The sequence below is a fragment of the Natator depressus genome, chromosome 1, assembly GCF_965152275.1.
Source record: "Natator depressus isolate rNatDep1 chromosome 1, rNatDep2.hap1, whole genome shotgun sequence".
In the NCBI taxonomy this organism is placed as follows: Eukaryota; Metazoa; Chordata; order Testudines; family Cheloniidae; genus Natator; species Natator depressus.
The window spans coordinates 157,039,268-158,190,259 of NC_134234.1; the positions used below are offsets into that span (position 1 = coordinate 157,039,268).

General features: G+C 41.5%; 8 protein-coding genes and 1 non-coding gene across 16 annotated transcripts; 4 read left to right on the top strand and 5 right to left on the bottom strand.

The window, feature by feature from the left end:
- The first annotated feature begins 170,067 nt into the window (after positions 1-170,067).
- On the top strand, positions 170,068-777,319 carry DSCAM (DS cell adhesion molecule). Its single transcript, XM_074969783.1, has 33 exons — positions 170,068-170,604; positions 262,144-262,461; positions 268,735-268,881; positions 525,056-525,202; positions 539,946-540,224; positions 542,000-542,275; positions 544,782-545,078; positions 545,909-546,184; positions 558,124-558,402; positions 571,393-571,512; positions 578,644-578,817; positions 638,153-638,349; positions 642,718-642,814; positions 644,314-644,442; positions 653,304-653,471; positions 661,384-661,454; positions 668,242-668,482; positions 670,216-670,362; positions 672,622-672,777; positions 682,824-682,957; positions 699,201-699,354; positions 706,546-706,663; positions 707,446-707,609; positions 711,551-711,649; positions 711,968-712,156; positions 713,491-713,781; positions 718,057-718,233; positions 728,964-728,994; positions 734,233-734,348; positions 737,508-737,657; positions 742,499-742,696; positions 748,513-748,815; positions 776,448-777,319. The coding sequence occupies exons 1-33, from the start codon at positions 170,562-170,564 to the stop codon at positions 776,786-776,788; spliced, it is 6,027 nt and encodes a 2,008-aa protein (XP_074825884.1). The 5' UTR covers positions 170,068-170,561; the 3' UTR covers positions 776,789-777,319.
- Positions 777,320-826,224: 48,905 nt separating this feature from the next.
- On the bottom strand, positions 826,225-895,810 carry PCP4 (Purkinje cell protein 4). Of its 2 annotated transcripts, XM_074969837.1 has the most exons (4): positions 895,653-895,810; positions 872,816-872,867; positions 867,045-867,107; positions 826,225-827,576 (listed from the first exon to the last, which is right to left on the bottom strand). In XM_074969837.1, exons 1-4 carry the CDS (start codon positions 895,659-895,661, stop codon positions 827,449-827,451), a joined length of 252 nt encoding a protein of 83 aa, XP_074825938.1. In that variant the 5' UTR covers positions 895,662-895,810; the 3' UTR covers positions 826,225-827,448. The 2 variants fall into 2 exon arrangements, with proteins under 2 accessions (XP_074825938.1, XP_074825945.1); XM_074969844.1 differs by lacking the exon at positions 867,045-867,107 and having other exon boundaries at positions 826,229-827,576; positions 895,653-895,797.
- Positions 895,811-913,747: 17,937 nt separating this feature from the next.
- Positions 913,748-1,020,675, bottom strand: B3GALT5 (beta-1,3-galactosyltransferase 5). 5 transcript variants are annotated; one of them, XM_074969795.1, is made up of 10 exons: positions 1,020,528-1,020,646; positions 1,019,394-1,019,505; positions 967,342-967,420; positions 948,644-948,964; positions 947,253-947,561; positions 939,211-939,336; positions 938,642-938,666; positions 934,264-934,376; positions 927,862-927,938; positions 913,748-915,460 (listed from the first exon to the last, which is right to left on the bottom strand). In XM_074969795.1, exons 2-10 carry the CDS (start codon positions 1,019,445-1,019,447, stop codon positions 915,365-915,367), a joined length of 1,200 nt encoding a protein of 399 aa, XP_074825896.1. In that variant the 5' UTR covers positions 1,019,448-1,019,505; positions 1,020,528-1,020,646; the 3' UTR covers positions 913,748-915,364. The 5 variants fall into 5 exon arrangements, with proteins under 5 accessions (XP_074825896.1, XP_074825921.1, XP_074825903.1 ...); XM_074969820.1 differs by lacking the exons at positions 913,748-915,460; positions 927,862-927,938; positions 934,264-934,376; ... (3 more) ...; positions 948,644-948,964; positions 967,342-967,420 and adding exons at positions 994,090-995,251; positions 1,005,838-1,005,972; XM_074969802.1 differs by lacking the exons at positions 913,748-915,460; positions 927,862-927,938; positions 934,264-934,376; ... (3 more) ...; positions 948,644-948,964; positions 967,342-967,420 and adding an exon at positions 994,090-995,251.
- On the bottom strand, positions 924,080-924,197 carry LOC141981135 (U5 spliceosomal RNA). The gene has a single exon (XR_012637678.1). It is a non-coding gene; the product is annotated as a U5 spliceosomal RNA (small nuclear RNA).
- A 15,499-nt stretch (positions 1,020,676-1,036,174) lies between the features above and the next one.
- SH3BGR (SH3 domain binding glutamate rich protein) lies at positions 1,036,175-1,092,549 on the bottom strand. Its single transcript, XM_074969883.1, has 8 exons — positions 1,092,365-1,092,549; positions 1,073,913-1,074,098; positions 1,061,705-1,061,785; positions 1,050,161-1,050,235; positions 1,049,478-1,049,579; positions 1,041,197-1,041,226; positions 1,038,517-1,038,607; positions 1,036,175-1,036,593 (listed from the first exon to the last, which is right to left on the bottom strand). The coding sequence occupies exons 1-7, from the start codon at positions 1,092,407-1,092,409 to the stop codon at positions 1,038,557-1,038,559; spliced, it is 570 nt and encodes a 189-aa protein (XP_074825984.1). The 5' UTR covers positions 1,092,410-1,092,549; the 3' UTR covers positions 1,036,175-1,036,593; positions 1,038,517-1,038,556.
- LOC141989224 (uncharacterized) lies at positions 1,056,409-1,057,818 on the top strand. Its single transcript, XM_074955661.1, has 2 exons — positions 1,056,409-1,056,814; positions 1,057,394-1,057,818. The coding sequence occupies exons 1-2, from the start codon at positions 1,056,409-1,056,411 to the stop codon at positions 1,057,762-1,057,764; spliced, it is 777 nt and encodes a 258-aa protein (XP_074811762.1). The 3' UTR covers positions 1,057,765-1,057,818.
- A 2,890-nt stretch (positions 1,092,550-1,095,439) lies between the features above and the next one.
- Positions 1,095,440-1,123,245, top strand: LCA5L (lebercilin LCA5 like). 3 transcript variants are annotated; one of them, XM_074969855.1, is made up of 8 exons: positions 1,095,440-1,095,522; positions 1,098,478-1,098,830; positions 1,101,260-1,101,774; positions 1,105,127-1,105,264; positions 1,108,235-1,108,328; positions 1,118,501-1,118,610; positions 1,118,961-1,119,084; positions 1,120,573-1,123,245. In XM_074969855.1, exons 1-8 carry the CDS (start codon positions 1,095,440-1,095,442, stop codon positions 1,121,325-1,121,327), a joined length of 2,172 nt encoding a protein of 723 aa, XP_074825956.1. In that variant the 3' UTR covers positions 1,121,328-1,123,245. The 3 variants fall into 3 exon arrangements, 2 of the variants coding, with proteins under 2 accessions (XP_074825956.1, XP_074825962.1); XR_012641730.1 differs by lacking the exon at positions 1,120,573-1,123,245 and having other exon boundaries at positions 1,095,458-1,095,522; positions 1,108,235-1,108,327; positions 1,118,499-1,118,610; positions 1,118,961-1,118,972; XM_074969861.1 differs by lacking the exons at positions 1,118,961-1,119,084; positions 1,120,573-1,123,245 and having other exon boundaries at positions 1,095,458-1,095,522; positions 1,108,235-1,108,327; positions 1,118,499-1,118,611.
- Positions 1,123,246-1,125,237: 1,992 nt separating this feature from the next.
- Positions 1,125,238-1,136,776, bottom strand: GET1 (guided entry of tail-anchored proteins factor 1). The gene is made up of 5 exons (XM_074969872.1): positions 1,136,582-1,136,776; positions 1,131,687-1,131,852; positions 1,130,292-1,130,359; positions 1,128,899-1,129,013; positions 1,125,238-1,126,489 (listed from the first exon to the last, which is right to left on the bottom strand). Exons 1-5 carry the CDS (start codon positions 1,136,771-1,136,773, stop codon positions 1,126,416-1,126,418), a joined length of 615 nt encoding a protein of 204 aa, XP_074825973.1. The 5' UTR covers positions 1,136,774-1,136,776; the 3' UTR covers positions 1,125,238-1,126,415.
- A 135-nt stretch (positions 1,136,777-1,136,911) lies between these two features.
- On the top strand, positions 1,136,912-1,146,021 carry HMGN1 (high mobility group nucleosome binding domain 1). Its single transcript, XM_074969892.1, has 6 exons — positions 1,136,912-1,137,252; positions 1,137,700-1,137,732; positions 1,137,820-1,137,849; positions 1,137,928-1,137,990; positions 1,141,454-1,141,585; positions 1,145,761-1,146,021. The coding sequence occupies exons 1-6, from the start codon at positions 1,137,238-1,137,240 to the stop codon at positions 1,145,806-1,145,808; spliced, it is 321 nt and encodes a 106-aa protein (XP_074825993.1). The 5' UTR covers positions 1,136,912-1,137,237; the 3' UTR covers positions 1,145,809-1,146,021.
- The last annotated feature ends 4,971 nt before the right edge of the window (positions 1,146,022-1,150,992 follow it).

The following is a 1,150,992-nucleotide window of genomic DNA, read 5'->3' on the forward strand; positions in this document are numbered from 1 at the left end:
TTGTGCTGTAGAAACACTTCCTGTGCCTATGGATTTTCTTATTCTTTGAAGTAATCAGAGCAGGAGCCTAAATGTGGGCTCACCATTCCCAAGACAATGGGGAAAGCTAGCAGAGTACCTTTTCTTACTGATGTTGTGAAGGCAAAGGAAGCTGAATGAATGATTGGATGAAATTTCTCAAGTGCAACTCTGACTTCAGTCAGGTTGAATTTGACCTATTGTGCATCAGCATTGCATTCAGAAGCCAAGAAAGGAAGCGGGTAACAGAAGGCTGAGTCCCTACGTGACGTTCTCTGGACAGCCATTGTAAAGAGTATAGCAAAAGCATGGTGTATTCCCTATGCCTATGGGACATGAAGAGTGCTTTAGCTTACTCTCCAGGTGCCTAAAGATTAGGACACAGAAAGCTTTGCATAGCTCTCCTATCCAGAAAGAAATATTGAATACACTGCTTTTCTATTTCTTTTTCATGTAGTTGTAGCCTAAAGGATTTCCCCAGGCAATATACTTTGTTTATTTTAAAGAACTTAAGTGTTTGCTGACAGAGGCATAAGGGCTTTTATATGCTAAAAAACATCACTCTCTCTCCTGCTATACTCTTATAGAGCTACTAAATCAATGTCAATAAAACATCTGTACTTAGCAGTATACTTTATAGTCTAATCTAAAAAAATGGAGGTGCTGGTTGGGACTACATAGATAAGCAAGTTCCATTTTACATTTAAATCAGGGATTCAACCTCTGTGTTGTAAAATTACAGTGCCTCATCCCCAAACTGTCAGCACTTACTCTGTGTACACAGAATGAATTTTCTGAGAATTTACCAGCAAGTCCGTTAATTAGCTTGAGTTAAAAATTAATTAAAACTGGGTCCTTTAAGAAATTTACTGTGTTTCTTCATACCAAATGATAACAATGGAACAATGCTCAATTCAAACTTCCCATATAACTAAAATTAATTGAAATCTTGTGCATGTACTATATTTGAAGAAACTAGGTTTTTAAGATAATACAATTAATAGCTTAGGATTAGAGAAACAGGCAGGCTCAGGTTACTTTAAAATGTGCCATTGTGACATCAGAAATAACTCAACCAATCATTTACAGCTAATTTATATGCATTAGTGCTATTGGTTGTAATGACTCAGTGGCATGAGGAAGATTGGACACCTATCAAGAACTCTCATTGGAAGAATGGAGGGCATGGATCAGTGTTCACGTCGCACTCCCCGTTAGTACCTGACCCAAGCCAGAGAAGCTAATGATTCAACCAGCAGATCAAATTCAGTGATGAATCCTAGTCAGATGCTAGATGAGATATTGTGCATAGGCTAAGACGACGACTGGTAGAGAGTTTAAAGATCCCATGGGCATGAATGCTTGAAAGGCTCTGCATGGCAAAACGACTTCACCTCCATGGCTAGGTGGGGCTGGGAGGGATAGCTCAGTGGTTTGAGCATTGGCCTGCTAAACCCAGGGTTGTGAGTTTAATCCTTAAGGGGGCCAAATTGGGGATTGGTCTTGCTTTGAGTAGGAGGTTGGACTAGATGACCTCCGGAGGTCCCTTCCAACCCTGATATTCTATGATTCACTATGGATTGAAATAGCACAAGTAGGTCCTTAAAGCACAGACATTGGGAGTCATGGACTGGGTCTGCCTTGTCTCACTTTCATGTAGTGCCAGTCTCACTAACAACCTCTAAACCAGTGAAGGTTGCAAATTAAGGGCTAGATTCACCAGTATGCTTTGGTTGCTCTTCACTTCTCTAGTGGTGCAACACAGTGGTAAATCCAGCTAAAATGTCTGCTGTGCTTCAATCTGATTTTAAAAAGTAAAAGTTATTCAAAGTCTAATTATTGGAAGCTATTTAGTATCACATGATAGCACCCTCTTTGGGTTTCTAAGCTAAAGAATTTTGAGATAAAAACTGTTAAAATGGAATTAAGGCTGAATGTACATATCAGTAACTTTAAGGTTAAAAAAATTATAGGGATTATAAACCCAGGACATTGAATTAAAGTTACACTTGAAAGAAATCCAAACATGCTAAGGAACCAAAACAACTTACTCTGCCTGTCAGGAATGAGGGCCAGCCACCAAGCCTGGCACTTACAGTTACAGCAGAACTGCCTGATTGGCTGAAGGGAACCAGGCAGCACAGGTTACTGGCTGCTCAGCACTTACAGTGTCTGGTTTGTTCCCAGCCTTGCTCCAGCCCTGCTCTGCCTTCTGGTTCCGGCTCTTGCTGTGACCCTAAACTCTTGTTAACAGTGCCCGATTCTTTCTCTAGCCACACCCCAGTTGCTGGTACTCCAATGTGATGCCAAAGGGGAAGGAGGTGGCATATAGAAAAAAAAAGTCAGTTTACTCTAATCTTGATCTACAAACACTAAAATGTCTTAGTCATAATTCTTTGGTTATTGCATGCCAGTGTTAAGGGACAGACAAAATTATTCATGCAGGAAACCTACAATGCTGTGGAATTAAGTCCTTTAATAGAAATGACTTTCTATAACCTTTAGCTTAATGATTCTTTATTTCTGAGGTACATAAATTTTCAACAGTAAAAAAAGAGGAAACACAGTTTGAGTGAAATGTGATAATTTTGGAATTAAAATGAGTGATCTCTCAAAATGAGAGATTTCTGATAGGCAAGGCTTCACAGGTGCCCTGATTTAGGAAGGCATCTCTAAACACATGCCTTAATCATGCACACCTTACAAGATATGAACCACATGCCTATGTTAGCTACACATACATGCACTGCCTCCTTTCATTCCAAACACTCATTAAAAGTACTTTAAAAGAAACAGCAAACTTAGTGGCAGATCTTAAACTAAACAGTGGGTCTTTTTGTACCAACAGCTAATGCCTAATGCAGTGGTTCCCAAACTTGTTCTGCCGCTTGTGCAGGGAAAGCCCCTGGCGGGCCGGGCCGGTTTGTTTACTTGCTGCGTCCGCAGGTTCGGCCGATCACGGCTCCCAGTGGCCGCGGTTTGCTGCTCCAGGCCAATGGGAGCTGCGGGAAGCATTGCAGGCCGAGGGATGTACTGGCTGCCGCTTCCAGCAACTCCCATTGGCCTGGGAAGAAAGCTGCAGCAACCCACCAGAGCCAGAGGGGCCAGAAAAGCAGCCTAGGAAGCAGATCAGTGCTGGGAGCAGAGTCACAGAGGCAGCCCGCAGAGCAGACCTGTCCTGGGAGCAGAGCTGTAGCAACCAGAGCCAGAGGGGCCAGAGAAGCAGCCCAGGGAGCTGGAGGCAGAGCAGCAGCAGCAGTGCAGAGGCAGAGTGGTGGAGCTGAGGCTGGAGCAGTCCGGAGCTGGGTGCAGTGAGCAGCTGGGGAGAGCGAAGGGGACTCTGGGCAGCTGGCCCAGCACAGGGAGATGCCTCAGTCAAGAGGCTCTGCAGGCCAGGCTTGGATTGTAACCCCGACAAGGCGGAGGCGACACTGGGAAGAAGGGTTCTACCACCTAGAGCTTGAGAGCATGTGGCCACCACCAGAGGAAGTGTCCAACCCACAGCATCCCTACAGCACAGCCAGGGCTGGAGAAGAAGGCCTGGGACTTACAAGGAACAGACTGTGAACTGCCCTGACGTTCCAGAGACACTGTTTGTGATGTTCCCTGCCACAGAGCAGGGTGATGTATTTCCTTTAACCTTTCCCATTTTTCCTTATTCTTTTTAAAATTAATTGTTGATTAAATAACTTGCATTTGCTTTAACTTGTATGTAATGGTCAGTGGGTCAGAGAAGTGCCCAGTGCAGAGAGAGTACCCTGGAGTGGGGATACCCTAGCCCCTGTCCTAGGTGACTACAGCAGGGTTGGGGGTCGAGCCCCCAGGAATCGTGGGCCCAGCCTTGTTGGGGTTACGAGGACTCTGCCAGACAGGAGAGTGGAAGGGGAGTCCTCAAGGGAAGGGAGGCCACTGGGTAAAGGAAGTGGGAGCGAGGACTCAGATCCTTTCGCTAGCCCACTTCACCGGGGTAGTGCAGAAGCCAGGAAAGTTCCCCACAATAGCAGGACTATTCCCCCGCTTACACCCGCACAAGCGGCGGAACAAGTTTGGGAACCACTGACCTAATGTATTAGGTCAGTGGAGCTCCCACCCAAGCCACTTCACTTCTGTCTTTGTTATTACACTGGAAAAAATGTGATTTAGTAATAATGCTTTTTGCTGGTTTAGTGCATTTTCTTCTATTGGTCTCAAAACGTTATGAAGGAGGGTAAGCATTACTCCACTTGTTTTGCAATTGGTCTAGCTGAGCACTGAAAGGCCATGAAACATTTGTAGGAGAGATGCTATGGTTTAGTACCTAAGATAAGGATTTGATGACAGGCTTTCATTTCCATCTCCCTAGGCAAATGAGCACACAAATGTAATTTTTCTTACATTCCCACCACAAGGAGATTTAAAGGAGCATGGATTGGGACTTTTCTGCTTAAAATTAGAAGTTCTAACTATAACCTTTCTGCCAGGTGACAATGGCAGAAACAATGCCCAGGTCCTTTTCTAAAATAAAGGCTAGAGCCCCTGCCAGAGCTCCTACTTACCAATTACTCCTATTTCTGGGTAATTAAAATAGAACCTCCCTGCTCACTTTTGCAAGTAGCTCAGAGTCCTTAGGGATGTGGAACCAATGTATCTTTTGCGGGGGGGGAGGGGAGAGAAGGAGAGCAAAAAAGAAAAGAAGAAAACAGTTACAATGTATATAGATTTACAGACAACAAGTTGAGCAAAACCTAGTCAGTGTAGTGAGGCGACGACGACTCACCAGTGTGGTGCCTCCTGCTGGTTGTCTCGGGAATTAGCTCTTCCAGCCCAGAGCACCCTCTACAGGCCAGTGTCTCGCCAGCCCCCATCCCCCTCCCACACCCCCGTGCCCCTTTATGTCAGGATTCTGCCCTCAGCAGTAACCCACAATCTGGGTCTCCCCACCCAGGGCACCCCCGCCAACCCTCCGTCCCCACCTTGCCTCAGTGGCCACTGCCAGTCACCCTCTAGCCCCCACTCACTGGCACAGACTGTAGTCTGTAAACCACTCATCGGCATAGGGCTTGGACCAGCTACCTCTGCCCAGTCCCAGGCTACCCCTCTGTAGTCCCAGTACCTTTCCTGGCCTTTAGCAAGGCCTGCAGCCTTTGGGTTTTCCAGCCTAGAGCTCCCCAGCTCTTCCCCCAGCCCTGCTCCACTCCATGTACCCTTTTCTCCCAGGCAGCCAGGTCCTTCTCTCTCTACAGCTAAAGAGAGACTCTTCCAGCTCTTGGCTCACTGGCCTTTTATAGGGCCAGCTGTGGCCTGATTGGGGGATGGCCCCAGCTGTGACTGCCTTCCCAATCAGCCCTATTGGGATCCAGGAAGTGGGCGAGCAAAGCCCGCCCACTGCTAAAGGATCCCCCCCCAGCCTAAGGGGGGGATCCACAGGACCTGGGAAACCAAATAATTACGGGGGACAACTAATGAACAACAGGGACGGGAGTGCGGTCAAAGGGTCAAACGAAGGGAACCGGACAGGGACACCGAGCAGAGAACCCCAGACAGTGCCCACCGCTCCTCAAAGGCGTCAAGGGAGTCAGTGGACGCCGCCCAGAGGAACTCTGCCCGGAGGCGTGAACAGACAGAGGATCGGAAATAGGCCCCGCAGTCGCAGGAGACTCCATCGGCCAATCTCCTCACCCTGGTTTTATAGATGGCCACTTTAGCCAGGGCCAGGAGGAGGTTGACCAGGAGGTCCCGCGACTTAGTGGGGCCACGGACAGGGAGTGCATAGATAAGGAGGTGAGGAGAAAAGTGCAACCAAAACCTTAACAAAATATTCGTGAGGAGCCGGAATAGGGGCTGCAACCTGGCGCACTCCAGGTAGATGTGCGCCAGGGTTTCCCTCACGCCGCAAAAGGGGCAGGTGTCTGGGATTGGGGTGAACTGCGCCAAGTACACGCCCGTGCTCACGGCCCCGTGAAGGAGCTGCCAACTGATATCCCCGGTGGGCCTCGGAACTAAGGTGGAATAGAGGCTGGCCCACCGGGGCTCCTCACCCTCTAGAGGTGGCAGGAGGTCCCGCCACTTTGTGTCAGGGCGGGACGCGAGGGTGAGGACATGAAGGGTGTGGAGCACGAGCGTGTAGAGATGTTGTTTTGGTGCGGTCTGGAACTGGACCGACTGCAGCTCGGGTAACCGGCTCACGGTGAAGGGGCGGCGGGGGGAGGGGGGGGTCAGTTGGGTCCACGGGGCAGGGGCCCGATGAAAAGGTCCGGAGGGCCTGGGGTGGAGGGTGGGTGGGGCGCGCCCTCTCGCAGGACCCAGTTGAGGTAAACCCAAGCAGCGTGTAGGATTCATAAAGGTTTATGCTCTTGGCAACATTCAGGGCACACCCGGAGTGTTGTGTAGGAGTAGTGCACACACAGCTCCTTTCAAGGGCATCAACCTTGGAATCTTGCCAAGATGATATGAACCATGGGAAGCCTCCCAGGACTGGGCTCAAGGCCCGAGAGCAAGGAATGCGGTAGATAGAAATTGGTAAATAAGAATGTTAAACAAAGCCAATGTATTCCTTTTATCTGTTGGAGAATGTAATGCGCGGGGGGAGAGAGAGAGAATAAAGGGGAAGGTGGAAAGCTGACAGGCAGAAGCCCGTTAGCAGAGACCAGCCTGCTTGCTTGCTAAAAGCTGTGTTCTGTCTTGTCATTGAACCGCCACACAGCGGGTGGCAAAGTGGCCCTCACCTCCTGAAGTACACGCAGGGGAGTACGAGGTCTGGAGAGCCCCATGCGCAGAGCGAGCATCAGGGGATCCAGCCAGTCTCCCCGGTCGTAGTCCAGGAGGTCTCCGACTCTGGTGACTTCTGCCAGGACCAACCTCTGGCGCACCGAGGGGGACTCCGTCACCTGCACACGGAGCTTGTGTAGCAGGGGCTCCGCGAGGAGATCTTCCCCCACGGAGGCCGCCACGGACCTGGTCGCTGTGAACAGTTTCCAGGTCCTGAGGAGGTCCTGGTAGAAGACCGGCAGCCCGGAGAGGTCTCGGAAGACCCCTCGGATGGAGATAAAGGAGCTGCCGGTCATATCGGAGCCCTCGGAAGCGGCGCAGGAAGGCGTGCGCCAATATGCTCCATGCCAGACTACCTGCACCATAAAGGAGCCTCTGCAGGGCCTGGAGGCGGAAGACATGGACCTGAGTGCAGAGACACTTCAGGCCCTGCCCTCCCTCCTCCAGGGGTAGATGGAGAACCCCTGCAGAGACCCAGTGCAGTCCTCACCAGAAGAACTCCAGAATCAACTTCCGGAGGTTGGCCAGGAAATCCGGGGCCGGAACAAGGGTGTTGAGCCGGTACCAGAGCATGGACAGGACTAGTTGATTGAGCACCAGTGCCCGCCCTCAAAAGGGCAGACACCGGAGTAGTCCTGTCCATCTCCGGAGCTGCTCTACCACCCTGCCCTCTAAACCTCCAATCAGCCTAGCCTTTTCTCACAGCCCCAGCTCTCTCCAAGGGCTGGCTTTAACCCTTTCAGGGCCGGAGCAGGGTGACTGCCCTGCTACAGTCAGGAATATGACCAACACCATAGCCCCAAATATTAATTGTCTGGCCTATTTAAGTCCAGAATTCCTAGCCACAAAACACCCCCACCTATTTAAAACCACACTCACAGGTCCAAGTTGACTCACTTGTAGTTAAGGACGTAAGTAGGTGCTCTCTTCCGCCTGATTGCTCCTGTCCAAAGAAGTCTGCACCACCAGGTACTACTCTGATGTGCGGTTACCTGGTTCAGTTCCATGCTGTCAACACTGCTGGTCTCATCTGTCCTCACTGCCAATTCAGCTTGGCCCACTCACATAGAACCACTCTATGCATAGTTCAAAATACCTAGGTGAGGCCCCCCTAGCACACAGGGCTCTCCATGAGATAGATGTCCTAGTCCCCAAGACAGAGCCTGCTAGCTTCTTTTGTTGAACTTGAATTCTATTGCTAAACTATTATACTGCCTATGAAACAAGGGTGACCCATTGAATACAGGATATATCTTGCAAGTTTCTGTGCCTTTTCATAACAGTTATAGTAACAAACAAAGAAATTCCAACTAAACCAACAAAACATACCATGTGGAACTATAGATAAATTATGGGTTAGACTTTATGTTAATGAGGTTGGCCAGTGCTGTTCCCTTCCTCCCCCCATAGGGAAAGTAGACACATTTTGCTGTCCCACCACACCCTGTCTCCCATCTTATGAGCCAATGGGGTACTGAAACAGGTAGTAATCCTTCTCAATAGAAACAGTGTCATTTTAAAGTTAGAGAAAGGAACAGAGGGTCAGAAAAGCTTGGTTCTATTCCTGACTCTGATTTCCCATTTGACCTTAGGCAAGTCATTTTAACCTTTCTAGTGAAGTCCTGGCCCTGCTGAAATCAATGGCAAAACTCAATAGGCCTAGGATTTCACTCTCCATTTCTATTTCTCCATGTGTAAAATGGATAGAACATCCACTTCTGTACAGTGCTTTGAGATTCCTTGATGAAAGGCACTAAGTATTTATAAAATCAGTAGGACTATAAATGCTTGAGAAATAAGAGTCTTACATTTCAATTCTCAGCCTGCTTACAGGAATGGAGCAGATAGCAGAGGGAAGGAACCGGGTGACTTACACATGATCTCAAAGTAACTCATTTTCCCAAGTCAGTTGATATGTAGGTTCCCAACCAGAGAAATCTGTGGTTTGAACCAAGTGACTTGTTTCTTTCTTTTAAATATTATTTAATGAGTAAGTTTCGGCTCTTTGCATCATTCGTTAGGACAGAAACATTAAACAAATATTACAACCGCATTTGCTCCAACCCCTCAGACAGAGACAAACACCTACAAGATCTCTATCAAGCATTCTTACAACTACAATACCCACCTGCTGAAGTGAAGAAAACTGACAGAGCCAGAAGAGTACCCAGAAGTCACCTACTACAGGACAGACACAACAAAGATAATAACAGAACGCCACTAGCCATCCCCTTCAGCCCCCAACTAAAACCTCTCCAACGCATCATCAAGGATCTTCAACCTATCCTGAAGGATGACCCATCACTCTCACAAATCTTGGGAGACAGGCCAGTCCTTGCCTACAGACAGCCCCCCAACCTGAAGCAATTACTCACCAGCAACCACACACCACACAACAGAATCACTAACCCAGGAACCTATCCTTGCAACAAAGCCCGTTGCCAACTGTGTCCACATATCTATTCAGGGGACACCATCATAGGGCCTAATCACATCAGCCACACTATCAGAGGCTCGTTCACCTGCACATCTACCAGTGTGATATATGCCATCATGTGCCAGCAATGCCCCTCTGCCATGTACGTTGGTCAAACTGGACCGTCTCTATGTAAAAGAATAAATGGTCACAAATCAGATGTCAAGAATTATAACATTCATAAACCAGTTGGAGAACACTTCAATCTCTCTGGTCACTCAATTTCAGACCTAAAGGTCACAATATTAGAACAAAAAGACTTCAGAAACAGACTCCAACGAGAGACTGCTGAATTGGAATTAATTTGCAAACTGGACACAATTAACTTAGGCTTGAATAGAGACTGGGAATGGATGTGTCATTACACAAAGTAAAACTATTTCCCCATGTTTATTTCCCCCACCCCCCTCTGCTCCTCAGACGTTCCTGTCAACTGCTGGAAATGGCCCACCTTGATTATCACTACAAAAGGTTTTCTCCTTCCCCCCTCTCCACTCTCCTGCTGGTAATAGCTCATCTTAAGTGATCACTCTCCTTACAGTGTGTATGATAACACCCATTTTTTCATGTTCTGTGTGTGTATAAATCTCCTCACTGTATTTTCCACTGAATGCACCTGATGAAGTGAGCTGTAGCTCACGAAAGCTTATGCTCAAATAAATTGGTTAGTCTCTAAGGTGTAACTAGTACTCCTTTTCTTTTTGCTCTTAAATAAAAGTGTCTTGATTTTCAAAGGTCTTAACCACCTACAAATCCCACTTCAATCAGTGTACTACATAGTTCTCAGCATAATTCTATGTTTCTCAGTGCCATATATGATGATGTAAGAGAAACACGTACATGTCTGAACTAAACTCTCTTGATAGGCTTATAACAAAGGGAACATCAGTAAAGCAAAGGTGCAGTGACAGGAGTCTACTCCCTAAACACTAGTTAGCGAGAGTGAGTGCCAGAGAAATATTCATCAGAAAATCACTGATGTTCTGTACTTGTTTGATAGGAAGTTTTACATAATACTGAAATATGCACTGCCTGGTAACACAGGCACAGATCCTCAAATGTACAATGCTCCACTCTGCATTGTAATGCCTAACTGGTCATTGCCCTGCTGCCTAGTAGAAATCTCAGCCCTTAACTAGGCATCCAGGCTCCCCTTACAATGCATGGGAAGACACAGGCACCTAAAGAGGGAATCTGCAGACTCTAGCAAGCTGAGTTGATAACTGCCTAAGTCAGCGAAGAGTGAAATGCAAAGGGAAGGGGGGTTAGGCACTCAAGTGGCTGACCTGATTCACCTGGTTGATAGGCCAGAGATAGACACCATCCTCCTCTTGGGGTCCTCAGCTGCTAACCCTCTGACACCTAAGCCAGGTCAGCTGCTTATGTAGCCCACACGGTAACGGTCAAAACCATCTCTCTCTCCTGCTCATGCTTGATACCAGTCTCATGCTCACCTTATGCAGGGCAAAGGCCTGGTGTTATTTTCTGTATGAAATAGCATGCATACTAATACTGCCACATACATTATGGAAAGTTTTGGATTTAACAAAACAAACCAGTCCTGCTAAACAAATGATAAGGTAAAAAGTAGCCAGACTTAAAGAACTAGAAACGCTATTGCTACCTCAGTCATTCAAAAATGAATTAGGCCATCAAAAAATCCTGATATTAGCTTATATCTCATTTTATTTATAAGCTTTAAATTAAGGTTTAAATAAACCCTAACTTGGGGTTCCTTTTATTGGTGTTTGTGGTTTCTGAGTCTTCAGGGTGCACTTGGGCCACATTATGAAGAGTTTCTTCACAACCATGAGGCTTAGAGTTTTTTTTAAAGGAAAGCTGAAATTCTCATGTGAGCACTTAACTCCAGGAGCTGCCTCTTTAGGAAAAGCATCACAAGACTCACAATGAACCGTGAGAGTTGGCAATACCAAAAAGTAATGTTTCATTCTTTAACAAAAAAAAAAAAGCTACATTCAACTGAAAGAATATTAGAGTGTTTGTTCTACACAAAGCTGAGCAAAGTGTGACATTGCTACCCTGGTGTCTCTTTACAGTCTGGAATCTGCATCAAGATTAGAAGCACAGATGCGGGGAGGAGGAAGTGCTAGGATTCAAGCTTATTGTAATACTTACAGCAATCTGTGTCTTCTTTAAAGATAGTTGTGGGGGGACAGGCTTCCATGCCAGCCAGGAAGAGGTTAATGACCTCTCGGGGCACAGTCAACTCTAACCCAATGCACCTGTGAGACCTGCTGCACCTGGAGAAGGCAGCTCCCTACAAGGAAGGATTCCAGCTTAATAAGCAGCAAACTTATAGGGAAGCAGAGTTAGATCCCAGAGCAGAGAGTGTTAATTAAGCAAGTGGCTGAAGATAACCTATTGCCTGACTTCCTGTATAAACAGAGGAATCTTTAGTTTAGTTTCTTTTTCTTCAGAGCCTAGAAAGCTCAATTTGGGCCCTTAGGCTGACAAAGGGTTAGAAATGTAGCCTTATCTCAGAGACACTTGAGCTATTGTCCCTCTAAGAAGAGAGGGGTGACCCTGCACTATGAGAGTGCTCAACTATACCTTTTTTTATGTGGACTATTGTTAACTCCCAGAACAAGGGAGGATTGCCTCCCTGATACTTGTAGGTGGAGAGAGGCAGCCCCTTTCCAAGGTGACTGTATAGCAAGCACTGCTGCAACAGGAAACTGTTGAGGACAGAGGAAGTGCCAGTATTCATGCCAATGGGATGCTTTAAAGGTAAAGCCTGTGACAGGTTTAACAGTGACTGCAGGTGATGACTCTAGAGCAGGGGTTCTCAATCTTTTTCTTTCTGAGCGCAAACCCCCCCCGGCTATAAAAACTCCAGGGCCCACTGTGTGGGGGCCTCTGGGCTTCAACCATGAAATGGGGGGCTCAGGACTCCAGCCACCTGTCATAGAAGGACTTGGGGCTTCAGCTGCTAGGACTCAAAACTTCTGCCCTACGTGGTGCCAGGGCTTAGGCCTCAGGGGCTGGGTTCCCAGCTTTAGCCCCACATGGGGGTGGACTTGGGGATTCTGCCTTGTGGGAGTACCAGAGCTCTTGGCTTTTAGCCCCCTGGGAGGGCATTGGGGATTGAGGCTTTTAAGCCCTACAGGGGGCATGGGGACCCCTGAAACCAGCTTGGGGACCCCGGTTGAGAACTGCTGCTCTAGAGAATGCTCAAGACACTGATGCATTGTCTGTGAAATTTTGCCTTTTTTCATCCTGAAAGTTCAAATACTGTAGAACGGCTGCGAATGTTTAACCGCACAAAGCAGTTATTTGTTGCAGGGGTTTCTTACGAAAACTGACCATGGTCAATGAAAACATTCAACACAGGTTCCTCAAGACAGTTTGTTTCATTTTTCAACTTTTTAAAAAAGCTTTAGCTCTCTCTGTTAAGGATCTTTACAACTTATGTACTGTGAGTAGTTCAGCTGACTTTGTCTAAAGTTAGTCATATCGGTAGACATGGTAACATATGTAACTAGTTACTTCACTGATGATCCTCCATGCGTGTGACTTACTTCAAATACAAGTGGTCCCATGGAGGTCAGGTCAAAATAGTATTGTGCTAAAGTTTAAGCTTTGTCATGTTTTGCAGTATTAGGGCCTTATGCACAAAAATGTGTCCCAATGAACCAGCTCTTTCCCCCTTCCTTTTCTTTTCTCTCCCCTTCCCTGCCAAGACACAGAAAAAGCTGTTATGGTCAAATTCATTTATGAGCCCTTGGTTTAATAGAAGTGTGATGTGTCCAGTTACGAGTGTGTAGGTTTTCACTGGTGCTAGGGTTGTTGCCTCTCTTATAGGTGGGTAAGCAGAAGGTTTCCCATGGTCACAAGCACGTCCAAGGTAAAGCTGGCAGTGAAGATGGATATGACCTGTGATCTTTTGCAGGGTGTATAATAATGTTAGGCTGAGAGATGCTAATGGCTGCCATAAAGGGAGTCTTGGATCCAGTGTCCATCCACGACCCCACTAAAGCCAATGGGTGTGCCATGAACTCTTTTTGGCTCAACAGAAGAGGCTATTCGTCAGCCCCCTATAGTAAAAACTGCTGAAGATGGGAATCTCCTGAGGCTAAAGCTATGTGGCAGGTCAGAGTTAAGACATGTGGACTAAGGTGTTTTCCCTGGTTGCAAACACAGGGACTCCTATCAGTTGCAAGCTGCCTGCATTGGAGGTAGAAAGCTAGGAGAAGGTGTTGAGTGTGACCCTAATAGGAACAAGAGGTACAAGGCTTCTTGGGCATAGAACTTTCTGGAGTGCAGACTTTAGGATTTCTGGGCAAAAACTACCTGTTTTGTGTACGTTCTTCAGCCCAAGAATGCCGCATCATATCCTACTCAATTTCCCACTTAACAGAAATAACCCTCCAAGACCCAGAATGCTGGCCAACTGCTCAGCCAAAAGGGCAACGATACTTTGTTCCATTTGGTTAAGAAAATAATCTTGGCAACAGTACCATGAAAAGACTGTAGTAAACTGAATGGTCCTGCAGTGATGATGGTAACCATCATGAGTGTAATCAGTAAATGAAAGTGTATTTTACTAGCTTTAGGAGTTTGAATCTCTGGCAAACAGCTTGCTGCAGCTCTTATACTCAGTAACAGCCAGCTTATGAAGTTTACCTAAGGGCTGTGATGACTCATGTTTGTTTTGAAAGGCACAGCACTAAGGGCCTGTGAATTATGTCTATTGTGAGAAATTGTATGTAAGTAATTACAAATGCAAAACTAAAACCAATTTAAAAAGAGAAATAATGCCCACAGAAGCTTATGCCTACCCTGCTCCTGAGGTTGCTTGTTGCAGGAGAGTCCTGACTTCTCTACAGCCCCTTTGCTGAGCTCCCTCACTCTGCTTATAAGACCCAGGTGACTTAGAGCTCATCACTTAGCTCTTCCACTCCCCCACCTGCCAGCCAAGAGACAGTTAGTCACCCCACAAGTGTGGAGCATGTTGTTAATTCTGATTTTTTCCTTCTCTAGCAGAGGATGGGAATTCACCCTATCACAGTTATATCTACAAATAAGCTGTCTCCACACTAGAAGCTTCTGTTGGTACAGCCATGGTGGTCACAAATCACACCCCTCATTGACATAGCTATGTCAGCAGAAGCTTGTTGTGCAGACCTTGCCTAAGTGACTTCTTCATGATCACACAAGAAGCCTGTGGCAGGACATGGACTCAAATTCAGGTCTTCAAGTCCTAGGCTAGTGCCCTAACCAGTGGGCCATGCTTTTTTTCCTGCTTGATGGAGAATAAAGGAAGCTGGTCAAAAATGCTGAAATGTAATCTTGCCTTTTTACTCCACATGTCTAAGATTCTTTTGGTTAGTATTCTGTAATAACTCCCCACAGCCTCTCCCTGCTGCCACAGAAGGACACTTCTGATTGGCTAAAAATATTTAAAACTACCTCTCCCTTTCAGGAAATACCTGTGCCAAAGAAACATACTTTATATTTGCGGTACCCAGAGACACCAGTTAGGATCAGGGCCCTGTTATACAAAGTGCTGTACAAACACACAGGAAGTTGTGCTCGCCATCCCAAAGAGCTTACAGCTCAAAAATATAAAGGGGAAAGAATCAAATTTATTGCAAGATCTGACCCAGTGCTAGTCAGTCCTACAAGAAAAGGCTTCTAATGAAAATGTCAATGGAGCAGTGACAATTTATGCCAGCTGACTATTACACCTCACTCTTTAGGGTTTCTTTCACAGCCATCAAGGCTGTGGTACATGTATGTGCATATAACCTCTTAAGTATGACATTGCTGTGATTTCTTAAACATTAAATGTAAAATATCAGTGATGCAACTGAGGCTTTCCTGAACAGTTCAGAGGATTGTTTATAGCTGATTCTATGCTCCTGAGTATCAATAGCTTGTTTTCATCAAGAACAGTTGTTTGGACATAAGTTTCATTATTTCCTTCTGGGTAGCTTTTTAACTTTCTAATATTTAAATTTGTAAAGTTTGATGTGTAACTTGGAGGCAGAAACTTTTTTTGAGTGACAATCTTGTTCTTGCATGCCAATGAATATTGTATGCCATTTTAAGGGGAAAAATACCCTAGTTTAACACTGACATTGTTCCCTATGTTCAAGGATTTCAGCTGGAAGACATTAAGCATATGTATTTGATCTTTATTGGCAAATAGAAATAATGAAGAGAAACTGACATTTTCTAAAATGTTTGTTAAAGAAAATGTGTTTTTGAAAAATGGTTTGAGACCCGTACGCAGTGGTAGTGTATGGAATTGATACTAAGGAAAACCTGCTTTTTTACTACTTGATGGTCAATGCAACTCTGAGTGTTTATTTTACAGGAGTCTGTATTCACCACTCTAGAAAGGTAAATGAGCATTCAAGGCCTCATCTTCACTCTTTTCTGATTGCCATAATGGGTCCAGTCCCCCCACAATTTTCCCTGCTGATGGGGAATCTCTGCATGGCACCAGGGATTTGGCTGGGTAGCTTTTATGTCCTGGCAATCCTGCCCCTTGGCACCATTGGCAGCTGGGTGTAAGTTAGAGCAGCACTAAGGTGGCTTTAATGTTGGGGGGCAGGACTGGCCCCTGACTGACCCTAGGATCTGGGGAATGCAAAGGCTTGTCTCTGAGCTGATCCTCCTAGATTAAGATAGAAAAATTTATTAAGACACTTAAACTTTTTTTTAAATAGACTTTTTATAAATGTAGGTAGGAAATGTTTGTTACTTGAGAACTGGTGAGGTTGTTTGTCTTCAGTTATACAGATAACAAGACATGTTTAATATAGAAATGGTTGCTCTATTTGTGTGACTCTGTACTTAATTATCAGCTGCTAGCAGATCAAAAAACCTTTTATGTTCAGTTGACTTGCAGAATTGACCTATCATTTTGGTACTATAAACTGATGCATGAACAGCTATTAAATTAAGAACCAGGGAACATGTCACAAGTGACTAGTTAGCCAAATTTTGGAAATAGCCACTGAAAGTTATTGTGAAAGATAGTTTATCATTTTTTATTTTGCTTATTGTGGCCTATCAAAAATGTAGCCTCCCGCATGCAGTACATAAGTGAAGAGGGTGTCTCACTCCTTATGGCCATGATCCAGTAAACAATTGAGTACGTGCTTAAACATTTTGCTAAATCAGGTCTAAGTAACAGTTTATAGCTCCCATAACTTCTGGTATTCCAAACCAAAGGTTTTAGAATTAAATGTACTGGAGGTGTGAGACCCTCTACACTCTTGTTGTGGATTGTACGAGTGTGGCAGGTGCAGAGTGAACACTGCCCAGAGGTAATTCCATGTGTGCTCTGTTTTAAGTTGACATCTATGGTCTTGTCTAAACTTGAAAGTTGCATTTGTATAACAAATTTGGTTAGAGCTGTGTTTTTTTTTTTTAAACCAAATAGTTATACCGATACAGGCCCTAGTTTGGATGCAGGATGAAGGTGCTTTATAGCAGTATAGCTTATTCCCAGCATGAAGGTGAATGAGCTATACAAATAACTCACCTTTTACCAATAACCCCTTCTACAACAGGGGGTTGCATCACTTTAACTATACCAGCATAGTTAAAGTGGTACAACTTCTAAGAGAAGACAAGGTCTAAGTTGTGTGTGCTTTATCACTGATGCCAGGTGACAAGTCTGTTTCTGAACTTCCAACCACTTCCTCTAGAAGGGGTGTAGGGGAAGGGAGGATTTCACTTCTTAACCCAGAGGTAATGTTACAAATAGCAAGTTGTCTGCTGGCAGACTTTGTGACATGCTTGCAACTGATCAAGTTGCTCACTTGAAACAACAAATATCACCTAGTGGCTGCAGGAATTTATGTCCCAGGGGACTGTAGTGAGAGAGGGATTAATTTAGTAAAAACTCATTGATCAAAGGTAAGATTAACATATAAACAGTATAAAAAAATGTTCCAAAGGCCTTTTTTGCAAATGGCAGGAGCCAGTAAAAACCAGCACAAGCATTTAACTTGGTCAAATGGTCATAGTTTTTTTTAATACCCCAAAATACAACCTGTCCTGGCAGCAATTGGAGGAAGCAAGCTGACTTGCTCAATTTTGGTGCTCAAAACTGGAATAATCTGTCCCAAGCCTGATTAACCCACTTCCACTCAAGGCTTTGATATTTCCAATGCCTTCAGCCCTACACAGGTTACTACACACAAGACCTTGGGCATCCTTCAGGGTCCAGCTTCTTCAGCCAAACTCACAAAAGAGAATTACTTCGTCTCCTATTTTCTCCAAGGTTGGGAGACCAAACCACCACCCATGGTAATTCTAACCCTTGCTGCCAGGACAAGCCACATAAAGCAGAGATCCTAGGAAAGAAACAAATTTAACATGTATGTGCATATACTGAGTAACTAAAGCCTAAGCAATGCACCTTGTGCAATTGCTTCAAAGTCCAAAAGGTATTCTGGAAACTTGCTGAGCTGTGAACTCTTCTAATTCTGGACACACCAATCTGTTAGCCCTGATGTTATTAACATGACTATTAGCCTATATTATGGGGCCCTCTCTGATAGTCTGCAACCTTGTTGTGGTGGAGAGGCTTGCATAGACTGATGACCCTCCGAGCTATATTGTCTGGAGCTTTTATACTCCTGGTAGGGTACCTCTTGGCAAGCAGGTCTGAGGCAAAGCTCCTGACTAACTGTGGTCCAAACTTCAAAAGATCACAATGGTCAATCGGGCGCAGATAGAGGACCTTCTAGTACTCTGCAGCTGCAATGGCAGATGGGGGCTGCAGCAGGAGAGAGGACCTTGGTTGTCTTGGATCTCCTTGCCACTGGGTCGGGGTTTTCCTTCTGTCAAGTTTTGTGTGGTTAACATGTGTACACTGGTTTCCCCATGTTAAAAGATTTCATGTGCAGGTCTCTGCCAAAGGGTTCACACCTGCACAAAGTCCTGCGGTGACAGATGAGTGGCGGGGAAGACGGGAGCAGTGATCTCTGGGAGTCTTTAATCACAAATGTGCACGCAGGCCTCACTCAACTCTGGGGCTGAAATGAGATATAAGACCATGAATTTTGCCACCTGGTGTGTCCACACCATTATGGACTCTAAGTGCAGTGAATGCCCAGAAAGAAGAACTGCCATAATTGCTAGAGAACTGGCAAGACTCAACATTGACATTGCAGCTCTTAGTGAGACCCGCCGGGCTGATGAGGGCCAATTAAAAGAGGATGGAGGTGGCTACACCTTCTTTTGGAAAGGAAACCCACCAGAAGAGAGGCATTCACAGGATTGGTGCTGCCATCAAAAATAAGATCACCAATTAGCTTTTGGAGCTTCCTGTGGGGATCAACAAGCATCTCATGACTCTTTTTGGCTCAAGCGTAGCAACAACCAATATGCCATGGTCATCCGTGCATACGCCCAACACTCACTGAGGAAGACTTTTATAGAGGAGCATTTTATAGAACTCTTGATGCAGTCCTCACAACCACACCTAAGGCCGACAAACTCATCCTCCTGGGAGATTTCAATGCCAGAGTTGGATGGGATTCCCAACTCCGGAGAGGCACAATAGGTAAAGAAGGGGTGGGAAATGTAAACCCCAATGGTATTCTCCTTCTTAGCAAATGTGTGGTGCATGATCTGCTCATCACAAATACCATCTTCAGGCAGAGTAACAAATTTAAGACCACCTGAAAACATCCTCAGGCCAAACACTGGCACCTCCTTGACTGTCGTAGTCAGAACCCAAGACTATACTGACATCCATATAACAGGAGCGGTGAGAGGTGCCGATCACTGTTGGACAGATCGATTAGTAAGATCAGTCATGTACCTGCAGCTCGCTCCACCACACTGCAAACACCAAAAGACTAAGCGAAAGCAGTACAACATCAAAGCACTTCAAGACCAAGCCAGCTGCGAGACGTTCCAGCAACATTTGTCTGAGAAACTCTAACCTGCCTTACAACATCGACATTAAAGAGCACTGGGATCAATTTAAAAACACCATTCACAAGGCATGTGCTGAAACAATAGAATGTTCCACTCATCGGCACCAAGACTGGTTTGATGAAAACAATGAAGAAATCCTAGCATTAATTCAACAGAAAAGAAATGCATTTTGTAACTGGCAAAATGATTCCTCTAACAAATGAAAACATGAGGCCTATCACCTGCTTCAAGCCAAAGTCAGCTATGTAACATCAAAAGCAAATGGTGGCAAGAGAAGGCTTCTGAGATCCAGGGTTTCATAGACCAGGATGACATGAGAAGCTTCTTTCAAGGAACAACAGCTCTGTGAGCCAAGCTCCAAAGGCCCCAACCCAGTTACGTTCTCGGGATGGCTCCACTCTCCTCAGGGACAATGCAGCTATTAAACAACACTGGAAGGAACGCTTTGAGAGCTACTAAACCGTGAATCGACGGTCTCAGAAGACATCAAGTTTATTCCACAACGCTCAGCAATTGAACACCTTGCTAATTCTTCCCGCCCCCCCCACCCCCCGCAATCTTCTGAGGAAGTCTGGCATGCCATCACTCAGACAAAAAATCCTAAGGCACCAGGCCCAGACAGCATCCCAGCTGAAGTTTTTAAAGCTGATGGAACAATGCTCCAGCACAAACTTTGCCAACTCCTTGACAAAATCTGGACCTGTGAAGAAATTCCACATGACTTTAAGAACACCAGCATTTACAATATTCAAGAAAGGGGACAAATCTTTGCGTGGGAACTACAGAGGCATTTCTCTCCTTTCCATCACAGGGAAGATTCTTGCCCAGATCCTACTAAACTGCCTCCTCCCCTTGATGAGGAACTCCTCCCAGAATCAGTGTGGCTTCAGGCCACCCCAAGGCATAACCGACGTGACCTTTGTGGCACGACAGATTCAGGAGAAGTGCAGAGAGCAACACCAGGAACCATTCATGGCATTAATCGACCTAACCAAGGCCTTTGACTCTATCAATTGTGATGCCCTATGGAGGGTACTGTGTAGGTTTGGTTGTCCACAGAAATTCATTTCCATCATCAGACTACTCTATGATGGGATGACTGCCACCATTTTGTACAATGGCTCAGAGACTGAACCATTTGCAGCAGTGTCTGGCAGGACTGCGTCATTGCTCCCACACTCTTCTCCATTTACCTTGCCATGATCTCGATGCTCATTCGCAACCACCTTCCTGACAGAATCAGGATTGTGTATAATATGGATGGCCATCTCCTTAATCTTGGTCTCCAAACAAAATCTAAGATCATGAGAATTGGCATCACTGACCTTCAGTATGCAGATGACTGTCATTCTTGCACAGACAGAGGTCAACCTGCAAAGAAATCTTTTTGCAGCTGCCTATCACAGCCTGGGTGTGTGTGTGTCTCTCTCTCAACATCGGGGAAAACCAGCCTACCAGATCTAACCTGCACAAACTACTCTTCATACTCCACAAATCACCATCAGCAGAGAAACCCCTGGAAAATGCGTACCATTTTTCCATACTTTGACTGCCACCTCTCCCAAACAGCCAGCATTGACACGGAAATTGGATAAAAGATCCGCTGTGCCAGCACATCTTTTAGAATACTACTCAAATGAGTCTTCAATGACAGGGATCTACAAACAGGTACCAAGATCTTGGTTTACAAGGCAGTTATCATCCCCACCCTTCTCTATGGGTGAGAGATCTGGGTAATCTACAGATATCTCAAGCGGCTGGAGCAGTTCCAGCAGCATTGTCTCAGGAGGATTCGCTGGATCAGCTGGGAAGACTGACACACTAACAGCATTCTCTCTGCAGCCAACATTAACAGTATATAAGTGCAAGTCAGGAAAAACACTCCACTGGGCTGGCCACTGTGTACGTATGCCTGACACTTGCCTCCCGAAACAAGTACTCTTAAGTCAGGGAAGAAGGGCTCATGGAGGGCAGTGGAAGTGTTTCAAAGCCCCTACTGAAAGTACATCTTAAAAAGGGAGGCATCAACCCAACAGACTGGGAGGACTTGGCAAGGAACAGAACACAATGAAGCTACACCATATGCCAAGCCACAGCTCACTTTGAGGAGAACAGATGTGCTCATGAGACAGAGAAGCAACAAAGGAGGAAAGAAAGGGCACAACAGTCCAGCCAACAAGATCTCCTCCAAGATTATACCTGTCACTTCTGTGGGAAAATCTGCAGGGCAAGAATTGGGCTCCTCAGCCACTTAAAAACTCATCAGTGAACCCCGTTGGCAGACATTATCCTTCCATTGAGGGATAGCCGAAGATGATATTTGAGGTGGCAGGGTGAAAGCACAGAGTCCTGCTTGGGTTTGGCACATCATTTGAGAGTTAATTCTTGCTGACCCCCAAGCATTCAAATATCATGAGTCTGGCTAAAATTGGGAGGGTTTTTTTAAAATTGTTTTTAATTTGCCTTCTGGTTTCTGAATATCTAGATTGCATTTGGGTCACATTTTTCAGGCTTGTCTACAACCATGAGGGCTAGACTTTCTTTTTTATGAAAGATGAGATACTAACTACCTTAACTCCCAGAGCTGGGGGCTCAAAGAAACACCATATCGCAAGACTCACAATGAAGCCCCAAGAGTTGGCAACACGAGGTGCTTCCCCATCTGCCAGCCAATCACAGCACTCCTTAGGATGTGTCTACACAGAGTGGCAGCCTGTTACAGAAAGTCTGAGCCTGGGATGACAGATTTGGGTTTATGGGACTTGGGCTACCTCAGTAAAACCAGCTGTGTAGATGTTGCAGCCTGGACTCTGAAGCCTTGGGAGTGGGATAGGCTTCAGAGTCCAAGCTGCAACATCTACACAGCTGGTTTTAGTGCAGTAGCCCAAGTCCAGTGACCGTGAGACTGTCAACCTGGGCTTTGAGACTTGCTGTTGCAGACTATGTAGATGTACCCTTAAAGGCTCTGGGATTAACAGCCCTTCTAACAAAGAGAGCTGTCACTGGCCAGAGGGCACTACAACTCCACCTTGAGGGTGTGACCTGCCCTCCTAGTCTTGTCTAATAATCTTGTAAAGGGTGGCATGGCCAAAACACTTCTGAATGAAGGAAAGTGATTCAAGTCTCAACAACCCAGTTACCTTTTCTTTCCTGGAAGCTATTAAGTTGTCTCGGAATGATGAATGATTTCCTAGCTCTTCTGCCTGCATTAGTTGAAAATGTCCAAGACTTAGTGTGTGCATCTCCTTCATTTGCAGATCTGTCAGAAGAACTGGCATGGATCTATTGTAATGCATTCAGGAACATTTGTAAGTCTTGATCATGGATCATTCATATGCAATATTCATTGCATACATTATCTGTTATATCATACATCATTCATTACAGCCATATGCACTGGATATAATGCATTCAGGAGGCTGTGAAGTTGCATTTCTGAAGCATTACAGTAAATATTTAAATTTTACATGGTGTGACAAAGTTCCTCCTCTGCCTCGGTGGGTCCTGCACTTATTGGCGGATTTGCTTGCCTCAGAGATTCACAGCAGCCCTCAGTTTGGCCACTCTGGGGTATGGCTCAAATCTACCATCCACTCAGTTAACCTCATCACTGGCCAGCATGGGGGAAACTGAGAACAAATCCCTGCAGTCTGTGTCCTACCTAGCGGGTCAGGGACAGGGTAGATCCCTTTCCAATTTAAACCTTCCCTTCTGGTGTTTCTCACAGACCAGGTCAACTCCTCCTGTGTCTGACCAGGAGTTGGGGGGGGGGAAATGGGGGAGAACCCAGGCCCACCCTCTACACTAGGTTCCAGCCCAGGGCCCTGTGGATAGAAGCTGTCCACAATGTTCCCTGTATCAGCTGTGTGACAGCTACAACTCCCTGAGCTACTTCCCCATTGCCTTCCCCCCAGCACCTTCTTTATCCTCACTGCAGGATCTTCCCCCTGAAGTCTGATCATGCTTGAACTCTTCACTCCTCCAGCAACATACCTTCTCACTCCTGGCATGCTCCCCTACTAACTGATAGGAGGTCCTTTTTAAACCAGGTGTCCTGATTAGCCTGCCTGCCATAATTGAATCTAGAAAGTTCTTAATTGGCTCCAGGTGTCTTGATTAGCTTGCCTGTCTTAATTGGCTCTGGCAGGTTCCTGATTGCTCTATGGCAGCTCCTGATCTGGTCACTCAGGGAACAGAAAACTCTTCATCCAGTGGCCAATATATTTGCCTTCTACCAGACTCCTGTATCCCGGTGGGCCAGCCTCTATTCCACCTTAGTCCCGAGGCCCGCCGGGGATATCAGTTGGCGGCTCCTACACGGGGCCGTGAGCACGGGCGTGTACTTGGCGCGGTTTACCCCAATCCCGGACACCTGCCCCTTTTGCGGCGTGAGGGAAACCCTGGCGCACGTCTACCTGGAGTGCGCCAGGTTGCAGCCCCTATTCCGGCTCCTCACCAATATTTTATTAAAGTTTTGGTTGCACTTTTCTCCTCACCTTCTTATTTACGCACTCCCTGTCCGTGGCCCCACTAAGTCGCGGGACCTCCTGGTCAACCTCCTCCTGGCCCTGGCTAAAGTGGCCATCTATAAAACCAGGGTGAGGAGGTTGGCCGATGGAGTCTCCTGCGACTGCGGGGCCTATTTCCGATCCTCAGTCCGTTCACGCCTCCGGGCAGAGTTCCTCTGGGCGGCGTCCACCGACTCCCTTGACGCCTTTGAGGAGCGGTGGGCGCTGTCCGGGGTCCTCTGCTCGGTGTCCCCGTCCGGTTCCCTTTTTTTGACCCTCTGACCGCACTCCCGTTCCTGTTCTTCATTAGTTGTCCCACGTAATCATTTGGTTTCTAGGTCCTGTGGATCCCCCCCTTAGGCTGGGGGGGGATCCTTTAGCAGTGGGCGAGCTTTGCCCGCCCACTTCCTGGATCCCAATAGGACCAGACTCCTGTATCCCACTGGTCTGGGTCTGTCACAATGGTTACAAAGATTCATTATTGCCAATGAGTACTATGTAGTGAGTCACAATCCCATAAACTATAGTGAGGTTGAAATATAGGCACTGAATGCAGTACTCAAAAATATATATTTCAAGTATATAGGATGGATGTTCAGTGATATGGACTGCCACGGGGGGGGGGCAAACTTTAATTCATAGTTCCATTATGAAACCTTGTAGACTATTTCTTCTGCCCATGGGTTGGGCCTAAAGATTCATTAATGGCTCATATGAGAGGTTGGTGATTCTCTAGCTAGCTTGCTTTTAGCTATGGGTGTGTTTACTTTAGCATATGACTCTGGGAAAGAAAAAGGGAGCAAGGATGAGGCTTAAAACAGCCTTTTAGGTCTCCTCCTGGTCTCATGTGAATCCTTCTCCCTCACATAATCTGCCTGCTGCTAGGTTCTTACATTTTCCTCTGAAGCATCTGATATCAACCACTGTCAGACATGTTACTGGACTAGATAGGAACTGCCATATTGTATCCAAATCAAGATCCATGTTCCTAACTAAAGGGGAAATAAGAGGAAGAGGAATTCAAGACATTAGGGTAAAAGAAAACTTGGTTGGGGTGTGTATACTGCAGCTGGGGTGTAAAAAGAAGCCAGGAAAAGGAAGAGATTAACTAACAGATTTTTCAGGAAGGTGTAAAAAGGGAGGGCAACCTTTCAAAACCTAATCAGATAAGTGCTGAGCTGATGGGAAGTAGAACGGTGAGGCCCACAAGAACATGGGCGGGGGGGAAACTTGAGGTGCAGAGAAACAAGGGAAGAGAGGAAACAAATGTGAATATAAAGAACAAAAAAGGTGGCTTTTTAAAAAGGAAAAAGGGGGGCAGACACAGGAGAAAATGGCTGTTACTTAGGGGTTTTTTTGAACTATGGCTTCCTTTGGAACACCTATTAGCCCCTTAAGGTTGGGTGTGGGTGTTTTTTTAAATTGTGCCTCTCTAGCTGTTAGTTTTCAACATGGGTTCTGAAAAGCATCATTTTCCATCCCTGCCCATCACATACTTGACAAGAATGATAGAATTATCAATCACAAGTCAGAAAAAGCGAAAGTATTCAACATATTTGTTTTGTATTCAGAAAGATATAGCATGATGTATTTGTATCTTACTATAATCTACTTCGATGCCATCAGTAACTAGAGAGGATGTGAAACAACTATTAAAGTAAACATTTTAAAATCTGAGGGATTGGATAACTTGCATCTGAGAGTACTAGGAGAACTGGTTGAGGAACTCTGAATCATTAAGGTTAACTTTCAATAAATCTTTGAAATTTCCCCGGTGTTCCAGGGACAGGGGGTGGGGGGGAGTCAGAGTTGTGCCACTATTTAAAAAGGGTAAATGAGAAGCTAGTTAGCCTGATGCTGATCCTGGGGGCAGGAGGGAATCAAAGGCTGATCTGTGACACAATCAATAAAAACATGGCAGCATAATTAATGCCAATCAATATGGCTTTATGGAGAGTTGGTCTTATCAAACAAACCCGGGTTTTGTTGGTGAGAGACCTTTTTTCCAGCCAAAATTGTGAACTTACAGTTTACTTAGCCTTCTATAAGACTTTTGACGGAGTCCTGCATGATATTCTGATTCTACTTTTTAAAAAAAATAGGACTCTACAAAATATAGCATATATTAACCAGATTTTAATCCATTTAACTGTGCATGGACAATCATCATCCAGTGGGGTTGTTTCTAACAGGGTCTGGCAAGGATCTGTTATTCCAATGCTATTCAATATCTTGATCTGGAAGAAAATATAAAATCACTGCTCGTAAAATCTGCAGATACTACTCCACCAATTTGTGTCAAATAATGACCGGTCAGTTACCCAGACAGACCTGGATCACTTGGTAAATTGGGCTAATTTGAACAACATTCATTTTTAACCCAGCCAAATGCCAGGTCATACATCTAGGAATGGAGGTCACACTTCTACGATGGGGGACTGTCTCCTGGAAGCAGTGAATCTGAAAGGACTTAATGGTCATAAATAACACATTGGACATGGACTCACAGTGTGATAATGTAGCTAAAAGGATGACCATGGTCCTTGGCTGTATAGGCAATGTAATATCAAGTAGGAGTACAGAGGTGGTATTACCTCTCTCTAGTGTTAGAAACCGTTATTGAAATATTGTGTCCATGCCTGGTATCCACATTTCAGAAAGGGTGTTCACACATTGGAAAGAACAACTCGAATGATCTGAGGTACCAAAAATATGCTTTATAGTGAAACACAAAAGCAGCTCAATTTGCTTAGTTTATCCAAGAGAAGATGGAGGTGATCTGAACACAGTCTAAAAGTATTCACATAGGGAAGAAATTTCTGATAATAGGTGGTTCTCTAATCTTGCAGAAAAAGGGATAATGCGATCCAGTGGTTGAAAGGTGAAGCTAAACAAACTCATTAGAAATAAGGCCATGATTCAGCAGTGAGTGTAACTAATCATTGGAACAATTTATTGTGGTACATGGTGGATTCTCCATTACCTGAAGCCTTTAAGTTAAGACTGGATCTCTTTCTAAAAGAGATTCCATAGCTCAAGCAGAAATTAGAGGCTTTATGTAGAAATCCTTGAGTGAGGTTTTTTGTCCTGTTATGCAGAGGTCAGACTAGATCATAATGGTCCTTTCTGGCTTTAAAAATCTATGAATCTGTTTTACTTTGTCCCTGTAGCCACAGGTGCCAACTCTATGGATTGCTCTGGGGTTGGGGCACCCACAGGGAAAAATAGTGGGTGCTCAGCACCCACCAGTCACAGCTGTTTGGTGGCTCAGGGAGGGTGGAGAACAGCTGGTGCCTTGGTGGAGATGGTAGAGCGAGGGTGGAGCACCCCCAGGGTAAAACAAGTCCACACCTATGACTGTAGCTGCTAATAATAAATACTTCTCATTTTTCTAGTGCCTTGTTGTCTGGGAAGCTGAATATGCTTTACAAAGATTAATGAATTCAGCCAGAGGAGAACCTCTATGTAGCATATCAACATGAAACACACTTTACATAGAAAACTGAGGCACAGAGAAATTAAGTGACTTATCCACAGTTACACAAGAAGGTGGCTCTAGAGAGGGGCAATTCTTGCTGGCAGTAATAACAAATGCAATATTAATCTCAGGACACTAAAATAGAAGCTGCCTTCATACAGAAACTTTTTGCTTTCCAGCAGCATTTTGGGGAGTGAAAGTGTCTTGTAATCTCCATCTTTGGGTACCTAGATGGTTCATCTACTACAAGTCTCTGGTGTATGCAGTACTCGTCTTCATCCAGAGCAGAATTCCCAGTCATGTCAGCTGGAGGCTTCCACAGGTATCAGATTCAGATTCCAAGGGCCAGAAAGGATCACTGTGATCATCTAGTCTGACCTCCTGTATAACATCTGTCCTAAAACTTCCCCAGAATAATTCCTAGAGCATATCATCTAGAAAAACATCCAGTCTTGATTTAAAAATTGTCAGTGATGGAGAATCCATCACAGCCCTTGGTAAGTTGTTCCAATGTAAGTGAGGGAATGTGACTTTAATTAGTGAGTAAACATTATCATTTGTGCAACACCTCATTGCATTCTACCCCCCCACCCCCCGTGCAGAAGGAAAATATGCTTATTTTTTGTGATGTCTGCTGTTGCACCTTTTCTTTCTTCCTTGGCTTGGTCTGCTCCTTTTGTTCTTTGCATTTGTCCCTCCAGCAAATCCCAACTGCTCCCCTCTCAGCAGAATGACAAAACTATTAGTTTGTGCTTACATCCCATTTTTAAGGCTCTCTACAACTGTAACAGACATGGTCGGTGGGGGAACCCCTGGCTTGAGTAGGCCCCTAGTCCCACCCCTTCTGCCTGAGGCCCCACCCCTTCTGCACCCACAGGAGCCCAACCCCACTGTAGCGGCTGGCCCCTGCCTCATGCCCCCAGCCACCCCCCACTGTGGCTGCTGGCCCCTGCCCCAGGCTAGCGCCCCTCAGCTCCCCACATTCCCAGAGCACCAGGCAGCGTGGCCCCAGCTAGGGTGTGACCTGGTGTCCGGTTTTCGACTGGAATGCCTGGTCTAAAAGGGACCCAGGGGGCTCCGGGTCAGCACTGCCTACTGGGCCGCTAAAAGTCCGGTCAGTGGTCCTGCCCGGCTAAGGCAGGCTAGTCCCTACCTGTTCTGACATCGCGTTGCACAGGTCCAGTTCCTAGGCAGGGGGGCCACAAGGTTCTGTGCACTGCCCGAGCATCAGCTCCGTACTCCCATTGGCCGAGAACCAGCCAATGGGAGCTGGGGAGGGGCAGTGCCTGCGGGCGAAGCAGCATGCAATTAGAAAGTTGGCAACCCTTGTCCCAGCCTCCCCTGGGCCCGGAGCGCTGGGCAACGTGGCCCCAGTCTTCCCAGGCTGCGCCGTCCAGCCCAATCCCCAGCCGGCATGCCCCAGGCCCCGGAGAGCCGGGCAGCTGGCCCTGGCCAGAGCAGCCCTGGGTAGACGGGTGCCATGGTGTGGCATGGCCCCAGGGGTGCACTGCAGCTCCCAGCCTGCCTGCCCCAAGGAACAGCACCCCCAGCCCGCCTGGAGCATGGGTGGGTGGGACGTCAGGCTGTTTAGGAAGGCAATGCCTTCCCGTGCCTACGATACCCACTGCCCATGGTAACAGAATGGCCAACTCTTGCAAGCACTCCCCGCCGAGGTGCACGTCTTAGGCAGTTTCAGTGACTCAGCCCTCCAGCCAAGTCACATGCAGTTCATGTGAAATGGAAACAAAGCAGATTCTTTCCTCTTTATCTGTACCACAGAGACCTATTGCAACGCCTCTGTTTTTAAGCAGTCTCAGTCGGGGCCGTTCTTAGGCATAAGTAGCATGCATGGCTGTGTAAGGCACCTGAAAATTTGGGGCACCCCCGGGCTGAGGGGCCCTGGCCTGTTCAGCTTGTGCTGTGCACTGACTCCGCTGTCTCTACCCGTGGGCAGGCTGGCCGGGGTTGCTTGTGTGCAGTTTGTACCTGGTGTCTTCCTTGTTGCACATGTGCAGAGTGAATCAGGACAGCCAATCCGTAGGGTGGGTGGGAAACTAAAAAGGTGGGGAGTGGAAGAAGCCACCTGGCCCCTCCCCCTCGCCCACTGCTCACTCCCTTCAGCCCACCCGCTGGCTGGAAGGCTTCTCTCTGCCCCTTGGGAGATCAACAAGGTAGGAGCTGACATGGCTGCTGGGAGGGAGCCATGTGTGCTGGAGAGCAGCATCTCCTCTCAAAGCTGGGTGCGTGGGGGGGGGTCCTGGCCAGAGCCTCCATCACTGCCCCCCCATGCAGATTAACACACAGGCCAACAGGGCACGTGCCCAAAGCGCCTCCCCAAGCCAATATGGGACCCTCAAAAAAATGGGCACCCAAGCAGACAGCCTAAGCTGTGGGGTGAAAGAAGCCCCAAGCTCGCCTGGGTGCCCCGGCAGAAGCCGCGCTGGGCGGGCAGCGGAGGGAAGGGTGGTGCTGGGCGGGGGGCTGGGGGGGAGGTAGGGTGGTGGCTGTTCCCCCTAGACATCCTGGGGTCAGCGGCACCAGCTGGGGACTGTCTTCAATGGAGCCCCTGCCTCCCCCATCCCTCAATATCCCCACTCAGGTAACTTGCGTAGGGCCCCATAAATCCTAAGGACGGCCCTGGTCTCAGTCTTTACACAGTTCTAGCCCTGGTATTGAGTCATACCCCACCTAATCTATGAGTCAGACAAAAGCTACATAGACATCATAGTAAACTCTAGATCAGCAAACTTCAGTGGCTCACATTCCACCTTAATTTGATGTTTGAAGTATCATATGTACATTTATCCTTTTTGTGCACATTTATTTGACGCCTTAATAGGCTTAAGTATCTCTGGACTCTATAGTAATAAATGCCAAAGGAAGCCTAAAATATTCAATTATAACATCCTTTCTAAACATCTCAGGTCTTCAGACAGGGCATCAAAAAGAAATGCTATGAAGCAGCCATTATTATTACTTATGAATCTCACGTTACTCAAACAACAAGTAACAATTATGTCATAGAGGAAGTCTTTATCTTGGTGTGTGCCACTGAACTACACTCTCTGGTTTGGCTTTTTAAATTGGTCTATCTTAAGCAGCAGCAGGGACTTAAAATTGAACTGGATTATGGGTGAACGTGAGCCAGAGTCTTGCCTGGCAGTGAGGGCTTTATATAGGTCTCGGGCAGCTTCAGTTCCAGGAGGCCTTTAGCTCCTCAGTAGCTCTAGCACCTTCCTAAGCAGGGCCCTTGGATGCCTTCAATGCAGGGCAAATGGCACAGTATCTCCCCCCTACTAAGAGGAGGCTCAAATAGCAGCCTGCTTGCCTCCTGAAGAGCCAGGCAAGGCAATTCTACATAATCCTGTAGCCAGGCTTGCAGTCAGTGGAACCAACCAAGCATTTCAGTGTTGCTAACTCAGGGATCGGAAACCTTTGGCATGCGGCCCATCAGGGGAAATCCGCTGGTGGGCCGGGATGGTTTGTTTACCTGCAGCGTCCGCAGGTTCGGCCGATCACAGCTCCCACTGGCCGCGGTTCACCGTTCCAGGCCAATGGGGGCTGTGGGAAGCGGCGTGGGCCGAGGGATGTGCTTCCCGCAGCCCCCATTGGCTTGGAACGGCAAATCACGGTCAGTGGGAGCTGTGATCGGCCGAATCTGTGGACGCTGCAGGTAAACAAACCATCCCGGCCCGCCAGTGGATTTCCCTGACAGGCCACGTGCCAAAGGTTGCCGATCCCTGTGCTAACTCTTGAGACTTGAGTCGTGATATTTTTGGTGTTTCTTAAATTCCAGCTCCTGAAAGTGAGAGGCTCTGAGATTCTCTGCTTGCTTTAACAGGGAGAGTGTGTGTGTGTGTGTGTGTGTGTGTGTGGGGGGGGGGGGGGTTATTTTGTCATGTTAGCAGAGAAAAGCTTGAATGTGAAGTAAGTTCACCCTAAAGCCTCAAACCAGAAGGAAAATTAACCCCCACCCCCCACATTTTATTAGCTTAAACAAAAAACCTTCAGACTTTTGGAGCCTAACACATGACTTTTGAATGTTTGATTTCACAATAAGCACAATTGCCCTCTGAAGACAGGATGGAATTTCCCCTGGGTCTTTTTGCATGGACCCCTTTGTAGTAGTGATCATAATATAATTAAATTTAACATCCCTGTGGTGGGGAAAACACCACAGCGGCCCATCACTGTAGCATTTAATTTCAGAAAGGGGAACTACACAAAAATGAGGTTAAACAGAAATTAAAATGTACAGCACCAAAAGTAAAATCCCTGCAAGCTGCATGGAAACTTTTTAAAGACACCATAATAGAGGCTCAACTTAAATGTATACTCCAAATTAAAAAACATAGCAAGAGAACCAAAAAAGAGCCACTATGGCGAAACAACAAAGTAAAAAAAAAAAAAAAAAAAAAGGCAGCGAGAGGCAAAAAGGCATCCTTTAAAAAGTGGAAGTTAAATCCTAACAGGGAAAATAGAAAGGAGCATAAACTCTGGCAAATGAAGTGTAAAAATATAATTAGGAAGGCCAAAAAATAATTTTGAGGAACAGCTAGCCAAAGACTCAAAGTAATAGCAAAACTATTTTTGAGTACATCAGAAGCAGGAAGCCTGCTAAACAACCAGTGGGGCTGCTGGATGATCTAAATAATAAAGGAGCACTCAAGGACAATAAGGCCATTATGGAGAAACTAAATGAATTCTTTGCATCGGTCTTCATGGTTGAGGATGTGAGGGAGATTCTCAAACCTGAGCCATTCTTTTTAGGTGACAAATCTGAGGAACTGTCCCAGATTGAGATGTCATTAGAGGAGGTTTTGGAACAAATTGATGTACTAAACAGTAATAAATCACCAGGACCTGATGATATTCACCCAAGAGTTCTGCAATTTCACATTTGAGTTCCTTTAGGACTACTAACTGTCATCTGTAACCTATCATTTAAATCTGCTTCTGTACTAAATGACTGGAGGAGAGCTAATGTGACCCCAATTTTTAAAAAGGGCTCTAGAGGAGACCTCGGCAATTACAGGCCTGTAAGCCTGACTTCAGTACTGGGCAAACGGATTGAAACTATAGCAAAGACCAAAATTGTCAGACACATAGATGAACATAATTTGTTGGGGAAGAGTCAACATGGTTTTTGTAAAGGGAAATCATGCCTCACCAATCTACTAGAATTCTTTGAGGGGGGTCAACAAGCATGTGGACAAGGGGGAATAGTGGATATATTGTATTTAGATTTTCAGAAAGTCTTTGACAAGGTCTCTCACCAAAGGCTCTTATGCAAAGTAAGCAGTCATGAGATAAGAGGGAAGGTTCTCTCATGGATTGGTAACTGGTTAAAGATAAGAAATAAAGAGTAGGAATAAATGGTCAGTTTTCAGAATGGAGAGAGGTAAATAGTGGTGTCCCCCAGGGGTCTGTACTGGGACTACAGTATCCTTTTGCACAGCCACAACACACAACTAAATAATACTACTATGATGCTGGCATGATCAAATGTTCACCATTATGGCTGAAAGCAAAGTGCATGTTGCCTCTTAAGCCTCTTCTGATGTGCCTCAGTGCATGCTATGACTTCATTTGAAATTAAATCTTTTTTTTGAGTTCTTGGTGTACCACTTCCAACAAGCTCATGTACCACCAGTGGTGCAAGTACCACAGTTTGAGTGCCCCTGCTCCAGACAAAGCATCTCAGCTGAATGCATCAGTTCAACTATTAGAGTGGTGAAGTCAGTGAGGCTGATGCAGTGCAGTGGAGAATCAATCTTGCTTGCTGTGACTACTGAGGTAGAGAGATGTTAAAGTTCCCTCTACAAAGGTGGGTGTTTTCCATTATCTCCCACCCATGTAGAAAGTGGGGTTTTAGCTCACTATTTTTAATCTAAATTTTTTTTGTATAAAGTCAACCAAATCTTAGTCTAACTTTGCCCCCTAAATCCAACTGGGGGTGAATGATGAGGGATTATGTAGCAATGGAGAGCAAATGTCCATTTTCAGATGTTACCGTGCATGTAGAATTTTGTTGTTCAAAATAGTGTTAGAATTTGGGCTTAACTGAGCTCAATGAAAAGACACTTTCAATTTTAATGCTTTTTTTGTTGTAAATAAATTCTTTTTAGACACGTTTTAAAATTTCAAACACCACTGTTGCTCCCTTCCCCCTCAAGAAATCCTAAGTAAAAATGTATATGCTTGTTTACGAGCAGCCTAAATAACGGTGAGAGAACATATATTTTTTTCAAATTCCAGTGCATCAGTGGGGTATTAGCAGCTAATGGAGAGCAGTTCAAGCAATAACAGTGAAGACATGTGAAACTACTGATTCGGCACCATAATGTCTAGTTAAATGCTACACTAGCTATTTAAAAAAGAAAAGCAAGACACCTGTGTATGACTCACTAATCACTGTCTGTGCTACAGAGTCAAGAGTACAAATGCCTTTTGTCATGAAAATGCTTGCTGCTTTGATCTCCACAACGTTCTTTAAACAGTTCTACAGAATAAGTAAATCTTTTGGCACATTCTTTGCAAAATAATCATATCAAAATTCAGTGTGGGAGTGTTTGATCCCGAGGAGATTGGTGCTAATACAATTTTAGTAGCAGGTGCATGCTATACATTGCTTTGCCCAAGAGGGGAGGAGAGTTTCCTACTTTTCCTAAGCAGTTAGTTAGAAAAGTGAAATACACTATTGTCATGTAGCATTTCTATAAAGTGGTTGCCATTCAAATGTTGACATTTATCAATAAATAACACAGACAGTGGCACCGTTTTGCAAATCTATCTTGGCATGCAATACAGGCACACCAGCATATTTCCCAAAATGTTTCAAAGCTTTTACTCTTCAGCTTAAAACTCTAGATAACTTTGTTGGAGAGCTAGTAAAATACTGGCTACTATTCCAATAATCAAGACATTTCTTCAGTAGAAGATGTAAATTTAGTCCCCTCCTTCATGGCTACAGTGTGCAGAAGAGTGGTTCCATTGTGTGAGTGGGGTTACGGAGAAGTCATGGGTATGTGCAGGGGTATGTACCCCTGGTTTGTATAGAGACATGCTTGGTGGAACTCCTCCTTAGACTCCCATTCTCCACCCTATGGAGGGAGGAGACACAACTTCCCATAGAGGTTACCTTAGCCATTGAGGTGCAGTGACCACTAATCAGAGCATTTGTGAACAGAGGTTTTCCTTTGCCTTCCACAGGTCAGGCTAGCTGGCAGTTTGAGGCTCTGCAAATAGTAAAATCAGGAAAAAGTTCCTCCCTACCTCCCGCCTCCCCTCCAACACGTTTGCCAAAGGTGGTGCTGTTTTCATCTAATTTCACAAGCTTTAGCTAAAAGGGGAAGAAAATATGAGTGTAATGTAAAGCTACCCCATTCAAAGATATGCCACTGATTAGAAGTATGAGACTAGCATTCCTTTGCCACATTGTGATTCTTACAAAGTAAAGTTAAAACCCCCAGCGTATCGTCTGGTAGCAAGAAATGTTTCTTTTTTTGCATTTCAACTGTAATAGTGTAATGAAAGATATGCAGCATATAACGCACACTTTTAAAATGATCTCATTGATGTTCTGTGGGTGGGGTGGGGGGGAATGGAGCTGCTGCTGAAAGTTTTGGCATCCAAAAAAGCTTTGGGTAAATGACGAACCGCTCTTGTTTGTGAAAGAACTGAGAATAGAGATTTGTCGTGCTCAAAAGCGTGGCTATATAAACTACAGATAGACCAAAACTCCAGATCCATGCACCCCCAACATTATGAATATTCAAATTTAATCTCTGTATCTCTAAAGGGAAGAATCAAACCCTGAACTTTGGATCTGGGTCTAAACTTTTTGTCTCAGGTCTATCTCTAATTTAAAACATCTCCCTTAGGATTGTCTCACTGTGAGTACCTGGGATATCACAATGAAACAGTAATCAACTTACCAAACCAAGTGTTACTAAAGAGCCCTCAGTGCCCACTGGCAAAGGCTTCAATGTCATGTGACAGAAACTCTTATCAAGCCTGACAAACTCACTACACCTAACACAGTGTTGTCAGCGTTTATAAAGAATGTCATAAGATATCAAATAAAAGCCAGCAATGCATTGGTGATTGACATACATTATGAAATCTATGTATTAATGCTACATGAGGAATTATGGCTACTCTTCGATATTATGCCTTAAAGTCTGCAACCAAACAAAGGGAAGAGAACCTATTTTTCCTAGACAAGAGGAAGGAGAGTCATCTCCCTGTCTCCAACGTTAACTGAGCATGGCAATACCAGAGACAACTGCTATTCATTTGCATCTGAGGTAAACGCCAATTACCAGGAGAATGAGGCAACAGCATGACATCAGCACACTGGAGCCTGAAATAGGCGGTGGGGAGGGGGGCTCATCCTGGCTGAGACAAAGACCATGAACTTTAGGGGATATATAAGAAGAAGCAAAAGGGCATCTTGTTATCCACAGCTCAGGGGACAAAGAGTGCTGATCTTTGTATCTAAGCCCTGGTCTACACTAGGACTTTAGGTCGAATTTAGCAGCATTAAATCGATGTAAACCTGCACCTTTCCACACAATGAAGCCCTTTATTTCGACTTAAAGGGCTCTTAAAATCGATTTCCTTACTCCACCCCTGACAAGTGGATTAGCGCTTAAATCGAATTTGCCAGTCTTGCCGGGTTGAATTTGGGGTACTGTGGACACAATTCAACGGTATTGGCCTCCGGGAGCTATCCCAGAGTGCTGCATTGTGACTGCTCTGGACAGCACTCTCAACTCAGATGCATGATTGTTTGCCATAGCTCTGACGCAGGGAGGGGCGACTGACGACACGGCTTACAGGGTTGGCTTACAGGGAGTTAAAATCAACAAAGGGGGTGGCTTTACATCAAGGCGTATTTCAGGCAGGACTTCATGGAGGGTTCCAATAAGAAATGGTGCACCTAAGTTATTGTTCTTATTGGAACAAGGAGGTTAGTCTGGCCTCTGATTGATACATGGCTAGATTTACCTCGCTACACCTTCTCTGTGAGTGACTGCAGTGTGACCTAGAGGAATGAGTCCCCTAGACGGGGGGCTGGGGGGGGTTGCAAATGAGTACAAAACAAATCTGGTCTATTTCTTGTTTTGATACACTCCATCTATCTTTTATATCTTTGGCTGACAGCAGACGGTGCAGAAGGACTGCATGCCATCCACATCTCATGGCTGCTCGGCAGAAGATGGTACAATAGGACTGCTAGCCATCTCATCTCTTGCCTGCCCGGCAGAAGATGATGCAATAGGACTGCTAGCAATCCGTATCACCTGCGTGCTCACCATAAGATGGTTCAATAGGACTGACTGCAGGACTAAAGAGAATGACTTGATCAAGTCACTCCAAATTTAGTCCCTGCGCCCATGTCTGTCCAGGCGCTCCTGATCGACCTCACACAGGCGACCAGGAGCACCTCTGACATGACGATGACGGCTACCAGTCCTATTGCACCGTCTGCTGCCACAAGGCAATGGATTGCTGCTGCTGTGTAGCAATGCAGCACCGCGTCTGCCAACACCCAGGAGACATACGGTGACAGTGAGCTGAGCGGGCTCCATGCTTGCCATGGCGTCTGCACAGGTAACTCAGGAAAAAAGGCGCGAAACGATTGTCTGCCCTTGCTTTCACGGAGGGAGGGAGGGAACGGGGGCCTGACGATATGTACCCAGAACCACCCGCGACAATGTTTTAGCCCCATCAGGCATTGGGATCTCAACCCAGAATTCCAATGGGCAGCGGAGACTGCGGGAACTGTGGGATAGCTACCCACAGTGCAACGCTCCAGAAGTTGACTCTAGCTTCGGTACTATGGAAGCACTCCGCTGAATTAATGCACTTAATGCACTTAGAGCATTTTCTGTGGGGACACACACACTCGAATATATAAAACCGATTTCTAAAAAAACGACTTCTATAAATTCGACCTAATTTCGTAGTGTAGACATACCCTTAGAACAGTGGATGAGTGACACTGAAAGGTTGCTTTAGATAAGAAACTTAGGAAGCATGATTACTTTTCATTTGTAACCATTTTCTATTTCTATCATCTCTGCATAGTATCACTTAAAATTGTTCTTCAGTAATTTCATCTTTGTACTCTGATGGTAAAGTGAGGGGTGCATCTTCATGAACCCAGCAGGCTGATGTGTATTCTGTCCCTTTGGAGACAGAGGAATTGATCATTTCTGTGAGCGTTCGGTGACCATCTCGATGCTGCTGCGGAACGCTCTTTCTGGGGCTTTGGGAGCTGGGGGGACCCAAGTGTAACCTGCAAGGCAAAGTAAGGGGTCACAGAGCCCTAAGGAGTTTTTTGGCTGGCTAGCAGACTGGGGCGGTGGGGAGCTGTCATACAGGTTAGCACCAACAAATCCGTCTTTTGGGATGGAAGATGGGTAACGGTGACTTTTCTGGATGCCCACAGAAAGCATCTCCCCAACAAATACCCTCTGTGAGGGGAGGGTCAAGGATCAGCTCTTCTAGCGCAGAGCATAAGGCAAAATATATATGCTGACGTATCTCTTTATTGGGTTTAAGTTGAGGAAATTAGTCTGTCCTTTAGATCTGTAATGAAATGTACATGAAGGCCTTTACATCCAACCTATATCTACAAGCTGTGGAGCTTCAATTAGTTTATATAAAAGATGGCAAAGGAGACAGAGCTCTGAAAGGGGGCTGGATTATGATCACAAATTGAGAAATTTATTTTAATTAGTCTGTGTGCTATTTAGACTGTACCTCTTTCCCTGGGTTCACATTTAAGTTCATATTAATATTCTGTGGTTTATACATGTCTGCAAATCTTTCATTTTGTCATCCAATTTAAATAGAAACTCTGGCCTCCCAATCAGTGTTTTGAATCACTAGGATATTGACTAAGTATATAATTCTTATCTTAGACGCTGAACAGCTGTTGCTATTTGTGTCAGATATGTAATTACAGCAGGGGGAGCTGGACAATTGGAGATTAACGGGATGCTGCTTAATCTTCCACCACATGGTTCCACTTAAAAAAAAAAATTACACTTGAGAAATCCCATTACAACACATGGTGTATCTGCCTGTGTCCCTAGCCTCTGTTCAGTTGATAAGGCAGAGACAGACCTCTTTCTAAAGTTACTGTGGGACTCGTGTTTGAATCTGGGAGTCTACAGGCTGCTTAAGAGCATTCTAAGCTCTAGCTGGCTTATGGATGACTCCATTCCTATATCTTTTGCCCCATTTTAAAAATGCACCCTGTAGTTTCCCCTCTAACATATACATTAGTAACTTTCCAGAAGGGCAAATGATTTCCCCCTGCACAAGTCGAAGGGAGCTAAATTTAACAGAAATGGGCAGAGGGTATGGCAATGAGACTGTGTCATGCTTTCCCCATGTATTCCTTAATAGGGTTCCACGGTGAGGGAGGTAGCATGTTGCAAGGAAGAGTTAGAGTAGCAACCATAGTACACGGCATGCTCCCCTCACTGCAGTGAATTTCTGAATCTTCAGTGGGCCTACTCACACGATAATATTAAGCATATGCATAAGGGCTTGCACGATCAGAGCCAAAGGTGACCCTAGAAAAGACAGCATGTAGTGGAAATAAATATCAGATAAGGGGGAAGGAGGAGCACACTCAAGTCTATGGAGTTGTGAAGTAACACAGACAATACTGTGCGATCTTTTGAGGTTTTATTATTTTTCAAATTATCAGGTGAGTGATTGTCTAAGAAATGGCTGGACAAGGTAAGTTTTGACGAGAGAGGAAGGGGGAAAGGAAATTGCATGTCATATGGGGCCAAAGGAAGACATTCCTCAAACAGGGAGCAGCATGGGTGAAGGAACAGAGGGGCTTGTGTCAGGAGACAAATACTTGACTGAAAATACTGACTTTCATCAAAGTGTGAAAACTCGTCTCTAGTGTAATGCTACAGGCTGTCAGTTGAATTTCCCCTTTCTGTGTTTATCCTCTAAGAGAGTAACTGCTGGCTCGGTGAGCAAATGTGTTGAAGGGTCTCCGGGTGAGTAGCAAGAAGATTGCAGCTCTTCACAAATAGGAAGGACTTCTCTCAGAATTACTTTCCGCCAGGAAGTTAGGGGTGAGTTTACACATTCTCCAAAACAGGTAATAAATACAATGGCAACTCACCACCTCCTGTTATTGTTGATGTATCTCCCTTCTAACAATTGACCTGGTTTGTCCATTTAATAAACTTATATGCACTATGATTTTCCTGGGGAGTATGCCTATTTGTGAAGACCCACCAATGAGCAGAGTCTGAGCTTTCCACAGCAACCAGCTGTGATCTTGCAAACATTACTGCACATAAGAATGGCCATACTACTACCAAAGGTCCATCCAGCCCAGTATCCTGTCTACCGACAGTGGCCAATGCCAGGTGCCCCAGAGGGAGTGAACCTAACAGGTAATGATCAAGTGATCTCTCTCCTGCCATCCATCTCCACCCTCTGACAAACAGAGGCTAGGGACACCATTCCTTACCCATCCTGGCTAATAGCCATTAATGGACTTAACCTCCATGAATTTATCCAGTCCTCTTTCAAACCCTGTTATAGTCCTAGCCTTCACAACCTCCTCAGGCAAGGAGTTCCACAGGTTGACTGTGCGCTGAGTGAAGAAGAACTTCCTTTTATTTGTTTTAAACCTGCTACCCATTAATTTTATTTGGTGGCCCCTAGTTCTTATATTATGGGAACAAGTAAATAACTTTTCCTTATTCACTGTCTCCACACCACTCATGATTTTATATACCTCTATCATATCCCTCCTTAGTCTCCTCTTTTCCAAGCTGAAAAGTCCTCGCCTCTTTAATCTCTCCTCAGATGGGACCCATTCCAAATCCCTAGTCATTTTAGTTGCCCTTTTCTGAACCTTTTCTAATGCCAGTATATCTTTTTTGAGATGAGGGGACCACATCTGTATGCAGTATTCAAGATGTGGGCGTACCATGTTGAATACTGCATATAGATGTTGAATAAGCAGGTGTTGAATAAGTAACGGGCAAAAAGTAGAAATGGGGGAGAGATTCATCATGAGAAGCTTTTCAAATATTACATATTTGTTAATATAACATGTCATTTTATGTTTGTGGGGAAAAATAGGAGTGCAAAATTATGTGAAATGGACAAAATTAATTCTGAATTTTAGTAATAAAATGTTCACTAGTTTTGTCCAATGATAAGCCTGAGAGCTTTTTTTGATACCCATAACATTAGTAATGAATAAGGGAAGATACACAGTATGGTATATCAATGTATAACCACTTCTAGATAGGTTTTTAAATAGGTGTCATCAGCTCTTTAAATTTGTCATTTCCATATGCACTATTTCAGGCTTGATTTTGAAGTGCTTTTTGAGCATCTAATATACTTAAGCTTTCATCTGTTCTAGCTCCTTTTTTTTTTAAAAAAAAAAATCATAACTACAGTGTTCTATAAAGTAAACATACAGAGTAGTGTTTTTTGTGTTGAAGAAAATTAATTTACAACTGCATCCCACTTCAGGCAGTTGCTGATTTTCCTACGAATAAGCTTTGGGTCTTGGAATAATGTATTGAGTAAGTTGGCTATTTTGAAATCCAGTGTCGTAGGTTCACTTCTCAGTATTATGACTTCTTTTAGAACACAATTGGAAAGGTGGTGTTTAAATTTAGTGTATCTGATACATGGAGCAGCATTTGAGAAGCATTGTAGCCCATGTAACAAGTCTACCTAGCAGCATAGAAGCAGTTAACAAGGGTCAGTTGCTTTGTCTAACTTGAAAACAACAATACTTCTAACTCAGAGGGTCTTCAATGCTGTGTTTGATGTAAAAATATTAGCTTTGGCATGGATGTTGGAATTCAAAATGGCAGCGATTCACAGAAGGTTGCTAATATCCCCAATTTCTAAATTGTTTTCCCCTTCGCACCCCCAAATTTATCTTTAATCCCTGTCAGATGCATAAAATGTGGTATTGCATCTTTGACACTGGAGAAGGGGAGTGTGAGAGGGAAGAGGTTTGGGCTCTGATCCAAAGCCTATCAAAGTAAGACTCCCATTGGAACAGTCCTTTCTAAGTATTTACATTTGTGAACCCTCTACAAGGCTTGCAGTTCTCAGCCACGGTGAGCACTGTTCAACACCTTTGCTTAGCAGCTATAGTTTCACTTATGTACCCGTTTACAAAACGGTAAGGTAAATAGCAAAACAAACCAAAATTATATCCTGTGCTTCCTGGAACTACTATAGCATGTAAACTATAGAAGAAGGGTGTGTGGCAGACCAAGATCCAAGGGAGGGTATCCTATCTTTCTTGTGGCTGGATCCTTAATAGGAAACACTGACAATATTTATGGAGAAATAAAAGGCTCACCATTATCAGAGTTATTAAACGTACATGAAAGGCTCACAGTCCAAGCAGTAACTGGGACAGATTCTTCACTTGACATTTCCTCATTGATTTCCTACTGGTTACCTCTCTAAATTCTAAAATAACCCCCCTGCTATTCCAGTATGCCAAATCACCTTGCACAGAGAAAAAAAATCACACCGGGTGCATGGAATATTCACTGATGCATGTCACTGAGTAATCTTGTTGGAAGGACAGGGCCTGCTGAGGTTAGCGTTCTGCAGAAAACTGTGGGTGAACTACTGATTCCACACGTCTGGCTGGGGAATCCATTCTTCAGTAGTGCATCTTCCGAGAATGCACTGTCCACAGGCAATTTGCTCATGTGTCTTGCTTACATTATTGGTCGTAAAAATCACATGTTGTGTGTGTTTGTGCTTTGTTTTTCTTTTTGTTTCTGAGCTTTCCATGGAATAATGGGCCATTCATCATTTAAAAAAAAAAAAAAGGATCGTCCCCTTCCTCTTACCCCTCAATGATCACTCGAGTGAAATTTACTCCTGTATGAGGGGTCAGCACAGCCCTCTTTTGAGGCTTTAAGTGATACAGAAGTCTTGTGCTGAACCTTTGTGCAAGAATGAATCTTACTGCACTAATACATAACAATGTTTTGGGGAGTTGGACTGGAAAAATATTATTTGTATTTGAGTGGCTTGTGCATGTTACAGGTTTGGTGAGAGGAGAATGATGATACAAACTCTGCTCCACTTCATCTAAGCTTTTTTTTTAACATTAAAGTAAATATTTGTCATACTTCCTTGAAAAATATGTGAGCTGATCACTAAAGACCCAAAACATATCAAACTATCTGTGTTGAAGTTGTATCTTCTCCCTTGAATTGCCCTATTGGAACCAATTGGCCCATGTATGGAGCAAGTTACTATTCAACACAAATTAGATTGGTAGAATTGGGCTGTGATTTACGTAAAGATTTTTATGGTGACTTTTCCTGGAAATCACAAAGTATTCAGGATGGCTTTTTTCTTATTAAAAAAAGAGACCATCATTCTGGGATGTATTAGCAGGAGATTTGTAAGCAAGACACGAGAAGTAATTCTTTCTCTCTACTCCGAGCTGATTAGGCCTCAACTGGAGTATTGTGTCCAGTTCTGGGCGCCACATGTCAGAAAAGATGTGGAGAAATTGGAGAAGTCCAGAGGAGAGCAACAAAAATGATTAAAGGTCTAGAAAACATGACCTATGAGGGAAGATTGAAAAAATTGGGTTTGTTTAGTCTGGGAAAGAGAAGACTGAAGGGGACATAACAGTTTTCAAGTACATAAAAGATTGTTACAAGGAGGAGGGAGAAGAACTGTTCTTCTTAACCTCTGAGGATAGGACAAGAAGCAATGAGCTTAAATTGCAGCAAGGGAGGTTTAGGTTGGACATTAGGAAAAACTTCCTGTCAGAGCAGTTAAGCACTGGAATAAATTGCCTAAGGAGGCTGTGGAATCTCCATCATTTTTTAAGAGCAGGTTAGACAAATACCTGTCAGGAATGGTCTAGATAATACTCTGTCCTGCCATGAGTGCAGGGGACTGAACTAGATGACCTCTCGAGGTCCCTTCCAGTCCCATGATTCTATAATTCTATGGCCCCTGGGCAAATCCTGGTCCAAAGATCTGGCAAAGCTCCCACTGAGGTCACCAGGACGAATGATCCCATGCAAATACCTGCCACCTACAGAGGAACTGAGTTACAAGGAAATGCTTCTAAGGCTGGGATGATCAACTTCCTTAGTTTAATTTTGGATACTTACAACCTCACGAATAATAGGATCACCCTAATCTCACACAGTCTACATAAAAATATCCCGTTGAAACATTCAAAGGTTCTGATTAAACACATCAAACCAACAAGTCTGAATAGAGGATGGTATATAACTTAATCACATGCATGTATTTAAAGAGCTATAAATACTATAACTATTTGATCAGTTATTCTTCCCATTGTTTTGAGTGAGCAGTTTATTATTATTTACCTAATAGTGCATAGATGCTCCAACTGAGACTGGAACCATATTGTGCTTGGTGCTGTACAAACACCTAGTAAAAGGCAGTCTTTGCTCTGGAGAGTTTACAATCTAAATAGACAATGCAATGATTATTATCCTCATTTTACAGATGAGGGAACTGATATACAGAGAGCCTAAGTGACAGACTAGCCCAAGCGCACAAAGGAAGTGTGTAGAGAGACTGGGAATCGAACCTAGAACCCCTGCATCCTAATCCAGTGCTTTAACCACAAGAACAGATTTCCTTTCTTTTTATGTCTGTCAGGTAGCACAAAGCCAGGGTTATATAAGTGTGTAATCCCAAGCAGCACGTGAAATTTCAAGAGGAAATAAAGTTTGTGCATATAAAGATGGGTACGTTTTCTTAAGTGCAGAAGGTAGTGTACGCATTTCTTCCTAAAATCTTTGCGATTGTTTGTTTGATACTTCTTGCAGAATCATTAGAGTGACAACTCATCACAAGCCAACATCTTGGCAAGAAAATGACTGGAGTTCAGTGGTAAACAGTGGCTTATTATGCCAGGTACAATCTAATCTACATTTTACAAATTCTGGTATGCTGCTCACGTCAAACTGAAGTGGCTCTGTGGGAAGTAGTTATAGCACAGTGTGTATTGCTAACTAGTGATGGCTGAAACTCAAGACTTGGCAGCTTGGTTCAGATGAGATACGCTTCCAAAAGCTTGGATATTGAACCATACCTTTCCCAAGCTTTTTCTGCTCTCCCCCACCAGTTCAGTAATAAAGAAACTAAATAATACACAGTGTACTTGATAGACTCCACAGCTCAGTCATCTATAAGTACATATTTCATATGAATCACATTGGTTCTAACATTTGGTAGGATCCACTTTCTATTTCTTCTACATTCCCTGACAATATATTTTTTCATTCTGCATAAAAGGAAGCTAGAATATGGGGCATGGACACAGTGCAGTATGAAATATGTGATAAATAGCGCGGGCCTAATTCTCCTCTCACTTATACCATTGGACTTATTGCATTGGACTTATGGGCCACTTTGCCATACTCCTGTAAAATGGAAGCAGTTCAGGCAGGCACCTCTTGCGGTTACCAAGAGGTTCCTGAAGGTGATCTGTAGCTGCCGTGAGAGACATACAGATATGTAACAGGAAACCTCCTGCTAAAGTTAAATATTACAAATCCATTGTCTGAAGCAGCCTACACCAAAGTAGATAGTCAGTACAGCTGGGGGGAGAAATTTCAACAGAACTATATTCGGACAAAATCAAAATGCTTAGATTTAATTGGTGCAACTTCACTGAAATCTTGTTTCAGAAGAAAACTGTGGGGGGGTGGGGGAAGTTTGATTGTCAAAATGTCTTGTTTTGGTATTTTTGGAATAAAACATTTTTGTCTTTTCATTTTGAAATGACTTTCCATACTTTTAAAATTTGGTATTATAATACAAAATAACTTCACACACAAAATCAAAATGATTTGTTTGGATTGTCCCATAAATTCCCCACTGCATTTTCTTTGAGAACTTTAAAAGATTAGGATTTTTTTCCTCTGATTCGGAACAAAACCAGATTTTGAAATTCTTTGTGAAACAGAACTTTGATCCTCTGCACAACTGTAGCAGTCAGTGAAATATCACCTCTCTCTGTGTGTACAAAGAAACACTTGCTTAGCCAGGCATTGACATGCTATGTGAGCTATGATCTTGATCTAATGAGTATCAGTTATCCAATGTGTAATGAAGGGCAATGCATTGTGAATTCACTAGATATATAAGAAAAATTGTCACTGGTGGAAAAATCCTGTTTTCATTGGTTTGCCCTCCAAAATATGTATCTCTTATGTTCACATTTTTTCTATAGCTAAAATAAAAACCTGTTTTTTGCTTTATGCTGTTGGGATTTTGTGGTTCCTAAAATTAACCAAATGAGTCAGATGCCGGGCAGAATCAAGCGTCTTCGATACTTTATTCAATCCAGTTCACTAAGACTTTATTCAATGTGCACAAAGGGAGAGCCCCTGGTACAAAAATCAGCCAGAGTCCCTCCAGCAAGGAGCCCGTCCCATTGCTATTTTATAGCACATGGCAGTTACGTAACAAGTTACATAACACAAACCTCTAGCCAATCATATTTAACCTTTCCATATATGGATTTGTTCATCACATGCTTACACTTCTCCACTCCACATGCTGAGCTCATCCCTCTCCCCTTGGCCTTTTCCAGAATGTTCCTAGGGTGTGGAGCCACAGCATGCTGCTTTATGCATACGTACCTTCTAAATCACATTTTGTTTAAAATGAACACAAGCATACCCTTCAATGCTTACCATATTAAATAAATCAGTAACTAAGTTTACAGGAGCTTGACAACCTATTTGCCCATCGGCTAATTAGGATACCAGTGCATGTTGTGTAATATATTACCTAGAAGTCTCTGGGAAACGACAAATTGAAACATTGTTGCAACTAATGTTCTATCTTACACGTTGGTTTGAATTTCTGCATATCAGTTGGAAGCTAAGAGAAGAAGAGTTCTGGATAGTGAGTAGGCAAGGTGGCTGCTAGTGCACAAAATAAATGGCGGGGCTGCAGGTAACAAGGCCCTCCTTATGCCCCTTCCATTTTTCTGCACAATTGCAGATGGTATGTTGTGTCCTATGATGACTAAGTGGTATATGTTCACATAGCTACATACATATTGAGAATTTTTCATGGGGAGGTGGCATTTGTTTAGAAAACTATTGTAATCCATGTTCGTTTCTTATCTAAGTGAGGTGTGCTGATCAATGTGCATGCTGATCTACATAAGAGTAAGTGAGATCCCAGGCTCCCTTTAAGAAATTAACAAGGTGCAGACTGAGAAGGGACTAGAATCTAGTCTCTGAAAGCTTTGTAGGTGAGTGCTCTTCCAGTTGAGTTACAAGATGCAAATCCCCTTAAAATGTGTAAGCATTTTATGTGCAGCTGAGTTCATGCATCGAGGAAATCTTTTACGGTAAGTGCAGTAAGGAAAATTTGCAATATAGTTTTCTGTTGAAAACTGAAAGCATGTTAGGAAATGCAGCCTCTGCTGAAGCTGAACATCACAGGATGAAATTTTACTCCTGGGTAGAAGGCCAGCATCAGGCCTGTGTACCACTGGACTCCCATTTAAACCTTATTTCAGGGTTTAAGTGGGCCTTCACTGGTGCACCAGCCTTGGTCTGGCCCTCTACACAACAGTGAATATCACCCTTTAATATGGATAGTCAGTGCATTTACAACAGACTGACTACATGAAAAGAAAACCCTGGAAATAGGCAGGGGATGGAAATATTTTTCAACTGAAAGCCAAAGCACGCAACAAAAATGAAAAGTAAATTGTTCTGAGAGATGAAATAGGATTTATTGTTCCCAAACTTGCATTTTTCATTTCTTTTTTGCCTGTTGCAGTCGCTGGTCATTTTTTTTTTTAATCCTGCTGCATAATGTACTGTTACTTCCATATCATTGGAATTTTTTTTTCAAGTTTGACTTAAAACATTAGCAGATATATCCAAAACCTTTTTTCACAAGCATCACTTTCCACCACTCCCTTTGGGATTTCACTGTGGCATGGATTCTGTGCTAGACCTCTCTGCAGAGAAATGCATTTCACCCCCTGCTTCATTAGCTCACTCCCAGCATCATGCCTTCCTCTGTTCCACTCCCCAGGCCTGGAACAGTTTCTCAATCACCTCACACGCTCATTAAACCTTATATGTTCCATGATGCCGTACCATTTTGGGGAGTTTTTCCACTGACTTCCAAGGGCTCTTGTCAGGCCCACAATGGCCAATTGCCACCACAACTGTGAATTGCATCGACTGAGTCATTCTTTGTGTTAGCCTGCTTGCAGATCATAAAAGCTTGGGTGCAGGATGATTCTACGTATTTGGCACAACTCTCAAACTGTACAGCACTGTGGAACTATACAAATAAGATTACTATTTTTCTATCTACTAATGGAAGAAATGATATTCTCTTTAGCTGATCTGCTTTCCTATTCTGATGGGGTATTCCCCCCCCCACCGTACAAAATGGGTTTTCTGACATTTCTGTGACCTCTTAAAATTAGATGCACCAGTTACCAAGCAACAGAGAGTCAGGCAACACACTTTCAAAGAGCTCTAATTGCACATAATGGCAAGAACTGCATCCACATTCACAAAAGGCTCATGTACTAGAGACTTATTCAGTTGTGAGAATTCATTTACCTGTTTATTATCAATATAGTATTAAACTATAATGATCACTATGTGGAGGAGTTGGAAAACTTAAGTGCACATGGGCTCTGGATCTGCTTTGCATACAGTGAACCATAAAGAACTATTGTCACTCCTTAGAATTCATACATCACATCTTTGAGAATATTTTTAAGTGTTGAGCTCCCAAGAAGATCCATTCATCTCTACAATATTAAAACCAAAGGGAATGGAAAAAATGACTGACTTAAATCTTTGAAATATTGTGTAAGAGACCAAATAGAGGCTTTATAGCACCATATATTCTGATAACTTGTCATTTTAAAACCTTAGAGGATATGTTTTATGATTCCCACAATGAAATCCCTATAGGAGAAAAATACACATGCCCATGTTGGAAGGTTTTCTTTTTACCCCAACTTGTATCTTGCCGCATGTGAGAACTCAAACGCTTAACTCTTTGCATGGTACATCTAGGACAGTCGGGGCATGCCTTCCCAAAGCATTCCCATTGTCATCAAAGGGCCATAATAGTATGCATCCAGAGTAGCAACCCTCTTTCCTCACAGGGGTTTGTGAAAGTTCAGCTTGAGCTACAGAATGACTCCACACAGAGTCAAACTTCTTTATTAGCCGTTGCCCCTTAGTTTCCTGCAGGGACATGGTGTCTAGTGGTTGGAGCGAAGGAGTGGGATTTGGGACTATTTTCCACTCTGGCATTGGTTTCCTGTGTAACCTTGGACAAGTCATTTCATTTCAGAATGAAGGCAATTATTTGCCCTTCAGAGATCGGTAAATCCTTGCCTGCCTGTCACAGATGGTGTGAGGCTGGCTTAATGTTTGAAAAGTGCTGTTAGTATTTTATTTGTGCATTTATTTTTCAAGCACCCAGGTATTTGCAAGGTGCCTCACAGAAACAGGTAAAGATTTAGGGCTTTGCTGAACTACACTGATGTTGATGAAAGTGATGTTGGTGTAAGTGCAGGAAATATCATGCTCATGGTCTGAATCTGAACATGATCTGGTCTAGCTCAACCTAAATTCAGCATGATGCATCAAGTGGAAAAATATTCCAACCTTACATGATATCAGGACCATTTTCTGCACCTTCTTCCTTGAGCCGTCCATACCATATCTCTAGCTGTCTTGCCGCCAGACATGAGCTGGTGCAATGCTTTGTAGGAGAGGTGAGCTGTCCAAGGGCTCGATCCTGGAACCTGATGAGTGCACTGGCCCCAGTCCAGCAAAGTATTTAAGCACATGAGCAGTTCCATTAACTTCAGTGAGACTACGCACATGCTTAAAGTTAAGCCCCTAATTGCACAGATACCTGTATACAAAGTAGGTGGATACTCACTAGTTGAATCATCAGGAGAGAAATGAAGTATTGGTTAAATTGCCCACATCTGTATGGATTTTTGGAGCTCTCTTTTTCTATTTAGGAACCTTTCAGTTCAGTAACTGTGTAATTACCATGGTTTCCAATAGGGTGACTGTGATATCACCACGTAGTTTATTGCAGAGTATCTATGTAATTAACTTGTCTAACCACTGTAAGTGGAATGATCATGATTTTCCAATCCAAAAATCACTTTTTATAACCATATTCTGACACATTCAACAATGTTTCTGCCATATTTTAGTCCCACAACTGGTTATTGCTTTTCAGAGACCCAGTCATGGGGAGAGAATTATTATATTGGCCAAGTATATAACAAAGACATAAATTACCTGCCACTGTTAATGGCACAAAGTTCCTCTGCAATTCTTCCCAGCTCATGAAGCTGTGGTTAACTACTTTAAGTAGGAATTGTTCAGCTCCTATTGAATTCAATCAGATTTGCATAGATGTAGCACATTTTAGATGATCAGTTGCTTTTTAAATAGAAATTTAAGTTGGATCCTCTTCCAATTACACTTACCCTCCAGAATCCTGCTCCCCTTAATAATATTATTAGATATTGACATGCTAACAGTTTGCTCAGCATTGCTCAATGCATAAATATCAAGACAATCCCTGCTCAGGAGAGGTGTACAATCTAGGACACAGACACCAAAGAGCAAGGTGTGACAAGACACAGGGAGGAGGTGCTGCAGATAAGCTCCTTTCCCCTCTGAATCTATTGACTTTTTTTGTATTTGTGGGCATCAGGGAGAAACAGGTTGTTGGGAGGGACTTAATAATGAGAAGGAGCGGGGTCTGGAAAACTGGATGTGAGGGGCATCGTTCTGTCCATAGGGGCAGCATGGAACAAAGCACGAAGGCAGCAAAAGGATTAGAAGTACTTTTTAAAATTCATACTTATCTCCCACTGAAGTTAATTCATGCCCATTCCTGCAATCCTTGCACATGGACGTTACTCACTGGAGTCAATGAGCGGTTTAAATGTGGGAGGGAGTCAGGATCAGGCCTAGTGGGTCTAAAAGCTATTGCTATGAGTGATTTTTCTGCCGTGATATACCCCTATATAGTCAACATTCTGATCTGAGAGAGAAATAATAATCATCTTACAGATACAGGGCAATTTCCTTGCAAATATATGGCTAGTACACGTTCCATTTTGCATCACGTCATTACAATTAACATGTAAGCAAACAGCACTTGCTGTATATTATTGTACTTTGTATGATGTGCTATCACCAGGATTAGTATTAGCCTTGTGAAAGTATATATTTATTTATAAAACACTGTAACCAGGGAAGCAGAAAGTCGCTCGGGGTCCCAGAGTTTGGGCTCCAGCTTGAGCCTGAACATCTACACCAAAATTTTACAGCCCGAGCCTGGTGAGCCTGAGTCAGCTGCCACAGGCCAGTGTGGGTGTTTAATAGCAGTGGAGACATACCCAATGGGGCCAGGATTTCACCCAGGAAGGGGAAAACCAGTGTAAAGTATCCATGGGATCTGTAACCTTGTGAAGTAACAGTTTCACCAGCTCTCAAAATATTTTCCAGATATTTGACTCATCCAGAGAAGAACTCAATCAACACGCATACTTGCAAATTACGTTTTCTGATCAATTGGATAATAAGGTCAGAATGGTGATTCCCACTCTCTTCTCCCCACCCTTCTTAAAATGGTAACCCCGCAAAAGGTTTTTTAAATCTGCAAAATGAAACCTTTGTTTTCTGTCAGAAAGCTGTGGGGAATGGATTTCATTATCTGATTAGCTCTGTTTTCTTTTTTCTCTGTTAACATTCTGTCACGCACTACAATGCTCACCACAATCTGCCATGAATTTGAGGAGGTGGGCAAGCTGGTTCAGAAGCATTGAAAATCCTGTTGAACCTTAATTCATCCTGTATGCAAGACCACAAATTCCCCTTTTGAAGGTTAAGAAATGTTTGCTGGGGGGGAGGAGAGAGAGAGAGAGAGAGAGAGAAGTGGTGACATTATAGCACAACCCCTTCTCCTCTCTCACCACTTTCCAGATCCATGACTTCTTACCTGCAGAGGCCTCCTTGGAGGGGGCAGCATGGGGGCTTTCAACATCCCAATGTTACTTTCAGAAAGCAGACCTCTGGTCTCACTGGTCCTTTCAGGCACCTTAAAGAGGCTTTCTAGCAAGCCTTGTTCCCCTGCCTCATGCCCCCAGCATCTTCAGGTATTGCCATGAGTGAAGAACACATCTTCCACTCTATCTTCAGGAGAATAGACTGGATTGGCCCACTGGTCCCCAAATTTATTTTCCTGGCCTCTTCTAGAGATGACCCTTCTTCCCTGTTCTGGAGTAGCCAGCCCAATTATCTCCTCCTCTGGATCCCACTGTTCTAGCTCTTTAAAATTTAAAATCATACTGGAGTAGAATTCCCAGAATGTATTATGGGACTGTGACAACTCAGTTTTGCATGTTCCCTCCCTTCCATTTTGGCACATGATCTGAATTCTCCAACATGATGGGTAACCACGAGGGTTATTCTTTGTGTGTGTGTGTGTGTGTGCGCGTGTGCGTGCGCTAGTGCTTAGGAAGAATAACTTGGAAATTAGCATTTTACAATCCCATAAGGTTTAGTAATTATCTTTTATTTTACAAATGCAGTGCAATATTTTATAAGTACAGCTGTCAGCAAAATGGGGCCTTGATTCTGATTGTAGCTCCTGGGTGCTACCATAATACAAATGAGAAATAATTAATAACATACTAACACAGGGGTGGCCAACCTGTGGCTCCAGAGCCACATGTGGCTCTTCAGAAGTTAATATGCGGCTCCTTGTATAACCACTGACTTCGGGGCTGGAGCTACAGGCACCAACTTTCCACCAACTTTTCATTTCACTCTCCTTGCAAATATTTACTGTACCATTTCCCAGCAAAGGCTACCCTTATTACCAGTCTTGAAACATGTACGTCTGATACAGCAATGGCTACTTGATCTTCATCAGTCTGGATCAATGGCATTTATCCCATTGAAGCTCAGGCTTTACCCTCAGCTCAGCCTGTATCTGGTACTAATTTCTGAGTGCTTTTTTCATACAAGTGTCTTGCATGCCGTACTGATCTATACACTTTTAGCGAATTTGCCTTCAGAAGATTGTAACATGATTGATGTGCCCTCAGATTACTAGGATTCGGAGATTTTAGAAGCTCTGACTGAGGAAAAGGATGACTTATGGTCCTGCCAGCTACTTAAGTGATCACTCAGCTGTGAATGTGGTGTATACCATAGAATTGTACTAGTCTCTGGAAGGCTTTATGGCAGTGGTCCCCAAACTACAGAGTCGTGCCCCATCTTACCCCTGTCGCGCCCCCCCCCCACCTCCAGAGCTGGGGCTGGGAGCGGGGAGATGTGGACAGGGGTAAGGGGGTCGAGGTTGGGGCCACAGCTGGAGGTGGGTCTGGGCCCAGGGACAGAGCAGCCACCAGGGGCCAAGGCTGGGGCTGGGAGCAGGCCGCAGCCAGGCCGTGGTAGGGACCAGCAGCCAGGCCCTTGGCTGGGTGCAGTTCTACTCCTGGCCCTGCCCCCTCCCCCAACCTTGGCCCCAGGCTGGAATGGAGCCGCACCCAATGGCCGAGGCTGGGGGCGGGGCTGAGGCTGGGAATGGAGCTGCCGTGGGGGCTGGCAGCTGAGATCTCGGCTGGGTGAAGATCTGCACTGAGGCTGGGGTCAGAGCCAGGCGTGGAGCCGGGGTTGCAGCTGGGGGTGGGGCCAGAGCAGAGCTGGGGTGGAGCTGGACTCACTCCCTGCCCCCTGTGGGGGCTGGCCTGCTCTGTTGCACCCCCTGAATGTTCCTCCATGCCGCCGTAGGGGGTGCACCCCACTGCTGTATGGCATTGTGCAACTGGTTGTTTGACATTGGGAGATTTAATGTGCCCTGCTCCTGTTATGTTTAGTTTTTAATCACTGCAAATGTCTCCAAGTGCTACTGGCATTGTAGATACTTTTGGTGCTGAAGAACTGAGGACTGCGTTTTAGAGCTGTTTGAAAATTTTTCATGTTTTTTTTTCCTGCCTTGGACAAAAATGGCTTTTCAACCAAAACAAACGTTCATGGAAGATTTGTATTTTGGTCTATGAAAACCCCAATCTTAGAATGTGTTCAGTTTTTGACAACCAAAACATTTTGGGGGTTGGGATTTTTTTTTTGTAGGGCGTGGGGCGGAAGAAAGGAGAGAAAAGTAGAAGAATATGGGAGGGGAAATCCCAACATCTTTTTTGGTAAAAGGGCAATTTTTTTTTTCATTTTGTTTCCTTAGACTGAAAAATTCCAAAAAAAAGGAAAATTTTGCAGAGAAAAGACTTTCTAAGAATTTTATTTTTCAACCATCTTTACTAGCTTTGTCTTTGGCTATCATTACTGTCAGGGTGACTTCTTCAGATTCTGTCCTGGAACCACCAAATGCTATTGCTGTAACTTTGTCTGTCTTATTTGAATGGCACCTGGTATCTATTTGTTCACTTCAGGCCCAACATCAAGTTTAAACTTTATAGATAGATTGCTTACAAACAGTGTGGAATCCAAGCTTCTCCTGGGATAGCTGTGACTTTTGTGACCTGCTCCACTGTTCCTACAAACAGGATAGATTAGCACTCCTGTTTCAGTCTGTTTTTATCTCTTAAGTGGATTTGTTACTCTGTATGTTTGGGAAATGATTTGTTTTTCCACATAGGCTCTCAGTTATGATGTGGTGGTGGTGGTGTTTTTTCCTCTCTTTCTCACAACGGGGGGCAGAGGTGACTGTTGCTTTGTGCCAGCTCTCACATAGCTGCTGGATTCTGAACATGTGATGCTAAAATTGTGTTTAACCACCCATACAAGCTCATCAGTAATTTGCTCAGCCTCTATCTTTATTTGTGATTTTTGTAGCTTTTGAGGCCCTGCAGATGTCTCTAGCTCTTGGCAAACACAGAGCAGGTTCTTTAAATAGGCTTTCTTCTGGTCTTCTACCAGTCATACTAAACACAGTTTTCTCTATAAGTAGATCACTGTCAGTGTTCACAGGCTCAGTTTTGTGGCTTCGGTCTCAAATCTGTTACATAATCTTTTCTCTCTCGTTTGCCCACAAATTAGGATGAGCCCAAAAGTGTTTCGTTTCTGAAACAATGTTCTGTTTAGGATTGCAATTGCTCCTAAACGTTAAGACTTTGTGCAGGATGAGTTTCTCATTTCCTCTCTCTGCTAATATGGTGTTATACACTTGAAGAACGTGATATTGTTTTCATATCTTTTTTACCTGTCTCTAAACCTTTGTAACAATTTTAAAATATGCTCCCATCTCTTCCAATTCTCTGTTAGGTTGCAACTAGGAACAATGGTGGTGATGGACTCTGGCTGTTCTCTATGGTTCTGTCTTAATTATGACATTAATTTGCCGTTTTGTCCTACTTTCTTTTAAATCTGCAGATTCACTTTCCTTTCCTGGTTGTGCTCATTGTTAACCAGGATCTTGGCACCAACTGTTCTGTTGCTCACTTGTTTCTGCTCCCCACTTTGCTTTCTTTGTCTCTTCTCCTCCCCCACCCCCTTATTTCTCATCTTGGAAAAACTTGGAGTGTCTCAGTGCCTTAACCACAAATATTACCATTGGGGCCAGATCTTAATCCCAGTGAGATCAATGACAAAGCTCCAGTTAACATCACTGGGTCTGGTATTTTTGAGATGGGACAAAACACACAGTTCTGCTGTAGGAAACATTTAGAATAGCTCCTGCACATGTTGAATTTCTTCATTTTTATTTTGTTACTCAAGAGACATAAGTATTTTGTTATGGTAGAAAAAAGCCTCCAACAAGACCCTCTAACAGTTTTTGGATCATCACAAAAATGACACAGGCCTGGTTTTTCCTCTTACCTACATCAGTTTAAATCCACTGACTTGAGTGGAGTGATTCCTGATTTATAGAGGTGTGTGAGCAGAACTGGACTCTGCATATGCCCATTTATGTTTGTGTATTAGTGCCGCTGAGCAAGAGGCAATGTTGCTTGTTCCTGTGATTTTTAACAAAGACTACGGCCAATATGGTTCCCTTTGTGATTTCAAAAGGGTCCTTTCCCTGCACAGATCTGTGTAAGCTCTAAATCCAGCCACAGAACAGCAGTGTGCTAATTCTGTAATCAGAGTACATAATAATCTTTCAGTGACTGTCTCCTTGCAATAAACAAAAAGTACTGTACATAATTTCCCTTTTTTGTTGTTGTAGTTTGCTGTTAATTGGGCTCTTTAGTATTGAAGTCCCTAATGGAAGGAATAAATGAATAACTAGCTTTTATGCAGAGCATACTTTCATTACATAGAAAAGCTGAAAATGTAGTGTGGACTGTATTTAGAGCCAGCATTACAATACAGACTACTTTTATGGATAGTAAAGTAGGAAGCAAATTGTATTGTAGTTCTGCTACCGCTTAAGTGTTCAGTTGTGCCTCCTCAAGATTTCCACTCTCTTCTTACCAACCTGTGAATTTCATGTTAAAATTAGTTGAGTAAAATGTAATACTTTCAAATATAAAATCCAGTATTTAAAATGTTCCACTACAGGTGGGGTGTGAATTCTGCTTACTCTAAATCAGAATGTGCCTCAGGCTGTTAATCCTAGAGCTGATGGGCCAGGTATGTGTCCATAGAGCGGGGATCGGCAACCTTTGGCACACAGCCCGTCAGGGAAATCTGCTGGCGGGCCGGGCCGGTTTGTTTACCTGCAGCATTTACAGGTTCAGCCGATTGCAGCTCCCACTGGCCGCGGTTCACTGTTCCAGGCCAATAGGGGCTGCGGGAAGCAGCACGGGCTGAGGGATGTGCTGACCGCCGCTTCCTGCAGCCCCCATGGGCCTGGAATGGCGAACCGCGGCCAATGGGAGCTGCAATCGGCCGAACTTGCGGATGTTGCAGGTAAACAAACCGTCCTGGCCCGCCAGCGGATTTCCCTGATGGGTCGTGTGCCAAAGGTTGCCGATCCCTGCCATAGAGGATGGTGATGGCATCTGAAATTGTATAGTAAATCTGGCATGTTAAGTGTCCTCAGAGCCAGTTTGTATCAGCAAGCATAGATCTGACTCAATACAGGGCAAGCCCTGTCTAATTTCAGGATCTTTCCCTGCATAAGGCCCATGGAAAATATTGTGAATGAGAATGGATGCATCATCTCTAAGTTTATTGAAAATTAAGAACTAGATTTGTGATTTAAACATCTGCCCTGAGTATAAGACATCATGTAGCTCTGCTGTCTTTGGAGATTCTCCACAAATCCCCAGTTCTTGCTCCAGGAGGGAAGTAATCTACAACTGGTCTATAGCACTAGAAGATTACATCCCCCTTCTGGGCTAGCCTCGTGTGTTTGGCTGTGTATGTGGAGTCGAGGCTCTGCCCATTTCTCACCCCTGCCCACCCATCTGAGTAGAGGGGTGGGAGTAGAGCCCCCATGGAGGCTGCTATTCATCTCCATCTCCCCATGCTGTGAGTTCCAGGAGCGTAAAGGGACACCTTATAGCCTTTATTTATCTGAGCAGATGCATAAGGGGCAAGACCATTCCTGACCTGACCTAAATTAAACGGGGCCCAATTTTTCTATCTGCAATGGAAGTTACTTGTGACCTGTAGGTGGAAAATTGGAGCTGTGGATTATCCCTGCTGTAACAAGTTTGGTTTGTGTTTCTATGTAAGTTCTTCTGGGAAATAGTAAGAGCCAGCAAGAAGGCGAAGCAATTTTATTCAGATATGATGTGACTGTCACTGCTGTTGTCTGAAATAAATACACTGTGTTTGTGATTTTCCTGGGATTTTCCACTGTGGAAAAGATATATAAAATTATTAATATTATTATATAATATAATTATATATGTATGTGTATATTTTTATTTCTCTTTCCAGAAACCCCTTTCACCTGGGGAAACACAAGAGGAGATCTATTTTGGAATATCTATTAGCAACGTCTGTATAGCACACATCCCCTTAGGGGTTACTTTGTAGGCTGTATACATTAAAGGATTTTCAAAGCAATTTGCAACGAGCAATTCGAAAACAAGAAAGGTATAAACAACTACATTAAAAGACTGTTAAGGTTGGAAAGTCAGGCACTCAAAAAGTAGGAAACACCAGAACTAAGGTTGCCATTGCAACTTTAATTCCACCTCTTTGTGCATATGCATTATGGTGGTCTTGCCCAGTATCACATAAGAAGACTGAAACAGAGCCAGGAATAGAAGCCAGTTCACCTGGATCCTAATCTTGTGCCTTAACCACGCAAGCACAACTTTTGCCTTCTTATCATGTGCACTGAATGCGGCAGGAGTTTTGTAGAACCAAGGAGTATGTGATCATGTAACTGAAGACTGCATCATAATGTTTACGTGAATGGGGAAAGAATTAATGATGCATAAGCAATCTTAATCCTGCCACTTTGTAACTTTTTAGAGCTTTACTTAACAACATAGTTTTTGTAATTTCCTAGGTTTCTTTTTTCTTTTTCTTTTAATACGTCTGGAAAAATATAAATTTCATTCCAACATGTGAAATCTTGATGTCTTATAAAGGTCATCAGATTTTAATTCATTTAGATCCACAGTACAGATCTCTCACTTGCGCTAAAGAAGGAACTAGCAGCAGTGGTAAGCTTTTTTTTTTTTTTGGTCTCTGGACTAACCCCTAGAAAGGGATGTGACACAAACTTTGCCAGCTGGTTGCACAACTATTTTCTAGAAAGCAGGTCAAACGTTGGGAATCAGAATTCCTAGGTTCTGTTCCTGTGTTTGAAGGGATTATAGTCTAGTGGAGACAGGCAGCACAGCCAAGCACATAGATTTGGTGCGTTCATTCTGAGAGGCAATGTGGCTAAGCAGATCAGACTTGAATCTGCCATTTTACACACAGGATCCTTTTCTTAGCTCTGCCTGAAGTGAAATGGACAACTTCTAAATTACCCCATCTCTAAAGTGGGGGGGGGGAGGGGGATTATACTGGCCTGCCTCCTAAAATGGAGGTATGAATCTTGATCAAGAATAATGATTCAGTGCATTTAACAGCCTTTAACCCTAGTTAGTGGAAAGACTGAATAAAACTCCTGTTCTCCTGACTCCTAGCTCAGTTTATCTTCTTTTGTTCCAAAGGGGCTGCTGTGATGGTGTTAGCTCGTGTGCTGTCACTGACCGTGTCAGCGCTCTAGCTGTGTTCCTAAAAGATGGAAAGGGTTGTGGGGCCTGGGAGTATGCTCAGTGCAGTTGGCATGTTGCAGGGTTTTTGGAGCAAGGCTCTAAGCAGCTCTGTTGAGCATGTGCAAATGGCCACTTTCAGATTCTTCTAACTTGGCCCAATTTGTGAGTGTTTTCATAGGGACAGCAAACTGCAACTCACTGATGCTGGGGCCGTTCCACTGCCAAATTTCAAGTCCCTGTTCCAAAGCAATGAGTTGCTAGAGCTCTTCAAAGGAAAGGGGGGAGAAAACTTTGTGACACTAGCAAAACTACCTATTTTCCTGTAACCTTATTCTCAGGAAAGGCTGATCCACTTTAGCTGAAACTTGGGGGCCAGCCGCGGAGGGTGTGGGGGAATGGGGGGTGACCAGCCTCAGGACCCAAGAATGGAAAATATCAGACCAAATTTTGAAAGTTTTTTGGCAAAGTTCTAAGTAATTGAAAATAGGGATTTTAAGTTATACTGGAAAGTGTTAAGAAACTTTAACTATAGACATCGCTATCAGTTGTGCCTCTATCTTTGAAGTGATAGTCTGTGATGAGCTCTTCAGCAGAGGCCAAATTATCCAGTTCCTGTAGTGTACTATAGTATTATAAATGTGTGATGTGATACATTTTTTAGTTCTGCTCCGTATAAATTGACTGCAGTTTTGGTATCTGTGTATTGGTTTTTGGTATGAGTATGCACAGCTATCTTTAAATAATGAGAAACAACAGAACAGTATCTTTGTAGTTCAAAGAATAGAAAGTGTTAACACTGAATATATATTGGATCATTCAATTCCCTGGGCCAAATTGTGTCCAGTTGCTGTGCAGTGCTTCTCTGCAATCCTTCAATGTGGGAGGGCATGGGTACAGGTATAAATGAAGGTGGAATTTAGTCAGTAGTTGAAATTTCCAAATAAATACTCCAACTGTACCACGCAAAAAATAACATGGGTGTTGACTGATGACCATCTTCTGACTGCAGTTTATGAAATGAACAGCAGATGGGAGAGAAGCAATGTATATCCTTCGCCAGCCCCCAGCTAACAATGAAACATCTGAAAAAACAAGGCATTCTGGACCGGAATCAAGCCTTTTATATAATGCCACTTGAAAAATGCCAGAATGGAATTTAAAATAAAACAGGTTTTACTTTTAACATTATTTTTTTTTATTTTTTTTCCAGTTCCATACTCCCATTTTTCTTTCTGCCTGTCATTCATCAGCCTCTCCCCAACAATCTGCATCGAAATATCAGCTTACCTCTGCTCAGGTACCTGTCCTCATTCTGTCAGTCCCTGTCTTTACTTTTTTGTCAATTTCTCCCCCGCGCCACCATCTAGCTGCTGTCCATGTGTCTGTCCATCTATCTGTTTGTATTAAAATCTAAATACTGAATATCCATGAAAATAACACAGGTTTTTTCTGGGGACAAGGTCATTTGCATGACGCTTTATGATTTCCTCCTGATCTGTGGTCAAACAGAAGAATCCTAAAAAGGGTTGTGACTCAGAACACTGATATCAATTGCATGCATAAGCAATTAAAATCTGCTATATTTGCAGCACCCAGCAGGGCTGCCATAGTTAAGGGCCTCTCAGTGTTTTCATTATCATTACCCCTTATGAGAAATCCTGCCATTTCCTTCTCCACAATATTTCTAATAACTGACCCTTCCTTTCTGTCTCTCCAGCTAAAACGCTCATCCATACCTTGATTATCTCCTGACTTCACGGCCTTCTCTCTAGTTTCCCTGATTCCCATTTTGCTGCAGTGCAACCTATTCAGAATAGTGCAGCAGCTAAAATTACCATCCTCACCCACTTAAACCACATGGATCCCCCTTTTTGGAGCCCTTCACCATCTTCTCACCTTCCATATCCAACTCAAGCATCTTGTCTTTGTCTTCAAAGCTCTGTACAACTCCATCCAGCCCTACACCTCACCTCTCCTCTCCTCACACTCCCTTTGCTTCTTTAATGAAAACCTCCTCCCTACCCTCTTGTTCTGCAAGCTGCTCAGCCTTGGTGGAACCTTGGGTATATTCTGAGTGCGATTGACTGTGCTGGGGCTCTGGGCACTTGGGCAGGTGTCCGCTTCTGCCTGTGTGGAGCTGCTTGCAGGACTGGGCCTTAGCTTCTTCTACTCTCTCACCCCTATGTTTTCTTCCATACTGGAAAGTCATCCTTCTCCCGGTGCACATTATTTCCCTCCCTGAAACTCAGTTCCTCCACTAAGCCCACAAACTCCAACCCTGGATATTTTGGGGTCCGTCTATTCTTGCGACTGTACACAGTTACATGTGTGGTGGTGGTCTATAACCCCTGTGTTGTCCACATAAATCCCTTCCGGCTGCTGCGGGGAAGCATACGGGAAAGTGTCCCTTGCAAACACCTATGTGCACCATCTGTGTAGGCTGGGCTTTCCAGGCTGCAACTGAGCTTGTTTTTGCTGTTGTCATTTTAATGTGCAATCTAATATTTCTCACCTGTGAATTTGACACTGTTTGAAATATGTGGGTATTTGACTACTTTTCCACCTTTCCTTCAGTGTTAATGGCCTTCATTTTTAAATACTTAAGTTAGTTTGAATGAATATTCTGTTGTATACTGTGACAGGGTTGGGCCAGATGGCTACAGGAGAGTAATAGAAGGCAGATATATTAGCCCCAGGTTAAGTAGGTCCCTTTTCCCTGGGTAACGTAACAGGGAAGGTTCCAGAAAAATCAGGAACCTTCTGGAGACAATTAAGACAGGCTGATTAGAACACCTGCAGCCAATCAAGAAGCTGCTAGAATCAATTAAGGCAGGCTAAATCAGGGCACCTGGGTTTAAAAAGGAGCTCACTTCAGTTTGTGGTGCATGTGAGGAGCTGGGAGCAAGAGGTGCTAGGAGCTGAGAGTGAGAACGCGACTGTTGGAGGACCGAGGAGTACAAGCATTATCGGACACCAGGAGGATGGTCCTATGGTGAGGATAAAGAAGGTGTTGGGAGGAGGCCATGGGGAAGTAGCCCATGGAGTTGTAGCTGTCGCACAGCTGTTCCAGGAGGCACTCTAGACAGCTGCATTCCACAGGGTCCTGGGCTGGAACCTGGAGTAGAGGGCCTGGGTTCCCCCCAAACCTCCCAACTCCTGGTCAGACACAGGAGGAGTTGACCTGGACTGTGGGTTCACAAAAATGGCCAAACTGAGGGCTGCCATGAAGCTCCAAGGCGAGCAAATCCACCAATAAGCGCAAGACCCACCAAGGTAGAGAAGGAACTTTGTCACAATACATATTATAATGGCAGGAGATGGTGGTGGTATGGCAGTCTTAAAAGTTCTTTATCTTAGTGTCTGAGCAGTACGCAGTCTTTGAGGAAATCATATATTTGTAGTTAGTTTTATGATGCAGTTTTCTTTTTGGCTGAGCATTTTCAAGCAGTGTAGCACAGTTTGCTCTGTTGTAACAAGACAGATGATGGGATGAAATAAGAAGGAAAATAGGAAGTATTTAGTTTGACCCAAATCTCAGAGTTTCAATACCTTATGGTAGGCATCCCACAACATACAGTCAGGAAAATCCCAGAATACACAGAGCCTAATGGCAGCGCAATACCCGACGGGTTGTCTGCTCAGCATTCTGAGCACTTATTTCAAAACAATGCAGCACTTTATGGATGCAGTGATTCCAAAAGGACGTGGCTTAATCTGCGATAACAATGTGGTACGGATCCACTGTTCGCGCAACATTGTTCTGGATACACAAAATCTGCAACAACTTTCAAGTGTAGATTTATCCTTAGTGTCCCTATGTAGAAACAAATCATAGTTGGTCCCTAGGAATCAAGTGGGAAGGGATTGTGTGCATTCTGTTTGTGGCCACCTCTGTTCAAGAACTGGTGCATTTGATGAAATATAAATAATTTACACTAAGAAAATACCCAGACTCAACACCACTGATTTCTTCTCCAACAGGGCACTGACCTGCAAGGTATAGATATCTGCTTCTGTATAATTTCCATTCATTTAATGAATTTGTGGGAATCAGAGGCTCAAACCAGAGTACTTGCACTACTAATTACCTAATTTAGTAATGTTTTAGGAGGAGCAAAAATGAAACGGGAGTCAAGGGGTGAGGGAATCTGGAGAGAAAGGAGCTGTGCTGGAGAAAAATCTTTGGGAGCTGAGAAGCTCTGCAGATTAATCTGCTTCCTGTCCCCACCATAGCTTCTACAGTCAATGTAGCTAAAGAATGCCTTTAAAGTTAAGCATGTGTTTTTGTGCTCTGTTGAATCAGGGCCATTACAGTGAGGAAACTGTTAGTAATAGTAATGTTCTGGCTCACACTGCCCAACCTTTTGCAAACAAATACACAATTCATTTATAACAACAACAAAAGAAGATATTTTTTAGCATTCAATCCCTAATTCATGGCCCCCTCTGGATTGCTTTGTATTTAGTTATTTGCTATTAAATATGCCCCTTTTTAGGTGGATTTTTAAATGTTGCTTTGTAAGATTTACAGGTTTTAGAATTACCCCATGCATGTATACTCCACACAGCCACAGGTAGTAACCTGTATTACCTGTCCCATGCATCTCTAGCACCCCTTCCAAATAATGTCTACACTACAAAATTACGTCAATCTTATAGAAGTCGTTTTTTAGAAATAGATTTTATACCGTCGATTGCGTATGTCCACACTAAGCGCATTAAGTTGGCGGAGTGCATCCACAGTACCATGGCTAGCGTCGACTTTCAGAGCGTTGCACTGTGAGTAACTATCCGACAGTTCCCGCAGTTTCCGCCCATTGGAATTCTGGGTTGAGCTTCCAATGCCTGATGGGGCAAAAACATTGTCGCGGGTGGTTTTGGGTACATGTCGTCAGTCACCCCTCCCTCCATGACAGGAATGGCAGACAATCATTTCATGCCTTTTTTCCATGCAGATGCCATACTGCTGTCAGCAGCCGGTGCAGTAGGACTGTTAACCGTCGTCGTCATCCACCGCTTCTGCTGCAACTCTGCTCTGCTGCTCTTGTCTCAATAGCGAATTTCTCCTTGTTGTCTGTCATGTGCTCCCGGGTACTTGTGTTCTTCCTCAGGAAATGTGAGCGGTGCTAACTGTTGTCCTGCACCACTTCCGCTGCAACTCTGCTCTTCTAGTGCCATGAATCCAACTCGCAGGTCCTCTCATCATTCTGTATAAATATCTATTCTCATGGCATCCGTTGTCATCCACTGCTTCCTCTGCAACTCTGCTTCCCTGCAGACGCCATACCACAACAAGCATAGAGCCCACTCAGCTCACCGCTGAGTTTTGAGCATTACAAACACCTCGCGCATTATCCTGCAGTATGTGCAGAACCCACAAAAGTAGGTGAGGAGGCGACGACAGCGCGATCATGATAGTGATGAGGACATGGACACAGACTTCTCTCGAAGCACGGGTCCAGGCAATTTGGACATCTTGGTGGTAATGGAGCAGGTTCATGCCGTGGAACACCGATTCTGGGCCCAGGAAACAAGCACAGACAGTTGTACTGCATAGTGTTGCAGGTCTGGGATGATTCCCAGTGGCTGCGAAACTTTTGTGTGCGTAAGGGCACTTTCATGGAACTTTGTGACTTGCTTTCCCCTGCCCTGAAGCGCAAGAATACCAAGATGAGAGCAGCCCTCACAGTTGAGAAGCAAGTGGCGATAGCCCTCTGGAAGCTTGCAACACCAGACAGCTACCGGTCAGTCAGGAATCAATTTGGAGTGGGTAAATCTACTGTGGGGGCTGCTGTGATCCACGTAGCCAATCCAATCACTGAGCTGCCACTATCAAGGGTAGTGAGTCTGGGAAATGTGCAGGTCATAGTGGATGGCTTTACTGCAATGGGATTCCCTAACTGTGGTAAGGCAATAGACGGAACACATATCCCTATCTTGGGACCGTACCACCTTGGCAGCCAGTACGTAAACCGCAAGAGGTAATTTTCAATGGTGCTGCAAGCACTGGTGGATCACAAGAGATGTTTCACCATTATCAACACGGGATGGCCGGGAAAGGTGCATGACGCTCCCATCTTCAGGAACTGTGGTCTGTTTGAACAGCTGTGGGAAGGAACTTACTTCCCAGACCAGAAAATTACCATTGGGGATGTTGAAATGCCTATAGTTATCCTTGGGGACCCAGCCTACCCTTTAATGCCATGGCTCATGAAGACATACTCAGGCACCCTGGACAGTAATAAGGAGCAATTCAACTATAGGCTAAGCAAGTGTAGAATAGTGGTAGAATGCACATTTGGACGTTTAAAAGCGCGCTGCGCAGTTTACTGACTAGGTTAGACCTCAGCGAAACCAATATTCCCATTGTTATTGCTGCTTGCTGTGTGCTCCACAATATCGGTGAGAGTAAGGGGAGACATTTATGGCAGTGTGGGAGGTGGAGGCAATACACCTGGTGGCCGTGCACAGCCAGGCACCAGGGTGATTAGAAGAGCACAGCTGGGCATCCTGCGCATCAGAGAAGCTTTGAAAACCAGTTTCATGACTGGCCAGGCTATGGTATGACAGTTCTGTTTGTTCTGTTGGTTTCTCCTTGATGAAAACCCGCCTCTTTGGTTGACTCTACTTCCCAGTAAGCCAACCGACCTCCCCCCTTCGATCCACTTTCAGAGGCAATAAAGTCAGTATTGTTTCAAAATCATGTATTCTTTATTAATTCATCACACACAGGGAGAACTCGCAAGGTAGCCTGGGAGGGGTGGGTGAGGACCGAAGCACCGGGTGGAGTGGTGGATAAGGGGAGGAGGGAAGGACAAGGCCACACTACAGTTCAAAACTTATTGAATGCCAGCCTTCTGTTCCTTAGGCAATCCTTGGGGTGGAGTGGCTGGGTGCCCGTAGCCTCTCTCCCCCCCGCCCCACCCCCACGTGTTCTTGGGCATCTGGGTGAGGAGGATATGGAACTTGGGGAGGAGGGCAGGTGGTTATACAGGGGCTGCAGTGGCAGTCTGTGCTCCTGCTGCCTTTCCTGCAGCTCCACCAGATGCCTGAGCATGTCAGTTTGCTCCCCCATTAGACTCAGCATTGCATCCTGCCTCCTTTCATCGTGCTCCTGCCTCCTCTTATCGCATTCATTTAACACTTTCCTGGTCTCTGCCATTGTTTGCCTCCACGCATTCTGCTGAGCTCTTTCAGTGCGGGAGGACTGCATGAGCTCAGAGAACATTTCATCGCGAATGCGGTTTTTTTTGTCTTCTAATCTGTGCTAGCCTCTGGGACAGAGATGATAGGGGGAGCGTAGAAACATTTGCAGCTGCGGGAGGAAAAAAGGGAGAGTAGTATTTAAAAAGATACATTTTAGAGAACAAAGGGAAGACTATTTCACACTGAATCAAGCGATTCACATTACATAGCATATGTGCTTTTGGTACAAGGTCACATTTTGCCTCTTATATTGAGTGCCTGCCTGTTTGGTGTGAGACATCACACACGCTTGGCTGGGCAACAGATTTCGGCTTTCAGGCAGCCATGGTAAGGCAAAAGGTTTCGGCTTCTTCAACCTTCATAACATGTGGGAACGGTTTCAAACAGCAGCGCCCTCCTTTCCCATATCAAACAAAGCCTGTTGGGTTGGCCATTTAAAAGGAGGAGCTAGGGTTTTAGGGTGAATGTGCAGCACAACCCAACCCAATTCTCTGGGATGATTGCTTCACCCCGCCCCTACGCTGTGGGGTTAGTATCAGGGAAGATCCCTGTCCGCCAAATGTGAACAGCTCAGCATGAATGGGCCTTCCCCCACCGCATGGCTAACAGTGGGGATGATTTCTTTTCAGCCAAACGCAAACAGCCCAGCAGGAACGGGCACCTCTGAATGTCCCCTTAAACAAATTTCCCGTATTTGAACCAGGTGACCATGAATGATATCACTCTCCTGAGGCTAACACAAAGAGATAAAGAACGGATGTTGCTTGAATGTCACCAAAGCTCGGGCCCATTTGCTGCAATGCTTTGTTTTGCAGTGATTCCAGACTACTTGCTACTGGCTTGGCATGGTAAAAGTGTTCTACCATGGAGGACGGAATAAGGCTGACCTCCCAGAAACCTTTTGCAAAGGCTTTTAGAGTACCTCCAGGAGAGCTTCATGGAGAGATCCCTGGAGGATTTCTGCTCCATCCCCAGACACGTTAACAGACTTTTTTCCTGTAGCTCTACTGGCTGCGAATGCATCCCAAGTCTTCAGGGCAAATTAATCATTAAACACGTTTGCTTTTAAACCCTGTATTATATTTACAAAGGTACACTCACGAGAGGTGCCTTCTCCGGCTTCATGGTCTGGGAGCCTGCCTTGGAAGGGTATTGGCTCCAGGGTGATGAAGAGTTCCTGGCTGTCAGGGAGAAAGGATTCTCCACTTCCCTGTTGTGCAATATCCTCAACCTCCTCCTCCTCCTCCTCATCTTCCTCATCCACAAAATCCTCATCCCTGTTGCATGAGACTCCCCCTTTGCAGGTGTCCACAGACAGTGGTGGGGAAGTGGTAGGGGCGCTCCCTAGAATTGCATGCAGCTCATCATAGAAGTGGCATGTATGGGGCTCTGACCCAGAGTGACTGTTTGCATCCTTTGTTTTTTGGTAGGCTTGCCTCAGCTCCTTAACTTTCACGCGGCACTGCTATGTGTCCCTGTTGTAGCCTCTGTCCACCATGTCCTTGGAGATTTTGGCAAATATATTGGCATTTCATCTTTTGGAACGGAGTTCTGCCTGCACGGATTCTTCTCCCCATACAGCGATCAGATCCAGTATCTCCCATTCTGTCCATGCTGGAGCTCATTTGCGATTCTGGGACTCCATGGTCAGCTGTGCTGATGAGCTCTGCATGGTCACCTGTGCTGATCAGCTCACCACGCTGGCCAAACAGGAAACGAAATTCAAAAGTTCCCGGGACTTTTCCTGTCTACCTGGCCAGTGCATCTGAGTTGAGAGTGCTGTCCAGAGCGGTCACAATGGAGCACTCTGGAATAGCTCCCGGAGGACAATGCTGTCGAATTGCGTCCACACTATCCCAAATTCGACCCAGTGAGGTCAATTTTAGCGCTACTCCCCTTGCCGGGAAGGAGTACAGAAATTGATTTTAAGAGCCCTTTAAGTTGACAAAACAGGCTTGGTCGTGTGGACGGGTGAAGGGTTAAATTGACCTAACGCTGCTAAGTTCGACCTAAACTCATAGTGTAGACCAGGGCTAGTGGACAGCAGGTGAAATCCTGGCCCCACTGAAGTAACTGGCCAAGCTCCCATTGACTTCAGTGGGGCCAGGATTTCACATAATATCTAGAGCAAGCTCTTAAATTCCAAATAAGGAAGCTAGTTAGTTATAGGTTTCCATGCTTCACCTATATTAGTTCTCCACCCAAGTGTGAGTTAAAATTTGATTACATTAACAATATAAAAGGTGGAAAGAAACATTAATGCATTCTGTCAGCATTTCAAAAGCTAATATTGTACTATTTGTTATGCTAAGTCTTTCATGAACTCCCTTCAAACACAGTAAAACACCTCTCCTTCACCCTGAGAGTTAACCTTAAAAATTAGAAAACAGAGGGATTTGAATTTCAGGAGTTAGAAGTGGATGAATTTCTGCCTTATAATGGAAATGTCCTTAACTATGGAGAGATTCTCAATCTCCTCATCGTGTAGTTTGCAAACCCCTCAGTTACTTTGTGTCTTATTCAGTGCTGACCATATTATTAGTTAGTATTTAACAAATAATAAAGAATACAGTAAGTGGTTTATATAATAACACTATCCTTACTCTTCAGTTTGGTCTCTAACCTAAATGGCAAATTATCTGCTCAGAAGAATTATTTTTAGAAAATTTTATTTAGATTTCTTTTGCTATTTTGTAGTCACAAAGTTGCTTTGTTTTTAATGTGAGGTGTTATTTCTCTCATAATATTGTACAATGAAGTATGCTGTCTTTCTTTTAATTTGTATCTTGGAGCCACCTGGCCAACTTCAGAGATGATAGGTCAAATGATAAAACTTAGATTCCCTTTACACACATTCTCCTTTAGACTGTCTTACTCCCACTTAGTGCAAGGAAATTTAAGTTGGTTGTTGAGTTGCCATAAGAAGGAACAGTAGCCAGTTTTAATCTGTGCATTCTTACACCATGGTTTAGTTGTTTGTTTTTGCTGCTCTCTTCTCATTCCTTGGTGTATGAGTAGACTCCCTTAGACTCAGAAGGCCAAATTCAGAGGTTATATTTAAGGTGAAGAGATAAATGTTTGTCTGTAGTGTAAGTGTAAGTGAATCTGATGGACCCTAAGTTGGTGCGCCTTACTCTGCATGTTAAAAAGACTGGGAAAAGGTTACATCATAAGCCCTCTAGACTTTCTCAAGCTTTGACTCTCAGGTCCTGATTCAGTATATGCTCCCAAACATGTACTTCCATTTAAGCACATGCTTAAATGCTTTTAAAGTAGGGATGGGATTATTTGCATGCTTAAATTTAAGCACACAAGTACCCCCATTGAAGTCAATGGGACATGAGCACATTCTTAACTTTTCTGAATCAGGGCCTTAATTTGGCCCATCCACTTTGGTGCATCATGGCATATTTTTAAACAAAATCACTTAAAAGAGCTATTTGTTCCCAAAACAGCTGTCGTATACACAGAGTAACTTATTTGTAGGTATTGTTTAGTAATAGCATAACTCCTGTACTAATATTATATAGGGAAGCAATGTCATGTAGTGGTTAAAATATGGGATAGGGAGTTAGACACCTGAGTTCTATTCCTGACGCAGCTAAGTCGCTGTGTGACCTTAGGAAAGACACTTTCCATGTCTTTGTCATATCTGTTAACACTTAATTACCTTAGTAACGCTCTTTGAGATCCCCAGTGAAAGATGCTATCTAAGAGTACAGTATTAGCAGAGATGGCTCTGAGGAGTGAAACTTCAAAATCTCCAACTTCATGCTGGATGTATAACTTCAGATGTTCTACTTTATAATGCTAGAGAACTTGCATTCCCTGATGTGTCAGAATAGCTGCAGGGTTCACCAAATGAAGCCAATGGCGTATTGCAACTCCTGTGGTTAAAGGGAACTGGTTAAAAGACAGGGAACAAAGGGTAGGAATAAATGGTAAATTTTCAGAATAGAGAGGGCTAACTAGTGGTGTTCCCCAAGGGTCAGTCCTAGGACCAATCCTAGTCCACTTATTCATAAATGATCTGGAGAAAGGGGTAAACAGTGAAGTGGCAAAATTTGCTGATGATACTAAACTGATCAAGATAGTCAAGACCAAAGCAGACTGTGAAGAACTTCAAAAAGATATCACAAAACTAGGTGATTGGGCAACAAAATGGCAAATGAAATTTAATGTGGATAAATGTAAAGTAATGCACACTGGAAAAAATAACCCCAACTATACATACAATATGATGGGGGCTAATTTAGCTACGACTAATTAGGAGAAAGATCTTGGAGTCATCGTGGATAGTTCTCTGAAGATGTCCACGCAGTGTGCAGAGGCAGTCAAAAAAGCAAATGGGATGGTAGGAATAATTAAAAAAGGGATAGAGAATAAGACTGAGAGTATCTTATTGTCCTTATATAAATCCATGGTATGCCCAGATCTTGAATACTGCGTACAGATGTGGTCCCCTCATCTCAGAAAAGATATACTGGCATTAGAAAAGGTTCAGAAAAGGGCAACTAAAATGATTAGGGATTTGGAATGGGTCCCATCTGAGGAGAGATTAAAGAGGCAAGGACTTTTCAGCTTGGAAAAGAGGAGACTAAGGAGGGATATGATAGAGGTCTATAAAATCATGAGTGGTGTGGAGACAGTGAATAAGGAAAAGTTATTTACTTGTTCCCATAATATAAGAACTAGGGGCCACCAAATGAAATTAATGGGTAGCAGGTTTAAAACAAATAAAAGGAAGTTCTTTTTCACTCAGCGCACAGTCAACCTGTGGAACTCCTTGCCTGAGGAGGTTGTGAAGACTAGGACTATAATAGGGTTTAAAAGAGAACTGGATAAATTCATGGAGGTGTCCATTAATGGCTATTAGCCAGGATGGGCAAGGAATGGTGTCCCTAGCCTCTGTCAGAGAATGGAGATGGATGGCAGGAGAGAGATCACTTGATCATTACCTGTTAGGTTCACTCCTTCTGGCGCATGTGGCATTGGCCACTGTCAGTCGACAGGATACCGGACTGGATAGACCTTTTGGTCTGGCCCAGTATAGCCATTCTTATGTTATGTTCTAGGTGACAACTTGTCAATGATTAGCATTCAAAGATATTAGCAGAAATGAGCATCAGTAACTAGAGCAAGTTTTTACTGGTTAGCATTCAGTACTGCTGCCATAGTAGGAAGAGGAAGTGGGTGTGTACACACACACACACACACACACACACACACCCCCGAGAGAGAAAAAAAACATTGCTTGTTTGAGCTGGGGAGTCCAAGGAAGATGCTGAAACAATGATGTAGGTGGCCTGCTGCTCTTCATTTGTGACAGTATCTATCTCATAATCTACAAAGATACCTGCGCTGCGTGGAGGGACGATCGGGTACTTAACACTATGTGTCATCAACATTCCAGTCATGAGGCAAGGAGGCAGCAGCAAGGCGTTTGCAAGAAACTTGCCACTCTTTGCAACCATTAGAAGCTTCATCTACACAATGTTAGAGGGATTGAAAATACATGACTATTACTCTGATTACATGGTGATTACGCTGATTGGGAGAGTCACTGAGGAAACACTTGGATTTTTTCCTGCTGTTATTTGGGAAGAGGTCCTTCACTCTCCTTTTATTTTGTAGTAAAATGCAAAGGTTAAAGAATCTATGTCAGGAGAATCTCAGAGAAACCAGGGAAAGCAAGGAAATCCAGAGTCACTTACAACTAACACTTTATGATTTTTACTGGCCTTGGGGGAACAGAGGAAAAGGTAGTCCCAAGGTCACTTCAGATCACAGGCTATTGAGGGGCATTTAGGCTATGCTACCAGAAGAGCTTAGCTGGCAGAGATGACCCTCTTTGCTATAGAGAGATAAAAAGACATTAAAAATATATGAATGAAATGGAAAACAAAGAAAATAGAAAGCAATACACAGAGCCCTGGAAACAAGATTTTTTTTATGTCCTACAATTTTCCTAGAAATAAAATGCATTGCAGAATTTAAAGCTTTAAAATTAAAATGAATATAAAATCTGTACAATTCCCCCTTATCTGCACAATTGCACTGTGCAGATCACAATAAATGAAGTATCCTAGAGACAACTGAAAGTTACAACCATCTGATGGTTCTTTAGTGGCTTATGTATCCTTTATTTGTGGTCTCAAACCTGTTCTGAAAACTGTCCAGATCACAAAGCCACCATCACTAATGGCATGAATGGATACTTGTGCTGGCAATGTAATTAGAGGTCAAGGACTGAATTGGCATGGATACCAAACAAAACTTGGACATGGGAGGTGCTCCTTCCAGGTCAGGGTTAAGGCAGTTTCAGGAAGCTTGACTGCCACTACCTGAACTCAATCTGTAGATACTAGAAGACCTTGCTTTCTTCACGTGTCAATGGGGTAACTTTAAGGAGCATTAAATTATCTTTTAACCACCCCCAAAATATAGACATCTGTCAATAAGACACCACTCATTATAGTGGTGCAATAGCGGTGCCATAAAGTAAGAATTTGTCAGAATTTTCTTTCTAAACAAGGCCTTTAACCTTGTTCTATTCTGACTTGAATATATTTGCATTGTTTCTCACCCAAGAGATGTGCACATTACTTCTTCTTTCATGGGGTTCCATAAAGGGCAGAGTTAAGGTTATCTGGATGACATCTTAATACCTGTATGTTTATTTCTTAGCAGAATGGATGGTGTGTGTATATGTGAGGGGTGATGAATGTTCATATAGACTTTATTTTGTATTTCCTGGGCTTTCTGTGGTTTTAAGTTTATGAAAACAAGTTAATGTTGCTAAGAGACTAAGCAAGGTAAAATTTTCAGAAGCACCTAATTGGGAATATGCTCTTGAATCACTTGGTGCTTTGACAGACTTGCCTAAGGTGTTTTGTGTTTTTATGTTTCAATAATATTATAAGATTAATTTCAATACCAGCTTTCACAACAGTTGGTCTGAATTTCAATCTGAAGCGATGTTTCTTGTTCAGCTGCAGCAGCTTTGCATTGAAATGTTTACCAGTTCTTTGATTTCCATGGCACTTTGTATGGAATCATTGAGGTGAGGAGTTGTGTGGTTTCTTGCTACACAAACTAGTACAGTCCCCACCAGAGAGAGGTAGATTCTTAAAAATGTGATAAGCATCTTGTACTGAACAGGTCACATGACAGGAATGGCATGTTGTAATCTGAAAGAGTGTAAAACCAATTCTGACTGATCTTGGGGTGTGTGTGTGTGTGTGTGTGTGTGTGTGTGAAATATATATAATCAAACTTTTGTGGTAGCAATATCATTCTCAGAATATAAATGTTTACCTGTTCTTTACTCTTAGTGCTAAATGAGTAACATAAATGGAAACATCTGGGCGGAGGGATTGGTTTGATGGATTAATTTAGTCTTTGTATAGCACTGGTCTTTTACCTTTTCAGACCTTGGCATGTGTCCAGAGATTATGGTATTAAGAACTGTATTATGTAGTCATATTTTATTAATGTTGAAATCCGTTGCTGGTTTCAGTTTAGTTTGGAGTACAGAATTAGCCACTTCATCATCCACTCAAAGGATGTTACACATTGAGCTGCAGGTAGAAATGAGGACCACTGGTCACTTTTTATGTGAGGAATCCATAATGTCTGCGAGTGCTGCTGGTGTCTCATGAGCCACAAGACAAATTAAAGCATTTTATAGGGCAAAGGGGGTTTGTGCTTAATTTTTTGTAAAATTCTGTTGATGAGTGATTAGTCATAGGTAGTTGTGCACTAAGCTGTACGCTATTGCTGTGGGATATTAGCAATGGAACCTTGTGAGCAGGCTTTGCCTGCCAGGTGTTAAGTCATCTTTAGGATGATCCTTAACCAGTTCTAGAAACTGGCTCTGAGTTCACATATAAGCGTCAAGTTTGCCTACCCATTATTTTTTTTAATGCAACCATCTTTCACTGGCCAAAGTGAAACCCAGAGCTCACAAGAGTTAACTGGCTTGTTGTCAGCTGACCAATTAGAGTCTCTGGCAGGCAAAGCTTGAACTCTTACCTCTATTTCATGTGTCCGCACCAGGCCTTGTGTCTTTGCGTTAGTGCTTGACATAATAAATTCATGTTGATCCATGTCAGATCAGATATTTCACTTACTAAGCTCAGTGAGCAAACCCCACTGATGCAACATAGCTGGTTTTGTGTGGGGGTTTTCTTTTTCTTATTTACTTTCAGTACTTACAAATAAAAATTCTTGACTGATCATCATGAGTCATAGGTTTTGAGAGGATAGCTTGGGATATTTGAGGACTGAGGTTTAGAATGCAAACACAATATAACTAGAAAAAGTTTGTGTATTTAAAATAACTTCAGACTCGTAACTAGATATGCAATTGTGTATACATTATGCTGGACTAAGGGGTTCTTTTCTGGGGGAGGAAAGACCCCCACATGAGTGTGATATCACTCAGAAGACCACATTAAATAGAACACAGTGCCTGGTGACTCATGGCTGAACTGCAGAGTGGAGAGGGGAATCATATTTTAAAGAGTGATCTACCCATGTCCAATAATCACAATGTCCATGGAATGAGGAAGTAGTATTTTCACCCACTTTGCATAGGTCTGTGTGACTACACAAGGCAGTGGAGAAACAGGCTAAAAATTTCTAGCCCTAATGGTTGCAAAGAAGCTTTTAAAATGAACAGTGTGTGTGACTGATGCAATAATGCTGACCGTAATCTTCAGTTGCCCTGTAGCAATAGCTCAAAGAGGCCAGAATTGCACAGTTCATCTCTTTGGCAAATTTGAAACCTAAAGTTGAGAAATGCCAATGCAGCTAACTTCACTGTTAATCAGTTTAGCAGAAACATGCACTAATATACTTATGCTTTAATCCTAAATTATCTCCCATAACTTCCCAAGTGACAAAAGCCTCAACTGTGCCGTACTCAGATGTCAAAACCTCCAGCTTTCTCCTTTGACAACTTCTAATGCGCAGTTCTGCATTTTAAGTAAAAAAAAAAAAATCTGCAATGTACACAACACTGACAAGAGAGAAAAAACCTCATTGAATTTAATGTCAAAACCAATAGTATAAGATATAGTGCACTGATAGTATTTGTTTTCTTACTGAATTCTATAAGAAACTTCCACTGATGAATTTACCGGAATGTGCAACAGATCGTATTTTACAGTCTACTGCTGGTAAAGAAGGAAAGTGGGAGCACCTTCTGCAAAATTCTAGCTTGCTACCAAGCACCTGGTTACATACTACGGACTTGGTTATAACTTTAAATGTTTTAGCTTTGCCTGAGGGTAGCAGAGATGATAAAGACCTGAGAAACACGGGTGTCCACAAGAGGTGCTCATAAGAAGGAATTTGGGTTTGGAAGAGCAGCTGAGAAAAGAAAAAAAAGAATCTCTCTCTCCTCCCTCCCCGCCCCTTATAAAATTACCTTTTCTCTATCATTAATACGGGAATTGTACAAATCCTTAGTTAGAATGGCAGTTCACAGGATGTTGATGGGGACTGAGAAAGGGTCAGGAGTGCACACTTTAGAAGTTAATACATGATGTTTTGGAGCCACTGTCTGTGCCTAAGATGGGGTTTGATAAGTCATTGGGCTAGAGGCTTCCTCCATTACTTGTGGTTATGTCTACACTACAGCTAGGAGCAAGCCTCCCAGCCTTGGTAGACAGATGCACTCTACCAGGGCTCGAGCTGGTGCACTAAAAGTAGCAGTATGGATGTTGCGTCTGCAGCGGAGACTTTGGAGAGCCACCCAAGCTCAGACCCCAGTAGATGGGCTTGAGAACCTGAACTACCACCCAAGCTGCACGGTCTACACTGAGGGATGGGTAGGTCCATTACTGTGAGAATATGTAGATTCATTATCTTCTGTAAGCCTCCTCAGCATAATATAGGAGTGGGTCGGGAAAGAGAAAATTAATTTGCTGGATGTTTATTTTGATGGAATTAAGATTATCTTCCTGTCAGCATCAGATATCCTATGAATCAAAACCAAAAAGCTAGAAAGAGAGAAGGAAGTGCACTGTCCTCGCATGTTACAAAGAAGAAGTAAAATTGTATGAAACAAAGTGCTCAAGAGAGCATTACAAAATCAAGCAAGATTGAGGTCTGGGATTTTCTTTACTGGCCAATCAGAAGAGGCACAGGATAAAATTCAATCTCCTTGTGTGCAGACACCTTCTGAGCCTTAAATCCTTTCTCTTTTAATCTTTGTCAGACAGAGAACTATTTCCAAGCAATGAAGATGCTTCATAAAAAGAAAGAAGGCTGACACTACACGCAGTACCTGTAAGCAAAACTGTCATGTGTTTTTGATCATTTACTACTGACAAACATCTCAAAGTATCTTGTCTTTCAAATAATAACCACAGTCAGGTCTTTCATTCTATCCATTTACAGCGTCTTGGTTAATGGTAGCTTCCCTCACCTACTGTCAGAATTCTGTAGTAGATGGGGTTGGCGTATGGGGCCAAGTGGCCTTCCCATACCCTGAAATGCCTTATAGCAGAGTGAAAGGACATATAGACATTCCCCGGGATATGCAAACCCGACTTACGCAAATCCACATTTATGGAAAAAGTTCTGTAAGCTAGAAATAGGAGTTGGTGGTTTTTTTGTTGTTGTTTTGCGTAATGGTCGGAGATACATTTCCGATTTATGCAAAATTCGAGTTACGCAAGGCGTTCCGGACCGGAATGCTTGCGTAAGTCAGGGAGTGTCTGTATCATATCGTTAATAGGGACACAACACAATGTTGTTTGTCAGGCAGAGGGATGGCATCATTGGGACATCTGAAGACGCACGTTACTTTTCTTTACTGAACCTGTCAAGAAATAATGTTGCAGAAGAAAGCAAGTTCCAATACAGATGAGACTTCAGTTTTTTTACCCTTTTCTTTCTACTATCTTGTAACTCCAAGGTTTTTATCAGAACCAGCACATACCGGTGAGCCACAAAGCATTTTCTTAAAATTTAAATTTACAGACTAAAACCCTAATAGTAACATCTTTCTGCAAACTTGAGCTGGGGAGGGGGGTGTAATAGAGGTCCGCCTCCACCCTCATCCTCTTCCCTGCAGAAAGTCCTCCAGGTGTGCTGCTGTGAAGCTTTATTTCCAAGTCCCTTTCACCAATATCACCACAGTCCCCGTGCTCACCATTATTTACAGTGTTTGCTGACATTTAGGCCCTCTTAGCAGGACCTGAAGGGAACAGAGGTCTCCCTTCTCTGAGACCTATGGGTCAGGCTCAGGTAGACTTGTTCCTCCCTCTCTCTCCTCTTGTGCCCCCCCACACTTCCTTCCTGTGCCTTTTATCAGCCCTGGGCTGATGGGGCCAATTGAGTTCTTACCCCCACCCAGCCCACCAGCCTGATCAAATTATTACCCCAATCCACTTCTCCTGTGGCCCTAGTTAGCCTCCATGTGATCAGAGTGCTGGCTCACCTGCTCACTCCCTACACTCTGTCAAAGAGGGTGTGGGGGGGCAGAGGCGGATGGAAGAATGGTTTTCCTATCTTGAGAGAATTATCAAGATTTTCAAAATGATTCCCATTCTCAATCTGGATGAAAAATTTGAAATCTCAAAATTTCACAATCCAAAAATCCTGCCCCTTCCCACTAACTCCCCAAAATTGCAAATTGGGCCCATAGAAAGGGTTCAGATGCGTGCAAAGATCTGCAGAGAATTTGAAGCCATTCAGGCAGATGTCCCATCATGCTACTCTGTGGGTCTTCCTCCCTTGGGTAGCCCAGATCCTGTGGAAGCCATGCTGCCAATGGATTCCCCTTCTTTCTGGACTGTGCCTTAGAGGCCATGACAGGGAGTCTGTGGGACTTAACTAATATTAAACATTAACTGCCTCACATATGTACCAGTAGAAATCTGCAGGGTCTTGAGGGCAGCATGCTCAGACTGGGTGCTGCCAAATTCTGTCTCCACCCATCCCCCAGCTTCTCCCTTGCAAATCCACGGAGCTCTGTGTACGTGGATGAGAAGCGGGGTGGGAAAGGAGGGACCATTCCACATTGGCTTCCCTTCCTTCAGTGACTTAGGCACTTTCTGCCATAATTCCCACTGCTTTGCGCCATGCAACAGAAAGGTGCTTGTGACTCTCAGTTGTCACATCCAGGAACTAACTTTCATGTTGCACCTCATGTGCTGAGGGAGCGACTAGATGGTCTTCCTGCATATGCTCTAATTCCGCATAGACGGAAACGTCTGTACTGTCAGTGGATACTGGGAAAATAAGCTGTCAGGAAGCAAAGTATGACTTCTCTGTCATTCAATGGGAAATATGCTCTATTGATCAGATTTCTTCAATAAAACATCAGTATAATGTATAATGGCCTGGCTGATAGCTGAATGGCTAGTGCCTATAGACCCTTCTACAATGGTCTGAAATGCCCCTTCAGCCAGGAAATCTAATGCTAGTGTTACTTTGACTACTAAGGATAGAACTGTAACCCCCACTGCCAAATAACTTAATTTCTGCATCTTTTTGTGATTCTGTGTAAAGCTCTCATGAATGGTCTTTTATTAAATCTTTTGGTTTTTGGTAAAATATGTAGGACAATAAAGCTGAGTAGTTTTTGTTTTTTTTCTGGGTTGGTGTCATGGCTGCTTCTCAGCTGTCCATCGCTTGTTTCATTTTCCATATCATTGCTGATCCCTGTGAGGGAGCATAAACTTATGGATGGAAAGAATTTTATATAATGTGGATAATGGATCAGTCATGTTGCCTTTCATTCAATGAAGAGTCCTGGTGTCCCATCCCCCCCCCCCACCCGCTCCAACTAGTACTTAGAACTAAGTGTGTGACTAATCATTCTCCAGATTTTTCATGGGGGTGGGTCCCAATTGGACTCCATCCTTGGCCGCCTCCTCTTCTCCTTTCACACGGTCTGTGTGGGTGATCTCATCCACTAGCCTATCTTCATCTATCTTCATTAAGAGCTGAAAAGCTACCTTTCCTCTCCTAATCCAGTCAGACATCTTAACCTTTCTTCCTGGAAGTTTGGCCCTCAATTTAAACGTAACATGGCCAAAACTAAACTCCTTGACTTTCTTCCCAAACTCTCTCCCCTCCCCAACTCTTTCTCTTGCCCTTATGTATATGTACCCAGCTCTTTTGTGCAAAGAAGAGCAAAAGAATTTGGATTTATTTTTGGCATTTCTAATAATTTTGCATTTGTGAGGAAAGTGAGCTTGTGTACTTCTTACACAGCCATGCTCTGCTCAAATTCCCATACGGTTTTTGAAGATGCAACTTTATACATTGGTCTTGCCTTCACAACAGAAATAGCACAGAAGAAAGATAGCTTTTCCTGTATTTCAGCCTTGTGACTGATGATCAATGAAAGGATAAACCCAGATGAATAGAGTGAGCCTATAGGATTTGCATCTTTTTTTGTCAGCAAATAACTTGTAGTAAAATAAAGTACATATGATTTCCTTTAATGTATATTGACCCAAATCTAAATAGGGAAAAACTGAAAATGACACACAGCAACGTCATGGCTTAACATAAGAGAAAATAGGGGCTTCTTTCACACTGTTCTATGACTCATTCCAGATAATGTCAACAATTATACATGGGTTGTAAATCCAACACAACAGCAAACCATATCACAAATCCCTGCTGGGATCTTCTTTGAAGTGCCTAACAGAAATCAGCACCCAAGCCTCAATCTGAAATGTTTCACTAGTTCCAAGATCTGCTGGAGGGTGAAGAGATCTCATTGAAATATGAATCGCTACAGAGAAAAATCTCCAAGTCTTCATTCCGTAGCAGGAAGGAACACAAACTGATGAAAAAGATAAATTGATGGAGCAATAACCTGTGTGTGTTTGCACTTTCCATGGTATCAGGGCCTGATCCTCCAGTTTTTATTCAGGTGTAACTCATTGAATGCAAAATGAGCTTTGCTTCAGTAAGGACTGCAGGAGCTGTTCCACAATAAGTTTTAATTTACTTAAATTGGGGACATCATCAAGAAACTTACACAGAGTAGGCATTAGATACTCTTACCCCAATCACTCAGGGTTTTTGTGATTCCCTACTCTCCCGAAGCCCCAGTAAAACTCACCTTTTCAGGAGGCCGGGGGGTGGGGGGTGCGCACATACACACCTGCCCCCCTGAGAAAACCCAGTGACAATATCTACAAAGGTTTTAATAAATGAAACATGGAACACACACTATGTGATTCACTTCATAGGCATGTTTCTTCATCAAGGTATATGCCCAAAATAAAAAGGGGATGGTATGATGAGACTGCCTAAAATGGCATGTAACTGATCTGCAGCTGCTAGCAGCAAATATCCCCAATGGCTGGTGATGGGACACTAGATGGGGAGGGCTCTGAGTTACTACAGAGAATTCTTTCCCAGGTGTCTGGCTGGTGAGTCTTGCCCACATGCTCAGGGTCCAACTGATCGCTATATTTGGGATCAGGAAGGGATTTTTCCAGGGGTCAGATTGGCAGAGACCCTGGGGTTTTTTTTCCTTCCTCTGCAGCATCGGACATGGGTCACTTGCAGTTTTAAACTAGTGTAAATGGTGGATTCTCTGTAACTTGAAGTCTTTAAATCATGATTTGAGGACTTCAGTGACTCAGCCAGAGGTTAGGGGTCTATTACAGGAGTGGGTGAGTGAGGGTCTCTGGCCTCCGATGTTCTGGCCTTAATGTCTATGAGTCTGAGCTTGCAATTCTTCAAGTAAAACACTAGGCCTCCCACTCTTTTGTTTCTGCCCTCTGCTTTTGTGATGCATATTTTATTGTGAGGCTTCAGTCAAATCAGACTAACACATGGAGTCCCTGGTGTCAAATATCTACTACATTTTGATTGAAGTCCTCTTCAAATTCAGTGCAAATGTTGACATATTTATGGTAGTTGGATGCAAACATAGACAGTCTTCCTGATGGTTCCACTAAGTGTCATTGGGAAGCTGGGGCATTCAACTCCCCCCCCCCCCACACCCCCAGTCATCCAATCCTGAGGGTGGGTGGGGGAGGGGGGTTGTATGTTGTGGAATAGTGTTGAAAAACCTTAATTACCATTGTGACTATGTTTCAATAATTATGATGATTTATAAAAGTCTCACTTTCTGTATCAACCCACACATCAGTATTCTGCTCTTCCAAGTTAATGGTACATTTGATCTTGAAGTATCCAAAGAAACAAGCCTTCCATATCTTTTTTATATGAGCACAAGATCTTGCTAATTAACTCCGGATGATGTCTATCTTAACTTATGACAATGTTCGTATTTTGCTTTGAAAGAATTATCTGTTTTTATTACTTCACCTGTTCGCTCCTACCACTCCTTTCAACTTTAGATATGTTGAATTGTATACATTCATACACTGATGTGTGATCATCACTAATACTAATCACTAGAGCTGCTGGAAATGTTTTAAATTTTGAAACTTCAACAATTTTGAAATCCAAAATTTTGGAATTAAAAAAAAAACTTTGCATTTGTTGTGAAATCCCCTCCTCACTCCTCCATTTTTCAACCTAGTGTATAGTGGATTTTGAATGTTTGAAATTTTGAATTTCTGACATTTCTAACTTTAAAAAAGGGGAACATTTTTTAAATTGAAAAATTGTCTGCTTTTTTTGGTCAGCTCTACTAATTACATACTTGCAGTTTTGATCATCAGCTTTCACATTTAGTACAACAGATTGAAAAACACCTACCCTGTGTACTGAACATTGAAAACTCAAACAGAATAGTAAGACGAACTAGCTAGTTTCATTTAGAACCACTTTATCCAAAGCTATGCAGATCATTCAGAAGTTTCTAGATTCTAGCAAATCAACCCCCGCAATAGTTGACAATGCCACCCTTCCCTCTTTTCAGTATCCAGTGACATTTGATTTCACCCACTAGTCGCCAAATAATTCCACCCATTCTTTTCCCGCCCCAGGCTTTTAGACTCTTATTGTTTTTCATAACTCTTTTATTGTTTCCTAATAGGCATTAAGGATTTCGATAATGGAGGGGAGAGTATGCTTGTAAAATGTGCAGATGACACCTATCTGGAAGGGGTTGCAAACACTTTGGAGGACAGGATTAGAATTCAAATGACTTTGACAAATTGGAGAATTGGTCTGAATTCAGCAAGATGAAATTAAATAAAGTGCAAAGTGCTGCAACTAAGAAGGAAAAATCAAATAAACAGCTACAAAATGGAGAATAACTGGCTTGGTGGTAGTACTGCTGAAAAGGATCTGGGGGCTATAGTGGATCACAGATTGAATAAGAGTCAACAATGAATGTGATGCAGCTGCAAAAAGGCTAATATCACTCTGGGGTGTATTAACAGGAACGGGTGTGGCCTCAGCTGCAGTACTGTATCCAGTTCTGGGCGCCACACTTCAGGAAAGATGTGAACAAATTGGCAAGAGTCCAAAGGAGAGAAACAAAAATGATAAAAGGTTTAGAAAATCTGACATATGAAGAAAGTTTAAAAAACTGGGAATGTTTACTCTTGAGACAAGAAGATGGCAGGGGAGGGGCTGATATATTTGAAGATTTGTTAAGGGCTGTTATAAAGAAGATGGTGATCAATTGTCCCCCATGTCTACTGAAGGTAAGACAAGAAATAATGGGCTTAATCTGCAGCAAGGGAGATTTAGGTTAGATATTAGGAAAACCTTTCTATCTGTAAGGGTAGTTAAACTCTGGAATAGGATTCCACAGCCTCCTTTGGAAACCCCCTCACTGGAGGTTTTTAAGAACGGGTTAGACAAACACCTGTCAGGGATGGTCGAGGTTTACTTGGTCCTGCCTCAGTGCAGGGGGTTGGAGTAGATGAACTCTGAAGGTCCCTTCCAGCCCTACATTTCTATGAAAGCAGGAACTTTAATATTCTCATTACTTTCCTGTTGACATTTTAAAGTAGTTAATTTTCATTCAAAATTAAAATAGAATAAAAACTCTTTCAAATACTTTATGTTCATATAAATACTTCAGAATGAAATAGAAATTTAAGAGGAAAACAACCAGCACCTAAAGCCATATAAACCTTATGCACGCCCTTCCCTGTCCCCTGAACCAACACCGGGTAATTTATTTTTCCCCCCTGGAAAAAATGTCATTTTTTGCCAATACTTTCTATCACACCCATTTAGAGGCAGATATAATTTATTCCTAAGTGTCTTTCAGTGGAGCAAAATAAAGTCAAATCAAGGCAAGTTTTTTAACATTGAGGGTAATTAACCAATTTACCAAGGGTAATTGTGGATTCTCCATCAGTGGCAATTTTTAAATCAAGTTTGGATTTTCTTTTTAAAGATATGGTGTAGTTCAAACAGGAATTAATTCAGGGAAGTATCATGGCCTGTGTTATACAGGAGATCCGATTAGGTGATCACAGTGGTCTCTGCTGGCCTTATAATCTATGACTCTTTGCACTAAGCAATGAAATAATCCATTAAATTTTGTTGTATTCTTTTTCCAGTTTTTAAACCTCTCCTCTGCTTGCATTTATCTTTTGTTTAAAGAGAGATGTACCAGAAACTATAGTTCGAAAATAACTCGTACTATCTACGTGCTGTTTGCCCTCTTCTCAAAATTACAGTTAAAAGCTTCTCAACAGCCCTAGCTCACTTCAAAAATTGAAATCAGATACCATTACAGTATATTTGAATTGATAATGCATATATCCCATCTGAAAAACAATGCATGTTCACTTTCAATTTTTTTCCATTCACGTTGCTTTATATTTTCATCTTATGCCATAGCAACAAATGGACAGAAGACTTGGATCAGTATTAAATAAGTGATTTCATTTCGGAGGGATAAATCTCTTAGCTTTCAGAGCTGCTAAGTATGGACCACATTTTGATATCCTTACTCATTTGAGTAGCATCTTCCTTCAAGTGTAGAAATATTGGCTTGGATGGGATAATGGATGGAGTAAAAGCCTTATTCTCAATTAATAGTACCATCATAAAGGGACCCTATATTAGAAGAGGTTTTTTTTTAAAAATATCGTATCTTGGTATACAGTAAAGGCAATAAGGAAGTGGTCTGAGGATGGTAATGATGCATGTTAATATCATATCCATCATAAGATGTTGAAATAGCACAGGGTTCTGGTTCTTTTGGGAATTATAGTTATTATAACACCTAGAGGCTCCAGCTGAGATCAGGAATCCATTGTGGTCGTGTCATGGGCTGGCTGGCACTTTGAGGAAAGCTGGGCTCAGCTTTGCTCATGACTTAGCAGCTGTCCCATAGCCTCACTGATCAGTTGGCAACATCCAAGCTAATTAGCGACCTCAGCTGGGTATAATGTCATTTACTTAGAAAATGACCCCAGCTGTGGTGGTACAACAGGGAAACTACCACAAACAGAGCTGGGAACGCCAAGCCCCCGTGACAGTCTCCTTGACTGGATTTCAGTGAAGATAGAGGATTCCCTAGGAGTTGAGAAGAAGGATGGGTTGCACTTATTTGAGTTACCAATAACATTTCTTTCATGGATAGGGTGTGTTTGTTTTTGTTTTAAAAAGGATTTAGGATGTGCTAAAGGATTGAGTGACACTCACTCAGGTTACCGGTGTGTATGAAGGTTGGAGTTAGCAATACTCTTGTATGAGCCCTCTGGCAGAATCATATTTTAAGTTTGATAAAAAGCTACCTCAATCCTTTAGCACCTTTTAAAACAAAACAAAAACACCCTATCCATATGAAAGAAATGTTATTGGTAACTCAAATAACAGCACATTACACCTTGGCCTAAACTTACTCCGTAAGCTTCACTGATCAGATGGTTTCCCCTGAATGACCTCCATGGTTCTAACCCCTAGTTCCGTCTATCCTGAGATACTCCATCCCCTCATGTCTTGGTTAAAGCTAACAAGAGTTGCCTTCCAGCAGGAGTCAGCAGTAATTAATCAGCATCTTTTTATATGAAGTTCTAGCTCCTGATCTTCAGTGGAGGAGGAGCTTTGATTACACTATAGCAGGACAGTAGTACCTAGGTCTATGCCTAGGAATCTAACTTCAGTCAGATCTGTTACTTCAGTGGTGGTTTGAAGGATTTTTGTGAACAATATTAATGTTGCATTTGAAAGACATTCCATTTACACCCAAGAAATTGTAGAACAGAAACCTGTCCATGATGCCCTCTCAGCCATAGGCTATGTCTTCATAACAACAAGATGTTTCAGGGAGATAAGTCGTGTGTGTGCGTTAGCTATCCAGCTGTATAACCCTAGTGGATAAAAGGCACAGGCAGGTTTTACTGTGATTTAGCTAGGCCAAGGTCAACTACAGCGGGAGGAAATAGTGTTGATCTCACCTACCTATGTCATAGTAGAAACTGCCTATGCCTTGTCTCCACTTGGATTATACAGCTGGATAGGTAACGCACATGAGTTATCTCCCTGAAATATCCTTTTTTGACAGTGAAGACGTAAGACTTGTAAATGGTCCCGCCATGTCAAGGTGAGGCACTGTGCTTGGTAGTGTGGAGAAGCTTGCACCTGTGCTGCCTTTGCTGAACATATTTTGGGGGAAAAACAGATTTAATTCTTCAGCACTGTCCATGCTGTATCTTTTACCTTTAGCACAGCAGAGTGGTGCAGTAGAGGTGTGCTGGGTCCATGACTCCGAGGAGAATAGATATTTTTTTCCCCACTTTGTCTGGGCAGCATCCATTGATTCCTTGGACTCATTCTTGGAACAATGGGCATTGTCTGGGATTCTCCTTCTGGTTCTCATGTAGGTCATATCGTCAAAACACCCCCCTCTCTTTGTTCTTCTTTTTTGCCTCTCAGATTCAGTTTGTGTCTGGGTTCTGTGGCTCCTCCCTCTCTTAATAGGGAGAAGGGTTCTGTTGATTTGGTGGGCTCCAGCCACCAATCCTAGTCATAAAGTAGGCATACACCTTTCACAAGCACTAAATTCACTTTAATATGAACAGAGAAATCTTCCAAGGAAAGACAATGTTTTCCTAGATGTACTGATATAAAGTGATGGTTATTTCACACTGGGATCTCTCAATATGGAAGAGATGCATGACTGTATAACTATTCAGCTTTACAGATACCCAAGCATGTTGAAAATAGGACCATACATTTATGGGAGACCAAACAGTTTCATAAAAAATCTCATTCATGGGTGTATGGTCTAGGGTATTTTGGTAGCCATTATGAAAGAAATGCCCCCCTCCCATCCCGCCTGCTTTTATTCTGATTGTGAATATTAAAGTTGAAAAATTCCCTACTTATTAAAAAAACCTTCCTTATTTCATACAAAATTGTTAAACTTAAAATTTGTATCCTAATGTTTGGTTATCTGTGCTCACCAAGAGAATCACACAGCAGTCATTAAATCTTATTACAAAGCAAAGTGCCGAAAGTAATTGCCCATATTTGTAAGTAGCTTAGAATTGATTTAAAAATGCATAAAGAGAAACTGCAAAATTTTCTTCAGGCTCAAGCCTGCTAACCCCTTTGGGTAAACACTACACCAGCTCATTCCTCTAGTTACTTTCTCTGTTTTCTACTGATGTGGCAAGATGGGGATTTTCCCTGTTTTTGAGGACAATGAAACTGTATGTGTGATCCGTTTCAATTGCAGCAAAGCGGTACAAGATATGGAAGGCCTAAATTCATATTGAAGTTAAGAAGTGTTAGGAGAAGCTCACCAAGTGATTTAGTTTAAGTTGTTCCTCAGACTATGTCCCCTGTTCCCTCTTCCCCGGCTGTTGCCACAGAAGACTTTATTTTCCAAGTGATGTATCGGGAATTAAGTGCTTCGGTTCCTTGGCTCTTAATGTGATTTTTAGTGAATCCCCTCCACCCACCAACATCACATTCAGACTGTAACCTTTTGTGAGGTTATAGATATCCTTGTGACACTGACAAATAAGGATGCATGTTAAGTATCTGGGTAACTTTAGAAAGTTCCTGTATGTTAGGTTATAATTAGTATATTTGCAAATATTTCTTGAACTAAGTATTTAGTAACAGTCTTTTTCTGGGGAGGCTGAGAGTGGAAGGGGTGAGAAAGCAATTATGTTTGGTACATTTGATATAACAGGATGAAATAGGTTAAACAACTTTCTATACTATATTTTGCTTTATTATGTAATCATTTTCCCTGAATGAGCAAGACTTTGTATGAGTTGAAACAAATTCATGTGCTTCAGAAAAAGCAAGAAATAGTCAAATCTTATGCCATTCAGACTGCAGCAAGCAACCTTTTAATTTTTACTGTCACACATTTAAGCTACACAGCATGTCTCTGTCAGTGTGTTCAGAATTCTTAAAATCTGTATTGTGTAATCATTTTCTCTTCCTTTTGGATTCACATTTTTCTTTCAGCAGCGGCTGTGGGAGGTGGTGAAGAGGAGACTGAAGGTTGGTTTTTTTTTTTTTTTTTTTTGAACCACTATACTTTCCATCATACACCAGACAAACATGTAGCTCAGTGACCCCAATACTTTGTTTTGAATCCCCACAGCATTACAGTCTTCAGGTCAGAGTGTGGCCAGCCCAAGGAGAGGCAAGGGGGCAAACAGCCCTGCCCTATAACCTTGGCACAGTGGCTGGATGGATACAGGAGTCCTTGAGTTCTAGGGCTAGCACCCCTAACCTTTGCAGGTAGGGTAAAGAGGAACTTGGGTATGCGCCTCCCTGAAATGGCCACTTGGAATATAATGTGTTTTCTTTAAGGGTGGCATCGAGAGTGCACTCCCCGGGAACAAGAGCACCCATGAGAATGCTTTTTGAGGGAGTGAGCTGTGATTTCTGTATGTTAATTTACAAAACTGCATTGTATTTTTTCCTTTCTGAACAATGACAATCATCAAAAAGATCTAACTAAAAGGATTACAAAAGGATTTTGCTCCTCTTTGTGTTAACTTAGAGCATTTTGGGGGAATTTTGAATAGCCTTTATTCATAGCCAAGCAAAACCACATGGTTTTGCAACTTATTCTCAATGAATGCCGTGCGACTAGACCTGCACAGCTGCCCTTAATGCTAACAGGACTGAAGCCTCACATGTTGTGCTGAGTACGTCCTTATAGAGTTTACTACTGACTTAGTCACAGCTTGCAACCCTAAGAACCCCTCCGTGCCAACTGGCAAAGGGTTCACTGTTCTGTAACAGTAGCCCGACAGGCCTGACAAATTCATGACACTCAACACATTGCTGTGATAGTATTTATCTATAAAGACGGTCATGTGAGGTCTTAAATGAAAGTCAGGATCACACTGCTCCTCAATGATTGCAGGATGTACGTACAGATATTTAAGAACTAGTGCATATATGCTAAACATATATCTAAACTAAGGCTTGGTTGACACACAAGTTTTTGAGTCAGACAAAAGATGTTGATTCACCTATTTTTGCAGTGGTGGCTATGTAAATTAAACCTTGTAAGCCAACATAGTGGAAGCCAAATCTTCATGTGGCGTAAACGGAGCTGGGAAGTCACTGGAGTCTAAACCATCAGGGGTTATCCTGACTCTGGAGACAAAACATTGAACTTCAGGAATATATGAAGACAAAAGGACACATGTTTATCCACCAGTGGGGGAGCAAAAAGGACAGTGCTTTTTTGCATTAAGGAGAGGTGGCTGGATCCCAGTCACATTGGTGTTGGGTTTTAGGTGAGAAACAACTTTAACAGGCTAAAATCTTTCTCTAAAGTAAACTTTAACTCACTTCTTAGTCTATGCTGCTTATTTTATATGCAACCATTTCTGTTTCCATTATCCTTACTCAGTATCTCTTAAATCTTCATCTTAAGTTTATTATCAATGATTGTTTTTGCAATAACTATAGCCCAGTGCTGTGATGGTATAAAGGACTGGATCCCAAGTTGTACCAGTCAAGCTGTGTGTATTCTGTTTCCTTGGGGACAGCAAACCTGGTGACTTTTGTGAGTATCCAGTGACAGGGGCTGGATACTACAGGGGAATGCTTTCAGTGGGGAGTGAGGGCTGGGGCATACCTCTTGTTACCTGAAAGACAAAATAAGGGCTGGCAGAGCCCTGAGGATATTGCTTGTTGGGGTGGGTGGTTAACAGACAGGTGGTATTAGGGAGCTGACATTGAGTTAAGCACAAGCAAGTTTTTTTTTCCTCACTGAGGTGGGGGGATAACAAGATGACTCGCAGCTTGAGAAGCTGCCACACAGCTCTTTGAATCACATGATTACATGGGAATCTCAACTTTCATTTAAAATAAAAAAAGGCAGTATCTAGCCTTGTAGAGAAGATCTTGAAAACATGAACCCCAAAGGCTCAAAACTCAGATGAGCAATAAAAAGACTGCAAAATGTATTTTTTAAAAAAACTTTCATTATTTTTAAGCCAATCTCAAGTTTTGTTTTTTGGGTTTTTTTTTAAACAAAGGCAGTATTGCCAACTGCATATGTTTCTTCTGAAAAGAAGAGACACCTCCCTGTGGGGCAATATTTACAAGATGCCCCCAAACAAAAAAAAAACCACCCCAATTACGAAGTTGGGAAAATTCTGCTGTCAGGCCCAGATCATCCCCTGTGCTGGCTACGGGCATGTAAGAAACTGGAAACTCAGTGGATTTCCACTCACTGAGTTTTCAGCAAATTGTATATTCAGGAGTGGCTTTGACCCCCTCTCACAGAGAGCTGGCAAGGGGGCTCAGCCCACAGAACCTGTTCCTAAGAAAGCTGTAGACTGGGACCAGCAACATGACACTGTTTCTGTCTTCGCTCACCCTCCTCTATTCCCCAAGCTCATGTGGCTCTAGTAAGGGCTGAGCTTCCCCGGCAGCCACTGCCCTGCAGCAGGGCTTGAGGGGAAAGGGTGAGGATGCCATGGAGCAGGCATTCTGCTCTTCCTGATCCCAACTTCTGCTCATGCCTGAATCGGGAGGTTTTGACTCGTCACAGAAGCAGCAAGGAGCATTTGCCTGTTACTCCAATGCAACATACTTGAGCCCTAAGGCAGCTGCACTAGTCTAACTGCCCTGTGTTGTATAATGTGCCTGTGGAGAAAGCAGTTGATTTCATTAGTCGGAATATTTTCATATTTGAAAACAAATTAAACTATTTTTCTTATTACTGGTGAAACTGTGATAAAATCACTAGGCCAAATTCCTTCTTGTCTAATTCCATTGACTTCACTGGGATTATACCAGGGATGGATTTTGCCCTTGTTTTGTTTTCCAGATGATAACTTTGAATGATGCTGCTGAATTATAAATAAATCTATCTTGGTTTTATTATTTTAATGACCTCCTCTTTGGTTTGGCCATCAGATTGTGATGTCTGTAACCTTTGTCATCCATGGACAAGAGGGTGTAATTCAGACCCAGTCAATATGAATGTAACTGCAGCAGTACTAACACCAGCTGAAGACAAAGGTTTCCTAGCAACTGGAACTCTGTAAAAGCTCACCGAATAACAGTTAAAATGTGTCATGTAGAGCTGGGATGAGGATGTAAGTTAGTGGAGTCTCCTCCCAAATCAAAACAAGCTACACATTCAGAACAGTTACCCCACTTGACAGTAGGTTTTATTAACATAAAGGGTGATTAAAAGTCATTACAGAGTACCAGCCTAAGATGCTGCTCAAACTCGGCTGCTCCCAAGGCTCTTTTCCCAGCTTAAGCCTTCCTACTAGGAGCCTGGCTGCTCCTGGGGTTCATTCTCTCAGGACCTGTCAGTTCCAGACCCAAGCTCCCTCTTTCAGAAGAGAAGTTTAATGAGCCACTCCTATTTTAGTGAATGAGCAGGAATCTGCAGGGTTCCAACATCTGCTAACTGGATAGGGCATCAGCTGAATCCTGGTGTCCTGACACAGAGAAGACTAGAATAAGTATCTAGATTGCTCAAGAGCCTGCAGAAATCCTGAGTATGTGCCCAGATTTGAGCACTGGGAGGGTACATTTTAAAAAACAAAATACATTTGCAAACCCCTGGTACTGTAAGAATCCCCACCCTATACATTTGCTGGAGTGCTAAGGAACTCCAAACCTCTTTGCATACATGTACCAAACGTACCACAACTCTAAGGCAAGCACTAGAGGCTCTGGCATCTGGTGGGTGTCAGTAAACATGCAGAGCCATGGCTCACACAACAGGATTGTTTACCGGGGCTGGCAAAAGAGGAAGTTGTTACAAATACCTTAAGTAGAATGGCTTAATTACAATTATCACAGCAATTCCTAGGTTGGCCCCTAGGCGAAGTTGCATTCCCGAGGCCTAAACACCTAGAATACCCCTTTTCACAGTTAGGGATCACATCCAGGTCCCAGGGGCCAGGACTCAGCCCCATGGCCTGCTGACTCATTGTGGGCTCCTCCACACAGTTCTCCAGACAAAGCTGCATTCTCATCAGTAATGATTAGGCTGCAAACCCCACCCCACAGTATCTACGATGGCTATCTACACAAGCCCTTCTATTAGTACCTTGGAAGTCAAGGTGCTGCTTCTGTGCTCTTGAGTCCTCTCCACTTTGTGGTCTGCAGATGAAAGATACTACAGAGATATTGCATTTTTATCCTGTATCAGTTATTCCTCAGAAAACACCCAGTCTACTAACAGGGAGATGAGGACTCTTGATGCATTAATCCCCACACATGTGAAGCTGGTTTGATTGAAAACTCACATTTTTACAGTGAGCTGTGGGTTTTAGTGTTCCTTTGATCTTTAGCACTTCCAAAATTTCACCCAGCAACATTTCAGACTTCAGTTTTCACATCCAAATTTATTTCCTTGTCCAGTATAGCTCAAAGCAGTAAAAGAACTTTCATGAAAACATGCAGTGGAGTTTTGCTTTGACTTTTCACCATAAAAGCACCTTTGGCCAATTGTTCCTAACATTACAAAAGTCATCTTCTTTCATATGGAAAGAGCAACATTTCCAAGTTAATAGAAAGGTTTGAAATCTCTTTGAGGGCTTCAGGAGATGCAAAGTGAGACTTTGCTATACCTCCCGGAAATGAAGAGATTGAACGCTTGTTCACAATATGTTCAGTGGTTTGGAGGGCTCCACGTTTGCACTGTGGTGAATACTTGATTCTCCATTTGTGAATCAGGCGCATGCATCTTCCATGTAACATCCTGATAGAGTTGAAGGTTGTCCATTGTCTTCGGCAGAGGAAGAAACCAGGAGGTTCAACAGTGGGATTGTCTATGAGGTGCTTGTTGTTTACATCACAGCCTGCCCATTGCAACTGCCAGGTGTCTTGTGGGTTGAAGTTGGATGACAAAAGATCTGCTCCAGCTACCCAGAATGTTTGTTGGGACTTAATGTGAGTACAAGGCGAGTGAACAAGATTGTCATGGAGTGGGAGCGTTTGGTTAGCTAGCTCGCATAACATAGCTATCTCTCAGTGGATGGTTGGAGGAAAGATGTTTGTGAGGACTGGAAGCCTAGGCAGAAGAGTGGATTTCAGGGTGCCAGTTACAAGTCTCACTGATATGACAAAGTCACATTGCAGAGGGTATTTTGAAAATGCTTTAGGTTCTGGTGCATGGAAGCTTCCCAGTTTAGGAAGCACAGTTAAACATGTTTAACTTGAAGCACATGCTTATGTCTCATTGAAGTCTCTATGTTTTAAGTGCATGGTTCAGTGCTCTCCTGAATCAGGACCTTAGTTTCTAAAGGGGATCCTTTCTCTTCATTTTCACTGCACAGCATTTCTTAGCATACATTAATACTGTCATTACTTTATCAACAACCAATTAGAATACAGGAGAGCTAGAGTTTGGCTAATCACAGCCTGGAGAAAATTGTAAGCTGATATCAGTACAAATGGGCAGGTAGGAGAATTTGCTCAAATACAACTTTTTAGTATCTTAATTAGTGCTGTACCAGCAGTTGATTATTTGCAGAAGAATTAAGATAAATGTTAGTTAGATGGGCAGTGTACTTGTACTTTACTTATTTCCTCTTCTCAGAAGATCCTGTGGGTGACATCCTGGCCCTGCTGAAGCAGATAGCAAAACTCCTATTGAATTCACTGAGGCCAGGATTTCACCCAATAGGTAAGTGTCTTGTGGATAAAGTATTTGGCTCCCCTGTCTTGGTGTGATACTCATAAATTTAGGCTAACTTCCTCAAAATGAAGATTTCTGTCTGTAAGGGAATCTTCAAGCAAGAAGTTCCTAACTGAAGTGCTACATGTTAAAATAAAAATTCCCTGAAAAAGTGATTGTTGCCATAATCACAAAGAGAGCCCTGGAGTCAATGGCGTCTCCAACACGTAATGCAGGGCAGTGAATACAACTCTCTGCATTGCTTTTAGATGCCCGTAATATCAGCTGTTTCAGAAGGACCTGAATGCTAGACAGGTTTAAAAAAACATGTTTGGTCCAGATTCTGCTCCTACACCTGAGTAAATCTCATTTCAACGGAGTTATTCCAAATTTAAATCAGTGTAACTGATTGCAGCATCTGACCCTTTCAGATCACAGTTAAACTGAGTTAGGTCTCGATCCTGCAGTCAGATCTGTACCTATTCAGAGCCTCATGGAATACCATAGGTCTCCATATCAGTTGACCCCTCCCCCCACTATGACAACACTGTATCAGGACTTAATTTATGATGTATAGCTTCACAAATTAATCACAGGGGTTAATCCCATCTTGTCTCCAATCTACATGAGTGGAAAGTCTGGAACACAATGAAACTGGTGCAATTCTATTGCGTACTGGTGAATAAGACATGAAGTAAAGGGAGAATGCAGTACGTCTACACAGAGAGGCCATGCCCCCTGGATTCCATGGAATAAGATGTGGGGGGCTTCCTGAGCCTCAGCATGGAGGAGGGAGAAAGCAATGGGTCAGTGGATTCACAAGTACTTGAAACCAATAGCCAACACACTGTGTGAACTTAAGGTTCTCTAGTGCAAGTTGAAGGTGGAGGTTCCAGCCTGAGGAGACATACCCACGCTAGCGCTGATCAATCTAGTGCATTAAACAGAGTATATTTGTAGCAGCACAAACACTGGCAGGGGTTAGCCACCCTAAGTATGTGCCTAGCATCTCAGATGGGTATGCTGCCTTAGCTAAATTCTATTTTTAGCAACCTAGCTCAGAGTAAATATGGGTATGTCATCTTGAGCTGAGGCATACACTTCCCGCTCAAACTGTGGACAGACCCTGAGAGAATGGGTTCTGTAGTTACACAAGCTTCATTCTGTTCTGCTGGAACTTTATAGTGTAGGGAGAGGATTCAATCCTGACATCACCTGCTTTGGGCATCCTCATTTCACAGCCCATTTGCCACTCAATGGATCCTGAATTTGATCCTTCAGTGATCTGAAATCTCAAGCAGTTTTTTCAATGTAGTATTTTGTTTAAAGCATTTCAATTTCTCTAAAGAACTAAGTAAACACAGGAGTAGAATTAATCTTGTGGGCTACATTACATTACCATGGTGATTTCAGTTTTAGTATGACCTTGTTAATTAAATACAAGTGTTTGCTGGACTGGCTATGATGACACTGATTCCAAAGAGAGAATAGAGTTTGTTTAAATGTAAAGAACTCAAGTATGCTTTAGTTTGTGTGTGTCTGCCTTTATGCGGTTGCACACACGTGCACAAGCGGTCTCCATATTGTGGCTTACCCTTTCAAAAGTAACAAGAGATTCTGAGCGCCTCAATTTTTGCATGTCATAAAGGAGCAGCGCTCAGCAGTTTCTGTAAACGAAGCCTTTTTAAGCTGTCTCAGATTGGATGCCCAAAAATCACTAGCCACTTTTTTGAAAATGTAGGCCATATACATCTATATAGATATATGGCTATGTGGACACACACACCTTGCATATAATGCAACCAGGTAAGCTCTCCCTGTGATTAGACCAAATGCCAAGCATTAAATATATTTAATTTTGTTATATGAGCTCTAAAAATAAAACACTTTAAGGCAAAATACCACCTTTCATTTTTATGCAAGTACTGTATTCAGATGGAATACAGAATACAAAATATTGATTCAAGAGGCTAGCTGTATTGAAAAATCAAATGAGTTTTTGCCATTACTAAGAGCAGACAAGCCCAGTAATCAGCCTGTTTAACTAATCATTACAACAGTGCTGTTTGTGGCACTCTAGTTAAGAGTCTGTCAGCAAATTCATTATAAACCTCATTTTTCAGGGATTTATATCTTGGCTATACAAAGTTGCTCCAGTCTGAAACTTTCAATACATATACTCGTGTGGATGGAGATTAAGAGAACTGACTTGCCCAGCTGTCACTGAGAGTCTGCTAGTGCACTATTGAAGTCAGTGGGAATCTTGCTGTTTATATCAAATGGGATTATGATTTGGCCTGCTTGTACCCTATTTATGTTAGAGTTTTGCCATTGAGTTCAAATGGCCTCAGATTGGGCCCCATTACTACTTACCTGCTGCTGATACACGGACCTCTAAAAATGCCTATAAGAAAAGTTCTCAAGAAGTAGTGCCACTACAATGTAACTCTTGGTCGAAGCCTTTCTGATCAGGCATTTCAGTGAGTAAAGTAACCCAACGTAGTAGCACATGACAAGGTTTCAAGGCAAAGGTTTAAATGCAAGATTTGATGGAGGTATTGTGATCTAAGTCAAATTGGTCTTTTTACCAAAGTGCTTCTGTTCAGGGTATACCCAAGAGGAAATAGCAATTCCTATGGGCTATAAGCTAAATAAAATATTTAAAACATTCCCAATTACCTGCAATACATGCATTTGCAAGGTGGAGCTGTCACACTAACCACTACGGAAGGCTGTTAAAGTGGTTGGCTAAATGCGGATCAAAGCTTCAAATTCAGATTTTGGTAGACATCAAACTTCCCATCATTTGGGAGTGTTCAGACCTCAGCTTTTGCTTTGGCCCATTATAGAGAAAGGGCCATTTTGCAAAATTTGGATCTGGTTTCAGTGTTTGAACACCCCCAAACTTCAGGGGTATTTGGATCTGGAGTTTTGGTTTGAGTCCATCTATATGTATTTAGGCAACTTTTAAAAATGCACCCTTCCTTATCCTTTCCTAATATGTATTCTGTGGGCACTTAGATAACACCGTAAAGGAACTACTAATACTATAAAAAGGAAACAAAAAATTAAATAAAACTGCCAATAGTGTTAGAGAACTGACATCGTGATGACCTTTGAAAAAAATTAATCTACCTGTTTCAGAAGTGCCTAAGGGCTAGATTTGCAAAGGTATTTAGGCTTCTAAAGCTGCAGGTGTATACTTTTGAAAATCCTGCTAGGTGCTAATCTGCATCTTTAGATGCCTAATACCTTTGCAAATCTGGCCCTGAGTGACTTAGGAGCCTAAGTATCATTGCAAGTCAATAGTATTTAGGCTCCTAAGTGCTTAAGTGAATTCTGAAAACATACTTTAGGCTCCAAATTTACAGCTACTTTTGAAAATTTTGCCCTTTCAAGTCATGATAGCAATGGTACTATGGGTTATGGTTCCACTGCATCATCATTTTCTCCAACAAAAAAAAACACAAAAACGGGCAACTCCTCTGTTACATCAGTACAATTTCAGTAGAGAATTTGGGCTATTGTGTCTGGTTATTTCAAGTCGCTTCAAGCAGCAAGTGAGAAATACAGTACCTACAAGAAAAGGATAGAAATTAAGGAAACTGGAAATTGAACAGTACAAAAGAATGTCAAAATGTATTAAGGCCTTTATAACATGTTAATTTACTATTTTTAATTGCATAAAAGAAATCATACCAGTCGCAGGGCTGAGAAGAAAAAATACCTACTATATTTTCTCAAAAAAACCCACCATTTGCTAAAGCGAAAACAACCTGCTGTTTTTCTGGCATATACCATGAGGGAGAGCCTTGTGAAACAAGAAAGTGGGAAGAAACTGAAGGTAGAATTTATTTGGTGAAGATTATGGTAATATGACACTATTTCCCCTCAATAAGACAGGATTGCAAGCTTATATCCATGATATGAAATATTACACATCTGAGAGAAAATGATCCCTATGTAGATACTCTGATTTTGAAATGAGACAATTACATTATCCTGTGAAAGTATTAATAGACTGTCTATTGACAAAATATAGATTCATCTAGCCATTATGTGACTCAGACTTCTTTATTAGATACGACTAACTTTTTACTATGTTAAAGGATTCATGACATACAGATGAATATATGAATGGTCCTTAAAAAACCCTTCCCAAATACTGCATGATCCCTGCTCTTTACCATTATCCCAATTTTGATATGCCTGGCATTGCCTCCTTATAGCTGAGGATGTTTTTGGTTCTCTAGTTACTGATTAGCTCCTAATCATCTGCTCTGTACAAGCTTTAATGGGTAATTTGCTGTTGTATTTTCGTGAGCATTAAGAGCCTCTCTTTTGGATTTGACTAACTTCAGCTCAGCCTCTCTGTAATTTCTAATTTTGCAGAAGGTGGTTGTTTATAAATTCACAAGATGTTTGTTTTAAAATAAACAGTTGCTTCAATACTTAGCCACGCTGCAGTCCTGCAGCTTGTTCCTGAGTCAGCTGCTCTGCTTGTTTGCGCCATCATTATCCTGGCTGAAAAAATGTCAGAGTGATGGAGTACCCAACAGCAGCTTCCCTGAGGAAAAAATGAAGGGATTTGCTGACTGCGCACGAGACCCATTCCACAGAGAAGCCTAATATCTGATGGTAAATCCATGAGACAGGACAGAAGAAAGCCTTGTTTCAAGAGGGCCAGTTGCTAATGGAAATGTAATCCTCTTGGAGGGGAGAGGAGCTAAGAAGCAAGAACTGCCTCTCAGTCAGCATTTTCTGATAGCTATTCAGGAGCCTATATATAAAAGTATGTCTCACAAAACATTAAAAGAATGCTAAGGTTGTACAGTCAAGTACTCAAACGTTAGGAACTGCCAAAATTATGGTTGCCCGTACTTCTTTCAATTCAGCCCCTTGTGCGCCTGCATTATGATGGTCTTTAATTACACCATTACATATTTTTTTCCCCACAGGATCCCTACATCATTCAGCACACAGGCTAGAAGATGTTTTTAACTTATGCTTTAAAAATGTAATTTCCTCATCTTTAATCAATCTTAAACTGAAAAAGAACAAATCATATCGACTCTCTGCGTGGGTCATCAGCAGGTTTGGGATCTTTACAGCCACAGCACTGTCCTCTCTACCACTTGAGCTAAGAGTAATTGGTAGCACCAGATGGCTGCTAACCCCTGTGTGGGTCTGCCACTAGAGGGGAATGGAGAGAGACACTGCTGGTGGGTGTCTTAGCTGCTTGCTAGACAGCAAGGGAATGCGGAGACCTAGAACTTCTGGGTTCCATATCAGGCTCTGAAGGAGGGTGTTTCCAGTGGTCACAGACCCTTCTGCGACCTCTATTCTTCTCTCCTCTCCTGCTGCTATGCATCTCACTTCTGCTGAACTCCTGCCCCATCCTCCTCTCCCTGCCCTCCCTACTCTTCTCCTGACCCATCCCCACACTGTAGCTCTTTCCTCTATCTCTTAATTTCCTAGTCCTCTGCATTTGAGTCAGGCGGGTTCCTACTTCTGCTCCATGCTGCCTCAGTCCAATACATGTGTGGGGTTATTGAAAGTACAGAGAAGACTGTCTCCCTGCTCTCAGTGTCTGTGCCTGCCACCATAGGAGCCCCTGTCAGGCAAGAGGAACAATTACAGGGAAAATCCTACTCAGCCACTCCATCCCCTGATGCTTATCTGCCAATTACTCACTGGATACCTGTTAGAATGTGCAAATTATTTCTTTTAATTTGAGGCTTATAACTTGGCCAAATGTGGGCACTTGTTTAGAGATGGTAAAAGCTACATCCTGGCATTAGGACAATCTGCTTGTCAAATTTCAAGTTCTTGCTCAAAAGCGTGGACTCACTAGAGCATCTCAAAACAGTTGTTTTGTTCCTGTTAAAGACATTCTTACAATCTTCTTTCTTTGACCTCATTCTGAGAAATGTCTGAACTATTTTAGCTGAAACTTTCCAAAAAAATTCAGCCTGAGACAGACACCTAAATTGCAGTTTGAATTTGTAAAGTTATGAGCAACTGAAAATAGGATCTTATAATGGAAAGTATTGGGCAACCAGATCTATTAGGTTATTATCTATCTGCATCACCTGAAATACTTTTGAGTTAGTGGTCAGGGTCCAGTGTATGTTGCACAGGTGTCCCTGTGACAAACATCAGTCGTAACAGGTAACTTTAACAGTCTCAACAGGGAGGCTATGAACTGATGTGTGTGTTAAGTTGGTTTTGGAGACTAAATTAACCTGTCATCCTTAGATCATCCCTTTGGGTCAGAACTGAGGCTTTTGAGCAAGTCAGGATGGAAAAGCTTGCCTTGCCACTCACTAGACTAAGGTTTATTTTCCTTTCCCTAATAAACAGAAGGCCTTAGGTTCTGGGGGGGCGGGGGGGGGTTGCTGGGTTCTGGCTTTTCATCCCCTGTGGATACAACAGAACCATGTTTTCCCTGAGCGTAGAACCCCCTACAGCTGTGAAAGGAGGGGGCTGAGACTTGGCCCTTAAAAATAAGAGTCTTCTGTCTTACAGTAAATCTCAAATAAATAGGAGAAGAGTGCTCATAGGATTTCTTGGAGTTTTGCATATTAATTTCTCTGAAAGATGTAGCAATCAACTCTGTTCTTACTAACAAATAGATATGTTCCACTGCCGGCAAAACTGCTGACACGGCTTGTGGAAGTGAGGAAAATATTTTTTTCTGCCCAGTCCTTAAAGCCTCAAAAAAAGAGAGCTATAACACCTTTGCTCTGGGTGGCTTTTTTCCACAGCTCTAAAAAAAAACAAGATGATGCCATTCTGTGGAGAAAGATGCACTATTACTTTAGTGTTTATTGTTAACTGTATGGTTTGGGAATGTTCTTGACTTCCCTAGGGAACAAGCTGTTTCACAATGTACTGTACTTTCTCTAATGATGTTCTTAGTCTTCTAGGATGAATGTGCTAGTCATCTGGATAGGATGTACTTTTCCTCCTACAGCGCAGATGAAAAAAATTCCTCAGATGGGCTCATAGGGCTGTATTGTGTCCCTGAGATCTGCACATTGATCTTTCCCTTCCCACACTGGGTGGGGCTTATACATCTTTGCAGCACAATTGTCCCCATCCTGAAACTCTGTACTCGCCCTGTAGAAAATGAGATTAAACTGCCTAGAGACAAAGGATAACAAGAAAACATTCTACAAATACATTAGAAGCAAGAGGAAGACCAAGGACAGGGCAGGCCTGTTACTCAATGTGTGTGGGGAGGTGGGGGAGGGGGGGAATGGCAGACGTGCTAAATGACTTGTTTCAGTTTTCACCAAAAAGGTTAGTAGCAATTGGGCACCTACCATAGTGAATACTATTGAAAATGAGGTAGGATCAATCAGAGGCTAAAAATAGGGAAAGAACAAGCTAAAAATTTTAGACGAATTAGATGTTTGAGTCACCAGGGCCTGATGAAATGCATCCTAGAGTACTCAAGGAGCTGACCAAGGAAATATCTGAGCAATTACCAATTATCCTTGAAAAGTCATGGATGACAGGAGAAATTCCAGAGGACTGGAAAAAGGCAAATATAGTGCCAATCTATAAAAATGGAAATAAGGACAACCCGGGGAATTTCAGACCAGTCAGCTTAACTTCAGTATCTGAAAAGATAACAGAGCAAATAATTAAACGATAATTTGAAAACACCTAGAAGATAATAAGCTGATAAGTAACAGTCTGCATGGATTTGTCAAGAACAAATTGTGTCAAACCAACCTAGTAGCTTTCTTTGACAGACTAACAAACCTTGTGGATAGGGAGGAAGCATTAGATGTGGTATATCTTGACTTAGTAAGGCTTTTGATACTGTCTCAGATCTCATAAACAGACTAGGGAAATACAACCTAGATGGAGCTGCTGTAAGGTGGGTGCATAACTGGGTGGAAAACCATTCCCAGAGTGTAGTTATCAGTGGTTCACAGTCAAGCTGGACGATCATATCAAGTGGGGTTCTGCAGGGATTGGTTCTGGGTCTAGTTCTGTTCAATATCTTCATCAATGATTTAGATAATAAATATAGTTTTAAAGTTTGTGGATGATACCAAGCTAGGTGGGGTTGCAAGTGCTTTGGTGGATAGGATTAAAATTCAAAATCCTCTGGGCAAACTGGAGAAATGGTCTGAAGTAAATAGGATGGAATTCAATAAGGACAAATGCAAAGTACTCCACTTAGGAAGGTATAATCAATTGCACGAATAGAAAAATGGGAAATGACTGCCTAGGAAGGAGCACTGCAGAAAACAATCTGGGGGTCGTAGTCGATCACAAGCTAAATAGGAGTGAACAGTGTAACACTGTTGCAAAAAAAAAAAAAGCAAAAAAAAAAAAAAGCAAACATTCTGGGATGTATTAGCAGGAGTGTTGTAAGCAAGACACAAGTAGTAATTCTTCTGCTCTACTCTGCGCTGATTAGGCCTCAGCTGGAGTATTGTGTCCAGTTCTGGGCACCACATTTCTCTGGACTTTCTCCAATTTGTCCACATCTTTTCCAAAGAGCAGCAAAAATGATTAAAGGTCTAGAAAACATGACCTTTTGGAGGGAAAATTGGAAAAAAAATTAGATTTGTTTAGTCTGGAAAAGAGAAGACTGAGAGGGGACATAAACTGTTTAAGTATATAAAAGGTTGTTACAAGGAGAAAGGAGAACAATTTTTCTCCATAAAGTCTCAGGATAGGACAAAAAGCAGTGGGGTTAAATTGCAGCAAAGATGGTTTAAGGTGGATATTAGGAAAAACTTCCTAACTGTCAGGGTGGTTAAGCACTGGAATAAATCGCCTAGGTAGGTTGTGAAATCTCCATTGTTGGAGATTTAAGAGTGGGCTGAAAAAAAACACCTGTCTGTGGTGGTTGAGATAATACTTAGTCCTATCAGGAGTGCAGGGGACTGGACTAGATGCCCTCTTGAGATCCCTTCCAGTCCTATTATTCTATGCTGTTGGGATCCATGCAGTAGAAGGAGCAGGGGCTGAGAATGGAGTATTGATTGGTTGGGGATTGGGTAGAACTAGGAGGACTTAAGTTGTCCAGCTCCACCTCCAAACTCATCAGCTCTATGGAGATTACTAAGAAAATACAGCCTCCTTTTCTATGAATCCCCTCTGTATTGGGGTGTCCATGGGTAGCTGTAGCCAGGGGAAGCCGTGGTAGTAGGACTTCATTGAGGCTGTGCTGCTGGGTGTTATGGAACACCAGTGCACCATATGCAAAGCCTGGATGGCTCTCTGCAGAATTCTCTGTGGATCTAAAGGATATGCTGGTTTCTGGGATAGCATAAGGGACTGGGGCGTAGGTGGTCTGGCCTTAGAGCAGACAATCAGTATGTAGCTAGGTCAGATATTCTAAGTTAGACTTTCCCTACTAACATACCAGAACATCACAAATTGGAAAAAGGAGCTGCAGGTTTCACACTGTCAGACAGTTTTCATTATTGAAACTTACAAATCAGAAAGTTGGGCTCTTGCTACCAGCTCTTTCTGAGAAAAGAGACTTTAAGGCAGTCTGAGAATTTTCTTTTTAAATTCCTTCTGTTAAAATACAAGTGTATCCCATTGTACTGTACAGGGTCCAATATACAAGTCATTGACTGAAGGTGAGGTCAGTGACATGAAGCACATTTGTGCATGGGTTCAGTAGATTTCTTTAAGTTGAAATCTTATGTACTTCCAGGATTTTTCAATGAGATCTTTCAAGAAGAGATTTTCCCCTTGGTTGTAGATGGCGGCATTAACCACAACAGCAGCGCACAGAGCCTGACCCCTGCTTCTTGCTGTGGAGTGAAGACTTAAACCAGTCTTGAATGGAACAAAGTAGTATATATGTTTTTTCTACATAATAAGAATAAGTATATTAAGGTTGCAGTATTAATCACTCAAGTAGCCACTCACCTTACAAATGCCAGACAGGCCCTGATCCTGCAACTTGTTGCATGTGTACAGACTGGTGCAGATCCCCAGTTAAATCAGTGGGAATCTGCATGGATGCAGTCGTTTGCCCTCATGCCACAAGCTGCAGATTGTATGTGCACTGCATCCTTAAACCCCAATCTTAACTATGCCCTCGGTGCATATGCACTATGATGCAGTCTTGGATCCAATGGATCTATGTAATATCATATAGATACTACGTAATATCATCTTGCCCTTTAAAGAAAAGCTCTGTAGAACGTAATAGGGATGCAACTAGCAGGTTTCATAGAAATTACTCAACAAGCTATAGGATTTTTATAGCAACCTATACACTTAGGAGAATAATATTTCTGTTCTAAGAATTCTGTGGACTGGTAATATTCCTACAATTTTTTAAAGAGTATTCTCTACTAAATTTTGTAGGACTTTATGGAAAAGTTCTATATAAATGACATAGGACCTAGATATCTGGCATACAAAGAGTAGTAGAAGATATTAAGTGTCTATCTAAGGTTGAAGAAAAAAAAGGGTTGGCTGTACCTTCACCCTGAACAAGGACAGACTTAAGTGCATGCAAGTGCTTTCCTGAACCTGGGCCTCCATGTTCATGCTGAATGCAATGCAAAAGTGAACTGACAAAAAATACTTGGTGACAGTTAATATTTTAACTACTCAGTCAGTTTTCATCAGGACCTTTGCAGTGTCTTTTCAAGATCAAAAATAGGCAGCAAATATGGCACAACCCAGATTTTTCATGGTACAGTCAGTAGTGGGACTGGAAGCAGAGTGTACAAGTTACCACCCAGCATTTGTGGTAAAGTTGCATTTGCACATCTGTTCATTAGACCTGTTCTTTGGGAATTTAACCAAAGTGTACACATGGTTTTAATGGTTAAAACAAAACTCATTTCTAAATGTTCATAGATAAAGAATGGTGAATAGGTGGTGAAAGAGGGGAGGTGTTCCTAATCTGTAACATCTCATGTACAGTAGTATATATTACACCTCATAAAAGCCTAATCACTTTTTATGGTATCTGTTAATGTTCTTGTAGGTGAAAATTGCTAACCTGCTTTCAGTATTTTATCTCTGAAATTACTAGGGGGAAAAATACCTGAATGTACTATAGGATTGCTCAGTAATTTGAGATCAACAAATTAGACATTGAAAACAATCAACACAGCCATCACATTCACACTGTTGTAATCATTGCTCAAATGAAACGTTGGAAAGGCATCTGGCTACAGTGCAGGGAGAGTAGTAGGTTTGTTTCAAGCTATAGAATACTCATACTGAGCAAAGAAGTGTGGGGTGGGGGGAAACCTGGTTCCTGTGTAAGTACAGTGCTAGTAGTTCTACCTAGAAGAAAAAGACATAGTGTGGACAGACTTTTGGTAAGTTTCCCTAAACAGATCTATTGATGCATCTTAGTCTTGTCCTGCTATTACAGGTTATCTGAGCAAATATTGACAACAGTATATTGCATTAGCTGCGTGGACACATGTCCACAGTGGACTAAGATGAGACCCATTAAGATGACCCATAAATGCATTTTCACATGTCACCTAAAAAGAGCTGAATCCAGTTTTCCATAGGCAAAAGGCTAGCGCTCTGAAACACTGGTCTGTCAAGTCTCTTACAGCAATATACTTATGTTTAAGATTCTTGTTCTCCATGTTCTAGGGTATAGCACTGGAACATGGCACAGGAAGTGTGTTTCAGAAGATTCAGTGAAAACTGGAATTAGATTTCAGGCAAAGAATTTGGTCAATACATGAGCTACTATAGCACTGGAAAGTTAGGCCCTTTTCCAAAGCTTTTAATGAGACGTAGATGGGAGTCAGCTCAGAAAGAAGAATGAACTGCAGCTGACTTGTGCTGGAAGAAAACTCTTTTCATCCTACAAAAAGTACTTCAGGGAAGTCTGGAGAAATAAAATGTTGAGCCCTGCACATATCATGAATGGATCTCAATATCTATAATCTTAATAGCAAAGATTACCAAAAAAATTGTTCAAAATTCAATTTCCATAAAGAAAAAACCCTGGAGAACAAATGACATGAATCCTGGGGAAATTACGCTTAATGCATGTTTGACTGTAGCTGTCTGCCTAAGAGCAAAAATCAATGGTTTATCATTGCACAAGGTACTCTCGAGGATATGGGAAAGCAAGGTCTGAATAACTTTTTTTGAAATAGCATTGGAGTAAGCTTAAAAAAACCCCACGCACCTGAACACCAACCCAGTCTCTGATTGCATAATGCCATATAATACTGCTTACTGCATGCCAGCAACTCTATTTCTATCATGTACATTTCTATTGAGGCTGGGTATGTTTTTTACAGAAAGCTGGGTTTTTGATTAAGGTGAAGAACGGAGACATGGAAACCCTGGATTCAGTTTCTGGCTCTGCCATAGTCTTTGTGTGACTTTGGGCAAGTTACTTAATCTCGGTGTGCCTTATCTTCCTATGTTTCATGGGTGTTATGAAAATTCATTTTGTGTGGGAGATGCTCAGTGATGGGAGCCATGTAATGACGATAGACTGCTCTCCCATTCTACCATATAAGCAGTCTCTGTTGTGTTCCTTTATTTCTCATGTTAATGTTAGTGCTGGCTTCTCTCTCATTATCTACTCTCATGCATCTTGAGGAGGCCTAATAATGCAGTTTACTTCCATAGGGGAAAACTGGTTTTCATTTCTGGCTGGTAGATTGGAAATATTGTACAGACAGCCAGGGGTGAAAGTTAGTTAAAGGACTTACCAGTACGCTGGAGTCCTGAGCAGGTGGCATGGCCTCCACTGGAAGAGGAGTGGCCTTAACTCCTCTTAAATCCCCAGGTCCTTTAAATCTTGATTTAAAGGGCCCAGGGCTCCAGCTGCGGTAGTGGCGGCTGGGATCCCCGGGCCCTTTAAATCACCCCGAGCTACCAGCTGCAGCGGCAGCTGGGGGCTCAGGGGCTATTTAAAAGGTCCAGGGCTTCAGCTGCCACTACTGTAGCAGAGCCCTGAGCCCTTTAAATTACTGAGGAGCCCTGGGGGCTCCAGCTGCCACCACTACCCCAGGGCCCTGGGCTCTGGTAGAGCTTTAAAGGGCCTAGGGCTCTGCTGTGGTAGTGGCTGCCGGAGCCCTGAGCCCTTTAAATCCCCTTGGGGCGCCGGCAGCCGCTACTGCCCCGGCCGTTTAAATCCCCGCCGGAGCCCTGCCGCCACTACCCTAGGGCTTCCTCAGCAGGGCTCTGGTGGGGATTTAAAGGGCTGGGGTGGTAGCAGCAGCTGGAGCTCTGGGACCCTTTAAATCCCCACCTGAGCTCTGCCGCTGCTACCCCAGGGCTTTAAATTGCTGTCTGGGAAAGCCAGTCCTGGTATGGCGCACCGGCTCTTGGCAGTACGCCATACTGGAGTGTACCGGCTTACTTTGACCTCTGCAGACAGCATATATATCCCTTGAGAGAGTGTGCATCTGCAGAATGGCTCAGGAACCCTTCTTTTGGCCATTTAACAGCAGAATATCAATCGGTTTTAATTCAGTTTAGTTTATATGAATTTGTTTATCTCTCTGAAGCTATGATGGACTTTTTCTGGCTTTTTTGTGTGGATGATTTAGCTTTGCCTAAGAAATTTTTGAAACGGGCTGCGTCCTAAATTATACCCATGTTAGTGATCTCGGTAAAGAGCTATTGCTTTGGATCCACCCAGGAAGGAAAATCCTAGCAAATACTGTCATGTAACTTAATCATTAACAACCAGTATTACTCAAACCTCAACAAGTAAGCACATGAAATACAGAACCCCTAGCCCAGTTAGTGGCTGTTTGATACTCTCATAGTTGGCATGCAATAAAGTATAACATGGATATTTTTCTGTTTATTTAACTGAGGGGCCCATTTGCTCCGGTGCAGAAGACCTGCATAATCCTTTGAACGCCATTTAAGCTAGTGTGTAGTCTTTTGTTGGCCCTGTGCACAGGGGTAGGGGTAAATATCACCCTCACAATGCAATTTTCAGGCTGTACTCAAATGCCTTCACTTAGTTTTTCAATCAGATCCCCAAATGTGTGGGAGTTTTAGGCATTTGGTCAAATGCCCAAGTGAAACTGGTCACTTGAGAAGATGACTGCAGGTATTAGTCAGTTGGCCAAATGACTGTCATCCTGTTGTAGTAGTACACTTACTTAGTTACTTGAAGTGTCACTGTGGTGGTGGGGCCATTCTGTTAGATAACGGACTACACCCTTTTACCTGTGGGCCGCTTCTTTTGCCCAAGCAGTGTTGCCATAGTAACTTCTTGTTTCTTGACCATGTTGTCTCTCTCGGTTCAGGGCTACTTCTATCAGCATGGTTTCAGGAAAGCTCTGGTTTCAGAACGTTTCCCTGTTAAAATTGACTGATCAGAATACATATTAAGTGGTGATCTCTCTCTATATTATAGCTGAAGCTGGTAGTACCATCTATTGAAGGTTGCTCAACACTTTCCATTATAAGACCCTGTTTTCAGTGGTTAATAGCTTTCCCAAACTTTAATCATTAGGGCTCAAATTTTCCATGCAGGGTGACTGTCTGAGGTTGGTGTGGGGTTTTCTTATGGTTTAAATTTCAGCCAAAACTGTGTGTGTGCATACACTGGCACAGTATAATAGACTTTTTTCAAAAAAGCAGAAATATACAATGTCTCAGGTATAAACTTTGGAGGGACCAATCTTCTCTTTCTAAGCCCAGGCTTAAATTTTGAGAAGTGACTAGTGATTTTGAGTGCTCAGAGACACTTTGAACCCTCTTCTCTCCAGATTGGGAGAGCTGTGCTCTCCCACTGTTTGACCAATGCAAGGAAACCTCCCACTCCTGTTTGTCTACTTTAACCACTGGCAGTTGTTTGGACAAAATGATATAAAGGTTGAAGGAACTGACCGGTGCCAGACCAGAGAATTTGCCAAACCATGGGAGATCGATTCAGAGTGCCAGCAGGTCTTCATAGGCATGAATAGCAAGGGTTGGGGGTGCTGCAGCACCTCCAGGCTTTGCACCCTGTGTGGCCCCCTGGCCACCAGCCCTGCTGCCACCTGGGGTCCCGACTGCCAGCCCCCTGCCTGGGGGCTCCGATGCCAGCCCCAGGTTCTCCCCCTCCCTCCTGGAGCTTGAACACTGCAAATCAGCTCTTCCCAGCGCTTCTGGAGTGCTGCGAAGGAGGGAGGAGAAGGAGGTGGTAAGTGCAGGGCCACCAGCATGAGAAAGGCATGGGGGGGGGAGAGGACTGGAGGGGGGAGCTTGGCACCAGTGGATGCTCTGCACCCATAGATTTTTCCACATGGGTGCTCCAGCCCTGGAGCACCCACAGAATCTGTGCCTATGCCAGACCATACATGTTGCCGGACCAGGGAGTGCCAGATTAGAGGGTTTCAACCTGTAACTGATTATGGCGGTGTATGCAGACCCCATCTTCTGTCAGGGTGGATAGTGGGTGTGCAGACACTGCAGTTACTGTCTACCCGACTGTCTTGGGTCTCACCACAGTGAGGTCCAAGGGTCAGGGTCAAAACAGTAGCCCTTGGGTTCTGGGCTGCCTGGTCTAATGGCTGGGGTCAGTACAGCAGCCCCTATGTTCAGGGCCATGTAGCCTAATGGTCAGAGTCAATATAGTAACTCTCAGGTACAGGGCAGTGTGGCCAAGTGTCCAGATTCAATGAGGTAGCCCTCAGATACAGGGCAGGGTTGCCTAGTGGCCAGGGTCAATATAACAGCCCACACATACAGGGCAGTGTGGTCTAAGGACCAATACCCAAAGGACAGCCATGGGGGAGAACCCAGTGGCCCAGGTATGGGGGCCCATGACCACCTGACTCCACCAGGCCTCAACCCAGGGCCCCAACAGTGGCAGAGTGGTCCACCACTGGGTCAGCAGGGAATCCCACTGAAACACACTGACCTCACACAGGTGGGAGATGCCACTTGCTCACCCTTCCTGGGTCACTTCTCACCATGCTTCCTGAAGCTACAGTCCATGGGGTATTGGGGTCTCTGGGCTCCTCAGCATGGGTAATTCCTTGGGGCTGCATTGGCCACAGATCTCCATTCTGGATTACAGGATCTCCAGCTCCTCAGCTACAGCCCCTACCAGAGGTCATTCTTCTGCAGTAGTCAGCCTAGACTCAGCTAGGCTGCTCCCTTTTATACTAGCATAGCACTTGGAGCATGCCCAGTATGGTCTGGCGGGCGGGACTTCCTCCACCCATAGTGTGGGGTTAACCCCTTCTGGCCCAGTGTGTGGTATGCACACCCTGTCCCAGTGATCATATTGTATTGATGCATTCCACATGCCAGTGATGCTGCTGGATGGTGGAAACACAACTCTGTGTCTAGTTTCAGATCAATCTTCTATCATCAGGTTATTGCTGGAATTTCCCCCAGGCAGCATACCATTGCAGAAACTGTTTTGTAAAGTACAATATAAGTGTTAAAAGTCTGTATTGGCTGCAGGTTGAATATGCAAGTCACTATCAGCAACTCCAAATATTAAAAAATTGAGCCAGGCCCTCAACATCATGTGACTGACTTTAAAATCATGAGATTAAAGAGAGAGAAGGGGGCTTGGCAGAAATATTTTTTTAAAACAATTTTCATGGATAACATTTGTTTATTATTAAGCATTTTTTATTTTATTGATTGAAATGTTCATAGCTGCAGGGAAATTATGGGTGGGTCAGACAATTATTTTGGGACCATAGATGTTGAAGTTCAAAACATTATAGCTTTATAACTGTCAAAACACAAATTGTCAACATCACATGTTAAAATATACCAAGTAAATATCCTTCAATCCAACTCTAAGTTCACAAGCCATATTTGTCTCACTTTTCCTATCTATAAATTTCTGTTACCAATGGAAATATTGTGTGTGTGTGTGTGTGTGTGTACAGCGAAATCAACATTGACCAACACCGATATACATCCAGTCCTCTCTCTCTCTAAAACATGGTTCTTTTTATTTGCCTGCTAGCTTTTGAGCTTTGAGACTATGCTCAGCTCATATTTCCAAACTCTCTTCCACAGTCATAGGGACTAGAAAGTAACTTTCTTAAAAATGAAAGCCAAAATTCTCATGTAATCATTTGTCTCCAGATGCTGGGTCTCTAAATAACATATCATGAGACTGGTGATAAAATCCTTCAAGTTAGCAATGCTGGTAAATAAATGAAGCCTGTGATAATGTGGGTTTCCTCTTTGTTTGACTTTGTGGTTGTTTACATGCGACGTGAGCTCTTTCTTTTATTTAATCTGACCATCAGAATGACCAATCATAGTATATTTTGTAATCTTTGTAGGGTGACCAGATGTCCCAATTTTATTGGGACAGTCCCAATATTTGGGGATTTTTCTTATATAGGCACCTATTACCTCCCACACTCTGTCCCAATTTTTCATACTTGCTATCTGGTCACCTTAAATATTTTGTACCTTTTTCAGCATTCACGATATGGACCAATAACCTACCAACCAGGGCTATTCAGACCCTCCTCCAGGACTGTGGAGAAAACATTTCCAGGGACATCCCTCTCTGTGTGCCCTGCCCCGTCCCATTTCTCTGTCTCCTTGGGGAAGGACAGCAAATGGGAGCTGCTGCATGCACTGAGAGAAGACCTGGTACTCCCTTGTCATCCCAGCTGCAAGTGCAGGGCTGGAGTGCTCTTTTAGCACTCATCCTGCTGTGCTCAGCTGGCTGAAGAGTAGCTGCTCCTTTCCCAGGCCTGGGAGGGGTGACGATCCTGCTGCTACCACCCCCTCTCCAGATCTATGGTAAAGGCAGGGATTAAGAACTTAATTGTGCTGCCCTGTCCCTCCCCAAGATTTCTAAATTGAAATGTGGTGCTAAAAATGAAAACCCTAGGGAAGTGCCTGAGGGAGCTATTACAAATACAATGCGTGGGACAGGGACGTTATGAACAAAATATCTGGGGAGAAAGAGGTTAGAATTAAATGCTGAGATCTCATTCTGCCCAGTACTCACTACCTTTCTGGGATTTTGAAAGTGATGAGATTGATGGCCATTCGAATGCCCTCCAGTGATGATTTCTAAGACTTTGGCCCTCTCGCTGAGAGTCCTGCTCTTGCTTTCCTGAATGCCGTACGTACAGCAAATGGCTTCATAGTTCCTGAGGAAAGTTATCTAGGAATAGCTTTATTTTAGACTTGACTTGTGTATAATTAAGCTTTAAACATACCTAGCAGATTGGAGGTAACTCAAGAATTTTTGAGCAGAAAGGTTTAGCAGGGGTCCTGTGGGCAGATGGCCTATGAAAAGACAGATTTCTATACAGAGGTCAAGAAGGGAAATCTCGGCGAGGTTCTCTTATGGAGATTCCCCAGATTGTTCTGTCACAGGGTAGGGAACTGGCTGTTCTTTCAGAATAGGCAACGGATCCCACCCTCAAAAACCACACGTCTTGTGGGAGCTGCAGGAGGCTAGAGTCATCTGCCCAGAGTCCCTGTGTCCTTGCAGCAGTGTTAGGCCACAGAGCCATGCACACAGCCCATGACAGCAAGTGACAGAGCCTGGGCTGACAGATGGGCTTGTGCTACAGCTGTGTAGGTGTGGCCCAGGCTTTGAAGCCCATCCCCTGCCCTTGGCTTTAGAGCCTGAGCCCGAACATTTACACAGCTATTTTTAGCACTGTAGCGAGAGCTCCCACAAGCCTGAACCTGTAGATGTGGGCTCAGAGTCTTACTGCTGCTCACTCTGTAGATGTGAGGAGAGGCTCCCTTAATTCTGTGGCAGTACAAAACTACTGGACCTGTGCTTTCTGAGCCTCCCCTGACCCTGGCTGCCCACCAGACCTTCATGTAAAGCAGGATTCCCACTGCAGAGGGAAAGGCTGAAGAACAGTTAATATATGCCTAGGCTGTGCTTCCTTTTCATAGTAACCTTCATTGAGCAGTGGGCACACCTTATAGACTTTAAGGCCAGAAGAGATTATCTAGTCTGACCTCCTGCACGTTGCAGGCCACAGAACCTCGCCCACCCACTCCTGTAATAGACCCCTAACCTCTGGCTGGATTACTGAAGTCCTCAAATCATGATTTAAAGACTTCAAATTGCAGAGAATGCACCATTTACACTAGTTTAAAGCTGCAAGTGACTTGTGCCCCATGCTGCTGAGGAAGGCTGCAACAAGACTGGCTGTTGGAAGACTATGGTATTTACTAGTTTCTAAATCAACTGCCATCTTTTTATACTCTAAGTTGGGGAGGGAGGTGGTAAAAATAGCACTGAGTGGTCCATTTATGGCCTGGATTCTGCCATGTGTTGTACGTGATGAATACTTGCATCTGGACAGAGCCCTATAGAAATCAGTGGTCTCTAAACCCACCTATGTGTAATACTTTTCAGGATTAGGGTTTCCTGCATCCTGACTTTTCCCAGGAATCTGCAGTATTTCATAGTGGATGATCATGTATGTAGTAAGCTATCCTTACAAGCTGTAGAAATACCCTGCACTAGACAATTTCCCTATGAGGTGTGTGAGTTTCACTTAATTCTGAAAGTTTACTCAAACTTTTCAGAACTGTTGATTATTAATAGAGTATGGAATATCTGTTCCATATGCAGTTTATAAAGTGGTTAACATCAATATATTTTTGTGTGGTGTGATATCATACTTCATCTGCTTCACTGCAGTAATTTTTTTTACATCAGTAACATATGGCATTAATTTTTATTCAAGACAGTTTTAGGATTAACTTGACTATTATTATTCTGTGCTGTATCTGTGGTTTTCAAAAATAATTACTTAAGTGAAAACAGAATAAAGATCTCACATTATTACTATTAATAATAAACACCTAATGCCATAAATGTGCATAGTATTTTGCAGAATCCAGAAAAGGCATGTTGTTGCAGAAATGTCAAACACATGACTTGCACAATGTGTTTGTGGTCCATGTGGCACATTCAACATTTGCAAGAATCTAAGTTAAAAATAAATGTCTAATCCTTATGGTTCTGAAGAAAACCTTCCGAATGTGAACTAAGTGTAACCAATGTGGTATGACTTTCCTGAATCTGCAAACTGTTTTAAAAAAATGTCTGAAGTGTGTGCTTCCCCACCTACCATTAATCTTATTGGGGCATTGACATTAAAGCAAAATGACACTTTGAATGTCAACATTTACTATTTCTTTGCTTATTTTAGCTGATGGGATGGGGAAAGAGGCTGGGAGAAAAACTAGGTGGGGTAGGCAAATTGAGAATTGTTGAGGGGAATCAAAGGCAGAAAAGAAAACGAGAAATAGAAAAAGGAGGCTGGGGAAGGAAGAGAAACAAAGGGCAGAAAGAATGGTGGCCCTAGAAGAGAGCTGTGATGGGGTGTGTACCCTCCACAGGCAGTGAAATGGTTAATGTGGGCCTGCGGCTAATTGTTACCTGGCTGCACCTGGAGAATGGGCCAACCTTCATTAGAGATGAAGCTCTGGTGGGAAGGAGGTTGGTGGTGCTATAGAGGCAAAAAGAGTGGAGCAGAAGGGGGCTGCAGAGAGGAGGGAACTCTGCAGTCACTCTCTGGCCTGGGGGCTAGAGACTGGAGAGACCAACAGGGTCAACAAGAAAGACCAGGGGGACAATTGGTCCTGGGATCCTCTCCTAAATACGGAAGGCTGACAAGTGACCAGGAGAAAGACAAGAGCAGCCAATGGGGTGGAGCAGGCTTTGGTGGTGTACCTTGAAAAAAGGGTGGGATCTGGACTTCCAGGGAGAGAGCCCTGGGAGGTGTTCAGTTGAGGAACAAAGCAGGGAAAACCAAGCAGCAAAGAGGGATAGAAGGTCAAGCCTGAGGAGGGGTGAAGTTGGGTTTGTCCATATTTTGGGATTCTGTTGGGAGAGGGATTCTGGGGAAGAGCCTTGAGGGAAGGGTAAACCAAGAGAGATTGTGGGGAGAAGGTCTGGTAAAAGACTACAGTCAGAAGAAGCGCAGTGAGGTACCAGGGGCATGTCGTATAGACAAAACTTGCTTGATCACTATAGGGTCTCTGGGCTGAAACCCAGTGGAGTGGAAGGACCTGGGTTTCCCTACTAGCCACCAGAGAAGATGGTGGGAAGCCCCTGATAAAGGAGTAAGAACAACAGGAAGCCCTGAGAGACAGGAATGGAGATCACGGGCCCAGAGTTGGGGCTGAGATCTTTTGTGAGGACATAGGGCTGTTTTCTGTTGGATTTTCTGTTACCACACAAGAGGTGGACTAAAATATGACCTAGCCAGAGGGCTGAGTTACAGGAAGAAAGGGGCCAGACCAGCTGTCAGCAGGGGGTGCCAGAAGGTGAAAGAGCCTGCTGTGCCATACCCATTTGTAACGGGGTGTGCTAGCAGCGAGGTCACTCTGCTGCAGGAGCATATTTTCTGACTGAGTGATGCTGACAATTAAGTTCTGAACAAATAATCAAAAATAACAAAGTCTAGCTAGTACATTAAGGCCATATTCTATACCCATGGTGAAATTCTCTACTCCCCTGAAGTATCATTAGCTTCATTAGGGTCAGGATTTCACACCTGCTCTCTACAAATCTCCCATTGACTAGAGCTGGTCTGAAAATGGAATTCCCATTCCACGGGAATTCTGACACTTTGAAACTTGTTTTCATTCTGAATTGGAATGAAAAGTTGAAATTTTCCCATGGAACAGAAATTGAGGAAAAAAATTCATTTGGAGACATTGAATCAGTTTGTTTTAATGTCTAAACATTATAATATAAAATTAATATTTCAATATAATATAAATGTTGAAACAGTGTTTTAAAATGATAGGGTGAAAATGTTTAGTTTTGACTTGATCTAAATGAGTCTAAATTATTCATTTCAATACTTTTCCAGTGAAAATTTCATCAGTCCGTACATTCCTCTGGAACATTTTGATGTCCGTGAAACATCATTTTCTGACATAACTGTTCCATTGAAAGTTTGGGTTTTTTTGTCCAGCTTTATGATCAACACCTTTGGGAGTTCTAGTGTGGATGAGAGTTTATTGTTCTAAATTTTCACTTTGGCCTACAAGCTATCATTCAAAATGGAATTCAGTCCTCTCCCTAGGATGAGATTTATACCCCTTTTTTACAAAAAGAAAGATTAACTCATGATTCAGATCTGTTAAATATCTGATGGAGAAGTGCCAGTAGGCACAAGAATTTTAAGGCTCATTCATCAATAACGTTCTGTAGTCAAACTTTGGAGCCTTCCTCCTGAAATACTGCTATCAGTATTGCCTCTAAGCAGATTTAGTTGAGCCCTTATATCATCCAAATGATTCCTCTTTCATATGAACTAGAGGATATTGATATAATAGGCATCACAAAAACTTGGTGGAATGAGGATAATCAATGGGACACAATAATACCAGGGTACAAAATATATCGGAAGGATAGAACAGGTCATGCTGGTGGGGGACTGGCACTGTATGTGAAAAAGCGTAGAATCAAATGAAGTAAAAATTTTAAATGAACCAAACTGTATCATAGAACCTATATGGATAGTAATTTCATGCTTGAATAATAAGAATATAGCAGTAGGGATATATTACAGACCACTTGACCAGGATGGTGATAGTGACTGTGAAATGCTCAGGGAGATTAAAGAGGCTATTAAAATAAAAAACTCAATAATTATGGGGGATTTCAACTATCCCCATATTGACTGGGTACATATCACCTCAGGAAGGGATGCAGAGAGAGAGTTTCTTGACACCTTAAATGACTGCTTTTGGAGCAGCTTGTCCTGGAACCCACCAAAGGAGAGGCAGTTCTTGATTTAGTCCTAAGTGGAGCACAGGATCAGGTCCAACAGGTGAATATAGCTGGGCTGCTTGGTAATAGTGACCATGATATAACTGTAAGCAGAGTCAGGATGAGCTCCACTCTGACATCTGGTGGTGAGGTGTGGCAAGTTGTGGAAAAGAACTTCAGGGGCTGATCTCATTTGCATAGGCACACCCACCCCCCTAGAATGAGGCCATAGCTGCCCAAATGGTCACTTTAGCTGCTGTGGGATCCCCAGTGTCTCTGTTATTGGGGCAGGAAGAATAAATTGTTATTACCCTGATTATGGGAATCAAGGACAGTGGAACTGCACTTGGCCTTTTGTTATGATGGAGGGACTCGCCATCAACTAAGTAGCACTCGCTAGGCAAGGGACATGGGTTCCAAAACTCTGTGAATGGAGAGAGGCTGGGGACAGGTATTAATACTTGGTGGTATGGGCCCCCTGGTGAGGGCCTTACATGCTAATTGCACTTTCTCCTCTCTCCACTGTAGAATATCAGAGCTAATTTTGATTCCATTAGGAGTCTAGTTACAGGCTGCTGAGCTGAATTCACTTTGGGCTAATGGTGCACCAGCACTGAGGCTCCCCTACTACAAGCTGAAATCACAAAAGAGCTGAAATCATTGAGTGTTGTGTTAAGTAGTGGGGGAGCTTGAAGGTATATGGTGGAGCAGTTTGCGGGACGGCGAGCGGCTGGTAGAGCAGAGCAGTTTGTTGGATGCCTAGAGCAGCCCATGGGGTGGCTGGCAGAGCAGAGCCCCATGGAGAGGTGGGGCCATCAGCTTTGGACCACGTAAGGTGCCCCTTAACTCCCCCCATCTCCACCCAAGTTGGGAGGTAAAACTCTGCAGGTAAACTTTTGAACTCTGGGGTTGCTCTGACCAGGGACAGAGACTTTTAGGTCGTTGGACTTTTGGGACTTTGGGTGATTTTGGGTTGCTGGACTAAAGAACTAAAGGGAAAGGACATGCCCCAATTTACTTGGGGTGGGTTTTTTGCTCATGGGTTATGTTATGAATCCTGTTGGTGGTGTTTCCCCAACATAATGCCATGTTGTTTCTCTCTGTTATTGAAAGGCTTTTTGTTACACTCAGACTCTGTACTTGCGAGAGGGGAAGTATTGCCTCTTGGAGGCGCCCAGCGGGGGTGGTATATATTTGTCCCAGGTCACTGCGTGGGGGCGCGAGCCAGTTTTGCATTGTGTTATTGGAATGGAACCCCTAGATACTGAACCCAGCCCTTGTTGCTGCCAACTCTGACAGGCAGAAGGGTTACATAACTAAATTTAAACATCCCTGTGGTGGGGAAAACACCACAGCGGCCCAATACTGTAGCATATAATTTCAGAAAGGGGAACTACACAAAAATGAGGAGGTTAGTTAAACAGAAATTAAAAGGTACAACACCAATAAAATCCCTGCTAGCAGTATAGAAACTTTTTAAAGACACTATAATAGAGGCTCAACTTAAATGTATACCCCAAATTAAAAAAACATAGTAAGAGAACCAAAAAAGAGCCACTGTGGCTAAAAAACAAAGTAGAAAAAGCAGTGAGAGGCAAAAAGGCATCCTTTAAAACGTGGAAGTTAAATCCTAATGAGGAAAATAGAAAGGAGCATAAACTCTGGCAAATGAAGTGTAAAAATATGGTTAGGAAAGCCAAAAAAGAATTTGAAGACCAGCTAGCCAAAGACTCAAAAAGTAATAGCAATTTTTTTGAGTACATCAGAAGCAGGAAGCCTGCTAAACAACCAGTGGGGCTGCTGGACGATCGAGATACAAAAGGAGAACTCAAGGATGATAAGGCCATTATGGAGAAACTAAATGAATTCTTTGTATCAGTCTCACAGTTGAGGATGTGAGGGAGATTCCCAAACCTGAGCCATTCTTTTTAGGTGTCAAATCTGAGGAACTGTCCCAGATTGAGGTGTCATTAGAGAAGGTTTAGGAACAAATTGATAAACTAAACAGGAGTAAGTCACCAGGACTAGATGGTATCCACCCAAGAGTTCTGAAGGAACTCAAATGTGAAATTGCAGGACTACTAACTGCCACCTGTAATCTATCATTTAAATCAGCTTCCGTACCAAATGACTGGAGGAGAGCTAATGTGATACCAGTTTTTAAAAAGGGCTCCAGAGGAGACCCTGGCAATTACAGGCCAGTAAGCCTGACTTCAGTCGTGGGCAAACTGGTTGAAACTATAGTAAAGACCAAAATTGTCAGACACATAGATGAACATAATTTGTTGGGGAAGAGTCAACATGGTTTTTGTAAAGGGAAAGCATGCCTCACCAATCTACTAGAATTTTTTGAGGGGGGTCCAGTGGATATATTGTATTTAGATTTTCAGAAAGCCTTTGACACGGTCCCTCACCAAAGGCTCTTAAGCAAAGTAAGCAGTCATGGGATAAGAGGGAAGGTTCTCTCATGGATTGGTAACTGGTGAAAAGATAGGAAACAAAGGGTAGGCATAAATGTTCAGTTTTCAGAACGGAGAGAGGTAAATAGTGGTGTCCCCCAGGGGTCTGTTCTGGGACCAGTCCTATTTAATATATTCATAAATGATCTGGAAAAAGGGGTAAGCAGTAAGGTGGCAAAATTTGCAGATGATACAAAACTACTCAAGATAGTGAAGTCCCAGGCAGACTGCGAAGAGCTACAAAAGGATCTCTCAAAACTGGGTGACTGAGCAACAAAATGGCAGATGAAATTTAATGTTGATAAATGCAAAGTAATGCACATTGGAAAACATAATCCCAACTATACATATAAAATGATGGGGTCTAAATTAGCTAACTCAAGAAAGAGATCTTGCAGTCATTGTGGATAGTTCTCTGAAAACATCCACTCAATGTGCAGTGGCAGTCAAAAAAGTAAACAGAATGTTGAATCATTAAGAAAGGGATAGATAATAAGCCAGAAAATATCATGTTGCCTCTATATAAATCCATGGTACGCCCACATCTTGAATATTGCATGCAGATGTGGTCATCCCATCTCAAAAAAGATACATTGGACTTGGAAAAGGTTCAGAAAAGGGCAACAAAAATGATTAGAGGTATGGAATGGCTGCTGTATGAGGAGAGATTAAAAAGACTGGGACTTTTCAGCTTGGAAAAGAGACGACTAAGGGGGGATATGATAGAGGTCTATAAAATCATGAGTGGTGTGGAGACAGTGAGTAAGGAAGTGTTATTTACTCCTCCTCATAACACAAGACCTAGGGGCCACCAAATGAAATTAATAGGCAGCAGGTTTAAAACAAACAAAAGGAATTATTTTTTTCACACAATGCATAGTCAACCTGTGGAACTCCTTGCCAGAGGATATTTTGAAGGCCAAGACTATAATAGGGTTCAAAAAAGAACTGATACATTCATGGAGGATAGGTCCATCAATGGCTGTTAGCCAGGATGGGCAGGGATGTTGTCCCTAGCCTCTGTTTGCCAGAAGTTGGGAATGAGCGACAGGGGATAGATCACTTGATGATTACCTGTTCTGTTCATTCCCTCTGGGACACCTGGCATTGGCCACTGTCGGATGACATGATACTGGGCTAGATGGACCTTTGGTCTGACCAACTATGACTGTTCTTATGTATGTTCTTGGGTAGACATGGCTTGTTTCTATGCAGGAAGGCATGCCTAGAGCTAGGACTCACTATCCATGGAGCAAGTTCTGAGGAACTTTGGTCAGTAGAATCAGGATTCATCTCAGGAGGAGAAGAAACACTGCAGAAGTTCTGCAGCAAAATACACTGAAAATGAATTTTGACCAGGCCAGAGCTCTAAATCAGCAAAGGTTAAGTATCCAAGGCTGTGCATTAGCTGTAATTCACACACTTAAGCACATAGATATCTACTATCCTTTCGGAGAAAGATCTCTCCTAGATAAAGGAGAAAAAATTGTTTAAGCTTTTTTTTTTTTTAAAGTAGAGAAGTGATTTTTAATGATAGCAATTACTCATAAAGTATTTTGTCACTATAATTTTCAGTGGATATGTAGTTAATCCAGTAAGACTAAAAATTTAAAGTATCCCTGTTTTTCCAAGTAGTTGTAATAAAACTATATAGAAAAAGTCAAATTCCTATGGAGGTGCAGCAGGGATGAATCTGGCCTGAAATAATAGACTTTGTGCATTTATTATGTTTTTCCATCAAAGGCTCCCAAAGCGCGTTAGTAACATACATCACTATTGGGGTTTTGGATGCTTTGCTTCTAAAGTGAATAGCCATAAAAAAATTCAATCTTCAAGGCACTTTTATAGACTCTTCCCTGTTGTTCTGGACATAAATTACTTTTCAGTTCTTGGTAACTGAAGTCCCATGGCATTTAGTGTGGAATTAGTTACAAGCAATTGAGAAATTACAGTTTATTCTGATACAGTGGGGAACCTCTGAAAATGTTCCTGTATAGTGCAGTCCATGTGAGATTTTCAATGAACTCTGTTCATTACTTACTAATTATGGGGAAAAATCAGGTCATGATTGCAGAGCCCTTTGATACCTCAGCCTCATTTTGTTTCCAGTTTTGGGGATGCCTCAGGGGGTGGAAGTTCTTACTGTGATTCCAAAAAACAAACTCCATAAACTCAATGGAATGTCATGCTATACCTATGCTTTTAGAATCAGTCAACATGTATGAGGAATTTGAATTGTTCCTTTCAACAGGTGCAAGGCATTGTGCATTGAAAAGAACTGTTTGAACTACTCATAAGATTGATGAGCTTTAACTTAACTGTAACCACTTAAGGAAAAGACCAAGGTATCCTTGTGAATATCTCAATGCCTTCCTTCACTAAAAAAGCAAATATGATTTTTAGGCTGGCATTAAGGATATGATAGAGAAGAATAGTGCAGATGTCATAATATCCTCATTTTTAATATAGTTCAACTTTTAATTTGTCTCAAAAAGACATAGTACAAATGGGAAAGGCCCAGAGATGGGCAACAAAAATGATTAGAGGACAGGAAAGACTTTCCTGTGAGGTGAGATTTAAACAAGTTAGAAGTAATTAGTTCAGAGAAGAACTTATAAGAGGAAACCTGATAGACATACATAAAATAAAGAATATTATGTGGAAGGAGTCACTTGGGCTATTGTGTTTACTGTTCCTCATAACACAATAACAAAGGGACTACCCAAAGAAATTCTCAATAAATAAGGCGAGGATTTTAAAAATGGTACAAGGATTTTTTTTTTCTGTCTTACACAGCACACAATGTCTTATGGAACATACTGCTACAAGCTATCATCAAGACGAAGGACACTGTAGAACTTCAAAAAAGAATAGATGTAATAGAATATGTAAAATAAAAACAGCCCCAGTTATATTACCTATATTAAAAATTTATGGGGTATCACCCCTTGTGCTTCTGGATATAAGTCAAGTGCTAATTAACTAGGAACATGAATGAACTTCCCACATGGACATATTATTACATAAGTTTCCTTTGTGTGTGTCTCACAGCTCTTCCTGAAGCAGCTGTATAAAATGGGGCTAATACTACTTACCCACCTTAGATGAAAATTGCTGTAGAAGTGCAATATACTATATCTGGTACTGGACAAGGCTGGAGGCAGATATCGGATTAGATGGATCACTGGGCTGACCTGGTATGGCAATTTCTGTGAAAACTAATCAGCACTGGAGTTATGTTGTGCCAGGTGTATTTTATCTAGTATGTTAGACAACTGCTAAATTTATAGTTTTAAAAGTCTTGTAAGTAACAGGCTGATGCTGGAAATTTGAAATAAAATATTATGTGTTAGCATCACAGAATCAGCAGAGAAGAACGTACAGTGGAATGACAGAATTTAGAAGCTGGGAAAGACCCAATAGGGTGTGCAATGCAGGATTGTTCCCAACAGTGTGTTTTCTAATGTTTTATCCAATAGCACAGTCACTGGCCAGAAAGGCCCTCATTATTGTCATCTACGTTGTCCCCTTTACACTGCTCTAACTGTATAAAGGGGGTGTAAAGTGGGAGGGAATTACAATTACACCCACTTTAAGGCCTTTGCACATTGCTAAAGCCGTGTACAGGGACTTAGTGTGAAGGAGATTCAGGCACATTTAACATCCTGGAAAAGTGCAGCCTCAATACTCATGTGCATCCCATAGTCAAAGCTCAGACACACATTTATCAAAAAGCCCATTATGTAGCAGATGGTAGAATAAAGTGGTTGTTTAAACACAATGTGACTCAGTGTAACCTGGCATAGCACATTATCATAATGTGCTGCATGTGTTTCTTCACAGTTCTGGACGAAAAATATAGCAACTAATAACTTTAAAAAAATCCTGGTACGGCAACGTGCCTTTTTTGCTCCTACTGGGATATCTATAGCGTCATAACAGCAATTGCAAAACAATTGAAGGGCGGGGGGAGCAGAAAATGAATTATGTACATTCGTAGTAATATAGATAATACCCAAAACAGAAAAGAATTAGATCTGTAATCAAGGGGAGTTTTCTCTGTTATTCATATGGAGCTTCGCTGAGTATAAGTGGCACAGAAAGAGGGGCCTCTTTCTTACAGCACGGTCATCAGACTGCAGTAGATGAAGTCTCATAGGATTTACCCACGCACTGGAATATACACGATAGGCTAAAACTTGTATAAACCCCAAGCAAATGGAGCCCTTCATAGCAGTATGAGTGTATTGCCTGGACAGTATCCTGCCGATACTGCATCCACAATATCTACTCATGCACAGGCTTCTGGAATAGATGTGGCAAAATGGTGCATTTGACTGCAGATTTTAAATATGGAATCAGAGTAGACTCACCTTTCTGGGCTATACAAGGAAATTATAAGCCTGATCAATGTATGCTTGTGTAATGAGGCAGCCCTCCCGCACAAGCAATGTGAACAAGTTTCATAAGCCAATAATTGAATGGATTCCCAGAAACCCTCTAAATAAGAAGAATTACTTTAGAAAAGAGAAATCCACACTATCATTTGCACTACATCGGTGCTTTACAATGAGGGGTTAATATCACCTAGTTCTGTGATTCAAATAAATTCCCAGTAGTTCAAATCCTTAGGAATCTGCAATATATTGGGCTGCAACTTTCATGAGGACAGGCCTTCCCGTAAAGTTTCTGGGGCTTGAGATCAGGCCAAATGTTCTGTAAGAAAATATTTCTGGTGGTATCTTGGTAATTGTACTTCTTGTCTATTGAGAAAAAAATCCTCCAGTTAGGCTGACTGGTCTATAATTCCCCAGATCTTCTTTGTTCACCTTTTTAAAAATAGATACTATGTTTGCCCCACTCCAGTCCTTTGGGACCTTACCTGTCCTCCATGAGTCCTTAAAGATAATTGCTAATGGTTCCAAGATCATTTCCTAATGCTGATGGGATGGGAAAAGCTTCTGGAAGAGTTGGTGGAACTTATGTCAGCACATTGCATTGGGGAGTTTGACTACTATTTGTAAAACAGGCATGCAACATGAGGGTGTTTGATAGTGGGCTACTCTTAGATGCCTAGATAGCAGTTGTGGCCAAGAGCAATTTCTTTTCACCTGAGCCTTTTCATGCTGATGTGGACCTTGCCACAATTGATTCATGCAATTGCCACCTTCTGATAAAATGTTTGTAATGAGCTTATTATTGGAATATCATGTTGTCATAAATATAAAGGGAAGGGTAAACACCTTTAAATCCCTCCTGGCCAGAGGAAAAATCCTTTCACCTGTAAAGGGTTAAGAAGCTAAGATAACCTCGCTGGCACCTGACCAAAATGACCAATGAGGAGACAAGATACATTCAAAGCTGGAGTGGGGGGAAACAAAGGGTTCTCTCTGTCTGTGTGATGCTTTTGCTGGGACCAGAGCAGGAATGCAGGTCAGAAATCCTGTAAAAAGTCAGTAAGCAATCTAGTTAGATATGCATTAGATTCTGTTTTGTTTAAATGGCTGATAAAATAAGTTGTGCTGAATGGAATGTATATTCCTGTTTTTGTGTCATTTTGTAACTTAAGGTTTTGCCTAGAGGGATTCTCTATGTTTTGAATCTGATTACCATGTAAGGTATTTACCATCCTGATTTTACAGAGGTGATTCTTTTACTTTTTCTTTAATTAAAATTCTCTTTTAAGAACCTGATTATTTTTTCATTGTTCTTAAGATCCAAGGGTTTGGGTCTGTGGTCACCTATGCAAATTGGTGAGGATTTTTATCAAGCCTTCCCCAGGAAAGGGGGTGTAGTGCTTGGGGGGATATTGTCGAGGGGAGACGTTTCCAAATGAGCACTTCCCCTGTTCTTTGTGTAACACTTTGGTGGTGGCAGCCTTTAACCTAAGCTGGTAAGAATAAGCTTAGGGGGTCTTTCATGCAGGTCCGCACATCTGTACCCTAGAGTTCAGAGTGGGGAAGGAACCTTGACACATGTTGAAAACACTTTTAGACCAGTTCTCTGTTATCTGTGCTGGGTTTCCAGAAGCTTCCAAGAGGAATTAAAGGCATTAGTTTTAACCTGTAAAGCCCAAAATGTTTTTGGACCTACTTACCTGAGAGATCATCTGTCTCTGTGTGGTATATAGTCACAGTTGAGATCAGCATTGGTACTTGAGCTGGAGCAATCTCAATATCCATAAGAGAGAATTAGGTCTTGGTATGGTAGGTCATTCTCTGAGCACAGTCCATGGTTTTGAAACTCGCTCCCCATTTTGGTCTGCCAGAGCCCATATTTGTTAATCTTCTGCAAATGATGCAAAACTCATCTTTATTCTTTCTTCTCTAAGGCTGTTGAGGAGGGAGGGTACTGAGGTAGGGTATTTTTGGATAAATATTTGTTTAATTTATGGGATAGATACCCAGGGCACAGAATATGAGCCTATAGTCATATTTTAAAAATTTGAAGATATATAGCCATATAGGTAGAGATAATGATCAAATGACCTTGCACAAGCCTATGTCTTGACATCACCCCAGGAAGTTGGAGGTGCTACATCAGTGACCTCACAGAGGCCGGATCCTTAGCAACATCCCAGTGAATTAGTATGCTGATTCACTGACCTCACAGTGGCTTGTATCTTGAAATTAGCCTAGCAAGCTAGGGGTGTTAAGCCAGTTGGCTCACAAAAGCCCGTGGCTTGTCATCAAGCCAGAGCTGCTGACCCCTAATACCATTGGTAAGGTCAAAAAGACTCCATGGCTGCAGACCGATGAAACACAAACACAAAATTTTCCCCAAAAAATCCAAACACTTTTTTGACATTTTTGAAACAAAACATTTAGATTTTTTTATTCAAAATGAATTTTTGTTTAGATATTTAGTTCAATTTTCTATATCAAAGTTAAAAAAGATCAGATGAAACAAACATTTTATTTTGGGTTGAACAAAGCATTTCATTCGACCTGAAACAAAAAAGCAAATTGACTTTTTCAGTTCAGCCACCAAACCAAAAAAAGCAGTTATTTGCACAGCTCTAATCACCTGCATGTCCTGTGGTCTTTTACCCCTATTGTCTCACTCTCCTTCCCAACAGCTTCATATAGATGCTGAATATCTTGTGTGTGAGGAATGATGAGGCTTTGTGAGTCTTTGCAGGCTCAGGAACTGTTGCGATTGGTCGCAAGTCATATGGTGTTTGTTCCCTTATTTGGACAAATGTTACTCCTTATCAGGTTTTGGATATGAATGCTTGTAGAAAATGAATTTGCAATTCACTTCCTGTGAGCGTTCATGCTAGTAAAACTCAATCACACATGTTGACACAAAAAAGGGCCTGAAGACAGCTGAAACAAATCTGTTTGAGTATGTGTAAGAATAGTCACAAACATGTTTGCAGTATTTACCCAAATCTATTAAAAGGAATATATCAGTGTGCAACAAAAATGGGATTATGGTAAAGTGAGCATATACTCTAATGCTTAGAACTAACTTGAAAGGACTGGGTATTGTAAAGAGTTCGTTTGCATAGAAACAAAAGAACATCTGAAGGCTATGAGACAACCAAATAGAAATAAAAGTCATCCACTGGTGTCAAATCCTATTGACCTTATTTTAGTTTGGTTTTTTTCCTCTCATGAGTGAATATTTATTTCATTGTTAGATCAACTTCTGAAATCAGCATCTAACCTTAAAAGTTTAGCTTGTGACTTAACAGTTCCCCTCTTTACCCAAAATTTGTCTAAATCCCTCTTGAACTAATTCATGCTTCTTTCTTCTGTTGGTATCATTGGCAGCTTATTTTATATTTCAGCCACTCTGTGAACAGAAATTCTGTCTCACCCTGTTTTTGAGATCACCCTCCTTAACCATGGCCTGAGACCTCTTGTTTCTGTCTTAGTTATCTCAAATAGCTTGTTGGTATCCACATTCATTTCTTTCTTTTCTCAATCTTTCTGTGCATCAAGTGAGACACCAAACTGATGCCAAATTGGTATAACACATTCAAATCTTAACCTTGCTGCCAAAATGAAAGCAAACAAATTAAAAACTAAGAATAACAGAGGCTGTTGTAGAAAAACCTTTATACCCAGTGATATGATGGCCAAGGCCTCTGGGAGGAGTTAGTTTAAAAAACAACAACAATAACAAAATCTCCAGAACTTTGGGAAACCAGACGTAGCTGAATTAAAGATGTCCCTATGGTGTATAATGACTCCAGTATAGCAAATGTAGCTGTTATGGAAATGAAAATACTGTATTAAATAGTAATACTAGAAACTTTTTAGTTATTTTATAATAGTGAAAACTAATCTCATGTGAAGCAAAGTTGCTAAAAGCCAAATAATGTTGAAATGTTGCTGCAGAACAAAAACCAGTTGCTTTTAAGGAGGTCTAGGTTACATTTGTTCAAGATTTACACGTTGGCTTACTGGGTTGCCCAGAGGTTTAGTAAGGGGAGACATAGGTGGTGGGTGAAGCCCCCGTTCTGGGAGGCTTGCCCCTGGCTCCGCCCCTTCTGCCTGCCCCACCCCCCCTCGCCCAAAGGGGCCCCGAGCCAGCTGGAGCCCTGAGCTCCCCACGCAGCCAGAGGAGCCCCGGGCTGGCTGGAGCTGCCCCAGACACGCTGTGCCTCCCCTCCCCAGACCCCAAGCCGCCCTGACAGAAAAGTGCTTTGTCTCTTCTGGAAGAACCTGAACTTTTATTTGCCCCACGTAGGTTCTAGGGCAGCTGAGGAGGCTGTATGTGCTATTCAGCTTCCCAGGTCCATAAGTCATCTCTCCGGCGTCCTCAAGGTCACTAAATAAAATCAAGCCCAGGTTTAGTAAATGGCTGAAAGTTGTTACTATCTGTTGGTCATTTGGTCTCTAGTTTCCAGTGCAAAAATGTCTCTGTGACAAAACCAACCACCATTAATTGGAATTTTTGGCAGTCTCAGCAGACAGGTTAAGGGCTTGATGCTGCAAGGAAGAGCTCAGCAACATGCAGGTTCAGACCCTAAATGAATATGGAAACTAAACTCTCCTTCCTAGGAGTTGTTCTTTTAGGACAGGCATGAGATACTTTCGTGGATATTTGCTGAGACTTGCATTTCACCTGTTCTATGGCTTAATAAGATTTCTCTCTCCAAGGCGGTCTGATCTGTCACCTCTCATCAGCCTTAAAATCCACACAACTTGTAGAGGATGCACAGTACATCTCTTATAGCTTCAGAAATCCTCAGCCAAGTGCTTTCACTTCAAACTATAAAATAGGGATACATTTTAATAAGAGAATGTCAAATATGAAACCAGGTCAGAGAACCAGGTGAGAACCAAGTGAGAACCGGGAAGAGCAATTATCAACCCACTTCACCAGCAGCATCAGTACACACAGGGGTTCTCCTGTGGATCAGGTAGTTCATTTTGGTTTATCTGCTGTATTATATAAAGTAAGGTTCTATTAGAGAGAGATTTCGGTAGGAGCAAATACTGATACTTTATAGAAGCTTGTCAGCAGCAGCATAGACAAGATAAACAGCCTCCAGACAAACCAACCCCATAGAATCTTCCACTTGCTAAATTTTAGCAAAATAAATGAAAGAAAAGCTACAGTTAAGATGAGAAGTTAGTGGAACCCACAGGGAATCAGGGGGCTGATGCTGCTAGAAGTTGAGTGCCTTTTTTTGACAGACATGGCAATTTCCTGCAATATCTTTGGGGGATCTCACTGTATTCAGTTTATATAATATTGTGGGCCAGGTATTGTATGTAATTCTATGCGAGAAGGTGACCACAACTCCTCCAGGAACTATGCACAGTGTATGTGGGAGTGATTAGACAAATTCACTCAGATTGTAACACCTCCAGAGAGGTACCACCACCTGGAGAGGTTTGTATATACTAGTTCAAACTGGATTCTCCAGTGACCAACAGACAAAGTAAGGTTTTTTGGGTAAATAGCCTGAGTTTAAACTGACTCATGACTTTCTTTCTCATCCAGCAAATGGACAGGACCTTTTATGCAAGGTTGGGGTGGGAGGGAAGGGGGCACAATTCTTCCTGGGAAGGGTTGGAAAGACTTGGGTGTACTGATGCACCATGAGACCATTAGGTGACCTCAACTAAGCTCTTAGCATGCATATAAGGAATTTTATTGTTTTTATATGTTATATGTATTACCACCCGTACTTCTGCATTGCTGCCTGCAGAGTGTGGCCCTCAGTCAGCAGCCACTACTCTCCGGCTGCCCAGCTCTGAAGGCAGCAGCACAGAAGTAAGGGAGGCATGGTATGGGATTGCCATCCTTACTTTTGCGCTGCTGCTGGTGGGGTGCCACCTTTAGAACTGGGCGCCCGGCCAACAGCTGCCACTCTCCAGCCACCCAGCTCTGAAGGCAGCGCAGAAGTAAGGTTGACAATACCGCAAACCTCCTAAAATAACTTTGTGACCCCCCCACCCCGCAACTTCCTTTTGGGTCAGGACCCCCAATTTGAGAAATGCTGGTCTCCCCAATGAAATCTGTATAGTTTAGGGTAAAAACACACGAAAGACCAGATTTAATGGGTGGGAGACCAGATTTTATCGTCTGTGACATGTTTTTTTATGGCCGCGAATTTGGTAGGGCCCTACTTATAGTACTTTAGAACACTACTACTTTGATATTGTTTCTAGGAAAGTGCATATAAAGACAGCAGATCAACAATTAGTAGATCAAATCCCTAAAAATAATCTATTCCATTATCATCTTGCATGCAGTGTTGAATCAAAATTTTCTGTTGTACAAGGTCTGTACCTCTGTGTCTCATCTGTTTTCAGAACCTTTTTTTTTCTTCAAACAATGCAAGAGGAATTTGAACCATTGTGTATTTGGTGTTTTGAATGTTGTTTTTAGTAAACTTAGAAAAACCAGAGCATAAGAAAAGCTTGTTTTTCCCCCACATACACACAATCCACATTTGCTGTCTAAGCAGAAGTGTTGTGACATCAGAGATAATTGGCCACTCAAAACTCCAGTTCATTTGCTTTTGGGGAGTCACTATTGCCCTGGTTGTCATGGCAATGGCTGCCTTTGGAAACTGATTTCACATCATCATTTCACATCATCCACACTATCAGAGGCTCGTTCACCTGCGCATCTACCAATGTGATATATGCCATCATGTGCCAGCAATGCCCCTCTGCCATGTACATTGGCCAAACTGGACAGTCTCTACGTAAAAGAATAAATGGACACAAATCAGACGTCAAGAATTATAACATTCAAAAACCAGTCGGAGAACACTTCAATCTCTCTGGTCACTCGATTACAGACCTAAAAGCGGCAATTCTTCAACAAAAAAAACTTCGAAAACAGACTCCAATGAGAGACTGCTGAATTGGAATTAATTTGCAAACTGGATACAATTAACTTAGGCTTGAATAAAGACTGGGAGTGGATGTGTCATTACACAAAGTAAAACTATTTCCCCATGTTTATTCCCCCGTCTTCCCCCCCCACCCCCGCTGTTCCTCAGATGTTCTTGTCAACTGCTGGAAATGGCCCACCTTGATTATCACTACAAAAGGTTCACCCCCCACCCCCCGCTCTCCTGCTGGTAATAGCTCACCTTAAGTGATCACTCTTGTTACAGTGTGTATGGTAACACCCATTGTTTCATGTTCTCTGTGTATATAAATCTCCCCACTGTATTTGCCACTGAATGCATCCGATGAAGTGAGCTGTAGCTCACGAAAGCTTATGCTCAAATAAATTTGTTAGTCTCTAAGGTGCCACAAGTCCTCCTTTTCTTTTTGATTTCCCCCAGACTACCATTGGTCACAGGAGGAGCTGTAATGAAAGCAGGCTGGGTCTGGATAAGCTCCTGCTGTGCTCCTTTGGGCTTGAACTGTGGTAAGGTGCACTGGTTTTTCAAAGGACAATTGTTACTTTCCTCAGAAAGGGTTACATGAAAATAATATACAGAATTCCAGCTCCTTTTCCTGTGTATTGTTTATCTGTTTCTTTCAAACAGAGGTGCTCTGACTTGCTGAATAGTTACATCTCAAAAAAGCAGGAAACGATAGCTTTGAGTCCATACTCAGTTTTCTGTTACACAGTTAAAAATCTCATTTGGAAGTTGCAGTAAAACTGAAGTTGCATGGAAAAAATGCTGTTTAAATACAGTTTCTATATTGGTCAACATGGCAATAAGGTCCAGCTCCACAAAAGAATTTGGGCTCCTAGCTTTCAGTGAAATCATAGGAAGTTAGGAACCTAAATACCTTTGTGGGTCTGCACCCAAATGGAGAAATACAAAACTTCACAAAGATAGCAATGGCAATAAAATATACATTGAAGACAAGAAGTGTGTAAGTAGGGAATAAACTAAGGGAATAAATAGCATGTATATATTTTTGTTAAAATTCTGTTTAAATAAACTAAGGAAATTCAGAAACAAAAAACCTGATTTAGTAGTTAACTTTCAGTTAAGGTTGCTCTCATCAATAAACCAACAATAAAAAAAAAGGAGGAGGAACAACAGTAGGAGGAGTAATCATTGTTATTCATAGTGACAATTCACAGTCCTCTATCATGACCTTGAAGAGACACGGGGCCAAGGAAACAGAATGGAAAAGTAACTCGGGCAATTAGGGCACTCACCTAGGATGTGGCACATCCAAGTTCAGGTCCCTCCTCCAATGATTCTTTAAGCATTATACAAAGTAGAAACGTTTTAACAGGAGAGATTAATTGCCACACACCAGATTATCCCATAGTCCACTAGCTAGGGTGCTCTCCTGCAATGTGCAAGACCCAAGTTCCAATCCTTCTCTGCATCAGATAAAGGTGGCAATTGAATCTGGGATTCTCACATCCCAGATGAAACTAGGCTAAAAGTTATAAGAAGGGCACCATCTCTGGCCATTTTGGGAATCTAGCCCTTTGAAATGATGGAAAAAATCCATTTCAGATTGAACAAACCATGTTCTGCTTGATTCCAAATGATTCTTGTGATTCATTGAAACATTTTTCCATTATTGGTTTCTGTTCAAATTTCGTTGGAACTGCGGATGAACTGAAAAAACCACTTTTTCACCCAGTTTTACCCATGTGCTATCCCTGTCCTTTGCCTGTCGCATGTTCTTACTTGCCCTCTTGGATAGTGAGCTTTTGGGGGCAGGGATAGCATCTCACTATATGTTTGGAAAACATATACTACATTCTCGGCACTATGTTAAGTAAGGTAAGTAATCCAAACAACAATATCGCCAGTGTATGGAAGCACAGAGACTATCAAAGTCAGATAACAGATTCAGGGGTAGGGCCGGGGAATAGTGTTTTTGACTCCATCTCTAAGGGTGAATGAAATTCCTTGCTGTGGAGAAGACCAGTACAAGGCTTATACACCACTGAAGCCCCACTTCAGCTGTACTTTAGGGTGAAATTCACCCTGTGTTGAAGGATATGTATTCTTATTATTCAGTGACAAAAGTAAACTGTTTTACTATAAGAATGGGTTATTTCATCACAGTCCCTCCCTTGCAAAAACCTTGCTGTGTAGGTACTGCCATAGGACCCACTGATGTTAGGTGGTGGTGTTGCAGAGGACTTTGACTCTAGCACCCCGCTGGTGGCCACTTCCATAGCCTCACAATGGCCTGCCTCTGTGCATGTTTTCCAGTGCTTCACCCTCAGCCAGGTCACCTATAGCTTTGATCCTCTTCCAGGGTAACACAAGGTCCAACTCTAAGTCCAAATAAATATCTAAACTAATTATTCTTCTGCCTCTTTTGGGCTACACTGAAATTATCTGATTGTTGGCTCCTGCAGGGCTTCACCTATGCTGCTTCCTCCCTGCAGGTTCCTCCCCACTGCCTCCTTTCTCCAGGGAATCTTGCAGCTTCCCTCAGGGATTTCCCTGCTCCTCACAGACCCTATCTCAGCCTGTCATCTGTGGGACTCTTGCAGCCTGATTTCCCCAGGCCCTTCACAGAGAGGGAACTCCCCTGGTTCTTCTTTCCTGGCTCCTCTTCCCCTACTGAGTTTGCAGCTCTGTTAAAGAAGTCCTCTCACTAATCCCCGCCACAGCTGTGGTTAGTCATTAGAATTTAGTCTCCATCACTCTCAGCTACGGGATAGCTGTCTGGTCACAGGCAAGTCTGAGTCAGGCTTGCCTTCAAGGGCCAGCAAACCTGTGACACCTGCTATCTTGTAACTCAAAAATAAGTCTTGTGCACCACAAAAGTACAGCTTGATTAGTGTGTTTCTAGGAACATTCCACATGGCAGTGTCTATATGTAGATTTGGGACACAAAGATCAGTCCATTATTAGGGCTGGTTCAAAGTTCTCCAAGAGAAAAACAGTGCTGACTAGTCAAAGTCAATAGTGAAAATATGTGTCACAGAGATGGTCTGATTTCGACTAGGTTGTGATGGAACTCAGGCAGGGTTGGAAACCTGCCTGGTTTCCTGCCAACTCACCCACCCAGCTCCTCCATAGCCTGCTGGTCTGGCTGAAGGGGAGTCCCAGCTTCCCAGATCCACAGCTTTGGGGCACTCCTGTCAGGTGGCTTGCCCAAGAACTGGAGCTCCCTTTCATGGTGAATTTTGAAATCTTTGGGTTTTGTTCCAAATTGAAATGAAACCAGATTTTGAAATCCCAAAATCATCCACAAAACAGAATGACTTTTCTTTGCTCACCTCTAGCTGTTGGTAAAACAACTTATTGTCTAATTTAACAAACAGATTATGGGCCTTCTTTTTGGAGTGTGCTGAACCTCACCTTCAGTGTGTGTGTGTTCATGCACAAAAGGATTGGTATTTTTGGAGTGCTAACATCAGCACATAGACAATTCATTTGGTCACCTGTGTGCAAGAGTACAAGAACTTGCATGTGCAAAACTCACTGGGTAAATGAGGCTTGTGCCAGAAAATTCTATCACCTACAGGCACAGGTGTTAATGCACTAGGGGGCATGGATGAAAAGTAGAATGTCTGCAAGTAGATGCAGCCTGCTGAAAACTTGGCCCTAGTTGCCTAGCATAGCTTTTCTTTCAGCATTTGATTATCCTTTTGGGGCCAAATATGTTGCAGCTTCTTATCTGCATATTGACAGGGTTGACACTGCACAGAGACGTTCTCTTATTGCTAACCAAGTTTATAAATAACTATTTTAAGTTGACTCTGGTAGATAGCACATTTTAAATTAGGTTTGAGTAGTCGGCGGGGTTGGGGGGGAGAAGTCAGATATTTACTGTAAGTGTAATATTTTGGACATTTTTCTCAGTAATATCAAGCGGCAAATAGACAAATACAACAATGCACTGGTTTTATTGGCTCTGATGTTAGAAGAATGGGCCATGCTAAACACCCTTCTGTTGCCTCCATGCTGTTCTCACATGACATTCCCTGTCCTTGACTTATTCCTTCTCTTGAATCAATGATGACTCCCATCCTAGCCTTTGGGCTTCTCCATGACAGCTTTCAACTGAGCTAGTCTTGTTTATGGTTTCTTACTGCCCTACTTTTGTGCCTCTCTCCCTAGCTCCCCTCCCCTTTTAAATTCGCCAGCAACTTCGACTAAGATTGCACGTGTGGCTAATGCACAAGCTTTTTTACAAAGTGGGAATTTTCTACACCATGCAGGGTACCTGGTAGAATTCTCCGACCTCACATGGGTGTCAGTGAAGCATTTTGAGGGGCCTGTTTATAACAGCTATAACCTCCTGCTTCTAAGTGTTCTGACACAAAATGTTAGTTGCAATGCACACAGGAATTCACTTAGATAAGATATTTGTGTATAATAGCAAAACAATTCATAATAGCATTGTGGTCTCTCCAGTAGATACAGCTATCATGAGGTAATCACACCCTCGAGGGATTAGAACCACTCATCTGTTCCTCGTTCTCTATCACACCCCAAGGATGCGATTATCTCATGCCAGTAGTCATATTCCTTCTTATGCCTTACTGCTTAATTGCAGCATCCTTTAAAAAAAAATCAGGTGAGATATTGTTGAAACCACTTTAAGATAGTGTGGTATCTTCTGAGCGGTTAGCTATGTATATTAATTAACCCTTCTTAGAGAAAATCCACAGAGGCACGCTAAGAGACAATGTTTTCTTTCCCTTCTTCCCCCACCACCCTCCCGACACCCTGGTGTAGTCTCTCTCCTGGTATCTCATGCACTGCTCCAGGGTGTTCATGTCAAAATATACCAGCTGAGAATGTAGGATAAGAACAGCCAGAGGCTTTCTTCTGGTCCTCGAGACATTTCAAATCTATACTTTCCTGATTAGTATAATACCCTGTATCTTCAAGAGCACAAATATTTTTCTTCTGCTCTCCAAATGGGCAACTTATACAGCAACACACAAAAGCAGTAATACAAGCAGAGAAGAGAAAAACCAGGGAAACAAAAACTATAACGTATATTTACTTTTTACATTATGAGAAACATTTAACCAATTCCTAAACATTTGTAACTACACATCCATTTGGAATAATTGAAACTGAAATGTTAAAAGACATTACAATTTGCTAATCCGTTTACAATGGTATAAATTGCTTCTCATAGCCAACTGCCAGGCTGGCTGCTTTATTTAATAACATTAATGCTAAAGTTCCCTGAGGCAAGGACATAGTTATACCACCAACTGAGGAAGATTTTACTGAGGTCCCCTGGCTATTGTCCAGGTACTGTGTGAGAGCTTAGCTAAAAGGTTCAGTTGCATTCTTTATCTTTTACAGATGTTGCAGCTGTTATACATTTTAATTCAAGACGGAATAGAAAGCATATAAACAATGTATCTTACCAAATCAGACTTACTTATTACTATACAACAGTGACTCTGTGACTAATAATTTATTATAATAAAACATGCATTGCTTTTATATTTAAGAGCCTAGAACTGAGCAATTATGACTTTATTCACCAGTAGAATCATAGAAATTAAGTATTAAAGGATTTTCTAGAAGAAATAGTATCTAGAAAGATAGTGCAGTAGAATAACCATCTGATAGACACTGCTGTCTATAATACAGTTGTCTATGAAGCTTAGTCCCCTGGGTCTTTCAAGAACATGAAGAAGCCTTGAGGATTTTCTCTCCATTTAGTTCCTCTCCCTCCACAATGACCCACATTGGGCTGAACTTTCTCTTCAGGCTGAGGGCTGGACACGGCCTCCTTGGGCAGGCTCCTGATCTCATTTATGCTGCTTTTACCTTGGTGTAACTCCAGTGGCTTCAATGGAATTATTCCTGACTTTTATTAGTATACAAGAGATTCAGCCCATTCTCTCCTTGTCAGATTGAATGTGCTGTCTTGGCAGTTTACATTTAACTAAATATGATATTTAAAAACATGACATTCATATACTCGATATCTTTGAAAAATCAAATTATTCATTAACTTTCCTAAAACCATAACGTCAAAGATAACTGCTGATTTTTTTTAGAAAATTGTATTTCTAATATCTATTATGCATGTATGTTGTATGCAGGATTGTGACTATTTTTGTATACAAAGAAAAGACATTTTTATTTTGAGCAAAATTGTCTGTAGGTCAAGCTCTAAAATCATTCTCAAACAGATAGTATAATTAAGGGTTTGACCTGCATGATGGAAATAGATTAGATGAAGCAGAGGCCAATGCGACTCATGTCCATTTTTTCCTTTTCTGCTTACGAAAGGAGTGTGTACTTTGCACAGTGTTTAATTTCTGACACATTCACCTCTGGGGTGGAGACTAGAGGTAAGTGAACTTGCAGATAGTAAATTTGCAGTTATGGAGGGTGTTCTTCCTATGTGAAATAACTTGATTCCCCGCCTTTAATATAAAAGGTAAGCAGAGATTAGAGTGGACAAACCAAGAAAAATTAAGGTAGAGATCTGCTGGTAACCCAAATGTTCCAAGAAGAATAGGGCTATTGGTGGGCTTGGGGGTCTGGCAATGTGAAATGAAGCCTTTGACTTGAACGTCCCTGGTTTGAATCTAACTCTAAATTAAATTCTATCAGGAAACCTACTGCAATGTGCAGTTAAGGTTTTGGAAACCTATGAAGTTGCAGCAGCTTCTGAGCCCTGAGGTCATAGTATTTCTGAGTGCTATGGAGTAGAGAGAGAGAGAGAGATCTTATGCATTGTTTCATCATGCTACAGTGGACAATACTACTCAAAGAAATTATCTGCTTTGCCATATGTGGGATTTGTTGGAAAATTATTTCCATTGTCAGTCAAAGCATGTATTTAACCACTTCATTCTGTGAGAACACATTTTCCTTTATAATGGTGGCTTGGTCAAGAAGACTCATAAAATGAACTCCATGTGAATATAGAAGTAAACATGCTTGGATTTATGGGTATCACCTAATCAGCTCTTTCTAGGCAATATCAGGGAAACCATCAATTATACATAATCACAGTGTCAAATACAACAATAAAATAATAGAGCCCCCATAAAATAATACCAAAGAATGTCATACAGAACACTTACATGAATCATTCAATGCTTATCTGACCTAAGACTGGGATGATTGACAGAGACATACAGGTCATTATCTTCAAATCATTTCAACTACACCTTTTTAGCACTGTGACAAGATATGACTTGTGTGCACATTTTTCTTTAATAAGATATATTTTTTTGATCCTGTGAGAATTAATGACATTGAAGTTCATGAAGTGTCTGTGGGAAAAGGTGATTCACAAAGAGCAATCTCTTCTGCTGGGTAGAAGGACAGTGCCTCTAATGGGCCTTTTATGACCTATGGTAATGGAGCAATGCACTTTGTAACTATGCAAACTAAAGGACAACCCCTTCCCAATGACTTGATGTGAACTGCCACCCAATGGTTGTCCTTATGTTATATTCTCCTGAGGTCCACCTAGATTATCATAAAATTGACTTGAGCATGCATAGCCATATTCTTTTGTTTTGTGGATGCAAATCCTGTTTAAGTCAATGAGAACAATGCCTGTTTAACTATCAGCAGAATTTGGCTTATAACCTCATAGCTGTTGGTTCATCTAGCTTAAACATTTAAATTATTTAGTCTGGAGGCTGGGCATAAGCACAGCAAGTCTCTCTGTTTTGTGCAGGAAGGATGGAGGATGGAAATCATGTTAGATAAGGATCAAACAAAATGTGTCATTCTTGATGGGTCCCTCTCAGTCACTGATGCACACACTCATTGATGAGATAGTTGGGTCCTGAGAAAGTGAGGTAAATCTCTAAGATTCCTCGTAACATGTATTTGTAAGTCTTGGCTACAAGGATGCCTGATGTAATTTCATGAACTTCTCTTGAGCAACATCCGGCATGAAGCTGTCCCATTGTGTTTACCTTGTATCTGTGTCTCTTCAGTTACCTGAGCAGTACTTACCAGATAATTTTAGTAATTTGGTTATTTAATTTCTTTGTATTGAAATGATTCTGTGTATTTTTGGTCTTGTGAATGATCAGAATAAATTCCAACACTATACCGTATTTCACTGTGACTATATATGGGTATATCCATCAGCTGTATGCTTGTGGAAGCAGATTATCCAAGAGTGAACCAATCCATCATGGATGGTGATGTTCTGAGCCATTTGATCAGCAGACAAGAGTAAATTTGAAAAAGAAATTCCAGAATATAGTGAAACCCTTGTCTTGTGTTGTGAGGATTAATTGATTAATTAGGTAGTTTTGGTAATGTTCTTTGAAGATGAAGTTATAAGTAATATGATTATTATAATCACAAAGCAAGACCAGGAAATGATATCACTGTTATAAAATCTTGAGCATTTCATATAGCTCCAGGCTGCATCGTATGGCCAAGCACTGAACAAGCACAGTATTGAGTTGTCTGAGATTAGACTGACGTGCATACAAGTGGAATCCAGGTTAAGCTAATGTCAGAGAAGACATTCATTTTAGACTTTCTCACTGTCTGGCAGAGATTCAGAGTTAGATGTCACTAAACTTTCTGAAACTCAGCAGGATATAGACAGGCTTTTCGGACCTTAGGGCACTGGAGTATGATTCCCAATGCTTCTTGTAATCTAAAGAATAATGGTAACTATTTTGGCTGTGCTGTGACTATTCTGAAAAAAATACACGACAGAAGAGCATTCTCTGTTTCATTAATAGCACACAGCAATCAGAACACTTTGTTAACTGTCAGTATATCTAAACACTAACTTCCATTGCCTCCAATACTGAAATGACATGCGTGGATCACTTCCAGAAGTGCGCATCACTTCCAGAATCAACTCAAATCAAGTCATATGCTGTTTTACGTGAAAAGCTACTGCTGCAACGGTCTGTAACACTTTGAACATCGTCCCATATTGATCTATTTAAATCAAATTTAGCAGTTTTGTATGACAGCACCAGGAGTTCTGCTCTAGTTGCTGCGGTTTCAAGCTCAACAAAGTGAAAGTCACCTCTGATGCTTTTCTCAAATTTGGAGACTCTCGGAACATACCGAGTCCAAGACTAGTGACGACAGACACAATCCCAAGTACAAAGTCTTATCTGTACTACAAGTTTTATTGAAGCAATAAGTAAAGTCACAGTTACCCGTGTGTGTATATGTATGTATGTATGTATATATATAAAATCCTACACAAATCCATGCGAGAATTATAACTGTAATCATTCTCACATCCTCCAAGAGATTCTGGGGTATGATGGATCTTTCACCAGATTATCATTAATAGAGGGATGATTCCTTCTGGGGTTTCCCATGCAGTCATCCCTGGATCCTTCCTACTTTACCCAACCAGGGAACCCTTTTAATATTGTAATTCTGACTACACCTAACACCTTATGCACATGCATAAAGGTTTCAACCCTCTTTTCTGTACTTCCACACCCAATAAATATTGGGGTGCCCTGTTTTTCATAGGTTATTTCTTAGTTCCGCTGACACTCTTTTAGGATCTATGCACAACATGGGTCTATGACAACCTGCGGTCAGGACTGAACATTCAAAGATGTTACAGTCAGGTGTCTTGTGGTCTTGGACAATACACTGGGGTCTACTGTAATCTACTTTTTCATAAATCACCTATTGGCACATCTTTTAGGAGTAATCTTGTAACATTACTGGCATAGCATTACCCACTCATGTTAAGTGTCCTTAAGCTTATAGTCTAGTCTGGTAAGCTAAAGTCTTACAAGTCTCAGCCTGTGGGCCTTGCGTTCCAGCCATGCTTTACTTATATACCCAATACATACTCATCGCTCCTAAATACCTGTCAGTCTCATACTTCTGTAATCCTACAATTTAAAACCCGTTTAGCATACATTGATTATATATATATATATAATAGCATATGAATTGACCATAACACAATGAAAATTAGATGATACAATGAACTCAGAGAATCAGATTTTAAGGCCAGAGGGGACCACCAGATCATCCAGTCAGACCTTAAGTGTATCAGAGGCCACTACTACCACCCCAGTATCCACACACTAAACTTGACAACTGAAATTATACCAAGGTTTTATAGTTCACAGGAGATTAAACAATTATGTGCCACAGGGAGAGATGAGGAGGGGACCAAGGTACACTGATGCCTGGGGCCCTGCAATAGAATCATAGAATATCAGGGTTGGAAGGGACCTCAGGAGGTCATCTAGTCCAACCCCCTGCTCAAAGCAGGACCAATCCCCAATTAAATCATCCCAGCCAGGGCTTTGTCAAGCCTGACCTTAAAAACCTCAAAGGAAGGAGATTCCATCACCTAGGTAACGCATTCCAGTGTTTCACCACCCTCCTAGTGAAAAAGTTTTTCCTAATATCCAACCTAAACCTCCCCCACTGCAACTTGAGACCATTACTCCTTGTCCTGTCATCTTCTACCACTGAGAATAGTCTAGAACCATCCTCTTTGGAACCACCTCTCAGGTAGTTGAAAGCAGCTATCAAATCCCCCCTCATTCTTCTCTTCTGCAGACTAAACAATCCCAGTTCCCTCAGCCTCTCCTCATAAGTCATGTGTTCCAGACCCCTAATCATTTTTGTTGCCCTTCGCTGGACTCTCTCCAATTTTTCCACATCCTTCTTGTAGTGTGGGGCCCAAAACTGGACACAGTACTCCAGATGAGGCCTCACCAATATCAAATAGAGGGGAATGATCACGTCCCTCGATCTGCTGGCTATGCCCCTACTTATACATCCCAAAATGCCATTGGCCTTCTTGACAACAAGGGCACACTGTTGACTCATATCCAGCTTCTCGTCCACTGTCACCCCTAGGTCCTTTTCTGCAGAACTGCTGCCTAGCCATTTGGTCCCTAGTCTGTAGCGGTGCATTGGATTCTTCCGTCCTAAGTGCAGGACCCTGCACTTATCCTTGTTGAACCTCATCAGATTTCTTTTGGCCCAATCCTCCAATTTGTCTAGGTCCCTCTGTATCCTATCCCTACCTGCCACCGTATCTACCACTCCTCCTAGTTTAGTATCATCCGTAAATTTGCTGAGAGTGCAATCCACACCATCCTCCAGATCATTTATGAAGATATTGAACAAAACTGGCCCCAGTACCGACCCTTGGGGCACTCCACTTGATACCGGCTGCCATCTAGACATGGAGCCATTGATCACTACCTGTTGAGCCTGACAATCTAGCCAACTTTCTACCCACCTTATAGTGCATTCATCCAGCCCATACTTCTTTAACTTGCTGACAAGAATACTGTGGGAGACCGTGTCAAAAGCTTTGCTAAAGTCAAGAAACAATACATCCACTGCTTTCCCTTCATCCACAGAACCAGTAATCTCATCATAGAAGGCGATTAGATTAGTCAGGCATGACCTTCCCTTGGTGAATCCATGCTGACTGCATGGATAGCAGAGAAATGATTTAGTGACACATACCCAAATAATCCTGGCAAGTGACCAGCACCCACATGCTACAGAAGAAGGTGAAAAAACCACCCCAAGGTCACAGCCAGTTTGATCTGGGGGAAAGATTCCTACCTTGCCCCATATGTGGCGATCAGTAACACTCTGAGCATGTGAGCAAGAACCAGCCAGCCAAGCTCCTGACAAAATGCTGAGCGCCACCTCCGTGAACTGGCCCACCCTGTCCTGTGTCACATGTCCAGCCATGGCCATCTCTGATGCTCCAGGGGAAGGAGAGCAAAAACAACAATAGCCACACCCCTTCCCCCCAACAAAAAACAACAAACCCAGAATACATTGGGGGCAGGGTGGGAGATAAATGCCTTTCTGACCCCTAAAGGTTGCTGGCTGAAGCCCTGACACATGAGATTTTAGGAACAGAAGACCTAAAGCAGAAGGGAGTGCAAGGGCGGCTGTGTTCTGATCCCTACCATCACGAGCAACTATATCATACAATACACTCATACATGTCTCCGGCTCTCTCAAAACTAATTAAGTTGTTTCCCCCCACAGTTCCTATTGGGAGGCTGTTCCAGACCCATACTCCTCTGATGGAATGAACAAATCACATGTTACAGCACCCCTGGCTGGGTCACCTGCAGGGATTGAACCTGGGATATCTGAATCTAAAAGCATGAGTCTCTAAAAAACCCAAACAAACTGGTCCATTAGCTTTGGGGAAGAAGCAGTCTCAAAGAAAAAATAGAGTTTATTGGAAATTTTCTGATGAAGTGTTTTTTGGGGTTTTTTTTGGAAAATGCCACTTTGTCAAAAGTGAAATATTGCATGGAAACTTGACAGTCTTGACAATTCCCCCCTCTCCCCCAATTTTCTTTCTAGAGAATGTTGAAACCTTCCATTTTGATCATTTTGGAACAGAATGTTTAGCATTTCTATTTTGAAAAGACTTTTAACATTAATTTAAAATAAATAAATAAATAAAATGTGAAAAGTCAAAATGCTTCAATCAACCCTAAATTAATGTTTTTCCTAATTTTATTTTGTAGGAAATTTAATTCCTTTTTGATTTCATTCCATTTTGTAAGAGACTAGAAATTTCAAGTCATGAAATACCCCATGAAATGAAAAATCTGGTTCTTGCCCAGCTCTGCTCATAAGACTTATAAGACTTAGTGATCCAGCCACTAATGGGGGACAAAACCCACACTGATTTAATGTGGGGTTTTTCCTGTAACCTATTTCATTAGTTACTACGTAAAGGTGGCATGGTCTAGGATCCTTATTAATGTGTAAATTTCTTTTTGGACTCACCCTATTATTGGGAATTAAAACACTCCTATAAAGGTGCGAATGATGACTCATAGTGGCAGGTGTATCTTGTTAACACCCACTAGGCTAGATGTAGGCTTGCAGCTTCCTTATCTACTTTGTGGAAAGAGAATTTGTAGAAAGAAATCTTTAGAACAAAATCATGCTTAAGCGGGAGCCTAATTTTATGTTCTGTGGTTGCTTATGTTTACAAGATAAACTCTTGGAGAGGGAGGGAGTTTTGCACTCTAACCTGTTGTATTGGGGGAGCAGAGTGAGTGCTGTTCAGAGTCACCAAAATGTTTTGACTAGCCCTAGCTGACTTGCTTTCTGTATACTGTTGGACAGAACGTTAGAGACTCGAAAACCCTGCTTGTTGTAACAGCTTGCAATGAATCATCACCTGTGTACAGGGCTGCTGGACTCAACAGCCTCGCTTTTCAGACAAAATAAGAGTCATGGTGAGTTACGTGACCAACCTTGGTCAGTGTTTTTTTTTTTTCTAATTAATACAAACTCTAATTTAGCTTGTTGTGAAAATTAGTCAGGGAGTCACTTTTTCTTGGACAGGCAACATGCAGCTGCTGCTGTTTCATACAACAGCAGCAGCAGCAACATCCCAAAGAAGATCAGGTAGGGAGAGAAGAGGCGGAGCACCTAGTAGCATGACAAGTATGGGGAAAGCACCTAGAGAGGTGGGCAGGAGCAATGGGAAGAGGGGGTGAAGGGAAGAAAAAGTGTGTGGCCAGCTAACAGATGCTGAAGTTTCTTGGCCACTTAACTCTCTGCCACTCCCCCTGAAGAGAATGTTGCAGCTATTGAAGCCTCTGTATATGATGGAAACCACTTCAAGCCAGGGAGTACTGCCACACCCCCAGCATCCCTAGTTCCAGCATCCATGCATGTGGGTGTACATCTTAAAGGGAATATTGAACTTAAGTCAACACAATCACGCACCTTGTAATAGCAATGGTGGGTGGCTGCTTTCTTACTTAGCAATTACTGATAAATATTCAAGTCACAAATACTGACTTGAACATTCAGGAAAGTAATTAATGGTGCAAGCAGTAAACTAACAATTGCAGCTGCCAGCCACAGCGTAGCCTTTCTCACCATTACGTACAGTATATTTATGCTAAACCTTTTGAACAGCACTGGCTTGTTTTTGCATGTCTGAGGATAATGTCCCCCAAAAATTCATGCTGAGCTTGCCTAAAAAAGGCCCAATTACTGGGGGTGGGTGAGGAGCGAGTGGGCATGTTTTCTTCTCTTTTTGCCACGTGAATCTGTAGGTTAACCACTAGCTTTGATCCTAGTGTAATCCAATATTTTAGGAGCATGTGTGTTGTGGGACACGTGCAGGGAGGAATTAGCTTGTGAATTACTGGTAAAATGTGCAATGTGCTGTCTCCCAGCTAATACAATGTTCCTTTTTTAATCATCTCCATGAATGCATTCTTAATTCTTCTCACTTTTTGTTTGAACAAAAGTCTTAATAAATAAAATTATAGGTATATTAAATAAAAGAAAAGAGCTAGGTTTAATATGGTACTTTTCATCTATACTTCTTAAAGTACTTTACAAAGGAAGTGGAGATACTTATTCCTATTTCTGAAATGTAAGAGGAATGTTGCTTTGCAGGAGATGAATACCACAACATATCTGTTCACTTTTAAAGAGGTCTGTTTACAGGCATCTGGACTATTTTTTTTAATACACACACACACCCCCACACACCCCTCTAAATATAAATAGTATTAAAATTAGTTTTACCATTTTAATCTTATTTTAAGTAATGTTTTACAAGGTTCCAACATACTATGTATTTTTGCTGCCTAAAACACTAAAATTTATTTCTGGCTGAATTAAAACCTTCAGAAAAACGCAAAAGAAAGAGTGAATTTGGGAATTTCACTCACTGGGATTAAAGCTGCTTCCATCAATCATTACTTATGTGACATCAATTCTTTTCCCCACTCCATCCTCAGACTGCATAATGGCAGACAAAGACATCTTGGCTTCTAATCAAATGTTCACTTAAATTTAAATCAAATAACTTAAATGTAAAGACAACAAAAAGTTTCAGCAACATATCACATAGAGTAGCCCCAAGAAAAACACCACGTACATACATACTATCTCTCTTTCTCTCTCTCAAGGAGAAGAAAAACATCTCCTAAGTAACCTTAACTGAACTCTCTCAGCCGTCTCACCTGTTCCCTAAACATACTCAACAACTATATTAGTTTATCTAGATTTCATTACTGGATCCATAAAGACTTGTAAGTAGAGAGCCATACACAATAGTTTGGGCAACAGATATAGGGAGATTGATTGATTAATTAAAATATAGAAAAGTAGACAGAAAAGGAGTACTTGTGGCTTAGAGACTACTTAGAGACTAACAAATTTATTTGAGCATAAGCTTTCGTGAGCTACAGCTCACTTCATTGGCTGCATGTAGTGACAAAAGTAGAAATAAGCTTCTAGAGGTAGTTTAGTCTAAAAATACCGGAAGGAAAACAAGCAGCCAAAACTTGTGGTTCTGCAAGAAGAATTATTATAAAATCAGGACAAAAATCGAAAAAGAAATGAGTGTCAAAAGGGTGGAGAGAAAAAACTAGCAGCCTAGATAAAGTGCTCCCATCCCCCAAGCTTTCTGTGAGAGGAAGCACCAGAGGCTGGAGTGGATGCTACAAGCATGGCAGTGCACTGGAAGTAGATGCGCCATTAGATGTACTAACAGAAATTGCAGCTTCTCCTGCACAACTCCCCATTCACCAAGGCCAGCAGGGGTGGCAGCAGCCATAGTTACTCCTCCTGAACAGTTTATTCTCATTTTAATAGCCTGCCACTAGAGACAAGAGATGTGCTGCTGGTTTCTCTAACTAATTAGCAAAGTATGGAGATGCACTGTGAGAAAACCACCAAGTGATCCTCTGCCATCCCTGAGAGTAGTGAGTCTCTGCTTGCACGAGAGGCTCTGTAACAGCCAGGCGCAGGGGCTGCAGCAGTGGTGAGAAGAGATTTAAATTATTAATAATCAGTGATATCAAGTTGACTGTGAATTAATGGCTGTTCTGTCATTTTTGGTTTAGTGTTGTTTAGAGACCCAGCTTGATGCACTGTCTGTCATTTAAACCCTGATACTTGTTACATTGAGGTCAATGGTAAAAATCCCATTGACTTCAGTGGTACAGGATTAAACCATATTCAGCATTGCCCATTATTGTTTTAATTCACTTACCCAGAAGGTGTATGGCTAGTTGTTTCAGCTAATGCTGGTAGCAATAAGAAATAAATCAAACTGATGTTTGGTCCCTTTGCTTTATTAAAATTACAGAGGATGGAGGGACTTGCTGGTGGGGAGTGCAACTGTTTCTTGTTTTCCTGTTTCATCTTTGGATTTGTAAATTGGCATCTTCCTCATTGTACTGTGTCTCTGAGGGAGGGCCATGTTTCCATTTCCACTACTCATTGTGTCCCTCTCTGCATTCTAAATGAGATCCAGAATAGATGCTCCCTGGGATTCCATCCTTTGAAAGCTGTGACTTGCCTTGGGGGAGTATCACCTCCCCCACCTGCTCACTACTGCCCAGCCAGGAGGAAGGGAAAGATGCTTAGCTCCATCGTCGTGCTCTGTCTGTACATTGTCAAAACTTTACGAAGAATTCTTCACACAAATGAGCTTCCAGCTGATAATATATGTTTTTAATTTAGCTCACACAGTTATACATGGGCAGTTGAGAAAGGTCCTTTTTTTTTTTCATCCTGGTAAATGTATTTCATTTTATAACTTTCACTTTGGATTAAAAAGCTGTTGCCTTTGGCACTAAACAGCCCAGCAAGTTAGTGAAAGTGAGGTTTCCTTTCATTTCCATGTTAGAAACTACAGTAACCTATCACGTTACTGTAACAACCAGAAATAAATGAAAAAGTCTAATACAATCATGTAGGCACCGGTAGCCATATAGATGCATTACAGCTAATGCAGATTTTTCACTCTTCCTCTGTTACCCTCATGTCAATGGATAAAGTGGTCACATATTTTCCACTGACAGGCAGCTGGGAGTTTACTGTTAAGAATCTTTCAGGATTATCTTCATGAACTTCTCCCCTCCCCCATTTCTTTTTCACACTTGGCTGGGGAACCTCTTCAGGAAGCAACTGACCTTGCCCTGGTGTTATCCATTGTGCTGGGTTCCCTCGTCACTGGTGGCTTGTTTATGCAGCGGGGTAATGCGCTCTACAGGGGTGTGATTTCCAAAGCGCACTAACATGTTGAGCTTTATTTGGTCCCTTAAACCCTGCTGGTGTGCACTAAAGGTTCCCCAGTGTGCTTTAATGCATTACAGTTTCAGACAGCACCATGTTACAGTGCACCAGGGAACCTTTAGTGCTCACCAGGGCTATGTCTACACAGCTCTGAAGCCTAGACTTCAGAGCCTGAGCTCCAGCCCAAGCTGCAACTTCAAAGTGCTGTCTATACAGAGCGAGGGCAAGAGTGAGCCCTGCTAACCTGAGTTTGTTGATCCAGGCTGGAAGGTTCACTCCAAAAAGCTGGGTAGACATACCCCGGCAGAGTTTACATGGCCCAATTAAAGCGTAGCATATTAGTGTGCTTTAGAAGTTGCAGCCCAGTAGCACATTACCCCACTGGGTAGACAAGCCCTGAATTAACACTTCATGCTGTACAATAATGTATTACGCAGAGTCTGCAGAGAGGAGAGAGGCAGTGGTTTTTTGCTTTAGGTCCTGGAGTGAGCCAACAGAGATCTGAGTTCAGTTCCTGTCTCTGCCACAGAATTTGTGTGTGGGCATGGGCAAGTCAGTGAATCTCTCTCTGCTTCAGTTCCCTATTTGTGAAATGAGTGATAATTAGAACTGGTTATGAAATGAATTTTGTTCTCACAATGTTTTTTGACCAAAAAACCCCAAAATTTTTCTTCAGAAGTTTTTGGGGTTTCATCAAAACCCCCAAAACCCTAAAAGCAAAAATTCCCCCTCCAAATGGTCAAATTTAGATGTTTCCGATTAAAAATTCTCATTTTGCTGAGTGTGCCATTTTTCATCAAAAAATATTTCCAACAAAAAAGTTTAACTTGCTCTAAAAATAATACTTTCCCCCCACCTTTTCTCCATCTTGTCTACTTCAGTTGTTAACACTCTGGGGCTGGAATGATTTGTTACTCTGTGCATATATATAATGTCTGGCACAATGAGAGCTGAATGGGGCCACTAGGTGCAAACACAAGATAAATAAAAGAATAACACCCATACTAACACCCCCACTGCATGTGGAGAGGTAAGAAAACACCTTTAATTGAACTTTTTTACACCTTGAAAGCTTGGGCTCAATTTGATTCATATTGGGGTGAGTTCTCATTTAATCACCCAGTAGGACATACCCAGATCATAGATTTTCCTACTTAGGTGTGCTGTGATTTATGCCTATTAGCTGCTTTAATGCTACCATTACTGGCTTTCTACGCCATTAATGTATGTTCCTTTGAGAGCTAGTTAGTGAATACTAACATGTAGGGATTAATTCCCCTCCTCCCCACCCAGTTTCCACTTTCTGCCATTATTTACTCCTGTACAAAGTAGGTGGAAAATGCTTCCAGATCATAATGGCTGTGTTTTTACACCCATTTTGCTTAAGAGTAATGGATTACAAAAGGTACAAGGCAGTGAAGATTCAATCTCATGCCCTTTAATTGCTAATACTGCACCAAATCTTGCTTGCCTAACATACAGGTAGTTCCACAGGAATCGGGATAAGCTCTTTGAGGCAAGGTCCTTATTCCACTAGGGCCTGTTCCAGTACCTAGCAAAGTAGGTACCAATACCATAACGGGGTTAAAAAAAGAACTAGATAAATTCATGGAGGATAGGTCCATCAATGGCTATTAGCCAGGATGGACAGGGATGGTGTCCCTAGCCTCTGTTTGCCAGAAGCTGGGAATGGGCGACAGGGATGGACCACTTGATGATGACCTGTTCTGTTCATTCTCTCTGGGGCACCTGGCATGGCCACTGTCGGAAGACAGGATACTGGGCTAGATGGACCTTTGGTCTGACCCAATAGGGCCATTGTTATGTTCTTATGTTTTAAATGGACATTGGATTGGTCCCTTACTTGTTTGGACAGTGCCCAGTGCACGTCAGTTGCTATAGAAATAATACTCTGAGTTCTCCTCTTTGACTAGTCACTCACATGTTCTTTTACAATAATATAAAGCACATTTTAAAATATAGATTTGGCTGCATAAGCTCTGCAGAGTTCTTATAATTATTTATTTGTAACAGGAGTGCCTAGGAGAGCCCCCAATCAAGAATCAAGGCCCCATTGTGCTAGGCACTGTACTGAAAAATAACAAAGACCATCACTGCCCCAGAGAGCTTACAGCCTTGGTGCCAGACAGAGCACAACTAGAAGACAAATAAGGTGAGGGTGAGTTGGGAGGTAACAATAAAACAGAATTCAGGAGGAAAGTAGAAGGTACAGCTCGTCACTTGCCTAATCAATGGCAGATGATAGTGATTTGTATGCATCCCAACAGAGCTAGGCTTTGAGGATGGATGTAAGAGGATGAGATGGTGGCTCCATGAATTTGACAGAGTTTTTTCCCAGTGTGGGAGGTGGCATGAGAGAAAGCATGGAGGTGCTTGATATGGGAGTGGATAGGCAAACAATCAAGGCTGGCATGACTGGCAGAGCAAAGGCTGGGGAGTGACTGCTTAATAACTCAATAGAGTTTTTGGGGTGGAGCTCCCTAGTGAATGGCCTTAAAGGCAAAGAAAAGCAGCTTGTTTTTGGTGCAGTGGAGCCAGCGGAGAGACGCAAAGTGGGGAGGAGGGGTTGTGAGCTTTCTTAGATGGAGCATGATGTTGAACCTTTCACTTTAGTGCTGACTTTCATCATGTGACTGTTGGCATTCTGCCTTCCACCTACTCTAGACATGATTACACTGAATAATTAGCTGAAAATCAGAGCTTATTTTCTAATTACCATTTTATACTGGCTGGTAAATGTCATCTTTATCAGAGATTTCGTGAGTGACAAACCTCAGATTCAGATCTGAACTTTCCCATTTGGTTTTTGGATTGAGAGTCTTGATTCAGGGCCATCTCTAGTCTTTATTGGTAAGGAAAAGCTTTCTATCCTGTCATGCTACAGAATGCTTCTACCAGGAAGTGTTAACCTTTTTTATTCATAGTATTCAGGAGGGTTGTGATTTTATCACAAGGAATACAGTGGTTTATGGAAAAGCAGTTGCATGTAAGCATAATAATCATACACCCAGCATTCTTTCTCCACCCTGTGAAAGATGCATTCTTGCTTTACAAAGGTACAGTCAACGCTGAGTGCAACTGATTTTGTAGTTAACAGTGATATCAGCAGTTGCTAGTGAAAAAACAATACAACTCTAGCTCTAAATGTTATAATTAATCAGGCACAAAACAGTAAGTCTTTTTCATGATTCAGTATTTAGTCGTGGGCTCCTTAGTTTGACAAGGTGCTTAAGTGATAGTGCTGAAAGTTTTTCTAATATACAAGGACATTTCACAGGTGATTTCTCAAAAACAAGATGTCGTGAAGTTTTATCATCAGATATCATTCCCATCCCTCCTGTTTCTATGGTCCCGTCCCCTCTCCCCCATGAGGTATAAATTAGGACATTATCACTGCAATACTTTTGGATGAATTTCTGTAGCATTGCCTTGCAGAGATGAAATAAAACAAGACCATTCTGAGAAGAGATGGCATTCATAAATAATTTCAGCTCATCCACAGATTACAAAACAGGATATAATTTGAACCATTTAGTACCAACTTACTAACCTTTAACAGCCTGTAAATCACAGTTTTATTTTTGCAGTGATGTAAATTACAGTGGCTTGACGGCTTGATTTGTTTTGGTTCACATAAGATGACTGTGAATAAGATCTGCCAATTTTCATGACAATATGGTTTTTAAAATATATTTTCTTTGAACAAGAGAGAATGTCCTATGGTGACCAGACAGCAAGTGTGAAAAATCAGGACAGGGTGGAGGGTAATAGGTGTCTATATAAGAAAAACTCCTGAATATCGGGATTGTCTCTCTAAAATCAGGACATCCGGTGCCCAATGTCCAGTCCTTCTAGATGCTGACAGTCTGTGCTCACACACCGTTGAACTTTTAGGGATCCCATCATTCTCACCTCAATGTGAAACCTAATAAAAAGTGAATTGTTATTGTTACCACAAAGGCCCTGATCCTGTAATAATCTCATCATGGGCACACCTCCACCACTCTGTAGCACTCCAGTGAAGTTAACGGGGGCTCTGCATAGGTGCAGGAGTCTGCCAGGATAGAGCCCATTGCAGAATCAAGGCTAAAATTACCTCACATTCTTAGTGATGGGGAAAAAAATTTGATATTTCTGATACCAATGTGTGGCAACTGTTTGCAATGTGGATTTTTTTTTTAAGGTCTGTAGGTCACCAGGCAATCATTAGTTCTTTTTCTGTGGTGAACAATAGCTGTGAAATCCTGAAATGCATCCATTTAAAAAAAAAAAAAAAAAAAGGAAAACACAGGAACATATTCGATCAGACTCATGGTCTAACTAGTTCAGTATCTTGTCTCTCTAACAGTGAGTGGTACCAGATGCTTTAAAGGAAGGTGGAAAAACCCCACAGTAGGTGGATACGGGATAATCTGCCCCTAGATAGATCTCATCCTGGTCTCTAATAGAGATTGGCTTAAGCCCTGAAGCACAAGGTTTAATGTCCCTTCCAAAAATGGCCACATAAATTATAAGAATTCTGGATAATCCTGATAGTCCTATAAATGTCCAGTCTCATATTGAATGTCATTAAGCACTTGGCCTCAGTGACTTTCTGTGGCAATGAGTTCCACAGTTTGGTGGCGCAATGTATGAAAATAGGCTTTCCTTTTATACGTTTTGAGAATAAACACAGATGAAATAATTTCATCTTTCTCCTTTTTTCCTGTGCCAGATCCCCCTCAAGTTGGTCTATTTAATTGTGAATATTAACAGAGTATTTAAAAAAAAAAAAGACCCTTTTGCTGCATGAGCCTTTTAAGTGATGTACAGTGCCTCCCAGTGCTTGAGAAGAAAAGGGCAATTTTAGAAATAAAATTATGAATGTTTAAAAAGAACAGAAGTGGACTTTATCATCATCTGATATGCAAACATTTCCATCTTAGAAGCAATATCAGTGGCAGCCTGAGGGAGACAATTTAAAAAAAAATTAAATCCATGAAATTTCTCTTTAATAATATATGAGGTTACCTTAATAAATCCTTATGGAAGTTGTTACACTGGCAGCTAATGACTGGTTTTAGTTAATGACCCATTAACACATTAGCAAAGCAGCCACTAACTGTGATATTTGGTAGGAATCCATTTCAAAGGGACTATTAATATTAAAAACTGACAATGATTTATTAACCAACACATTTTCAGGTATTATTTTCTACCTGGAGCAAAGAGCATGCACTAAAGTGGCCGTGCTGGGAAATCAGTAATTCCATGTGGGTTAATAACCAGTTTTACTCCAATCAGCAGACATACATAAATTAAAATGCTAATACTTATACCCCCACCCTGATTTTATTGTTGAGGCAAGTCTCACTATAGGATGGTGAAATAAAACAACAATATTACCACTGTGGTCTTCCTATGACAACCTGAAGATTTGAGACCTACAGATGTGAAACCCACTTCTGTCTAATTTGGCCAGTGAAAAAGACCTTCCATTTGTTCCTTGCAGGGACGTCTAGGATGCGAAAAGGAATATAAAGAAAGGGTATCCTCCAGTTGCAGGCAAAAGACCTTAGCAGCTGAGGTCACTAAAGAACATTTATTTTCTATACCTGATAGGCATTTGTGGGGGGCAGGGGCACAGTTGAGTGGTTCCAATTCTGTATTGCAAACTGATCTATAGTGTGTCAGCATTCTCCAGTATGCTCCAGAACTCCAAAAAGACACATCTCAGGTCTGTGGGGTTCCAGGGTTGCTGCTCTGTTGAGAACACCATTTTCATGGTACTTCTGTCTTTGGAGAAAGTGAAGCTGCCTGAATTACACTGTACCACCCATATTCTCTTAACCCTCTTCTTCTCCAAATCCATTCTATTCTTTATCAGTTCTTATCCTGCTCTCATCAACATAATGTTTGAGTGCCTCCCTGAAATTTATCTAGCAACTTGACTAACATCCGTCATGTGGTGTTCTCTCATCCTCTGTTCAAAGGGAGAAGTCTGCACAGTGCAATGTTTTCTGTTAGTGTGTTACACACACACACACACACACACACACACACACACACACACAGAGTCTCTGTGTTTATATTAGAGAAGGCAAGATCAAAGAAAGGCACCTTGCACTTAGAGTGGAAAGTGGTGAGGTTTGTGAAGGTCCTTAGTTCTTTTGGGAGTTTGTTCCTTTGGGACTGGCCCCTGGGAAAGTTGTGTCTCCTGCACGGATGAGCTTTACCCTTACTGTAGAAAGTTTTGTTGTGCCAGAGGAGCAAAGTTGCTGACCATGGTCTTCCTCACAGAGCTTTAAGCTCTCTCCTCAAAACATTCTTTTTTTCTTGAAGCCTATAAAGCCCAGTTTTCCCTTCAAAGAAACGATATCTTGCATGCAGGCACCCCTGAAAAATCAATATATGCTTGGAACTTCCATGATGCACGCATTGCCAACCTGATCAATCACGTAACCTCAGTTCAGTGACCCTCATTCACTCCCACCCATAGTGTTTGTAATCAACATGCATCCAGTTCCACCTCAACTTAAACTGCAAGTTCTTGAAAATAGGGATTCTCTTTATTTTGTGCACCATATGCCATTTAAGGAACAACCTTAATAAACATCATTAATAATAGTACCTTGCTCTTATATAACACTTTTCATCAGTAGATCTCAAAATGCTTTACAAAGGAGGGCAGTGTCACTATCCCCATTTCACAGATGAAGAAATTTCATCTGGCATTTTGTTGCCCGGTCACCCAGTTTTGTGAGATCCATTTCAAAGTCCATTTCAGTCAGCTTTGGACTTAACTATCTTAAGTCATTTTGTATGATCTGTAAATTTTGCCAGCTCACTATACATCCTCTCTTCCAGATCATTTATGAATATGTTGAACAGCACTGACCCCAGTACAGTTCCTTGGGGGACCTGGCTATTTATGTCTCTCCATTGTGAAAACTGACAATTTATTCCTACCCTTTGTTTCCTATCTTTTAACTAGTTACTGATCCATGAGATGACTTTCCCTCTTATCCCATGACAGCTTAGTTTGCTTACAAGCCTTTGGGGATGATGGATCTTTCAAAGGCTGTCTGAAAGTCCAAGTACACTATATCCACTGGATCACCTTTGTCCACATGTTTGTTGACATCCTCAGAGAATTCTAATTGATGAGGCATGATTTCCTTTTACAAAAGCCACATTGATTCTTCCCCAACATGTTTTATTTATCTATGTTTCTGATAATTCTGTCTTTAACTATAATTCCAACCATTCGCCTGGTATTAAATTAGGTTTATCAGCCTGTAATTGCCAGGATCACCTCTGCAGCCTTTTAAAAAAATTGTCTTTACATTAGCTACCCTCCAGTCACATGGTACAGATAGTTTCAGTGATAGTTTACATATCACAATTAGTAGTTCTGCAATTTGGTATTTGAGTTCCTTCAGAACTCTTAGAAGAATACCTTCTGGGTCTGGTGAGTTATTAGGTATTACCTACTCTTCCTGGTTGCTGAGTAGCAGTGGGGAAGTGCTGGATCTACTCCTGGCTAAGACAGTCAGCATTTCATTTCTGGAGGATTGTGAGTTCTGTTTTCCTTTAAGGAAGTCTTTGTTAAGCCTCTGCTCAAGAAGTCATCTTCTCATATAGACACTTGCCCATTATAGACCTATTTTGATTCTTTTTTTTTTCACAGAAATAATTGAGAAACTTGTGGTAAGACACAGATCTAGCAATATCTGGAGTTTTTCCATGACCCCAATCAATCTGGTTTAAGGTGTGGGTAAAGCACAGAAACTGTGCTAGATGAAATAGTTGATTTCATGCCAGCAGATGAAGATCAGATGTGTAGGCTGTATTTTGGGGATTGTTTGTTTTGGTTTATTTTTTGGATCTATAGGCTGTCTTTAATACAGCTGGGCCTGAGGTTTATGAAACTTCTAATAAGGGATGGTAGAGCTGCCTTGTAATGGCTTCTCTCTTCCTTATATGACAGATTGCAGAGGGCTAATGAAGAGGTGTGGGCTTTGATGCCTTCAGTGTACTGATGACACCCAGATTTATTCTACATCTCCAATTCAGATAGTTTGGGTGAGCAATTTGGCCAGAGCCTGCATGAGACTGGGGCTTGGATGAGCAGGCTGAAGCTCATTCTGATGACAGTAAAGGGGGAGGGATAGTTCAGTGGTTTGCGTATTGGCCTGCTAAACCTAGGGTTGTGAGTTCAATCCTTGAGGGGGCCATTTGGGGATCTAGGGCAAAAATTGAGGATTGGTCCTGCTTTGAGCAGGGGTTTGGCCTAGATGACCTCCTGAGGTCCCTTCCAACCTTGATATTCTATGATTCTAAGACTGAGGAAAAGAACTGGCAGAAATTATATCAGCATCCTTGACTGCCTGCCATTTGTTACTCAGCTCATTAACCCAAGGGTCTTTCAAGAGCTGCCCCTGCCCCTCTGTGTTCAGCTAGCAGCTATTTCCAAGACCAGATGTCCCGATTTTATAGGGACAGTCCTGATATTTGGGGCTATGTTTTATATAGGTTCCAATTACCCCCCACCCCCGTCCCGATTTTTCACACTTGCTGTCTGGTCACCCTAGTCAAAACTGCATTTTATCATCTGTGCTTGGCAATCAGGGTACAACCATTCTTTCTGGATGTAGGCTAAATCTCAACACCATTTGAAACATTGGTGGGTGTGATGTGAAGGATAAGCCCTGGCCTGGCTGCCAAAGGCTGAGGAGCACTTGTTTGGGCCCAGGACTCTGCATCTCCGTTGTGCTAAACCCACTTATAGCTCAGCTGGCCACAAACAGAGCAGATTTTAGATGGCCCTGGTCCTTTAAGAGGGAATTGGGCCAAGGGAATATGGCATCAGCCTCTGGGACCAAGGCCACTGAGTGGTGTTTATCAACATGCAATTGAACCACATTGTAATAGGAACGTGCAGCAGAGAAAAGTTAAGGGTCTACAACCTGCCTTCACTTGTACATTCCATGGCATTTTTTCCACTTACATTTTGTTCTTGTCAACCTTTGTAGATGCAAAACAAGGATATTGCCGGTACAGTTAGTACAAATTGTTCAAAGAGCCTTTAAAAAGAACTTCGATGTGATCTTTACATATTTACAGAGGGTAAAACTGGCTGCCACCTTTCTTCACAAGGTATTGAAAGTAGTTTTTACATAAAGGTAAGCAATTCTCGAAGATCCTCAGTAATATTACCCCCTGGAACTATCACTATAACAATGAACATTCAAATAGATGGAGACATATAATTACTGACATATTCAATTACTTAGACCATTTTAGAGGAAGAAAGGGCTTGAGAACAAATGAAAAGAATCACTTCATAAATTAGAAGTTACAAATTACACTTGGGAAATCTCAGGTATCTGTAAGAAATTTTTATCAAATATCCAACATCAAAGGATACCTTAGTATATTAATACCATTGCCATGAGAGGAAGGACTGTCCAGTGGTTAAGGCAGTAGCCTAGGAGTTGAGAGACCAGGGGTGAGGGTCAAGTCCTTCCTCTGCCATAGACTTCCTATCTGACCTTTGGCAAGTCACTTAGCCTGTCTGTGCCTCAGATCTCCACCTGTTAAATGGCAATAATAGCGCTGCCCTATCTCACAGGGTGTTGTAAGGATAAATACATTAAAGACCGTGAGGTGCGCACATGCCATAGTAATGGGAGCCCCATAAGTATCTAAGATAAATAAATCACATGGAATAACTTGGATTAAACCACCTCTGAGGTGACATCAACATACCATTTTGAAATTGGGTAGCTTGGAGCATGTCCTATATTACTTAACTTTGTGTATTTAATAGCTATGCATTCAGGGTGAGATTTTCAAAAGTATTCAGCATTAGCCTAGCTCTTTTCCTATTGAAGTCATTGGTAAAACTCCCACTAACTTCAATGGGAGCAGAGTCAGCCAAACAGCAAGTGCTTTTGAAAATTCCTCCCTCATGCACCACATGACTCAGAGAAGTATCATTCTTTAGTATTAAAATGTGTTATATAGTCAAGTATTTGGGCCCAATCCTGCAACTTGTCCCATGAAGTCAGTCACACTGGGATGCCCAGTTACAGGCTCAGGGTCTCAGAAGATAAAGTGTATGTGAGTATAGGAATCATAGGCAGAGAAGAGAGGACAAATTAAACTTCAGTCAGGACAAAAGCCATCAGATACCTTAGCTTCCTCTGTTTGTTCACCAGACAGTTTGCCTATGTCGAAATCAAGGGCAGTACTGGCCTCCACTAGTGATTTATTTATCTATTTGTTTTTCAAATACCTAGAATTCTGGGCCACTTCACCTTGAATGATCCCCTAGAATATGTGCTAACTACTATGCTAAACTCTCTGTTCAACCTTGTATTTAGCTGTGACAACAGTGAGTACCTTTCCCAGACCTGAAGAAGAGCTCTGTGTAGCTCCGAAAACTTGTCTCTCTCACCAACAGAAGTTGGTCCAATAAAAGATATTACCTTACCCACCTTGTCTCTAGAATTCCAAAGACAGTCTGGCTAGATACATATGTTCCAATGTAAAGAAAATCCTATTGGCCTCTAATATTTTTTTAAACGTGAGGAGCAATGTTTAGGTAATTGGGATATTGGGATCCTTGAAGATCAAGATATTAAGAGCTTAGCTGCTCTTCAGCACTCATATTTTAATACAATGTCTTCACAAGTGGTCTTCAGTGTTCTAGGGTTGAAAATGGAAGGGGATTTTTTTTGGAAGATAATTTGTGGAGTTATGTATGTTGGAGAGACAGCTGGGATAGGTGGAGTAAATGGATCATTTAGCTGAGCCTCAAAAAACTTCTCAGGAAGCAACTTAAATTTAACTAGGCCCCTCCTTATCTTTCATCTTTAGATTTTTCCACTTCTTCTCCCTCTTTTCTATCCTTCCTACCCATCACTCAGACCACAGTATGGAGGTTACTTTTGACTCTTCCATCTCCCTTGCCTCAGAAATCCTGCTGCTTCTTCCTCCTCAGAATTGCCAAGTTCCATGCTTTTCATACCACCACAAGAACCAAATCTCTTGTCTACATCCATATTATACCCACCTCAACTTCTGCAGGATCCTCCACTTTGGCTTTCCAAATACACACACATCTTGTCCCCCTTCAATCTCTACAAAATACATCCACTGAGGTCAGCTTCCTTGCCTATTAATTTGATGGCATCTGTTTCCTTTTTGAATCCCTCTGCTGGCTCTCCATCTGCTAATAGCTTGTCACCCCTTTCAAAACATGACACAACCTTGCCTCTCCCAGCTTATCTTCCCTTGAGAAGCTCCATGCTGCCCCACATCATCTCCTTTCCACCACATTCCCAACTTAAACGTCTCACACGATCACCTCCATCATGCTTTCATTCATGGAACAACTTTCCCGAGCCCATCTTCATGGCCCCGATCTTCTTCACTTTTTAAAATCCCTCTTAAAGACCCACTTTTGCTTGGTTGCCTAGGGTGACTATAAACCACTTGAATAAAAATTACTTTTTACTGTGTTCCCTTTCCCCAAACCTTGTGTACCTATGAGCCCTGTGAGACAGAAGGTTTTACTCGTGCCTGAAGTTAAGCAGGCACATAAGGGTTTGCAGGATTGGGGTCTGGGATTTTAGTCTAGATCTTAACCCTTGGAGCACTGGCATTTTCTTCTGGCTTGCACAATACAGTTATTGGTTTGACAACTTGATGTTCTCTCATTTACTTTAAAATTCAGCTATTCCTTTCAGTAAAAGAGATTGCAAACCCAGTGAGCCTATTGCAACTAAAAAACTACTGTGTAACACACTATTTAAAAATAGAACTGGACAGACATAGGACAGTTTAAAAATTGTAATGCTCAATATGATTTAGTTCAATTTATTTTCCTGATGGTCCCTCCAGTGTATCTTTCTATACATCTTTCTAATAGTTATATATAATGGCTATCAGTAAACCGTCAATAGATACTAGCAAGACCCTAATATAACCAAAAATAAAGTTACTAAAATCCACTTTATTATATCAGTCTTGGTTTTCCCCTCTGTGAATATTTTCTTCTGCTTTAGGAACGCAAAGGGCTACAACTGACAGAGGCTTGTGATAGGGTTAATACTTTCCTCTGTTCTGCTCAGAGGCAGAGAAGGTTAGCAGAGGGATCAATGTGATTAAAGCTGAAGGAGAGGAAAGATGTGCCTGCCTGCTTGCTTGCTGCCTGGACGTGGTGGTTGAAGGGTGGTGTATATGCAGCCTGGTTTCTGCAGATCTGGGCTGAATATTACCAGGGATGATCTTATGCTTGCATCGGAGGATTTTTTTCACCTGCGGACCTGCCTCTGCAAACCTGCTGGTGTCTCCCTGAGCTAATGACTTACCTGGGCTTAAAGTACCCACCTCCCTTTTTCCTCTAGCTGCATCTTTCTGAAACAGAAAGCCAGCAAGCATCAGTGGATAACAGAAGCTAAAGGAGAGACAGATCTCTTGCTTTAAGGACAATCAGACACATGCACGCATTCTCCAAGCAGCTACACTGCTACCAGCAAAATAAGCTGGACTGATCTTCCCTCTTAGCTTGCAGCTTTAACCTTGCAGTTGACAAATAGGAAAACTGAAGGCAAGGAAAAGAGTGGAAAGCTAAAAGCACATAGCTGGGAGGATAGAAAGGAGCAGGGGCATGTGGATATTGGCTATCTTCTTGTTCCAGAGCATCTTGAATGGTGAGCAATATAATCATTTAGTTTGTGATTCATTTTATTTCAGCTAGTTGGATAGGGTGTCAATAGGATGATTTTTTATCTTTTGTATTTAAAGCATCACGCTGGTTGTTGACAGCCATGTAGAGAAGGACGAAATTTTTCTGTAATCATTTAAACTAGCTTACCTAGCAAAGTGATCATCCATAACTTAACAACATATCTGCTACAACTGGAATTAGATGCTGCTGTTTGGGCATTAGTGATCCATGTGGTTTGGTTTTGTTGTGAAAGTACGTTATTTTCTGAAAGAGGTACACAGCTAACTATATGCCTTTCAGCAATGTGTTTATTTAATCTAAAGAAAAATTAATTTCTGTCTGTATTTTGATTTGATTGGCTTAGAATTACAATTATTAATTTGCCTTGCCACATGATTTAAGTGAGGTTATACATAATTTATTGTAAAAAGAGGAAAACATTTCAATTACGTCTTCTAACAAATTTAATCTGGAGACAGTTTTCATGTTTATTGCACTTATGAATATATAATGGACACTTTTATGAATATATATATGAATATATAATGGATAAAGCAAAAATTATTTAATCAGATTTCCAGAATGTTGAGGAAACATACAGTTAATAAGTTATCCAAGAGCACTACTAATTTCAGAGGACTGACAAGTTTTTAATATTAACTACTATGCGCAGGTAATTACGGGGTTTGGGGTTATTTTTAAATGTGGTAGTGTGGGTGAATTTGATGCTCATTAAAATGATGAACTGATAACACGTCAGCAGGACACAGCGTGTGCAGGCATTCTGCCATTTTCCCACAAAACTCTGCCAATGTCCATCAGTCTTGACCTGCCACAGTTGTTAATGGTGTTTTAGACCTCTACTGAGCAGAGATTGTGTGGTGGGTTTTTTTGATAAGTATCCAGTAGGGACTGAGGTGAGACCACCAAATTCTTTACTTGTAACCTGAACAGGATTTGAACTTCAGCTTCCAGGACTGAAAGTTTAGGCCCCAGTACTGCAAGCTTGTATGCCGGGCACAAGATTCTCAGGGAGAGCAGGAATCTGCTTGTGTCAATTTGCAGGATTGGGATCTTGGCATGTTAACTAGATCTGGTTGAATTTCAGAGGGTCCTGCGGAAAAAACTGGAATGCAAAATCAAAATTTCCCACAAAATGAAAATTCCAAAAAAATTAATTTTGAAAATATGGAAACCACCTTATCAAAACCAAGTGTTTGTTTTGATAAGATTGAAGCGCTTAATTTTTATTTCTGTATTATGAAATATAATAGTAAAAACAATGGAGTCTAAATGAAGTACTGCGACCATATTGACATGAAGCACTTCGACCATTTTTCATCAAAAATTTGGATGAAATTGATCGTTTCCGTGAAACATTTTGATTTAAGTGAATCGGCATTTTCTGATGGAAAATTTCCCTTGGAAATTTTTTGATGCGCTCTAATGTTAATTCACCATGCTTGCAGTCAGTGTTAACTCATTAGCATCTCTACAGCAGTATTTAAAGTGGGACTTTTATACCAGAGCTAACTCTGGGGGAGGAAATTGCATAAAACCAGTTGATGTTGCCAGTCATTAGTGCTTTGATATATAAGGTACTATAAAATAGACAATGTGTACCTTGTGCTTGGTAAGATCTCCCTCACAACCCAGCTTCTCTTTCAGTTTGATCCTGCAATGAATTCATAATCCTATGTTTATGAAAACAAACCTTAGTTCTGAAACTGTTGTGATGTTACCAATTGAGCATACTTTTCTTTTACCTCTCACTGTTCTTGTTGCAGTCCTAAGCAGAGATACCAAAATAGTAAAAAGGTATTCTCGTGCATTCAATGCATGACAAAAGCAGGAACTACTAGACATCACATAACAGAGCTTACTCTTGTTAGATCTTCTAACTAACCCCCTTAAAAATACTCAAATACTCTGGTCAGTTTGGGTCATACCATCTCCATAAAAGATGTAGTAAAAATAGAAGGGTAGTGAAAATGATAGAGGCAAGAAAGAAATCCATATTGGGAGAGCATGTTAAAAATGAGGAGTGCTTAAAGAGCTGATAAATATGAGGGGACATGACGGATACAGAACATCATAAATGACATATATAAGATTAATAGAGACTAGACAAACCAGGCACTTCTATTTATTCTTCATAATATAAGGAAAAGGGATATCATGATATTGGGTATTCTACACCTGGTGTCACTACATAGCTCTTCCCACAGTCTTGTGCCTTGTTTTGATCTTGGCCTATGTTTGGATCTAAATTCCTAGAGCTGGTTAAAACTAGTGGGGGAAAAATGCTTTTGACCCATGCTTAAGCCTTGTCTAGATCAATGTCTCCCAGGTGAATTATGTAGCCTCTTTGACTGTTTCCCCTCCTATAAAATGACATTAAAAATACTTGATTAAAGTGGCTGCCATTAAAAGCAAACAGTTATCAACCGTTAGCACATTGCTGTATCTGAGAGAACAGTTTTTCCTTATACTCACAAAAAGAAATAACTGTTAGCAAATGCTGACTTTTTAATGAGTCACCATTACTTACGTGTGGCAAAAAAAAAAAAGGAACTGACAAAGATTAGAGGGCAGCTGAAAAAAAATTATGAAATGAACAAGATGTGTGCCAACGATTTCCTTGATCACTCTGGCCCAAATCCTATGAGCTGCTCTGTGCAGGCAGACCCCTGCACCCATGCAGAGCTCCACAGAAGTCAGTGATCAATGTGGGAAGGGCAGTGTCATGATCACCATATGTTTCCCATGTTGCTAAATAGAATGAGATTCCTTGTCCCTCCAACTGTCAAACCCTAGCAGATCTCATGTGTGGTACCAACATGTAGTGAATGTTTCTGAAAATATAGGTCTTAATCTCCCTAAGCTTAAGTTCCCCCTAGCTGTAAAATGGGGGTAATGATGCTTTAAACAGAAAAGGCATTTTGGGGACTAACAATGGTTGTAAAGTGCTGTGTAAGTGTACAGTGTTATAAGGGTCATTCAGTTGCGAAGGTAGGAATCAGAAGTTCTGGGTGCTCACAGCCCTGGGCATGTTCCTCTAAGTCTTGAGACCTCTATTGCATGTTCTGTATTTCTCTTCCCCACCTATTAATTCCTTCTTTCGTTCATCATTTCTGCCTATTACTTAAATTAGAAATTCATCCACTGATGTTATAATGATGTCACTGATGTCATGTTTAGTTTGGAATATTTGTGACATCACAAATGGCACAAAAAGTGGATGAAAACTTAATATGGAAATGATCAGCAGAAAGAAGATAATTGTTGAAGTCAAAGTTCTCATGATGTATAGGGAAAATTAAAACCTCCAATATGATGATGTAGCGGGGTCTTATTGGAAAACCCGGGAAGTGGGCGGGCGCAAGCCCACCCACTGCTAAAGGGCCCTCCCCCAGCCTAGCAGGAGGGACCTCTGGACCCAGGGACCAACTGATTACGGGGGGACAACTAATGAAAAAACAGGGACCAGAGTGAGGGTCAGAGGTTCAATATGAGGATACCGGATGGGGACACTGAGCAGAGAACCCCGGACAGCGCCCACTGCTCCTTAAAGCTGTCGAGGGAGCCAGCAGACGCTGCCCAGTGGAACTCCGCCCGGATGCGTGAAACTAGGGAGGAACGGAAATAGGCCTCGCAGTCGCAGAGCACCCCCTCGTCCAACATCCTCCTCCTGGTATTGTAGATGGAGACTTTGGCCAGAGCCAGGAGGAGGTTGACAAGGAGGTCTCGCGACTTCGTGGGGCCACGGATAGGGTGTGCAAAGAAGATTTTGGAGGGGAAAAGCAAATGGAAATGCTGCAATTGCCCAAAATGGGCAGATGCATTTTATATCTGCTTTTCTTTTCTCAGCTTTATACCCCACCTTTACAATTTTGCTCAGCAACCCTGCTTCATAGCTGAGCTGCTTTCCCCCCATCACATACATAAAAGACTTGGGAAGGTTCATCGTCACAGAAATTTTCAAGCAGCAGACATGCCTCTTCAACAGCACATCTACACAGGTGGAAGCCATTAGTGGATGACAAGAATACAGAGAACACTCTGCATCTCCTGAGACACGCAGAACTCTGCTCTTCCTGGCTCCTTCTGCATGCTGATTCTGACCAGAGGAGAATTGGCCCACGTAAAGGGTTCAGTTCTGTTCTCATTTATATAGATACAACTCTGTTTAAATCAGAGGAGTTCCACACAGGTAAATGAGGGCAGAATTTGACTCAAGATAAACTCCTTCCCACATTATTATCGTACTTAATGGATTGCACTGTAGCAATAGTTAAAAAGAAAGGTCTGCAGACCTCTGAGACTGTCATTCATTTTTGAAAAAGCCTCTTGGAATCTGCAAGACCGCAAATTTCCTCACAAGCTCCTGTGGCATTTTTAAAGGATGTGGCTATATATTCCACAAAAACTAGAACCCGAATCTTCCTAGATCCCAGTTATTTGTTCTGGCCACTTGATTACCCAGCCTCTTTTATAATCAAACACTGTTAAAACTCTGATACCCATAATAGATTTACTAGTGAAATTCCTGTGGCATATACTGTATGGTTTGGATAAGTCAATGATTTTGATACTGCTGCAGTAGTAAAGCACAGGGTTCCAGGTCTAGGACTAACCACCATCTGTTCATTTTCCGCAATCAGGGCTGGCGTTAGTGGGTAGCAATCAGGGCAATTGCTCAGGGCCCCATGCCACAGGGTGCCCCCTCAAAGCTAAGTTACATGATCAGGTTTCAGCTTCAGCCCTGTGCATCAGAGCTCAGGCTTCTGCTCTGGCTCCTTGGTTTCTGCCCAAGGCCCCAGCAAGTCTAATGCCAACCCTGCCTGTAATACTGCAAGCCCAACATTTTGTGGAAGATAAAGTTGTCTGAAACCTTGGACACAGTGTTCTGATCCTCGACCCTCCGTTACCTTGCACGAAGTTTTTCCTCCGCTCTATCACAAGAACATGGTGTGTTTTTTTTTAATCTACGTGAAGAAGTTAGTCATTTTCTCTCCTACCTTTCTCCTCTTTATAAAAGAAAAAAATAATGCTAGGCATTCTTCCAAACTCTAAGCCCCCGCCCCAAATTTCACATAAATGTTGCTGTTTGTATCTTTGCATGTTATGATTCAAAAATTGCCCCAAATGGTCACGTTTTCTTAAATTCTCACAGTTCTAGTCACCATCCTTCCAGCCAATGAGAACTGAATGAGCTTCCTACCAAAGCCTGTTAGTGATATTCCTTAATCATTACAATTAGTTATTAGTAAAGCTGGTCAGAAATTTTGGAAATTTCACAATTTTGATTTAAGGAAATTGTTGACATTTTGAGGGGGGGAGAGAAATTGAATTTTTTCATAATAATTTTTGCAAAAATGTTGTCCTGGTGTTTGATCAATTCTAAATGTTTAGGAGGCATTTTTTGTTGTTGATCATTGGGTTTTTTTCTCTTCTCATAGAAAAATTTGATAATCTCTGAGGCAACAAAAGCAATTTTGGGAAGAAAAGCTCCCAAGAGAATATGAACTACATATAGTCTTAATACCATTTTTGCAGGTATTCGGTTCTCCCATACTCAATAAGAAATAAGTTCTTTTAAAAAAATTTCCTGCAGGACATTCCTAGAACTCTAGAAACAGAAGCTGCTGAAGGAAAGAGAAACTTCAGTGAAAATACTCATAGAACGACCATTTTGTTTTTCTATGTGCTTTCAACTTTAGTAGTTTTAACATGAATACGATAGTAACATTTATGATGTATTGATTCATGGACATATCATGACTAATAAACCAAGGGTGGGATCCATGAAGGGTCTTAGGCATTGCTACACTCAGCATTATGGCACCTTAGTTTTAGGTTCCTAGAAAATCACAGGAACAACACAACAATCCGCAAAGCTATACAATGAAAGGGAAGAGATAGGAACCTAAGAATGCAATCCGCAAAAACCAGCACCTAGGTAGGTCCATGCCTAAGCTTGCCAATAGGAGATGCTGACAAGATGGGCATGTAGTAAGCCCCACCCCTCTCTTGGATATAGGAGCCTCCCTGCAGCCTGGACTTAAGCTCCTATCTCTGCTTAGCGGTCCATGAATGGGAACCTGTCTTCTGGAGTCAGGCGACTTAGGTACCTAAAGTATCCTGAGTGAATGAGTTAGGCACCTGCCTCACTCCATGCAGAATGGGCTGGGGATGGGAAGGAGGTGATTGTGGTGGTTCCAACCAGCAATTGGAACACTAACCTAGGATGTGAGAGATCCAGGTTCAATTCCTCCCCCCACCCCCACACACCTTCTCTGCCAGAAAAGGAGAGGATTTGAACAGGGGTCTGCCACCTCTTGAGAGTGCTTTAACCACTGAGCTATGGGATATTCTGACGTGAGGCTCTCTGTCTCTCCTGCTGAAGCTGTTTCAATATGGATAAATACTTATATAGTCACTGGGCCAGAGAGAGAGTGAGACTGAGAATGTCCATTGGTTATGGCACCCATCTGAGCACCCACGCGCCTTAGGCAGCCAAGGCCTAACCTCCCTTGGTTCATGAGTCACTCTGGGGTTTAGGCAGGAAATAGGCATGCGGATGTCTTGAGGGAGACAGCAGTGCTCATGCTCAGAGGCAGACAGTGTGCCTAGGGAACTTTTACCCTGAAAACTTAGGCATCAAGTGAGTGTCTACAGGGTTCAGCGGGAGTTTTGTGGATTGCAGTGAAGTCTACCACTGGACTTGGGTGTCTAAACGTGAAATATAGGTGCTTAAAGTTGGGGTTTAGACATCTAAGAACCTTTGTAAGTCCCACCCTAAGTGTGTGCAAGCTCAATGGACAAGTCTCCAGAAAATACAAATGTTTAACCAGATGACAATATTTTTGCATATTATCTTCTTGGAGTAACGTATGCTTTGTGGCGGAAATGAGGAAATTAATCACGCATATCCCCTAACATTACTGGGAAAAACAAGACATCTTTTTATCAAGGAATCTTTCCAATGGTTGCACAGTGGAGGACATATAGATTCTATTAGTCCAATTTGCTTTGTTATTTTATGTTCCAAACTCATTGTCTTTCACCATTAAGTTAATAGCAATATTTATAGACCTAGAAATGGCTTTCAGTTTTGAGGTATCCCGTTGAAAATACTTTATTTGTGCTGCTTAAATTCAACGTATTGTGATCAAAATGGCTGATTGTGAGTGCATGAAAATAAGTATTAAAACAGTCGTGAGTGAACAGCAAAAGGTTTAGAGATTGGTTCTGACAAGCATTCAAAATTTATCTGAATCACTTTGGTATGAAATTTTGTGAGAACATGTTTTCTCACAAGATTCCTCCTGGTTCTACTTACTTCCAGTCAGGCTGGAAATATGGCAAGAAAAATCTCCCTCTACTGCACCCTTCACTCCACACACACTTTTTGAATGCATTCTCTTCTAACAATGGCCCAAACTACAAATCTCAGGATCATATGAAAATGAGCGGGGAGGGGAGTTTATCAAGGTTTTTATTTTCAATATTCAGATAGGATTGATTTGGATAAAATTTGAGATTTGGGTAAAAGTTTGGACTGGAATTTATTTTAACCTAACTCATTCACCAATCCTTCATTTTAGCTACCAACAAATTTTTCTGATAAGCCTTTAGCTTAATAAAAAAATGGAACATTTCAGTATATATTGCCATCTTGGGTTTTTTCAGTTGAAAGAATTGTAACTCTTTTCAGTGGTACTCAAAGCATCATGACAGGTAAATAATATCATTTGTAAAGATTGCCCTTAATGTTAGCTCTGTTTCTATTAGAGTTGCACCTGTACTGGTTACTTTTACCTAGATGAGAAATTGATAATCAATAATGACCAAAAGATGCAAAACAGTTTCAGAAGCTGGGAGATGAATGACCCATGGTAATGAGCACTGGAGGTCTGTCGTTGTCTTCATCTAGTCTTTTCCCCCATGTTAACTTCTCTACTCTTCTGACCAGTTTCTCACAGTAAATTCAGCCCTGTCTCTAAATACTATCCTTGCCTTTTAGAAGTTGAATTGGGAAACCAGGTACATGTAATAAACTGCAGTGAGGTGCTCCATTCGAATTGTTGAACTCTCCAGTGGAAGAGATTTGGGTGAGCTTCTTAAAGCCTTAGGACCATGACATTACCCTACATCTGATTAGGTTGATTATCTCTATTATATCTGATCCAATCAGTCTTTGTGAAAGGTTTTCACAGAAGTCCTTGAGGACCAAATCAGTGTTGGCTTATAGTAGATAGGTCCTCATATCTTTGTCCATAAAGGAAAGGGACTTTTACTTCAGGACGCGATAAATCATCTTAGTAAGACTGGTCCAATCTTATATTTCTTATTAGAACATGAGATGTTCAGCCAGTTAGAATACAGCAACCTACTCAATTTTCTTTGTAGTCATTTTGAGTCCACCTTTCTTTAAATCATGATTTGAGGACTTCAGTAACTCAGACAGAGGTTATGAGTTTATTACAGGAGTGGATGGGTGAGGTTCTGTGGCCTGCAATGTGCAGGTCAAACTAGATGATTATGATGGTCCCTTTTAGCCTCAAAGACTGAGTCTATGAGATTGCTGTAGTCATTTGTTGGATGTGCTATCAAAATCAAGTATCTAACAACAATACTTCCCATCAAGAATGGGAACAGAGTATATAAAGGATGTCAGGCTAGTTTGCTGACCTTACCACTTAAACCTTCTTGTATTTGTTATTCAGAATGCTGAATTTTGTGCTTTTTGTCCTGGATTTAGTAGTCTTTTTAGCTTAGGTTGTGTTGGTCCAGGACACACCATATTTGGAATATGTGTGGGCAGAACAGTCAGAAAATGTTTTGCTGTTCTAGATGCTCCTTTGGAATCCATTGGCCTAAGTGTTTCAGGGTCTTAATGAATTCCCAATACGATAGTTTGCTGCTTTCATGTTCTATAATATAACATCATCTGGAATGCTAAGTGTTTAAAAGTCTAGGGGGCAGATCCTCAGCTGGTGCAAACTGTCATAGCTCTATGGAAGTCAGTGGACAGACATATTGCAGTTTTCACTAGCTGAGGATATGCTCCTTAGATTCTCCTTAGATAAGGTGATCGCTGAAAGTTAGAGTAAGGGTGATATTCACTTCCTGTGCAGAAGGTGAGCATGAGATCTGTGTGTCCCTTACATCCCACTAAAGCCCTGTTTTCAAGTACTAAGAGGTATTTATGTGGTGGATAGAGCTTGTGCTGGCCTTCTACACAGGGTTGAATTTCATCTAATGATCTTGCTTTGATCGTGGCCTTTCTGATGGAGCCTAAAACAGCTTTTCTGTCTGATAGAGGGGATGTGATGAAGGACCACAGAGGAACTATAGAAGCTATTCTGATTTTCCAGAAAAGAGCAATTTATAATATAAATTTAGTGTGTGTGTGTGTGTGTGTGTGTGTGTAAAATATATATATACACAAATATACATTTTGACATTTTTCTGGAAAATTCTTGGACTTTTTTTGGTAAGATTTAAAAAAAAATTGCTTTTCCATATCCCTAATCCACAATGTTCTTTACAGTAAAATATACTAAAAGACACCCCTGGCAAATTAATAATACAAAAAAATAAAAATTCTTCCCCTTGGATAAAAATCTAATGCACCTTAAATCCCAAATGATGAGGCTGGCCATTCTTGGCATCCAGACTTGAAAGAGTGCATGCTACCTATGATTTCACATACTCAGAGTATGGGTGATCATGTGGCATTGTTTCTGTTCTCTGATTGGTTGGCTGAAACAGAAACAAAAAGAAGGAAAACAAAGATGGCTGCATGAACAAATCTGGCCCAAATCTTTGCCAAAACTCATTCACAGGAGTATTCATCAGATTTTGCTTATCACCAATGCTTTTGCAAACTAAGAAAACAATTTATGGAAACATTAATATTCAGGGTATTGAATCCCATCAAAGCAAACTGGCTTTTTAAAAAAAATATTTGCCCTTCCTCCCTCCTCCCCACCCTGGGCTTGTCTCCACCCAGTATTCTCCGCTCTACTTAGGAAACACTTTTCCCCATTTAACCCCATGAGCAATTAGCCCCTGCCCCCTATTACGCCCAGCTATACTACTTTAAACTGAAGAACTGAGATTCTCCTGCCTTTCCTGACCACAACCCCAGCTATAACATGATGCAGAAAATGAACCATTTGTCCCTGATGCACTTTGCTGATTTTCATTTTGGTTTTTAGCTTCCTTAAGAATTACAACTGGAGGACCTTATATCATGCTTCTGATACTGTTGAGTCGATTTTCGGTTGGTTACTAAGGTACCACAGAAGTCTCTGGACTGTGTATATTTCCTGTCTGGCTATACTAGTGAAATTTCTGGCTATATTCATCCTTTTGTCTTATTTTGGGGCATCCTTTCTTCGGTTCCACTATAGTGAGCAAGGCTGGGTCTTGCCAAGTTGCCATCTTTAAGACCACAAAGCAGGTGTTTTTTAATACTGATGTGTTGTGTGCAAGTCCCCACTTCAAGCTCGTACCCTGCAGAGCTCCCTTTGGGACAAGACAAGATTCTACAGACCAGTAATAAATAAGACTTTTTTTTGGTTTCACTAATTTTAACACAAATCTTGAATTCGCTAATGCTGCAGTGTAGTTCACGGTGTTGATTCTAGTTATTTTAACGTTTCTACTCTTTGATTGACCGTCACATCATGAAAGACAGGGTAGAAGCACGGATAGTTGTTAGTGAGGCTGCAGTTTAGTTTTTCTAAAAGAGGTAACAAAATCAGGTCCCACAGTAAAGAAACTCTTCAAAGCCTAATTGTAGTGGGTGCTTTAAAAGTGTTGGAAATGGAGTTTACTATTTTGTTAAGAATCTCAGTAAATTATTTCACATGCTTCTTTCTGTGTCTAGGCTATGACCTTCCAGAAGTGCCACCCCCTACTACTTGTCAACACATTAGTCATATAAAACTCAGCTCATGCCAAACGGACGCAGTTCAGCCAACTATAGAAATGTATCATATTCTACTATGTTCTTCTATTCGTCTAGTCCCCCCCCCCCCCCCGCTATGGATACTTTCTGCTGCTTTAAGACTGCAGAGGGCTAAAATTGACAGAGGCTTGTGATAGGGTTAATACTTTCCTCTGTTCTGCTCAGAGGCAGAGAAGGTTAGCAGAGGGATCAATGTGATTAAATCTGTAGGAGAGGAAAGATGTGTCAGTCTGCTTGCTTGCTGCCTGGATGTGGTGGTTGAAGGGTGGTGTATATGCAGCCTGGTTTCTGCAGATCTGGGCTGGATATTACCAGGGATGATCTTATGCTTGCATTGGAGGATTTTTTCACCTGCAGACCTGCCTCTGCAAACCTGCTGGTGTCTCCCTGAGCTAACGACACACCTGGGCTTAAAGCACCCGCCTCCCTTTTTCCTTTAGCTGCATCTTTCTGAAACAGAAAGCCAGTAAGCAAGTGTCAGTGGAGAACAGAAGCTAAAGGAGAGACGGATCACTTGCTTTAAGGACAATCAGACACATACACGCATTCTCCAAGCAGCTACGCTGCTACCAGCAAAATAAGCTGGACTGATCTTTCCTCTTAGCTTGCAGCTTTAACCTTGCAGTTGACAAACAGGGAAACAGAAAGCAAGGAAAAGAGTGGAAAGCTAAAAGCACATAGCTGGGAGGATAGAAAGGAGCAGGGGCATGTGGATATTGGCTATCTTCTTGTTCCAGAGCATCTTGAATGGTGAGCAATATAATCATTTAGTTTGTGATTCATTTAATTTCAGCTAATTGGGAAAGGTGTCAAAGGGAATTGGATGATTTTTTATCTTTTGTGTTTAAAGCATCACGTTGGTTGTTAGCAGCTGTGGGGAGAAGGAAGAAATTGCTCTGTAATCATTTAAACTAGCTTACCTAGCAAAGTAAGTGCCCATAACCTAAGTGTGTTACTATATATCTTCCTCATTCAGAATAAAACTGTGCTTGGTGAAATAGGGATAGATGCAATTTTTCTTTTTTGGCTGAAAAAAGTACAGAATTTTGCCAAGCAGAGCATCAATCTGTAAGAGCATACTGAGTGAATTTGAAGGGCTTGTATATTAAGCTTTTGGATTTTGATTTTGTTTTCATGTTTTTATATTTCAGTGCTTAAATTGTCATGGGATTTAACCAAAATAATGCATGCTTTTTATTTAAGGGAAAATATTTTTAAATTTTCTCTCGCCATCATTTCTCTGAGAAGATACCTGCTATGTGTTCAACACACTCATTTATGTAAAAATATGCACTGATAAGCATTACATCATCTTAAAAAAGGTTGAAGACTCTTTCAGTCAATTTCAAAGTTATGAAGGGGAAATAACAATGGAAAGACCGTGAAGAATAAACCCTTATTTGTGTACTCCTCTGCAATAGATAAATGTTTTCACAGTTTTTAATGTTATTAATACAGGTGAGGTTTTATATATTTAATACTTAGACTAACTATGTATCATCCTAAGTTGCATATTGAACTATACAACACTTAGGTAAAATGTACATAAATATAGTATCTTTAAGGATAGAAAACAAATTATGGTGTATATTGTGATGCTAGTTATTCCCATTATTTTTCTTTCCTGTTTTCAAATTTGAGAACATAGCTCTGCCTAAAATTGTACACAGACAGTTAAAATAGAAAGATTAAGCACACAATTTTCAAAATAGGCAAGCCAGACAGAATAGAAAAAATGTTGCTTGAATGAAGGATAAGCTCAGGGTAAAGTGCAAAATTTTTCCTCGAAGATACAAATATAATTGAAGCTCCAAGCAAACGGTGACAAATAAATGCTGGATGAGAGCGCCTTCACATCTGCTTAGGTAGATACTGGATGGGAAAATACATTGACAGGCAAAGCAAATCCAGTATGAACAGATAGAAATATCATAAAATTAAGGCATTAAGAGATGAAGCAGGAAGGAAAGTAAGGGAGTAAAGAAGATGTATCGAGAGGTATGTTTTTATGCACAGTATACTGTACAATGCAAAATGACCAAAATAACCCCCAAACTTTTTTTTTTATTTTGAAATCCTCCTAGCAGTAAGACATTGCAAAAAGTTCTGGCATTAAGAATGTATTTATTTATTTTGTCAGATGGCACTATGCCTTTTCTGTATCCTCTGCAGGCAGATATCTTGGAGAAAAGATTTGCTTTTAATAACACAGGATCACTGTGAAAGTATATTCGCTTATCAGGGCTATTCAGTTAAACAAGGATTTGCATAGAAAATTAGAACTGCAACATTTGTGTCCAAAAATTGTATGTCTTTAAAAGACCGATACATACGTACCCTGCACACACACCAATTCACACCCATTTAAATTGCATACTTTTAAGGTAGACTACCTGAAAAAAAAATAAAATAAACCCCGCAATTCTGAAGAATAATAAATTAACCTTGTTTTCCTTTTAAGGTTGAAATTGTATGAAAAACAGTTTCTCTCATTTATTTATGTAGTCTGCAGCAATGTCACAGTTTCAACATTCACAAGTGTGGACCAAAATCAAACAGAAAAAATTCTCAGAATACATATTTATCCTTAACACTCTAAACCCAGAAGATACATGTATCTTCCCAGATTTTATGCTGATATAAATACACTCTGTGTGTGTGTGTGTGTGTGTGTGTGTGTGTGTGTGTGCGCGCGCGCGTACATACATACATACATGGTACGTATACACCACAATTTTTTAAATCTTACAACACTAGAAATAGCTAATGGATGGTTCAGTGAATCTTTATTAACTTAAAAACTGGTTAAAATGGGATATTTTGACATTATTTACTATATCATTGAAAATTATAAGATAGTAAGGTAGGGGTGTGTGTGTGTATTGCAGATTCTTATATGTACACACCACAGGGTATGTATACCAGCATAAAATCTGGGAAGATGATACTTCTGCAGTTAGGGGTGCTAAGGGTAAATATACATGTATTCTCATAATATGATAAGTGTTTCCTGAGGTAGTGTCTGGCTGCATATAAAACATCAGATGCTCATTGTTACTTTTACATTGTGCTTTCAGTTACACTGTTGAATTTAGAATACACTATTCACATGACTCTAGTAAGATTTTGGTGATATTTTGAAAATGATTAATACTTCGGTGTTTGAAGGAAAATACAGTATGCACAAATGCAAATATTATATACACGTTTATTTGAATTGGTCTGCGTTAAGGTAGATTATTTTATATAATATGTGGCACTCTTTTATGATGCTGTATAAAAATTAACTCTTGAAGCTTGACTTCTGTTATTGCTGTTACCCACCTGCCTTTCAGAAGCCCCCTGGGAAATGCACAAATCTACTTACAACACACATGTGCTCTTGCACCCACATGTGTGTGGCATCTAATTATGTTCTAGATATATTATAAAATGAAATAAAAATCTAGTATATCATGTAAAACTGCTAGTTTTAACTTCTTTTCTTTTTTATTTAACAAACATGGGGCCCAATCCTGCAATCTTTCTATCTGGCAAAATTTCTATTGGAGAGTTCCTGGGAGCCATCTGAATAAGGACAGCAGGATTGGCCCCCATATCTCCCTATAATCTCTCAGCACAAATAAATCTCATCACAATAAATGGCACCTTCATTGGATGGACTTACTATCTGTAAAGTATCTTACTTATGAGTGCAATAGAATATTAGTACGCTGCAATGTCCAAATAATAGGATTCCTGGACAAAATTTCCAAATTCTAACCCCAATTGTTATTTCTAACTACTGATTTTGTTTATTAACACTCTTGGTTTCTTAAAACATGGATAAAAAAGTATTATTAACCATAAATACAGTCAAGCCATTTGAGAAGATGGGGGTACCCTTTCTAAACAGTGAATTAAGCTGCATAGCTCCAACTGATGGTAAGGTGAGTCATGCAGTTATAATCCTGAGCAACACACTGAGAAATTTACCTTCTGGGTTACTGTATTAGAATATTCTTGAAGCAAGCATTTAAAATGATTGATCTAAGTGGAAAAAATCCACTATAGTCCAATCCCAATGGGTATAGGCATATTTTATTGATTACTTCATGGAAAAAAATCAGAAAGGTCAAACTTTTTTTTTTAAACATCTCAGAATTCCTGCACCCATGCGATACATTGGCTTATTTAAAATGTGATATTAGACATGCTATTGCTCTGTGTATTTAAATGTCCGTATTTCTTGGTAACATTTTAATATGTTGACGTAAATATGCTGAAACCATTTGCAGGCTTCTCTTCCACTGCAACTCTTGTTTGCCTGTGGTCCATTGATCTGTGTTGAAATCAATGTTACACCAGGATGTAACCAATACAGTACAGCTGATACTAAAAATAAATTCCCATTAAAATGATTTCCATTTTGTATCTGTAATGCACGAATCCCAGTGTGCACATGTCCATCTTTGATAAATCAAAGGAGTTTTTACTAGCATATCAGACTGTAAGTGGGACAAGAGCCAGACTGTAAATTGGGATGGGGGCAGAGGGAGTAGACAAACTGTAAGAATGTACAACAGGGGTACTAGGAATACTTGCCACAAGAAACAGTGATCGGTACTGCTAGAAACAAACAGGAAGGCTAACACCTTTACTGAAATAAATGGGGCTTTCCCCCCCAATGGAAGGTTTTTTTGAATAGCTGTGACATCAAAATATAGCTTGAGTAGCCAAAGCCTTGCTCTCAGGTAGTAAGATACTTCATGTGCTGATATATAGTTATTGATGTATTTGTGGATAGCACAATCATACTGATTGATTTTGACCTTGCTACTTCTGAGGCTTTTAATTCTTTTCTTGCAATAAATATTATTTGGTCACTGAGTGATTAAAATGCAATTTGCATTAACCAGAAAGCTAGATGGAGTGCAACAGAAATCTGCTCCTCCACTTTAAAAGAGAGCTCATTTTCCTTCTTTACGTTTTTAGTAATATTCCAGAATATAGCAACTACTGAACGTTAAGAATTCCTGACTAGCTTCACCAAACACAAACTGAGATACTATGACTTGCTGCTTGCATGTTAGTGTGTCAGTGTCACAGGACACTAGTAGGCAGCAAACCACACAAGACTGGCAACGCTTCAAAACAACAGTGGGAATAAACAGTCACTGAAGGGAGGATTTATGAAGGTAGATTGTCTTGCAGGGTCACTATCCCTTTAATTTTCAGAGATCACTATTCTGTTTTCTTTTCCTCCTGTGAACATTGAATAACAATTATTAATGACAAGAAGTCTACAGGCTACATTTATATTAAAGTTTAAAATGAGGTTGATTTCCACAAATGGCAATAAGCTGTAATGAGAACTTGGGGCTTGATTCTGCATTCATTGAAGACCGTGGTAAAACTCCCTTCTCTTCAGTGGTGCAGCATCAGGCTTTTGGGGTATTAAAGGTCAGAGGAACTGGTGAGTGGGAAAGCTAATGGATAGCCTGAGGCTGGTTGGTTGATTTTAACCTGCCTACACTCAGCAGTTCCACACTGTATTAAATTATGTCATTTATAGAGGTACCATTCAACTCCCCACACCATCAAACATCAGGCCTTTTCTTAAATTTAAGCTAATGGGTCCTCAGCATTTTTGAAAATCAGGCCATCTATTTAGGTGCCTAAATTATGGATTTGGGAGCTTAACTTTATGGCCCCAATTTTGAAAATCTTGGTGTAAGCCTCTCTCAGCACCCCGAAGCTCAAGAAGGTGAGTCAGAAGTTATTGACTTGATTAGTGTTATAAAAGGGGTCTATAGCAGGGCCAGGAATGCATGGCATGATTTTCAAAGGTGTTTGCAAAACATTGCATTATAAGTGATCAGATACTACAGGGATGGGCACCAGTACAAAACTCTGAACCGGAACAGCCAGTACGTTTTTGGCAGTTGCGCTAGCTAGGATTAGCATTATTTTGTAGAACTAGTTGATATTGTTTTTGCCAAAACGGTTGTCAGAAGGTGGTGTTTCAACAAATCGGACATTTGTTGTAAAATTGTACCAGTTTTAGTAATTTTGAAAAAAAATAGTGTTTTGGAAAAAAAAATAGAAAAAATGTTTTGCAAATTTTTGAACATCCGATTTCAACATTTTCAGAATGGAAAGTTTTGATTCCCACCCCACCCCCCATGACTCTTTTTCAAAAATTACTTTCTTTTATATACAATTTTTAAAAAAATAAAATGTCAAAATTGAAACTAAATATTTAAAATGAATCAAGATAAAATGCCTTGATTTTTTTCTTCTGAATGTTGTTTTGTGAGAAATTTGGAAATTCTGGCTTTTTTCTATATTCAGAGTGTGTGTGTGTGTGGTGTGTTTTAAATCTTTTATGGGACAGGAAATCCATTTTCTAATTAGCTCTATTATTTAAAAGTGGTATCTTTGCTAATTATGCAGGTCATAGGTAAACTATTCACGCGGGGTTAGGAAGAAACTTCCCCTAAAGGCAGATTATTGTATGCATTGTCCATCATGCGGGCCTTACAGCTTCCATTGAAGAATCTTGTACTGGCTATTGTTAGAGTGGAATCTTTTCTTTAAGAATTACACTGGTTCTGATTTAGTATTACAATTCCTATAGCATGGCAAAATGAAAATTCCTTAAAAAGGTGTGGGGATTTATTATCTTGCCCTGATTACTTTAAGTTGCAGAATATTTGATTTTTTAAAAATTATTATTCCTTATACAGTTTCTGATACCATAATTTTGTAAAAGTAGCAACAAAACCCTCTTGAGCAATAAGGTTCTCCAATGTACTGCAGACTACAAGATCCTGAATACCTACTCCAAGGTGAATGAGTGGGTGAAGTCTGTTACATTATTTGTTTCAAAATGTAGTCTGAGATCTTTCAAGATCTCTATGTGTTGACATGGTCTTTATTTATTTTAACATGTGATTTATTTTTCTTGTGGTCTGTTGAAAGCTTCATTTCCTTGATCAGAGAACAGTTATATTATTCCATAAAATAAACCCCACCTTCTTAACCTTGCTTATTTACTTATATGAGACATCTCGTTTCATTAATTCATGGGCCTACACTGTCTTACAGGAACCACATTTAAAGCTTGGTATCTTCAACAAGAGAGCCTTTCGTATCACAAAAAACTATTGAAGAAAATTATCTTTAATAGTAAACCACACATTCCACAGATTCCTGTTACCTGGTGTTTTTTGCCATTGATTTTTCACACTGCTCTCCAGCTATCATACATCATTCATTTTTCATGACTTTCTAAATATTTTCCCCCCTTTAAAGTAATGGCTTAATTACCAGAAAAAGAGAAAATAGTCTGCATAAATATATGTCATAGTGAAATGGGAGAACAGATATTAAGGTCATAGACATTGAGATAGGAAGAAAGGAAGGCTAGTGGATGGATAGTCAGAATGACAGAGATTAATGACTCTTGCCTGCGTCCCGATTTAAGTTATTTTTACTCAGGAGGCAGAGAGTAAGATTTAAGAATGAGCCAGCAGTCTTATTTATAGAAAGCCATTTTTAAATGCAGTGGCTTTGAGAAGGAGAGTCACCTCCATACTAAACGCCTGCATCCCTGGAGCTTCCTAGTAACTCAGGGAGAGAGCAGTGCAGCAAACTGTGCTGAATCACTGATCAGGCTATCTGCTGAACATTCTAGAAGGGCAGACCACACATGAGCTCAGGAACACAGTGGAGCACAGGAACACCACTGGGAGTGGCACTCATAGTCCATGTTTAAATGGCAGCTACAAAGCCAGATGCAAACAAATGGGAGTGCAGCAGCTCAGAGGCTATGTTGATGAAATACCATTCAAGGCATCTGAACGTGCTCTGCATCACCTAAAATGAAGACCAAGCACACAGCTGTTAATCTAACGCTGTCACTGTTACAAGCAGGGACAAAATTATATACAGTAGGTGTGATGGCTTGGAAACTACTGTGTATGGAAAGACAGGATGCTCGCTCCAAAGTCCAACTTTAGGTGCTGCTGTCTCCTTACACTTAATTACACATTAATCCTGTACTGAATGTTTGTCTTAAATTACGGTACCTCTCTCTTTGTACTGTCAGCAAATATTGAAAAGTAATATTCCCACAGATTTCTTTTCCAATATCTTTTAAGGAAAGATTAAAAGAAATAATAATTGAAACAAAAAAGAAACACACAGCCTTTAAAAGGTGGCTGTTATTGTATACTAAGAAATTAGAGACATGATTTCTGGAGTGACCAGCAATATTCTAATGGGACAGATAGCATTGTTAATACGTTCTGATCTGAATTAAAACGTGTTGCACTGAAGCTTTGAATAATTTGGTGTCTGTGCATCTTTACTCATAGCTATGGCAATTATAAAGAAAAAGCATAGACAGAGCAACTCTGCGACAAGCATCTCCCAGGGTGTGAATTCCAGGGAAAAGAAATGCTGCCATGTTGTGTTTGCAAATGATTGACCTATGCTGAAGTCTGCACGCTAAGGACTTCTGTCTTTCCCAGTGCAGAGTGGCTGCACTCGCTGTTTCGTTTTTTCGTTGCCACAGTATGAAGGGACTTGATGGAGGTTGGCACTGGCTCGTTAGCTTCAGTGCTGCTCATAAGCAGTATCTTCATGGTGGGCATATTTTAACTAACTTGAGGCCACCATTTGTTTAGTAGCATCATTCTGTGATATTAAATGAGAGTCTAAGTGGGGTGTAGGTGTGTGAACCCAAGGATATAAGCTGGTTGAGAGGGCCAGCCATACAGTGAAACACGCAACCTCCGAGGAAGCCATACGTTGTTGTTGTAATATCCCCTGTTGTAGACAAGTCAGAAAGTGGGGTTAGTATTCACTGAAATGAGTCAATTATCTGTGCTTCCGGACAATGGAAGATTATGTATAACAGTAGAAATGCTAGCTCTGAATCTGATTGACACCCCCCCCGCCCCAATGGGTTAGGCAATCAGAGATTATTGTTCCCACCTCACTTCAACAATGTTGTTTTCTACAGTTGAAAGCAGAGAGAGGTTTTGTTGTTGTTGTTTGTTTTTTTAATTTATTTAACCTGCTGTAAAAATAGAAATTGTGTCATGGAGCAGCCATGAATAAAAATATTAAATTACTTTTTTCTCCAGGCCATGATATCTCATCCCAAATCCTGCCATGCCGTTCAACTGCAGCAGCAAGGGATAGACTATTGACTGTCCTTATTTAGGAAAACATCTTTATTCACTTAAGCATAACACAGGGAGAGGGGGAGGGATAGTTCAGTGGTTTGAACATTGGCCTGCTAAACCCAGGGTTGTGAGCCCAATCCTTGAGGGGGCCATTTAGGGATCGGGGCAAAAATTGGGGATTGGTTCTGCTTTGAGCAGGGGCTTGGACTAGATGACCTCCTGAGGTCCCTGATATTCATTCTATGATTCTAAGGACTTCCAAATTAAGTGCTGGCTCAAACCAGGGCCACTGGAAGCCTCCAAACACAATGTATGTGAGACGAGCTGAACCTGACAATCAGTCTCCCACTCTTGTTTTTTGTTTTGTATCTTTGCTTGTTTGTTTCATCAGAACCACAACAGTCTCTGGCTGTTGGCACATAAAGACTGGGAGAGCAGGACATGTGCTAGAGAGGGGAAGTACAACGTGCTGTTCTGTTAGGTCAGGCTAATGGTGGTGAAAGAGGAAACAAGGGAGTTATTAATCCGGGCCAGTTTTAGATATATACAAGGGCCACATTTTAAACAGAAAAAGCCCATCCTGGTTTATCCTCAGAGGGGACCCAGGAGCACTGTACCAAATCCCACTACCACTAAAAACCATGCCCTGTTCTAATGGTTTGTTTCTGTCTAGCTGCCTTAAAGTTTTGTTTAATTGTGCATTCCTCTGGGCCTGGTGAGCTGGAAGTTGTTGGATTACAGGCACAACATTTGGCAAAACTGAAACTTAATGATGCTATGTCATAATGTCCACCCATTAATAATGTCCACACCTAACCAGGGTGTGGGTTATTTTAGGTATTTCTGGTGGTGTTTTTGGTACACCTTTTTTTAATTTCAGTCCACACTTTAGCTTCACGTACCTAGGAAGATTCCCTTTCTCTCCTTCCTCTCTCTCTTGCTGCATGCTTGAAATAATTTCCCTCTTCTCTATGCACCAAGCAACATCCCTTTCCTCCTTTATTATTGTCTCTACTGCTGTAGACCCAAAAGCCCAAATCTGGATCACAGCCCCATTGTGCTAGGCACTGTACAAACAAGCTTATAATCAAAATGAGAGGAAGTGGGAAGAGAAGCAAACAGGTAAGGTCTACAAGCAAAGGGAACAGGATAATGGTAGGCTCACATCATAGTATTTGCAGATTTGTTGAGGTTGTGTATTTTCTTTTGGGTTTATTTTCACTTATTTGTTTATATTATGAAAAGTACTTTTAGACAGCTTTTTTTTGGGGGCGGGGGCGAAATAGCAGCCTTCTGCTGCCAGCTGATGCAGTTAGTCTGGTATCAGAAGTGGTAAAAGTCTGCTGCGTTGCTAGTCTATTCTTACATGATCACTTACTATTTTTTCCCATAAGAGCCCTGCTGCATTTAATGCATGGCATGGGTCCACAAAGGGGCAGAATTAAGGTCGCATGGGCAACCATAAATCTGGCATTTCCTAATCTTCTACTATTTGACTTTGCAACCTAAATAAAGTTATTTAAAATATATATTTTTGAAGTAATATATATCTGCTGTGAGGAGGTCTTATCTATAGTGAATTGATAGGAAAGGGGAAAATGAATAACTTAAGCATTGAGTTATTGTATAAAATGATCTGGCAAAATACTGGCAGCTCCCTTTGAATAAACAGCAAACTGCAGAGTATAGAGGTACATTGGTGATACCAGCAGGGGATGCTGTTATCTGGCTAAAGATTGCTGTGTAACGATAAGCCAATAGGAAAAGAATTTTTGTTGTTCATGTACCATGTTATCTCTGACCTTGGCAGTAGTCTCAAACTGTGTTACCAGCTGTTCCTTCCCCACTGTCTGTCTCTTTTCCCCCAATGTGATTGTTCTAAGATGACATAGTCTCCTGAGTTTATCTGATTTTTTTTAATTAGCATGTAGTAAAAACAAGTGTAGAGTTAAACTAAGTATTTAAAAACTCAGGAAAAAAAAAAAGATTCTAAAAGTCTTGTAGCTCATGCATCAAAAGATCCGTACTACAACTAAATGGGCTACTGGTCTGTTGCTGCATGAATGACTGATTGATTTAAATCCAGGAATGTTTGCAACATGGGTGCTTCTCTCTAGATCAGCAGCAAAACAAGTCAGTTGAATTGTACCAGCTCCTTTAGCACAAAGAGATCTTTAGTGACACATCTGTAAAAACTGAGAAAATTCAGCTCTTTATTTTATTTTTAGATTAATATAATGTTCATATTACTTTTAGCCCTTGAGATTTTGTTTTTGGCGTAATAATTTTCCTCTACAGAAAATGAATACTGTACTTTGGGGTGTGGTTCTTAAATTGTGCATACTGAACCATATATTTTAAAATAGCATTCCCTCTAAGCATAATGTGGAGAAATAGTAGGGAAAATAATGGCTGCTGTATTGTAATTGGTTGCCTTTTTTTATTAATGTAAAGTTATTTTGAGACACCTAAAGGATTATTGATAGAGGTCCTTAGTGGGGGATATAGTCAATTTAAATTAGCTCACAGTTTATCCCTTATGATCTGGAATCTTTAAAATGTAGGTAGCACCTAATTATTCTGCTAGGTTATATTGTACTGTAGGGAATTTCTTTCATTCAGGGCTTGCTCACTAACATATAATAAACTCCCACATCCCTATATTTAGTACTACTAAACTCAACTAGAACAGTCAATTTGAAAAGGCCAACTAGTTGCCTTAAAAATAACTCAAATCCCATCTTTTGTCAGAATAAAACAAACAAAATAGTTTTTTTTTTAAATACTGTTTAAAATATTTTCCAGGTTTCCTTATGTCACTACGTTTCCCCCACTGTCTCCATACAAATGAGTGTCACTTGATTACTCAGGTAAACATCAAGGGTATGCTTAATGTTTTGCTGCTTCAGGACATTTTCTGCTGTTTCTGCTTTTATAACTGAAATGGATTTACAATCAATTTTTGCTATTTTATTACACAGAGAACCTCACTTAATGGGTCTTCTTTCCCTCCCCCCCCTTAATTGAGCCACCAAAAGCAAGTAGTGAAGCGTTGGACTAATTACTACCAATGCAGGGTTTGTAAGAGGACACTAATACTTTACTGTATCCATGAAGGTCATCCAAGTGAACTATCCTTAAACACTCATGCGTGTGTGTGTGGGGGGGGGGGGGAGGAGACTCTCAGAATAAGGTTGGAGATGATTATGATAAAATTGTATGGGCTAAAATGTGCGCCTACTCTTAAATCTTCCTGTGATAATCTTGTGCAGAACTGTCCTTGGGATTTGGGGACTGTCTAAATTAAGAAATCATAGCCATGGCAAATCTGGTTCTAACAACATCTCTTCAGGGTTAAAGAATAACATGCAATCCAGACGACAAACTTAAATTGCTTCTCCAGCACTACAAACCTCAATTTCCTTTTTATTTTATTTTTTTTTAAAAAGTCATCTGTGCACGATCTTGCGTCATTAATGTGCTTGGTGCCTAAGGTGTTCCTTCATCTGTTCCTCTAGCAGCTTTCTCCCTCAAGTGATTATGCTAATTAGTGTTTGATCAGATGATTAAATTATAATTCGATTAATCCCGTGTGCTAAACGCTCTGAATGCATTTTCCATTGCCTGAATGCCTTGTGCTTAAGCGCCCCTGTTTGCAGCCTGATACGAGGCTTTTGCTTTTTCCTGTGGATAGTGCTTTTAAAACAGAAAACACCATTGATTCTCTTTGACATTAGGAAAGGGAGGAGAAGCCTTTTTGTTTCCTACCCTCATTACGAGGCCCTGAAATGTGGCTCCCCCTAGTTGAACTGAATTATATGGAGAGGGATAAAACAGAATGGGGAAAAGAGTTGTCTGATATTTACTATTCACACCCTTTTCATAAGCTCCCAAGAAAAATAAATGCTGTGTTCCTCCTAGATCTTCACTGTGCCTATTCCTGGTCTAAGTGTGCATTTCCTCATAGCAATACCTTCCCTTTCCAAAGCTGAAATGCTTGAGTCCAGAAGGCTTTTTTTCTCTGTAGAACAATGTTTGTTTGTTTGTTGATTGTGTCAGGATCCCCCACACCAAACCCCACCTCCTCTGTTTTATCAAGGTTTTGTTTTTACATGTCAAGTACAATAGATAATCTCCAGCAAGAGAAGAACACAGAATATACTGAATTCATAAACTCAGTGCAGTTAAAAGATTAACACTTAGCTGCATTTGTTCCTTTCCCCTTTTTTTTTTTTTGAGTGATCCTCAAAGAATCTTCATAAATAAAACAGACGACACTGTTGGCTTTTAAAGTTAATTTGTAGCACATATTTGCATTTAAAAGGGGGACATTTTGGCTTCATTGCGGCCTTTTTCCATCTTTTTCAGGATAGGACAATAACATGTGTAGGCACCAGTGGCTTATTCTAGCAGCCACTGTAGAGCAGCGGTGTCTGTAAGAGTTCAGGAAGGGTTGTGGTAGCTCAGGAGGTTGCTTTACCCTGTAATTTAAGTCTTTTGTTTTAATTTCCAATTATACTGCAAAATCTTTTTTCCAACTGAGAGAATCCTACTGAACTTCCTCCCAGGGGAAGTGTGAGATACAGATTTAACAAAGAGATGCCAAGCTTTGTGTATGGGGATCTCCCTTTTCTGAACCCCAGCTGCAGCAAGGTAGAGCAAGGCAATGGGGATATTGGGTCCTACACATCCCTACCCCTTTGTTACCTGGAGAGCTAGTAACCATTTGTGAAACCCATCTTAAGTGGTGTTCAACCCCTGCCAGGCTGTCCATAAAACAACTTAGCCCGGAAGGTAGCTGTTCCATGATATAATAGGGTGTTTTGCTCTTTATTTGTTTTTTTTAACCAAGTACAAATCAAAAGAGGGAGGAAGATTAGAGACTTGGGGGTTTTAATTAAAGTGCTGTTGCTCGACAGCCCCTTTCCACATCTGGTCTTTACAGTGCAGAGTCATATAGCAATAGTTGATTTTAATATCTCATCACACAACTAATATGAGAAAATGCACGCACTGGCACTAACATGAGCAGAGGAGGTTTGCCAGAACAACAACAACCCCCCCTCGCCCCCCAACACCTCTATACTTTCCAATGTACCTGTTAATCACAACAGAAGCTAAAGTAGCTATACAGTTTGGATACCTGCAAAACCTTCAGCTTGGGAGACCCTGATCTTATTTTCATTTATAATTATTTGTATTTCAGTAGCACTTAGAGGTTCCGGCTGAGATGGAGGCTACATTATGCTAGTCACAATAATACAACCACATATAAGGCCTGGCCTACCCACAGTTTTTATACCGATCTAACTGTTTTGGTTAGATTTGTAATTTTTCTACTGAAATAGTTATACCAGCACAACTCCTAGTGTGGATGCAGTTATGCTGGTATAAAGTTGCTTATACCAGTGCAATTTATTCTGCTTCCCTTACGGGAATAACTTAAACCAGCATAAGCACCTTTATATAAATATAACTGCATTCACACTGGGTGGATGCGCTGCTTTAACTATACTTATGTATGTATAGTATGGTATATAGTAAGGCTTTTCGTATTGTTGCACATGACTGTCTCATAAACAAACTAAGGAAATATTGCCTAGTTGAACCGACTATAAGGTGGGTGCACAACAAGTTGGAAAACTGTACTCAGACAGTAATCATCAGAGTTTAAAGGTCAAGCGGGAAGGGCATATTGAGTAGGATCCCGCAGGGATCAGTTCTGGGTTCTGTTCTGTTCAGTATTTTCATCAGTGATTTAGATAATGGAATAGAGAGTACAGTTATAAAGTTTGCAGATGATACCAAGCTGGGAGGGGTTGCATGTGCTTTGGGGACAGGATTAGAATTCAAAACGATCTTGACAAACTGCAGAAATGCTCTGAAATAGGACGAAATTCAGTAAGGACAAATGCAAAGTACTCCACTTAGGAAGGTATAATCAATTGCACAAATACAAAATGGGAAATGACTGACTAGGAAGGAGTACTGCAGAAAATGATTTGGGGGTTACAGTGAATCACAAACTAAATACGAGTCAACAACGTATTACTGTTGCAAAAAAAGGGAACCTCATTCTGGGATGTATTAGCAGGAGCGTTGTAAGCAAGACATAAGAAGTAATTCTTCCACTTTACTCCACGCTGGTTAGGCCTCAAGTGGAGTATTGTGTCCAGTTCTGGGCACCACACTTCAGGAAAGATGTGCACAAATTGGAGAAAGTCCAGAGAAGAGCAACAAAAATGATGAAAGGTCTAGAAAACACTGGAAAAAAAATTGGGTTTGTTTAGTCTGGAGAAGAGAAGACTGAGGGGGGACAAATAAGTGTTTAAGTACGTAAAAAGTTGTTGTAAAAAGGAGTAGGATAACTTGTTCTCCTGAACCACTGAGGACATGACGAGAAGCAATGGGCTTAAATTGCAGCAAGAGAGATTTAAGTTGGACATTAGGAAAAACTTCCTAACTGTAAAGGTAGTTAAGCACTGGAACAGATTGCCTAGGGAGGTTGTGTGGAGTCTCCATCCCTGAAGATTTTTAAGAACAGGTTAGAGACAAACTCTTATTAGGGATGGTCTAGATAATACTTAGTCCTGACATGATGCAGGGGATTGGACTAGATGATCTTTCAAGCTCCCCTTCAGTTCTATATTTCCATAGTATATAGTTAAAACAGAATAAGCTTGAGTGTAAAGAATCCCTTATAGAGAGTTACTGCTCCAAAGAGCTTACAATCTAGATATTTTCAGGCAACCAAGCAGGGAGGGCAAATGGAAGATATTTTAGCCTGCCTTTTCCAATGGTGCAGGGCAGAATAAGAAGAGGAATGAGAAGTTGAAAGGGTGACAGCATCCTATAACTCCCTTCCCACCTCCCAAAATCTGGGAAGCTGCTTTGCAAATATTTTCCATATTCGTGTTAGCAGTGAAGAGCCTTTCACCATTCTAAACAGAGGCATATTTTTATTTCAATGGGAGAGAATGTTTACATATTGGAGAAAGATTTGAGTCCCTTTGGGATCGGACCCCCACTTTGTATTTTAGTTCAGCAATCTCAATACTGCAGTAAAACACAAAAGATAGGCATCTCAGAAATCAAGGGAATATGTAAATTCGGCTCAGTTTGCTTGACTTTATCAGGTAAAGTTGAGAGTTTTTTTGCTACAGATATTTGTAGTAAACTCAGTAGGGTAGTGACAATCTGCCTCTGAACTACATTGAAGTGTGTTTAATATCACCACCCTTCTCTACAGCTCATTCATTACGTGCACCCAGCCTTGCAAAAAGTATGATGTACAAACAATCATAACAAACAATATTCAATACTATCTCAAGCCAACTTTTTTTCCCTCCCCAAATTCTGAAAAATACACAGGTGAGTTTTTGTGTTGCATGCTGCAGTATTACCAACGTCAAGAGATCAAAAATCATGAGTTGGACCACAAAAAGTCTGTCTATCTATCTGTCTATCTGTCTAGTGGTTTTCCTTTTCTTTCTTGATTCCCTCCTCCCCCCGCCCGCCCAACCCTCACTGTGTGAGTGAGAGAGACAAGAAAGACAGTTAGCGTTGCTAATTCTCCCAAAAGTATTGGGTAAGGTGATTTTGGTGCAGGCGCTGTCACCCCCACATCTGTGCATCCTCTACCCAGCAATTAATCCAGCCCCCAGCTTCCTCAGCCTCCCCTCCCCTCCTCCTGAAGTGTTCTTCACCCCCCCACTCCCAGGCCTAGGGGACCTTCAGCTGGGTCCCCTCTTCCCATTCCAGCCTGGGGTATATGTGACTCTAGTGGTTCTGCACACTCCTCTGCCCCTTCCCCGGTTGGGAGCTGGGGGGAATTAGCAGATGAGCTGTCCATCCCTGTTGTTCACAGGACAGGAGGAGGGGGTGGAGCTTCCCTGAGCTGCTGGACTCTTTAACTCCTGCCCCTCCTGTGAGAGTGGCTTCTGGTTGCCATGAGGAGGGAGAAATCTGCCTGCAGCACTTCTGATTGGCTGTCTGACCCACTTCTCCACCTCCTTGGGCTGAGCAACCAATCAGAAGAGGGTTCAAATGCACTGAGCTGGAGCTTCTCATGCCATCACCAGACTGAGTCCAACCCCAGCTGAAATCCTGTCTCTCACCAAAAAAAAATCAACAATTACTTTGTGTTACTTTGGACAAGCTATTTAGTCTTTGTACCTCAGTTCTCCATCTGTATAATGGGAATAATCATAGAAATGTAAGGCAGGACCCATTAAACCTAGATCATCCCTGACAGGTGTTTGTCCAACCTGTTCTTAAAACCTCCAGTGATGGAGATTCCACAGCCTCCTTGGAAACCTATTCCTGAACTTAACTACCCTTATAATTAGAAATTTTTTCCTGATATCTAGCTCAAATCTTTCTTGTTGCAAACTAAACTGATTACTTCTTCCTACCCTTGGCAGACATGGGGAACAATTGATCAGAGTCCTCTTTGTAACAACTTTTTCCATATTTGAAGACTGTTATCCTGTTCCCCCTCAGCCTTCTCTTCTTAAGACTAAACATGCCCAGTTCCTTCAATCTTTCATCATAAGTTGTGTTTTCTAGACCTCTCATCGTTTTTGGTGCTGACCTCTGCACTCACTGAAATTTGTTCACCTCTTCCTTAAAGTGCGGTACCCAAAACTGGACCTGATACTCCCTTTTCCTAGAGAAATATGTCTGTGCTGTTAAATACATACAATCTAATGGTGTCTAGCAGCAGAAGTCAGAGCTAATTACATTGTAGCAAACACACACATGTACCAGAGTGACTCCACACTAGCACCTATGCCCTCTCTATATGGTGTCTCTGGGTTTTTAGAAGTTCCCCCACCTATTATAGGGGTTTATTTGGGGTAAAATATTGGTAATGTGCAGCAGTTTACCACTATAGTGAACCTTTCTAAATACAGCACATATGGACACAGTGCTGTAAATGTTCCCATCCTTTTAAATTAGGATATACTAAATGATTTCATACTCTTTGCCACTTCAATGGCATTCTGAAATAACAGAACTACTGGTAAATTTGGCAGATCCCTGTTGTATGCCCTGATTGTTCTATGTATCTGGCACTCTTTTAAGTTTGTTTGGGAAAATACTCAAGCTTCTCTGCTCTATTTTAATGTACAATATATATTTTCCCCTCTCTTTCTCAAGCTTTACCTTTTAAAAAATATAAATAGGTTGATGTAAAATTAGTATCTGGTACTGTTGTCTATTACAGTGTTCTTTTTTATAACTGCTGAGCCCACTGCCTATCATGCTGACTCCTTGTACTCCCCTCCAGATCTGACTCTTGTCTTTTACTTAAATGATAGGAACTTGGAGCAGGGTTCATCTTCTTGTTCTGTACAGTGCCTAGAACAGTGGGGTTCCGATCCATGACTAGTGCTCCTAGGTGCTATAAGACAAATAATAATAATTTGCCGTACTAGAGCTATACACATTTAACGTGTGTGTGTGTGTGTGTGGCTTGAATCTGGCGCTGCCCATAATTAAATATTTTCTTTAAAATCCTTTCTGTATTCAATATAAGAGAGGCACCTGGTACATCCAGGGAGATGGGGGGAAGGGGGAATGAGAGATACCAAATGTCATCACCCTCTTCAAAATCCCATTTTCACCTGCTCATGTGGTATGTATCAAATGCTACTTATAGGTAGTGCCCTTTGGTTATATTTTGGGAAACTCCTAGATTTAAATTTAACCATATGTCTTTGTTGTCTGGAGGTGGCTGAGTTTCTTCTATACAATTGTATAGTTAGGAAAGTGCTGTTATCCCCATTATTCAGAGGGGGGACTGTAAAGAGACTAAATGACTTGCCCAAGGTCACAGAGGAAGTTGGTGGTGGAGCAAGGAACTGAACCTGGCTCTCCCCAGTTCTGGGACAGTGCCCTAACCACGGGACCACCCTTTTCCCATCTGTAAAATGCCTTTTGGGGAAAAATTCCATTTAATTATAGTCCAGGTGCTAAAATGTAAATTAAGGATTACAGAATTACCTGCAGCCACAGCAGAACTCTCTCAAAAATCAAAGTGTTGTTTGCCTAAAGATCAAAGGGAGAGTGGTCTTTTTATTGTTAACATTATTTATTTGTTCAGGACATTGCGTTCAATCTTGCTCATTAGAAAATATGCTTGCCTTTATGACCAGGACACTCTGCCATTTGTTCCCCACCTCTCTCATTCACTGTGTGTGTATGTTCCTGTTCCTTTCTTTCCTCTACATCTCCTGCCTTGCAGCAGCTCCCAATTCCTACTCCCTTGTTACCTTCATTCTTCTTCTATCTGCTACAAAACAATAAATGAAATAGCTAATGCTGCCATTTTAAAGTGTTATAGATTTTAGAATCAATACTCCAGTGAGCAGTAATGAGGACAGGAGAGTTCACATGTCTTGGTCGTTTCATGCTGTCTGCAGACTCAGGAAGACTGGTTACTCTCGGGTCACATTTTGCAGGGTTTATTTGCAAGTGTAAGGATTAGACGCTACTTTACTTAAAAACAAAAGTGGAGATTCTGCAGAATATGAATATGGTTCGTGGGCCATATAAATACACCAAATGAACCAGATCTGGCCTGCAAGATGGGTGTTTGATATTTCTGCTATAGGAGATACCAGGAGCTGCACAGATCTTGAGTGAAATGAGGTATCTGGCTACCAAACAACTGCCTGTCTGCTAGGATGGTGGATCCTGATCCATCCTCACTCTCCCAAAGGTATAATGGGAAGTGGAGGGGGATCTTTGAGGTTAACTTCATGGAGCCTGACTCCCCCCAGGTCTCTTCCTGGGGGTTATCTTATGGGGTGGTCATCAAACGCACAACTACTTCATGGTGTGTGCGTGTGTGGTTTGGTTTTAAATTAAGGTTTTCAGCATCTACTGTTTGGAGAATGGGTCTTCTGTGCCCCTGCCAAGAATTCCAAGTATGCTTCCTCTTTCATATATTCTAAGGCCAGAATGGACCATTGTGATCCTCTAATCTGACCTCCAATATAACACAGGGCATAGAACTTGCCTGAAATAATTCCCAGAGCATCGCTTTTAGAAAAACATCCAATTCTGATTTAAAAATCAGCAGTGATGTAGACTCCACCACAACCCTTTGAAAATTGTTTCAATGGTTAGTTTCTCTCACGGTTAAAAATTTACATCCTATTGCCAGTCTGAATTTATCTAGCTTCAGCTTGCAGTCATTGGATCATGTTATCCTTTCTCAGCTAGATGGAAGAGCCCATTATCAAATATTTGTTCCCCATGTAGATACTTAGACTGTAGTCAAGTCACCCTTTAACGTTCTCTTAAGCTAAATAGGTTTAGCTCCTTGAACCCTCTCCAATATATCAACATCCTTATTAAATTGTTCTTTTTCAGCTAATTATTCACTGCAACCCCCAAATCATCTTCAGAGTCATTGCTTCCCAGAATAGAATTCCCCTTCCTTTAAGTATAGCTTACATTCTTTGTTCATAGATGTATATGTTTACACCTACCCATATTGAATCACATATTGTTTGCCAATGATCCAGATGACTTTGTATCAGTGATCTGTCCTCTTCTTTATTTACCACTCCCCTAATCTTTCCTCCTCTCCAAAGTGAAGTGTTGTAGCTGCAATCCTTCTGGCCAATGGTGACTGCCTAGGAATCTATCTGGAGTCTTCATACTTCCTCCTACATATATAATGGTTATTGTGAACTGCAAGGAACTGATCTCCCCCTGATCTCAACTGATGCTGAGCCAATGATGGCAAGGGAAAGTGGCCTAGGATAGATATCGGTATATCCTATATAGGAATGAGCAGCAAATTCTTGTTTTTTAGTTCATAAATAATTGTCATCTCCCTAGTAAAACAAGCAACTGCTGTCCAGAACAACTAAACAGACTTGGAATTATGATCAATGAGCAGAAGCACAAGATAGCCCACTTTGCTCACAACTTATACTATTTAGTGAAGTTAAACAGAGTTAAATCGCTGTACTTCACTTAAAGAACACAGTTCCATCTCATGACTTCCTGTCAGTACAAATACATGGGTTGGAGGAAGGAAAACTCACCCCTTACTTTACTTGACTTTTCTTCCCAACCAACTGGTCACTTCACAAATGTAAATAATCAGAATAAATCTGTCCTCAAAGATGCACAAATTGATCTTATTCAGTTTTATGTTGTGCTAAAACCAACTTGGATTTAAACAGCTGGCACAACTTACCTCTGGCCTTTCTTGGAAGAGCTAACTTAATCAAAATAAATGTGCTTCCACAGAGTCAATATTTCTTTCAAGTTTTGTCTATACTGATCTCAAGCTGGTTTAAAAAAATTAGACAATATTTAGAAACCTTTTCTGGTGAAGAAAGAGATCAAAGAGCAGATCAATGAAATTGCCACAGAAAAGAGTATTGGAGTGATTTAATTTTATTAACTGGAAATTTTACACCTGGGACCAGTTAAATTTTTCTAGAAACTATAGCAAATAAATTTATCAGACAAAATATCAAAATTAATTATTTTGGAAAGCCTCAGAAACACAATCTGATGTATAATTTCAACATGCACATACCTGGACAACCTCTGGCTACGACCGGATATAAATAATACCAGCACAACAGCTTACTGTTTGTTTGTATCATGGTAGTGTCCAGTCAGGTGTTAAGTACTCTGTAGAGACACATTCCCTTTCCTAAAGAGCGAACAGTCTTCCCATCTCAAGGGACAAGACAGGCAGACAGATATTTTGACAAAATTGCAAAGATACATGTCTTACTGGTTATACTTTAGTATCTCAAAGCCTTCCCCAGCTTGCTTACCTGGGGCCCCAGCCAACCTGCTCTGCCATTACTGAGCTAAAGTGACTGCCTTCCACTCTGGTCACTCCATATGTGACATGTGCAGGAAGGAACAAATAGGTAGTTCTAACAAGTCCTGTCAGGGCTGGCTCCTGACAGTCCCAGTCTTCCCTCCTCCACCCTTATCGCATACAAACACCGCTCCATACTGCTTCCCTCCACAGACTGCAATGGTAAGGCAGTAGTTCCCAGCATAGTTTCCCAGGTAAAGGATCCATAATACATCTATAGATGTATCTAATACATCTGCTGGGATTTATTCAGGATCAGACAACTATAAGTGCAAGTACTGAATTCAAAGAACTGGCACAAATTCATGCCTTCTTTTTGGATGATGCTATAGCAAATATTAACACCTAAAGGCGCAGTATTAACAACTGAAGGCCAAATATAACTTCTCCCATAGAGATATCTATGATTTCAAAATGAACAGGTATTTTATAAACAGTAAACAAAGCAGGAAATGCTTTGAGACTTATGTATATTTGAGTTTTCTCTGCTTAAATCATAAGCCAAAATTACTTGTCTAGCGTAAATGACACATTGATTACTATACCTAAAAAAAAAATACCACAGAGCTCAAGAACAAGATATTAGACTTATGCTGGATGAGGAGCAATGGAATGTGTACTTCCCTTCTGAGCACTTCATAATTAACAAATACAAATCGGTGTGATTTTATTTTGCATAGGCTATATTGCACTCCCATGCCTTAGGTAGGATCAACTGTGAATTATCAAATACTGTACATTTAAGACCTGGCCAAGATCAAGCTGTTTTGGGATTTTGCCTAAAGATCCAAGTGTTCTGACACAAACTCACCCAATTAATTAAGAAATCAGCTGGATATGAAGTATGACTTAAACCCAGTGTTTTAAATCCTTGGTATAGATAACACAGACATTTTAAGATAGGACCAAAGGCTTATGGTACCTACCTCCCCTTTGGAAAGAAATCAAGAAATTTGGGGACTATATCCTCAGTGCACATCTTTTAAGACAATGCACAAAGATTGTGCAAGATATGAAATTGGGAAATATCTGAGTCTTTTACAAATTACCTTTTCAAAAATATAGAGTACAAATTTTACAGAATCCAGGGGTACATATGATATGAGGGGGTATTTATTCATGACTGTAAAACAACAACAAACTTCAGTTAATATCTAAAGGCTCTTAGGCATATTGATTGACAAACTATACATAGTGCTGCTACTAACATTTTAGTTCTATTGATCTGTGGCTCATTATCACTTATGCGATCTAATGAAAGCTTATAATTGATGAAATCTTGGAAACTGAAATAAGAAAAATGTGACTGACGTAATTAATTGGGATGTATATTACTGTGCATATGTAATATTCAACAGATGTACACATTGTTTTTCTTACAATTAACATGTATTAAATTGAGTACTAATTGAGGGAATTCTTCATTAGACATATTTACACTTCATTTTTTACTAGTGTGTTTTTTTGATTAAGCGGTGGAGTGATGGTCCAGTGGTTAGGGCATAGACTAAAACTTGGAGAGCTGGGTTCAAGTCCCTATGCTGGCACAATCTTCTTGTGTGATCTTAGACAAATCATGTAGAAGATATGTGCCTCAGTGCCCCCATTTGTAAAAATGGGGATAATAGTGCTTTGATGCTCTCTCAGAGGGCTGGGGACTGTCAGTTGCCTTAATATCTGCCTCCACTGAGAGGAAAACCTGTTGATGCTTAACTGGGTGTCAGTTCCCTGATACCACCAGCTCATTAGCTATTCAATTTCCGTAGGCCTCCACCAGTCCTTACTTTGCCTTGCAGGTTAACAGTAGGTGGTATATCCCAGCACCTGAGTCCCCCTGAAGTATCCCACCCCTATCGCTGGACACTAACAGAAATTACTGGGTTTGTTGTCCACAAGGAAACAGTGTGTACACACCTTGACTAGTACAACTCGGGATCAGGTCCTTTATAACATCACAGCCCTGAGATATAGTTATAGTGAAAATAATCCTAAATTTATTATGAAAGACTAAGATTTAAGAGATAATGAGTAAGGATAATGGAAAGCAAAATGGTTACATATAAAACATAACATGCAAGCCTGGGTCTGTACTTATGAATAAAGCAGATTTTCCCCCCCCATGGATTCAGTCTTTTGCAGAGCTAGCTAGTTTTCATTCAACCAGGATCCAAGCATTCATGAACACTTCCCACTCTTCAAGGGGTTTCCTCAGTGAATGGATCACAAAATGTCCTTTCACTTCTCCTTCTGTTTCCCCAAGCTCATAGTTTTATCCCCAGAGTCAGGATGATCCCCGTGGTTACCTTCCTGGTATGCTGGCTCCATGATGTCTTTACATACATGTGTTGACTCCATATGCAAACTGGAATTCCACTGTGTTGGCTTACAATGCTTAATCTACATATGAACATAGGCAGGCAGGTGAATATGTATCCCTTTCTCTGGCAGAACCTGTCAACCCGGCCTGGGACATAGACTCTAAAATATATTTTCAGGACATATACACAAGTCCTTAAATATCATCTGTACGTACATCTTACAATGGTTATGAGAATCAGTATGACAAGCATTTATAGATAATTTACATGATATTCTTTATGAATAAATACAATGAACATGGTGTGCTAAGTGTAGTGAGTTTGTCAGGCCTATTAGGCATCAGTGTCACAGATTAGTGAACCCTCTGCCAGCTGGCACCAATGGGCCTCTGTCACAAGTACTTTCCTACCTCACAGAGGATAAACACAATAAAAACTATGAGGCAATCAGATGCCATGGCAATGGGGATTATATAAGTACCTTAAATAGGTACTAATGACCGGTAAAGTTTCTACGCCAGTAAATCATTCCTAAAAACAAACCAACAAAAAATCCCCATTCTAAGAGTGAGAAAAAAATAACAGGTGACTCTCTGTCCAGTAGACAAACAAGAAATGGTGGCGAATTAGTAAATAACATTATAAGGAAGGTCAATAACTCCATGCATTCCTGCTTAGCTATGGAATATTTTTAAAAGCCCTAACAGACCATGCCCACATCTCTTTCAAATACAGTATACCTAGAAGGAAAGTGTGTGTTTTATTCAAGTGAGAAATATACTCTCATGTATCAATTTTATTTTTCTCTCTGGAGAAGGGGAGTCCTTTGAGGTAATCTGGTTGCAGGGTTAACTGAGAATTCCATCAGCTGCTTCTGGAAGGCACTGCTCTGTGCACGAGACAGTAATTGTGTTAATCATCCATTTTTAAATAACTACGTTTGAAGTTAAGTTGAGAATTGCTTTTTAGATCTTTAATTTGCTTTGGAAAAGTGAAATAATTCCCAAAGGGGTTGTGCTAATCAATATTCCAATGGCAAATAACCCTGGCTAATACTTGAGCATAGAATGCCCAATATTGTGCTGCTTAAAGAATTCTATGGGGAAAAAAAATACACCAGCTCAATCTGTAATTGGCAGGTTAATAATTTTTCTGACTGCCAGGCAAAGGGAGTTTTAGTCAACAGGAGATTCATGTAGTGGAGAATTGCGTTGCATTATCATCTTCTTTTTTACCCTCTTTCTAATATAAATGATGACAAATTGCATAGCTGTAAACTTGAAAGTCTCTAAATGGTGTTTTTGTCAAAGCCTTTAGAATGAAATGCTTGCTTGGAGAGATTTTGAACTTCGGGAGCTGGAGGAGGGGTCCTAATTATTATGCATCATGACACAATGCATTATGCATCCTGGTTGCTTTTCTGCTTTTTAAACACTTGTTATGGATGATGAGACTAATATAAATGGACATACAGTGAGAGCTTCTGCAAAACATTCTTATGATGTCATATTCTGTTTCTAGGGACTTTCATTGTAGCCTTTCTTGGAAGCCAAAGAATATGCACGTTTTAAAAGGCGCTTAGAAGCACACTAATTATTAGCTCCTAGGTAATTGTCAAGGCAAAGTCACCTTTAATCAAAGGTGCCCTCGTAGTAGGCAATATAACAAACTATAGGTTTAACACTGGCAATGATTTAAATTGGTCTTGCTGTTTTAAATGCGTGAGTGCCTGCTCCTACCCTCATTTTCGTCAATAGCAAAATATTAGCTGGCTTCAGTGGATTCAGGATCAGTCCCATTGTGCACAATCTTATATAATGTAGTTCCCTTCCCTATCCTAACTTACACGCAGTCTTAAAATAGATATTTAAAAGGATGTGGCAGGGCCTTTTAAAAGCTTTAAAAGGGCTATGGGTACTGTCCATGAGGTAAAACTTTTCAATCAAGTGTTGTCAAATCAGGGGTGACTTCCTTGGCTTCCAGGGCAGAACCAGTTTATATTAGGGTTTTGCATAGACTAATAGGGATGTGATGGAAAAGCTACATTGTGTCAGGTGTGGGGGGATTATTTATGTTTTTTAATAGCCTAGGCAATCTCAGTGAATATCTATCTGCTATCAAATCTGAGGGAGAGAAAAAGGTCAGTCTGAGCAGATGTTTAATGAGTCAGCAGCAGGTAGTGGATTAAAAAAATTACTGCAGTTCCGCAGAAGGTAAATATAACACACTATCTCATTTTTGTGGGCTAGGGGGAAATACAATTTCAGTGTCAGTGTTTGCGTTTAAAGAAGATACCGCTCAGTGACCCACTGAGAGTGTTAACACGCATCTCAGGAAAGCAAGTGTGGCAGCTTTTTCCACCCGTTGAATATCAAGAAAATTAATCCATGTGTAGCTGTGCTGTGAATGTTTAAGGGTGTGTTTGGAACTGCTTCTGTGTTACTTGTGCAGGTACTAAAGGATCCTTCCTTTTGATTGGAGGATACTGTCATCCTTAAGAACCAAACTTGAACCATAAAGATTTGTGTTCATTTCAGAGAGAGGGCTGAGGTACAAATAGGGTTGTTTATATCTTCTAGTCTTGCTGCAATACAGAATAGTTTCAATTTTAACTTGTATTTCTCTCTCCTAAAATTGTGGGTGTCTTGTCAAGGTTTTGTAAAGTTTATCTTGGTGGGTTGTTTTGTTTGTTTTGTTTTTATTTTTTCCAACGTTATGGTTACAAGAAGATACTTTCCCCCTGTCAATGATTAAAAGAGGGTGACAGCACAGGTTATGGCAAATTTGAGCTCATGTTAATGATGTTACTCAACATAACCTCCTCCAGAGACTCCCTGCTTGCCCTGCACAAGAGAGCTAAAACAGAAGATCTGAGGAGAATATACTGAGAGCGGATCCTGACAAGGGCAGGGAGCATGAATGTAGCCCCTGTGCTAAGCGTCTAGAAAGACAGGACTCACTCTGCATCCAGACTTTACTGGGTAATAAAAGTCTGAGAGCTCTAACATAAATTTGCATAAATTTACATACTACATTTCCTCAGTGAGTATCTTTCACGTTATACACACTTGGGAGCATGAAACCTCATTACCCTTCTGGAATATCCAGGAGCACCTTCCTCCCTTCTGCAGAGAGCTGATCACATAAGTTTTTCCCTTCCCACATGGTGCCACCCTTCCCAATACTTCCTTTCTACCTCCCATTTTTATCTGTCCCACTTCCCCCAATGTCCTAAGCACCACATTCACATCTCTCCCTCCCCTTAGTGGTGATCCAGGTTCTTCCCTCTTTAACCCTAATGCAGTTCTCCAACCCCCTCTAGCTCTCAGGGCCTTGATTAGGAGTCTTGCTGCAGTGCCCATATCCCCTTCTCCTCCGACGTTTCCCATGGCTTGCAGAGGATCTTCTCGTATCCCTGCTTGCCACTCCGTAGTCTTTTCTCCTATCTGCTGCTGTGTTTCTGTATATGGGGGCAGATGGCAGAAGAGGAACCAGGTGTAGAGGTTGGTGAGCAGCAGGGAATTGGAAAGGGAGGGAGGGAATCTCTGCATTCAACTGCGGCCACTCAGCAGCCATAGGAGAGCACAATGAGGAAAATGACATTTGTAGTGAGCCAGGAAGGCCAAAGACACAAAGGAGGTCAGAAAATCAGAGAAGAGGGCAGAAATCAGCACTTTCCACCAAAAGCCAGAGGCTTTGCTCCATCCTCCAACCTAACACCACAACATGAGCTCACCCCAAGCTGTGTTGGTGAAAAGAAGGACTCCACAACATCGAATCCTCCCAGTGGGGCTGGAGGAATAACTCCTGGGGGTGAAGAGCAAGTTGCTGTCTTGGAACTCTGCAGAGGAAGGAACTGATCCTTGGACTCAGATACCCTGAGGACAGAAGTGGGCCATGTACTTTGGACAGCTTCACTGCTACTTCTCAGTCCAGGAGGCACCAGTGCACCTTTCACAGCATCACTATCTCCTCCTAAGGGGGAAGGGATACAGCATAGTGGGGGGTCCCTAGAGCTAAGGAAGGACAGCTCACCAATGAGGTGGCTCCTTGTCCCTGTGGGAGTCTCTGGAGTAGCTCACCTTTTTCTGCCTTCACATTTCTGAGAAGACGACTGCAGCTCTTGTCATCCTCAAGAGAACTGGGTGTTACCTGTCAGCTCTGTGCTCATGGAGAACTAGGACCCAGAACTAGGATCCAGCCTGTCTGACTCACAAAGGACCCCCGGCCCTCCCAGCCTCTGCTTGAACCAAAGCTGATCAGAAGAAAGACTTACAAAAAGCAATGAAAAGGCAATGGGAGACACACCTAAACCTCTCCAGACAAGGGTGACAGGATTAAGGCAACTCTCCTAGCCTCATTTGCATCAAAGATGGGACAGGGGTGGCATCTCCATTAGCATACAGAATGGAGAACTGAGATTCCAAGGCAAGAACCACACTGAACTCTGGGACCAGAAAAGCAGGGAAGCACTGCATAATGGGGGATCTCTGCTCCAGATGTTAAAGAACCCATGCCTGCACACAGCCAGCTCAGTAGTTATCAGACCAATTCTAGTAATAAATCCTTTATTGGTATCCAAAATACTGAAGCTGCCTAATTGCATTGGGAGCTCCTTCGAAGGAACACCACCCATAGCCAGGAATGATCAGTTCCTATTGTCTAGGCTGAACAAAACAACTTTCGTATACTCCCTTGAGCCATCAGTTTACCCATAAACAAATCTAGTGTTTTCCCTTGAACCATTGTTTTTTCTCCTACAAAAACCCCTAGCCATGCTCAAGTAAATGTTCTGATGCTTGGATCCAAAATCTGCATCAGTTCCATTGCGACTTCATCTTCTCCTGACTGATTGTGCTGGGGGCTCTGTTACCCTCAGCTACCACCACCACCTGTGACCCCCAATTGATTCAAGCTTCACGGAGCGCTGAGACCCCAACTCTCTCTCCGTGGTGTGTTTTCCCCCCTTTGCCCCCCCCACTCTAGGTATAGCTTTCTAACCCTGACTTGTGTGATCAGTTAGTTTTCTAAACTTGACTTTTGTAATCAAATTTAAGCTAGATTTAATATTGTAACTGTTTTGTTTGTTTGGCTCTCCTTGTATGGTTATTACCTGGCAATAAATAACTTTTATAGTTAAGCTGGCTGCTTCCTTCCCCACCCCCCCTTTTTTGTGTTTTTTTGGCTTCCCCATTTGCTCTGCAGCAATGCTCCTCTTACCAAAGCTAAAGATCCCTGTAGCGCCCAAAAATCCTGTGGGTTTTGCTCATCAAGTGGGTTACTACCAGAACAATTGTAATGTGAAAGTGGGGATAGGGACGTGCTGAATCTGTGGCATAGGAGGGTGGCAGCTTGGAAGTGCTGCTCAACCCAGCCTGCTGAGTCCAGGGACATATAAGGCGTCAGCTTGGGAGTGCTGATTGACCTGGTCCACTCAGCTGCACTCTGTTAATGTGTGTGTGTGCGTTTGTCTGATTCTGGGGCTTGAGAAACCCAACCCTGGGGAACCTAGGTGGTGTAGGATAGCTTCATTGGGAGGGAACTTGCAGCAGGGAGAAGTAGAGCTCCGTGAGAACACAAGTGACACAAGCAGTACGTTGATAGAATTACAGAACCCCTCCCACCCCGCTGAAGAGAAACTAATAAATGAGCATATCCCAAAGTGACGGGCAAATCTGGTAACAAGGGGAGACACAGTAACAGTTTCTTCTCTTCTATTTTTTTTTCTGCCCTCTTCAAGGGGAAGTGAGTCCTCAGGGCAACACATCTTTCCCCTTGCAAGTATGAGAGAGTGAGAGGGTAACTGATGGAAATAAATGGAGATGGGGTTCACAGAGGTGTCACAGTAAGCACATGGGCCTTTAAAAGGAAACTGGGCCAACCTATCTGTCCCTTATTAACAGCCTTGTGACAGGGCCTGATGGAAGGCAGCTGATCCCTTAGTTTAAAGAGCCAGGCAGGAATCTGTGGCTGAGGGGAGCTGTAGAAAATTAGAAGGCTTCTTTAGGTAAGTTTAAGACACCCAGGAACAAGATTTCAACTAGGCAGGGCTGTGAGTGGCTTGCTAACAGCAAGGACTTGAGTTGGATTTTGAGTCCTATATTTGCAACTTTGAGTTTTGTTTTCAACTTTGATATTAATAAATCCAGACCCTAAGAGTATGTCTACACTACCTGCTGGATCAGCGGGCAGCGATTGATCCAGCAGGGGTCGATTTATTACGTCTAGTCTAGACGCGATAAATTGACCCCTGAGCATTCTCCTGTCGACTCTTGTACTCCACCGCTGTGAGAGGCACAGGCGGAGTCGACGGGGGAGTGGCAGCAGTCGACTCACCGCACTGAAGACACCACGGTGAGTAGATCTAAGTACGTTGACTTCAGCTACGTTATTCACATAGCTGAAGTTGCATAACTTAGATCGATCCTCCCCCCTAGTGTAGACCAGGCCTAAGGCAGGGTAAATACACAGAGAGAAGTCTGTGTGTGTGAACTTTTTTGAGGAGCCGTGGAAGAAGGGAAGCTGTGGCAGGCTGCTGTAGAGTCGCCCCTGGCCATGTCCGGGAGTGTGGGAGGTGGCTGATTCTGTCACAGGGAGTACAGGGGGTGAGGCACATCTGTCTAAACACTTGACATATGGTACTTTGGCAACAAGATGGTATGGATCTAAACCCTAGTATAGTCATCTTCAGCTCCCTACAACTGAAATCTGTTGAGGAAAGAGGATCTCTGAAGGAAAGTGTGACAGACTTCCTCATACTTCCCCCATTTCTCCTGATACTTTTTGCTGTTCAGAATCAATAGGGAGCAGGCTTTTAGCTCCTTCTCTTGCCGCATCTGCAGGGAGTGTGTGTGTGGGGGGGGGCGGGATTGAGATTTTTAAAAAAGTAAAATAAACAAAGGTTCATATTCCCCTGCCATTTGATGATAAAAAATAGCATATTTAAAATCAGTAATGCTTTACTTTGTGGTATGTTGGTAGCTAGGTTTTCTTGCACACCTGTAAATTTGAATAAAATTCAATGAGAGTTGTGTAATATATGGTTCTGTAATAAATGGTTACTTCCTGGATAATGCTTCAACTTGAATGTCACTTATCATACAGGTATGAATGATTTTTTTTAATTTCCCTTTTAACAGTAGTGTGTTTACACTAAGTGGATCTGTCCTGGAAGGCTCAATCTAAATGGAAAGTTTATGAAAGCATCTAATGCAGTTTCTGCACCCAATTAAGTCCATTTTTATGCTGTGGGCTACCAGGTCAGCCAGAGGAAATGCTGATGTTTTGATAAACCTTTACTAATTTACAGGACTGACTGCTCTCACTTCATGCTCTTGTGCTATATAGACTTTTTAAAAAAAAAGTAGTGAAAGGTCTACATAAACAAGTGTAGCTAAGATGTAGTGATGCAATTGTTTGTTCAAGTTGTAAAATGTTCAGCATCCATACCCTGTTAGAGCTCGATCCAACTCCCACGGAAGTCATTGATTTGTGTGGGAGTTAGATCAAGCTATTTGGAGCAAAGTATGAGCTATATTTTTTTATGTTTCCCTTTTAAATAATATTATAAAGTCAAGCAAGGTACTGTAAAAATGCTATAGTTTTGTAAAATATACTTTTTGCAAGAGAAACTCTAAAATAATTTTTCACCTTTGTATACAGAGAAAAATACAAAAGAAAAATGAATTCCATAAAGCGACCCAACATGTCTCTGAGTCACCTGTATTGTTATGAAACACAGTTGAAATGTCTGGCGGAAAAAGCATCCAATTTAGAATCCAGTCTTGGCAGCATCAAGTCAAAATGAGAGATAAACGGGGGACAGGGTACTGGTTGATCGTCTGCTAGAATGTGTAATGGGATATACAGATGCTCATTTCCAAGTCTCCAGTTTAAATAAAAGTGCATGTATGCAGTAATCCAAAATCATTGCCATCTGATGGCTATTTATTGGCTTGTCAGATTAGTTTGTGGTCTCCATCCAGTCCGCTGGGCATGCATCCACATCACCCCATGGACCCTTTGTTAGCAGTCTAAACAGAGACATAAGTGGCAGCTCTGTCTCCAGGCTCAACCTAAGTTTTCACCCTTAAACATATTTCATCTTACTCAGTGGCAGTCCAGGGAAGCACACGCTGCGCATGTCTGTGCTTCACATTTGCAGATACATAGTTATCTCTCCAAGACTGTCCTGCTAGTAACTTTCACAAACTTGCATTTATTTATTTATTTATTTATTTTAAAAAGAAAGGGACCATTAATCTCCGTTAGGAAGCAAAATGTGTTAAGAACTGACCAGAGCACTACAAGCTATTTAAAATTTAATTTATGCAAAAATGGGGTGGGGGGAAGGCAGGTTGAGGATATTGCACCGATGCAAACTACAGTTGAAGGGCCCCATCTAATCTATTGTGTCTATAATATATACTTTCATGCACATGTTTCCCATCTCAGTAGTATCTGAGCATCTACCCAGGATCCTCTTGTTCACTATCTTTAAAAACTGAAGTGAGAGCTGGCAAAAGCAAAAAACAACCTGTCAGTGGTTCCATCTGTATCAATTTTACTGCCGATAATCCTTATGATTTTAAAAACAAATGACTTCCTGCTGCTGAGCTCTTGTGGAAAGAAGGCTGAGTTGTTTAAGCCACGAGGGAGCTTTGTATACCTTCATGTTGTATCCTGATAAAGATTGAGTCTTCTCTTCTGAAAGTCACTTGTTTGCCTCTTTTAATTAGCTAAATATGACCAACACATTTTTCATGGAAAGATGGGATGTTCACATAACCACCGTCATTATTCACAGGTAATGGATAGAGGTGGTTAAACATTGGAGTCATAGTACTTGGCTTCTGTGGAGCCCCTCCTTTTTCCAGTCTGCCACCTTCACAAGTGTACCAAGTTTGTAGCTGGTAAATTTGGCTACTATGCATGAAGACCTGCTTCTGAAAATTTTCCACTAAAATAAAAATGTCAAGCCACTCAGATTTCTTGTGTGCTAGTGAGGTTGTGAGATCCACAATAAGCAGCTTTGTAGTTCCCCAGCTGATTAGTTGACACTTCTGCCAGACTTTTGAAGAAAATTTGAAGATGTTGGCCAGGGAAGACGTGCTTAAGTAGTATGGAATTTGGTACAATTAAAAAAAATGAGGCAATGTCATGATGCATCCTCAAGGGGCCTGCTGTGAAGCCCATTGATTTCGGTGGACTTTGGATCAGACCCTTAGTCTTTACCCAAGACAAATTCCCCCTTTGCTTTGAATGGGAGTTATGTTCGATTCCGAAACTTCATCTTCATGTTTGATAATTTCATCCCTGTCTTTTAATGAACAAGTCATATAGCTGAAAAAGAATTATGAGCTGCTTTATGCAAGATTTAGAATTCTTCTTTCTGGTACACTTTACCTGGCTGTACCAACTGGCTCTGTTATCAGTTTAATCAAGTTCCCTTAACAGTCACAAGAAAGTTGAACGCAACAGGAATCCACATGATGACAATTAGGATTGGTCATCACTGTGTCCTGACCTATCCCATTGCAACACATAATTTGTTTGGGCATTATTTATTTTAAAATCAGCTTCTACAGATGTTAACTTTGAGAAATTCTGTAGTGGTGATCTCCAAAATATTTGTGGAGAGCAAGATTGGTTTGGGGTCTACTGCTTATTATTTTGGTTTCTTTTAAGTTGGGCTCATTGCACATATTGGTGATGTGGTAGTGTTGTTTGGAGTCTGTTCCTTTAAAATGTATCTAATAAAATAGGCTGTTAAAGCTGAGCAGAGCTTGCTAAGTGCAGTATAAATTCAAACAAATACATTACCTTTGCCTCCTTCTGTTATTTGTACAGGGCCGGACTGTGGTGCCCTTATTCATGCTGAGTGGTACTTTTTCACCATGAGTTGTTTCAGTGAACCTAATGGGATTACTTATGGAATAAGGTACTCATGTTAACTGGTACCTACTGTAGTATTGCTCACACATATTAAGGGCCAGATTGTGACCCTGTTCACTTCAATGGGGCTACTCACCATGAGAGAAGGTATCACATTTGGGTTATGTTTAAACAGCTACAATAGGGGGGAAAATGGTGCAATTATTTACAGTATGCTGAACAAAAGTACCCAAAATGGGGCTAGTTCAGTGGGACAACTTGTGGGAGTAACTGTCCAGTGGCAGGACTAAGGGATTCAGAATCTAGTCCTAAATGTGTAGTGATCAAAATACCTGCAAACAGGACAAAAACACTTCTTTGCAAACTGTATTTGAAAATATTTCATGGTTACAAGGCAGACTGCCAAAACCACAGCTTTTTAACAAAACAAGCAAACAGAAAAACCCTTAGGCCATGGGACATGAAATTTTGTGATTGCAAAATGAGTGTTTTTCTTTTTTAGAAAGGTATGACTTTGTGTAACCATCTGAATTAAAACATCATCATACCCGAGGGCACAGGAAGTCCCAATGGGTAATTCATTTTTAAGCCTTATTTACACAAGTATCTGCAAAACTATTCTTGACCTACATAAATCATTGGCCATAATAAGCTTTTATTTTAGGAAGGAGATTCAATGGGAGACTGTCTGCTTTGAAAATGCTTCTAATATGGTGAGCGAAACATCAAAGAAGATTAAATCAAAAGGTGAAATAGAACCCCCTGAAGGAAAAGAAACACATGTAATTCTGCTATTTTTTCCCCTTTAACTACATGTAACTTTCACATTAGAAATAAACAGTTTAATGTAGCAACTTTATGGGAGGGGGGACCAAGTCTGTCTGTAAGAAGAACTGAGTTCTTCTCTCTGCCCTTCTAGTATATGAGGTACATCGCTCAGAGTAGTCGATTGAGATTTAGTTAGCTCCTACAGATAAATGATTTCCTCACTGTCTCTGTAAATTGAGCCTCTACTAACTGACTTAGAAAAATGTCATGTCTTCTTTTACCTGTGTGAAAGAAGATTGTCCCATAACCTTAGTGACCTAGTTTATTGTCCTTCATTTTATATTTTGTTAAAAGTTGAGCTTCGGGAGGTTGAGAGCCATAGCTCAGCCTCGGGCTCAAAGGACACCTTGCCAGTACACTAATAACACTACATTTTAGATACTGCACTAAAAAGAAGTATTGGAGTTTAGATAAATGTTTGAGCTGTTCATTTTTTATTGATGGTAAGACCTGATTATTTCTTTCTATTTATGTGGCATTGCTGACACGGTGCCGTACGTTGAAAATTTTAGTATGTTTTCTCCAGTAATAATTTGGGCTTGCTAGTTATCAGTAGCTTTAGCAATCAAGCTTGTGTTACCAGGGAAGCCCCATTGTTACGGAAGTTTGCGTGTGTTTCCATGGAAAGCATTAGGATGCTCTAGAATGTGTAAACTGCATATTTTGTAAGTAGAACAGAAGAATAACAGGGTTGTGCAAAAAGTAAGGAAAGTATAAAAAACAAAACCCCCAAACTCTGAAGTTGGGATAGATACTGATGGACATAATGAAATTTCTAGGACCTCTTATTAGGTAAATTAATGGAATTGTAATGGGGTTTTTTTTTCCAAGGAATTTTTTAATCTTGTTGAATGAGAATTAATTTATGGCAGATGTGTAGGTTTATGTAAAATACATCCAGTATTATATTTTCTTTGAACTAAAGACAATAATACTTTAAAGTGGTTAATTAATCTCTGAGGGCATCTCTTCACTCCTGAATTAACTCAAGCATTGACCCTAAACTCAAATTCTGTTCACACATAAAAACGAGATAGCTGGCCCCTCAGGGGGTATAGGCTATAGCTTGAGTTAGCACAACTCTTCAGCTGCTAGTACAATCGCTCTGTGTGGCTCGAGCGTTATTTTGTAGTGCGGCCACTCTCGAGTATAGACAGGGCTTAAATTCTCAGAGCATTTCCCAGAGCCCCCCCATGTCTCCTCCCCCAATATGCTATTAAAAACTCCAGGGTAGTTGAAAATATTTACAGGAGCTCCGCTCTGGACAGCTCTGGCTACATGTAAGTTAATTTATAATTAACTCCGCAGTGAAGACAAAGCCTAAACCACATCAGTACCATGAACCTATGTGCATTTCCATCAGTCAGGTTTGATCCCAACAGGAGGATCAAATTACAGCCTTGATCTTGCAAATACTTCTGCACATGAGTAAATGTACTCAGGTGAATATTTTGGCTGAACTCGGACTGTTGATGTGATTTAGTTATGTGTATACATCTATTTGCAGGATCAGAGCTTTAGTAATTATTCTAGCCATCATTTAATTATTCACCTTGAGGTCTGTAACCTGCACCAGTGACTACACACACAAGAATTTTGCTTGAATTTCTAGCATCTGAATTTAGAAGTCATCTCTGATAAATGAGTCAATGTAACAGTTCAGTTCTGTCCCTCTCCTGGGTAGTTACCTTTTAAAAATAATAGTTCAAAGGAGCATTAAGATGATATAGGAAAATTCAGGCTGTTGCTTCCAGTGTAACTATTTATGTGCAGATAGTCCACTATAGTTTTCTAGGACTGTCTGACTGCCGGTTTTTTGAGTGTAAAAAGTAACCAAAAATAGACATTTATGCTGTATTGAACTGTTATCTCTTCAGCTTTGTGTGCAAAATAGCATAATCTTAAACTCAGTATGCTGTTGTATATTACTTTTATATAGGGATAGACAGTCACTTTTTACAGTCTTTCTGACTAGAGAATGAATTGAGCACTGCATTTGTGTTCTGCTGAAGAGAGATTACTGGGGGAAATGGGTGGAGGGAGAATACACTTCTCATGAAAAAAACATGACATGTACAATTTTCAGTACTCCCACTTCCAGCAGAGCTCTTTTTATAGTTAAAGGGCGGGTGGGTGTGTTCCATTCCTCATATGCAGCACACATGATTCCTCTTTTCCTAGAATAACTTTTTCTTTTAATTGGGAGACCTTTGGGTAGCTGAGGGTGGGAGAGGGGGGAGAAATGAACTGAAGAATTTGAATATGTCTTTTATGTAACTAGTTCTGCAAATTACAAAAAAAACGAAACCCCAACATTTCAAACAGGTTGTTTTTGCAAAATTTCAAACTTCTGGAGACTTGCCCCTCTCATTTCTAGTAAATCTTGGATAAAATATTATATCAGAAAATCCAGATTGCTCACAGATAGTTAAACAGTGCAGGTTCTGATGAGATACATTTTCTGCCTTTTCCTGTGGGGCTAAATATCCAGTAGTCTTCCATGATTAAACCTAATTTATTTTAATAGAATTGTAAAGTACAAGTTCCCCACTTGCAGCATTGGTTATATGTTATTGAATCTTAGAGCCTGTTTTGTCTGTAGTATATCTCCTATTCGGAGAAAGCTGTGCTGTCAACTCTTGGGATTTTATCAGGAGTCTCATGATATTTAGTGTGTTTCTTGAAGCCCCAGCTTCTGAAGTCATTTGAATACATGAGACTCTCAGCTTTCATTCAAAATAAAAACATTTCTAGACCTCACAGTTGCAGTAGAAAACTTGAAGACATGACATAAATACACCACAAAGGAGATAGATATATATCTATAAAAAGTTAAATAAAAAACCACAACATTTTTAGTCCAATTTTTAAGCCTGTCTTAAAGCTGAGGGCTTGACTTACACTTTTTTTAAATGACTGGGGTTGGCAATACAGAAAATAAATGAATCAAGCAGTCAGTTATTTTCATATATTTCTATAAATATACTGTGTGTATGTTCTAAATAGCATCTGTTTGAAGCTTCTCAGCTGTTTGGAATTTTACACTAAGGGAGGGAAATCAGTTGACTGAGACAACCAGAGATGGTGATATCAGTTTATCAAGTACCTTTATCACATGGCTCTGCCATTTATCACATGGATTTCACCTCCAGCCATATAAACTATGGATTCTCACTGTTTGATTGTATTACCAAAGTTACCTCCTGGTGTATAAAGTTGGTGGAGGTATGGGAGCTTGTAAAAAAGTGTCCCCTTTGGTTATTCCCAGAAGGTGGGAGACTCTGGACACGCCTAGTTATCTACAGTGTTTGTGTGTGTGTGTGTGGGGGGGGAGGCTTACACACAAATCCCTGTTTCTTAGACCTTGTAAGGGGGAACCCCACCCTTTTCAGGCCTTCTTAAGTCTCTTCTGATAGGGGCTCAAAAGGAAAATTTAATGTTCCAGCGCACCCGAGAATAACTTCTTGCTAGGGCCAGCTCAAGGGACAAAGGCCAACAGTGCCACCTTATTTCTGGGCTGTCTGTCTAGCAGTTTGCAAGGAGTACTTCTGGCTGCACTGCTGAATCGGCCCCCCTCTGTCAGGTTTACCTGGGGAGCTTACTGTGCTACCCATAGAGTCGGGGGTGGAGATCTCCTGGATGGCACTTCCCGCTTGCAGCTTCAGGAGTCACTCCAGCAGTTGTCTGTCTCTTGCCTAACTTCCTGTAGTATCCTCCTTTTTAAAGGCCTCATCCCATCATACATGATTGACAGGACTGGAGGAGGACTAACACTGCACACAGACAGGGCCTCTCTGGCACCTTTCCTGTCAATGCGGGGCCTACCCACATTGTCGGAGAGCTCCATAAAGAAAGGTTGGAGGAGATACTTTGGTACTGGAGGCCTCTTGGGTGCTCTAATGAAGTCTTCCAAAAAACTGAAAATAAACAGCTGAAAACCTTTTTCGTGTTCTATAAAAGTTGTTTACTTGTTTTTTGGAATAACACTTTTGCCCTCTGTTGTGATTTTTATTTCAAATCTTATAGCCCCAGCTCCTGGAGTCATGTGATGATGTGAGAATCTTGGCTTTAGTTTAAAAGAAGGCCGTTTCTAGTCCTTAGGGTTCATGTTTTCAAGCTTATCTCAGTAACCACAAAGACTCAGAAGTCAAATAAAAAGACTAAATATTTATTATCTTTTTTAATCCTTGTGATTGTTTTAAGATAACCTCACGCATTTTGGGGGACCTGACTCTTGGTTTTTGAAAGTTTGGTGTTACCAATACTGGAATAAAGGCTGGGAATTTTCAAAAAAGCCCAAGAGAATTAAGTACCCATATCCTCCTGAAATTCAATGGGAGTTAGGTTTTTAACACCCATTAGACACCTTTTGAAAATTCCAACCAAATGTGGACTACAAAAGAGTTAATGCATTAAAGTCAACATTGATTTGAACTCGAGTTGTCTGAGTCTCCATAGCAAACTAAAACAAAAGTGACATGAGAAAAGCAGTCATCCATTGTTGCCTGATGATAGAGAAGGTTTTAAAAATCAAACACTCCGGTACAGCCTGGCAGTGCACAGAGAAAAAGCTAATTAATTATAAATAAGCTGAATAAATAATTTAAATGTATCACTTATTCCTCCTTTATAGTTTAACTCATGAAAAATCATTTCAATTAAAATTTTCAGCTCACTTGGAGATGCAAAGAGGCACTGTGGTTCAAGATGGATGCAAAGTCCTTTATGATTTCTTTTTTTTTAAAGTCTGTTTTTACAGCAGGGATGATATTAAAATAACTAGCAAGGAAGAGGGAAACAACACCAAGTAAAGTATCCTCTGATAGAGTAACTGAGCTTATTTTTAATTTATGAATTAATAAGCATGTTAATTTTAAGGCCCAATTTGTCAAAAATGTCTTGGTTCCCCTAGAATTCATGTTATATGCATGAAGTAGACACAGTTTCTCCATGAATTATAATTTCACGTTTTCTCAAGATCAACAAGAGATGATTCATTCCTCTCATCTTCTGGCCCAATTTGGCTCCTTTGCTCTACTGATAAGAGCGTTTTCGTTCATTATGACCTGTCGAACTATATCCTTTGACTCCAGTCAGTAAACTGGAAGATTGGGGAAAAAGATTTCTATCCTTTTTGCTTTTTTTTTGAACTAAGATGCAATTTTTCTGTCAAAAACATGCTTTAACCTGCAAGTTCCCAGTAAGAGATCCTTGAAACATAAAAATACTTTGTTTCATTGTCTCAAACCTTAGCATCATCATCCTTGACTCTGAACTTCGCTTTTCTTCCTAGCTCTCTTATGCATGTCTGTTTATAATCACAAGTGCACTGCTGTCTATTCTAGCTTGCATGCTCTTGCTTTTCTTCTCATATATGAAGTACGAGCACATCATTCTGATTCACTAGTTCTCCCTTAATTTCAAAATCTCATTCAAAATCTCCTTTTTACCCCCTAAAATCCCTCCATACACTTCTCCCAGCCTACATTATGAAGCCTGTCACCAGATGTAAAACAAACATATGTAAATGTGTGTTTGTTTGCAAATGGAGAATTCCTGCTGATCTTGGCATGGTCCCGTTAGCACTCATTTGCAATTACACTGTACTTTCGCTACAGAGGTTTCATCAAGGTAACTTTGGTGTTATCCCAAATGAGTGCTAATAGAACCTTTACGCTATGCCGTATCATGTGATTAGTTAATATCTCATGTTGGAGATGGATTAGCAGGCAAAGGGCAGATGAGGTGGTCAGCTGTACATGATAGTGATTTATCATACGACCCTTCAGTTTATTGAATGGATATCATTTGTGTATGTCTGACATTGCTTGTTTATATAGGATTCTTGAAACTACCCCATGGCAACTAAAAACAACAGCAAGGAAGAGAGGTAAAGTGCAATAACAGAGAGAAGTCAGTAGGTACTACAGAGAAGAACAGAGCTGTTTGACAAAATAGATGGCAAGTTGATGAGAGTTGGAGCGATTCGAGAATTTTTAGATGGCAAAGGCTGCAAAGAAAAAAAAAAAAGCTCATATGCTAACACAAGTACCGTTCTGTGAAGGGACGTAGAGGCCACTGCAAGATGAGCAGGGGGATGAATAGAAAGTGACCAGCTGCATGAAGCAGGTTGGAGCAAATGCACGAAGGATTTTAAAAATGAGAGGGACATTTTGAGCCAGTGCTTGAAAGGAAAGGGTAGCCAGTAGAATTGTTTGAGCATTGGGAGATGTGGTCATGATGCCCTGCATCTGAGAAGGAAGACTGCAATGTTCTATACATACTGAAGTAGAGAACTGCAATCTGGCAAGTGCATATAAAGGAGAACTGCAGTAATCCAACTGTCAGAGATGAGAACTAGCAGAGGTAGTGTCAAAGCAGTCGCTTACATGAGCATTGTTAGAGATGATACCATGTAGATATGTATAAATAAGGTAGGTAGGAAGAAAGGGAGAGAATATATATATGTATAAGGAGAATCTGTAGGGGTAGGTGTGTGGTATCTGTATATATAATATGCATAGGGTGAAATGCTGGCCTCAATTAAGTCAGTGGGAGTTTTGCCATTGACTTCAGTGGGGTCAGGATTTCACTCTGTTTGTGAATAAAGTGACTAGCTTGTAATTGTTCAGGGGGGTTTCCTATTTTTGTTAAAATTCACTAAAGGTTTGATATTTTTAAAAATAACTTTTTTATATATTAGCTTTGTAGAGTGTTTTGGGATACAATTGTGAGAGGAACATTTTATTTATTTAAAGCTGTCCTGTACACTTCTGATGCAAAAGAAGAGGTCCCTTTGGCACCAGGTCAGCCAACATAGGTCTCTATGTGCATCAGTTTTAAAGGAAAGCTGTTGGATGATTCCAGCTTCCTTGTAGACATGGAAGTATTTTAGGATTGCAATCTTTAAAAAAACAAATAACCCCCCCCCACACTAGTTATCATTGAAATCCTGATACTCTGGACATGGGAAATGCTAAACCTACGATTAGTATACTAGTCTATGAGAAATTTCAGGGTCTTCTCTTCTGATAGTGCTACTGTAGAAGGAGCATATTGGTTATCCACCATGTGGGGTGTATAATTATCAAGCAAGAGTAGAAACATATTGATCACTAGTTCAGTCCCATACAACCTTACAGAAACTATAACCTGTGACAGAATGTGGTAGACTGTTTAGGTATACAGAGTAATTGCCCTTTTTCTCTACGGTGGTTTATTGGCCTTAGTCACAACTCTTAGAAATGGACGACTTAACTTTTTGCAAAGGTTCTTAATCTTCTAGTGAATTTAATCTCATGTAGTCTTTGTGGCAAGAGAAGCCTGGCGCACTATGGGCCAGGTGTCTATATTTATGTTTAATGATTTATACCCATTTTTCCCTCTTCTGAATTCCCCGGGAAGAGCTCATCTGTTGCATTTCTGATGAAGCATTTGATGGAAAAGTACTGTGAATATTTTTTTGTCACACAAAGTACATTTTTGTATAAATCTAAAAGTTTATCCCTCATCTGTCTTGAAAATTAATGCTTTTCCAGAACTGAACAGTGGGTAAAGGTGTAGTGGAAGAAAATGGCTACAAAAGAAATATTTTAGTGGTTAGCCTTTTATTTACCTATTACTTTATTATTCACTGCTTTTACTCTATAAAACATTAAGAGTTAACTTCAAAGGCTTATTTTGTCATTTGGAATCTTGAGACTTCTGCTGGAAAGACTATATCACAACTAGAGCTAGGAGGATAATAGATTTTTTTGTTTCACTGTTGATTCCAAAACAACTTAAAACCTCCTCCATTTTCATTCGTGCAAAATATTAGTTTGACCCTAAATGAAATATTTTGTTTCAGTTTGGACCATTTTTGATTTAAAAAAAAAATTGAAGAAAATTTCAAAATGAAACGTCATTTTTGAAGCAAAAATGTGAAACTTTTTTTTCTGAATGAACAATTTGGTGAAACTGATACACATTTTCAAAATGTTTTAGGATTGCTGGATATGTATGTTTATATGTTTTTCCTTTCTTTGCTTAAAAAAGGTTTCAGCTGAAAAACTTAATCTAGCTCTAATTATGATATTTTAATAGCATGAATATTTTAGTGGATTATGATGCAAAATGGAGACTTCCTGCAAACATTCATCCATTTGACAGTTGATTTAATGTCATCGTCAGTTTGGCCCCTGAATAGCCAAACTAGGAAAATTTTGGAAAAATGTCTCACCATTGTTAGCACCGTTTTGGTTCCACAAGTGTTATCAACATTGGGAGCCCACGTGTAGACAGGCTTCAGAGCTAATCATTGCAAGTATTTAAAATGACAGTTGCAGCCGGCAACCCACGCATACTAGTGTTATCACGATTGCTAACACTTGTGGAGCTGAACTGATGTTAATTGCTCGTGGGACATTTTAAAAATATTTCACTACTGCAGAAAAACTAGTGACTTGTAGAGGGATGTTTTTTGACATTACACTCCACTACCACTCAGAAGCTTTGTGACATCACTAAGAGTCTATTTCCCAGAATTCACAAGTGAAACTTCCAGCAGACTGACTGAGAGGCAATGGTACAACTGTTTTATACACTGGGATAGTATGAACTAGAGAAATGCTAAATGAATTAGTTTTCCCATTTTAAAGTCACTGGTTCAAGTTCAGTAGTCAAAAGAAGAATCCAAGAGGAATTCCGAGGCTTATATGAAATTACTTGGTAGTCTCAGCCTAAATCTTACAAGGATGGAGGAAATGGCTTCGATAAAATAAGAACCGATCCACAACTTTGTCTAAAATGTGAAATGAATCAAACCAAACTGGAAGCCAACAGCAAGTGTGCCAGTAGTGTGAGAACAAATTGAACATTCTGAAGCTGTTCAGAAAACCCCCCTAGTAAGAACATTTTACGTCTTTTTATTCTCTCCTTGTTAGTTAGTGCAGGTCAAGTACTGTGTAAAGAATAACCAAATGCCGGGGTAGTGGAGACTTTATTCAAGTTTTATAATTCTGCTTCCAGTCACTGCTATAGCTTTCTCCCATCTCTATTATATTTTGTGTGAGAACAGTGCTCTGTTATATCTTGTTTATGAAGAGGTATGCTGGCCTTGGAGCATAACAGTAAAAGCATATTGAACTTGACTCACCTCCATGGGTGTAGTGGAGTACAGTTTGCATTCCTTGCATCTGTAGGAGCAGCTGCACCTGAGGGGGGATTGATGGCTGGTGGGAAAGGCAGATGGAAATACTGCTATTTCCCTCTGCTGAAAGGGGGAGCAGCTATAAACTCCAGCCAGGACTCCATCGTACACTGAAACCCTGCTAGCATTCCCAAAAGCAGATACGAGATGGACATGTGCTGTATCGAGCACATTGGGCTGGTGTCCTGGCCCCTGCCATGTATCTGGTTGACCGTATGGGGGTAGTGGAAGGCTGGTCCTGCCATTTCCTGCTTCTGCTGGGCTTGCTGCTGTGAGGTACCACAGCCTTTGGTTCTGCCGTAAGAAAATGAACGGAGCACCTTATTTTAAAATGTGATAGGGAGGAAGAATGCTGGAGATTCCATGATAATTTTGAACATGGCTTCGATGTGAGTCTTCTGCATATAGTAATATCTTTTGTTCAGTGTGGTTGATTATAACAACTGGACATGCAAGTTCTCGTTACAGTCTGTACAATTACTACATATCAGTTTTTGAACACACAGTAACATGCAGTTGGTTAAATACTCTCCTTTGCCCACCCCCTTTATAATAACCCTTTGGGCACTTGAAAATAAAAAGTGACTCTTAACTGTTGTTGCTACAGAATTATATCTGCAGCATGATGTTAGTGCTTTTGGCAAAGGAAAGGTCCTTTTATAAGGTACAAATAATTGTATGGACTTTCTGACAGAGAACATTACACTTTGTCTTGATGAATCTTAATAGGGCCTCTTTCATTTGAGTTGAGCATGGTGGTGAATTTATTCATTGCGTGTGTGGTCTGGTTTCACAATAATAGTTGCCTATTCTCACATTGATATGATGTATTTAAATCCAATCAGCTATAACAAGTGAGCGTTGTTGTCTCCCAAATAAAACACCCAATTGAAAAAAAAAAAAGCCTATGCAAACTCTGAGTGAGTTTAGGCCCAAATGGACTTTACTCAGTGCTTAGATATTTAGTCTCATTTTATGCAGCTTAACAAATGCATGTGTGGGAACAGTTTGATAAAGAGTATTCCTGTTCAGTTCTGTAGTTTTACCCATACCATTCTATGCTTTGGAGAATAAGCAAATCTTCTGTTTGTCTTTCTAACATTAGTCCCCCATTTAAATGTAGTTTATAAGCTACAAAGAAACATACCTTTTTCATTGTTGTTTTTGTCTTGTCCCATGATAGTCATATCAGACCCTTGAAGTTCAAGCATGATTTGGGTCCTTCATATGGACTTGAGCCAGTGTGTCAAATCTGAAGAGCATCACTTTCCTTACAATATGCCATTTTAAAAGGTGGGCAGGTGTTAACGCCTGCTACCGACACATTGCTGCTGACTTTGATTCCTGAAGTGTGCCCTGTCCGCAAGCTCGCAATAGTGGATGTTATTTTCTGAGATACTTTGATGTCAATCAGAGGCTCTTTTATCTTTCGACCACTTATTTCAGCTAAATTTTCCTCGATAACACGTCAATGTCCTCGACTGTTGTCATTCCTACCAGAATTTCAACCTTCCAACTTTGGCCAAATCAGCTACCTCACTCCTGTACAAACAAACATATGATGGAATACATTGAAAAGTCAATTTGTTGCCTCCCTCTCTGATACTCTGAGCCTTTTTATGAATTACATTGATGACAGCATTCTGGTTTCTTTGAAAGAAACTGAAGATTGCCGTCTGCAAGTCAAATAATCTCACAACATATGCCTCTTTTTTTCTGCTGTTTGTTTTTTCAGTGCAGTGAGAATAGCTATCATTTCAGCCATATAATTCGAGCGGATATATGCTGAACCAGTGCTCCCTCTTGTACTCTGTCCATTAAGCCACTGGAAGAAGGCATCACAACCACCAACTGCCAGGGTCCCGATGGCCAGATATTTGTATTCTCTGTTATTTACATGTATGTAAATATGCGGTTGCTGCTTATAAAGATGCCCATCAGTACTCTTACAACTGTTTGAACATTGTTTGGTGTTGAAGCTCACCTTTTTAGTTTAGAAATGAATATGTAACCTCAGGAAATAGAGCACAAAATCAATGTACATCACAATATCATGTATGACATTTTAGTCCCATAAATAGTTCATCAGTGCATAATGAATTTTACCCTCAAAATGCACCTGCCTTGATAGCTGTTTTAACTTGGGCTGTCAAGCGATTAAAAAAATGAATCGTGATTAATCCCATGATTAATTGCACTGTTAAACAATAATAGAATACGATTTATTTAAATATTTTTGGATGTTTTCTACATTTTCAAAAATATTGATTTCAGTTACAACACAGAATACAAAGCATACAGTGCTCACTTTATATTTATTTTTTATTACAAATATTTGCACTGTAAAAAACAAAAGAAATAGTATATTTCAATTCACCTAATACACATACTGTCATGCAATCTCATTATAATGAAAGTTGAACTTACAAATGTAGAATTTATGTACAAAATATAACTGCATTCAAAAATAAAACAATGTAAAACTTTAGAGCTACAAGTCCACTAAGTCCTATTCAGCCAGTCACTCAGACAAACAAGTTTGGTTACAATTTGCAGGAGATAATGCTGCACACGTCTTGTTCACAATGTCACCTGAAAGTGAGAACAGGTGTTTGCATGGCACCGTTGTAGCTGGCATCGCAAGATATTTACATGCCAGATATGCTAAAAATTCATATGCCCCTTCATGCTTCAACCACCATTCCAGAATACGTGCGTCCATGCTGATGACGGGTTCTGCTCGATAACCGTCCAAATCAGAGTGGACCAACGCATGTTCATTTTCATCATCTGAGTCAGATGCCACCAGCAGAAGGTTGATTTTTTTTTTGGTGGTTCGGGTTCTGTAGTTTCTGCATCGGAGTGTTGCTCTTTTAAGATATCTGAAAGCATTCTCCACACCTCATCCCTCTCAGATTTTGGAAGGCACTTCAGATTCTTAAATCTTGGGTTGAGTGCTGTGTCTATTCTTATAAATCTCACATTAATACCTTCTTTGCGTTTTGTCAAATCTCCTGTGAAAGTGTTCTTAAAACGAACATGTGCTGGGTCATCATCCGAGACTTCTATAACATGAAATATATGGCAGAATGCGGGTAAAACAGAACAGGAGACTTACCGTTCTCCCCCAAGGAGTTCAGTCACAAATGTAATTAACACATTCTTTTTTTAATGAGCATCATCATCATGAAAGCATGTCCTCTGGAATGGTGGCAGAAGCATGAATGGGAATATGAATGTTTAGCATATCTGGCATGTAAATACCTTGCAACGCTGGCTACAAAAGTGCCATGCGAATGCCTGTTCTCACTTTCAGATGACATTGTAAATAAGAAGCAGGCAGCCTTATCTACCGTAAATGTAAACAAACTTGTTTGTCTTAGCAATTGGCTGAACAAGAAGTAGGACTGAGTGGACTTGTAGGCTCTAAAGTTTTACATTATTTTGTTTTTGAGTGCAGTTATGTAACAAAAACAATCTACATTTATAAGTTACACTTTCACGATAAAGAGATTGCACTACAGTACTTGTATGAGATGAACTGAAAAATATTATTTCTTTTGTTTATCATTTTTACAGAGCAAATATTTGTAATAAAAATAATATAAAGTGAGCACTGCGTACTTATTCTGTGTTGTAATTGAAATCAATATATTTGAAAAAGTAGAAAAACATCCAAAATATATAATAAATTTCAATTGATATTCTATTGATATTTTAAACAGTGCGATTAATCGTGAATAATTTTTTTCATTGCAGTTAATTTTTTTGAGTTAATTGCATGCGTTAACTGAGATTAATCGGCAGCCCTAGTTTTAACTTCCTTATTGACCCTTGGTATTTGGTAGCTGCTTTGTCTCTGACCTCACTGTTCACTGTATGCTGAGAGGATTTCTGATATCATTCAGCAGTACTCTCCCAGGATTCCTTAAGGAGCACAGATACTGCAGTAGTCTGTAGAAATATTCTTGATTTATAAAATTCTTGAATAGATATCTTTAAAACCTATTTGATAACATGAGCCACGTGGACTAGTGGATAGAGCACTAGACTTGGACTCAGGAGACCAGGGTTTTGTTCCCAGTTCTGCCACTGGCCCTACTGGGGGACCATGGGAAGTCACTTCACCTCACTGTGCCTCAGTTGCTCCATATGTAAAAGGGGATAATGATACTGTAACCTCCTTTTTAAAGCACTTTGGAAATCTACTGATGACAAGCACTATGTGAGAGTTGGGTGCTATTATTACAATACAAACAAATCCTAATTATTCTCCACTTTCAACCTATTTTTTATTTTTAACGTATGGATAACACTAAAAGCTATGTTTTCTATCCTCCTTAAAATACATCCTGAATATTCATCAGTGCAAGATATTGTATCCTAAAATACCATTAGCATTTAGTTTTTTCCACCAGAAAAAGCTCCATGCCTATTTGCTGCTTACTTGAATAAAAGGAGTATTGTACACTTCAAGATCATGTATTCTCTATTCGGGATCTTACAGTATACTTTTAAGTTCGAGAGTCATTGGCCACAGGTTTCAATAAAATGGGGGCGTGTTTTGATAACTCTTTCCTCAGTGCTCTTATGACCGGGGGCGAGGGAGCTGTGTTGCTGTTTAAGTAAATGAATGGTTTTAGGGCTTTCTAATAAAATACCCACAAATTCTGTGTGTATTTGGTATATTGCATAAGTCTTATTTTGTACACACGAATATGGATATTTCTGACTCTGTATCGTATGAGAGGGACCTACACAATGCTTCTTTTCTTCCTGGTATTTTAATTTCTTTTGCCCTGTAACTAGCACATTCGCCTGTATAAATCTAGTTTGCTGGGGTTATCTTTGGAGCCTAAAGGCGCCAATAAAGCATATACTGTTATTACGTTTTCCCATTTTTTTCCATATAGAGGAGTATTTAGTACTTCTGGATTTATCCCAGTGGTAAGAATTCATGTGGAATAAAAGATTCAGAATGAAAGCCTTTTAGATGAAGAATATTCTCCAGTAGTTTTTATATTTTGAAGTCTTTGTCTCTAGATTTGGAATATCCTAAAAGCATTATTAATATTTGATGGCTTAGTGAGAGTCCTAGGTAATATAAATGTATAAGGGTCACACACATAATCCATCTGAGTTTAAATATGTTCAATCCTATCCTTTTTAGCCAAAGCTTGGCATGTGTCATAGCAAGGATGGTGTCCCACTGAATAGGGCTATGTATAAACTGGCTCATGCTGGTGAAACTGTTCATTTTTCTTGAGTATTTTAATAACTTACAGGTGAGCCTAGTATAAAGCAAAAGCTATAGCACTTTGCTTTAGTGAATGATCTAAGAAAAGGTTAGGATCCCTCCCTTTGTCGCATGGCTTGACAAAATTTCGCGAGGTCCTTAGAATCCCCCAGACATTATGTAGAAATGTCAGGACACCATGGAGTGTGTTAACTCTTTCATTACTGGTCTGATGCGGCTTCTTTCTTGGGGTGGAATCTTGTGGGGGGTTTTCTTTTCTTTTGGGATACATCTATGCTGCAATGCGGAGAGTGCTTCACCGGGAGAGCAGACAGAGGCACTAGCTCTGCTTGAGCTAGAGTGCTAAAAATAGCAGCATAGCTGGGGGTAGCAGAGGCAGCAGCTCAGGCTAGCCACCAGGTGCAAACCCACTGGTAACCCCTGGGTTTGTACTGGGGCGGCTAGCCCGAGCCACCACCCATGCTACTCCCTGCAACGCTACTATTTTTAGCAGGCTAACTCAAGCAGAGGTAGTGCCTGTCTGTCTACTCTCACAGGCAAGCACGCTCCCAGATGCAGATAGATGTACCCTTATGTGGATGGGGCGGGCAAGCATTGCCAAGTCAAAGACTGCCTAGGAAATGGGGCAGCACTGGAGAGGATTTTTAATTTTTGTTCCAGTTATATTAAGCAACAATGATATGATTAAGGACCAAGTGTCAACCTTACCTTTGTTAAAGTTGTGATATATAAAACAATACCTATACACATGGTCTTTCTATTTAAATTCTGATTATGAAATCACTTATTCTTACCCATTAAAGCAATAAACGTCTTGTATGTTTTATTGGTGTCTTCTGTACTAAGTTATCATTCAGATTATGTAATGCAGGTTAGTTAAACCTCCATGTGTGCTGCTGGATATAATAAACCAAAGGATTAAATGCAGCATGTTTTCTAGGATAAACAAAAGCTTTGGATTGACCCAGAAGTGCTTTAGTGTGACCTTGTCCAATGATCGGAGAGTTTAGGTAAAGGTGAGTTAACTGTGTGAATTTCAGACCTGAGTTAACTGAAAATGTCTTTCCTCTTATACTTGTGACTCAGTGAAGTTTTCTGTCGTCAACAGACAGGAATATCTCTGGAGCAAAGCCCACCTTCCTGAAGTTAAGATTAGTCTAGAAACAAAACACCCTGGTCTGTGCAGAATTTTTGTAGCATACAAAAGAGGCTGAACTTAGCTGTAATCTGTTCAAAGGTAGATGTATTTTGGTAGTGGGGTAGCCAATGACTGACCTTCACAAGTCCAGCAGAGATTGTAGGGCCATTGAGTCAGTCTTTCCAAACCTTTGCCTGACAAACTAACTCTGGAACCAGATTGATTTAGGAACTCTTTTGGGGGCTCATGTAAGTGGAGATTGCATTCTATTTTCATTACTGCTTTGAGACCAAAAACCATCTTGTTGTGGGGTTTTAAAAGGTTTGTTTTTTTCTTTGAGTGATTGCATATATTCATTCCACTTCAGGTGTGTGATCCCTAGTGCACCGTTGTTTGAGACTTTCCCCTCAGTGGTACCAGTCGGGGCAGTGCATATGCCCTCTGTTGCCTCATGCTGTTGTGTGCTGGTATAAAATGCAGAGGTTCCCTGACCATCCTCAGTTCCTTCTTACTGCCTTTGACAGTTGTTGGAGTGTGTTAATAGGAGCATAAGAATGACCATACTGGGCCAAACCAATGGTCCATCTAGCCCAGTATCCTGTCTTCCAACAGTGGCCAGTGCCAGGTGCTTCAGAGGGAATGAACAGAACAGGGCAACTATCGAGTGATCCATTCCCTATTATCCAGTCTGAGCTTCTAGCAGACAGAGATTTAGGAAGACTCAAAGCAGGGGACTGTGTCCCTGACTATCTTGGCTTCTAGCCATTGGTGGACCTATCCTCTGTGAATTTATCTAATTCTTTTTTGAACCCCCGGTTCTACCTTTGGCCTTCACAACATCCCCCAGCAAGGAGTTCTAGAAGTTGACTGCGAATATGAATCAGAACCCTACTTTGTAATAAGCAGATGAATTTCTAGATTCCCCCCTACCCTGCTTTTGTAAAAGTTCCAAGTAACAGTTACTTAAAGTTAACATTCTCGTGTGAACTCTGTGAAAAAATTTATGATTTTTTTTTTATTTGTATTGTACTTAAGAAACATACCTGCTCATCTTTCTTCTCATGTTCATCTTCCATGGGTTTTTCGGGTGAGAAAAGATACTGTAATCTAATCTGACCTCCTGCATGACAGAGGCCATAGATTTCAGAGTAGCAGCCGTGTTAGTCTGTATTCGCAAAAAGAAAAGGAGTACTTGTGGCACCTTAGAGACTAACCAATTTATTTGAGCATAAGCTTTCGTGAGCTACAGCTCACTTCATCGGATGCATAAAGTGGAAAGTACAGTGAGGACATTTTATATATACACACAGACAATGAAAAAAATATACATTGTAAGGAGAGTGATCACTTAAGATGAGCTATTACCAGCAGGAGAGTGGGGTGGGGGGAGAGAAAACCTTTTGAAGTGATAATCAAGGCGGGCCATTTCCAGCACATTTCCAGGAGTTAACAAGAACGTCTGAGGAACAGTGGGGGGGCGGGGGGGGGGGGAAGGAATAAACAAGGGGAAATAGTTTCACTTAGTATAATGACTCAACCACTCCCAGTCTCTATTCAAGCCTAAGTTAATTGTATCCAATTTGCAAATTAATTCCAATTCAGCAGTCTCTTGTTGGAGTCTGTTTTCAAAGTTTTTTTGTTGAAGGATACTCCCTTTGAAGAAACAGATTGACAGAGCCAGAAGAGTACCCAGAAGTCACCTACTACAGGACAGGCCCAACAAAGAAAATAACAGAACGCCACTAGCCGTCACCTTCAGCCCCCAACTAAAACCTCTCCAACGCATTATCAAGGATCTACAACCTATCCTGAATGACGACCCATCACTCTCGCAAATCTTGGGAGACAGGCCAGTCCTTGCCTACAGACAGCCCCCCAACCTGAAGCAAATATTCACCAGCAACCACACACCACACAACAGAACCACTAACCCAGGAACTTATCCTTGCAACAAAGCCCTTTGCCAACTGTGTCCACATATCTATTCAGGGGACACCATCATAGGGCGTAATCACATCAGCCACACTATCAGAGGCTCATTCACCTGCGCATCTACCAATGTGATATATGCCATCATGTGCCAGCAATGCCCCTCTGCCATGTACATTGGTCAAACTGGACAGTCTCTACGTAAAAGAATAAATGGACACAAATCAGATGTCAAGAATTATAACATTCATAAACCAGTTGGAGAACACTTCAATCTCTCTGGTCACTCGATTTCTGATCTCAAAGTGAGTATCCTTCAACAAAAAAACTTCGAAAACAGACTCCAAGGAGAGACTGCTGAATTGGAATTAATGTGCAAATTGGATACAATTAACTTAGGCTTGAATAGAGACTGGGAGTGGTTGAGTCATTATACTAAGTGAAACTATTTCCCCTTGTTTATTCCTTCCCCCCCCCCCGCCCCCCCACTGTTCCTCAGACGTTCTTGTTAACTCCTGGAAATGTGCTGGAAATGGCCCACCTTGATTATCACTTCAAAAGGTTTTCTTTTCCCACACCCCACTCTCCTGCTGGTAATAGCTCATCTTAAGTGATCACTCTCCTTACAATGTATATTTTTTTCATGGTCTGTGTGTATATATAAAATCTCTTCACTGTACTTTCCACTTTATGCAACCGATGAAGTGAGCTGTAGCTCACGAAAGCTTATGCTCAAATAAATTGGTTAGTCTCTAAGAGGCCATAGACTTTCACCCAATGACTCTTGCATCTAGTCCAATGGTTGAACTAAAGCATATCTCTTACAAAGGCAGCCAATCTTGATTTAAAGACCCCTTAAGCGATTAATAATTTATCATACCCTGTGGGGTGCTGTTCCAATGGTTAATAACCCTCAATTTAAAAAAAATGTATGTAATTTCCATTTTGAACTTTGCAGATTTCAGCTTTCAGTAATACTGTGACTGAAATGATTTACACCTGCTTCTCATGAAATCCTGTAGTTGAGAGCACTCGGGATGTAGCATTTGTGAGGAAGGCCTAACTGAGCAATGACCATAACCCTGTTTATTTTTGAATTTGTGGAAGGTGACTTCTGAGAGCTGTATAACCCCTCGTATGAGAATCAACTCTGTCATGGAAAAAAGATGTAGGATATGGGGTTCAGCAATCAGCCTAAATCTGTAATTCTGAATCTCTTTGAGTGTGAATTCCAGATATGAGGCCAGCATAATCCCTTCTCTTACTTTCAATCGGTCCCCACATGCTCGTTTTCCTCTTCTCGGTCTGTGTCCCCTTCTTCCTGTTGTTTCTTTCATTTCCCTCCCTCCCTGCCTTCTTCCCCTTTAACACCCTTCTTCTCCCTGACTCCACTTCTGATGATAAAACACTAGTAGAGATATGCACCACCTCCTGCAGGAACACACTAGTAACTGCCTCTGAAGGATGTTTTTATGGGGAAGAAATATGACACTGACTCAGGCTTGTAGGATCAGCTGCAATGCAACCTTATCTTCTTGGAGATTCCAAACTGCACTTGAGGCCGGCATAACAGGCATCACTGTGCTACAGAGATAGCAACAGTGCCCTAAGTTATTGTGGTTAATTAGAAAATGGGGTAACCAGACATAAGTAGGTCACTTTTGTTTAGAACTGCCATTGGGCAAAAACAGGTAGCAGTCTGCAGATATTTCAGTATGCTCGCTCAGACATTTTGTAGTTTTAAAGCCTACTTGTTTCAAAAACTAAACCGCAGCTCTGATATATTTTTATTGAAACTCATTTTTCAGAAATATGTCCAAGTGTGGATGCCTCCTGTTACACATTGGTGAGATAATTAGGGGGACTGAATATTTGACAACATGTTTGCAGTGGTGGTGTAGCCATGTTGGTGCCAGGATATTAGAGACGCAAGGTGGGTGACATAGTATCTTTTATTGTAAGCTTTCGAGTTGACACATACCTGAAGAGCTCTGTGTAAGATCGAAAGCTCGTCTCTCTCACCAACAGAAGTTGGTTCAATAAAAGATATTACCTCACCCAACTTGCCTCTCTGTCTGACCATGTATTTTTTTATATTAAACTTTCCTACGCAAACAAACATACTTCATGGCAAATGTCTGTCTGGAAGAGGCATCTGTATTTTGAGAATCAACTGAGAGGAGGGCACTACAGTCAGTTGTCCTAATCGCACAATCTTCTTCAGAATAAAGGCATCTTCTCTGATGTGTATTGTCCTCAATTCCCACCTATGAGAGTTCACATTGTTTAGCTGACGCCTCCACTGTGGACATGTGATTCAAACTCAAATTCACTGTTTTTTGTTTTTGTTTTGTTTTAATTCCTGGAATCCGTTTGTTTCTTTCCCCCTCCCCTCTCATTTCAGGTGAATAGTGCTGTACAGACACTATAGTTGCAGTACATGACCTCTGTCTAAATAAAACCCATTAGTAAAGGGGACAAAGTCTGCCAACAAATGTTCGTGTGCGGTTTCCACTAATTATGATGAGATAGGAATGCATGTATCCAGGGCTGAATTTGGTGCATTGGGTAAAATAGATACGCTGGTGTGGCAGTATCAGTCTCTTCTCTTCAGCGATCTACAGAAGTGTTTGTTTTCCATAAAACATTTTTATATTTATATTTTATAATCTTTCCCAGAGGCCTCTTCTCCCTTCCTCCATCCCACACTCCCATCTTGCATGTATACCCCCTGTCTTTCAGACCCTTCCTTATCACCGAATTAACTGAAGCTGATTTCCTGCTGCCCTTGTCCCTAGACCTACTCCTCTGTTTTCAGATTTAAAATGCGAGAGCTGCTTTTGTTCACCATAAGATAGTGTGCTATAAATATGATCCATTGTCATTTGCATTCCATTACTTTACATCAGCTGTATTCCTATTGACAAGATGTCAGATGCACAATAATCCAGTACATTTTCACATCAATAATAATTCAGCATTTTATCCTGATGGCAGTCTTAACAGAGGAATTTTGAAACCATATGTTATAAATGGTGGTATGAAACCTTAATATTAACATTCAACTGTGCTGCGTGTTCCTTTCAGGTTTCTAGTGTGCTGTGCATCACTTTCCATTAAGTTTCAGAATGTTATGTAGCTGCTCTTTAACATATTTTACTCTTTAGTGGGTTAAAACCAACGAGACAGAAGAATTTATTTTGGCTTTTCCACATTGCCCATCGGGATGGGGGAGGACTCCAACTTTCCTTGGAGTTGGTCTAATTGCTACTTATTAAAAATAATGAACTATTTTACCAGTTATACTTTCTGCTGTAGATTTAATTAGCATTTTCCCTCCTTTTGCTAGGCTGATAGAGCTGAGAGGAGGGAAACTGAAGCAATTTGAAACCTTGTTAGAAATTTATGAAGTGCTAAAATGTTTTATTCCCAGAGGCTGGTTTGCCAGCTGTCACTGGTAAGCCATTCGCTGCCTGCCTGTGCGTATGTCTGTGATAGCAAGGGGAGGCAGTAGGCCACAGTCAACAAGAGCATGTACATCATTTGGCAGATTATACACTCCTTAATTAGCAGGAAGTAGAGTGAAACTAATTATTTTTCTCCACAATTGACCAATGACATTTCAGAGGAGGACGGATGTGGCATTGGATGAGGGAAGGGCATGGTGATCCTCCTGCTTTCAAACAATAAATGTGTCATTATATGATTCCAGTAACCTGTTAACGTTGTGTACCTGCTAGAAAGGAAAAACTTTCAGATCCTTATGTTTTATTCTGTACGGGACTGACTTTTTGTGTGTTGATACTTAACCTGTGAAAACTTTCTAACACATAAGTAGAACCAGGGTGTGAAACCGAATTCTTTTGATTGCAGGACAAGTTTATGGGTGTGCTGATTGCTGTTGCTCACACACTAAGGCTTAAATTCTGTGCTTAGATGTATGTGCATACCCCAATTCACTTCTATGAAGAATCAGTCCCTATAGCTGGTTCTGATGGACTATTTATCCAGAAAAGCCAGCTTGTGGCATTTAAAAGGATAAGCAGTTTATTCGGAGATTTAATGCTGGTTTTTATTTTAGATTTCATTAAACAAAACACAAATCAATCTGCTTCCATTTTAGAATAAACCATTCCTCATTTGCAAGCAAGGCAGGTGCCCCTTAACGGAATATGTGAACATAGCATCTTGAAAATCACAAGGCTGACCTTTAAAGTCCATTTCTATCAATGCATTTTTTAAGAAAAGACTTTTACAAGATCAGTTCAAAGACCTTTTTATCTAAGTGGAGTCACTTGAAGTACATTGCATGGAAACATATTACTAGAAGAAAAACTACTAGCAAATGGATATGGGAGAATTTAGAAAACCAAAAATAGCAGCTTTCCCTTACCCTTAAAACCAGAAAGAGATGAGATTTTGCTTTCTATAATTTTTCTTCTTACAGATTAAAAGTATTACCTTACAGTCTTAAATATACCTAGCAATGTCCTCCTGGGTCATTAGTCTACCTTTTGGCATGGAGCAAGATATGTTTTCCTATGCTAGTCCCTCAAGTGTTTTATTGATCATGCTCTTAACACCTCTAATGACAATGTGCCAGCTACCTCCCTAGACAGATCATTTCTTTGCCTAATTACCGTTGGTTAGAAAAAGCATAATATGTAACTTGATTTTTTTTCTCTCCTAATTTGGTTTCAAGGCATTTGTTCCTCATTATGTCATTCCCAATTATTGGAGATGAGCTTGCAAAAATCCTAATCCCTGAGAGATAAAGTGAAGGAGGAGAAAAGGGGGCTGGGGACAACCCAACAGGAAAGGCATTTAAATCTAAGCCATGTAAATATTCTGAGAACTCTCTTTTGCATGTGTGTGTAATATATAAACATATATGTGGACAACATATTTCTCGCAAATACGTATGATTAAAGTATATGCATTTTTAAATGAAATGAAATATCTTTACAAAGAAACCATTTTAATGGTTTTACTGTTAATCAAAAGGAGCAACAATTGGCTTTTGTATACAGAAGGTTAGTTTGTAGTCATTCTACCTATTTCTTAGGGCACCTGAATTGTGTGTGGGGGTATTTATTTTAAGGTTTGACTTTTGATTTTTGAATGCTTGTTGTTGGCAATACTGTGCATAACAAGTCTTACTGAACCTATAAAACTCAATAATTATGGTACATACTCATGAATCCTGTTGACTGCCATTTTATCTAATAACTATTTACGTATATACAGACATCTCTCATTTACAGAGCACTTTTGTAACTAGAGCAATCGGTGCTAGAAGCCGCAAAGGTGTTTGGGTTAGCACAGAAAGGAGTGATAATTATGTAACAAGTCTCTCTCAGTATATAAGTTCATAGTGTAATCTGCTTCCCTCTAACCCCAACCAGCTGGGCTGCAGATGGATGTGGTTTGAGAAACACTGGAGGAAAATAAAACAAACTATCTGTCTTGGAGAGTGGAGTTCCCTGTTGGCAGTAGAACTGGTCTAAATGAGGGATTTCCAGTTTGTGGGAAATGTTTTGTGTGTTTTCAATATTTGTTTTTATTTTGAATCAGGCTCGGGAGTATGGAAGCCCCGAGGCCCTCAGTATGGGGCCTGTCACATGGTGGGGTTGCCCCAGAGCCACAGACACAGGCTTCTAGCTCCATGACAAAGGTCTTAAAAGTTCTGAGAAGCTCTGGCTCAAGCTGGGATTCTCAGGGCTTCCAGTTGCATGATAGGGAGATGAGCCCTGGTTAGAACCTGGGCTTTGAGAGGCTTTTAGGGTTCTGGCTCCACAGCAGGGAGTCTGGAAGCCCTGGCATGGTGGGGCTGCCCAAAAGTTGTGGACCCTGGAAGACCAGTGTTCCCAGCAATCAGGTGAGCTTTAATTCACCATGTCTTTGATTCACTTAAAATTCTTGGAACCCGTGATGTTTCAACAAAAATGCAACATTGGGTTCTAGGAATCAACATTTCTGATAAAACCGTTTCATTGGACCATTTCCAGCTGGCTCTAATTAGCTGCTCTAGCAGAGAGAGGCACGGTGGGGTGGGATCTCTGGCTGCACTAAAGCTTTGTGTTTTTGACAATGTGCTCTCCCCTCATGGTACAATATCTTATGACTATTGCCAGGTCATGAAAAATCCACTCGCTTCTCAACAGTAGTAAATGGGAAGCTTTTTTCCTTGCGAGAGGAGGAGAAAAGGGTAGGTGGCTTCTGGAAAAATCTAAACTGTAATAACTTGCGAAGAAGAAGTTGGTTCTTAAACAGTGAGCAGGTCATTGCAGCTATATTGTTCTTTGTTTTATAGCGAGAAAAACCTGGAAAAAAGAATAAAAGTGAAGATTTCATGAGCGAGCACAGAATATGTGCCTGCTGTGCAGCCTACCTCGAGTTTTTAGAACAAAATGCATTTTGATAGCATAAGAAAGAGTATCACCACGTAGCGCAGTGTACTAAGCATGGAATTTAGAACAATTTACCAAAACTTTCTAACCTAAGCTCTGTTACAGAATCTCTCTGCAGCCAGGATCAAATACCTTCACTTTTCTTCCTTAGCTTTCACATCTTTAAATGGAGCTAATCCGTACATTGGAGTGTTGTGGTAGTGGAGCTTAATGTAAAGGCTTGATTTACCAGTGGAAGTCGGCGTAATCCAGGTGGTAATGTGATGTAACTTGGTGGCTACTCTTTGGAAGCTGGTGTAAAATGTGATTTACTATGTCAGATAGTCTTGCAGAATTCAATTTTTAGTTTTTATAAGTAAAATGGATAATATGTTTGGCTTTAAGCTTTTAAAATTTTTATTTAAATTTTCACAGTTGCAGGAAGTTATGGGTGGAGAGTCAGACAACGTGAGGGGCCAGACAACTATTTAGTAACAGTAGATATTGAGATTCAAGAAGTTAAAGCTTTATAACTGACAATTTCTGTTTTAACAATGTCCCATGTCAAAATATAGAAAGTAACTATCTTTAAGTCAAATTCTAATAAGTTCTCAGCAGCATTATTCTCTGCCAGTCTGTAAATTCTTATTATTAGTATTACTGATGAAAATATTTTTCCTTGGTTTGTGTGTGTATGGCGAAATTGACATTTACCAGCTTTTACCAATAAAAAAATCTAATCCTTCCAAGCCTAGTTATAGATGAGCGCTCTCAAATACTGAACTGAATTATGGGGAAAGGATGCTGTCTAGAGCTGCTCAGGAACTCTTCAATTAAATATGTTTTTCATCTGAAAATACCAATTAATTGAAACCTAATCTTTTTGCAGTTTATGCATTGGTTTTGACAAATTTTCCAGGAAGATTTCTTAGGTCTAGGTGAAATTTCTGGTCGGAGACAGATGTACCTCAGCCAAGAGACTTGGTGGTTAGGGCACATGCCTGGGATGCAGGAGGTGCAGGATTCCTCGTCTGAATCCAGCAAAGCAGGGACTAGAACATGGGTCTTACATACCCAGGTGAGTGCCCTAGCCACTGAGCTATTGGCTATCTAGGGTGAGTCTCTTTCTTCCATGGTTCTTCATGAACCTTTTTGAAAGATCTCATTTTCATTCCCTATCAGAACAAAAACAAATTCCACAACCCCAAAACACTGCAAAATAAAATTGTTATTGTCCCGCAAGCCATCAAGGTTCGTGGAGAGAAGTCAAAAGGCAGGGCTACACCTGTTGGCACAGGCAGGGGGCAGTTTTCAACCCTTTGTGCCAATGAGGGTGAATATGAGCCCAACATGCCTGAAGTTCTGTATAGGTGGAAAATTCATGTGGAGAGAGTATGATGAATGACAGAGACAAGCAGATGCAAGGAGGTGGGACAGAGAGATGAGAATGCAGGGAGAAAAGGGGACAGTACAGAAGAGGAGCAAGGGGAAAGATGCTAATATGGGAGAGTGTCAGCACCAGAGGAGGGGGTGAATATGAAAAGGACAGAGGGGCATGGAGAGAGAGAGAAGAGAGAGAATGGAAAAGTTCATACATTCATTTTAACCCCGCAAGAAAAAGACCTAGGTGTCACTGTGGACAACTCACTAAAAATATCTGCTCAGTGTATGATGACTGTCAAAAGACAAATAAAGGGTTAAGTTTCTGCAAGAAAGGCATAAAGAATAATACTGAAAACATTATAATGACATTGTGTAAACACTGAAATCCTGGTCCCACTGAAATTAATGGCAAAACTGCCATTGACTGCAGTGAGGCCACGATTAGTTCAGTTTTGCTCACCCCACTCCAAAAGAATTAATAGAAATCCAGACAGAGACAATAAAAGCTATTGCAGGTATGGAGAGACTTCAATAAGACAGTGGAAGAGAGAAATAAGATAATGGATAACTGATTTAGAGAGGGAAGATGATGAGGTGACACGGCTGAGGTGTATAAAACTGGTAAATAATATGAAGAAAGGAAACAGGGAGTGTCTCATCATTCAATAACTACAGGACACTGAATGAAATTAAAAGAAAGTACCACTTTAAGTAATGATGACCTATCCAGTTCACTGCCACTCAATATTGTGGAGACAAAGAGCTTAGCTGGATACAAAATAAATCATTCATTTTTATAAATTGGAGAGCTGGTAAATTTCTATCAAAATCAAGAATTGAAAGGGGGAAAATTGTGATATTTGTGTGTGCGGGAGGAAGTTGGGGTGTGTGTGTGTTTTTTTTTTTCTCTGAAGAGATATAATGAATATTCTCCTCCTCCACCGGTGTATATTTTATTTATCTTATCCCAAAGAATGAGAGTTGCTATCCATTTAACATTACTGCAGCCATTTAACATTGCTATCCATTTAACATTACTCCAAAGGCTGGTGGCTGAAGTAGGAGGAAGCGCTCTCCAAAGGCATATTGTTGCATAACACTCCGTTATGGCAGTTGTGCACCTTCCTGCAGAAGTGTTTGACGTTAGATGCCTTTTCAGACAATGGCTAACTAGGAAGACCACTGTTTACTAAAAGAGAATTGAGAGACTAGGTGTGGTGTGGAGACTGAAGGAGTGGAGAAGGGAAAGGTATAAAGAAATGGAGGAAGGAGGTATGCAAGAAAAGATGTGCACCTTTTGAACTGCTGAATTACATTAAATATACTTTATACTCTTGTTGTACTTACCTGAAAGATATCCCAGGTCTCTAAATATGGGGGGAAAGGAATGAGTTAGCTATTATGTACACTTATTTATATTAATATTGAAGGCTACTTTTGATTGTGCAATAAATCAACTGAAGAAAATGACAGTAAAAAAATAACCTAAATTTCACCAGAATTGTTCAAATAATCCTCTGGTTTGGGTGAGGAGAAAGACTAGCAGCCCCCAGACGCTTATCTTATTAAGAGAGTTTTCCCTTGAAAAGACAAAGGTTCACACCTCCTGTATGCAGGTGTAATACATTGTCTTAACGTGTATAATTCATGTGTCCCTCTAGCAATTTGCTGTAGCAATTATGACACCTTGGTACTTACAGCAAGGAAGTTTTCCTTTTAGCTCAAGTTGTGGGTGTGTGGGTGGGGTTTTTTTGGTACAGAGTTCCTTATTTCGATCCCTGCTGATGACTGTACTGTGTGTATGTGACCACAGTCCTAATAACACTCTGTGCTAAGTAATCATGATTCATAACCTCCTGTTGGTGACTGATGTATGTATGTGACCACAGACAACAACACTAATAGAGGAGACTGGTAGTGGCCCAAAGAGTCCACTCTCTTGCCCCTCTTTATTTGTATGTATGTATGTCTACAACTATGTATAAGACAATTAAATTTGGGAGTGGTCCCAAAGAATCTTCTTACAGACCACCTCCAATACCACCAGGCTGGTGCTATGCATGTTGTCGTGTGACCATAGCATTTTCAGATAGGTCTCCAAACAATTATTTGTGGTCCAAGTCTAGCTCTAGCCTCTCTTCTTTTTGTCTCCCTTACACTGCTTGAGACTTCCTCTCCCTGCACTAAATTTCTGTCCTGTTATCTGACAGCATTTTCATTATACTTTTTGTACAAAGATCCGAATAGGGTATTTTAAAATGTCCTTGAATTAGCTTTTTAGATTAAATAAACAATTTAAATGCTGCCTTAGATAAATATGCCAGTAAATGAAATAAAGTTGGCAGTCAAATTAATTTGAAAATTGCTTTTTGAATTACATTACTCATAATATCTGAACTACATTATATTGGTGCTGAACTATAAGACCTCGTTCCACTATTGACTCCACAAGACTGATATCACATATATCATCAGCAGAAGAATTCTAGTGGCTCATCTATATAACTTAGGCTCCTCCCTTACCTCAAATAGAGTTTCCTTCCAGTAAATGAATACTGATCTCTTTAAACAGACCTCAAATAAACCCTACTTCTAAGGCTATTTTTTCTCCACTGAATGATTGTAGTCCAATTACTCTTTGTCTAGGAACTTCATGTTGTCTGCTGGAAAAAGCATGTGTGTGTGTGTGTGTGTGTGTGTGTGTGAGAGAGAGAGAGAGAGAGAGAGACAGACAGACAGCCCTCCATAGGAAATCATCAATCTAGACCGGGGTGGGCAAACTTTTTGGCCCGAGGGCCACATCTGGGTATGAAAATTGTATAGTGGGCCATGAATGCTCATGACATTGGGAGTTGCGGTGCGGGAGCTGGTAAGGGCTCCGGCTGGGGGTGCAGGCTCTGTGATCGGTCCAGAAATGAGGAGTTCAGTGTGCGGGAAGGGGCTCCGGGCTGGGGCACAGGGTTGGGATGTGGGAAGGCAGAGTGAGGGCTCTGGCTGGGGGTGTGGGCTCGGGGTGCAGGAGGGTGCTCTGGGATGGGACCAAGGGATTCAGAGGGCAGGAGGGGGGCCAGGGGTGCAGGCTTCTGGCAGCGCTTAACTCAAGCAGCTCCCAGAAGCAGGGGCATGTCCTCCCTCCGGCTCCTACGTTGAGTCACGGCCAGGCAGCTCTGCACGCTGTCCCATCCACAGGCGCTGCCCCTGCGGCTCCCATTGGCCATGGTTCCCGGCAAATGGGAGCTGTGGGGGTGGCACTTGGGGTGGGGGCAGCGTGTGGAGCCCCTTGGCTGCCCCTACATTTAGGAACTGGAGGGGGGACATGCTGCTGCTTCCAGGAGCCGCACGGAGCCACGGTACGCAAGGAGCAGGGCAAGCCCTGGACCCTGCTCCACAGCGGGTGTTTGAGGGCCGGATTAAAATATCTGAAGGGCCACATGCGGCCCCCAGCTGTAGTTTGCCCACCCGGAGCTAGTCAAATAAAGCAATATGAAACCCGCGAGACAGGGCTGGCTCTAGGTTTTTTGCCGCCCCAAGCAAAAAATTTGCCATCCCAAGCTCCAAGAGCGCAACTGCCCAAGCAAAAAAAAAAAAAAAAAAGAATGTCTGGAATGCCGCCCCTTGAAATGCGCCACCTCAAGCACGTGCTTGCTATGCTGGTGCCTAGAGCCGGTGCTGCCGCAAGAAACCAGACATGGTTGCACTAAACTGTGCCCTGTTAGGGGAGTTAGCTTTCTTAATGATACTGTACCTTTTCTTCAGAAATGTAAGCTACAATCAAACCCACATTCTTCAAATACATTTTTTTTGTTCTTCCCACCACTTCCCTAATTTAAACATAAATGACATATGTGTCCCTTAAGTAGTTAGTCTGTGTACACTGTGCATGATTCATTAACATATAGTTTGCAGAAAATCTCTAGTAAATTTGAATATCTACAGAACTCTAGTAGAAATATAGATAACACATTTAGTATCTGCTGTATCAATTTTCAGTTTCTGCTGTATCAATTTTCAGTATTAGATATTTAGCAGCAACAATTTCATGTTTACACTCTACTCCTTTTTATGAATGTGGTCTATGGTTTGAACTCATGGTAAAACAGAGCTTTAACCATAAAATCATATGCCCAGATATGTGTTTCAAAGACCACACCCACACTTCACAAATTTCTTCTCTCTCACACACTCACCCACCAAACAAATGTAAGCAGTTTCTCAGAGAGAGGTTTTCTTATCTCCACGGATCTCCCAAGGAAAGCAAGGCTGTTGTCCTTCTAATCATTTTTAGCTTGCTGTCTAAGAGCTTGTCTAGACAAACAGTGCATGGGAAGCTGGGGTGTAGCTCTACAGCACACTAGTGTGTAGTGCACTAACTGTTTGCATGGACCCTGCTATCACTCACTGCAGTTTCCCTAATGTGCTTTTGTAACTCCGACAGACCCCAGTCATCGGGGGGATCAAACCCTTGATCTCAGTGCATGAGACTCTACCGCATGAGCTAAAAGCGGACTGACTGTTAGCTAACTCTCTCTAAGTGGTCTTGGTGCCACTAGATGGCCAGAACACCACACCCAGGAGTTGTGTGGGTTACACTTTGATCTTCTTCCATTTTAAAGTGCAATGTTAAAGCATGTCAGCTGGGAGAATATAGACCTCTTGGTATGGACTGAGAAGAGATTGCTAGGAGTTACAGAGTGGGACATTCAGACTTGCTGGGACCGGACAAGTGGGACACCCCAACAAAGTGGGACCTGCTCAGACTTGCATCATGCCCTCTTTGTTTTTTTTTCCCCTTAAGCTCTAGTAGTATATTGTTGTTAAAGTTCAATTTAAATGTTCAGCTTAGTGAAAAGCAGTAATCAATACCGTGGTTTGTACGCATTCTTCCCAGAAGGTAAGGCATGTTTGTTTATTCATAAGAAGCATGTGCATTGTAAAGATTCCCTAGGGCTAGGAACTGGAAGAAGAAAACCATTTTCAAAGTTCTTGAGGATAAAAAGCAGAGGATTTAAGATCTCAAAACAAATCCCAGTTTAAATTGCCACACCCACTGAAATAGTCAAGACATCAAAACATTATACTTTACATCTGAAGTGATTGCTTTAGAATATAAAATCATGTTACTTTATCAAATTATCACCTTATTTGTTTCTGAGTGGATGTCTTTTAAAATTCAGTTTTACTTGCACAGGGAAACAAATGCTTCTTTTATATTTCTGTCCTTCTGGGTCTATCACGCAGTAATGACCTAGGTTCTGAGACTTTTCAGGTGACAATATTCTTTAAGAAAAAGGTATGTGGAAAGAAGCCACTTCATTTTTTTTCAAGGTAGCATCTCACTTAATCCAAAAATAAAATAATTTTAAACTCATACTGTCAGATTAAAACTAGGTATTCTTGAGTTACAAAGGTTTCAGAGTAGCAGCCGTGTTAGTCTGTATCCTCAAAAAGAAAAGGAGGACTTGTGGCACCTTAGAGACTAACCAATTGATTTGAGCATAAGCTTTCGTGAGCTACAGCTCATTTCATCAGATGCATTCAGTGGAAAATACAGTGGGGAGATTTATATACACAGAGAACACCTTAATTTATGAAACCTGAAACAAAAGCAAAAAATCCTTAATCAGATTATGGTATTTAGCACTGCTTGTTACCTTTTTTTGTTTTCTAAACTTGAACATAACAGTCGATAAATGGGACCTGGGGGTGGCTCAACAGTTTTGAAAAATAGACCACTTTCTATAGGAGTTGAAGTATGGGTTTGAGGAATTACTTTAAGCACTAAGGTTTGACTCTAAAAACAAAATTAGCCAAAATGTTCAGTATCTCGTGCAAAAGAACTTGAAGCTGGCTAATGTATGCTATGATGCCTGGGCAGTGGCCCTCCCACTTTTTACTGGCTGTAAAGACAAGTGACGAGGGAAGCAGGCGGGGCTTTGGGGGGAAGGGGTGGCGGTTATTAAAACATGATATTCTGTTCATAAAATTCATACCTCCTAGCAGTATTTTGATTGACTTTTGTCTCTTTTTAATTGTAGAAGTTACAGTTTATGTTTGCTCGCAATTAAGCATTACTTTTGCATGTTTCTACTGTGTTCGCTGGTTAGTAGTTGGTGTTCTATCATAGTAGGTCAGTCTGTTGGAGATTTGGAGCTGATATCTCTCTGTAAACAAGCAGAAGGCCAGAGAAAGGGAAAATGTGGTCTTGGTGGGGGCAGCTGATGGATTTGTCCAGATTCTCTTTTAATTCCTACAAATGAAGAAGAAAATACATTTTGAATAATCATTCCTGAAAATTCATGGTACAACAGAGAGGGGAGGAGGAAAGGGAGAAAGACAGAGCATAATCATCTGAACCAGTAGCCAAAAGTGAGGGGCTGATCAATGTGCTCTCAGTACCATAATAAACTTTTCTACACAACATTAGTACAAGCTTCAGAGATGCGAGGGATATTAATCTATACCCCGGCTTTGATGAGAGAGAGAGAACCAACCTGAATTCAAAATTTATCTGGGTGAGTAAATAAGAGCTATGGTCTTCTGTTTGAACATGTCCTCTGCTTATGGCTTCTTCTCTGTCTGTGCAAGTAGCAAATAGGGCAAGGGTGTATTCAAACTCCTCTCATGCTGTTGTGTGCGTCTCTCTTTCCCCTCTAAGATTCTGCCAGCTGATCTTAAACCCACATTTCCTCAGCGTGTGTGCAGACTCCACTAGCTGCATTAATGTCCCCCCATTCATGGGCCAAGTGACCACTTGAAATCCAATACTTTTTGGATCAATCGAAAGCTTTTTCTTTGGCCCAGAAAATTACTCTCATATCATCCTTTGACAGATTAGATCCAGCACTCCCACACAGATGCCTAAATGTCTCTGTAATACACAAGCAGAAGGATGCTGTTCTAATAGCTTAGTAGTACACTGGAAACTAATGAAACAAATAAACACAGTATGCCATATAGCAATAAATGCATGACAATGTAGTGTGAAATTCTAGCCCCACTGAAGTCAATAGCAAAATTTCCAGTCGGGTCGGGATTTCATTCAGAGTCCTTAACTCTTCTTCCCTCCTTTCCATTGTGCTTAAGTAGCACATGCTATGGTTATGCTGATCATTGACTTCTTCTGCCCTGACTGGCTTAACAGAGAAGATTAAGGAGTGTTTGTTGTTTGAGTTTCTTTGCTATTGCTTCTCTGTTCTACAAACAGAAGACTACGTGTTAAACTAAAAACCCAGAAATCTGTTCAAAAAGGATAAGTTCAAAAGAAGTACCTTTACTACCAACTTGAGGGCCTGATCCTGCACACCATACCACTTCCTACTTTGAGTAATTCCATTGAAGTTATGCAGTTATTCATGGTTGGAAGCCCTTTGCCCGCTAAACCCAGCAACAAAATTGAGACCTTAATTAGTGCTCACAAAATAGAAATAAACAAAAATAAATACATCATAAAGCAAAGCAAGATATGGGCGTTTTGAAGTGTATAACTTCTACCCCTCTTCTGCCACTGTGTTTTTTCCTCAGCATATATTTTTAGGCACACAGCATGATGTTTACGTATGTATGCACACACAAAAATATATACTCTTGCGTATTTCCCGATCTGTCTTTCACTAGCAAGTGTGTGGTCTTCTATGATACGTATTACAGGGTGGGTTGATTTGTCTGACTGGAAAGGAAGTCTTCTGGTGTGGCTTTTCCTATCTCAGCCTTGTTAGTCAGCGATATGACAATTTTTAAAGGATAGAATTAGTATTAGTTAGTATTAGAATTCTTCATCCCAACATGGGCTCTTCATATCCTTTCAACTATAACACTATAATTTCCCCAGATATCTTATTTCAGTGGTCCCCAAACTTTTCATGGTAGTGCTGCCCGCCCTCCCCTTCTCCTCCCCCTCCCCACAAAGCCAGGCCATGAATGAGGCCATGGCTGGGAGGGGGGCATGGACAGGGGTAAGGGGGCCGAGGCTGGAGCCACAGGTGTGGGTCCATCTGGGGTCGGGAGCGGGACTGGGGCTGGGAACAGAGCTGCAGCCAGGGGCCGAGGCTGGGGGTGGGACTGGGGTCAGGGCTGGGAATGGAAGCTACATCCAGGCAGTGGTTGGGGCTGGGACCAGGAGCCGGGGCTGTGGCTGAGGGCGGGGTTGGAGCAGAGCTGGGGGCAGAGCGGGGCTGGGTGACCCTTCCTCCCCGCCCCCTGTGGGGGGTGGCCCTGGTCCTACCATGATGTGCCCCCTGAACGTTTCTCCAGGCCCCCCTAGAGGGACATGCCCCAGAGTTCAGGGACCTCTGCGTTATTTGCACCAGACTAACCTGCCAAAGGTACACATGGCAGCTGGCATTTTTCTAGACAGCTGGGACAAACATGAAGGGTAAAATAATAAGAGGTGGTTAGACATCCTCATGCTAGCTCATAGTCCTGTTCCAGCAGAAAATGCCATTAAATTGTGATAATGATTACACCTAATGACTATTTCATACTTTGATTTTGCTTCAAAGATCTTTTATCTCATCATTATTTAGATTTTGAAGTCTGATTTAAAGTATACATTGCTGCCAGTTATATGATGCAGGTACTTAACTAGCCCTGATTAGAAGTACAAGTGAAAAAAAGTATTTTGTCAAATAGGTTCATTTTATTGGGCCTCAGTTATTATTTAACGTGGTTGATGAACTGCAGGTTCAACTTTTAATGAAGACCAACTGCCTTGTTCACATCAACTCATACTGAGTCCCTCAGGCTGAGGGGTAAAAGATAGGTCTTACAGGCCTTTGTTATAAATAATGACTGTGGTGCAAGAGGGCGGCAGTGGCATGCCCTTACTAGCATATTTCACCATACCAGTGTGTGAGAAATAAGGAGATATTGGGGTGTCATAATATAAAGGGAAGGGTAAACCCCTTTAAAATCCCTCCTGGCCAGAGGAAAAATCCTCTCACCTGTAAAGGGTTAAGAAGCTAAAGGTAACCTCACTGGCACCTGACCAAAATGACCAATGAGGAGACAAGATACTTTCAAAAGCTGGGAGGAGGGAGAGAAACAAAGGGTCTGTGTCTGTCTGTATGCTGCTTTTGCCGGGGATAGAACAGGAATGGAGTCTTAGAACTTTAGTAAGTAATCTAGCTAGGTATGTGTTAGATTATGATTTCTTTAAATGGCTGAGAAAAGAACTGTGCTGAATAGAATGACTATTCCTGTCTGTGTACCTTTTTTGTAACTTAAGGTTTTGCCTAGAGGGATTCTCTATGTTTTGAATCTAATTACCCTGTAAGGTATCTACCATCCTGATTTTACAGAGGTGATTCCTTTACTTCTATTAAAAGTCTTCTTGTAAGAAAACTGAATGCTTTTTCATTGTTCTCAGATCCAAGGGTTTGGGTCTGTGGTCACCTATGCAAATTGGTGAGGATTTTTACCAAACCTTCCCCAGGAAGTGGGGTGCAAGGGTTGGGAGGATTTTGGGGGGACAGACGTGTCCAAACTACATTTCCCAGTAAACCCAGTTAGAGTTTGGTGGTGGCAGTGGAGATCCAGGGTCAAAGGATAAAATTAGTTTGTACCTTGGGGAAGTTTTAACCTAAGCTGGTGAAAGTAAGCTTAGGAGGTTTTCATGCAGGTCCCCACATCTGTACCCTAGAGTTCAGAGTGGGGGAGGAACCTTGACATGGGGTTACTACCTTCTGAGAAGGTAAGGTAGGAATTAGAGAGATTTTAAGCTATGTAACTAAAACAGCACAAAATGCCTTGAAAATGTACCCTTTAGCTGCTACAAAATGTTTTAACAGAGCTGAAGATACTGGATGCAGTCTGAGCCCTTTTCTGTATCTTCTACCCTGGTTAAGCTTTTATGGGACTGTCTTTTTACAAAACCCCTCACTAAATACTACTCTTGTCGTCATTTAGAGTATATTTCACTGACCTATTAGGTAATGTAACTGCTTAGAACTTTAAAGTCACTTTCTCTGTTCCTTTGGGCCTAATTATGTGAGTGAAACTCCCATTGTATGGGACTTGCGCCCGTGACACTAAAGGTAGAACTGGGACGTTTTTCTTTTGGACAGTTCGGGTCTGGGCTGTCACACCCTTTACATTAGCAAGGATTTGGAGGACTGAATCCTTTCTGAATCTCTTTCCATCACTGGTTTCTTGTGAGTTTCAACACTCAGATCTTCTGGCAACCTTCCTGGATAAGTTATATAAACTTGGTGCTCAAGGTAGACAGTCCAGCATTATCCTGTCTTTGCATAAAGATTTCTGTAGCTTTTGAAAGGCTTTAAAAAAAATCTTGTGAAAATTTTATTTCTAACTGCTCTTCAGAGAACTGTTACCAAATAGCAACCTCAATTCAAATATTTAACCCTCACCCCTACATCCCCAATTGTTTTACAATCACTTTCAGCAAATAAGAAGAAAATGTTTTATGTAAACAAACTGTTCAAGGGAGCACGAGCACCCCAGGGCACAATCTTTAGAGTATTATGCTACAGGAGTTGGAAGAGAGGGTTTGTTTAAAATAAACCTATCAAAAATGCAGTAAATGGACTAGTTTCAGTTATTGAACTGATACAGGCTTGAAGGAGCATTCCCTTGGGTCAATCATTAATTTCAGGCCATTGACACTACTTTCTACTGGATGAAGTTTAACAAAAATCTAAAGTAGGCAAATCATTTTGGAGCAAATAAGGTACAAGCACTTGGAAGCTGGTGTCCGCGCTACAAAGACAAAAGTAATGTAAGATTAAGTTAGTATGTATTGATAGGTTTAGCTATAGCACTCATCACTGTGGTATCTGAGCATGTCATAAATGTTAATGAATTCATTCCTGTAACACATCTGTGAGGAAGCAAACTGTCATGCGTCCCATTTTACAAATGGGGGGAAAATACCCAGAGAGACGTAGCGACCTGCTCAAGGTCACACAAGAAGTTTGACAGAGCCAGGTTCTGAACCCAGATCTCCTGAGTCCAAGTTCGGTGCATTGTGCGCTTGCTTTTCAGGAAGGCTATGAAGTCCTTAAGACCAAAGTCTTGTATTTTATTAAGACTATCTAAGGTATAACTGTATGGCAGCGGTATATAAAATGCTCACATACTGTGCCCCTGGTTACTTTTTTTTAAAAATTCATTGTAAATCTCTGTTCTTCAGCTGATCAGCACACATGATTCTCTATTTTCAAGGACTGAATGTTATCTGAGGAATCTTTCAGAATGCTTGGGAATGCTAATCGGCTGATGATGCAGTGTAGTTGGTCCAATAAAAGATATTACCTCACCCACTTTGTGTCTCTAATTGGCTGATGAGGAGGTTAGTTTTCCTGTTAATGGAATGTCCTCTTTACAAAGAAAACATTGTACATAAATAGAAAACACAGATTTCAAAGTGAGCCTGAGCTTCCCACTGCCCAAGGATTGATGGAATAAAGTGGTTTTGGTCTTTGTAAGAAATAGAAGTAAATGAGGAATAAGTGTTTAAATTGTTATGCTCTTAGAGACCAAAACGCTGGGTGAAAATCATCTACTTTCTTGGGTACATGTAATTCACCATAGCTTGTCTAGGCTCTAGAGAAATAGAGGCCAAGAGCAGTCAATCCATTATACTTTCTCTTCATCAAGAGAAAGAACTAAATAAAAATTAGTACTTCATAGCAAACTCCAAAGTGGCTTAAAAAAGCTGATCAATAAGTGCTAAAGAGGCATCTTTTCTTTCCTATGCCTGACTGTGTTGCAGTATCTAAATTATATAATGCCTACATAATGAATAGCTTTATTCTGATGCTTGACTAAAGTCAGATTATTTTAGGAGTCTTTTTCCAGTTTCAATACAGATTCTGTTCCTTTTACAGAAGGGAGAATATCTGCTTAGACCCATGAAGACCTGACTGTATTTGAACTTGTACTTGCTGGTCAAATTGACAGGAAGGACATTTTACTCTGCCTGCACCATGCACTAATTGTGTGCCATCTCTTCCGCATGATTAGAATCTGTGTTCTCTTTGGTGCCCAACCCTTGCATGGGCAATGCAAAGTAGTTCTTACTGTGTTCTCAATGCCTATGTCCTGGATAAAGGCGTGCCACTCTTGTTCTGTAGTTGGGATGTTTGTGACTCAGCCAATCCATCCTTGTCTAATATGATGGGCAAACTGACAAAACTAATGAAATCAAATTGAGATCCAGTCCCCAAGGGGAAATGTCTGTTACAGTTGTGAATTAGCATTATGCTACATAATACCCTAAATACACTCCATGCTCTGTAACTGTCTGAAAAGGCACAGCAGGCTAAGAATCCCAAAGGGAAATGACTGTAACTGGGTTTCTAGTTTAGGAAAGGACTGTGTCAAGCAAACTTGGGGCCCCCTTCAGAGTCGTTCAGTATGGCCTCGAGTTGCGTGGCCCAAGCCCCAGTTTCTCTTTCCCATCCACCAGTTGAAGCTGGCCCAAGTTGCTCTCCCAGCATGGATTTGGGGGCTCGCATAGGTGGGAAGCAGACAGATGACAATTTCCTGTTTTGAAAAGGAATAGAGGGTAATTTAGTGTGATCTAGTCAGGGTTGAGATAAAGGAGAAGAAATGTCCCAATTCTCTCCAGAGAGCTCAAGTTATTTGTGTCTCAGCTCTCTCAAAATGAATGAGCGTGTACCTGACATAATATAGTAGTGCAGCATATGTTGCACATAGCATTTCAACCTGTCCTTGGTGGGCTGGGGATAGAGAGGGCTACTAGAACCCAGAGGCCCCTTGTGGCTTTAGGTAAGGCTCTACTTTCTGAACAAGCTGCTATGTTCAGTAAAGAATAGAATTGGAATACACCAATGCTTTTAGCAATATTGCTATGGTTGCAAATCCTGACTTGCAAAACCTTTACTGCTCCGTTTCTGGGTCTCTATTGTACATACTGGGATTAGAATGATACAATCCAAGTTTTGGCCTAGTTCATTCTGTATTTTAGTTTCTTGTTGCCAGAGCTCAGTAATACATATATTGAATGTGGGAGAACATTTTGTAATGCTTTATTGTGAGCCATGAGAAAAATGTGTCCTTCATCCATTGGCCAATATATAGTAATGTGTGTCATTACGCTTTCTGCACCTCCCAAGATAAAATCTGTTTCAGGTTCCACTTTCCTATGTTTTCTACATGAGTTGATATCAGAATATTATTTGTTATATTTTATAGCAACTCCAGGCTTTCAAGAGCATTGGAACATTTTAAAGAAGGTTTTAGGGTCCAATTTATAGAGGTTTTAAAAAAAGGAAATCCTATTACTACAGTGCCATGTCAACATTTTAATTGGCCAGAGTTGGCTAAGTTTCTAGTCAAATTGGATGGAAAATATAGTCCTGTTTGGAACGTGCCTTTCGCTCTGTGGGTAGGACCGTCCTCATGTGACATATGTGCTCCCCTCACCATTTTAGGGCCTGATCCAACTCCAATTGAAGTGAATGAGTCTTTCCATTGACCTCAGAGGCAGTTGGATGAGGCTTACATCAAGGAAAGGAAGGTCCTCTTTGTGACACAAGTAAAGCTGGTATGTAATAAAGTTATGAATACAAAAGGAGCTGCTATGTAAGAATATTGATATGTACCCTAGTTATTGAGAGAGGATGCATAACTTTTATATCGGGGTACTGGAATGTTGTTACACACTGTAATACTTGGATTCAATAGGGGCTGTGGGAAGCACAAATAGGAAAGCAACTCAGCAGCTTCCCAGATAATACCATCTAGATATCACCCTAGAAAGACAAGGGGACAAGATGTTAGTTTCAAGAATCCTGTCCTCTGTCTCGAGTCAGTTGCAAACCTTGTTTTTCTAGAGCCAGAACTACCTGATTAAAGGGCTCCAAACAATTAAAGTGTCTTGTAACCCCCTTCACAAGAGTCTTGTGAGCAGATGTCTAGGGAGACAAGCTGTGGGGAGGAGTCTAGAGGAGCTGGGCCTCCCCAGATCCAGGAATGGTGAGCCTTAGGGAAAATCTAGATACGCATACAGTCTGTTTTATTATTTAAGATATTTTATCTTAAATGCTTTTGTTCTGAGTAAATGTTACTCTGCTTTAAGGAAGCTGCCTGACTGCTAATTACCACTGTGATTGTTCAGAGAACAAAAGTGAAGGGTCTGGACATAAATCAAGACCTGCTCAGTTGATCACAGTTGATACACAGGGGACTTACAAGCAAGTAACCAGTCTGAATGGGAGAATCACATGATTCCACCCTGAGTAATAGCCTGGGATCTGTGGGGTCAGAGGTGCAGTTTGCCTGGTAACTCTGATGCTCCCCTTTAAGAATCCCTCTAAAATAAAGGGAAGGGAGATAGTGTGGCTGCCCTTCAGCCTACAGTCATTCACTAAGCATAGGGACTGAGAGTGCACTGAGAATAATGTTGCCAAGAAGGATTCTATTTTGCTGTTTTCTATATGTAATTATGCACTTGACTGTGCTGTATGTGGTGATTGAACCTGGGATTTCTGGGTTTTTCTGCACGGCCTTGCAAACTACAAACTACAACTACAGGGCCTGAATTGCAGTGTGCCCCAAAGTGCTGCTCTGTAACTCCCCCCATGTGGACACTGTGAGCACAAACTAAGACTCCTAGTTTGTGCTAACATTGTCCTCTTCACTGGGCCTTTTGTGTATGCCCTAGTGTCCAAAAGTTACTGTGTCATACAGACAAATAAAGTTGCATAAGACCCTGAAGGTCTCACAGTCTGAGTAGAGACATGTTAGATGAGGGGAAAACAAAGTGTAGGAAGGAGTCATGAAGAACAAGGTACCAGATGAAATCTTGGGTTAGCTTAGTGATGCTTCAGACATCTTGTTGGTGTTGGGGTATTGTTTTCAGTGTATAGCTGGGGATAATTTAGACATTAATAAGACTTCTTTGGGAGGGGCAATTTACCCCTGTAGTGGTGAGATTAAATAATGCTTATTTGTTTTAGAGGTGAAAGTAAGCCGGTACAGTGTACCGGTAAGAAAGTGGCTGCCGCTACAAGCCGATACACAGCCAACATTAAATGAGATAATTTTATCTCCACAAGTGAGATAAAAATTACTATTGTATGTATATAATCCTGCTGATCATGAAGTGCTTTATAGTATTTGGAGCATGAGAAGGGTTCCAGAGAGGATGTGGGAGGAACAAGTTAACTTTCAATAGTGAAATGTAGTAAGTAGGAATTCCCCTTTTTAAAGGTCATATAATCTCTAAAAACAACAAGAGGGTATAATAGAACTACATAAGGTTTGGGGTAATATTGAACTGATCTTGACATATAGGGAAATGTCCTCTTCCACTGGTTACATTAAGGCAGGACCCAGGACTTAGCTTCCGGGTATATGCAGAAAGAGAGTGTACAGCAAATTAATGTAAACCTGACTAATCAGTACAGCTGGTCCAATATTTTAAACCAATTCCCAATTTTTTCTCAAATTAATGGCATCATAATATTGATTTTTGAATATTGGAAAACTGCTGTGCATTTTAAATCTTGAAAGTCTAATCAACTTTAGCTAGCTTAGTATTGGAAGTACATTACCCTTCACTTGTTATGACTTAATTGTAAGATTTTGTCATCCAATCAGAATTTAGAAACAACTTCCTGTTTCTAGCTCAAGATAGTTAAGTCCAAAGCAGACTGCAAAGAGTTACAAAAGGACCTCACAAAACTGTGTGACTGTGTAACAAAATGGCAGATGAAATTCAGTGTTGATAAATGCAAAGTAAAGCACACTGGAAAACATAATGCCACCTATACGTATAAAATGGTGCAGTCTAAATTAGCTGTTCTCATTCAAGAAAGAGATCAGCAGTCACGGTGGATAGTTCTCTGAAAACATCCACTCAATGTGCAGAAGCAGTCAAAAAACCAACAAACTGTTGGGAATCATTAGGAAAAGGATTGATAACAAGGCAGAAAATATATTGCCTCTATATAAATCCACATCTTGAATACTGTGTGCAGATCTGATCACTGAATCTCAGAAAAGATATATTGGAATTGGAAAAGGTACAAAAAAGAGCAACAAAAATGATTAGGGGTATGGAACAGCTTCCACATGAGGGAGAGATTAATAAGATTGGGACTTTTCAGCTTAGAAAAGAGACGACTAAGGGGGGATATGATAGAGGTCTATAAAATCATGATTGGTGTGGAGAAATTAAATAAGGAAGTGCTATTTACTCCTTCTCATAACACACGAATTAGGGGTCACCAAATGAAATTAATAGGCAGCAAGTTTAAAACAAACAAAAGGAAGTATTTCTTCACACAATGCATGGTCAACCTGTGGAACGCTTTGCTCGAGGATGTTATGAAGGCCAAGACTATAACAGAGTTAAAAAAAAATTAGATAAGTGAATGGGTAGGGCCCTACCAAATTCATGGCCATGAAAAACGTGTCATGGATTGTGAAATCTGCATGTTTTTTTGTGTGCTTTTACCCTGTAGTATACAGATTTCATGGGGGTGACCAGCATTTCTCAATTTGGGGGTCCTGATCCAACAGGGAGTTGCAGGGGGATTGCAAGGTTATTTTAGGGAGGTCACAGTATTGCCACCCTTACTTCTGCGCTGCCTTCAGAGCTGGGTGGCCAGAGTGGTGGCTGTTGGCCGGGCGCCCAGCTCTGAAGGCAGCGCCCTGCCAGCAGCAGCGCAGAAGTACCATGCCATCCTTCCTTCTGTGCTGCTGCTGGTGGAGGCTCTGTCTTCAGAGCTGGGCTCCTGGCCAGCAGCTGCCACTCTCCAGCTGCCCAGCTCTGATGGCAGAGCTGCAGAAGTAAGCGTAGCAGTACTACGCCCCCCCTACAATTATCTTGTGACCCCCCCCACAACTCCTTTTTGGATCAGGACTGCTACAGTTACAACACCATGAAATTTCAGATTTAAATAGCTGAAATCATGAAATTTACCATTTTAAAATCCTCTGACTGTGAAATTGACCAAATGGACCATGAATTTGGTCGGGTCCTATTAATGGAGGATAGATCCATGTTGTAGTAGCCAGGGCAGGGATGGTACCCCTAATCTCTGTTTGCCAAAGAATGGGCAACAGCGAATGGATCACTTGATGTTTGCCTGTTCTGTTCATTCCCTCTGAAGAACTGGCACTGGACACGGTCGGAAGACAGGATACTGGGCTAGATGGACCTTTGATCTGACCAGTATGGCCGTTCTTATATAGATGTCCAATTGCACACCACGGACAAGGAATATTTACATAAGTAGTTCACAGGCAATTCATAGGCTGAAAACTCAAGTCAGCAAATACTTGTAAATAATTAATGTTTGAGAAATTGAGATAATTTTGTAATTCAAAATTAAAAAGGGGCTAACTAATATTTTTATTTGTCTGAGTAGGCCACAGAGTGCTGTTCAGTAGATGTTCCTTTTCCTCCTCTCTATCACTTTTAAATCTTCTGGGGGGAAACACAAAGTAGCTTTTGGACTCTTCTCTTGCCTCTGAGTAGTTATTCATGACCCTCAAACCACTTTCTTCAAGTCCGCTCATTTCTTTATTCTTACTGTAAAATAACAAATAGGATTCACCTGAGCTTTCCATTGCAAGAGGCAAGAATATCTCATTGAAAAGAAGCTAACAAATAAAAGTCAAAAGAGCCCTATTAAAACTTCTCTTGTATTTTAAAAAGGAAATGACCAATCCCATCCCCCCCACAAAATTAAAGTGCCATCACACAGCTTAAAACATTAACTGTTTAATTACAGAATGAATAAGCAATGAAGTATCTGTCCCACATGCATTTGTCAGTCAAGACATTATTGGACACAAAATTGAAGGCATGCATTTATACCACAAACAAATGATATCTTCCTTACTAATTAGAGGCTTCCATGCCTTTCACCCATGGTATTTGTCATTTAGTATCTGTGTTCATGTCCCTGCCATGCACTATACCAAACAACCCCACTTTTCACACTTCCAGAGATGCAGCTCACTTGTGGGCTCCACTTTTTATTTTATGGTTTGACCTGAGGACCTTTTATTTTAATTGAGAAAGCCTGCTTTGATTTTAATATAAAATGCTATCCTGTGAGAATGGCAATGTAAAAATGTGCACTTTTTGTTGTCTTGTAGTAATCTTTTTCTATGGAAAAAACAATTGCCTACTTAATTATCCTCATTAGAGGTTTTGAGGCTGCTTTGGATGAATACACCCTTGGAATAATAAATTGAGAGTAGGCATATGAAATAGGAGTAGCAATTTGGAATGCACAGTCTGGTTTTGTTCCTTTTGGACACACTGTAATTTTATACTTCTCAGCCCTAAAATACTAATAGCTTGACTACCAGTACAGAATACACTACATGGAAAGTAGTTCTAAAACTATGGAATGTATTCCATGGAAAGAAATTGTTTGCTTTTTTGAGAGGCACCAGTTACATAAGACATATTAAAACCATATGTAAGGTAACAAAACTTATTTGCACATATTGTGTTCCATATTGTCCCTTGATCATTCCATTGCACATTACTGCAATAGCAATGCACTACAGGATTGCTTGGATTTTGGAGAATAGTACGGCCAAAAATTGCTTTGTATTTTGAATTGTACTTTTATCATACTGTAAACTGACTCTGAATATTTAAAGTATTTGGTTGCTACAGTGATGCCAGAGAATAACTAGAATTTTCTTGTACAATAAATATAAATGAAGACAGGTGCAGTTCACTAACTGACGCTGTGTCAGAACTTTAAAGCAATAAACATCTAATTTCAGTATGGAATTTGACATAAAACAAACATAATATCTATCATACAAGCACTATACAGGGAATAAGTAATAATGGAGAATGGGCAAACAGTCATAACACCAATACATGTGGTTTCCCTCTAGAAAATTGTCCCAACAACGTAATCCATTATCATGATTACATCTTACAACTCTCCCCTCATTACCCTCTGATGATACAGTGTATCAAGAAGGTGAAGAGGTGAGTATTAGGTACAAAAGGGATTGGAGTTGGTAGCTGACTTGTTCAGGATCTGTATCATGACCTGAAAGAGGAAGCAAGTAGCATATTAATGGAATTTACAGACTGTAACTGGGTGTATAGACCCTTTGAAATTTAAGGGAAAATCTCTTGGACTAGTATTACTCCAATCCAGGTTTGCCTGTGGCATTAGGGGATACTGTCACTGAGAGAGAAGTGGTCTGGATTTCATTGAGAAGCCGAAGCTGCTGATGCTGGCTTTACAGCCCTTGTTTGGGGTCCCATGGATAGGATGGGCTGGAACTCCACTCTCGACCACAACTATGAGAGGACCTGGCGGGTTCTACCAGTTTCCTTCTCAGAACTTGAAGAGCAGGGCCAGCTGGGATATGTAGTCCAAAATAGCAGCCATATTACTAGTCCGAGCTTCTGGCATGACAAGATAGGGAAATAAGGGAAGTATGCAATCAGTATCCTTTCCGTGATATAGGAGACCTAGAGGTAGCCAGGCTGTAGTTTTTTGCTTAAGGCTCAGGACAAGTAAACACACTATTGAAAATGGACTGGAAAAAATACTGTATAACACAATGCTACAGTAACAGGAAGATGAAGTGGATGTTCACCTGTCTCCTTTTTTATATTTAACTTTTCAGCTTTCTGATTCATGACATTTAATCTGTTTAAATTGATATAATGAGTTCCTGGAGAACTGAACTTACTGGTAAAGCTGGGCAGAAAATAGCTTTTTCCAGCTTGTACTTGCAAAATTTTTCAAGATACTGGAAAAATTTCTTTCCCAAATTGCGATTGAAAAATTGAAATCTAACATTTCCACAAACCAAAAATTCCCCCAAATTTTTTATTTTCAATTTCAACCACTTTATTATTATTACTTTTTAATTTTCAGCTACCTTAAATTTCTAAATAAACACTCAAAACTTTGAAACTTTTTCTCATTTTGTTTCAAGTTGAAAAATTTGTGAAAACCAACCCAGCAAAATGTTTCAATTTTGACATATTGGCACTTTCAGACAAAAAGACATTTAGTTGAAAAATATTTGACCAGCACTATTTAATTGTGTTCTTCAGGAAAACCATTCAGAGCCACTTATGGAGAGATTGGAGAAACTTGTTCTGTTACTGAGAGCAGGGGATGAGTTAGTGTTTTTTGCCAAGAGATAGGAAGTATTTAGTAAATCCTCTCCTCTAGTAAAACTATCTATTTACTGGTCTGATTAGAACAAATTCTGAAAGTTTTGTTTTGGGGAAAGAGAATCTTATTTTGTCTTCTTTGAATTCCTAAAAGAAAGCAGCATTGGGCAAGGAGATTGAAGTGGTTTGTAGCAAGTAAATGTTTTTTCTGTTCATCTCTTGCTTTGCTTCCAGTTAGACTTAAAATTGTTGTTCCATAGGGTATTGGTTTTATTGGTGCTTCCATATTCATTTATATATTGATGGACTAATTTAATATACACATTGTCGGTTCATTGTTAATTATATTTTTTTAATCTCATGATTGTTTGTGCAGTTGACTTCATTTTTTGTTTTCTGTATTTGAAATATTTTGTGTTGATCTATCACCGTCCTTATTACTCACTCTCATTATTATGCTTAATGCAGCCATTCTTTCCTTCATGCTCTTGGTGCCATTCAGAGAGTCCTTTGAGGTCCCCCTTCTAACTTGCTGTCATTCAATGCCATTTTTCTTTTTCTCCTACTTTCTGCAACATTCCTGAGTGTCTGCCTTATTTCTGCCCTAGTTTTGTTCCTTGTATGATCCCCATTTACCTTCTCACCCCAAATACAGAGGGCCAAATTCTTCCCTCAGGTATGAACATCCAATTCCCACTGACTTAAAAGGAGCTGTGTATGCTTCTAAGGTCCGAATTTGGCCATTCATTCATTCATTCATTCATTCATTCATTCATTCATTTTCTTCTTCCTCTAATACAAATATTTAATATCTATTCCAGTTCCACATTTGCTGGTCACTGGGGCAAGTCACTAGAGGGAGATATGACCATGGCAAGTGTATTATATACCATGCTTCTCTGACATTCTTCTGGCTGAAGCTACTCCATTACGTCTCTTTGAAAAGTCCTGGCAATCATGATTATTTTTAGTTGTCCATTCAATTTTATATATAATTTTTTTTTTACCAAGGTGTGGGTGGGGATTTTTTGGGAGGGGAAGGAATGTTTGATTACATTTAAAGACTTGTCTACCTAATCTATATTTCTTCTATACTATGCTCACTACAGTGATATCCAAGTGCCTTGAAAAATTCTTACAATGGACAAAAGGAGATCTCTGCAACTTTCTCTTTCCCTTCCAGAGTAGTCTTAAAATAGTGCCATTTACTGTGTATAAATTAGTCATTGACCCAGGGATATGAACTTGAGTCTTCCCCCATCAAGTGAATGCCCTGACCACCAGCCTGTAGAGTCAGTATCACTTACTCTCTCTGGCCCGATGGCTATTCAAGTATTGGATACAAAGTGCAACAACTTCAATCAGAGACATTGAGAATGATGTACCGCCTAGCTCAGTGGTTAGGACACACTCTGGCAATATGGGAGACCCAAGTTCAAATTCCTGTTCCACATCAGGCAGAAAGGAGGGAGGATTGAATGTAGGTCTCCCACATCCCAGGTGAGCACTCTAGCCATTGGGCTCAAGGCTGTAAGAGAGATCCCACTCCCCACACAATTTGTGAATCTATCCCTTCCTTCATTTCCATTGCTTTTATTTTAAAAATGCCCAGAGACTTAATGTTTTGTTCAACTAAAATGAAATTTTTGTCAACTTTTTTGATTTGATGAAATTTTTTAGCATTAGGAAACCAAACTGACTTTGTTTAACTGCCAATGAACCAAAAAATCAGTTGTTTGCCCAGGTCTAGCTCTGTTGTAAACCCTCGTGGCCACCCAATTTCTAGTTATTATTCTGGGTGCCACTTCTTTTAATGCAGGTAACATTCTCTTTTCTTTGCCAGTTTTTAAGGAAAGTGAGTATTTCTTCTGAGTCTTTATGATTAATCTCTTTCTTTTATCCAGCTTTAATTTTAATAATTTAAGTTTTGTGCATTTTAAATATTAAAGCTGAAGGGATTTGGGAATAGGTATAGATTCTTTCAATATAATCCCTATATATTGTACTCCTCTTGACCCAAACACTTAGCCAAAATTCGGGGTCCTGCAGGCTGTTTCCAACAGGAGGACAAATTGATGCTGGAGTCAGGTATTTCTTTGCTGCAATCTTGTTTATTTACAAAGAATATATACCTAGTCCTGTTTTCCAGAAAACAGCAAAAATAGCAGATGACTTCTTGGCTCACAACTGCAAGCCTCTCTCAGTCAGCACTTTAACCCAAAGCACACTCCCTTAGCTTTTTCTTAGGGTCACATTACAAGTGCTTGTCTGGCTGTGTCCGAGACTTCTTTTCTCTTTCTCTGGGTGCTTCTTCTCTCTCTCTCTCACTGACACTCACACTCACACATAGACACACACCTCTGCAATCAAATGAATCAGTCCCCTGCATTTGCATTCACCTGTAGTGAAACCCCTCCACGCACATAGTTTAGATTTCTGAGTGACATTACATGCATTGTGGCCTTTATTTTGGCTGGTGGCTCCTATTGTCTCTAAACAAAAGGGCATTTAATTGTTCCCCCATTTAGCCTGAATGGAGGGCAGCTGTTATGCCCACCAGCTTTAACAAGGTTGGAATCTATATATAGGATTAGACCCCACCAGTCTATTTGGAAACTAAATTTAGTACCAAATGGGGGCTGCCTACTTAATTAGTGACACGCTACACCGTACACAATCATGCTCCAGAATCTACACTTGCTGTCTGATGGCTTTCTGGGTGGAGTTAAGGGTGCTGGGTTTTGTCCAATAAAACCCCAAGTGGCCTTAGACTCCTAAATACTTGAGAAGCTGCTTCTCATCCTGTGTCAATACCTGGCACAGTTGGTCTGCAGAGATGCTCAAACCAGGCCTCCCTAGTTGCTGAAAATCACAAAGGTGATTGCTGGCAGAGTGTTCCTCTCTTCTGGAATGTGCTCCCACACTTTAAATAAAAGAGACTCAATCTGCTGAGTAGGCTACCTGGCTCAGCAGTGCAAGGGAACATCCTGAGAAGGGAGTGCTGTTTGAGGGCTGATATCCGCTGAAGGTGAGTTTTTGTTTTATTCTGCACTGTATAGTTTGCTACTCCTTACTTACACTTTGTGGGTTTGCTGCTGGCTCACCTTTGTTCGTGGGACTTATGCTTAACTGTCAGGGGTGCTGAAACTTTAAAGATAGGCACACTGTGTGATTGAACCAGTTTAAATAAGGTCAAATATTTGATAGCTGACTAATAAACTAATTTCTAGCTCTGGTCTGGAATTTTCTGAAGAAACAGGGTTTAGCTGGAAAATGCCAATTCATTGAATTGGAAGTGTTTCTCAGAAATTTACTGGGTTTGACAAACTTCTGATGAACCATGGGAAGGGTTCTGATAGAACCTACACCAGACAGGTGGCTTCCTGCCAGCTCACCTGGTGGACTGCTGGGGCCCCCGGGCGTCCAGGGTCTGTGGCTGCGGAGTAGCCCCACTAAGCCATGGAAGCCTTTGGAGTCCCTGCTCTAATGGGGCTTGATCTGGGGCTGCCAGGCGGCAGGTTCCAGCTCCAAGGCAGGAAACCTGGAAACCCCAGGAGGTCTTACGGCTTTCAGGCTCATTAAGGCTTCTGGGAGCCCTCCTGTGGGACTGAGTCTGGGAACCCTGGCTTCCAAGCTCTGATGGTCCTGGCTTAGTTGTGGCTCCAATGGCTTCTATGCTCCCACTGCCCTGTCAGCCCTAATTAACTGATGGGGAGCCGAGAGCCAAGAAGTCCTGGGAGTCAAGGCTGAGCCAGGAGCCTCAGACCATGGGCTCTCAGGGGATCAATTTTCTTTAGAAATTTGCTAAACAAACTTTCCAATTATTTCTAAATAGCTTTTTGTTTTGAAAGAATTGAAATGTTTTCAGAATTCTGGATTTTTCTACAGAATGGAAATTCTGCATTTTGACCAGCTCTCCCATATATGTCCGGTGCTACGCCATGCACCTGATGTTCTACTGCACCACTGCTTCAAATTCTGCTGCCACACATCTGCAGTGCAGAACAGCAACAAAGGGTTTAATTATGTCACTTATCTACTCTACACTGACTTTATTTTATGGTAAAATAAGATACGTGGGGTCCTCTTCACCTCTGAACTTGCCCTTGATACATATGTCTTATTATGTCTAAATATTTGATGCCAGATTGGATTCATCAAAGGGAAAATGGGGAAATATTTTTGTGTTTTAAAAAGTTTTATTAGTTTAGGTCTGAATTCTTCCTTACATAACCAAGTGTAAGGAAAGGATTTGGCCCTTAATGTATAAAATGAAGGCAACATAAATTAGAATGCTGCTAAATAATGACTAACTGAGTAATGTCATATTTTTTCAATAGAACTAGTATTAAATTTCAATAGCTTTACAACTTTGCACACAGAAATTGTACTGTTTAAATATTTGTGTATGCATGTTCTGTCATCTATAAATATTGAAATTCAACGATTACTAGAATTGTTGCTTATCTACTTCTGATATTTGGATTATTGTAATTTCCTTTTACATTCCAATGCTATCACTTTTAAAATTAGTTGAGGAATGTGTTGTATGACTCCCTACCCAAACTGTCAAAGGAGTTTCAGAGTAGCAGCTGTGTTAGTCTGTATTTGCAAAAAGAAAAGGAGTACTTTTGGCACCTTAGAGACTAACAAATTTATTTGAGCACAAACTTTCGTGAGCTACAGCTCACTTCAATGGCTGCATTCAGTGGAAAATACAGTGGGGAGATTTATATACATAGAGAACATGAAAAAATGGGTGTTACCATACACACTGTAATGAGAGTGATCACTTAAGGTGAGCTATTACCAGCAGGAGAGCTGGGGGGGACCTTTTGTTGAGATAATCAAGGTGGGCCATTTCCAGCAGTTGACAAGAACGTCTGAGGAACAGTGGTGGTGGTGGTGGTGGTGGGGGGGGCGGATAAACATGGGGAAATAGTTTTATTTTGTGTAATGACCCATCCACTCCCAGTCTCTATTCAAGCCTAAGTTAATTGTATCCAGTTTGCAAATTAAGTCCAATTCAGCAGTCTCTCATTGGAGTCTGTTTTTGAAGTTTTTTGTTGAAGAATTGCCACTTTTAGGTCTGTAATCGAGTGAACAAAGTGATTGAAGTGTTCTCCGACTGGTTTTTGAATGTTACAATTCTTGACATCTGATTTGTGTCCATTTATTCTTTTACGTAGAGACTGTCCAGTTTGGCCAATGTACATGGCAGAGGGGCATTGCTGGCACATGATGGCATATATCACATTGGTAGATGTGCAGGTGAACGAGCCTCTGATGGTGTGGCTGATGTGATTAGGCCCTATGATGGTGTCCCCTGAATAGATATGTGGACACAGTTGGCAATGGGCTTTGTTGCAAGGATAGGTTCCTGGGTTAGTGGTTCTGTTGTGTGGTATGTGGTTGCTGTCTGTAAGCAAGGACTGGCCTATCTCCCAAAATCTGTGAAAGTGATGGGTCGTCATTCAGGATAGGTTGTAGATGCTTGATGATGCGTTGGAGAGGTTTTAGTTGGGGGCTGAAGGTGATGGCTAGTGGCGTTCTGTTATTTTCTTTGTTGGGCCGGTCCTGTAATAGGTGACTTCTGGGTACTCTTCTGGCTCTGTCAATCTGTTTCTTCACTTCAGCAGGTCCAGGCTGAGGTTGATGGTGGGATGGAAATTGTTGAAATCATGGTGGAATTCCTCAAGGGCTTCTCTTCCATGGGTCCAGGTGATGAAGATGTCATCAATGTAGCGCAAGTAGAGTAGGGGCATTAGGGGACGAGAGCTGAGGAAGCGTTGTTCTAAGTCAGCCATAAAAATGTTGGCATTCTGTGGAGCCATGCGGGTACCCATAGCAGTGCCGCTGATTTGAAGGTATACATTGTCCCCAAATGTGAAATAGTTATGGGTGAGGACAAAGTCACAAAGTTCAGCCACCAGGTTTGCCGTGATATTATCGGGGATACTGTTCCTGACGGCTTGTAGTCCATCTTTGTGTGGAATGTTGGTGTAGAGAGCTTCTACATCCATAGTGGCCAGGATGATGTTTTCAGGAAGATCACCAATGGATTGTAGTTTCCTCAGGAAGTCAGTAGTGCCATGATTTCAACAATTTCCATCCCACCATCAACCTCAGCCTGGACCAGTCCACACAAGAGATCCACTTCCTGGATACTACGGTGCTAATAAGCAATGGTCACATAAACACCACCCGATACCGGAAACCTACTGACCGCTATTCCTACCTACATGCCTCCAGCTTTCATCCAGACCACACCACATGATCCATTGTCTACAGCCAAGCTCTACGATACAACCGCATTTGCTCCAACCCCTCAGACAGAGACAAACACCTACAAGATCTCTATCAAGCATTCTTACAACTACAATACCCTCCTGCTGAAGTGAAGAAACAGATTGACAGAGCCAGAAGAGTACCCAGAAGTCACCTACTACAGGACAGGCCCAACAAAGAAAATAACAGAACGCCACTAGCCTTCACCTTCAGCCCCCAACTAAAACCTCTCCAACGCATCATCAAGGATCTACAACCTATCCTGAAAGAAGATTCACCACTCTCACAAATCTTGGGAGACAGGCCAGTCCTTGCTTACAAACAGCAACCACATACCACACAACAGAACCACTAACCCAGGAACCTATCCTTGCAACAAAGCCCGTTGCCAACCCTGTCCACATATCTATTCAGGGGACACCATCATAGGGCCTAATCACATCAGCCACACTATCAGAGGCTCGTTCACCTGCACATCTACCAATGTGATATATGCCATCATGTGCCAGCAATGCCCCTCTGCCATGTACATGGGCCAAACTGGACAGTCTCTACGTAAAAGAATAAATGGACACAAATCAGATGTCAAGAATTATAACATTCAAAAACCAGTCGGAGAACACTTCAATCACTTTGTTCACTCGATTACAGACCTAAAAGTTGCAATTCTTCAACAAAAAGACTTCAGAAACAGACTCCAACGAGAGACTGCTGAATTGGACTTAATTTGCAAACTGGATACAGTTAACTTAGGCTTGAATAAAGACTGGGAGTGGATGGGTCATTACACAAAGTAAAACTATTTCACCATGTTTATTCCTTCCCCACCCCACACACATACTGTTCCTCAGATGTTCTTGTCAACTGCTGGAGATGGCCCACCTTGATTATCACTACAAAGGTTCCCCCCCCCGACCTCCGCTCTCCTGCTGGTAATAGCTCACCTTAAGTGATCACTCTCATTACAGTGTGTATGGTAACACCCATTTTTTCATGTTCTGTGTGTATATAAATCTCCCCACTGTATTTTCCACTGAATGCATCTGATGAAGTGAGCTGTAGCTCACGAAAGCTTATGCTCAAATAAATTTGTTAGTCTCTAAGGTGCCACAAGTTCTCCTTTTCTTTTTGACAAAGGAGTGTTACTCTCTACACAAACCTGCAATGGTTAAATCTCATGAGATACAGTTCAAATAATCTGTAAAAGGTTGATTACTTGTCCAAATCTTTTCAGGCTCCCTCTTCAATTTATTGTTTACTCTCCTTTCTTTTTCATGATTTTACAATAACCCTCAGAACCTTCTCCATCCTTAGAAACATGCTGTGGGCTCGTGGCTCTAGGCATCTATTCCTCCCTCCTTGCAGTATTATTATATAGGCTCTAGACCACTCACTTACCTTTTCATTATTTTACAGTAGAAGGAAATTAGGTCTACAATTCATCTATCAGTAGAAGAAACTATGAGCGTTAGAATGGAATTTGAAGAGCAAATAGACAAGAATATAAAAACAAATAAATGTTAGTGTATTCAGTGGCACAGGAAAGACAGCATATTTAAAACTGATAAAAGGAATATACAACTCAGTTAGCCTCAATTAAATTATGTGGCAATGAGTTTAATGGAGTTGGAGAATAATAGGATTCAAAAAAGGGTTGGACGTTATATGGATAACATGAATATTTGAGTTGTCATAGCAAGAATAAAAAAAAGTAATGAACAGTTGTGGAGGGGATCTATATCCCCATGATTCAGAGCATAAACCAACAATTAACAAGGGTTAGGGGAAAACTTCCTTGAAACTTTCCCTGGGGCAGATTATCCCATAACTGCTTCCTGCAGGGTTTTTCATCTTCCCCAAAACTGGTACTGATCACTGTTGGAGACCGGATGTTATACTACAGCTAGAGGGACCTCTCCACTGGCCTGTATCACTATGGTAATTCCTATGTCTAGCTCTCTCTCACAGTTACTATGACTCCCCCTGCAGACACTGAGAGACCTCATCTTCCTTTTGCCTTTGATCCCACTGTATAATCGACAGTTATAGCAGCCCCTATTGTGTCCTGCCTAGTGCGGGGTGAACTCAGGAGCAAGAGACACCTGTAAACACCAGCAATATGGATCAAGCAGAAGAATTATTAGACTGGCTGGCCTTGTCATAAGACCTTCAAATACAGAGTACATGTAGGGACAAGGGAGTCATGATTTATTACAGAGCTGTGGGAACCTAGTGGCTCTCAGGCTGGGAGAGAGGATAATTACTAGACTATACTTACCAAAATGGGTGGCTATTAGACCGAGTTTAACCCTGTAAATAGGTTTTGGTTTAGGGGAGAAAGTTAAAGTCCAGTCTGGATTCATATCAGCTCCAGGGCCCTCCAACTTGCTCCACGTAGGCAGATCTCCTGAATCTGTTCAGTGGATGTTTTTGTGGGTGCTGGGGTCTGCCCGTGCAGAACAATTTGCAAGAACAGAGCCTAAATCTGTTTACTTGTATCTATAGCATGTTGTGCTCTATGCTGGGAAATGTGGATTGGCTTCTACAAATCAACTTTAGATCCAGTTTTTAAAATAAATAAATAATTACGTTTCTTGTTTTCTGAAAAGTTTATGGGTTTGTTCCAACCTCTGTCTGATTTTCTTATCCTTTGCTTGTATTCATACTCTCTTTCCTATGTCAAGCTTTCATCTCTTTGTTTTCACCCTTAACCTGACTGCTTTCATCAGTTACCCCCTTCTCCTCCGTTCAGTAGCATCAGGTATGGTCTGACTGCTGCTCTCCTGACTAAGCCCCCATATTTTTTATGTTAATAGTTAACAAATTTTAAGGTACAACAGCATAAAATTATATTTCCCCCTTATCTCAGTTTCAGTTAATTTTTGGTACCTCATCTGTTCTTCTGTTCAGCAAATTACTTTTTTCTATGAAGCATAGTAGATATAGCTCTTTAATGAAAAATACTGTACGTTATCCCATTCTGGATTTTTTTTCTGTAGTATGCATCCAAACAGCTTGTACATTGTGCTCAGCAACAAAATACATCTGGATCTTCCGTTTGTGTGTATATTATATCATTACAATTACTTTCCAGGGATTCTTTTTGATATATGCATGTGTCTTCCATTAAGATGAATGTGGACTAGATGCTACTTTAAAGTGAAGCATTATTCTATAGGCAGATGGATGAAAAGTTAGTCGGGAGTATTGAAAGTTGCTACATGGGATACCATGCAACTGAAATATGTGATATTTTCTTAAAGGTGTATTATAGCATCTAATATGCATCCAGTTCACTTGCATAGCATTTTGATTTAAAATGTGCATGGAAAAGTTAGGGTCTATGTAAGGCACCAAACTTAATGTCTGATAATTTCTCTATTTTATGACACTGACCATTTGGTATCCGCCTCTTCATCCTAAATCAGAAAACCTACTGGTTATACCTGACCTTCTGTTGAGATGCAGCACAGCATATTAAGAGCTGGTGATTGTACAGTATATTTATTATTGTGCGTGTCTCTTCTTTGGAGATGAATATTAAAATATGTTAAACAATATTTCAGTTCTAATTATAGAGAATAGCTCTTATAGTTAAATGAACAATGGTGACTTCCACATTTTTTTTCATTCTCTATCCTGTTACAATCAGTTTTGTTCCCTACTTTAAAGTGTGGCTATAATTAGAAATCTGACTATACAGAAATGGCACCATCTTCTTCCTGTATGTATTCAGTTAATCTGTTTGCTTTACTTTTAAAATAAAATAAAAAAAAAATCAAGTTTTGACTATGGCTGAACCAACCTTGAAGGATCTGTTTCATATGTGTTACTCTGAACCAGCACCTGTAATATGTGTTTGCCAGGGATGGCTCTAAGCCATCCCCTGTCAGTCCGCTCGAAGAAGATTCAGATTCCTAAACCTACAAGATCATTGCAGCCTGTCTCCCGAGATTTCCCCAGAAATCCCTCTCCACTCAGCTTTGCTGTCTTTTAGGTGGACAATCTGCTTTTCCTGCTACCTAACGGGTCTAGAGGATCTCTCCCATTGAAGTCTTCTGGGGGTGCCAGGCCAACCCTCATCTTTCTTTGTGGGGGTCACCATGAAGGGTCACTTATTCCAACCTATTATGATCTTCAAAGAGGTAGCAGGAAACAACTTATTCCTTCCTTATCACCCACCCCCTTAGTGGGCTGGAGAAGTAAGGAAACCCTCCCTCTCACACAGCCAACCACCATGAGATTGAGTAGCAGAAGTAGATAGCACCCTGTAAAGATTAGCTGTGTGGTTGCTAGGAGTTCTTTATACCCAACACAAGATAATACATTTTGCAGATAAAGGCTAGTATTGAACTCTCTGGCAGATGTTTAATCTGGCTTGATACACAATAGATACCTTTTTAAAACTTGCCAGTTACTCTTTACTGGGTAACTTTACTTCAATGTTTATAGATTCAAGCTGTAGTGAACTGGAAATGCAGCTTATAATGCAACCTTACCTATTTGTTTAAGGTAGAACTGGCTAATTTTTAGGGTGAACACTATATGTATATTAAATGCAAAAATATATTATGCACTGGTATGGTTGTACAGTTAAAAAAATCCCAATTTCTAGAAATGCAGAAGTAAAGCTTCCCACTGACATGTTCTCAAACACAGAGCAGTTGGGAGATGCTGCTGTATTAGAGGTGTAATACTTTGGATGAAACAAAGTGAGGTCCCTTCTGCTTATTTGTGGCTTTCTGGGTAGAAGGTAGTGCTCTCCTGGCTAGCCTTCTTAAAAGAAAAGGGGGATAACTTCCTATCCTGACCAGTACTTACCCTCTCAGAATAACATGATCTATTGCCCAAGGCCACGGGGGAGCTATTGCTGAGCGAACTATAGTTGACATGTTAGCCTTAAACAGTCTCTCTACTAAACGTATCCAACTCTTTTTACTAGTGCTGGTCAAATAATTTTTTTCTACAAATTTCTTGTTACTTTTTGCATTAGTTGCTCAGTTCTTCTCATTGCATTGTTTGGATATACCTCAGAGATGAAAAATACATAAAAGCAAATTCTGTTTATAAATCTAACAGTCTTTGCCAGACAGCAAATTGTAGTTACTGAAAGTTTCACTGAAGTAAATTACTGCGAGTATTTGACTGGTCTTAGCAAGAATACTGGATCAGCAATGGGAAAGGTGATCTAATTTGCTTCTTTCCAGACTAATGGTAATCTTGCTGGGGAGTAATGCCTTTGTCTTGTGTTTTGAGATCCATAGCTTTTTGGTTGTTTTATTCTGACAAAACACAGAAACAAATTGTCATATCCTATATTAGGATCCAGTTGCTCTAGTTACCTCCATCAACTGTCATAACAGTTCAAAATTGATTGTGATGTGTGTGTTTTACAAAAAGAAATTACTTAAAGGAGCAGAAAAATCCTGAGCATCACTATCATACTACTAAGTTGTAGGTGTAAAATTGTGATATGTGCAGTAATATTTTCTTAGCTGTTAAATACACATTTGTCTGTTTTATCTTGCAGTTTTCAGTGAAGATCTACATGCCAGCCTGTATTTTGTCAATGCATCTTTGCAAGAGGTAGTGTTTGCTAGCACCACAGGGACACTGGTGCCCTGTCCTGCAGCAGGGATCCCTCCTGTGACACTCAGATGGTACCTAGCAACGGGCGAGGAGATCTATGATGTCCCAGGGATCCGCCACGTCCACCCCAATGGCACTCTCCAAATTTTCCCCTTCCCTCCTTCAAGCTTTAATAACTTAATCCATGATAACACTTACTATTGCACAGCTGAAAATCCTTCAGGGAAAATCAGAAGTCAGGATGTTCACATTAAGGCCGGTAAGTATGGTTCTTTACTTCATAACTTCAAGTTGGGCAAGGGGGAGACCATGTGTTTCTGGCTAAAAGTGGTAGCCATTGTGAACTGGAGCAAAGACTGTGGCCTAGAAGGGCAATCTAGAGTTCTGAATAAAATCAAATGGAACAATATTGGCTTAGCCTATTTTTATAAAAGAGAAGTTAAAAGTCCCATCCCAAAGTCCATCAAGTTTCTGAAAGATGCCAAGATTCCCAGCTGAACAGTTAGAGAGAGGCCATTGATCAGAATCTATTTACTCTTTAAAGAGTTAGGGATGGGGGAGATGAGGACTCTCCCTGCACTGTTGTTGGGGTTTTTTGGGGGGGCGGGGAATGAACATGTATATTGATAAATAATAATCAAATGGTATTGTAAATATATAGGAATAGCTTTATGTTTAACTTAAAGTATGCAAAGGATTTTTTGTATTGTGGGCATAACAGTTTGGCAACTATTTTCTGAGTTGACTGAATATAAAGGGAGAATTGATTTTAAATGTAATTAGACTCAAGTCTATTACCACTATTCTACTAGTGCACAAAACTCTAAAATCAAAATTTTAATTAAAAAAAATTGGGGGGGCAGATCCTCAGCTGATCTAAATTGTCAAAAAGCACCTGTAACTTCAGTTTACACTAGCTTAATCACCAGTTTACATCAGCATAATATATACCATCTGAGGATCTGTCCTAGAGTATCTGCAGTCCAGTAGCTGTATTAGAGAAATTGCAAACCATGCACAAATATAGCGCTTTGGGGTTATAGCTCTTCTTATGATTATCTGTTTGCAAACAAGGAAAAGCTAGATTGTGAAGCGCATTATGCCAGTTAATAGTTTCTACTTCCTGACTTTTAGTCTTACTAATGCTAAATATTACTTCAAAGACATGCAAAGTGATAATTAGAAGGTACAAAGAAAAACTGACATCTCCAAGAAATTCATAAAATGCATTATCCAAAACATACGGTCTACAAAAATACATGCATTTTCTGGGTAGAATATGCTTTTTTTGAGTTTATTGAATCTGTAGACAAGAGATTTGATCTTTTTAGGGAGAGCAGATGTCATATCAGCTTCCCTGTGTGGATTTGCCAATGCATCTGTCTTTACTTCCTTGCAGTTCTTTTCTGGAGCTTCTTTTAAGCAGAAACACTAAAGTGTTGGGTGGTTTCCTCATAAAATTTTGCGTGCTAATGATGCTTAAAGATTCAAATATTAGTTAATCAATTTGCAATTCTTTTGTGGATACACTAATGTGACTGCCTAAAGAAGAGTGTATCTTGAAACCTTGCTAACTAAGGCTCTGATGCAATGAGGTCCATGCAGCTGCAGGGACCTATGAAGCAGCTGAAAATGTGTGCATACCTCCACAGGTATATAGGTGTATATTAAGAAGTAATTGTGCAAATAGGTACTTGAATGTGCAAATCATTTTTCTGTTCCCTCTGTGGCTTGTGGGATCACCAAGACACCACCTTAGAATCTAAGGATAGACTGTGGCACAAAGACAGCGATTTTGCTAAATAAACAAACATCAAGAGCATAAGCAAAGGAAAGAAGGGAATAACTATAGCCTCTGCAAAGGATGGCTGCAGCTTCTGCCCAGCCATATTTCACCCTTTCTCCCCACTGTCAAAACACTTTTCCATCCTGATAAACAGCCCAGTCCAACCGGGCCTGCATACAGGGCTTGGATCACAAATCCCCCTTCCTCCTCACCAACAAATTTCAAGAGTATTAGAGCTGCCATTGAGCCAGATACCAGGCTATCTCCACCATTCAGTCTCAGTCCCAGGGATATGCCCAATCCCACAATTCTGGGAGATATATACCCCTCCTTACTATCCCTACAGAAACTGGATAATGTATTTGCAATGTATAGGAACTGGGTGATATCCCTATAAACCGGGGGCGGGCAAACTTTTTGGCCTGAGGGCCGCATCGGGTTTCAGAAATTGTATGGAGGGCCAGTTAGGGGAGGCTGTGCCCGCCCAAATGCCAGGCGTGGCCTGGCCCCCACCCCCTATTCAACCCCCCCTGCTTCTCGCCCTCTGACAGCCCCCCTGGGACTCCTGCTTCATCCAACCCCCCCGTTCCCTGACGGCCCCCCAAGACCCCTGCCCCATCCACCCCCCCGCTCTCTGTCCCCTGACTGTCCCCGGATCCCCCACCCCTAACTGGCCCCCACTGCCCCATCCAACCCCCCTCTCCTTCCTGACTGCCCCCCCGGGACCCATGCTCCACCCAACCACCCCTTCTCCCTGACTGCCCCCAGAACCCCTGCCCCCATTCAACCCCCCGTTCCCCGCCCTCTGACCACCCTGACCCCTATCCACACCCCGGCCCCTGACCACCCCGCGAACCACCCTACCCTCTATTCAACTCCCCTTCCCCACTCCCTGCCCCCTTACCGCGCTGCCTGGAACGCCGGTGGCTGGCGGTGCTACAGCCGCGCTGCCCAGCTGGAGCCAGCCACACCACTGCGCAGCACAGAGCACCGTCAGGCCGGGCTTTGCAGCTGCGCTGCCCCAGGAGCTCGTAACCCCGCTGCCCGGAGCATTGCGCCGGCGGCACAGTAAGCTGAGGCTGCGGGGGAACAGCAGGGGAGGGGCCGGGGGCTAGCCTCCTGGGTTAGGAGCTCGGGGCCAGGCAGAATGGTCCCGTGGGCCGCCGTAGTTTGCCCACCTCTGCTATAAATAGTTGGGGAGCCCTCTAGTGGGCCTCCCTATTTTCTATTGCAGGAGCCGTCAGAACGCTGCCAGAGTAGCAATGGGTACAGATAGCAAGGCCTTGTATATTTGTATATAGTTAGTAAACACGGTTACTTGGATCCCAGCTACCAGTGTGGCCTCTGCATATCATGTTATGAAGAGAGCAAAGAGATGACAAAATGTAAGTTTTGGCAAAGACTGCGCAGTCCCCCAAAAGTTCTGACACAATGCTGGATCATATGGAAGCCTGAACATGATTCTGGCTTGGCCACGGCAGAAAAGAGAACGCAGTGATTAGTCAACATAAAAACGCTCTCTATTTGGTAATTAAATGCAGTATCCTGAGAAAAGGACCAACGACTGGGTCTAAGTCGTACCCCACAGCAGGTAGAGAAAAACCCTGCTGCAAGCAGGATGAAAGCTGGAGTGGCTCTTTGCTCTACCCTAGCTCCGCATAAAGTGGGTGCAGTGCCCTCTTTCCCAGCCAATTAGAGGACTTCTTAGAGCTAGACATGTGACTAATGCAATAGCCTGACACAAAGCTAGACCCTGACTGGTCAGGAGAGGCAACGAATCCCTGGCATCCATCGCAGGAAATGCCTGGAGGAAAACTTAGCCTGTCCGGCAGCTACCCTGTGGATTTTTGTGGATGGTGGAGGTGCTCAAAGGGGATGGTTGAGCTGAAATTGTTTTGGCTTTGCACATAATGTAGATAAACTTTCTGGGCCAGATCCTCAGCGGGGGTTAATGGAGGTATGTCCATCTTGCTTTCAAGTGTTTTTTTTCCCCAAGCAACCGTGAAAGCTAGAGAATTTTTTTTTTCCCCATGAAAGATGAGTCTCATGCAGTCAAATGACTCTGAGCTCTGGGCTTTAAGAAAAACAGCAAAAATCACAAGGCTCGTGATAAAAATCATGAGGCTTAGCAACATTGTGAATGCATAAAACAAAAAAGTTAGTGCATGTACACAAACAAGAACTGTCACATGCAGTTTGGGACTGAATAATTACTTTTGTGATCTATCTCAACCTCCTTGGATATTGCAAATTCCAAAGATTAATAGTTTGGTTTGGAAATCTGATGAACGTGTGCCCTCTCCCTTCCCATATGCCAAAATGTCAAGGTCCACCTACTGTAAGTCTCCCCAGCAAGGGATTGAGGAAATGAGATTAGTTCTGCCTCTGTCAAGTTTCATGGATTTACAGGTGTTTGTGTACGTTTGCTTCTTGGAACAATTGCCCTGGAAGTGGCTTTTTTAATGACATGACAGGTTTTTGAAACTGTACAAGAAGTTCAGAAAAAATGTGAACCAGCTTGCATTAGCCCTGTTCATAATATTGTGTCATGATACCGTCCCAAAATAGCCCATGCTCTGCGAGCTATCCCTGGAGCATTAGTGGTAGGAGACAGTTAGCCACATAAAGAAGGAGATGCTTGTGCTTTGCGAGCTCTTCACTGGAGCATGGAAAGACAGTAGCTGGCTTCTTCACACGGGAAGAGGCGTTCCAAGGTTGCTACTGTAAGAGAACAGTAACAATCCAGCAAGTCTGTGATCAGAGTTAGTAACTTTGCCTCATTATTTAGAATCAGTAATATATAGGCTAATGGTGCCGTCTTCTCTTAATACTTAATTTTGATTTATTTTATTTTTAGACCTGTTAACCTTTAAACTATATAATTGTCTATGCAGATTGTAAAACTAAAAAAAAAAACTTTCCTGTTCATGAGCTAGTGGTTGCACTGTAATTTTAAACCCTTCACTATGCTTACCTTACCATTTGAATCTGGCCATATACAAGGTTTTTTTTGGAGCAGTTGTAAAAAGGTCACCATTTTATAAGTCCATGGCTTCTTTATTCCAGAAATATACATCCAAATACTGGGAAGCAAATACAGCCACACCCACTTAGAGTGAGTGTGTTTATACTTAAATTTTGCTCTCAGTTAATTTTTTTTGTTTAGTTTTTTGTTTTTGTTTTGTTCTGCAGTGGGAGTAAAGGAAGTTTCTATACAATGGTCCCATAGCTCTACTGACATGATTACCTTAGGGCACTGAAATTATTGTCATCGGTAATGATGACTTCTAGACCTGCGTGGCCGCTTTGCCTCTTGCTCCTTTCATCTCTCTTTGTGTTCACTGAAACTGGCTTCCCCCTTCTCCAACACCCCTTTTGTAGCTGCATCCTTGTAGCGGTCTCTTCTCACACAGCCCAGATATGGAGCAGTGGTGGTATTGAGCTCCTACTGTCTCACTCATGCCACTTCCTACCTTTTCCACTTCTGAACTGTACTCCATCAGGCATTAATCTCTATCTCCCTCTCCTGTTAGTTACTGTCCACAGGCTTCTCATCTCTGTTTTTCATTGATTACAGTGCTTGGATTTCCTCTTCTCCCATTTATCTTCCACCCCCTACTCCAGAAATGCTCACCTGTCGTATTGATCTGGTAGATGCTGTTGCCTCTTCCACTCCCTACCGTCTTCCTTTGACCTTCATCTCTGGATCAATTCTCCCAGCTGCCAGCAGGGTCACTAGTACTGTTCCCACTAACGTATTTCACTATCAGAGTTTCCCTTTTCTGATCACTACTTTATTTCTTTCAGTATTGCCCACTCCACCTTCTCCCCCACTTTTCTGCTCAACCTTTGAGACCTTCAGTCTATTAACACGCTTCATTTCTCTGCAAATTTGAGCACCCTTCTTCCTTACTTCTCACTCACCTCTGTTGATTCCATGGTTAGCACCTTCGACTCTTCTCTCTCCCCTCCATCCTAAATTCCTCTCTCCCATCCTTCTGGTTGTCCCACTTATCCTTGCACCAAGAGAAGGTTGGCAGCTTAATTCAACGGAACCACCATGTGGGAACTTCCCACCAGTATTGGGGGAGCCTGTGCTCCCTCTGGTAAAGTAGAATGCTCAGCTTCTGAAGGAAGTGTGCTATAAAAACCTAAACAAGCTGGCATGAGACAGAGCATCATTTTTTCCATGTGGAGACTGTTTCTCTTGGAAAATGATTTTCCCCTTGCACCACGAATTAACTAGAGGATGAACATTGAAATGTGATGGGGTATAGTATAGTATTGGAGTAAGCGAGAGGATCTTGGAGTTTTTTCAGGGAGACCCTTCAGATCAGCAATGTAAAATTATTTCAGATTTACCAGCCAAGACACAAAATTTACTTTCTTACTGTTACCGTTAGGATGAAGAAAATCTAATAATATTTTACTTGCCTGCCTAATTTGTCTTTATCCTGGGTGAATTGTGAAAGACCAATGCAAGAACTGGAGCAGGGCACGATCCCACCATTTTGGGTTTGTGGCTTTGACTAAGCCTGCTGTAAGGCATGTGAAAGTGAAAGGGCTGATGGGCACGAGCTCATCTTCTGATTTACTTTATAAAGGTTGAGGAAATGTGTTGTTTACATTCAGTCCTTGGGAAAATGATACCCATTTGTCTTTCCAGACAGGACTTCTTTCTATTTAATTCTACATTGGCTTCACCATCTCACTCATTAACAAAAACTCACTATTCTTCCATTTTAGTTTTACGGGAACCCTACACAGTTCGTGTGGAGGACCAGAAAGCCATGAGAGGCAATGTAGCGGTCTTCAAGTGCATTATCCCCTCCTCTGTGGAGGCATACATCACTGTTGTCTCTTGGGAGAAAGACACAGTCTCACTTGTCTCAGGTAGGCTTTAATGGCTTTCTTTCCCTATTGGATATGGTTTCTGTGTTTTCCATAATGCTCAATGGTTCCTTTGTGTTGATTATAGCTGAATGATATTTCATCTTTCCACTGTAATTAATGTATAGCACATGTAGCTCTGATGCATCCTCGTGATTAGGTGTGACTTGAAGCTTTGAGACAGCTCTGGCTTTTTTTAGCTTCCTCCCAGGGGAATTAACATGTATTTTGTTTTATTCCAGACATGAAATCAGAATTTCTTGGCATTGTGGCATAGCGTTGACTTGATTTTTTTTTTAAAGGAAATTCTGTTTGCCATAGAATTTTTTTGTTTTGAGTGTCATAATCTATTTGTTGGGTTGTGATTGGGTTTTCTAGTGGTGAAGTTAGTTATGGAGTAAAAGAAATCTTGTGTTACATTTATTTTGGTTGTTTTAAATGATATGTGCAATTGACTCCTATATTTCAATAATATTTTTGTACCAGGTATGCCTATAGACAATATTTGGAAGCTTTCACAGTGTGAAAGCTTATATACTATCCACAGACATAATATAATAAAATCTTTGATGGATTCCAAATATATTTATGCATATATTGAAGTTAAACTGTATGTTTATAAAAAGAACTATCTGCACTGCTGTGTATACAGAAAAATTACTTTGCCTTTGGAAAACTGCAAACTGTCATGCAAATAATTGAATTATCTAGTTAGGGCTCCACAAAACATCTACAGTATGTACTGAAAGTATGTATAGAGGCAGCAAAGATCCCTTTAAAAAAATCCCATTAACCTGATTTAACCTCCCAAACTGAGGTCTAGGAGTGAAATCCTGGCCCCGTTGAAGTCAATGGTGGTAGCCCTACCATTGACTTCAGGGGAGCCAGGATTTCACTGTAGCAATCCAACATTTTCGAGCTAATGGTATGTAAGAAATCCATAGAACAATATATGCTGTATATAGACTGTATCGTATGGAAGTGCATGTTGCTGTACTACAACTGAAATGTGTATTATGCGGATAAACATAAACATCTGCTATTATATGGTCAACTAAATGATGTACATGCACAGGATGTGAAAGTACAGCTGTTGAGTATTGCAGCAAGGGGACAATAATCAGAGCTAAATGTCAGTGCATTGTATTATTAAGAATGTGTTTATACTATGCTACAGTATATGCTGAAATGAGTTAAAGATTGTAAGTTCCTCCACTAGGTTAACCACCCTCTGTTTTGGATAAATGTGGTGCTGACAGAAATGGAATTCTTTGTTTCTATATACCTTGTGTTCTAAACTTGACTTCCTGTCTCTGGCAAATCTATTGCTTAAATGGTTTTGTCGCTTCTTAGATATTTTTGGGACAATATGAAAATAGACTTGTTTGGTACAGAAATGTAGTATTTTTAAGTGATCAGTCACCTTGTCCACTGATATCAGTATAGTTTTTAAGTGCACTAAATCCACTTTAGTCTGTTCTATGTGGGCTGTGATCCAACGATCTGATCTTCATGGGTAGAAACCTGCACCCATGCAGACCCCCCTTGAACACAAGGACCTGTCTCCACAGATCCACTTATAGTAGTTGGGACTTCGGGATCGCAGATACAGTACAGCAGTTGACATGATGATGTGATTTGTGGTCAGGCATTAAAGAACAGGATTGAGCCATTAACTGTTACAAATATCTTTTTTATTATTATTGTAACCTGTTAAAAGAATATATAATACAATTAAAATGACCAAACATATAATTACATGGGTTTCTGTTTAATTTCTCTTAATCTTAAAATAGTCTTTAAATTAGATAATTTAATATTAAAAGTTCCTTCATTCTCCATTATCAATTCAGAACATCTTGAAAAATCACCACAACATGACTTGTCTCCTCACAGCCTGATTCTACCCTATTGGAACACCACCACATCTTTGGATGGCTCAGTTTTGCTCATAATTCTGAAGTCTAGAATACAATATATGTTTCTGCAGCTTCTTCCCTACTATTGTAGAGGGAAATGCTGCTCCTCTGGAATCCACAATGGCTACATAGTACATAGAAACAGTCTACCTAGTTAGTCAAGCCTCTGGTTTCAACATCTGTCCTTCTAGTGGCTAAAAAATTATTAGGGGTATGGAATGGCTTCCATATGAGGAGTGATTAATAAGACTGGGACTTTTCAGTTTAGAAAAGAGATAACTAAGGAAAGATATGATAGAGGTCTATAAAATCATGACTGGTGTGGAGAAAGTAAATAAGGAAGTGTTATTTACTCCTTCTCATAACACAAAAGCTAGGGAGCATCCAATGAAATTAATAGGCAGCATGTTTAAAACAAACAAAAGGAAGTCTTTTTATTCACACAATGCATAGTCAACCTGTGGAACTCCTTGCCAGAGGATGTTGTGAAGGCCAAGACTATAACAGGGTTCAGGAAAGAACTAGATACATTCATGGAGGGTAGGTCCATGAATGGCTATTAGCCAGGATGGGCAGGGATGGAGTCCCTGGCCTCTGTTTGCCAGAAGCTGGGAATGGGCAACGGGGGATGGATCACTTGATGACCTGTTCTGTTCATTCCCCCAGGGGCACCTGGCATTGGCCACTGTCGGAAGACAGGATACTGGGCTAGATGGACCTTTGGTCTGACCCAGTATGGCCGTCCTTATGTAGGAACATAATAATGGTCCTCTACTGATCCACTAGACCTAAACATTTTTTCTCATAGGAATTTTTACTTTTTTAATTGATGAAGCTGCATCCATTAAAAATCATCTTCTCATCCCAAAGCATCTTTGTATACATGGAGAGCAGTACAATATCACCATTCATTCCTCTCTGTGGCTTGTTCCTCCATTAAGTCCAGCCTGGCTATATCCCTGGAAGAAACAAACGGCAGAACTGCATTTCCATGAGCTGGATAGGGTGGATTGCCCTAATAAGCCATTACATCTGAAACTTATTTGTTTTAGAAACCGTACAGCAAGCCATTGAAAATGAAGCCTTAAAACATTTATCATGGCCCTGATCCTACAATAGTATATCTGAAAAAAAAATTCATGTGCACTGACAATGCAAGTAAAAACTATCCATTAAAACTGATGCTCCTTAAAAGGTGGTTTAGCGTATCTTGCCATATCATGTAAAATAATTTAGAAAATCTGATTCCTGAAGTGGTCAGAGTACAGATTAAATATAAAGTCTATGTTTAATTACAGTTGTTCTGATGAATGCCTCAGTTCCAGTGTTAAAGGGAGGCAGGGAACATCAGTCCAGTTTAACTAGAATGATTGTAGGGTTTGCTGTTTACTATCACAGTACTTTAGCAGCAGTGCTAGCTTTTTAAAAAGTGGTGTCTTTTGTGAGACAATTGCATCTATTTCTCTCCATGATCAATTCAACAATAATATTGCCATGAAGTCAAATGGTGGATAGTGATTAATCTCAAAGTCTTGGATTCCCAGTGCTGATGAATAGGATGCTAAGACATAACAGGACTATTGATTTGTCTTCCACTAGTGATCAATATTTTGAGGGAAAATGTATACTAACATAGGTATCAAATACGAGAACAACTTTCCCATGTGTCTCTGATCAACTTTTGTGAAGTGTTGATAAGAAATATGCAATAGTATGTTTTTGCATCTGACAATTTAATATGAGAACATTAGTGGCAGGATAGGATTAAGAGAGAAATGTGGCTGATTATCAGTGAGTAGCAGATGTCATCGGAAAGGAAAGTTAAAATGAGTAGAAACCTCTACAAGGAATCTGCTAGAGATGTATATTTACTGGAGATTATCACAAACTGTATTAGACAAAATGCCATGGAAACAGGGGGATAAAACTAAGTATACAGTACGGTAAAAGAGAGAAAGTTGAAAATAAAATCTCCCATAAGGATTATCTGTTGAAGAACACACAAGTAAGACAGCAAGCGTAGACCCATGGAGGGAAGTGTGAGGCTTCCTAAAAAAGGTAAACAAGCCAGCACCCTAACAGGTGCTGCACGTTCTAGTTATAGAATAGTGATTTTTGCTTAGTCTCTAAGGTGCCACAAGTCCTCCTTTTCTTTTTGCGGATCCAGACTAACACGGCCGCTACTCTGAAACCTGTCACTTTACTTTTGAATTAGTTACACTTGCATACAATCCTTTCAGATATAATCTAGAGTAAACGTTTCAGATACTTAAATATATGGAGTCCCCATCCTGAATTTTAGAATAAAGGGACTTGCAAATGAGCCACAATCCTTGTTTCAGATGCTGCACTATTACACAGTATGTTAGGTGTCCTTTTTTCTGTGTCAAACCAGCTCTCTGCTTGCTTGCTTGCTTTTGAAAGCATTGCTGCTCATTATATGTTCCAAAATCTAGTTTTTTAGAAGAAAACTTAAGAAATATGTCTTAGCTCAGACAGTAGGAGCCTTGTTGGTTTCATAATAATGCAACATGCTAGACGTCTCTCACTTTATAATCTATTGGCTAGATTCTGCTTTTGGTTGTGCATAAGGAGGTCCCACTGAAGTTATCTGAGAGCAGAAAGCTGTCCATAGGAACTCTAGTGTGTAATAAAGATGTAATGCACAGGACTGCTGGTAACTAACAATGAGGTTAACAAGAGCTGCATGGACCCTCCTGCGTAAATTCCCCCATTTTTCCTGTCTAATAACGAACCTTGAAAGGATCTGAGTTGTGTGAAAAATATGATGCCTTAAAAAAGGTAGAAAAAGAAGAGGGACAGTATTTATTGTGCACGATGGGGATTTAATTAGCAGTGAAAGAATAGCAGCTTTGAATGAAAGGTATAGAAATATGAAAGGTAAACAAGTCTCTGAAGGGCTTTGATTGACATGAGGATGACAGCTGTTGAGTCTTTGAGCCTCTGCACTTTCCATGGGCCATAAATTAGACACAGCGGACCAAGGCTTGAGAATGTGTCACTGAGGCACAATGACCTGCATTTAATGTAATGAATTGCATAATTTATACCGTATTCTTTAAGTCTTAACTTTAGAAGGCTCCAAGGGTTCTTGGATCTCTTTCCACCAAGAGTTCTATGAATTGCAGTGATTGATGTTCAGCAGTCCTGTTTGCCAGTAGTTACCACATAGTAGTATCTAAGAGACGGAACTAAAGTTTTCATCTGTACTTATATCTGGAGATTATGGCAGCATCTCAAAGTCCTTGGGGAGATAAATTTTCTCCTTAATAGTGAGCGCTCTGCATGGCTAAAATGGGTTAATTTTTCTAATTAATATTATTCATGAATGTAGATGATTTTCTATATAAATTATAGTCCTTTAGAAATATTGTCAATGGTCCCACATGCAAAGATGAGATCCAGATTTGAATGCATCCAAAATTCTATCTAACAATCAACAGCCATATAACATCATTTCAAATGCTCTAGCTCTAAGATTTTTCATTCTCCAAGTTGAACAGAATAAAAATCTAAATTGCTAGACCTGATGGTGACAGTAAAAGAGGTTTAAACATGTGTCAAGTTTTTGAATAATCTAATGTAATATCAATAATGCAGCTAAGGAATTAAAATACTCTTTTAAATTGTAATACTACACAGAAAAATGCCACAGCCAGGTGACTCCTTTTTTCTTTTTTTCAGGGAATGATTTCGAGAGTTGCTGAGCACCTGCAACTTCTGTTGACTGCTAGTGATGTTAATAGGAAGTACAGATGCTCAGCATTTTTCAGGATTGGACTTTAAGTTTGCTGCAGCAGCAATGTGTTTTCCAAACTTCTTGCAGACTTGTAGAGCTCACTCATCTCTAAAACTGAGATTGCTTCTTAGCTTTCTCTTTCAACAAAAAGAACAGGAGGACTTGTGGCACCTTAGAGACTAACACATTTACTTGAGCATAAGCTTTCGTGAGCTACAGCTCACTTCATCGGATGCATCAGTGGAAAACACAGTGGGGAGATTTTATATACACAGAGAACGTGAAACAATGGGTGTTACCATACACACTGAAATGAGAGTGATCACTTAAGATGAGCTAATACCAGCAGGAGAGCGGGGTGGGGGTGGGAGGAGGAATTTGTACAGATACAGACAGACATCATCTTTCAACAAAGTTATTTTCCTAAGGAACCATTAGGGAAAAGTAACTTACTGCATTATTTAAGAAATGCCTGGTTATTGCATTTGCAACTTTTTCTACATTTGGTAGCAGAGTTTAAAGAGGGGAGTACCACATGATAGAAATTAGAGATGGGAAGGATCTATTAGGTTTTGTATACCTCTCCTGCCAATGCAAGTTTGTGTTATGTTCTCCTGTGACTGCTTGAGTCAGCTAAAACTGAACTACGTAAATGTTGTTTCCCCCATTTATGGGAGAATCTTCCCACTGACTGATGTACAGTATCTATTCCATCTATATTTTCCATTACATTGTATCAGAGTCTGATCATCTGAGAACCATGCTAAACTGTGGGTAGGGGAGGATATGTCTTGATACGAGTGTGTCAATAGCATTGGACACAGGGAGGAATAATGTCTCACCAGACTTTCCTCTCCTTGGTCCATGAGTTGGCTATGGTGTTCATAAGGAAGCCTTGGAATTTAACTGGATCTGTTAGTTATTGAGGACAGACCGTGATGACTAAGGTTTCCTGTTTGTGAATTTGGGTTATGATGTCTGATTGGAGGGGTTAGTGATCCGATCAAGACAGAGAGAAACTTCCGTCTCCTATATCCACTTTTAGATTACGGTGTGAGCAATTACATGTGTTGGTCAGGCGATTCATGATCTATAGGTGCATAGAAAATTTTGGACCATTGTATCAGATGTGTCATCTCCATGGGCCTGAAGTTTCCTAGGGCAATGAGTTTTTGGGATTCTTCCACAGTCCCTCTCAGCTTCTCTGTGAAAACCTTCATGATCTGGAGGTCAGTTGTATGGCATGACTTTTAACTTGGATTTTGTTGACTTGCAAATAAGGGATACACTTTAAATATTCTGACTTTTTTTCCCAGGGAAGATTCTTCTTCTTTAGGAGTGAGACAGCTTTCTGTTTCTGTGCATTCTGGGCCTGGTCTAAAGTTCACTGAAGTCAATGGGAGTTTCTCTGTTTACTTCAACAAAAACAACGAGGAGTCCTTGTGGCACCTTAGAGACTAAGAAATTTATTTGGGCATAAGTTTTGAAAGCGTATGCCCAAATAAATTTCTTAGTCTCTAAGGTGCCACAAGGACTCCTCATTGTTTTTGCTGATACAGACTAACCACTCTGAAATCTGTTTACGTCAATGGATTTTGGTTCTGGTCCTCTGACAGGGTGATGTTTGGAGGGATGCTACAGGCTAGCACCAGATCCACAGTCATCTAATCATGTTTTGATAATGTAGACAAAGGGAAAGAGGGTTCATTGGATTTAAGGTCATGGATAGTGAATAGAAGAGGAGGACTTGTGGCACCTTAGAGACTAACAAATTTATTTGAGCATAAGCTTTCGTGGGCTACAGCTCACTTCATCGGCTGCATTCAGTGGAAAATACAGTGGGGAGATTTATATACATAGAGAACATGAAACAAGGGGTGTTATCATACAGTCTGTAACCAGAGTGATCACTTAAGGTGAGCTATAACCAGCAGGAGAGCGGGGGGGGGGTGTATGGAAACTTTTGTAGTGATAATCAAGGTGGGCCATTTCCAGCAGTTGACAAGAACGTCTGAGGAACAGTGGGGGGTGGGGTGGGGGGGAATAAACAAGGGGAAATAGTTTTACTTTGTGTAATGACCCATCCACTCCCAGTCTCTATTCAAACCTAAGTTAATTGTATCCAATTTTTTGCTGTCGAGCTAGCATTGCAGAGCATATGTGCAAGAGTTGAGTTGGGAGCAGAGTTCTGTTTTGTGTTTCCTAGAGTGGCTGCAGATGGAGTGGACATAAGTAGCACAGTTATTTTCTTTCTGGATAACAGTTGGACCTTTCAGACTTTTCACCCCCAGCCCCTTCATCCTTTTAGTATTAGGAATGTGGATGGATGCCTGTGGGAGGTTGGAGCAGGGGGCAAGGGATATATCAGAAAGGGATGTACCAAAAATCCAGGGAGCAGAAATCTGCCCCGCCTTCGGTTACTTTATTTGTACTACAGTAAGTGGAAAGGACATAGCTGGTGAAGGTACTGTAGACATGTCCGTACTGAAGAGTGCCTAGGAAGCAAGTGGCATTTTTTATTATTTATTTTTCTTTCTCCTTCATTTAAATCTCTTCCCCCCATCTCTTCCATCTTTCTTCCACAGCCTTTTTTTTTTCCTTTTAAAGGTGAGGAGTATTGACAGGATTCAAACCTCTCCAGGGGAGGGATCTTGCACAAAAGGAGGGGAAGCAGAGGTGGCATGGGTACCTTGGAGAGGAGAAGGGGCACTGCCCTTCCTTCCTTCCTTCCTTCCTCAAGTGGGAAAGGAGAAATAGTGAGGAGTTTCTTCCTGGGTCAGGTCTTCAAATATTAGGAAGCTTTTCCTGACACTCAATCTCTTTCTAATTTAATCCCATTCCTCCTGGTTACAACCTCTCTCCCTTTATTGTATCACCATCCTTGGAATATTAATAGACAATTACACGCCACACTCCCTAGTCATTATAGCCTTACCAAATATAAATATATACATAATAATTAGTTTTTCCAAATGACTGAGTCCTTTCAGTCCTTAATCAATTTTATTTCTCTTGAGGTTCTCCTTCCAGTTTTGTCCACATCTTTCTGGTACTGAAGGTCCCAGAAAGTAGCACCATGTTCTAGGCCTGGCCTGTGCCACAAAGAAAGGTGCTTTCACCTTCTCAGACTATTGCATGATGATTCTAATATATGGCCTATGGCAATGCTGCAGTATAGTATATATGGGAGAACCCTTCATGGAGCTCAGCACAGGCCTGGTGGCCTGTTGCACAAAACATCACATTACAAGACGTGAGCGCCAAACTATATTGGTTTTTGGTTTTGATTTTTTTGGGCTGTCTTATTATTTTGTACACTAATATTTAATTTGATATCCACAGTCATGAATTGCTACTTTCAGCAATGTTTCTCTCTCTCTCACTGGAAATATCTGTGCATTGGATTATTTTCCCCCAGATGTACCTGAGTTTATCTGTATTTTTCCAGGTTAAATCATATATTATTGCCTGCCAGATTATTCTTGCAATTCTGTCTCTCATTATATCTGTCCTCTTTCTGGAGTTCATAACACTGCCACATATTCTGCACTCTTAATTAACATGATATTTACCCCTCCCCTCCACTGGATCTTTATTAAAGATATTAATTAAGATAGAATGGTCTATTAAACTTCACAGTCGCTCACTGGACTCCTTTCCTGTACCAGACGCAGTAAATTTTATTATTGCTCTTTATTTACAATTCCTCAGAGAGTTTTTGATCCATATGACTTTGCTTATGTGTTCAAGGCACTGTCCAAGCCTTTAATTTGTGCATGTGAGATACTGTCCAAGCCTATAATTTCTGCATGGGCTCTACTCATTCAAGCCCCAGTCCCATGATGTGTAATACAGATGCGGACTGGTTGTTCATCTGTGTGGATCTAGCCCTAACTTTGCAATTCTATCAAAAATAGTGATCATAGCATTTTTTTTTAAAATCTCATGCTGTTAGCTGCTTATGGATCTTGTTACCCTCCTAGATATTTACATATTTTTATATATACTGGTGAATAGATACTGAGGATCCTCTAGGTTTCCAAGATGATTCCAAAAAAATTCTGAAACTGACCTGAGAAAAACATTCTGTGATAACTGTTGGATTTGATATGAAGGGATGAAATTGACGTATCAGCTCATTCATTTTAATGAAAGCATGCTTTGCTTCTCAGAACCGATTACACCATAAAGCTGTTGTCCTATAAAAATTTGATGTTTATTTTTAAATAATTTTAATGGATAATACCAATGTTTATTTTTCAGTATTTTTTCCTATTTTATTTATTTATTTAAATGTTCATAATCGTGGGAAATTATTGGGAGCAGGTGTCAGATAATTATTATGTAATGACAGTAAACATTGAGTTTCAAAAAGTTAAAACTTTATAACCATTAAAACATAAATTGTGAACATCATATGTCAAAATATACAAAGTAAATATCCTTAAGTCAAACTCTTAAGTTCTCAAACACTTTTTTTTCTTTCTTTGTCTACCTGTAAATTTCTGTTATCATTGGTGGAAATATATATGTGTTGATTTATAAGTGTATGGTGAAACTGGCATTTGCTGATAAATATCTCATCCTTCCAAGTTTATATATTTGTGGTTTAGCTGTGATTTCAGAGTGGTTAAATGTAGACACGTTCACTAGCAATGATGTCTGACCTGTCTTTTATTTTGATATGGAGTGAATTCATAACAACGGACATTAACATTGATTACGCTTGACAAATAGTATTTTCTGGTGAAGTTTTTTGACCAGTCTAACTGGTTGAAGTAAAATAACCCCATTAATGGGTGTAGTACTGTTGCCATGAATAAACCTTTAAATGTTCAGAGGTTCAGACAGACAGACACACCAAAATTCAGGTGCTTACTCTAATCCATCCATCCCTCTTGAGAGTCAAAATTGAACTGAAAAGATCACTAGAAAATCAGTTCTGTTGAGATATCTAGTACCTTCTGATTTCACTCTGGCTAAAAATATCATTAGAACAGTTTTTCTTCTTCTGTTTCTTCACTTTGGTCTCCAAAATGCAGACCCCAATGATATAGATAGATAGAGATAGATATATATAATTTGTTCAGTCTAAGTTTTAAATGATCAGTTATTACTTAGGAATACAGGTTGTGTTAAAACTAGTGGTCTGTGCAATAATTACAAGAACTACTTATTCCTAATTTTCTGGGGGAAGCACTATCCTCTTGCTTGATGATAACTGATCTTCCCGTTTATACACAATAACAGTTAAAACTTTTTCACTGTCCCAAATTTTCTTTGCTTTTTCTAGTGATTTGTTAGAAGAATTGAATCTGTTGGCTTTCTTGTAGGGGAAACCCTAAACAACGATTTTAATACAAAGAAATGCATTATACTTTCAGTATATTTCTCAGCTTTTTTAGGCTACTGGTTCTCTAGTTCATATCTGCCCAGTTAGAAACAAAGGGTGTTTGTTTTTATCATGCACTCAAATCCTATTTATGTTGAAGTAGTAAAAATGTTTACTCCAGGCCACGGAGACCAACATGATGCCATACTTTCAACTGACAGAGCAGTGTGATCCACACAGACCTGTCAACAAAAGCAGGTCAGCAGGATTGTGCAAGGAAAAAAAAATCAATAAATCTTTGAATTAATCATGCAGCTGCCAGAGAGAATTATGAGTGCATGAAATGAAGTATGTAGGTATATATCTATGGCAACTATTTTTTTTCTCTCTCAGTTCAGTCTTTCTTCCTGTGCTTACCTGTTTTTTTTCTATTTTAATGGCCCTGTGTCTATTCCGATATGTTCCTCTAACATTCAGAATCCATTTAAAACCAACTAATCAAATTCAGTTCTCAGAAAATTGTATATTAACTTTCTCTGTTCTGCCATTTTTCTCCATCTGAATTTTATGCAAATTGATATAATTAATACAAGAATTTTAGCTTGATATAAAGCGAAGATTTTTCCATCTTGTGCAGTGAATTGGACTGAAAAAAACCTGATGCTTCATTGCACAGAAGAGTTAAAAATTCATATCTGCACTGCTGATGTCTAATTGAGCGCTTCTGCAGCAGTGCAATGGGGTATGAGCTTTGACCTCTCAGGAGAAAAAAAATCCACACCTGTGCATGAATGCCAGCCCAACTTCCCCATCTGAGTAGGCTGTTCTGAATAGTATATCACAGGCAATCACAATCAGTCACCTTGATTTCTAAATGTGTGTGTTTGAGCCTTGGCTTCCAAATCTGGATTACTGTTAGAAGCAACCATGGGGAACTTAACAAAATATAAATAATAAAAATAAAATTGGGGTGGAGGGCCACTGTGGAGAGTGGGTTGATGCTAGTGAAATGTATGAGCTGATTGAAACTAATGATGAATTAACATTCATCTTTTCAATAGATCTTTGTGGTTTAGATTATAAACTTTAGTTTAATCAGATTTTTTTTTAAAGGATTTAACCTTAATTACACTGCAGTGGTTTTGCTAGAGAAAGATATATGGAATGATCCACCTAAAAACTTAAGCTTTACTACTGCCCTGGTTTTGAGTCTGGTAACATGGACAGCTGATAAGATTAATGCTCCGGGGTCTTTAATCCTACTGTCAGCCTGCTTTGAGGAAGAGACTCTCCCACCTCCCCACTCCACACACGACAAATATCTACATCTGAAAAATATAGCATGTACAACCAGTAGGACATTGTCTCTGGCTCTGTGCCTAGAGATCAAATCTGGCTAAATTCCATTTGGGGAATGGCCCAGCACTTGATGTTCACTCTCACTGTACATTCAAATTAATTTTCCTCCTTTATCCATGGGCTTTCTTTTCAAATAGATGGTGATACTCATAAATTCCCTGAGAACGATCACCCTGCTACTTGTGGAAGGTCAGAGCAACTCAGTTCAGGGATTATCAGTTTCAGCAGAGAAAACAAAGTTGACTTACAGCATTTTTCTTTCTGATCATATTAGTTGTGGAAAAAATAAATTCCTTCTAAACATCTGTTTCCAAAAGGAGGACACCACATTACAGACACACTCTGAGAAAGGTATTCAGAGTCAAGGAATAAGTTGAATTTGTAACGAAAAAAATCTCTTTGGAGCTTGTCATTTTTGTGTGGTTTTTTTTAAACACCTTGGTATTTATATAAATAATAAAATGCAGGGGTTTATTTAAAGGGACACAATATAAAAATCACATTTCTGTGTTATGTTTTTCTACACTGTTACAAGTAACCCTCAAAGCAGTCACTGAGAGTAATAGTGGAAAAAATATTTTTCTGCGTTTTTATACTGTTTACTTTTACCATTTATGCATTCTGTGTGAGTCAGGCAACACAGAAGAAAGAGAACCATTTATTTGAAAATAGAAAATCTGCTGTGTGTTTTTATTTTTATCACAATAATTTGACGGAATGAATTGGTGCCATGTGCAAAATGACTTTTATCTCCTGTTTTAAAAAATTGGTTAGATTTCATGTGACGGCGGCCCCTTAAATGTAAAAAATAGTATGTGCATTCTAAAAAAAGGATTAAACTATGTAAAATACTATTCAGGGCAAAAAAGAAGAAATTGTCCTTACAAATGAAATAACTTGCCTTGAAGCAAATTTCTCATTTAAAACAAAATATCTGTGTGAAGTCTTAGATCTGTATATTCAGCCGCCTTATAATTTGTATATGTGCATGCAGCATGATTTACAATAATCTTTTTATTGCAATTCATTTATCTGAAGTCTCATTCAACTTCCTCAGTACTCCTGCAATAAAAAAGCATAAGCAATTAATGGAGTGAGGGAGAGGTTGGAAAAAAGAATATAGTGAAACACAAGGAATGTATCAAAGACTAACTACACTTGCACCATATTATATTTAAATATGGACTGCAAGGCTGGAAACACAGGTGAAGTAAGAGGTTTTGTGAGCTTCATGGCCTTTTTTTCCCCAAACATTTTTGGTTTCATAAACATATTAGTGTTTCATAAAATTTTCTGTCCCTGAAAATAACCCCATGCTGATATTTAACAACCGTCAATGAAAAAACCCAACCATTTCTACCCAAGTGGAAATTATATGCCTTGCCAAAAAGCACCTTTAGAACTTTGCAACAGAAGCAAAAAAGAATAGAAAGTGGTCAGATAGTACAAGCAGTGGTACACCAAATACTCAGCATTTTTAGGGTGGAAAATAGAAAGATCTCCCTTAAATGTCCTAGTGGAACAAATATGTACATTCTCTGGTGCTTTGCTAATTTTTAAAAAGATTTTAAAAAATTCTCTGTTACTTTTGCCTACCCTGTTTTTCATATCCATTATAATTTTGTTACTGGAATAGCATTATTAATAGTAATACTTTGCAGTTCAATAGGGCCTTCCATCCAAGAATCTTAAGGTACTTTGGGCCAGATTTTCAAAAGTGCTTAAGGAACTTAGGAACATAAGTCCTGATGAAAAGCAGTTGAAAATCTCTCTTCGACATATATTAAGGCTCTGTGAGGTATTAGTATTATTATCTTCATTTTACGTATGGAGAAATTGAGACCCAAAGCGGTTTATTGAAATGCCCAAGTTCTGAGACTCTGTGGGAACAGAAATTGGGTCTCCTGATGTGTAGTCCTCGGTTTTGAGCCTTCATTTTCATATATTTCTTTATAAGTACTGAATTAGCAGAAGAAAGGCTTCACACCCTATACGTTTTCTCAGTTAATTTCCCCATCACCTCCAACAAAGAAATGAAAAAAATCAGAACTGGGAGAACAATGGCAACAGTTTTGTGGTGAGAATGCCTCTGCTTTGTCTTGTGTGTAGACCCAATCCTACATGCTCTCTGTGATTTGGATTGTCATTGCCAGAACTCCCTTGACTTGGATTGGCGTTCACTGTGTGGAAGACTTAGAATGTCAAGCTTGCTAAAAGAAATGCGATGGGAAATCATTGCTGATAAATATAGTCAGTAAAAATCAAATAAAACTGTTTGCCTTTTGCTGCTTCATTTTATTTAGATGTATTTTCTTACTGTGTGTGATATTGCCTAGTAATAAATCACTACAAGGAAGCAGTACGAACAAGTATTAAAAAATGCCCTAAATATGTCAGAGAAAACTGAAGATTCTCTGTCTGTTTTAATCAGTGAAAATGAATTTGCATTTAAAACTGGAGACTTCTTTCCTTTCTTCTTTGTGGCTCATGTCCTTTACAAATGACATGCACTGCTAAAGTTCAAGTCTCATTCTAATCTCTCCAGTTAATACCTTATCTGACTCATATGTGGAAGTTAAATGGCTTAGCTGGAGTTTTCTACAGTACTGTTAATTTCCCACATTCTTCCCCAGACTCTTGTATGGAGAAAGGAACACTAAATGTTTCAGTTCAATTAAGATAACATGTTGTATGTTAACAAATTCCTTCAGAACATTTGTGCAGACTATTGTATTTTCTCCTGAATTAAAACTGTTGGAGCTGAGATGATTTGTATGTAGCAGTTTAACTACGCCATTCATCCAAGCTGCTCCTCTTAAATGAAATCAGTGCCATTTTTGCATTCCTAATAGGAACCTATTTAGTTAAATACACAGGCATTTTTCACCTTCGTTCTGATTGCAGGAGCATAAGATTCCCGAATTGCTGAGTTGCAAGTAGGTATTGACTTCAACCCAGTGTATTAATGAGGAACACTGAAGTATATGGTCACATCTGCATGCCCTGCTTGCTTCGTTAAGACTGCTTTGTTGTCCTACAGTACCACATCCAACATTCATGCAACTGAGGTTTGAGGGACGTTTTAAAATTTATCGTTAACACCATTATCTCCACATTACAATTAATAGATGGGTACTTTTTATAGAGATCTATTTCTATTCAGAAATCTTGTTGTTGGGAGTTTATAAGACAATCATAAAAATGATTTTTGGGCTGAACTTGGTCTTGTAGGTGCAACATTATTTTAATGACACTCTATTAGGCCATTTTAGATTTATTGCTTTTAAAACCAGCAGGTGTGAGAATTGCACAACTAGTTTAGAAAGAAAATGTGGCTGTACACTGTGTGGCTCAAGAGAGTGAGTGAGGGTCCAGAAGAGCAGGACAGAACCGAGCATTGGGTTAATCTGGCTTTGGAAGCGGCCTCGGAATGAGACATGTGGCAATAAAGTTAAAATGCAGACATACCAGTGAATATAAAACAATGAAAAATGTGCCAATGAGACAACCCCAACACCCTCAAAGGAAGTAATGGAATTTCATCTTTGGGTACCACGGCTTGCCACCACAGGGCGGCTGTCCCTCCAGTGCCCTGTTTAATATCACAATGGAAGTTATTGCAAATGGGGAGGAAGGTCATTGGACTGGTATGCAGGCCTCAGAATAACCACCTGCTTCTGAAGTTTGATCCAAATATGTTCACCATATTTCAAGGCCCAAAGGGAAGAGAGACATTAGAGTTAGTCCAAAAATGGGGAAACAACTTTGCAAATAACTTCCAAATGTTGAAGTTGTTTCTGGTTTTCTGGGTTTGAAATGGAACATTTTTTCACTTCACTGAAAATTTTTACAATTTTTTGGAAAAGTGTTTAAAATTTTGAAAGTTCATTTTTTTTCTCCTCCTCCCTTTTTATGTCCCTTTTTGCCACTGAATGTAACAAAATGAATGGGGCAACCTTAAGCATAATTCATTTATTCTGCTCCATTCAGTAACAAAAGAGGTTCCGGGGGCGGGGGCGGGGGCGGGGGGGGGGGAGAAGAAAAATACAGCAACATTCAGTTTTCAGTTTTGATGGAAAAAACAGGATATATTATAGTGTGTGTGTGTGTGTGTGTGTGTGTGTGTAAATAAAAGATCAACTTTACATGAAAGTTTCTTTTTTCATTCAAAAAGGTTTTTTATACCCCCCCCCCCCAAGTTTCAAACCAAAATGTTTGACCAATTCTGGAACACATTAATCCAATAGAGCCACAGGCCCTGTGCCTATACTTACAGCAAGCTGAGCTTCCATTATACATGATAGGACTGGGGCCTGATTGGACTGACAATAGAACAAATTGTTTGGAGTGTTGTAGTTGTGTTGTTCCCAGGATATTAGAGACACCAGGTGGGTGGGGTAATACCTTTTACTAGACCAACTTTTGTTAGTGAATGAGACAAGCTTTTGAGCTACACAGATCTCGGCAGAAGAGCTCTGGGTAGCTCAAAGGGTTGTCTCTTTCAGCCACAGAAGATAACCCATTAGTGAGCCTGACATTGGAAGCACTCCTATGTAAAACACAAAGGGCTAAAGTATAAAAGCCAACGCAGGCACATACAAAATGCACAGAAATGCCTTGGGGGGGGGGGAGGGGTTGAAAATGTGGCCTAAAGGTTATATGATGCGGTCTAAGCACAGGACTTAGCTACAGTGTAATTTTTGGCACTGACTTGTGGTATGACCTTGGGCAAATCATGTAACTCCTCAGTGTTTCAAGGTGTAAAATGAAATTACACTACTTATTGAACTACCACATGTGAGTGTTGGGAAGATTAATTTAAAAGTATGCGTAAAGTAATGTAAGTGATAAATATCATTAACAGTACGCTGCGGTATAGCAATATGAGATCTCTTCTCATTCCTATATGTAATTATCTTATTTTCCCCTGGTTTGCAAAGTGGAATCTTTAATGAAGGAATAAAGAGATGCTGAAATGCTTCACTGTGGCATTTTATTATCCTTTGAGCCATTGAAAGATGCTTACAATTTATCACAACAATGTTTGCGGGTTTTTAAAAATTCAATATTTCACACAGTCAAAGATTTATCTACTTTGAGCCTCAAGGCTTTCTGTGTTTTAAAATAATTTAATAGCCACTTGATTAATTATAGATGAAATGCAAAAGTTTGGATATTCTCATGAGTTTTCCAACCCTTTAGGTAACACCTCCCACCCACCTAGGCCTAGCTCTTCACCATCTACACCCTCAACAAACACACTCTAACGCTATCCAATAGGGCGTCAGTACCTCCAGAGGGTCCTCGATTCTCTAATTCATAAAAGAAGCCACAAAAGGGGTGCATGGGAGTTGTGTTCTTGCAGCCTTCTCCCATGAGGGTCATCACTACCACCACCTCCCTGATCAGCTGGGGGTGGGGGGTGCACACTTCCAGAACTTCACAGCTCAGGGCAAATGCACCCCTCAGGAGGCAGATCCTCCATATTAGAGCTCATAGTGATTCGTTACGTTGGCCAGCATTTCCTACTCCACATCAGGGGCCATCTGATCAGAATAATGTTGGCTACCAGAGCAGCAATATATTATATCCATCAACAAGGAGAAGCAAGATCCCAGCCCTTATGCCCTGAATTTGTAAAACTATGGAACTGGTGTGTATTACACCGCAAATCGATCTCAGTGGTTTATCCACCATGGTTTACTCCCTCAGCAGGCCTTTCCGCATTTAGATACTGGCATAGAGACTGCACTTATAATGTTTGAGGATGATCTCAAGCTGGAAGGGGTTACAAGTGCTTTGGAGGATAGGGTTAAAATTCAAAATGATCAAACTAGAAAAATGGTCTGAAGTAAATAGGATGGAATTCATTAAGGACAAATGCAAAGTACTCCACTTAGGCAGGAACAATCAGTTGCACACATACAAAATGGGAAATGGACTGCCTAAGAAAGAGTACTGTGGAAAGGGATCAGGGGGTCATAGTTAAGGCTGTGAGTTTGTCACAGAAGTCACAGATTCCGTGACTTTCCAGGACCTCCATGACTTCTGCAGCAGGTGCTATGCTTGGCCCAGGGTCCACCTGAGCAGCTCAGGCAGCCCCTGGGCCAGTTGCACTGGCTGCTGCTGGGGCCGTCTCGGGCCACTGCGCTCCCCCCACAGCAGCAGGAGTTTGGGTGTGGGAAGGGGCAAGAGGTTGGGGTGAGGCATGGGGTGAGGTGGGCTCTCGGCGGTTCCTAGCTCCGCAGAAGTGCCAACATCCTCCTTGCTCAGCTCCTAGGCAGAGGCATGGCTAGGTAGCTCTGTGCGCTGCTTCTGCCCTCAGGCTCCTCCCCCACAGGTCCCATTGGGCACGGTTCCCAGCCAATGGGAGCTGCTGAGCTGGGACTTTGGGTATAGGCAGTGCACAGAGTTGCCTGGCCACGCCTCTGCCTAGGATCTGAGCGAGGTGGATGTTGCCATTTCCAGGGAGGTGAAGAGCTGGGGCGGGAGTGTGCCAGCCTCCATCCCCTCCCAGCACCAGCGGGGGTCCCGGGATACATGCTGCCACCTTTGTCCCCCTGGACAAAGCCTGTTTACTACCCATGACCTGTCCATGACTTTTACTAAAATTACCCATGACTAAAACATAGCCTTAGTCATAGTGGACAACAAGCTAAATACGAGTCAACAGTGTAACGCTTGCAAAAAAAGCAAACATCATTCTGGAATGCATTAACAGGAGTGCTGTAAGTAAGACATGAGAAGTAATTCTTCCACTCTACTCTGCGCTGATTAGGCCTCAACTGGAATATTGTGTCCAATTCTGGAGACCAAATTTCAGGAAAGATGTGGCCAAATTGGAGAAAGTCCAGGGACGAGCAACAAAAATGATTAAAGGTCTAGAAAACGTGACCTATGAGGGAAGATTGAAAAAATTAGGTGTGTTTAGTCTGGTGAAGAGAAGACTAAGAGGGGACATGATGACAGTTTTCAAGTACATAAATTGTTGTTACAAAGAGAAAGGAGAAAAATTGTTCTCCTTAACTTCTGAGCACAGGACAAGAAGCAATGGTCTTAAATTGCAGTAAGGGCAGTCAGGGTAGTTAAGCACTGAAATAAATTGCCTAGGGAGATTGTTGAATCTCCATCATTGGATATTTTTAAGACCAGGTTAGACAAACACCTGTCTAGGATGGTCTAGATCAGTAGTTCTCAAACTTTTGCATTGGTGACCCCTTTCACACAGCAAACGTCTCAGTGCGACCCCCTCTTCTAAATTAAAAACACATTTTTTATATTTAACACTATTATAAATGCTGGAGGCGAAATGGGATTTGGGGGTGGAAGCTGATGGCTTGTGACCTCCCCACCTGAAGTTACCACAAAGACATGAATGAATGTTGTGATTCCTGCCACATGATGCAACTGTGCCTGTGATAACTTTGAAATGTATTTAATACACCTCTACCCTGATATAACGCGGTCCTCGGGAGCCAAAAAATCTTACCGTCTTGTAGGTGAGACCGTGTTATATCGGGGTAGCGAAAGGAACCTCTCCCCCCCCAAGCTTGCCGCTGCTCCACTTTTCCCCCCAATCAGCTGTTTGGCATGGGAAGCCTGGAAGGAAGGGGGCGGGGAGAAGCAGAGCGTCAGTGAAGCGCTCAGGGGAGGAGGAGGAGGTGGAGGCGGGGAGCGGTTCCTCTGCGCCCCCACCCTTACTTGCTGCGGCCCCGCCGCCCCAGCTCAACTCTGGTCCACCTCCTCCCATGAACGCGCCACAGCTCTGCTTCTCCCCTCTCCCAGGCTTGCCGCGCTGCTTTGTCGCATTATATCCGAATTCGTGTTATATCGGACCGCGTTATATCTGGGTAGAGGTGTATTTATGTTTCTGACCCTTCTTAATCATGAGGTCACCTGAAAAGGGGACAAAAGATATCCCTTTTCAATGATGGTGGAACTATGTGAAATATTCTCTTAATGTAAGAGATGGAACTTTTTGTTTGTTTTAATTTTGTAAAATAAAATTAGACATATATTGAAAAATCGTTAGGTAAATTTAGATTTATGCTAGAAGTGTGAGATATGATCAGTGTAGGAATGGCCATAATGCCCTCATTTTGCAAAGCTTTCCAGTACTTATGTTCTTCCAGAAAATGAAAACTATTCCTCCCAGTGCTCTCTTACGGCTGGTCTACACCAAAGCTGTAAGTCGACTTAAGTTACACTACTTCAGTTATATAACTTACGTAAGTAAAGTCAACATAACTTAAGTCGACTTACAGCGGTGTCTACACTGCGCTATGTCGACAGGAGATGCTCTCCCACCAACTTGCCTTCCGCCTCTTGGGGAGGTGGAGTACAGACGTCGATGGGAGAGCACTCTGCTATTGACTTAGCTTGTCTTCACCAGACCTGATAAATCAACACCACTGCATCGATCTCAGCAGTGTTGATTTCGACTGAAGTATAGACAAGCCCTTAGTGTAGGTGGTGGAGGAATATATAGTATGATTAATTTCAGAAGTCTGTGGTAGGGGAGTAGAATAAAGCATTTAAAAAAAGGTGAGAAACAAAGCAGTGCTTAAACTAGGAAAATAAAGTGATGGCATGTACACCCCAAAATGTGATGGCGTGCTCCAGCATTTTTTCAATGGTTCAACTTGCAACAGTGTTACAGGTGTAGGAGCATAGTATAACTGCTGGTTATACTCCTCCATTAACTCCAAGCATATTTTGATTATATGTAGAACTTTTGATTTTAATTTTGTAATGTAATCATTGAATAGTGTGTCATTCTGTGTGTTTGCCTATACATATACAAAGTATTGATTGGGTGTGATGGGAAGCATCAATGAAATATTGCCAAAGTCTTAAAAACAGATTATGAAACTACTCCATTATCCAAAATGTAATTCTTTTTATCCTCAGATTTGTTAATCTTAGGGATTATTGTAAGAACTGGTTGTGTGGTGCCTAAGAAATTATGAGGATAGACCTGGTCAAAATAATTCAAACTCTGAAATTTTAACTTTAATGGTTTTGGTGAAATCACCCTCCCCCCTTCCCCCCTGTTTGCTGGCTGACTGGTTGAAATTTCTGGGGAAACATTTCCTTGATTCCCTTCAGCTGCTCTATTAGAAGAAAGAAAAGGAGTACTTGTGGCACCTTAGAGACTAACCAATTTATTTGAGCATAAGCTTTCGTGAGCTACAGCTCACTTCATCGGATGCATAGTGTGAAAGATACAGAAGACGTTTTTATCTTTGTATCTTCCACAGTGTGCATCCGATGAAGTGAGCTGTAGCTCACGAAAGCTCATGCTCAAATAAATTGGTTAGTCTCTAAGGTGCCACAAGTACTCCTTTTTTTTCTTGCAAATACAGACTAACACGGCTGTTACTCTGAAATCTATTAGAAGAGACATTCTTAAATAACAGCAGAAATAGCAGGTAACATGCATGGACTTCATACTTCCCTTTATACAAGGATTATTGCCTTCTGGCATGAGTGTGGGACAACTAGCATGTGCTGCTTTTGATCAGAAGGTCATGCCTGCCAACTAATTGTTCAAAAATGCAAAAGGTTAATATGAGCCACTAAATACAATATAAAAATCAATATATAAGAAAAATACTCACTATAGTACATATATGTGTGCATGTGTAATGCTGACAGACCCCGGTCATCGATGGGCGGGATTGAACCTGGGGTCTCTGGAGCTTAGTGCTTGAGCCTCTAGCGCATGAGCTAAAAGCCAACTTCCTCTTAGCTAAGGCTGTAGAACAGACTCATTTTATCTCTCTGTAAGTGGTCTGAGTGCCGCTAGATGGGACAGAACACCACACCCAGAAGGTGTGTGGGTTATACAAGCAGATCATATTTAAATACATACTGTAGTTACTTGTAACACACACACTCTGAATTACGCTTTTATGTAAACAAGCAAGACTTAGAGTTGTTTTTTGTGCAGAGGCAAGAGAAATGTGAATCTAGTGATAAGCAAAGCACATTTGATGAACCCCATTCATCAGTCTATAGCATAGAGGGAGAGAGTCTTGACTGGCTTTTGGGGGATGGGGTGACTGTGGGGTATAGACTATTTTACGGAATAGCTCAGAAATTGATTTTGTTCCCTTACAGTGTCAAACTCCAGCCCCTTGAGTCATTTAGAATTTGAATTCGCTGTGCGTTGGTTGTGGACGCTGTTTAGGAGATTAAATATAGTAACTGTACAACAGATTATTGTTGTTTTTTTGGAAATTTAAAGTTCACAATTTTTTGCCCACCTTTACTATATTATTATTTGTAGTTCAACAATGCACATAGGTTATTTGCAGAAAGGATCTACTGTGTGGGGGTTTTTACTCTATATGAATACTTATGTTGAGGGATATTGGCAAAACTCCTATCGTCTTCAAGAGGCCTGAATTTGGGGTTGTCTTTATTACTTTATGGACTATGAATTGCTAGTATGAATTTATTTATAAATTGTGTCTACACCATTTTAATCCTATTGAGAATGCAGACATTACATACTGGAATTAAAATAACCCTTATAGGCTCTCACTTAATGTACATTAGCAAAATACAGGTGTCCTACCTAGCTAATTACTGTGGTAGTGTCAAGTTATACATTTTAGACTTAAAATTTTCAGAAGGTGGGTGTTTAAAAAACTTTTTTTTTCTGAAGTTTTTAAAAGAAATTCAGATAGCATGCTGCATTTTGGCACCTCTCTCAGGTTGCATTAGTTGTGTCCCTTTAAAAGCAGACTCTCTGGACCCGAAAAAAGTTGTCACTGTTTCTTACCTGAGGGCAAGTCTACACTATAAAATTAAGTCCATGTAAGTTATGTCGATGTACAGCCACCACAGTAATTAAATCGGGTTGGCACGTCCACACTTGCACCTTCTGTTGGTTGTGTGCATCCTTATCAGCGGTGCTTGCACTGGCTGTTAGTATGTGGCACAGTGGGGCACTGAGAGCCAGAGCCCTGGCACCCAGGGCTTCAGCTGTCAGCCCCAGGTGACAGGGCTTCAGCTGTCTGCCTTGGGGAGCCTTTAATACTGGCCTACCATTTTTGGTCTGCATTTTCTCCCATTGCTTCTAATTTTTCATGGTAGCCAGCTGCCATTGCGCAGTTAGTGGTTCTTGGCAGCTCATTTAAAGGTGACCTCCGAAAGAAGGAAAAAGTAGGTGTGTATGTGTTGCTTTATGGGATATGAACAACCACCGAGGGGTTTTTTTATTAGAAATTTAGGACTTGACCGTCGTTGAGATTTCTGTGGTGACTGGATAAGCTCCTTGCTATTGAAATGGAGGACACAGTGTACGTTGAAGGTGGCAGGGGAAGAGACAGGGCCCAGGATGTAGGAATCATGGGAGGTAGGGGTGGAGTGGCAGATGCAATATGGGTGCTGACATGGAACTGAGCCACAACTGTGATCTTATGCATGCTGGGGGTGGGAAGCAGCTGGGTAGGGGGTGAGAGCACTTCCCTGGCAGCCTGGCTGTCTGCAGGCTGCTTTCTGTTCCTCAGAGCACCATCTACCCAGGTAGCCTGTGGCGTAAATACAATGGTGTGTAAGCAGGGCCGGCTCCAGGCACCAGCGTTCCAAGCAGGTGCTTGGGGTGGCAGTTAGAAAGGGGCGGCAGTGTTTCCACGGCAGCAATTCGGCGGCAGCCCCTCTGTTCCGCCGGCTGCAGCGGCAAATCGGCGGCAGCATCTCCCTTTTGCCATCCGCGGCGGCAGTTTTTTTCACTGCTTGGGGCGGCAAAAACTGTAGAGCCGGCCCTGTGTGTAAGGTAGCGCAGCGTCAGCTGGTTGGGCCCCCTTTATCTCATGGGCCCTGGTGTGACTGTACTGCTGGAGCCATTGTAGCTGTGACACTGGACACTTTAGTTTTACATGAGGTAAATTCGCCAGAGTCAACCCCTGAAGGGGATGTAGGGCAGATTACCTCGCGACAAAACGAATGTGCCCAGTCGCTGAAGTATTAGTAACTTAATGAGTTACAAGCAGAAATGGATTGCATTTGTTTTATGAAAAATGATGTTCAAATACCAGTCTTAAAAGCAACTTTAAATGCATGGATTCAATTGTGCTTCTTAAGCTGAAAGGCTTGGTGCCAAGCTTGTCTGATGCAGGGGAGGAGGAGTTTGGGTACTGAGGTCTAATTGTTTAGAGAGAGCTCAACTTCTACAGCTGGCATTTTCATTCTTGTTCATTCAGGCCATATAATGGCAAGAGGGGCAAAAATAAGTTTGTACATCTAGAATGGTTTTTAATAGCAACTCATTGTGAGTTTTGGTATAGATGATCTTTACCAGCATGTAAAACTGGTAAGTCACTAAAATGAAGGGTATCTTTACTTGTCATGATCCTGATGACCATTTCAGATGGATCCCTCATTAAAGATTGTGTTTGCTATCAGAATACACAGCACACCTAACTGCTGTCAACATATCAGAAGTTTACAAGATAAACTGAACTACAGGTGTTTGGTAGCTGAATCCAATACCTTCAATTTATCAGTGAAACAAATGGGAGTATTCATCAGAGGCACTTGCTCGCACGTTAACAAAGCTCCTAGTTTATTTACCTGATTGTAGGTTGCAGAATCAGGGAGTAGAACTTAATAAAATTCCCAGCCAACCCAGTTCTGTCACTACTCCCCAAGTTCAGATCCTCAGTTACTGGGTCACTTCTTCCCAAACACAAGATTCAACTGCTACCATTTCAGAATCCTCATGTCTTGTTTTAGACTACATATGCAGTGAAGCTCTCAACTATTTTATTCAAATAAAATCTAGAACAACTTTTAAAAAAGTGAATTCCAGACTGCAGTACACAGACGACAAAGGTGATACAGATGTATGTAGATGTAGTTCTGAAATTCCATTGTCTGGATAACCATGCTAGAGAGAACATAAGTTTGATTTCTCAGTTCCTGTTATCTGTGGCAGTGGCTCCCAAACTATATAGTCTTCCTTCCATGAGAACTTCCTTGTGGGCTACAGAGAATAGGCTGGTCACATGGTGCTGGCTCTCTTTGTTTGAAGCTTTTAAATCAAATTTTAAAAGAAGGTATAATACATTGCTTTCTTAATTTTGTTTTACTATGTAAGCAATTGCTGTAGCTGATGTAGGGAGGTGAGGGGGTTTGGGGATGATCCATAAATAGGCAAGGTGTCCAGGAGCTCTTGATAGCCTCTTTCCTAAGATGTAGAAGTTTGCAAATCCCTCATCTGCTCTTTCTCAGAACTCTCCATGAATCTTAGTTTGATTTCATGAAAAATATTCATTTGCATATCCGTGAAAGTGAGCCACACATAAAGTAAGTGAAGGTCTCTAATACTGTAGAATTCAATATATCCATTGTAAGAAAGTGGCCTGACCCCAAGTTTTGGAACAGCTTTTTAATGATCTTGGTGTTTATGAGAAGGAATATAGCAATATCGCCCTCAGAAACAAACTTCTTCTGTGAAAAACTTTTGGAAAACACGCCAGCAACAGTCCTGCACAAACTCAGACTTATTCTGGCACCTGAAGCAGTACTGTATAGTATATGTCTGATCTGTTTTGTCTGTACTAGGTGGCAAGCTCCTTAGGCAGAGAGCATGTCCTCTTATATGTTTTTATAGCACTGATGGAACTATTTTCCTTTCCATGTGCAAGCACCTAGCAGTATCTGTTATGGTTACAAAACAGTTCCCATTATAATCCCGTTTTCAGACTCAAAAATGGCAATAAACTAAGAGCTGAACCAACCCACTTTTGTTTCAGTTCAGCAGCTACTTATTGTGGTGATGGGGATTTTATAAAATCCCAAAGGAAGATAAATATCTTACCTTATTTCTGGCTCTTCAGAATGCAATTGGTGCAGTTTAAATGCTAACATTATTAAGCATGTGACTTTTTTTTCTTTTAAACAAGCGAGATTAACATTTTGTTAACCGTTCTTTTTACATCTATAGTTACAGAACTAAAATCAAAGGTCAGGAAATGCAAATATTAAGGTTCCAACAGTAATGTTCTATCAATTGTTACAAAGTCATAGTATCTTCTATCAATTTTTTGGTTAAGTATGTACAGTGGTTTAATATATTGTGATTTTAGATAGATGTAATATAATGTACTGGATGTGCTGCTCTTTCAAGTACATATTGTTGTTAATATTGTTAATGTTGTTAATATTGTCAGCTTTTGTATTTCCTGACTTGCCATTTTAACTGTGCAATGCTGATGTTGATTTTTTTTAAGTAGGATTTTTTGGAATTTAATATATTCTTATAGGAGAGATGTTAAATTCCCTCCAGACAGAGAAAATGGCAAAGGTCAAGATAAAGATATGCCATTAGAAAGGTCATGCAATTGTAAGTAAGATTTAGCCACAAGTAATAAAGTGGATTAAATTAATTGACTTGTTACAAGCAATATTCCTCCGAATGCTTAGAAACCTAGAAATGTTGAGAACTAGGGCTATGCAGGAAAAGCAATGGATTGGATTGGTGAAAATGACAAAAGGCTCAACTTTAGTAAAAATCTGTCTAATGTCAAAGCCATCGTATTTCACTCAAGTATTTTGTATGTAATTACTTTTTAAACCCTCAAAAGTACTGTCAAAACCACCGATTTCCAACGACCCACCTATCAAAGTAAAATATGCTGTGAAAATAAACATAACAATATTTTAAAATATTTAAATTCAGTTAATCCTCATTTAACTAAAAACAAAAACAAAAAACCCTATGATGATCACTAACTACCACTGTCTGCCACAAATCCACAAGCCAGGCATCTGCAATAGCCACTCAGAACTTCATGCCAGTTGTGGGAATAAAACTCAGGACCTCGTGTTCCCAAAGCACAGACACTTAAGCCTGAGGAAAATCTCTTGTTATCTATTAGCTGCTTGATAGACATATGCCCGACCTATTAGAGCAATACTGATTCCATCCAGCTGAAGGCAACAATACACGTCCGCTTTAATCGCTTGATTATAATATATTGGCTTGGGTGTGGTGGGGGAGCCCTTTCTCAAAAATAGCTGAAAACTACCACCACTACTACTTCAGCGTGCACAATGCTACAGGTAATCTGCATAATAGCAGGCGAGGGCACCAAGACTATTCCCACCATCAAGACTGCCGTTATGCAGAGGATGGAGCTGTTTTTAGTATTCAGAAATGGCTTTTTATAGACAGCTCCTTTGAGACACTAATCCTAAAATTTACAGTGGACATCGATTAGAGTGGTGCTGGGGTCCTGTGTGGATGCAGAACTCCATCTGTGTGCTGTCAATTGCAGGATTGCAGACTCATTTGTTAAAGAACAGAAGAAGCTCACAGAGTTGGAAGCTCACAGTGGGGAGAGGTTAAAAATAGTTAAAGTCATGATGGAGATGAAGCAATGAGTTAGTATTGAAAATCAGCTTTAAAAAAACATCAGGCAAAACCTCAATTTTTTAACAAATAAAGAAATCACGCAGTCTCTGATTACGTGGTACAAAATAGCTCGGCCTATCTGATGATCATGGATAGATATATTCTGTAGTTAGCATATGATTGTTTAAAATTATATTTGCTGCATAATAAGAATTAGATTCTTGCTTAAAAGCTCTCTGGTTTACAGGAGAATTCTATTTCTCATTAGCTTTGAAAGGAAAGAGGAACAGTCATAAGAGAAGGGGACTCTGAAAAAAGTGAGTGGACTAGAAAGGGGAACGGAAGAGAGACTAGATGGATAATGAAGAGAAGAAAATGGAAGAAAGACAAATAAAGGTCTGCTAGTAGTAGTATTTTTTCCATAGGGCCTTGCATCCCAAAGGATCTTAAAGTGCTTTATAACCAATCATTCAAACTATACAGGGAAACTTCTTTTCTAACCTCTGTATAGGCAGGTGCAAAAAACATGTTTTTAAAGGCTTTTCAAATCCATTTTTGCTCCACATTAAGTAATAGGTACCCATGCAAAATTGGCCTTAGCCCTTTTTCATTAAATAGTCCTTTAAATCCATGCTCTTGACTGCCTGGGGACACAAAAGGATTACCTTATTCACTTATTTATAATTGCCTTCCAAAAGGCATAATTTTATCTGTCTTCACCAAATGTTTCTTAGTGAGATGATCTGCAAATCCTTTACATAATAATCAAGTTGAGTTATACATCATCTTTGTCTAATGTGTAAATAACAAATTGACACTTCAAGAAGCTTCCCTAGTTTAGGAGTACTTGTGGCACCTTAGAGACTAACAAATGTATTAGAGCATAAGCTTTCGTGGGCTACAGCCCACTTCATCGGATGCATAGAATGGAACATATAGTAAGAAGATATATATATACACATACAGAGAAGGTGGAAGTTGCCATACAAACTGTAAGAGGCTAATTAACTAAGATAAACTATTATCAGCAGGAGAAAAAAAACTTTTGTAGTGATCATCAAGATGGCCCATTTAGACAGTTGACAAGAAGGTGTGAGGATACTTCACATGGGGAAATAGATTCAATATGTATAATGACCCAGCCACTCCCAGTCTCCATTCAAACCCAATTTAATGGTATCTACTTTGCATATTAATTCAAGCTCAGCAGTTTCTCGTTGGAGTCTGTTTTTGAAGCTTTTCTGTTGCAAAATTGCCACCCTTAAATCTTTTACTGAGTGGCCAGAGAGGTTGAAGTGTTCTCCTACCGTTTTTTGAATGTTATGATTCCTGATGTCAGATTTGTGTCCATTTATTCTTTTGCATAGAGACTGTCTGGTTTGGCCAATGTACATGGCAGAGGGGCATTGCTGGCACATGATGGCATATATCACATTGGTAGATGTGCAGGTGAATGAGCCCCTGATGGCGTGGCTAATGTGATTAGGTCCTATGATGGTGTCACCTGAATAAATATGTGGACAGAGTTGGCATCAGGCTTTGTAGCAAGGATAGGTTCCTGGGTTAGTGTTCTTGTTGTGTGGTGTGTGGTTGCTGGAGAGTATTTGCTTCAGGTTGGGGGGCCGTCTGTAAGCGAGGACTGGTCTGTGTCCCAAGATCTGTGAGAGTGAGGGTTCCATTCTATGCATCCGATGAAGTGGGCTGTAGCCCTTGAAAGGTTATGCTCTAATAAATTTGTTAGCCTCTAAGGTGCCACAAGTACTCCTGTTTTTTTGTGGATACAGATTAACACGGCTGCAACTCTGAAACACACTAGTTCAGGAATTGTAGTGAGGTCTCTGCCAAGACAAACCAGAATCCCCATTGGATATTGACATTTATAGGGGACCCATTAATATCTAAACTGGTGTGCATGTGCGAAGAGTGGGTATTTTAATGCTTTCAGAATAAAAAAATAGATTGTTGCCATTACCTCATTATCGTCAGAAAGCTCACAATATGTTTTATACTTGTAAAACACTTACAGCGTTACAGTAATTGTGAGTAATTAGCAGCTCCTTCATCTTTGACCTAAGATGTTCTTGCCTCTGACAAATATCTTCCAGGTTCAGTGTTGGGGAGGCAGTACGCTATGAAGGGTCACCGATATTAACAGAATAAATGGCCAAAGAGATGCCTTGTTTAGATGACATTAAGGCAAGCCATCTTTCACACTGTAATGTGCTGGTCTGTACAGGTATCTGATTTATTTATTTTAATGCAGACAGCTACAAAACATGATGTGGACTTGTAGATCAGTGGTTCAAATATGGTTAGTCTGCTGGGTAGCTGGTCTCAATCAAGTTACTAGGTGACTTACAAGTGTCTACATATTGAAACAATCACCACAATGGCACTAAACATCAATGATGCTCCCAAGTGAAACCAAGTATTGGCAGTGACCCAGTAAGGTCAGACTGAGAGATTCTGGCTGGACAGTGTGAGGATGATGCCAGTGTTGTGCCTCTCCTGGATATTTGGAAGATTATGCCCAGAAGCTATTTTTTTTTCAGATGTTTAAACAAAGTCACTTAACATGTATAGTGCTATTGCCATTTGAAGGGCTCCAGCATCTGGGTAAATTGCTTCTGTGACTGCCTTCTGTTATTAATGATCATAATATAAATGATGATTTTCAGTGAAAATTTATCTTATTACATTAGATCTACATGGAATTTAAATAGTTGGTATGTAGTTGCTCAAGCTGGAATTTGGAAACGAGTGTGAACACCCTTACTCACGTAAATGGTGTCATGGAATCACTAGTGAACACAAGGACCTTGGTTTTACATTTTACCTGAAAGACAGCACTTCCTGCAGCACATCATCTCCTGGAATCATGCTAAGTCACTAGTTCAGTACTGACTCAAAGGACAGGGTACCATCTACTGTTTCACCCACAGTTCTTCCTGCAGCTACAAAAAATTCCATTTTTGTCTTTACCTGTTTCAGATTTCACAGGCAGGATTTAAAAGTGGATGGAGTGGAAATTTGGTCATCTCCAACTATATTGGCTTAAACAACATTGCTATTTTATTTTTACTTGTCATCCTATAGACTTATAGGCTCATATATTACAAGGCCAGAAGGGACCATCATGATCATCTAGTCCAACCTCCTGCACATTGGAGGCCACAGAACCACGCCCACCCACTCCTGTAATAGACCCCTAACCTCTGACTGAGTCACTGAAGTCCTCAAATTGTGATTTAAAGACTTCAAGTTATAGAGAATACACCATTTACATTAGTTTAAACCTGCAAGTGACCCGTGTCCCATGCTGCAGAGAAAGGTGAAAATCCTCCAGGGTCTCTCCCAATCTGACCCAGGAGAAATTCCTTCCCAACCCCAAATATGGAGATCAGATAGACCCTGAGCATGTGGGCAAGACCCACCAGCCAGACACCTGGGAAAGAATTCTCTGTAGTAACTCAGAGCCCTCCCCATCTAGTGTCCCATCACTGGCCGTTGGAGATATCTGTACTAACAGTTGCATATTGGCTACATGACGTTATAAGCAATCTCATCATACCATCCCCTCCATAAACTTATCAAGTCTTGAAGCCAGTTAGGATTCCCCCCACACATGCTAAGTCCCTGTTTTCCCACATTATTTACCCGAAATATTAGGGTCCCCATTCTGAGCAGTGGCTGAGCTGAACTTATTCTGAGCAAGACTGAGTGAGCAGATCACAGATGGCTGTTTGCTACCTTTGCAGCTCCCTGGGTTCATCTGTAACCTACATCTGGCTACTTATATTTCCAGAGGCAACAGCAGCAGATGAGAAAATAATGCTCCAGCCACAATTCCTTTTCCCTGGTCATGTCGCTAACACATCCCTTATTCCATAGACTGTAAGAAAAGGGACACAAAGTTGGTATGTTGGCAGCATGCCACGCTGGTTCTTCTGTCTGTCTTTCTGCTTTTCCTGAAAAGATCTGGGCCTATGCATTTTCCTTTCCCACAGGAATGCCTATTTCATAGCTAACTTTAAGAGTCTGAAATTATAGCAAGAGCTAATGAACCCCAAGAATGACATATTACACCATGCATGACTGTTGTTTTAAAAGACTGAATTTGTAAGAGGTTTGTGACCTTTTGTCATCATTCCTAGCAGTGATGTGTGTTGTGTGATCTCTAATTCTTTGAAATGTTGTTGTTTTATTTTACAATAAATACCACTTACTTACTTCTCGCCTTTCTCCTATAATATGCTGTTCAGGTGTTATTGGCCCTCTTTGCTATGAAAGTTGTATTATGATTAAAAACATCATATTTCTGAAACCATAAGTAATTTCCTTTCTATGGCAGCAGTTCTAGTTTTTCAGGATAAATGTGTCTGATTTTTTTTTTTAGTGTGTTTACATTTGTGCTTTTCTGCACATACTGTAGAGACATCTCATGGGAAACATCTTCTCTTTGTTCATGCTTTAGTCTTGAAATCAGTACTTGAATGTAGCTGTATTTTGCAGAAAGGCAATTTTGCAATAATTAAGCTTCACAAAAACAAAGATTCATGTAGAATTCCTTAGATACCCTATGGTTCAGTTTAGCAGTAAAATTCCATCTCATCTTATTGTAACCTGTTGGTGTATCACTGTTGCTCAATTGCATCACAATGCAGATTCTGAAATTGTGAAGGTCAAGTCTTTAAAGATTCAGCAGCAGCCTGGAATTAAATAATACTGATACTGAGTGCAGTGTAGTTTAGTGAACAGAGCACTGGACTGGGAGTCAGAAGCACTGTTATATTCCTAGATCTGCTGCAGGTCTACTGTGTGATTTGGGCAGGTTACTTCACTTTACAGTGCCTCTGTTTTTCTGCTCACCTTCTGACAAAAAGACCCAGTCTCTGATCCCAAGAGCTTACAATCTGTGTGTAACTATGACAAGAAAAGAGAAAACAGAGAGATGTGGCAGGGGGAATGTAGGGCAGAGGTTACGAACAGAGCTGGGTGAATAACTGACTCTTTTGGTTCACTGGTGGTTCCAAAAAATAAAAATAAATTTGTTTGGGTCTAACAAAATATTTTCCCCCGCCTAACCCCCAGGCTATAGGCATGTGTGTGTGTATACACATGCTTCAGAGCAGGAATTTGAATCTGGGTCTCCCATATTGCCGATGAGTACCCTAACCATTGGGCTGTAGGATGTAAGGGAACCACCTCTTCTTCTGTGAATCTAGCCCTCCCGCCCCAATTTTTTGTCTGAACCTGTTCTTCAAATTCATGTTGAATTCACGAATAGTTTCAGTTGACTCAAATCTGCATTATTATTATTATTGTTGTTATTATTATTATTATTATTATTTTATTTTATTATTTTGGTGAATAAACTATTTGTCCAAAAAAATTCTCACACCTTTAGTTACAAAGACAATATCATGGGCAAACTCCATGGTACTGACCTACGTTTTTCTTAAAATAAAAACAAAAAAAGCGTTTGTGTGCATGTATATATACATACACACTCTATGTAAATGTAACGGAATATTTTAGAAACTGAGTATTTATCTTACTCACACAAGTAGTCTCATTGACTTCAGAATTTGACCGTCAATGAAAAAATACAAAACACAGTCACAAGTTAAAATTGACACACTTTCCACTTACCAATCAAATTGTTTTGATTTTAAGTTTTAATTCAGAGTTAAATGTTGACATAATTAACTAAGAGTTAATTTTACAGTAGCAGTTAGGTAACTTGCATTGCTAATACGAGATCCTTGGATTTATAGACAGAAGAATATCAAGTAGGATTAGGGAGGTGGTAGTACCTCTATGGCATCAGTGAGACCGTTACCGGAATATTGTTTCTCATTCTGGTGTCTGTCCTTCAAAAAGGATGCTGAAGAATTGGAAAGGGTTTGGAAAAGGGCTACGAGAATGGTTTGAGGAGGTCTGAAAAACTTGCCTTACTGTGAGAGACTAAAGATGAGCAATCTAATGAGTTTATCAAACAGAAGACTGAAAAGTTACTTGATTATAGACTATAAGCACCTGCATGGGGAGAAGACTTCTGATAATAGAGAGCTCTTTAATCTCGCAGGCAACCACATAAGATCCAATGGCTGGAAACTGAAGCTAGACAAATTCATACTGGAAATAAGGTGCAAATTTTTAACAGTGAAAGTACTTAGCCCATTAAAACAACTTACCTAGAGACATGGAGCAGTCACGTGCAGTCTTTAAATCAAGATTAGATAGCTTTCTAAAAGTTATGCTATAGCTCAGATAGAAGTTATGGGTTTGATGCAGGAATCACTAACAATGTTATAGCCTGTGTTATACAGGAGGTCAGACTAGATGATCACAATGGTCCACTCTAGCCTTAAAACTAAAACAAGTTCCTGTTGCTGTTTCTCCATCCTTCCTCAATTTCCCTCCTCCATCTTAGTTTTTCATCTGCCTGTTGTGTCTTACTAAGGTTGTAAACTCTTTGGGGTATGAACTATGTTTTACTATATGGCTGTACAACATCTACAGCAATGAGGCTTCTGAGCATTACTGTGATGCAGGTCTGGCCACTGTCAGACATAGGATATTGTGGTTCACTGGAGTGATGCAATATGGTAGTTCCTATGTTAAATAGTAAATAATATTAAAATATAGGGCAGGCTCAGTTTATTATTTCATTACTCTAGCTTCTCATATATTTAAAAATACTTTGAATACTCCTTTTTTAAAAAAATGATGGAATATTTGCTTCTGTTGGCCAGTATGACACGAGACTTGCATTGTGCAAGACATAGTCCTCTAATAGTTTTTTTCCTGACCTGGAGTGAACATCTTCTCAAAGGCTTATTTTGATGTATGTGAATGCATCAATACATTTTGATGTATGATCCATGTCAGCTCAGAGGACTTGTCTTCACTACGGACTAAATCAGCACTGCTGTGATCGATGCATCAGGCATCGATTTAGCGGGTCTGGTGAAGCCATGATAAGTCAATGGCAGAATGCTCTTCCGTCAACTTCAATACTCCACCTCCCCAAGAGGTGGAAGCTATGTTGATGGAAGAGCATCTCCTGTCGACATGGTGCAGTGTAGACACTACTGTAAGTCAATCTAAGCTACATCAATTTAGGTTACATATTTTAAGTAACTTAACTAGCGTAACTTAGATCGACTTACCTTGTTAGTGTAGACCAGGCCAAAGAAAGCTCACCAGAGCAGACACCATCCAATCTGTCTCACTATATTTAAAATAGTTACTCTTGTGATGTGAATTAGTTCGCTGGGAATAGAGTTGAGACTACCAAACTCATGTCATCCATATGAAGTTAAATTCATACCATGATTCCAGAAGTAAATGGAGATAGTGTTGTATACTGTGACAAAGTTCCTCCTCTACCTTGGTGGGTCCTGTGCTTATTGGCAGATTTGCTCACCTCAGAGATTCACAGCAGCCCTCAGTTTGGCCACTTTTGCTAGTGGTTCAAACTGCAGTTCACTCAGCTAACCTCATCACTGGCCAGCATGGGGAAATGGAAGGAGAACAATCCCTGCAGTCTCTGCTGATCCACCTAGTGGGTCAGGGGACGGGCCAGGGACCTTCCCCTCTGGTGGGACCCACAATCCAGGACAACTCCTCCTGTATCCAATAGGGAGTTGGGGGGGGGTGGATGGGAGGAACCCAGGCCTGTCCTCTACTCCGGATTCCAGCCCAGGGCCCTGTGGATCACAGCTGTCTACAGTGTTTCTTGTAACAGCTGTGTGACAGCTACAACTCCCTGGGCTACTTCCCCATGGCCTCCTCCGAGCACCATCTTTATCCTCACCACAGGACCATCTTCCTGATGCCAGATAGTGTTTGTACTCCTCAGTCCTCCAGCAACACGCCCTCTCACTCACAGCTCCTTGTGCGCCCCTCACTGACTGAAGTGAGGTCCTTTTTAAACCAGGTGCCCTGATTAGCCTGCCTGTCTTAATTGATTCTAGCAGCTTCTTAATTGGCTCCAGGTGTCCTAATTAGCTTGCCTGCCTTAATTGGTTCCAGCAAGTTCCTGATTGTTCTGGAACCACCCCTGTTACCTTACCCAGGGAAAAGGGACCTGCTTAATCTGGGGCTAATATATCTGCCTTCTATCACTCTCCTGTAGCCATCTGGCTCAACTCTGTCACAATACATTCAGATAAAAATCTATTTCAGAAAGTTTCTGAATGCAAAGGTTCTGCGATTGGTACAATTTGACCCCTGAACCTAATTTTCCAGTGTCCTCTTAGGATTGTAGTGATGTTACTTCTGTTAAGGATAATTTGTAGTGCAAATTTCCTTTGTCAAGCTGTGACCTGAAGTAAGTCAGAGGGATTTCACATTGTCTAGGTTTCCCTTTTAACTGTCATCTCCCTCCTTGACCTGGGAAGTTATAATATCTAAGAGCCCAAGGAAGGTCATGTCTGTGCATGTGTCAAGTTTAATTGCAATCGAACACTTCATTCTTGACTTTTCTTATCCTCAGAACAGACAGGTAGAAAGCCTGTACACAATTAACTGTCCTGAGGCAATTATCCTGGAAGACTAATTGTGGTGGTGATAGTGCAAAAATAAACTGCCTTTTTCTCCAGAAAAGGGAGGCAAAAATGGTAGGATTGTACATACAGACCATCTTTTCACACTGAAGTACATAATAATACAATTTAGTTCAGTCTTGTCAGATTGAGGAGGTATTAAAAAAAATAATGCACACATAGCTTGTCTGACAGCCCAGGCACTAATGGAGTAAGTGACAAAGGCTTTTTGTTCACTGCACACCAGGGAGTGGCTGGAAATTTTGTGAAAATAGATGGAAATCTAGTGGTATTCATATTCCCGAGGGAGCTGAGGGACCAGTTGTGTGTCATTGTGAGATAAATGATAAGAGTAGACTCATACCAGTGAGGGAATGCAAAATAAATAAATAAATAAAAATTGCTATAAAGGGAAATTAGGATTTCTGCTTTCACAGTGTAGATGTGATAATATGGTTTGTCTATTTTATAATATGGCAACATTCCAAATTAGAGTTTGTTAGCACCATGGAAAAAATAGCAAATAATTAATTTCTATTTAAATGGCTTTGTGTTGCAGATGATGGACAGCATCAGGACAAGATTTAGTGGCCTGAGTTTGAGCTAACTGGTTTAGACAGCCAGTGGTTGTGGATTCAATTTGGAACAAAATAAATAAAATAAATAAATCTGACAGGCTGACTTTAGCTGCTGCTGTAACATTTCAGGGTTTATGAATCTGCAGCTTAATAAAAATGTTTTTATATGTAGAAGCTTTGCTTATTAAATGAAAGCAGAAATTTTGCCTCCAAAGAAGCAGAAAACTGAACTTGGGGATGATTGCCACCATTTGGGGTGTTCGAGCTCCAATACAACAGTTTGAAAGGGCTTTATTGTTCTTGCTAGGCCTAAAGGGCTAGGAGGGATAATTTAGCATCCAGCACTTTTATGGTTTCCCAAGATTTATTGAATTCAGCATGCAAATGTGAAAAGCCTGCGTTGAATCCTATTACAAAACTTGATATGTGTATGTGACAGAGAGTTGTCACCTCAGGTACCTAAATGATGTTATTTTCCTTCTTCCTTGGATGAAGGGGGCAAAGTTGATTCACATAGACCTAAATACATCCATCAAAATGGAAGGTTGGATGAACAGGGTTGATATAGCTTGGAGACAGCCTGCCTTTTCTGAAAACAAGGCTCTGGACTTGATAGGAATAGGTTTAAATACATTATAGAAGAAAATCTGCTTTTTGCTATCTTATATTCTGAAACATTCCAAATTTGTTCAAAATCTATATGCTTGTGACTATGGATTTTATTTTGTCATATATTATCTTGGAATAATCCAGATCATACTGCAAAATGCAGTTTTTCTTTCAATTAATTGCAAATAATACTTCCATTCCTGCCAGGCTTTCACCACATTGCCATGGGGTTTGATATTGAATAATGCTTGTATTCTGGTTACAACACTGATACATTTCTGAAGTAAATTACAGAATAGCTCACATTTCTCAGTGTGAGAAATGCATAATTATTACCTGAAAACCTAATCACACTGTACCAATTCTAATCAAAATGGATCATCTCGCTTTGTTGGAAATGATAGTTTATATAAAATATATTGAAAATTAATATTATCCAATGACAAGGAATTGTAATAAACTCCTTCACCCCCAAAGTAAACTCAAGGGCCATATGTACTACTGGCTCAACTCCACTGAAGTCAATGGAGTTCCACTAGCGGAAAATTTGGCTAAAAATCCTTATTTTTCATCTGTCCTTATGCACCACGCCTATTTAAATTTTTGAGAGTTCTGCAGGCAGATTAAGGACAATGTCCTAGCTAACATACAAATGTTACGGTATGTTCTTTCACCCTGTGGGAGGCCAGTAGGATTTAATTTGATGATAAGCTTAAATGGGAGGTCACCATAACTGTTCCTATAATATGTCACCATTGGACCCATAAATGTGTCTAATTTTTCTGGAATTATTAGTAACATATCTATAGAAAGTCTACATAAGTCTTGAGCAAGAACAGATGTTGGGTTGGGTAAGAACCACCCCACAAAATAAATGCAATGCTTTTAAAAATACAATCTTTACCACTGAAAGGGTCAGAATTTGCCAAATAGTCTAGGATGAAGGTATCTCAAAGTGTTGTACCTGGCTGCATTTTAATTTTAACAGACTGATTTAAGAGATCTTTGATTTATACTTTGGTATTTCTTGGAAGTCAACCAAACTCACTTTAACTGATAAATATTTACATAAATTCACCCACGAATCCATAATGTTTTTATTTTATTCTCTACCTTAATTTCAATCAATGTTTTATTTACCTAAAAATCATCTTTTTTTTCTTGATTAACTTTGTCCATCTCACTAAAATTTTCCCATATAGAGTATATATAAAGTATATTTGAGAGATGATTTATTCTGCTGTGGGTCAGAAGATCATAGGGGCTCCAATTCTATTACCATGAATTTTTTCATTATTAAATCAACCTTGTAAATCAATAATTAAAGTATGAATCAAAGAGTTACACATTTCAGGTTACATGGGTTGATCACCTAAATCCCCAACTAATCCAATCTATCTGTGGTGTGTGACACACTCATCACCTTGGTAGCCAAGAACCTCCTCCCCCATTCTTCTCTCACGTGCATTCTGCATTCTGCTCTCTTTTCTGTCTGATGTGCTGTTCAGAGTAGGGCACAAACATGAAGCTTTGAAAATGGATTTTGTTTTGCTTGACTTCAGTATGTGCCCCCAGACATTCATATTTACTGCATACTAATTAACAGAGCTGTTCTGATTTTAGTTAACTTATACCAACTTGTATCATGTTGCAGAGTGCAAGGATCCCTTTTCTGCTGTCATCCATTTATTAGGGCCTAGAATGCCACAGTGGTTGCTCTCAGTTCCTACTCTGACTTATTTTGATCCGTAAGGTCCTCTTTTAAGATAAAGACTAAATCTTAATTTGGGCCAGCAAGGCTCTAACTTTTCCCCTCAAACTATTTCACACAGAGGGTAAAAAATCACCCCACCCCCGAACGACAAAAGTTTTACCGATGAAAAGCAGCAGTGTGAACAGCACTTTGTCCGCAGGAGTGCTCTACTGCTGACGAAGCTGCTGCTGCTTGGGGAGTGGGGGGAGTTTTTTGTCGGCAGGAGAGCTCTCTCTTGCCGACAAACAGCAGCTACACTGTGTGCCTTTTAGTGGCATGGCTGTAGTGGGACAGCTGCGTCGCTAAAAGATGCATAGTGTAGACAAAGCCTTAGAGTTTAGAGGTAAACTATGGAAAGGATGATCTTGTAGTTGAAGAAGTGAACTGCCACTCAGAAGGTCTGGGTTCAGTCCCCCCACACTGTCACAAACTCCTGTGACCTTGAACAAGTCACTTAGTGCCATTTTTCAGTGGTATTAAGCCATCTAAAGATTTTAGATAGGTGCCTAGTGGCATTTTAAAAAGTGCTTATGCAGGTTTGGCACCTAACTGTCATTGAGAACCATGGGAGTTTAGTTGCCTAACCTGCTTAGACACTTTTGAAAATCCCACTGGATGCCTATCTGAATCTTTAAGTGCTTGAATACATTTGAAAATCTGTCCCTTAGTCTTTATGTGCTTCAATTCCCCTTCTGTACAACACCTACCACTGTGGTGTGCTGATCTCTTTGGGGACCTCTGTCTTACAAACAATCGATAGTAAAAAACCTCTGCTTTAGAATTTTGTACTACATTGGAATTGCTCCCTTTCCTTTTCCGATAGTAGACTGGGTAATGAAATACCCCATGTATATCTCGAGATTATTTTCTAATGAAGTAAGATTTTTCAAAAATATCTTGATTCTGACAATTTTTTCAGTGTGTGGAATATTAAAATGTTACTAGCTAGCTGAAAAGGGTAATTACTGTATTTATTACAATTTGCTTAGGAACCTGACAGAACGGTGGTACAGTAGGTGTCATAGTGCAATTAGTAACATCAATAACTTTATATTACCTATTATACTGCTGCAGTAGCAGTATTAATTCAGCTAAGAATCAATTGGCAAGCCCTCAGCCTTTCAGTTTAACTTCTACCTTTATGCAGTTGCCTTTCCTATGTCATTTTTTTATAGAATATATCAATTTCTACACTTTTTTTAATAGCCCTAACATAGGCAATTCATCTAGGTTTCAATATTTACCCATTACACTAATCTTTTCCCAAGCACAGATGTGGTGGCCGTTGTTTAGTACCCCTGTATTCTACATAATTGTCACAGCTTTAACTATGTCATAAAAAGAAGGGAAAAAGGAGAGGAAAAACATTGAAGAAGGAGAAGACAAGAGAAGAGCAAGCACATAAATTCTTTGCGAAAGAGAGGCCAATAAGCAGTTATACTTGGAGAATGATTGTTTTGCATTAGTCAATTCAAAGTCTATTCTGGCTTTAATAAAATAAAATAAAAAAAAGAGCAAAATATGGAGCTTTAATTTCCTTTTTTTTTTTTTCATTGCAAAAGAAGGTATAGAAATAGTGGTGGGTAGGTTTTTTTCTGGTCTCGGGTCATTCAATGACATCTATTTTTGAAAGAGGCTGTGTAACAAGCTGACAAGGATTTTCCTTTAGCTAACCTTATTAGCAAGTATCTTAGTTGGAGCCCAGCAGGGAGTTGCAGTCTTATTATTCAGTGGGGCAGGTCTAGTTCCTTAGACATGAACTTGAATGTAAGGGAGATAGATATTTCCCTCCAGGAGATGGGATGATGGTGTGGGGCCCGATGGAAGGGACCTTAGGAAAAGCCAACAAACCTTGGTGGAATACTTAAGCTGAGATGTATGCAATGTACAGTTTTGGAATTAATCTTTCTGTTTACAAAGCCAGGCCCCAGGAGGGGTGGTGTTTTAACTTTACAAGAAGTATGCAGAGTTTGTCTGGAGCTGGGTGGGGATTACAGGTAACACTGTCAGTAGATACTGCACAGGTCTGGGAGTCAGGAGTCTTGGGTTGAAACCTTTGCCCCACTGAAGTGAAGGGCAAATTCTTATTGACTTCGGTGGGACAAGGATTTGGATTTCACTCATAGCTGGTGTTATAAATACTATGAACAGTTCACTGCCTGATCTTAGGTCAGTCACTTAGAGCTAATCCTGCAAACTGCTCCATGCTGGTGGGCCCATTGCTTAGAATGGTCTCTTTAAAAGTCATCTAGAGGGAGGATTGTGGGAGAATGGTTTGTGCTGTCTTAACTTATCTGTTTTATCCAAAGAAGTCCTGAAAGATGTTTTGGCTTTGTAATGTTTTTGTTTTACTTGGTTTGTTTGTTTTTTAAATGAAAATTAAGATCTTATTTTTTTACCTTGTTTTTCCTGGCAGTCTCTATAGGTTAGTGGAAAATTGATAAGTTTATGGCATCATTGACTATGTGGAAGTGAACCCTGATTGAGAGGGAAGTGATTTTTAGTCACACTGCTTGAAACCTTTTGGGTTTTGTTTTCTTTTTAAGAACTCTTGGGGAACTTAAATGCCTGAATAAAGAGTAGGAAAAAAAAGGTCTCTTGTTAAAGATTCAAAACTCTTTCTGCTGCAGGTAAGAGCTGAAACAGCCCCCAAACCACATCTTGGGTCTTCCAAGAAAGACCTACAGCAAAACAGGGAGGATCAGCTTTGACATTTGTGATATTTGTAAGCTACAAAATAAACAAACCCTGCTAGGCCTCCTTTATACATTGTAAAAGAACACACACGAAAAAGGCACAAAATATTTTTTTCACCCTTTCTCTTCATGTTACTACTTTAAAAAGGAAAACATTACTCTCTTTTGACCTGAGTACCGCTCCACCCCACAATCTATGTGGGGTAATGGTTAACAGTGCAAGGTTCATGTAAATATATAAAAGATACATAACACTTTAATAAAACAATCCTTTACTAGTATTGTCATTTGATCAATCCTTGAATTAAGAGAGGGTGGCAAAGAATTTAAATTGGTCTGGTATTTCTTTAATCACGGGGGAAAAACTTGCTGTCTTCACAGCTCAGCCAGAGGGAACTAGGAAATGGGTATGTGTGTTCCAATCTTAGAGAGACAATTTGCTTAGTTTGCTCAAGAAAGAAGTTGGTGTTCTGATTTAGTCACTAATGCTTTGGTATATAAACACTGTCCGTAAACTTCCTCGAGTCTTCTTTAGAAGAGTAAGGCACAATAATAACAATTTTAATGTGTTTTTTGTACTAGAGACCCACTTTATTTATACATGCTGCTCAGTTAATATTTTTTTTTCTAGTAAGATGCATTCAAATTGCCAGAGCACTAAGGCATGATTATATGAGATACTAAGTTAACCACAAAGGCTAGAATGTAATCAGATACCTTCAGAGTTGAGAGACACCTACAATGTTTATTTAGATTAAGTTGGCTGGATCTGGATTTATTTCCTTTTCATGTTACTGGACCAGATAAATCAGACAATCCTAACCAAAACACACTTCACAATTATCTCTAAACATGTTATCCCTAGGATTACATCAAAGAACGCACTGTAAATTATTCAATGTGTAACTGCTGTTTACCAGCTTCTGGGACTCTGGACTGAGGCTCAGAGCCCTCTGACATACCTGAAGTCAGGTTTGGGGACAGAATACTCTTTACCCCTGCTGAAGTCAGTAGGCAAGTTTCTGCATGGAGTAATAGGGACAGGCAGTTTTCTGGGCCAATGATGAGCCAGGGCTGCTCAGCCCTTCTCTGGGCAGGGACAGCCTGACATAAAGAGACTAGTTTTCATTTCAGATTTTGAGCTGTGTGTTTGGGAATTGGGAGCTTACAGACAAGCAGAACAGCCCAGGGAGTCTCTGATTAACCCCCCCTCCCCACAAAGAGCGTCTTTGAACTACTGTGGGATCTAGTGCATGGGTCGGGCAGTTCCAGCCCCACAGATGCCAGCACCCAGAGTAGCAGAGATGTGTCCTGGTGCTGGCTACCAAGAGGCAATCGAGAGTTCTACAGCAATCCAGACCAGGGAGCCAGGAGAGGAACCTTCCCCACAGGGGCAAAGACGTTGTAAAAGGACACATTTTGTTATGTGTTTAAGGCACCCAATGTTCACAGCACTGCAGCGCTCATCTCTCGACTCACTCTCAACATACCACCTGCCTGGGAAGGTGTCAGAGAGGTAGCTGGGGTTGGGAAGAGTTGAGTGTTGGGAGGTGGGGAATTAGTTCATTTGTTGATGTTTTAATACTTATTCGTTAACCCTAACCCTTTCCCAGATCCTCTTTTCCTGCTCCCAACAAAGTCCCCCTTTGTTTTACTGTTATTTTTGGGTGTGTCATTTCTTTGCTGGGGTTAGTGTTGGTGTACCTTATTATTTTTTGTGTACTGGGTTTTATACTCCTGGCCAGCAGTGGTAGCATTCCTAATTTTCCCAATGGACAGCACCCATCTTTTCTGGCCACAGTGAGAAGTCACCTTGGGTGGAGGCACCAGGTGTCACAAAAAAGAACCCACGACTCAGCCCATTTGAGGGGAGGGAAGAAGCCACTCCAAGTAGCAAACACCAGGGAGGAAATGTGAGCCTCAGGAGAGGGGTTCCAAATGGATTGTACAGTTTGTTTGCCAATTATCCTTACTACTGCTTTTCTTTAGCCATTCATATACTTAAAATAAAAAATCAAGGAAGATTTTTGACCTAAAACATCCATGCATGTATCATAAGTTCTAGCCTGACCTTATCAAGGATATTATTTTGATCATTTAAAGGTTTGTTTAGCATGTTACTGGACCTGTACCATAAGTATTTCTCTGTATGTGTAATTTTATTAGTGAACATGAAAGAAGTGCCAGATTGCATAACAGCTTCCAAAAAATGATATTGTTTAAATTCATGTGTAGGAACTGGATTGAGACATATTTCCGAGAGGCTTTTTATTCACAAGGCATTTAAAAGCAGTTTTGTGGGCCTGATTCTCATTTACACAAAGACCCCTTTACACAGCTTTGGCCCTCAGGTTACACCCTATAGTATGCAGAAAATCCCCTCAGAGGTGATATTTGTGCAAACCTATTGTAGGGACAAACATTTTCTAATAGATATTATGTTTATGTGTGTGACTGAACTGTTCAATTCATAGCTTTTCTTTTTTAATATCTGAAATGTCTTTAATCAGGATAAAGATACATGGCTATCTGCAGAAAAGTATGATGTTCCAAAAGAGAAACTGAAGAGTAATTTGTGGTGATATGTAGATCCTGCCAAACCTCGTGACCACCATTTTTGATTTCTTCTTTTAGCTGCTGCTTTGACTGAGAACATGGATAAGTAACCCTTTATAAAGTGTGTTCATTGGTCGATCCTAATGTTAAACACTAAACATTCAAGCAAACCTTAGGGGCTAGTTTATTGCCAATGCCTGCAGACTATATCGTGTGGGATTCAGTTGATGCAACTAAAATAAGACCCCCTTTAGCTTGTCCAGCTATCTTATTCAGTACATAGCCAGTCCTGCAATGACTTTGCCTAAGACCATAGGCTAAGACTTTTTAAAGTGTCGCTGTTCCACTCAGTGTTGCAATGCCTAACATACTTAGAAGCCTAAATCAATTTCTGAAGTAACTTAGGTGCCGAAGTCCCAGTAGCTTTCAATGAAACGTAGGCTTATCTTTGTCCAAAAACATTTATTCATGAAAACAAACTTTGTGAAAAAATGTGGGCTTGATGAATTTCCTGACTCAAAAAATTGTGGAAGAAACGTTTTGAAATTGTTAAACCTTTTTTCACTCCAATTAGGTACAATTTTGAAACAAAGTCATTTGAAACAGGAAAAAAAAACAAAATTTTCCTTTTGAAAATCTCAAAATGAAATGTTTCGAAGTGGAAATCTAAATGAAACATTTCTATTGACCTAAAATGGAAAAAAAATGTTTTCTGGTTTGTGAATATTTCAGATTGACTTTTCATCCTGATTTGAGATGGAAAAAAAATTCAAACTCTCAGACATTTTCATGGGATGGAAAAACAGTTTCCTGCCCATCTCTTTTAAAAATGTAGGCCACAGTCCCATTGTTTCCATCTGCAATGTGTAAGCTTCCATCTCCCTTCACGTACCAGCTTTAAAACAAATAAATTTGTGGACTGAACCACAGAATAATCCTTGCTTGGCTCTGGAATTAAAGTATACCCTCGTGGACATAATCTGAGTGTTTTAGGAATGCAGGCATACTGTTAAAACCTTGCATTGCATGTTCTATGGCATTATAAAGAAGATTCCACTAAAAGTGGTTGTCATGGTTCAGGGCAACTGCACCTTTATTTCCCACTTGTGGTCCACCAAGGGCATCAACTCTAGACTCCTAGTTCCTCAACTGTCACTTCTCTTGGACAGAAAGAGATCCATGTGTCTCTCCCTTCTGACTGGGGTTTTCCAGGCTGCACAGTTCCCTGCCTACACTGTTATTCCCAGAAAGCCAAACTGCCTAAATAGGCCAGCATCTGTGCTTTGCCTTGTCCTTAGAGGCTATAAGGAACATAACTGCCAGCTTCAAAAGTGTGGGTTTTTGGCATAACTGGAGGGGGCATTTGCATTCATCTCCCCTTATATATTTTTCAGGAATTTCACTTCACATGTTGTCCCAAAATACCATTCTTGTCTGTGTCACAGGGTCCGCACAGGCTTCCACCTCCTCATGCCTGTGCCCTGTGTTCCTACTGGGATCCGGGAAGTGGGCGGGCGAAGTCCATCCACTGCTAAAGGATCCGCCCCAGCCTAAGAGGGGGATCCACAGGACCTGGACACCAAATAAATCCAGGGGAGCCTGTGCCCTGTGTTGGCAAGCTAAATAAAGAGTCCCAATGCCTTCTTTGGTGCTTCACCCTTGTGTCTTTATTTACAGTGCAACCGTGTAGTCCCTTTTATTCCCCCAACAGCTATCCCCATTCAGACCCTTCCCAGGGTCTCCTGACCCGGGAGGCTCTTTGCCTTTGGTGAGGAGACAGAGCTGTAAGCCTCCTATCCCCTCCCAGGCTAGCCTCCTGACTGAGCTTTCTCCAGGGCTTTTATAGCCCTTCCCTTCCTCAGTCCAGCTGCTGCTACTTAGCTCAAGTCATTGCTGTGAGCCAGCCCTCCTGAGGGCCTGCAGCTGGGCTCTCTGCTGGCTGCCTGGGCCCCTGCACCTGGCTTCCCTACCAGAAAGCAGGGCTTAGCCAGCATTTTGGCAGGGCATTCAAGGGGTTTTACCCCTGCCCTGCCACAGTCTGCCACATTTTCAATATAGTCCTTTGATCATCCAGGCCTGCAATATTACATAACGTTTGCATGTAAATACAGTGGACACCAAAGATACTGAAACAAATATGGACATTTCCGAGCCAGGTCTAATGGAGCTTGTATCATTAAATATTATTGTAAGGCTCTGCTCTCAATGAAGATAGACAAAAGAAAGCTCTGTTTCTGAACTAGCTGGGACTTTGAGACAAATGCTTTTATCACAGAATATTGTAAATTAGGTTAGTGAAGTTTTTTGTGTGTGTGTGTGTGTATCTGTATATTCAGAGCATAGATGAGCTGAAACATCACCTGCAAATATTATGAATGAATTCCTAGAAATAGTATTAACATACTCTAAATGGACCAATGTCAGCGATTTTTGTGCTTTGAGAAGGACTGCCTCTTAATTTTTCAGTTTGACGTTTCTAATTTGTATATTGGTTATGTCAGAAACAATCCTTGTTTGTCTCAGCTCAGTTAGAATACATGTTCCACAGCAATCAGAATTGGACATTTAGATCCCAATTCTCCACTCCTTTTCAGCAGTTTTACACCAGTATAAAACTACTGTTGGACCTTGGTATGTAGAAATTTTATTTCCAAAAACGTTGAGTAATAGGGCTTGCCTAAATGCATAACCTTTATGAAGTTCCCTGACCTCTAAAGCCACAGATTTGCTATAGCCTAACAAGCAGAAGAACCAATGGGCTTAGATTGCAGGAAGGAAGGTTTAGGTTGGACCAAGGGTCAACAACCTTTGGCACATGGCCACCAGGGTAATCCGCTGGCGGGCCCCAAGACATTTTGTTTACATTGGCTGTCCGCAGGCACGGCCCCCTGCAGCTCCCATTGGCCAGGAATGGTGAACCGCTGCCAATGGGAGCTGCAGGGGGCCGTGACTATGGATGGTCAATGTAAAAAAAAATGTCTTGCAGCCCACCAGCGGATTACCCTGATGGGCTGTGTACTGAAGGTTGCTGACCCCTGGATTGGACATTAGGAAAAACTTCCTAATTGTCACGGTAGTGAAGCACTGGAACCAACTGCTAAGGGAAGTTGTGGAATCTCCATCATTGGAGACTTTTAAGACCAGATTAGACAAACACCTGTCAGGAATGGTCTAGTTATTATGTTGTCCTGACTTGAGTGCAGGGGACTGGACTAGATGGCCTATTGATCTCCCTTCCAGTCCTACACATACATGATTATATGATTAACAAACCCAGGCTCTGGAGGACCAAGGGGAGAGCAAGCTCCAAGGTCCCCTCATGGAGAGCGCCATGTCGCCAGCTCTCTCTTGTTTATATTTAGGGGATTCCAGCACAAGGGCCTGCAGCAACTACCTTAACTACCAGCTATGTCATGGAGAGGGAGGTGTCAATCACTCTTTGCCTTGTCTGCATACATATTTAAATGATGTAACAAATGAAAGAGTTTTCTCCTCAGCTCAGGCCCTGCCAGCAGTACCTCTAGGAATCTTTTCCAACTCCTAGAGCTGTTTTGACAGTGGACTACTAATCACAATAAATGCATACCAACTGGTGCAATAGTTTTGTAATATGGAACAAAGCCCACTAGGGAAATGACCATGGTCACTTGTGATGTGAAACAAATTTGAGTCAGCCCATGGATGTGGAAGGCTAGTTTGCTAACATGCTTGGTCGCCAAGCTCTCTAAGGTGATGTCTTAATTTAATAATAATATGGAAAGGAGGCTATGTTCATCTTGAAGATGATGGGGGTGGAAACAGCTGTATTCCCCCCAAAAAAGCTATTCATTTCTTTCATATTTTTCCTAGTCTGTAATTATTCCTAATCAAACTACAACAAACAGTAAACACTAAAAATGAAATAAATGCAGTGACAGTTTGCCAATAATGAGCAGAAAATGTTCCATCTGTCTAGCAGTGAGTAAAAATCTGTGTAATTACTGCTCATTTTTCTTCTAATTGCTGAGTTATTAGTTTAAAGCTTATGCACAACTGGTGAACAGTGCTGACTACCCATTCTCTAATTACAGTCCCTGCTTTTCTGTGCTTGAAATCAGAAAAAGCAGAAAACGGAATTTACATTTAGAAAAGATGTCTCCATTAACCTCCCCGGTAATAGCAGCTGTTCAGTTTTGTCTTAACAAGACCTTGAGACTAAATCCTCAGCTGGTGTAAATCAGCATACAATTTACACCAGCTGAAGACCTGATCCTAAATTTTGCAGTGGAAATACCACTTTTTAATGTACATTTTAACTCTCCAGTGTCTGTCTTGTCTATTTTGGGTGTCTGCTCTGTGGGGCAGGGACCATCTACTGCCCTGACAATATGGTGCCTAGCACAATGGGGGCCCTATTCTTTGTCATTCCTTATTCTTGGGCACTAATATTATACCACCAATATTAACAATCAGCCAAAGCTAACTAAAGCATTGTGTTTGAGTTGGCAGTAATGACCTCAGGAGTCCATAAAACATAACACTTGTGTTTATCTAGCTAGTACCACAACTAAATGAACCAGGAATGATCTAAAACGTGTGGGAAATCTGGTTCTTATTATGCCAGTAGTCTTAGTCATTGCCAGAGCTGGAATCTTTCTATGCCCAGAACTGAGGTGAGGAGAAGAGAGACTGTTTCTATGGGAAATAGGTAGGAAAGGGTATCATGATTGAACATTCTTTTGATATGCTTGTGTAACCACATGTCCCCGGATGGGAGATTAGATTCTATAGATTAACCTACTTTAAAAAACAAAACACACAGCAGCAGTAGAAGGGCCTTTGATTTCTTTCCTTTTCCCCCCCTTTTTTGGTGATACTTAACCTCTTCTTGTGGATGTGGGGGAAGGGGAAATCATGAAAATGTATTTAAGAATCTCTGCTCTGTGCCTAGAGGACTGCAGTATTCCCGCTTCTTTTCAACTCTGAATAAATGTATTTGCTTCGTGGGCTCACATGCATATTATGCATAATCCATTAGATACAGTTGCCAGCTGTGTGATGGAGATAGGGAATGGTGGGACTTCATAGATTTAAAAATTGCAAGGATAGTTCACCCTAAAAGTAGCAGAAATGAAATAATTATTTGCATAATCTTTCTCGAGTCACCTAGGTTTCCTGAAAGTGGCTTAACCTGTTTGGAATAATCTATTAGGAAAATATTAGGGGGGGAAATACTCCTTTTTCTCATGACCATATGCATTTTGATTTTCTCTCTTGGTCTAAAAGATTTACATTGTGTTTTATTCATTTTAAGAATATTTTCTTTTAGAAAAATAACTGTTCTTTAATCTTTGTCCACCCTTGAAGAATGCCAATGAAAGCTCAAGGTTGTCATCTGAAACAAGCTCACATTTCTTTTTATTTTATTTCTGATATTGTGTCCCAACACAGTATATTATAGAAAAAAGTATTAATGATTTTAAAAGCTATCAATACACATTACTACTTTGGAATTTATTTTTTCTCTGATGTAGAACTTCTTGTTATGTTGCACCCAGAATGAAAAATCCCCTTGGCCTGCTAACCAACAGAGCTAATGAAATGCTCTTCTTACCATTATACATTAATGTAGCCCAACTGAAACTAATCAGACTTCTCTCATAAATTAAGGCTCACTTGCATGAGTCAGGTTTTACAGGGTCAGCCCAAATAGCTGTTTGTTTCACTATATGTGTGTGTTGTCCAGTGTTTAATACTTGGTTTAGACTATTGAGGATAGGTACATGAAAGTAGATGTTGTTCTTTGGGATATATAGATTCAGTTCAGCTGTGCATCTCAGCTTCAAGTAATGAAAATTAGCACTCAGGAGGCCTGTTCCTTCAGGTCAGCAAAGTGAATCTTGTAATGTTTGGGTTTTTTTCACAGTACACTGCAGATGTGCATAGTCTATGTTAAGGGAAGACGAGAGGCTGAGACAGCAGTGTAAACCCAACAGAGAATTTCAAAGGCACCTAACCCACTGAAGCTTCTTAATAAATACAGAAATTCAAACATCTATACACCTGTTTTGCACGGATACAATATGGCTTGCCATTGAATGCTAAGTCCACCTTAACAATTTATTGTACCTTCAAAAATTATGGCATAGCATTAGCTGTGTTCACTCCCTAGAAAATAACAAAAAACAAACAAACAAAAAACAAACCAAAAAAGGAAGGTTAAGTGCTTTTTAATCACCTAAGCTCCAAATTTAACAGCTCCTAAAGTATTTCTTTTAACAAGTATAAAATGAATCATTTTAAAGCTCATTAAAACCTACCCAATTTACTAAAACTCAGATTTGACCATTTAAAAAAAATATTTGCCACCAAAAATATCTACTTTGTAAAAATCCATCACTCATTAGAGGATTTTTTAAAAAAACACACAATATTTCTGTGACCTAAGTGTGCTTCCTTTCTGCTGGTTTTGCAGCCACTGCTATCTAATGTGAACTGCTCGTAGACCTTGTCTACACAAGAAAGATGCACCAGTGACATTTAACCAAAATAATTATTTTGCACTGGTTTAACTCAGTTGATTTAAAATTGCATAGTTCAACTGGTTCAATTTTCTCATGTAAACAGGGCCTGAGTTACATGCGAACATCATCCACCAAGAAGCAAACATCAAAAGAAATTGTAATGTTAATTTCAGCTTCATTGGAAATTGGGAGGTTGGGGGCTGTTTAGGGGAAATTGCTGTTTGCCAAGGAAATGTTTACAAGAAAATAAATGTTATTTTCTAGCTTGTAAACTGGTGTTACAAACCATACAGCATTGAAAACAGTATTAAAAGCTGTAAAATATAGCTTGTGTCTTCATAAAATGTTAAGAAAAATAAATCTGCAGACCAGATAACACTTTAAAACACAAGAAACTACTCACTTGTTTATTATAACTGTAACATATGTGAGGACTTTTGTATAATTCCCAGTTGTCTGAAAGGAGGTTGAAAGTTTTTATAGCCTCTGGGTATCAAATCTACAGCCTCAGGCTCTTATTTGTAATTTAATAAGAGTAATTTATTATAAAGAGAGTAAAAACAAGAATTGCCCAGTAGCTATGAAAGCCCATTTACATTATAATTATCAGGCACATAACAGCTAAAAAATAGATAAAAGGAGCATTACAGTAGCACCACCACCAGCAACAGAAGAGTCTGCTAAGATATAATAGAAAATCACAGTTATAAAGAAATGTTATATGGGGGGAAGAAGGGGTTATAGGTGAAAGGTCATCACCACTTCAGCTGGCAGGCTGATCCACCTGGTGGTATTACAAGCCGCTCTTCAGAAGGTTGAGAGGAACTTTAAAACACACTGTTCTTGAACCAGCTGGGGTTGGGTGGGTATTATAACAACAGACCAACAGGGAAAGGTGCACCTTGTATCTCTAAAATACTTCTAGATCAGTGGATCCATAAAGTACATTTTAATTATGCTTCTTTCTCAAGCACTGGTATGTCAGAAAATCTCAGTTCAAGACAGCAAAGGTTTTAATGATGCTGGTAGACAGCGAACAACCTTTTCCGGAATATTACACAGCATAGATTAGAGCAGGGATCGGCAATGTTTGGCAGGTGGCCCACCAAGGTAAGCGCCCAGGCAGGCCGGGCCGGTTTGTTTACCTACCAGGTCCCCAGGTTTGGCCGATCACAGCTCCCACTGGCCGCAATTCACCACTGCAGGCCAATGGGGGCTGCGGGAAGCGGCGCGGGCCGAGGGATGTGCTGGCTGCCTCTTCCCTCAGCCCCCATTGGCCTGCAGTGGCGAACCGTGACCAGTGGGAACCGCGATTGGCCGAACCCGTGGACCCGGCAGGTTAACAAACTGGCCTGGCCCTCCAGGGGGCTTACCCTGGCGGGCTGCGTGCCAAAAGTTGCCAATTCCTGGATTAGATTTTAGAATCATAGAATCACAGAATCATAGGACTGGAAGGGCCCTCGAGAGGTCATTTTGTCCAGTCCCCTGCACTCATAGCAGGACTAAGTATTATCTAGACCAGTGGTGAGCAACCTGTGGCCCATGGGCCGCATGCTGCCCATCAGGGTAATCCGCTGGTGGGCCATGATACAGTTTGTTTACATTGACCGGGAACGGCGAACCGCGGCTGGGGGTGCACGTGCCTGCGGACGGTCAATGTAAACAAACTGTCTCATGGCCCACCAGCGGATTACCCTGATCAGCTGCGTCTGGCCCGCAGGCCGCAGGTTGCCCACCACTGATCTAGACCATCCCTGATAAGTGTTTGTCTAACCGGCTCTTAAAATTTTCAGAGTTCAGCATGCAACTCCTATTTTAGGAACCTAAATAAAATGTTTATCCACGGTTCTCAATGGGGGTGGGGGATGGGGGAGCTGCTAGGTTCTGAGAATATTTTGAAAATCTGGTCTATGTTAATAAGTAACCAAATCTCTGGTTGTAACTTCTACTTCTGTCTGAGAGGGCTATTCTCATGGAACTACATCTTGGAATTTTTTATACACCTCATGATGGCTTCAAGACTAAAAATTAATGCAACTAATCCCTTGAGTGTGTTTAAGGAGATAGTATTCCCAACCTAGATATGGTCCAGATTTACACCTTTCCTGATATTGTCTTTACTGTTAACTTACATGACATCAAAGATAGACTTCACTCTGCGCTTTTCTGTTCTGGGGTTGCTCCCTGAAGGGATTTCTCTGTTGCTAATATTTCCTCTGACTCAGCTTGTTATTCAGACTTTTTATAGTTTACTCCTGGCTTGGAGCTAATAGGGTCCCCTTGGTGTGGCTGCCAGGGTGACTCACCAGATCACTGCATCTCAGTGCAGGGTCTCAAAGATGTTATCTTGTTGCATGGGTTGTTTGCTGGGTTTCAAAAATGTAACACTACATTGCAGTTCCACCTTCTGCCAAGAACTGACATGATTATTTTTTCCTGCTGGCCCAGTAGAGCATGTATAGAACCGTTGCTGTGTGATTTCTACTTTAGAAGTGTATTTTGATATTCTTGAAACTGAAAGAATTCAAGGACAAAACTCTGCATCTATTTCATAATTCTGAAATAAGATACAAAAGTAGTGATGTGCTGTCAGTGTGTTTGGAAGAGGTTTCTGCATTTCCCCCCCTCTTTAAACTGAGTTAAATCACATGCATTATACTCCTCCTCTGTACCCTGCTTCTATTATGAGGCACCTATCTCATCCTGTCAGTAGCAGCACTCATCAGAGGAGTGGCTAGGGCCCTGTTTCCTCACTCCCAACAATCGTACAGGGATTCTAATGCCTCCTTTCTGTCGCAAGAACCTTTGTAAGAGATGTTTGGCAGTTCTTCCTTCTCAATATCAGCCGTTGTTTCATACAGCAAGCTTCATAACTCCTGTCACCATCTAGAATCTTCAGAGGGTCACTGGCCCCAAGATATACCAGGTTTAGAACTTCCCAGACATGTTGTATGCTTTGATGCATAGCTACTGAGGAAGCATCAGGCTGCAACAGCAGTGGGCAAAGATCCTACTATGCTAAAATGAGGGACTGAGAAACAAGAAGTGCAATTTAATGAAACTTTCCCAAATCTCAAATAGTTTTGGCATAATGATCTAATTTTACCCATCCTTAGAAACTATCACTAAATATATCTGGTGTTTTTTTTATTTACCATTTGCATCATGTTTGTTTAAAATTGGAAAATATAACATACCTTTGTTATTCCTTCAATGAACATATCCCCAGGCAGCAATGACTTAGTAGAAAGAATGTATGATAAGGCTATGAAATTTGCTGCTGCTACACAACTGGGGATGGCAGGGGGACAATAACATTCAAAATTACTTGAATAAAAATAGAAAGAAGTAGCAAAAAAATGGCAAAGGCAATTCAGAGTAACATCAGGTAATGAAACTAGGGAGAAAAAAAAGAAGAAAATAAACTCAAAATAGCCACAAGTTACAAAACCCTCAAAATGACATTGTAAGTCTCTAAGTTCTTGTCTTCCCTAGAAAATTAGGTCATTTTAATTAACATGATGTTAAATATGATTTTGTAATCAGCAGGGGTGAGTTGTGTTTTAACACTGTTTCAGCAGGTTGTGGGTAAATCCTACTGGAACCATAGGTCAATTATAATCAGCTTACATAAACCCTATAGTTCCAGTAGGATTTACCCATGATCAAGTGGCATGATGGTCTCTGTCTACAGTGCCATGTTTTATGCAGTACTGAAACATAACCTGGAAGAACCATGTCATCTAACTTGACCTCATTTTCAAGTGATGACAAGCCTCAAGAGCTTAATGTTTGAAGCAGAGGAAGAGTCAGATTTTGCTTTTGAAACCCTTCCTGATATTAATGGGACATTAATAAAGCCAAATTCTTGCTGTGGAAATGTTATGCCTAAGCTTGAGTGAAATGTTAATTTTTTACAATCCTTTCTGTAAGGAAAGCTCATGCTTTCCCATTAATGGTGCAGTAATTTCTGTGTATATACCTCTAACTTCCATATACAAAAGATGAACAGCCCAAACAACATCAAAATAGAGATAGGGAAGTGTTTGGTTCGGAGCTAGAATTTAAAGAACTAGAAGGAGTTTATATGGCCTTTAATGGTGTTTGGAGCAAGAGTGTAGATCTATATATCCCATAATAGTAAAAAGTAAATCAAGGATTGAAATTTAAAGATAAGACTATGAGCTAAGCATTGCATTTTATTACATGGTGAACATTTAAAAATAACTTTTTGGACACATTTTCTGGTGCTATATATGGGTTTGCACGTATCCCAAAATGCATGATTCAGAAAAAGGCAGAGAATTAAAAAATGGTCAGAAAGTCCACGTGAACAACTCTTTTAGTTGTTGAAATTCAAGAAGGGACATGTTAGATATGTTTGACTTTCTGTTTCACAAAGAGATTTTCCATTTTCACTGTCTCTGTCCTGCTCCTGATTATGTTTAGTTTTATATTTATAGGTATAGAAATAAATATTATGGTTAGCAATAAAACACAAAGAAAGGGTTAGAGTGGAGAAAAAAGCAAATTATTGCTGGGAAATTATATATTCTTTTACAAGGGCATCTGTCCCTTCTAGCTGTTGGGTGGTACCTCCTGGTACCTTAAGCTTGCAGAACTCTTGGCAAATTTGGGTCCTCTGGGGCTGCATGACCATCCCCTAGAGCAGGGGTTCTCAAACTTCATTACACCATGACCCCCTTCTGACAACAAAAATTACTACATGACCCCAGTAGGGGGGACCGAAGCTGAGCATGCCCAAGCCCCACTGTCCCAGGTGGTGGGGCCAAAGCCTGAGCCCCACTGCCCTGGGTGGGGGGGCAAAGTTGATGCCCAGTGGCTTCAGCCCCCCTCCAGTACCCCAGCCCCTGAGCCAGCCCAGTAAAAATGAGCGAGTGAGTAAGGGTGGGGAAAGCAAGTGACAGAGGGAGGGGGGATGGAGTGTGTGACGCACTCTATATGATTTTATAAAAGTATGCTAATGAGTGTGAATATAATGTAACTGGACTATGCTTCATGCAAAAGGTCCCTTGTAAGGTATCATTGCAAAACTTATAATCTACTGAGTGTGGTCATCCTATTTGTATAAATGTATCACTCTTGTATCTGAAACTAGAAATATAACTCTGAGGGCCTATTGTAATTATGCAAAGTGTGGGCCATTAATGGTGGTTGGGAATCTTGATGGCTCCCATCAGCCAGGACAATTGACTGTGGATGGCTCTGTTTGCTGGCAGGCCTTCCTGTGAGTCAGGCTGGGAGGAATGAAGGCTTGGAGTCTCACAGGACATGTGACCATGTCACCTGGTATTGAAATCCATCTTAAACCCTGGTGCTTTTCCATTTGGGGAGAGGGGGGCAGAGACACAAAGGATTCCCGCCTTGTGCCAAAGACATATCAGGGGATGGAACAGAATAAAAGGGGCGGCCATCATGAGAAATCCCCTAGCCTACCACCTGAGCTGGAACAAGGCCTGTGCAAGGGGAAAAGATTGTGCCCAGACTAGAAAGGTGTCCGGTCTGTGAAAGAAACTTACTGAAACATCTCTAAGGGTGAGATTTTACCTGTATTCAGTTTTTATTACTGTACTAGACTTAGACTTGCGTGTTTTATTTTATTTTGCTTGGTAATTCACTTTGTTCTGTCTGTTACTACTTAGAACCACTTAAATCCTACTTTCTGTATTTAATAAACTCACTTTTTACTTATTAATTAACCCAGAGTATGTATTAATACTTGTGTGTGGGGGGGGGAACAGTTGTGCATATCTCTCTATCAGTGTTATAGAGGGCGAACAATTTATGAGTTTACCCTGTATAAGCTTTATACAGGGTAAAACGGATTTATTCAGGGTTTGGACCCCACTGGGAGTTGGGCATCTGAGTGTCAAGAACAGGAACACTTCTGTAAGCTGCTTTCAGTTAAGCCTTCAGCTGTTAGGGGACGTGGTTCAGACCTGGGTCTGAGTTCGCAGCAGGCTAGCGGGTCTGGCTCAAACCAGGCAGGGCACTGCAGTCCTAAGCTGCCAGGGCAGGAAAGCAGGAGCAGAAGGAGTCTTGGTCAGGGCTGGCTCTAGTTTTTTTGCCACCCCAAGCTCCAAGAGCTTAACTGCCTAAGCAAAAACAAACAAACAAACAAAAGGCTGGCTGGAATGCTGCTCCGGGACTTGTGCTGCCCCAAGCACGTGCTTGCTTTGCTGGTGCCTAGAGCCAGCCCTTGTCTGGGCACATCAGGTGGCAGCTCCCAGAGGGTTTCTGTGGTCCAACCCATCACAGAGTGAGCGGGGGCAGAGCCTCGGAAAAGGGGCAGGGCATGGGAGGGGCCTTGGAGGAGGGGCAGGGCAGGGAGCAGGGCAAGGGTGTTTGGTTTTGTGCGAGTAGAAAGTTGGCAACCCTAACTTCAGAGGTGCACCTCATCCCTGAGAATTTACCTGGAAATGGACATGTGTGTTCAGTGCCTCATATGCGTTGGGGAAACTCATTCCCCAGAACAGTGCTCAGTCTTCTGAGTGTTCACCCCCAGAGTGTTCTGGGATCACCTGATGGTCTCACTGAGACTGCAGGCCTACCTCACAGGAGAAGCCTCAAAGGGATAGGCAAGGGCACCTGAATGTAGGGCACACAATGGCTATCAGCAACACTGAGGCCCAGTATTGCCAAGTGAGCAAAGGCATCTGCTCTGGCTTCAGCCCAACATCCAAAAGAAGCTCTGGTGCAAAGTCTTCTGAAGCACTGATCGCTGTTTAGGCATTAAAACAGCACTGAATCTATCTGCTGTGGCAGCCTCAGCACTGATGTCTCCAGGGCATGTTATATCTATGCAGGAGTCCAGAGCTGACACCTCTCTTAGGGAACTGAAGGCAATTCCCCTCTTCCCATAGCCCAGGAATCCTATGTCACCCCGGCACTGACTGTGTTGAGATGCCCTTCATCAGAGTAGATGCCTTAGAGAAAGGAGAATAGAAAGCCTAGCTTCCCATTCCAATAGTGCTCTGAGAAAGACACCTTTCCACCAGTTGGAGGAAGAATCATTGGCACCAACCTCTCTGTCACCAGAGACAGGACAGCAGAGACATCTGACACTAGTGCAGCTCCCAGGTGCAGGCAGAACTGTCCTGAACCCATGTTTCTTGGGGAGTTGCGATCTGCCCAAAACTCATGTTAGATGCAGCATTCAAAAAATTAGTATACTTCTTTTGACAGAGTCATTTAGACACAGACTAACAAAAAGAGAATTTAAACAGTTAAAGATATTTGTCTAATATTGACAAAGAAAATCTTTCTAGGGCTGCTAGGTCACTCTGCATTTATCCAATCAATTAGCTTAAACTCTGGGGGGACTACTGTTTTTGCATTTTTTGGCCCCAATCAGATGTGTTGAAGCGGAGCTTCACTCCATCGTAAAGTCAGTGCTAGTCTATAATAGCATAAAGGTCCACACAGGTGCATCTATTTGTAAGATTGGGGCCATTTTCATTATTATTTGTGTTTCATAGTACCTAAAGGCCCAAGCAGAGACCTATTCTGCTAAGTGCTGTGTACATATGCTATTTCTAAGAGTCATTTTGTTTCTCTTGCTTTGCCAGCATTTGTTCCTCTTGAGCTTCAGCTAAAGGAAGAATTTTTGCTCATGTTTAGTAAATACAAAAGATTACTGTGTTGTACTAATTGGACCCTGAGGTTAGTTGTAGCTTTTAAAAAACATTAATATAAAGTCTACTCCATAGCTTGTCTGCAGCGTGAAAGTTTAAGTCTAAATTCTGTATTCTGTGTAGGGAGCTGAGAAGAGTTAGCTATGTGCAAGAGGATAGTTACAACTGCTTCTCTCCAGGCTGTTAGTAACCTCTACAACACACCTGGGAAGAGGTCTAGGGAAGATCTCAGAAATACCGTATTTATAAACTTCATGTCAGAGAAGGGGAAATCATTCTGCATTAATTAGGGACGGAATAACAGAACACCTAACGAGGCAATTTAATTTAAAAAAGTAAGCGTGGGTTCACGAAAGGGAGGTCATGCCTAGCAAATCTAATTTTCTTTTAAAAATTATTAGTTTAGAAATAATATGATGTTATGTGAATAGCTATGGAAATAATTTACCTGACCAATTTTTAAAGTTAGAGATCAATGTGTGGGATACTTGAGAGTAAAGAATAGGTTATCAAAGAGGATAATTTGCATAGAAGCAGTTTTGGATGGAGGCAGGTGACTAATGGAATGCCACAAGGATTAGTATTAGAATGAACGCTGTTCACTTTATAATGACCTGAGGATGGAATATGCAGTTTGGTGATTAAATGGCTGATACAAAATCAGGGAGCAAATTAATCTAAAGAAGCAATATAGTAAAATTCAGAATAACTCTGAGCATAGAATGTGTTAGATAGGTTTGCATCAGCTACTTAGGTAGAGCACAGGAGACTAATGACCAACAACATAGCAAAAGGAGTGTAGACCCAGCAGAGACTCAAGCAAAGTACCGGTAATTAACAAACAAAAATGCAAAGCCATTGTGATATACTTTCTTGACAGAGAATCTAAAACCATACATATCTTTTATTTATATACAACGTACACATTTTTGTTGGGTTTTTTTTTTGGCAGAGATCTACTCATTTTGATACTGCAGAGTAAAATACATCTTATAAATATAACTAGTCCTTTTGAAAGTTTATGTGCTTCACTTAGCCCCCAGATGCAGCACTGAGTGTCAACATTAAACATTAACCAGCCATATCTCAGTAAGTAAACTGGTATAAGGAAGGAAGTTGTGTGCTCAGTTTATTTCCTATTTTCAGAAAAAGCTTGGAACATGACATTGGTTTGGATGACTTTTTCAGTTTTACCCCATCGTTGTCAAAATCTGAATTAGACAATTTCAGATAGGTCACTGCAGCTCAGCTGAGAAGATAATGGATCTGCCTGAATGCCAGAAGTTAACGGTTCTTGGAGATGTTCACATATAATTCTTAGCAGCTGTCATCCCAGCCCAATCAGTGGTGTGAATCACTCAGAGTTACAACAGTGTCTGGTTTGTTCACCTTGGGCAATTAGCCATATTCACCACTTCAACTGACTAGAAGGAGAATAGCAATAATGTTTCCATTTGAATGGCAACTGTTATTCTATGATGAACATAGGATGTTGTCATCATCCTCATCACTGTTGTCATAGTCATCCTCAACCTCGCCATTCTCATCAATCATGTCTGCTGTGAGAGCATTGAATACTTTTCTTTTCGTTCACACTTGGAATGTTTTCTTAGAAATAAACCCCTATACTCATATTTGCCTCAACTGATGGAACAGTTATTGAAAACAGCCACGATACACTTTTTTTTTTTTAAAGGTTGGCAATGGATGTTGTAAAAACACTGGCCCTTGATTTCTTGCCTGGCATGAAATGTGTGGCTGGACACAATTCTACTTCTAGGACAATGAATTCCCTCTCTTAGCGCAATCCAACAAATCTGTAATACCCAAGACCTCAGACTGGTGGTTGGAACCAATTAGAATAAATCTGACACTTAAGATTGCTTATTTCCTGTGGTTGATTGCAAATCAATTGTTTAGGCTGTTGAATATTTGAGAGAGGAGAGTGCTCTTAAGGGAGCCTTCCAGAATAAATACTGCTTAAAAACAGTGGGAACTTCAGCTGCGGTATTGTCTATCTCACAGATATATTATAAGACTTAGTGAGTGAGGGACAAATTTTCAAAAAGTGGCCTGTATTTATACACATGCAGCTCTGTGCCTGTCCACAGCTGCATATGTATTTTTCAAGCACTAACACGTGCATGCACAAGAGGTAGAATTTACCTGCCTAAAACTCATTTAGGAGTAGTGGGGATTGCACAGTTACATTCTGTAACTGATATGCTTGGAGGTTAGTGCTTGAAATGTACTACCAGATGTTTGCAGGAACTAAGCTTTGTGTGCACAAGTGGGAGATGGGGGTAAAATGGCTTTGAGAACTTGGCTCTTAATTTTTTAGAAGCACTTTAGAGATCTTCAGCTGGATAGTGCTTGCTACTATAATATATGAACCCCCCCGTGGGGTTATGCTTTTGGTACAGTTGTTTTTATATTTATTGTATTTGTTGGCACTCTGGTAACAATGCCTCCAAAAGGTATAAACCTTTAATACATGAGCACTGGGACTTTTTTTTTTAGTAGGGTTCTTTCTAAAGTTTCCCAGGATTTTTTCCCCAAGTTATTCCATTTCAGTGCAAGGCTGTATCAGTGTTTGATATTTTGCTTTCCTGGAATTTGGACGCTTCCCTACCTTTCAGTATTTTCAAACTAATTAAAAGGCTTATGGAATTTAAATACATTATAATGTTTAGATTTCCATTTTCTATATAGTGTAAAGCTGCTTACTGTAATTACTAGTAAAATTTTCTTCTCCACTCACATCTCTTCCAACAAGCTAAGTTTCACTTTACAGAATTTTTATCTGTCTTCAGTCTCAGGTTATAATCCAGATGCTTAAATCTCTGGGCCTCTGTTATTACTGAGAAATATGCTTCCCAATTATTTATTTATTTTGTTTAACTTCCATGAAACTGGAGGTGATTACCACTTCTAATGCTCTGGAGGATTTAAGACCTGTTCGCTCATATACAGGTTTATGAAATCAATAAGGATTTATTATAAACAGCTAAATTTAATAGTAGAAGAAAAAAGTGTATTTTTAAAACACCAGCGCCAAACATCTCTCTCAATTATATTAGATGAAGATTTCAAATTAGGTTTAGTATGTGGAGACAAGGAGTTCCTTTACTTTTCTATACTGCCTTTTTGTACTCAAAAGTCTCAGCTAACTTAAAAAATCTATCTATCTATCTATCTATCTATCTATCTATCTAAAAACCTCTAATACTTACTGTTCAACATAAACCCTTCCAAGCATGAATGGAGGCCATGTCAACTCTACAAAATTAGGTTGACCTAACTTACGTCGGCATACAGCCGCCACAGTTATTACCTCTCTTGTGGGTGTTTACACTTTTCTCCTTGTGTCAGTGGTGCATATCCTCACCAGGACGGTTTGTATTGATTGTACTGTCAGTGTGGGGCATTGTGGATGACTTCTGAAAGTCAGCAATAATTGATGTAAGCAATGCAGCGTAGACAGACACTTCATCAACCTAACTACATAGACATTGACTCTATGCCTCTTGTGGACGTGGAGTTATTAAATCAGAATAGCTGGCGAGTTACGTGGACAGGAGCAAAATTTTAGTGTAGACATTTACAGAGTTAGGTCAATGTAAACTGCCTTGTATTGACCTAATTCTATAGTGTAGATATCTCCCTGAATTTGCAGAATGAAACAAAAGCTTGGAGAGGTGTGAACTACTCCTGTTCCATTTCAATGAAGCATTAGCTCAGATGCTCATGGATAATGTAAATGTCAACCTTATTTAATTATTTCATTACTGATAAAATCATGCAAGAAAGGAGATGGATGATCCTGTTATAAAAATCTGCACAAATTAGTGAGAATGACAGCTTATTTTGGTGCCTGAAGTCTGTGGCGCTTGGGAGAGTGTAACCGCTTCCCTGCCCCCATCAAGAATAAACCAAGGAGCCTAGCATAGCTCAACAGGTTGCCTGAGCAACTCCCGAAGAACTATGCAGAGCCAATGGGAACCCCTCTGCCAATGTGTCATACCAAAGGAGCCCAGTGGAACCCAGTAGAGCATACATGACCATATTTTGAGACCTAAATAATCTGTTTTGAGAGACATCTCAATTTGGCATGTCAAATGGACAGAAATTTGTTTGCGGATGGATCTTGATTCATAGGCAGGGTTTGAAAGTGTATCATTGCTGCCCCGACTCCCTCCATTCAACCCCTAAGTGGAAGAATCTTGATTAATTATATATTAAAGATTTTTGCAGCCCTACGAGTCAACTGTAAGGTGTTGGACCCAATTGCCAATGCCAGCCACATGTAAAATAATAACTTGCAAAACTGCACAAAATGCACAAGTTATTGTACATAGCCCAGTATCATTTTAAGTAGAAATAAAGAGAAACAATATGGGAAGATGCTACCAAAAGACAATGGGGGACAAAACAGGGAACCATATTGTCTAGGAAACTTTTTTTTGTCATTGCAGAAGAAATTTTATACAACAATTATGCTTGTGTTTCGTCGAGCTCTTTACAACAAGCGGAGAAGGAATATTTTGTACTGTGTCAAGAAGTATATCACCTGTTCATCTGTGTGTAAGATAATCTTTTTAGATAGTCACATGGAGATGGCATTCCAGCTGCTGTAAGTAAATGGGCAGGTGATCAATGAGAGAAAAGCAAATACTCTTAGCTGTAATAACTGGAACCTTTCAATTGTGTTTGCTTTCATTCAGTGATGTTTGTCAATGGCAGATGTGCTCAGGAAGTTTAGGCTGGAAGGGAAGAGGTGGGACTCCTCATGCAGTTGTTAATTTACAGTGCTTACAATAAGTCCATCTTGCAAAAGTCAATCTGACACAGACATGGTGGGGAAAATCAGACTGGAATAATTGGAAACAGCATTCTTTGTAATGTTCTCTTTCTTTCACATCTATTTACTACTACTTCTCTGTGAAGAATTCTCGCTGCCTTATATAGGGTGACCAGATGTCCCGATTTTAAAGGGACAGTCCAGATATTTGAGGCTTTGTCTTATATAGGTGCCTATTCTCCCGCCGCGCCCCCTCCCCCCAGTCCAGATTTTTCACACCTCCTATCTGGTCACCCTAGCCTTATACTATATTTTGGAGATAAACACTGACCAAGCACTAGCTTGCCTTACCCTTGAAATTGTACATATTAGTGGGTACATGATGAGTTTATTATCCTAAAAGTACGTACCACACACTGAATATTTTAACATGCACATGCTTTCTAGTGGAGTAAAATACTAGTAATAATAATACAGTAATACAAGCCCATATGGAAAACCTAACCTAGCTAGCACACGTTTACAATGGACATTTTTGGACTTGTAATTGCATTTTTCACTGATTACACTAAATTTTAGTCATGACACCAACACTTACAACTCTATACTAACAAAATATTTCTTCAATCATAGTCCTCTAAACTTTCCAATTTCCTTTTTAATAGCCACACAGATCTGCTAGCATTATTTTTAATTACCAGAAATGGCTGAGTGCTTAACACTTGAAAATTAGCTACTGCACATATACAGAAGTTATTTAAAGTGACAGCTGAAATATTCATATGGATAGGCGCTCAGATGTCACGGTGATGGGCAGGCTATAAAACCCCAGATATTTACTAACACAATAAAGGTAGTGTGCTACAGGTGGACATGAAAAATTACATATACTTTGAAGCCAGTGAGAACACTCAAAGTTAGAGTAAAAATGAGCAAAATTCTGCTAGAGCAGTTCACACAAGATCTGCAAGCAAACCAGATAGCATTCTATCTGTCATAACAAGTTACACAGTAGTAGCCATTCAGTGCATGTCTTAGGTGCATATGTGTAACTGCATACAAAAGAGGTTGGGGGTAGGGATGCAGGAATGAGAATGCCTTAATTCCACGGTCACCTCGAAGAGGCAATAACAAGGTATTAAAGTTGCGTGGTGAACATACCACACCTCCCCAGTGGTTGCGTGTATGGTTGAGTGTGCTGTGAGCTCCTCAGGGTGAGGACCAGCCCTTCTTGTCTGTCGAGAAAGCCCCAAGGACATAGTTAATATAAGTGCCTTCCTTTGCTGGAGAGCGGCACCAGTAGCTGTATTAATTCGCAATGTGACATGGCTTATTGCTCTGGGGCTATGGCTCTTTAATTTTACATTAAATTTCCTTTGAAAACAAGGGAGCTGTGCAATGTATGCTTGCATTTTACACTCTGAACAGTAAGTTGCAGAAGGATCTTTCCCTTCCTTCTGTTCCCCAGGAACTTTCAGCAGCAATCTGTGCTCCAAACAACCATTTTTAAATTATAAACAGGAATGATCCCCAAGCTGTTTGTGTTTGGTTTTGTTTTTTTACAATACATAGTTGGTTAAAAGAAACGGGAGTTCCCCAGACTTCTGTTGAAAGGGTGAAAGGGCAGCTTGGCGCTTTAGGGGCAGTGATAGCATAACACTGTCACTTTGTCCTGCTCCACACACACCTCTCTTAACATTTCAATCTCGTGCTGCCTCTATCGTTCTCCCTCTCACCTGCTTCTGGGATCCTTTAGAGGCAGCCAAAGAGTAGGTTGATGATGGAAAGGCAGCTGGGAGTGAGGAACGAGGTAGGGGGATCAGGAAGGGGAAGAGAAGATAATATCCTTAAGCCGAAAACTACCTTACCTGCTCAAACGTGAAGACTGAGATTTCCAAAATCATCTAAAAGGCCTGAATGCCCATTTCCCATTGAAAATTAGGTGTCCAAATCCTTTGCTCGACTTTGAACATTTCAGCCTGTGCATGTGCGTGTGTGTAATATGAATTGAAATATCACTTTGAAAAGAGGTGAGAGAGGGTAGAAAGAATGACAAAGTGAGATATTTTAATGACTTTTTTTCCTTAGTAACTTAATGGCAAAGGGAATATTTTGGTTTTTTTGGTTGTTAGATCACAGCTATGCATGGTGAGGAGTCCATGCACAAATGTGACATCAAAAAGGCACCAACAAGCAAATCAGGATATATTTTGCGGCATTCAGTGGCCCCAGTGATCCTGTAATGCATGGATGATCGGAAAGTAATGGTCATTGACCACATTGTCTGCAGTGAGAGTGGGGAGAGACTTTCTCATTTCTGCAAAGTGGAGCACCCTTCCTGCTATTGAAACCCTTTGAGTCAAAAGTGCTGAAAAATATTATTTTGTCAAGCAAAAGCTGATCCAGAAAAACAACTTACTTGGGAAAATCAGGGAAAACCTAGACCTCAGTCTGTCCCTGCCTTACATCAATAGCTTACTTTATCATTAGTCTCCTAATAAAAGCTGGTGGCCAACACAAAAGACTAAGTAGGATCCATGAAGGGACTTCGCTATTACAGTGCTGACAGTCAAACCACCTAACTTGTAGGTGCCTAGACAATCACAGGAACAACACTGTGATCCACAAAGCTGAGTGAGGCACCTAGGCTCCCTACACAATGAAGGGGGAGAGAAAGGAACGCCTGAAAATGCAATCCACAAAAGCCAGAACACTAGGCAGGGAGCTGCCTAAACTAGCTAATGAGCGATACTGATACTAAGTCCCAACCCTCTCTCAGAGATAGATGTTTAAATCAGGCTGCAGGGAGGCACCTATTGCTGTTTGCAATCCATGAACAAGAACCAGCTGCCTGGAGTGGGGAAGCTTGGGTGCCTCAGCTGTTTCTTGCAGGAAGGAGTGAAGCACGTGTCTCACTCCACAACAGATGGCTGGAGGAGAAGGTGGGTTGTGTGTGTGACTAGTGAAGTATTTATCTGCAGTAGAAGAGCTTTAGCAGGAGAGATTGAGGGAGTGCCACCACCATCAGCACCCCCACCCCCACCCCCACCTCCTCCTGCAGTCAGATTTTGAATGGGACCCAGTCTGTTAGGCATACTCAGAGGCTGACAACCAGATCGGGTCCTGCCTGTGACTTACGTGGACAAACACCTGCCTTTCCTCGGTTTGTGTTGGATCAGGCCCTGCATACGTCTTATCTTTCCCTGATTTATTAATTGCTCTGGGGCTTCGGCATCCGGGTGCCTAGAGGGAGGCAGCAGTGCACATGCCCAGGGGCTAAAACTTAGGTGGTGCCTAGGTAACTTTTACAGTGGAGATGTAGGCACCAAGCATAAGCTGAGCGGGAGTTTTGTGGATCACAGTCGTGCTATGCACAGGGACTTAGATGACGAACTCTGGAGTATAGGTGCCTGAATTGCTTCATGGATTGCACCTTAGGTGTTGTCTTCTGGGCTTCATCCTTACTTTGAGACAGACCACTCAGTACGGTACAGACAGCACAGACTTAGAAAAGGAATAGAAGTAATTTTAACAGTTGGAATAGAGATAGAGTTACTTTCTATTGGCTAGTATTGGTGATATGCTGGAAGGGTCTCTAGAAGGTTCCCAGGAACCACTTGTTGAAATTCCACAGCCAAGTTGACGGAAAAAGAATTTCCTGCTGTTTCAGAATTATCCATGGGGCAGTGCACAGGCCCAAAGCCATTATCTTTCACTTGTACAATACTTCTTTCCAAGAAAGTGTTTGGAATTTTCTGTATTTTGGATGTACAGGAATGCTAATGATGGTTTTCCTTAGGTTCCTTTTGCAAGAAAAAAATAAGAAAAATCCCTGTTGTTTAGTTATTCCATGTGGAACTAATAAATAATTTTTAGCAAATAAATCATTTACATGTAGGCCCTCTCTGTTCACAAATTGTCTGATTAATTACCAAAATACCTGTTCTGTCTATTCTTGGTCTGTATATTGATCATAAACATTTGTGAGTGTTTGATTGGACACACATGTCACTTAATATTTTCTATTCTGATTGAATGAGAATAACTCGTTTATAATGAGGTTTCTGGGGTGGATACTCATGTTTACATGTTCAGAATTTGCTTTCTGCAACATTCTTGAATATTATGTTAATTTGCCCTTTCTGCAAACATTCCGACCAATAAACTCATTCACTAGAATATTCATGGAAAGCAAATGCAGATGAGGAGCAGAAAATATCTGAGGCATTCGTCCGACTCTTCTTTTTAGTCTTTCAGAAGTCCATGTGAGAGAAGTGAGACCTTGTTTAGGAAACTGCTAAATAATTCCTGCTGTCAGATGACCTATTCCTGAGGCTCATAAAAATATTTCTGAAGAGCAAATCTGAAGCGCTCACACCAAATGACAAATATAATTTTAACACTTTCCTTGGAAGATAACTCTACCCTCTCCTAAAAGGTCCAGCAGAGACCACCTAATAAATGTTTGCTTGCCAAATGGCACTGCCTCCAGCCTTAGTTCTGTTTATGACAGGGTGCTTTTATTAAAGGGGGAAATTTCCAATTCCCACACCCTTACTTGCTGTAAACACATGCATCCCTGTTTATCTTGTTTATTTTGTTAGGCCCCTTTGTTAACACGTTGGCAACAAACCTCTGACCAGTATTATTATTTTCCATCTACACATGTGCACACACACAGTGTCCTATGGGCTAGTATGTTATCTGAAGCACTGATTGCTGGGGTAGGCAGGTGAGTTTCTGTTACAAAACCGCTTGCCCATTCCTGTTCCATGCCAGTTATTCTACTAGAAGGTAATAAAATGCACTCATAAAATTAGGGACAAATCCTCAGCTGGTATAAATATCTATAGGTCTATTACTTAATGGCCCTATGCCGATGTATTCCAGCTGAGGTGCAGCCCATGCCATTTGCTGTCTCTGAGACTCTTCCTTATGTCCCATCCATTTGAAAAATACATTTTGTTTTAATACAATTTTGTTAGACCATTTCTCCAACTGTGAGATCCATGGCAAACATCAAAGACAGCTTCTCTAGTACCAAATCAAACAGAGTTGCACTCTCAGTGTATATTTGAATCTGCTAACGTTAGGCAGAGTATAATTTCCCACCCCTTTTACCCATCCCTCACGGCAAGCACCTCTACATTACATTTTCACTCTTTTAATGAAAAGGTCCCACATTAAAGCCTTCCTTCTTTCTACATTTCATGGCTTTTAAGCATAATTCCATTTCAAAGCAAGAGCCCTTCCATACAGAAAACCATTTGTTTTCAGAGAATAATTCCTCCTTGGTGTTTGCCACATATTTATTTTGTCTCAGCATTATAAAAAAGTGTCATGTTGCTGACTCAGAAGGAGCTCATTATGGATAGCCTTCACCTTTCAATTGCAAAAGACATTTCCTTGAAATGACAATGTAATGAGTGTTAGATCAGCTGCATGTAACTGTTAGGCTATTCTTTTGATCGGTTCAAAATACCTTTGTTAAAAAGCTGCTTGATTGATTTCCTGGCTGGTTTTTATGCTGTTTGGATCTTCTGTACATATACACATCACGTTTTTACCACTTCAAAGTGGTTAATAAATTCACACTACTCAGGAGACTGCACACGAAACACAGTGAGCCCTTTCGACAGAGATCTGTTGCTCAGTGCTTGATAGAAGGATTCTTAACGATACACTGAGCACCTCCTTTAAAATATTTTAAAACCATCTGCCACAAAGAGAACTGTGTCAGTTGAAGCAAAAGAATGGGACTCTCAGGGCCATATTCCCAAGATATTGAACCTTGCAAATGGCAGCGACACTTAGTAAACAGGGAGACAGGAAGCCCGGATGAGAAAATGTTACTCACCTTGTTCTGGGTTTAACCCCAGGTATATATTTTTGTTCTGCTTGATGTGAATAATAAATTGAGGCATTATTTATTTATTTATTTATTTATTTAGATGTTTAAAGTAATTTGGTATTTAAATAAACTTAAATGTACATGTATCATACTCACATTATTAGGTATGCAAAATACCCACAATTAAACTCAAACCACTTGAAACTGTAAAACTTTGGGTTACCGTACAAATACTGAGAGTATTGGTTGAAGGACATACTTTGCCTCAGTTTTGAGAACACATGACCCAGATTATGATTTTGTGTTAAAATTCACGATTTCACTATGTTTTTGTGCGAAACCAGGAGGTTGTTAGTGATCTCAATCCAGTATTGATCTGAGTTTCAGATATTTGTTTTTAACAACAAACAAAAAAGGAATGAAAATTATTGGGTCATAAACTTCATGAACCAAAAGGAAAGTTTAGATGAATCCCTGCAAAGTGAAACCCTGAGGATGTGCACAGATCTGTATAAAGTACTGCATTGTAAATTGGCATTTGTTCCCAAGATAACAATACTCACAGTACAGCTTGTCTCTTCCTCTCCTCCCACTAAGCAGAGTTGCCAATTTGGATTTCACATCAAGATGATGTTGGGTGTTAGAAACAAAATCTATTATTGTTTCATTGTCCTCACATGGGCATATCCGTGACTTGGCTATGTAGTTAGCATACCATTCAAGTGATTGTGTGTACGGGCCTTGTCCAAGCAGTGCAGATGCATAGAGTTGGACGCTGTTCTCCTGTGGACACTTAAAATCCATGTCAAGGTATCAAAGTATAATTTAAACACCAGAGCATTTTGGTGTTAAGTAATGTCAAAACAGCCAGGTATGAAACAAAAATGGAAAGTAAATTAAGGAGAAAGAATTTTTGACAGTGTTTTTAGCATAGATTTCCATATAATTTTAGCATATAAAGAGTATTGAGAGATGAGATAAAATAGAATAAAAGTATTAAATAAAAACCATTAAAACCTAGTCACTGTGGATTCTTTCTGAAATTCATAGTGTTTGTAATGACTCCACTATGGACAAAAGTGATTTCTGCACCCCTAGTTGAGCCATTCAACAAAAATTTGATTAAGCCATGTAATAGTTTGCGGGCAATTCCATTGTTTCACACTATGGACTTGCCGTGTGACCTTAGGCAAGTTAATTACCCTCTTTTTGCCTCAGTTTCCAAGATATACAATGAAGATAGTAGCACTTCCCTAATTCAGAGGTGTTATGAGGATAAATACATTAACACCTGGTGTGGTGCTCAGATAGTATGGGGATGGGAGAGCCATAAGTATCTAAGATGGATGTGAACAGTTGCTAAGGAGACAGAAGCTTATAACAATAAATCTTGCTCCTGCTGCTCTTAATTCCACCTGACAGAATATGTATGATCTTGCACATCTACTGAAGGTGGGGGGATGTTTTAAGATGATTAAGATAGCCAAAAGTGGTGAGGTAGCTATACTTCTGACCTAGTTTTTCTGGGCTGTTGATCACCCAACTGGGTATGAGTACCTACAAGCACAAGGAAGACAACTGTTTTCTGATGGAGGTTGCTTTGTTTTCAGTACTGAAGAATCCTATTACTAAGAATCAGGTCCATTACTTGACTGAAAGCAATATGGCCTCAATCTATGTACTAATATTTTTAAGGGTTTACAAAGAATTTTAGGCTCTCTGATAGGTTGGTGAATGGCTTGCTGCCAGTATGCCTTGAGAGATTTTCCCCTTTGCCATGACAACGGGGAAAGGACACAGTGCAGTTAAATTCTATGATGTCATCATAGCTGACTATCTTCGATATATGTTTATCTGGGAAATAGCATCTTCAAGATGTGGGCAATGTGATTGAAGCCCAGATCTGTCCCTTTTTGTAGGATTAAGTGCCGAGAGGGTGGAGTCAGCATCTGTTATATTATGGGGGGAGGGGGACAACTTATGTCCGAAAGACCTTCCCTCCTCTCTTTTTCTGAATAGGATCAGAATTCATCAGCTTCCATAGAACAAAATGGTTAACTATAATAATCATGTTTGTGAGAATGCAGAGTCTGTATATTCTGCTTTGATTCTACTGAAGAGACCTGCTGCTATATTTGGTTTAATAAGAGCCCTGTGAAGGAGACAAAAAGGTTCTGGGGTTTGTTTGCAAATAGATTGTAGTTGTTTGAGATGGTTACTGTATTTGGTGGTAAATGAGAGAAATATGAAGGTAATTACACATCTGAAAATAAAGCATGTATTTTGAAACTATTAAGACAATGGACTCATTATAAATACACATAGTAATTTACTCCTCATCAGAGAGATTTATTGCTAGATGAGTCTTTTGATTAATATCTTTTATTCCTGAATGTTGTAACCACATTTAAATTAATACATTCAGTATATTCTATTTTAGCATTTACAATATTTGGAAAGTACTTTGTATTCAGGGAATATAGACATCCATCCATCTGTCTATCTCACTCATATAATCAAACATGCCCATCATCATGGTGGCTGGGCACCAATACGACTACTGTACAAAAACAATATTGGGTTATAAGAACTATACTTTCCACACCACCTTTACAGTAAGCCAGTAGTGCTTGCAAAGAAGTTATTAATGTGGGGGTTTTTTTGAAATGTGTCCAGTACCTTGATAGAAGTACGTCCAGGTCAACCAGTCTTCTGAGTGGCAGTTCCACCCTCTACTAAAGCAGTGTTTTCCATTTTAATGTGCAGCCTAGAAGATCTGTTGTCAACCTCATTTCTAGAGTATTAGTTCCTAGACTGTGGTTCATGGACTGCTGGGTCCACTGAACACTTGCTGGTGGTCTATGGAGAGCTGAGGTCATGTGGTACTAGTTCTGCTTCCAGCCGCTACATCACTTTAAACCCAGCAAAAAATGCATTACAGTTTTTCCTAATATTACTTTCCCACATAAATTATCACTTTACTTGACACAAGGATGTTATGAATGTTAAGGGAGGTGCTTTATGTGACTTTAAATGGGAGGTGACAGTCAATAATACAATCTTTCTCTTAAGCTGATAGCCACACTATATGAAGAAGATTTTGAACTCTTGTTCTAAAGAGAAGGAGTTCCTTAGCCTTGGAAACCAACACTTTTCACATATATGTCTATATTGAAACCAATGTGTTTATTATTGTAATGGACATATTCTGTACAATGGCCCACTGTAATCTATGCACATAAAGCACAACTAAACATAATGCTTTACAAAAATTTTCAAGTATGCTAAATTTCTTCCGCTATATCATCTTGTGTTCTTCACCATTTGAACAATAAAGAAATCTCCATGTATTTCCCCTTGGTAGAGATGGGATGAGGCAGAGTAGGGTTCTTTTGGTGAAACTGTAGTCATTGTAGTTTTTGCTTTGCCAAGTGAAAACAGTGAAAGGCCTTGCACCTAATTACATTAGAATAATTAAGGAACATTATCGTACTACGAAGAAGCAGAGATGCCGTGTACATACATAGAAATGGAAATCAAGGAGGATTTGGGGTTCAGATGTATACATTAATTGCAGACAGAGAAGAGTGAACAAAAGTTGTCTTTTTGGACCTTTGAATACTGATAGACCATGGGTCAGAATGAGAGACAATCAAGTGCAGATGTGAGAAATGGAATCACCAGTATTTAGAAAGTTTGTGTCTAAAAGGTACCTGTGGCAAAAAATAAAAACAGGGATACTGCAGGTGGGCAGTGGAACTGAATGACACCAAAAGTGCAGTAACTGTGTAATTGGAGAATTCCCTGTAACTAACACTCTGTATAAATCAGTACAGAGTGCCTGTGTAAGATTTTTCAGCTCTGTCAAGGCTCTTCTGTGTAAATTCTGGCCCAACAAACTCTAGGCTAAACATGAGTTCCCATTGCAAAGTTGCTGCAAAAAGGGCCAATTTTATCCTTGGATGAACATATTAAGCAGGACTAGGGATTTGATATGATCTCTGTCTATTCCCTCTGGTGAGACCACTACTGGTATCCTGTGTCCTGTTGTACAGTCCAGAGTAAAAAGGTTGTTGCAAAATTGGAAAGGGTTCAGAGAAGAAATACAAGAATGACCTGAGTGAGAGACTTAAGGAACTCTACCACTTTAGCCTAATGAAGGGAGTGCTTAATTTGATCACTACCTAGAAGCACCTACGCAGGGAGAAGATATTTTATTCTTCAGATCTCTTTAATCTAGCGAAAGCGTAACGTGACCAGTGGCTGGAAGCTTGTCAGAAGTGTATCGGTTTTATTTCTGGTTTGAATGTTAGCAGCATGTCAGATAACCATTGGTGCAGATTGCTATCCAGGTTATGGTAAACTCTCTGTCACTTGAAATCTTTAAATCAAGATTGGGTGCTTTATTTCAACCTCTGGTGATTGAGCTCAGTGGAGGAATTACTAGGTGAAATTCTGTGGCCTGTGGTATACCTGAGGTCAGAGCAGATGATCTTAAAGGACCTTTCTGACTCTAAACTCTGAATCTATATCAGAATACGTCTTAAAATGAGGGAGATAATCTCTATAATTTCTTCTGGACCCTTTTTAATCTGCTCGACCGATTGAAGTCAAGGGAAAGATTCTCAATAACTTCAGTGGGTTTGGGATCAGGCTTAACCTACCTCCCCCTCTCACACTCATGCTACTGTTGCTGTCCCCACCAAGGACTCGTGCAAGTGGCCCATACTCCTGTAAGATCAGCTGTTTACCCACAATAAGCTTCTATAATATCATTCAGTGTTTGAACTGCAAATCAATCAATAAGTGCTTATGTACCTCCATATGAAACCCTATTTAACATTTGTCCCCCCAGCAGCCCGGTTGTTTCACTTATTATTGTAATTTATTACCTGAATCATGAAACTGAGCTTATGGAAGATGGAAAGCAAATCCACATACACGATGGGACAGGCTGAACACAGTTTTATTGGAAGAGGATCTGCAGTTTGCGTCATCATCTCTAACAGCTCATGCCCTGCCTTCTGATTCTACCAGCAATGGTGGGTTTCCAAAGTTACAGCTGTTTAAAGGCCTTAAGGTATACATTTCTTACCCTGTGTGTTTTATTGATTGATTTATTTTGTGCCCCTGATTCTGGGACCACTGTAACTTTTATTGTATCTTCAACATGTGGGACCATGGCAGGTTAATACTGTCTGGCTTGATTCCATGATTCCTGTCCAATTCTGCCCTTTATACAGCGATTCTTGACATATCCCTTCTGCTGTTGTAGGGCAGGGTACACTGTCTTGGTAGCTAGCATTCCTAGTGAAGTAGTAATAGTTCACTGCTACAGAAATGTATATCTCCCTTTCATAAATGCAACTTAAATTCAGGAAGCCAAAAATCCTTCCTTCTTCACTTGAATAAAATAATGTGCAGAGCAGGCATCCTCATCTTGCATTAGAACATTATAGTCATCTGTTTTTGCTGGCTTCAAGGGAACTTGATTTTTTACTAGTCCAAAGTGCTGCACTTTTGCAGTTTTTCTAAGTGTATCAGTCAGAGAACATGAAAGCCAAGGTTTTGTGCATTTTATACTGGCATTCTAATACAGACTGCTATGCCACTTCAAGAGCATAGATAGCTAAATAGCATATCTGTATTTGTACAGCATTATTCTTACTTTCCTTATTTCCATATGGGATGATTCCTTGTCAGATAAAATAACTGGAGAAATGATGACGAGTCTTAACAAAGTATGTCTGTATGCCAAAGAAGGTCAGAAGGACAGCCTTCTGACATATAGAATTGCCTACAGTCAATTTACCATGATTTTTGGTTTCAAAGTGATGTTAATATCTCTTTTATAAACAACTACCTTGGAAATAAACTTCATATTTGTGTTCCTCTATTTGGAATCACTATTGTAAAGATCAGCACTCAATAAGAAGAAAGCAGAATTCATTATGTAAATAGTAAAGCCAAGCAACCGATGAAAAGTAAATAGAGGTTTATAATTGATCAATAAAGTAACATAACAAATCACTCCTATCAAAGTATTGTTTTAGAGAGTACACAATCCCTCCATAATCATAGTTTTGGCAATTCTAATATTTATAAAAAGCCAAATTGTCTTGTTCAAAACACCTAATGAAAAACAACTTGAGAATTTGAGACAAATGCGTTATCCATAATGGGTTAATACTCTGTTTGGGAAAATATCTCTTTTAATGAGAATACCAGTTTATGGATCAGGCTCTCTGAGACTGATTTTACATCTTCTCTTCATGGATGGGTATGTTGCACAACTAGTGCTCTTCTGCCTTTCAACATGAAAAGAGACATTTACTGCAAGTGGAAGACAGAGCTCAGGGTCAACATCACAGTTACCCTAATGAGGAAATTTAAAAACTTGTTAGGAATGCAGAACTTCAAGTTTGGAGTGGGAATATTCTGTCATTCAAAATGGAAATTATAGGAGATGTAAAGGAATATGTTTGAGAATGCTGTGTTAAATTCTTTCCTGTTCTTATTCACCAAGCTGCAGTAGCACTGCACTAATAGACAAGGGTTCTGCTATAGTTAATGCTTACCTGTAAAATAGCTACATATAAGAAACCTACTGACCCAGAAACGGGAGAAACCGCAATCAATTAGTGAGTCAGTTGCGACAAGTCTGACGAACCACCAAGTGATGCTGACATTGAGTATTTTATATTTGCAGGTTCAGCCTTAATGATAGAACCAATAGGGAGACAAAACTGGAAAGAGTATCACATCTTTGATACTCTCAGTCCATGTGTAGAACAGATCTGGGTAAACAAAATTCTCATTCTCTGGTAGTGAATGGGGGAGGGGGTTAATTTGAAAAAGAAAGAGGGTGGGGTATTTTCTGTTATCACATTGATTATTTAGTGAAAACAAAAGACAGCTTCCATAACAACCTACTCTTCTTCCCACCATCTCATACCTGCATTCAGCTTTTTTCATTTACTAGGAAAGTTGTGAATTTCCACTGGTTTGTAAAAATACAGAATTCAGCATAAGTGCAATTTCACTGGGTTGCAAAATGGGAAAATACCTAGCTCTGATATTTTTAAAATATCCATTACATTAATGTGCAGATTGACAGTAATGCATAGTTTCACATACTTATGTCGGTCAGCATGTCCAATACACATAGAGAGATGAGTAGCGATGGGGAAAATTGAAGGATTGAACATACTTTAAACTACTGGTTTTGATAATGCCATAGAAATTTTATATAAACAATAGCCTCAAACTAGCAATATACATTAAAACAAAAAGCTGTGAGAGGAGAGAAAATATTTTTAAATTAACCTATTTAATAACATAGGGATATAAATGTGCATTCTGTAAAAAAAAGGCACATACCTGGTCTTCTGCATATAAATTCTGTGTGCTCTTGCCAATAAGAAATAATGTTAATGGTTTATTTGGCCCTGGGCGTGCAGTGAGACATGGCATGCTAACATTAAGCATTTATAAAAATAGTTATGTTTTCTACTACCACTCTTTTTTGCTTGCAGAAAGTGTAGTCTTATTGATACCTTTGAGGGAGATTGTATGGGTCCCCTAACCTTGTGAATACCTTATTTATTCTTTTTCATTAACTTATATCTCTTACATTCTTTCTGTGGTAAATTCTGACACAATCAGCCAACAGACCCTAAACTCCTTTCACTTGACTCTGTCTGAATAATCTGTTTTTTCTGTGTGAAACTATAAACCATCAGCATGCAGTTCCCTGTGCTGAGTAATTAATAATAATGAGGATTTGTTGACTTTGTAGTTATTTCACGTTTAAGTGGCAGAGAACCCAAGAATCCAGGGGCATGAGACGTCGTTTTTTTCAACATAAAACAATATAATTCTTTTGAAACCATTAATGACTCTCTATATGTATTCTTTGATTTTTAGAAAAAATAAAGGAATCACGTTTCCTGCAAACATTCATGTTGGCACAAAAGAGTATGGGGGAAAAATTCATTAGCTGCTGCAAGTGATTGAGTACATCAAAAGAAATAATACATGATGTACACTGGAATTATTACAGAACTATGGTAGCTTTATATGTAGTGATTAAAAGAGGAAGAGAGCTATCAGTATGCAAATTGATGCTGCTAAGAAAGTAAACCATACCGCTTCTAATAGGTGAAGCTCAACTGTATGTTAAAAGGTTATGCTCTTATCCAGGTTCAATAGGTTGGTTTGTAGTACAACGTATTATGTGAATGGAAATTGTGGTGGGGGAAGAAAGAAAGATTGTATATGGAGGACTGTTATGTTAAAAATTGGATACATTGGTATATTACATCAGAAAGGAAATAACAATAAACTTATTCCATGGAACTATAGAATAGATCAGAAAATAACATTGTCCATATACTGCTCCAAAAGATGACTTTGTCTCAAGTGGCAATGTAACAATGTTTATCCCTAAACAGTATAAATAAGAAAACTGGGATAAAAAGCCAAATTAATCAGTCAAAGATGGGTGGCAGGAGGGTGTTTATTGTAAAAAGTGCTGCAGAGATGCTAGCTGTGGTCATTGGTGGGTGTTATAGTGTGGGCATTCACCCTCAGAGCCTCCCCTTGTGTTAGCCCTGGGGGGCCCCACATGCTCGCTGATGGCCCAGTGTGGAGTGGCAGGTGTGTCCCTGACTCAGTTCCCCCTTATGGGCTATCAGGAAGTTTAACAAGACTTGTACATAGTGAACGATGCCCCTTCAGGAGTCTAATTTATTTAATCAAAGGCCAAACAAACATGCAAGCAAGTCTTCACCCCCAGTGTCCTAACTGAGGAAGAGGGGAACAGTTAATATTGGTCTGTCTTCCCCACCTGAGATCATCCTTCTCCTTTCACCAGTAAGGCCCTCTTGACCCAGGACCATCTTTGGAGTCAGGCCTTCTGCCATCACCTGAGGACAGGTTCATTCCTTGGACTCAGGGCCCCAGCAGAGGGCAAACCTCTGCAGCTCTCCTCTGGAGTAGTATGTAGTTTCCCAATGACCTAGACCTCATGCTGATGTGTGGTAAGGTCCTTTCATTGGGACCAGGCCTTTACCACATATAGCCCTTTTTGAATCCGCTTTAGGAGCACCTTTCCTAGGTCCTGTTTTCTGATGAGCTCTCTAGCCAGCTTCCTGAGCAGTCCTATTCCTCAGGAGCTTCTTTATTGTGTTTTGGGGCTTCCAGTCTGAGCCCTCATAACCCTTTATAAGGCTCAGGTGTTCCCAATTAATTAGCTGCCACCCAGCTACCTAAGTAATTAACTACTCACAGGTGAATCTGGGTTGGCTCATTCTCATTAGCAGAGCCTGTCACGGGTGGGCTGGTCCCTGACTCACCTTACCGAACTAGCCCCCGCAACACGGGGTATGGCAAAATCTTAAATGAACATGAGAGCAGGAGCAAGGAATATCAGGATAGAGCCACCAAGAATGATTTGGATGGACCAAACCACAGGATAACTGAGAAATATCAGTATTTTGTAAAACTAAAAATATAAAAAAATAAAAAATAAAAATATAAAAATATGCACTGTTGTATATATAAAAACACTACTTCAGAAGCCTTCTGGATAATCTGATGCTATGAGACAGAGATTGTGTAATCCGCCGGATTTTGAGCATTTCTGTTGTGAGACTGACTCAGAATTATTTGTCCTCAGTCTAATGTCCTGAAAACGTCCAGGAAAGTTGCAATGATGACAAGTGACTGTCTATGTGAAATACAGTGAGTAGTCACAGCATAACTCTTTTTAACTCAATGGAATTATTTTGTGACCTGTTTTGATATTTTACACTTATCTAATCAGGCTCTAACCTGGATTATGATTAGAGAATTGCTATATATTCATGTTTTTCCAATATATCAGCCAAACCCTAACTATGCAGCACGCTCATACATACATTTTATACAGTTGCTCATTATTTTGAAAAAATAAAGTGATGGAGTAGCATGGCAAATAAAGTGTATAAGGGTCAGTGTACAATAGTTGCTTCTTTAGCTCAGACTTCTGCAACACTTTCAGTAAATATGTAGACCAAAGAGGGGAAAGACTTGTCCAGCTGCGATATTTTGAAAACTGTCTTTCACATCAAACAGGATGCTGTGGTGACACATGTTCTGCAGCACCATTACTGAGATAATGCAGCGTCGTTATCCCATTGAACCACAAGTTCCCACTCCTAGGCACCTGTTTCCTGAGGTAATAATGACTCATAATGGCACCTGTATCTTACATTACAAATAACACTATTTCAGATCTTGAGTTTTCTCTTGGGAAAAACAACAAATCAATCTGAGAACTTAACTCCTTAGCAGTAACTATAAGCAGGGTGTGCCCTAGCATATTGGATATGTCAAAATTAAAGATGGATATTAGTAATAATTTTACATATTTAACATAGTTGTCTATGGTCCACACACTCCATGCCACTACAAAAAAGCTGCTGTCCTAGGTCATAGGGACACAGTGATGTTTAGGGTTCAAAGAGTAGTTCAGTATGAAGAAATATTTTCTTTGTATAAATTCTTTAAATATATTCAGAACAAAAAGCATCCTAACAATGGTATCAATCCATTCCTAGATGAAAATGGTAGAATTATCAATAATAATGCAGAAAAGGCGGTAGTGTCCAATAAATATTTCTGTTCCCTTGGGGAAAAAACAAACAATGTGGTCATATCATATAATGATGATGACACTCTTTCTATTCCACTAGTAACTCCGGAGGATGTTAAACAGCAGCTACTAAAGTCAGACATTTTTAAATCAACAGGTCCAGATAATTTGATCCAAGAGTTTTTAAAAGATCTGGCTGATCAGCTCATGGAACCATTAATGATGATTTTCAGTACATCTTGGAATATTGGAAGTTCCAGAGGGCTCAGAGACAGCTATTCATTGTACCAATATTTTAAAAGGGTAACTCTATTAATAAAGAATTTAAAGGAGGGCAATATAATTAATAAAATAATAAACATGGTTTTATGGAAAATAGATCCTCTCAAACTAACTTGATACCTTTTTTTGATGAGATTACAACTTTGGTTGATAAAGGTAATAGTGTTGCTGTAATATATTTAGACATCTGTAAGGCATTTGACTTGGTGCCACATGATATTTATATTCTAGTTTTTTAATTAAAAATTAACATATCATATATTAAATAGATTAAATGCTGGCTAACTGATAAGTCTCAACATGTAATTGTAAACAGGGAATCGTCGTTGAATGGGTGTGCTGCAGTTCTTGGCCCTACCCTATTTAAAATTTTTATTAATGACCTGGAAAAAGAACCAAAACCTTCACTGATAAAGTTTGCAGTTGTCACAAAGATTGAGGTAGGGGTAAATAATAGAGGACAGGTCACTGATACAGAGCGATCTGGATCACTTGGTAAACTGGGTGCAAGCAAACAATATGTGTTTTACTACAGCTAAATGTAAGTATATACTCCTGGGAACAAAGAATGTAGGTTATACTTACTGGATGGGGGACTCTATCCTGGGAAACAGTGACTCTGAAAAAGGTTTGGAGTTGAGGGGGATAATCAGCTGAACACGAGCTCCCAGTGTCACACTGTGTTCAAAAGAGCTAATGCAATCCTTGGATGTATAAACAGGAATCTCAAGTAGAAGTAAAGAGGTTATTTTACTTCTGTATTTGGCATTGGTGTGACCGCTGCTGGAATACTCTGTCCAGTTCTGGTGTCCAAAATTCAAGAAGGATGTTGATAAATTGGAGAGGGTTCAGAGAAGAGCCATGAGAATGATTAAAGGATTAGAAAATACGCCTCATAGTGATAGATTCAAAGAGCTCGATCTATTTAGCTTAATAAACAGAAGGTTAAGGAGTTACTTGATCTCAGGCTAGAAGTATCTACATGGGGAGCAAATATTTAATAATGGGCTCTTCCATCTAGCAGAGAAAGATACAACACAATCCAGTGGCTGGAAGTTGAAGTTAGACAAATTTAGACTGGAAATAAGGTGTTAATTTTTTAACAGTGAGAGTAATTAACCATTGGAACAACTTACTAAGGGTTGTACTGGATTCTCCATTGATGGCAATTTTTAAATCAGGATTGGATTTTTTTTTTCTAAAAGCTCTGGTCTAGGAATTATTTTGGTGAAGGTCTGTGGCCTGTGCCATACAGCAGGTCAGACTACATGATCACAATGGTCCCTTCTGGATTTGGAATCTATGAAGGAGGGATCAATAATCCATTGTGGAAGAAAAGGTCATCATCTTGGTTTGGTTTTTGAGACAGAGGGCAGAGTTCTGTGTATTTTTTTGATTATCACCTTAAGTTCTTCCCTACCCGTTTTTGTTTGTTGTGTTTGTTTCTTTAAAGGCTCCCATGCTTATTAACTCAGCAGCACCTTCTTACTTTGCTGGTGGTGGCAGGTTGTCATATCATTGTAGACATTCCCATTTCAGAGCTCTGACAATCATAAACTGACTCACAACTAGGCACCAATCCAAAAATCACAATTGTAAAAGTCGGAAATCCAGCCTCTGAAGCTTCCCTCTAAGGATTATCCTAAAATCATTTCTCTCTCACCCTCCCTGCGTTCTGTCTCTTTTACTCACAGCCACTACCACAACTGCAACTCTCAGTCCGACTGCATCACAGGCTTTTAACTGCAGCAAGCAGCACATGCGCACCCCTGTTACTGTGTTCAGTCACTAGAATGTGGCAAGCTGTTTAAGGCCTATCAGAAATAGTAGATGAGATCCGCCATTAACTAATGTTAATTTCACCTTCCTGTTCCCATTTCCCTACTTCTAGTTAATATTTTTCTCCACACAGCTGGGATTCCTATGAATATCACCTTTCTTCATGTGTTAGCCTTCGGCCTATGCAGCACTTAGAGCAGACTGGAAGAGGGCAGTGATGGTGCACTCACACGCTCCTAGAGAAGGCTACAGATAAGACTTCCATGTTTTGCTATGGTGCATAATTATCTTGTTTATATTAATGCAGTATCACCGCATTCTCTGGCAAGGAAGCTTTATTATATTCTACATTTTCGGAAGAAAACAGCGTTGTTCGATTGCCCTCAGTATCATTGTTTTTATACTGAAGGTCATAGAAGGTGGCCACGTGATAGAAGAAAATAGTATATCCAAACTGATGGGAAGAACCTAAAGGAGGTGAACAATGTCACCTATCAAGAGAAATAATTGTATTGTGGAAAAAGGGAGCAAGAAGGAAGATCAGCCAGTGCAAATAACAGATAGAAATAGCAACTGCACTCCAGCAGTTAATGAACTGGCTGTGCAGTACCTTGAGCCTTCGGCAGATCCAGAATTGAGAGTAGGCCTCAGGTCGCTCAGTCCTCATACTTGCCAATGTGTGATGTGACCTATCAAAATATGTGATAAGCGACCAAATGTAGAACTCCTGTATTGTGGTGGCTGTTGCACCAAAGTAGACTGTTTTAATGTTTTTAATTAACAATTGATGGATTTTAATATCTTAATGGTTTTAAATATATTTTATTTTTAAATTAATTTTGATCAATTGTTGACAGATTTTAATGATTTCCAAGGCTTTCTTTAGTAGTTTGCTGTGGTCCCATCCCCTTGAGGGGAAACATTTGAATGAATATTTTAGGGGAAAAAACAGGCGTATAATGTAGGTCCTTTGTTAAATGTAGAGAATGAAAGGGAGTGCAGAGGAAAAACCCATTGGTAAATGGGCTTCTACTCCCCACAGGAATCCTGATTCCCAGTCCCCAGCTGTAGACACTACTGCCTGAAAGAAATTAATATAGAACCAGGACTCTTTTTTATCCCTGAAGTTTCAAAGATGTTTAATTTGATACAGTTTCATGTATCTGAAATCTGCTAGGGATGTTTTATTGCACTAGATTATCATCATTTAGGTACTGCTACTCTCATAGCTCATCTGGTCCTCAGTCATTTAGTATGGACGTATATAAGGTCCTGTTTCAGCAAGAAACATTTGTCAAGTTCCTCATTCTGGCTATCCATGGACTGGTGGCTTAGCTAAAGACTAAGTGGTGACTCCCAGAGTAATGATGGCGGTTGCAGGTATTAGATACCCTGAAAGAAGGAGAATGGAACAAAGTATCTTCCAGCATGGCACTGGAACAACAGTCAGAGTTTAAGTAGAAAAGTTACCAGATATGTATTGCCATTTTGAGAGCTTATCTTGTATTTGGCAATCATGACATAAATGAGTAAAGGATTGCCCTCTTCTCCACTCCTTTTATTTTTTTAAAAAAAACATGCGTATCTCATGTTCTTTTTCTGAACGAGTAAAAAAAATAGTCAAAAAATCTCTCCTCAAGTTTTCTTTAACTCACAGTGGGATGAGCCCAAGTGCCCTCTGTTTATAATAATCCTACAAGAAAAATCAGGAATAAACCCGTATGAAGTCCACAGAAACCCTTAGTATCATCTGAGTAGTCACTGTTCCTCTGATCCATTTCACTGAGTGGAGAACTTCCTGGTAAATTAGGGAACATGAAAATGTAGAAGTAAATCTTATTAGACAGTGGTAGTGTTGGCAGAAGACGCTGTAAGTAATTTTAAAAAGGCTGATGGCAAGTGCCCCTGATGCAGTAACAACATGCTGCATGGATTTTGAAGAATCATTCCCTCTAATGGCAGGGGTGAAAGTAATTTAAAGGAGTTACCGGTACGCTGGAGTCCTGAGCAGGGGGCGTGGCCTCAACTGGGATTGGTGGGGCCCTTAGTACCTGGGCCCTTTAAATCACACCTGGAGCTACCAGCTGCAGAGGTGGCTGGGAACCCCGGGGCTCAGGGGCGATTTAAAGGACCCGGGGCTCCAGCTGCCACCACCGCAGCAGAGCTCCGGGCCCTTTAAATCACTGACTGAGTCCCAGGGGCTCCCGCCTGCCATCACTACCCCTGGGCTTGGGTGGAGATTTAAAGGGCCGAGGGCTCCGGCCACTGCGGGGAGCACCGGGCCCTTTAAATCACCGCCCGAGCCCTGCCGCCGCTACGCTGGGGTTCCAGCAGCGGGGCTCGGACGGCACTTTAAAGGGCCCGGGGTTCCAGCCACTGCAGGGAGCCCCGGGCCCTTTAAATCGCCAGCCTGGGAAAGCTGGTCCAGTCCGGCACGGCGTACCAGCTCTTTCTCACCCTCCACCCTCCCACACACAAACTCACTCTCCTGCTGGTAATAGCCCATCCAAAGTGACCACTCTCTTTTGAGAAAACCTGGATTTGTGCTGGAAATGGCTCAACTTGATGATCACTTTAGATAAGCTATTACCAGCAGGAGAGTGGGGTGGGAGGAGGTATTGTTTCATGGTCTCTGTGTATATAATGTCTTCTGCAGTTTCCACAGTATGCATCCGATGAAGTGAGCTGTAGCTCACGAAAGCTCATGCTCAAATAAATTGGTTAGTCTCTAAGGTGCCACAAGTACTCCTTTTCTTTTTGCGAATACAGACTAACACGGCTGTTACTCTGAAACCTGTCCTCACATTGCCAGTTTTCAATACGGTGTAGATTTGTCCATTGGCAATGCATAGCTAAATTAGAGAACTTGTGAGGGAAATCTGAAGATGTGGGCGAATGGGGGTTTTGACAATGGGGGGGGGGGATATGGGAGTGGTGCTTCTGAGATGCGCATGTTGGCTGCATAATTCTGGTAAAAAGATCAGCAAGGAAATAGCTAACAAAGTTGAAATTTTAACAACTTTGTGTTTCAGAATTAATACCCCATTGATATGAATATGAAACCCAAAAACTCACATTAAATTATCGGCTTTGTTAATAGTTTAATTTTTTGTATGTTACCTGTGACACTTCAGAGTAATTGCTTCATGGTGCTTCAGACTCGGAAAAATAACACAGCGTCAGTTTCCATTGAGGCCTTATTTCGAAGGTTATCGTCACAGGCTAGAAAATTATTAAATAATAACATTTTAATTTCTAGCGACTGATGCTGCCATTAGGGATGGATTCGATAGCTATTTCTGTGGTTGTGGAATCAGGGCATGGTGCATTATGATTTTGTGTTTGCTGGTGTTTCTTGGGAAGTGTGGGGGCTAGGGAGTCTGAGGAGGTGCGTGGTGCAGATATCATGCAGAAAACAAAAAGGAGTCCACTAATTATTTTCCTTTCTTCTAATGATAGATGAACCTAAACACAATTACATACAATTACATACAATTCAGTTACATACAATCAGTTTTTGAGAACTGAGAAGAGGCTCTTTTGGAAAGTATTGGCGAAGATGGAGTAAGCTGTAGCCAGGCTGCGAATGGAGAGAGGGAATAGGAAAAACTCTTAATCTGAACCCTTACAGGTGTAGAGTTCATTCAGTTTTGTTACTTTATTTTGAGTTTCTGGAACATTCCAGAAACATACCCACATCTCTTTTGGTAAAATCTACTTGGGAAAGGATGTGCTTAATGACTGAAGAGTAAATGAAACCTGCAAGGTTTTCCCTTCCCCTTAGGGCCAATTTTTTCCCCCGCTTTCATTTTGCAATATCAACAAAGACTCCATTATATTAAAATAAAAACAGTGGAAAAAATGGGTAACAAAATAGAATTCAGTAGTTTTTGGTATTTTACCCCCTACACTACGTTCTTTATTTATATATTTGCCAGTTTTTTCTATCAGGTGGTACAGCAAAGCTTTTGATATCGTGCCCCACAGTATTCTTGCCAGCAAGTTAAAAAAGTGTGGATTGGATGAATGGACTATGTGGTGGATAGAAAGCTGGCTAGATTGTCGGGCTCAACGGGTAGTGATCAATGGCTCCATGTCTAGTTGGCAGCCAGTATCAAGTGGAATATCCCAGGGGTCGGTCCTGGGGCCGGTTTTGTTCAATATCTTTATTAACAATCTGGATGATGGGATGGATTACACCCTCAGCAAGTTCGCAGATGACACTAAACTGGGTGGTGGGGGGAGAGGTAGATACACTGGAGGGTAGGGATAGGGTCCAGAGTCACCTAGGCAAATTGGAGGATTCGGCCAAAAGACATCTGATGAGGTTCAACAAGGACAAGTGCAGAGTCTTGCACTTATGAAGAAAGAATCCCATGCACCGCTACAGGCTGGGGAACGACTGGCTAAGCAGCAGTTCTGCAGAAAAGCACCTGGGGATTACAATGGATGAGAAGCTGGATATGAGTCTGCAGTGTGCCCTCGTTGCCAAAATGGCTAAAAGCATATTGGCCTGCATTAGTAGGAGCATTGGAAGCAGATCAAGGGAAGTGATTATTCCCCTCTATTCGGCACTGGTGAGGCCACATCTGGAGTATTGTGCCCTGCTTTGGGGCCCCCACTACAGAAAGGATGTGGACAAAATTGGAGAGTCCAGCAGAGGGCAATGAAAATGATCAGGGGGCTGGGGCACATGATTTATGAGGAGAAGCTGAACTGGGCTTGTTTAGTCTGCAGGAGAGAAGAGTGAGGGGGGATTTGATAGCAGCCTTCAACTACCTGAAGGGGAGTTCAAAAAAAGGATGGAGTTAGTTCTCAGTGGTGGCAGATGACAGAACAAGGAGCAATGGTCTTAAGTTGCAGTGGGGGAGGTCTAGGTTGGATATGAGGAAACACTATTTCACTAGGAGGGTGGTGAAGCACTGGAATGGGTTACCTACGGAGCTGATGGAATCTCCATCCTTAGAGATTTTTAAGGATTGGCTTGACAAAGCCCTGGCTGGGATGATTTAGTTGGGGTTGGTCCTGCTTTGAGCAGGGGGTTGGACTAGATGACCTCCTGAGGTCTCTTCCAATTCTAATCTTCTATGATTCTATGATTCTTCTATATGATGCAATGTCATTATATTGTAGAAATCATAGCAGTTCAGTAGTTTTCTAGATGTCAGCCTTCCAGGTATGTGAGCTGACAGCAGTTTGTATTTGTCATTTTTTTTGTATGCTCAAAATATCATGTAGTGTTCATATACAGATATGAAAGTTTGCTTCCCATAGAGCTGAATCAAACTGCCTAATCAGAACTATAAAAATCAATAAAATTTTGAAGGGTGAGCGTTTAAGGAATATGCCAGAATTTTGGAACTCATAAAACATAAACAAGAGGTGTTGCCATCAAAACTCTGAACTATTATGATAGAAATCATAGATCTTAAAAATTAGCACATCAGTTATATTCTCCAGTTTGGCGGAAACAGCTTTTCATTAGGAAAGTCATGACCAGTAATTCTCTTGATGCCTACCTCTCATACACGTACTGCATTGCATGACTTGCTCCATGACACACTATAATTAATCACCTCTTTGTTATGGCTCAAAAATAGACCCAAATCCCTAAAAAGCATTTCCTTATACTTCTCCTCTTTCTCTGTAGCTCCCCGTTGGACATGTAAGTCTGCAAATTTGATCTATGCAGTGATTTTTGTTCCAAAGTACCTGTGCTTTCTTAGAGTGGTGCTGAATACATGAACTCTGCAAAATACTGTGCAAAAATGACTGTTATTAGTCCCTGCCTAGAGTAAAGCCAGAGGCAAGCTCAGAAATAGGAAACTAGCAAAATAATGTATTTTATGGACAATGCAGTTTGTTGCAACAGATATATCCCATTAGCACTATGATGACATTAGGTGCCAGGATATTCCATTTTAACTAGATCATAAATTGTACTTTGCCTAAAGGATTTATCATCAGTTATGTTTGTGTCCCAGTCGTTTTTTTTTTTTATGGTTTGCAATCACAAGTTGGGCCTCCCTTCCAATACATCTTTTATCAAGAAGTTGGAACTGGATCATCTTGTAAATTAGGATCAGAGCATGAGGTTGTATTTTACTGCTCCCTCCTGTTGATAAATGTTCTTTCTTTTAATCTAGCTAGCAGACAAGGCAATGAATTAAACATTAGCTGAATTGGCAAGCAAAATGCTGAAATCCTTTCCTTCTAGAGAAATGAGATATTTCACCTAGCAGGTGCCTAAATAGCCTTCTGGTTAGTCAGGATTAAAAGGGAACAAAATGTTTAAATAAACCTAGAAAACAAAACAAAACACACACACACACCACCTTCTTAGCTTTTATGTCTTATGGGGAAAAATACAGTTTTATAAGCAATATTGTTTCCTCTGGCAATCCCATTTATGTTTGCTCCCTTGTAAACATGTCATAATCTAGATACAGAATGTGGAATTTAAATATGCCACTTTATTTTGATTGTAGGGGGGAAAAACCCTCGCCATTCTTTTAAAAATAAAAGTATTGCAGCAAATTGGGTGCAGGTAGGGTTACTTCACTTCAGTGGCATTGACTTGATATCAAATTCTGAACACCTTACTTCCACTGATGAGAAGTTAATCACATGATTAGTCCCATTGACTTAAATGGAACTACTTGCTTGAGTAACTGCTCAGTGTAGTGAATTAGGTTTTCACAGAGTGGCCCTTGAAGAGATCTCTCTTACTCTGTTTTTGTAAAATACCTAGTAGAAGTGCCCCCTTCATCTTGACTGGTATCTCTTGGTGCTACTGTAAACTAAATAATATGAATCGGCAGTAATATTTTCAGTTTATGTAGATTTTTAAGGTGTCTGGTTCCCAAACTAGCTGAGTGTGGGTTTGGACACTAGTAGTTAAATTATTCCTAAATCATATGCAACCAGTTTTTTTGACCAGCCAAAAAGAATGTTTTCCTGAAATCTGCAAAAATTCTGATATTAAATTATTTTAAATGAAACTCTTAAATCTCTTTACTTTCTTTAGAATGCAGAATAAATGAAAGTAATGCAACTACAATATATGCTTAAAAAAGTAAGTTCGGTGTTCGTACAAATAATCCTTTTCATAGAATCATAGAATCATAGAATATCAGGGTTGGAAGGGACCTCAGGAGGTCATCTAGTCCAACCCCCTGCTCAAAGCAGGACCAATCCCCAATTAAATCATCCCAGCCAGGGCTTTGTCAAGCCTGACCTTAAAAACTTCTACGGAAGGAGATTCTACCACCTCCCTAGGTAGCGCATTCCAGTGTTTCACCACCCTCCTAGTGAAAAAGTTTTTCCTAATATCCAAACTAAACCTCCCCCACTGCAACTTGAGACCATTACTCCTTGTCCTGTCCTCTTTTAGTTTGACATAACTAGCAAAGAACAATTTCATAATGATAAATGTAACTTAAAATGTTACATGTGGTTGCCTCTTGATTACACCATGAAAAATGTGATTCAACTCTTGTCTTTGTTCTCTTTACTTTATGTACTAGTGGGGAGTGGATAAGAGCCCTCACCGGACCAAAATTCAGTTACTGTATTTTTTCCATGGATATAAAGTTCCACTGGAGCTCAGACTGAGGTCTATGGCAATCTTCCACCCAGAAAAGAAAAGTGAGGCATTACGATTCTCTTCCATATGTATATGTGAAAGCTGGTCCACAATTAAGATATCGGATGCCCTACTTATTCAATTTCCTATGCACTTAAAAACATTCTCCTTTAACTGAAGTTACAGTATATGTGCCTGTCAGTACCATTTCTTCATTTGGCTCTGATCCCTCTAACACCAAGGCATATATTTAATCTTTAGGCACATGAGTGGTCCCACTGAAGTCAATAGTTCTATATTAGACAAGTTCTTTACACATGTAACTAGTCCCTCTAACCATTATTGTTTCACTAATGACCATTTTGACATAAACATCCAGCCCATGTACTTATCTCACAATTCCAAACTCTCCCATGCATTCTAGAGTGCTCCCTTACCCAACTGCTTCAACTTCCATGCTTCCCCCTTCACAGCCCCTTCGGTGCAGTTAGCTTGGTCAGTATAAACATCCGTGTCCCACTGAAAATTTCAAATGTAGGGTCAGAGTTAAACACATCAAATCTAATATAAAAATAAATAACATGGGACATTGTATTCATTATATTATTCATTTTCACACTTAATGTCCAGCCTGATGCACTAGAGTTCTGCAAAAATTAGGGCATCTTGCAAAAACTAGGGGATTTCTGCCCATCTAGCTGCAAGGTACATAGGTCTTGGTTATAACACTAAACTGAATCCTTGCTCTAACCTTGAAGATTATTTTATAGTGCTGAATATTAACATTAAATGAATCCTGGGATGTTGATCAGAATAAAAACAACTACCTAATTCTCTATGGATGTACTGTATGTGAAGACATGACCCCTCATTGTATTTCATGTGTTATACTTCTGCGCTCATTGCCTGCAGTGAAAGAGGCCCAGTATTGTGGTGATTACAAATATGATTCTGAATGTTGAACTGAGTTTCTTAATCAATATTATTGGGCAAAGATTGTAAAGTTATCTTTGCTAAATATTGTAAATTATTTAAAAGTCAGAATAATATGTTTCAAAGGAACAATAGAATATCTCTTATTCACTCTCCTCTCCTGCCCAGTTTATCAGACAGTCATCAGTCCGAGTCACTAACTTAGAACTACAGAATATGTGCCCAGACTAAGAAATATTTTGATTCACCTGGTGGAGAGGAAGATACCCATAATAATGTGCGAGAGAGAACTACAGACTTATTGATGTCTGTGACTCTCTATATGAGTTTTGGTCAATTGCATTTCTTTTTCTTGCCATGTCCTTTAGAGTGGATATTCTCAATTCAGATTCATAGGCCACATGTAAAATGCCTGGCCTTGCACCCTGAGGAACACACAAAAATGTTGCTGCCTTTTTTATTCTCCGCTCCCCACCGGCCCTGCATGAAGTATAAACGATTCCCTCCCCTATCCACCAAATCGCCATCTCCCAAACTGACATTCCAGTGTGAGTAATGGGGAACTTCCAAGGAAATGGACAGAAATATGCCTCTCACTAAACTAGTATTATACCCACAAATCTTAAGACACTTATTACATAAAGGGCAGCTGTGGGTTTATCCTACTTCATACTCTCTCCTCAGAATCTCTTCTGGTGACTGGCTTGGATCTAGGAAGGGGGCCAAGAGGTTAATATAGGAAAGAACTATGAATAGCCATGTCTGCCTGTTAAGAACGTATCTAAAAAGGAAATGAAGAAAAAGCAGTTACTAAAACCTGTTGGGTGATGAGGTGGGCTGTAGGTGTGGATTAGATTTAAACTCGTATCCCTAGACTCTTGGGTGTTGGACGCCAATTCTGTCATAGAGATAAAATACCCTGTGCCTTCGGAGAGACTGATGCTTGCTGTACAGAGAGACATCATGGCCATTCTGGAGGGAATTCTTCATTCACATTCCTATCAGCAATAAGCATTCACTTTGATGACCAACAGTCTTTCTGATGACCAGAAATAAACTAGAGAGAGAGGAAGATTTTTTTAGCAAGGTGAAATGAAGAATGGTTAAATTTGATGTTTTGTCTTTTTCAGAGTATTGCCACTGGAAAGAATGAAAGTGGCTACACACTATTTAAGCTTGACTGCTACAACAATTTAAAATTCCCCTCACAATATATTTTAGAACCAATATTTCATATGATCATCTGCAGAGCTTAATCTAGCTCTGGAAAATAAGAGGCAGATGACATTTTGCCTTTTCTCAGCTATGGTGTCTTGCATCTCAAAAAGATGGTAATCTTGGAACAAAAAGTGTTTGTTTTTGCTGTAGCTTTGTTATTGATAAATGTTCTGTCTTTTCCTCTCCCTTCAGGAAGAAAACATGAATTAAACATTAATTGAACCATATTGACTGCCAGCATGTAGAAATCTTATTGTAGATGTTAGAGAGTGCAGAAGGCTGCAGGGCAAATTGCTGTTTCTTCATTGATTATTTCAGTAGTAAAAGAGACTTGTTGACAGAGTGGTGTTCTGATGTGAATAATATTTACTCCCATAATATTGCAAGAGAGGTGAGAAGAACTGGAGTGTCACATTGTTTAACGTACAGTCTGTTCAATTAAAGGGAGGTGGGAAGTGCTCCCCTTCAGTTATTTCTTGGCTACTAACTACATTAAGACTTTCAGCCTTTGTAAAAGAAAAAGGCCATAGAGAATAATTTCCTACTGGTGTTTGTGAAATGTTCCCCTCCCCATTTCTTTTTGCTACAAAAAATGTGTGTCTGCCTTTTTCTTTCTTGTTGCTCTTCCCTGTGTCTTGTAATAGGCTTTCCAGTACCCATAGTAACGCATATTGAAAGTGACTAGCAAAGAATCCCAAAGCTAAGATTCTTGGGATACATGACTGCACTAGAATTTAAACCAAACACACACTAGGCTCAGAATGAAAGACCCCTAAAGCACTGAGTCAGTGAATGAAGGGAGGATTTGAAAACTTGCGAGGTCTCAAAGATTGCTCTAACGCATCTATACAAAGGAAACTGACTAAAATAATTAATCATACTTTCGTCTTGTTGGCTTGTGTTTCATATAACAATCTTTCTGCAAATAGCTTAAACATAAACAGTGCTCAGAAAAATTTCTAGTTAGAGCAGGTGGGTGTATAGAGCATATCAGAACAATAAAATACACTGGCATGTATACACTGTATAATTTTTGAACTATGCAAAAAGCGTTCCATGGATAAATATGTTTTTCTTTCATCTGTGTGCGTTGTAACCATTAATCCTACTTGACCCAGGTGCATTATACACAGTAAAACACACACATAACTTCATTGTTTCCTACTCCTTTTCTAGCAATTAAACAGCCATGTTTATAAATAGATACATATTTGAATTTCTCAGAGGGCCCTGATTTCAGTGATACTAAACATTTAATACCTTTTTGTAGCAGCCAAACTCTCTCTGGGACTCACCGTACCAGGAAATCTCATTTGCTTTTTCATTGTGAATTTTGCAGATCAGCACCTCCCATAAGTCATAGCATAACAGTGGCTGAAAAGTGAGATACTGCACCTTGATATGTATACCAATTTTCTTAATATTGGTGTGTGTCTCTCTCTCTCTTTTTTCTTTTTTTTTTTTGTTAAATGCAGTTAGTGCTGAGTTGACAGAGCACTGGTGACAAAAGTCGTCTTATTACTCTCAGGACTCTCAGGACAAGTACAACAGAGGAGGCAGTGGTACAAACCTCCCCATGCAGCTCACTAAAGTATTTCAGCTTTGAGCTGAAGAGGACATCTGTAAGGATAAGAGCGTAGTTCACTCTCCATGCTCACTCTCACCTAGAGCTCTCTGCTGCGACTGCCAATAAGGGCGATAATCGGGAAGTCTTAGGCATAGAAACATAATGCCTTACTATGTCTAAAATCCTCTTAACTGTATCCCTCCATACTAGCCCCACGGAGCTTTCGTGGCTTCCTAAATTCATGTGTGATAACATTTTGCGATCCAGATACCCTTCCATTGAGGACTGGAACCCCTTTCACTTAAGGTATGTCTATGCTCTGATAAAAAAAACCACTGCACCAACAGGGGTGCTGGAACAATTTTTCTAGTGGGGTTGCTAAAAGCAGAAACCATGTATTTGGGAGCAGTATGTGTTACAAAGGGACCAGCCAGGGTCCAGGAACTACACTTTTCCAGTCTGAGAAACCGTATCCTGACGGCCTATCTCCCAGATTTGGCTGAATAACCTTCTTTAATTGGTTGTGGCACATTACTAGCTTCCCTCTTCATGTGCCACATGTTTGCTTTTACTCATGTATCTTGGCTCCCCCTTTATGTTAATGGACATATAGAAATGTGGTGTGTTTCAGCCACAGCCTGGGTCAAGGTCCAATATTGAGAAGGTCTGATTTGCTGCTTCCTCTGATGGAAAGAAATCCGGAGGGATTACAAACTAAGGCATATGGAGACCAGATCTTCCTTCCCAAAAGACTTCTTTCCCCTTCACAAGAAATCTGAGAATTTACCTGTGGTAGGCAGGAGTTACAAGGAAAGGCAGAGGAGTGTGAGGATGAGACACCAGATAGGATAATGAGGTTTTTACAAATACTGTTATGTGAAGTTTAAAATGTAAAGGGGAATGTTTGTTTGAGAGTTAATATTCATGCAAGGAATTATTTTAGAAAGTGGATTTGCCTTCCCAGCTGGGAGTTATAGTCCATGTTGTAGGCAGTTGTCAGGAGTAAGGAGCGAGGAATCATAGAACTGTAGGACTAGAAGGGACCTTGAGAAGTCAACTAGTCCAGTCCGCTGCACTCATTGCAGGGCTAAGTATTATTTAGACCATCCCTGACAGGTGTTTCACTGACCTGTAGTGAAAAATCTCCAATGATAGAGATTCCACAACCTCCCTAGGCAATTTATTCCAGTGCTTAATCACACTGACAGGAAGTTTTTCCTAATGTCCAACCTAAACCATATCTGCTGCAATTTAAGCCCATTGCTTCTTGTCCTATCCTCAGAGGTTAAGGAGAATAATTTTTCTCATTCCTTCTTGTAACAACCTTTTATGTACTCGAAAACTTTTATCATGTCCCCTTCAGTCTTCTTTTCTCCAGACTAAACAAACCCAGTTTTTTCAACCATCCCTCATAGGCCATGTTTTCTAGACCTTTAATCATTTTTGTTGCTTTTCTGTGGACTTTTTCCAATTTGTCCACATTTTTCCTGAAATGTGGCACTCAGAACTGGACACAATACTCCAGCTGAGACCTAATCAGCGTGGAGTAGAGTGGAAGAATTACTGCTCCTCTCTTGCTTACAACACTCCTGCTAATACATCCCAGAATGATGTTCCTTTTTTTTGCAACAGCGTTACACTGTTCACTCATATTTACCTTGTGATCCACTATGACCCCCAGATCCTTTTCCACAGTACTCCATCCTAGGAAGTCATTTCCCATTTTGTAATAGTGCAACTGATTGTTCCTTCCTAAGGAACTTTGCATTTGTCCATATTGAATGCTGGTTGCATTGGAAGTTATTTGCTGGAGGCTGAGGCTCTTCCTGTTTGGTGCTTCTCATCAAGCATTATGGCAACTGAATGAAAGTACATTCCTGAATCTGTTTGTCTGTGTGTGTTTGGTCTAGAGTAAACACACACACACACACACAAACACACCACCCCCCTCCCAGAAAATACTTTTGCAACTTAACTTTACACAGAGAACTATGGAAGATAATAGACTGTGCGGACTTAACCTATCTCAAATCCTCTCCTGCTGGGATAGAGCAGGTAAGTATTACAGGGACAACAAGGAAAAAATAAACCCTTTCCAAATATACTAGATACAGAGACAAGAGACTGGTATGTCATTAGATATCCAACTGTGCATAAAAGTTGCATATATTCTTCCTTCTCAAAACTGCCTGTTACGTAAGGCTTATATTAAGGTTAAGTGATTTAGCTTGGATTAAATTCCAGCCCATTTTAACACTAAAAGTTTAAGTGATCCAAACCAAATCCGATTATGTGGTCATTTCACATATCTTATGAAAGTGGTGAGATGTTAGTTAAGGTGAACGCAGATTGTTTGCTATCTGTCCCCCTTTCCTCCCATCCTACAAAAGATTACAGACCATCAACAGGTCCGTCTGCTGGGAAGCAAGAAGGCAGATTTATAGACTCCCAAGCACCCCCACCCCGACCTTCAGTATTCTTTGCATCCTCTCCTGTAATTTTGGAATTCAGCTCTCAGCTCTCTCAACTTCTCCTTTCTGCATTGAACTCTGAAATAGGGAGAGGGAGAAGTGGGAGAAGAACAGGAAGGACCTTGCTGAAAGAAGGCCAACACTAAGCACCATCTAGTGATTTTACGCCATTTGAACAGGTTTTGAAAGCCAACAAGTCATGGAAATCACGCACCAGGGAATTTTACATCATTTGTGCAGGCCCCCACTGTTGGATCTGATCCTGCATAATAGGGGGGAGGGTCATAACACCCTCTGGGATGTTTCATCTCTAGGTTGCAGGCCACCCTTAAGGTGGATTTTTTCAGGCTGCATGGTGGTCTGTTTTTTTGGGGAGAGCATTCCATGTCTCAGCAGTAGAGTCAAATTGTCAGGAATCTTGTCATTCCTGAAGCCTCTCCTTTAGTACCCTCCTGTATTCCCTGTCTGTACAGCTACTATGCCTGAGATTTGAAAGGCAGTGGTTCAATGCCCACTGAACTCTCCGTAACAACGTGTATAATTCGTATTCTCACTGCATTCATAGACATTTAGACCAACCCTCCTCTCACTTTCTATATTTGTTGAACTCAGGCCTGATCATGATTTTTCTAAATTTGAGGATTGTCCAGCCCAACATCCTGAATCCAAATACACCTGAACTTTAGGGAGGTCTGATCTGAAATTCACAGCTGGATTCCATCGCTGTAATGGACTGAACCATTAGATACATACAGCATCATGCTTTGAAGTTTAGATCTGGTTGCTTAAGTTTATTTCTGGGCCAAATAGCTTTCTAGGCATCTTACTAATCAGTGATACCTCACTGGTTCAATATCTGTGACAAATAATATTGAGGACAGTATGTCTATTTCTTGAATAGCCCGTGCAAAGCTGAATTGTTTGTTATTGGGTTTTTTAATACCTTGATTCTCCACTCTGTTGCATGGGCTTTTATATCAGTGTAAATGCAGTGAGGTAACGCTGGCATCATGGAGTGGAGAAGAAAGCCCCTCATTTTTTTCTATTCACACTTTGGGAATTGTTCTCCTGTAGTGGTGGTGGTAGTAGTTTTCTCTTATTTGTGTGGGTTTATTTCCTCGTTTTATTTCTTGTAATACCTGGATCCATGATTTCTTGGTATCCATTATTATATCTTCTTTGTGTCATCAATCACATCATTATTAATTATTATTATTTTATTATATATAATTGTATTTTATTTTATTATGTTTGTTTGTTTATTTAAACTCTGGTTTGACCTGCGGATAATCCTAACAGCCTTCATTCTAAATTTCCTTCCTTTCTGTTCAGATCTTTGTCATTATTTACATTAGTGTTTTGTCTGATAACAATGAGTACTTTCCTTGCTCTAACTTGTAAAATGTCTAACTTCGTTTAATCAAATATTAATTCAGTCATTAAAAGGTATTTACATTAATTGATTTACAGATTGATGATGTAGGTTGTGTTCAACTAAAATTACAGTATACCCCCAACAGCTTTATGCAGCCAACTCAAACAGTGTTCGGTGGTGACCTGTCAAATATTAATTCTCCTGTTTAATCTGGAATCACAGAATGACCTCTTTCTAAAATAATTACCTGGGTAACTCCTCCAGAAAGATTTTACTGTTAGGCCTTCTTACTAGTATATGGAATCAGGGAAGTATCATTTAAGAAATGAACTTTTCCATTAGTTCTGGAACATGTTGATGTTGGAATGGTAAATATAAAGTACAGCTTCTACATAAGATTTTTTTCTCTCTGAATGTATAGTAGTAAACTCTATTTTTTTCAAGTGCTGCAATTCGTATTCTTGCTTACATGAAAGTACAGCATGACTCAACAGTTAATTTTGCAATATATAGAATATAGTCATTACACATATTTTTGGGTGAATCCAAAACTTTAGTGAGATTTCAAAAAAATACCAAGTTTGCATGTTTCTCCATTGCATCTTTCCCAGACCTCTGCAGGTCTGGGAGTTTGCATGAGGGGGAAGAGATGGCAGATTCATGGCTGGGGAGGGACTGGGGCAGGGCTTCCCTGTGGGTGCGAGTCATAAATCTACCTAAAAGTTAATAACACAGCCTGAGTCTGGATCATCTTTTGTCTGGTAGCCTCTCCGCATTGGAGAACCTCCTTGCTTTGGTGGAGAGAGGATATTCCAGGAACATCCATCAGCGGCAGTAGCCGTAAGAGCAAGATTCCCAGGAACCAAACACTGCTAGGGAGCAAGAAGGAGCGAAGCGTCCCACAACCAGCATGAAAGCATGCTGACGGCCTAGTCACCCTACTGTCTCCAGAAGAGCCTCCTGAGATATGTGAGTTCTGAGGAATTGAATGCCCGGATCATTCCACACTGGGGACTTCCCCTGCATGAAGATTCTGGCAAAAATGCTGTGAGCCTTCCTCCTCTGCTGCCCTCCACCTCACCAAGGAGGGAATAAATCCTGCGTTTATCTGAGTAGTTGGTCTGTAATATCTGCTCCCTGTAAGGTATTACAAATACCTTGTGCACATCCAGTAAGGAATTGTATATCACCCTATGCTTTCCATAGCGCGATGTCTTCGGGCAGACAGTGATTTTAGTTGTCTTTCTCCTTCCTGGAGCACATGCCTAATGCAAACTAGTTGGAGAAATCTGAACCATGAAATGTAAGTATTGATAACAGATAGGGGTGGGCAGGAGAGAAAGTAAGTGCACCACTTACTTGGCAAGAACTGGATTTAAATATGAATTCATCCTCCATAAATAGAAATTATTTTGGGGACCAGCCCTGACCTAGAAATTCAGTATGCAGTTGTCTTTAGAAGAAGACATTCAGGAATGCCACAAAAGTGATTCATTTAAGTAAATATACTGTATTATCTGTCTCCGTGTTGATGGTGTTGCCGCTACTCATTCCCTGTGGCATTATAACACCTCGAGAAATATAATGTTCCAACTTACTGTGCTATATAAAAAGCTATATGTAACTTTTAATAATAAACTTCAAGTTATTGAGAATTACATACAAATACATTTTCTTTTTGAATTGGAAAGGAAGGCTTCTGCACAGCTAGATGTTCAAACTTCAATGCCTCAATATACTGCAATATATATTATTATTATTTTTTTTTAATGAAAAGACTGTTTGCCCATTGAATTATCCCTGTTGTCTTAAGCCCACTTTAAGAGGTATAATCTCCTTTTCCTCTGTGTATAATTGCCATTAGTGGTTTATACATGGTATGGAAAAAAAAACAGACTCTTTCATGCAAACACTACAAAGGTAGAGTTCAGCACACAGGTAGCTTTAGTGTTGCTATACATATTTTTTTCCATCTAGTATTATTCATATTATTAATCTTATAACTAAGCATAACAGTATGTCCACAAGAAATTTTTAGTCAATCAAGTTGTTTCTATTAGGAAAATGTCCTAGTTCATAATAATCATACTTGGAGATCATCCTTTGAGAAGATATTGCAATTCTATCATCCAATGCATTTTTTAGTGACTTGTAATTTTAAAAAAATAGTTATGCTCCATTTTTACCTATTACATTTCAATTTTAACCTTATTTTTCAAGTCTTGTTCATTTATATTTACTCTGATAAATCTACATCATTCAGCTGATTCTGCTATTTCCTTGTCCCTTCCTATATCTGCAGCTAGTACACTTGTGGGCCATAGCGTAGCCACAGATTTCTTAATCAGCTAAATAAATTCAGTTGTTTTATTTGTTATAATGGATGAGTCCTATCTGTCTAGATCAGATTCATTGCAGGTATAAAGTCCTGCCAATGACTGATCAAGTTGCTATGTGGTTGTTTCTTTTTCTTCTTCTTCTTCTTTCTCATTCTAATTCAACCAGCCAGTGGTATTAAACCTGGTTTTCTCAGGCAACTTCAATTTGCAAAAACTGATCAGGTCAATCTATTGTCCTTGCTGACAGCCCAAGATGCAGCAGGCCTACTGCACAATAGGCAGCCTACAGGGGTCAAAGCCTGCATGTGGCTGATAACAGTGCTATTCTTGGATGGAAAACACCATGATTAGTGAGCTTCAATTTGCCTCAGCATGGGACTATAGCTCAATGGCAAATCCTAAAGAAGCCACATTTAGGAATCTCTTCTGTCCCTGTATTTTATTTAAAAGTGGAAGCTGCAAACTCAGAGATCTGAACACTGTTATTTTCCCCTCCCCACCCCCACCCAAGTGAACCCTACAATAAATAATCAAGGATGGTAGAAGCCGGGAGGGGGATGAAGTTCAGAATTATTACCTTGCCTTCTCACGTTATCCATACAACTCTACAGAGATCTTACATGTTAGAGTTAAATTGTGTCTTCTATTTTCCAGCCTTACTGATTTAGCTGTGAATGTGGTTGAGGATCTCTGTAATTTATATAATTATATACAATTGCCTACTCAGGCTGTGACCACTTTCCAGTAAGTTGATCATTTCAGAAGTGCTAAAGAAAATTATATATAGATATATGCTTTCATATGTTTCATCCTGAAGGATCTCAAAGCATGTTAAAAACTGATATGCAGTATAAATTATATATGGGGATCCCTTATTCCACCATTGCTATTCAGCACTGAAACATTACCCAGCCTTTTGGGAAAGAAAGCAAATCAAATGTACAGAAGTGAGGAGATAGAACAAGAAGAAATTTCTTGCATGTTGTTATAAACATTTATGTATAAATTGGTTGATTCTTTCTACATATGATGTCACGGAGACTTGAAATCTTTTAATTGTTGATGTTGAATCTGCAGCAGGTTCACCATTTCAGAAGCTGTTAAGCAGCACCCTACTGTACAATATTAAACAGGCAACTACAACCAACTAAAATGAAGGAGTTTTGTCACCTTCCTCCTCAGCACTGCCATTTAGCCAAAGCTTACCATAAGCACACCTATGAGAACTAGGAATCCTAGCATTAGAACATGGCTTCTAAAAGAGCCCAGAATAAGATATGTAATCATTGAGTGGAAAAAAACTGATGGCATGCTCTCCCTCCCACCCATCTCTTTTTTTCCTTTAGTTATCAGTGCAGGAAGATATCAAAAATGTGAATTCCTGGGGAGTTGCTTCTGAGATTTTACAGAAGCGAGTAGAATAAAACAGTAGATTAGAAGTGATGGTTTGAGCAGATAATTTCAGATCTGGTGGGTGATCTTGTTAACACGCTTTGTTTTGAAACTCTGTTGGGGCTGGGAGTGATTGCAATAGAGGGTAGATCTGAATGTTGTATAGCAGCAGGGGAATAACGAACTGAGTGAGCAGCAAACCATTAAATTTCTTGGATAGTGTCTAGACCTTAAGTGAAGTCTAATGAGAAAAGAGGGCATCATTAGTACATAAAATAGCCAGTGGAAGAAACAAAACAGTCTGATGCTGAAGTTATGTAGTGCTCCTATTTCTTAAGATCAGGGTAGGGCTACATAGTCCCAAAGTATCAAGCTGCTTCCACGATGGAGGATAAAGAGAAGCACAAGTCACTCAGGGAAACTGAATCATATGGCTCACAAAGGGAATGTCATCAAAAAAGCAGAAGAGAATCAGTACGTTGATAGTAGGATAGAAAGAATGGGAAAAAACATATGAAGATATTCAGTGAAGGCACCATTTATAGAGATTCTTCCTTGGATGAGTTTGAGTATGATCACACTACAAAGAGCTAAAGTGCAGACAACATGACCAATGAGCAAAGAAGCAAGTTTATAAAAAGCAATTAAAGTCAAAATGGAAAAAATAAAAGAGAGAGTTATTGAGCTTTAATTCTGAGGGCTGGAACAGAATAAGAATTTAAAATTTCTGGATCAGCTATTGATGGGGTTGAAACCACATGAGACTATATATATATATATATATATATATATATATATATATATATATATATGGGACTTGAAGTGCTCAGACCTTTGCTGAATGACTGTAGTTCACCCGCATGGGCATTAATGATACTGCCAGGTCTGACTGTGAGCAGATCAGCAGTAACTACATAGCTCTGGGAGCTAGGGTGAAGGAGTTGGAGATTTAGATCATGTTCTTGTCCATTCTCCTGGTTGAGGGTAAGGTCCCAGGCAAGGACAAGCACATTCTGGAGATGAATGGTTGGCTGCACAGATTATGTCGAGGGGTAGGAAAGCTTTGGCTCCCTCTGCCATGGGATGCTGTTCCAGGAAGGAGATCTACTGGAAAGAGATGGGATCCACCTGACCAAGAAGAGGAAGAGCATCTTCACACACTGACTCACCAACAAATTATTAAACAATCAGTTTGTAAGCACTTAGAGGATAATAGGGTTATAAGGAATAACCGGCATGGATTTGTCAAAAACTAATCATGCCAAACCACCCTAATTTTTTTCTTTTCCAGTAAGTTACTGGCCTACTGGATTGTGGGAAGCTGTAGACAGGATATATCTTGATTTTAGTAATGCTTTTGGCACAGTCCCACATGACATTCTCATAAGCAAACTAGAGAAATGTGGTCTAGGTGATTATTATAAAATGGGTGCACAGCTGGTTGAAAGACCGTACTCAAAGAGTAGTTATCAAAGGCTCACTGCCAAACTGGGAGAACATATCTAGTGGGGTCCCACAGGGGTCGGTCCTGGGTCTGGTACTATTCAATATTTTCATTAATTACTTGGATAATAGAGTGGAGAATGTGTTCATAAAAATTGAGGATGACCCCAAATTGGGAGGAATTCCAAACACTTTTGAGGACAATATTAGAATTCAAAATGACCTTGACAAATTGTCTGAAATCAGCAAGATGAAATTCAGTAAAGAAAAGTGAAAAGTACTTCACTTAGGAAGGAAAAATCAAACACACAATTGCAAAATGGGGAACAACTGGCTAGGTGGTAGTACTGCTGAAAAAGATCTGGGGATTATAGTGGATTACAAATTGAATCTAAGTCAACAATCCAGTGCAGTTCAGTAAGAGGCTAATATTATTCTGGCGTGTTTCAACAGGACTGTCATATTTAAGACATGGGAGGCAATCGCCCTGTTTACTCAAAAAATGCAAGGAACAAGAAGTGGTAATATGGCTTCATGAAGGAGTGCTGAAGGATCAGAGGGTAAAACATGCTGGAAATAGAGAAGGAGGGTTGGAACCAAACAAGAACAGATAGATTGAATTAAGGCTTAAAAGGGCGAAGGGCAGACATTATTGGTAGCAAAACAGATCAAAATGAATTTGTGTTTGTACAAATATATCAGACAGAAAACAAATCCTAGAGAGAAAATAGTTAAATTAATAAAAGAGAGGAAGAAGGTAAAATAATGATTTTAAAATGACTGAACTCATGAAGTGCTTTTTAAAATGACTGAACTGCAGAAGTAAAATAGGGAAAGCAGTAAGGACAGTTAAGAAGTAATGAAGACCTTGTAAATGTAGTGGTTTAATATAAAGTATCTAAAAGAATACAGTAAAACCTCAAAGTGTACATTTAACTGACATGCACAAATTGTTATTTTTCTTCCCCACTTTTCAGCAACCAGATAGCAGAACAATGCTATGAGATCTTACATTACTAGAGTTGCTTTGCTTTTACATAATGTACAATATTCAATACTGTGTTGGAAAGTCATAAATAATTAGAACTATACTACATTTGTCAAAGAAGTGGGAGGGAGAATACATTTCATATAGCATTATTAGGATGTGTATAGTGCCATACATGTACACAGCAATTTATAGGCAAATATAAACACAGTGGTTCTTCCTCAAGAGTCTTCTAATCTTCTGTTAGCCCAAAACACAACAAAAGGACAACAGGCTATTCAAGATGAGGAGAGGTGATTTGGGCAAAGGTATACAAATGTGGCACGGACATTGGATCATTCATGCTGGAACTATGGGTGCTGCGGTGTAAGGCAGCACTCCCTTGCTTGAAGTGGTTCCCATCATATGCAGGGTTTATAGTTTGGTTCAGTGGCTCTCAGCACTAAATAAATTGTTCTAGCACCCCTGCCTTGGGGACAACTGGAGAACAGAGATTAAAGGTTGTTTTCTTCATGGATTCCTTGTTTGTTATTTATTTTACTTTAATTTGGAATAGCATTGGCCAGTACGTTCTTCAGCCTGCGCTGCTTCCAGTAGCTCCCATTGGCCTGGAGCAGCGAACCACGGCCAGTGGGAGCCGCGATCGGCCAAACCTGTGGACGCGGCCGGTAAACAAACCGGCCCGGCCCGCCAGGGGCTTTCCCTGCACAAGCGGCGGAACAAGTTTGGGAATCACTGGTCTATGATGTAGACAATCAATACTTATACACAATTGGTAGGTCCAGCTGAAGTGTCCTTGGTTGTTAAGGAAATTAGCAAATTAATTTACTGACCCTCTGGCAATTATTTTTCACAATAATGGTGAGTGGGCAAGTACCAGAGTATTGGAAACAGCAAATGTGGCACTGGTCTTTTTAAAAAAGGGCAACAAATCAGTCCTGGAGATTACTGTCCAGTAAATCTGACTTCAAATGTGTGTGGGGGCTGGGGTATAATATGAGTCTATAAGAACGTTGGCTGGGATTTCCAAAAGTGAGTTAGGTGCACAACTTAATTGAAAACCCCAGCCCCAGGGGATATCAGACTCATGAGCAATAAACAGTGATGCTATATAAGGAACAAACTGCTCCACACAAGGGTGATAATTTTTGGATGGAATTATAAAATTAGTGGCTGAATGGAGTAGACTCTCACTTGTTAAAAAATCTGAGTTAAAATATTTGAAAAATTCATTCAGATTGGCTCATATTAAATATTGAAATATGCATTGCAAACTGGCTGAAGGATCCCATATAAAGGCACTCAATCCTTCACTACCAGGCGAATGGACACAATGATCTAACTGGCCTTTTCTATATCTAGTTTCCTATGCTTAAATGATCATTCAGCCTTATGCTTTTAAAATACTGTAGTGGTCGAAATAGAATTTGCTGTAAAATGTACTCTCCAGTATTGCTTACATGAACTTTAAGTAACAGATTCCTTACGGTATATCACTGGATTATCTTCGGTCCTGCATGGCAAAATCATTAAAGTTTTAATGCAGTCCTGCACCTCTGAGTTCCCTGCAGCATCTGTTTCCTGGTCAGATATAATCAGTTTCCTTGTGCTGCATGCTAAGAGCCAGCATGGACTGTAAATCCAGACATATGCATGCTTTGACCATTTTCTATATTTTACTTCCAAAGCAAAGTATCTCTGGGGGAAAAAAAGAAGTACTATAGAATCAGAAAACCTGTTACAATATCTTCTCTCATAGTAGCCAGGAACAATTGTCCAGCTGTGATTTGGATGTGTAGATAGGTACATATACACTTTACCCTGTAGGCTTCTGTATAGATGTTACTATGCTTGAGAATCCCAGTTTGCTGTTTGGTAATGTAAATTTGGTAAAAATGTCAGCATAACAACCTGAAGCAAGTTTCTGCTCTCAACTGCTTAAGCTATGCAGGATTGTTGACTAGGGATGAGGGAAGCAAAGGGGATGTATAGTGCTACATTTGTTTTTACACTCTCAGGGTATGTCTATATAGCAAAAGGGATACATGGGCAAGCCTAGTTTGAATCCAGCTGGCCTGGGTAACAACAGTAAAGACAGAGGATGAGGGCTTCAGCACAGTGCAAGCCTGACATAGACCCTGGGTATGTACTTGGATCGCTAGCCTTCTCTGAAGCCCGTGTTGTGCTGTCTTCAAAGTGACTGTTATCTGTGCTAGTTGGATTCTGTCTAGCTCAGGTAGGTGAGCCCAAGAGAGCACTAAGGCGTACTAAGACTTGCTTCATCATAAGCAAGCTGAAAAGGAAAATAATATCACAGTGTATGTCTTTTTCCATTAGAACAAAGACTCAACAGTCAAGAAATACACTGTTTGCATGCAGAAAGATTCTATGTAAAAAAAAAAAAAAAAGTGAAATATCTGTTCTAAGAAACCACTTGAAAAATTACCTTATGAAATAATTTCTGGTAGATGTCCACATAAGGTGTGGATTAATCAATGCTAATAAGAGTCATAAAGCCTGATTCTTCTTTTGCCAGATTTTACACTGGTGTAATTCCATTGATTCCAATGCAGCTACTCTCAGTTTACACCACAGTCAGTGAGAAGACAATCAGACATAGGGTCCATATCTTCTGACACCTGTTAGGTATAGCATAACCTTTCTGCCTAACCTAATACACATTCCATAGCTTATAAGTGGGAGAATTTGAGTGTCCTTGCAATAGGAGAGGCTCTTGGGTGAAGCCTCAGTAATATAGGCACTGTGGGCCAGATTTTTAAAGGTGGTTAGGCACCTAAAGATGCAGATAAGTGCCGAGGTACTTTTGAAAATCCCATCATGTGCCTGTCTGCATCTCTAGGTGCCTAAACACCATCTGTCTAAACACTGTTAAAAATCTGGACCTCTGTGACTGTTTTCCCCCGGGATTCCTATAAGGCAAATGGTTATTTTTCAGGTGAGTTCTTATGGCAGGCATTTGCACATCGTGATGTTCCTTGTGCAGAAACTTTTCCTCTTTCATTTCTTTGCTAAGGTCCTTTGAATGTTGAGTATAAAACTGCACTGAGAATTTTTTTTTCTTTTTGGCTTCTTGGTAACGGTGCATATAATTAGCAACCAGTCCAATCTCTTCCCATTGCAACATCTACTTATTGTGTGGAACACCTTGATCTTTTGCTACTGTGTCTTCTCTCATTACTGTTGGAGGTTTTTATCATTTTCCTCAAAGTCTGATCTCTTCCTCTTCACTAAATATATCCAGTAATACAGTATATCATCATCGTCTTCCTCTCTAGCTTTCATAACAGTGTGTTGTAAAGTAGAACAGTGAAGATGGTATCTAGGCTTGTTGATGACCACTAAACAAAAGATTTTTTTTAAATTTATATTAATCAGGTTCTGCTCCCTGAAACTCCACTTTTTGGGCAAAAGTAGGGTCAGTTTAACATTATAACTGACATATATTTTGTCAGTAAAAAAAAATTTTTTTTTTTTTTACCTGTGATAAGTGTATCTTACACTTTTCTTTTAGGTTATTGTCTCTGACTCTAAGACCAGAAACTTGATTACCCTATTGCAGGAACATTAGAAGAACATTCCTGACTCAGCTGTATTAGGATCATTACCAAGTTTTACGTGGTTACTAGTAGGTGAAAGCCCATGCTGTTAAACAGGCGCAATTCAAAAAGCATGTATGTAAAAAATGCCCCAAATGGCTAAGAACTTAAATATTGGGGGGGTAACAGGCAGCAAATCCAATGATGATTGAACTGGTGATATTCTAAACAAAAAGTGCTCTCAACCATATGTGTAACTGTTTCCATCTCTTTACACAGTGACTCAACAAACTTTTGAGGCTTCAGAATGATGTTTGAGTTTATTATGTGTGCTCTTTGTGGTGTCTGTGTGGGTGGCTGGAAAAAATTGCATGTAGGTTATGTTGTGTTGGCAGAGTTGTGTGGATTTTTGTGTGTGGCAAATGAGGGTTGTGTTCTGCAGTGAGGGGCTGTGTTTTGGGGTGTATTGCTATGCTTAATTTGTGCTAGGGCTTGCCAGGACTGAGCCCTGGCACCTTTAGACTTGGCAATTTGTAGCCCTGGCACCTCTGGGCTTGCTGCATCAGTTATGAATGTAAAAAAAAATTGCTTGAGCACCAGCACCTAATTGCTTGAGTCTCGGCACTTCTTTCATTACACATTAAGCAGTGGTTTATTGTGTATGCCGGTTGTGGTGTTGTGTGGATGGTTGTGTTGATTTGTGTTTGGGAGGGTTGTGCTGAGAGATTTGTATTGAATTTATGCAGGTGGCAGTTGGATTCATGGGTGTAGCGGATGAGTCAAGTAATCCCCATCTGTGTGGCCTCCTTCATACAGCCAATGAAATTGTTGCAAAGTAGCTGTAGTGTAAGGGTGGTGATTGTCTGATATCACAATGGTCTAGGAGTGTTGGCACGGCACAGATACCTGCCTTACTGTAGCTGTACACTGCACAGGTGTAATTTGTCAAGTCAAAATGGCTGAGAAGTTAGACTTTGGATGGTAACGGACTGTGAATCCCCGTGATGATTCAACTTGGTAGTATTTTGAACAAAAAGAGCTCTCAACCATGCTTGTAACTGTTTCCATTGCCTCTTACTGATTCAACAGACATTTTAGACTTCAGAGTGACATTCCTGGAATATATATTATAGATTTTAAAAAATCCACTTAAGTGTTTACTTTGTGGGAGGATTTTGCGTCTAACTTTCTTTTTTTAAATCCTGTTGGCTAATTTTTTTTCTCTTCCAACAATTTTGCATAGTCTACATTTTGTGAGTCTAAAATAGTGTGCAAAAGCCGTTAACCCCTCTGTCCCAACACACACACACAAACCATGGGCTTTAGAGTCTCTTGTCTAAGGTGCATGAACGTTGTCATCTTGAAAAATGTAGTTGTCCTTTAATCCAAATGCCATTTTATATATGTAATAAAAATGATTTCTGCCCACTAGTGAGCTCTATCCATTGGCTCATAAATTCTATCCCGTATCCTGTTGTCCCTGACGAAGGACATTCCTTTACATGAAGCTAAAAGTAACCAGGGATTAAAACCCCTTCTAGTTGGTGGACACATTATGATTTGTGAAATAAACAATGATAGGTGTCAGAATTAGTAGAGGAGAGCTGATTGGATCACTTAAATCTTAGCAAAGTGAAAGAGCTGACTTAGAAAACAAATCTCCTGCTCTTGTAATCTGAAGACTTGCTAAGTAAAAGAATGAAAATTGAATGCTGCTGGTGTTTTTTATTATTTTCATGCGGGATCAGAGATAAAACTGTTTTGGCAATTTTGTTTGTCTGTCAACCATTATTACATGGAGAATGAAATCAGGTGATAGTAAATAATAATCGTACTGCAGACTGATTACTAGACAACTACCCAGTAAACCTGGTTTATTGCAGCAGAGAAACTACTTTCCTGGAACAGTTATGACTGACACTAAATCAGTATTCTAAGTAATGTATCAGATCAGATACTATAAAGCTGCACTGCTCTAACTTAGAAAACAATATGGTTTCAAGAATATAGTTGAAAATATGTTCAAGTAGGACTTTCACTTTAAAAACCCACTGCTTTATTTCTGATCAGTTTGAACCAGAGATAGGAGAGTTCTCATTGTCATTGTTTGAGGCTTCATTACCTGCAAAAAAACCCATAAGTATTTCTCGTGCTTTCCATAGAACGTCTTCAGCCTTAGCTAACTCTGTCATAGTGCTCTTGGAAACTTCAGCGCTTAAAAACTCAGACTGTATTGGTTGGTTGTTTCAAAGCATGCAGAGACTCACTAAATATCCCAAGTCTGCAGTGCTGTGCAACAGATAGTCCACACAAGGGCAGTTGTTCAGACATAAAGAAAAGCAAGAGCCACAGTTAGTAAGAGTGGTAGTTTTTCTCAACTGTCTAACAGATATTACCGTGAGTATATCTAAAAGAGGACAGAAGGACAGTTTTAGGTTGGTCTTGACTAAGGCATCTGTTTAGTGGGCATTTTGGCCACTTGGGCCAGTCCCTTGCTTGGGCTGCAGAGTTGGCCAGATGCACCAGTGGTTTTCTCCATGTCTAATGTTAGACCAAGTAAAGTGAGCTGTGTCAGTAAGTCCATGCTTCCATTCACCAGCACTACTTATTGGCACTGTTGAAATACCCAAGCAGGCAATTTCCTTCCCTGGCCTCAGGTAGGAAAACTGAAAAACCTTGTTATCTGGGTTAATTTCTGCTACTTCTGTGGGAAAGAAAGCAGGAAGGAAGAGAGCTTCCCCCACCCCACCGGACCCCCGCTAAAAAGAAAACAAAACAAAAAATACCTTCAGCTGAAACCAGGAGCGAAGAAATGGTCACTGACTGCACCAGCATTCCTTGGAAGGGACCTGCTCAGCAGGTCTGATTTAATATGAGTGACTGGGTTGTAGTGGGGGAATGGTGCACGGGAGCAGAAGGTGAGTGTGAGGTGTCAGAGTTATCAGATGGAGTGCAGAGTTATTGGGGACAGAGTGGAGAAGAGAAGGGAGGGTGAGTGAGAAGGAGAAGGGTGAAGATAGGAGTGAAATGGAAAAGACAGAGGATCAGGGAGAGCTGGAGATTAAGGTGAAGAGGGCAGGAGAGTGACAGGAATAGGAATGGTTTCAGAGTAGCAGCCGTGTTAGTCTGTATTCGCAAAAAGAAAAGGAGTACTTGTGGCACCTTAGAGACTAACAAATTTATTTGAGCATAAGCTTTCGTGAGCTACAGCTCACTTCCGATGAAGTGAGCTGTAGCTCACGAAAGCTTATGCTCAAATAAATGTGTTAGTTTCTAAGGTGCCACAAGGAATAGGAATGGGAGCAGAACTGAGAGATTTGAAAGGATCTAGAAAATGGAGGAGTAATAATACAAGGGCTAGAGAAAATGAAGGGAGAGAAGAGTAGGAGAGAAGAGTAGGTATTCCATAAATTAAAGGAAACCTAGACTGAGGGGAAATGGAGGGAAGATTCATCAAGATACACACTAGAGGAAAAGAAGAAACGAAGTGAAAAAAGGTAAATGAAAAAGAATAAAATGAAGGGAGCCATCATAAGGTAATCTACGGTAATTTAATAGATCATTTCATTCCAAAATGTTACAATAACTGAACCTCTTCATTAATGTTGAGTGTGCAGAAGAACTGAGCACTATCTTTTTAATGACTGACAGAAGTCTACTAAAACTTCCACACACAGAGCACATGCACATGCGAATGTGGGAAATAGAAGGGAAGGGTGATCAATTTTGTGGATTGCTCGAAAGATATTATCTGAACTGACTGTATCTACCAGTCTGGCCATGGTTCTGGAGTGGTATGATGGGAAGTTGTAGCTTACTAAACAGGTCAAGTAACGAAACAATTGTGAATAGTCCTTGCATCAAAGAGAAGCTCTGGCTGTAGAACTCAGAACTGGATGGCCACAAGAGAATCCCTCCTCAGGCCCCTGGCTATGTAACCCAGACAGAGAGTGAAATAATGCTCCACTCCCATACTGAGCATTAGAGCCATCAGGAGACCCACTCACAACAATCTCTAACACTGGGTATCTCAAACCTCAAGACTGAGAGATACAGACCACCTTCCCTCAACTTTAGTCTGCTCTAACTGAATAATTTGATCATCTTGTAAGGACTCCCTGTGTTTGTTCAATCAACAAGCTGTGACAAATGGTTCATAGTCATAATAAGAACCAGAGTAAACTGCTTATGTCCAAGTGCTATGTTAGTATTCCCAATAGAGGAAAAAGAAAACCCATGGTTAAAATAACATAATAAATAATGTCCAGTGACAACATAGCAGTGAAAGAGTGCAAACAGGGTGACGACAATGCCAATAATATTTCTGATATGCCACTCTGGCACAATGGTGACCCTGATGGGAAGCAAAGGGCAGAATGGCCTGGATTTGTTCAGCTCCTCTGATGTGAAGAGAAATCTCTTGGGCCATTCAGCCAATAATTAGTTTACCCCTAGGGCCAATGTGAGGATCCAAGTGGCTCAGTCTAGCAGTCATAGGCTAGCTGACTTAGGAACCTTTTGGTCTTTCATCCTCAATCTGGATACTTCAGCAATATAGCTGGGACAGGTTCTACTCTGATACCCCCTGCACCTCTGTGCATTACCACTGAAATCAATATAGCTGCATGCAAGTAGAACTGAAGTTCCTAGTCTGCTCTCTTTCTGTTCTATTTTCTTCAGATCTTTTATCCCCTGCTCATCAGTGTAGTGTCTGAGTTCTCTCAAAAGTGAAGTAATTGACAAGACTAGCATCTGTCATATGTGGCTCAGTCTGTCTTTCTTCCACTCCCTAGGAAGAAGATTGTGTGTAGAGTATTGTTATTTCTGTATGATATGCTATGTTATGTTTATTAGTGAAGTGAAGATGAAAAAGTACACCTTGCTCTTCCAGCGGAGAGTGGGGAGGTTTGTGGTCGTTCTTTGAGGAGTTCATTCCACAGACATGGACCAGCACCAGAAGAAATTGTCATCTACAGAAATGAGCTTTACCCTTGATATAGACAGTTCTATTGTGCCAAAGGATTGGAGTTGTCAACAGTAGTCTTCGAGCTTTTGGCAATCTTTTAGTATCCCAGCCCCAGATAATTAGGTACCTTGAAGGTAAAGACTGTGCTCTTTAACTTCATGTGATATCTGTGGGAACCAGTTTAGTGTGTCCACATGTCCATTTTGTAGAAGTCATTTCCTCAAGGCTGACAGTTTCATGCCCAGATAGATTGCATTGTTTTAGTCCATCAAGATGGACATAAATCTAAAATTTTGAGAGTGGGTATTAGAAAACAAGTTGGGGCTAGCAAAAAAATCCCAGCTAATCCTGGAAGGCTCTAGGCTCAGGTTAAGCATTAATAGCAGCAGTATGTTAGATGGTTTGAAATTGCAATAGTGGGATGAGCAGGCAACTGGAACGTTTGCACTTTATACTAGTTATAGCAGTTAGCAATATGTCTCCTATCTGGAGTTTGTATGTGACAACATTTTTATAATCTTCCACTCTAGCATTAGCAAAAAGCTCCCTCTAATTGGGGAGGGGGGGAGAGGGAGAAGGGTTAATAAACTGTTGTTACAGAATCCTGATTTTGAGTTGAACGGTTAATGAAGGTCACCTGAGTAGCCCCATTCTATCATTTCCTAGCATGCCAGGGAATTAGAAAAGATACAGTATAAAAGTGTTTGTTATTATTAAAAATATTCTTTTGATACCATATGTCATGAGCTATATCTGTCTGAGCATATTGCAGAGCTTTCATTGCTTTATGCAATGTTTTAAATTATATGCAAAAATAAATTTTGCACTTGTGTGTCAAGCTTCATAGGTGTATAAGATTTAAACTTCTGTTTTATAGTAACTTTATATTTAAATAGTGTTTTTCATCATCTTAGACTGTAAACACATCAGTCACTCATCTTTATATGTGTTTGTACAGTGCCAACACAGTGGGGTCCTGAACCTGACTTGCACCTTTGAGTTAATATAAATACTTAACTGTAATTGGGTAAAGTTTCCAAGTTAGGCTCCTAAGAGCCTAGTCTCATTAACAGTGAGTGAGTGCCATGGTGACAAAGGGAGTTGTAGTTTGGATGTCTTCTCCATGGGGTGGGCTCCCTGACCAGATGACATGTCTCATAATGCAGTACAACCATGTGACTCCCATTAAGTCCTGCAACAGGTCGGCAAAAGTAGAGACCTTGGTAAATAATGCGAGCTGTAGTCTGACCATAGAAGTAAAAGTGGCAGGAGTTACAACTCCCATGAGGCACCATGGCTGCACAGGTCAAACCTCTCTGAAACAAAATATTTTAATTCAGTTTAACAAACCAAAATAGTTTGAGTCAGTTAGTACTTCGTTTCAATTTTTCTTTTTGTTTCTTTTGGTTTTTGGTCAAAAGTGTTTGGTTTTTCAATTAAAAGTCAAAATTTTCCATGGATGAAAATGAATTTCTTTGTTGTTGAAATTTTCCACAGGAAACCCCCATTTTCCAACCAGTTCTACCCTCTGGTCTTGGTTGGTGCCCTGAGGCTCACCTGTATCTCCAAAGATCTCTAATAGCCAACGTCAGAATCAAGCATTATTTGGATAAGTTTTAATGGTGATGGTGGCAGTTACCAGCCTCTCAGATAGCCAGTGGTCAGGTGAGATCCCACACTAGGACACCTAGCTACTTTAGGGGATTTCCAGACATCAGTCATAATGCTCAGCGGAATTTATTTTGATTTGCTTTGTTCTGGGCTTTCTTTAGTTATTGCATTTACTGTTTTAGAGAGGGGTATACATGGGCCAGAGAATTTCTGAGGTTAAGAATGACTCTGGAAGCCATGTTCATCTTGGGATTGTGGGTAGCACAAGATCCCACACATGTTTTGTGGGTATCGATATTTTTATTTAAGATAATGTCATGGGTTACACAGAGGGGTTAAACCCCCACTTGGGGTAAACTGGGGTAAACTGGCATAGGGCCATTGACTTCAGTGTATTGTGTGGCTTAGAAAATAGAGGGTAGCAAGCTCATTGAGGTTATGCCACTTTACACCAGCTGAGGATCTGGGTTTCAGGATTTGTAATTATTATGTTTTGTATCGATATCTAATTTTTACACTACCCCACAAACCACATCCATTAGTAGCTCTATTTTGCAAATGAAAACAAAATCTGATAAGGAGAATTTATTTAAAATAAAATCTTCAGACGTATACCTTTGTGTATAAAAGATCACCCTAATCTCAGAAAAATATTACATCCAGCATTAATAAATTACATGTATAAAATTAAATAGAAAAGTAGTAGGAGATACATTTTGTTATGACAGATATTTTGTCACTATAATCCTTAATATAAAACTTAGAAATAATATAGAAAATCTTAAAGCATGACATTTGAAGTATATGTTATACAAGTTTTAAGTATTTTATTTTTAATATATTTTGTGAAAATATCCCTGAATATAATATGAATATTTGCTGTTAGTTGTGGGAGAGTGTCTGGCTTCAAAATATGAAAGAATCAGTTCAGGTTTGTAGTCGTTTAAAAATATTGTGTATCTACTAAACTACACAATATTGAGGGGTCAGTCCTGCCCCATGAGGTGGGGGGATACACATTGTTTTTTGGCACATCTGTTAAAAAGTTGCTTGAGACATACACACATTAGATGACTTTTAGAGTTGCTTGGGGACATGTGTCATAAATTACGGCAGAGAAAATTCAGAATAGAAAACTTTATGTTCCTTTGAGGTAAAAAGGTGTTAGGACTACAGATTTTTATCATGGAAAATTATCATGCACAAGGGATTAAACTTCATTGTGGGTTAGTGCACTAACTCTTCAACTTTGAAAATGTATATCAAAATCTGGATTTGGGTTCTGATTCAGAAAATTAGCAATGCACCTGCTTAAATCAGGGGCTGAATCAGGGCCTTTAATTCACAAGTGAATGTTATACGGATACTTTGGAAAGTTACTTTGAAGTGTTTGAAACATTAGACAAAATCAGACAGGAAACAAAATGTAAATTTTAAACAGTGAGTATAATTAACATTTGGAACCATTTACCAAGGGTTGTGGTGGATTCTCCAACACTGACAATTTTTAAATCAAAATTGGATGTTTTTCTAAAAGATACGTTCTAGGAATTATTTTGCAGAAGCTCTAGTCTTGTACAATACAGGCCATAGATGATCGCAATGGTCCTTCCTAGTCAGAGGCCCATTTAAAAAAGTTTTTTTTTCCAATTTAAAAAATAAACATATTAAACATGATTGACATAGCTATTGAATTTGTTGTTTGCCAAACCCTAACTCTTCTAATGTTTGTGATCAATTTTAAAATATATTTAAAAGTTTTGCAAATAAAAAAAATCAACAATACCAACAATTCTTTGGGGGGAAAAACATTCTTTTTAGCAAAAATTGTAATTTTTCAATGAAACCTTTTTGTTTGAGAAACTTCTACCAGCTGTACAAATCACAAAGTAAGCAATATTAACTTAATCAAAATTATTTTATTGAGAAAATGCAAAGATGTTTGTGTTGCATTTTTTTAGGTAAAACACAGAATAATGTACAAAAAGTCTGTTGAGAATAAACTTCACTGTAATATAGAATCCAGCCAGTAGCATATGGATTATATAAAATGATGAAACTAGTCATACCAATGTTAGTGTGTTGAATAGCTCAGAATAAGTGTTTACTAGTGTATTAAATACATGTTTACTCTAGCTGGTGGATTATTAAATTTATTTTCCCATTCATCTTTAAATATTTTAACCACTTATTTTCAAGGTAAATTCATTGTATTTACTCTGTGGATGCCAGGAGACATTTCCTTTAATTCTTTGATTCAGTCTCTGATCCATTATACAAAGCTTGGATTTTCTTTATTCTGATGAAGAATCAACAAAATCAGACTGCCATATATTAACTTCAGAAGGACTGTAGTACTGATGCTGTGAGAGTGTTTACTTTTAAGATGTCCCTCTTTCTTACCCCAACCCCCCACTCCACCCCAAGTTGGGCAACCTCTGTGTGTGTGTGTGTATGTCTATATATCTGTATTAGGGCTGTCAATTAATCGCAGTTAACTTCATGCAATTAACTCAAAAAATTAATCATGATTTTAAAACTTAATCATGATTTATCACAGTTTGAATCGCACTGTTAGAATACCAATTGAAATTTATTAAACAAATTTGGATGTTTTTCTACATTTTCAAATATATTGATTTCAATTACAACACAGAATATAAAGTGTACAGTGCTCACTTTATATTATTACTTTTATTACAAATATTTGCACTGTAAAAACAAACAAAAGAAAAAGTATTTTGCAGTTCGCCTCATGGAAGTACTGTAGTGCAATCTCTTTATAGTGAAAGTGCAACTTATAAATGTAGATTTTTGTGTTACATAACTGCACTCAAAAACAAAACAATGTAAAACTTTAGAGCCTTCAAGTCCACTCAGTCCTACTTCTTGTTCAGCCAATCGCTAAGACAAACAAGTTTGTTTACATTTACGGGAGATAATGCTGGCTGCTTCTTATTTACAATGTCACCTGAAAGTGAGAACAGGCATTCCCATGGCACTTTTGTAGCCGGCATTGCAAGGTATTTACATGCCAGGTATGCTGAATGTTCATATGCGCCTTCATGCTCCGGCCACCATTCCAGAGGACATGCTTCCATGCTGATGACACTTATTAAAAAAGAATGCTTTAATTAAATTTGTAACTTAACTCCTTGGGGGAGAGTTGTATGAAAGGACATATGAATCTTTAAAAAAAGGGGATGGGAGGGGAGAATACAGAAAATTAAAAGTGAAGGAGCCCTGAAGTATGAGAGAATGGGGGAGGAGCACAGAGAGGAGAGAAGACTGGAGTTGTTAGAGTGATTTGGTTTTGAGGATCTGGTCAAGTTACTTATTGTGAGTAAACTAGCCAATTAATGATTATTTTTTCTATTCACAGATGATTTGCAAACCATTTTAATCTTGGCAGACTTATAATTATTTGCAAAATTTACCAGATAGTTTAGACGACTGGTTCTCGGTATATGGGTTGTTTGCAGACTGTTCACTTTGACTGTAGATGATCGTTATTTGTTGTGTGTGAATGCCTACCTAAGTCACACTATTTTTGTTGGATGAATGGAACAAACGGTGAATAGCAAATAACATAATAAATAAAAGGGGACATGAACATAGTTGAACCAACCAGCTGTTTGAAACTGTATTTCTGCAACATTCAGTATATATCTTGGACCAGCTGCTATTCAGCTGGTACAAATCAGCATAATTACATTGACTACAGAGGAGCTACACTTATTTAATCCATCCAAGGATCAGGATGTTTCCCTATTCCACCTAGCTCAAGCACCATATGTATTCTTCATTTTGAGGCAGATAAAATGGGCTAGGGCTAGTAGACCTCATTTAAAAAAACAACAACAACAACATATGTTCTCAGCATGTGTCCCAAATTGACTTCTGCTCCTTTGCCCCAGTTTCTTAAGCATGGGAGTCAACCGAACACTTGGTGTCAGCAGCTGATCTCTTTGCCAGATATGAACTTTAGGGCCAAATGTCAGGGAACTCACAAACTAGCAATGGCTTGATCAGCAGAGTTTAAAACTCTGATAAACTTCTTATTGCCCCTATAAAATGATGAATGAGGTGACCGTCTATATTTTTGCGTATAATAAGAACACAAACATAAGGACTTGATTGACATATAACATCTAAAAAGGAGTACTGTGATCTCTCTTCTTTAAATTTCACTAATATGAACTGTTCATAAGAGGCTTTGTCCTTTAATCCTCACTGATTTTTAGACAATTTGTTGTCTTACAATTAAGTGCAGATGGTTTGGAGCTGTAATGCAGATAAACAAAGATGCTTAGGACTGTTTCAATTTCCGGGCTGGATTTTAACAATAATCCAAGTCTAAAACATAAGAAATCTGATTTTAATGCTCTTTTACTGTAATCACTGAAATATGTCATCTATCTGTCTGTAAAATAATACCCATTATGATATTTAGTGAAGGAATAAATCTAAGAAGACGGTGCAGAAATATACAGCTCTTCATCCTATTATGTCATGTGACATATAATAGTAGACAATTCAACCACGCTAAAAATGACGTGTAGTGCAAGTCAGATTTGGCATTGAAAAGGAGATAGCACTATCATGAAATATCTGTGAAAGTTTGCAATGAAAACAAAATTCCCTCATCTAATACACAAAGAAAATAAAATCACTGATGACTCCAAAATGGCTCAGATACCGAACTGCTTTTATAAAAATCTGATTTTCTTTTGTTAAAGACACAAATAGAGACGGAGAATTTTGAAAGGCCTTGTAATACATGAATTGGTAGAAAGCAGGGGAGAGACTGCCTGATAAATTTGAATACATCATCTGCAATGGGTCCCTATGATAAGCATTCTTGGATGTTAAGGGGATTAGCTAAGTGACAACTCTCCAATGCCCATATTCATATTGGGTCACACCTTGTTCCACAAATAGTCCCATTGAAGTCAATGGGTTTCTTCATGGAGCAAGATGCTATTCGGTGTAAGGGTGACAGAATCTAGCCCTTTGGGAAACAATGTTGCTTATTTTTGAAAAGTCATGGAGAATTGGGCTGGCGAAATCTTACTGATCTTCAGAAAAGGAGAACCATTTTAGCAATTAATACAGAGTAGGGTAACTTTAATTCCTTGTAAAACGATTGGAAAAATACAAAGATGATAAAACATAAACCATAAAGGACATCAGAGCCATTATCAGCATGGGTTTATAAACCTGACAACCTTGACTGCTTTTGACTGTATCACTACAGTATCAGTCCCTGATCTGGAGCTAATTGCAGGATCGGGGCTTCGGTGTCTGACGCAAAGCCAGCAAACAGATTTTAGTAAAATGTTTGGTAAATAGTCTGACAATCTTACTTGAAAAAAATCATTTTGACTTGGATGTCAGTGCTGTCACATGAAGTATAGAAATTAGAGACAGAAGGGAGTTATTGGATCATCCCTCCTGCTGGTGCTAGATTATTTCAGTGGAGAATGGGCTAGTGCTTTGTTCTGGTTAGAATTATGGAGCCAGACCCTCGAGTGGTGTAATTTAGCGTAGCTCTGTTGACCTCTCTGCAACTACATTGATTTACACCAGCTGATAATCCGGCCCATTAGTGTATGGTTGTCAAAACATTTTTTAATCTCCAACAGCATGCAAGTATTGTTGGTGCTTGAAGTAAGTTCCATAAACTGTTTAAAAAGAGTGAATTAATAGTTGAATATGCACTTTCCCAGCTCCTATATCTACTCACTACTTTGAGAAAGGGCAGGAAATTATCTGCTGTCTACCTGCTTCTGCCCTTTAGGGACTTAATGCTAGTAATGGAGAACACTCCTGCCCTCTCTGCCTCTTTCTCTAAAGGTTGAGCTTAAAGGGGAAGAAAGGGAGGTGACCACTACTGGTAACTGGAGGGTGGGGAGTGACCTGGCTGCATCATGTGCAGTGCTGCTCGCTGCTGGTTCCTTTCCTTCTTCGTGCAGTAAGAAGCAAAGGGTGTGCTGCATCTGCGACTGGATCCTGGAAGCAGTCCAAACCCAAGCTGTTCGTAGAGAACAGCTCTTCCCCAGTTCTCACTCTTGTTTTATTATAGCAGCTGGGCATTGTCCTTCCCTTCTGGCTGGCTTCCCTTCTCTGCTTTGCTTGCTCTCGCTAGCAGCAGCAGCATCCATCCCCACCCCCTTAGCCACCTCCACACGCAGCTGGCGAAATTTGGCTTCCCCTCCCTGATCATTACGGTAATTATCTGCCCTCACTTTTGTCCCCACAAGCAGATATTATGCACTGCTCCAAACTTTGTCCTTGCACCTGTTCAGTTGCAACGGAGGGAGTGCTAATGTAGGTAGGGTGCGCTGCTGTCTAGCCCTGATCAGCCAACTGTGGGGAAATGCTGGTGTAAATAAGGCCCCACGGGTGGTTTATGATCACTCTGTAGCATCCCAGGAAGACCTCAGGTAGGATACTGCTTGTTTAGTGTCTATCTGCTTTCATCTCCACTCTCACCAACAGGTGATTCCCAGCTCCTAGTTTGAATTAGGAAGTGGAAGCAGAAATGGGAAAATGCAACATTGAATTCAGATTTAACTATTAGTAAAACATGATTTTAAAATAAATTTTGTTAGTTTATTACCCAAGAGCCCCCAACTCTTTGTGTGTGAAATTTCTCCAGATGATGCTGTCCACTCTTTAACTGTTCCAAATTATGGGGCTTTCACCAGTTCCCTAAAAATATTACACTATCTAATAAATCTCACTATCAGAAAGTTACCCCCCTCCATACTTGGTCCTAATTATTTTTTCTTTTAGTTTTATCCAGTTGTCCATCCTACTTTGTACCACCCTAGGTACATATGGATTGCAATCTGGCCAAAAGGGATAATGATGGGCAGCTTCAGAGACATGTGTCCCATCTAATTTAACATCTTGACTACTTATCTGGAAGTGGGGATTAATTAACTGCACATTAATGAAATTCTCAGATCATATTAAATTAGGAGCTGTTGCAAATAACACTGAGGACAAACATTAATGCAATGAGACCTAGATAGGTTTAAATATGGTATAAGCATTAAAAAATAAAATGAGTTTCAGCTAGGTAGAATACACGCTAATACATGGGCAGGGGGAGAGGGAGGTGAATTTGAAGCAGATATTCATTGGAAGAGTGGAATCCTGTCAAGACAGACCTTGGGGTGATAGAGCAAGTTGGCAATAAAATTGCATGCAAGCTTGCAATAAAATATGGGCGCAAGAAAGCAGTTTGGGCACTGTATGTGCAGAAGCTGCGCATCGTAGAGCAGGGAGATGATAGTTGACTCTGGTAAAAATGCACCTGAAATATTTTGTTCATTTCTGGCACCTCACTACTCAAAAGATGTAGGTAAAAGTGGAGGCATTTCTCATACTTTGTGCTGGCAGCAGAATGTTCATTAACTTGTCTTGTTCTAGGTCCATTGTCGAACCAGCAAAGAGTAGTCGCAGGTTGCTAGATAGATTCTACACTAGGCCCTTTTATTCTCCTATATTCATCCAGTGCCCAAATGGTGCTCTGCTTCATGTGTGTGTAGGCTATGACATAGCGGCGTATTCATGACACGTCAGAATGGCCACAAACCTCACTGCCTTCAGAACAAAATGCAAAGCTCACTTGTTTGATTTAGCTTTCCCACAGTAACCCCACCTGCATTTGTGGGAGGGGCTAAGGAAAGAAGCTGATGATATCTGTCTTTTTAAAAAGAAAAGAAAAGAGATGGTTATGTTTATAGTAAAGGATATTGAATAAAAATAGAGTCTTGGGGATGAGAAGAGGCTAGTTTGCATTCAGACACGATTGGCACCATATGTGATACAATAACTGTTTCGAGAAGACGTCTGTTATTGATTTCTCTACAGCTTCTCTTATAAATACAAATAATAGAAAATCAAAAATAAGAAAATTAAAATTGTAGCAAAATGTTGCTGAAGGACTGAAGGATAATAACCCATCATACATAATTCATGCCAAGCCCGCAGCTTCAAAACCTTGGATCTCGGCTTTCTTCTGAAATATGCATTTAAAGTGAGCTCCCTCACTTTTGCCAACTTGAAACACAATCAAAATAATTTTCCCCCTTTCCGCTCAAATGAAAATGACTAGGAAGCTATGACCTGAAATGTTCTGTTTTGTAATGTTGGGGGGGAAGAGGCCGTGTTTGTCTAACGTAAGATTCCCCTTTTCCCTAAGCTCTTACAAAATCTTCATTAATTCAGCATAAACTCTGCCGAGTTTTGGATATAGCTCAGATGCTCTCTCTGCTTTAAGAGCAGAGTGCTTGTGGAGTCTGAATTTCATTTCTGAAGCCAATCACAAATCTCAGACATGCATGATAAATATGCACAATATCATCTCCAATGGTTGCTGAATAAAATGGTAGAAAATACAGCTAGTGAATAGACCTTCCAGGACATTATGTCGTGGTTTCCATGGAGTCAGGAAAGTTTGAACACAAAAAATGGGTTGTTTCTCTGTTAGCAGAGAAGTAAGTTGAAACAGACACACAATATCGTATCTTATTCTCACCTTTATTTATAATTATGTACACTCTTTGTTGGGAGTATTAGACAGTGAAAGGAAGGTTCATGTAATTCCACTTCAAAACACTAGCCAAGGCTCTCACCTAATCTCTAGTCCCATTTCCCGTCCCCCCTCCTACCACATTTCTCTAAGTGTACCAGCTGGTACTTGGCAACTTCATCTCTTGCTTTTTGTGCTAAATGTTTCTTGTACTTGGCCACGTGGTCCTGGGGGTTAGGTAAATGGATCATCCTTTCTGTCTATGGCTGCTTTGTATCAACCAAATAATCCACTCACATTTGACCATTTCGTTCTTAAACAGTAGGGTGTAAGTTTCTGTTTTTACTGGCCCATTCAGCTTGCTAGAACCTTTGTCCTAACTAGAGCTGGGTGACATTTTCAGCTAAAATATTTTTTGATGAAAAATGCAGATTCAAAAACACCGCAGCCTTTCACAAATTTGTCAGTTTTGCCAAATTGTCTTGAAAAACAAACAAACACTTCCCAAAAGAATCAAAACACTTCATTTAGACATTTTCAAAATTAAACACTTTGAGTTTTGGAAAGGGGGTGTGTCAAAATGATTTTTTTTGTTCTGGGATTTTCAGCAATTTCCTTTTTTAAAAAAATGTGAAAACAAAACTCTCAATCTAAATGAAACATTTTGTTTTGGGACAAATGAAACACTTAATTCAACCTGAAACAAAGGGAGGCTTATTTTAATTTTCAAATTCCTGAGAATTCTGAAAATTTTCACTTTGGCTTGATGAGAAACAGGGTTTTCTTCCCCCCTGAAAGTATCTGTGCACCGAAAAAATCTGTTACTCACAGAGTTGTAATCTTCACCAATTAACTCAACTTGTTACTGAACTGGGGATATTTGTTTGGACCCTTACTTTGGGTTCCAAACTCAGATATCTATTTCAAGGGAGTAATTAATTTTACAGTAGTACCACTCTTTGTCAATAGTTTGAAATTGTTCTGGGTCAAAAGATATGAAGGATTTTCCCGAAGCAGGTTGTATGGAATGAAGAGGTTCTGAGCACTGTCATTGCCAGGAGGTGTTGGAGATGGATTGGCCATGTGCTTCGGATGGAAACTGATTCCATCACCAGAGTGGCAATAAGATGGACACCTGAAGGCAAGTGAAAATGAGGCCACCCAAAAATAACATGGTGAAGAGCTGTGGAAGCCGAGCTGAAAAACCTGGGGCACAGCTGGGGAACAATTGAAAGACTCGCCAGAAACAGACAGGAGTGGAGGAGCTTTGTTGCTGCCCTAAATGCCAGAGGTATAATGGGAACATGATGATTATGACCACTCTATCACAGATCTTTCAAGGCAAAGGAGGGAAAAATGAGAAGATACTATGGAGGAGTGTTTCTGCTCTCAGAGGCTGACTATAGTTGTTGGATCTGCATGTCTAGGTACAATAAAACTGGATATGAGGGATTCTCCTTTCAGTGACTTACTTCTGCCCACAGGTAATGACATGTTGAGGATAACAAACAGCAAAGGAATAATGATTAGGGCTGTCAATTAATCGCAGTTAACTCGCGATATACTCAAAAAAAATTAATTGCAATTAATTGCACTTATAACAATAGAATACCAATTGAAATTTATTACATATTTGTGGATGTTTTTCTACATTTTCAATATTGATTTCAATAACAACACAGAATTCAAAGTGCACAGTGCTCACTTTATATTATTATTTTTATTACAAATATTTGCACTGTAAAAATGATAAACAGTAGAAATAGTATTTTTCAATTCACCTCATACAAGTACTGAAGTACAATCTCTTTATCATGAAACTGCAACTTATAAATGTAGATTGTTGTGTTACATAACTGCACTCAAAAACAAAACAATGTAAAACTTTAGAGATTCAAGTCCACTCAGTCCTACTTCTTGTTCAGCCAATCTCTAAGACAAACAAGTTTGTTTACATTGACGGGAGATTCTGCTGCCTGCTTCTTATTTAGAATGTCACCTGAAAGTGAGAACAGGCCTTCACATGGCACTTTTGTAGCCGGCATTGCAAAGTATTTACATGCCAGATATGCTGAATATTCGTGTGCCCCTTCATGCTTTGGCCACCATTCCAGAGGACATGCTTCCATGCTGATGATGCTCGTTAAAAAAATAATTTGTCAATTAAATTTGTGACTGTACTCCTTGGGGGGAGAATTGTATGTCTTCTGCTCTGTTTTACCCACATTCTGCATATATTTCATGTTATAGCAGTCTCGGATGATGACTCAGCACATATTCATTTTAAGAACACTTTCACAGCAGATTTGACAAAACACAAAGAAGGTACCGATGTGAGATTTCTAAAAATAGCTACAGCACTCGACCCAAGGTTTAAGACTCTGAAGTGCCTTCCAAAATCTGAGAGGGGCAAGGTGTGGAGCATGCTTTTAGAAGTCTTAAAAGAGCAACTCTCTGATGTGGAAACTACAGAACCCAAACCACCAAAAAAGAAAATCAGCCTTCTGCTCGTGGCATCTGACTCAGATGATGAAAATGAATATGCGTCAGTCCGCATTGCTTTGGATCGTTATCAAGCAGAACCCATGATCAGCATGGAAGCATGTCCTCTGGAATGGTGATTGAAGCATGAAGGGACATATGAATCTTTAGCGCATCTGACATGTAAATATCTTGCAACGCCATCTATAACAGTGCCATGCGAACACCTGTTCTCACTTTCAGGTGACACTGTAAACAAGAAACAGGCAGCATTATCTCCTGCAAATTGTAACCAACCTTGTTTGTCTGAGTGATTGGCTGACCAAGAAGTAGGACTGAGTAGACTTGTAGGCTCCAAACTTTTATATTGTTTTATTTTTAATGCATTTTTAAACATAATTCTACATTTGTAAGTTCAACTGTCCTGATAAAGAGATTGCACTATGGTACTTGTGTGAGGTGAATTGAAAAATAATTTTTTGTTTGTTTTTTACAGTGCAAATATTTGTATTCAAAAATAAATATAAAGTGAGCACTGTACACTTTGTATTCTGTATTGTAATTGAAATTAATATATTTGAAAATGTTGTAAACATCTAAAAATATTTAAAAGAAATGGTATTCTATTGTTGTTTAACAGCGCGATTAATCACGATTAATTTTTTTAATCTCTTGACATCCCTAATAATGATTTAATTATTTTTCTTTTAAAATCCCTTTACCACTTTATATTAAACATGAGATATATAACTGAGCTTTCTAAATTCAACATAGCTCACTGTGAGTCAGAGGCAAATCGCAGCCTAGCTTCTGCAGTCATCAAAGTCAGGCAAGAAACAAGATACTGCATCTTTAAGAAGTGCTTATTTGGCATTTACTTATTTAGTTAAAGATTATCACCAAGCAGAAATCCCTCGGGAGGAGTAGATGGCTCATTGGGCCCCATGGGGAGGGCGGTAATTAAACTCTGAAGGCAAGCACTGATGTTAAGCTAAAAGCTCGTCTTTAAATAGTAATACACTTACAGTGTAAAGTGGTAGGCCCTCGGGTGCCTGTTGACATAGCGTTAGGAGCTGGCACTTTTTTATATAAAAGCTAAATTGAAGAAACTGTTATGAGCTCATCTGCATAAAGCAATATGATTCTGCCTGAGGGTGCAGGCAACAGGGACTGATTAGCAAAACGTCTTTTTCCCTGCTACTCTGTTGCTCTGCTAACATGCCACTTGTCACTGAGAAATTTGAGACACCATATGCCAACCTGCAGCTACAGAGACCCCCTTGCTGATTGCACATTGAAGAATTCCTCTTCAGCACATGAGGTGCTGTCAAGAGAAATTTTTGAGGGCATAGGAAACGCATGGGAAAAAAAAAGCTGGTGTTGCCTTCCTTATCCCTTCTCCTCATGCTGCATCAACCCTTACCCAGTGAGAAATTTATATTTTAAATAAAACACTGTTACAGGGAGAGTTCAAATGTTTTTCCCCCTCGGTGGGGTAGACTTGTTCTAGTTATTCCCTTTACTATACAGAAGCCTAAGCTGGCTTCTTTTTTATGAATTATTGAATAGTGATTTGTTAACTTGTTAATTATCTTAATTATATATTATATATAAAGTTAATTAACAAGTTAAATTGCTATTTAAAACCAAAGTAAACAAAAATATTGAAAACCCAGTTAACACTGTGACAGCAATATAATAATCTATCACACCGTTTGGTGAAACCCAATTACTTAAAACAAAGGGAATAGATAATTGAAAATATTATAAAACTTAATGCACATGACAATTGTGATAAAGTATAAAGAAAGGCATATTTCATCACCACAAAACAGCCTTAACTCTGACCCATAATTTTGCTGTTTTTCATATTCAATAACTATTCATATCTTTTGTTAAATTGGAAAAGTAGTTGATATTGTTTATAATTATATGTCTGTGTACTTATATGGCTCTTGTCGCCATGCTAACTAAGTACCTCACATTTATTAATGTCAGCAAAACACCCATTTTACAAATAGGGAGCTGAGGTACAGACAGACCAAATGACATGCTTGGTGTAATTAATTATGAGTGCATTAATTATAAAAGATTTCCTCATCTGTGTATGTTGTCAGCACATTTTAAATGCAACCTGAAGAAATTTAGTTTTTAATATTCTCTAGAACTGGGTTGTTCACCCATACTTAGATTTTGGTAAATATCTCAGCTTTGCGGTAACTTGAATTCTAGATTGTTTTATTATTTTACTGGCCTCACAAAATGCAAGAATCTGAAGAATATGAGTTGATTTTCACAGAAGATGCAATGTTGATTACCCTAGAGATTTGATATGAAGGTTTAGAGGTAGAAGCACTATTTCCTTTAACCTCTGTATTCTCGTATTGTGAAATGTATCCTATGCAGTGACATTCCTACCATTTAGACCCGTGGACATTATAATATGGAGAATGCATAGGCATGCCAACTTTTCTGCATCATAAATTATGAGGCTCCTTTCCTGAAATGTCAGCTCAGTCTTCTTTTGTGGCTCCTGTCCTAGAACAGGAGGAAAAAACACCTTATTTGCTCAACATAACAAAACAGTGGAAACATCAAGGAACTGGGTGGATCAGCAGACAAATGATATATGGGGACTTTCACAGCTAGGTCATTGGTTCAGATACAGGACTGGTAGAAAGTGAAAGACATTTCCATCTAATAGATGTTCAGTGGCCTATATAAAAATGCATTAGTGGTTACAGTCTAATCCCTAAAGACTAGATGTCCACTGTACATCACAAAAGTCAGTACCACAATGGGCATTTTTGGTGATAGTCTCAGCAGTAAGGTCAAGGACTGGAGGATGAACTGAGCTTCCACCCCTTGAGGGATTGATTAGAGAGTCTAGTTTAAAAGTAGAAGCATTTGGGGCATTAAGGCAGTCTAAAGAGGATATGAAAGAGGGCGCCTTCCAAAACACAGCTGAAGCATAATGACAGGGTAGGTTTGGGAGGCTTACCCACTGCCACTGTGCCCATGCTATGCGTCTTCTGGGAATACATAAAGGAGGATTTCAGTGCCCAAGGCTGCCAATTTGGCACCTTTCACAAGCACTATATTTTATTTATTTAATTAGTTAGTTAAAATGGGTTCTTGAGGGCTAATCAGTTTTATTTAGTTAGTTAGTTTAGTTAGTTAAAATGAAACTTGAGGGCTAATCAGTTTTTAGGATGTGACGCATATTTAGAACTGGCATTAACTATGAAATGTACAGAATGGCCTCCAGCTTCTTACAAAAGAGATGGCAAATTTGTATTTGGCAACAAATTAATAAAAATCTAGTGACCTGTTGGCCAGTTTGAAACACTTGGGACCAAGCCTCTCCCATTTCACAAAGTTTAGTGCTTCATTAACATTTGTCTACTGTGTTTGTTCAGTCTTTCAAGTAGCAAAGAGCCTTTGCTGTTTACACTGAATGAGCCTAAACCAAATCACAAAATGGTGTACCTTGCCATGGAGGCTATCTGTAAAATTCAGGTGGCTCTAAATGCATCATGGAGCCAAAAATCTGCAGCAGTTCAGGTCCATTTTCAGAACAAGGTCACAAAATCATGATCTGTTTATAACACTGAATGTATTTCATTGATGTTTGAACTGAGCCTTTAAAACACTTCAGGTCCTCTGGGATGAAAGAGGCTGGTAACAGTCTGGCAAGTGTTTGCTTGCAACACCTCACCTGTTGGCAGGGGGGGTTCTATGATGGGAGAAGGCTGAGTGCATTCTGCTGACTCATTGAATCAGGTGACTCATTACCTCAGGTGGGAAAGAGGAGGTGGGAGCATCCAGAGAGAGAGAAAATCTAGGGTGTGAGCTGAAGAATCCTGAAGTAGGGATCCTTGGAGCAGTCAAGTCTGGCCAGAGGACCCATGCTACACTTCATGCTGTATTATTGCTAATTTCTTGGTTGGGCATACTCTAGGAAAAGGGAGTTTCTCTGTGTGGATTTTCTATGTGTGGAGTTCGACACCATTATAGAGCAGGTTGTGAAGGGCACCTGCTCACAGTGCTATATAAACATAAGATGTTACATTAAAAAAAATTCTATCGTGAGCTGATGTTAAAAAAATACTGTCAGTGTCAGAGATGATACTTATTTCTCTTGTTCATCCCCTCCCAGTTCTTCTTTTGCTCTGGCAGCTTTGACCATTGATTCTAATTAGTACTGAAAAGGACATTTTTGGCAAGGCTTTTAAATACAGCTTTTATCTTCTCTAGCAACAGGCAGAGTTGCATTTAATGGTATTTGAAATCTAAGAGTGACTGCAAGTTTTTTGTTTTTCTGTTTTTTTTTAAGAAGTCCTTCTTATTCCTGAAATTAATCAGGAAACCAAAGCACTTTTGTTCTTAATAAACAAATATATTGTGGGCTTGACCAAGTGTATCTAATCTGTCTATCTAGCTTATGAATTTAAAAGGAAAACATGAACATTGTCAGTGTTACACTGAAACATCAAGAGTTCCTTTTATGAAAGTCTCCATCACATATTCTGTTGAGCTGTTGCCTTGGTTACGTGCACCTTTTTAAATTAGTCTTTCCCTTTGGTGGTTTTAAGATATTTCCTCCAAACCCCCTTTAGTTATTGACCTGTATATTAAAGTTTATGTACTGTGGTAATGGGCCAAGGAGGAATAAACAATCCAACTGGGTTCCTGCAGATATTTCTTATGCATTTAGCAACACCCAGTCTGACTTAATATTAGTGACCAGACATTTATGGAATTGCTTTAATTGTTTTCAGAAGGTCTTATGGTAACTTTAGGGAATGTGCTAATGCTGGCCACGTATTATTGCCAGCTATTATGATATTGACCTATAAATACGACCTTTTGGTATAGGACTTCTAAGAATGATTGTAAGTTTATGGTACCCATCAGAACTAATGACTGGCTAACTACTTAACATAAACCTGCTCACAGACATCTGACTAATGACTACTCCTGTTTCAAGAGATTTGTGGTCCAAACTCAGTTTATCTACTTCTGTGCTACCAAAAATGTGTTTTTTCCCCTCTTTTCAGTCATTTGCATTGCAAACTGCTGGAAACAAGGTGAAACAGGTATATAAAATTTGAAAGATGGAGGGGATTCCTCTTAATATATTTCTTTTTACATATTGCAATGGCCTATATATTTTAAAGACTTTTGGGACTGTACTTTATGCTACAGTATAGTTTCAGTAATCTAAGGAGAGAAATGCACATTCTTTGGACTATTTCCTCTTTTACAGCTGCCTGCAAAACACTACTAAATTGCTAATAATGGCCAGATTCTTGGGAGCAGTGAGGATGCTTTGCTCCTCACTGCTGGCAGAATCAGGACACATAACTGCCCTAGGAGAATTGTCCCAGTGAAGGAAGATCCCACAGCGGCATAGAGCTGATGTAGGGGCTCCTATATCAGAATACTTCTCTGCTGTAGGCATGCAGAATGTGTTCAGAGGAAAGGGGGCATGCCAGAGACGTTTTCACCCTGCTGAACTCTATCTATTCTATTGGGGCTTGAACCCAAACCAGCTAAAGTCAATGGAAAGATTCCCATTGACTTCAACAGACTTTGGATAAGGTCTTTGGCCATTGACATCTGCCGTAACTTAGAGCAACTCTAAGACTACTCTAACTTAACCTTGTAGACTGAGCCAACACATAGATGGCCCAGTTTCAGGAGAATGAGAAACTAGGCTCTATCTCATCTTTGTATTCCCCACCTGTACAGTGTACCTCGTAGCCATACCCAGGGTTCTAGTTGCAAGTATTTGACAAGGTGATGGGTAGAGCTCGTCAGGAGTTCTCCAATGGAAAATGAAAATTTTCAATTTTCCATCCGAAAAATCTAAATCACTTTGACCCGAATAAGAATATTTCAAACCAGTTCAACAAAACATTAAATTGCATTTCCATATCAGAGCATTTCCTTATGGGAATTGCAATTTGCACTTCCATTCTCTCCTGTGGTCTGGGCTCCTTGGAGGACTACCTCTTCCATAATGAAATGCGGATTTTCCTCTGACAGAGGTGCACAATGCATTCTGGAGATGTAGTCCGGATAAGAAGCCTGATCCATAGGGGACAAAGAGTGGCATCAGGCTGCCGAACTACAACTTCATGAGGCAATGCACCACTATGGGAAAAAGCCATTTAAGATAGAACTGACTCAGAATGAAGTGTTTTGGGTCAATTCAATTAACCAAAATGAAACATTTCAATTTGGGGAATGTTGAAATGTTTCATTTTGATCAAAAATATTGAAAGTAAATGTTTTGACATTTCCAAAATGACATTTTTTGACATTCCTGTTCTGTGGAGAAAAAAGCCAAAATTTCAAATTTTGTACCTATTTGGGACAAAAAACCCCAACAACTCCAAAATGAAAACCTGTTGAAATGCTGGAATTTCCCACAGGGTGGAAATTTCAAATTTTGCTTGACTCTAATGGTGTGTTATTTATTTGGGGATTTTTTGTGTAAACAGTATGGTACATCAGGAGTTCTGTGTCTGATGCATGTAAAACTTGTTAAGTAATAACAGGCATTATGTGCATAATTGTTCAGATACCCTCTACTGAGCTAAAAGTATAGGCCTAAATGCAACTCATGGAGTTGAGATGAACTACTTTCCCTATGAAAGGTAATTACTGTGTCTCCACAACCAATGTGAAAAGAACTGTTTTGCCTTGCAGGCTATTAAGGTTTTCTTGAGGACTGTAAGAAACATAATAATCAGTATTTGCCAAGTGAGACATTCTTTTTATGCTAGAGAGAGATTTTGGGGCTGGAGTGAAGTTCCATTCCAGAGTGTCTAAAATCTACAGCGGTTAATGTTAACTAAGATGTTTCAAATGAATAATTGGTTACTACTTTTGGGAACAACATAATTATCTGTTTCCATAGAATATTCTGAAGTTTAAAGATTTAAAACAAGGATTTTGGGTTAATGATGCAACTAAGGATGAATTTCACCCCAAAGGACCCTTACAGACCTTTAAGTTAAGCCCTTAGCCCTGATCCAAAGTCTAATAAAATCAGTAGAAAGTCTCCAATTGATTTCAATGGGGTTTGGATCATTAACCTTGAGTCACCATTCTGCACTGGAGCTCCTACTGCGTGATGTAGCTGCACATCACCCCGTGCTCCCAGAACATAAAACAAATGTTCTATCTAATCCTTAGGCAGTAAGGGCCAAATTTTCAAACAGATGCCTAATTTCTTCCTGTGGAATCTGTTTACCAACAATGTTTTATAAGCACAACATAGGCCCCTATGTTTGAACATGTGGTTCATTGTGAGCCTTAGATTCATACTACCTCATATGTATTAAACATTTCTTTTCAAGGGGTAACTCCCTCTAACAAGGCTTACCACTTCAAAAGAAAAAAAGCAGAAAAACTAAAAAGCATAAATGGGTATATTTTCACTGCCTAGAATGATTCTTAAAATGAAATATTTTATTCAGCAGAAAGATAATGAAGGAAGAGAATCTTACTTCATTGGAGAACCAAGATATCTTTTTTTTTTAACACCAGAAGACAGCATTTTTACTTGTTTTTTGTAGTTACAGTAAAGTGTCATTTCCTTCTGTCACTGCTGAAGTCTTTTCTCCCCTATTATTGGAAACTCTTCTTTATTAAACCCACAAGACCATTTGATCCAGAAAGATATTGTGGCAGTAAAACCATATGTTTTTCACAGCTTTCTTTGTTGGTTGATGGAGTTTTATCTCTTTATGTTCCTGCCATTTCTATATCTCCTAAGGCTTTCTCATCTACTGGGAGATGTTTTCATTTCACATTAATTTTAAGACAGGTTTGAAAGAATCTCCCTTTTATGAAGAAAAATGTTTCAGTGAAAAGTTTAAAATGTCATTCAGTTTTTCTGAATGCTCCCTCATTCACATTGTTAGCCCCTATTATGTTCCACAATTTTAATGATCATTATTGCCCTAATCCTCTTCCCATTGAAGTCTATAACAAAACTCTCATAGTGCAAGAGTCAGCCCAATGTCTGCCAATATGTGATACTTTTAAACCATTTCTGTTTTGACAATTCTGACTGTTAGATATTTGCTCTTGAATTTGAAAATTTGCATTTGTAATAAAGAGTAAACACTGGCTGATGAAGAGGTCTACTTAATTGCAAAACACCTTTGAAATGCCCCATTATTCTGTTGAGTTTTTAGATATTTCTTTTGAGGAACAAAGAATTTTTCTGACCACTCTCCTTGTTAAGTTTTCATGGCTTCCTTGACAGAATCAGCTTTCTCTGTGGCCCCAAGTGAATTAATTATATTAAATATCACAAAGAGTCTCTACACTTATAGTTATAAAACAGCTGAAAAATGTGGACACGTATCAAGCTTTAAAAAGAATATAGGCACATCATAAATATTGCACATTAGCGAAGGAATAGTAATGAGAATTACAGAACATTTTTAACTGAAATAGGTAAAAGGAACAATTACATACCAGGAAGTATAGCCTATTTGACCCACAAATTAGATACTATATGGGGGGAAGGGGACCCTTATCAATGATTTTAAAGAAAAGAATTAAAGTTCTGCTAGAATGGTAAACTATAATATATCTCAGTTAAGAATAAAGTGAGCAGTAAACATGAATAACCTTGCCAGGAATAAATTGTATTTTCTGTGGAGGTACAAGATGAAAGAATTATGGATTTTCATTCTGTTCTATACATACTAACGTAAAATATAAGATAAAATGAAAATGCTTCTGGACAAAAAAATCTTCCTGATCAAGTAGAAAGATTCTGATAATACATAACCCGAAGAGATAGTGAACTCTTAGCATTATCTAGTATGCAAGACTTCTATTGGGCAGCATACAGATGAGGGCCTCAACTGACTTGGAGTGAGCTGTAGCTCACGAAAGCTTATGCTCAAATAAATTTGTTAGTCTCTAAGGTGCCACAAGTCCTCCTTTTCTTTTTGCGGACACAGACTAACATGGATGCTACTCTGAAAACTGACTTGGTGTTACACAATGACAAAATATGGTTTCTAGTGGAATAAAATTACTCTCAGAAGTAACACTAAAGGATAGAGGGTGAAATGCTAGCCACGTTAAAGTCAATGGCAAAATTTCCATCAACTTTGGTGGAGCCAGGATTTCATCCATAGTCTAATTTTCCACTCAGTTATATCAGTTTTACATCAGTGTAATTTACTTCTTTTTAATGAAATTCCACTATCTAGAGCAGGTGTGAAATAATATACCAAGAATTGGATCCTCTGCCAAATCAACATATGTCATTAGTACATTTTCCAAAGGAGAAATGTTTTATTTTCTTAAATTTAAATAGATTCCTTTTAATAATACACTCTTCTGTAGGATCCAAAGGCCCTGTGGAGGCTAGAGAAAAAAACAAGGAGAAAAACTTGAGTAGTAATACGTAATGGAGCACAGATTGAAAATATCTTCTCTTCTTTTTCTTCTGGTACTACACGCACTGATCTTTCAGAAATGTAAGCTAGGATAGCATGTAGTTGCCCGTTTACTTAGTGTTGCTCATGGGGAGCATGGAATATCTGTTTCATTGTTTGAACTGTCTTCGGACTAGTTTCTGGGAGCAGTTTAACGTGTTGAATGGTTGCTTAAACCTTTCCATTATTTAAAAATAAATAAATAATTCAAAACATGTTTGAAATATCTGTAATGCCTACATAATTTGCAGCAAGGACTTGAAATTTGGCAAGTGGGTAATCCTGAGGTCAGAGAGGTGCGTTCTGCTGAAAATCCGTTCAGAATTGGCAGTTATAATTTGTTGAAAAATCACCACTTGCCGCCTGTGTTCTGCTCCATAGTGCTTACTAGAGGCTTGCTGCAAAGAAAAAAATATGAACATTGCATGTACCCCAGCCCCAAAATCCCCAATGAGCATGCTCACCGACAGCATGCTGTTAGGCATCTCCCTGCATATATTGAAAGCAGTCAGATGGAACCGTAGATGCAACCACTGTGCAGGTGTGGGTGGGGTGGAGATGGAAGAATCATGGAATCATAGACTTTAAGGTCAGAAGGGACCATTATGATCATCTAGTCTGACCTCCTACACAATGCAGGCCACGGAGTCTCACCCACCAACTCCTGTAACAAACCCCTAATTTATGTCTGAACTATTGAAGTCCCCAGATCGTGGTTTAAAGACTTCAAGGCGCAGAGAATCCTCCAGCAAGTGCCCCGTGCCCCACGCTGCAGAGGAAGGCGAAAAACCCCCAGGGCCTCTGCCAATCTGTCCTGAGGAAAAATTCCTTCCCGACCCCAAATATGGCGATCAGCTAAACCCTGAGCACGTGGGCAAGTCTCACCAGCCAGACACCCAGGAAAGAATTCTCTGTAGTAACTCAGATCCCACCCCATCTAACATCCCATCACAGGCCATTGGGCATATCTGGGAAGATCAATTAATTACCAGAATTAGGCTATCCCATCATATCATCTCCTCCATAAACTTATCAAGCTTTGTCGTAAAGCCAGATATGTCTTTTGCCCCCCACTGCTTCCCTTGGAAGGCTGTTCCAGAACTTCACTCCTCTGATGGTTAGAAGCCTTTGTCTAATTTCAAGTCTAAACTTCCTGATGGCCAGTTTAGGGTGTGGGGGGCTAAGACATGTTCCCTGCTCCAAAACTATTTTCCTAGTCAGTGATGCCCATGGCCAACCAACACTGCCTGCCTCAGGTCTGGGGATTTAAAAAAATAGACTTCCCATAGAATCATAGGGTTAGAAGGGACTGCAAGGTACAGCATATCCTCCTGTTGCTGCTTCCCTCCATTCAATGCATTCTGTCTCCTCCCCACCCTTGCTATGGTAGGTGTATGTCTGTATGCTATGGAAGCAGAGTGTGCAGGGAGAGGAAGGGACACAGATACTGCAGCACTCCCTCTTCCTGTGCTGCAACTGACTTCCCCTCCCAACACGGGAGAAAGCTTGTGGGTGGGGTGGGGAGGTGAGAGAGAGAATGAATGAAAGCCAAGAAGTTACACAGGCAACTTTAATTCTGGCATTTTCTAACTTCTGAGTCTTTGACTTTACAACCTTAATGGATGAAATTCAGGCACCAAAGTTGGATGAAACACGCACTTGCCAGTGGATTTCACAGCTATTTGCTGACAGCAGAGGAATACGAGGACTAGAGCTGGGTGAATCTAGTTCACTGACAATTTTAAAAGTTTAAAAAAAATGTTTTGGATCAAACAAAATAAAGCATTGACCCAAAATAAAGCATTCAGTTTTGATTTTGAGGATTTTAAATGTTTTTGAAATTTTAAACATTTAAAAAAGGAAATTTTAAAAGTTAAAGGAAATTTTCAGACAAAGGGTTATTTTGAAACTCCCCTCCCCCAAAAAAGAGAAAGAAATGCTTCATTTGGAAAAAAATGTCGAAATGAAACATTTCAGTTTTTCCTGAATGTTGAGGGTGTTTTCCCCCAGAACAGTTTGGCAAAATCAGCACAGCTTCACCAAATATTTTGTTGTTACCAAATCTACGTTTTTCACTGGGAGGGGAGGGGAAAATGGTCAAAAATGATTGCCCAGCTTGTATTGGAACTCTGGAATCCTGGGTTCTTTTTCAAATGGACAGTTTTCTAGTGGCTGTAGTGCCTTCTGTTCCGGCACTCCTACCTCTCAGCCTGTCCTTATTTCCCTTTCTCTTTCCCTCCTCTTTCCAGACTGTCTCTGCTCCCTTCAGCTCTCCTTGGGGAGGTGGAGAGGGGGAAACAGCCAAAGACACATCGCCAACATGGAAAGCATCAGTTCAAATGGCTAAAATTTGATGAAGTGAGACATTACGGAAAATGGGGTTTTATAATGGAAACTATTGGGCAACCTTAAATATAGAGTAGGTCTTGTCTATATTTAAAATGTATACCAGCATAGTTCTGAAAAACTCACAGCCCTGACCAACATAGCAATGTGGACCAAACACCTGTGAAGATGCAGCTATGCAGACAGGAGAGTGCTTCTGTTAGCATAGCTAATGTCCTTCAGTGAGACAGTGTTCCTACATCAGCAGAAAAACTCCTTCTGCCAGCATATGCTGCATCTACGCTAGGGGGCTGTGCAAGCCTGGCTATGCTGACATAGCTATGCCAGCATAGTGTCGGTAGTGTAGAAATAGCCATAGCTACCAGCTACAGCTATAATATTATATAAACATATATAGCATAGATATATGTATATATCTTGCTTCATGTGCAGCAAAACAAACATTTCTTTTTTATGATATGTAATGATTATGTAAAAGTAAATACTAACCAAAAGTCAATAAAAAAACCTTCATGGGAAAAAGTGTGTGCTTTCTAAATGAATTTCCAAATCCATGCAGAAACATTCAAAATGATTCCATAAATATTTTTATACATGTTATCACCATTTGTTGTTTTCCTTTGGTGTTGCTACAATGTATTTGTTTATCTATTGTTTAGGACATGTATAGTGCACATACAACAGAAGGCTGCTGAAAATCCTCTTGCCTTCCTTAATGCAAAGAAAGAAACATGCATACAGCCTTCTCAGGGTTATTTACTACTTCAGAGCTTAAAAGGAGGACATGTAAGAGAGAAACTGATTTTGATGTATTATGGTGCAGAAATAAGGTAGAAAAGAGTGTATATGAGAGAGACAGACTGAGTGTTATGATGTATCATTTATTCCTCTTGTTCATGCATTCTGTTCTTGTCACTGATGTCATACTGCTCTTATTTTCTTTGGTTGTCAAAGTAACTATCATTTTGGCCCATCCAGTGATATTAAATAAGGATGTCAAGTGAAGGAGAGCCAAAGAAAGACATAGAAGAAGAAAAAAGATAGGGAGAGTAGAAAAGCATGAAAAAATGAAATGCTTCGTATCAAAATGTGTAGCATAAACTTTGAGAATTAATTTGCATAATATTGGATTTTCCACCTGGATGTAATAATCATTTTGATTGGAGGTCAGTAAAAGGATTTCCTCCTGACTTTAGTTTGGCTCTGGTTTCCACTTTCAATGTTCTGATTTTAATAAGATCCTAAACCAACCTCTTTCACTGTGGATACAGAAAACATGACTTTTAATTTAGTCTGTGGCAATGCACAGCACTTGTGTTAAACACAGACTGTACTGGGGAAAACTAAGAAAAAATCATGTAAACAAAACACCTCACTATTCTGCCTAGAACTTATTCTAGATAACTCATAAATGCTTACTATGAAAGCATCTACTCTGTATTCCTTTATGTAGTCACTGCTTATTTTTAAGCTCCAATATATCTATTTCTCTCTCTCTCTCTCTCTCTCTCTCTCTCTCTGTATATATTTATATATCAGTTTCAGAATGTTACATGTATTATTGTTAGGACAAATGAGTATTATTCCTGACTGGCACTCTCCCCCTACAGTTTCTTACTAGTAAAAGTAGTTTTCAAATACAGAAACTCGCTTATTCATTGTTTGCCGGTTGCACAGATTTGATTTGATTTTTTTAACCATGGAACAGTTTTGTGCTCCCTGTTGGAAATGGTAATACACAAAACATCTTTTTGAAATTTGATCTGAAAGTTCTTTAAATTACATCCACTGGAATAGTATGAAGGGGGGCAATATTTGTATTAAATTTGGACCTGACTGCAAATAAAAACGTTGAGGTTGTCTACCTCCTTTGCAGGCCTCACTGGTGAAAACATGGCTTACATTTTCAAATGTGAATAATGATTTTGGGTGTCTCAATTTTTTGAAGCTGAACTGGAGACACCATAAAAGAGTCCTGATGATCAGAAAGAGCTAAGCACTCACCCTCTGAAAATCAGGCCCTTTTTAGGGTGTCTCCAGGTGAGCTCCCAAAAAGTTGAGGCACCTTAAGTCACTGTTCACTAAAATTTATGACTGCATGTGTGTGAATGATGCCATGTGTGTGAAAGCAGCACTTGCCCCAGATCTTCTGGATCTTATTTCCCTTCTTCTACAAAAGGCAGACAAGACTATGGCCCCTGTGTTTGCACTGTTAGAGATACTATCCTTCTGCTGAAACATTATACAAAGGTCCTGGTTGAATATCTCCAGTGGTTATCTAGGTGGAATTTAAATATCCTCAGAGATTTTTACCAAAGAATAGAATGACAGTAAACACTCTGTGGGTAGGAATGTAAATGAAGACCCTGAAAGTCTTCATTTAGACAAATCACAAACTTTATCAAATCTTCATGAAACTTCTTACCTTCAGGTAAGTGCTGCCTCATGACATCATTTGCATCTAAACTCCATACCACAAAAGCTAAATATATTAGGGTTTATTTGTATCACCTGAGAGCATTATATGAATGCTTTGTGCATTATCTGAACTGTGGGTGGAAAGTAGCTAACTGACAACTGGGAAATGACCACAAAGGCAGCATCATATTTTCCCTCTCCAAATTACCTACCCCCTTGGAGTACTGTGAAACTATTGTGGGTATGTTAATCATGACCCTCTCAGTGTTAATTACCAGCTAAGCATCTTCACGGTTTGGAGCACCTGGCATCAAAGCTCTTACAGAGGGGCCAAGAGGGTTTGAGTAGCAGTGAGGAGGCCTTGAGCCCATTAGGTAAGAGGTTTAGGGGATGAAACCTAAATACGTTCGGTGTGGGTGGAGCAAATACTGCCTGCTTATGGAAGAATTCAAGAAAAAAAACTGCAAACATACAGAGTTTTGCTGACCAGTCCCCATGTGGGAATAATGCCCACCCCAAGGCACAAATCTGAACCAAAGGGATTTGTTTTTTTAAAAAAAAAAAGCTGAAGTGAAATGGCAAAATCTTTTCAAAAAATGGATGGCATACTATTTATTTTTAGCTTTCACCAGTAGTGCACTTTGTAAATAGCTCTAGGTGAGCGTTTCGAGCTGAGCCTCTGACACACTGACACCTATAAAATGGTGCACTGTACTGGTGTATAAAAAGCACGCAGCATTAAGCTCTTGAAATAATCAATTATTTAACAACTTATCACATTTACTTCCCACTGAATGAAGGATCTTTACAGCATCAACTGTCATCACAATTGGATCCTCTGTTCTAACATTCCATCTTCAAAACATGAACACAGCTGAGAGCTCCTACGAGGAAAAAGAAAAGCTGGGATCCTAGGTTTTGTTAAATTATTTACAGCAAGAGAAAATTATTGTTTATAACTTATAACTGTGTACCTTCTTGGACTACAAAGGGCACAAACATCCAAAAAGAGGGGTTTCTGATTATGAAGATCAATGGAAATCTTTTGGTTGACTTCTGTGGGCTTTGGATAAGGCCACTGAGCAGCATTAAGTATTCCTTAATGGAGGATGAAGCTAGCTTCCAATTATAAACTCAGTTTCCAAACCCCCTTCTCCTCAGAAAGAAATGAATATTGTTGAAATATTACACATTTCATTCCGTCCTCAGGGAGAGTTGTTTTTTTGGAAGATTGGAGGAAGAAATCAAATGAGGAGTTTTGACATTTTGGCATTTACAAAAATGCCCCGAATTTATTAAAATTTGTAAATATCCTCTCTTTTGGAAGAGGGGCTCATGTCTTCAAAATGGTGTGCTGCAAATGTTGTGTGTTTGGTTGGCACCTTTTATTATTTTGGGAAGATAGGGTTAGTGAGGAAATTACTAAGATTCAAAAAGAGCTTGTGATGGGGATTGGAATATCCCTGCTGTAAGATAAGCAGGGAAAGCTTTAGTTAGATGTTCATTAGACCAGAAATATAAAGAGGAAGCCGCGGAACTTTGCGGGAGGATCCTTGAGACAAAAGTGAAGCTTTCTGCCTGTCCTGTCCCAGTTGGAAACAGCCCTCAAACACCACAGACAACAGCTCAGAGCCCCCACACACCAGACCAGGAAACAATGAGAAGATGGGAAACTGACCACTTTGCTTACATAATACTGTACACTGCTAACCAGAGGGTTTTGTAAGTTACAGGCTATTTGGTTTTACATCCTGCTGAAACAACCCATCCTTTGTTTACTATTTTGCTCTTTCTTTTGGGTTGGCCTGAAGAAAGGACAAAACCTAACTCCCCATAAAGTAGTCCAGAGTAGGGAAACACTCTATGGACACAGGTATTTGTGCAGCATAAAATGTCAGAGTATACATGTGCAGAGGGGGGCTGGAACAATTTTTATATTGGGGGTGCTAAGAGCCATTGAACCAAACTGTAAACCCTGGATATAATGGAAACCACTTCAAGTACCCCCAGCACCTCTAGTTCCAGCGCCTGTGTGTGCATGTGCATATGGGTGTTGGGGGTGTCTTGGTTTCTTTTCCTTCTTTTCAGCTGCCCACTGCTAAGGTCAGTTGATGCTTGTTCACAGCCCTTTTCATGTGTTAACAGACCAGCGTCCTAAGTTATTTTTAAAGGTGACTTGCCTATGGGAAGCAAAAAGGACATATGTCCTTCCTTGCTCCTTTATGTTGTATAAGGGAGGCCTGAAAGGCTGTTTTTTTTTAACGTAAAGAAGCTCTTGTTCTGTTTCTTTTGGACATTATAAATTAAAATTTTGTTTGACCGAGAAGAATTAAAGGTTAGTGGAGAACTAATGATATTATGACATAATGAGACAGGTGGTGGAAAGCAGTGACACTGAGCAGAGAAGGGATCTTAGTCTGAATGTTTACAACTTTTTGCTCTTTTTGCTTTATTTTTTTACATTTCATAAACTCCAATAATTAATGAATACATTGGAAAAAGGATGTCTTGGTGAAAACTCTCAGGAAGGTCCACAGATCCTCCAGCAAAACGAGTGAAGTCTAGACTAGACATTTCTACGATTAAAATACAAGCAGAAATGGATCTATTACCTCTTACTGAGGCAGACTGATAGGTTGACAGAAATTGTGTTGATATATGGTAGCACTGAAAATTCTGGACTGCATGTCAACAAAAAAATATTTATTGGCACTACTCTACATTTATATGTGCAATAGCACTCTCCAAGTATAGTAGTATTTTAAAAGAAGGTGCTGGAAGTCATGAAATATGAATAGGAAATTTGAAAGACCCTATTTTTACATATATATATATATATATATTTACTGCTATTCAACAGTCCTTCAGTCAACAGTCCAGTGTTAAAATTATGTTAAACACTGCAGGGTCAGAGTCATCCCCATATAACTGCACTGAAATGAATAAAGTTAAACTAAAATGAAGTTGACCCTGAATCAGTACAAAGCAACAAGGGGAGGGGTGTTTATATACTTCAGCTTTTGTAGATAGACTCTTTTACTGCCTTTTCTAAAGTCACAGCAAAAACAAAGTAGCCGTGTTGGAAAAAATAAATCTGAGCTAGTATGGCTGCTGTCAGTGCCTGAAGAATGTGAGTATTATGCAGCACAATGCATTTCTTTTCATACATAGTGCCTTGAAACAGCTCCAGTGCTGAAATACACATTCAGCAGTGGGTGGGAAATAGACCATTTAATCCTTAAAAAACAACCACCCTATATTTGCAAATGTTATAAATATTATTAGATGTATAACATGAAAAACTACAACTCCAGTAACTTGAGCTTTTTAAAAAAAGGTTCAGTGTTTTTAATCAACAATTTATCCCTGCAAATATCTTGAATATGTTTAAAACTTACATATACATGTTAATAGGGCTTTATGCTCGTGTGCCAAGTTTTTAAATAGGAGGCCTCCTTGTTAAACATCTAATTCTGCATTTAAGATAGGTGGTCTCATTTTCAGTGGTACAGGTCAGCTCTGCTGTATGTGGTGCAGAATTTAGCTTGAGATTTCTATCCGTGGGCTTGCCTTCACTACAGGGGTAAGCTGACCTATGTTACACTGCTCCAGCTACGTAGCTTAGGTCAACTTACCCCAGTGGCTTCAGTGCACTGCGTCAATGGAAGATGCTCTCTGGTTGACTTCCTCTACTCTTCTTGGGGAGCTGGAGTATTGGGGTCGACCAGAGAGTGCTCTGCCATCAATTTAGCGGGTCTTCACTAGACCTGCTAAATCGATCCCTGCTGCGTCTATCGCAGCAGCGTCAATCTCCCCATAGTGAAGACCACCCCTGTGTTGGGCAAATGAGTTTCCCTCTTTTGTCCATTTGCTCTGGAACACAAAGGGAGATGACTAGACCTCAATGAACTTTCCTGTTTATTATAAATACAAGGGATGAAATCCTGGCCCCATTGAAGTCAATGTCTAAACTGCCATTAACTTCAAGGATTTCATTCAAGGTCTTAAATAAGCCCATCAGTAGTTTTAACATATTGTACTAACAGACATAGCTTCAAATAATGAGCTGTTAACCCATCAACAACGTAGGTGCCCACGAAATGGTTCTTCTGTGAGTTCTAGTCTCAAATATTTTTCAGACCATTATTGTTTCTCATATCTTTGCTATTTTGGTATATTTTCAGTAATTCTTAATGTAAATATCCTATATTATGCATATATACCAAAACCTTCTCCATTCTCTCTCTGTTCCTTTTAATGTTTTGTTGAATCTTCAACTAACATGTAATTATTGGAAATAATAAAACATCTCTTACCCCATAAAGCAAATCAGGCAAACACTGATGTGTTTAAAAGTATGTGTATGAGCAAAATGATTTTATCCCTCTTTTTAATCTAATATGTTACTTCAGTTATCATTACCTTAAGTAAAACGTAAATGGGAAGTGCTGGTACATGTGATTGAATATTTATTAAAATAGACATGCAGTGAAAAGAGGAAAAGCAAAGCAAATGGGAAGACATGGATGGGTGTCAAATGCAGAGACTTTTTTTCTAAAATCCTGCAAGAATTTCAATTTCATCAACAAGCAGAAGACATGGGGAAGCCTCACCTTGCATTGAAATATTGAAGTAATTAATGTTAGGAACCAATCAGGACGGTCTTGTCTCTCTTCTAGAATTCAAGTGGGAAGACAATTAATGAAATGGAACAAATCTTGGTACTTCAGCTACCCTCCAATAAAACTTGCAGGGCACTCTGCAGACCATGGCGTGGGATTTTTCAAAAGCACTTAAGTGTTTTAGGAACACAAGTCACAATGGCTTTCAGTGAGACTTTTGCTCCTAAATCCATTAGCTGCCTTTGAAAATCTCACCTCATCATGCATATTTGTACTTTTTATTCCTGACCAGATACTATATTGCAAGGGAATATGGCATTTATATAATAATAATACCATAGCCATCTATACTTTCATATCTCATCTGAACATTATAAATCACACAAATCTGTATGCCACAAAAAGAAAGAGAGAGAGCACACTGTAGTCACAAGGGTAGCTGAATTCTGCAGCTACGGTAACACAGACTTAGCCTTTGGAATCTTGTCTGAGAGGACCTGCTAAATTCTGATACTCACAGCTCCTTTGCTGTTGATTGGACTCTTAGTCTTCTACTGAAAATAAACATAATTAACAGTGTCAACAGTTCTTTCTGTTTTTGAAAACCTCCCTTAGAAGATATGCTTTGTGACACTTTTAGTGACTTCATACTTAATTGATTGTATGAGAGTCAAGGTTAACATACTGTCTGATAAAATGATGATGGGTTTATTGCTACATGGGAATGTGTGTCTCACTGTTTTTTTAAATATGGAGACAGAACCAGGGTAGAGAGGTCTCTCCTGGAACTGACTGTAATTCTGAGGCACATAATTTTCATTTTTCAGGCCACAATTCTCATCCAGCTGGGGATTCCAACTTTAAGGAGGTTTGTGACTCTGGGTCATACGCTAATGGAAATCAGCTTTCATTACAAACTCTGAAACCCTATGTGTAAATTAAAGATGATGGGTATAAGAGGGTTTTTTTTAAAAAAAAAATCCTGAATAGAGCTGTCATGAAGTCTGTTTTTGTCTTCCCTTAAAAGGAGTGGCTTTAATGAGGTCTGTTCATTGTGACAAAGCTAACGAAAATATGTTCCTGTCAATGGACAGCTAGACAAATGAAGAATGTCTTTTTTCCCTCTTACCAAGAGATGCCCCAAATGAACTGAGAACAGGGGATTCGTAAGAAAATATGTTCTTCATTGGTCAGTGCAAATAGTCTTTGGAATTCTCTCAGAAAGCAAAAATGGATGTGAAGCCCCTCCCTACTGTGTGTTTTCCCTTCAGACCGCACAAATTCTTCCTAAAGTGACCCTCTATACAAGAAAAGATCCATATATTCTATGGCAGAACAAATAAACAAAAAAGAGAGATTCTATTTCCATGGCAATATCAATGCACATTCTGCAGGTACAGCAGCTGCCAGTTAGGCCACTGACGAAATGAAGACTCCTGAAGGCTCTTTGTACTGCAGCACTTGGCCAAAAATAACTTGGCATGCCACAGTTTCCCACAAACCCACAGAGAGAGGAGGATTAAACTGACTGGCAAGCAAACTGTCAGCTCATTTAGTGTCTTCATGCTAAGAGGAACAAAACAGTCACTGTAAACATTTGAGAGGAAAAAAATGTTTATGATTTGGCACATTATATTTATGGCCTAAAAGGTAAAACATTTATGCTGTTGAAGGAATATAAATATGTTCCATCTAGTTCACCCCAAGGGCACTGGATAATTTGTTTTCCAGTAGAACTATTATAATTACATACATTCTGAATTGGAATTAATTAGCATTTTTTGGAAGTAACAGCAATATGGTAAGCAAAGGTAAGTTTATGTCTCATCCAAATGTAATCATAGATTCTCCAGGGACTTTCCCATTTAATGTGTTTCTTCGGGAATATGCTGTCTGAAGCACACATTGAAGCCTTGTGAACGCTTATAGGAATATCAGTGTGAATTTTTTTATTTTAAGAGAATTTCTGTGGAAACTGACTTTTCCTGAATGTATCATTGGTATCTTATTTTTACAGAAAATGTATTTGGTGTGTACTTTAAATATAGGCCTTCTAGTATGACACCTAGTGGGCAATCAAGATAGATATTTTGGAGTGTCATTCACATTAGACAAGGATGATTAGCTTTTATAAGATCTACAAATACAGCATGTGAGAAAAATATGTGAAACAGCATAAACATTTCAGAGAGGTCCTTGTTGATGGCAATATGCATTACCTCCAGGGCCTGTAATGCAAAACATTTGTGTCATTTAAAGGAACATCAGGTATTTTCCATCTTGTTCACCCCATTAGCTATTACCACAGGACATTAGAATATGCATCAGTGCAACTTGGATGGTTTTTATGACATCTGTAAATACAAGAGGAAGTTTCCCTCCCTTTGTGTTATTTTTCCCCTCCAATATAGCCTGAAAAGAATAATATCCAAAACCATGTTTAAAGTGATTTAAAATCCCCTGGTACTTGGTTTAAGAGAATTCGGGAATTAGAAATGAGATTCAATTATGGACTAGAGGGTACAGTTAGCAATAAATAAAAATACAATTGTATGTCAGGTATTGGAAAACTATAGCTGCAGAAGGTTTAAAGTCAAACCCAGATGTGATTTACATTGCCTAAGCCAGATTTAATACATTTTGGTCATCTTTGCTTTTGAGCCTAAGGATAGAAGATGTTTTAGGGGCTTTCATCTTGAGTGAATTCCTTCTATAGAATTGTCCATTTATTCCCACCTATTTCTTTCCTTCTCCTGCCCCAACAAAAATCCTAATGTACTTACATAACCCAACTGCATGTCTGAAATTTAAGTAAGGTAGCTTCACTTTCTGCAGGATCCCCTGCAGACCACAGAACTCACTTGAATTTGACTGTGATATTGGAATTTTCTTCCAAAGGGAAATGGAAATCTTATTGTTGGGACCAAACTGGCCTGTTGCATAACTTATTCAGAAGACTAGCCATTTCCAAGGATGCCACATTTCTCACTTTGATTCTAATAATAATAGCATGATTATGTTTTTGACACATTCGCCCCAAAACAATTAAGAACACAGTTTAATTTAAATGTGGGAAGAATGACAATATGAAAGATAAATGTAATACTACAACATTCAATCTTATAAGAAAATAGACTTTTCTGGATGTATTGAAGAAGTCATTGCAGCAATAATCTTTGTTTTTATATTTGAATTAAACTGCATTCCTTTGTGAAATGTACTTCTACAGCATTTTTATTGGGGGAACTGTGGTGAGGTCTTGCTCTTACATAAAATGTCTATTTTATGTATTTGATTTCATCTCCAAAAATTCATTGTGGCTTAGAAAAACAAAATGATCTGCCAAGTAGGTCCTCAATTCAGCAAATCACACAAACGTAGTAGAGTAGCAGCCGTGTTAGTCTGTATTCGTAAAGAGAAAAGGAGGACTTGTGGCACCTTAGAGACTAACCAATTTATTTGAGCATAAGCATCCGATGAAGTGAGCTGTAGCTCACGAAAGCTTATGCTCAAATAAATTGGTTAGTCTCTAAGGTGCCACAAGTACCCCTTTTCTTTTTATAAACGTAGTAGTGGTCATGGCTTTAGTAATGTAGATATCTGTTCCCCCATGCACTGAATGTAGGCCACCAAACCGTTATATATAGTCCACCAAAAAGCCATCAGAGGTTAATAAGTTCTGGTCACTGAAAGCATTGTTGACCAGATTCAAAATAGCAGCCTACAGCTGAAACACTTCTGATCCCCTGAACTGTTCAGTCCCTAGGTAGGTCCATTGATTTCGCGGAAATAAATGGAGTATGCTCTTCTGGGTTCTAAATGAAATTGAATATAACCCATTTAATTCCACCCCCAACTTGTCCCCAAGTATGACTTGTTAGCTCCTTTTATAGTGACTGAAAAATACATAAGTGCAGGTGTACAATAAGGAAAGCACCAGAATCTGGATTTAGTCTGTAGTACTTTCCTTTGAATTTTTGCAGAGTTGTACAGTCATAAATATAGCTTCATATTAGCCTTGTTTAGCTTTGTCTCTGGCCATCAAAGGATTTTAAAAATTGCAGGCCCATCAACGAAGTTGTTTAGCCACATTCTTAGTAGAACTACAAGTTTAAACATTATTCTTTAAACACTGAATCTTTCTTGCTCTTTGACTTTATTATTCCGTGAAGTTTGGATTAGTCAGTCTCTGAATGAAAGTAAAAAGAAAAGGAGTACTTCTGGCACCTTAGTCTCTATGCTCAAATAAATTTGTTAGTCTCTAAGGTGCCACAAGTACTCCTTTTCTTTTTGCGAATACAGACTAACACAGCTGCTACTCTGAAACCTGAGTGAAAGTAGGAAGCTAAAGAAATTGGCAAAAAAAACCCGCAACCTATAGTATCGTTCATTTGTTTTCCCTCAGATTAAATTTTGTAGGTTAACTCTACCATTTGGCCCTTTCTGTGGCTCATTAATGAAACCTCTGGTAGAGGGTCCTAGAAAACTAGATCAGTCCCATTAATTGAGGATTTTAATTAGTTGGTATATGCATTCTTCATTAGTTGTCTTGGGACCAGATGCAGTGTACATTGTTATTGTCCCAGTGCATGAGTTTTGGGGGTAGAGATAAATCTGTAACAAAGCTCTGACAGCAGTCATTAGTCTTTAAGATTAACAGAGTGGTTTTATACATTGGCTACATATTAATGAAACAAGAGTGCAGTATATTCTAATAAATGTTTCTCTAGTAGGCTGGAAATATGCTTCATAGTAGCAGAAGTCAGCTGGGTATTATTATTCCTGTTTGTTGGGGGGCTGTGTTCCTTATTTATGGGACTTTACATCATCATGAACATGAATGAAAAAACGCCAAATATTTATAATTGCTGCATGCTCATTATTTGAAGGATGTGTCAATTAATAGAGTTATTGGTAAAGTGTTAGTCTAGAATGTCGTTATCACTGTGCACAGAGGTGCTGCAAACAGAAATAGTAGTGGATTTTTTAATTAGGAGCATTGTTTGTCACTGTCATTAAACAGGTCGTAAATGACCATGTGTTGTGAATTTAAATCCTAGGGGAATAGTTTAATTGGAGAACTAGAGCTGCAGGGTTCTCTGTGATTACCACCCACACCTTAGCAACTGCCTGATCTCTTGCCAAGATGTACTGCGGTTGCTGTAAACAGGTGTGAAATTTGAAGCAAATCAATAGTGTTTACCAAGTGAGCACTCTCTTGTATGGATGGTCAAAGAGGTGAACTGGAGTTCCAGTAAGAAAAGTAGATGTCTCTAGTGGGAGGATGTGACACATTTCAAAATGGTGGAGAAGCACCTTAGATCAAACCAGTCGTTTCTGGAGATTTGGCAGGTAATTCATTAACACACTTGGAAGCCAGGTATGATGTTTCTCAGTCCAATGGATTTGTGAAAAGTGTGGAAATTGTAGTAATAATAATGGTACCCTCCCCCGCAGACAGCCAAATCTCCTAACTGGCTTTAAAAATGTCAATATAAATATGCAATGGCAAGGAAAGCAGCCATTTTTCAGTTCAAACCAACTATGAACTTTTTCAGACAGTGAAGATTCTTTTCAAAATGAAGTTATTTACTGTATATAACCTTCATTGTTAATTTTAACTGCTTAAATCCTCAGTAATAAACACTATACAAACAAACCTACTCTGCGTATCCTAGGAGGCATGGGGACAAGAAAACCATGGGATTTGCAGAGATCCAGAGGTACTGTCTACAGCCGAGAAACTTTTTAAAAAATATCCTACTGTTGCTAACTTCTCTTCAGCTTGATAGGTATTAGCAATGTAGGGGAGCCCTCATGAAGAGCCTGCTGTCATGTTTAATACAATGTCATGTATCCTTGCTCAAAGCAGGTCTTATTGACGTGATACTTTCAGATATTGCCAGCCTGTAGAGAAAACAACCCAACGTCTCTCTTTTGAACCTGGGTATTTAGTGGACTTTGTCTTATGTCTCTCTTGATTAGGGCAAATGCATAACATAAGTATATTTACTAGATCTATTTACTTCACTGGGACTATTCTCATACTTAAACTTAGGCATGGTTTTAAGTACTTTGATGTATTAGGGCTAAAGTCATTGGGGTGCCTCGAACACAAATTATTTTGAATCGAATCGGTATATTTCAAATGCTGATTTGCTTCAGGCATTAAGAACTGTAAGTCTTATAGAAGAAGATTAATAAAAACAGTTCTCAGTTCATATGGCATTACTCTGTAGGCAAGATATGAACCCCTTAAATTTCAGTACTAAAGGGACAGAATATAAAAGATTTTTTTTGTCATAATACTTGACATTTTTATTCTTTCTTAAGCATTTCATAGTTCTTGTAGCTATGTGACATGCTGTAGGTAACAAAACCTGATGTGAGTAGGACTTAAGACACATGACAGCTCTGTGAGAAAATGAGCATCTGCTTACTTGCTTATTCTAGTTATTTCATGACCATGACAGAAGACATTCCCTTCTCCTGTCAGAAATTTATGTTAATAGGCCTCCTTTGGTAATGCAGGGTGGCTGATGACAGAAGTGACTTGAGTTTGTGTTTCAGAGGTGCATTTCTAGTCTGGTCAGGTGCTCCAGGAAAAAAGCAAAGATACTTTGGGTGTTAGTATTTCAGAAGCTAGTGCTGTGAAAACAGAAGTGTGGCATTATATTCAAGCTTTCACCAGTGTAAAATACTTGGGGGGAAATGGAGGACAATCATGCATTTGGTATAAAATAATTTTGCTGCAATACCTCACTTCACAACACTGAAATACTCTTTTGGAAAAAAATTATGCTGATATTAAGATGCATTAAATGTGTGTATATATAGTCATAGATTTTAAAGGCCTGAATGAACAATTATGATAACCTAGTCTCATATCTGCATTACACAGGCCACAGAATTTCATATAGATAGATAACTTCACAGTTTAATTCAACAATTGAAATGTGTTGACTTGACGCTATTTGTGGTACATTAATAATTCTATTCCCTTATATATTTCAATGTAATTAACTTTTAATTTACATTTTCTAAGCCATTAAATGCAGATATGCAAATATACAGAAACATAATATACAGTGATAAATAATCCTGTTAGAAAAAAACTGACATGGTGGGTGGGGAACGTAGTGTCTTTTATCCTATGAAGTGAGTGACAATATCATTCTCTGATAGTGTGGCTCCAGGAAGAGACTGCCCTGAAATGATTTGTGTGTAGATTAGTAAGCATATCTAAATTTTGCCAGAATTCAGGGTAGCTCAGGTCAGGAGTTCCAAGTCTGACTTGACTCATGATCTGTAGTAGTAATAATGCATAACATTTCTCTAGCATCTTAAATTTTCAAAGCCTTTCTCAGACGCTTAGTAATTAATCCTCAGAAGTGTGCATCCTCACTAGAAATAGGCCAGATTCTGCCATCAAGATTGCCTATGTTGTGGTGTTGTGTTTTATTTTGTTTTTTATGGATGACCAACTCATGCCTTTGCAACTTCATTGTCTTCAGACTCTGCCTTTGATGATACATGTTCTAAATAGAGTTGTACAAGTATAAATGAAAGCAACACTTAGCCCTGCAGTTCAGATATAGTAAACATAATTTTTGATGCACAAACCTCTATAGAACCAGGCCAAGTTGTCATAGCTTTGTCGTCTCTGCAAGGTTCGCAGGGACAAAAACCAATACAGTTTTTTTTTCCTCCTGCAAAAAGTAAGTAGGTAGGACTCAATGTGCACAAGGAGTAGACTGGTTGAGCTAGGAGATGCCATTTTTATATAGCTTCAGAATAGAACCCCACTTTAATGTATTTGTCACATTGCATTTGAAAGTATATTAATCTATATGCTCCCTAGGTATTTCATGCACAAAGCAAACCATCATTTACAAAGCTAATAGGAAGGGGAATATTGGTAATGCAGGTGTGAAAATGGCATCGGCCCAAATTAAGGTAATTCATACAGTATGTTTCTGTCTTTCTCCAGTAAGAGATGTATACCGGGAACTGTTCCTCTCCATGCTGAAATGAGACTTGTGGCTCATCTGCACCAACTAGTGGGTGTCATGCTGTGACTTTGCATAGTTCAGACATTGATTAGTACATCACAGGAAAGGAAATTACCCTCTGCACCAGCAATAGTCCCTAACACTACACAGTGCCCTAATGCTTTCCTCAACTATCCATACCATTTACTCCTGTTCCTTGAGACAATATATTGTGGGGTTAGAAGAGGCTGTATAAATACAAGGTTGCTGCTAGCCAGGATATAGACACACACTAATGGAGCATTTGTGTGCACCTGCTTGTCTGAGGGAGGTTAAACCCTGTTATGCGTATAATGGTATGCATATAATTACAAATAATGCGTCTGTCTTCTCTATTTAGTTTGTAAGCTCTACAGGACAGGGATGATCTCTTGCTTTGTGTATGAATAGTGCTAGTACAGTGGGGTCCTGATCTTGGTTGGGGCTTTTCCTGTAATACAAATAACAGCTCCCCTGTACTGGTCACAATTTGTTTATATCCCCAAGTTACACCTGATTGATATGTACTAGGTGGTCATGTCTTTTATCCATGTCAGCCTCGTCTGAGATGCTAATAGGTATGCAGATGGTGCCGCCTGGAGAGACTCTCCTGCAATAAGGGTGGGGGAGGGGGAACGATGTATATGGTAGCCCTGCTCAAGGGGAGTAGCGTTCTCTTCTTTCGAAGTATGAACAGCCCGACGTTCCAAAGGGGGGAAAGTTTCATGAAAGATTCACGAGCATTAATTTGTTAGATAATCTCACATTACTGCCATGCTTGACATCTTTTTAATGGAGGCAGTCAATAAAAAAGGGAAAAGCAGAGCTTTCTTTGCACACATGAACAGGCACAAAGCTGGATTCTCAACTGGTGCTGGAGTGATGAGAGCAATCCCCAAAGAATGTTTCCTCCAGACCAGGCCTTGAATATTTAATAATGGTGAATTACCAGAACCCTTCAACCATAATGAAGGAATAAGCAGGCAATTAGAGCAAACTCCAAATCCCTAGCCTTAAAAAAAGAAAAAGAAAAAAAAATCCCAGCTTTGTAACTCACTATGTTCAAATTTCTTTCGTTTCTGGTTTTTGTTCTCCCATTTATTTGAAACCAATGCTGAGAAAGAGGCCTTCTGCCATCCCTTTTAAAAAAAAAAAAAAGAAGAAGAAGAAGAAGAAACCATGCTATCATCTTCTGTAGTAATATTCCCAGACACCACCACTTATTGAAGTGCTATTGTGTTTTGCATCGTTACTGTAGCATTTTTAAGAGGGATTCTACAAAGCACTTTGGAAACCAAGATAAATCAGTCTGTAATAAGCACAATTTTTAATACCACCAATGTGTCAATAAGGCACCTTGTACCATATATAAAGCACTAGTGCCACACTACTGCAGGGCAAGAGAAACCATTATCCATTGGTATGCTTTAGGTTTGTTAAGCAGAAGAGTCTTATAAATCTGGTAAAGGTGCTAAGGAAAAGGTATTGATTATTACAATTATAGCAACAAACTCTTTTAGACAATAGCTACCCCACATTTCTGAAATCCTTAGTAATGTGCCACACAGGTTAATGAGCATCTGTATCTAAATCTACAAGTAGGTTGGGTATTTGGTACATTCTGGGCACCACCATGTTTTTTGCACCATTTCAGGAAGTAATTGCACCTGAATGTGTCTGATTCAGAGAATGATGTTGCACAGTCAGAATCAGACACGATATTTTGCCCCCCTTTACCTCTCATCCACTCTCTAAAAATATTAATTGCATCATTTTCACAAACCAATACATATACCAACACAGCACATATTAATATATTTGTTAAAAATTCCACATTAAATACAGTAGATTATATTTGGGGGGGGCAATACTAAATTGGGGCCCCCTTGAGTTGCTTGAAGCTCTAAACAATTGTTTAGTCTGCTTATGCCTAGTGTGACCATTGGTCAGAACTTCATGGTTTTAGGACTTATATATATTTTGTGTGTGTATACATATAAATATATGGATGAGGTATGGAAAATAAACTCTCCTATCTTGTAGATGACACGAAAATGAGAATCAGAGAAAAGAATGAGAAACAGTGCAACCAGACTGAAGAGGATTTGGATTATTTAGGTAATTAGGTCAGCAGATGGCAAATGCAGTTCAATATAGAAATATGTAAAACAATAGTGTGGGAAGAAGAAACCAATCACCCCAGCACACAAATCAGGAAAGAATTAATTGGTTATTGAGGAAAAGTCATTAAAATCATCAGGACTATGTACAGAGCAATAGTGAAAAATGCTAAACACATTGCTAAGTTGTACTGGCAAAGGGATGGAATACAAAACCAAAAATAAGCAATTTGGTTACTGTGACGTTGCACCCCATAATGCTTTATAGAAATATGCTTATGTCTGTAAATATGACATAACTGGGATATGTTTTATGCTAGATATGCCATGTAACATATCTTTGCAAAGTTTATGTTCTTCTGCATGTATTCATCCTATTCAAATGTATGTATCATTTTTATATCTGAAATTATGAGAGTTGGCTCTCTGCTTGTATTTAAAGTGTTTGCTGTAGAAAGCACCTAAGGCAAATTTGATCAACATAGTGTCAGGGGGGTTATTCAAGTAAATGAAAGTACTTGGAGAACAATGAACCTTGATAGACACCAATCCACATCTGAACATTCCTGTAGAGAACTAAGTCATGCATGGACATGTGACTTGCCCATGTGACTCCAAAGCTCCTTCTTGTAGAGGGGATTCTACACAGGGGGAGGGAGGGGTTTTAGACCCAAAGGAGAAACTATATAAGGCCTTGGGAGACCCCTCCATTTTGTCTTCAGCTGGCTCAAGAGGTAGCCTCTCCACCCCCAAAGGATACCTGGAAAGAAACTGGAACAAAGGACAGTAACCACAGGGGTGTGAGCGATTGCTGGACCCAGACTAGAAGGAGGCTAGTCTGTAAAAGAGACTTATTGGAATATCTCTGAGGGTGGAATTTCATCTGTAATCACTTTCTTACTATATTAGATTTAGACGTGCGTGTTTTATTTTATTTTGTTTGGTAATTTACTTTGTTGTGTCTGTTATTACTTGGAATCACTTAAATCCTACTTTTTGTATTTAAGAAAATCACTTTATACTTATTAATTAACCCAGAGTATGTATTAATACCTGTGGGGGAGGGGCAAATAGCTGTGCATATCTCTCTATCAGTGTTATAGAGGGCAAACAATTTATGAGATTATCCTGTATAAACTTTATACAGGGTAAAACAGATTTATTTGGGGTTTGGACCCCATTGGGAGTTGGGCATCTGAGTGTTGGAGACAGGAACACTTCTTAAGCTGTTTTCAATTAAGCCTGCAGTTTGTGGAATGTAATTCAGACCTGGGTCTGTGTTTGTAGCAGGCTAGCATGTCTGGCTCGAACCAGGCTGAAGTCCCAAGCTGCCAGGGAAAACGGGCTCAGAGGTAGTCTCAGCACATCAGTTGGCAGTTCACAAAGGGGGTTTTTGTGATCCAACCCATCATAATTACTTTTTGAGAGAGACTCCAGCCTATCATGCAATGTGTGTTTGTGGATATTATTTCCTTAGTATTACATGTGGGCTTGGAAATAGGAATCAAAATCAAAGCCCTTACATATGTAATGCTTGAGACAACACTGTTCATGGAGAAGTGTCACACTATGAGATGTGGCCGACAAGATGACATGGACTTGTATAAGAGATTTGTTGGTCCCCATTTGGTATTCTGTAGGTATTATTATTCATAGGAAGGGTGTTATCACCTTGGAGAAAGCCGACGATGCAAGATGACAATACCAATAACACCTGATTTTAAGGCACAAGAAAATACTGTTGAGTCTATCCTCTGTGGCTGAAATGAGACTTGGGGATAACCTTGTTGAGATATTCAAAATCATAGCCGTCAGTTAAGGCACTTTTGTTTTTGACATTGACAAGGGGTGAAAAAACTTCATCTGCAAATAAGAAGCAGAGTGAATTGGGAGTAACACAACACGATAATACTTATGAATTTGCATAACAGTATGGGCCACATTCTCTGTTGGTGTACATTGATGCATCTGCAGGGAAGTCGGTGGAGCCGTGCCAGTTTACACAGTACAGAGTTCAGCACTATATATTCAAAGTACTGTACAAACATTAATTAATAAACCCACCTGCCTCACAGTTTGTTGTTTTGTAAGGATTATTATCTCCATTTTACAGAGGAGGAAATTAAGATAGGGTAATGAAGTGACTTGTCCAAGGTCACATAGCAAGTCATTGGCAGAACCAGCATTAAAATTCAGGACCTCCTGATATCGAGTCCTGCACACATTCCTCCAAACCATACTGCCTTCCAGCAGATAATTGCTACATATAGGCCCGCCGACAGCAATTCCAGGCCCCAGGGCAGAACAATCAATGCCCCCCCTTGAAAGGGATGGCTGAGGTTTATGACAGTACTTTTTATCCTATTGACATCACATTAGAACCCACTATATGTAAGTTGTGACATTGCTTGACCTAGTAAACTTTTTTTTCCAGTTACAGCACCAGTATTAAACAAATTGTGAGCCTAAATATAAGATGTAGAATTTGTTATTTTGAATTATATATTTAATATAAATAAATACACTATGGAATGAAATTAATTAATATGTAAGACATTTAAAGAAGCACAGAGGAAGAAAACACCTAAAATATCAAGTAGGCTAATTAAACACCTAATCGTAATTCATGCGTAATCTAACGACAAAGAAAAAACTGATAGGCAAGATGAAACTGAATATAACCAACAAAGTTAAAATGTACAATAGAATACTTGCACTGCTGGTGCTGAGGGACATTAACACCCAGAGCAATGAGGAGACGGCAGGCATGGCACGCCACACCTACCTGGAGATATTCGAGGAGGTGGCCGGGGCAAAGGCAGAGGGAAAACCCGCACCTCATTCCCTGGCAGAGTGGTGGAGGTGGCCTGTCATTCTGTGCTCGTGATAGCAGCTCATCAGCCAGTGCTCGTGGCAGTGAAGAGGGGGGCTATCCCCAGCTGCCTCTCAGCAAACTTAGGGCAGCTCGATTGGGTGGCTGAACTTGCTGGCTTGTGTTTGGTGAGGAGCTGCAGTCCTGGGGGAGGAAATCTGGTAGCGCAGAGGGAGAGGAAATTTGGTAGCGCAGAGGGAGCTTGTTCCTCTTTCAAATCTCCCTGTCCTCAGCCCTGCAACTGGAGAGCCAGCACAGCAGGCACAGCGGCTCCCAAGCAGCCAGAGGCGGCAGCAAGCTCCATGGTTCCCAGGCTGCTGTTGCTGACTCTCTGCCAGACCAGCAGGGTGCAGCAGTGCTCTGGCAAACTGTTACCGTCATGAGGGACGGTGCTCTGTACAGAGCAGCAGCAGCATCTGGAAACCGGATTCCTTTTTTTAATCTTAATTTTTACTAAAAAAATACGTATCTATCCCATCCACCTGGGCCCTTGTATATCTCAGGGCCCCTGGGCAATTGACCCCTTTGCACCCCCCCCCCCCACTGCATCAGCATGTAATGTATTATTGGAAACCACCTTTGGATATTCCCATTCCCACATGCTGTCATATTATCTCTTTGTGTTTGAGAGAAACTTCTGTACAGTGAAATTTGGAGATCTCACAGAATATATTCCTTCTACTGAGATGGCTTTTAATCATTATCTGCCATTGTTCCAAAACAATATTCCATCCTCAGAATGCTTGGGGTTTTTTTCTCTTTAGGGCTGCCTTCCTCCGGCGGCAGAAGATGTCTCACTAGAAAATAACTCATGTTGACTGCAGCCTCTGGACAACGAAATTTGCTATGATTACAAATATTGTTTTCTACATGGATGGGCATTATGATTTCTAATTCAATCTGAAAAACATCTACAGTAATTCACTAAATCTAGATTTCAACAGCCTTTATCTAAAGAATCTCAAATAAGGATGAACATAAACTCCATTTCTGATATATCTTTAACATCAGTGTTTCAGGTGAAGTTGCATTTCCTGGCATAGAACCCAGCAAAGAAACATGGAAGAAGTGGGGTCCTGCAGGGATCTGTCTTGGGTCTGGTTTTATTCCATGTCTTCAAAAATGATTTAGATAATGGCACAGAGCAGTGGTGAGGAATCTGCGGCCCATGGGCCACACGTGGCCCATCAGGGTAATCCACTGGTGGGCCACCAGACAGTTTGTTTACATTTGCACGTCCGCCCACAGCTCCCAGTGGCTGCAGTTTGCCACTCCCAGCCAATGGGAGCTGCGGGAAGCATTGGCCAACATGTCCCTCCGGCCTGTGCCACTTCCCACACCTCCCATTGGCCGGTAACGGCGAACAGTGGCCACTGGGAGCTGCAGGCAGCCGTGCAAATGTAAACAAACTGTCTGTAGGCCTGCAGGTGCCCACCACTGTCTTAGAGAGTACACTGATAAAGTTTGTGGACAATGCCATGCTGGGAGGGGTTGCAAGTGCTTTGGAGGACAGGACTAGAATTCAAATTAGACAGGATTAGAATTCAAATTATCTTGACAAACTGGAGAAATGGTCTGAAATAAATAAGTTGAAATGCAATAAGGACAAATGCAAAGTACTACACTTAGGAAGGATTAATCAATTGCACAGATACAAAATGGGAAATGTCTTCCTAGGAAGGAGAACTGCAGAAAAGGATCTGAGGGTTTCAGTGGATCACAAACTAAATGTAAGACTGTTGCAAAAAAAGGGAACATAATTTTGGGATGTTTAGCAGGATTGTTTTAAGGAAGACACAAGAAGTAATTCTACTCTACTCTGCGCTGATTAGTCCTTAACTGGAGTATTGTGTCCAGTTCTGGATGCCACATTTCAGGAAAGATGTGGAAAAACTGGAGAGAGTCCAGAAAAGAGCAACAAAAATGATTAAATGTGTAGAAAACAACACCTTCAAGGAAAGACTCTGGGAAAATGAGTTTGTTTTAGTCTGGAGAAGAAAAGAGAAAACTGGGGGGGGGGGGACAGGACATAACAGTCTTCGAGTACATAAAAGGTTGTTATAAAGAAGAGGGTGATAAACTGTTCTCCTTAGCACTGTGGACAGGACAAAAAGTAATGGATTTAAATTGCAATAAGGGAGGCTTAGGTTGGACATGAGAAAAACTTCCTAACTGTAAAGGTAGTTAAGCAGTGGAACAAATTGCCTAGGGAGGTTGTGGAATCTCTGTCATTGGAGGTTTTTAAGAACAGGTTAGACAAAAATCTGTCATTGATGGTCTAGATCAGTGGTTCCAAACTTGTTCTGTCGCTTGTGCAGGAAAAGCCCCTGGCGGGGCGGGCCGGTTTGTTTACCTGCCGCGTCCGCAGGTTCGGCCGATCGCGGCTCCCAGTGGCCGCGGTTCACTGCTCCAGGCCAATAGGAGCTGCTGGAAGCGGCGACCAGTACGTCCCTCGGCCCGCGCCGCTTCCAGCAGCTCCCATGGGCCTAGAGCAGTGAACCGCGGCCACTGGGAGCTGCGATCGGCCGAACCTGCGGACGCGGCAGGTAAACAAAATGGCCCGGCCCGCCAGGGGCTTTCCCTGCGCAAGTGACAGAACAAGTTTGGGAACCACTGGTCTAGATAATTCTTAGTCCTGCCTCACTGCAAGGGACTGGACTAGATGACCTATGAAGATCCCTTCCACACCAGAATTTCTATGATTTCTATGGAAGATGTGAATTCAAATTAGTTCTCACCTCTCTCTAAGCTTTCCTAGGAAAGCAGCAAATTTACTTGTGTTTTGGATGTCCCAAAGCTTATACATCATTTTTTAGAACTAATCCATATCAGTTAGGCCAGGGATCGGCAACCTTTGGCACACAGCCCGTCAGGGAAATCTGGTGGCGGGTCGGGACGGTTTGTTTACCTGCAGCATCCACAGGTTCAGTCAATCGCAGCTCCCACTGGCCGCAGTTCGCCGTCCCAGGCCAATGGCGGCTGCGGGAAGCGGTGTGGGATGACGGATGTGCTGGCCGCTGCTTCCCACAGCCCCCATTGGCCTGGAATGGTGAACCGCAGCCAGTGGGAGCTGCGATTGGCCGAACCTACGGATGCTGCGGGTAAACAAAGAGTCCAGCCCTGCCAATGGATTTCCCTGACGGGCCGCATGCCAAAGGTTGCCAATCCCTGAGTTAGGCCAATCCCTTAGTTAAGAGCTTGGATCCTTCTAATACCCTACATAAAACAGAATCCTTTTAAACTAGGTATTTTTTCTCCATCTTTTTGATGTGTCAAAAGTTTCTAACTATTCAAACTATAATTATCATTTTATGCTTGAAATTTTATGTTTGCAATATTTAATTAGGCATCATCTGAAATTCCCCAAAAAACTATTAATACTTGACATGTTTTTTATTATATGGTATTATGTAAAACCAGAGAAGTTGACATTTTTGCTTCTTCATGTGTACATAGATTTTAAGGAACAATCTGTTTCTCTTAATCTAGACTTTCATCCTTTCCTCTTAGATAAATAGAAGACTGTATTAAAGTCAATTGTTTGAAAGTCATTTTGTTTCAGCACTGTAGCAATGAATTTGGTTCCTCTCCTCTGTGATCTGCCTCAGTTTTATATCACAATATCTTGGTTATTTCAACTTGATTTTGCAATATTATTTTGTCAGAAATGATAATCCATCTAACATTGGTTTGTTCAGAGTTCTGAATCTCTCCTTTGATGATTATAATAGAATAATAGACCAAGTAACTCGATCATGTAACCAACAACTCTTCCCATGTAAGTGCTGTCAGTTCGTTTGCAGTATGTTGAGATATTTTGCATGTTTTACTCTTTTTACCATTTACTGTTAGAGATGGAAATACTACCAATATTTCTCCTTTATGCCTTCTCTTACATTCCTTTGCACCTTTCTTCAAAGTATCAATGAATAGTAGCTGCAAGAACAGGCAAGAATCCCAGTAATCAGACGTTGCTACTGTTGGCAACAGCTCTGGCAGCATATGCCCACTTTGTAAAATGAAGCCATTTGTAAATCCATAAACTGAGAAGGAAAACACTCTTGCTTAACACGTTAACATAAAAAAAAATCCTACTGTTAATTCAATTCCCTGCCAGTTTGGGGCCCCAGTATTTAGACTGAAGAGATGTAAGAGACATGATAACTTGCATTCCAATGATTAATGCTGCAGAACCATTTTTCTAATTTTAATTCATTTGAAAGAAGTTTAGTGCCATGGTCCAGTGGCTAGAGTACTAGACTGAAACTTAGGTACCCGTGATTCTGTTACTGCCTCTGCTAATGACCTACTGCAGGGATCAGCAACCTTTGGCCCATGGCCTGCCAGGGTAAGGCCCCTAGTGGGCCGGGCCAGTTTGTTTACTTGCTGCGTCCACAGGTTTGGCCGATTCAGCTCCCACTGGCCGCGGTTCACCGCTCCAGGCCAATGGGGGCTGCAGGAAGCGGCAGCCAGCACATCCCTCGGCCTGCGCTGCTTCCCGCAGCCCCCATTGGCCTGGAGCAGCGAACCACAGCCAGTAGGAGCTGCGATCAGCCGAACCTGCGGACGTAGCACGTAAGCAAACTGGCCTGGCCCACCAGAGGGCTTACCCTGGCGGGCCGGGTGCCAAAGGTTGCCGATCCCTGTCCTACTGTGTGATCTTGGGCAAGTCACTTCAGCTCTCAGTGCCTCTTTCTTCTCCCTCTCTTTGTCTGTCTTGTCTATTTACATTGTAAAATCTTTGCAGAAGATAGTGGCTCATGCTATGTGTTTCTACAGCATGTACTACAATGGGGCCCTAATTTTGGTTGGGACGTCTAGATACTATCATAATATAAATAATAATTAGTAATCATGTTTGTTTCCTAATCCATCATTTTTAATATTTCAAAATTTAAGTATAATTGTAATTTTTTAACTGCTGATCCATGACACTGTGTTAGGCAAATCCAAATTTATATGTAACATTAACTTGTTATAGGCAAAAGAAGTAGATTACTTCTTGCAGCAATAATTAACCATGTAATTTTATTGGCTAGGGTGAAATCCTGCCCTAGTGAAGTCCATGGCATTTCCCATTGACTTCAGTGGGACTAGGATTTCACTGTTATGATCTAGTACCTGAATCTCTAAATGGAGAACTGATAGGTTTGGAAAACATGGATAGACAGTTTTTTTCTGGCAATAGCAAATATGTGACACTCATCTACCCATGTATAATACACTAAAGTATGACAATATTCTTTTGCTGTGTACTCAGAAAGCTATAACTTTTTAAAAGTATTTCTCGTAATTTTATTAATGTAACAAAATATGGTCCTACTCTGCATTCTAATGCCCCAAATCACAATGATGTCATTTAGGGAGGATGTATATTATTGCATTCCTTCAACACTGCAGGTTGAAATTTGGGGTTTTTTTAAAGGTTTTTTTATGAATTTTTGCATAAAATGAAGATTTTGTTGAGTTCAAACATCCTCCCTTTTTAGATTTTGAAAAAAATTGAAATGAAGCTTTAATTTAGAATTTTAATTTTTCCACAACTGGTAAGTAAAAAAGTGAGAGTAAGCGGGGTTTCCCCAACTGTCATAAATATAAAGGGACGGGTAACCACCTTTCTGTGTACAGAACTATAAAATCCCTCCTGGCCAGAGGCAAAACCCTTTCACCTGTAAAGGGTTAAGAAGCTAAGATAACCTCGCTGGCACCTGACCAAAATGACCAATGAGGAGACAAGTTACTTTCAAAGCTGGAGGATGGGGGGAACAAAGTGTCCTCTCTGTCTGTGTGATGCTTTTGCCGGGACCAGGTCAGGAATGCTCTTCAGAACTTCTGTTAAGTTAGTAAGTAATCTAGCTAGAAATGTGTTAGATTTTCTTTTGTTCAATGGCTAGTAAAACAGCTGTGCTGAAGGGAATGTATATTCCTGTTTTTGTGTCTTTTTGTAACTTATGGTTTTGCCTAGAGGGATTCTCTTTGTTTTGAATCTGATTACCCTGTAAGGTAGTTACCATCCTGATTTTACAGAGGTGATTCTTTTACTTTTTCTTTAATTAAAATTCTTCTTTTAAGAACCTGATTGCTTTTTCATTGTTCTTAAGATCCAAGGGTTTGTGTCTGTGTTCACCGATGCAAATTGGTGAGGATTTTTATCAAACCTTCCCCAGAAAAGGGGGTGTAGGGCTTTGGGGGGATATTTTGGGGGGAAGACGTCTCCAAGTGGGCTCTTTCCCTGTTCTTTGTTTAACACGCTTGGTGGTGGCAGCATAGGGTTCAAGGACAAGGCAAAGTTTGTACCTTGAGGAAGTTTTTAACCCAAGCTGGTAAGAATAAGCTTAGGGGGTCTTTCATGCAGGTCCCCAGATCTATACCCTAGAGTTCAGAGTGGGGAAGGAACCTTGACACGGTGGCAGAGTCGTGGGATCAATTTGAGATTTTTTTGGGATCATTTTGAACCAGAAGCACAGTATGATTTTAAAAGGACTTTTTTTTTCCTTTGGGCTGCTTGAAAACAGGTTTTTAGCTGAAAGCAGCTAGAGGTTTTTATGTCTCTGCCTGGGGCCCAGAGCAGCAGGCATAAAAAAAGGGATCGTTCTTTTTGAGCTGGAGTTTTCTCTACCTAAAGGCAGGGTAGTTAACCTCCTGCAGGGAAATTCACAAGTTTTTCACAGATCTGAAGAGGTGGTTTTTTTTGTTTTTTTGTTTGTTTGTTTTTTTTTAGCTAAGAGCAACTAGAGGGGTTTTCTGTCTATTTGCCTGGAGACAAAGGTGTTAGTTTTTTTTAAAAGGACTTTTCTGTAGGCTGAGAATAGCTATCAGAGAACACAGGTATCATATTACAGCACAGCAAAATTTTACAAGCCAAGTTTTTTGTTGTTTTTTTAACTCTCGGGTGTAAAGTTAGTTAAAAACAGAGAGGCTAAGATGACAGAATCCAAGGGGGAAAAAGCCAAAGAGGCTGCCCACAGGAGAGCTATGGACTTAAAGGAAAAAGAACTTGAGGAAAAGGAGAAAGAGAGGAAGCATGCTGAGGAGGAAAAGGAAAAAGAGAGGAAGCATGCACTGGAGATGGAGAAGGCAAAGGCTCAGCAGAATATACCAACAAATCCTAGCAATCCTTCTCCAGGTACCGCTTCACATCCCAGGAAGTTCCCCACCTACAAGGCAGGCGATGATACCGAGGCCTTCTTAGAAAACTTCGAAAGGGCCTGCCTTGGGTACAGCATCTCTACAGACCAATACATGGTAGAGCTGAGGCCGCAGCTCAGTGGACCCTTAGCTGAGGTGGCACCTAAAATGCCTAAGGAACACATGAACAAGTATGAACTGTTTAAAACCAAGGCGAGAGTCAGAATGAGGCTAACACCCGAGCATTCCCGTTGGCGGTTCAGAGCCCTAAGGTGGAAACCAGACATGTCATTTACCTGACATGCCTACCACATTGTGAAACACTGGGATACCTGGATATCAGGAGCAAATGTTAAATATCCAGAAGAGTTGCCCTTCCTAATGCAAATGGAGCAGTTCTTAGAGGGTGTTCCTGAGGAAATAGAAAGATACGTCCTAGATGGGAAGCCCACAACTGTAATCGAGGCAGGGGAGATTGGAGCCAAATGGGTGGAGGTGGAAGAAAAGAAAAAAACTAGTAGCAGTTAGGGTGAATATCAGAAGGGGCAAACCGGAACAAAATGGGTGGAGGGAGGAGAGAGGAACAATCCTGGTTGCAGTTGGAGCGGAGAACAGAAGGGACAACCTCTGACCTCACCATACTACCGGGGACAGCCCAAGGCCCCAACTACACACCAAGGAACACTCCAGACACCTTATCGTACTGCCACACCGTTCTCCAGCAACCCACCTCACCCCAGTGACCAGTCAGCTGGACTATGTTTTAAATGTAATGAGCCGGGGCATGTAAAGGCCAACTGCCCCAAGAACCCCAACAAATTACAGTTCATTGCACCGGAATCAAACCAGAGGTCCTCAGGACCAGATATCTCCCAGGTACCCTCAGAGCGGAGGGAAACTGTGAGTGTGGGCAGGAAGAAGGTCACCGCATGGAGGGACACCGGAGCACAAGTGTCAGCTATCCATGCTTCCGTAGTGGACCCCAATTTAATCGACCTAGAGATCCAAGTAACAATTCAACCCTTCAAGTCCAACTCTTTCAATTTGCCTACAGCCAAGTTGCAGGTCCAGTAAAAGGGCTGGTCAGGAACATGGACTTTTGCAGTCTATGATGATTATCCCATCCCCATGCTGTTGGGGGAAGACTTGGCCAATCATATGAAGCTAGCCAAGAGGGTGGGAATGGTCACCCGCAGCCAGGCAAAGCAAGCTGTCACCCCTAGCTCTGTTCCGGAAACTTCTACCAGGACCCGGTCAGAGGTGATGGAACCGGACCCCATGCCAACGTCTGCAACGGCAGTAGTGGATCCAGTCCCAGAGACCCAGACAGAGCCAGTCCCAGAACCGGAACCGGCGGAACAACCAGCACCAGAACCATTGCCAGCACTGAATCCAGTACTTGCAACCCCAACACCAGAGGGCCCCACCGAACCTGCACCAGCAGCAGCAGATAACCCTACACAAGAGGCTTAGCCGGAGCCTGAACCCCCACATAGTGCACCAGTGGAGAGCGGTTCACAGTCAATGGAAACAGCCCCATCACCTGCATTGCTTCCAGCGGGACCAAGCCCAGATCCACAATCCAATGAGGAACTGATGTCTCCAGCCTCAAGGGAACAGTTCCAGATCGAACAGGAAGCAGATGAAAGCCTCCAAAGAGCTTGGACGGTGGCACGGAGCAACCCACTGCCTCTCAGCTCTTCTAATCGATCCAGGTTTGTTGTAGAAAGAGGACTTTTATACAAGGAAACTCTTTCTGGTGGACACCAGGAAGACTGGCATCCTCAGAGACAGTTGGTAGTTCCAACTAAGTACTGGGTAAAGCTATTAAGCTTAGCCCACGATCATCCTAGTGGCCATGCCGGGGTGAACAGAACCAAAGACCATTTGGGAAAGTCATTCTACTGGGAGGGAATGGGCAAGGATGTTTCTACCTATGTCAGGTCTTGTGAGGTGTGCCAAAGAGTGGGAAAACCCCAAGACGAGGTCAAAGCCCCTCTCCAGCCACTCCTCATCATTGAGGTTCCATTTCAGGGAGTAGCTGTGGATATTCTGGGTCCTTTTCTGAAAAAGACACCCAGAGGAAAGCAGTACATACTGACGTTCATGGATTTTGCCACCCGATGGCTGGAAGCAGTAGCTCTAAGCAACACCAGGGCTAAAAGTGTGTGTCAGGCACTAACAGACATTTTTGCCAGGGTAGGCTGGCCCTCCGACATCCTCACAGATGCAGGAACTAATTTCCTGGCAGGAACTATGGAAAGCCTTTGCGAAGCTCATGGGGTAAATCACTTGGTTGCCACCCCTTACCATCATCAAACAAATGGCCTGGTGGAGAAATTTAATGGAACTCTGGGGGCCATGTTACATAAATTCGTAAATGAGCACTCCAATAATTGGGACCTAGTGTTGCAGCAGTTGCTTTTTGCCTACAGAGCTGTACCACATCCCAGTTTTTTGTTTTTCACCGTTTGAACTTGTATATGGCCGCGAGGTTAAGGGGCCATTATAGTTGGTGAAGCAGCAATGGGAGGGGTTTACACCTTCTCCAGGAACTAACATTCTGGACTTTGTAACCAACCTACAAAACATCCTCCGAACCTCTTTAGCCCTTGCTAAAGAAAACCTACAGGATGCTCAAAAAGAGCAAAAAGCCTGGTATGATAAACATGCCAGAGAGTGTTCCTTCAAAGTAGGGGACCAGGTATGGTCTTAAGGGCGCTCCAGGCCCATAAAATGGAAGCGTCGTGGGAAGGGCCATTCACGGTCCAAGAGTGCCTGGGAGCTGTTAATTATCTCATAGCATTCCCCACCTCCAACCGAAAGCCTAAGGTGTACCATATTAATTCTCTAAAGCCCTTTTATTCCAGAGAATTAAAGGTTTGTCAGTTTAAAGCCCAGGGAGCAGATGACGCTGAGTGGCCTGAAGGTGTCTACTATGAAGGGAAAAGTGATGATGGCGTGGTAGAGGTGAACCTCTCCATGACCCTTGGGCATATGCAGCGACAGCAGATCAAGGAGCTGTGCACTAGCTATGCGCCGACATTCTCAGCCACCCCAGGACTGACTAAACGGGCATACCACTCCAATGACACAGGTAATGCTCACCCAATTAAAGTCCAACCTTACTGGGTGTCTCCTCAAGCTAAAACTGCTATAGAACGGGAGATCCAAGATATGCTACAGATGGGGGTAATCCGCCCCTCTGACAGTGCATGGGCATCTCCAGTGGTTCTAGTTCCCAAACCAGATGGGGAGATATGTTTTTGCGTGGACTACCGTAAGCTAAATGCTGTGACTCGCCCAGACAACTATCCAATGCCACGCACAGATGAACTATTAGAGAAACTGGGACGGGCCCAGTTCATCTCTACCTTGGACTTAACCAAGGGGTACTGGCAGGTACCGCTTGATGAACCTGCCAGGAAAGGTCAGCCTTCACCACACATCTCGGGCTGTATGAATTTAATGTACTCCCTTTCGGGCTGCGAAATGCACCCGCCACCTTCCAAAGACTTGTAGATGGTCTCCTAGTGGGATTAGGAGAATATGCAGTCACCTACCTTGACAATGTGGCCATATTTTCGGATTCCTGGGCAGAACACCTGGAACATCTACAAAAAGTCTTTGAGCGCATAAGGAGGCAGGACTAACTGTTAAGGCTAAGAAGTGTCAAATAGGCCTAAACAGAGTGACTTACCTTGGACACCAGGTGGGTCAAGGAACTATCAACCCCCTACAGGCCAAAGTGGATGCTATCCAAAAGTGGCCTGTCCCAAAGTCAAAGAAACAAGGCCAATCCTTCTTAGGCTTGGCCAGATATTACGGGCGATTTGTACAGCAATACAGCCAAATCTCTGCCCCACTGACAGACCTAACCAAAAAGAAACAGCCAAATGCCGTTCAATGGACCGAAGAGTGTCAGAAGGCCTTTAACCAGCTTAAAGCGACACTCATGTCTGACCCTGTGTTAAGGGCCCCAGACTTTGCCAAACTGTTCCTAGTAACCACAGATGTGTCCGAGCGTGGTGTGGGAGCAGTTTTAATGCAGGAAGGACCGGATCAAGAATTCCATCCTATAGTGTTTCTCAGCAAGAAGCTCTCTGAGAGGGAAAGCAACTGGTCAGTCAGTGAAAAAGAATGTTACGCCATTGTCTACGCTCTGGAAAAGTTACGCCCGTACATTTGGGGACAGCATTTCCACCTGCAAACTGACCATGCTGTGCTACAGTGGCTTCATACCACCACGGGAAATAACAAAAAACTTATTTGGTGGAGTTTATCTCTCCAAGATTTTGATTTCGACATCCAACACATCTCAGGCGCTTCTAACAAAGTGGCTGATGCACTCTCCCGTGAAAGTTTCCCAGAATCAACTGGTTAAAATCGTCCTTGAGATGTGGAAAATATTCTTAGTCTTTATACACTTGGTAGTATGTTTAGAGGTCTATGTGTCTTATTAACTCTGTTTTCTCCTAGAGCTCCAGGAAGAAATCACAGCCAGTGTTTCACCCTGTCTGTGATTTGGGGGGCATGTCATAAATATAAAGGGAAGGGTAACCACCTTTCTGTGTACAGAACTATAAAATCCCTCCTGGCCAGAGGCAAAACCATTTCATCTGTCAAGGGTTAAGAAGCTAAGATAACCTCACTGGCACCTGACCAAAATGACCAATGAGGAGACAAGTTACTTTCAAAGCTGGAGGATGGGGGGGAACAAAGTGTCCTCTCTGTCTGTGTGATGCTTTTGCCGGGACCAGGTTAGGAATGCTCTTCAGAACTTCTGTTAAGTTAGTAAGTAATCTAGCTAGAAATGCGTTAGATTTTCTTTTGTTCAATGGCTAGTAAAACAGCTGTGCTGAAGGGAATGTATATTCCTGTTTTTGTGTCTTTTTGTAACTTAAGGTTTTGCCTAGAAGGATTCTCTTTGTTTTGAATCTGATTACCCTGTAAGGTAGTTACCATCCTGATTTTACAGAGGTGATTCTTTTACTTTTTCTTTAATTAAAATTCTTCTTTTAAGAACCTGATTGCTTTTTCATTGTTCTTAAGATCCAAGGGTTTGTGTCTGTGTTCACCGATGCAAATTGGTGAGGATTTTTATCAAGCCTTCCCCAGGAAAGGGGGTGTAGGGCTTTGGGGGGATATTTTGGGGGGAAGACATCTCCAAGTGGGCTCTTTCCCTGTTCTTTGTTTAACACGCTTGGTGGTGGCAGCATAGGGTTCAAGGACAAGGCAAAGGTTGTACCTTGAGGAAGTTTTTAACCTAAGCTGGTAAGAATAAGCTTAGGGGGTCTTTCATGCAGGTCCCCAGATCTGTACCCTAGAGTTCAGAGTGGGGAAGGAACCTTGACACCAACTTTTTCAAATTGAAAAGATACACATTCAAAAAGTAAATGAGTTTTTCTGTGAAAAATTTCAATGTCATCCAAACTCCACTTTTCAAATTAATGTTTATAAACTCTAATCATTTTCATTTAAGACATGATTGAAGCACTCCTGCTTCTACAGCAATATTTATATAATAAAGTTTTACCATCAGTATAGCATTTTACAAATTTAAATAAGCAAAATGACTTTGATTGCCTAGCAGCAGAATACCTTCTATCTCTTGAAAAAAAAATGCTGTCGTATCACATTAGTCTGAGATCATCCTAGCAAAATGTAACCCAAGTTGATCAACAGAGTGCGGAATAGCAGAGCAATCATTTAAAAGTGGTGGTGAGAAATAACGCTTTAAACTGCAAAAAGGTATTAAACCACAGTTCAATTCACTAGTGAAAGTCATTATCCATAGATGTAGCAATGTTGAAACTTGCACTTACTGAGGTGAATGGCAAACCTTCTGCAGGATCAAGTCCAGTAAGAATGGGCAAGTGTAATGCATATTTTGTTCTTCTAGAAGGATTGTATCTGTGTCTTAGTATGTGCACATATGTAAAACAGTACAATGACAAATTATATTTGCAGAGTACTTCTCTATAAAGTGGTTGTTGGAAGCCAACATTCTGCCATGTCATAACAGATTTATCAGAAATTGTCATAATTATGTATCGGGGTAGCTTTACAACAAAGAATGGAAAAATCTTTGCTCCCTACTTTCTATCATTCCCTTAGCATATTTACCGAAGATGACTAAATAAACTACACTATTTATTATTTGTTAGTACTTTAGTGCCTACGCACCCCAGTCATGAACCAGGACTCCATTGTATTTGGCGCTGTACAGACAAAGCCCCCAAAGAACTTAAAATCAATTAGATCTTCAGCTGATGTCAGTTGGGGTAGTTCTGTTGATTTAAATGGAACTATATCATACTCCAGCTGAGAAGCTAGCCCAATACTACCATGTGAATATTCCATCTTTAAGTCTAAATGCCTGTTGGTTCTTTTTTATGACAGGGACATTTATGACAGTTATGACAGGGACATTTTAATATAGATCTGTTAGAACTAATGAGAGAACATGCAGAACGTTAATAATCTCCACCTTTCCAAAAGCAAAGTAAACTGTCCAGGTAGAAAAATAATTAAAGTTAACATTCCTCTACTGTCCAGCAAATAGTTGTGCAAGCCACTAGTAAAGTTTGTGTCTTGTTTCCCTCTAGTGACTGGTCCATATATAGAATAACAAATATTTACCACAACCTATTACACCATTATCTCAAGTGGTAGAGGTTGTGCTGTGGACCCTAGATTCTATGTTCCTTCCTTTTCCTCCCATGCAAGGGGTAAACATGATTCCACGTGATGGAATTTGGAAGGGGAGGGGTTGTTATTCAGTTTCCTTCAAGAAAGAATCATTAAGAAATTTTTACAGAAAACTATATTAAAACACTAAGGTTGCAGAATCAAGCGTTCAAAAGTTAGGAAATTCCAGGATTCATGTTGCTCCTGCAATGTTCATTCAGCCCCCTTGTGTGTATGCATTAAGGTACAGTCTATAATTACATGATCACATAATCTTTGTTCTACAGAACCCCTTTCTCACTCAATGCCCAAGGCAGAGGATGATGGAGGCAGAGGGTTGCAAGGAAGGATGTTCTCTTGCATTTAAGGCCCTGGACTGGAACCCAGGAGAGCTAAATTCTATTTTTTTGGCTTTGTCACAGACTTCATATATGATGTTGGATAAGGCTATATTAATCCATACATTCAAAGAGGTCAAATTAAGGTCATCTGAGGGACCTTAATTCTTGCATTCTTAACTTTTAAGTGCTTAACTTTGAAACTTTAACAGTGTTTTATATATAACTATATATATTTACTAGTAGGATTGGTAGACTATGGTACACACTGGTTAACATTTTCAAAGCAAATGGATAAAGACACACAAGCCTAACAAAAAATTAGTGAGTTATGTTATCCTTTACTCAGTTTTGAAAATTTCTCCTGGTACCTTTATGTAATTCAGACAATAACATTAAGTGCAAAACTCCTCCAGCCATCTGCTTATTTCTCTCACATAGACCACGATGCTTATGGATCAAATCTGGCAAAAACGTATTTCTGAGCCTTTTCACAGTAGTAAGTCCTGCTCCTGGTAGGAGGTTTTGCAGGACTGGGTCCTATTTTAGGCCATACAACTGACAAGATTGTATTCAAAGTTAAAGTGCAAAACTTAATATTGTTTGAAAATATATATTTTTTTAGTGTCTGGGTTTTTTGTAGTGCTCTTTGGACATCAGTATAAATTCTGGTAAATAAATGAATGTAAGGAGTTTATTCAATAGCAGATGAGAATAAGAATAATGTAATTTATCATGGGTTGCTTATGGGTCAAAAGTATGCAGTTTTTTTTCAGGCAAAACACATCCTGAAGGAAGTGAGATTTTTGCCTGAGTGAGGACTGCAGGATTGCTTCCTGTTGTTAAGCACTATGGACCTCATCCAACTACCGTTTAAATCAGTTGTGTGCAGTGTTTTGGTAGCCATGTTGGTCCCAGGATATTAGAGAGACAAGGTGGGGGAGGTATATATTTTACTGGACCAACTCAAAGCGACACCAGACCCTGCCAGAACCAGAGATGCGAAACTTGCAGACATATCTCCATTGCTACGATAGTCAATACTCCTCCCAAACACTCTGTTCAAGATCCATAAGTCCAACACATGCCTATCACAACATGTGGTGTACCTCATCCAGTGCACTAAATGCCCCAATAACAACTATGTGGATGAAACCAGACAATCACTATGCTCTCGAATGAACTCACAAAGTAAAATGAAAGATCAAAAGATCATTTCACCTGTGGGTGAACACTTTTCACAAAATGATCACTTCATATCTGACCTCTCAGTTCTCATTCTCAAAAGAAACACTAGACTAGGAGCTTAAATTTGTAACTTTGCAAGGTATTTAAAATTATGCTTTTAATAAGAGCCTGGATTTATGGCTTATTACCACAACCTGTAATCCACTAGCCACCCTTTTTGTCCTATGACTGCAGAGGTGTTAACAGGCCACCTCACCTTGAATGGTCTCTTATGATGTGTGTTAACTACTTATGCTAAACAATCTGTTCCACCTTGTATTTAGCAGTGACACTCTAAGTACGTTTCTCAGACCTGAAGAAGAGCTCTGTGTAGCTCAAAAGCTTGTCCAATAAAAGATATTACCTCCCCCATCTATGTATCTATTGAAATCCCTGGCAGTTTTTTCATTGACTTCAGTGTGGTTGGACCTTTCGTAACCCAAACAAACTGTCTCTTCCCATGTCCTCTACTTCCATTCAAGCTTCTATTTATGTGAACATTAAAAATATTATATAAAACAAAATGCACACACATTACCTTGGTTGCAGTCTTGTCATGAGCCTATTTTTAGTTGAGGAAATTTATTTGAAAGAGTTCTTAAAGAAATAATTGTAATGTTTGTCACTTTCAAAGTAGAGTTTGTCCTACTTGAATGCCAAGGTCAATCTTTTTCTTGAAATAAATGATTTTCCTTTCTACTAATCAGAATTCATGTGGTAAACTGTAATTTGGTAATCAGTTCATTTTTTATTTAAAATCATTAGTTGGGGGAGGCAATTACGCCCTGTATGGCCTATTTTGTTCTTAATACTGTACAGCTTACATTTTAAGATGAAAATGTAAACATTGGGAATCTGTGTACTGTATATTCCATCTCCCGTTTAGATCTTTAAGAAAAAAAGAAAACTTTGACAGCAAAGATAGATCACCATACATTCAAGATTAATCTAACATTTCTCTGCTAACAAACTAGGTGAGGAATTTATTTTTACTTAGTAATGGCTCATGAATATTCAGGATGTTGCCCCCTGAGGCTGGAAGGGAAAAACACCCTGAAGTTTTTGATACATGGAAGAAAAAAGGCCAGTACACTATAGACAGCAGTAGTTTAATGAGTTGAATCTAACATTGTCCAATTAAGCAGTATATAGCATTTGCCAAGATTTGGGAAATCCATCAATTTTCACAGGAAATTAAGGTTGGATTTTTGCCATTACTTGGCCACATGACAAGGATCCCAAATGACTCTGAGCCCTGAAGACCTAATTGAGAGCTGTGCGTACATGCAGGGATTTCTCTCCTCTGTTGCATTTTATGCACACAATAACTACTTTGTTTACACAAGGTCTCTGTGGTGTTGCCTAGTGGAGTGCAGCTTTCTTTCAGACTGAATGTCATGCAGTGGAGCTGTGATCACAGTAGTGTTTGCCACCACAATTTGATCATAGAAAAAATATTTTGCATTCTTCAGTTCCTTTACTTTTGCATATAGCACAAAAAGTGTAGATAGCACTTACAGAGAGAGTAAACCATGGGGGCACTTACAATCTAAAGGTCCAATCTTTCTAGGTATGTGAGTACAGTTATCCATATGCATAGCAGTTCACAAGATTGGGGACCAGGTTAAAATGAAGCTGAATAATTAGCACTAGAGAGACTTGGGGTGAAATTCCAAACTACTAAAGTTAGTGGAGTTTTGACATTGACTTCAGTGAGGTCAGGATCTCACCCTGGATGGCCAGTCCTGCAGCCATAGAAGCCAGCGGCAGCAGAAATGTGCCCTAATAAATACGCTTGTTTCCTTGACCAAAAATTTATTTAATGAAATTAGCTATCCCAAATAAAAAATGAAGTATCTTTTATTATGTGTAATTTGTTCTTTGGTAACAGAAAGCAACGAACTCCATGTAGGGTGCATTACCAAAACCTACATAGCTGTCAATTTCCCCATTATTATATGGCTTTCATTTTAATTTTTCTTCCCATTTCCAATTTTTTTTCATTTTCTATTTGATGGTATTGCGCTCTCTCAGTTCTTTCATACGGCATTATTTTCCAGAGAGCAGAAGATACATTATTTGGAATTATCCAGGATGATATATACGTTGACAGTGTACGTATCAAGAAGGTGCAGGTTTTGCATTTTGTGACTATCCAGTGATAAATTGGAACCAATCATACAAAATTGTTCCTGTTTTGCATATCTGCTGTCCTTTCTTAGCTGGAGTTACTAGATATTTTGTAAACTGCACTGAAATGAGTCCTTCCTTTTTATTGTTTTTTAAAAAAACAAAGAACCTTAGAACTAGAGTTATCTCTTTTAGCTAAGTGACATGACTGTGTTCTTCAGTGTTATGATTTTGGAAGACTTTCCTTTGCTGTTTTCCTTCTGAAATTTAAGTTCTATTATAATTTACACTGAAACAGAGTGCACGTTCTGTGAGACTTAACCCCTGCATGTGCTCCTCCAGCACAGGAGACAAGTAAATCCATGAGTTTCCACTTTTAAAGTTTCATCTTCCTTCTTTGTTTGGGTCACATATAATTTGCCCACCTCCTGCCCAACGCCTGTGGAAAAAGTGGACGGTTTGCCCCCCACAAAATCAGTGGATCGCCAATGATCTGCAAAGCCTTGTGTCTCCACGTGAGCTTCAAGGACTGCTTGGGCTCTCCACTGCCTTGACTGTCCTACTGCCAGTAATGATGCCTTCAGGGGATATAGATGTGTTTCGCTATTTTGAGCCAGATTCTCACTCTGCAAATGAGCTGCTTTTGAGACCCACAAAAACTATTTTGTGCAATCTTTTCAGGCTCAATAGCAGCATTTAAATGGCACTATTCCTGGAGCTACCATTAATGATGCTGGTGCAGAAAACAAGATGTCTTGGAGTGACACCATGCTAGAATAAATTTGAAAGTACAGGTGCTGTAGTGTATGCGGGGATGGGAAGAATTGTCTGCGCTCTATTTGAAACACTGTGCTTGTGTGTTTGACGCACTGAAAAAGGTAAAATCTTTATGAGAATGTTTTCCTCTAAATGGGATAGGTTATTTTACATGGGGGAGAGAGGCAAGAAGAATAAACTATGGAAAAATAACTTAATTGGGTGGAGTCACAGGATGACTTGGGGGGTTTGAGGTATCGACAGCTTCACCTCTAGGTCACTAGTTCAACTCCAGTCGAGGATGCTATTGACAGAAAGTCACTTTTAGCTGCCTTCATTTCCCTATGTGAAATGAGTTGGGTACCCTGTGTCCTTTTCCACCTGGGCACAAGTGTAGTCAAAATAAGAACTTTCACTCATTTCTAGGATAAAACTTGAACCAAAGCTTCTTTAAGGTTCAGAAATGTTGTTCACTTCTGGTTTCCAGCAGTGTTGAGAAGGGCTGAAATACCAGGAGAAATGCTGTTCTCCCAGTAATTCCAGATGAGACTGGAAGCAAAAGAGTTGGAAATTTCATGTGAAAGATTTCAAGCCCAGTTTTTTCAGACTCAGGTGTTTTGGATAGTTCAGATAAATGTTTGGATGCTTTTTCAGAGTTTATCTGCTCACTCACCATCTGTTGTTGTTTTTGGCTTTTTACAGAGACTAGGACAGACGTGAGGAGAAATTTTCCCTACAATAAAGAATTTATAATCTGTGTTATACAAACATAGAATCTAGGGTACACCACATCTAGTTGCATTTAGAACAATTTAAATTGATCTGTCTAAGGTACTTTTTATGTCTCCCATCACTTTGATATGTGAGTGCCTCACAATCTTTAATGTATTTATCCTCACATCATCCCTGTGAGGTAGGGCAGTGCTATTATCCCCACTTTAGAGTTGAGGAATTGAGGCACAGAGAGACTAACTGACTTGCAGAAGGTCATACAGGATGTCTGTGATGAAGCATGAATTTAAACTGGGTCTCCCATAGCCCAGGTTAACACTCTGACCACTGCACCATCCATCCCTGCTATGGAAGGATGTCAATGGTTTTGCCTTTCCTGTAAGGTGCTACTCAGTGTGAGATTGGGCCCAAGTGAAGTAGATAGGAAAGAAGGGGCTAATAACAAATACTGAGTCGTATTCTAACGAGCCAGTCTTGTAATGTCTAGTACTTGCCAGAGATGGAGGTTGGGAAAAAGTGAGGAGTCTCCAGCACGTAGTGGTGGGAATTGGCAAAGGAAATGGATAATGAAAAGGGATCAAAAAGAGGAGAGTGAAAGCGCCTGCTGAACCCAATGAGGGACACTGATCCAGGCTTAGAGAGCAGTGTGAAAATGCCCTGCGGCAAGAATGGGAGCAGGCAAAGGGAGCAATACAAGAAATGTTTCTCTTGCAGTAGTGAGTATTTTTCAACCAGAGATCCCAGTGAGCGAAGGCCAGCATCGTGGGGCTCCATTATCCCCATCCCAAAAGCAGCAGTAGGGCCTCTTTGCCACAGTTACCCCAGGAGCCAGAGTGCATTTTCTTAGGGGAGTGGGGAGTGCTAGCTCAGTACAATCAACTCCTGCCACTCCCACAATCCCCTGCTTGGTTGGTGTTGACATCTTCCCTCCACCCTGAGCAGTGGTTCCTGATGTTCTCCCTGTTGAGATGCCAGGAGTAGTCCCCACTCCTCAGATCTGTTTTTCCAGGCTCTCTGCAGGCTCAGACATCATTGCACTGGCTCCATTTTGGATCATGTTTTCAAGTTTTTCTTCACAATCGTGAAATCTAGAAATCATTTTTAAAATTTATTTTATGGAAGCTGAGATTCTGATGTAATCACACAACGGCAGGATCTGGAGCTGGAGGCACAGGCCAATAGTATCTATGCCTTCATCAATTCCTGAGGAAAAGTTGGTGGTCAATTGTGTTAGGCAGGAGGTCAGACTGGATGATCACAATGGTCCTTTCTGGCCTTAAAAATCTATGCTTTAATGGTGGCAGAGGGATTGAGGAAGCGGGAATGAAGACAAGACTTGGGCCTTGTCTACACTACAGAGCTTTGTTGGGAAAAGGCAGCTTTTGGTGGCAAAACAGTGGAGGTGTACGCACTGCAAGGCCACTTTTGGCGAAAAAACAAAGCCACCTCTGTGAGAAACAAAGTGGCAAAGTTAAAACGAGAAAGCATCAGTGTAGACGCTGCTGTTCGTTGGATCGCCAGAATTCCCCCACACACACCCGTATCCCACAATGCCTGCCGTGACTGCTCTGCTCGCTGTTTTGAACTCGGCTGCCCTGCAGGCATGTACCCCTTCCCTTTTAAAGCTCTGTGGAGTTCTGACAGCTCAGTGTGCTGCTCTGCTCCAGGAACAAAGAGCAAAGCATTACAGTGGAATGTTCCTGTTCTTTCCTGTACTAGGAACACAGAAGCAGGCAGGGGTGGATGTGTGTGTGTGTGTGTGAGAGAGAGAGAGAGAGAGAGAGAGACTGCTGTGCTGTGCAGAGCCAGAGAGGGAGGCGGGGACTGATGTCGGGGATGTCCCCTTCCCCCTGCTTCAGGACTGGTTGCTGTCTAATGCGCCTGGACAGCATGCCGAAGACTCACTCTCCCCCAACACACACACTGTCTCTCTCACATGCACCCCCCACTCTCAGACACTCCCTCAACACACACTCTGTGTCTGTCTCTCCCCCACACCCCACACACTCCCTGTCACATGCTCCCCCCCGCACACACACACTTCAGTTGAAAAAGAAGATGGCAATCTAGTAGGATGCCCATGGAATGATGGGACTGAAAAACCTGCATCATGTAATGCTGTACCTGCCCCATGAGGCATTGCAAATCCTTCCCAAAGCACCCTGCGGCCAGTTGCACAGTGGGATAGCTACCCACCATGCACTGCTCTTTGGGTCAATGCAAGAGCTGCTAGTGTGGATGCGCTCTGCCGACACAAGGAGCATAGTGTGAACATGCAAGAGCACTTTAATTAAAGTGGCATAACTTTTGATGACAAAACTCTGCAGTGTAGACATAGCCTTGGAAATGAAGAGGTGATCAATAACTTTTTTGAGGGCCGTTTCAGTGGAGTGGGGAGTATGGAGGATCCCTTCATAGTCAGATCCACCACTGACCTGACTTGCTTTTTGACAATCACTTAGCTTTTCTGTGTGTCAGTTTCTGCACCTGTGACAATTTGCTTTTTTCCTGAGCATTACATTTATGTAAGAATGTAAGGAAGATATTTTCTGCTAAACGAAACTTTAAAGTTACGATGTGCACTGTTGAGGTATGCCACATAACATAGCTAATTGCTGGCTGTAGAAGCTATGTATATATCATCCTGGATAATTCCAAATAATGTATCTTCTACTCTCTGGAAAATAATGCCATATGAAAGAACTGAGAGAGCGCAAATTTAATTTTGTCACAAGCTACCAAACTTTTCTTCCTAAAATCTTTATTGCGTACTTTGTCATTTATATAGTCATCTTTGCCGTTCATAGCATTTGAAGTTATATTATAAAAATGCTATACACTGTAATAATGGGCTGCCATATAAGATAAGTCACTGCCATTCTATGCTTCTGACTAGAACTCACGCATATGGATTATTTTTTCAATTCTATTGAAATATTCTCAACCTACAATTGAGCAAATTAAAATATTTATATGAATTTGCTTAGCTCTGGTCTTTTTTATAATTTGCCTACTATACATTGAAACAACAGATTGATCTGACACAGAAAGCCAAATATATATTTTTAATAATTACATCGCCATTACAGCAGCTCTGCTTTAATTAAATCATCCCAATTAGACAGGCTTGTTATTGTATGTCATTAGTCTCCTTAATACCATTTTACCTATTATCACCTGGTTTTCAAGCATACAGCTGTCAAAGGGAAGCTACTTTTCCACCTCACTTCATTGCTCACTGACTTACACCTAAAAGCCTCTAGGCAATTATATTAACAATTATGAATTGCCTTGGTGAAAGTCACAGGAATAATAAATAAATAAATAAATAAATAAATGGACTACTCAGGTGCATTAGACTGAGTAAAAACATGAGGAGAAACAGATTCTGGGGAGTCAGTAAGGTTTTTCCTGTGGGGTTTGTGTTGCCATTTGGTCTAATTCTTTCTGAAATGTCCCCATAGTATGCTATTTCAGTGCACATTCCCTCACTTGATTTTGCTTCCTAAAGATAAGAATCACAGTGTTGATGTTCAATTAATCAGATTGATTGATAGACTAAATGTAATTCCAGTTTTCCTCAATTTCACAGCTTTGAAGAATTCTTCTTTTAATTATTTGGTATTATTATAATGTAATTTTTTTTGATAGAGCTCCCAGTTGCTTGTTCAGTAATTCATTAATATTGTGAGTGTGATGTAAAAAGCTACCCCACCCTCCCTTCATCCTAAACATCGATTCTTTCAGTGTGTGCATGGCTTTGTGGACTTATTTGTAGAGTAAAAACTGAACAGAGTTATTATTTAATCTGAGCCCACATGACTGGTGTTTTATTCCTGCTGTTAAAGTTCATGGCAAAAATAAAATGTCAATTACACACAGAGTACTAATGATTCAGTCCTCTACCGATTTCAAAGGGAGGAATAAAATATCAATTCAGCAACCATTACATGGATTACTGGTAACAACTTCCCCTTGTAAAAATCTGTGGACCCCATTTTCAAAATTGCAGGAACAGTTATCTCTCTTCTTGATGCTATCTGTGGTTATACTCATGTGGCAGTATTTTTTCTGATGGAAAAATGATACCTGTATGTAAATTTAAGTACTAATTAACATCACTCACGTTACCTTGCACATAATAAATAAGTGAGGTTGTTGGGATAGGCTCCACTAAGTCATTTGGAAATGAGAAGCATATTGTCTTAAAAATATATAAATTATTTTTCATTTTGTATATTAACTTTTCAAATGTCGCATATTCTGACAGATTTAAATACCATCCCAAAGAGAAGGCAGTGAACCATTGCTGAAATATCAGTTTCAGTGCAGCTGTTTCCCAAATTATTCAATCCCTTTATTTATCAGCTCTTTGATAACTCATAAATCTCCCGAGATAATGCATTTAGAATGTCACTGTAAATCAATTCTCAGCATTAAAAATACTTTGTTGACAACTTCATAACTTTTAAAGGGAATTTCCAATGCACACTCTACTCCCTTCCCCATACACAATTCTCATTGATATCAATAGCAGCAGGGTGATAGGACCCAAGGTACCTGCATTGCTGAAACCATCCTGACTTGTATGGTAAATGGCTTGTGTTTTTGACCATCTGGGCATGAAGCCCTCCCCCCCACCCCCCCGCTTTTTTTTTTTTTTTAGTTTAGATCTGCACATGGAAGAGCTATTTCAGCTGTAGCCTTTAATTGTAGCATAGTACCCTGACCTACAGCCCAGCCTGTCTGTCCATGAATGCTAACTCTATTCAGAGATCAAGAGTAGCAGGTTACCCCAATAATAATAGGAGTATCTTAAAAAAATAAGTAGCCATTAACCATATTCAAAACTAGATTATTTTTGTACAAAGAAAACTCCAATAATTTTTCCAGATGCATACACTCTAGTTTTTTAGTTGTTTGTTTGGAATTTGCGTCTTATGGCACTAACTAATGTGCTTACATTTATACATGTGCTTAAGTGCTTTGCTGTATCATGGCCTAAAATTGCTTATTTTCTAGCCCACTATTTTATTAAAGAAAAAATGTATATAATGTTAACTTTGGACAATGTATGGCATGGAAAGAGTTTTGGACTTTCTCCAAGAACTGAAGGTGTAATGAAAGATGTAAGGTAAAAAGAAAATAATGCAGAATAATGAACCGACTTATCCAATGGAGCAGTCATCTGATTACTAAACACTCTTATTAATATGATCAATGAATAAAATAATCAAAAATATAGCTACGAGCTTAGACCAAACCATGAAAGACAGCAAAGGTCCCTAAATTCAGCCGAGCAATAGCCTTGGACTCCAGATTTAATTCAGAAAGAGATTAATAATGATGAAATGATAAACTAATTGAACAGGCCTAGTTGGAAAAGATTTCCACATTCCAGTATGAAAAAGAGTCTATCTTTGTGTTTGTGTACAGGTTGTTAGGCTGAATATTAAGATCTAAGGGAAAAGATTTTTGTGTTACTGAATAGAGAACACATCTAGAAATGACCAGATGAGAGTGGATCAGGTCAGCTGACACTCTGATGAGTGTTAAGGAATGAAATAAATCTCTTCAATTGTGCATGAGGGATAATAGAAGGAATACAGTATTGCTTGAACACTGAAAACAAAATTTTAAAGCTGAAGGGTTTATTTGGTGGTATACTTTACAATCAGAAAATGTACTCAATTCAAATATTATCTAAATTCACTTGAAAAACTATGTTAAATGAGGGTTACAGTTGCAAAAATGAAACACTCTTAAGTCAGGAAACACCAAAGCTAAGGTTGACTGTATAACCTTAACTCTGAACCTTTTTGTGTATGCATTACTCTACAAACTTCAAATACACAGAACACCAATGTGGTAGTGTAGAGGATCATAGTGTAAATGGGTTGTTACAGGATGAACTTACCCTTTAAGAGGGTTGGGGCACAGCTACAGCGGTGTCACACTTACCCTGCCCTCCAGGTGAAGGAAACAAGTAAAGTCACATGACAAACGGTCATATGACTAAGAGTGAGGTGTACAGGGAAATAAAAAGGCAGCCTATGGTTCAGTAAGAGGGGAAGAGACAAGTTGAGAAGATTTCAGAGGCTGGGGAAGACAAAAATCAGGAAGGATCTGCAGGGAGGGGTGTCCGGGGAGAGAGCAGAACCTATTCAGCTGGAGAAGCTTGCCAGAAGTGAAACACAATCCCAGGAAGGATGGCAGTGGTTCCCCGTCCCAAGGGAGAAGATGTCTGAGCCCAGGATTGAAGGCAAGGAACAGACTGGGAGTTACTCCAGAAGAGCAGTGGAGCAGGGAGGAATTCTGAGGTGGAGCTTGTGATGTTATTGACATGAACTGTGACCGTATAGATCATTGTTGCAACCAAGGTTCTATAGTTGCACCAAATCTTGTATAAAGGAGGTCAAGTAAGGTGTCTATAGAAAGGTTGTAATTTGCTGGTTATGGTTATGCTATCTGTATGTGTGTATCATTTTTTTATTTGAAAGTTATGAATATTGGCTATGTACTTGTATCTCAATGTATTTGATTCTAAGTAGTGTCAGTGAAGCATTTGGTCAGCTTCTTGAGAAAGGACTATTGTGAGTTCCCAATCAAGAAACACTTAACTGACAATGGACTTTGGAAGACACCAATCCACATCTGAACTTTCCTGGGAACGTTCAAACTAAATGTAAACAATGGCGTTGGCCTGCTAAAAGCTGAATCAGTCATGGACATGCGACTTACCCAGGTGGCTACAAACTCCATCTTGTTGTTGTGATTTTGCACAGAAGAACAAAGAGGTTTCTGCCCATGAGAAAGAATATAAAAGGCCCTGGAAGCCCCTCCATTTTTTCTTCATCTAGCTTAAGAGAGAGCCTCTCCACCCCAAAGAGATGCCTGAAAGAAAATGGGACAAAGGACTGTAACTACGGGAGTGTGAGTGATTGCTGAACCCAGGCCATTAACCATAATGTTGGTCTGAAAAGGATTGGGCCCAGACTAGGAAGGAGTCTAGTCTGTGAAAGAAGCTTATTGAAACATCTCTGAGGGTGAGATTTACCTGTATTCAGTTTCCTACTGTATTAGGCTTAGACTTGCATGTTTTGTTTTATTTTGCTTGGTAATTTACTTTGTTCTGTCTGTTATTACTTGGAACCACTTAAATCCTACTTTTTATACTTAATAAAACCACTTCTGCTTATTAATTAACCCTGAATGAGTAATTAATACCTGGGGGAGCAAACAGCTGTTCATATCTCTCTATCAGTGTTATAGAGGATGGACAATTTATGAGTTTACCCTGTATAAGCTTTGTACAGAGTAAAATGGATTCATTTGGGGTTTAGGCTCCCAGAAAGAATGAACACTGGATGCTGGGAAAGTCCCTGTTAACTGAGAAACCCCGGGGCTAAGTGAATCTTAGTTTCTGTGCACTGCAGGGGGGCATGGCCCAACCTCTTGGTCTGTGCTGTAACTGACTGGAGTGTCTAACTCAGCAAGATGGGAGTGGAGGGGGGCTTGCTCTCAGTGGCAGAGGGGCTTGCTCTCAGTGGTATCTCAACACATCTAGTGACAGTCTTGAGGGAGTTTCTGTGACCGAACCCATCACAGAGCTGAACAGAGGAACTCCAGGAAGAAAGGATGAAGGTGTCATGCTTTAAAACAGAGGAGGAGAGCAGCCAGTAAAGGAAGAGGCCCTAGGAAGGAGCATCAGGGTAGCTTGTGACTACAGGGGCAAAAACCTCTTTGTTTAATGACTGCAATGTGCTGAAGGCTGAGGGAAACTGAGGCAGGATGCTTGCAGTGCCATGCTGTGCCACAAAGGGTCACACTCTGGGACAGGACCTTGCAACACAGGCCTATTATTATATTTTATTATTTCTCTAGGATTCATGCTTTATTTGGGGCCCAATTTCACTCCCATTGAAATCAATGGGAATCTAACCCTTGGCTTCAATGGGCGTTGGATCAGGACCTCTGTGTCCAGGTTTGACAGTGTGTAGCATGCAATGTGCAGTGTTTTGAAGAGCTCATTCTATAACTAGACATTATAGTCCACATGGTACATAATTGGTTGGAGGTCTCTGCAATGTGTAGGTGTGGTAGAATATTTTTAGGACAGTGCGGCAGCCTTATCTCAGAATTCTCAAATATATTCTTGGTTTCAGTAATACCCTTAATAGTGTGTTCAAGCCATTCATATTTTTTTAGAAAGAGAAAATGCAATAAAAAGAAAACTGGATGACACTGGAGCTGGTGGTTCTTTGGCTCAGTTATGTGCATTACGCTTTTTCTACTGAAATCTAAATGTAATGAACAAATCAGACCTGGTTCAATGGGAATTGACCCCATTTATGCCTAAGCTGAATTTGGCTAAATGCTGCTTCTCATTTCACTGCTACTTTAGATCCAGCATTCACCCCTCCATAGAGCTTATCAAGTGATTTGTTGTGAATAAATTATCCTACAAATTTAGACCACTTTTCTGTTTTGCAAGCCATTTTCAAGCCTATCATGATTTCTGCAAATGTATTTTCTTTGGTTGAACGTATTTGCTGCTTCTGGTCTTTGGGGTTACAGTCTCTTCTGTTGGGAAGGAGAAAACAATTTAAAAACTCATTTAAAAATATAATCAAGTATGCATCAACATACGCACACTTGCACAAATATTTAAAACTTCTATATCTGAAGAAGGAATGGTGTTTTAATTTTTTTGGATAAATATAAAGGTGGTATTTTGTCTACCTCCTCTGGGGCCTGATCTAAAGTCAGTGGAAAGACTCCCATTGATTTCAGTGGGCTTTGGATTAGATCTCTAATGGGGAATATTTATAAATACACACAGTTTTTCTAAAATTGTTAAAATCCCTTTAAACCTTTATTGTGAAACAATTCTAAATATTTAAGGTTTATTTTTCCACAGAACTCCTAGAATTACTTATAAATGCTGAATTGTAGAAAACAGTTGTAAAACGACTCACTAAATAGGAATGTACTCACTTCAGGAACAGGAATCCATATATTTTACTTAAATAGTTTACTTAAAACTTCTAATAGAAAATGTCTCTGTCTTGCTCTCAAATGTACAATATGTAATGTGCTGTGCATGTATAACAGCATATTTGAAGCAAATTTACATCAAAACTGCCCGATATTGCTGCTTTCTATGTGTCCCAATATTCTAGAGAGCCCAATTTTACAATGAATAACACCAGATGCCTTCGAGGAACAGTGGGCACTGTCCCAGGTTCTCTGTTTGGTGTCCCCCTCTGGTTCCCTGCTTTTGACCCTGTGACCCTCACTCCCATCTGTTTTTTTCATTTGCTGTCCCCTGAACTTACTTGAGCCCTGGGTTAAGTAGCTCCTCCCCTTAGGTGGGGGAAAGGGCCTTCAGATGTGGGTGGGCTTATGCCTACCCACTCCCGCAGACACTCAATAGTGTCCACCTCCAGCAGAGCCTGCAGTGACTCACCCTCAGGCATGCTGCAGCAGCCTATCCCTGGGCAGGGCCTAGGTCAGATGACCCCCAGGCACAGGTATTTCACTCTCACTGTCAAAGTCACAAGTTAGTCTGTGCAGCAGTACTGCTCGGCGAGGAACCCTCCCGTAGCCTCATGGTGTTAGACTCCCTAGGCTTCCAGACTGCTCTTGATCCTGTCCCTATCCCTGCCTCAGCCTTGTCCCAGCCTGTGTCAGCCTTGTCTGTGCCCTGTTCTGCCCCTGTTCCTGACCTTCTCCAGCCCTGACCCTCACACCCTTGGACTGACTCCAGTCTGGTTTCAGCCTGCTTCCAGACTCTGAACCTGATTTGGCTTGTCTATGAACTCTGACCCTAGTTCTGACCCATGGCCTGTCCCTGGACCCCTGTGTCAGCTCTGCCCTCGGTCCAGTCCGGACTCTACATCCAGCTTCAACCCTTGGTACCTGTTCTTGACTACTGCATCTGATCACCTAGAACCCAGAGCCTGACAGACCTGATTAAAATCACAATTTTACTGAAATCAACTAAGCCCCATTAGTGCCTCAAAGCCAACTTTCATAAAGCATAACATTTTCAAAAGCACATGAGCTGCCTTTCCATGAGTGTCTAAGGCGCTTTTTAAAAAGGAATTTTACACTCTGAAGCAAGTGCATTAACATCAAGATATAGGATTAGATTTCATGATGAAACTGAGGCATAGGATCAAATGTTGTTCTTTTGGTGTCATCTTGTCCCATGATAATCATATCAGGCCATGAAGTTCGAGAATGAATTCAATGACTTTTACAGGGTCCTTTGTAAGTGTTTGATTTAAGGTATCACATCCAAAGAGCATCACTTTCCTTTCAATATGATGTTTAAAAGGGTGGGCACATATGAAAGCATGCTCTCCACACATCTTGCAGAGTGGGGCAAATTCCAAACTCGGTGACACCCATGCAACCACATTGACATTATGCTGTTTGATCACTTACAAGCTTAATTCTTTCCACAAGGTTTTTACTTTTTAAATACAGACACACGCTGTCATTCTAAAAAGCTGAGTGCTTTCCTTTGGGGCTGGATTGTTCCTGGCCTTTGTGTTGGTGTGGCAGGCAGAGTGCCCACCACTTTCAGATAAATGCAGGGGCCATTACAGTACTTGAATTCAGGACAAACATGACCCAAAAGGGGGAGAGACGGAAATAGCTCCATGGCCCTGCCCACTTCCAGATTCTTCCTTAGTGGTGTGCACTTCTGCTTCATTCCCTACTTAGAGATGTGCCCAATGGGCACTGTTTTGCCATTTCTTCCTTATTTCTTTTTAAAGGAGGCTATGAGAATCAGGAACCAAGGATTGGGTCATTTAACTCCCTTAGGCTTCTTTGAAAACTCCAGCCCAAGCTTATAAATAAACCAATGATAAATTATTATCTATACTCCTCCATTGACCACCAGTCCAGTAAATGAACCTTGTAAATCTCTCACATAGATTGTATGCTCTTTGGAAGAGGGACAGACTTTTTTCCTGTGCTTGTATAGCTCCTAGTACAATGGGGTCCTGGTCCATGAATGGGGCTCATAGGTGCTGTGACAATACAAATAATACCTGGGAAAACAAACCCTTATTTTTGCCATTCTCTTTAAATTAGAAACTTTGGCAACTTGAAGACAAAGTTTGAAGACTCCCCCCTTTCCTCCCCCCCAAAAAAGAGCCACTAACCATTGGGCGATGTACAATACAACAGACAAGCCCATGAGAGCAATGGTTGACATTAAAAAAGCTAACAGACACTTAGGGTAGTGACCCTGTGAAGTGCCACTATAATAATCACAAGCCAATCAGAATCTAAGCATGAACCAGATTTTTTTTTTTTTTAGAAGAGTCACATCACTAGGCAACTGGAAACTAACTAAATATATAAAAGCTAGGAAGACCAGATAAATTCTGTGTTATTAGCTCTCCAGCAAAGCTGCTGCTGCTGCTGCTGCTGCTGCTGTTTTCCTGATTAGAGTTGCAAACCTTACAGGGTAACTGCCCCGTCCCCCTCAAAGGATGCCATTCCTTTTAAATCTTGAAACTTCATTATAATGGCAGTTGATTGTTGTGATGCCAATCAAAGGCTTTGTTAGAAGAAAGAGGCTGGAGGCTCTTATATGATCTACAGAAATGCTGATCACTCTGCAAAAGGAAGGTTTGGGGCTACTACACATTGCTTTTATAGCTTCCACTCCCTTCCTGCTCTAACCCTTATCTGAGATATTGTATTAAAGAAGTTAATTTGCTTCCTTTTCTGTCCATGCAGTAGATAGGAATCTTTTGTAGTATTTGAACATAAAAAACACAACCAACAAACCAAAAAACTGCTGCAGAAAAACACTTGAGGGAGAGGGGTGAGAACAGGATAAGGAGTGAGCAAAGCTTACTGTAGTATTTATTAAAATGCACAGAAAGAAATTATTTTTTCTTGTTTGTTACAGACATGAAGTCATTTGCCATTTATTTACTAGGGGTAGTGAAAAATATGCTGGCATTGCAGTAGTCAGCTTGTCAATGTGACCTTTTTTAATGTCACATGTCACAGAATTTCATGTCACATTAAGACAATGTGACAGGACCGAGCAGTGCTTTTCTAATGTTTTCCCTTCACGTTCTCAAAAGTGTTTGCATCCTAAAGAGGAAAGGTACAGTATATCCAGCGTTTGGTGATTCAGTGAACTCTGAAAAGAGAAAGGTCATACTGCAAAACATACTTCTCTTAGCCTCCCCCCCACTCTTCCCCTTCCCTCTGTTGTATGTATGTATGTATGTATTTATATTTAGAAATACACTATAAAATTCAAATAAACTAGCAAGGCAGTCATGATGCTTTATACTCGGTGACAAGAACAAACTGGAAAAGTCAGGGCTAGTTTAGAATGTCACTCAAATTCTTTATGTAATGTTATCTCTTTACATCTAATATAATGAGAACTAAATGCAAATACCTAGGTCCAATTCTAGTAGCAATCTGTGGTGGTTATGTGTCTGCAAAGTGACAAGGGCCATATAGATAACAGCACCATTTTTCAAGATTTCCTTTTAAAACCAAACCAAAACAAACAAAAACACTACATTAAGACTGACTTTGATGATAAAACATCGAAATCAGTCTTCATTTTGTGTACTATATGTGAAATTTTTGGCAACAGAATAGAGACCCTAGATCTGTCATTAGTGTTGTGGAAATCCTTCTTTCTTACATTAAAGATACCGATACTAAGGCAATTTCATGAAAGAGATGAAGACTTTATTTAAGGCACTTTAATTTTTCATATAGTAAAAGGTACCAAAATCTATCTCTACTTGTCTTTCATTTTCTTAGTATAGCTGGCAAATACTAGTTTTTTTAATGGTGATTGTTATAACATATAGCACCAGACCTCAGCTGGTGTTGGCCCATAATACATATATAAATGCTTATCACAACTGGTTTTGTGTTGTGTTAGTATGTACGTTGATACACAACATGTGTTGTATTTAATACAGTTGTATTTTCTACGTTTAATTTAAACTATTAAATGGTATCATTAATAGGGTGGGCCAGCCCATGTTGAATACATGACTGAATTACCTTTTTCACTGTTGGGTTTGGGTGTTTTTTTCCAGATGGTGTAGACTCAAGAGGAAAGGGTGAGGGGGTAGGGGTTGTTTTTTGTTTTGTTGTGGTGGTGGTGGTTTTTTTGTTTTTTTAGCTAGACAGGCCAGATTCCCAGCTATCTTAGATTACCTGCAGAAGATTTCGTCAAGATTTTGACCTTTGCACTGTTAGGCTTCTGCATTAAGAGTCTTAAGGGGTTCAGTAGTTGTGGGGACTTTGGATCCTTCCCCCCTTTTGTCATGTTTCTTGAAGGTGGTGACAACTGAGACTTTCACCATACTGGGCTTTCCTAGCCTGGGCTTTGATAAGAGACTCAACATCTCAGTTAGGGGGGTAAATTAGGTTAATAATATCTTGATACCAAAAGGAATCGTACTGGAGAAGTAGAGGAGGGATCCCTAGAGAGCAGGAAAATCCTGAATGATGATTGGTTGTCATCTAGCTTGTCAGTGTGTCTCGAGATAGCCTCAATGTCTGTGCATTATGGACTGACTAACAGAAGGCCAATTAGCCAGTAAATGGGAATATAATTTGCCTTTCCTCTCAATCTACTTGAATCTTTCAAAAAATATTTCCATCCATTATGCAAAAATCATTGGGAACACACACTGCCCATGTAGGGCATAATCCAAAATCCACTGTAGTCAGAGAAAAGACTCCCATTGACTTCAATGGGGTTTGGATCAGGGCCATGTTGCCATTGTCACTAGTGCAGAAAATTGGTTCACATCATTTGTTTACATGAATGGGTGCCATAATGGGTACCAACCCTGAAGGAAATTAACTAGTGCTATAGCAATGAAAGGGTGCAAAATTGCTGAAATCAATAGAATACAATAAATTAACAGATTTTCCATATACGGTGTTGATTCATATTAGAATTCCTTGTAGCATTAGGCAAATGGGTTTTTGTAAAATAAGTAAAAATCTGAACTTTCTCCCAAACCTTTTTTTTATTTTTGAGTGTTTTGGTTTGCTTTATTCCTTCTCCAGTTTTGCATTACTGGGTTTTAGCCTGAGATAGAAGTGAAAAGATCAAAATACTTCACTTGCCAAGGACCTCTCCTAGGTATCAAATTTTGACATTCTCTCCTTACTAGTTCTTTGACAAGTATCATCATCCCACTGCTTCTATCCTCCTTGTCTGCCCTCCCACACACCTTTTAGGATGTTTACACATTGTTGCTGACACTGCAGAAGAACAGAAGAGATTAATTCAGAACCTCACAAGTACTGAGTCTCAGCTGGTTTTTGTAGGGCTACATCTCTACATGTTTATCCTTATTTTTTTGTGTAAAATGATGGCACATAGCCAGAAGACTGTGTTTAGGAGCTAAGCCATACACATGGATCACGAATGAGTTCCAAAGTTGAAAGGGCATTGGTTTAATGGACTATGCTGGATTTGGAGCCAGAGTTTGGTAGTGTTATAATTTGGAGATGATAGTGTATGTGGCTAGTTTTATAACACTTCAGCATTTGGCCCTTATTTCATTTAGATTGTGCTGAATACAGATTTAAAAACATGTTCCTTGTTTGTTTGATTCCCCCCCCCCCAATTTATTTTCAAATTGCTGCTTCACAGAAAATCCACCATGTTTGTAAAAGCTGGAATCAAAGTGCTATTATTCTGCAAGCGTATGGTTCAGCATGAGGAGAGAGGGGGATCAGACTGTGCGGTGCTGGCTGTGCTTTTTGCATTTAATTTCAAGTGTAGGTGTTCTGCTATCTTGAAGATACATCTAACTTAGTGTGTCCAGCTCGTGCTTGAGTCCAAGATTGGGTGTGAAGGGGCTTGTACTGATTGTCAGGAATACCTTGCTGAGCTGATCAGTTTATTCCCTGTGGTGGTGGTGGTGGTGGAAACAGCCAGGCTAATAGTGCTTGATAATTTCAGTGTCCACGCATATGGAATTCATGACTTCCAGGATGACAAATGGACTATCCCAGGTGACTTCTAGGTCTTCTCATAGAGCTGGCCATACTGCGGAACCAGTATTCAGGACACCATTAGAATAAAATTAGTGTGTTCATTTTTAATGTGTGTACGGTAGCCCCCACAATTTGTTAGATGTTCTTCATATGTTCAGGAAAGAAGTGTCCCTGCTCTGAGGAGCTCACAGTCTGACTTCATGTTGATTTTATTAGCTCTGTTGGGCAGGGACTGTTTTTTATTGTATGTTTATATAATGTACAGCCCAATGGGGTCCTGATCCTGTTTGGGACTCCTGGGCATTGCTGTAATACAAATAATAAGTAATACTGCTAATAGTCAGCCAGCTGTCTTTCAAACCATTGCCCAACTCAAACCAAAACCCATTGGTTTTTTGTTGGGACAATCCTAGTGAAATGAATGGAGTTGTTCTTGAGAGTTTCTCTTTCTTCCAATCGTAGGAGATCCCAAATGGTGATTTCAGGAAATTGCTCCTTGTGCCTTGAGGGCTCTGTAACGAACGATGTTCTGCAGGGGTACACTTTGTCTCCCTTCATGTTAAACACATATATGAGGTCATCTGTAAAGTGGTGAGGAAATACAGATGGCGATGTATTTAGCATGCTGATGACACCCAGCTCTACGTATCCATAACAGTGAATCTGGCTGGTGTAATGGAACAAATAACCCAATGTCTCCATGAAATCTGAATGTGGACAAGGGCAAGCTAGCTCAGTTTTAATTTAGACAGGATCACAGAAGTGACAATGGTTTGGGGGAAGAGACTGGAAGCTTTGTTGAAGGTGATATCTACACACTCAGGTGAAGGACTATGGCCACAGTTTGTGAGTCAGCTTCACAATCTTGGAGTGACAATGTAGCCTAAAAGGTGGGGTGTTTTGGCATCTCTACCTAGTGAGAAGGATGTGACCTTCCGTTCAGGCCTTGCACACCATCATCTATGTCTGTCACCTCAAAACTTGATTATTGTAACACACTCCAGATGGGGCTGCTCATCAGTGCTATTCAGAAGCTCAAACTACGGCAGAATGCAGTTGCCTGCCTACTGAGTGGATTATCACACAGGAAGCATATATTACCAGTACTACTATGCTTTTCACTGGCTGCCAGTCCATTTCTGGGAGGAGCTGAATTGTGCTGGCTTTAATCTATAAAGTCCTAAATTGTTTGGTTTCTGGTGATTTGAGGCGCTACCTCACACTTGGTGTGGTATTACCTCATTTGTGATCTGCTGAAATCTGCAAGCCCTGTGGATATAAACAAGAGGAAGTTGCTTGGTAGGATATTCCCTGGGGTGGTTCCTCAGCTCTTCTTGTTGTTCTGCTAGAGCCCTGATATATTAACCGTTCAGAAAGGCTGCAACACCCTTCTTTTCTCCCAGGCAGTGGTTGTGGGTTTTCAGGAGAAGGAGCTGGGGAATGAAGGAGGATTTAGGTTGTGTCTTATGGTATGGCTGGGTAGATTGCCTTTATTCTATTAAAGGGAGTCTATTAATAGGACAATCTGTGTATTTGTAAATCTTGTAAGGTGCCTGGAGACTTGAATAGCAATCAAAATGAATATATAAAAATAAAGAATATAGTGCATCTGGGGGTTAACAGGTCTGTGAAATTAGCCTTTGGCCAATAATGGCTCTTTCCTGGGTTAGTGCAATTTACTGTAGGAACATGTTTTGTTAGCTAGTTACTATATTGTTGTTGATGAGATGGTACTTGATTACTGTCTGACAAAAAAAAATGTTTTAATCACAAATGTAAAAACACTAGAAACATGCCCAAGCCTTTACGCCACATCATCATCAGTGTTCAATGGAATATATGTATAAACACTTACATATATCATTATGTAATGTGTATAATTCCATAAATTAATGTGATGAGTCTAAGCTGTTTTTTTTAGTTTAATAAAAAGAACTCCCAAAGAATAATAGTGTAGAAATGAGTGATGGGAATATCAAAATAGCAAATTGATGTCTGTAATGTGATAACACCCAAAATTTCCTCTGGGGTTGAGGCTTTGTTTGTCTTCTGTAAAGAAAATTGTATGTTCAGGAATTGAGGATAGCAATTAGCCACTTTGCACCCAAGAACAGGCTACTGGGAAAACACTTGCAGTAGTCTATTCTTGGTATATTGGCTAGTTGTTCTCTTGGTAATGGCTTTAGGAAACTCACAGGTATAGGGCTTCAACATTGGTCTGGAGATGAATAAGCTTCTCTAGCTTCTTTTTCTCTTTCTCCTCTCATGTTCTTCTTTTCTTTTTCCTCTTTCTTTATACAGTTCATTTACAACTTTCTAGCATTTTTGTGTTTTTATTTTCTCCTTTTTTGTTCCCTTTCAATAGAAATTGTAATTTCTCAATTATATCTTGCATATGTTATTGGATGTGATTATTATTGTTCTTTGTATTGTCCTAGAGCATACAAGCCCTAGTCACAGACATCATTGTGCTGGGCACTGTACAAATAAATAACAAAAAGATGGTGCCTGTACCAAAGACCTTACAATCTAAGTCAGTGGTGGGCAGCCCATGGGCCACACGCAGCCCATCAGGGTAATCCGCTGGTGGGCCGCGAGACAGTTTGTTTACATTGACCGTCTGCAGGCACGGCTGCCTGCACCTCCCAGTGGTCACGGTTCGCCATTCCTGGCCAATGGGAGCTGCGAGAAGTGACACTTAGCCTATGGCTCAAGGCAGGCTTTGCACTGTCACGCAGGGACTGCATCTTGCCAAAGCCCAGGGCCCTCCCACAGCCCTCTGGCCACTCCTGGCTCACCAGGGGCACCATTTCAGATTGAAAGGGAGGTGCAATTTTAACGGTGATTCCAGGGGCTACTTAGACACCTGAAAACTCCAGGTTTTTTGCAAATAATAATTTAGGAATTAGCTGACAGGAGCACTGTATCTAATTCCTATATAAAGAAAGAAAAAATAAATACAAACCCCAGTTAAAGCCATAGTTTAAATGTATATGTAAATTTTGAACAATCTGGAGATAATACAGCAAGATATTCCCAATCCCAAGCCTTGAGGTATCAATTCTGGAGCTTTAACACAGATATCAGAAAGTCAAGTTTGATACTTTAGTAGAGATAAATAAAAAAAAAAAATCTGTTTACTTTCTCTAACAGACACACTCTGTTACTGCCATTATTGACTCTATTTTAGTCGATTGTTTTTCACTCAACTAGAAATGTATTTACTTAATTTTAACATACATGATTAAGGTTTTTTTCTCTTTTATTACGAATGGGAATTTATTTTTCTAACTATTTTGGCATTTATGTTTACCAATCACAATCATGTACATGACTCCCTCACATCTGACTCCATCATTGCTATTAGTATCATACTTGGAACTGCATTTATTTTTGTATGAATTGTAAGTTATTTTACAGATATAACTAAAAATACAAATTAAAAATAAGCGACCTTTATCTGCACAGTGTCTAAAGTTTTGTGTTTAGCTAATTTATTTTTTAACTGGCACTGCTAAGGTGAGTACAAGCTAAATTTACATTCTAGAAGGATACTATTATTTGATTGTACCATTTTAAATAATGAATGACAGAACACAATATGTAATCAAAGTAATAATGATAATTACTCTAACCAGGATAGGTGAGGCATTTTAGAACTCACTACTCAAAGAATTAAATTTAAACATAAAAGAGAACTAAAATTAGGAAATGCACAGACCAGTCAAAATACTAAAATAACAGCACTGCAATCCTTAACAAACTTTGAAAGAATAAAATTAGAGAGAATATATATGTGCATTGCACATTTTGACAGGAAGTACCAAGAAGTAATTACAACAATAACAATGCAAGCGTGTGTTAGGGGAAGAGTGTGTACGTTGGGGAAGTGATAAGAGATGGGGAATGTGTGTGTGTGTGAGAAAGAGAGAGAGACAGTGTGTGTGTGAGAGAGAGAAAGTATGTGCTAGGGGAGTGTGTGAGAGTATGTGTGTGAGAGAGAGAGACAGTGTGTGTGTTGGGGGAGTGTGAGAGAGGGGTGTGTGTGTGTGTGTGAGAGAGAGAGAGAGCAAGCGCCAATGTGTGTGTGAGAGAGAAACAGTATGTGAAAGAGACTGTGTGTGTGTGTGCGAGTGAGAGAGAGAGAGAGGCTGTGTGTGTGAGAGAGTATGTCTTGGGGGAGTGTGAGAGAGACAGAGTGTCTTGGGGGGAGTGTGTGTGTGGGTTGTGTATGTGTGAGAGAAAGAGACATAGTGTGTTGGGGGACTGTGAAAGAGACAGAGAGTATGTGTTGTCGGAGTGTGTGAGAGAGAGACGTGTGTGTGTGTGTGTGTGTGTGTGTGTGTGAGAGAGAGAGAGAGAGAGAATGTGTATTGGGGGAGTGTGAGAGACATCATACTGTCTCTTTAAGCCCAGCACTCACTAGTATGAAGTCTTGTTCAGACAGCAGCAGACACTAGCAGCTCCCACTCCTGACCTAGAGGCAGTGGCACAGACTCCTGTCCCTCACCCCAGCGCAGCAGAGACTGGGTACTTGGGTGCGGAGATGGGGACACTCTGACCTCAAAAGCCCCACCCCATGCTCTGCACAGCAGACAAAAGACTCCTTGGAGCAGCTTGGCCAGGGACAGCTCCAAGGCAGGGAGGAGGGAGCAGGAGCAGCAGTGGCTGCAGAGAGCAGCAGAGCAGAGCAGCAGAGAGGGAAAGGGCACCCTGGGTTGTGGTCCAGGCCACCCACCCCTAAGGCCAGCCCTGCTTGTGCAACATACTACCAAATACTTCTCTCTGTCTCTCTCAGATTTTCCCATCAGTTATGGAGATGGGCCTGCCCTGCAAATTTTGGGTGTGGATTTGAGCTTCTCCAGAGAGATTTGGATCCGGGGATTTGGTTCTGGGCCATCTAGCCTGTTCTAATTAAATTATTGAAGACGTTCAAAATAAAGCTAGAACTCATATATATTTCCATCGGTAATACATTCCTGAATTTTATAACTGTTTTAGAGGAGAGGGAAGAGTTTTTAAAGTTCAGAGACCAAATAAAATATGTTCATTTACTTCTCTCACTCTTTCCACTAAAAAGATTAAACTGCTGTGTTATATTGTGTGTGTTATTGCCTCTTTCTTCTCAAGCTCTTAGACTTATAACATTCCATGAGAGGCAGCATGATGCCATTATAATCACAGAACAATTTTTTTCCTGCTGGGAGGAGACACATGGTTTCCCATCAGTGAAAGAAAATGGATCCTTTCAACACTGCAAGTAAAGTAAAACAAAATACCTTTTAAGTTGCTATCTATTTTTAATTACTGTAGACCTCTGGAAAGTAAGCCTGGGAAAATGCCACATTTTGAAGGAAAATATCTTTCTTTAGTCTTTGTGCTATTAGAAACAAAGGGATTTTTTTCTCCATCTGCAGAGATCAGATTGTTTTTGTGTTTTAAGAGATAGAGTTTTAATGATTCAGGCATCACCAATACACATGTAGATGTTTCAGGTAACAGACTGGCTTGGTGCTTGAATGTTTGTGGGTCAGGTGTGTTTAATATCCAAAGTAATTACCTAAGGAGCTGCCTGGGGTTACACTAAGTATTGCCTCATTAGCATTCAACGCCATTGCTAGAGCATGAAGGAGGAAAAAAATCACTCAGAAACATGTGAAGACAAGATAAAAGGAACATGCTGAGAAGAAAAGACAGTTGTTTCCTAATTGAACGGGGGAGGCAGATTAAATGGCCTGTAGCAGGTTTCCTGTGATCTATACCTGCTTCACGTGGAAGTATGATGCTGCATCCTGATACATTGTCAGCACTGTGATTATGGGTAAGAGCAGTCCCTGATGTTTTATGCCACATGCAAATAATTAAATAGTACCACCATCCTTTACAATATCTGCCTCGTGGGCACTAGTGTTTGATAAAATATTTACACATGTTGTGAACTTTCTCTCTCTCTAGAAAGCTTACCTCCTCAACCAATCTGATTTGGTTTTCACATGGCATTGTGACACAGAGGCCCATTCGTGCTTCTATGCTGTCAGCAACTCTTATCAGGCCTGACATACTCACCACACCTAACACACTGTTATCATGATATATACCCAAAAGTTGACATGTAATATATCATTTAAAAGCTAATAACTCACTGACCATTAATATTCTTGCATGATGTATATACAGGGTGTGCTCAAAGAGGTATGGATATGTGCTAGGGTTATGTTCTTAAAATGTGTTTGGCAAGCAATGCATAAGCACAGTTTGCAGTAGACAAAGGAATGTGTATTTGTCTGTCCAGCCTGGTCATCAGGCAGAGACAATCAAGTTACATATAAGGCATACAATGCTATCAAGCAGGGGAGAGGATAGCATGGTGTCTGCACCCCAGTAGGAGAGAGAAACTTTATCTGGGCTATAAAGACAGGGGGTCTGAACCTCAAATGATAAGTAATGGAATCAACTGATTGTATACAATGTTACTGTATTACAAAAGTGTATTGAGTAAGGTCTTTTATGAAAGCTAATGGCACACTGGTGATTAATATCATTGTGAAATGTATGTGTTAACACTATATGAGGAAATATGGATACTTAATGATATTATGCTTTAAAGTTTGTGACCAAACACAGGGAGAAACAGGTTTTCCCCCAGACAGGAAGGAAGCTATCTTTCTGACTTTAACGAAATTAAGCAAGGTATGACCAAAACCAAAGGAAGCTCCATATACATATGAATCAGCAGGGAGATAGGAAGTCCACAGGAAAGGAAGAACAGTGTGAACTTGTCCTGAGTCTGGGGCAAAACAGTAAGTTTGGGAAGATATAAAGAAAAAGAAGATGCCATCTTGGTGTCCATCATGGTACGTACACAAGGGGCCAGAGCTCTTTCAAGCTGAGATTGTTGAAATCTCTGGGAATAGAAGATTGGTAAGGTAACTACCTTGAACAAAGACTGTATCTTGTTAAATTAGATCTTAGCCATTGGGGAGTATATTTTTAATGTTGTTTGTTTTTAACCGTTTCTAACTTTATTCCTTCCACTTGGTATCACTTAATGTAGGACTTGTTTAATAAAGTTGCTTTACTTTTTGCAATAAACCAACTCGGTGCTGTGCTTGAAGGGAAAAGTGTATTTACCCCATTCAGTTAATAAACTGTAATGTGCTTGCGTCTCGGTAAGGAGCAAATGAACCTTATTATTTCTCTGGGTGTTCCAGGCGAGGGCTGGACATATCGGGGCAGATGATATTGGGGACATTTGGGACTGGGAGTGTATTGGGATCAGGGTATCTCAGGTAACTGGGTGATAGAGACTAGAGTGAGGCTGTTGTGCTGTAGGAAGGCTGCTGGAGTCAGAGTGCTAAACCAGGGCTGGACAGCACACAGACATTCAGGATACTACATGCTTATCAGGTGGCTGTTAGAGTCTGTGCTGTGAGCTTCAGCAGCAGAGCAGTTAAGGCACCCAGGGTGACAAGGCAGGTGAAAGACACAACCTCTCACTGGTCTGGATTGCACCCCAGGATGTAGCAGATATGTTCTGCAGTCTGCAGATATTTTAGCTGTGTGGAGTTTTATTTTATCACCTCCTCCTGTTCAATATGTAGCTAAACCCACCAGAGACAATAGAGAGATGGTTGGGCCATGGTGTACCATTTATAAGCTGATGATACATAGCTCTATTTTCATTACACTAAACTTAGAAATCTAGTTTCCAAATGCCTGTCTGAGACAGGGATGTGAATGAAAGTAAACTCTTTATGATTCCTCTATAAGCCAGAACTTTATCATCTCCAGGCTAGAGTACTATAAAGTGCTCCATGTAGAGATAACAATAATGAAGACTATCTAGAGCAGGGATCGGAAACCTTTGGCCTGGGGCCCATCAGGGGAATCCGCTGGCGGGCCGGAATGGTTTGTTTACATGCAGCGTCTGCAGGTTCGGCCGATAGCAGCTCCCACTGGCTGCAGCTCACTGTTCCAGGCCAATGGGGACTGTGGGAAGCAGCGCAGGCTGAGGGATGTGCTGGCCACCGCTTCCCGCAGCCCCCATTGGCCTGGAGCAGTGAACCGCAGCCAGTGGGAGCTGTGGTCAGCCAAACCTGCGGATGCTGCAGGTAAACAAACCGTCCCGGCCCGCCAGCGGATTTCCCTGATGGGCTGCGTGCCAAAGGTTGCCGATCTCTGAACTAGAGGCTTCCGCTGGTGAAAAATGTAGTGGCCAGCCTCCTGAGTGAGGCAGGCTGCTATTTGTACATAACATGTCTCTAATAAAATGTATGCTTTGACTTTCTATTTTTATCCAGGTGTTACTCATGGTGTTCGCTAAGATTTTTAAATCTTTGAATGATTTGGGACCCAGTTACCTGAGATACTCTTTACCCTATGCTTGTGTGTGACTAGAGCTGGGTGCACTACTTGCAATGATTACTTTTTTCAATGAATTGAATGTTTTATATTCTGTTTGTGAACTACCTCTGACCCCATGTGGCTTTTCCTGAATTTGTTTTATCATTCATAATTATTTATGGCACTACTAGCCAGAACAAATTACAGCCTATGGCTGACTTGTTAAGTGAGCACTATTATTTGTTGTGTGGTTGGTCATCTAAGTCAAATGGGTGTTGTTTCTATTCCTTGATGGAATGACTGAAACTATTTAAAACAGGAGTGTAAACAGTGATGAATAGCAAATAACAAATGACCTTGTTCACAGGTGTGATTGGTATTAATATGAAATAACAGCAGTTCCGCACACCAAAAATGAACAGAAACCAGTTATCCAAATATTCATGGGAAAATGAGCAAAAAGGGGCACAAACAATACCAAATGCAATTCAGAGTTGTTGGTGAAATCCTATCAGGAGAGCACAGTGAGCTTAGTTCTCTCTGACTTGCTTTGCATCAGTGACAGAAAGTGTCAAATTAACTTAATCGTACCCAGAGGCTGTGCATTTCTAGGAAAGAAGGGTTTAAATTCCAGGCAGAGAGGATAGAGGATTTTCTGTACTTTTACACCATCATGCACCGTTGTAACTCTGACAATTTAAAGTGGTATGCCAGTGTCACTGCTCTTGCTGTAAGATGTTACAGCTGCAGTACATACAAATACTAATTACAGTGCTCTCAGGTAAAACAAGTACATTAAGGTTGGCAAAAATTTGTGGGATGATATGGGTGTCTTTATATTTTTTGTATTTTTTTTTTTAAGATAATGGTGTTCAGAACTGGAAATGTATGGTGTAAACTTGCAACCATTTGCACCATAAAAGTAAAGAGAAAATAAACAAAGTATGATTGTACTAAGTGCTAGGACAATGCATGTCTCAATGATCATGTATCATTTTCTTGTTTTTGTTAGCATTGCAATGCATTCTGAGTCTGCACGATTTTTGTAGGACTTCAAGGAAGTTTTGTGGAATTTCTTTATAATTAAATAAATGATTACAGATTAACATACAGAATCTACAGTCAGACTTAATACTATTTGTTTGTGCTCTTTACACTTTCTTTAATATCCCTTTATAATTAAAATTTCATATTTGGTATCTAGACTCTGTGGTTCCATATTGGGGAATGAACTGATTAAATGTAAGGAATTATGTCAATTTTAAATTTGGCCCCCAATCTAAATTCTGTAAAAGAATTCTGATAAAAGTTTTTCTTATTCAGTCAGGGCACAAAGGCATATGATATGTGTTCTATGATCTATGTTTCAAATAAAAAATCTGTAAGTGGGAATCATTTAAGAACACCTTACTAGATGCCCCAAAAGCCACAACTGAGGAAGAAGATTGTGCCAGTTAAAAAAACAACTGGGTTTGGAGGGGAAGTGAAGGCAGCTATAAAAAAACAAATGTATGTGTGTATATGTGTGTGTGTGTGTATATATTATATAAACATAAAATGACAAATGGAAGAAATGGGAAGTTGATAGAAATGAATATAGATCAGAAGTTAGGAATTGTAGAAAATTGATAAGGGAAGCCAAGGGACATAAAGAGAACTTTGTGGCCAGCAGAGTTAAGGACAATAAGAACAGTTTTCAGAGTAGCAGTTTTTACAAATATATTAGGAACAAAAAGAATCCTGACAATGGTATTGCTCTGTTACTAGATGGAAGTGGTAGAATCATCAATAATATTGTAGAAAGGCCAGAAGTGTTCAATAAATATTTTCTGTTCTGTATTGTGGAGGGGGGGAAGGGAGGAGAAATGATGTGGCCTCATCATATGGTTATAACACTCTTTCCATTCCACTAGTATTTCTGAATGATGTTAAACAGAAACTACTAAAGTTAGACATTTTTATATCAGCTGGTCCATATGATTTGCATCCAAGAGTTTTAAAAGAGCTGGCTGAGGAGCTTGCTGGACTGTTAATATTGATTTTTCAATAAAACTTGGAGCACTGGGGAAGATACAGCTAATGTGCCAATCTTTGAAAAGAGTAAATGGGATGATCGAGATAATTGTAAGCCTGTCAGCCTGACATCAATCTCAGGTGAGATAAGGGAGTGGCTGATACAGGACTTTATTAATAAAGTACTAAAGGAGGGTAATTAATGCAAATCAACATGAGTTTATGGAAAATAGATCCTGTCAAACTAACTTGATATCTTTTTTTTTTTTAATGAGATCACAAGTTTGGTTGATAAAGGTAATAGTGTTGATGAAATATACTTAGACTTTTGAAAGGTATGTGACTTGGAATCACATGACATTTTAATTAAAAAATTGGAACAATACAAATTTAACATGGCACACATTAAATGGATTAAAAACTAGTTAACTGATAGGTCTCAAAATGTAACTGTAAATGGCTAATTTTCTGTTTCCAGTGGGGTCCCACATGGATTGTGGTCCTGCATTATTTAAGATCTTTATCAATGAATGACCTGGAAAACAACATAAAATAATCACTAATAAAGTTTGCAGATGACCCAAAAATTGGGGGAGGTGTAAATAATGAAGAAGACAGGTCATTGATTCAGACTGATCAAGGTCGTTTGATAAACTCGGTGCAAGCAAACAATATGTGTTTTAGTATGGCAAAATGTAAATGTATCTGGGAACAAATAATGTAGGCTATATTTAGAGGGTGGAAGACTCTATCCTGGGAAGCAGTGACTCTGAATTATATTTGGTGGATAATGGGTTTCTAGTATGACTCTGTGGCTAAAAGAGTTTATGCAATCCTGGGATGCATAAACAGGGAAATCTCCAATAGGAGTAGAGAGGTTAATTTATCTCAGTATTTAGCACGGATGTGACTGCTGCTGGAATACTGTGTTCAATTCTGGTGCCCACAACTCAAGAAGGATGTTGATAATTCAGAGAGGGTTCAGAGAAGAGCTATGAGAATGATTAAAGGATTAGAAAACCTGCTTTATAGCAGGAGATTCAAGGAGGTCAGTCTGTTTAGCTTAACAAAGAGAAGGTTAACGGTAACTAGATTACAGTCTGTAAGTACCTATATGGGAACAAATATTTAATAATGGGGTCTTCAGTCTAGCAGAGAAAGGTATAACCCAGTCCAATGTCTGGAAGTCGAAGCTAGACAAATTCAGACTGGAAATAAGGCATACATTTTTAACAGTGAGCATAATTAACCCTGGAATATTGTGTCAAGGCTCATGTGGATTCTCCATCACTGACAATTTTTAAATCAAGATTGGAGGTTTTTCTAAAAGCTCTGTTCTAGGAATTATTTGGGGGAAGTTCCATGGCCTGTGTTATAAAGGAGGTCAGACTAGATGGTCACAATGGTCCTTTCTGGCCTTAGAATCTATGAATACAGGATTTAGTGCAGTGATTTTTAATTTTTTTTTAAATGTTTTTAGGAGAACTTTATGGTTTAATTACAAATCCACAGTTTTCCAAGATACTTAGGCAACTAGTTTCAGTTTTCAAGCAAATTATGCTTTAATCAAGGAAATGTTTCCATTCTTTGGTTTGTGCCTACAACTTAGCTTTTTCCTGTGCTTAGCTCCTGAATCTCACTGAAGACATAGTATATATGTGCAGTAATCCTCACAATACAGAAACCTACGTTTTAAATCCTAAATGTTTCTCTGCCTGATGCACTTACACAATTGCAGCACTACCTGTATGTGTGTGTTCTGACCAGTCAAGGACCAGGCTTCATTAAGAAACAAGAGGAGTTAAAAGTGCTGGCTGCTGCAAGATACTTGTTGCCTAGTGACAGAGCCAGACCTATAAACTCAGGCTTAACCCCCAACTCCATTTATCCTCAAGGCACCAGGAATTGTATTTTATTCCTGGGCAGCTGTTCACTCTTTATTTTTTTAGAAATAGGATGTGGATTTTTAAGTGCCATAATTCTACCGCTAGATTCCCGTAGGAACAGATAGATACTGGGCAGTTGGAAGTGAAATTAAATCAAGGTTAGATCTTTACTTTAGGGCCAATATAAATGTGCACCTCTTCTTTGAGCATAACTGACTTAGAAGTGAAGTGCACGTGAAATATGAAAATACAGCTGTGGAACTGTTTTGCAAACAACAGTTCTCAATGGGCGTTGTAGGGATCATATTCTCCTAGGATCAGGCCTTAACACTGAAAATGGGGAATAAGGGGGAGGAACAATTACATTCTCTCATTGCAGTAATTATGGTAAATTGTATCCTGTTGTTCTATTGCTTTACTACAAAATGCACATTGTTGTTAGGATGAATTTCCTTTTTCTCTATTCCTGTTGGGCAAGACAGTCTTTTTTCCCACAACCATGTTGAATGAATTGCGTTAAGTGCTCAAGCTATTGTTTGAAAATTACTGCAGTAATGAAGTAAGTTAGGCTAAAGAAGTGATAGTTTTAAGTTCTCAGGATTTTTAATGGATCAGACTTCTCTGAGTTACCATATCACAATAGCTTGTATAACCTGAGCATGACACGTTTCTACCATTTCCTGTGCCAGATATTTTTGAGCAGCTGGGCTAAAATGTATTAAAACCCAGGAATTTGGGAAAGATTCATCGCTTGTGTTGTCACTCCAGAAACCTGTACCTTTGAAAGTGGCTTTAGGATTACTGACCATTGCCACAGTTAGATTTGGGAATTGCTTAAATTTAGAAGCAACAATCATATTCTTAGAGCAAAGGAGGCCGATAGCCCTCCTTATCTGCAGTGGCAGAGATACTAGATTCAGAAAATGTGCCCTCTGCAGTAAGAATACTAGTCAGATACACATAACATGATAGAAAATTAGGAATCAGGATGGGAAATGTTAAGATCCAAGGTAAAGAAATGGATTAAAAAAAACATAACTCCATTTGCATTGGACCAGCGTTTTCTGTCCCTCCCACCATTCTGCATTACTGGTACCAGTATAGTAGATGAGCTACTATATTAATTTGTTTTACAGTAGTGCCTAGAAGTCCCCAAAACGGATCAGGGCCCCATTATGCAAAGTACTGCATAAATACCTTCTAAGAGAGTCCCAAACTTGAAGTGTTTACAACATGACAGACATGACAGATAAACCAAGGTGAAGTGACTTACCCAAGGTGAGACAGCAGGTCAGTGGAAACGATGAAAATAAAACCTAAGTCTCATGATTCCCAGTCTAGTTTCTTTGCCAGTAGACTACACAGCGGAAAAGGAAAACATAAAAATCCAAAACTTCTTGATGAGTATTTTGCTTTTAAAACAGTTTATTGTTTTACTTGATTCCATTTAAAATGCTTTTGATTTTTCTGACAGCCAGGTTTTCTAAATGGACTTGCTTTTTAGTGTAGTGAAGCTAGAGAGGGACCTGAGAAATAGAGGGGCAGATTCCCTTCTGTCTGAGCAAAACTTAGGACAGGATACAGGAGGGTGGCTGAGGAGGGAAAGAGAGAGATTTGGAGTGCCAACTTTGGCCTTTACATAACTTAAAGCATTGCTGCTTGACTGGCTTAGGGTCCATAATGGTCATTTCGCTAGTGCAGGAACTGCCACACGCCTTATTCCAGGGAGGGGTGGGACCAGGGACACTAGGCTTGGCTGCAGCACAAAAGCAGTAGAATTGTCTGCTGGACACTTGGGGCTGGCTCATGCCCCTTTTGTGCCACCTGAGTGGTGCAAAGGGGCATAACCCATTTTGTTAATCTGAGCTTGCGTCTAGATCCCAATTCAAACGTTCCCCCAAATTTCAGGGCATAAGAATCCACAGTTTTGATTTGGGCCCATCTATAAATGAAACATCTCAAAGAATACATATTAAAGAAAGCTGAGAGGGAGTGTTAAGATATTAACAGATGTTAAAGGACAATGGCTCATGTGTAGTCAAATTTACTAATTATATGGTACTGATGGGGGTCAAATAAGAACTAATAAAAATTAGAGCAAATTCAAAAAAGGATGCATAACTTGGGTACCTGTCCCATCCATGCTGTTTTCTATAATAGCAAATATCACCCTGGTGGTTGTTTAGCAACAGGACTGCATAGTTATAATTCGCCTCACACAGTAACTGCTTCTGATGGAATGACTGAAAGCCCTTGACTCAGACATTTGCTTCCTTAATCAACAGCAAAAACTACTATAGGTTGTACATAGTGGGCCAAATCCGGAGAGATGCTGCAGACCTGAAACTCATTGAAGTCAGTGTGTGTTGTAGGTATTCTGCGCCTCTGAGGATTTGGGCCTTTGTAAGATATAAAGAGTGTGGATTGGGGTTTTTTTTTGTGAATTTCAGTAGTCGTGAGAGAGCAATAGAAAAAAAAATAGCCTTAGGCTGCTGCTGGGATGAACACATTCTACTACACTACCAACTAGAAGCACTCCACTTTAGAAAATTACTTTTACTGAACTCCATGAACCCTGCTGTAACCACTTAATTGTATTCACACCTCTCCCACACCAAGTATAAAGCAGTTCTATCTGTCTACAGCCCCCTTTCAGGTAAAAACTTTAGATACCTTCTTCTTGGCATTATCCACCTTATTTATGCACACAAATGCTTTCAAGATTAAACAGAAAAGTACTGCCTGGTTTGGACAATCTTCTGGCGAACGATTACATGGATTTGCATGAATGTGTATCGTTGTGACCAAACAGAATGTCATGGTAAAGCAGACAATGTCCCCATTTTAGATAGTTGAAAGAATCAAAATTAATTGGGCAAAAGGTTATTTACCACTGAATAAAATATAGAGAAATGGCATGCCAGTGAGTGCAAATTAAATAATTATGTTAACCAGTTAGAAATATCTGATAAAATGGATCAACTCCCTCATCAAAGTGTTCCTAAATAATTTTGCCATCTGGAGGGGCCTCCAGAATGATTTGTTGCCACTGATTGCTGTTGGGACTTCACTAATATGTCTCTTCTTAAAGCATCAGTTGTTCAGAGTATGCCACTGGAACGCTGTGGATATGCTGTCTTTCAGTAATCTAGATTGCTTTTCAGCCTGCTTGTCTTTCCCCTTTAATTTTAGGTTTCATTGTAACAGAAACTTTTGTACAGTGCTTTACATTAAGAACAACTGGGCATTTTTCAAGTTGTTCGTTGTGCAAAGCATACTGTCACTGCAATAGAACCAGAGATTTTGATTAGAATGGATACGTGCTAAATGCTTTTACAGCAAAGCTGGATGGTAAATGCTTTTCTGTCCTAGGAAAATTTTTCCAGATTTTAAAAAAAAATTACTGACCTAATTTGGGACAAATTGTATTCTCAAATTTTTTTTATGAATTGACGATCTGAAAAAAAAAAAGTTGGTTCAGGTCAATCACACTATTTATTTTAGATGTTGACCTTTCTATTTTTTTTTTAGAATGAAAATGGAATTTTTTGTTTTGAAAATGTCTAAATGGGAAATTTTGACAATTTTGAAACGTTTTCCCCAAACTTTTTCAAATGAGAAGTTCATGAAAACCAACCTTTTCCCTCACACACACTGTTTAGGTTTTGATGAATTGTCTCTCTCTCTCTTACTCGCTTGTCCTACTTTTAATTTCCAGGCCATCTGCTGGGCTGTGAGCCTCTATAGTAGAGAGCCTTTCACTTCAAGGCACTAACTTTTGATAAAACAGTCTATTTTTAAAAGATAAAATTATTATTTAAATGGCTTTTCATAATCTTTGATTTATTTTTTAGAACATCACACCACTTTTAGAAATTCCAGTCTGTTATGACATTACACCCCTCCTAGCATAAAAGATGGACTGGTGTAATCACTCTTGTACTGAATCAGAGGGGTGAACTTATAACAGACAGTTCTTGTTAATCATGCAGTCACTAAAGCATGCTACTTCTAAAAAATAAGACATTACTTTGAAAATGCCTTTGTATAGTGTTGTCCTGAAAGCCCAGCTAGCAGCAACCCATCAAAGAATAAGTTGTACTCTTTACAGCTTCATTGCTGCAACAAATAAAAGGCAGAAAAAATTAAGGGTAGATGTGACAAGTGTCACACACTTCACGTGACAGGTTTCAGAGTGGTAGCCGTGTTAGTCTGTATTCGCAAAAAGAATGAGGAGTACCTGTGGCACCTTAGAGACTAACAAATTTATTTGAGCATAAGCTTTCATGGGCTAAAACCCACTTCATCAGATGCATGCTGTGGAAAATACAGTAGAGTGCATGTGGTGCACAGGCATTTTGCAGGCCTGTCATGCATTCTTGCATCACCTGTAAAATGTCTCCTACTGACAGACCAACCCCTAATGGAAGGTGCATTGAACTATAAGCCAAGATCTCAGCTCTTCTACTGACTGTTCTTAATCTTCCTGTGGACTACACAACTCTTATTAGCGAAGACCTCTTATTTTACTTATCTGAGGGGAATACAACTATTATTCACCCATTTTACAAATAAGGTAACTGATCAGTTGAAGCAGTTCACTCTAGGCAGAATTGGGACTAGAACCCAAGTACCTAATAAAACAGCTCACAGCCACATTACCTTTTAGGTGAAAGCTGTCAAATTATGTGTTGTGTAATCCACATTAACAGAGAGTGTAGGTCTTTTTCTCCCTCTAGTGGCTAGACCACATAAGGCCTGATCCAAAGACTACTGAAGTCACTGGAATTAATTCCAGTGGGCTCTGGATCAGACCTATATACAGTTTGAGTCCACCACTGTCTCCATGCTAGCATGCATCATCACATAATTCAAGTGACAAAAGCTTGCACTTTTAGATCCAGTCATCCAAAGGTAAGTCCCTGCAGATTGTCCAAACAGGGGTTTCATTCAACATAAGTATGCTCTATCTAACTACTATGCTGATCCTGGGACTAGAACCCAGGATTCCTGATACCCAGAATTATAGTTCTGGTTCACAAATTGAGTAACCACTGATAAAGTGCATGTTTGGTGTCTAGGCAGCTTCTCACACAGAATAACAGCATATCTCTCCCCCGCCCCCGTCTCCCTGTCCTCCTGTTACTCTAATAGCTGAAGCAGTAAAGATCTGTGCTCCTGACAGTTGCAAGCTCTAACCGGGGTTGTCATAAATATAAAGGGAAGGGTAAACCCCTTTAAAATCCCTCCTGGCCAGAGGAAAAATCCTCTCACCTGTAAAGGGTTAAGAAGCTAAAGGTAACCTCGCTGGCACCTGACCAAAATGACCAATGAGGAGACAAGATACTTTCAAAAGCTGGGAGGAGGGAGAGAAACAAAGGGTCTGTGTCTGTCTGTATGCTGCTTTTGCCGGGGATAGAACAGGAATGGAGTCTTAGAACTTTTAGTAAGTAATCTAGCTAGGTATGTGTTAGATTATGATTTCTTTAAATGGCTGAGAAAAGAACTGTGCTGAATAGAATGACTATTCCTATCTGTGTGTCTTTTTTGTAACTTAAGGTTTTGCCTAGAGGGATTCTCTATGTTTTGAATCTAATTACCCTGTAAGGTATCTACCATCCTGATTTTACAGAGGTGATTCCTTTACTTCTATTAAAAGTCTTCTTGTAAGAAAACTGAATGCTTTTTCATTGTTCTAAGATCCAAGGGTTTGGGTCTGTGGTCACCTATGCAAATTGGTGAGGATTTTTACCAAACCTTCCCCAGGAAGTGGGGTGCAAGGGTTGGGAGGATTTTGGGGGGGAAAACGTGTCCAAACTACGTTTCCCAGTAAACCCAGTTAAAGTTTGGTGGTGGCAGTGGAAATCCAGGGTCAAAGGATAAAATTAATTTGTACCTTGGGGAAGTTTTAACCTAAGCTGGTGAAAGTAAGCTTAGGAGGTTTTCATGCAGGTCCCCACATCAGTACCCTAGAGTTCAGAGTGGGGAAGGAACCTTGACAGGGGTGATAACCCATATTAGGGAAAATTTATATATGTTAGTGTGAAGATTCTGGAATAATTGTTTCAATTATTCTGTATTAGAAGACATATTTAATGTTTGAATTTGTATGTTGTGTTACTATTTGTTTTATTTTTATTTTTTGGTTAATGTTTGCTATAAGTCGTGGTTTGCACCAATGCAGTTTAATTCCTTTCTTGAAATTGAAGTAAACTGCACTAAGGCAAATCACAGCTTATAGTGCCTTTGCCTGTCTACACTAGAGGTGTGCAATGAAGCAGTTACATCCAGTCACTGGCCACAAATATGTAGCTAGGACAAATTCTCAGTATAGACTGTTTGTATCCAGCTCTGACAAATAGGGCAAGAGTAGTTGTTTTTAATAAAACAAATACCATCTTTGAGTGCATTATTTTACTGCTGTTGTCCTCAGAGCTAGTCAGCGTATGTACATGTTGTTTGTCTTCACATTTGTTTGCTATATTCACGTAAGCCCAGAAAGATACTGCATTCAAATGGAATTCTTCCAGCAGCTCTTCCCTCACTTGAAAGCTCAAAGATTAAAACTAGTTAGGAAATTAAGAGTCAGAATGGGAAATGTTAAGATCCAAGGTAAAGGAATGGATGTAAAAAACATAGCTCTATTTGCATTGGACCAGCATTTTGTGTCCTTCCCACCATCCTGCAATACTGCTATGAGTATAGTAGGTGAGTTACTATATTAACCTTGGGTGACGCATGAACCGGCTGGGAGAGGTTAGCCCCCAGCCCCACCCCTTCCACCTAAGGCCCCACCCCTTCCATGTGCCCCAGAACCCAGAGCCCCCCCACTGAGGCCGCCAGCCCCTGCCCCAGGCTGGCTAGTGCCTGCAGTTCCCCCAGCCCCGAGCACTGGGAGGGAGAGTGCACAGTGGCGCCACTGCAGCCCCCTTCCCCCAGCCCTGAAGCACTAGGAGGGAGAGCGTGCGGCGCTGCCGCTGCAGCCTCCCCAGCCCTGAAGCCCAGCGGTATAGCTGAAGTGGGACCCTGGGGGCGGAGTGTGGGCAGCGGCCATGCCTGGCTGTTTGGGGAGGCACAGCTTCACCCAGCCTCCCATACCCATCACCCATGATATTAGCGTTTATTTGTTTTAGAGTAGTGCCTAGAAGTCCCAAACCAGATCAAGACCCCATTATGCAAGGCACTATATACACACTTTCTAAGAGACTGTTCCTACCCTGAAGTGTTTACAATCTGACAGACATGACAGATAAACGGAGGTGAAGTTACTTGCCCAGGATCACACAGCAGGTCAGTGGCAGAGATGTGAATAGACCCCAGGTCTCCTGTTTCCCTCATCCGTTCCCTAGCCACTAAACCCACATTATGGGAAGGGAAAAGACAAAAATCTGATACTTCTGTCAGTATTAAAACATCTTTGGAATTTCTAAATATTGTAGATGACAATTTCCTAACTCAAGAATTATTGCAGCCAACATGGAGGAATACTATATTAGAGCTCATCTTGACAGATGAAGAGGAACAGATCATAGAACTAAAAATTAATGGTAACTTAGGCACAAGTCATCATGACTTGATCACAAATCAGCTGGGAGGAAGAATTTAATCAGAAAAATGTCAATGATAATTGGTAATTGTTAAAAAACACTTTACTAAAGGCCCAAAAAGAGACAGACGATCTCAAAGTAGAGGAAGAAGACCATAATGGTTAAAAAAAAAAAAAAGACGTGGTTAGAGAAGAAGTGAAGGCAGCTATAAAAAAATTAAAAATAATAAATAGCAAACAAAACAGAGGGGAAGTTGATAGTAATTAATATAAATCAGAAGTTAGGAATTGTAGAATATTGATAAGGGAAGCAAAGTGATACAAGGAGAAATCTATGGCCGGCAGAGTTAAGGACAATAAGAAGGAAGGGTTTCTTTTTTAGTGAATATTAGGAACAAAAATAATCCTAACAATATGAGTCCATTATTAGATGAAAATGATAAAATTATCAGTAATAGTGCAGAAAAGGCAGAAGTGTTCCATAAATAGTTCTGTTCTGTATTTGGAGCAAAACAGATGATTTAGTCATATAATATGATAACACTCTTTCCATAGCGCTAGTATCTTGGAAAGATGTTAAACAGCTACTAAAGTTAGACATTTTTAAATCAGCAGGTCCAGATGACTTGCATCCAAGAGTTTTAATGCAGCTGGCTGAGGCGCTTGCTGAACTGTTAATGTTGATTTTCAATAAGTATTGGAACACCGGGTAAGTACCAGAAAACTGGAAGAAAGCTAATTTGTTCCACTATTAAACAAGGGTAAACAGATGACCCGAGCAATTATAGGCCTGTCAGTCTGACATCAATCTCAAGATAATGGAGTAGCTGATATAGGACTTGGTTAATAAAGAATTAAAGGAAAATAATATAATTAATGCCAATCAACATGGGTTAACGGAAAATAGATCCTGAAAAAAACTTACTTGATATCTTTTTTATGAGACTTATCAAGCAAATATAATAGTGTTGATGTAATACACTTAGACTTGTGTAAGGCATGATATTTTGATTAAAAAACTAGAGTGATATAAAATTAAAGATATTACATTACCCACCTTGTCATTCTAATATTCTGGACTAACACAGCTATAACATTGCAAAAATAAATAACATAGCATACATTAAATGGATAAAAACATGACTAACTGGTGGGTCTCAAAATGTAATTGAAAACAAGGACTCATCATAGAGGTGTGTTTCTGCATCCTCACTCCTTCCCCTCCCCCACAGCCTTCTGCATGCCACAAAACAGCTGTTCGCAGGGGGCGGGAGGCGCTGAGAGGGAGGGGGAGGCGCTGATCTGCAGGGCCCGCTGACAGGCTAGAGGCGCTGGGGTGTGTGGGAGGGAGCTCAGCCCCCACCATTTTTTCCCTGTGAGTGCTCTAGCCTGGAGCACCCACAGAGTTGGCGCCTATGGCTAAACATAGAATGTGTGCCATACATACAGGATTGGGGGGGACTATCCTGGGAAGCAGTGACTCTGAAAAGATTTGAGGGTCAAGCTGAACATGAGCTCCCAGTGTGACACTGTGGCCAAAAGAGGCAATGCATAAACAGGGGAATCTCAAGTAATAGTTGTTGAGTTTATTTTACTTCTGTATTTGGCACTGGTGTGACCACTGCTGAAATATTGTGTCCAGTTCTGGTGTCCACAATTCAATAAGGATGTTGATAAATTGGAGAGGGTTCAGAGAAGAGCCATGAGAATGATTAAAGGATTGAAAAACATGCCTTAAAATGATAAATCCAGGAGCTCAATCTGTTTAGCTTAACAAAGAGAAGGTTAAGGCGTGTAGTTTGTAAGTATCTACATGGGAACAAATATTTAATAATGGGGTCTTCAATCTAGCAGAGAAAGGTATAACCCAGGGGTGGGCAAACTTTTTGGCCTGAGGGCCACATCGGGGTTGCAAAACTGTATTGAGGGCCAGGTAGGGAAGGCTGTCCCCAAACTGCCAGGTCCCCGCCCCCTATCTGCCCCCTCCCACTTCCCGCCCCTCTAAGAACTCCCAACCCAGCCAACCCCACCCTGCTCCTTGTCCTCTCACCGCCCCCTCCTGGGACCCCTTGCCCCTAACCGTCCCCCAGGACCCCATCCCCTATCCAACCCCCCTTCTCCCTGTCCCCCCGCCGCGAACCTCCAACACCCCTGCTCCCTGTCCTTGACTGCCCAGACACCACCCCCTATCCAACCCCCCCTGCTCCCCGCCCCCTGACCACACCACCCCATCCAACTGCTCCCTGTCCTGTGACTGCCCCCCAGAACTCCCTGTCCCTTATCCAACCCCTGTGCTCCCTGCCCCCTTACCATGCTGCTCAAAGCAGCATGTCTGGCAGCCGTGCTACCTGGCTGGTGCCAAACACGCTGCTGCGCTGCCCTGCAGGAGCGCGCAGCCCTGCCGCCCAGAGTGCGGCAGCATAGCTGCGGGGGACGGGGGACAGCAAGGGAGGGGCTGGGGGCTAGCCTCCCTGGCGGAGAGCTCAAGGGCCGGGCAGGACGGTCCTGTGGGCCGGATGTGGCACATGGGCCATAGTTTGCCCACCTCTCTTATAACCCAATCCAAGGGCGGGAAGTTGAAGCTAGACAAATTCAGACTGGAAAAAAGGTGTAAATTTTTAATAGTAAGAGTAATGAACCAGTGGAACAACATACCAAAAGATATGCTCTAGGAATTATTTGGAAAAGTTCTGTGGTTTGTTTTATACAGGAGGTCAGACTAGATGATCAAAATGGTCCCTTCTGGCCTTGGAATCTATGAAAACTGTGAGTAACCTAAATTATCTGTTGCTCCTTCTTTAGCAGCCTATGAGCAGCAGAATATGGTGTTAATTTATCCTTCACTACTTACAAATCTAATGCATCTTGTGCTGCTTGATTTGCCCCACTGGTGACGTTGCTAATGAATGTTTTTCAAATAAACCACTGTGTTGTCACGGTTTCAGTAACTTAGTGATGCACAAAAAATCATCACATTGTAAAAAGGAGACCTTGAACTATAAAACAAATACTCCCCTCCCACAACCCAGCTAGTTTAACTACTCAGCAAAACAGAGTAAGAAAAAAGGTGTGGGTTTTTTTTTTTTTTAAGGATGCTGAATTGGATGTGCAATTATTAGTGGAGCTGATGAAATGTTTTCACAGAATAGCTTATTCCCTGATTTAGGGCCCTAACCCCAGACTACAGAGTCATTCGGATTTTCTTTCTCTGGTCCAATGACTATTCATGGTCCTTATGAATGACTATGAAGTGTCACTGTGAATGACAATGAATAGTCATTGAGCAAGGAAAAGTGCATCAGAATGACAGGATAACTTGCTGGTCAGGGCACTCAGCTGTGATGGGAGAGCCTCAAGTTCAAGTCCGTGCTCTAATGACTCTTTAATTATTTATAACAAGTGGAACAGCTTCAACAGGAGAGACTGAGAAAGCCCCACATTAGAATATCCGATAGTGCTCTAGCCACCAGACTATCTAGCAACATGAGACACCTAAGTTCAAATCCCTTCTCCTCATCAGGCAGAGGAGGAAATGCATCCTAGGTCATTTTGTGAAACTAGTCCTCCTTTGCTTTGGTCAGAATGCCCAAAATCAAAATAAAAAATGTCAGGTATTGACCTGGTTTTGTTTTGACATTGTTTTGACCTGACTCAATTTTTTCTAGTTTTTCATTTGCCTAAAATATTCTTTGATAGAATCATAGAATATCAGGGTTGGAAGGGATCTCAGGAGGTCATCTAGTCCAACCGCCTGCTCAAAGCAGGACCAATCCCCAATTTTTGCCCCAGATCCCTGAATGGCCCCCTCAAGGATTGAACTCACAACTCCGGGTTTAGCAGGCCAATGCTCAAACCACTGAGCTATCCCTTCCCCTTACAGTGATGGTCTCTCTATATATTTTCCAGTGCGGGTGTGCATGTGTGCCATGCGCTGGAGCCGGAGGTTTTCAAGACCAGTGTACGTTAACCCCCATGTGCATCTTATGATGTCTTGTGCTCCAGGTGAGGTTACAAGAGGCCGTGCCAGGCAAAACGCCCCCAGTTCCCTCTTACCGCCACATAGTCGGCGTCGGAATCTTCTCTCCCCACACTAGTAGCCTCTACAAGAACGATCATCTGTTGCATCTAGTTACATATAGTTAGCTAGTTCAGTTGTTTTTCTTAGTTGTGCACATAGCTTGTAGTTAGTTAGTGTAGGTAGTTGCTCCATTTGGGCCTCATCCTGACTTTGTCGGGGGACTAAGCCCCGTGGTCAAGGGTTTAAGAACTGTGCCTCATGCCGTCACTCATTCTCGGACAATACCACTTTCCCTTTCCACCATGGACCTGCAAGGCTTATCTCCTGTGCCTCTGAAAATACTCATCGAGGAAGCAGTCTGGCCCTGCATGGCATCCAATCCTGGACCGGTGAAACCAGCTGTCAGGGTTCCTTCCCCATTCTGAACTCTAGGGTACAAATATGGGGACCCGCATGAAAGACCCCCTACGCTTATTTCTACCAGCTTAGGTTAAAACTTTCCCAAGGCACAAAGTCTTTGCCCTTGGATTAGGTAAACGCTGCCACCACCAAGTGATTTAACAAACAATCAGGGAAAGGATCACTTGGAATTCCTGTTTCCCCAAAATATCCCCCCAAACCCTTACACCCCCTTTCCTGGGGAGGCTTGAGAATAAACAAGATGAGCACAGACCAGCCTTGGATTTTTAAGACCCAAAAAACCCAATCAGATTCTTAAAAACAGAACTTTTATTAGAAGAACAAAAAAAGATAAGAGAACAACTCTATAAGATCAGAATGGAAGATAATCTTACAGGTAGTCAGATTCGAAACATAGAGAATCCCTCTAGGCAAAACCTTAAGTTACAAAAAGACACAAAAACAGTAATACACATTTCCTCCAGCACAGCAAATTTCACAAACCAAAACAAAGAAAACCTAACGCATTTTCTAGCTAGATTACTTACTAACTTTACAGGAGTTGGAGGGCTTGCATCCTTGATCTGTTCCCGGCAAAGGTATCACACAGATAGACAAAAGCCTTTCCCCCCCATCCAGATTTGAAAGTATCTTGTCCCCTCATTGGTCATTTTGAGTCAGGTGCCAGTCAGGTTACCTGAGCTTCTTAACCCTTTACAGGTAAAAGGACTTTGCCTCTGGCCAGGAGGGATTTTCTAGCACTGTATACAGACAGGTGGTTACCCTTCCCTTTATATTTATGACACCAGCGGTGCCCCACACTTCACTGGTGGTGAGTGCCCCACCTTCTACCTCCCGCCCAGATCCAGCAGCACTACCGAAGCACGATAAGGCCAAGAAGAGAGCTACAAGCGCTGCCATGGACATCACAGCAGGTCCTCATTGCGGACTATTGCACAGCACAGCGTTTCCTCCTCGAGTCGTGCCTGATTGGACAAGACATTGTATGCAGAACCCACCTTGCCGCCCCCTACAACTCCACACATGGCGGGGAAGGTCAAGAGGAAGAAGGCAGCACTGGTACCATCGGCTCCCATGCCAGCTGTGCAATGCAACAATTCTCTGAGGCATGCTCCTCCACCTCAAGAGGAGTCCCCACACTCTGCTCCGTGCATCCACACCCCCTTCAGCAGTCAGCAGGATGTGCTTGGGACTCCCAGCAGGTTGAACCGCTGCTCCCCATGATTTCCCCTTCCTCCTTGCTCCTCTTGGCTCTGCGGCCACTTACACCAGCAGATACACCGCTACGCCTGGGCTGGGGTCCGTACCCGATGGTCATGGGACTGCCCACTCAGATGGCCCCACCGCTGCTGGAGGCCTCTTCATACTCTGAGGGATTTTTGACAGAAGAGCTGTCATTTTCCCCAGTGTTCCAGCACAGCTCAGACCCCCGAGCACATCCACCGCACCAAACAGGCTACCCCTGGTCCTGCTGTGATGGTATCCTTGTTCTTGGGGCCCACAGTACCCTGCCCCACAGCTGCAGTGTCCGACATGAGATCTTTATCACTGCCTGTACCCGCCTTCACAGGCCTCGCACCCTTCCATCCAGGCCCCTCCGCCAGAACCGTCCAGCTCGGACCCGGAAGCAGACCCAGAGTGTGAGCCAATGCCACTGGTGCCATCCGGTCCTGATGGTGGCATCCTCGTCTCTGGGTGAAGCACGGGTTGCCCCGACCCTCTCATCTCCTGATGATTACCGCCAGTACCAGGAACTGCTGCAGTGGTTGGCCCTTGATTTGGGTATCCCCTGGGAAGACCGACCCCATCAGCCTCAAGGACCGGCATGCATAGCTCTGCCCATTAAGGAGGCCATCTTCCATCCCACATGAGAAGTCTGGCACACACTAACACCCTGCGTCCTGACACCTAAGAGGGTGGAATGTTGCTACTTTGTGCCGTACAAGGGATCTGATCTCCTTTTTTCCCCACCCTGCTCCAGCCTCACTGGTGGTGCATGCAGCAACAGAATAGGCATGACAGCACACCTCCACCCCCCTGGATAATGCAGCAAAGTGCCTGTACCTGGTTGGAAGCAAACTTTACTCTTCTGTGGCCCTGAAGTTCCACATTTTGAAATATTAGGCTCTGCTGGCTATTTATGATTTCAGTAATGATGTCAAGCTGGCAGAGTTCTTGGAGGATATCCTGAGAGACAAACAGTACAGGTTCCAGACCCTAGTGGAGGAAGGCCACTTCACAGCCAAGGTCTGCCTCCAGGCAGCGGTGGGTGCAGCGGACACATCCTCCTCCTCCTCCCTGGCCACCAGCATTGTTATGTGCCAAGAGGCCTGTGTGCAATCCTCAGGCTTCCCCAGGGAGATCCAGTCCACCATCCAGGACCTTCCCTTCGCTGAGGACAAACTGTTCTCTGCTAAGATTAAGGAGGCCCTCCACTCCCTGAAGGGCTCTAGGGTGACCCTCCTGTCTCTGGTGATTTACAACCTCAGACCCACACCACTAGCAACATAAGCCACCATTCCACCTGTGGCCCTACCCCCATACCAGCCCACCTACACCCAGTACCAGGAGTCTGCCTGATGGTGCCCCAGATTCCAACATCTGCAGCCACCGGCCACCATCACCTCCTTTGTCATGCCACAACACCAACTGAAGCCCAAATTTGACGTGCCTGTCAAGAGTTGTGAACCCCTTGCGTCATTGCTTCCATCCTCACTATTCACCTACCACTGAGGCAAGATCACCACGGATCCTTGGATCCTGGAGGTCATACGACACACCTATTCTATAGAGTTCCTCACCTTCTCCTCCCACTGCCCTTCCCTCCCTCGGACACCTCTGGGGAGCCTCGCCCAATGCACCCTCCTCCAACATGAGGTGAACGCCCTCCTAACAAAGGGTGCAATCAAACACATGCCCACCCCCTTCATCGGCAAGGGCTTCTACTCCCCATACTTTCTCATTCCAAAGAAGGAGGGCCTCTTCTGCCTTATCCTCAATTTCATCTACAGAATCAACAATATCACTGCCTGAAGCATCCTCAGTTTTCCTCAAAAAATCTTCTATTCAAGTACTGACAAGGTCCAAACTTGCTTGGCTTGTGAGTTTTGAAATCATCACAACCTGAAGTGGTGTGGTTGCAGTACCCAGGCACCAATAGGTTTTTACTGTTATAACCTACACATACTGTTGGCACAACAGTATCGACTGACACACTGCTGCATGTGAATAGCAACACAGTACCATGTGAGACTTGGTGTCACACAGTAAGCACACTCCTCCCCCTGCCCCCAAGGTCCCTCACCAAAGGCTCTTAAGCAAAGTAAGCTGTCATGGGATAAGAGGGAAGTCCTCTCTTGGACCAGTAACTGATGAAAAGATAGGAAACAAAGGGTAGGAATAAATGGTCAGTTTTCAGAATGGAGACAGGTAAATAGTTGTGTCCCCCATGGAACTAGTACTACTCAAATTATTCATAAATGATCTGGAAAAAGGGATAAACAGGGGTAAACAGTGAGGAGGAAAAATTTGCAGATGATACAAAGCTATTCAAGGTAGTTAAGTCCAAAGCAGACTGCAAAGGGCTACAAAGGGATCTCACAAAACTGGGTAACAAAATGGCCGATGAAATTCCATGTTGATAAATGAAAGTAAAGCACATTGGAAAACATAATCCCAACTATACATATAAAATGATGGTCTAAATTAGCTGTTACCACTTAAGAAAGAGATCTTGGAGTCATTGTGGATAGTTCTCTGAAAACATCCACTCAATGTGTAGTGGCAATCAAAAAAACAAAGAAAATGTTGGGAATCATTCAGAAAGGGATAGATAATAAGACAGAAAATATCATATTGCCTCTATATAAATCCATGGTACCCCCACATCTTGAATACTGCGTGCAGATGTGGTCACCCCATCTCAAAATAGTTATAATGGAATTGGAAAGGGTTCAGAAAAGGGCAACAAAAGTGATTAGAGGAATGGAACAACTTCCGTGTGAGGGAAGATTAATAACACTGGGACTTTTCAGCTTGGAAAAGAGAATTCTAAGGGGTGGATATGATAGACGTCTATAAAATCATGACTGGTGTCAAGAAAGTAAATAAGGAAGTGGTACTGGCCACTATGGGAAGACAAGATACTGGGCTAGATGGACCTTTGGTCTGACCCAGTATGGCCATTCTTCTGAGTACTTCATGTCAGAAGGACATCAAGTAGAGGTGTCACCTGATATTCTGATAAGTCTTTTAGGTGAGGGGGTGTATATATATATTTTCCATTTAATTCCCCATCAATTCCAGTTGGATAAGATTTCTTCATCTGCTGCAGATTTTTCATTCCAGAGGTGGCAGCATTTCACGATGAATGGTTCTTATGCATTGTATAAGTTTGTAAAGCATTATGGGATCCTGTAGGGTTGCTCAGTAGTATGTAACTGTATGGGATTATTACTCATCATTATTCAATTCTAGTAAAATATTTTTTGTCCAACCTTAATATAATAGGTTCTACCATTTGTTTATATCCTTCCATAACAAGTTATTAGCTATTTCAAATTATTACTCTTCATACTCTTTTTACCTTATACAAATGGGATGTGAATTTGAGAGATATATTTAGGGTTGCCAACCCTCCAGGATTGGCCTGGGGTCTCCTGGAATTAGCATTGATTTCCTGGTGACTATTGAAAGCAATCCAGGAGATTTTAATAGGATATTTTAAGAAAATGACATTATGTCATGTTGGGGAAAAAAAAAAAATCTCCCGGAATACCTTCAGTCAGAGTTGGCAACCCTAGATATACTGGGGAATGGAAAGGATCTTTTTATACTCTTCATTTTTCTGTGCCCTATTAGTCTCCTATTTCCTTGCAGTTTAACTACTGTTCTTTAGTGATAATAGATGAGATCAAAGTAAATAGTGATGAGTGCCCCTTGACAGCTTTAATATTGCTATTATATTATGGTACATTAAGTTTTTAATTAAATAAAATACGGCAGATTGCCGGATTACATTATTACAATTTCAGGAAGCAGTAAACAGGTTACTCACTCGTTTGGAATTGCTGCAGGTAATTTAATAGCCAAGATGCTTCCACACACTGATGGTAATTTGGATTGTGCTTGGATAAATTAATTGATTGTGAATATCTGATGAAGAGAATTTGCGGTGGGGTGGGAGGGGGCGGTATTTCACAGTTAGTATTTTTGTTCAATTAAGTACAATTGATCTTCTCCTTTTACATCACATTCCATGATATACTACCAGACAGTGTTATAACAACATGTAATTTAGCTATATATGTCCAGCTGCAGATCAGAGGGTTATTGTAAAGTCAGTGAGAGCTGCATTTACACATCAAAACAGAAGTTTTTTACTTGGGTGTCTAGACGTGAAACAGGTCTCCACAAAAGCACAGTTTTTAACCATAGTTAAGCAGGCCAATGCAAAGCCCTCCCTATTCCTATGTCTCTCATTAGGGCTGCATGGGAGATGCTGCCAGCAGAGCAAGTGCAGAGTGAACCAACCTGATACTAAGGAGCGGTCTTTGTGCTAATCAGCTCTGATAAAGGTTGAGTCACAGGATTCATATTTATGCTGATTGTGGTTCTCACACAACAGAAATGATATGGAGGGGCTGCAGCCAATACACCAATCTACAAACTGAAGAAGCAACTGCAGGTGTTCATGCAGCAGCTCCATGCATTGATCTTAGTTTAGGTTGTGGATTTCACCTCTCTAACTTTGTGCAGTTTAATCTGCACCCTGCACCAATAATGGGTGTCATTTCCATGGGTGAAGTGATTTCCCCTATTCAAAGGGGTGGCTAGTACCTATGTGAATTGGGCAGTACTGGGAGTTGACGTGATTTAATGTAAGAGCTGGTATACTACAGCTTTTGTACCAGTTTATGTATTTTGGTGAGGGGTGTGATATTTTTACCAAAATGGTCACACCAGTACAACCTCTCATGTTGATGCAGTTATACCAGTATAAAACTGCTTATTTCACTTGCAGTACAGCTACCAATATAACTGACTCTACACTAGGCGGTTGCACCACTGTAACTGCATTGGTATAGTTAAAGCGGTACAACTTGTGTGTTTAGACAAGCCCATAGATTTGATATGCTTTATATAATGGGAATAAGAGAGTGAGGTGGCCAAACATCTTTACATAAGTCAATATGGGAAGGAATCCCCAGACATAAGTGATTACTTGAGGGAGATATATTGGATGAAGTGCACCCATAGTTTGTAGTGACTATGACTGGGATTTTGAAAGGGCCTAAGAGAGTACCAATTCTTTGACTTTCAGTGGAAGTTGGGGGCATGACTCCCTGTTGAAAATTCCACCCTACATGTATATATAAATGGTGAAACCTATGGTATTTCATAAGTCCTAAATTCACTAAATTTCCTCCTATTCTGGGCATTTTATAATGCTGCTTAGTTTGGGTTTTGGCTAACACCCATTTTGTCAGTCCCCACCTGCTTTAGATGTTGCATCTGTAACATGATTGTGAACAACATGCTGACCTGGAGATTTGCCCTTTAAGGGAATGGCATCAGACCAGCTGAGCCAAAAGTTACTGCAGAGGCCACTATAAAGTCTTTAAAGCCTCAGGCTTTAGTATTGCCAAATTTCAGAGCTCCACATTGTGACTCTGATGGTATTAGGTGACCCTAAATGACCCAAGTTAGAAAAGAGTGCAATTAAGTTACCTTGGCAATATCTTCTGTACCTTCTAGACATGTATGGCTTGTTATAGTTTAAACCCACACAAAGAGAAGTAGAACTGCAGTGTTACCAAGGCAACAGCAGGGGCCTGTCAACACCTCTCTCACTAATAGTGACAAATGGTACTTATTACATCAGCACTAATTTCATCCGATCCCTTTCAGATGAAGATACTTAGTCCTTGCTGATCGAATTGTGTTGCTATAATTACTGAGAACAGACCTTATTAGATGACAGCACTCCTTACTCATTGCCTCATCTCATGTTGAGGCTCATCACTTTTCTAGTTTTACTACTTTTGATGGTGTTTCTGCCTCTTATACAGTGTGCTCCCCATTCAAAAGCAATGACTTTTTATTTAATTCAGGGAGTTGCGGAGAGCAATTTAAACTATTTATATTAAATAACTTTCTGGGTGGTTTTAAAACACATATGAAAAAGCAAAAGTTAATTCTCAATAAGGTGTGAAGCAAAACAACGAGTACACGTACAACTTTGCAGAGTTCCTTTTAAAGAAAAACTAGAAGTTTAATCTGCACACTCGTGGGACATACAGTATGTTTATGTTAAGCTTGCATTATTTTAATGAGAAGCACATATTGCAACAGTATTTTTGTTACATTACTAAATGTTTTACAAATACAAGTGCCTCATAATACAGAGGCAAGGTGGCTCAATGAGTAGGGCACTGGACTGTGCCTGAGGAGAACCTGGCCTCTGTTCTCTACCACCGGTCAGCTGTGTAACCTTGGACCCTGCCTGTATATCCATTCCACTCCCATCCTGTTTCTTGTCTACTTAGATAGTAAGCTCTCTGGGGCAGGGACTGTCTATCATTGTTTGTATGTAAAGTGCCTAGCATGATAGAACCCTGATTTTGTTTGGACACCACTGTAATATAGTATAATGGGAAATAAGCAAGTGGCTCTTACAAATATCTCTTTTCAGCTACCATTTCTTATGGTGACACAAACTACATGCTAGGCCCTACAAACACTTAGGCATGTGTTAATGCGCTTTCTCATATATTTAAGTGTTTGCAGGATCCACACTTAAAACAATGAAATCTGAAAAATGTAATCCACTTTGGTGGAAAAAATGCATAATAACCACCATACCCCAAATATACCACACAGAATATACTTTATTCTTCAATAGCAACACTGCACCTGCTGTGTTGCTATAAGAAATATTGTACCAGAATGACCTTTCCATTGAATTCTCTAATAACTTGTTCTATTCCAGCTTCTTTGGATCAGTTTTTAGTCCGTAATTTAAAATGTGTTTTACTAAGTAAGGACTGCAGGTAAGGCCCTATGGTTTTAGAATAAACAAATTGGGGTGGAAAGGGGGTGTCACGGTTCCTTCCCCACTCTGAACTCTAGGGTACAGATGTGGGGACCTGCATGAAAAACCCCCTAAGCTTATTTTTACCAGCTTAGGTTAAAACTTCCCCAACGTACAAACTATTTTACTTTTTGTCCCTGGACTTTATTGCTGCCACCACCAAGCATCTAACAAATATAACAGGGGAAAAGCCCACTTGGAAACATCTTTCCCCCCAAAATCCCCCCAAGCCCTACACCCCCTTGCCTGGGGAAGGCTTGATAAAAATCCTCACCAATTTGCATAGGTGAACACAGACCCAAACCCTTGGATCTTAAGAACAAAGAAGAATTTTAATTAAAGAAAAGGTAAAAGGATCACCTCTGTAAAATCAGGATGGTAAATACCTTACAGGGTAATCAGATTCAAAACATAGAGAATCCCTCTGGGCTAAACCTTAAGTTACAAAAAGACACAAAAACAGGAATATACATTCCATTCAGCACAGCTTATTTTATCAGCCATTTAAACAAAACAGCATCTAACGCATATCTAACTTGATTGCTTATTAACTTTTTACAGGAGTTCTGACCTGCATTCCTGCTCTGGTCCCAGCAAAAGCGACAGAGACAGAGAGAACCCTTTGTTTCCCCCCCTCCCCACCTTTGAAAGTATCTTGTCTCCTCGTTGGTCATTTTGGTCAGGTGCCAGCGAGGTTGTCTTAGCTTCTTAACCCTTTACAGGTGAAAGGGTTTTTCCTCTAGCCAGGAGGGATTTAAAGGTGTTTACCCTTCCCTTTATTTTTATGACAGGGGGGAATACTGCCTTTTAACCAGATCTAAACAAATCTAATAAGATGGGAAATAGGATCACATTTTGCAGACAGAGAGCTTTTAAAATAAGAATGCCCTTTGTGAATTTGAAAAAAATGTAAATGGCAGAAATATTTGTTTTAAAATTGGCCATTGGGCATGCACAGTACTCCTGTTATTTTTCATAATGTTATTATCTTGACATCAAAATGGAAATGACTTCATGATTATTAGAATTATTATTATATTGTCATCTGATTAAATGACAAAACCATGCTAGATTGTTGTTTTTCCAAGACCATGTGTCAGTGCTTATCTATAGACAAAGATGACATTTAGTTTCAGAATTAAATGAAACAATACCAAATCAATTCACATTATCATAATCACATGGAGACCCATAAGCAAAACTACAGTGTTGTAGAATTCACTATAGGCCTGATCCAAATCCCATTTAAGCCAATGAAAAGACTCCCATTGACTAGCATAAGCCTTGGATCAGGACCCAATTAAAAAAGAAGAAAAGAAAAAAGAGACTTCAGACATTTTCAAATGTCTTTGTAACAAAGGCAGCTGTATTTTGTATTAGAGCAATACTGTAGAATTTTTATACAACTCGTTGCATGCATGTTTAAAGCACAAAAACTTTTGTATACATGCAATTATCTTAAAATAGCACATGCCACAGACAGACTCCGTGCCTACTATGCAATTTTTTTCATCTACATTTAACTACTTGGACATAACTGTGACATTCAAGGCAACGACATTTGGTCATTCCTCTGGGGAAAATATATCATCCCAACTCACGATTAGGTCAAATGGGAATAATCAAGTCATATTCATAACTCATTGGAAATAGACTATTCTGAAATTGCTACCTGATACAGAACAAATGCCTCATTAATCAGAAACGTATCAACCTAAGAACACTAGTTATGTCAGTTAGAATTATGAATGACACGACAGGGAACACAACATTCTGTACTACACGCAAGAATGCGTCTACCTATTAGGAATGGCACATCCTTATAGCACTTGTTCTACTGATCAGGGTACAGTAGAAACATACCGGTATATAAAAATAGACCTGGGTGAGGAAGAAAGATAGACAGCTTGACATACTGAAACATAGCCTGTTAAATAAATCCCCTTTAGTATACTTCACAGGAGAGAGAGCAGCATAATCATAAATGTATGAATCCTGAAGTCCTTTCTGAGGGAAAACTCACATTGGAGAAAATAGGAGTTTTGCCTGATGAATAAGGACTTCAGGATTAGATAGAATATGAATAATAAGCCTGTAGTCACACAGAAGGTCAGTATCAAAATAAGATGTAGAATCCAGCTCTCTTGACTGCCAGGCCCAAGCCAGACCTGAAGAAGAGCTCTGTGTAGCTCAAAAGTTTCTCTTTCACCAACAGAAGCTGATCCAATAAAAGATATTACCTCACCCATTTGGTCTCTCTAAGGCCCAAGCATAATTCACAAGACAACCGTGGTTGTCTATTGGCAATTCATTTCTATATACTATACAAAATACAGTGTGCATGAACTTAGGTGTATTTAATTTAAAACATTGTAACTCGGCCAAATCAAAATAACTTTTTACTGTCCCACCAAAATGTACACTCATAACTAAGGAACTACATGTCTGCCACATTTCAAATCCCTACAGACTGTTGAGGTGCTAGAGATGCCTTTTTTCCTTAAAAAAAAAAAAAAGTTGAAAACTATTGTTTTTAGAAAGGCAAAGTGTACTTTTTTCATGCTTTTATTGCTGAATATGGCCAAATTATATTTTGTCACAAATGTTCAGACAAAATTGACTGCTCCACTGAAAACAAATGTGCAAAATATCAGTCTGAAAGGTATAAGTATGACAAATGTGTGGCTATGTCCATTTACAATAGAAATGCTTGTGTAGCCTTATTATAAACATCACTGTGTTTTCCATCTACTCTCTCTCTTGATATATATACACATACATAAGCACACACACTTTCTCTCTCTCATTTTCACAAGGAGCCACTTAGGGTATGTCTACCCTGCAAATAAAAGATGTTAACTCAGGTTAGCTAACCCACATTAGCTAACTCATGTTAAAACAGCAGTGAAAACATGGCAACTTGGCTTTAACTTGGGTTAACAGCTCTAGTTCAACCTCAGGTTCCCCTAGGGTATGTCTACACTGCAGTAGTCCTTTTCTGCAGAACTGGACCTAAGGGTAACGGTAGATGAGAAGCTGGATATGAGTCAACAGTGTGCCCTTGTTGCCAAGAAGTCTAACGGCATTTGGGGCTGTAGAAGTAGGGGTATTGCCAGCAGATCGAGGGACGTGATCATTCCCCTCTATTTGACATTGGTGAGGCCCCATCTGCAGTACTGTGTCCAGTTTTGGGCCCCACACTATAAGAAGGATGTGGAAAAATTGAAAAGAGTCCAGTGGAGGGCAACAAAAATGATTAGGGGACTGGAGCACGACTTATGAGGAGAGGCTGAGGGAACTGGGATTGTTTAGACTGCAGAAGAGAAGAATGAGGGGGGATTTGATAGCTGCTTTTAACTACCTGAAAGGTGGATCCAAAGAGGATGGATCTAGACTATTCTCAGTGATAGCAGATGACAGGACAAGGAGTAATGGTCTCAAGTTGCAGTGGGGGAGGTTTAGGTAGGACGTTAGGAAAAACTTTTTCACTAGGAGGGTGGTGAAGCACTGAAATGGGTTACCTAGGGAGGTGGTGGAATCTCCTTCGTTAGAGGTTTTTAAGGTAAGGCTTGACAGAGCCCTGGCTGGGATGATTTAGTTGGGGATTGGTCCTGCTTTGAGCCGGGGATTGGACTAGATGACCTCCTGAGGTCCCTTCCAACCCTGATATTCTATGATTCTATGACTTAGCTAATGAGGGTTAGCTAACCAAAGTTAAGAACACACCTCTCTTTGCATTGTAGACATAACCCTTAGCCTGTTGCTGAAATGTAGCTATTTATGTTTTTTGTAGCTTTTGAAAAGTGCTCTGTGATACCTTGTAGAATACAGTTTCCTATATGCAAGCAATGTCTATTCTATTAACATTTCACAGAGCCATCAGTACTTTACAGATACACCCACGAGTTTCACTGCAGGAGCAAATATTAGCAGACTTGTTTGGAAATGGCAACAAAGACTTTACCTTACTTCAATATTAAACTTTAGAACTACTGTATCTGGTTTTAAAACCACAGGAAGGTAATTCCAATTGATATGTGCTGAGACTGCAAATGCTTACTCCCACATGACCTTTTCTCTGATGTACCTCTTAAGTTGTTATGGCCATTTGATCATAAAGTACAGTATAAACCCCAACATGAGTCTTTAGTAAGTGTAATGAATTATTTCATGTATTTTCTGTTCTCATCCGGGAGACTGAAGATCTAGTGGAGCAGTACTAATGGGGGCACAATGTGTTTTATCACTTGTTGCAAAAAAATGTTACCTTAGGTAAATAAAATATTTAAAAACTTTAAATTCCCCAAAAGTTAAATTTATAGTTATTTTTTTTTAATTTTCTGCTTGTCTACATTATTAATAAGTGTGATCTATTCTGTCCAAGAACCTACACATATATTCAGACAACTAGCCCCTTCCACTGCCCCACCATCACAGCTTCACTTCTATTTTTAGTGCACTACCAGGATCAGAGCTAATGTAGGTGTGTCTGCTTGAGCTGGAAATTACACCTCCCACCTTTGGTGTAGACATATCCTATGATTCAGAATGCTCAGAACAATATGAAATTGGGTGGTTGTGTTTTGTTTTGTTTTTTGTTTTTTGTTGAGGATACAGACAAGAATCCAGAGTGACTCCATACTGTTTTGAATCAGCCTGTCAGGAGATATTGTCTGGAACTCAATTAACCATCCCCCCGATAACCCATGAGGTGGCACAAAAATAAGTGAAATTGGGTGCCAACTATGAAAGAGGCAAAATCTCTGCACATGAACCATTGTAGCAATGCCTTGGGTATTTATAAAGTATATATCACAACATTTAAGTAGTGAATAAAATTATGGAGAAACATAAGAATCCCGAACAAAATGAAGGATTACATAAGAAAGCAAACATTTTAAATGCACATCTGTTTGCAGCCTATATTGACAAGATGACTGATGGGTACGGCTTTTGTATTTTTTATGTTTACATCAACAGTGGGATTTTGAGTTTTAAAAGTGGTATTTTACGCCACAAGCATGATCCATGACTTTATACTGTTGGGGAAATAAAATAATACTGTGGCACTTTTGAAAATAGAAAATAAATTAAACAATTGATTAAACTTTTGCTAAAAGGTCCACAGCCTTTATAAGCTGGTGCTAAATGGCCATCAGAGGATTCTGCCGGTTAGCAGAATCTCCTGGTAGCATAGAATCGGTATAGCCTCCACATAACTCCTTATATATGTGAACGTGTCTGGGAGGAGCTGTGATTGGAGCATGCCCTACTGTTCTTAGGGGGTGGCTGTGCCTGGGAACTTCTGGTTTTGCAGTTGGAAAGAAGGGACCACAGGGGTGAGCAAGTGAGGCTGATATCTGGGTCACTAATGGACTGGGAGGCTTAGGCTATGTGTGCAGTAGACATCACTGATGTGTTAGAATGTGGAGTGTACCTGCAGAACCAAAAGCCCTCCTCCATGTTAGAAGGTGGGTTCTGGAGCCCAGAGGGCAGAACAAGCAATGCAGAATGCAGACTCTCGTTGCTGTCATGTAATGTTTAAATAAAAATAATTTATTTTTTAATTACCAGCTCTCTGACCCTGAAGAAGAATGACAGCAAAAGCTAGACTTCACCCTGCCCCGCTGATAACCTCCACTGCACACACACAAGTCAAAACACTGATTCATGCTAAATTCAACAAAATAAACCTTACATTTAGGCAAGGCCTTTTTCTCTTTTAACTAGTAGAACCCCAACACTTAAGCACCTGCTTTTCAGCTGTCGGGTTTGCCAGTGGCATTTACGTGTGCAGGGAAGAAGAGTCTGATTGGACAAATTAGATCATTGATTCTCAAGAGACCTAGAAGGTGATAATGGAAAGAAGCCATTGTTCAAACTGGATCCTAAAATCAGAGTCACTAGAGCAGAAAGATTGGGTCTTTGGTTTTGAGTTTAACAGCTGGTGGTGCTTGTGATGCTTTTGCCATCTATATTTATAGTGTCCTCAAAACCTGAGGACAGCAATTACACCAAATATCTAGACATCTCTGTTCAGTTACCTCTAGTTCTGACCATAGGTTGCAATGATTTCTGTGCTCACTTGTTGGGATTTCTGGATTGGAGTAGAGGAAGGTGGAGTGAGGGCTTGTTCTCTGACCTGGTAGGAGTGAGTGCTTCCTCAAGAAGACAGGTACCAAGGAATTTTTGTCTGAAACTAACAATGGCAGATTCTGATCTAATGAGCAAAGTGGGGAAAAATTAAAAAGACAGAATGGTGGCACAAAAAAGCTACCTGTTGTTGGTTAATGGTTTTATCTGAAGTTGCATCTTTCTGCTATCTAGATGGCTGAGTTATTAAAAATAAAATGAAAGAAATATTAAAAATATATCATCTATAAATATGAAGAGAGCTTATGTCACTTATATGTGTGGAGTGGGGATGGTTTTTTTAATATATATATATAGAGAGAGAGAGAGAGAGAAGTGATCAAGCTGCAAAATTCAGGTCTAGATCAAGATTTCAAAGTCCCCAAAATGCAGATGCAGAGTTGGTTTGAACCCATCTCTACATATTAATTTCAAATCCAGTAAAAACATCTGCAGTGGGTGAGAAGCTGCTTTTTTTTCAAATCTTTAAAGAAAAAACAACAATATAATGAATAATTTCAAGTGAAGAATCAGTTCTAGGACTGTGTGATCTTGCTAACATATTGTGAAGAGAAAAAGCGGTGAAATTTGATAAATAAATTATTTGCTATGAATTATTTCCTAGGAATGGTGCATCTTTTAGTTACCTCTCTCTCTCTCTGCTGCTTTTGTTGCTATAGGACATCTTCACTGTGTGCAGTTTCATTCTGGTTCCTCAGTCAAATGAAAAAGATCTCTGATCCTGAGATGCTGTGTTCCAGTTATAAAACTCTAAACTAAATATGAGACTGTTACAATGAGAAATAGATTAAAAACTGCTCACTTGCCCAACTATATGGTAGGGAGAGATTATAACAGGGCTCTGTCCTAAATTGATAAGAGAAGATCTGTCAAATATCTGCAGTCCACTTACTTTCCTGTATGTGTAGTCAAGAGGGGATTAAATATAGCCATGGCCATACATGTTTTATTTTTATTCATGAGTAAGTCTCAGTCACATAGCTGAGATAGTAGGGACAACATTTGCAAAACTGAGTGCCTAAAGTGAGGCACCTACATCCATGTGGTCTGATTTTCAGGACTGCTAAGCATTCAAAGCTCCCGTTGACTTTGGTGGTATTGTGAGTGCTCAGCCCTTCTAAACATCAGGCCACAGATTCAGATGCCTAACTGTAGATTTAGGTACCTAACATTAGGCACCCAAGGTGTATCATTGTGGCCTAGGGCACATGCACAGCAGATTCTTTGGACACATTGTGCTGGGCTGTAATGTGGTGAAGGACTATGAAATCTCATAGGATGTCAAATAGATGAAAATGTAATTAGTCCTTCACCTGTATAAACTGGGTATTTATACAAAATAGTAGCCTTGAGGAGTGAAGTACTCTCTGATCTGTCAGTCTGTGCCACTTGTACTACCAGTCATAGTTTTGACTAGGAGAAAAGTGGGTTGAATGGGGAGCACAGACACTGTATTTCTGACTAGCTCAGAGAGATGAGTTTACACAACTAAAGCCAGCCTCTCCCTCAGAGAAAGAGAATAAAAAGGCTTGTGCTGACTCTCCTAAACACATGGGGGGGAGGGGAGGAGTCAGACAATTAAGACAGAAAGAACAGCACATGGTTTAAACCACATGACCATTCCTAACTACCTCAGCTCAGAATTTATCTTGAAATTCCCATGGGAATCCAGATAGTCTGGGGGAAGTGGGAGAGGGGAACCAGCACTCAGCTTCTAATTTTTCCTTGTGCAGAAAACGCCACAAAAAAGGATGTATTTTCCAAGATGCAATGTGAATGCAAAAGGGGGCCAATTTCCAGTGTTTACAGTTTTTATACAGATGTTCCACACAGCCCTGGATGGATTCTTATTTTGAATTATCCGATCTTATGCTGGTGTTTTAAAATAGGGGTGGAGAGAGATGCAACAGTAGTGAAAACACCTTTCATAACTGTAGGAAGGTAGATATCATAATTTGCATAATCAAACTTTTCTGAACTGTTACTCACTAACATTTCACACATCTTTGAGAATTGATTGTGTTTGAACTATATAGTTGTTTGAGAGGAAGAGGGTGTATGTGTGGATGTTCTTAAAATCATATTTCTATGAGGGAATATTTCAACATTACAAATGCCATCTTATCTTGGCGATTTAACACTGTAAATGCTATTCTGGAGTTAATGAGTCGACATGTAACTTGGAGGCAGTGGTATGGTAGATTTACATACACTTGGGACCAAAGACACAGCTTTTCGATCAGACTAATGGCTTGGAAGTGGCTTCAGAAAGAGTGCTGGTAATCATGTTTGACGGTCTGAATTGATGGCTTGTAAAGGGCAATGCACTGGAGTGATTTCAGGGAGCTTTTAATAATGCTTGGCAAATGATCAGGCTCCACAGTCATTCACTTTGTAGGTGCCAATATTCTTTTTCTCAGAGAGGCAACAGAGCATAAAACAAAGGAAGCATAAAAATGCAGACATTGTTAAGGGAATCTGAGTTTCCAGATGAACAGAATAGAATGTCAGGTTTATGGAATAAATCTTATATAAAAAAATCATACCTATAATGATCCCTTGAAATTTACATATGGCTCTCATTATATATTATTATTCATTTGTTGTTTCCAGTAGCACCCACAAAGTGCTAGACCTTGCACAAACAGAGGTGGGGATTCTTTCTGCCTCTCTGGACAGGGACATGAAGCAGCAAACTCCCTTCACTTTTTCTCTCTCACTCTTTTTTTTTTTTTTTTTTTTTTTTAAAGAAGTGACAAGCCAGCAAATGATCAGTGGTGGCTCAGGAATGAATTTTGGTTCAGCTCCATCTCCCCCTTTTTCATCCTCTGTTATTTTGTGAGTAAAATTCCTTTTGAATATCTGGCAATATGATGCAACTTCTCCAGAAGGCCTACCAATTTTATGCACAAAATATCACAGAACAACCTCCCCACCCCCCAAACAAGCCTTTGCTGTCCCATAGTTGTAAGTGTCATCAGAGTCTTTAAAGTTAAAAGTATATGAGATACAGTTTTTGAATTGCTGCTTTTTCATATAGCTTTTATTAGAATATTTCTATTACACCTATTTGTGGGATACCTTCTGGATTGCCCATTTGGCTTAGCCTCCTTCAGTGGCTAACTTGAAATTACTTATGCTTTAAAATTGTGCATCAGCCTGAACAATGGAGTGTAGAAACCATCAATTGCATGAATTATTTTTTTTTTTCCGTGTTGCTTCCTCTTGTGGGCTGGCAAGTTGTCCTTAACTCTGAAACTTGCTACCCCCCTTTGGTCTGTCAGACATCAGATTTAGCAAGCTTCAGGGCATGCTGCAAGAATTGTTTGTTTTTTTCAGGCTCGTCCTGGGAGAGCTGAGTGGAGTTGATTAGGGCCCTCAGTTAGGAAAATTTTGTTTCAAGGTTGGATGTCTGTTTAAGAGGGCCTTTTAATATCTTTGGACTGGTTGTGAATTTGATTAAACATTCTGTATCCATGTAGAGAGTTTGTGATAGACACAATATACGAATCAAAATAAATAAAAATGACAGCAGGCGATAAGTACTGACTGCTACAGATAAACTTTCAACAAGTTTTCATTACAACCCCTCAATTTCAGACACTCATCACATTTCCGTGTTCTGTGTGAAATCCTGGTCCCATTGATGTCAATGGGAATTTTTGCTATTGACATCAATGGAGCCAGGATTTCACCCCTGGTCTCTGCCAGTAGGTAACTTCCTCTCATATCCCCTCACACATGATTCTGCTTCCCCCTGCTTTTAAAGATTCAGCAAAAAATATTTTGCCATGTCCAAGTTAGGCAAGAATGAGGGGAGAAAAAACTTGTCCCCTTTAAATTCTCTCCTTCTCTTAACAGCGCTACAGCAAAAACAGCTGAGGTTTGCAAGCAGTGACTTGGCATGGAAATACAGGAGTTCTCACTAAGCACCAGTGCTTCTGTTGGTTTTAAAAACAATTTTATTTTAACTTATCCACGTTATTAGTACTCAAAAATTGTGCATAAGTAAGTAAGTCTTCAGTGTTTTGAAGTGAAGTGTGGGGAAAAATGAGGTGCACAGTATTTTGGCACTTTCACTTCCCATCACAAGTGGAGGTGCTAATAAATATTCAGAACAAAATGCAAGAATATGGCCCAAAGCATATTTTCTTAGTGTTTTTACTGTTATATGCACACTTTAAGATAAATTTGGAACCACTTTTCCATGAGACTGGACAAGGCTTTGAGCAACCCCCCGATTGGTTTCTGAGCCCCAAACTGGCAAAATGGGGTAAAAATTCATGCTTTCAGAATCTGCTGCAAAGCCAGCCATTTTGTTGAAATGCAGGTGAAGCAGAATGAGGTAACACAATGTGAAACAGTACAAACGTTTGTACAAAACTTCACAAAGTATTATGAATTTTACACAGCTCTAATCTTGATTGAAACGAGGAAGTTCAGGGGACTGTGAATATGGAAAGAAGCATATAAAGGAGGATGGGTGGGAAGTAAGCTAATCATTTTTCAAATCTCAGAAAAGGTTTGGTTTGTGTTTTGGTTTAAGTTTTCTGTAAAAGTTTGTCAGTTCTGATTTTGTTTGAACCCCTTTTCCCACCTGTAATTAATAAAATGACAAAAAAACAAACAAACACTTTTCAAGTCTTTTCTGATGTTCTGGCTCCCTTGAGTGATGTTACTACTTTTAGGACATGTATCTCTATCACATTTCTTTTGATATAATATAGATAAATTACAGATATTTTATTTGGATATGATACATTCAGTCTATTAAATGTATTAAAAAAACAAAAATAACTTCCCAAAATGATTGTCTGACCCCTGATAGAGCTTTCTATACTCAAGCTGTCTAGTTGTTTTGTTCATAGATTGAGGCCAGAAAGGGCCATTATGATCATCTCATCTGACCTCCTGCATAACACAACCACAGAATTTCATCTAGTAATTCCTGCATCAAGCCCTTAACTTGTGGCTGAGCTAAAGCAATGGCTCTCAACCTTTCTAAACTACTGTACCCCTTTCAGGAGGCTGATCTGTCTTTTGTAACCCTCAAGTTTCACTTCACTTAAAAATGACTTGCTTACAAAATCAGACATAAAAATACAAAAGTGTCACAGCACACTATTACTGAAAAATTGCGTACTTTCTTATTTTCACCATATACTTATAAAATAAGTTGATTGGAATATAAATATTGTACTTACATTTTAGTGTATAGTACATAGAGCAGTATAAACAAGTCATTGTAGGAAATTTTAGTATGTACTGTCTTTGGTAGTGCTTTTTATGTAGCCTGTTGTAAACCTAGGCAAATATCTAGATGAGTTGATGTACCCCCTGGAAGACCTCTGTGTACCCCCTAGGGCTATGCATACCTCTAGTTGAGAACCACTGAGCTATAGCATATCTTTTAGAATGACATCCAGTCTTGATATAAAGACTTCAAGTGATGGAGAATCCACCACATCCCTCGCTGTTAAAAATTTACACCTTATTTCCAGTCTGAATTTATCTAGTTTTGGCTTCCAGACACTGGACTTCAGGGGTGGTGGAACTGGAAACAGGGGTGATGCCTACAGAGGAAATATTGGGGGTTGGGGACAGGCCCGCTGATGGGGGGGGCAAAGGGGGCAATTGCCCAGGGGCTGGGGTGATTTAAAAGGGCCCAGGGCATAGGCGCTGAGTTTCTAATCTGCTGGGGGGTGCTCCCTCCTGGCTCTGCCCAAGCCCCTCCCCCACACCACCCCTTCCCCCAAGGCCCCACCCCGCCTTGCTTTTTCCCACCCTGCTCCACCCCTGCCCCGCCTCTTCCTGCCCCTGCCCCACACCTTCCCTGACCAGTTCCGCCCCCTCCCCTGAGCATGCTGTGCCCTCACTCCTCCCCGCTCCAGATGCCACGAAACAGCTGATCCACGGCAGGCGGTAGGCACTGGGAGGGAGGGGCAGGCACTGATTGGGAGAGCCTACCCGCAGGCAGGAGGCGCTGAGGGGAGGTTCTGGTAAGGCAGCTGCCGGTGGGTGCTCAACACCCACCATATTTTTCTGTGGGTGCTCCACCCCCGGACAGAGTCAGTGCCCTATGGACAGCTGGGAGTGCCAGGCCCTTTTAAATCGCCCGGGAGGGCCACTGGGCTCCTAGGCGCATGCGGGGTGGTATCGGTGGCGGCGAAGGCAGCTGGGCGGGCATGTAGAAAATCCATTGATTGTTCTGCACTGGGGCCTGGAATTGCTGTCGACGGGCCTGGGTGGGGGAAATCTTCCGCAATATCTTGTGGAAGCAAGAGTGGGACCTGGCTATGTTGTGCCTGCAGGGGGCGGGGCAGGGCAGAGACAAGAGTGAGATCTTAAGGAGGGCTGGAGTGGCCACTGCTGCACACAAGATCAGGCAGGCCTGTGGAGATCAGATAGGTCTCCCTGGCCCAGCCCAGTCTATCCTAGTTCCAGCCACCATGGGGCCTGGCACAGACACCAAGCCCAGGGGAAGGGCAGAGGCACATGCACCAGCCACCGGGATTAAGGACAGAACTGGCACCTGGGGAGGGACGGGGGCATCAGTACACAGATGCCAGCCACTGGGGAGGTAGGATAGCACAGGGCACCAGCTGCTGAGGAACTGCCATAGGTACAGCAGTAGGAACTACTAGGATGCCCCTTCCTAGCCCTCCACCTCCTATCCCTTCACCCAGCCCCATTCACAGGGATCTCCCCACACTGGATCTTGTGATGCCTTTGTCTTCTCCTTATGTACGTGTATAGCAGGCTTCACTGAGAGGCCAACAGGCCTAGTGAGCAAGCCATGGCTCAATAGTCCCTAAAGCCCTGTGATACCCTTGCTGGGCAGTCCGGGAGCCTGGCAGCTGCTGCAGGCCACTGTTCCTCAGTGTCCCTTGAGTTCTTCTGGGAAGGGGAAAGTAGTGGGACCCAGGCCCTTCCTCTCCACAGGATCCTGGCCCAGGCCCAAGAGAAAGGGAAAAGAAGTGTCTCAGTCTCCTCTTCCTGATACACCAGGCCAGCCTCGAGTGGGTTGCTTCCTACCTCCCTGCTCTCTTTTCAGTTTGGGATAGGATCACAGCACTCTGCTCCCCAGCCCCTGTCCCACAGAAAGTTCCCAATCAGTCTCAGCAGTTCAAATAGCCAAATGAGTACTCCCCAGCCCACTTATCAATGTCCAGTTTTTCTTCTTTGTCAAGGAGCAGGGGACAGACAATGGTCAGATCCTTGACCTACCAGTTGGGTCTTACCTGCAATCCAGACCCTTCTCCCATGAATCATTCTGTCCAAAAAGCTGCAAACTGGCTTCATCTTTTCACACAGACTCTCCTTCACTGACACACACACACACACACACCCCTCTTGACTGTCAGTCTCCTTAAAGCAGATCCTCTATTTGGAGTATAGTCCCCAGCTGTTGAGGGGCAGGGCCCTCTTGGCCCTGTATTGCTCCTTTGTGTGGGGTCTGTAAACCCCATCAGAAGGTGCTTATAGAGTGTGATAAATCATTTCTTAACCTTTCCTTTGAAAAGCTAAATAGATTGTGCTTCTGAACTCCCACTGTAAGGCAGGACTTCCAGACCTTGACTCATTCTTGTAGCTCTTTACTGTGCCCTTTCCAATTTTTCAACATTTTTAATGGTAATTTAAGATTTCATTTTTGTCTTACTCTCTCCCCACTAGTCCAGTTCAGCTTCCGGATACGAAGACTTGATAGCTGTTGTTTATGATAGGGTGACCAGATGTCCTGATTTTATAGGGACAGTCCCGATTTTTGGGTCTTTTTCATATATAGGCTCCTATTACCCCCAACGCCCTGTCCCAATTTCTCACACTTGCTGTCTGGTCACCCTAGTTTATGAACACTTAATTCAGAAAGCAGTGCTCTAGACTTGATATTTACGTGTATTCCCTCTGTCTTCAATACAGCGTCGTAAGTAGCTGGACTCCATCCTTCCAACTTCTTGTGTGAGAACAGTTTTGCCCACAGTTAACTCTCAATTTATGTATTATACATCACTTACATAATTTATCACATGCAGGGGCCTTATATTATTTATCACATGCATAAAGACATTTATGTGCAGACATGCAGGCGTAGGATATTTTCTTACATAAGTACTCTTATTAGTATATTAATATTTAACCTTGGTTATATTCCAAGCAAAACTTGCTCCCAAAAATTTTACAAATCATTTCAAAAAGTAGCTTTATATATAACATGTAGTATGAGTACCATTGAAAAGCAAATGTTTACCATGCTATGAAGTGAATAAATCTTCATAATATTACATTTTAAATATAGTAAATACCACAATTAATTCAAATGCTGTAATGTGGTAAATGTTGGCTTCTTAATAGCACCACTCAATATTTTTCTTCAGATATTCTGATTGTCTAGTTGTGAACAGTCCTCTTTTAAGAGATATTGTCATTGACCTTATGTCACATTCCAAAATGCTATAGATGAAACAAAACTTTCCGAAAAGAATTACAAATTTTTATGAGTAAACACTGAAGATTATTTTACTTTCAGAATAATTATTCTGTTCAGTGTAGGTTTAAACAGGGACTAGAACATAGTCAGTTGTCAAATAACAACAGAGTTTGTTGCAAAGTGCTGATTTGTCAAGCCTGGAATCTTTCACAGAAATATCTCCGATTTGAACTTGCATCATATCTCAATCAGCGTTCCAATGGAAACCTTCTCAAAAATCTCGAAACCTTAGGGGTTCTCAGGGCTTCCTGATATGGAGCTGGGAGCCTGGAAGCCCTGGGATCCCCAGTTCTAGTGGGCACTCCAAATGGTAGGTCTGAAACTGACATGAATCATGTCAATTTCAGTCAACCACAGCCTAGGGAGCATATTTTGTTTCAGAAATACCATGTGTCAGTGTTCCCAAAACAGAAATTTCACAGAAGTTCAAATTTGCATGATATTGTGGAAAAAATTGCTTTCGGTCTGAACTGGACCAAAAGAACATTTCAAAGTGTCAGTTTTCTATGAACCAGAAATCCCAAGTTTCAGCATGTTCTTATACTTACCTCAAATTAGAATTTGGCCAGGATGCTTGAGTGAACCATCTTGCTCTTGTAAAAGGGCTATGAGATATTTAATGACCACAAATGGTCAGGAGCACTTCAGTTTTACCTCTCAGCCAGAAGACATGCTAGGTGAAAGTCTTCCATATTCTGTCACTACATTGCTAAAGTAAATAGGCACAGTTTAAGTTAGAAGTGCAGCTGCTTGCATATTTTTGCCAATGATTGTTTGTCCTTCTGCCTTTTTAAAAACAATAGTTTGGCATTTTGACATTTAGTCAAAAAATGCTTCCGAATTTAAAGGTGAGAGTAGCTCTCTAACCAGAGGTTTCTCAAGGTACAAAGGTAGCCATTAGGCTGTTGCCTTAGGCAGTATTACTTCCTCTCCCTGCTGCTTCCCCTACTCAAGCTCCCTCCCTCTCTTCTCCTCCCCCTCCTCCTTCTCCCATGTGCACACACGCACTCCCACGTTTTGGATGTCTACCACCAAATGGGATTGAATGTCAAGAATACCAAGTACGAAAACAAAAGAGGATTCCATTTCACAGCCTGAAATCCGAGTTCCCCAAGTGAAATCAGGTCTCTCCTTTGTTTACAGTCATCTCAGAGGTATACCAGGCAGACTATTCTACACGTTAAAAGATAGCCAGGTAATAAGAGATTATTGAAAAGAGTTGCAACTTTAAGACTCAGTTTTGAAAGAGTAGGTCAAACACAACAAACGTAATAGGTTGGTCACACAATCAGATCCCATCCAACCACTTATAATTAATTATTAAAGCCCTTCTTTGTGCACTTACTTGTCAGTTTGAATAGAAGAGCTGTTGGGTCACTATTGAAGATCAGCCGTAAATCATTATTATTGAACTGGTAGACTCTGGCGCCACTACTGCTGTCTTGAAGAAAAATAAGTGAAGCACAATATATTGACTTTTGGAGGAAGTTTTTTAAAATTTAATTTATTTTATATTTACTCCCATCCTCTGCCTCCTCTGCTCTTCAGTGTACTACATTTTGAACAATGTGTTCCTTACACTACAGAAAGAACACAAGTCAACCAAACTCCAGTAATGGAGTTGCTATATATCTTGTTTCTGAAGTAAATTCTTTAGGGGTGGGGAGGGGTATAGGGTGTCCGGAGGTACACAGTGTAGAATCTTAATACTGGGCACTATGACACAAGCTAACTGGGATGGCATCATAAAGAATTTTAGCAAGAGAAATTGACCTCTTCCTGGGAGCTAAAGTCCCTGTGAGAGTCTAAAGAAATAACTATGACCCTTATATATTCTAATGAGGCGGTTGCTTAAGAGGTTGAAGTTTTGGAGAATTAGCATGGAATCAGTGGCGTAGCCAGGTGGAAAAAAACAGGGGGGGGGGGATAAAAAAAGGTGCCACCCCTGGTACTCACCCGGCAGCGCTCCGGGTCTCCAGCAGCACTTTGGCGTTGGCTCCTTCACTTGCTCCGGTCTTCGGCCACCGCAATGCCGCCGATATGATAGAATAAATGCCATGTGCCGTCCAGCTGTTCAGATTTTACCACATTCGTTTTCTTTTTATGAAACTTATTTATGGCTGTTCACATCCCTGACCATTGGCTGCGGAAAACAGAGTTCTCAAATTAAAGTTTAATATCAAGAAAGGGAAGCAAAAATCATTTTAGTCTAAAGCCTATATCTCTACTATTTTTATGCTGTCTGGTTTTGAAAAACAGGAATAGTCTTCTTCTTTTTTTCTTCTTTACTTTGCAATCTGGAAGAAATTGCCATTTTTTAAAGTTGTCATAGCATGTCAATCATAAAAATTGCAGCATGTTTCTTTTCAAAATTCACTGGGTACATGGCCCCCATATTAAGTGAATTTGCCTATAAGAGAGTGTCTGTAGGCCTTGTGTGTGTTTAACTTTTTCCACACTATCAAAAGGAAATTGAATATTCCTATAGGATGAATTTCATGTCTGTGCAGAGAGCTAGCAAACGGGCTATGCACCATTTAAAACCATCTTAAGCCCTGGTTTGAGGACTTACATGAGACTTAACTAGTTCATAGGGTTCATGTTGGTCCTCTGCATGAAGGTAAATTTCACCCATGTTCATAGCTATAGATATTTAGGTCAGAAGGGACCATTATGATCATCTAGTCTGACCTCCTGCACAACGCAGGCCACAGAATTTCACCCACCACTCCTGGAAAAAACCTCTCACCTATGTCTGTGCTATTGAAGTCCTCAAATCGTGGTTTAAAGACTTCAAGGAGCAGAGAATCCTCCAGCAAATGACCCGTGCCCCATGCTACAGAGGAAGGCGAAATGTTAGCTAATCTCCTAACAATGCACCTTTAAGCATACTCCCCATATGCCATATAAATATAAGAAATGCTCATCTTCTAATCTTTGTATAAAAGTATTGTCAATGAGAGAGCAGATAATGTGTCAGAACAATGGGACTGTACCAATGGCACAAACTAAAATACCTAGTACATTTTCCATGTCCCTAGCATTGCCCTCATTCATACCCTCCCAATCTGCAGAATGGGCCTCAGAATGAGGCCCCCTGTGTAAAGTTCCCTTCACTAAGGTGCTCCCCTATCATCCGTTCAGGTCTTTGTTCCATACAATGGCTGTGAGGAACACTCCCCAAACTAGCAAATCCTCAGGGAGCTGCAGGAGGCCAAAGCCATCTGTGATGAAGACATTTGCCTCCACGTTGAATCTGGCTGCAGACAAGATCATGTTTTCTCCCACTAGATTCTTTTATAGCCTCAAGAGCTGGGAAGGGAAAGAATTGCTTTCCAGCATGGATCTGTATGGGTTGAGCAACACATCTTATGTTCAGTAAGGCAGACTTCTACATGTGTGTTCCTTGAAAAGCAGGCTGTAAATAAAGGGGAAAATGTTTTGTGACACTCAAAAATTGCAAAACTTGGGGGGAAATTTTTGGCAAAGCCTAAAGTACCGCTGAAATCTTCCATATGTAGTTTAAAAAATGAGAAATAGCATTAGATCATTATACGCTTCTTAAAATAACACACATCTCAGAAAAGAGAAATAGAGCTAAGTAACACAAGTTGAAATAATTTTTTTTTCTGATATGTAAAATGAATTCAATTTTAATTCCTAGATACTGTTAAAAAAATCTAAACGCTGTGTAAATGGAGGGATATTTAACAGGATTATCTGAAACAAAATATGGAGTCTATCAAAGGGCTGTATTTTCCAAATGATTTGATTTTGCATTCTGCATGCAAAGTGGGCAAATGTACACTCAAATGGGAGTCCAAGTGTACTTACACTTCAGCCATTGAAATAGTAATAATATTTAGCATGTACATAGTGTTTTACATGTTCAAAGTGCAGGCTTGCTGTGCACTGACCTAAACAAAAGAGCAAATAGAAGTTGGCAGGCTCACAGATAGACCATTCAAGTACTAAAGATGAAGGAGGATGATCCTGTGCTTAAAGCACAGGACCGGGAGTCAGGAGATCTAGGTTCAGTTCCCAATTCAGCCACAAACTTCCTCTATAACTCTTCACGTTTCTGTGCCTCATTTTCCCCACTGATTTACAAAAATGGGGAGAATAAATATTGCCTCACAGAGATGTTTGGTGCTTATTTCATTAGTGTTTCTGAGGTAGTCAGATGCTGTCTAGTGATGAGCACTGGAGAGGTGCAAATACTTAAATAAAAGAAATACTTAAATTATTGATTTTTATGCTAAAGGATTTTGTTTGTAATGCATTTCTTTCCATATCCTGCCAGTCCTGAGGGACACAATATTACTGGATGAAATTCCCCTCTAGGGAAAAAGAGCAAGACCTGACATACGTGCTGGTTAAATCTCACTTCCACCCTCTGTCTAGAACAGGGATCGGCAACCTTTGGCATGCGGCCCGTCAGGGAAATCCGTTGGTCGGTCAGGACAGTTAGTTTACCTGCAGCGTTTGCAGGTTCGGCCGATTGCAGCTCCCACTGGCCGCGGTTCGCTGTTCCAGGCCAATGGTGGCTGCGGGAAGCGGCAGCCAGCACATCCGCCAGCCCACACTGCTTCCCACAGCCCCCATTGGCCTGGAACAGTGAACCGCAGCCAGTGGGAGCCCTCAGTCGGCTGAACCTGTGGACGCCGCAGGTAAACAAACCATCCCGGCCCGCCAGTGGATTTCCCTGACGGGCCACATGCCAAAGGTTGCCGATCCCTGGTTTAGAAATTAAGACGGATTTGAGTGGCTCATAAGCCTTCAGTTGATCTTCTGCATGTGGGTGAATGTCACCCATTTTAAATGACTATATTTAGTAAGTGTTTTAATTATTATTTTTTAAAACATTCTTTGAATAAATGTTATGTGATTAAAATGTCAGCCTTAAAAACCAATAACATACCATGACAAGAAAAAGTAATCAGAATGTTAAGGTTATATAAAACACCACATCACAACACAATTCATATCTTGTCATTTTAGTGTTGATTATAGCTATGTTTTGAGAATGTTAAGGTGTCGAAGTTAAACACAAAAAATCAGGAAATGACAAAGTTAGAGTTGCATGCACACCTTAAATCTAACCCCTTGTGCAGATGCATTATGGTCTTTAATCACATACTCAAATATTTTTTTTCAAGTAATACAATGTAATATAATTGTTTTTCCCCTATAACCTTACTTATACATGTATGGCATCTTGTATCATTCTTAGTTGCTGAATACCTCATCAAATATTCAGTCTAGGAAGCAGCCTCATTACATCATAGTAGACAAGAAATATTTAATTTCATAATTCAGACTAGCACAGCCACCTCTGCATATTCTCCTATTGTAGTGATCCTGCTGCTGGTACTTCTAATCCTTTAAAGCACTTCTCCAACAAATAGGTTGTCGTTAATACAACTACACATTTTTCTGTGTTGGTACCAGACAAGGAGTCAGCATCTTTCAATGCCAAGAAAAATTATGCTCAGATCCTAAAAGATGAGACTAGCAATGCATAAGGCATTGAGACATTTCCACCAACTCAGGGACCCTGCAGAGGTGGAAAGAAACCTTAAAACAGAAAATGTGTGAGAGATGGTCCTATGCTCCACAGTACTCTGTGACAGTGCATATGAGTGACCAGAGAAATGTATTCCACCAATATGCTGTAATAGTGTATGAGAGAGAGACATTTAATGGGGGGGAGAGAGAAAATATATATGGTTAGTGCATTGGAGACATTTCCAAAGAACAGTCACACTTTTTATGATCTATTATTTATATTAGTATAATGCCTAGAAATCCGAGTCATGGGCCAGAACCCTGTTCTACAAGGTACTGTACAAACAGTGAACAAAAAGACTGTCCCTGCTGCAAATAGCGTACAATACAAGTCTACAACGAGAGGCAACAGATGGATACAGTGTAATTGTAGCTATGTCTGTCCCAGGATAGTAGAGAGACAAGGTAAGTGAGGTATTATCTTTTATTGGACCAACTTCTGAAGCTAGTCCAATAAAAGATATTAGCTCACCCACCTTGTTGGTACAGTTGGAGATAGAGAGACAGACAAGTACAAGGAAACCATGAGAAAATATTGGTCAACATGATAGGCAGTGGCCTGAGCACCAGAGCAGTCTAACTGTTGCCAAGTTTTTGGAGGTACCCTGTCAAAGGGGAGTTTTATGAAGGGATTTGAAGGAGTATAATGAGTTGGTTTTGCAGATGTTTACACTGAGTACTGCCCAACTGTGGCAGCATGGAGAAAGCACAAAGGTACTTATTTGAAACTTTAACAAGTGGGCAGTGGACCAGCCTCAGCTGCACCAAGTTTGCACTACTGTCTTGTTCAGGGAAGTGGAAAAGTAGCTTAGAGCTACAGTTCTCCCCCTCCTTTGGATCCTAGACTAAGCAATGCACAGCTGGACCTAAAGAGCTGGGCCTTGGTGTCCAGAAGCCATTATTTTAATTTAGTCCTATTGACGTCTCTGTTTCTGGTTGAGTTGTTTCCAGGCAAGTGAATACTTCAACGAGTGTTTATTCAATGGATAGCTTATGTTTACTTGCCAAATCAATAATTTGGGAGAGAAAATAACCCCAGCCCAAACCCCAAATTATTTGTTTGGGATTCCCAGATTTGACAAACATAAAGTCAACCATCAGATCAAAATACTAAACTAGAATGCATCGAGTGACACTTTGTCAAATAGAGCATATGCAATAGGTGAATATACTGTGAAACTCTTACAAGATTTTTTGGGGGGAGAGGAAGAGATACTGGGGCAATGTTTTTGTTAAGACGTCCCTCCAGTTTGAGTTGTTTCATTACTTTTGCAGTGACTTGTGAGGTGATCCAAAGCAGTAACTCATCAATGTATTTAAAATATGTGAAACTATTAAACTGCAGCAATTCTAATCAAATGTAGCATAATATTGATTATATGGAATTAGTTACAATAAGGCTGCTGCTACTGGCACTAGTAATTCCCCAGGCTGTGATTTATGCTAATCATATTATTTATACCTAAAGTACTATGCATACAAAGTGACTTTGAAGGTACAAACCATTAAGTCTGATGCATAAACCTAACCATTGTTCAGTTCAGAAGAAGTACAAGTCCTTCTTTCATATAATGGGTGATGTCTTGCTTGTTCTTATATCTCCCAGTTGATGGAAAAGGGGATGAAATAGGTTTCCTGGTATCATAGAGTAAAACATTAAGTTTAGCTGTATTGTGCCACTGGTCACCTATAGGCCATATATTTATTAAGGATTCACCAGCAAAAACTTGAAAGAACTGATCTTAATCCTCAAGCAGCTCCATACATCACAAGTGAACCCGTTTAATCAAAAGCCGTCTTAAAACTAGCTAGTGATTTAAAACTTAGCTGCTTTCTTTGCCACTGAAAGAGGAAAAGCAGCTGACAAGAGTAACATCTATAAAGGCCTGAATCATCTAAAACTGCAGTATTAAGATTATGACAATTTCCCTTAACATGCTGGAGGATTGACAGCTAACTACTACAGGAGAGATTTGCAACTACCCAGACCAAATGCTCTCAAGGGAGATTTAGAGAAAAGAGACTGTGTATTATGTACATGTTTTGAATCATTTTTTATGATCAAACAGCACAAAAATAATTAACATTGACATAACTGAAAATTAACACAATCTTTTTGACAAATGTACATGAAAGTACAATTCAATATTGATCATTTTCTTTGCCCCCTTGAACTACCAATCCCTTAACAGAAAACAAAGACATCCTTTTAAAGCCCAAAACATAACATAATACAAGTACAATTAGGACTGACAACTGATAGCAAATATGCCCCTTCTTTTTCAAACTCTAAAACATGAGTGAGAAAGGAAAAAGAAATAAGGAGGATCATCTCCTTAAATGTTCTGATTTATCTAATGTAACTTTCAGTTTTCTATGGTGCCCATTATCACAGTATCTAAGTATTATATTTAACTTCTTAAAATGATTGAACTGTATACACAATAAGATTATCTATTCATTTTTTCCTACTTATTCTGCTCTTAGCGAGAGACAGTATTATGATACTAGAGTTGAGCCCATATCAACCAAAAGTATGAATTCAAACTCCCCTAAATTTTAGGGGTGTTTGGATTTGCGTCATTGGATTCAGACCACTTCCTGTGGATCTGATTGCAACATGGCTTCAAAACCTAGGAAGGACTCCTGTGCTGACATATATCTTGCCGACGTTAGGGGCTAGCCACTGCTTAGTTGTCAGCATAGCAAACACAGATTCCTACTAAGATTGGAACCACTGCACTTCACTCCCATGCAGGGCACCAGACATTACTGGTGGCTTTCAGCCTCAAATTGCTCCCTCAAGGCATCCCTAATCCTTGCAGCCCTGCCCTGGGCCCCTCTAATATCCCTGCTCTCTGGCTGTTCAAATTCAGCCTCCAGGTGTTGAACCTCCGAGTTCCATGCCTGAGTGAATCGTTCACGCTTCCCTTCACAAATGTTATGGAGGGTATAGCACGCGGATATCGGCCAGGTCCAGCTTCCCATACAGAGAGTGCCGGTGGCCCTTTAAACAGCCAAAAGCACACTCCACAGTCATTCTGCACCGGCTCAGCCTGTTGTTGAACCGCTCCTTGCTGCTGTCAAGGCTCCCTCTGTAGAGTTTCATGAGCCACAGCAATAAAGGGTAAGCGGGGTCTCCAAGGATCACAATGGGCATTTCGACTTCCCCTACGGTGATCTTCTGGTCTGGGAAGAAAGTCCCAGCTTCCTGAACAGGCCAGCGTTCCGAAAGATGCGTGTGTCATGCACCTTTCCGGGCCAGCCTGCATTAATGTCAATGAAACGCCCACGGTGATCCACAAGCTCCTGGAGAACCATAGAGAAATACCCCTTCTGATTAACATACTTGGAGGCTAGGTGGGCTGGTGCCAGAATTGAAATATGCGTGCCATCTATCGCCCCTCCGCAGTTAGGGAAACCCATTGTGCAAAGCCATCCACAGTGTCATGCACGTTACCCAGAGTCACGGTTCTTCTGAGCAGGATGCAATTAGTGGCCCTGCAAACTTGCATCAACACAATTCCAATGGTCGACTTTTCCACTCCAAACTGGTTAGCGACCGATCGGTAGCTGTCTGGAGTTGCCAGCCTCCAGATTGCAATAGTCACCCGCTTCTTCGCCGGCAGGGCAGGTCTCAATCGCATGTCCTTGTGCCGCAGGGTGGGGGCGAGCTCCTCACACAGTCCCATGAAAGTGGCCTTTCTCATCTGAAAGTTCTGCAGCCACTGCTCGTCATCCCAGACCTGCATGACGATGTGATCCCACCACTCAGTGCTTGTTTCCTGAGCTCAAAAGCGGCATTTCATGGTGGTCAGCGTGTCCATGAATGCCAAAAGCAAACTCGTGTCATATGCGTTACTCGAGTCAATATCATCATCGGAGCCCTCACTGTCACTTTGGATCATAAGGAGTAACTCGACTGCCAAATGTGACGTGCTGGCGAGACTCGTCAGCGTACTCGTCAGCAGTTCGGGCTCCATTCCCGCAGACCGAAAGGGAAGACAGAGCGCCAAGGACAAAAAACGTTGAAAGGTGGCACCAAATGTGGACAGAAGCACAGGGATTGCTGGGATGCAAACCGATGCATCACGGGGCATTGGGACAGGACCCAGAATGCCTCGCACCTCCCGCCCCCTTCCCACAAGCCACAGCGCCAGAATGGGGAGAGGTGCTCTGTGGGATAGCTGCCCATAATGCACTGTTCCCAATGCTGCTGCAAGTGCCGCAAATGTGGCCATGCCAGTGCTCTTGCAGCTGTCAGTGTGGACAGACTGCAGCGCTTTCCCTACTGCGCTCTCCAAAGGCGGGTTTAACTCAAAGCTCTCTACATCTGCAAGTGTAGCCGTGCCCTCAGTCTAACCACATCACTCAGGGGGATGGATTTTTCACTCCCTTAAGTAATGTAGTTTTATTGATTACAAGTTGGTAATGTAGACCAAGTCAGGGTGTAACTCACGCAGAACTGTCTGTGGGAATCTGCAGAGAACTGGAACAATACCTCTGAGAGGTGTGAACTGCCCCATTCATCTCAATAAGGTGTTAACTCAGATGCCCAGTGATCGTGATTTAAATGTTTTAAATGATTACCGGTACTTGTTTTATTTCTCATGTCAGAAAAGAGATGCAGGATCATAGATCTGCAAAATTTATTGAATATCATCTCATTTCAGTGCCAAAAGTCTGTGACATTTGAAAGATATCACAACTTATTTTTCCCCCGGGCAAGAAGGAGTTATGCCGGCCTAAGGAGCCCAGCATGGCCCTTGGGTTTAATCAGTCCCCCCTGAAGGGGAGCCAGTGGAGCTCAGAGGGATGCATACTCTTATTTTGGACATCAGCACAACCTATTGTGAGTGGCATCTCGTTTTGATGACTCACATGGATAGAACATATTGCTAGAAAAACTGTTTTCTCATTTGGAAGTGATGGGTACAATTGATAAAAGTTTAGTTGTGCTATATTATCATTTAGCATCTGATTAAAGGAATCATCTGTACTTTTAATTTCTGTTAACCCAATTTAGGCTGCAATAATATGAAATCATAATATGTTTCCTAGAAAGAGAAAATCAAATATTTTTTGTTACTCCTTCTTGAGAATAACATTACCCCTTATTCAAAGACTAACACTGTGGCTGCCAGAAAGGGGGAAATAAATAATGTTTTTTTTTAAAAAAAAAAAAAAAACCTTGAAAGCAAGCTAAAAGAATAATGTTCGAGTCTTAAAATATGCTCATTTTCATGCAAGAATATTTTACACTAATTCCACAAGAAAGCAGTCAAATACTCTTTTATGAATTATACATGAGAAAAATTTCATATTGGAAACCCAAACAGAGTTATCTTAACTTTATTACTAAGACCTGTAAAATTTTATTTTATTCTTTGATGTTATCCAATCTAATGGATGGCATAAAAACCTTATATAAGAGCAATTTCATATTGTTAATGTGGCCTCTCATCACTTAGAGAAATTAATACAAGATTTGCCAATGCAGCTAAACTTTAATGAAGTCACTGGGTTATTTAGAGCAGTAGGCAGCAGTTAGTAAAATGAGAGCCGCACTTCTCTAAATGCCATCCAGGAGGTTTAAAGGGAGACAGTTCAGGTGGGCAGGGTCTACTTGGCCTATTGTCTCTCCATCTATTTCTTTTCAAGATTATTAATTTTTTATTTGTTTCCTCAAATTAAATGCTTCAGTAATGTCTCCTATATAAATACAAATTGAATGTTATTCACAATCGATGGAAAGTAATTTGATTAAGGAAACTAAAATGTTGCTGGTAAAGTTTGCAGATGGCACGGAAATTGGTGCAGCTGTAAATAATGATAAGGATTAGGTCAATTGTAGAGCGTGATCTGGATCATTTGATAAACTGGTCTCATTTGAACAGCACATGTTTTAATACAGATAGATGCAAGGTCTAGGAACAAAGATTATATGTCATAATTTCATAGAGTTTAGGGCCAGAAGGGATCATTAGATCATCTAGTCTGATCTCCTATATATTACAGGCCATTAATTTTCCCCATATATCCCTATACGGAGCCCTATGACTTTAGCTGGACTAAAGCATTTCAGTCCCCAGAAGACTGAACTATTGTGTGCCACAGAAAGAGAACAGGAGAGTGTCAGGTGCCACCAATGCCCAAGGCCCATGCAGGATGTGGGGAGCTGTATTCTGGAAAGCACTCTGAAAAGGACATCAGAGGTTACGGTGAATAATCAACATGAGTTACTGTGGCTAAGAAATCTAACATGGTTTTTGGATGCATAACCAGAGGAATATCAAGTAGGAGTATGGAGAGGGGGTATTACCTCTGCATACAGCATTTCTGAGACCACTGCTGAAATATTGTGTCCAATTCCAGGGTGTGAACTTAAAAAGGCTGTTGAAAAACTGGGAAGCATTCAAAAAAGAGCTGCAAAAATGATTCAGCATCTGAAAGATCCACTTTACAATCAAAGATTTAGGAGGGTCAATCTATTTAGCTTATCAAAAAGAAGGTTAAGAGGTAACTTGACCATGGTCTGTAAGTACGTACGTAAGGAGAATATTTCTAATAATAGAGGAGCTCTTTAATCTAACAGACAATGCCTGCCAATATCAAATAGCTGGGCGCTGAAGTTAGGCTAATTCAGACCATATATAATGTATAAAACTTTTAACAGTGATGGCAATTAGTCACTGGAATAATTTACCTTGTGGTTGTAGTGGTTTCTCCATGGAAGTCTATAATCAAGATTTGTGTCTTTCTAAAAAAATATGCTCTAGCCCAACCTCAAGGTATGGACTTCATATAGGAATTACTGTGTTAGTGGAGGATTATAATGGTTTCCTTTAGGCCTTAAAATCTATGAATCCACAAACTATTCATCTTCATACTGAGGTGAAGTTGTACAGTGGAGACAGCTGAACACTGGGGGCCAGGACTCCTGGTTCTGGTCCCATCTTTTCCACTGACCCTTGTGATATTTGGCAAGTCCCCTGGTTAATCTGTGTGACTCGGTTAACCCATCTGTAAAACAGTTATAATTATACTATTAGTAATAACACTTGCCTACCTCACAATTGTGTTCTGAAGAGTAAACAGTGTTTGTAATATGCTTTGAGGTCCTTGAATGAAAGACACTATATGCAAATGATGGGCCTGATTTTCAGAGGTGCTGAGCACAGAAAACTGCAATTGAAGTTAATAGGAACTGCAAGCACTCAGCATCCCTGAAAATCAGGCTCTGAAATTATTATAATTATCAAGTTTCCAAGGGATTATTACATTCAATAGCAAGGAAAAATAAATGTAAATTATGAAATATATTTTGACAGTGTTCTTTTATTAATTGGGATGAAGGTGATTTCTGTGCCTCCCTCCCTCCCTTGAAGCCTGCTAACAGCGAACGAACGAAAAGCTTAAATTTCTCCGAAAGGATGCATCTTTAAAAAAATTCTTGTTTAGCATATTAAGTAGGTAAATAAAAAAAAATTGATTTTGCGAGAGCAAAACCAAGAGTGATTAAATTAAATATGGCTGGAGAACAGAACACTCCCCAAGATCAACAGTGTAATAAATGCATGTCGTTCCCCATCCTGGTGCTTTTCTAAACACTTTTGAAGTATAGTACACAGAATGTTCAACACTTAGGCTTTGTTACAGCTGACAGCCTGTCGGCTTTAATGAAAATGCTCTCCGTTTAGAAGGTGACAGAAATTACATACATTTTCCTTTTTATTTTTTGTCGTCTTTTATGTCTAGCTTTTTTATGGTTTAAAGGAGTGGGTTATAAAAGTGTTACATAAGTATGTAAAATATATTAAGAAAAAGAGGAAGAGAAATGCTTTAACCTTGTAATTATACACAGTCTGCGTTGGTGAGAAATGTATACTGTGTCATAAATCTGACAGGTGGCAATAGCTCCTTATTTTTAGTCATGTTTAAAGAGGGTGAGGCAAAAATTCCTCAGTAACGTAGTAAGTAAAGGTTTTATTTAACAACTCCCTTTCTTATATCCGTTCGTGAGATCATTTAAAGCGTGTTAATATCAGATGTACGTTCAAAGAGGCAAGCCCATATACATGGGGCTAAGACTAGAAGAAGATTACATGTACATCAATAACTCTATATTTCAAAATAATTGTGTTTAACACATTACTTGGATAATGATCATTTACAAATTCTTAGCTATGCAGAGACATAATGTGATGTTTCTCTAGCTTTCAGACAGGCTTTTTAAAAAATAAGACCAAATTTGCCTGGCATGTGTACATAGGCGCATGTGAGAACTTTTGGAGGCTGGAGTAGGGGAAAGGAGGCTCAACCAACAACATGCAAAGGTGCGACGGGGCGTCGTGGGGTCTGGGAGTGGCTTACATATCCACTCATATATGTCCCTTAGAACAACAATAGGCAATATACATAGGTCTCAACATAAGATTCCTTTTTCTGTATTGGCAGGAATAATATGCATTAGGTGGGAGATGCTGAGGGAATTCAACTTTTAAACCCAAGTATATGCAAAGACTTTGGCATGTGTGTAACTTTATGCATGAGTAATCCCTCAGTGGTTTAAATTTTTCAGGACTGGGTCTTTACTTAGTAAAGATACTATTGCAATAAGAATCAGTCAATACTGGAGAGGGGGACATGGATTAGCATTCACAATGCACTCCTTGTCAGTACCCAGCCCAAGCCAGGGAAGCTAATGATCCAACCAGCTGACCAAATTTGGTGATGAATCCTGGTCACGTGCCACCTGAGGCACGTTGTGCATATGCTAAGAAGAAGAAATACAGGAGATAGTGATGCAGGGCACTTTTAGGATGTTTGGCCATTTGCACATGCAATTACATTATTCTCATACATGGTTGGGTAAATGAGATAATTAAGACCATAGCTGTACATTTAAATTACTTAAAATTCATTCTTTTCAAGTGTGATCATTAGGCTTAAGAGTTAGCCCCAACTGAGATTAATGAGGGCAGCTCGCATCTCTTGGAGGGATCATGTCAGCCTGCCTGCAGTCAGAGGAAAACATCTGTGTCTTGGTTACATGGTTCACATCATGAGGATTTCTTTGCAAACAAGGAATATAAACTTTTTTTAAAAAAATAAAAGTCTAGATTCTACAGACATGTTTGTCGGATACCTCAGAAGTTCTGGATCAGGACTGTGGGCTGGGTTTTTGGCATGACATGGCAAGTGTCCTTTTTAGCACAGATGTTGGAATCTTTACAGAGTAAAATGTATGAAAATACTGCAAAGAAGTTAGGTGGCCAAATGATGAGTAAGGGGCAGAGGAGAGTGGATTGCATAGTTGTCTGAGTGTGTGTATAGGTTGTAAATGCCATGGAAAAGGGAGGGTTACTTAGCATGGTGCAAGGGTGTATAATGAAGAGTAATATGGTGAAACTAAGGAACATAAATTTTTCACTGAATACCAGTGAAACACCATGGAATTGCCTTCCAAAGAAGTGATAGAAGCCCCATCACTGGAGCCATTTAAAAGTAGACTGTACAGATAATTAGAAAATGTAATGTAGAGAGCAAGCATGTACCAGCTAGTGAATGCCCTAGATGATCTAATAGATACTTTCAATCTCTAATTTCTGTGTTTTCACCCGTTGCAAGGTTTGACAGTAAAATTTTTCACTGCTGTATGAAGACTAACATGCACAGCCAAAGAATCCCTGTTTGGCTAAGCACTACTCCTGGAAAGAGCTTGTAGTCACACTAGTAACCTCTTACGTAAAAGGAGTGGTGCTGACCATTCTTATTGAGTTAGTTATGCATTGTTAGATCGACTACACCATTTTCTCCAAACATTGTAATTAAAGATATTCCAATATTTTAAAATACAAATACTGATTTTTTTTTTCCTTGTGAGATTTACATTGTATATTTTAGCCATAATTGTACTGCTCTGAAATACTATCTCCCAGGAGGTGGTATCTAACTTCCACTATGCTAAGAAGCCTGTTTTGTTTCAAAGTAATCTGGGCTAAAACACAAACCCTGTGCATTTCAGTAATTACAATTTTCAAGACAATGGTCCTTGGATAGTCAAAAAAAAAAAAGCAGCATCTAAAGGTACACACTTCATGTTTTAGGTTTGAATACACTCCCAGAGTGCCTCCACAGATATGCTATGGCTGAAAAGCCTTTTCCCCTCGCTCTCCCTATGACATCTGTCCCATGTCTACCACATCTGCTCAGGTTGGACCCTGAGCTCTGCATCCGATCCAAAGTGAGCAGGAGCTCAATATCCTGTATATTTTTGGAGTTCAGTATAATAGTTTAACATCTTTTGCAAAAATGAGAAAAAAATAATAGATTCAAAGTTCAGCCTAACGCTGCCTCCACTGAAATAATTGGCAAATATTGCATAGACTTGAAAGGAAGCAGGATCAGGCCAAGCCAGTGTCATATCTGAGGTTATTTTATCATTCAGCACCTAATGTGAGAAAGAAAGGTTGTCTAAGGTTGTTTTAGCACACTGTGCCTTGTTCCAAAGGTTAGTCTGTGCTATGGTTTTAAATGAATTTCTACAAATTCTTTTAGATCACTGCTTAAATGGGATGGCTCAGGTAATTGTCCTCCCCACAAATATAATTTTATTTTGATTTACTGATTCTTAGAAGTGCTTATACCTTGACCCATTTGTGTCTAAATGCCCTTCATATTGTTAATCACAGACAAAGCTGTACGTAAACCCATGTCTGGTTAAAAGGAAGTATTTCTCACATCCATGTTATTGACTATTGGTTTATAACTTGTCATCCCTGTATATTTTCCACCATAATTCGGGGAGTAGGATATATTTTGCAATATGCATGTACAAATGTTCTCATTGTAAGAGTTACAACACCAGGAGAACAATAGTGCACTTAGTGTTGCTATATACTGTTTATCTCTTACTTTTATTAAATGCAGTCATATATAGGGCTAAAATGCCAGATGGGTCTTCAGAGGAAGTTGGGTGTGTTCTTATGAGTGCAAAAACTTGCACTGCATTCAAATTACAATGCTAGTTACAAAATGATAGATAATGTTACCAGAAAAACAATTCTATATATTTTCTTTTTATCCTGTCTCTCTTAATTCCCATTTACTCTAATGGAAAAACTTGGTAAAACCTATTCTTTCCCTGAAAGATTTATTTATTTGTTGATTGATTAATATTCCAGCAATGTCTGGAGGCACCAAACGAGATCAGGTTTCCCTTGTGCTAAGTACTATACATATGCAAAGTAGGATATAGTCCCTGTCCACAAAAGTTTATGATCTAAAGAGGCAAGGTAGACAAAAAGTGGAAGAAAGAGAGGATTATCACCATTTTGTGGATGGGGAATTGAGGCACAGATAGATTAAGTGGTTTGTCCATGCTCATATAGGAAATCTACAATAGAGCTGAGAATTGAAGTGAGATCGCCAGTCTCCTTACCCACAAGACCAAATTTTGTTCATTTTTATTTGACATTGTTCCCCTCATCGATACAACTAGCTCTACATCGTCCATGATTCTTATGGTGCACAGGACAACATTGCTTCACCTTGTTTATTTCTCGTCATTGTTGTTCGCATTATCAATTAGACCAACAAAACATAGAGAACAGAGCTTGTTCATTATTCTGTGTTCTCTTTATTGGCTGCCTGCCTGGTTCTGTTAGCACAGCAAATAAATAAATACATAAACAAAAATTATAAAAACTTGTATCCAAAGAAGAATGGATTACAAAGAAATGTAAATAAATATATTCACATATTATATGTAGACGCATAGACTTTAAGGCCAGAAGGGACCATCATGATCATCTAATCTGACTTCCTACACATTGCAGGCCACAGAATCTCACCCACCGACTCTTGTAGTAAGCCCATAACCTCTGGCTGAGTTACTGAAGTCCTCAAATCTTGATGTAGAGACTTCAATTTACAGAGAATCCACCATTTACTCTACTTCAAATCAGTAAGGACCTATGCCCCATGTAACAGAGGAAGGCAAAAAAAATCCAGGTTCTCTGCCAATCTGACCTAGTGGAAAATTCCTTCCCATCCCTGAGCATGTGGGCAAGACCTACCAGACATCTGGGAAATAATTTTCCATTGTAACTCAGAACCCTCCTCATCTAGTATCCCACCTCCGGCCATTGGAGACATTTGCTAGTAGCAATTGTGGATTGGGCCATATGCCATTGTAGGCGACCTCACCTTACCATCCCCTCCATAAACTAATACCAAATGCAAGTGATTGTTTATAATATAATATTTTAAAAATTAATTGGAGAAGACTTTCCACCACATTTCGACAATATTAAGGGACTGTGGGTCAAATGATGGAGCAGAACAATTCGTCCTGTCCCTTTTTAAAGAGCAACCTCTGCTGGGCGTACTTTCTTCTTGAAATTAGACTTTGCTTCTAAAATTTTAAAAATATTGCTGTTTTTTGTTGTTGTTTGTTTTAAAATCTTTGGTTATTTGAACTTGAAAGCATTTCCCTTTTCTTGTTCTAGTTTATCTGAGCTCTTAATCTAGGCTCAAAGCCCAGGAGTCTCCCATTGCATTAATCCTTCAAGTCATCTGAGGTTAGCTTTGCTGTCTTTGTTTTCTGTTCTGAGGTCACACTTTAAAGAGACGAGTGGCAGGGCCTTCTCGGTGCAGGGTCCCAGTCTTTTTCCAGATATGTCTCCCGCGCTGGAGATGTTTCCAGATCTTGGTGTAAAATCTTTCTATTTTTGCAAGTTTCTCTCTAACCTCATTAGTCTCCCTTTTCCTCACAATCTTATTTGAAAAATTTCTGTTTGTTTTCTGGTGCTTCTGAACAATGAGACCAGTTTGGTTTAATATGGTTTTATTATGCATATCCTCCCAGATAATTATTCTAATGTATATTATTCCCCAGGTAAATTACTAGCATAAAATAATACTCTTTGACATTTAAAGTAGTTGTCTCAAATTCTATATTAGCCAATTCCCTCCTATATTTTATTTAAAACACCTCTCTGGTATTCGGTGTTGTAATGATATGAATTAATGATATCTTTCTTTTATATTCATATGTCATACTTTTCATATATGTTCTCATAATTTTATATGAAATCCACCTGAGTTAATTTCAAGATAGGCATTCATGAATGGACACTTTGTAAAATATAAGATTTGCAACACATTATCTCTAGACTCTTATGAGGAAAACGTCTATTTTTTACCTCAGAAGACAAAACAATAATAAAAATCTTCAGGGGTTTTGAACACTGTAAACTCTTGTGTCTTTCAGGATCTAGATTTCTCATCACATCCACGGGAGCCTTGTATATTGTAGATGTACAGAATGAAGATGGATTGTATAACTACCGATGTATCACGCGGCACAGATACACTGGAGAAACAAGACAAAGCAACAGCGCAAGACTTTTTGTATCAGGTACTCTGGAATTTCTTAAACTCGGTATACTACATATTTCTCTTTCTATCATACTGAACTGATAAGGCAGGAACTACTGGTACTAATAATCACTTGTCTAGCAAACTAAATGCACATATAAGTAGGTAAGACTCTACAGTACTTTCCCTGTAGAAGTGAAACATTATAAATTTAAGTTGCCTTTTCTCTTTTTTTTTCACTCAATTATGTATTTTCTGTTGTATCATATGTGGAAAATACTGTCCAGAATGCTATAATGTAAACTATCCCCTCAAAATATAGAAGCTACAGGTCCAAGGCTACATAGCAATTCCTTCTCAGAACTGGGATAAAAACGCAGGAGTTCCTGGCTCTCAATGAAACTCCACCTTCCTGTATCTTGGTAATTAAATACAAATGGCTCTACCATTTGAAAAAAGAGGTAGGGCAGTAAAATTTGTCCAGGGATTTGGTTGAATTATGCAAACAAATGTGCATGTCCAAAAAAGGAAGCTATTTTCAAAATTGGTCATGCAAGCTGCTTAAAAAAACAAATGCTTCTCCCAATCTTAATACAGGGAACCGTGAGGGAGCTGAGAGTGAGGACGGAAGGCAGTGGCTGCTGGGACTGGGATTTAGTGCCACAGCATAAGATTAGAACCCCCACTTACAAACAGAGGCCTCGAAGGGATCTTCTGCATCACTGAATCCAGTCCCCTGCTATTGCAGGCAACGCTGCCATGTAATCCCTTTCATAAACGTAACAAATTCCATTTTAAAACCAGTTAGGTTTCTTGCCCCCATTACTCCTACTGGAAGGCTGTTCCAAAACCTCCCTCCCCTGATGGTTAATGGGTGGGTGGGTGTGTGTGTGAATGTCTTTGTACATGTCTGTTTCTGTATCCAAAAATCATTACACATCTGCAAAATCAGCTGCTTTTGTGCCCCAGACTGTAAGTGCACATCCTCTCCCCGTCCCAGCCCCTCAAGAGGTTATCCTTCCTATGTGATGCATATAGCATGGGTTATAGCTAGGGTTTCTGGGTTTTTTTTACTTAATTGATAAACAGTGATAAAACACCCTTATATATCTCATTTAAAAAAAAAAGAAAGAAATTTGGTGTTTATCCAATAAACACTAGACATGGTTATTCATATCTAAGGCAGTGGTTCCCAGACTTGTTCCGCCGCTTGTGCAGGGAAAGTCCCTGGCAGGTTGGACCGGTTTGTTTACCTGCCGCGTCCGCAGGGTCAGCCGATCGCGGCTGCCGAACCTGTGGACGCAGCCGGTAAACAAACCGGCTCGGCCCACCAGGGGCTTTCCCTGCACAAGCGGCGGAACAAGTTTGGGAACCACTGATCTAAGGGTTTGTCTACACAGAGCAGTAATGCAGATTACAGGGGTATGATTTCTAAAGTGCATTAATGTGGTGTGTATTAATTAGTCAGTATAAACCTGGCAGGTGCTCACTAAAGAGTCTCTGGTGTGCTTTAACATAGTGCTGTCTGAAACAGTGCTACATTAAAGCATACTAGAGAATATGACAAAGAGATTACTCATTACAAAAATCCCACCAGCCCCTGATTTTTGGACATCCACATAAAACTCAAAAATTGCTAAAAATAAATTCTGAAAAATGAAATTAATAAACTTGAAAAACAGAAGCCCTAATTATGGCATTGCAGCAATTACCTGTTTTCACTATCAAACAGCTGTTATATGGCCATAGCCCTGCAGATCATTCTGGGTATAGCAACTGTCACAAGCCAACAACTGAAGGACTCATTCTCCTTCCCTGGGATTAATCCTTTATCAGGAAAATCTGGTGATTAAATCCACAAATCCCCACTTCTTGCAGCGTGCCAACTGTGACTGAGATCTTAGGTCACAAAGACTTGCAAAAGTATCAGACCTACTGTTCCCCTTTCTTCTGTGAATGTTATCTAATGATTGTTCAGCCCCTTTGAAAATATAAATCAGTATGTGAATGCTAAATATTATTTTATTATACAATCCAGAAGTATTTCACTATTCAAGTCCTGCTATTTGTACTATGTCCCATGTGGTTGAAACACTCACCTGTACTTTTTCCAGCCAGATGAGGAAATATAAGTCCAGCACAGCGGTCTGTCTAGTTATCCCAGATATTTGGTCTTAACAGTAAAAGATGATTTCCATCCTTCCCATTCAGCTGTGAAATATATCCCCACTCTCTCATGCAATCAAGCTATACCTGAACCAGTGGTAATCTATAATCAAGCCATTATCTTGACCAGCAAAGGAGGGTTTCTACCCCAGTTGTTTCCTGGAACAAGGAGGAGAGAGGGCTTTCTGCCTGTTCCATCACTTATGCCTTTTTTGAGCGGCCCAGAGGATATACCCCTGCACAGAGTTCCCTTTCCTGCCCAATTCCACACACACAGTCATTGTGGGAAGTCTGGTGCATCCTAATGTACACTACCTTAACTTCAGCATTTGGGGCTTTTGAAGTGGTGAGTTTTACACCCCTGAAAAGCTAACTTCTGCTCTCATTTACACTCATGCACTCCTGCTGAAATCCCTGGGGTTCTATAGGTGTAACCAAGAGCCGAATCTGGCTTCACTCACAGAATTCCGCCTCCCAATGACTTTGTCTTAACAGGGCACACACACAAGATCTACAGCTGAACAGTTTCAGACACAATGTTTTGCCTCAATTTTCCATTGTCCTTGTTCACAGCCGACTGCTGAATCACAATATTTTAAAGAGGTTGCTGCAGTTTGTTTTTCATTAGATATTTGAATCGGGATATAGTGCTTTTTTTTTTTTTTTTTAAGATCAGGTTTGGAAGGGACCTCAGGAGGTCATCTAGTCCAACCCCCTGCTCAAAGCAGGACCAATCCCCAATTTTTGCCCCAGATCCCTAAATGGCCCCCTCAAGGATTGAACTCACAACCCTGGGTTTAGCAGGCCAATGCTCAAACCACTGAGCTATCCCTTTCCCCTAAAGGAAGTGCTAAAGGAGTTGGCAGATCTGATTGCAGAGCCATTGGACATTATCTTTGAAAACTCATGGCAATCGGGGGAGGTCTCAGACGACTGGAAAAAGGCTAATGTAGTGCCCATCTTTAAAAAAGGGAAGAAGGAGGATCTGGGGAGCTACAGGCCAGTCAGCCTCACCTCAGTCCCTGGAAAAATCATGGAGCAGCTCCTCAAGGAATCAATTCTGAAGCACTTAGAGGAGAGGAAAGTGATCAGGAACAGTCAGCATGGATTCACGAAGGGCAAGTAATGCCTGACTAATCTCATTGCCTTCTATGACGAGGTAACTGGCTCTGTGGATGAGGGGAAAGCAGTGGACGTGTTATTCCCTGACTTTAGCATAGCTTTTGACACAGTCTCCCACAGTATTCTTGCCAGCAAGTTAAAGAAGTATGGGCTGGATGAATGGACTATAAGGTGGATAGAAAGCTGGCTAGATTGTCAGGCTCAACAGGTAGTGATCAATGGCTCCATGTCTAGTTGGCAGCCTGTATCAAGCGTAGTGCCCCAAGGGTCAGTCCTGGGGCCGGTTTTGTTCAATATTTTCATTAATGATCTGGAGGATGGTGTGAATTGCACCCTCAGCAAGTTTGCGGATGACACTAAACTGGGAGGAGAGGTAGATATGCTGGAGGGTAGGGATAGGATACAGAGGACCCTAGACAAATTATAGGATTGGGCCAAAAGAAATCTGATGAGGTTCAACAAGGACAAGTGCAGAGTCCTGCACTTAGGATGGAAGAATCCCATGCACCGCTACAGACTAGGGACCGAATGGCTAGGCAGCAGTTCTGCAGAAAAGGACCTAGGGGTTACAGTGGATGAGAAGCTGGATATAAGTCAACAGTGTGCCCTTGTTGCCAAGAAGGCCAATGGCATTTTGGGATGTATAAGTAGGGGCATTGCCAGCAGATCGAGGGACATGATCGTTCCCCTCTATTCGACATTGGTGAGGCCTCATCTGGAGTACTGTGTCCAGTTTTGGGCCCCACACCACAAGAAGGATGTGGAAAAATTGGAAAGTGTCCAGCGGAGGGCAACAAAAATGATTAGGGGACTGGAACACATAACTTATGAGGAGAGGCTGAGGGAACTGGGATTGTTTAGTCTGCGGAAGAGAAGAATGAGGGGGGATTTGATAGCTGCTTTCAACTACCTGAAAGGGGGTTCCAAAGAGGATGGATCTAGACTGTTCTCAGTGGTAGCTGATGACAGAACAAGGAGTAATGGTCTCAAGTTGCAGTGGGGGAGGTTTAGTTTGGATATTAGGAAAAACTTTTTCACTAGGAGGGTAGTGAAGCACTGGAATGTGTTACCAAGGGAGGTGGTGGACTCTCCTTCCTTAGAAGTGTTTAAGGTCAGGCTTGACAAAGCCCTGGCTGGGATGATTTAGTTGGGGATTGGTCCTGCTCTGAGCAGGGTGTTGGACTAGATGACCTCCTGAGGTTCCTTCCAACCCTGATATTCTATGCTTTCCTATTTATTTTATTGGAGGTGATTACAAATAGAGAAATGGGTTTCCTTTCCTCTTTTCCTTTCTGTTTTTAACTGAAAAATGGTAGGAATCTATTTGAGGACTAGTCTATGAGAAAATATGGCTATTGAAGAGATACCTGAATACATTAGAACAGAATGCAAGAAAGAGGGTCACTTTAGTTTTATTTTGTGCATCCCAAAATGGATCTATGTTACCTATATCTGTATTATCTTCTCAACCACACATGCTTTGTAAACCAGTGCATGTGCCACAGGGAATAACTGTTCCATGAAGCAAGCACATGCATGTTGGACTCTGGTATTTTAGATATCTTTTTTTTCTTCAATCCACTTCTTTAGTTCCCTGTATCTGAATAGGTGATCCTTGTTGTGTTCCAAGGTCTGAATGCCACTTCATGGATTTGCACTTTAGGGGATTGCAAACTGTACCACTGAGACCTGTCAAACACTTTGAAACTGAAAACATCTATTCAAAAGCCTCCTGCTCCTGGAAGCTTTTGAATAGTTTTGCACAAAAGTGGCAACCACACCAAACAAACAAAAAAGTGGAATTTCCTGTAAAATGTGTAGCCATTTTATATGCAACTTGTAGAGGAGGGATGGAAACGCTTTTTAAAAAAATATATTCATATCTGCCTAAGTGGTGTTTGGGATTCAGCTGGAGCCAGTAGAGGTTGTGATGTCATCTGGGTCCCTCTCTCTAGCCCAGTCTGGTCAGGACCTCTCTCAGGATTAGGATTACAAAGGTCCAGGAGATAGAGAGACTGTCAGCCGCGGTGGTGAAACTTGCTCTAGTAGCCAATTTTTCTCCCAAAAGTCTCTTTCTTTAAGGACCCGCAAACAGAGGGATGGATGGAATAGCCTGTCCCCTCATTATTTTGTCAACAATTAGGCGTAGTTTCTGAAACACCGATTATGGTTCACTGATTTCTTGTTCCATACTTTTCTTGTTTACCAAATATGATTTAGCACAGTGCTTGAGTAATATCAGTAGGCCTTTTAAAAAAATTCAGTCTTTGTCTCCTTTTCGTACCCTTTTCCATACACATTTGTTGTTATGGGTTATTGTGACGTCTCATGAATGTACACTCACTTTTTAAAGTTGGGCTCACAATCAGGGTACATTTGCAGGCCCAATTATCACAACAGGATATCCAAACCTCATCAGTTTCAGTGAAACTTGGGCATCTAGTTCCCTTAGGTAGCTTTGCCAATCACAGCCAGGATGTATTTTAAAAGTCACTTCCAAGTTTTAAACAAGTTATAAAATCAGTTTTAAAAAAAATAAACAAACTGACTTAAGGTGGCCAGGATGTTATGATCTTCTCACTGCATCACTGATTCTAAGCCCTGGTCTACACTAGAAGTTGAGGTCGAATTTAGCAGCGTTAAATCGATTTAACCCTGCACCCGTCCACACGATGAAGCCCTTTTTATCGACTTAAAGGGCTCTTAAAATCGATTTCTTTACTCCACCCCCAACGAGGAGTTTAGTGCTGAAATTGGCCTTGCTGGGTCGAATTTGGGGTACTGTGGATGCAATTCGACGGTATTGGCCTCCGGGAGCTATCCCAGAGTGTTCCATTGTGACCGCTCTGGACAGCACTCTCAACTCAGATGCACTGGCCAGGTAGACAGGAACAGGCCCATGAACTTTTGAATCTCATTTCCTGTTTGGCCAGCATGGCGAGCTGCAGGTGAGTGCAGAGCTCATCAGCAGAGATGACCATGATGGAGTCCCAGAATTGCAAAAGAGCTCCAGCATGGACCGAACGGGAGGTATGGGATCTGATCGCTGTATGGGGAGAGGAATCCATGCTATCAGAACTCCGTTCCAGTTTTCAAAATGCCAAAACATTTGTCAAAATCTCCCAGGGCATGAAGGACAGAGGCCATAACAGGGACCCGAAGCAGTGCCGCGTGAAACTTAAGGAGCTCAGGCAAGCCTACCAGAAAACCAGAGAGGCAAACGGCCACTCCGGGTCAAGCCCCAAACATGCCACTTCTATGATGAGCTGCATGCCATTTTAGGGGGTTCAGCCACCACTACCCCAACCCTGTGCTTTGACTCCGTCAATAGAGAGGGAGGCAACACGGAAGCAGGTTTTGGGGACGAGGAAGATGATGATGAGGTTGTAGATAACTCACAGCAAGCAAGCGGAGAAACCGGTTTTCCCGACAGCCAGGAACTGTTTCTCACCCTGGACCTGGAGCCAGTAACCCCCGAACCCACCCAAGGCTGCGTCACGGACCCACCAGGCGGAGAAGGGACCTCTGGTGAGTGTACCTTTGTAAATATTATACATGGTTTAAAAGCAAGCGTGTTTAATGATTAATTTGCCTTGGCATTCGCGGCCAGTACAGCTACTGGAAAAGTCTGTTAATGTGTCTGGGGATGGAGCGGAAATCCTCCAGGGACATCTCCATAAAGCTCTCCTGGATGTACTCCCAAAGCCTTTGCAAAAGTTTTCTGGGGAGGGCAGCCTGATTCCGTCCTCCATGATAGGACACTTTACCATGCCAAGCCAGTAGCATGTAGTCGGGAATCATTGTAAAACAAAGCATTGCAGCGTATGTTTGCTGGCATTCAAACAACATCCATTCTTTATCTCTCTGTGTTATCCTCAGGAGAGTGATATCATTCATGGTCACCTGGTTGAAACAGAGTGCTTTTCTTAAGGGGACATTCAGAGGTGCCCGTTCCTGCTGGGTTGTTTGCCTGTGGCTGAACAGAAATGTTCCCCGCTGTTAGCCATGGGGAGGGAAGGGGGGGAGGGGTTAGCCATACATTGGGGGCAAGCAAAATGCAACCTTTTAACGAAAGCACATGTGCTATGTATGTAATGTTAACAGCAAGGTTTACCGTGAAAGAGTGTACCCGTTGTTCTATAAAATGTGTCTTTTTAAATACCACTGTCCCTTTTTTTTTCTCCACCAGCTGCATGTGTTTCGAGGATCACAGGATCTTCTCCTTCCCAGAGGCTAGCGAAGATTAGAAGGCGAAAAAAACGCACTCGCGCTGAAATATTCTCTGACCTCATGCTGTCCTCCCACACTGACAGAGCACAGACAAATGTGTGGAGGCAGACAATGTCAAAGTGCAGGAAAGCACAAAACGACCGGGAGGAGAGGTGGCGGGCTGAGGAGAGTAAGTGACGGGCTGAAGAGAGGGCTGAAGCTGATAGGTGGCGGCAGCATGATGAGAGGAGGCAGGATTCAATGCTGAGGCTGCTGGAGGATCAAACTAATACACTCCAGCGTATGGTTGAGCTGCAGGAAAGGCAGCAGGAGCACAGACTGCCGCTACAGCCCCTGTGTAACCAACCACCCTCCTCCCCAAGTTCCATAGCCTCCTCACCCAGACGCCCAAGAACGCGGTGGGCGGGCCTCCGGCCACCCAGCCACTCCACCCCAGAAGATTGCCTAAGCAACAGAAGGCTGACATGCAATAAGTTTTAATGTTTTAAAGTGCTGTGTGGCCTTGTCCTTCCCTCCTCCACCACCCCACCTGGTGCTTCCCTCCTCCACCACCCCTCCTGGGCTACCTTGGCAGTTATCCCCCTATTTGTGTGATGAATTAATAAAGAGTGCATGAATGTGAAGCAACAATGACTTTATTACCTCTGCAAGCAGTGATTGAAGAGGGGAGGGTGGTTAGCTTACACGGAAGTAGAGTGAACTAAGGTGTGTGGGGGGGTCATCAAGGAGAAACAAACAGAACTTTCACACCATAGCCTGGCCAGTCATGAAACTGGTTTACAAAGCTTCTCTGATGCGCACAGCGCCCTCCTGTGCTCTTCTGACCTGGTGTCTGGCTGCGCATAACCAGCAGCCAGGCTATTTGCCTCAACCTCCCACCCCGCCATAAACGTCTCCCCCTTACTCCAACAGATATTGTGGAGTGCACAGCAAGCAGTAATAACAATGGGAATATTGGTTTTGCTGAGGTCTAAGCGAGTCAGTAAACTGCGCCAGCGCGCTTTTAAACGTCCAAATGCACATTCTACCACCATTCTGCACTTGCTCAGCCTGTAGTTGAACAGCTCCTGACTACTGTCCAGGCTGCCTGTGTATGGCTTCATGAGCCATGGCATTAAGGTGTAGGCTGGGTCCCCAAGGATAACTATAGGCATTTCAACATCCCCAACATTGATTTTCTGGTCTGGGAATAAAGTCCCTTCCTGCAGCTTTTGAAACAGACCAGAGTTCCTGAAGATGTGAGCATCAGGTACCTTTCCCGGCCATCCCACGTTGATGTTGGTGAAACGTCCCTTGTGATCCACCAGTGCTTGCAGCACTATTGAAAAGTAGCCCTTGCGGTTTATGTACTCGCCGGCTTGGTGCTCTGGTGCCAAGATAGGGATATGGGTTCCATCTATGGCCCTACCACAGTTATGGAATCCCATTGCAGCAAAGCCATCCACTATGACCTGCACATTTCCCAGACTCACTACTCTTGATATCAGCAGATCTTTGATTGCATTGGCTACTTGCATCACAGCAGCCCCCACAGTAGATTTGCCCAGTCCAAATTGATTCTTGACTGACCAGTAGCTGTCTGGTGTTGCAAGCTTCCACAGGGCTATTGCCATTCTGGTGCTTCAGGGCAGGGGAAAGCAAGTCACAAAGTTCCGTGAAAGTGCCCTTACACATGCAAAGGTTTCGCAGCCACTGGGAATCGTCCCAAACCTGCAACTCTGTGCGGTCCAACCAGTCTGTGCTTGTTTCCCGGGCCCAGAATCGGCATTCCACGGCATGAACCTGCCCCATTAGCACCATGATGCCCACATTGCCAGGGACCGTGCTTTGAGAGAAGTCTGTGTCCATGTCCTCATCACTCTCGTCACCACGCTGATGTCGCCTACTCACCCGGTTTCGCTTTGCCAGGTTGTGGTGCTGCATATACTGCTGGATAATGCGTGTGGTGTTTAATGTGCTCCTAATTGCCAAAGTGATCTGAGCGGGCTCCATGCTTGTCATGGTATGGTGTCTGCACGGAAAAAAGGCGTGGAACAATTGTCTGCCGTTGCTCTGACAGAGAGAGGGGCGATTGAGGACATGGCTAACAGGGAATTAAAATCAACAAAGGGGGTGGCTTTACATCAAGGAGAAACAAAAACAACTGTCACACAGAATGACCCCCTCAGGGATTGAACTCAAAACCCTGAGTTTAGCAGGCCAATGCTCAACCCACTGGTATTCCAGGCAAGACTGAATCTCTGTTAAACTTTTCAAGGTGCCCCTGACAGACCTCACCGAAACAATTGTCGGATGTTGATTTCATGGAGGGAAGGAGGGAGGGAGGGAGGGGGAGCAAATGAATACAAAACAAATCTGGTCTGTTTCTTTTGATCCACTCCATCTATCTTTTACATCTTTGGCTGGCAGCAGACGGTGCAGTAGGACTGCTAGCCATCCTCATCTCCTAACTGCTCGGCAGAAGATGGTGCAATATGACTGCTGGCAGGACTAAAGAGAATGACCTGGTCGAGTCACTCCTATTTTAGTCCCTGCGCCCATGTCTGCCCAGGCGCTCCTGACCGACCTTATCGAGGCGGCCAAGAGCACCTCGGACATGACGATGGTTATCAGGCCTATTGCACTGTCTGCTGCCACAAGGCAATGAGCTGCTGCTGTGTAGCAATGCAGTACCGCGTCTGCCAGCACCCAGGAGGCATACGGTGACAGTGAGCTGAGCGGGCTCCATGCTTGCCGTGGTATGGCGTCTGCACAGGTAAATGAGGAAAAAAGACGTGAAACAATTGTCTGCTGCTGCTTTCATGGAGGGAAGGAAGGAGGGCCTGACGACATGTACCCAGAACCACCCACAACAACGTTTTTGCCCCATTAGGCATTGGGATCTCAACCCAGAATTCCAATGGGCGGCGGAGACTGCAGGAACTGTGGGATAGCTACCCACAGTGCAACGCTCCGGAAGTCGATGCTAGCCTCGGTACTGTGGAAGCACTCCGCCGAGTTACTGCACTTAATGCACTTAGAGCATTTTGTGTGGGGACACACACAACTGACTATAAAAACGATTTCTAAAAAAACCAACTTCTATAAATTCGACCTAATTTCATAGTGTAGACATACCCTCCGTTACTCTGTAGCATCTGTTGTATTCTGCACCCTCATGATAGTACTACTTCATCTACCTTTTTGTTCTGATGGGCCTCAGATCTTTTGTCCACTCCAGCACCATAATGGACAATATCATCTGGTTGACAGCAGCAACATCACAACTCATCAGCTTTGTGGTTTGATTTAATGCCCATAAAATAGCACACATCAGGGGTAATGTACAGGTTAGTGTCCTCTTGAGTCTGGTTAGAAAGCATATAAAATGTTGTATCCCTATGTGCAGCTCCTATAGCCATCCCAGGCACATCCCTGGTGGAATTAAGACCACACACTTACTTCATTCAGTAGCAGAGAAGACCACTGTGCACCTGAAGCTCTTTAAACATATGAGATGTTGAACAGTCCACTGAAGTGTCGGCATATCATAGGGACCATTACTAGCATCCTATCCATATTTGCATTTCTCCTGAGTTAACTCCATCAAAACCAAGTTGAGGCAGCAGAGTGCCAAACAGGATATATACAGAAAACTCTTGTTACACAACATCTTCACATTGTGGCTGTGGTCTGACACTACAAACCAGAGATGAAGGAAGAGCAGGTTAACCACTTTGTTATGATTGCTTTCAGCTTTTCTAAAATGTTGCTGGGAGAGTGTAATTTCTGAAAGCCACACATGCACAGCACGGCATGCTAACAAATGTTATAGGTGTTGTTGCCAAAGATAGGCCCAGTGGCTACTATGCATGTAAAATCATTGGTTTGGATGGTGGAGCTTACAGTTGGTGAAAACATGCTACAGAACTGATGTTCTTCCTCCATAATTGCACGTGTCCATTCCACTCTAGGTGTTTGTGCACTCCACAGCACAGCTGTCGGAGCGGTTTTTTCCTAGTGATACCCATTGGGGTGGCACAAGCGCTTTCTGCTGACTCGTGCACCACACACAAGCATAAAGGGAAGAGCCACCCTGACCGCCCCCACCCCCTTACTTCCCTCCTACTGCCCATGACAGTTGCTGGAGCTCCCTTTTTTATTGATTCTGCAAGTCTTTTATTTTAGTGTATAAGCAGTACCATTTTTAGAATCTGTGTAGTTCATTAGCGTAGATGAGTTGAAAAGGAAAAAAAATGATTTTTTTTTGTTGTTTGTGTGTCTCCAGTGCCTAATCTGGGTACCAGCCCTAGTACTGGAGTTATGCAGTCTCCAGGCTTCAAGCCCTGCCACTCTAGTGGTAAGGCAGTGCTGATTAGGGACCCTCACCTCAGCTGCTTTAAGTGCTTGGGAAAGGCTCACGTAAGCAACAGATGTAACATCTATAAGGGCTTTAAGCCCTGCTCTGAGAAGTATTGAGGGTTTCCCCCTCAATCAAGAGCATCTCTGCATCCATCTCGGCCAACTCCATCTACTGGCCACAAGGAACATCAATGCTGCAGACAACTTAGCATTGGTACTGAGCCCAGCACCAAGCAAATTCAGGACCCGTCTCATGATCAATCTCAAGAAGAGTGGGAATGGGACCAGCCCCCAGTTGACGTTGGTGGCAGAGTCCTGCTCTAGGGAAGTTCAGGAGGTGCTGCTGAATAGTACAAAACCATCAAATAAGAGCACTTACCTGGCTAAATGAAAGAGATATTCCATTTGATCCAGACTGAAAGGGTTTTCCCCAGTCCTTGCTTCTATTCAGCACATGCTGGACTATCTTCTATCCCTAAAACTCCAAGTGTTGGAGATTAACTCAATCAGTGTGTAGCTAATGTCTATCCTAGCATTCCCACCTATTGCTACCTGATCTCTTTTTTCCATCCCAATGTCTGTAAGACTTTTAAAGGGCCTGGACAGGCTATTTCTGCATGCGTAAAATGCTGCTCCCCTATGGAGCCTGAATCTAGTCTTAGCAAAGATGATGGGTCCCCCCTGCCACGCCCACATGGAGCTTCAATTGACCTGCTCCCATCTGCCTCCTTTGATGAAGGTAGCTTTTTTTAGTGGCCATTATACCAGTCAGGAGAGTGGGAGAGCTCAGGGTGCTAGTGTCAGATCCTCCATATACATGTTTCTACACAGAAAAAGTTTGCCATCATCCTCACCCAAAATTTCTTACCAAGGTGGTTTCCACTTTTCATATTAACCAAGGAATCTTCTTGCTGATTTTCTTCCCAAAGCATCATGGTCATAAGGATGAGGAGAGCCGTCATGCTCTGATGTTAGAAGAGCTTTCACTTTTTATCTGGATCAGATTAAACCTTTCCGGTCTTCGACTCAGTTGTTTATTGCATTTGCAGACAGAAGGAAGGGCAGTTCTGTATTCACTCAAAGGATCGTGTCTTGGATATCCTGTTGTATTTGTTTTTGTTACAGTTGGCTAACATGAAGGCTCTTGATAGAGTGTTGGGTCATTCAACTAGATCCCAAGCAGCCTCTGTGACTTTTCTGGCTAACATTCCCATATTAGACATTTGCAAAGCAGCAACCTGGTCATCTTGTCATACATTTACCTCTCACTACGCCATCTCTCACTACGCCATCTCCCAACAATCTAGAGACAATGCTAAATTTGGACAAGTGGTCCTCCAATCCCTGTTCACACAGAGTCACAAAACCTGCACTTGGGGTTGCTTGTGAGTCAGCCACAGAGGCATGGCCATGTGCAATCCCTCAAAGAAGAAGAAACAGTTAGTAACCTTTCTGTAACTGTGGTTCTTCAAGATGTGTTGCACAAGTCCTTTCCACGCCCTGCTTTCCTTCCCCTTTCTATCAGAGTTTTCCGGGGGGAAGAAACTGAGGGAGGTCAGGGACAGTTCTTCCCTTTATAGCTGTGTGCAATACATGAGGCAGCAGTGGGCCTTCGTGCCACTCCAGTGGGTTCTGCTAAGGGAAAGAATTCTCCAAGGACTGTGCACTGGGGCACACACACCTACAGTGGATGGATATGTGCAACATATCTCAAAGAACAACAGTTACGGAAAGGTTAGTAACCATTTTATAGTGGTTCAAGTGTTTTGCTAGCCTCCAGAGAGAGGCAAAGATTGTGTGGTTATCTTTGATTAAACCTGACAATTCATATTTTACTAACTGTTTATATACAATTAACGTGGGTGACTGCTTAGCCCATTTGTTTGCAGTCTAATGGTATTATATTTTTTAGAACTGATTTTTTTAACTTGCATAACAACTCTATAGTACACAGCAGATGGAGTGCAACAAATAGATCAACATATGCTAGGTGAGAGAGAGGGGAAGTTTAACATGTGGAGTCTACCATTGTTGTCGCAAAATTGGTTAAGATATAAGAAAAATAGCTTCATTTAAGTCAATATTTGATATTTTCATTATTATTTATTGTATTTTATTTTAGTAGTAGTAGTAGTAATAAACATGTATTGTGTGGTAGTGCCTAGAGGCCTCAGTTAGGTTGGGCCCCATTGTACAGCGTGCAGCACAAACATAAGAAAATGACAGCCCCTGTCCGAAAGAGCGTACAGGCTAAAAATCAAGACATAGCATGTAGATTGTTATGTTTGGTGAGGTATCGAAGCATAAACATGGAGTTAATGTGCCACATTTCTCTAGAATAGAAATAACAACAGTCACATGGCAGTTTGGGACCTGTTTGTGTGAGAAAGTCTTCTGGGAACCTGGACAAAGAGCAGTTTGCTGGAGTTATAAGCTGCAGTTTACTTTTGCTGTCTAAGACTCCTTTTTAAGAGTATACAATATTTGTCAATTAGACTACAAACATACCACCTCTTGCTTCTGCCCATTTCTCTTCTGACAAGGGAATAATTCACTCTTCTAGTTCAAAACCTTCTGACCACTTAGAAGCGGGTGGAATATGCTGGTTTAGTTCTAGGTGAACTGTGTTTAAACTTTCTGGCTCTTCTCTTTCCTGATGGGTAACGTGAAGAATGACTGCCACCTGGAAAAAATCCAGTGGGAGGGCTTCCAAGTAATCCTGCAATGTTTAGTTAGTACATGCTGCTGGATGTAAGCCAGTACTGCTGAGATACCACAATCTGGATGACTGGTCCACAGTAGCAGTTTACAGTACATAAAATTCTGGGATAGCAACTGAAAAAAGGAGGATAAATAGCAGCATATTGCTTCAAAAATGTAATAATCTTAATTAACTACACTGAAAACATCTATTTGCTTTCCAGACCCAGCAAACTCAGCACCATCTATTCTGGATGGGTTTGACCAACGTAAAGCCATGGCAGGACAGCGGGTGGAGCTGCCTTGCAAAGCATCGGGGCACCCAGCACCAAAGTACCGTTGGCTGAAGGACAACGTTCCCTGGGAGCCAGATAGCAGGTTTCGGCAGACAGTCACGGGTCTGCTGATAGAGAACACACGTCCTTCGGACTCAGGCAACTACGTTTGTGAGGTGTGGAACAACTATGGTACTGCTGAGGTGATAGGGCATCTGCATGTAAAACGTAAGTCCAGGACTGAATGTGGCAAGTATAATTTCAAACCCATGATTGTGCTTGCTTTTGCAATGGAAGGAAAAGAAGGAAACCCTAGAAGCTTCTTTTGTTATTGTTTTTGTTGCTGTTACTTGTTTTGTTATTGGCAATGGTGGCTGCTTGAAGCTGCTCCAAGGTTTGCAATGTTATAAGCTGTCTCAGTGGAGATGGATTAGTGGGCAGAATGCAGATGAGAGATCAGAAGTGCAAAATGAACACAGTTTATCACATGGTTATGTGATTTTTCATATAAAGGATGTATTTTGCTTGGTAATAGAACTGGATGAATTGCAAAGAGTCTTCTGAATAAAAGTGTCAAGCTCTGGTCACTGGGATTCCTGCTATTCATTGTTTTGAATATTCAGATAATCCCTGAGTATTCATGAAAATGTATGCAAATCCTGAATGTCTCATGCATTTTATCATAAATGATTATTAGTCTGAAATGCTATATTGTTTTGCTCTTCGTTGTTCTTCTGTTGTTTAATTTTTTTGCTGTAAAGGAGCAGAAACAATACCATCTGATTTAGATTTCCAACCACACAACATGAATAAGAAATCGTCGGAAGGAAAAGTGTGTGAACAATCCATTGTCTAAAAATTATTCAGCGAATAATTACAAATAACAAATACATCCAAAGAAACTCAGGATCATTTATCAATGATTCACAAATTAAAAAAGAGAGCTAAATTTGTAAAACATTCATAACAGATAGTTGAATCAGATCCACTTAATATTGTACAGGCTCATAACAGACCAGGAATATCTAGCAATCCTCAATAGGGAAATAATAATAACTTTTAAATGATCATGTTATACAATATTCTTTAAAGCAGAATTAGGTTAACTAAGGAATTGTGTATGTCTGTATAAAATATAATGTATAATTCTTTATTTAACTCATCCATTTTACAGAATATAGTCTAATAGCTTATATCTATAGCTGTGTCTGTGTGTGTGAGAAAGAGAAAGAGACTGAGAGAGAAATGTAAAATAAATGAGTAATATTGATAGTGTTTCCAATATTAGTTACAATGCTGGTCATTAAACATGCTAAATAAACAATATCTCATCACATTTAATTCATAATATATATCCACAGACGATAGAAGAGATGTATTATGTTTTAAATTATTTCTTGTTGATAGAGGTGGTATTGAACAAAAAGCCTGGGGGAGAATCCCATCTGGATATAAATTCCATGGTGGTCTGTTATATATGTACTGGGCCCAATCAAAATGTAGGGTGGTTGGAATGCAGATCCAAATTCAGTAGCTTTAGTTGTTGGTATGTGTGTGGATAAAGACTCCCTTCCTTGTGTTTACTATTGTTACTTCAATACTGTGAATTTTCTTTCACACATAATATCAAACTTCAATAAAAATATATCATAATATTCTTAAATGGTGACACTGAGATTAAAGTCACTTGGGCTATTTTACTGCTTTGTTTGCTTATCTCACAGTGAGTTCCACACAGGGGCACCCTCGTATCCAGGCAGAGCCCCACTGATGGCAGTGGGACTCCAACTGGGTCCAAAGGGGTCTGCCCGTGCAGAACTAATTGTGGGACTGTGGCCTTAAAAGGCCCTTGAAAGCAAACATGGCCGCCTATTCTCATTTCAGTGATGTGTGTTAGTGATTCAGCATTTTTTCTCAGTGAAAGGTCACCTGTTAGTCATATTTTTTAAAAAGATACATAATGTCTTCCTTTCCCCCCCTCTCCTTTTGACTTAAATCTTCAGAGCCTCTGAAAGCCACAATCAGTCCACGGAAAGTTAAAAGCAGTGTTGGTAGTCAAGTGTCCTTGTCCTGCAGTGTGACTGGAACTGAGGACCAAGAACTCTCCTGGTACCGAAATGGTGAAATCATCAACCCTGGAAACAATGTGAGAATCGTGGGGATCAACCGTGAGAATCTCATTATGGATGGCATGGCCAAAAGTGATGGTGGAGCGTACCAGTGCTTTGTACGCAAGGACAAGATGTCTGCTCAAGACTATGTTCAGGTGGTGCTAGAAGGTTAGTCATTACCTGCTTTAGTGGTGTTACTGGCTACAGTGAAGTGTTATAGTATGTATATCGTACAGTATATATAATATGCTTGTGGTCTCCAACTATAAGGAGAGAGAAGACCCTGTGCCTGTAGGAAGGATGAAGCTAGCCACACACTTTGGGAGATATATGTATCTTTCCAGGCTCCAGAACAACAAAGGAAATGAAGGTCCAAGTGTCAAATAAATTGATTTGAAAAATATCCCTCCTACCGAAGTCCCACCAAATGCGTTTATTTTCTGCTGCTATCCAAAATTCTGTAACTCAAGGACAAGAGAGAAGAGAGATCCCCACTGAGGATCAAACATTTCATTCCAAACACAGTTTTCAGGCTGGCTGTGAAATCAGTTGAAGGTCTGGAGATCATACTAAGTAACTGACACAATGTTCCACATAATAATCAAGTGAGGAAAGTAATCAATTTGTACAGAGCCAGTTCACTAATGAGGCTGTAGTGCAGTCATGGCATGGCCACTATTTTTAGTCTTTATAGAAAAAGAAGAGATTACCTGCCTGGACCTAGTTACCTCGGCAACCATCTCCTGTGACTAAGAAAGCCTAAAGAGCATATTGATAATCTATAATGATGTTGAGAGAGTGCAGGTTATCAGAGAGCGACAGCAGGAAAGATTTCAAAGACACTCAGGTCTTGCTGGGAAAATAATGTCTGCTTTCATCTCCAAAAAAGCCTGTCACCTGAATAAAAAAAGGGCAGAGGTGCATACTGAGCACACTCACTGATTTATTTGTCGTGTGTCAGTTTCCATTCAGGATAAAAAGCCAATAGCTTTTTTGTCTTGTGAGAGATGACAGTGCAAATGCATGGAAAAGGAAAGGAAGAGAGAGAGTCAGAGATGAAGAAAGACATTTTAAATACTCTGTCACACATCCAATAGGACAGGAACAAAGAGAGAGGGAGAGAGAAAAAATATATAAGAAACCCAACCTAATGTCCCTGCTGAAATATTTAGGTGTTTCAGTGTACTGGGAATGATAATTTTGATGCTCCTAGGTGATTGTGCTGGGGAGAGAGAACGCTGCTGTACTTTTTTTTTTTTAAATCCTGCTGAGATTCAGCACATTTTGTGGGGATAGCAATTCAAGCTCCACACACATCACCAGACCTCCCTCAGTTTTCTGTGTGATCCTGTGTTGAGATTACTAGATAAGGAGAGGCTATTTCTAATGGAATTATGCTGGTCTGAGCCTCCATGAAATGTGCTGAGTGCACTGCATATTCTCTCACAACATTAGAGTTACTGATGCTTGTCACTGATGTCCTTCCCCATTACATCTTGTATGGAATTAAAATGAGTTATTCCCATAGGGCAAAGCCCACTGGGTGGGAAGAGAGGGGTTTTCAAGAGGCTTAAGCTATTCTCTATACTGTGATTAAACCACCCCCTTATAGTCTTTGCTGATGCTAATATTTTCTCACCTTTAAAACGAATTGGCTGGCCATGCTATGCATTAGATCCAGACAATGGCACACAGAATTGTTTTCTAAACCTCTGACTAGACTGCTTCCTACAGATTATGAGCTGAACCAGATGCATTCTTACCCCCGATTATATTTAAATCCATTCTAAACACCACTCTTAAAGTATAATTTAAAAAAGAACAACAGAAAGAGTGTACTGCGTTGCAAGATCTGGGAAAGAACCTTCTAAATAATAATCGAGTGTCATTTTTCTTAAAACCATTACCCCTCTGGGCTATCCAGATAGAGCGTAATTTAATTCTACTCCATACTTTGAAAACCCCGTACCTTTTCTTTTCTCACTTGCACCTTGGAGACTTTGGTTAAATTGTGACATGGGTCACAAGAAAATATATTTGGTGTCCTTTTCACCCTGGGAGATTTGTGTACAACACTAAGATACCTCCAAAATGGTCATCATCAGCATGAGTAGCAATTTGTATTTGGAAAAGTCTTATTTTAATACCGGTAAAAAAAAAAGATATTGTAGGACTGGACTGGACTGAACAGAGCTGCGTGGAATTAGCAGACACAAGTTATGCCTGGCTTTGGCCACTGTTATTCGTCCGTAACTTTCAAAGGAACTGAAATGTGTACTAAGTATATCCCCAAACATCTTAGGCTTACACTATACTTCTTTGGCTTCTCAATTGCCTATGGAGTCCAAACCTTTTTCACAGGAACATGGGAATTGCTATATCAGAGCAAACCAATGGTCCATCTAGTCCAGTATCATCTCTCCAACAGTGGTCAGTATCTGAAGCTTCAGAGGAAGGTGCAAAAGAAACCCTGCAGTAATCCGTTATTAGATAACCTGTCCACAGGAAAAATCCTTCCTAACCTTCATTAATTAGAGGTTGGCTTATGTTGCTGAAGGATGAGGGTTAGCGTCCCTTTCAGAACTCTTGGTTTATGAGCTGGGCTAAACAAAGGTAGGGAGAGCAGTTTTATTGTGCGTAAGTGCTGTTCATTTGCTTTCCATTTCCTCTTCAGATGGAACTCCCAAAATCATTTCTGCCTTCAGTGAGAAAGTGGTGAGTCCAGGAGAGCCTGTCTCCCTTATGTGCAATGTGAAGGGGACTCCTCTGCCTACAATCACCTGGACACTAGATGAAGATCCCATAATCAAAGATGGTAATCATCGTATCAGCCAGATTATCACCTCTGAGGGCAACGTGGTCAGCTACCTGAATATCTCTAACACTCAAGTTCGAGATGGGGGAGTCTATCGCTGTACTGCCAACAACTCTGCTGGAGTCATCCTGTACCAGGCTCGAATAAACGTAAGAGGTGCTTGTCAAATCAGCTCCTCAAAAAAACACACATAACTCATTGTAGTGGAGAAGAAGATTGTTGCATGCACTGGTCTGAATCTTGGAATGCCAAAACTGACTTACTGTGGTTCTCCCATCTTCACACCTCCCTCAACCCCCTCTAGAAACTCTGTTGTATGGTTTAAGGTTGGAAGGCCCATTCCCTCTTTGGCTTGTGAAGTCAGCTTGTTATACAATCTCTTTCCCTAAACTTATGTTCCTCAAGCATGAGGGTTAGCGTCCTCACTAATATGTTTTCCTATTTTAGTTTTTGCATGCATGTGTTTCTTATTTTCCTCTCCTCCTTTAGTTGTCCTACATTCATTGTAATTACTCATGCACATGGTACATTAGCTTGAACTTGTAGTTCTACATGTCATAATACCCATCCTCATGATAGTATATTTTATATACATCAGAATGAATGCTAACTTTGTCAGTGTTCTCATGTGTAACAGGATTCTAGCTTAGCATACGTTTTAGTATTTGACATTTAATTAAATCATTCCCTAGCCTTTAATTTGTAATGCAGTAAAGATTTTATCAGACAAGTATTCAATAATACAAACATATACCACAGCCCTAATTAGAATGTATGCTGTAGGGTGAGAGAAACTAGAGCACATAAAGATTAGGAAGACCGCTTAAGTGGTTCTTAAAAGCAAAAACTGTCAATGTTAAGAAGAAATGTCATGCAGGATACATTAATGGATGTTGTAAACTTTTATATAATCAGCAAAAAATGAATATTTCCTCCAGCAAGTATGCCCTTAAATTATTTTCAAGAGTTTCTTTGTACTTTTCCAGGGCCAGCAAGCATCCGTCCAATGAAAAATATCACAGCAATAGCAGGACGGGACACCTATATACATTGCCGTGTGATTGGCTATCCATATTACTCAATTAAATGGTACAAGAACTTTGACCTGCTTCCTTTTAACCATCGCCAAGTAGCATTTGAAAACAATGGAACGTTGAAACTCTCAGATGTGCAGAAGGAAGTGGATGAGGGGGAATATACATGCAATGTTCTGGTTCAACCCCAGCTGTCTACAAGCCAGAGTGTTCATGTGACTGTAAAAGGTAATGTTTATACTGAAATATAAAGCTAAGCTAATGGCCAGATGGTATTTAATCAGTCCAAGAATCCACACATATAAAATTGTACTGGTGATTAGAAAATAAGCAATAGGACAGTTAATCTGCTTTTTTTTTAACAATTGTGTATGCATGATATAAAGCCAATCGTCATCTACAGATATCATATTGTACCATACTTGCTCTCATTGAGTTGTGCCTTATTCTGTTGACGTCAGTGGCACTACTTGCATAGTAAGGTACTGCTCACCATATGTAAATCTGGGAGAATCTGGCCTTATATGATGATGAGGACTCTAGTGCTTCTAAAAACTGAAGACTAAAGAGCATGGAATGTAACCCTTTGTTTTCTTCTGAGATGACTCAGTGGCTGAGGATGGCCGATCATTCACCTGAATGTTACGATCATCGAAGTTTCATTAGTCATTGTCTCTTCTTGATGACTGAAGTCAGTTTTGCAACCTAGTTATTTTTCAGCTGTTAGCAAATGCAATGAGGTTTTGTTAGTTATGAATTGTGTCTATTTCTCCTTTTCTCCAGTAAGCAGTAAACAGATACAATAGCTAAATTAATTAAACTTGGTTTAAAAAAAATGAATTGTTCTTTTTAGGGAGATGTTGATGTTTTAAAGAGAGAGCCATTTCTCTAAGTTCATTTTAACGTTACATGACTTGTAATTTGGAACAGGATGTTTGAAATCAATACAAAAGTTTCCATACATACAAGGATGTGGAAACTGATATGTAAACATTCAGAAGTAGATGATGATAATTTCCAAGCATTGCATCCAGACCATTCGCAAAGACATTAAAGATAAAAAGCACAAAAATGCTCATGATGCCTGATTGTTCAAAACTAGGTTGTACTGCGATGTGGTCTGGTCCCCCATCCAAGATGAACAAGTTCATTTCACATAAGCCTGCAGGAAGAACTGAAGTGCATTTTCCCCTTATGAATTTGTTCAAAAGCTTTTCTACCCTTTTGCGATTTTCTTTGATTAATATGTGTCAGGCCTTGGATAAGATACCAAGAACATTTATTCACTTTTTTTCTTGTTTTCATTCTAGAATTATATTAATTGCTTACTACTTGAAGGGGTGGAGGGATTAGGTTGTAACCAGTAGTACTGTGGACCCTTCAAGGAGTGACCCATCATGTTCTTTAGCCCAGAAGGGGCACTGTTCCACGCAATTTGTTATAAAAAGCTGCGAACACTGCAGCTTTTTATCATATGCTCTATCTTGTCTGTCGCCGTAAAAGTCTTGCAAAACTGCCGCTGGTGCATCTCTGTGAAAATGAATGTTAAGTTAGTGATTGTGCTGATATCATCTCTAATGTTCCCCCGGTTGAGAATGCCACCTTTTAATTATATCATTCTTCAAGTGCTTATGACAGCTAATGTAATCAGATGTAAATGGGAGTGCTCTTGCTATAGTTGTAAAGAAAAGCCTTGGTGCCGTACCTATACAATTCAGATATCTAGACCAAAACACAACTGCCATTCTGAAAGTGATTTGATGCCTTAGATTCAGAGTATTTTGATCCAGACGTGGTGGCAAAATGAGGACAGACATGTGGATGGATTTTAAGACCACAACTTTTATTAAACTTTAACACAGGAGAGGGGTGCTATCCACCTATCAGTCCTGGTCTCCTATACCAGGCATTTAAGTGGTTCCAGTACATCAGTTACAGGGCTCCTACCATATAACCCGTAACTTGGGGTAGGATTTCCTCAGCCCACCCCCCAGAACTCAGCAGGCTCTGAGTCCTACCACCCCGCCCCTATTAGGGGACAGAGGCAGAAGGTGGGGACCTTGGCCCATGTGTACCACCAGGTCTCACCCTATCCCATTAGCCCAAGACACATCAGCAAAATCCCAGGTCTTTTACCTCTGGGAACCATTCACTTTATCTTTTTAACGGCACTGGAAACTGGCCACAAGTTGTGATGAATTAATAACTCAACCAGGCACCTCAGTTAGCAAGCACATTCCTGCTTACCCTACTGCGGCTTGAAGGTGCTGTGAGGAAGGCAAAAAAAAATCCCCAGGCCTCTGCCAACTGGCCATATGGAAGAAAAAATTCCTTCCTGACTCTCATTGGATGAACAGCTCGACCCACATGGCCCAGGCTTCAAGAATGGGAATCTATCTGCCAGACTGGATTCCTATTCTTAGCTCTGAGTGGGTAGGAGGATGGGGCTGCTGTAATGGAGATGAAAGAGGCCCCACATGGCCCAGGCTTCAGGTTAAATTCCTGGAGTTGGGGCATGTGAGCCAAACATTGCCCTTCCCCTCCAGCTGGCCAATGGGTGCCAGATACTCCAAGGGGGGAGAGGAGCTAACTGGTGTCCCTCAATGTGTCTCCCACCCTCACTGCTGGAGCTCTCCTTCTTCACTACCAGCCCCATTAAGTTCCCCCACCCACTGAAGTGGGTGGGTGGCATTTTGACTCCCAGTGTATAACCAATTTCAAACTTGACTCTGCCTCTCTGTGAAAGTCTCAAACAATTCAGAGGCCTTTAATTTATCTTGACAAGAGTGAGGTATTTTAGAAAAAATACTAGCTAAATCCGTATCCTAACAAAATTATTTTTACGTTAAATACAAGATTCCACAGATGGGCTTTATTCTGTTGTCTCATCAAATCTGAACAAATTTTAATTTAGTTGTTATATATTTTAGCTGTAGTCCAGCACTGCCGTAAATTAGCCTGGACAGCTAGACATTTTTTTGATGCAATAGTTAATAACTACATACAGATTTTATCCTGCATATTATATATAGTTTCTTGGAACATTAGGAGTTAACAACAGTCAGTATTTACCTATTGCCTGAAAATATAATGTAAACTATTATAATTTTAGTGTGCTATCTTTTCTTCTATAATTCAGACTGACACTGTTATGTCTGATACTGAAAAATGCAAAATATGGGGCAGCTTCGATCGATGAATTCAAATATCTTGAAATAGTTTCATAGAGTTTAAAGCCTCAAGGGACCATTAGATCATCTAGTCTGATCCTCTGCATATCACAGTCCCTTATATTTCATTTGCACAGCCAACCTTAATTCTGGCATTTCCTAACTTCTGAGTGCTTGCCTTTGCCACCTTAATAATATTCCTTCAATATAGCTATTTGTGGATAATTTCCTGGCTTTTTAATAAAGCAAATTGCAAAAATAGAAATCTATCCTATGGCATCATATTGATCATAGGTGATCAACAGGGTTGTAACCTTTAGATCCACTGCGCAGACCTCTGTCTCTTGACCTAAAGGAGGGTTCTCCTGTTTGCACAGACTCTTCTGCTCATTCCTCCCAAGCTTGACCCATTCTGCTCTGCCCTGTCCAACCTGTCCTTCTTCCAGTCCTATTGTTTCCCCACCTGTGTCCTTCTTCCAGTTCCATTCTCTTCACCTTGCCAATCCCAGTCTCTGCTCCTCAGGCTTTTCAGTCCCAGTCTTCCCCTCTGAGCTCCCCATCCCAGTCTCCTTGTCCAACCATTTTCAGTTCTCCCTCACCCTCTGGGCACAGCTCTTGTTCCCTCTGCATTTGAATTGGGCAGCTTCCTCCTCCATATTGACTGGACCCAAAAGGGAGTATAAACCCTGCACTGGTGATGAAGGGTTTAAAGAGTTGCTGTGGGCAAAGTCAGCCCCATCCCTCTGGCTCTGTCAATCACGTCAAGGATGGAATAAAGGCTTAAAAACAAGAAGTTCCCAGCAGCTGCTGGGCAGCGGTGGGAAAGACATATGGCAACTCAACACCTCCCAGAGGAGACTCATGGAAGCCTACATGGGAACTTCCCTCGGGAAGGCTATTTACCATCCCCTGCCCCATGTGCTTACAAGGAGACAGTGACCCAGTTATACCAGCAAGGTAAGATAGGTCCAGCAAGCCCCAAGGCAAGCTGATTAGTTGCTTGGTGCTGCTACTTTCTACTCCTTTTGGGATTAGAGAAGCTGAGAACAGACAAGAGAGAGAGTGAGAGCGCTACCCCAGCACAGCCAATAGTCCAGTGGCTAGGGCACTCATCTTGGATATGAGATACAGGGTCTTAAACCTGGGTTTTCTATATCCCAGGTGAGTGTGCTAACCACTGGGCTGACAGCATTAAGGGAAGCATGGACATCACTGTCTGAAAAATGTCATCCATCTCTATCCTTAACGCCATGTTAATGTGGGGTTTTTGTTTGTTTTGGTTTGAGTTCTTTGCATTTGCATTTCCCTTGTTAGGGGGAATTTTTCACTTCCCTTACTGAAAAAGAAGTCCAGGAGAGAGGACGATGCAGCACAATTTTAAAAGAATGCAGTTTTCAAAAGTGTTGTCACTGATTTCATAAAGCTTATTTATCTCCATGATTTAGAGACCTTCCCCCTATCTTCTGCTGAAGTTACACTACATTACCTCCCACAAACCTGATAGAACAATTATATCAGGGTGTTTTTTCTCTAATAACTGACTCTCACTCATTAAAATGAGGGTTATGGATGGTGTATGTGTATGATATATATAATATGTTATGTGCCTACATATGAATATTATATATATGTACTGTGACAGGGTCGGACCAGATGGCTATAGGAGAGTAATAGAAGGCAGAAATATTAGCCCCAGGTTAAGTAGGTCCCTTTTCCCTGGGTAAGGTAACAGGGAAGGTTCCAGAACAATCAGGAACCTTCTGCAGACAATTAAGACAGGCTGATTAGAACACCTGCAGCCAATCAAGAAGCTGCTAGAATCAATTAAGGCAGGCTAATCAGGGCACCTGGGTTTAAAAAAGGAGCTCACTTCAGTTTGTGGTGTGCGTGTGAGGAGCTGGGAGCAAGAGGCACTAGGAGCTGAGAGTGAGAACGCAGACTGTTGGAGGACTGAGGTGTACAAGCATTATCAGACACCAGGAGGAAGGTCCTGTGGTGAGGATAAAGGAGGTGTTGGGAGGAGGCCATGGGGAAGCAGCCCAGGGAGTCGTAGCTGTCGCACAGCTGTTCCAGGAGGCACTTTAGACAGCTGCATTCCACAGGGCCCTGGGCTGGAACCCGGAGTAGAGGGCAGGCCTGGGTTCCCCCCAGATCCTCCCAACTCCTGGTCAGACACAGGAGGAGTCAACCTGGACTGTGAATTCAGAAAAATGGCCATCTGAGGGCTGCCGTGAAGCTCCAAGGCAAGCAAATCCGCCAATAAGCGCAAGACCCACCAAGTTAGAGCAGGAACTTTGTCACAGTACACACATATATGTAAGATTATAAAATCAGGATTATGATAATGGAAAAGTGGATGTAAAACCAACTGCCTGGGTGTAATTCTAGAATTATGATAGCAGGGGAGTTGGTGTGAAACTAGTATGACTGTCAAAGTAGTCGCAGGAGTCAATTCGAGAGCCAGTGGTCCTTCTTTAAAATCATCTTGCCAGTAGTCCCCTCTCACTTACATCTGTGGCCCTTAGCTCAAGTCCTTTAGTTGATCTCAACCTCTCACATATAACATGAGGAGAGAGGCAATCTCCAGTGTGGCTAAGGCCCAAACTGTGGAAATAGTTAACTCCCTGTGCAGACAAAGGCATAGTAAGACTTCACTGGTTGGAAGCTGATGTTACATACATTCAGGCTAGAACTAAGGTGCAAATGTTTAACAGTGAAGGTAATTACCCATTGGAGCAATTTACCAAGGAACATGTTGGATTCTGTATCAACTGAGATCTTCAAATCAAGATTGTTGTCTCTGTAAAGTATATAGTCCAGCTCAACAACAGTTCAAGGGTGAAAAACTGTAACTTGTGTTATGTGGGAGGTTAAACTAGGCATTCATAATGGTCCCTTCTGGCCTTAGAATCTATGTAAACCTTCTTGCATTTCCTAATTTATGAGTGCTTGATTTTGCAATACTTTTAATGTAGGGGTGGGTATTTTGGCAGAGGGGGTACTTTATATATATGTCATTGGCATAGAAGTGAAGAACGCACTATGATTCAGTACCCTGATAAATGAGTGTCTTTGTACAGCAATAGAATCACACAGATCAGCCTCTTCTTTTCTTTCCTTTTCTTTTTTTTATGCAGTTGCTTAGCAAAGGCTTTTAGAACATTGTTTCTCCCTTTTCAGGACAGGTTAGATTAACACTTAGCAATGAACCCAGGATATACGGAGACAGTAGCTCAGATCAATAAATGTTGTTAGCAGATGATGTCTAGTCTGTTTGTCTGGTCACCCTTTTCAGTTTGGAATAAATATTTTGATGAATGATAATCCCTGCTGATAAGGTTCAATATGCTGCAGTAAGGGGCAGACAATTGAAAGTCTAATGCTCCAGAGACTAAGTTGGATTCTGTACCTGGTAACACACAGTTGATGAAACTGTTTAGGAGAAATCAGCTGTTGTTAAGGAAATTTACAAAGAGCTAGACTGTGTCTAGTCCTGGGTGTCTGCACAAGGCCCAGACACAGTCTTGATCCTTGCACTCTCAATGCATAAAAACCAAGTGAATCCAGTCCAAATGGAGGTGAGTAAGCGCCCCAAAGGGGCAGAACAAGTTGACAAGGGACAGGCCATTATTTGTATCAGCCAAGGTATCTAGACCAGTCTGGGAAGGGGAGCTCACTCTGTACCCTGTGAAAGGGTGGGTCAGAAGCCATTCATGTAGATGTTTCTGTTTGCATGCTGCAGAAAACTCCACTAAGGAACAGGTTTCAGAGTAGCAGCCGTGTTAGACTGTATTTGCAAAAGAAAAGGAGTACTTGTGGCACCTTAGAGACTAACAAATTTATTTGAGCATAAGGTTTCGTGAGCTACAGCTCACTTCATCGGATGCATTCAGTGGAAAATACAGTGGGGAGATTTATATACACAGAGAACATGAAACAAGGGGTGTTACCATACACACTGTAACCAGAGTGATCACTTAAGGTGAGCTATTACTAGCAGGAGAGCAGGGGGGCGGGGTGTGTGGAACCTTTTGTAGTGATAATCAAGGTGGGCCATTTCCAGCAGTTGACAAGAACGTCTGAGGAACAGTGTGTGTGTGTGGGGGGGGGAGCGCGGATAAACATGGGGAAATAGTTTTACTTTGTGTAATGACCCATCCACTCCCAGGCTCTATTCAAGCCTATGTTAACTGTATCCAGTTTGCAAATTAATTCCAATTCAGCAGTCTCTCGTTCGAGTCTGTTTTTGAAGTTTTTTTTGTTGAAGTATTGTCACTTTTAGGTCTGTAATCGAGTGACCAGAGAGATTGAAGTGTTCTCCAACTGGTTTTTGAATGTTATAATTCTTGACGTCTGATTTGTGTCCATTTATTCTTTTACGTAGAGACTGTCCAGTTTGGCCAATGTACAGGGCAGAGGGGCATTGCTGGCACATGATGGCATATATCACATTGGTAGATGTGCAGGTGAATGAGTCTCTGATAGTGTGGCTGATGTGATTAGGCCCTATGATGGTGTCCCCTGAATAGTTATGTGGACACAGTTGGCAACGGGCTTTGTTGCAGGGATAGGTTCCTGGGTTAGTGGTTCTGGTGTGTGGTGTGTGGTTGCTGGTGAGTATTTGCTTCAGGTTGGGGGGCTGTCTGTAAGCAAGGACTGGCCTGTCTCCCAAGATTTGTGAGAGTGATGGGTTGTCCTTCAGGATAGGTTGTAGATCCTTGATGATGCGTTGGAGAGGTTTTAGCTGGGGATTGAAGGTGATGGCTAGTGGTGTTCTGTTATTTTCTTTGTTGGGCCTGTCCTGTAGTAGGTGACTTCTGGGTACTCTTCTGGCTCTGTCAATCTGTTTCTTCACTTCAGCAGGTGGATATTGTAGTTGTAACATTCAAAAACCAGCTGGAGAACAACTTCAATCTCTCTGGTCACTCGATTACAGACCTAAAAGTGACAATACTTCAACAAAAAAAACTTCAAAAACAGACTCGAACGAGAGACTGCTGAATTGGAATTAATTTGCAAACTGGATACAATTAACATAGGCTTGAATAGAGACTGGGAGTGGATGGGTCATTACACAAAGTAAAACTATTTCCCCATGTTTATCCGCCCCCCCCCTCCACACACACACACACACACACACACACACACACACACACACACACAGTTCCTCAGACGTTCTTGTCAACTGCTGGAAATGGCCCACCTTGATTATCACTACAAAAGGTTCCACACACCCCGCCCCCCCGCTCTCCTGATGGTAATAGCTCACCTTAAGTGATCACTCTGGTTACAGTGTGTATGGTAACACCCCTTGTTTCATGTTCTCTGTGTATATAAATCTCCCCACTGTATTTTCCATTGAATGCATCCGATGAAGTGAGCTGTAGCTCACGAAACCTTATGCTCAAATAAATTTGTTAGTCTCTAAGGTGTCACAAGTCCTCCTTTTCTTTTCACTAAGGAACAGTGACATAAAGTGACAACAACCTCAGTTTCACCGCGGGGGGACCACAGACGGTGAGGGTGGCAGTGTTCACAGGGAAGATTGCAAAGACAGATTAGTTGGAGGATGTGCTGTTTCAGTGAATCCCCTCAGCAATTTCCTCCAAGGTTCCTATGGACCTTTGGCCAAGAAATTAAAGCTGCTTGTCTCCTAATGGAAGGCAGTGGTGCAAACTGAAGGTAATGAAAGGAATCTCTCACAGGTGCGCTTGCTGGGGCAAGGAGACCTAATTTGAACCTTTCTGTGCTAGCACTAGTGAGCCTGACCAATGATCCTCTTTTTAAATAAAAGAAGTGCTCTTAGCTTCAGCACTCCTAAGACATTACATTGCTTGGCAGAGAGCTGAAATTTGCACTGTTTTTCCCCAGCCTTACTCTTCACTGGATCTTTCCTTGTCCTACTCGATGCTTTCTTACTTACCATGGGAGTGGAAAAACAATCCACCGAGCGTATGGGGAAAAGCCCACAGGCTCTGGAGACCTGTTTGCTCAAGTCGAAGCTTTTGCCAAACAGGAAAAAATGTTTGTTGTAGCAGTGCATTTTAGCAACACAGTTTTTGAAGTATTTGTTATAGTATACTTGTCTGTACATTTAACAGTACTATATGGCTCTGTGTTACACTCCAGTGTAAATGCAGTTATACCAGCATAAAACTGGAGTAATGCTCTGGTAAGGTGGGCCTAATATTTAAAAAAAAATGAAATAGTTTCTTTAGTTGGGGATGGATGCAACCTTTGTACAAATTATATTTATTCAAACATGACATATCAGAAATATCTCTCTTATAGCCACTTTATTTTAGAAATATTGTGACATATTTTGCCTAATAATTTTTTGTTGTCTGTCATTGGGTTCTTGAGATGTGAAGTATATTTGTTTTCCAAGAATGTACCTGCTCAGGTTAGCTCGTTGAAGCTGTCTTGAGCAACTCAAGCATACAAATGTAATATCCGATTAGCTGTTAGCAACAAGTTGGAGTTGTCACTGAAATATTGACATTGGTCAAAGCAATGATACTAATAACATGTTGGTTTTAAAAAATATTCCCTGCCAGGACACCAAACTGCTACAGGTTGCGTGCATGTTAAAGTTTATATAACAGGAGTAAACAATGGTCTGTCTCATTTATGCTCTAATAACATGTTTGGAGAGACAATGTGCTGGTCTTCAAATGTCACAACTTTCTAAATTCCGTCTGGAAACTGCTACATAGTGGTGAAGTCAACCTACATATTATAATATAAGAGATTAGGAGTGGGGAGGCTAAATTCAATACCTTGCAAAAAGCTGCTCAAAAATTTGAATGTTAATTTGATCCTTCAGAATCTCCAGAATTAGGGTGGGAATTTCATGAGACAAGTCTTTCTTGCAAGTTTCTGGAACTTTTCATTTGTACATAAGCCAAAAATTGCCTCAGACTATACACCTGCTTCTGATCCCAGCAAGAACCTGGAAGTATAGATGTGTTAAAATTATTTTCAGATGTTACATAAAAACATTCCCTATTCAGTCTGAACTGCTTTGCTGATGTCTAGTACAGCGTATCTAATACTTTCAGGCTTTAATGCAATCTCTAACAAATATTTGCTAGATTTGGAAGCAATGACAAATAATGTCAGGTGACTTTCTGCATGTGAGCCTGTACTCCTAAATTAGCACCTTTACTTCAAGCTATACTACTCTCAGAGTCCTCTGAAATGACATTTTTGAAGGGGGAAAGCCAGTATTTTGTTCCTCTTTGTTTCCATTTTCACGACTATGGGAATGTCTACCTCAAAACTACAAATTGAAGAAAGAACAAGTCAAAGAACCCTAACCCACACTCTAGTGTATAGCTATTTTTGTCATCAGTGTGAATGGGAATTGGGACTGTTCCAATGTCCAACATCTGAAATTAATTTATTGGATCAGTATGGACTGTCACTGCTACCTGCAAGAATGTTTCTGCTGTCAACAACAGCAGGGCTTCCAAATTCAAATTACTTTTTCTTCGGTCTCTTGACGTCTATCCCATGATTCTGTTATAAGAGCTTGTGCAAATGGGTGAAGTTAATATCAGAACTTCACATATTTATTATTTCTCTGATTAATTTTTAGACACAAATCATAGTCTTTGACATATTAAACCCAAAGTGCTTCATTCTTCCATCAGATACAAGGCCCATGCACAATGTTTAATTCCAGTTAAGCCTTCATAATAAATACATGATGTGTTGAACTAGGCCTCTTAATAGGACTTGCATGGGACTGAATGGTGCACAGATCTTTTGCTGCCCTTGTGCATAGAAATTAATTTCACCCTAAGGTTCTGATCTTGCAAATACCTATGCATGTGCTTAACTTTAAGCCTCTGAATAGTCCCATTTGAAGACAGTAGGGAATATTATGTAGCTGGTAAGTAACTGTTTGCAGAGTTGTCTAGTGGTTAGAACACTAAGTTCTATTCCAGACTTATTCTGTGATGTCAGAAAGTTACTAAGGCCTAAATCCTCAAAGGTTTTTAGGCATTTAACTCTCACTAAAATCAATTGGTGGTAGGTGCCTAAATACCTCTTGAGGATCTCGGCCTAAGACCTGATTCTGCAAGGTGCTGAATCTTTCCAGAGCATACTTAGCACCCTTGATTTCCTTTGATTTCCATGAGAATCTAGGATGCTCAGAACTAGATCTGGGCAGGAATTTTTCAACAAAACATTTTTTCATCGGAACTAAAACTTTTCACAGAAAGATATCAATTTTGATCAAACTTTAGTGGCGAAGGTTTCTCAAGTCAGGGATAGAACTGAGAGAGAGGGAGACACACCCATCCACCACAGAATAGCCAACAGTCCAGGGGCTAGAGCACTCATCTGGGATGTCAGACCCCGCAAGTTTAAGTCCCTGCTCTTAATCAGAGCAGAAACTTGAACCTGGGTCTCCCCCACCTCCCAGGGGAGTGCTCTAACCCCTGGCTATTGGCTATTCTGGGGTGGGTTTCTCTCTTGCTCTGATTTTTCACACAAAAAATTAAAAGGTCTCAATTTTTGTCCCAGTGCAGACCACCACCAAATGCTGAAACCTCAACATTTTTTGCAAAATGGATTTTTTGTTTTCTGGGCAGCCTTACTGGGAATGTTTCAGGAAACACAACTTGCTGGATCAGGATGTAATCATCTGATTTTAAGAGGTGCTGAGCACTCACAGGTGCCATTGACTTCAGTAGGAATTGTGGGTGATCAATATCTCTGAAGGTCTCATCACATCAGTTTATCCATCTGTTAGACGGGGAAAATAATGCCTACATCATAGAGGTGCTATAAAGCTTATTTAATTAATGTAAATCGTATTGAGATCCTTGGATAAAAACTGCTATGTAGTTACTATTTTTTATTACTATTACATATGCGACATACCAGCTGGCAGGTTGAAGATAGTTTTCTTTTCAACAATTATCAGTATTTTCCATAATTATACTATACTTGCAACAACTCTTTTCTTTTAATTTTTCATTTCAGTTCCACCTTTCATCCAGCCTTTTGAGTTTCCAAGGTTCTCCATTGGACAGCGAGTCTTCGTTCCATGTGTTGTGGTCTCAGGGGATTTGCCAATCACAATCACCTGGCAGAAGGATGGCAGGCCAATCCCAGCCAGTCTTGGAGTAACCATTGACAACATTGACTTCACCAGCTCCTTAAGGATTTTTAATCTTTCACTGATGCACAATGGGAATTATACCTGTATAGCTAGAAATGACGCTGCAGCTGTGGAGCGCCAAAGCCAATTAATTGTGAGAGGTAAGATATGTAATTAGTCTGAAGGGTACCAATTAAACAGAAGTCAACAATATTTCCAAATGATCACTGTTTGATGGAGGTAGAAAATCGTGGAATATGTGGTAATCCCTTCTCGCATCTTAAAGAACACAGAACAATAAAGCAGAAAAACAAACATAACTTTTTCTTTCTGAAAGTATTGAGCCTTGAGCCTAATCGGCAACCAAGGAATGCATTAGGGCACAGATGGGTGTCACAGGATTTAATTTATGGAAAATATTTTGAAGCACCAACCCACTCATCCTTTAGGAACAAAGCATTTAAACTGCTATTAGATTAGTTTCCCTTTATTGGTGTTCTCATCTGATTCTCCATATTTTTAATTTAGAAGAACAGTATCGCCTACAAATCATGCTAATAAACTGGAGAACATGAAAATTTCTAGGAACTGCCTTTAGCAGGAGAATGATTTTTTCCTCCTGCTTATCAGTTTTTAAAATATTATTGTAATTAGCTAGATATTGTCCTTCTGTGTCTTTGCACCTGCTCTAAACGCATAATCTCTGGAATGTGAATATAGGATCCCAAAAGTTAGAGATGGAAAAAACCTGTTAGAAGAGATACTCTGGAATTCCTTTTTCCTATGAAAAAATTCAGGAAAACAATTTTGTTTTTGTAAAAGATTTTCTGCAACATTTTTTGGGTTTCCATTTAAAAGAGAGAGAGGGTGAGAGAGAGAGAGAGATGTGTTTTCAGTTTCAGCACCAAATTGCCCCCCCCAATAATTTTTTTTTTATTGTAAGGCAAAATGTTTAGTTTCGTTGACATTTTGTCTGATCAGACAAAATTTGTCAGGTTTTGATTTTTTTAATTATAAGCGTGAAAAATATAGTTAAAAGTAGATATTTCCAACTGAAATTTCTCCTTTTGATGAAAAAGCCATTTCATAAAAAAAGCTATTGATGAAAAGTCATTGAAAAAAATTGAAACAAAAAATTTCAACCAGCTTTACATATTATATTTAACCCATTTCCTTGGGGCCCAGTACTAGATTATTCCCTTTGTTATATTCTCAAGCACCTTAGAGACTAACCAATTTATTTGAGCATAAGCTTTCGTGAGCTACAGCTCACTTCATCGGATGCATTCAGTGGAAAATACAGAGAACATGAAACAATGGGTATTACCATACACACTGTAAGGAGAGCGATCAGGTAAGGTGAGCTATTACCAGCAGGAAAGCGGGGTGGGGTGGGGAACCTTTTGTAGTGTTAATCAAGGTGGGCCATCCGATGAATGCATCCGAATGCATCCGATGAAGTGAGCTGCAGCTCACGAAAGCTCATGCTCAAACAAATCTGCCAGTCTCTAAGGTGCCACAAGTCCTCCCCCTCTCCTTGCGGACACAGACCAACACGGCTGCTACTCTGAAACCTGTAAGAAAAAGATGACTGACCTTTTTGCCCGTTAACCTTTTGGGCCAGATCTTCATCTGGTGTAAAGCTGTTATACCTCCCTCCAAGTCAATTGAGTAGTAGCACCACTTGAGGAACTGGCCATATGTTGGTAGGTTAGCTTAAATTCCCATTGTGATGCACAGATGATCAACAAAAATGACCATGACCAAAGCTGAGGCAGATCAAATATGTGATTGCAAACTCTGCACTCCCTTGAGTCTATAGGCTTCAGAGTAACAGCCGTGCTAGTCCGCATTCGCAAAAAGAAAAGGAGTACCCGTGGCACCCCAGAGACGAACCAATCCATTTGAGCATGAGCTTTCGTGAGCCACAGCTCACTTCATCGGATGCATACTGTGGAAACTGCAGAAGACATTATATACACAGAGACCATGAAACAAGTTTATTATCCTATTATAGTATTATTATAACTATTTTTGTTATTGTGTTATAGTAATACCCAAAGACCTCAGTCAGAACTGGGGCCCCATTGTGTGAGGTGCTGTACAAAGACACAGTACCTACCCTGAAGAGTTTACTGTCCATGAAGACAAAAACAGACAAAGACTGGGGGAACAGGGATACAACTTACAAGCAGGGGCCCCATTTCAAGAAAGCCCTTAAGAAGGTGCTTAAGTTGCTCCTTATTCAAGACAGCCCTTAAGTGCTTAACTGTTTAACTTGAAGGCATGTTTCTATTTCATTTGGGGTTTCAGTATGTGCATAATGTGAAGCATGTGCTAAAGTATTAACCTGAACAAGGCTGCCTTCCTGAATCAAGACCAGAACGGGGTGTGTGTGCGTGTGTGTGTTAGTTTTCATCCCAACCATCATTTGTAATTGTGAAAGTAGAATGTCCCCACCCCCTTCTTTCCTTTCCCAAGCAATGGAACCTCAACACCCTCTTCTTTTTTTCCCCTCACAATCTCCGGATGGGCATCACCTCTATGCAAGAAATCATAATGGGTTCTAATAATCTCACCAAGCCACTGGGCCTGTGAAAGCTGTTCTGTTCTACCTGTCCCCTGCTTGTGTTACTACCTCTGCTGCTCTCCTTCTATTGCCCATACTTGTCTCCTGCCCAGGTGGGTCCCCACTGGCCTGCTCTCTCTCCCCTCCCCATGCCAGTATTGCTATTGACTCTCTCTTGTTTCCCTTTGTCACCTGTTCCTAAGGAGGAGGGCTTGGCTGGCTTTCTCTCGCTTCCTGTGTTTATGTTACCTCTGTTGGGTGCACTTCTACCCTCCCCTGGGGCATCTTGCCCTCCTAGGGAGAGGTTCAAGCTAGCTTACTCCCTGCCACTGCTATGTCGCTACTACTACTGCCCATCATCGGCTCGTCTTCATGAGGGGCTTGGCTGGCCTCATTGGTCCTCTCTGCTGAAGATGCTACCTCTTGCTGTGCCTGGGTCCTTGATTTTTCTTTTCCTAGAGGAAGTCCTTACAGACCAACCTCTGGAGATGACTGGGGGTAGCTGCTGTCCTACATATCCCTGGGGGCTGAGGAAAGCCTCCTGGTGTCCTGATGCTTCAAAGTTCTGGGGGGGCGGTGGGGAGGTGGAGTGGCTGGTATGTCTTCCCCCCTTTACCCATGCTGCTACAACCACTGACACTCTGCTGGGGTCTCCTTTAGTCTCCTCTCATTTATCCCTCCTCCTATCAACTGAAATGATAATGACTCAATCAGTTTCCCTTTGGACACTATTCCATATCTAGGATGATATATTTCTGTTGGGAAAAGTTTTCTAATACTGAGCCTAAATTTTCCACTAGGTGCTGGACTGACCCCCTCCTCCTCATTGTGCCACCTCCAACACCCCATTTAAATTCACATAGGTCAGTAGACAGCTAGTATCAGAGGGTCACTGTTGGTCACTACTAATCTGGACTTAACCTGACCTAGACACCCTGAGGTAAAAGACTAGCTATCCCACTATCTGTTCTCTGAGACTATCAATCTTTCATCATTTCTCTTTCTATTATGAGTGTCATATTACAAAAGTGTTATATTTTTCTAAATAAGCAAAGCAGTTTTCCCCTATATAATGGGAGAATAAATGGTACTTAAGCTGTTCCCGTTTCTAATCCATATTGTGCAACAGCTTCTGAACAATATGCTCTGGTCTTAAACACTGGTCTTACCAACTGGCAGGGGATGGGTTCTTGGAAAAGTCTCATTTATGTGAAGTGTGTGTTTCTTTTATACAAGAGTAGAGAGAAATCATGTGTGCTGGTGTGGAAAAGTGAAGAGAAATATGACTGTTCATCATAAATATTTATTCTCCCTTATTGCTCTATACACTGATGTTATTTATTTTAAAAGTTGAATTTAAATGTTTTTTATAAAAAAGATAATTACATTTAAAAATATCCGGGAGTCTAGATAATTTAACAGCACATGGGTAGACTTAAAATAGCATCTAAATACACTGCAATCCAAAATTGAATTGAAGAGCATTTTATCTGCCAACAGTTGATTTCAGGAGTCTGTATTTCTCCTGCAGTGGCTGTTGACAACATCATTAATACCTACAGTACTGTAAAGCAGAATAGGAAACTGTTTATTACCAGTGAGGTTATGAACTTTTGAAGGGTCCATACGGTGACTCATAAATTGGGGAGAAAATAATCTTTATTCTGTCAAACCATATTTGTCTGTAATTTTTAAACATGCATATCTTTGTTAATTTTGGGGGGCTGCCAAATAAGTCTTGTGTGTTTTAAGTGTTTTAATTTGCCTTTAGACTCTGCCAATTTGCAGGCAATAAAAATGGTGGAAAACATTATTTTCTTTGAATTGCTTGCACCTTAGGTGAGATCCTTTGCCATGCTCCAGCCCTGTTGTGCTACATGAAAGTGCCAGAGTGATCCCAGTGCTGTCTGAGTTATACTGGAGGCCTCTCCTATAGACCTTTGTTTTAAAAATAAACTCACCTACTTGAAGGGAAATCCATCCACCCTCTTCCTTCAAAGATGGCTGGTAATCAAGCCAAATGAATGAAAATGTGGCTCACTTTTATAAACTCATGCTATGCTGGCTCCTGTCAGTTTTTACAGAAAAGTGCTATAGAATGTACTAGGGATTAAATCAATAGGGCTATGTAAAAATTACTCTAAAATCTATATTAATCGTTATTATTATTTTGATTATTTTATTTCCTCAATGTGCTACACACTATACAAACACAGAAGAAAGAAAATGACTCCTGCTGAGAAAAGCTTTCACAGAATTTCAGAGAACTATGTCCTTCCTATAGAATTTTTAAACCATCTTACAGAACTAAATTCAGCATTTTCTCTCTTCAATAGGCTGGTTAAAAATTCTAGAGAAAGGTTTGGATTAATAATTCCTCTGGGGCTTTTCTAATACAGGAGTAAAGTCACTGTGAAATAAAAAGGGTAGTCAAAAGTGTTTTAATTGGTGAGAAGAATCCTCCTAAATATATTATGAATTCACAAATTCTAAAATACTACTAGAACAGAGGTTTCAAAGAAAGCAATGTGTGCATAAATCATGATTTTAACATCCTTTTGTGTGAACACATCATGAGTTTAAATTGAGATAAGGTCTTTAAATACCTAATATCCCCCCATAATGCATTTAGTGGAAATATGCTTTCATTTTGTCCTTGCTTGATCTATCTTATATTGACAGATGGTTAAGCAGCCAATGAGGAGTTCCAGAGCCTTGAATGTTCCATAAAGGAAGAAAAGAAAAGGAGGACTTGTGGCACCTTAGAGACTAACCAATTTATCTGAGCATAAGCTTTCGTGAGCTACAGCTCACTTCATCTGATGCATCCGATGAAGTGAGCTGTAGCTCACGAAAGCTTATGCTCAAATAAATTGGTTAGTCTCTAAGGTGCCACAAGTCCTCCTTTTCTTTTTGCGAATACAGACTAACACGGCTGCTACTCTGAAACCTGCCATAAAGGAAGAGAGTCTGTGTCTACTCACTGACGTTTTGAAAACATTTTGTAGCAAATATAGACTGTGATTGAAAAGTAAGGAAAGGAAGACAAACAGTCATTGTCATTATTGAACACTCCATTTATTTTCCTTGTTGGTATTTACACTGAAGTTGAAGGCTATTCTTGAAAGGTTCACATCATATTCAGTGTTCTCATTTGACGTACCTGATCAACATGAACTGCTATGCATTGTCTCACTTGGCCAAAGAACATCTCTTTTCTAGAACTGCAGAGCAAATGGTTTCACTAAACCCACTAAATTGACCCCATAGGTCCAATTACCAAATTTAATAACTGTTCATCTCTGCTAAAAAACAGTGTGTAATGATCTTATTCATTAATACATCAGTGGTTGCTTTGGTGTTTAAATTTCTTCCATCATTTTGACAGTATGACCTAAATGTAAACTACAAATATTCCATGTAAAAATGGAACATTGTATTCTGGGGCAATCACTTGGATTGTTTTGCCTCTGACTCCAGGGACCCACTAGAAAAGCTCATGTTAGGAGTCTTCAGAATTACTCTCTGGTATAATGTACTGTTAATGATAGGAGTCCTTGTGGCACCTTAGAGACTAACAAATTTATTTGAGCATAAGCTTTCGTGGGCTACAGCCCACTTCATCAGATGCATAGAATGGAACATATAGTAAGAAGATATATATATAGAGAGAGAGAACATGAAAAAGTGAAGTAAGAGGCTAATTAGTTAAGATGAGCTATTATCAGCAGGAGAAAAAAACTTTTGTAGTGATAATCAAGATGGCCCATTTAGACAGTTGACAAGAACGTGTGAGGATGCTTAACATGGGGAAATAGATTCAATATGTGTAATGACCCAGCCACTCCCAATCTCTGTTCAAACCCAAGTTAATGGTACCTCGTCTGCATATTAGCTCAAGCTCATCAGTTGCTCGTTGGAGTCTGCTTTTGAAGCTTTTCTGTTGCAAAATTGCCACCTTTAAATCTGTTACTGAGTGGCCAGAGACGTTGAAGTATTCTCCTACCGGTTTTTGAATGTTATGATTCCTGATGTCAGCTTTGTGTCCATTTATTCTTTTGCGTAGAGACTGTCCAGTTTGGCCAATGTACATGGCAGAGGGGCATTGCTGGCATGTGATGGCATATATCACATTGATAGATGTGCAGGTTGAACGAGCCCCTGCGTGGCTAATATGATTAGGTCCTATGATAGTGTCACTTGAATAAATATGTGGACAGAGTTGGCATCGGGCTTTGTTGCAAAGATAGGTTCCTAGATTAGTGTTTTTGTTGTGTAGTGTGTGGTTGCTGGAGAGTATTTGCTTCTGGTTGGGGGGGCTGTCTGTAAGCAAAAAGTGGTCTGTCTCCCAAGATCTGTGAGAGTGAGGGATCATTTTTCAGGATAGGTTGTAGATCTTGGATGATACATTGGAGAGGTTTTAGTTGGGGGTTGAAGGTGACAGCTAGTGGCATTCTGTTATTTTCTTTGTTGGACCTGTCCTGTAGTAACTTCTGGGTACTCTTCTGGCTCTGACAATCTGTTTTTTCACTTTAGCAGGTGGGCATTGTAGTTTTAAGAATGCTTGATAGAGATTTTGTAGGTGTTTATCTCTGTTTGAGGGATTGGAGCAAATGCGGTTGTATCTTAGAGCTTGGCTGTAGACAAAGGATCATGTGGTGTGTCCTAGATGGAAGCTGGAGGCATGTAGGTAAGTATAGCGGCCAATAGGTTTCCGGTATAGGGTGGTGTTTATGTGACCATCGCTTATTAGCACAGTAGTGTCCAGGAATCTTCTTGTCAACTATCTAAATGGGCCATCTTGATTATCACAACAAAAGTTTTTTTCTCCTGCTAATAATAGCTCATCTTAATTAATTAGCCTCTTACTCCACTTTTTCATGTTCTGTGTGTATATATATATATATATATATTATATATACATATATATATCTTCTTACTATATGTTCCATTCTATGCATCCGATGACGTGGGCTGTAGCCCACGAAAGCTTATGCTCAAATAAATTTGTTAGTCTCTAAGGTGCCACAAGTACTCCTGTTCTTTTTGTGGATACAGCCTAACACGGCTGCTACTCTGAAACCTATTAACAATAGTTGGGATCAAAAACACTCTCATGCCTTTTAAGGCCAGAAAGGCCCATTATGAGTGCCTAGTCTGACATCCTACATACTTTGATCATGCTACTAAGACTATGTTTTTAAAATTTATTCAGGAAGGATATCCGGGTTTATGAAAAGCAAAATTAAATTAAAGAACAGCAGTGGTTGTGTAATCATTTATTTTAAGTAACCTTGGCTCAAGTCCATCAATATAACACTGGTGAACAGTGTGTAGCTGGATCACTGACCGACCTTTCCCTAACTTTCTGGGACTTTTTCAGACAAGCAGATAGTAAAATATTTCCTAGTCTAAAAAATGTCACCATGGCAGTAAATTTTATCTTCCGCAATCTGTTTTGATTTCTCTGAACCTTTGTTTCTCTTTGTTAAAGCCTGAAACTTTTAGTCATGAGGGAGAATACCTTTTAGGTGCCTCTGACTTCAACCATTAAATAGTTTGAGCCTGTCAATTTATTGCTGATGACCTAGTCAACTCAATCCTTAGCACAGATCCATCGGTCGCGGGAAATGAGTGAGCCTTAAAGAAACTCAATGCTAAATCAATGTAAAATGTCTACCTTTATAAGCTCAGGAGCCAAAGCTGCTGGAACAAAGGTAATATTCAGAAAGGAATCACTCCATCATATTCTCATTAGATTTTTGAATGTGTTTGTGAAGTGATGTGTAGGCAGGTTAGGCCAAAGCATTAATACGATAGCGAGAGGTGCACCAGACTAATGGCTCTCTCCCCAGAGTTGACTTTACTAAAGCTCATCAGCCTGGTCAACTTGGAGAAGTCCTTACCAGACAGATTTTCTTGATTTCTCCAAGGTCCAATGAATGCCTTGAAGAAACTGGAAAGTGAGATCATCTTTATAGGGCAAAACTAGATCAAAAGTCAAAATCAAAAGATGACAGCCTGTGTGTATATGTTCCAAAAATATGTTGGTAACACTGAAGTAGTCACTCATTTGAAAATAAAATTGCAGGAGGTAGGGATTGAGAAAAACAAAAACAAACAAAAAAAAACCCACTATGAAAAGAGAAACTGAAGATGTCCTTTCTTTTTATCACCTGGTTACTTCCCATGCCAGTCATAGAAGAAGAAAGTCCTTTGGCTTGGCTAGAAGACAAAATAAAATAAGTAGATGAAAGATCATTGAACTACTGTAAAAGTCTGTGTCATTTTGCTTTGTTGTAGCAACATTTCTGGTGTCCAGTGGAAATCTAGTAATAGCAATAAAGATACCAGCCCAACTGGCACCAACTGACATTCTTGTAGGTAATCTTTACAGAGAGACAAAAGTTTGAATGGGCATAGAAATGAATTCGTATGGGCATTTGAATGGGCATAGAAATGAATTACTCATAATTGTAAGGCTTGAAGCACTCTGTATTTGTGGAACTATGTGGGAAAGCTTTTATGCTGCTGTTCATGCTGTATTTGTTCTGTAGCAAAATATTAGACTCCAATTTCCACAGTTGTCAATCTGGCACTAAATTTGATAATAGTAGCAGTATGTTAATAATGATAAATTATATACACACATTTGATCCGGAAGGATACAAACCGTTTCACAAAATTATTGTTCCTTTTTGTAAAAAAAGTAATCGCATACCATGCTTCGGGGCATCAGCTGATCATTATGGGACTGGGATTTCCTCTCCCCCGCTCCCCATGTACTACACTGTATGCACAACTGGCCAGGTACACCTTGACAGGTTTTTTTCAAAATCTTCTCAAGTGTCATGCTCCTGGTAGGCTACAGTCTGAGGAAGGGTCCTCGTTGTGATGGACCATTTTGTCTGAGCTGGTATGGAAAATTATTTTTGTACATAGCACCACTGAACAGCAACCACAACTGTTGTGGTAAAGTGGCAATCAGCTAGTGTACAACATACTGCTCCTGAGAGGGGAAATTTTGGCTAAGGTGATCTGAGCAAAACCAGACATTGTGGAAGTACAGTGTAATCTGTAGTGTCCATAAAGAGCAGCCCAGAGCCTGGTTTTTGAGGCCCTATCTGAAAGGCATTCACCCCCAAAGTACAAGAAACTCAACTTATCCCTCTAAGAGGAATGCGAGACCATGTCTGGACATGAACAAGTGATTCCAGGAAGTCAGACTTTAATCCTATGTCACTAAGCCACCTGTCCCATCATGATGAGACGCCAAAGTCTGGTAGGTTGGGCATAGGACTGGGAGTAAGGAGAGCTAGGTTCTAACTCATAGTTGACATCTTCTGAGGTGCTGAGCTCAACGGAAGTTGTGACTGGTCAGCACCATTTATATGAAGCCTGTGTGTGACATGGGCTCTCTGCGATGTAGTTACCCTGTCTGTAAAACTGGAGTGATGATACTGACCCATTTTTGTCATGTTTTGAGATTCATGGATAACAAATATATCTGTAAATCTCAAAACACTTCACAAAAATGGGTCAGTATTGTAACATTGGGCTGGAGCTACAGGCACCAACTTTCCCGGGGGGGGGGGGGGGGCGAGGAGAGAGAGTGCTCAACCCTGGCTCTGCCACAGGCCCTGACCCCACTTCACCCCTTCCTCCAAGGGGTCCCTGTCCCTTCCCGCCCCCTCCCCCGAGCCTGCCATGCCCTTGCTCCTCCCACTCCCCCTCAGAGCCTCCTGCACACTGTGGGAGTCACGGGGAGGGAGGAGGAGGTGCTGATCAGTGGGGCTGCCAGCTAATGGGGGCTGCTGATGTATTACTGTGGCTCTTTGGCGATGTACATTTGTAAATTCTGGCTCCTTCTCAGGCACAGGTTGGCCACCCCTTAGAGTGTCGTTTGTAATTACTAAACTACTATGTTAATTTATTATTCTAGTAACAATGTTTAGGTGATATAGTATCTTGCCCCTTGGAAAACCAAGGGTAAAGATACTGATTCTGTATTGGACACATCTTTATTCTCAACCTTTGACAATGTTACTAGGATTTTAATCCCTGAATACCTATGCTCTTCAATTGACCCGTTATCCACTGACTCAGATCCCATCTCTATCAAGCCCGGTCAAGCTGAGTGCAACACATTTCCATCCAATTCTGGAGGAAATTCAAGTGTCTCATTAGTTTTAAAATGATGTCTCCTTTATTATAAATATGTCCATTCTCCAACATATCCTTGTATGAGGCAGGTGCTACTCTAATCAGAACTGTAGCCTTTTATCTCCAGGTCTAAGGCAGTCACCTTTGTATGCACCATATCTTTCTACCAAAAATGTGTTCCAGGATGTTCCCTGAATCAGGCAAAGTATTTGTTTTACAGAATGTTAGCAGTTTATTTCCATGCAGGAATTTACGGATGGTCACCTCTTTATTGATTTTGGGAAATCTTGAAGATAATTTGCTTCCCTTTAACAGTTCTCCAGGTGAAACATGCTGATGTCACTAGACTGTGAGCCCTATAAATCCAAGTATGTTTGTGTTACTGCCTAATAGTGGGGGGGTTTAGAAGGCCTTGGAGAATCAGTACCCCAGATCCCCTTTTCTGTTTTCCTATTTGCTTGGTGATGAAATGGATTTATAACAATTTGGTTTCATATGCTGATGTAAATATTTTATGTTAATGAATGGAATAATGTGGACTATTGTCCTAGATTATGATTGCTAGGGTTGCAGTTTTGGTGAATAGCTTTCATGTGAATTAATGCAATATTTGATTTGTGCTTGACAGCATGGCAATCCTCTGGAAAACTGGAATAATTATGAACAATAAATACAGTAGCCCTTTCCATTGCAAAGTAATAAATGAGAACCTGCCTTTTCAGTGCAAAGGTGGATATTGTTTCTGTCACAGTTAGCTTCTGTGGTTTATTGCAGTAATATTTAAGACATACTGACATTTCTTGTCATCTGCTCATTGTCTTTATTCATATTTGGTTAATAAACAGCTTCACACTGTATTAGATTTTTCAGTGTCCTTGATAAAACTTTAGGATTTAATTTAGAAAAGGAACTTGTAAAATGATTGTCTGCCCTCAATAACATTGCTCCAACAAGTGCTAACTCATCCTGCAATGGATGGTACTATTACATAAGCCACTAAGCCACCTGTACTGGAAATGTTAGGTCATTGGTATAGCACTGGTCATTCTACTGTTTCTGCTTTGCTTCCATTGCACTGTTTTTCTGATGCATGCCATACACCAAATTAAATAAAAACACCTTTTACAGGTTCAGTCACCTAACATAATTTTCTGTCTGGCACTAAAACAAGAAGAAGAAGATTTTTACATATTAAGGATACAAATAGTTTATACACTTCCGTTTTCCAAGTGTGTGGTCATTAGTTAAGCACTGGAATCAAATTACCTAGGGGGGCTGTGGAATCTCTGTCACTGGAGGTTTTTAAGAACAGCTTAGACAAAAATCTGTCAGGGATGGTCTAGATAATACTTAGTCCTGCCATGAGTGCAGGGGATTGGGCTAGACGACCTCTTGAGGTCCCTTCCAGACTTACATTTCTATGATTCTGTGGTTATGGGCCTGATTCAAAGCCCATTGAAGTCAATGGAAAGACTCCCATTGACTTTAATGGACTTTTAGATTAGACCCTATATGCCTGAGGCCTTCTTTTTTTTAGAACCTTTGGCTCAGAGTACTTCAAACTCTGAAACCCATAAATCATGGTTGTCACCTTTGGAAGTCTATGTCTATGCAAGTCTATGACATTCTGGTCAGTTCCTCAAAACCAACAGATCTAGTGACCTCTGCAACACATACCTATCAGGTAATGCAGATAATTTCTCTCTCATTTGAGCATGACCTCAGAGAAGTAGAGATCAGCCAAAAATTTCCACATTTGTTTATAGAATGATGGGCACTGGTTTGAACCGCATCATTTTAAAGTAAAGTGATCTTTCTAAGAGGTAGGTGGTATTAATATTCTTGTTATCATATTACTTTGTTCAATGATATTTAGATCTATTTTTCTGCTTTATTTTCTTTGATTTCCTCTTTTTCTAAAACCTGTCAGCATATATAATTATTTTGATACAAAAAGGAAGCAGTTTGTAAAAAAAAAAATATTGCTTGTTCCTAGACACCCGTTCTACCTCTGTCTTCCACAGTTAGCACTCCCGTGCTGCATGTGAGGATATGACATCATAGGAGCCTGATTCTAAGGTTGATCACATGAGACACCAAGTGGAATTTACCATTCAACCTTTTTTTCCCCCTGTAATCTCTCACGCAGTGGTGCACTATATATATGTATATATTTCATTTTCAATGAAAAAAACTGCTTTAAATTAGTGCAAATTAAAATGAAGAAAAATCAAAAGTAAAAAGTTTAGCGATTAGATTTGAATTCTGAAAAGTTATCTTTTTTTTATTTTGCTTTGTGTGAAATTTTGTGCCCATTTCTAATTTTTATTCCCATTAAAATTCCTAGAGTTGGCCAGTAATTTTCTGAATTATCTTCTCAGCTGCACAATTTCTCAATGATTCCTTGTTTATCCCTCAGTTCCCCCTAGATTTGTGGTTCAACCAAGTGATCAAGATGGGATTTATGGTAAAGCTGTAATCCTCAATTGTTCTGCAGAGGGTTATCCTGTACCCACCATTGTCTGGAAGTACTCAAAAGGTATGACTTCTTTCATAATCATTTGGGTCCATATTCTGGTACTCATACTTCAGTTTAGTAGCACCTTACTCAGTGTAATTCAATAGCACTAGTCATGGAGTAATAGTGAATTTGAGTTAAGAGTATCACAATTTAGTCCTCCCAATATTTAAAGTAGTACTATTAAAATTCATGTGTTGCATCTGCATGTATGGGTATACACTCTTCTGTTGGCATTTGACTGTCTACAGTGATTTTAGGTTCTGAATAAAGTCTCAAGAAGAAGGGTGCAGAAGGTAAATGTTGCTTTGATTGCTGTGACCTTCAGAACAAGGTTCATTGGTACTACTTGGTTTGGGTTTTGTTCTTTTAAAATCCATGATAACACAGCCAATCATACCTTTTCTGCAAAGAAGAAAGGTCAGATAGTATTAGCATAACCCAGTAATTCAGTATGCGCTTTACATAATGCTTTAACATTTTATTCTTATGTAACAGAGCATTAAAACTGGCCCCACTTGACCCCAGCTAACCACATGAAATTGACAGCTTTTTAATTAAAATGTGCTGCCTGCTAGATTGTGTCTTTTAGCCAATTATCTGTTAATGCTTACCTTGTGTCAAAGCGGGTGTTATTTCAGAAAGCAACTGTACTGTATACATTAGTTAGATGTTCACACTTTACCACAGTATAAAAGAGAATACCTTATCACACCAAGTTGTATGTAGACCAAAAAAAAACCCCACAAAAAAACAATTGACTTCTGGCTAAAGTTTGGTGCCGGTTGGGGCAAAAGCTGAGGCAACACTACATGTCCTTTTCAGTTTAATAGCACTGTTTCGCTTTACCAGTGCATGGAAGAAAATTTGGAATTAATATAAACACTTCACGATGTGCTTTTATTTTCACTTTCCATGTGGTGGTAATAAGGAAAAAACAATTATTCTGTGTTCCATTTGTATTCTGAAGAGGGAGGCCAATCAGGCTAGCTAGATTCCAGCTAACAGCATGTAAGCACCACTAGGGGGTTTTTTTAGTAGCAGAAAAGAGAAGTTTAATTGTAATGATGTTCTACACATCTAAGTGAAAATCCTGTAATGATTTCCATTCACAGCTCTTCCTGAATCTTGGATAAAGTAGGTTTCTCATGCAGAACGAAGTTTTAGATGACATTAGAAGTGGTCAAAAATGTTTGAATTTTTGAAGTTCCAATTTTTTTTCTCCAGAATAGCTCTAGCTGACATGGACAACATTTTTATGCTGACACTGTATTTTGTTACTACATCATGATTTCATCAGAAGATTTAATTAAAATGTTGTACAGATCTCTAGGCTATACAGTCCATCTTGTCTTAAAATGGCATGCTATATACTGTGATAGGTTTGTACTATGATCCAAAATAAGTACTGTAGTGGAGGTCTTTAGCAACAAAGTGCACAGGTACCATCAAGTGTGTAGATGCCATGTAGAGTTTACAGATTATCAACAAATCCGAAAACCAGTTAGCATCATGACCAATATAAGGTTTCTAAAGTTAGTGCAAAAGGAAAGGCAGAATGGTGTTTGTGCACAATGGATTAATGTTTGACAACCTTATCACTGCTGTAGACTTATGACCTAAAAATGAGTGTATAAACCCAAGTAATAATGAGCAAGGTGGTATTATCCTAGTCTCTAAAGAACATTCAGTCACGTCACAAAACTCAGTACACAGTAATGTATGATTGACGGTCACTGCTCAAGATGGACTTTGGCCTGGAATAGCTGGTGTTTTGCAAGTCCGGAGTGAGATGCCTTTGCATAGCTACATGTAGACACTTTCCCAGATTGTGCCTGTCTCTCACCAGTGCCATTAGTCCTTCACTCACTTTCTATGAGCACCAAAATTACCCACAGAATTTTGAATACAACAACAAGAGAGCATCTGTGCACAGACACCTGGGCTTTGCACTGCCAAGACACACACAAATTCATGAAGTGTAGCTATTTCCCATGCACTAACCACAAGAAAGTCGGTTCATTCAAGAACAAGAAGTAGGAAAAGAGAAACATCATTAATGTGACTAATACAGTTGAAGATCTGTGCAGACATTATCCTATAATGTTACCAAGTTCAGTGCATCTGCCTAGGTAATCTTCCATGTAACTGCCAGTCCCAAAAGTAAGCTCTTTTAGGATTAGAGAAGCTTAAATTTGCACATATGTTAGATTTTAATATTCCAAATGTTGTATTCATGCGTTGTTATAGCTTTCTCTTTCCCCATAGTATTTTCTCATTCCATTTTCTTTTAGGCTTACTCAGCCCAATGCTTACAGTAATTAATGTTGATGGATATCAAATTCATGTACAGAAAGTTATATAAGAGAACCCCATTGAAAAATATATCCATGTGATTTCTCTGATAATGCCCCCTGCTGCCTCCCAAATTAGACTGTCAGACCTTTGGAACAGGGCCCTTGTCCTTGTCTGTGTTTGTAGAACACCTAACACTGTGAGACCTGATCCTGATTTGGGCTTCTAGGCACTATGATCATATAAAGATTATATTGTAATCAACTATCTAAATGGAAGCTAAATTGATAGCAATGGAAATTTGCATCCTCTATCAACAATACAAATATCTATGTAATCTCTCTAAGGTGTTCCAAGGAATCTATCAACACAATATCAAAGGGTATGTCTATCTGTGGTCAGGTGTGTCATTGCTGCACATGTAGAGTTACCCTAGCTAACTTAAATCTAGCTAGCTCAGGTATTGGAGTAGTGAAGCTGTGGCAGCGCAGGCTTCAGTGTGGACTGTACAAGTCCACATGGGACCCTGGGTGCTTACTCATGTGGCTAGCCTGCACTGAAGCCCATGCTGCCATGGCCACACTATTATTGGTAGCCATGCTAGCTAGATTAAAGCCAGCTCAGGTACATCTACACTAAAGCAAAGTGAAATTTTTTGGATGAATAGTTTATTTGCAAAAAAAAAAAAAGAAGAACAGTTTTTGGTGAGCCGAAACTATTCATGAATTCAGACTGAATTTGTCAAATAATTTTAGATGGAAAAAAAATTGGACAAAGATGAATTTTTTTTTCAGTTCAGCCACCAAAATGAAAATTAATTATTCCCTGAGCTACAGATGCTGCAATCACACCTCCAGTTGCCATGTAGACATACCATAAGTGCCAAAGCATAGACAATAGTAGTGCAAGATTCCCTTTAAACGCACTTCAGTTCTGTTCTGTTCCAGAAGGAGTACCTATAAAAACAAAGGGTTGTTTAGTTGCTATACCCAATTCTTGGTGAATTTTGTGAGGAGAGCATTTGTAGCATTAGAATGGGACTGAAACCACCAATGTTGAAGTGGGAATAGGGAAGCAACGATATTCAGTACAGACTTGGGCCAAATTCAAGCAACTGCTCTTGAGGTACTGCATCTTATCAGTTGTCCCCTGAATCATTCAGTCTCTCCATACCCATTCAAAAACGACTTCAGCTCAATCATTTGGGATTGGAAATGGGACCTTTATTCTCTTGCATGAGCAAGACCCTTGATGTTTAATGATGATTCAAGAATCAGTGGATTCCAGATCAGAAACACGCACAATAACTTTGCTACTGAAGGGTATTATGCTTCACTCGGCTATGTGGTAGAAGGGAGTCAAAGTGTTCAGCTAAGGGGTGGAAGGGAAAAGTGGCCACATGAGAGGTTAACCAACTCTGTCTATTTGCTCTTTTCTCCTTGACAGCTGTTATATATAAGCCCTACTCCACAGAGCTGGGTAGGGTATGGCCATAGGGATGTGGGGAGGAGTTGAGGGAACAACTACTGTGTCGCTTAATCCCCTATCAAATTAACATGAAAGCACCAAAATTTAGTGGTGCCATGAGCAAGAGTGAATCCCTCTTTGCAGTTTTTCCCACTGGGGACTATGACATTGGGGCTTAGCCAATGTCAACGCAGCAAAGACAAATGTCATGCTGCCATTGTTGTGTGGGAAGCCTGGGAGAAGAGCAGACAGGCTGAGATCTAAGGGGCATGACTCTGTTATTCCAGCAAATATTTGTCTGTCAGAAGAAGTATCAGAGTACACACTGCTTGTGGACCCATCTCCAGGAAGTCTAATGGCCCATGCCCTTCTAGATCTGTCCTCCTTTTTAACATGAAAAATGAAGCATATGGGCCTAACCAAGTAGATTTTTCATTTCTATTCAACCAGCCTCCATGTCTGCCAAGTCATAAGATGGATCTGAATTCTGTATTTTAAACTAGTTATTAAATTGAGCCTGTGACGGGTTGTGCCCCTTCGGGATGCCACCTGATGTGCTGGGATACCACTGAGCCCACTTGTTCTGCCAGCCAGGGCACCCTTTTTACCTGTCTTGCTGAGCCAGGCTATTAAGCCTCCTCTAGCACACACACAGGCAGGGCCACACCCAACTGCACAATGACACAGACACTGAGATCAGCTCTAGAAAGCCTCAGCTTAAGGGACTTACCCCAACACTCAGGTATCCACCTCCCTTGGAGTGCAGATCCAAAGGTATATTGTCTTGTGCTATAGAGAAATGTATGCATAAATTCGCCCCCTCCCTCAATGTGGAGGAAGATATGCACAACTTCTCCCCCCCCCCACCTCAGTTAGAAATTACAGAAACTGGGTTTAATAATAAACAAAACAAATTTTATTAACTATAAAAGGTAGATTTTAAGTGGTTAAAGGGGTAGAAAACAGAACAAAGTAGATTACTAAGCAAATAAAATAAAACATGCAAACTAAGTTTGATTCACTGAAGAAACAGGTTACAAAATATAATTTCTCACCCTAAATCTTGTCACAGGTAGATTATAGAAAGTCTTGAAAGGCAGCTACACTGGCCTGCAGCTTGAGACTTCTGGTATTTCCACTCACAGACTGGATGCCCTCCCAGCCTGGGTTTATCCCTTATCCCCTCAGTTCAGTACTTGCTTCCGGGTATTTTTCAGTCTCTCTTTGGGTGAGGAGGCAAAGGAGAACCACGGTGATGTCACTCCCCTGCCTTATATAGCTCTTGTGTATGGCAGGAACCCTTTGTCTCCCAATGGAGGAACACTGGCATTCCGAGGGGTGGGTCTAGTACCAGATGACTCAGACCCATGTCTCTGCAGGGCTGTGGCAGCCATTACTCGTAGGCTGTCTGGAGCATCCACAGGAAGACTAAGCTCTTTCAAAGTCCATTGTCTTTGTTAATGGGCCATCAGCCATGTCTGGCTTTTCCACTGTTGTACCTGAAGGGATAGTTGGGGGTGACACCCAAAGTAACACATTTGAAATGCAGATACATAGTCAATATTCCTAACTTCAGATACAGAAATGATACAGGCATACAAATTGGATAATCACATTAAGTAAATCGTAACCTTTCCAATGATATCTCACATGAGCCATCTTGCATAAAGTATATCTCAGTTATGTCATATCCATATCATAAGCATATTTTCATAAAGAATATAGAGTGAAACATCACAGAGCTATTTATGCAGCTTACAGCAGTTTCCATATCTGCTCACGGGGGGTTGTGCCCACTTTGGGTTTTGTTTTTGTTTTTAAAAGTTTAACAGCTTTGTTCACACCTTATTAAATTCTTTGCAGCTCTGACTGAGAAAATTAACAGATTGAAATCCTTTAAATTGTACATTGCATTTTAATTTGGTTTCATTGCTCCTACTCATGCCAAAGAGTGTCTACATATTTGCAGGTATCATAGATTTATCTTTAGATGGTTGTTTCAGTCCAAAAATTATTATTAAGCTGGCTTCTGTTTGCATAACTGATTCTGGTAGTAGAATGTTTGGTGTCCGTTATTAGATATCCCAGTATATTACAGTACTCAGTCTAATCTAATCTAATGCATATAAAATTCACCCATCACTGTGGTAGCTAGAAGCCATAAAAACAATTTAAAAAGTAACAATTATCTAAGAGCATCATACTCCCTATTTTGCCTGATGTCCAGCTCAGGAATGCTCTGCGCAAGTCAGTGTGGGGCTGCAAAGCTGTCCTCCACTTACATGCACACCTCAATACTGGGCCACCCCAGATGCCACAATTCGGGGAATAACACTACAATACTGGTGAATGGAATCAAAATAGCGCAAAAGAGTGGGATTTAAGTGCAGCGTAGGCCTCAAGCTGGCCCTATGAGAATATGTACTACAGTATTAGAAAGGGATACCCATTAGCAAATAATAAATATATCTGAAATGAACTGAATTTGATCGACACATGCAGGAGGGTATTATACAATACTGTAAATCTAACCTTGAGAAGTGAGGATTTTCTTAAGGAGATGAATATCAACAACTCCATCTCAGCATTCCCTCCTAAAAGAGATCAATGAGATAAATTCGTCCCTGCTGAGCTCCCTTGACTGCAGTGCAGTTACACCAGAGTTGTATTTGGTTCAATGCCTCATTTCACTGTTGATAGAAAAGTGACCAGTGCATGTTTTGAGTGAGTTGTGTACCAACTATAGTTCTTTTATGGCAAACTGCACCTGCAGTTAGATGTGTTCTTGCATCAATCTGAATGCTGTCCCAGAACACAGTGAGTCAGAGATTATGTGTGATCAAACTGTCAGTTGTAGCAGGAAATATTCACTGATGTGCTTGTCCACATGCTACCATGAGTTTAGTGAACAAGGTCCTTAAAGTCCCTTGAGCATTCCATGTTTACTACAATAGATATCCCTCATGATCATAAGGAATTCATTTGGTATATGCATAAGGAATGTAGACTTTGTGGCTGTTCAGCTGTAATTTTGAATAATTTATCAGCCACTAAATGTACAACAAATGTGGCTTTTTACCCAGGAGCTCTCTGCAAAGCTTTCTCTCCCTCTTACTCCTTTTTCCCTCTGCCTCCACCCCCTACCTTGTAGTAAATTGTAACTACAGTTATAATTGATAAGATAAGACTTTTTTTCCTTTCCATTGAATGACTTTAGTTTTGGCAACAGGCATTCAGCTTGTTCTGTAGATGGTTATAATGCCAGAAAGCAACATTTCATTTTAATTGACTTTAGCCTGTAATAATAGGCAGCTGTGGTTGCTGCCTTTTAAACAAATTCTTCTTTCCCCACCTCTTCCTTTCTGATTAATCTTTTGGGTTCTGCTGTAGGTGCTGGGGTCCCCCAGTTCCAGCCCATTGCCTTGAATGGCCGTATCCAGCTTCTCACAAATGGCTCCTTGTTGATTAAGCATGTACTGGAGGAAGACAGTGGATACTACCTCTGCAAGGTCAGCAATGATGTGGGAGCGGACGTCAGCAAGTCCATGTACCTCACTGTTAAAAGTAAGAACTAAAAGCAATTCTTTTTGATCCAAAGCAGAGTTACAAAGGTTGGTTTGTTACCTCCCTGTTCCTGATAAAATAGTTTTTTTTTACTGGATATTGAAATTCAATTGCATATTCTTGTAACTGGAATGTCAATATAGATGGGTAAGGTTTATTTAGGAGAGTTAAAAAACAGATGAAAAGGCAGAACCTTGACACTACTTATAGTTCAACAGTGAAGAATGTGGTGAGAACGTTCTTTGGGTAAGGACAAGGAATGAATAACGAAGGAGAAATACTGTGAGTATCTGCTAGCAAACCCCAAGATTGGCCAAGAAGAAGGATGAAGAATCCCTGGACTAATTCTCAAGGTACCGTATGCTGCAGTTATTGTATTTATTTTAAATTGGTCAATGGTTGAATGTTTTAAGGAAATACATACATATTTACTTCTGCAAAAGATTTGGTCAAAGCCTTTTCTATCTGATCTGAGATCTTTACGGGGCTTAAACATATCTTCTTTACTGTGCGAGCAGTAGGGACAATTTTTAACATCTGTGTGTGTTCTGTGTTTGTAAAGGTCTAGCACAATGGGGCCTGGGACCATGACTGCGGCTCGTAGGTCCTACAATAATACAAACAATACATTTGAATAATAATATCTACACAACTTCTTTTAACATAAACACAGATGAGAGTATAGAGATGATGATATTGTCATGCTGTCTGGAGTGGCTCACAACCGAGAGTGCCAATCTCAGGTCAAACTCTCAGAAAACAGGGCAGACACCTGAAACTGATGGTATGTTCTATAATTAGATTTCACCAAGCCAGTAACAAATGTGTATTCCTGGATCTCTAGAACAGTCCTACCATGGAGTCATGGACAGCCCCTTTAGGCTCTCCAGCATATCTTATCATCCAGACAGGTGGATTTTGTGATACTGGTCGCTATACCAAACATCTCATTAGGTTACTCCCAACCCCAAAGGGTCAGTCACTTACCCCAGGTCAATGGATAGTCTCAATCTCACACCAAAGACAATGCTGACAGCCAATTTCTCTAGTAAAATAACTAAAGGTTTATTAGCTAAGAAAAAGAAATGAGAGTTATTGAGAGGTTAAAATAGGTAAAATACACTAACAGGTGAGTCTACATTTGTAAATCCAAAATGATAGCAGAGATGTGGTAATCTGCTAGTCTCCAAAAGTCTTTCAGGGTTACCCAATATAACTCTGGGGATCTCTGTCCACTCGCTCAGTATTTCCACTCCGTTGGAATCCAAAACAGTCCAGAGTTGAAGGATCTTTTCTAGAATCCATCTTTTATATCTTCTTCACACAGAATGCTAGCTGACAGCTTTTGTACCCACATGGGCCTTCCTTTGAATAGATAATGAGAACAATACACCTAGCATTCCATAAGTTTTCATGAAGTTCTAACACCTGAATACACTCTTCATTAACACACCTTTGATCTGGGGTTATTTAATTGCAGGATATACATAATGTAGAAGTAATGTAATAGCAAATTACAGGATATAGACAGATGAAAACAATACAAATCAGCCTCCCCCCTTTGATCTCTATTGGCATACGAGTGAATTAGTTTGAACGCATACTAACACTCAACGCTTCTTTGATATTCACATACAAGTGAATTTGCCTATGGTTTTGGCTAGAGCTGGTTTATCAGTGTGTCAGCTATATTCCAGAGGAATTTGATACATTTCCTCACCATAAAGAGGTCCAGGAAATAGTGACAAACCAGCACACACCATCCTTCAAACATTCCTTGTTGACTTATTAGAACAGCGTTGATGGAGATCACCAGGGACAGCATGCACTTTCATGCCTGTAGTATTTCACAGATTGATTGAATGCTTTGGAAGTTCTGGATGTCAATTGTCTTGGCAAAGGGCTATCTTTGAAAGTGAAAAGGTATTTTTCCCTGAAAGGGAGGGAAAATCCAGATTATTAATTCTTCATTGGATCTGTAGTCTAGGATATACAGTTTTTGAATACCAAGAATTGCAGATTGTTGTAAATGGGTTGCAAAGACTAGTGTGAATCTTATTACACCTGCTAGTATTATAGTCTCAAACATCTTCCACGGTCCAGTTTATTTTTTGCCAAAAGTGACACACTGATCGGTACGAAGGAGAGGACTAATTTTCCTGATCACTGCAGAAATGACCAGAGTAATGTGATATCCAAAATGTCCAAAACAAAAATATGAAAAGCAATTACTAATGGTTTTCATAAATCAGGTTTTAACACCAGTTTCCCATGCTTCTGTAATTGACCATTTTTGGGACCAGTTTTGAACTACAGTATCAGTACATTCCGTAATACGCTATAGAAAAGCAGCTTCTCTCTTGTTGGCAGCTATGCACAGTGCCTGTCTGATCACTGCATGCAGTTTCATGTGTGATAAAAGAGCATCCCTTATCAAATAAGAGCAGGAGCCTCCCTGGAGAGTTAGTTACTGTTTGAATCTAATGAAAACCCCTCTGGCTCTAAGATAGCAAACACAAACATGTATGCACCCTCACACATACACACTCACACACATACTGTTCCCAGCATGGGATTTGTAAAGCAGCTATAGCATACACTGTTTGTATGTGGGTATATGCTTAAAGGAGATTCAGACTTAGCTTTAATCAAACATACATTAAGCGCAATCTGGTTTCTGGAGTGACATCAGTAGAATAGTGCAGTTGTGTGCCTATGCAATGGCTGAATCCCCAGTTATAGTTGGGATTGTTATGGTTGAAATGTAATAAACTGCTGTCACTCCAAAGGAGACCCTATACCTATGTGGTGTTCTCCAGATGTATTCTATTGTTTGTTTGTTTTATTTTCCCCTGTGATTATTCTTACTCCTTTTCCCACTCTGTCTGTCACACACTGGCTTCTATGCTGTAGTCCTCGGCGATATCCCTGCTACTAGATGAAAGCCTCAGATTTCCTCAGTGAAATTCACTATGCTAGTCATTAATTGATCCTGCATAACGTGTTTGCCCAGCTCCATGTGTTCACCCTAACTGCCTCCTTTTACTGAAAGGCAGAAGGGGATAAAATATGCTACAGGCAGTGATTTCTGGGTGACAGGGTTAGAAAGGAATATCCTTTCAAAAATTCAAAAAGATTAACACAAATATTTTGCTACTTATTTTCTTTGAAGATTCCTTGTGACAAATCAGCTTCCTTTCCCCCTCCTCGTATTCCTTGGCCCTCTATATAGATTTTCAATCTGTATACCATACAGTAGCATCTCAAATCACTTGAGAAAGAAATAAGTGGCTTAATACAGCCACTTAATGTAGCCCACAAAAGCTTATGCTCTAATAAATTTGTTAGTCTCTAAGGTGCCACAAGTACTCCTGTTCTTTTTGCGGATACGGACTAACACGGCTGCTACTCTGAAACCTCTTAATACAGACCTAAACTCATTCAGCTCTTGAAGCCAGACTACCACTCTGAAAAAGAGACATTTTAGCCTATCTCTTGAACAACTAGCAACGTATGTACACATATGCCAACCATTGAAAGTATAACCATGAATTAAAAATAATAATCTTACATGCAGGTTATTTTTTCCATTTTTAATTAGTGTTCCTGTCTACTCCATTTTCTCCTTTGTCTGCCTTAACACTTTCAGAGAAGTCTTCTATATTAACTGAGATAAATCTCATCTGTCTGAAAGACTGGATTCTTTCCTCTTCCAACTTTTCTAGTATCAAGTATGCAAAGTTATCCCCTATTTACAGAAGGTGTTAACGTAAGACAAGTGTCTTTACTGGTAGTTTATAACTGGCTAAAATGAATATTTGAACTGATATATTTTCCTGGCTTATTGCTTCTTCCTCATTTTTTCTCAAATAAACAGACTTACTATGCAGTTCATATAGGCTAAAAAACAACCTCACGAGCACCTGGTGGTGCTTGTTGCAAGGTGAGTCACCTCAGACAATGTAGCTAAAGCTGCATGACTGATGGAGATTGCGTAAGGAATGATCATACGGGGAAGAGAGAAGGTACCAAAGGACAGAGCCCCAAGGAAAATCAACCAAGGGTGAAGAGGAGAAAGAGCCTCCAAAGTGGATATTGAGCAGCAGCCAAAGGGCTAGACTGAGAACCGTAAAAACATAGTCTACACCTAACAATTATTGTCCATCTCTTTGCCATTTGATAAGTCCATCTGAAGATTACCATCAGGTATGTTTGTCTTTCTGCTGGGCTCAACATATGCAATTTTCAAACTTCACATGCTCCAGGATACATAAAATGTGAAAAACCCCAATGAGAGAGCCCTGAAATAAGGCATCCAGAAATGGACTTTTTCCAGTGGTGGTTGGAATTAGGGGATTCTAAGGAAATTCTACAGAGCATAAGAAGCCTTTCAAGGTAAGGGAAGAACTAAAGGTAATTGAAGGTTGTCCAGGAGTCATAAGAGAAGAGATATCTATTTAAAATGGGCGCCATTCAAAAACTAACTGCACAGATTGGTTCATCTGAATACTATCACACTTTAATTCCAAACTAGAGTGTGTATAACATGTTAAAGCAGTTTTGTAAGAATTTCTAATGGGAGCCAAGCTTCAGTATAAAATATAGGAAGTAATCTGCGGTATGTTCCTATTCAAATCATCAACTGGATTCAGCCATGATTTCCCTGATCCTTCCTAAATCCATTACTCATTTGCGTGCCATCCGGGAGACTGGTGACATTTAATTTGAACACCAAAACACATCCAGCAAGTCCCGTCTACCAATAAAATCACTTCATTCACTTTCCTCTCAAATACACTTCTTGTCAATTTGCATTATATATGATTAATACAGAAACCTAAAGCTGTACCCTACAGTCAGACTCATGCATCCTTCCAGCATGAATGTATTAATCGCAGATAATACTTATCATGCTAAGCTACCCCACGTTAAATATTTTAGCTAAAGCCTGCTAGAGATCTGTGGCAAGAGCTAAGAGCAGAGAAGAAAACAGCCTGGGATAGGCAGCAGTGTCCAGTGGCTAGGGCCCTGGGTTTGGAGCCTGGGGTTCTAGTCCCAACTCTACCTCTAACCTGCTGTGTGACCTTGGGTAAGTTACTTCACCTCTCTGTGTCTGTTTCCCCTCCCACCCTATATCTGGTAAGTCTATTTAAATTGAAATCTCATCACAGCAAGGGTTGTCTTTCGTTCTTTCACTCTGTTTGTACAGCACCTGGCACGGTGAGGCCCTGGTCTCAGTTGGGGGCCCTAGGTGCTACTGTAATACAAAGAAATGATGCTAATAAAATACAAAAATACAAAGAACAACAAATGGAGGCTTATATAAGGGAACTCTGAGTCCTGTGAAACTATATTTTCCACTGTTGAACGGAAACATGCTACCATATCACTGAGACATTGCAGTAGTCATAGGTGAAAAACAAATGTACATCTGTTCTCCTTTATGTACCTTTATCCTGGCAGGATAAAGACACACTTAAATAGTTTGTCTTGCCAAAATACCTACATAATAAGATAAGAACAGCCATACTGGGTCAGACCTAATGTCCATCTAGCCCAGTTTTCTGTTTTCCAGTAGTGGCCAATGCCAGGTGCTTCAGAAGGAATGAACAGAACAGGGCAGTTACCAAATGATATATCCCCTGTTGTCCAGTCCCAATTTCTGGCAGTCGGAGGTTAGAGACACCCAGAGCATGGGGCTGCATCCCTGACCATCTTGGCTAATACCCGTTGATGGACCTATCCTCCATGAACTTATCTAGCTCTTTTTTGAACCCAGTTATAGTTTTGATCTTCACAACATCCCCTGGAAACGAGTTCCACAGGTTGACTGTGTGTTGTGTAAAGAAGTACTTCCTTTTTTTTTTAACCTAATGCCTATTAATTTCATTCGGCGACCCCTTGTTCCTGCAGTAAAGCCAGTGTATGATAATGGAGCATTCAGTGTGCTTACCTCAGCAAAGTAACTCCAACTAATCACCCATGGCGAGCTGTAAAGGCAGATAAAAATTGCCATCTGTAGCATGTTCAACAATACATTGTAGGAAAAACAATTATCTCACTGTGTCAAGTTCACTGTGAACAAGCCCAACTATTCTGACTGATATTTCTTCATCTGGCCTTATTCCATATTTTGCAGTTCTGTGTTCCATAAATAGTGTTTTCCTTGACAAAAATGACACCCCAGTTGTACACTCTGTGTCTTATTATTTTCTCCTTCTGTGTTCTGCGATCTTGAGCCAAAGTTTAAAATTTCTTATCTATTGCAGCCACCTTAGGCAGAGAGGGCTGAGATTCTGGCCAATGGAAAAGGGAGACTCCATAGTTCAATGACTTAAACATCTCTTCAGAACAATGGAGTAAATAAAGGTGAAAAATCATAAAAAATTAATTCAGTTGAACTGAAAGCAGCATATACACGAAAAAGTGCCTTTTTCTTGCCATATGCAATTGCCTTGCCTTTTTCTACCCCACCCTCCTGGCCGAAGGATGGGTGTATCTTTGTTGAAATACAATGTGCAGGTATAAATGAACTATTGGGAGCCTCTGATATAATTTCAAGTAAATGTTGATGGACTGTAGTACTTTTATTTTTTAATGCAGTCTAGGAGAAGCTATAGAAAAGCTATGGTAAATCTTGAAAACATGAAAAGTTTCCCTAGACACAAGTACTCAGTCTTGTTAGTATAACAGGCCCCTGTTTTATTCTAATGAGGTCCTCCCACTATGAGAAATGAACAAGCTCTGAGTGCTGTTTGCTGCCTCTTCAAACCATCGGCACAGCTTTGATTTAAGGACTTGCGCTTTAATCACCCATCATGTGTCATTACCCCGACAGGCGGCAGCAGCCACAAGATACAAGCGCCAGTAAATTGCACTGAAAGTCGCTGAAGCGACCCTTTGTTGATTTTCTTTTACAGCTATTCCATGGCAGATCAGCTGTCATAACAACACAGTGCCTGTGGCAACATGGTGAAATTAAACGTGAAGTATGTTCAAGGTAGCTGGTAGAAAGCTGGAATATCCCTTTTTTTCTGTAGATTTGAATGCTTCTTACTCTTCTCATTAATGCCAAGCCTGTGGCAATTGGCTGAAACGACTGCTATATCTCGTCAGATAATTGCCAGATGCACTACAGTACAAATATTAAAGTGCTTTTGTATGCAAATCATTACATTACTATCAATTTTTAAAGAAGGGACTGGACATTTGTTCTCTTTTTTTAAAAAAAGAACCCTGTTGTAATTGGCTATGCGGGGGGGGGGGGGGGAGGGAAATAACATCGCCTTTTTCTTTCCCAGGAGACTAGCTGCCCCAGCAATGCTACTAGCAGGAAAATGAAATGTAGAGATTTTTCATCCTAAGGCATATATAGATAAGTATATATAGACCTACAATATCTTTTTATCCGGATAAACGACATCACGCTCATTATCTTTTCTTGTAGATAGTCATCTCTCCAAGCCCTGTGGTGCTGGCATAACAAAATTAAACATGAAGTAGATGTGGATTTTTTTTAATACTTACATAGAGAACATTCGGTGGGGACTGTAATTCTCTTTGCAGAAGTGTTCTGCTGTCAGAGGTATCATGAGGGATGTAAAATATTAAGGCGTCATTGCAGAGATGATCAACGTAGTAAAGTCATTATCGTTTCCTGCTTCAGAGCCTTCCTTCATACTGGCTTTTGCCATGAGGCCTACCCAATTACGACTGGACAGTCTGAGGGAGATGGTGTAGTGTAGCCAATATTTTATTTCTTTATATTTAAAAATGTATAAATAAACACGATAGGAGAAATGTGTATAAAGCTACAGATATTTTCACTGTGTCTCTTCCCTGCCCTTAGTATGTTGCTTGTCCTATTAAACTGCAACTTTTTTTGGACACAGGACAGTGGCTCTGACCCTGCAGTGAGCGCCCAGACAGAGCTCTACTGAAGGCAATGGAACTGTGTGCATGCCAGGCTCTGCCCAACAGAGCTCATCACAGGGTTGGGATCTGTGTCTCCTATCTGTATGGACAGCACCTAGCACATTATGGGCAGACCAGAATAAATAATAGTAAAATATTTCCATTTTTGCCATTGATATTCTGGTACTTCCGTGATGGCTATTAGATAGAAGAATATCCAGTTCATATTTACCTTTATCAATCTTATAAACCTTTTGTGATGATGGGAGTGGAATTAAAAATGGACATTTAAAATGTAAGATACCGTAAAGCTAGCTAAAGGGGCAGCATGCCCAGCTCAGAGAATAGTTCACCTGTCACAGCAATGCAATTCCTGTGGCGAGAGGGAAATGAATCCAGTGTCTGTTATAGGTGGCTGGTTGAAATGTAGAGCACCGCTCTTTCTTTTTCTCTCTTTCGTCTCCTGTTATTCAAGTCTAATTCATTTGTCATAGAAATGCAATGTCAGTGGCGCTAGAATATAATGGAATATAAAGGAAGCTGGTTAAGAGGCGAACTTTAATCTTGGAAGGCTTCCATCTTACAGGAAGTGTATTGGAAAATGTCCTCACTTAGCATTTGGGTTTTCTTTTTCTTATTTGAAAGAGAGAATTTAAAACCAAATTATTGAGTTTAGATGTACCATCAGAGGAAGCCTGCATGTAGATTTCTGGAATAATATATGTTTTTCTAAGTAGGCTTTTAAGCAAATATATGCCAACTAGCTTAACAGAGTTTCACTACTACTTGTACTTGCTTACTGCACTATTACAATATATTTAGAGAGAGCTCTGTATTTTTTCCATCCTGCCCCCTTAGTGACCTAGATCATATTTTGTTATTCTATTGTGACACTTTTCAGAGTTACCCAAGGTATCTGGTGTGGATCACTATCACCTGCTTACAGCACAAGAGAGCCTGGTCTTTGCCCACCAGGGGAGACCCTCCCCAATGGCAGTTGGCAACACAGGCACTCCTATCCAGCCTCCAGGAGCCCAGCTCTTTCCCAATTCAGGCTAGCAATTTACACGTCCCACTTTGTTACACTCGAGTGCCCTGTCCCTTCTCTTCTGGACACCCACAACGTACACCTGTCTGCTGCCGCCATGAAAGCAGTGAGTCCTAGTCCACCAGTCTCCTTAGCACAAGGCACTTAGGCAGAGGCGCCGACTTTCTGAGTTCCCAGGAGGGTGCTCAACCCCCGCTCCACCCCAGACCCTGGCCCCACTCCACCCTTTCCCTCTAGGCCGCACCCCTGCCTCGCCTCTTCCCACCCCGTCCCACCTCTTCCACCTCCTTCCCCGAGCACGCCCCACCCTCACTCCTCCCCTCTTCCCTCCCCTTCCACTTCCCGCTGCCTGCCACTGAACAGCTGATCCTCCGCAGGCAGGAGGCATTGCGGGGGATGGGGAGGAACTGATCGGCAGGGCCCGTGGATGCTCCAACCCTGGAGCACCCACAGAGTCAGCACCTATACACTTAGGTTTATAGTAAAATCAAACTGAAGTTTATTTAATGGAGCTTGAGACAGAGATTGAAATAAAAGAAAGTATTAAGGGTTTGGAACGAAGGTTCCTGGTAAAAGAAAAACATAAAATGCAATCAATAGCCTACACTTATTAACAAGTTATTTCCTGTCTAATAAGGTACTTCTTACCCAATAGTAAATCCTTACAGCTCTTGTCTAGTTCAGAAAGCTCAGATGTACCTTTCATGAGACACCCTTCCTGGCAGAGTCTCTCCTCTGCAAGGGATGACAACTTGTGCTCTCTCTTCATCACTTATATAGTTATAGACTATTGTCTCTTACTCCAGAGGGTCCCTTTTCTTGGCTTTTTTTTTTTTTTTTTGGTCTTTGTAAATCCTCAAGCCCTACTTGAGACCGGTGTCAGGAGTCCAGTGTAGTGCACTAAATGTTTGAGTTCTTCCTGGAGGGATGCACCCAAAGAATAGTGATGGGAAACTGGACCTCCACCAATAAATCCCTCACTTGTGCAGTCCCACAAGGATCAATTTTCTCTCTGGTTCTTTTCAACATTTACATTCAGTCTCTAGGTGAACTTGTCAGATGCAAGGGCTAAAGTGCCAGCAATATGTAGATGACACACAGCTCTACCTATCCTTCATCACATATGACCATACCTCTACCCCCAAGATGTCCCAGTCCTTCCATTAGGTCAGCTCATGGATGAAGAACAGCTGGCTGAAGCTGAACCTGGGAGCTACGGAGAGGTTTTAAAGTCCTCTCAAAGTCAAAAGGTTAATGCTGCCTTAAATATGGAGTTGTTACAATGCCACTAAAATACTCTGTTAAAACAAGTTTGTGGTAGTTTCATTTTTATTCAATATGTAATAGGTAGTATTGGCTAGTATATTGTACATATGCACACAGCTCATCTGTGATTCTGATTAGTTTACATGCAGGCAGATGAGTTTTTTTAATACTACCATATAGACACAGGTATACAACTCCACTTTTTCCCAATACATTCACCTTATTTGGTGACCAGTCTGTACAGTACATAACTCTCTGGGATTTTCATTTTTTCTGTTTTATCATATCAACCCCATTTCTTGAATAATGTTTAAAAATATATGTGCAATTATGAATAGATTTTTTTTCATTGATGATTAAGCAGATTTAAATTACTTTCCTAATGTGGAAGGGGTGTGTGTGTGTGTTGGCACCCAGCAGAATATAAATTCCCATTATAGGAAATATGTGCATGATTCATCATCACTCACTTATTTTTGTATTTGCAGTTCATCAGGAGTTGGGGTTAAATTTGCTAACAGAAAATGAATATGCTTAAATCAGTGATAAATGGCATACTTCTAAAGAAGATATGGTAAAACGGATAGTGAGATACCAATCAGTTTACCCGCCATATACAGTACATGCGACTATTCTCCTTCTCAGAAGTGTTGATTACTTCATCCCTATTTTTAAGAAATGAACATGTCTCCTTTTTAGTTTTTCTTTTCTCTACTTATTATAGTGCTAACTTGAGGGTGCTTCCTATTTATAAAGTTATAAATACACCAACTTAAATACACTCCAAGGCCAAGATGCACCAAGATATGGATGTTGCTCATAACTTCCGTCATTTTTCACCTGCCCTCCTTCTTTTCTTCTATCCATAGCCCGTCAAACCACTTTCTTCTGTACAGGTCATCAGGCCACTTCTCAGTATATTTTTGATCACAGTATGTTTCAAAACTCAGCTACAAGGCAGAAGCTGATATTCTCAAATGATAAACAAAGAGCAAAAGTGCAAGTTTTGTGACCCTAAGAGCATCAGAGTTTCAGCTGGCCTGACCAATTCAGTGTACCCCAACTCACTGTGATTATAATCTATATCTAAAAGGTATCAGTAATGTGTCATTGGAAAATTAATAATTCATTGATCATTAATATTCTTGTGATATGTATGTACACAGTTTTCAGAGTAACAGCCGTGTTAGTCTGTATTCATAAAAAGAAAAAAGAAAAGGAGTACTTGTGGCACCTTAGAGACTAACCAGTTTATTTGAGCATGAGCTTTCGTGAGCTACAGCTCACTTCATCGGATGCATAGCATATCGTGGAAACTGCAGAGGACATCATGGTCTCTGTGTGTATATAATGTCCTCTGCAGTTTCCACGATATGCTATGCATCTGATGAAGTGAGCTGTAGCTCACGAAAGCTCATGCTCAAATAAACTGGTTAGTCTCTAAGGTGCCACAAGTACTCCTTTTCTTTTTTCTTTTTATGTACACAGTGTTTCCTGAGTGTTATGGAGATATGCTGGAATTATGACTAAAGTATGTCTAAACCAGGCATGTCGGGGGGGGTTGGCACACACATCTGCCATAGACAAAAGAATGTATATTTGCTTCTCTGGCTGGCCCAGTCATCAAGCAGAGACAACGAAGATCCATTTACATATTATATAAACAAAGCTATTAAGCTAACAAATGTGACAGAGACAGCTTCCAGCAGCCAAGAAAAACTTTATCTGAGCTATAAAGGCAGGGGGTTAGAACCTCAAGCAATTGAATCAACTGATTGTATACACAAAAAGAAAAGGAGTATTTGTGGCACCTTGGAGACTAACAAATTTATTTGAGCATAAGCTTTCGTGAGCTACAGCTCACGTCATGTATACATGTGACATTACTGAGAGTACAATTTGGACTGACGAACAACTGTGTCCCCTCAGTTCTCCAACCTGGGGTACCTTTTACACTGTTTTGCTGTGAGAGCCACTGGTCCTAGTCTGCTCGCACACAGCCTCCAGCATGTAAATTATACTGCAAGAATTCTACAGCCAGCCACCCTTGAAATATACTTCAGAATAACACCAGCAAATTCCCAGTGTGGGTGGAACCCCCAGCTGTTTCTTTGTCAGGATGTAGATTTTCACTAATATCCTCTTTTCTGCCAAAGAATGGCCACTTAACCAGGTGATGGTCCATTTGATTTTGTTGATACCTGGCTGAGGCGTTGGCTAGCCTTTTGTCCCTGGGGAAGTGGTTTGTGGTCCCTCCTCCACAACTTGGCATATGTCTAGTAATACCATACAGAGGAACTCTATAACTTTACATCTATTGTTGCCACACATATTTTACCAGGGCAATAGTGATAAGCAAATTATGAGTTTTAAAATGATACTTCACAAGGCATACTTTCTAGAAAATTTATCATAGTCCTGTAAAAGGGGCGAATATAGGGGTACAGACAATCAAATTACAATATGTCTGTATTAAAAAAGTTTATCAAGTGAGGTGTTTTATGAAGGTCTGTGACACACTGGTGATTAACATCATGGTAAAATGTAGGTATTGACATTACTGTGTATAAAGAATTATGGATACTCATTGATATTAGGCTTTACACTCTGTGTCCAAATGAAGGGAAAAACAGGTTTTCCCAGAGAGCAGGGAACATCACAGCTATTTAATAAATAAATTAAGCATGGTGGAATCAAATCAATGGAAGCCCCATTTACATACAGGAGAATGGGAAACCCACAGGAAAGGAAGAAAAGCATGAGGTCATCTATCCTCTTGAAACAAATTCATTAAATTTTGGAAGATATATGCAAAGACAGAAGCCATCTTTGGCATCCATCACTAGACAAACACAATGGAACAAAGCTCTTGCAAGCTGAGAAAGATGGTTCTTTCAACCGAGGTGGGGTTGACAGAGGATGTGGAAAAAGCTAATGTGCTCAATGCTTTTTTTGCCTCTGTCTTCACTAACAAGGACAGCTCCCAGACTGCTGCGCTGGGCATCGCAACATGGGGAGTAGATGGCTAGCCCTCTGTGGAGAAAGAGGTGGTTAGGGACTATTTAGAAAAGCTGGACGTGCACAAGTCCATGGGGCCGGACGAGTTGCATCCGAGAGTGCTAAAGGAATTGGCGGATGTGATTGCAGAGCCATTGGCCATTATCTTTGAAAACTCGTGGCAAACGGGGGAAGTCCCAGATGACTGGAAAAAGGCTAATGTAGTGCCAATCTTTAAAAAAGGGAAGAAGGAGGATCCTGGGAACTACAGGCCAGTCAGCCTCACCTCAGTCCCTGGAAAAATCATGGAGCAGGTCCTCAAGGAATCAATCCTGAAGCACTTACACGAGAGTAAAGTGATCAGGAACAGTCAGCATGGATTCACCAAGGGAAGGTCATGCCTGACTAATCTAATCGCCTTCTATGATGAGATTACTGATTCTGTGGATGAAGGGAAAGCAGTGGATGTATTGTTTCTTGACTTTAGCAAAGATTTTGACACGGTCTCCCACAATATTCTTGTCAGCAAGTTAAAGAAGTATGGGCTGGATGAATGTACTATAAGGTGGGTAGAAAGTTGGCTAGATTGTCGGGCTCAACGGGTAGTGATCAATGGCTCCATGTCTAGTTGGCAGCCGGTGTCAAGTGGAGTGCCCCAGGGGTCGGTCCTGGGGCTGGTTTTGTTCAATATCTTCATAAATGATCTGGAGGATGGTGTGGATTGCACTCTTAGCAAATTTGCGGATGATACTAAACTGGGAGGAGTGGTAGATACATTGGAGGGCAGAGATAGGATACAGAGGGACCTAGACAAATTGGAGGATTGGGCCAAAAGAAACCTGATGAGGTTCAATAAGGATAAGTGCAGGGTCCTGCACTTAGGACGGAAGAACCCAATGCACAGCTACAGACTAGGGACCGAATGGCTAGGCAGCAGTTCTGCGGAAAAGGACCAAGGGGTTACAGTGGACGAGAAGCTGGATATGAGTCAGCAGTGTGCCCTTGTTGCCAAGAAGGCCAATGGCATTTTGGGATGTATAAGTAGGGGCATAGCGAGCAGATCGAGGGACGTGATCGTTCCCCTCTATTCGACATTGGTGAGGCCTCATCTGGAGTACTGTATCCAGTTTTGGGCCCCACACTACAAGAAGGATGTGGATAAATTGGAAAGAGTCCAGCAGAAGGCAACAAAAATGATTAGGGGACTTGAACACATGACTTATGAGGAGAGGCTGAGGGAACTGGGATTGTTTAGTCTGCAGAAGAGAAGAATGAGGGGGGATTTGATAGCTGCTTTCAACTACCTGAGAGGTGGCTCCAAAGAGGATGGTTCTAGACTATTCTCAGTGGTAGAAGATGACAGGACAAGGAGTTATGGTCTCAAGTTGCAGTGGGGGAGGTTTAGGTTGGATATTAGGAAAAACTTTTTCACTAGGAGGGTGGTGAAACACTGGAATGCGTTACCTAGGGAGGTGGTAGAGTCTCCTTCCTTATAAGTTTTTAATGTCAGACTTGACAAAGCCCTGGCTGGGATGATTTAACTGAGGATTGGTCCTGCTTTGAGCAGGGGGTTGGACTAGATGACCTCCTGAGGTCCCTTCCAACCCTGATATTCTATGATTCTATGAAGTCTGAAAACTGAATATAGGTGAGAAACCTGTTTAGGCAAAGATCTTTCACTTAGGAAGACAAGGGAAAGCAGCCCTTTGTGCTTCTGTTTAAGGTCCTGACTGTGAGAGAAAGTCAGCCATGGCTGGAAAGGAAAAAGATAAGTATCACATCTTCCTTTAACAAAGACTGTAGCTCGTTAAGTCTTCGCCATTAGAAAGCGTATTTTGTTTTGTTTAACATGTAACTCTTTCTATCTTCATTCCTTATATTCAAACTCACTTAATCTCATGTATATGTTGTTAATACATTTGTTTTATTTTTACTATCAACCAACTCAGTGCTGTGTTTGCAGGAAAGGGTGTATTTATGCCCGTTAATAAGCTATGATGTGCTTTTATCTCTTTATAGAAACAAAAGGAACCTTATTATTTCTCTGAGCTGTCCAGGAGAGGGATGGACACTTCAGGACACACAGTTTTGGGCAAAATTGGGACTGGAAGTGTATTAGTTGTCACCAAAGCTGGTGGAAGCCAGAGTGGGGCTGCAGGGCTGTAGATAGGCTTCTGGGGTCAGAGCTGCTGAACCAGGGCTGTATACCACACAGACACTTAGGGCCCTTCATGCTTATAGGCTGGCTGGGAGCATCCCAGGCTGGGAGCTATAGCAGCAAAGCATTGTTAGACGCCCAGTATTGCAGGGCAAGAGATAACACAACCCCATATTGATCTGAACTGCACCCTGAAGTGTGACAATGTCCCGTCTCTCTAAGAACTTGAATGGGCAATCTACAACAGATGTCTTGACTTCCTTTCCTCTTTTTCTCCTTGAACCCCTTCAACCTGACTTCTGCTCCCTGAACTTGACTGAAACTGCTCTTACCAGGGCTTAAGTGATCCCTTCCTGACTAAGGCCTCAATCCTATGATATGTTGACTTCAGTGGGGCATTGTGTGAGCACAGCAGTCTAACCACACACAATGAATTGCAGGATTGAGGCCTAAGTCGGAGGACCTTTACTCTTTCCTCATCCTCTTTGATCTCTCTGAAGATTTTGGTATCCCTGGTTGTTGCCTCCTCAACAATCTATCCTACCAGTCAGCATTGTGAGTCTGTTCTCTCTTAATTCTTCTTCTATCTCTCTGCCCTTCTTCCAGAATCTAGTCTGGACGAGGTTCCTCCTTCGTCCACCTCATATTTGTTGGTATTCTACAAGGCTCAGCCCTTCCTCCTGCCTGCTTCTCTATCTGATCCCTAGGTGACCTCATCCACTTACGCCTGTTCAGATACCATCTCCTTACTGATTATTCAAAAATCTATACCTAAGCTGTCTTCCCCTCACCTCTCATATGAAAATGTAGAATTTGAAGAATATTGTCAAATGTAGCAAAAGTTGTGGACAGATCCTTAAATCATGAATCCATGATTTTTCATGCCTACAGTTCGCATGTTTTCCTGATGAACTAAGCATGGACATTTTCAGCACAAAATGTTTGTTTCAAAAGGTTGTGCATTTTTGAAAATGGGGATTATAATGGAAACTGTTTTGACTAATCTTGACTATCATAGGTTCTACAAGGTGCTCACTATATTAGTTATAAAAATTAAATTATTTTGTATTCTGGGTCCTTACAAAGAATTTAATGTTAGACTCCTCGTTCTTCCTCCTTCCCCAGGCAACACAGTGGAAAACTTAGAGAGCATTTTAGAAGTTAGCATCTTATACTAGACTATTTATCCAAGACTTTTATTAAGTCTAAAAAAATGTCATTTTCAAGAAAAAGGCACTGAATTCCAACAAAAAAGTATCCTTTGAGAATACATGCAGAGAGTATAGACCATCCCTGAGTACTGAGTGACACATACACTCCACAGTAGTTACATATATTTTCCTGCCTTATATTCATGTGGCAAAAGAAAATGTAAAGAGCGTAGTTCCTATGCAAATATTTTTTGCTTTGGATCCAAAGAGCATATTTGATTTTAAATACAATATTAAGTATCTCTGCTAGCCAAAGAGGTTGTCATCCAGCTGCTTCCATCATTATACTTATAAGCATTTTTTTGTAAAGGAAGCAATTTTGTCTTGAGAGATAAGCATTTTTGTGGTCTTTTGTTTTGTATTTCAAACTGTTATTCAAGAGGTACATGGTAGCTGTGATCACATCTTTCTATGAAAATCCTATGATTATTCAGTATAAATACCATGTGTGTATCCTATAATAATCACAGTAAAAGCAAAGGTTAAGTATACAGTTTGGAGACACACTGAAGTTACAGAAGATGCAGGACTAAAGGAGGACTGTACATTAGGTCAAAGATCCCTGCAGACAAGTGAATTTCTGGCATTTTGTTTCCCAGACTGCCTCTTGCTGTGTGTTCATCATGTACAGTAATTCACAGAGAAGCACTTGCAAATGGTTAGTAAAGTACAGTCGTTTTCAGCAGCCTAGATAGATTTGCTCTGTGGGAAACTGTTTTTCTTTGGCCTGAATTGTATACTTAAACAAAGATTTCATCTCGGCATCAGTGTCTGAATGCCTATTAAAGTTTTTTCTTTTTCCTTTCTTCAGATATTTTCAGTGTGTGATGCCAGTATATACAGTACCATAACCTACTGCCTGCATGTTTCTTTGGAAGCAAGGACAGCCTTTGGAGCTGTCCATTTATAACAATGGCTGTTACCTTTAAACTGTTGTAAGAATGTCTTTATGGTACATAATCCATCATAAAGAACTAAAGAAGTGTGTCTTAATTTTTATATAAATTTCATTAGGATAATACAGGGTTAAGTCTTGTCAAACAAAGAACCATGATTAGCCAATGAAAGAACTCACAGTATTGTCCCAATCTCTTAAAAATGGTACAGTCTTGGTTAATTGTATCTTTCTCCATCAGGCACAGAATAATTAACAGGTTCTGCGTTGACTTTTTTCTCTTTTCCATCATATGGTGAAATATTTGAGTATTTTCATTTAACCTGTAAAAGAGTGTTGTCATCAAGAGTAATGGACTACTTTGTAAAACTCATTTTGCTTCCCTTAGTGTCATTTATTTAACTCTTAGCTTCCATCTGGCAAATGCAAAGGTAGTCCACAGGGATGTAGTTTCAGATTAATGTGTAGGGATGTATGTGCATAAAATACTTCATGATTCTTCAAGATGAGAATAAACACCAAAGTCTTTACTCTTTAGTTGAAGAGAACCATTGTTATTATTGAATGACAGGATAATACTTTCTTTACCCTATGGACTTCTGTTAAAGTTCCAGTATTAATTTGAGCCTCTGAAACATTATTATTCACTCTGCTTTGAAAATATTAGGTAATAGTGCTAATTGATCTTTTACAACTGCAGATATTATTGAGGGATTTAAATTACTGATAAACAGCACTCATTGTGGACCGATAGTTGGAAATCTAAATATATCCTTCTGTGTGGGCAAAGTGTGTGCATGAGATTAACATTATGTAATTGTTATAACTATTATTGTATTTGTGTCTTTCCCACACTATGTCCCATCACACAGGTTAAAGCAGTATCACTTGTACAGTGAACTTGCACAGTACAGTTAAGACTGGTAAAATGGTTTCTATATCACACCCGTCCCCTTTTGCTCTCCTTTAATTACTGGCCACAGTCACCAACACGTGTGAGTGTGTGTGTGTGTGTGAGAGAGAGAGAGAGAGAGAGATGCACTCTGTACCCTACCTAAGAGAAGGGACCGAAAAATGAACAAAAAGGAGTACAAATATGGTCAGATGATATTGAGAGTCAGATTTCATAAACATAGCTATGCATATTTTGTCCACTATTTGCCCAGTTCTAAATTTAGTTTTTGCATAGCATGGCCATCCATCAGATAGTTCTGTACATGTTTATACTGGTGGCAGTTTCCACACACGAGTCCTGTACGAGAACTTACACACATGGATTTTGAGAGAACTTTTTAAGGCCATATGGGGAAGCTTGCCAACACCATGCATGGCTTTCATATTTATGAGCATTAAAAGTAATCTTCAAGGCTACAATTTTAGAAAAATTGGTTCCTAAGTCTATATTTATGCACCTATATGCTGTATGGCTTGATTTTAAAAAATGCTGAGTAACCAACAGTTCCCAGTGATTTCAGTAAGAGCTGATTAATACTATCCATTTTGAAGAGCTGGACATTTATGTAGGTTCCAAAATTTAGGCACTATCTTTTAAAGTCTTGGCCTAAACTTTTAAGAAAAATAAACAATGACTAGTATTTATGATTGTACTATATACTGCAGTAGTGGGCAACCTGAGGCCCACGGGCCAAACACATCCCGTCAGTTTGTTTACATTTGCACAGCTGCCTGAAGCTCCCAGTGGCCATGGTTCACTGTTCCTTTTGTTTTTTGTCTTTTATCATTTTCATTTGAGAGTGTCATAATTGCCTGGTTTCATTCACACAGTTGTTAGTGGGGCATTTAATGCACTGAATGAGATACACCACATGTTGTCATAGGCATGTATAGGACCCCTGGATCTTGGAAGGTGCAGAGTGGAGGGTGTTGATCATTGTAACAGTGGAGATAAGTGTGCAGGTTTTGCATCTCTTGTTCTGGCAGGGTCTGGTGCCGCTTTAGGTTGGTGTGCCCTGGTCTGTGGGGAGCTTGATTCTGATGATCTTATAGAGACAAGGGGATTGTTTGAAGGCTAGAAGAGGGATTTCAGGGAAGGTTTATTTTGGGATGGGGTCCCCATCAAGTATAGGTTGTAGTTGTCTGATGATACCTCATATGGGTTACAGTGTGGGATTGTAGGTAACACCACCAACTATAAAGAACTCAGAGAAGACCCGACACTACAATTTACCCAGTGTGACAGGGCAAGGCCAGATGGCTATAGGAAAGTAGTAGGAGATAGATATATAGCTCCAGGCTAAACAAATCCCTGGCACCAGGGTAAGTGAAATGGCAGCTGCTCCAGGTCAATTAAGACACCTGGGGCCAATTAAGAACTTTCCAGAAGGCAGGGAGAATGCTAGGTTGATTGGGACACCTGAAGCCAATCGGGGGCTGGCTGAAACTAGTTAAAAGCCTCCCAGCCAGTCAGGTGGGTGTGCATGTCAGGAGCTGTGGGAGGAAGTTGTGCTCTTGGAGAGACTGAGTAGTACACACCATATCAGGCACAAGGAAGGAGGCCCTGAGGTAAGGGTGAAGTGGAGCTTGAGGAATTGAGGGCTGCTGTGGGGGAAGTAGCCCAGGGAATTGTACATGTCATGTTTCTAAAAGGTCAGCTACCATAGCTGATACTATTAGGGTCCCTGGGCTGGAGCCCGGAGTAGAGGGTGGGCCCGGGCTCCCCCCACCCTTTGCCCCCTGATTAATCACTGAGACTGGGAGACAACAGAGACTGTGCAAGGAAGGATAACTTCTCCTCACCTCCCTCGCTGGCTTATGATGAAAATGGCTCAGTAGACTGTGACCCTTGTCTCTAGAGAGAGAAGGGTTACGTGGAGGATCACAGTGAGCCTCTGAGGCTAGCAAAATCTGCCAGGAAATGCGGGACGCACGGAGGCAAGAACAGAGCTTTGTCATACCAGGAATTTAAGGATATCATCAAATCTTTCCCCAGACCACTCCAAGAGAAACTTTACAAACTCATCCCCCCAAAAAAGCCTACCCCAGGGACCTTCTACATGCTTCCCAAGATACACAAACAAGGGAACTCAATCCTTCCCAGGAATTGAAATTAGAGGGGGTGTTTGAATTTACAAATGGGGTTGTAAAACAACTAAATTGGAAATATTACATATAACTAGTTGACCACTGTGCAGGAGGGATGGGGGAGTTCAAGGGTGTGTGTGCGCGTGTCTACACATATCGGGCCACGGCACTCTTACTAAAGGAATATCAGTACTCATGGAAACCATCCTCAAAACTACTCACCACACAAAGGGCCAGCTTCCTCCAGGACACAACCAATTTCCTCCACCTTGCCACCATGCATGTCACTTCTCTCTACACCAACATTCCTTGCAATGACAGCATAGCTGCCTGCCTCAAATATTTACAAGACAATGGACAATCCTCAGATAGCCACCCCAAACACATCGCCAAACTCATCTATTTCATCTTCACCCATAACAATTTTACATTCAACAACAAACACTTTGTCTAAACCACGGGATCTGTCGTGGGTACTCGGATGGCTCCCCAATATGCGTTGCATGTTACAGATTGTTGTAATGAGCCACGAAACCAGTATCTCTATTAAGTCCGTGGTTTTTAGTGTCTAGCAGTGTCATGAATTTAAGTTCCCAGGCTCACCTTTTGAAGGTGTTGTGCAGGTTTCCTTTGAGAGTCAGTATTGAAAGATCAGATATGGAGTGAAAAGTGTTCACCAACCCTTACTGTTCACTCTATTTTAGGTGACCTCCTACAACATGTGTTAGTGTGACCCGAACAGTACTCCAGTGCCAGATGGCAAAGGGCTCTCTGGTATTTAGTTGAGTCTCAGCTGGCCTGACTCAGTGTACCCCAACTCACTGTTGTCCTCATCCTTATCTAAAAGCTGTCATGTAAGGTATCATATGCAAATTGGTAACGTGCTGGTCATTAATATTATTGTGTGGTGTATGTATGGGTGATATATGAAAAATTATAAATATGTACTGGAAATATGTACTTAAAATGCGTTTGGCAGGTAGGGCTTAAATCACCCCACACTACACAAAGGAATGTGGTCTTACGTGCTTGAATGCATCTCCAATATAAACTGAGCAAAGAGGGACAATGAAAGTACTTTTACGAAAAAGGTAAACAAAGCCATCAAACTAGCATGTAGCTCCGCAGCCACTTAACTGCAAAATTTAACATGGCAACAGCTCCCTAGTAGAAACAAGCCGAGCCCCCAAGAGGGCTTCCTGACTTTGAAAACAAAAATAAAACTTCAAGGGTTTAAGCAGAGAGAAAAGGTCATTTTTGTGTCTTTTCATCTGAAGAGACAAAGAAAGCAAGCGCTTTGAGCTCTGTATTGGATCCTGGCTGAGAACTTGCCAGTCATGTTGGAAGAACAACAGTAGTGAGAAAATTACCCCGAACCAAACTCTAGTTTGTTAAGTTAGATTTTCACCTTAGAAGCATATTTATACTTTTGTTTGTTTAAACTATGTTGAGCTCAATTCCTTCAACTTGGTATCACATAAATATCTGGATTTTTTTGTTATTAATAAATGTAATCTTCTTTTATTACACAATCATCTCAGTGCAGTGTTTCAAACTGAAGAGTAAAAACCTCAGCCAAACTAACAGGCTGGTGCTGTGTACTGTCTCTTTAAAGGAGTAGTGACCTTGGTAAGGTTTTATTAGTAATACAGTGAGAGGGGCTGATCACTGCAGGGGAGACGGTTTGGGGGAGACTAGGGGCTGGAAGCAGTATTGGCATCACCCTGCAAGGAATAACTAGGCTGGTGGAAGCCAGGATGAGGCAATTGTGTTGAAAGCAGGCTGCTGGTGTCAGAAATCTGAGCCAAAGCTGCACAGCATAGAAGAAACCCAAGTTGTAAGGCAGGTGGTGACACAACCTCTTAGTGGTCTGGGTGAACCCCCAAAGGATCACAGTTACCCCTTATGCTTAACTATCTGTCCTAACTTGTATTTAGCTCAGAAACTCTGATTTCCTTCCCCAGACCTGAAGAAGAGCTCTGTGTAGTTCAAAAGCTTGTCTCTTCCGCCAGCAGAAGTTGGTCCAATAAAAGATATTACGTCACCCACCTTCTCATATCCTGGAACCAACATGGCTACAGCTACGCTGCAAACAGCAAGAAAGAGACATTTTGTGATGTAGGCATGTCACGCTGTTTCATACAGCAATGCAGTATAACATTGTGGCACCCCTGGCTGACAAAGGTTGGCTTCCTGCCAAATATTTAAAGTCATACTCCAATATTTTCAGCTGGAACTCAGTTTTTAAAACAGTAACTTTCCCAGCTGAAATAAGGCAGAGCAGACATCCAATAAATGATTGTGTGTGATCAGTGAAAATCCCCTCACTGTTTGCAAACCTAACATCCATCTCTAATTAAGATATAAGGAATTGCTTAATGAAGTTAATGTATTTTAATGCAAATGGACATGTATTGAAGTGGTGACTATAACTGCCAAAGCCCTGGTCCTCATGATTTTTGCTGATTCCATGTGATACATGTACCCGATCATACAGCCAATCTGATTTGAAAAATTCCAGACAGGATTTTGTTTTTCGTCATAAAACGTCTCTGATTGACTGGCATTTTTCATGGAGCCTAAATAATCCATTAGACATGGGAGTAACAAGAAAATGCCGTTGCTGTGTGTCCTTGCTACTTTTATAAACATATGTATTCTGCAAAAGGAAATGTGTATGAAATACCAGTAACAGCTTTACTCATCTAGTCCCTCTTAAACTCAAACATATTTAAAGCAGCACACCTATAGACAGATTGTTTAGGAAAAGGGTTTGAATTTTGTTAATTTAAAAATTCCATGTCACAATGGTTCAAGTTTATTAAAATTGCTATCAACAAAACAATTTCTATAAAGATACCAGCTGTGCAGGATTCTCACTTCTTGGTTTTAGCTCCTGAGCACAAAACTGGCAGAACTCACAAAGCTCTTAAGCAGGGATTAAAATAAGGTGTTGAGCAGAAGAGCATACTTGCTTTTTCTTCCCTTGCCCTGGAGGAGCAGCTCCCTCATCTACATTTGCCCTGGCTGGTGTGGCGAGAGCTCCCCCTCCTGTTTCAATCTATTTTAACCATTGCTCCTAAGGTTATTTGACCCAGGAGGGCAACCGTAGCAAGGTGGAGGGTGAGCCAGGCTCCCTACATGGCTACACACTCACATGCTGTCAAGTATAAATCCTGCTCTCCAACCATTCCATTCAGTTCATTCAAGCTTGTCTACCTGGGATATTTTTCCAATTCTTCCTATAACCGGTATAGTTAAAGTGCTATAGTTACACTGATATAACTCCCCATGTGAACACTCCTATTCCGGAGTAAGAGTGGCGTTTTTCAGCTTAGTATAAACCACTTCTAAAGCAACAAACAAAACTGGGAAAAGGCCCTTTGATACTGCAATAGGAGTGTCCTCACATGGAGTTATACTGTTATGCTTATACAAAGTACACAAGATCTTTTATAGGGGAGAAGGCAATACACCGCATTTATTGAGAATACAGCAGTTAGCATATGCTTTTCAGTCACACACACACACACCATGTACACAGTCCCGCCAGTCGATGTCATAGTTACCAGTCCAGAGTCTGGATCAATCTAGTGGCCAGCCAGATTGGTTGCAGAGGGGAGCCGGACTCTGTCGGTCACGATCCGATGCTCCTGGAGTTGTTGGCAAGACGAACCCAAAGTTCCATGGCAAAGCACCCTGTTCTTATCTCCGGTGAAGTCTATGGATTTTGCTGTGTCATTTATGACCTGTTACTCCTTAATTGGTGTTATTTTTTTATGTTAACACTCCAAAGCACCTCCGAGAGGGTCATCCTGTCCTGGTTTCAATTTAATCAATTATCTTGTCTTTAACGGAGCCAGCCTCCACCTCAGCGTCGTCAGTCTGCCCTTCCTCAATCATGGATGCGCTCTGATGGTTCTCTGGGGTCGTTAAGTCTCTTCACTTCTTCCTTGAGCATCTGGCTTCAACAATGGCCTTCACACCTTATCGTTTCCTGATGCATACACTCCTCATTCACACAAACAGTCTTTTACAGAGACCTTCAAAGGTATACAAACAGAAGTGTTTTATGTTGAGCAAGAAAGACGTAAATTAAACCTTACTAAATCTTGTGGCCAAAACAGTTCACATTGGGGCCTGTGCCTTCAACATTCCTCTAATCTAATTAACATAGATACAATACAAGATCCTGTCTCTTACTTACTAGACCTTAAAACAAAGAAATGTATATTTAACTAGAGGGCCTCATTTGTAATGCATATTCATAGATTCATAGATATTAAGGTCAGAAGGGACCATTATGATCATCTAGCCATAGTAGACATTATAACATCCTAAAACAGAGGGTGACCATAATCAGCCATAAGGACTGTTCTGGTCTGTTCCTACCTTAACATCAGTACAGACACTGGCAGTCTGTCAGATGCGTTTCTACCAATGTCCCAGAGGGTCATTCCTTTCTGCTATTCAAAAAGGGTGGCTGGCAGGATGAAATCAAATCATACATTAATACATTTAATACATAATACATTATTATAACCATCAATCATTATAACCTCTAATACAAATATAAAATCCTACTCCTACAGTACCAGCATAAATATAGTGCTTTACATTCACACCGTACCTTATACTGGAATAACTTCCCCACACAAAGAAGCCTTTAGTTGGAGGGAGGTGAAGCTCCCAGAAAGACAAGACAAGCCAAGGTGATCAACATAAGAATGCGCCCCATTTATATAGCACCATGCTATAGAAAAACTAGTAAATTGTCTCAAGTTTAATTCAAGACACATAGTCTCAGTCCTTCTTTTCATGGATATCTCTGCATCCCATAATGTCAATGGGGGGAGGGTTACATCTTTTTCTTAAGAACCTATTACATATCTAACAAGTAGAATTAGTCATGGTCAAGATACTGTATTTTTTTTGTTTTGCTTTTTTTAGTTCTTTTCCTTCCAACAAGATTAAGATATTGCATTTGTATCCATTTAGTCTTCTTATTGTGTGTTTCAGCAATGAAATATATGATTGATTTTCCCAGCTCTCATGCAAGTAATGTAATGCTTGAGTGGAATTTGAGTCTGGCATACCGAATGTATGCAGTGTGATATTTTCCTAGCAAAATATTGACTATTCACTAAAAATCTGATTTGTGTGGTATTGCATAGAATTATTTTAAAGCAAGTACATTTTTTTAAAGTACACTTAAAAACCACACTTCATATCATTTCCTATATGGGGCCATGAAAAAGGTCAACATTTAAAACTCCACAGTAATTGCAGCATAGTGGTATCTTCTCTGTATAAGAAGATACCGTGGTTACTGAAAATACCCCTGGCAGTGAATATTTAATTTTTAACATTATTCACTATATACATTTACAGTGAAATTATAAGACTAGTAGTTCTAAAGTGTGATTTACGAGATGTTCTTCTTTTAGGTTGTCTGTATGAAACAAACATTTTCCAGCTAAACTTTGTGTAGTATTAAATTATAAGAAATATATTTTCATTAACTTTGACAAGGCATACATCTTCTTATCTGCTAAAAACAATGCTTTATCAGCACTTGTGTCTCAAACAGTTGAGTCAGATGAGGAATTTGAATTTTCAGTGAACTTTTACATCCCTCATTTTGACTTCATGGCAAATTTTTGTTTTGTTTTCCCATCAGTTTTAAGGTCTGTGATCTACTTACAATTGTTTCAGATAAAAATAAAAATAAATACTTCTCAGTAATGCTTGCTTCAGCACCATTAGAGTTTGCTTGGACTTATAAGATTTTTTTCTTTTACTGTTTTGGGAAGTATGCTGTATGAACAGTGTTATGTTAGACTACGAGGTAATAAGCAATTATTTAAAATACTATAAATAAAAAGTCAAATTAATTCAGTATGGATATTTGAATGTTAGGCCCTGATTCATGAAAGCATCTCTCTTTAAGACAGCACTTAAGCATATTAAGCATATTGAGGTTAAGGAGACTTAAACATATGCTCAAGATTAAGCATGTGATGTCCTGAATCAGACTCTTAGATTGGGGGGGGGGAAACAATGCTTTGCTTTGTTCCTTAATATGATCAAAAATATTTGTTAAAATACAAATAAAGCAAAAAATGATGGTAATAAAACATTATGGTTAAGCACATGTATAAAAGTCAGGAAACTTGATTATGGTTCTCCCAGCAACAATAACTTGGCCCCTTGGACATTTTTAGCATTGCATTAGTCTAAACTGTAAATTTATCCATGTGACAGACTACGCTATTGAGTTACAGTTCTAGAAACAGTAATTTTGAATTTCCTGACTTTCATGCATTTAAATATGCAACTATAATTTTCCACCAACCAAGTTGCTCTAGTTGTTGCTTAATTTTCTTTGCATCTACAGAGTTTATTATTGTTATTTTAGTAGTAGCTTAATTTTCTTTGGTTTAAAAGAAATATAGCATTGCACACCAAAATAAATGCAATGTAAAAAAATTGAAATAAACACAACAATGTTTCTTTCGGTGTTCAGGGAGCCCATGTGTGTAGGCTTAATATATATATATACCTAGTGTTCTGCACCTCAGTGCAATGCTAACAATTTTGAGATTAAATATTCCTTTCCCATATAAAAATATATGTGAGGGTGAGCAGGAAGGGTAATGAGGTTGACTTTGTATAGTTTCCAAGCAGTCATCTTCTCATGTTGCAGAGTTCTGGTGTGGGGCATAGAGTAGGCAGGGATAAGTACAATCTCTCATTTGTGGATCCCAAATGGAAGCCTTGGACCTTCAGGGCCAGGAGGTGGAGAGCTGGATCCTCTGTGCTGTTCTGCTGGGCCCCATCATCCCATGCCCCTGGCAGCACACTCCCCCAGGAACCATGTTGCCATAGGATGGCCTAGCTGGGATTAATGGTGCTTCAAGCAGCATTCACTCCAGATCAGATTTCTGCTTCAAAATCTGAGGACAATGCTGCTCTCATTACTGACTGATCCTCTGTTCTTTCCTGTCCTGCCTCAAACCCCGCCCTCAATATAATCCATTGCCCACCTCTCATTCCAACAGAGAAGTTTACCTCGGGTCCCAGGAAGAAGGGAGTAGGGAAGGAGACATGAAGCCTTCATAGGCTTCATGTAGCTGATGTGGATTGTCCTCCACTTCTGGAATCAGACATGAACTAGCCCTTAGAGGCTTATGTGAAGTGCATGCCATGAGAGGATTTTCATATATCTTTAATATTGTATAATCTAATTCCAGTCTCTTCAAATGTATCATAGACAATTGCTGTTGAGGGCTAAACCTATGACAGGCTTGGAGTTTTGCTTAAATCAAACAATTTTTTAGTGACTGTGTCCAAGTGCAAGTATCTATATGAAAATATTCTGTAAGCACTAACATACTTTAAAAAAAAATTCTAATAACTCAAAAAGACCACTTGGAATTTTACCAAATTTAAGAGAGAAGGAAATAAATTTTGTGCTGAAAACAAATTTTGAGAAGTCCCAAACGTTTTAAGGTTTTTTTTTCCACCCCAGAATGCTATAAATGGGGATTTGCAATCAAAGTGCCGTGACCTTGATGCTATAATACTGTCCTACAACTGGTATAAGTGCATCAAAATATTAATCAACATTAGCATCAAAATGCATTGGCAGGTGACTCCTTCTTACAGTTTGTAGACAATATGTTTACATGACTAAGGAGGTATTTATTACTACAGCATAATTCATAGAAATCATTATGGATTATATAGAAATTTTGATCTGTCTCAAGCTCCCTTAAAGAAATTTTGCTTTGCATGTGGCTTACGGACAAGGGTGTGAGAAATATATTTTCTGCCTTATCTCTTGTGTGGGCGGAGGAGGTTGCATTAACTGTAGTAGGTTTGCTATCTAAATTACTTCAGCTTCATTAGGTTAGTCAAGAACTCTGAAATTTAATTGTTTTCGGGCTACTGTTGGTAGAGCAAAGGTGACAAAGCGTTTGTAACACCGTTAGGTTCGTGTTTCTCTTATTGATCTCCATGAGAACAATCATTAGTATAATGATCCTAATCCAAGATCCCATAATATAACAGGGAATAAACACTTCTTGGTTAACGTGCCACAATTAATAGGTCAACCAATATTGCTGCAGCAGGTTGTGAACGAGTAGGTTTTAGGATCTGAGCCCAAAAGATATTAGGTTTTCCTACTCTGTTTAGATAAAATGGATTCCTAAGCTTTACTCAAAAACGAATCACTCTTGTAGTCTTTAATTATAGTATACGCGTGTAATGACACCATTGCCCGGAGATAATACAATGTCCCAAGGACCACGTGCTACAGTTGCTTCCTATGAAAACAACTGTGTGTGATAATACAGCCTGTCACACGATGTCAAAAGAAACCACATGGTGTCTTGCAATGAAATTATCAGGTGTCACCATTGCATATATGATAAACAATACCATCATAGCTGAATTTCTGGTGAATTTATTAGGTGACTAATAGTGGAGAGAGCAAACAATTGAGATTTTAGATATCTTAAATGCACAGAATGATGTAACAATGAACTGTTTAAGGCTTTTATTGTGATTGAATAACAGTACATTAATCATGAATCAAGGATATATCTGGTAATAAGTAGCATTCAATAACTGTTTTAGAATTAAAAATGTGCAGAAGTGAATTATTGTATGCTTACTAAATACTAATTGATTTTTTTGTAACATACTGCAGTTAAATCTGATTTAACATACTCATTATAGCTGTTGTCAGTGTCTACTGCTGTAGTTAAGGGCTGTCAGTTCCACTTTCAACCCATTTTCATTAAAGGCTAAGGGTGAGATCCTGACCCCTCAGAAATCAATGGCAAAACTCCCCCTCACTTCAATGGGGCCAGGATTTCACTGTAATAGGCTTAAGGGTCTTGCGAGTGCAGAGTCCCCTGCAATTATAGTTAATTTCATCCTTAGGCCCTGTCATAAACATACAGCTAAGGGTAGCATAAAATCCCTCCTTTACCTGTAAGGGGTTAAGAAACTCAAATAACCTGGTTGGCACCTGACCAAAAGGACCAGTAAGAAAAGAAGATACTTTCAAATCTTGGGGTAGGGGGGAGGTTTTGTTTGTGCTCTCTTTGTTGGGCCCTCTCGGGACAGAGAGAGGGACCAGGTAGGAAAAAAACCTCTTCTAAAACCCTACCTGAAATAAGCATCTAAGATTACAAAAAATGTAAGTAAAGCAAGGAAATGCATTAGATTATCTTTTGTTTTAGCTTGTGAATTTTCTCTGTGGTAAGAGGGAGGTTTATTCCTGTTTTTGGAACTTTGAAGTTGAGCCTAGAGGGGAATCCTCTGTGTTTTAAATCGTTTTATTACCGTGTAAAATTACTTTCCATCCTGATTTTACAGAGGTGCTTCTTTTACCTTTTTCTTTATAATAAAGTTCTTCTTTTAAGAACCTGATTGATTTTAGTGTCCTTCAGATAAAGGGTCTGGTCTGTACTTTTATTAAAGGCAATTGGTTAGGATATTATTCTCAAGCCTCCCCAGAAAAGGGGGTGAAGGGGCTTGGGGGAATATTTTGGGGAAACAGGGACTCCAAGTGGCTCTTTTCCCTGGATGTTTGTCTAAATCACTTGGTAGTGGCAGCAATACCGTCCAAGGACAAAGAAAGGATTTGTGCCTTGGAAAAGTTTTAACCTAAGCTGGCAGAAATAAGCTAAGGGGGTGTTTCATATGGGTCCCCACATCTGTACCCCAGAGTTCAGAGTGGAGAGGGAACCCTGACAGGCCCTGATCCAGCAAAGCTTGTAAGCATATGCTTAACTTTAAGCACAGGGGTTTTCTTGTTGAAGTCAGTGGAATTACTCACACGCTTAAGGGCTTTGCTAGTTGAGGGCCTTAATGAATAACATAGACTCTATGTTATTAAAGTTAAATGTCATACAAATAAAGCATAAACAATTCAATCAAACTACCCAATTTACACTATGCATTGCTTTTCTTTTTTCCTTCATATGAATGGCCCATTCCCAGTCACATGCAAGCAAAACTCCCATTGAAGATTTTCTGTTACTGTATTTTTTTAGGGGAAACTAGATCTGAAGGTCAAATATACTGCCTGTAGAAAGAAATGAATGAGTGTGAATATGAAGGTAGATTAATCTTGAAGGGACTACATTCTTGGTTGGCAGTTGGAAATACATAGTAAGTCTGAGTAAGCATCCAGAAAATTCACTGATGCAAGGGTTAATTGTCAACAAAAATCCAATAGCACTTTAATATTGTCCCATAAAGGAATCAATAGTTAGTCTTAAGCCTGTACACGCATGGTCACAGACCACAACGCCTCATAAATATATTACTTACTGACAGATTGGTACCTCAAAGTGTTCTTGGATGGGCTCTGAAAAGTTCTAAGACCAGCTCATTGAGAGAGGCTTGACACCGGTGAGACAGATGACACACATTCTGTCATGAACTCAAACAAGACTGAAATACTGTAGCTGCTGCTGAGTATCATGACAGAGTAGTTCAGGAGAGTAGTTTTCCTGGCCTGTGCACTAGTGAGTCATTTCTTTTAATAGTTGATTTGTTAGGAAAGCTCAGAGTGCCCAGTTTATCCGCAGTATAACTCCTTTGACTTCAGTGCAACTGGACCATTCAGGAGCTGTCCATGTGTAAGCACATTCCATTTACCATACCATGAGTTTATCTTGGCTTATTGGTGAGGATTAATGAGAAAGATACAGGGAGCCACATCCATAATAGGAGATGGAAGGAAAAGTTGGAGGGTTCTTTATCTGAACCAGTCCAAACTTGAAGAGCAGTCCAGATTTCAAACAGGAGTGCATGAATGAAGGTTCTGGGCAGATAATTGTTTCCAAATCATTTTGAGAGTGTTTTTTTATTTTTATTTTTGCTATATTTTTAGGTTTTCTTTCTAAACCATAAGGCTACAATTAATTGGTTTCTATATTTTTGTTCTATTGGATTTCTGTTACAGTACTAGGAAATATTAATACAATAAGATGGCATAGAAATAATGTTTACTTTTTATTATATACCAGTTCCCTCTTCCCCCCTCCTCCCCCCCGATGCCCATATGCATTTGGCGGATCTCATGTCAATTTTGTTGCAAGTAGAGATGGTCCCAAGAGAAATTTTTCGATCTGAAGACTTCAACTGAGTGGAATTTTTGGATCCAGAAATGGAATCCAAAATACTCTGGTAGCTTCTAATTCTATGCAGAGCCAAACTAAAACCCAAGATATGAACATCCCCAGACTCCAGAAAGTAGCGTAATATTTTGTACATTCAAGGAGCTCACAAGTATGAATGAAATAAGCCTCACAACAACATCCCGTTGTGTTAGATAATATTGCTATCCCTATTTTACTGAAGGGAAACTAAGGCCTGGTCTGCACTACAGGATTACATTGACATAAACTGCCTTGCGTCAACCTAGCTGTGGAAGAGTCTTCACTTACGTTTGGCTCCTGCTGACGTAAGTGCCTCTCTATGTCGATTTAATAACACCATGGTAGATGTCTTGGTAGATGTAATTAGCTTGATGTGGTGTCAGTGTAGACATTGCATTGCTTACGTCGAATGTTATTGGCTTTCAGGAGCCATCCTGCATGCTCCACACTGCCAGTACAATCAGTACAAGCACTTCTGGTGAGGATGCGCACCACCGACACAAGGAGCCAAGCGTGCACTCACACAAGAGATTTAATACCTGTGGTCGCTGTATGCCGACGTAAGTTAGGTCGACATAGTTTTGTAGTGTCGACATGGCCTAAGTCAAAGAGAAGGTAAGTGGTTTCCAAAGCCAACACAGGAAATCTGTGACAGAGTTTAGAATAGAACTCTTATCTATAAGATGTGGATAATGATACTGTCCTCCTTTGGAAAGCATTTTGAGATCTGATGAGATAAAGCACTATATAAGAGCCAGCTGCTCTCTCGCAGACTTGTGCTTTATCTGCATGAACATCTCGTTATCCCTTTCAGTAGCTTTATTCAGTCTTTAGATACTAGCAATAATGGAGAGAATCTGACCTTTGCTATCCCATTTACCTTTATCAAACCTTGGATTTCGATAAACATATCCTCATGAAATTAATGCCTTTTTCTGTAGCAAATACAGATGGGTGAATCAATCTGGTTGAAAGCAAGTCCAAGTCTGAACACAAAATAAATCCTTTTGAGATTTGGAAAATCAAATGGATAACATTTAAAACACTAATATTCTAGTTCCCACCTCTGTACTACTTGTTTCTAGCTGAGTCCAGAAGGGGAAGTGCCAAAACAGCATGAAAGCATGTTCTTGCAATATTTCTATCCCTACCAGAAGTAGTAAATATAGGAATTTAGGCACCCAGAGTCCATGGTGATGAGCACGGTATAAAAACCTGTGTAGGATGGAATAGAATTCTTGACAGGTGACTCATTTTCATAAGATTTCCAGCCAAATTTTCAGATGATTGGATATGATTAAGATAAAGATCCAAATTTTGGGGTGTTTTTTCTGAGCTGAAGTTCCAAACCTTTTGATGTTTTCTGTAAAACTCCTGCTTATGACAGCATTGCAGTTGCCAGCTAGGTCTGCCTGATACATATAATACATTTCCAGTGGCCTTTTTTTCACCTCCTTCCCTCTAAGGCCAAGTCTCTACAAGGAACACAACCTAATTAAAAGACCAGCAGGAGCCTGCTCAGAAAGGGGAGAGACTTGGAAAAATACTGTGTATGGTATTACAGGCTTTTGTTCTGGCCAAAGCCAAGGCAAGGAACATGAGCTCCAGATAGAGAGATAGAAGGGATTGAGATTTGTGAAAGATTAGAACACACAGATGATGGCAGAACTGACAATAGGAGTTGGGTGAGTTACTGGAGCTGCCAGCAACTTCACAGGCTTTTGGAAAGAGAATCAAAGGGTTATTGTTTGTTAGCAGCCGTATTAAAAATGTATTGAATTGACAGAACTGAGCAGGCTTTTCCTTTCGTCCCTGCTGTGGATAAGCCTGCATTTTTTAATAATTTTTTTACAGCTGTCTAGAGGTCAACCTTCTAGTGAGCTGCTCATGTAGATCAAGCTCTGAACTGTCTGACTCTTGGCTGATGCCACACTTATACAAAGCTAGTGAATTAAATGTACAGTGTTAATATTGGTACATTTTGGGCTCTAAGCCCACAGATCTTCATGAAATTTCCAGGTGTGCCCTGGAGAAAGCATTGCTTCATCAGACTCTGAGTCTTTGGCAAACATAATGTTGTTAAATTTTTGTTTCTTCTAGTTATGGGTCCATTTCTAGAAGGCAACAAGCACCTGCTGCTTTACTTTTGTCCAGTGAAAACTCTTTACTGCCCAGATAATCAGGACTTCCTCTTAGGATGACTTCAGTTGCTGTTGTGAGTGCTCCGCACATCACTAAATCAGGCTTTCAAGCTGGGCACCTAGAAAATGAGGAACACACAGTTAGTGATCACCTGCCAAAATGTTGGTTTAAACAACTTACCCAATGTAATATAGAAACGCTGTGGCAGAAGGTAAGCTAGGACTAAGTTATCCTGTGTGGTGTTCACACGCCTTAACCACAAAACCATCCTTTGTCTTCCTGCACTTCTTTGTCTTATTCAGCGTATATCCATGAACTTCTCAAGCAAAAGAGACAGGAGTCCTACAAATAGCCTCATTTACTACCTACCCCTGAGTCATTGCCTGAGCACTGTCCATCCTGCAAACCAAAGGAGGCAGGGTTTCTGTGAAACAAACAGTATGTGATCATTCAATTAAAGATTGTGTCATACTGTGTAGGCACAAGGGGGCTGAATTAAGGTTTCTCAGGAAGCCTAAATTCTGTCATTTCCCTGTGTTCGAGTGCTGGACTTTTTAAACCTAAAAAATGTTCATTTGTTGTAGGGTTTCTGTACGTATTAAAGAGCCACTTGTGGCTCCCGAGCCTAAGTCTGAGTATCACTGCTTTAATTAGTTTGAACTGCTGTTCTAGGAAGTGCAGCTGTCCAAAAACAGATGGAATCTTAGGGAAATGTTTCACAAAAATAGTCTTTCTTTTCATATAAATTCAAAATGTCAACAGTTTTTCAGTGAATTTTGTAATTTCCCAATCAACTGTAACTAGGACTACAGGAACCTTACATATAAAATATGATTTATATTGCATGAGTAAGGCAAGGAAGATTTGGACAATAAAGAATTAAATGATATCCCTCACTGCTCTTTTCACTAGCATGATGCATAGCTTTATTCCTTTCTCCAGTTCTGCCACATTTTTCTAAATGCCTTCAATTGGTGGTGCTGCTTCTTGTTAGTTATAGAAGGATATTCGTTATTAGTTACTGCAGGGTGCAGGGTGGAGATTTAAAACAAATACACTATGCTCTGCTTATCATGCAATCCTTATTAGATAAGCAGCTTTTGTTAGATAATAAATATTCTTTATAAGCGGGTTTCTGTAATTCTAAGTAGATTTACTCTAATGGGTTACATCAGTCGCCATGTGTCAGAGTATTAATATGGACCAGAACTGGTGGCTCTGGAGATTGATAATGGAATAAGTAGTCTTTTCCCTCTAGGTCACCAGTTTGAATCTGACTAGGTTAGTGGTGAATGAAAATATCTGACAATTGTTTGGTGCTCTCAGTCCAGTTTTCGAGTAGACAGGTTTCTACATAACAAAGCTAACTGTTACAGTCAGCTCTCCATTTGGCATGTTAAACAGGGAGGCTTAGAACTGATTCGACTTGGATACCCAAAAACACTTTGCAGCAGATGGACTGTACAAGTAATAGCTGAGACACATTAGCAAAGAGGTATGGGGAAAACTTCTATTGCTGCCATCCATGTTGTAACTGTTGAATGAATAAACAGAACATGTTTTTCTCCTGATGAATAAGTAGAAGATTTGTGCCTCAATCAAGAAGTGGTGATAACGACAGTCTTTACCAACGAAGTATTCATTCCATACCCACTTGATAGATGACACAGGAGACCAACATCTTCTGTCTCTTGACTAAACAATTTCACTATGAGCAATGGCAGAACTTTCCTCATGCAACCCATTGATAGACACCCTCCTACCGCCGAGAAATGCCTTACTTGACAGTCTTATCAACGATTGCTCTGACTCTAAGCTCCCATTTTTGAACCAGGCTATTTGATAAGGTTATGGCAAGGCACCTGTAGTATTAACTCGAGTACTGTGACTTTCTTGAGTTCTTTCATTCTGGCTTTAATGCCATCTCCATGCCCTATATGGGCCTAGTCAATTTGGTTGGTGATGTCCTACTGCCATGATGAACAAAGAGCTGATGTTCATACCAATTCTTTTAGATCATCATCAGCTATCGTTACGATTAATCACTTTGAGCTGACCCACTTGGAGACGCCAGCTGACGTGAACAGCATCATTTTTGAGTGGTTCAGCATCTTTTGGAAAGTGTCCAGACAGTTCAGGAGTGGGGCTCTGGAGTTGAGCTAGTCATTTTTTTTTAATTTTGATTAATTCTATTAAAATGTAGATGACAACTGTAAAGAGAAAAAATTAACTACATTTTCATGACACTCTTTCATTGTTTTTCTAGCAGGTCTATGCCTAAGCCAGCTGGGTGCTTTCAAGGAGATCCTGTGCTTCATGAAAGCAGACTTATGCTGCTGTATTAGACATCCTGTCTAAGTCTAAAAAACTGAGGAAATGCATATACAAAAAGACTGTCAGTAAAAGTTGCTGCCCACTTTACATATTTAACACACAACCTGAAAAGCAGGGAAATGAAAAGTTAAGGCACCTAACAGTGCATACTATGTACTCTTCCACCCAGAGACACAAACCTCACCATCAGCACAACCACCATACACAACAGCCATTGCACCACACTGTCAAATCTGCTCCATTAGGCACGACAGCCTTCCAGTACCCTGGGGGAAGTTTGGTTAGGTGCAGGGGGAGAGGGGGGTGGGAGTTTGGCCAGAGCAAGGCTTTGCATTGACTAGAATGGATCAGCCACTCATCTCGCAGTCTTGACCCTAAACCAGTGCTGAGGTGTGGGTTTTGTATACGCAATGGGTAGATCCATTTTGTGGGTGCAATCAAGATGGCAAATTTTGACAATTTGATCAAAAGTCATGCTAAAATATAGTCCTCATTTAATATAATATTGTAGCAGGTGGTTTATCTTGATTAATTATATTCAGTACCTATTACAAAGCGTGTGTTAAACCATGCTGGATGACATGACTCAATTCTTACTTTGCATGCAGCTAAGATATCCCTATTGCCATTCTTGTTCACTGCACATTGACGTGTTTTTGGAAGGGGAGGTGTTTGCATTCATTTAAAGCAAAACATTAAAGGAAACTATAAACCAAATGAATGAAGGTCTTCATAGATTTTATGAAATGTGCCAGTTAGTGGTGGTAAAAAGGGGTCTGGAGTCTTTTACCATGTGTTTTTTCCATGAGATTGATAGCTATAATTTACTCCAGCCTAAAGCACTGGAATTTATTATGCCTTTCTTTAGCCCAGGGATAAACATGGTCTCCAGAGAAGTAGAAACATATTTCTTTTCAGACTATGCTGAAAACAAAAATCCTTATAATAATGGAAATACTAGGTATGGGCGTGATGGGGGTTTCCTCTGTTCTTTTCAAGATATTTTAAATCCTTAGTCCAAGTTATTTGACTCCATGAAAAACAGCTTTTAAAAAATCAGATCCTTTTGGTCCAAAGCATCAACTACCACCCAGGAGAATACAGTGCAACTGAGGAGGAATACAAACATGGCTTTGTGCTCCCCCAATCCTCAAATGACTGGACAGGTTGGTCCCTTAGAATAAGTCAGAGCAGCCATAAAGCTGCTTTAAGTTGCATTAACTTCCATTGGCCCCAAGGGCTTCATACAACAGCCAGATTGCAGCAGCATGTAGGGATGCCCAGGTCATGCCACTTTCCCCTGGGCTCAGGGAGGGTGTGTGTCATAGAGCCTGTTGTGTTGGCTTGGTGCCACTGGAAGAGTTCACTACACTGGGAGCAAGCCTCCTATGGCTGGCTACACTGGCTTTATGGCTTCTTTGTGCTGTGAGTGTGGCAAAAAGTGATGGCAGTGCAAGGATCTGGACCTGTAAATACCAAGTTCTGTATCATCAATAGCAAAATTTGGCCATAGAGTTTGTATCTCTGTTGCCATGTATTTATGTAGTGGTCATCAGTACAGTGTCTGAGCACCTCTTGCTGTCTTGCTACTATTCTAGTTTAGTTCTTAAACCATGGCACGCCCATCACCTCATCTGCCATCTTTCATAAAATCATTAAGGGAGGTGACTAACATCTGTCAAATGTGGTTCATTCTTTTTTCCTTCCTCTCCCAAGGAGGAATATTCCATACAAAGTTGGGTTTTTTAAATTATTTTATTTTAAAGCACTTTTATTGTGTAGATGTTGTGGTGTGAATTGAGGAAGTGCACCTTGTACTTAGACTGGAAAGAGAGGAAGTTCGAGATGGAGCTGAGATGCTGTAGCCATTAGTTCTTGGACTGGTCTGCAAGAAAGATCTCTCAGCTTCATAGAAGAACTCTTTGCAATGGTGTCTGAGGGTCAGACGTGTCAGCCACAGTCCTCATCCTAGAGCTTTAGGTGATCTTTTAGGTATCCTGGGCCCAACTCACTGACTGCCTTGAAGACAAAGACCTAGGCCTTAAATTTGACAGTACGCTATACATACCCTGACTATACAAAAGGCTTGCCCACCTATCGCAAAGGGATAGGTAAGCCATTCTACGCTCTCACACAGATTTAGGCAAAAAAAGTGAGAGTTACCCTTTTGTGGTCATCTGTTGCTTCCTCCATTCTGGGTCACATATACATCCTCCAAAAGATTCTGTTAAATCATATTCAGTTAAGCAGTTTTAATTTACAACTGGCAAGAACTAGGTGGTTTTTATCCCTGTGATTAATGCCACATTTACTTTGCATAGGTCTTCCTACATAAAATGTTGTACACACAGTAAATACAGCTACCTACCTATCTGCTTTTAGACCTGGCAGCCTAGTTTCTCACTCCCTGAGCAGGCTCCCCATTCTTCATGAACTTTTTCCTTTTACATACCATAGTTCAGGGGTCCGTTTTCCCATGCAGAAACTTCTGACATTCCAACCAGCCATAGATGAACATATTGCTGAAAGGGCAAAACATCTAGGGAGTTAGGATTCCAGTTTGGTTTTTTTGTTTGGCAGTGGATGATGCTAATACTCAGCCACGGAGCTGGTCCAAACACTAGTCAGGATTCCTACCTGCCTGCCTAATTCCCCAAATGGTCTCTGGAGCAAAGGACAATATTAAAGTTTTGATTGGAGAAGCAAGATAGATGCATGGTAGTGTAAATACAATGTCTTCAGCACTTTGATTAGGTTTTCATTCAAACTAGGGATGATTCTACTGTCTTGCCTTCTCAGAAAGTCATATTTATTGATATCATGAATCTCCTTGTTTTTGTCTAAATTAGACTCAGTGCTTGATTGTATGTATGTACAACCATGCATATAGAGTGTGTGTGTGTGTGTGTGTGTGTGTGTGTGTGTGTGTGTGTATAAACACATCTTTCTAGCTATATGCAGAGGAGCTCTATCTACTGTCTGTGTCATACGGTGTAGTTGTAGCCATGTCGGTCTCAGAATATTAGAGAGACAACGCAGGTGAAGTAATATCTTTATTTTGCTGTGAGTACCTTTCCCAGACCTGAAGAAGAGCTCTGTGTGGCTCGAAAGCTTGTCTCTCTCACCAACAGAAATTGGCCAATAAAAGATATCAGCTCCCCCACCTTGTCTCTGTGTATGTACCACACACACAAATATATATGAATAGATATATCCTGCTTCGATTCTATTCTAGTTCTTATGCTGCAGCCATCACCATGGTATCAGATGCTATCTACCAATCTGTGCACTAGAACTATAATTCATTCTGAAAAGGCAAAACAACACTAGACTATTTCTACCAGAGCTCTACTTTGTATACCTCAGCAGATCGTATTTCATGGCTTTTTAGCTCAGAACTGTGCTGTTATAGACCCAAGTCACCGTGCTTAAAAGTATACTTACTTGCATGAACGAGCAGTGAATGAAAACCATTAGTGTCCCAGCATGCATTGCTCAGCAGCACTCATTTTTGTTGGAGCTGGAGCTTCTTAGTGTGTTTCTGCTTCATTTAAACCCCTCAATACCTCAATTAGTGCCTGCTTCTCTTCCCCTGGGAGGGACATTTACACATGTCACTTCACAAGGCTCAAAAATCTAAAAAGCCCCTGAGAGCAGCATGGTTATAAAATACCTCCTGATTAAAAGCTTGTGTTTTCCAAGGACTTTCTGCCCCTGTTTTGTTTAATTTGTAAACAGTTCTGGTTTTATCAAAGGACACAAACAGAAGATTTCAGGAATGGCAACTAATCAGAGAGTAAATAGGAAGTCTCCCCAATGACCTCTGCTGATTTTTACCGATTTATAATCTGTAAGGGTAAGCCACAAAAATTTGAAAACTCAATGGGTCTAAAATTGTGGTAACAGATATATTGTTATTTAACATTATAACCTGATGGTGTTTCAGTGCATGCACTAAATTTAACTTAGGATCAAAGCAAAGGGGAAAACATTCAGAATAATCTACTACTACTTTTAACTACTGTAACATTTCTAATGATCTTAGATTTAACTTTTGCACACCAGCTAATGAAGCTGATAAAAAAGGGTCCAAGAAAATATACTCTTAGTGGATGAACATTTCAAATACCAATACATTTTTGAGAAATCTATCTTTTGTAGTGTAATAATAATGCTCATTAATTTCCCATGGAGAAGATGGTCTTTGTCCAATTCTTCATGAATCATACTAAAATAAAAATAAACTGTTTATAAATCTCCAATTAGTTATTCTTCTTATTAGCTATTAGTCTAGCTTCGATTATATTTATCTCACAGAGTCTCATATGATCTATCACAATTTCTCACAAATTTCCTCAGGCTTTTACTATAATTCACTGCAGAGAACTAAGCTGTCAACTTACCATTTTCCATTTTCATTCTGTTGGTTATTAGAAAGTTCACTTAGCAAAATGGGAATTGAACACACATGACAATGCAGAATCAAGTCACATTCATTTCAGAAAACTATGGCAGATGAGAGAAAGAATGAAAAATATAAGCACGGTTAGTCTCTGGTATGTTATTTGCAGACAGCAGTTTACGCATATAAAATGAGTGCAAGAAAAAGCTCAGGAAAAGGGAAAGACTTGCCTGTAGTGAATTGAGAGAAAAAACCTTGTTATTAATGTGTCTTTTGGTTAAAATTCATAGTTGCCATGCAAAATAAATCAACTCCTTTTCCTATAATTTGACCTGAAACTGCTTCTGAGTGAATAAGATATGAACCCTAAATGTTCACAGCCTTTACCCTGACAAATTCAATCATCTCATGAGGCTCTGCAGAAGCCGCCTAGTGTTCAAAACATTGTCATTCTTTTTAAAGCTTAGCATTAAATAAGGCCTGTTCTAGTTTGGAAACACATGTTTGAGTAATAGTTTTATCAAGTAACTTCATTATATAACTGTAGTAAGCCAAGAGATGATATTTAAGAATGTGCTGAATGTTTATTAATTCCAGGCTGAAGAAATAATTTCATTCATAAGGATTAAGGTTACAGAGTAATCAGGCCCTAACTCTTCAGTTTTTACAGATCAGAAAGTTTTGGGTAAGAAAAGTTTTGATTTGGGATTACAAGGTCACTGACAAGAACTCTATTTGTGTTTACAGTTGTAGTTTATTATTTATATGGTGTTATTAAAATGCTGGGTGCTATATAAACAAATATGAAGACAAGATCCCTGCTGTGCTATTATCCTTCATCCAATGTGCCATTGTTTCTCAACAAGTATTACTTTCAGACAACTATCCTGCTAATAGAGAGAACTTTTAATGAAACCTAAACTAGGTGCAAGGGATCTGTCAATTAACAAGTGCTGTTACATATGTAAATATAAGGCTGAAAGGCCTTATTGTGTGCCAGGTTTGATTATTTAAAAAAACCCGCTAACTAGCTGGCCTGAACTAATTTCATACACATTGCAATATCTCCTGCATTTCAGTGAAGAACTCTAAACTAAAGCTGAGTGAATAATTCATACTGAAGAATTAATTCATCAGACTCCCCCTCATTTTCTGTTTGCACAAGGTTCATGAGCAGATTGCAAAATTCTCATTTATTTGTTTGAAATTATCTGTACTGTTTTCCCCTTGTATTAATACCTCACTAACAGTTCATTCCAAAATATTTGCTATTTGAACTTTGAAATTCATACCACATTGATTAGTTACATAAGTCACCTTGCATTGCTTCTGTTCATCAAATAGATTACTTATATCATGAATTCAGGGTGCATTCCAAACATGATAATAAGATATACAATGTAAAATTCCCTTCCAACAACTATTCAAATATTTGAGCTTAAAATTTTCTTTTTGCAAGTATTTGTGCCAAAAAAGCTTGATTTTCAGTATTCATGACAAGTAAATATGAAAGGATCCAAAAAGCAGTCACACTGATGTTTATTTTCAAATTTGAATAAATACTAATAGAAAATATTTTCCATTATTTGCTAAGCTCCATTGTAAGTCATTGCTTCCTTTAGAAATAGCACTATTTACAGAAGAATTGGTGAGATACCATAGGGCTGATTTTTCTAATTTATTTGTGAGAGTGAATTTAGTGTTCTTAAAAGTGAGCGATTCATATAGTAATAATATGTAGAGCCCTGCGCAGATACAAAATTTGTATCTGCATCCGATCCACGATTCGCAAACATGATCCATGGGTAGCCACATCTGCGGATATAACGCTGATATCTGCAGGTTTGCAGGGCTCTATTAATATGAACCAGCCACATTGCTATCTTGCTCACACAGCTCTGTCAGTCATGACAGGCAACGTTATTTCTGTTCTAGGCCTGGGTGTCTCCAGGGTTGTCAAATGATGTGAACCAAGTGGGGGCTAAGACGAGACGAGTATTTTCACTTGTTGTATAGACCCTGATCCAGCAACCCATGTAAGCATATGCTTACCTTTAAGCACTTGAGTAGTTCCATTGACTTTAAGTTCTTTGCTAGATAGGGGCCATTGTATGTATCTGAATTCAGGTCTCTAAAAGATGGAAGCTAATGTATTAAACTTAGTCTCTACCAACAGGGAAATTTGTAATGAAATGGCAAATTTTAATGGTTTACTAGTAGGATATTATAGGGTTATTTGTATTTGAAAGGAAATTAATTAATGGGAATTAATTAGTAGATATGGGCAAACCAGTTGATCTAGTTTTGGTGTTATTTAGAACTATTTAGAAACTGTGAACTTTCTTCCTGATGTTTAAATTCTTTTATTTTTAAGGGTGTTTCAGTTTTGAAAAAAACATGTTTTTTTCTAGCTAAAGTGAAATCTGCTGTGCGTGTTATCACTAGGAGAGCATTCCCTATACCCTTAAGTTTTCCTGCATAAGTTTTAAATACATTTATTTTTTCATTCACATTTTTTCTTTTCTTCTTCATGCTAAATTGTTCATATTATTATAGTTACAGAAGTACATAAAAACCCCTGTGACTGGTTCCCCCCAGGGTGCCATGTGGAACTGGGGTACCACTGAGCCCCTTGACCCACCAGCCTGGGCTCCCTCTCACACTGTACTGCTGTGACAAGCTACAAAGCCCTCCAGCCTGCATTTTCACCAGCATACATACAGGTATGGACATACCCAGCTGCAGTTACAAGCAGGCTCTCTGACCAGCCCCTGCATGGGAAAGCTATTCCCAGCTCCTCAGGCACTCTGCCTCTCTGGAGTATAAACCCAAAATTATACTGTCTTGCGCTGCACAGGGAACTGCAGCGTCAGTTCATAAAATTCGCTCCCTCCCTCAATGTGGAGAGGAATATGCAACAGCCTTCTGCCCCTGAGTTATGATTCCCACACATTAGTTTAGATAAAGCAAAAACAAGTTGATTAACTACAAAAGATAGATTTTAAATGATTATAAGTGATAGCAAACAGATCAAAGCAGATTACCTAGCAAATAAATAAAAAATGCAAACTAAACTTAATATACTAAATAGATTTGATATGAATAGCAGATTCTTACCCTAAGAGATGATACAAGGAGGCTGCAGATTCTTAAGGGGCATATTATTTAGGGGCTTTACAGCTTGGAATCTCCAGATGTTTCATTCACATGCTAAAAATCCCTTCCCCCAGTTCAGCCTTTTTTCCTGATGTGTTTCCAGGAGTCTTCTTGGGCGCGGAGTGAAAAACCCCAGACGACGTCACTCCCTGCCTTATATAGCTTTAACATAAAGCAGGAACACTTTGTTTCAAAGTTTGGTTCCCAGACCGGTCTGTGGAAAAACAGTGACATCCCAAGATGGAGTCTGGAGACATCTGGGATCATCACATGTCCATGTAGAGTCATAGCAGCCATTACTCACAGGCTGTTTGCACAGGAAGGCTCACCATGTGGTTTCTCCTAAGGCCTATTGTTTTTTCCTATTGGCCCATTGCCCCGAATAGGCCCTTCCCCTGCCGCCCCCTAGCCCCTCCTACTATCTAGACTGAAAACATCTTGTCTAGTGTAGTGCTTCTTAAACTATCTGATGTGGCGGACCAGCAAATTTTTTTTCCACTGTGCCAGGGACCGGTACCACATTTTCCAGGGACCAGTACCATATTTGCCAGGGACCGGTACCATATTTGTGCCATATTATTGTCGTATTCGGATAGGCACGTAGCACATCAGATCAGAAAAACTAATATTCTTCACTGTATTAATTGGAATGGGAGTGTGGTGTACTCATGGAGATGTTCCCATTTAAATACATTGAAGACTGACTGAAAGGCTGTGCGTCTGTATGGATAATATAAAATGACTATTATTCGTTTACGATCCAAGAAAATATTATTTGAACATTCGTAGTAATATTAATTTATATCGGAAACAATATAATGAATATAATAAAAGTTGGCAGACATTTTTTAGGGGACTTATCTGCTCCCACCCGATAACCTGCTGCAGTGTACTTTTCCTCCACCAGCTCCGCTGATCAGTGCAGATGCTGTCAAATTTCACGTAGCAACAACACCAACAATAATAATTAATCCTTCTCTCCCCAAACCTGCGCTAAACTGTCTTCCAGCATCAAGGGGCTACTTTTTTTTTTTGGAGTGGGTTGGAGGGGTGAGGAAAGGAGAGGGGGTGGCAGCCAAGCCCAAGACATTGCCAGAGATTAATGAGTCTTCTCCTTATTAGTGTGTCCATGGGCTTTGTCTGCTCGGGGCTGGGTGGGGGGCAGCATGAATGGATGGCACAACTTGCAGGAAACACACACATACATAACGCACGCTGCAGCTCAGGCAATGCCTCTCCCTCTCCACCGCATAAGGGTGAGAGGAGGGGGGGCGACCTTGCCAATGGCAGCAGCTGCGGCAGAGTCGCTGGCAGCTGCTGCTGCGGTGCCCAGGGTCGAGCCAGCATGAGGCGGGGCAGCGCGTGGGGAGCAGAGCGGAGCTGGCGTAAGCAGAACGCACTGCCTTGGGTCCCAGGTGCCGCTGACCGTCAGCCGATGGCACCAGTCCGTAGACCAGCACTTTGAGTAGCACTGGTCTAGTGGACATTACCCAGGTATAACTACATTTGAAATACCATACCATGCCATCCTTACTTCTGCGCTACTGCTGGCGGAGGGTCTGCCTTTAGAGATGGGCTCCCATCCAGCAGCTGCCACTCTCCAGCTCCCCATCTCTGAAGACAGCACTGCTGCCAGCAGCAGTGCAGAAGTCAGTAGCAGAACCTCAACCCATGTGTCATAAATATAAAGGGAAGGAAAAAGAAAAGGAGTACTAGTGGCACCTTAGAGACTAACTAATTTATTTGAGCATAAGCTTTCGTGAGCTACAGCTCACTTCATCGGATGCTCCAATGAAGTGAGCTGTAGCTCACGAAAGCTTATGCTCAAATAAATTGGTTAGTCTCTAAGGTGCCACAAGTACTCCTTTTCTTTTTGCAAATGCAGACTAACATGACTGCTACTCTGAAACCTGTCATAAAGGGAAGGGTAACCACCTTTCTGTATACAAAACTATAAAATCCCTCCTGGCCAGAGGCAAAACCCTTTCACCTGTAAAGGGTTAAGAAGCTAGGATAACCTCACTGGCACCTGACCAAAATGATCAATGAGGAGACAAGGGAAAAAAGGGTCTGTCTGTCTGTGTGATGCTTTTGCCGGGAACGGGTCAGGAATGCTCTTCAGAAGTTCTGTTAAGTTAGTAAGTAATCTGGCCAGAAATGCATTAGATTTCCTTTAGTTAAATGGCTGGTAAAATAGGTTGTGCTGAATGGAATGTATATTCCTGATTTTGTGTCTTAAGATTTTGCCTGCGTAGTTGGGTTCTTTTTATTTACCTCTTACCTTTAAGGCTTTCGGGTTCACACAGTGAAGAGTGACACACACACCCCTAACAGCCCCCCACACATGGGGAGGGGTGACACACACACTCTCCTGTATACCTCTCTCACACGGGGGGGGTGTGTGACCGACCGACGCGACCCTCCCTGCCCAGCACTCTCCATGCCTGGCTGGGCTCCTGGGTGGACCCGCCTCTCCTGGTACCTGGCACTGCATCTTCCTAAGGCAACACATTGGGGGGGGGGCATGCAGGGTTACATCCCCCCCTCCCCAGATTTCTGCCAGGGTTCACACCAGAATGTGGCCAGCAGCAGCCTTTCGGCACTGTGCGAGAGGGAAGGGACAGGAGCTGCTTCCAGATGCAGGGGAGAGGGAAGGGATGACCTGGCCTATGTCTTTGTAGAGCTCATCTCTTCCTTCTCCCCCTCCCCCTCACCGCTCCCATGTAGCTGGAAGCACCTTGTTCCTTCCTGCCTGCACAGTGTTGAAAGGCAGCTAACACCTCCAGGCTGCTGCTGGCCACCAACAACAGCACGGGCAGGAAGGGGTTAAGCCCTCAGGATGCATTGTGCACCAGGGCCCAGGGAACCTGACTGCAGGGGCTTCAGTGAACCCAGCCAGAGAGGAAGCTCAGCAGAGGAGGGTGCCTAGGGGACAGAGCAGCCCCTTGCTCCCTGGGGGCAGGACCCAGGGCGGGGTGGGTGGGTGCAGAGGGTGCTAAGTCCCTGCTTGGGGCACTGCTGTGGAGCTTCCAGGGTCAGGGCATGAACAGGCTGGAAATCACTTCCCTCCACCACTCCAGAGCTTAGCTAAGGGACAGAGAGATTTCCCCGTGCCAGCACTGTGGGGATTTGGCACATGCAGAGCTTAGTTCCTCCTCGCCAGCACCCTAGGCCAGAGGGTCTTGGGCTTTCCTGGGGTGCCATCCCAGCCAAAGGCAGTGGGGGAAGGAAGGAGCCTGCTGGCCAGGCTGTCGGTGAGCTGAGCATGCTGACCAGGGGCTGGTTCTCTGCACAGTGCTGGGAATGGGGTGCGCTCCACTGGCGGGGGGGGATATGGAGGAGCCACAGGGCTGGGGAGGTGAAGGGGCAAAGCAGGGAGAGGACAGCGAGAGGGGAAGCACATAAGTAGCCAATGGGTGGGCAGCAGAGGTGACACATAGCCAACCACTGCCTGGCGCCTGCCCGCACTCATCAACCACTGCAGATTGCAGCAGGCACCCAGTGCCAGCCAGAAACAGGACAAGGGGCAGGGCCCTGCTGGCCAAGAGCCAGCACGCAGCGGGGGCTGCACTGACGGACCAGCAGGGGGAGTGGCCAGCCCTACATGCTGCATCTTCGCCCCGCCACCAGCCTTGCACACTCACCCCCATCATCGGCTACTGGACCCCTCATTGGGTGGCTGGCAAGCAGGGATCCAGCCAGCAGCAGGACCCACCAGTACTGATGTAGGGGAGACAGAAAATATGGGACAATTTGCCTGTTTTAAAGAAAAAGTCAGACACCTGCAGGAGGGCTTAAATATGGGACTGTCCCTTTAAAAATGGGACATCTGGTCACCCTAGTTTTAAAGGTGGTTTAGAATTGGGCAAACAACATTTGCTCCTCCATCGTACTATAGAGAGCCTGCAAGTGCTATCATCCCATCAACAGTTCTTTCTTCAGCTTCTAGGAGTCCTGAGGAATATAGCACCTATTTGCTGCTTGGAGGCTCACTATGGTGGTAATTATTCATTATACATGCAGAGAGCAGGTATTTTTAGAATTTTTCTTCCTTGGTGGATGTATTTAACTACCTGGTTGAACTCAGCTAAACACAGAAAAAATGAAAAAACTCACAACGTTGCAAATTTCTTATAAAGAGATTTTCAGTGGAATTCACGCCAGGTTCACTTCAGTTTACTAATGCCTTGTGTTGGGTGACTCTAAAAAGATTGAGAAGTTTGGCTCAGATGGTTATCTCAAGCTTATCCTAACTTATTAAAGCCTCCTTGGTGTGGAATAAGAATAGCTTTTCTAAAGGTAAATCAATACGTCCATTTTCAGTTCCTGATGAAATAATAAGTACAGTGGTGGACAAACATTAGAGAGAGGAAATAAAGGCAAGTTAACAAACTTTACTGAAACTCAGTAAAGATCCAGGTTCAGTATAGTTTGAGATTTAGGTGTAAGATGTTTGCGTAAGTTCTTATTTTATCTGAATCAATTCAACAGTTTTTAATAGTAATCTCTTCTACTGAATTCTGCACCTTGATTTTGGATGGGGAAGTTAACAATCTCTACCAGGGAAGTTGTTTCCTACAATATCCACTTAAGGAAGGAGAAGATAAGTGGTTGACATAAAAAATTAAACCATCATCCTTCCAGGCAGAAGACCAGCTTTAAACACAGAACCCTCACTACATATATACCAGCAGATCTGGGCTCATACGGCAAAATTCAGATCTTGAAGATATGAATTATCATACTGGCTCAGACCTATGGTCTATATTGTCCACAATCCTAGGTTCAACAGGGGTCAGCACAGCAACAGATACTATGCAAAGAACCCCCCAGTAGGCAGAAGTGGGGTAATCTGGCCCCCAGGGAAGCCTTCTCCTAAATCCTAATAACTGGAGCTGGTTAAGCCCTGAATCATGAAGCTTTATATCCCTTCCAAAACACTTTAAAAGTAAGTATTTACTATGACTTCTTGTTATTCATATAAATTTTCTTGTTTGAATCTTACTACATTTTGACCTTGATGACATGCTGTGGGAGTTTGTTCCACAGTCTGTTTATCTCAGTCTGAATGTTCCTAATGTCATTCAGTTGTTTGGCTTCGGGTTTTGGTTTCAGCACATTTCTTATGCCAATAAAGCCAACAGGGTGAAGTAAATTCTACTGAGAAATATATTTTATTGATTTTATTAAATAGATTGTTCAAGATGGTTTGTCAATAAAGAACCAAGATATTGAATTAAGCTACTTACACCACTTAACAATAGTAGGTTAAAGATAGAAGGAAAGAGAAACATGCAGTCTTAGGAATGTGGCTTTGATACCAGAGATCTTCTTTTGACATGGAGGGAGAATAAGAGGAGAGTCTTGGAGAGTTTATGGGCTAGGATCATTGCAAACAGATTGTGGAGAGTAAGAAATCAGCTCTGGAGGGAAAGGAAATATGTAGCTATACGAATCCTTGCTATGGCAATGAAGAGTCAGTGCTGACGACTGTGTTAGAGGAAATGGAGGCTAAGGAAGGATATAGTTGTCAGTAAAGAATAAAATGATTTCTTCCTATATATTTTTTCTAGTGTCCTTTCTAAGAAAGTTTGCTTGAATATTTTGTCTCTTATGATCTATTTACTTGTGTCACACAGACAGCCCTGGTAACACTCCCTCTGCTGGACACTCACAGACTGCTGTGTCTGGGTCCCACATCCACATGTCCTTAAGCTTCCCCTGCTCTGAGTAGACTGTCACGCTGTCTCTTTCCTTGGCCTCTCTGGCACATTTCCTGGACACAGGCTCTGTGTCTGTTACTGCTTAACAAAACAGGACCAGATGGCCCAGTTGCCCCAGGACCGGCATGCTTACCCCCCAAGTAGCTTCACCAAACCCTCTCCCACAGCTGTATCCTTGTGTGCACTGTGGTTTTACCATTCATTTTTTTCAGGGACACATGATAGGTGTAGCACATAACATACACAGGCTTTGCAAAGATTTCTAAACACAATTACTATTTACATTAGTGAGCACAAAAGATATACAGATCCAGAAAAAATAAAAGATACACAGATCCTATAAACATTTCCCTGCCTCGGTTCCCTCACCATCCTGGAACATTCCTTGGACTTGGGTCAGAGTCTTCTGCAGTGTTGCTGACTGCTGTCCTGCAGTTCATGGTTTCTCCTCTGAATCATAGAGTGTCTCTCTCTGATCCTTCCAGTCAGTATCCCTTCACACATACTCTTCCCCCACACCATCCCATATTCAATGAGAGGCTCTCTCTTTTAGAACCTCCAATCCCTTTTGGCAGCCTCATCAGGTGATCAAAGTCAGGTGATTCGTTGCTTAGTTACCTCACCCCTGAAGTTCAGACTTGACAAACTGGTGTTCACTGGGGGCAGCCATCTCTTTGTCCAAGGGTATTCCATTTGAATGTTCAATCATCAAAGGTTAATGACCATCTATTGTTAGCCATGTGCCAGGTGCAAGAATTTGTCCTGTTATCTCCTGTGAGTTTCAATATGGAGGCAAAAGACAACAGAAAACAATCTTTGCATTCAAAATAGAGTTTGCAGTCTGACACAGATACACAGAAGGTCCCCAATATCAACCAGAATTCATAAGCTGCATATAGATAGACTCCCCCAAATCATCGCAATTTTTTTTATAAAGGAAAAAGGATAGGAATGGAGTTTGGTTTGGCATTGAAATATCAGTTAGTTAGCTGTTTGCTGGCACAGTTAAAACTAGAGAAAAGAAAAACCCAAAACCCCAAAAACAAATTTCCCTGAAGCTCAGGGAATTCAAATTCAAAGCCAAACTTCACACTTTTTGCAGCTATACGGTGCTAAATTCTGCCTTTGCCACTAGCTCAATGTATGGGGCAATGTATAGTTGCCATGAAAGCAGATTGTGACTCAGACATGCAAATTGGTAGACGTGCTACCACCCAATGTATTTTTAAGATTCTTATGTATACCTCTGATGTAAAAGATCAGTTTTGGACTTTAAGTACTCATAGAAATATTAGTATTATAAAACGCTCTACTCAAATTCTGAAAATATCAAAAGCTTTTTTTATTAAGCTGACCCTTTTGAGTTAAGCATTTAAAATACCCCCCTTTCATTTTGTAGGCCATATGAGATTTAATGTTTGAGTAATTAAATTCATGCAGCAAGTATTTAAATTATTCTCAGACTTGTGTCCAGGACATTCTTGAACTACAAGTCTGGAGTAGAGGGAGAGATACTTGTTATCAGTTTTATGCTACTAGAGAAAATATTAATGAATTCAGATTAAATCTGGTGAATAGTTTTAGTTGAAAAAAATTGATTTTTTTTCAAACAAGTCAAAATGGTTCATTTAGACCATTTTGAAATTAAATGTTTTGAGTTTTCATTTTGAAACTTTTCATTTTGAAATTTAGCTTTGTTTATTACAAAAAAAGAGTTTAAAAAAGCAGAAACAAAACAAAATGAAAAACAGTTTTTTTTTTCTTGGTTTCAAATAAAAAACACCCTAAAACAACAAAGCAAAATGAAAAACGGAAGGGGGAAAAAAAAAGGTTTTATGGTTTCGTTTCATGTTGGGTGTTTTTCAATCTGAAACAAACTTTTGTTTTTTGTTTTCATTCTGGTGAGAAAATAGAACAAATTAAGTTTAGAAACACTGGGAGTTTTTTCAAATTTCTGGAAGACACCTCAAGAGGTGCCGAGACAAGGCCAAATTAACCTAGACCATCCCTGACAGGTGTTTGCCTAACCTATTCTTAAAAACCACCAGTGATAAGAATTCCACAAACCCCCTTGAAAGCCTGTTCCAGAGTTTTTAACTATCCTTATAGTTAGAAAGTTTTTCTTAATATCTCACCTAAATCTCCCTTGTTGCAGATTAAGTTGATTACTTCATTTTCTACTTTCAGTGGACATGGAGAATAATTGATCACTGTCATCTTTATAAGAACCTTTTAACTTATTCAAAGACTGTTTTCAGCCCTCCGTCCCCCTCTCCCCGGTGTCCCCACCCCTCCTTCTTCATTTCTTAAAAGACTAAACATGTCCAGTTTTTTAACCTTTCCTCATAGGTCAGGTTTTCTAAAACATTTATTATTTTTGTTGCTCTCCTCTAGACTCTGACCAATTTGTTCACATCTTTCCTAAAGTGTGGCACCCAAAACTGGGCACAGTACTCCAGCTGAGGCCTCACCAGTGCCAAGTAGAGTGTGACAATTACCTTTCATGTCTTACATAAGACACGCCTGTTAATACACCTCAGAATGGTTTTAGCCTTTTTTGCAACTGTATCACATTGTTGGCTCATATTCAGTTGTGATCCACTATAACCCCTGTCATAAATATAAAGGGAAGGGTAAACCCCTTTAAAATCCCTCCTGGCCAGAGGAAATCTCCTCTCACCTGTAAAGGGTTAAGAAGCTAAAGGTAACCTCGCTGGCACCTGACCAAAATGACCAATGAGGAGACAAGATACTTTCAAAAGCTGGGAGGAGGGAGAGAAACGAAGGGTCAGTGGGTCTGTCTATATTCTGTCTTTGCCGGGGATAGACCAGGAATGGAGTCTTAGAACTTTTAGTAAGTAATCTAGCTAGGTACGTGTTAGATTATGATTTCTTTAAATGGCTGAGAAAAGAATTGTGCTGAATAGAATAACTATTTCTGTCTGTGTATCTTTTTTGTAACTTAAGGTTTTGCCTAGAGTGGTTCTCTATGTTTTGAATCTAATTACCCTGTAAGGTATCTACCATCCTGATTTTACAGGGGGGATTTCTTATTTCTAATTACTTCTATTTTTATTAAAAGTCTTCTTGTAAGAAAACTGAATGCTTTTTCATTGTTCTCAGATCCAAGGGTTTGGGTCTGTGGTCACCTATGCAAATTGGTGAGGCTTTTTATCCAACATTTCCCAGGAAAGGGGGGTGCAAGTGTTGGGAGGATTGTTCATTGTTCTTAGGATCCAAGGGTCTGGGTCTGTAGTCACCTAGACAAATTGGTGAGGCTTTTTACCAAACCTTGTCCAGAAAGTGGGGTGCAAGGTTTTGGGAAGTATTTTGGGGGGAAAGACGTGTCCAAACAGCTCTTCCCCAGTAACCAGTATTGGTTTGGTGGTGGTAGCGACCAATCCAAGGACAAAGGGTGGAATATTTTGTACCTTGGGGACGTTTTGACCTAAGCTGGTAAAGATAAGCTTAGGAGGTTTTTCATGCAGGTCCCCACATCTGTACCCTAGAGTTCAGAGTGGGGGAGGAACCTTGACAACCCCAGATCCTTTTCAGCAGTACTACCACCTACCCCGTTATTCTCCTTTTTGCATTTGTGCATATGATTTTTCCTTCTAAGTGGTAATACTTTGTACCAGGCGCAGAGGTAGCTGCCTGATTCAATGGATGCACTATACTGTAGTCAAGGGGGTCACTGACCACCCACGGAAGTTCCCTCTGCCCCAGCACCACGACCCTAACCCTGTCTCGGTATGGAGGGGAAGTCCAGAGGGAGGGGAAGCTGGACAGTGACCTCATCCTGCAGTGGTGGCTCCTGTCCCACAGGACTGGGCTGGGCTCCCCACTGCAGTCATTGTGACCTGGCACACAGATTCACAGTGCCACTCAGGTTTGGCCTGCTTGGTTTCATGGTGGGTGCAATTGAATCCATGCTACAACCGCTCCTGCTTTGCACTTTTCTTTATTGAATTTCATCATGTTGATTTCAGACCAATTCTCTAATTTGTCAACATCATTTTGAATTCTAATTCTGTCCTCCAAAATGCTTGCAATCCCTCCCATCTTGGTGTCACTTCCAAATTTTATAAGCATAATCTCCACTCCATTATCCAAGTCATTAATGAAAATACATAATAGTACTGGACCCAGGACAGACCATTGTAGGACTTCACTGGATATATCCTTCCAATCTGACAGCATACAATTGATAACTACTCTTTGAGTATGGTTTTTCAACCAGTTATGTGCCCACTTTAAAGTAATTTCAGCTTAATCACATTTCCCTAATTTTCTTATGAGAATATTTTGTGGGATTGTGTCAAAAGCCCTACTAAACCTAAGCTATATCACATCTACTGCATCCCTTCCTATCCAGTAGGCCAGCAACCCTGTCGAAGAAGGAAATTAGGATGGCTTGGCATGATTTTTCTTGACAGATCCATGCTAGCTATTACTTATCACCATATTATTCCCTAGTAGCTTACAAACTGGTTTTTAATAAATTGTTCCCGTATTCAGGTATCAACTTTAGGCTGACTGGTCTGTAATTCCCCAGGTCCTCTTTGTTCCCCTTTTTACTAAGCTCTACATCATGCTATAACCTCTATTTGGGGACTATCCCATACTGATAGGGGAATCAATCAACTAGATAATTTAATAGGTTTTTTTCCATTGCTAGCTTCCATGATTAACCAAATTTGTGAATATTGAATTCATACACTACTGTAGAAATACTGTCTGAGCATAGTTTACAACAAACAGAAAATGCCTGTGAACTTCTAAGCCCCATGCCCGCTCTGACTAAATTCAAAGGTGCAAGCTCAGACACTTGGTGCTAGAACTTGTAAGCCACATTTTCAAAGGGCCTCCTTTTCATTTCCTACAACATGTAGAGCATAGGTGCAGCTGTCTGTCCAAAGTTTCAGGACCAGGGCCAAAATGTGCCAGTGCCCCCAGGTACACATATAAAACCTACCTTTGTGTCCATAAATTGGATAACTGTATATGCCTAATTTAGTGATTTGTAAGTTTAGATGCAAATGGGTGCATGCTCCAAAAGCTGACCCTCTGACTATATGGCCTTGTTGATAGTTGGAAAGTCATACTTTCGTGAAATAAATCAGCTGAGCAATACAGTATTATATTTCGTGAGACTCCTGGAGAAATGGGGACCACCACTTCTTTTTATGAAAGCAGGAATTCCTCTCAACTCAGTTTCCTCTTCCAAGTAATCTTTCATGTGGAACACTTCTCTGTAAGAAAGTTTATCAGGATTTAATATACAAACAGTTTTACAAGACATAGGTAATCAGACTGCATAATGATGCTGGTAAATGTATCATATCTCAGAGAAAACCTTTCTAAGAATCCCATCTGTAATTAGATCCATTTTTTAATTCTAACCAACAGCTCCACAACCATTTTAATTATCAGATTGGTTTGTTATGGTTCAGAAACCCTTCTAACGGAAAGGGCTGCATCCTGACATATTGTCATATCCAAGCATCAATAGCTCTGACATGTGAAAAGGTCATGCCACCAAACATTAGCATTTCAAAACAGCAATTATAGTAATTCATTTAAAAAAGGTTTCTTCTTCTGTCCACTAGCAATGGCTTAGTCTGGAAGAAAAGACTGGAAAGGCCCTGAACCAAGTTGAGTGGCACTATTTTCTTTCTGAAATTGAGACCCACAAAAATTTAAATGAAACAAATTGACTGTTTGCCTGACAGAAAGAGGCCGGCTCACCAGGCATAGAAGTGGAGAGAACAGTACTGTGGAAGTAGCTCTGGATGTGAGAGGTTGGCAAAGAGTGTCCTCCCTCTATTCCCGCCCCCAGGCACCTCCAAGTAAAGGGCCTGATTCAATTCAGAGGAAGGTGCTTCCATTCAGCACACAGAGCTTTCAAACTTTTTCAGCATGGGCTAGATCTTAACTGAGTGACGGACATCATTCCTATTCGCAATTGCCCAGGCCCCCTTTCCTCCCATTCATGAATACATAACAACCCTACAGTAAGGGTTGACTCGGAAAAGTACTAGTTGTGTTTTTAACTGCCTGAATGGCTGATAGTGGAGACCTGAAATCATGTCTTTAACATTTTATTTCTGTCATACGCTTTCTTTATGTTCATCATATGAACATATTATCACAATAATTTACTGTGTTTCTCCTGTGCTCCCTCTCACCCCCCTGCATGGAAGGTATTTATTTTTTCATTACTTTCCAAGGCTTGGAGAGGACCGAGGCAGTGAAACAACATTTCTAGTCTCAGTCCAGAGCATCTGAAAGGGTTAATCCTTCATCGCCTCTTATCACCGAGACTCCTCATATCTTCCTGTCCTTATCCATTGACACTCATGTCCGCATACTTTTATCCACTGTTATTCCAAACACTGGATAGTAGGGTGTGATGTTAGTGACATAAATTGTGACCGTATAGATCATTGATGCAACCACTGTTATATATTTGCAGCAAATATTGTACAAAAGTTGTCATGTGAGGTGTCTACGAAAAGGTTATAATTTGCCGGTTACGATTATGCTATCTGTATGTGTGTATCATTTTGTACTTAAAGTTATGAATATTGGCTATGTGCTTGTATCTCACTGTGTTTGATTTTAAGTAGCATTAGTGAAGAATTTGGTCAGCTTCTTGAGAAAGGAATTTGCAGATTAAGAGCCCAAACAAGAAACATTTAACTGACAATGGATTTTGGGAGACACCAATCCACATCTGAGCTTTCCTGGGAATGTTCAAACTAACATGTAAACAATGGCATCGGCCTGTAAAGAACTGGGTCATGCATGGACGTGTGACTTACCCATGTGACTCCAAACTCCATCTTGCTGCTGTAATTTTCCACAGTAAGAACAAAGGGGTGTCCTTCCACATGGCAGAGAATATAAAAGGCAGCTGCATCATCTCCATTTTGTCTTCGATCCTGCTTCTTACTTCTGGAGTAACTTTGCTACAAACTGAAGCTCTGAACAAAGGACCGAATGACCCATCCAAGCTGTGGAAACTTGATTTGAGCCTTCCATTTATTCCATCACTGCTACAAGCCTGAACCAAGAACTTTGTCGTTACTGTATGTAATTGATTCCATTTAACCAATTCTAACTCTCATCTATATTTCTTTCTTTTTATGAATAAACCTTTAGATTTTAGATTCTAAAGGATTGGCAACAGCGTGATTTGGGGGTAAGATCTGACATATATTGGCCTGGGTCTGGGGCTTGGTCCTTTGGGATCTGGAGAACATTTTTTCTTTTACTGGGGTATTGGTTTTCATAACCATTCATCCCCATAATGAGTGGCACTGGTGGTGATACTGGGAAACTGGAGTGTCTAAGGGAATTGCTTGTATGACTTATGGTTAACCAGTGGGGTGAGACCGAAGTCCTCTCTGTTTGGCTGGCTTGGTGTGCCTTAATAATAAAGGAAACCCAGGTTTGGGCTGTAAGTGCCCTGCTCTAAGCAATTTGTCCTGAACTGATGCTCTCAGTTGTGTCCCACCAGAGGCAGCATCGTTACAGTGGTGACACTCCTCATATCTGCCTGTCCTTATCCATTGACACTCATGTCCGCACGCTTTTATCCACTGTTATTCCAAACACTGGATAGCAGGGTGAGGCACAACATGGCACCATTTTTTATACCTTGTGCCTGTGGTAGCCTACCCAAGGTCAGAGGACACACCTTCAAGATCGTACCCACAATCTAATCTGTGGGCAAACCTACTTCCTGTCAGTGTAAAGTGAGCAGACTTACTTCAGTCCATTTCCTCGGATGGGGACTGTTTTCTCACTCTGCTCAGACAACAGCTTAATGATGGTAGCACCCAGAAGAAGGGAACACTTAGCTTGCCTGTCTCCAAGATGAAGAAAAGGAAGCAGGCTTTGCTCCTTTCCTGGAAAGAAGCAGGAGGCTTGTGGCTGGCTTATCGGACAGACAGAGAGAAGGACCTCAGAAGGTCTCATTCTGATGCTGCAGCAGCAGTGCAGGTCAGGCTGGGTTCTAATCACTGAATGGTTCTTTCTTCTCTCCTGCCATGATCTCCACATAAGCGGGGAGCCAGATGTGTGAGTGAATAAAGCACTTCTCCTTCACTCCCTCAGGTGGCAACTCAGGGAGCAGAGTCTAGGTGTATGTCTACACACCATTTTGGAGATAGCCTCCCAGCCAAAGTCAACCAATTTGGATTAGAGGGGCTTTTGCTGGCACTCTAAAAATATCTGTGTAGAGAGCACGCTAAAGTTGCAGCTCAGGCTGGAGCTGGGCTCTGAAGCTCACACCCCTCCTTGACTCCAGAGCCTGAGGTCCAGCCTGAGCTGTAACTTAAAGTATTGTCTGTACAGGTATTTTTAGAGCTCTAGCACAAGCCCTGCGAGCCCAGGGCTGTTGACACAGGCTGGGTGGCTTGCTCCAAAATGCTGTGTAGAAAAGCCATAGGTGGCCAAGAGCGAGTGTAGTGTGATATTCAGCAGCAGATCACAGCATTTGTGGCAGTGCTCAGTTTTTGGCCAATGTGTGCGGTGGGAACAGGCAGTGGCCCTGAGTTCATTCCAGATTCCACTCCACGGGCTACATGTCTGATTGCTCCACGGCCCATCCTGGCCTGCTTTAGAGCATGTTGTTCAGAAACTTACATATACAATTGGACCCAAAGCTGATGCCACACTGTTCCTCTGAGTGGCTCTGCTGCTCCTTTCTTGTGATCAGGCTACTGTCAAAATTTAGGAGTCTTCTAAATGTCAGTTATCTTCTGGCTCACGAGAACAGAACAAGGAGTGCAGAGAGACAGTGCAGGGCAGCAACCACAAACTGACCGAGCCCCCCTGTGTGCTTGTTGTTGGTGAGTCACTCAGCTGTGGTTCGTTTTATTGCATCACCCAGTGTCAAAGGAAGGCAGAGATTTCAGGGTCTGATTTTCTTGAAATGATATTTTGAGAAGAGGTTCAGTTTTGGATTTGTCAGTTCTGAGCCTGTCTTTTTTAGGAACCGTGAGGGGAGGACATGCAGTAAAAGACTTCTAAGCACTACAAATAATTACATCTATGCCATAATGTAGATTTTGAAATGAAACTTGAAAATTGCATTTTCTTTATATAGATTGTGACAAAAGTAAGATTTTACAGCTTTTTTATTCTTCTTAGCCCCATAGAGCCAACACAGCAGACAATTAGCGTGAATAGACTGAAAACTGACTACTCAATATGGTAGGAGAAAATCAGGATAGATTTAGCATCAGCTTTATATCTAAACATGTGCAGTACATATGATAATTATATACTCTGCCTACATAGATCATAAGTTCCTCTGTGCAGCCATCTGTCTCTTGTGTTTTTGTACAGCTCCTAGCTTAATGGGGCCCTGATCTCCATTTAATGCTGACGATAATGCAGAATATATTTATAAATAAATAGAAATGTAAATGCATGTTCCATTGGTCATCCTCAGTCATTTCTGCTGAATCTCAACCTAGTAGCATGGCACTGAATGTAAAGTTCTTCCATCACATCTTTACAGGCCATGTCCCTGACTGCTTACGGCTCACAGTAATTTTCTGAATCGTTGCATATTTTAATTTATTAAAGATAAGGATGGACTCAAGCTTCAAATCTAGATTCCTAGCTCCCTAATGTGTAGGAAGAATTGTTTGGATCTCAGATGTTGGCTCGGGACCATCTTCAGTTAAAATATTATTTCTGATATTACATAAAAATGAAAATAAAACCATTGTCTAAGTATTTGTGCTAGCAGGTGACATATCAAGAGCATTGCTGAGCCTGAGACTCCAAGGCCAGACCTCAGTTAGAGTAGCTGTCTCACTGATGATCTGCCTTGTTTTTGATTTTTAGTTCCTGCTATGATCACTTCCTATCCAAACACCACTTTGGCAACACAGGGTCAGAAGAAGGAGATGAGCTGCACAGCACATGGAGAGAAACCCATCATAGTCCGCTGGGAGAAAGAGGATCGAATCATTAACCCTGAAATGTCCCGCTATCTTGTTTCCACCAAGGAAGTGGGTGATGAAGTCATCTCTACCCTGCAGGTACTAAAGCACAGTGACCGATGACCTGTTCATACATTCTAGAGCATTGCTTGCTTCTATTTTTTATGGCTGAGGACACCAGGCACAGCTGCCCCCCCCTTCCTGCCAATCTAAAAATAATGATGCGCTTCTTGCTTATACTGCTTTTAGTCAGGAGTAACTGAAGTCAGTGGAGCCATATTGGTACAAAACCAGTGTAAGAAGGAAGAGAATCGGGCCCTGTGTTTTTCAAGTGCCCTCTCTCCCTCTTCCCGTCTGGGCTTCTGGCTGGTACCAAGGCAGTCAGAGTAATAATCAGATAAAATGTCCATTAAAATATCCTAAACCAAGTGAGGTTAAAGGATAAAGTGCCTCAGGGACATGAGAAGGACTTGCATTGTGTCTGTTAATATTCAGCAGATACGGGATATTGTAGCAAAAATCATCCAGCCAGCTGGCAAGAAGTCATATTTCACAGCTTTGCTGTTACTTATGTGAAATACAGCTCTCTGGTGGTATCATAGCTATGAATCTTGCTTTATCTGTCAAATATAGACAGGGCTCAGTTAAGCCAGAAGAGGCTCAGTTGGAAAGGGTATGGGAAGGAGGTGTACCACCTTAATGGCATTATGGCTTTGTGAGGCATAGTGTCGCATGGGCACTAGTGGGAGAAAGAGCAGAGGTAGCCCTTGCTAAACAAGTGAAGCTATCCTAGCAGGCTGGTGCCATGAGCCTGCCCTCACTCTGCCTAGAAATGCACTCTGGGTACAGTATTGCTTCTAGTGGTGCTAGCTTGCCCCTTCTTCCATTACGGCAGCCTGCAGCAAGGGACAAAGGGCTTCTTGCACCCTCTCCCCACCACAGCATCCAGCCTGGCACAGCCACAATTTGGCCTGGAGTCTGTATTACCCGTACGTATATAACACACTATCCAAGTCGCTGAGACCAGGTGATGAATCCTAACGTGGTTTTGTAATACGGCCCTTCTTAGTGTTGAAATTGACATCAGGACTAAGGACATCAGCACAGGCTACATCTGATGCTGCTGCACTTTTTGGTCCAAATACCCTGTATTTAAAGATTTAGGTGGATGTCATGCCTAATGTAGCAATTGGGGCACCTTTCTTTGATCTTCTTTTGCTTTTAAGTATTGTTTCCAGTGCAATTTGTCACCAGGAATCCCTCCAGGCTCTAGAGCCCTGGAAGCACCGGTGTCTCCCCTTGTCCCCCACCTCTACTTGGGGAAGGTCACCAACAAGGCTGTTGCCCCCTCACTTCTCTCTGGGCAGCAGGGCTAAGCAACACTTCACTTTTCTGCAGCTCATCTGTTGAGCCGCTACCGTCTTCTGTCTTGGGATGGATGGAAAGATGTAGTGGAGGAGGGACTGACAACATCTGCAAAGGGAGGGATAAAAGGAAGTGGAAGGTCTTTGGGAAGAAAATTATTTGGAACAGCAGATGGGAAGGATTAAGAAAAGACAAGGTCAGGTGAATTAAACAGTGAGTTTTATTTAAAACTCATCAATAAACATAAGTTACTAACCCGCCCATCTATGTTTTTGCATGTATATTTAGTAATATACTAAAAAAAAAAACCCCACAGATTTTTCAAAAAACCTTCCAAAGAATACAATGCAAAACATTCTGCATAATTTGGCAAAATTCTTGTTGATTTCCAGTACTGCTTTTCAGTTACACTATAAAAAAAACAATAAGAGATGTTTTATATCAAACTCAAGGAAATAACTCTAGCTCTGTGATGATGCTAAGCTATACTCGCACAGTAAAATATAGCTCTTTCTTCACTAGCTGGAAGATGTTTTGAAGAATATCCAGTAAAGCTCCTGTTCTACTTTTGTTGAAGTCAATGTGAGTTTTGTCATTGACTTCAGCGAGAGAGGATAAGGTCCTAAGTGGGTGTGTGCATGTACGTATGCAATGAATAATATTTATTACATACAAATAAATCTATTGTGCAAATAGATACATTAGCATGGGTCCTTGCGCCCACAACCATCTTGCTGATTTTAGTGTGATTCCATCTGGGTGCATATGATAGCACTTCTGTGTGCAAGATTGGGGCATTAATCCCTTTCTTGGTTAGCAAATTGTTCATGAAATAATATGGTAGTGATATATATAGAGAGAGAGAGAGCGAGAGAGAGCGCTATATATATAAATGCACAAAAAAAGTTACAAGAATATTATTAAGGTTGAAAAGTCAAGCTCTCAAAAGTTAAGAAATGTCAGAATTAAGGTTGCCCATGCAACCTTAATTTGTCCCCCTCATAGTCTTTAATTACATGATCACAGAATGTTTTTTCCACAGGAAACCCTATCTCATTCAGTACACCGGATGTACAGTGCTCACTTAATGAACAGCTATTGAATATATAGATATATATTTTATTTTAATTGTTCTGTGTTGGCCCCAGGCCGTATTTACTGCACACTATTCAAACCCTATTCTGACTATAAAACTATTCATTTCCTCGTAGGATTCTCTATGGCACTCCTAATTATACTGTCTGAGTGCTTCTCAAACATTAATTAATCTATCTTCACAGACAGCCTGGTGAGGTGAAGTGGAGGTATTATCCCCATTTTACAGACGGGGAACTGAGGCACAGAGAGATTATGATCAAATGTTTCCACAAATTTTGGGTGTCCATTTTAAGACTCCTACAACTTGATTTTTCAGAGTATGTAGCATTATATAGCACTTTATATGTTAAAAGCACAGCTCCCATTGATTTCAGTTGCAACTATGAGTGTTCAGTACTTCTGCAAATCAGATCCAAGGGTCTCAAATCAGGCACCCAGAAAATGAGAAAAACACAATTAGTCACCATCTGTGAAAAGTCTGGTTTAAGTGATTTGCTGAGTATCACATAAGAACTCTGGGACAGTGGCAGGGATAGAATCCAGTTCTCCAGGGCAGCATTCAGCTGCTTTAACCATGAGACCATCCTTTCGTTTCCCATAATTCCCTGCCCTCTCTATGTTAGAATCACACAGTTTCCTTCTCCACACTGCCTGGATCACCAGCAGGGGAGTTATTGAGAGCACAGGAAAGACAGGTTCCTTTCTCTCAGTTCCTTTGCTTGGCCCCACCCTGGCCTGGAGCAGCTGGGAGCAGCCATTACAGGGAAACTCCAGCTTCTACGATATAGCCCTGGGCTGGAAGGCACATGTTCAGCCACTCTGTGAGTATGGCTCATCCAGAATCTGGTCAGCTCTAGGAGAAGAGAGAGGATGCAGCATGCTCAGTAAATTTGTGTGATGGCTCATGTGCAGTCCTGTCATGTATGATTTGTGAGGGGACGATGCATGAGCAGTCTAGTCAGCACTTCGAGCTGGGAGAGGTTTGAACATGCTCAGTTAGGAGGCAGTCTGTGGAGATTTTAGCTGCTGAAGTCAGAGCTCTCTACTGTGCATTTACAAACTGGGATTTTTAAAGTCTTATAACTTGGCTACATTTGGGTGGATTTTCAAGGGCATGAAAAAAAGGCACATCCCTGATAGTCACCCCCTTGCCAAATTTCAGGTCCCTGTTCCAAAGCATGGGGTTTGACCATTGTGACCGAAATTAAAAAACCAGTAGCCTGAGGCAGATACCTGGTATAAAAAAATCTCAGCCCAAATGATTAAAGTCTGGCAAAGTTATAAGCAACAGGGTCTTATAATGGGAAATGTTAAGCAAGCTTAATAATAGCTGGCTCTACCAGCTGCACCTATAATATATGTAAGTGTGTATATATATAATGTGTAGATATCATTATTATGGTGCTTATATCCAGAGTTTCATGCAATAATTTGTGACACCATACATTAAATTGCATTTATTATGCATTCTTGACCACCTCACCCGCACTCTGCCCACAAATCCATCTCCACTAGGATTACTTCCAGATATTAAGTTGCTTCAAACATCTGCCATTTTCCTTTTAAAAAAAACAACCTGCCAAAGAAAAGTTTCTTTCATGCTTCCAAAGTAAAATATTAAAGTGATCTTAGGTGCAGAATAGGGAATATTGAGCCCTGGATCAGCAAAAAATTAAAGATCTGACCTCATGTAACCCAACAGAGCTAAAAAAGGGTTTTACTACTGGAAAGGGGAAATGCCCAGCTTTCTAGTAGATTTAGCTCTTGCTTCTAGTCTTGATAGATACCAGCTTTTTGGACCTTACACTCATGCCATTAATATTTATTCTGCATAGTTACATGTGTGTTTGTATATTCCATGTATAAACACACATACAATATCAGTGTACTACTGCAAAGAGAAAGTTTGTATCATTTCCCCACCATGTATCTGAAAGATGCTTACATTTGTTTGTTTTCTGTACATATTGTTGAATCAATTGCTTCTTTTCAATCCACCTCTAGATTTTGCCAACTGTGCGTGAAGATTCTGGCTTCTTTTCCTGCCACGCTATCAATTCTTATGGGGAGGACCGTGGAATAATTCAGCTCACTGTGCAAGGTAGGAAGAGGACAACATAAGGAAAAAAACACAACTATTGTAGTACAGTAAGTGTATGCCATGCTCAGAAATCTGTTTTGGGGGGAGGTGGTAGTCCCTAATTAAACATATTCCTAATTGTCAGAGAAATTAGAAGGTGCATCAGAATCTTAAACTCATATTTTCTAGCACCATAGAATCAATCACAATGAAGCTTAAACTCCAGAGTCTTTGTAGAAATGTACAGATGAGTAAAGGGAGTATTTCTTATATGCACTAGTTGACAATCTTGTCAGACATAAAAATCCATCTAGCACATATGCTGTAGGGGCGGTATACTTGAGGGTTGGTTTATTTATTTTTTAAATCAAGAAAATGGTTTAAACTCAGGGAAATAAAGCAAAAGCAATTTGATGTGATTTTTTTCAGGAGAAATGTTAAATCTACTATATATTTAGAAACAAAATATTTCAAGTTTAATCAGTCAAAATAAATTTTAATATATTTGTGCAACTCAGGCTCCAGTAGCCTGTATCGCCTGGGGCTGGGTTCTCCCTCCTGTGGGGAGTTCAGTCGGGTAGGTTGTGGAGTGGTTTAAGGTGATGGTATTTTAGATGCAGAGCAGAGGCAGTACTCAGCCACTGGCCGCTGCTGGTTTGCCACATGACACTAGCTCATGTGCTTTTATGCCCTGGAGCATAACATTTCTAGTACTTGCAAAAAATCTTTCTCCCAACCCTTGGTTCCCTGTGACTACAGGTTCCACAGCATGTCTGAACCAGCCCTGTCAAGAAATTCAGGAGGAAACTGGGAGCCAGGTTCTCATTTGCCTAAGGGTCCTTTATACTGCTCTGGCAATGTAAAGGGATCTTAAAGTGGGCATAAGCTATATATATATCCATATCTATATATATGCCATATAAGTGGGAATAAGATATATATAGATATATATAGATATATGCCATAAGCTATATATATATATATGCCACATTGTCTAACAGCATGAAGTGGGCTTAATGTAAATGAGAATCAGGCCCTCGGTTTTGAACCGTTCTTTTATTAATTTATATTCAAAGGGTTGGGATTCTTATTCCCCCCGACCCCTGACAGTTTAGCCCTAAAAGTACTGTCCTTATGTATATACCATCACATACATTCAAAATGTAGAAGTACCAATGCAGTGTGACAGTTATAGCCAGAACCTCCCCTGGCATGAATACTGCAAATGGGAGTGGAATTTAAGCAATACTACAAAATGTTGCATCTATGCAGGTGTACCTGCAGGTTAGTTAGTAATCCAAGACAAATTCAGTCGCTCTTATTTTGAAAAGTGACTTTTCCTTCCTCAATAGAATGTTCTTCAATAGGTGGTTAAATGGGTATAGATATTAATGAGGGAGCAGAGAAAATGGCATGAGATCATCCTGTTAACAGACCACATTAGAGCCATGCTCATTATTATAGCTTATGCTTCGTACCGGCGTTCTTTTGACTAAAGCAGAGTCTGTCTGTTAACTCAGAGCCACCAGATCCTCCTGAAATAGAAATCCGAGAGGTGAGAGCACGCAGCATTGCCCTCAGATGGACCATGGGATTTGATGGAAATAGCCCAATCACAGGCTACGATATTGAATGCAAGAACAAGTCTGGTAAGAGATAGTCTTCATTTGCAAATGATCCATTTCTTATAACTTGTTTTTATTCCTTCATTATTTTGTTTTTACTGTAAACAGTTAATCATAAATCAAAACATCTTGATGGAAATTCTTCCTCAACAGTCTGTTTATTTCTCTACAGTGAGCTTTGTCTTTTGCCATTTCACTGTTTTTGATTTCTTGTATTATGACCATTTTGTTTATTTTTGGATGGTTGCTCTTCCCTTTTTTTAAATTGGGATATCCACAAACAACTGCATCAGATTTCCTGATGCAGCCTTAGCCATTCCAGCTTGTGACTTCCAAAATGGATGCTGAATGGTACTAGGCCACTATTATTATCTTTACCTCCTTCTTCACACCCCCCAGCCCCCACCCCGCTGCCCATTTTTCCCAGTGGGGTAATTTCCCTGAACAGTGACCTTTTATCTGGAGTGCTGAGCTACAGAAATTCTCTTCTGTTGTATGCAGGGTTGTGTGACGTTTCACCTTAACAGCAGGGTTAAGAGCCAAACTGCAGTCTTGGGAACGTACTAGGATAGACAAAGCAAGCTGTATAGTAGCTTGCTGAGCCACCAAGCTGAGTTTGCAGTAACCTCTGAAATGCTGCAAGGGACAGGCTAGTGGCACATATCTGCAGTACAACGTAAGCAGATATATTTCTGCTAGGTCAGCATTCAGCCATATCAACATGCAGCTCATAAGTAAAGCTGACCCATCCGTCAGTATCACTACAGGTGTGCTAATTCATATTCTTAAAGGGAAAATACAGAGACACAGTGACATTTTAAACTGGTAAATATATGAACTTTTGGATTAAATATCATAGCTCTGCCTCTGGGCTGAACTTCATTTGCTCTGTAACGTAAAAGCTGCATGTTGGCTTGAGTTTCAACTGTGTTTAGACAGTTGGCAGAAAGAGTTACCGGTAAGGTCGTGACATCACTTTCATTTATGCTTTCTCACATGTAATATGTTGTTGCTGCCTGTTATGCTACTGTGGTTAATTTAGTGTTACAAACATGTAGGTGAAAGATGTGAGTCCATCTGTTTCACAAACATTTTATAAGCAACTTTGTAAGACATTACACACTCACAAATAAAGTCTTTCAAATTGTCCGGGGGGAAAGAAGGAAAATACCCTGTATAGGAATAGAAAATGCAAAAAAGATAAAGGATTATGGAGCAAAGCTGAAAGGGTCATTGAAGAATGATGAGAACTGGAAGAACTGGGAGAAAATAAACATAACTCCTGGTTCAGGAAATCATCCCTAATCAGGAAAGAATTTAAACACAGGTTTGTCTTTAAGCACATGTTCAAGTTCCATTGAAGTCCATACAAGTTAAGGTTATGTTTAAAATTTAAGACTATGTTTAAATACTCTCGTATATCATGGCCCAAGAAAGGACTAGGAAGAAAGCAGAAAATTATGGATGAATAAGGTTCACCTTATTGATAAGTAAGCTTTAAAAAATATTAAACAGGGACATTGAATTTGTTTGTTTGTTTTGTGCTGCTTCTCATCTTGGTGTTTATTGTACTCTGTCTACGGAAATTATCTGTGGACATAGTCTAATACAGGCATGGGCAACCTTTGGCAAGCGGCCCACCAGGGTAAGCCCCCTGGTGGGCCGGGCCGGTTTGTTTACCTGCCATGTCCGTAGGTTCGGCCAATCGCAGCTCCCACTGGCCGCAGTTTGCCGCTTCAAGTCAATGGGGACTGCGGGAAGCGGCGCAGGCCAAGGGATGTGCTGGCCATCGCTTCCCGCAGCCCCCATTGGCCTGGAGCGGCAAACTGTGGCCAGTGGGAGCTGCGATCAACCGAACCTGCGGACGCGGCTTACCTTGGTGGGCCGCTTGCCAAAGGTTGCCGATTCCTGGTCTAATAACTGATACATTTTGAATATATATGGTTACCGGTGCAAACATATTGGTGATGAAATTAATAATGAGAAAGTATTTGTATAACGTTATACTTTTAACTCTTTGAAACTGATAACTAATTATACAAATTATATTCCACTCTATGTCTTTAATATTTTGCATTTGATTGGTCTGTATTGTATTTTTCCTGTGCTTGGGGTTGTCACTGTCCTGGTTTTCCCTGGATTGTTTCTTTTTTTGAGGTGGCTGTCCCAGGAAGTCTGTAAGGGTGCTCAGTACACACTGCCAGCTGTTCAGTTTTATGACTTCAGGATCATCCTGGACATCCAAGTTTGAGTAGCACAGAGGTAGCAATCCTACCTGTGCATGATCTTAGATATGCAAAAATAGCATAATATTAATATTACTATTGCTAGGTTAGGAAGTGGGAGTTAGGAGGATTCTGTTCCACAAAATAGAAGCAAATGTCATACTTGGTTGTATAAACTGCTCATAAGTCACGTTTTTTTGTTTGTTTTTTAAGGAGAAATTAGATTATTTAAAAATTGAAATTATACCAGTGAGTATAGTTCCCTAAAGATTATGGGCCAGATTCTCAGTCTAGCATCCCTGGAAGCACAGCCCAGGATGTGCAGCTTAGCGGGTGATATGACTTTAAGTTATGTGTGCACTTCCATGTTTCTGGTTCTGGCTTTCCCTATCCACTTGTAATCCACTCCACCAACCCAGAAGAAGTGGAATTTAGAATGCCATCCCTCCCTGATGCACCCTCCTCCAATTCTGAGCCTACCTCTACACTGCTCAGGGAATCCCCTGCATCAGGATGCTTCCTGCCTGGAGCCATCCAATTGCTTTCCTGCCTGGAGCCATCCAACTGTGCCCAGTTTTTGGCCATAAGTCTACAGAAAAATCATCAAGAAGATAGAAAGGCAACAAAAAATACGAAAGCAGTGGTAAAGTTAACTTATGCAGAATGGCTGGGGAAAGCAATGCTGAAGAAAAAGAGAGTCAAGAGTGGTTATTGCTGAATTTTTTCAGTTGTTAAGAGAGACAGTGATCTTAGGAAGATAAGATCCTTGAACTAATATTAAACCCAGTGCTTGGTGTACACATACGAAAGAAGGAAATAACAGGCTGGAAGATAATTTAGGCAAAACATTCACACAGCAGATGATAAGCATCTGTAATACCCAGCAAGAATAAAAGTGAAAATAACCAGCATAGTTATGTTTAAAGAGAATTAGATACTTAAGAAATAACATTGCAGGTTACTGCTGGATATGCCAACTGACTACTTCGGTACCTGGGTCCGAGTGATTGTGTAGCGGTCAGAGTGGTGACTAGAAACCAGAAGGGGTGATTCTTTTCCCACCTATTCTGGAACTTCTGCTTCAAGTGAGAATTCATGGAAAGACCTCAGGACACTACTCTCCAAGCTATGGCTTTATGGCCATACACATTACACCCAACATGAACATGTGTACAATTGTTTTTTCTGATTATATTATACTTGAGTGTCTTATTTGCAAGTCTTAAAATGTGTGTCAGCCTAGAAATATCAGTTAATGAACAAAGCTCTACCTACAGTGAGTCTTAGGTGAATATTTAAAAAATTAATGGACAAGTTACTGGGGGGAAAAAGGCTAAAGTCATAAGTACAGTAGTTCCAGCAAACCCCCAATCCAACCAGCAAGTCTCTCACAACCGTTCCTAAACAGTGACCCAATGTCATCCCCCTTTCTCTTTCTCTGATACCAAACCCAACATAAGACCCTCCAGTGAGGGCTTCATTCCATCTCTTGAGTAAACCCACTTGTAAATGTTCTCGGAAAGCAACCAGATTTACTGCCACTTCCAGAATGACAGAAATGGCCACAAACCTTTGACAAGCATCCTGAGCTCATCTTCCATCACCCAAACCTACCCACTGCCCAAGTAAGAAGCATTTGTAGCTCTGAAGCTCCTGCAATTTTAAAAGAGTACTGATAAGTAGTTAAACATGGGAAATCACAGAAGATAAGAAAATTCCGTTTGCATGACTTCCATGAGAATATGACTCAAATTCATTTTACATGAATGAATGAACTGTAGCAAAGGCAGGGGAGGATATGAGGGGCCCATTCAGGAGCAGCATGGGAAGGAAGCATTCTGCAGATTAAAATGGCATGCAGTGTTTAGTAATCTATTTTTTAAATTATTGCCCAATCACACTGCATTACATTGTCATTATTCCTTTTCACTCTCACCGTGATGTTTTTACTGTAGACTTGATCCTGTACAATGCAGGTGCTCAGTGTTGTGGTATAAGGTAAAGTGTGATGAGCAAGTCTGGGGAGCACAGGGCAACCTAGGACCGTATAAAGGCAATCTCTGGTTTGGGCGCATCATGATATGGGGCCTCCCATGGCCCCACCCATGCACCATGGCCCTTTCCCCGTTTGAAATGGCAGTGGGCCCCTCTCCTGTCACAGAAAGGCAGAGCAACATAAGAATGGCTGTACTGGGTCAGACCAATGGTCCATCTAGCCCAGTATCTTGGTTTCTGTCAGTGGCAGGTGCCAGATGCTTCTGAGGAAATGAACAGAACAGGACAAATATTGGGTGATCCACCCCATGTCATCCAGTCCCAACTTCTGGCAGTCAAAGGTTTAGGGCATCCCTGACCATCATGGCTATTAAGCACTGATGGGCCTATCCTCCATGAACTGGTCTAATTCTTTTTTAAACACAGCTATACTTTTGGCCTTTGCAACATCCCCTGGCAATGAGTTCCACAGGTTGACTGTATTTTGTGTGAAGAAATACTTCCTTATATTTGTGTTAAACCCATTGCCTATTAATTTCATTGAGTGACCCCCAATGGTTCTTGTGTTATGTGAAAGGGTAAATAACACTTCCCTATTCACTTTCTCCACAACATCCATGATTTTATAGACATCATGAGGCTCCCATCTCTCCACCAGAAATGGCAGCAGGGCCCACACCATCTCTTCAGGGATGGCAGAAAGGGGGGTTTCCCATACTTATTCCCACAACTGGGGTGTCACTGTTGGATCGGTGGGACTCTTATCCTCCTTCCACACACATAGTCCTCGAGAACAAAGAGTGGCGAGGAGTTGCAGGGCTCTCCAGAGGAGTTGGTCTTGGAATTAACACCTCATTGAGATGAATGGGTAATTCATCCCTCTCTGAGCTGTTGTCTCAGTTTCCCTTCAGACTTAGGCAGACATTTTTGCGTCCTTTATATGTCACATTTTCAAGCTTTTCTTTACAACCAGGTGGGCCAGAAACTTTTTTTAAAATAAAAGTTGAGATTTTGATAGAATCACATGGCTTCAGGAACTAAGATTCCAGGCTTGGGCTGATAGTGCCTATCTGTGTCTTAACCCATCTATGGCCCAGGAATCTGACTGCAGTGAAATTACTGCTGTCTGGTCACCAAATTACTCCAGCCTTCTAACAGGAGAAGGAACAAGGGGTAGGAGACACGATGTAACCAGATGTCTCATCATGCGTGAGCTTATGTCTTCTCAAACATGTCCATTCTTTTCTATACCCTGCCTATTTTTGATGCTGCATCCTTGAAAGTTAGGGAGCAAGGTGCACAAAGGGAGGATTATTCCTAGTGCTTAGCCTTCCTCATGCCCATACATAGACTCAGCTCATACTTGCATTTAAGCACAACAACAGCTCGGCATTCATTCCTTCATGCCGTGCATGGATTTGCAGAATCAAGGTCTTTATCTGCAGCCTGACAAGAATAGCTTCAAGAAATTATACAGCTTTTAGCAAAGCGTGCCACAAATGTGTGCAGTTTTAAATAGTATCACTAGATGGCATCTCACACGCAAAAATAGAAATAGACAACGTTGGCTAAAATATTATATATACAATCAGAAGTAAAGTACAATATAAAACATATTTAGCCTCGCTAGATTCTATAAATGGACCTTTGTGGGTCAATCATTATCTTAGGAATTCGTGAAAAATACAACACAGAGCTATGGATTTTCATAAACACTTTCTGTCTAGGTGCATTTTATATAGCTCTGAGAATTGCCTGATTTTTTTTTTAAATCTCTTTTTGAGGGGGAAAAATTAACTGAAATTTTATGCTTTCTTTTTGCTTCATTTCTGTATGGGTCTTACCTGTTCTGTATATTGTTTCTAAGTTAAAACCCTATTAAATACATCGATTTTAAAATGCTTTGGTATGGTATCAGGAAAACAAAAGGAGCCATAAATCAATCACAGTTACCCCACTGGATGATTATTTTACTGCCTACACAGGAACACTCATTTTATTTCTATCATTTAGCAGCAGAATTTAAATCAACATTTATTTTTTGTTGCATCAGCTGGCAACAACAGTGGAGAGAAATTAAACAATTTCTTTCTTGTCTATGTGTCTCAAGCTGTTCTTATTTTTCCCCTAAAAAATTTATATCAAAATATACTCTAAAATCCATGTATTACCTACACTCTATCAATCTGGAACAAAATATATCTAGAAGTCTTGAAGATTATGGTTTTCCATCTCCTCCCTTATCTTGGTATGTCATTATTTAATCTACAAAGAACGCAGGGGAGGTTTCAGGCTGGATTCTCTGATTTGAGTAACTTAATAGTTAAAAAAAAACCCACTAACACAGAAGGAAATCTTTTTAAAAATCATAATCAATTTTGTAAAATATTCAAACAAAAATTATCCTCTACCACAAAGGAAGTTTACTTAATCTTCCATACAAACTGGATCTTTTTAGTCCAGAACCGTTGACATAACAAACTGGGACAGAGACTGTCTTTCTCTATGTTTCTACAGTGCTAAGCACAATGGGGCACATACCTTTGTTGAAGTCCCTATGCACTGTTCTAACAACAACAACCATTGCTAAATATTACAGGCCAGATTCTCTGCTGCCCTGAGATTCTGCGGAGTGCATCTGAGTTGTGGGATCATCAGGGAGCAGTTGCAGCTCCCTGATTCTTTGCCCAGCCCCAGAGCAGATTAGTATAGCCCAATGGCTGCTCTTAAATGTATCAGCTGGCAATAGTCCCTGAAGGACCATCTGACAGCGAAAGAGAGCCAGAATACAGTGCATTCCAGCTATGCTTCCTTCTTGCCCTCCAGTGATAATGGCTGCAGGGAAGGTAGCATAGGAATATGTTTTGCCAGCTGTACACCGAATAGAGAGTCTCCCATTTCTGGAGGCTTTTATGAACTTTAAACATTTTGAGGTTTGTTCTTCACTGAATGATTCCCCATTTCGTATAGTATGGTGGCTTAATTCTTTCTTCTGAAGTATTTGGTATTGACCAGTCTCATATACAGAATACTGGACTAAATGAACAATTGGTTTATTCTGGTATGCCAATCCCCAACTTGCAGCGTTCTGAAGGGTGATGGCTACTGTCATTAATTCAAATGTTAATAGTTTGCCAAGACACATCAGGACAGTTTCAGTTTTTAGTACCATTTAAAAATGTCCATAAAGTGTACAAAGAGTATTCCAAGCAAATGTTATTGAGGCTATGTGCAGAGAAGGCCTTTAGGCATTCTGGGAGCACCACTGCAAAGGCAGCAGTGATGAGCAGTAAATGAATTCAGATGCTGTTGATTAACACTGCATCAATTGATACCTACATGTTTAGGAGTTTTTAAATTAACATCAGTTGATAGCTAAATGTTTGGGCATTTTTAAATACAAACAGACAGAGGAAGAATGAAATTGTTCTGCGACTGACAAAACTGTTTAGTATGTAAACAATTTGCCCATCTCTAAGGGATGTCACAGAGACAGAGAGAATTACACACTGCCTCAAAAACTGGACATAGTATATTGTTTCTTGCTATGCTTTCCTATTTTTAACTGAGACTTTTCTGTCTGGTGAGCTTTTCACGATGCTGCCTGCAGTGACCCTTGCTATACACCACCACTGTATAGCTCCCAGCTAAATCCCATAGGATACTGCAGAGGTTAAAGGAGAAATATGCAATACAGTGAGAAAGAAATGACAGATGACAACACATAAGAGATGTCAAGATGATTTAAAACAGATCAGTCCCGTTGTTTTATTTGGACTGATTTAATGTTACGTTGAGGCCGAGTGGTTACTACTTGCAACCAAATTCTGTCCTTTCTAATACCATGTGTCAAGCAAGTTTAGTGAATAATTTATGCGAAATGTGGATAACCCCAGATTTCCTTAGATATTGATTTAATCTGGATAAAATTCCTCCTTTTACAAGCACATACAAACAACTCATGGGATTAATGACTCCACCAATGTTAAATCTCATTGAATTTGGATCTGCATCATTAACCTGAAAACATCTCAATGGCTTAGTACTCAATACTGAAAGGTGTCAAATAGTCTGGCCCCAATCCCAATTAAACTCATGCTTTATTATCTACATAGTTCATCAAATAAGCTTGCAGGAACAAGCCCTTAAGAATTTAAAATATAAAACATTTTTATCTTTCTAAATGATCCTTTGCATCTCTAAGAATCCTTCTGTCTCCCTTTTCATTCCTGTCAAATGACTTCCTTTCAAGGCTCTTTGTCACACTAACCAACCTTCCCTATGAGGAGCACTGAATGGAATTCCTTTAGGACAGCGGATCTCATCTTTTTCCCATGTCACAAAAAACAAACAAACAAAAAACCCTGGGGGAACCCTTCTCGCTCTCATTTCACTATAAAAAAGAGGGTTATAGCAAGCCCTCTGAACCTGTTCATGCACCCCATGTTGAGAACTCTTTCTTTAAGAGCTTTGATCAGTGAGAAGGCGTACTGAAGAGAAACACGATATGCCATTTAGGTTGTATTAGCAAAATTTTCCCAGTGCTGATGCTGAAATTAGGAGATCTTCTCTTATAAGGTTGAGTTAGTTAAATATTTGAAATAATAAAATGAATGTGAAATTATCTTTAGTTTTTTCTCTTCCCCCCCCCCATTTATTAAATAGACTCCTGGGATTCTGTTCAGCGAACCAAAGACGTCTCTCCTCAGCTGAACCAGGCCACTATCATTGACCTCCACCCTTCCTCCACCTACAACATCCGCATGTATGCCAAAAACCGCATTGGCAAGAGCGAAGCAAGCAATGAGCTCACTGTCACTACGGATGAAGCAGGTATGCTCTGGCTTTGTAGTGTCTAAATCAGGGGTTCTCAACCTTTTTCTCTCTGCGGCCCCGCTTGACATGCTATAAAAACTCCAGGGCCCAGCGGGGGCAATGGGGGACTCAGGGCTCTGGGCTGGTGCAGGGGGCAGGGGAGAGGAGGCCTTGGGCATAAACGTAGTTTGAATTTTATTTGGAAGTGGGCAAGGGCCGGCGGGGCTTGGGCCAACTCCACACAACGTGGTCCAGGGAGAGAGTGCCACCTCCACTCCCTGGCTCACCTCAGCAGGCCATCCAGGGGGGATGCAACCAAAAAATATAACTCAAAGCGGGGACTCAATTCAAGACATTTGAAAACCACTCAGGGTGCAGGGAGAGGGGTAACTAGGGCTGCCCCCAGGACAGCCTCACTCTGGGTAAGGCACTGCAGTTTGGGGGAGCAACACCCTTGTGCCTCCCCAACTCTGCCCTTGAGCTCAGGGCTTCTGCCTGCACGGAGGGCTTCATCCCTGCACTGCTCCCAACTTCATCCCCAGGGGGGCAGCACCAGGGCTCCTGGCTTCAGCCCCACACTGCTGCTAGCTTCAGATGGGGGCAGGAGTGCCGGGGCTCCACCACCGCTCCCAGCTTCAGTGAGGGGGAGGGGTGGTGCCAGGTCTCCCGTCTTCAGCCCTGCGCCGCTCCCAGCTTCAGACCCTGGGGTCACTGGGGCTCCCAGATTCTGCCCCACGCCGCTGCTGGCTTCAGCCCTGGGGGTGGCACCAGGACTCCCGGCTTCAGCCCTACACCGCTCCCAGCTTTAGACCAGGAGGATGCTGGGGCTCCTGGCTTCAGCCCTGCACCGCTCCTGGCTTCAGACCCGGGGGAAGCGGGGCTCCCAGCTTCTGCCCCACGCTGCTGCCAGCTTCAGCTCTGCGCTGCACAGCTGCCGGCTTTTGTGGGGGTTGTGCCAGGGCTCAGTGCACTGGGTTACAGCCGGGGGACCCTGCGGCCCCCCTGAAAGGTCTTGTGGACCCCTAGGGGGTTGCAGCCCCCCGTTTGAGAACTGCTGGCCTAAATCTTACCGGAGATCAAATTTTCTTCCTTACTAGGAATTTCTGTTTGAAATGCCAGCTATGCTATTACAACTATTTCTCAGAGGATGCTAAAATATTCCAAGAAAGCACAATTTCAGAAACATCATTGTGCAGGCCTCTCATTAAAACTGTTCAGTGGCATCTAGTGGTCAGAGAAGACATTATGCCCCAAATTTTCAACCCTGGGGACTTGAAGCTATGCATTTAAATCCCTATTTAAGCACCCAAATATGGATTTAGGTGCCTAATGATCTACACGAATAATGTCATTATTGAGCTATTCTCCACCCATTTAATGTGCTGACTGCAATTAAAGTTAGTTTGCTGTAATTAATTATATTGTTTCCTTGAATTTAATTTTCATGCAGTCCTCCACTGCAGAGGGCATTGGCCATTGCAGCACTTCCTCTCCAGCCAGGAGGGCAAGTGACTGACTTTTCACAGAGCAGTCATACCAGCGCCACTGTCTCTCTGTTCTGGCAAGAGGAGTCCGCCAACACCTTCCCCTTAATGCCCGGGATAGCCCCTTTTGAGACTGTAATTGCAGTATGCAGTGGCTTCTTTGCATTCAAATCTCTATGTGTCTGACTTGCTGAAGTGAAAGAACTTATCCTTTATTGCTTTCCTTTGCTCTGACACCTCCCTCTTTCCAAAGTCAATGCCATATCATTTTGTACCTGGAATTATACTTCATAATGTTGAATGTCTGCAAATATCTCCCCTCAAAGATACACACTGCAATTAAATGAATAGAAATCACAGCTGGGATTCCTAAAGGAGCCTAAGGAAGTTCAACATACAAACACCACTGAAATTCCTATATCCCTTAGGTTCCTTTGAAAACTCCAGGCCATATAAGTATCTGCCATTTCTTGTTTGAAAAGCATACCTGCACCATACATATTTTTTTCTGTGCTAACATGCTAATACCTCCGTGCTTGTTTGTTTGTTTTTTTCCCCCTAAAAGATATATGCTTGGAGTTGTTTTCGGGAAGCCCTATGGCCTTGTGTTTTACAGGAGGTCAGCCTATGATCACCATGGTCCCTTCTGGCCTTGGAATCTATGAATCTATGTACAGTTGAGAGGAAAAATAATAATGTAAGTGGTTGGGGGCAGATTGTGGCAGATAAAGTCCCACCACATTCTAAAGCTACATGATAATCTAGGTTCTAGACACTCAGTGGCATGGTTTTCAGCCCACACATGAGAATTTGGCTGTGCAAATCTTATTAATATTAATAGAAGACTAAATCACTGCAGTGAAAATTTACCCCTTGCTGGAATCATCCTTGCCTGCAGTGAGATCAGATTCTCAGTTCTCAAGTATTTGTGACAAAGAATAAGAGCACAAGGGCTTACTGTGCAAACCGAAGCAAACAGGAGACAACATGAGCTCCATTCATTTTTTCCCCCTGATGCTGTTTTTTCAGCATATATATTCTGCCCACAAATAATGTCTGTGTTAGAAAAGGAAGAGAACTCTGCATTATTGGTTTTAATTTTATATGATTCTTCAGTGGTGGGGCAGATGGCAGATTTCTTTACTATATATCAAGGAAAGGATGAGTAATTTGTTTGCTTTTAAACTACATGCTGAATACAGAAATGTTTTTCCTGTTTGCAAGGTGAAATGTGAAATCTTTAGAGAAACAGGTTACCCATCCCCAGAGCCTGGAGTACCTCCACCTCCCACTCTCCCCTTTCCAAAATCTCCCAAAGAAATTGTGTCTCTCATATACTCACACAAAGTTATTAGTATGTGCTGTTAATAAACTTGGAGTGTTTCTTACTTACTGACTTTCTTTTGTCTGATAATTAACATGTCAGCATCAGCAACTGACCTCCCATTAAAGACTAGCTTCCCCATTAGCAGGCTGAAACCTGGATGTCACATTTTATCCAGTGCCTCCTGACCTAGTTTCAGGATGACTGGGCCTTTCACTGCTCTCATTAAGGAGCTGTCCAGTCCGAGTGAAAGGTCAGTTATGTGGAATCGCAGTCAAAAGTCATTGATTTATTCAGGGAGCAATCAGAGGAAGGGAAGGTCAGGTCTAGGCAAGGCAACAGCATTTGTTGTCTTGGTTTTGGTTTGATCAGTCGCACAGTATGCAGAAGTGCAGTCATTTGTCATTGTTTACTGTTTGCTGCTCTTACATCGGGAGGGTCAAATTAGCACAGGTGCTGAGCTTGAAGGAGACACCTAAGGGAAGAGATCAAAATGAAGGCTTGAGAAAAACAACATTAAAAATTTAAAAATCCAAACCCCTTCACTGCAAAGGTGCAGATTACATATCCTGCACTAGTGTGACTCCAGGCTGCCAACATTATTTATTAGAAAGTAAACCAAAAAGGATGCCTTCAGCAGGAGGAGAGTCAAACAAAATACTCTGTCCTTTCACTAATCTAGAGCTGATTTCAGGGATATTGGAGCTTTTCCCCCCTATAACCTTTAATAGCCACTGCTTTGAAAAATAGACTGGAAGAGCTCATTTCCGTCAGTGTTTGACAGGAAAGCAAAGGGCTTATTTTCTTTGTTTCTGTGTATTGTTAAAGTTTAGCAGTGCAAGGTGAGCTATTGGGGTTCTCTTTCTGTCTTTGTCACAGACTCTGAGAAAGTGACCTTAAGATGCTCATTTATTTTCTCTGTGCCTCAATCTCCTCATGTGTACAATGGGGATAAAACATTTACCTGCCTCACAGGGATGTTATGAGGCTTAAATCTATCATGTCTGTAAATCCTTTAGAGATGCTTAGATGGAAGGCCCTAGAGAAATGTATGGCATGCTAGAGCAAGCAAGGCTGCAGGAAAGTTGGCTCCCACATGCAAATAGTTATCAAAGGCTCAGTGGATTTAGCGTATGTGTATAAGGCTATGACTACACTGCAGTTGGGAATGATCCAGGTAGACAGACTTGTGCTAGCATGGCTCAAGTTGGCATGCTAAAATAGCAGTGTGGATATTGTGGTTCTGGCAGAGACATGGGCTAGCTACTCAAGCTCAGAACCAGAGGTGTTGGATGGGCTTCAGAGCCTGAACAGCCACCCGAGCTGCAATGTCCATACTGCAATTTTAAGCCCGCTAGCTTGAGCCCCACTGGCGTGAGTCTGTCTACCTGGGCTGGGAGATTCGCTCCCAGCTGCAGGGCAGACGTACTGCAATTAAAATATGCAGCTGGCCTCTGTGGGGCTGCTTAATTGTGGTGTAGACATCGCAGGCTTGGGCTGCAGCCTGAGCCCCGGGACCATCCCACCTCACATGGTCCTGGAGCCTAGGCTTCAGCCTAAGTCCGGATGTCTACACTGCAATGAAACAGCCCCATTGCCTGAGCCCTGCAAGCCCAAGTCAGCTGGCACAGCCAGCCAAGGGTTTTTAATTGCACTGTAGACATACCTTAAGGCAGTGGTGGGCAACCTGCGGCCCACAGGCCACACGCGACCTGTCAGGGTAATCCACTGGTGGGCTACGAGACAGTCTGTTTACATTGACTGTCCTCAGGCGTGGCTGCCCACAGCTCCCAGTGGCCGCGGTTCACTGTTTCTGGCCAATGGGAGCTGCGGGAAGTGGTGGCCAGCACATCCCTGCGGCCCGCACCGCTTCCCACAGCTCCCATTGGCCGGGAGCGGTGAACCGCAGCCACTGGGAGCTGCGGGTGGCCTTACCTGCAGACAGTCAATGTAAGCAAACTGTCTCGCAGCCCGCCAGCGAATTACCCTGATGGGCCGTGTGCAGCCCACAGGCCACAGGTTGTCCACCCCTGCTCTAAGAGGTTAACATAATCTTGCACATTTTGGATGGAGTTTTTGCGAAAAATCACCTATGGGTCCCAAATAAATTCCTGGAAACCATACTGGAAATTCACCTCATTGCCTTCAGGGTAGTAGTTAGATTTCTAGAAACTCTTCATAATCATGTAAGTTGTGGTGAAAGTGTACAGTGAAATTGGCAGACACTAATTGCACTCCACTGCAACCTCTGTCATAGAATCATAGAATATCAGAGTTGGAAGGGACCTCAGGAGGTCATTTAGTCCAACCCCCTGCTCAAAGCAGGACCAGTCCCCAGTGTTTGCCCCAGATCCCTAAATGGCCCCCTCAAGGACTGAACTCACAACCCTAGGGTTTAGCAGGCCAATGCTCAAACCACTGAGCTATCCCTCCCCCCGCCCCCCCAGCCTTCATACCACACACTTTGTCACAGTACACTCCCGTCTCTCCTCTCTATGCCCTCTGTCACCATCCTCTCCCCTATCCCAATGCCCTGACACACACACTCTGCTATACCCTCTATCACACCTTGCTCCTTCCCACCATATCCTCTGTCATGGCTTCTCCATCACAAACTCACCCACAGTCTGCCTCCACCATTCACCTTCCTCCACTCTCTCTGTCATAGTCCCCTCACCTCTAACTCGACTATACCATCTGCTGCATCCCACAGTCCATACCTCCATCTTTCATGACCATTAGCATCATAGAACTATAGGCTGAGAAGGGACCACAAGGGTCATCTAATCTAACCCCCTGCCAAGACACAGGACCCTTCTCCCTCTACTTGCCCTCACACCTATCTCACCCCCCACCCCCACCCCAACCTCAAGTTCCCCACTCACTCAATATACAACCATTCACTCTGTCATGGACTCATCACATTCTTTATCACAACCCATTCAACTGCAACTATCTCCTTCACAGTCTCCCAGGCAAGGTCCTGAGTCTGCTCTCACTTACACTGATGTAAATCAGGAGTACTAGTATGAAACCAATGGGAGATCAGAACGGGGTCCATGATGTGTTATCCCAAGCATAGCAAAGCAATCCAGAATCTTTACAAAAATAAGCACAATCGCGAATGTTTGCTGCAGTGTTTCTCTCTGATTTCTTTCCTACCTGCATGAGCTTCCTGTGGTGAGTCTGAATTCTTCAGACCAAATGAGCAAAGGTTTAGCCTATATAAATATGTCACAGTAATAACCTCTACGTCAGAGACAGAGAATATGTTTCTGCACATGGAGGAATGAAATAAACTGTGGGCATAAAGGGGATTTATGGTTGCCATTTTGTGACACCAGTGAAAAGCCAGGATTTTATCAGCTCATTTTATGGGCAAAATGTTTTGTACATATCTACTACAGAATAATATATCTGGAGTGATGACATTTGTGTCTGTAAACTGGTGGTCAGAGTCTAGAGTTGACTTAAAGAACTAGCAGAGACCCCATTCTTCCTGTTGTACTCACTCTGTTTTCATCACTGGGTGTTACTGCATAGGAAACTTAGGATACATCTACACTGCAACTAAAACCTGCAGCTGTCCCATGCCAGCTGACTTAGACTCATGGGGCTCAGGCTTAGGGACTGTTTAATTGCTGTGTAAGCATTCAGGCTCAGTCTGGAGCCTGGGCTCTAGCATTCTGCATGGTGGGAGGGTCCTAGAGCTCAGGCTCCAGCCCAACCCAAACATCTACATCACAGTTAAACAGTCCCTTAGCCTTAGCCCCACGAGCCTGAGTTAGTTGGCATGGTCCAGCCACAAGTGTCTGATTGCAGGGTGGACATGCCCTCAAACTAAGGACCCACATGAGCTATAGGCAATGGTTCCACTTCACCATGCGTGAAATTCACCCCTCTGCGCAGGGCCAACAAAATCCCACAAAATAGGACTTGTACATGACTTCAATGGAGCATAAGCCATGTGTTAGGTCTCTGTATAGGCGTGAATTTCACCCGTGTAAGCCAAATGGCCTTCTTTTACTTTAGCTGTCATTTGCTGCTGTTTACCGCTCAGTCTGCTTTCATTGCAACGTCCATTTCCTCCTGCTCTCCCTCTCACAACCTAGTCTCACCCCCTTCGCTCCCTTGCTTCCTTTGTCATATTATTAAATTTGTGATTTCATACTTTTTATTCACGCCAATTTATATATATAGAAATCTTCTGCTCAAGCTCTGAGATATCTCCGTCTCTTCCTTCACATCCTTCCATTAAAATGCCTTGTTTTTGTTAACTTTCTTTTACAAATCCCCACTGCAACACTAACTGCCTCCAATCAGCGATTGTTGCGTTGTAACTGCCTAACATAGATAGAAGTTTCTCAGGACCAGAACTTTGTCTTCCCGCTTGTTTGTGAAACACCACACATACCTTTGGCAGTATATAAATAATAAGAGAGACTCCCTCTGACTGAGCCAGCAGAAACTGTCCTGTGCTCATTTCATCAGGCAGGATATTCTTTATATGGCTTATATGGCATAACACTGATATATTTAGACACAGAAAAACTCTTTGTGCATTTTTTACTTCATAAAATAATAATTTTGTACTGAACATTCTCAGTCTTTAGTTAACAGAATGAGTTTAATCAGAAGCTACATGTTGAAATGATCAAAGCTGGCTGAAGAGTTGCTGTGTTCCCTAATTTTGAGTGGGTGCTGCTGTCTTTTCAGTGCCGGCGCATTCACAGCAGCTTAAAGCACATTCAGTACATCAGTAGAGAAGACTTCAAAAGGAAAGAAAAGCATCTTGAGCATGTCACTAAACAAGGCTTTTGCAGGAAAGTCACCTGCGACTCATTCCTGTTTTATTTGCAAATTTGCTAAATCTTGAAGTACACGACATTTCATTGTCACAAATACCACACAACCAGCTAGTGGAGATGCCTTAGCCTTATGGTTTTGTTTGAGTAAAGCGATACCTTCAATGCTTCATATGCTGTTAAATGGTTTCATACCAACCCAAAGCCTCCGTTCTATGCCACAGTGTTGGCATCAACACTGTATATTTTGTTTATTTCTGCCACCTTATAAGAACCTGCCTTATGATGGATGTGTCTCTCTCTTTCTCTCTCACCAGCTCCTGATGGCCCACCTCAGGAAGTTCAGCTTGAGCCTGTATCTTCACAAAGCATTCGGGTCACTTGGAAAGTAAGTCACCATAGCAGGAAACACAGACTCTAGCAGTATTTATGCCTGTTCAGAGAGCTGTTGTTAGGGTGAATATTATAATAACTGTGGATCAGAAGTATTTTATTTTGAATAAAATTCACATGTCATTTTGCCAACCGATCTTACATGCTTTGCCAATCAGACTGTCCTTTTATTCCAGGAAAGAACATTCCAGAGGAAAATCATTTCTGCAGGCCTGTGTTTCTATTGAGCAGAGTTACATTTGCTATTTGTGCTCTAAGTGTCCTTATTCTGAGTTTGCAAGCAAGCATGGCCTTGTGCTGACAAAATTAGTGCTCACTGAGGACTAATATGATTATAGGGCATAATCCCCAAAAGTCTTTGGAGTCAAAGGGAGTCTTTCCATTGATTTTGGCCCAGCACCTTTCCAAAGGAATGCCTGCACAGATAGATGCAAGGAGACCCTTTTTGGTGCTATGTCTCAATTTGATCAAAAGTAGAGTCCATGAGTTCATACATGGTTTAGTCAAAATTATCTATTTTTCCAATGCAATTTTAAAAAATCTCCATTATAATTGCTGTACTCTAATGCTTGTGACTTGGTTTGTTTTTATTCAGTATCCTGATAACTGAAAAGTTTTACATATGTTGTTTGACAGTGAAACCAGTAGGTTTATAAATACGTTAAACCAAACTGTACATCCTGATGGATAGAATAAAGATGTGTAGTCACTATGTATAATCTTAAGAAGAGTGGCAATTTCCATACCATATTCAGAAATATGTAGGGTAAACTGTTACAATAAGGTTACAGCATAATGGCCATTAACTTGGAGTCATCGTGGATAGTTCTCTGAAGACATCCACGCAGTGTGCAGCGGCAGTCAAAAAAGCAAACGGGATGTTAGGAATCATTAAAAAAGGGATAGAGAATAAGATGGAGAATATCTTATTGCCCTTACATAAATCCATGGTACGCCCACATCTTGAATACTGCGTACAGATGTGGTCACCTCATCTCAGAAAAGATATACTGGCATTAGAAAAGGTTCAGAGAAGGGCAACTAAAATGATTAGGGGTTTGGAACGGGTCCCATATGAGGAGAGATTAAAGAGGCTAGGACTTTTCAGCTTGGAAAAGAGGAGACTAAGGGGGGATATGATAGAGGTATATAAAATCATGAGTGGTGTGGAGAAAGTGAATAAAGAAAAGTTATTTACTTGTTCCCATAATATAAGAACTAGGGGCCACCAAATGAAATTAATGGGTAGCAGGTTTAAAACAAATAAAGAAAGTTCTTCTTCACTCAGCGCACAGTCAACCTGTGGAACTCCTTGCCTGAGGAGTTTGTGAAGGCTAGGACTATAACTGGGTTTAAAAGAGAAATGGATAAATTCATGGAGGTTAAGTCCATTAATGGCTATTAGCCAGGATGGGTAAGAAATGGTGTCTCTAGCCTCTGTTTGTCAGAGGGTGGAGATGGATGGCAGGAGAGAGGTCACTTGATCATTACCTGTTAGGTTCACTCCCTCTGGGGCACCTGGCATTGGCCACTGTCAGTAGACATGATACTGGGCTGGATGGACCTTTGGTCTGACCCAGTATGGCCATTCTTATGTTCTTGTGTAAAAATTCTATATGGTTACTGTAACTTAGTGGCAATGTGAACTTTGCCATGTAACACAGAACTTTTGGAGTGTCTTGGTAATAATTGTAGAATGCTGACAATTTATAATACCAGCACAATCTCATTTCAGACAGTTCATGATGGAACAAGATTATCCTGCAGACAGACTATATCTAATGAATTGTATAGCTAATGCAGACAAACCTCACATGCTAGGTATTCTTGAGTAGGTTAGTAGTAGTTTAAAATAGATACATTGAAAACGCTGTCTCCAGAGGCTGTCCACTGAAGTACAAATACAGGTTTCCCTATCATCAGTCCTAAATTTATTCTTCCCCACGCCACAAACGTGAGGGTGGCATGAAAATACAAATAATAGTAAAGGTGTTTTGCACAAAACTCAGTGTTTCCTCAGTGGTCTAAGTTTCTGGGGATGATTCTCCTTTGCTGCTGATGTTTGCATTGTTCTTTGTAGTGCATGTGTCATCTGCAAAGCATTGCATTTAGTATATAAATCTAATAGCAAAATATAATTATTCAGATTGGGAGGTTTCAGAGGAGCAGCCGTGTTAGTCTGTATTCTCAAAAAGAAAAGGAGTACTTGTGGCACCTTAGAGACTAACACATTTATTTGAGCCAATTTGCCACAAGTACTTCTTGGTGCCACAAGTACTTCTTTTCTTTTTTCAGATTGGGAGGGGAGATCATAAAATTATAAAATGTAGAAAATTGCATCCTATTTAAAATTCTTGCAATGTGTAAGGAAGTGATTTTGCCCTGACTTGTCCAATCAGGCAAAAATTGTTTGCTACTCCTTTTTTAGTTGTCAGATATACAGTGATAATGTTTGCATCACCTTCATGTCGTTGAGTTATACTTTTTGTTGCTGTGGTTTCCACAGGTAGCAATGGTATGTGGCTACAAAGAATAGCATCATATAGCAGACAAAATGAAGCTCCATAACATACCAGTAGAGAAAGCTGAAGAGGTACATGAAGTGCCCTACTTTAATATATTTTACCATTAGCAGGAGAGCACATAGTCATCTTCTGAAATAATGTACACTGTACAGTATACTGACTCTGGCCTTATATGAAGAAATGCTTAAAAGCTGATTTTGGAGGAGATTTCCAAAAGCACAAATGGGAGTTAGGCACCATTGACTTTCTGTGGGAGTTATGCACCTCACTGCCCATTGGTGTCTTTTGAAAATCTCCTCTTTAGCATTATGGACACACATCTACGCAGATATTGACAGCTGAAATGAAACCTCCTGGCCTAAATTTTCAGAAATTGCCTCCATCATCATAGGTACAATTTTGCACTCTTAATTAAAGGTGGGCACAATTAGCTGTGCCTGCAGTTGTACCCATTTAGACATTTAACTACCTAGTCTGTGTGTGCTGTCAGGAAAGTAAATGCATCTAAAGGAGTGCCACTGGAGTTGTGTTTTTCTTGGTCCCTTTCTTGTACAGTGGACGTTCAGAATCATGGCCAAGACTGATTTGCTCTGTGAAACTACAAAACTTTTCAAGTGATGGCATTGTACACTTTATAATAAAATGAACATGCAAGAGCACATTACACTGAAAGAACAAATGGCAGACGCTATAATGTAGCAGTAAGATAATTGATTATAACTCATATACAAATAAATAATAGTATTACTAATAATAGTGCCAGAGTTAAAGTTGCTACACACTCAACCTACCTGACATAAACCACAAAAGCAAGGAAATGGACGTTTAAGCCAATCTAACACTACCAGTGCAGACCCTCTATTCTTCTATCCATAAACACAAACCTGAACTCTACTGCAGCTATCGTACACTACAGACCATGAACCACAACCTTCACTCTTCTGCTCTCGAGAGGCACCATAAGAGGCATGATGTTCACTTAATTAAAATGATTTTCAGTTCAGTATGGTGCGGTAAGAAGTAATACATTTTGGTTACAGCTGCACCAGTCTCCCTTGCTCTCAGTTCCCCAGGTGTCTGGCAGGAAACTGGTCACTTTGATTCAGTGGTATTTAGAGTTGCACTAGAATATAAAGTGTCCACAGATGATCTGTTGGCTCATCTAAACAGTGCTAGGTTTCACCATGGTGTTTAAAACAAGATGACTTCTTCTTCTTCTTCTTTCTTTCTTTCTTTTTTTTTTTTTTTGACCTAGGATATCACTCACTGGTTAAGCTCAGGCTACTCTTCTGCCAGTAGCCCTCCTGTGCCCTTCCCTTAGGACTACTGTTCACCTATCATGATCCCTCCTGGGAGAATTCTTTTCTGACAGGGAGACTCGGGGCCTTAATCTCTATGGCCCCATTTAGGGGTGGAATGAGCACTTTGCTATACAAGTGACATGTAGGCAACTCTTGGATACAAACAGGCTGCATCCTTATTGCTTTGCATAAGATAAGATAAGAACAGCCACACTGGATCAGACCAATGATCCATCTAGCCCAGGATTCTGTCTTCTGACAGTGGCTAGTGCCGGATGCTTCAGAGGGAGTGAACAGAACAGGGAAATTGTGGAATGATCTATCCCTTGTTGTCCAGTCTCCACTTCAGGCAGTCAGAGGCTATGGACACCTAGAGGATACGGTTGTGTTCCTGATAATCCTGGCTAATACTCATTGATGGACCTATCCTCCATGAATTTATCTAGTTATTTTGTTAACCCATTTATACATTTGCCCTTCGCATCATCCTCGGGCAATGATTTCCACAGGTTAACTGTATGTTGTGAGAAGAAGCACTCCTTTATGTTTGTTTTTAAACCTGCTGCCAAGTAATTTTACTGGGTGACCTGGTTCTTGCTATATAAAAAGTACAACAGTAAGACATTGCAGCTAACATTTTCAAACCTGCTCACATAGAGTAAGGCTCCAAAATCCATATTTAGGCACAAGCTGGTCAGGATTTTTTCCACAACCATTTTTTTTATTTTGGTCAGAAAATGCTGATTTGTCCCAACTGAAACTTGGTGCAGCAATATATCAGTTTCAACAAAACTTTCTGCAGTACAGGGTGGAGTTTCTGGTCAGAAAAAGACACCCATCCCAGAATAGCTAATCGGGTATTTCTGCACTTCAACCTGCAGGTATAAATTCTCGCATGAGGAGACAGACCCACGCTAGCTCTAATCAAGCTAGCACACTAAAAATAGACTGTAGCTGTGGTGGCAGGAGCAGCAGGCAAGTCTAGTCACTCCATGTGCATGCCCAGCATTTCAAACAGGATCATACTCAGGGCATCTAAGCCTCTGCCTCTACTGCCACATCTACACCCTATTCTAGCATTTTGGTTTTCAGACATTCAGCTTTTGAACAGAAGAAAACCAAAATTTTCCCTTGAGATTGTTTTCACAGAAAAACTTAGTTTTCCATCTAAAAACAGTTTTGACAGAAAATTTTCAACAAATTTTCAATTTCAACAAATTATAAGAAAAGGACATTTAAGCAAGAAAGTAAATGAATGACCAGTTAACTGAGTATTCTAATACTTCTGCTGTCTATCCCCTGGCGGGTTTTTTTGTTTTGTTTTCTTTTGTTTTTGTTATTCTACTAAAACAACAAAACTACACTGTCCATTCACAAAGATGGTCCACATTTTATGCAATGATTATGAAACAGAGTGCGCAGTGCTTCAACCGAGAAAACTATTTGCCTTTTACTTGCTCACTTAACCACTAAAATATAACTGTGATATTTCCTTCTCAACTGGAACAAATGTTCCACATTCCCATGAAGATATCCAGATTTTTAAAATTCCAACCAGGTTCCCTGCTCCTCCCAATGGTAAAATATGAAGTTTTACAATAATTTAATGAGCAACAAACTGTAAATGTATTGAGACTATGATGCCACACTGGCAGCTAATGCATTTTTTATAAGATGTGACTTTTTAAAGAAATGTCTTCAATCACCCAACAGAACAGTTATTCAGGAAACCAAGAAAAATAACTGGTCTATTATATATCAGAAAGCATGGTTCTAGTCCCACCTGAGGTCTCATGTATGAACTTAGGCCCTGATTCTGCATCTCTTTTGCATACTTTTGCTGAAATCAGTGAGGATTTGGGCTTAGTGTGAGGGCTTAGTGATTAGGCAATGTCTATTTGTCTTTCCTACTTCTTATTAGCTAAAGGTCCACATTGAAACAGTAAAAGAGGAGGCAACCACTCTCTTAGAAAATTTGTTGTTACTGGGGGAATTGAAGTATACTCTTGTCCTAAGAAAAGATTCCTGCCTGTAGCTTCGTCTCCTTTTTTGGAAACCAAATGCAGTGGAAAATAAACAAGGCATCTGAAAATGAAATCCTGTTACTCTAGGAAATCTGGTTATAGATTTCAGTATGGTGTGCTGATGGTAGAGGGAGAGCTTGTTTGGGTAGTCTGATGGGATCTGTGTGTGTATTAGTTTTTGTACATGGACCCTAAGTAGTAGTTGTAATTTTTACAATAATTGTATATGCACCCGGTGCATTAGATGAGAACATTTTTACAAAATGAAATAAAGAGTAGTTCAACAAATTTCAGCATCTGTGTAAGTGGAAACAGAACAAACATTTCTGTTACTAATAGACTTTCTCACCAAGTTAACATTGCTTATTTTATTTTATACTGTATTTTATGCTACAGTCTACTGAAATGGAAAGATCTGTCAGTCAGAGTGTAGGAATCTTGTATGGTGACTCAGAACTATAGTGTACAATACATTTCCTGGGCACATTTTTTAACATTGGATACCAAACACTTGTTTCAATAGCCATTCAGTGTAGAAATTCCTACATTCTGATTCACTACTGCCTTCAAAGTTCATCTATGTGCCCACAACAGACATGGCTGCCTCAATGTCTTGATTTATCCAGGAAAAACTTCCAAATCTAAATGAGGTCTCAAAAATATTTCACCATTAGGCATTTTAGTAAAATAACAGTCTGGAATTCTTTTTAACTGGATGATTATATCCTGGGTAATAAACAACTTGGCCTGAAATTTGTTTAGCATAGTAAAGAGTTGTTGCCTGATGAACAGTGACTCCCTCAGTTTATAATAGAGTGGTGTTCATTTAAAGAAATCGTTGACTTTCTGTGCAGTTAAAGGTGCTTAAGGGACAGAATTTATTTGCATTTCCACATATATTCTTAACATACAATATTTCCTATCCTGTTCAGGCTCCAAAGAAGCACTTGCAAAATGGAATTATTCGTGGATACCAGATAGGCTACCGAGAGTACAGTGCAGGGGGCAATTTCCAGTTCAACATCATCAGTATTGACACCACTGGAGATAGTGAAGTTTATACCCTGGATAACCTGAAAAAATTCACCCAGTATGGCATGGTAGTACAGGCATGTAACCGGGCTGGAATAGGACCTTCTTCTCAGGAAATCATCACCACTACCCTAGAGGATGGTAGGTCCTAGGCAAGCAAATATCATATATACCATTGCACACATTTTATGATTTCTTTATCAGGCCTTTTATTCCCACGGATGGATATGTTGACCTAATTGTATCTACTGCCTGATTAGTGTTCCTTATACAGTGGATAATAGAATGGTTACATTGGGAAACAATAGTTATATTATAGACAGGTGGGAGGGAACAAATCATCCTGCGTATTGTGTACAAATTTCAAATTGCTAGCTATACAATATAGTTCAGTTTAAGAAATATGACTATTCTGATTTAATAACATCTCTCTGTGAGAGAACTTGATTTAGAATGTACCCTTTCTTAGAAACACCCTTGTTTTGATATTGACTCAGTTGCCAATTTCATGCTCTCAACATAGGATCACAGTGTGGTTTGATATCTCTTAAAGTAAAAATCCTAAAACTGAAGTAACTATTTTTTTCAGAGAAGTCTGCTGTGAAACCCAGAGCTGTGTTTATGCAGTAACATAATTTGCCAGCCTAAAATGAGACATGAGTTTTTCCAAGAATGTCCAAACTAATAAAAGAAAAGTCACTGGCACGTTCTGTATATTTCAGGCTGTCCATTGAGAAAAGTAATTCAGAATTATTTTTCTAAACCACACAGAAGAGCATTTCTCAAATAATGATAGAGAGTCCTCTAGTGGAAGAAAGAGTTATTCCATATACTACAGAGAGGACGTTGATACTTTAAAACAGTATAAAAGTAAATTCTAACACAAGCAACCAAGGAAGATATCAAAAGGCAGATTTTTAGCAATTTAAATTGGCATAAATCCACTAAAGTCAATGTCAGTTTACACCAACTGAGAATCTGACCTTATGTATGTTAAACAGAGTAACACATTTGTACGTTCTTGAGTATTACAGTGTTTGAGGCATATGCTTCAGAGAACTCTGGTGTTTTACATTTACTGCAAATCCTGTTTATACTAGACAGAGTATAGCATGATGGAAGACAATTCACTTAAACATGCATGTTTTCACTACTGCAACAGGTGTAAAGTTTTTCTGCTTTATCTGGCACATATGGGTTTTTTTCTTGGGAACATTTTTGTAACGTCACTGTGAGGTCATTATGGGAATTGGGGATAAGATAAATCAAGAAGGCAAATCGATAGATTAACAAGTATTGCATTTGAAACAGGAATTACTAAATATAAATTTGTTAAAGCTGATTGAAAATTTGAAAATGTTCTAAATTTTTGGGAAAAGGGGTTGAAATTTTTCAAAAAACTGTAAATTTTGATTTAGAAAAATCTCAAATATATTCAAAAAATCCATTTTTATGTATATTTTAATCAGCTCTAGAATTTATTTTCCTTTTAGTAGCAAGGGAAAATCTTAATGAAGGGCAAGTCAGTGAGGGAGAAGGAGTGGGTCCAAAGACATTCCTGGGAAGTGAACTGTACTCTCAAAAACAAACGTAGCCGTAACCAAGCAGTTCCATCAGTAGCAAAGTAGAAACTCAGGTTCAAATAATGGATTTTGGTTAAGTGATGAAAATTGAAAATGTAGTAGAAAGGGACTCTTCCAAGAAGTGGGAATGATTGTTATTTAGTTTGTGTCTCCAATGAATTTTGAAAAAAAAATATATGTGTGCATTTTAAGCATTCAGTTTCACATTGGTGACTGTAATCTCTTAAGAGTACAGTTTTACTTGTCCACAGAAGTTATCTAGAGCTAAAATTGGTGAATATCTCATTCCAGTGCCCAGTTGCCCGCCAGGGAATGTCCAAGCCACTGCTACATCACCAGAAACTATCTCCATTTCCTGGTCTACACTTGCCAAAGAAGCCCTGAATGGGATTCTACAGGGATTCAGAGTTATTTACTGGGCTAATCTCTTGGATGGAGGTAAGCAGCTTTAACCAACCTATCAGGTGTTTGCCAATAGCAATGACAGGATAACAGGCAGATCATGGCAGTTAATATCATTTTGTCCTCTGATGTGAAAAGCATATCAGAAAACTAAATTTTCTTTCATCATCATTTTACACAGAGCATCATACATCTGTGTCTGAATCATTTTGTAGAGAGCTTTGAGTTGTTGACAGGTTGTTACAAAACTATTTATGAATACACACGTGTTCAAAAGAGAATTTTGGCAAGTGTGGGAGTATCACCAGTTCCTCTTTACCTCCTCAGAGATGAAGCTACTGCCTTTCCTTTAAAGATTACTTTGCTAGTTTTAGCAGCATTATCAAAATACTTGTTATCTGATTATTCATCCAGGAAGAACAACATTAAACACAGGAATCCTTGTTTAAATGTCACAACCGTTTTTAAAAATATATTTTTTGAAATACTCAAAGGTTTCTTGTTTTCAGGGGGGGAAAAGAAACCTACCTGGCATTTCTTTTTCTTAAGGTCAACAGAATTACCTCTCAAATCATTTGTATTATGGACTTGTCTTCAGTGATTGGCTTTTGAGGCCCACGATGTAGGGGATTTCTGTTTTGTAATTAGTAAATGGCTTGAAGTTATTTCAACCATTTTGGAGAATGAACAAGTTGCAGTTTATCCGACACTAGCACTTTTCATCTCCATGTGATTTGAAACAAAAATTACATAGTAAAGTGTGTGTGTACAGTACGTAGTGACACTGTAAACATAACACCATCCTCCTCAATAGATTTGCTCCCTGTATATTTTTTTAGTAATGTGCTGACAATGTGCTTTTGCCTCCACGATTAGGGTGAAGGAAGGAAACAGGTTTGGGGCAGCTTTTTTCCCCCCACATGTATTTGAAGTGCTCAGATGTTTGGAATGTTAACATAGATCCTAAGGGAAGTGGATTAGTGGGGAGAGAACAAGTGAGGTGGTCAAGTGTGCATGCATTTATCACATTCTGCAATTTATCATGATATCACCTCAATATTTGTTTCCTTTTTGTGGGCTTTAGTGAACAATACATTTTAACTCTTTTTTTAAACTCTTGCTAGCAGTGCAGAGCTGTCTCAGCTCTGGCAGAATGAGCTGGATTATATTCTAGTGTGTGTACCCATCAATAGAATACTTAATTAAATTCCAACTGTCTTGCCAAGTTCTGTCCTCTGCTAGTTACACCTGTTCAAACATGAGGTTGCGCAGTTGTAAATGAGGACAGAATGTAACCCAGGGGCTCACTATTACTAGTGATAATGCTCAAGTCAGAAATTTTTTGAGGTACGGTGACTACTCATTGGTGAATGAAAAATAAAGATGAGAAAATATGCAGTCCTGATTCAAGACAAGGTAATTTTTTTTTCATTGATTTCAGTAGGCTTTGGATTAGGCCCTACACTGCTGAAAAGCTACATTACAGTATAGCCTACTATACCCCGCAAAATGCAGCTATTGGACCTGAAATTTTAACTTTGAATGTCCTTATTTTGTTAGCTATATTTTCTGTCCTAGTTGTTCTTTTAAAGCATTTTTGCACATGAACACTTCCCAGCTTAATACATTGAGGTTTATGTGATGAGCCACATCTCTCCATGCAGGTGAATTTGGTTTTACCACATTTAAACCTATTGTTAACTAATGCTTCTGACCATTGTGTACTTTACAGTAGAGCTGGGCAAAATTTTTCAAACAAAAAGCGTTGTTTGTTGGCTTTTTTCAGACACGAAAACTGTTGTAAAAATTGTTGACTTTTTCTAATGTTTTTATTTTGAGGGGAAAATGTTGCATCATTATTACCAATTTTTAAATTGTAAGTATTGTCAGTACCATTATAGAAATATTTCATTTACCGAAAAGCTGTTTCTCAGTAAATGCGAAATTTCAATAACCATTTTGACAGCGGTTTTGATATTTTTGCTTAAAATTTCAATTTAAAAAAAAGGCCAAATAAATTATAAAGTTAAAAACAAGTTTGGTGTTAATCACGTGAAATGGAACTGACATAAAAATTTCAAATGTTGTAATTTTTTCCCATCTGCTCTATTTTATAGTATTGATCAGTGTGAGCATTTAAGGTATCTATTTTATAATCACAAAATATTCTTTCTCTTTCATGAGTGAATATTCTTTAATCAGAAGATTCCCCTTTTATTTTCATACCAAGATAGACACGTATGATTAAAAGAAGAATAGCGTTGCCAATAACTTGGTTCACTTTTTGTTCCCTAGAGCTGGGAGAGATTAAAAATGTCACTACTACACAGCCCTCACTAGAGCTTGATGGCCTGGAAAAATACACCAACTACAGCATCCAGGTTTTGGCATTCACACGAGCTGGAGATGGAGTCAGGAGTGAACAAATTTTCACCCGCACTAAAGAGGATGGTAAGAACTAAGAAATTCTCCATAGCCAGCCTGACATGATAGGAGACTGCTTGATTTGGCCCAGATTTTCAAAGCAATGTGTGTACAACATCCAGTGTGCATGCACAAACTGGGTTTTGCATGCATAGCTCTTGAGTTGTGAGCACATGTTCGGTGCTATGTGCCCAGTTTAAAAAAAAATGGGCATTTCTATTTATTCATTCCTTTTATGGCCAGGTTAAGCATTAAGGCCCCAGTTCAGCAAAGCATCTAAGCACGTGATTAATTTTAATTATGTTAGTATTTTTTTTAATGTAACAGTAGTCTATTTAACAACTTTGACATGTTACTGTTTTTGAATTATCCTTGAGATAGACTTTCTAAATCAGTAGAAGGTAGGAGCCTAACCTGCTTAGGCACTTTTGAAAATTCCACTAAGCACCTAGCTGCATCTTTGAGCACCTTAATGCCTTCGAAAATGTGTTCTCAAAAGGTCAGGGATGTTTTGGCAGAGATAGGAGTGTGAGGCACAGAGACAGAGGCACAGAGCTGATGGAATAATATTAGTTCAATCATTTCTTCAGTGACATTTGTGATTTTTTTTCAAATAAATGAGTCAATAACTTTTTCTTTATTATTCATCCAATTTATAGATAATGCATAAATATTAGTAAAACCGATATGGACGAGGATTTACAGAAGTGCGTAAGGGAGGGGGTGTCCAACTCCTATTGACTTTCATTCATTGAAGAATTCTATTCAGCTAATCAAACCAAGTATTAAGGGGTTGGTTCTGAAATTTACCCCCACTTTAATGTCACTTTACACTGATGGAGTGGTGTCAAGGGACCTCACAGCAAATGAGGATCAGGCTATTGCAGGGTGGCACTGGGCCTTTAAGAAGGAAGAGGCTACGCACCTGTGACTCATCAGCTGCCTCCTAACTGGGTCTTAAGAGGTCACCTGGCCCATATAAAATGGGAGTTGCCTGGAGGAGTTAATGAGGGAAAGGGCAGGTGAGAGCTGTCAGGGACCAAAAGACTGGAGGTGCTTGAAGGAAGCTGTAGGAGATTTCTGGGGGAAGGCTGAAAGCAGGAGAGCAGCAAGTTGGGTTTGCAGGCTGGTCTTCCTAAACCAGCGAGCTAGGGCTGGAGGCCAGAGAGCAAGAGAGGGTGTTGCCTGCTGACTTCTAAGCCAGAGAGCCAAAGATGCGGGGTGAAGGCAAGGGAGCAGTATAGGGCTTACCTGCTGACATCTCTGTGGTGGAGAGCTGGAGCCAGGTGAGCAATGGAAGGGCCCATCTGCTGGCCTGTGTGGGATATGAAAAGTTAACTGAACAGGAGGAGCGGTGGTGCCCTCCTAGTGAGGATGAACTCCCATCAGAGTGGCTGGGGGAAGAGTGTTCCTGCTGGGAAGAGTGGATTATATCCCAGCTGGAAGGTCTAGGGAGGCTGACCTGGTTAAAGGATGAAAGTGAACTGAAGAAGAGCCCATGGGTGATGGCAGACACTGGAGTGTGGTATGTGAGATGCTGATGAACTAGATGTCTTGGGGTTTTAAGGGACTGTCTGCACTTGGGTGATAAATGGACTGTTTGGGGACTGTAGTTATGGGCTATTTGCACTATGTTTTTGTAATAAACTGGTCCCAAGGAGAGACCTTATTAGGCAAGAGACTGTCATGGAGGTTTTGGGCTGCCTGAGAAGGGAAACTGAGGCAGTTGTGCCTGTTCTGTCACAGTCTGCTACAAGAGGGCACTCCAGGCAGAGCCACCCTACAACACATGCCCTTAATGTATATTTCTTTTCATTATTCACTCAGCTCTACTCAGGCTATTTGTTCCCAGGCTTGTTTTTCTTTTCAATATTTACATAGTTCCTTTTATTACTTTGATCAAAGATGGATTAACAGCAAAAGCAGGAGCATGTCTTATGATTCATAAATGTAGTTCTACTTCCAGAGCTCAGTAGAAGCAGCTATGTTTTAACTCCTTTAGAGAGACAAGGTGGCTGAGGGAATATTTTTACCTTTATCTTTTATTTTTCAAGTTTGTTTATTTTTCAAGAGCTCGTCTCTCTCACGAAAAGAAGTTGGTCCAATAAAAGATATTGCTTCAGCCCCCTTGTCGCTCTGATATTCTAGGACCAACACAGCTACCACAACACCGGAAACTCCTTTAGCTCATCAGCCGCAATTACTTTGTCTGAAACTGCCTTGAGATGCTGCTTCCCACTCTGTGTCTTAGCCACACCCCAAAAGACACTGAAATCCTTTTAAATCATTTTGTAAGACTATATGTTTGGGCCATCAGTACATTGAGTCAGAGGAAGTAGAATCATAGAATCAATCATAGGACCGGAAGGGACCTCGAGAGGTCTTCTAGTTCAGTCCCCTGCACTCATGGCAGGACTAAGTATTATCTAGACCATCCCTGACAGGTGTTTGTCCAACCTGCTCTTAAAAATCTCCAATGATGGGGATTCCACAACCTCCTTAGGCAATTTATTCCAGTGCTTAACCACCCTGACAGTTAGGAAGTTTTTTCTAATGTCCAACCTAAACCTTTCTTGCTGCCATTTTCACCCATTGCTTCTTGTCCTATCTTCAGAGGTTAAGAAGAACAATTTTTCTCCCTCCTCCTTGTAACAACCTTTTATGTACCTGAAAACTGTTATCATGTCCCCCCTCAGTCTTCTCTTTTCCAGACTAAACAAACCCAGTTTTTTCAATCTTCCCCCATAGGTCATGTTTTCTAGACCTTTAATCATTTTTGTTGCTCTTCTCTGGACTTTCTCCAATTCGTCCACATCTTTCCTGAAATGTGGTGCCCAAAACTGGACACAGTACTCCAGTTGAGGCCTAATCAGTGCGGATTAGAGCAGAAGAATTACTTCTCGTCTTGCTTACAACACTCTTGCTAATACATCCCAGAATGATGTTTGCTTTTTTTTGCAACAGTGTTACACTGTTGACTCATATTTAGCTTGTAGTCCACTATGACCCCCAGATCCCTTTCCGCAGTACTCCTTCCTAGGCAGTCATTTCCCATTTTGTACGTGTGCAACTGATTGTTCCTCCCTAAGTGCGGTACTTTGCATTTGTCCTTATTGAATTCCATCCTGTTTACTTCAGACCATTTCTCCAGTTTGTCCAGATCATTTTGAATTTTAATCCTATCCTCCAAAGCACTTGCAATCCCTCCCAGCTTGGTATCGTCTACAAACTTTATAAGTGTACTGTCTATGCCAATATCTAAATCATTGATGAAGATATTGAACAGAACTGGACCCAGAACTGATCCCTGCAGGATCCCACTCGTTATGCCCTTTCAGCATGACTGTGAACCACTGATAACTACTCTCTGGGAACAGTTTTCCAATCAGTTTTGGACCTACCTTATAGTAGCTCCATCTAGTTTGCATTTCCCTAGTTTGTTTATGAGAAGGTCATGTGAGACCATATCAAAAGCTTTATTCAAGTCAAGATATACCACGTCTACCGCTTCTCCCCTATCCACAAGGCTTGTTACCCTGTCAAAGAAAGCTATCAGGTTGGTTTGACACAATTTGCTCTTGACAAATCCATGCTGACTGTTACTTATCACCTCATTATCTTCTAGATGTTTGCAAACTGATTGCTTAATTATTTGCTCCATTATCTTTCACGTACAGAAGTTAAGATGACTGGTCTGGAATTTCCCCGGTTGTCCTTATTTCCCTTTTTATAGATTGGCATGATATTTGCCCTTTTCCAGTCTTCTGGAACCTCTCCCATCTTCCATGACTTTTCAAAGATAATCGGTAATGGCTCAGATATCTCCTCAGTCAGCTTCTTGAGTATTCTAGGATGCATTTCATCAGGCCCTGGTGACTTGAAGACCTCTAACTTGTCTAAGCAATTTTTAACTTGTTCTTTCCCTATTTTAGCCTTTGATCCTACCTTATTTTCACTGACATTCACTATGTTAGACATCCAGTCACCACCAACCTTCTTGTTGTGTCACTCCAAAATGCCGTGAACTTGAAGTTGCTATAGATGTGTCTCTGGCTTCAAGAAATGTCTAAAAATAATTTTAAAATTGTAAAATACAGTAATATGTTCTCAAAGGACTTTTGCATTTGAGGTGACAGGAGCGCCAATGTGGCAATGTTTGAGTAAATATTCCATTCCAGTGACCTAGCATTGAGGGCTCAGCCCCCATATCAAGAGTGGAACATGCTGCTCCAGGGGAGCTCAGGAAGAATTCTATCTCAGGGAGGCAGAATTCCTCTTAGAGCTCCTCAGAGTACAGAGGGAGAGCACCTGCTGCTATGTCCCTTCAGGGAGTGTAGAGCACACTACCGAATGTGTGTTGGCCAGTTTTATGATGGAGGGGCTCGGTCATGTCTCTCCCTTCTCCCTGACTTCTTTTGGGTGTCTTGCTCCCTGGGACGCATAGAGTCAGCAGTCTCCGCAGTCTGAAAAGCACAGAGGCAGTGACTGTGCCTGGTTCAAGAGGGGGCTCCTTTAACCCTTCTCCTCCCTGCAAAGCCACAGAGGTGTTAAGCAGTATCTGGCCCTAAATCAGTAAGCCCAACCTTTTCAGATATTGCAAGAATCAGCTCAATGCCCCTACTGTTTAATTCTTCAACAGGGAATCTCATTTAAGATACGTAGATATGTATGTAGATAATGTCACTATTTCATATCTTGCACTAGCTTCACTGCAGTTATTTTAATTCTGATACAGATCTTTGCTAGGATAGTGAGAGAGTTAAAATTAGAAATGGTCCAAACTGAAGCCCTGGAGCCAAACACCCCTGAACTTTGAGGAAGTTACCATCTGAACGATGCTGCTGGCTGCTCTTTCTACAAACTCTGGTAGTAAATATCTGACATTTTTGGGAGAGTTCAGATCTGGAGAGCTCATATCTTCTACTTGTGGTCGGTCATCTCTACTTAAATTAAGGACCAAGTATACTGATCTTCAGTAATAAACTTATTCTTGAGTGTCTTTACCTTACCATCAAGCCTCCTACTTCTTTATTATTATTGGGTTATATCATGTCATTTTTGTTTTTGTTTTTTGTTTTTACATCAGTAGGAAGTAAAATCTGCTCATATTGGGGGAGGGATAGCTCAGTGGTTTGAGCATTGGCCTGCTAAATCTAGGGTTGTGAGTTCAATCCTGGGGGGGGGGGGGGGCATTTAGGGATCTGGGGCAAAAATTGGGGATTGGTTCTGCTTTGAGCAGGGGGTTGGACTAGATGACCTCCTGAGGTCCCTTCCAACCCTGGTATTCTATGAAGTTTTCCTTAAATCAATGGCCTGGTATGTCCCATATTATTGATAAAGGCACATTGTGGCCATTCATCACTTAAATATGGGTTACCAGCTCTGATATATATGTCCATGAATCCAGAATATCTTTAGCAGCCCTGAAATTGAGAAAATATTTTCTTCCCAAGTAGCAAATTTAAACTGTAACCCAAGTGATAAGGAAATCAGGCTAGAGAAAATAAGTTTGGATTTGGATTTCTTGTACTAATCAATACTGATTTTAGACACCAGAGGTCAGACATAACTGCTGTTGAGCTTAGGAAATGAGAGGGGTTCCAGCTGAGAATATGAAGTGAGGCTTCCTTTTAAGGTGGCATCATTTATGTTTTTGCATAGCTTTTCTCCCCATGAGCCTTCAGAAAAAGTAATTGTTCCTCTCAGAGATCCTTGTGGCACCATGAGAAGTGGAGCAGAAACTTCCTATTTTAAGAATTCATTGCATTTTCCCCTACCCTTTTCACTCTCAATGGAGCCACTCATAAGCCAAGTGTCATCTTCACCCGTGGATTTATTTTACTGATCATTAAAAATTAAAATAGATTTTCTAATTCTCTCCCTCCTTGGGTTTAAACTGCATTTTCACAAGCTATTGTATTTGATGGCATGGGGATTGAATTATTTCCTTCATATTTCTTTATTGGAAATGATACATTATAAAACCTTAATTGAAACAATGAATCTCTATTCTTTATTAGAGAGACCCATTGAGCCAGATCCCCAGCTAGTGTACATCAGCACAGCTCCGTTGATTTCAATGGAACTACACCAATTTGCACCAGCTGAGAATCTGGGCTATTAACTCACTCAGGTTCAAAAGGGATACTCAGATGTGGATACATACTGCCCAGTTTGGCCTTATGTGGCAGCCTTAATCTGCTATGCCTGACTTTGTATGATTGCATAGTTGCCATATGCCTCTTTTGGGACTCGGTTGATCCAGAAGGATACACGTGTCCTTCTTTTCAAATGCACTTTTTTATTTTAAAACATTCTGCTCATATTGTCTAGCGGGTATACAAGTTTAGGCAGCAGCGTCTTTTTGTCCACCCAAAACCGTTGGGTGCCAGACATAATCATTAGTGGCTTGGCTCTGTATACTGCAGAGTTGGAATCCTGTGTACAGAGCAAAGCTCTGCTCTCACAGGGGTGATAGAGCCTTCAAATGCACCATTCAGAGCACTTTAGCCTCCCAGGTGTCTGGTACTGTGAAGAAAAATAGCCAGCTACACACCTGCTGAGAGAGAACTCCTGGAGCCACTCTGGATCCCCACTCTCTACCATCAGTAACTTCTATTCCCCATCCTAGTCCTCTCAGTATAATTGTCCTCTCCATGTTAATGTTGCCCCTCCTCTCCCACCTTTCAACATATTTTCACGCAGCCACAGGGATACCACAAAGCGCTCCCTTTCCTGCATGGCATGAAACATACTATCTCTATGCTGTTTTTAAGCTCCTATTGTCCAGGGAATGAGCTTGGGGTCCAATGTCTGATTACAAGGACAGCTTTAAGTGGTGTTTAGTGTTTTGGTGTTGTCTTTCTTTCCTCCCAACTCACCTTTATTCTGTCTCATCCTTGGCAGTCACTGAAAAGCAGTCCATAGTACATGCCATGTCTAGCTTGTCATTGTTAGGAATTAGAGGACTCAAAGAGCTTGTGAGAACGATGGAAATCTCAGGCTGCAACCAAAAGATCACCTTCGAATTCACCCTCTTAAAGTCACTACAGGCATTAGCCAATTTTGAGAGAACATGTGGGATTATCTGTCCTATCATAACCAGAAGCTATTAGGTACAGTCAGTCAGGAATTTTCCAACAAAATACTTTTTCATGGGAAAATATCAGTTACTTGAAATCTAAACTTTTAGTGGGAAGGGGTTGGTTTCAATCTCTCTGTCTATATATTTTTGAAAAAAAGAAAAAAAAAGTAAAATTGTCAAAGTCCTGTTCTGACATTTTCAAAATGAAATGTTTTGATTGACCCAGTCTGTATTTTTTCTAGATTATCAACTCACAAAATTTTTTGTGATCTCAATTTTTCATTCTGTTTTGAGACAGAAAAACATTCAAAATCTGAAAAACTCTAGCAGGATGGGAAGGTCATTTCCTGCCCAGCTGTACTATTATTTCCATAGAAAAGAGTGGCAATGGGTGACAGTGGCTACCAGTATAGACTGTGAGCATGTTTCTCATAATAAAGTCAGCAGCACATATCACCACCAAATGTAGGTTCTTCAGAATATTCAGGGATCACATTTAATAAGCATCCCAGTTATTTTATTATATAAACCCACTCTATGCTCCAGGATCGAACACCAAAACCCGAGACTTTCACAGTCTCATGTAGTTTTCCTGAATGCAGAAGCTGGATGTGTGTGTAAGTATGTTTGTATATATATCTAGAGAGAGAAGCAACAAGGAGTCCAGTGGCTACAGATACATCTGAAGAAGTGGGTTTTTTACCCACAAAAGCTTATGCCCAAATAAATCTGTTAGTCGATAAGGTGCCACTGGACTCCTTGTTGTTTTTGTGGATACAGACTAACAAGGCTACCCCCTGATACTAGAGAGAGAAGATTATTGAATTTCATTGTTTAGTAAAAGCAAACTTGGATTTACATGTCACAGCAATATCCCTCAGGGTTTTATCTAAATATCCCCCAGGATAAATATCTAAAATGAAAAATTATTAGCAATTAAAGTCTGTCAATATCTACACCTTATAGGAGAAAATATAGGAATCCAGTGAAAAGTAAAGCTTTTCATGTGTCTGGAAAACTCTAGATCAATTTTGAGTTAATCCTTCAGCCGTTGACAGATAAGAACCGCTCCCGTCAGAACCTCTCCCCATGGATCAAACAGTAATTTGGCAATAAATTATTTTAAACTCGCTTATCTAGTTGCAGTGATTTTCAAGAGACATTACTAACCATAAAGGAGTCTCCCACTGGGCTAAGTAATAACCCAGGAGAGCCAGGTTTCATTATTCAACAGCAGTAACAAATAGCATTTCTGACAAGCTGGATATAAATATTGAGCTGAATGCTGTCAAACATCAATATTTACTCTGGATTGGATAGAATCTACTAAATGAATTAGACTTTCAGAGCAAGGCTTGGTGGGAGGGTGGGGGGTTGTGATGTGAATATAATGATGAGCTCCTCATTTGGACCCTTAGTAACATTCTCAAGACAATATAAATAGAAAATGCTGGATTACAGGAAGCTTCCACAGTATTTTGAATGGCTACATCTTAGGCAAAATTGTACTTAGTGGTACTTCCCAATCAGCTTTCTTACATTGTTTAGGAAAATATTAGATGCAATTGAGTGGCAGTGTATGACAAAGCTGATTTATCTATGCACATGTAGAAACTGAAGTTTTCCTTAAATGCATGTCAGAGGCAGAGGCATTTAACTATGAAACTAAATTTAGCTGCAAACATAGGCCCCAATCTCGCTAGCTTCTTCTTGTGAGCAGAACCTACCACTTATGTGGTGCCTGTTAATTTCAGTGAGGATCTGGACAGGGTTAAAGTTCTGTCTGTGCAGATCAGCTTGCAGAACCAGGCCCTGAGATGGTATGTATTTAGTGGCAGGTTTTTTTTATGATACTGAAAAGACCAGGTGAGCAATCGAAATTTTCATTCCACAGGAAATTACAACATTAAAAAAAAAATCAGAATCAAAACAATAAGCTGAAATTTCCCACAAAACAAAAATTCAGAAAAAAAATTATTTGGGATCATCAGAATGGTTTGTTTTAATACTATCAAAACATTTCTTTTTGATAGTGTTGAAAATCTTGTTTTAATTTTTGTGATATGGATCTCTCTAATTAAAATAATATTTAATGTATTCTAAGTTGAAATGATAATGTTGAAATGAAAATTTTCAGCACTATCTAAACAAAAGGTTTTGACATTATCAATATGAAATATTCTGAATTTTTCCCATAACTTTTTTGTTGAAATGGACTCATTCCCACAAAACATTTAGACATTTTACTGACTTGCATTTTTCAGTGGAAAACTATTCTGTCAAAAAAAAAAATTCAACCAGCTCTCACACTAAATAGACCTTGTAGCATGTTGTAATAAATACAGTTTATTGGCTACTTTTCATATACATTTCATATTTTATGGATGTTCTCACATGCACAAATTGTACACAATAGGAAGAGGCTATGCCTATATAGCTGAAGTTGTAGAAAAATTATACGCTGTATTGTATGCTTGAGAAATATGAGTGCATGCCAGTAAATTCTTTCTCATAATGCAAATGCACAGAGAGGCAGGGTTAAGATTGTACACAGAAAATTAAATTTGGCATTTCCTGACTTGAGTGTTTAACTGTGCAGCCTTAATTAGTTTTTCCATGTAGTTTGTGATGCAATACATAAGGAACTACTGTAAATAAATAATTAAATGTGTGCCTATATATATGCATAAATATATGCAAATTTATATTATAAGCATGTAGAGCACATAATTTTACATATGTAATCTCTGCAAAGATTCATTAATATTTGTGGGCGGGGGAGTGACATATACAATTTTAATATATTAATTGTAACAAATAATTAACTGGATGCAATTGAATCTTGGTAGGATTTCTTCCCCTTCTTTTCCATTTCTTAAGTACATTAAGACCTCTGAGCTGTTTTCTTGTTAGATATGCTGTACTGTACAGGTCGGTGTGTTTCGACTGCGTTGGTCCACTTTGATAACTATACATGTTGCTCTTTCAGTTCCAGGTCCTCCTGCTGGAGTTAAAGCAGCTGCAGCATCACCATCCACCGTATTTGTGTCCTGGCTCCCCCCATTTAAGTTAAATGGTGTCATCCGAAAGTACACGGTGTTCTGCTCACACCCGTATCCCACAGTAAGTTCTACAAAACAACTTTAGAAGTTCAGTATTAATCTATCCATATATACATTGCCAGATGTTTAGTTCCTAACACTTTTATTGGATTTTCTCCTTTTTTTTCTCTCTCTCTCTGAAATGTTGTTTTTTTTTTCTGTAAGGGGGGTTGCTGTTTTCACATATGTCCTTTTTGACAGTACTTAAAGCTTAATATAGCACACTAATTTACAAACTATTTCAAATCATAGGGTTCCCAGGTTGAATGATATTAAAGGCACAGGTTCTGAAGCTTTTTAGTTGGGTTCTCACGAGACCAACTGCCAGCTATCTGTGACACAATTACAGCTGGGTAAATTGTGGAAACATTTATTTATGAACATATTTGCTAACTCCAACTTGCAATTGGATCTCTGTTCCGACAGTTCTGGCTTTGTGAATGAGTATAATGATGTGTGAACGAGCATATTTGCTTGTGAATATGCGTATTTGTGCCAGAAGCATTTGCCCATCCTATATATGCACATTATTACTTGCTGAAAATGTGACAAGGGATAACTGAATTGAAAATTGGCTAGCCATTTCATGCCTTTCTCTCTCCCTCAGTCAGGAAGGAATCCAGCTATTTTAAAATCTGGGGGACATCTATTCTTTATAAACATCAATGGTTGTCTCTCTGCTACAAATGTAACATATTTATCGATACTTTTTATTTATGGCATTATGTATTTATTTCTCTATGTGGAGGAAGGGTGTGGGAGTGTTAAATGATAGTATTAATCAACCATGGTACTTTAAACTGAACATATCCTTAGTTTATGATGTAATAAAAATGTTGTTCTTGAATTAAAATGAGGTCGAGGGGGAAATATTCAAAAGTTTCCAAGTCCCATTTTCAAAAGTGAGTTAGGAACCTAAGGACTAATTTTCAAAGGTATTTAGGCACCTAAAGATGCAGGCAGGACCCTTTTGTGATTTTCAAAAGCACCTACTAGGTTATGTACCTACCCCCCATTGAAATCAATGGGAAATAGGTTCCTAACATGCCTAGATGCTTCTGAAACCCTGCTAGGTGCCTGTCTGCATGTTCAGGCACCTAAATACTTTTGAAAATCTGGCCCTTTAGAAATGGGACTTAGGCTTCTAAGCATTTTTTGACATTTTTTACCCCTAATTCCATTATTTCAAAAATCACTGTGTTGAAACCCAAAATATCTTGATGATATGGTGGTGGTGGTGTTAAACTAGCTATTGGTTTTACAGCACTGACTACTAAGGGAGTAGGTGTTGTCAAAGAAGGTTGTTTGGGTTTTACTGAACCAGAGTTTGCCTGCATTTTTAAAGTCATGACTGTGATGCTTCAAAAAGTTAATTACTAAGTAACTAGAACAGGAGTACTTGTGGCACCTCAGAGACTAACAAATTTATTAGAGCATAAGCTTTCGTGGGCTACAGCCCACTTCATCGGATGCATAGAATGGAACATATAGTAAGAAGATATATACACACAGAGAAGGTGGAAGTTGTTGTACAAACTGTAAGAGGTAACACCTCACACCTTCTTGTCAACTGTCTAAATGGGCCATCTTGATTAGCACTACAAAAGTTTTTTTTTCTCCTGCTGCTAATAGCTCATCTTAATTAGCCTCTTACAGTTTGTATGGCAACTTCCACCTTCTCTGTGTGTATATATATATATATTCTTACTATATGTTCCATTCTACGCATCCGATGAAGTGGGCGGTAGCCCACGAAAGCTTATGCTCTAATAAATTTGTTAGTCTCCAAGGTGCCACAAGTCCTCCTGTTTTTTTTTGCAGATACAGCCTAACAGGGCTGCTACTCTGAAACCTGTTACTAAGTAACTGTGTCTATGGTTTAGAAAAAACACCAGGTGGTGCTGCTGCTTCTTTTTGTTTACTTCTCATACATTTCCTCCTTCAGCTTCTTTGCTGGAAACATTGTTGTACTTGCGTTTATATTACAGGGAGCATACAGTTATATATTAAGCACCATACAGTACATCCAGTAACTGGAATTTGTTTTGAAGGTTCTCTCTGATTGTATTCTTTCTTCGGCAAATCCATTTTTTGTGGTTCATAAATTGTGTCGACCTCCACGTTTTGCTAACACCTCATTATTAGGCTCAAAATGCTTCTCTCTTGGTTTATGCTACGGAGATATTCTGTGGAGTAAATGTGAGTGTTCTGCAAAATAAGGGACTGCTAGGATTGACTAGAGCCACTGCTGGTGTTAGACTCTGTTGAATTGTGCTGCTGCAATTTTGTGATGTAATGTCAAGGTTCCTAGAGCCTATGGATATGAACCCTTTTGTTGTTTGCATACATTATAAATAAAAAAAAAAATCCTAAGGGCAGGCTGGGTAAACTCCTCCATAAAACTCTGTTGATTCATATAATTATGACTTTCCCAGCAGCACCTCCTATTCCATGCAGAGCACTCTATCTTGAGCAGAGATGGCCAATCACACTAAATTGTCAGCACCTGTAAATCACAATTTAGGCATCCTCCCTGGGTAAGACAAGACCACAAGACTCATTTTAGGACCTCAGCCTGATATTTTTTTGTTAAGACAAAATGTCTTGGGTTTTTTGCGAGGTTTTGTTTGTCATAAAAACATCCTCAGATAAGGATTTACCATCGTCTATTGAAACCTAAACCGAGAGAGAGACATTGTAAATAGAACAGTGCTTTCATATTGCATGTGGCGGCTATAGTACCCTGGAGCTGGCAGAGCTCGGTTTTAAAATACACCATTATTACATTTTTCATTTGGGAAAAAAAAATAACACTCACGGACTTATTATGGGGACTTCTTGGACATTACACAATTGAAAATAGTTTCCTAAACAAGAGTCAGATATTTCCCTCACTTACCCCCTGCAACCATAATATAATGTTGCACTCATCCCTAAATTCTCCTCCCTCCCAGTCCCATACGTTAACTTGTAGGCATTCATAAAGTAGATGAAAATAGAAGTCGGCGCTCATCAGTTTTGGTGGTTGTATGCCATCCTGGGTTTTGATATTATGTAACGAAGAGACCCTGTATCACGTTCTGTGGGGAGACTTGATCTGAGGACAAAGGAATAAATGTATTTGGCAGGAGTCCTTGTCCTCAATCAGGCCCATAGCCAGCCACACAAAAATGGTGTGTGCGTGTGCATATGTGAGTGCATGTGTGCACTCAGAGAGGGTGCAACTATGTAGAGGCATAACCCTTGTGCTCCTAACCACCTCTGTTTTGGTTGGGCTGGGGAAACTTGTGTGAGAAGCTCCCTTTTCTCCTGGAGGATGAGCTGAAGGCACCATGCTCTGCCTATTTTCCTCTCTTCCCCACTTGGCAGGGAGGGGAATCGGCAGGGGAAGAGATCTTACAGGAGAAGAAAGACAAAAAATAGGTGACCTCCAGCTTCACCAATTCTTCTATTCCTGGTACAGCTCCACCTAGTGGCAAGAAGACCTGGAGTCCCATAAACCCCCCAGCCAGGTACATCATATGCTGCTGCCACTGCAGAGTCTTCTTCATTTGTCCTTCTTCCATCAGTCAGGGAAGAGGTGGTGGGAGAAGGTAGAGCTTTAGGGCAGTCCATCTCCACCAAGCCCAGGAGAAAGAGTGAAAGGGAGACTCTTCTTTCTGCTTTCAGTAAAGGGAGAGTGTAGCGGGGTGGTCACCTGCTCCAGCCTTAAAGGGCTTAAAACAGCCCAGGAGAGGGCTGTGGCTGGGAGCAAGCAGTTCCCAGGCTGACTGGGGGAAGCAGGCTCAGCTGTGGCCAGGCCCCAATCAGGGCTCAGCTGGCCCTTATAAGAGGGCAGTGCGCCAGGAGCAGAGAGCCTTCTCTAGCTGTGGAGGGAGATGGGCCTGGCTGCTGGGGAGCTTGAGAAGGTACCTGCAGTGGAGTAGGGCTGCGAGAAGGCCAAGGGAGCTGGGGAGCTCCAGCCTGGAAACCCCCCAGGTTGCAGGCCTAGTGGAAGGCCAAAAAGGGTACTGGGGTTGCAGGGGGCAGCCCAAAGGTAGGCAGAGGCAGCAGGTCCAAACCCCCCTTGCCTGTGATGATTGGCTTATACACTGCAGTCTGCCCCAGTGTGCGGGGGCTCAGTGGTGACTGGCAATAGCCAAAGACTGAGGCAAGGTGGGGATAGTGGGTGGGGGTTCCCTGGGGAGGGGAGACCCAGAGACTGTGGGAGTACTGCCAGGGGGCAGAACCCTAGGTAAAAGGGGCACTGGGGTCTGGGAGGGACATGGGGGCCCAGTGGCAACGGGACACCAGCCTGCAGAGGGCGCTCTGGAGGCTGGAAAGCTAATTTCCTGGACGACCAGCAGGAGGCGCCACAAGGGTGAGGCGCCACACTGTGACAGAGAGGATCAGTGCTCTGCACTTATCCCCCTTACTTGAACAGCTGTCTGTAGGGTTGCAGAGAATCCACCACATTAACAGAGTGACACAGAGTATGCAAAAAGATACTAGGAAAAAGAGAATAGGTCAGAGATGAAGGTGACCAACTTTGACTACATCTCTTTAAGTACTCTATTTTTATAATGGGTGGCATGTATAAAAGGCTTGGGGAGGCAAAGCCTCCCCAAAATAATTTGCCTGAATTATCAGGCAAAAAAGGCTGGCCGTGCAGGAGGCAAATGCCAGATGCGGCTCACCTCCCTTTGGAGGCTCATTATTTGCATTGTTTTTCACTTTTCAGAGACCCTCGCTGCAGGGGGTTGCCTCTCTTCCTCTTCCTGCCTTTGCCAAGAAGGTGGCGCAGCTCCTCCGCAGCCTGCTGCCTGTCCCTAGACGTGACACACCCCTCCCCCATCCGCTCATGGGCTCGGGCTGCCTTCTTGCTCCAGAAGGAGACTTCGTGGCCACCCATCCCGGCTGCTGCCAATGGATTTGAAATCAGGAGTAAATCTCTACCAGTGCCTGATGAAGCAGAAATATTCCTTTTACCTAATCACCCTGTTCTCCTACCCCCCAAACCCAGGTCATTTTCAGCCAAGACAATTTTTGGGGTGCTGCTGCTCAGTCCCAGGATTCCCAGGAGTCAGGGGACTACTCACGATTGCGTTGCTGCCCAGGAGTTCTGACCACTCCCCAGAATCGTTAGACCTGCACACAGACTAGGAGGCAGTGCTGAGAAGAGTTGAGCGACCGCCTAAAAGGCATCACACTTCTCCTATGCTCCTTGTGCCCCATAATGGACCCCAATGCATGGTTCCCATTTCTCCAGAGCCCTGCTATGCAGGCTGCCCACTGCATGACTCCCCCCAGTACATAAGACCTTTCCTCTGCTAATGTGGGAGTCTCCTCTCTAACACCCCAATGAGCCCTTTTCTAGATCCGGAGCACCCTTTTCCCTGGCTCTGGTCTCAGCTCCTGAAAATGGCCTCTAAAACATGTTGTCACCATCTTGTGTGATCCCATCTGGGAAACTTCTGCAAACTTTGTCCGACTACCAGCCCCCACTGCTCTCTCCCGGTGGCTGAACTTTCCTTCTTTGATCACTGAAAGGCAAAGCTGGGACACACCTTCTCTTGCTTCTGGGATCCTGCCTGTTCTTGGTGAAAAGGGAGGCCCGAAAGCAGGATGGACGTTCCCCGTTTCCTTTAACCAACTCCTATGAGCGGGGGAGGGAAGAGCGCGAGAGGCTTTTACAAATCTCCCCAGGAGGAGCAAGACTTTTAAAGGTAATCAAACTGGATTGAACTGAATTTCCTCTTGTGTGTGTCAAGGGGGGAGCTGAGACCAGAACCAGGGCACAAGGAGCATTTGTTGACATGTGATGTTGACAGTTTGTGTGTTAATGGTTATAAAGCTTTCACTTTTTGAATCTCAATACGTACTATCATTAAATAATTATTGTCTGACCTCCCCATAATTTCCTGCAACTGTGAAAATTGAAATGGACAAAAACTGGAAGAAAAAAAAGCTTCAAAATAAACATTGATATCTGTCAAAATTATAAAAAATTAAAAATCAAATTCTGCCACGCCTAAATAGAGTTAATGTTCTTTCCAGTAAAAAACAATGCTTGGGAGTCCATTGGGTATTTAAAAGCCACAATAAACCACTCTGAATTAACAAAAAATGAACAGTTACTGCTGGCCATATTGTGCACACTTCTACAGCATGCATCCATCGAATGACCCTGTGGGTTTCTGAAGTGCAGATTTGCCAGCACTTCTCACAGCCAGATTCAATTTGCAAGGGCAGACTCTGAGAAGTTCTGCTGACTTTAGGCGAAGGGATGCTGAAATTTTCAGCTTGAAACAGTTTGATTCCAAAGGGCAGCATCTGCCTGGAATATTTCAAACAGAAGAATTTCATTCACCAGTGAAAACAGAAAAGCAGCTATCACTGAATTCCCAATTTCTGTCCAAAACTCCAGGAGAGGACCCCTGCACCGCACAACATTGTGAACTACACTCTCTTTTCTTTTCATTCTGGAAGAATATTTTTTCATTGTGCAAAACAGAGAGAAATACAAAAATTCAGATACTGATCCATTCATTTTAAAGCTGACTACTAACCTTAATTCCTTGCAGAAACAGATTTCCATTTCTATAAGAGATCAATGAACCAATTTAGATTAAATACAAACTGGGAAGCAGAAAGAGCCTGGAAAACAGCATCACAATAGCAAGTGACAGCAGCCTCCCAGCTTGGGGGAAATAGCAATGTCAGGATAGGAAAAGGGAGACCGAAGACACGTGTCTCCTGCTCAAAGTGGGATGAGGCATAAGGAGCAGGATTTCATTGGTGGAAAAACAGAGGGGAAGAGTAGCAGGACTTCAGATGTGATGCGAAAGCAGAGCCAAAGACTAAGGACTTGTGACCTTATGCAAAATGTGGACTACATATGTAGTACAACACTGTATGATGACATCTATCAGAAATATACTGTATTAAAACCTAGATTGCATAGCAGGTTACAAAGGTTCTCAGTTCGTCACATGAGGTAGTACATTTATCAAGCCACATATTTACTGTTAGAAAGGAAAACCATTAAAGCAGCTTATTCTGCTGCTTCCATGAAGTGGGTCATTTAACTGAAAATAAATTGGCTATTCTGTCTATGGGTGGTTAGAGATGGGGAAGAAGGAACGATTTAAGTAAAAGAGCACTCTGAAAGGATACTAAATGGAAGACAGTTAGCTCTTGTCTTCTATTCCACCCATATTAAGATGTGGAGTAAGATGACTTCACAGCCACACTCCAATTTCCTGATAAGGGAAGTCTAAAAACAGAATTAGTTTGGCCTATTGTACCTAGTGAGGATTGAAATGCAAGGTGTGCAACCTCTGCTGATGACCTTGAATGTTTGAAGGATTTCAGCGGTGCCTTTTCTTCTGTCTAATTAAGGAAGTATCTTTGTTGCCATTGTACAGTCCATTTTTCTCAGAAGGTTACATCTCAGCTATAAAATTGTTGATTTTTTTTTCTTTACATACTGCATAAATATTTCCATGGTAGACAAAGAAAATAATATACACTTTTCGTAATTAGGGAAGGTTTAATTACATGATAAATCATAATGGTTGAACAGTAGACTAGAGTGACTTCTAAATTACTTTTCAAGTTCATTTGGTCTATTTTTGTAAAAGTGTATGTGTAATAGAAAAACACACTGCTGGGGATTTTTTTTGTTAGGAAAGTATGGTTATGTAAATTCTTATCACTTTCCTTTGAAAAGCTATCTTTGTTGTGCACAGCTATTACTGGGTTCCCTAGAGACTGTGTGATTTGATATACCTTACGCAATGCCATACGAAATCATAATACTTCAGCAGATTATGGAAGAATAGTGATTCTTAAGTGCGTTGCCTTTGACTAATTGCTTCACACTCTTCATCTTACTGAAACTAGTTTTCATAGTGTTTCCTGGTCACATTGAAACTCTGAAAATTGCCTAGTTCAACAGATATGGAAAAAATGGCTTTTATAAATACCCCCCCAAAGTTCCAAATAGAAGTGCAGTGGGCCTAGCACAGATTCGGCTAGGTCTGTCAATACTTCTGTAAAAGTAAGAGGGGGAGATAGAGGGACCTAAAGAGGTTGTGGGGAAAGAGGAAGTAAGATTATGTTTGGCCAGGGAACCAAACCAATTGGATCTTAAAATATTGTTTGATTTGGGGAACTGACAAAGTTAAGGATTGTTTGACTTTTGTTTTGCCTGAACCAAATTTGTCCACCACTATCATAGACCCTATGTCTTGAAATTACTTCATTAGGTAGTCAGTATCTGATTCAGGTTTGATTTGTACACAAATCCACCAGTAGGAAAGATGTATTACATTGTTTCACATTACATTGTTTGTCCAGTGTCAGACAACATATGGATATCTGCTGGTCGTATAATCCCCGTATGCCATGACTTTTGCATGCACCACTGTACATGCTGTGTCTGCTGGCTCCTGTGATTGTACAGTCAGTAGAAGAGACAGATCCCTACACACCATTCACTGGAGAGCCATAGAATGAAATGGGAGGAAAATATTACAATTAGCCTTCCTCATCTTCCTCTTATTGAAGTGAATTTTCTCTCTGGCATTACTCACTTTGAGAGATTATTTTGTTGCGCAGAACATATGCATGCAGAAAATGCAGGAAGATTGGTTATTACAATGATTATAGTTTATTCTGTTATTTATATAAATATTATAAGGATACATGGCACTGTATGGCAGATGACCTGTGATGAACAAATGCATCGCTGTTCTAGCTCTCTAGCTGCAGATTTAGGAACACAACTGGTGCTACACAGGGGCTGCCTGCATCCTAAACCTGATGAAGATGTCTTTGCATCCGTCTCTATCCCTCCCCAGTTTTGAAGACACAAGCGAAAACTGCACAATATAATACAAAATCCGTTATAAACAAAGTGGGGGTATGGTCATTATAATTCTACAGGCTTTGTAGATTAAGAGTATGATCAGTTTTTTAAAAGAGGAAAGAGAGAAATTTGGTGAATATTAAAAAGGCAGAGTCGGGGTAGGCTAAGGCGGTGAAAGGTGCACGCAGGAGGGAGGCCTGGCTGGAGTCAAGTTTGCTGGAGGGGTGCTGAGCTTTTTGTCTCTAATCCACACTTGGGTTCATGCATTACAGGAAGTATCTGTCAATTTCATTACATGGCACTTCATACAGCGTGAGAGTATTTGTTTATTTAATACTTATTTTTATAAACCACACATAGACTTATTTTATATTTTTAGCTATTTTAAAAATACTTACCTATTCATACACCGTAGTCTTATTTTATAACCATTTTACAGCTTTATTGCCAGAACAAATAATTGTAGATTCATTGTTTTAATCTGTCAGCTTTAAATTTTTGTTTAACATTTTTTGCCATAGTGCATATCTCTAAAATAGATTGTAAATAACAGATTAACTGATATGCACAAATGACAGTGATATGCTATATAATATCATTTTAAACAGCTCTTCTTTTAAAGCCCTGCTAAAAATAAAACTCATCCTGCTTTTTCATAAAAGGGTGGACTTGTCTCATTACCTAGCTTCAGATTTGGCAGCTGATGGATTTTAATAGAAAATACTGAGTATCTGACAATTTCAACACATATGGATTCGTCACACTTTCTTCAACATATATCAGTGATAGAACTCACAAACTTTAGCTCCAAAAGCACAGGGCGAAATCCTGACCCTTTTAAAGTCAATGCAAAACTCATGTTATCTTCATTTGGGTTAGGATTTCACATACAGGTTTTTTTAAGTCTGTAAATTAAAAAGTTATTCTTCTTTGAAGTGTGGCTCATTACAAATAGCATTGCTGGGGTTCTGTGATTATTTTCTCTCTAAGTCTCCAAGCTCAAACATCTTCAGTTTACAAGTAAAACCATGTTTATTTCTAACTGCCAGCCTTAAAAATTCTACCAGTGACGTGTAGCAATGAGAGACAGGACTTGGCTGTAGAAAACAGCTAGGTGATTCTTTATTGAGGCTGTTTGACACATAGATGCTCTGTAATTCCCTGGCTCTCTGGTTTGCCAACGGAGGTGCACATCTTATGCTGCCCCACTCAGTGTCTGCCTAAATCCCAGCCCATTTGGAGTAATCATTAAATGGATTACTGAGGAATAGATTACACTATGGGATGGGAGATTCAAACTGGGTTTTCTCTTACTCGTCACCACTAGTAATAAAGGTTCTTCTGGCTAATTCATTTCTTCAGCACCACTGTGCAACCCCTTTGTCTTCAGTAGGTTTGCAAAGGCTGCACCGAAGGACTAAGCTGGGATGTAGTAAACAATTCTGTTGATGGTGATGTACAAGAAGGCATAGAATACAGTTTATTATTAGCTGTATTGACTCTGCAGTGTTAAGAGGAGTACAAAGGAGTAACAATTTATTTTAGTCACTAATTTAAGGAGCTGTGATTCTGAATACCCGCAGGGAACAGGTCTATTGAATAAGAAGGTAACATTTATATAGTCACATTTCAGAATAGAATCACACTTTCTAGTAATGCTGTCATTTCTTTTACATTTTAATTTGATGCTTTTTATGCTCATGCTGGGGGTGTTAGCTGCACTGACTTTGCTGTTTCTTCACAAGCCAGAGCATAAATCTAAGTGAGTCCCAGTTTGCATTCTTCTCTCAGCAGTCTTCAGATGGCTCTTTCAGTTCATCCTAGTCCTAACCTGGATCTCTGTGATCCCATAGAAAAATGTGCAAGGAGAGGAACACTAGTGATATTTTAGAATCTTAGCAGGGCCAGGACAGAGAGATATTTCCAATGAAGCAATTATCCTCAGCACAGAACTGTCCGAGATACAGTGCAGACAAGGGAAGCAGTTTGCTTTTGTGTCCCACTGGCTGTGTATCCACAGGAAATCCTGGCCTTAATCCTAACCCTTTGGATGCCTGGACTGCTGCATAGAGGCACTCTTCTTCGGCGGTTTCCATAGGTTCGCCTCAACCATGGCAAAACAGTTGGCCCAGCTGCTGTTCTGCATCTAGCTGACAACATCTAGTTACCTGCACCTTGCAGTCCCTCTGATGAAGTCACAGAGTTTGAAAGGGATAGTTAAGGCTGTCTCTAACAGCATTAACTAATCTATTTTAGTAATATTTTTGAGGCTATGTGGGAGGGAAAGTATGCTGTCTAGAATGGCTGTTCCTCTGATTCTCTTTCTGTTGGCTGGATTCCACCAGGTAGATGGTCTACATGGATAATTAGAAGAGAGAATGCACAGAAGGGAGAATGTGTCACATAGCTTCCATTTCATGCTGCACAGTCCCCGCTCGTTTTCCATGGTTATGCTCCATGCTGTGCTTCACAGACAGTGAACTGAAACAGAAAACAAAAAAACCTAACAGAGGGGAGCTGAAGAAGCCACTGCACCAGCTCAGTCAGTTACTCTGGGAGGAATTCTGTGCCACTGTGCACGTGCAGAATTCATGTGTCTCGCTTTTCTCCCCCAAAATATATTCTGCTGGAGAGGTGCTGCAGTTACGCTTTTTGCGCACCAGGGGCTGCTGTGGCTCACCGGCAGTAGAAGCTGGCTGTTTTCCTCACAGCACCCTGCCCACAGGGCCAGGTTAGGAGGCCCGGAGATATGGTGGGGTACATGGGGCTGCTGGGGATCACATAGACTGGTGTTCAGAAGAGCTAGTGGGGGAAGACAGACTGGGGCAGAGGCTGAATGGGAGTGGGGGTGCAGGGCCACATGGGGATGGGGGCAGGCAAAGCAGGGACATTATGGGGATGGGCGGGGTGGCTGAGTAGGGATGCAGGAACACATGGAGATGGGTGAAGGGCCACATGGGGACAGGTGCAGGGGTGGCTGAGTGGGGGTGCAGGGACACATGGAGACAGGGACAGATGTTCTTGACTGAATGGGAGGGACTAGGGGTCAGCCAGGGTCTGCATGAGGGAGGCTCCCCAAATCCCTAAGAATCCCTCTCTCCACCTCGCTACTCCATACTTCTCCCACCCAACACTCCAGATTCATTCCCAGGCTTCTTCCCAGCAATTACTTCCCTCTCCCTCAGCTCCTCTGTTACCCTGTCTCCACCAAGCTTTTGCACTGCTTGTGAGGGGTGCAGGAAATGCATTTCCGTATTGTAGTTTAAGTGAATTATTAGTCAGCATTCTGTATTAATGTGCCTAGTAAAGAATTTATTTGTCAAAAAATAACAAATTCCTGAATCTTTTTTGTTGTCTGTATTGTTACACACATACTTACTGACAGGTATTATTAAATAAATTACCAACATTTATTCTAGTGTTATTTTGACAAATAAAATTTGCAGAATTTTAAAATATTGTGCACAGAATTTTTATAATTTTTTGGTGCAGAATTCCCCAGGAGTAGTCAGTAGAAAGAAATCCTTGAGCAAGTTTAGCATTCCTTTCAGTATAGGGCATTCATAATGGGACATGCAAAGCCTAATATATGACAAGGAGACATTTCCTTTAAAATATTTTATTACAACTTTTTTTTAGTTATTTAATCTTCTTGCTCATAAAACTCCCTTTCCCCCCTCATGCAATGTAAGTCTCTGACATATTAGTCTAAATGAAATGAAAGAAAAAAAGGTGGAAGTAAAATCAGTTCCTTGTCACTAAAATGTCCCAAAGTGTTTGGAAGTTAATGTTAGATGCTGAAATGTGATAATTCTGTTAACCAGTTAAAAACTAAAATGGTTTGCTAAATAATCTTGCTAAAAAGGTACCAGTTGAGTATGGATATATTTGCTAGTTATGCCAGATTCAATTCATGAATTGATTCAGTGAAAGAGTGAATAATTAATTGAAGTAGATACAGTTGCTAGTGCTGTCCAGTCTCTGTGGCAGTCAGAAAGGAGCCAAACATGAGGGAGCTTAAAAGGAATTGGAGACTCCAGTATTGTGATTCTTCCACCAATGGAATGGCAGTAAATGTCCCAGTGGCCACAGAGGTAGAACTCCGCTCCCCTGGAGCCTTGCCCACCTGCTAGGGATCACTGAAATGCTCTTTTTGCAACCACAGGGATATTTTACTGTGGTTCTAAAGGTCTGGAGAATATAGCACCAGTGAATCCAGTTCCCCTGTGCAATTTCCCTACCTACTATATTCCTTTCCTAACCCCATCTGACTGTCTAGAAGCTCACCTTATCCCAGTAACCCTACTCAGCCAAAGCAGCTAAAATTGCCTTCCACCTGCAAACTGTATCCCAAGATCTTAGCATGTCTGTCCTGGACCCTGCCATTTGCAGAACGAGTCAGCCAGGCTACCCACGAAGGTGACCTACAGAGTAACAGATGTACTCAGCAGACAACTATTTACACCTACCTGAAACCAAGAAGTGCTGTAATTATGAGAAATAAGAGAATTTCCATGTAAATTTCAATGAAGTGATTTTTAAAGCTTTCATTGGGGTTTCAGTAACACCAGTCTTCTACATTCTGGAAAGTGTTGGAGGGGAGAGCAACAGTATAAAGGTAAATTATTTTCAGCAAGATCAATGTACAGATATCTAACTTATTTGTTTCTCTTACACAAAGATATCTTGTGAAGAGGTGCCAGGTGGAATTAGTGATACAAAGTCACAGTTCTGAACACAAAAGCAGTTCCATGATGAGAACCTTTACAGATGCCCAATTACTTCAAAATAATTGTGTTGATTTATAAATATGGCATATCCAGTATTCTGTATTTTTTCTTAAATTCAGATATTAGCTGAAATGGAATATTGACAGTTCGTGTTAAACAAAATACCAGCGTATATTCCACTCTGGTAGACAACTTACCAATGGACCATTCTAGAGAGATTAATGAACTGAGCCCAAGAGCCAGAGAGCATCTGGCCTTTCTGACTGCCCTTTCAAATTCACCGCAGATCATTTTAGCTCAAGAATATTAAAATTCAATCTGCTGTACTATTGAGCAATGTCTTACTGTTTGTATATGACCTCACACAGGATTCAGCCTGTCAAACCACAGGCATTTGTCCAATATTCTTATGTAAATATTGAGATAAATTATTTTCAAATCCCTGTGTAATGTCCAGGACAATAAATGAAAGTTGATCCATGGCTTCACTCCATGTCAGCAGTGGAAGCCATGACAAACATATGATCAGTTGGGCAAAGTGACACCGCATCATGACAGGAGGAGTCAGAGTGGCTAAGAAAAGCCCGTCAGGCTTTGGGCTTTGATAACAATGGGTGTGAGCAAGCGAATCCCAAACCAGAGCCGGTCTCCGCAGAGAGGGAGTAGGTTGGACGCAGGGAAGTCAGGTGAGCGAGTCCACCAATGGGAGCAAACAGGTTTGGGCTGGAGCTGCATAAGAGATACTTTATGTCAGATGAAGCAGACCAGTTCAAAGGAGCTCATACAAAGGACTGGCCCCATCACAGCAAGGAATCATCCCTACAGTAGAATGGAGCAAAGGGTTATTCAGTGACACTTTAAGAAGTTTTTATGGACTTTGGCCATGGCTGCACTGGGAAAATATGTTGTGTTAGAACAAATTAAGTTAAGCAACATAAAAAGCATAATTTAGGACCTGCTTTGACTGGGCCAAGTTAAGTTTAAAACGTCAGCATTGAGGGGGCCTTCAGGTTAATAGAGACCAGACAACACATTTTTAAACAAAGCGTTCCTTGTCCACCCTGAAGGCAAAATGGAGTTTAACATGATGTTAGTTAACAAATGTTCTGACATGATCCATTTTTTTGAGTGTAGAAGATACCATTTCAATGGTAGAGGAGTATGCATTGCCCCACCAGTTTGCTGAGACTTCCCGTCAGTTCAGATTACAGAGGTGTTGATTGACACCTGAGAAACAGCCCGTTTATTCTGAATTTCCTTTTGAAGGACAATTTATGTGAACACTTTCAGGTAAAAGTCTCCTTTGAAATACCAATTACTTGGAATTGGCCTTTACCACCCTGAGATATTGGTATATCAAAGGGCATTCATGCACCCAACCTGTCCGTTTTAATGAACCTTGAATTATGTGAATATTTATTTGTAAGAAAAAAAAATCTCAACACAATTGTAATTTGTGTCATTAATACTCTAGTCTCCTGGCATTAGCTAATGAGACCCAAGTGTAATGTTGCACATCAAAATTACTCTATTTTATTCCTTTGAACTGACTGGTTATCCTGGCTGTTTTTATTTTCAAGATTCACAGAACCTGTGTTAGAAATAAAACTGGATGTTCTGACTGTACATAATTGCTAACTGCTGGCTTCAATATTTTTACTGCAACTCCCTTCTAGCTGAACCAGCAGGAGAAAGTAAGTTGGTAACAGTGTGGTGTCAGGCAGTAATATCACAGCTAGCTCCTGATACTCAGCACTGTCTATTGTGTTATTCCAGTTGCATTTACTGTTCAAGCCTGAGAAAAAATTTCCTTCCCAGATCAAACCCTCAGAAGAATAAAGCTTCATTGTACGGTGTGTACTTACATACAACATCTGTGGCCATCCTTAAATCCCCACGCTTCTTTAATTACCTAGGTTATTTTGGATACACTGTAAATTGTCTCACGACAACTGGCACTAGCTGGCACCTTGTTAGCATCTCTCCAGCACACAGTTGAAGCATATTGGGTGTGGCAATTTGGGGAAGACTGACCTTCCACTGCCCGCACTATACCTAGTATCGCTCTGATCCATCACAGTAGCTGAGAAGACCCATAGCTGAGAATCTTTGAATCAAGAAAGAAAACAAAATTCATTTTGTGACTAAACAAAATTTACCTGGAGTGGAGGTAGTTTATAAAGTTTAGATCATCCAATCAGAGTAAGAAACTGGGTTAAGTCCTTCAATCAAAGTATAAGAACCATGCCTTAAGATGTGGGTGACCCATCACGAAGCATGTCTAGTGACTTCCAATTATCTAATCAGACAAATGAGTGAATATTCACTGAGGATAATTTGACTACAACCCACTGTGCAATGTGTTCATAAGAACTATTCATGGAGCACAGTTGTCAAATATGTTAATTAAAATTATTCATCAACCCAATTAAAAGAAACAAAGTCATAAAAATCATGATCTATGCACAGACAATTTGCAAACAGAAAATAGGGCTAAATTTACCGAATCAATTGATTTCAAAATGTAGTTCTATCCTATTAAGTACCATGTGCAGTCTATTTGGAGCAATTACCATCATTCACTCCAGACACCCAGAGGTAAAAGACCTGAGCTACTCCACTCAGCAATCTTTCTCTAGATACTGTTTATTTTAGTTTGGAAACATTTGTCTCTCCCATCACAGGTAATCAGCGAGTTCGAAGCCTCTCCTGACTCATTTTCCTACAGAATCCCCAACTTGAGTCGGCATCGACAATACAGTGTCTGGGTGGTGGCTGTCACTGCTGCAGGAAGAGGCAACAGCAGTGAAATTATCACCGTGGAGCCACTGGCTAAAGGTATGGAGACTACCCTTTGTAAAATAGTCTGTCGGTTTGTCTTTTAAGAACACCAGTTACTAACATACCTTAATTGTAATTGATGTTGTGATAGCTTGGTCTTGTGGTTTGTTTATTTTTAAATTTCAGTTCTAAGTTTATCGTAGGGTCTGTCCGCATGGCAATCAGAGGTATACCTGTCTTAGCTTTAATTGAGCTAGAAGAGCTGAAAACAATAGTGTATCAGGATGGCAGAACTGCGGGGGGTGGAGGGGGCTAGTGCCCTCACAGTGGACATACTGGGGGGGGGGAGTGTCAGTGCACCCCCACCAGGTCTCGGGCCTCAAGCTATCACATCTCTCTTGGGGTGGAATCACACGTCTCCCAGTCTCAGACCAGGTGCCGGGCTGTAGTCCCCCGTGATTACCTGTGATTACTTCAGCAGGCCTGACTTATCTTCAGTGCCTGCAGTTCTGTTCCCTCCAGGAACAGTGACATGGGACAGAGTGTTCATAGGTGAACGTGTGAGAAGCTCCTCTGGGGGAGAAAGGAGAAGCGCAGAGCTGTTTTATGCCAGCTCAGGACTGGTGAAATTACAAGATACAAAAGCAAAAATCATGCTAATACAATGTCATGTCCTCTAATATAAGGATAGTAGGCAGTTTGCAGGTATGCAGGGTGTTTTGACAACACAGTAAAATAATGTGAGACTTGCAAGTAAGCTGTTGATAGCTTGGGCAAAACAAGCTCTCTCAGGTCACTTGTGAGGATTCAAGTATTTTATACTCATATATGCCTGCTATAATTTCAAAGCTAGTCATTGTTTTCTAAGGAATTTGAGAATTTTGTTTGTTTCTAGGTTAGGTATTTTGTATTTTTTTTAGAATAATCTCAGAAGATTATTAGAAGTTAAGTTATGTGGAAATGTTTGTGTTAAGGATTTCCAAGTTGCCTACTATCTACTATACAAGCAAATAACGTTCAAAGAGTATCTAGTGTATGGAAAGTAGTGGGCCTTACCTTAGACCTTAGTTCCTCCTGTGCCGCTGACACATTGGGCAGTCCAGTTCCTCCATTGATTATGATGCTAGTTATGGTGGTACTTCCCAGGCGATACCAACACATTCAGTATCCCCTGTCACTGTCTTCTTCCAGTCCTTCTTTGGCCTTCCTCACTTTTTCTTTCCTCCTTCTGGTGCTCAATTCAGTGCTTGCTTAGCACGTCTCCCATCTTCCGTATGGTGTACGTGTCCCAACCATCTGATCCTTCTTTCTTTGATGATATTTGTTACCATGTCCTGCTCTGTGAGCTCCCTTCTCTCGCATTTGTTGTTTTGTCTTTCTGTGAAATGTGTAGTACCTTCCTCAGCCATCTGTGATGGTGATGGGCAGCCACCTGTTTTCATTAGCCACTGTCATTGATCAAGTCTCTGCTACAATAGGGTGACCAGTACAATCACATGGTATAATCTGGTCTTTCGTTTGGTGTGGAGACTTCTGTGTGACCACCTGTTGACGTGTGCTTTGTGGTAGAGGCCTGCAAATCAGCAGATATCCGCTTCAGATCTGTGGATCATTTTTGCAGATTGCGGATCAGATGCGGATACAAATTTTGTATCCGTGCAGGGCTCCACTTTGTGGTACAGAGGAAGTGGAGCCCTTTTACAATTTAAAAATGATAAACTGTAAGAAAAGTAGCACCATCTTCTTTTATACGGTGAACGTGGTCCCTGGGAGTTGCATCCTGTCCGTCTGCGAGTGGTTTGCGCTTCTGTGAAGTTATATGTTACTTCTGCGCACCCCCATGCTGTAGAGCACACAAAGTGTTGAAAACCGTTTCCTGTCATAACCACAACTGAAATGTCCGCAGGGACCTTACATCTGATTTGTAACCTAGGGAGTAAGTAACTTCTGAAGTTACCTTCAGAGAGTAAGTGAACTACACAAGAAGGTTGGTAGGAACCTGGTGAGGCCTTTTACTGGACTTCTGCTGTGTGAACACATTTTTTTCTCCAAGTCAGGGATCTTGCAGTAGTCCAAAATAGTAGTAAAAAATAACAGAAATTTTCAGTCAGCATAAGAGAGCTTAAGGAGCCTAAGAAACAGTTTGAAACTATCAAAATGAAATAGTCTCTTGACACTTCTGAAATGAATATCTGTTTCATGCGAAATTTTGCAATTTCATTTTTTGGTCTTTTTTGGAATGATTATTTTTGGAGGAAAATTTGGAATTTCCAGTGGAACAGGAATTCTAGTTTCCATCTCTGCTCACAAGTGGATTGCAGCTTTTACTGGTACTTCAAGGTATCTTTGCGTCTGTTTTGTAGATAAATTATAGTGACTGCATTAACTGCTATTTTCTTAGACAGGATGACTAAGTTAAAAAACCCCTCCAATGGTGAAATCTTGGGTCCACTGAAGTCAAGAGAGAGTGTGGCATTGACTTCAGTGGGAGCAGGATTTCACTCCAGGTGGTCAGTCTGTGGATAGACTTTTGGGCTTTGTTTGTTTTAGTTAGCTTGTTTTTAACTATCCAGTTACCTTTTCCTACTGTGTGGTCTTGTCATGCTTGTGTTAGTCTTTCCCAAAACATATGCCCCTGAAAATGGCACTGCAGAAAACAACACTGTAACATCACAAGTGACAACTGACTTTCTTCATGCTGTGGTGGTGGTATCATTTACTCAAGACAGTGCTTCTGAAACCACCATCCCATCAAGGCTAATGAAGTACCTGCACGTGTAGAATAAGCAGGCATTTGTTGGGTGCTGTTTAGCATCAGCAAGTAATGGGCATTTTCAGTCTGGCTCTTTTTCTATCAGTAATATACTGTAGTCCTACTACCTAGGCTTCATTTCAGCTGTTCCTCTCAATCATTAGAACTGATTTTTGGTGTGTGTTTTAATTAATTTTTTTTCCAGAGCAAATGTCCTAATAAGCTGAGGCTTCTACCGCACATTAAGAGAATCTCGGCATCACAGTCCAAAATGATTACATAATATATGGCTTCATTTTCTCTTCATGAATCCCAGCAGTCCCACTGCAGCCCACAGAAGTAATTCCCTTTCACTCTTCAAGACCTGTTCTGTTATGTATGATTTTACTTTAAATATTATTTGCAGAGGATAAGAACCCACTGAGATGAAACATCTCAATTACATTTGATGCTGACTCTCGTTTTCATGTTTGTCTAATTGGCACAAAATGGATCATTAACTGTCAGTTCTGATCAACATGCACGACTGAAGAATATCAGGATTAAAAATGCACTATGAAATGTAGTTGAATCCAAATTCAGCATGGTGCTTTTAGATGCAGATTTAAGGACTAAAAATGAATAATAATTACATTAAGGGTCATACCTGGGAAATTCATTATGTTAAAGCTAAAACATGACCCCACAGGGCCTATGTGTTATGGAACAAAAATACCACAGTAACATTTTGCTGAAATCCTTGGGTACAGATGGAACTGCCATCTTAACTCTGAATTTATTAGCTTTTGTGGATTCAGGTTAGACTCCTATCCCCTCAGCACCCTTTGATTTATTTGCCTAACTCCCTACTAATTGCGGTGAGACTATCCCTCTTAAAGTTAGCAAATTTCATATTGAAAAACAAAACAGCTTTGCGTTATGCAGCACAAAAGGAATCTATTAAAAATGACAAATCTATTTCTCAAGTTCCCACAGCTCAAAAAACCAATCTGAGTTTTCCAATTCATAAGAAAATTCATCTTCTCCAGATACAATGTTTTAGTCTGGGCTTGCTCATAGCATGGTGAAGAGAACACACTGTTGACGTGTGTTGAACATCCTGCTGCTGCAGACACAGACATTTAAAATTCATGACTTAAGCAAGCATGTGCTAAAGTGGAACAAAATGAAGTTTCCTCTATGAGCCAACTTATAAAATATTTCCTTGATCCTGACAACCACACTTTTCTTATTTTTAAAATTCATTGTCCCACATAGATTCATCCCATACAACGTAAAGGCCTCATTTTCAAAGCAGACAGCCCATTTTGAGTACACAAATAACAGTTTTGTAGGCACAAACTGGTGCAAGAACAAATTTAGAAAGCGCCTTTAAAATTGTGTCTTGTATTGCTAAAATTGTCTGTGGGCCATGCATTTGAGGACACATCTTACACAGCCACATGAATGTTTTCAGATGGGATACCTTGCTCACTTTAGCATGTGTGTGATCACATTTCCCATGACCAGCGGCTGTTCTTTTCTGGTGATTTCTAGTTGCCAAAATGGCCCTTGGGTACCATTGCAACCTGAAGGAACTTAGATCAGACAAAGGGCTGTTCTAAGCTGCACCAGGGACTGGCTCCAGGATCAGGGGCACAGAGGTCACATAAAGCCACATTTTCCCCCAGATGAGTTGGGTTCAACACTAATGCAGCTGAAGATCTGCCCCTATATGTCACAAATGAGCAGTTCCAGTAAATTGCATCTTTACCCTCAAATATCCATTCTACTCTATATCTGAAGTGAATTCTTGACAGAGAGTTCACAACTATGGGTAATTTTAATGTAATGCTCATATCATTAGAGGAGATGAACCATCCATAGCCTGACCTAATTGTCAAAATCTGTCTATTTTAGTCATTTTTATACCATGCATCACTATAGTAGTTAATCATTGGCACTCTTTTTTCCCATTGAGCCAGTCTCAGCCAGAAAATATAGACCTAACTGAAAATCACACATCAGGTTATGAACCCTGGCAGTTCCACCAACAATCCCACTGTGGTACAGTAGGTATCTAGCCTAAACTGCTAACTCTCACAAGGCTGTGGATAGTGATGATACCCACTGGACTTCAAGATGACAATGTTTTATCTGGGGTAATAGTTTTCTTTTTTACATTAACATTGCTTTGGATGGAAACATTGATAATGGGCAAGACTGCTTCAAAGAGCCTATTGTATTCCATGAACTGCTACAAAAAGAGAAAGAAGAACCTTTCTACCCCAGCCACTCATACAGAAGTAGATCAGGTATTGGAACAACCTCTGATCACAGGATTACCTTAGCCCTGGTCTACACTAGGACTTTAGGTTGAATTTAGCAGCGTTAAATCGATGTAAACCTGCACCCATCCACACGATGAAGCCCTTTATTTCGACTTAAAGGGCTCTTAAAATCGATTTCCTTACTCTACCCCTGACAAGTGGATTAGCGCTTAAATCGGCCTTGCCGGGTCGAATTTGCGGTACTGTGGACACAATTCGACGGTATTGGCCTCCGGGAGCTATCCCAGAGTGCTCCATTGTGACTGCTCTGGACAGCACTCTCAACTCAGATGCACGATTGTTTGCCGTTGCTCTGACGCAGGGAGGGGCGACTGATGACACGGCTTACAGGGTTGGCTTACAGGGAGTTAAAATCAACAAAGGGGGTGGCTTTACATCAAGGAGTATTTCACGGAGGACTTCACGGAGGGTTCCAATAAGAAATGGTGCACCTAAGTTATTGTTCTTATTGGAACAAGGGGGTTAGTCTGGCCTCTGATTGATACATGGCTAGATTTACCTCGCTGCACCTTCTCTGTGAGTGACTGCAGTGTGACCTAGAGGAATGAGTCCCCTAGACGGGGGGCGGGGGGGGGGGGTTTGCAAATGAGTACAAAACAAATCTGGTCTATTTCTTGTTTTGATACACTCCATCTATCTTTTACATCTTTGGCTGGCAGCAGACGGTGCAGAAGAACTGCGTGCCATCCACATCTCATGGCTGCTTGGCAGAAGATGGTACAATTGGACTGCTAGCAATCCATATCACCTGCCTGCTCACGATAAGATGGTTCAATAGGACTGACTGCAGGACTAAAGAGAATGACCCGATCAAATCACTCCAAATTTAGTCCCTGCACCCATGTCAGCCCAGGCGCTCCTGATCGACCTCACACAGGCGACCAGGAGCACCTCGGACATGACGATGACGGCTACCAGTCCTATTGCACCGTCTGCTGCCACAAGGCAATGGGTTGCTGCTGCTGTGTAGCAATGCAGTACCGAGTCTGCCAGCACCCAGGAGACATACAGTGACAGTGAGCTGAGCAGGCTCCATGCTTGCCGTGGTATGGCGTCTGCACAGGTAACTCAGGTAAAAAGGCGCAAAACGATTGTCTGCCCTTGCTTTCACAGAGGGAGGGAGGGAACGGGGGCCTGATGATATGTACCCAGAACCACCTGTGACAATGTTTTAGCCCCATCAGGCATTGGGATCTCAACCCAGAATTCCAATGGGCAGTGGAGACTGCGGGAACTGTGGGATAGCTACCCACAGTGCAACACTCCGGAAGTCGACTCTAGCCTCGGTACTGTGGAAGCACTCCGCCGAGTTAATGCACTTACTGCACTTAGAGCATTTTCTGTGGGGACACACACACTCGAATATATAAAACCGATTTCTAAAAAACCGACTTCTATAAATTCGACCTAATTTCGTAGTGTAGACATACCCTTAGAAAGAATGTGCAGTGGGGCATAGGACCATACAGGCAAAGCCTAAGGTGGTTTGACACTTGTAAAAAATGAGTCTTGTTTATAGCAAGAGCAGGAAATAAAACAATGTTGACTTTTGAAGGAATGTATCTGGGCCATTGAAGACATAGATTAGTCATAAAAAAGATTATCAAAACAACTATTGATAAATTCAGAATGTTTTCAACTTTCACTTCACTGAGGTGAATAAGATTTTGTGTTTGCTAGTCAAAATGAAACTAGGAGATATCATAGGATACTGATATACTATTCTTCAGTAACTAGAGTCTTTAAGAATCTGACATGTTGTAGATATGACTACCAGAAAATGTGGACTAGAAGATCATTCGAAGAGGGGAATCCCTTTGAGATGACATTTTATCTTAGCTCCTACCAATAAATATACAAAAGATTAAGTTTTCATAAAGTACTAGGAAAGTAAAGAGGGCTCAGTGATTAAAAGCTTTTGGGATTTATTCTACTTCAAGGCTCTTCCATCCCCAGTCTTCTTTCCTCCAGATATTAAAAATGCATTATTTGTGTTCAAATAAATAGCTGATAATGTGGGTCAAAAATAATTAATTTCATCGAAACAGAGCTTGGAGCAAGTTGGCTTTTCCTTTAAATATTTAATTTTGCATATGTGTGTTTTTACTCCGAAGAACGCATGAAAAAGTGCTCCTCTGTTTCAGTCTTCCTCTTCTTATTGTTCAGCTCCAGCCAGAATTCTGACATTCAGTGGCACAGTAACAACCCCATGGATGAAGGATATCATCCTTCCTTGCAAAGCCGTTGGGGACCCATCTCCTACAGTCAAATGGATGAAGGATAGGTAACCAGCAACTATATGTGTAGCTTGAATAAGGCACTGTAGCTTAAAATCATGGGCAAGATTGTGCATGATACTGCATGAGTGTGTCAGGAGGAATCTACCCTTGCTTCACTGTGTGGAGACTGATTACAGCTGCAGAAGGGAAGTTCAGAATGTCCGACGGACTAAAACTTGTTGACTTTAAGGGTTAGAAAGTACTGAAAATGTGGGGGAAGATAAATATTAAATACTTTATATATAGTTTTAATTGCTGTTTAGATATCAGGCTCAGGGAATATAACTGTAGTGTCAGTGGTCATTGTGTTGCTAATGTGAATCAAAATCCATGGTAAATGCCAACAATAGTAATTTTCTAAAAAGAAAACATTCATGAGTATAGAACACGAGACCCATTTTGCTCTTTTCTAAACATACTGGTCACACATTGGAGAGCCATGCTTGTAACTGCATGGGCAATAATTTGATCCAAATATTGGATCAGCAGTGAGAGAGAGAAATCCATGTCCCATACTAATGATTATGATGCATTGTACAACTTTGAGTTACATGATGCCCCGAGTTGGTTGTACTTTTTGAAGTGGCAGATAATTAAGGAGGGAGCTGTCTCCTTTATTATTCAAATCATAGCTAGGATTCCCACCTGTCCAAATACTGACCACTGGCATTTTCCAGCGGCATGCTTCCAGTGCTGCTTTAACTAAAGAGGGTCCTGTTTTTTCTTTTGTTTGTTTTAATCCGATTGTAACTTCTTTAATGTATGCATTTTGTTTCCTGTGAGGTAGTAACGGGACACCCAGTCTAGTGATGATTGATGGGCGAAGAAGCATCTTTAGCAATGGCAGCTTTGTTATCCGTACTGTGAAAGCAGAGGATTCTGGATATTACAGCTGTGTGGCCAGTAACAACTGGGGATCGGATGAAATTGTTTTGAATTTGCAAGTACAAGGTAAGCCAATTGGACCTTTTACATAATTGTTTTTACAGTCTTATCATGGCTGTTAGTTAATGTGTGAGAGTGTATGTAATATATATTTCAGTGTGTGTGTCTGCTTGCATATCTATGTACAAATAATATTTTTGCAAAGTTAAATATTCAATAAACAAGACATGAGAAATTATAAGAAAGGTTCTCCTAGTAACGGTGACTTGGCTGCTTCGCAATTTATCATCCTATGTATTTTATGGTATACATTTTTCAAGCTAAAAATTAATATGATAAAGTCATTGACTTCCGTGGGACTTATGTACTTAAAGTTAAGCATGTGGATAAGCATTTGCAGAATCAGGTCCAAAGTGTTCACTTTCAATTGGTTTTGAGTTTCTACACAAGGAAAATAGCATCCTATGCTTTTACTGTTGTTATGTGTATATATAAGTATGTCATTTTAAGGTTACAAAATTTAACAATAGCTGAAGGCATTTTGTTTAAACTGCCCAAATCAAATTTTGCTGGACTGAGACCTAGCATGGAAAACTTCAGTATGAAAGGAGAAATGTACAGAAAGCTATGGTGACTATAGGAGGGGGTATTAATATTTTCCTCTATTATAATCTTAGTTAGCAGGTATTACCAGGTACCTGCTAGAATATTTTTTAAATGTATACAGTCACCCAACATGGTATTGCTAGGTGCACAAACAATGTGAAAATACATATAACACTAATGTCAACAAAAGCACACAATGTTCATGTGCACACACACACACACACACACAAAGATCCCTCAGCTCACAAGACTCTCCTCCTCTTTCCCACTCAGTGCAAAGCTTGAGCAAATAATCCTTGCAATGTGTCTTAATTGTCAAAAACATATCAGACGCGGGAAATATATTTCTGAATTGAGCACATGGAACACTCTTTGGAAAATACTCCATTCCCAGTCCCCAGATACACGATCCTAAAAATTGTCAGTTCAAGCAGCCCAGCAATTTAGAAAACAAAGAGAGAGGTGGTCTCTGTGGCAGTGTAGGTATGTCTATGTATCCCTATCTATGAAGCCTTGAAACAAATATGAGTGAGTGGATTAACTCACCTAAAATCCAACAAAGGAGTGGGGATGCTTTTTTGTAATGTCTGAAACATGATCACAATAGGGAAATGGGAGAGAAATAATATTAAGGTGGAGCCTTGTTTCTTGTACTCTAGTACATGCTTTCATAATTGTATAATCTCGAAGTTATTAAACTGCAGTAACTAAAAGCAAATCACTATTAATTCCTTGGAATAAAGGGAGATTGGCATTTAATTTGTGGGATCTTAGGTGGAGAACTGTGATAAAAAATTTTATGTTCAATCTTTTAGTGTGTAATATGTTCAGTAACTCTCAGTGGAATGTACCAAAGCAAAGGGAATAAGGGAGCAATGGTACAGTACATCTGATGTAACTAATCTTCCCTGGCACATAGAGTTTATTTTTTCTCCAGTATTCATCCTGTACTTGGCGAGTTAAGTAACTAAGATCAGCCCCCCTATAAACGAGGTGAAATTGGTGGTCTTGCTTCACATCAGCATTGATCAGATTGCTGTCCTGTGACTTGAATGGGAATTTCAGCAGGTGATTACTCCAGCTGCTTTGCTCTGGGGAGCACAAAGAGTCCATAAATCCAGCTGTATTTAGAGCTGCTTTTTGTCACTAGAACAGCACTTAGTAGCTGAAGCATGCTAGTGAATCTGACCTAGAGGATGACATTCTGGCTTCATTGAAGTCAATGGGAGTTTTGCCATTGATTTCAGTGGAGTCTGGATTTCACCCATAGTGTTCAATTTCACAACCTTCAGCCTCCAGTTTCTTTCTCACTTCGACTATCTATGGTGAAAGAAGAGATGGAACCTATATTAATATTCTGCTCCCTCCAAGTATTTTTGGGCGGGATGTCTCTGACAGAGCTGAGTGGGAAACAGTTTTCCAATCCTGGAAATACTTTCAAGAGTGTGAAAATATTTCCTTATTCTGAATCAAGACTAAATTTTCACAAACCAAAAAAAAAAAAAAAATCAGTTCAGGATAAGTGAAACATTTCATTTTGATCATTTCAAAATGTTTGATTTTGACATTTTTTTTTCTTTGTACTGCTTTTTCACTCGAATTGGCTTAGGTTTCTAAACAAAAAGTCATGGCAAACTGAATTTTTCATTTTGAAAATGTTGAAACAAAAGATTTTGACAATTTCAAAATTTTTGTCCAAAAAATTTTCAAGGCCAGGAGATTCATTAAACGTACCTCTTTCTCAGACAGTTTTGCTTTTGACATATTGGCATTTTTTAATAAAAAAAAATTCATAAAAAATGTTCCTGATCAGCTCTGATCAGTTTCCAATCCTAGAGAAGTCCGGGGTGTTTCTTACAATATGGACTACATCGTAGAATTCTTAGGAGGAACATGCTAGTTGTGGAAATGATAGGGGCGGGGATTCCCTCAGGAAAGGGCAAATAGCAGAAAGATTTTTATCTACTCATCAGTACCTGAAAGTAAGGATGGATAAGCCTGGTTGGGTAGAGAGAAAACAAATCCAAACTCTCAGACAAAACCTTGACTTGAACTGAACCTGTGTTGTGATTGTAAAGTTTATGCAACTTTTTTAAAAATATTAATCTATAATAATCTTGAACCTCTGGCTCTCCTGGTTCAAACTAGGAGCAGAAGGGGAAGTGAAGTGACTAAATACCACAACAATTTTCCTTGCCATATTTCTGGCCTGACTCTAACCAGGCAGTCCCAGAAATCATACGAGAGCTTTTTCTCATCAAATGTCTAGTTCAGAATTGCAAACCCAAGAGGTTCCGATAAAGTTTAGATAAATTTTCAGACTTTAGGCCTCTGATCCAAACTGAATCAACTCTTTGGAATTTCACCTATCACTACTTGTTAATTTTTTTTAACAGCATTAGCTTGGCAAATGTTCGTCTTTGAGGAGTCCACAGCATGCACTGCATTTTCTGTCCCCCCATTCAGGAATCGTCAGTTGCCATAATAGGACTGGATAAATAGTTCAGTTGGAAACCAAAGCCATGTACGAGTCTGCCAAAATGAACCAGAATATTGCAAGATGAGCTCACGTGATGGAATCATGATATTTTGTCACAGTGAAAAAGAGGGAGGGATGGTTTCCCTCAGTCAGCCCAAGACGCAGTGTGCTCTGGGAATCCATCCTTTATGCCCAGGCAAAATTTTGGGTCTGATAGACTCTATGCACAGCAACAGAACCAAAATGTCTCCAGGTTTACCCACCTCTTGTTGGTAGTGCTTCATCTCCTCCATGTAGATGGGCATCATGAGTGGAAGAAAAACATCTGGAGGAGCTGTGGCTTTGCAAAAGCTGCTTTTGCACATAGGAAGCTGGATTTCCTTATGGCAGAGATACACCATTCCTGTGCCATTTAACGCACACAGCTGAATTTTCAGCACACGGAGCTGAACAAAAAATTTGTATGTACCCGCTTTTGCACGTGTAATTACCACTATTTGGTGCAAACGCATCCCTGCGTGTGCCATTTAGTTGCAAACGGGCTGCACTTTCCATCAGCTAAACATGCCGCCATTGTGCTTAAAACAGGTGTGAAAGTTAATAGAAAGTAATTATGAGAGGCCAAGTGTGTTCCTGGTCATTTGGAAGGAGATCCTGCAGGATAGCAGTGCTGAGAAATACAGATGTTCAGAGAAAAAGTGGGGAAAAATGAAAGATAAAATTGTATAGAAATGTAAATATAAAAAATGAGAGCTTGTCTGCTCGCTCCTAACTGAGGATGTCAATTATACAGACACTTTGACAGAAATAATTTGCATTTTTGCCACACAAAACAGTTATTTGATAAATGACTGTTAGAATGGTTTAAAGCTATGCATAATCATTTAAATCTATTTTCTATTTTTAACTCCTTCCCATCCAGTGCCCCCAGACCAGCCAAGACTTACTGTGTCCAAAACCACATCCTCTTCTATCACTCTTTCCTGGATACCTGGAGACAATGGCGGTAGTTCTATCCGAGGTAAAAGAATTCAGGTTAACTGCAACTTCTTACTAAATAATCATCTCTTTATAGGCCTGGCAAATAATAATGATTAGGGCTCCATGTCTGTCATGGAGGTCGTGGAAGTCACGTACGCAAGTAATATGTATATTTATATTACACAGAATCTATTGGAACTAATCCAGTAAGAAGCAAGTTCAATATCTTTCTGTGCTAAACGGTTTCCAAATATATAAAAGTCCTCATAACATCTTGTCATATTCAGCAGAATTTGTGATTCATATCTGCCAAAGAAGTTAGGTTCCTGGTTTATCATTGTCTTTGCTTTTCTTGCAGGTTACATACTGCAGTACTCTGAAGATAATAGTGAGCAGTGGGGTAGTTTTCCCATTAGCCCTAGTGAACGGTCCTACCGTTTAGAGACCTTGAAATGTGGTACTTGGTACAAGTTCACACTAACTGCTCAGAATGGAGTGGGACCAGGACGCATCAGCGAGATCATAGAGGCCAAAACACTTGGAAAAGGTACTGAATTGCTGTCCTGTTTACTCAGACAGTTAATGAGTGTGAGCTCTCCCATCCTGCTATAGAAGTAATTCTGTTGTTATGGTTAGAAAGAGAAGCACAGATGTTCCAATTTTAATTGCTTTGAGTATTTTGTTATTGCTTTTCAACACATGGTTTGCATTGTTGTTGTAAGCATGTTGGTCCCTGGGCATGAGAGAGACAAGATGGGTGAAGTCATATCTTTTATTGCACCAACTTCTGTTGTTGGAAGGTGTCTGAGAAAGGAAGCAGAGTTTCTGAACTAAATATAGGTTGGGATAGATTGTTAAGCAGAAGGGGTAAATTACCTCAGCTACTTTGTCTCTTTGAAAACATTTTCAGCTATGTCTTTATCATGCAGAAGAGGTTAGCAGTACAAGCTGTGATGTGCACCTTAACTGCTTCTCTTTCTTGATTTAACTGGTAATAATATCCCAAAATGATTTGGCAAATTTTACCTCTGAATCTGAAGTTTTTAGCATAGCTGTCCTTTTCTGTCCTTTTTAGTTAATTTGAAAATATACTGTCTGTTCCCTCTACCGTTAATGGGACTTGCCCATATGCTTCAAGGTAGAGCTAGTCAGAAATCAGAATTTCCATAGCATGGGAAATTCCAGTATTTTTGACATTTGTTTTGATCTTGAAATGGGATGAAAAGTCAAAATATCAGCTGCTTTTCAGGAATGAAAAGTTTAGATTCAGAAACTTCAAAACAAAAAAATTTGGACATTTTTGAACAAAACAGTGTTTCATTTCAAAATGTCAACATTTTGATGCCTTTGCTTTGAGATATCCCATCACAAAAACAGAAAATTGTGTTAAAATTAACATTTTCCCACAAAATATTTTGATTTTGACAAAATCCCCTATACCCCAAAATGTGCGGCTGAAAAATTTTGATCAGTTCTACTTCAAAGGGAGAATATAGCCCTAAAGGGCAATTCACTAATGTTAACTTTTTCCCCCAAGTTTACCTGCCTTTCTATGACACTTAGTTTTCTATATATTTGTTTTTTGTTTGGGCAGCAGTGAATAACATTCTGAAATGTTGGTTGTAGATTTTCAAACTGACTTGTGCAAAAGTGCAGACTGATTTGTGCAAGTCTGGTCCACACAGAAATGCATACACACTGTTTCTGGGTTTAAAAATCTGGGTCTCTGGAAAAAAAAACATTTTAAAATGGGGAGAAAAATTTGCTGTCTAGTGGACACTTTGAGAATGATTTATGACAAAGGCAGGACCCTCCTATCAATTATTCCTTATTTATTTTTATTTATTTTAAGTATTTCACTTAAAATATACTTTCTCTTAGAGCCACAGTTTTCCAAAGAACAAGAACTCTTTGCCAGTATTAACACCACTCGAGTGCGATTGAACCTTATTGGCTGGAATGATGGCGGTTGTCCAATCACCTCCTTTACTCTGGAGTACCGGCCATTTCGGACCACAGTATGGACAACAGCTCAGCGGACATCACTTTCTAAGTCCTACATACTGTATGACCTCCAGGAAGCAACTTGGTATGAACTGCAAATGAGAGTGTGCAACAGTGCAGGCTGTGCAGAGAAACAGGCCAAATTTGCCACACTCAACTATGATGGCAGTAAGTGTATCCATTTTATGTATTTGGTTTAGATCAGTGGTTCTCAACCCGCTGCCGCCCAGCCCCACAAGCTCCAGGGGTCCAGTGTCGGGGTGGGGCAGCCGCCCGGCCCCACAAGCTCTGCGGGTCTGGGGTCGAGGTGGGGCAGCTGCCTGGCCCTGCAAGCTCTGGGTGTCTGGGATCGGGCAGCCAGCTGGCCCCACGCAGTCAGAGTCTGGGCTGCCGTTGCCCTGTCACCCAGCCCCTGTGGCCAGGTAACAGACTGTGGGCCGCATATATGTTCCACAGTGATAAATAAGTTGAGAACCACTGGTTTAGATACAGTTTTTGTGTAATATCTAATGTTTCTCTTCCATCCAGCAGTCATTCTGATCTTTTTTTTATGACTGGTTCCTGCAACCATCACCAGAAAGAATGTGATTGGCTGCAGTGTCATTCCCCAGAGTTTCTTTGTGACAAAACTCCAACCCCACTAAATAACCTAACACTGAGCAACTCGGAGTGCTGGACTAATAGCTAAAACTAGTCTTTTTTGAGTGCAGTAAGTTATTTTGGTGCAAGAGTTTTTCTTACTGTGTTATACAATCAGTGCTGTCTATAACTCAAGTACCATCAGCTGGCTTCTTAGTGTTTTACTTAGGCCCTTCTGTCTCCTCCTTCTCGATCCTTTCACACACAGTTTTTCTGCCTTTTCCTGTCATTTAAAAAAGCCAAGCACAATAATTACTGCATGGCTGGATCTGCTGTTTTAAGCTGCACATTAAGTTGGGATGTTGTGAAAGGCGCAGACCAGAATGTATAATAAAAGAACTAGAGCATTTAGCCACTACATTCATCTGAAAACCTCTTTTCAAAAGGCAGCTCACATGCTTTTTGGTCGGTAGATGGTAAATAATTTAATTTCACATAACGTTACCTAAGTGCCATTTAACTTTATGTGCGGCGATATAGAATCTGCAATAAGAAGACAATAAAACTGTAAAAGTATTTATATTTCATTGGGAGCAGTGCTTCTGGTCAGCTGGAAAATCTCACAAAGAGCAGCAGACATTTCTGACACTGATTATCCTGTTTGATAACAATGCTTTGGTAGTGAAGATCTACAGCCAAAGTGGCTACAGTCAGCCTTAGAGAAAGAGAGTATGATCTAGAAAAATGAGCACATGATTGGGAATCAGAAGAGTTTGTAGAGCTGGGTGGGAAACAGAATTTTATTTACATGAAAGGATTTTTTTCATCCCAAATTGAGACAAAAACCATGAAATTCTGAAATTTGTTGTAGAAACACCAAAACATTCCTGCAGCAGGGAGTTTCAGTGTTGCCAAAATGAAATGTGCTCCCTAGCTGCTCTCTGGTGGGCTGCCAAGATATGGGGGAGCTATAGAGCTGGAGACAATTTTTCTATGGAAACTCAAAATATTCTGGCAAAATTTAAATATTCCTGAGGAACATTTTGATTTTGCAGAAGATGAATTTTCCATTAGAAAATCATTCAGACGTAAAAGTTCCAACCAGTTCTACTCATGAGTGCTAATCCTGACCTTTTTGTCTCATTGTGTGACCTCGGGCAAGTCATTTAACCGATCTTTGTTTCAGTTTCCCTACCGGTAGAAAGGAAATAATAATACTTCTGAATTTATGTACTGTAAGTTGTTTTAAGAGCTATTGTACTGGGGTTTTAAGATGTAAAGTGCTATACATGAGTGCTTGTTAGCAATTGTAGAATTTGGGTAAATCCTTCAGAAATTTAGCAGAAAGTTCTGAATTGCAGATCCTTTCAGTTGTTTGGTTTGCATTTAGTTTGGAACTGCTAATAGGTGTTAGGTTAGATGCCCTAAAACGTAAAGCTCTGTACAGCCAGTTAGTCTGAAAGGCTAGAGCCTTGATACTAGAGCTCTGTGAAATTCTTTGATTTCAGTTCCCACACATTTCAGCTAACCTTCCCCAGTGGTTTCAGTTTGCAGAATTTTGTGTCCCCTCTATTTTTGCTTGAGTTTCAGTTACATTCAAACCAAAATACTTAGGTTTGGATTCTTAGCTGTAAGTATCCACTGGGCATAGCTGTGGCATGGGGAATACAAAGAAGCCAGTTTTGGATCCCTAATTCTGAGGCTGGTTCAATTCTAATCCTGGAATAAATTAGAACAGTTCAGTAGCAGCTCTAAACTACACTAGTTGACTAGGCCCACAAAAGCTAGTTGACTAGGCCCACAAAAGCTGGAGTGCAGAAAGACACTCTGGAGTACCAGGTCCAGAGTGTATCCTGGGATATGTGGTCTGGCTGGGGAGGCTGGCCCATAGGGGTAAATGGGATCATGAGGCACCCGAACTACAACTCCTGTGAGGCACCACAGTAGCTCGGGCAGATGCATGTTGAACTGATCCAAAACAAAACATTTGCAAATGGAAATATTTATAACTTTTTGTTCTTTGAAAAGTTTTGATATTTTAACTTTTAATGGCAATTCGGGATGAAAAAAAAAAGGTTGAAATATCAGAAATTGCCATGGGATGGAAATTTTGTTTCTTGCTCAGCTCTAATTACACACGCTAAACATCATACAGTGATTGTGTGAAGCATATATAATTCTATTAAACTTGTAGTACATATTGTATTAAACTAACAGTGCTCATCTATAGTGTACCAGGTTTGCACTTTATTTAGAATAGCTATAGAACATTTAATGTATTTACCTAAAAACTGAGGTTTTAATTTAAAGTTAGGGCATTATTTTAATATCACTTAAGTCAAAATATTGCATCTCAAAAGACATGTTTTTAGATACTACTGAGCCTAACTCTCTTCTCAGCCAAAGGGTTTGTGTAACCGTAACTGAAGGCAAATTTTAGTCATTAGTATTCAGGAGAATTTGGGATGATTACATTGCAGAGATTAGTTTGCCCTCCATTAGTTTGCAGTTCTTTCCATATCTTTATCTGATCATTCTCTCTGTCGTTCCCTTAGCTAACCATTTCTGTTTGTTCTGTTTAAATGTGTTTTCGTGCTTTACTCTATAAAGCTGTTATTATTCTTGGTTTCCTATTAAAACAACATTATTTTTGGTATAATATGAACACTCATATGTAGCTCAGTAAAGGGGAAAAAAACCATACACAATGTGTATGAAAAATGCTACTGTATGAAAATAAATGTGCTGAAGTATCTGAGATAACCTTGGATGTTGACACAGCCTGTGCTTACAGGGTATCGCTGTACTTATTATGTACAAAATAAGTAGCTATTCTGCAAAAAGGGTGTAGATCTTTACATTTGACCTGTAATTATTGGCACTTACATTGCATCACATCATAATACTTGTATGATTTTGAATGCTATATAATGAGAGCGAGCCCACAATACAGCAGTTAAAATGTAAAAGAGAATGTATCTGTTTTTTAATCCTAACCGCCTATCCATTCAGCAAGCAGATAGCCAGTTTTATGCTTCAGTAGCTGGTTAAAATTAAATAGTTTCCATCTGCAGTCATCAGAGTTCACAATACTTACATATTTCCACTCATGTTCCACACAAATCTACATTTTATAGCCCCACTTGTGGGTGCACATGGCAGGTTAATAGTAATCAGGAAGTGAATGAGAACCCTCTCAGGATTAAACAGCTTTCTTTAGAAAGGGCTGCATGCTGCTCATATCCCTGAAAAGGAAAACAAAGAGTTAAGTATTACATGCCATACGTCAGGGAATGGTGCTGAAAATGCAAATGCATCCCAAAATGAAAAGAGCAAGTTGCCTGACTCTTAGAATGGCTTTGCTTTATAAACTACTTCCTCTACTCCACTTTTAAAATCTCATGGTTTCCTCATATCCTTGTTGTCCTATTTTTCTCATGAGCTAACCCTCTGAAAGTCTTTATCAGCTCCAGAATTAGCAGCAGGTAGGTTCTCTGAATTCAAGATCAATGCAGTGCTGCCCACTTAGACACCTGATGCAAGAATGTTTCTGTTTAAAGGGCCCATTTGATATACATAGCAGTGAATGTACATTCCTTTTTAAAGGAATATCTGATAAATGATGTAAATCTGTTACACAAATACTAATTTCCCATAGTAAAGAATGAAACAAATAGGTTAGACTTTAGATCTGAAATTTCTCTGTAATGGTTAAATATGTCATGTGTAAAGGTAATACCGTGTTGGACATGACAAAAGCCTCTAAATGGCTTGTATGCCCTTGGAAGATAGAGTACAGTTTCTATGAAAACTCAACCTTTTCTCTTCATTAATAGGCATCTAATGTCATGAAACTGTTTCCAGGTACAATCCCTCCACTCATTAAATCAGTTGTCCAAAGTGAGGAAGGTCTGGCAACCAACGAAGGGCTAAAGATGCTGGTGACTATTTCCTGTATCTTGGTGGGGGTCTTGCTGCTTTTTGTGCTTCTGCTGATTGTGCGAAGGAGGAGGAGGGAGCAGAGACTGAAGAGACTCAGAGGTAAGAGAGGACATCTGGCATTTATTCCCACATGCTCATAGTCACCTAGCATTAATGTATAAATGGGACTGTAAAGAGAAAAGCTTGTGAGACTTTGTGTGGTGTACCAAAGATATTTTTCTACATAAAGTGTCATTTTCCTGTGATATTAAGTTAGTATCTATAGTAATACAGGTGACTTGTTTTTTAAAAAAATCTTTTTTTTTTTTTACAGAAATGAACATTGTAAAGAAATAAATTTTTGAAAAATCAGTCTCTCATCTCCATAAGCAAAGTGATGATTTTATCTGGGGGGAAAATCATGTGTTCCATTTGTTTATTTTTTTTAAAGGATTTCCGCATCCCCTAGTTACAGTTTCTTTGAAAGATCATATTGGTTGTTCTTTGGGGGAGAGAGAAATCCACTTTTCAAGAAAACATGAACCACTCATCTAGGATAATTCTGATGCAGTAGCCAGATATCAATGAGCTAGAAAAACACACCCATAAATTCTCTGACTTGCTCATATATGTTTTGCAAAAGATGTGATTGCATATTGCTTATTGGGATGGACATTAATTATATTGTAGAATGTACTGTAGTATAGCAGGAGAAGTATCATAATAGCATACTTCATTGTTCACTTCAAATGGAAAAAGTTTTATACTGTCTATTTAACTCTGCTCTCCTATTATGTCTCGTTTTCTTTGTTGTTGAGCTGTCCCTTTCTCTAATCACTACCCTATTCATACATCAGTGTCTGCACTTGACATAGGTATTAAAGCTATGAATTAATGCAATTTCATTGCTTCTTCTGATGAATGCACTGATCACTCCATCACCACTAATTGCAGTGGGGGCAGAATACCATCTCTGCACCCTGCCCTGAGTGCCTCATGACTTGGCTGTGTTTGTGAAGCGTGGAGAATAGTACATGACATCAAGGCTTACTGAAATTATTTTTCTAAAAGCTTTTCACAGCCTGCGCTACATAATAACAAAAATATTTGTAATCCTTAAAATGAGTTTATTTCCAAGTACTGCATGAAAGAAAATTAGTCAGAGATATTTCACAAAACATGTGATCTTGATGATTAAAACTAGGGCCAGCCCTAGGTTTTGCAGCATAACATGTGGAAAATCCTGTTCATCTTCCTCCCAATATTAGTATCCACCCTCCTCTTCTTCAGGTTGCTTCCTGCCTTCCTGTACTGTGTGTGCTGATGCAGGGCCCTTAGAACTGTGCAGATGTGTAGGTCACAGAGGAGGAATGATCTTGTATATAAAGCATAGCACAGGGCGTCAGGTGACCTGGATTCAGTTTTCTGCTCTTCAGTAGGTTTCCTACGTGACATTAGTCATGTCACACTTCGCCTCTCTGTGCCTCAGTTTTCCTCATCATAAAAACGGTGACACTGATACTTACCTACTTCTCAGAGATATTGTGAGACTCAGTCCTTTAATGATTGTAGGACAGTGCTTTGAGATCATTGAGTGAAAAGCATTATCACTATGCATGCCCAGAGTAATTTTACTCTGATCATTAATTTGAGTTTTCATAGATTCATAGATTATAAAACCAGAAGGCACCACTGTGATCATCTACTTTGACCTGCTGTATAACACAATCCACAGACCTTCCCTGCATTCATAGATTCATAGATATTTAGGTCCTGTTAGAGCATAACTAGAGCTTATATGTTAGAAAGACGTCTAACCTTGATTTTAAAATTGCCAGTGATGGAGAATCTACTACAGCCCTTGGTAAATTGTTCCAATAGTAAATTATCCTCATGAAAAAAGTGCACCTTGTTCTTCGTCTGAATTTGTCTAGCTTCAACTGGCAGCCATTGGCTCTCATGGCATCTTTGTCTGCTACATTGAAGAGCCCTCTGTTATCAAGTTTCTATTCCCCATGAAGGTAGACTCTGATCAACTCGCCCCTTAACCTTCTCTTTCATAAACTAGCTAGATAGAGCTCCTTGAGTCTTTTGATATAAGGCATGTTTTCCATACACACAGAATGCTGCAAAACAATCCTCAGCATCCTACCAACCTATTCTAATGAAAACCTGCTTTGGAACATTACATGGGGACTTTTTACATGTCCACGAGTGGGTGTAAATATTTCATTATCAAGACATTCAAGACCCCATTCTGTTAAACTGTACAGAGTGTGAAACTAACCCTAAAGTTCTTCTAATTTATTAAATTAATCCAACTCAGAGAAAAATTATTTGTGTCTCTTCTCTGAACACTTTCCAGTTTTACAACATTCTTTTTCAATAGTGGACATCAGAACAGGACACAGTATTCCAGTAGTAGTCACACCAGTGCCGAACACAGAAGAAATATAACCTCTCCATTCTTACTAAATATGCCTCTGTTCATACATCCAAAGATTGCATCAGCCCTGTTTGGCCACAGCATCATACTGGGAGCTCATGTTATGCTAATTATCCAACACGACCCCCAAATCTTTTTCAGAGTCACTGCTTCCCTGACTAGAGTCCCCCATCCCGTCAATATAGCCTGCAGTCTTTGTTCCTAGATGTCTGATCTTACATTTCATTGCATTGAAAAACATATTGTTTTGCTTGCCTCCAGCATACCAACTGATCCAGATCACTCTGTATCAGTGACCTGTCCTTTTCATTATTTACCACTCCCTCAATCTTTGTGTCTTCTGCAGACTTGATCAGGAAAGATTTTATGTTTTCTTCCATGTCACTGATAAAAATTATTAGATAGTATAGGGCCAAGAGCTGGCCCCTGCAGGACCCCACTAGAAACACCCCAGTTTTGACATTTCTGAATCTAAACTTTTCATTCCTGAATAGAAGTTGATATTTTGACTTTTCATCCCATTTCAGGATCAAAACAAATGTCAAAATATTTCTTACAGTTAAATTTTGAATTCTATCAGCAAGGCAGTTTTAAAACGATTTAATGTGTGCTATATTGTTTTTTTGTCTCATTCTAGTTTCTTATTCAAAATGTTGTGTGGTACCAAGTCAAATGCCATATAGAAGTCTAAGTATATTACATCAACACTATTACAATTATCAGCCCAACTTGTAATCTTATCAGTGAAAGATATCAAGTTAGTTTGACAGCCTCTGTTTTCCATAAACCCATGTTGATTGCCATTAATTATATTATCCTTCTTTAATTCTTTATTAATCAGGTCCAGTATCAGCCATTTCACTATTTTGCCCAGGCCTATAATTACTTGGTTTGTCACTCTTTTTAAATTTTGGCAGAGCATTAGCTTTTATCTGTCCTCTGAAGCTTCCCTAGTGTTCCAAGATTTTTAAAAAACATTAATGGTCCAGAGAGCTCATTGGCCAGCTCTCTTAAAACTCTTGGGTCCAAGTTGTCTGGAACAGCTAATTTAAAAATATCTAACTTTAGTAGATGCTGTTTAACATCTTCCTGAGTTCCTGTCACAATGGAAAGTATCTGATCATATGATATGAAGACGTCATCTGGCTTTTATCCAGTTACAGGACAGAAATATTTATTGAATCATTATGATCCTAAAGCTATCACTGACTCACTTTTCACTGACATTATTTACATTTAATATAATTCTGAAATTGTTTTCTCTGCATAAAGGCTTTTACAAATATTTTTTAGCAAGTGTGAACATTATTGCGTGGTGTCAAGTTTCCTTCCCCACTCTGAACTCTAGGGTACAGATGTGGGGACCTGCATGAAAGACCCCCTAAGCTTATTCTTACCAGCTTAGGTTAAACGCTGCCACCACCAAAGTGTTACACAAAGAACAGGGGAAGTGCCCACTTGGAAACGTCTTCCCCCCCAAAAAATATCCCCCCAAGCACTACACCCCCTTTCCTGGGGAAGGCTTGATAAAAATCCTCACCAATTTCCATAGGTGAACACAGACCCAAACCCTTGGCTCTTAAGAACAATGAAAAGCAATCAGGTTCTTAAAAGAAGAATTTTAATTAAAGAAAAAGTAAAAGAATCACCTCTGTAAAATCAGGATGGTAAATACCTTACAGGGTAATCAGATTCAAAACATAGAGAATCCCTCTAGGCAAAACCTTAAGTTACAAAAAGACACAAAAACAGGAATATACATTCCATTCAGCACAACTTATTTTATCAGCCATTTAAACAAAACAGAATCTAATGCGTATCTATCTAGATTGCTTACTGACTTTTTACAGGAGTTCTGACCTGCATTCCTGCTCTGGTCCCGGCAAAAGCATCACACACACAGACAGGACCCTTTGTTTCTCCCCCCCCCCCAGCTTTGAAAGTATCTTGTCTCCTCATTGGTCGTTTTGGTCAGGTGCCAGTGAGGTTATCTTAGCTTCTTAACCCTTTACAGGTAAAAGGGTTTTTCCTCTAGCCAGGAGGGATTTTAAGGTGTTTACCCTTCCCTTATATTTATGACACATGGTGTGTGTATCTTCATGAAGATACACAACTGAAGGAGAAGTGGGAATGCGGATTCCAAGGCCAGAAGGGACCACTGTGATCATTTAGTGTTTGACCTCCTGTATAACACAGGACATAGAAAATCCCCCAAATGATTCCTAGAGCACATCTTTTAGAAAAACATCCAGTCCGGATTTAAAAATTGCCAGGGATGGAGAATCCACCACAAACCTTGGTAAATTGTTGTAACGTTTAATTCCCTTCACTGTCAAAAATTTCCAATCTAGCGTCCAGTTTCAGTCACTGGATAATGATGTACCTTTCTCTCATAGATTGAAGAACCCATTTATAATATGAGTTCTCCATGTAGATATTTATGGACGATAATCAAGCTACCCCTTAACCTTCTCTTTGTTCGGCTACATGTATTGAGCTGTTTGAGTCTAACACTATAAGGCATGTTTTCGAATCTTTTCACCATTCTTGTGTATCTTCTCTGAACTCTCTCCAATTTATCAACCTCCTCCTTGAATTGTGGACACCAGAACTGTTCACGTTATTCCAGCAGCAGTAGCACCAGGGCCAAATGCAAAGGTAAAATAACCCCTCTTCTCCTACTTGAGATTCCCCTCTTTGTGCATCGCAGGATCTCATTAGCTCTTTTGGCCACAGTGCCACAATGGGAGTTCATGCTCACCTGATTATCCACCATGACCCCCACATCTTTTTCATAGATTGATGTCACTTGCAGTGCATTTTTCATAAGAGCGTCCTTTCCATGATCTATATTTGGGGTTATGGTTATGATCTAGAATGGGGTTATGGCTTCAGTTCTGCCCAGGCAAATTAAGCAACCTACCCAGTATTCTCTACCTTCTAAAGCATTTTAATGATTGTTTTAAAATGTAGAGACAGCTAAAAAATTGTCTTCCTCCAATGTCGCATGTTGTATAATTTATTTATTTATTCAAGAACTCTCCATACAGAGACACTACTTGGTTTTCAACCAGTTATTTACCCAATTTTTCAGCCATATTAGTTGAGGCACAAGGAGGTCAAGTGATGCCTGAGGTCATATAGTGATTCAGTAACTCTCGATATATAGTAGAACCAAGGAACCTGCTGACTTTCTCTCTTTTTCTGCTATTAACCTCGCCCCCACTGTTACTGAAACAGTATCTCCTTTGCTTTGAATTTCAGTTCATTTTAATCCAAGCAGGGGATACCAGCACAGAATGATACCTGATAAGTGGCAACGCCCAATTTAAAACTACAGATGATTTCCCCAGAGTCAACCCTAATGGGTTAAGAAATATAACTGATGAGATCCCAGTGAGCAAAAGTGAGGGCAGAAGCTGGATTTCCCATTTTTCACATCCTGATGTAGTCATGCACCAGAAGCCTTTCTAGCATGTACAGTTAGCATATCAATGAGTCTGAATTTCTGCTTCTGTTAATGTTTTGAACATATTGTTGTCTTATTGCAATTGGCATAGGTGTTTTTTTACCAAATGTGTAAAGTATTCACAGACTTTATGAGTCACCCTTCATGTACTTTCGGTACATTAGTTTTCATTCAGTAAGTCACTGCCATGCACATGTAAGCTCTATGCAGAGTTTGGAAAAGGCACATATACCATTGTGTATTATGTTGCGGCTACTGTCTGAGGCAAAAAGAAAAGGAGTACTTGTGGCACCTTAGAGACTAACCAATTTATTTGAGCATGAGCTTTCGTGAGCTACAGCTCACTTCATCGGATATGCATCCGATGAAGTGAGCTGTAGCTCTCGAAAGCTCATGCTCAAATAAATTGGTTAGTCTCTAAGGTGCCACAAGTACTCCTTTTCTTTTTGAGAATACAGACTAACACGGCTGTTACTCTGAAACCTGTCTGAGGCAATGGACCAACTTGGGCAGTTGCTGTGCTAAATATTGGTGCTGCAGTTAGACTGCAGCGTTTTCTCATTCAACATTTTATGCACCATTGCATAGTGCTGCAGGTTTCCTTCTGGCAGTCTGGGTGAAACTGTGAGGAGATGTTCCCTTACACAAATGTTCTAAGGCCAGCTAAATACGTATATAAATACCCTACCACAGATAAATGGTGATGAGAACATAAACTCACTCCATTTTTTTTTCAGATACAGCAAGGAGCACAATATAGCTGAGCAGCAGCTGAGAATATCTGGAAAGAGGTTGCTTGAAACCAAGGGAAAAGGACACACGAGTGAGCATATTGATACTGCATTGCATTTATTCCAGACAAGTGGCACTGGGTAATTCACAGTGTATTTGCTTTCTAGAGCCAACTGGACAAGCTGCAATGAAAAAAAGGAGCGAACATTTAACGAAAAAACTTTTCCTTGGTTTCAACCAGCATTCTAGCTATCTGTAGTCTCACTGTAGGAACCATGAGTTGCTGATTTAAAGCTTCCTGCAGGGTAGAGGAGAGTTTTATGTATCACAGCAACAGTGTTAAGTCTGAGTTGTGGATAATATTTGGCTCTGGTCTCTACATCATCCCAGATATTGCTGTAACTTGTCAGCAACAAGAAACACAAATGAGATCCGCAAGAAATCAGAACTTACTTTGCATCAATGGCTGCATTTTCTAGGCAATATAGGCTTCATTTTCCCTTGTCTTTTGTACATAAAGACCTTGCCAAGTCCTTAAAAGTCAATGGTAAAACCATCATTGTCTTCAGCTGGAAGCAGAAGCAGGGCCTTAGTTTGGTTTATAATTTTAAAAATATTGTTCTTGTTATCATGTAGCCCTATTTGTATAAATTGTCAATCAGCTGTTAACAGCAAAACCCGTTGATGTAAAAGAGAGAGAGATGTTCAGTGGCAGTGATTCAAGTGGAGAATTTCAAGTGAAAAAAACCCCATCTCCTCTCTGTCCCCCGCTATCTGCTCTTGCATTGCAAAGGGAAAGAGAAGGTTAAAACTGAAAGAATGGAATGAGCAGAAGGGGAGAACAAACATTCAGGTACTTCAGTCAGAGTGAGGTATAAAACCCAATGTAGATAGATAAGGTGGCTGATGTCAAGATGTAGGGTATTGCAAATCCCTGTAGGATTTTAAAAGCAAAGAGAGCCCAGTTTGCATTATAGCCAAAGTTGAATAAAAATCCATTAAGAGTGAGGCATTAAGCTGGTGGTGATATGCTCCTGCCTCCTGAAACATGTGAATGGTTTGCCCATTGTAGCCTACATCTTTGGAAGTTTAGAGATGTGACATTTAATAGGACCATGTATGAGGAACTTGCAATACATGCAGTAGACCCCGGAGGTGATTAAGGAATGTAAAAGATTTCAGCAGAGGCAGGGAGAAGAGAAAGACAAATTCTGCCAATATCCTGGACATAATGATAGATTTGCAAACAAGGAGACAAGGGAGGAAAAGGTAAATTAAGGATTCCACATGACCAATTTTTGATAGAACATCTCCTTAAAAGCTTGAAACTTGAGATTTGTTTTCTTATCACATTTCTTTCCCTCTGTTGCACCTGCACACTGCTTTGTTGTTCTGGGATTGCTTGTGATCTCTGGACTCATGAATTTTTAACTTACTTCATGTTTTGGATGCGAGGGGATGCACATCAGTCTTTGTTTTATTAAAAATGCCACAAAAATAATTATATTCATTTTACAAACAAATAGAAGAGGCAACATTAAAAGGCAGACTTTGGGTCGACCAGCCTTCCAAGGGTTCCCTTTAATCTGTTTTCTGCGTTGATAATGATACCCAGAAAGGGCTTTATTTTAATAATAGTTACGATAGTGCCTATGAGAAGGTCTACATAGCATTGTAATCTTGTGTCTGTGTGACCTGTGCCTGCAGACTCAGTGTTTCCAAGGCTGCACTTGAGCATTCACATTGCATTTGAAACCTGGGCTTCACAACCATGCTAGTGGATCCATACTTCCGATCTGAGTCAGAACTTCAGCTTCTGTGGGCATATACCATCATATCCCAGAGTTCCTAGTGCTTTTGCCAGCTGTAGCCACTCTCAGGCTTGGTTCATAGTGGGATGTGGGAGAACTTGTCTGTCTGTCCAGCAGGAGTTGGCTGGAAGTGTTTTGAGTGTTTTTTGCCCATCAACACATCCAGCTGAGCCATTGTGTATCTGCACACCCCCAAGAGCCAGAGCCATCGGCATGGATCCTAACCCAGTGGAAGAACTTCTCCACCACACGCTGTCCATCCTATTTCAGGAATCAGGCAGAGCATCTGCAAGATGCCAGTGGACATTTCAATGGCAGTTTTTGGCCTGCCGAAGGCATCTCTCAGAGAGGGACACTAACATGCCAGTCACAACCCAGCTGATGATGTTCATGCCTTAGCTGCAGACTCCTCATATATAGATTGGTGCTTCTGGAGCAGGGCCATAAGCACAGACTGGTGAGATCACCTCATCATGCGGACCTGGGATGACCTGCAGTGGCTCCAGAACTTTTGCATGAAGAAGCAGATGTTTCTGGAGGCTGGTGATCAGTTTACCCCAACCATCAGGTGCCAGGACACCCGTGTAAAGGAGGTCATATATGAGTCCAGATGCAGGTTGCTATAGCCATCTGGAAGCTGGCTACTCCAAACTGCTACAGGTCCCTGGCTAACCAGTCTGGAGTTGGCAAATCAGCTGTGGGGGTTGTCATGGCACAGGTTTCTGAAGCTATCAGGACTGTGATGTACTCAGAGGCTCTTGGCATTACAATTGTTCCTGAAATAACTGCAGGCTTTGCACAGGGGCCATTCATGGGACTCGTGCCTATAATTTTCCCTCCTCAAGGAGCATATCAGTACATAAACAGCAAAGGGTATTTCTCCATTGTTATGCAGTTCCAAGCAGGGATCAGCGCTCAGTTGTAGGAGACATTTACAAACAAATAACATAAAGTCAGTCTCTGCCCCAGACAGTTTACAATCTAAAATTTAGATAAACTGTAGCAAATTAATAAACAAATAAAAGGGGTAAGAGGAAGGGAAGGGAGGGAGGTTACAGAAGCAAACTGAATTTGGATCTCTAGGAGGAAAAATAACATAATCTTAGAAATTGGAAAGTGGAAAACATGTAAGTAAATATTCATAATAAATAAAATAAAAATCTTCCTCTTTCTGGGATGTATATTAACTAGGGATCTAGCTAATTTCAAAGAGCCACCATGGACTTCTGTGAGAGGAAGGTGGGACAGTTTCTGAATACTGGATGTCAGATTGGATTGGGACTCCTGGGAGGAGCAAGACCCAACCCACCCCATTTTACTATCTGCCTGAACAGCCCTCCTCCATTGGCCTGGTATCCCATGAGAACTGCTTTGTCCTTTCTGCCAGTTCCCAACTGCTGTCTGGAGAATGTAGTCCCTCCAAGAGGTCAGGCTGAGGATATAGCAGAACCATTATGACAAAAGAAACTTCAAGGTGGTAGAGTCTCAGTGTGAGACTTAGTTTTTAGGGGATTACAGTGGAAAGTTTTAAAAAAAGAATTAAAAACTAGTGGCTTGAAACACAAAAACATGCACCTACATGGACCTTTACTCCTGGTTGGAGCCCTATTGAAGTCAGTGGGACTCTGTAAGGGAATAAGGGTCCACCCATTGGGATAATTTTGAATGACTGACTCTTATGGGAATAAGCTGCTGCCTACTGATTTGTATGTAGGGCTCTCTCTGAACACAAAGGGGTAGTTCTGCATAATAGCTAATGGAATGGTGGGGATACCTGATTGTGACCAAACAAGATCACCCTTTTGTGATCTTCCTTGGCCAGTTCTCCAGGCAATCAGATTTGGTTTGGTGGTGCCCAGGTAGGAGATTGCTCATTCATGTCATGACCTACCCGAAACTTTGTGAACTACTTTAACTCATCTTGATTTCTTTTAAGCCAATTGTGTTGAAGGAAGGACAGTGCTAATGCTTTTATTAGGGCTGTTCTAGTTTTTATACTGTCTCTCTCTCTTCTACTGAATTTCTTTAGCTTTTTCAAGTTAAATTCTATTCTGCTCTAAATTTAGTTTTCTTCAAAGTCAAGATGAACAGTTTGCAATAAAGCCTTTAATATGTTTCTGAGCATTTTCACTGCCACTGGAGAATTATACGTGCTCTGTGTGTCAGAAAGATATATGATAGTCAAATACAGTTTTAACAAAAATAAGGAGTTTTATAGGCTATTATGTCTTGACGGCTGATCTGAGGAAAGAGAATAATCTTTAATAAATGGCTCGTCTGAATCTTCCACTCCTTAATAATCCATCTACCAAAAAACTTCCATTGCGGCACAAAAATTAAAGTGTTAACTAGCTACTTATCAGGTACTAATATTTGCCCTGTTTTCTTCTAGATGCAAAGAGTTTGGCTGAAATGCTTATGAGGTAAGAATAATGTTTAGTAATTCCAAATTTAATGATGTTTCTGGTTCAAGGGATTATATTCAAAATCATTCCTGGGAACAACTTAATTATTAAACTTTCCATTCCTGAATTCTTTGTATCTATGTGCCAAACGCACAATTTTAGTTTTCTTAGGAATGGGGGCAATGATTTCAAATGGTCCAGGAACGAGCAGAGTTCCACAGAAATCTGGTCAGTCACAAGGTGCTGATTCACCTCCTTGTTTCCACCTATAACATCATGTTAAAAGAGGCTGAAGATGCACTGAACGCTTTCCTAATATTGGATGTGCATTTAAGCAGTTGCTGAACTTGCTGCAGGGATTTTATTCAATCAGTGAAAAGAGAGGTGATCAGTGCAGTCATAAATGGCAAAAAAGGTGATCTATGAAACAATATCTCCATTAAGATGTGAACCACAGTATAAAAAGTTTTGAGAACCCCTGTATTAGTGGATTAAATTACAGAACATGTTTAGGTCCCTTTGGACATTTTGCCTGTTCACTGAAGTGTTTTCATAATATGCATAAAGGGAATTGCTCTTCAGAGATCATCTTATTGAAGGCAATAAGTGCCTGGAAGCACATATTTGCAAATACAATACACATACATACACACACACACACACACACATATATCATTGCTAGCTGATTATAAGCAGAGCTTTGTGAAAGTGAGACAATTTATTTATTATTTTGCTGTTTTGTTCTGAGTCATTTCACTATCCAGAAATATAATTCTTTTGTGAAATGACAACAAAATGACTGTTCTTGCAAAAATAACCTGCAAATATGGAAATTTCATATTTTCAGTGTTTGTTTCTTTGTCTGGAAAAAATGTTGAACTTTGAAACCATTGTGGGGTTTTGAAAATAGGACCATTTTGGTTCATATTAACTGAAAATCATACTTATTTTTAAGAAAATAAAAACCTCCAGGATATCTGATGATTTGCCAGATTGGACCATTTTCAAAAATTCAAACTCCTCCATCTCTGAGGTTTTAGATTTAATTTGAATTTACGGCACACCTGAGTAATTAGACTATCTCTGGTGTGTTGGTGATACATAGGGTTAATCAGTTAACCTAGATTCAAATCTAGACCCCCATCCTGCAGACACTTGCATATCTGTCGAGTCCCACTGACTTCAGTAGTATTGCTTGTGTGAGTACAATTACATACGATTGGAGTCCTAGCTAACTGTAAGTAACACGTAAAAATGATTTCAATAGAGTCATTCTTTGGTGTTTCTCTATCTCACAAAAAACCCACGTAGCTCAGCATATTTGGAAAGCCTCTGCTCAAAAGAGACCCAGTACTAACATAGCAGATCAGATCGAGTTGCATTGGCAAAATGTTTTAGTATAGCTATCATGTTACTTATCTGCAATCATTGCTGCCAACCTTTAATTTTTGTAAAGGAGTACTTGTGGCACCTTAGAGACTAACCAATTTATTTGAGCATAAGCTTTTGTGAGCTACAGCTCACTTCGTCGGATGCATACTGTGGAAAGTACAGAAGATCTTTTTATACACACAAACCATGAAAAAATGGGTGTTTACCACTACAAAAGGTTTTCTCAAAGGTACCCTGCAGCTTTAGAGATTAGTTGTTGCCTCAGGTTTCAGAGTAACAGCCGTGTTGGTCTGTATTCGCAAGGAGAGGGTGAATGCTTGTGGCACCTTGGAGACTGGCCAATTTGTTTGAGCGTGGGCTTTCGTGGGCTACGGCTCGCTTCGTCGGATGCGTACTGTGGAGGGTACAGAGGATCTTTTTATGCACACAAACCGTGAGGGGATGGGTGTTTACCACTACCGGGGGGTTTTCTCTCCACCCACCCCACTCTCCTGCTGGTAGTGGCTTGTCTAGGGTGATCACTCTCCTTGCAATGTGTGTGATAGTCGGGTTGGGCCATTTCCAGCACGGATCCGGGTTTTCTCCCCACCCCCACCCCCACCCCCCAACAAACCCACTCTCCTGTTGGTAATAGCTTGTCTGGGGTGATCTCCCTCCTTGCAATGTGTGTGTTGGTCGGGGTGGGCCATTTCCAGCACAAATCCAGGTTTTGTGCTGGAGATGGCCCAACTTGATTGTCGTGCACATTGTGGGGAGAGTGATCACTTTGGATGGGCTATTGCCAGCAGGAGAGTGAGGTGGGGGGAGAGAAAATCTTTTGTAGTGGTAAACACCCATTTGTTCATGGTTTGTGTGTATAAAAAGATCTTCTGTACTTTCCACAGTATGCATCCGATGAAGTGAGCTGTAGCTCACGAAAGCTTATCCTCAAATAAATTGGTTAGTCTCTAAGGTGCCACAAGTACTCCTTTTCTTTTTGCAAATACAGACTAACACGGCTGTTACTCTGAAACCTTTAATTTTTGTCAGTATTGACAATCATTCCTTCCCCCATCCCATTAAAAACCAGTTTGTTTGATTTAAAAAAAATCTACTGCATATATATCTTTTAAAGATATAAATAACAGCAAACAATAATCAAAATAGGCATTTTGAAAAAAATATGTGATTTAGGACAGTTTCAAAAGTGACTAGTAATTTTGAGTGCCCAACTTCTGACACCCTGTTTTTCAGAGGCGCATGCACAGCACATTCTGAAAATCAGGCCTCTTTAAGAGTTACCTCAGATTGGGTAACCAAAAACTGAGGCTCCCAAAATGACTAGTTAATTTTTGAAAATTTAGGCTTTTTTTAGACAAAAGAGGCAACACCCCAATAACTCACAGAGTTAAATATGTTAAATTGCTTGGTACATTATGAATAAGATTTCTTTATGTTATACCAAAACCTAGTATCATATACAAATCTAGAAAGTCTAGAAATCTCCCTTGGGGATATTTGTGCCCCTGTGAGTGCATTTAAGAATAAAAAGGGTTAAGGATAGAACTTTAGTCTTTGTGTTGAATGCCTTGGTTTGGGGTATTTAAGTCAGATCCCTGGGGAAGCTACGCAAGCCCCACATATTAACAGTTTAATGAAAGTTGTATGATTTGCCCCTCGCACCTCAAATTAGTAACAGTTACTAGTATTTGAGCTCAGCTTGGTGATGTTTTCTTTAGCAGCAAGTTCCAGATAAATTCCTCTTAACTGTTCATCATTGATTAGCATAAGGAACTGGCTTATGTTTCTAATTTTGAGCATAGAATAAGACATAAATTGCCCCTGAAATCTCTAACCCAGCCTTCACATTTACAAAGGAATGGTTTTCCTTACCTCTTTTGCATTAACCTACTCACTGACCTCAGCCCCAAAAATTAATGAAGAGGCATGACTGTTGGCCAAGCATCCAAAATGGCCTTAGTTTTACATAGGCCATATGTAGTCCCTTTCTGTATAAATGGGTGTGTAAGATTCAACCCTGTTTTGAATGTACAGATTTTTTCAGTCATTCAATTGAGAGGGGTGGTTATAGATAGATTATTCAAAATGATATTCATATCTTTAATCAGTTTTGAACAAACTTTTAGCACTTCATGCATTTCACTTGCTTAAAAAACAAACGAACAAAAATATTTATCCATAGTCAATAAATGAAGTATGTTATATACACACACCATCACAATGTCTACGGAGCTAATTAGCAACCTTGAGACAAATTTAAGGTTTGTGATCAGTAGAGTCTCTTTTTTTTTTATCATCTCAGCGTAACTAAAATGTAAGTAAATGATATTTTTCTTGTTAGGGAAGTAGTCTCTGGAATCCTTATCTATGAGATTATAATCCCTTGATGCTAATAGCCTGGATTTTCTAACATTAAAGACCCACTCACTTGAGTGGGTTGGGAATTTTTCAACAATTTTTTTTGGTTGGAAAATGCCAATTCTTTGAAAAAACAACCATTCATGGAGACAAATCAGTTTTAGTAAGAGGGTTTCTCATCTCCAGGATGGAATTTCGATAGAGAGAGAGAGAGACTTTTGTGAAGAAGGCTTCTTCGGGGTGAGGTCATGGTGGATTCTCCATCACTGACAATTTTAAAATCAAGATTAGGTGTTTTTCTAAAAGATCTGCTCTAGGAATTATTTTGGGGAAGTTCTATAGCCATGTGCTCTACAGGAGACTAGATTATCACAATGATCCCTTCAGGTCTTAGAATCTAGGAAGAGTCTATGAACCTCACAGGGCTGTTGTGAGAATAAACACAATAAAGACTGTTGATAGAGGCCATAATTCCTAAGATAGACAGAGTGCGGAAAAGACTAGAAAAGTAGAATCTGGTAGATATGTCCTAGCTCAGTTCTGGTGGATCCCATTGGATCTGTTGGGTTTAGAGACAGAACTGCTGCCAGTTTTGTGAGGGGAGGGAATTCCTCTGACAAAATGATTCAGGGAAAACAAGGGGGCCCATAAGGAGAGTTCCTTCCTTCCCTTTAGCATTTCTGTGGAAAGGGGTGAATGCAATATGGAGGATTTTACCACAAGTTCTGTATTGCATATGATTATGCTGCTCAGTTTTATTACCCATTTTCATTTGCTTATTAGTAGATGGCTCATTCCCAGAGTAATTTTCTGGTACACAGACTTTAAAATTGTTATTGCTTGTGTGATGATACAATAATTGTTTTATAGTCCTGTTCTAAAATACCAAATCCAATGAAAGGAGTTAATCCATGAGTGCTAACAAGGTCTATAATTTCTTACTACTGCAATGTCAACAGAACTAAAGTCTTCACTTTTCCTTATGCAATTCATTACTATTAATGGAAATTCTAATGAATGTTTGATTGATTTCTTAACTTACCAATTCTCATGATGTTCAGGATTTAAATCATTGCTGAAAATTAATGAATAGGAGAAATTTATATAAAACACCATCTTCCCACTGACCTGTTTGGTCAGCTCAAGGGTTCATTAGCCAAATCTGAGAAATGCAAAAAAATGGCAGCTTTATAACTGTTTCCATCAGTTTCAATATTGAACAACTGCATCGAAAACATTCAATAAGGGCTTTTGATAGATAAACCACTGAATAATGGCAGACTCAGTCCCTTGCCCCACTTACTTTTTCTCATCTCCCTACCAAAATACTTTAAATTAATACCACCTATTTGCTTCAAAGTACAATGAAAGAAAATGAAATGTATGAGAATTTTGGTGACTATGGTAATTTTATTATCTTAAGTTGAACGGATTTTTAAAAAGGAAATCCTTAAATATCTTTTCATATGGGGAGCGTTTTCATGTTTGTCTCTCTTTTGTGCTTAGTAAGAACACCAGGACCTCAGATACACTTAACAAGCAGCAGCAGACGCTAAGGATGCACATAGATATTCCCAGAGCTCAGCTTCTGATTGAAGAGAGGGACACAATGGAGACCATTGGTAAAATGTCAATGCACTTATGTTGCTTTATATAATAAATGTTTATGGTGGACTTTGCACTGCATCCTTTACACATAAAAAGGGCTAGGGTCCTAATTTACAAGATAATTTGTCCTGGTTGAAAAGTGAATTGAAGACTGTTCTACATATGAATCATTCTGATCTTTAAGGAACCCTAGCAAATTTAAAGTAGAGTAGGGCAGCAAAAAGTGAAGTGTTCCATTCTGACATTTTCAACATGAAAACTTTACTTTTCCATTTCAACATGATTTTTTGTTTTTAAATTTGAATTTGTTTATTCTAAAAGAGGTTATTTGTAAAAGGTTGAAATTAAAACAAAACATTTCAAAATTACTGAAATAAAATGTTTTGATTGACCCAATCCAATTTTTTTTTCAGACTATATACTTCTTAAATGAAAAGAACTAGATAAGTTCACGGCGGATAGGTCCATCAATGGCTATTAGCCAGGATGAGCAGGGATGGTGTTCCTAGCCTCTGTTTGCCAGAAGCTGGGAATGAGCGACAGGGGATGGATCACTTGAGGATTACCTGTTCTCTTCATTCCCTCTGGGGCACCTGGCATTGGCCACTGTTGGAAGGCAGGATACTGGGCTAACTGGTCCTTTGGTCTGACCCAGCATGGCCGTTCTTATGTTTGAGATTTCAATTATTTGCCCCAATTTGGGACAAGAAAAAATTAAAAAATCTCTAAAACTTTTGCAGGTCTAGAAAATGGTTTCCCACCCAAATCTACATAAAATGACCTAATTATATATCTGCCTCACTATAGCAAAAGTTATTCTGTATTCTGCTACATTGAATAAATAAGAAAAAAACTGAGATACATTAAAACTGGGACCCTGAAGCTAAACTCTTTTACATTTCAGAAGGTTGGATACCAAATCTCCTGGAACCAGACTCACCACTGTCATTCAGGTTTCAGGTCAAAAGCCATAAATAAGTTATGCCTGGGATGAATCTGAAGTCTCACAAAAACAGCAATTTTCCTAAGAGTTCAGCCCCACATGGGGGCTGAAACCTCGCCAAACAACTGATCTAATGAGTGTCTTGCTATACAAAATGGCAGGGCTCTCACAGAGGGAGCTGATCTTGCCAGATTTCTACCATTTTGGACAAAAAGCAGTCTAAAGCAAACTTGAAGCTGGCTTAAGTGGTCAGCAGAGGATTCCACTTGTATAGAGGAATATAGCGCGTATGTTGTGGTTACATTTAGGATGTGGTCAGAGGGAAGGGGACCAGCGGAGCCAGTAGGGATGTAGCTTAGCTCTGAGGCTCCCAGTCAGTCCCAGGATTGGGGAAGAATGAGCTAACGTTGTCCCATCACATCCTGTGCCAGGCTAGCTTGATTTGGCTGGACCAGAGGATTCAGCCCTTTCTGTGTTTCATGTTTTATGAGGTTGCTTTGAAGACAAGATCCACACATCACCTGCAACATGGACATTTTTGTTTCCAGTTTTATGTTTCCAAAGTTCATTTCTGTGCTGCAATCTTTTATGATAAGTTTTATCCTATCGGGAGATTTCACTCTTGAGTTATAGTAGTTGGGCAATAGGGGTTTATAATGGAAATGCCATTAGCTCCTTAACTACAGCAATGTGATTGGTGCCACAGTAATAGACTGTGTTGCACAAAGCAGTAATAGTAAGCCAGCACTTTGACAGGATTTTACATAGGCTTTGGCAGGTTTTATTCATGACCGGAGTAAGAGCTCCTCTTTTGCCAGGGACCGCATAATTTGGTTTCATAACGTTCATTCTATTTAGGGCCTTTTTGGGGCAAAAAATGCCATTTATGTTACTGTGCAGAATTTTTCACACTAATGTTCTCTTGTCAGTTGAAAAAAACCCCAAACCAATTGTTAGAAGCAGTGGATCAGCCACAGCTGATGGGTAAATTCACAGAATCACCATTGCTGGCAGTCCCTTTAGAAATGCATTAAAAAGCTGTACATTGTATGATAGCAGGAATTTCCCATGGTTTTTATTGCTATTAAGAATAAATGAAAAAGACTGTAATAATGTAAAAATAAAATCTGGAGACTAAACCCAGATAGCACTAAGCATTCAAATGTAGATGTTCTGCAAGCGTGAAGTCAATGGAAGAATTACCACTGATTATAGTGGGGGCAGGAAGGGACTTATTATTAAATCTTGTATGATTGAGAATACTCTGCATTCTGTATAGCTTCTTTTTAAAAAAAACAAAACCAAACAGCACTGTGATCACAATTGTAAAGAAAAAAGCTACTAGCTGCCACAGGACCAACTGCTCCCCCACATAGCCTGGCTTGGTGCAGGGAGGGGTGGAGATTCTGTATGGAAAGTCAGAAGGAATCCTCCACAGTGGCTTCTGCTGTTTCTTTGCAGAGAATCCATGCAGTAGTGGATTCACAAGTGTTCCTTTCTCCCCTCCTTGGCCTGGGGTCTAACTACCTCCCCTACCCCACTGCACCAATCCTGCTGTGCAGATCGGAGGAAGCCTCTGTTCAGCTGTACTCCGTGGCATGCAGGAGAGCCACACCACTTGCACCAGGCTCTCCAAATCCTCTTCCTATTGTGCCACTGACCCACACCAGTCAGTTCTGCTGCAGGAACTTTGCAACATAAGGAAGAGGCAAGATTTGGCCCATGGGCTCCAGACCACAAAAGCATTTATGCATGTGCATAACTGTAAGCACAAGATTTGTCCCACTTCCGCGAGAATGTTCAGATACTAAAGCAAGTTCATAAGCGCTTTACTGGATTGAGGCCCTAATGCTGCAGTATTTTTGTTCTGGTGCTGCAGAGGTGAAGCTAGCCAGAAGAGAAAGCACAAATGAGCTAACAATCTGCTTTCGACATCACAGATACAATCACTTATGCTAATGACAAACGTGAAGGGGCGAGAGGAACCAGTGTTTACAAAATGGAAAAAGTCCAAGTACTTAAGGCAAAAGATCGTTACAGGCAATAGAAAGTGTCTAAAAGGATACACAAAAAGCCCATCTGTGTCCCATAAAGTCATCATATCACAAATGAAGGCCCACAGGCAATACTCATTTCTTTAGTTTTGTGTAAACTTGAGGACTTAAACTATTTTTAAGGATCAACAAAAATGTGATTCTTTATTTTAATATTCATTTTCTATTGCTTATAGATGACAGATCAACAGTGTTATTAACTGATGCTGATTTTGGAGAGACATCTAAACAGAAGTCATTGACAGTTACTCATACGGTACATTACCAGTCTGTCTCACAAGCTACTGGACCATTGGTTGATGTTTCTGATGCCCGGCCAGGAACAAGTCAGTATAAAAGAGACTATATTACCTAGAGCAGATATCATTACCACAGTATTTATATTATCATGGTATTGCCTTTATTTTGAATGTAGTGCGGAAACTATTTTGTGCAGCAGAAAATAGTCTCTTTTACAATTGGACCCACTGTAAAAGTGGTACATATTAAGGTTAATACAGTAAAAGTTTCCTTTGCATGTTAAAATGTAGATGTAATTTAAGGTAATTCAGACCTGAGTATTCCTCAGAGGAAATTTATGCTGCATTTTAACATCTAGAATCTATTGAGCAAATGTTTCTAGTGGATTTTCATAGCTAATAGATATTTATTTCTCAGCAATCAATCTTTATTTCATTTCTCAATTAACTGTGATTGTTCCTAATGTTCTAGGATATGAGAAATACATTTTCTGATTACTGCATTTTTGGAAAAGTTACATTTCTAGTTACTGTATTAAATCCATTTTCCCAGCTATATCCATGCGGAGATCATCTTACAATGATTTAAACAACAAAATTAATAAATATACCCTTACACTACATTCTTCCTAAACTCCGTTATAAACTTGTTCCATATCTGCATAATTGGAAAAATTTCATTAAATATAAGGACTACTTACTAGATAGTAATATGGTGTAATGTGGCATACTTGAAGTATATAAACAATTCCTAGGAGGTATAGAAAATACAAAGATCAAATACTGTCATTGATGTTTATTATATTGAAGAATCAAGATTATGAGAATGAACAATATAATAGAACCCTGCATTGTTTTAAAATCTAACTATCTTTAATGCTGCAAGATCCTGCACTCCAAAAGTACTTGTCTTTCCTTGTGATGATTAGAGGCTGGGCGACACCCCAGAATACTTACACTTTCCATCCCTTATCTCCTCCAAATCAAAGCCCATTGAAGTCCATGGAAATACTGGTACTTAAAATGGGCTTTTAATGAAGCCCAGTAGTCTGGTTCACATGCATCCCAGCAAATTTCATGGGAAAGGTGTTAAATATATTTACTGTGCATTTTAATATTCCTTGAATATTTGAAAGTAACACTGTAACATAGGTGCTGGAATGTAACATAGGTGCTGGAACTAGGGATGCTGGGGATGCTGCCGCACCCCCAGGCTTGAAGTGGTTTCCATCATTTTCAGGGTGTACAGTTTGGTTCAGTAGCTCTCTGCACCCCCACTGTGCAAATTGTTCCAGCACCCCTGCTATGCACAGCACCAGTCTTAGAATTTTGAGTAGCTTTTCCCAAACTTAACAGACTCATTTAAATGAATTTGAGGGGCTCAAGGATATGCAATTTTCAGCCTTCTCTGCTGCAAGTGAAGAACAGCCCCGCTGTTTGTGCTGAGCCCCATGAATAGCTACCAGTATATAAACAGATTTGTTAAAATAACAATTCTCCAAACAAGCTGGAAATCTGAGATTGTCAACCCCCCCACAAATGCAGAGACCATCCATCCATCAGAATCCATATATGTGATTGCAAAAAATCTGTGTAATCATCCTTTTTTAAGTTGTAACACAATTGTTGTTTAAAATCTAAACGTTTATTCAGAAGACAAAAATTGGGTACAACTGTTGCAGTGTCCACATTCCAGCTGTGCTCTGCTAGGGCCTTCATTCCATTTGTTCTGTCTCCTTTCGGAAGTCTAGTGATTAGACTCTTCTGTTCCTTGCATTCAGGGAGCATAAGGTCTAGGATTATAGCTGGCACCTGCACAGCAGGAGGAAAGCTTCTTGTACTTTTCTCCCATGCTGCTCACCTGCACTGGGACAGTCACAGTCTGGAGTGAAATCTTGGCCCTAGAATCATAGAATATCAGGGTTGGAAGGGACCTCAGGAGGTCATCTAGTCCAACCCCCGCTCAAAGCAGGACCAATCCCCAATTTTTGTCCCAGACCCCCTCAAAGATTGAATTCACAACCCTGGGTTTAGCAGGCCAATGCTCAAACCACTGAGCTAGCCCTTCCCCTCTCCCCCCGCCCCCCGCCCATTGAAGTCAATGGCAAAACTTACACTGACTTCAATAAGGCCATGATTTCACCTTTGGTCCTTAAAGTTCGTGCATGTTTCAAGATATTTCTAAGACTAAGTCTGGGAAATGTACTCTAAGATTCAGGAGATTTAGGTCATGTCTTCGGGATGACTTTGATACCTCAAAAAACTGAGGGTCTTACATGACGTGCATGGATTTCAAAGATCCACTGGCATTTTTCTTTGTAAGAGCTCCAAGTTCCAATATTCTTGGCCAAAATTTGTCCTCTGCCCAGTGCTGTGCTATGTGTTGTTGTGTACTGTTGGGGGTTGCCCTCTCCTGCTAGAGATGATTGTGTTTCCGTGGTGCACTGTGCATATACTTCACAGCAGGTTGTAAAGGGCTTGGGATGCTTCAGGATGAAAGGTTCTGAAAACATGTACAATTGTTTGTTTATTTGTGATATTCTGGGCTAGCTGAGATCTTCTAAAGGGTATAGCTACCAAATGCCAGTCAAGGAATAGCTACTCACTTCCCAGCTCTGGGAACACTGCTAAATGGCAAAGAACTGTGATGCAGCCCAAGCCTGAGCATCTACACTTCAATTAAACAGCCCCTTAGCCCGAGGCCCTGAGCCTGAGTCAGCTGGCACAGGCCAGCCATGAGTGTTTAATTGCAGAGTGCAGCTGTTAGACACAGGGAATTTGTGGAGGGCATCTTCCACACACACCCGCTGCCTCTTGGATTTCATGTCTGCAGAGAATGTGAGTTACCCTTACAAAGCCACACAGGAGAATAAGGAGGCACAAGGTACCCCCTTGCTCCCCACTCCTGACCATCCAAATACTGATATCACAATTCATACTAGGCGAGAGCAGCAACAATGGACAGACAGGAATGGGGAATGATCAGAGGCAAGGCTGTGCCCCTCCATCCAGCAGACCTCAGCTGTCACAGAGGAGGAAAATATCTGCTAATGGTGTAGTAATTTCACAGTTCCCAGCACCCAACTCTACCGCCCCCTTCAGTCTGCTTCTGAGGTGGCACAGCTATTCCCCATTCCTTGCTCAGGGTAGATTGGAAATTTACAATCTAGTCTCTTAATAATTTCCAACATTATTATCTAGTTATGAAAAGATAGCAGGCTAGCCATCTAACTATTGTCCTTGTTCTAAAGAGCAGGCATGCTACCATGTTTATCAATGGCATTGAGTTTGTATTTTTCTTTTGCCTTGGAGGAGGATTTGAAATAGAAGGTCAAACAGGCATGGCCATTTTGTATTTATAAATAACGTGCACCTTTGAAGTAACAGGCTGTAAATGCTTCATAGGGAATGTTGATTCAGAAACAGTGCTCAAAGTCAGAATCTAGTGATGGTTTATCCTTAAACCCATTCCTGTTCAAGTCTCCCACTCTGAAGTGGTAGAACAGACTTACCATTTGAATGTCAAAGAGCACTGTTTAATTCTTTTACTCACCATTGTTACTAATAGAAGCTTCAAAAGAAAAATCTTTCCCTGATGGTTTAGTCACTTTCCATTTGCCAATTAAAGATTTTTCTTTTCCCTTTGGCTTATGATTAAGGCCCTACCAAATTCATGCCTGTGAAAATCACATCACAGACCGTTAAATCTGGTGTCCCCCATGAAATCTGGTCTTCTGTGTACTTTTACTCTATACTATAAGGTAAACGTATACAAAAGTACACCCTTACTTCTTTGCTGCTGATGGCAGCAGTGCTGCCTTCAGAGCTGGGCACCCGGCCAGCTGTTGCTCCTCTCCAGCCGTCCAGCTCTGAAACCAGTACAGAAGGAAAGGTGGCAATGCTGTGACCACACCCTACAATAGTTTGTGACCCCCTTATGGGTCAGAACCCCCAATTAGAGAAACACTGAGTCTTAAGGGCTTTACATGATTATATTTTGTTACAACACCGTGAATTTTAAGTTTTAAGTATCTGAAACCATGAAATTAAAGATTTTTTAAATGCTATGACCGTGAAATTTAAGAAAATGGACTGTGAATTTGGTAGGGCCCTACATATGATGAAAAACAAGCCTTGTTTTTGTCCCAGTGCTACTGATGATGTCAATAAAGCCTAAGCAATCGATTTTGGCAGTTAGCTTACTTGCTCTCCCTTGGAAGGATGGATGGATTGTCTCTGGAGCAGCAAAGAATAAAATATTTTAGGCCCAACATAAATAGTTGATTTTTTTTTTAAATTTCTAAGGAAGAATTGGGGTGATTTTATTTTTTTCAGACACTGTAAGAATCTTTATGGATAAATTTACCATCAGAACTTGGAGGATTTTACGATTTGCCATGTTTTCAGCTATCTGGTAACAGCCCTTTAGCATGCATGATTAATAACATACTAGCCCAAATGTAAACTAATAAATAAATAATAAACACATAGGGTTTTGGTAATGAGTAATACTATTGTATGTTAACGTTAAGCAAGATCCCTTGCATAGGAAATGTGATCATATAATCTCTTAGCCATTTGTAATCTTTTCATTTATATTTTATAAATTTGGAGTTATTATGATTCATATGAAGTGATAATGAGTGAACGGCAGTAGGGAACGGGTTGGATCCCTTTACCTGTTTCATTCCCAGACTATTTAACATTTGTGACTGTATAAACACGTCGAATTTCTGTGAAGAAAATGTCCTAATTTGGGGATGTACTCACTGCACTTCACTGAAACACATTTTCATCCTTAACTCCTTTTCATCAGTTTCTTTTTTAACAATATCTCAGTCACCACTTCATTTCAGTTATTCTGCTGGTGATTTTTCATTGACTAATTAAGAACTTAATGGCAAAGTTTCTCTGTTTGTCAATCACAGATCCTACTACAAGAAGGAATGCAAAAACTGGGCCCACAGCTCGCAACAGGTACGCTAGTCAATGGACTCTCAACAGACCCCATCCCACTATATCAGCCCACACCCTCACCACAGATTGGAGGCTGCCAACACCCAGAGCTGCAGGATCAGTAGACAAGGAAAGTGACAGCTACAGTGTCAGCCCCTCACAGGATACAGGTATAATGTCATTTGCAGAATTCCTCTCTAAAGACAGGACTAGCATAACTGTAGTATTCAGTGCATGAGATTTACCATATTTGCTGCTGGGATTAAGAGTTGTATTTTCTTTTTAAAGCATTTTAAAAACATACCTTCTAACTGCAACTGCTACTGGGTTATACTACCATTTATGATAACAGGCATTGTGTACGTGACTTCCTATGCCAAAAATGCACTCCAAAATCTTTTTGATGATTCTGTGGGTAATTTTTCTGGTCACTGAAACTATGTACTTCCTGAGCTCTAAGGGAGAGGTATGAGAATTTGCTTCAGGAAGTGGTAGTATTAGTGCCGGGAAAATGGAGTCAAAACTGGAATGGTTTTAAGGTTTGAGCTACTATAAGGTAAGTCGTTTCCAGTGGTGTAATTTGCTCATAGGGGGAATGCCCAGCTTTCAGGCCCAATCCATACTCAGTAACATGGATGGGCATTGGACAAAGCCCTGATTTTATTTGGGAACAACTGTATCTATAACTGATGAGAAAGGGGAACTCGAAGATGCAATTCTTCTCTCAATCTTAATACTAGCCTTGTTGTGTCCCGGTTAAAATGCGGTTGCGAGACTGAAAAGTGAAGCTGATTTTCCTTTTCCTCTGTACTCAATAAGAGATGAAGAAATGTACAGCCTTAAATGAATTACATCCTGTGATCAGGGACACACTCACACAGCAGTTCCAAAGTTAGGTTTAAAAAAAAAACCAAGGAAAATGTTTGTTTTGAGGTATATCACTGGCAGAGGCAGTGACTCCCTATCTAGCTCAAGGCTGGCCAGAAGCAACTGCTTGTATTCCCTTGGAGTTTAGACGGGGTGAAAGTAACTTAACAGACTTACCAGTTTGCAGGGTGGTTGGGGTCCTGAGCAAGGTTGTGGGGGTGGCTCTGGGCCCCCAGAAGGCCAGACTCCCCAAGCCAGCCCTTCAGCACAGTCCGGCCCATGCCGCCCGGGGCTTTGGCGGCAATTTAAAGGGCCCAGGGCTCCACCTACTTGCATGATAGCAGTAGCAGCAGTGGCAGCCGGAAGCCCCAGGTCCTTTAAATCACCGCCGGAGCCCCTGACTCTTTAAATCACCCCCGGTAGCCGCAGCAGCGCCCGAGAGCCCCAGAGCTTCAGCAGCAATTTAAAGGGCCAGGGGCTCCAGCTGCTGCCAGGAGCCCCAAGCCCTTTTAAATTGCCAGGCCACGGGGTATCTGCCCCTTTTGCCTTCCACCATCAGTGGCCCTGCTGGTACGGTCAGCTGTGTACCGGCGGCCACTTTCTTACTAGTACTCCGTACTGGATCAGCTTTCTTTCACCACTGGTTTTAGAGTGGCTAAACAGGAAAGTCTCAGAACAGTCAGGCCCCAGAAGAGAAAATCATCCAAAGCAGGATACACAAAGAGCTTTTCACTACATAGAAATATGAGGGTTTTTTTGAAAATATCCAGTTATTTTCTGAGTAAGAAAAAGCAGACATCTGCCTTGCCTTGATCTAAAAACATTTGGTCCAAGCTTTTCAAAAATATATTCCTAAAGATAGTTCCTTAAATCCATATTTAGGGACCTAAATATGCGGCTTGATTTTCAGAAGTGCTGAGCACTACATATTGCCCATTGGCTTCTGCTCGGCTACTCAGAGAAGTAAGCACTATACTCAGTAATATTCGTAGGATTAAGCTGTTATTTTTTAAGAATGGACACCCTCCTTTTAAATATCTTTTAAAATCTACCGCTGCTTACATATGCTATCCAACATTAATATCAGGAACTTCCTATGGGCTGTGCTTTTGTCATTGTAAGGTACATCATTAAATCAACTGATGTGAAATTTACAAGACTATGTGGATAGATACATAAAAATAAAAAGACTTGTAAGACTTATTCAATTAAGAATCAAGGTATATTTACTTTGCTGTAATAGATTTATGCATATCTAAATCAGTAGGATATTTTTTTATTCTTCAAAGGGAAGGTTTGGCCCTAATAATGTACAAATTATATCTAAAAAAGCACAGTGGTGGGCTGCCCTAATGGCTCATGGATATTTCTGTGTGAAGCTGCATGAAAATCCAGGTGACTCTCTCTTGGGCTGAAAGGAAGTAGGAAAGTTGAGGAAGGCAGTATGTCCACTTTGGTTAAAGAGAGAGTACTTCATGTTGTCCATCAGACATGCCTCCAGTTTCATCCAGACTTCTTTATCTGGAAGGAAGGTGAAAACCTTATTATGGGCATGCTAGATTGTGGGCATAATCCTGGATTTGCTATGCTCCAACTTGTAGACCATCTCCAGGGGGTACCCCTTTAGTGTGCCAGATCCCCCCAAGGGGTCACATTCTTCTATAAGGTAGGCCACATGGGCTCAATGCCTCTGGCACTGAGCCTCCCAGGCTCCAGAACACCTGTTCCTCAGCATGAGCTTTGCTCAAAGAATCCAACTGAAGCAGACTCCTGTTCAGAGATTTTTACCCCTTTGGGAGATTGATGCACTTCAGCAAATATCTGTTGTGACTTTATATAGCCTTTTTCGAAACAGAGTAGGGTTTATTAGTCAACTAGAAGACAGCATCGGGAAGTCCTCAGGTTAGCATAGAGAAACAAAGGTAAAGAGAGGGTTCAGGCTGGCCAATGCTAGGGCTGCATCCAGCCAGGCTATTCTAGAATCCACCTTGGCTCTGTCTCTTTGTCCCTCAGTCTCTCGTGAGAGCTGCTGTGTTTCTGTAGCTCACGAAAGCTTATGCTCAAATAAATTGGTTAGTCTCTAAGGTGCCACTAGTACTCCTTTTCTTTTTGCGAATACAGACTAACACGGCTGCTACTCTGAAACCTGTGTTTCTGTGTTGCCAGTTCTTATCACAGATATCTGACACCTCTTGCCTTTGTTCTCAGGACATGGCCTGGCTGTGTTCACATGTTCAGCTGCCTTTGCAGTTAGATGTTAACCTTTGGTCATAAAAGTTTCCATTGTCTCTTCCAGGACCTCCATTCACACATGTTCAATTTGCTAATTATTCTGGTCTCCAGCCAGGCAGCTATGTGAGTCAAACACCTCATGTGTCCTGCTCTGCCCCTGGACCAACATTTTAACCCTTCATTACTCATTGGGTAGCAATACTGAGGTGAGAGGTACAGAGTCATACAGATAGTTCATTAAAATGTTACAGAAAATTCCCACACAAGCATATTGTCACATATCCCAGCACAGCAAGATTCTTCTCGCTCAGGGTAATTTTATTTCATGGACAAGTAAAATATCATTAGTTTTTCTCATCATCATCCAGTTATCATGGAAAAGGACATGCAAGTGGGTTCACTGCATGGGCTTGTAAACTTTAACAATGATTTTACAAGCCTGCTTCATAACCTATAGTATTTGAACAAAAGTTGTTAATTACTAGACACCTTCCAACTGTATCCCTGCCCTTTAAGATGTGCAGGGTTTTATATTAGAATTAAAATAGATTTTTAAAATTAAAAGTAAACGTGGAAACTTGGGTCATGGAAGGGGTACACAACACAGGGGTGACAAAACAGTATATATGTTATGCTTTTGATTTCTAGGAAAGGAATGGGGTCAGAGTGATAAATCTATTGTTATTTTAAAAGATGAAACAATTGCATATTGAGTTGTACAACCAAACGTAGCCGTGCTCCATGTCTAAAGCTATGTCTTCACTAGAAACACCACAGCAGCACAGCTGCAGTGCTTCAGTGTAGACACATACTACAGCAAAAAGATGGGTTCTCCCGTCACTCTAGTTCAGGGGTGGCCAACCTGAGCCTGAGAAGGAGCCAGAATTTACCAGTGAACCACAGTTTCACTCATTTACCAAAGAGCCACAGTAATAGGTCAGCAGCCCCCCATCAGCTCCACCTACCCTGCTCCCAGCGTCTCCCACCCACTGGTGCCTCCCCCTCCCTCCCCACACCTCCGGATCAGCTGTTCTATGGCATGCAGGGGGCTCTGGGGAGGGAGGGGGAGAGAAGTGAGGGCACTGCAGGCTCAGGAGAGCGGGCAGGAAGGGGCGGAGTGGGGGCAGGCCCTGTGGCAGAGCCAGGGGTTGAGCAGTGAGCACCTCCCGGCACATTGGAAAGTTGGCGCCTGTAGCTCCAGCCCCGGAATCGGTGCCTATACAAGGAGCTGCACATTAACTTCTGAAGAGTCGCATGTGGCTCCGGAGCCACAGGTTGGCCACCCCTGCTCTAGTTAATCCATCTCCTTGAGAGGCCATCAACGGAAGAATTCTTCCATCAACCTACTGCTGTCTACTCCGAGGATTAGGTCAGCTTAACTCCATTGCACAGGGATGTGGATTATTCACACTCCTGAGTGACATAGGTGGATCCACTTAACTTTTTAATGTAGTGCTGGCCTAAGAATCCATAAATGAAATGAACGAAGGGTCTACCAATTTTGATCTGCTTTCAAGCTCCAGACTCAGTTTTGCAAAGCATGGCAACTTGGGACATATGGGGGCAGAGTTAACATTTCATGAATTGTCCCAGATTTATGGGCCAGTAGCTTTAAACTTAGTGGAGATATGTCCAAGAGTGCTTTAATCATTCAAGGTAAGCTTGAAGGTCCTAATCAAATTAAGTCATATAATAAAAGTACTTATGAATTAAAATAATGCATTTACCTCTTTATAATTGACAGGTGTATTGCTCTTCTTATGGAATAAAAACTGATACCAGGACTCTAGTATATGATATAAAAAATAAAGACTTGCAATTAACAAACTGTTGCATCTAGTTACTGTAGTAGTCTCATTTTATGAACTAGTTGTTGTTGCAGCTACTATTAATATTATTGTTAATGTATTGAGTATCGGTAATGTGCATGGAACTGTACAGAACCTGGAAGACGACATGGTTCCTGCTCAAGGACCTTGTGAAACTTCTCTTCTCTCCTGACACACCACAGCTGAAATGTATAGCATTCCAGGGACTTTTCCATTTAATTAAATAGAAACCTCTCATCTGCTTCACTTTTCAGGGTTTGGCATTGTACTTGCAGTATGCTTTACCATAAACAAGTGACTAATTAAATCTTCAAGAACAATGATGCTTGTTCAAGGGAAGTTGATATCTCCAGGAATTGGTAATGGGAAAAGAGACACTTCTTTATTACAAAGGACTTAATCCTGTGTCCATTAAAGTCAATGGTGAAGTTACCATTGACTTCACTAGTGATGAATCAGGCATCAGAATACAAGCAGACTGGTAGTGACCAAAAGATGTTACCTTCTGATGAAGCCATTTGCTCTATGTGAGATGAGTTGGTGGTTTCAGTCCGGTTCCCAGAAAACAGATGTCGGTCTCAGAATTATTGCCATTCTGTTGTACCTTTGTTGGCATTCTCAACAGAAGGACCAAGGTGTGAATGAATATAGAAAGAGAGCTATCCTTTCACCACTCGAGGTGAGCCCTCTGAAACATGTCTGAGGCACATTAACAGGATACTGTATTGAAACTGCCCATGGCAGTGTCTGTTTTGTGAATAAACAGTGGCCTTCTGTTTTTCTTTTGACATGTAAAGCACTAAACTTACTTTTCAAAAGGGAAAGGTGCGGGGGGGGGGGAAGAGTAGTCACATTTTTCTCACTGAATAAAAGTTTTTTTCTGCTTCTAAGCAAACAAGTCAATTCTGATTCATATACCGCTGGTAAGGCAATGAGACCTCATTCATGATGAAGTTGTCATAGTCAGGAAAACTACACTCTAGTAAAAACCCTTTAATATTAATGATTTAGGTACTGAAATGACCACACTATTTTTTTAATCCTTTTTGGATGTTTAGATCGAGCAAGAAGCAGCATGGTCTCCACAGAAAGTGCCTCCTCTACGTACGAAGAGCTAGCGAGAGCATATGAACATGCTAAGATGGAAGAGCAGCTGAGACATGCCAAGTTCACAATTACAGAATGCTTTATATCAGACACATCATCGGAACAGCTAACGGCAGGGACTAATGAGTACACAGACAGTCTGACCTCAAGCACACCATCAGAATCGGGGATCTGCAGATTTACTGCTTCACCCCCCAAACCTCAGGACGGAGGGCGTGTGATGAACATGGCAGTTCCAAAGGCACATCGGCCAGGTAAGAGCACAGAGCTAACTTTTTGGTACTTTGGTTGAGTATTTCACTGCATGCATAACGTGATAGATGGAACAAGATATATCGTAATGAAGGAAGAAAATGTTCCTATTTAAGGTAAGTATTCGCAGAGTAAAGAATCACTTTTTATCATAACTGATGTTATATTCAGTGTAAGTTTATCCTCCTGTATACAGACAAATTAAAAACAATGGCATGGTAATACTCTTTCACTGATCTCGAAGGAATGCCACAAAATGTCATTGAAATTGGTTGCAGACAGACATAATACCTTTTCAGGGACGTTGTTGAGATGTTGTACTATCCCCTTGATGTCTGTGCTTACGGAATTATAACTATCTGAAACTGGAAAAAACAAAAATGTAAAAAATATCAAGGGAACAGGCTGCCTCGGGCAACTGACAGCATAGGTGCTGGAACTAGGAGTGCTGCTGCACCTCCAGGCTTGAAGCGGTTTCCAACATATACAGGGTTTACAGTTTGGTTCAATGGCTCTCAGCACCCCCACTGTGCAAATTGTTCCAGAACCCCTGACTGACAAAGGGATATGGAGCCTTCTACTGGTAGATCACTAACTTAAGTCCATCCCAAGTTGGTAGTGACTAATAATGCCTCATGGGTGCCTATTCATTTTAGTCCAGCTCCTGGAAGGCAACAAATTCGATCTTTAGTGACACCCTAATACTATGTACTTACTTATACAATTCATAGGTATGCATGGTGCTCTGCAGGCAAATATGTCAAAATCCCTTCTCTGAAGAGTTTACAGTCTAGGTTAGACAATGCATGACATGACACAGGGAGAGATGACGTAAGTGAAGAACGATTTACACAGTGAAACATTATGAGGTTATTTATTTTATTTGTAATTTCATTTTTAGTAAGTTTGCTCATTAGGCTGGGTTGGTGTCAGGGCTCCCTATATGTTTAGAAAGCAACTCATACATTGTGGGTGCTATCCTAACACAAATAATAAATATTACTAATTGAACAAACGGGATTTGGAGGAAGAGAGAAACAAGCATAACAAATAGTGTTGAACAGGTTGCTCCAGGAGCAGGAAGTAGCATGGAGGGAAGTCAGGAGGGGTTTGTGGGACAAGTATACAAGAAGAATGTGAAAGGACTCAGAAAAAGATTAAATAAAGTTCTAATAATATAGGCAGGGAATTACCAAGCCAATGAAAAGGATGAAAGAGGGATGGGTAGAGGAAATACTTTAGTGGAGAAATTGACTGATTCCCACCTGGTTACACACTGGAAACACAGACCCCAAGAGTGATGATCACTTGGGATATGTGAATCTACAGAAAACAAGAATTAAAGGTAATTTTTTTTCTTCCTTTGCTTAGGGGAAATATCCACATTTCACAGTTGAAGGAAAATTACAATCGGGCCCTTCCAGTCAGTCAACAGACATGTTCTATAAATTCCTTAGGCAAATAGAAAAGTAAACTCCTTTCATTTTTCCAAATAAATTACTTATGCTTATTTAATATTTTTAAATGTTCTAATGTATTCTAAATAACGTACATGCTCCCTGAGGGCAGCCAGTGCTAAAATTCAGCCCCCACGCTTGAGTTGGAAAGCTTCATGGTTTAAGATCTCAGCAGTTCCCCTCCAGTGAATTAAAGATTTGTAGTCAGCCCTGAGGCCATCAGCTAAATTGGTTTGAATTCACACCCATTTTCTTCCTCAATTTTAGCTTCCTCTTGCATTAAGGAGAGGCAATATATCATGTGTCATGGTAATTAGTGTTAGGGGGCTTATTCCTTCACCCACTTACTTCCCTGGTTCTTCTTCTCGCATGAACAGAGAGCAACAATACCCGAAGTCCAAAGGCGCAAACAATTCGATGTTTATTGGGGTGAACTTCCAGCAAGCATGATTCCAGTTTCCTTCCTTAGTGTCCCCCTTCCCAGCTCTGACACCACAGAGGCTTACCTGTGTCCCTGTTCCCATTTCCCCCTTTAGCTAAACATGATTCCAATTTTCCCACCCCCATTCCCTGTTCCCATTTCCCCCTTTAGCAAAACATGATTCCAATTTCCCCACCCCCATTCCCTGTTCCCATTTCACCCACCCACCCACTTCCTGATTGACTGCAGACTGTATAGTAAAACTTGAGTTCTTCTCAGCTATCATTTAGCTCTATCATTTATCATCTTAGCTTCTTAACCAATCATTTTACTGAAATTTAACTAACCAATCCTAACATATTGTAACATGATTATTTAACCAATTATATCCCACCACCTTAATTAGTTTACACCCAGCAAAATTAATTATACAGCAGACAGAAACAATCACAGAACCAGACAGAGATTATACAGACAAACAATAGCAAAGTGGGAACTATAATGACAAAACAATACAGAAGTGAGGATTTCACATCCCAGCTATTGATAAATGAGTTCTTGCCAGACAGGATGCTATCAAACTAAGTTTCCTTTTACATCTTCTAGGCACTTCCCTTTCTCTGGAGGCGATAGGCACTATCAGGACAGGATTGTATTCCTAACAGCCCAATGGCACTTTCTTTCAATGTGACTAGTTTGGAATGTGAGGAGGTGACCATTCGCTTCCCAGCTTATGGCTGCCTCTGTTGCTTAGCCAAAGGCCTTAGCCTAAGAACAGGGCCTCAGACTGTCACAGTAAGAGAAGGACCTTACACTGGCAGACAGTGATTTTGATTCTTTCTTTTATACCTCTAACTAGCCAAGTGATAAGAATACACCTAAATTGTTAGAGTACAGGCCTTTACAGACAGGCCTGAATATCTATATCCTAACAATTAGATTTAATAACTTGGAATAGTGATGCAAGTTCCAGTGGCCCAACATGATTATGGCTAAGGCTATATTTTAGTCATGGATATTTTTAATAAAAGTCATGGACAGGTCACGGGCAGTAAACAAAAATTCACAGCCCGTGACCTGTCCATGACTTGTACTATATAACCCTGACTAAATCTTGGGTGCTCTGGGGAAAGGGGTGGCCCAGGAGTGCCCCAGGTGCTTGGGGAGGCAGCCCGGGGGCACTGCTGGTGCTCTGAGGGAGTGGCAGCGCGTGGCCCGGGCCCCCCACTGGTGCTGGGAGCTGTGAGGGGAGCTCAGCAGCCCAAGATCCCCACTGGTGCTAGGTGGGGGTGGTGGTGTCCAAGACTGGCCCAGGGGCTGCCCGAGCTGCTCGGGTGACCCTGGGGCCAGACACACCGGCTGCAGCAGAAGTCATAGAACATCCTGGAAAGTCATGGAATCCATGACTTCCGTCACAGACTCTGAGTCTTAATTATGGCTCATTGATAATAAATGTTTCTTAACATGAGCTTTCAATGATACTTTATAACTTAAAAGACTTAGACAACATATGGAATTATAAGGAAGTTGATTCTTGAATGCTAGAAGATAGATTAATATTCCCAGTGTCCACACTGTTGATGGATGACTCAAGTGGCATTATTTTCAATCATTTAATTTTTAGAAATTCTGAGGAAGTTAATAATAATTGAAATATAATTACTTAAAGACATCATTGTGAATCTGGTAGCATGATGAAGAAATAAAAATGATAAAATGTTTAGATTTGCTTGATGAAAACGTTTGAAGGTGCATACCTTGACAATGCTCTTTGATTCTGGTTCTCTTATTTAATGTCATTCTGTTTCAAGATCACATCTACCTATCTGTTTCCATGGTATTTTTCTTTTCCTCTGTCTCTTGTATTACATCATTTTCTTTAACCTATGCCTCCTTTTTATTAATTTCTGATCTCACCTTTCAATCAAACTTCTATAGCCCTTCTGCTGCCAATTTATGGTTGTAGTGATCTGCATAAATAATCGCTATTGTTCAAAAATAATCCCAAGAGAGTTTGGGATTAAAAATAGAATGTATTTAGAATTTACAAGACATTCCACACCAGATTATAACAACTGGATATTTTCAAAGACTGGAAATATTGAGGCTAAACTGCCTGATGGTAAGAGCTCCTTTTCATTAGAGGAAGTTAACGGAGAGAGATAGGTGCATAAGATAACTGCTGTATAGCACGAATATTAGCCAAAGTCAGTGATTCAAAGATTTTGGGATATTTTGGGCTGACATTCAGACCACTCAGGTACTTAGCTAACCATTCCTCAGTCTGTTGCTCCCATTAATGTAGACAAAACTCTGAAACCTTAGGACTCAATCCTGCAAATTGCTGAATGCTCCTGTGTGATGCTGAGCACCCTCTATTCTTATTAATTTCATTGATCTTGTGGGGACATAGCATCTCACAGTAGTGCTCAGCACCTTGCAGGATTAAACCCTTTAGTCAGAGTGGCTGACTCATCCAACAAGTAGCATTTGAGCCATTAGGTTGAGCCACTGAAAATGGCTAATGGTGAGCAGTGGAGAGTTTGGGTGTCCATTTAAAAGAAGGGAGGGAGAAAGGCAGGGTAGCCCATTTTCAGTTTTGATGAGGTCTTTATTCAGGGATCTGAATAATAGGATCATCCCTTATTCCCCTCCAGCTCAGCTTCATTCAGAAAGTGTCATCTCAATCCAAATATTTGAATATTTACTTATCCCTATAAATGACAGCTGCAAATAACCATGCCAGGTTGGCATTTTACATTGGAATTCAATTTGGATGGCTCATCACACATCTAGGCAGGCTTAAAATGTGATCTTTTACAGCACTAGAGCTGGGAATTGGGACTGCCTTTCCAGAACCTCTACATTTTAAATGCAACTCTAATTGTGTAATTAGTAATATATGATAGAAGACCTCTACTTATTCAAATCCACTGTAAACCTTTCAGTCCTTTGGAATGAAATTAGAGACCGTGACCTTTTTTTCTCTCCCAGTCAACTGTGTTTCTGATCCCCTGTTTTCTGATGCTCATGCTTACTTGCAAGTGGCATATTTAGAATTGGCTTCTAGTTTACCTGGATTTCTGCTCCTATGTTATTCATGATGTTTAGTCTACACAATGAAGAGAGTCAGGTACATGAAGCTATAAAATCATGAATTTAACATTTAGTCAATGAAACTGCAATAAGAGTCATTTAAAAGAAAAAGAAAATGATAGGACCTAATAAAACAAACTGACAAAGCTGAAAACAAGAATACTTTTTATACTAAATTAGAGACATGCAGAATCACTTAAATATTCAGCTAAATTATTCTAAAACAACGCAGACTGCCAAGCATATTCTGCTACAATATGTCTCTCTCTCCATCACATCACAAGCGTTCCATCATTTTCACTTATATCAGTAGAACATATTCCAACAAAGCATATTTATAAGGTACCTTTGGAGGGATTGCATTACTAAATATTCCAGTAGTTGTGCTTTTCTAAATATTTTTTTTTTAGAAATCACAGCTGCAGGCGATGGAACAGAGAACTAAAATGGTTTATGAATTCTCACTTGCAGAGTTCTAAAGGCAGACTTCTAAAAGCATTTTTGCTAATCTTTCCAAACCCACATACAGTTTTTTTGGAGACTTCAGATTATTTGCTGGTTTTGCTTTTATGCCAACATTAACACAGTGGTTTTTTTTTCTTTTACCTCTTAATAATGGTCAATTGGACATTTTAGACCATTGATCAAAATAAAGTTGCTGCACTGTACCTCCTTCTCCCTAAGTTTCAAAATGCAAGAGCATGTTTTCTGATCCACCTCCTGGATGGACCAAGAGTGATATTAATAGAATCTTCTTGTTAATCATTGCATCATGATACCTTGACTTTTTACAGTTTTGCAGGCACAGAGCAGCCTACAGATTTTGCAAACCTTGCTGACTGTACAATATCTAACTGGGTCTCTGAGTCTAAGTCATCTTGCACTGGTGGTGATGGTCATACTGCACAGTATGCCACTGTGATGGCATCATGTGCTAGAATGAAGGTTAAAAGAATAAGGGGATATGAGAGACAGTATGATAGTATTTTGAACTTTGTGTGCAAAATGGGCCCTTCATAATGAGGAGGCCTGTCATGTTTTGGGGTGCAACCCAAACCAGTGAGAGGTTGTGTCACTGCTCTTCCTGTAACCCTGAGTTTCTTTAAATGTTCTGCTGCTGTAGTTTCCTGTCTGGACACTCCCAGCCAACATACAAGTATGCACTGAGTGTCTGTGTGTTAAGCAGCCCTGGTTCAACAACTCTGACTCCAGCAGCCTGTTTGTTACACCTCAGCCATACTCTTGTCTCCACCAACCTTAGTTACTATTATCCAAGTGGACCCCAACACACCCCCAGTCAAGAATTTCCCCCAAACCGTCTTTACTGAAGTCTCAGCCCTCTCCTGGAACACTCAGAGAATTAATAAGGTTTGTTGCTTCTTCAGAGAGACAAAATCACAGTTTATTACTTTAACTAGAGTTAGCAAACACTTCAGTTCAAACATAGCTGAGCTGAGCAGTTTCACTGGGTTGGTTTAGATTAAAAGCAAAATAAGTTTATTAACAAAAAGAGACCCGTTTTAAGTGAGGTCAAGTACAAGGGATAAAGACAAAATGGTTACAAGCAAATAAAAATAGTGGGTAAGACCTAACTTGACAAGTTACAACCTTGATAGATTTCTCACCAATCTTTTTCCTTCCACCTCTGGCTGAGTTTCTGTCAGTCAAGACCTTTCACGGAAGTACAAGTTGATCATTCCCCTTGTTTTCCTAGGTGAAAGGTCTTTGCCTAAACAGGTTTCTCACCGATATTCAGTTCCCAGAGACTTCAGCCCCCATCTTTTTCAGCTTGCATGAGCTCTGGCCTTTTGTATCTGTCCAGGGATGGAGAACAAGATGGCTTTGTCTCTCACCTTATATCTTCCCAAACTCACTGTTTTGTCCCCAGACTCAGGATGACCTCATACTGTTCTTCCCTACCTATGGACTTCCAATGGGGGCTACCTTTGTTTTTGATCATGCCTGGCATAATTTCATTGGAGACAGGTAGATAACTGCCTTATCTCCTGTCTGGAAGAAAACCTGTTCCTCCCTTTGTGTGATCACAGACTTTAAAGCATAATATCAGTGAGTATTCATAATTCCTCATCTAGTACTAGTACATAAATTTTACCATGATATTAATCACCAGTGTGTCATTAGCTTTCATAAAAAACCTTACATGATGCACTTTTATAATGCAGTAATATTGTGTACGGTCAGTCGGTCAATTGCTTATCATCTGAGGTTCAGACTCCTGCAAGAGGCAGTATCCCACACTCGCTAGGTTGATGCCTTTATCTTTTATTTAAATGTGCCTTCATTGTCTCTGCCTGACAACAAGCAAATACATGTTCCATTGTCTAGAGCAGACTGGGCTTATGCACTGCTTACGAAACACATTTTAAGAACATAATTCTAGCATGAATCCATAATTTTTCGTACGCACCTCATAAATACACCATGCAAGAATATTAATGATCAGTGAGTTACTAGTTTTCCAATGTTATATGACATGCTATCTGTTTGGGTACACATCATGACAACAGTGTATTAGGTGTGGTTAGATGTCAGGCCTGACAGAAGTTGCTGACACAAAGTAGTGAACCAACAGCCACTGTGTCACAGACCCCCAATACCCATCATCTTCATAGTGTTAAAAACGTGTAATACCTGAAATATGATGCCAAGATATTGTTAGCATTGAACTTAATATCATCCTCAACTTCAAAGCTCCTGGAAGTCTGGGAGTTCACCTAATTTCAAGAGAACAATGGATAAATCAAATGAAAGCAATTGGAAATTGAAAATATAGAGATTTTTAACCTCTTGATCAACAATGTCAGACTAGCTCAGGCTAGTAGGTGCCTCAATCAATTAACATTTCATGGTGATCCAGTCATCTAGGTGAGAAGAGCTGATGGGCTTAGTGCGGTTCTTAGTGGACAGGTGTCCACATCACAGATTGTGCCCCCATTGCCACTATCTGGCAATCTCAACTGTGATTGAACCAGTTATGGAGACTGAACTATCATTTCAGCACAAGCCCTAGTCCTTTGGGTCAGGACTGAGGCATATTAGCACATCAGTGTTAGGCAATTTCCATTGCTCATGCCTGTGGTCTACCTGGAGAACTGATAAAGTGTTAGTCCTTCATTCTCCAGGGCTGTCACTCAGCACCTGCTTTGAAAAAATGGGTTTGGGAAGTTGAAGCTAAACACATTCAGACTGGAGGTAAGGCATACATTTTTAATTAACCACTGAAGCAGTTTACCAAGGGCCATGGTGACTTCTGCCTCACTGTCTATTTTTAAATCAAGATCAGATGTTTTTCTAAAATATATGCTCTAGGAATTATTTTGGGGAAATTCTACCTGGAGGTTCTATACAGGAGGTCAGACTAGATGATCACAGTGGTCCCTTCTGGCATTGGAATCTATGAATTTGATCTATGAACATGCCCTGTTCTTATCTTTCACCGCCCTCTCAATGTTTTTTTAAATGGAAGAGAAGAGAAGATAATTGTAAGTTTGTGAGGGGGTGTTTACGTCACACAAGGCCTGAGCAGGTTAAAAGGGCCAATTACCCTGTGACAGGCTGCACCTGGAGGAGAATCAGGGCTGATTGGGCCTAATGGCTGATGAAGCCCAGCTTGGAGAGGAGCTGAGCTGGGTTTACAAAGAGAAGAAGTTGGTGGTAAGAGGGGACTGTAGGGAGGAACTCTACTGTCACACCCTAGAGAGAAGGGGAGTTGTCAAGAGACAAGGAGGAGTCCTGGGGGGAATAAACTCTGGGATCCGGCCTGAGAAAACAGACTTTGGCAAGAGCCCAAGAGAGGGTGAAGTAGCCGCAGTGAATGGCGGAGGTTCCAGTGGTAACTCAGGCATGGGCCAGAAGACAGAGAAAGGAAAGTAGGAAAGAGCCCAAAGAAACTGTGGCAGGGTTTAGGATTGCTTAGACCAGTGGTTCTTAAACTTTTGTACTGGTGACCCCTTTCACACAGCAAGCCTCGGAGTGTGACCCCCCCCTTATAAATTAAAAACACTTTTTAATATATTTAACACCATTATAAATGCTGGAGGCAAAGCGGGGTTTGGGGTGGAGGCTGACAGCTTGCGACCCCCGTGTAATACCCTCATGAGCCCCTAAGGGGTCCTGACCCCCAGTTTGAGAACCCTGGCTTAGACCATGGTTGCTAGACATAGGGTCCCTAAGGTGAAAGGCAGAGCAGAGGGCAGCCCTGGATTCCCTTACCAGCCCCTGGGGAATTGGCATAGTCTGGCCAGTGGAACAGAAGACTGCCTGAGACAGATCGTCCAGTGAGACTTTGATACCCTGGAAGGGGAAAACAATAGTGACCTGGCTGGAGGCCAAGCCATGAAAAGGGAGCAGTTGATTCTAGATGGCAGGGGAGCAAGAACTGAAGGAGGGGGCATCAGACTGGCTGAGAGCAAATCCCCAGGTGCAGCCACAGGGAGGCGTCACAGCAGTAAGTAGAAAACCCCGTGACATAGTTGAAGTTTTCTCATAATGTTGCTATTTTCTGCTTTGAAAATACTGTATTAACACAAAATTGAGTTATCACAACCATTATTCTAACTGCAATAAACATACCAATCATGGAGTTTATTAAAAATACATTTCTGTTATTATCATTTTAAATCTTGTAATATGACTTCTATTGATGAGGCTAATAAAATGAAATAGATTTAGTGTCACTTGGCGGCAGGGGGGAGGAATTATGGCTCTGTCTACTCCCCACCCCTCCTTGGTGACTTGTTCCTGGAGGATTATGTCAGGCAAAAAGCCCTAGCACTCCCCACAGCACCCAGTGTGATGGCTGTCTGAGGGATGGAATCCTGGCTGTCCTCTATCCTTTGTGTGGCCATATGAAGAACTACTCACAACATAGATTTTAGTATGCATATTATCCACACCCTCTGATTTAAATATGTTTACATTGTCCAAGAATTCTCTTACATGCTCTTTGTCAATAACAACTTTTATAAGGTCTTTAGTTTCTAATTTATTCAATGCTAGCCATGCCTACCAGAAGACTGAGGTCTAGTCTACTCTGGCATAACGATATTAGTTAGCAATATGATTGTTTTGGAAACATAACTTTGCCAGTAAAAGACCCAGTGAAGATGCAATTATACTAGTATAAAGGTATCTTATACCAGTATATCTTCTTCCACTTACCAAACCACAATAAGCTATACCAATATAACTGCATCTACGCCAGGGGATTTTGCCACATTAAGTATAGCAGCATAGTTAAAGCAGCAAAATTTCTAAGTGAAGACAAGCCCATGAGATGCAGAATGCAATCACTTCTATGAAATAATTGCTCATAAAGCCCCTCAAGCAGATGTTGAAGATTAATTGCAGCATGTGGAGTGCTGCTTTATGATCCCAAGCAGGAGGTGAAAGTTAAGAGAGTGGCCTGGGCACAAATCTTATTTTCCAGACTCATACAGTATGGATAAAAATAAGCTACTCAGCGCAATGGGGGTGGGGGTGGGAAATGAAGTATGCAGTAATAAAGTTCAAAGGGTTCATTCTTTCTTTTCAAACATTAGCCCTGCAACTCAGGCAAAAGAGATGTGAACGGGTATGTGATGAATTCAATGATGCTGAAGCTGGGGGTTCAGTTTTCTACCTGGCAAAGATTAGAGTGCACCATGGAGGGGAAATCTATTTTGAAACTCAATTTCTGCTGAAAAGTGGCTGGCAGCAGTACCTGAACCTGATATGAACTCAGCCATTGGAGATTTATTAATTACTGTGAGGCTTGACTCCAGAATAGCATTGACCTGAGAAAATGAATGTTTTATGTCCCCTTTTTTTCTCTCTCTTGTATTTCAGCACTGGTTGAAACTAGAGGTGAGACCAAGCCACAAAGTCTGGCTCCAGAACCAAAACTGAATTTCCTTAAAGATTCAGGGTGTTTGAATCTGGAGTTTTGGTTCAAGTTCACATCTAAACTGAAAAGCTGTATGCTGTTTGATAAATCGTGTAGTTGCAGGTTGTGTGATTTGAGATTACCCTTTATTGTGACAAGTCTATAGAGTTGATTAAACTGGTTGGAATATCATTGGGTTTCTTTCTGCTTTTTTTAACTCTGTGAAAAATTTGCACTTATATGGTCACTCCATTTTTCATCAAAAATTGGGCCAAATTCTCCATTGCCTTATACCTGATAATCACCCACACTTGGGCTAAGTGAGAGAAAAGTATTAGTCACCCAATTTGCAGAAATGTGAATGCCTGCATGAGGTGTAAGGCAATGGAGAATCAGGCCCATCCTTTCTATTTTGTGAAGGGACCTGGATTCCCTCTCCAGTTACCGTCAAGATTCAGTAGCTGCTAGAGATATCCTAGGGAGCACTACCCAGTTCTTCACAGTGCTTGTTTAATATCCTTGGATTTGCAGTACTAATTCTATGCTCTTCAATCTGCACAAATGTTGCAAGAGGACATTCAGCAGCGGTCCCAGGATTCTGACTAAAAAGTGAAATGGATGATATAAGAACATAAGAATGTCCATACTGTGTCAGATCAATGGTCAGTCTAGCCTAGTATCCTGTCTTCCAACAGTGACTGGTGCCAGATGCTTCAGAGGGAATGAACAGACCAGGACAATTATCTAGTGATCCATCCTCTGTTGTCCAGTTCCAGCTTCAGAGGTATAGGGACACCTGGAGCATGGGATTGCATCCCTGACCATCTTGGCCAATAGCCATTGATGGACCCATCCTCCATGAATTTATCTAATTCCTTTTTGAACCCAGTTATACTTTTAGCTTTCACAACATCCCCTGGCAATGAGTTCCACAGGTTGACTGTGTGTCGCATGAAGAAGTACTTCCTTATGTTTATTTTAAACCTGCTGCCTATTAATTTCGTTGGCTGACCACTGGTTCATGTGTTATGTGAAGGGGTAAATAACACTTCCCTATTCACTTTCTCCACACCAGTCATGGTTTTATAGACCTCTATCCTATCCCCCTTTTCTCTTTTCTAAACTGAACAGTCCCAGTCTTTTTAATCTCTCTTCATGAGGAAGCTGTTCCATGCCACTAATCACTTTTGTTGCCCTTCTCTGTAACTTTTCCAGTTCTAGTATATGCTTTTTGAGATGGGGTGACCAGATGGAGGGGGATGCTTTTTCAGTTGAATATTTGCATCATGTGGCTTAAAATGCAATAGAGAATATTTTCAGTCAAGGTTTTGTTTGCTAGAAGCAGTTCCAAGACTGATTCAAATCATCAACTTGACTCCGTAAAAGAGTTAAATGGACCTGGGACCAATGCTGAGAAAACTAGTTGAGTAAGCTAATCAAAGCAGGCAGGAAAATAATGGAGCAGGTGGAATGTTTGTGCATAGATTTTTACTATGTTTTTTTAATCTTCACCCAACAAGTCTCTTAATATGTACTATGTGGCAGAACCCTTACACATCTCCTGATTCCGAAGTTACTGCCTTGGATCAACTTTGCAGGAATGGCATCTAACATCTTATTTTATGATGTTTTTCTCTATGCTTGGGATAAGCATTTATGTTTTATTGTGCTGTTGGTAAACTGGGAGCACCTTAGCAAAATTCAGATCCATGCAGTCTGCATCTTGTCACAGGGGCAGCATATCAGTGATGAAAAGAAATGTTCATCATCTTCTCTCAGCTTTTCTTTTTTGAGATATCAGGGGTTTAGCTATCTTTGAGCCTTGACAAGCTAATGTTCTGCAAACCACTTAATTCCACATTTAATAGGGACTCATTACGGAGTTTAAATCACTGGCTTGTGTCATTTCCTTAATTGGTTTACAGAGTGAGGTTCATTTTTACAATTTGTATAACCTGGCTGCTGCATTAATATTGAACTAGAACAGTATTAGATCAGTGACTCTACTGGTTTTGTATCAAACTGGAAACTATATTGAAGTAATTTTAATGCTTAAATCTTGCAGCTGTGTTGATCCAATCCTCTTTTCCAGCCAGCTTTAGTGTGGAAAATTTCAGTTTAAACGGAGTGTGATAGACCTGATCATTATATTTAATTCAATGGGTGTAAAAGAGTTGGAGATTGCTTCTGCAGCTACTATATATGAATCAGTAAAGTTCATGTAAGGTAACTTTATCCCACCCTTTTGTGAGAAGAAAACAGAATGAGAGCCCAGTTCCTCACAGATTTCAATAACAGTGTCAAACAGCAGAATTGTGAACGGTTTTCATCTTGTTCTCAAATGATGCTTCATTTTTATTTTTTTCATTTGAAAGTTTATAATGGGTTTTTCACAAGTACTTATTCTAGACTGCTTTGGTTTACAGTGTAGTTTGTTTTCTCTTTCATGTTCTGTCAGGTTAAAAAATCCCATGTTTTTATATATAATGTTTATGCATAAAAGAACACAAATGTCCTTCTTTATTAGCAACAACTTAAATTATTAAAAATGAAATATTTATAAAATCTTTACTTTTCATTACTAATTCTGTTTGTTTACTTTCTTTCTATATCTCTCAGCTGTAAATAAAATTAAACAGCCCAGTGTTTTATATACCATGGAGGTAATGGATGCAACTCCATAGTGAAGGCAGAGTTTTGCACTTAAAGCAGGGGTTACATTTATAGTTTGTTTTCAGTCGATGCTCTAGCCCATTGCTGAAATGTTTAGATTGCAAACACTACTACAAGGGAATGTTCAAATCCAAATAAAAAATATTGGTTTTATTTTAATGAAAATAATAGTTTGTGAAAACAATTCTATTAATCTGATATTTTTTAAAAACTTGGTTTTACGAAACCTTAATTTTGGACCTAAATTGACCTAAGAAGCACCGTTTTAACGTATAATGAGTGAAACATTTCATCTTGCTGGTTTTGTGAGATGCTGTGTAATTTTTATATGCCACGTTAAGGCCGCCCCAGAGTAACCAGAAACAATTATTTCCATAGAAACAGTAAATGATCCAGCTGTGCCATAAGATGCTGTGGTCAGTTACAGGTGTCCCTGTTACAATTAACCCATACCCGAGGTTCTGTTTCTTTCCATTATGCCATGGGACCTTATTACAATTTTAGATTTACAACAGATCTAAAATGTTGGCAGCTGGAAGTGATAGTTTGTTGTTACCTGCAAGAACATGATCATGCTCTTGTCAGACCATAATGTGCAAGCTAACAAGTGTCATTGTATGTGCAGGTAATCAATTTAACAGCATATCCTTATCATAACTGCCGTTTTTCTCAGTGTGAAGGCTTCTTTAGATAGTGACATTTAATATATACCAGGGGTCAGCTACCTTTCGGAAGTGGTGTGCCGAGTCTTCATTTATTCACTCTAATTTAAGGTTTTGCATGCAAGTAATACATTTTAACATTTTTAGAAGGTCTCTCTCTATAAGTCTATATTATATAACTAAGCTATTGTTGTATGTAAAGTAAACAAGGTTTTTAAAATGTTTAAGAAGCTTCATTTAAAATTAAATTAAAATGCAGATCTTATCAGCTTAGTGCCGTGGTTCTTAATCTGGGGTGCATGCACCCCCTGGGGTGCGAGATGTCCTTTCTTGGGGTGCGAGACATGTGAGATTTTTTCAGAAAGTAAATCATCGAAAACACAAATTAAGCACAGGCACATAAGTACAACTACTTTGTTTCATCAATCCTATGTATTTATTAACATTATACATTTTTAACGATTACTGTAATATACAAAGTTTTTAAGTTTTCAAGTTTTTAAGCTAATTGTAGTATAATTTTTGATAAGGGCTGCAGAGCGCTGAGCCCAGGCCAGGAGCAGAGCCCTGGGCTGGCTGCCGGTATCCCAGGCCAGCAGCAGGCTGAGCGGGGCCGATGGCTGGGACCCCGGCTGGCAAGGGGCTGGCGGCCGGAACCCCAGACCGTCAGCAGGCTGAGCGGGGTGGCAGACAGAACGCCAGACCAGCGGTGGGCTGAGCGGCTCAGCCAGCTGCCGGTCGGGGGTTCCGTCCGCCGGCTCCTGCCAGCCAGGGTCCCGGCCACCGGCCCCACTCAGCCCACTGCCGGCCTGCAGTTCCATTCACCCAGGCAGGCAGCAGGCTGACCGGGGCCGGTGGCCGGGACCCTGGCTGGCAGCAGCGTACCAGTAAAAATCGGCTCGCGTGCCGCCTGTTGCCGATCCCTGATATATACGTATTTTTATGTTGTTCAACCTTTGGTGTCAGCAGCTAGCAAGTTCTTAATTTAAGTAATAAATCTGGATTTCTGGCCCCAGTTGATAAATTAGCAAGAATTACACAATGCACCTTGTCAGCACCACTCAAATTATTTCCACTGGTGGGCATAAGGAGACCCAGTTACAGTAACTATGCTCTGAGCATCACTTCAGGGATGTTATATATCAGCAGCAGTCTTTGATTCTGAGTTTTTGTGGCTTCCAAATCTTCCTACTCTTGTTATTAGTAGAGATTGAAACTACAGCCTAACTTTGAGCTTCTTTTCATAGGGTTTCTAAGGCCATGTCTACACTGACATAATCAAATCGTGTAGACGCAGCCTACACTGAAGGAATGGGTTTTTCTGTTAGTGTAGGAACACTACCTCCCCAAGCAATAGTAGCTAGGTTAATTAAAGCATTCTTCCATCAACCTAGCTGCATCTACATTAAGGGTTGGGGTGGCATAACTGTGTTGCTCGGGGTGTGGATTTTTCACACCCGTGAGCAATGTGACTGTCAACCTGTATTTTGTGTGCAGACAAGGTTTATGTCAGATTTAACCATGGATTTCAGCAGCAGGGCCTGATTCAAAGCCTATTGAAATCAATAGAATAACTCTCATTGACCTCATTGGGCTTTGAATCAGGTTATATTTGCCAGTTGAATATCCTAAAATATCCCAGGAATATACTGTGAGGTGTACCATGTTCTAGAAAGTGGCAACTCTATGAGATTGTGCATATTTAAAGAATTTTCATTCGGTGCTTCCAGTCAGCAGCAAACTAGTGTTAAACACTGGTGTTACTAACCATGCATAACTGAGTGATGACGTTAGTATGTTTTCTCTGTCTCCTCCAGTGGACTGGAGATCACTGTTTCTAAGTGCCCTTAAAAACATGAAGCAGCTTCGCTGATGAGCCAAAGATGTTGATTCACCTAGAGAGGTCCTTTTTACAAGTTTTTACAGCCTTGCTGCTGCATTGCTTTGAGCAGGGGATTGGACTAGATGGCCTCCTGAGGTTCCTTCCAACCCTGAGATTCTATGATTCATATTGAACTAGAAAAGCCTCAGATCTGCAGCCATGCTGGTATTGTCAAAAACTGGACTCCCACCCACCAGCTGTGTGATCCGAAGGATACTGTACTTCCATTATGGTATCGGGAGTTAATTCATTCTCAGTTCCAGCACCAGCAGTACAGTGGCAGCCCTTAAAGATGTGCCAGTTTTGCCTGATCCATATAACTAAAATTACTTCAAAGATTTTGCAGTGTTCCCTTGTGTTTTCTACTGTAGCAAATACCTTGGATACTGAAGATGTTGTGCTAAGATTGTCTAAATACAAGTGCTTACTTAAGTATGAGGCAACTGACAAGTTTTTAAAGCCTAGTGCCGTAAATCAGTCCTACTTCTGCTTGCAATAGTAAGAAGAAGAAATGTACTTCATTTACTGTTTTATTAGAGGCTTCAAACGAGACAGAGGTATAATGTCTATGCCTCCTAGTATTCAATTAATAGGTGCACTGTTTAAGTATGTTTCATTGATTTAATACAGATGTATGTTCTCAGTTCAATTATATGGTAGTGGTTTTGTTTAAGACACTCATTGATTAAGAACCTGGTTTAGGAATTAGAAGGCTTAAGCCTAAGTATCTGAGTGAATTACATTCTTTTAAAGTGTTCCATATTAGAGGGAATTTTCATTTTTGATCACTGTGGGCCAGGTCCTCAGCAAGTATAAATCAGTTGATATATAGCTATGCCAGTTTACACAAATCGAGGTTCTGGCCACAAAACTCAACCCCCGGTGGATATTTGGATTATAAACAACAAGTAGCTGAACGATGATGAACGGAGTCAACAGCAGGTGGGTTTGTTTCATTGTGTGAAACTTAACTGCTAATTATTCAAAAAACTAGGGGGAAAAGCTTTTGTGAACATGCAAACATCAGCAGCTTGCAAGAAGCAGTTAAGTATATAGGAGTGCACAGATATATAGCTCTGCAGAGATTTCATAAAAACAATTCCTCTCCCAAGTATAAAGTGCAAACATGAGGGGAACTAAAGAAGTTTTAATATCCCAGTCTAGATATAATAAATATTACAGGGAAGTTCTGGATATCTCCAAATGAGTCCCTCACTAGCAGAGTGTATCAGGGAGATTTTACTTCTTTTGCATTATGTGCTTATGGGCATATGTCCGTGTTTTCATCTTGGGGTTATTTTTGTTTTTGTTTTTGTTTTTTTAGTACCATCTGTGAACTATTAAAACCTCTATCTCCATCTCTGTGAGAAACTCTAAATATGGAATGGCATGGGCTCTAATGCCATAGTGGTTACCCATATGAAAAAAGAATCATAGAAGATCAGGTTTGGAAGGGACCTCAGGAGGTCATCTAGTCCAACCGCCTGTTCAAAGGGGGACCAATCCCCAATTTTTGCCCCAGATCCCTAAATGGCCCCCTCAACGATTGAACTCACAACCCTGGGTTTAGCAGGCCAATCCTCAAACCACTGAGCTATCCCTCCCCACACACAGCTGCAAGTTAGCAAACTACTAAAATGCATCAAAAATTCATCCCATTCAAAATTAACCCTTTAACTCATTTAAATATGCCAAAAGTTGAGCCCTTTGAGGTGTTTTCAGTGGCGTTTGAGCTCTAGTTGAAAGCATTCAAACCAAGCTGAGAACTAGTGAGTGCTTTCACAACTAGGTTCCTAGCCAATCAGAGAACGAGTACACTTCCACTTCCTTTTTGCTCCCTGCTACATGGGTAGTCAATAATAGAGCCCCTCCTTCTTTGACGAACACTTTCCAACTCAGGTTAGATAATAGTTCTATCTCTCTATTAGTGTGTCTGTGAGGTATTAGCTACCTTGGGGTAGAAAAAGGAGTAAATAGGCTAGGTCCAGTCCTTCTGTAATAAGGGAGGCAGGGCATAACTCAGCCAATAGTTTTTATAACCATGCACTCTCCTCCTTCTTGCACCTGAACTTAACTCTTTGCTGGAGCACAGGCCAGCATTTTGTCTTTTCAGGACTTTTTGAAAAGCAATACACCAAGTTAAACCTCAGGGCTGTTGTAGGTAAAACCTTAGTAAATAGATGTTAATAGGTCCCAGTCAATTTCAGAGAGCTATACCATACACAAATATTTAATGCACACAAAACACATTATTAATAGTATCAAACATTGTAAATGGTATTGGGAATACTATGAATAACTTTTAAACAAAAGCTATTAGACAGTAAATCTATTGGTGTTCCTTACACAGACTTTTCCTAGACTCATAGAATCATAGGACTGGAAGGGAGCTCGAGAGGTCATCTAGCCCAGTCCCCTGCACCCCTGACAGGACTAAGTATTATCCCCCTTTGTTTCTGTTACAAAGGTTCACATACAAGATTTCGACATAACACTTGCTGTACTTCAGCACACACACCAAGACACATTCCCCTCTGATCTCCTTTCTGAGATGATTTCTCAGTCTTTATAGTGTGACCATAGTATATAGCGTGTGTCATCTGTAGTCTTCAGAGCTGGAGGAGATTGGCAGCACCTCAGTCCTTTCGAGCACTTCAGAGCCCTGTCAGCAAACAAACAGTCTGGGGATCGCCACAGCTAGTGGCATCGCAGCCCTTGGGTTAATAGCTGACTGGTCCTCACAGTTGCTGGTGCAACAGAAGTCTGTATCCAAAGTAGTACAGGGACTGGGACTCAGCCCTCACAGCAATCACATTTCTTGGTCCTGTGCTGATCAGTCACTGAGTCCAGAAGGCTGTTTTTAATGCCTCTACTTATAACCTTCTTTACCCCCATCTATGATTGGCTCCACTCTCAGAGGGCTACTAGGGTATAACCTGCCAGGTAAGCGTCCCTCAATGAAAATTTCCTATACAGCCTCAGAACGGTTATTGAGCATGCCTAGTAACTACCACAACCTGTTCTCAAAGTTTCTGGGTTTTTCTAATTGAGGTACCCTGCCTGGCTGTCTGCACAGACCATCCAACTAAGATGTCTCCTCCCCACTGGTTCTCTTTCCCTCCCCTGGAGAAAGAAAGTCAAATGCTGTGGTATAAAGCATGCGGTTACACTTCCTCTTCTGGCTTAGGCTAACCTAAGGGATTCAGCAACCAGAGCAAGCTCTGAGGCTGCTGCAAAGCACGTGTTCTGAAAAGCTTCCTATTAAAGTTGAAAGATTGTTTCACCTGGTGTTCAGTCACCCTGCCTGTTTTGTTAGAGGGTCTAGAGGTCACCCCATGTGCTCTGAAGTGCCCAAAAGAATGTAGGTTTCCATAGCCCATTGCTACTGGAAGGCTCCATTTGCTTGAGAGCTAGCTGAGGGCTCTGTTCAGTTGCGCAGTCACTAATTTGCATGGGGAAATTTCAGTTCCCTTTCAACTAGTCTTCAGCACACAGTGGAGTCCTGTTTGAACACTCTGCCCTCTGTTCAGTTTTCCATATTAGTATATTAATTAAAAACACCCTGGCTGTGTTCATTCCCTGTTTTAACACAGCATTTTGTTTCATTTCCAAACCGATGAAAATAAATCGCTTAGAGGGACTTGCACACTGGAGCAGTCGTGAAAAAAGCGAACATTTAAAACATATTTGGCTAATATTTTTCTAATCTTTTTCCTTTTCCTTTTCTTTAAGGGCTAAATTGAGCCTGTGAGTAAGTCCATGCAGCAGCTGGGAGGTGTAATTCCCAGTACAGGTAGACAGTTTCACACTAGCTCTGCTCAAGCTCGCACGTTAAAAATAGCAGGGTGACTACGATGATGCAATGGTGTCTCAGGCTAGCTGCCCAACTATGTTCCCTAGGGGTCAGATGGAATTGTACTTGGGCAGCTAGCCTATGCAACTGGGGACACACTGCTTTTTTTAGGTGCTAGCTCAAGCAAAGCTAGCACATGTATGTCTGTGCAGGGTATCACACCTCCCAACTGCAGTGTGGACGTACCTGAGACTCAGTTCTTAGTAAGGGGTGATGTAATTTCTACTTACCAGGAACAGCTGTTCCCCTTCTTCTGTGAAAGAGCATAAGTAACTTTAGCTCTTGAAAGGATAGAGCTTATTTCCCCCTCATGGCTGGCCAGTTACTCTGCCAGTGAGTAAAAGGGGAGGAAGTGGAGCAAAGTTTCTCCCTGCCCATTTATTCTCTGGGGCTAGCATTCACAAACCAAGAGATGTGCTCTCCATCAGACTCAAACCCAAGATCTGTGTAGGCCAAGCTAGGAGGCACAGGCTGATCCTTCTTACTGCCCTGCTCAGTTGAGTAAAACATGAGCACTATCTAACCCTAAGAGATTTGTGTTTGAAAGAGGCTTTTTCTTTCTCATAGCTCCAGTTATTCCTTGTGATTATTATAACTCCATAGCCTGTTGCTATGGAAATGATTGTAATGCAACACAGACAACTCTATTGGTTCAGTGCAGCAGAAAATGGACAATGTGGGCGCAAGATCTTATTTCAAAATACTGACAGCAACAATTGTAAGAAGTATTACAGCTAGGCTATCTAAGAATATCCTAAAAAAGAAAAGGAGTACTTGGGTGTCAGAATTTCCTGACACCCAATTTTCAGCCACTTGTAACTTTCTGAAATGTCTCTTTTGAACTGATGTTTCCTAGGCCTGCGATCAGCCAAGCTGAATTTTTTTTAATGTTTGAGTGAAAACTGTTTAGCCTTATTTGAGAACAAAAACCCTTTTTGATTATTCAAAATCTTGCCCCCTTTGTTTGACCCCCTTTCACACCTCAAGAGGTGGGGATAGAATGTTGAAATTTGTCATGAAAATGGTCGTCGTTGAGGAGAAATACTTTGGGGTGTTCAGGTGAAAATTGGTTTTGATTTGGCAAAGTCACGATCCATTAGACACACCACACAGATACTGCATACCGAACTGGTATCCAGATACTGCATACCGAACACGATCCATTAGACACACCACACAGATACTGCATACCGAACCGAGACTCCCATAATGAGTGTGGCTCAGATCCTTGGCTTGTGTGGAACAGTTTAAAAAAAAGATGGAGGAACTGTCTGAAGTTTGAAGGATATTTAGGCTAGGTGTCTTCACAGGTAAAAAGATGTGGGCTTGGTTTGGGTTTGAGTTAATTGGTGGTTTGGATCAAAATAGCTATCTCACTGTAAAATCCTAGTGGAGGAAAAGCATAAGTAGTTTTTATCTCATTGTAGGCAGTCAAGGTCAGCGCTATGTCCCCCAGCCTGGATCTGACCTCCCTTAGCTGCATGAAGGTACCAATTACCCATCTCAGCTAGGATTTTCCATCAAGTTAGCTTTCTCAGTGTAAAAACACACCTTTTTTGCAATGCAGTCACAGCCTAAGGAAACATCCTTTTTCTGGGCAAAAGATATTGTAAATGATAAATGCATGTAGGGAAGTCACAGTATTTGGTTATTTAAATTTTTTAGAAGATATCACTTCATAACATGTACTGTGTGGACTATTTCAACTGCTGTAGAGGTTTTGCCACTCAGAAGGAAGGACAAAGTCAATGCTCAATTAAATTGCAGGGTTCATATTTGAATGGATGATTATTATTGATGTACATACTCCATTTTTCCACAGACAGTATATCTCTTATTTTTAAACCCCTCAGAAAGCTATAGATTCTGAATGGTTTTTGTACTAATTAAGCCTAAATGCATAAATTATTAAACGTATTCCTTTGCCCTGCTTACGCATTTGAAAGGTTTGCTTTCATTGCTAATAAGGTGCACACAGCACTGAAAAGAGGTAATTAGAGCATCAAAGGCAATGAACCATCTTAAAACTTCATAATGCTTTGCCTGAAAAATTTAACATTCAACTGAATTCAACTTTGGCAGGGTAGGAACAAACTGAAAAACAAATAGACCAATGTATCAGGAAATATGAGAAATGAAAGCTTGCCATGTTATTTCTGTAGCCATGGCTCTCCCATCCTTCTTAATCTTCTTAAAATACCCTCACCCTTGATCTAGGAAGCCAAAGTGGACCCCTGTGGTCATACTTCAAAGACTGTTTTTCAGTCAGAAATATTAGTTCTAACAAATCAAAGACTTTTTTCATGCCGTGATATGGCTCCAGTCCTAGCGAGGGGGGTGGGGGGGAGTTAGATTCTTGAAAGTTTTCTTTTTCAACACTTTTAATCATCTGTTTATCTTAGAAGTTGCAAGGAGTGATGCTTCTTTCTTGTTACAAAAACTGCTGCTTCATTACAATATGAAAATATGCACATCACACAAAATAGCTAGTGTTCAGGGTAAATCCAAGATAACTTTACATACTGTGTTAGGGGATTTTGGAGAATCGTAGGACTGGAAGGGACCTCGAGAGGCCATCTAGTGCAGTCCCCTGCACTCAAGGTAGGCCTAAGTATTATCTAGACCATCCCTGACAGGTGTTTGTCCAACCTGCTCTTAAAAATCCCCAATAATGGAGATTCTACCACCTCCCCAGGCAATTTATTCCAGTGCTTAACCACCCTGACAGGTAGCAAGTTTTTCCTGATGTTCAACCTAAACCTCCCTTGCTGCAATTTAAGCCCATTGCTTCTTGTCCTGTCCTCAGAGGTTAAGAAGAACAATTTTTCTCCCTCCTCCTTGTAACAACCTTTTATGTACTTGAAAACTGTTATCATGTCCCCTCTCAGTCTTCTCTTCTCCAGACTAAACAAACCCAATTTTTTCAATCTTCCTTTGTTACTCTTTGTTACTCTTCTCTGGACTTTCTCCAATTTGTCCACATCTTTTCTGAAATGTGGCACCCAGAACTGGACACAATATTCCAATCAGGCCTAATCAGTGCAGAGTAGAGCGGAAGAATTACTTCTCGTGTCTTGCTTACAATACTCCTGCTAATAGAACCCAGAATGATGTTTGCTTTTTTTGCAAAAGCGTTACACTGTAGACTCATATTTAGCTTGTGATCCACTATGACCCCCAGTACTCCTTTCCGCAGTACTCCTTCCTAGGCAGTCATTTTCCATTTTGTATGTGTGCAATTGATTGTTCCTTCCTCAGTGGAGTACTTTGCATTTGTCCTTATTGTATTTCATCCTATTTACTTCAGACCATTTCTCCAGTTTGTCCAGATCATTTTGAAGTTTAATCCTATCCTCCAAAGCACTTGCAACCCCTCCCCGCTTGGTATCATCCACAAACTTTATAAATGTACTCTCTATGCCATTATCTAAATCATTAATGAAGATATTGAACAGAACCGGACCCAGAACCGATCCCTGTGGGACCCCACTTGTTGTGCCCTTCCAGCATGACTGTGAACCACTGATAACTACTCTCTGGGAATGATTGTCCAACCAATTATGCATCCACCTTATAGTAGCTCCATCTAGGTTGTATCTAGTTGCACTTCTTATTTTGTGATGTATTAATACAATCCTGTTAAAATTGTGCACTCCTTCATATGCAAATTACTATAAAAATGACTGCATATTGTTTGTAAAGATTAAAGACTCTCCTAGCAGAAGTGGATTTAGAGAAACCCTTTTTCTTTCATATGGTCCAGAAAGCTCTCAAATGTGTGTATATATATTGTTTTCTATCTGGCTCCTTGAAAGTAAAATCCTAAGCTATATGAAGTTAAAGACTTTTCTTTTTTACAATCCATGTTTAATCCACTAGTCTCAGGAAGCAGCTAAGTGGTAAGTGATTGAAATGCATATTTAATATGAGAGCTGGGGCCTGCCAATAAGATCTGGATTTCACTCTGATCTTGTTACTGTTACATAAAGTATATTGTGGGGAACATACAGTGCAAGCAGCAAAGGGTATAAATGGCCAGTTTGTATGGCATATTTAAGACATGACCAGTTCCATTCTACTCTTAATGAAGTGGTACAGCTATATCGTCTGCACTGTGGGTAGTAGGAGTTAAGCGTGCTAAAAGCATTACTATGATGACAGTGATCTCTAGGGAAAAGGCCGTTGCTGCACAAAACGGTATTGGTGATTCAGTACAGTAGGTAGCGCTCGTTCCCTGAATCGTATGGAACCAATGTTCCAACATGGTGTTAAAGGGCTCTGTGCTGCTGAGTGTGTCATTGTTCCGATGCAACATAAAACCCAGGTCCTGATGGCTAATAACCTCAAAATGTTTGCAAGCATAAAGGTGTGACTCCCAAGGGCCTGTATGGGTACTTACGTACCATCTACCATAAGTCTTCCTCCCATTTCAGTTGCATACACTGTTGTTCACTTCCTGTCCTTACCAGCTGAGCAGTGTAGCTGTGTGATGGTGCACTTCACCCTGGTGGTGGCTGCAGTCCTGCAGTAGTTAAAGTGACTCATGTACATGTAAACTGCTTTGGGATGAGGTATCAGTGAAATGTAAAGTAGTAATTATTAGGCCCTTGACAATTTGCCTTTCATCTTCTGAGTGGTAACCATATGATTATGGGCACACACTATTTTTCCTGTTCTTGTATAAATGATGCTGCAGTATGTCAGCTGAATCCTGAGACTTGCACTACATCCTACTATGTGGAGGTTAAATACAGTGTACTGTACATCTGTATTGGAAATGTAACTAGAATAAAACATATGGTGCCAGACAGTGCCTGCAGGAGATCCACAGGAATAAACTGTGATTCTGTCCAAATATAACTTCTCAGCAATTTTTCTGTCTGTGACTTTAAATCATGAATAGATTAGAAGCTATTTATCTTTTAGATAACAATAACATTGCCTTTACTTTTAGGACAAGGTAAAGAAGCTGCTTTATTTTAAGGTATTGGGCAACTTTCAGTTTGATTAGTCAAAAATACCACCCTCCCGCATCAATTGACAGGGCCAGGACAGTCCCAGTAGCAAGGGTGGGAGGAACTTGCCAAGGCATAATATGTAGCTCCTTCTATGGGCGTCTTTGGCACCCATTGGCCAGCTCAAGGAGGGGGTGCTGGTTGACCAGCATTCCCCACCTCCCAGAATTTAGTCCAGTTCAGGGGCCATGTGGAGCCTTATTCGGCTCTATTCCAGCAGCCCACCCTACCCACCGAATTAGGAATGGGAACCCAGCCTGACAGATGCCGCAGGTGTTGCCAGTTACCTGTTTAGGGCGTCAGGAAGGATTTTTTTCTCCCATGGGCTGTTTGGCAGAGGACCAGTGAGATTTTTGCATTCCTCGCAGCACTTTCAAGCCACCGTGGGTTAAGTAGGATCATGCTTACTACCTACATGAGGTACTTGGGTAGAGTTGTTTATCCGTCTCAACTTGTGGCCAGTTTCCAGTGTGGGTAAGAGAATAAAATGAACAGTTCCCAGAAGTAAAAGACCTGCGATTTCGGTGATGGGCCTTGGGCTCATGTGATAGGGTGAGACCTTGTGGCCTTTGCGGGCTGCGGTCCCCACCCTGCTGCACCCTCTAGCCCCTTCACAGAGGGGGAAGGTGCTAGGACTCAGAGAGAGCTGAGTCCTGGGGGGTAGGTTGAGGAGAGCCACCTCATGTTATGGGTCATATGGTAAGGAGTCCTGGAACCAACTCCATGTCTGGTATAGGAGAGTAAGGATGATTGGTGGGTAGCTCCCCTCCCTTGTGTTAAAGTTTAATAAACGTTGCAGCCTGTTGCTTAATGCCATGCATGGGTTCTCCTTTTGCCACCGTGTCTGCATCAAACTGTCTCTGCAACAGGGCACCAAGAAGTCCTCTGCTGTTTATGATACTGACACAGACCAGCCTGTATTTCTGCCATTTCCAACAGTTCAGGTTTATGTACTATTGTTTGCTCTAGAAAAGACTTTTACTTAAAACACTTGGCATGCATTCATTTTATAAATGTGGGTGTCATTTTACATATAACCCTGAAGAGAATTATTTCCATTTACAGGGGTACTTTGACATGTGAAAATGCTGCTCCCCAATTTATCTAAATCCATTCTAGTTGGAATGGGATGTTGGAAGCGGTTGCTATTGCATTGTAATAGAAAACTATAAGCTTCTGAGAACTCTCATCCCCTTTTAGGATATGTCTACACCGCAGTTAGACACCTGTGGCTGGCCCGCGCCAGCTGATTCAGGCTTGTGGGGCTTGGGCTAGGGAGCTGTTTAATTACGGTGTAGACATTAGGGCTTCGGCTGGAGCCCAGACTCTGGAACCCTGTGAGGTGCAGTGTTAGAGATCTTCAGTTATGTGGCTGTGGATGGGAATGGATGCCCAAAATTGATGAATTGTCATTATCGTGCTATACCAAGAACCCAGATCTGAAGGTATTTCTCACCATCATCACCCATGGATACATCTTCAACATCAAAACTTTTTGGAAGGAAACATGCTTTAAATTTGCTTCTTTTTTCTGGTGTCCTTGAATTTTTGCGAGTCAGTCTATGAAAGAATAAGACAATATTAGATTAAATTAAACTGATTTGTGTAGCAGGGCTAGCAGATGGGCAGATGCATACATAAGAACAAGGATACGCTAAATCTTCTTCCCCCCGTGGTGCACAGTGACCACAGAGCAGCTCCAAAGAGGGTATTCCAACTCAAGAGTGGGAGTGGGTTCCCTAGCTCTGTATGAAGCCCCTTGCCTGCAAAAAATGATGGGAGGATGTGTGCAATCATAAATCCTCTAGCCCCATCAGTGTAGCATTATTGGCTACAACTATAAATGCTCAAAAGTCAGGAGATGAAAAAAGTGAGGGTTCATAGTAATGCTAACTGAACAGTGTTAATTGTTCATGTGTTGTATTTTCTATCCCTGTGTTGCTCTTTTAATGTGTACGCTAATAAGTGAGTGTGTGTGTAGTTAAACGTCTACCATAAGGAAAGAAAGAAGGATGCTGTAGTGTCTTGATCACTATCCTGAGTAATCTGGAGACCCAGATTCAATACCCTGCGCTACCACAGATTTCAGCTCTGTGCCTTAGTTCCCCATCTGTACAATAGGGATGATAGAACTTCTCTACCACTCAGATGGTGTTGTGATGGGGACCAGTGATGGATGTCATAAGATGTACAAGCTGTGCAAAGAGGGCACACTGAGATTACTATCAGGGCCCTCACTTTTTTATATTTTAACTTTGGGGTGTTTAAATTTGTAACCTAGTGTTATTTCATCCAAATGTTGTATAATTAATTATTTTTGTGCTAGATGGAGCCTTTAGTCAAAATTCGGGGGGGGAGGGGTCACTGAAAACCAAACCAATATTTTTCAACGTTCAGTAGTCAAAGCCTTCCAGTTTTTGACAACCAAAAACCAAAAAAAATATTATTTTTTGGTCTTTAACGATAAATTATGAAAAAAGTCCTTCAATTTTTTTTCATACAAAATAAAATAAATTTTGACCAGCTTCGTTGCCTTTGTGTTATGAACATTCCGATGGGGTCAGGGAAGTCTTGGTTTGAAATCAGGTTAAATGGCTGCCTAAATGCTTGAGTCTATATCAGCCAAATAGGCAGTTTTACTGAATTGCATGAAGATAACTAAGAGGTGTCTCTTCATATTTTTCTTCACAGGTGACCTCATGCATTTGCCACCGTATCTTAGAATGGACTTTTTGTTGAATCGAGGAGTTTCAGGCACTAGCAGAGACCTGGGTTTGGGCCAAGCCTGCTTGGAACCTCAGAAAAGCCGAACCCTGAAGCGTCCCACTGTTCTGGAGCCGATACCTATGGAAACATCCTCCACGAGAGAAGTACAGTCATGGCAACCTGGTGCTGTGGCAACATTACCTCAGCGAGAAGGGGCTGAGCTAGGACAGGCAGCTAAAATGAGCAGCTCCCAAGAATCCCTGCTGGACTCCCGGGGCCACTTGAAAGGAAACAATCCCTACGCAAAATCTTACACCCTAGTATAACAAAAAGAGCATGGCTGGACAGTGGCTGTAAATACTTACAATTAAAAAAACCAATCAAAGCTACCTTTTTTATTGAATTCCAATATTTATAATTAAAGAAGATTGCCAAAATATTTGAAAAAAATGCAAACTACAGACAGTGCAAAGACTCTCCTGCTTTTTTTCTGTCTGAGTGTGAGCTTCATCTGACTGGACATCTGAATTTTTGGGTAAAAGAAGTCCAGTTTTCTGATCTTCACAAGCTTTTGTGTTTTTACTGATTTTCTACAAAGTGCATGGGGACTAAATAAAACATTTTAACTGAAGTTCCATCACACAAGATTAAAAAGAAGGAAAACAAATCACCCTATTTCTGAATTTAACAGGGACATTGATCTGGGAAATCAAAAAGTCTTTTGTCATGTTTGCACACTTTTTTTTAAATTAGAAAATGGGTCCTTGATCGATCTTTTTGTTTTGTTGTTAATTAGGATGAGTGCTGTCAGTGGAGGGGGGGAAATCAATTTGCTTTTTTTTTTTAATAATTTAATGAGACACACTTTGCATTTTGTCTATGCGAAATAAAAGGGTCTTCTGCCTTTATTTGTGATCTTTGCTTGCATCACTTTCTGCTGTGCTTGGTTTTCCTTATGTCCAGTAACTATTTCAGCACTTTCACCCTGTATACTTTACACAGGCAAAACCTTCATTGACTTTGCTGTTTGGATGCTTTTTCTAAGAGAGATGCTCTAGTTCAGTGGTTCTCAAAGCCGGTCCGCCGCTTGTTCAGGGAAAGCCCCTGGCGGGCCGGACCGGTTTGTTTACCTGCCACGTCCGCAGGTTCGGCCGATTGCGGCTCCCACTGGCCGCGGTTCACCACTCCAGGCCAATGGGGGCTGCAGGAAGGGTGGCCAGCACGTCCCTTGGCCTGCGCTGCTTCCCACAGCCCCCATTGGCCTAGAGCGGCGAACCGCGGCCAGTGGGAGCTGTGATCGGCCGAACCTGCGGATGTGGCAGGTAAACAAACCGGTCTGGCCCGCCAGGGGCTTTCCCTGAACAAGCGGCGGACCGGCTTTGAGAACCACTGCTCTAGTTCAAATAGGAATGAATTCAGGGAAGTCCTATGGCCTGTGCTATACACGAGGTCAGAGTAGATGATCACAATGGTCCCTTCTGGCCTTAGAATCTATGAATCTTTGATTTGGAATGGAGTTTGGCCTATGGAAGGAGAGCAGGGACATGCCTTTAAAATGTATTGGTATTTGCTGAGACAGAGATCCCTTGCTAATGGGGTAACGGGCAAGACTGTTGCAAAGGAGTGAGGTGCTTGGAACAAAACCAGCATTGGATCTTCAATGTACTCTTTAGACCTGATCCAAAACCCACTGAAGTCTGTCGGAGTCTTTCTGTTGACTTCAAGAGGTTTTTCGATCAGGCCCTTTATTAGTATTTTGAAAATGTAACAAGGAGTGTTTTGATGTTACTTTGCTAGCTCTCTAGGGGTAAACCTCGAGTCCTTTCTGTAGGCATCATTCCCCTTGGCTCCACTGTTATCTTGTCCACTTCAGGACTGAATAGTCAAGCTTCTCCCTATGACAGGACAAGGTGGGTCTTTCCAACCATCCAGAAAAATCTTTGTACGCATTACTTCCTAAGCAATTGTAAGAAATGTGCTTTCTATCAACCTGTCTTTTCTTTTTAAGAAGACAAAGACCTCTTTTTACCAAGGACATCCCCACTCACGGAGCTTCATTGCACCTTTTGCTTACATGAAAATATTGTTTATTTTGCAGAAAATAGAAAGTATTAAACCAATACAGTTCGTGGGTTTAACACAACAAAAAAATAACCTTGGTAATCTCTAAGCTCCTATTTCTGTGTTCTAGTCTTTCTGTCTTTGACAAAATATCCATAACAATGGGGTAGCATGCTGTATGTCTTATTATTTTATTATGTATTTGTAAAGACCCTGAGCATAGTATTTGAGCACATGCTATTGAAGTCAATGGGACTTAAACGTGTGCTTACGTGCTTCATTACATTAGGGCCTAAGCACCAATAATGTGGTTGGTACAGCAGAAGGGACAAAATGAAGATGGCCTAAGGGCTTTTCAGCTGGCAGGCCAATAGAGAAATAGAGGGTGATAACTAAGACTATGTTTATGTCACGGAGGTCATGGAAGTCATGGAATCCCTGACATACAGAGACCTCGGTGACATTCTCTGCTTCAGCCCCTAGGGCTGCGGGACTCTGGCACTGGCAGCCAGTGGGGCCCCGGCAGGGTTCCAGGGACAGTCAACAGGGGGCTCCCTGCATGGTTCCAGTGACAGGTGACAGACTCCTGAGGGGGCCCTCCTCAGGGTCCAAGGACGAGGGGAGCAGCTGGGGGTGTCCCATTTTTCCTTTGGGAAATATGGTGACCCTGCAGCTTCCAGCTGCCGCAGACAGAGGGGGAACCCCACAGCTCCCAGCCACCATGAAGCTGAAGCAGCAAAAATCACAGACAGGTCACAGCTTCCGTGAATTTTTGTTTATTGCCCGTGACCTGTCCATGACTTTTACTAAAAATAACCATGACAAAATCTTAGTCTTAGTGTTGACCATTTCCCCATGTAGGCCACTAACCTGACCAACCTGATACTACTGCTGGTCAAAACCCAGGGGTTTTTCCAGCAAAAATTTCCAAATTACAAATTTACACTAAAAAAATTTCAATTTTTCACATGAAATTTCACTTTGAAGTCGCCTATGAAAAATGGAAGCAGTTTAATGTAAACTTGTCATTTTTTTTTCTTTTTGGTTCAAATAGAAATTGCTGTTTTGTTTGGGTTTTTAATAATCAACATTTTCATCTTCTGAAAATCAAATGAAAAAATCCCAGCACATGCTGCAGTGCTTTGCTGGATCAGAAACAGCAAACTCAGCGCCCCACAAGACTGAGTCCTTACTGCTCTGTGACCCTTATGCATTTTTCCTTTTTTATTAAGAGAAAAACACACACCTGTTAAAATGTGTCTTAAAGAATTAATTGATTTACATAAAAACATGTGAATGACCCAGGGAAGGAACCTGGGCTTGAATGTATTACAACGGACTTAGAAATGCCTGGTTGAAATTGCTTTCATGTGGTGCATGCAGTAACTGTGAATAGATGACAGTGCCCAGGGTTGGGGGTAAAGTCTCCGTTTTAGCTTTTATTATTTTAACCCCCCCCAAAACAGAAATGGAGCAGCCGCCACAATTAAATGAGGTGTAGATCATGTAGAAAAATGTCTAACGTTCTTACATGTTTCACAAAAATAAAAAGCTATGGGAGGAATTGTTACCCAGGATCCAGGCAAAGAGGATCCTCGCTGCATGCAGGTTTCCCCTTTCCTACACTGGTGTGGGCTTGTCAACTATCTCCAACATGTGCCCTTCATAGATCTACAGAGGGATGGCCAGGAGGACACACATTGCAACCAGTGGTAACTCTACTAAAAGCTAATGTAACCTGAGTCTGCATTAACTCTTGTATGGAGCCCACTCCTTATTTCAAAACATTTATAATGAGGCAGGGAGAGTTCTAGAGTTAGTTGTGTAAGAGCTTAGCCTAAATAATGGATCTTGGTGCTAGAGACCCAAGCCCTAAGTAATAGGGCAGGCAGTCCCTGAGCCTCTGGGTAGACACAGGCCCTCCATTGGATTCCCCACACGCAGGGTGGAGATTGACAGCTTCTGGGGGGATAAACCCTACCACATGTTCTACAGCATTGGGAGTGGGATAGAGGTGAAACCCCATCCACCAGATAAAACAAACTGTAGGAAACTAAATAAGGACAATCTCAGTGAGGATTCTTCCTCCACTGCCACCTGCCCCCAAGCCTCCTTGCACAGATTTTTCTGCAGGAGATGGTGATTCCCTTGCAACTGCTATTTGTATACATCAGACCTCCTCCAATGCTCCACCCCTAGCCATGCTTGGAATAATCTCCTATTTGCTGTCCACCAACCACCCATTCTCTGTCCTTTCCATTGATCCACTGAGAGGAAGAAAGATGGTCCAATGGTTAGGGCACTAGCTGAAGACCTGCATTCAAGCCTCTGTTTTCTTACAGCCTACCTGTGTGACCTTGGGCAAGCCACTTTGTCTCTCTGTTCCCTAGCTGAAATATGGGGATATTAGTACTTACCTATCTTACTAGCACGCACCGGCAGCTCCCCGCCCCGCACCCGGCCTCAGCTCACCTCGGCTCCGCCTCCACCTCCTCCCCTGAACTCGCTGCCCCGCTCTGCTTCTCCGCGCCCCCCACCCCGGCTTCCCATGAATCAGCTGTTTGGCGGGAAGCCGGGGAGGATTGAGAAGCAGGCCACGGCTTCCCGCTCAGGCTGAGGGTGGCGGAGGTGAGCTGGGGCGGGGAGCGGTTCCCCTGCGCGCCTCCCCTCCCCCGGGTTATCTGCTGTGGCGCGGGCGGCCCTCCTCGCGCCCCCCCTGCCCCAGCTCCCCTCCTCTCCCCCTCCGCCTCCCTGAGCCTGAGCGCGAAGCCGCCGCCTGCTTCTCAGCCCTCCCAGGCTTCCCGCGCGAACAGCTGATTTGTGGGAAGCCAGTGGGGGGGAGCGGAGAAGCAGAGCGGGGCAGCGTCTTCAGGGGAGGAGGCAGAGGTGGAGCGGATGTGAGGTGAGGTGAGCTGGGGCAGGGCATGGGGCGGGGCTGGGCGGAGAGCTACCGGTGGGTGCTCTGCACCCATCAAATTTTCCTCGTGGGTGCTCCAGTGCCGGAGCACCCACGGAGTCGGCACCTAAGGCACCACTTTTGGCCAGTTGTTAAATTTAGAAGCCCTTTTAGAACCGGTTGTCCCGTAAATTTAGAAGCCCTTTTAGAACCGGTTGTGAGACATGTTTAGAACCCTCATGGGACAACCGGTTCTAAAAGGGCTTTTCAATTTAACAACTGGTTCTAGCGAACCGGTGCGAACTGGCTCCAGCTCACCACTGACCACAACTCAGAGACGGTATACAGAAAGAATCTGCACAGTTTAGACGTAGCTTGGATGTGAGGAGCTAGAGAGAGATAGAAATTTAAAGACACCCATGTTACAGGCCTGAGTGACAGGCAGGTTGGTGGGGTTGTCTATAGTGCTCAAGAAACAAGGTAGTAGGGAGGGCTTTGGGGGAGGATTAAGAGCTCTGTTTTAGCCATGTCGAATTAACTGAAGGCTAGACATGAACAAGGGGATGGCAGAGACATAAATTGAGATTTTTGTTTGGCCAGAAGATGACGGGTCTGTATATCTAGATATTATCTCATCACACCCTTTTTTACTTACATTTTGTCCATTGTTTTGTTTGTGGTAAATTGTGGGCTCCTTGTTGCAGGGACCATGTCTTATTCTGTGTCTTTTAAAGGGTCATCTTCATTTACACTAACTGGCAGTCTCTGCAGAAAAGCCAAAGGTTGCATGGACTTGGAGACTGAGAGTCAAGGATGTGGAGGTCTGCGTGGAAACTTGTACAACAGTTGACATGCTTTAAATTATTTTGGATTAACAGAGAATATTTAAGAACATAAGAATGGCCATACTGGGTCAGACCAAAGGTTCATCTAGCCCAGTATCCTGTCTTCCCACAGTGGCCAATGCCAGATGCTCCAGTGGAAGCAATGAACAGAACAGGTAATCATCCAGTGATCCATCCCCTGTCACCCATTCCCAGCTTCTGACAAAGAGAGGCTAGGAACACCAACCCTGCCCATCCTGGTTAATAGCCATTAATGGACCTATCCACCATGAACTTATCTAGTTCTTTTTTGAACCTCGTTATAGTCTTGGCCTTCACAACATCCTCTGGCAAAGAGTTCCACAGGTTAACTGTGTGCTGTGTGAAAAAATACTTCCTTTTGCTTGTTTTAAACCTGCTGCCTATTAATTTCATTTGGTGACCCCTAGTTCTTGTATTATGAGAAGGAGTAAATAGCACTTCCTTATTTACTTTCTCTACACCAGCCATAATTTTATAGACCGCTATCATATCCCCCCTTAGCCGTCTCTTTTCCAAGATGAAAAGTCCCAAACTTATTAATCTCTCCTCATATGGAAGCCATTCTATACCCCTAATCATTTTTATTGCCCTTTTCTGAACCTTTTCCAATTCCAATATATCTTTTTTGAGATGGGGTGACCACATCTGCATACAGTATTCAAGATGTGGGCCTACCATGGATTTATATAGAGGCGATATGGTATTTATTATCTATCCCTTTCTTAATGATTCCCAACATTCTGTTCACTTTTTTGACTGCTGCTGCACATTGAGTGGATTGACTCCAAGATCTCTTTCTTGAATGGTAACAGCTAATTGAGACCCCATCATTTTATATGTATAGCTGGGATTATGTTTTCCAATGTGCATTTATCAACAGTGAATTTCATCAGCCATTCTGTTACACAGTCACCCAGTTTTGTGAGATCCCTTTCTAACTCTTCCCAGTCTGTTTTGGACTTAGCTATCTTGAGTAGTTTTGTATCATCTGCAAATTTTGCCACATCACTCTTTGCCCCTTTTTCCAGATCAGTTATTAATTTATTCCTACCCTTTGTTTCCCATCTTTTAACCAGTTACCGATCCATGAGAGGATCTTCCCTCTTATCCCATGACAGCTTACTTTCCTTTAGAGCCTTTGTGCTTACTGAAAATCTAAGGTTTCAGAGGAGCAGCCATGTTAGTCTGTATTCGCAAAAAGAAAAGGAGTACTTGTGGCACCTTAGAGACTAACACATTTATTTGAGCATAAGCTTTCGTGAGCTACAGCATCCGATGAAGTGAGCTGTAGCTCACGAAAGCTTATGCTCAAATAAATGTGTTAGTCTCTAAGGTGCCACAAGTACTCCTTTTCTTTCTGAAAATCTAAGTACACTATAACCACTGGCTCACCCTTGTCCACATGCTTGTTGACCCCCTCAAAGAATTCTGGTTCCCAGGGTTGTCAAGCCAACACCTTTCATCAGGATAAATGTGTGTATGTGTAATTTTTATTTTTATGTAGACAACGCAAACAACACACAGGTGAGTTTGAACATGCTGAATCCAACAGACTCCTCCAACATATCATAAGGATGAGAACATCTGGGCTGAAGCACTTTATGCTGACCTGCTGCGAAAAGTCACAGAACAAACAATCTTCCTGATTCCTCACTTCTTCTTTCTAACTATAATTTGGTGCCTTGTGCAGCAGTCAATGCAAACTTTGTCATCACCTTGCTCCCCTGAGGTAGAGAGAGAGAGAGCTTCAGCTTTCTGAAAGATACATTGAAGTCAAAGGAGCTACACAATTTACACCGCATGAGAATCTAGCCCATTCTTCTATATTTTTATTTAAAAAATTGAGTTCTTTTTCAAATATTGGCGGGGGGGAAGGAGGATGGAGAGGAGATCCCCTTTGGAGGAAATTAAATCAAACATGCAGCCTATTATTTTTAAAGTCTTTTTAAGCCTAAGTTACTTCCACTTAGGTCATGGCAATGGTTTAATGGTCTATTGCTGCTGACTCTGGAACATTCCAGCAAGGAAAAAAACACCTTTCACTATTAATTTTGTCTGAGCTTGCCTGAGCTTCCCAGGGGAGATCTCCGTTCCTCCCCAAAAAGACAAGTCTCTCATTAGGAAATACGCAGGTCCAGTGAACACATTAGGCCACAGCATAATGCAGTGAGGGGGACATTCTACACCTGCTCTGTTTTAAGGCAATTATATCCAATAGGTTATATTTCTTTATGTCCGCATTTCCATGCAGCATGCTTAAAAAAGCTAACTTAGGTTTCTAAGGTTCCATATTTATGACCTGCATTAATAGTGGATTTCATGAAATTGCTGGGCAATGTCATCATGGTCTGATTCTGGGAGTGTTCAGAGGTCTCTGTAAATGTCCAGGTGAGTCTACAGAAATGGTATCTTTTGTGTGGCAATTTGTGGCTAGAGCTGGGCAAACACTTTTGGATGAATAGCTTAGTCACCAAAAATGCCCCTTTTTGGGGTCAAATTTGGTGAACAGTTTCAGGCAAAAAAATGAAAAAAATTGAACCATTTTGTTTTGTCATTTTCCAAACAAAATGGTTAGATTTTTTTTAATTCAAAATGATGTTGTATAGAAATGTAGCCCGATATAGGAAAAGAAACCAAAAAAAAGGAGTAAAAACACCCACAAACAAAATGAATTAAAAATCAAACAAAAGCGCAAAGAATTATAATACTTTTGGGTCAAACAAAATGTTTCATTTGACTGAAACAAATGTTTTTCAGGTTTCCATTTCAGCCACCAAACAGGCTATGGCACAGGAAAAGCCATAGGTATATTGTGTGTGGCTTGATCCTGCAAGGTGCTGTGCACCTTTCACACCTTCAGTGAGAGTGGAGAATCCTCAGCACTTTGCAGGACTGAGTCTGTGCATATGGATATGTGAGAGTGTGATTGTGTGGGATGACTCCGAGAACACAACAGGCTAAATTCAGTCTTTGTGTAAGTGGCTGCAACTCCACTGACTAATTGTAAAGTGCTTCTCATCCTATGATAGTATTGTCCTTTTACAGGAAATCATTTAAAGCCTGAAATGGATTTCTTCCTCCTTCGGATAATTAGAGAGAATTTCATTGTCTCAAGGTGTTGACTTGGGAGGGAGAGCAATAACATTGTTTTAGGCATCTCTGTGTCCCGACTGGATAAGAAAAGTTACCCCTGATTTGCCTGACAAAAAAAAAAGTACTGTAACCTTGAACTCCCAAGTAAAAACACACCTTTAATATGTATTTATTCTCGGTTAATTGGTCACAGTAAAAGTGGTTCACATTGTATGAAATGAACAATGTACATTTAGCCACACAGCCTGAGGTCAAAATTTACACATCTAGCTATCTAAAGTTTAGGCTCCTAAACTCATAGTTAGGCACCTAAATAAATGAGTCCTGGTGTTCAGAAGTGTTGGGAATAGCTAGCTCCTGTTGTCGTCTATGGAAATATGGCCACTTTTATCTCGGTGGCTAGATATTGATTTAAGAGCCTAACATTTTCTATTTATCTGTGGAATCCATGATCTTAGCACCTGAGTGCCTCACACTCTTATATTTAATCTTACAATACCCCTGTGAGGCAGGGCACTGCTCTTATCCCCATTTTACAGCTTGGGAACTGAGACAAAGGGACTTGCCCAATGTAAAAGCAAACTAGGAAATTGTGGTCTAGATGAAATTACTAGAACTGGTTGAAAGACCATACAAAGAGTGTTATCAGTCGTTTGCTGTCAAACTGGCAGATGTATCTAGTGGGATTCCACAGGGGTTCTGTCCTGGGGCCAGTACTATTCACAATTTTCATTAATGACTTGGATAATGGAGTGGAGAGTGTGCTTACAAAATGTGTAGATGACACCAAGCTGGGAAGGGTTGCAAGCACTTTGGATGGCAAGATTAGAATTAGAAATTGGAAAATTGAAAAACCTTGAAAAATTGGAGAATTGGTCCAAAAATCAAGAACATAAAATTCAGTAAAGACAAGTGCAAAGTACTACACTTAGGAAGGCAAAAAATCAAATGCACAATTATAAAGCGGGGAACTGGCTAAGTAGTAGTACTACTGAAAATGATCCGGGAGTTATAGTGGATCACAAATTTAAGGGGAGCCAGTAAAGTGATTCAGTTGCAAAAAAGCTAATATAATTCTGGAGTGTATTAACAGGGTATCATAGGTAAAACACAGGAGGTAATTGTTCCACTCTACTCAGCACCGGTAAGCCTCTGCTGGCATAGGGTGTCCAGTTTTGGGTGCAACACCTTAGGAAAGATGCAGATAATTTGCAGAGAGTAGTTTCCAGAGGAGAACAAAAAAATGATAAAGGTTTATAAAACCTAACCCGTGAAGAAAGGTTTAAAAAATGGGCATATTTAGTCTTGAGACAAGAAGACTGAGCGGGGACCTGATAGCAGTCTTCAAATATGTTAAGGGCTGTTATGAAGAGGATGGTGATCAATTGTTCTGCATGTCCACTGAAAGTAGGACACGGTGTAATGAGCTTAATGGGCAATGGAGATTTAGGTTAGATATTAGGAAAAGCTTTCTAATGGTAAGAAGAGTTAAGGACATTGTAGAATCCTCATCATATGAGGTTTTTCATAACAGGTTAGAGATCTGTCAGGGATGCTGTAGATATACTTAGTCTTGCCACAGCACAGGGAGATGGACTAGAAGTCCTCTATAGGTCCCTTCCAGCTCTACATTCCTATGAATGTTACACAGGGAGGTAGTAGCATAGCAGAGAACTGAATTCAGGTCTCCCAACTCCTGACTAGCACACTAACCACTGGACCATTCTTTCAGAGGGGTAACCGTGTTAGTCTGTATCAGCAAAAACAACGAGGAGTCCTTGTGGCACCTTAGGGCATGGCTACACTTGCAAGTTAGAGCGCATTAAAGCTGCCCCGTGCGCTCTAACTCACGACGTGTCCACACTGGCAAGGCACGTAGAGCGCCTGGACTCTGAGGCTAGAGTGCTCCTGGCACTCCACCTCGGCAAGTGGAATAACGTTTGATGCGCCCCTGCTGGAGTGCCGCTGCGCCAGTATGGTCTGTCAATGCGCTCTGATCGGCCTCCAGAAGTGTCCCACAATGCCTGTTCTAGACACTCTGGTCATCACTTTGAACTCTACTGCCCTGCCCTCAGGTGAGCAACCGTCAGACCCTCCCTTTAAATTCTCTGGGAATTTTGAAAATCCCCTTCCTGTTTGCTCAGCCAGGCGTGGAGTGCTCTCAGAGAATCTTTCCAGGCGACCATGCCTCCACGGGCCAGCCAATCCCCAGTATGGAGCAATGGCGAGGGGCTGGACCTTATCAGTGTTTGGGGGAGGAAGCTGTCCAGTCCCCGCTGCGCTCCAGCCGTAGGAATTAAGATACCTTTGGGCAGATATCAAGGGACATGATGGAAAGGGGCCATGACCGGGACGCACTGCAGTGCAGGGTTAAAGTGAAGGAGCTGTGGGATACCTACCACAAAGCCCGCGAGGCAAACAGCTGCTCCGGTGCTGCCCCTGCGACCTGCCGTTTCTACAAAGAGCTGGACGTGATACTTGGGGACGACCCCACCTCCACTCTGAGTACCACCATGGACACTTTAGAGCCCAGTTCAACAAGGCAGGAGGAGGAGGAGGAAAGTGGGACCGAGGGTGCTGAGGAAGAGGAAGACGTCCCAGCATCCCTAGATGCATGCAGCCAGGAGCTGTTCTCAAGCCAGGAGGAAGGTAGCCAGTCGTGGCAGCCAGTGCTTGGGGAAGGACAAACACCAGAGGACGTGCCCGGTAAGCGGCTTTTATTTTGGGAAGGAAGTTATTCGGTGCAGGCTCTTGGGGCGAGGAGGGTTAGGGCTGCATGCATGCCTAGATGGAGAATAGGGCATTGATGTGCTCTCTCACATCACGGTAATTGGCCTCAGAGATCTCTTGAAAGGTCTCATCCAGAAGTTGGGTAAAGCGCTTGTGCAGGTTTCTTGGGAGAGCCACTGTGCTCCTTGTCCCAGTCAGGCTAATATGTCCGCACCACTGTGCCGTGAGGGGCAGGGGGACCATTGCTGGACACAGGCAAGCTGCATATGGGCCAGGGCGGAAGCCGAATTGCAGCAGAAGACCCTCCCTTACTTCCCAGGTCACCCTTAGCATCGAGGTATGTGGGGAGAGTGTTCAGTATAGGGGCCCCCTGTAGCTGTTAGCTCTCCCCAAGGCACAGCAACCCAGAGGACAGTACGGCTGTGAAACAATCAGTCCCCCTTGACCCCGTGCTTACTCACCATTTTGGGGCTCCTGTGGGATATTGCCCGTCTTGCTTTGAGATGGGCAAATTATGCTATTGTGTAGACTGTGCTTGTCTTTAAGTACGGGGGAATCATTGCTCTGTCTGGTGTGAACAATGCTGCCTCTGTTAAGTGTTGCATTTTGCCTTTACAGATGCAACCTTGAGATCTAAGCTGTCTGTGTTATCACTGGCCGAAAGACTCCAACTAATTAGGAAGAGGCCACGTAAAAGCAAAGAAGACATGTTGCATGAAGTAATGCAGCAGTCCCTTAACGAGAATCAAAAAGCTCAGCAGTGGAGGGAGAGCGAAAGGAGGATCCACCAGCAAAATGCGGAGTGCTGGCACCAAAGAGTGGAGCTCCAGCAGCAAAGCATGGAGCGGCTGCTAAGCATTATGGAGCGCCAAGCGGACTCAATACAGGCGCTCGTAGCAATGCAGATGGAACACATCTGTGCCCGCCCCCATCCCTGCAGCCCTTGTCCCAAAACTCTTTCCTTTGTGCCCCCATGTCACCTCCAACCCACTTTCCCCAACATCTGGGTTCTTATTGCCACCAGCTGCCTCCAACACCTGTAGATTAACCATCCAGCCCTGCAAACTACGACCCTTACCCACTGCACTCAGCCCCCATCACCATGCAGTACAGCCAGCCTGAAGTGCAGCACTCACTGCACAGCACTCCAGACAGGAAGCCTGAGTCTGATAACAGGACATACGCAAATCTGTGATTGTCCCGTTCCCCACCCCATCCCCTTGCCCTTTCTGTTTCCCAAGCAGTTGTGTTTCTTTTCAATAAATGGATTTTTTGGCTTTGAAAACATTCTTTATTATTGCATGAAGTAAAAGATACCTTAGCCCAGGAAAAAAACAGGCACTGCAAGTCAGCGTAGCAAACACAGATTCCTACTAACATTGGAACCACTGCACTTCACTCCCGTGCAGGGCACCAAACATTACTGGTGGCTTTCAGCCTCAAATTGCTCCCTCAAGGCATCCCTAATCCTTGCAGCCCCACACTGGGCCCCTCTAATAGTCCCGCTGTCAAGGCTCCCTGCGTAGGGTTTCATGAGCCACGGCATTAAATGGTAAGCGGGGTCGCCAAGGACCACAATGGGCATTTCGACTTCCCCTATGGTGATCTTCTGGTCTGGGAAAAACTCCCGGCTTGCAGCTTCCTGAACAGGCCAGCGTTCCAAAAGATGCGTGCGTCATGCACCTTTCAGGGCCAGCCTACATTAATGTCAATGAAATGCCCACGGTGATCCACAAGCACCTGGAGAACCATAGAGAAATTAACGTACTCGGAGGCTAGGTGGGCGGGTGCCAGAATTGGAATATGCGTGCCATCTATCACCCCTCTGCAGTTAGGGAAACTCATTTGAGCAAAGCCAGCCACAGTGTCATGCACGTTACCAGGAGTCATGGTTCTTCTGAGCAGGATGCGATTAGTGGCCCTGCAAACTTGCATCAACACTATTCCAATGGTCAACTTTCCCACTCCAAACTGGTTAGTGACCGATTGGTAGCTGTCTGGAGTTGCCAGCTTCCAGACTGCAATAGCCACCCACTTCTCCACTGGCAGGGCAGCTCTCAATCTCGTGTCCTTGTGCCGCAGGGTGGGGGCGAGCTTCTCACACGGTCCCATGAAAGTGGCTCTTCTCGTCCGAAAGTTCTGCAGCCACTGCTCGTCATCCCAGACTTGCATGACGATGTGATCCCACCACTCAGTGCTTGTTTCCCGAGCCCAAAAGCAGTGTTCCACGGTGGTGAGCATGTCCGTGAATGCCACAAGCAATCTCGTGTCGTATGTGTTACTCTAGTCGATAACATTGGACTCCTCACTGTCACTTTGGAGCATAAGGAGTTAACTCGACTGCCAAACGTGACGTGTTGGCGAGACTCGTCAGCATGTTCCTCAGCACTTTGGGATCCATTCCTGCAGACCGAAAGGGAAGACAGAGCGTGCAGTACAAAAAATGTTGAAAGATGGAACCAAATGTGGACAGAAGCACAGGGATTGCTGGGATACGAACCAAGGCATCCTGGGGCATTGGGACAGGACCTGGAATGCCCCCCACCCCCTTCCCACAAGCCACAGCGCCAGAATGGGAAGAGGTGCTCTGTGGGATAGCTGCCCATAATGCACCACTCCCAATGCCGCTGCAAGTGCCGCAAATGTGGCCATGCTGTCAGTGTGGACAGACTGCAGCGCTTTCCCTCCTGCGCGCTCCAAAGGCGGGTTTAACTCAAAGTGCTCTATATTTGCAAGTGTAGCCGTGCCCTCAGAGACTAACGAATTTATTTGGGCATAAGCTTTTGTGGGCTAAAACCCACTTCGTCAGAGGCATGGAGTGGAAAATACAGTAGCAGGTATATATACACAGAACATGAAAAGATAGGAGTTGCCTTACCAAGTGGGGGGGTCAGTGCTAACGAGGCAATTCAATTAACAGTAGAATACAAAGGGAGTAAAAATCACTTTTGTAGTGGTAATCAGGGTGGCCTATTTCAAACAGCTGACAAGAAGGTGTGAGTAACAGTAGGGGGAAATTAATTTTTGTCACTTTAAGCACTTGGGTTTAAATCTGTTGGCCTTAAATTCTTTGTGACCTAGAAGAGATGCTGCTGTTGTAGACAGGATTATTTCTGTGGTCCACATGCTGAATTATTTTTCTGGAAACCATAAAGAAAAAAGTGGCATGTGTTCAACTAGTTTTGGCATTTCCATTAAAATGATCCTGTGCTATCAGATAGGTTACAGGGGATTATATTGTTTAGGATTTCGGTTCATAATCCTTTAGTCCCATTGGAAGTCAGACTCTGTGGGACCTGTCAATGTCTCTACATAGACAAATTGATAATCTGTGTTTTAATATCTCCTTCTTTTCATTCGGTTAACCATGACAAATTGGTTTCTAAAAGTTCACCGAGATTGTTTGATGTAAGTAGTGCTATTCCAAGGGCCTAGTTTGAAGATACTTTTGTTCACAAATTAAAAAAAAGAAAAGCATTATGGAGCTATAAGGTTGCACACCACATCGGTTTCTTCACCTCACTATAATTACCCTAGCTTCAGTAATAGTGTAATTATATGCTTTTGTGAGGGAACGTACATTAACTGCAACCTGAATCAATCTGAACTTGAAAATTGCCAAGCACACACCACCATTGTTGCCAATAGAGCAAGTTATCTTAAAACTCCCACAAGTCAGAGCTAAAGGAAGGCTTAATTAAAGTTGGTGGCAGAATACAGATTCACACCTGAACCAACATATACAAAGAACCGAAAGCTGCTAATGTTGTTTGGGGATTCCAGTCTCTATTAAAATAATCCAATAGCTATTATTTAAAAAACAAAACCAAAAAGTAACAGCCTCACTTGTCTTTTATCCTAAACATAGGGAAATGGGTGACTGAAAGGTGGTTTGGTAAACTATTCCAAGCCAGCCTAGAGGGGCTTGTTCATTAGGCTTTGACTTGTTGGCAAACAGCTCCAGCCAGCTCTAATTAAATCACTGTCCTTGAAGGTGAACCCTTTTCAGTATTTATAAGCAGAGTAATGCAAGGTAAAGTGGCTCTGAAAAGTAATAGCATGGGCTCCATTCTGTACTGTTGAAATCAGTGAGAGTTTTGACATTGACTTCAGTGAGAAGATCAAGAGTCAAATCTTATAATGCTGTCAAGAATTGTGTTGTTTTTAATAAAAGAGGGGGAGGTTATGTAACAACTGGAGAAGAGTGTAGCTAGAGTAGCTATTTTAAAACTGGTTTGGTACACGGGAAAAGGAGAAACGGGATATATTTCAATGCCATTGTGTTGCAATTTTACATGCTACATACACGAACATTTTAGGTGTAGGTGACTAAAGTTAGCAATCTAAACCCATATAAGGGCACCAAAATATGTGGCCTGGTTTTCTGAGGCACTGAGTTGGGTGCTCAGCACCTCTGAAAATTGAGCCATTTGTTTAGGTGTCTATCTTTAGACCCCCAAATCTGAAAGTGTTGGACTTTAATTCCTTGCACACCTCACTGAAAGTGCACTCCAAAAACTGCTTGAGTTTCAGTTTAGTACACAGAAGTGTAGCCACTCCAGCAATATTACGTATAACGCTCGGCTGGTGTACTCACCTACTTACACAACATATGACACACAGGACGTGTTCTCAATTTGGCTTGAGTTTGATTGGCAGTGCATTGCCACTGGTACAGCCAGGTATGCTGAAGAAAGTGCTTATTCTGAAAGACAACAATGAGGGTGGCGCATACTCTCAGCTATCTAGTGAACAGCAGAATGGGATTTCAAGGAATCTCAAATCAGTCTTGCATTGCAGATCCAGCTGTCTCTCATAAATACTATGATTGGTTTGTTTATTTGTGGTTATAACAAACAGACATGAATAGACATTCTCCTGCACAGAAAATGTGAAGATCAATGTGAAATCTATGATAGGTTTCAGAGTAACAGCCGTGTTCGTCTGTATTTGCAAAAAGAAAAGGAGTATTTGTGGCACCTTAGAGACTAACCAATTTATTTGAGCATAAGCTTTCGTGAGCTACAGCTCACTTCATCGGATGCATGAGCTGTAGCTCATGAAAGCTTATGCTCAAATAAATTGGTTAGTCTCTAAGGTGCCACAAATACTCCTTTTCTTTTTGTGAAATCTATCACATTCTTGTTACTATCACTGTACCTTTTTCTTAATGGAACAGAAGAGGGAAAGTTGCTTATCTTCGTGAAACCACATCAGTGAACCACTCACTACCACATCACTCTGAAGCGTTCTTCTGTGAGTGTATATACAGGTATTACTAATTTAAGGCCAACTCCTTTATCAAACGTTTTCCTTTCTAGCAGACAGTGTCTCCCCCTTATTTTGATCATTTTGGTTCTTATTCTGAATTGATCACAGAGTTGATCTTTCGAACTCTTTGCCCACAAGGCCATGAATCAGAGCATTTATGGGCAATTTTCTAAAAGAGTGTGTTATAAGAACTGATATAGAATAGAATGCTCGGTCCAGTGCACAGCTGGAATCGCTGAGTGCAGGGAAGATGTGAAGGGGTTAGAGGAATAGACACCTCTCCCCAGGCCCTGGGTGGCTGCTACATCTGTCCTAAAGCTACATAAGTCCTTGTGGTCCTAAAATATCCCCTTCAAAGGGGTGTGGCTTAACACAGCAGCAAAGCCTCTGACCCACCTTCTGCACAAAGGCAGAGCTATGAAGCTGAGTTCAACACCACCTGTTTCTCCCCCACAGCCCCCCCATACAGCAGAACTACATCAATTCACCCAGCCGGGGCCCTGAGCAGATGTGGGAAAAGGGCCCGGGTTTTGCCCCTTAAAGCATATGCAGGAAGTGTTATTACAAAATTAACACTTTAACAAGGAACATGTTCAGTGTATAACAAAGCAATTAACACTGCATTAATCCCTATGCTTTATGGTGTGTGGTTTAAAATGGAACAGCCAGACTGGGACTGGTTCTAAGCAGTCTTGATAAAATTATTTGGTATAGGCCATATGGAAACAGTGAACAAAGCGCTGAGCTAGAACTTTCAAATAACACTCAACTAGCAGTACGCTGGGCACTAGGTGAGAGGACTTGAAATTTTGTCCTGAAAATTAGTGACTGACGTTCTCAACCAATGGAGCGATCAACTCGCACTTATGTATTTGAACCTGGCATTGATCTCAGAGTCCATGGAAAACTGAGCCTAAATCCCCATGTGCAACCTCTGAACACACTAGTAATATGCAGAGTGCCTGGAAAATAGATGGTGCTGTGACATACCAGGGTACAATTCAGACCAGTAGGGTGCTGTGTCACCCTTTCCCTCTGACCTGGGGTGCCCTTTACAATGTCTTGCTGCTGTAGCCTCCAACCTGGACTGCTCACAACCAGCCACCACCATGCAGGTTGCTCCCAGATGTGTATGTGTAACTGCAGCCTGCCAGTCAGACCCTGGCTGTCATCAGCCTTAATTATACTGTGGGATGACCCAAACACACGCCCAAGCCCGGCCTTTCCTCCAGAAAGCTACGTCCTGCACTGTCCAGCCTTTTCCCAGCTAGTCCAGAAATAGTAAGTTTGTTATGCCTTTAATATACACCAGTTTATCATGATAAATGAAGTTACCCAGACACTTTAACTTAAACACACTGGATTAGATGTAAACAATAAAACAAGTTTATTAACTACAAAGAGAGAGATTTTAAGTGAGTACAAGTAATGAGGCACAAAAGTCAGAAATGATTGCAAGAAAAATAAAATGCTTTCTAGTACCTTAACTTAACAAACAACATTTGATTCAAGAAAGAAATTCTCCGCACACGCTTCCAGCAAGATTATTGACCAAACTCTTTGGGTCAGGTTCCTCCCCCCCACTCACCCCCAAAGTCCAAACAAAGGCTGTTTCCTTTTGTCTTCTCAGATGAGGAGAATGTAATGGGCAGGGAGTGGGGTGTGTGTCTTGGGGTGTTTGTCAGTCCCCCAAAACATTTGTAGCTGAGAACTGGGAGACAAAGAGTCTCTGTGGAAGGATGTTCCCTGTTGGGTTTTTTTTCACCTGTCTGAGCTTCCTTTGTTTTCCCTTCCTGCTCGCTGACTCTCTTTACTGCTTCAATGCAAATTAAGACAAGCACACATTCCTTTGTTTAGGGCAGACCTGTTTGCCAACTTGTACCTGGCTAGGGCTGTGGGGTTTGGTACATGTGTTAAGAACCTCTTCATAACTTCACACACACAGTTGCCACACATATTTTATCAGAATATTACTGATCAGCAAGTTACGAGTTTTCAAATGATACCTCACAAGACATAATGTATACAAAGATTATTACAATAGTGTGTAGCACTTGAATACAGGCGTGTATTCCATCACAGTGAGATACCCTGAATTGAACAGACTGCTTTCCAGAACATGGGTTTGGTGCAGGCTCACGGGTACTAACTGTCTGAGCTTAGGGTGGGCCACACAAGGAAAAACAGGCCCAACCTACTCACTCCTCTACTTCACTATTTCTACCAAAATACAGGGTAACTTCTCCATGCATGCTGCAGTAACACATGTGCCTATGCAACCGATCTGGGTGAAGAGCTGCAAATTAACCTTGAATGGGTAAGCAATTCTCAGAGAGGGGCAGCTCTTCTTAATTTCCAGCCATGCAGAAAGAGAGACAGGAAGAGGAAGTGTGGGACAAGAAAATAAGCAACTTGCTCAGTGATGGACAGTGACCTGTGACAGCGCTTAGCTCCCTCTCAGAGCTCTACCAGCACTCAGTTTTCAGCATGCTTATTTTAGATAATGCCTTAAGGCTGAAAGAACCCAGCCAACTTTTGATGCGTTTTCGCTGACTCCTACGTGAACAATTAAAGTGATCAAAATATCAGTAAAAACACAATCCAAATTAATTGGTACCTGGAAAGCAGAAAAATTAACACCCACAATAGAATTAATCAGTGATCAAATTATGTGACAGCCAGTTGTATTCACAGTAAAATAATAATGATAATACGACAAACCCAAATTATGTCCTGCTTTATAACCTGTAGAACCCTATGACTTCAGTGGGGTTTTATGGTGAGCAAAGTAAGGCTGGATTAGGCCAGCGAGAAGCAGTGTAAATGATCCCCTGGGTGCACAAATGTTGAAAAAGTTGTAGTTCAAAAGCTAAAACTGCACAGTGTACTGAAATTTGCCACAGTTTTAAACCCAGCATGATACGAATGTTGACGTTGCTACACATTTACATGTCTGTATTACAGAGCCAAACTGAAGCTCGATAGCATCCTTTTTATAGGTCTTTTTATAGCTTTAATCAAAGTTTAAACATTTCGGAACAGCTGCATTGTCAAACGTTAGTTTTAATCTGTGAGATGCGGTAAGTGGAAAGACCTCAATTGTTGTTTGGATGGCACAATTGTAAGCTCAAATGTCACAGGACTAGGTCTAAGTGCCGTGTCCCACTGCAAAGAGGGGAATCTCCTCTCCCAAGTGGATAAAGCTGCCATTCCTAGTGTAAGCAGGGGAATAGTCCCACTATTGTGGGGAACTTTCCTGGCTTCTGCACTACCCCGGTGAAGTGGGCTAGCGAAAGGATCTGAGTCCTCGCTCCCACTTCCTTTACCCAGTGGCCTCCCTGGCCTTGAGGACTGCCCTTCCACTCTCCTGTCTGGCAGAGTCCTCGTAACCCCAACAAGGCTGAGCCCAGGATTCCTGGGGGGCTCAACCCCCAACCCTGCTGTGGTCACCTAGGACAGGGGCTAGGGTGTCCCCACTCCAGGGTACTCTCTCTGCACTGGGCACTTCTCTGACCCACTGACCATTACATACAAGTTAAAGCAAATGCAAGTTATTTAATCAACAATTAATTTTAAAAAGAATAAGGAAAAATGGGAAAGGTTAAAGGAAACACATCACCCTGCCCTGTGGCAGGGAACATCACAAACAGTGTCTCTGGAACGTCAGGGCAGTTCACAGTCTGTTCCTTGTAAGTCCCAGGCCTCCTTCTCAGGCCGTGGCTGTGCTGCAGGGATGCTGTGGGTTGGACACTTGCTCTGGTGGTGGCCACACGCTCTCAGACTCTAAGTGGTAGGACCCTTCTTCCCGGTGTCGCCCCCGCCCTGTCAGGGTTACGATCCAAGCCTGGCCTGCAGAGCCCCTTGGCTGAGGCGTCTCCCTGTGCTGGGCCTGCTGCCCAGGGTCCCCCTCGCTCTCCCCAGCTGCTCACGGCACCCAGCTCCAGACTGCTCCAGCCCCAGCTCCACCACTCTGTCTCGGCACTGCTGCTGCTGCTCTGCCTCCAGCCCCCTGGGCTGCTTCTCTGGCCCCTCTGGCTCTGGCTGCTGCAGCTCTGCTCCCAGGACAGGTCTGCTCTGCTCTGCAGGCTGCCTCTGTGACTCTGCTCCCAGCACTGACCTGCTTCCTGGGCTGCTTTTCTGGCCCCTCTGGCTCTGGTTGCTGGCTGTGCTCCCAGGGCAAGTGTGCTTTCTCTGGATCTGGCCCAGCTCTGCTCCCCAGCTTAGCTTGGGCCCCTGCTTTCTCCTTAGCTTGGCCCCAATCTGTCTGACCCAGGCAACTCCAGCTCACACAGAGGACGGGACCTCCCTGGCCTCCTGACTCTCTGATTAGCCTGCCCGCCCTGTCATTCAGGCTGATCTGGAGCATTGGCCTCTCCCCATTGTTCCTGGGGACTATCAGTCTCAGGGTCCTGATTCCCCATGGACCCTTCCCCTTTTAGTACTGGGAGCTAGCCAACCAAAACACCCCCACTGACTGTTAGTAAGGGGGCAACAGTCCCCTTACACTAGCACTATAGAGCCAGGGGATGACAGGCCTTAGGAAAGCTGTTATTTTGTTTCCTCGGCGGCTTTTCTCTAATACACACCTCATTTATTGCAGAAGTTGGAAAATGTGTAATGGATGAGCCAATGGACTGTAGGAAGAGAAAGGCTGGGCTCATGGTTAAGGCAGTTGCTCCTGGGAAGGAGACTCTATCCATACCTCTGTCACAGAGTTCCGGGACAATACTAGGCAAATCACACTTCAGCCCACATCCTTAAGAGGAGTTAGGCACTCACCACCCATTGACTTCAATAGGAGTTAGGCACCTAAATGCTTTTGTGGGTCTGGGCCTTAAACCAAAATGTGCACAGGTGGTCAATAACTGTGTGTTCTTCATTTTCTGAGTGCCCAATTTGAGACATCTGGTGACAGATTTGCAGAAGTGCTGATCATTCACAGCTGCAACTGAAATCAGCTAACACTAAATACTCAGAAAAATCAGGCCTTATAGGAACATTTTTGACAATTTGGGCCTAATCTCCCTAGTCTTCCATTCCCCTGCTGTAAAACGGGAATAATACCACCACCTAATCGCACAGAAATGAAGTAATGTTTGTGCAGCACTCAGGTACTGAAGTGAGAACTCCATAAAAACACTCAGGAGGAAATTAATCACTTTGTATTCAGTACAGGATTTGGATGGTAGGTGTTAAATAAGGCCTGGGGCTACACACTGAAAGTGGAGGATAAAATTAAATATTGAATATTGTTTTTTGTTTTGGGATTTTTTTGGAAAAATATTATCTCACCATGTAATTAAAGACTGTACCCTAATGCATATGCACAACGAGGCTGAATTAAGGTTACACAGGCAACCTTAATTCTGGCATTTCCTAACTGTTGAGTGCTTGACTTTGCAACCTAGTTTTATGGATATTATATAGTAAATATAATATTACAAAAATACTGAATAGGTGTCAGCCAATAGTTATGTTTATAAATAACTTTTATAGGTGATTCATTCAACCAATAGGATATTCCTGGTTCCAAGCCAAAATATATTCTGTCTACAGGAATGTCAATATTTTTTAAAAATCTTTTTTACTGAATTAAGTACAGTTTTACAATGAAGTTTTGAATTACATGTCAAAGTATCCCAGAGCCCTAGAAAGTGGCCACTGGGGCAATCCATATAAAAATACAAAAATAATAAAACTACTATTAACAAAAGGTCACATTAATATGCAGAGAAGCTTGCAAGGTTTGCTGGTTGATATACATTTAAAGTGATTTCTACATACTTAATCAAGGGTTGACATTTGTAAAAAATGATGCTTCCATTTTGTGTTATAGTTTTTATTATACTGACTTCCAGGAACTTTGAATTCCATACATGAGGAATTCTGTATGTTATTCTGGGATGGTTTTATATATCTTGTTTTCAAAACATTGTTTCCAAGCACATTGAAATGCTGCAATATTTTTACAAAGCGTAAGTACTGGTCACCAATTCCTAGGAATTTCAGTACTGATCTTAGTGCCTCAGAAACCTGTCTAACCCTTTAAACCATAGTTGAAAAGGGGTAGACATGAAAACTTCCTGGATACATGCAGACAAAATCTCTGTACTTGACTAATTATAAAGATAGCAGTCCAATTACCAACCAGATGTCAGATTCTTGATAATTAAGAGCCCAATTCTGCAACCACTTATGCAAATGAATAACTTTATTCACATAACTTGCCCCATTTGGTTCAATGGGACTCTCTGAGAGTCAAGTTACTTGTGCGTAAAGTAACTGAAGGTAAAAAATCCATGACAATCTACATACCACACAGACTATGCTGACAGAAGCAGAAACTATGAAGCAGAAACTAAGTCAACGGGAGAGCATCTCCCGATGACATAATGCTGGTGTGGACAGCACAAAATTTGTGTCACTTGGGGTGGAGGGAGGCCTTTTCATACCTCTGAGCAACATAAGTTGTGTCGACTTCGGCTGTAGTGTAGACCTGCCCTGAGAGAGAGATCAAATGCCTTCTTAAATTCTTCATTGGTGTATATTCTCTTTTCTTCTTCACTCCCACTAGATGACATATATTTGAGTACATAGCTTTGAAATGGCCTTTTCTGTTTTTTTATTAACATCAGTATAATCATGACTTTACATCTGAGCTTTTAATACTTGACCGAATGTGCCTCCTTACTCTTTAGAATGCGCTTTAACTGTAGAAAGTATCCTGGGTATATTTAAGGCTTGAGTAGGTACAGGAAAACATATGGTTTGGGTTTTTTTTTTTATTTCCCTAATGGACATGATAATTTTCTCAGTCTTGTCAAGAATCAGAGTAAATTAGTTTCCTATAACAACTGCATTTGGAGTTAATCAGTATGCCTCGTTACTGCACAATTATTTCCTAAATGAAAAACTGCACATTATCATGAATATTCAAATGAGAATGTAGGCCATTAAAGCCTCATTTGTTCTACAAACAGAACTGTGGTGATTTTTGAAGTAGGACTTCCTACAAAACAGTTTACTAAGAATGTGTGAGGCAAGACCTTTTGTGAAAAGGCTACGTCTGTTTACTAAAAGAACCATAACTGAACAGGGCTGCTAGCTCAGTCTAATTTTCTATTTGATTTTTCAAAATTGCCGGACTTTTCAAATGTCTCAGAAAATCCCCAGATGAACCTGAACAAAATTGCTTGTTCCTTTGAATTTAATGGAGCTGTTACTTTTTATCCAGGCTAAGTCACTGGTCAACAAGTTTACTGTTATGATTAGAGAGTGTATGTATAGACCCTCAAGGTTTTTTATATCACTTGTAAAGGTGCAGGAATAATTCTACTGCTATTCTACGTTGCTTTTCATCTGACAATCTCAAAGTGCTTTAAAAACTTTAAATGAAAGCCACCAAATCCCTACAACAAACCTAGTCTATAGCGCGAGCTAGTGGTGTGGTTCCCCTGCTCAGGTGCACATACTTCAGTAGCTCACGGAGAGCGAGGCTAGCACAAGTATAAATCGCAGTGTAGCCGCAGTAGCGCGGGTAGCAGCCGCAGAAGCACAGCTGAACACAACCTGCCTGAAAGCTCGGCCTGACTCAGCCTTGCATCTGCTGCCGCTCCTCATGCTACTGTGGCTGCAGTCTACTTATACTCATGCTAGGTCAATGAGAGCTAGGGCAAGGATGCGTACACAAGCAGGGAAATCACACGTAGTGTAGACATAGCCTTCATGTTAAACCCATAAAGAATGTTAACACCAATATATGAGCCAGATTTCTACAAGATGTTCTTACTATCTTACTGAGAAATTGGTAAAAGTGCTGCACTCCAATAGAGTGGAGAACAGGTGTGATAATTCAGCCGACAAAAACTCTGTCTCATGGATCCGAGGCTATAGATTTTTGAATGTAAAAAGAATTGTGTATACTGAGACTTTTTTTCCTCTGATTTTCAATGTGGTTCCACCTTACGGCTAGTGAAGACCCTAGTAGCTTTGGCCCACATCCCCAAATGTATTTAGGTGCCTAAATTTCATAGAAATGGATCCTTGTGTGTAAAAAGTGGTCCCTTGTACAGGGAGAAAAGAAATTCATTATCACTTAGAAAAAGTTTCGTCTCTTCAGTAGTAACACGCAGAAAGGAAGGGAGAGGGAAGGAAGCATACAGTGCACTATTTAATTAGGGAATGGGGAGAGAATGTGGATTGTGCTGATGGCACACAGCATCAATTTTCCCCTCAGTGCACATAAATGCTGAAAGATGTCATGCAGCAAAAGAAATGTTGTTGCAAGTGGGATCTCCAGGCCCGTCAATGGGTGAGGAGGGAGCAAAGGGGGCAATTGCCCAGGGGCCTGGGCAATTTAAAAGGCGAGCCTCAGGGCTTCTAGGCGCATGCGGGGTGGTACCGGCAGTGGGGCGGGCATGTGGAAGCCCTGGCCGTGCCAGAAGAGTGCCCATTGACTGTTCTGGCCTGGGGCCCGGAATTGCTGTCAGCCGGCCTGCTTATCTCCAAGTAACCTTGTTCAAGTCAATGAACAAAAAAAATGGGGGTGTGCCTTGAAGTCAGCACGGTCGCACGGGTGTAGCGGAGGGACAATTTGGTCAACTATGTACACTACCTTTTGCTCCCAAAAACTAAATTCTAAGGCCTTAATCCTCCAAGTTTCTCTGGCAGTCCCCAGCACATGTGCAGCACTCCTTTGACTTCACTGAGGTTTTACACAGGAGAAGGGGGCCACCTGTGAGATGCTCCTTACAGGTTTGGGGGCCTAGGATTGTAAGCTCTGGAGGTCATGGAGTCTCCCATTACTCTGTGTTTGTACAGGGCCCAGCACAACGGGGGCCCAATCCTGACTGGGGATTCTAGGCACCTCTCCAATGCACATAATAATAATTGACTCCATTATAGTTTATCATTGAAACTGATGTTTTTCCTTTAATTTTTGAAGAATACTGAACCAGGTTTTTTTTTCTTTTTGAAGGGAAAATCCTGTAAACACAATCCATTTTTCCCACCACTGCCAAGCTTCCAATGATATACCAGAGCTGGATTGCAGATTTTGCTTTCTATTTCATTACTTATTTCATTGAGGAAAATAATTAAGACACAAGGGGTCAAGAATGAAAAAGGAAGCCTTGCTTTTTCACATAGGCAGGCTGTAAGTGCAATTTGGATCGCTGTATAGCTTTAATGGCTTCGGAAATGGATATAGCAATCTTAATATGCAACTGATGCGTGGTGAACAGATGCAGCTCCTTGGGAGGCATTCGCATGGACTGTTATGATGTTTCCCTAATTAGATGCCTCCGAATACAAATCTCCTATTTCCAGCATGTTTTTTTTATGTTGAAATTCAGTTCAACTGGCAGTTTAACTTACCCAAATGCCATCAAAAGAAGTTGGCTGCAATAATTTACAGTAGCAGTAACATGCTTCCAGCACTAATATTAGCATTCCATGGCCTTTAGCTAGCTTGGGCAATAAACAAACTTGAATTGTGAAAATTCATTCAGCCAAAAGTTTACTATGTGCTGCCAATTTGGTGGCAGAACATTAGGGGCCAGCATGCGGCTGTTTGTCAGAAGCCATGGCTTGCTCTCAGCTGATGGAGTGCTGCAAATCTTAAACATGGTCACAAAGCCGCTTCCTCCCTAAGAGGAGATTAAGTGTGAGAAGTGAAAACAAAGAATGGCATTGTGACATTACACTCCATATACTTCATGGAAATATGCTTATGATATGGATATGGCATAACTGAGATATACTTTATGCAAGATGGCTCATGTAAGATATCATTGGAAAGGTTATGATTGGCAGAATGTGATTTATCCAAATTGTATGCCTGTATCATTTCTGTATCTGAAATTAGGAATATTGATCGTGTATCTGTATTTCAAATGTGTTACTTTGGGTCTCACCCCCAACTAGCCCTTCAGGTACAACAATGAAAAAGCCAGACAGGGCTGATGGCCCATTAGCAAAGACAATGGACTGTGAAAGAGCTTAGTCTTCCTGTGGATGCTCCAGACAGCCTGTGAGTAATATAGCCCTGCAGAGACATGGGTCTGAGTCACCTGGTAAGTACTGGACCCCCCCCCCCTTCCCCTTATGGAATGCCAGTGTTTTTCCACTGGAAGACAAAGGGTTCCCGCCTTACACAAAGAGCTATATAAGGCAGAGGAGTGACACCATCATGGTTCTCCTCTGCCTCCCCACCCAAAGAGACACTGAAAAATACCTGGAAACAAGAACTGAACTGGGGGGAGAAGAGTTGAGCGCAAGATGGAAGGGCATCCAGCTTGTGAGTAATAATACCTGAGGTCTCAATAATACCTGGAGACCAGTGCAGCTGCTTTTCAAGAGTTCCTGTAATCTGCCTGCAACAATATCTAGGGTGAGAAATTACTATTTGTAATCAATTTCTTTAGTGAATCGAGCTTAGTTTGTGTGTTTTATTTGCTTAGTAATCTGCCTTGTTCTGTTTGCTATCCTTATAATCACTTAAAATCTACCTTTTATAATTAATATATGTATTTTGTTTATTATTAAACCGAGTTTATTTAATTTCTAACTGGGGGGAGGGGAAGAAGTCATGCATTTCTCTCTTCACATTGAGGAAAAGGGCAAATTTTTATGAGCTTGCGCTGTGCAGATTTTTCTATACACCGCAAGACAATATACCTTTGGGTCTGCACTCCAAGGGAGGTGGGCACCTGAGTGCTGGGGCAATTCCCTTAAACTGAGCCTTCCCAGAACTGATCTCAGTATTTGTATCTTTCTGCACAGGATGTGACCCTGCCTATGTGTGTGCTAGAGAAGGCTTAAGAGCCTGGCTCAGCAATACAGAGTAAAAGGGGGCCAAGGCTGGGAGAACAGGTGGGCTCAGCAGTATCCCAGTACATCAGGAGGCATCTTAAAAGGGGGCAACCCATCACGGGCATAACTGAAGGAGGTTTGATGTAAGAAGCTTGGCCCAGAGCACTGTAATAAGCTGATGGTGTTGAAGGGATGGGTGACTCAGTAAATTTGGATATTTCACCTTTCAATTCTAGGTCATGGGTTCAAAAATAGCCCAGATGAGTAATGTCTCAAAGTTTCCATCGGCTAGCTGTTCACTGGCTCATGGGAAATAAGTTGGTCATCTCAGTCGTGTCCCAAGAGAACAGGTGTTCATGTTATCTGAAATGTCATCATTAAATGGCTTTATAAAGATTCCAAAGTTGGAAGGAACATGGACATTGTACTACCAAATCACCCCCAGGTCTTATGGTGGAATAGTATGCCCTAGAACTTGTCCATTGTGGGACAACATGAAGAAGCTTCCATCGCTGCTTTCCATGCTATAAGTATACTGTACATGTGGACAGGACTTCAGTCTCCAGGGCTGTCAATTCAGGAACCTTAAAGAGTAATAAATTAACTAAAGATAATATTAGAAAAGTTTTCTGGAAATCATAGCAGCACATCTAAATCTCACCAAGAGAAGCATCATATCTCTATTAGGATTTCTGATAAAAACTTGCTTACAAAAGGTGCATTTTGCTCTTTGATAACATTCTACCTTGTCCCCTCTTGTTAGAAAAATAGATACTTTTAAATATCTTTACATAGGTAAATCATAGCTGAGGGTTTTTTTTAAAGTACCTAGCGTTAGGTTCCTAAGACCCAGATCCTCATGGGAATTTAGGCATTTAACTCCCTTTGACTTTGAGGATCTGTGCCTTAGTCCATATTTAGGCACCTCTGGAGGTGGCTGGCCAGATTTTTAAAAGTACTGAGCACCCAGCAATTCCCATAGAAGATTAGCAGGCACTAAATGAAAGCAGTTATTTTAGCAATGGTCCATTGGAGCATGACTTTGTCCAATGATTCATGCTATGACTTTATCCAGAAAAGGAACAAAAAGAAACAACCAGATAACTATATTATCTTCATTAATGATCTGGAGGATGGCATGGATTGCACCCTCAGCAAGTTTGCAGATGACACTAAATTGGGAGGAGAGGTAGATACGCTGGAGGGTAGGGATAGGATACAGAGGGACCTAGACAAATTAGAGGATTGGGGCAAAAGAAATCTGATGAGGTTCAACAAGGACAAGTGCAGAGTCCTGCACTTAGGACGGAAGAATCCCATGCACCGCTACAGAATAGGGACCAAAAGGCTAGGCAGCAGTTCTGCAGAAAAGGACCTAGGTGTTACAGTGGATGAGAAGCTGGATATGAGTCAACAGTGTGCCCTTGTTGCCAAGAAGGCCAATGGCATTTTGGGATGTATAAGTAGGGGCATTGCCAGCAGATCGAGGGACATGATCATTCCCCTCTATTTGACACTGGTGAGGCCTCATCTGGAGTACTGTGTCCAGTTTTGGGCCCCACACTACAAGAAGGATGTGAAAAAACTGGAAAACATCCAGCGGAGGGCAACAAAAATGATTAGGGGACTGGAACACATGACTTATGAGGAGAGGCTGAGGGGACTGGAATTATTTAGTCTGCGGAAGAGAAGAATGAGGGGGGATTTGATAGCTTCTTTCAACTACCTGAAAGGGGGTTCCAAAGAGGATGGCTCTAGACTGTTCTCAGTGGTAGCAGATGACAGAACGAGAAGTAATGGTCTCAAGTTGCAGTGAGGAAGGTTTAGGTTGGATATTAGGAAAAAATTTTTCACTAGGAGGGTGGTGAAGCACTGGAATGGGTTACCTAGGGAGTTGGTGGAATCTCCTTCCTTAGAAGTTTTTAAGGTCAGGCTTGACAAAGCCCTGGCTTGGATGATTTAATTGGGGATTGGTCCTGCTTTGAGCAGGGGGTTGGACTAGATGACCTCTTGAGGTCTCTTCCAACCCTGATATTCTATGATTCTATGATTAACTCAGAGGAAACTGACAGTACTGAGTTACTATCAAATAGCCATGAACAGCTAACAAGGGTGATGACAGAAACTTTTCTTGTCAAATAAAATGGGGTCCCAAGATGTATTCTTACAAAATGAGAGCAAGGCTATTCCAAAAAATCTTTAACTTTCTTGAAGCCCAAATGGTGGAGCTGCCTTTAAACCCTTTAAGGGTGGGCATTAATAGTTTAAGTGGATACAAAACCTGCAAGGATCTTGAGTGAAAAAGAGTAAAATGATATATATGCGAAATGAGTGACCTAACTAGGTGCCTATCCACACCAATCAACACAGCATCCAAGCACCTCACAACCATTCAAGGGCTTAAAGTCAGAGGGAAAGCAGCTTCCTCCCCACCCCTACTAAAAGCAGAGGGAGAGATTATTTTCCCGGGTTTTGTTTGAGGGAGCTAAATTTCTCTCCTGATTATTCACTGACTGGTGAAATAAGTTTGCATCTGGCAGGAGAATCTATGGCAGAAGCAGCAGATAGAGGTGTTTATAGAGTCCCAGGCCTTCCTGCCAGTCAGTGGCCACAATCACTCCTGATGGGAGAAAAAGAATTGTCCAAGCTGCGGGTCCCCTCTCTGCTTTTATTTTACAGAAAGATTTACTCCCCATGCTGGCTTCCTCTCCCCCTAGGAAGACAGCGGTGGAAAGAGGTAGAGCCTGCAATCTCTGACACTCCATCTTCTGTGGGGAAGAGGGAGAGCCTGCCACCGGTTTCCCCTTAGCCAGAATCCAAGAGAAACAGAATAGCCCTCTTGGATCCATTTACCCTACTGGCTCTCCATAGTAGGGTTGTGTAGAAAGGGTGGTTGTGAAAACAAGGGCTGTTCTTCTGCATAGCCCCACACTCTCTGGACCTGCTGGGGGACATGGACTCCATCATGGGGGCTGGAACAATTTTTATAGTAGTGGTGCTGAGAGCCATTGAACCAAACTTTGTAAACCCTGTGTATGATGGAAACCACTTCAAGCCAGGGGGTGCAGTGGCATGCCTAGAACCGCTAGTTCCAGCACCTATGGACTCCATTCAGATATGTTTATTCCCCATTCCCTTGCCGATGGCATGTCCCCTCTCACCTGATGTTGAAATATAACTTTAGTAGGTGATGTCATTCCTGCAGGACAACATGCAATCACCAGAATTAGTCAGCTCACCCCTCCTGTTTGGGTCTACTTTAAGCACCATTGCTGAGGCAGTGACTTCACAGCGACCTGTGTTTTCCCAGAAGCCCAGCTAGCATGGGTGCTGAGCCTAGAGTGACCAAAGTGAAACACTGGGACAATTGCGCAGCAGCAGCAGGGAGGAAGGAAACGCTGTTGCAGGAGGATGGAATGGTCTTTTCAGACTATCTTGGCCACAGTAACAGCTGAACAGAAAAACCAAAAACCAAACAAATACTAACACTCTCCCTTTGCCTCAAGTCTCCCTACTTCTGCTTCCCACCATACCGACTGTCCCGGCACCTGCTGCTTGGGCTCCCCCAGCTCCTCCACTATCTCCCCTCATTGTGCCCCAGTCTTCCTGGCAAACATTCCACCCTGGTGCCCCAGAGTGACAAACCTGGGTCCAGGACAGCTGGGCCAGCGGGCAACATCAGGCAACAGGTCACAGCTCTTCAACAGCAATTTGTCCCCTCCCCTCTCTAAACTCCATTAATCTCCTTCCCTTTTCTGAACCTCTTCCCCTTTTCCCTCCTGGCACTTCCTGACATCACTCAAACAAGCTACAGGAGCTGAGCAAGTGACCTCACAGAGACCATACAATTGACCAGCAATTAGAGCAAGTGCTGAGCAAGTGACCTCACAGAAGTCTGATCCCTCTCATAAGACCAGCAGGTCAGAGGTGAAGGGCCAGTAACACTACAAAGACCTGTCCCATGACATTAGCCCAGCTTGACACTGTAGAGGTGCTGAGCCATTGTCATCAGAGTGGTCTGTCCAGTGACATAAAAAGGCCTAAGCCTTGATAGCCACCCGCCTATCTACAGGTTCTTGAATCAGAGACATCACAGAAACTTGTGCCTTTAAATCAGCCCAGCAAACTTGAGGTGCTGAGCCAGTGAGCTCACAAAGTCTGGGTCTTGCCATCAGCCAGTTTGAACAGGAAGACCTAATGAGATTTTCCTTTCCCTAATTTTCTATAGGTAGGTATCTCAAAGCAGCAAACAAAGAGCGAGCGACACCTTCAGCCCCCTTCCCTCCTCATGTTCACATGCAAAGTTGTGTGCATTACATGCCTGCAACCCTGCCTTGCTCTCACCCCATTATGACAGTCTTTCTCTTACATAAGTGTTCAAAGGAGATACTTTCCATGGCTGGCCCCACCAACCAATGAGCTACCCTAATAAATACATAGGCCAGGCACATATTTGTTGCCTCGCCTGTTTTTTTTTCCCCAATTTAACACAGATACAAAGAGTTGTACAGAATTCTGCTTGCTGATCAAAAGGGTCCATCTGAACAAAATGGGACTGAGGCTGCACCCTACAATCCTGACAAACACTCCTTCTCCATGGGGTAGCTGCACTGTTGAGCTCCATAGAGAGCTAATTCTTCCTTTTGACTTTCTAGTAGGGCTGTCAATTAATCACAGTTAACTCACGCGATTAACTCAAAAAAATTAATCGCAGGTAAAAAAATTAATCACAGTTTGAATCGACGGTTAAACAATAGAATACCAATTGAAATTTATTAAATATTTTGGATATTTTTCTACATTTTCATAGTGCTCACTTTATATTATTTTTATTACAAATATTTGCACTGTAAAATTATAAACAGAAGAAATAATATTTTTCAATTCACCTCATACAAGTAGAGCAATCTCTTTATCATGAAAGTGCAACTTACAAATGTAGATTTTTTTTGTTACATAACTGCACTCAAAAACCCAAACAATGTAAAACTTTAGAGCCTACAAGTCCACTCAGTCCTACTTCTTGTTCAGCCAATCACTAAGACAAACAAGTTTGTTTACATTTACCGGGAGATAAGGCGGCCTGCTTCTTATTTACAATGTCACCTGAAAGTGAGAACAGGCATTCGCATGGCACCACAGCGTTGCTAGGTATTTACGTGCCAGGTATGTTAAACAGCCGTATGCCCCTTCATGCTTTAGCCACCATTCCAGAGGACATGCTTCCATGCTGATGACACTCGTTAAAAAAAATGTGTTCATTACATTTGTGACTGAACTCCTTGGGGGAGAACAGTATGTCTCCTACTCTGTGTTTTGCCCCCATTCTGCCATATATTTTATGTTAGGGCAGTCTCGGATGATGACCCGGCACATGTTGTTCATTTTAAGAACACTTTCACTGCAGATTTGACAAAACGTGAAGAAGGTACTAATGTGAGATTTCTAAAAGTAGCTACAGCACTCGACCCAAGGTTTAAGAATCTGAAGTGCCTTCCAAAATCTGAGAGGGATGAGATATAGAGCATGTTTTCAGAAGTCTAAAAAGAGCAACAGTCCAATGTGGAAACTACAGAACCCAAACCACCAAAAAAGAAAATCAACCTTCTAGGTGGTATCTGACACAGATGATGAAAATGAACATGGGTCAGTCCGCACAACTTTGGATTGCTATCAAGCAGAACCCCTCATCTTGCGACGCTAGCTACAAAAGTGCCATGCAAACACCTGTTCTCACTTTCAGGTGACATTGTAAACAAGAAGCAGACTGCATTATCTCCTGAAAATGTAAACAAACTTGATTGTCTGAACAACAAGTAGGACTGAGTGAACTTGTAGGCTCTAAAGTTTTACATTGTTTGAGTTTTTGAGTGCAGTTATTTTTGTACATAATTCTACATATGTAAGTTTAATTTTCATGATAAAGAGGTTGCACTACAGTATTTGTATTAGGTGAATTGAAAAATACTATTTCTTTTGTTTTTTACAGTGCAAATATTTGTAATAAAAAATAAATATAAAGTGAGCACTGTACACTTTGTATTTTGTGTTCTAATTGAAATCAATATACTTGAAAATTTAGAAAACATCCAAAAGTATTTAAATAAATGGTATTCTATTATTGTTTAGCAGAGCGATTAATCGCGTGATCAATCGATACTAATTTTTTAAATCGTTCCATTAATCAAGATTAATATTTTTAATCACTTGACAGCCCTACTTTCTCGTGAAAGTTATTTTCCTTTCCTGCTCCCAATTCCTCTCTAGGCCACTCAGACAAAATGGCTGCTTCATGTGCAGATCTACCATTTCCCTCTCCTGACCCTTGTTTTAGAAATCATCTATTAAGCTTAAACAGCCTACTTTAGGGATCCTCTTCAAATAATTAAGCCTTTTAAGGGTTACGTATGCATCCATGAATGATTTTAACACCTACTCATGCAGAAGTGTTAGAATTTTTACCTGCAACATATACTGGTGCAAATGGATCTTGTGACTTCAAGTTACAACATTTGTGTGTATGCAAATATTAGATTTTGTTAAGTGTGCACATGGGTCGTTGCACCTGAGCAGAGTGTGTGCAGATATGAGTATGCTTGGCAGCTGGGTAACGGTAACATTTACCTGAGAAAATCCAACTTTTGTTCACAATATACAACTGCCCACTTCTGTGAGCTGCCTGGGGTGAGCACCGCCCGGAGCCCGAACCCCAACCTCATGCCCCAGCCCTGAGTCCCCTCCCACACCCCAACTCCATGTCCCAGGCCTGAGCCCCCTTCTGCAGCCAAACTCTCTGTCCCAAGCCTAAGTCTCCTTCCGCACCCAAACTCCCTCCCAGATCCCATACCCCGTACCTGAGCCTCCTCCTGCACCCAGACTCCCACCCAGAGCCTGCACCCCCTCCTGCGCTCCAAACCCCTCAGCCCAAGCCCCACATCAGAGCCAGGCCAGCACCCCCAGCTGGAGCCCTCACCCCCCTGCATCCCAACCCCCTACCCCAGCCTGGAGCCCCCCCACACACTCTGAACCCCTCATTTCTGGCCCCACCCCAGTTCCCACACACCCCAGCCAAAAGCCCATACCCCCTCCCACCCCTATACCCCTTCCCCAGCACAGAGCCCCATCCCACACTCTGAGCCCCTCATTTCTGGCCCCACCCCAGAGCCCTCACCTCATCCCACACCCCAACCCCCTGTCCAGTCCAGAGAAAATGAGTGAGGGTCGGGGAGAGCGAGCGACGGACGGAGGGGGGATGGAGTGAGCAGGGGTGGGGCCTCAGGAAGGCACGAGGCAGGAGGCAGGACTGGGATGTTTGGTTTTCTGCAATCAGAAAGTTGGCAACCCTACAGCAGGTCCAGATCCAGGGCCCCTTACCTCACTCCTAAGGGCCAAGACCCAGACGCAGGTGGAGAGCTGAAGGTTCCATGCTTAGGGTCAGGAACAGCCATCTCTACCACCCTGACAGAGAGGCAAGAGGCTGGAAGTCAGGTGCTCTAACCACTAGGCTGGCCAACCCTCTGAGCACCCTATCACACATTTGAAGGCTTTAAAGATAAGGACCAAGGCCCAGATCCTGAAAGGTATTTAGGCACCTAACTCCCAATGGGAGGTGTCTAAACACTTTTCAGGATCTGGGCTATGGCTCTTGAACTGGACCTGGAATTGGATCAAAAGCCAATGTAGAGCATATATGTGATGTACTGTCTTGTGACAATCCTCCCTGAAGCCCATCTTTTGCTCATTCATTTCATCACCTAGTTTAACTGTGAGCAGTTGTTCATACAATGGCTCCAGGAAAAAAATCTGTCCATTAATGTTAATTGTTTTTTTCAAATGTCCCCATTTACAGAGAAAAGGTTTTACTCTATTGTTAACATATGCAGCTCTCACAACAACAAAAATAAGATAGAGTGTTGGTTTTTAATTTTTCGGTGTAAAAACAATTGGATATCACTAAAACTGTGACAGTGTAAACTGTTGGTTACTAATTGGAGGCTGGTGTTTAATATATGTGGTTTATCATGTTATTGATGAGAATTCTTTAACAGTATTTTACTGCGCTATGATGAAAGGGGGCTGACAAACCTCACTAGCTGGCAGAAACCTTGTTCATCACTGAGTCGTTACATTAAGATATAGTACAGTCATAATTCTGGGAGAGATTTTCAAAAGTGCCAATGGGTATGCCTACATTGCAATTACAAACGCACAGCTGGCCTGTGCCACTGACTTGGGTTCATGGGTCTCGGGCTGGGCGGCTTTTAATTGCAGTGTAGACTTCCAGGCTTGGGTTGGAACCCAGGATCTAAGACCCTGCTGAGGGGTTCATGTTTGGTTATTCTACCTGGAAACAGTCAGAGCACACTCTGGCTGTTTTGTAGAGGCAATGCACACATTGCTTCTATCCAAGGACAAGGACTAAATATGAACCGTGAAAAGTTGATTATGAGACGGTGACCGTGGGAAGCTTTCTTAGCCTGGGCTCAAGGCCTGAGAACCAGGATTGTAGTAGATAAAAGTTGGTATTAATCAACGTCATGCATTCCTTTGTTGTATCCTTTTGCAGTAGCAGTATGTAATGCATAGGGAGGAGAAATATAATAAAAGGAGAAGGTTGAAAGCTGGGGGGGCAACAGCCCATTTCAGCTGACCAGCCTGCTTGCTTGGATAAAGCTGTGTTCTGTCTCATCATTAAACCGCCACACCCTGCAAGGTGAGAGGGTCCCAGAGCTCGGGATGTCTACACAGCCGAGAAACAGCTCCAGAGTCTAAGCCCTGTGAGCCCAAGTCAGTGGCACAGGCCAGCCGCAGGTTTTTAATTGCAGTGTAGACATACCCTATGAGGCTTAAGAACACAAATCCCACTGACTTTCAATGAAACTTGTGCTCCTACGTCCCTCTGTGACTAAGGTAAATATATTTTTGCACTTAGTTCAGGATAAAACCAAAATGAATTGCCGTCCAATATGTCATGAGTATGACTAGGCCTTTTTTTTGTGTTAATTAGACTAAGACAGAAAGGAAGAACAAATCCATAATAATGAATACTCTTTCAGAGGCTAACTATAAAAATGGAATGTAACCGTTACAATAATGCCTAAACTGGTGGAGTCAATCATGCAAGTATCCCCACCTGCCAACAAAGAGCAGTTACTAGGTGGAAATCATCTGGTCAGCATAGCTCAGAGAAGAGGCAAGCAAGAAAAACTAACTACCCTTGACTTCTCATCTCATCTAAAGAATATTGTCACTGACAGCAGTACATGATAATGGATTTGCGGTTGTGGGGAAGGAGGGAAATGTGGTGTAAGGCATGCAAACAAGGGTTACCTTTAAAGCTGATATTCAACAGAGCCTTCCTATTAACTAAAAATAGAAATGTTGACACCAGCAACAGCAGAATGTAAATCAAACTTTTTCTGCAGTGTATCAGCAGTAGAGTCATTTGTCTGATAGTATCTTAGCACGAGGAGGGAGAAATGAACAAAAGTGAGGGAGTTTTGGTTGCTGGGAAAACTGTCAAGTCCAGCTGATTCTGACTGTGTCTATTAGTGCCACTATTGTTCAGTGTCTCCCTGAGGTTCGTATTATTATCTGAGGGCTTTAATGCCACCGTTGTAATGTCTTCCTTGGCACAAGTGTTATGGCATTTCTTCCATGTAAAGGTTATTTTAAATTAAGTTTTATAGGTCATGAGTCTATAACACAAGTTGTTGTTTTTTAAATGAGCGCTGAAGTGAAATGAAGCATTCTTCATTCTGCTGCTGCTGTACAGGGGTGCGCGTGGTAAGCGGAGTTGGGGAAATTCCTCACACATTTTCCATACGTATTTGTTTGAATAAAACAGGGACTTCCCCCTGGGCTATTTTGTGAACCTGATTGTTCTCGGTTGTTGTTTGCATTGTGGTAGTTCCCAGAAGCCCCAGTCATGGGCCAGGACCCTACTGTACTAGGCACTTTACAAACACAGAGTAAAGACATCCCTGCCCCAAGGACAACAATCTACATGTGAGAGACAACAGATCCCTACGGACAGATAGGGGAGGACATGGAAACAATGAGGCAAGTTAAGTCAGCCGTGCTAGGCAGTCACATCACACCAGCTGCCTAACCATTGTTTTGGGCAGTTTAATGGCCAAGTTTACTGGCAAGAATGTTTGTGGGTAGAGTGAATTTTATGAGAATGTTAGAGGATATACACAGAATATGAATTCTGAACATGTAAATGCAAGTATTCGCACTGGAAACAAGAGTCTGAGAGTTGTACTTATCAGTGAGCGATTCTGCCATCCTTACTTGAATTACCATTACCTATACTCTTGCCTTTTGTACCAGTCAGTTGGACTATCTGTGGGGTGAAATACTACTCCACCCAAATAAGGGTAAGATCCAAACCCATACACAAAGGAAACATCACTACATTGCACCCAATAGTATTCTCGAGTGTCCTGTTCTTTCTGTCCAATTGCACCAACTGCTCATTTATGGCATGGAGATTGGATGTACACAGTAACTGACTGGTCACTGGAGAATTTCCCTCCTACCCAGTCACTGGACATTTTCCATATTTATTTATTTATTTTTCTTCGTGTTGTTAATATTGAAACCTTCGCATGAACTGTGAACACTATTGTCAATTACTCCTGTAAATCAGTTTTATTTACTACAAGGCTTGCAGAATTATAACCTCAATGCCTGGCTCATTCATATATGTATGAATTGAGCCATTTTAGGTAAATTGCTAATGCTAAGGAAAACATATGGTAATAAAGAAGTGCCTTTCTCTGACCATAAAAAGACCATTTACTACTACTCATCTGTGTAAGTGTACAGACTATGAATGTATAATGCACAACTTTCCCTTCCACTCTTCAGCACAGCAGTATTGAAAATGAGCAGAAATGGACAGGCTAAAGCGTCAATCTTTTTTTGCGTTATGGAAGTCTTAAGTAGTTGTCTTCTATTCTAGGATACTTCCAATCTCCAGACAATGTCTTCTCTTTCAACACAGCCCATACTAATATCTAGGGATGTCGATTAATCGCTGTTAACTCACACGATTAATGCAAAAAAATTAATCATGATTAATCACTGTTTTAATCATACTGTCAAACAATAGAATACTAATTGAAATTTTTATTAAATATTTTGGATGTTTTTCTACATTTTCAAATATATTGATTTCTATTACAACACAGAATACAAAGTGTACAATGCTCACTTTGTATTATTTTTATGACAAATATTTGCACTGTAAAAATCATAAAAGAAATAGTATTTTTCAATTCACCTCATATAAGTACCATAGTGCAATCTCTTTATCATGAAAGTGCAACTTACAAATGAAGATTTTTTTTTGTTAAATAACTGCACTCAAAAACAAAAAAATGTAAAACTTTAGAATCTACAAGTCCACTCGGTCCTACTTCTTGTGCAGCCAATCACTAAGAGAAACAAGTTTGTTTACATTTACAGGAGATAATGCTGCCAGCTTCTTATTTACAATGTCACCTGAAAGTGAGAACAGATGTTCGCATGGCACTTTTGTAGCCGGTGTTGCAAGGTATTTACCTGTGAGATATGCTAAACATCTGTATGCCCCTTCATGCTTTGGCCACCATTCCAGAGGACATGCTTCCATGCTGATGACACTCGTTAAAAAAAAAATGTGTTAATTAAATTTGTGACTGAATTCCTTGGGGGCAAATTGAATGTCTCCTACTCTGTGTTTTACCCACATTCTGCCATATATTTCATGTTATAGCATTCTCAGATAATGACCCAGCACATGTTGTTCATTTTAAGAACACTTTTACTGCAGATTTAACAAAATGCAAAGAAGGTACCAATGTGAGATTTCTAAAGATAGCTACAGCACTCAACCCAAGATTTAAGAATCTGAAATGCCTTCCAAAATCTGAGAGGGATGGGTGCGGAGCATGCTTTCAGACGTCTTAAAAGAGCAACACTCCGATGCAGAAACTACAGAACCTGAACCACCAAAAAAGAAAATCAACCTTCTGCTGGTGACATCTGACTCAGACGATGAAAATGGATATGCGTCGATTTGCACCGCTTTGGATCGTTATCGAGCAGAACCCACCATCAGCATGGACGCATGTCCTCTGGAATGGTGGTTGAAGCATGAAGGGACATATGAATATTTAGAGATAATGTAAATATCTCGCAAAGCCCGCTACAACAGTGCCATGAGAACGCCTGTTCTCACTTTCACATGACATTGTAAACAAGAAGCAGGCTGCATTATCTCTTGAAAATGTAAACAAACTTGTTTGTCTGAGCAATTGGCTGAACAAGAGGTAGGACTGAGGGGACTTGAGGCTCTAAAGTTTTACACTGTTTTATTTTTGAATGCAGTTATTTTTTGTACATAACTCTACATTTGTAAGTTCAACTTTCATGATAAAGAGATTGCACTACAGTACTTGTATTAAGTGAACTGAAAAATACTATTTCTTTTATTTTTACAGTGCAAATATTTATAATAAAATATAAATATAAAGTGAGCGCAGTACACTTTTTATTCTGTGTTGTAACTGAAATCAATATATTTGAAAATGTGGAAAACATCCAAAAATATTTATATGAAAGTTATTCTATTATGGTTTAACAGTGCGATTAATCGTGATTAATTTTGTAATTGCTTGACAGCCTGTAGCAGGGCAGTTACCCTGCTCCTGGGGGAAAAGGTAGGCTGATTAGGGAAGCAGCCACAGCTGGCCCTGATATAAGGGCTAAGGGAGGAGCTGGGTAGGGCTCACTCCAGCTTTGGAGTGGGAAGGACCTAGCTGCCTGGGAGCACAGGGTATCTGGGACTGGGCTGGGGAAGGGAAGGGAAGGGAAGGGAAGGGAAGGGCAAGGCAAGGCAAGGCAAGGCAAGGCAAGGCAAAAGGAGCTGGGGAGCTCCAGCCTGGCAACTCCCCAGGCTGAGGCCTTGCTTAAGGCCTAAGCAGGTACTGGGGCTGCAGAGGTGCAGGCCGGGGATAGGCAGAGGCAGCTGGTCCAACCCCCTTGCCAATGATGAGTGGCCATTACAGACTGCAGTTTGTCCCAGAGAAAGGGAGCTAGATGACGACTGGCCGTAGCCGCTGAGGCAAGCTGGGCATAGGGGGAGGGGGTTCCCCTGGGAAGGGAGACCCAGAGTGTGGGCACTGCGGTGGGGCAGCACTCCAAGGTAAGGGGGTCCAGGGGCCTGAGGCAGGTGAGACTGGCCAGCAGGAGGCACTCCGAGACTGGAAAGAGCTAATTTCTGGACAACAAGCAGGAGACGCCATGGTGGTGAGTGCTCGATCTGCTACACAGCCCTACTAATATCCATGGATATGTGCATTAATGCTGAGTGGAAAAATAGTATTGTATTTACCTATGACCAAATTATATTCTATGTGTTTATAGAATAAATTCACTGCTTAAAAATGATTGATAGTATTAAGTTATTTACTGTAAATATGGGACTTCAGTGAGTAGCGAGATATGAATGACAGAAAAATTCTACTAAAATTGCATTTCCTTGTAAATAATTTTAATTTCCCTATATATGATGATATGTCAGGAAAATTCTAGGGGCCGAACAGGAGGAGATGAGTGATCAAATATTGAGGTTTTCATTTTTTATTCTAAAACAAAATGTATGTTATAAAGCTATGATCCTTAAAAATGTGCCAGTTGCTTTACAGAACTTTAAAATTTTACAGGACTTGCCGTATTGCCTATAAACAATACTGTCCAGTTTTGTTTTAGATAACGAGGCAGGCAATAAATACTTAGGTAATGCTCTAAGTAATGTGACTTTTCCACAGGCAAAACCAGTATACTTTTAAGGGTGACCAAAGTAATTCCAAACCATATTAAGCTGGGAAGAAGAGAGATTTTCTCGAACACAAAGGTTCCCATGTAGAACCAAGATAACTACATGTGTTTTTTCCATGTTCATGCTGTTGGAAATTGCGATGAGTGTAGGTTGTAGCTTACTACCCAGGCAGCTGGGTAAACCTAAACTCTGTTGGGCTGCTTCTTTACCAAGCTTTAGGCAACTGATCTTAACCCTAAGAACATCTGAGGAATGAAAGACTCTTGAGAATATGGCTGAACCACTTATCCTGTGTGAAGATGTGCTGAGACAGATTCTCCATCATGATCCAGCTCTTAAACATCACTGTAGTGGCATGAGTGGCCAACAGAAATAGTCCCTGTGGAATAACCCTGGTGTAAGGGGGTTCAGTGAGCAACATACGGCTGCCATAATGACTCACTGCTGCACTCCCCACTTGCAGTCCCTGACTTAGGGGGCATGCTGGTGTAAATTGGTATAAATCAATTAACTTCAGTGCAATTACACTGATTTATACAAGCTGAGGCTCTGGCACATCATAATGGCACTATAGCCCGAAATGCTACACTTTCTCATCTAGCAGTCTCTCACATACAACATAGACTGTGACCTTGCAGGATCCCCTACAAGACCGCCCTTGAGGGTGGATAAGCAATTACCTGGAACTGCCCTCTGAGATCTCCCAGAAAAGAAAAAACAGAGCCTATAAATAACCCCAATTACATATGTCCAGATCCATGGACAAATCTGAACCAATAAGCAATGGGTGACAGTTTTCATATCCTACTACCAGTTGCCTGAGCCATCCCATTCCTTACTGGCACTTCATAATATAATGCATGTATGTTAAAACTAACAATGAACAAATCTGTACCCTTGATACCCAGTTCAGTTTTCCTTATCTTACCTTCGTGCGCTGGAGGCATAGCTGATTCAAATGTCTTTGTTCTTGTCATCCAGTCTGTGATTATAGAGCAGTCTTATCTTGTATAACTAAATGACATATTTAGTACTAATAGCTTTTCCTTCCTATCTTTTGCTGTTTTATGACCTACTGTAGATAATCTACAGCATTTTTAGTACACTGGATTTAAATATACTCTTGGTTTCTGTCATTTTGCTTGTGAAGGGTTCTTACAAATAAGCAGTCAGTGACTCAGCCAATGAATACAGTGGAGCAGTTTGTTCAGGATGTGTTACTTTGAAATCATGAGAAAACAAAGGAGCTCCCACAGTTAAGCAGAACTGTTCCTTTCTACACAGTGGCAAGGTTTTTGTCTGGATTTTGGCCAAAACTTTCCAAAGTGACTGGCAGTCTTGGGTTTCTTAATTTTCTGAGTGCCCAACTTGAGATACCATAAAGGGACTTGATTTTTTCAGACAGTGATGAGCACCACCTATCTTCTGAAAATCAGGTCCCCTCAAGATGTGTCAGGATGGGCAACCAAAAATTGAGGTATCCAAAATCAAAAACTGAGGCCAAACTCTTTACAAGTTAATACTTTTAAAAAGTTTTCTTTTTATGCATCCCAAAACATATGAGCTAGAAACTTTTTCCAACTTTCCTCCTCTAACCCTAAATTAGCTGGTTTCAGAGTAACAGCTGTGTTAGTCTGTATTCGCAAAAAGAAAAGGAGTACTTGTGGCACCTTAGAGACTAACCAATTTATTTGAGCATAAGCTTTCGTGAGCTACAGCTCACTTCATCGGATGTTGCATCCGATGAAGTGAGCTGTAGCTCACGAAAGCTTATGCTCAAATAAATTGGTTAGTCTCTAAGGTGCCACAAGTACTCCTTTTCTTTTTTCCTAAATTAGCTGTTCAGCTTCAGTAGTTTTTCATGAGATCTAAAGCCTGCCTGAGACACTGCCTCTCTCCTTATGTCATGCTGCCACAGTTATGACCAACAGAGATGCTCAAATTTTGTTTTCCCCTTGATTTAAAGCAACAGGCTGGTGGTAGAGTTTATTCTGTGGGAATTAATCAACTGAAGAGCACACTGGTTCCTCTCTAATCTTCAGTCCAAAACAGCCTGACATTATTGACCTTCTGTGCATGCTGCAAGGTTTATCCATTTCCTTGGGGTTTGGAGGCCCTGTGTTTGTGGGGCAGGGGAGTTGTGTGGGTATGAGTTCTATGGTGGTGTATTGGCTGCTGGTTTTATTTAATTATGTATTTTTAACTTGGTGTCAAGGGCACCCAGAGCACTGGAGAGGTGCCTTTTTGTATCTATAAATACAAATACATAAACAGACTTCAAATGTTACATCACAAACTAGATGTGGGGCCTCCATTGTTAAGAGAAATCTAAACAATTAGTGAATGTAAATCATTCAAAACAAACTTCTTCTCACAACAGATTTTAACACTAATATTCTGCCCACTTTGCCATGGGAGTCCCACACATGAAGAGAGCAGAATATTGGCATCAGGATTTACTGTGCAGATCCAAGAGGAGAATTTGACCTTAATATAAATCAAACTTCAGAAATGTCCTCAAACTGAACCCCCAAACTGAACTATCTGAACAGTGGGGAAGTTTGAATCTGGATCCCAGTGTTCTTACTAGTTCCAGTCACCATAGTTGGCTGAACCAAAACCCTGCCTCTAAAAACACACAACTACAACTTTGGGAAAATTAAGACTGAAAAATTCCAAATTTTGCATCTCTGGCCTATCTTTAATAAGGACCATTTTAATAAGCACGTAACACAGAATTCCTTCTCTGTCCCCTCTCTCTTGCACTCAGGGGGTGGGGTAATGATTTTCTATTGGACTATCAGCTCAGCTATGGTGCCTGATATGTTGTGTGGAAGATTCAAGACTCTGCCTATTTCCATGATGCGCTCTGACCATTCCTTGTCCACCTGCATAGGACAGGGAAAATATTGGCTACCTAGGTTCTCTTCCCCCTGCTACTGCTGGAAGCAGGGATGGAGGGATATTAACATGGGCATGGGGTGTGTGTGTGTGGGGTTGTGGCCCACTCCCCCTTATGCTTCTGTGGCAGCTGCATGTGGCTGGATCCAGAAACTGGCCCAAAGAAAGTGAAGATAAACTACAATTGATTGTCTGAAAAATATGTTGCACTGAAAAAAATAACAATCCCAGTTTCAATAAAAATGCATTTTGTTCACTTCAAGTGACATATGTTTTTTCAATACCAGTCTGTACACTTTTGGGGTTGGGACAGTATTTTTTTCTGTCTTTGGAAGTGCTACCACAATTTAAGATTTTGGCTTTGTTTTTGTTCTGTTATCAGTATTTTATCACTATTAATATTTATATAGTGAAGCATTTTAAGTGAACTAGACTTGAATCCCTACTGAAATGTTGGTGATTAAAGAAAAATAGCAATATCATTTTGCCTCAACTCTAAACTAAATTTACCTATTTTATGTAGTTTTTGGGGGACCAGATCATAATACTATTTCACATGATTAAGGGTATCTTACTTTAAAAATAGACCTATTGACTTCAGTAAGGCTATTTATGTTATAAACTACTGTTCACTGTAAAGAATAGTATCACGGTCTGGCCATTGTACAACAGCATTAAGTCATACCACACTGAAAGCAGGTAGCAGTCCTCAGGCTTATTTTATGGTTATTTTTAAATAGCATATTCAGACTTTTCCCACAATAATTCATCATTGCAAGGAGAGACCAGCCAACTCTTCTGAATAAAATAAGTGATCCAAACCTTTTCTTAAGTTCAAAAACGTTCATTAGTGTTTCTGCACCTGGCTGAATTAATTAAGTACTAGAAAATACACACAAGTGTGATCTAATTAAAATTCCTGCCCAGTTTACAGGGTAAAGAGCTGTGGATAAAGGCTATTTTCCTGGATTCCTGAACTGTTACAGAATTACAAAGTTGTAGATGAGTTAGAAAGATAGGAGAGGTACTTAACAGCCAATACATTCTTTAAAAATGAAGACAACTGTGTAGAGAATGGGAAAATATTGACTAGACAGTGGGAACACAGAACGGATCTGAGACTTAATGGAAATGATAGTGAATATGAGCCAACAAAGTGACACAGTCATGAAAATGCCAGAAACCATATAGATCTGTGGCAAGGGGAGTATCGCATATAGAATAATCAAGGTAATTATTTTGCTGTGCTTGGCATTGGTTATGTTTCAGCTGGACGGCTGCATTTAGTTTCAGGCACGTAGATAAACTGGCAGAGTTCACAGGCTAGCAACAAAAATTATAAGTTTTGGAATATGAGACCTGTGACGAAGGTTAAGGGAACTGGGCATATTTGGTCTACAGCAAATGAGTATAAGTGGCACAGGGAAAAAATGAAGAAATCGCTATAACTTTAAGAAAAGTTCAGAGTGGAACAAGCAGCCAAAGAAGGTTTCAGATTCACCATGACTAGAGGTATTGAAGGGTAGGAGCCCATCTGTCAGGGACAGATGAACAGTAATGAAAACAGCAGTGCCACATTATAAGAGATGGACTAAATAACCAACTCAGAGCTGGACTATGAGCACTAGAAATGTCACAGTTAATCTCGGTTTTCTTTTTTTAGATGAGTTTCTAGACCTTTTCATTGTGAAGATATACACTAATGCAACCCAGTCACTAAGCCGAAATACTAAATTGATTTTACCTTGGGTATGTTTCCATTTGAATTTTTGCTTGTGTTTTTAACACACATTAATTAACAAACATGATTATAATTTTTAGTGTACAAGAACGCACTCACACACCTGTCCTGGATCCAACATCTGTAGAGTTTCTACACTAGAATTTACAATCAGGTTAGTTAATGTGTGTTAAAATACGACTAAAACGTGTACACATATCCATTAGAATCACAAGTAATGACCGCTCCTACAGCTTTCCAGTAATCAACTTTCGTGTCTGTGACAGCCATGGCTAAAGGTTTTGCAATATTTGAGAGGATCCCAGCTCAGTGTCACCCACTCTGGCAATAACGGATCTTAAAGCTGATAAAAACTGTCCCCCAGCCACTGCCTGTAACCTCTAGCCATGAGAGACAACTTTATTTAAAGGACTAAACACAGTACTGAGATCAGGGGACTCCAGCATTTCAGTCCCAGCTCTGACAAAGACTCTCACTGTGGTCTTAATCAAGTCATGTAATCTCTCTGCCTTAGTTTGCCTCCCTGTAAAATGGGGATAGCAATTCTTACTTATTGTCACCTCACAGCCGTGTTGTGCTGATTAATGAGAGAGGACCCGATCCAAAGCCCACTGGAGTCAATGAGAGTCTTTCCACTGACCTCAGCAGGTTTTGGACCAGGCTCCAAATGTCTGTAAAGTGCTATATAAGTGTTAAAATTCACCAGAATGCACCCAATCCCTCTGGCAGTAGGAGCCCCCAGTCCCCTTGTTTGTTTGAATAATTTACCCTGAAGGGAAAAAGCTTTATCAAATATTGGCAACTACACATGGATCCTAGCACATGGACAACACTTCTGTAATAGGAAACTGGGAGATCTGAAGATGCCCTCTCAACACACACAAAAACACACACAAATTTTTATTTAAAATGAATCAGCTGGGTTTGGTTGTATCCCAAGGAATCATCTAACTAATCTCCCCAAATCCTCAAGCCAGCCCGAAGCATAAGGGTATGATCATAGTAGACAGCAGTTGGGCATTTTTGGAGACTGAAGAAAAACTTGCTTTGCAGACCCCCCACAAAAAAGGTAAGAATGGCTTTTAACAAATTAGCGTTCCCATTCAAATGATTCTGCGAACTTTCACCCACACCCCTTATTTACTACATTTATTTTCTTTTTATTCAGTCAACCTCCTCTGCTGTCTACCACCCTCCTCCCAAATTCATACTTCTGTAAATATCTTTCCTGACATATTTACACTGCTATATTCAGCCAAGATATTTTGGATCAATTTCAAATGTGCTGCAAACTGATGTATTTCTGGCTGAACTAGATTATATAGTAGCTGCTGAAATACACTTCACTAAACAGATCTGATGAAAAGTCTGCTCTGCAAGCAATCCAAAAGAGTATTTGTTACTGCCTATGTACTGTGTGTGTATAATATATATATACTTGAAACTATCTTTCCAGTTACTCAGTCTCTTAACATTGCACCTTTACATTCACTGGGCTTGATTCCCTGACTGATTCAAAATGGGTCACTTTATACTCAAGAAAGTGAATGTCAAAACTAAGGTGCAATTTGCATAGTCTAGCAAGGCTTGTGGTGATCTGCATTATATAAGATGTACAAATACAAAGGGAGACAGGCATATTTCTTACTGCTGCATCCAGAACAACATGACATTATTAACTGTTAGCACATGGAGTGAAATAAGCACAAACAAGACACCTGTAAATATCTTATTTGTATGCCAGAACTGGGGCCTGGACAGGATATTCAGGAACGCTACCACAACCACACATGGGCTGCAGGCTACTTTGTGGGATAACAGGTAGATAACTGGAGCAGAAAAAACATTGGTCATAATGCAAGTGAGGCACCCAGGGGTGGCAGCTCACCAGGGTCCCATAAGGCAGAAGAAAATGTACCACGGGCCTGAGAATGGACATGTGCAAGCAATCCAGGAAGAAAATTAATAATGTGAAGAGCACTTTGAAAATCTAGAGTACTTGCCAGATCCCTCATAACAGGGAAGAGACAGGTGTAGTAAACAGAAGGCAGTTCCTTTATTGAGGCTGCTGGGCCTACGCAGACACTGCAGTTCCCTGGCTGTCTAGCTCACAGACACAGGAAGATAGGCAGTATTACCGCACAGGATCTACCTAAATTCTGATCTGAAATAAACAACCATGGAATGAGTAGCTGACTATTGTACAGGCCTTCCCCCATTGAATTATAGGCTAACAATAAATCATTTTTGCTTTGTCCTAACGACACTTAACCAGGCATGTATGCAGCTATAATTATAAAAATAAGCTGCTGGTTTTTTTTTTTTTTTAATGACTTAAGCATTTGATCTCTGTCTCCATGGCATTGCTGCTCATTCACTGATGAGGGTGAGGGTTAACCATTTAGTGGGGCCATCTCACAGGAATCATTAGTGTTGCAGTCTCTGGAGCTGCTTATGGAAAGATGGTATCTTTTTATCATTTTCCACCTTGTGATTGTCTGGAGGTTTTATCCATTGAATTCACAGTTATAGTCCCACACATGGCAAGGGTCTAGATCCACTCAACCCACTGTCTAATATTACATTATCTTTGACCCATTTCTGATAGGTATTTTGGGGGGCTGATGACCTTCTATTCTCTCAAATCATCTGTTGTGGAGCACTCTTTCAGATTACCTTTTGGGACCTGGATGTTTCAGTAGCAACAGAAACATAATTGAGATATTAACCTTTCTCATCTAGGAAACTCCAAGGGCAAGTGAATTAGAGTGCCCACTTGGTGTTTGGAAGCAAAAATGAGATACAAATGAAAAGTATAAGCATAGCCCCAAGTACAGGGCAAGTTACTGGCTGAATATAGGTCATGTGCTTCAGAAAAGTGTGCCTATGTCTGCAAACCCCTCCCACAACCCAAAAACAGCCATATTTGCCTATTGGTGGTACAGATTTGTGACAAGGAAAACCTTGTTCAAAACCGTTCTGCCTTGAACATGAGAGAAAAAAACCAATGAAAATTAAGAGTTAGGTGTGAGAATGTTGCCCACATGGATGGGAATCTGCAGTGAAGCTGTGGTATAAAAATACTCTGCTATAAAAGAATTGTCTGCATCAAAGTCTGTAGCAATTAATCCAAATGTCATTCTCTCACGCCTTCTTGATTGTTCCATTGTGTGTGCAGACTTTATTTGTGAGTTGCACTCTGATCTTGAAGCTGAAAAATAGTCCTGGTGCTGAAAGGCCAGTAATCCATTTACCAATAGCCCTAGCTGCTGTGTCTCAACAATGAAATGGCTTTCATTCTGCCCCAACCATATGATTTAACCATGTGAGTTAAATTACTCCAAGGGGAGTCAGATAAAGAATAAAAGCCTATTGCTTTGCCCATAGCTTTTATCCAATTAAGGAACTATTACAAAGTTTTATGCTATTTCAGATAACATAGCACACAAGGTTAATACAATCCTTTATTATTTATTTTATTTTATAAAGACTTATTGGCCTAAACAAAATGGTATTACCACAACCCAAAACCTATTACAATTTTAAAATTATCATCCTGAGGCTCTTTATTATATGGTGTGGTGTACCTTTTGAAAGATAAATGGAAAGTCTGTGTTCTCTACATTCCATATCCTGAGATTACTAGGCTCATATTGGCAAGTTATTTGTGAAATTTCTAAAGGAGGTAAGCAACAGAAAGGCATCAAAGCTAGAGACAAAATATGGTCTTGTGATTGAGGCACTGAACTAGGATTCAGAAAATCTGAATTTAATCCTGGCTCTTACTTACTTTTGTCTGAAAAATAGTGCTTCCCTATCTTACAAGGGTGCTGTAAGGCTAAATGTAGTAATGAAAAACTAGATACTTCAGTGAAGGGTGGGGAAGGGTCATCACATAAAGTACCTAGAGAAAGAGAAAACTGTAGCGGGAGGCAAAGCATATGTTGTGGTTTACTTAGCAAACCATGGGAAAATATAGAGGGCCAGGAAAAATACATTAATTGTTTGGATAGGTAATGAACTGTTATAACCAGGAAAGAAAGTGTTTAGAGGGGAAAATCTCCCTCTCCATCAAATTTCTGAATATGTATGGTGTTGGCGGGGGATGAAAGGGGAGGGTTATTTCTAGAACTGTTGACATCTGGCATAAACTGTGTAATTCTGACCAGTAGAATCCAAATGGGGATGTATTGTGTTCTGTTTTTGATCTTGGGACCCACTGTGGGTAGTGATTTCCTCACCTAAACCATTTTATTGTCCGAATTGTGAGACAAAAATAAATGGCTCCCCTGCCTCCTCCATACCACCTCCTGTCTGTGATTTTTCACTTTCACCTCATTACAGGAAAAATCATTTTATTGTCACAATTGACTGGCAGCTGAAATTCTCCAAATGAGGTAAGCAGGGCTCAGACATGTTCTCTCTTCCCTCAGCAAAAATCTCATAACATATGTTGCTACATTATGTCTCAAAGCTGTAAGTGAAGAGGAAAACAGGCTGGGCTGGATTTGTCTGTAACACTGTGCTTGCTGGATTAATCTAAAGACAGATGCAAGAAGACACTTTAATTACTTCATCCTAACTTTTTATTACAACATCAAGTGAAATGGTGAGTTACAGAAGAAAAGGGACTGGAGATAATCACAAGGATGAAGCCACACACAAGCTCATTGTTATATACCTGCCAATAGGGTTTTAAATATTCTGTACATGCATCTTAGTTTTATTTATTAATTTCCGGACAGATCACCTCAGAACTACCACTTTAAACTATGAGGTAGCTACTAAGACTGGGATCCTGCCTTTTTCTTCTGGAATTTTCTGAACTGAGACTGTATCGCCACGGCAGCCCGTTCTGTCTCTGGTGCATCCATGTCTATGTCAAAGTCCTCTTGAACTTTCTTCTGTCCATCTGTCCCGAGAAAATGAAAAACAAATTAATATTAATTTGAGAATATGATAACCAACTGCACCATGCGATGGCAGCCCCCCCCCCCCCGCATTTCTCTCACATAGTCTGTCTATGAAGCCACAAAAGCTATTTGAGAACTAAAAGGCAACTGTGACAGAGTGCTGAGCCCCAGCAGCTGAACTAACATTCTGGGGAAACTGCAATGCTCTAATTGGTGCACTAATTATAGCAGAGCTCTCATTATAAATAAGATCTATTTATTTGGTGTCTGAACCAAAAAAGTTTTGGTTTTTTTTTTGTTTTTGTTTTCAAGGTTATTTTAACCTTTAAAAGTATTTGTAATAAAACTGACATAAGATTTGAAATGAAAAGTCATTAAGTTGAGAAGTCAAAACGTTTCCTTTTGAAAATGTCAAAGTTAATTTGACTTCTTTGGAATTTTTGTTTCCAAAGGTTTGGGCGTTCTGACTGAAAATGTGGCGAATTCAACATGAACATGCAAAGAGTTTCAACCTGCATTCTTGGGAGGTAAGTGGGGAGGGGAAGCTTCATCCAAAAATTTTCATCCTGCTCTACTTATAAAATGTTATGGCCAAATTTAGCACCCAGTCCTACAATGAACTGCATGGCAGGACACATCTATGCCTGCATGGAGCCCCAATGGCATTAGTGGGGCTCTGTCCAGATCCAGAGGTCCAATCATTCAGAACAACTTGCCTTGTCTTGCCTCGGATTGTAATCTATGGTATATTTAGGGCAGAGACCATTTCTAGTGTCTCTATATCTTGTAATTTTATCACAAGTTTTGCAATATTTAAGGTGTTTCTTACAGCCCTACATCCTGGACTCATGGGGCTACACCAGAAATTCAGCTTTAATTGAAAAGAATAAGGAAATAGCTAGCCCTCACAGTAGCAAAGATAAATTTTTAAAATATGAATCCTAAAGGTGCAAAAGTTACAGACCAAATAAAAAGGAATGCCAAATGTTTTATTCTTGAAATCTCATGATTGTATTAAAAAGCTCATTGTTCTGGAGGCATCTAAAATTTTTGAATACTTGGGGGTGGAAATACTGCATGTCTTTTCAACTGCTTACTGAAATGCCTACCACAGTTTAGACACTATGGACTCCAACTCAGTCATTCTTACGCTGAGTAGAACCTTAATCCAAAACTATCGTATTGATTTCAGTGGAACTACTCAGAGCAAGATATTCTTCCTCCTGAGTAAGGATGATGCAAATAAGGTCTTCTATAAATAATGATTATTATTAATAAACAAATATGTTGACATTATTTTGTTTTTATTTTTTAAGAAAAATATAGTTTTATAACACAAATTCTGAAATAAATTATTTAAATTTCAAGAGCTCTTTATCTATCTTTTCTTGTTACCCCATCTGTGATGGGGCCTCTACCCCACACAGGTGAACAGGTTAATAGGAGTCAGAGCTTAGTTAGTCCACTTTGTTGCATCTGGAGATTATAACGGGCTTGATTTGTTATTAGACCCAGCTGGGGAGGACCTGGGTCGTCTTCATAAAGGAATGAAGTGGAAGCTACCGAGAAGGTCCAGGAGAGAGGCCCAAGAGTGAGAAATTCAGGAGAGAGGAGGTAGGAAATTCCCTGCCTCTGGAAAGGATCTGGGAAAGGCAGACTGGAGAAGCCCACAGGGATGGAATTAATTTTTGAGGAGATTCTGGAAATGGGGCAAGGCATTGAGAGCCAGTCCTGAGAGGTTGGTGTTCTGACAGGGAAAGAAGGAGCAGAGAGGACCTAAGGAGAAGCCTGGGAACCAGAGGAGAGGCTGTGTTAAACATAGGCTGTGGGGAGGCAGCGCAAGGGACTGGGAGGCAGGATGTGGCCTGGGAACACTGGCAGAGGAGTAGAGGGTGCAAGTGCACAGGGGCCCATGCAATTTAGAGAGCCCCTGCAGGCTTGAAATTTTGTATCATTATTAAGGCTGTAGGCTTGTCATGGTGTGGAAAAAAGTCATAGATAGTGTTTGTCCATTTACTCATGACTTTTTGTGTGTGTGTGTGTGTGTGTCCATGACTCACTCTGCAGTAGCCGTTCCTTTTGTCCTGTGGGGATAGAGTTGGTCCCCTACTCTATATATTGTAACCTGGCATGCAGAGTCACAGCACCACTCAGGTTTGGCCCACCCAACTCTCTGTCATGAGGGGGGCAGGTGAGCCAAACTTCAGTGAGTGGCATTTTGACTTGGAGAACTGGCTCGCAGCATTGCTCAAGTTTGGCCCCTCCATCATCATGATGGCCTGTTTAGGATCATACAGTAATTTTGGTTGCATAGTGCAATCAAAAGGTTAATTAAATTAAGGCTCCTTGGTGGAAAACTTAATCCCATTAGTATTACTTTGCACTTCTATAACCGTTCCATCCAAGAAACTCAAAGCTCTTTGCAAACATTCATTCATTGACCCTACGGGATACAGAAACATAATCTCCATGTTATACATGAGGAAACTGAGGCAGGAATTTGCACAGACTCACACAATGTGTCAGTAGGAGAACCAGGAACAGAGCCCAGCTCTCATAACCTCTAAAGGTATGCCTGCGCCGTGATTAAAAAACACACGGTGCTGAGTCTCAGAGCCCAGGTCAGTTGGCTTAGGCTTGGGCTGTGAGACTATAAAGTTGCAGTGTAGACATTTGGGCTTGGGCTGGAGCCCAGGCTCTGAGATCTTCCCTCCTCACATGGCCTCTAAGCCCAGGCTCCAGCCCAAGCCCGAACATCTACACTGCTAGACCCACAGCCTGAGTTTGAGTCAACTGAACTGGGCCACCCACAGTCAGGCCACCGTTTTTTTTTCGTGATGTAGACATACCCTAAGACATACTTGCTCCCCATTACAGAAATATGAGTTTCGATGCCAAGGCCCAGATCCACAAAGCTTAGGCACTGACTTTTATTTTTCCCCAGGGATGCTCCACCCCAAAGCCCCACCCTCACTCTGCCTCTTCCCGCCCCAGCCCCAACACCTCCCGTGAGGCCCCTGCCCACCTGCCGCCCTCTGCCCTCCCCAGTCCTTCCTGAGCCTCCAAACAGCTGTGGCTGGTGGGTGCTGAACGCCACTATTTTTTTTCCGTGGGAGCTCAAGCTCCAGAGTGCTCAGGGACTCGGCGCCTATGCACAAAGGGACTTAGGTGTTGCAATGCTCACCCTAACCTTTAGGCTGCTAGCCACTTAGTAGAATCCACAAAGCCTGGGTTACGTGCCTAGGCTCCCTTTACAATGCATGTGTAGAGATAAGCACCTGAAAACGGGATCCACAAAAGCCTGCCTGAGTTAGCCAAGAGCAGGGGCTGACAAGGAGCATGTTTCCGAAGTCCTGCCCATCTCAGGGAGTTAGGCACCTGTATCTGGGCTGAGTTAGGTACCTATGTCCACTGGGAATCACCTGCAGTCAGGTACCTAATCTGTTACTTACAAGAACAGTGGTGGCACATAGTGTGGAGAAGGGAGGGCTCCACCTTATAAATTTAGTCCAGTGATTAGGGGACTCACTTAGATGTGAGAAACCCTGATCCAACTCCCCGTGCTGCCTGATGAGAGAGGATTTGAACAGGGGTTTCCCACCTCTCACGTGAGTGCCCTGATCACTGAGCCATGGGATAGTCTGACATGGGTCTCTCTCTGTCTTGTCCTGTTGAAGCTGTCCCACCATGTATAAATATGCACTGGGCCAGAGAGCGGAAGCAGTGAGCATGCCCCGAGGGAGAAATTTAAGCACCTAGGGTCCTTTAACAAAGGCTAGATCTACACTTCAAATGCTACAGCTGCAGCACTTCAGGGTAGGTCTTGTCTTCACGACCAGCACTACAGCGGCACAGCTGCACCGGTGCAACTGCTCTGCGGGAGCACTTTAGTGAAGACACTTCTGCACCAATGGGAGAGTGTCTAACTACACCGATGGCAATCTGCCTCTTGCAGAGAAGCTCTCCTGTCAGCATAGTGCCATCTACAGGGGGAGCTAGGTCAGTATAACTGCATCGCTCAGGGGTATGGATATTACACACCCCTGAGTGACACAGTGATACCAATACAGGTCTGTAGTGTAGACTTGGCCATAGACCCTACCTACACTGACAGGAGGGGTTCTCCCGTCGGTGCAAGTAATCCTTTTCCATGGACCTAGTGCTGTCTACACCAGGACTTAGGACAGCGTAACAACTCCACTCCGGGCTGTGGATTTTTTACACCCCTGACTGACGTCATTAAAACAACCTAATTTTCTAGTGTAGACCAAGCCAGAGAAAAGTTAAACTCCTAGTGAGTTTAAGTGCCTACACAGTTAAGTGACAGCTGAACAGGGCTTTTGTGGATCACAATGGCACCCAGATCTGGATGTTAGATGCTTAAGTCCCTTTGTGGACCTGGGTCTGACTGGCAGACTAGTAACTAGAGCTGGAACAAAAAAATTTCCCACTGTAAAATATAGTTTTTTGACAAAACTGTTGGTTTTGGGTTTGTTGTGTTGTTTTTTCTGGGGGGGAATATATCAATTCTGGAGAAATATGGTTTTCTCACAGAAAATGTCAAAATGAAATGAAAATTTTCATTGAGTCTTAGTGTGATTTTGTTTCATTTTTTTTTTTCAAACAAACAAACCCCTGAAACAACATTTTACATTTAAACCAACTCCTTTCGTTTTGGTTCAGATTTACTGAAAGAGAACTGACATTCTTCAACCAAAATATTCCAAATGAAGATTATTCATTTGAAATGTCCCAAAGAAAAAAATGCTGGTGTTCTGACCAGTTCTACTAGTAACCAGATTGTGGCTACGAAGAAGTACTAAGGAGAGAGAGAGATTACAGGTCAGAGAAGCTCGCCATTAAAATATTACAATAAAACTCTTCCAGGAGGAGTGGAATATACAGAAGTGAGCAATGTTCTTATTTTATCAAAATGTTTATTGGGAATTCTAAAGGGAAGCATTTAATCTGCTCTGACGTTGATACACTACTTTTGGCAATCTGTGGAACGTTTTCCACTTCTACCGTACCATGGCAAGCTTTTGGCTAGTGCTCGGCTTCTCATTGTCATCATAACTGAGAGACTTAGCATTAAAAACAAAAATAAACAGTTGCAGCTCAAGCTTCATTTAGAGTTTGCACAAGGGGAAGACACTGACCACACCTTCACTTCATAATTTGAATAGAAGAAGTTAAGCTATCAAGTTAGGATGAGATAGCTACTTTCACACTACTGTAGTATGAAATCTCAGCTGGACTGAATCATTCCCTGTTGTGGCAAAGATTTGCTTGCTGTGCTGACATGAAGTTCTGGAGTTCTTTCTTGTATATATAAGATTATAAAAAGAACAGGAGGACTTGTGGCACCTTAGAGACTAACCAATTTATTTGAGCATAAGCTTCCGATGAAGTGAGCTGTAGCTCACGAAAGCTTATGCTCAAATAAATTGGTTAGTCTCTAAGGTGCCACAAGTCCTCCTGTTCTTTTTGCGAATACAGACTAACACGGCTGCTACTCTGAAACCTAAGATTATAAAGACCACCAACTGTGATACATTTTCTTTGGGCTCTCTGAACCAAATAATCTCCAACTGGTGTACATCAGCCTAGCTCCATTGAAGTCAATTGCACTACACTAATTTATACCCACTGAAGAGCTGGTTCCACCCTTTGTATTTTTGGAACCATTTTTGTTCCTGTTGAAATCAGTAGTGCAATTCGTCTCGCTGTAGTATTGAAACATGTGAATGATCTGATGATATAGAGACAAGCCTCATTTAGACTTTTAGATATAGAAATTGATAGGATTCAGAAAAGGATTAGCCATGTATGTGGGTATATTAGTTATATTAGACAGAAGATAGATATTGTGATGGGGTGTATAAACCCCACAATGGCAGTGACAGAGTTACAGGGAGCTCATGCTTTGGCACCATGAGAGGAGACCTGTAATTATGGATTAGATTCTGCTGAGGAAATGCAGGCTGGGGGTTTCTTATGAAGGAAAGACTACAGGGCAGGAGAGATCTAGGAATCTTTTCTGCTTGCTGGCAAAGGAACAATAGAGGCGCCTGTAGGAAGGAGCTTGTACCCTGGGACTATTTCTGAAGGGAAAAGGTAGCTGAGGAGAAGACTCCTAAAGCAGGCCTGGAAGAAGTGACTCCAGGGAAGAAGCACTGAGGGTCACTGGGGAAGCCAGGCATCCATGGAGAAAGCCCTGGGAGGCAGTGGTCTGTAATAGAGTCAGGAAGTTTGTGGAGAATAGATTCTGAAAAGGATGGAAGAGTCTTTGCCCCTTTCAACTGGGGTGTTGTTACCCTGGAATGTGTGGGACTCTTCATGTGACTTGGTTGGAGGGCCAAGCCCACTGCACAGAGCACTGAAGTCCAGAGAAGGGTGAGGGGCAGAGGGGTTGCAAAGCCAGGTTTCACCATGTGGCGGTGCTCTGGCATGATGCATCTATGATAACATATATGTTTTGTTTTTAAATGGTTATAAACCCTCACGATTCCAGGCATTAACCAACCACTAACTGAAGAAGGTTAAGAAGAAATTTCCCCAGTAGGCAGGTTATTCCATAATTATCCATTGTGGGGTTTCTAGAAGCTCCCTCTGAAGCATCGGTTGGCCACTGTCAGACACCAGACTGATCTGGTATGTCCCTATGTAGAATGAGTCAGATGGATACACGTGGTCTTGTTTTCACAAGGGAAAAAAAGGTGTTCTTAACTTGAGTTGGCTAACTTAGTTGAACTAACTCAAGGTAAAATCGTTAACATGACCAGCAACCTTCTGTGAAAACTACAAACTGGACTGTCTCTTGTAGGATTTTACTGCAAGTTGGCTAACTTGAGTTAATATCACACCTTTTTTCCCAGTGAAGACACATTCTACGGGTGTTCTATGGCTGTCAGGAACATTAGACTCTCCATAGAGCATTATGTCCAATCTAAAATGAAACACAATATTCACAAACCAGACTCCCAGGTTAAGACTTGTCCAGTGCTAACATGCTCAAATGCTGGTACCGATACACAAGCAACAGGATTCCCCTCCTCTGTCCAAAGGTTATCCCTCATCCCCACTCTTTTTATTTTATATGGGCAAGTTAAGCTGAGTCTCCCAATGATAACACCCCTCAAAATGACTTAACATAATGAAATATCTGCCAGCTGCAATACTATATGATCTGTATTGGCCAGTTTAGACAGCACCTCCATCAGTAGATGGTACTATGTCCTTATCTTAGCATTAAGCAGTTGTCTTGTATGTTATGTTTTTGTTGTTCTGATCTGGGGTGGTTAGCAAGTTCAGTCTTCCTGCCTGTGTGTGCTGGAGTTGGCACTGGAACTTGTAGTGTCCAATAAATCTCTAATTCTATAAGTGAGTATTACAGAACTATCTATTCCATTTCCCGAACAAACATTAGAATGTTAACCTTCTTTTGTGCTTCAGAAAGTTATAATCGATAACAAATACTAGATGGATAATGAAACTTTGTCAGACTCTTCCTGTAAAGAGGCGAACAATCCTTGTACACACTGAAGCTTCCCAGCTAACTCCTGAGAAATGTGGTGCAAGTGTAATTACTCACAAATGCCTTTGGCTAACTTCTTGCTTTACTTCTCAAGTCTGTACCAAAATGAATGATGACAGCACAGGAAAATGGAAAAACATTACATTTCCCTCCAGAGCCATGAATGCAAAACAGCCCTATGAGGCATTAAAGCAACGAGGTATAGGGAAATACACGTTTCAAACGATGTTAGAAAATTAGAGAGTTAAATTTAAGAGTTTCAGTTCACTCTTTGCTCTAGAATAGCTTCATGTTGCCATAAATGAAGCAAAGATTGTTTTTTTCATTTCCTCTAACAACATTCGGAATGAAACTGTACTGGAGCATGGGCTGAAAACTATAAATAGTAATGACACTTCAGATCTTAAGTACCACATGCTCTCCTTGTCCCAGTAAGGATCAACAGGAGTTACAGAAATGTGGGTAGAATATACCCCAAAGAATACATTGTTTTCAAGGACTGAATTGCAGTATTTAGCAACTGGCGCAACTAAGGGATGGGGAAGAATGTCAGCACCCCACAGAAAGTTAGCTCATGTAGGCACTTTGCCTCCCATAGGGTCAAAACCTCCTCAAGTGGCCCAGTGCTCAGGGGGACTATACAGGCTGCACCATCCTTTATGCTTCCCTGACCCCAGCCTGTTAAGCCAGCCAGTACAGGCCATGGTTAAACCAGACCAACACTGAATTGGGGAGCTCCTCATTTCTGGTCCCATGGATGTTACAGCCATGTGGTAAAGTGATGGTGCATCATCTTGTGTGACAGGACAAGAGACTACCTGACCAAATTTCACAACAGTTCCCATGAAGGCTCATAACCTGCCAGAGAGTGTGGATGTGTGCAGAGTGTGGAGAAACACAATAGGCAAATCATGGTCTTCCCAAAGACCCTCTCCACTATATAGGGCCAGGAGAGCTGAGAGAACTGACAACACCATTCTGTTTCCCCTGGATTCAGGCTAGAGGAGGAAAGCCAGAGCTTCCATCTGTCCCTGGAACAGAGGGAGAGCTGGAGGTGGCAGACTGCTTCTTTCCTTCTCTGTCCCCCTAGATGGGAGAGGGAGCCAGCAGAAGGACAGATCTTGCAGCTGAAGAAAGGAGGCCGATAGGGGTCTCAGCTCAGACAGTTTTTCTCCCATCAGATGCTGGTGCTGATCCACCCACTGTCAGGAAGGGTTAGAGCCCAAAAACTCCCCAGCCAGGGACAGCACCTCCTGCTCTTCTGATGCAGGACTGTAGATACTTCTACCTGACGTCCTCATTTTACCAGACAGTGAACAGGCAGGAGGGAAACTTCAAGGAGCTGAGCTCTTCCACGCCCAGGAATAACACTGTTTCTAGTGTTAACAGAGTCAAGCTCTGTTCCAACATGCTCCCCCTTCTTCTTAACCCCTGCTCAGCATCACTCACTAAAAGATACCGCAGAGCTCACTGACTCAGCAATTCTACCTTGCTGTTCTCGATGATGTTAGGCTCCTCTGAACTTGATTGATACCAAAACACATGCTTCTGTGATCTCACCGGCTCAGCATCTCTAGCTTGCTGGGGTAATTTCAAGGCACTACTTTCTGAGAGGGCTCTCAGAAACTTCCATACTTCTAGTTTGGTGAGTTGATGTCAAGGCTCAGGCCTCTGTGAACTCACCAGCTCAGTAGCTTTAGTGAGTCAAGGAAAATATCTGTGATACTACGGGTTACCACCAATCTTGCTTGTTTGCCTGGTCAGAGACCAGGTTTTTGTGTGGTTACTGCCTTACTACCACCACCTTATTGGGCTGGCCTTATCTTCTATCAGTTCTCTGGGTCAGCTCCGCAGTTGCCAACTTTCACACAGTAAATAAGCACCCCGACTTTCACAATAAGCCAAAAATCAAGCTAATCTCATTTCAAAACAAGGCCAAAACAAGCCAATCACTTAGAACCCCAACACTTTGTGACCCCCCGCCCCCGGCGTGCAATCTGGGACTCTGGTGGGCCCGCTGTGCACCCCTGATTCTCTCCTCTGCTTGACCCTGCTTGCCAGGAGCTGATAAAAAAAAAAGAAGCAACAAGCCAAAACCTAGCCAATTAAGCCATAACCAAGACCAACTTCTGCATTTTGTTTGTGGGTTTGGTATGTCTGGCCAGCTTTTAACCTCCTGGGTTGATATCTAGGCACAGACCTCTGAGAAGTTACATACTCAGCACCACTGGTTGGCTGATCTAATGTCAAGACACAAAGTTCTGTAAGCTCCATGGCTCAACCACAGCTTGCTGGGTTGATGTAAAGAGACAGCCCTCTGTGAGATTCCTGGCTGATCTTCTCCAACTTGTTGGACTTATGTGAAAGACCAGAGTCCCATTCTGGCTCAGATCTTGCCTAGCTTGCTGGTATAATTCCAAGGCATAGGCCTTTGTGAAGTTACTGCCTGTGTGAGAGGAGCCATTACACTAAGTAAAATTATTTCCCCATGTTTATTTCCCTCACCCCCCCACACTGCTCCTCGGACGTTCCTGTTAACTGCTGGAAATGGCCCACCTTGATTATCACTACAAAAGGTCCCCCCCCGCACCCCTGCTCTCCTGCTGGTAATAGCTCATCTTAAGTGATCACTCTCCTTACAATGTGTTTGATAACACCCATTTTTTCATGTTCTGTGTGTATATAAATCTCCTCACTGTATTTTCCACTGAATGCATCTGATGAAATGAGCTGTAGCTCAAATAAATTGGTTAGTCTCTAAGGTGCCACTAGTACTCCTTTTCTTTTTGTGAGAGGAGCATGGCCCTCTCTACTCCTTACCAACTTTGAGGACACAGCAGGGGTGCTATGCCTTCACACCCCTGCAGTGATAGGTCAGTAAACAGATTTGGGGTGTGGGGGGGGGAGGAATGAAGCTCCCTCCCCCAACCCTTGTACAATGGCATATCAGAATCTAATTCTGAAGATGTGAATCAACACGTAAATTTCGTTATTTTAAAAGGACATTCCTACTAACAAGCTCAGGGATTACAGAAGAGCTTTCCTATCTATGCATTTAAAATTCTACAGGGTAGTATCTACACAGATATAATTTTGTTGTAACCATTCTACTTGGTGAGATGGCGTTTTCTCTGCAGGTAAATATATTGGTTCTGATTTCCTTAACTTATGGTATTAACAACTTTACGTTTTCAAGTACCACTTCCAAATCTCTAAGGCAACCCATTCTGTTTGAGAGTGTGAGACTGGGTTTTGTTTTATTTCTTTTGCAGTGGTTGGTTATTTTGAAGGAAACAGGTGCCTGGATGGTATAACTTCCCCGCAGTAATCACCACCTAACCCTGGACAGCAAACCTAGAACCTAGATCTCTAGTATGACAGCAGAGAGAAATAAAGGTTGTGACTAGTGATCAGGTTAACTCTACAGCTAATTATCTGACCAGCAGCAAGCAACTCCTTTAATATCACTAGAAACAAGAAGGGAAAGGAATTAACATCTTTCTGTTAAAACTGTAAATTATCGTTTGGTATAGAGATGACTTTATTTATTAGTCATCCAGAATCCGTTTTTTCCTCAGATTGACCTTTACTTTGGTAATGCAGTGTTTTTATCTCAAATGTGGAAAAATTAGTTTTGATGTAGGGCAAAGACGGTGGTTCTTTTATGAGTTTAAAAATGTGTTTTTCAGCATGAGGCATTTGAAGTGTCTGATATTTTTCCAGTTCTAAAAATGTTATAGAGAGCAGCAATATTACTTTTGACACAAGAGAAATGTAAGGGCTGAAAATTATGTATAATCAGATAAAATATAATAAGACAGAATGGAACAGTCATAAAGATAAATTTACAAAATTCTATTTTAAACTAATATCTAGCCTGCTAAAGATGATTTTCTTCAACAATTAACATGGTGACAAATATTGTTTGTACTGAAACATTAATATTTAAAGTCATTCGTTTCTTTAGAAATAATTATATTGATGCCCCAATTATAGACTTTTAAAAAGGCTAAAAAATATGAGCTTGTGCTAACTGGGATCTTGGAGCGATTGTGGGTGTAAAGTTATATGCATAATTAAAATACCAATACAGGGATTCTGCTTCATGCAATGATGACCACATAGAACATGCCAATTGTAATGACCACCTCAAGCTTCTAATGTCATCGGATCTTATTAGCTAAGGTTGTGCCTGATCAGTCCTCAAGTGGCTAGCACACAGGGAAAACTCAGGAAGCCACAGGAAGTGGTGTTGATGGCCACCGGACAGCACTTCCTCTTCCTTCTGAATCACTACTGAACCAATTTCTGGCCAGCAGGTACTATGCTGTTGAAGGTGTTATACTTATGATTATATGAAAAACCAAGGTCCTCCTGACCACTTTTAGTCAGCTCATGGTCCTGTGAGACTCTTTGCAGGAATATGAGCATTAGCCCAATGTACTGGACAAGTTTGAACTAGGAATTTTCATGCTGCCTCATTAAATTCCCTGTATTATACTTTCTGTTGAAGCTGTTGTACAGTATTGCTGTGTATAAATGAACAGCTACACTGTCCTACCACAGAACTGACTGCATTTCAGTAATGTGTGAAGTGAACCTCCCTCTCACCCTACTCTGGTGTATTGTAAACTGCATTAAAATTACAAGCTATCACTTTAAATGCAAGAGGTTTCATGATCCTTTATGCATGTAGGGAAGTATGCAGTCTGGGCCTAGCAACAGTCTGTCTGCAGAAAGCCAGCATGTAATGTTTCATTAGCAAAGAGTGAGGCTGAATGCAGATTAAGTTGAACAAGAGCACTGCTCTATACATGTGGCTGAGTGTCTGCCAGCCTAACTCCCCATGTTCCAGTTTTCCTGGCATCCCATCAAGAAGTCCCTCCAGGGAACGTGGGCTCTCTGGCTTCAGTTCCATTGATCATGATACGTTTCCTAATTTTACAAAAAATTTTACATAAACACTAAAAATAAATTATCGACACCCAGACCCCCACTAGCATCCATAGTGGACACTATGCCGCTTACACTGGGCAAAGCTGGAGACTTTCCACACAAAATGCCAATGTCGTATATTGGGCACAATGTGGACTGACTTCATTTGTAATGCAGATGTTTATGGTCGCTCCGGTCTACAGACTGGAGCAACCATAAACATGCACTGGAGCTGGCATGTCTCTGACTGCTTTGATCTTGTTGGGATCTGCTTTCAGTCCCTCTGCTGTGAGCAAACATCCAATATATTCACTTTCACTGTTTGTCACATTTTTTTCTAGGTTGAGTTTTATGCTCTTGTCCCCATATCACTGTAGAAAAGTTTATAGTCTTCTGTCACAGTCTTGTTCAGCATCTGTATCATTGCTGCCTTTCCTACAGTGAGGATAACATCTGCAAGTTGAACAAGTGGAACTTCATGAACATTTGTGCTCTGCTCTGTCCATGTGCCTGAGTGGCTTCCAGCCTAACTTCCTGTGTTCCTTCCAGGTGTCCTGGCAATAGCAGTCCCGCCAGGGAACATGGGCTCTCTGACTCTGGTTCCATTGATCATAGTACAGAGAGTAAGGTGGGTTGAGTTGCTCCTCTGTCTTGGAGAGCAGCCTGCTTTGTCTCTCTTAGTTTTGGGTTCTTGTGTGCTATTGTTGTGAATTATAAGAAATAAAGTAGAGTTATGCTGCAACATTCCAGCAAGAGTATTGTATGTTATCTAACTTCACTGTGTGTCTGTTGTGAAACGGATCATATATTATTTCTATAGTGGTAGTGCCTAGGAGCACTAGTCATGAACTGGGACCCCAATGTGTTAGGTGCTATGCAAACACAGAATAAGTCTCTGCCCCAAAGAGCTTAAAATTTTTATGAAGTGCACAAATATTTCAGAATGTAAAGTTTAAAAGCAAGACCTTAGTCCTTACGCAAAAGTAGAATATTGAGTACTTTGGAAGATTGGACATTTAACAAATTTAATTAAAATGACTTCAAACAAATGATTAATTGCAATGACCAATGGCACTCAAGGCCTTGATGAACAACAAAGCAAAAGAAGTATTCATCCTCAACACTGATACAGCCTCCTTCGAGTTATGACTTCCATATTTCTCCAAGAATACCTCAGCATAGCTCAGCATATTGACAGTAAGGGTGTCAATTATGGGGGTGACTTTTTATGAAGTTCTTTCACACTTACTGATTGGTCAGCATGTTTTGCTGCCTTTTTTGCAGTTGAGCAGTCAAATACATCAGCGCCTTTTATTCTCCTTTCAATTTAGAGCAAGGATATGAAATGTTAAATCTGCTGATAGGACATAGGTTGAGTATTTTCATGAGCAAAAGTTATGCTGAAAATTTTGAAGTTAACTTGGCAATGTTTCTCATGCTTCTGTAACAGGGGACTAAAGTTAACAGCATAGTAAGTAAGAGAAAATACTTCATGCGAACAAGGACCCAAGTGACACTTGCTGTGGAAACAATCATGGAATTGACTGCATGTGGTGAACACAAAATCCGCTATACTATTCTGCTAACATTGGGCCAAATTATAGCTTCTCTTATGCTCATGCACTGTAGGGTGGAGAGGACTCTGGGGCACTGTTCCTCCTAAGCTGTGTGTGTGTGTGTGTGTGTGTGTGTGTGTGTGTGTGTGCATACGCACACAGATCCTAAACCCCACACACACGGCGAAACACCACGCGCACAAAAATTTGCACAGAAGCACAACAATTTGCATAGAAGAAATTTTTTGCGCACAGGGTCTGTCAAAAATTAGAGGGAACATTGCTCTGGGGGAATTTTCTTCTGTCTAGCACACATATGTGAAAGGCAGCCATGACTGGCTGCAGGTTTGAGGACAGCAAGACAGAGAAGACTGAGTGGGTGTGTCTAGTGGGACCCAGCACAGCCTATTTGCTCACTAGAGTGGACATGCTGGGTAGGGGGATCCTGGCTAGCACCCTGTTACATAGGTGCCAACTCCATGGATGCTCAGCACCCACCAGCAGCCCTGCCAATCAGCTCTTCCCCTCCCTCCCAGCACCTCCTGCCCTCCCATGAGGCACTGGGGCAAAGGAGGAAGAGCGGGGGCAAGAAGAAGTGGGGGGAGGGGTGGAGTGGGGGCAGAAAGAGTGGGCGTGGGAGCTTGGGGAAAGGGCTGGAGTGGGGGCAGGGCCTGGGGCAGAGTGGGGGTCGAGCACTCAAAGGTGGTGCCTCTGCCTTTTTAAAGGTACAGCAAAGGATGCTTCTCACCATGGGTCTGATTTGATGCCTATTGAATCAAGAGCCTCATGTGGCCTTTACATAAGCCCCATATTGCCCATGTGCAAAGGCAGGGTGAGTACCTCCAAGCGCTGCTGTCCAAGCGGGGAATCTTCTCCCCCTCCCTACTGGAACTCATCCATCCTCCCTGCCATGCATGGGCACCCACTGAGTTATGCATGGAACATTGCTTGATAGTTGCTATGCAAGTTTCCCATGAAAATGATAGTTAGTTTTTAAAAGCCCAGAATAGGTAGATCATTGATTCAGTGTTAACTATTGGTACACTTGCACAAATGTCACATGCCCCTTTTTTTACATTAGAAATTCACACAAAAGAGAGAATTATTAGTGGCCATGAGAGAGAATGTGAAAAGTGTCACTCCTCCACATAAAACACTAACATTAGGAGTTCTTAAGAAGATGCAAATGTATTTCTTCCCATTCTGAGCTCTAATACATGCATTTCCAACTGGGATCTTGAGGAACATGCTGTACAAAGAATCCACCAGGGCAAAAGGTAAATTTCCTCCCATAGAAGTAGCAGAGAACTCCTATTGGCATGCAGGACAATTTATTGTGAAGTGCAGGGGAAAAACAATGACAATTAATAGATTCCCTAAAAGACTAGAACATGAATTAAAAAGGACACGGTGTCCTTCTCAGATGCTTGTTCATTACTTATAGAGAGTTACTATGTTGCTGGCAGACGCCTGGAATTCTAACAAGTCAATACTAGAGCTCTGTCGGATTTCTCTCTCTGGCCTTTTGTGTCTGTACTGAGTGAGGGTTGATGGTATAGGGTAATGCAATTTTCTGAGCCTTTTTTTTAAGCAAGGGAGACTAATGAGCAAGGTCAGGCACCAAAGGCACTAGACAGCACTTTCTTCAACCATTTCTTTTTTCCATCTAATGAAATATAGAATTTCAACTTTTCTTTTACATAAGGGACATTGAACCAGCATCTTCTTTTGAACTTGAGATTTTTGAAAAGAAAGTATGGTGCCCCAGGGACTTAGGGAAGAATTGTGGCTGTTCAAAACACAATGCCTTCCTGTGTTCCCCTTTGGATGGAGAGATACCAAACTGCCCCTGTGTAGGGTCTACCTTCAAGACATAATCTACCCTTAGACTATGTACAAGCAAATAAACTGCAGTAACAGAACATAAAGGGTGATACCATGATCACCTGCTTTATGGAGTATGTCCCCGATTAGCTTTTACCTGCAGTCTTTACTCCTTGCCCAGGCACCAGAAAGGAGAATATACAGTGATGTCACAAAGGGGGAAAGACTTTGTTAAGCTTTGCTGAAAGTTTAGCAAATGCCCACTGAGCATGACCAGAAGTGGCCTTATGGCTTTTATTAGTTTATAATGGAAAAATGTATTGTTCCATACCTCAAAAAAGGAGGATGGATTTTGCTTGAACCTCAAAAAAATCACCTTCCGGCAGAGAAATGCTATGAAGTATGAATGCTATGAAGTATGAAAGGTATTTCTTAGAAAAAAAATGTCCACTATTTTAGATTCTTGTGGATTCACAATATTTCTGTGATATTCAAAAGGTGAAAAAATTGTCTATTTTCCAATTAAAACCTTTGCAATGAGGAAAATGGAAAAGGTTCCAGTGTGAGGGTGATAGGAAAACAAAGAAGATTGTGGTAGTTGTGAGTTTTTGTCTATTTCTTTTCACTTAGTTTTGACTTGGTGCCTTTTTTTCAAAACTCCAATTTAAAATCTATTTTATTAGGGAAGAGTGGGCATTGATTTAACAAAGAACTTGCAATCACAATTAGAAATATATTAAACTCAGTGTGAGCCTAATTGAATCCAAGAAATAAAGGCTTTCCCCTCGACTAAGTGGTGTTTGTGTGCGTGTATGGTGAGCAAATACACCAAAAAAAAAGTTAAGAATATTAAGGTTGCAAAGTTAAGTACTCAGAAGTTAAGAAATACCAGAATTAAGGATGCCTGGGCAACTTTAATTCAGCTCTCTTGTGCATGTGCGTTGTGGTTATCTTTAATCACGTGATCATAAACTCATAAAGTGGACAGGATGGATGGTGCTCAATTAATGAACAAGTGTTCAATATTTTGTTTTAATCTTCGTTGTTCAATGTGTGGTTCCAGGCCTTATTGACTGCACACAATTCAAACCCTGCTCTGAAGACAGAAGTATTAATTTCCTCCTGGGCTTTTCTGTGGCACTCATCACTATAGAGTGTTTGTTTAATCTTTGCAAAAGTTGGGTAAGGTGAGGGGATGGTATTATCCTCATTTTACAGAGAGGGAGCTAAGGCACAGTCAAAAGTGTCTGCTAATTTTGGATGCCCAATCTGAGACTTCTAGGGCCTTTTTTTTTCCCCTAGTGTTCTTAGCATTACCTATGCTCAAAGCACAGCTCCTATTAACTTCAGTTGCAGTTGTGAGTACTAAGAACTTCTCCAAGCCAGGATTTCTAGTCAGGCCCTCAGAAAATGAAGAACAGACACTTAGTGACTACCTGGCATCACACAGGAACTCTGTGGCAAATTAAGAGAGTAAATTCCACATCTCCAGGGCAACAGTCATGTCTTATCAATGAGACCCTCTTTCTCTTCCTGCAGTGCCCTACCTCATTCACTAAAAACCTTCCAACTTATATAACAAATAAGGCAGGGCGTCTTGCAAACAGCAGCCACCCTCCTTGCATGACCCTGCTTCATCCCCTGAGCTGAATGAGACAGGGAAAAACAGTATGTGATCATTTAATTAAAGACTGTATCATGACGCATATACATAGGGGTGCTGAATTAGGGTTGCATGGGCAACCTTAATTCTGGCTTTTCCTAACTTTTTACGTGGCAACCTTAATGTTCTTTTAACAAAATGTGTGTGTGTGCACATGTGCTATTTCCTAGGTTTTTTTAAAATCAAACAAATTCTATCATGTGGAACCATTTTGACATTCATCCAGGTCATAAGCAAAGTTGGAACATTTGGATCCACCACCCTGACCTCTGTCATTTGAGCTCACGGAAAGCAATAGTAGGTTGTCATCCTCTATTTGGACCACCACAAGAGCAGGATAAAGCCACACTTCGCTAGTGGGTTCTTCCTACTGTTTCCTAGTCTCCTTGTCCAGTCTGTCTTATTCTCCCGCCTACCCCCGAGCTCCTTGTCTGATCTGTGCCCCTTCTCCCCCCATTTCCACCTCCCAGTCCTAGTCCCAGTCTCCTTGGCTGACCAGTACTGGTCTGCCCCATGACTCCCATACAAGTCTCACCTGGCTCCTTGTTCCAATCTACTCCTTTCCTTTCCTTCAGTCTGGCTGTTGTCCCCTGAGTATTTGAGTCAGGCAGATTCCTCCTTCGTGCTGGGGGCAGGAGGGGAAAGGGGGCAGGACATGGGTCATTGCGAGCATAGGAGAGTCAGGCTCCCTGCTCTCAGTTCTGGTGCCCAGCCCAGAGCAGGCAGGAACTACAATTACAGGAAAAGTTCAGCTTTGCCACTGTAGCCCTGGACTGGAGGACTGGCCTCAGTTGCTCTGTGGCAATGGCATCTGTGCAGTTTGGTCAGCAGCCCTAGCAGCTGTGAGAAGATACAGCATGCTCCAGGAGGATGGAATCTTTTAACTACTAAACTCTAATAAATCTCTACTGAGCATGTGCACAATGTGATTTTTCAAAAGCTTATAACTTGGCCAAATGTGAGTAGATTTTTCACAGGGATGGCAAAAGACAAATCCCTGACACAAAGGCTACTTCTCAAAGACGAGGAGGTCAGATTTCTTTTTAACATTGTTTCATTAGCCACATTCTTGGAAACAGCTGACCCATTTTGGGTGAAACTTTCCAGAGTAGAAAATGTCAGCCCTTAATGGTTAAAGATTGACAAAGTTATAAGCAATTGAAAAGGGGTCTTATACTGGGAAGTGCCAGGTAGCCTTAAGAGGTGTGTTACCAATCCTGCCTATAATAAAAAAGAAGTTAACAGCTTAATTTAAAGTGAAAGAGAGAACCCAGAACAAATGAAATCGAAATAAAAGTTAGGAATAGATGAAATATCTCTAAAGAAGGTTTAAAAAGAATGTGCACATTCTAGTGCTGGTGTTTTATTTGTACCAGTGATTTCTCAAAGTTTTCAACGTCAGTGCTTACTAGCAGCAGAGTCTGCTTTAAAACAATCAAATAAAAGACAGAAGATAATCAGTGATTTCCCTTAAGAATTCTATTTTCTAGAACTTCTCTCTTGCTTAGCTTTGCTCTTAATTTTAAACGTCTCTGAAAATATTTTCCCATGTGTGAATTTAAGCTTCGATAGACACTTTTTGAGTTCTGCTTGGATTTACAGACATGTCAAATTGTCAATAAAGCTTATTAGCCACACTATCTCCATTGATACACTCAGTTGGCGAGCTGTTTATTGCTCCAGACCATACTCCTCTAATCCATACAAACTCATTTTTCGCTTCCTTGTAGCTAAGAATTACAAGCCCTCTGAGTTTACGAGGCTGGTATCTAGATGAAGGACTGGAAATTTTATCTCTTTCCTCCACCCACCAAAACACAAGTTGGGCTAGTGTAATAAAGGATTTCAATTAGGATCAAAACCTCCACATGACACAGTGAGCGCTGGCATATTGAGGATAGGCAGTGTACAGTACATCCCAGGACCAGCTACAATTGTGCTATATAAAGACCAGCTAATTCCAAAAACTGCTCAAACCTTAGAATTGAACACAGATTGAACAACCTCAGAATTTTTATTTTTCTTCTTTTTCCCTCAAGAGCCCAACCCTTGCGCCCTTTCTTTGTCATCTTAAATGGAGGAGAAATAGAGAGAATGAACTGAAAGCCCACTTGTCCTCCAAACAGTATTTTAAAACCTTGAGTCTAAAACAAGTACTCTTTACTCAGTCAAAACTCCCACTGATCTGGTTGGAGGGAAATTTTTCAACTATTCAGATACCTTTTGGGGTTGTAAAGTAACTGGATTGACTCAAAAAAGGGACCTAGGTGTCATTGTGGACAGCTCAATGAAAACCTCTGATTAAAACAGTGCTTAAAAAGGCCAACAAGACGGTAGGAGGAATGAGGACTGGAGTGAAGAATACTATGGAAAATATTACATTGCCACCATATAAATCAACATGCATCCTGACCTGAATTAGTACATGTAGTACAGGGCATGTTGGCCTCATCTCAAAAAGGATCTTGCAGAATTAAAGAGGCTCATTGAAGGGCAGCAAGAATGATTAGGGGCACAGAAAAACTCTCCTGAAGGGAGACTTAAAAGACTGGGATTGTTTACTTCACAGAGGAGGTTAATAAAAGGGGACATGCTAAAAGTATATAAAATAAGAATGGGGTGGAGAAGGTGGATTGGGAGTTTCTGTTCTCTCCGCCTCATAACACAAGATCAAGGGGACATTCAACTAAATTGGAAGGTGGCAAATTCAAAACTGATAAAATAAAATACTGTTTCAGACAATGTGTCATTAGACTGTCATTGCCACAGAACATCACTGAAGCCAGGAATTTAGCAATATTCAAAGGGGGACTGGATATTTACATGGATAGCAAAGGTAAGCAGAGTCTGAATGAGCTCTCACCTGACCTCTAGTGATGAGCTGGGAAGAGGACTTCAGGAGCCAACCTTGTGTGCATGGGTGCCTAGGTGATGATGTGGCTACTTTACCCAAATGATCATTTTTGGCTGGTGTTGAATCAGAAGTCACTTTGTTATTGGGGGCAGGGGTTCTAAAAGGTTGTTATCCTTGTTATGTGAATCAAGGGCAGCAGAACTGTGCTTGACATACCTTGATTCAGGGACTCACCCTCAACTAAACTTCACTCGCCAGGCAGTGGACATGGGTGCCAAAGCCCAGTGAGTTGAGAGAGTGTGGGTACTTGTACCTGGTGGTGTGGCCCCCTGAGAGCTGTGTTAAGTGGTGGGACTTCAAGATATCCCAGAGGGGCAGAGCAGGCAGGCAGCGAGCAGCCATCAGGGCAGCCAGTAGAACAGAGCTGTGAGCAGCCAGCAGGGCAGCTGGTGGAGTGGACCTGATGCTGGAGCAAGTGCCTGGGCAGTGGAGCGAGTAAGGTGCCCACCCTCCAGGGTGGGAGGTGAACTCACACAAGGGAACCTCTGAACTCTGGGTCTTCACTGACCAAGGACAACAACTGAGAGTGGGGTGTGATGAAGGAATAGGCATGTTAAAGGAACCTTTGGTTGCTGGACTTAAGAACCTGAGGCAAAAAGACACTGCCCAATGAACTCTGGGGTGGGAGTTTGGCTCATGGGTTTATGCTTATGAACCCTGCTTGCAACATTTTCCCAAATTAATGCTGGGTTACATTCGCCCTTTCTATTAAAAGTTTCTTTTCTACACTCGGACTCTGTGCTTGCGAGAGGGGAAGTATTGCCTCTTACAGGAACCCGGGGGGTGGTCCCAGGTTACTGGGTGGGGGCTCAAGCCGGTTCTGTGTAGTATTGTTGAAAAGGAACCCCTAGATATTGAACCCGCCCTTGTTGTTGCCGACTCTGACTGGCAGAAGCGTTACACAAGGGTATCAGAATTATAATAAGTAACGCTAACAAAAAGTGTGGAAAGAAAACAAAACTTCATGCTTCATGGTTTAAACCAGACTATAACTATTAGTAATTAGGATAAGACCTCCATGAGGGGCAGATTATCGCTCTTCTGCCTACTGCAGGGGCTCTTCTATCTTTCTCTGAAGAATCCGGTACTGGGCACTGTCAGAGGTAGGATACTGGACCAGATGGATCTCAGGTCTGACCCAGTATGGCAATTCTTATGTTCTGTGTTCTCATTTATAGCAATGCTTTATATTTTGAAGAATAATTCTTCTTAGATTTTCTTTTAGTTCTTAACCAGCCATTGGTTGGGTTCCAAATCAGGTTATCATCCATAGAATAACTGTACTCATAGAAGGATGATACAAGATTATGAAAATCAACAGCAGATTGGCACTTAACTCCCAAAAGCCCCTGTGAAAATTTCAGCCTGTATGACCAGCAGGTAGGGGTGCTGTGGAGAGGGGTGTGTGTACGTATATCTCAGGGTAAATTCACACTGAAGCTGGCAATATAATTTCCAGCTCACGTGGATGTATCTACGCTAGCTCTGATCAAGTTACCATGCTAAAAAATAAATAGAAGCGTAGCTAAGATGGCACAAGCATCTTTCTGCACAAGCATGTGTGGACGGGCTCATGCTTGGGGTGGCTAGACCCTCCCGCCACTTACATCTGCACAGCTACGCTTCTATTTTTAGCATGCTGGCTCTACAATGGTTATGTCTCCTTGAGCTGGCAATTACACCTCCCGCTCCAATGGAGACAAACCCTACACTAAAACTGGTCTGATTTTATCCAGGCCACCAGATAAAGTGATCAGAAATAAATTTGGAAACATATTTTAAAATGTCTTAAAAATAACATTTATCATTTCTGAACATAATGCTGGGAGTGGCCATCTTGCTGAACGAATAATAGCAGCAGTAGATAGGGCTAATTCCTACATGCCTGCACTCCTGAGCTTTAGGGATTCCAATGAAATGAGCCCTGCGATTATAACCACTCCCAGTTTTGGTATCACAAAGCCCCCAACCTCCTGCCCCTTCTGTGTTTTTCCATCTCTAGTTGAGACACTAGAAGCCTGAGTGTCCCCTGGAAAAGACTTACCGAACCTGCTTTACGGTCATGGCCCCTGTGGGTAGGCAGGTTACACATTGCCTGCCCTGCTTTTGCAGGCCAAGTCACCAGTCTGTGAAAGCGTGGGGAGGAGGTTGTGTGGGAAAGAGCAAGAAATCTAAGAAGGAAACCTTCTGAGTGCTATTTTGAATACTCAAAAAGAAAAGGAGTACTTGTGGCACCTTAGAGACTAACAAATCGATGAAGTGAGCTGTAGCTCAGGAAAGCTTATGCTCAAATAAATTGGTTAGTCTCTAAGGTGCCACAAGTCCTCCTTTTCTTTTTGCGAATACAGACTAACACAGCTGCTACTCTGAAACCTGTCATTTTGAATACTGTTTTCTTTCTTGGGGAAGGAGGGAAAAGGTGTCATTTCCTTATGTAAGCCATGTGGCCTGAAACCTTAGGGAGAACAGAGCTCATGGCTGTCACCTGTTTGTGAAATAGGAGAAGAGCAGCCCAGAGCTGTTAAGAGCTGGCGATGGTCAGGGGCTCCACTAGTGAGGGTGCTCTCTGCTGGCATCTGTTGGAGAGCAAGGGGAGTTGTCCAAATGAACCAGGCCTGGTTTTAGTTCCATTTTATGTGGCCGTTTGGGACAAAATTGGTTAAAATTCGGTTAAGTTTTGCATTTGGGAGGCAATACATTTGCAATTGAATTTACTGGGAGATACAAGCACAAGACAGCGACATCGAATGTGCCTGGGATCACCCTGACCGAGAGTGCTGTCAGGCACAGCTGGGTAAGGGAGCCTGGACAGCACTGAATAAGGGAGAGTGAAAGAGAGAAAACGTTCTTGGCTTCTGCTAGAGCTGCCTCCCTGCTGCTAAGCACTTTGTTAATGGTCTTCGACACCACTGATCCCTACCTGAGAACTTGGCTGGGATTGTTAAACAGTGGACACTGCCGACTGGTGGCAGCTCCGAGGTTATGGACAGTGCACAGTGGCACTGACAGTAGTTTCAAAGTGACAGGCGGCTCAGACCAGTGGCAGCACCTTCGAGGGGACGGACGATGTGGAGCAGTGGCAGACTAGACCACTTAGATTGAAGCCACAGAGAGAGCGACAGCCCGCTTCAGGGACTCTGTTGCAGGACTCCCTACCCACCAATTAAAGCTGAAATCACCCCAGCTGGATTAGGTAGTAGAGACCCGGAAGCAGCCCAGGTACACTGAATTGGTCAGGCCAGCTGAAACTCACCACCTGATGTCAGTGAGCCCCTTCTTGGCCTCTGCCACTAGAATGCTCTTCGGGTCACACTGAGGCCAGAAACACCTGTTTCCATCTTCTGCGGGGCAGGAGCCTGACCTTTCCTCTCCGAGACAGACCTCGCTATGGCCCTCCGTGCTTTTGTTACTAGTAGACTAACAGCAAAGGTCTCCCAGAAATTTCAGCTAGTGAAAAATACCTGCCTGCTTTCTAAGCAAAGTAGCCTGGTGAATGTATATGGCTCTAGCGCTCTGCTGTAACTACTAGTAAGTAGTCTTCTGGCTGATATGCCATGTCCTGGCTACCTCAAAACCCAAAATGACCTGGACTCCAGCTAGTTCAGAGATCATCTCCCCAGTTCTGAACTGCCACATATCCTGTGCTTGTATGGAAAGTTTAAGATAATGGTTCAAAAAAAAAAAAAGGCTGAAGGAAACTGGAGGCAGAAGCCCTGACCTTCCAGTATATTCCAGCTGAGGTAGCCCTAAAGTTGTAATTCCAGCTGAGATAGCCCAGTCACATGTGATTCCTCCTGCAGCTCCTACTCCACACTCTCTGCCTGTCACAGGCACCAGGGGTGTGTTCAAGGAAAACAGGTGTGACCAGGACATCCCAATGTCCTCGCCATCCTTGGCTGCTACAATGGAACTTTGGGGACATAAGCAGCCAGTGTAAGTTAACTTATTTTTCTGACTGTTCAGATTTGTCTTGGGAGTCCATCCCATAGAAATTAGCCCAGGATCAAAAGATAGCAAAGGTGGCTTAAAGCTCCCTTGTATTTGTCACTGTCAGAGATTCCCCAAGTTCCACCTGACCACCTTCACAAAGCATTATAAGACACACCTCTTTCTCTGGGCTTATTGATAAGTACTAGTTCCATTTCCTCTGTTGTTTGGTCTAGTGGCAGTGTCATCCCATTGAAAATTTTGTTGCTGAGCTGGGTCAAGGAGTGATAGCTTCTCATACTATACATAGAAGAATGGTTTTTGCTTTTAACCAAGCCATACACAGTGCAAGCAGATACTGCGGTGCCATGTAAATATTTATAACAACTAAATGAAACACTGATATGCATAAACTACAGCTCAGTATGAAAAAATTTGCAAGTAAAATATCAGCATACAGTTACTCTTATAAAAATGAAATTCTTTTGTGCCTAGCAAGATAAAATTATAATGAATTAATATGGTTTGAATATACAGTGAATTGCAGCTTCTTTGTAGAAAATATTTCATAAGTACAGGAGCAATGATGATCTTTTACTCAGAAAAATCCCATCAAGAACTATTACAACAAAGCAAAGCTAACCTGAACTTCAGACTACAAAAGACAAAGGTCATGATGCTTAGGAAGTTAATGCACCATTAATGCGCAGTATAACTGAAGATGTGCAGGTGAAAGAGTCTCTGACCAAGATTTTGTGTGATAGAGAGAGGCACTTGTTCCAATACATTCTCAAATATGAGGGCTAGGGGGAGATTTGTGAAAGTAGAAACTATCTGGAAGAAATTGTCCATTCATGATTATAAAGGCTAACACGCTGCCATTAACTGGTTAGCAATTTGAGATCTTTAATTTAGATTAGAACCTCAATTGCTTTTGGACTGACTAGAATAGACAAGGAATAAATTCCAAAATCATGTATAAACACATTGTATCCCTGGATATGAGCCCAGCTTTTAATATGTTTGAAATTCAAACATGGCTGTTTATTTATATTGCCCCATATTTACTGTGTTGCTAATAAAGGGTTTTCTCAAGTGTCTACTGTGGCGTATCAGTTGTTTCACTAATAACTAATCAAGAATTAATAGTTTCCATACACAGAGCTGATCAGTAATCTATGGGACCATATGGATTATTAAGACAAATATAAGGCTGATGGAATTCAAAGTGCAGAAACAGAACTCAAGTATGTAATTTATTATTAATTATTACTATTAAATAATAGTATCGTTGCACACAATTGCTGGAAGTTCTGAACTCCCAGTTCCACACTTTAGTATGCCCGCTATCTCCTCACACAAGCACCTCTGTTCCCCCTCTCATGGTGCCTCTTACACCTGCAATGTCCTCCCTGATTCTGTATGTAGCCAAGTTTCCTCCTCTTCTGAAAATTCTACTTGAAAACCATGTTGTTTCCACAATCCTTCCTATTCCCACTCCATTGCTCTAAAATCTGACTCAAGTAAAATAAAATTGGAAATAATGTACAAAAGCTAATAGCCTCAGAACCTTCTCTTATTGCATTATGTTGAGCACCGGCCCCTGTCCTGCAAACATTTACATATGAGTGGACCCGTTGAGTTCAATGGAATTACTCATATGTGGAAAGTTATTCACGTGCTTTGTGTGCGTGCAGGATCGGGGCCAGAAATAGTAAGCTCACCAATCTCACTTTGTTAAATTAACAACAACAGTAATAAAAATAGCACCAGGGTGGTGGTGGTGGTGGTGGGTAATCTGGTGCTTATGAAAATGAAGACATGAATATATTGGACAGAGACCAGCATAGTGTGGGAACAAATTTTTCATGTACAAACTTCCCACCACATGTGAAAGGCAGTATTATGAGTAGACCACTGTGAAAGGTGCCACATCCATTAAGGACAGCCACTCTTCTCACTGCCACGGTGATGCCATCTTCTAACTACCTTCTCTGTCCCACTTCAATCCTTCAGCTGCATCAATACACAGGGCTCACCCTGGCCAGTCTTCCCTTCGGCTGGCTCTCTAAGCCTGTGAATCCTCCAATCACTGGCAGCAATCTCTTGGCATGATGTCTTCCAGCATGTGCTTGCCCATTCTCCTTCAACCACACACTTATACTCCCAGCACCTTCCAACCTATTCCTTCTGGCAGCTTTCTGTTCTCATACATTACAGTTTAAGTCACAACCCTGTAGTTTGCCCTTTTCTACTTTTGTATATAAAGATTCACGTGCATTATAATGGACTCAGTGACCGTTTTGCCATTAGCACCAAGCAAAGGACAATCCATGGTTGCCCTGCCCCTGGACCAGACCAGAAGGCAGCTAGTGACTCTGAGTAGCTGCACTAATCAGCGTGGTGAGAGGAGTGATGCAGCCAAGGCTCTGTCCAGTTGCACCAGGGCAAGGGCTGTAGCAGCCTCACTAAGGCTTCTCTCTTTCCCATTCTGTGCAGTTTGGGATTAATGTAAAGGGGTGCTAAACACAAGCCAAGCTGCCCTCTGAACCTATGTCAGCAGCTGGAAATATGCAGTTTCCCACTTAGCTGAGTGCAACTTTGGGACCCAGATGCAAACTTAGTATCTTTTGTGCTGGTCACTCTAGTACCTCCTGTAACGGAACATGGTAAACATTGGAAAGGATTTTGGGGTACATCTGGAACTAAACGTGATCACTCAATGACTGAGAGGGGGAGAGAGAAGGTGAAAAAAACACAGGTAAGTAGCTGGAAGGTCACTGAGTCAAGAGGGAATAATGGACGACAGGACCAAACATGGGATGGATTGGAACACTGAATATCTTCTCTGTCCAGGACACCAGTTCAACTGGAAATAGCCTTGATTTCAGTCCGAACCTGCAGCGCTCCTGCCATTCGGAATGCTGGCACTCCCTTGAGCAGGGACTTCCAATTATACCAAATCACACAGTGATTGTAGAGCATCAGGCTAAATGCATTATGGCAGTGATGCGCTATATGTTAGAATCATAAAAACCTTTGGAAGCTGATTAATAGATTATCAAATTATTAACAGAAGAACTATATAAATGGGGAGGCATTTTTCATTTCCAAAAGCAAGCCTTCTGGGGGGAAAGAACAGTGCTATGAATTAGTTTATGTAGTGAGAATGAGAGTCATCTTGCTGCTTTAGAATGTACTGGTAACCAGTGTGGTGCACTGATTTCTTTCCTTCCTCATTTTTCACGTCCACTAAATTAGAGCTGCTGAGCTGCTCCACTTTTATCAGGCTTTTTAGACATGTGCTGTTAGGGGTTTTAAACACTGAGAATGACATCATTTGCTAGTGTAAATCAACCTAACTCCATTGACTTCAATGGAGCTAGGTTGATTTACACTAGCTATGAATCTGGCCCTGACTCTGCATAGACACTCCCATAGAGTCCCGGAAGATAACTGGGCCACATTCATCTCCGATGTAATGCCATTGACTTCACTGGGATGAATTTGGCTCATACTCCCGTGTCAGCAGCAAGACAGAATCCCAACAGTGTGTGTGTGGTAGGAAGGTTTTTAAATGTTAACGCTGTCATTTGAAAGGAGCAAGTCAGTAGGTGTCTGGTATGTGCCAATCACAAGAAGCGGTCTCATTGCTTCTGGGGTGTGGTGAAGAAGCACACGGATCATTATAAGCCAACTTCAAAAAGAACTGTGGTACTTGTCAAGGGCATAATTTCAGTGACGCCCTTCCTCGCTAACATCTGACAGGAACGTAAATGCATTTCTGAGTGCTCTAAGCAGCAAAAACTGATGACATGTCCAAAGTTTCCTTTATTTCAATGTATAACTCCTGGGGAAAAAATACCCACCCTTTTAACCTTTTTAACCTTGCAGTGCCCAACTGACTTAGCAGCCTAAGTCTCATTTTCCACAGGATTTAGGCACTTACATGTCTAAGTCTCACTGAAAGGCAATGGGACTTAGGCTCCTAAGTCAGTTAGGCACTGCAATGTTGTGAATAGCAATGCCTAAATACCTTTAAAATCTGGGCCTAAGTGACTGACATAATTAAAAGTACAAACAAACTAAGACAAACTCTCACCCAGAACAGATTCAGCCACCACGAATTAGTGGTGAAAGCTAAGAGGCAAAGAGCGCAATGCAAAACCAGAGTGTGACAGAGGAGAGATTGAGAGAGAGGCACTTTCTGCTCTAATTTCTGAAATACGAGGGTGTGTGAGAAAAAACAGTATTTGAGAAGCAGTGAGGTCTAATGGATAGGGCACTCAACTGGAAGTTGGGTGACCTGGATTCTATTCTTGGCTCTATGCTGACCTGCTGTGTGATTTCACCTCTGTTTCTCCACCTATCCTTTGCCTGTCTTCTCTATTTTTTTTTCTGGGGGCGGGGGCAGCAGAGACTCTTTTACTCTGTGTAGGTATGCCGTCGAGCACAATGGGGCTCCATTGCACTAGACACTACCATAGTACAGTTATAAGTAATAATAATTAATGAAGCTATCCTTGATCTTTCTGTAGGCTGCCTCCCACTCGTGTGCTGTACAGCCACTGCAGTTCTGATTTTCTCATTCCATAACAATGAGCCAGGATTTCCCATGGAAAGTGCTTTTTATGACCCTCATTTTCAGAAATGTACTTGGACTTTTGCGTGTGCCTGACTTGCAAGCATGCAATGGCCAGTAAGCATTTACAGAGTCACATGCACACAGGTATGTATGCATTCAAATCTCCAACTTGCACGTGTGCCTTCAGTATTGAGCTCCCCAAAGTGTGGCTAATTTTTTTGAAAATGTGGACTTATCTGCTCCTCTGTGCCCCATTTTAGATCTCTTCCGAATATATCCATACACACAAGCACAAGGAAACAAACACAAAAATCTGTATAAACTAATCAAGTCATTGCTCCTGCAGGCTGGAAAAAAAGAGAGAGACAGAGACAGTTATTGTTATCTCTATTTTTAAACACTTGGAAGGCACTCAGAGACTATGATGTTGAGGGCCATATAAGTACCTACACAGATAGATTTGCTGCAGGAGCATCAGGCGTGAGGATTTTTTTCTGTCCAATATGTTCCAGCTAGCTGGCTTTCTGCTAAGGGTATTTGAGGGGGCCTTTAAAGGAAGAATGGTAGAAATTTATTTCAAAAGGTTTAAAATTTCAAGTCGAGTCTGGGGAGTTGAAGCAGTGCTTGTATGTTTTTTATTCCCTTGGGGACTTCTGAGCTTGGTGTGCTTGTCTGGGAACATTTCATCAGATGAAAAAGGAATCTTTCTGTTCCAGTGTGTCAGGTTTGGGGTTCTTGGGGTTTTTTTTAAACAGTGTCATTAAAAGTCACATCAGATAAACCCACACACACTTTATATACAATGCTGTATTCTTAGTGTTAGGGGATGTATTTATTTGGTGGAGTCACTGCAATCCATGATAAATGATACTAGAACTGAAAACTTCCTGTGCAGAGAGAGAACTCTGACCAGACTATACAGTCAGTGCTGTGCTGATTTTCTTGATGCAACTTTTAATAAGGTACTGGTTAAGAAAACATGTGGAATTGAGAGTTCTCTCTATTATTTGATGAAATATTCAGCTGCAACGTAGCAATAAAAAGCAAAACGACACTAGACACATAAAAGAAGAAAGAAACAAGAGCAGTAGCTTCTCTCCCAGATGCTATATCAATTTTTTAAATCATAGATTTTTTTCATATTTTTTCTTAATATTCCCTCAGACAGTCCTCTCCAAAAAAACCCACATAATCATTCCGTGTATGTGTGTGTAATTTCAGAAGGTGTGAATTGTATTTCATGCACACGGCAAAAGTTGTCTTAATACTAAATAAACAATATATACGCAATTGTTTTTGGTTTGAAAGTTTTGGAGAAGATTCTTGACTGCTGATTTCTCCCTCTGGGTAACTAAGCACACAGTGCTCCTCTGATCAGAAACTGTACCTAGCCTTGAGCCTCAGAAGTGGAAACTCACCTAGGAGAGGAAATGCAATGCATGTGTAACCCCCCTCATACATGGAAGATGTGAGAACAGCCTAAGAGTCCTAGTATAAAGGACAAGATTGGCTATACCTAAGATATGCCAGCTGAGGTGAGGAGATAGGAAGGAGGAAGACAGTGGGAGACACGGAACATTCAAGTTGGGGGATCAGATCTGATGACTAAAGGAGTAACAGTCATGGGGAGGACATAAATCTATAAAGACCTGTTTGGTTTGGCACCTGGTTACCTGCATGACTGGCTCTCCTCCTAAATGCTGTCTCAGCAGATAAGTCACCTGGAGTGTTGTTTCTACCATCCCTAGATATGAATGGCTGGTGGCTCAGTATAGGGCCCTCAACTTTGGATCTTGCTTCCCACATTGGTCTGAAAGAGATTGAGTTTGTTGACCATTGGAGCATGGTGCAGGGCCCACCTGTATTCTCAGTGTGCGACTGTTAGGAATGATATACGAAATTTATGGTTAAGTTGACTATGGCAGGGATTTAGATACTTTTTTATGCACACTTAGTTAAGGTGCATTATTGTAACTGATGTCCGTGTGCCCATGAATGTTCTTGAGAGGGGTATTTTTGCAATTTTACGAGGTGGAGCTTGGACATGAGGCCAAGTTCTGTGCTGACTGACACGTCATGCATCCCAACTGACATCAGCTGGGCTGTAAAGGGTGTAAGGTGGTGCAGAGTTTGACTGCTGGAATCTGTGGATCGGAAGTGGAAAGGAGGAGGAAGGTATGTGTTACTGATTTGGACATCACATTCTGGAAAACACCACTTCTAAGGAGAGGACACTGGTAAAATACAATGATGAAAACAGTTGAGGACATTTGTACTGCACGGTCACTTCCCCCTGCCACTCTACCTATAACCCAGGAAGTTCAATATTAACTAGTTTCAGACACTGCCACCTTACCTAACTCATTACTGGTGCCATGGGGTAAAATACCAGAGATAGCCTCAGTCTGGAAAGGATTTTTTTACATTGATTCAGCAAATGCCTGCCAGACCTTTTTTCACATGAGCAGCATTAGACAGAATGTCAAAATAAACAATGCTGTAGTATATAATGCAGTGTGATAGCTCAGTCACTAACCTCCCTTGTGACAAAAGGATATGACAGCTATAGCTAAGCAGATACTACAAAACATATTCCATGAATATTCAATTTGAATATGTAAACAAATTAGCTTCAGAGCTGTTCCCTTCCCTTTTGAGTTCATTTTCCACAAATAACAAGGTTACTTGCAGGACTGCACCCAGAAATAATAAATGGTGAGTGTGTATTGGAAAATGTTCATGGGAAGTGAATTTTGAGTTCCTAAACACAAGTATTTACCCCATTAATGCCTACGGGCCCCAGCCAGGGATTCTGGTGCCATTGTGCTCTGCATTGCACACAAGTGAATGCAAACATGATTGATTAGTCTTCTGGACACAGCAATTCTATAGTTGTCTCTGGTTCTCAAGCTCTCCTATGTTGTGCAAGATCTCCCTAAGTCCTTGTTTGGACAAAGCTGTTACAGAATGGACTGCTGACTACAGTGCATAAGAATAGCTGGTTGGAGAGTTATGATGGATATCTCCATGCCTATTAATAATTCACACAATGATGAGAAGCACAGTGTGATGACTTCTTTGCATGTGTTGTAAATATGGCATACAAGCATGCATATTTCAGTGAGTTCAAACTGTGTTATTTCAGATGTGAAAGAAGAAATATAGATAAAGACTGAAACAGAAGTGATGGAATGCAAAATAACCCATACCTTGAGTTCATTAAGCAAAACTTCAGTTGTGGCCATGGCATATCGTAATCCTTGGGGACTATGAGATCCAGACCACAGTTCCACTACCATCTCTATGGACACACTCTGAAGCAGAGACCATACATCAAATGAGTAGGTACTTGAGACAGGAACAGAAAGTTGGAAAGAAGAATGGCATTTGTTAAATGATCACCCTAGCCCCGCAGGATGGGTCGACTCTACCTGCCAAAAGAGTTAATGCAAAACTGTCCGACTTTTCTCTTGACTCAGCAGCCTCAGAAAGCTGTCATAATCGTCACATGAAAATACATACAATTTGTAATTGTAGTTATTCATAATGTTTGATGGTAGAGTTGACATACGAAGAAAGGAATTTTCAATCACACAGAAATAACAGTTGTGTACCTCATGCGCTTTCAGAAGATAAGGAGGGGCTCTATTAATAGCAAAAAAGGATGTTTCCAAATTTAAAGACAGAGCCCACTGGTTCTGATGCAATTATTCCCCTGCAGAATGTGCTAGGTTGTAAAGAGCTGTTTGTATGGTGGCAGCTTGTAAGTTATGTAAGAAGAATGTAGGATGATGTGAAATTAGGTGAGCAGCGACAAGTGCTAAGATATGGAAAACCTCTTTGTGACATCACAAGACTAGTAAGCACAAGAAGGCCATGCACCTGGAATGGATAGGAAGTAAGTAGTACTTCTTTGGCTACTATTTTCCACTAGAATAGAAAGGACACTTAAAAACACACTAGACCAGATTCACCAACATTGGTAAACAAAATGTAACTTACACCTCCCTGCACTAGACTGGCTCCATGTGCTCAGGTCAGATTCATACCATGAGAGGGCAAGTGATGATAGCGTTTCTGTCTTCCACCATGGGGGAGCAGCTTTAAGTTATGGCAGGGGTGCCGTAGCAGCTCTGCTAGTAGAGACTGCTGAAGGGATACCATGAATCAGTAAATCTCCTGCCAACTCTGGCAATGCTCCTTTCTTAGCCAGTGCCTCCCACTGACTGGGCTGTGCCTGGCCCTCTGTACATGTTCCAGTTGAAGCTAGTAGTTTGGGCTGCTTTGAACCTTCTCACTGCTGGGGGTGTATGCATGAGTTTACAACAATTGAAGCTGGTGTAAACCAAAGCTTAATCTGTCTGATGCCTCAGAGAGCAGTGCCACAGTCCAGTTAAACATTGCTTTCTTGCTGGTGTCCTCAATTTATCATCTCTTGTTTCCCTCTTTCTATGGGCAGACTGGGGCCCTTGTTCAAACAGTGGCAGATGTGCTGAATAATGAGGACATCAAACATGCTGAATTCACAGGGAGCTGTGTTTAAGATAATATGCTAGTTCAAGTCCTGCAATGAAGACAGATATAAATTTAGGGCAAAAATTTCAAACATGAGTGAATACAGTTTTAGGTCCTTAAATTCATATTTAGGCATCTAAACTAATGTGGCCTGGTTTGCGGAGATGCTGAGCGCTACCAACTCTCTCTGAAATCTGTGGGGAGATGCATCTGCTTTCCGCGCCTGTGCAAACCTGGCCATTTTTATTTAGGTGCCTATAGGGTTTAAAAGGCTAGCTTTAGGAATCTATATTTGAAAAGATTACTAATGACAAAATATCAGTAAAACAGAAATGATTTTTTTCAATTTTCTGTGTAAATAGCACAAGCAACCTTGTCTCCTAAGAACATTAATTTATTGTGTCATTTTCCTAATAATAATTTTATTCTTCCCCACTCTTGGATAACAAGCTGACAAACTGTAGCTTCTTAATAGCACTATTGTAAATATTGGCCAAAAAGGCTCCCGGGGCCTTGTCTAGAGACCACTGAAGTCAATGTGAGTCTTTCCGTGGGCTTTGGATCAGGCCATGATGGTATCACAATGGTAAAAAGTCAGTCTTCAGCATGACTTGATCATAACCTGTAGAAGAACACTAAGCCAGGCCACGGCTATTTACAATTGTCAGGTGAGATAAATGTCTTTAAGGATCTAATTCTGCTGCCACTGAGGTCAGTGTGACTTTTGCCATTGAGCTCCAGCTGGGTGGTATTATTATTTAATATTTCTATTATAGTAGGATTCAGAGGCCCCAAACCAGGTCGGGGGCCCATTGTGTTAACTGCTGTACATACATAAGAGGAGGACATGGTGTTGTGTGTTATACAGAGAATGGCCATTTAAAATGTTCTGCAGAGTAATCCTGTCCTGTTTTGCACAGGTAGCCTGGGAGAAGAGGCCTTTTTCTCCACACCCTTCCCCGCTGAACCCACAGAGCAGCGTGATAGACTACTAAAGAGAGCAGCAGAAGGGGAGTCCTGCTAGTGCACCATGATCCCACAGGGGTCTAGTCAGGTCCCCAGTTTGTTAGGAATATGATTTGTGCACATGCTCTCCCTCTGCTACGAGCCATCCTACTCTGCACTGTCAAAATAGTTCTTGGAACTAGTCCGCACTGCTCCACTCCATCCCTCCCCAAATCTATACAGCTCACGCCAGGGTTAGGTGCTGGGAGGGGATCTACTGCCTTTTCTGAAGCCCACTTTCTGCTGTTGCTCTTCTTCAAGAACCAAGCAACAGGGCCACCACAAAGCAGGCCCAGATGAGTGAATTTGGGGCTGTAACTATATTGCTCAGATGATAAAGGAGTCTTCCCACTGAGAGACTGGAACATGAGAAGTCTCAGCTGTGGAAGTCAAAATTAGATGTTGCTACCAAGATAGGGTTGCCATCTAGTGGAGATCAAACAAGAACATACTATCATGAGTATTTACCAAGATGTCCACTACTATAAAAAGGAGTCTTTAACACAGATTTCATTTCATTGTCTGAGTTGTGCTGAGAGCAATGCCACATGTGTCTTCAAGGAGAGAGAATGAAAATACAATGCTTCTTGTGGTTGTTGTAGAGTTTTGCACAGTTTCCGTTCATTGAAAAATGAGCTCCTTGTGACTGAACATAGAAGCAAAGTCTGTTGTTCCAGTGCCGGAGTGATGTGTTGCACGAGTGTTATACATTTGTACAAAATGAAGTTAATAGGACTGCAACTGTCCCAGTAGCTTTGCTTATAAAAAGTTGGTCGGTAGGGATGCATGAGCTTGCAGTAAGAGACCAGAGGGGCCTGAAATACCTCCAGACTTAGTATTGTATTTCTACCAGTAGAAAAAAAAGGAAATGGATAGATAGAGGAAGCTGATAGAAACAAAGCTCTCTGCTTTGGTCGTAGCTTTCTGGCTGCAAACAACAGGAAAATGAGGCTTTACGCTGGGGATGGGGGTAGTGCTCAAACATTTAAAGGGACAGGACATCACACTTAGTACCTGTGGATCCAATAAAAATACCTCTAAGAAAATCAAACTTGCGTAGAACTCAAAAAAGGTATTTGCTAATCGAATAAATTAACCTTCAAAAAGAGCAGCTAGAACCAAACTAAATCTTGTCCCATCACCATGCCACTGCAATCAGTATGTAAAGTATGAAGAATAAGAAAATGAAAGGAAAGCAGAGCACAGAAATGGGCTTATTTGTCCCACAAAATGCCCTTTCTTTATTGGAAACTGTGATGGGAAGTAAAGGGGTTAATGTGGGCCTGAGAGGCCAGTTATGTTACCTGGCTACCTCATGAAGCCCAGCAAGGCAGGAGTAGGCTGGTTAGTATAAAGCCAGGAAGTTGAGAGCAAAAGAGGGCTGCAGGGAAGGAGTCTGGAGTCACTCTCTGGGAACAGAGAGGTGATGAGGAGAACACCCAGGGTGGAGAATAAACCCTGAGATTCTAGGTCTGAAGGAAGGGTCAACCCAGAGAAGTTAAGTGGAGGAAGCCCAGGGAAACAGCAGCAAGGAGTGGGCTTATGTAGATCTTGGCGGCCAGTTATAGGGTCCCTGGGCTGCAACTCAATGCAAAGTGGTACAGGATCTGGATTTGGAACAGAAGACTGCCTGAGGTGGCATATGGCCAGCTTGTCTGGTGGGACCTTTGTTATCCCAGAAGGAGAGGGGTGGAACTATATAGTGACCTGATCAGAGGGCCAAGTAACAAAGAGAGCGCACCCCATGTCACAGAGAGAGAGAAGGGTCACAGACTCAGTGAGAGTAACCAACAAAAGGGGGCACCAGATGGAGCACGAGCTAATTCACAGTCCTAGCCACAAGGAGGCACACCTGTTTCGTATACACCTTTCTAAGCGTATGACACATCAGCAAATAGAACAGCAACAACATGCATATTGTTGTCTATTTCTGCTGTGGGCCCAAAATTCATTTCCCACAAACACTGCGTGAACAACACTTCATCCGCACCAGTGTCTGCAGACAGGGATCTGAACATGAATCAGAATTCCACTTCTAATTCATCAGAATGCTTGAAAGTAATTATTTCTACGGTTCACCCAGTGCTAGTCTCCAGTAGCTGTTCCTGATCCTCTTAACAGTTAGATCATTGGCTGGTGGAGGAAGAAGGGCAACAACCTAAGTTCCCTCTAAGTTGCGCAGCCGTGCAGCAAGCTATAAAGGGCAGTGCAGGCGCGCAGCCACAGAGGGCTGGAGAGGAGAGAAGTAGAGGGGTGGGTGAGGAGGGGAGCAAGCTGGGGCATGCAGGGCTGCCGTGGGCCTCTCCCCCGGCCCCAGAGCTCCTGCTGCCCGGAAGAAGCACCTCTTCCCCGGAGCTGCTGCCAGCAGAGAGAGGGCTGGGGGGAGTCCTCTGGCCCCAGCCCCAGGGCAGCCTGCCTGCACCCCAAACTCCTCATCCCTGGCCCCACCCCAGAGCCCGCACCCCCAGCCAGAGCCCCCTCCCGCCCCCCCCCCCAACACCCCAACCCTCTGCCCCAGCGCTGAGTCACCTCCTGAACCCCTCGGCCCCAACCCCACCACACATCACCTCCATATTAGTGCACATATCAAAATTGATTCCGCACATGCATGGGAAAAATTAGCGGGAACGTTGGCAATGACTGGTGTTTAAATGCCACTTTTTGAGCTGTTTTCTTAGCATGACTCCGCAGCTGGGCAGCCTTCGATAAAGAGAAGGGGTTTCTTCCTTTAAAATGGAAAGCGTCATGTCGACACTCGGGAGAGCATCAGCAGAGATACTGGGTGGCAGCACCAGCAATGGAAACATGCTTAGGATGTTGACATTTTCCAGACTTCCAGCCGAAATACATTAAGGAGGCTGTATAGCGTGTCTAGGTACGTGTACAATATACACACAGCTTCCAAAGGAATAATTCACATTTGCTTAATTAACTAAGAGTACCTGCAAGACATAGTTTATGGAACAAGATCTAAAGTTGGGGTCCAACTTTCCTTTTCATACATTTGCTGCCTCATGTTTTGTTTAAAATTCCAAATGGGAAATCAGATTGTCCCTGACCCTCATGCAAGTGTGTGGGGTTGAGATGGCACAAAGGACCTTCACCCATCTCCCCAGGAGTCCCTGAACTTTGTTTCATAGATAGGACACTCTTTGTTATCATTACATTACATAAAAAATGTAACTGACACCAAATTTGCTTACATTGTACATAATATATAGTCAACACCACACATAAAAATGTCTTGTTTAACTAAAGATCTTATTTACTTTTGAACAAACCCTGCAGTCCTTATTCAGACAAAATTCCTGTTGAATCAAAGGACAGCAGGATTTGAGTCTCTGAGACTGTATTAGTTTAGGAGATTGGACAGTTTTATTCATGATGAAACACAAAGAAAACAATCTCAGTTCACAATGTGCTGAAACAGTAGAGAAAAAGACCTCTCCAATAACCTTACCAATAACTAAAATATTTTCTCTGACGTCCTTTTAGTTAACTTGAGGACATGAATGACTTTGCTGTGTGTGCAAACTTGGGCAATGAAACAAAATCTGTGCCTAATGAGTCAACGTGTTAAAAAACCCTAGCAAAATATGTATTTCTCTTTCTTCTTTAATATTTGTTTAACTGCATAGTTTTAGAATATTTGGAACCTAGGGTACTGATTTCATTTCACTATAACTTTATATAAACAACACTGATGGGAAAGTCATCTATCTTTAATAGCAAAGTAAAACAGAAATAACATCTCAGGATGAGTTAATCTCAAGAGGTGCAGAGGTTCACTTCAGAATAACAAAATTGATAGGCATATCCAAACCTTATCTGAACAATCCAAATCTCTCAACACTGGGGAAAAATGGGCTTGAAATCTTGTGAGAACAGGCTTGTTCATACCTTTTTTTCAATTCTTCCTTCCTTCAGTTAGTCCACAAAGTGGGTGAGGTAATATCTTTTATTGGACCAACTTCTGTTGGTGAAAGAGACATGCTTTTGAGCTTATACAGAGCTGCAGGAACAGTTGCTCTTTTGATTAGGCAACGAAATTGAAATGAACAATTTATTTGGTAAGTCTGGTCCTTTTCTTGTTCATGAATTATCCACAAGCTGACAGTGGCCCCATTTCTCAGCTGCATTAAAGCAAGGCTTGGTTAAAAAAAAATCTTCAAAAGTGTTTATTGATGGATAGTTGGGGTTTTAAATAAGCAAAATTTTTGCTTTCTGCAGAAAATTGAGTTTTCAGCCATAAACTTTCAGGGGGTTGTTTGGTTGGTGGGGTTTTTGTTTGTTTGTTTGTTTTGTTTTATGAAAAGTCAAGTTTTCCACAGGAAAAAAAGAAAAACATTTCCCAACCGCCTCTACTTATAGCAGCTTTGTGCTGGTGATGGGGTGTAAATCCCTTTTTGGCACTGAAAGGGGTAAGGAGAGCTGGATATTCAATTAGTGCAGCTGGAGTGGGGACCAGGCCCAATTAAATAGGAGTCTTAGCTGGACGAGGAGCTGGGTGGTTACTATAAAGAGAGGATGCCCAGAGTAGGAGGGGACTGCAAGGAGAGACAGACAGAATTCTGCAGTCCTGCTTGTAGCACTAGAGAATGGAGAGACTGGTTGGCTGAAAGAAAAGGCCCGGGGAGAGTCTGTAGAGAAAAATCAACATTTTTTAAGATTACCTCCACAACTGAAGGCTAAATTAAGCAGCACAAAAAGACATTTTATTTAGGCCTATACTTCCAACTTAGTTATTCTCATACTGGAAGATATCTGGAAATGAAAAACAAACACAAATACAAGTCTGGTTTTAGAAAATGAAAAGAAAAAGAGATTTTGTTGTGGCAAACTGCCTCCCGAGATCCCCAAAACTATTATGTTGTAACCCTCCTGATCAATCCCTGCGGTCTGAAGTAGAAAGCCAAGAACTGCATCTCAGTTCAGCAAGCATGAATCTGTTGTTGAGTCATGATTAAGTCAGGAAAACTATTAGTGCAGTGCCACTGAAATTTTACCTGTAGTAGTAGCTGACGATATTTCCAGAGAAACTTTGCTTGAAACCAGCACAGCTGAAGACCCTGAAGATAAGCCACAAACCAACTAAGCAAAAGATCTCACAGATGATCTTAAAACAAAAACCCGAAGACCCTGTAGGTGATCAGGTCAAAGCAATCTTCCTGATGAAACAGGATAAAAGTCTGATAAAAGTCACGTTCAAGAATCAGTTTTATCAACTGAGCAACTGTGTATGCTGATGTGGACTGGTCCTTGACACCCCACTAACAGTGATATGCCAAATGAACAGTTTAATTTTTTTCCTACAACCCACCATTTTCATTTTCATTTTACAGAATGAAAAATGCAATGCATGAAGGTTTGCATATCAAGTGGCTAGCATGATTAAACACGGATCAAGGTTTAAAAACTGTGGTCTTTATTTTTCCAGAAAACCATGTTCAACTTGTTTAAAAATGATTGTAAATGCTGGAGTGAACAGAATTTCTTATTTCAGATTCTGCATACTGTCCCTGTGTCGAGTGTTCGAGGATCCAGAAACTCAAAAATCAACTTAGATAACAGGTTTTAACTATTGGAAGAATACACTAAAGTCAATGTCTGTTCATGGAGGACCAGGCAACATACTCAGTCACCTGTGATAGCTCTACAGCTCATGAAGGGTCATAGTATCAATGCATGTTTTGATAAAGAAGCATATGAAAATATCAGGAAATGGTATGTACTAAAAATATTGCTTGACACAATCAAAGCTTTAGCTATTTTAGGTCTCCCCTTCCACAGCCACAGTGAAGTGCTGGAGAGTAATAATTGTGGTATTTACTCCCCAGATGTAATACAACTTTTTTCCCAACATATTAGTGACACCAAGAGAATCAAATACTTGAACACAACAATTACTGATGAACTTAACTCTTTTAACATCAAAAGCCAGGAGGCACATACTTAATAGCTGCAAATCAGCTGTTTTTCACTGTCATTCTAGATGCAACCCTGGATATTCGCTATGTTGATCAAATGTCCATTTAGCTTCACTTTGTTAGTATTGTTTATATCGAAGGAAAAAAGTAGGTATAAAAGAGTATTTTCTAAGCTTTCGGGCAGTAAGTGAGACAGGTATTGCCATCCTTGTTTGACTAGTTAAGTAATGTTTTATTCTGGAAGTTTGGATTAGACTCCAAATACCTGGCTGGACAGGGTTACGATGGGGCCAGTACAATGAACCGGAGCTTGTGGAGGATTCCAAACAAAAATGAGAGAGTTTCTTTCAGGAAAGGGAGACAAAGTGTATGCAACATACCAGGCCCAGCTCTAGGTTTTTTGCTGCCCCAAGCTCTGAGAGTGCAACTGCCCAAGGAAGAAGAAAAAAACAAGGGTGGCCAGAATGCTGCCCCTTGAAATGTGCCGCCCCCAGCCTGTGCTTGGTTTGCTGGTGCCTAGAGCCAGCCCTGCAACATACATCCATTGCCCACCACATCACTTTAACCTAGTTTTGGTGCATGCTGATGAAGATAAGGCTAGTTTGGACTGGAAGGTTGTCTTTTCAACTTTGCAGGAAATACATAAATATTTTGCAAAATCTTCCTGTCAGTGGGAAAAACTAATGCTTAAATCTAAAAATAATTTTTATCTTCAAATTCTTGCTCAAGAGAGCAGTTTTTCAAAGAGAAGAGGAACTTGATGATGCATTTTAGACCCTTGAAGAACTTGACAGCATTGATGCAGCAGATGAAATTGAACAGGCTTCTGAAGAATGAAGGAGGCTGTGATGGGGTGTATTCCCCACACTGGCCCTAAGAGGGTAAATCAGGCCAGGTAGGCCTAATTAAACAGCAAGTAGGGGAGAGATGTAGGCTACAAGAAGGCCACTAATTAGAAGCAGAGTCAACTGGGCAGGAACAGGAGGGCCTGTATAAAGCCCAGGAGCTGCAAGTAGCAAAGGGGGGGGAGCTGCAGGGAAGGAGTCTGCAGTCATTCCCTGAGTGGAGGGAGCGTGGGCTGTGTGACAGTCTAGATCATTACGTTCACCACTTTTACAAGACCATGGTACATTTTGTACTAAGTATACCTTGTGAGGTATCATTTGAAAAGTCATAACATGCTCGACATTATTGTCCTGCTAAAATGTGTATCAACACTGTATGTGAAGTTATAAGATTCCATTATGTATCATTGCTGTGACATGCTCCAAGTTTAAGAAAAGTAGGCCAAAACCAGTTTCATAGAAACAAAGCACAGACTGACACCAAGCCAGCTGTTAAAAGACTGTCATTTGCTTATGCGGCCATTCTCTGACGGGGGAAGGTGTGAATAAGAAATCTACATACCATCACAAGGATGGTTCAGACATCACGTCCACAAGAGCCTGTTTGTTGCCTGCACCCCCAGCTGGAGGTAATCCTCAAAGAAGGGAGAGTGGTATAAGAATGAGAGACAGTAGCCTCCAATTCACCTTGCTCTCCCCTCATCTCTACTCATGGCAGCCACAATGCTTGAAAGACAAAGAAAGCATCATTGAACTGGCTCTAAGGCTTTTCAGCCAGTACAGACTGCTGTAAAACATATGGTGAAACAAGGCCTTTTTGCTTTCAAGTTCACTTAGCTTGTCAAGTTAGGTATTAGCTTGCATTTTACTCTTTTATTTCTTTTGTAACCAGTCCTGACTTTTATGCATCATTACTTGTAATCACTTAAAATCTATCTTTCTGTAGTTAATAAACTTATTGTTTTATCTTAACCAGTGTGGGGGAAACTCCATTTGGGGTAACAAGGCTGGTGCATTGATGAAATGACAGGCTTTATGTGAGCTTGCATTGTTCAGTTGTGTGCTGAGCAGTACAAGACACACATTTCTTGGGGACAAGACTGGGACTGGGATTTTGCTGGTCTCACCCTGTAGGTAATGCTGGCAAAACATTCATGTAACATATCTGGGAGTGACTTTGCATGCTAGAGGATGTGTATTAACTGGCCAAGAGTGGCTGTTCACCAGTAAAGCAGTGTAAAACGCATCCAAGGTTGGAGAACTGAGAAGACATAGCTATTCCGCAGTCCAGATTGTACCCTGGGTAATGTCACACTGGCAAACCCAAAAAGGGTGGGGAGCCAGTTGTCTAGGAAGAAACCCAGGGAAACAGCAGCAAGGGCTAAGACAGTACCGGCCTTGGCTTCATATTATAGGGTCCCGGGGCTGGAACCCAGTGGAGAGGGTGAGTCTGGGTTCTCCTACCAGCCACTGGGCGTTGAACTGTGGCACAGGGCGTTGAACTGGACAGCATGTCAGCTCGACAGCAGGTCTGGAAGGGCTGCAATTTCCCCAGAAGGGGAGGAAATTAGTGACCTAGCTGGAGAGCCAAGCCACAAACCGGAAGCTGCTGCTCTGAGAGTGCAGACAGAGAGAAGAAGATGGATATAGAGATTGCTGAGGAGAGCACAGCACCTGGCAGAGCTAATCCCCAGAACAGCCAGGAGGAGGCACCACGAGGGTTGAGGGAACCCCGACACAGAGACCTTTACATCTAAAAGGCACTCTGCAAGACTGAATGGGCAGCTCAAATGAAAGCCACTGAGGTAATGATAGTAAATTTTCAGAGTACAACTAGAAGATGAAATTGTCACTGAACACAGGAGTAATGAGAACATATATGGAGCAAATACAACTTGTCCTTCATGGATTGGCTGTTCGATCTCAATCAGTTTTGGTGGCATAGGATCTTAGTTATCAAAGCTGCAGCCTCTGGAATCCTTCAGTCAAAGAAAATTGACAAGTTCCATGTCCTCTGGACATTTGAAAGCACAGTGAATGAGCTCAGAAAATGCAGATCTGAAGGAAATTAAAAAAGAATCTCAGAATAGGTGGGAAACAATGTGTTTTGAAAATGCAAAATATTCAAGCCACAGGAAGAGACATGTATATCTCATAGACAATGAATTTGTGCACAATTCTGTTAGAAGCAAAGGAAATAGTTTGAGGTCTTAAACAATATGATCAGGGAACTAAAATCTTGATGTTGGTGAATTTGACAGCTACTCCATTTGGTTTCCTCCGTTCCCGACAACTTCAAAATATAACTTTAGAGGAGTTAAAGGAGGAAGTCCTTAAACTCATGGGAAAACTAATTTTTCTTTAGACTTGGTTCATGAGATTATGAATTATTTTACAAAGAAGATGGGAGTTCAGTTTGTCACTTGGAGTCAAGAGCTACTTGAATATCATAGTGTCAAATTCTCTTGATGATGTTTTACCAGTAATGGAAATGTTGCATTGACTCTCTCATTACACCAGCTGGAGTGGTCAGTATTGAACATGCAATGAGCACAATAAGACATGTCAAAAACTACATGCGTTCAACACTATCATAGACATGGCTTATTGACCTTGTTCTCCTTGCAATTGAGAAAGACGAGACACAAGGTTGGAGCTGGACAGCATTATAGTACAATTTGCCAAGGAAAAGCATTGCCAGGGTGCAAGGTTCCAGTAATTGGAAATACGTAAGCCAACACAAGTTGGGTGAGATACCACTTTTGTTCAGGCCTGTGATTTGTTTTATGGGGTTTTTTTTAAACTGTTTATGTTTAAAAAAGCCTAAAGTGATGTGGCAAGGTGGGTGAGATAATAGCTTTTATTGGACCAACTTCTGTTGGTGAGAGAGACAAGCTTTCAAAACTACACACAGCTCATCTTCAGGTCATGTGACATGATGTCACGTAACCATTGGGCCACATGCTGCATATTTGCTGACCAGGCTCTGTCCCTTAAATCTGCCTCTGGAAGAAGCCCATACAGATATCAGGGGGTGTGTCTGAATAGACCTTGCCTGCTCACTACTGAGTCTCTAGGTTGGAACCCAGAGGAAAGAGGGCCTAGGCTCACCTGCCAGTCACACAGGAAAGTGGCATGGAGCCCCTTGATACAAGGGGATAAGGACTTTTGAAAGCCCTGAGACAACAGGGTATAAGAAACATGGAGACCAGAGAGGACCTAAAGACCTGATGTAAAAACATTGGATTTTTGTTTCTTGAACTCTGTTATCCTGGGAAAGGTGGGACTATAAGTGACTTGCCTGGAGAACTGAGTCACAAGAAAAGGCAGACCACCACAGGGCTGGACTGGCTGTTGGCAGGGAGTGACAGATGAGGAAGGCTTACTATGCAATGCCCTGCTACAAGGGGGCAAGCCAGCAGTGAGTCAACTCTTGTACAGCAGCATTCAAATGGCACGAACCCATCCCTTCCTCTCTCCTTTTCAGTGTCCAGCTCCCCAGAGTGGCATGAGAACCCGCAATTACATGCTTTATTTTGGGGAGCATGTAATTGCGGGTTCTCATGCCCCCCAAAATAAAGGCACATAGAGACTATTGTTGATATGAGCAGCCCTGGCACAGCTGGCTTGTCTTTACCCACCTTGCTCAGACATATAGCAGACACTGATGACCCAGTCCATAATATTGAATTACCACTAATTTCCTTGTCCATGATGCCAAATATTTTGGTACTTGATTCTGTTTTCACTTGTACCAGTTTATACCCATATAACCCATTGACTTCAGTAGAGTTACTCCTGTTTGACACTGCTGTAAGTTCAAAATCAGGGCTCTGGTGCTCACACTGAAATGCTAAAAACATAAATATGAAGACAGCAATGACAAGTTTTCAAAGTGATGCAAAGGGAAAGGCTGATGTATGTCAATATTGTAAATGAAACATTTTGATATAAGAAAACAACTTGGCTTGATATTCTCCAAAATGAAATAAAATCTAGGCTTACCATTCTCACCAGATGTCTTGTCTTTTCCATTTGTTGCTCCAGTACCTTGTCTCTGAGAGAGAAATAAAAAGGATATTATATGAATTCCCTGGGTTTGCAGTCTTCCATTTGAATTGCTATTAGAGCCTGGTTCCCCTTGACTGCCTTACATTTGTGAAGTCATTCATCCCAGTGCAAAGTGGATTTGAAATGCTACAAAAAAAATTGGAAAACATCCAGCGGAGGGCAACAAAAATGATTAGGGGACTGGAACACATGACTTATGAGGAGAGGCTGAGGGGACTGGGATTGTTTAGTCTGCGGAAGAGAAGAATGAGGGGGGATTTGATAGCTGCTTTCAACTACCTGAAAGGGGGTTCCAAAGAGGATGGATCTAGACTGTTCTCAGTGGTAGCAGATGACAGAACAAGGAGTAATGGTCTCAACTTGCAGTGGGGGAGGTTTAGGTTGGATATTAGGAAAAACTTTTTCACTAGGAGGATGATGAAACACTGGAATGCGTTACCTAGGGAGGTGGTGGAATCTCCTTCCTTAGAAGTTTTTAAGGTCAGGCTTGACAAAGCCCTGGCTGGGATGATTTAGTTGGGGATCGGTCCTGCTTTGAGCAGGGGGTTGGACTAGATGACCTCCTGAGGTCCCTTCCAACCCTGATATTCTATGATTCTATGAAAATCAGATGGGTGTGTTTTACACCAGCTGTGCAGAAAGGCAAATCACCACACAAGGTCCAAGGGAGTGGAGAATAAGGACCTATGTTTGGAGGGACGACTCCCCTGTCCTTCCTGGTTTAATCCCCTATGGAGACGGAACATTTCCCTCTGGTTTAAATTCAGTCAAAAGTAGCAGAGACTATGAGAGTCTAGTGACCATGTGTGAAAGTCATTTCAAAATGCATTTGATAGCTTTGCCTTCTATGCCATATGCATACTTTGAGCTGAAGGAAGTGTATTGTCTTCCAGCTAATGGCAGTGGATTCAGGAGGAAAGGGAAAAATCAATCTTACCTTAACAGGGGCATTGAAACTCTTGTAAACAAGCAGTAGGCACTGCCATCAACCCCCCTGCAAAGTATTCGGCCTTAATTTAGTCCAGTCAAAGTGGTCCTATCTTTTAAAAAAAAATGTTCACCATGCTGGTATTATTAACTCTCGGAGTCTTTGTGTTCTTCTACACTCTTTAATGATGCCAGCATGGTGTGCAACACAAGGGATAGCTTTTTAATAACATGATCAAAGTATGGAAGAACACACAGCTGGAAGTAGTTATTGTAGATATTGTCACAAATTAGTAGAACATAGCCCTGGGAGAGTAATAGCACAAATTCTCCCTGTACACAGCAGAATCAATAAAATCAACAAAATAAATGAATCACAAATTATGTTGGAGATCACAACACTGTCTTTTCATATCTACACAAGCCCTGAACCGTAGACCATATTTTAAGAGACAAAAGCAAAGTCTTCTATTCAACATGTCACTTTTGGCCAGTTTTACTATTTATGACTTCTGGAATTTCCCCAGGATTTTCTAAGGCAAACACCAGTTATCATCAGAGGATAGAGGCATTACATAAGATATTCATGATAAAATGAATATAAGTGCAAAACCATAATGATTATACAGTAAAATAGGATAAACAGTTTTGTTGCTAGCATGCGTAGGAGGAAACATAGTTTATGAATGCTTGGGGCCATATTAATTTTTAACTCAGTGGTTCTGCAGAATATCAAAGGCACATTATTAAATGTGTCTCCAAAATCAATGTCACTACTCATTTGTCTGAAGAGGAGGGAAAAGGGCTACAGAATATGCCAAATATTATAAAATAGGAACAGGTTTACTTTTCTGCCACTGATATTTTTCTACAGAATTCTCAGTGCAATACACAAAATATCTAGTTAATGTGGCATTTAAAACAGTGCTAATTTAATCCCCTATATGTAGAAAATAGGGTCAGAAGTGAATTTTCAGGCAGGAGTGGGGTTTTTTTGAGACTTAAATTAAAACTATAACATGAACCTTTTCAATTTATTCTTCAGCTCTAAAAAGCTTCAAGGCTTCAATTTTGCCTCTGATCTTAAATTCTTTTCCTATCTTGTATTTTACTAACCTTTGCTATTATACTGTACCACTCGGCATTGCTATGGTTAGGGATTGTGGTCAGGTGTTAATAAACACGTGGGGGGGGAAAGGCTTTTTTTAATCACTGGGGCATAGAAATTTCCTTTGAGCTGAAATTTGGCTGATTGAAGTCTCAGCCTGAAAACCATTTTTTTAATATTTTGTAAAATTATTTCCCCTTATTTGAGTTTAATATATATTTAACAAATTAAAGGTATTATTTTCTGTCTGGTTTGGGGTACCACACTTTAAGAAAGATGTGAACATATTGGAGAGAGTCCAGAGAAGAGTAATAAAAATGATAATAGGTTTAGAAAAAAACCTCACCTATGAGGAAAGGTTAAAAGAAACTGACTGGGACCTGCTAACAGTTTTCAAACTTTTTAAGGGCTGTTATAAAGAAGACGGGGATCAATTATTCTCCAAGGCCACTGGATGTAGGACAAGAAGTAATGGGCTTATTCTGCAGCAAAGGAAATGTAGGTTAGCTATTAGGAAAACTTTCTAATTATAAGGGTTGTTAAGCTGTGGAAAAGGCTTCCAAGGAAGGTTGTGGAATCCCCCAATGTGGAGGATTTTAAGAACAGGATGGACAAAAACATGTCAGTGATGGTGTAGGTTTACTGGTCATGCACCAGTGCAGAGGGCTGGACTAGATAACCTCTTAAGGTTCCCTCCAGCCCTACATTTCTATGATTTTACAGTGCGTTACAAGAGAAATCCAGTTTTTAAGCCTTGCTTCCAGTATCTCCATTTGGGTACTCCAGTTGGTACCTAGGCACCTAAAATATGTATTTGGGTACTTAACTGCAGAACTGGGAACACTATCTGAGGCACACAGGTTTGAAAATGGGACCCCATATGTGAGCTTGTTGGGTTTTTTGGTTTGTTTAACTGATTATTGGATTCGTAGACAGGCATACTGTTATGCAATTAGACAAAGGAAGAGGGCATGCAGCTTCAAAGAAAGAGCTGCCAGTGGGGGGAAAAAGGGAAGGGAAGAAAGGCAGAAGTGAAGGACAGGAAGTGTTCAGTGAGTAAAGAACAGGTCAAGTGGAAGCGTGATACAGGCATTTATAGTGTATAATTGGCCATTCATCCCTGTCAACATCTTCCAAATTTTGAGTTTTTGGTCATTTTATTTGTCCAAAATTCTATTTTTGATGAGAAACCCTGAAAAAAAAATTGGATTGAAAATGCTTGTGTGTTTTGACCAACTATAGAACTGGTCAAAATTTGTGAACATTAAACATAAAATAGTTGGAATTTCACAATTTTTTAAAACAATTTTTGGATGTGTGTAAACTGCTGTGATTTTTAAAGGGTAGGAAGAGAAAATAAACTGTTCTTGTTTTCAAAATTAAAATCAGAAGCAATGGGAGTAGATTTGATTGCACTGAGGACAAAAACAGTCATATTTCATTGGCACTTAGTAAAGAGGAAATATGTTATAAGAATGTTGTAAGTAGGTACAATGAAATTTGTCCATGTGCACAGAGGCAGAGCAAAGTTTATGCACCACATAGGTCTCGTCTAAACCCTATTTCACTGCTAGATTACAAGCTTCACTAGCAGCAAAGAAGTTATACACAAATAATATAGGCTATGCCTTCAGTGCAAAAAAAAAAAAGCTAACTCGTGTTAGCTAACCCTCGTTAGCTAACACAGGTTAAAATATTTGTGAATACACAGCAGCTCAGCTCTTAACTGCTCAGATTAGCAGCTATAGGAGCCTATGGTTGAAATTGAGCTGCACACTCATTTCAAAGCCGAGTTGCCATGTCTTCATTGCTATCTTAACCCTTGTTAGCAGAACTGAGAGCGAGAGAATGCATGCTGATGTGATGTGGCATAATGGCAATAGCCTCATGAGTTTGGAATGTCATTTTTCATAGTGGTCAAAGCCATGAGAGAGTTATATAGGTCGTGCCAAATTGGTACCCACAAAGCCTTTATACCACACCATTATATATGCCGTATCAACCTCATATTTTACAGAAAAACTATTGCACAAATGTCTTCTGTCTATTTACTATTTTTCATCTCTCTGCCTGTAAAGCCAGTTGCCTTGGTTACCTAGTGTCCAACTGCACAGACCCGAGAGGAAGAGACAATATATAACTCATACATTTTTAAAACTTCTAAAAATTGTATAAAAATAGCTTTTCCATACATAAAAATGTTACTCCTTTAAAGTCTAATATCTGTGGACCTTCCATGGCTTCCAAGCAAGGAAAGCTTGGGATTTCCCATTTCTACTCCTGAACGGTCATGAGATACCAGACCTTAAACTTTCCCCTTGTCTGTCCAGGACTAAGTATTTCTTGTTCAGCTCCTCAGAAAAATGTAATTTTGGAGGGAAATTTTTACATTTAAGTGGCAAATGAAGTATTTCTCTTGCAAGCTGATTTGTAAACATTGGTGACTTTTTGAAGCTGCTCAGAAGTTTGGAATGTTAAAATAAGCCTTGGTGAAGGTGGATTAGGAATTGGGCAGGTAAGATCAAAGTACATGATAAATGCAATTTAGCACATGACTATTGCTACCATATGCTACAGTATAAATTTAATATAGTGCTTTTTTAAAATCTTGTAAGAAAAATGCCCCACATTCTATTACATTGTCTTTAATGTGTACAATGTATTTATGGTAAAGTATAAGAGAGAAGTCTGAAATAAAAACCCAGATCTGACTACCCTGACCCCAAAATCAGGATCCAGATCTTCAGCATGACCTCCTTCTCTGTTACATATATAATCTATACACACACACTCCTGCACTCCCTGACTCTGGAAAGTTTTCAAATACTCTAAATTTTTCTGAAATTTTTCTGGAGAAAATATTGCATCTTATTGGTAGATCAAAATCCTGTCAAGTGCCATTTTAAAATGACTCTGTTGAACTCAATGGGAGTTTAGCCATTGATTTTAGTGGGGTCAGCATTTCACCCATGGCCTATAAGTCCAGAGAACACAAGTATCTTGTTGGAATAGTAGCCATTGGACTCAAACAGCCAGCAGACAGGAAAAACAGAAAGACCTTATATACAACTAGGGAGAGATAGAGCCAAGCAATTATGAGTTGGAACCAGCAGATACATCCTGGAGAATTTAGGGTGTCAAGTACATTTGTGTATGAAAGTTGGAAGATTAAATTTTTCCTGAATGCAGGGTTCTTGTTTTCTATGGTTGGCCATGCTAGCCTACGTTCAGAAGTTTACCTGTAATTGTAGCAGTCAGTACTTCCATATGTAGGTAGAAAGTTTGTTAATTTTTTCTTCTACTTACCAGATCTTTGTCTTTTCCAAGGATTATTAGACGGTCATAATGATGTCCACTATCTTCCCGCACAAAAAAACTCTTTTAAGAAGGGGAACACTGATGCTGGTGCCCCAGGTACAGACAGAAGGACCTTCTGCTTAATGAAGATAGTAAGGAACACCTGACTTTTAAAAGATGACGCTTGAATTTATTTTAATACACCTGCTTCTGGACCATGTACTAGAGAGGATGAGGCAGAACTGGGAGACAGAGAGCCATTACAGGTTGGTAACTGATAACACACACCTATGTGCTTTCTCTCCTTTCTCCTCTGAAAACCCCTTGCTGAAAAAAACAAGGGTGTTGCCTCCCCAAAACCTGGCTGCCATGTGGCCAGCTGGCATATACAAAATCAAATCCCTCCAAGCCAAATCAGCTCATCTGTATGTCTGGCAAATCAGCTCATCTGCAGAACATGCATTATGTTACTATTTTAGGATTAGCTGGAGGTCAGGGATCCTTTAGAGAATCTCTAACATAGTTAAGAAACCTTTCTTCTTCTCGTTGCTCTACTTTCACCTCCTCTTCATGTTTCTCTGCTTGTTTCCATGCTAGGGAAGTGGTGCTGAATATTAATGAGACAAAATTGTCAGTCCCCATCAGTCTTTTGGGGATAATTTTATCAAATGCAGACCCCCCACACACCCCCAGTCAACACTGGATATAAATACAAGGTGAGTCAAGCTATGCAATTATTGATGTCTTACATATGGATGTAAAAAAGTCATAGGCAATGGTGCCTGAGCACCTTACAGCAAGAGAAATACTTGAATATGCAGCTACTTGGGTAGACAGATGTGTCTGAGCTGTATTCAGCACAACTCAGGGGGAGGGGGCATATGCCACTGTATGCCACCTTTGTAGCTCCTAGATTCTGGGACTAACCAGAAATGACTCCAGTCTCTGACACAGGATGGAGAGGCGCAAAGGCTGTTCTAACTTATACCTGGCTGATCACTGCTCCACGATCTCCTTTGTCCTGGCAATGGCCCCTATGTCAGCTATGTATGCCAGCTTGTCACCATCCCCTGACACACTGGGAATTCACAAGTAACCAGTGGAGCCAATTTGCTGCCCGTTTGGTGCTATTAGAGCAGAGTAAAATAGCACGCCAGAATCTGGCCCTCGGGAACAGCATCTATCTGTCAAAATAAAAAGGAGCTTTGGACATTTTGGCAGTTCCTCTCAGTATCTACATGGCCATGTAGTATGCTATTTAACCATCCCTTGATTGTACTAAGCTGGGACAGTCATTTTGATTGGGAATCTCCTATTAGCTTTATGAGTGAGAGTGCTGCAGGTGGGCTACAATGAACTGACCTGACCCAAACCGCAATGGCTGAAAAATTGCATTGCCAGTGGTAATGATTTGTATGCACTTCTATAACCACCAACCATATACACACGTGATGAGATTTCAATGACAGATGCAATATTTTTCAATAACCAACAGAACTGACAGGGAGACATAGAGCAGACCTGCCTTCTAGATACAGTGGACCTGCTTCTTCTCCTGATTCTGCACCTTATGCAGTCACTTACCCCTGTGTAAAATGAGTGCAAAGTGGGTCTAAAACATTACCAAATCAGAGGGTAGCTTCTTACACTTTTTTGCGCTAGTGTACATGTCTATAAAAGGTGCATGGGAGTGGGGAATCAGGCCACTTAAACCTCATTGGAAAAATAGCCCACCCAACATCCACAGGCTGAATACTTTAGTCTACAAACAAGCAAAACGCCCATGAAGTTAATATGGACCCTATACTTAACTGATTGACTGGCAGATATAGCTTTTAAAAATTGGCAGTTTAGGTCATATTGCCACTGAAAATATGTCCTTCTTAATTTATTTTTACAATGGTGTAATGAGAAATAGCTATTTTTGGACATCTCAGATGGGATGAGCAGTCAACCTGTGGAACTCTTTGACAGAGGATGCTGTGAAGACCAAGAGTATAAAAGGATTCAAAAAAGAACTAGATAAGTTCGTGGAGGATAGGTCCATCAATGCCTGGATGGGCAGGGATGGTGTCCCTAGCCTCTGTTTGCCAGAAGCTGGGAATGGGCGACGGAGATGGATCACTTCATGATTACCTGTTCTGTTCATTCCCTCTGGGGCACCTGGCATTGGCCACTGTCAGAAGACACGATACTTGGCTAGATGGACCTTTGGTCTGACCCAGTATGGCTGTTCTTATGTCTCTTAATAGTTTACAATGGCAAAGATTTGCAATAGAATTCCACAAATTGTATAAAGTATAGAACAGCTTTATTCATGGTAAGAGAAATATAATAGTCATGTTTTAAGTCTTGTAAAAGTACAGAGGGAAAAAGCTTTCTTTCTCATCCTCTTTTACCATTGCAATCCTGGAATTTACAAACCAGCACAGCTAGAAATTGCTAAGTTTGTATTCAAATTCAGTGTAATTTTCTCAACAAAGAATATTTACACCAACAGCAAATGTAATCGACATAATTATCACAAACTGTATCCTGTCTAATATTTGGTTTATTAGCATATTTTGAATTAAAACATTATTAAGCAGATATTTCTCCAAAGACATTATAATCACATTTTTCTGAGGGGGCAGGAATTAATGGAATCTTTGCAGTTATTTTGAAAGCAGCTGCAAGAATGTGCTTTATTTCCCTAAATCCTGTTAATTACTGTGCAGTCCTTAAGAAGATATCTTCCATTATTCTGGTGGAGGCTGAGGGTTTGATCCTGCAAGATTTATTTATGTAGCAACCTTTACTCAGGCACGCAATTGTATTGACTTTAATAAGATTACTTGCAAGAGTAAGAGAAGTAGGACCAAGCCCTTGGTGTGCTAATGTGAAATTCCTTTAAGCAACATATTAGATTTTGTTTAGCAAAAGGCAAACATTGTTCAGTTGGCCAAAGAACAAGCCTCACCACACTGCTTGCCAAAAAAAAAATTACCTCCACTCCAATCTACAATAATACAGCCTGTACCTAATTAAAGCTGAAAAAAGATGTCCAGGTGGCCCAAGAGAAATGCTCTAAATTTTTTAATTGATAAATCTGATTGACAGAAATGAAAAAAAAATGGCAAACCTCTTAAACAAAAGGATATCTTCCTCTTACCACTATTTCTTATCCTAGATTTAAGACCATCAATACATATCTCCTGACCTGCAAAATGCACATAGACTGGCCCAGACTCCAAAGTCTGGATTCAGAATCAGAGCTTTCTGTCTTCCCTGGAGAGAGGAAACTCCACAAGGAGTTCCCCTTGAACAACTCTCTAAGAAGTCAGGATTATGCACCGAAACGCCCCTAGGGACCTCTGTATGGAGGAGAGGGATGTCGTGGCTGTATTCATTATTCTGAATAGTATCTGTTGAGTTGGTGGGGAGATTAGATGCCCTCTGCCCTGTCATATCTGAACACATCTCCACTCATTCCTTCACACTTTCTTCTTCCAGGGAAAGCCCTCTTTCGTGTCCCAGGACACAGAGGGACAGTGCCATATGGGCTGCTGAAGCCCAACCAAACACAAAGAAGGGATAATATCTGTCTGATGAGGGCCTTTCCATTGCTGGATCTCAGGGGTGTAATCTAGCACTCAGTTTTTATTCAGTCATCACTCAGGCATACACTCACTGACTTCAGTGAGAGTTTTCTTCTAGGGGGGACTGAGTAATTTGGCTCAAGGAGCTGAGGAAAAAGCTGAGTAGACTAAGTCCCTCTACTTCTGACTACCAAGAAATGCCAAATGTGTGATATGAAACCAACCAGCTTTTCTTTCTTTTTGTAATTTTCTAAAGATCAAAACTCTGTACAGCATAGTGGGCACTCACCACTGCTACTCCACAGCGATGGGAATAAGACTGTGTACCTGCTTCTAAGAAAAGGAAGCAGAGCTGAGGAGGAAATAGGAATTTCAGTCCGGTAAGAAATTCTGATATTTTGATGTTTGAAGCATGACAAAAAGTTGAAATATTGAAACTTTATGGAGAATGACAGGGTCTGAAAAACTTTGATTCAGAAATGGCAAAGCATTCCATTTTGGCACTTTTGATTGAAACTAAACCTTGTGATACTCCAAAATCAAAATATGTTATTTCAGTTTGTTGAATGGAACCAAAACATTTCATTTTGAGTCAGTTAAACATTAAACTGCATCTCCCTAAGGGTGCTACATTGACTCAGGGTGTTGTCGCTTGGATGTCTGATGGCCCATTCTTCCCTATGGGCTGGACTCCCTGGCCAGACTACATCGCCCAAGTCAAGTCAACAAACCAAAACATTTTGATTCACGTCAAAGCAACTGCTTTGGTTTTCCCAAGGGGCAATATAAAAAATTCTGTGGAAATTTTTGATTTTGCAGAAACTATATTTTCAATTGAAAGATCATTTTAGAGGGAAGGCTCTTCAATAGGAAAATACCACACCTCTGTTAAATGCCTGGAGACAAGACTATTCAGCTTTTGATGGTATTGACTGTAATGTCCAGCGTGGAGTGGATCAGGGACCTAAAGCTGTTGGATGATAGCATGCAGAAGCTGATATTTGGAGTCAGATTATAGGTTCTGATATTACCCAACTATTAGGCCCCACAAATTGGAATAGTATCCTAATCCAAGTATAAGTATCAGACTCTTTGCTCGTGCCTAGTCTGAATGAATACTGTGGGTTTTTGTAACAAATGTTTGCTTCATATTTCATTTTCCAAACCCCCAGGAAATCCAGAAGAATTTAATTTGCTAGGAAACAAACCCAGCTGTAATTTAGTTTAAGGCTGTCTTCAAGGGACAGCACAGTTATTAATGGCAGAAGTTTGCACCAACAAATTGCGCCGTATCGGAACATATTGATCCTAACGTTATTAAGACAGACTTATCTCCTTCACACGCCTGAAGAGTGAAAGTGTTTTTTTCAATTGTGCACTAAAAACAAATTTGTCTTCTCTTTCTCCCTGGACTCCCTACATATTTCAATAGAGACAGAAATAAAACAAAAAGGAATTACTGTACATTTCAATAACTTTTGGTATATATTGCATTAGCAACTAGCAACTGACCAGTCAAAGTCTGAGCAGATGATATTTGAAGAAAGTTTCAGATTGTCATACCATACAGCTTCCTGTTTTCATAGACGGACAAAACCCACAGGACAAGTTATTCAATATCCAGTACAGCTCCAAGGAGAAGCAGCAAAAGTGGCTATATTTCATCTTTGCTACTCTTGATGTCCAGGACGCCAGTCCAGTCACAAGGAGCAATTTAGAGCAGCCTCAGAGCTTGTCTAGATTATGCTAGCTGCAGTGACTTCACAGGGGCTATTCCACAAACTGGGGATTGAGGGTGAGTTCACTGCATGCAGACCCCTTGTCCTTGGCCATGATCCTTATGCTGGCAGCTGCATGGAGAGATGACGCAGAGCTGTTATTGCTGTCTCTATGCCACTGGAAGATTCCCCTATGCAAGGAGAATCTTCAACTGTCCACTTGGATGGCTTTAAATTTGCTTTGAGACATTGAAGTGGCACAAATCAGATATAACTGGACAAAGAATCTGCCCCTTATTGTTCAAACATGTATTGAAATTGAGCTGGTAAGACTTTAGAGAGCTTGAAGTTATGTACAAATCAGAGCAAAGCCCTGTTGTCTGGTTTGGCTCTGTGAGCCTAAACTGAAGCCAAGCTATTGGAAATGACCCTACTGCACTGGAAAGAAAACAGACAGGGTGATATGTAAGGTTACAGTGACTACCAGGAAGTAGTGTCAAGCATTTTCACACACTCGGCTCTTTCTCATTCATAGACACAAAGCTGAAGAAAAGCCAAGAAACTAGTACCAGGCATTAAACCTTACATTCTCTGTGTGCCTCTGGATCCCAAAACTCACTGGGTCTCATTCTCTGCTGCTTGTATCTAGTGTAGTCATGTGCACCTGTGCAAAGTGGATTTAAAATGCTACCAAATTGTCATGGTATCATTGTATACCTACGCTGCACAGGTGAAAATGACTGCTGATTGTGAAAGGCAGCCAAAAAACAGTCCTATTATGTTTCTCCTTAAAAATAAATGTATGTATTTAATAAGTTCATTGTTGCTTTGAATGTGCAAAATTTCACAATTTTAGAATTTCACAAGGAAAGCACAGTAACCAAGTATGATGAAAGTTCACTATTTCTTGTTGCTTAGATCCACTTCTATGTTCCATCTATTTCTAAAATTTTGTAGACAGCTGGCGGTGGGGAAGCCTACATGGAAAACCCCCAAAGGGTACTGCCAGAATGCATATTATTTTCAATATACATTATTTTTGCATAATTTTGTATCTTTAAGCCCAGATCCTCAGTTGATGCGAGCTGACATTGTGCCATTGTCTTCCGTGCATCTACACCAGTTTACACCAGCTGAGGATCTGGCTGAAAAGCCCACATCCAAGATTCAAACATGTCTGAACTTTTACATGAAACAAAAAGAAATGTTCAACCCTCAAACTCAGTGAAATGATGGTAGAGTGCCTCACACAATCTTACTGAAGAGGATAATTCAAACTGGCTTGCCTATTAGTACTGTCACCTGGATTGCAAAGCTGATTGGATGAACAAAAGGAAGAATAGTAATAAACAGTCAAGTATTGAATTGGAGGGACATTGGCTGACATTTGGCTGCCCTAGCTTAACTGCAGCATGTGTACTCATAGAATATCAGGGTTGGAAGGGACCTCAGGAGGTCATCTAGTCCAACCCCCTGCTCAAAGCAGGACCGATCCCCCATTTTTGCCCCAATCCCTAAATGGCCCCCTCAAGGATTGAACTCACAATCCTCGGTTTAGCAAGCCAATGCTCAAACCACTGAGCTATCCCTCCCCCCGCATACTCCTGCATATGCATTTCAAATTGTGCTATGTATCCAATGTATTTGCTCTTCCTTTTCTCTCCTTGACTATATATCTCAGTGTCTCATTCCTCCCTCTTCCCCTCATGTTTTTCTATTGTGTATAACTTTTCCAACTTTCCTTCTCTCTCCCTCCACCTCCCTCCTCCCTGTTATGGCCTTGAAATCCAATAAGCCAGTCCCAGCATTTAAGTTTACTAAAGATTTTATTTGACTAACAAACAATGAGAAAATAAAGTCACTCTTACATGTGCACACATGCATGAAGTTTGTAGTGTGGGAGAGTTTCAACCAGTAAGGCTTCTTTGTTAAACTCTGCATCCAGAACACTCCAGGCCTTAAACGCGAAGCAGGATTTAGCCCCTGGGGGGTCTAGAGGTCTATTAAATTGTAGAACACTTTTTCCATGAGGTGTAGCTAAAGACCCATTACTTGAGACATTTAAACCTAGACTGGAAAAACCACTGGAACTAAACTGTAGGGAGCAATTCTGCACCAGCAGGGGTATGAACTAGCTAACTTATTTTGTTTTTCTATCTCTAATTCCTGTGATTAGCAGAATTAACTTTTGAGAAAAATATTAAAAGAAATAAATATCCCAGATCCTCAGCTGGTGTAAATTGGCTGTGTCATGTTTCGCCACCTGGGGATCTAGCCCATACATATAGCTTGACCAAACCAGAACTATGAGGAGATATGATAACCATTTTCAAGTGTTATCTATGAAGCATACAGACATCAAGCGTGGAGATGAGTTGTGATCCAAGATCCTGTCATTAAACAAAACATTTGCAGTTGTAACTGTTCTGTGGCTGCATAGCTTTGAGCCTTTTCCATAGATGCTGCCATCCATTTTCCTGCCTCAGCAGGGAGGTGGGCTACATGATCTAATAGGTCTTTTCCATCTCTATGATAAAGAGAAATCAGAACAGAAAGTCAGTTTGCATTGGAAGTGGGGTCAGCAACACTGGATCTCAATTTTAGGTACGTTTCAGAGTGGCAGCCATGTTAGTCTGTATCCGCAAAAAGAACAGGAGTACTTGTGGCACCTTAGAGACTAACAAATTTATTAGCGCATAAGCTCTAATATGCTCTATATGCCATCATATGCCAGCAATGCCCCTCTGCCATGTTCATTGGCCAAACCGGACAGTCTCTACGCAAAAGAATAAATGGACACAAATCTGACATCAGGAATCATAACATTCAAAAACCGGTAGGAGAATACTTCAGCCTCTCTGGCCACTCAGTAACAGATTTAAAGGTGGCAATTTTGCAACAGAAAAGCTTCAAAAACAGACTCCAATGAGAAACTGCTGAGCTTGAATTAATATGCAAACTAGATACCATTAACTTGGGTTTGAATAGAGACTGGGAGTGGCTGGGTCATTACACATTGAATCTATTTCCCCATGTTAAGTATCCTCACACCCTCATCAACTGTCTAAATGGGCCATCTTGATTATCACTGCAAAAGTTTTTTTCTCCCGCTGGTAATAGCTCATCTTAATTAATTAGCCTCTTACAGTTTGTATGGCAACTTCTACCTTCTCTGTATGTATATGTATATATATATCTTCTTACTATATGTTCCATTCTGTGCATCCGATGAAGTGGGCTGTAGCCCACGAAAGCTTATGCTCTAATAAATTTGTTAGTCTCTAAGGTGCCACAAGTACTCCTGTTAATTTTAGGTAAGGTTCAACATCTATGTCAAGCAAATGTGTGGACACATGTTGTTTGAGTTTTAACTTAACTAGCATGTTTTTTTATTTTATTGCCAATCAACGTCAAGAGAAGTGGAGAGGAAGATCAGTAGAATACTGTCAGATAAGGGGCTGCAGGTTTTCCATCTTCATTAGAACATCCTGGACATTGTAGCTAGTATAAGGAAATAGGGTTATGGGGGCTCAGAGTGATGTGACAGCTCTGTAGCAACAAAGATAGCAGAAAGAAAAAGACAGTCTCACACATACATACACAGTTGGATGCTTCTGTCTCCCAGTTTTCTCATCTGGAAGGAAAATGCCCCCCTTCCCCTTCCTGTGTTACGGACCTGGGTCTATTCTCTATCTTTTGTCACCCACTCTGGTTCTAGTGGTATTACAGGTTCTTCTTTAGAGCAGGGGTTCTTAACCTTTTTCTTGCTGAGGCTCCCCCAACATGCTATAAAAATTCCCTGGCCCATCTGTGCCACAACAACGGTTTTCTGGCCCTCCCCCCGGCTTCAGCCTTGCTGCGTTGGGGCCTGGGCCTCAGCCCCACTGCAGCTTGGCACTTGGGCTTCAGTGGCGAGGCTCTGGCTTTGGCTTTCTGCCCTGGGCCCCAGAAAGTCTAACAGCAGCCCTGCTTGACAGATTCCCCTGAAACCTGCTCATAAACCCCCCAGGGGGCGCAGACCCCCAGTTGAGAACCACTGCTTTAGAGCTTAAAGTTATAGACCATAGTTAGAGTCCACTTGTTCTCCTGGCCATCATAATAGCGGAACAAGAAAGCCAGGCAAATGGTGGTACAGAAACCAAATACATTTTATTCAAAACAGTAAGCAAATGACTGGTGACTTTTCCCTATGATAAAAAGACTGACCCTGTTCCCACTGAAGTCAGTGGGATTTTTGCCATAGGTTTCTGTGAGAGCTGGATCAGGCCCAAGATTTAGAAACTGTTGGGAGAAAAAGAACTGCTCTTGTAAATAGATCTGGTTGGGATTTTTTTTATAAGATGTTTTTCCATCAGAAAATGCCCGTTAGTCAAAACTGACACTGTTTGCGGAAACAGATCAATGTCACCAAAGTTGTCATCTAGAAGGTTTCTCAGGCCCAGGATAGAATTTCTGGATTTGACAGGAAAGTGAGAGATACGAAGATAGTATGGGGGAGGGGACTCACCCAGGTGGTGAGAGCCCAAGCTCTGCCTGATTCAAAATAGGGGCTTGAAGCTGGGTTTCCTATATACCAGGTGAGGGTCCTAACTACTGAGCTATTGTGTGCTTAGTTGCTCGCTCTCAAAGGGCTCCATTTCACTCCAATGCAGAATAAATATAAAATTTCAAAACCTCATAATTCTTTTACTAAATGGAATGCTTGTTTTCCAGAAACTTGACTACAAAATAACGTGTCTTCATGACAATTAATCAGTTTCCAACATTATAACCTACTAACCCTCATCAGACTCAGGCATGGAGGGAATCTGTTTATTTTTTTTCCCTTTAGAGTTGCACCCGTTTGTAGTTATTCTCTCACAAGCAAATGGAAAGATATAAAACCCAGTAATAAATCTCTAATTAGTGAAATGTAGTCAATAGTAAGACACTGATATGGTGTTGAAATGTGCAGAAATTACACACCTGGCAGGAAGATTCATGCTTTTCTTTTTAAACAACATGGTCACCAGTCTCTCAAACTTAAGCAGAACTTGACTTCCAATTTTCTAACTTTTAAGGGATATTTTAAGAGTTTCCTGAGCATGTTCTGATTGCCATGCTGAAGAAGAAAGTAGGCAAACTGACAGGTCTAACACATACTGTTCCCCTTTTCCCTCCCCTTTTGAGCTGCAGTTTGCCATCCAGCTAATAAATGGGTGTAAATTAAAATTAAAAAGTTATCTTCCTGTGCTTTCCTTCCCCCGCATCCCCAATCTATGCAAGCTGCAGAATTCCGCCCTATATTATCGCTGCAGTTTGCATATATATTTATTTTCTCCTGATTTTGGCTAAGACAATTGGCTGCACTGAGGTAGATGTGGGCGGGAGGGAAGAAATGAAGAATAAGTTGCAGAAGGCAGTCCCCAAAGAATTTTAGCTGCTCAGCCAGATTTCCTCCTGGATCTTCACACAGTGCAAGGCAGCTAGTTCAATCATTAAAAGGGAAGGGTGCAGCATGTACTCCCTCTCCCCATGTATACCCAGCTTTGCTAGACATTGTGGAGGGGTTAAGATATCATGGCCCTGCCCTTTCAGTTCTTTCAGGGAGGTTAGTTTCCACCCTAGTGTTTGTATTCCATGCCTGGATTATGCTTGGAGCTGGGAAAATAATGGATTTTTTTAGTTTGCTGGCAATGCCATAAAACTGGGGGAGGGGATCATTTTAGATCTAACTGAAAAAAAAATCATTTGGGGTTAAACTAAATGTTTTCTTTCAACAAAATTTAAACATTGTGTTTTGATTTTAATCACCGTAAGCTTTTAATTTTTTAAAAATAAAATTAAAGGACTTTTTGAAACAAAAAGTTGTTTTGAACCAAAAAAAATCAAAACATTTTGTTTAGAAAATGTCAAAATGAAATGGTGGGTTGTTTTTTTCTGGATTGTGTGTGTGTGTTGTTGTGAAGGGGAGAAGGAGGAGATTGACCAAAACAATTTGGCAAAACAGACACAAATTCACAACACACTTTATTGTGACCAAATCTGCATTTTTCACCAAAATCATTTTGGCTGAAAAATTTTACCCAGCTCTAACTATGCTGTTGCAAGCGTATCAGAGAAGGAAGGCTCCTTGTACCTGAGCTATCTCAATTTCTGTACCTGGACAGGGCCAGCCTCAGTCTAGTCCTTTATATGTCTTTTTTAAAAAATCATCAAGACAAATCCTGGCGAAAGCTGTTTCCAAGCTGCCACACCTATTTCAGCTAACGCTTCATCACAGAAACAGCTGCAGGGCTGAATGACAGTGCTCATGTTTTGGGGGACTGCAACATCTTGCATGACCTTTAATGGGAGACTTCTGCTCATGCCTAGGTCTGGATCTCAGATTCCTAACAATAGCCTCACATTTAATACTGGAGACAAATGTGCCCAGGACTGCTGTAAAAACCGTGTGATGAACTGTCTCCAGTGAACCCTCATACCATAAGAAAATGTTGGCGTGACCAGACATCACCCATGAAGTGTCACATAATTAAATGTCTGTGATGAGATGCTGTGATTCCACTGATGTGTGTCAAGTTTATGCCAGATTTGAGTCTAAAGGCTCAGTGGTAGAACTGTCCAGAACTCTTAGGTGCGAATAATTTATCTGATGTATTTTGGCATTTTTATTGTGAATAATTTATTCACAATTTTTTGTCATTAGTTGACCAGCTCTATTTAATGGCAAGAAGCTAGAAAACTCTAAGGAAATCAGTCTGAAATTCTTGGGCCTGACCAAAAACCCATTGGAGACAACTGACAAGCTTCCATTGATCTAAGGATCAGGCCCTTATTGAACAATTATTTTGGGACAGATTTACAAAGACATTTAGGTGCCTAATGATGCAAATAGGTGCCCAGTGGGATTCTCAAAAGTGCCTAAGCAGGTTAGGTGCTGAACTCTCATGGAAATCAATGGGGCTTAGACACCTATCCTGCTTAGGTACTTTTGAAAAATCCCACCTCCAGGGCCGGAGTTCCCATTAGGCACACTAGGCATGTGCCTAGGGACACCGGTATTCTAGGAGCCCTACAAATCCAAATTTTGTTGCTCCTGGGTCCTGGCAGGGAGCGAGGCTGGCTGAGGGGCAGACGGCCCCACGCAGCCCTGCTGGAGGGCTCCTTGCTCAGCCTGGCTGACAGCGTCACCTCCCAGCAGGGCTGGTGAGTGCCGCCGGCAGGCAAGACTTGGGAGAATGGATCTCTGGGGGGAATTGTGGGCGGGTTCTGTGCAGAGGGAGTGGAGGACGCTGGGCAGTGGGGGGATTGTGTGGGCCACTGGGAAGTTGTGGGCGGGGGTCTGTGCAGGGGGCACTGGGCAGTGGGGGTGTCTGAGGGAAGAGGGGCACTGGGTGGTGGGGCTCCGAGCCCCTGTGCCTAGGGGCGCCCAAAGTGTAAATCCGGTCCTCCCCACCTCAACACCTCTCTGTATCTTTAGGCATCTAAATACCTGGCTCTGTGTGACTAGTAACTAGATTTTTTTCCCCCATACACACATAGAGATAGACCCCCAAATGAGGACTTGACTCAGCAGCGCAATGCCAAACTTTGGGCACCCTGCTGCCTGGTGGAATCCTAAGCCCCAAATTAGATGCCCAGGCTCCCAACACAATGTATGAGGAGAGTTAGGCACCTCCGGGTGAAATGCACAAAAGCTGAGCAGGGAGCTGCCTAAGCTAGCCAATAAAAAATGCTTCTGACTGGTGTGTGGGCTAAGCCCCACCACGCAATGGTGCCTATCGCTGCTTAGGAGTCACAGCTATGAACCTGCTCTTGGAGTTAGTCGCTTACGCCAGGTCAGACCTTTCACACACACAGAAAACCTGAGGACGCAGCACTGGAGCCCCCTTTATGTGCCAGTGGTTTGAGCAGGCACCCAGGCTGTGGGAGATGGGTTTAAATCCCAACCCTGCTCGCTATGGAGCAGGGACTTGAACCCAGGTCTTCCACAGGAGTGCCCTAAACAGTGCCCTATGGCAAGCTCAAGCCCTCCTGGTGAAGTGGTTCCACTCTGGATGACACTTAAATATTCATTGGACCAGAGAGAGCAAGCACAAGTGTTTCCATATCCCAGTGGTTAAGACACTCCCCTGGCGTATGGGGGAGTCCGGTTCCAGTCTCTGCTCAGCTCTCTACGTAAGTATTTCCATACAGAGTGCAGCAGCTTCAAGAGGCAAGATTGAGAGAGCCCTGCCCTGGAACCCAGTGGTTAGGACTCTCCCTATAGGACAGGGGTGGGCAAACTATGGATCGGGGGCCGCATCCAGCCCTCTAGATGTTTTAATCTGGCCCTTAAGCTCCTGCCAGGGTGAGGGGTCTGGGGCTTGCCCCACTCCGCGTGGCTCCTAGAAACAGCGGCATGTCCTCCCTCCGGCTCATACGTGTAGGGGCAGCCAGGGGGCTCCGCATGCTGCCCCCGCTCCAAGCGCCGCCCCAGCAGCTCCCATTGGCCGGGAACTGCAGCCAATGGGAGCTACAGGGGTGGCGCCTGTGGACGGGGCAGCACACAGAGTTGCCTGGCTGCGCCTCCGCATGGAAGCCAGAGGAGGGACATGGCTGCTGCTTCTGGGAGCTGCTTGAGGTAAGCGCCGCCTTGAGCCTGCACCCCTGACCACCTCCCACACCTCATCCCCCTTCCCCAGCCCTGATCGCCCTCCAAACCCCTTGATCCCAGCCCAGAGCACCAACCTGCACCCCAACCCCTCATCCCCAGCCCCACCCCAGAACCTGCACCCCCAGCCAGAGCCCTCACCCCCCTCCTGCACCCCAACCCCGAATTTCATGAGCATTCATGGCCCACCATACAATTTCCATACCCAGATGTGGTCCTCGGGCCAAAAAGTTTGCCCACCCCTGCTCTAGAAGGTGGGAGACCTCCATTCAAATCCCTGCTCCCCATCAGGCAGAGTGGGGATTGTGAACCCCAGTCTCACACATCCTGGGTGAATGTCATGACCAATGAGTATTAATGGGGGCACAACCACTGTTTCCTGTGTTTTTTGTGGGGCCCAGTCCAGTAGATGTACTCACAGGGTATGTCTACACTACACTGGCTTGGGCTAAGGGGCTGTTTAATTGCAGTGTAGACGTTTGGGCTCAGGCTGCAGCCTAAGTTCTGGGAACCTCACACCTTGCAGGGTCCTGGAGCCTGGGTTCCAGCCTGTGCATGAATGTCTGTACAACAATTAAACAGCTCCTTAGCCTGAACCCCACAAGCCTGAGTCAGCTGGCACGGGCCAGCTGTGGGTGTCTAACTGCAGTGTAGACATACCCGGCCTACAGTGACCTGTGAGCAAGCGAGATAGGTGGGGGAAGGCCTAGTTTGTGAATCCTTTTGGTTCTTAGGCATGAGCTAGGTACGGGGCATCAGTACATAGGCAGCTGTGTGCATGCTCAGTGGTGGAAATTTAGGCAGCAGCTGTGCAGGCATGTTGAGGATCTAAATTTTGGATTTAGGCACATTTAGGTGCCTAATACTTTTGTGGATCTAGCCCTTAGTGTCATAAACAAATTTGCAGGTGTCAATACTCCACAGTAAAGTCTTGTTGCTTTTTTCTTTAAAAACTCTATCTCTTCCCCCAAAAACCATGTTAAATGTAGAGACATTTAAATATGGCATGATTATATTGATGACTATTTTAAGCTCTTCAGCTTTTTTCAGGAATTGATTTGTAATCATGTGGCCAGAAAGGGGAAACAAAACAGATGACTTTTGTGCAGCAGTAATATGAAAAATAAAACAAGGTGCAGCAAATGGGGTTTGAAGAGTCTCGTTTTTGTTCAGTTCAGGGGTTTCTAAGCCTGCATTCTAAGCTCCAGTAACAGTGTGACAATGATTAGCATAAAAAAATACAATCGCTGGACCATCCTCACCATCCTCCCTGCTTTCCCTCTCCCACTTCTGGATATTTGATAGCCATATTTGAGTCTGGCTTTTCAGTCATATTATCCTCTGATTTCATGGCGGATAACAAAAGGATCTGGTGCAAATATATATCTTAAACATTTCCAGTTCAGAAAAAATCCATCAGAAGCCACATCAGGAGTCTAAACATTGCACACTCAGACAACTAAAGTGATTGTCTTCTGCCAGTCTTTCTTTTTGCCTAGGTTCTTTTAACCAGAGCCCTTCTAATTAAGATAACCTGGGCTGCTCGATTTGTTTTTCTGTCCTGAGAGGGTAATAATCAACTAAAGAACAGTTAAAGGCATTCTTCCTGAGTGCAGTTTGTGAAATAAGTTCTCCAAGTCTTACCATTTTCTGTATGACAATGACAGCAGCTCTGTCCCTCGAAGCATCAATGATAGAGTTAAAAATTGTTAAATAGATACTTGGCAGGGGCTTGAGAAATGTACTGGGAAAGAAATCGGTATCCTCTGTGATGGGGACTTGCTAGAAGTGCTATTTTGTGTGGGACAGGGAAGTATATTAATAAAAATATGGGATCCCAGTTGTTGTATAGATGTGATGACTTTGATGCTCATGGGAACTCTTCGCTTATTGATTACAGAAAGGAGAGGTTACGTCAAAGAGGGGAACTTAATGTAAACTATTGTACTGTGAACTTCTGTACGGACAGCTGCTGAAACGGCAATGTAATACAAAACTGCGTTGGCATGATACAGATGTAGACAATAATAATCAACCTGTCATCGTTTTACATTAGGAAAAGTTAACATTTTACCAGAATAATGATGCCATAGCAGACAAAGTATTTCTGTTAATGCATGTGACAAAGGGATACTTTGTATATAAAAGCTACAATATGAACGGTATCCAGTTTATTCATGTAGACATCCAATCAGCAGATGAAAGGCTGTGGGGTTACTGGTGCCTTATCTCACGATTCTATGCACATTACACATAGCAGGAACACATCATGAGGATTCTCCATTTGTTAGCCTGTTCAGGTATGCATAATGTGAATGGAAATATGCCTGCCGTGTGACCCTTTTGCAAAGACCACTATACTACATCTCTCCTTATGTCTCCTCATTGTGTTTATATCACAAGTCAGTCATTTAAGATATGGTGGAAAACATAGCAATAGCCGTAGGCAGAAACATACTTTGTATGGTTGTTAATTTTACCCTGGCTGCCAAGAAAGGAACACCCATCTGTCAAAAAGACAGTGATAGAAAAGAAGCCTCCAAAAATAAGTGCTAAGTAAGACATAATTACAACTTAACTCAATTGATTTGGGATGAGGTAAAGAGCTGAACTATAGAAATCAGGGTTCTACTAGCTGAACTTGCCCAACATTTGGAATGAATATGCTTTTTAAAATAAAAATATTGGCTTGCACTGCCAAACTCTTTCACTGCAAATAGAGTAAGTGTAGTGACTGAATTTTCAGCTTTCTTTTTCGAAATACACAAAGGTCCTTTCATGCTTGATGTTATTTGCATTTTTCCTTTGCTGGTTATAAGGACAAGTGTAGATGTACTCCTTCCCAGGACAATAGCTACCCAGTTCGTAGCACTGGCAAACTACAAACAAGGCATTTTTCAAATGAGGTTTATACTTTAATATCTAACTTTTACACCACTGACCTCTCAGCTCACTTCTTCTACATTGAACAAAAACATAAAATGAAACCTTAAAAGATGATAAAGCTTGTCTTATTTTATATCTCCAAAGTACCATGCACACCTATGGAGCTATACTTAGTAATAGATAACAAGAATTAATAATAGTCGTTGTTAGAAACTGATGTATTTCACATTTCACAGCCAGAAATCAGACAATTCATATGTCTGCAGGCTATGCTACAAGGTACTGTGTAATCTCATTCTGTTTTTAATTAAGTAAAAAAATAAGAACTACCTGGTCATTTCCAAACAATCTCATTTATAAGAGTAAGTATAATATTTAGCTCTGGGTGCTTTACATATTCAAACAAAGCATTATATAATCCTGTTAACTACATGTATTCATTAATGTACTCAATTATGAATGTCTTCATTTCTCAAACTTTTCATTCCATCGTTGATTTAAATTGACTTTAAAAAAAACTCATCTCATTTTTCTTAAGCTGCATTTACCCCTGTTACTGGTGTTATTCCTGCTTCAGATTCCTACATCTCTCTCTCCCCAGATAATAGGTTTATCCACTCACCTCACTCATATTTGTTTTGAAATGACAGCTCACAGATTTCCACTTCCTCACAACAGGGAGACTGTACAAAAGCTCTTTCCACTGTTCCTGGCTTTTCTCTTAAAAAGGGCTGCCCAGTGGCATCATGCCGCTAGTAAACCAATAAGATGCATTCACCTGCTGAACTCCTCAGCATGCATCCGAGAGCACAAAGGGCCACCTAGTGGTACAAACTGAAAAGCAGATTCAAACTCCAGGTTGGGTTGTTCCAACTAATGGAATATTCATAGTTCAGGATCATTGATAAGGGGGAAATATGTGATGAGAACTAAAAAAATAGTGAGTGTGAAATGTTTCTTTGAATTGTAAGATGCAACTATTTCACCTAGTGACAAATGAAAATATTCAAAAACATATCATCTGTAACAAAAGGAGCGAGGAGACAGCAAACCAGTTTATAAATCAGTATTCCTGAAAACAAGAGTGTCTGTGCTGTCCCATATTTGTATATGCAAATATTCATTACCATCTCATACTTCCTGCACATATCCAGCTTCTGTGTGTGTGTCTGTGTGTGTTTCTTGGAAGAATGAATTAGGCACCTGCCTCACTGCACGCAAAGCAGTTAGTGGTGGTGCCCATCTTACAACTTTTATAGCCCAGTGGTTAGAACACTTATATGGGATGTGGGAGACCAAGGGTCAGTTTCCTCCCTCTGACTGAGCAGGAGAAAGGATTTGAAGAGGAGTCTCCTACAGCTCTCAGGAAAGTGCTCTAACCACTGAGCTATGGGATATTCTGATGTGGGGCTCCCACAAGCTGTCCTGTTGAAACTTTTCCACTGTGGATAAGTAATTAAAAAGTCATTGGAGCAGGGAGCTAGATATTGGGTCTCTCACATAAGTGCCCTAACCACCAGGCTACACAAGCCATTCTCACCCTCTTTCTGGCCCAATGACTCTCTAAGTATTTATCCAGTGTGCTCTAACCACTGGACTAAATACTGTAAGTTAGATATCACCAGAACATCCTCCTCCTGTCAGATTTTGAATGGGACCTAACAGGCATGTGGGGGACCTAACAGGCATTGAATGGAACCTAACAGGCATGTGGGGCCTGTCTGGTAGGAAGCCTCTGACCATGCCTACTGGATTACAGTAGGCATGGTCAGAGGCTTCCTACCAGACAGGCCCCACATGCCTGTTAGACAGCCAAGCCAAACAACTATCTTCCCCCGGTTTGTGGCTCATGCTTGGAGGCAGGCACCTGGATGTGGCAGCAGTGTGCATGCTCAGAGGCAGAAATATAGGCAGTGAGGGAATGTGGGCACCTACAGGGTTCAGTGGGAGTTTTGTGGATCACAGTGGAGCCTAAAACTGGGACTTAGTTGCCTACATATTTTTGTGGCTCTGGGCCTTACTGCTTTTTATTCCCATTAACCCTGTAAGCCCAACACAGCTAAGAGAGCATGAGCTGGATTCTATTCAATTTTGTCCATCATCAATAGTAGAGTTCACTAACTTCCAATGGCTTTCACTTGTGCAACAGTGTGAAGACAATTATATTATGCATGTGTGACTAGGGGCTAATTGGAAGACAAGGAGTTGCACATGTGTAACTAAAGGGCTCACTGGTCTGCAGCACTTTTATAACTAGTGATGATATCTAAGTTGGCTGGAATCTTGATTGATTTTCAGAACCCAGGAGGAATTTGCAGGGCTAGTAACTGAGTGCATTTGAACTGGAAGTCACTGAGAGACAATAGCTATTAAATTCCAAGTACTGTTTTTTATAGTCACTTTTCAGCGTAGATCTGTATTTTAATGGTAACTGAAAAACAAGACAGAAGAGTTATCCAAACCCAGCACAATATTTCAGATTGGCACATATGCAGAAAACTTTCTTCTTTGCGTTTTCGTGCTTTCTTGCTAAATAAACTCAAGAGCAGCTGAACCAATTTTGCTCAAACTTTCTTTAAAAAAAAAAAATCACTTTAGGGCTGAAACCAAGCATGGGAACTTCAGACAGGAAGGCTTTTGTTTGACGAAGGTATGTATCTCAGAAAAGGGAAGGGGTATAGAATGGAATTTGGAGCTCAGCCTTAATTAGCCTGTGCATGCTATAATTATAGGCTTTAATTAATTCCTTAATAGTGATAGGTTTAACACACAAATCCCCAATCACTGTATGATTTGAGACTGGTCATTCACACTTACCTGGTAGCTTACTCAATTAAAACATGAAAAATATAAAACTAAACCAAATTTCAAAGGCGTGAATGGTTTAAAATATAAAATAAACTTTAATCACTTGGGTCCTTAGTTGCAGTTTAACCTCTAGGCTCATGCAAGGGAAATGAGTCAATGGTTACAGCAGAGTCCCACAGCTGTCAATGTCACAAAAGAATCAGATGTAATTTAGAAAAATTGACAGTCTGACATCAGGAGACATGTGGGATACAGCTTACAGTGTAATATGAATCATCTCTCCTTCCTAAAAAAAACCCCCACAAATATAAAACTCTGTTTCTAGGTCAGCCTAGAAAACAGTGATGCTGGTAACGAGGAGATGTCTGCTCTCTGATAACCTGTGTGTCCCTCAGCAATGTCCAGCTTCAGTCATTATAAATCCCCTAGACCTTTAGAAGCATAAATAATGCTTCCTTGTCTCCACTCTGACGGGTTGCTTTTTGCAGAAGAGAGTATTTGAAAATACCCAGCATTCAAATATTACCTGGCACTTACCCATGGCAGCTAACTTTTTAATTAAAAGGTAAAAGGCATATTAATTATCAGTTAAGAATATTCAATCTCTGTTCAGGCAAAGGAATTAATGGGTTTAAAAAGATGCTTGGCAGTTATTCTTTGAAGTTTGGGAAGAGGATGAAGTTAAAAGTATACCCCTTTCCCTACTTCACTTTACTGATACAGGGAAAGTTAAGGACAAAATCTTCATGCTCAGTGTTTGTTTCTTTCTACTCTGGATTTAAAAAAAAAAGCATCAGGTTGTCAACATGTAGAAATGAAGAATTTCTCCTCAGCCTCACCTCAGAACCTTCATTGCGTAACTGCTCATGAAAGTGTGTTTTCGAAGAAGACGACATTTAGGACAAGATCATCATGATTGTCCCCTGATTGTTGGTGCACAAGAGAGGAAGAGGATGCAAATGTGTCTCTTTCCCTACCACATACACCCTGTGCAAAGCACGGCCACCCAGGAGAGTCTCAGCAGTCAGGGAGTTGAAGAACATTGTCGAGTGGCCACTGTTCACCTCTCCATAGAGGGTAAGGATCAGAATCCTTTTTTCTCCCCACCCCTGACAAGCTGATTTGGCCAGGAACAAGGGGAGGGGATGCTGCATTATTATGGTGGCACAATAGTTGCATTCCCCCTGGACAGTCTCATGTCCTTAATGTGGTGGCTGTAGTTATTATCATTCTTCCTCCTCATCTCAATAAAGGAGAAGAAGTGAGTCTTGGTCTGGTTACTGCTCTGCTTGCTCTTCCTCTTCAGATGGGCAGTGGCTTCAGAAGAGCTGCTGCTGCCCATGCTGTAGAGCTCCTCTGTTTTGTCTGAAGCTGTTCACGGGACAAAAATAGAAAGGCAAGGCACAAGAACCTTGCCGTTCTATTCGTCCTGGGAAGTACCTCGGATATTTGGTGCTGTATACATAATAATTACATACAAAAAAAGTACATTAAACGAATGTTAAGGTTGCAAAGCCAAATACTCTAAAATTAGGAACTCCCATAATTATGCCTGGGCAACCTTAATTTCCCCCCGCCCCCTTGTGTGTATGCATTATAATAGTCTTTAATTACATGATGGTATACTATTTTCCCATGGGACCCCTGTGCCTGGGGATGAATCAGCACACTGCAGGAAGATAGAAGATGGTCAAGGAAGTTTCTAACCCCCGTGGTTGTGGAGAACATGACCTGGGTGCACTGTAAAAGCTCAGACACCAGAAAGGAAAAAAAAGAACATGACGTTTATTTAATTTATTTATTTGTTTATTTTAAAGCTTCTGACTTTTTGAGGCCTGACTCATGATCTTAATGCTTGGGATTGGAAAGCCTGGAAACTGGTATGCTTTTTCACTTCATCCTCTCTGGGACCTATACAGCTTATCAGGGGAGTGTAGCCACTGAGAAATCAGGCTGTTTGAAAAAAAGCACAGCACTTTTATAATCTGCACCAATCAGTTTGAGATGAATTAGTCTGGGTCTGCTCAGGCCTCTAGAATTAGCTATTCTATAGCGGACGTACTCAGAGGCCCATCACAAGCATAGCCATGCTAGCATTACATCATCTCATTAGCATGGCCACTCCCATATGTGTAACCTAATATCTCTCTTCCCAAGGAGAAATCGTGGGGAAAGGGAGACCAGGGAGCCAGGAGAGGGTGGTCAACAGGAAGCTGGTATATTTACTAGTACAAAGGAAACAAGGCCTGAAATGATATGGTACCAGCACAGTAGCTCCTCTTGGAGAGTATGATTTTTTAATATTAAAATATTTTAATTACATTTTTTTAAAAAATTAGAAAGCAGAGCAGAAAATAAAAGCAGCCCCATCTGACTAATGGAAATTCCTGGTTCTTCACAAAGACCACCTCACTTGCCCCACAGAGGGAAAAAGTACTTTTGTTTTCCTCAAGCATTATGTTATAATGATTTATAATAGCAATAATGCTGTCTAGTTTGGGTATTTCCTTTCATTTAATGATGACATTGTGGTTTAAGAGTCCATGACCTTACCTTGGGCCCTGATTTCCCACAGCCTGTGCTAGACTATCCTCTCCCTGTGACCCATTAGTACTTTTTAAAAGATATTAAGAAAATAATACTTGTAACAGATTAATGTTATCCACACGCCTCCTGAGTGTGATGTTCTGTCCCATCTAGTGGCGAAGAGAGAGAGATGAGTCTGCTGTACAGCCTTAGCTAAGAGTCATATGACTTTTAGCTCACGCAGTAGAGGTTCATGCACTAAGCTCCAAAGGCCCCAAGTCCAATCTTGCCTGCCGACGACCAGGATCTGTCGGTGTTACATTAACACAAACCATGAATTATATATGTGTATTTGACAGAGACATAGTTCCCTATTTTGAATCATTGCAATGAAACCATGTACAGTATTTTGCATATTCTGGGAAGTGCTGACCTATTTGTTCCCATCCAAACCTGTAGTAGTTCAAATTTGATGAAACATAGATGAAAATAATTTGTTGGGGAAGAGGCAACATGTTTTTTGTAAAGGGAAATCATGCCTCACCAATCTACTAGAATTTTTCAACAAGCATGTGGACAAGGGTGATCCAGGGGATATAGTGTACTTAGATTTTCAGAAAGCCTTTGACAAGGTCCCTCACCAAAGGCTCTTAAACAAAGTAAGCTGTCATGGGATAAAAGGGAAGGTCCTCTCATGGATCAGTAACTGGTTAAAAGACAGGAAACAAAGGGTAGGAATAAATAGTCAGTTTTCAGAATGGAGAGAGGTAAATAGTGGTTTCCCCCAAGGGTCTGTACTGGGACCAGTCCTATTTAACATATTGATAAATGATCTAGAAAAAAGGGTAAATAGTGAGGTGGCAAAATTTGCAGCTAATACAGACCTACTCAAGATAGTTAAGTCCAAAGCAGACTGCGAAGAGTCACAAAGGGATCTCACAAAACTGGGTGTTTAGGCAACAAAATAGCAGATGAAATTCAATTTTGATAAATGCAAAGTAATGCACATTGGAAAACATAATCCCAAGTACACCTCTACCCCGATATAACGTGGTCCTCGGGAACCAAAAAATCTTACCATCTTATAGGTGAGAGCGTGTTATATCGGGGTAGGGAGAGGAACTGCTCCCTGCCCCAGCTCACCTCTGCCTCCTTTCCTGAGCACTCTGCCGCCGCTCCGCTTCTCCCTCCCAGGCTTGCCGCGCCAATCAGCTGTTTGGGGCAGGAAGCCTGGAAGGAAGGGGGCGCGGAAAGCGGAGTGGCGGTGGCGCGCTAAGGGGAGGAAGCAGAGGTGAGCTGGGGCTGGGAGCGGTTCCTCTGCCCCCCCCCACCCGGTTACTTGCTGCGGACCCCCCGCCCCAGCTCACCTCTGCTCCGCCTCCTCCCACGAGTGCACCGCAGCTCTGCTTCTCCTCCCTCCCAGGCTTGCCATGCCAATCCGGAGCTGCAGCACGCTCGTGGGAGGAGGTGGAGCAGAGGTGAGCCGGGGCGGGGAGGGCCGCAGCAAGTAAATGGGGGGGGGCGCAGAACCGCTTGCGGTAACACGAATTTGGATATAACGAGGTAAAGCAGCCCCACTCCCCGGAGCGCCGCTTTACCGTGCTATATCCGTATTCACGTTATATCAGACCTCATTATATCGAGGTAGAGGTTTATACATATAAAATGATGGGGTTTAAATTAGCTGTTACCACTCAAGAAGGAGATCTTGGAGTCATTGAGGATAGTTCTCTGAAAACGTCCACTCAAGGTGCAGTGGCAGTCAAAAAAGCAAACAGAATGTTGGGAATCATTAAGAAAGGGATGAAGAATAAGACAGAAAATATCATATTGCCTCTATATTAATCCATGGTACGCCCACATCTTGAATACTGAGTGCAGATGTGGCCGTCCCATCTCAAAAAAGATATATTGGAATTGGAAAAGGTTCAGAAAAGGGCAACAAAAATGATGAGGAGTATGGAATAGCTTCCACATGAGAAAAGACTAATAAGACTGGGACTTTTCAGCTTGGAAAAGAGACGACTAAGGGGGGATATGATAGAAGTCTATAAAATCATAACTGGTGTGGAGAAAGTAAATAAGGAAGTGTTATTTACTTCTTCTCATACCACAAGGACTAGGGGTCACCAAATGAAATTAACAGGCAGCAGGTTTAAAACAAACAAAAGGAAGTATTTCTTCCCACAACACACAGTCAACCTGTGGAACTCTTTGCTAGAGGATGTTGTTGAAGGCCACACTATAACAGAGTTCAAAAAAGAATTAGATAAATTCATGGAGGATCGGTCCATCAATGGCTATTTTTCAAGATGGGCAGGGATGGTGTCCCTAGCCTCTGTTTGCCAGAGGCTGGGAGTGGGCGGCAGGGTTTTGATCACCTGATGATTGACTGTTCTGTTCATTTCCTCTGGGGCACCTGGCATTGGCTGCTGTCGGAAGACAGGATACCGGGATAGATGGATCTTTGGTCTGACCCAGTATGTCCGTTCGTACATTCTTAGTCTCCCACTGACTGTAATGGGAGCAGAGAAATGCCAGCAGAGAAATTCCCTCTGAAAATCCTATCCCTTAAATCCAGAGTCATTGGATGTAATTTGTACCATAAAGCCTTATGTGATATATGACACTATAATCTGGTTGAACCAACAATTCAACATTCATAGAAATAATCATAAAATGTCAGATAAATTTAGCTCGGAGCAGAGTAGAAATTCTCTTTTAGAACAAACTTAGTAGGTTAATGAAATATGGATCATGGTTGGTTAACAAATAGTTTTATTCTCAAATGTAAAACTAATTAACCCTGATTTGTATGTGTTTTTATTTTTCAAGTAGTAAGTAAGCTCTTCTATTATAAATTACTAGGAAGAGTTCCTGAAGGTCATAGGAATTTAATCCTAGCCTCTCTTAAATATTTAGTTTACTGTCTCTTTGTATTTAAAGTTTCAGAGCTAAAACTTTAATGGTGTTATGAAATAGTACACAGATGATATCACCTGATACGCAGGATGAGTGTTGGATAACATACATTTGATTCATGTAAGGCCAGTAATTTGCTGGCTGCTCTTTTAGAGCACATCACTATGAATAAAATAGGAATTGCTAATGAGCATTAATTTATCCCTTTTGTATTGTGTTTTACAGGTGGGTTGTTACATAATACCAAGAAATGGCTGTAGAGTGGAGCCTTGACTTCTGATTAGACCACAAAAGTTATCTTAGTCCGGCCTTTCAAATTAGATTGCAGAGAGCATCACACCAATGATTCTTGTCCAGAGACAGGGTATATTGTATTTTTACTAGTATTTACCCAATCTATGAATTTATTATAGCGTTGTCATATCGCATTCAATTAGGGATGTGACCACACCTTTCCATAGACTTGAGGTGAGTGTATCCCCCTCCTCTATCCTTCATCTGTTTGTGTTGTTAAATTGCAAGCCCTCCAGGACAGGGATTTTCTCCTTTCGGTGTTTGTACATGGCCCAGCAAAATAGGTTCAGGCCTTTGGTTGCTATCATAATATAAATAACTACTACTGCTAAAAATTATACTAAGAGTAAGAAATTTCCCAAGCCTCAAACCAAACTCACATGCTTTTCTGTCTGTAAAAGTTAAGGTAAATATCTCCCTCTCTGACCCTGCAACCCAAACCGGCCTGCTATTTTTGCAGAAATCCATTGTAGTGTCTCAGCAGGACTAGCTGACGTTATTGAGCTGCCAGCTTCCCATTAGTCTCAGGAATTCTGGAACTTCCTCATGTTGGGGTTGTCCTACATGCGCACACTCATATATAGGATCAGACTGAGATAAGCCCGGCTAGCAGGCTATACCAGCCTTTCTCTGCAGGGGCAGGTTTACGCTATGAGGCACAATCAACCTACGTTATGCAATGCCAGCTACATGAATAACGTAGCTGGAGTCGACGTAGCTTAGGTCGACCTTTTGAGGTGTCTACACAGTGCTGGGTCGATGGGCAAAACTCTCCCATCAACTTATGTTATGCTTCTCATTCCGGTGGAGTATTGGAGTCGACGGGAGAGCGATTGGTGGTCGATTTAGCAGGTCTTCACTAGACCCGCTAAATTGACCACCGATGCATCCATCGCCACGCGTCAGTCCTTCAGTAAGTGGAGACAAGCCCCTGGTAGCCAGTGGGATCTCTGAGAAACATTGTGTCTCAACATGTCATAATGTCTCTTAAGCTTTGAGGTGTGCAGGAGAAGTGTAGCTGCTATACCACTCTTGGAGACGGTGCAGCACTGCCTCTGCATCTGGCAAGCTCTGGCTTGGCCCTGGCTGTGGGAACAAGTCCTGTGTAGTGTCTCCTGTACAGGTCCAGGTCCAATCTGAACCATATTGTCGGGGAGTGGCTACTAACTACTTTGGAATAGAGCTGTGCAAAAAATTTATAGTGAACCCGAACTTACTTGAACTGAGCTTGGGTTTGAGGTTCTTCTGTATTTTGTGAACCTTATGGCTAGGAATTTCACACAATTAGGAAAATTTGCAGACATCTTCCTCTCAGCCAGCTTCCCTCAACTTTTTCATTTCTCTCCCTATCACCACCACCTCCCTGCAAGACCTGGGACACTTCTGGTGTCTCCTCCTTCTTCTAGCTGCCTCCTTGTGGGTCCATTTCTGAAGTCTTTGGGAAGGGGGAGAATGGTCACCAGATTCCAAAAGACTTCTGAGGAGGAAAGGGCCAGGAAGCAGCCTGATCCTTGCTACACTTAGACCTTGTCTACACTGGTGGTGGCGTGTAAGGTATATGCAGCTCCCCGCTGTGGCAAAAAGCAAGCTGTGTCCATACTCCAGTGTGTAGCTAATTGCAGGAGTGAAAGGCTCTGGCAGGGGGGATGCAGCAGGACACTACAGTACTAAAAATAGCCATGTAGACGGGGGAGGCACAGCTTCAGCATGCAGAGAGCCATGTAGGATATATTCCCTAAGGTGTTGGCATGTCTTTACTCACCTAAGCAGTGCCTCACCATCTACACTGCTATTTATACCTGTGCTGGGGTGGGTGGAGTGTATGTACTCTACACCAGTTGTTCTCAAAGCTGGTCTGCCGCTTGTTCAGGGAAAACCCCTGGCAGGCCGGGCCGGTTTGTTTACCTGCCGTGTCCGCAGATTCAGCCGATCGCGGCTCCCACTGGCCACGATTTGCCGCTCCAGGCCAATGCGGGCTGTGGGAAGTGGCGCAGGCCGAGGAATGTGCTGGCTCTACACATCAACACAAGTACTGAGAATTAGATGATATTACACATAGTTTCAAGCAATTGGGTGACACCTAGTATTACCTAGTTAGGTCAAGTATTTAATTATGCTAACCATAATTATGCTTCTAGTTCTGCATTTGTTTTCAATTTGACATTGATTTAATGATACCAAATTTAAATTCCTATAAAATATCAAAATACTATTACTAATATATATATATATACACTGTATAATGGACCATGCTCAAATAAGGAAAGCAAATTATGAGCAGAGAACTCAATTGCAGAACATGGAAAAAAGCAACTTTTACACCCTAAAGCATATTTGATTTGTAAAATAATGGGCCAGAATCTCATCTCAGCTACTCTGGAGTACATCTGGAATAACTCTGTTGGACAAAGTGGCCTCAGTGGAGTTATTCTGGATTTAGAGCAGCAAAACAAAGATGAGAATTTGCCCCAAAACTGCTGCTGTCATTTTATTCTGTGAAGTCATATGCCTTTACCTCCCCCCAAAACTGTGGCACTATTTTTGTGCATTTCCAAAAGCTTTGTTAAAATGTTTTTCTTATTTTTGACTAATATTACAGAAACTGATGTGCAGGTATATAAACAACCCGAATCTACCCCCTCCCCCTAATAAATGTATTCTACTATATATGCTCCTAATTTTAAAAAATACATGACTGATCAGAGTATAAAGTAACCATTGTGTCCTTTTGAGTTTTTTTTATTATAAATTACCTTGGTAGTAATGCACGCTCAGACTGTTGGGAAAAGTCGTTCTCTTAGCACTGAAATGCCAGTTCTAAGCCCGGGGAAGGAGTCATGGCTGAGGTAATGAAACTAAAAGAATGATAATAGATTTATTACTTAAATTGTTGATTATGCCAATTGACCTTTCAGTCAGATCTTTAAACCATCATAAAGTTTGCTTGCTCCTTGACAGGGAAAAATCATATCCCAGTGCTAGCAATTATATTTATTTGAGAACTGTGTTTGCAAAGCAGAAAACAGAGCTAGAGGAGCAAGCTGAGTTCAATGAACTATTACCTCTGAGCTCTGCAGCCCCAGCTGACTCTCTGTGCGAAACTGCAGCTTATGATACCATATATGCATAGAAGGGGGAAATATAGTAAGTGCACTTTAGGACCTTTCATATAAATTACTATAATTATAGCCACTTTAGTCATTGCTTTGGATTATCATGGGCAGTGACCCACCAGCATGTGAGAAGAGTGCTGCAGAGCAAGAGAACTATAAAGAGGATGGAAGTCTAAATGTATTACCTTTCAGATGCAGTTATTCTAGCTCCATTATAATAACCGTTCATTGTGTAAAACAAGAGTGGAAAAGTATGCTTGGTGTCTGTTAAGCAATTCTTATCCAGCTGTAAAATTAACAAATACAAGCAGGTGCATATCTCAGTAGTGTAACATTGGTAATTGTAGCTCCTGGGATCTTCTTACAGTTTCTGTTCTAGGGCACCCCTAACGACCTCAGAATGCATCTGCTGTTAATTCTATCTTCCTTCACCCCGTGGAAAGGGATCAACTGATGAATTTAAGGAGTCTAAGGTTTATTAATTATGAAGTTGCTGAGTATAGTGGTATAAGAGGGTGGGAAAAAACTGAGTTTGGTGGACAACCTATCGATACCCATTAGAAGTTCTTCATTAATTATTTCTGACTGAGCTCATTGTGATAAATGAACAGCCTCTGCAAAGCAGGGCAAAACTTGTCAGCAGCCTGGTCAATGAGGGTCAAGTGATATAGATTTAATTACTCATGCTTATTATTTCTGTAATTGCTGTGTGCAGCACTTTGCAGCCCTGTAGGAAGACCAGACGCCTGCTCCGAGTGCTTACACTCTGACAGATAACATACTGAGAAGGGACAATAGACCAAGGCTGGAGGGAAAGAGGAGAAGCATCAGCAAACAAGGGATAAGGGAACACTGCTCTAGAAAGGGGCATTTTTATAAGGACCCACATGCTTATGGATGCATAGTTCCGAGAAAGGCTCAAGGAGCCTGATCAGCAGAAGGACATAATTGCAGTCCCTGTCCTTCCTGGAGCACAGAGACTGCTTCCTGCAAGCATCCCTAGGAAACACACTATATTAAGCTGGGAACTAGTGGGCCATGATTCTTCTACCCCTTCTGCATTGACCCAAAAGAGCTGGCCCAGTGCACCAGAGGAGGCTTGTTGCAACCTGGAAAGGTATAGCATCAGGCCTGTGCTACCACTGTGTTCTGGAGAACTCCAGGAGGAATTCTTGAGGCAGAATTGCACAAAGGTTATGCAGCTCCACACCACATCGGTTTGGGGCTGTGCTTAAATAGCATGAAAAAGCCTAAATTAATTCAGTTTCCATATGCTGATAGGAGCTCTTTGTAGATATATGCAACCATGGGGGAAACTTTAAAAGATGGATCCAGATCATTAGTTTATGGGATTTCCAAAAAGCAAGCTTTAAACCTGTTACAAAAACTGACCTTTTCATTATCTTCCTTGGGGCTTGAAAATTCTATGCACCCATTCACCAGTCACTGTTTTATGAAGCAAATGCCAGTTATATGCGTCTAATAGTTACTCAGAAAGAGACAGATCCAAAGTCCACCGAAGTAAATTGAAAGAAATTCATTGACGTTAATGAGATTTGAATCAAGCCCAAAATCTGGGTTCGTGTTCATGAAACAAAAATCATTCTGTGGAATCTCCACAACCGCCAGCTGAATCTACCATGTCTGAATTAAATGCAATGAAATTTTGTATTTCAGTTACTTATTTCTTCCTCCACCCTCCCTTCCATAACCTCCACTTCCTGTGGTATGGTTGTGAGTAATAAATGTAAATAATCTTTATATGTTTGAAAGCATTGAAAAGTGTCAATCTTGGGTGCAGTCTATTTTGGCCCAATCTTGTAATATCTGTAAATTCAACCAGCTTATATCTATTTAAATTATTTTTCAGTATGAACAGTTTTACTCAGTGTGGTAGATTTTCAAAGGTACAAATGGCTCTTATGCACGTGCATGATTTTGAAAATCTACCTGATGTGACTAGATCTATACCAGCCTTTGAGCTACATCCTGCTGCTCTTATTCACTCTAAACTTCCACTGAAGTCAATAAAGGGGTTTGTGTGAACAAAAGGAGCAGGATCTGGCCCTTTGCTGTGTCCTGAAATGAGTATGAGATTATAAATTCTTCTCACATTGAGTTTACATAATGCAACATGGAGTGTCATACACTTTTAAGGCTTCTAAAGGCAAAATGTATTCAGTGAACTCTGTGTTGTGTTTAAATTACTGAGGTTGCTCAGTACATTATGTTCAGGTGATAGTTTTCCTATGGCTTTCACTCAAACATTTGTTGCCTTGGCAACTAAGTGCTGTGGTAAAGCACTATCTCACCCTTTCAACTCTCCTGCAACAATTCAACTGGAGCCTCAATACCCTGAAGCTCTTCATCAGGTGTAACTCTTACAAAGACAAGGTGTATGTGTATAAAGACTTTCACTAGCTGACTTCTGTTTAAACTATGCATTTGATCATCAAGTACCATACACCCCATTTCATAAATGTTTGAGACTAAGTATAGCTGAAAGCTCTATGCCATCTTCTTAGGGGGGGAATAAATATTTAGTCAATAAGGTGAATACTTTTTGTGGGCAATGCTGAGTGTTTGCATCTGTTACTTCTACCCAGCCCACTCAAATGTGAGATGCTTTCTTGTTGTAAAGAGAAACCGCTGCATGAAGTCAAGGCTATTTTTAAATAGCTAGGACTAGGTGGGTTCAGGTAGCTTATTCCTAGTACCCTGTGAAATACAAAACTGAAGGAGACAACTTTAAGAAACCTTACTCTGGAATGAAATACTATATGTCCATGAAGTACTTCTTTCCAGGCCTACGCGTAACGAATTCAAATCAGAACACTTAATAATGGAATATGGAGTGGTTTTACTATATCAGGCAGTAGTAGTGTTTGTGAACAACATAATAAGTAGATAGGGGCAGAATAAGAAAACATCACTGAAGTCTTAATCATAAAATCAACTTCTACATGTATAAGAGATCTGTGTCTCCATAAAGTGCCTCAAATGCTACATGTTTTACACTTTTTGAGGGATAAAAATCCTCACTGGATAGTACACAACTTGCAAGAGAACCTAAAAGAGTAGAAGTTAAGGATCACACTCAGTTTATGTGAGACGTCTGAGAAAAATACATCTGGTAAGAAAATCTACCAATGTTAGGGTGGCCAGATGCCCATTTTTTTACCGGAAAGTCCGGTCAAAAAAGGGACTTGACAGTGTCCAGTCAGCTCTACTGACCGAACACCCAAAGTCCGGTTAGTGTGGGCGGGGGAGATAGGGAGGCGCTGAGTCATCACCTGCACCAGCCCCTACTCAGCCAAGCTGTCTTCTACCTGCATCGGGCAGCTGCAGCTCCTAGCCCCAGCAAAGCAGGCGAGTCCCTCCTGACCCAGGTGGAGGGGTGGGAAGGGAAAAGCAGCAAGCAATGGGGGGAGAGGAGAAGAGAAGTGGATGGGGGGAGCCTTGGGGAAAGAGGCAGGGCCTCGGGGTGGGGGGTGAAGGGGCAGGGCAAGGGAGGTTTCAGCACGCCTGCTGGAGTGTCCAGTTTTTAATTACAACAAAGAAAACAGATGGAGTCTGTCAGCGCACATTTTGTGATTGCACTACACAGTTCTGAAAAAGTCCATTTTTTTAGTTTGTGACATTTACAATACCATGTAAACATCATGTTATGTAGGCATAATGTATATCGCTGTGCCCTGTCTTCTATTATAGAATGAAAAGAAAAGTGAAGAATCTGATGCTGGGGATGGCTGTCTTTTTAGGGCTGGCACTCAGTGAAATCAATGAAAGGGTTCCTTTGTATCACTCATTTGCTATAAATGGAGAGACTCTTGTAACTCTGCTGCTGGGGAAGCCCTTGGCAGACATGGGCTGATTCTTGTTCCCCTCTCTCTGCAGACCTTAGTGCAGGGTAGGCATGTTGAGGTGGCGAGGGGAGTGATTGGAGCACACTGTGCTCTGTCCCCTCCTGGCAAATGGTCCATAGGGTTCCCATAGTCAGCTGCTGGAGTTTAGAACAGCGCCTCAGGCTGAGTTAATCCGCACCAGTGATAAGAGCCAGGCAGAGAATAAGGGAGCCATAATTGGCTGTCTAACAGCACCTCCTCTCTGACGTGTCCAGAATAAACGACACAACAGACCAGTTGGTCCTATATAGATTAATAGATTCTAAGGTCAGAAGGGACCCTTGCAATCATCTAGTCCAGTGGTTCTCAACTCTGGTCCACCGCTTGTTCAGGGAAAGCCCCTGGTGGGCCGAGCTGGTTTGTTTACCTGCCACGTCCACACGTTCGGCCGATTGCAGCGCCCACTGGCCGCAGTTTGCCGCTCCAGGCCAATGGAGGCTGCAGAAAGCGGCACGGGCCAAGGGATTAGACTAGACTAGAACCACTGATCTAGTCTGACCGCCTATATGGCCCAGGCCACAGAACTTCCCCAAAATACCATGCACCATACATCAAGTAAAAACTTGAACTTCCTTGGAGGAAAGGCACCATATAATTGTGAAAATATTCTTAGTCTTATATCTTGTAGTAGAACAATAGAATCCACATGTTCTTCACTATTGTGCATAGCAGTGCACTCTTTGGTTAATACAGTAGATTACAGATTAGTAGGAAAAAAGGTAAAAATACAGTTTGAAAGTCCTTCAATTATGATATAAAAAGCATTTATACTTCAGCCATTCCCTGCTGCCCCACACTGTAGGTCACAGCAGTAGGGTTTTTAAAAAACTGTAAATGAATTAAAAGCATTTTTAAACAATAGTACTAGAGATGACCTTCTCCTTCCCTTCATCCCATCATCTGGGGTTGAGTCATCCTGCAAATATCCACAATCTTTGTCTGCCTGAGGCAGCACTAAGGTCCACCTGCTTACCATCTTCTTTGATGCAGTCTATCCATCTCTTCCTCAACTTTTCTCTGAGTCTCTTTCCTACCACCCTCTCTTGCCATGCTAGCTTCACCAGGTCTTCTTCATTCATCCTTTGTGTGTGTCTAAACTAGTGAAGTCGCACTTCCTGGATTTTGTCAGCCACATCATGGACTTCGACTTTCCCTTTGTGTAACTCTCTTTACTGAGTGAAGACATCTTACCTGTAGGTGATGCAGCTGCTGTCTCTTTATTCTCCATGCTTCTGTACCATATAGCATGGCGGGACACACCATAGTTGGGATTTCAGTCTCAGTAGCACGTGCTTCCCATACACAACACCTGAGATATTATTTCGCACTCTTCCAGCACTCCCCAGTCTGGACTGTATCTCACGCTCAAGGTCTCCGTCTTCTGTAACCCAGCCACCAAGGTACTTGAACTGATCAGTCTGGTTTAGTCGTACTCCATTAATCTCTATATCCAGTTTCCCTGTGGTGCCTCTACTGACCCACATGACCTCAATCTAAGTCATGTTCATTTTCATCCCAGGGCTGTTTAGCTGGTCATACCACTGATTTATTATTTCTTCTACATCTTCTTTTGAGGATGCCCTTACTGCTATGTCATCTGCATATAGCAGCTTCTCACTTTATTTCCATTGGGATCTTCCTGCTGATTTGGTCTATCAATATGATAAACAGAAGTGGATTGGGGGCCATTCCTGATGCAGTCCGACTTTTACTTCAAAGGGGCTTGTTATTCCAAAGCATGTTTGGATCACTGTTTTAAGTGATCAATACAGGGGATTCACCATAGTTATTAAATCCTCACACACTCCAGATTGCCTCAGCACTGGTGTGAGCCTCCTTCGATCAGCTTTATCATATGCCTTTTCTAGGTCTATAAATGCTCACAAACTTTTATCATAGTGGTACGCTAACCATTTCTCTATCACTTTCCAAATTACAGACGTGGCATCTGTGGTTCCTCGTCCTTTCCTAAAGCTGAACTGTTCTTGTTCAAGAAGGGGTTCCACCATTCTCCTAATCCTAGAATCCAAGATCGTTCCCCTCTATTTGGCATTGGTGAGGCCTCATCTGGAGTACTGTGTCCAGTTTTGGGCCCCATACTACAAGAAGGATGTGGAAAAATTGGAAAACGTCCAGCGGAGGGCAACAAAAATGATTAGGGGCTGGAGCACATGACTTATGAGAAGAGGCTGAGGGAACTGGGATTATTTAGTCTACAGAAGAGAAGAATGAGAGAGAATTTGATAGCTACTTTCAACTACCTGAAAGGGGGTTCCAAAGAGGATGGATCTAAACTGTTCTCAGTGGTAGCAGATGACAGAACAAGGAGTAATGGTCTCAAGTTGCAATGGGGGAGGTTTAGGTTGGATATTAGGAAAAACTTTTTCACTAGGAGGGTGGTGAAGCACTGGAATGCGTTAGCTAGGGAGGTGGTGGAATCTCCTTCCTTAGAGGTTTTTAAGGTCAGGCTTGACAAAGCCCTGGCTGGGATGATTTAGTTGGGGATTGGTCTTGCTTTGAGCAGGAGATTGGACTAGATGACCTCCTGAGGTCCCTTCCAACCCTGTTATTCTATGATTCTATGTATTCCAGTATCTTTATAGATGAGACAGTAACTTTATACCATGATAGTTTCTGCATTCATGGATGCCTTCTTTCTCATGTATTGGGACCAACACAGACTTGAACTACAGTTGACCAAAAAGTGTAATTTCCATCCTGCATGAGATCTGGAAATTTGGTTTTGTCCCAGATTGGAGTTGAAAAGTCAAAATCTTGGAATTTTGTAGAAAATGAAAACATTCCAAAAATATTTTATTTCAACCTCAAAATGTTTCTTTTCAGCTTTTATGTTACATAATGATATAATATTCAAAATGAGAAAGATGAAACATTTTGACTTTATTGAAATGAAACATTTTGATAATTGCCATTGAAACTGTCTACCATGCAGCTGTTTTCCCATGAAACTTTTTGTGTTTTGTCATATCAACATTTTCTAGTGGAGAACCTGAACTGGTCTAATGTCATAATTTCTATTCCACGGAAACTTCTGACATTTCAAAATTTCCTTTCACTGGAACAAAAAATCAAAATTTCCCGTGAACTGAAAATTCTGAACTTTATTGTTTCAGAAATATCAAAATGACCATATCAAAGTGCTTTTTTGAGTGTTTTATATATTATATTAAGATAATATAAAAGTCTAAACATTACAGTTGAAATGAGGTTCTTCTACCTTATCAAAACAAAATGTCTGATAATTTTTCATCAAATCAGCATTTTCTGTTCTGTTTGAAATTTTTCAACCAGCTCTAACTGGATGTGTCAAAATATGAATTGGCCTCAGCATTTGATCTGACTGACAGTAAAATGCTACTAATAATGCAGAATCTGGATTCAGTAGTCACAATGTAATGAAATCGAAAATACTCAGAGTGCAAAACAAAATTTTCCCACAATTCAGGATCTGGATTTATTCTCTTTGTTGCATAGAATATCATTGTAGAGATAACTGTGGTGTCATCACTTCTTTCCAACATTCAAAAGAACTGGTCCTTATGTAATATCAATATATAAATTACAGGATAACTTAGAAAGTTATGAGTATATGGCAGCTAGAGCTGGTTAGAAAATGTTTTTTTTCCCATGGAAAATTTTAACTTTTTGGTGAAAAATCATAAACTGAAAAGTTTCCGCTGAAAATTGAAAAAGTTTCAGCCCATAATTTTTGGCTGAAAACCAAAACTTTCTACTTGGTAATGACACTTCAGTGCCTCATGTGAGGTGTAGTTCAGGTGCATCATGCCCCCATTCTCCTCTATAGGCCAAGCTCTGATGTCAGACTACATCTCCCATGATGCACCACAGTCTCCCATCTTGATGAGCCACTGTGATGCATCATGAGAGAATCTGGCCAGAGTAAGCCAAGAGAGATGTCTGGCTAGAGAACTCAGCATAGAACTCAGAGAAATAACACATCCAAACTTCAGCTCTCATGAGGCATTGCCACATGAATTCTGAATCAACATTTTTCATTTTTCAGCTGACATATTCTGGTTTTTCAATCAAAAACAGATTTTTTCATGCTTTTATGTGTTTGCTTTTTTGACAAAGAGTTGAATTTTTCTTTAGAAAACAGTCACATTTTGCAAAAAAATTTTAGTCGACAACCTAATTTTTAGTATAAATCAGTTTTGATTGAAAATCCTCAACCAGCCCTATTGAAAATCTTAGCTCATATTAGGAAATAAGAAATGGAAAAGTTTTGTTGATGATGGAGCTTGAGAGGATTGGAAAGTATAAATTAAGTAATATAAAAGCGACATTACACTAACCAGCAGTAGATTTTGCTGTTCTGGACTAATAAATCTCCAGCTTATATAGTCACTGATCTTTCAGTTGGATCAAGGTGAGCAAACCTTTGTGCCCACTTGGAGCCTTACTGATGTCCATGGGACTCCACTGAATGGCCCCTTGCCCTTGGGAAATCCCCTGGGAGTCAGTGGAGCTCTACAGGGTGCACCTGCCTGGATCCTACTACAGGATCAGAGTCATGATTTGTATACAGAATTTTATTGAAAATGTTATGTTAAAGTCAAGATTGTTAGTGTCTCTTGGTAAAAATTGTTCATTATATGAAAAATAAATAAATCTATGGTTCTGTTTTCAAATATAAGTGAAATTATGGTGATCTTTCTATGTTGCAGGAAGTCATCCAAAGGTATAAATTTCAGTGATACAGGAACCTCAAAGAGCAGTAATTCCTATACAAGTGTCACATTTCTGATTTTCCTTGGGTTGACTGGATAATCAGTAGGTCTTCGAGGTGATACTCTGTTCTGCTGCACCTTATAAGGTACCTATGGATAATTAACAAACAATTACATATTAGATTATATCAGAATGAAATCCATCAAGTGTCCCACTCAAAACCCAAGTATAAAGTAAAACAGGATTGGGAAGAAAGAAAACACTTATGTAAGTTTCACATGTGACACACTAATTGTAGGACTGACAACTCTGGCATTTGTTAATTAATCATTTGCAGTCTGAAAGCTGCTAGTACACCCTTGTAACCTGTACCCCTTTCAGCAAAAGACTGTTGGAATACCTCTTCTCTGATCTTTTTTACTGAAACTATTCAACAAGCTGAAATACAAGTAGGACTTCTGGCATTGTTCTCTTAATACTAAAATTAAAAATATTAAACATGTCAACCAAAGGGAAGCAATATTTTAGCAGTAGGTTGCCTGACTTTGAAGTGTTGATTTAGGGTGGAATTTTCAAAAGCCATTGGCCTACCTCTGCTCCCATCGTAGGCAATGGGAATTTTACAATTGATCGCAGTGGGGCCAGTGTTAGGTCTACGCTGAGCACTTTTGGAAATCCTCCCCTAGAAGATTTGTGGTTAGTATAACGACTTACATCCTTAATTACGTATGAGTCTGTGCAAAATATCATATGAAAGAGAAAAGATAAGGTAGAATAAGATTCAAAATCCTCAGCTACTGCAACCAAGAAATATATACTTCAGATTGTTAAACCTCAAAAAAATACAGAGGTTTAAGAAAAATAGTTACTTACTAAGGAGATCCATGGACAAGAAATTACTGCAAAATTACAATTGTGCAACTTCACAAATGTAGTTTCACAATTGTAAACCAGCAGGGAATTATAGCCAACGACCCAGGTCCTCGACTATGGCTGAGGAGCATACAGTGCAAATCAGGACAGGTGGGACAAAAAAAGTTGGCTTTGGGCTCCCCAAACCTGGGACAATCTGTGTGCCAGTATAGTCCCCAGTGTGACTAGCAATGATTGACTCATAATAGGCCTGACTGTAAGTCCACTGAAGTCAATGGGAGGCTCTCCATTCACTTCAGTGGGGCTTTGGATCATACCCAGGATGAGAAAGCTGGATCTCAGCTACTGAATAGTCTTCCTGTGGTTTGCTTGAGTCTAAAGTGTAAGTGCATGAAATCTGTGTTCTCTTGGTATTCTGCCTGTATTTAACATCTTAAATAATGCATCTGGTACATATGAATTATTTAATAGGTCATAGAAGGAAATGTTAGGTAACAAATGTGGACAATATTGCTCCAGTATATAGCTTCGCATTTAATGGCTCCCGACACCTCAAAGAAAACCACAGGATAAATATAATTATTCCAGGAACATGTCATAAGACAGCTGTCTTCTGTTTCAAACATGAGTCTGTTTCTTTTTTCTTCTGCATCACTGAAACATAAGTAAGTTGCCAAATTTACCCACGTTATTAACTATTTATTTCAACGGAGAGTGAGCAGTACTTTCAGAAGTGACCAGGTGGTCCATCTCTCCTTATGAGACCATCTCAGGGACCTTTCTGCTGGTCCCTGCTGATCTTAGCCTCTTGCAATTTAGCAACAGTCTGAGGACTTTGCCTATCTCCCTCACCAGAGTCATTGCTCACTTGTAATTTCCAGAGCACAGGGGATCTTTCCTTTGGTCTGTGGTACCTATGAGGAGAATAGCTGATAGCAATTGTTCAGATTATGGCCAAACAATATTGGGCATTTCTTGATACTTCAGTTATAGGTATGGTCATTGTGTCAGACCATCTGAGACAAGTCACATAAATAAAAGTGCAGGATCGCTACCTGCAGAAAAATGTACAGATTTATAAAAGAAATGGTGCAGATATCAGCTGAAAAAATCAGAAGGCAAATGTTATGTTTGCAGAAAGCAGCCACCTGCTTCTCGGATATTCTGGACTGCCCATCTAATGTAAATCATATTGAAAAGATTAAACTAAAGGTAGGGAGCTTCGGTCTGTTTGTTTTGTTGCACTTAATAACCATGAAGTCTCAAATAGAGACAGAACAGAAATGCATAGTTCAGAACTGGCTCTGAACTTTCCCAACATATGGGATTTTTTAAAATCTGATGTTTAGCAAAGTGTAGATCCATGACATTTCCATAGATGTGTTGCACCAAAATATTTCACTGTGTTTGACTTTATTAAAAAAGTCAATTGCACCAAATACTACTGTAGTGTTATTGTAAGATATAGGGTTTGGGACCATTACTAGACAATGCCATGGTAGGGTCAGTTTTTGCTAGTGGTGGTGGTTGTTTTAATAAGGGTGAACTGACAGAGGCAGTCTTGAATAATGTTATGGCCAGATTGCCCTGGTACTAGGGCTTGTAGATAGGGAAGGGGAAGGGGAGTCTTCTGTTGCCTTGGAAATCCCATCCAAAGGTATGGACAATTGCAGTTCCCCCCTCTCCACCCAGAAAGGGCTGGGCCACTGCAGGCACTATAGAAAGGGATTATGCCCCTAAACGTATAACAGGCCTGCTTCACTACTGCCCTGCATCTTGTCTATACATTTACACCAGTTCCAAGTGAATGAAAAGTGTGTATAAAAGGCTATCACCCTGCTCTGGTTGTTTTACACCCACACTGCACTGGTATAAATGCCTACACGAGGTGCAGTGAATTAGGCCCAGTGTCTGCGAGATCCCTCTGCAGCCATGCAGCTCTACTCAGACTGTGGCTAATTGATACCATCTAGCCCCTGGCAATTTAGCTTTCCCTAATGAAGATTTTAAAAGATCAGATGCATTATACGGTTTCATACGTGAAATTCAAATACTTAGGAGCACGATAGTAACTTCTTGATTTCAATCATTGTGTTATGGATGCCATGCCCTCAGCTTGGTTTGATTCCAAGCTTTTTCTTCTTTGGAATAATTCAGCACATATGTGTTTCCATTCTTTACAGGATCCCTCTCGGACCTCATGAAGATTAATGGCTTCATTGTCAATTATATCTAATGTGCTGGCGGGGGGGGAAGAAGTAGCAACAGTAAGGCATGATTCATTTATTGAAGTATCTGATGCTGTGTTATCAATGTTCTTAGATGGTCACAATGATCCCCTCTGCCATATATGAAGCAAAATGGAAGCATTCCTTCTTCATAGCTTTAAATCTCCCTGCAGTCATAGCATGAAATTCTTTATCCGTTGACAATTGTCAGTAAAAAGCTTAAAACCTCACATGCTGATTTTTTCAACTGCCCTCAAGGTTATTGAAAGCATAAAGCCTTTCTTATCACATTGGCTTGGTTGGGAGGAACTGGATACCCAATCAATCTTTCTGTCTACTACAGCTCTTCAGCCACACAAAAGGAAGTAGTAGTTCATGGATGAAGCTAAGGATAAAACTGGTGCATGCAGCAGCTCACTTCAGGGTTGAATTCTTTCACTGTGTTTCTTTAATCAGTGAAAGAAAGATTTCAGCGAGTACAAACACAGTGTAGTCACTTTTAATTCCTATATGACATCAAGTAGATGAATGATGTGTACACATCTGCTATTATGAAACAGAGGTTTGAACTTCAAATTGATTTGACAGGTGGCAGCTCCTCAGACGCGGATGCTATGGAAATGTGAGATGAGCTGAAGGCCCTGCCTATTGTTACCCAGCCAAAACTCCACCTCCGACGGCATTAGAACAAATTGCTGAAATTAATATAGTAGGCGTGTTTCCAAGCATGTCTGTTTGCTCGACGCACTCTACTGTACTAACAGCTGGAGCCACTGGGCAGCACACAGCTTAGGGGCCCGGTCCCTGCTCAAGCAAAACTCTGCCTGCAATCAGTGGGAGTTTAACCTGCAGGTTCAGGCCCTTGTTATGGGTTGGCTTACAGTGAGATGAGTCTGTGTGCTTATATGGGTGGTGTATCTTTAAAGAGCCTGACTCTCTTACTGGGGGACCTTTTTAGAAGCTCTTCCAATCAGGTGCATTTCAGAGGTGAGACTGAGTGTCAGCCAGCTGGTAGGTATGGGGACATCTCCTGTTTGTTTTAGGCTTCAGGGTTGGTTACCCACATTTGTTTCTTTTAATTCCAAAAATTTTATTTTAGTTATTTATTTCAATGGATAAATCAGCAAATAAGCACCCATCTTAAAGCCTGGATACCCTAACAATAATTCAAATGCACCATATCACAACATCCACTGTGGCAAAAATCATGTCACAGAACAGACTGCCTCCATACCCGCAGTTGTGTAACACCATCAGCCATACTCTCCTGCTCACCCAAAGTCACTCCCCGCACACGCCCAAAACAAGATCATAACCTTGCTCCCCTCCCTGGGCATCTGGAAAAAATCATCATCATTGTGTCTATTAACTGGAACTGCCTTTTCTTCAAATGTGTCGTGTCCATTTCTTGTCCTATTAATCAAGATTCATTGACCAACGAACATCATAACAGGACATACTCAATGGTACATTTCACCTTTAAATGGGAAGTTACTTGCTGTCACTGGTTTGTATTTCTGTTTTATTGGTCTTTTAATTCAGTTTTGATAGCGCAGTTTTTCTTCTCAAACAATCCACAGAGTCCCCATGTGGTTATATGTAATGCAATAAATGTGGCCACTACCCTAGCCTCATTCCATCATAAAACCATAACCACAACTAACTAATATTTCTAATTTATGTGCAGTCATTTGTAGTAGTTAAAATGAAAACCAGATCTCTCCCCATTACTGGAACCATGATTCATGTTACATTGAAAAATAAGGACTGCAGATATTATGCCAAATCCAAACCTGGTATAGCTCTGCTGAAGGCAATTGACTTACGCTGAAGATGGATTTGGTCCACTATACATACACAGATGATTTTACAAAATGATCATCTTGTCTATTAGACAGGTTTCAGAGTAGCAGCCGTGTTAATCTGTATTCGCAAAAAGAAAAGGAGTACTTGTGGCACCTTAGAGACTAACCAATTTATTTGAGCATAAGCTTTCGTGAGCTACAGCCCACTTCATCCGATGCATAAAAGTGGAAAATTAGTGTCTATTAGAGACATTTAGGGTATATTAAGTGAGCCAATTATGGGGCTTGCTTAATAGAGTGCCCAGTCCTGCACGGTTCTGAGTGCTTTCAATGCCCATTGAAATCAAGGGGAATTGAAGGAGCTCAGTACCTCACCGAAGGTGCTCAGCAACTTTAAAATTGGCCCTCATAGCCCTTTTTGGGGCAAAAATACCTGTGGTCCTGATCCAACATGCACTGATGTCAATGTAAAAACTTCAGTTTAGTGGACTTTGCATCATGCCATGTAGGACTAAAATCAGTGCTTCAAAGAAGGTGAAACAACCCTAAGGCCAAAGCTAAATGCATTGAGAGTATCTTACTCCCAAAGCATAAATTTGGTCCACAGCTTACCCCTGTAACTGTGAACAAGAAGCACACTTCATTATCATCATTGCCAGTAACAAAATATGCAATTAAACAGAATTCATCTTCCTGTGGCTTTTCCTTAGCTAATGTATTCACAGTGGAGACTTTCCAGCACCTCTGGACAGATGCCTTGGCCTCGTCTTCTGCTTGCTGGCAACTTTCTCCTTAGCTCAATATTTATATCATATCATTTTTAAACTGATAAATGCTACAGCATTAGTTTTCCCTATGATGATTTGCCAAATCTTTTGCTTATGGTATGACTTGATCAGTGCAGTTGCTGTGCAAAAGAACCAGTATTCATAGTCTATGAATGTTTTACATTAGTTTCTATTCTGATGAGATTAATTTATGACAGCTGTTGTCTGTTGTTTTATGTTGCCAGTTTCTATAAAGAGACACTGTATGTTCCTGAGTGCTTTACTCTAAGGGGTAGGGAGCAAGGATTTCTGTGTAAATCAAATCTTTGGTGTCAAGTCCCATCTAGTAATTTAAAATTGCACCTTGTTAAGCATTGAAAAGTAAATGCCAAATTTGATGTCAACATGGTTTAAGATCCTAATCAGAAGCCTGATCCAAAGCCCATTGAAGTCAAGAGGAGTTTTTCTACTGGCTGCAATATGTGCTGGATTAGGCCCTAAATGCCTAACAGTTTGCATCTAATTTTCACATAGGCTGGGGAATGTACTGTACAGAAGAAATGTTTAAATCAATCAGTACAGAATGTTACAATATGCTAAACACAAGGAATTTATTTTAAACAAGGGAAATAAGACACAAACATGGAACTCAATAATGGAGGAAATGAAAAAGAAGAAGACCAACCAACCAAAATCTTCCTGATTAGAATGGAGGAAAGGGGAGACAAAACCAACAATTCCCAAATCTGAAAGGAGGAGCAAAACAAAAGGTAGAAGGTTTGCAAAAACAAAAGTAATGCTGCTGCACTTGATGGTATGGAAGATCAGGGGCAGCTCCTAGGTTGATGGATCGAAGGTTCAGGTGAGGGCTTCAGGTTTGTTCGGTCATGAGTTGCTGGTGCTGGCCTCTGGATTGATGGTTCCTGGATTACAAATGAGGGTCCTTTGGTTTCTGAGTCACTAGCTGGGGGTTCTGACCTGTGGATTTCTGGTTCTTTGATTGGGGTTCCTGACCCCAGAATTGTTGGGTCCTGGTACGGGGGTGCTGGTTCTTGATTTGCTGCCCCAGGGGCTGGTGGATCCTGGGTTGTGGGTGCTGACTTCTGAGTTGTTGGTTCTTTGTTTGTAGGTGCTGACCCTTTGGTTGCTGGGTTCTGGGATGCAGGGTCCTAGTGTGTGGGTGCTGATGTCTGTGTTGGTATTTGTGGCGGTACAGGGTCCTGGTATGTGGATGCTGGCTTCTGGATTGCAGGGTCCTGGGGTAAATAATCCTTAAGTGAGGGGTCTTTATTTGCTGCCTCTTGTAGTTTTGTGTCTTGGGTTGCTGCCCATGATGATTATGGTGATGCACAGGTGAAATGGAAGTGTGGTATGGAAGAGAACATGATGATCTGGGGACCTGAGATGACTGCCACCCTACATGTGTTGAGATCTGTATGGGAAAAAGGAAGCAGGTTATGATCAGAATGCACGGTGAATAATCAAATGATGATAGATACCCAACAGGTTTGTGGCTAGATCAGTACCTATGAATCCACAAGGAGTTGAAGACAAACGTAAAGGTCAGAGCAATCCTATCTGTGGCCCAATAGTGCCTGAGTGTGCAAGACCTCCTCTTAGTCCTCCTAAGATGTCAGCACTATAGGTATGATATTTTGATGTCTGCACACTACTTTATTTGCACTGCAGTGAGTACAACATTATGAACATAATAGTACTCACAATACTATTAGACCACACATACAGCTTTGACTAGGAAAAATGCTAATATTTGATTCAGATTCTATTCATTCTCAGTGACTGTGTTTGCATTATAGTCAATCTCTCCAGGCATGAATACCATCTGAAAATGAAGCCCTGTCGTCAAACCCTGCCATTCTCCTGCTGCCACTGCTGCTTCTGTTCTTCTTTCTGCTGATTCCTCAAGGTGTCAAGGAAGCCAAGCACAGAGATCTCAGTCCTTTCCTCCATCATCCAGAGATGGAGAGACAAGTGCTTGGGTCTTCACTTCCCATTCTCTTTCCTTCAATGAGGGCGAGCAAGTGTGTTCATTTCCTCTTCCTTCTCCTCCAGGGAGGAAGAGCTGGAAGGTAGGTTCTTCACTCCCCTCACCTGTCCTCCATGGAAGGATTGCTAAAAGCCCAGATGTTTACTCATCCTCCCTTATTATCCAGGGACCGGGAGCCAGGTGCTTGCGTCTTCATTCCCATATCCTCCGGGAATGTGGAAACAATTCTTCACATAATTCCTCACCCTCCCCTTTTTTCATTTCTGTTAAAGTACCCAGAAGAGCAATAGGGTAACGAAGAAGAAGAAGAAGAGCCACTGATAGTGTCTCCTGTACCTGGACAGAGAGAGCCAAGCAAGAAGCATAGATGCCTGTGGTTACTGAACATGCTGTTTGGTTGAACAGTAATCACCAACCAAGAACAAATAACAGGAAGTTATATGGCTGGCCATCTGATTTTTTTCCGGGTTGACAAGACATTTAATATCTTGAATGAGCAGCACACTGTTTTACATATTTGTCATGTGACATATTGGCAGCTGCAGTAATTGATCAGTCGGTGTACAAACGCAGTTACTGATGTAGATGTAAACCACCTTAACTTTCCCCTGTCTTCCTCTCTGATGTGAGAAATCGGAGCTAGACAACACAGCCCTTCCATGGTCTGCCTGCACACTGGACTACCAGCTAGTTTAATAGAAATGCTTCATCTTTATATTGTGAGACCATCCAGGCTTCCAAAAATTCCAAAGCTTATCAGACAGTGGTGAGAAAAAGGGAGATAATGAAAGACAGCTGTCAAATTGTTCATGATAATGTTGCAACAATTAAAAGAGCTAGTGATGATTTTGATGTTGCATCTTCAACTGCTTTGAACATATCTCACACCTTTGCATTAGTGAAATTTTTGTTAGCTAGCAGTCCATATGAAATATAATGGCTACCCAGAAAGATTTTTGATTATTTTAAGCAGTTATCCTGAGAAGTTTCTAAATTGCATAATATAAAGAAAGATCTAGGCTCACTCTTCAATGAATTAATACAAGATATCATCAGAAGATAGATCTCAGCTTTCTATACGTTGAAACATCTCATTCAAAATAAACAAGATTTCAGTGTGCTGTATAAACTCATAAATGTTCCTCTCCACAGAAATCTTTAGTAAAGGTGAAAGATTTATACAATCTGAAGAGAAACCAGAGTATATAGGAACTGAATGCCACATCACTGACTCTTTCCTGAGAGAATATTGGTGAGATTGTAGTTGGCATACTAAAGCTCTTTTACAAATTTACAAGATAAATTAATATGGAGCAGACCAGCATTTCCTGACTGTGTTACCAGCTGTTAGAGCTTGAATCTACACTTAAGCGAGGAGGTAGCTGAGAAGGGAACAAATGAGAGAATAAATACTGAAATATGCTTCAGCCATATTGAATGGGCACAAGGTTCTACATTCACTTCTGTGGCACATCCATGCTTTAAGTTGTATCTTTCATTTTAGATGACAAATGTTGTGATTCAAATGACTTGTAAAACTCGTGAGAAAGAATGTCAGTATCTGTAATGGGGGTATGAAATCTGAAATAAAGAAAATGTTGTCAAGTGGCCCAGCAAGAAATCATGCAGGGAAAATGCAAATCTGTGTTGTTACTCTGATTATGAAGGAGTCGCAATCCCCAGCTTCCACTACTACAATGGATAGAGAACTGATGTTTCATCTTAGGTTATGTCAACACTGCAACAAGAAAAGCCGCAACTGTGAGTCTCAGAGTCCAGGTCAAGTGACTTGGTCTTGCAGGGCTCACGCTCTGGGACTAAAAGTAGCAGTGTAGATGCTCAGGCTGGAGCACAGGCTCTGAAAACCGCTGAGGGGGGTGGGTCTCAGAACCCAGGCTCCAGCCGGAGTCCAAAGGTCTACACTACTATTTTTTAGACCCATAGCACATGCCCTGTGAGCCTGAGTCAGATGACCTGGGCTCTGAGACTCGCTACTGCAGGGTTTTTTTGGAGTGTTGACACAACCTCAGACAGCCAGGCCCCTTGGCCCTTTAAGAATGGTGGAAGCACAACACTATGAGGCCTCCAAGTTTTGATGGTATTGCAAGGCTTAGAGCTGTACCTAGTAGTGCCCCTTCTCAGGCAGTTCAGTACTGCTTAGGATATTTATGCTGATTATCAACATTGTGTTCCTGAGAATGGCCAGAGGTTTTGTTTTTCAATGTGTAAGCCTGGGCAGGTGGGGCTTGGCAGCCCAGCTAGGAGAAGAAAAATTCTGATTTCAAACCAAGAACATCAGGCCCAGCTAACTGGTTTATAAAAACTGTGCAAATCACACGTGCTCTATAGATCTGCACCACCGATCCCAATTTACAGTACAAGGCAAAGGCCAAGCAAGCAAGCAATGTGTGGGTCTGTATCTGCCACAAATGAAATAGCTTCAATTAATACAAAAGTGGGCGAGTTTAAATAATAGACTAGCTAGCTGTACTGAAAGCTAACTTTTCTTAAACCAGTTTTATTTAAAAATGAGTCTTGTACCACAACTATTAATTCAACTTCAATTAAAAGTAACAGTAAATTGTAATCCGCACGAATCTACGTAGAAAGCATTATTTGGTCGTATTTCTTTTCAGTTGTTTTGTAAGACCACAGAAAAAACACTTGCATATGTGCAGCATTTTAGAGCATGTGCAGTGGAACCAGTATCAAGTAACCGTCCAAGGTAGCAAAGGAAGTGGTGCTGTGTCTGTCTAAAGTCCCAATCTCATCCTTAGACTCTAGTCAGCAATACAAGGCCTCACACTTCATTCTGAGCATTTAACATCATTTGTGCCTATTTTAAACACATATAAGCACCTAGTTCTGGGCACTTAAACACATAAATACACCTATTCTCATTGTGCCATAAATGTACATAGCTTCATGCAATAGCAACATGTTCTAAAATAGTCCACAAAGAACTCACAGTGTAATGGCCTATCCTTGTGAGCAGATATGTGCTTCTATGTACTGGTGTACTTGTAACTTTTAGCACAAGCAGTAGTTTCAAAGGCCAGATCAGACAAACCTGAAAATCTAGAATAGCAAAGGGCTGACAAAATGGACAAAACTCCCTTTCACTTCAGTAGGGCCAGGATTTCACCTTTGGAGAGGAGGAAGATGCATGCGTAAAAGGTTTTTTCTGAGTTATTTTAGAAAAATAAATACATAAACCAGAAAGATTTTGTTTTATGGCTAAGTACTTATTAAATCCTGCAATATCAATATTCCAAAGTAAACAAGGAAATGCTAGGGGCATTTGTGAAATTATCAAGTTGACACTCTGACAAAAACACTGCATGGTGAGTTTCACAGACCAGCTTGCTAGGATCTGTCTACAAAAGAACCTTAGATGGAGCAAAGTGGTTGGTCAAGTAGTCAAAGCCTTCTCAGGATGGAGTAACACAAGAGAGGCCAGAGAGATACCTGTGTGTAGAAATTAGCTTTTTATGTCCCTATAGTGGCCGCGGGACTGCAGTTTTGCCAAACTGCTGCTTTGTGGTAACCTATATCTTTCCTCTGTACTATACAGAGGAGATCATTATGGAATTGAGCTACATCATTCTTCATGTCACTTTGTTGTTCCTACATTCACCTGAGTCTGTCACTCAATGTCATCCTGGTGCTTTCTTGTAACAGCTATTGTTCTCAGCTCCAAATCAAATAGACCAAGAGACTTACATGCTGAGAAGAACAAAAATCAGAGGAAATGAACTTCCATATTATCCTGATCATGAATTACTGAGGGCAGAGAAGATAGTCTTATGAATGATAAACTGCCATCTTTTATGCCACAAAGTATGTTCACATTTCTTTTCTAACTAATGGCACTTCTCCCCACCCCGATTCTAATGAAGCAGGAGAGTTTCCTGGGATAAGTTCCGGTAGAATAGCCATCGCATTAAAGCATGTTCCAAGAGCATGCCCCATAGTGTACTTTATACCTATATCAATGTTTCATCTTAAAACTTTTTAGGAAGTGTGGGCCTGATCCAAACCCTGCTGAAATGAATGGAAATTCACCCAATGAGTTCAGTATAGTTTGGATCAGGCCCTATGTGCTACTGAATTGCAGCATCTTATGAGCTGGAGGTGAGCCAACTACTGCACACAGAAGCAAGGAAATGTTGCACATTGAAAGCAGAGCAAAAAACTCCATAATCTAATGGGCTCTTTAATATACAAACAGGTGACTTCTTGAAAAGCTGAACCAAGGAGGAATTCCTGCTGATGAATAAAAGACTGGACTGTTTTAAGTAATGATAACTATTGTATTAATGTTTCCTTAATTCTAGAAAAAGATGAGACGTTAATTGCCTATAGTTATGGCAGCTCTATGCCAGCAAAAGTCCCTATCACGCTGGCAGAGGAAATTCAGCTGCTGACTGTCCCCTTTGCTCCACCTGAGCAGCACAAAGGGGCATGTAGCAGAACCTAGGATCTGGCTCACAAGGTCTAGATTTTTTTTTCAGGAGCAGATGGGTGAGTCTGAGGGGGACTGGGTGGTTGGGAATAGAAAAGAGCATATGATAAGGAGCCCAGATCTTGCGTAGTTATAGCCCAGGCTGGTAGGAAGGTGTTATATAATTAATAAAAACAAAAAACTTTTAAACCAAATTTTTAGATTTTTAATTTTAGATGCAAAGCTAAGAAACTAGCATTAGCCTCCAGTGTTTCATAGAAGCTAAAAGGAGATAATGTTGAACGCCCGAATGGAGCCCTACTTGGCTTTTAAATTTCAAAGTCCTTTAGAAATCCATGATCTAAGTATAGAACATATTTGCTATATGAAAATATCAAGATCTCAGTGGGTTGTTTTCCAATTACCTCTGACGTAGAACTGACTTCTAAATCTTGTTCTGGACCATTCAAGCTGGAGGCCATTGGAGGAAGAGGGGCGATTCCTGTAACAGAAGAGTATATAAAATCATTGTTATTCACTGTCCAACATGGCATGAACCATAAATCATTCTGGTATAAAAATAAAACATGATTCGTTACTGTAGGTGTTTTGCGGAGTTACTTCTGCCTAATGAATTTTCAAGGAACTCATCTAGGAGACTGTAGAATCTTCTTGCTGAAGTTTATCTAAGCTTGTCTAAGTTTATACTTTATGAAATAGCAAAATATTGCTTCTGTGGACCACTGCAATCTTCATAGTAGATGCACTTCTTTATATGTAATTGTTTTTTTAGGAAAAAGTGTGCATAGTTGGATTATACACTGTGTACAATCATTTTACATCCTTGAAATGTTTGATACAGCAAAAGAATGTGATTATAAATACAAGTGGCAAGCAAGGATTTGAGGATTTGGTTGAGATTTACATTTACTATTTGTCTATATACGTTCAAGAACAGGCCTCCTGTCTGGGAGCTGGAATTTGCATTACATTAGTCATTTATTGCTAAAATCTTAAATCTCTAGTATATTTTCATACATATATTCAGCAACATGGAGAAAAGGAATGCAAAGGGCAATTGTTTTTCCTTGTATTTCTGTGGGGAAACATAAGCTGTTCAAAGAATTGGGCTCTCTCCAACTTTTGTACCTCCACCTATATCTTCCAGACATGGTACAGCAGTCAGTGGTCTACCAAGTCCTTAGCCACCACTCTGTAGTCACCATGGTGAATGCAAACGTTATAAAAACCACCACTTTAAAATGTAGCTGTTGGGTTTTTTAACCACCCCCACACCCAGGATTATATAGTCTGTACAGTTAAGAGTAGAGCTGAGTGAATAATTAATTTTTTTGGTTCGGTGGCCAAACCAAAAAAGCAGGAGGAAAAATCAGTTATTTTAGAACTGCAATTGCATTTTGATATTTCTCACGGCAAAAAAATTATTTCGGTTGAACTAAAGGGTTCAAATGTCAGTTTGAAATGGCATTTTTTCAAGAAAATGTGCCTTTGGAACAAAATGTCAAAACAGTTCATTTTGAAAATGTCAAAACAAAATATTTCAACATTTCAAAAAAAAATCAGCCTTTTTTGTCCTGAATTCTTGAATATTTTTAGTGTTCCCAAAAATGTATATGTGGGGTAATTTACTATTCCCTCCCCCACCACCAAAAAATTGCCCAGCTCTAATTAAGAGTTCTACTACATGGTAACAGAATGTACTGTGGTGGGAAGCTGGACATGTCAGTCAGGTTCACTGTTCCATAAGTGTATCATCTATAAACATATCATCCTCTAAGAATATCTCTGTGCTATTGTATAAGATAATAACCCAAAGAAATACCCACCCATGCCTGAAAAACTATGAGGATATTGAAATGTTACCCTGAGATATCATTCCTAGAGTAGTACTTTTGGGTCACGCTGCATGAATGAACAATACAGCAAGTCTGCTGCTTGCCAGGAGCTAGGATTCACGATGTGATGGAGAGACTGCCGAGACTCATCAAGCCCTTGGATCGCTACCCCTTCCTGCTTCTGCACGTGGGCACCAATGACACTGCCAAAAATGACCTTGAGCGGATCACTGAGACTACGTGCCTCTGGGAAGAAGGATAAAGGAGTTTGAGGTGCAAGTGATGTTCTCGTCCATCCTCCCCATGGAAGGAAAAGGCCTGGGTAGAGACCATCGAATCGTGGAAGTCAACGAATGGCTACACAGGTGGTGTCGGAGAGAAGGTTTTGGATTCTTTGACAATGGGATGATGTTCCAAGAAGGAGCAGTGCTAGGCAGAGATGGGCTCCACCTAACGAAGAGAGGGAAGAGCATCTTCGCAAGCAGGCTGGCTAACCTAGTGAGGAGGACTTTAAACTAGGTTCACCGGGGGAAGGAGACCAAAGCCCTGAGGTAAGTGGGGACGTGGGATACCGGGAGGGGGGACGAACAGGAGAGCGCGAGAGGGGAGGCTCCTGCCTCATACTAAGAAAGCAGGACAAACAGCAAGTTATCTCAAGTGCCTATACACAATTGCAAGAAGCCTGGGAAACAAGCAGGGAGAACTGGAAGTCCTGGTACAGTCAAGGAATTATGATGTGATTGGAATAACAGAGACTTGGTGGGATAACTCACATGACTGAAGTACTGTCATGGATGGATATAAACTGTTCAGGAAGGACAGGCAGGGCAGAAAAGGTGGGGGAGTTGCATTGTATGTAAGAGAGCAGTATGACTGCTCAGAGCTCAAGTATGAAACTGCAGAAAAACCTGAGAGTCTCTGGATTAATTTTAGAAGTGTGAGCAACAAGGGTGATGTCGTGGTAGGAGTCTGCTATAGACCACCGGACCAGGGAGATGAGGTGGACGAGGCTTTCTTCTGGCAACTAACGGAAGTTACTAAATCGCAGGCCCTGGTTCTCATGGGAAACTTCAATCACCCTGATATCTGCTGGGAGAGCAATACAGCGGTGCACAGACAATCCAGGAAGTTTTTGGAAAGTGTAGGGGACAATTTCCTGGTGCAAGTGCTGGAGGAACCAACCTAGGGGCAGAGCTCTTCTTGACCTGCCGCTCACAAACTGGGAAGAATTAGTAGGGGAAGCAAAAGTGGATGGGAATCTGGGAGGCAGTGACCATGAAATGGTTGAGTTCAGGATCCTGACACAAGGAAGAAAGGAGAGCAGCAGAATATGGACCCTGGACTTCAGAAAAGCAGACTTTGACTCCCTCAGGGAACTGATGGGCAGGATCCCCTGGGAGAATAACACGAGGGGCAAAGGAGTCCAGGAGAGCTGGCTGTATTTTAAAGAATCCTTATTGAGGTCACAGGGACAAACCATCCCAATGTGTAGAAAGAATAGTAAATATGGCAGGCAACCAGCTTGGCTTAACAGTGAAATCCTTGCTGATCTTAAACACAAAAAAGAAGCTTACAAGAAGTGGAAGATTGGACAAATGACCAGGGAAGAGTATAAAAATATTGCTCAGGCATGCAGGAGTGAAATCAGGAAGGCCAATTCACACCTGGAGTTGCAGCTAGCAAGAGATGTTAAGAGTAACAAGAAGGGTTTCTTCAGGTATGTTAGCAACAAGAAGAAAGTCAAGGAAAGTGTGGGCCCCTTACTGAATGAGGGAGGCAACCTAGTGACAGAGGATTTGGAAAAAGCTAATGTACTCAATGCTTTTTTTGTCTCTGTCTTTACAAACAAGGTCAGCTCCCAGACTACTGCACTGGGCAGCACAGCATGGGGAGGAGCTGACCAGCCCTCTGTGGAGAAAGAAGTGGTTTGGGTCTATTTAGAAAAGCTGGACGAGCACAAGTCCATGGGGCAGGATGCACTGCATCCGAGAGTGCTAAAGGAGTTGGCAGATGTGATTGCAGAGCCATTGGCCATTATCTTTGAAACCTCATGGCGATGCGGGGAGGTCCCGGATGACTGAAAAAAGGCTAATGTAGTGCCCATCTTTAAAAAAGGGAAGAAGGAGGATCCTGGGAACTACAGGCCAGTCAGCCTCACCTCAGTCCCTGGAAAAATCATGGAGCAGGTCCTCAAGGAATCAATTCTGAAGCACTGAGAGGAGAGGAAAGTGATCAGGAACAGTCAGCATGGATTCACCAAGGGCAAATAATGCCTGACTAATCTAATTGCCTTCTGTGACGAGATAACTGGCTCTGTGGATGAGGGGAAAGCAGTGGACATGTTGTTCCTTGACTTTAGCAGAGCTTTTGACATGGTCTCCCACAGTATTCTTGTCAGCAAGTTAAAGAAGTATGGGCTGGATGAATGGACTATAAGGTGGATAGAAAGCTGGCTAGATTGTCGGGCTCAACGGGTAGCGATCAATGGCTCTGTCATAAATATAAAGGGAAGGGTAACCACCTTTCTGTATACAGAACTATAAAATCCCTCCTGGCCAGAGGCAAAACCCTTTCACCTGTAAAGGGTTAAGAAGCTAAGATAACCTCGCTGGCACCTGACCAAAATGACCAATGAGGAGACAAGATACTTTCAAAGCTGGAGGTGGTGGGGGCGGGGGGAACAAAGGGTCTGTCTGTCTGTGTGATGCTTTTGCTGGGAACAGATCAGGAATGCTCTTCAGAACTCCTGTAAAAAGTCAGTAAGCAATCTAGCTAGAAATGATTAGAATGCTTTTGTTTAATGGCTGGTAAAATAGCTGTGCTGAATGGAATGTATATTCCTGTTTTTGTGTCTTTTTGTAACTTAAGGTTTTGCCTAGAGGGATTCTCTATGTTCTGAATCTGATTACCCTGTAAGGTATTTACCACCCTGATTTTACAGAGGTGATTCTTTTACTTTTTCTTTAATTAAAATTCTTCTTTTAAGAACCTGATTGTTTTTTCATTGTTCTTAAGATCCAAGGGTTTGGGTCTGTATTCACCTATGCAAATTGGTGAGGATTTTTATCAAGCCATCCCCAGGAAAGGGGGTGTAGGGCTTGGGGGGATATTTTGAGGGGAAGACATCTCCAAGTGGGCTCTTTCCCTGTTCTTTGTTTAACATACTTGGTGGTGGCAGCATAGGGTTCAAGGACAAGGCAAAGTTTGTACCTTGAGGAAGTTTTTAACCTAAGCTGGTAAGAATAAGCTTAGGGGGTCTTTCATGCAGGTCCCCAGATCTGTACCCTAGAGTTCAGAGTGGGGAAGGAACCTTGACAGGCTCCATGTCTAGTTGCCAGCCGGTATCAAGTGGAGTGCCCCGAGGGTTGGTCCTGGGGCCGGTTTTGTTCAATATCTTCATTAATGATATGGAGGATGGCGTGGATTGCACCCTCAGCATGTTTTCAGATGACATTAAATAGGGAGGAGAGGTAGATATGCTGGAGGGTAGGGATAGGATACAGAGGGACCTAGACAAATTAGAGGATTGGGCCAAAAGAAATCTGATGAGGTTCAACAAGGACAAGTGCAGAGTCCTGCACTTAGGACGGAAGAATCCCATGCACCGCTACAGACTAGGGACTGAATGGCTAGGCAGCAGTTCTGCAGAAAAGGACCTAGTGGTTACAGTGGACGAGAAACTGGATATGAGTCAACAGTGTGCCCTTGTTGCCAAGAAGGCCAATGGCATTTTGGGATATATAAGTAGGGGCATTGCCAGCAGATTGAGGGACGTGATCATTCCCCTCTATTCGACATTGGTGAGGCCTCATCTGGAGTACTGTGTCCAGTTTTGGGCCCCACACTACAAGAAGAATGTGGAAAAATTGGAAAACGTCCAGCGGAGGGCAACAAAAATGATTAGGGGACTGGAACACATGACTTATGAGGAGAGGCTGAGGGAACTGGGATTGTTTAGTCTGCAGAAGAGAAGAATGAGGGGGGATTTGATAGCTGCTTTCAACTACCTGAAAGGGGGTTCCAAAGAGGTTGGATCTAGACTGTTCTCAGTGGTAGCAGACGACAGAACGAGGAGTAATGGTCTCAAGTTGCAGTGGGGGAGGTTTAGGTTGGATATTAGGAAAAACTTTTTCACTAGGAGGGTGGTGAAGCACTGGAATGCATTACCTAGGGAGGTGGTGGAATCTCCTTCCTTAGAAGTTTTTAAGGTCAGGCTTGACAAAGCCCTGGCTGGGATGATTTAGTTGGGGATTGGTCCTGCTTTAAGCAGGGGGTTGGACTAGATGACCTCCTGAGGTCCCTTCCAACCCTGATATTCTATAATTCTATGAACATTTATTGCATGAATTAACTCAAAAAATACAGTAGTACCAACTGTAATTATTATTAAGTAACATGGGTAGCAAAATAGTAGTGATGGACGAGCCTTAAAACATTCAGAGGTGCAGTTGTATTCAGAGAAGCATCCAAAGTTCCAAGAGTTAGCTAAACTATCATAATTTCTGCAATACTGGATTGGAAATCTCACGCCAACAGGCTCTGTTGTGATGTCTCTTGCATTTTCTGCTTTCAGTCAAACTGTAAATCACTGCAAGAACAGCCTTTCTTGTGGGATTCTGTTCCTCCATCTCCAGCCCTTGCAGGAATTTGGAAGTGAAAAGACACATGGAAGAATTTTTTTTAAACAACCAAAGTTTTTACAACTTCACAAATGCTCAGTTCACACGTTCACTTAGATTTTTGGGCAAAGGTCCACCCCTACAACTATAACTGTGTTTGGAAGCCTCCAAACACCCTAGCATTCTGAGAGATCTGAACTTCCCTGAATAGGGTCAGGCACACGTGTTTTCCATAATATATTGGGTATTCTAAGACTTTAAGTAGCACAGAGTAAAAAAATACTCATTTCTTGGAAATCAGTGAGCCAACTCTATTATGCTTGCTTCATTATCACTGACATGTTTGACTCACTTGGCATTTGTTTTGTGTACACTGGGTCCTCTGGACTGTACCCAGAATTTTCATTACCACTGCTTCTCCTGGTCTTCATATTGCCATCATTGGTTTTCTTAGTTGAAACTTTTCTGGAAATAAAAATTCCAATCATTAAAACCTACATGCTATTGGCATTCTTAGGCAGTATCCAACAGAGAGTGAGGTACAAATTCTCAAAGGTATTTCGGCACCTAATTCTCATTGATTTTCATGGAAGTTAGATACCTAAATACCTTTGAGGATCTGGGCCAAAGGACTTGCAGATGTGTCCAACTTCCAAAAGAGTAAAGAAAAATAATGTATAATCCTTGAAAGAATTTACCTACTGCATGCACAGTCTTGTATAAATCCTAACTAGGCTTTGCTTAAAAAGTTCTGATCAGATGCTTAATAACATTTGGGAAATTAAGATGATTAACATCTTAAGACTTCAAGTCTGTGACCCATTTCAAAATTTTTGTAAAAACTAAAGTACAACCCAATATTCTGACCTTGATTGTGTGATTTAACTACAGCCCTGCATTGGGAGCAATAAGGAGAGTAACCCTGGGGGCAGGGGGACTATGCAGTCTGCTCCTTCTGCCTCCCCACCATAGAGGAGGGTGCAACCTGCTTCCTGTGGTTCCATGGGCCAGTTTGGTGGGGAGGCCAGGCTATGGCTCTGCCTCTGCCTCCCCACCCCCAGCTCGTCTTTGGGGTGAGGTGCACACCTGGAGTTAAATGGAAGGGGCACAACTAACAGGTCTTTTTGCAAGCTGTGCAAGGCAACAGGAGGCTTCTTGTGTGCATCCTCCCAAACACACCATGTAAGGCTCCATCACAATCTGACCTATGGCCCTGATCCTTCAAACATTTACACACATGCTTAACCTCAAGCAGGTGTCTCGTCCCACTGAAGTCAATAGGACTACTCCTCCGTTAAGCACATATGTAAGCATTTGCAGGGTGGGGGCCTACATTTGTAGCCAGTGGGATACAGATAATATAATTCTATTTATCACTCTGTTGCGCTACAAGGGATTTTACTCGTCATTTGTTCCAAATAGCTCAAGTCTGGGGTCCTCCAGGGCATGCTGAAAGGTCCATCTCTTTGCCCAGGCTTTTGGGGAGAGACAAGCCAGCTAAGGGCAGGGGTATGCGGAAGAAGGGCTGGGATTTGTAGCTGGAGAGGGATTTTTTTCTTTGTTCCCATTATTTGGGGAAATTGCTGCATTTATTTCTATACTTTTAACATAATGTACAAAGTGCCTAGAGTTTCAGACAGCGGCATTTTCAATGCTTCTATAGATCTAAATAAATAGATGTTAGGATCAGATGAGTAGACTGCAATGAGTTTTTTTAAACCCTATATGAAACTAGTGTCGTTCCAATGCAGTATTTGGGGATAGAGAGCACTCATTTATAGATATAATTAGAAAACAAAAGTACCAGTCCTGCAAACACTTATGCTCATGTGTAACTTTAAACACGTGAGTAGCCCCTTTGTCTTCATTGGGACCATTTACGTGAGCAAAGTTGCACATGTACTTAAAGTCTTTGCTTTGCTGAGTTCCTAAATTCAATATAAACCCTAAGGCCCTGAGCCAGCAAAGTACTTAAGCATGTGATTAAAGTTAATCATGTGACTAGCCCCACTGAAGTCAACAGGACTTCTTGTGTTAGACTAGGGACTAAAAAACATGCAGCATTTTATGAAGCTCCAACTTCATTTACCATGGGTCACATTCAAGCTCCTTTTTATTTTAATAATATGTGTACACAGAAAAGAGGCAACCAGACATAACTTATACCCTGCCTTGCACTCCTTCAAAACCTGTGGAAAAAATACCCTGTGGGCCCTCTGTGGATACAGAGAGGCAGGTGTGTACCTGGATGAGGGCAATAGATTTGGACATTGTGTTTTAGCATGTACACTCCCTGAACTACTGACTTCATCTGTTGTGTAGATTTCCTCTTTAGAGAATCATAGGTGTGGTTACACTGCAATTAAAAATCCCTGGCTGGTCTGTGCCAGCTGACTCGAGCTTGTAGGGCTCAGGCTAAGGGGCTTTTTAATTGCAGAGTAGACATTCAAGATCAGGTTGGTGCCTGGGCTCTAGGACCCTGTGATGTGCAAGGATCCCAGAGCTCAAGCTGCAGCCTGAGCCCAAATATCTACCTGATGATTAAACAACCCCTTCACCCAAACCCCGTGTGCTTGAGTAAGCTGGCATGGGCCGGTGTCAAACTGCAGCGTAGACATACCAATAGGTTCAGCCCTAGCAAGATTAATCCATACAGTGAGTCTGGTCAGGACTCAGAATACAAGCCACAATGACAGATACTTTTACAGCAGTTTTATTTGAATCAAAAATAAAAATTGACTTGGACCTGCATTTGGCCTCAGATGCTTTGTTGATTTAGTCCAACCAGTTTATCTAGCTGTACCTGATAAATTGGTTGAAACAATAATTACAAACAGAATAACAAAACACCTGGAAGATCATGATATGATAAGGACTACTCAGCATGGTTTCTTCACAGGAAAATCTTGTTTCACTAATCTCTCAGAATTCTTTGAATGGGTCAATAAAATAGTGGATAAAGGAGAACCAGATGACAAAATGTATTTATGCAGTGTTGTTGTAGCCGTGTTGGTAGATTTTCAAGAGGCTGTTGACCAGGTTTCACACAAGATGTTACTAAAGAAGTTAAGTATCATGGGGTGAGAGGCAAAGTATTGTCATTGATCAAAAATAGCTAGGAGATAGAAAGCAAAGTAGGATTAAATATCCCAGAAGCATATAATAACTATGGTTGGATTCACAGTGTACACCTAAAAAATTAAAAAGGATAACACAAAGTAATCCCATTGAAAAAGTTTTTCTGTTCACATTAATACTGACAAATAGGATCTTAATACTGATTAACAGGATCCTACCTTTTAAGGTGTTTCAACCTAATGCAGTAATGCAAAACCAATTAGGTTGCTTTGTATTCAGATGTGTCTGATACTCAATTTGGTTAAGCAGGAAGTGTTGACAGGTATCACTGGCAGCTTTTTTTGTAGTATAACTAATGATCCTTAAAAAAGCAGGGGACATCATCTAATTTGTCTGCCAATTGGTCTCATTTAATTTGCATCAGTCTGTCTCAGTTTCAACCTTTCTTCTGTACCACAGAAATTCTAGCTCGGTTATACTTTGGGCAAATTGTAAACCTACTGTAATCTTGGCTGAAACTTGGAAGAGAGAGCTATTTTGGTGCACAGTGACCTCCTGTGGAATTTGTTGCAAATGCTGAGTGTTGAGGCTGGAGGAAATCTGGTGCAAAATTGGAATATCTAGAAGTATAGGATCAAATCTAAACCCATATTCAGTGAAGTACTTGAGCATATGCTTAATTTTTGGGTACCTGAGTATTCTCATCGGCTTTATTGGGACTGCTCAAATGCTTATAAGTTAAGCACATGCTTAGGTATATTGCTGAATCTGGAACTCAGTAACTAGATCATTTTGATCATTTTCAAAAGAAATTTTATGGGAACATCAGTTACAGTTTTCAGTAATATGGTGTTGCTGATTCACTCCAATGCGTGTAATGGGCACGTTTCTGACTGGGGGTTACTTTTTTAAAGGTAGTGATTTATAACTTCCAATTATGTAGACTTGGTTGTATAATCATTTTGGGGAGAAAACTGAAAGTGGAATGAGATTTTGGGCTGTACCTCTAAAGCTACGTTTGCATTGCGAGCAAGGGGTATAATTCCCATATAACTCACACTAACTTGATGAGAAGTGGCAGGAGTATAAATAATAGCATAGCCATAGCAGCACTGAGGTCTAGCTTAGCCGTGCCGAGTACATACCCACGGGGATCGGGCAGGTTTGTACTCAACACAGCTAAGCTGCTGCTGCTGCCCATGCAACCCCAGTATGCTGCTAGAGCGAGTATGTGTACACAAGCAAGGAATCACACCCATAGCTTGCAGAGTAGCCTAAAAGGCTCAGCATAAAACTCGCATCCCAGAGGGAGGGATTGGGAAGGGTGATGCTGGTGGCTTTGAGCCACCTTTGCTTCCTTAGGGTTCTGGACTGCTGAGGGGAGCCAGTGAGGCCCCAGAATAATTTAGAAGGGCTGCCTGTGGGTGACAGCACTGCCCAGAATTCCCACAGTGCTAGAGGCTGTGGCCCTCCCCCACCTCTCCTGGCACACCCCTTATGCCTAGGCTTGCGATGGGGGCCTTATAGGGCAGGGTAAGCTGCCTTCCACAGTTCTCTCCTGGCCAGATCTGGGGCGCTAATGGCTCTTTTATGGTGCTGCAGAAACATACAAGGGGCATAGCAGAGGGGGAAATCCATGGTATTCAACTTACCTCAACTCCTTTTGATAGGTGGACTCTGAAAGAAAGGAAGAAATGGTTTTAAAATACAGTGAAATAAAATAAGGCTTGCTACTGAGGTTCTCTCACTTTCTCACAGTTCAGACTGTATTTTAATACAAAAATTATTTCATAGCTCCCCTCCCCTCCCGTCTGCAGTCACATAACATCCTGGTGTACTTGCTTACATGGAAAATTAATACTAGGAAAGAATTTACTGAATGCATTTGTAGCTGGTGTGTACATTGGATAGCTGTACAAATCTAGGTGTAGATGTACAGTGACTGTCAATGAGATTTGTGTTCTACGTCATTTACTCACTTTTGAAAATCTTACCCTTCCTCTTTACTATTGTCAGAAATACTAACGAGCCACCAATTCCACTGGAAACAAGTTACATCAGAAGAAGTCAGCAGGCAACTATCTGTAGTATCTACAAGCCACTGGTTATCAGAATCACCTTTCTGCCCTGAACAATCCTTACCAAACTATGCACTATGCTTTAACTGAAATAGTAATAGATTAAATCTAATTTGAGGTTTAAAAAAAGCATAGCCACTTACCTTTGTTTTTTAGGCAGCAGTATATTATTATAAAAATAATAATGATCAGAAGAAGAAAACCAATTGACAATGTGACTGCAAGTATAATAGTCCGTGTCCGTGTGCTGTCTTCTTGGTTACCATTTTCTATTAAATGAAATGAAGTATCATTACACTAGCAGAGCTGCGACCTTTCTTTTTCTGAAGAGCGTGACCAACTTTCTGGAAACATTATTAAATTACTTGTTGATTATTTAAAACAAGTGATGGATTGTGTTTCTCATTTGTGTTGAAAATGGCTTTCCCCTATATTGATGACACCCAGTACCACAAAATGCCTTGATCACGATAATTCTTTGTTACAATTATTGTACTTTATCTACTAGTTGTATTTCTGACAAACCTAGGCTGCTAATTTTCTTCATTCTTCACATTTAAACTTGTTTTGTAGACATTTTGAGCCCAATCTAAACCCCACTGAAAGCAAATGGGAGTCTTTCCATTGGCTTCAGGAGGCTTCAACTCATTGTGCATAATTCAAAAAAACCCTCAGTTGTCCACGGTAAAGGACAAGCATGTTAACAACACATTTACTGAGTTTGAGATTGCTAACTGTAACACGTTCCTGCATCCTGGACTATAACATAATTTTGCATAGTGATGTACACTATGCATTTATGGTGTTTTCACATAACTAGGATTCGATTTTTTTTTTTACCTATAATGCTAAATCGGGTGATTTCAAAATCATTCAGTGTATCCCTGTTTCTGGTTGCCACAAACAAAAGGTGCTCACCATATATCCCCCCAAATAATCAACATTAAATTGATAGCTTTTACCCTTTAACTAGTTGTCAACATACAATAGACGCTTCTTCTGATGGTAATACGGCCCTGTCCATCAGGCTCATCCAATATCTATGGTGCTCTTTAACCTAACTGGACCAATCTTTGATCTTCCTAACTGCAGGGAGTAACCTCAGCCCAAAAGCTAAGGCAGGTTCCAAAAGCAGTCCAAAATATAGCCCTGGTAGCTATATTAAAAACAAACTTCAAATCCAACCGAAAAGCACAAGGTTTGTACAGACTTGACAATACTGCCTCTGTTGCACTGGATTTGTGTGTTTCAGGTACTTTTTAGTGTTCCTAATTAAAGATGGGCCTGAATAGCAAAATTTGGATAAAGATTTCAGACTCACCAAAGTTTGCAGATATTCTTCTGGGGTTTTGGATTGGCCCATTATAGCATAATAGCCCAGATGCAACATTTGGACTTGAATTTGGATTCTGAACACTCCAAAGATTGGATGGTTCAGAAATTATTTAATTTAGTCTCTTCTCTAATCCTAATGAACTATCAGCATGTAAATTAATCATGCAAATTAACCCAGTTGAGGGGCTGCTCCTGCACCTAATTATAATCTACTACCCAAAATATTCCTGGATTCCAACTTTAACACATATCTTTACCCATCTAGAGCACTTCAAGGATGTATTGTCTCCATGTCAATGGTTGTTATTAATTCTCTCTCCTAAGAGGATATTTTGCCCTTGGGTGTGTGAACATTAATTCCATTGCGAGTAATGGAAACCCTGTGTATAAATGCAAAGGCAGATATCAGCTCCAATTTTAAATGCTCTTTATAGGTTCTTCATCCGCCATCCTCCTCCTCCAACCACACGTGACCCACCTAATTCCCCCCAATATTTTCTGTTCATGTCATTCCCGACACACCTCAAACACCAGATTTTCTTCCCCCTTCATCCCAGGTTTTTGGAGCAACCAATCCTTCTCTCTCCTTCTGTGCTCAACCTCTGGAACACCTGCCTTCTCTGAGCACCTTCCTGAATCCTGTCTGCCTTCAAATCTCATCACAACCAGATTCATCCCTCGCTCTTATGTAGGGCGCTCAATGCACTCTCTGAGAAAACTAACCACCCAGATCCTGCTACCAGTTAAATAAGTGGCAAAAACCATTTTACATTAAGGGAAGCAGAATCAAGCCCTTAATTTTCCATGTCTCTGTCTTCAATCATTCTTCCTAAGACTGGCCTTGTATAGCTTTTGTTCTGCCTCGCCATAACTACTGAAGTTACCAGTATATTATGATCTGTAGCCTTGTAGTTAATATGTATAAATCAATTGTGAAGTGTTTTGTGATTTTTTTGCATGGAAGAAATAAATCTACAGCATAGATCTGCATTTTATTTTATTTTGTGCCATACAAAATGCTATGGGAATTTTAAGGTAATTAAAATATGAAATGAATGTTAATCTTGCCTGTGTGTTTAATTATGTTTTTAATAAGTTATTGCTATCAAATATCAGTTATTTTGAGTACTCTTATTTTTAGTTCTTGTTTTTCTATTTAGCTTCTTGTAATACATTTCTCAGTTAACTTTAATACAGCTTTGTGATAAGATACCTGCAGAAAATAATTTATTGTGCTTAGTCATATCAAGGTTAGATACAAGCAGTATATAGATTAATAGAGCTGTGTTAGTCTATATTTTTTTAATGAGTCCTAGAAACAGATCTCCATATGTGATAGCCTAAGATTTCTGTTTGTCAGCTGCAATGTTATGCTTTGGCAAACGCTACACTCTCATTAGTTTCACATTTCTTGGTACATATGGCAACTAAGGTTTGAGGAATAGTTCTTACAACAGCTTCATTTGTTCTTGTGATTTTCATTTAACCAGCCTTTCAGCCTTCATGGCCTATTCATTTGCCAAAGTAAGATAGCTGCTCAGGTCAAATTCAGGAATACCTGTAGTCTGCTTTTCAGGCAGCACAGAGCAGAAAGAGAGAGCAAGGGAAGGTTTTTGTTCAGTGCCTGCCCTTGAGCTTTGACATAGATGGATCACTAAGACTTGCCAGCATTGGAATGTAGAAGCAGGAAGATGCCAATGGCACTGCTCCTGTGCTCTGCACCAGCTCTTCTCCAATGTACTTGTCACTCAAAATGATCACTCTGTTCAGGAGGATTGTTTTTTACACTTGTAATTCCCAAGAATTATGTTGATTTAAAAGCAGAGGACTCTAATTATCATTAGAAATTCAACATTAATTGATAGGAAAAGCTAAGCACAAGAAACCTGCACTGCATAATAATCATATACTTGGAGTTCTAAAAATGTCCTTACTTCTTTCCCCTTACTTTATCCATACTCTACAATCTCAGGTTAATATAAGTCTAATAAGTCTCCTGTCAGCATATTCTCTAATAGCATCTTTCACATTAATTCTAAGTTATTTCCATACTGTGGGAACTCCTTCAGAATGCATACTTTAACCAGTCTTGTTCACTGTCATTCTGTTGAGATCGAGGACTACAAAAAGCCTGCACATTGATGTTAAGAAACTTTACATACTTGAAACAAGTCTTGTAAGCAAAGTGTCCAGGATAATTTCAGATATTTCAATAAACCCCCCCAAAAGTGCATTGCTTAAGGAGTCATCTTCCTTCATTTCTTTTTTACCTGAATCCTCTGTTTAAGATGAGATTTGTGTGGAATTTTCACTGCAGTGGAGCACAGCCATCTTTCAGGATTGAAAGGGAACTAGCAATGGAAAGGAACTTCCTACTGTGTATCACTAGAATCCATTACAAGAGATCTTCTCTATAATCTAGCGGAGGGGGAAACGAGATCGTTGTGTGCAAAACTCAGCAGATTTTCTGTTTATAAAACGGATGAGAACAGACTGACTGGGGTATTCTTGAAGAAGCAGGGAGTCTTAGGTTTCACTAAAAAGCTGTTACGCCCACAATGTAACGGATGAGACGGCATCCAGTGTCTGGCTCGGAGAACTCTCTTTATGAGTATGTCTACCCAGCAGCGGTGCAAATCCCGGGGGGGGGGGGGTAGATGTACATGCACTTGCTCTGCTCGTGCTAGTGCACTAAAAATAGCAGTGTGCCCATGGTGGCACACGCAGCTGCTTGGGCTAGCCACCCGAGTACAATCCCCCCTGATCCCTTGGATACTCAAGCAGCAAGCCCAAGGCACTTCCCATATTGCCTGGCCCACATTGCTATTTTTAGGTGCTAGCTTGAGCAAAACTAGTGCATGTTTGTCTACCCACGCTGCAAATTAGACCTCCCAGCTACTGTGAAGACATACCCTCTGTCTGTGTCTAGCCTAGCCTACTTCCTACTAGTTACCTGGGGTGTCTGTAAGATGGCACTGTACCACATTGTCCCTCATAGTTCAGGATGTTGTGGAGACCATGAATGTGCCTGTAAGGAACTGGACTAGCTGGTGCTGGTATGGCTTAACACTTCCACATAAATCACTGTGAAAAATAAACAGCCACAGACTTCCCATCTCAACTGCTGTCGTTATCATCTGCTTTTCCCAGTTTGGCAGTTTAATGAATCTCTTCCCTGTTTGATCTTTCTGCTTGTCCCAGGGACTGCAGCCCCATAAGAACTATAGTATTTTGCTAAATTGTGCATGAGGAAGCCCTCACCTTAGTCTCTGTAACATCTACACTACCACTTACATTGGCAAAAGTTATGTCACTCACGGGTGTGAAAAAACACCACCCTGAGCAGCATAATTTTTGCCAGCATAAGTGGCAGTGTGCACAGCGCTATGTCAGTGGGAGAGCTTCTCCTGCCGACATAGCTACTGCCACTCGTTAGGGGTGGTTTAATTATGTCGACAGAAGATATGCCGTCGGCATAGAGTGGCTACACAAGAGATCTTACAGCGCCGCAGCTGCATCGGTACAGCTGTGCCAGTGTAAGGCCTCTAGTATAGACATAGCTTAACTGACAGATTAGTTAAGTCACTGTTGGCCAGGCCCAATGTAACATTATGTGATGCCTTGCCTCAGGCATTAAATAAAACACTAGGAAGTTCAACTAACAAGCTTTACGTTGGCCATCTCTCCATTTTCAGTGGTTACAAGTGAAATAAAGGATCAAATGACGTCATCTGGAATTTTCTGTGCAATTCTGATTTTCCATGTTTCAGAAAGAGGAAATCAAACTGGAACAGGTGCAGAGAAGAGCTACTAGGGTGATCTGAGGAATGGAAAACCTGTCTTATGAGACTCAAAGAGCTTGGCTTGTTTAGTCTAACGAATAGAAGGCTGAAGGGAGATATGATTGCTCTGTACAAATACATCAGAGGGATAAATAACAGGGAGGGAGAGGAGTTATTTAAGTTAAGCATCAATGTGGACCCCAGAACAAATACATATAAACTGGCCATCAACAAGTTTAGGCTTGAAATTAGGCGAAGGTTTCTAACCAGCAGAAGAGTGAAATTCTGGAGCAGCCTCCCAAGGGGAGCAGTGGGGGCAAAAAGCTTAACTGGCTTCAAGATTGAGCTTGATAAATTTATGGAGGGGATGGTATGACAGGACTCCCTGCAATGGCATATGGCCCATCGGTGACTGCCTATAGCAAAAATTCCCAATGGCTGGAGACGGGACACTAGATGGGGAGGGCTCTGAGTTACTACAGAGAACTCTTTCCCAGGTGTCTGCCTGGTGGGTCTAGCCCACATGCTCAGGGTCTAACTGATCATCATATTTGGGGTCAGGAAGGAATTTTCCCCCGGGTCAAATTGGCAGAGACCTTGGGGGTTTTCACCTTCTTCTACAGCATGGGGCATGGTGGTCACTTGCAGGTTTAAACTAGTGTAAATGGTGAATTCTCTGTAACTGGAAGTCTTTAAACCATGATGTGAGGACATCAGTAACTCAGCCAGAGATCAGGGGTCTATTACACAAGTGAGTGGGTGAGGTTCTGTGGCCTGCAACGTGCAGGAGGTCAGACTAGATGATCACGCTAGTCCCTTCTGACTTTAGTATGGGTATCTGAGTAAGAATATACATTACAATTTAAATCTAATCAGTGTCCCATAAGTGACTTGCCACAAGATGTCAGAACATGTTAGTATTAGAGCTGAGTGAACCTAATATTTATTTAATTTTCTTTCTTGGTATAGGAATTAGATACAGTGCTCCTGTCAGATATTTCTAAATTATTATCTGCAAAAACATTAGAGTAGCCCCTGGAATCACGCTTAAAGTTGCAGGGCCCCCCAAATCTGAAATGGCACCCCTGTGGACAGGCACAGAGTTTGCCCACCCCCCACACGTGCGGTCCCATTGGCCTGATCAGAGCCGCCCCTCCAAATATAGACGTCAAACTATGACTATGCTGAGAAATCTTGAGTATCTGTTACTGCATAATCATTTTCCCAAAGAGGAATGCATGATGGTCCTATATGATCACCAATTATGTACTAATTGTGTCTGTGACATCTGTTTTTCTCCTCTTCTAATGTACAGCATGTAACTATGGAAACTGTGGGCAGATGCCTCAATAGCTCTAGAATGAGTAGGCTGGGGAGTTCAATCATTTTATTAAGTCCTCAGGACAGATCTCTTGTTTAGTCAGTAATTAGAAGCAATTTAACTTAGAGGAAGCCTTATTAAACCTAGTAAAATGGCCTTTTTCAATTGCATTACAAAGTAGATGGTCCTGAGAAATTTGCTAACAATGGCTCACACTTAAAGTAAAAGGCCCAGCCAGTCTGCCTATCTATCTAGGTTTTTATACCACACCCGTCACTGTAGTATCTGAATGCCTTTTATACACCATGCCAGTGCCACCCATTTCAGAACACGGAATGGGTCATATGTCACGTAACACTCCGAGGGGTGCCAACTCAGCCAAAGAGCTGTCAGTTTGATGTCACAAGCTCAGCTCCTTTTTTCCACGCTCACCCAATCACTAAAAGAAACATGGATTTAAGGACCTCCTCTGCCTAGGGGAAACTCTGGGTGGCACAGAGTCACCATAAGGGCTTCTACACCACCCCTCCAGCTCCCACCATAGGAGGTGTGACAAAAGTGTCTCTGTGCCCCAGTAATCTCACCTTTTGTAACAGTCCCTAGAGACCATGAGCAGCTGGTGTTAATTTCAGCAGCCCTGAAATGACTCTTCTTTGCAGCACTGGGGACAAACGGCCAGATAATTCCCAAGATTGAGGGGTCAAAAAGGGCATTTTCATGCCTCCTCCCCCTGCTTCACCAAGCGCTACTTAGCCCCAGTTGAGGATCTAGTCCTGTTTGTTCTTATTGTGCTAGCGCTTGGAAAAGAAAACCATCCATCACTACCTCAAAAACAGGTAGTGCTATTCAGGCAGCACAATGCAGGTGGCAGCTCAGCTTACCCAGCTGGTTGGTGATTCCCCTGGCATCGGGGGTCATATTAAGCTATGGGATTAATTTCCACAGGTTGTTGGTGAGGCCAAGAATTCAGCAATATATCTGGATGCTGGCCACTATCTGGGACATGACGCTGGATGAGATGGGCCGCTGGGCTGATCGAGCATGGCAATTCCTGAGTTGGAGTGAAGCTTGGTAAAGTGCATGAGGCTGGAATGCCACTGTGCTAGAGTCATCCCTGGCTGATGGAACAGCCAGGACCCCCAAGGCGGAAACACGGTGGGGACCAAGCATAGTACGGCTCTGAGGCAATAACTACAATGGCAGAACAGATCTATGCCTGCCGTGTAACCTTGTGTGGAGCATTGTGTTGTGCACAAGTGTTTACTTTGGGTTGTGTGTAGGGGTGAAATCCTACCTCTGTTGAAGTCAGTGGCAAAACTTTCAGAGTTTAGTAGAGCCAGGATTTCACATTAGGATTTAGTCCTGAGCAAACAAGACATAGCATATGATGTTTTTGTGACTGACAGATAGAAATCTATTGTTATTTCATGGCCGGAATCAATTTTTTTCAATGCCTAAATTCATGGGGTGAGATCTTGCAAAAGGCAGAAAATCCAATTTTGTATGCAATGAAGCCCTTAATAAGCATTAGGGAGAGTTCTGTTTCCCTTGTGCTGTTCCAAATAAAGAGAATTTAGTGATGCTCAGGACTCGTGCTGGTGCTCAGCACAGGAGAGAATTTAACACTATGTGATGTCTGTACTGTTTACTAGAGTTTGAGTCTGTTACATTTGCAGGTGTCATGTTGCTTAAACTGGAATAAAAGATTTTCAAAATAAAAGTCATAGTAGAGAGAACGTTCACTTACCTGCAAGAGAATCCTGCACAATAAGAGTTACAGTTGCATTCTGGGGCTTAGGGAGTGCCTCTATATAAGCTAAGCATGTCAGTGTCTCATTGGCCATCGGAGTCAAAGTTAAGGTGCTCCCTTCATTGTGAAGATCATTAGATCCTTGACTGTGGTTAGTAACATACCTGGACTTATCTACAAAAGAGTCGTTTATCATCCAGGTCATGTTTGGAGCTGGAGCCCATCCTAAGGCTTCACAAACAATGTCAATTGTTTCATTCTTTCTTACTGTAGAGTTGTGATCTTTGATGAGCAAAGATCCATTAACTGTGGGGGGAAAAGATGATTTGTTCCTTCAGAATATTTAACTGCAATGGTGTCTTATTGCCGTTTTAAATCATCTTTGGCTACCAAAAATCCTATTTTGAAATTTTCAAGTTAAAAAAATAATTAAAATAAAATAGAAAACCTAAAACATAGAGATGTTGTTTACATGAGATAAATGTGGAAGCCACTGCAGCTTCTCAGCCATGTTATAGTCCATTTCGGCTTCACAACTAGACTTTATTTTCCACCATCTGTCCAATGAAAACTTTGGAAGTGTCATGCTTTGGCCATACTGAAATATCTCCTGCACCAGCTAAAGGACCATGTGTCATCAGGATTTTATTTCTCTGTTACCTCTTAGAGATGTTCTTCAGGTTTATCACGGAAAGTTTATAGAAAGGTGATGCCCTAGGCATCAGCCTTCTTCTTTTTTGGACAAATGAATAGTAGATGGAAGGAAGATTCCACTTTATTGGATGCACTTCCTTAATAATGATGCTTGAGGAAGCTACAGAGAGAATGTCTGATATACATGAAAGGTTTACTGTATCCTGGAAGCTGTAGTGTACAGCAGCAGTCACATCCATGATATCACCTTGTGACTCAGAGGCTAAATTTTTGCACTACATTAAACCCCAACACAAACTGGGTGGAGGCTGGCTATTACTAGGTCGGACAGTAGGAAGGAACTCTCCATTAAATGCAAAAGAAGTGTTATGTACAAAAATGAGAAAAAAAATCCATAAAGACTCTGGCCAAAAGAGATTGTTTTTGACTGATGGCTGGCAGCACTGATACAGGCTTCTGGCACTTTCACACAACCCAGAACAGAGTAAGAGCTGCTACAGAAAAAAGTGAGCAGAACTGAAGTCTTTTGCAGTGGCAGCCTCAGTCTACCTTGGAATGCCAATCTGTACATGAAATTACTGATCCAGCTTTCCAGATGAGAAACATAGCAGGCATAGGGCATTCACTGAAAGTTGGTACACATACAGTCTGGTAATTTTGGCATTGTGACATTGGATTTCTGTTAAGTACAATTTAATAAAAACTCTGTGACAAAAATGAAAAGGCATACAGACCTTGCACAGAAAGAAAGGCATAGCTGTTGGGGCTACTAAGTTGGAGGCTGCATTCTATTTGACCAGAATCGTCCAGCTGGACGTTGTGGATGATCAGCTCTGAGGTAAAAGTCTCACCGCTGGTATAATTTTGCTGACTGAAGCGATTCATTGTTACAACAGCCCCTCCAAGGGAAGTTGTCGTGAGAACAGCATTCCCGTTTAAAAGCCAGATGATAACTTGCCATCCTTGTGACACAGTACAGTTAAACCGGGCCTCTGAACCGGCTAGGACGGTTGCATTAGCAGGGCCATTAACAATAGAATAACCAAAGCCAAAACCTGGAAAGAAAAAAACAAGAATTGTAAATATACCAGCACCAATGTCAATGAGGTGCCTTTGGCGTATCTTGCATATTCAGCAAGATAAGACTACAAAACAGAAATACTTGGCTGTGAGTAACAGCACCTTGTCATGTGAATATTTTGTGTATTTGACTTCTGAAGAACATATCAGAAAAGACCACTGAGTCCTCTAATCTGGCAACACATCTCTAATGATGAGTTTTACCAGATGCTTTTGGCGAAAGCTTAAAATCCCCATTATCATTAAGACAGGTTTCAGAGTAGCAGCCGTGTTAGTCTGTATTCACAAAAAGAAAAGGAGTACTTGTGGCACCTTAGAGACTAACCAATTTATTTGAGCATAAGCTTTCGTGAGCTACAGCTCACTTCATCGGATGCATTCAGTGGAAAATACAGTGAGGAGATTTATATTCCTCACTGTATATAAATCTATATACAGGTATATAAATCTCCTCACTGTATTTTCCACTGAATGCATCCGATGAAGTGAGCTGTAGCTCACGAAAGCTTATGCTCAAAATAAATTGGTTAGTCTCTAAGGTGCCACAAGTACTCCTTTTATTATCATTAAGAATTCCCAGTAAAAAAATCTATGTTAAAATGGAGTTAAGGATGAGGAAGGTTGATTTTACATTAGTAGTTTTAAGATCAAATACATTGCAAGGTTATTGTATTATCCCCAAACCAAGTGTTATAAACCCAGGAAATACACAATTACAGTTAAACTTAAAAGAAACCTAAACAAGTTACCATGTGGGAATGCATAGTTAGGGCACCCAGCAACCTGAACTCCGCTCTGCAGTGACAACATGCAAAAACAATGTGATTATGGCTGAGTCATTTTAAGTGTTTGTCATCCCAGATGAGATTAAACTGATTTGTAAAGACACATTAGATTTTTTTTTCCTTTCATGGTGTCACTATAGAGCAGAGTTAAGGCTTTTGTTGGAGGAGAACTTTCAGTTATGAAGACTAATGGGTGGGAAATTAAATATATGTTCAAATGTGCCTATGCACAAGATTTCAGTTAATTTTAATTTATTTATTGTTTGAAAAGTTACATTATACCTCAGATTCTTAAACTGTTATTTCCTTAGGGGGGAAAATACACTTTTCCTTCAATCCTCCAGGAGGAGGTCAGTAGAAGTAGTCATGGGAATAAAAGATTCTGTGCAGACAGATTTGCTTTTACATTCATGGAAGACTGTCATAGAGACTTGCTGCCTTCACAGGTTTCCATTAAAAACATTGTGCCTTTCTACAGCATTGCAGTCTCCTAAATATCTCTGTATATGAGCGACAGAATAGCCAATTAAACGCAAACTTCACTTCTACTGTTAGTTATCAAAATCATAAAATATATCGTAAAGCACTCTCCTTTCAACAGAAATAGCCCATTTTTCCTTGTAGAGTTGCAGTTATCCTTAGCATGCATCATTATCTTAAAGGTGAACTGGAGTGCTTTAAAATGTACACATTGTTTCAAGTCCTGAAACACAATTATATGTAAACACTTAACATGTTTTATTAACAGTTGTTAAAACAAAATATGTGAAAGACAGTTCTTCCTCTTTCTACCTGCCAATTCCTAAACTGAGGGGATCCTAGCCTACAACTGCTGATGACATCACTAAAACAGCAGTGGTTTTTGTGACGTCAGTACAGTGGCTAGGAAACAGACTGAGACCACTAACCGGTTTTACATGCTCCATTTACAGCAACAGCCATCAGATTATCATGAATTCTGGTCATTACTGACCATTGCCAGATGTGAACCACTGACTTAGGTGAAAAAGACTCTGTACCCTTAACAATTCCTGGAGCCACCAAACATTCTGACCAAGGGGTTTTCCTGTGGATTGTGACCTCACAGACATATGTGACAGAACTAGCCTGCTTATTAGTTAGCCTTTGAAATATGAAACGTCTTTACCGTTTTTTCCTCTCTGTCCCCGGGGACTACACAATTTTGATATATTGAATTCTGAGGGTTAAATTTTCAAGGCTTTCTGTGAACTTTAGATGATTGATTGCAACTGACTTTAATAGCCATCATGAGGTTCAAACTGTACACAACCATTTTTAGAATTCACTACAGAAATCTGATTTTTCCTGAATCCTGGGTTATATAACAGCCCAAAAAACCCTAATGGGTTTTCAACACAGTGCGCAGAGATTTAGCAACACAATTCCCATGAATGCAAATAGATCCCTGTACACACATAATGTATTTCTTAGCCAGTGCTCTTACCCCCTTGCTATAGCAGCAGTAGCAGGATGGTGGGGGGGAGGCATTAAAATTTGGAAAGGGCAACTGGAAAATTGGCTTGTTGGATAAACTGGAGAAATAGTTTACAGAATAATACCCCATGGATCCAAACTCAGCACAGCTTTATTCAGCACATTCCTAGGTTACAGTGCCTCTGGCTTAAGTACTGGACAATTACAGGTTCATTCAGATTTAACAGAAACTTCAGCTCGTCAACCCTCTCCTACAGCTGGGGCTTAAACAACAAAAAGTACATTTTAGAACTCACTGGATTCCGTTCAGAATGGCAAAAGTAGAGATCCAAGTCAATTATATGTGCTGAAGCAATGGAGCATTGAATACTAATCTAATATATATGATTTTTGAATGTCCATTGTGTACGTACATGGGCATGAAATATTTCACAGAACTGATATGACTTTCTATTCTTTTGGATCCTAAAATAATCAGTCTTAATTTACCTCACACTGGGTTCTATATAATAAATCTACCATAATATTTAGCAGCTATAGCAGTTTTTGTCTTTGTGCTATTTCCATCTTGGAAATAATTTACAAATTTAGCTAAGCAATCTTCATAACCCTAGGGAAGTAGAAAATAAACCTAATCATACTCAGATTACTGACTGCGAAAGTAATGCAGAGGTTACAGCAGAGGTGGGCAAACTACGGCCCGCGGGCCACATCCAGCCCGCGGGACCATCCTGCCTTGCTGCTGAGCTCCCGGCCGGGGAGGCTAGCCCCCGGCCCCTCCCCCGCTGTTCCCACTCCCCCTCCCACGCAGCCTCAGCGCGCTGTGCCGCCAGCGCTCTGGCCCGCCACTCCTGCCGGACAGCGCGGGCAGCATGGCTGGCTCCGGCATGGTAAGGGGGCAGGGAGCGGAGGGTCCTTGGGAGCAGTCAGGGGACAGGGAGCAGGGGGCGATTGGATGGGGCGAAGGTTCTGTAGGGGGGCAGACAGGGGATGGGGAATGGGGGGGGGGGTTGGATGTTGGAGGGCATTGGAGTCCTGGGGGGGGCCTGTCAGGGGACGGCGGTGTAGATAAAGGTTGGGGCAATCAGGGGACAGGGAGAATGGGTGGTTGGATAGGGGGTGGGGTCCCGGGGGGGGCGGTTAGGGGAGGGGAGTCCTGGAGGGGGCGGTCGGGGACAAGGAGCAGAGGGGGTTGGATGGGTCGGAGATTCTGAGGGGGGCAGTCAGGGGGCGGGAAGTGGGAGGGGGCGGATAGGGGGCGGGGGCCAGGCTGTTTGGGGAGGCACAGCCTTCCCTCCCTGGCCCTCCGTATAGTTTTGTAACCTGATGTGGCCCTCGGGCCAAAAAATTTGCCCACCCCTGGGTTACAGGCTAGATCTACAAAGGGACTTACACACTGCCATGCCCACTGTTACAATGTCCTGCCACCCAGTGGAAGCCTCAGCCCCAAGTTAGTCACGTAGGCTCCCTATTCAATGTATGGCAACAGTTAGGTGCCTAAGAATCGGATCCACAAAAGCCAGAAAGCTGAACAGGGAGCCACCTAAGGCAACCAATCATAGTCAGCGGCTTCCTCTGGGCTCGGGGGTGCGGCTCAACCCCCCCAGGTCCACCCCAGGCCCTGCCCCCACCTGACTCCTTCCCTCAGCCCCCACCCCCATCCCATCTTTTCCAGCCCCTGCTCCGCCCCAGGCCCCGCCCTTACCCCATCCCTTCCCCCAAGCCCCCACCCCCAACCTGCCTCTTTCCTGCCCAGTTTCACCCCCTTCCCCAATGTGCACCATTCCCACTCCTCCACCTCTCTCCCAGAGCCACCAGCATGCCACGAAACAGCTGATCACAGCGGACGGAAGGCGCTGGGAGAGAGCGGAAGGCACTGATCAGCGGGGCAGCAGGCGGGTAGGAGGCACTGGGAGGTGAGTGGGGAGCTGGAGCACACACAGAGTTGGCACCTATGCAACCAATAGTAAATGCCAAGGAGAGAGGTGAGTCCTAAGCCCCACCCCCAAGGGAATTTAGGTGCCAAAATCTGGGCTAGAGGAAGCTGCCTCCCTCTGCCTGAGATTTACAGCCAGGTCTGCTTTCCTGGAGTTAGATGTCTAAATCCTTTTGTGTCTCTAGCCCTAAGTGACTTATCCAAGGTCAAAGAAAGAGCTGGTGCCAGAATTGGCATTAGAACTCAGGCGTTCTTGGTGCCAAGTCCTACGCTCAGACATTTCGACTGTACCTGCCTTTCTCAATGACCAACCTGGAACATTTCTGTGGAGAGCTAGTTTAATAACAAAAAGGCTGATCCTTCAAAAATAAAAGCATCTGAAAGTGTGCATTTTATAAACCGTTCCAGGAGACTGAGTTAAACCAGTCAATACAGAGCCATGCCATTAAAAATACTGGAGGATAAGCATGGGGAACTATGGGTTTTGTGTGTGGTTTTGTAATCTTCTTATACAGTATTTTGTGCATCACTTACAAATGTATTACATTTTGGAAATTTAAAAAAATAGAATGGAAATAAATGCACTCATACTTTTCCCCAGGCCATCACACTTCTTAGATTCGACAGTAGTTGCTTAGCTTCAGCATGCACAGCCTATCTTTCCTCTACGTCTCTCCAGTGCTCCAGCTTTGTCATTTATCTACAGTGTCTTTTTGCTGTCTCGGAAGAGTCATAAAATCAGTCTTCATTCCGTAAACATTTTGTGTTATCACAGAAGTTAATGGTTTACCATCCCTGTGAATAAATCGCCATGGGTTTCTGTACATCATCTATGGCTATGAGATCACGTTTATGAGTGCCACTGAATCATAGACTAAAAATTCTCGATTCTCTAGTCTAGGGCAAGATTGTGCCCTTGTCTTACGCAGCCAAGCAGGGTAGTAAGAAGAAGGAAGCATGATTTATTCCTCCTTTTAACTAACACAATTACATTTTAACAGTCCATGAGCCAGACAAAGCCCAGGATCTATGCTGCCTTACGCACACAAGGCCTGATTCAGTGCCTATTGAAGTCAATAGAATGCTTCCCATTCTAACCCAGACAACCTGGTTCAGGTCCCTATAGGTGGAAAGTCCACTAAGGCGGGGAATGCCGCAAAAGTGAAAGTGGCAAGGTAGGTCACAACCGCCCCTCCACTGGGAGCCCATAAGACACCAGCACAGCTCAGAAAGTATCCAGTGCTACTCAGAGAGGAGATGTGGTCACATCCACTGTGGAAAGTGTTGATTTAACCTGTCCCCACAATAACTTAAAGCTGCCCTTCCTTGACAGAAAATCCCAAGACAGAATGTAGATCAGGGGTGGGCAAGCTACAGCCTGGGGACCGCATCTGGTCCTTCAGACATTTTGATCCAGCCCTTGAGCTCCAGCCGGGGAGCGGAGTCAGGGGCTTGCCCCACTCCGCACATGCCTGGGCTCTGTGCAACTCCCAGAAGCAGCAGCAGTATGTCCCCCCTTTGCTTCCTACACCTAGGGGAAGTCAAAGGGCTCCACACATTTCTCCTGCAGCTCCCATTGGCCTGCAACCACATCCAATGGGAGCTGCAGGGGCAGCGCCTGCAGGCGGGGCAGCACACAGAGTCGCCTGGTTGCACCTCCGCATAGGAGCTGGAGGGAGGACGTGCCACTGCTTCTGGGAGCTGCTTGAGGTAAGCGCCGCCTGGAGCTTGTATCCCTTACCCCTCCGGTGCCCCAACCCCCTGCCCCAGCCCTGATCTCCCTCCCACCCTCCACACCCCTCATCCCCAGCCCCACCCCAGAACCCGCACCCCAGCCAAAGCCCTCACCCTCTCCCACACCCCAATCCCCAATTTCATGAGCATTCATGGCCCATCGCACAATTTCCATACCCAGATATGGTCCTTGGGCCAAAAAGTTTGCCCACCCCTGGTGTAGATGGTACCACTGCCTGCCAACCCACATTGTGTTGCATAGGGGAATCATTTTCCTACACCTGGGCTCCTGAGTCTAAGGACTGGTTAGACAGTAAAATGCCTTCTCCTGTATCTTTTGCCAAAACATTTTCAGGCATTTACCTGTTGTTTCAAAGAGAAACTTCATCTCTTTGGTTTTTTTAACTTTCATTATTTATCTTACAGGAGGACATAGGCCTAAATCAATATGAGCTCCCATTGTGCCAGGCAATGTAGAAACATCATAAGAGACAGCCCTGCCATGAACTCTGCAACCTAAATAGAAAAGGAGAACTGTGGAAGAACTAGGAAGTGAGCGCAGCTCTTCTGAGTCTCAGACTAGTGCTTAAACCACAGGATTAGCATTCCTCTCTAATGTACAGTGTTCCCTAATTCAACAAATACACTTCAATACCAATTTCATCACCTTACTGTCTGAAAAATACCTTACACGTTCATTGAGAAAAACTGAGACCTCAAACTAAATTCTCATTGCATTTTTCAGGGAGTTATATGTTCAGTTCTTATTAACACAAGTTCAGCACCTAACTTCTTCCATACACCTGATGGAAATTCTTGCGCTGACAACTAGCCCCACTTTATACTCTCCACTGGAGAAAACTCTAAACCATGCACAATACACCATGAAATCATATTGTTCATTTGCTTTTGCATGATAAGGTGTGGGTTAGTAAAGCTTTACATTGCCTTGGGCATATCAGTAAATGTTTACTAAAGGATCAATCTGATGAAAGTTCATAACAAGAATATTTCACCCAAGCCTAAGGGTACAGTTCTGTACCTGGTGTTTCAGCCATCCAACCTTTTCTAAAGGCAATCCAAAGGCGTTCATGGTGCGCATGTATTGTTCTATGAATGGTTATTCCCCACTCTGTCACACTAACTTACTGTAACAGGTCTTCTGGTTCCTTCAGAAATAAATGCTTTTCTTGTGAAACCCTTCTGCCCGTCAGAGTTGGCAGCAACAAGGGCAGGGTTCAGTATCTAGGGGCTCCATTTCAATAACACAATGCAAAACTGGCTAGAGTCCCCACCAAGTGATGTGGGACAATTACATACCACCCCCCAAGAGGCAATACTTCCCCTCTAGCAAACACAGTGTCTGAGTGTAGCAAAAGCCTTTTAATAAAGGAGGGAAACAATGTGGCATTATGTTGGGGAAATACCACAAACAGGATTCATAACACCAACCATGGGCAAAAGACCCACCCCCAAGTAAGTTTGGCAGTGTCCTTTTCCCTTCAGAATCTTAAATCCAGCAACCCAATAGTCACCCCCACCCATCCACCCACCCACAGTTTCTGTCCTTGGTCAGTGCAACCCCACAGTGTTCATCTGCAGAGTTTACCTCCCAGCTTGGGTGGAAGTGGAGGGAGGTATGGGGGGGCACCTTACATGCTCTGCTGCTCAGGTCAACACCCAAGTGGCACACCTCTCCATGGGGTTCTGCTGCAGCCTTCACCATCAGCCATGCCTCTCCGTCAGCTACCCTGCTATCCGCTCCGCTCCACCCCACTCCTCTCCGCTAGCTGTCCTGCTGTCCACTCCTCTCTGTCAGCCACCCAGCTAGCCGCTCCAGCCGTCCACTCACCAACTTGTCTTCAGCACCCCTTAACACAGCTCTCACCAACTTCAGCTCTTTAGTGATTTTTAGCTAGTAACGGGGAAGCCCCAGTGCTGGTGAAGCTCCATTCACTAGCCCAAAGTAGATCTAATGCTTAGACCTAGGTGTCAGTGACTTCAGCTCTGCAGTATGTAACAAAACTCTTAATAGAGCCAAAATTTGCTCTGTTACTACACCCTGGAGAGAGGAGGGGGTCAAAGTAGCATTTAGGGCCCTAAGAAGGGGAAGGGAGATGGGGATCCCCATACTCTCTCAAGTCCCTGGCAGTTGGAACCCATGTCCCTTGCCTAGCGAGTGCTACTTAGTTGAGGGTGAGTCCCTTCATCATAAAATGCCAAGTACAGTTCTACTGTCCTTGATTCATTCACATAACCAGGATAACAACCCTTTATTACTCCTGCCCCACAAACAGAGAGACTGGGGATCTCACAGCAGCTAAAGTTACCATTTGGGCAAGCAGTCCATCATGCTAGGGAGGGTGGGTGTGCCCATGCAAACGAGAGTGCCCCTGCAAACAAGATCAGCCCCTGAAGTCCTTTTCCACAGCTCACCACCAGATGTCAGGGTAGAGCTCATTCTGACTCTGCTTACACTTGTTTACAGTTACTCAGTGCAAGTGGCAAATGATGCATAAGTTAATGAGACATTTGTCCAAAAACCATCCCTTCCTACTACCATTTTCCAGTCCTCACTTGCTCTTCCTCTCACAGAGAGGGATCAGATTTTCAAACAGGTGTTTTGGCATCTGGAAAGGATTGAGAAGAAAGTGCCCATTTCTCCTTCTGCTCAGTCCACCACCGACCACACTCCTTCTCCTTGATAAATGACACATCAGGACACATTACAGCAAGTGATGGGATGGGAAAAATGTGTTTACTCCCAAGTCCTCCTCATTAATTGTTTTTTCTAGTTCTGTTATGGTATTTTTAAAGCGTTCCCACAGTGCCACATCCTTTTTCTTTTTATCTCCCACTGCAGATTCTCCCACATGCTGAGTCTTCCTTTCATCTGCCATATAAGAGGTAAGAGATGGAAAGGAAGGGGAATGCTCCCTCTTTTTAGCAGAGGAGGGAGAGCTATACACACCCCCTGTACACGCATTCTCTCTGTCTCTCTCACACACACACTCACACTCTCCTCCTTAATTTATCTCCTGCTCAGCAACTCTTGCTTTCTGGGACTGATGTGAAAGCATAGACCTTTGTGGCCTCACTGGCACGGCCCCGCTAGTTGCTGGTTGGCTGGTATGAGACAGGTCTCTGTGATGTCACCGGCTCAGCACTTACAGCTTGCTGGGAGGATGCCAAGATACAGACCTTTGTGAGCTCACTAATTCATCCCTTGTAACTGGTTAGGATTTCCAGGCTTGAGGCCTCTGGCTCAACATCTCTAGCTTGCTATGCTGGTGTCAATGGCTATGCCACTTGACATTACTGACTCATCTCTAGCTTTCCGGAATGATTTCAAGGCAGGTTGCTATGCAGCTGTTGATTAAGCACCTGTTACCTGCTGGGCTGATGTGAAGGAACATATTTCTCTGATGTCACTGGGTCAGCATCACTAGTTTCTTGGGATGATGCCCAGTTACAGGCCTTTGTGAATGACTGACTCAGCTAGGGTCACCAGAAGTCCTGCTTTACTAAAATTGTCCCAGTTTGAAGGTGTCATAAATACAAAGGGAAGGGTAACCACCTTTCTGTATACAGAACTACAAAATCCCTCCTGGCCAGAGGCAAAACCCTTTCACCTGTAAAGGGTTAAGAAGCTAAGATAACCTCGCTGGCACCTGACCAAAATGACCAGTGAGGAGACAAGATACTTTCAAAGCTGGAGGGGGCCGGGAAACAAAGGGTCTGTCTGTCTGTGTGATACTTTTGCCAGGAACAGATCAGGAATGCTCTCCAGAACTTCTGTTAAGTTAGTAAGTAATCTAGCTAGAAATGTGTTAGATTTTCTTTTGTTTAATGGCTGGTAAAATAGCTGTGCTGAATGGAATGTATATTGCTGTTTTTTGTGTCTTTTTGTAACTTAAGGTTTTGCCTAGAGGGATTCTCTATGTTTTGAATCTGATTACCCTGTAAGGTACTTACCATCCTGATTTTACAGAGGTGATTCTTTTACTTTTTCTTTAATTAAAATTCTTCTTTTAAGAACCTGATTGCTTTTTCATTGTTCTTAAGATCCAAGGGTTTGGGTCTGTGTTCACCTATGCAAATTGGTGAGGATTTTTATCAAGCCTTCCCCAGGAAAGGGAGTGTAGGGCTTGGGGAGATATTTTGGGGGGAAGACGTCTCCAAGTTGGCTCTTTCCCTGTTCTTTGTTTAGCATGCTTGGTGGTGGCAGCATAGGGTTCAAGGACAAGGCAAAGTTTGTACCTTGAGGAAGTTTTTAACCTAAGCTGGTAAGAATAAGCTTAGGGGGTCTTTCATGCAGGTCCCCAGACCTGTACCCTAGAGTTCAGAGTGGGGAAGGAAACTTGACATGGTGGCAGAGCAGTAGATCATTTTGAGATTTTTTTTTTTAGATCATTTTGAACCAGAAGCACAGCAGGATTTTAAAAGGGTTTTGTAAAAGGAGACAGCAGCAAGCATAACAAAGGGATCTTCCTTTTGTGAGCTGGAGTTTTCTCTACCTAAAGGCAGGATAGTTAACCTCCTGCAGGGAAATTCACAAGTTTTTCACAGACCTGAAGAGGTGGGGTTTTTTTTAGCTAAGAGCAGCTAGAGGATTTTTCTGTAGGCTGAGAATAGCTATCACAGAACATAGGTATCAGGTTACAGCACAACTAAATTTTACAAGCCAGGTTTTTTTCTTTTTTTTTTAACTCTCTGGTGTAAAGTTAGTTAAAAACAGACCGGCTAAGATGACAGAACCCAAGACAGAAAAAGCCAAAGAGGCTGCCCACAGGAGAGAAATGGAGGCAAAGGAAAATGAAATGGAGGCTGCCCACAGGAGAGCTATGGAGATAAAGGAAAAAGAATGGAAGCATGCACTGGAGATGGAGAAGGCAAAGGCTCAGCAGAATATACCAACAAACCCTAGCAATCCTTCTCCAGGTACCGCTTCACGTCCCAGAAAGTTCCCCACCTACAAGGCAGGCGATGATACCAAGGCCTTCTTAGAAAACTTTGAAAGGGCCTGCCTTGGGTACAGCATCTCTACAGACCAGTACATGGTAAAGCTGAGGCCGCAGCTCAGTGGACCCTTAGCAGAGGTGGTGGCTGAAATGCCTAAGGAACACATGAACAAGTATGAACTGTTTAAAACCAAGGCGAGAGTCAGAATGGGGCTAACACCTGAGCATCCCCGTCGGCGGTTCAGAGCCCTAAGGTGGAAACCAGATGTGTCATTTACCCGACATGCCTACCACATTGTGAAACATTGGGATGCCTGGATGTCAGGAGCAAGTGTTAAATCTCCAGAAGAATTGCCCTTCCTAATGCAAATGGAGCAGTTCTTAGAGGGTGGTCCTGAGGAAATAGAAAAATACATCCTAGATGGAAAGCCCACAACTGTAATCGAGGTGGGGGAGATTGGAGCCAAATGGGTGGAGGTGGCAGAAAAGAAAAGAACTAGTAGCAGTTGGGGCGAATATCAGAAGGGGCAACCCGGAACAAAACGGGTGGAGTGAGAAGAGAGGAACAATCCCAGTCGCAGTTGGAGCGGAGACCAGAAAGGACAATCTCTGACCTCACCCTACTACCGGGGACAGCCCAAGGCCCCAACTACACACCAAGGAACACTCCAGACACCTTATTGTCCTGCCACACCATTCTCCAGCAACCCACCTCTCCCCAGTGACGATGGACGATATTTTAAATGTAACGAGCTGGGGCATGTAAAGGCCAACTGCCCCAAGAACCCCAACAGATTACAGTTTATTGCACTGGAATCACAGCAGAGGTCCTCAGGCCCAGATGCCTTCCAGATACCCTCGGAGCGGAGGGAAACTGTGAGTGTGGGCGGAAAGAAGGTCACCGCGTGGAGGGACACCGGAGTGCCAGTGTCAGCTATCCATGCTTCCTTAGTGGACTCCAATTTTAATTGACCCAGAGATCCAAGTGACGATTCAACCCTTCAAGTCCAACTCTTTCAATTTGCCTACAGCCAAATTGCCGGTCCAGTACAAGGGCTGGTCAGGAATGTGGACTTTTGCAGTCTATGATGACTTTTGCATCCCCATGCCGTTGGAGGAAGACATGGCCAATCATATGAAGCTAGCCAAGAGGGTGGGAATGGTCACCCGTAGCCAGGCTAAGCAAGCTGTCACGCCTAGCTCTGTTCCGGAAACTTCTACCAGGACTCGGTCAGAGGTGATGGAACCGGACCCCATGCCAACGTCTGCAACGGCAGTAGTGGATCCAGTCCCAGAGACCCAGACAGAGCCAGTCCCAGAACCAGAACTGGCGGAACAACCAGCACCAGAACCATTGCCAGCACTGAATCCAGTACTTACAACCCCAACACCAGAGGGCCCCACCGAACCTGCACTGGCAGCAGCAGATAACCCTACACAAGAGGCTCAGCCAGAGCCTGAACCCCAACGTAGTGGAAAGTGGCACCAGTGGAAAGCGGTTCACAGTCAACGGAAACAGCCCTATCCCGTACATCACTTCCAGAGGGACCAAGCCCAGATCCACAATCCAATGAGGAACTGATGTCTCCAGCCTCAACGGAACAATTCCAGACCAAACAGGAAGCAGATGAAAGCCTCCAAAGAGCTTGGACGGCGGCACGGAGCAACCCACCACCTCTCAGCTCTTCTAATCGATCCAGGTTTGTTGTAGAAAGAGGACTTTTATACAAGGAAACTCTTTCTGGTGGACACCAGGAAGATGGGCATCCTCAGAGACAGTTGGTAGTTCCAACTAAGTACCGAGTAAAGCTTAGCCCATGATCATCCTAGTGGCCATGCTGGGGTGAACAGGACCAAAGACTGTTTGGGGAGGTCATTCCACTAGGAGGGAATGGGCAAGGATGTTTCTACCTATGTCCGGTCTTGTGAGGTATGCCAAAGAGTGGGAAAACCCCAAGACCAGGTCAAAGCCCCTCTCCAGACACTGCCCACCATTGAAGTTCAATTTCAGTGAGTAGCTGTGAATATTCTGGGTCCTTTTCTGAAAAAGACACCCAGAGGAAAGCAGTACATACTGACTTTCATGGATTTTGCCACCCAATGGCCAGAAGCAGTAGCTCTAAGCAACACCAGGGCTAAAAGTGTGTGCCAGGCACTAACAGACATTTTTGCCAGGGTAGGTTGGCCCTCCGACATCCTCACAGATGCAGGGACTAATTTCCTGGCAGGAACTATGGAAAGCCTTTGGGAAGCTCATGGGGTAAATTACTTGGTTGCCACCTCTTACCACCATCAAACAAATGGCATGGTGGAGAAGTTTAATGGAACTTTGAGGGACATGATATGTAAATTCATAAATGAGGACTCCAGTGATTGGGACCTACTGTTGCAGCAGTTCCTCTTTGCCTACAGAGCTGTACCACATCCCAGTTTAGGGTTTTCACCATTTGAACTTGTATATGGCCGAGAGGTTAAGGGGCCATTACAGTTGGTGAAGCAGCAATGGGAGGGATTTACACCTTCTCCAGGAACTAACATTCTGGACTTTGTAACCAACCTACAAAACACCCTCCAAACTTCTTTAGCCCTTGCTAAAGAAAACTTACAGGATGCTCAAAAAGAGCAAAAAGTCTGGTATGATAGACATGCCAGAGAGCGTTCCTTCAAAGTAGGGGACCAGGTCATAGTCTTAAAGGCGCTCCAGGCCCATAAAATGGAAGCACGGTGGGAAGGGCCATTCACGGTCCAAGAGTGCCTGGGAGCTGTTAATTATCTCATAGCATTCCCCACCTCAAACCAAAAGCCTAAGGTGTACCATATTAATTCTCTAAAGCCCTTTTATTCCAGAGAATTAAAGGTTTGTCAGTTTACAGCCTAGGGAGGAGATGACTCTGAGTGGCCTGAAGGTGTCTACTATGAAGGGAAAAGTGATGGTCGCAGAGAAGAGGTAAACATCTCCATGACCCTTGGGCGTATGCAGCGACAGCAGATCAAGGAGCTGTGCACTAGCTACGCGCCAACATTCTCAGCCACCCCAGGACTGACTGAACGGGCATACCACTCCATTGACACTGGTAATGCTCACCCAATTAAAGTCCAACCTTACCAGGTGTCTCCTCAAACTAAAACTGCTATAGAACGGGAGATCCAAGATATGCTACAGATGGGTATAATCTGTCCCTCTGGCAGTGCATGGGCATCTCCAGTGGTTCTAGTTCCCAAACCAGATGGGGAGATACGTTTTTGCGTGGACTACCATAAGCTAAATGCTGTAACTCGCCCAGACAACTATCCAATGCCACGCACAGATGAACTATTAGAGAAACTGGGACGGGCCCAGTTCATCTCTACCTTGGGCTTAACCAGGGAGTACTGGCAGGTACTGCTAGATGAATCCGCCAAGGAAAGGTCAGCCTTCACCACACATGTCGGGCTGTATGAATTTAATGTGCTCCCTTTCGGGCTCTGGAATGCACCACCCACCTTCTAAAGACTTGTAGATGGTCTCCTAGCAGGATTGGGAGACTATGCAGTCACCTACCTTGACGATGTGGCCATATTTTCAGATTCCTGGGAAGAACACCTGGAACATCTACAAAAAGTCTTCAAGCGCATAAAGGAGGCAGGACTAACTGTTCAGGCTAAGAAGTGTCAAATAGGCCTAAACAGAGTGACTTACCTTGGACACCAGGTGGGTCAAGGAACTATCAACCCCCTACAGGCCAAAGTGGATGTTATCCAAAAGTGGCCTGTCCCAAAGTCAAAGAAACAGGTCCAATCCTTCTTAGGCTTGGCCGGATATTACAGGCGATTTGTACCGCAATACAGACAAATCCCCACCCCACTGACAGACCTAACCAAAAAGAAACAGCCAAATGACATTCAGTGGACAGAAGAGTGTCAGAAGGCCTTTAACCAACTTAAAGCGACACTCATGTCTGACCCTGTGTTAAGGGCCCCAGACTTTGACAAACCGTTCCTAGTAACACAGATGCGTCCAAGCGTGGTGTGGGAGCAGTTTTAATGCAGGAAGGACAGGATCAAGAATTCCATCCTGTAGTGTTTCTCAGCAAGAAGCTGTCTGAGAGGGAAAGCAACTGGTCAGTCAGTGAAAAAGATTGTTACGCCATTGTCTATGCTCTGGAAAAGCTACGCCCATACGTTTGGGGATGGCATTTCCACATGCAAACCGACCATGCTGCCTTACAGTGGCTTCATACCGCCCCGGGAAATAACAAAAAACTTATTCAGTGGAGTTTAGCTCTCCAAGATTTTGATTTCGACATACAACACATCTCAGGAGCTTCTAACAAAGTGGCTGATGCACTCTCCCATGAAAGCTTCCCAGAATCAACTGGTTAAAATCGTCCTTGAGATGTAGAAAATATTGTTAGTCTTTATACACTTGGTAGTATATTTAAAGGTGCATGTGTCTTATTAACTCTGTTTTCTCCTAGAGCTCCAGGAAGAAATCACAGCCTGTGTTTCACCCTATCTGTGATTTGGGGGGGGTGTCATAAATATAAAGTGAAGGGTAACCACCTTTCTGTATACAGAACTATAAAATCCCTCCTGGCCAGAGGCAAAACCCTTTCACCTGTAAAGGGTTAAGAAGCTAAGATAACCTCGCTGGCACCTGACCAAAATGACCAATGAGGAGACAAGATACTTCCAAAGCTGGAGGGGGCGGGGAAAGAAAGGGTCTGTCTGTCTGTGTGATGCTTTTGCCGGGAACAGATCAGGAATGCTCTTCAGAACTCCTCAGAACTTCTGTTAAGTTAGTAAGTAGTCTAGCTAGATATGCGTTAGATTTTCTTTTGTTTAATGGCTGGTAAAATAGCTGTGCTGAATGGAATGTATATTGCTGTTTTTGTGTCTTTTTGTAACTTAAGGTTTTGCCTAGAGGGATTCTCTTTGTTTTGAATCTGATTCCCTGTAAGGTATTTTCCATCCTGATTTTACAGAGGTGATTCTTTTACTTTTTCTTTAATTAAAATTCTTCTTTTAAGAAGCTGATTGCTTTTTCATTGTTCTTAATATCCAAGCGTTTGGGTCTGTGTTCACCTATGCAAATTGGTGAGGATTTTTATCAAGCCTTCCACAGAAAAGGGGGTGTAGGGCTTGGGGGGGTATTTTTGGGGGGGGGGAAGACGTCTCCAAGTGGGCTCTTTCCCTGTTCTTTGTTTAACACGCCTGGCGGTGGCAGCATAGGGTTCAAGGACAAGGCAAAGTTTGTACCTTGAGGAAGTTTTTAACCTAAGCTGGTAAGAATAAGCTTAGGGGGTCTTTCATGCAGGTCCCCAGATCCGTACCCTAGAGTTCAGAGTGGGGAAGGAACCTTGACAGAAGGGATAGTTCCATCATCCTGTTAGCACTGCAGATTTGTTCCACCTTCACTAGAACATTGAGACATCAGGTCACCTCCTCCATCCCAACGAGAACAGGAGGTGGACACAGGGAGCATTCCTAGTGCCCTTTCTTGTGTGAAGGTGAGAGAAGGGATGCAGGGATCTGAGAGGGGTGGCTCAGGCACTACTACTGCTTTTTCAGGATAGGAAGCAAAATGAGAAACTGAGTAGATGGAGACATGGCTTGTTTCAGAGGAGAGGGAGAAGAGCAGGCTCTGGGCCACTGCTACTTTCAGAATAGAGGCGGGAGAAACAGAAGTAAAAGGACCAGATGCAGAAGGAGGATTGGCTGGGGGCTGAGGGGTTCTACAAATCCAGGAGAGGAGCAGAGATGGGCCACCCATAGCACAGAGGCCTGCAGATAGGTAGTGGGGCAGCATAAATTGATTTGGGGAAGGAGGGCAGCATTAGTTGGTTTGCAGGATTATCGTCTTGTGGGGGATTCATTGCTTTATCGGGGCAGAATGTATTTATTGAATGATGAGGAAAGGAGAGGGGAACAAGAGCTGGAGCCAGCTGATTGGATGTGGCTGCTTGAGATGGGGTTGAAAGAAGAGAGAGGGAGAGAGGGAGCTGAGAGAGGAAAAGGAGCACGTTACTCTGCTGGCCCAGGCTGGAAGCTGTGTGTGATGATGACAAGTGAGGAGGAGCTTCAGTCTCACCTGTTCTGGACCTGGGCCTGTCAGGATGAGTGTGTGAGCAAGGGCAGTAGGAAGGAGTGGGAATGTCTGGGGCCCAGGAGTTAGGGGCACTGAGGCTATGGGGGTAAAAGTAGAGGAGTCAAAGAAGCAGATGGGAGGAAGATCCTGGCAGAGGGAAGGCATTTTCGTGAGGTGGGGCTGGTCTTTGTATTTTATCAGCTGGTCACCTAGCAGGGGAAAGCACCTTATTTTCTCCCCTTCCTCCTTCCTGCTGTGTAGCTGTCCTTGGTTTTCACTTTGTAAGCCTGGTCATGCTAGGCCAGCACTCCTAGCTGGCTGTGCTGCTGTGGAAGCTCAAGTCTCTATGAGATAACTGAGTAAGGTAACTAGAGGTTAAAGCAGATCAAAGTGGGAGGGAGGTGCTCCACAATTCTGGTGGCTTTATGTCATCATAGAGGGTGACATGTGGTGAAATGACACCGTAGTGACTTGTGTGAGAGACAGGACATAGGGGTGTTAAGGGAATAAATGTGCGTCAAAGGTGTCTATGTCCCCAAGCAGGTGCCAAACAAAGTGAGTGTGAGCATGTAAATGTGGTGCTGTGGGAACAACCTGTGTGTGCCTTATCCTCTCCCCACCAACAAACACCCCACTATGGAAAGCTCGGAGGGCAGAGAGACCTGACAGGGCCATTCTTTTTCTCCTTGACTCAGTCAAGGAGAGGGGAAGGGTTTCTCATTTTTCCTGGAGGGGAGGGAGAGTTTGAAGTAGCAAGGTCTGCCTCTTTCCCTTTCAGTCCCCTAGGGAGAACCAGCAGGGAGACATATCGTCCTGTAGAAAAAAATGCAGTAGAGGTAGCTAGGAGATTCCCAGCTTGGACTATTCTTCTTCTCCCCTCAGCTATTGGTGCTGCTTCGCCTGCTGGTGGAAACACCTGAAGCCTCATACATTCCCCAGACAGGTACAGCTCCCCCTGTTGCTCCCAACTGAAATTCTGCTGCCTGATGTGTCATTTCCCCCGGCAGTGCAGAGGCAGAAGGAGGGGGACTCTATGAGGAGCTGAGTTCCCTCAACCTCTGGAGAGGGCATGGATGGGGAACACTTTGCTTTTAGAGGAACTAAGGCCTTCCCTCTGCCACGATCTTCCTTGCATCTGCTTCCCTGACTCCTCTATGCCTTCTCCCTCTCCCCTCCTCCCCACTGTAACCCTTTCTAACACCTTCGTACTGTGGTCCAGCCAAATTCATGATGTATTTTCAGGCTTCAAAGCTAAAGCAATCCCTTCTAAGAATATTTAATAAATTAATTCACTATTAAGCATTACTGTGAAACATACATTTGATACTGCCTGTAATAGATATTTACGGTGCTTTAAAATTAGTTTATAAATGGTCTCCATTATGAGTCATTTAATGAATTAGCAGTGTCCTACCTGTTAGTGAGGCAAATAGGATAAAAGTGACTGGAATAAATTTCTGGAGGCTATCCATTGGAGCATTTTCTCCTGAAACCTAGGACAAAAAGGCATGCAGTTGTCATTGGATAGTTATCAAGAAGCTACACAACAGAATTGCTGAGGAAATGTTGCTGCTGGTTTTTATAGTGATCTAGCACAGGGGTAGGCAACCTATGGCATGCGTGCCAAAGGCGGCACCCGAGCTGATTTTCAGTGGCACTCACACTGCCCGGGTCCTAGCCACCAGTCTGGGGGGCTCTGCATTTTAATTTAATTTTAAATGAAGCTTCTTAAACGTTTTAGAAACCTTATTTACTTTACATACAACAATAGTTTAATTATGTATTATAGAAATAGAAAGAGACCTTCTAAAAACGTTAAAATGTATTACTGGCACGCGAAACCTTAAATTAGAGTGAATAAATGAAGACTCGGCACACCACTTCTGAAAGGTTGCCGACCCCTGCTCTAGCATTTAAACATTTGTCCCTTTGTGTCCTGTATTACACACGTGTTGAGACGATTAAAGGTGACAGTGAGACCCTTTAACGTAATGAAAATGGATCATGGGCAGCTGGAAGAAATAATTCTGAGTTGTCTGCAATCAAATGTGTACTCGGAGTACATCCGTCCATGCTGCTGGTAGTATTCTGGCAGACTAAAGAACTCTGTGGTCACCCATATCCTCTCTAAAGTAATTGGACAGGGTTTAATTCATGACTGAGGCTACCCATGGGATGTGTTTAATCAGTACAGCTCCAGGCTCCCTCAGTACATTTCCACTCTGGCCAGCACCACACACTTTTAAAGCTATTCTGGCTGGCTCTGGGACCCTCAGCATAGTGGGTTTTGTGGGAATAGTGCTCCTCTGCAACCCCTTCCGTGTGGGCTTTGTACCCCTGAATGTCCTCTGCTAGAATCCACACTGGTTTCAAGCCCATTTTATTTCCTCACAGCAAGGCTTGGCAGAATTTGAGTTTAGGGGTTGGTTTTGTAATTTTGATGGCTAATATCAATGTTTATTTTTAATCATTTTTATTTGTATCAATTTAAACTTTCACAGTTGCACAAAGTTATGGGGTTTAAACATTTATTTTTATTTTTATCTATTTAAATTTTCAGAGTTGTGGGAAATTAGGGGGGGTAACACAACAGGGAGGGGCAGACAATAATTATTTAATAACAGTAGACGTTGAGATTCAAAAAGTTAAAGCTTTATAACCATTACAACACAGCTGCCAGTATCAGCTGTCAAAATATACAAAGTAAAGATCTTTAAACCAACCTCTAATAAGTTCTCAAGCAGCATTTTTCTTACTTTGCCTGTTGGTAAATTTTGATTATTACCAATGGAAATATTTTTTTTCTTTGGTTTGTGTGTATCCGGTGAAATCAATGTTTATTGACATTTACCAAATAAAAATCTGTGGCTTCCTAGCCTACTCATAACACACCCATATTGGTTATGTTTCCAGAGAATTACTGACCAAGCAAACTACAATGAATCATGGTCAAAACGTAATTTTCAAAAGTACTGATATTACTCTTATTACTGCACAATCCAGCTGCACACAAATCCCATTCACCTGTCAGTTATATATTAGTAGTTTTGTTTCCCTGCAGGTACAATATCATCTACATTTCTTATTTTCCCAGCTCTGACAGGGCTGCAATATGGGTGATATTTGCATCTGTGCAGATAAGGTGACACTTGGCACCCAAGGCGGCTACACACCCCTATCTCTGCCCCTGCAGAGAACCAAGAGGAACTGGGAAAACATCACGGTACTTTACTTCCCCCTACAAAAAATGCCATTTTCTCTGTGCCCAACACAGCTCCTATTCAGTACTTTTATTCACACAGTTCAACAAGACTCTCAGCGTGCTCTGTGTGGTGCCATTGATCCTGAGACTACTAGCTGCTGACGGACAGAAACAACAGGACACATTGAGCTGCCTTTCCTGGTTTCTATTTGTGCGGTCACAACTAAAGAAGCTATCTGTACATTATAGTGTGTCCTAATATTATTTTTCTGCCCTTTACTTAGGTCAGAAAAGACAAATACCCCCACTCCCAAAAGCAAACTTCTGCTGGCGTCCCAAAGAGGGCAGAGTTAAGGTTGTATGGATTGTCCTGTGTGAGAGTACCACCTTAGCACTGCATTTCCCAGGTCACATCTACATGTGAGTCTGTGAGGCTCAGCTCACAGAGACATACTTATGCTAGCTCTCATCAAGCTAACCTACTAAAAATAGTAGCATAGATGCAGTGGCACAGGCAAGCCACCTGAGCATAAACCCGTCCAGACCCCATGAGTACGTACTCAAGGCAGCTAGCCCATGCCACTACTTGCTGTTGCCCATGCTGCCACGGCTACACTACTATTTTTAGTACGCTAGCTCACTGAGAGCTAGTACAGGTATGTCTACTTGAGCTGGGAATCACACCCCAGCTCCAAGTAGAGACCCTGCACAATCCCAGTTTCCTAATAGTTGTAGTTTGTTTTATTGTAACCCTAACATTTATAAGAAGTATGTGGGAGGGACCTAGATTGCCTGTCATGGCTTGCACACTTTTCACTTTAGGGAATTAAACTCGTGCATTCAGGAAGAGGAAGAGGATGAAAGGATACTGTTTTGTGGCCACAACCTTTACTCCCTGTAACAAACTTCTGTTGCCTTTAAATAGACCTTGCTTTGTGACACCTAGACCCTTATCTGGAACCTGTACAAATTAATAGCACAGCAGTGACACTGTGGGTTCCCTATAAAAATGTTTTACTTCTCCTTGGTTTTAAAAGCAATACTACTAGGGTGACCAGATGTCCCGATTTTATAGGGACACTCCCGATTTTTGAGTCTTTTTCTTATATAGGCTCCTATTACCCCCCACCCCCCGTCTCGATTTTTGACATTTGCTGTCTGGTCCCCCTAAATACTACATGGGGAAAAAAGCTGGCATGACCATTTTATTTCTCTTGAACAAATCCAGTACCTTGCTATGTTACAGTAAGAGCCTGTATTTAAGGGTCTGTATTAATAACCAATAGGGACTTTGTGATTATAGCTGTGTGGAAAAGGCAAATTTCTGCCTCAGATGAATTTGTAGCACTTCCTAGGATCAAGACCCTTAAAGGAATGTGCAGAATGTATGTGGCTCCCTCCCGCACTGGAACTATTTGTGCTGTGGTTACTTCTTGCAAAACAGCTAGAACCCTGAAATCACCCTGGCAGGTGAAATAAACAAACAACAGAAATGCCGTTTCAGTTCATTTAATTGCAATTTAAAGGCTAGTGTGTGTTTTTGTAGTGATTCAAGGTCTTAGATAGATAGATAGATAGATTAGATAGATTCTGAAAGCATTTAAGTTTACTTTAGATACATGCTCGTTCTCACATTTTGTGTGGTGAAAAGTCCGTTATTAAGCAGCTGAAAAAGACAGGATCCAATTCCTAATAAAATGAAACTTTTCTCTTTCATCTGCAGCATTTATTCTCACCACACAATGTTTGCATGTAATTATCTCCAGTATTAATAGAAATAATAGAGGTAAATCCCCAGGCCAGGAGGCAAATCCAAAATTATTAACCTGCACTTTCTGTTGTACCCATGCAACTAGAGAAAATTCCATGATTTCTGATTTTGTTATTCTTCTGATTTGGAATGGAAACATAATTATAATTTCCTGATTAATTAAATTTTCAAAAAAGAAAATTAATTTCTGGTCAATCAAAATATTTTGTTTAAATAAAATGAAAGTGTTTCATTCCAGTTTTGACTTTTTAAAAATTTTCTATTCTATTGCCATTTACAATAGAATATAAAATATTGAAATGAAAAATCATTTTGAAATTAAAAATCAAGATGTTCTGTTCTAATAAGGTTGAAACAGAGAGTTTTGCCGTTATTCAAATGCTTCATTTCATTTTTTTCTATATGAAATGTTGATGAAATTAATGCATTCCCAAGGAAAGTCTCAGTTTTGATAAAACAGCATTTTCAGCCAGCATACCAATTAGTTGGAAAAATATCAACCAGCTACTTGTATAAACTTAATATTGCATAGTCGTTAAGACTAAATTTTGCTTTAAATCTCTTATACTTGTAGATCCTGGGCCTGCTCCTGCACCTATTAAACTCAGTGACAAAGATGAACACTTTTAAATAAATAGGAGCAGGATCTGGTCCCCTACATTCATGTGGGGCCTGAGTCTCCATTGCTGTGAAATTTGTGTAGTTGTTTACACCAGAGCTGACTGGGTGTAAAATGTGCCCATTCCAATCTGGCAGCATTTTACACCCACTTTGCACACACTGTGTACTGAGGTAAATGACCCCACGTGGTGCAAAACAATGGTGAATCAGGGCTGACACACATAAATGAGTATGAATTGAAAATAAACATGGAACTTAAGGCTTAGCTCAAGCTCCATACTAGCAACTGTGTGTAACATAAGGTTAGCTTTTGGCATGCTAGAAGCTTCTCTGTTGTTCCATGAATAAAGACTGAAGACATGTAAAGAAAGGTTACACGATGAATGCTTAGGCTCTGATCCTGCACTGAGCCCTAAATGGGAGGACCCCTGTGCCCACAAGAGCCTTACTGAAGTCAGAGGCTCTGCGTGTTCTGTTCTGTTTTATTCTATAAAGGTTGTTGTGCCATGCTCATCACCATAGTATTTGAGTGCCTTCCGGTCGTGCATTAAGTGGCGTTACTAACTTCTGTGGACATGACGACACACCCAAGCAGAGCTCATTGCAGGCTCAGGGCCTAAGTTAAAGCTGAAAAGTGAATACAAGAACAACATATTACCACACTCACTGTTCCCAGTGTTAGTGTTTTTTTTAAAGCTGTATTTCAGACCCAATTCCTTATGCCAGAGCATTTAGCAGTTAACTGGTAACAGAGCTGGAAAACTGAAAGCCTTTCTCAAACGCCATTTCTAACCCCAGGAAATAGTTTTAAAACTATCTAAATCCAATTTAGATTAATTCTGATTAAATTATTTGATTTATTTATGAAAATCCATTGTAAAATCATTAATCTATTTTAAACTAATAAATACAGATGATGTTTTCTTACCTTCGCTGTGAAGATTGTCTTTTAAAAGTCTTGGATAAATTCTCAGATATTCTCACATGAACAAAAAATCTACTGTCAGTGGCACCTGGATGCACATAACTCCTCATACACACACACATACACTGAATGTCTCTCAAAAGTGTTGATTTCTCTTTCCCATTTTGCTGGACGATCTTAAAGAAACTATTTCAGTGTAGTTTCTGTTCACTGCTTTTAATGGCTGTGCTTTGCAGTGACAATGTAGTTGTGATAAGATAAGGTTAGATTCCAAAATCAATGTGCATATTTCTTTATTAATCATTAACAAGCACTGCGAAAAGAATTGAGTAAATGCCTGTGATGTGGATCCAGGAAAAAACTGCACATAAATCTGACCTGAGAAGTTAGGTTGGTGATGATACTTACTGCCATAACTAAGGCTTGCTCAGAAACATTGCCTAGGATTGATCTGTCAGATCATTCCAGTGTGAGCACTAGCACTTACTGTGATTATTAGTAACTCCAGAAAAAACAACGAGGAGTCCTTGTGGCACCTTAGAAATTAACAAATTTATTTGGGCATAAGCTTTCATGGGCTAGAACCCACTTCATCAGATGTATGGAGTGGAAAATAAAGGAGCAGGTATAAATACATGAAAAGATGTGATTTGCCTTACCAAGTGTGAGGTCAGTCTAATGAGACAATTCAATTGACAGCAGGACACCAAGGGAGGAAAAATAACTTTTGTAATCGTAATGAGAGTGGCCCATTTCAAACAGTTGACAAGAAGGTGTGAGTAACAGTAGGGGAAAATTAGTATTGGGAAAATTAGGTTTAGGTTTTGTAATGACCCAGTCCCAGTCTTTATTCGGGCCTAATTTGATGGTGTCCAGTTTGCAAATTAATTCCAGTTCTGCAGTTTCACGTTGGAGTCTGTTTTTGAAGTTTTTTTGTTGAAGAATTGCTACTTTTAGGTCTGTTATTGAGTGGCCAGGGAGATTGAAGTGTTCTTCTACTGGTTTTTGAATGTAATAATTCCTGATGTCAGATTTGTGTCCATTTATTCTTTTGCGTAGAGACTGTATACAGTTTCACCAATGTACATGGCAGAGGGGCATTGCTGGTACATGATGGCATATATAACTCCAGAGTTACCCTCATGGATTTGTTGAGGTTTATTGCATTTACATCAGAGTAAAGTAGAGCAGAAATTAGCCTTTACTGAGAAGTGTATTTTTCAAAAAAGATAGTCAGAAAATTTCTGTTTTAAAATGTTTTTGATAGAAAATACAGTTTCTGCAAAAGCAAAGTTTTCCATGGGAAAAATTTCAATTTTCCTGATTTTTTTTTTCATTTTACATTGGGAAAACCTAAACAAAATCTAAACAGTAGGTCAGGGTGACCTAAATCAAGATATTTCTCACAAACTTTAAGGCCAGAAGGGACCATCATGATCATTTAGTCTGACCTCCTGCACATTGCAGGCCACAGAACCTCACCCACCCACTCCTGTAACAGAAAATCCATCATTTACACCAGTTTAAACCTGCAAGTGACTCATGCCCCATGCTGCAGGGGAAAGTGAAAACCCCCAGGATCTCTGCCAATCTGACCTGGGGGAAAATTTCTTCCTGACCACTAATCTGGCGATCAGTTGGACCCTGAGCATGTGGGCAAGACCCACTAGCCAGACAGCTGGGAAAGAATTCTCTGTAATAACTCAGAGCCCTTCCCATCTAGTGTCCCATCACCAGCCATTGGGGATATTTGCTGCTAGCAGTTGCAGATCAGCTACATGGCATTGTAGGCAGTCTTATCATACCATCCCCTCCATAAATTTATCGAGCTCAGTCTTGAAGCCAGTTAGGTTTTTTGCCCCCACTGCTCCCCTTTCAGTTTGTTAAATCAAAACATTTCTGGTCAGTTTGACATTAATCTGTTTTCTGAGCTATCATGGTGCCTCATAGGAGTTGTCGTTTGGGTGCATCATGCTCCCATTCACTGCTATGGGCTGGGCTCACTGGCTTTTCCTACATTTCCTATGATCACCATGATGTCCTAGCTGGTTGTATCAATGCAGTGCATCACGGGAGTCACATAATCACAGTGCCGCACCGGAGACATAATCCAGGGGGAGATGCTGTCCATAAGAAAGAATGGATGTATGAGACACCTGAACTGCAGCTCCCATAAGGCAGGCCAGCAGCTCAGATAAATACAGATTAATGTCAAATTTACCTGAAATGACCCTGAAACATTTTGATTAGGGAATGTTAAAATATTGCATTTCAATATTTCCATCTCAAAGTTTTTTGGAACTTCCGTGAGAAAAAAAATCAATATTTCAATATTTGATGAAATATTTGTTTGAAATGTCATCATTTCACCTGGTACACAAATGCATATTTTTGACTCTCTCTCATTTTTTACTTTTCTTCACTTTTCCAAACATCTTTGTTGCTGTGCCTCTGACATCTTAGTAGAAAAGTTGTGGGTTTTTTTAAATGAGTCTTATCCTCTCAGCCAATAAGCCTAATGAACTCCATAAAAGTATCAAATGTGTACATTTATGAACAAGTATGTTTCTAACTGTCTGAAGCCAGAGGAGGAGTGCGGAAGTCCTAGAGACCAGCTACCATCCTGGATTGCATCAGTAGAGAAGGACACCTGGACAACAGCTTTAAAATATGTGTTTGGATCTCAAATTAGTTCTCAGGGAGGCTTTCTGAAGGAACATCTCTTTGTGAAATGGCCTGACGGACTTCAGTGGCTACTTTCAAACTTTTAAAAATTTATTTTCAATTTGACATCAATAGCTCTCTTGGTTTGTAACTTCAGCCACATCACCCCTCTCTTTGTATTCCGCCACTGCCTCTCCCATCTCTACTGCATTAAACATAACTGCTTGTCTTCAGTCTTTAACCCCTTCGTGGCCTGTCATTGCCTGTATCATATAGAGCTGCCAATGATGGTAGCCTTTATCACCCCTGGATACAATGTTCCCCTCAGACATCTTTATGCTTTCTCCTATGCCATCCCCTATGGGAGGAGTTTCCCATAAAAATTCACAAAACTATTCTATTATCCTACTTCAAATCCCTCCTTAAAACTCCCCTCTGTGACTGCTGCTTAGGACACTACCTGTGACCACTGCACACTTGCCCTGTGCTCCCTCATCTGTGTGTTGTACCAATTTGTGTGTCTATTATTAGACACTTAGACTGTGAGCTCTTTGGGACAGGGACCATCTTTTAATTACAGTTGTGTTCAGCACCTACTACAATGGGGCATCAATCCTAACAGCAGTCTTCTAGGCACTGCTGCAACACAAACAAATGAATATTAATAACAAATGTCACTCCCATTCATGCATCAAACAGTGTCATTGCATTGTGTCGGCAGCAAGCTATTATTGCAGTCAAAACTTATTTTCCATTCACATTACCACTTAATAACAATAGCACGAGAATGTGTCACTCCTCTATTCTCAGTGAGGCCCCAGTCCTGCAAAGACTTATGTACATGTCTAACTTTTTACACTGTTCGTAGTATCATTGAAAGAAATGGGACTATCCATAGAGCATAAAGTTACTCCCCTGTTTAAATCATTGCAGGAATGGGGCCCAAGCCTCCGGTCAGGTGAGTTTCCATTCCCACAAACACAAGCAGTTCTCAAGAGAGAAGGGAGGCATAGAGACAGGTTTGAGTGCCTGGGGATTTCCCTGGCATGCACTGCACACTGAAATGGAAGCTCTAGAGGCACTTTTAAACTTTAAAAGCACAGGATAGCAGGACTGAGCGGTGGTATTTCTGTGTCCCTCAGCCTCAGAAAAGAACAGGCCAGCTAGCCACCCATCTGCTGAGGATATTAGCTGAAAGAGACATCCCAGGCACCCCTTTGCAGGGGATGATAGGCTGCTGGCATCTCTCCTACTCCCCACACTGATAGCATCTCAGGTGAGAAGTGGGAAGATAAAGGTAAGGTTTAGGGGCTATGCTGGGACCTTCTCAAGCTCCCTCTAGAAGGGATGGTCCTTAACTTTCTCAAATGTCAGTAAGATTCTAGGCAAATTCCTTTTGAAGAATATTTTATTAACTTAATTGATTTATTTAGATGTTGGTTGGAAGGAAATTCCATTCCAAAGGGAGTCTGTCCAAAGCTCTCAGAGCCCTTGACAAACACTTAAAAACACAATGTAGCAGCTGCAAAGCATAAATTAGCCCAAACGGCAGTGCTGCTTCTTTCCACTCTACCATATCTCGAGTAATCACCAGGGTGTGATCAGTGCAGCTTCACACCCCTACCATACTGTCCCATGAGACAAATACCCTACCTCAGCCAATGCCAGCTCAAACAGATGAGCTTTGCAGCATGCCAGGGAAGGTAACAAATTTAGGCTATTTCAGACATTGGGATGAGGAACAGCATTCCAAAAAAGAAGTGCCGGTATGGAGAGACCTCTGCCAGCAGCCCTCTTCTTTTGTGACACACACATTATTTTTACAGTAGTAGATCATTCATCTCGATTTACCCACCCACTAAACCAGACAATGGATGCAATTTTCAAAAGTACCCAAGTCACTTAGGTTTCTAAGTCCCATTTCCAAAAGTAACTCAGGCACTTGAGGCCAGATTCTTAAAGGTGTTTAGATAGGTGCTAGAACTAGGGATGCTGCCACTCCCCCAGGCTTGAAGTGATTTCCATGATATACAGGGTTTACAGTTTGGTTCAATGGCTCTCAGCACCCCCACTGTCCAAATTGTTCCAGCATACCTGGATGTTTAGCTGCCTAAAGATGCAGATAGGCACCTGGTAGACCTTTCAAAATGGCTTTGTGTCCAACTCTCACTGAAACTACCGCAAGTTAGGTGTTCAGATTATGTGAAAATTCCATTGGTTACCTACTTGCACCTTTAGGTGCATAAGTATCTTTAAAAATCTGACCCACAGAAGCATAAATGCCATTGATTTGCAATGATACCTACACCCCCAAGGCCCAGATCCTCAGAAGGAATGTAAGCACCTCACTCCCATTCATTTCCATGGGAATTACATGCCGAAATACCTGTGAAGGGTGGGGCTCCAGTATCTAAGTCACTTTTGAAAATGGAACTTAGTCTCCTAACTCACTGTCTACACTTTGATCTGGAGGCGTAAATTTCAGTTTGAGGAGCCATACCCTTGCTAGCTCTGATGGAATGAGAGTGCAACAGAAGGGGCTAGCCGCCCCGAGTATGAGCCCTTTTAACATGCTCGATCAGAGTGAGTGCAGGTATGTCTCCTCGAGCTGGGAATTTCAGCTCCAGGGTAGACATACTTTTAGATGCTTTTGAAAATTGTACCCAGTTTCCCCATGAATGAGGAGAATTTGCATGAGTGACACAAAGCTGAAGGTAATTTTTTTTTTAATAAGGAAAGTGTATTTTTCCCCACTGAGCTTCCTCTCAGAAATGGCTGATCATTTTTAGTTTACGTATTACAAAAAAACCTCCTTCAGGTTGGAAGCAAAATTACTCCCTTCCCTCACCCTGCTGATCTTAGCTACTCTCCACAGAGCGACTAAGCAGGAGAGTAGCCTAACATGTCCAAACCCATAGTCCCTGTAGAGTACCGGTTCTCAGACTGTGGGTCGAGATCTCAAACTGTGGGTCGCAACGCCTTTTTAATGGGGTCCCCAGGGCTGGTGTTAGACTTGCTGGGGCTCGGCGTGGCAGGGAGCAGGTTACAGGCCTCCCAGCTGGGCTGAAGCCCTTGGGCTTTGGCCTCCCTGCCTACCGCTGTGGGTCGCAGGCTTTGGCTTTGGTCCCCTCTCCCCCCCGACTCAGGGTGGGGGGCTCAGGCGGGCTTTGGCTTCAGTCCCTTCTCCTGGGGTCATGTAGTAATTTTGTTGCCAGAAGGGGGTCGTGGTGCAATTAAGTTTGAACAGGGCTGGCCTTACCATGAGGCGAACTGAGGCAGCCACCTCAGGTGCCAGACTGGGGGCGAGGGGGGTGCCACTAGGACCCAGAGTGTGGAAAATTGTGTCTGCTGCTGGGGCATATGTATTCTCTCTGGTCTAGATGCACAGAGATGGTGGGGTGTTGTGCTGGAGGAAGGAGGGCACAAGAGACATAACAGGCAGGCAGGAGAAAAGGTGAGAGGGAATAACAGAAAGCAGCAGGAGCTGCAGGGAGAGAGAGGAGGAGGAGCCTCTTACGTACCTCTCTAGCACCCCCAGGAGCCTGGACTGATTAACACCAGCTTCTCAGGGAGCTTCCTGTTTCCTGCGGCTTCCCAGAACCCACTTGAGGAGAACAGGCAGTCAACTGAAGTAGTAGGCCCTTAAGATGCTGATATCTTCCCTCACTCAGTCCCTGCTACCAGCCTGCTTATTTGTCCCCTTCATCTGAGTGTTGAGAGCCACTATAGCTGGCACAGAACAACAGTCATGAGTGAAAGAAGAAAACGCCCCTTTGGGGCAGCATTCAGAAAAAGAAAGAAAGCAAAGGAAGGAGCTCTCCTGAGATACATAGACACAAATGTTCACGGTGAGCCTTCTGGCCCCAGTGAGGATGTGAGTGGTGAGGAGATGCCTGATCTTCCAGTTAGTCAGAGTGCAGGTGACTTGGCAGCTACTGTAGCATCCATATCTCCATCTCAAATGGATGTAACGGTGCACAATCCTGAAGAAAAGTGTAGATCAGAGAAGAGTGTCGTAGAGACGCAAGAAACAGCTACTGCTGAGTTTAGTTCCTTAAGTCTAGATGATCCAGGACTGTGTACCCACTTGAGCAGTAGCCTGAGGGACCTCCTTGTACTGCATGGGCCACAGCAAGTGAAAAACTTCACGTTCCCCAAAGACAACGAAAATAGAAGTTTCCATCCAACACATTACTGGTGTGAAATCCCCAATGGTGACAAAGTGGAGAGACCATGGCTTATGTACTCAAAAACCCAGAGTGCTGCACATTGTTTTTGTTGCAAACTCTTCCAGTCTAATGTTCCAGCCACATTGGGTTCTACAGGAATAAAGGACTGGAAAAATCTGGCTGGAAATCTGGCATGCCATGAGAAGGCAGCAAATCACCAGAGAGCATTCCATAGGTGGAAAGAGTTTGAGATGAGACTAAGGTTAAAGGCTACCATAGATGATCAGCATCAAGAGAAGACTGCATCGGAGTCTCTTTACCGGCAAACTGTTCTGAAAAGGCTCATTGTGAGAATGATTGCTACCCAAAACCTAGCACTGCGTGGCACTTCAGATCAGCTGTATGTGCCAAACTATGGAAACTTCCTTAAAATTGTGGAGCTGGTGGCTGAGTTTGATGCTGTACTCCAGGAGCAACTAAAAAGAGTCACCACCCAAGAAATGTACACACACCACTACCTTGGAAAAACAATTCAAAATGAGATCATAAAGTTACTAGCAACAAAATCAAACAGAAGATTGTGGCAGATCTGAAGGCAGCAAGATATTACTCAGTTATTCTGGACTGCACACCTGACATCAGCCATATGGAACAAATGACTTTAATGGTGCGTTTTGTAACAACAACAGAACCTAGTAAAAATGTCCCTGCAATGGTGACTGTCAGAGAGCATTTTCTAGAATTTATTAACATTGATGATACTACAGGAGCTGGTATGACAAATGTGCTTCTTAAAAAGCTGGAAGATACAGGCATTGCGATAGCGGACATGAGAGGTCAGGGCTACGATAATGGTGCCAACATGAGAGGAAAGAACAAAGGAGTGCAGACACGGGTCCGAGAGTTAAACCCTCGAGCTTTTTTTGTCCCATGCAGTTCTCATTCATTGAACATGGTGGTCAGTGATGCAGCATCAGCTTCTAGTGAGGCTGCTGAATTTTTTAATGTAATTCAAAGCATCTATGTATTTTTCTCTGCATCAACTCATTGATGGCAAATTTTGAAGCAACAACTGTGAACATCCTCTCTGACACTGAAACCACTGAGTGCCACACGATGGGAAAGTCGAGTGGAGGCGATAAAGCCTATCAAACACCAAATTGGGAAGATAGATGATGCCTTAGTTGCCATTATGGAGGATAATGCTATGACAGGAGCTGTAGGAGGGAGAACAGTGGCAGAGGGAAATGGAATCACCAGAAACATACATAACTTCACATTTCTGTGCGGCTTAGTGTTGTGGCATGATACACTGTTTGAAATAAATGTTGTAAGCAAGAGACTCCAAGGTGTTGACCTTGATATATCTGGAGCAATGGAACAACTGGACAAAGCAAAGTCAGACCTACAGTCTTACCGGTCAGATGAGGGATTTCAAAACGTTCTGAAAAGTGCACAGAAGTTGGCAGAGGAACTTTACACTGAAGCTATTTTCCCACCCATTCAAGAATACAAGAGTCACCGAAGAAGAAGACATTTTGATTACGAGGCACGGGATAATCCCATAAAAGACCCCAAACAACAGTTCACAGTTGAATTCTTTAACCAGGTGCTAGATTGTGCAATACAGTCAGCTGAACATTTCATGCAGCTCAAGGAACACAGCAGTATATTTGGGATGTTGTATGATATTCCCAAACTCCTCCCTATACCTGAAAAAGACCTACACCAGCAATGCAGGGCACTAGAGACAGTGTTGACACATGATGACACGCGCAATATTGATGCGAGTGATTTAAGTGATGAACTGAAAGCCCTTTCAAGATACATTTCAGCAGGATCAACTCCAAAGGCTGTTCAGGAATATATGTGCACAAGTAAGATGACCACCCTCTTTCCAAATACTTTTGTTGCTCTGTGGATACTTCTAACACTTCCTGTAACAGTTGCAAGTGGAGAATGCAGCTTTTCCAAGCTGAAGTTAATAAAAACACATCTACGCTCCACAAGGACACAGGAGAGGCTGTTCGGCCTTGCAGCCATCTCAATAGAGCATGAGCTGGCCCAGACTATGGACCTTCAGCAGGAAGCAGTTCAAATCTTTGCAAACAAGAAGGCACGGAAAGCACCACTTTGATTATTCAAACAGATAAAAATGCCAGTGTTTACTATAAAAAGAAAAGGAGTACTTGTGACACCTTAGAGACTAACAAATTTATTTGAGCATAAGTTTTCGTGAGCTACAGCTCACTTCGTCTGCAACTCTGAAACCCGTCATTATGCAAGGCACAGTGTTTACTATGCAGACAAGAAAAGTTATATTTGCTGTTCAGGTGTTTGAAAGTTAAGTGTTACTTAAAATTTCTGAACAAGGCATTTAAAGTTATTAGTTCTCCTTTATTGGGGTAGGTAGCAGAGCAGTACCGTGAGAGGAGTAGAACAGGAAGAAGGCAGAATTGAGACCGTCAAAGTTTTGGCCCAAGCAAGAGGGCATAGGGGTGTCATTTGAGCTCCCCACCTCAGGTGCCAAAATGTTGTGGGCCAGCCCTGACTTTGAGAACCTCTGCTGTAGACCCATAAGGGCCTAAGTGGCCTTTCTAATGCTCCTGTGCGGGCATCTAGTCTGAGTCACAAATTAGGAAAGAGAAACATTTGTTTAAATTTTATCCCTAAAAAGAACCCCTAATTTACAAGTATCAGTATTGTAATAATTAAGGTCCTAACACTGCAAACACTTAATGCCAAATATAGTAATGCATTTGCTACCATAATTAGTCCCACTTTTTTTGCAATAGGCTTAGTGTTAAGGATTTGCTAGATCAGGCCCTGAATGTCAAATTTTGTATACCTCTTCCAGGCCTGTACTGTTTAAAAATCTTAAAATTGTATTCTGCTATTGGTATGCAAGTGCATTAATGCTAACAGGAGTTACTAATGTTGATAGCAGCATAGTCTCATAATTGCTTTTCCTGTGGCTGCTGTTTGAAGTGTAGTCCTGCTCTTCTTATCCACTAGAGCAGGGGTGGGCAAACTATGGCCTGCGGGCCAAATCCGGCCCGTGGGACCGTCCTGCCCAGCCCCTGATCTCCTGGATGGGGAGGCTAGCCCCTGGCCCCTCCCCCGCTGTCCCACCTCCCCCACAGTCACGCTGCTGCACGGGCAGCACAGCTTGTGCCCGCGCGCCTCCCAGGCTTTCCAATAAGCCTGTCCTGCCGCTCTGAGCAGCATGGTAAGGGGGGAGTTGGATAAGGGGCAGGAGGTCCTGGGGGCAGTCAGGGGACAGGGGCAGTTGGATGGGGTGGAGGTTGGGTGGGGGGGACGGTCAGGAGACAGGGAGCGGGGGGGGTTGGATACAGGGTGGGGTGGGATGGGGGGGTTCTGGGGGGGCAGTTACGGACAGAGGTTCTGGGGGGCAGTCAGGGGACAGGGAGCAAGGGGGGGTTGGATAGGCATGGGAGTCCCGGGTGCCCTGTGAGGGGGCAGGGGTGTGGATAGGGGTCGGGGCAGTCAGGAGGCAGGGAGCAGGGGGTGTTGGATATGGTGTGGGGTTCTGGGGGGGCAGTTAGGGGTGTGGTGTCCCCGGAGGGGGCAGTCAGGGGACAAGGAGCAGGGGGGGTTGGATGGCTCGGAGGTTCTGAGCGGGGCAGTCACCACCCTCCCACGTCCCAACCCACTGTCCCATCCTGGAGCCCCATCCTGCACCCTGAACCCCTCATTTCTGGCCCCTCCCTGGAGCCCACACCCCCAGCTGGAGCCCTTCCGCCCTCCTGCACCCCAACCCCCTGAGCCAGCCTGGTGAAAATGAGCAAGTGAGTGAGGGTGGAGAGAGCGAGCAACAGAGGGAGGGATGGATGGGGGGGGGGCCCTTCGGAGAAGGGGTGGGGCATGGGTGGGGCCTTGGCTGAGGGGCAGGGCAGGGGCAAGGCAAGGGTGTTTGGTTTTATGCGAGTAGAAAGTTAGCAACCCTAGGCTCCAGCCACATGGCCCTGGCCTCCAGTTGTAGGGCTTCGGCCTCCAGCCCCGGTTCCAGCTGCGTGGAAGCAGGCGCTGGCTCCTGGCTCCAGTCCCGGGCCTGGTCGCGCAGTGGCAGATGCTGGCCAAAGGCGCCGACCCCCAGCCCCAGCCACACAGCAGCGGGCTCCAACCACGGGGCTTTGGGCACCAACTCCTGTGTCTGGCCGCAGGGCAGCAGGTGCTGAAACCCAGCTCTGGCCATGGAGCTTCAGTTGGCCTCTGGCCCCCCAGATCTGTCCGTGCGGTGACAGATGCTATCCTCGGGCTCCAGTTACACGGCTCTAGCCCCTGGTGGTGACCCCTGCCCCAGCTACACGGCAGCAGATGCCGACCCACAGCTCTGTTCCCGGGCTCCGGACACGTGATGGTGGGAGCTGGCCCCAGGTGCCAACCCCTGGCCTGGGCCACGCAGCAGTGAGCGCTGGCTCCAGCCACACAATGGCAGGTGCTGGCTTCTGGCTCCAGACATGCAGCCCTGGGCTCCAGCACCCAGCTCCGGGCTCTGGCTGTGCAGCAGCAGGTACTGGCCCCGGACGCTGACTCACAGCTCAGGCTGCACAGCAGCAGGCTCCAATCCCTGGCTCTGGCCATGTAGTTCCTGTTCCCAGCGCTGGGTTCTGGCTGCGGGCACTGAGCCCTGGCCCTGGCCACATGGCAGCAGGCACCAGTTTACCCACAAAAGTGCTAGTGTAGACATAAGTTTGCAAGCCTGATGGAGATGGAAAATCATTTTGTAAGTAATTGGCTTGTCCTCCTCCAAATTCTCCTCTCAAACCCTCCATTTTTCTTGTGTTTGTAGGATTTTTTCCTCCTTTTTCTAATGTTCCTTTGAACCCTTTTGAAATCACTTTTACAAGCCATGTAATTTTTTCTGTAGGTACCTACACATGCAAGTGGGTGGGGAGCCTCCATTTAGTTCACCACAGGACTCAGTTTAATGAATGTGAAACCTTTTAAAATGCACATTCTAATGCACATTCTCTTTCTGAGAAGAGTTAAATAAAAGCTTTTTTGCCACAGGTGTAATTTTTTTCTAAGCTCCTGGTTTTTATTCCCCAAGAGAGATGGGTAAATTGTCATGATAGAAACTGAAAAGCATGTAGACTCCCTCGTTTGTAAAACACTTCTAATGAGAGAGGGAACATAGCAGGGGAAGTAGGCACTTACTACTCTTTAATATTGTACATTAGTTTAATTAGCTCAGGGAGAGAAGAACCAGTCTGAGAAGTCATGCACTGAAATGTCAGGGACACTACACTTCTCCATCAAATTAAGAAAACGTTATTAGCAAATGCATAGTTGAAATTGCATTGAGATTTGCCATAGAAGCAGGATTAAAATCCATCAGTTTCCTTAGTGGAATTTGGTTTGGAAATGTCAACTGCACACTTAAGTGATGGGAGCATTAGAAATGTCTCCAGTGGATAGCTCCACATTTGGAAACGTGCTTGTCTCCAATAGGAAACAGGAGAAAGTAGCGAGCACATTAAAGAGGATGAGCTAAAAGAGATGCAGACCTACCAGTTTTATAGGCTCTGTACCATGATGTCTATGTAGCCCTGCCTGCTGATATGCTGATAGCTGATCATGTTGGATCATATTAAAGAAGTTCTGTATTAAAATCACAAATGAGTTTGATTCCCCATAGTTTAAATTCCAGGGTATTACTAATTAAGAGGTCTCTTGGTTTTTGGTACTGTTTCTCTCCCTCTATGTGTGAAACTTGCAAGCTGCTAATTGCGTTAGTATGTTCTAAGACAGAGTCTGTTCTCAAAGCAATTCACAGAGAGAGAGAGACTCAAAGCAATACTCTAACAACAGAAACAGCACCCAGAGACTCCCCGCCCTTTTGTTGTATTAACAATTGTGATTAAAATAGAGATAGAGGATGTATGTGGATGGATGCTTGGTGTGGATAATAACTGAATGATCAGGGAGGTGCCAGCCTAAGAATCCAGTGTCCATCGGCTGAAGAAGGCGTCAAGTGGAAATAACCAGAGGACCCCCGGAGGGCAGGCTGGAATCCACCCAACATCCTCAAGAATGGGAGAACCAAAGAACAAGATAACATCTAGCGGCACGGAGCGGTCAGGAATGTGCTATCTGCTGATTGATTCAGCAACAGCATGATGAAGCAATTCCCATAGACTGGCATAGGAAGAAATTCCTATAAAAATAGACTCTAAAAAGTGAGAACTTTGGGGTCTGATTCTGCAAACCAACTTCCAGGAGCATCAGATGAGCATCTGACAAGGCCCTGCTCCCTCCTCATGTCCAGGCCACCTGGCCAGTGGCTTGGCATGAGCAACTCTAAGGCTGGTAACTATGATAACAACCTTGCAGAACCTGTGTGTGTGTGTGTGTGAATAAATATGAGATTGAATGGAATGTTATAGCTGTAAGTAACTGCTTACTATGATTCTTTCTGTATTCACAATAAATGTGGTATTTTGCCTTTTTCCCTTTAATAAGATCCTGCTGGTTTTTAATTTATTGGTATAACAATCAGGGCTCGGCAGACACTGAGCCATGACTGTTCCTCTTCCCCTTCTTTCCTTCTCCTGCTCCATTACTCCTACCTCTATCCCTAACTAAAAGTAGTAACACATGTAACAAAGCTACACCCATTCTTCAGCATTCATTTGCTTGTATTTGAATACCCTTATCTCCTACCTGTTGTCTGTTTGCATCTTTTAGCTCTGTAAGTACTCCAGAGTAGAGACTGTCTCTTTTCTGTTTGTACACCACTCAGCACAATGAAGTGTCAGTCCCAAGTAGGCCTTCGGGTGCTATTGTCTCATAAGTACTGGCTAGAAAATTTCAAAATGTCCTACTTTCTGTTGCACAAGAAAGGGCAAAATATTTGGCTACATATTCTACATGGACCCCAGATTTTAAAATAGCTGGTTTCCTGAGTGAGGCAACAGGTATTTGCTGTCGAGAAAACAATCATTTTTTTCATGTCACATTCCAGTCAAGAACCTGCATATATGCAAATGGGCTGGAGAAGCATTTCTGGGACAGGGTTAAGTTCACAAATACCAGTATGTGGATAGATAATAACTGTATTCCATGGTTAACAGGAGCAAGGGTGGTCTTGTGGTAAAGGAACTGCCCAGGATATTGAGACAGCTGATTTCTGTTGCCAACTGTGCCTGTGTGACTTTGGGCAAGTCACATGAAACCGTATTTTCAGAGTGCTCGCAAATTTTGCATACCTTAATTTTGGGTGCCTGTAAGGCGTTCACGGCGGTCCCTCCATCCATCTGGGAGGGAGGCCATGCCCCTCACTACAAGTCCTCTGGAAGAGCACAATTCAGGGGGGAATTAGTACCAGGTTCTCTGCCACTCAGCAGGGTAATCCAGTACTGGGTCTAGGGACCCCGGTCCTCCAACTGGACAGGGCACCAAACAGTTAGGGGGCTCCAGTCTACAATCAAAGTAGAGCAGGAGTGTCCACAAGCCCCAGGCCTCTGGCAGGGAGAGGCACCAAGCAGTTAGGCAGCCTTGGCCACTGGTATTCAGGACAGAGCAAATAAGGAATCTATTAGCCCAGGCCCTACAGGATGGGCAGCAAAGTTAGGAAGCTCGAGCCTGGACTCAGGACAGTGCAGCAACCAGTCTATTCGCCCAGGCCCTCAAACAGCGCAGGGCAGCAAAGTCAGGACACTCGGGCTTGTACTCAGGACCGAGCAATAATGAGTCTCTAAGCCCAGGCCTTCAAACAGGGTGAGGCAGCAAGCAGTTGGGGGTCCTGGCTCTGGCGGACCGCCGACAAATGCAGGCTTCTTGGCCTCTGGTGGGGAAGCTGCCTCCCTAGGGGTGGGGTGTCAGGGGTAGGAGGATGCAGGCCCACCCGACTCCACTGCATCCCAGCCCAGAGCCCTAGCCGTGCAGAGTGGTCTGCCACTGGGTCAGTGGGGAAATCCGGCCACAACATGCTGGCCAGCTGTCAGTCAGCAACACAGCCAAACTACATTTGGCTCCCCAGGCTACTTCCTACACTCCCCTTCGAGGGGTGTCCCTGGGTCGTTGTCCCTCTTGCTGTGGTAAACGGCGAACGGCAGCCCCAGCAACTCCTCAGGGTCTCCGGCGACTGGCAGCTCTGGCAGTCCCTCCAGTTCTCGGGCGCTGCAGTGGTTGCTGTTGGGTCTGAGCTCCAGCAGCAGGTGAGAGACGCCCTTCTCCAGCGGCTCCTCTCTAACTGAGCTGGAGGGCTGGCCTTTTATACGTCTGGTTCCTGTTCCGCCCCTCTGCTTCCAGCCGGGCGGGCCTGGGTGTCCTGGGTCTGCCCACTGGAGTAGGGCTCGTGGCTGTCCCTCCGTCCATCTCCAAGGGAAGCTAAGCCCCCTCGCTACAGTGCCCAAACTGACACACATGGGGCTAGATTTCCAAGGGGGACTTAAGCACCCTACTGCCACTTAAAGTGTCCAAGTCCAACATTTAGCGCCGCTGGCATTCACAAACTACCTGTCCAGCTGTCGCCATAGGCCTCTAGAGCACTTGGGCACCTAAGTTTCCACTGGTAAAGTTCCCCAGGTACCTAATTATCTGCATCCAGGCATGCACATAGCCACCTAAATCCTGACATCACTAAGCAGCATGGCACCTACTTCACACTTGAGCCCCAGCGAGATTCATAAACTAGTCATGCCCGTGCCTATCTCACCTGTGAGACCAATGCAGCAGGCATGCCCAGAGACTGCCGAGCAGCACTCCTGCCAGATTGGGTCCTGCATAAAACACAGCTGAGGAGGAGGTAATGGTGTTGTCCCTCTGCCCAATAGCCAGTGGTTGGAGCACTCATGCAGGAGACCAGGGCTCAGACCCCCACTCTGCCTGATTCAGAGCAAGGACTGGAATACAGGTCTCCCACCTGAATACCTTAATCCATGAGCTATAGGATAGGCTAGAGTGAGCTGCTCTCAGTCACTTCTGTTGAAGCTGTTCCACTTTATATAAAATACTTAAATAGTCTTTGGAGAAGGAACTGGAAGCCAGGTTTTCCAGAAGAGTGTGCTAACTAATAGGCTACAGAATCACTCATTCTGTCTCTCTCTCTCTCTCTGGCCCAATGGCTATTTAAGTATTTTATACAAAATAACCTGGCTTAAGCACCTAATTCCCTTTGAGTAGTGGGGGTTTAGGCCATACCCTTCTCCACAACATTTCCTTCTGGCTGGTTTAGGCAGCTACACACTCAGCTGGCTGGCTTCTGTGAATCACTTGATTAGCTTTATAACTACCCATGCATTATACGGAGAACCTGGGTACTTAACTCCAGGTTGTGAATTCCACTAAGTGGCATCCATGCCTGAAAGTTAGGCGTTGCACTGCGTGTGTCCTCCTTGTGAATCTAGCCCCTGGTGCCTTATTTTTGAAGGACCCAAAGTTCCTGTTGAAGTCAACTAGAGCTATGAAGTCTCAGCACATCTGAAAGTCAGGCACTAGTGATCTAGATCTACAAAGGTGTTTAGGCTCCATGGAAGTTAGATCCTAAATACCTTTGAGGATCTGGGGCTACATGTGTCAGATTGGGAACCCAAAAACTTCAGAACACAAAATTAGCCCAAATCTTAATTCTTGGTTCAAGTCTTTTTCCCAGTTTTCTCTTGATTGTTATCACAAAGTCATAAATTTATGAAAACTGCAATGGGCCTCCATTTAGGGGCCGAGTACAGCTCTATTCTGGAATCATTATTGATTCCTACTTTTACACAGGAAGTCATGGAATTAAACCTCATTTTAACAAAAAGCCTTCCAGATCTTAGTGTTTTTATCTGGCCTAAATAAATCTGCATGTCTGGAAGTAGTTGTCTGCTACCTTACTCCCAAGACAACTTTTTAACTGCATTCCACGTCTTCCCTTTGGTCAGTCTTCCGATAGAATTAATTTTGCCAGCTAAATCTCATTACAATTTTTAAAGTGTCATAATTCAGGGGTTATGGACAAGATTAGTTCAGCAGTGAGTCATCCAACTGTAAATAAAGAATAATATCTATCACAGAGTCAAAGAGGAAGCAATTTTGTTGGGTGCAGAAGGCATGTAAATTGAAGAAAGAAAATTTTAGTGCACTTCCTACGCACTGATTTCCCTGAGCAATGTACTCTTTAGCGTTAAATTTTAAAAGTTAAATTAGATTAAAAAAAAATTCTCAGCACTGTCAAGTTTCCCAGTTGCTAGTCTGGATATCAGCCAGTCTCTTCTAGGGAGATTTTGTAACTATCAGTGTACTGCAGTCTGCTATGACAATGTAAACATCATGAACCATAACTTGTTTTTCCGGAGAGCAGATGTTACAACCACAGGAAAGCTGGCGTGATAAGATATGAAGTCATACTCTCTCTAAATGGTCAGTTCTTTTGCAAGGTTGCCAGTTATGAAAGATATAAGTACCTGTACCTTTTGAAAACTGAAGACTCTTATTGGAATTAATTGTGAATGACCCACAGTGCACTGATTGGAGAGCATGTCATCATATGATCAGACAGTGGTACGTTTGTTTATTTCAATATTCAGCAGTTTGCTTTTTGTACAAAGTAAGAATCCCAGGAAGCTGAGAGAATTGCTTTTAAAAATTGAAAATCCACTGGCATCACTCCTGATCTAGTGAGCATTTTTAAAACATTGGTGAAAGTGTCTTTAACTTCTTGACAAACGTTACAGAAGGAGATCCTTCTCAGTTACACCTGTTCTTGGGAAAAATTCATCTGTCGCTGATGAGGTGTAGGCATATTGGGGGTGTGAGGAAGGGCCTGGCCAAGGCTTTCCTCTCCCTTAGCTGTCCTGAGCCCTTGCAAAGACCAATAAGGATCACTGCAGCAAGAATACACCAATTTAGGGCAGCAATAAACTGTGCCAGGAGCATCACTGGCCCCGACAGTCTCTGACTGGATGAGGCACAAACTCCTTCCCCTCTCCCTACATCAGGGTAGGGATGTACGTGACCTAGGGTTGCAGAATCTTGCCCTAAAAGTAATTGGCTCTGAATCCAAATACACATAAGGGGATCTGATGTGGAAGAAGATGCTATGTCACATAATGACTTTGCAGAGCAGAGCTGCACAGAAAGGGCCAAAGTACAATTATGCTGCTTCTCCTCTTCTTAACACAGGAGAAAGCTGCATTACTCATGAGCCAGATGAATGCCTCCTACTAGTGCATGAAGGCTCAATTCATTCTTTTCATTTTTTTATTCTCTTGCTGAAACTTTACTAACAAACCACATGTAAAAGCTGCAGGTCCCTTACAAGTGAGAGTCAAACATTTACTTACACGGCTTTTCCAGTGATGGCAATTAAATTAAACATGAAGAGAACACTGCTGCTTGGAAGTTTTACAACCCGAAGGTGTAAATCACACCACATAACTAATTTATGACATTCCATGCCTTACAGCCGCTCGCTGGTGTTTTGTAAAGATTAGAAAGGATCTGGTTTCTATGTGCTTTTTGGGACAACAGAGTAGGAAGCTGATGTGTGTAGTCTTGGGTTGTGATCCCTGACCAAAGTCACAAATTAAACAGGATCAGGGTAGGTCAGGATGCAGATGCAACAAAGGACGTAGATGACTGATTCACTTGGGTGACACTCTGAGTCAGCATCAAAAGGAGCCTGCTGAAATATTCCTATGAAGGAGGGCGGGGCGGGGGGAGGGTTGGTTGTTGTTATTTGACAAAACTTGCCTGGTTTTGAGTTTGTGAAACAACGTAACAGCAGGATTTTATGAAAACCTGAACTTGTCCAATTAAATTCTTCAGTGAAAAATTGTGGGAGGTTGTTTGCTTTGTAATGAGGAACCCTGAAACTGTTGTTTTAAACATTACTCTTTTGAATCTCAGTCTGGCTTGGTTGGTTTTGAGTAGTTACACAATGCACATGATATTGGTTCTGGCTCTTTAAGCAGAAGGATTATCTATTGGCTAGGCCGCTAGCCTGGGGTTCAGGAAATCTAGATTTAATACTCTGCTCTGCCACAGACTTCCCGTGTGGCCTTGGGCAAGCCCCATCTCTATGTGCCCCAGTTCCCCCTCTGTGAAATGGGTATAGCAGTACTTCCTCACAGTGGTCTTGACAGGATAGATACATTCCAAAAGATAATGAGATACACAGGGGCCATCTAAGTACCTCAGAGTTTTGAGTCTGCTCAGCAGTGTGGAAGACTTATTTAGGCTCTATTTCTCAGAGGGCAGCATTAACCTAATAAACAGGAATAACGACTATCCTGAGAAGGTGTCTCTCACATCCCAGGTGAGTGCCCTAATCACTAGGCCAGAGGGTTTTCAGCTGTGAAGGTTTGTGTGTGCATCTCTCTCTCTCTCAGGAGAAGGGGGCTGACCTGGGTTATGCTCCCAACTCCAGGACAGGTTTCACAGCTATGAATGCCAAATGACGATAGGTGCCTAACTGCCTTAGAAGGGTTCCTACTGGCTAGCTTAGGCAGCTCCCACTGAGGTTGGTGACTTCTGTGAATCCCTTTCTTAGGTGCCTGACTCTCTCCATGCATTGTATAGGGAGCCTGGGTGCCTAACTCAGGGCTGAAGATTCCTCTAGGTGGCAGGGTGTTGCAGCTCCTAAATCCTTTTGTGGATTTAGCCCCTGGCCTCTCTGCCTCAGTCTTCCATCAGAAAAATTGGAATAGCAACACCTCACCAAGGTGTTGTGAGGATAAATATATTAACAATCAGGATTTGCTCAAACACTGTGTTGATATGTATTTATAGGGCGCCTAAGATGGAGATGGAACATCCTCTTCTGTCCCTTGAAGTTCCAAGGCATCTGATTCTAAGATTCCAGTCTTGGCCTAGCTCTAGTCCTAGCAGCCTTTCCTTGTACATTTAACAATACTTTTATTGATAAGACATAGAAGTCATTTATAAAAATAGTTTACCTTCACATTTCCATGACCCTTTCTGCAAACAGTGTAATTTCTTACCCAAATGTTTTGTACCACAAAGAAGCATATTGTAGTGGCAGTATCATATACTATCTACTCTGGAAATAAAGTTCTCCTGTTCTTGACCAAGGGAATTATATGCTTGCATTGGAAAAGAAACCTCTTATTAGAGCAGTGGTTCTTAACCAGCGGTCCGGGACCCTCGGGTGCCATGAGCAGGTTTCAGGGGGTCCATCAAGCAGGGCCAGTGTTAGACTCACTGGGCCCCAGGGCAGAAAGCAGAAACCCGACCGCATGGGGCTGAAGCCCAGGGCCCTGAGCAATTTAGCTTCACGGGGGCCCCTGTAGCATGGGGCCCCAGGCAATTGCCCTACTTCCTACCCCCTAACTTTTAAATGTAGAGAACCAGTCTTGGCTTTTATATGTAGAGAATCAGTCATTGTGGCACAGGTGGGCCATGGAGTTTTTATAGCATGTTGGGGGGGCTCAGAAAGAAAATGTTTGAGAACCCCTCTATTAGAGGACCTCTCCCCCAAGGTATTTTAGAGACGGAAAGATATGACTCTTTGTTTTTTTTAAAAATAACCCTTTTAGAAAAATGAATTTCAAAGCATTAGTTGCACTCTCAAGTAGAAGACAACCAGACAGACAAAAAGCTTTAATAGCAATCTTTTATTAAAATAGTATCAGACAGCAAGTTTTGTTAATTTGATATTTATATGTTCTATGCAAATAATGTAAAGAGTGTCATACTTTTTATATCAGCCTTAAAAAAGTCGCATGTGCAAATTCAAGGGGAGAATAGACTCATATTTAAAACAATCACATTTTGTTACATCAAATACACTATATACAAATAGCCCTTTTGTTCATTCAGCTTTTACGTATATGGCCTGAGTATAATCATAACAATTGAGGCTGGGTTTTCAAAAGAAACTAATGGAGTCAGGTGCCCAAATCCCATTAACATGATGGCGGCACCTCGTTCTCTTCAGCCCCTTTGACAATCCCAGCGGAAAGGGAAATGTGATGTTTGAGTTTAGAATTTTGCAGTATTTACTAACTGCTCTGCATTCAAAAATACACCTTGTACTGAAGGGGGAATATAGCATGTTGAAATACATTATTTATTTACCAACTCCAATATTCTGTCAGCACTACTGATTTTTTCTTTCCATTGGGCTCTCGATTAAGCCTTGTATGCATAATTTTAAATGTGAAATGTATAATAGAAAACTAATGCAGTGATCTTAAAGGCTCAGAAGTTAACCTATGGTACTTAAGACCCTGCTCCTCCAACAGGCTCTGAATAGGTAGATCTGTACACCTGTGCAAAGCCTCATCAACTTCAGCAGGGTAAAGGGTTTCATGCAGATGCATGTCTCTGCTCACCCAGAGCTCATTACAAGAGTGTGACCTAACCTTGTTATAATGTGTCAGGGAATGGACTTTGGACTGTAAACTTTTAATGTTAGGGAAACAGAAAAAAGGATAGAGAGAACCAAATGATATGTAAGAATTCCCAGCCTCCTGCTGACATTACTGTACGTGTTGGGACGGAGACAAAACGGTTTTGTTGTCTTTCGCTCTGCAAGGAAGTCCAGTGTTTGCAAATAAATAACAGCAAATTTGCAGAGGGGCAAGAGATTAAAATATTTATCTGTGTCTTTTTGACTGTACAGGTCCCCAGCCTGACTTCAGTGGCCGAGTTTTGCCTGACTAAAGGCTAGGTTTACCACCTTTGAAATGCAAAAAAACCCCGGCACCACTCCCACCCCTACAAGACCCCTGCAAATCCTGCCCCCAATAGCCACTTACAGTATCTAGAGAGATAACACATATAGATAAGATTGATAACAATCATTTTCTTACTTAAACACTGCAGCAACTTTAGCTGGACACAGAAAATTTTAACATTAGATATCCCAGTGTAATGTGGTGATAATAATGCAAATCTTTAGACCCATGTAAAAAAAAAGGCAGATTAAATTATTTTTCTGGCAACTGGCAAATCCATAAAAAAATGGCCCGGCCACTCAACTACTGGCCAGGTGGTAACCCTACTAAAGGCTGGTCCTGGAGCTTTTTGGTGTCACTTTTTGTTAGCTCAGCTATTTCAGTCATCTGGGCATTTTTCATCCATTGAGCTCTCCAGTGCATTCCAGTAGATCAGCAGTTCATGAGGTTTCACATAATGGCACGTCACAATTTTCTTGAAGCGACAAAGAGAGAACTCAACCCTGTCTGAGAAGAATGTCTGTTCTGAATGAAGTTCCTCCAGGTTGATTTTTAGTTTAGCAAGACACAGTCCTATGAAAACATCCTCCAGTTTAATAAAAGGGACACTTTCTGAAATTTTGTAAATCTGACTAGCAACATCGGTGGAGAAAACATAACCAGTCCCTGAACAAAATGGAGGATATGTGCGTCCTGGATATTCATCTTTACTCACATACCATTTACTATATATCTTTCTTATTGGCAAGTCATTCATCTTTAAAAAGCCTGTGAAGAATCTAGAGTTTCTGTTTTTTCTTAAAAGAAGTTCGGTCAGGTAAAAGATATTGACAAACATATCTGTGTCAGTTTTCATCACAAACCTGGATTGATGACAAAATTTGTGAACCCATTCAATTCCCATCATTGTCTTTAAAGTCAAATTGTAATACGCATCTATAAAATCCTTCTGGATAATGTCTCTGTATTTCTGACTTTCAGCAATAATACCAGTTTGATCATTTTGGTTCATGGTGGTTCCCAGAAGAAAATATGTCACGATGAGGTTGCCAGCAACTAGTCTGTGTTTCCCCCATGTTTCACGGATAGCCATCCTAGCTTTATTCTGGCCATGTGACGATGTCACAAGGAGTACCAGGAACGGAGGAGTCCTACTGCAGTCTATATCTGGCAACTGCAAAAAGTTTCCGCTCTCTGTTATAAAAGTCAGTGACGTGGCCTCTTCCTTCTTTTGACAGAATATACCAATTTCAATCAAATACAAACAAGCAGAGGCCAATACTACAATTAAAAACAAAATAATTTTGAACCTCTTCGAAGCCATCTGAAAGAAACAAAAACAAATGGTACTTTGGAAAATAATCTTGCTCCTTTGTATACCAAACTCTGTGCTATTGCTTGGGGATTTAAGGGTGTTCTCCCTTCTGTGGGACTCAGCAGAGTGTAGCCTTTCCCCCAACAAGATCAACATACGAACACCCACTGATGTCAAGGGCATTCATGCAGATACGCCAGACCCATCACAGACTCTTTGCCTCCAACATGACATAGGAATATGACTATCAGAACTACACTGCCAGGAACTCTCCCACCAGCTAGTGCTCCAAGAATGCATCCCTAAAGAGAGAACTCTACAACATTGATTGTAAGAAGCAGGCAGGAGTTTACCACAGACCTGTTGGGAGAGGATAGTAGTAATAGCTTTATACCTTATTTCTCCATTCATTTTTTGACAGGTGACCATGCCCTGAGTTCGCAAGCATGGGCCACTTAGAAGGCTAAACTAGACCACTAGTCTCTCCTTATCTCCACCCCACCATTCATAATTGGAGCTGCGTATCGATTCAGAAGTTGCTCCTATGCTTTCCTCCCTTTCTGGGGTCCTCTAGGGAACAGTGTTGAGGTCTTGGTGGCCATTTTGAAAAGAAACAGTAGATATGTTGAATTGTGTTTTTCTCTTTTGTACAGTTCTGTGTTGGTTCAAATGATTAAAACACAAAAAAGGAGGGCTTTGCATTTTACTCCTCTTTTTGGAGGAAAGATGTAATTAAAAAAAAGTTGAACAAAATAATTCATGCTTGTAACCACAGAATATTCTTTGATTATCTCTTAATCCCTCTTATCCACTCAGTACAAATCTTAGATGGAACAAGCCAGAAAAGCCACAAAGTCTTAGTGATGGGAAAATAAAACACTTCTATGTTCATAGTTTAACTCCGAGAGACAATTATAATTGAATTATCTACATACGTACAACGTGTGTGTCGCCAGTATCCTTTGAAAATTGCAGTCACAAAATAAAATTTTAGAACAGCTGCGAGTTTTAGAACAAAGGGAAAAGAGGGCAGAGAGAAGAGTATATAGAGTTATTTCTTCTTATGACCTTAGATAGTGCCATTCTCTAGCAGTTATTCTCAGCTCTGGATCCCTGCAGAGCCACCAAAAGGTTCTTTCCTAGAATGTGGGGAAGAGAAAAAAAATGGTACTACAGAGACTACTCTCTCTCTTTTTCCCCATGTACTTTTGATAGGGAAATTAGCTTGATCTTCTAAAATTAAAGTGTTGGGCTTCTGCCCATGCAAGGAATTAAAAACATACATGGTGGCATACGTACAAAGGCAAGTTTATATTCTTCAGAGCCGCAGGTTCCTTGGGAGCTTAATCCTCTGGGATTGCTCTGTGTAGAATGTCCAAAACCACTTCAATGTCCTTCTTTTACTCCAATTCAGGTTCTTGAAATACCATGAAAATATCTGGTCACTAACGTAAGTGTCCTTAAAGTTCTGAATAACTGTTCTTGGCGCCAAATCCAACTCACTTTACTCACATGAATGGTCCCATTAATTTCAAGGAGACTTCTCGCATGCATAAGGCAAGCAAGATTCGGAGCTATTGCTTTATTATAGTTCATCTCCAGTCTGAGGCCTGCAGTGAACTCCATTGTTACTAGACACAAATCCACTTTTCAGATATATATATAAAAATACGCCACATGCCTTCTTCCCTTCATTTGCCTGTTAATTGTCTTTAGATTGTAAGCGCTTCTGTTCAGGGATATGTTTTTTTAATATGTTTGTAAGGCTCCTAGCACACTTTTGAAGCGACTGTCTCTGTGGAGTAACTGCTCACTAATGTGAATAATGGAATCACAGTCTGGCCCTTAGTGCAAGAATGGAAACCTGTCTGGTTCTGAATATAAGCATGGTAACCACTAGCTCCATTTAATCTTTATCCAGGTTTTTCGGCCTTTAAGTTCCCCTTCCTGCAAATGATCACACGCAGCCAGAGTTGAAAGGTTTCTGCTCTGGCACAGCAGTCTGCCTGTATGGATTGGAATCTCAGTTAGAAAGGTGCATTTACTGGAGCAAAGCAATGTCTGGTTTTAATTGTTTTCAGTCCAATTGATACTTACCATTTTTACTTGCTTCATCATACACTTTAAATTCCAGTATGCTAATTTTAAGAAGCTGAATGTTCTTTTATTCTTTTGAAAGAAATTGTGTGCATGCACCCAGAGGTGTGATTCTTAGAAACCAAAAAAATATATGAATTGAATGCATTTTCACTCTAATAATATTTTGCTTTTGCAATGTTCTTTCATTCATATAGCTGAAGTTCCCCTCCCCCGCCCCCACTAAATTTTCTTAGCCAGATAAATTCAGTAAGCTTATTTAGTTTTGGTGGAAGCATTTCCTGCTCACTGACGCAGGGTCCTTGGACTCTTACCTGTTTTTATTTTATTCCCCTGGTAATCCCACAGGCAAGGCAAGAATGACTATCGTGATAATATTTTCAGTTTTGTGTATAAGCTGGTTTTTCTCTATGCTTCTCATCATTGTAGTAGCTGAGCAGTTGCAAACATTAATAGATTTATCCTCACAACAATCCTTTAAGTATCATTAGCCCGATTATACAGATGGGGAATTGAGGCTCAGAGAGAGATTAAGGTCGTTATCCTGAAAGTTGCTCCCTGCAAATGGATCCAGGCACCTCTGTGGGGTCAGCACAACTCAGTGGGACTCCATGAAGGTGCAGGGATCTGCCCACACAGACGCAGTTGCAGGTGTGGGGCCTAAATATCTAAAGCTGTGGGCACATAATATTTGGAGGCACTTTATAAAATTGTGGTTTACCCAAATGCATACAGAAAAACTGTGGGAGAGCCAGCAAGAGAATCCCCCTTTGCTGAGTTTGCGTCCAATGCCTTAACCACAAGATCATCCTTCCTGCTTACAAGTGAACAGGGGGAATCTGGAAGTTAAAAAAATACTTAATATTAAAATAGGCGACTTCCAAAACGACCCTGTTTTGGCTCATCTTTAGTTCAGTATGCTAGAGTTCTGTTTGCCTTCCTCACTGACAGCTGAGCTGCTGCTACCTTTCAGTGCCATAAAGCAGGTATTGAAATTCCTCAAACTTCCAGCTCCTCTCAATGTATACATTTTCAGTCCTGCTCAATGCACGCACCAGTGGCATACAGTCCAGTTTGCTGCATGGGGTACATGGGAATCAGAAGGGTCACAGTGAAGTGAAAGACTGGTTATATGGTTGCATCCCTGCTCCATGCAGCCACAACTTGCTCCTTGTGCTTAGTGGGCTATGGCTAGCCAGAAGGGAGAGGGCATCAAGGAACAGCCACTACATGTAACATGGTCTACTAGGACTCCACTGTGAGTTACAGTGCAACTTCTTTCACAAAGAAAAGCCATAATTCTTTCACCATGGCTTCTCATACCACAGACATTTGCCTGTTCAGAGTGTGGGGAACCAGCCATTGGACTCTTGAAAGTAGAGATGGTTGAAAACATCAATTATTTGTTGCAGGAAATTTAGAAAAATTTTCTTTGTCTTACTTAAATTTCCTGGTTGCGGGGGAGTGGGACAGTTTTTAGTTAAAAGGTTAAAACTATGAAGGGAAAACCAAAATATTCCGTTTTCAAAACACTTTTTTGGCAAAATGTTTCAGTTTTCAGTAAAAACGTTTGGTTTTCAAAAAATTAAATTTTTTTACCAAAATATATTTTCAGATTTGACCAAAATGGATTTTCATTTTGGACATAAAGCCGTTTTCCACCTAAAAAAAAAGTTTTGGCCAATTTTTTTCAGACGTGTCTACTTGCAGACCCTCTTGTCATTGTTCAGGGTGGGGGAGATGACCCATGGAGGGGAAATCACTCTGTGAAGATGTTCCCAGATGTGTAAGGTGTGCACAGAATTTCCTCATGGATCTTTGGGTTCTGAATGATTGCCTGGCCCTACCCCTGCTGTGCTGACACATCTGCAGAGACTGCCTATGCGAGCCTGTCTAGGTTTAGCCTCTTCAAAACCATGAATTTGTATAGGTAAAACCTCCCAGTCCACAGCATTTTGCCCAGAAAATGGAAGACACAGGCCTTGCTCCTTTCTGCCATGCACTTCCCTAAGAGTCCTTAATGGGCCTGTGTACCTGCACTACTGTGAATATTTTTTAAACATTAGCTGAGGCCCATGTGCCTAAACAGAGTACTGAGCCATATCTGTCAGCCTTATATGTATAACCCACACACCTCCTGGGTGTGGTGCTCTGTCCCCTCTAGTGGCACCGAGACCACTTAGAGATTAATGAGTCTACTACAGCCTTAGCTAAAGGCCTTGTGGCTTTTAGCTCATGCAGTAGATGCTCATGCACTAAGCTCCAGAGACCCCAGGTTCAACCCTGCTCGCCAACGACTGGGGTCTGTCAGTGTTACACGTGCACCACAGTTAAGTGTGGTTTCCTTCAAAGTCATAACAGGATATTTTCAATATTCACCATATTAAGGCTGCTTCAGGAGAAATACTCCTGGGGGAATTCTGCGCCACTGCATGTCTGCAGAATTCATGTCCCCTGCATATTACTTTGCTTCCCTACAGAAAAATGACTTTCTGACAGGGAAGCAAAGGGAAGCTGCAAGAGCAGTCACGCACCACTCCCTAACTGCGCAGGTACATTGTTTCAGGCACCCGGAGCAGCCAGCAGAGGGGTAAATCATTGTGGGGCTGGAGACACCCCAGCCAGTGGCTCCTAACCTGTGCTGGCGGCAGGAGAGGGTGGGACTTCCTTTTCCCCTACAAGGAGTGGCTGGGGCTGTGTCAAACCCAGCCCCAGAAGCCTTCCCCAGCTGCAGGAAGCTCAGCATCCTCCCCTGCTTTCTGACCCCATTGCTCCTCAGCTGTGGGGGGGGGGGGGTGTCACTCAATGGGGACCTGCTCCCCCATCCACATAACCCCCATGCGTCCAGACCTCCCATACTCAGACACCCCTGCCAAGTCTCACCCAGTACATCCAGAACCCCCCTAGCCCTCCATACCCAAATCCCACCCTACTGAACCTTAGCCCCTGCATCTGGAGGCTGCCTACACCCAGACCCCCTGCCTCCAGACCCCCACCTATGCACCCAGACCAACCCCCACTGAGCTCCCTGCACTCAAACCTCCACCCTGATGCACCACCCCCTGCACCACCTTGAGCCCCCACAGCCAGACCCGACGCTACTGACCTCCAACTAGCTGCACCCAGACCCTGACCCCACCAAGCCCCAATTCTCCAGCACCCAGACACCTCCCCCCACTGAGACCCCCACACCAAGACCCCTCTGCTGAGCCCCAATCACCTTCATCTGGAAGCCTCTGCAGAGTCCCATTGCCCCTGCACCTGGAACTCCACCAACGAGCCTCTGTGCATCCAGCTCCCCACACAACTAGACCCCCCACTAAGCTGCCTGCACCCAGACTGATCCACACAGAATCCTCTCACCCCACACCTGGATCCCCCCAGACTGAGCCCCTCTACACATGGATCCTGCCTGGTTGAGCCTGCCTGCTCCACACCTGGTGTGCCTGGCACAGAGGGGAAGGGCCCCAGGGTGTTTTTGGGCCAGGCCCAGGCCTTGTGCTGTGTCAGGGTCATGTGCAGCCTCACCGCTGAGTCCGTGTCTCAGGGGTGGGGTGTGTGGAGGTGCAGGGTGATCTCCCACCTTCGTGCAGTCAGTGGCCTGTGCTCCCTACTGCCATGCTGGAGCCTCTGCATTTATTTATTGACAAATAAAACTTGTAGAATTTTGCAGAATTTTAAAATATTGTGCACAAAATTTTTAACTTTTTGGTGCAGAATTTTTAAGTTTTTGGCACAGAATGCTCTCAGGAGTAGAGAAAGGAGCATCTTGTGGTTAAGGCACTGAACTAGAATTCAGAAGAGATGGCTTCGCTTCTCAGCTCTCCAAAAGACTTCCTGTGAGATCTTAAACAAGTCACTTTCTCTCTTCATTCCCCATCTGTAAAAAGGAGGTAATAATAGTCCCTCCTGCCCACTCGTCTCTCGTCTGTTTATATTGCCAGTAATTTGGGGCATGGGCTGCCTTTTACCATGTGTATGTACAATGCCTCACAAAATGGGGCCCTTATCCGGACTGGGGCTTTTCAGCTGCTATTATAATACAGATAATCAGTAAATAACTTTGGTGGGATACAGGCTTAAAATTAAGCAAACATTTAAGCATTCTGCTGGACTGGGGCCTAAAGCCCAGATACTCAAAGGTCATATGCTCCTAACTTTTATTGGTTTCAATGGAAGTTAGGACCCTAAATACCTTAGTGGATCTGGGCCTCAGCCTCTAATTCAGATTTCCAGCCTGCTATGTGCATATGCTTATGGAAAAGTCCTACAGAATTTAATAGGGATAAAACAGTAGGATTCTACAGAAATTACTCTAAAAAACTAGAGAGATTTATAGCAAATTATCTCCTTTCTATAGGTTATCTTGAACCTCCTCTAGTATTTTATATCATGAAAATATCTCTTTTCTGTTCTACAGGAAAGTCACCATTTTCTATTAAATTCTATTAAAAGGAGGTTAGACTGGATGACCCTTGCGGTCCCTTCTAATGTGATGATTCTATGATTCTACAGGACTTTTCCGATATGGGTTTGAGCTAGAGATTGCATTGTGTCTAGTTATTTCAAAGGGTTTTGCTACTTCCATTGCTTTATCTGCACGGTGTTCTTTTTAGGGTATTGACCATTACCTGCTTTTTTGCCATTGAAAACTTTTTCCTTAGACTCACTGGTGCAGCAGTAAAAACAATGAGGAGTCCTTGTAGCACCTTACAGACTAACAAATTTATTTGGGCATAAGCTGTCGTGGGCTAGAACCCACTTCATTAGATGCATGGAGTAAAAAATACAGTAAGCAGTATATATATGAAAAGATGGGAGTTGCCTTACCAAGTGGAGGGGACAGTGGTAACTAGGCCAATTCAATTAAGGTGGAATTGGCCTATTCTCAACAGTTGATTACTTTTGTAGTGCTAACGAGGCTAATTCAATCAAGGTGGACCTCGCCCATTTCCAACAGTTGACAAGAAGGTGTGAGTATCAGCAGAGGGAAAATTACTTTTTGTAGTGACCCATCCACTCCCAGTCTTTATTCAGGCCTAATTTGATGGTGTCCAGTTTGCAAATTAATTCCAGTTCTGCAGTTTCTCGTTGCAGTCTGTTTCTGAAGTTTTTTTATTGAAGTATTGCCACTTTTAAGTCTGTTATTGAGTGTCCAGGGAGACTCAAGTGCTCTCCTACTGGTTTTTGAACCACATTGCCAACTCTGTCCCCATATCTATTCAAGGGACATCATCATAGGACCTAACCACATCAGCCACACCATCAGGGGCTCATTCACCTACACATCTACTAATGTGATATATGTCATCATGTGCCAGCAATGCCCCTCAGCCACGTACATTGGCCAAACTGGACAGTCTCTACTTAAAAGAATAAATGGACACAAATCAGACATCAGAAATGGTAACATACAAAAGCCAGTAGGAGAACACTTCAATCTCCCTGGACATTCTATAGCAGATTTAAAAGTAGCCATACTTCAACAAAAAAACGTCAAAAACAGACTTCAAAGAGAAACTGCCGAACTACAATTCATTTGCAAATTTAACACCATTAATTTTGGCTTGAATAGGGACTGGGAGTGGCTGGCTCACTACTAAAGCAATTTTCCCTCTCTTGGTATTGACACCTCCTCATCAATTACTGGGAGTGGACCACATCCACCCTGATTGAATTGGCCCTGTCATCACTGGTTCTCCACTTGTAAGTAACTCCCTTCTCTTCATGTGTTAGTATATTTATGTCTGCATCTGTAATTTTCACTCCATGCATCTGAAGAAGTGTGTTTTTTACCCATGAAAACTTATGCCCAAATAAATCTGTTAGTTTTTAAGCTGCCACTGGACTCCTCGTTGTTTTTGTGACTCCGTGGTAAGACTGGTACAGTGATCCAGGAGTTCACATTTGTCCCTGGCTTGGTGAATTCTAATTATAGAACACAACACCAGCTTGGGCTGTCTGCCTTGTTTTTGACAGTCTACCTGAGGTCAGCATTCAGAGTCATGAGCCACTCCAGACAAAGACAATGCGTGTAGCTGTTTATTACTTTGTCTAGATCTGTATACTTCTTGTGCTAGATAAAGAGTGATTGGTTTTTAGAACCCTTTCAAAGTCTGTGTGTTCAAATATCACGTGTCCCTAAGGATGTGAACTGTAAACCAGAGTAACCACAAGGTTGGAGCTTTGGGGAAAAGTTGTGCTTAAGCTACTGAGAAGTCTGGCGGTGTCAGCACTGGTCCTGGGGGCCTAAGGCAGATGGGTTCCATGTTGATGAAGGGGTAACATGATCGAGAGCCTATGTCCAGGAAGTGTTCCAGAGAGGCCAAGAAAAAAGAGAGCACTGTTTACCCAGACCATGAGAAATGTAATAGCACACAAGTCTAAGGACCCAAATACAGCAGCCTGGTGTAGTTCTACAAGGGCGCTGTGACACCTTAGCACACCCACATATAAAGCCGTAGGCATTGTTTCCTGTTAAATATAGCTTTAAAATGTTCTAGTTATACATTTAAAGGACTTGACCCTCTAGAAAACAGTTTCTGCTAAACCAAAGGGAAAATTGGAGACTGTCATCTGACTTGGAAGCCCTTCCTTTAGGCCCTATTAATTATTACATTTATTTATACAGTACAAGAGGTGTAAGGTTGCCTGGCATACAGGATCAGGGAAAATATTCCTGCCATAGGGAGAGGAGTAACAGTCTGGAGTCCTTGTGAGAAAAGGAGACTAAAATGTCAGTTTAAAGAAATATTCTGCTCAGTTATTCTGGTGCAAATCTGGAGTAATGCCACTGAATTCAGTGGAGTTACTTTAGACTGGCACCACCAGTGTTACTGAGATCAGAACATGGCCTAATGAGCCAGCTACATCACCTTGGTGTGGTTTGGAGAACTTATTTCCCCCTCGCTGTAGTAAAAGACAAAAAACTAACAAGAGACTCAAAAGTCTTATGACACAAAAAGTAGAAGTCTGTTGTTAAATATCAAACAGAAGGGCAGGTCCTCATCTGATGTAAATCAGCATTGCTCTGTTGAAGTCCATAGAGCTATCCTGGTTTACACTAGCTGAGGATCTGAATTAAAATGGTGTTACTATTTACTACAGGAAGTGTCTGTCTACTTTTGTTTTTTTCTTAAGTGGCAAAACTCAAAAAACTTCCATTGTGGCCAAGAGCTACCAGTTCTTCTCTATCCACTATATATTGAATGGAGCCAAAATGTCAATACAAGGTTCATAACTGTGTGTTAATTTAGGCATGAAATTTCTGCAGAGCGGGAGTCAAGCAGCCCCTGGGAACAGAGGAATAACATAAGTTATACTCTCGAGGCCAATGGGGGCTGCAGGAAAGGCGGCTAGCGTGTCCCTGGCCTGCGCCGTTTCCTGCAGCCCCCATTGGCCTGGAGCGGCGAATCGAAGCCAGTGAGAGCCGCGATCGGCCGAACCTGCGGACACGGCAGGTAAACAAACCGGTCCGGCCCGCCAGGGGCTTTCCCTGCACAAGCGGCATTCCAGCTTTGAGAACCACTGATCTAGACCATCACTGACAGGTGTTTGTCCAACCTGCTCTTAAAAATCCCCAATTAAGGAGATTCCACAACCTCCCTAGGCAATTTATTCCAGCTCTTAACCACTCTGACAGTTAGGAAGTTTTTCCTAATGTCCAGCCTAAATCACCCTTGCTGCAGTTTAAGCCTATTGCTTCTTGTCCTATCTTCAGAGGTTAAGAAGAACCATTTTTCTCCCTCCTCCTTGTAACAACCTTTTATGTACTTGAAAACTGTTATCATGTCCCCTCTCAGTCTTCTTCTCCAGACTAAACAAACCCAGTTTTTTCAGTGTTCCCTCATAGGTCATGTTTTCTAGACCTTTAATCATTTTTGTTGCTCTTCTCTGGACTTTCTCGAATTTGTCCACATCTTTCCTGAAATGTGGCTCCCAGAACTGGACACAATACTCCAGTTGAGGCCTAATCAGGGCAGAGTAGAGCGGAAGAATTACTTCTCGTGTCTTGCTTACAACACTCCTGCTAATACATCCCAGAATGATGTTCGCTTTTTTTGCAACGGTGTTACACTGTTGACTCATATTTAGCTTGTGATCCACTATGACCCCCAGATCCCTTTCCGCAGTACTCCTTCCTAGGCAGTCATTTCCCATTTTATATGTGTGCAACTGCTTGTTCCTTCCTACGTGGAGTACTTTGCATTTGTCCTTAGTGAATGTCATCCTATTTACTTCAGACCATTTCTCCAGTTTGTCCAGATCATTTTGAATTTTAATCCAATCCTCCAAAGCACTCGCAACCCCTCCCCGCTTGGTATCGTCCACAAACTTTATAAGTGTGCTCTATACTAATAATACTACCATGTAATATTTAAGTGGTAAAAAAAAATTCACAGCTCAGAAATATTTCTTCTTGAAAGTTACACACCGCCAAGCTGAATATTTATTTTTAAAAATGGAAATAAAATTGTCCTTTCAGAAACTAAACTTACCCTGTTCAGGAAGGATGAAATCAGAGATAGCATGATTATCTAAACCAGTAGTTCTCAGCCTTTCCAGACTACTGTACCCCTTTCAAGATGTGGATTTGTCTTATGTAACCCAAGTTCCATCTCACTTAAAACTACCTGGTTACAAAATCAGACATACAAATACAAAAGTGTCAGAGCACACTACTACTGAAAAATTGCTTACTTGCTCATTTTTACCATATGACTATAAAATAAATTTCAACCCCCCCAGATTGAGAAATGCTGAGATAGTATATAGAGCTGTATAAACAAGTCATTGTCTGTATGAAATTTTAGTTTGTACTGACTTCGCTAGTGCTTTTTCTGTAGTCTGTTGTAAAACTAGGCAAATATCTAGATACGTAGATATCCCCCCTGGAAGACCTCTGCGTACCCCTAGGGGTGCACATATTCCTGGCTGAGAGCCACTGATCTAAACCAATCAAATTAAAATCAACCCCATCATTACTATTTTTCTTGGTATGTTGATTTTAAAAAGTCACAGCATCTTCATACTAAAATATATATGTATTTTTTCTCAACAATAATACAAAGTTTAACAGACTTAAAAGTGGCAATTCTTCAACAAAAAAACTTCAAAAACAGACTTCAACGATAAACTGCAGAACTGGAATTAATTTGCAAACTTGATACCATCAAATTAGGCCTGAATAAAGACTCGGAGTGGCTGGGTCACTACAAAAAATAATTTTCCCTCTGTTGATACTCACCCCTTCTTGTCAACTGTTGAGAATGGGCCACATCTACCATGACTGAATTGGCCTCTTTAGCACTGACCGCCCACTCGGTAAGGCAACTCCCATCTTTTCATGTGCTGTAATATATATACCTACCTAATGTATTTTCCACTCCATGCCTCTGATGAAGTGGCTTATAGCCACAAACTTATGCCCAAATAAATTTGTTAGTCTCTAAGTTGCCACAAGGACTCCTCGTTGTTTTTATTTAATGACAGTAGATGTTGAGATTCAAAAAGTTCAAGCATTATAACTGCTAAAACACAAACTGTCAACATCATATGTCAAAATGACAGGTTTCAGAGTAACAGCCGTGTTAGTCTGTATTCGCAAAAAAGAAAAGGAGTACTTGTGGCACCTTAGAGACTAACCAATTTATCTGAGCATGAGCTTTCGTGAGCTACAGCTCACTTCATCGGATGCATACTGTGGTAACTGCAGAAGACATTAGATACACAGAGACCATGAAACAATACCTCCTCCCACCCCACTCTCCTGCTGGTAATAGCTTATCTAAAGTGATCATCAAGTTGGGCCATTTCCAGCACAAATCCAGGTTTTCTCACCCTCCGCCCCCCAACACACACACAAACTCACTCTCCTGCTGCTAATAGCCCATCCAAAGTGACCACTCTCTTCACAATGTGTATGATAATCAAGGTGGGCCATTTCCTGCACAAATCCAGATTCTCTCACCCCCTCAGCCCCCTCCAAAAACCACACACACAAACTCACTCTCCTGCTGGTAATAGCCTATCCAAAGTGACCACTCTCCTTACAACGTGCATGAAAATCAAGGTGGGCCATTTCCAGCACAAATACAGGTTTTCTCACCCCCCCCCTTTTTTTTTTTTACATACCACACAGACTATGCTGACAGCTTGTGCCACACGCTCTCAAAGAAACTGCGGAATCACTTGATCAACATCCTCTACAGCAAACAGGGAAAGATTAAGAATGAGCTCTCAAAAATGGATACTCTCATAAAAAACCAACCTTCCACACAAACTTCCTCGTGGCTGGATTTTACTAAAACTAGACAAGCCATTTACAATGCACACTTTGCTTCTCTACAAAAGAAAAAGGACACTAAACTTTCTAAACTACTACATGCTACAAGGGGCCACAGCAATGGTTCCCTCAACCCACCCAGCAATATTGTTAACCTATCCAACTATACTCTCAGCCCAGCAGAAGCAGCTGTCCTATCTCGGGGCCTCTCCTTCTGCCCCTCCACCCCCACGAACATGATACAGTTCTGTGGTGACCTAGAATCCTATTTTCGACGTCTCCGACTCAAGGAATATTTCCAAAAGACCTCTGAACAACATACTAATCCACAGAGGCCTCCCTACCAACATTACAAAAAGAAGGATTCTAGGTGGACTCCTCCTGAAGGTCAAAACAGCAGACTGGACTTCTACATAGAGTGCTTCCGCTGACATGCACGGGCTGAAATTGTGGAAAAGCAGCATCACTTGCCCCATAACCTCAGCCGTGCGGAACACAATGCCATCCACAGCCTCAGAAACAACTCTGACATCATAATCAAAAAGGCTGACAAAGGAGGTGCTGTTGTCATCATGAATAGGTCGGAATATGAACAAGAGGCTGCTCGGCAGCTCTCCAACACCACTTTCTACAAGCCATTACCCTCTGATCCCACTGAGAGTTACCAAAAGCAACTACAGCATTTGCTCAAGAAACTTCCTGAAAAAGCACAAGATCAAATCCGCACAGACACACCCCTGGAACCCCGACCTGGGATATTCTATCTACTACCCAAGATCCATAAACCTGGAAATCCTGGGCGCCCCATCATCTCAGGCATTGGCACCCTGACAGCAGGATTGTCCGGCTATGTAGACTCCCTCCTCAGGCCCTACGCTACCAGCACTCCCAGCTACCTTCGAGACACCACTGACTTCCTGAGGAAACTACAATCCATCGGTGATCTTCCTGATAACACCATCCTGGCCACTATGGATGTAGAAGCCCTCTACACCAACATTCCACACAAAGATGGACTACAAGCCATCAAGAACACTATCCCCGATAATGTCACGGCTAACCTGGTGGCTGAACTTTGTGACTTTGTCCTTACCCATAACTATTTTACATTTGGGGACAATGTATACCTTCAGATCAGCGGCACTGCTGTGGGTACCCGCATGGCCCCACAGTATGCCAACATTTTTATGGCTGATTTAGAACAACGCTTCCTCAGCTCTCGTCCCCTAACGCCCCTACTCTACTTGTGCTATATTGATGACATCTTCATCATCTGGACCCATGGAAAAGAAGCCCTTGAGGAATTCCACCATGATTTCAACAATTTCCATCCCACCATCAACCTCAGCCTGGTCCAGTCCACACAAGAGATCCACTTCCTGGACACTACAGTGCTAATAAACAATGGTCACATAAACACCACCCTATACCGGAAACCTACTGACCACTATTCCTACCTACATGCCTCCAGCTTTCACCCTGACCACACCACACGATCCATCGTCTACAGCCAAGCTCTGCGATACAACCGCATTTGCTCCAACCCCTCAGACAGAGACAAACACCTACAAGATCTCTATCAAGCATTCTTACAACTACAATACCCACCTGCGGAAGTGAAGAAACAGATTGATAGAGCCAGAAGAGTTCCCAGAAGTCACCTACTACAGGACAGGCCTAACAAAGAAAAGAACAGAACGCCACTAGCCGTCACCTTCAGCCCCCAACTAAAACCCCTCCAACGCATTATTAAGGATCTACAATCTATCCTGAAGGATGACCCAACACTCTCACAAATCTTGGGAGACAGGCCAGTCCTTGCCTACAGACAGCCCCCCAACCTGAAGCAAATACTCACCAGCAACCACATACCACACAACAGAACCACTAACCCAGGAACCTATCCTTGCAACAAAGCCCGTTGCCAACTGTGCCCACATATCTATTCAGGGGACACCATCACAGGGCCTAATAACATCAGCCACACTATCAGAGGCTCGTTCACCTGCACATCCACCAATGTGATATATGCCATCATGTGCCAGCAATGCCCCTCTGCCATGTACATTGGTCAAACTGGACAGTCTCTACGTAAAAGAATAAATGGACACAAATCAGATGTCAAGAATTATAACATTCATAAACCAGTCGGAGAACACTTCAATCTCTCTGGTCACGCAATCACAGACATGAAGGTCGCTATCTTACAACAAAAAAACTTCAAATCCAGACGCCAGCGAGAAACTGCTGAATTGGAATTCATTTGCAAATTGGATACTATTAATTTAGGCTTAAATAGAGACTGGGAGTGGCTAAGTCATTATGCAAGGTAGCCTATTTCCCCTTGTTTTTTCCTACCCCCCTCAGACGTTCTGGTTAAACTTGGATTTATGCTGGAAATGGCCCACCTTGATTGTCATGCACATTGTGGGGAGAGTGGTCAGTTTGGATGAGCTATTGCCAACAGGAGAGTGAGTTTGTGTGTGTGTTGGGGGGGGGGGGGTGAGAAAACCTGGATTTGTGCTGGAAATGGCCCACCTTGATTATCATGCACATTATAGGGAGAGTGGTTACTTTGGATGAGCTATTACCAGCAGGAGAGTGAGTTTGTGTGTGTATGGCGGTGGGGGGGTGAGAAAACCTGTATTTGTGCTGGAAATGGCCCACCTTGATTTTCATGCACGTTGTAAGGAGAGTGGTCACTTTGGATAGGCTATTACCAGCAGGAGAGTGAGTTTGTGTGTGTGGTTTTTGGAGGGGGCTGAGGGGGTGAGAGAATCTGGATTTGTGCAGGAAATGGCCCACCTTGATTATCATACACATTGTGAAGAGAGTGGTCACTTTGGATGGGCTATTAGCAGCAGGAGAGTGAGTTTGTGTGTGTGTTGGGGGGCGGAGGGTGAGAAAACCTGGATTTGTGCTGGAAATGGCCCAACTTGATGATCACTTTAGATAAGCTATTACCAGCAGGAGAGTGGGGTGGGAGGAGGTATTGTTTCATGGTCTCTGTGTATCTAATGTCTTCTGCAGTTACCACAGTATGCATCCGATGAAGTGAGCTGTAGCTCACGAAAGCTCATGCTCAGATAAATTGGTTAGTCTCTAAGGTGCCACAAGTACTCCTTTTCTACATGTCAAAATGTTTGCCTTAAATCAAACTCTTAAGTTCTCAGGCAGCATTTTTCTTTCTATGACTATCTGTAAATTTTGATTATTATCTATGAAAATAATTTTTCTTTGGTTTGTGTGTTTATGATGAAGTTGATGTTTAACAACATTTACCATTAAAAATCTAATCTTTCCAAGCCTATAAATAGCTCTTGCTTCATCATGAAAAATTATTTATTGCATCCTCATTTACAAATGCTTATGGAAAGCTGTGCTGACATCTAGTATTGAATTTTTATAATTAGTCATTTGAGTGAAAGAGGAAAAACATGAACATGATATTTTTTAAAAAAGATGAGGGGCTTTCTCTTGTTACTTGGGAGTGATCTAAATGGATATAAAGAACGATGAAAAGAAAGGATACACAGAATTGATAGAGCTGCAAATACATATTTGAACAAAAGAGAGCATATTAGTGATACACATGTTGCAGATATTGCTATCAAATTTCTGAGATTATCAGTAAGATTTAAGAACAACCCAATAAGTTTTCAATCATGTGCATTCTTTTTAAATCAGAACCTCTTTTGGAAGGTTTCTTTTACCATTTTAGCTACTTTCATTGCCCATGTAAGACACCTCAACCCAGCACCCCCCTACCATTCTCTGCCCTTTCACTCCATGCCAATTCTTAGGTTGTCTGTTTTTTAGTATTTTGAGGGGTTTGGGTTTCTAGTGTAGAATTTTTTCAACTGTGTCTTTTAACTATCGTATATATGTGTGAGAAGGGGAGTTTTGGTCCTTGTTAAGGCTAATGATCCTAGAAGTTGTCCAGTCTATCCATAGAACTAGCACAGTGCAGGCAATGGCAATGCAGGCTTCCTTCACTCCTCCATTAATGTGCCAAACCTCAACCTGGAGGGAACACTTCCAACTATTCATTACGGCTAAGTGGTGCCAGGCAAACATTAACAAATACACTCACAGGGCATGAACCTGTAAGATCACCCTTGTGGTGCTTACTAATGTAAGTAGCCCCATCAGCTTCAAGGGGACTACTTATGTGCATAAGTGTTTTCAGGATTAGGCCGTGTGATTGTTTTCTTGATTGTTTGCATAGAAGTAGTGGGGAGGGGAAATGCCTTAATAGTTGGAAGCATATAATCCAGGTGAGGTTTCAGGCAAACTGAGGAGGCAGTGAGGGAACCTGCATTGCCATTACCTCTTCTGTGGGTAGGTAGGACAATTTCCAAGACCACTATGGCACCTTTTAAGAGCAACACATACGCACTCTTATCAGTTAGATTATTTATTTATCAACAGTTTAGGAATTCTCAATCAATATACTCATGCTGAATGTTAAATACTATGTGTATCTTCTTGCTTAATTTTATACAGAATTATAAATACTTTAAAAACAGCTAATGTAACAATTTTTAAAAATACTTGAACATCTGCAGATATTCTGTGCTGTGTCAGGACCACATGCTGCATGCTTTGTTCATTCTCGCAAACCCACTGATTTGTGGGGTATGACTTATGGGAGCAAGGCAGTGCTTAATTTGTAATGGAAGAGCTGCTGGGGCTCAAACAATTAGATGCCAGGGCTCAAGCAGTTTTTTTACTTTCATAACTGACGTGGCGACCCCAGAGGTGCCAGGGCTATGAACTGCCAAGACTAGAAGTGCCTCGGCTCAGCCCCAGCAAGGCCTGACACAAATAAAACACTGGAGCAAGGCAAGCTGAATTTCGGTCCTAATCCTGCTCTCACTGAAGCAAGTTTTCATTGACTTCAGCAGAAGCAAGATCAGACCTGACAGAAGGGTTCTATATGCTAGAGTTAGTTACCCTCCCTTCCAAAAGTTGTCTACTATTACAGTTTCTTAGGGGACTAAATAATGTGGATGCATATGAAATAAAAAGAATCCAGATCCCCTTACCTCGCGTTTCTGCAGAGCACCCTCCGCTTTTATAGCCATATTGTATGAAAGCTGCAGTGAGTGGGCTAAAATCTCTATCACAAGAAGCAGATTAGGGTCTTTTACTTCTTCACTGGTGAGTGATCCTGATGCAAATGAGCCCAAATAAGATGAGAAATGATAATCTCCTTTAGAAGTGGGAGTGGGAGCAAATATCAATACAGCAATGAAACCCTGATCTCTGTGTGTGGGAGTGTCTCTCTCCCTCTTGCTACCTCATTCCCTCTCTCTGGTAGGTAACAGACTAACAGTATCACTGCAGTGTGACTGGCAGGAAAAGGAAAGTTAGGAACTGTCTACAAATGTTCTTATTTTGCACTTGGAGAAGGGGGAAAATATACCCGTGCATACACCTTAAATCACAACCGTGAAGATAAATCCTAGCAGATCTAAGAAAATTGTGTTCTAACAGAATTAGCCCTTTGTTGAGGAGCACTGAGAAAGCCCCAGCTCTACTCTCATAATGGAAAGTGACATTGCCTTGAGTCTCACAGTGGGAAACAAATCGCTCACTGCCAAAGAGGCAATCTTGAAGCATTCCCCAAGTTATGAGAACTTCTCCACTGACAAATCACAACACAGTGAAAGGGGGTAATGGGGCACATACCAATGCTCCCATAAGATTATCACTGACATGGCTTGGCACACACCCTTTCCTGATCTCTGTTTCCCCTTCTTTTCCTCCTATACATTCCTCGCTTGATAATTGTTTTTATTTCTTTAGCAATTTATTATTTCCATTCTATTATTTCAGGCCCTGATTCAGGAAAGCAGTCCCACTTAGGATAGCTCTGAAACATATGCTAAATTAAGCATGTGCGTAAGTACTGTCCTGAACAGGAATGGATTTAAGCTTCTGCTGACGTGCTTTCCTGAGTTGGGGGCCTACATGCTAGAGCTATGTACATAGATATGAATTTTTTCTGTGGTGGGCTTTTTTTTACTATTGACAATCTGAGATGTTTAGAGGCCTTCAATTATTGTATATGGGGTATTTTATTCTGTTTTTTACTTTGTATATGCTTCTACCTTGTCAATAATGTATCCACAAATAATTACTGATTTAGTATTGTCTAGATTTATGCAGAACATGTTTTAGGGGGAAAATGTTCTGTAGGCAGCAATCCTCTCAAAGAGAGCCTTAAATCCTTGAAGTTATGTACATACTTAAGTGCTTTCCTGAATGAGGGCACAGGTCCCATTCCTGCAAGGTACAGCAGTCCCCACACATGCTACACATTGCAGGATCAAGGCCATGCCTGGGGTACTTGATTCGTTCACGCACAGGAGTTCATTTCCTTTCTAACTCAGTCCTTGGGGGATAGATTCTGCATTCTTTCCACAGGATAGGGGTGAGGGTGCAGTATCTGGCCCTTCCGCTATATGTATTTCTTCCATATATGTCTTTCCCATCCCCCTTCCCCTCCCCCGGTATCTGTTGCAAAAAAGTTCATACAAAACCCCCACCAATCCACAGTGTCTCCTAAACAGGAGAAATTTGCTTAACTGCCCTTGAATCATTTCCCAGAGTGCCTTGCATACTCACTTCAGAAAATAAAAAGTTAAAGTGAGTTTCTAGGGCCCAACTCCACACTTCTTTTTTTGGCAAAGTTAACCCTCAAAGTGCAGTTGACAGGACAAGGTTTCAGTGCTATTTACCTAAAGAAAATCAAATGTATTGGTTACAGTCCCCACCACAGCAATTTGCAAGCCCAGCCTTTGGGCCTCAATAGCGCATTGCAATGAGGCCCACCATGTTCAAATGGTCATCTGGACCAAGTCATTATTGTAAGTGGAGCATTTGGTGTGCCAGGGCTGATGTGAACTTCCTCCAGACTACTGGCTGCCTGCCTGCAGCTTGTACAGTTCATGAGCTGCCTGTGTTGCCCTTAGGCCCTGCAAAACCACATGCATGTGATTAACCTTAAGCATGTAATTGAACTCAGTGAGGGCATTAAGTGCAATAGGACTACTCACACACTTAAAATGAGGCATATGCATAAGTCTCCGCAGGGTCAGGGCCTTAGTCATAAAAGGCCTGGTCCTGCCAAGTGTTAAGAACTCCTGTGAGGCAATGAGTGCCCTCAACTCCCATTCAAGGGATGAATGAACTCCTCTAGAATGTACAATGACTTTACCATATTCTACAGAGGGTTTCACATAAAAGCACTTGCACCTTTTAGATTTTATTCGGTAATCCCTTTAAATCAGCCTCCAAATTTTGATAGTGCAGGTCATGATTTTCCCCAGGATTAAATACTGGTAGACTTTGCAGTATCTTATCCATTGTTAATAGGAAAACAGTGCTGCTAAATCTGCACCATCTGGTAGCCTCTAATAATGAGGCAAGTATAAATAAGTGCTTATGATGACAGTCTCCCCTAAAAGATCCAATTTTGAGAACTGTATCACCCATCTAGTTGCGTATGTCAAAGTTCCAGGGATGCTGCAGCTGTATTCCCCCTCGATGGCCCACCAACAGCACTGTCTTTAGGCTTCTGGCTCCCAGCCATCACTCCCTCCTGACCAGGGATTTGAAGGCTGCGTAGTTCCCTGCCATACACCGTGATAGCGTCAGCAAGCCAGTCCGCCTGAAAAGGCCAGCACCTGTGCTTTGCTTTATGACCAGTGTCATGCCCAGAGTTACAAGTTACCACACAGCTCCTTCTAAGCAACCACATTTATTCTTCAAGTAAAAGCATTACAGAGAAAACATAAAAACAATAAAAGTTCCTAAACGCATGCTAAAAAACTCACTAGAGATCATCCCCCTGCAACTCCAGCCTACAGCACTGGTAGGTTTTAGTCCTTCAAAACCCACAGCTGGGTTTCCCCTGTGGTTACAAGTTCATATCCAGCTAAAAAAGATCCAGGATTAGAACAAAGGTTGTTTCTTTATACAGCTGGGGCCTTTGGTCTTGGCCTTCTGTAACAGGTAATTGGCAGAAAATGACCCTCTCCTCAGGGCACAGCTTCAAAAGGCTGGGTTTTTGCATAACTGGAGTTGGGGAATTTGCATTAACTTCTCCCAAGGGATTCCGCAGGAAATCCACTTAACACTTATTGTCCCAAAAGTCCATACTTCTCTGGCACATTTTCAGTATAGTCTTTCTAACTCCCAGGTCTTACATCTGTCACCCCCTAGAGAGGTTATATACGATCCCAGCCCACAATAATACATACACTTAATGCAATAAGGTCTTTCAAGGATATTGCAGGAAATTGCTAAATCTGTCACAGCATGAACACAGAGTCATAGAGTTTAAGGCCAGAAGAGGGACCGTTATGACCAGCTGTTTTGACCTCATGCCTAAATCAGGCCAAAGAATTTCACCTAGTGATTCCTGCATCAACTCAATAACTTGTAGTTAACATAGAACATACATTTTAGAGAGACACCACTCTTTATTTAAATAGTGCTGGTTGGGAATTTTCCAGCGAACCAGTTTTTCATCAGAAAATGCCAATTCAATTAAACTGAAATATTTTGTAGAAACATTTTGGTTTTGATGAACTTTCACTGAAACACAGACAGGTTTCCATTAGAAACCTGCCTAGTTTCCCGCCAGCTTACCTGGTGTGCTGCTCTGGAGCCGGGCTTCTAGTGTCAACAGCTCCAGGACAGCCCTGCCCTACATAGTGTCTTGGGGGAAGGGATCCCAGGGCTTCCAGGCTCCTTTCCACAGAGCCAGAAACCTGGAAGCCCTGCCTGTAGCACAGACTCTCAAGGTCTAGCCTCCCAGCTCTGCAGCAGGCAGCCTGAGAGCCCAAGTTCAAGCTGGGGCTCTCAGGTCTTCTACACCCCCTGCTCCATGGCTGGGAGCCCGGCAGCCCAGGAAGCATGGGGAGTTCTGGGTCACACAGTTTGGGGAGTCCCCCAGGAGTCGGACAGCCAGCTGCTCCATTTCATTTAGAAAAGAATCAAACCAAAACTGTTTGATTTGTCTAAAACAAAAAAATTCACAATTTCCATCCTGTGGGAAATGTAGAAATTTCTAGTTTTCTAAAGTGTTGGACTTTCCCATGGAAAGGAAATTCCAAGTTTCAACCAGCTCTAGATTTAAAGACTGCAAGTGACAGAGGATCCACCCCATTCCTTGATAAGCTGTTTCAGTGCTGAACAACCTTTCCTGTTAAACATTTGTGCCATATTTTCAGTGTGAATTTATATAGCTTCAACTTCCAGCCTTAGATCTTGTTATGCCTTTGCCTACTGGATTAAAGAGCCTCCCAGAATCAGAAATCTTATCCCTGTTTAGGCATTTATAGATGATCCAGGAGCGACAGAAGGTCCCTAAAAACGGGGTGGCCAACAGTGCTGAACTCGTGGCCCCAGCCTCTGTGCCGCCCCCCCCCCCCCCCCGGGGACCTGCCCCTGCACCACCCCTTCTCTCCAAGGCCCTACCCTCACGCCACCCATTCCCTCAAGCCCCTGCCCTCACACCGTTCCTTACCCTGGGGCCCCGCTCCTGCACCACTTCTTCCCCACAAAATCCCACCCTCTGCTTGCTCCTCTTCGCCCCCCCCATCTCTCAACTTTACAACCAGTAAAAAGTGGGGGGGGCATTGCCCGCAGGCCACCCCCCTTCCAGCACACCTGCCATGATCAAAACACCTCTTTAATTTTCTCTCCAATAAACTAAATAGATTGAGTGCCTAAGGTCTCTCCTTTCTTTAGCTTTTCGGTTTTCAGTGCAGGAGTTATCTGTTTTCTGTGTCTATACAGTATGCCGCACAATGGGGCCCCAATCCAGATTGGGGCTTTTGGGTGCCACCATAATATTAATATTTACTATCACCGCTACTATTAGTAGTGACATGTTTTCCAGACCTCTAATAATTCTTGTAGCTCTTTTCTGAATTCTTTCCAGTTTGTCAACATCTTTTTTTAAAGTGTGGACACCAGAGCAGAACACAGTATTCCAGTACTGGTATCATCAGTTAAATGCAGCGGTAATACCATTGCCTTACTTCTACTTGATATTCCCCCTGCTTATACAGCCAAAGATCACATTAGCCCTTTTAGCCACAGCACTGCTCTGTGTTCAGTTGTTTCTCTTTCATAACTCCTAAGTCCTTTTCTGTGTCATTGCTTTCCAGGATACAGTGTCCTATCCTACAAGTATGATCTACATACTTTGTTTTTACAATTATATACAGGTCATCTAATCTGAAGACAAAGTACTGATTCTGGAACTTGCTGATGGCACTTTACAGTAACTAGATATATGCATGAATCTGTCTCATTTTCACAGATACAGTTTGTGCTGCTTTTTCCACATAGTCTACTTTCTCTGTACAATCCAGCCTTCTGCATTTTGTTCTTTAGAGCAGTGGTTTTCAACCTTTTTTTCATTTGTGGACCCCTAAAAAATTTCAGATGGAGGTCCTACCCCTTTGGAAATTCAGACTGTGGTTCATGGACCCCTACCATAGAAGTCTTAGACTGAAAACTGACTGAACAGAATTCAACTATAAATGTTACATGTGCTCGGACCGGCATTTGACGCAGTGTGAGAAAGGGTGCCAAACTGTGTGCTTCTCTGGTAACGACAACACTTCTGGGTTTTGACTTGTAGGTGGGGGTAGTCACATAATTTTGATCAGAAAAATGGAATGCCTTTTCTGGGATCTGAAACTTTATTTTCAGAGTCACCTTTTGTGGACCCTTTAAACATCATCTATGGACCCCCAGGGATCTGCAGACCACAGGTTGAAAACCATTGCTTCCTCCCTTGACCTGCGCCACTTCCAGCAGCTCCCATTGGCCTGGAGCAGCGAACCACGGCCACTGGGAGCCGCGATCGGCCAAACCTGCGGACGCGGCAGGTAAACAACCGGCCTGGCCCACCAGGGGCTTTCCCTGCACAAGCAGCGGAACAAGTTTGGGAACCACTGCCTTAGAGCATATGGCATTGAGTGTGGCTCAAAAAATACAAGGGTAGCATTTTCCTTTATTTTTAAGTAACCTATCTGTCCAGTTTATTGTCAAACAAACAGTATTTGGAGAACAATTTTAGATGGTCATTTTTCATACTCACAGATTACAGGACTTCCAGTTGTTTGAGAAATACTTAGCCACTCCAAACATAATCAAAGAAAATATAATAGAGGGCAAGGAAACCAGTGCAAGCAAATGAATCCTTGCATTCTTGAGAAAATACCACCCAGTCCCATAGAAATAATGATTGACAACCAAATTTCCTATCACTCCTTTTCCTCCAACCGGTCTGCCTGCCAAGATTTCCTGAATCTGGCTGGAGCCCGGATTTAGGGCCCTGCAGGGTGGGAAGGTCCCAGAGCTCAGCCTCCAACCCAAGCCTGCAAGTCTACACAGCAATGAAAAGCCCCCCAGCCTGAGCCCCGTGAGCCCAAGTCGGCTGGCACTGTGCAGCTGCAGGCTTTTCTCTGCTGTGTAGACATCCCCCTAGGGAACCCCAGGAAGATTAACAAAGGATCAATTGATAATAGATAGCTAAGAGTTTGCAGTAGTTGGTTATGAGTCACATCCCAATACTCTTTAACAACTGGACCTGTCTACCATATATGCATTAAATCTTCTCTTTCATCCCAATTTGGCAACATTTATCCCCATTCAATCTATATACTGTACATATTTTTAACCTCACCGCTGTGAAATACCATTGAAACAGTATCTTAAAGACATTTTCTTTTATCATACCACAAACTGAGTCCTCTTTTCCGGATCAAAGCCCATTCCTCTGGGGTAATTCATTTATTCAAATCCTTTTCCCACCATGTCATATATGGACATTTCTTTTCAGGAAAGTTGTCTGCAAAGATTGAGATATTAGTTATAATTTTTTGTTTCCTAGTTGACCAGCAGACATCATTTCTATTAAGTTAGTTTCTGTATAAAAATTTTCTAGGAGATTAAGTAGTATAATGCCTAAGGTACTGGTACCATGGGAGAATGGGTCAACTGATAATTATTATTATTTTATTTATTTCTGGTTGTTCATTTACTGAAAACACTTTTTTTTTTTTTTTTTTTTTTTTACAAAATATGGACATTTAATGAAAAAATCTTGTATAAAAAAAGACAGTTTCTGTCCAAACAAACATTTTGACCAACAATTTTTGACCAGCTCTATTTATAAGTTATTGACAACTTTTTACCAGCCTTAACTTTAATTTAGACTGTTTTCCAGAAGAAAGAGCCAGTGGTCAGCTCTGGAGAGTGAAGTTCTTAAGGACAGCCATTGGGATTCTGTGCCTCTCCAGAGGTATACAGAGGAAGCAGCCCCTTTGCTCCCCCAAACTGCAATTGTGACAGGCCCTTGTACAGGTCAAGCAAATGGGAGAAGGCTCCCTGTGCATTCCCACCCTCCCTCACTACACCACACCACACCGGAACTCTGAGCTAGGTAAGTGTGTTGCTGTTAGCACAATAGAACAAAGTACTGTATTAAAAAGAGTCCCTCCTTCTTGTAATTCTCTTGCCTTTGAGCATGTAAGCACCTGCTTTTAGCTTTCAGATGGAGCTCAGTAAATGGAGTTCCAGTTTAGAAAAATAAGGCAATTTAATTTTTGTTTTGGAAACATACTTCTCAGTTAAGAAATTTTAAGAAAATATTGCGTAACACATGCACAACAAATTATTGTTGCTTCACTTATACAACAGCCTCCTCAGAGCCAATTCAGCAAAGTAGACAAATATTTTGATTCATAGCTACATCTAACAGGAACCTTCAGGTATAGTCAGATATTAAAATAAACTGTTTTGTTGTATGAACTACTTTTTGCTCATGTAAATTCCCAGAGTTTGAGAGTAATTAAGTATGTCAGGACTCACATTTTCCCCTCAGGTCTTCAGGCTCAAGATGTGCCCGAGCTAATATTGCAATCAGCCTCCTTTCTGTGCCCACCTGAATATAGAAAAGCCTTTGGTGCACTGATTAAAATCCCAGGACTGAGGCCTCTTGGACTGTGAGAACCACTTCAAGTATGTCAATGCAGTAACCATGGTAACCAAGCTACTCATGCATACTTGGTGCATATGAAGTCATGGCATAATGGTACGGGAAAGTTTAAAATAAAGTGGTTACAATCAAAATTATATTGCAGTTTAACACTGGAGAAAAATGACCGTCTTTAAGAAATGAAGAAATCTAAAACGTCAGGAGTGAACTTTTACTATTCAACAATCAAACATTTAAACAGTTAGTTACTGTAGTCTCTCTAGTTCAGCTTGTCATAGGTTTCCATTTAAAGCATGATTTTGAACCCCTCTAACAGGGGTGGCCAAACGTACTGACTCTCTGAGCCACATACAGTAATCTTAACAAGTTTGAGAGCTGGGCATGCCTGCAGGGGCTCGGGCTTCTACCCCACATGGGAGGCACCAGCCGGGGCTCAGGGCTTCTGCCCCACATGGGAGGTGCCAGCTGGGGCTTGGGGCTTCTGCCTCGCAGGGTATGCCTGCCCCACTCCTGCTGAAGCCCCAAGCCCTGGCAGGCACCCCCTATGGGACTGAAGCACTGAGACCTCCCTCCCCATAGGTACTGGAAGTAGGAGTGCTGGGGGTTCTGCCACACCCCTTGGCTTGAAGTGGTTTCCATTATATACAATGTTTACAGTTTGGTACAATAGCTCTCAGCACCCCTACTATAAAAATTGTTCCAGCACCCCTGTCCCTCCCCCCGCTGGGAAGAAGCCTCTAGCCCCACCACCCCACTGCAGGGCAGAAGCTCCGAGCTCTTCCCTCCCCACTCCTCTCCCAGTCTGGTAGGCGGAGAATGGGGGGGGCAGAGGGAGCTCTGCGAGCCACACATCAACTGTAAAAGAGCCACATGTGCCTCACAAGCTGCAGTTTGGCCACCCCTGTCCTAGAATTTCAGCAAAGGGAAATCAATTTCCCTGAAATGTCATGTGTATACTTCTACAAAACCTAAAGAGACATGTTCAGGAAAGTTTGAAGTTAATGAAACAAGGTATATTATTAATTATTACAATAGATATAAGAGATTAAAAGAAAAAGATGATTCACTTTTTAGAAGTTTCCTAAGCTTTTTTTTCTACTTGATATTTCAAAAACATCTTGGCCTGGCAACTCTAGATTTGTTTTATTCTATTTACTTTAGTATGGATTGACTAGTTTTTGAAAGGGGATGTGATTTTTGGAGCAATTTGACTTTCTTAAAAAAAAAGTCTGAGAAGTTACAGAGTTACTAGAGGAACTTGGACTGTGGCTTCTTAAAAGCTGTGGACCAAATTATACTCTGAGTCACACTGGTGTAAATCCAGAATAACTCCATTGAAGCAAATGAGACCAAGTTTTCCCCCTCAGACACAGATACACACAACTCATTCTGGATTCTCTGGAAGCTGTGTAAATGTATTTGAAGGGACAATTTAACCCACTATTTCGATAGTCTGACTGAGAGCAGACTCTGACCCTTTATTTGTGCTTGCTGGTTACTACATGTGGGATTTAAAATTAAACATTCACCAGATGAAGGCTCCATGCTACCACAATACTTCTTCTGAGGCTTTTAAGCCTCACAGGAAGTTTGTAAATGCTACATTAGTCCCGGACCTTCCAAAGGCTTCCTCTCCCTCTACTTGGTAGTTATTAAATGTTTAAAAACTGGGAATTGTAAATTAAGGACAAAGGCCCAGCTATTCACAGATCACTTAACTCTCATTGATATCAGTGGGAGTTAGGTACCTAAATACTTCTGAGGATAGAGTTAGGCACCCGAATACCTTTGGGGGATCTGGGCCTAAGTTTCCAAAATACCAAACATTTGAAAGTTTGGGAATTTAGAGTTAACATAGTGCAAATAACCTTAACTCTACCCTGTCTTCCTATCTCTGATTGCTCTACATCTGTGTGGGACACACTGACAGCCACACATCATAACTTTTTCTACTGTATTCTCAGTGTTCTCCCTGTAAGGTTTCATATTAAGCATACTAATATGAAGAGACCACATAAGAGCCATGTAACAAACTAGACTATCCTTGATCCTTGCTTTATAAGCCAGCTGTCCAGTATCACATGATAAACAAAACAACACTACCCATCGTACATTCCTGTTATAGTAAAGAGACTACAGTACTTTCACATCTTGCCCACTATGTACAATGTCACTGTAATAAACCACATAACCAAGGCAAATTAATAAGGAATATGTCTAACCCACACCCATTCACCCACCTTCTTCCTGGAAACTACAAAGACAACTATAATCATCTCAAACACTCTCTTGATGTGAGGCTGAGACCCAAACATCTGAGAACAACCGTCCTTCCTGCCCCTCATCATTGATCAAATAAGGCCTGTAAATCGTAGAAAACCTATTCTCCAAAATAAACTATTACCTGTTGCATGTAGAGGATAAAGGATCTAGGACAATTACAGCTGGTCAAATAATCCAATATTATTTCAGTGAAAAATTTTGAACAAAACAAGTTCATTCTAATTTTTTCACTGAAAATTTATATTTTTTTCATTTAAAAAATCATAATGAAAAGTTGTTGATTTGAATTCACACCTTTGTTTCATTCTGTTTTTTTTTTGAAAACTAAAAAGTAATAAAAATGTCAATTCAAAAGAAATTATTACTATTTTTTTTGTCAAAAATTTCATTTGCTATAAAATATTTTGATTTTGGCAAAGTTGCATTTTTTCAATCAAAAAAAAATTGTGGCCTGAAAATTTCAACCAACTCTAATGAAAAAAAAATTGAAAAGTAATTGTGATAATTATCAGAGATATTTTTCTATGTCATTGGAATGATGCACAGTATTGCAACATGGGGACAGCATTTGTGCATTTGTGGGATCTTAACTCTGAATTTCCACACCTGTGTAGTTTACTAAAACTTTAGGTCAGATTCATCCTGGGTTAAAGGAGTTATTGCTCAGATTAATTTGGCCCACTACCTTTAACTGAAAATTTTTAGGCCCTCATATTACATATTTTTATAATTACTTCACACTCATAAGGTTCTTCTGATGTAACCGATCTGTCTGCATAACCTTAAGCTTCTTGCCTGGCAATTATAATAAAATTTTGTAAAGAAATAAAGGTGAGTAGTGCTGGATGTTAGAAGTAGGGTAGAGCAAAAACAGCAGAGGAACTACCACCTTGCCATTCATACCACCAGCCCTGGATAAAACAGCATTGCATTAGGCACTAGTACAGATGACTGTTGATTGGAAAAATCAATTTCTTCCTGGTGGTTACCGAGAAAATGGATGGGAATCATAAGAAACAGCCATTGACTGTAAACTGTATGGTATGAAATTACTTAGCAGTGCCCACTGAGCCATTTAGTCCTGATCCTCTGATCTACTCAACTCAAATCTCAATACTGACCTGCTCAGCCAGAACACAGGTATGAAGAGACCAGGCTCTCAGCTCCTCCCAGCTCCTCACATTGCCCCTCTTAGGTCAGTGGAAGGACTCCTATTCAGGATGCACACCACCAACCCCAGGAGGGTAGTATGGACATGTACCACCCCTAAGATAGGTTGACTTACCGTTCTAGCGTAGACATACCCTGAGACACAAATTGACAGCCCAAGAGTTCCTTCTCCATATCAACCTCCTGAAACTCACAGTGGTCAGATATGCCTGCTAGCACTTCCTTCACATGATCAAGGTCAATCTGTCAAATTCATTGTGACGTTGCAAATACTTTATGAAAATATGCTAATGAGTGTGAATATAATGTAACTGAAATATGCTTCATGCAAAAGGTCTCTTGTAAGGTGTCATTACGGAGCTTATAATCTGACTGTTCGAAGGCATCAGCTAAAAAAGCCATCTCATCCACTGATTTTACATCTTTGTCCCATATATATTGCTTTACATCAGCCTTACATATGCTTAAGAAATGCTCTTGAGCCACAAGATTCAACATTCCCTCAAAACTTGCCACCTCTTTACCCCTCACCCATTTTCCCAACAAATCTTTCATTTTGTTTACATATTCCCCATTACCCATACCAAGGGGAGTCTCTGACACACCTCAGACCAAACGTACTGCTTCAGGTAGAATCACTAGTGCAAGTACGGTGGTACTTTCCAGTGTGCAGTACTGGCAAGAGATTTTAGGGGGTACAGGGTACTGGAGAGACTTGGGGCTAGCCTCCACCTCCAGAGGTGGGGGGGTGCTGTGCTCTGGTCCTTAAAGGAGCAGAACATGGCTAGGGAGGGCATTCATTCTTTTTATGGCTTTAACAGCACAATGCATATGCTAACAAACTTAAACAAAGGCTTTGTTTAAGTTTGTTAGCATATGTATTGTGCTGTTACCTTGGTCAGGAGTCATCAAGAGGAGAGGGGTGAGGGGGATGGAAAGTGTTTAAAAAGTGGTTTTGGCTCTGTTTCTCCCCATTAGTCTGAATTATCCATGACATTCATACTGCATCACATGAAGTCCAGATCATTAGAGGAATGCCTCTGCTTGCACTGACCAGAGGATGTTTGGATTCTGATGTCAGCTCAGTTCTGCAGCCTGACAGCTTTCAGGTATTATCCCCAGTGTACATAGAATTCTTCTTTGCAGCCAAACTAGTCTAACATGCATTTTGCTGACTGGAACTGGAGCAGCAAAACAAAGAAAACAAATGCCTCATTTTCCAGCTTTGTGGGTGAGAGAACTATAAGTGAAGATTATAATGCCAGACACTGACAACCTTAAACCAGCTGCCTCAGGAATCTGCCAAGAACTTTGCTGAAAATATGTTCCTCATTTTAGCAACATAGCTAAGACTTATCACACATCTGCCCTCCTTTATTCGTGTGACACGCTTTCTGATCTGACAGCTCAGGCATTGTCAGTTTCATCTAGAACAATTTACAAACTTGGAAGCTAATCCTGTAAACCCTTAACCATTTGATCAATCCCACTGAAGACAATGGGACTATTTGCATGTCTATGGACCACTTTTGTGGTAAGAGTTTCAGGAGTCTGTTCTGTTCCTATAAAGGAAGTTGACTCTCCCATTGAAATGCAATGTTTGGATACAATACCATAATGCAGTTTAGGATACAGTTCTACTTAAAATTTGCCTTTTAATAAGTCATACATATACTGAAATGGCTCCTCACACAACTCCCATATTCCATATAAACAGACTGAAATACTACATATTCTGGGGGAAAGTGAGTAGTTAAGCATGTTGATGTTTGTATATGCAAACACCCATTTCATCACTGAACTGGAAAATATAGCTGAACTTAATTTTCTATGGAATTTGAAGAAAGTTTAACAGCCCCAATTGTTTTCTGTGTTAATCAGTGTGAACCTGAAAAAATTACATGCCTTCTAAGAGAAAAGAATCATAACACTTACTGAAAAAAAAATTCCTTCCAACTGGTGTTCAGAAGAGTGCTACAAGACACAAACATAACCTCATGAGCAGAGGGCAGAGAAGATACCCTCCCACATTATGACTAGCAAAAATAATAATAAAATAATAATAATAATAATAAAATCTCAAAGAGGCAGAGGTTCACAGATTCGCAAACCTAAAAACCTGTGTTATGCTTTAAACCACCTCAGCACATACCAGGTTTATGAACATTCAAAAGTTAACTGCAAAGGAACACTGCAGCCCATTAACCTGAATGTGTGCCAGCCAGTATGCCCTCACTGACTAAAGGTGCAGGCACACCTGAACAGCTAAAAATTAACCTTGCCCTTTTAAGCTAAATAGAGTCATGTCACTGGCTCCATCTCTGTTGTTACATAACAGATAAAACACATGTAGGGCATGGTGCTGGCACATAGGGTCTCAGGTACGTGGTGTGATTTTTCAGAATCTCTTTTGGGAATAGTCATGTAGGTGAAATAGCTGGTACTTATGATTATGCTATTTCTATGCATGTATATGCATCTTGGTATCTGAAGTTATGAATATTAGCTATGTTTACTACATGTTTGCTCCTGTGGTAATGCCCACAAAGTATGTAGCCAGCACATGAAGGGACAAGTCAAGTTGAATGGCCCATTAAGGAACACTTAGCTCACAATGGACCCTGGAAAATGCCCGTCTACACTTAATGGACTTTTTGTGAATGTTCTAACTGGAATATGGGTCAGAGTGATGGACATATAACTTGCCCATGTGACTCCAAACACCATCTTTCACAGTAAGAACAGATTTCCATTTACTTGGCACTTGGCAGAAGCTAAAAGGCCCTGGCCTGGAAACATATCCATTTTGCCTCTTCCTGCTCTGCCTCTTTCCTGCTCCAGCCTCTGTACTATGAACATATACTAATGGGAGCATTCTAACCAAGGGACTGAGGACTTCAAGGTAATCTGGAGCCTTCATATTTCCTTGATCCTTTGCACATGGACTTATGAGTTGGATATGGTACAGAGACTGTTCTAGCCTCATTGATTGCTGATTTCTCCCTTGCAATCGACAAAGATCAGATGTCTGCAGACTTCCTCACATGAGTCAGCAGCCTTTAATACCTGTGGTATAAGCAACATAGCCCTTGCTTGAGTGGTTTTGTTCTTTCCTCTCCAAATGTCAAAGCCTGTTTCCATTGAACTCAATAGCAAAACTCCATTTGATCTCAATGGGAACAGGATTTGGCAGCAAGAGATCAGAGAATGCGATTTTGATCAATTGCTTATCTGTCCAGAGACGGTTCTCATGCATGTTCTGCCAGGTTGATTTTGATTGCCCTTCCTGTATGTCATGCTGAGGAAAATAATAAAACAATTTGGGCTGTAGTTCTATCAAGATGCACATGGCACACACAGTTCTATGCCTCTTTTCCATCAAACCCCGATGGCGCAGCATCTTTGCTTTCCTAGTGACTGGTGGAGAGCAACATTTAGATAAAGGCAAGCGGCAGAAGCTTAGTTTGTACATAAGGGAGGCACTAATAGTGCGTTAAGGGAAAGTGGGGTGATTGTCCTTCCTGTCCTTCTTTCATTTAAGAAGGGGTGCTTCTGGATCCTCAATCTGTTTAACAGATTAACAGATTTAACAGATCTGTTTAACAGATGCAGTTGTAAAATTTTAGACATGTAAGGGGGATGCTGGAGGGGACGGGGAGAGTGTGGGGGCCCGGGGCAGGGTAGGGAGGAATCACACGGAGGGTCATGTGGGGAGGTCACGTGCCCTCCCTTGTGTCCCTCCCATGAGTGCAGTATAGGCAAGAAATTATTTCTGCTTGCACCACTTGGTAGAATAAACAAACAGATTTATTAACTATAAAGATATATTTTAAGTGATTATAAGTCAAAACATAACAAGTCAGATTTAGTCAAACGAAATAAAAGCAAAACACATTCTAAGCTGATCTTAACACTTTCAATACCCTTAGAAACTTAGATGTTTCTCATCACAGGCTGGCTGGTTGCTCTTCAGCCAGGCTCTCCCCTTTGATCAGCACTTCAGTCGCTTGGTGTGGTGTCTATAGATGTAGGTGGAAGAGAGAGGAAGAGCATGGCAAATGTCTCTTCCTTTTATCATGTCCTTTTCTCCCTCTTGGCTTTGCCCCTCCACCCCCGAGTCAGGTGAGCATTACTGAGTCTCTCCAAGCAACAGTGAGCAATTCCCCTGGTGTGGCCTCATGCAGGTGAGACATTGCATTGTAGCTTCCTTGACGGACAATGGCTGTTGATGGGTTGTTTGACACCCCACCTGGGCGTTGGTTACTTTCCTTGCTGTTGCCTCTGGGGAGCTAATATCTGGCTGATTCCCCCAATTTACAGCATGTTTTAGTGACAACCATACTACACAATTCTCATAACTTCATATGCATTAATGATGTACATATATGGATAGAGAAATGTCTTTCAGAAGATCATAACCTTTCCCCTGATACCTTACAAGGCATGCTTTACACGTAAGATCACGATTATATGAAAATGAGGAATATGGGGGTTACAGCACGCTCCCGCAAGGTACAGAATGTCACACACCTCCAGTGTAGTTTGATTGTATGCCAATAAAGAAACCACAGTGACAAGTTTAGAGTTGAGCTGAATTCTTGGGAACTGAGTCAATAATGTCTCAGAAGCCACTCCAACATATTCCTGACTGGATAAACTCTCTAAGGCTACCCCAACAACCACATGTGGGAAGTGAACAATCTGATTGTCAAACATATTTTCCTCACCTGGAGTCTCCCGGGAATAGACCCTGTGACATAGGGCCAGAAAGGGTTAAGCAACTTGCAGGCTAAATGACCCCAAATTCAACCTTTAAAGACATATTAGACAAGTATAAAAACAACCAGGAGTCTGGTGGCACCTTAAAGACTAACAGATTTATTTGGACAGCTCTCCAACCTGAAGCAAATACTCACCAGCAACTACACACCACACCACAGAAACACTAATCCAGGAACCAATCCCTGTAACAAACCCTGTTGCCTACTCTGTTCCCATACCTACTCTAGCAACACCATCATAGGATCCAACCACATGAGCCACACCATCAGGGGCTCATTCACCTGCACATCTACTAATGTTATATATGCCATCATGTGCCAGCAATGCCCCTCTGCCATGTACATTGGCCAAACTGGACAGGGTCTACGTAAAAGGATAAATGGACACAAATCAGACATCTGGAATGGTAACATACAAAAGCCAGTAGGAGAACACTTCAGTCTCCCTGGACATTCAATAACACTGCAATTGTCTACCAGCTGCAGGTGTCCTAAGTCAACTGACGTGGGCTCGGGGGTCTGTTCAAAAGCATCTTCTGGTCCGGATCCCTCTCCTACAGCATTACATTATTTTTTTTAATTGTGGTTTAATACAGTTAGTCAAGTTTTCACCTAAGCAAAACTTACATAGCTCACCATGCGGGTGAAAAGAGAGGATTTGAGATTATATCTTCTATACTGTTTTGGTGTGAGAATATAGAATTTATACTTCCAAAACTAGGAGACCAAAGTGAATGTACAAGCTGAATGTATCTTTGAAATGTGTACTGTTAGTCGAATGTGTTGACTGAGGGAAACAAGGTCTAACACAACTCAGTGGCATTTCTCTGTTTGTTTATAGGACTGGACCATATGGGTATGTCTACACTGCAATTGTCTACCAGCTGCAGGTGTCCTACGTCAGCTGACTTGGGCTTGGGGGTCTCAGGCTACAGGGCTGTAAGATTTCTGTATAGACATTCAGGCTCAAATGTCTACACAGCAATGTCACAGCCCCACAGCGTGAGCCCAAGTCAGTGGACATGGGCCAGCCATGGGTGTTTAATTGCAGTGTAGACATACCCTAGATTTCCCCAGAGCAAAGGGTCCACTAGCAGGTCTTCTTAACTTATACACCATGGGGTTGATGTAGGGCAATTAACAATACAAATGGAGAGATAATTAAAAAGAAAATATTAATGAAAGTGTGTTTAGCAAATGGCAAAGACAACGTAAGGGAAAAGGCTACTACAAACACCAAAGAAGATGCATTTTAATTAAATATCAATGTAACTTTCGCACCCTCATGGCCAAGATGGAGGCTGCTCTGCAGGCAGCTCTGGCCAAGAGACGGCGCGCGCAGGAACGCAGCAGGAAAAATCCCTTCCACCCCAGGGGCACCTGTTCCAAACCCCCCGAGTGAACACACAAACCCACAGGAAAAGTACAATGGATACAACAAAGGGAGATATTTATTTACAGAGGGATGAGAGGAGAAAAACAACAAGGAGAAGTATAGGGGGAGCAGTAGAACAGGGTTGCATCCAAACCAAGGCCCTACAGGCCCGGTGGTAGCACAGTCTGAAAGGGCAGATACTGCACACAGAGTTCAGGAGTCCTGAGCAAAGTTCCAGTCCAGTGGTGAGTCTTGGATGCTCCTGGTCGTCTTCGGCGCCAGTGAACTTTCCCCAACAAACCCCCCCCCAGTGCCCTCTTCTGCCGCTCTCTGCAAAGCCACACAGAGCGACCGCCTCCCCACTTCACTAGCTACAGCCTCCCTCCTTATTCCCAGTGCAGAGTCACAAGCCGCAGTACTCACAGCCCCATGCAGCTCTGGGCAGCAGTGATACTGGTCCAGCTCCGGCCTGTCCTTCTCGGGCGAGTCCTCCCTGGCACAGTGCTCCTCCTGGCTCCTGTCCTGGGGTGTCCCCGACCGGCGGCCCTGTCCTTCCCAGGCTTCCGGCAAGTTCTCTCTGCTTCACTTCATCCAGGGCCTCCAGGCTGCAGCCCTTCCCTCTCTGGAGCCCCAGAGCCACACCCCTGAGTTTCCCTCCTTTCCCTCACTGCTCCCCCTCCCTCCTAGGAAAAAGATTTAAAGGGGCCCATGCTCTCTGAACCCCAAAGGGGTTACATCAATATGCTGAGTAACTGGAAAAATTTGAAATTAGATTTTTGTGTATGTAAAACTGATTATTCAGAAGCTTGTAACAAAGGTTCTGTTAAGTGAAACACAACTGGTTTTTTAAAGAAAGATTTGTTTCTATCGTCTGTGTGATGTGACTAAAGAATTTACCTCCACTAAAATGTGCCATGGCCGTATTTGGAGATCTGAAAGGGTACCACTGCTCCCAGCTGCTGCCACCATCTCTGGCACATGGGGAATTGGGTACAGCTGGACAGCTCTAAGTTGAGATTTATTTCTCAGGGACTATCCTGCTTCAGCCATCAGCTAGAAGGGGATGAGCCAAACCCTTTCTCCTACTTCCTCTTTGAACCCCCTACCCCTTCCTTTTATACTCCACGGCCAGAGTAGCCATGTCAAAGGCAGGGGGACCTGTTACTTGCATTCTGCAATGTTCTTTGCTTGTCACAGCCTATTTCATGGTGCATATTTTTTTGAAAAAGTAGTTACTGTGTTTGTATCTACCAGACCTCATATTCCAAGATAAGGAGAGATGTACTTTGCAGATTGGCAGGTAGGATTGAGACATGTTACTGATCATATTTTAAAAATCTAAATTAGCAGTACACTATCAAAGATCTAACAGCATAAAATATCTCAGCTGTTCAGGCATGGTCTGAAAAGGAGAAGAAATTTAGCGAACAACTTTTGACGTGTTATAGTCATAAGCCAAAATATTACAAACTACTTCTGATTTTAGAGCAGCAGCCGTGTTAGTCTGTATTCGCAAAAACAAAAGGAGGACTTGTGGCACCTTAGAGACTAACTTCTGATTTGACTTTTTGAACAGTTTCGATTTGTAATGGATGGGCTATAGCAGTGTTTCTCAAACTTGGGTCAAAAATCCCAGTGGGGTCACAAAAGGCAATCAGGGGGGTTGTGAGGTGTTGAAAATTGTATAATAATCTAAAGCAAAGATAATCTTGCTGCCTGGCTCCCCACATATCCTCACCCTTCAAGGCCAAGTACCCTGTGTCACCCTCTTGAAACACACAAATAGATTTTATAGGCATATCACTTTCATCATGGATACATTTACTTTAAGAGTAAAAATGTAAGGAGTGAGTGAAAAATGTTGACTTTGACTAAGAGATTGCCAACCTGAAAAGGTTGCGAAACACTAGGATAGAGCAACTGCAGCTGACTAAAGAGGAACATTACTTGATGCTTGTACCAAGTAAACTATTGATCAAGTACAGTTGTCTCCATTCAATTCATCCTCAAGTTTCATCAGAAGAAACCCTTAATGTAAATAAATGTCATGAAAGATGGTTAACCAAAATAGGGTTCTGTAGTTTAATGGTATGATTTTACATCATTCATTTCCTAACACAAAGGAAATTCCAGTATAACTTCCTTCTCTAAATGAAACTAAAGGAAAACACAGGCACTGGGCTAGAAAGCATTGTTTCAAATCCAGTGAAATCAGTGGCTTTCACACACAGGGAGGAGCAGAGGAAAGTGATGTATTCCAGACACAATATAAACAGATCTGCTTCCCTCAGTAATGCAGAAGAATGGGTGCTGCAACTAAGCCAGCTGTAAACAATTCAAAGGGAGGAGATAAGGAGAGGGTAAAAGGCTGTTTAAAAGCATATTTGATCTCCAAATTCTAACAAAGTTTATCTGTTTATTTCAGGCCTTGTCTACACCAAGGATTTTCCAAGCTTCAGCCATCGCTGCCTATCTACTGTAGCTGCACAAGTTTAACCTTTAGCAAAGACAGGCAAAGTCAGTACAAGCCACGGTTTGCACTGACCCAACATACCCCCCACTTGATACTGAGGGATATTGCCTACACTCGGGGTTTTCATCTGCTGGTGGCTGGTCACAATGGCTGTCATCATCATCATGATATTCCTATAATGCCTCTGGTGTTTAGGCAGTGACAAAGCTTCTCCACTCCTGGCTGTTTCTGGCAAGTCTTTCAATGGTTCCCCATCAGGTTTTTCAGCTCGGCTTCCACAGCTCTTTGCCATGTTGTTTTCAGGTGGCCTCATTTTCGCTTGCCTTCAGGTGTCCATCTTATTGCCATTCTGGTGATGGATTCAGTTTCCATCCGAAGCACATGACTGATCCATCTCCAATGCTTCCTGGCAATGATGGTGCTCAGATCCTCTTGGCTGCACTGTGTCAATAGATCTTAAAGTGAGACTGTTCTGGGCCAAAAGATACAAAGGATTTTTCTGAGGCAGGTTGTATGGAATGAAGACAGTTTGGACATGTCATACTTTGTCATTTCCCAGCATTCTGCACTACAAAATAGTGTGGAATGGTGTTGTCCATCATCCTGTCCAGAAAACAGAAAAGTTTCTCCTGAGGCTGTTGTTAATCTTCCTGATCCCGTCCATCTGCTCTCGCTGACACCCAGGATATATAAGCTGTAGCGTCTCATCTCGGCTATGACCTGACCTAACTTCCCTGTTTTGTACATTGTCCATACATTCCAAAAACCAAGTTTGGTTTTCGTCTTGGTGTTGAGCACTTCAGTCTTCATGCCAGTTGCTTCCTTTCGGCTTTCACCACTGGCAGTCATACGGGTCATTGACTCCTGAAGGCCATCACACACAGTAATGGTCAATTTCTCTGTCGCTGTTTCTGTAATGTATTTTGTTTTTTACGGGACAGGGTTGTTAGCCCTGTGCCTAACCCCCAACCTGGAGGACCAGGGTGTCTATTTTGTCTGGCCCCTCCCCCACAGACCAATGCAGCATGGTTGAACCTACCAGGAGCAAAAAGCCCCTGCCAACACAGACTCTGGGGATCGTTAGAGCATTCAAGCTGTCCCACCACGACAAGGCACAGACAACAGAGGACAATGGCTGTAACTAAGACAAATTCCACTGTTGAGAAGGGGCTTGATTCACCTTGCTCATGTTGGTGTTAATCAGAAGTCAGTCCATTGAAGGCAATGGTGATGCTCTAATGTACAATCAGTGTGAGGTCAGAATCAGGTTCCAGGCCTCTGATACAACCTTAAAACTTTATCTAATAGTTTACCTTGTCTTGTATGGGCATAACAACTGGAGAGAAGGTTTCTTCACAGCGGGGTGCAATTCATCCCTTCACTGTGGAGGGCATCAGCATAAGGCTTAATGCACCACATAAGCTCTCAGGACCAAGGCCTTACTGGTGTATGGATTTTGTGCCGGTTCTCTTCAGAGAGTTGAATTTCATCCATGCTGGTTTAATCATATGCTTCATGATGAGGGAGAAGATTAAAAAAAAATTGAAAAAGGAATCAACTGATGTAAAAATAACTTGAGTGCTTTTATTAGACCAGGCTGCAGCCAGTACTCTCCCTTCATGGTCAAGTGCAGAGTCACCGCTGCCTAAAGTGTTCCAGCCGGTGCACTCAAGAGACATTTGCTGCCATAAGTGCATGGTCAGGGTCCCAAGAGAATGGGACAGAGGATTTTTGCCTTGTAGCCATGAATACATTGTATTCCTTGTTTGGAAATGTTGTAGGGGGAGAGGCAGTTGGGCATGCAATCCTACTGATTTTCAGAGAGAAATGGGCACCAAATTGTCCTTTTTATCTTTGAAAATTTTCCACCTTAAGGAACAAGAAAATCATGGCAAGACAATTCAATACTGAATATTAAAGATGGCGGGGGGGGGGGGAGGGATTGTTGGTGAGGAGCCTTCTTGAGGTAATTTACTTTCAAAAGAAAAAAAGCACCAGGTAGTCTACAAATACAATTATGGTGGCAATTTAACCCAACTGATGCTATAACTTACTGTGACGTGTATTTTTCATGATTATGGTGCATGTTTTGGTGTGGGTGTTAATGAGGGGTTATTTGCTATGGAGTTAGATCAAGGGGGGTTATGAAACCAAGCAGGAAAGATGAAACAACAGCCTAGATAAGGAGCTTCCTCACAAACACAATGCCCTGATTTATAGCGATGAAAATGTGACTTCTCAGCCCCAGCCCTGGTGACATAACTGTCTCCGAAGAGAGAAGCCAAAGGGAACGCTAAGCCATTAGAGGATGCTGGGATCTAGAAAAGGCTGGGGATTGAGTGAGTGCCAGGGCGTGCCCCAGGATAGCAGCAGAAGCTGACAGTCTGGCAAGGCAACATACAGACAGGGAAAGGCTGATGTGATCAGGACAGCCTCTTTCTCCCAGCCAGAGATGGGGGGTTTGCTGGTGTGAGGGGCACTAACAAAAGATGGCCAGGAAAGATGCAGATGTACCAGGCCCAGGCATATAGTGCTTTTATTAGTTTTACCCTTTGCTCTACATGTTTTGTACCTTTGGCGGAAGGAATAAGTAGTGCTTTAGTCTGAAGGCACTGTCTGAGTCATTTTAATCAACTCTCTGGTCACAGGTCCCCATAATGAAAGGGCTGACAGGTGCTAAATGCAGTTGGGCCTGTTGTATTAATATAGTCGGGGAAACAGTGGGGCTGTAGCCCAGACTGCAGGTTTCCACCCAGGGTGAAGTGCAGGAAGCCAGGCCTGTCACGCAAAAGAGACTAAAAGGGATCTAAGATGCAGTTTGCCCTGTAATTAGCATAGAATCTCAGGGTTGGAAGGGACCTCAGGAGGTCATCTAGTCCAACCCCCTGCTCAAAGCAGAACCAATCCCCAATTTTTGCAGCAGATCCCTAAATGGCCCCCTCAAGGATTGAATTCACAACCCTGGGCTTAGCAGGTCAATGCTCAAACCAATGCTCAAACCTCCCCCCCACAAGCCAGACTCCAGCCCCCCCTTCATTACCCCCTCCCCCGCTAGGCAAGAGCCCCTCTCCCCCTACAAGCCAGACTCCAGCCCCCCCTTCATTACCCCCTCCCCGCCAGCCAAGAGCCCCTCTCCCCCCAGCCAGACTCCAGCCCCCCCTTTATTACCCCCTCCCCACCAGCCAAGAGCCCCTATCCCCCCAGCCAGAATCCAGCCCACCCCCTACCTCCTGAGGGGGAGGGACAAACTAGGGCAGCGAGTAGAGGGAATTATTCTAACCCCTCTCGCAACCCTCTTCCCCACAATTGTGACACATTCTATGGTTAAATTAATGCCTCGGTGGACAAACAGAAGGCCTGACCTAAAATGTGTTTATTTAAACTACTGTACAATGGAAATCACATTCATTTTAAAGGCCAGTTCAGAGATAAGCAACACAAAGCTTGTACACAGGGATCTTCTTTGGAGTTTTCAGTGCTGAAGTTCTTTACCTCCTAATACAGTTTCGATGCACAACTGTGGTTATTTACTGAGTGCCGATAGTGTGCTTGGCAGAGTACAAACGTGGAGGAAGACACGGTCCCTGCCCCAAGGAGCTTACAATCTAAAATTAGACATAGACAGTACTGTTAGAACATATAAAGCTAAGTCTGAGATCTTGTCAGACAGAATTAAGATGACCCACTTTAACAAAAGACCAGAATACCAAATATATATATAATATAGGGCAGAGTGGTGTCTTGTGTTTTGGGGATATACAGATGTCTATACATGTGTTGGTGCAAAACGCAATGGTGGGTTGTTTGGGGGGAAGAGGTGGTTTTATTTTCTCTGGTGCTGCACGGACTTGTGCTTCCTGAAGAGGAAAAAAGCAAATAAATAAATAAAATTAGCACTGTCATAGAATTTCACATACAAAGCACTGTACAACATTAGGGCACATTAATTCCCAAGCAGTGAAGGAACCCAATGCTGGGATGAGGTAGAGTAAAAGAAGGGAGGGCTGGCCCCTCATCCCTCACAAAGCCATGCTGAGACACTGGGTCTCCACCCTGGCATCCATGAATCTGCTGAGTTCTGTGGGTGGAAGCCCAGATACTGAAGTCACTGGGAATTCCATTAACTTCAAGGGGCTTTGGATCAGCTTCTGCCTATACTGCAAAGAAGGAGAGAACCTGTCCCACCAGCAGACAATCTGCTAGAAACACTGAGTTTCCCATTCCCTAAACAAGTGTTTTCCCAGTTGGGAGCTGAGCTGGCCCTAAATAACCATTTCTTCTTTAAGAAGAAGGAAAAACAAAGAAAACCTGGGGAATTAAATACAAAAACATACTTTGATGTAACACTAAATTTACAATATTAAACACTCAGACATCCGGTCATGGAAGCATTAAGAGGCCCTATCTCCTCTCACCTAGCAGGTGCTAAGTCAGGAGTAACCCTTCAAGTCAATGGAGTTGCGGTGATGAAGAATGGAAAGAACTCATCCACATCAGACATATTGAGTATGATGATTTATTATTTGTACTGCTGTGTCTATATCTTAATACAGAATGGGCTCAGTCCTGGAGTTGCATATGCATTCAGAAATGCATGTACAACTCCAGTAGGAGATGCATGACTATTTCTGAAGGAAAAACTGAGCTCCATATCTGCTAGGTGGGTTTTTTCAGAGAATCTTAACCTTTACATTTCCAGACTTCAGGGTTTAAAATGGAAACTTATTCAATATTTATTTATTAATAATTAATTATTAATTATTATTATCATGGACAATTTTACTTTTTATACAAAAAAGTGCTTTGAATAGCACTGATTATCATTTTTACAAACCATGTAAACATTCCAGTTGTGCAGGAAGGAAAGAAAGTTCAATGTACTGGTGAATAGCACCCTAGTATGCAGCTACTGTAAAACAACTCTTTAGTTATAGTAGGTGACACAAGTCTATCAGATCACTATGATTTTGATCCATTGGCAAAATATCAATGTGGGCAAAAAAAAATCTGGGAAGAATCAAATCAATCCAAAAAAAAATTCTCCAGAGCACACTATACACCATTAGGTATTTAAAAAAAAAAAAAAAAAAAAAGATGTATGACTCTAGGGACTTGCTATAAAAGTACACTTCAAATACATCCACTTGGCCAAAAAAGAGGGTGCGAGTCTCTTTGTCTTCTGCTTGTTACCAGCCAAATCAGAGAAGTGATAATGGCAGTCCTCGGTGGAACTGAACATCTTGGCTTCCTAGTTAGGAGACTGGCCTCCTTTGATGACATCTATACATGGTTGAGGCCATAACGAGGGGTGAAAAGGATAAGTGTTGGTCCCTGAAATACTGAGTATGGAAACCCCCAACACCCTTTCTATATTTTCTTTAGGGATAATGAGAGGGGTTATGTGTAAGGGCTGATGCTTGTATTCCTATCTTCCTCCTATTGCAAAAATAAATATAAAAAACAGCCAGCTGCTGAAGTTAAAGGGGCACTGTCCCCTTAAAATCTAGTCAAAAAGTAGTTAAAAACACTACACTTGCCTTTGAGGCTTCCTGGTGTTCTTTTGATTTTACAAGTCACTCTTCCTGTTTAAATATATATATTTGTCTGACCTTTGGTAGTCTAAAAGACTCACAAACAACAGGGAAAACTGACTGACTATACAGGGGTGGGAATAGTAATTAACTGTACACAAAGTGCTGTCAGGGAGAATCCGGATTTTGAAGTATATGATGCTTCCTTACGCTCGTTTAAAAACTAAAGCAAGCTGACTTCATAATTACCTGAAAAACCTTTTGAAGAAAAAAATGCCATAAAAAAGTACTAAGATTCTTCCTCTTCCTCCTGTTCTTCTTCTTCTTCTTCCTCCTCCTTCTTTGTAGAACGGGGGTTCAAAAGTGATCACAGGAAAGTTGAAAGAAAAATGAGCAGTCTTGAAATACAGGTCCCTAAATTTGCAACTGTATCTAGATTATGTATCTAGCAGATGTCACATTCATTAGTGTATAAAACAAAATTAGCACAGATACATTTCATGCATGGTCTTTTTTAAAAAACCATACACACAGTGCACTAGCCTTATGGTATTAACAGGCAAGCTTTGGGGTATAAAAATGCTTTTCACAAAACAGCTGGGGGAACAGATACATCTAAGCTGTAAATAGATGCTAAAGATTAGATTTTGAATATACATGTATGCAAATATGATAAGCATCTGACGTTTTGGATGAGATCTTATTCTATAGCAATGAGAAATTCAACATACATGCCCCATGAACTAGGCTACTGCAAAGCCTGAAGTCATTCAGAGCCAAATAATAAGCCTGTGTTTCCATTTCCAACATGTTCTTTGCTTTTTGAGATATAGAATGAATTTCAGAAGTGAAAAACAAAACAAAAAAACCCTTTCTGACTAAGGAACATCAGCCAGCCAAAGAAGCCATTATCTGAAAGTTGCCATTTCCATACCACAGAGAAAACAGCCTATGGGTATGTCTACACTGTAATAAAAGACCCCTGGCATGGGCACAGCTAGCATGGTTAGCTGACTTGAGCTTGCGGGACTTGGGCTGGAGGGCTATAAAATTGCAGTGTAGACATTCAGGCTCAAGCTGGAGAAGGTTGCCATTCAGGCTCAAGCTGGAGCCTGGGCTCCAAGACCACATGAGGAAGGAAGGCCTCTAAGTGTGGGGTCCAGCCCAACCCCAAATGTCTACACTGCAATTTTATAGTCCTATGAGCCCAAGTCAGATGGCCTGAAACTCAGTTCTGTGGATTTTTAATGATAGTGTAGACATACCCCCTGTTTGCTCTGTCTTCCTCCGCATAGCAAGTGAAGCTTTTAGAAGGCAGTTCTACTCTGAAAGTGACTAAAATGGCATTGTAATGTTTTGCGTTTATTGTCCTTCAGTGATTTCTGGATCAAATATGCTCCCTTTGCAAGTAAAAAGTATTGCTAACTGCCACACCTACAAAGTCCACCCACATTGTGAAAAAGTAAGGTGGGTTCTTTCAGGATTATGCATAACTAACAATTAAAGATTGAGCAACTAGACTTCAGTTAGAAGTTCTGATGATGATATGAGAGGCAGAATATAACCCAGTTCTCTCTCCCAGAACTATATTGACTCTGCAGTGCTAACAGAAACAATAAAAAAAAATTCCTTCAGTCAGCAAAGTTAACGGTTGTAACTAAATACACACGTAGGTGTGGAGCTCTTGAGTACGAAGGTGCCAGTTTAACATAATTGCATTAAAGAACCATTCCTGCAGAATCAAACTTTATAAAGCATTAAAATGAGTTTCCCCTTAGAGTAACTGAACTGGAAAATGCCCATCCAAATGGAATTTAATATGGCATCTTTGGAAGTATTTCCAGTCTATCCTTAAGAAGGATTTCTTTGGCCAGTGTTGTTGAGAACAATCCAAGAAGGCTCATAAAAAACTGACATCAATCCAGGTTTTGCGTATTGGATTTGAAATTCAAATCCATTAAATTTTCAACATCAAGTGTAGAGATACATTTTTTAAAAAAAAGCTCTGCATGACATGGCTGTGACGTATGAATGTTCAGTGAGATGCTGGAGCAGAACCTAGGGAGATGTCTGAAGAACATCAACACAGCAATAAATGGATGCAGATTCCTTCCACCTTTTACAAGGGAGTCTCACTTCTCTCAGGTTTAGAGTTGGAAACCACAGTGAAAGGGTTTTTACTCGTCTGAGGCACTGGCTGATAGAAGGAGTGAATAGAGAAAAGATGGGGCATCCCTAGCTATGGGTAGCTTGTAGGTCTACGTGACACAATACTGACCATAGCCATGTATATATAATAAACCTATGACAGAACACAGTAATGTGGAGAGATTTAGAATGTATTGGCTATTTTCCAGTATGAATCAGCAATTAACTCCCAAGAGTAATTAACCTTACTGAGGATATTAGGGAAAGATTTAGGACATAAACTGCAACCCCGGGGGAATACTCATAGATGTAAATTTAATCACCTGTGAAAAGGTTTGATGGATAGGGCTCTAAGAATCTTGGGCAGGAAAAAGTTGCCCTGCAGAGACAACAACACCTTAACTGGAAGGATGGTTTTTAGGGATTCAAGATATTTGTAAAGCATAATCAAGATAGTTTTAAATTAATGAGTTTCAAAGGAAATGAATGTCTTGGGAACCCACAGCAAATTTTATTAAAGAGCCTTTGAACGAAAAGTTCTTTTCATTTAGTTTCTAATTATTAAGGTCAAAGGTCTGCTCCTCAACCAGTTAGATACGGGCACTGAACAATAATTGTCCCTAACCAGACTTTAATATCAGTATTTCAAGTTTGGAAGTGGGAAGATGTCAAAGAGATTTGTGAATTTGCTAACTTCTGTTGGAGTAGATGGGGATGAGTGGGCACTGCACGCATGCACACACCATAATTGAAAACATAGTGTCTGAACATTCTACTGCACCTCTGTCACTGGGTGTTCTTCCTCCTTTTCCTACACAAAAAGATACAGAAAAGATTTTTAAAAGAGCAGATCTAAGAAAAAATGTCAAAGGTCATAGAGGGAAAACACAGGTGAGAATAAAACCAATTTAAATTAAAGCAATTATGTGGAATTATGACCTATATTTTGAAGTATTGTTCACTTGGGGCTCACTCCCAAAGAACACTTACACTGTGGTTCTACTCAGAAAAGTGACTACAAAATTATAATAATAGAGTCCTATATCTTTTGTCACTTAATGGCTTCCAGTCAATTCTTCCCAGTTTACAAGCAAAACACTGCTGTTTTTTCTCCTAATTGTCCACCCTTCAAAATCAAAGTGGAATTTGTTATTGAGTCTGCCTAAAAACCCTAAAAATATACATTACAATTATTTGGATGTGAATGTGTGCATATTTAATTGTTTTTCCTAAAGTTAATTAAGTATTTTAGGGGAAAAGTGTCAGTGCGGACACCAGTGAGAGTTGGTGGCTGCACTTTAAGGCCATCAAAAATTTGTTGTGAGAACCCCTTGCCTTGGCTACTTGGGAGTGGAGCTTTTGACGCCCAGTATCCTGGAGCAGCTCACAGCAGGGATTGGGTGGGAAGAGCTGTCAGGCCCTACATTTACCACCATTTGTTGCTAGTTCCTGATTCTGCTGTTGTAACTTTTGTTGTGGAGAGGCCTTCCAGAATCTGGGCTCTTCCATATAGGGTGACCAGACAGCAAGTGTGAAAAATCAGGACAGGGGGTGGGGGGTAATAGGAGCCTATATAAGAAAAAGACCCCAAAATCGGGACTGTCCCTATAAAATTGGGACATCTGGTCATCCTACTGCCATACAACTCCTTAATTGAGACAGAGCCACAGCTTATTGTATCATCTGTCATATGTTTCTTGGCATAGATCAAGATATCTTTAACTAGCCAGGATTCCATTCGAATTTTTCTATGACATAATCACCAGCACAATTAAACAGGCTGGATTATACTCTACACCGAGCTTTCCTTTTTAAATTGTATGAAACAAAATAGTGAATAGAGCCAAAATGTCAGTACAAGGTTCAAAACTTTGTGTTAATTTAGACATGAAATATAAAACTACGGCACTGTAACTGTTTTATTTTGGTTTGAATGAGCAGAAGTTGGTCAACATGGTAAACTGAAACTCCAACTGGGACCTGACTAGAGTTCAGAAGATGCAACCATATGGTTGCAAATTACAGTGAGCACTGATGGAAAGGTCACCCTTTCAGAACACGAGACACACTGATGGCTTCTAAATTAACTGTAACCAATCACAGGAAAACCTGGGCACGGACAGCTCAGTGAAAACCTCTGCTCAACGGCCAGATATGGTCAAAAAAGCAAACCAGAGGAGTTAGGCTGTAGAATAAATAGAGAATAAAACTGAAACTAGTGTAATGCCATTATATACACTGAAGCTACATGCTCACCTTAAAGACTGATGTCTACCTATCTTATGTACTTATATAGCCTCCATGACCATAGTAGCTGAGTATCTGACAATCTTTAACATATTTATCCACACATCATCCCTGTGTGGTAGGGAAGTGCTATTGTCCTCCCTTTACAGATAGGGAACCATACAGCATCTAAGTGATTTGTTCAATTTCCTATAGGGAGTCCATGGCAGAGCAGGAAATTTAACCAAGATCTCCTGAATCCTGGGCTGGCACCCTAACTGCTACACCACCCTTCCTTTCTTCAGTTTTGGTTACCCTCCCTTACAAAGAATACAGCAGAAATAAAAATGGTGATCTTCTAGGAGCTAGCAGAAGTTCATGAGTTTAATGGGATCTGGAGTACTGTATGACAGTTTTGGGGGGAGATTTTTTCCTCTATTTTGTGCCCCTTGAAGGAACATTTGAACATTGCTGGAGTCTGGTGGGTGAAATATGCTCTATGAGAGAACTCAGAAGAAAAATCAGGTTATGCCATAACCATAAAAAGATCACTTTAAACACATTATTCCCCCCCCCCATACCAAGCTGTTATACTGGCCAAAAGACACTGTTTTCCACCTGGGATTCAAACCTATCCTGTAAGAAATGAAGACCAGCAAGTTGTTAGTTGTATAGAAATGGCATTGCATTATGTCATTGCAAAGCCTCTCATACACAGCTGCTTGATACATGTTAAGACTTCAACAACTAGTTCCAGCATTCTGTTCCCATTTGAAAACCATTAGACTAGAATGCCAGCCTGAACAGCAAGTAACTCAATACAGCCAAGGGGTGTTCTACAGCCTTACCCAGGGCTTCCCCCAAGGTTTGAGGAAAGAGGTATTAAATGGCCACCATGTGCAGACTGAAAGTGAGCAAAGCTTGGAACATGAACAGATGCAACTGAAGGATGAAATTCAGCCCTGTGCCGAGAGCTGGCACAAGGACTAGGCACCACCTAAGTCCCACTAAAGCCCTATTTTGAGGGTTAAAATGAAACTTTAATGGGTGCCTAACCCTTATGCATGGAGGTGCATCTGATCCTTAATGATTTAGAATAAGTGAAGAGTGGGAAGAGGCTTTCAGAGACGGGTACATCCTTTGGGAAAACCCTGCAACCAAAGGAAAAAAGCTTCTGTCTTCATTTTTAAGGTCTGTTGCTGGCAAAGAGGTGAAACATCTGTGACTCCCGTTCAAAGAGGACAGGCTCAGTTCAGCATAGTGTTTCTACTATCTTCTAAGCCACACAAGCTACAGAAGATTCTGGGTACTGACACAGCAGTAGGTCCACCTATTCAGAAGAAAGGTCAGCCTGCAGCAGAAAGACATGCCCCAACCAAACAACTACAGTCATGCAGAGTAGTGCAGTGTGGGGAAGGCAGTCATGTGGAAAATCATCTCCCTCTCTCCATACACCAGGGTGAATAAAAATCAATGATATTTTTTAAAAAATCGGATTTTTTTTATTTAAATCAAATTTTTTGATAAAATGCTTTTTGAGGAAAAAACCTATCTAAACATAGTTTTAATTAAGATACATTATAGCTCAAAGATATCTCATCATGGAATAGGGATTATAACTTCTAATTCTATAGTATGAGACAATATATTCATTTAATGTTTAAGAAAAGTTTTGAAAATGAGTTCCAATAATTCATGGATTAGGGAGCCAATCTTATGGGGTTCCAGGGCTTCTGTATAGATTATTTAGTTTAATCTTTCTATCTACTCAATGGGACTCAATGCTCAGTCTAGAAGATACCATCAGAGATGCTTAGTTTTGCAGTTCTCGAACTGTGGATTTGTGTCTCCAGAGATAACATGCTTGTTAAGAGCAAAAATGTTTTTAAATAAATAAACCAAAAATATATAGAGGTGAGAAATAACAGACCTCAACCCTGTTGTCCCTCTGCAAATTTGTGTAAACAGAATCAATCCCTTACCTCTCTCTAAAAGTGCAAAGTTTCAAAAAGTTCAATGAACAGAAGATTGTCTGGAGATAAATGTAAGAAGGGAGGGACAGGCAGTAGAAACAAAAGTGAAACTGTTTGAGCAGCAGCATATTCCAGAAGTTTTGAGGTCTTTCTGAGTGTAGACTTCATTGATTTGAGATCTACCATACCATTCTCTCACTAAAAGAGAAAACCTATAATGGCAGCAGGCCATAAAAGAGACCCAGTTTGGGAATAAGAACCATTCAAGAAATATGTTTGCTGATGATGTTTTAAAGAAAGTCACACCAGTGAACTGGTAGAAGTCACTTAAGCACTTGGATTCAGAGACCGTTGAAGTGATAATCTCACTTTTAACAGCAGTAGCTTCTTCTGCCTGTGTAGAAAGAATATTTTCTTCCTTTGGACTAATTCATTCAAAATTGAGAAATTGTCTGGGACCTGAAAAAGCAGGAAAGCTTGTTTTTCTTTTCCAGATTATGAACAAACAGGAAAATGAAAGGGAAGACGACTGAGTTAGCTGCAGAAGCCAATATTTTAAGTTTCTCATGTTGACCTGGCTGACATAGTCGATTTAATTTTAGTTTTTTTCAAAAAAAAAAATTTCATTTAACTATTTTAGTTAAAAACAATTTTAACAAAAACAAACCTGATTTTTAAAAGCCTGAATGTTTAACTACATTAAAAAATTCAGATGCTTGTTTTGTTAAAATATTATGTTTGCTGTTGAAGAAAAAAATCCAGAATACATAACATTGTTGTTTTAGCTAAATAAAACAATTTAAATGTCTGTCTGGTGATGTTCTCCTCCTAATACAGCATGGCAAGAAAATGCTCCAAATATTAATGATTAACCTGTTGAATTGGAGATAGTTCACCTCCCAATGACTTCATAAATATCTGCTTCAATCACCTTTGGTAAATGAAAAAAACAAACAATCATTCATTTTCTGATATAGCTGTAAAAATAATCTGAAATGTTTTCAAAATAAATCACTTAAAAAATGTATAGTGTGTACCTTCTTAAAATGAAGCCTACATCTATCTCTGAGTTGTGAAGAATATGTATTAAGGTTATAACCAGTGATGGGCTGCCAAAATCTTAACAACGGGTTCCCTCCTCACCCCACGAGGGGGTCGTGGCCCACCCCCACCCCCCAGGACCCCTGCCCCATCCACCCCCGTCCCCTGAGTGCCCCCAGAACCGGGCAGGAGGGTCTCGTGGGCCACCGTAGTGGGTGCCCACCCCTAAGAGCCAGAGGCACCTGCCGGGGAGCAAGGTGGGGAGTCCCGGCGGTGCTTACCTGGGGCAGCTCCCAGGAAGCATCTGGCAGGTCCCTCTGGCTCCTAGGGGCGGGGGAGCATAGCTGGGGGGGGAGCAAGGGGAGCGGCCGCTCCCCCCACTGATCACATCAAAAATGGTGCCTTAGGCGCCGACTCTGTGGGTGCTCCGGGGGTGGAGCACCCATGGGGAAAATTTGGTGGGTGCAGAGCACCCACCAGCAGTTCCCCGCCCCGCACCCGGCTCCAGCTCACCTCCGCTCCGCCTCCACCTCCTCCCCGAACGCACCGCCCCGCTCTGCTTCTCTGCCCCCGCCCCCGGCCTGGCTTCCTGCGAATCAGCTGTTCGGCAGGAAGCCGGGGAGGGCTGAGAAGCAGGCCGCAGCTTCCCACTCAGGCCGAGGGTGGAGGAGGTGAGCTGGGGCAGGGAGCGGTTCCCCTGCGCACCCCCCCCCCGGGGTTACCTGCTGCAGCGCGGGCAGCCCTCCTCACGCCCCCCTGCCCCAGCTCCCCTCCACCTCCCTGGGCCTGAGCGGGAAGCCACCGCCTGCTTCTCAGCCTGCCCCGGCTTCCCGCGCAAACAGCTGATTCTTAGGAAGCCTGGCGGGGCGGAGAAACAGAGCGGGGCGGCGCGTTCAGGGGAGGAGGCGGAGCGGAGGTGAGGTGAGCTGGGGCCGGGGGTGGGGTGGGGAGCTGCCGGTGGGGGCACCCACCAAATTTTCCCCTTGGGTGCTCCAGGGCTGGAGCATCCGTGGAGTCGGTGCCTAAGGCACCACTTTTGGCCGGTTAAATTTAGAAGCCCTTTTAGAACTGGTTGTCACTCACGGAACAACCGCTTCTAAAAGGGCTTCTAAATTTAACAACCGGTTCTAGCGAACCAGTGCGAACCGGCTCCAGCTCACCACTGGTTATAACAACCAACAAGAATGCAGTTTTATGTAGAAATCCATGATTAAATCGAGTCTTCCTGACTAGTGGTTTAAATCATGATTTAAATCAATTTGATTTAAATTAAATCCACCCTGCCATACCCATGCGCAGTCTGTGCCACTCACTCAGGGGAATTGGACCAGACCAGTTGTTGGATCATATTAAAGAAGTTCAGTATTAAAATCACAAATGAGTTTGATTCCCCATAGTTTAAATTCCAGGGTATTACTAATTAAGAGGTCTCTTGGTTTTTGGTACTGTTTCTCTCCCTCTATGTGTGAAACTTGCAAGCTGCTAATTGCGTTAGTACGTTCTAAGACAGAGTCTGTTCTCAAAGCAATTCACACAGAGAGAGAGACTCAAAGCAATACTCTAACAACAGAAACAGCACCCAGAGACTCCCCGCCCTTTTGTTGTATTAACAATTGGGATTAAAATAGAGATAGAGGATGTATGTGGATGGATGCTTGGTGTGGATAATAACTGAATGATCAGGGAGGTGCCAGCCTAAGAATCCAGTGTCCATCGGCTGAAGAAGGCGTCAAGTGGAAATAACCAGAGGACCCCCAGAGGGCAGACTGGAATCCACCCAACAGCCTGAAGGATGGGAGAACCAAAGAACAAGATAACATCTAGCAGCACGGAGCCATCAGGAATGTGCTATCTGCTGATTGATTCAGCAACAGCATGATGAAGCAATTCCCATAGACTGGCATAGGAAGAAATTCCTATAAAAATAGACTCTTAAAAAGTGAGAACTTTGGGGTCTGATTCTGCAAACCAACTTCCAGGAGCATCAGATGAGCATCTGACAAGGCCCTGCTCCCTCCTCATGTCCAGGCCACCTGGCCAGTGGCTTGGCATGAGCAACTCTAAGGCTGGTAACTATGATAACAACCTTGCAGAACTTGTGTGTGTGTATGAATGAATGTGTGAATAAATGTGAGATTGAATGGAATGTTATAGCTGTAACTAACTGCTTACTATGATTCTTTCTGTATTCACAATAAATGTGGTATTTTGCCTTTTTCCCTTTAATAAGATCCTGCTGGTTTTTATTTTATTGGTATAACACAGTAACTTAAAACACCTAAACAAGGAGGAAGAGGTTCCCCTCTTCCACAAACATAGATAACCATCTCCACCATTCTGGATCTGCAGCATATTCACAGACAGCACTCCCACTGGCTGTTGCTGTACCAGACTCCTGAATAAACCACGAGGATAGCTGTATAGTTCCCAGCACATTTTTATCCACTGGCACCTTTCTGAAGTTAGCAAATTAGAGCAGGACCTGATTGGTGTCTTTCACAAATAGTGGCAAAAATCCAGAGTGGCTGGTGATGGGACACTAGACAGGGAGGGTTCTGAATTACTACAGAGAATTCTTTCCTAGGTGTCTGGCTCATGGGTGTTGCCCACATGCTCAGAGTCTAACTGATCACCATATTTGGGGTCAGGAAGGAATTTTCCCTGGGTCAGATTGGCTTAGTCCCTGGGAGGGGGGGGTTCATCTTCCTCTGGAGCATGGGGCATGGGTCACTTGCAGGTTTAAACTAGTGTAAATGGTGGGTTCTCTGTAACCTGAAGTCTTTAAACCATGATGTGAGGACTTCATAACTCAGCCAGAGGTTAGGGGTCTATGACAGAAGGGAGTGAGGTTCTGTGGCCTGCAATGTGCAAGAGGTCAGACTTAATGATCATGATGGTCCCGTCTGACCTTAAAGCCTGTGAATCAATAAGGTTTGCACCAAGGCAGTGCACTCGCAGTGGTACTGGCAATGCTTGTGCAACATGAGGAGCACTTTTGTATGTGGAAAACAGGGTTTTACAAGCACCTCAGGTGCCTGAACCATTGATGGCAACAACTTTTCTCTCTGGTATAGACAGTGATTGAGCTTCTAGTTTCCGGATTATTCCTCATACTAGTTCTTAGTTCTAGGTGAGCTTAAAAAATGTGCATGTTTATAAGTGGCGGGGGAAGCTGGTTACCAAAGGGCAGCTATTGTTAGTCAAGACCCGCATTTACATATGTTTCCCATGCAGGTCCACTGCAACCACTAGGCAAACGAGGCGGTCGCCTAGGGCGCCAAGTGGTTGGGGGCGGCGGTGGAGCAGAGGTATGCTGGGGCAGGGGGGCGCAGGGAGGGCCGCCTGCAGCAAGTAAGGGGGGGACGGCGCACAGGGGAACCGCTCCCCGCCCCAGCTCACCTCTGCTCCACCTCCTCCCCTGAGCACCGCCCTGCGCTGCTTCTCTCCCTCCCAGGCTTGCGCACCAGACAGCTGATTGGCGCTGCAAGCCTGGGAGGCGGGAGAAGCGGCAGCATGCTCGGGGAGGAGACGGAGCAGAGGTAAGCTGGGGCGGGGAGCTGCCGTGGGTGGGGAGAGGCGCAAGGTGGAAGTTTCGCCTAGGGAGTGAAACCTCCTTGCACCGGCCCTGTTCCCATGATTTTTGTGAACTTGAAGAAGAATGCACACAAAATGCCAGTTGTGGCCAATTTTAAGATCAAAGTATAGCCAGCTCCACCCTGAGAGTCATGCTGAGGAGTTTAAAGATTTATATGGAGACATCTGGATTTAATTAATTTAGCCCAGATGTGGATTAAACTTCCAGAGAAGAAAAGAGAAAATTACCTGTTGCTCTTCTGATGGCAGTTCAATAGAATTAGCGACTGCATCTACATTGTCTTCTGTGTGTGCCTCATTTTCTTCAGTTACTTCAGACTTTTCAGTCTCCTGACAACAAAGGAAAAGCACAGCAGAGAGAACATCAGGCAATTACAGAGGGGGAAGAAAGACAACAGATGTACAAAACTGATTGCTTAAGTGCTCTCTCAGAAACTCACTGTTCAAAGCCAAATAACCATTATACAGTTGCCAACATTTATTCAGACATTGGGCTATCTGACTTATTTCTTTCCAGGGAAATGAACAAGCAGCTAGTACAGAGTTCATTTTTAGTGCTGATGCAAGTTTACGTGAGCTGTTCAAGATCACACTCATCCATACAGAAACCGTGGTTGCATGAGTGTACTCACTCCCTTTAAGACAAAAGGAGCCTCTTTTTTAAGTATGTGAATAGGCCCTAAGGATTTATTTGTCTGTTCCTTTTTAAAAAAAACAACCTCATCTCTAGCTCTGCTGTTAGGCGAAAGGGCCACAGTCCTGTGAATTCAATAGAACTATTCAAATTCTTAAAGTTAAGCATGTTGCTTAAAGGTTTTGTTGGACTGGGACTCAGGGGGAATAGAACATGCTGGATGATTAGAATGGGTGAAAATGGACTTCTGAGGGTGAACAAAATACTCAGTTATTACTTCCACAACTTTGTGCTCTTCACCCGAAATGTCACCGTTTGGAAGGTTTGATGTCTCTTCAGCAGTTTTCACCTCCTGAATCAGGGAAAATGAACAATATGTGAGAACCTGAATGAATCTACAGAACAAAGCTGGAGAAAGAGCAAGCAGGTGCTAAGAAAAAAAAATGTTTAAAGATGTCTACCAACATGACAAATTTTGGCAACTGACTCAGTACCTCTTTATACTGATAGTATTATTATTAAAAGGGCGTTCCAAGAGCCATTTGTTGGCTTAGTATGCCCTTTACACTCTGGCTTTTGGCCATGCAAACTAACAAAGGAATTCTAGAATGAAAATGGTGCTCTTAACCTTAAAAAAAGAATTCTAGTATTATGAGAGGTTTTATAAATTGGTTGAAATTCTCTTGCAAAATATTGCATTTATCATTTTGCTTATGTGAATGACAGTTCTCTTTAGAGACACTTTTTTGTGGTGACTCATAAAATTAAAAGACATAGCTCTTATTGAGCATAGACTTTAAAAAAAAAACTGTTATGCCTTTAGATTTCTTATGCCCCTATCCTCACTGGCATTAATGGCTTTTTATAAATATTTAAAACATACACAAGAAATGAGGATAAAATGTCCATAAAAATATACCACCATACAAACTATCCCAGGCTAACAGGACACTTACCCAAAATACAAGCTTAAAGGAGTGGTTAGGAGAATTAGACTGTTAGTAATATTTTACCACCAAATATATGCACACACCCAGCTTCACTGAGATGTGCACGTCTACTACCAAGGGCAGAATTTAGCTTTGTATGATGTGTGAAAGAAACTGACTCAAAAACATATGAATGATGAATATAGAGTCATACTGAAATAACACCATTTGGAACCTAGTCACGAAACTACCACTTCAAAGCACCCCAAATAGTTTTTGTTAATTTAAAATTAAGCAACATTCCTGCAAACTGATGAGTCTTTTTCTTGTCAATAAAACACATCTATCAGTAGTTTATACAGCTACCTTAAGAGTGCATATTTTCTCTTTTTCAATTTCACATTCAGAGATGATTTAAAAGGAGAATTCTCCATTTACTAAAGTATATTTGGGACTAAACTTCAAAATCAGCACAGCAAATCCAAAAAGGATTTAGGGATGAGTAACACATACAGGTCCAGATTCTCATCTGCCGTAAATCAGCATCGCTCCATTGAATTCCTAGAACAGCTGCAGAAAGGAATAGTGTAGCAGGGAGCTATCTGCTTTCTGGAGTTCTGGGAGATGTAAGCTATGCTCCATTTTTGCTAAATAACAGTAGACAAGGATAAACCCATTACCTCCCCACAACAAATAAACCACTGTCCGCATTCAAACCTGGCTAACTACCCTGAAGCCATGATGGTACAATACACTGCTTGCTAACTTAATTTAATTTAAGTCACAGTCTTCTCATGAACAGGATGCCTCTCCTGTAACATTTGAGAAAAAGAACAAGAGATAAGTCATGCTATACATCTGAACACACAGCCATGGTTTTAAATTAGTCCCAAAACAAACATCCCCAGAAACAATCTCTTGACTTCTTTGAAAAATGGGTTCCCTTTACAAAAACAGTAGCTTGGATACACAAGAAATAGAAATATTTTCAAAACCAGAAGCATACTAGGGGATAAAGCTATAAAAAGCCATCAGCTAATCTATACCAACTAGAGATTAATCTACCAATTAGGCATTACATTGTAAGTGCTTTTCTGATTGATGGTTCCTTTTTCTTTACTTTATCTCACCTAATTATTTCTTGAGACCCCATCTAGGTTTGGGGGGGCCAGAGGGAGGTTTGTTGTTTTTAAGCTTGCTCAGTACCGCAAGATTATCTTTCCATGCACATTAACAAAGACTGATAAAGAATGTTGAAAACAGAAATGCCACTCCCACCTTCTCCAAATTCAGCCAGACTTCTTACATAGCCATTCAGCCTCATATTACGTACAAGTATGAAAGGGGTAGGGGCACCAGGAAGATATCTCTCCAGCCTTACCTCATCACCCTGGTGATGACCTAGAGACTAAGGTATGTGAGTCTAAATCACTAGAGTTACAACCTTTATAGGGCATGGCTCAGATTCATATGCCTAAACCCCTCCATCTACACTGGGGGTCTGATCCAAAGCCTGTTGAAGTTAGTGGAAAATCTACCACTGACATGTATGACCTTTGGATCAGGCCCTAAAAGTATAGCCATCCCCTGCATTCAGATCTGAAACGATACGTTCTTTTTCGTTTGGAAGTTAGGATTAAAATAGACCGGGTTTAAGATCAGGTGGTCCTTCAGCGCACATAAATAGATTAAAGAGCTTATAAACACACAAACTCCTTCTCCCCAGAGGAGTATAAAACTGTATTACTCATCCATGTTAAATGATACCATAGGAGATGTAATAACGGTTTTGGAAGGCTAGAGATGTAGCGGCAGATTGAATTAGTCCTGGTATAAATCAATAAGTAATTTGGCTCTTTGCAATGTCCTGTAAGTTGAGGGCTAACAACCCCATTGGAAATTATAATATACTCAGCACTTAGAAAAAAACATCAGGTGCTTTGCCCTGACCCTGCAAAGACTTATGCAAATACTTAATGGTAAGCACAAGTGTGATCTCGTTGAGTTCAGCCGAGCTCCTTGCGTACTTAAAGGTAAGCACACATTTAAGTGCTTTGCTGGATAAGGGCCTACAAGTGCTGTAAAAACATGTATCAATATTATTATTAATTCTTTGTATTGTAGTAGTACCTGGGGACCCCAATCATGGAGCAGGGTCCCATTGTGCTAGGCGCTGTACAAATCCAGAACAAAAAGATGGTCCCTGCCCCAAGAAGCTTACAATCTAAGTGTAAATGAGAGAAACTGGTGGATACCACAGAGAGGCAGGGCTCGTCAGACAATACCGGTCAGCATGAAAAGCATCATAGCATACCAGCTTCATGCTAATTGTCCTAAAGCCTCAGTGAGGAGAGATACTGTGAGGGAGAAGCACACTAACTGACTTGTTGGCTTTATAAATTTTCATGTTATGGTTTTAAAAAATTATCTCTGTGTACTAGTAAGTTCCTAAGACAAGAAGAGATTTACTGGGAAATATTGTTTAAAGAACTGCCATTACCACCACTACCCTTCTAAATTCACCATGCGTCTCCAAATTCAAGCCACTGGCCATCGCTTTCACCATACTCCCATTACACTTCACACGAGGGCTGAATTGACAGCCAGGTGAAAGAAAAGCAGCAGCAGCACAATGAGGTCATTTATATGACAAGCTATAACCACTCTGGCCTCCAATGAAGATGCTGAGAAATACTCTGCAATAAATGCTAAAAATAGGTGTTTGTCCTGATCTGTAGATCTCTCTCAAATTCAGCTGCAGATTTTAGATGGCGCTAGCTGTAAAGATAGTTCCATGTTTTAATTTTTTTTTAAATGCTGTGAGGCCTTCAGCTCCAGATCTGAAAGGCTAGCACCTTGGTACAGCAATTAAAGCAGTAGAAACCATTCTTTGCTTGTTACTAATAGCACCAAAAAGTTGTTTTTCCGGCAATAGGTCCTAAGCATATTGTTTTCAACATTTGTGGCGTTGCCACTGACTGGACATTTTAATAGCCTCAGGTGTAGGCTAGGAATAGGTGAACTCTTTAAGGGGAAAAATAAAGTACTTTGCTCCACAGGAAAAAAAAAACACTTAGCTGAGCAATGCATGAAGGAATGGATGGTGTAGGAAGTGAGAAAACAGGAGAAATACAATTTTCTTAATCCTATTGATTCACCACATTTTGATGATGATGATGATGATGATGATGATGATATGTAGCACATGTAGCTTCTTTAATCCCCTAAATGCTCTATGGACATTCACAAATAATTATTAGTGAAGCAGAAAGTTTAAAGGATTTTCCCGAGGTCACCCCGGGAATCAGCAGCAAAGACAAAATTAATAGTAGTAATGCCTTTGTTTTATGTATGTAAATAATGTAACTTTTCGTTTGTAGCTCTCAAAGCTCTTTACAAAGGAGGTAAGTATCATTATCTCCATATTTACAGACAGGGAAAGAGGCGCAAAAAGGCGACGTGGGTCACCAAGCAGAACCAGGACTAGAATCCAGGTCACTTGAGTTCTACTCCAGTGTTTTATCCACTAGGTCATGTTAGAACAAAGGAGTGTATTGCTACCAATCTTGTGCTCAGACTATGTCTCACCCACCCACTTGACTCATTATATCCATGTCTGCCATGAGAATGATGGCAATATTTAGATCTGATCACATTTGAGTATGATCAAAGATAGAGTTATAAGCCCCCTACATGAACATGACATGTTAGGGACAAGCCAGCACAGCTTCTGTAAAGGAAAAAAATAGCATGCCTCTCTATTATGCTAGAATATATCAGCATGTCAACAAAATATAGTGGATAGAGGAGAACTGGTAGAGATAGCGTATATGGACTTTCCAAAAGCCTTTGATAAAGTCCCTCACAAGAGGCTATTAGCAAACGACAGAATTATGATGTGAAAGATAAAGCATTGCCATGTTTTAGAAACATGAGAGAGAAAAAAAGAAGAGGAATAAATGGCCACTTTGCATAACAGAGCAAAGGTTAACAGTAGAGGAGCCTCTGGGACCTGTATTAAGACCAGTACTCTAAGACCTAGGAAAGGGGTGAACAGTGAAGTGGGGAAATTTACAGAGGATACAACATTATTTAAGTTAGACAAAACTGGTGAAGATTGTGGAAAAAATTTACAGGGACCCCACAGGAGAAAGGAGGCAAACAATTCATAAAAAACAGTGATGTATATGAATACTGGAACATCACAATTACAGTGGTTAGGATTAAAAAATAGAAGAATATAAACCTTCATGCTTCAGGTCAAAAGATGACCACTAACTGATGAGATTAGGAATAAATTTTCTCTGTATACAGGTTAATTTCACAATTGTCCGTTGCAAAGTTTCTTGCAGCTTCCTCTGAAGCATAAGATGTCAGAGATGGGATATTGGACTAGATAACCACTGTTCTGGTCAAATTTGGAAATTCCCTTGTTATCTCTATCCCTACTATAGGTGGAGTCGGCCTATTATAACAAGCATTAATTATGAATCAGTGTTGTGCACAAAGTGCCACTTCAACACAATCTGCACATTAGTGAGGAGGATGGAATGCCCCCTCCAGCACCATGGAACAGCTGTAATTCAACAATCAAGGGGTGATCAGCTATGAAACCGTGTGCAGGGGAAATCAGCACATCCAGCACAACAGAGCTGGAATCTGAGCTTTATGTGGGACAGTGCAGAAGGGTGGCTTGTGGCACACCATGGGACTAGTTAAACAGCCCATGGTTGTAAGGACCCAATATCGACAACTCCCGCCGTCAGATTAAACAGAGTCACAGTCTCCCATTTCTTGATAGGGGATATCCACCCAGATAGGGGAATGGATTCTGTATCCGAGCCCTGCATAGTTCTCCCATACAAAGCCTGTTCACTCAGGGCTCTGTGCAATGGGGTTTGTATGGATTTCACCCATAATTTAATTAAGGATTGCTGTATCATTTCAAAGTTGAATATGGCAAAATATATGTGCTTTTTTTAAAGTAGCAGAAGAGGTTGTAACAAATCCCTGGTGAAAGAAGACTTTCTATTGGAAAGCCTGCATTGTTGTTTTTTTTCTTAGCCCTGGTCTACACTAGGACTTTAGGTTGAATTTAGCAGCATTAAATCGATGTAAACCTGCACCCGTCCACACGATGAAGCCCTTTATTTCGACTTAAAGGGCTCTTAAAATCGATTTCCTTACTCCACCCCTGACAAGTGGATTAGCGCTTAAATCGGCCTTGCCGGGTCGAATTTGGGGTACTGTGGACACAATTCGACGGTATTGGCCTCCGGGAGCTATCCCAGAGTGCTCCATTTTGACCGCTCTGGACAGCACTCTCAACTCAGATGCACTGGCCAGGTAGACAGGAAAAGAACCGCGAACTTTTGAATCTCATTTCCTGTTTGGCCAGCGTGGCAAGCTGCAGGTGACCATGCAGAGCTCATCAGCAGAGGTGACCATGATGGAGTCTCAGAATCGCAAAAGAGCTCCAGCATGGACCGAATGGGAGATACGGGAACTGATCGCTGTATGGGGAGAGGAATCCGTACTATCAGAACTCCGTTCCAGTTTTCGAAATGCCAAAACCTTTGTCAAAATCTCCCAGGGCATGAAGGACAGAGGCCATAACAGGGACCCGAAGCAGTGCCGCGTGAAACTGAAGGAGCTGAGGCCAGCCTACCAGAAAACCAGAGAGGCGAACGGCCGCTCCGGGTCAGAGCCCCAAACATGCCGCTTCTATGATGAGCTGCATGCCATTTTAGGGGGTTCAGCCACCACTACCCCAGCCATGTTGTATGACTCCTTCAATGGAGATGGAGGCAATACGGAAGCAGGTTTTGGGGACGAAGAAGATGATGATGATGACGAGGTTGTAGATAGCTCACAGCAAGCAAGCGGAGAAACCGGTTTTCCCGACAGCCAGGAACTGTTTCTCACCCTGGACCTGGAGCCAGTACCCCCTGAACCCACCCAAGGCTGCCTCCTGGACCCAGCAGGCGGAGAAGGGACCTCCGGTGAGTGTACCTTTTAAAATACTATACATGGTTTAAAAGCAAGCATGTGAAAGGATTACTTTGCCCTGGCATTCGCGGCTCTCCTGGATATACTCCCAAAGCCTTTGCAAAAGGTTTCTGGGGAGGGCAGACTTATTGCGTCCTTCATGGTAGGACACTTTACCACTCCAGGCCAGTAACACGTACTCGGGAATCATTGTACAACAAAGCATTGCAGTGTATGTTTGCTGGCGTTCAAGCAACATCCGTTTGTGTGTTATCCTCAGGAGAGTGAGATATAATCCATGGTCACCTGGTTGAAATAGGGTGCTTTTCTTCAGGGGACACTCAGAGGAGCCCATTCCTGCTGGGCTGTTTGCCTGCGGCTGAACAGAAATGTTCCCCGCTGTTAGCCACAGGGAGGGGGGAGGGTTGAGGGGGTAGCCACGCGGTGGGGGGAGGCAAAATGCGACCTTGTAATGAAAGCACATGTGCTATGTATGTAATGTTAACAGCAAGGTTTACCCTGAAAGAGTGTAGCCAGTGTTTTATAAAATGTGTCTTTTTAAATACCGCTGTCCCTTTTCTTTTCTCCACCAGCTGCATGTGTTTCAATGATCACAGGATCTTCTCCTTCCCAGAGGCTAGTGAAGATTAGAAAGAAAAAAAAACGCACTCGAGATGAAATGTTCTCTGAGCTCATGCTGTCCTCCCACACTGACAGAGCACAGACGAATGCGTGGAGGCAAATAATGTCAGAGTGCAGGAAAGCACAAAATGACCAGGAGGAGAGGTGGCGGGCTGAAGAGAGTAAGTGGCGGGCTGAAGAGAGGGCTGAAGCTCGAATGTGGCGGCAGCGTGATGAGAGGAGGCAGGATTCAATGCTGAGGCTGCTGGAGGACCAAACCAGTATGCTCCAGTGTATGGTTGAGCTGCAGCAAAGGCAGCTGGAGCACAGACTGCCACTATAGCCCCTGTGTAACCAACCGCCCTCCTCCCCAAGTTCCATAGCCTCCACACCCAGACGCCCAAGAACGCGGTGGGGGGGGCCTCCGGCCAACCAGCCACTCCACCACAGAGGATTGCCCAAAAAAAAAGAAGGCTGTCATTCAATAAATTTTAAAGTTGTAAACTTTTAAAGTGCTGTGTGGCATTTTCCTTCCCTCCTCCACCACCCCTCCTGGGCTACCTTGGTAGTCATCCCCCTATTTGTGTGATGAATGAATAAAGAATGCATGAATGTGAAGCAACTATGACTTTATTGCCTCTGCAAGCGGTGATCAAAGGGAGGAGGGGAGGGTGGTTAGCTTACAGGGAAGTAGAGTGAACCAAGGGGCGGGGGGTTTCATCAAGGAGAAACAAACAGAACTTTCACACCGTAGCCTGGCCAGTCATGAAACTGGTTTTCAAAGCCTCTCTGATGCGTACCGCACCCTCCTGTGCTCTTCTAACCGCCCTGGTGTCTGGCTGCGCGTAACCAGCAGCCAGGCGATTTGCCTCAACCTCCCACCCCGCCATAAACGTCTCCCCCTTACTCTCACAGATATTGTGGAGCACACAGCAAGCAGTAATAACAGTGGGAATATTGGTTTCGCTGAGGTCTAAGCGAGTCAGTAAACTGCGCCAGCGCGCCTTTAAACATCCAAATGCACATTCTACCACCATTCTGCACTTGCTCAGCCTGTAGTTGAACAGCTCCTGACTACTGTCCAGGCTGCCTGTGTACGGCTTCATGAGCCATGGCATTAAGGGGTAGGCTGGGTCCCCAAGGACACATATAGGCATTTCAACATCACCAACAGTTATTTTCTGGTCTGGGAATAAAGTCCCTTCTTGAAGCTTTTGAAACAGACCAGAGTTCCTGAAGATGCGAGCGTCATGTACCTTTCCCGGCCATCCCACGCGGATGTTGGTGAAACGTCCCTTGTGATCCACCAGAGCTTGCAGCACTATTGAAAAGTACCCCTTGCGGTTTATGTACTCGCCGGCTTGGTGCTCCGGTGCCAAGATAGGGATATGGGTTCCGTCTATGGCCCCACCATAGTTAGGGAATCCCATTGCAGCAAAGCCATCCACTATGACCTGCACATTTCCCAGGGTCACTACCCTTGATATCAGCAGATCTTTGATTGCGTGGGCTACTTGCATCACAGCAGCCCCCACAGTAGATTTGCCCACTCCAAATTGATTCCCAACTGACCGGTAGCTGTCTGGCGTTGCAAGCTTCCACAGGGCTATCGCCACTCGCTTCTCAACTGTGAGGGCTGCTCTCATCTTGGTATTCATGCGCTTCAGGGCAGGGGAAAGCAAGTCACAAAGTTCCATGAAAGTGCCCTTACGCATGCGAAAGTTTCGCAGCCACTGGGAATCGTCCCAGACCTGCAACACTATGCGGTCCCACCAGTCTGTGCTTGTTTCCCGAGCCCAGAATCGGCGTTCCACAGCATGAACCTGCCCCATTAGCACCATGATGCATGCATTGGCAGGGCCCATGCTTTCAGAGAAATCTGTGTCCATGTCCTGATCACTCATGTGACCGCGCTGACGTCGCCTCCTCGCCCGGTAGCGCTTTGCCAGGTTCTGGTGCTGCATATACTGCTGGATAATGCGTGTGGTGTTTAATATGCTCCTAATTGCCAAAGTGAGATGAGCAGACTCCATGCTTGCCTTGGTATGGCGTCCGCACAGAAAAAAGGCGCGGAATGATTGTCTGCCATTGCTCTGACGGAGGGAGGGGCGACTGACGACACGGCTTACAGGGTTGGCTTCAGGGGGCTAAAATCCACAAAGGGGTGGCTTTACATCAAGGAGTAGTTCAGGCAGGACTTCACGGAGGGTTCCAATAAGAAATGGTGCACCTAAGTTATTGTTCTTATTGGAACAAGGAGGTTAGCCTGGCCTCTGATTGATACATGGCTAGATCTACCTCGCTGCACCTTCTCTGTGAGTGACTGCAGTGTGACCTAGAGGAATGAGTCCCCTAGACAGGGGAGAAGGCAAATGAGTACAAAACAAATCTGGTCTATTTCTTGTTTTGATCCACTCCATCTATCTTTTACATCTTTGGCTGGCAGCAGACGGTGCAGAAGGACTGCTAGCCATCCACATCTCATGGCTGCTCGGCAGAAGATGGTACAGTACGACTGCTAGCCATCCTCATCTCTTGCCTGCCCGGCAGAAGATGGCACAGTACGATTGCTAGCCATCCTCATCTCTTGCCTGCCCGGCAGAAGATGGTACAATACGACTGCTAGCAATCCGTATTGCCTGCCTGCTCACCATTAGACGGTTCAATACGACTGACTGCAGGACTAAAGAGAATGACCTGGTCAAGTCACCAAAAATTTAGTCCCTGCGCCCATGTCTGCCCAGGCGCTCCCAGCCGACGTGGCCAGGAGCACCTCGGACATGACGAGGACGGCTATCAGTCATACTACACCGTCTGCTGCCAGAAGGCAATGGGTTGCTGCTACTGTGTAGCAATGCCGTACCGCGTCTGCCAGCACCCAGGAGACATACGGTGACGGTTACCTGAGCGGGCTCCATGCTTGCGGTGGTATGGCGTCCGCACAGGTAACTCAGGAAAAAAGGCGCAAAACGATTGTCTGCCCTTGCCTTCACGGAGGGAGGGAGGGAACGGGGGCCGGACAATATGTACCCAGAACCACCCGCGACAATGTTTTAGCCCAATCAGAGTGCTCCATTGTGACTGCTCTGGACAGCACTCTCAACTCAGATGCACGATTGTTTGCCGTTGCTCTGACGCAGGGAGGTGCGACTGAGGACACGGCTTACAGGGTTGACTTCACGGAGGGTTCCAATAAGAAATGGTGCACCTAAGTTATTGTTCTTATTGGAACAAGGAGGTTAGCCTGGCCTCTGATTGATACATGGCTAGATTTACCTCGCTGCACCTTCTCTGTGAGTGACTGCAGTGTGACCTAGAGGAATGAGTCCCCTAGACAGGGGAGGAGGCAAATGAGTACAAAACAAATCTGGTCTATTTCTTGTTTTGATCCACTCCATCTATCTTTTACATCTTTGGCTGGCAGCAGACGGTGCAGAAGGACATATTGCCTGCCTGCTCACCATAAGACGGTTCAATAGGACTGACTGCCGGACTTAAGAGAATGACCTGGTCAAGTCACTAAAAATTTAGTCCCTGCGCCCATGTCTGCCCAGGCGCTCCTGATCGACCTCACACAGGCGACCAGGAGTACCTCGGACATGACGAGGACGGCTACCAGTCGTATTGTACCGTCTGCTGCCAGAAGGCAATAGGTTGCTGCTACTGTGTAGCAATGCCGTACCGCGTCTGCCAGCACCCAGGAGACATACGGTGACGGTTACCTGAGCGGGCTCCATGCTTGCGGTGGTATGGCGTCCGCACAGGTAACTCAGGAAAAAAGGCGCGAAACGATTGTCTGCCCTTGCTTTCACGGAGGGAGGGAAGGAGGGAGGGAAGGGGGGACTGACGATATGTACCCAGAACCACCCGCGACAATGTTTCAGCCCCATCAGGCATTGGGATCTCAACCCAGAATTCCAATGGGCAGCGGAGACTGCGGGAACTGTGGGATAGCTACCCACAGTTCAACACTCTGGAAGTTGACTCTAGCCTCGGTACTGTGGAAGCACTCCGCCGAGTTAATGCACTTAATGCACTTCTGTGGGGACACACACACTCGAATATATAAAACCGATTTCTAAAAAACCGACTTCTATAAATTCGACCTTATTCCGTAGTGTAGACATACCCTTAAAAGACTTTGCTGCTGCCCTGTGCCAGCAAACTAACTTCTTACTGCAGCACTTGTCACTGTCCATTATTTTACATGCTGAATCAGGGCCTACCTCCATCTTTTACTAAATTAAAATGAATGGACCTCAGCAAAGAACAGAAATTCATACCTTTGAACCCGGAGGAGGTGCCAGACCCAGGAATGAATAAATAATGTTTTCTTCCTTGGCAGAGAAGAAGGATTCGAAGTCCTAGAAAAGGAATTAAACAAAGAACAAGAAATTGGTAAGAAGCATATGCAAAAGAGAACAGAACCTACAAATCCTTCCATACATTGCCCCAAATCACTACTCTCATGACTAAGGATTTTCAGAATCTGAGACATAGAAAGAAGCATATTTAGAGCAATGTGTTTAATGCCACTTGGCAAAACGAATACACTTCTGCATCTTTGTAAGGACTAGGCAGAATCTGGCCTTAAGTTAGGCACAACAGAGCAATGGATGAGAAACAAAGTAAGGAGGAAGGAAGGACAAGGGTTACAACAGTGATGGATCATAAGATGTGCTTGATATTAAATACACACACCCTGTTAGTTCCTCTTTGGATAAAGTTGTTAGACTGTAAGTGTCCCAATAATTTACATGTACGTACATGGTATCTCCAATGGATAACCAGACCTAGGATCACACCAAAACCAAACCACTGGCATCATTTAAAAACAGCACCCAAGACAGATAGTAAGAAACACAGCAATTTCAATGTGTTCCTGGTATCTAATAATACTCTGCACGTAAGTAACCTTATAAGTGGATACTCTACCATACCCATGGTAGAGTTACCATCTACATTTTGGTAAATTAAGCACAACTGTATGAAAAATGTAGTCAAACTTATTTTTAAACAAACAATATTTTTAAACAAACAATATCCCATAAGGTTTTATCTGTGATATAAACTCATACATTTTTATCACACTATATACAATCCTTTGCATAATTACTGCTGAAACACAAGACAAAAATGCATCATATATTATTGAGTATCAGCTATGCCAGACATTAGGTACAAAAATAAGGGATTTACCTCAAAATATGGGACACTCCTTAAAAATAAGGAGCTAGTGATCAATCAACTCTAGAGATCCAGATCACATAATGAACAGGAAGTATTTTTTCAATTTCTTCCTTAGTTTTCTTTGTCATAGAATCTCAGGGTTGGAAGGGACCTCAGGAGGTTGTCTAGTCCAACCCCCTGCTCAAAGCAGGGCCAATCCCCAATTTTTTCCCCAGATCCCTAAATGGCCCCCTCAAGGATTGAACTCACAATGCTGGGTTTAGCAGGCCAATGCTCAAACCACTGAACTATCCCCCCCACAGGTAAAAGCAAATGCAGGAAAACAACACAAAGTGCTCAGTGTATTTAGCCCTGGTCTACACTAGGACTTTAGGTCGAATTTAGCAGCGTTAAATCGATGTAAACCTGCACCTGTCCACATGATGAAGCCCTTTATTTCGACTTAAAGTGCTCTTAAAATCGATTTCCTTACTCCACCCCTGACAAGTGGATTAGCGCTTAAATCGGCCTTGCCGGGTCGAATTTGGGGTACTGTGGACACAATACGATGGTATTGGCCTCCGGGAGCTATCCCAGAGTACTCCATTGTGACTGCTCTGGACAGCACTCTCAACTCAGATGCACGATTGTTTGCCGTTGCTCTGACGCAGGGAGGGGCGACTGACGACACGGCTTACAGGGTTGGCTTACAGGGAGCTAAAATCAACAAAGGGGGTGGCTTTACATCAAGGAGTATTTCAGGCAGGACTTCACGGAGGGTTCCAATAAGAAATGGTGCACCTAAGTTATTGTTCTTATTGGAACAAGGAGGTTGGTCTGGCCTCTGATTGATACATGGCTAGATTTACTTCGCTGCACCTTCTCTGTGAGTGACTGCTGTGTGACCTAGAGGAATGAGTCCCCTAGACGGGGGGCGGGGGGGGGTTTGCAAATGAGTACAAAACAAATCTGGTCTATTTCTTGTTTTGATCCACTCCATCTATCTTTTACATCTTTGGCTGGCAGCAGACGGTGCAGAAGGACTGCTAGCCATCCACATCTCATGGCTGCTCGGCAGAAGATGGTACAGTACGACTGCTAGCCATCCTCATCTCTTGCCTGCCCGGCAGAAGATGATGCAATAGGACTGCTAGCAATCCGTATCACCTGCCTGCTCACCATAAGATGGTTCAATAGGACTGACTGCAGGACTAAAGAGAATGACCTGATCAAGTCACTCCAAATTTAGTCCCTGCGCCCATGTCTGCCCAGGCGCTCCTGATCAACCTCACACAGGTGACCAGGAGCATCTCAGACATGACGATGATGGCTACCAGTCCTACCAGTCTACTGCCATAAGGCAATGGGTTGCTGCTGGTGTGTAGCAATGCAGTACCATGTCTGCCAGCACCCAGGAGACATACGGTGACGGTTACCTGAGCGGGCTCCATGCTTGCCGTGGTATGGCGTCTGCACAGGTAACTCAGGAAAAAAGGCGAGAAACAATTGTCTGCCCTTGCTTTCATGGAGGGAGGGAGGGAACGGGGGCCTGACGATATGTACCCAGAACCACCCGCGACAATGTTTTAGCCCCATCAGGCATTGGGATCTCAACCCAGAATTCCAATGGGCAGCGGAGACTGCGGGAACTGTGGGATAGCTACCCACAGTGCAACGCTCCGGAAGTCGACTCTAGCCTCGGTACTGTGGAAGCACTCCGCCGAGTTAATGCACTTAGAGCATTTTCTGTGGGGACACACACACTCAAATATATAAAACCGATTTCTAAAAAACCGACTTCTATAAATTCGACCTAATTTCTAGTGTAGACATACCCTTAGAAAGTGATGAAGACCTCTGTGTAGACACCAATAGAAGAAGCAGCTTAAGTAAGAGATTAAGTAAAGAATATAATTGTCAACATAGATGGTTTATAATGAATACTAAAAACTAATTTCAAGACTCATTTGATTTAGCTTTTAAAAATGGTTATCATAACTGCCTTTTTTAAAAAAAGAACACTGCACAGCACTCTGAGATGCTTTCACAAAGGATGTTGTATAAATATAAATTTGTAGTAACATGCAAATTCTTTTTTCCCAATATAGCTTCACACACAGAGTCAAATATTGCACATTTATAATTTACAGGTGCTGCAGCTGGTCTGCCTAGCTTTATAAGGCAGTTGCTATTTAATGGTATACAGTCACTATATAACTTATCTTTATGGAATCTCAAAAATCTTTATCGTGACACAAGTTGGGCAAAAGGTACAGACTCAGACTCATAGACTTTAAGGTCAGAAGGGACCATTATGATCGTCTAGTCTGACCTCCTGCACAACGCAGGCCATAGAATCTCACCCACCGACTCCTGTAACAAACCCCTGACCTATGTCTGAACTACTGAAGTCCTCAGCTTGTGGTTTAAAGACTTCAAGGTGCAGAGAATCCTCCAGCAAGTGACCCATGACCCACGCTGTAGAGGAAGGCAAAAAAAACCCAGGGCCTCTGCCATTCTGCCCTGGAGGAAAATTCCTTCCTGACCCCAAATATGGTGATCAGCTAAACCCTGAGTATGTGGGCAAGACTCACGAGCCAGACACCCAGGAAAGAATTCTCTGTAGTAACTCAGATACCACCCTATCTAGCGTCCCATCACAGGCCATTGGGCATATTTACCGCTAATAGTCAAAGATCAATTAATTGCCAGAATTAGGCTATCCCATCATACCATCCCCTCCATAAATTTATCAAACTTAGTCTTGAAGCCAGATATGTCTTTTGCCTCCACTGCTCCCTTTGGAAGACTATTCCAGAACTTCACTCCTCTGATGGTTAGAAACCTTCGTCTAATTTCAAGTCTAAACTTCCTGATGGCCAGTTTATATCCATTTGTTCTTGTGTCCACATTGGTACTGAGCTTAAATAATTCCTCTCCCTCCCTGGTATTTATCCCTCTGATATATTTATGGAGAACAATCATATCTCCCCTCAGCCTTCTTTTGGTTCGGCTAAATAAGCCGAGCTCTTTGAGTCTCCTTTCATAAGTCAGGTTTTCCATTCCTCAGATCATCCTAGTAGCCCTTCTCTGTACCTTCTCTTAAACATGGGAGACCAGAACTGCACACAATATGAGGTCTCACCAGTGCCTTGTATAACGGTACTAACATCTCCTTATCTCTACTGGAAATACCTCGCCTGATGCATCCCAAGACCACATTAGCTTTTTTCACAGCCATATCACATTGGCGGCTCATAGTCATCCTGTGATCAACCAATACTCCGAGGTCCTTCTCCTCCTCTGTTACTTCCAAGTGATGTGTCCCCAGTTTATAACAAAAATTCTTGTTATTAATCCCAAAATGCATGACCTTGCACTTTTCACTATTAAATTTCATCCTATTACTATTACTCAAGTTTACAAGGTCATCCAGATCTTCCTGTATGATATCCCGGTCCCGCTCTGTATTGGCAATACCTCCCAGCTTCGTGTCATCCACAAACTTTGTTAGCACATTCCCCCTTTTTGTGCCAAGGTCAGTAATAAAAAGATTAAATAAGACTGGTCCCAAAACTGATCCCTGAGGAACTCCACTAGTAACCACCTTCCAGCTGTCCATTCACCTTTCAGTATGACCCGCTGTAGTCTCCCCTTTAACCAGTTCCTTATCCACCTTTCAATTTTCATATTGATCCCCATCTTTGCCAATTTAGCTAATAATTCCCCATGTGGAACCGTATCAAATGCCTTACTGAAATCAAGGTAAATTAGATACCCTGCATTTGCCTATGTTAAGATAAACAGGGTCTGTTATCTGTCCCCCTGCCCTTAATATTTATATAAGAAAAGTAAGCACTTCATGATTTGAATTTACATTCAAGCTCAAAATGGCAAACTAACTGTACCGGGTACCTCCTTTGACCCTTACTCATAAAAAACAGTTACTAACCTTCATAACTACTGTTCTTCAAGATGTGTTGCTTATGTCCATTCCATGTTAGGTGTGTGTGCTTGCCACATGCACCAGTGCCGTAAGTTTTTCCCTCAGTGGTATCCATAGGGGACCGGCTCTGGCACCCTCTGGAGTGGCGTGCATATGCACCAGTATAAGGAGCACCGCCGGCCCCACCCTCCCTCAGTTCCTTCTTGCCGGAACTCTGACAGAGGGGAAGGAAGGCGAGTCATGGAATGGACATGAGCAACACATCTCTAAGAACAACAGTTACAGAAGGTTAGTAAACATTTTTTCTTCTTCGAGTGCTTGCTTATGTCTATTCCATGTTAGGTGACTCCCAAGCAGTATCTCCAGATGCGGGTAGGAGTTCATGAACGTGTCGATTGCAACAAAGCTTTGCCAAAGCCAGAGTCATCTCTGGCCTGCTGGGTGAAGGTGTAGTGGGTCGTGAAGGTGTGCACCGACGACCACATTATGGCCCTGCAGATATCCTGGATAGGGATTTGTGCCAGGAAGGCTGCTGCTGATGCCTGAGCTCTAGCTGAATGGGCCATCACTATCGGTAGAGGTACAACCTGCGCCAACTCATAGCAAGTACGGATGCAGGTAGTAATCCAAGATGAAAGCCTCTGTAAAGACACTGGGAGGCCTTTCATCCTGTCAGCCACTGCGACAAAGAGTTGAGTCGATCTGCAAAAGGGCTTGGTGTGCTCTAAGTAGAGAGCCAGAGCCCGTCTGACATCCAGGGTGTGCAAACGCCTCTCCTCGTTGGACGTGTGAGGCTTTGGTTAGAACGCTGGTACGAAAATGTCCTGGTTAACATGAAAGGGCAACACCACCGTTGGCAGGAAGGCTGGATGGGGATGCAACTGATCCTTGTCCTTGTAGAACACCGTGTATGGAGGTTCCGACATAAGGGCTTTAATCTCTGAGATTCACCTCACTGAAGTGATAGCCACAAGGAAAGCAACCTTCCACGACAGATGCAAAAGAGAACAGGTAGCCAGAGGGAGAGGCTCAAAGGGATGGCCAGTGACACTAGGGAGGATTAGGTTAAGGTCCCATTGGGGCACCGGGTCCTGGACCAGTGGAAAAAGCCTTTTGAGGCCCTTAAGAATCCTGATCGTCATTTCATGCGCGAATACTGATCTGCCCTGGACACAGGGATGGAAGGCCTTGATTGAGGAGAAGGCTAGGCCCTGATGTTTCAAGTGAAGCTGGTAGTCCAGAATGGACTGCAGAGAAGACTGAATAGGGGAGATCTTCCACTCCAATGCTCAGCAGGAGAAACACTTCCCTTTTAATTCATGTCTCACAACATTTGTACAAGTAACATTTAATGTTCCTAGACAGTGAAGTTCTCTTGGATACTTGAGGAGATGCCTTTTCATGAAGTTTTGTGTCAGAACCATCTATCTGTCTCAGGTTCTGAACACCTTTTCCTCCTGTTTATGAATGCTTGTCAACAAGTCAGGGAGCAGAAAGGATAACAGCTGGGCCCAGATCTTCAAAGGTATTTAGGAACCCAACGCCCAGGCATTTCAATGGGAATTAGGTGCCTAAATACCTTTGAGGATCTGGGCCCATGTAACTAAGTCATGGGCCCATGTCAGACCAGTCATGACATGAATGAGGAATAGGTTTCATGACTATTTTGTTTAACAATTGTAAATGATGAGCAAGTCTGTAATAAATAAAATCAAAATCTGTTCATGGATAATTCTCAAACAGGGGTCAAAGGGATGATCTATGTGCTGTAAGTAGCTAACCAAGCTCTAATGGTGACTAAACGGTGCTATGTAGAAGCTGACTGAAATCAGTATGGGCATAGAACTAAAGGACCTAAGTGGCCTGGTTGACTGGATAGATGAAAGATTCAATTTTGGTCAGCAGCTCTTGCAGTTTCGCAGGCTGAGCAGCCTCTGTCCCTCCATATCTGGCTATGTGCCCACGAGGTTTATTGTTTTCTATTCCGCATGTGACACCTCTGCTGCTATTGTTTCCAGATGTGACCTTCATGTTCTGGAAAAATGTCTGATGCTGAACCTGGCATTACAAGATAAATCTAATACCAAACAATAAAACAGGGAAAAGATGTAGGGCTCTGTCTAGAATAATATACAAGGGAGTTCAATCTAATTATGCAACAAGAAAACTCAGCTAACCACTAGGGAAAGAAATAAATTTCCCCTTGTAACACTTGGAGCTAACGGACTGAAACAGTGGGGGAATTATTATTTTATATAAGCCACTGTCTAGGAAAAATGCACTATACCTGGCTGAAAGAGAGAACTCAAATATCAAGGAAGATTCTCCTATAAACCTTTCCTCTTTACATTTCCTCTCCTTTTTTCCATTCATATCTTCCTTCCCTCTCTGCTCTTTCCCTTTTCTGTATCCTTGTGTGTGGTAGATGTGATGGTTTTATGTTTTGTGTGTATTGTATCTTTCCATTTCTAGGAATTTTTCACATCTGCAGAGCTCATTGCCTGTTTTGTTCCCAGAGTTGCTCGGTGTGTTAAGGGAAAGTGGGGTGATTGTCCTTCCTGTCCTTCTTTCATTTAAGAAGTTTTCAATTTGGGGTGCTGCTGGATCCTCAATGACACCTGGAAGTACACGTGGCACCAGGGGCCCAAAGCATCATTTTACAATTGCATCTGTTTAACAGATGCAGTTGTAAAATTTTAGACTGGTAAGGGGGATGTCGGAGGGGACGGGGAGAGCGTGGAGGCCCTGGGCTGGGGGTGGGGAGGGGAGGGGAGGAGTCACATGGAGGGTCACATGGGGAGGTCACGTGCCCCCCCCCCCTTGTGTCCCTCCCATGAATGTAATACCAACAAGAAATGATTTCTACTTGTACCACTGCCAGCGATGCAGGTGCCTGGCTGGGCTCCAGAGACGTGCTGCCCCACATGGGCCTATGCTGCTCTCCGGATTTTCCCTTTTCAATATGGGATGTCAGGGAACGCCCTCTCCCTGTGTGCTTCCTCTGCTTCTTAGCAGGTACCGGGGGCTGGGACCCGGCATTGGGAGGCTGGTGCCGGTGGCGCACTTCGCACCAATACCACTGTGCTCGGAGTCTGATCTCAGCGGCTTGGAGACTGGCGCGAGACCCAACTCCATGAGGAGCACTCTCGGTCTTATGTCACGCTCCTTTTTAGTTCTTGGCTTGAAGCTCTTGCAGATGTGACACTTATTGCTAACGTGGATTTTCCCCAGACACTTCAAGCAGCTTTGATGAGGGTGGCTGATTGACATAGGCTTTTTGCAACGATCACAAGGCTTGAAGCCCAGGAACCAGGGCATGCCCTGTCCCTGGGCTAAGTCCCTTAGGGGACTATCTAACTTATCTGCAGTACTATTAGCTAACTATTAATAGAACAAAAAGAACTACTTATCTAAGAACTATTTATACAACGAACAATAGGAAGAACCACTGGGTAAGAGCACTTGCCAAAGCAAGGAGATGCTCCAGCACTGTCACTGGCGATAAGAAAAAACTAGGGGAGGGGGAGCCGGAGGCACCCCTTATACTGGCACATATGCGCACCAGTCCAGAAGGCATCAGAGCCAGTCCCCTAGGGATACCACTGAGGGAAAAATTTCCGGCACCAATGCATATGGCGAGCACACACACCTAACATGGAATTGACATGAGCAAGCACTCGAAGAAGAATATTTATGTTATGGTATTACCTTCCACTGGTTTATACACATTAATATAAGGAGAGGTTATTTGCCCATTGCAAGCCCATATGCAAATATAAAAGCACATGGGACCTATTAATAGTTTCTGTCATAAAGTGGTGAATATTTATCATGTAAGCAATGCATATGCCAAAGCATTACAAGCAAAATAATCTGGTCGAAATGCTATCCATTGGAACCATTGCAGTTAATCTGTGTTTTACTATTTGCTTCCATTTATATTATAGGTTCCTCCTCCTCCAAAGTGCCTACCCCGATGTGCCTTAGACATATACTTGCCTTCTTCAGTGGGGGCTTCATTGGATCTATAGCATTGCTCACTTAGAACTACATGTGGAGTAAACAAGAACACAGGCTCTAACATACAGGTTATGGAAAGAGATCAATAAAAATACCATAGATATTTGACTGAAAACTCAAGCAGGAAAATACATTCAAAATGGGACACAAGACCACCCTTGGTAGGAAACCTTAAGTCTTGAGTGACTCAGTATCGCCTACCCTAGGTATTCAAAATTCATGAGTCAGGCAGCCAAAAACCATGAGAGTGATTTAAAAATCACAAGATTTTAAAAATAATGAATCTGAGGCGCTTTTTATTTGCCTTCTAGGCTTAAGCCATTAGGGTGCATTCGGATCATATTTTCAAACTTTCCTCTACAACCGTTAGGACTAGAACATACGCTCTCTTTTTGTTTAAATCAAGATGAGATTTTCATGTAATCACATGACTCTGGGAGCTGGAAGTGAAGAAAAACAGTAAATATCATGAGATTCATTGTAATATTGCAAGAGTTAGCTACACACACAAGGTGAAGAACTGTCTGATTTAACTGGACTCTTAGTTCCAGGAAAAATTATGAAATAAATTGTACTCTGATTCAAGGAACAAATTAGATAATGTACATTCTGAGAGAGAAGTCTTGAATTTTTACAGAAGTGAAATTGTCTAATTCTAAATTATATGAGAGTTTGGGCTATAACTCAAAATAGGCTCACATACAAAATTTCACATCTGGCTTTTGATCACCTCAAAGTTGAGGCCCAAACCCAAGCCACAGATCTCTTCTTACCTATAACAAAGGAAGGAAACCTGTTTGCTGAGAATCTGTGAGAGGAAAGGCTGTCTCCTTGAATCTTTATGATCTGGACAAGTTGTCCCATTTAAGAATATCCATTTTTTAAATCTTTATGACGTCTGATCATCAAAAGACAAAAAACATTGGGCTGAATTTTCAGAAAGGGAGCCCTAAGGTTCATGTGCAAAAGAAGTTCAAACAATTGCACACCTACAGCTGAGTATTCATTTATGTTGGTTCTGAGCATGACTGCATGTACAAATAGCTAGATAGCTGCCTAAATATCTATGTGCAACAGCCAAATTTGCATGCAAAGATAAGCATGTATTTTTATCCATGGAACTCTGAGTTCCAGATGTAAAAAAAATATTTTAGCTCATTTGAGCAGGGATCAGGGCTTATTTTCATTTGTAAAGCACTTAGCACATTGTGTGCACTACCAGAAAAATATAATACATAAAATAAATAAATAAATTATAACAATAATAATAATAATAATAATAATAATTGTATTCCTCTTTCAGAATTACAATCTTGTATATTGTAGACTATTTTGTAAATATATCTTTTTTCTATTAAGTTCTGTTACCTCGGTAATTCTAATGGTACAATCTATTTATGTCATCAAGGAGATGATAACTAAGGCTACGTTTTAGTCACTGGTATTTTTAGTAAAAGTCATGGGCAGTAAACAAAAATTCACAGCCCGTGATCTGTCCATGACTTTTACTATATACCCCTGACTAAAACATGGGAAGGGAGAAGGTGCAGGGGATAGCCGGGCAGGGCCCCGGGGGTGTTCGGGGGGCACGGCCCCACGGGGTGCCGCAGCTGCTGGGGGGCGCAGCCTGGGAGGGCACTGCAGGTGTTTGGGGAGGGCGTGAACCGGGGGGGGGGGAGGCGCCACAGGTGCTGGGGGGGGTGGCCTGGGGGGTGCCATGGGTTCTTGGGGGGGCCTACCCTGGGGGGGCGCCATGGGTGCTGGGAGGAACGAGGAGGCGCCGCAGGTGCTGGGGGGAGCAGGAAAGTGTCCTGGGTTCTGTGGGGTAGGGTTGGTGGGGCTGGGGCAGGCTCCCTACTTGGCTCCTGAGCTCCACGTGCTACTTCCTCTCTGCCCCAAACCCTGGTTCTGCAGCTTCCATTGGCTGAGAACTGCAGCCAATGGGAGCTGTGGGGGCAGTGCCTGCCAGCAGAGGCAGCACGTGGAGCTAGGAGCCGAGGGAAGGGAGCCCCCCTCTCCAGGTAAGCACCACCCCACACCTCAATCCCCAGCCCTGAGCCCCCCCACATCCAAATTCCTGCTGGTGGAGGGCAGGGGGCCTCAGACTGCCGCAATAGCAGCCAGTGCACCTGGCCTGGGGGCTGCCCAAGCTGCTCAGGCGGACGCCGGGCCAGGCACACCAGCCACTGCAGAAGTCACGGAGGTCAGGAAAAGTCACGAAATCCATGACTTCCGTGACAAACACTGAGCCTTAACGATAACTAACAGCCTGATCCAATGTTCATTAAAGTCAATGACAGCATTTCGAGCACTGGATGAGGCCCAAAGGGGCTTCTTCGTAGCATATGCGCAATGTGACTCAGGTGGTACGTTACCAGGATTCATCACCAAATTTAGTCCGATGGTTGGATCATTAGCTTCCCCGGCTCAGTCCAGATACAGAATGGGACCTAAGGGGCTGTCTGAGAGTGCTGAGAGAATGTTATTCACAGATATCCATATGGAAAAAAAAAAGCTCTATTAAGCATTTACAGATACAGTCGCGGAGCCTAAACAAACTAATGAAACCCCACTCTTTGGCACAAAGGGGACAAAAGGAATAGAAATCATATAAGAAAAGGCCTCAAAGTTGCTGGAAGGAAGGAAGTAGAGCCAAGAAAGCAACATCCTCACCTCCTCTCTGAGCTCCAGTGGTGCCCCTCTGCACAAACATCATAGGGGTGGGACTCCCGGTTTATTTGCTGGGGATCCCACATTTATTTGCTTGCTTTTTATGTGTGGGAGGAGGTCATGTCAATCCAAAGGATGCAGAGCTGGACACCAGGACTGGGGAAAAGGACAGTTGCTCTATAGGGTCTTGCCCCCTGACTACCCAGTGGAAGTTGCAGTATCGCCCATTCAGCACCCTTTAGCCCCCTCAAGATAGGGCAGAAGTAGAGTGTGGGCAGGGAACCAATAGAAGAACAGCTCATGAATAAGCTATGCTATATCAGGGGCTGTGGTGAAGTGGGAGGGAACACATGATTTCCAGGGAGCTCCCATAAGAGTGGCAGGCTGACACTCCATGTACTTCACTGAACCACAAGTCACTGTCTCTGCAGAGGACAGTTAGGAAACTCCATGCAGTTCACCAAGCAAGAGTTTCCCTAATAAGTTTTCCCTCCCTGTAGGTGTCTCTGTGAAAGGGGACAATCAGGCCCTCTATTTTCTCTTCTGGGCTAAAGAAACATCTCCTAAATCTATTAGCTCGAAAGAGGATCTCAAATGATTTGAAGAGTGGTGGAATTTAGGCACTTGTGAAATGTCCTGAAGGAAGAATGTCTGCAAAGTTATGAAAATATCAAATGACATCTCACCCCACAGTACTGCTCCTCATTGAAGATCTGTGGAGGGAGGGGGATTCCATTTTGTGGCTTCTTTTCACCTGGGACGTTCTCTCTCATCCATTTCCTGTTGTCCTCGTCACCAGCTATGTCCATTTGCTTAAAGTCAATCTTGTTGGCCTCTAAGAAGCCCACTACTTCTTGCTGTTTCTTCTTAATCTAGTTAGAAGAGGGAAGGAAAAAACAAGAATTGTTATTTTCATGTAAACTAAAAGAATAGAATCGTTATATTAAGAACCAATGCAGCTATATCAAACTTGATGCTTTATCCAATATAGAACAGATTCCTTTAAGCTAGTCTTTACTTATGAAATTTTATTCTGCCAAGAATCTTTTCTTTTGGGCCTGCCCCTTAACACTTAGGCCACAGGTACAATTAAGGATGCTTGATGAAAAATGTTTCCTTAGTTCCTGTATTGGAAACTTTCCCCACTCAATCTGTGCTTTGCGGTTTTACAGGAACATCAAGAAGCGTTGTATACACAATGTTAGGGCATAACTTCCATTGTGTATCAGATAAAATTTAAACATGTCACTTGTACATTTTTATTCTAATATTCTGAGCAATTGGAACCCAGAAACCAGTCCTGCAGCATATGCCATTAGTTTGCAGCTATAATTCTGATGATTATTTTCTGTTTGTTTGGTGAGAGGCCTGCACTGTTCAGGGACTAATGGCATGAGTTTGAGCTTAAGCACCATGCATGCTTCCTCACAGAGTTCTGCTAATCACATGCACCTAATCTGTGACCAGCAACATCTGTGTTCCAAACCTGGGTCTCTCTTACTGCCACTTTTGCTAAACCATGTGGGAATTTAATGACATGTCAAAATGGTAACTAGAATGATCCCACCAAGGTAATTTTTGCTTGTGACTCATCAGATGATTTGAAAGCTGATTTGCAGAAATGAAACATTTGAACACTGAAACCCACAATGCCACCTAGCCAATGTAATTCAGATCTTAGCAATGAGACAGGAAATAAGCCTGCAATTTAATTTACTGCTATGTGTCTATAATCTAATCAGACTGAAAAGCTGGAGAAGAAGTAGATGGTCAGAACATTTTATTAAAGGACTCATTTTCATTAGCGCTATTGTTAAAAATAATAATGAAAACCCCTCTGTGCTTATTTCTACTAAGACAGAAATAAAATGAAAATGTGTACAATTTTGGGACAAAAACTTAAGCTTTGCAAAAAGGGCTAAAACAGACACTTGGGATGCAAACACCGATACAAAGTGTTTAAAACATGCAAGTGAATATGCAACTGATCAGTCTAAGACAGTGGTTCTTAACCTGGGGTGCTCTTTCCGGGGGTGTGAGACATGCCAGATTTTTTTAGAAGGCAAATCATCAAAAACACAAATTAAGCACAGGCACATACGTACAGCTACTTTGTTTCATTAAACCTCTGTATTTATTAACATTATACATTTTGTAAAACGATTACTGTAATATACAAACAAAAAATTTATTTTCAAGTTTTTAAGCTAATTGTAGTGAAGTTATCTCGCTACAAAATACAGCGTACCGCCACGTTGCGGGGTATTTCTTGACTCATGCGCAGATGATGATGTGGCAGCGCCGTGGCTTTGTTTGAATTCAGTTAGCCGCTAACTGTTAGCGCGTTGGTTACAGTTTACTTCCACAGCAAAACTCCGTAACATCTCTGCGTAGTACTTGCCTATTTTTGTGTGCTTACTGTACTATTATTTGTGGTGAGTAATAACATAAAACTATTTTACATCTATTTAATATGCATTTAAAAGTGTATAGGCTCCCATATCTCCATTTATATATTTTTTTCATTTCGGTAATCCTTGCCATGTCGAAGAAACGCAAATGGAAGGACAACTATGTTCATTACAGGTTCACTTGTACGAAAGAGAAGGATGGAAATCAACGACCACAATGTGTACTGTGCAGCTCGTTATTTTCAAACGCCAATCTCAAACCATCAAAGCTGTCTGAACATTTCAACAAACAGCATGGTGGTGCGGCTGCTGGACATGACATTGACACCCTGACGTCTACGAGGGCACGATTTGATAGTAGCGGAACCTTGAGGACGTTTGGGTTTGTGTCACTTGAGAAGCCCTTGTTACAAGCATGCTATCAAGTTGCATATTTGTGTCCCAAGGAAAAGAAGCCTCATACAGCAGCTGAGGAATTAGTGAAACCTTATGCATTGGAAATGGCAAAAATAGTATTGGGACCAGATGCACAAAAGAAGCTTCAGCAAGTTCCCTTGTCAAATGGCGTGATCCGTTCTAGAATTCATGAGATGAGCCAGGATATCTTGCAGCATGTTATAAAGATATCAAAGCTAGTCCTCTTAAAGTGGGTATTCAGCTCTACGAGTCAACTGACATTGATGGCTGCAGTCAGCTGTTGGTGTTTGTGCGGTACGTAAAGGAGAAAGAAATCTTAGAAGAATTGTTGTTCTGTGAACCATTGCAATTAACTAAGAAAGGAATTGATGTGTTCAATCTCGTCAAAGACTTCTTTTTGGAGCATAGGATAACGCTTGACGTGTGTGGATCAATTTGCGCCGATGGTGCCCCTTCCATGCTAGGAAAAAATTCAGGATTTGTTGCCTGTGTAAAGAAAGAAGTACTTTATATCATGATCACACATTGTATGTTGCACCGTCATGCACGTGCCACAAAGACTTTGCCTACAAAATTGAAGGATACTTTGTCTACTGTGGTGAGCACGGTAAACTTCATCAGAGGACGTGCTCTAAATCATCGCCTCTTCCATGCTTTTTGCGAAGAAATTGGTGCCAAGCACACTGTCCTTTTTTTCCATACAGAAGTGAGGTGGCTTTCCCGTGGCCGAATGCTTACTCGTATTTTTGAAATGCGTGAAAAAATAAGTCAGTTTCTTTGTAACCAAAGCAGTAATTTAGTTGATGACTTCGAAAATAGAGAGTTTATCCTTTGCCTAGCGTACATGGCAAATGTATTCACGCACCTAAATGAACTCAACACATCTATGCAAGGAACTGGGATGAACACGGTAACGGCCAGAGAAAAGTTATCTGCTTTTATTCAGAAACTTCCAGTTTGGATAAAGCGTGTTGAGAAAAGAAATTTCACTAACTTTCCTTTTCTTGAAGAAACAGTTGTTTTGGAAAATGAAGGAATGACCATCACAACTGAAGTGACAAACCATTTGCAACAGTTGAGTGACTCTTTCCAAGGATATTTTTCCACTGGAGATCTTGATGTGGCAAAGAAATGGATACTGGATCCATTTCTTTTTAACCTGGATTCCATCAATCATAGTGATTTGATGAAAGATGATCTCATTGAATTACGAGCCAATGGCCGAATCCGAATGGAGTTTGAGACAATGAAGCTTGAGCATTTCTAGTGTGCTCAACTAGCACTGTTTCCACAACCGGCGAAGACAGCGCTGGGGATCCTTGTGCCATTTGCCACTACATACGTGTGTGAGAGAGGATTTTCATCACTCTTACACATCAGAACAAAGGTCAGAAACCACCTAAATGCAAGTGATGACATGCGTGTGGCTATTTCAAAAAAAGGTCCTCGTTTCTCAAACCTCATTGAACAAAAGCAACAGCAAAAGAGTCAGTGAGCTGGTAAACTTAAAAGAAGTGTGTAATTTTTCATGGATTCTTAATTTTATTGCGAAATTAAAATAAATATATAATTCTCTCTCTTTCATTCTACAGTTATGAAATATCTAGGTTTAAAGAACTGACCTACTTCAACGATTTTTGATAAGGGGTGCGAGAACATATTTTGAGAACCAAAGGGGTGCAGGCTGCAGTAAAGGTTAAGAACCACTTGTCTAAGACCATGTCTACACTACAAAATTATGTTGACCTAAGTTATGTAGGCAAAGAGCCGCCACAATTATTTTGTCTCTTGTGAGTGTCCACATTACGCTTCTCGTGTCGGTGGTGTGCGTCCTGACCAGGAGCGCTTGTATCAGTGCAGAGTACAGTGCACCATAGGTAGCTATCCCACTGTGCAACTCATCACCATCCAGCGCAGGGTGTTTTGGAAAGTTTTCGCAATGCCTCCTGGGGCCAAAATGAGTCATGCAGGAGTGACTGGGAGCATGGGTTCAACTTCCCATAAAGTTATGTGCTCCATCCCATAATTTCATCTGCATCTCATAATATTGCATGCCTCTTTTCAAAATCCCCACAACTCGCTCATCCCTCCTTGCTGTCCACCATCACTGGCAGAAACATGCATCCCGCACAGCTCTGACTATTGTGATGAGCATAGTGAGCACAGGCCATCTGATCCTGCAATATTTGCAGAGATGCAAGCGGAGTCATGGATAACATGACAATTCCTTGGAGGTTAGATTGCTGTGGGACACAGAAAGAAACAATTAAAGGTTGGTGGTGACATTCACAGACCAAATGCAGAGGGCGGAGTGCCTGTTCTGGGCCCAAGCACAACCTCCCAAGCCAGGCTCTCGCAGGCAGCCACCCTGCAGAACAGAACAGGAAGCCAGAGTGGCCAGGGTGAAAAGTGATTGGTCCTGCCCCCTTTGCTACCCACCTGGGCCTTGCTGCCAGGACAGGGGTCGAGTGTGCTGGAAGGCAGGCACAGCAGAAGGACAGAGCCCCTCTCCCTCTCTCCTGGCAGACCAAGAAGAAATGGGGGGAGCGTGTGCACTTGACCCCACATGCCCCCCTATGCATCGCCAATGCCTGAGCCCTCCAGCACAGGGACACCAAAATGAGAACTGCATTTACAGTTGAGAATCGAGTGGCGATTGCACTATGGAAACTTGCAATACCAGATTACTACCGGTCAGTCGGAAATCAGTTTGGAGTTGGGAAATCCACTGTGGGGCTGTTGTGATGTAAGTGTACAGGGCCATTAATCACCTGCTGCTACACAGGACTGTGACTCTGGGCAGTGTGCCAGACACAGTGGATGGTTTTGTAGCAATGGGGTTCCCAAACTGTGGTGGGGCAATAAATGGCATGCTTATCTCTATTTTAGCACCAGACCACATTGCCACAGAGTACATCAACAGAAAGGGCTATTTTTCTATGGTAATGCAAGCACTGGTGGATCAGCGGGGATGTGTTACTGACATCAATGTGGGCTGGATCAGGAAAGGTGCATGACATGCACATCTTTAAGAACACAGGACTGTTCAGAAAGCTGCAAGCAGGAACTTTCTTTCCCGGCCAGCAGATTACCATTGGGAATGTTGGAATGCCAATAGTGATCCTGAGAGACCTAGCCTACCCCTTATTCCCCTGGCTCATGAAGCTATACACCTGTCATCTCAACAGCACCAAGGAGCGTTTCAATTACAGGCTCTGCAAGTGCAGAGTGACAGTTGAATTTGCCTTTGGTCATTTGAACAGTCACTGGCATTGTCTACTTACGAGATTGGCCCTCAGTAAAAAAAATATCCCAATGGTTATAGCTTCCTGCTGTGACCTGCATAATATCTGTGAAGCAACAGGGGGGGAAAGTTTCTTGCTGGGTGGCGGAATGGCTGTCTGGTGAATATGAACAGCCAGATGCAAGGGCTATAAGAAGAGTTCAACACAGAGCTATATGGTTCAGGGAGGCCTTGAATGACCATTTTAATAGTGAGCCACAGTAGTGTGTCTTGCTGTAGTGTGCTCTACCTGGCCTTGCGCTTTTGCAGCCTGATATGAACCTTGCAGTGAATGCTGTGTGTGTAGGAATATAGCATTGCCGATGCACCTATTAATATTTTCTGTGAATAATGTTATGGGTTCTGTGACAAAATGAAGTAACAGGATTTGGTGGGTATCAGGCCTCCTCAGCACCAGACAGCATATGTTGCAAACTAATAAAAATGAATTATGTTCCAAAAAAATAGAATTTTATTCTGTAATCAGGCAAATAAAAAAAACACATTTAGAACTTAATAAAACTTAATAAATTAAGTGAACAGAACTTATGAAAGGGAAAGAACAGTCATTTCTATTTCAGGTACATGCACACCAGCCATGTATTTCACAGGTCAGTGCACATGGAGCTGTGATTGTCTTTAATGTCTCCCGGGTTGGAGTGGTAGGGCTAGTGCATGGCTCTGATGCCACGTGGAATGTTGATGGGGGCGGGGGGGTGTCAGGAGGTTCCAACATTGAGTTGTCTATGGGCTGCAGAGGGAGGCGAGCATGGGATTCTTGGACCTACAGGTCTATCAGAGTCCGCAGCATCTCTGTTTGCTGCCTCAGAAGCCCATTATATCTGGTGCACCTCCTTCTTCTTATCCTGCTTGAGCTCCCAGACTTTTCTCCTTTCTACTCTTTCCTTCTCCATGCTGTCTGCAAGGGTCATCCTCAAGGCTCCGGTCTCATTCTCTAATGCAGCACAGGTTTGCAGCATCTCCCGGACCATATCATCCCAAGCCCTCTTCTTTCTCCTCCTTACCTGGCTCAGGCATTCCACAAGTGTGGAGGGAGAGACCCTCAAGGCCACAATACCAGCAGCTGAAGATACAACACACAGAGGGTACCATTATCAGTGTATTCACAACAGAAATTGAAACTTAGGCTACTGAACTCACTCCCTTTGATCCACACAAGTTGTAACCACTACATTCTCACTTCTCCTTGAGATTGATACAGAACAGCGCCAGTCACACCATGAGCCATGGTGAGCCTGGGGAGCAGGAGGTCAGGGGGAGAGATTGAGGAAATGAGGGATAGTTGGGGATAGCTCACAGGCACGAGTCTATGTGTATAGGGCAATGGAACTGAATACTCACACCGTTTTCCACAAGCAGTGGTGATTTTAGCCAGTATCTCACTCCTGAGGGTAAAAGAGACAGAGAGAGCCCAGCCGGTGCTGGCATCCTGATGCCACCCAGGCCCATACACTGCTAGCCTGTGCACTGCAATGGTGTCGGCTGACGTAATCTCTGAGTGGTGTCGGAAAGTATACTACCACAGCAGCAAAAATAAGGCAGTCCTCCCTAGAAACTTTCAGCAGAGGATTGCAAAACACCTCCATGAGAGTTACTTCGAGATCTCTACGGAGGATTCACGGGATACCCCGGTGCACATAAACAACTGCTCTGTGTGGCCCCTCTGCCTAACTCTAGAGGGGAATGAAAAGCACATAGCAACTTACCTCTCCTGGTTGTTTCACTACCTCTCCTGGCACAAGTACAAAAGAGTAAATCAACAGATGTGTCCTGCTACTTTGGGGGTTCCATCCCTGCAATTTCAAAGCAAACAGCATACTTACCAGAGGTTCCTTCCCTTGCATCAGGCTAGCCCATGCTTGACTATCAGGACTGGCTGGACTGCAGTGGAGTCAAAAACATGGCCTGGCTCACTACACAGCTGGATCACCTAGTCGTCTGTCCCCCATACTCCTCCTCCTCTCCTTTGTCCACCTCCTCTTCCTCTCTGTTCACGGTGGAGGCCTGTGACTCAGGCTCCTCCGAAGTATCCACGGGGCTCTTAGGGGTGAGGGTGGGGTCTCCACCGAGGATGGCATGCAACTCTTTGTCAGAGCAACAGGTCTGCGGCTCCTCACCAGATCGATCGTTGGCCTGCCTGGCTTTCTGGTAGGCCTGCTACAGCTCCTTGGCTTTCACACAGCACTGCTGTTTGTCCCCGTTGTGGCCCTTTTCCTGCATCCTCTGCCCAATCTGCTCGTTCATGTTGACGTGTCCACAGCTGGATTGGAGCTCTGCCTGCACAGCCTCTTCTCCCCACAGAACCAGGAGATTTAACACCTCTTGGGTACTCCAGGCAGAAGCTCATCTGCAGCACGGAACCAGCTTGGTCAGCTGCAGACGACAATGGAGAGCTGCTAGGTGTGTTTGCCAAGTTGGGCAACCAGGAAAAGGAATTTCAAAAATTTGCAGGGCTTTAAAGGGAGGAGTGGCTGCCTGGCCCCGGGGCAGCAGAGTTCACAACAGTAACCAGACCAGTGAGGGTGGGGCATTGTGGGACAACTCCTGGAGTCCAGTAACAACCAGTGTAAGTAACACAATGTCTACACTGACACTGCATCGACCTAACTGCATTGACCTTGCCTCTACGCTGCTCGGGGAGGTGGTGTTATTAAGTCGGTGTAGTGGGCCAGTTAAGTCAGCAAGAGCAAAATTTAAGTGTAGACACATCCACAGCTAGATCAATGAAAGCTGCCTTGTGTCAACCTAACCGTGTAGTGTAGACCAGGTCTAAGAGGTGGTTTTGTTTTGTTTTTAAAAGGGGATCGTTTTTAAAAAGGCCATTTAACTGCACAGTTCTTTTAAGGAAACTTTCTGATGACAGGATGGGTTGCCTTGGGCACTCATGAGGGCATCACATCAAAAGAAATTAACAGGAGAACATCTGTATAAATCATACACAAAATAGACATTCAAACAATACTAATGCTTATACCTAATCCTATAAAAGCCAGTAAACACACTGCTGACAGCTCTAATTCCAGCATTATCCCATCTCATTGTGCACAGGAATTTAAGTACATATGGTATACAGGGCACAACATCACCTAGTGCTCCAAGAGCTTTGGGAGGAGAAACGACAGTTGAACTGCAACCCAGCATTCCCTAGTTTATGGCTTTAAATATTAGACATGGGTAAACAAGGTTTGTCTAATTTCGGACTCACATAGGTATAGTGGGATAGAACATTCAGCTCAAACAATATTAGGACAGAGTGTAAAACAAATACAGAGACATTTAAAAAAGGAAACCAGAGGTGGGGGAAGGACCTCAACGTTTATTATTTTTTAATCTCTGGTGATTCTTAAGCCAGTGTGGTACTTAGTGGGGGGTCTGACTCATGATTTTTGAATGCCTGGGGCTGTCAATACTGTATTATGCATTATTTACACATAGTTGTAAAAGGGGTGACTCACATTAATGTTATCTCAGGTCAGAGGCAGCTTCAGATTTTAAAAAGTATCAGTAAAAGTCGATTGTACTATGTTCAAAACAGTTCTGAATAAAAACCTTGGCCTGTGTTTTAGTATCAATACACGGGACTGAGGGCATATAAAGTATCATAACAGCTTATACTGTATTGGTGAACAAAATATGGAAATCAGAAAATAGGAGTTCTGTTCTCATCTCTGCCCCAGACCTGCTATCTATTGTTTGCATTGCAGTAACTTTAGGCACCCCAACCAGGGCCCCAATTGTGCTAGGCATAGGGTACCTAGATAAAGTAACAATCCCTGCCCATGTAACCTTTAACAGCTCTATGCCTCAGCTATAAAATCATTAAGGCCCTACTTGAATCCCGGGATGATCTTCAAATAATTGCGGCTGAATTGAGGACAAGACATGGAAAAATCATGGAAAAGTAATAATGGACTTTTATTAATAGCAGCAATTTGGAAAAGCCAGAGTTCACCTATTTGTTTTTTAAAAAAATTCTGGAATGATATAAACCCTTAAGTGTTATATTATGCCTGCTAATTTTTTTGATAACCAGACATTTTGCTGCAACTATATTACATTCTTTTTTTTTTTTTTTTTTTTTAAAGTGACCGGTACTGTCAGGGTTCCTTCCCCACTCTGAACTCTAGGGTACAGATGTGGGGAGCCGCATGAAAGACCCCCTGAGCTTATTCTTACCAGCTCAGGTTAAAAACTTCCCCAAGGTACAAACTTTGCCTTGTCCTTGAACCCTATGCTGCCACCACCAAGCGTTTTAAACAAAGAACAGGGAAAGAGCCCACTTGGAGACGTCTTCCCCCCAAAATATCCCCCCAAGCCTTTCCTGGGGAAGGCTTGATAAGAATCCTCACCAATTTGTACAGGTGAACACAGACCCAAACCCTTGGATCTTAAGAACAATGAATAATCAATCAGGTTCTTAAAAGAAGAATTTTAATTAAAGAAAAGGTAAAAGAATCACCTCTGTAAAATCAGGATGGAAAATACTTTACAGGGTATTCAGATTCAAAACACAGAGGATCCCCCTCTGGGCAAAACCTTAAAGTTACAGAAAACAGGAATAAACCTCCCTCTTAACACAGGGAAAATTCACATAAACCAAAAGATAAACTAATCAACCTTGCCTGGCTTACCTATGCTGGTTGCAATATTGGAGACTTGGATGAGGATGGGTTGGAGAAGATGGATTTCTGTCTGGCCTCTCTCAGTCCCAAGAGAGAACAACATGTAAACAAAGAGCACAAACAAAAGCCTTCCCCCCCCTCCCCCTGCAAGATCTGAAAGTATCTTGTTCCCTGATTGGTCCTTATTGGACCTCAGGTGCCAGCCAGGTTAGCTGAGCTTCTTAACCCTTTATAGCTAACAGGATGTTGCCTCTGACCAGGAGGGATTTTATAGCACTGTATACAGAAAGGTGGTTACCCTTCCCTTTATATTTATGACAGGTACAATGTAAAATTCAAAAGACTAAATGTCTTAACACAACTGCTGTAGAAATTGAGTCCAGTCACTTTAGCCTTTTACATTGAATGTTAGTGCAGTACTAATTGGATACTCAAAATGTATGCAAAATTGTGGACTGTATAAAGTAGGCTAATTAAAATCAAAATTGCAGAGGAAGACAAATATTGCAGGATCCCCAGTTTCTGCAATATCACGAAGTAGGGCTTTAGTGATAACACTTATCTCTGTGGTGGGGCTTACTTAAGCAGTGACTGTAAAATTATTTGAGTCCTGAGATGCTATTTTGCAACTCTACTGCACCTATTATTTTGTGTGCCAGTAGTAAATGCCAAAATACAGTAGTAAATAATAATAATATTAATAATAAATGCTGCTCACACATAGCATGCCCTTTTTGCTATCATCTGTACAGATTAAGGTAAACAATCCCTCTCCATCACCAGTGCAAGCCTGACTCCACCCCTTTACCACTCTTGCATCTCAGTCGGGACAAGGAATGGATTGTCGACTCATAGATGGAACAACAGCTCCTTTCCTCCAGTCCCTTGGAGGGGATTGGACTGTGAGTTAGAATCGTAGAATATCAGGGTTGGAAGGGACCTCAGGAGATCATCTAGTCCAACCCCCTGCTCAAAGCAGAACCAATCGCCAATTTTTGTTCAGCTGTTGGGTCCCTGCTGTCCTCCTCTCCATTCAGGAGGTGCCTGAGGGGGTAGGGGTGTGAGATGTGGGCGTGGTGGGTTCGACAGTGGGAGATGGGGATGTGGGGTGGAAAGAAGAAGAATACATGAAGGGGGATATGATGAAATCATCATGCTCATGCTCTGTTCAGACACTGCTCTTCCATGCACTCAAATGGTGAAATTTATGTCCTTGTGGAAGGCCCATTCAAGGCCCTCATGTACATTACTGAAGTCTCCTTCACCCTTGTGTGGGTGAGGGGATGGTGCAGATAAATCAGCCATACTGGGTGCATTCTCTTTGTGCCAAAGGTGGGCTCCATGAAAGCTCTATATAGATCAATCTAAAGGGGTACCTAAGGTGGGGCCCACAGGATCTGATCTCACACATAGCTCCCAACAGTCCCAGGTTTCACAGGACTGTCCCACTTTGACCTCCCAGACCGCCTGCCCCAGTTGAAGTGACTTCTGGTCCATGGGTCTGGCTGGGCTTGGCTCCCTATTCTGTGCACTGTGACCTACCCTCGGTGCATGGGGTTGCAGCATCACTGTTTTGGTCCAGCTCCCCTGACAGGTGGGCAGCTGGCCCACATTTGAGTGAGTGGTGCTGCTGCATCCTGGCAACCACTGGTAGTTTCATCTGTTGTGGAGTAAAATATTTTCATCTATATCCCTGCCATCCAAAGTTTACCCACTGACCAACTGTCCATAGGTGTCCAGCAACAGCAGAGGGTATCTGGTCAGCAAGTTTATAGCAGCATTAAAGCTGGCAAATAAAGTTGATGCAGTTCTCTGATCTGACGCTATAAAAACAATCTGTTTCTGATGGGCTGACAGAGAATTATTTATGTTCATTACATTGCTGCTTCTGTTGTGGCTCGGCATGGTAAGAGGTGCTATCCTGTTTGTCTGTTTGCAATATGAGCTCAAGCCTACATTTGGCCAAATTCACCCACCCCATCCCTCCCAGATACTAGCGCTCTGGCATGTATTTCAAAGTAAAAGAATACAGTTATTCTGTATTCAGCACAATCCTGCTGAATGGATGAGTTATTGTAAAACTGAAGTGTAAGGGCTCAATACTTCAAATACACAGGCCTTCACTTGCCCTCAGCTGGCTAAGTGCCTGCTATGTGACCTCTCTTTCCTCTCCCCTCCTCCGCAACCATGCAGTGGACTGATATATACACTGTCCAATCCAAACATTAACACACACAATTGTTATCAGGGTCAGCAAGAATTAAAAGCCTAAATATGTTGTTTACATTTTATGAAGTACATTTTATGAAAGCAGGCTCTCTCAGGCAGAAGCGGCTCCGTGCCGCTCTCCAGCTAGCTGGCAGGGAGAGTGGCCGGCCAAATGTGTGCGATGAGACGCAAAGAGAGAAGGACAGAGAGCTCCCCTTTCCCCCCCAACAGATAATGGGCAGGGAGAGTGCTGCAGCCCCAGGCTTGGCACAGGGTGGGAGGGGTCACTGGGCAGGGGATACACATGGGTCAGTCATGTGTTCTCCCCTATAGCTTGTGCCCCCATAGTATGGGGAGGCACTAGTCATCTATGCCTGGCAGGCTGCCCCCATCCCTCTCAGCTCCCCATTTCCCTTTGGGAGTGGGAAGAAGCCGCCCAGGCTTCTTGCCCCTGCAGAGCAGGGTCCAGGTGCCCCAACTTCTCACCGCTCTTCCACCCTGCCTACTACCTGCCAGGAGCTGGGCAGACTTGTCAGTTTCACAACTCAGCCATGAAATTGACAAGACGGTCAAGACGGACAAGACGGTCCCAACTGAGCAAGGTGGGGGAAGCCGCCTGGGCTTCTTACTCTGACTTTTTGTTGAAGAACTGCCACTTTCAGGTCTGTTATTGAGTGGCCAGAGAGGTTGAAGTGTTCTCCGACTGGTTTTTGAATGTTATGATTCCTGATGTCATATTTGTGTCCATTTATTCTTTTGCGTAGAGACGGTCCGGTCTGGCCAATATACATGGCAGAGGGGCATTGCTGGCAGTAGGAGAACACTTCAGTCTCCCTGGTCACTCAATAACAGACCTGAAAGTGGCAATTCTTCAACAAAAAAACTTCAAAAACAGACTCCAATGTGAAACTGCAGAACTGGAATTAATTTGCAAACTGGACACCATCAGATTAGGCCTGAAAAAAGACTGGGACAGGTTGGGTCATTACAAAACCTAAACCTAATTTCCCCAATACTAATTTCCCCCTACTGTTACTCACACCTTCTTGTCAACTGTCTGAAATGGGCCACACTCATTACCACTTCAAAAGTTATTTTTCCTCCCTTGGTGTCCTGGTGTCAATTGAATTGTCTCATTAGACTGACCTCACACTTGGTAAGGCAAATCACATCTTTTCATGTATTTATACCTGCTCCTGTATTTTCCACTCCATGCATCTGATGAAGTGGGTTCTAGCCCACGAAAGCTTATGCCCAAATAAATGTGTTAGTCTCTAAGGTGCCACAAGGACTCCTTGTTGTTTTTGCTGAAACAGACAAACATGGCTACCACTCTGAAACTTGTCAATTTCAGGGTTCCTGCTGAGAAATTGACAAGACAGCCAACAGCCAATGTAAGTAATACAGTGTCTACAGACACTGTATCACACCAACATAAGCCCTACAATGCTACACAAACAGGTGGCTGTGAAATTATCTAGTTAAAATATAATCATGCAAATCATTATTGTGACCACTGTTATATACTTGCAACGAATCTTATAAAGAGTGTAACACATGGCTGGAAAGGATTAAGCATCTTGCAGGCTAACTAACCCAGAGTCAGCCTGTAGAGACATGTTAGAAATGATAATTAAGGCCTTTCAAGGCTAGATAGGCTAGAACTTTGAAATGCAAACTTCTATTGTTAAAGAATGAAAGGTGATACTAATTGTGTGTATCTTAGATGATAGCCATGTAATCAGACAGTTCCTGTCTGTCACTATAACTATTAATTCAGAGATCAAAAGGGAATATTAACATTTAGATGAATCTTGGGTGAAATAATGTCATTGTCTATATTTCTCTTTGAAGTTTGTAATAGACTACCTAATGGATAAACTGCCCTATGTTAATTTGTGTAACTAATTACAGGTGGTGTTTAGAAAACAAGAGGTTACATCAAAAGCCTATTGTTTACCCAGGACTGTATGGTCAACCAAAACTGTATAAAAGACCTGTGGGTCCTGATCCTGACATCTCAGATCTGCTTAAGCTTCATTGGGGAGGTTTGAGTTGCAAGACTGAGGTCCCAGTTCATCAGCAAACACCCTGAATATGATATTGGACATTGGACTACAACCTATGGACTAAATTCTAAAAGAACTCTTTGCAACTACAAAGCTCACCATCTCTGCTATGTATCTGAAATTCAGGAATTGAACTCATGTCTGTATGTATATTGATCTTTTAACCATACTCTGTCTCTTTTCTTTTTTAATAAATTTTAGTTTAGTTAATAAGAATTGGCTGTAAGCATGTATTTGGTTAAGATCGGGAATATCCATTAACCTGGAAGGTAATGTGTCTGATCCTTTGGAATTGATGAAATAAGATTTTCAGAAATCTTCATCACATTTGACCTGGGTACCTGGATGGAGGCCTGAGGCTGGGTTACTGTAAGGGAACTGTGTTGTTGGTTTCTGGGCAACTAGTGAGGTAATAAAGAAGCTGTTTTGTGCTGGCTCGGTAAATGTAAGTATTGAAATATCCACCAGCTTTGGGGATAGTCAGCCCCATTCTTTGCAGTTCACGCTAATTGAGGGACCTCAGATGGCTCCCACTGGGATTCCGTTCACAGTGGCAAACCCTTTTTGTGTGGGACTAGGATGATCAGCAGGGAGGAACCCCACCCTCTGCCACTCTTATTATGAAGGGAAATGATTGGACTTACTGAGAATATGCAAGGTATGGGCCCAATCCTGCAAGCACTCTGCATGGCAGTAGACACAAGGAGCACTTCTAAGTGCATTGACTCATCTCCTTTTATAATTACAAATTGATTCTTAGAAGGCAGGTGAGCACATAAAAAGGTCAGATATAACAAGAGCTTATAAAGTGACATTAAAAGATTTCGGAGGTGTCATAACCACGAACAGCAGTAAGGAACATTGGAGGAGATATGGTATTCTCTCTCCTTAAGAATGAAACCTCCTTTTCTGATTTATTATACAGCAGTGTACTTCTTAAGAAAATGTATCAGCTTACAGGATTTCTAAACACTTTAAGAGATAGTTAGGAAATGATTTCAATGGTTATGACTTTTTCAAGCCAACCATCTGGTAAATCTAGATGCTAAAATTAAGTGTTGATCTTCATCTTTCCTTAATGAATAGCTCTGCATAAACTAAATGCTTCTATTAGGATATCTATAATAGAGAATTTATTTAAAATATGTAAAGATTTAGTAAGGGGAAAAATATATACAATAGATTTCACTCCAGAGCTTAACTGATTTTCACCAGCTGAGGATCTGGTCTATGGCATCAAAATGTAATCAGGTTCACTGGACTCACTTTGGGAAAATATTTTACTAAGTCAATAACATATTGCAAATACAGATCCATATGAGTAATTTTTAAAACAACAACAACTGAGCTAGACAGAAAAGGCGGGTGACACGGTTAAATCTTGTATTGGATCAGCTTCTGTTGGTGCGAGAGACAAGCTTTTGGGCTACACACAGCTCTTCCTCAGGTCTGGGAAAGATACTCAGATTATCACAGCTAAGTACAAGGGTGAACATAAATATTTAGCATAAGCAGTTAGCACCCATTAACACCACTTCACCTTGAATTGTCCTTTAAAATATGTGCAAACTACTTATGCTAACGTATCTGTTCAGCCTTGTATTTAGCTGTGATACCTTTCCCAGACCTGAGGAAGAGCTCTGCTCTGTCCAGCTGGAAAGCTTGTCCCTCTCACCAACAGAATTTATTTAGTCCAATAAAAGACATTACCTCACCCACCATGTTTCTCTAATATCTTGGGACCAACACAGCTACTATAACACCACATACAACAATTGAGTTACGCAGACTTACACCTTTTGAGTTTGGGCCAATCGTGTTTTTATTCTGTTTCAAAACAATAAGCATTTGAAGTAACAGTAAATAGCCAAACTGGAGGCTGCTTCAGTAATACCAGTACAATTTAAATTCTGAATTGATGAAATTCACAGAAGGACAATACAAGACTGGTACAAAATAAGGCTTAAGTGGGACTTAAGCAATGTGTGTGCCTTGTGCTGGCCCTCTGTATGAGATGAGTTTCATGCTATATATATTTAAAGTTTATTAAAAAAGGGCACTTTCCATCCCTATTGTTCTATAGTAATACTACAATAAGAACAATATATGACTTCTTAGAAAATCACTCAAGCAAAATATTTTGTTAATAATTAAGTTTGCAGGCCCATATCAATAGTCTGAGTGTGTGTGACCTTTTGAGAACAGTGGTGTTAAAAAAAACACATAAACATAACACACCTGTCTAACATTAGAAATCCAGGAAATGCAGAATTAAAGTTGTGCTTATGTAAAAATGGTTCAACTAACAAAAAACAATAAAAAAAGTCAACCAAAACGTGTTGACATTTCTCAAGCATAATATTCATATACGGCTAACAACGACTGAAGATTGGGCTCAAAAAATGCAAAATTTATAACGTCCATCTGGCATTGATCACCTTTCTTAGCAAGAGTAGTAAATTGCTTTAGCAGTGCTTAAACTGGTGCATCTGGATGATAAGCATATGTAATCCACTGTTCAGGGCATGTTATGTGTCCCTTTCATTTCAGTGCCTTATCCATAGAAGAAAGGAATCTGCTACAGATACCAGCTAGGTGAATATACAGTAGCTCTGATTCCAGAAAGCACTGAAACATGCAGTTTTAAGCCTGAGTAGTCTCATTGGCAGCAGCGATGTAAGCATGTGCCTAAGTGTTTTAAGGAATTGGGGCCTTAGTCCAGAGGCTCATGCTTTAGTCTCACATATTCAATCCTTGGGAATAACCAAAATGATAGCCATTGCACACACATAAAAAAAGTCTGCAGAGTGACTTCAGTCATGCTTGCAGCCTTTCCTCAAGGACAGCTGATTGGGAACAAAGATAGCTAGGTATGACTTTCCTTCAATGATCAAATGTCAGAAAAGAGTAAATCTGTGCAAGGTAGATGGCAATTTATACAGCCATTTAAATAATCTGTGCTTGACTACAGATTAGCAACCCAACAGTATTTTCCTTATCGCTGTTCTCATACTTTACATCTCATTTTTTCGTATAAAAACAAAAGTTGTAAAATGGATCTAAAAAGTCTACAATAAAAGTGTTTCAAGCTGAAAAGCTCTGTGTTAAGCAAGGTTAGTAAGAGCTTTGTCATTTCTCTGTTATGATCCACTTGAGGCATTAGTGGGGCTCTACTTAGTTGCCAGAGACAGTGACTCGTCCAGAGAATGGTAGCTTTTTTGGTACTTTTCAACTCTTCTGCTCTGGAAGTTTCTTAAGGAGGTGGTGTCGGTGTAACTGTAGAGATGCAGTTACAGTTATGTGCATGCACTAGCCAGTTTGTTTACTGTGTCACCGTGATTGAGCGATTGCTAAAGCAGGGCTGCAATCTGAGCTCCTCTGGGAACTGGATATAAAAGGAAATAGTCCTTTCCCAGTTCCCACCTCCCCTGGATTTCCAGCTCTCTCTTCTCTTCACATGCCCTTCGCTTCAGCCAACGTGTTGTGCTGACAACTACAGCAGCAAGGTTCAAAACTAAAATCCCCAGTATAGCTTTTCAAGAGACAGGAAAAAAAAAAGGGGGGGGGGGAATAACTGGGAACAAGTTTACTCTGTGTAATTTTACTCTTTTCACTTTGGTTCTGGCTTATTCCTGGAAACAATATCCACTTTGCAACAGCATTAAACCCTAGCAGAATCACAAAGTATTGATCAAAAGTAAATATATATATAATTTCTACTGCAAACAACCTAGCTCAATATTTTTAGGGCAATGGGCAACAGAATAGGCTATTTTGTATACACCTATTGTATATATTATTTGCAAAGAGATTTCAGTCTATTAACTGAAATTATATTTAGACATCAATATATTAATTGCAATTAGAATTTAAATATGCACAACCCACATTTATTAACTATAATGCTCCATGTGTGGAGGCACTTGCAAGAATTAGCTATTAGATATGAGACTAGAGACATCTCACTGTTTCCCTCCCATTCAGACCCAGGCTCACCTGGTAACTAATACATACATATCCCATACTTAGACACCAGTTAATTCACAAAAATACTGATCCTGGTAGAGAGAGGGTAGGGGTGAAACATACATTACATGAGTAACCTACCGCTGTAGACCCAGAGGATGTGGCTACAAAGACTTTGATCACCATTTTGACCGTTATAGAAGAGAACCACCAGAACAATCCTGTTATCTAAAAGTCACCGGAGCCCTGAGAGTGAGCCTGACATGCAGCAGCTCCCAGGGCAGCCAGAATCCCTTCCCAAATGAATCTCCCCTCCACATCAATCTAACCAGTTTTAGCCTCTCCCTCCCACTGTTATCCTGGGCTTTCCCAACTTCATTGGCTCTTTTAGGTATTTTGGGAGCCTAGAAGCTGGGAGAGGATTGGTTGGCAAAAGTATCTATAGCAGAGGGACTTGCACCTGCCCCTAGCCTCTTCACTTTAGAATTGACCCGGTGACAGTCCATAAAAGGCAAGGGAGAGCGGTCCACCAATCAGACAGGGCAAGGGAAATGCTGGTGGGGAGGGGCGGGGAAAGAGTGTTGGAAGAGTTTGCAAAGCTGCAGGACAAAATTTAAAGGGATGTCAGCATTTTCATAATAATCCCCTGTATTCAAGAGCTCACACCCACTCTCGGACTAAAATAAGGAGCCTCAGTTTGAAGCTTATACGTAGAGTAACACCCACAAACTCTACCTTTAAAAACAAAACAATTTGGAAACAACAATTCTGAGATCAGCCTGAACTAAAGCCGCAGTTTCAAACACTCTGAGGCTTTGGGAAATTCAGATCAGGATCCAAACTTTATGGCTCTATTTTCTCTTTGCAATATATCTTAGGTCTTTGTGAATTAATTTTGGGGTGGGCAAGATGGGGGGGAGGCATGCGGATGACTATGCATGAGACACTAAAAAACAAGTTTTTCTGTACTCTATGTGGCCAATGAAGATCCCATGGTACTTTTTGTAAAAGTAGGGCCAGGTTTCCTTGTGAAAATATTCTCTTCTCTGAGTAGTACAGGGCACTGGTTTTCCATGTGATTGCTGCTTTTCCTCCCATAGACGGCTGCCTTTCAAGGGTGCTGAATACACATATTGTTTAGCTTTTGGGGATCTTTCAGAATGAACTTTATTTTAGGAATGTGAAATATCACATTTTTAAACTGTAAGGGCCAAATTCACAACTGGTGTAAGTAGGCTCATCTCCATTGATTTCAATGGAATTGAGACTCCTAATGCCAAAGGTGAATTAGGCCTCAAGAATTTAGGCCTCAGTTCTGCAAAACTTTTTAAAATGTTTAACTTTAAGATTCAAGGCTTCAAGGCTCCAATCCCGCAAATGCTTAACACTGAACATAGTGCTAACTATAATTGACTCCAATAGAGTTATACTTATAGTAAGTAGTAAGAACTGCACTTGGCAAATGACTTACTGCCTATTTGGACCATTATATAATTTTAAAGATACATTGTTGTGTGAAAAATTATTTCCCTCTTTATGTAAATGGAATTCTGAAGAAATTTATTGAAAACAAACAACAGAATGTCAAACAAACAACAGTGTCAACAGAATGGACACTTTATAAAGTTCACTGTTTCTCAATCTCTGTCACCTGCTTCTCCAGTAAGGAGGCGAGAGGCAGTCTTACAAGTAGTGAAGACAGGTAGTAAAAAACTTTCGCTGACAATTTTTCTAAAAAAACAACAAAAAAAGAAACTATGCCAAAAAAAAATCGTACTTCATGCTAAAACTCAGCATACAAGCATTTACCCAGGAGACTTTTTTTTTACTAAATTCAACAAAAATTATTTTAGAGCAGAGCAATGATATGAATTCAAAGAAACTTGGACCCTGTTTTTTGATAAATTTGGATAACGAATGCTGAGATAGCTCAAATAACGCCAGACTTCCATTGCGTCTGTCCTCTCTGTTTTTTTCCCTCCATCCTGCCCCACCTCCACTCCCCTCTTTCCTTTTCTTATCTGGTTTTATATTGTCTGATTGTGCAGCTCTGACAAGCTGTAAAGTTGTATAACGGAATAATTCTATTGGATATCCTGCAAAAATGTGCAATATCTGGTAGCATATACAAGCTGAGTCATTTACCTTTTTGTATTTTTATGGTTTCTTTATGAAAATAAATTTAAAAAATCACAAAATAAAGATTTTAGCCAGTTTTGAACTATTACTTTTATTTATTGATTTGAATAGCATCTTTTACAGGCCTCAAAATGCTTTGCAGAATTACAAATGAAGGGTTTCATCCTGTAATCATTTTCTACAAGTCATAGTACCAACTATCATGAATAGTCATGCCACTAATAATTATTAAACGTACCAGTATTCACAGGATGGGGCCATTAAGGCATTTAGTACCTTGCAGGACTGTGACAAAATGATGAACAGTGCATTACTCATTTTTATTACCCAGCTTTCAAGAGCAAGATCCTGTAGGCACTCTGTACCTGAAACTCCCATTGAACAGGATCTGGCCCAAATTTCTATTGATTTAAAACGTCATATTCAAGGTTTATGCAGTGGGGCACAATTCTTTTTATTCCCAGGTTTGAAGAAAATTGTTTCAATGTTTATGATTATATGAGTAAAATATCTATTTAAATTTTTCATTAATATTTTTTATCCTAATATGCTCAATTAATTTCATTTCAGCCCCTCCTTTCTCTGGAGCTTGAGAATAAGGTTGGGTGTGTTATTGCCTCCTCTCTCTTTGGGGTAGCCTGTAAGGGAGGATTTTGCTGTGTGTGTTTCACCCCTCAGTCATAGGCTCCCTACAGCATAATAGCACTGCTGGGATTGTAGCGAGAAGAGAGCCTGGTGTGTTTCTAAGGCATCAGACATTGGGGGTTATTACATGGATCTGATGGAGCGAGCAACAGGAGCGATCACTGCTGCTGTTCACTGTAAAATAGATCCGGGGTGGCCTTCCCCTTTCAACCCCTGTGGGTGGATATTGGGGGCTCTGATAACTGGTGTAGGGGGCAGCAAGGCAAACACCACAGAGCGCATTTATTCCCGAATATAGAAAGCGGGGGCGGCGGGGGGTGCGAAGGCGAGGAGAGGAGAGAGCGTGTGGGAGGGATCGAGCAGAAAAAGGAAGGGGAAGGCGGCTGAAGCAACAACCCCCCCCACTGAGAACACTGAACTACAAGCCCCAGGATGCACAGCGCCAGAGTGCCCCGTTCCCATAGCAACAAAGAAATGAAAACAGCTTCTCCCGCTAGGGCAGTGGAGAGAGCCAGGTAACGAGGGAATGAGAGCCCCGCCCTGTGCGGGGTGAGGGGGCAGGGGAGTGGGGGGGGCAGTGCGGGGAGAGAAGGGGGGGCTTACCTGTGGGGGGGCAGGGGAGTGGGGGGGGCAGTGCGGGGAGAGAAGGGGGGGCTTACCTGTGGGGGGGCAGGGGAGTAGGGGGGACAGTGCGGGGAGGGACGGGGGATCTCTATCTGTGCAGGAGGGAGGTGCAGAGGAGCTCCAGGGGGCCCCTCAACCAGGTTGACCTTCCTGGCAGCATCTCCATCCCTTGTAGGGCTTGTGGTGTCCCAGGTTCTAACTCCATCCCATTCCTGCCCTAAGCCCATTTGTTCTTCAGACTGAGGCGGCCTGGTGGTGCCCTGGGCCTTGGACTGGCTGATTGTGGGACCCACTGAACCATATGGTAACACCCTCCTCACCCAGGCTGTGCTTTCCTGTTCTTTCTTTCGACTGTCTTCAAACCATAATTAATCTCTCCCCTCTGCCCACTCCTCACCCCTATTTTTGCTGCTTTTGGATGCCTGGGGCCAAATGATGGTTGAAACGGAGTTTGTAAACCGTGTTCGAATGTAGACCCTTGCCTAATACCTAGGCTAAAAGATTATTTCTGATCCCTTATGTATCATTGCAGTGGCACAGAATCACTGCGACAAAGTACTGCCCCTGCCACTCTTCCCACCCCATCTGCTCCCAGAATATCCCATGCATTAGGGTATCCCTTGTGGGGAGAGAGGAGAGGTCCCTGCACAGGGGTGAATTCCCCTGACAGCTTCCATATGATGTGAAGAGGAGGCAGGGTGAACCCCACACAGGAAGCAGTTCTTCGAAGAATCACAATTTAAAAATGGCACTGCTGAAAGTGTAACTTAATCTGTTGTGCTACCTCCTAGTAGCTCCAATAAGTAAAATGCAGTGAATAAGCAATTATACACTCTGATTTGCTGTCCCGATCTCATGTGAATAATAACTAGAAGTGTGTGAAATATTGAGAAACAAAAACCCTCAGGTATTTTCTGTCTTGTTATCAATATGAAAATTGCCCTATTTTCTGAAAAACTCACCAAAATTCATAGTTCATTTTGCTTGAAAACTCGAGTGGAGGGAGGAAAGGACACATTTTCAAATGCAATTGCGCCTCTTTGAATATATGGCAAAAGCACATGAAAATGTACCTAAGTCAAGTACTCATAAATCTGGAAATGTCTTAGTTTGATGTTATTTTCTGAATAAAATAGAGTTTATTATTTCTTTTTATCCTCACTATTTAATATGAACTCCCCGACTGGTACACTAAATTTTGTCCCTCTTCTGAGACTCCTGAGAACATATGCCTATATGGTGTTAAGCTCTTAAATAACAAAGATTATGTATAATATTCTCTCTCTAGAATCTAAGGGTTTGTCTGCACAGCACAGTTAGCCATGAGTTATAACTCGAGCGTTATCCCTAACTCAACTCCCATCCACACACAAAAATCTCTAGCTGGAAGTAGATGGTGTTTTAAGCTTGAGCTAGCTGGCCTGTCCGGGCATGTCTACACTGCATCTGGGAATGAGCCTTCTGGCTCGGGTCCACAGACTCATGCTTGCGGGGCTTGTGCTAGTACTATAGAAATAGCTGTGTAGACATTGCTTTGACATTGTGCCTCAGTCTGGAGCATGAGCTCTTAAGCCCCTTGCCAGGCTTCAGAGGCCAACCTCCAGGCTAGCTGCAGTGTCTACAAAGCTATTTTTAGAATGCTAACATGAGCCCTGCTAGCATGAGTGTGTGGACCTGGACTGGGAGGCTCCCTTCGAGGTACAGAATAGCCATGCCCTGGGGAGTTGACGCTCCAGTGCTTCTAATGCTCGAACTAGTAATGTAGTAGGGTTACAACAGGTCCACTTACAACTCAGCAACAGCTTCTCCAGTCACTCTATGCTGCTAAACAAATCACTCTGTAACGCCAATGTTGAGTTGGACACAATGGTGAAATGAGGACAGACACATCGATGGATTTTAAGTAGCAGGCCACAACTTTTATTAAATTTTAAATACAGGGGAGGAGTGCTACCTGCCCATCACACATACTCTCCTGTACCAGCAATTTAATTGTTTCCAGTGTGGGAGTTACAGGGCTCCTACCATATAAGCCATAACTCAGGGTAAGCTCTTTCACTGATGGCCCCATCAAGTTTTCCTACCCCTTGAAGCTGACGGGTGGCATTTGTTTTGAAGTGTGGTCGCACTTGAGCTAGGCTAGCTACAGTGCATTAATCTGAGTACTAACTTGAACTAGAGTGGCCAGGTGCCCAGTTTTTGACCAGAAAGTCTTATTGAAAAGGGGACCTGACAATGTCCGGTCAGATCTACTGACTGGACACCCAAAGTCCGGTTACTGCGGGTCGGGGAGGCGGGGAGGCGCAGAGTCATCACCCTACACCAGCCACTATTTAGCCGGGGTTGCCTTCTATGGGCATTGCAGCTCCCAGCCCCGGCTCTGCAGGCAAGTACCTCCCAACCCGGGCAGAGGTGGGGGAGAGAGGGGAAGAGCAGCAAGCGATGGGGGGAAGGGGAAAGAGGAGCAAATGGGGGTGCTTCCTCAGGGGGATGGGGCAGGGAAGGAGTGGGACCTCAGGGGAACAGGCAGGGAAGGGATGAAGCCTGGGGGGAAGGGGTTGGGCAGGGACGGGTCTTCAGGGGGAAGGTGTGGGGCAAGGATGAGGAAGGGGAGGTTCTAGCTCTCCTGCCGGAGTGTCCGTTTTTTAAATATTACAAAGTTGGCAACCGTAACTTGAACTAATTCTTGCAGTGAAGATGAGCCCTAAATTATTGCCTTATTTCAGCCCACACAATTGTCTGTTTCTATTAGACTTAAGGAGAAAATATACTTTTGAACAGGCAAATAAATACTATGTTTTTTCATGTTAATGTGTATAAACTGACAAACATTCCACTCCTGATAGGTCATGGAACCCATTTACGATGTCCTCTACTAGCAACACAATGATGGCCCTAGACGACTGTTTCCTCCGTATTATAATGCCAGAAGATAGTAAGTCAGAAAGCTACACAAGAAGCAGAGGCAGTAATGAATCTCCTAGGACCAGTAAGAGCACCAGAAGCAGCAGTAGTAGCAGAATTAATGATTATAGTAGATGCAGTAGAGAATGTGAAAGTGAAAGTTCTCATGTTAACTACTCTGATGATTTTCTCACTGACTATTTGGAATCAGCTGGCAATAGCAATTATTTAGAACTGTCAGGAACCAAAGAGAAGAAACTACAGAAGAAAAATAAGAAAAATGGTCAGCCAAAAGGTAAAAAGAACATTGTTCTTGTTTCCCCACTAATGAATTAGATTTTTGACAATAGCTAAATAATATACATATGAAGATTGGTACTATCCCCAATTCTTGACAGTTTTTGTCTTAATATGTCACATAAAATAAAAATAAGTTTTTGTTTTAGGTCTATTTCAGTCTCATTTGTCAGCCAATATAATATTGAATTAGCCATATTATACAAAATATATTCCTTCTGTGTAAACACTAACAATAAAGAAAATATCCCCCATCAAACCCACATTTTTACTTTCATGTCTGGAAATGGATTTCCTTAATTCCCACCATTCAAGTGCACAAAGTGACTGTAAAACTCAGGGGCCAACTCCTATCCCTGTCCAAGACCCTTGCAGGGTCCCAAAAACTTGTCCAGCCCGAGCCTGAACGTCTACATTGCAATTTTATAGCCCCACAGGCCTAACCCTGCGAGCCTGATTCAGCTGACATGGGTCAGCCATGAGTCTTTTATTGCAATGTAGACATACCCTTTGGGCCTTCTTCCATGCAGCCCCATACAACTGGAATTCCCAACTCCCATGACCTCATCCATCATGCCTCCACCTCTTTCTCCTTCAAGCCTCTCCTTTTGAGATACTTCTTCCAAAAGGCCCATAAACCTAGTCTTTCCCTCAAAGAATTGTTAATAAGACAGACTAGAGAAAATAAACAAATAAAACTAGAACACACTATAGTAAAAAATCATGGAATTAACAAGACACCAGCTAACTTCATTGTGTAATCACTTGTTTGCGTAATCCCCTCCCCAACCTTCATCTGTAACATGATCCAGTGTCTGGAAGTTAAAGCCAGACAAATTCAGGCTGGAAATAAAGTGTATTTTTTAACAGTGAGGGGTAATAAATCACTGGACCAATTTACCAAGGTTTGTGGTGGATTTTCATCACTGGTAATTTTAAAATCAAGACTGGATATTTTTCTAAAAGCTCTGCTCTAGGAATTATTTTGGGGAAGTTCTGTGGCCTGTGTTACACAGGAGGTCAGACTAGAAGATCACAATGGTCCGTTCTGGCCTTGGAATCTATGAATCCGTCAGGTCTGGCCTTACCATGAGGTGAACTGCAGCAGCTGCCTCAGGTGCTAGACTGTGGGGGGGGCCAATAGGACCCAGAGTTTCAGAGTTTTGGCCCAAATGAGGAGGCATGGGGGCATCATTTGAGCTCGCCACCTCAGGTGCCAAAATGTTGTGGGCTGGCTCTGGAATCCTTGAATCTATTATGTTTTCTACTTAAAGCCTGTTCTTGTAAATAGTTCATATCCAGAGCTCCCACTGAGTTCAACAGGGGTGCTTAACAGGACCTGGCTCTTAGATTGCCAGCTGTTCAAGGCAGGGACCATGAATGCATATTTATCTTTAAAATGGCTAGGAGATTTTGGGTGCTATATAAATTATAATACTAATTCTCTAGAAATGCACTTCTTGGAATGCCTTAGAGTTACTATGAAATTGAATGTATGCATAAAAGCAAGGAAAACAGTCAGACTTATAGTCCCAGCCCTTTAAATTTTCAGTTACACTTCAGAAAGGGACATTGATGCTTAGTAGTGGTACCCTTAGAATTTCAGGCTGTCAAGAATATTTATCAAATACAGTATATAGAATGGAAAACTGTATAACTATTCTAAATGCCTGATAATTTAAACAACACTACATTTGTGTTTCTAAGCTATTTTTGAATTAGTTCAAATCAAAAAATGGTTTGAAAGTGATACAATTGGTACAGAATTCCTAGATGCAGGTTTGTTAGGAAATGTATTATTACCATCACTTTGTTTTCTGAATTTTTGCAGTAAGTTATTGTTTTCTTCCTTCTTCATCATTAATTGAATTTTCCTAATCTAGGGCCATATCCAACTCCACTGAAGTCATTGGGAATCTTTCCATAGGGAATTGGATCAGGCCCGTACAACCTAATCCTCTGACAAAACACACACTGACTTCAATAGATTACTGAGAGACAAACTTTATTTTAGGTGGCGTTGGGGAGGCTGTTCTGTAAGCACATCCTACTAGCCTCAGAAAAAGCCTAATTTGTCTCAGAGAAAGCTGTTGCTGGAATATTAGCACTAAGGCTATCTAGAGTGAAGATGTTTCCTGCGGGAAGATAGTGGTCAACAGAATGAGGAAGTGAGGGAACCTTTGGACCTCATATGGACCTGGCTTTAGTTGTGGCCAAATGCTGCCAGGAAAAATCCATGCTATAGATGTATCAGCACAAAATATTTGAACAGTGAAATTTTAGTACAGATTTTGAACACTGTGCGATACATACTGCCTTTAAGTAGCTTAGGATAACTAGTTATGAGTAAAGATATGTACTGATTTTGCTTTCTGTACCATTAAATGATATGTAAGTCACTATTAGTTTGTTTTGGTCTGAATGCAGGAGGCAAGAAGTTGCCACCTAAGAAGATGCAATTCCAGAATACTTCATTTTTAAGTACTCAGAATAATATGATTTCCCAGAAAAAAGATGCTACGGCTCAACGTATATTATCTGCAAGACTTCACAAAATTAAAGAGCTGAAAAATGAACTGTCTGACCTCCAGCATAAACTGGAAGCATCAAACTTAGAAAACCAGCTTCTGAAACAGCTTCAGTATCGGCACTTGAAAGCAATAGGTAAATATGAAAATGCGGAGAATAACTTGCCTGATATTATAGCAAAACATTATAGTGAGGTAAGATCTCTAAGGGGACTCCTTAGGAAGTCTCAGGAACAGGAGCGAAATACATCCAGGAAGCTTAGAGAAGTTGAAGCAGAGCTGTTAAAGACTAAAGATGCCTTGCAAGTATTGCAGAAACTTTCAGAAGACATGAATCTTGCAGAGAGAGGGGAACTTACTCATAGATTATCAATCCTTACAGAAAGAATGGAAGCCAATGATAAGAGAATACAGGTAATATGGAACATGTCCTTGTATTTTTAGAACTATAATAAGAAACATTTTTGTGAAAGAATAATGCAAGATTATTAATGCATATAAAATGAATATTTATAGTGCAAGCTAACAACACAGAAATTCAGAGCCATTTGTTTTAATCCAAAGCTTTCCAAAGTTTAGTGATATTATGAATGAATTACCCATAACTTTAATAAAATCTTGCAAAAATGTATCAATGAATTAAACTTGGAAATAAAGATTAGTCAAACTGTTGCCCTATTACCTTTAAAAATATGACATACTACTGGAGAGCTGTCTCCAAGTCTCCCATTCACTCCTTAGTACAGGTGTAGTCAAATGTATTGCAGCTGTTGACTAGTGAATTAAGCATGAGTCAGGAGTCCTAGTCTTAGGTCTACCACTGATTTGATACTTGGCACTGGGGAAAAGACTGAATTTGAGCCTTAGGTTATTCTTCTGTTAAAAGGATGGACAGCGTTAAAGGAGGGTGATGTGAGGCTTTATCAATGAATATATCTGAAGTGCTTTGAAATGCTTGTATGAAACGTGCAGTATAAGTGCTAATATTATTATTTATTTCAAGGGTTTTTTTGGCAGAGTTAATATTTAATTAATTTATAGTGTGACCGTCATTGTGATATCTAAGGTTATTTGACCAAAACTAATAAAAACAACTGTTGCCAACATTTAAGTAGACAGCACCCTTGTTAGGATGCAATATTCTTCCAGAAGGAAATGGAGGGAGGTGAAGCATGAAGAAATAATAAAAAATAATGGAGATTCAGTAAAATGAGAATTGGGAGAGTAGCCATTGGGAAGAATAGAAAAACAATTGCCTCATAAATTCATAACACTATTTCCCCCTTATTTCTGGGTGTGGCGATCCCCTAAAACTTACCTCAGAGCTAACATGATCCCCTATCTGCCCACCTTTGATGCCTCTCCCCCTCTGCACTACAGCGACCTGTCTCCTGTGGACAGGGTTGTATATCGTTCTTTCTGAAGCTCACTAACACTGCTCTTGTAGGAGGCTGCTAGAGAGCTATGGAGGATGTTCCTTCCTTACCCCCAAGGGTTGGGCAAACTGCCTTTGCAGTGTTCCCAGAGTCTTAGGGGTTGAAACACCAAGCATCACAATGCCCAACTTTTAGGCGCCTAGAAAATCACAGAAAAAACACTAAAAAGAAAAGGAGTACTTGTGGCACCTTAGAGACTAACAAATTTATTTTGATCACAAAGCCTGAATTTGGTGCCTAGGCTCCTATACAATGAACGGGGAGAGACAGGCAACTTAGAAAGCCAATACACTAGACAGGGAGCCATCTAAGCTACCCAAGGGAGATGCTGATGAGAGGGGTGTTTGCTGAGCCCCAGTCTCTCTCTGAGATAGGCACCTAAATCGGGGCTTCAGGGAGGTGCCTAGGTCTGTTTAGTGATCCACAAATGGGAACCAGGCACATAATGTCAGGTGACCTAGGCCCTTCTTGAAGGAATGAGTTGTGCACCTGCCTCACACCACACAAAATGGCCACCGGAGGAGTAGGAGGTGGTGGTGATGCCCACCATATAACTTTAGCTCTGTGCTTAGAACACTCACCTTATGCTCTTAACTACTGAGCTGTGGGATATTCTGATATGGGAATCCCTCATTCTGTCCTTTGAAGCTGTTTCACTGTGGATTAAATAATGAAAGAGTGAATGGACCTGGGGTCTCCCATATGGGTACCCTAACACACACACACACACACACACACACACACACACACACACACACACGAGCAGTCATTGGATTAGAGAGAGAGAGTGAGTGAGAATGACTTTGTAGGCTGGTGGTTAGAGCACCCACATGGGAGACCCCCAAGTCCAATAACCCCTCCTCCATTCACTCCTTCATTAGTTATCCACAAAGGAACAGCTTCAGCAGGAGAGATTGAGGGAGCCCCACATCAGAATATCCTGTAGTTCAGTGGTTGGAGAACCCTCCTGAGAAACAGGAGATTCCCCTGCTCAAGTCCTTTCTCACCCTCTGGCAGAGAGGGGGGAATTGAACCTGCATTTCCCACATCCCAGGGGAGTGTTCTAACCACTGGACTAAAAGTTATAAGGTGGGCACCACTCCTTCCTCTTCCAATGGATTTTGAATGGGACCCAGTCTGGAAGGGAAGGCACCTACTGGATCAAGCCCCATATGCAATTTAGGCAGCCCAATGCCTATCTTCCCCCAGTTCATTAATCACTCTGGGCTTAGGTGGGAGGGAGGCATCTGGACTCCCAGAGTGGGGCAGTGGTGGGCATGTCCCAGAGTCTAAAACTTAGGCGCCTAGGGAACTTTTACAGTGGAAAGTTAAGCGCCGAGTGAGTTTAGGTGCCTACAGGGTTAGGCAGCAGCCAAGCAGAAGTTTTGTGGATTGCAGTGCTGCCACACATGGGGATTTAGGGACCTAACTCTGGAGTTTAGGGGCCTAAAGTGCTTCATGGATATCTTTACTTTTACTCCTTCCAATTTAGATGTAGATCATTCAAATTTGAATTCATAACAGTATCAAACACAAATATTTTAATCAAAAAGTAATGGCGTACAGAACGGTTAAAAATAATGTCCCTGAGAGCGTGTAATAAAGGCATAGGATGAGAGAAAATAAAAAGGATTCCGTGCCTTTAATGTCTCATACTTCTTTACTCTCATTGTCTTTATGGGGAAAGCCTCCATCTCCGATTTTTAATAAAATCTCAGAACAGTGAAGTCTTCCATTTATCCTCCAGAAATTAATTTCTACTCTATCAGAAGAATAACTGAACTCAGCTGCCATTCTGAAAGCTGTTTATTTGTAGAACCCCCACTGAGAATCAGTAGAAAGTCTTGCTCATGGAGACTTTGCAGGATTGGGTGCTTAGCTTATAATTTTGATACTGACACAATGGCAATTACAGTTTATCCCCTGGGTTCTAAATGATACAGGACCTGATTCTCATTTATACTCCCAGAGTGGTGTAAAGGGGCCTTAATGTAAATGAGAATCAGGTCCTGATGATCTCCCAAAAAAAGACTGTACTGGATTAACACATTAGGAATTTAGTATATTGACTTATTTTTAATTTTTGAATACCTATATATTCATTTTGTTTGGTAACCAGCTTTTTGTTAATTTTAGATGTAAATGGATACACTGCATTTTTGTTTTATTACAAACTTCTAATTTCAGATTTTATTTACAGTAGAATATGATTATTAGAAGTTTCATTTTTCATTATGTTACTCTGCTTATTTTTTAAACCTGATGTGAATTGAAATTCTTCAGCTGTTACAGTGAGAATATCTACATGGTTAAATATGTAATGTTTCTAGGGCTTAGAAAAACAGCTGACGTTGAACAGTAGCATCTTTAGTCGTCAATTGGCAGCTGAGAATAGAAAGACTATAGCAGCTCGGACAATCACAAAGAACTTACAAATGGAAATTAAGTCTCTTCAACAAAAAATTAAGGTACTCAAGATTTAAAATAGGGTTTTTTTTATAAAAGTGCCACATGTCTTATGTTACATGTTCCTGTTACTTTCATTATATTCTTAAATAAGATAACTAAGGAATATGTAATGCAAAATGTATACACTGCAAAAATATAAAAAAGTAAAATAAATTAAATTATCATTACATTTATTTGTCAGAATCTGAAGTAGATCAATAACTGGTAGAAATGCAATTAACAATATCTGCCTGTTACCATTTGATGAGTCTGGATCAGCATGTTATGCTATAACTGTAGCAGGGTCTCACAGGGGTCGGTCCTGGGTCTAGTCCTAGTCAACATTTTCATTAATGACTTGGATAATGGAGTGGATAATATGCTTATAAAATTTGCAGATGACACTGTGACAGGTTGCCCCTCTTAGGATGCCACCTGATGTGCTGAGATACCACTGAGCCCACCTGTTCTGCCACCTGGGCATCTTTTTTACCTGTCTTGCGGAGCCAGGCTATTAAGCCTCCTCCAGCACACACACAGGCAGGGCCATACCCAACTGCAGAACAACACAGATGCTGAGATCAGCTCTGGGAAGACTCATCTTAAGGGACTTGCCCCAGCACTCAGGTGTCCACCTCTCTTGGAGTGCAGACCCAAAGGTATATTATAAAATCCACCTCCTCCCTCAGTGTGGAGGAACGTATGCACAACCTCTTATTCCCCCACCCCCAATTATGAATTGCACAAACGGGGTTATATTATAAACAAGAAATAAGTTTTTTAACTATAAAAGGTGAATTTTAAGTGGTTAAAGAGATAGCAAACAGAACAAAGCAGATTACTAAGCAAATAAACAAAACACGTAAGCTAAGCTTATTTCACTAAAGAAATTAGTTACAAATAGTAATTTCTCACCCTAGATATTGTTGCAGGCAGATTACAGAAAGTCTTGAAAGGCAGCTGCACTGGTCTCCAGCTTGAGACCTCAGGTATTATTACTCACAAGCTAGACACCCTTCCAGCTTGGGATCAACCCTTCTCCCCCCAGTTCAGTTCTTGGTTCCAAGTGTTTTTCAATATCTCTTTGGGTGGGGAGGCAGAGGAGAACCACAATGAGGTCACTCCCCTGCCTTATATAACTCTTGTGTAAGGCGGGAACCCTTTGTCTTCCAGTGGAAAAACACTGGCATTCCAAAAGGGAAGGTGGGGTATCCAGAACCAGGTTACTTGGACCCATGTCTCTGCATGGCTGTGGCAGCCATTGCTCGTAGGCTGTTTCAAACGTCCACAGGAAGACTAAGCTATTTTACAGTCCATTGTCTTTGCTAATGGTTCATTAGCACTGTCTGGCTTTCTCATTGTTGTACCTGAAGGGCTAGTTGGGGGTGCACCCAAAGTATCCCATTTGAAATACAGATACATAGTCAATATTCCTACTTCAGATACAGAAATGATACAGGTGTACAAATTAGATAATCACATTCAGTAAATTATAACCTTTCCAATGATACCTTACAAGACCCATCTTGCATGAAGTACATCTCAGTGATGTCATACCCATATCACAAGCATATTTTCATAAAGAATATGGAGTGTAATGTCACAGACACCAAGCTGGGAGGGGCTGCAAGCACTTTGGAGGACAGGATTAGAATTCAAAACGATCTTGACAAATTGGAAAATTGGTCTGAATTCAGCAAAATGAAATTCAATAAAAACAAATCCAAAGTACTGCTCTTAGGAAAGAAAACTCAAATGCACAACTACAAAATGGGGAGTAACTAGTTAGGCAGTTGTACTGCAGAAAAGGATCTGGATGTTATAGTGGATCACAAACTGAATATGAGCCAACAATGTGATGCAGTTGTGAAAAAGTCTAATATCATTCTGGGTTGTATTAATGAGAATGTCGTATGTAAGACATGGGAAATAATTGTCCTGTTCTACTTGGTACTGGTGAAGCCTCAGCTGAAGTACTGTATCCAGTTTGGGGTGCCACACTTTAAGAAAGATGTGGACAATTGGAGAGAGTCTAGAGGAGAGCAACAAAAATGACAAAAGTTTTAAAAAGCCTGGGGTCTTTTATTAACCCAGAGTAAGTAATTAATACCTGGGGGAGCAAACAGCTGTGCATATCTCTCTATCAGTGTTATAGAGGGTGGACAATTTATGAGTTTACCCTGTATAAGCTTTATACAGAGTAAAATGGATTCATTTGGGGTTTGAATCCTATTGGGAGCTGGATGTCTGGGTGCTAGAGACAGGAGCACTTGCTAAGCTGTTTTCAGTTAAGTCTGCAGCTTTGGGGGCGTGGGTCAGACCCTGGGTCTGTGTTGCAGCAGATTAGCATATCTGGCTCAACAAGACAAGGTTCTGGAGGCCCAAACTGGCAGAGAAAACAGGCTCAGAGGTAGTCTCAACACATCAGGTGATAGTCCTAAGGGAGTCTGTGTAATCCAACCTGTCACATCTCCATCTCTTGAATGTAATGTTATGAAAAATCGATATGAAAGAATGTAGGTGTGTGTTAAGGCTTAAAAGAGATCAGAATTCAAATTCTGAATTTGGATCACTGAAGAAAATGACAGGTTTCAGAGTAGCAGCCATGTTAGTCTGTATTCGCAAAAAGAAAAGGAGTGCCACAAGTACTCCTTTTCTTTTTGAAGAAAATGAGATTGCTAGTTCCCATTTATGGACATCACAGGCTCACTCCCATTGGCACAATTCACCATGGTTGATAGTTTCTGTCCAAGAAAGGCTTTGGACTGGAATGTGAGGATTTTCACATTTGAGTTAGGATCAAAGTGTATTGGTACAGTGATGTGTTAAACCTTTTAAAAGTGTCTGCCTGCAGAGCGTTTGTCTCAGGCCACAGCTACTTGTTCTCTATTTTCATGAACATTATTACATTCATTAACACTATTTTAAGATGAGGCACTGGAGCTGGTAAAAGGTAATCATTAAGTTTGATAGTGTGGATTTTTTTTTAGGAAAAGGAACGAGAAGTTGGTATAAAAAATATCTATGCAAATCGGATGCTTAAAGGTCTACAGGACAAAGCTGATCCAGTATCTTGCAAAAAAGGTACTGTATATCTGTAATATTTTTTATTTTTATATATTTTAGTGTTGAACTTGCATTGATTTATAACTGGGACATAATGGGATAAATTTTCTAAAACAGGGACCTAAATTGCACCTGTAAATATGCAAAATGGGTTCTTGCGCATGCAGTTACCCCTTTGGACACACAATTACTTTTCTTTGTTCATATGGATGCAACTAAGTAGCCCATTTCTGAATATTTAACATAGTTTATGTAAATGAACTTTGGGCCAATTTTTACCTTTTCTTAGTGACATTTACATAGACTGTACAGTATATGATACTGTGCCTGTTAATACTTACAAAAGTTTTGGAAAATAAAGTGTAATAATGATGAGACGTAAGCAGTGTTTCTGCCTTAAGTACATAATCTCTGCATCATTAGATCATTAGCATTCAAACAGTATTTCATATTACGGCACCACAGATTTTGTATAGTATATTTGAACATAGCTGTGCTCTCTAACACCACTGTAGTTAAGGTTATGTCAGGGTTTTATTTGCAAAATCTGTTAAATTTTAAATTTATAATTTGTCTGCAAAAATTACTTTGGCCTGAAATTTAGCATTTGATTAGTCTAGTAGCAAACTTGCCTTACCCATTTCTTTAAAAATCAGATAGGCAATTTAAAAATGATATAAACACTATTTCTGATGGTGTGTGTGTAACCAAGATAACTCAAAAAACTAAGATAAAATACCAGCATTTCTGCTCCAATCTTTACAAGTTAGTGGTTTTAGAAAATCAGATCTCTGGGATTCAGCTTGCCCCCTAAATCTAATTGCGTTTCTGCTAAGTCAGCCGATCTGAATCAGACAGAGCCAACAACATCCAGTGAGAAGTCCTCTCTGTGATGTCAGAGGCCTTCGGTGCCTTTGTTTCAGGTAGCTTTTTACAGCAATTGCACTTCAGCAGAAATTGTTTCTGTGAAGAAAAATTTCAGTTAGAAGCTTTCACTCTTATATTTGATCCATAAGATGAGTAAAGGTTTGGACAAGGTTTGCAAGAGGTGTGTTGCAAATGTCTTCAGTAAATACTGCCAAATATCCTGCTAAGAGGACAGGAGTAAGACATTTCTAGGCTGCTGCATCCAATCCGAGGCTTCCCTCTCCTCAGTTCTAATAAGGTAAGACTCTGTACCTCACAGTACACTTCATCCAGCTCAAGCCTCGCTCATTTCTACTCTCAGTTTATAGAGATATTTCACATGGCTATGGAAGAAATCCATTATACCCTTATCAGCCTGTCAAGATATCTGATCACTGAATTATATCTCTTGTCACCTCTGTCAGTCATCATGTGCAATAAACAAGGATGGTTATTGTTGTTCTCTGCAGTTTTGTGTGACACTTTTCCACCTCGATCTAATTGTCATATCCAACAGTGTCTTTTGTATATATGTTAAATGCTCAATATCTTACGAATGCATACATGAGTTATTATGTGTTTTGTTGTTTGTCTGATAGCCCTTGTTATGTGATGCTTCCATTCCATGAGTTAGAATGTTTTTGGAGAACAGAAAGTACTGGATTGTTGCTGTTGTTTCTAAAATATAGTATGGGTATTATAAGATATGCATATACTGTATGAACTCACTGCAAATATACAGATGTTGTTTTAATTTTTTTTCAATATTCATTTAATGAATAGTTTCTTGAATGATTCTATCATTTCCCCCAACTAACATTTCAAATAGGGAGGAAGCCTTTTCTAGGAGGGCTGGTTTCCAGTCACAGAGAAGGAAACATTTCTTGGCGTTTACTTACAGTACCATGTAAATAATAATAATAATTAATAATAAAAACAGGACCCAAACAGCAACTGGATGAACAAATTTAAAATAAATTAAGGACATTCAAGTGGCAACTTCAAAGACTATTTTCCTAACCCGTAAGCCCTGGAGATTCTGTTATACATTTATCTCAAAGATGCATAACTTCCCATGGGCCTTTCACAGCTAAAGCTTCTAAGGGTATGCCTACACTACAGTCAACACAGTGCCACTGTAGCACTGTAGAATAGGTGCTTCCTATACTGATGGAAGGGGTTTCTTGTCAGTGTAGGTAATCCACCTCTCAGGCTTGTCTACACTTACTGGGGGATCGATGCGCGGCGATCGATGCATCGGCGGTCAATTTAGCGAGTCTAGTGAAGACCTGCTAAATCGACTGCAGATCGCTCTCCTGTCAACTCCTGTACTCCACCGGATCGAGAAGAGTAAGGGGAGTCAATGGGAGAGCATCTCCCGTTGACATCGCGTAGTGTGGACCCTGTGGTAAGTAGATCTAAGCTACGTCGACTTGAGTTACGCTATTCACATAACTCAAATTGCGTAGTTTAGATCGACTTTTTCCTGTAGTGTAGACAAGGCCTTGACAGTAGCTAGGTCGATGGAAGAAGACTTTAATCGACTTAGCTGTGTCTACAGCAGGGGTTAGGTTGACCTAACTATGGGGTTCAGGGCATGAAATTCTTCATAGGCCTGATCATAGCAGTTAGGTTGACCTGGTTTTTATGTGTAGACCAGGCCTTAGACTTGAATTTTGAGGGTGAGAGATCCCAGACTAGGGCTTGCTTCTAAACAGTATTTACAAGACTGATGGTCACAGTGACAGGTTGTCTGACAGAAGAAGAGCATAAGAACGGCCATACTGGGTCAGACCAAAGATCCATGACGCCCAGTGTCCTGTCCTCTGACAGTGGCCAATGGCAGGTGCCCCAAAGGGAATGAACAGACAGGTTATCATCAAGTGATCCATGCCCTGTCACCCAATCCTAGCTTCTGGCAAACAGAGGCTAGGGACACCATTCCTGCCCATCCTGGCTAATAGCCATTGATGGACCTATCTTCCATGAATCTATGTAGCTCCCTTTTGAACCCTGTTATAGTATTGGCCTTCACAACACCCTCTGGCAAGGAGTTCCAGAGGTTGACAGTGCGTTGCATGAAAAAATACTTTCTTGTGTTTGTTTTAAATCTGCTACCTATCAATTTAATTTGGTGGCCTCTTGTTCTTGTATTATGAAAAGGAGTAAATAACACTTCCTTATTTACTTTCTCTATACCACTCATAATTGTATAGACCTCTTTTATAGAAGGGGAGCTCTGTTTTCCTTTGGTTAGCTTCATAGATTCCAAGGGACCATTGTGATCATCTAGTCTGACCTCCTGTATAACACAGGGCATAGAACTTCCCCAAGATAATTCCGAGAGCAAAGCTTTTAGAAAAACATCCACTTTTCATTTAAAAATTGACAGTGATAGCGAATCCACCACTATCCTTAGTAAATTGTTCCAGTGATTAATTACTTTCACTGTTAAAAATGTATGCCTTATTTCCAGTCTGAATTTGTGTAGCTTCATTGAATTGTGTTATACCTTTCTATGCTAGATAGAAGAACCCATTACTAAATATATATTCCTATAGACTGTTATCAAGTCACCCCTTAACCTTCTCTTCGGCTATGTCTACACTACAGACCTTACAGCGGCATAGATGAACCGCTGCAGTGGTGCCGCTATAAGATCTCCTGTGTAGCTGCTCTATGACGGTGGGAGAGAACTCTCCTGCTGGCATCATTAAATCATCCCCAATGAGCAGCAGTAGCTATCTCGGCAGGAGACCATCTCCCACCAACACATCACTGTCCACACCAGCACTTTTGTCAGTGAAACTTTTGTTGGTCAGAGGCTGTTTTTTCACATCCCCCAATGGACACAAGTGCTAGTGTAGACAAAGCCTGTGTTAAGCTAAATAGATGAGTACTTTGAGTCTCTCACTATAAGGCATGTTTACTAATCCTTTAGCCGTATTAAAATGCATATTGGTTGCTTGCAGCTAATTTACCAAGTTTAGTTAGCATAAACAAAGTTCAAACAGACAATCAGAGAGATTGCAATAATTGAATTGTTAGAGAGCCTCCTTCCTAGTTGTGTCAGTCAACAGATAAGAGTACACTAGAATTCACAGTCTTTTCTTCATATGAATGTTCAGACAGGTACATGAGATATATCCCTGTGGATAAAATTACTTCTGAAGAGCAATTTTTCCCCTTTGCAATAATACAAGATTCACCACATGATAAATATTTATCAACAAGCTCCAGTAGATACCTCCACACTCTGCTACAGATGTGCTCCCCTCAGTTACGAAGTACACATACTGATCACTGTGCTATACTCCTATATAATCCATATATTCCTTATGGACAAAATATAAACATTCCCTGGAAATTACATTTCATATAAGCTTGCAGGGGCTGTTGCTATCCTCCATGGCTATAGTTTTTGGGGAAAAAAACTTTTTTTTTAAATGGAAAAAACAAATTAATGGATTTCTCAGCCCATTATCCCTTGCACATGAACATGAGACACAGATATTAGTCTGGGTTAGGGGAAGGAATTTTTGTGCAGAAGCCCTTTGTTAAAATATAGGCAACATGTTGCTATCCCGAAATTGGAAAACTAAACTGGCACTTCTTTGATGAGGGGCAAGTACTTAAACTTCATTTGCTAGACACTATCATAAGGAAACTTTCACTTCTGTGAATATTGCGGAGTTCTTAGAAATTGAGTGGCAATATGCAGACTTACTGTTGTCTTCTGTTTATTCCTTTCCTAATGTACTGCCTCTACTGAATGTCTGAATCCCAGTAAGTGTTAGCTGGCAATTCATGTTGTGGGATTTAAAGACATGTCGCTGCCTGATACTGGCCCTGTAAAAAGGAGCAGGGCTAGTGCACCTGTGCCTTATCAGTACAGTCCAATCTGGCCGATTAATTGATCTTAAAAGCGGGTATCTGAGCCTTAGGGGAAGGGAGACCCAGTGAGTTAGGAGGGAAGATCTGACAGAGCCAGGAGATTATGCTTCCTGGGAGAAGGCTGAAGGCAGGAGAGCAGCAAGAGGGATTTGCTGGCTGGTGTCCCCAAGCCAGAGGGCCAGGGCTGAAGGCCAAAGAACAGTAGAGGGAGTTGCCTGCTGGCTCTAATCTGCAGAGCTGGAGCCAAGGGCCAGAGACGGCTGAATACAGGGAGCAGCAAGGACAGAGGTGGATTAAGATTTATTGAGGCCCTGGGCACAAAGAACATTTGGGCCCCCCAAACCCCGGGAGCCCAGGGGTGCCAGAACTGGGCCATGCCCTCCCTCTTTTTAACATGTTCGTAGTAGCCCTGGGCAGGAATTAAGTTGTGGCGGCATGGGTGTACTTTGGGGGGGGGGGAAGGGGAGTTTGCCCCTCCAACTGCAAGCCTTGGGTAGAGGCAACAGGAGGAGCAGTGCCGCATGTGGCTGCTGCCTCAGGCACAAAGCCCAGGCAGCAGTGCAGGGGCAGCCTCACAGCAGGAGGGACCCAGTGAGGAGTGGGGAGGTAGACTGGCACCTGGAGTCAAGTGCAGGCACTGAGCAAGCCTGGGTGGAGTGTGGTGGCCATTGAGGCCAGGGCAGTAGCAGTGGGAGCTGCACTGGAGGAGCCCTCCCTGCCCAGCTCCTTGCTGCCTGTGACCTTTCTGGGGCTCCCTGCCTCCTCCCAACTGGGCCAGGGCCTCCTCTCCCTGCAGAGCACATCTGCAGGCCCGGGGAATGGGGCAGGAGGCTGGACTGGAGTCCCACCCATGAGTCCCACTGGCAGCGCTGTGCCCTGGGGTGCAGGGACACGGGCTAGGGGCTGTTCTCAGGCACCCTGGCCCCCACCCAGGGCAGGTGGAGGGTCCGGGACTCCCCACAGCTGCTCAGGCTCCCTGGGCATTGCCCGGCTCTGGCTTCTGTTCTGGCTGGGGAGCAGGGCCATGGGGGGGGGGGAGAAGAGGAGGAGCAGGAGGTGGGGGCACAGTTCCAGTGCTGGTGGCCCCCACACTTCTACCCAAGTTTTGGTGCTCCTGCAGGGGCCCCTAAATTGGCCAGGCCTCCTGGGCATGCGACCCATTTGCCCGTGTGTTAATCTACTACTGAGCAGGGAGCTTACTTGCTGACTTCTCTAGGGCCAGAGAACAGGACCCAGAGGGACCATGAGAGAGCCTGGGGGAGTGAGGAATGCTCTTCTGGGAAAGATGATCTCCTAGCAGAGAAGCAGAGGGGGTTCATGCTGGGAAGAGAGGTGTTGCACTCCAATTGGATGAGCTGGGGTTGCTGCTGTCCTTGCAGAGGGACAGAAGAAGAGGGCCAACAAGGAGCCTAGGTGTGGTGGAAGACACCAGAATATGGTATGGATGGGCTCCCAGCAGAGATGATGGGAGGGTGCTTGCTGGGAAAGCAGGATTTTTAAGAACTATATCCACAGGGTGTGGAAATGGACTGTGTTTGGGACTCTTGTTGAGGACTAATTGAGCTACATTTTGGTAATAAACCTTGTGGATGGACTAGGGGGTAAGCTTGCATGGAGTTACTGGGGACTCAGGGAACTGAGGCAGGTGTACTTGTCATGCTGTGGGGGGAAATGGGTGCTCCAGGTAGGGCTGCCCTGTGACAAAACACATATCCCCATTTCCCACCCAGAGTAGGGTGACTTTTTTTTAGTTATGATGTGTTGGCTTCAAATTTTAGTTACACGGCAATAATAAAGTTTTACTTTAAGTCTTATACTTCTTTTGTTGTTGCACTTTTGTTCTATTGTGTTACTCTTATTTAAGTTCTGTTTCTGCTTGCATGAGATGAGGAAGCTCTCAGGTGGGGAGAAGTCTGTGATTTTGTATATGGGGGAAGAGTTCTGACAAAGGTCTGAGGGCTGGTATCTCTGCCAAATGGGTTTGGTTCTGAGCCTACCAGTTAGGGACTGATTTAGAACCCAGAACTGGAAATGCCACCAAGTAACTTGTCTTCTGTCCACATTTTGAGTTGGTTTTCCCATGATCACCTTGATCAATTGGTCCATCACCCCTCACAGAGAGAGTGCCGATCACAACATGTCACTGGTGTTGTTCTAGCCAGTCCTTCAGCCACCCACGGGCCAGGCTCTCAGTGGCACTTGTCCATGATATATTAAGAAAAAAGATATGCTCCCCCTCAAAATGGCCATTTTCTATTTTTTCATTTGTGAAAAAAGACTAATTATATATTTCTTGTGTGTCTGAGTTAACGACTTGAGATTGATAATCTTAGATTAAATAATTTCAATTGACCCTGTAATTTTGACAATCAGAGATTAGTACAGCACTATACAGGATACAGAATGAAATAGATACATTACTGCCCTTTGTTGTCAGATTAAGAGCTGTATATTTGTCTGTCCTGCATCTGGAAGGGCCGTGCAGTTTTCATTCTCCCAACCTAAGTTTCCATACCAGTATCATTATATAGGGTTTCAGACAAAGGAAACCTAGTTGCCAAGAATATTCTCCCAGAAACATATATTGTGATGTCATTTCTATAGAGTCTCAGTTTACCTGACTCACAGGAGAAGGCATGATTATTTACAGCTGAGAGGACTAACAATTCTTCAAGTTAATATCTCTCAATGGGTCTTTCTTACACCACAATCATTCTTCCATATTGATTTCCCCAACAGAAAACATCTGACTGCTATAACAATTTCTTATTAGTTTTCCTAGTTAAGATATGCTTATGCCAACATTTTATATGTATGTTAAGGAGATGGTTTTCCAAGAACATGAAGGTGCCCTGGAGTTATTAAATACAGCATAATGAATGAATTTCTGAATAGGGTTATTTACTGGTCAAGACCAGTGTTCTAGGCTTTAGAATTCAGACATACTCTTTGCTGAAGATAAAGATTCTAAAGAATAGCTAATATATATAAATGAATCAAATATACAGAAATAAAGAACTAAAGGTATTACTATTTACTAACAGGTTTCAGAGTAACAGCCGTGTTAGTCTGTATTCGCAAAAAGAAAAGAAGTACTTGTGGCACCTTAGAGACTAACCAATTTATTTGAGCATAAGCTTTCGTGAGCTACAGCTCACATCCGATGAAGTGAGCTATAGCTCACGAAAGCTTATGCTCAAATAAATTGGTTAGTCTCTAAGGTGCCACAAGTCCTCCTTTTCTTTTTGTTTACTAACATAAGGCACATCTAAATCTCTAGCTCCCCCTAGTCCTGAATCTAAGAAATGCTCAAAGGACTTCTGACAAGGCTTTTAAAACAACTCAATAGCACTCACCAAAGATTCAGAAAGAAAAGGAAGGTTCTCTGTAGCAGTGGCTCTCAATATTTCCTGACTATTGTCCCCCTTTCAGGAGTCTGGCTTGTCTTGCGTACCCCAAGTTTCACCTCACTTAACTACTTGCTTATAAAATCAGACATAAAAATACAAGTGTCACAGCACACTATTACTGAAAATTGTTTACTTTCTCATTTTTACCATATAATTATACAATAAATCAATTGGAATATAAGTATTGTACTTACATTTCAGTGTATAGTATATACAGCAGTATAAACAGGTCATTGTATGAAATTTTAGTTTGTACTGACGTTGCTAGTGCTTTTTATATAGCCTGTTATAAAACTAGGCAAATAGCTAGATGAGTTGATGTACCCCCCTGGAAGACCTCTGTGTACCCTCAGGGGTTTGTGTACCCCTGGTTGAGAACCACTGATTTATTGGACCATTGCCACCATAGCTGTCCACCACACTGGTCCAAAATCCTTAAGAAATAATTTCCAAAATGCTAGCTATGAAGATCCTTCCTAGCTACCACCCAGCAACAGTTTAAGGGAGACAAAACAAAGCCAACACCAGGAAATCATGCTGCAGCCAATGCTCTGGTTTCAAACCGAGCGTGCTAGATGTAGAAATACTCATGGTGCATCCTCCCATTACTGGTTTAACCAATTGATTTGCTACTCTAAGTTATTATCAGAAATGCTCTGATCAGGAAAAGGAAACGCTGACAACTTTGTGTTCAATAAATGAAGCCCTCATGATGACACCTTTTTTTCCCCTTCTGCTATGTTTTTGTACCCCTCACTTGGGGCTAGATTCGCAAAAGGTGTATGGGTGTTGCATCCTGTCGTCTAATGAAATTCACAGCCCTTTTTAGGCATGGAGTGAGAGTTAGTTTTTAAAAAAAAAATTCACAGAAGCCAGCACGCTGGGAGCAGGGAAGCCATTTAAGCTAATCAGAAGGAAATGACAAGGAGAGGAGTGGGGCTTAGGCCCCATCTCTGAAAGGAAGTTAGGTGCCTTCCTCCACTTGGGATTCACAGAGTTAGGCATCTAAGCCAGTTCAGTTTTTTCTCATGAAAAATCAGGAGGTAGCACGAGGAAGTTATAGGCAATAGCCCAGTGGTTAGGGTGTTCACCCAGGCTATAGAAGACTCAGCTTCCAGTCCCTCCTTTCCTGGACTTGAACTCAGGTCTCCAATATAAGTGCCCTAATCACTGGGCTCTTTCAGTCTCTCCTGTTGAAGCTGTTCCACTTTTAATAATAATTATTAATTGGGCCAAAGAGAGAGTATGAGAATGACTCTATAGCCCAGTGGTTAGGGTACCCACCTGCAAGAGGGGGCTTCAAGTCCCTGCTTTAAATCAGGCAGAATGGGGACTTGAGCCTCGGTCTCCCACATGGCATGTGAGTGCACTTCTCAAAAGCTTATGCTCAAATAAATTGGTTAGTCTCTAAGGTGCCACAAGTACTCCTTTTCTTTTTGCGAATACAGACTAACACGGCTGCTACTCTGAAACCTGTCACTGGGCTATTGGTTATAAGAGGGAAAATTGACACCACCATCATTGTCTTTTGTGTGTTAGGCATGCTCTGAGTATGCCTACCTGTCAGGTAAGAGGCCATGGAACACCTAGTTTGTGAAACTTGGCAGGTCTTAGACATGAGCTAGGGCATCAGGACTTAAATGGCTTTGTGTATGCCTGCTGGCAGAAGCATAGGTCCCTACGGTGGACACTTAGGCACTTATGGAGGTTAGCCAGCAGCTGAATAGTGGTTTTGGGAATGCCAGTGGTGCCTGTTTTATCTGTGTGGATTTTGATAGAAACTTTTACAAACCTCTTCTGCCTTATGTTTTTTTATAAAATGGCATTATGGGAATAAAGAAATACATACCTGGAGCTAGAGATGTTTAAAATAATAGATTTCCATACCAATATTGGTTTTATAGGTATTATCTATTTCCAAATATGGCATTGTTTCAGAAACTCTGTGCTTCCCTTTAATACTTGCTCTTCTTTCTACAGGTGTTAGTTTAAGCAAATCAGTACAAGTAAATAAGCAGAATTTTAGATCAGCACAGGTTTCACATCATCAAAAACAAGGAATAGTCAAGAGTGCAGCTCTATTCCTAGAGGTATGAAACATTTGGATCCCATTTAACCTCAAAGTTTCTAATGTGTTTGCTCCTATATCATACTTCATTCCATAATTTTCAAGAACTTTTTTTCTGAATATCCTGAATTTCAGTGTGTTCTGAAGATGTATTGCATGCACCATTTTTTGTTTAAATATAGTGGTATTATTTTAAACATGTAAGGATACTTTTGTGAGGGCAAAAGTTACTATATGAAATAAATGTATGATAATCTAAATAGAACAGAAAATACCAAAAATGAGCATCTTGAGTCACAAAAAAATCACTGATCATTCACTAACATAAGTGTAGCTTTTTTTACCATTATCTTGGTTTATCTTGAATTGTAGGAGAAAAAGACAACTGAAGACATAAATCAAAAAGTAGAACCCTATGAAGATACAAAACATAAGATAGAAATTGAACCAACCAAGAAACCATCAAAGCAAGAAACTTCTAATAAAACATGTAGAGGTATACTTTTAATTTTTCATAACCTCATTTGATCTTATGCAAACAGAACGAATGAACTACAGTACACTGGTATTACACGCTGCCGTGATGGCCATTAGCCTGTATCTGACATACAACAAACAAGTTCAACAACAGCGTTAATACAAGCCACTGAAGTCCACCTTAGTGATGCTGTAGTACTTATGTAAGTAATTTAGAGTTGGTTTATATATGTCTGTGCTTCTGGCCTTCTAATAGCATTCTTGGTGACAGTATGCAGAAATCAGGTGCCTTGTTTGAGCAGATAATGGACTATGGTGGTTTTATTGACAATTTATGCTGATCAACTTGATCCTGAGCGATAGGCTGCTGACCCCTGTCATCTGGCCTTCAGAAGGGTGGTTTCAGATGAGGGTTGAGAGGTAATTTATGCTGCTACTGGAACCTTGTCTAGAGTTTGTCTCCGTCTACCTTGTCTCCCCAATTGTCTCAACAAGGATTGAGATCAGAGCCCGTCTGCTCTCAAAACTTGTCCTCCTTTTGGTTTGTCATACCCCAAAGGTGCACCAAACCTGCTTGACCCTGTTTTGACACTATTAATGCTGTTATCCCTGAAGAGGCATATCTGATGTAGCTGCATGAACAAGGGGAACCCACCCTGCAAGGTGGGGAGGGTTTCTTACTGAGCCAAAATCACTCTTTGGTGGTCTTCAGTCCTTGGTATAAGGCCTTTCTGTTTATCTCTGTTAATCTTTGACTATTTTCACTTCTCCTTGTGATCTACTTTTTCTTTAAGGTTGGGTTTTAGCTCATTTTATTGTTTGGCAGTGAGTAGTTCTCTCCAAGGCAGTGAGACCATCCCTATTTTTTTTAATTGTATAGCAACTTGATATATAAGCCGTGGGTGCTCTCTGTGTGTATACTACCCCCCCAAAACAACCCAACTAATGCCCACACTACAGAGCCAATACAGCTAGGAAATGATAAAGTGGAATCTATTCCACCTTATTCAACATCAACAAAATTGTCACTTAAGTTCCGGAATTCTTCTTTATGATGGGTGATGATGCTGAAGACAAAAAGAACACGTGAGTTTAGATCCCATGTTGAATTTGTTTGCAGGGCTGGTAGTTGGACTTTGTCATATAGAAGTATATTACTTTTCTAGGTTCACCCTTTACAAAATCATGGAGTATTAAAAATTATCATGAATAAAATTATCACATTTATACACTGAATAAAGTTAGACAACTGGAAAAAATATGTAGTAAAAGCCTAGAGGCAAACTCTAGGGTCGATTAAGCGTCCGGGTGCTCTATCTAGATCTAACAAATCTTCTGGCATACTCATTAGTGAACAGTATCTTCTTAGTTATCTCATAAAACTGGTGAAATATAAACAAGAATGATGGTATATAGATTTACAGAGGTAAAATGTCTTTGCACTATCTAATGCTCTTAAACAATTTTTAAATTAAGAAGATTCCTAAATAAAAATATTCCATTGTAGAATTTTTAAGAGATGAAATACAGCTCACGGAAGAAAAAACTCACTTTGAATTGATGGCAAGAAAGAAGAAAAATAGAGAAGTGCAAAAACGGAAAGCTGACTTACTGAAAGAAGAACTGGAGAAACTGATGAAAGCAGGACAAACTCGACCTCCAAACGATGTCCCAATAAGGAAGAATAATCAGGAAAAAGTTGTAGCAGAAGAGAATGAAAAGGAGGAAAGAAAAAGTAAACAACTAAGTGACAAAGGAGCAGCAGAAGATAAAAGTGTAACTCCAACGCAGAATAACAGAACACCCACTAGACTAAAAAAACAGTATACCTTCACAGAAGCCACTGAAAACTTGCATCAGGGGCTTCCTGCATCAGGTCCAGTGTCCAACACAGGCAGCCTCCGCAAAAACAGACAAGCTGGTCAGCACCAGAGTGAGACAGCTGAATTGAAGGCAAGAAATTCATTTGGCATATATGAGCCATCGTTTGGTAAAGTTACCAAAACAAGGCAGAAAGACACTGCTGCAGAGGATGGATGCTATGTTCGTACAACGCTAAGAGAGAGGAAAAACTCTCTTATGGAAGAACTCTTTGGACCAAGCTGTGTCTTAAACAACCATTCAACCCCTAACACAAAAGGGCTTGATAAAGAACAAACAATTGTGGACAATGAAACGTTACATAATTATACAAGTGAGATTTCAGACTCTGACACTGGTCTGCAATGTGGAGATTCTAAACTTACACTAGGAAAGTCTTAGGTAACAACTTCATCCTCAGACATAAAATAGTTTTAATATTCAATTGATTTATAAGTTAAATTGTTTATCTTTAATCTTGAAATATGCAGTATGTTTAACATTTGTTGAAAAGCAGTGTGTTGCCTACCAGTTTTGGGTTTTTGCCTTCATTATTTGTAAGATTTCATTTAAATCTTATTAGAATTTTTATCTGAACCATTCTTCAGCAATAAAACTGAAATGGAATACTAAGTTACAGGACAGTATTTCTCTACAAGTGCAGTGTCCCAATGCTTATGCACTCTACTCAATTTGTTGAACATTCTTGGGCATATTAGAATTCACCATAATACAGAATATTAAAACCATGTTTATGCTAGCTGCAGTGAAAGGCTGTCAAAGCTGGAAAGCAGTTGAAGTCTGTCTGGAAGAGTAACACATTAAAGAAGGGCTTGTGCTACAGAACAGTGAAGACAAATAGGATTGAAATACCTACTGGATTTAGGGGGAAAATTCTGCCCCTGTGAAGTCAGTGGGGTCAGGATTTCACAAGTGTTTTAAATATGTGTGTAGCTTTTAAATCTGAGCCCCTAGTCTAGCAAAGCACTTAAGCAGTTTCATAACTTTAAGCACAAGTAGTTCTTCACTACGACTATTCCTGCTTAAAGTTATGCAAGTACTTAGATACTTTAGTGGATCAGCGCCCATATATAAAGTGCTTTAAGACTATAAAAGTAATCATCTGTAAGCTATAGTGGCATGACTCTAAAAGCTGAAGCGTTTCAGTAATCTTGTGTCAGAATAAGAATTAATTCAAATTGCCATAAGTTTAAAGTTGAAATGCTGGGGGCAGATAGCAGGCCTTTATTGGTGAAAGGTCTTCAGCTCTGGAATTCAATCATCCACCAACCCTCAAGCATGACAGGCAGCCTTTAGGGTGAAATGTCACTTCAATCTGGATTTCTAAGTGAGATTTGTCAGCTGGCTAAGGTCATTGATTTGCTTTTATGGTCATTATTTGGCCCTGATACAATAAAAGTTAGAGTTCAGTCCTGAAATATCTTCCAAAATTCAAACAAAATTATATTTTCACCAGCTCCAGAAAGCTCTGAAGCTTCATTTGTTGCCACTGAAAGTTAGAATTCCTCAAAGCACCCCACCCCAACCCAACCACTGGACTCAGGTGACGAAGTCTGCACTATTTTGCCCATGAATATGTAGTTTTGGAAAAGTAGGGGATGCCCACTTCTCAAGTAGCCTTGCCTTTGTGTACTGTTTTGGTTTTTTAAAATCTGTACAGTCACTTAAAGTAGGATGTTTCAGATACGTAGCAAGGGTCAGAAAAATCAAAGACAGATTTTTTTTTCCTAATGTTCAAAAAAGCCAAGGACATTTAAAAACAGTTGCGTAAACATTAATTATCCTGTAACAGATTCTAATCACTTTTCAGGATGAAGACACTCTGCATGTGTTCACATAATAGTATTTCTCTTGGTACTTGATAGCTTTTCTCCTAAAGATAAGATACTTTGATTAAACTTTGCAATGAAAAACTTCAAAGATCATGGGTAGTGTCATCAAAAATGCACGTGGAAAGAATATCTATGAAATATTTCTTTTGTGTGATTATAGCCATACCCAGCATATGGAGCAGTCACATTCAAAAAATACTTAAACCAACAACTTTGTTCACAGTTCTCAGAGCCCAAACTTCATTGCTCTTGCTCTCCCAAGGAGGCTGATTAAAGAAATCAATAGGATTACTTGTGTGAATAAATAGAGCAAGACTTGGCCCAGTAAATGTAACCAAAATAGATAACACAAATCTACTGCTAAAGCAGCTTTTCTTTTGGAAAAAGATGCTGCTTCTACTGGTCTTGCTGCTCTTTCACTTCAAAACAAATGAAATGCAAGACTTTTGAGCATCAGCAGATGCGTCTAGGGCAGAGGTGGGCAAACTATGGCCCGCGGGACCGTCCTGCCCGGCCCAAGCTCCTGGCCAGGGAGACTAGCCCCCGGCCCCTCCCCTGCTGTCCTCCCTCCCCCGCAGCCTCAGCGCAACGCACTGCCAGCACTCTGGGCCGCAAGCTCCCTCCGCTCTGAGCGGCATGGTAAGGGGGCGGGGAGTGGGAGGGTTGGATAAGGGGCAGGGAGTCCTGAGGGGCACTCAGGGGACAGGGAGTGGTTGGATGGGGCGGAGGTTCGGGGGGGGGGTGTAGTCGGGGGGGGGAACAGGGGGGTTGGATAGGCATGGGAGTCCTAGGGGGCCTGTTGGGGGGAGGGTGTGGATAGGGATCGGGGCAGTCAGGGGTGGTGGTTGGGTAAGGGGTGGGGTCCTGGGGGGGGGTAGTTAGGGGACAAGGAGCAGGGGGGGTTGGGAGTTCTGAGGGGGCCAGTCAGGGGGCGGGAAGTGGGAGGAGGCCAGGCTGTTTGGGGAGGCACACCCCTAGCCGGCCCTCCATACAGTTTCACAACCCCAAAAAGTTTGCCCACCCCTGATCCAGGGGACCAGTGTTAATAGCATGGTTAAAATAATCTACCTTTAGTGCCTCAAAGTTTGTGAATGTAATGCACCGTTTCCTCGTTTATCTCCTTAGATAGGAACTACCAATTATCTTCCAATAAAATGATCGTTAATCTTTTGAAAAGTTTTAATTAAAATGAATATGGCATGAACAACCTATTTAATGAATAAAGAAACCATGCACACCGGTTCTCAATCCCTGTATTTTTTTCTTGGTGCTGCATATTTTATGCATAAATATTAATACAGACTCAACATAACCAACATAAAAAAACGCATTAAAAATTCACATACAAAGAAAAGCATTTCATGCACACACACAGAACAGATATCATGACCTTAAGAATTCATTCCTAAACAAAGTGTTCATCTGGGGGCAGGGGATGAGAATCAGGCACATCCCTCTAGGACTATGAAGGGAGCTGAATGTAGTGGAACAGATGCGGGTCCATTGCACCGGGCAAGCAGGTGAGTCAACGTTCCTGGAACTTACACAGGCGTTATGTGCCCCTTTCCACGTGAGTTTTTTCCATGCCAGTGTAGAGGCATGCAGGGCTTGTGGATCAGGGACTCTGCAAATCCACTGACCATTGGCCCTCCAGGAAAGGAATGACATGGGCAGCGGACAGTGTAGCCCAGCAGTTGCAAAACAGTTTTATCACTGTTCAGCAGGTTAGTAGGGAGGTCCCTTACCCTGCAGGACCATATGCATCCAGCCTGTTTACTGTAGCTTAGCACTGGAGAAAAGAGGATTCATTCCAAAAAGTAAAGTTTTTCCTCTGCTAATTATCGTTTTCTTCAAGATTTTCTATTACTTAGAAATCCGAGTCCCTGACTTACTTTATTACCTTGCAGACTGTCTTGGGCTATCCTGGAAGATGACGTTACTCATATTTTGAAATGTTTCAGAGTAGCAGCTGTGTTAGTCTGTATCCGCAAAAAGAAAAGGAGGACTTGTGGCACCTTAGAGACTAACAAATTTATTAGAGCATAAACTTTCGTGGGCTACAGCCCACTTCATCAGATGCATCGAATGGAACATATAGTAAGATATATATACACACACACACAGATAAGTTGGAAGTTACCATACAAACTGTGAGAGGCTAATTAGTTAAGATGAGCGATTATCAGCAGGAGAAAAAAAACTTTTGTAGTGATAATCAAGATGGCCCATTTAGACAGTTGACAAGGTGGTGTGGGGATACTTAACATGGGGAAATAGATTCAATATGTGCGATGACCCAGCCACTCCCAGTCTCTATTCATTACACATATTGAATCTATTTCCCCATGTTAAGTATCCCCACACCTTCTTGTCAACTGTCTAAATGGGCCATCTTGATTATCACTACAAAAGTTTTTTTTCTCCTGCTGATAATAGCGTATCTTAACTAATTAGCCTCTCACAATTTGTATGGTAACTTCCAACTTATCTGTGTGTGTGTATATATATATATGTTCCATTCTATGCATCCGAAGAAGTGGGCTGTAGCCCACGAAAGCTTATGCTCTAATATTTTGAAATGTTAGTGATTGCGCTTCCTTCTGAAGTTTAAACATTTCCTGCTTCTCCTCCTCAACCATGAAACAGGAAGAGACTGGCCACGTCGTTCCTTCCCAACAGAGTACAAGTTGGGGCCATGCTCTGGCATGTCTTTGAGACTACCGCTTTTCTCCCTCTTCCTAGGCCAAGACAGAAAGAGGAGGAAAAAAGGAGACTTCAGGACCAGAGCATGACCCCAGTGATATTCCCTCAAGATAGGGGGAAGAGAAGTATTTTGACAGGGAGAATCAGGTCTGGGGCTAGGAAGAGCCATTTGGGAGAGGAGATAGAATACGTTCAAGAAAGTGGGTCTCCATTGTCATTTGGGAGCAGACAGGAACAAGTAGCCAGCCACCACATATTTGGCAGTTGAGAGAGGGCCAGGGGACAACTCTAGATTTCAATTAAATCAGTGGCGCATCTTCTAAAACAGCCCACAAATGCTGAAGTCCGCAAGGTAAAGTCAGGAAATCGCATTCTAAAATAAACAAGCAGTAAATCTACCTCCCTACTCCACCGAAAGAAAATTATGTGAAGCAGTCGCCATACTTCTGCCGAAGAAATAGTAAAGCCCCAAAAGAATCCCCACCCACTCTGTAATTCACCTTAAAAAGCTATAGTTAATCCAGCATTGCAACTGATTCTCAGTGAAACTGTAATGACAAATTCTTGTTTCTACAGTTAACCAGTTTATATACTAGCCATCAACAACAAAAATGAGGCGTTTATCAAAAGAAATGTTATTCTTTAAAAGTTATTGACTAAGAACTTGAGGGATAAGTCAAGGAAAGAAGGTATGACCAATAAAGCTTATTGATAAATATTGAACTGAAATAAAAAAAGATGAACATTAATTCATGCTTAATTATTACATTGTATACAACAATTGTTTCCTTAGATGGAAAGGGCTTTCCCCCTTTATACACCAGGAGTGAAGTACTTAGTGCAAGCTCTGTATTTTGTCTCTTGTAAAAGACTCCAGGACTCCACTTTCTAACTGTAATAACGGAAATGCAGTTTAGAATTCTGGGATTCCTTCTCAGCTGAAAGGGTGAAGCATAATGGCCACAACTTTGTTGCAGACGACAAGCCAGCATGTAATTCCAACACCCCCTGAAGAGAGAGAGAAAAACCTGATGCGCATCATTGTATCAGTAACTCTCAAACACACATCTCTAACTCTGGTAAGTAACTCAGGAAGTTTCAAAAATGAAAATTTTAAGAAATCAAGAGATAAAGTATTTATACCTAATTCTGAGAGAATCTGAAAGTCAGGGAGACGGTACTGAATGAGAGGTACAGTATGTATGTACCAATGGGTGGCATACATATCCTGCAGCTTCTAAACATACCTGTTGTATGATTAGAGATATATAACTTTGCTGTTGAAGACAAAGGTGAAGTAGAAAGAGAGCACCACAGTAGAACCTTCCTTTTAAATTAAAAAAAAAAATTCAAGGTGGGTAAAAAGAACGTTTCCTGAAAATGCTCTATTTTCTTAAAGAGATGTTTTAAATATACATACCTGGGGAAAAACTACTAACTCCGTCACTGCTGGACCCTCCCTCCAGATACTCTTGTGCTACTGTTTTAAATGGCCTTCCCACTAAAACCAACAGTGTTGACATATAGTAGTTATGTTTGGCAGAATAGAGTGTTTCCAGACTGAAGTACACCAGGAAGTTCAGCAACAATAAAGTGGTAAGTAAAACAAAAAGAAAAAGATAATACTCCTTAAAAATTAAGTATTACAAAACTAAAGAGAATTGTTGTTTCCAAGTGAATGTACTGCTGCACACAAGTTTAAAAAAAAGTGCCAAATTCTTAGAAAGTATAACAGTAATTTTTAATCAAAAGCTGGATTTTCTTGGCATCCCACAAAAGCTGCTTGACACTGACCAATCACATTCCACAATTCACTTTAGGCTGGCAAAGCAAAATAAAAAACAAAGGGAAAGATTCTGGATGAGTTTTTAGTTCATTATGTGGCTTAGCATCTTTTTTGGTAAGTTTCTGCATTTTTATGCTATGTCAATTCAGTATCATGTTTAAAAAATGAAAATTATTTCCTTGGGATAGAGGTGGAGAAACTATTCTTTTCAACGGTTTTAAATGTTTCTGTACTGGCAGCAGCATAATTTAGAAGCATTATCAAGAGCAATAGCCTTCCCTCATGATTATCAACTAAGACAAAAGAAGAGGATGAGAGACAGAAAATTGAACAGAACTGTTCAAAGCTTTATGTATTGTTTAAGTAAATGCCTTTCAAGGACTAATCCTTCCCAGCACCACAGAAACAGTCCTGTCTCAGCAAGTTATCATGGTGAATAGGGACCATTCTCAAGAAAGCTTTTAAGTGTTAAAAAGATAGCAACATAATTTAGAATCCTTTGAAGAGGACACCATTGGCACATATAGGCTTAAAGTAAAACCTGTCATCTGTGTTTTCGCTTGTGGGCATATATATACGCGTTATATTGTCCTGGCAGTCTGCCCGTCTGCTCAGCTCGTCAGTATACGGCAGTCAGGGTCTCCATTCAGAAACATGGATCTGAGACCTCAGAGAAACCCTGAATCTTGAACTTACTGTTAGGTAGTGCTGGAGAAAAGTTGCATTTTTTTACCTCTCTGTTGAAGATCTTGTTTTCAAAATGATAGATTTTCAAAGATCAGGAAGACAATGTGGAAAGATATAGTATTTTTTAAGGTAGGCAAAAGTTTAGACTTGACACTTTTAAACTGTCTAACAACACCTTGCTAAGGTCTTTCACTAAACACCGAATCCTTCAAAGTCAATGTAAAGCTCCCATTGACTTCAATGGAAGTGGGAGTGGGCCCTCGAGCACTACTTTTCTAAATTCATTTCAGATCACTTTATATATGACCTGTACATGATTACTCTAATCTAATGTGAGGTTTTGGCTTTTATTAGTTTAAAATTGATCTCTAATTTATTTTCCCTACATAAATTCCTTTCAACATCTTTTTAGTTTTAACATAATAAAGGAAATACATACAGTTTCTCTCAGAAGCAAAGGCAGGGTTCTGCTAATGGCCAACAGCCCAGAAAGGAATATCCCAAATGGAAATATGGTGAATGAGGTTTGTAGAAGAGACCAGACATCCAGGGAGGCTTCAGGAATTGCTTAAACTTAGTTCCGTAAAAAAATTAAAGCCAAGAAGGGAAACACTACAATGCATTTCTGTGTCTAGGCCCCCATGCAGCCTAATCATGTTTCCTTCAGCAAAGGAAGCTGAGAGCAGGCTGTTCTGTCTCTAATCACTTTTTTCAAATTTCCCATAATGTGAAAGAGGCCTTTATTTTTAATGTTATTTAATATTAAAATTGCAGTAGGGCCCAAAAGCCTGCTCAGTAAAGACTGTAGTTTAAAATTCTCTTTGTTATTAGAAAGATAGGTAAGGAAAGCATTTTTATCCTCCATGTGCCCTTTCTCGTTATACTATTGGAATCCACATACACTTGGAGAAGAGAAATATATTCTATTTTACACACAATCTTACCTGCCACTCCTGTAGGAAAGGCTACTAAACGCTCCAGTGGGGCTAGCCATTTGCTTGGAAGCACAGTAACTGGCTCAGAATAATATTTCCAAATTAGTGAGATCATCAAGGCAGCCTGGAATGAAAATTCTCATTAGCCAGGACAATAACACATGAAAAGTATGTTCAAATTTCTATTTTGTGGCAGTAAATTAAAATATGAATAATTATGAAGTGCAGTTAAACTTACAAATGTAAGACCGTGCCCATAAAACTACAAAAAGTTGTTACAATCTGGATGCTACTTACATCATCTTAACTAGACACACAATATTAAAATGTCAACATCAAAATACGGTCTCTTGGGGGACTGGATGGCTCATAGAAAAATGGTGCTTTTTACCTGTAGGTGCTGGGTCAATTTTAGCCCAGATAAACAGTGATCAAAAGCTGTTACAATCTGATGGATTTTTATTTTTTTCAACCAGGATAAACTGAGTTGATGGTTATAGTCTGCTACAAACTAGACTGGTGTCCACATCAAGAGAGGGAAAAAAAAACCCTCACAATGGATTCTAATGGTCACCTTTTTTGACAGTCTCAGCAGAGAGACAAAACAATGAATTGGCATGAAATCTGAACTATTCAAGAAATGAATCTAAACCCTCTTTCAAGGAAAATTTCAGTCCAAACAGTTAAAGTCTGGTAAAGTTATAAGCAACTGAAAACAGGGTCTTATAACTGTAAATGTGTTAAGCAACCTTAACAACAGGCAGGGCTACCAGCCCAGTTTACAAAGATAGATAGCACCTATCCTGGGCTCCAGCTGCCTCTGACATAAATAACAGAGCAATGACTTAATAGATAAGGCAAGAAGCCTCCTCTCCCACCAAAGCCAGAAAACAGCAGACCAGACTTTAAATCAAACTCAAAAATCCCTCCTCCCCACAAATACCACCCCTCCCCCCCAACAGCAATATCCTCTCTCCCTGGAAATAAGTGTTTTACTGATGAGAGGGTTTGCCATGCTACATAGTCAGAATGTCAGATACACTTCTATGGCTTTATCTACATTAGCACTTTTGCTGGCAAAACTTTTATCGGTTAGGGTGTGAAAAAAAACCCACACCGCTGACCGGGCTAAGTTTCACCAACAATAGCGCTGGTGTGGACAGCGCTATGTCGGCAGGAGAGTGTCTTCTGCCAACATAGCTATCACTGCTCATTGGGGTTGGTTTAATTATCCTGGTGGGAGAGCTCTCTCCCGCTGGCGGGAAAGCTGCAGCGATGCAGCTGTGCCGCTATTAGGTCCGTAGTGCAGACATAGATCAGTATTAGCCAATAGCTGCCAAATGGTAAAATATCATTGTAAGTATTTGTTTTAATAATCCATCATAATAAAGTGTTCACTTACTTGTAAAATGTAGAATACAATATTTATCACCCACTTTATTTTGGCTAATTGAGCAGTTCGTGCTTTCACTGCGAAAAGAAAAGAAATATTGCCATCTGTATTATTTATATAACAGTAAATATGCTTAGCTCAAACTGGTGAACTATTAACATTTCACTTTCCAAATGAAAATATTCTGTTCAAAGATTATACTCCTATTTATGTGCTGTCTCTGGCAATTTATTATTGGAAAACATAGGCATTCTTTTCATCGTTCAAAATATCAGTGTATGCTATAGAGTATCCCTCTGCGAGTAAGATGCTACCTACTTCCTTAACCAAAGCTACTCTGGGGAATGTTTGAAATAGTGGTTCACCAGACTAAGAAATGTCATGTGTAACCAAGAGTTCTATCCCCAACCAAAGGGAATCTCTATGGCTGCTGACCTATGAAAACTTATGTTGGACTAAACACAAACGAGAGTACTCTCTTTTCCATAGGGACAGTGCAATCTCTTTAGCAGACACAGACTATCGCATTAGGCATTCTATCACCGCCTTTTTTTAACCATTTGGGCTCAGGGAATGTTGTCAAGAATACTTTCTTGCCCAGCTGAATGAATCTCATTCAAAATGAAAAATCATTTTAGTGTGATTAGTCCAAATAGTTACGTCTGACAAGAAAGACTGTTTTCTCAATTTGAGTTTCAACCACTGTGGTGCTTCAGAGCAATGTAAAGGAATCCACCAAAAATAATATATCTTTAAACATGGTGGCCCAGCGGCCAAAAGCTTTATTAAACAGCTTTGCAGAGACAATACACTGTAGTTTTACCAAGAGATAAACTAGGTGAGGCCAACCACAGGCAGGAGGCATAGTACAGACCATGTCTAATTAGCTTGTGCTAAAATCTCCAGTCAGTGCCTTGTCTCCATTAGGACTTTACAAAGGGATTGCTAACATGCATTAATTATCCTGCTGAAGAAAAAAACACCTTTTTGCAATGAAGCCATAGCCTTACCAGCTCACTTTCATGTCTTAAAGACACGCTGCTATTTTGACTTGAACTAAAAAATTCTAGGTGTACTGACTGACTGGAGTGTTTCTTCAGACATAGAAAATGAAAACTTGTCTTCTGCCTCAGTTTCCTTGTGAATTCTTTCTCTGAATTGCTGCAGTTTGGGGAGATTCTAAATCCCACCCCTTTAGTATTATGTACAACAGAAATAAAAAACAATATTAATAAAGCCCTCAAACTTAAAAACAAAAAAAAAACAGAGACACCACTGCTTAGGGATAAAGAAAAAACTGAAAGGCTCTACAAATAAGGTCAAATACAGTCAAAATAAAAACACATACTTGGAAAAAGATGTGTTTTTAGGTAAACCGAACAAGTGGCAAATATTGCACTCTACCATGAGTTTTAAGTTTGTCAGTCATTTTGTTAATCTTTCTTTCCAGTCGGGCATATCTAGCAAACTCATCCATCATACTAATGGTTGAGAGTTCTTGCTTCATGTTCTGAATGTCAGCTCTCATCTGGAACTCCTGCTCTGCATCCTTCTGTAGCAATCTGGATATCTACAAAAGAAAAAAAAAAAAAAGGAACTCAACCAGCTATTTAGTCAGAATTTAGTATATATTTATTTTCTTAAATATATAAAAGAGCAAATACCATATTTTCTATATACTTGTACAATTTAAAACTTATACCACAGAATAAATTTACAATATCAACTAAAGGACTCAACAACCTCACAGAACAAATTAATCTTTACTCCCATCCCTCAGAAAAATCTTGATTAAATACATAGACTGCAGCATAGCCTCTATGTCAACAAATTCTGGTTCTTTGTTAAGCTGTGAAATGGAGTTTGAGTGTTGAGGCCCAGTCACTAAGGGCTTGCCTACACTTAAAATGCTGCAGCAGCACACGTGCACTGCTGTAGCACATCAGTGAAGATTCTACCTACACTATTTGGAGGGGTTCTTCTGTTGGCACAGATAATCCACCTCCCCAAGAAACAATAGCTAGGTCAATGGGAGAATTTTCCCGCCAACCTAGCATTGTCTACACTGGGCTAGGTCAGTTTAACTGCTTCTGGATTTTTCACAACCCTGAGCGACAGTTACACTAACCTAATTTCTTAGCTCATTTTATTCTCTAGTAGTCAAAGATTGGCTTAACCCTTGAAGCATGACATTTAATATCCCTTCCAAAATTTTTGTTACCTTTAAGTATTATAATTCTGATATCCTTGCTATCCATATAAATGGCTAGGTCCTTCTTTGAATCTTGCTAAATTCTTGGTCTCAGCAACTTCTTGCGACAATGAGTTTCATGCTTTAATTACATATTATGTGAAAAAATATTTCCTTTTTATCAGTTTAAATTTGCTAACTTTTAATTTCACTGACTGTGCCCTTGTCTGGTATTATGAGACAGGGAGAACATTTCTCTGTACCGATCATTATTTTATAAACTTGTATCATCTCCCCTCTGATTTGTGTCTTTCTAAGCTAAGCAATCCCCATCTCTTCAAATTCTCTTCATATAAGTTTTTCCATGCCCCTAATCATTTTGTCTTCTCTGAATTCCCTCTATTTCTGCAATATTGTTTTTAAGATGAGGTGAAAAGTGCTGTAGTCCTCTAGCTGAGGTACACCACTGATTTATACATTTTCCAATTTATTTGCCATTCCATCCCCCGTGCATCTTAACATCTGGTTAGGGTTTTGCTGTTGTTGGGTTTTGTTTTGTTTTATATCCACACTGGAAGAGGTGCATTGAGCTGGCTACCATAAAACCTAGATCACCTTCCTGAGCTGATATCATTAACTTCCACCTAACAAGATTCTATGAGTAGTTGAATTTTTTCCCCTCCAATGTGCATTACCGTGCATTTACTGACTTTTGTAAAGAACCCAGGAGGAAAAGGGAGAGGAAATAATATGGCTGATAAAAGTGCACAGGCTAAAGGAGGGTCAGAGAGGACCAGCAAGAGACCTAGTGGGGCATCTCAAGAAGCTAAGAGTGCTGCAGTTACAATTTCTGGGATAGTAGTACTCTACATAAGACAAATATGTACAGGTTCTTTATTTTAAACTCTTGTAACTTTGTGCTTTATTCCAACTACTAAATAAATATATTTTGTTTTAAGGCATCTGTTACACAATATCCCTGGTCACAGGTTCCTGAAAGGAGAAAACACAAGTGTCCAAAACCAAGTCAACCTTCAGTAATAAGTGGTTGATAGGGAACCAGGTGTGCTACTCCATGCCTATCTAAGAGTAGAATTGTTTGATTCCATCCCAAAACAAGTAAGGACAAAAAGCCTAACACTTCAGGGGGTGGGTCACTCAAACACCACAAAGAAAACAGAGCTGCAACTAGCAATGATGACATCGGTCTTCTAAGTTTTTTACTTATATAGTTTGTTGATTTTTCTAAAATAATTTCAGTATACCTCTTTAAGTGTTCCATTACTTAATTATTGTGAGATAAGAAGAAGGGGGGGGGGGGAGATTTTGCAGTGTATCTCTCTGCCTAACTTAAAATGAGAATCCACAATCTGAATTTTGGGTTTATATGGACTTATTCTCCAGAGCAGTGGTCTCCAACCTATTTACGCACAAGATCACTTTTTGAATTTAAGTGCAACCCAGCATCTACCCCACCCAGCTCAGTCCATCCCCCCGCTCTCTCTGTTGCTCACTCTTCCCCCACGACTAACTTTCACTGAGCAGGGATTCGGGAAGGGGTGCGGGCTCTGGGCTGATGGGTTCCGAGTGTGAGAGGGGGCTCTGAGCTGAGCCTGGAGCAGGGGGTTGGGATGCAGGAGAGGGTGCGGAGTGCATGCTCTGGAAGGGAGTTTGGGTACAGGAGGGGGCTCCGGGCTGGGGCAGAGTGTTGGGGTGCAGGAGGGGGTACGGGGTGCTGGCTCCGGGAGAGGGCTCAGGGCTGGGGTGCGGGCTCCCGCCAGGCGGCACTTACCTCAGTCGGCAACACAGCGGAGCTAAGGCAGGCTCCCTGCCTGCTCCAGCTCCATGCCACTCCCGAAAGGGGCCAACGTGCCCCTGCAGGGTGGTGGCACATGGCTCCGTGTGCTGCCCCTCTGCAGGCACTGCCCCCGCAGCTCCCTTGGCCACCGTTCCTGGCCAATGGGAGTTACAGGGGCAGCGATTGCAGGCAGGAGCAACGCACAGAGACCCCTTCCCCCCCAGGCTGTGCTTGCCACTTCTGAGTGGCATAGGACTGGAGCATGCAGGGAGCCTGCCTAGCAGCAGCACTGCTATACTGCCAGACTTTCTGCGGCCGGAGATCACGATCGACTGGGAAAGTCTCCAGGATCTACAAGTCGACTGCGATCGATCGCTTGGTGACCCCGGCTCTATAGTTTCTAAACACTTCTGAAATACTGTCGATAAAATAGAGTGTTACGTCTTTCAGTAACATGATAATGTTGAATAGCTACTTCAGAGGGATGATGTTAATATTTAAAGTTAAAGATTTTGTCACGGTTATTTTTAGTAAGTCACAGAAAGATTGTGAGCAATAAACAAATTCATGCAGGCTCGTGATTTGTCTGTGACTTTTACTAAAGATAATGGGGATAGGGCCTGATAGGGGAATGACTGAATACAGACGACAAAAAAAGATTCAGAAAGTGTTTTTTGACAAATTGATCCTTACTAGGCAAATTAATTAACAATAATTAATAATTAACAATAATCACAGAAGTTCCAATTATTTTGGTAATTTATTTCAAAATCCCTGTCAGCAAGTATGTCTATAACAATACAGACCAAAAAAAAATTCAAGAAATGTTTTTTGACAAATAGTTTCCTTACTAGGCAAATTAATACAGAACTCTGAGTAATCATTCATTTTAATTAAAATACAGAACCACATTTCCCACACCCCTCAGAAGCAGTGCAAAGGCTTGGGGAAGTCAGGGATAATGGAGGAGCTGAAAGAGAAGGAAGCAATTGCTGAGAAGGAGCCTAGAAGTGAGGAAGGTTGGTGGGTGTGTATGAGAGAAGCATGGAACAGTTGTGATTTTTTGGGAAAGGAGATTTTTAGGGAGTTGAGGAGCCTCCCCCATGCAGACCCTGGCCGACCCCTAGCCTCTCCCACTCAGTCAGGCACATCTGCCACCCCTGTCCCCATGTGTCCCTGCACCCCCACGCCTCCTCCCTCAGTCCCTATGCATCCCTGCATCCCCTACCATTCAGCCCCCATCCATATGTCCCCCCACTAGCCCTTCTGAACCCACCTGCGTGACCCCCCCAGCAGCCCAATCTCCCCCCCACACACACACTGGTTTTGTCTGTCCCCCATACATCGTGCCTCCTCACCTGGCCCAACGGGCAGAGCCAGGCTCGCTGAGCCGGCTGCCCTCTAGTCTGGTGCCATGGCAGCCCCAGTGGGCGAAAGGTGTAGCTGCAGCACCTGCTCAGCAGAATGTATTTTTTGTAGAGAAAAAAAAAGTCTGTGGGGGGGAATGAATTCTACGCGTGCACAGAATTCCCCCAAAAGTATAATAGGTTCAATTTATGCAATTTTATGGATGAGGTTGTAGGAGTACAATCTGTGGCAGGACACAAGACAGTGATTAACATACGAGGCCTCTGTAAAGGCCCTTTTGGTCACTAAGAGCCACCAGGGAATGTCAGGGGAGGGATGTCAGTTTTTCTGAGACTCTAAATGAGATCTCCGCTCGGGTTACTGGCAATTGATAAAACCCTTAACCCGGCCGGGGCGAGCGGCGTTTCCTGCACAGGCCTTTAACGAGCACCTACCACTAGGACGGGTCCTTGGCCTCAGGGAGCCAGGTAGCATTTCCAGAGGCAAAGCCTGGCAGTGGCAGCAGTCACCTGAGGCCAGAGCACAGAAAACCCGGGGTGGGACGAAGCGCTTTTACGCAACCTTGAGTCACGACGGCCCCGATAGGGCCGAGCTCGGCGCGGGACAGCGGCACAGGCCGGGCCTTTGCCAGCCAGTCCCCAGGGCCGGGGCCGTTTCTCCCAGGTGCCTGCAGCTGGCCCCGGGGGTCAGGCCCCAGCCTGGGCTCAGGAGACCGCGGCTCAGCTTCTCGCCCGCCCAGGGCTTCCTGCACCAGTGCCCCGGCCAGGCCGCCCCAGGCTCCCGAGGAGGCGCGCGCGCCGCAGCCGGGCTGTGGTCCCTGAGAGAGGGAAACACCGGCAGCGTCTCCGCGGTCCGAGCCGCCAGCCGGGAGTTTACGGCCACGGTCGCGAGCGGGGGCTGACGGTTGCTAAGGAGGGAGCCCGGCGCGCTGACGTCACTTACAATGGAGGAGCAGGTGGGCAGGAGGATTTTGAGAAGGTTGCACAGAAACACCGAACTCAGCACGAGCAGCCACGCGCCGCTCTCCGCCATCACCCACCCACCCCTCGCAGCCACCACCGAGCTACCGTTACTACAACGCGCATGCGGCCGCCATTGTCCAACCAGACTCCTCCGCCTCCTGGCATTGCGCATGCGCCAATCGCCCCCCCCAACCAGAAACCCGCCCCATCCCTGCTCCAGCATAGCGGGCAAGCGGGACGGAAGGTGTGGCCATGTGGGGTCCCTTGACCAATCAGGTGGCTGCTCATCCCCCTCCCCCTGCTGGAGTGATGGGCCACGCCCCACGTCCTGGAGTGAGCGACAGGGCCCGCCCCAGGGGCTTGTTGTGATTCGAAAGCAGCCCCGCGGGAGGCTCGGCCCAATGGGCGCGCGCGGCTGCCAGTGAATGGGACGCGCCCCCTCCCCCCCAATCCGGCTGGATCCTGTTGCAGCACCGCTGGCGCTCCTGGGATGGGGGAAGGGCGGGCTCCGACCACTGCACAGCGAGACTAAGATTCACGCACAGGCAGCAGCCGCTCGCCGAGAGCGAGTGAACACGGGAAGCAGCAGAAACCTCAGCTGCACCTGCGAGTTGTTGGTCGGAGCCACCGCGCGTCATGCCGAGGAGAAAGGTGCGGGCTGAAGCCGCTCCCCACAGCACTGAGCCGCCGACCGGACGCTGCGGTGCCGGGCTCACCCCGGGCTTCTCGCTTCGCCGCCCGCAAATTCGCCGGGCTCGGCTGACACTCGCTTCGGGCACCGTTGGGTCAAATGGCGCCTGGAGCATCAGCGCCCCCCTCCTGCCGGGCTCGCCGGGACGCCAGCCGGACCCGCCAGCCTATCTCGGCGCTGAGCGACCGCGGGGCCCTTCTCCCGACCCGCGGCTGCTTTGCCACTCGAATTTTTTGTAGCCGTTAAACGCGACGACACTCGGGGTTCGAAATCCGAACGCGGCGGCGGGAAGGGGCGTGTGTCTTGACGTCACTCAGCCGTGACCGCCTTTAGGGAGGGGGAGGAGACCTGGGCTTTGCGCTTGCGCACATGTTTGTTCGCTCACTCTCCTGTGCGTTTGTTTGTAGGTGAACGCGGCCGAAGCGGAGGCGCGGGAGGAGGTAAGTGCCGGGCTCCCTGCGCGGGCTCCCCAGGGAGGGCGCGGGGCAGGGATCCGACTCTCACGCTATCTCTGTCTCCCCTTCTAGCCCAAGAGGCGGTCTGCGCGCCTGTCAGCTGTAAGTATAGACATCCCCCGGCTGCCCCTTCCTAGGCGCTGTGTGAGGGGCGAGCGCTAAACCTGCTTCTCTTTCCAGAAACCTGCCCCCGCCAAAGCCGAGCCCAAGCCAAAAAAGGCGGCGGCAGCAGCAATAGCAAAGGTGAGTGAGACACACCTGTGAATGGCACAGACTGTCCGTGTCTGGCTTGGTCGACACACCAATGTCGGTTTGATGATACAGCTGGATCTAGAACAGATTTCAACTACATATAAAAATATTTCATATCTTTATTGCTACCTGAACGGGAAAGCGTGTGTGTGGTTGCATTTTAAAAGACTACATAGAAATTCTTGGTTTAACATTACAAAATGGTTTTTGGACTTGTATTGAGTTCAGTATTAACTCAGGGCATGTGTATTGGCACAGCTGTACTGATGCAGCTGCGCTCCTATAGTTCATCTGGTGAAGACATTCTATGTAATAGACACATGTGAAATAGGGAAAATATCCCATTTTCTAGTGAATTTAATCTTGGCTATGTAAAATAAAGTCCTTAAGTTGCAGCTGTGAAATAATTTAGTGTTCTGACAGTATTTTCTGTAAATGTACTTGTGAAGGAAGTATACGACTATATGTGACAGTTCTTACCAGTAGGCTTGCAGTATGCAAATGAACTGAGACAGTCTATTTGGGTTATCAGCCATAATTTTACCCATTATACATGATTAATAAATCTTCAAATTAAAAAAAATGACTTTTTCTCATCTCTTGACCTCAATTTTAGAAAAAGAGATGCATGAAGATTTGGTGTATAGAAGCCTTTTAGATTAAATTTATATAATATTGAATGTTTTAAATGAAAAAGTAGGAAAGCTGTGAAGAATGGCTAAATATGTGTGTCTTAAATTTTGCTAATATTCCCAATAAATATGTTCATTCCCATGGCTATTCTGTCTAGAAACCCATCTGCTGCAGTTTACTTATAGTATTTGTGTATATAATAACAATTGCCTGATAAATCCTGTTCTTATTGCATAATACTGTTCTACAAATAAATGGCTGTGCAAAGTGTTGAAGTATAGTAGTGTCCTAGCTAAAAATTCTATCCTTTAGATAAGTGAAGGCATTGCATCCTCTCCTTTGCCTCTTTTCTTACTAATACAGCATTATTAACAGTGAATTCCTTAGTCCTTTTGTCTAAACACAAGAACAAGTCTTAATCTGCTGTTCACTTATAGTTAATGGCATCAATAAAATTAATGTTGTTAGACAAAAGTATTAAATTGTTCTTTTATATTAACTCCATACTGCTATATTAAATATTTTCAAACCGTGGATATCAGCTGAAGCATTCGTTAGAATGCAACTCAATGATACAAAGTTTGTTGGGAAGTTTGTACTGAATTTTTTTTTTTTTTTTAAATGAAAATATTACTTCTATTGAGTCAGAAGAAACTTCTAGCTTAACCATACTAGTTTGGGCAAAAAATATAAAGCCTATGTCAGCTGACTATTGAATGTGCTCTTGAAAACATTTTAATGCATTATTAAATTTCTTCCATTAAATTATAAAAAGAGGATAAAAGCTTGATGTGTTTAGCCCTTCTATTTCAGAAGCACCATACGTTATTATTCGGGCTGTCAGGTGATGAAAAAAATTGATTGCAATTAATCATACTGCTAAACAACAATAGAATACCATTTATTTACATGTTTTGGGATGTTTTCTACATTTTCAAATGTATTCAATTACAATGGAGATTACAAAGCGTATGGTGCTCACTTTATATTTATTTTTATTATAAGTATTTGAACTGTAAAAAACGCGAAGAAATAGTATTTTTCAGTTCATTTCATACAAGTACTGTAGTGCAATCTCTTTATCGTGAAAGTTTAACTTAATGTAAAATTATGTATAAGAAAACCTGCATTCAAAAATAAAACAATGTAAAACTTTAGAGCCTGAAAGTCCACTCAGTCCTACTTCTTGTTCAGCCAATCGCTCGGACAAATAAGTTTGTTTACATTTGCAAGAGATAATGCTGCCTGCTTCTTGTTTACAATGTCACCTGAAAGTGAGAACAGGAGTTCTCATAGCACTGTTGCAGCCAGCGTCACAAGATATTTGTGCGTCAGATGCGCTAAAGATTCATATGTCCTTTCATGCTTCAACTACTATTCCAGGGGACATGTGCCCATGCTGATGACGGGTTGTGCTCGATAACAATCCAAAGCAGTGTGGACCAACGCATGTTCATTTTCATTATCTGAGTCAGATGCCACCAGCAGAAGGTTGATTTTTCTTTTTTGGTGGTTTGGGTTCTGTAGTTTCCGCATCAGAGTGTTGCTCTTTTAAGACTTCTGAAAGCATGTTCCACAGCTTGTGCCTCTCAGATTTTGGAAGGCACTTCAGATTCTTAAACATTGGGTCGAGTGCTGTAGCTGTTTTTAGAAATCTCACATTGGTACCTTCTGTGTGTTTTGTCAAATCTGCAGTGAAAGCGATCTTAAAATGAACAACGTGCTGAGTCATCATCCGAGACTGCTATAACATGAAATATATGGCAGAATGCGGGTAAAACGGAGCAGGAGACTTGCAATTCTCCCCCAAGGAGTTCAGTCACAAATTTAACACTTTTTTTTTTAATGCGCATCATCAGCATGGAAGCATGTCCTCTGGAATGGTGGCTGAAGCATGAAGGGGCATACGAATATTTAGCATATCTGGCATGTAAATACTCTGCAAAGCTGGCTACAAAAGTGCCATGCAAATGTTTGTTCTCAATTTCTGGTGACCTAAATAAGAAGTGGGCAGCATTATGTCGTGTAAATGTAAACAAACTTGCTTGTCTGAGCGACTGGCTGAACAAGAAGTAGGGCTGAGTGGACTTGTAGGCTCTGAAGTTTTGTTTTTGAGTGCAGTTATGCAACAAAAAAAACCCCTACATTTATAAGTTGCACTCTCACGACAGAGATTGCTCTACAGTACTTGTATGAGGTGAATTGAAAAATACTATTTCTTTTGTTTCTCATTTTTGCATTGCAAATATTTGTAATTAAAAATATACGCTTTGATTTCAATTAGAACTCAATACAATATATATGAAAATTGGTATTCTATTGTTTAACTTTGCAATTAAAACTGCAATTAATCATGATTAATTTTTTAATCCCGTTTAAGGTTTTTTTGAGTTAATGGTGTGAGTTAACTGCGATTAATTGATAGCCCTAATTATTATTTTTGTTACAATATTAGCATAGACAAGTCATGGACTTTGCAAGCTTCTCTGTGCAATTCTACCAATGCATTTCACTTCTGTCTTCCAGCATGTATTTTCCTCAGTGTTAGGCCTCTCAAACAGGTTGCCATTCATCAAATTGTATAGTGGAGGTAGTTATGGGGTCTGAGAAACCACTACTAACCTTCTTACAAATATTTTAGTTTCTGATCCCAGTTTGACTCTCTTATTTCTGGAATGGAGAGAATTTTTTTCTATATATCTATGGAAACCACCTTCACTGGTTATGGAGTGTATAGTTTAAGGTTTTTTTGCAATACTGAGAATTAGTAACCAACTTGTTTTAAAAGGTTATCTAAATTCTTACATTCATTTAATTGTAGGATAAATCTGAGGACAGGAAAGCTCAATCAAAGGGGAAAAAAGGACCAAAAGGAAAACAGATTGAGGGGACTAATCAAGAAGAAACAAAGGACAACTTGCCTGCAGAAAATGGAGAAATTAACAGTGTGGAGGTATAGTAGTAGCTTTAGTCTTAACCTAGACAAAAGATTAGCTCTTGATTATGAAGAGTTCATATAATGTAATGCACTAGTTAATCTAAACATCTATCAGACATCAGATTTAGCTTCTGCAAAATCTAAGATATAAATGTATGTTGCTGAGATTTTCATAGCAGCTTAGGGGATTTAGCCATGCATCTTCTGTTAACTTTAATGGAAGATATATAGCTACCAGAACTGGTGTAAAAATTCATTCAAATCTTTTCCTGTGGAAAAATAAGAAACATTTTCATAACTCAATTTCCATGGAATATAGCTTTCAGTAAAAGCTCAGAATGAAAAGATTTCAGCCAAATGTGGCAATAGAGCCTCATGGGAGTTGTAGGTTGCTCCTCATGTGCCCCATCTCTTTGGGCTGTGAACCCCAGCTGGAGTACATCTCCCATAATGCACGATGGCAAGGAACTTCATGTTGCACACAGCCCTCATCCAGAGAGGAGACTGGTGCATTACGGAAGATGTGTATGGGGGGTCCCAGCCCATGGAAGAGAGTGAGTACACAAGGAGCAAACTACAACCCATGAAATGCTACAACTAGTCAAAAAACAATGTTTTCTGCAGAAAGCGAGAAACATCTCACAAAAATTCCATTATGTTAACCAACTCCCTCCCCTCCCAATAGCTGACAGAAAATTTTCAACCAGCCTCAGTGGCTTTGTCCTCTGACTGATCTGAAAATCTCTAATAGTTTCTAGTCTTCATGGTTGCAAAGAAATACTCTAGAAGGATAACTGATGCAAATTCAAAAGAAGACTTTTTAGAGCTATTTTCAGGCTATCTGCAATGTCAACTGCTTCGTTCATCTCAGTGGGATGTTAATCTGACCTAGTGTCAGTAGGCTCAATACATTGATTAATATCTGAAAATGGCCAAACAAAGGTCAGAAATAGTATTTGTTGAATGCAACAGTTGTTCGTCAAGTGATGATGTCCCTATGGGTACTCCGCTGTAGGTGTGGCAGCGCCCCCTGTGCCTGGGATCGGAAATCTTCAGCAGTGCCCATCAAACTGCACATGTGCACCTCCCCCTGTCGCGCTATGAGCAGGATATGCGCGCTCGCACACACACAGAGCTAGTGGGTCTCCTTTACCTTCAGTAGATAGTACCTTACCTGTCAGTTTTAGGGCTGGTCTACGCTACCGCGGTAAATCGATCTAAGTTATGCAACTTCAGTTAAGTGAACAACGTAACTGAAGTTGACGTAGTTATATCCACTTACCACGGTGGCTACACTATGCTCTGTTGATGGGAGAGCATCTCCCGTGGCCTTCCCTTATCCTTCTTGGAGAGGTGGAGTACACAAATCGATGGGTGAGTGCTCTCCCATGGATTTAGCATGTTTTCCGTTAAAATCGCTGCATCAGTTAAATCGATGCACTTGCTGCATCAATTGCAGCAGTGCTGGTCTACTACTAAGTGTAGACATGTTGAGTGTAGTTGTATGAGGTGAATTGAAAAATATTTTTTGTTTTTACAGTACAAATATTTGTAATCGAAAATAAATATAAAGTGAGTACTGTACACTTTGTATTGTGTTGTCATTGAAATCAATAGATTTGAAAATGTAGAAAACATCCAAAAATATTTAAATGAATGGTATTCTATTGTTTAATTGTGATTAAAAACATTAACAGTGCGATTAATCACTTGATAGTCCTATTTTAAAGATAATATTCATTGCATTTTTACTGCATAAATTTATCTATCTAGATGTATTCTTTCAAAAAAAGAACTGGATACCTTTGTGGAGGATAGGTCCAGCAATCACTATTAGCCAGGATGGGCAGGGATGTGAAATCATGCTCTGAAGTGTCTCTATACTTTGTTTGCCAGAAGCTGGGAATGGGCATTGGGGATGGATCACTTGATTACCTATTCTGTTTATTCCCTGTGAAGCACTTGGCATTGGGTACTGTCAGAAGACAGGATACTGGTCTAGATGAACCATTGGTCTGACCCTGTATGGTTGTTCTTATGTTCTAAGCTTGTATGAATTCATTATTTTGAAGTTAAGGGACAAAATACTGGCTTGATCTAGACCAGTGGTCACCAATTGATCAATTGCAATCTCCAGTGGTGCAGCAGGGCTGCCTGCTTTGGCCCCACGCTGCTCCCAGAAGGGGCCAACGAGCCCCTGCCTGCCTGGGGGGGCGGGCACATGGCTTCGCATGCTGCCCCTCTCTGCAGGCATCGACCCCGTAGCTCCTGTTGGCCGGGAACAGGGAACTGTGGCCAATGGGAGTTGTGGGGGAGGTGCCTGCAGAGAGGGGCAGCACGCAGAGCCACGTCTTTCCCTCCGCAGGGGCGTGTTGGCCCCTTACAGGAGTGGTGTGGGGCTGGAGCAGGCAGAGAGCTTGCCTTAGCTGTGCCGTTGCCCGAGGTAAGTGCTGCCTGGCAGGAGCCCACACCCAACTCCCCTCTCAGAGCCAGCACTCCATAACCCCTTCTGCATCCCAACTCTCTGCCCCAGCCCTGACCCCCCAACCCCCGCATGCCCTCCTGCACTCCAACCTCCTGCCGCAGGCTCAGCCTGGAGTCCCCTCCCACTCTCCAAACCCCCCAGCCCAGAGCCTGCACCCCCTTCCCCAGCCTGGTGAAAGTGAATGAGGGTGGAGGAGAGCGAGCAATGGAGAGAGTTGGGGGTGGAGTGAGTGGGGCCTCAGGGAAGGGACAGGGTAGATCCTGGGTTGCCCTTAAATTCAGAAAGTGATCTTGGATGTAAAAAGATTGGAGACCACTGATCTAGATGCTCTGCCACTATTACTCAGTCGAGATATTTAATTAAATATCTGCAGAGATAGACTTCTAAATTCAAGAATACTGTGACATGATCACTTTGTCTTAAAACATGTTAGGAATCTTGAAATAGTTAAAGTAACAATGCAAATAGTGCAGTGTGGAATAACACATTCAAACGTTTGCTTCTCTAAAGATATGCTATTCCCCAGGATCTAAGCTTCCTAGTGAGAGATCCTATGTGAGATATGAGAGAGAGTATTCATTAACTCTTGAAGTATTTTGACCTTTAAGGGCATCAATTAATGAAATGGGCTCCTTTTTTTAAAAAAAATCCCTTCACCTTTAAACCTGTCTTGAGCTGGAATTGCTTTACATCACTACCTCATGCATTCTAGAATCATTAATACTGTTTAAAAAGTTAACCATTTAAACAAAAAATGTTGTTTAAACATCTGGGGCCGATCCTGCCCGCGCGTTTGGGGCTAGGACTCCTTCGGCCGGTACGGCTGGGCCCGCTTTGGCGCGGCGCTGGGCTGGCTGCTGCTGCGCCGGGCTGAACGGTTAAGACAGGTTAACGGGTAAAACTAATTTTTACCGGTTAACCTTTTAAATTCCTAATATGAGGAGCAGACTTCCTAAAATTTGAGTCAGTTACATTTCACTTTAAGTTGATTTGTGTTATAGAATGTTATCAAAGGGGACTGAGACCAGTTCATTAATGACTGGTTAAGCTCATGAATCAAAATGTGTGAAGACTTTAAAAAATACCATATATACTCGTTCATAAGCCGAACTTTTTTTCTAAAAAAGTGACGCATCAAAGAGCGGGGGTCGGCTTATAAATGGGTCTATACCAAAATTTGATGATTTTAAACTCTATGAAATCATTGCATTGAATATCTAATACATTGTCGTTCCATTTACCTGGAGCCCCTCAGTTCCCTGTGGCTGCGGTTTGCCGTTCCCAGCCAATGGGAGCTGCCGACCGTGGCCACAGGGAGCTGACGGGCTCCATGCCTGGGAACGCTCCAGGTAAACAAAACGTCCCGACCCGCCAGTGGCTTACCCTGACGGGCCAGGAGCCAAAGTTTGCCAACCCCTGAAATATAGGGTCGGCTTATGATAGGGTCATACTGTTTTTACCTATCCATTGTGGGGGGCGGGGGGGTTGGCTTATAAACGAACAGGCTAATGAATATATACGATAAGTGATCATTTATCCTCCACATTTGATGATATGAATTTTGCTCTAAAATATACCTGATTTGTAAATCCTTTTGAAGCTACCATACTTTTTTTACTGTTAGATCTTGTGTGTGAATTAAGACATTGAGAATTTCAGGAAACTGTTATACTAAATGTTCTCTATTTCTCCTCCCCTTTTTCAGGCTCCAGGGTCTGATGCAGCAAGAGAGAAAGAAGCCAAGTCTCAGTAATATCTCTACCAAGTCTTTTATCAGTGGTTCCAGTACCTACCTTCCTTGTACAATTCAGAGGAATATTTTTATCAACTATTTTGTAAATGCAAGTTTTTTAGTAGTTCTAGAAAACACACTTTTTAAAAGGAGGGAGTCCCACCACATCCCATTTTTTTTACATAATTAGATAAGTGTAAATGCTTTTTTTTTTTTTTTTTAAAGATGTAAAATCAGATACTGGTTGTCTGTTTTCTGTGTAGCCAGAAATTAATGGAATGTTAGATTAGGGAGAGACTTTGAAATTCTGATTACACTTAACATTCCATAGGCTGTGAGGGACAGTTTTTATATCCTGTTAAATGAGGCATGACACAGATCAAACTTTGGAATCATAAGTTGAAAATGTCTTAACATTTTACATATCTGTATCCACTGTGTCTATAGAGTTACTTCTCTAATGAAACTGCTCCTTGGTGTTGGATCTCCCTTTCAGAACTGTGTATTATCTGTGACTTATTTTTAGTAGTGGTAGTTTTATTTTTGTCAATAACTTTGTAACTGTGCTGTGAAAGATTGGAAACCTTTATTGGGTGTGTAGTGAGTGTGATGTTACTGAACCCTGGTCTACACTACAGACTTATGTCAGTATAACTGTGTTGCTCAAGGGTTTGGAAAATCCACCCTCCTAAGCGATGTAGTTATACCAACCGAACTCCCAGTGTAGATAAAGCTATGTCAATGGACGGGCTTCTCCCATCAACATAGCTACTGCTGCTCGGGGAGGGGGAGTACCTTCGCCAATGGGAGAAGCTCTCCTGTTGGCATAGGTAGCATCTTCTCTAAGCGTTACAGCAGCACAACTCCCAACTGTGCAGCTGTGCTCCTGCAGTGCTGTAAGTGTAGACAAGCCCTGAACAGGTGGAACTTTCTGTATAGCAGATCTAACTTCATATGACAGTATTCAAGATACTGGTACATCATGTCCAATTTTAAAGGACAGTTTGTCAACACAAGTTAAGATGAAAAGTCACTGGAATAATGGTTTTTTAAGAGTAAAAATATACAAGAATAAAAAATTATACAAATTGTTCATGGTGTGTCTATGTACTGAACACCAAACAAGAGCCAATAAAATCTTGGTTATAAAAGGACATTGCTTTTGTTGCCCCTGGGTTGACTTCAGTGACTCGTGTAACTCATACAGAAGTCTGTTTACTGGAATTTGTTTTTCTTTGAAAAACTGAAACATGTACTAATTGATACTTTAATTATATATTCAGAGTGAATAATGTCATTCCTGGAGGTGAGGATAGAGAGGGATTTTTTTAATTGCCAAGTGTCCAGTTGCAGTCTTACCTGGGTTGACCAATTGGAATGTTGATATCATAATTAAAATTTGAGTGGGATTGTATGATGGGGTTGCCTGTGCTGGTGAGACTCTGAGTGCGGCAGCAGCCCCTGGGATCCCTTCCAGTTAATGTTTTATGTTCTTAAAATCTCATCTTCAGGGCTTCATTCGGTCAGCTGCTGGGGGTCAAAAGGGAATTTCCCCCTTCCCTTCCCTTGATGTATTCTGTTTTTTGCTTTTTTGTTTTTTTGTTTTCTCTAAAGCATCAAAGATGGGCAGGGTTGGCAATTTACTTGGGAAAACTAGTTTAGGATTGGGCACTAGTAAATACTGTCTTAATCTGGGAAAAATAAAATTATTAGAACTATACTAATGAAAACTACTGAAATATTTAGCAAATTGGTAATAGATTTGCAGTAATATAGTCTGCTTAATTTTAATTATAGGAACTAAAACCAAAAGTGTCAATTTAAAGCTGTACGCTATTGTCTAGGCTACCTCAAGTAGAAACTGAAACTTTGGAATCTGAGAATGCTTGTTCTTTGTTTAGCTATGAAAATTACATGTTTAGCAAACCAAGAAGAGGAATTCTCAGATTCAGAAGTTTGTTAGTTTGGCAATTTAACTCAAAACTGTCTAGTCCATTACACTGTCTCTTGATCTGGCTGACTGGAGTGCAACTGAACTGAACGAGTAGAGTGACTTAGGACAAAATATTTCCGCATGAGCCAAGGTGGAGGACTACTTGACCCAATTCATAACTACTTTGAAAAAGTTCATAAAGTTAGCAAAGAGTCTTAGATGCAGAAATTGCAAAGAAAAAGTGAGTAGGAAGGGAGGCTGAGGAAACATTTTACACAATCCACTGGAAAGAACAGACACCAGAACCACTGACTTTAGCTAAACGTAAGCAAGTATTGGAATTGGCCTCTGAGGATGAAGATACAGATAATATGATATTGCTATTGCCAAGTTACAGTATGCTTCTGGGGATACACAGAGCTGTGAGCCATTGTGTTCTCTCTCCCTCAGTAAGGGTGAGTTTTGCTGGTGAGTAGACTGTGTCAACCCCCTGCCATGCCAGCCTCTCTTCCTTAACCAGCAAAATCCGCAGGACATTCCTGACCCAGACTTTGCCTACCAGGTAACAATTGGTGAATTCCAGTCCCTAAGCTTCTAAGAGATGTTTCAATTCTATGCACAACTGCTTTCACAGAAGATAACAAGTTTGCTGTCCTGTTAGTACATCACAGCTTATTAACTGGTGTAAATATACTAGGGCTCTTGATTAATTGCAGTTAGCTCACACGATTAACTCAAAAAAACTAATCATAATTTAAAAAATTGTGATTAATCGCACTGCTAAACAGAATAACAATGAAATTAAATATTTTGGATGTTTTTCTACATTTTCAAATATCTATTTCAATTACAACAGAACAAAGTGTACAGTGCTCACTTTATTTCTGATACAAATATTTGAACTTTAAAAATAATAGTATTTTTCAATTCACAAGTACCATAATGCAATCTTTTTATCATGAAAGTGCAACTTACGAATGTAGATTTTTTTTGTTACATAACTGCATTCAAAAACAAAACAATCTAAAAGTTTAGAGCCTACAATTCCACTCAGTCCTGCTTCTTATTCAGCCAACAAAACAAGTTTGTTTACATTTACGGGAGATAATGCTACCCACTTAATTACAATGTCACCTGAAAGAGAGAATAGGCATTCATGTGGCAGTGTTGTAGCTGGCGTTGCAAGATATTTACGTGCCAGATGCACTAAAGATTCATATACCCCTTCACGCTTCAGTCACCGTTACAGAGGATGTGTTTCCATGCTGATAGGTTTCAGAGTAACAGCCGTGTTAGTCTGTATTCGCAAAAAGAAAAGGAGTACTTGTGGCACGTGAGAGACTAACCAATTTATTTGAGCATGAGCTTTCGTGAGCTACAGCTCACTTCATCGGATGCATACTGTGGTAACTGCAGAAGACATTAGATACACAGAGACCATGAAACAATACCTCCTCCCACCCCACTCTCCTGCTGGTAATAGCTTATCTAAAGTGATCATCAAGTTAGGCCATTTCCAGCACAAATCCAGGTTTTCTCACACACATACCACCCCCCCCCCCACACACACACACAAACTCACTCTCCTGCTGGTAATAGCTCATCCAAAGTGACCACTCTCCCTACAATATGCATGACAATCAAGGTGGGCCATTTCCAGCATAAATCCAAGTTTAACCAGAACGTCTGGGGGGGGGGGGGGGGGAAATAGGCTACCTTGCATAATGACTTAGCCACTCCCAGTCTCTATTTAAGCCTAAATTAATAGTATCCAATTTGCAAATGAATTCCAATTCAGCAGTTTCTCGCTGGAGTCTGGATTTGAAGTTTTTTTGTTGTAAGATAGCGACCTTCATGTCTGTGATTGTGTGACCAGAGAGATTGAAGTGTTCTCTGACTGGTTTATGAATGTTATAATTCTTGACATCTGATTTGTGTCCATTTATTCTTTTACGTAGAGACTGTCCAGTTTGACCAATGTACATGGCAGAGGGGCATTGCTGGCACATGATGGCATATATCACATTGGTGGATGTGCAGGTGAACGAGCCTCTGATTGTGTGGCTGATGTTATTAGGCCTGGCAACGGGCTTTGTTGCAAGGATAGGTTCCTGGGTTAGTGGTTCTGTTGTGTGGTATTTGGTTGCTGGTGAGTATTTGCTTCGGGTTGGGGGGCTGTCTGTAGGCAAGGACTGGCTTGTCTTTGCCTACAGTCCTTGCCTACACTTTGGATGAGCTATTACCAGCAGGAGAGTGAGTTTGTGTGTGTGTGGGGGGGGGGGGGGGTGGTGTGTGTGTGAGAAAACCTGGATTTGTGCTGGAAATGGCCCACCTTGATTATCATGCACATTGTAGGGAGAGTGGTCACTTTGGATAAGCTATTACCAGCAGGAGAGTGAGTTTGTGTGTGTGTGTTTTTTTGGGAAGGGGGGGTGGGTGAGAAAACCTGTATTTGTGCTGGAAATGGCCCACCTTGATTTTCATGCACATTGTAAGGAGAGTGGTCACTTTGGATAGGCTATTACCAGCAGGAGAGTGAGTTTGTGTGTGTGGTTTTTAGAGGGGGGTGAGGGTGTGAGAGAACCTGGATTTGTGCAGGAAATGGCCCACCTTGATTATCATACACATTGTGAAGAGAGTGGTCACTTTGGATGGGCTATTAACAGCAGGAGAGTGAGTTTGTGTGGGGGGGGGCGGAGGGTGAGAAAACCTGGATTTGTGCTGGAAATAGCCTAACTTGATGATCACTTTAGATAAGCTATTACCAGCAGGAGAGTGGGGTGGGAGGAGGTATTGTTTCATGGTCTCTGTGTATCTAATGTCTTCTGCAGTTACCACAGTATGCATCCGATGAAGTGAGCTGTAGCTCACAAAAGCTCATGCTCAAATAAATTGGTTAGTCTCTAAGGTGCCACAAGTACTCTTTTTCCATGCTGATGACACTTGTTTTAAAAAAAAGGAGGGGAGGGGGAGTAAATTAAATTTGTGACTAAACTCCTTGTGGGAGAATTGTATGTCTCCTGCTCTGTTTTACCCACGTTCTGTCATATTTCATATTACAGCAATTTTGGATGATGACCCAGCACATTTGTTTTAAGAACACTTTCACTGCAGATTTGACAAAACGCAAAGAAGGTACCAATGTGAGATTTCTAAAGATAGCTACAACACTCGATCCAAAGTTTAAGAATCTGAAGCGCCTTCCAAAATCTGAGAAGGACAGGGTGTGGAGCATGTTTTCATAAGTGTTAGAAGAGCAACACTCCTGTGGA

Coding starts and splice junctions, on each gene's coding strand:
- B3GALT5 (XM_074969795.1), bottom strand. CDS start 1,019,447: ATGAATTACCCCAGAGGAATGGGCTTTGATCCGGAAAAGAGGACTCAG. Junction 934,377..938,641: donor ACCTATCAAAAGGAGTTGAG/GTAAGTTGAATA, acceptor TTTTATTTCCAG/AAAAGTTTCAACTAAGAAAA. Junction 927,939..934,263: donor GTACACAAAACAAATGCCAA/GTGAGTCAAACA, acceptor CTTCTGTTACAG/GAATCGCCCCTCTTCCTCCA.
- GET1 (XM_074969872.1), bottom strand. CDS start 1,136,773: ATGCGCAATGCCAGGAGGCGGAGGAGTCTGGTTGGACAATGGCGGCCG. Junction 1,130,360..1,131,686: donor TGACAAACTTAAAACTCATG/GTAGAGTGCAAT, acceptor TTCTTTTCGCAG/TGAAAGCACGAACTGCTCAA. Junction 1,126,490..1,128,898: donor CTTTCCTACAGGAGTGGCAG/GTAAGATTGTGT, acceptor CTCTCTCTTCAG/GGGGTGTTGGAATTACATGC.
- HMGN1 (XM_074969892.1), top strand. Junction 1,137,733..1,137,819: donor AAGCGGAGGCGCGGGAGGAG/GTAAGTGCCGGG, acceptor CTCCCCTTCTAG/CCCAAGAGGCGGTCTGCGCG. Junction 1,141,586..1,145,760: donor GAGAAATTAACAGTGTGGAG/GTATAGTAGTAG, acceptor CCCCTTTTTCAG/GCTCCAGGGTCTGATGCAGC.
- DSCAM (XM_074969783.1), top strand. CDS start 170,562: ATGTGGATATTGGCTATCTTCTTGTTCCAGAGCATCTTGAATG. Junction 734,349..737,507: donor GGACACAATGGAGACCATTG/GTAAAATGTCAA, acceptor TATTGCTTATAG/ATGACAGATCAACAGTGTTA. Junction 742,697..748,512: donor CAGCCCCTCACAGGATACAG/GTATAATGTCAT, acceptor TTGGATGTTTAG/ATCGAGCAAGAAGCAGCATG.
- SH3BGR (XM_074969883.1), bottom strand. CDS start 1,092,409: ATGGTGATCAAAGTCTTTGTAGCCACATCCTCTGGGTCTACAGCG. Junction 1,061,786..1,073,912: donor ATGAGGAGCAGTACTGTGGG/GTGAGATGTCAT, acceptor TTCCTTTTCTAG/GACTTCGAATCCTTCTTCTC. Junction 1,050,236..1,061,704: donor CACCTCCTCCGGGTTCAAAG/GTATGAATTTCT, acceptor TCCCTGATTCAG/GAGGTGAAAACTGCTGAAGA.
- PCP4 (XM_074969837.1), bottom strand. Junction 867,108..872,815: donor CAAGACATCTGGTGAGAATG/GTAAGCCTAGAT, acceptor GCTTATCTTCAG/GGTCTTCAGCTGTGCTGGTT. Junction 827,577..867,044: donor ATCGTCAGCTACTACTACAG/GTAAAATTTCAG, acceptor TTCTCGGGACAG/ATGGACAGAAGAAAGTTCAA.
- LCA5L (XM_074969855.1), top strand. CDS start 1,095,440: ATGCACAGCGCCAGAGTGCCCCGTTCCCATAGCAACAAAGAAATGAAA. Junction 1,101,775..1,105,126: donor CCAATGATAAGAGAATACAG/GTAATATGGAAC, acceptor TAATGTTTCTAG/GGCTTAGAAAAACAGCTGAC. Junction 1,119,085..1,120,572: donor TTCTAATAAAACATGTAGAG/GTATACTTTTAA, acceptor ATTCCATTGTAG/AATTTTTAAGAGATGAAATA.
- LOC141989224 (XM_074955661.1), top strand. CDS start 1,056,409: ATGAAGGACAGAGGCCATAACAGGGACCCGAAGCAGTGCCGCGTGAAA. Junction 1,056,815..1,057,393: donor AGGCGGAGAAGGGACCTCCG/GTGAGTGTACCT, acceptor TTTCTCCACCAG/CTGCATGTGTTTCAATGATC.